The sequence below is a fragment of the Cynocephalus volans genome, chromosome 6 (genome assembly GCF_027409185.1).
Source record: "Cynocephalus volans isolate mCynVol1 chromosome 6, mCynVol1.pri, whole genome shotgun sequence".
In the NCBI taxonomy this organism is placed as follows: domain Eukaryota; kingdom Metazoa; phylum Chordata; class Mammalia; order Dermoptera; family Cynocephalidae; genus Cynocephalus; species Cynocephalus volans.
Genome location: NC_084465.1, coordinates 28,462,903 through 29,616,335, shown reverse-complemented (window position 1 = coordinate 29,616,335; position 1,153,433 = coordinate 28,462,903). Strand labels below are relative to the sequence as shown.

At 36.9% G+C, this 1,153,433-nt stretch overlaps 2 protein-coding genes and 2 pseudogenes across 2 annotated transcripts; 1 reads left to right on the top strand and 3 right to left on the bottom strand.

Annotated features, from left to right (window-relative positions):
• Positions 1 to 204,070: 204,070 nt before the first annotated feature.
• Positions 204,071 to 205,015, bottom strand: LOC134380885 (developmental pluripotency-associated protein 2-like; annotated as a pseudogene).
• Positions 205,016 to 211,149: 6,134 nt separating this feature from the next.
• Positions 211,150 to 985,831, bottom strand: GRM8 (glutamate metabotropic receptor 8). Its single transcript, XM_063099623.1, has 10 exons — positions 985,322 to 985,831; positions 830,978 to 831,194; positions 619,552 to 619,687; positions 618,934 to 619,088; positions 618,046 to 618,183; positions 502,264 to 502,464; positions 361,066 to 361,202; positions 299,366 to 300,301; positions 219,429 to 219,675; positions 211,150 to 211,199 (listed from the first exon to the last, which is right to left on the bottom strand). Exons 1-10 carry the CDS (start codon positions 985,829 to 985,831, stop codon positions 211,150 to 211,152), a joined length of 2,727 nt encoding a protein of 908 aa, XP_062955693.1.
• On the top strand, positions 704,929 to 705,347 carry LOC134381227 (ATP synthase F(0) complex subunit C2, mitochondrial-like; annotated as a pseudogene).
• An 80,946-nt stretch (positions 985,832 to 1,066,777) lies between the features above and the next one.
• Positions 1,066,778 to 1,116,418, bottom strand: ZNF800 (zinc finger protein 800). Its single transcript, XM_063099959.1, has 6 exons — positions 1,115,805 to 1,116,418; positions 1,115,244 to 1,115,362; positions 1,109,932 to 1,110,027; positions 1,101,475 to 1,101,618; positions 1,097,564 to 1,099,256; positions 1,066,778 to 1,066,964 (listed from the first exon to the last, which is right to left on the bottom strand). The coding sequence occupies exons 2-6, from the start codon at positions 1,115,302 to 1,115,304 to the stop codon at positions 1,066,778 to 1,066,780; spliced, it is 2,181 nt and encodes a 726-aa protein (XP_062956029.1). The 5' UTR covers positions 1,115,305 to 1,115,362; positions 1,115,805 to 1,116,418.
• Between the last annotated feature and the right edge of the window lie 37,015 nt (positions 1,116,419 to 1,153,433).

The following is a 1,153,433-nucleotide window of genomic DNA, read 5'->3' as shown; positions in this document are numbered from 1 at the left end:
AAAATAATGATATTGCTAAGCCAATGAAGTAGAATTCAGAAAGGGTACATATTTCATGATTCTATTCATATGAAATTGAAGAAAAGACAAAACAATAGTGATTGAAAAACAGATCAGTCATTGTCAGGAGCCAGGAATGGATGGGGAAGATTAACTAGAGAATTACAGTAAGAACATTTCAGAGTGAGGATTTTATCTTTCTCTTGATTTTGTTGGTTACTATATGATTCTATAAAAATACCACCCTTAAAATGAATAAATTTTATTGCAAACTTATTTAATACCATAATTAAAAGTAACAAAGTAGGGATACAAATATAAATAGATATGGTACATTTAATTTAGCACAATTTTTCATGCAAAATTTATAGTTTTTCAATGTAACAAAAATTTGATTGAGGAAAATACCTCTCCCATATTTGAAAATTCATATAATGTCTCAGAAACTACTCAAGTATGATAAAGAGTATTATATTATGTATAAACTATTTAGGAATGATAAAGAACATTCAATAAAATAGCAATTAGAGGCACAATGCATACAAAGATGCAAAGAAATGCAACCACGCGATTTTTACCTTAATAAATTATTAATATAGAAATTACAAAACGGCACTTTTCTCACTCTGCTATTACTTCTATATTCCTCATTTTTCATTTTACTGTAAACAAGAGTTTTTCTTCTTCCTCCACTTAAGTGTGTATGTATATAGTATTTCTTTAGTAACACTGCATATTTATGAATTATTTTTTAATTTAATAAATTGTAATTCATTGTCTTGATCATTTTTACGTGTGTATGTTTTCCATGTATATAATTAATATGTATATGAATAAGTAATTTTGACAGGGCAAACTTTCTAAAGTCTGGGTACTTTTAAAACTATTTAACCAATCTTTTATGAGTACTACAGGAGTACTACCCTACTATCTGTAACAAAAAGATCTCCCAGATCCGTCCACTTTTTCTCCTTTCTCAACCTTAGAATCATCCTGAAGGGAATGGCTTTGTTAGAGAATAGTATTTAGAAACCAAGATTTGAGAACTATGTGTACGTATTAATATTGAGATAGCACAGGGTCCAGCTAGGGTCCAGCTTTCAGCAAACAGAGATAGCTGGACTCTCTGACATGCATGTTGTTTTCCAAATCACTAGTTCATTCTGATACCTCAAATTTTAGTACAATACAATGGGGAGCTTTCTCTCCTTCCCGATTCCTTGCTTTTATCCCCCTTCTTCCACAATGAAAGCCCTGACTCCCAAAAGCAGCAATATATTTATTCATTTGCCAAATCCTATACTACACACATCTACCAATAGGTCTGAAATATACTAAATAATATTCAAAATACTTTTTTACTTTTTTTTTTTTGGTCTTTAGACTGAGCTTATACTTCAAAAGTACTTGGAATAGTTAATTTTGTTCACACATATGTTATCATTTGGATGTATAATTAGTTTCTTTTTTTTTCTGTTTGTTTTAAAGTTGTTACCATTCTTGTTTATTCAGTTTATTTTTAAACTGGATTAAATCTTTGCATGGTTTGAAAAACAAAATTATTCCAAAATATTTGTACTGTGCATTGTCACTTCCTCCACTGTCCTTCCCGGGATCCACCCTGTAGGTAGCAAACTTAACTAATTTATGGTTCATTCATGTTGTGTTCTTTTTCAAAAATAAGCACATGTATGCACGCACACTGGAAATCACTCATGAATTCTGAAAACAGCTGCATTGTACTATATTACATAAAAGTAAAATAGTTCAATCAAACCTTTTTTTTAATGTCTAGTCATTTAGGTTGTTTCCTATATTCTGCAGTTACAAATAATGCCACAATGAATAACATTGTGTACATGTGTGAATGTGTTTTATATGATTGGAAGTATCTCTTTACGGTGAATTCCGACAAGTAGAACTGAGAGATCAAAGAATTTTCTTTTTTCTTGCTGTTGTTTAGATTTTTCTATCATATTTTATTATGTTCCTCTAGCCTTTTTTTTTTTTTTTTTTTTTTTTTTTTTGGTAAAATCTACAAATCTTCAGTGTTAGTTCAGTACATTTTTTAAAAAAACTTTACACATAAAATTTTTAAAAACTCAATACATAATATAGAACATTTCCATTACTTCTAGAGATCTTTTTTCATGCCCATTCTGGAAAATATACCCCCTTCCAGAAGCAACCACTTTCAGAATACCTAGAATGGTGTTTTTGAGATGCAACCATGTTAGCACATATATTATTAATATTTCATTCTCTTTCATTCAACATAAGGTTATTGATTCATTTCTTTCAGTGCTGAGTATTATTTCATTTCATAAACAAACAATGAAATAGCAAAAGTTGTTGATTTATTTTCTGATTGATGGATATTTGTGTTGTGTCAAATTTCTGGCTACCATAAATAAGGCTAGTGTGAACACTCTTGTATAAGACATTTTGAGAGCACATATTATTATTTCTCTCTGATAAGTACATAGAAATAGAATTAATTAGCTATATAAGGGTGGTTATATTATAAAATTATGTTTTATTTATAAAAAACTGCCAGTTTTCCCAAATGATGTACTATTTTAGATTCCTTCCAGCAGTGTATAGGTGTTCTAGCTGCTCTACATTTTTTTGTTAATATTTGCTACTGACAGTCTTTAATTTTAGAAATTTTGAATTTGATTTCCTTAATAACTAATAAACACTTTTTTATGTGCCTATTGGCCTTTTATATATCTATTTTTTGAAACATCTATATAAAACTTATGCCCATTTTTATTCAGTAGTTTTTCTTTGTATTGTTGTCTGTAGGAGTTCATTATATAGACTAGATACAAATCCTTTGCCAGATAAATTTAATATGAATATTTTTTCCAGTCTGTGACTTGTCTATTCATTTTCTTAATGACATCTTTTAATCCAACTGCTTGCTTTAACTCTGAAAGCCTGGTTTAAATTTCTCCAATGGAGTATTACATACTGCAAAGATCCTGGCAGTTTATCAGAAAATAGAAGGGCAGTCTGAGCATGGGTTCACTCCCAATTGATCCTGAAGATGTAGAATCAGTTACATTCAGGCTGCCGTAGCCTCAAAGTTAAGTTCCTGACCTCCAAGAACTACCCAAAAGACCCTCATCATGTCAGAGAAATGCAAATACATTTCTCCCACTATTGAATTACCAAAATAAACTTACTAGTTTTAAAGCACTGCTTATAAATTCACAGTATTTAGTGTTAATTGATTATTGTAACCATGCATTTAAAAATTATTAAAATGATATCACATTATCCCATTATCAAAAATGAATAAAATGATACGGACTTTTGTTTTTCAGAAAGCTTATTAGTATTCCTTTCTTGTAAGTAATCAGAAAAAAAGGTGTATACCAGTAAGTCACTGGATTTCTATGGGTTAGCTTCAATGATAGAAGTCATTTCATTTTTTGTTTGGTTGGTTTTTTTTTTTAGTAACCAAACTTTTTCTTATATATAGCCCTGGTCACGGCTGGATTTGCCCTTCGTGTCCTCCAAGATGGATTACTGTGAGGAATTCTAATCAAGATTTTCTTGAAGAACTATTCCTAGATTACCAGAGTTGCAACCAGGGAGAACACAGCACAGAGCTTGTCAACCACCTCTGATTGCTAACAATGTGTGCTCTATGGGAACAGTGAGAAGTTGTATCTCCAAACAATGCCTCCAGCTATGTAAACCTCCCAAGGTATTTAATTTGATAATAATGGCTAACTCGAAACTTTACTAAGAAATATCCTCTTCCAGCCCTTTAAAGACAGAGAATTTTAAAACTTTTTGAGAAAGCTAAAGTTCACATCTGGGGCTTTTTCATTTTCCTTCTTTTATCCATTTTGGTTTGAAAATCAGAGTCAGGTCAGCCTGCAAAGAAATGTCTACATATTTATCTCTCACTCTTTTTTTAACCACAACAACTGCTAAGTATCTACATGTACTCTTAACAAGCACACACACACACACACACACAAAAAAGAAAAACACATAGACCAAGTACAATTAAACTTAAATATCCATCTCTTGGAAATGTAGACATATATACTTATGTTTGTGTATAATATGTGTATAATATTGTGTATATATAAATGGTAAAGATTTAACAGTCAAAATTATAGCCCCAAGTGGACAAAATTAATGATGCTAGCTGTAAGGTATTTTGGCACAGCTATCCCTTCCAAGCCATTTCATGTCATAGTACAAAGAACATAAAATCAAGTATTTATAGCCTACACCTTGCTTAGCCCTCACCTGAATAAGGAGAGGATAAATGCAGAAGTAAAGCCTTTCCCCTAACAAATATTTTACAGGGTTGCTAATGAGAAGTCTCATACAGAACTGAGTTTTATCTCAGTTCACATCCCTTTCTTATGTTCACACTCTGATGCTAATGAGCACGTCCCAGAAGGTCAGCAGCAAGAACCAGGAGAATAGGAAGCCAGGGAACCAGAGGACAGGAACTTTTGAACAACTGGTTCTAGAACACCCAAGTTGTTACTTTAAGTTGCCATTTATAAACACACTCATACTATGTCTGCAACTGCAACTAAGAATGCAGAACTAGTTAATAAGGTGATTTATTAATCAAATTCATAAGGTGTATTAGTGTACTTTTTTGCTTATGACAGAACCCCTGAAACTGGGTAATTTTTAAAGAAATGAAGTTTATTTCTTACAGTTTGGGAGGCTGGGAAATCCACAGTCTAGGGAACACATTTGGTGAGGGCCTTACTCTTGGTGGTGATGCTCTATAGCGATGCAGTATGTCACCTGGCAAGAGAAATGGGCTGAGCAAGAGTGTTAACTTCTCACTACCTCTCCTTTTAAAGACATCAGAACCATACCCAATACTCCATGAATGAAACAATCCATTCACCAGGGCACAATCCTCACAATCTAATCACCTCTTAAAGGCCACACCTTTCAGTTACCGAAATGGACCATAGCCAGAGAATGGACATCTTTGGGGTATCTAAGACCAAGCAGAAAATTTCAGTTAGCCATTAACTTAGGTACTGATAATCATCAATTCCTGAAGTATAGCAGAGGAGCTGAGAAACTGACTGCATGGCTGAAACTGCCTGGGGATGAAATCATGTCCCAAAAATATCCTTCTCAAAATTTCATTTTTGTTTACCTCCCTTTACATCTTTTTATGTTGATTTACTTTAAATGTTGTACACCTAAAATTAAGAATTGAAACTGTTATTTTTGTTTTTCCTACTTTTCCTAACCAAATGCAAACAAAGGAATTCCAAGAGAAAGGCAAAGTATCCTAGCTGATTATTAACTCACCTTCCTGCTTAAAAGAAAATTGCATCCAGATTAATTACAGGTACAAGTCAGGTATTTTTATGTTCCATTGATGCTTGACTGAGGTTATTGTCTTTGAGCTCTCCCTAGGAGATAAGGACTCCAACTCCGTGATAATATCAAGGGTTTGAAGCTGATGAATCCACCAGCTGCAGATTCCATGATGCCAAAGCACCCAGTTCATCATGGGACGCTGCCATCTGATTCAGACCCTCTGCTGATACTGTGGTTAGCCTCCCCCTTTGCCTGAAGGGCAAAACCCTTACCTCACCTTCCTGCCTTTTTCCCTTTATGAAGCTCAGAATAGGAATCAGATGCTGGTTATCTGAATAAAACTTTCAGTCCTTGCACCAGTTTTTGGACTTTTGGGTCATTCATTTAGTGTGAAAGGGCAAGTCAAGTCTGTTAACAGTAACATTACCATAATTAGGTTTCTCATCCTCACAATGGAGATCATGTTTCTAATATGTGAAGTTTTGGGAGACATGTTTAATCCACAGCAAAAAGTTTTGAAGTTTTTTGTGCGTTTTTGCAGTAAACAAAGCCTTCTAGCCCCTGATAGATTACTAACTAAATGCTGTATCTCTGATACTCTTTATTTATAAAATACATTTACATATAGGATGTCATTTAATCCATTTTGCAATTTTCTCCTCTTATTGAGGAAAGAGGTTCAGAGAAGTTCTGTAGTTCTACATTTTACAAAGCTAGTATTAGTTTATTGATTTAAACATGCTTTTAAACTGTATTTATAATAACTCTACATAAATAAACTGTATTATAACTGTAAAATAATAATGTGAAAGTTGGGTCTTCAATAATTAAGATATTGGCAAACAAAAGTATCAAGGATCAGTGGATTGGGGTCAAGAGAACTGGCCATACAGTCACATCAGAAAGGCATGACAAATGGGCTGCAATTCCAGGATCTGGTCTGGAAAATAGAACAAAGAACTGAAATTTCTAAGAAATACATATCTCAAGGTATAGTTGAGTGGGAACTTCATGGAGCAGGACGTGACTCTCTAGGGAGAAGTGTGAAGGAGTTGAAAAGATAGGTAGCTGGGAGTCTGGGCCTCATCAAGTGTTTTGCCACTCAGGACAGATTTCAACCTGTATTGCTTATAATTGAAGAAAGTAATTGCTTTTATTATTTTTTTTTCAGAAGCCAATTTGTATGAAAGCTGACAATTAAGAGAGTTAGGAAAAGGTATACCACATGCTTAGGGTACAAATAGTTGGAAAATGAAAGCGATTGAAATTTCAAATATACTAATATGGTAAAGACACATCACATAGACCATTAGCTATCAATTGTTCACTCCGCAAAAAAGTCTCCAGAAAAACTTATTGCTCAAAGTTAAGTTTATTAAGTTTACTGCAATAGGAGATAATGCAAGCTTTACAGAGTTTCAGTAGTCTCAAAATGAGAAATTAAGGCAAGGTGTTCATTGGATTTTAGGGCTGAGAAGGTGATTTTCAGGGGGTATTGCAGAACTAGAAATTATTCAGAATTTGGAAGCATTTAAGTTATAATAACTTTGGATTGGTAGGCACATAGAGCCAAGGGTCTTGAAGTAAGTCTTGATGAGGAAGCTGTTAGCCTTCATAAGTAATCCGTTTAATTGGTTTATACTCTTATCTTCCAGAAGCAGGTGTTTCCTGGAGCAAGCAGGTAAATTATTATTGCTTGGTTCCAGCAAAGTTTAACTCAAGGACAGGAAATTATCTTGGGTTCAGTTCCCATAGCACAGAAGAACTGAAGTCCAATAGCATTGTGTGAGTGTGTGAGAGAGAGACAGAGAGAGACAGAGACAGAGACTAAAATAGAGACTAGAAGAGAGACTAAGAGAAAATAGTAGTTTAATGAATGTGGACAGTCATCATTCTTCTAATTGTTCCTGAAAGCTCCCAAAATGTAAAATATAATTTTTATAGTAAAATTTATTTTTATTATTTGTTTATTTATTTTTTGCATAGTACATTTTTTATTACTTATGAATATTCATGAGATACAAAGCTGATTGTGACCACTCGTGCCCAAGATGTGATGTGATGGCCAGATCCATACCGGCAGCAGACCCATTATTACAAATTGCAATTATACCCCATGTAAAAATATAATTCTGATATCCCATCTGTTATGTCAGGCCTCTATATTGAGCATATGATTCACATAGTTAAAGTATATTTTTTCATAAAATAGTTTCTAAACACAAATAAAGAGATTCATCATATGTTCAAATTAAGAAATGGAAATATCTTTCAATTCTGGAAGATTTAGGGAATTTTCAAAGGTCATTTGCCTGTTTATGATTTTCAACTTACAAGTTGCCCATAGAACCCCATCCTGCATTGGTTATCACTCACTCTACCAACACCTGTGGCATTAGGGTTCAACGTGCTACGTAGGGAAGCCCAGGAAGGCAGCAGGAATGAACTTGCCGGTATCTTGCCTTAGGAACCCCAGCTAAAGATGGGGAAGAAAGAGCTAGCATTTTTATGTTTATAACCTTTACTAGGTCTTTGCAAGAAGACAAAGAGGTAAAGGAAAAAAGTGCTTCGTTGGTAGGCAAATTCAACTGCATTTAAAACAGAGATTTCAGCCACATTAAAGCATCGATGTATTTGATAGCCTCACACATTTCCCTAGAAGTCTTTACTTCCTGCCTAAAAATATATGAAGGAAATTTACTGGAAAGTGTGACAAACACAGATAGGATGCTTTACCGATAGCTATGATGATCAAACATCTCCATCAAGTATTTAGACTCTCCTATGCTAATTACCTGGGTTTTATATATTACCCACAGCCTAGGGGGAAAAAACAATCAAATATTTTAAGCATTGCAAAAGTTGTTATCGAAGTTGTTTACACACATCTTCAAATGTGTATCACCAGACTATTTTCTGACACAAATAAGTCCATTCATATACTCCCAAATTAAAACCAGTTAGTGGTAGTATACTAATATTATTCAGAATTACTTAACATTATTATTTTTGCATAATTTCTTATGGAGTAGTCAACCTTGAAGGGCTCTTATTAGAAGACTTTGTATTATAGTTAGAAAGCAATAGTGAAGTATTTTTTTTTTAATTAGAACTGTTCAAAGATAGAATAACTGCTTTGTGAGACAATAACTCTGTCATTAGAATTGATAAAGAATTTTGTGAGTCATTAACTCTCACAGTCAACCAAGAGGGAATTCCTACATTGAGTGAAAGCTTGGATCAAATGATATTTAAAATTCAGACTTTTCTAACGATAGTTTAATGTAAGTACTAGTTCTAAAACCTTGTTAGATACCTTGGTATGTCACTATACTTTAAAATACCTTTTCATACTGACTAAGATGGTCTTAAAAGTTTTCTCAACTGGAAGAAACTATAGACAGGTTTCTTCATGCTTCTAAGACCCTGACCTCCCTCTCCTTAGAGCATTTACTTTAGAAAACTTGTTATTGTGAATCCTGCTCCTTTGACATACAAATCATTTTAAAAGCCTGTGCTAGTTTTAAAATCCAGGACTGCCTTTTTCATGGGCCTTGAAGCCATCCCTTTAAAACGTAATCATCAAGGAATACAGCACCTTTATCTCCCAGGCTTTGTGGAAGGCAGGAATCTAACTTCAGCAGGAGCCTAACTTCAGTGGGTACCTTTGGTCCAAGTTGTAAAACTACCTCCTGTCATGAAGATGTAAAAAAGTTTACTTTTCCTTTAAGTCACTTAGCAAACACAAATGGCCTAAAATCTCCCCACTTCCATCCTCACCCCAACTCTTAAAAACTCTCTAGCTTCTTGTTTCTTCTTCTCATAAAATTAAGTTTTTACTCACTTATTCACTTGTTCATTCATTTAACAAATATTTATTTAAGGCTCCTTTGAGAAGGAACTAAGGAGATAGCAAGATAAGTAGACTGGTTTCATCTCTAAGGAGATCCATAATTAGGAGATATAAAAACAAATGAAAATAAACCAAGAAATATTTTTTTTTTTTGAAAAATAGATTTTAAAAAATACTCTGAAAATTAAAAGAAGTGAGATGATTTCTACCTGAGAGGTGGGGGTAGACTATACAGATTTTGAGCTGTGCCTTGAACAATGGTAAGAAAGAGTGGGCTTTGAAAAAAATAGCAGAAAGTGTGAGAAGGTTTTCAAGGAAAAGGCACGCAGAGAGACAGAGCAGTAAGACTTCCCAGAGACTTTTAAAAGTGTCTATTCAGCACCTCTGCCTATTTTTAAATTGGATTATTTGGTTTTTTTACTGGAAAGTCATTTGAGTTCTTTGTGTATTCCAGATATTAACCCCTTGTCAGAAGCATAATTTGCAAATATTTTCTGCCATACTGTAGGCTGTCTTTTTACTCCGTGGATTGCTACCTTTGCTGTGCGGAACTTTTTAGTTTGATATGATCCCACTCCTTTATTTTTTCTTTTGTTGTTGTGCTTTTGTGGTTCTAAAGTCTTTGTCTAGTCCTACTTCCTGAAGTGTTTACCCTACATTTCCTTCTAGAAGTTTTACAGTTTCAGGTCTTATACTTAAGTCTTTAACCCATTTTGAGTTGATTTTGGTGTATAGTGAGAGGTATGGGGCTAGTTTCATGCTTCTACACATGGATATCGTTTTTTCAGCACCATTTACCAAAGAGGCTGTCTTTTCCCCAATGGTTCCTTTTTAAAAGATCAGTTGGGTGTAAATATGTGGATTAATTTCTGGATTCTCTATTCTATGTGATTGGCCAATCTGTCTGTTTTTATGCCAGTGCCATGCTGTTTTGGTTACTAAAGATAGATGGAATAGTTTGAAGTCAGGTAGTGTAATACCTCCGGTTTTATTTATTTATTATTATTTTTTTGCTCAGGATTTCTTTAGCTCTTAGAGGTCTCTTATTGTCCCATATAAATTTTAAGATTGTTTTTTTTTTTTTCTATTTTTGTGAACAATGTCATTGGTATTTTGATGGGGATTGTATGAAATCCATACATTGCTTTGGGTAGTACGGATATTTTCACATTAATTCTTCCAGTCCATGAACAGCAAATGTCTTTCCGTCTTTTGCTTTCCTCTTTAATTTCTTCCAGGAGAGTTTTGTAGTTCTCATTGCAGAAACCTTTCACCTCTTTGATTAAATTTATTCCTAGGTATTTTATTCTTTACATAGCTATTCTAAATGAGCTTGATTTCTTGATTTCTTTTTCTGCTTGCTTGTTATTGATATATAAGAACACTACTGAATTTTTTGTATTGATTTTGTATCCTGCAACTTTACTGAATTTGTTTATGAACTCTAGCAGTTTTTCGGTAGAGGTTATGGACTTTTCTGTATATAGGATCATGTCATCTGCAAACAGGGACAATTTGACTTCCTCCTGTCCAATTTGCATGCGCTTTTTAGTGGATTGAATTGTGCCCCCCAAAAAACCCTTAAGCTTCAATTGTGTCCCCCAATTTTTATGTATTAGAAACTTGGCCCCTCCTGTGACTATTAAGAGTCTGGGAAATCTTATTATGGTATTTGAAAGGTGGAGCCTTGAAGAGGTGATTTGATTGTAGGACCATGCAATACTGAATGGATTAAGAATGGTAGTCAGGGGCAGCGTTCTGAGGGCTTTAAAAGAGGAGAGTCTCTCTCTCTCTCTCTGCTTCCACCATCTTGTAATGTGAGACCCCGGGGTTACTGTTGCCACCACCAGATGGACTTTAGAGTTAGCCTCAGAAACTGTAAGCAATAAATTTCATTATAAATTGCTCAGTTCTGTGTATTCTGTTATAAGTAACACAAATGGACTAATACACCCTTTATTTCTTTCTCTTGCCTGATTGTTCGGGCTAATTCTTCCAATAGTATGTTGAATAGAAATGGTGAAAATGGGCACCCTTGTCTTGTTCCTGTTCTTAAAGGAAAAGTTTTCTATTTTTCCAAATTCAGAATGATGTTGGCAGTGGGTTTATCACATATGGCTTTTATTGTACTGAGATATTTTCTTTGTACACTTAATTTGTTGAGGGTCTTTATCAGGAAGGATTGCTGAATTTTATCAAGTGCATTTTTTGCATCTAGTGACATAATTTTATGTCCTTGCTTTTGTTTATATGATGTATCACATTTATTGATTTGCATATGTTGAACCATTCTTGCAGGAAGACATACAAATGGCCAACAGGTACATTAAAAAAAATGCTCAACATCACTAATCGTCAGAAAAATGCAATTAAAATCAACTTTGAGATACTGCCTCACTCTAGTTAAACTAGTTATAATCAAAAAGATTGAGAATGACAACTGTTGATGAGGAAGAAGAGGAAACTCCCCTATACTGTTGGTGGGACTGTAAATTAACACAGCCATTATGGAAAACAGTATGGAGATTTCTCAAACAACTATGGATAGAACTACCTTATGATCCAGCAATCTCACTTCTCACTTCTGGGTAAAACCCAAAGGAATGCAAATCATCATGTCCAGGGCATATCTGCAATCCCATGTTCATCACAGCTCTATTTACAAAAGCCAAGATAAGGAACCGACCTAAACGTCCATCAATGGATGACTGGATAGAGAAAATGTGGTATATATACACAATGGAATAGTACTCAGCCATTAAAAAAAAAAAAAAGAAAAAGAAATTATGACATTCAGAGCAACATGGATGAGCTTGGAGAAAATTATGTTAAGTGAAATAAAACAGACACAGAAAGATAAATACTACACGTTGTCATTAATAAGTGGGAATTAACAGAGAAAGAAAGAAAAAAAGAAAGACCACAGTAAAATTTTGAGGTTTCAGAAGGGGAGAACAGACCTATGGTTACTAGAGGTGGGAAAGGGGAGGGTATGGAAGTTACAGAGTAATTGGGTAAGGGACACAAAGAATAATTACAGTTGGTAATAATGAACATTCTAATAATATTGATCTGATCATCTCATACTGTATTCAAATACTGACAGTCAACTCTGTACTCCATCAATACATATAATCATAAATAAATAAATACAATTTTTTAAAAAACATCCCCCCAAAAAATGACTTCCCAGAGACTTCTAAGTGGTGCAATGTAGCTAAAACAATGTTCTAACCATAAAATTAGATTCCTAGGTCTTGGGTCTTAAGCCCCTTGCCAAGAATTTTGACTTTTACCCTATGAACAATGAAAAGCTGTTGGAGTGTTTTAAACTAGAGAGAAAAGTAACAAATTTTGCATGCTAGGAAACAATTGGCAATAATGTGGTAGTTGTCAAACATTTTTGCTTCCATTTCCCCTAAAAATATTTTGGGAAAAAACATTGCAGCTTATTATAAAGATCTTTCCCAAAATGGATATTTTGAATTGGGATCTCATGAAAAGAAAATCAGTAAGAATCAACATGAAGCCTTGATCACAGAAGCATTAATCCTTAGGTCAGTTTTAGAAAGAGATGTCTGTGGAGATGAAGGATCTGGAAACTTTTCCCTTTAAAATGATATGATTCCATGTATTTCTTAGCAAATCTTCACCATCCCCAGAGATAAGTATTACAGTATTTGGAATACTGCTAAGGACAACGCAATGGACTATATGGAAACAAAGAGATCAGCAGAAGAATATTTTTACATTAGTCCAGGCAAAAGTTATTTAGGACATGAAAGAGAACAGTGGAAATGTTTTGTTTTGTTCTTGTTTTTGTTCTTGTTTTTGATGCATAACATATCACTGCAAAATGTATTGGCTTAAAATAACAGTCATTTGGTATTCATGGGTCTGCTAAGCAGTTCTGCTTAACTGGACCAGGATTGGCTGATCTTGGCTTAACCCACTCTTGCATCTGTGATGTGCTGGTAGGTTGGCTGGGCCTTACTGATCTAGGATGGCCTCATTCACATATACTGGCTGACTTCCAGCTAGGGAGATGAAGGTAACAGGGCCTCATGTATCTCATTATCCACTAATCTAGTCCAGGTTAGACCACAAGGAAGTGGCAGAGTACACAGAAGGGGCAGAATCAAGCAAAGGCATCTTGAAGCCTAGGCTGGGACTCCAACATCATATTTTCCACATTCTTTAAACACATGTTTAAGTCACATTTCAGCCCAGAATCAAGGAGTCAAAGAGGATTCTAGCCTCCTGATGAGAATTGTTGCAAATTTATGCTGTGAGAAGCATAGACACAGTGAAAAGATAAAGGGCATTCACTCTAAATCATAATATACTGAGAATTAAGGAAACCTTGGAAAAAATTGAGTTCAATTGTTTTGCAACTATCATTTTAGGGCTTTGCAGATGTACCCTTGGTGCTGCTGAGAGGGCGGGGTTCTAAACTTCTGATCTCACTTAACCAGAGAAATGCTCCTGTTAGCAGTCTTTCATATAAAGGCTTCAGTAGGGTTTTTAGGTCAGGTTATATAAGAGTACAAATGCCTTTTTTAAAAAAAAAATTAAGCCACATACTAGTCTAGTCCAACACACTGTGTTTTCTCACTTTGAGAAAATTGAACGGAAAAATAAGTAAAGTCACTTGAAGGTTTTAGAGCTACTTGTTGGAAAACTGGAGCAAGGATCCATGTTCCTGAACTCCTGACTCCCTGGCCCCTTTCTCTACTTTGAGGCAGAAGGAGAAGCTATAGCAGTGAAGGGAAAAAATATTTGACAGCATTCAAAGGCAGAACATGAATCCCAGGGATTGCCTGAAAATATGAAAGGGACTACAGCTAGAACACACATTTGCTAGTGCATAGAATGATAAATACAATTATAAGCACAAACGTGTAGGTGAATGTGGCTTTCACTGATCTTTGTGAGTGCTCTCATTGTGAGATCCAGATCAGACTCCCAGATCCATGAATACAAACCATCTGGGAGTCTTTTATCATACCATTTTTGCCTTATTTTCTTCATCAAGTGTGATCTTAAGGTGGCTAACCATGGTTCTACTTAATCAGGTATTCTGATTAATAGTAGCTATATACACTTTGCAGGTAATTGAATTTCCAAACATTAGAACTCACGTAAATAAATTTGACGTTAAGCCTATACCAAACAAAATATAATTTGTCTTTATTGAGTCAACAGCCGTGAATAGTTCAGGGTTATTCTGATGAGCTTCATTATTCTCTTATTGCTGAATTGCAAAAGGGCCTAAAATCAGAGTTCCCTGAGTACGAGACTACCACACAATAGAAAGATTGTGCATAAAAGAAAAAGAAAAAGAAATTTTCCTTTCTATACATCATGCATAGAATTTCATGGTTCTGCTTATGAATTGTACACATTTGCAAATGTTCGTTTTGGATTCTAAAGACTGGGGAGAAGCAGCCCACAGCATCTTGATACTCACAACAGATGGGGTTAGCATGTGGGAACGCTTGGAATTGATCTGTAAGATATAGAAAAATAAATTGTTACATAGTAAGAGCTACATCTTAACCAAATTCCTGATAATATGGATATCAATTATTTCTCGTAGTATTTAAAAACAATATCTAGTAAAAACTACAGTCACTACGAATTAGGAAATAGTATAGCAAATAAGGTATTAAGCTAGCAAAATTAGAAAAAAGAATCATCTACATACAATTATTTTCGAAACTGAAACACAAAAATCTGGCAGGGTCTTTGTAAATTTAAAAATAAACTTATGTCATGCAAGGGTATGTTTACATTTGCATGTACGCACACAAATTCTTGTATGTCTTACAGTGTACAAAAGAGGGAATCTTTTTTATTTACCTTAAAAATTGTCAAATTTCCCATCAGTAGTCAAGGATTATTTATTCATTCAAAAACTATTGCATGCCACATTGCCTCAATCACTGTACCAAGCACTAGTGTATAACAATGGTTTCCATTTATGTGTCAGTGTTGTTTTGCCTTGTGATTCTGGAAACTTTTTGTCTCTATGTATTCCTTCTAATCCACCGATCATTGCTACTGTTAAATATTTAAAATCAGTATACAATTTTAATGCTTTTAGGGTTACGTTATCCATATCAGAAACTTTGCCTAATCATCCTCCACATAAAGTGCCAATAGAAATACCAAGTCTTCTGTACACATAAACTCAACTTACAAACTCCATAAATGAAGCCTGAGGTCTTGCTAGCCATTTTGGTTTAGGCCATTGGTATTCAAAAAATGTGTTTACTGACTCTGTAAAAAGATATGTATGGACCTGGCGGACATTATGCTAAGTGAAATAAGCCAGACACAGAAATAAAAATATTGCATGATCACTTATACTTGTATGTGGAATATATATTATAAAAAAAAAAAACACAGCTCAAATACATACAGACAGAGAATGAAACACCAGTTACCACAAGCAGTGGAGGGGCAGGGAAGGAAATGAAGAGATGTAGGTCAAAGGACACAAAATAGCAGTTACAGAGGATGAACAAGTTTAGAGATCTAATGTACAACATGAGGACTGAAGTTAATATAATTATATGGCATTAAAGGCTTCTGTCGAATAAGTGGATTTTGGCAGCTCTTATCACAAAAAAGTAAGCATGTGGGATGATAAACATGATAATGTCCTTCACGATAACTATTTTAGTATCAATATGTATGCTATAACATCATATTGTAAATTTCAAATACACACAGTAAAATTTACTTTAAAAGATTTTTTTAACTCATGCATATCCAAATGAATTTTAATTTTAAATCCCAAATTTTATTACATGTGTAAGTAGTTGCAAAAATATAATTCCTTTAGAATTGTAAATAAATGTGTCCAATGTCCCCTATCTACTACAGAGAATTGACACTCGCCATCAAACATTTAAAATTATGTGCTAATTTGGAGGACATTATACTAAGTGAAATGAGCCAGACACACATAGAAATAGTGCATAATCTTACTTTTACGTGGAATCTTTAAAAAATGGAGCTGATAAAATCGGATTAGAAGAGTGGTTACTACAGGTTAGGAGGTGGAGAAAATGATGAGATGTTGGTCAAAGGGCACAAACTTGTAGTTACAAGATGAATAAGTTCTGGAGACATGTACAGCAGGGTGACTATAGCTAGTAATAATGAATTATACAGGGGGTACTTCAAAGAGTTCATGGAAAATGGAATTAAAAGGTAATATGAATATTTCCATGAACTTTTTGAAGATCCTTCATATAGCTGAAATTTTCTAAATGAGTAGATATTAAATATCCTCACCATACAACATGAAAGGGTGATGAATATATTAATAAGCTTAACATGACCATCATTTCACGATGTCTATGTATAGCAAAACACCATATTGTACACCTTGAATATATACAATTTTTATTGTCATTATACCTCAATTAAGCTGAAAAAGGTATATATATACCTTTAGAGAAAACTTTTTGACCAAGTTCTCTATGAATGGTCGGAAATTTCACATCATTTCTTTTCTCTTTTATCTCATATTTACATTCTGCTTCTTAACTAATATTATGAGTATTAATGCAATACATTCTTATTTGGGGAAATTTTAACAGATCACCCTCTCAGGCCACTGTGTTGCCTAACTCCAGGGAGCATTATTCAGATAATATATATTCTTAATCCTCTGCATAAAAATATGTTAATTGAAACTTATTTTCTTTAAATTTACCGTGACCATAATATCTTAAAGTTTTAAATAGATTATTTAGAAGTGGAGTTATAATTTCAATGACTAGTACATTATTAATTAAAGCATAATTATATTACAGGTTATAAAAATTATAAAATAAAATGGTAAAATTTTATTGAAAAGTAATTTTAATATAACTGGCTTTCTTTAATAATTAAATAATGTGGCATTATTATCAATCATTGTTAGACTATAAAAGGATTCAGTAGCTATATCATCCTTCTTTTTTATTTTTTAAAGAAATTGATTTATTTTTTAATTGATGTGCATTGATTGTAAATATTTATATGGTACAGAGTTATATTTTGATACACATATAAAATGTATGAGAATATAATCAGGGTAATTAGCATATTCACTGTCTCTCTTTTGTTTTCACCTACAGATGTGAGATCTGAGAAATTTTGCTTGCATAGTTAAGTAGATGAGTATGAAAAAATTGTTGCAGCTGAATTCTCTGAACTATCTAGTTATACATCAAATATCACCTAGACAGCTTTCATCAGATTTTATTTTAATTATCTGTTAATAGACAGCTTGATTGTTCCCTCCTTTAATTTGAGAGGACAGAATAAAGCATAAATATTTGATCTGGAACATGATTATTACCCATCTTAGGCTCATTCACTCTTTCAAAAGTAACACTTACTTTAGTGCTTCCAAGGATTTATCTGCTTGTTTTTGTTTTTTGTTTTATTTTTAATGCCTTGAGAGACATCCCTACCTTTTGTACAGTATGAGATGAATACCTTGATTTGAACACTAATAGACTAGTCTATCTAACTGGTCTCTATCCTGTTTACTATGGACGTACTGAGACTATATTACTATATAGGTACCATTAACTTTACACTTTCCAATATGTGCAAAATCAAAGAGGATATGATTATGATAGAAATGAAGAAGAGACAACAGAAGAAATGACAGTGTTTTAAGAGCATGATGGATATTGCATCATAAAAATGGATGAAACATTTCACAGTATGAACAATTCTGAAAGGCAAAGTACAAATAATTCAAGACTATGAATGTCTCATTTTAAAATATCCAGGAAAAAGAGGTATAAACTCTTCTGTAGTGATGTAAGACTCAGGAACAGTCTTTTAGAATCATAATTAAGTAGAAAAGTTTCTGTATCCATAAAGGCAATAGAAAATTAAACATAAAGAACTGTTCATTAATAGCCAGTACCCATTATTCCCAGCATTGGGCTCTTTGATAATCTGAACTGGAATGAAGGGGTTAAACACAAGCAAGGGTCAAAAGCAAATAACAATTAAAATTTAAATAGATTTTCTACTGAATGATAATGAAAATATGCATATCAAAACAGGTAAAGGTGAGAGGGTAGGTCAATATAGCTGACTAGAGGTGCCCAGCTCTCACCTATGGCACAAAGAAAAGCCAAAACAACAAACAGGTAATCACATGTTGAATAGGGTGTCTAGGAGAAAACACCAGGATTCAACAAAATAGTGAAGAAGACCCCGTGAGTCTTGGAAACTTGGGATGGCAGCATAGAATGACAAGTGGAACACCCAACTGATATTGGGTCAGAGCCAGGAGAGACTCCTAACTTCAGAGAAAAGATAAACAAACAAACAAACAAAAATGCCCAGCAGTCCACAGTTCCACCATGAATGCCTGCAATCAAAGCTACAAGAGAGCCACGCACACAGACCTTGCAAGCTATGAGCCCATTATAGGGAGCTTCTCGGAGCCCAGATGACTGCATTATTCCATAGAAGGAATTTATGCTGAGCCCCCCACCATTCCCTGAGACCCAGTTTGCTGAAGCATGTCACCATTTGGAGATGAGAGCCAACACCAGAGTGCATGTTTTTCCTGGGGCCCAGTAGCCCTGGCACTGCCACATACCTAAGACCCCCACATTATGCCATGATTCTGGCACCTGAATCCATGAAACACCCTGCACCCCTGAAAACAAGTAGTTTAGAACAGTGCAGAGGCCACCCACAAGACAAAGGAAGCCAATGCTCACACTTTCTGGAGGCTGAGAGCTGACCAATCAAGGCCACTCCAGTTGAGGGGCTTCAGAGCACACCATCATCTCTCTCAGTAGTCTAAGATCCTGGTCACAGTTTCATTGACTCCATCAAGGGTCACCAACTCCAACTAAGGAGCTGATGAGTGCATCAGCATTTCTCTTAAAGTCCAAGGTATTGGCTGTTGCACCAACAATCTTGCTCAGAGTCCCCAACTCCACCCCAATCCTTCTCCCAAGGGCCTAAGAAATTGCAAGCCTACCCACTGCTCTCTATCCCAACTGAGGAGCTGCAGAATGCCCTAGCATCTCTACCATGATTCCAGATTCCAGTCACAGCCCCAGTGATTTTCCCCTAGGGTTGTTCACTCAAGCTAAGAATCTCCACAGTGCCCCCATGTTTCTCATAGGGATTTTCAGTCCCATCCATTTCTCAGGTGTCCCCACCCACTTTAATGGAGGAAAAGCTAAATGCCACAGCACCTCTCCTGGAACTCCAAAGTCCAAACAGCAACTAAATCAACTTCATCCATAATCACCCACTTTAGCTGAGGAGTCACTGAGTGAACCAGCACATCTCCCAGGTAGTCAAGATCCTTCCTGAAGCCCTAAGAATCCCTTCCAGTGTCCCTGACTCCAGTATGGATCTGCTGAGCACCCCAGTGCCTAGGCCATGGAAGCACTCACAGACAGGTCTGATGTTGAAAACAGTTGAAAAATCACACAGAGACTATACTACTGTTCTCACTCAGAACCAAATCTAAAACACCTAACCGGACTGACACTGTAGAACACATCTACAAGAAAAGAAAAAAGTGTCTAGCTTCAAAAACTAGTCTACAAATAGAAGAAATGACTGTGCCATCAGATGTCCAGACATCAACATTGAAATATGAAAAACGTGAAAAACAAGGAAACAAGACATTCACAAAGGAATACTATAAATCTCCACTACTGAGTTCCAAAGGAGAAAAAAATATATATGAGTGTAAATAGCCAACACAACAAAACCACAAAAGCAATTCATGATCTGAAGGAAAAATTCAACAAAGAGGTTAAAAAGAACAAAAAGAACAAAGCAAAAATCTTGAAACTGAAGAATTCATTAAATGAAATAAAAAAATACAACCCAAAGCATAAGCAACAAGCTAGATGAAGCAGAAGAAAGAACTTATTAACTTTAAGACAAATCTTTTGAAATAGCCCAGTAAGGACAAAGAGAATGAGAAAAAGAACAAAGAATAAAAAAAATTAAGAAAGACAATGAAATATATGAGACAACTTTAAGTGTACAAACATCTGTATTGTGGGTGTTCCAGAGAGGGAGAGAAGGGAAAAGTCACAGAAAACCTATTTAACAAAATAATAGCTGAAAACTTCCCAAGTATTGGGAGAGATATGGACTTCCACATCCAAGAGGCTCAAAGATCCCCAAATAGAATTAAACCAAAAAGGTCCTCTCTGAGACACATTATACTAAATTTGTCAAGAATCAAAGACAAAGAGAAAATTCTAAAAACAGCAAGAGAAATGTGTCAAGTCACCCAGGAGAAAATTCCCATCAGACCAACAGCAGATTTCTCAGCAGAAACCTTACAGATCAGGAGAGAGTGAGATGATATATTAAAAGTTCTAAAGCAATAAACCTGCTGGCCAAAAATATGATACTCAGAAAAGTTATTCTTCAGAAATAAAGGAGAAATAGTATCAGACAAAGAAAAACTGAGGAAATTCATCACCACTGGACCACTCCAACAAGAAATCCTTATGGGTGTCCTACATTTGGGAGCAAAAGGATGATAATTACCATTTTATAACATGCAAAACAATAAAAGTCACAGTAGAACAGATAAACAAGAAAGAGAAAGAATTTTTATTACTACAAAAAGCCACCAAATAGTAAAGATGAACAATAAAATAGAAAGAAACAAACAAATGAAAGATATACAAACAACCATAAAACAATTTACTAAATGTCAGGAGTAAGGCAACCCCTTTCATTAGCAGCCTTGAATATAAATGGATTAAATTCCCCATTTCAAAGATATACACAAGTTAATTGGATTAAATAGCAAGACCCAACTATATGCTGCCTACAAAAAATTCACTTCAGCTATATATAGACTAATATGAATGGATGAAAAAAGATAATTCTGCACAAATGGAAATCAAAATAGAGCAGGAGTAGCTATACTAAAATCAGATGAAATAGACTGTAAAGCAAAAACAATTTTAAAAAGCAAGGGCATTACATAATGATAAAGATATCAACACAGCAGCAGGCTATAACAATTGTAAATATGTATGCACCCAATATCCGAGCACTCATTTATATAAAGCAAATATTATTGGATCTAAAAGGACAGACTCTAATACAATAATATTTGGATACTTTAACACCCCTGTCTCATCACAGGACCTAGAGTCTAGACAAAAAATCAACAAAGAAACATTAGATTTAAACTGCACTATAGACCAAATGGCCCTAAAAGACATCTACAAAATATTTCATCCAACATAGGTGGCATACACATTATTCTCATCAGCACATGGATCATTCTCCAGGATAGACTATATGTGTGGCCAGAAATCAAGTCTCAACAAATTTTTAAAAAATGAAATCATATCAAGTAATTTTTCAGATGACAAAAAAGTAAAAGTAAAAATCAATAATAAAAGAAACTTTGGAAACTGTATGAATAGGGAAATTAAGCTACATGCTACTGAATGACCAATGGGTCAAACAAGAATTTAAGCAGGTAATCAAAAATTCCTTGAAAAAAATAAAATAGAAACATGGCATACCAAAACATATGGTTTCTTAGTACTAAAGCAGTACTAAGAGGAAATTATACTGCAGTATGTGCTTACATCAAAAAAGGAGAAGTATTTAAAATAAACAACCTAGCATTTACCTAAAGGAACAAGAAAAGAAAGAACAATCCAATCTCAAATAGCAGATGAAAAGAAATAATAAACTTAAGAGCAGAATTCAATGATAGACCAAATATATATATATATATATACATATATATATATATATATATATGTATGTATATATAAAAGATTGACAAAATGAAAAATTAGTTTGTTTAAAGATCAACAAATTTGGCAAACCATTAGATAAAGAAAAAGAGAGAGAAAACACAAATAAAGAGCATAATAAATTAAAAATCAGTATTTAGAACTGATATCACAAAAATACAAAGAATCATTAGAGACTATTAAGAAAAACTATATGCCAAAAAATTGGAAACCTACAGGAAATAGTTGAATTTCTGGGCAAAGATAAACTACCAAGATTGTACCAAGAAGAAACCTGAACAGACCAGCAATGAGTAATGAGATTGAATCAGTAATCAGGAGTCTCCCAAGACTGATCTTCCCAGGACTGGATGGCTTCGTGGCTGAATTCTACCAAATTTTTAACGAAGAATTAATAACAATTCTTCTCAAAATATTACAAAAATCTGAAGCAGAGCATATTCTCCCAAACTCATTCTTTGAAGCCAGCATCCCCCTGATACCAAAATCAGATAAGGACACAATGGCAAAAAAAACCTACAGGCCAATATGCCTAATGAACATCAATGCAAAAATTTTCAAAAATACTAACAAATTGAATTCAACAGCACATGATGGAGTTTGGATGTGTTGTCCCCTCCAAAACTCATGTGGAAATTTGATCTCCAATGTGGCAGTGTTGGAAACTGATTGAGTCATGGGGGCAGATCCCTCATGAATGGATTAATGCTCTCCCTGGGGAGGGGGGATTAACGAGTAAGTTCTCACTCTATTAGTTTTCACAAGAACTCATTGCTTAAAAAGACCCTGGCTCCTTCTCTCTCTCTCTCTTGCTTCTTCTCTCTTGCTTCCTCTTGCCATGTGATCTGCTTGTACCCACCAGCTGCCTTGAACTTTCTGCCACGAGTAGAAGCATCCTGAGTCCCATGCCAGATGCAGCTGTCCCAGAATTATAAGCCAAATAAACCTCTTTCCCTTTATAAATTACCCAGTTTCAGGTGTTTCTGTTATAGCAACAGAAAATGGACTAAAACAGCACATGAAACTGATTATACACCATGATCAAATGGGATTTATCCCATGGATGTGAGGATAACTAAGCATACACAAATCAATAAATGTGATACACCATGTCATCAAAATGAAGACCAAAATCCATACTATCATCTCAATGGATGTAGAAAAGGCATTTGATAAAACTTGACATCCTTTCATGGTAAAAACTCTCAATATATTAGGTATGGAATGGGAAGGAAAGAAAGTATCTGAACACAATAAAGGCCATATATCACAAACCTACAGCTAATGTCATACTGAACAGGGAAAAATTCGAAATTTTCCTCTAAGGAAATAGGAAAAGAGTGCTCGCTTTCACCATTCTTATTTAACATAGTACTGAACATTCTGGCCAAAGCAATTAGGCAAGAGAAAGAAATAAAGGACATCCAAATGGGAAAAGTGGAAACCAAATTGTCCCTGTTTGCAGATGACACTACATTGTATAGAGAAAAGCCTAAAAACTCCACCAAAAAAAATCAGTAATGTTGCAAGATACAAGTGCAACATATGAAAACCTGTAACATTTCTATACACCAAACAACAAAATAGCTGAAAAAGAAATAAAAAAAGTAATCTCATTTGAATAGCTAACAAAAAAGTAAAATACTTAGAAATTAATTTAAATTAATTAATTTAATTAATTTAAACAAGGAGGTAAAGGATCTCTACAATAAAAACTACAATACACTGCTGAAAGAAGGTAAAGAGGATGCACACACACACACACACAAATGAGAATACATCCCATTTTCTTGAATCGGAAAAATTAATATTGTCAAATGCCCATACTACCTAAATCCATCTACAGATTCAAGACAATTTCTATGAAAATACCAATAACATTCTTCACAGAAATAGAGATAGTAATCTTAAAATTCATATGGAGCCACAAAAAAATCTTCAAATAGCAATCATGAGCAAAAAGAAAAAAGCTGGAGACATTACACAACCTGCCTTCAAAATACACTAAAAAGTTATAGTAATCAAAATAGCTTGGTACTGGCATAAAAACAGACTTATGGAAAAATTGAATAGAGTAGAGAACTGATGAATAAATTCACATATGCATAGTCAACAGATTTTTGACAAAGGCACAAAGAACATATATTGGGGAAAAGACAGCCTGTTCAATAAATGGTACAGAAAAAAGAAACTAGACTCACTATATCTCACTATAATGCCAAAACCAATTCAAGATCAATTATAGACTTAAATGTAAGACCTGAAATTATGAAACTACTAGAAGAAAACATAGGGGAAACATTCCAAGCATCAATCTGGGCAAAAATTTTTTGGAGAAGATTTCCAAAGCACAGGCAACAAAAGCAAAAACAGACACATGGTTTTACAACAAATAAAAATTTCTGCACAATCAACTGGGTGAAGAAACAACCAGCAGAATGGGAGAAAATATTTGCAAGCTATTCATCTTACAAAGGCTTAATATCCAGAATATACAAGGAAATTAAAAATGCAATAGCAAAATAATATGAATAATAATATCATTAAAATACAGGCAAATTACCTGAATAAACATTTCTCAAAAGAATACAGACAAATGGCCAACAGGTATATAAAAAAATGTTCAACGTTACAAATAATCAGGGAAATGCAAATCAAAACTGCAATGAGATGTCACCTCAGTCCAGCTACACTGGCTATTATCAAAAAGACAAAAATAACAAATGCTGTCAAGGATATGGAGAAAGGGGAACACTTATACATGGTGGGTGGGAATGTAAATTAGTACATCCATAAAGAAAAATAGTATGGAGGTTTCTCAATAAAGTAAAAATAGAACTACCATATGATCCAGAAATCCCGCTGCTGGGTTTCATTCAAAGGAAAGGAAATTATCACACCAAAAAGTATCTGTGCCACCATGGCTTTTGCAGCACTATTTATAAAAGCCAAGGTACAGAATAAACCTAGAGGTGAATGTTATGAGCATTCACGTACAGCTATGTTTGTGTGAACATAAGTTTTAATTTTTTTCTGTAATAAATGACCAAGAGTGCAACTGTTACGTCATATAGTAGTTGCACGCTTAGTTTTATCAGCAATTCCCTATTTTCCAGAGTGGCTGTAACATCTTACATCCCCACCAGCAATATATGAGTGAGCTAGTTTTTCTGCATCCTTGAAAATACTCAGTGTACTATCATGTTTTTTAAATTTTATACATTCTGATATGTGTGGCCATGATATATCATTGTGGTTTTAATTTGCATTTTCCTAATGGCTGATGTTACTGAGCATCTTTACATGTGCTTATCTGCCATCTGTATATCATCTTCCATAAAATATCTGTTCATGTCTTTTGCCCATTTTCTAACTGGATTTTTCTTTTGGTTTGTTTTACTATAAGGTTTTGAGAGTTCTTTATGTGTTTTCAGCATATTCCCTTGTCAGATATGTGATTTGCAAGTATTTTATCTTGGTCTTCTCATTTTATCAATAGGATTTTGTACAGAACAAAAATTTTTATTTTGGGGCGTTATCCAGTTTATTCAAGTTTCTTTTCATTTATCATGCTTTTAGTGTCAGGTCTTAGAGCTCATTGCTTAGTCCTAGATCCTGGTGATTTTCTCATATTTTTTTTTTCTCTCTCTAAAGGTTTTACAGTTTTACATTTACATTTGTATTCATAATCTATTTTAAGTTATTTTTCTGATAAAGTGTGTGAGCCAGATCAAGCTTTATTCTATTTATTTTTTGCCTGTGGATGTCCAATTGCTTGAGCATTATTTGTTGAAAAATCTATTTTTTCTCCATTGAATTGCCTTTGTTTCTTTGCCCCAAACCAGTTGGACATCTCTATGTGAATCATTTTCTGGGCATCTATTATCTCTGTCAGAAGGGTATTGTCCCTCTGACAATATCACTGTATATAAATATTAAGTCTTGAAGTCAGGTAAGTTGATTCTTTACAACTTATTCTTCTTTTTCAAAATTGCGTTAGTTATTTTAGGTCCTATGACTTTTCATATAAATTTTAGAATTATCTTGTCTATATCTACAAAAAATCTTGCTGGGACTTCTATAGAAATTGTATTAAACCTATATATATATATATATCAGTGTGGGCGCAATCATCATCTTTACTACACTTGAAAACAATGTTTCTCTGTTTACAGTTTCTTCGATTTCTTTCCTCAGCATTTTCAGTTTTCAGCATAGAAGTCCTGTACATGGTTGTTAGATTTATACCTACATATTTCACTTGAGTGATCGTAAATGACTTTTTTTAAGTTTAGTCATTCACATGCTCATTGCTAGTGTATAGAAATGCAGTTTATTTTGGTAATTTAACCTGTGATATTGCTAAACCACAGGTTTTATCCTGTGAAATCACTTATTAGTTTCAGGAGGTTTTTTGTAGAATCTTTGGGATTTTCTACACAGACAGTTTTCTCTCTTCTGATCTGTATATATTTTATGTCCTTTTCTTGCCTTGTTGCTCTGGCTAGAACTTATAGCTCTGTGCTGAATAAGAGTGGCAAGAGTGGACATTCTTGCTTTGCTCCCCCTCTTAATGGGAAAACATTCAATCTTTTGCCATAAATATGATGTTAGCTATTAGATTTTTGGTAGATATTCTTTATGAGGTTAAGACGTTCCTTCCATTTCGAGTTTGCTAAGAATTTATCGTTAATGGGTCTCGGATTTAGCCAAATACTTTCTCTGCATCTATTGATATAATCATTATTTTTTTTCTTTGGCCTATTGACATAGTATATCACACTGATTGATTTTGAAAAGTTGAATCAGCCTCACTGATTATAAATCCCCCTTGGTCGTGGTGTATAAGTATTTCTATACTTTGTTGGATTTAATTTTCTAATATTTTTTGAGGGGTTTTGCATCTAAGTTCATAAAAGAGATTTGTCTGTACTTTTTAAGAAATTTTTTGTTTTTGTCCTGTCTTTGTCTAGTTGTGATATCAGGGTAATACAAGCTTCATAAAATGAATTTGGAAATGTTTCCTCTCTTCAATTTCTGAGACACTGAGTCACACTGCCTCATTACAGATGGAGGAGGTGAAAGGCCAGCTCCCTGTTTGGAGAGCTGACAGCTTCCAGTGATCACACTCTCTGGTGGGGCACAGTCTCCAACTATTTTTTTGACTCCAAGTGAGGGTGTACAATCAACTCTGTGCCAAATCCCAGTGCCACCAGAAAGGAGGGAATTGGGGGCGGGTGCTGACGCACAACTTTTTTGCTGCAGGAAGGGTAGAGAAGCTTAGCTGCCCACTGGGCCCTGCCAATACCAGGAAAAGAGAAGGGGAAAGCAGAATGCCAGCTGGCCTTATTTCTCACCACTTCATTCTGCCTCACCGATGCCAGGTAAGGATGGAGGTTCAGCTCTCCATCCACTTGGCCCCTGATGGCCTGGTGGTGGGGAGCAGAGGGTTGAGTACCCAGTTAGGCATCACCTTGTTCCCCACTGATGCTCGATGAGAGGGGGCTCAGATAACTGTAGGAACCCACTGATGCCACCCTGGGGAGGTATTTACCTGAGCATTGTCTGCTTCTGCCAGGAAAGGAATGGAAGAGCTGCTCCTTGTTTGAAGCCTTGCAGATACCATCCCACAGGGAAATTTGACTGGAAGTGTGCTACTTGCTTCCCTAAGGACAAGAGGGAGATTGAGTGAAAAATCAACTTCCTGTTGGACCCCAGTGGGGTAGGGGGTGGGAGTACAGATTTTGTTTTGTAGGTGTCTGGCTGAAGTAAGACACTACCAAAAAGGGTTTTCAGTTGTTAGGTGACACTTTCCCCCATCTTTTAGACAAGGAACAGGCTTTCTTGGAGAGTACATTGGAACTGCCTTTCGGCAGTTCTGGGTTAAAGGCTCTGGACTCACTATCCAGGATATATGGAAAAAAACAGGGAACTCATAGCCTTGCATTCCTCAAGTCCCAAGATCAATAGGGAGCCTCCCTTCTTCATTCCACCTTTCAGAGACTTCCGATGCCTGTTAGTTGTATCACATCCAGGGGTTTCTGGTTGTAAGGAGAAAAATGGGACTAATATTTCTATTTACCAGGAAAATGCATATATAAATTTTAAAACACCATTTATAATAGCATCAAAATATCAAATACCTAGGAACTAAAACTACAAATTTTACTGAGAGAAATTAAAAACATAGTAAATAGAAAAAATATATCATGTTCATAGATTAGAAAACTCCATTTTACAAAATACCATTTCTTTTCCTAAAGTGTATTTATAGGTTGAATGCCATCCCAACCAAATCTCTAGAAGTAACTTTTGGAAATTAATAAGCTGATTATAAAATTTTATATGAAAATTTAAAGAATGTAGAATACCCAAGGCAATATTGAAGAAAAGAACAAAGTTGGAAGTAATACACTACCAGCCTTCAAGACTTACTAGTAATTAAGGTGTCATGGTATGGTCCTAAGGATAGACAAACACGCCAGTGAAACAGAGAGCCCAGAACAGACCTGCACATATGTGTGACAAAGTAAATATAAGTGCAGCAAGAAAAGGATGGTCTTTTTAATAAACAGTGCTTGGATACCTGCCCATTGTTGTGGAAAAAAATGAATCTATCCACTACTTCATAAAATACAAAAGAAAAGAAAAGCCTAATATATTGTAAATTTCAATGTGGAAAGTTATAACATTAAATGTTTTAAAAGAAAGAAGGAGGGACCTTCATGACTTTGGTACAGGCAAGGATTTAATATGCTAAACACAAAATCCTTAATAATAGAGGTACATTAATATTAAGAATGCATCATCAAAAGACTAAATGGAAAGAACAAGTAAAAAAGCCACTGATGGGAGATATTTGCAATACATATGCATGGTGAAATAATTGTATCCAGAATAGAACAAACCAGTAAAAAAGCAGATAACCTAATAAAAATGTGCAATATATCTGAAAAGACATTGAACAAAAATAACATTCAAATGTCTTTTAGCATATGAAAAGGTGCTCTAAATACACAATGCAGTATCACAAAACATCCACCAGAAAGAGTAAAACAAAAAACAAGAAGGCAATAACAAAGTACTGGCAAAGATGTTCAGTAACTGAAACTTACAGGCACTTCTGTGTGAATTCATACTACAACTTTGAAAAACTGTTTATCATTATTCATGAGCATACATATAGCCTATGATGCAGTAATTCCACCCTTTGTTACATACTCCCCAAAATATGTATATGTATTTATCAAAACATATGTAAAGGAAGTTCATTGAAGCATTATTTTTAATAAACTAAAATTGGAACCAAGGCAACTATGCTGAGCAAAATAAACTTAAACAAAAGATACATATTGTAGTTTCCATTTACAAAAAGATTTTAAAACCAGCAAACTGATCTGTGGTGTTCGAATTCAGAATGAAGGTTTATGCCATGCTGGAGAGATTGTGACTTCAAGAGAACGTAAGAGGGGTCTTCTGCAGTGCTGGTAATATTTTATTTCTTTATACAGGAGCTTGTTACCTGGGAGAGTTCACTTGATTTGTGTGTGTTTCTGTCTGTATGTTATACTTCAGCACATTTATTTGTGAGTGCATGTGTATGAATGTGATCACTTCCCACCCTCTACACTATTATCAATCTGATTCAAGTTGCCATTATCCATTGCTGAAACGTTTCTGTAGCTCAGTCCCTTACCCCACCCCATACTAGTATGACTGCCTATATCCTGGCTCCTCCTTGATTTAGTCCTCACAGAGCAGCGGTATTTATTCCTTGAAAACATAATTAGATCATATAACTCCTTTGCTGAAAGCTCCTTAATGGTTCCGTGTGCTACCAAGAGAAGTGAAATTATTGCCCTCAATGCTACACAAGGTTGAATATGCTTTGCTACCTCTCTAAGCTAATTCCCTTACAATTGCTTCATTCAGACTCTGGTTGCATAGGCTTCCTTGCTATGCCTCAGCAACACTGTACTTCAGGCCATTTCCACTCTCTAACTTCTACCTGCTATGTCCTTCCATATATCTGCTTGGCTCTTTCATTACTTCCTGCAGGTTTCTGCTCAAATACCACCATAGCAGAAGTGCTTTTCTTAATCACCCAGTGAAACTGCAAGCCCAGCCATCCCGGTTCTCCTTATCACACTTAAGACTATTTTAGCTTTCTTCATAGCACTTATAAACACCTCATATATCACATCCAATTTTGTTTATGAAGTTATGGTTAGTTCCTCTAGACTAAAATAAAAGTTTCATTAAATAAGATACATTGTATGTTTTATTTATGCTTTATCCCAAGCACCTGGCCCAGTGTAGAAACTAAATACATATTTGTTGACTTAAGTCATCAATATCCTTAGATGGATATGTGAAGTGGAAATAATTTAAAACTTTTTCTCTCCGAATTGAAGTTATAAGGTTGGAAACCATATTGAGAATCATAGGACTATTTTTCCTTATCTTACCCCTTTCAAAACCCCAGTTACCTTTAAGTTCTCTAGGTTAGTTGGCATGATTACAATCCTCAAACAGCTTTCAGAACTCTACTGGAAGATAAAATGTTCAGCAGGCAGGAAACAAGAACATTGGCCATATGAGGTGACCAGAGCCCTCCTATTTTATTGACTCATCTTTTATTTGCCAGGTGTACATGCTGGAATTGCATTGAACAGCACTCATTTACAAAGATTCAAAAATTAAAAACATCAGGAAGGTGGAATTAATCTCTAAACCAATCACAAAGCCACACAGTGGCAAAGAATCAAAAGAAAATGCCAAAACATAGCAAACTTTTCATGAACCAACAAGAAGGAAAAGGGAAAAGATAGTGCTAAAATGTACACTGTATAAGTCTATAGTATGGCCAAACTGAGAAACTACTGAAAAAATAAAACACCATCATAAACAATAATAAGCCACTGTGAATGTGATTTTTAAAAAATACAGAACATGAGATACAAGAAGCTCTACTAGAATCACTTTACTTCTCTGGTACCTGTGGTACTCCAAACCATCACAACGCTAATTTTAACCAACATTTTTACAAGGGAGTTATGAAAACTTTCAGTTGAGGGATCATAAACTGACAGGAATTAAGCAATATTTGCCCTATAGGTGTGTGTGTATGTGAACATATATGTGTGTGTACGTGTGTGTGTGTACGTGTGTGTGTATTTTGGAGCGGTAAAGGAGTCTATATCTGTGCATGAGTATTATTTAATTGACCCAATTGCCAACATTTAAATATTGGATAATTTTACACAAAATTTTGATTTCCAATTTGGAAATCAGAAATCAGCATATTTGAAAAATCAGAATATTGTTTAGGCGTGTCCTCAGTTTGCAACAATAGTAATAATTACTAAATTAACAAGTAGTAATAATTGACTAGCATTCACTCTTATTAAAGAAACATGCTTTTCCCAATTTATCAAGTTCTCACACATCCCCCCTCTTTTGTTACAACCAGTGTACTTCACTCAATTAATTTCTTTGCCTGATACAAATAGGTGTTTTTATTTGGAAGTCTATATTACCTTCTTCAAATTTAACCAATTTGCTTTCTCTCTCTTTTTTTTTTTTTTTTCTTTAACCTCTTTTAAGACAACATTGGTTGGTAAAACAGATATAATTACTCAGAAATTAAAATAATTAAAATAATAAAATAAAATTTAAAAAATAAGTGAACAAAGCAAGGAAACAGTCATGCAGTGGTCATGTGGAGTCTACAAAATGTAAGCAGGTATTTATCAACAACTTGAATGTAGATCTCCTCTGTAATATGCATAATTCTCTCTTCTTTAAATGATATAACTTTTGCTTAGAGAATCTTAGCCCTTGGTAGTACCAAGGGGTATTAACCTTGCATACTAGTAATAACTCTTTTCTGGTTTAGGAAAGCACATGTATTTAACAGCAACGTCAAGGTGCCTTCATAAAAAGTTCTCCCATCTTCAGTTTTTTCCAAGGATTTTGTCTTGAATCATCTCAGCTTTACTACAGCCACTGCCTAGAGTAGAAGACAATGATCCTTTAAACAGCACAGATACCAGTGGTGATAAAGATTGGATCTCTATTTGTTACCTGGGGGGAATAAACTGTCTAGCTAGTATATTTAATGATTATAATAAGTCCATCATCCTGTCTCTGGTGTTCTTTTCAAATTGTGTATTGCATGAAGCCCTCCCAGGGACCAATCATAACTTCCTCACATAGATATGACCTCATCTTATCTGGATTAATGACTAACCCCAGTCTCAACTTTTGCAGATATTGTCTTCCCCAACTCCAGTCTTTATGGCTGGCACCAGATATGTGGTTTGCAGATTGGTAACATACATAACATGATTTCTGGACCTGGCTTTCCAGGTCTCCCTTTTGATGTTTGTCAGTAGAGACCTAGCATTCCATTCAAGGATGGAATGAGATCTGAAAACCATTCTCATGTGGTTATGAACTAATTAAAATGTGCTTTCAGTTAATGAACACATAATATGTGATCATCTAGTGCATTCAGTCTTATAATTCTTAAGAGCTATATGACATAATCAGAAGATATCTGAGTGAAAACAGTAGGCTTAACTTCACTAACATATCCAGGAAATGGGGTGAAAATATCAGGATCATTGCACTGTCTACCAATTACAGAAATCAGTTATGAATAAAACATATCTAGTCTATAGGAAGATCCCATACATATATTAAGGAAGTACAAAAAATAATTAATTTTCTCCAAAACGAAATAGTTCTATAAAATATTGTTTCCTACCTAGTTTACAGAAATTTGGTACTTAAATAGAACTCCCTATACACTTTAAAAACATTATATTCTTATAGTTGGGTCAGTTTAATAGTGCATTACAGAATAATTGTGAGTGATTTATATTCATAACTTCACCGTTAAGGACAATTGTGCATTACAGTGGCTCTGAAAATTACTGGCTTATCATTAAGACACAATAAACATTAGACTTTAAATATCCCTTAATACACATCAAATTAAAGCACAATAACAGCTTACAAAAACTGTAGTTGTTCTTAGGATTTGTTAAAATTTAAAATTTACTAAAACTAATTTCTTGTAAATATTTGCAGAGCATCAGTTATAAGGATGGCTATACCCTACAACTATTCAACATCATTATGAAAATATTAAGATTTCTTTTATGGCAGTAATTAAATTCATTAATTCAGTTCTCACTTGCATACCTTTCTTCAGCAAGATTGATTAAGATTTGATAACAGAAATACTTTTTGGCAAAAGCTTAATCAACTCTAAATGGTCACTAAGGGACAAAGCCCTGAGTACACATAAGCAAAATCAATAGCTTCCCAACTGGTGTGATTTGAAGTGCTCAAAGTAGCATGTACAAACCTCTTCTCCATTGACTCTACCAGCAGAGTTTCAATCCAGATACTACTCAATGACTCGGTTAAAGAATGGGAGCCTTTTGTGTTAGACATAAATGTTGTCTGAGAGGATATCATTTTAAGTCATTTTTTAGCCAATTGATTAATTAAACACTTGGCAGGACTTCAGAGAATTGCTCATTAGTTTTAATAGAGGTAGAAAAGGGGGTAGGTCAGAAGTATAGTGGAACTAGCATCTTTAGACATTGTAATCGTGAAGGCTGAGGATTTAGGGATAGCCTTACAAGACCCATCAGGCAGAAAGAGTAAAGAGAAGAAAAAAAGGACACATAAGAGTGAAAATAGGGACTAAGTAAATTTCATGTGCTTCAAAGCTGGGCATATTTTACAGTTGCACTGATATTAGAGAATCTTTTTAGCGATGTATTTGGATTTGGATTCATCTTTTCAGTCTAGATGTATGCAGGTCAGTAATATCTAAACAGTTTGGTGTAGCATTTACATGTTTGCATCATATTTGTGAAGCATTTTTTCCTGCTTACACGTCTTAAAGGAAATGTTTGAACCTTTGATACTGCCATATCACAGAAAGGTCCTTGTTTGCTATTCCACTCAACAGGCTGGCTGCTATACTCTGCTGTGCAAGGGAGCCCCTGATTCATCTTTGTGTATTACACAGGTATTCTTTTGTTCAGATTGTTCTTGGTGCCAACTAATACAGACCTGTAAATCTGTATGGAGTTTATTCTTTATCAATGCCTTATATACATCAGTATCTGTATGAAGAAAAATGAGACAGATGAGTCCACAGTTAGTTTTTAGTATCATTTATTTTTTCCCAAACAAATAATTTTTCCCCTTCATGCTCTGTGGAAGGTTAGAAATGTGGCCTTTGGGGCAAAGGAGATACAAGGAGATGTTGCCCTGTCTGTCTCATGTCTTTTCTCAGAGTATGAGAAGAGTATTAAGAAGAGACACAAACCATATCTACTGCTGCCAGGACCGCCTCAAGGAAAAATAATTTCATTAACAGCATCAACATGCACAAGCTGACTGCTCAACAATCATTCCTGACCATGTCCTTTCCTTTTCAGGGTGAAAATCAAAGCAGTTAAAGTAACTACGCCACATTCAAAGTATGTGATCTGCTGAAGTGGAGGAGGACCAGTTTGTCTCCTGGAATGACAGGAAATCTATAAGGCCATGCATTTTTAGGTGCAGGGATACTTAATCAGGGGCATGGCTTAAGTGATCATGTACAGAGCACGAGGTGACAATCGTTGGTTCCACTTATCAAAACTTACCCTGAGTTAGATTCTATCCCCATTATGGTCATTTGATCATGTTCTTCCCAAAATTCAGTCTGCCCCTACATTTTCTATTGTCCAAGCAAAGAATTGTGGCCAAAAGAGAACTATATCATCATTCAACTAAGAAGCACATTTTGGAATCAATATCACAGAAAACATATTATAGGTCAATTTGACTTTGTTTGCTTTCTTAAATATACCCCCCTAAATAATCTCAAATAGTAAAATTTCTGAAGTAAAAGCTAATTATAGTGATGGCTTGCACATTATGTGTCCCCTCCAAGAGAAGCCATATGTTATTCAATTTTGAAATTGCAGCATAGATTCTGTAGACCCTAGTATATGACTGATAGAGAATAAAGGATAAAAAAGTGATATTCTGGCCTTTAGTTATCATAAGCCAAACAAATAATTAAAATGAACTAATTGACTTCAAATGCAAAATACTGTCCTGTATTTGACATTATTTAGTAGCTTCTCAGTCTTGAAGCACTATCCTTCACTTCCATATGCTATTTATTGGTGCTTAAATAATCTTGGCTATTTTTCTGACCCGATAAAGGATATTTTGTGCATCCTCTGCAGGTTTGCTTTCCTTCTCACACTCCATAAGTAAAACTGACCCCACATTCTTATGGAAAAAAAACACCATAAGAAACATCATAAGAAAAATCTATTAGCATATTACTCCTGTTATCTCTCTATCTTTACCAATTATTGCACCTTACCTGGGGATTTGTCATAATCCTAATTAGTAAGAGGAGGAATTTAAGACAAGGAACTGGCCCTGCCTACTACTCTTCTCATTGGCTGAGAATGGTCTGCTATGATCATCTGGACTTTCCAAAAACAGTCATAAATTAAATGCTTTGACTCAGGAAGTAATAAATTCCGTAAAACTATAAGATTCACATGAAAACAGCAAAAAAACATAAACAAGTCTTTCAATTCTTCATTGATAAACTTTGTAGAAAATAATGTACAATTTTACCTGGCTGATTATAGCATTATCAGCACAGAAACTTCTTTGTGATCCATTACATATTTGCACACTGTGCTCTTTGTAAGCCTCCTTTGGATCCCAGAATCCTCTTTGCAGAAGGTGACACCTGTAATCATACAAACATTTTTTTTCTAGCAGTTTTCTTGCTGTCTTCTCTATTCTGATATTTTCACTAATAATTTATATGCCCCCTAAAGTTCTCTATGGCCAGTTCTATCTAGGTTTCAAATCTCCCTTGGAATTCATGCAGAGAGCTGGTTAGTAACATATTAGCTATGTGTATTCATTCTATCATACAGAACTTTGCAGGATAGTGCAAAGTTATAATCAGACAAGATTATAATGTTTAAAACAACTCCACAGAAGTAATGAAAATAAGTTATTTTTTGGCTCATAATTCATGTTAACTGGACCAGAATAATATGACCATAGAGGCAATGCCATAAAGTTGTCAGCTCCCAGCACCATTTTCATTTTAACAATATCTATATTCCTAATCTTTAAAATTACTTATGTTAAATTATCAGAGGAAAGGTGGCAGGCTCTAAACACTTGAAAAAATGTCTTTAATTTGGACAAATATTCATGTAAAGATTGAAACTGACATTGTTTGTTATAAACTATTAATTCTGTCTTTAACAAAGGAAAGATATTAGCATAACAAAAACATCTGCAGCCTCATGTTTATTGCAGCATTATTTACAATAACCAAGAAATCAACCTAGGTGTCCATCAACAGATGAGTGGATTATATTCATATATATACATGTATGTATGTATACATACATACATATGTATCATATATATACATATATCACATACACATATATATCATATATACATGCATATATCACAGGACAATGGAATACTACTCAGCTATGAAAAAGAATTAAAATATGTCATTTGTGGCAACATGAATGAACCTATAGGACATTATGTTAAATGAAATGAGTCAGATGAGTCAGGCACAGATAAACAAACACCACAGGTTCTCATTCATATGTGCAAACTAAAAAAAAAAAAAAAAAAAAAAGAAGAAGAAGCTGAACTTTTAGAAGTAGAGAGTAAAATGTGGTTTCTAGAGGCTTGGAAGGGGCTGAGGGAGGGAACCTAGAAAGAGGTTGGTTTATGGGCACGCAATTACAGCTAGGTAAGAAAAATAAGTCTGAGGGTTTACAGTAGTGCTAGGCATCTGTGATTAACAATAATTTACTTATTTTCTCAAAGAGCTGTAAGAGAAGGGCACAAGTGTTCTAATCACAAAGAAATGCTAAATTTTTGTGATGATAAATATACTAACCTCCCTTATTTGATCACTGTACATCATATACATGTATTGGCATATAACTCTGTACCTCATAAATATGTACAATCAATATATTTCAATTAAAAAATAAATAATTTCCTTTAAAACTGTAAATAAATGAATAAATAAATAAGTAAATGCAATTCAGCTAAAACAGAGAAAGAAATAATTATCCAAGATTCCACAGAAAGTCACTAGAAAAGCAGAGAGAATTCAGACATCTTTAATAAATAGAAATATCCTCAAATATTTCTTCATATATATTACAGAAAAAAGGAAACAGTTTCTTATGAAAGTTTTTCCTTTTAATAAAAACCCTAAGCATGGCATATCCTAGTTCCTTATCTATAAAAGACATCTCTTCTTAATAATTGCACATAAATACATTCTGTACTTTAGAAATTACTCAATTTGAAATATTTAAAATTTTTCATAATATTCTGAATATATTTTAATTAATTCCCAGTAAGATTCCTGATTTGTTTTTAGGAATTTCTGGCTAAAGGAGAAAGGGTGTCTATATTGAATAAGATTATGTAGAGCTACAGGAGCTCAAGAAAAATAAAGTAAGAGGAAAACAGAATGAGAAAAAATATATACTGGTGAAGTTCAAGAAAAAAAGAAAGAAGAAAAGAAAATGGTCACAGTAATTAGTACGAGATAGAAAGTAACAAAATGGAAAACAAGCACTACTAAAAGGCACAGTAAAGACCCTGAAGAACAAGCTTCAGAGGAAGTAATGTAGAAAATGAAACAGAACAAAACACAAAAGTTGAAAAGCTTAGATTGATAACAATAATTAGATATAACAGATGAAAGATAGCCAATTTATTCATAGCAGGTGTTCCTACAGAAGAAAATGAAACAAATGGAAGAAAAATATTCAAAGATGCAATTAAATAAAAATTTCCTGAATTTAAACATAGAAAATTGAAGTAATGCAACATGTCTAAAGAAAAAGTGACACAGAGAAATCAAACCAATGCTCAAATGAATGGTGCTGGGAAAAGTGGACATCCACATGCAGAAGAATGAAACTAGACTTGTGCGCCTCACCATATACCAAGATCAACTCAGAATGAATTAAAGACTTAAACATAAGACCTGAAACTCTAAAACTCCTAGAAGAAAACACAGGGGAAACATTTCAGGATGTAGGATTGGGCAAAGACTTATATAAATTTATAGTAATGAATACCTACATTAAGAAAAAGAATAATCTCGAATAAACAACCTAACTTTATATCTCAAGGAACTAGAAAAAGAAGAACAAACTAAGCCTAAAGTTAGCAAAAGGAAGAGAATAATAAAGATTAAAGCATAAATAAAATAAAAAAGACCAGAAAAACACTTGAAAATATCAACAAAACTGAGGTTTTTTTTTTAAATAAAGGTAAATTTTTTTAAAAGTTGACAAAATTCAACATTATCCCATGATAAAAGTGTTCAACAAATTAGGTATAGAAGAAATGTACCTCGATATGATAAACACCATACATGACGTGCCCACAGGCAACATCATACTCAATGGTGAAAAGCTGAAAACTTTTCTTCTAAGATCAGGAATAATACAAGGTTGCCAGTTCACTCTCCTTTTGTTCAACATAGTGTGGGGAGTCCTAGCCAGAGCAATTAGACAAGAAAAAGAACGAAAAGGCATCCAAATCAGAGAGAAAGAAATTAAATCATCTCTGTTTACTGATGACATGATCTTATATATAGAAATCCCTAAAGACTCCATGGTTAAATAAATTCAGTAAATTTGCAAGACAAAAAATCAACATACAAAAATCAGTTGCATTTCTATATATGAACAAAGAACTATACAAAAAAAATTAAGAACATTATTCCATTTTCAATTCCATCAAAAAAATAAAATACTTAAGAGTAAATTTAACCAAGGAGGTAAAAGACTTGTACAGTGATGAAAGAAAGTAAAAGAGACACAAACAGAAAGGCACCCTGTGTTTATGGATTGGAAGACTTGATATTGCTAAAATGTTTATACTACCCAAAACACCGGGCACTGGACCTTATCCTTTTTGCCATGGATTCAATGCTATCCCTATCAAAATCCCAATGACATATTGTTTTTAAAAGAAAGAGAAAAACAATATTAAAATTTATGTATAATCATAAAAGACCCAGAATGGGTCTTGAGATCTTGAGAAAGAGGAACAAAGCTGGAGCCCTCATACTTCCTGATTTCAGAATATATTACAAATCTACAGTAATTTAAATTAGTATGGTACTGGCATAAAGACAGACACATAGATGAATGCAAAACAGAGAGCCCAGAATTATATCTGCACATACATGGTCAAGTGATCTTTGACAAAGGTGCCAAGAGAAAACAGTGGGAAAAGAACAGTCTCTTCAATAAATGGTGTTGCAAAAACTGGATAGCCACATGTAAAAAAAAAAAAATCCTGAAATTGGACCCTTATCTTACACAATACATGAAAAGTGCTAGAAATGGCGTAAACACTTAAATGTAAGACCTGAACCTGTAAAACTTCTAGAAGACAAAATAGGGGAAAAAAATTCTCCTTGACATTGGTCTTGGCAATAATTTTTGGGATACATCAAAAGCAGAGGCAACAAAACCAAAAACAGGTAGCACTAAATCAAACTAAAAAGCTCTGCACAGGAAAGAAAACAGTCAACAAAATGAAAAGGCAACCTAAGGAATGGGAGAAAATATTCTCAAACCCTGCATGTAATAAAGGGTTAATATCCAAAATATATAAGGAACTCATTCAACTCGATAGCAAATAATAAAAAAAATAATAAATAAAATAACCTGATTTTTTAAAAGGGCAAAAGACCTAAATAGACATTCCTTAAAAGAAGACATACAATTGGCCAATAGGTATATCAAAAATTCTCAACATCACTCATCATCAGGAAAATGCGACTCAAAACCAAAGTGAGATATCACCTCACACCTGCTAGAATGGCTGTTATAAAATAAGACAAGATATAAGTGTTGGTGAGGGTGTAGAGAGAAGAGAACCCTTGTACACTGTTGTTGGGAATGTGAATTGATACAGTCATGGAAGACAGTATGGAGAGTCCTCAAAAAATAAATAAATAAAAATACAACCCCCATATGATGCAACAATCCCATTTATAGCTATATATCCAAATGAAATGAAACCAGTATCTTGAGGAGATTATGTTCACTCTCATATTCATTGCAGCATTATTCACAATAGCCAGGACATATATGGAAACAATCTAAGTGTCTTTTGGTTATTCGGCCATAAAAAAGAAGGAAATCTTGCCATTTGCAACAACATGGATGAACCTGGAGGATACTATATTAAGTGAATAATTCAGATAGATAAAGAAAAAATACTGTATTATCTCTTCTTATATGTGGAAAGCAAGAGTAGAATAGTAGTTGCCAGGGGCTGCGGGGTGAGGAATGAGGAGATATTGGTCCAAAGGTACAAACTTGCAGTTATAAGATGAATAAATTCTGTGAGTCCATTATACGGCATGGTGACTATAGATAATAATACTGTATTTTATACTTGAAATTTGCTAAGAAAGTAGATCTTAAGTGTTCTCATGGTACGCAAAATGATGATAACTTTGTGAGGTGATGGATGAGTTCATTAGCTTACTTGTGGCAATCATTTCACAATGTATACATACACGAAAACATCATGGTGCACACCCTAAATGTGTACAGTTTTTATTTCTCAATTATACCTCAGTAAAACTAGGAAAGGGTGGCATAAAAGAGGATAACAAAAGAAAAATGATAATATTTAGGCCAAATTCATCTGTAATAAAAATTAGATAAATTGATCATCATAATATATAAACGTCCGGATTAAGTTTAGCTCACACAGCAAATCCAAGCTATTTGGTTTAAGTAAGAGGTAGCAGCATGATGTGGGCACATGGTCACACACACAACATTGGCATTACCTTCTGTAAACACAAAGTAAAATGAATTGTCAAGAAAACTCACAGGCAGAGAAGAAACAGGGCATTGGACCTCATCCTTTTTGCCATCCTGTGGCAAGGGACACCTCCAGGCTGGATGTGCCATCAAAAGCACTCTAGGAGTGGAAACTTGCCCCATAAGACTTTCATATTCATACAGAAAGGAGGGCAGGGACAATGGGGATCATTTACTCAAGAAATAACCTTATTAAGAGAGGATTCCGGAGCCCTATTCTACACCAACTTTTTCATTCAGTCAGATAAATTATTAGAAAAACATCCTAGTCAGTTTGGGCTACTATAACAAAGTATCACAGATTGGGAGGCTTTAAAAAGAAGCATTTATTTCTCACATTTCTGGAGGCAGCAAGTCTGAGATCAGTGTGCCTAGAAGGTCAGGTTCTTGATGAGGTCTCTCACCTGCTTTTGCCCTCACATGCCCTTCCTTGGTGCCATGGAGAGATTGTGTATTTCTTCCTCTTTTTATAAGGGCATTTCTCATTGGCCTCTATCTTATGACCTCATCTAAACTTAATTCTGTTTCAAAAGACCCATCTCCAAATACCACCATATTGGGAATTAAGGCTTCAACATTTGGTAGCGATACAAACATTCAATCCATGGCAAAAAATAAATATTTTTGTATTTAACTTATATTAAACTAACTCAAATCTGCTGAGCTATCCTCTCGCTTAGCTACCTAAATGTGGAAGGGTATGAGCTTTCAGGGCATCTGGGTTCATCTCCCCTTAAACAAATGTATAGCGAAATTAATCAAAAAGGTTAAAAATCAAAGGATGGGCCTAATGCAATAGATATGGAGGGAAGATCAACTATCACATCTTGGAACAATATCAAGGTTTAAACTAAGAACAAAATACATTAGAAAATAGTTTATAAAACTTATAATAGTAAAAGTACAATCCACAATAAATTTCTAACACTTATGTTCAAGTGTCCTAAAACATTCAGAAAAATCAACCTCATATTAAGTTATAATTAAATCATCAATTAATCCACCAGGGAAGAAATACTACAATTGGCATTATGTGGTCATGTAAAAAAACTAGAAATTAGTAACATAATTATAGATCAAAGGACATGAATAAATATGGAAATAATAATAATGACAATAATAATAATAATAATAATAATATACACTCTGCTTTAAAATCTCAGGTCAGAGTAAATCAAAATAAAATTTTAAACTATTTAGAAATTTTTTGTCTCAGTTGGGTTTGTGAACTTATATAGAGAAAGCAATAAAAAATAATGCCTGACATTTTAGTAATTGTTCTATGGGTGCTAGTTTTTATTACAAATTGATCATGATATTGATTATTACTATAATCGAGTTGACAATCTTTTATAAACTTCACATTGGGAGCTCTTTCAACAATGTTTCATAATTTTTAAGGATCGGAGGTGTGTGATAGTTTTTCCAGAATCTTGAATATGCCCAGGAACTGAGTCCAGCCCACTTAGTGACATGGTATCAAACAGTGTGTGAGCCAAAACAAACTAATCAGCAGTAATTAAATTACCTTCCTTCATAGCATTTTAATTACCTAATCAAAATATTTTTCAGCTATGCATACACATCATTTTAAATACAAGTCAGTGTATTAAGTGAACTGCATGAGAGCAAATCAGGTTTATTTTTAATTTTTTTTTTTATCTCCAGCAGTTAGCATAGTTTCCAGTGGGTAGGAAAGAAATGTTAAAGGTAAGCGTATAATAAATAATGGAATGCAAATTATAGTAACAAGGTTAATTCTAACTTGAAACTTTGCTGTCCATAATGAAGATATTTACTTACATTTGTTCTGTTGGTGTAGACTCTGCAAGAAAATCTCATATGGGGAAAAGTGGGACCATAACAACCATAGATATAATCTAGAAGGGCCTGACTCCCCAGCTTCCCATCTCTCAATTCCCACTGCACTGTGTGTAGTAAGCTAGGAAAACTCAGAAAACCAGGTACTTTCATTAACAGGAGCCCGGTAAATATTAATGAGAAAAAAATGAAAAAAGGAATACATGCTGAAATTGATAGATGCATTCCAATTCTCAGGTCTCAAAATAGGCTATGTGACATGGACTGATTTACATGAGAGGCTAACTTTATATTTAACTCTGGTTCGGAAATAACATCTAACTAATAGCTAAAGTGAAAATTTAAGTTAAATCCATAATTAAATTTGTTTTTCAACATTACGTTATATACTGTAAAACCAACTTGTCTGGTCAAGTTATTCCCTTACTTTACAGTGTTTAGTAGCTCCTCAATGCCTTTAATGCTTGACCTGGCCCCAAAAAGTTCCTCCCATCATGTGGCCTCTGTTCACCACTTGATTTTGCTCAGTTTCCCAAGTTCATCATTAGTCCTTGCAATTGCTGATCTCTCTGCCTAGAATAAAACAAGTATTGTTGAATGAGTGAGTGAATAAATTGGCTACATTGAGAGTTCAATTGCCTGTTTAAAAAACAAAATCGATGATTCTTTAGATTTTTCCAAATGCCTGTCTCTTAGGTTTTATTAACCATTTCACTGAGCATGAAGCAATGTCGAATTTTTTCCTTTAAAGTTAATATTGAAAATCCCAATTTTAGTCCATTATATCACAATGCAATTACCGTTCTTCACAAACTTACACTACAAGAAAGTGATATTTCAATGCAACTATCAGGAAATGGGAGAAAAAAAGAGGTCATTGTCTGATTACGCAGCACTGTGAAGTGGAAGGGGTCTCTTGGGATTGTGACTGTGAGAACCTTCTCTAGAATGCTGCTTTGCTCACATTGCAAAGGACTCAACTGTGCAACTTTCTTCAGTATTTTTAGGGTGAAAATATGTGAATAATTAGGACGCCAAAATACTGAAAGAGAAACTTTTTGACTTAAATCTCACACTAAGGGGTAGAAATTAGTTAATTTTGCAAAGCACTGATACGCAATTTTTTGACATTTACTGAGATAAACACCCTCAATTAAAGCTTGAAATTTAGAAAAGACTTCTAATTGCCATAAATCAAAGCAAATTTTCTGAATTTTTATTGTGATAAATTCTCAGCAAGTGCCAATTTCATGGAAGTGGCCTCAGATTATGAACCAATGTGCTTACTTTAGCTCACTCAACTTTAATTGTTATTCTAATTGTAAAGAATATATATATATTCTTTATATAAATATATAAATATAAATATAAATATATATAAATAGAATATAAACATATAGAATATAAATAGAATATATATATATATATATGTATATAGTGTATATGGAGGATGCCTGAAAACAAAGCTTATAGAACCAAAAGCATCAATCACTAAATAATGAAATGCTAAAATGAGATATAAATGTGTCTCTCTATATAATTATTTAAACTTGATCCTAGTCAGATACTTAATAACTATCTAACTAGTAAAATCTCACATATACTGGCATTACCAAAGTATTAATCTTATTTTTCCCCTAATTCTACTTATTTATGTATTGGTAAGATTATCAGGCTATTTAATATGAGAATCATCAAAGCTAGTTTTGCCTTGTTATAATAAGTAGATAATCAAGTTCAGATGATAATAGCAGAGTTAATAAAAGCAGCAGTAGTTGTTGGGCATTTACCATATACCAGACACTTTAATGATTTTATATTGTCGAGCTAGGTCACAGACCCCACAACCCAGTCCTGTGCAGGTCCTGAGCTAGGTAGTTGAAAGAAAAACCGAGTAGCCGCCAGCAAAGTGGACATGCTTTATTTCAGATGTGAGCTCTGCTGCCACCAGTTCAAATCTGTTGTCTTTTATACCAAAGTACACAATAGAGGCAATGAGCCAAGGGGTATATAGGTGCACGTGTGCACTAACACAACTATTACATAACTTGTTTACAACGGATGTGCTGAATCATACCCAGGCAGATATGAGGCGAGAAGGCCTGACAAAACTAACTCCATTTTCCTCACATATATGTACTAACTTGTTTCTTCTATTATGTTAAACTCACAACAATCTCTTCAAGTGTATATTATTATATTATTATTTCTTTTTTCCAGATAAAGAAACTGTCTTTTAATTTGCCCAGGGTTGCATAGCTCATAAATAGTCTACAATTATTAACATAGAGAATGAAACTCAAGAGCCTGTCCTCTTAACTGCTACACCGTACCTGATGGCATCAGTACATACATGTGTAGAGAGGACATTAGAAGCTAACTTAGCACAGGGAAGTTCATAAGAAACTGACTTGTGATCCAGATGCTAATTTATTATTTGATAATAGAGTATGTTAAACTTGCCAACAAACTTAGATAATTTCACCTGCACATGGCACTTTCTGATGGAGAGTTTGACACAAAACCCCAAATTAGTTCAACACATAATTGTTTTATGAATATAGAATCAGAACAAGAGAGATTTAGTATTACTAAAGGATATTTCTATCAAGTTTCAATAGTATGCTGAGTAAGTCCTTTATACTTGAGTATTTTCAAAAGAAATAATATTATTCATCAATAGTTATTTTGGGGTGATATTCTTTTTTTAGATGTCATAATATTTCCTGCCTTGCAATAATGCATTTGTCACTTCTGACCTCCTTTAAATAAATGATTAAGATATTTACGCTCCTTGTTTAAGACCTTTCCACTTCTGGCAGCAAGATCTAAGAACTTATTTTTATTAACACTAGTTTTAAGTATTATTATCTTTGAGTCTACTTTTTATAATACAAAAACCCTCAATGTATGCTCCTTTATAATTTGGAAAGTGAATGCAACCCTGTAGATTCTGAATGAAATTCAGAAAATACTGAATCTGAAGAATACAATGAAAATTATCAAAACATACCAAACTAAGAATTATTAATGAGTTAGTCTCCAAACTTATCTCAAAAATTAATTAACAGAAATTCCAGGAATACAAAACTACAAGAAGAATCAGAAAAGTAGACAATTCTATTTAGTAGAATACATCAAATAGTTATTACAGCTAAAAATCTCATGCCAACTTCTGAATCACCTGTGCCATTGAGAGCATGTGGTCTAGTAAGAGGAATAGCAGAAACAACAAGAGAAGGATAAAATTAAGTGACACTTATAATATTACCATTACTTTTTCTTTCTTCTAAATTTAGATACATTTTTCAGGAGTCTATATTTTTCAGGCTTCCAGGAGCATCTATTAATATTTCTGGTTATTCCCTTCAACAGTCCTCTCAACTATTTCTTCTAGTCATTAATTTTATATTTTACTATCAATGTCAAGATTGAACTTTCTATTTTAACCAAAATTTTTTCATGATATGAAAGACCATATATAATGACTGTCTGAACTAAAAATTTTGTATTTTTTTGTTTTAAAAAAAATATTTTTATTTATACATATTTATGGGATACAGAGTTGACTGTCAGTATTTGTGTACAGTATGTGCTGATCAAATAAATATTAGCATGTTCATCATTAACAAATCTTAATTACTTTTTGTGTCCCTTACCCAATTACTCCTATCCTACCTACCTCTCCCCCTTTCCCACTTCTAGTAACTATAGGTCTGTTCTCTCCTTCTGAAAGTTCAATGCTTTATTGTGAATTTCTTTCTTTCACTTATGAGTGACAACATGTGATATTTCTCTTTCTGTGCCTGGCTTATTTCACTTAACATAATTTTCTCCAAACTCATCCACGTTGCTGCAAATGGCAGAATTTCATTCTTTTTTATGGTTGAGTAGTATTCCATTGTGTATGTATATTATCTTTTGCTTACCCAGTCATTCATTGATGGACATTTAGGTTGGTTCCATATCTTGGCTATTGTAAATAGAGCTGCAATGAACATGGGAGTGCATGTATCCCTTCAACATGATGATTTCCATTCCTTTGGGTATATATACAGAAGTGGGATTGCTGGATCACACGGTAGGTCTACCCGTAGTTGTTTGGGAAAGGTAAATACTGTTTTCAATAGTGGCTATACTAATTTACAGTCACATCAACAGTGTAGAAGAGCTCCCTTTTCTCCCCATCCTCACCAGCATTTTTTATTCTCAGTCTTTTTGATAATAGCCAGTCTAGCTGGAGTATACAAAAATCAGCTCAAAATGGATAAAGACTTAAGTATAAGACCTGAAACTATAAGACTTCCAGAAGAAAACACAGAGGAAACACTTCAGGACGGAGGACTGGGCAAAGACTTTATGAATAAGACCCCAAAAGCACAAGCCAAAAAAGAAAATAATAAACAAATGGGACTATATCAAACTAAAAAGCTTCTGCACAGCAAAGGAAACAATCAATAGAGTGAAAAGACAACTTACTGAATGGGAGAAAACATTTGAAAGCCATAATATACAAGGAACTCAAACAGCTTAACAAATAATCCAAGTAAAAATAGGCAAAAAAGCTGAATGGACATTTTTCAAAGTAAGACTTACAAATGGCCAACAGGTACGTGAAAAAATACTCAAAATCATCAATCATTAGGGAAATGCAAATCAAAACTTTGTAAAATTTTTAAGTAGAAATATAAATCATTTATTTCTTTTAACCAACATAAAATATTTTCAAAATACTCATATATTTCCCTTTTCTATTTGTTAGTGCTTTGTTTATACTTTATATATTATATTATAGTTTATTATTTTTAATTATAACATTATTTTCTGGGTAATTTTTTAATGCTAAAAATCTTCAAAAACATCATTTATAATGTCAGCATCTCATTGAATGGAAAGATCATTCTTAGATCATTTTCTTGTTGGATATTTTAGTTGAGTACAATTTTCATATCTGTAATTAGTAATGCAGTGATCATGATATTACATGCATATTTGTACATGTCTGAGATTATTGTTTTAGAATTGATTCTTAGAGATTTAATTACTGGGATTAAGAATACATGCATGTTTTAGTTTTAAAGTCTTGTGTTTTTTAATCAGACAAAGTTTGTATTATTTCACACTTCCTGAAAAGTACAAAAAGTCCTAATTCACCACACCTTCACCAGCATTGAGTATTATTGTTTTTATTTTTCTGTCTTTTTTTTCTGACTCCATAGATGAAAACTGGTGTTCTATTGTCTTCAATTAATTGTCTTTTATTATTTATCATATTTTAGATATTTATTAGTAATTTGTTTTTCTACCTATTCCAGCCTAGACATTTTTATTTTCTATTGAGGTATTTGCACTGTGCTAAATATTATTACTTCTTCACATTCTAAAAGTAACATACAGTTTGCTATATCCGTTTAAAAATTACTATCAGTTTGTTTAACATTTCTAATAATTTTTATATGCAATTGTAATTGATGATGTTTGAAGTATGGCTGTCCTGAAGAAAGTAAGTTGTCTTCATTCCATCTGAACACAGTAGAATGAGTAATGTCTCATCATTTATGGGGATCTGTGTTAATTTGTGGCACTGTTGACATTGTCCCCAGATTTTTCATTCCACTCTTTTGTATTTTTAGTCCACTGTTTGTATATTATGGAATCTATGCCCCACGACTTACTTTCATTGCAGACATAAGTCAATGAAAGCAAAGATATCCACAAACAAAGGATGCTCACAGCTGGATGTGGACTAATAAAGTTTAACAATGGGCCAACTAATTGCAGGAGACAGTTTAACCTACCTCTAAGAAATGTTTAATAGATAAACACAGACCTCTAACTTAAACTATGCACCACCATTATCCTGCCTCCTCTTCATTTCATTTCTTCTCAGAGAATGGACTAAGTTATGTCAAAATAGCATCCTTCTGTAATTCATTGCAAAGAACTTATGCTTAAAAAATAATAAAATATACTTTATAAAAGCATTTTAAATCTTGTTCCTGAAGTACAAAAGAAGTAGTATAATAATACCAAGAAATAAAATACAAATTAGTCTCACTATTCCATCTAAAGTCTAAATTTCTCCACATGTAAATAAGCCTGTGGCTTTATATTCTGCCCACTTGTGTTTGGTTGTCTGTACACATGGGTGTAATTTGTTGTTGTTGTTGCAGCAAACTTCCTGGCATGGATCAGCAGACTGTATTTTCTAAACTCCAATGTTTAGTCTGTGAGACATCACTGGAATTGTTATTATAAAAAGGTCTGTGCTACTTGGTATTTATCCTACCCATTTTCCACAGTTTACTTTTTTTTTTCCCCCTAAAATCCTGAGAAGTATCAGGATTTTTCCCTTATATTATGTTAATGGTCTAGATCAAGTGAAACATGAAATGTGTGGAAATTTATGAGGTTTTTAAAAAATATTTATTTGTTTGTTTGTTTGCTTGTTTGTTTATTATGAATATTCATGAGATACAAAGCTAATTGTCACCCCTCATGTCCATGATGTGAGGGCCAGATTCATTCACCGCATTCTCTGGACACATGGGAAAGGAAACATTTTTCACAGCAGATCCTTAAGAAATCCAAGAAAGAAGTGACTCCACCGAAATGACCAAGGATACCTGATCTCAGAGGACCTGTAGGCTTATGTGACAGGTTACCTGCAGAACTCCATATTAGAGAAAGGAAGCAAAATTTTGAGAATGAGTTTTAATTTTTGCCTTTATTTTAAATATTTGCATTTTCCTAAGGCAAATTGTATAGCATACTCCATGGCTGTTTAAAACAATTGCAAATGCTCTTTAGCAATTCACAGGCACATAGTACTTTCTATAATATACCTGAAAGCAACACACAAGAAACCTTTTCATTTAATAGATATTCCAAGAAAATTTTAAACATTATTAATGTTTAAAGCAAAGCCAACAGCCAAATTGTGAGGCTATATTTAAAGATATATGTGGAGATAGGAGTAACTATAGGAAAGCCAGTGTTTGAAATGAAAGATTATTTACGTAGCATCAACTGGTGTTGTCAGGAAGTCATCTTTCAATAAAATTTCACCCCCATTTTATTAATGCCTTACATTTCACTGTGAGATCTCTGTGTTTGGGGGGATTTTTGGTTTGTTTGTTTCTTTCAGTTTAAGTGAAATGAAAGTTTCCTGCTGCCTCACATAAAGTTTAAACATCTTGCTTTGACATATGATGTACCCATATTATAGTCCCTGCCTAGCTCTTAGCCCCTGGTTCTTATTATGTTTCTGAGGAAAACAGGTATAAACCAGGATGGTCCCAGAAAAACCAGAACATATTTTCACTGTGTCTTCCTCCAGCCTTCATGAATCACTTTTAATTCACTGTTCCCACATCTATATTGCTGGTTTTGCTACTCCTTTTAGCTGAATTGCACCCCCCCCATTTGAATGCATCCATGTGACAAATTCGCTTTAAGTCCTAGTTCAAGCAAAGCCCTTTCCGTGCCACTACTGCGCTCAGTATGTGACTACTCAACACACACAGTATGATGAGTATATTGTACAGTATATCATATGTCCTATTGGAGATGCCCAATAAATAAATGGATGGAAACATACCTCATACATTTAGAGTTGTGAGTCATCTTTCTCAAAGCATTAATAAGTATATCTGGTCTCACTGAGAAAATATTTCAATAAAGAGAAGAAGAAAAATGTAGATACTGGGCACCTTGTAGAAAGACAAAAAGTAGCATCATTTTAAAATGGAAAAGAGTTCAGTAAAACACTTGGCGCAGTAAGATTTCTCTTCTTCAGTTTCTCAAAGGTCCAGTCCCATCTGGAGCTAATTGTAAGGTTCCAGGAATTGGTTTATTCTTGGAATGAAGTATTTTGCTTTAATTGAATGAATCTAGTATTCATTCTACATTTAGACTACATTTCAAAATTAATTTTTTCACTCCTTCTTGTCATCTGAAAGCATCCAAGGTAACGCAATTTCAAATAATTTAAAAACAAATGACTTCAATTCAACTAGCCTATATTTTATGCCTTTTAAAAAATTAACTGTTATCACAGCTCAATGTGCCAAGTGTCAACCTTATCAAACTACGCAGTGCCCAAGAAAATGAATGTAATTGCTTCCACCCTATGATATACTGTATGTAATTGGCTTCCTATCACAAAGCAGCTGGAAAATATTCACAAAATCTCAAAGAAGTCTGCATTTACATGCAAATCACAGACTCAAAATGTATATTTTCACTTTAATGTAAGTTGTGATAAAATCAAAAAGTTTTTGTTGATATAAGGAAACTAACAAAAATAAACAGAAAAATCCATTAAGTCTTTTGAAGAGTTTTATTTTAATATATATAAATAAAGCTATGAAGATCAACTCTATAACGCCTTTTTGACGTTTTATATTTCCACTGATGTAATTGCAATTTCATGGCACCTCAGATGTTCTGGCATAAATAAGATTGTGAGTATTGAGATTTAATATTTTCCCTACCACTTACAAACCCGTGTGGAACATCTATGACAACACTGATATCATCCATTCAACTAAAATTTATTGAGCACTTATAGTTTGACAAGTTTCTTGAGAGAGAGCTCTTACCCTTTATTTATTTGACTGTCCACATCACATCAACTACTCAAGGTATCTCAGACAGACACAGGCAAACCAGACGAACTCACCTGTGTGACAATCATGAAAGTGCACCACTCACCTCTGCTAAAGGTGTTATCAGTGTTAACTTCCTAACTTTGATAATTACACTGAGGTTATATAAAGGAAGGCGCTAGTTTACAAGAAGACATATTGAATTATTTAGGGGTAAGGGAGCCTCATGTCTGCAGCTGGCTCTCAAACAGTTCAGAAAAAATTAGAGCTACATAATACAGAGAAAGATGTGGGATGGGGGGAGAGAAGGATACTGCAAATATCATTAAATGTTAACATTTGGGAAACCCAGGTAAATGGTCCATGAAAATTCTTAGCAATCTTGTAACTTTCTGTAAGTCTGGGATTTCAAAATACAAAGTTTTGGAAAAATGAACCCCAAGTGGTAGCCAAAAACATATTTTCTTAATATCATTTAATTTGAAGCATATGAGACAAATTACCTTCATTCATTACCTTGGCCAAAAATACACATTATAATATTGTTCCTGTTGTAATCTAGACATTAATCAATAAGTTAATAAATAATAACTATAGGTAAATAATCATAAATTTTTTAAAATCATAATTAAAAATAATAACTCTAAAAATACTAATTAAAACTTTAAATATAAAATAAATAAGTCTACAAATAGAAATCTGCTATTGGTAGTTAGATAAATCAAGATTCTAACTACCAGGTTAATCTTTAATTGATAAGCATATATGAATGTGGGTGTTTGTGTGTGTCCATGTGTTGGGGGTAATAGAAGGAAAGACCTTGTCACCAAACCATAGCATTTATCTTTTGTTTTCTCTTTCTGATCTTAAGTACTTTAAACTCTCAGCGATATCTCTTGGCACCATAGAAATGTCACTGGGATCTTTTCCCATGTCTGGCATTCACAAAACAAATGACTATTGATATTACATAAATTAGGATCAAAATGGAAAAAAAAGAGAAGCCAAAATTGTGTAGGAAAAAGAGATGACAAATTTTATCAGCACACTATTTGCTAAATAACATGACCTAATACAGGAGAACAACATAGAAGAAATTGTCACAAAAGATCTTCTGTCTCTTAATTGGTGAGTGCAAAGGGACTGCTTCCATTCCAATTAAAGCCACTCTCAAGTAGCTAAAATGTATCTATACTTAAAATTTCCACAAAGTTGCACAGCTGACACAAAGTTCCATGCTCCCAATATAGCTTAGTTCTCAGTATGTGTGCTCACACAGACATGAGGCTTCCCTGAAGTTATGCATGGGATCTCAGAATGACTAAAGTGGAGAACTTTCATTTGGTAGTCTTCAGGGCAAAGAATACATGGCAGAATGTGAAAATAACACAGTTTTCAATATGGGGACAAAATAAGAAGATGTCTTTATAGAAGCAACAATCCAAATTAGAGGAGTTGATTATAGATACCCTATTTAGGCAGTATGGATCAGTAGATACTGTGCTATACATATACCCAGATCCTTCTTTAAGACCAAAAGTCATGCCCCGCCCCAGCTGCTGGCTAATAGATCACAGATGTCAGTCCTCTGAGCTAACTGTCCTCTGCTAAAGAGAATCACCCTCCTCAAAGAAACATACTCTTCCTAGGGGCAGGCTGAATCCATGACTGGTTGATGTACGGGTTTAGTTCAGTCTCCTTGCCCCATCATGAGACAACACTTAAGGGCTAATTCAGCTTCAAGATTCCCATGGGCCGGGTGAGGCTTTGCTGTGACTGCACCACTGCCCAATTTTTAACCTGCTCATTCCCACTCTCTTTCATTTCTCCAAAGGTATTGATTCCAAGAGAACTTATCAATAAACCTACTGCATGCTAATGTGTGTTTTGGTGTCTGTTTTCCAGGAAATGCAAGCTGCAGTACTTGGTACTGAAAGGGATTAAAGAAAGCAAATTCTAAGAATTTTGGAGCTGGATCACATGTAGCCTTTCTAGCCATGAAGACCCCATTGCTGGTGGTAGATAGAGTGTGGATACATGGTGGAACAAGGTGATGTTCTAACTCAACATTTTCACTGGGATGGAATACTAGTGAAATGCAATACTTTGGTGGGTAAAATGAATCAGGTTGTTGAAAAACAGTATAAACTCTCCAGAGATGAGAGGAATCTTCTAAAGGAGGAATGAGACCAGATGCTGAAGTAGCTGCAGGACCCAACCAACTTGCAAGGGCAGGAATCATCAGAATATGTATAGGACAGAATCCTGAAGGTGCTGGATCAAGAAGGCAGGGAAGAACGTAAAGTTACACAAAGAAGAGTTTACCAAAATTGAGCATTCTCCCGGGATGCAGGATTTAACATCCTGACAGGGACCCTAGAAGCCATTGCAAACATGCTATGAACATGGTTTCCAAAAGCTTGAAGAAGTGAAGGCTACACCAAATGAAAGAGAAAAGCCATAATTGCCATGACAGACAAGGGGAAAGCAAGGCCAATCTCTGACTTTTCTGCTTTTGGTTGCCCAAGTATACAAAGATGCCATGAATTCTGGAAAGGCAGTTTGGAGATAATTTAATCCAGACTATTCTATATACATAACAACAAAAAAAAAGTGTTAGCAATTACACAACTATAAACTTAGAAAGCACTGCCTATACTGAAATACATCTGCTACAGTGAAACAAAATCAGCCTCTGTCATAAAAACAATATTTCTTGGTCAGCAGAATATATTAAGAATCCGTTGGTAAATCAGATAATCAATGAATAAACCAATATTCTGTTTAAATTATTATTTAACATGCACACACACTAAGGAGGCATTTTTTAAGAGCTTAAATCAGTTATTCTTCCGGGAAAAAGAAGTGTTTCTGTGGCAAATTGCCCTTTTGCTATAGTCTGCTAGCCAGAAAATAATATATGTCAACGTCTTTTTACTGGTAGGATTGCAGTTAACACAAATAGAATTGAGGATTTTCTGTTTTCTCCGTGCATCCATGTATCTTATCCCTGTGACATTCTGGAACCCTTCAGTAAGAATTTTGAATGTGAATGTGGAGGTGATGATTGAAGAGCCAAAGTACACTGATGGTGCCAGAAATGAAAGAAAGCTACAAAGTGTCAGATGATAAGGGATTTGGGGAGACTCATATCTCTCACCTCTGGCAGCTTACTGGACAGAAGTATAATCAGTCATCAGGTTCATCAGCCTTAGGTCAGAGAGAATTTCTTCAGACCAACAGCTAAAGAAGCTTGAGAGAAAGCACTAGACCAGACTAGGCTTAAAGAGCTCCATAACAACCCCACCTCACCTTCAACAATGACATACACACATATTTCTCACACACACGCACACACACACACACACACACGCACATACTCACACAAAAAGGAAGGTGGATGGCTAAACCATTCAGAGTAAATAATTACCTGCTCTCCACTACTAAATACTTTATACATTATAATTGTTGTCTTCCTTTAGTTATTTTCTACAATATATATTTTTTTATTGTTAAGAAGTGTATCCTTCTATCTAAAATAAGTTGTAAGTTTCTTTAAGTCTTCACGAGGTAGATATGTATGTAGCATCTTTCTAACTAAAATTTCTCACGTATTTACATCAAAATAATTTGGGAAAATTGAAATTAATATCAGTAATCAAGCATGTGCAATTCCAGAGATACTCATGCTGGTGTCTATTTATCAGGGTATTGGAGAGGAGCAGATAACATAATAGGCCAAAAAATAACAAAAAATGAACAGAATTGGAACATCTTTAATTAACCTCTCCACTGTTTTGGATGGAAATCTTTCTGTAAAATTTTTTATAATATTTATTTAAAAGGAATATTTGAATTTGATACTTTAGAGATTTGCAGTCTAGTGAATAACAGAACAGAAAACATGAGAAAACCAGACTGCTGGTTGTGCAAACTCAGACAAATTACTCCAAGTCCACATGCCTCATTTTCCTTGACTATAGTAATCCTAATTTATAAAGATGTTAGAAGGATTAAGCCAGTGCCTGGAATATAATAAATGTTTAATAAATGTTATTATTATCATTTATACCTCAGTTTGAAGACTATCAAGATAAAGGAAGATGCTCATCTCTTTTTAATGGGAATGAATAAATAATTATTGAGAAGCCACTGTCTATTTAGACTCTACCACTCCCCCTCTTCTATACTCAGGATTCATTAGTTCCTTAATACAGACAATGAAACCGATAAGTATAGAGGCTCAGAAATCTGAAAAAGTGTCACAGGGAGTAAGCAGATCAATGAAGACTCAAGGCCAGGCTTTTCATACACTGAACCTCTTACCTTTTCACCATTTCACACCACCTGTCAAACTATGTTTGAGGTGGAGATGGAAACTACCATAGACTGAGAATTTTTAAATGCCATATTTTCTTGGATTTAAGTTTCAAAGTCATAAATATGTTTTTTTATGTCTTCTTCATGGCAAACATAGCTGTAGCCACTTAAAAAAATATCCCCTCTAGTTTGCTTTCTTGAAATATAACTTTGTTTTTCTTGCTTTGAAATTAGCTGTAAACCATTAACTAAGATCAAATCACAACAGCAAAGTCACATAAACCCAGCAAGGCTGAGAATGAAAAGTGGTCATCTAGACCCTAAGGTAACATCAAAAACAAGAACAGAAACCAGATGGAACCTTGGCTTCATAGATGACATCCGAAGGCAGCTGACTGTCATGCTTGGAGATTATGCACCTGGCCCCTTGCAAGTAGTCCCCTTCCCAAACCCAGCAATACCTCCCTTTCCCTGGTGATCTGGGAAGTAGTTGGGATTTTACCCTCTGTCTCCTGGTTGACATCTTCCATAACAAAGAGCTCTTCCTTTAAGTACTATCTGTAGAGTGTTACTGGCAACCCTATAGCTGCAAGCGCTCAGACCCGGTCTGGTCAGGGATTTCCTGGACTAAGTAAGCCGCCCGTCATGAGAAGCAGCACGCCACAGAAGCTCTTCCTAGGACGACTCTCACAAGTTGGCTGACAGTGAAGAGGAATCCTTTGAGACTCATTCATTTACACAGACAGTTTTAGCCCAAGCGTCAATTAAGATATAACAGCGATCCAAGGCAGAAGTGTTGTGGCTTCTTTAACGTGTCATTATTATTTGTTCCCTTCCTCACCCTTTTTGTCCCAGAAAAAATAAATAAAACATTAAAATAAGAAATATGGAAGGGGCGGGAGGTAGAAGGAAGGATAAAGATTCTGCTGATCACTTTCTTCTAGTATTGGAGAAAGACAGACTCGACAGGGGGAGGGTGGACACCAGACAATTCTCGGCTGGTGGACGGAGGATTGGATGCTAGAACCCTCTTCCAGGAATTTCATGATGAAAATGGTTTTGAACCACGAATGGCTTCATCCTCTGGAGTGCTGATAAAGCATTAAAGTCAATAGGGTTTAGTCAGGCTCTCCTTAGTGAAAATCACAGGCTGAATTGATCCTTCGCGCCCTTGGGAACACCGCAACCATCTTCTCAGTAATCTGGACCTCCAAAGCAGGCAGGTGGTTCTTTCTGTTCTCCATCCATCAGGAGTGAGAACTTTGTACAGATTAGTTGAATAAAGAAACAATAAATAAAATAATCAATGTGTTTTGTGAATGTATATACAAATGCACACAACACACACATACATGCATACACTAAGAAAGCATAAGATAAAGTATATTTATGTGCGTATCTGTAAAGTCATACCAGCATGTCATTCTGAACTCTTTTTCTCAGAACAATATAAACTGGAATGGCATTCTGAAAAATCCATTGTAACATTTTTTTTTTGTAGGTTTCAGATATAATGAAATATATCCCTAATGTAAAAACAAAATTAAAAGTTTCTGCCTTTTTCTTTTTTTTAGTTGTTGAATCAACTTGAAATGTCTGGATGGATAATTACCAAATTTCATGATATGTTTATAGAACAGGATGTACAGAGAGCTCCTAATTCTGTTTCAGATTATTCTGGCTGGCAGCTCAGAGAAATAAGCAGTCACTTTTCAGAAAACAGGAAATGTGCCACTCAGGTGTGCCTTCTAACTTAGAGTGACATCTGTATAAATCATGGCGTCACAAACAGAAAATTAACAGTATTTTAAACTATGAGCTCCAAATTGGAACCCTCAATAGCTGATCTCCCGACCACCACTGCCAATTTGTAAATGTGCTGATCCTCACGTGGCCAGCTCTACACATTGTGCTCCACAGACCGTGGCAACACATTTATTTATTTAATGATGGTACCTACTATTCTCAAGCAAAATCAGGGATACCAGGGAAGTGTGCATAAAAATTAAATTTTTAAATAGATCATGTTATTTATATTTACAAGTTTTTATGTCTCCAGCTACACTATAAAATATAATTTGTGAGACACTTTTCTTAAGATGCTGAATATAATTCCCTCCTTCTCATTTTTCTTAGGGTTAATGTCTGGCTCGCCCATTTCAGAGAGGACAGATACTACTGGGAAAATACTGATGGTGACGAAGGAGAGGGGGAAGCTGTGGATAAAGATATAGTTTGTGATTCTGTGATTGTGAACAAAATAAAAGCACTATCCAACTCTCTCCTGGCCTAGTACATTATAGTTTTACAACAATTAAACAAGAGTTTATTGTCTCCTCCAGAATCCTAAGAATGCGTGAAGAATAATGTAAATTCTCAATGTAGATATTTTCAGTGGCCGCATATTCCTGACAAGATACCTTCTGAAAATTCCTCTTTAGACATATCTCCCTGTCCTAAAAGTTGCCCAATGATTTTCACTGCTTAATATTACTCATGGTCTCCCTTCCTTCATCACTACTGTCCTATTCAGATGTGCTTTTCCTCTTCTCCTGCATCTGGCTGCCAGAAAATTCCTATACTCAGCTCCTTGGGAAGCGTTCTTCGCTTTCTCTTTCTGGGTGGACTACTTATCTAATGATAATCAGTCTCCTGCTGTCAATCCACTTGCCTCCACCCACTTATCTTAAAGTCCACCTCTTTTCACAGCCCTAAGTAACATTTCCTTTAATAACTCTAGAGCAGGGTTATGAAGAAAATACTCTTGGAGTACATAGCATTGTTTTTCTCTTTCTTTTCAAATTTGTACTTTTATTGTGGTAAGACCCCCTAAGATGAACACGGGATTGTTAATTGAAGGTACAGCAGATCTCTAGAACTTACTCGTCTTGTATAACGGAAACTTTATACCCACTGGTTAGCAAATCCTCATTTCCCCCTCTCTCATGCCTCTGGCAAGCAGCATTCTGCACTCGGTTTCTATGAGTCTGACTATTTCCAATAGTTCATATAAGCGAGATCGTGCACTATTGTCTTTCTTTGTCTGGCGTATTTCACTTAGCATAATATCCTCAAGGTTCATCCATGTTGTTCCATATTGTGGAATTTATTTTTAAGGCTACTGTGAATTATGCTGCAATGCATATGTAAGTGCTACTATCACTTCTAGATCCCAATTTTAATTCTTTTCGATAAATACCCAGAAGTGGGATTGCTGAATCAAATGGCAGTTCTAGCTGTAACTTTTTGAAGAACCTCCATACTGTTTCCATAGCGTTCTTTCTCTCTCTCATACCTTTTTTCCCCCTTATTCCCAACATTTGTTACCAGTCTCTTTCCCTCATTTGAAAACTATTATGTCCAAGTTTACTTATTCTATACAGCACGTAATGGTTTCCGGCAAAGCAATCTATGGTGAATCTCACAGACCTGATTTATTTATATATTTTTTAATTTATTAGACCATAGACCACCCTATGATTGTCTGGAGTGATACAGGTATAAAATAAGTATTTACATGCACCAGATAACTTTATTTTTTTGGTATATCATTTTATTTTAAGAAATTAAATTTTGTTTATTTATGCAGACAAAGAAAATTCAAGAACTTAGTGAAATGCTGTAAACACACTTGTCCAAATGTGTCACAAAGACGAAAACCTTCCAATTTTCAAAGCATATTAATTCCAGGACACATGAACCCAAAAACTGTCCCTGAGCTACCTGAATACATGTAATCATTTTTATAAGAACTATTTAATATATTTAGAAAAGAGCAAAACAAGGCAAAACAAATTACTTTGCCTTAATGTCTGATGGGCATGGCTACTTAAAGTTCCCCGTTTGTATTCTCTGTTTCAAAAATTAAAAGTAGGATGAATATTGTCAATAATAATGCATCACATATTTCAAAATAACTAAGAAAGTAAATTTCAAATGTCTCAACACAAAAAATCATAGGTAAGTGAGGTGAAGTATATCTTAACTAGCTTGATTTAATCCTGCCGCATTTTGTGTTTTGTGTTTGTGTATGTGTGTATATATATATGTGTGTATATATATATATATCAAAACATTACATTGCACCCCATAGATGTATAGTTATGATTTGTCAATCAAAAATAACATTAATACTAATTTTTTAATCTTTTAGGCATGATGATATTAAATTCTGATTGTTTCTTTAAATGTAGAAATGTATCCTTATTCTTACACTAAGAAATTTGCTGTTTTGAATTTAATAATATTAAAGATCAGAGTGTATCTTGAACATATACTGTAAAACCTTGAATTAGAGAAAAAAAATATTCTGGGTTTTCAGACAATGTATTTCGTTATTCTTCCTACCTATCCACCTCACTTATTGATCATGTTGATTCTGGGAAACACTGTCATAACAAGCTACCCTCAGTACCCTCCTACCTCTGGTGTTACCGTGTCTCCTGCTTCATCGTAGTGCCTCTTTCTACTGGATTTCCTAAGATCTTTACAAGCTGCTCCCTAACCTGGGATTTCTTCCTATGAAGCTACACCTTATGTTTTGTTTTTGTTTTTTTTTTTCCAGGCAGCTAAAACATATTCTAGATCTTCCTTTCTTCATTTTCTCTCTAGTCCCAACACTTGAAAATTACTGTAATGGATTGTTAACAGCTACCAGTAGATTAATACCTCTATAACTATTTGAATTTTAATCAGAACCCACTGTATATACAATTCGATCAAAATAAATTTTGCTTTAATGGTGGTATTTCTGCCACAATCGCTGACTACTTGAGAAGATATTACTGATTAATAACCTGAACCACTATGCAGCTGGTCTCCTTAGCAACCGTTGCAGTAGGTCATTTCTTGAAGTTTATTTTCTTTTTCTTTTCTTTTCTTTTTTTTAACACAGCCTAAACTCTAAGAGAGAACTTGAACAAAATTTGCTTTTATGAGGATATTGGTGAGAGTTTCCCCCCTAAATTTGAAATCAGAAATCTAAGAGCTTAAAGTTAACTTTAAAGTCACTTAACCTAACCCTTCATTATACAGTCGTAGAACTCAAGACCTAGATAGGTTGGATGACTTACACAGGGTGATGGAGTTTGGATGTATTTTCCTCCCAGAACTCATGTGGAATTCTGATCCCTAGTGTAGCAGCAGTGTTGAGAGCTGTTTGAGTTGGGGGGGACAGATTCTTCATGAATGGATTAATGCTCTCCCTTGGAGGTAGTTATAGTGAGTGAGATCATGCTCTATTAGTTCCCATGAGAGTTGGTTGTTTAAAATACCCTGGCACCTCCCCTCTCTCTCCTGCTTTCTCTCAACACATGATCTGCTTGTACCCGCTGGCTGCCTGCTGCTTTCCACCAGGAGTAGAAGCAGCCTGAGGCTTGTGCCAGATGCAGCTGAGCCAGAATCTCAAAATAAAGCCAAATAAACCTCTGTTTTTTTATAAATGACCCAGTCTCAGGTATTCTGTAATAGCAACACCAAATGGACTAATATACAGGAAATAGAAATTTCTTAATAGAATGCTTCTTAAACTTCTAGGTTCTCTTCCATGCCTTTCTCAAATGTAGAAATGGTGTGAAATTTAAACCTGTGGCTTAAATACAGAACTTTAAGCAGTGACTCCTTAGTTGCTAATGGAGTTCTGAATGCTTTAATGCCTCAGTAGTAGGTATTGATCAACCAGTCACTTATGGGCAGAGCCTCAGTGCAGGTCTGAGTTAGATTGTCACCAGCATAGAGAGCTGCCATCACTCTGTAAGGCTTTAGGCTACACAATGAGAAAAACATTTCAGTGACAGTTTGAACTCTCTCTGTGACCAAGAAATAAGGGTATGTATAACCAAGGTTAAGTTCCCAGTGAGTGAGGAAGACATTGAAGATAGCTTTGGATTGGAGCCAAGAACCCATGACTTCCCTCAACACAAAAAAAACAGCAGCAAACACCTCCCTAGGCAGAATAGTGTGTAGAGGATTCATAAAGCAAATGTACTTCACAGGGCCTGGTTTTCCAAAGCCTTGCAGTTTCAAATATTGACCTTGTGGAGGACTGGAAATTATCCTCAGGCTATAAAGTCTCTGGTAAAAGATAAAGATTTGTGGCACAGCAAGGTTGCTGGCTCAAAGACAGATTAGTTACTGACTGATATGTATAGATACTGGAAAATTGCTGGAGGGAGAAGGAATGTTTGATAAGATCAAACTTTTGTTGGTGGATCACTTAATTGTCTAATGGAATGTCATCTGACTTGTTCCACTGAAAGTTACCAGCCTATAATGTTAAGCTATAACCCCACCTATGTTCTCTTCCTGTACTTCCTGGTATGGAATATAAATGCAGGAAAAGAACCCCAATTCGTGGTTAATTTCCCAAGGAAGGGATGGATGCCTCTTGTTTGAGGGTTCTGGGAAAGTTAACCACTTCAGGGCTTCTCACTGCTCAGAAGAGATGAGCTTTGAGTAATCCTTTGTGGCTCTGTCACCCAGGGGAAAAGGGGTGACAAATCCATAGGAGGCAAAGCAACAAAATGGTGCCCAGTGTGAGGACATTCTCCACAGATCAGAGACTAACCTGCCAAGCATTGGAGAGAAAAAGGAGGTACAATTCATTCTGGCAAGAGAGTCCCTAATAAGGGAGATGCATCCCTGTAAGGGAAACACAGGCAGCTTTCAATTAGCAATTACATGCCTGTGGCACATCAAAGTTAGGTCTTTTCAACCCCAGAGGTATTTTTTCCTTCTTTTTACTTTTAAAATATGGATAATTCATTAACAAAAGGGGAGACTGAACATACATTACAACTCCAAAGTCTCCTTAAAGCAGCAGGCTGTAGGTAACTGAATGGCAGTTTGTAAAACTGTTAATGGATATTAAACAACCATGTCCTTGATACCTCAAGGAAGGGAGCTTTAACATAAAAATTTGGGAACAAATTAGTCACTGGTTAATTATGCAATGGGTCTTATTAAGGCTTCCCCCCTAACAACTAGGAATCTATGTCAAGTTGCTCTGAGACCTATCCAAGACCTTAACAAAAAACTAAGACATGTTTATGTCACCAAAAAAGGATAAAACTTAATCTTTGCCAATGACTGAGAAAACTTTAAATTGGACAATCTAAAGTAAGGAAGTTAATATTTCTTTACAGTGTTGGTATTGTTTGAGCAAGTTTTTCTTTCTTATGTGTACAATGCTTCTCTGCTCTCTTAAAAGCAGTGCTTCTTTTCTTAACTGCATGTGCTACTCTTTTTCGCTGAAGACTCTGGGGTTTTACAAAAAAAAGCAGCCATGGTGCCAACCAGAACCCATTTGGGTCAACTGCTCTTCTCCTAAAAACCCCAAAAGCCAAATGGTTTCATCTCTGATTGGTGGCTCAGGTCTTGAGCTCAGTAACCCATTTGAAGGACAAAAATTAGACTAAGATCTACCTGTTTAACTAGATGGTCTCAAATTTTCTGGCATCCAACTTGTTATCTTAAACAGACTTCTAAATTCTCTTTTAGTCTCATCTATGTATTTCTTCACAAAACCCTATGGTAGAATTCTATGCTATTTTCTTAAAGGAAGAGAGTCTTCTCTACATCTTCTTGAAAAGGCTTGCAGACTTTGCTTTACAATATAAATTTGTCATCTTGCTTTCTTTAAGGTAAGGAGAGCCCTCACCAATAAGTCTTTTTGAAAAAACACAATCTAAACCTGACTGTCCTTTTTACTAGTGATCCTTTTTTACATCTTGAACAAAACCTGTAAGATCCTTCTTTGTTCCTGTTGTTTATATCTGCATATATGCATGTGTAAGCTGTATATTATGTCTGTATGTTCATGTCTGTTTGTGTAATTGTGTTATGTGCAAGGTACCAAATTGGCTTATAATTAATGTGTGCTCATTAAATAAATAAGTATACTTTTCAAGTTCACATGACTTAAATCTTCTAAAGTTTTGATAAATATACTTTCAAATTTTGATTCAAACCTTTTACCTAAATTTGTCTCTAGGTCAATATGTCTCCTTGTTATCTCAGCTCTGCCTCCTGGCCATGCTGGGAGAGAAAATATCTTTATGTATATACCACCCTCTGTCTTAACCTCCACATGGCTCCAAATGCCGTGTGGAAACCCAGCACCTGAAATGGCTAGTGAAAAGAAACCTATGCCAAATATTGCATAGGCCCTAGTTAGCATTAACTGATAAGGGTATAGATCTAACACACCAAGTTTTTGGCTGGGAAACCATAAATATGTATTTAGCAAATATAGCTAAAACTCAAACTGGGCTTTGTGTAATCTGCTCTGACAAATGGACACCTATTTACTAATCTGTATGTGTAAAAATATTCTTATCAGCACACATCAATGCCTGGGTTTACTAATCAAACAGGATTACTAGAGGTTTTTTCACTTGACTACTCTTAATACAAAATTGTAAAGGGTTTTCTTTGTCCCTTAGATAACTGGTTTATAAAACTTATTTCATGATAAGTTCTTGTGCTCTCTGCCTTTAAAACCTTTTGTCACTTTGGTTTTATTTTTTATAGTAATTTGTGATCTTATTCAACTAACTGATTTAAGGCGTTTGTTATTTAACACAGTTTTCCAATATGAAATTCCGAAAGTTTAAAATAACTTTGAGGAATTCCAAGGGCCCTGGAGTTTCTCAAAGGACATATAAAAATGTATCAATACTAACCGGCTTATTTAATAAATTAGACTATATGGGAAAGCATTGTCAGTACTGAAGGTGTTATGGATATGTGTTCCAAGATCTCGTGGGGTTCTTGAATATTTGTGTCTTGATATAAGTGCTACTGGTCATAGCCTTGGTTTAATTATAATTTTAAAATGTTATGTCTTCAAATATTTCATGAAAAAGCTGATAGGTACAGTTTCCCAATAAACTATGAGTTCATAGCTTTAAACTAAAGTTCCAAAATTTTAATGAAGAAACTGATGGGGTTGTAAAATTGTTCACAAAGGTCAAAACAACAAAAGTTAATTGGTAAATTAATTTAAAAATAATTATGGGTTTTTACAATTTTCTTATTTTAAAACACTGCTGGTTCTCCTAATGTTTTCCAGATGTAAAAAACAAACAAACAAACAAAAAAATCTCTCTCTCTCACTTAAGCTATCTATAGCAACAGTTTGGTAAAATGTCATTTAAAACAGATAAAAAGCATTTGTGTTCTCCCTATTTGATCACTCAAAAATTTAATAACTTTAAGTATCCTTATGATTATTATGGCGATGTGATTATTTTTATAAGTTCAATGAAAGCTTACTTTTTCTCTCTCTTTATAACAGGATATAATTTAGAACTTTGGATATAAGATAGCATGTCTCACTTCCAAGTTCTGACCCCTCTTTCATGTTGCCTGAATTTGGCCTAACTGCTGCTTCATCCTGCTGTTCATCTTTCCCCCCGATGTGTGACAGATCACTAAAACAAAGAGAGCCGAGATGCTTCTTTCAATCACCACCTGCAAAAGAGCCTTCCCAACACCAAGAGATTTATACAACGAAAAGGAAGACCTTTTCAATCAAGATATTGATCATCAATGCTGTTATGAGGTATGCTTTGATCTTTAAGGGAGAAATAACATCTTCTCTACAAAAGCAGTTCTTTAAATTTTCTTGGCCTTTAAGAGGGTGTTTGTAACTTGGATGAGACATCATGTTCTTAAACAAAAGACTTGCAATTGATCAAAAATTTTAAAAAAGACTAGACACTCTGAAAGCAATAATGTCCTGGACAGTTTAACATTAACAAACTCTCTGCACTCAACATCAACTATTATACAGAGCAGAATCCCATTCTGGAGTTTCAGTAACTGGTAGTTACACCCAATTCACAGCACGTGGAATGATGCTGCTGCAGCCACCCTGAGATGATGACATCATTAGTCCTCACATGAAATAAATTAAAAGGACTTGCCATGCTAAATTATACCAACTTTGCCTTAAATGCTTTTGTCTTAACTGTGCCAACCTGATCTATAGCTTTTGCTTTTGCTTTTAAATAAATAAAATGGAGGGAGATCTAGAGGATTCATAAAGCAAATGTACTTCACAGGGTCTGGTTTTCCAAAGCCTTGCAATTTCAAATATTGATCTTGTGGAGGACTGGAAATGGTCCTCAGGCTATAAAGTCTCTGGTATAAGATAAAGATTTGTGGCACAGCAAGGTTGCTGGCTCAAAGACAGATTAGGTACTGACTGATATGTATAGATACTGGAAAATTGCTGGAGGGAGAAGGAATGTTTGATAAGATCAAACTTTTGTTGGTGGATCACTTAATTGTCTAATGGAATGTCATCTGACTTGTTCCACTGAAAGTTACCAGCCTATACTGTTAAACTATAACCCCACCTATGTTCTCTTCCTGTACTTCCTGGTATGGAAAATAAATGCAGGAAGAGAACCCTAATTCGTGGTTAATTTCCCAAGGAAGGGATGGATGCCTCTTGCTTGAAGATTCCGGGGAACTTAACCACTTCAGGGCTTCTCACTGCTCAGAAGAGATGAGCTTTGAGTAATCTTTTGTGGCTCTGTCACCCAGGAGAAGAGGGGTGACAAGTCTTTGGGGGGCAAATCAACAATAGTGAGCAACGAGAGCTCAAGACTGTATGGAGATTTTCCTGATGTGCAAATGTATTTGCCCACACACACACACACACACACATACACACACACACACACACACACACACTCATATATGTATATGCATATATTCAGAGTATTTTTAGTATGTGAATACAATTCTGAATTTTTTAGGCTACAACTTGTTAACTCAGAGCATACCACACAATTAATGAGGCCACTGTCACAAGCCTATTCTTTTGAGGAAAATTCTAATTTCATTCTGCTTCTAGCTTCTTTTTTTCTTTTATTTTAAACACTTTCTCTCATTTTTGTAAATTAACAGTCTATAATTGTATATGTTTATGGGATACAATGTGATGTTATGCTTTATAAATACAATGTGGAATAATTAAATTAAGCTAGTTAAAATATACATTACCTCAAATACTTAACAAATTTTGTAGTTAGAGCATTTGAAATTTACTCTCATGGTAATTTTGAAATGTACAATGTTTATTATTAACTATATTCATTGTGCTGAACAATAGATCTCAAACATAACCACATATTCCTACTAACTAACTGAGATTTATAACCTTTTCCTATCATCTCCTCATTCGTTCCATCCTCCAGCCTTTGTAACCACTATTCTACTCTCTGCTTCTATGGTTCAATTGCTTTTGATTGCACATAAAGTGAGAACATGCAGTACTTGTCTTTCTGTATCTAGCTTATTTCACTTAGCTTAACATTCTCCAATTTCATTCATGTTATCACAAATGACAGAATTTCCTTTTTTTTAAGGCTGAATAGTATTCCACTGTTTATGTATATATACACAGTGGAAATGTGTGTGTGTGTGCATGTGTTTACAGAGGAAAATGTGTATGTATATACATATATACACACATTTTCTTCATCTGCTCATCCATTGATGAACACTTACTTTGATTCCATAACTTGGCTATTGTGAATAGTGCTGTAGTGAACGTGAGAGTGCAGACATATCTTTGACAAACAGATTTCAAATATTTCAGGTAAATACCCAGAAGTAGGGTAGCAGATTCAAATGATAGTTTATTTTTAGTTTTTTGAAGAATATCCATATAGGTTTTCCAGAATGGCTGTACTAAATTATACTCTCACCAACACTGTACAAGGGTTCCCTCTTCTCCACATCCTCACCAACACTTGCTGTTTTTGTCTTTTTGATAATGGCCATCTTGATAGGTGTGAAATGATATCTCATTGTGGTTTCAATTTGTATTTTTCTAATGATTAGTGATGCTGAACAACTTTTCATATATCTGGTGGCCATTTATGTCTTCTTTTAAGAAATGTCTATTTATTCAGGTTTATTTCCCATTTGGATTTTTTGGGGTTTTTTGTTTTTTGTTTTTTTTGGGGGGGGGGTTGCTATTGGATTGTTTGTGCTCCTTATATATTTTAAATATTAATCCCTTATTGGATGTATGCTTTGCAAATACTTTTTTCCAATCTGCAAGTTGTCTCTTCATTCTGTTAATTGTTTCCTTTGCTTTTCAGAGCCTTTTAATATGATGTAATTCCTATCGTATATTTTTGCCTTTGTTGCCTGTGCTTCGGAGATCAAATAAAAAAAATTCATTGCCAAAACCAATGTTTGTAGTTTTCCCCCTGTATTTTCTTCTAGCAGTTTTACAGTTTCTGGTCTTATGTTTAAATCTGTAATCTGAGTTGATTTTTGTATATGGTTCAAGATAAGGGTCCAGTTTCATTTGCCTACATGTGGGCATCACTTTTCCCAACACCATTTATTGAAGTGACTATCCTTTTCCCATTACATATTCATGGCACTTTTGACAAATCAACTGATGGTACACATGTGGTTTCATTTCTAGGCTCTCTATCCCATTCCATTTGTCAGTATGTCTATTATTTTTTCCAGTACCACATCATTTTGATTACTATCGATTTGCAGTATAGTTTGAAATCAGGTAGTGTTATGCCTCCAGCTTTGTTCTTTTTGCTCAAAATTATCATGGCTATTCAGAGGATTTGTGTGGTTCCATATGAATTTTAGGATTTTTTTTTCTATTTCTATGAAGAATGATGTTAAACTTTTGATAGGAATTGCATTAAATTTCTCTTTGGGTAGTATTGACATTTTAGCAATGTTAATTCTTCCAATTCATGAACATGGGATATCTTTATATTTATTTGTGTCTTCACTTTTTTTCATCAACATTTTATAGTTTTTGGTGTACAGTTCTTTCACCTCCTTGGCTAAATATATTCCTAAGAAAAAATTTTTGTAGCTATTGTAAATGGGATTGTTCTCTTGATTTTTTTTTTTTTTTTTGGATACTTCTTTGTTAATGTATAGAACTGCTACTGATTTTATTAGTTCTAACAGTTCTTTGGTGCAGTCTGTAGAGTTTTCTATATTAAAATCATGTCATTGCAAACAGTGACAATTTAATTTCTTTCTTTCCCATATGGATGTCTCATTTCTTTCTTGTCTAATTGCTCTGGAAAAGACTTCCAATACATCCTTACCTTGTTCTCGATCTTAGAGAAAAGGCTCTTAATTTTTTGTTTGTGGCTTCTGACTGCAAACTGCTGTGGCTCTTCAGGAGCTAGAGGAGCTCTTTACTACTAAAATAACTTGAAACTAGGCCTCCCTGCCAGAACAAACACAGGATCATCTACATATTCACATAGGATTCTTTTTTTTTTTCTGAATAAATCATTTATTTTACACCCAATTTCATGTAAATAGGGTAGTTTAGTTTCTCTCAATTTAAAAAAATCAACCTATTTGAATAATGTAAAACATATGCAATAATTAAAAGAAACAGATCAAATTCTAGATTTTAAAACTATAATAAGACTAAACAAATATATGGGCATTTATAAATATTATATTGCTTCTGACTCCAGGATCCCCTTAATACACCGATTCAATTCATCAACAATGCAGTCAAGATTGACATTGCAACTCGCTTGAACAAGTGTTTTAGTTTTCTTTTTAAACAGCTTAAATCAATTGCTGAAAGAGAAGGAAGAGAAAGCAGAAAAGAATCAAAATGAGAAAAGGAACAAGAAGAGATAAGGGCCACAAATATATTTTCCTTCATTTTTATCTATGGATATTTTTTACTTCAAGTTTACTTATAGTTTATCCTAAAATCTACTTAATCTTGAGTCCACTTTTATTACAGTGTTAGGTAGGAAACCAGTAATGTTTAGCAAACCACTTCCCACCCACTTCTAGTAAACTCTTCTTTAATTTTTAGTTAGCTATTCATGCACCTTTTATTCTTCCATGTGTATTTGCTAGTGTGTATCAAATTTCACAAACAATCAAACTAAAAAATCTGCATTTTAATTTCATAAAACAGATACTTTTATAAAATTAAATTTTACCATTCAAGATTATGGCACGCCTTTGATTTATTCAGACCACTTCTACCTCCTTTATCATAATTTTAAAATTTCCCTCAATCTCTGTTATGATAATTCCTGTGGCTTGCTTTACACAGATATTTAGGCTTTAATATTTTAATATGAAAATACATTTTCAGTCACCTTTAAATTGCTTCCCAAACTCCTCCATACTGTTGGTATAATTACTCATCCAAACAAACATGTAACATTCTTTGAATAACAGTTATAAGGCCTTACTTATTACATAGGCTGGGCCCCAAAACTACCTGAGTACACCCCTGAGACAAAAATCCAGCATATCCTAAAGCCTTCCCTGAGACCATTCGTTTGAATTACATTTGAGATTTGCAACAAATCCCTGGTTTGAGCATATACTTTAATGCCAAATAAAGATAAAATATAGTCCCTGATAAAATTAACATAATAGGAGCCTCCATGCACCTGTACAACTGATGTCAAGATAGCTAATTATAAGTTTGGATTGAGGGAAACATATGCATGTAGATATATTAGAAAATATACAAATAAAGATAACCAAAATTTAAATCCAGTCAGAACTGAAAGACGTGTTGTGAGGAAAATAGAATAATTTGGTCAGGACCCCTCATCGCAGGTCTGGTTGGGGGTAGTGCAGCACATTTCTTGTAAACAAGTTGTGTGGGTGGAGTCAGTGTGCATGTGCACCCATGTATCTTTTTAGTTTGTTGCTATTGTGTGTTCTTCAGTGTGTGGAACAGTGCAGGCTGGCAGAGCTCTCATCTAAAAATAGAGCATCTTTACTGTGCTGGCAGCTGATTAGTTTTTCTTAGGACTTTGCCAGTAGCAGTTGAGTTTCTGAGTTTCTCTTTGTACTGCTTAGCTCTTAGATGTGTGTGTGCTGAATAAAGCTTACTATTCCTTCAACCAAGGCTCCATGGACCTTTTTCTGGTTGCCTGGCTTGTAGACCTGCATGTGAAGGGTTTGTAACCCAGTCTGGGCAACGAGCTTGAGGGGCCTGTGAGCTCCAGACCCAGCCCTAGCTGTACATTATTGACACTTTAATACTTTTCAAAGTATACTGAAGAAAATGTCACTAAGTGATACCAGGAGCAAAAAAATAAGGATGATTAGCAAAAATCAGTGCTGCTAAATCACTGAGGCAGTAAATTCCTAATGAGAGGGACACAGATTTCAGTATCTTATAAGTGCTTAATATTATAAGCAAAATGAGTGATTACTGAATTTGTTGAAATAAAATAAAACAATATTCTTTTAAATAATAGATATATGCTTTGTAATGCAAATAAAGTGGAAATACTAACCTTGAAGTCTCCAGAATTCTAAGATACTTTCATTCTCTTTACCTGTAACTTTTTTCTTGCCTCATTTCTCTTTCATTTAGTGATCTAATTAACTACTTTTTAAAAATCACATATCAGTTGAAATTTAACTCCAACTAGGAATCCTTATTTGAAACTGTTATTTGATGGCCAAGCTTCAATTAATATTTGCTTAATTAATGTATGAATAAATGCCAAGAAGTGGAAAGACAAGGAATGACTCATATCTTTCTTTTTCTCCCCTTCCTCCTATGTCTCCCTTGTTAATCCTCCAATCAAATTATCTGGTATTATAGATATCATTCAGGTGATGTTAAGACTACAGTTATGGGATACATTCTGGGAAATGTGTGTTTAGGAGATTTCATCATTATGTGTGCATCATAGAGTGTACTTATTCAAACCTGGATGGTATAGCCTACTCCAATCTAGGCTATACATATGGTATAACTCCTAGCCAGCATCACCACAAGCACATGAGTAACAGGCTAAGATGTCATGATTGCTACAATGTCACTAGGCCATAGGAATTTTTCAGCTCCATTACCATTTTGAGACCACCATCATATATGCAGTCCGTCCTTGACAAAAACATCATTATGTGGCCCATGACTGCATTTTACACAACTAATTGATATCATTTTAATGTGCCATTATAAAGCATGGAAAAATTGTAAATGCAATATACCATCTTTTAAAGGTACTATCACAGCTCAGAAGAAAGTAATGCCTATATTAAGATGAGAAAAATGAATAGAAAGCAGAAGGTATGCATGACAAGCTGGGAATGATATTTCAGTTTATTTGCCAATCTCAATAAAAAGGAATGTTGGCTTTAACTTTCATTAAAGGTCAAGAGACAAATCTTTGGGCTGATTCAAGTTGGGAAATGGGATGAGTTTCTCACATAAAGCCTGGACTCTTAAATGGTAACAGACTCAATCAAGAGGTAGACTAGGAAGAAAGAAAGCCTTAAAAATCTGAGACTCAGAAAAGGGAAACTTTTCTTTCTGATGTGAAATCTTGGTGGAAAAAGTTTATCCTGAAAATTCTTAACCATCTGGCCCTACTTTATGTTCAGGGTTTACACAGCCCACAAACTACCCAAAACAAGAACAATAAAAGCAAAACAAACAAACAAAAATCTTAAAACATTTGAAATAGAAGGATGTTCCTTAGGTTGATAAAGAGTATATACCAATATCAAATATCAAACATCACCATTAAGGGTTAAACATCTGAACTGAGTGTTCTAGAGGAATGTAAGAATATTCATTGCTTCTATCTGATATTGTACTGGTGGTTTTAGGCAGTGCAGTATGACAAGAAAAAGCAAAGAACTGTTTTGACTGGAAAGGCAGAAAAGAAATACCAATGTTTAAGAATAATTTCATCTATGTAGAAAATGAAAGAGACTCTACAAATGAATTAATATAGTTTATAAGATTGTCTACAATCTCTCTGGACATATAATTGATATGTAAAAATCAAGATCATTCTTATATATCAGTAACAAAGGGTTAGAAAATGTAAAAAAAAAAAACATAGTGTAAGTAATAGTAGTAGCTAATAGCAAATATAAGGTACTCAAGAATAATTATTACAAAAGTTATTTAAGTTCTTTATGGAAAGATTTAAGTACAATTGAAAGATTTCAAAAAGGCTTTCAATAAATAGAGAGATATATATTGTTGTGGATAAGTAAATTTGATTTAGTAAAAACAGAAAAAAAACCCTAGCTTTACCCAAATTAATCCATAATTTCAATTGAATTGCAATATAAAGTCTGACAGTCTGTTTTGTGGAATTTAATAATGTGATTCTAATTTTTTATGGGCACAGCAAAGGACCAATAATCAAGGCAGTTGTTAATGAACTAAACAAAATAGGAATACTTGTACAACCAAATGTTTAAAAAAAAACTTATTTTATACTTGTTGTCAAGGCAGTATGGCTTTGGTGGAAACAAATATTTTGCACATTGGATAAAATAGAGATCTCAAGAAGAAAACCATAGGTAAACTTGACATGTGATAGAGGTGACATCACATTAACGCAGAAGCAACAAGCTGTTAAATAACTGCCTCTAGATAAAATTCTTTTAAATTGAATCCATGTTTCACAAAATAGGTAAAAATCATTTCTAAGTAGATGAAAGCATAATTTGGGCTTATTTAGTAATGGTAAGTAATGGATGTTTTAGGACCCCAAAATACTATTGTAAGTTATATGAGGGTGCTTTAAAAAGCTCGTGGAAAGATTCATATTATTTTCCAATTCTATTTTTCCATGAACTTCTTGAAGTACTATCATATATTTAGGACAAAATTTTGCCCAAGTTTATACAGCTAGATGTACAAGATGTTTATGTTTTTCTAATATTCAAAAAAGGATTATAAAACAAGAGAGAGAGAATCCCAAATATTCATCAGTAAAAAACTCGATAAATAAAATTGTGATTTATTTCAATAAAAATGAATAAATATGAGCTACATATAACATTTTGGATAATGCCATGAACATAAAAATAACCAAAAAGGAAAACAAATTTGAGGAAGAATAATAATATAATAAAATACAACTACTGTAAAGTTTAAAAAGCTACAAACCATGCAATATATATGGAGATGGAGTAATACACATGCACATATGCATGAGAAAGATTAACTGCAACATCTGAATAAAGCAGTCGTTATTGCTTTTCACCAATATTACTGGTTCTTACATTGTTTAAGCACATAGTAGGTTTGCACTTTCTCATGCCCTTTGGATAAATAGGACCATTGAGATATTTATGGAAGTAACGTGACTTATTTTCAGGCAAAACATTTAGTTGTTGGTATGAGACTCTCCAGAGATTTCATTTTTCTTAGCAGTGTGAAGGCTGTCAAAGTTCAAATTGGTGGTTGCCCTGTTATTGTGCATCTCTGAGTGCCTACCTAACATGGACTTTAGCATGAGTAAAAAATAACTATTGTTGTTTCACAGGACTATGGTTTGGAGGATAGTGTATTCCCTAGTGTATCCTGATTGGCACATGGGTATGGCTAACTCTGATGTTACTTAAAGAGTTAGACAGTGGGATTAAACTGTAATTTGTTCAATGTTTTGTTCCTTAAGTAGAATCATGAATACAAACGTTTTCATTATTTATTCATGGTCATTTTGGATTGATTCAAACCTTTGTGGTAAATTAGCAAAACGAAGTAAATGTTCAATAGATCTAGCACTAAATAAAGCTGGTAAGAGGTGGATTGTTCTGTGTGTTTGACAGTTCAGTGGAGAATGCTGATGGTTTTGGAATGATCATTTCTGGCATTCTTTAGAACTTTACTTTTTCCTTCTTCCCATTTTCCTTGCTTGTTCACTCAGACCTTTCACTTCCCTCCCACACTATGTCCTGGACTCAAGAGAATTCAGAGTAAGCAACTTTGTGCACACTCCACTCACAGCTCCTTGTCCAGGAATATGTGTGGGTAGACTATTGAATTAGAGTCCACACCATCTCACAAAGTAGCAATAAAAATCCTTTACAAGGTAAATGATGATGGTGATGATGATGATGATTTATAAATGATACCTAAATAAAAGAAATTGCAAAAGGTGAATTTTAGTGTTAGTCCTATTTCTGAATAACATTACATGACTATTTCCATTCTTGTGAGTAGAAATATAACCAGTTTTAAAGTTCTTCCAGAAATAACAAAAGCAGAGAAAATTTGTGAATAATACAACTGCATTTCAGAAGATAAATAGGTTTTAAAAACTAAAAGAATTTTTTACTCCTAAAATGCATTTCTTCACTCAGTGGAACACAGCTGAGTTAATCACTTGCTTTCTACCAGAATACTTCAATTTATTTTTATAGTATTACATTATTGTGGTACCTGAACTGAATAAATAATAGAATGTTCACTCCCTATGGTAAATTAAGAAAAAAATCAGTGTAATAACTATTCAAGGAGGAAGAGATAACAACAGTTATGCAATCCATTAATGAATCATATTTATTAGATTCTCAGGAGGGACTTTTATTTAAAACTCAATACTTTCTTCCCAATATGCACAATCACCTTGAAATTGGGTGTATTACACATGGAAGATTTTGCTAGTGTAGTGGTTAAGAGCATATCTTTGAGATCTGACTAAGCTGTGCAATAATCCTATCACTTACCTGCTATAAAATCTTAGGCAACTATTTTTTACACCCACTTGAGGAAGACAATAAGTCATGCAGGTGTAATAGGGCTTAAATAGGTTACACGAAATACTATTATAGAAGCTGGAACATAATATGTGCTTAATATATAATATCAACATCATCATCATTACCAGCATCGTCATCACTGACCTTGTAAATTAGACGTTATTATCACTAGAGTACATTCAAAGAAATTGTGGCTCTGAAAAGTTAATTAACTGGTCCAATTTCATATAGATATAATGAGAAAATACTAGAGTTTCAAAAATCTTCTATATCCTTATTGAGCCAGATTATTAGTTCGTAGTTTGAATATGCATCTATAACTGTCAGTGATAATTTTGGAGTAAGATATGCAAATTCAAATATACGCAAGTGAGTGCAGTAAGTACCATTTTCTGAGAGATATTTGTGATCATGTTACTCCAAACCTTGGTTGGAAATACCTTTAATTTTTATTTATCAACCCAAATCAAGGTTAAATTATTAATTCTCAATTTTCGCAAGTTTCAGCTATCAGCTTCCTTATTTTAAAACTACAGTTTAAATAACTGGATACCAGGAAAAAGAAAACAGGAAGAAACTATCAAACCAATGATGGATGTTTACTCTAAATTAAACTTTTTGCAAGTGCCTGAGTGCATTAATGCACCTTTTGTGTGTCTTGGTTCACTCATTTTTTTTTTCATCCAATAACTATATGTTACTAGTCTGCTAAGTGAAGAAAAGTATACAAAGCCACAGGCATACAAAGACTTTATTCTTACCTGTTAAGTACTCACCTACTTACCTCCTAAAGCATGGGGACAATACCTTACCAAAAATTACAATAGACTCAATGGCCCTGTGACAGAGGTAAGCGGTGTGCTCAACTTCCTTCAAGATGTGAAAGTCTAAAAAAGTGCTGTAAGTGTATTTGAACAAAAATAATATTACGCTCAAGTACACAGAGGTAAGTAACTAGATGAAGTTTTCAGAAAAAGGCAAAAAACAAGTGGTTGAAAGTGAGATAGATACTGGTTATGTGGAATAATGGTGAAAGCTGACGTAAAAGATGTTTGCAGTTCCCACATCAGGTAGGTCTCATATTTAAGGCCATGGAGTTAAAAAAAAGTTTAAAATTGATAGTAGTGTGTTTAAGTTTTATTTATAAAAATCACTATTGCAACAGCCTGTAGGATAATAAACATGAATACATCTTGACAATCATATATACAACGCTTTATTCATTCATTCATATCTGCATTGAAAATATGTCACCTGCTATGCATGGAGCACTGTAACATATGATGGAGGTACAATGAAAAACCAAATGAGCATTCTTTTTCTCTCTTCCTCCTTCTCTTTTTCTCTCTCTCCTTTTCTCTCTCTCACAGAGGTTATTGAAAAGTGTCAGAGACTGATAGTAAATAAAGACAGATAATAAACAAAACAATCTAATAGAAAAATACAGTAAATCATATAAGAAATGATGAGGCTTTGAAGTAAATTTCTAGCAGTATGATTAAAGACACATGAAGAAATTGAAGACGTATTTAGGAGGTAGAATTTATAGGTCATGGAAACAAACTGAAAGTAAGAGGTGGAGAGAAGGGTTTAAAATGACTCTAGGATTTCTATTCTGAAGTTTTGATAAAGCCTAGCCACTGGCCTGTTTTATTCCTTCATTGAATACTCTATATCAAACCATTTGGTACAATGAGGGAATCTGTTCTGAATTTCAGGTGTGTATTTTTTTCAGGTAGTCTTTCACATGTTTTAGAGGATTAGATTCATTAACTCGTGTCATCTACCAGTGCTAACACAGGTATATGTGGAGAGTGAAGGGATGCATTTGAATTGTTTCTACCAACTTTCATTGGCTCACATGACCCAACGTACAGATAGATACTTGTGAAAGTTAACAATATAATTTTTTTTTAAAATGTAATAAGGCACATGATTAAATGATGGTATAGGATAAAAGTTCAGAGAAGGAGTGATTACAGCAGAAGGCAGCAATCATGAAAGCTTTAATCAACAGATACATACTAAACTCAGCGAATATAAAGGATTATGACAGAAAACATTGGCTGTAAAAGAAGATACAAATAAGTTTAATTTTGTACAAGATGTAATCATCAATGGACAAAGATATCATCATGTGAGATTAATGCCTAAAGAGTATGAGGAAAATAATTTTTACAAAAATCAAGAAGAAGCAACTCACCTGGTATGATGATGTACATTTTCTTTTTTTTATGTAGGAGGTAAGATTTGGATCAAGCTTTGAATAGTGAATTTGATAGAAATGGGGCATTTTAGTTAGAGGGACTATTTTCAACAAAAGTCTGTTTAGTTTTAATGAAAGACTTCTGAAAGTAGTATTTGCCTTGGATTTGACAGCAGGATCTAAGTTCTATGATTGTTCTCACATGCTCAGATGTTTGATTTTGTCAGTGTTCCCAGAGCCAGTCAATTGCTGAAAAGGAGATCCACATTAATCATTCGCAAACCCTTAAGTATAAATGAAAATATCAATTTACAACACAAGCGAAATTTCCCGGGAAGCCAACGTAACTTTGCCTAGTGAGCAAGAAACCACTGCAAGAATGTAAGGGGACTTTAAAATATTTTGTTAAACAATATCAGGTTGTGTTAATAACTTACCACCATATCCAGAATAAATTCCTGACAAAGTTGTCGAGTTGGCAGATCAGTCACATAAGGGGGCTGCTTGTGCAGTCACACGGATAGGTTATATTAACATTTGCCTTAGTCCATTCTGTTTACCAATGCCTCCACAACATGTCCGCTCAACTGCCTACTGAAACACATTCTTTATTGGGAAGAAATGTGTCTAATTTTATTCCAAATTTTATATTGCTAGGAAATCCAGTTAAGACAAACAGGCATTATATTATTTAATTGACCACTATATATTAAGTAGTCTTTGTTTAAAAAGTAATATATAGCCATAACTTAAAAACTTAGAAAATATTAAAGTGTTCAAAACAAAAAATGAAAATCTTCTTTCTCTACCTACTGCTGCCTTAATTCCTCATCTCAGCTGTAACTATTGTTAGCAGTTTGGGGTGTATTTTTCCAGCACTTCGTTACATGACTAGGCAGATATAAAAGCATGTGCATGTGCTATTCTTACTGTAATCAAACTATATATCCCAATCACGAATTTGCTGCTTTCACTTAAGTGAAAGTAAAATATAATTATGCATATCTTCCCATGGCAAAATTCATAGTTATAATTCACTCTTTATTAATAGTAACACAGTATTGCATTGTAAGTGTGTAGCCTAATTTTTGCAACTGATACAATATCATTCATATTGCGATGGAAATCTTTGTACACTTAATGAGCACTGGTTGAGTAAATTTTATTGTAGAATAAATTCCAAATGACATATATATTTTACATTTGGGAAATTTGCAATGTTTCTCTGAAAATATTGGTACAAAGTATGTGTACTTTTCTAGCCAAGGGGGATGACAGTGCTTATTTTCCTATGTTTAAAATAACATGGGATTATATAAATGTTCTCAAATTTACCAATCTGGTGGGCAAAAAAGCAGTTAAATTTTAATTGGCATATTTTAATTAATGAGGTGAGTTTTCATGTATATTACTTGTTACTTACATGCTGCATGTGTTTGTATGTGTGTGTGTGAATGAGAGAAAAAACTGACTTTCCAGATTCTTTGCACATTTAACACAGTTGTTTATTGTTTTCTTAATAAATTGTTAATATTTATTTTTACACTAAGTGAATGATATATTTGTCATACGTATTGCATACATTTTCAGATTTAGTGTTTTTTTGTTTTGTTGAAAATGAGTTGCCTAGAATATTAGTACCATTAAGAATTTATTTTGCTAAAAAACATGAAGCAAGCTTTTTTCCCCTTAAAACGTAGTTATCCTAATCCAATTTATTGAGTAATCTATTTCTCCATCACTGATTTTTGAAAACCTGTATTTATCATGTACTAAATATCCTATGTAAATGGCTCTATTTTTGTACTCTATTCTGTTCCATTGATTTGTCAACCTCTAAGCTATTATCACATGGCTTTAATTAGTATGTTTTAGTATGTACTTAACAGAAGCAATTCTCTACCATTAAAAAATCTTCTTTGTCCTTTTAAAAAAATTATAAAATTATTTATGCACATAAAGTTTTTCCTTGAGATACAGATTAAGAAGTACAAAGAGGAGAAGAGGAATGAGGATGGGGAATTATGATGGTATTTTGATGTAGACATATTAGATTAATATTTGAATTTACAACAAACTGACATGACTATTTCTATGCAAGCACAAGATATCACTCTATAGTTACTAATATCTTCTATTCTGTCATAATAAAATTTTAAATTATGTTTATAGATATCCTGAGAATTTCTTGTTATGATTATTTCTAGGTATTTAGTACTTTGTTATCATTTTAAAAGACATCTTTTCTGCATAGGAAAGCTATTTTTTGGTTAACGTTCAATTTGACTTGGTCACAGTAATGATTGTTTTTAGCTCATGGTCCTTTTTAACTCTATTCTTTCCCTTGCTTCAGGAATCCATGCATTTGCCAGTTTTCTCATAAATGCCTCCTAAATAGCAATAACGTTCAATCTGTTCTGTCCTTTCTACAAAAACCGTGCCAAAGTTCCAACATGTTATCCCATATTCCCTGGACTGTGTCATGCTCAGTTTCATCCTTTACTAAAGGAGGAATCCGTACATTTCATTTCTGTATTTAAAATTCTTTAGTGGTTTCCTGTAAAATACATAAATTTTTTAAAAATCTAGTTTTCTTAAACTCACACAAGTGACTCTCAGTCCTTATCTTGTATCTCTCTAACTCACACTTTATAGCCCATTAACATCCAACCAGGCTCCCTGAAGTTTCTTCTTCTCTTCTTTAAACTTCCCATAATCTTATCTCTTCCTCGATTACATCCTCAATCATTTCTTCCTTTACTTGAACATCTTGAATTACCTATCTGCAATAAACCTGGTATCTTCCTCAAAGTTTCTCCAGCCCCAGACTAAACTGTATTCATTATCTCAGTGCTCCTGTACTACCCTGTGCACCAACTTATTTCATACTACACTTTGCATTATAATTATTGGTTTAAACAGTTGTCAAACAAATATACAAAATTTTTGAAAACAAAATCTATTTATCTTAGAATTTTTTTCTGTATGTATTTGTTTAAATGAATGGATGAATGAATGAATATAAAGATTAAATATTATCAAAGGACTAGCGTGTGTCAGGCACTCAGTTCTAGATGCTGCATATACGACAGTAGATAAAATACCTGCCTTCATTGAGTTTACGTTCTAGTAGATAAAAAGTTAATTAAAAAATTAAGAAGTAAATGTGTTCTATGTCAGGTATTTGTAAAACTGAAATGAATGGACAATAAAATATGTCATGGACAGAAATTCAATTTTGTAAAGACACAATTATCTCAAAACTGGTCAATCAATTCATATCAATTTTTTTAAAAATCCAACAGCTTTATCTTCAGTTTTCAGAAATTGATTCTATATGGTGTATTTCTTAATAAAATAAAAACTTAATAAAAAATTCAAAAGGTGGAAGTATCAATGGGTTTCAGACCATTGTAGGGTTAACAAATTGTTCCAGTAAAGGTAGTAGAAAGAGTGATCTGGAAGAGGAGGATATGGTGGCCCGACAATGGGGAATTGTAGATACCAGTATTGACAAGTTTTAGATTATGTCCACAGTCTTAGGAAGAGTGGAGAAAAAGATTATTATAGGTTAACTATGTAAGAGGCCAGTTTTTGGGTGAATCACCTACATAGATACTGAAATCTCCAAGAATCATGACAGTAAAAATTTTGGAGAAAATAACAGAGAATCAGGAAATAAAATCTTTGAAGAAGGAGGGAGAGTAATCTGGGATAATGTGAAAAAGTGTTCCTCAAACTGTGGTCCACAACTTTTTGTTGCTTATCCACAGTGAGGTAAATATAGATATTGAAAGTAACCATTGACACACTCCTATAGAAATTTGACAGGTTTTGTGTGTGTGTGTTCACTCAATCTAATAATAAAAAATTCAACTTTTATTATATTGTCTGTCATTTGTTTTTTCACTATATTGGTTGACCCAAACAGATTGGGGAGAATAAAGGTTTGGTCCTTCTTGACAGACAATTTGAAAGCACTGCTGCAGTTGACCACAGCAAGAGGAGGTGATGGGTAGTTTTCTAAGACGATATGAGAAAGCTGGTCATTTACACAAAGAAGGACTAGAGAATGGTCCAAAAGTTTCAGTGAAGTAGGAGCAAACCGTAGTTTGCCTCTGACTTTCCTTTTTCTAGTTTGCCTCTGAAAATTCCAGGTCCCAGGAAATGGTATAGGTCCCAGTCAAACCAAGAAGGTAGAAAAGAGGACACCAAACCCACCTCCAGGCTCATTGGTACCAGTGATGAGGGAGAGAGCACAGTCACTCCCCTTCAATATTCTAATGGTGGCATGAATTCCAGTCGTGGAGAAAGTCTCACCTGGAGAACTAGGTACTGTAAGACTCCCTTTTTAATCCCAGAGCACAAGGACTTCCTTGCTGTGCCATGTAAGTAGTAGAGGAACAGCTTCCCCCACAACAACCAGAGTGCTCAGCTCCCTCCTCTCTGATGCCAAGAACAAAGTAAAAGCTGAAGAAGATAGTTTTACCTGGAGCTCATACAACACATTTTCTCTCCTAAAAACTGCATAGATCAAGTACAGTAGTTAGGAATTCAAAATTCCACCCTATTAGAAACTGAAAAATAGTTGAATGGATTAAACAATTGATGTTGATAGACTATATAATTTATAGCAAGAACTGGATTTATGCACAATTTGGTAAATATATCTTCTTACCAGTTGGAAAGCTGACCCAAGAGGGTGAACTAAAATTTTTTAAAAGTTTGCTCAGTGAATTTGGGGTCAGAACATAGGTAGTTGGGTGGCCTTCAGCAGTAGAGGTTTGGTAAGACGCCATCTGTTCTAAATACATATAGCTGGCCAATGGAGGAATATTTCTGGTGACTGGTGAAGACACCTTCTCCTCTGAATGGTGCTAAAGAGACAATGACAAATTCTTACTTTCCAACTTTCATGTTTCTAGACTCCATGGGACCATCAATTTTCAGTTTGTATTTGTTAATACAGCATTTTCCTTTCCATATTTCAACCTGCAATTCCCAAGTGAACAGGTTATTTTTCATTGGATACATTTTAGGTTGGCTGCTCCATGACAACATTTTTCATTGATTACATTTTAGGTTAGCAGCTTAGAGATGCATCAAAGTTGTCTTAAAATGTCACTGTGGTATCAACCACCTCTGAGAAGTTTTTCTTTACACAGAATAAAACCTCATGGGTTGTCAGTTAATCCCTCACATGCAGTACACATTCAATCTTCTAAATTCCTTTCAAAGAGGACAGCAATGACTGTCTCGCCCTAAAAGTGAGTGTCCTGTCTTAATGCCAATATAATCACCTTCCCATAAAGAATAACTCCCCATCTATGCAATTCCACCCCATGTCATTAAATTGAAAGCAAAGCTGTAGCGTTCCATCCCAGAGTGTCCTACAGTACTCTTACGGGTGATATATTGGTAATACTCCTCAAACTTTAATTTGTATGTGAATTATCTAAGGATTTTATGCAAATTAATAAAATCTGTTATAAAACAGATTCAGTGGGACTTGGGTGGGCCCTGAGATTCCATATTTATAACAAAAATGATGCTAGTTGTGGGACCAAACTTTGATTAGCGAGTGTTTAAGGCCATTGCAACTAACATAATCTCCAAGTAACACTTTCTGATAATTTTACAGTAACAACGGCTCCCACCAGGGACCTTCTATTATAGATGGTGTATTAATCCATTTCTGTTGCTTATAACAAAATACACTGAACTAGGTAATTTGTAAGAAAATGAAATTTATTTCTTACAGTTTTGGAGGCTGGGAAGTGCAAAATACAGAGAACACTTATGGTGAGGGTATTCTATGGTGGTGGCTTTACAGCAATGCAGGGGTCTCTTCAGGGACAGAAAATGGCAGAACAGAAAGAGTGAAAGACTCTTTGTGCTCTGCTTTTAACCCCTCAGAACCATGCCCGTGACCACCATTATTAATCCATTCACTACAGCATGGTCCTACAATCTAATCACCTTTTAAAGGCCCCACCTTTCAATTACCATAATAGGGGGGACACAATTCAATTCATAGTAGATGGTTTTCAACAGCTTGGTCTTCCTGCAGCAGACCTTGTATGGGCTTTTTCATCACATTCCAAAGTCTCTTAACTCCTTGAAAAGTATCTTGCAGCAAGTGAACAGCTCAGGACAACATATAATGGCATGTGCCCAACATGTAATGGCATCCTGTGAATCCTATAAACAGTCTTCATGTCTCTCAACATCCACACCTACTTTTTTAAAAAAAGATTATTGTTACTATTTTTATTATTGTTTGTCCTTTACAGATTTTCTTAAAGATTAAGGAAATTTAAGACTCCACTTAGTTACTGTAATGAGATTAGACTTTCAATTATCTTTTTAATATGTCTTCTTGTACAATTCATATTCATGGCTGAAACTTGACCACACTGTTGCTGATTGTATGGTCTTCATCTGGACACCATGTAGAATGCTCGATTACTTGTGCTCTTCTTATGCTAATATTCTCTGGGCTGGAGAAATAAAATCCTCAAGCCATCAGGACTTGCTATTTAAGTGGCCTGACCACCAGGCCACCAAAGAACTTGAACTTCATCTTTTAGGGATTGAGTTGTTCTAGAACACATTGCTGCACTTTGGAAAGTAGAAATTGAGTGCCAGAGGCTGCAGGTGTAAGAACTCTTGTCTGATAAGAGTTGGGCACTGCTATTTAAAGGCAAAGTGATCTTGGGAAATTTTCTTAACTTGTATAAAGCCTCAATTTCCTCAGTTTTTAAAGCGGATGAAATAATATTAACAGTAATAACAATAATGCTATCATATAACTTGTATGAGTGTTTTCAGGATGAATATAAAATTCCAAATATTTAGCACTCAGTACATATAGATCATATTATCAATATTATTATTGACATTATTCTCTGACTGTGTATTACTTCATAGAAACAATATCATACCTATCCTTCACTGCTTTTCCAGACTTCAAGGCATTTTTCCCAACTTTGCTTAAGGTGAGTTTTCATTCCCTAATGTCTATGCAAAAAACTTATACTGTACTATCTGTCACCACGTCTTAGTAATATCTGAATTCAGACCTAGACAAAACATGGGGAAATCTCCAGATACTCTTGACAGTCTCATCCCACCCAAAAGATTATGGTGTCAGTACAGATTGAATGTGAGAAATTCCAAATTTTTCTAAATATATCGAATGTACTTTGGGTGACTTAGGAAAAACACAATTATTTACTTAGAGCAGAACCCATCCTTCAAAGTACATGTTTGGCAGCTGTAAAAGAGATGAGTCAATATGAGATAATTCTATTTCTTAGAGTGTTTACCTATGATTAGGTTTATTTTTTTTTTCTGCATTTAGCAGCTAGAAAAAAACTTCAGGAATGACTTAATTAATCCTCTAATCATGTCAATTTTATTCTCCACTGGGTAGGCACTAAGAGTTTGTATTTAATAAAACTTTTTACTCTTTTACCACCTGCTGATTTCTGCAGGAGACCTACCTAACCTAGTAATTTGTATCCCTATTTTGAAATTATGTATGACTAACATTTAGGTGACTCCTATTAGTAGACATCTCCAGGTGCAAGAGTAAAGAGTTATCATTCCATTTAGTCACAATGCACATTTTTGCTTTCACCATGAGCAATCTGAAGTTCACAGATTTGTTTACCTGTACACTTCCTCAGGAGCTTCCACTTTATTCTAGAAGAGAAATATCACAAGGGAGCTACAACATTTTACATAGCACAATATTTTTTTGTTGAAAATTCCAGTCTCTTTTGGTTACAACTCTTCCAGATAAGCACAGTGGTCATTTTCTTAAATAAGCAAAAAATTCTCAGAAACTCTTAGAATGATATTCCTCATTTAAATTAATAAGCTATATCATAGTTCTTTACTTTCTAAGACAAATAGTAGAAATGAGTACTATTAAATAAGAGACTTTAGAACCTAGGCTGGAGAAGTAAATTTGGCTTGATTCATGGGGCAATCCTAAAACAAGTGGCTTGACTATCACAAATTTCCTCTCAGACTTTCTGGGAAACTAATGAGATACAGAGAGCTGTCAACTCATTCCTGAGTATGCAGTCCAACAAATCACTCATATGCAAGATAAAGTGCCCTTCTATCCTCACCTACCAGCATGATTTGCTCTCAAATTAGAGAAATTTTACAGAAGTGGAATTGTGGTGTGAGAGCCAAGAGAGAAGGCCTTGCCTACTCTTAATATATAAATGTGAACATTGTGTTTGGATCTCACGAAGAGTTCAACATCCCGTTTTTGTCACTGACTCTGTGGCTTGCAAGACTGGAGGCTAATGCTGAGGGGTCCAAGTCTGTGCCTCTGAGCTCTATCCAGCTAACCTCTTCAGTGCTATTTAGAACATTTTATTTACTAAGGAAATTTTAGAACCATTTTAAAACAACATGCAATAATCAGTACCAAATTGTTCACTACAGGACATTCAATGGGGAGTGCATTTGGAAATAAATTCATCTTAATTAAAATAGAAAATCATTATAGATTTTCCAATAATTTAACTGACTGCAGATTTTTTTTTCATAGAAATATTACAGGCTTTTAGGATATTTTGATCAGCATTTCTTTTGAGGCCTATTATAAATACCAATATTCTCACCAAGAGAGATATAATCCTAGCATCCCTGTAAAGTGTCAGTACTGCTTGTGACTGTGTAGACACAAATGGCACTGGCTGACTTTTTTGATGGATTTGTCTACTGTAAGAATTCAGAAATAATCCAACTGGTGCCATTGTCAACATGGCCTATGTATCACATGTTGTCAGACTCAACTGAAAATGAGTGTCCTTTCTTAACATCACTAACAGCTATCTTAATAAAGCTGCCAACATTGCCAAATATAGCTTGCTAGTGTTTGAGAAATTAAAGTTGTATAAGGACTTATGTTACACATCTAGAAACAATTAAAGGAATACCACATGGTACATTAATTAAATATGCTATTTTCTCATTCGTTTCTTGATAAATATATTGTAAGTATTTTCAGACCTTGTTCTCCCTTCAATAAACAAAATTGTAAGAAAGAAGTTTATAATATCCCTATAAGAAATAAATTGTATACATATGCAATTAAAAACATAAGATTTTGTAATTCTGGATCCAGGATACATTGAAACTATGTTTATGTGGGCATCTTCATTTTTCCCTAGGGAAAAAGTCCATATTTTTATCAGATTTTCAAAAAAGTGTGTGCCATACTCTTACCTATACCCACAAAGCTCTATTTCCAGAAAAAGCTGAAGAAATGCAATTATTTGATTTATTGTATTTACTAATTTAATCTAATTGTGAAAATTATTAATTTTTATTTCTTTCTAAATTCTTGAGTTTTTAATTTTACTTCTAGTGGGGAAAAGCACAATCCAAATTTTAAAAAATGTGGCATCACTTTGATCATTAAAAAAGGGCTTTTGGAAAGCTTAGAAAATGCCTTACTGATTCCAACAACACCTGAATCAGGATGGCGTTACCAGCATTGTTCTGTCTCTTACCTCTTCTCAATCCCTAGCACAGTCTCTCTTCACAACCACCCATTTTTATCCCTATAGCTATTGTAGGAAATGCTGCTCTTACTGTTGCCACCTACTCTTGTTTACATCAAAGGTAAGGTAAATTATCTATTGTGTTCCATTGGCCTGTGTGTCTGTTTTGTGCTAGTATCATGCTATTCTGATTAATATGGCTTTGTAGTATATTTTGAAATCAGGGGGTGTAATGTCCCCATCTTTGTTCTTTTTGTTCAGGACTGCTTTGCCTACTTGGGGTCTCTTATTGTTCTGTATGAATTTTCAAATGTTTTTTTCTATTTCTGTGAAGTATGTTACTGGTAGTTTGATGGGGATTGCACTCAATCCATAGATTGCATTGGGTAGTGGGTCATTTTGATGATATTGATTGTTTCAGTCCATGAGCATAGAATGTCTTTCCATTTTTTGTGTGTCTTCTTTAATTTCCTCCAACAATGTTTTTATTTTATTTTTTATTTATCGTTATGCAGTGTAAATGATTTTCTTGACCCTTTACCAATTCCTTCTTTTCTCCCTCCATCCTCCTTTTCCCACCCCCAGCAACCCCAGTTCTGTTCACTTATCTTAACAAGTTCAAGGAATTATTGTGATTGTTGTGTCTTTGTTTGTTTGTTTGTCTGTTTTTATTGGCTCCCACATGTAAGTGAGAACGTGGTATTTCTTTTTCTGTGCCTGGCTTATTTCACTTAACTTATTTTTCTCTAAGTTCATCCATGTTTCTGCAAATGGCAATATTTCATTTTTTTTTTTTAATTTCAGGGTGGTATTCCATTGTGTAAATATGTCACATTTTCCTTATCCACTCATCCAGTGATGGGCATTTAGGCTGGTTCTTTCTCTTGGCTATTATAAATAAAGCAGCAATAAATATGAGAGTACAGTTATCCCTTGAACATGATGATTTCCATTCCTTTGGGTATATACCCAGCAGTGGGATAGCTGGGTAATATGGCAGTTCTATCTGTAGTTGTTTGAGGAACCTCCATACCATTTTCCATAATGACTACACCATTTTACAGTCCCACCAATAGTGTAGGAGTGTTCCCCTTTCTCCACATCCTCATCAGCATTTGTTATTTTCTGTCTTTTTTATATTAACCAGCCTAACTGGAGTGAGATGATATCTCAATGTGGTTTTGGTTTGCATTTCCTAGATGGTAAGTGATGTTGAGCATTTATTCATGGGTCTGTTGGCCATTCTTATATCTTCCTTTGAGAAATGCCTATTCAGCTACTTTGTCCATTTTTTAGTCAGATTACTTGTTTTTTGGCTGTCAGGTTGTTTGAGTTCCTTGTATATTCTGGATATTCATCCTTTGTCAGATGTATATTTTGCAAGTATTTTATCCCACTCTGTTCATTGTATTTTCTCTCTGTTAATTGTTTTTGTTGTTGTTTGTTTTGTTTGTTTTTGCTGTGCAGAAGCTTTTTAGTTTGATATAATCCCATTTATTTATTTTTCCTTTTGTTGCTGTTGCTTTGGGGGTCATATTCATGCACAGGAGAAACATTTGATCAGTGTTTTATAGTTTTCCTTATAGCGATCTTTCACCTCCTTGGTAAATTTATTGCTAGGTATTTTATTTTTTTGTTGTTGTTGTTGCTATTGTAAATGGGATATCTTTCTAGATTTCTTTTTCTGCAAGTTCGTTGTTTGTATATAGAAATGCTACTGCTTTCTTTTTTTTGTATGTTGATTTTTGTATCCCACAAGTTTACCAAATTTATTAGATCTACGAGTTTTTTGGTAGAGTCTTTAGGTTTACCTATATATAATATCATATCATCTGCAAACAGCAAATTTGACTCTTCCTTTCCAATTTGGATGCCCTTTTTTTTTCTCTCTCTCTCTTGCCTAATTGCTCTGGCTAGGATTTCCAGCACTTTGCTGAATAAAAGTGGTGACAGTGTACATCCTTGTCTTATTTCTTAGTATGATGTGGGTTCATCATATATAGCCTTTACTGAATTAAGATAATTTACTTCTACACCTAATTTTTGGATAGTGTTTATCCTGAATGGGTGTTGAATTTTATCAAGTGGTTTTTCTGCATCTATTGAGATGATCTTTTTTTTTTTTTTTTATTCCATGATGTGGTATATTAAGTTTATTGATTTGCATAGGTTGAAACTTGCATCCCTGGAATAAATCCCACTTGATCATGGTGTATGTGCTGTTTATCAAGTATATGTGTATCATGTGCATGTGTGTTTTTGATGTGCTGTTGGATTCAGTTTGCTAGTATTTTATAGAAGTTTTTTGCATCTATGTTTATCAAGGATATTTGCCTCTAGTTTTCTTTTTGCTATGTCCTTGACTGGTTTTTGTCACATGGCAAAGTTGGCCTTGTAGTATGAGTTGGGCAGAATTCTGCCCGTTACAATTTTTGAAATAGTTTAAGAAGTCTTAGTGTTAGTTCTTCTTTAAATGTTTGGTAGAATTCAGTAATAAAGCCATCTGGTCCTTGGCTTTTCTTTGTTGGGAGACTTTTTGTTACTGATTCAATCTCATTACTTCTTACTGTTCTATTTACGTTTTCTATTTTATCTTGGTTTTGTCTTGGTACGTTACATGTGTCCAAGGATTTATCCATTCCCTTGAGGTTTTTAAATTTATTGGTGTATAGCTCTTTATAATGGTCTCTAATGATCCTTTGTATTTAAGCGGTATCTGTTGTAATATCTCCTTTTGCATTTTTTATTTTATTTATTTAGGTATTTTCTCTTTTTTTCTTGATCAGTCTGGCTAATGGTTTATCAATTTTGTTAATTTTTTTCAAAAGAACAACTTTGTGGTTGATTGATCTTTTGTATGGTATTTTTAATCTCAATTTCATTTATTTTTGCTCCAATCTTTATTATTTCTTTTCTTCTAGTTATTTTGAATTTGGTTTGCTCTTGCTTTTCTAGTTCCTTGAGGTGCTTTGTTAGGTTGTTCATTTGAAATATTTCTACTTTTTTGATGTAGGCAATTATTGCTATAAACTTTCCTCTTAATACTGCCCTTGACAATATTCCATAAGTTTTGGTATGTTGTGTTGCTGTCCCATTTGCTTTAATAATTTTTTTTTTATTTCCTTCTTCATATATTCTTTGACTTATTGGTCATTCAGGAGCATGTTGTTTATTTTGCATGTGTTTGTGTAGTATCTAACATTCCTCTTGTTATTAATTTCCATTTTTATTCTATTATGGTCAGAAAAAATACTTGAAAATTTTGATTTTTTTTTGTTTTAATTTGTGGAGACTAGTTTTGTGACATAGCATAAGGTCAGTCCTAGAGATTGTTTCATGTGCTGATGAAAATAAAGTGTATTCTACAGTTGTTGGATGGAATGTTCTAAAAATACCTTTTAAGTCCATCTGGTCTGTGGAGCCATTTAATTCCAATAATTCTGTATCAATTTTCTGTCTCCATGAGCTGTTCAGTGCTGAGAGTGGGGTGTTAAAGTCCCCAACTATTATTGTGTTGGAATGTATCTCTCTCTTTTTAGATCTGATAATATTTGCTTATATATCTGGTTGCTCCTGTGTTGGGTGCATATATATTTATATTTGTTACATCCTTGTGCTGTATTGATCCCTTTATCATCATGTAATGACCTTCCTCATCTTTTAGTAAATATTTTGATTTAAAATCTGTTTTATATGATGTAAATATAGCTATCCCTGCTCATTTTTGCTTTCCATGCTTTCCATTTTCATGGAATATCTTTTTCCATCCCTTCACTTTCAGTCTATGTATGTCTTTGTAGGTAAAGTGTGTTTCCTATAGGCACCATGTAGATGGGTCATGCTTTTTTTTTTTTTTTTTAATCTATTCAACTGGTCTTTTAATTGGGGCATTTAATCCACTTATATACAAAGTTATTATTAATAAGTGATGTCTTATTCCTGTCATTTCATTGGTTGTTTTCTGATTGTTTTATGTATAATTTGTTTCTGTCTACCTCTCTTATTGTTATCCTTGTGGTTTGGTGGTTTTCTGTGTTGATAAGGTTTGATTCGTTTCTCTTTCTAATATCTGTATCTATTCTACCAATAAGTTTTATATTATGGGGTGTTTTCATGATGGTTGTTATTGTCCTTTCTCTTCTAGATGTAGAACTCTCATAAGCATTTCTTGTTGGGTCAACTGGTGGCGATGACTTTCCTTAATTCTTTGCTTATCCAAGAAAGATTTTGTTTTTCCTTCATTTGTGAAGAATACTTTTGCTGGTATAACTTTCTTAGCTGGCAAATTTTTTCTTTCAGTACTTTGAATATATCAACCCATTCTCTCCTGACCTATATGGTTTCTGCTGTGGAGTCTGATGCTAGTCTAATGGGGATTCCATTACAAGTGATTCAATGCTTTTCTCTTCTTGTTCTTAGAATTATCTTTTTTTTAAGGAACATTTGACTACAATGTGTCTTGGGGAGGACCTTTTTGGATTGAGTCTATTTGTGGACCTTTGTGCTTCCTGGATTTGGATATCCATATCTTTCTAAAAGATTAGGGAAGTTTTCAGCTATTATTTCATTAAATATGTCTTCAATGCCTTTTTGTTGTTGTTATCTACTGTTTCTGGAATGTCCATAATTCAGTCATTTGTTGACTTTGTAGTATCCCCCAAATCTTGTAGACTGTTCATTCTTTTTTCTTTTTTGTCTTTCTGAGTTATTTCAAAACATCTCTCTCCAAACTAAGAAATTCTTTCTTCTATGTTATCTAGTCTGTTGCTGAGACTCTCAGATGTATTTTTTTATTTTATTTTATGAATTTCTCAATACAAAGATTTATTTTAGATTGTTTTATGATATTGATCTCTTTGTTAAATTTCTCATTCGTATCATCAACTGTTTTTCTGATTTTGTTGAAATGTTTGTCCATATTCTCCTGTATCTGAGTAATTATTAATTTGAATTCTTTTTTCAGCAAGCCAGCTGCTATGGATTGATTGAATTTTTCCCCCTGAGTTCATATATTAGAAGTTTAATTCCTACTGTAAATGTTGAGGATGGGAAATACTATTATCTTAATTGAAAAGTGGGGCTTTGAAGATATGATTAGATTAAGGACCATGTCACAGTGAATGGATTAATAATGGTTTTGGGGTGTGGTTCTCGGGGCTTTAAAATCAGAGTATCTGAGAATTTCTCTCTGCTATGCTATTTTCTGCCATGTGAGACCCCTGGATCACTGTCATCACCACCAAGACCTTCACTAGATGTGTTCCCTGGACTTTGGATTTCCCAGCCTCAGAAACTGTAAGCAATAAATTTCTTTTTCTTACAAATTATCCAGTTCCAGGTATTTTGTTATTAGCAACATAAATGGATTAATACACCAGCAATCTGTGATTCTTTGGGATCAGTTACTGGAGCATTACTGTGTTTCTTGGGTGTTGTTACGTTTTCTTGTTTTTTGTTCCCATTTCTTGTTTCCCTACATTGGTATTTGTGTATCTGGTGGAGCAGCCACTTCTTTGAATTTTTTAGGGTGGCTTGCATGGGGAAGGACTTTCACCTGAAAATGTGTCCTTGGGTGTCAATAGGGTAGAGTACAATGGCTTGTTCTATATGGGTGCAGTGGTATAGATTCTGTATAGTTTCTTCAGCTGTAATACATTTTCACATCTCTTCATGTGCCTCACCAGCTTATGCTTAAGAGGCTGTCAAAGCAGTGGCATGTCTTTGCTGGGGTGGACTCACTCTGTTGGTTCTAAGGCTATGGGTGTGCATGTGTTCACTTAATTCCATCCATCTCCTTTCTTGTAAACACAGAAGTCTTATAAAGCCTTCAAATATAACAAAGTGTCCCAAGGCAGTCACACACTGACCCTCCCTTGTGTCTGTCCTTATCCTGCCCACAGAAAACCACCAAATCCTTTCTCCTGGTGAATCCTGAGAGTGGAATGTTGACTCATTTCCAACTCAGCAACTTCTTTGTACTGTTGGTTACAATTAGCCAGCTTATTTCTCAGCATCTGTGTGTGTGTGTGTGTGTGTGTATGGAAGCTATCTGTTATACATATTATATATTATGTAATTATATAAAGTAAATTATGAATCTAAATCTAAATCTATAAGCTACATAAAATGTATAAGCTGCCTTCTATATGAATTAACAGAAATATAGGAATGTATTACATATGTTATATACAAAACAGAAACAATGGTACTGACATAAAGCAGACACTTGGACCAATGGAACAGGATAGAGAACACAGAAATCAACCCACAGACTTACAGCCAACTGATTGACAAAGGCACCAAAAACATATATTGGGAAAACGACTGCCTCTTCCAGTGAAACACCTCTCAGCACACTTGAAGTGAAGAGTTAGAATCCTTCACATACAAAACTTCTCCCTCCTTAATGGTAGTGATGAGGAGGAGGGTTATAATATATTTCACAAATCATCCTAGGAAAACCTCTTTCCCATCAATCTTTGGAACTTTTATACCTAAATTTCAGGGAAGGTGTTCAAAAGCCATGAAACCATTTTTAGCTAAAGACTTAGAAATAAAATTCATCCATATTGGAAAAGACAAAGTGAAACTATTCCTGTTAGCAGATGACAAGATCTCATAAACAGAAAAGCCTAAAGACTCTACAAAAACACTCTGAGAAATGAAAAATAATTTCAGAAAAGTTGCAGGATTCAAAATCAACATGCAAAAATCATTAGCTTTTTAATCTCTGAAAACTAACAGAAGAATAAATAAAGAAAGCAAGCCCATTTACAAGAGTCACCAAAAAAATAAAATACCTAGGAATCACTTTAACAAGAAGGTGAAAGATCTCTACAATGAGACAAGTACAAGTCATGACTGAACAAATTATAAAGGACACAAAAAGATAGAAAGACACTCAAAGCTCTTGGACTAGAAGAATCAACATTGTGAAAATGTCCACACTACTCAACGCTATCTGCAGATTCAATGTAATCCTCATCAGAATACCAATGGCATTCTTCGCAGAAATAGAAAATACAATTCTAACATTCATATGGAACAACAAAAGACCCCAAACAGCCAAAGCAATTCTGAGCAAAAAATAAATAAATAAAACCAGAGGCAGAACACTACCTGACTTCAAATTATACTACAAAGCTACAGTAACCAAAACTGCATGGTATTGACATAAAGCAGACACTTGGACCTATGAAACAGAATAGAGAACCCAGAAATCAACCCACAGACTTACAGCCAACTGATCTTTGGCAAAGGCACCAAGAACAGACATTGGGGAAAAGACTGCCTCTTCAATAAATGGTTCTAGGAAAATTGAACATCCATATGTAGAAGAATGAAAGTATAGCCATAACTCTGACCATACACTAAGATCAACTCAAAATGGATTATAATATTAAAAAAATAAAATTAAAAAAGTTAAATAAATCATTCCTTCTAAATGTAAAATTTAGACAGCTTTTGAAAGTAAAACATAAATTTAACTTTGAATTAAAAAAATGGATTAAAGCCTTAAATATAAGACCTGAAAATATAAAACTCCTAAAAGAAAACACAGGGGAAACACTTCAGGAAGTAGGACCAGGCAAAGACTTTATGAATATGACCCCAAAAGCATAGGCAACAAAAGGAAAAATAAACAAATTGGATTATATCAACTTAACAAGCCTCTCTGCACAGCAAAAGAAACAATTAACAGAGTGAAAAGACAACCTACAGAATGAGAGAAAATATTTGCAAACTATGCATGCAACAGGTGATTAATATCCAGAATATACAAGGCACTGAAACAACTTAATAGTGAAAAAACAAGTAACCTGACTGAAAAATGGACAAAGAACTAAATAAGTATTTCTGAAAGAAAGATACATGAATGGCCAACAGACACATGAAAAAGTGCTCAATATCACTCGGAATTAGGGAAACACAAATTAAAACCACATTGAGATATTATCTCATGCCAGTTAGACTGGCCAATATGAAAAAGAGAGAGAATAACAAATGTTGATGAGGATACAGATAAAGCGGAATCCTCCTACACTGTTGGTGGAACTGTAAATTAGTGCAACCATTATGGAATAAAGTATGGTTCCTCAACCAGCTACAGAAGAAACTGCCATATGCTACAGCAATTCCACTGCTGGGTATATAATCAAAGGAATGGAAAACATCATGGCAAAGGGATACCTGTACTCCCATGTTTATCACAGCTCTATTTACTATAGCCAGGATATGGAACCAACCTAAATGTTCATCAATGGACGACTGGATAGGGAAAATGTGGTATATATTCACAATGGAATACTACTGTGCCATAAAAAAGAATGAAATTCTGCCATTCTCAGCAACATGAATGAATTTAGGGAAAATTATAAGTGAAATAAGCCAGGCACCGAAAGAGAAATACCACTCATCCTTATTCATAACTGAGAGTGAAAAATAAACAAATAAATAAAAGAAAGATACGACAGTCACAATAATCTGTTGAACTTTCAAAAGGAGAGAACAGAACTGGGACCACCAGAGGTGGGAAAGTGGGAGGAGGAGTGGGAGTTGGAGAGAAATTTGTAAAGGGCCACAAAAAATGATTACATTATGTAATGTTGAACATAGTAATTACCCTGATTTGAGCATCACATATTGCACACAGGTATGGATATTCAATGCTGTAGCCCACAGACGTGCACAATCAATTATGTTTCAATCAAAATAAATAAATAAAAACATTAAAAAAAAAAGAAAATGTATGACTTTGGTACTTTTTTAAAGCTTTGTTGAGGTATAACTGATTTACAAAAAATATATACATATGGACATATTTAATGTATGCAGTTTGATGAATTTGAACATATATATACACCAGCAGTGCCATCACCACAATCAAGGTACTAAAAGATCCATTTGGAGGTGATGGACTTTGGCACATTTTTGTAGGATGCTCTTTATTGTCTCTTGGCATCTTACCAAATGTTTGCCTTTAACATTCTGGATTCCTGGAAGTACCTAAGTCTTTTAATTCTTCATGGGCGATGGGCAGCAGAAGCTGAGAGATAAGGCTTAGATTAGAAGCTGAGAGATAAGAGCAAACCTAATTCAATTAGGACTTTCTTTTCATAGACCCCATGCCTTATTAATTACCAAAGTTGAACATCTCTTCCTGGAATATATTTCTTCATCTTTCCTATCCTCTTTTATTTAATTTTCATTGCCATTCTTCAGGTCTTCAGCTGAAACATTGAGATCCTATTGGCCATTTTCTCTTTCTCCAGTCTTAACCCCCTAAGCCATTTTAATTAGTTTTCAGAGTCATATATCTAGACCCAACTCTCCATAGCTTAAAAATCCTTCAATGGCATTCCATTGCCTACTGTATAAACTTCACAAATTTGTCTCCAGCTACCTTTCCAGAATTACTTCTGCTAGCTCTTTTCTCATGAACACTAATCTCTAGCAATACTGAACTGCAGTTTACACTTGGGGTGACTGCAGGGCACTTCTTAAATAATTAGAAATAAATGAAATAAAATGAAATTATCCTCTCATAGTTAAACGATAAAATTATACCACTAAAATTACCGATAAAATTTTCCATTGTCCAATGGAAAAGAGCAAAGATATGTAAATTCATCTAAAAGAAAGAACATCATTTCTATCATTGCAGTCTCATCATGCCAACAGATCAGCAGAAGAAAAAAAGGAATTACTGAGAATAGCAATTGACTCTGATTTTCATGAGGCAATAGATTTGCTGCCACATAATGAAGTTCATACGGAGCATAGAAGTAAGGGGTTGAATCACTGTGGAGCTTCTTGGTGCTTTCATACCTGGCAGCAAACATAACTGGCCAATTGCAACAACAGCTCGTCAAGGGCTCTGATTTCTCAGAGATAAACAGAAGACTGGTGGAAAATGAGGGAAATGATTGGTAGAAAAAGAAGATGATAAATATCAATTTCTCAGGAGAAAATGCAGCTGCAAATATAACATCTTTACTATAGTCTTTGTATCTGTTTCCTTCTCTCTTTCTCTGTGTGTGTGTATCTATCTGTCTGTCTGTCTCTCTCTTCCAGAAATTGTGAGTGACCACCAACTTAAAGAACCACTAACAGGACAAATTTAATTTAAATTCAGTCAAAAGTAGATCTGGGTGGTGCAAAAGGTTTATCTCCTCTGCCCTCAGGGTCACAGCCATCACCGCTATCCCTAAGCTCACAGGCTGTCTGATTAATAAATATTCCAGTCATATTTGATCTTACATAATGTTGCCTTGGACCAAAAAACCCACTTTATGGTTGGGGGAAAGGGGGATATTGCAAAGAGCACATGACCAGAGAATCCACTGTTCCCACATTATATCCCTCCCAGAAGCTTTCAGCCTAGTAGAACATGGAAATGGCCCCTTAAAAATCACAATTGAGGTGCTGGCTTGGGGACTGCATGTGGTCGGTAAGATGCAGCTATGCAAACCATGATTATGAGTTTCTGAGTCCCTCATAATAGAAGACATTGGTCTGGGAACCAAAGGGTGCAAATAGGAGGAAATCTTCTCATTATCCCTCCTAGTAATTCTTTCTGGGAATTGCTTTCCTTTCCCAGAATTTTTGCTTTTACCAGATTAGAGATTTAGAGATTGAAACTCTTCTACCAGGGAACACAGTAAAGGATCCTCAGAACCTAAACTTAAGACTTCAGCCTATTCTGAAACACAGTGACCACATCCAGGTCTCAGGGCCCTGATTTAAGCACTGAATACTAACAATGACTTGTTTGTAAATCCACTAATCTCAGAGATCTACCAGAAACCTAGGTTTCAGCTCATTCTAATGCTGCCCAAAGAGCTTCTGGCTTTTACACTGTGCCCTAGTTGGTAGTTGACTGACCTGAGCCTCTCATTTGCTTTTCCTTCAGTGTTTCACTAACACTTAACAACCAACTGACTACACAAATCTACCATCACTATTGATCTCATAAATACTAGAGATATTATATAAGCAATGCATTTCCTTCTGCCTATATCCCAACACAATTCAGTGTGGGTGAGCCTCTTAATAATGGTGATACCATAGCACGCCCATTTACCATCATTAGTGCTGGCATCCTATCCTGCAGTTCTGACTATGGGGGACAGGATCTTAAAATAGCTAAAGAAACTCTAGGAGCCACTGTAGAACATGCTTCTCAAGGTTGCCCCACTAAATGGGCAAGGAAGCAGGAGTATTTAAACACCATCTCCTGAAAGTAATTAACTGACGGACCCAGGAGGCAGTAATTCCCCATCCTTTTCAGTCAGTTGTACTCACTGGCAAAGCAAGCTTCAGAGACAAAAGAAATCCCTCCAGCAAAGAAATGTAGGTGCTGGCAGCTAGCACCCTTTGAGTAAATAAGGCGGTTAATATGGGCGGGGAGTCAACAGCATCTGCTTGTAGAATCAAGTCCTGGAAATTCTGAAGTTTTCAAGATTTTTCCCTTTTTAAATCGGCTCCATCTCAACAAGCTTGTGATTTTTATAAACTCTTGGTTTCAACTTCCAAAGTAACTATTGGAATTTTCTTGATGCCTGCATCAAATTCATAGCTCCATATCTTTATATGCATGTACTAGTAAGTCCTCCTCTGATCCCCAGCTGGAAAAACTACTCATTCCAGAGAGTTTAGATTTTCCCTCTTCTCTAAAACATTGTTGGTTTCCCTCATTCTCTCTGTTAATAAGTCACTCTCACCTTTTTACTTTGATGGGATATTACAATTCTCTCTATTATGGTTCATATCTCATTGCACTGTAATCCAGTGTGTCTTTCCAGCTATGCCAGGAGGTTCTTAATGATCTAACTCATTACAGTGTAGCCTCATGTCTGGTACATACTCAACAGTTGTATTGTGAAAAATAAATCCATTAACCTTAGGAGGTATAGCTTTTCTCCTTTAGTTTAAGTATCTTAATGAGAAGATGAAGAAGCAGGTCCAATCCATGAGCAAATCTAATTTTATTTAAAAGCCATTTACTAATTCATCTTCATATATTATGGACACTTTTTAGAAATCAAATTACAAAATAAAACAGACTTTGTTTATTAAGAAGAAAATCAGCAAGCAAATTGAGCTTCGGGCCAAACATACTTGTAGACTTGGCCTTTTAAATAAAGATATAATTAAATTACTGGATAGTAACTGTTACTATATTTCTAATGGCTGGAAAATCATAGAACATTGGCCTTTCAAGTGCTCATTAACCAGCAGTGTGAAATGTAGGTGTCATGTCTGGAAAACTGGGCAGGAATAAGCCTTATTAAGAAACCATTAGGATGATAAAATTGCTTCCCTGACTACCCAATTCTAAATACTAAAGTCATTTGGGGCCACCTGCATTCAGATGAATGTCATTAAAAATATCTGAAGATGGTGTTTATAAAAGAGAAGTGCAGAAGTATTTGTAAAGGAAGTGAATGGGTGAAAAGAAAAATATTGTTTGACTTCTATATTAAAATAGAGTGTTGGTGTATTAGCATTCTCCAGAGAAGTCGGACCACTAGGGGTGTGTGTGTGTGTGTGTGTGTGTGTGTGTGTGCGTGTGTGTGTAGAGAGAGTTATTTTAAGCAATTGGCCCACACAATTGTGGGGTCTTGATAAACCCAAAATCTTCAGGGTAGGCTGGCAGCCTGGAGACTCAGGGAAGAATTTCATTTGAATCTGAGGGAAGTCTGTTGGCAGAATTCCATCTTGCTCAGGGGAATTCAGTCTTTGTTCTATTAAGGCCTTTAAGTGATTGGATAAGGCCCACTACATTATGGAGGGTAATCTGCTTTACTCAAGTTCATTGATTTAAATGTTAATCTCATCCAAAGAGATACATTCACAGAAACATCCAGAATAATGTTTGATCAAATACCTAGGCACCATGGTCTAGTCAAGTTGATACCTAAATTTAACCGTCATAAATATCTATATCCTTTTATCACCTTCTTCTTCAGAAACTCCATGTAAATGGCAGTAACGTTTAAATTTAAATTTAAATGTTTAAATTTAAACAGGAAATGAAAATAGAAAGGATATCAAATCAGGAAGAAAGGGCATACAATGATAGAGGCTGACTCAATACCATAGAGGAAATTAGAATCTAAAGTCTCTGAAATGATGTTGACAAGAAGTGAGCCAGTTAACCCTGCAGAGTCCCAATAAAATTGACCCATATAAACTCTATATATGAGGTGATTGACTTCCCACATTTCCCTCCCTAGACAAACAAAATGATCTCAGTTTTATGGTTTATTCTCTCATAGTTATGGAAAAATTAAACAGCAGCACTTCATAGTCAAGGACGTAAGGCAAAAAAACTCAGGGATAAAATCATGGATGTTCAAGTCAGCATTCTGAATTGTGGGAGATTTCCTTTTTTGATCACCTCTTCCCAGAACATTGACAGCAAAAATTATGCTCTGCAAGTAGAATATTGAAAGAGTCTTTACTGAGAAAAAAACATAAATCATTCAAGAGCAGAGATCTCTGATTATTGATACGTGGGGTCCGCTGATGGAAACTCATGGAGTGAAGGATTTAAATCCCCCTCTCCCAAGGTAGGTAGTGAATGGGTAATGCCCAGCCTTCGTAAATCAAGAAATGGAATATCATTGAGAAAATGTTCATTAGGGAAAAGAACCAGAAATATAGAAGGAAGTCCTTTCAGGGAAGAAGGATGAGACAATGAGTATGGAAAGGTTTTTAAATTTTTTAGTACAGTGGGCATGTCATTCAAGGACAGTGTCCTCTAAGTTATTACAGTAGCCTCCTAACTAGTCACTACACTTCACCCTTCATCCTATTCTCAGTGAAGAAGCTATAGTCCATTTAAAACATAACTTGCATCCCTCAGTTCCCTCCATGAGTTCCCCCGCTCACTCTCAGTAAAAACTGAAGTCCTTGCAAGGCCCAACAAGGCTCTGTAGGGTGGCCCCGCAGCCTCCACCCTCGTCCCATTGTGTCTCTGGGCTTGTCTCCTTCATTCTCTCATCACTCTCCTACTATCCCACTTAACTCCAATCTGACCATTTAAAATCGCAGTTGGTGTCCCCTCCTTATTGTCCTCCTTCATTTTATTTTTCTCTTTATATCTTATAATCTTAGCATCCGAGCCCCAACTAGAATACAAGCTTTGTCAAGATAGTTTTTCTGTTTTGTTTATTACTGAATTTTCCAGTATCTAGAAAATAGGTGACTCATAGTAGGAACTTGAATACTTATTAAAAGATTGAATAAACTTAACATTTTAAGCAATGTTCATGTGATGCATTACTTTGAATTTTTAAAAGACTTTTGAAAAAAGAAAAAAAATTAAAATGTTAAAAAACGGTGTTCAAGGTAAGAATTTTAGTTATTTTAAAATTAAAATAGAAATGTACTCAATCTTTAAAATGCAATGAATACTTGAAGAAGTTATTTTAGATGTGCTTTCTAAAAGCAACAATATTTAATTGGGAATATTTGAATTCACACTATGGAATGAGATAAAGAATTAAGCATGACTCTAGATGTGCCATATACACACATGTACGTAATGAAATTAGAGCTATTATATAGCATCTATGAAATTTCTCGTTGATTGAGAATTATTGAAGTCTTTAACCAAAAGTGACTAAAGGAATATGTTCTTATTTTGTTTTCTTCCTCAGCCATCTACCATATTGTTCATATACCACTTAATCTACAAGAAGATAGCTTCAATGAATTAGAACTTTCCATTAATTCATACAAATATCAATCTCTCATCTGCCATCACATGAAAAGCATATTTAAATTATAGTCTTTGTTACTGCACCTGTTTTGAATTTATTACCAATTAATTGATTTAATAATATACAAAAAAAAAAAAAAAAAAGGAGTCTCCAAAAAGGAAGAGGAAACTTGGTGCTGGCACCTGTTAGAAGAATATCTCTTTTTCTATGCTACAGTTCTCATCTGTGAATGCCATCTCTGACCAACTTGCTTTAATGCTGAGCTTCAGCAAGGAAACAGGGAATAGAGGCCACCCTGGCTTGTGACATTAATTGATTTCTAAGTCTGAATCCCCTTGAAGTTATTGCTTCCATAATGTTTCATGCATCATATTGTAAGATGCAGCCCTACATCACAGCCCAAAACTTTGCAATTAATCACCAGGTATAGATTTCATAATTGTTGCTTCATTGCTTAGTTGGAAAATACTGAGGCAAGTTTTCTTTCCAGCATTATATCCTTTTCATGAAAGAAGGGACTTGGGTCTACTCCTTGGTAATAATATGGGATTTGACGTTAATTCCCCAACCTGAAGCAAGCATGAGTAAGAAATTTGGAAATGGCTTCCAAATCCATCTTTTAGAAGGACAGGAACTATTAGACTCTGGAGAAAATAAATAGCTGCTATAGAATGTGTGGAGGACTCCAGGTTGGATTAGAGATGTCAGAAATAACTAAGGTGTTCATTTAAGGGTGACTAAGGAAAATAAAAGGATTTGAGTTGTTTGTCTTGGCTGAAAGCACTTTAAATGGAGAAAGGCAACTTCAGCACTTATTTATAAGCTTAGGTAAAGAATTAAATTGAACTTCATTGGGTTCTGTGACAGCTCTTTCCATGGACTTAGCCTATATTTTATTGGATTTTATTCTGAAACCATCTTTTGACCAAATGAGCTTTTCCAGAATAAAATATTGCAAAGTAGCATCAGCTCTGCCTTTCTCTAACAGATGTTTATTCCTGTTTATGACCATAATAAAAAGACACATTTTTCATCTCCCTGGGAACAAGGTCACGTTGCTTAGCTTCATAATAATAATTTCATTATTGACCGCCCATGTGCTATGCACTGCAGATACTTTATATTTTTAATCTTTATAAACATTTGGGGAAAGAGGCAATATTTTCTTCAGTTTATTAATGAAGATCATAAAGGTTAAGAGACTTGCCTGTGTATAGAAAACTTCTTGGTGGCAAAACAAATGCTTAGAGTCAAGACTACATCAGAATCACATGAGAAGTTTTCCAAAACTCACAGCTCAAGTAAAATCACAGATTTACTTAGGACCAGAACAGCTGCACTTTGAAAAAGCTACCTGTGTAGCTGAAAACCTCAGGTCTAGGGGAAGAATTCAAGTCTCATCTCTCCCGTGTCTCTGTTCACAAATAATGATATGGGCAGCACTCCAGGTCATGCATGTTTGTGTAGGATACCTGACTGGACCTTTGCTTAGGGTTCTAATTGTCTTACCATTGTTCAGATGTAAGTTAAGGAACTCATTTCTCTTACCACTGAGGAACAGGCAGGACCAAAAGGTTAGGGCAAAGTTTTATTTACTGTATTCAGGGACTTTCACACGGAAACTTCATCTAATGCTTTTTTAAAAAAAAGAGGAAGGTCAGGGTGTTTTGGTTTTTGTCTGTTTGATTGCATCTGCTGTTTTTCAAGTGCTTTTAGCTCAAAATAATGTTCATGCCAAAGTGGCATACTTTAGGGTAGCATATTCTGCTACCCTTGTCTAGTCTGGCACTTTCTTCCCAAAACCATGTCTGCTAGTTATAGTAGCCCAGTATGGCTTTAGTAATGTGGACCAAGGTAGCTGCTGGTGCTCTGAGCAGTGGAAAGAGGACATCAGCTAGAAAAAGATATTGAATCATGATAGGAGCAAGCATGAACTTGAAATCTCCATGGGTGGACTGCTAATAGCAAAGTAATGGTAGGAAAAAATTAGACAAGCAAAAGACATTGGGTAGTCTCTGGCAGTTTCTCCCAGAGGAAACAATTCCATCCAGAGGCTGTTTATGCATTTATTCATTTATTAAACAAACATTTACTATGTATTTTTTCTGTACTTGTATTAGATACCCTAGGATATTGACTAATTAGTCTCATTATCAGGGAGGGGCAGTTTAGTGAGTGGATAAAGCCTTCAAACAAATGAGTGTGGTCAGTTTTTGAATTGCTGATGACCCATCTTCCATTTTGTTTTTTGTTGCTTCAGAGAAAAATTATTCTCTCCATTTCTGAAGGTGGAGAACAATTCAGGAAATAAAATGATACTCACATCCAGGATGAGAGGCAAATCTTTCTGTTTCTCAAAACTGAATGATTAACTTTTTGTGGTTTAAGAATTAAGGCCTGGGGTTCCGGTCAAGATGGTGGAATAGAGGGTTCCCAGAGACACTCTCTCCCACAAATCAACCAATTTACAACTATAAAAATGTAACATCAGCCAAGTTGAGGCCGCTGGAGTGCAGGGGAAGAGGAGGAGTTCATGAAGGCAGGAGAAACCACCTTCATGAGAGAAAGAAAAAACTGCTCTGAGTGTTTTGGGCCGCAGCCGTTTTAAAGCTCAAGCTGATGAGCGCATGGAGCAGGAGCTGGCAGAAGCCACAGCTGTGCCCTTCAGATGGAGTTACTTGGAGGCAGTGGGGCAGAAGAGGGCCTTGGTGGCCCCCAGGACGGCAAAACCACTAGTAGGGTTCCTTTGGACACATGCAGGAGCAAGGAGACAGGACAACTGAAAAAAGGGAGCCATTCAAAGGACAGTGAGTCATCGCAAGGGAATGGCACAGGGCCCATCCCATGGGAAGTGTTTGGAGCATGGGCAGTAGGGGAGACAGGCCTGGAGAACACTGGGGCATGGCAAGGACAGCCAATCCACCCCCAATCAGTGCAGGACCACTCAGAGGAGATTGGTCGGGAATGCAGAATTGCATGAGGTGCAGTTTGATGAAGAAGCTCAGGCTCAGATTGGAGTTTTTACATAACCCAGACCCGCCAGGTCTCTGGAGAGCTGGAAGTACCTATAAGGTCAACCATTAAACCCTGAGCTGCACAAAAAGCCTTCCCTAGGGAAACAGCAGCAAAGCAGCAATTTAATTCAGCCACACAGCTCAAGTACTTGTTCCCACAGGAAGTTACCCCATTTTAGATATAAGCAAATGACAAAAATTTAGTTCCAGCCCAGGCACACCACCAGTACCTTGGGGGCCTGCCTGGGAACTGGAGGCTTGGAGCCAGGGATTGGACCCCACTCCCACAACCAGGCACACCACACCAGTGCCTCAGGGCCTGCCCTGGGACCTAGGGCATGGAGAAGGGGATCAGACCCCCCTCCCACAACCAGACATACCGCACCAGCACTTCAGGGCCCACCAGTGACCTGAGGCATGGAACTGGGGACCAGACCCTGCTCCCACAAACAGTCACACTGAGCCAAGGCCTCAGGGCCCACCCAGGGTCCCAAGGCATGGAGCCAGGTGGCAGACCTCCCTCCCACAACCAGGCATGCTGCACCAGCACCTCAGGGCCCATCCAGGGACCAGAGACATGGAGAAGGGGACCAGACACACCCCACAACCAGGCACACCACCAGCACAGAGGAGCATGCCAAAAACATCACCTCTATGTGGGTGGCCCACCACAGCCACCACAATAACCATGGCTGCCACAAAAGCAGCTAGACACCACAACCACCATGCAGATGGCCTACCAACCACTGGAGTGCATTGACACAAGGAGAGTCACCAGCAGAGACCAAAGAAAAGAATAGGATGTCTCTTTCCACAAAGCCCATTTCAGAGTGACAGAAAAAGTATCTACTCTGTGATAATCTTGGGGGACCTCATCACATCTCTCAGCATTGGACAGATCATCTAGGCAACAAATTAACAGAATAACCATTATTCATCCAGAAGGAGAGAAGAAATCTAGGATAATTAGGGGAGGGGTGGGAGTGGGGGAAGGGGAGAGATTGGACAGGGGCATAAAGAATAATTATGATTTGTAACAATATATATGCTAGTAATATTAATTTGATCAACATATCTCAATGTTGAACCCCAAAAATATGTGTAATCAATTTTGATTCAATAAATAAAATAATTTTTTAAAAGAATTAAGGCTTCTTTATGATGATTGATCAAGATTTTTCACATGAATCATCAAGCCCAATTAAGAGAAGGGAAGGGAAGGAACTGAATTATTGAAGAAAAGTACTTTTTTTCCCCTTTTCCTAATAAGATACAGGAAAGAGGTGACAGGGAAAAGATCCCTAGCTCCTAGAGTGTAAAATCCTGGGTTAATCTCTGTAACATCTCAGAGTCTGGCAGGTGTTCTAGGAAGAGCTGAGTTCAGTGGCCTGGGAGGAGGGACATTATGAGAGTCCCATATAACTGAGTGTCCAGGAGCTAGATGACAGGCTAGATGATGGCTTGGGGAAGGATAACAAATCAAATGATGGCCTCACTCACAGGTCATCCAATCAGGTGAGTGGAAATACTATCCTGGCCGTGGCTCAGTCTCTCAGCACCTGGTGAAAATGGTTCTGGGTAAGAGACTCACAAGCTCTAGGTAGCAGGGAGCAGTTTTTGAACCTGTAACTTAGAGCCAAATTGGGTAGTAAAAGAAAGATGAAGAGACATAAAGGATTGGACACCTCTGGGATACAGATAAAACCCCACTATCTGTATTTTCTTAAAGCTCACCTCCCTCTACTATAGAGTTTGTAAAAGCAATTGTCCTATTTTGGGCTGCCATAACAAACTACCAAAACCTGGGTGACTTAAACAACAGAAATTTATATTTTCTCAGAGTTCTGGACACTAATTCAAGGTGCCAGCCAATTTGGTTTCTGGTGAGGATTTTCTTCCTGGCTTGTAGATATCATCTTCTTGCTGTGTCCCCCTGTAGCAGAGAGAAAGAGAGTGAGCAAACTTTTTAGTATCTCTTCTTATAAGGTCACTAATCCCATTGAACCAGGCCCCCACCCTTATGATCTCACTTAAACTTGATCATCTCCACAGAACCTGTCTCCAGATATTGTCACATTGGAGGTTAAAGCTTCAACAAATGAATTAGTGGGGGACACAAACACTCAGTTCATGACAATGAGTCTATGCTGTAATCTCAAATTTCTGGAATCTAGGTTTAAAATTATTTTCCTGTTTTTACTTTTCTGGTTAGTAAAAAAAATATATAATTTATAAAGGTAAAACTAATTCATAGTTATAATTTACAATCAAATACACTTCTAATGAAAAAAAAATAGTTTTTCAAGTAAGTGCTTCTCAAAAATGGGACTCATGCTAGTAATTAAGGAATGTGTTTTAGTAGTTCATGATAATGCTTCTGTTTTTTATTAGAATTCTATATGCTGCTCAAATTGAAAATACTACTGTAGCATGTCTAGTAGACGTGATATGTTAGCTGAAGCCTGTTTGTGAGACACCCATGTTATTCCTGTTTCTCCTGCTTTATGCTCTTAATGTTCAACCCTTGGAGTTCACAGTTGGGAAAACAGCTGTTCCATCAAGAAGCTGCTTCAGAGGGTTTAATTCATAAAATTTCTAACTCTTTGGATTTATAATAACTCAGTTATTCTTCATGTTTTTCCACCAACTCCCTTTATTCATATTTATCTGAAATAGGAGCTCCTGACTCCCATCACGTTTGCTTATTCTGGTAGAATATTCTAAGATGTGGTTTGTTAGAAGGTGTTTAGTGCCTAATACCACTGTCCAATTTATAGCAGGTACCAATTGCTGATACAAATAAAAGGCACAGCAAGGCATATAATATAATGGAAAACACATTGACATTATTTTAGTCCAATGAAGCTATATAAACTGTACTTTATCCAGTTAGAATTTGGAAATCATTGAAAAGTAGTAAATTATTCAGAGTTTTATTTTAGATATTATTCCACAAGATTTGAAAGGACACGTATTCACAAGGAGATGAGTTACAAGATTGTTGAGCTATACCACTCTAGGTGAGCCAGGGTATGAGCTCAGGCAGGAGGATCAGAGATGAATTAAAAAGGCAGTGTTCAGTTGTAACTATCCAGGAAAATATTCATTAAAAAAATAAACAAACATATTTTGCATTCTCATATGTATCATTCCAGGCACAAAAAGTTAGTTAGAAATTAACTAAATTTCTAACTAAAAGCTAGTTAGAAATTAATGAAACATTAGAAGATTGCAGGGTGTTGTTGGAACTCTTTGAGATCACTGTAATGAGCCTGTCATTATCATTTAAGATATAGAATAATTACTATTTTTGATGCCCTGTTATGTATCAAGCAAAGCACTATGTGCTTTCCATGTGTTATTCTATTTAATTTATAAAATTCTCATTATCACTTGGCAGTTGAGTGTTAAACATTGGAATTTGGAAAGTAACTTGGTGTCAGTCTACTGTTTAATTCACTAGATTATAATTTTCCCAGATTTCTGGTTTGTCTATAGTCTAGAATATATACATCTAAAATGGAACCAGATCCATCACATGAGGAATCTAGCAAAATTTATAGTTATAAAGTTATAAGTTGTGGTCTTCTGTACACTGAAGAGAGAAGCCAGATTCCCTTGAAGCCCCCTTGCTGTGGCAGGCAGCCCTGGGTGAGCTAACTGGCGCTGCAGGCACGTGTGTGTGCCTGAGAGAGATGTATGAGTCCTCCACTACCTATTAGTGGCTGCAAGAATTCAGACAGCACCATGCCAAAGAAGGTAGGGTTGCCAGGAGTGGTGATAGGCCCCAATTAGGTGGCTTTCTGAAACTGACAGCCTTGGGCCTAAGGGTGGTATCCATGCTGCACTGGACCACCTGATTCCAGAGTACAGGATGACACAAGTATGGGCAACCTGGCACAATGATATGGCTTCAGAGGAATGGGACCACTGCCAGGGCCAGAGCAAGATTTTCTCAGATGTTGGGGCCAGTATCAAATCTGTGATTGTTGAAGTAGCCTGGAGTCCCTGTGGTGGTGGTGGTTTTGCATGTGTCCCTCCCAGGTCAATTCAATATTTTAACATTTACTTGTACATATTTGTAAGGTATAATATGTTGTTTCGATACATGCATGTACTGCACAATATTCACTTAGGGTAGATAGCATAGTTTTGTGCCATTAGTTCATCATTTTTCTCCCCCCCCCCTCGCCTCTGGTAATCATTAATTCTACTCTGTACTTAAATGAAAACCATTTTTTTTCTTTTAGATTCCACATATGAGTGACATCGTGTAGTATTTGTCTTTCTGTGCCTGACTTACTTCATTTAACGTATGGTTTCCAGTTCCATCCATGTTGCTGCAAATGACAGGATATCATTTTTTATAGATGAATAATATCCCATTGTGTGTGTATGTGTGTGTATATTAGTTTTTTTTATCCATTCATTCATTGATGAACATTTAGATTGAATTTACCTCTCGGCTATTGCAAATATTGCCATGATGAACATGGGAGTGCAGGTGTCTTTTTGATATATTGATTTTATTTCCTTTGGGTATATACCCAGTAGTGGGATAGGTGGCACATAAGGTAAATATATTTTTAGTTCTCTGAGGAACATCCATACCGTTTTCCACAGTGGCTGTACCAATTTACATTCCCACCAGCAATGTAGGAGAGTTCCTTTTTCTCTGCATCCTTGTCAGCATTTGTCATTTTCTGTCTCACTGATAACAGCCATTCTAACTGGATTGAAATGATATCTCGTTGTGGTTTTAATCTGTATTTCCTTGATGATTAGTGATGTTGAGAATTTTTCATGTGCCTATTGGCCATTCAGTACTATACTGAATAAGAGTGAATAAAATGATCATTCCTGTCTTGTTCCAGATCTTGGACAAGCCTCCAATTTTGTCCATAAAAGTATGATATTAGCTGTGGGTTTGTTGTATATGGACTTTACTGAGTTGAGGTATATTTCTTCTATAACTAGTTTGTTTAGTGTTTTTATCATGAAGAGGTGTTGGATTTCATCTAATGCTCTTTCTGCATCTATTGAAATGATCATATGATTGCTTTCCTTAATTTTGTTGATGTGAAGTATAACATTTATAGATTTGCCTATATTGAACCACCCTTGCATTCCTGGGATAAATCTCACTTGATCATGCTGTATGATTTTTTAAACGTGCTGTTGGGTTCTGTTTGCTAGTATTTTGTTGAGAATATTCACATCTGTGTTCATTGGGGATATTAATCTGCAACTTTCTTCTTTTGTTGTGTCTTTATCTGATTTTGGAAAGAGGCAATTCTGGCCTCACAGAATGAGGTTGGAAGTATTCCCTCCTCTTCAATTTTTTGGAAGAGTTTGAGAAGAATTGGCATTAGCTCTTCTTTAAATGTTTCATAGAATTCAACAGTGCAGCCATCTGGTCCTGGGCATTTCTTTGTTGGAAGAATTTTTACTACTGCTTCAATCTCATTACTTGCTATTGGTCTGTTTAGGTTTTCTAGTTTTTCATGATTCAACTTTGGTAAGTTGTACATGCATGGGAATTTATCTATTCCTCTGGTTTTCCAGTATGTTCACATATAGTTGTTTGTAGCCGTCTCTCATGATTTTTTGCATTTCTGTGGTATCAGTTGTAACGTCTCTTTTTCATTTCTCATTTTATTTATTTGAGTCTTTATTATTTTCATTGTTAGTCTAGCTAAAGGCTTATTAGGTTTGTTTATCTTTTCAGAAAAACAACTCTTTGTTTCATCAATCCTTTGTATTCTTTTAAAATTTTTAATTAATTTATTTATGCTCTGTTCTTTGTTTTTTTTTTTTTTTTTTCCTCTACTGATTTTACATCTGGTTTACTTTTGTTTTTCCAGCTCCTTGAGGTGTAGCATTAGATTGTTTATTTGGAATCTTTCTTCTTTTTGATATAGGCATTTATTACTACAAACTTCCTTCTTAGAACTTCTTTCCCTGTATCCCATATGTTCTGGTATGGTGTGTTTTACTTTTTATTTGTCATCAGGAATTTTTAAATTTTCTTCTTGACTTCTTCCTTTGCTCATTTGTTGTTTAGAAGTATATTGTTTAATTGCCATGTATACATACAGATTCTAGTGTTCCTTTTGTTGTTGATTTCTAGTTTAATTCCATTGTGGTTGGACAAGGTAGGTGATATGATTTTGATTTCTTTTAATGTGTTGAACTTGTTTGTGTTCTATGATCTATTCTAGAGAATGTTCCATGTGCTGCTAAAATATGTATTCAGTAGCTGTTGGATGAAATGTTTTATAAGTGTCTGTTAGGTGAAGTTGGCCTATAGTAGGGATTAATTTTGATGCTTTCTGATTTTCTGTCTGACTGATCTGTTCTTTGCTGAAAGTGAGGTATAAAAGTTCCCAACTATTATTGTGTTGGAGTCTGTCTCTCCCACTAGGTCCAATGGTAATTGCTTTATGTAACCGGGTGTTCTGGAGTTGGGTACATATATATTTAGAATTATAATACCCTCTCTTGAATTAATTCCTTTATCACTACATAATGACCTTCCTTGTCTTTTTCTTACTTTCCTTGATTTAAAATATATTTTATTGATATAAGTTTAGCTTCTTCTGCTATTTTTTGGTTTCCATTTGCATGAAATATCTTTTTCCATCCCTTCACTTTTTCCATCCCTTCACTTTTTCAGTTGGTATGTGTCTTTATTGGTTAAGTATCTTTCTTGTAGGAAGCATATTGCTGGTTCTTGTTTTACAATCCATTCAGCCACTCTTTGTCTTTTAATTAGGGCATTTAATCCATTTACATTTTGGGTTATTATTAATATATAGGGACTCATTACTGCCATTTTGTTATTTTTTTTTTCTGGTTGTGACTATTTTGTAGATCCTTTCTTCCTTTTTTCAGTCTTACTATCTTCCTTTGTAATTGAGTGGTTTTCTCTAGCTTCACATTTTGATTTCTCGCTATTTATTTTTTGTATACCTCATAAGTTTCTTGTGTTATGGTTACCATGTGGCTTACAAAAACCTGTTATAGTTATAACCAATTATTTTAGGTTCTAATGACAACTTAACTTTGATATCTAAGAAAAAGTGAAAAAATAGAGTCAACTCTACGCTTTGGAATCTTTCGCTCTCCACATTTTGACATTTTTTGTTCCATTTTGCATCTTTTAATATTGCATGTCTCTTATGTGGTTGTTGTATATGTTAATGTTTTGCTAAGATTATCCTTTAGTTTTTATACTAAGGGTATAAGTGGTTACAATATTTTATACTAAGGTTATAAGTGGTTAGCCTTACAACATTGGAGTATTTTGAGGTTGTCTGTGTATTTACTCTACTAATGAATTATGTACTTTCAGATGTTTTCTGGTTAGTCTTTAAAATCATTTTCTTTCAGATTGAAGATCTCCCTTTAGCATTTCTTATAGGACAGGTCGAGTACTTATGAATTCCCTAAGATTTTGTTTGTCTGGGACAGAATTTACTTCTTCTTCATATCTGAAGGTTAGTTTTGCCGAATAAAGATTTCTTGGCTGACAGTCTTTTTCCTTCAGCAATCTGAATATATCATCTCATTCTCTTCTGACATGTAGGGTTTCTACTGAGAAATCCTCTGAGAGATGTATTGGGGTTTTGTTCAATACTGTGTGTTTCTTTTCTCTTGCTTTCAGTATTCTCTCTTTGTCTTTAGTCTTTTTAGAATAATGTTTCTTGGGGTATTCTTCTTTGTAATGAATTTGACTGGAAAACTCTGAGCTTCCTGTATCTGGATGCTGTTACCTTTCCCCATGCCTGGAAAATTTTCTGTCATTTTATTGAATATGCTAAGAATTGTCTATTTTGCCCTCATGATGATGTCATGAATCCATCTATTTTCTGGGTTTTTTCTCCTTGTTTTGGCTTCCACTTCTTTGCCTAATTTTGGTGGTCCAGCTCCAGTCATAACTATTATATCTCAATCATTACATTGATATTTCCTTCTAATTAAGAAAAGGAGAAGGAAGGCCTGGCATTTCCTTTTATGTACATTCAAAAGAAATGTGAGCATACTAACTCTGCTTGCATCCCATTGGCCAGAAATGTCACTGCAAGGGAGGCTGGAAACAGTTTATTCATTAAAATAATGACAAATAATTGAATAAAAATCAGGCAAACTCTATTTAAGGTAGTTTATTTAAGGTAGCCATGTACATTTTTCTCAAATGTTTTTTTTTAATTTATTTTTATTGAATCAAAATTGATTATACGTATTTTTGGGGTTCAACATTGAGATATGTTGATCAAATCAACATTACTAGCATATATGTTTTTACAAATCATAATTATTCTTTATGCCCCTTGTCCAATCTCTCCTCATCCCTCTCTGCCTCCCCCCACCCCCCACTAATTACCCTAGATTTCTTCTCCCCTTCTGAAAAAGTAATGGTTATTCTGTTGATTTGTTGCCTAGATGATCTGTCCAATGCCGAGAGGTGTGATCAGATCCCCCAATACTATCACAGAGCAAATACTTCTTCTGTCACTCTGAAATGGGCTTTGTGGTGAGAGACATCCTCTTCTTTTCTTTGTCTCTGCTGGTGACTCTCCTTGTGTCAATGCACTCCAGTGGTTGGCAGGCCATCTGCATGGTGGTTGTGGCATCAAGCGACTTTTCTGGCAGCCATGGTTACTGTGGTGGCAGTGGTGGGCCAATCCCATGGAGGTGATATTTTTGGCATGCCCCTTGGCACTGGCAGTGTGCCTGGTTGTGGGAAGGGTTCCAGTCCTCTTCTCCATGCTCTGGGTCCCAGGCAAGCCACAAGGTGCTGGCTTGATGTGCCTGGTTATGGGAGGGGGGTCTGGTCCCTGGATCCATGCCTCAAGTCCCCAGGTGGGCCCTGAGGTGCTGGTGCAGTGTGCCTGGTTGTGGGAGTGGAGTCTGGTCTCTGGCTCCAAGCCTCCAGGGAGAAGTCTGATCCCCAACTCAAAGCCTCTGGTGCCCAGGCAGGCCACAAGGCGCTGGTGATGTGCCTGGGCTGGAACTAATGTTTTGTCCTTTGATTACTTCTAAAACAGGGGAAATTCCTGTGGGAATCAGTACTTGAGCTGTGTGGTTGAGCTAAATTGCTGCTTTGCTGCTCTTTCCTTAGGAAAGTCTTTTCATGCAGCTCAAGGCTTGATGGATAACCTGATAGGCACTTGTGGCTCTCCAGAGAGCCGGTGGATCTGGGTTGTATAGACACTCTTATCTAGGCCTGAGTTTTTTCGTCAAACTGCACCCCATGCAATTCTGCATTCCCAACCAGTCTCCTCTGAGTGTTCCTGTGCTGATTGGGAGGCAGGTCGGCTGTCCTTGCTGTGTCCCAATGTTCTCCAGGTGGGCCTGTCTCCCCCACCACTCATGCTCCAAACACTTCCCATGGGACAGGTCCTGCGTTGGTCCCTTGTGATGACTCACTGGCCTCTGAATGGCTCCCTTTTTTCAGTTGTTCTGGCTCCTTGCTCCTGCGTATGTCCAAGGGAACCCAACTAGTGGTTTTGCCATCCTGGGGGCCACCAAGGCCCTCTTCTGCCCCACTGCCTCCAAGTAACTCCATCTGAAGGGCACAGCTGTGGCTTCTGCCAGCTCCCGCTGCATGCACTCATTAGGTCCAGGCTTAAAGTGGCCATGGCCTGAAATGCTCATAGCAGTTTTTTTCTTTTTCTCATTGTGGTTTCTCCCTCCTTCATGAACTCTGTAGGTCTCTCTTCTTCTTCCCCTGAGCTCCAGCCACCCCAGCTTGGCTGAAGTTACATTCTTATAGTTGTAAATTGGTTGATTTGTAGGAGAGAGTGATGCTGGGAACCATCTATTCCACCCTTTTCTAAAATGTTGATTGCTGTTGCTATTAATTTTACAAAAAGATTTATGATTTTCTGTCACTTATAGCACCAGAACCATATGATCTTTAAGACTGTAACAATTTTAATATGTTGCATTTGCATAATACATTTAAAATGCATAATTTATAACTCATTTTTATTTCACATCAAATATTTAGTACTCTTATAACTTAAATTTACAATCAAACTACAAGTCTTTCCTTTCAGAACTACCCAGAAATCCCCATATAATATGAGGAATTACATATAATATTTTGGGATTCAGTTTTTGCATCATATGTTTTAGATAATACTGCTCCATACCTATTAAAGTATATGAATATAATAGCAAAATTTTATAGTTTTTATAAAAATGCTTGATACCTCTTTTCCAACTTTAGAAAAACATTAAGATTTTCTCTTTATTAATATTTGTTTAACATCTGTCAAAAGCTAAAGACATGTTCATTTCTCTCTTCCACAATGATATTTTTGTAAATTTCTTTTATTTATATTTGATATGTATAATGTGATTTTTAGCATATTCAATTTATTAAGTGAATTGTTTCTTTTATCAATGTGAAACAATTATCTTTATTATTTCTAATACATTTTTCCTTGAATTCAACTTTTTCATAAATTATGGTTGTTGCGTATGTAATGCTTATAGGTTCCCAATTAATCTTGGTGTATTTAAATTTCAACCACTAATTTTTCTAGATATGTTTCTTATGAGCAGTCTATAGTTGGATATGTTTTTTTTAACATGGGAATATACTACATTTATACAGATATTTTCATAGCCTATGTGGTTGGTTATATTTCTCTCACCTAATTTTTTTTTTTTTTGACTGGCAAGGGGATCGCAACCCTCTGCATGGTGCGGTTCGCACCACGCTCAGCCAGTGAGCTCACCAGCCATCCCCACATAGGATCCGAACCCGCGCCCTTGGCGCTCCCAGTGCCGCACTCACCCTAGTGAGCCACGGGGCCGGTCCTCTCTCACCTAATTTTATACCTTGCTATTTAATTTTTTTTCTCTCTTTTATTATATGAAATACGTTTTGGTTCTACAGTGATTTGAAATTCATGCACTTGTAATCTTCAAATGATTTCCTATAAGTTTCTCAAAAATATTATTCAACTTATATTTCTCAGATTAATAAGTCAATGATATGTCACTTTTAGTCTATTGTCTATATGACTATAAAATCTGAAGCATTTATTTCTATCTCCTACTTTTCACCTCTCTTTTCACACTCTCCAAACACAAACTTAGTCGTTCTTGTAATAGACTCGATCATTTGTGCACAAATAATTTATATTAAATTATATATATATATTAAATTATCCTATTTTGTAACCATAATTGCAACAATTAATTTAACTTCATGTTTTATCTGTTTTGATATTCTCTATCTGCCTTTCACAGTATTTCTATTCTTGTGCTTTTAGTCTTGGCTCATGTTTTCACTGGCTGAAGTTTTCCCAAGGTCACTGAAGGCATATATTTCTGAAATACTTTATGTCCAGGATTGTATTCTATTTCTGTCTTACATGAAAGCAATCTGTAAGAATATAAAATTCTTTGCTCATAATCTTTTCATCTTGAATTTATACTGATCCATGGTTCTGAACCTTTTTCATTTAAGGCATCTTTAAGAACTCAGTAAAAAGTGTGGGCCTCTACATAGAAAACAAGTATTCTTCTGTTCAAAATAGTAGCATTTTACATGGGCTTTTATGATTCAGGAACTGCCTGAGGTGCATGCATTAGTCTTCAAGTTAAAAATTTCTTAAAAAGACATGTCTCTAAGGGTCCTATAAAACTAATCTTCCAATCCTTGTAGGTAACATTTTATCTACTTAATTGTTTATTTCCAAGATTTTCTCTTTATCATAGTAACTCAGATTTTTTCCTTGCTTACGTTGGGCTGGAGTTGCCTTTTGATTTGTTTGTTTTTAATTCCTCCTGCCCTAGGACCTTGGAGCTGCCCCAGCTTCACCGATATGAACCATGTCAGTGGCTTTCTTTCCATCTAAGGGAGACACTGGTAGAGCACTGGAGGGCAGAAGGGAAAGACTCCGGGAGTTTATTCTGCAGGCCTCCTTCTTCCAAGCTGTGTTTCTGGAGATTGGCTGTATCCCCCACTATGGCTCATGGCTCTGGACAGGGTTTGCTCTTCAGACAGCTACTCTCTCTAGGTTCTGATAGCCTCTCCTCCTTCCTTCAGGCCTGAGATGACCACTCTAGTATAACCAACTGTATCTCACGATTTCTGCTACTTTGTGCCTTCTGCTGCTGCATGCTTTCTACTTACTACATTTCCTCTATTTGTCTTTTAACCTCTGCCCTTTCCTCTGTCTACTTCCTTCTCCATGTGTCTCATAAGCCAGGACGAGAACTATTAGTCAATATTGAGCCTGGAGCTACCTCCCATCCCCCACCAGCCTACAAGTGCCTCATTTGTGAGACAAGCAGCAATCTCTGATCTTCTCTCATGAGGCAATTGAGTGGAGGCATGATAGCATGAGACATGTAATAAGGAATCCCTCAAAGGTAGCCTAAAAGCATGGTAGCAGCAGTGCAAATGAAGAGACCAGAGAACATAGTTATCATGAAACTTCTTTATTTTTCTAACATATCAGCTTACATGACTCTTCCTCTCCAGTACTGATCTAGAAGCTCCTGCGCTGCAGTTCTGGTGGTGAATGTTGATGTTACTTGCCTCTTCCATTCTTCTAAGAGTCCGATTACTCCTCCAATCACTATCCGTATTTCATGCACACACACACACACACACACACACACACACAAGTACACATACACACGCACTAGCACACTTTTTACCCCCAAAGAGAAAGGACTCCACTCAATTTATTCCTGTGCCCTAAATTTTACAACATTTTATTTTCCTGTCTCAGGAAATATAACATTTGGAGCCTGATTGGGGAAGAATGTACGGGATCTACGAGTTTTCCATTGATTTTACATGGAAACCAGAGAAGAGTCCCGAAAAGTATTTGAGTGGTTTTTCTTATTGTGTTTTCTGTAATTTGCAGTAGGATTTTTCAAATTATAACTTGATTACTGTTTTCATTCCAAACCTTTGGCTTTCTTCTTCCAGAAAAATGTATGATTCTTAGTTTTGATCCCTATTCTCTGTCCTCCAAAATAAAATTGTTCTTCTCATTATTTCATTTTTTTTGATCTTTGGTTAATTTTGTTGTAGAATCAACACTGTTACTTACAGCTTCCAATAAAGATATCAATTCCATCACCATGCTTTCAATTCCTTTCAGACCTTTTCTTACTTTTTTTTTTACATCATTACCTTTTTATCTTAGTTTTTTCACCTTTGCATCTTATTTTGTGAATTTTTTAAAAGAGCCTCTCGTATTTCATCTCAGTAATTCTTTTTCTACGACTTTCGGCTCTAGTTCCATAAATGCCTCATCATCGTTAACTTATTGGCACCATTTTTTTAAAGTTTCTTCTGATTACTAATTTCCTAATAGTTTTTAGAATTATGTTCTTCCCTTTTACTGTGTAATTTTCTTCCAAAACTTCACATATTTTGCTATTTTTGTAATTGTTTCCTGTTTACTTGTCTTCAAAAGGAAAGTGATCTGCCCATCCTCAAAATTTGCCAATCAGAGAAGATATAGATTGCCTGTGGCTCCTCTCCCTTTCCACCTGGGAGTGAACCAGTGTATCATTCCCATCGCCTAGCCCAGTACTATTGTTTAGCAGCTTCTTTTCCTACAGGTCTGCCGGACCTTAATGGAGTCTTTCTGGGAGCTGCAGCCTCCATCCTAATGCAGGCAACTGGGGAAACAAGCTTGGCAATCTCAGGCGTTAGAGTGTGGAGAGGGAGTGACATGGAAGAGGAAAGGAGGGCAATGTGGAAATATTCCCCACGTAATAGAAGGATGGCTACCCAGCTTTCTCACTGGTACAGACCTGTCCCCCTGAATTACTGGGCAGGAGGCAGAAGGCAGCTAAATTGTCTTTTCTGTATTGCTTGTAGATGGTAGAGAATAAGGAGGCCACAAATTTCATATTCTTTGTCTTCTTTAAATAAAAATTTGAGGGTTTTCAAACAAAAGTCAAGGTCTTTAACTAGACATTATTTAGATCAATGAAACAGAATACAGACCCCAGAAATAAATCCATGCACTTGCAGCTAACTGATTTTCAAGAAAGATGCCAAGAACATTCATTGAGGAAAGGATAGTCTCTTCAATAAGTGGTGCCAGGAAAACTGGATATCCACGTGCAGAATGTTGAAACTAGACCCTATCACTCACCATACACAAAAATAAACTCAAAATGGATTAAAGGTCTAAATTTAAGACCCAAAACTATGAAACTGCTAGAAGAAAACAAAGGGAAATCCTACCTAAAATAGGAAGGAGCAGCAATTGTTTAAACAAGACTACAAAGACACATATTTAAGAGAATGTTTTGATCTAAATCCAGTTCTCCTTAAAAGTAAATACAACCACAATGAGATATTATCTCACCCCGGTTAGAATGGCTATTATCAAAAAGACAAAATAATAGCAAATACTAGAAAGGATTTAGAGAAAAAGGAACTCATACACTGTTGGTGGGAATAAAAATTATACAGCCACTATGAAAAACAGTGTGTGGTTCCCTCAAAAAATTAAAAATAGAACTCCCATATGATCTAGCAATCCCACTTTTAGGAATATATTGAAGGAAACAAAACCAGTATGTTGAAGAGATATCTGCACACCCATGTTTATTGTAGCACTATTCACAATAGCTAAGATGTGGAAGCAACCTAAGTGCCCATAAACATATGAATGGATAAAGAAAATGTGATCTATATATCTATCTACCTACCTATCTATCTATCTATCTATCTATCTATCTATATGGATAGATATACACACACACACACACACACACACTATTCAGCCACAAAAAAAAAAAAAAAAAAAGAATGAAATCCTGTCACTTGCAGCAACATGGATGTAACTGGAGGTCATTATGTTAAGTGAAATGAGCCAGGTACAGAAAGACAAATACGAGATCTCACCCATTTATGGAATCTAAAATAGTTGATCTCATAGAAGTAAAGAGTAGACTTGTGGTTGCTGGGGTCTGGGAGGGATGAAGAGGAGGGGAGGGTGGGAAGACGTTGGTCACTGGGTGTAATGGTTAGTCCTAAGTGTCAGCTTGATTAAATTAAGGGATACCAAGAAACCTGGTAAAGCTATCTTTTTAGGTGTGTCCATGAGGGTGTTTCCAGATCAGATTAGTATGAGATCCCGAGTGGACTGGGTGGAAAAGACCCATGCTCAGTGTGGGTGGAAACCATTCAATCTGTTGGGGTCCCAGAGAGAACAGAAAACAGAGAAAAAAGGTGAATCTCTCTCTGTATCTGTTGGATCTGGGATACAGTCTTCTCTCCTGTGGACATCAGAGCTCGAGACTCTTCAGCTTTGGGGTTCCAGGACTTACACCAAGGATACCATTGGCTTCCTTGGTTTTGAGGCCTTCGGATTTGGACTGAACCATGCTACCAACATCCAGTTTGCAGATGGCCTATCAGAGGACATTCTTCATAATCACATGAGCTAATTCCCTTAATAAATCCCCTCTCATATATTTATAACGTATCCCATTGATTTTGTCTCTCTGGAGGACCCTGACTAATGTAATGTGTAAAAAGTTACAGTTAGATAGGTGACATTAGTTCTAGAGTTCCAATACACAGTGGGATGACTATAGTTAACAGCAATATATTGTATATTTCAAAACAGGAAGAAGAGACAATTCTGAAAGTTCTGTCAATTACATGTATCAAAACATCACACTGTACCTCACAAATATGTATACTTGTGTCAATTTTTAAAAACGTGAATACAATAGTCCCCCATTATCTGAAGGAGATACATTCTAAGACCGCCCAATGGAGGCCTGAAACTGTGGATAGTACCAAACCCTATAAATGCTATGATTTTTTCTACCTGAGAACCAATATGGCTACTAAGTGACTAATGGAAGGTAGCATATACAGTACAGCTTTTTATCATGCTACTCAGAATAGTGTGCAATTTACAACTTATGAATTATTTTTGGAATTTTCTATTTAATATTTTTGGACCTTTGTTGACAGCCAGTAACTGAAACTGTGGAAAGCAAAACCACAGATAAGAGGGGACTGCTGCAGCTTAGTGTCACTCTTATGCTGGGGAATTTAAAATTGTCCTTCCCCCTTTCCAAATCCCATATCAGTTCTTTAAAAGATATTGGTTTGTTACAGACTTAGCAGTTTGATATGGAAAATTTATCTCAAATTTTGACAAAAATCCTTTCTAAGTTTGATTAAATAAATATAATGTATCATTCAAATAAATATTGTAAACCAACATGTCTTAGAGCCAAATTGCTGGGTTTCCAACCTCTGACCCTCTTCTCACACAATTATTTATCCTTTCTAAACCTCAATTTCCCTACCTGAAACTGGAAATAATATTAAGATTTATATCATAGAGTTTTGCGAATCTCAAATTTGAAAATGCAGGTAAAAAAATATAGCTCATGGTAATTAAATTTGCGAGTGCTTGCTTTCTGCCAGGCACTCTTCTACGTGTATATATTCATTTAATCTTCACAGCTATTTTAAGTAAGTACTATTTCTATAATCCTCAATTTACACATTAAAAACTTGAAGCACAAAAGGTTACAGAGTTTTCCAAGATCAAATGGGAAGGATTAGGATGTGGCCATCTTTAGAAAGCCACTATTTTGTCTTTCACAAGTATTGAGGATAAAATGCAAAGTACTTGGTGACTGATTAGGTGAGGAAAGAAGGGGGAAAAAGGAGTCGTGGAAGATTTCTAACTTTGTAGCTGATAAAAAAACAGGTAGGTGGGTTATTATGTGTCTAAAATGGCGCATATATATATGGCTATGAGCAAAAGGCTGTAGTATGTCAGAATAAGAAACAACGAACTGCCTATGAAAATTTTAAAAAGTTTTCCCAGAAGAAGTGGAAGTATTGCTGTGACTTGAAGCATCGGTCACTGGAAGTTTACCAGGCAGAGAAGTGTGGGAACAGTGTATGGAAAACAACTGAGTAATGCTGAGGAGCACAATGCAAGATACCAACTCTCCATTTAATTCTAATTTTCTATTTTATCTGGTTATTCGTGAGCTATATTAAAATGGGGTTTAGCTGGGTCTTAAAATGAAACCCAAAGCAAATACTGAGCTGTTCCAGAGACGCCAAATCAACATTACACATTCCATATGCTCAATTTCACTACAAATGAGCAGCTTTATGACCTGACTCCCTGGAGAGTCTTCAAATAGAGATTTAGTTAGAGAGCATTAGAGAAACCCATCCTGAAATAAAGAAGGCAGTGGTAGCCATAGGAAGACATTACCTTGTTGAGAACCTGGAGGATCCACTGCAGATACTATTAAGTAAATGGACAAATGGGAAAGTTACCTCAGAGGGCAGTAATTTTGCAATATCACAAGAGGTATTTGAATATGTAAACTTACTTTAGGAAGATAAATATTTTTTAAATAGTTTCAATCACTAAATTTTATTTTTTATTAGTTTCTGCATTACCAATGGAAATACATCAGCAGCAAGATTGTAGGAGATATAGTAAAACAGAAGAGAACTCTCTGAAAATGACGACTTATTGTTCTGTAATTATAGATACTTTATTATAATTAAAAATGTGCATTATATTAAATCACCAGCATTTATAATAAATGCTCATAAATGTGACCTAAGTTTTTTCATTGATAAATGCCTGATACAGCTATTGATGATTTGATCCTTATTTCAACACTGTTGGTATAATTTTCTGAGGTTATATGATCTTTTCAGAGCCAAGTATTCATTATGAAAGCAGCTGAAATACATATATGCATAAAGTTGTAATTACTACCTATAACAGAATCATAGATAGCTCTATTTGAGGAAAAACTGATTTTTCTCTAAAAGAAGAAATAGAAGATAATTGTCTTAAATCACTTATCTTCACTTATATTGTGAAACTTATCTGTATGCCATACTACTGTTTAATCCTAGTTCTAACTAGTTCTTGCCAAGAGTTTTTAATACCTAGTCATATTTATATGAATGTTTAATGCTGATATAGCTCATATTTGAAGTGAAAGAGTTTCACAACTACTGACCCATCAGTGAAAATTAGGGTCTAGTAGGAGAGCTAATAGGGGAAAATGGTAAGAATTAGGGTAGAGGAAAGGGGTAAGATAGATGATCATAATGAAAATTTTAACGAAAAGAGGGGGAGCAGTAATGAGTGCATGCACACACACACACACACACACACACACACACACACACACACCTATTAATAATTAGGAGTTATAAATGGCCTTTCATAGTAAGCAAATACTTAAGCATCTGCTATTTGCTGAGGATACAGCAGTGTACATGTTTCCTTGCCTCAGTAGTGCTTACATTCTAATGCAGGGAGACAGACAATAACAGGAGGAAATTAGCATTATGAGAAAAATGAAGCAGAATAATAGTCAAAGAGATGGAAGCACTCTCTGATAAGGGGACATATACACAAAGACATAAAGTAGTAATAGCAACCCATGAGTATTTTTGAGAAAACAGCATTCCAGGCAGAGAGAATAGCTAACACAAAGGCCCTGAGGTCCCCGCAGGGTTGCAGGAAGAGTAAGGAAGCCAGAGTGCTGGAGTGGAACAGTGAGCAGGAGAATGGTAAGAAATGAGGTCACAGCGTTTATAAGAGGCAAGATCACGTGGAATCGTGTTGATCCGACTGAGGACTTGACCTGTGCTGTACAGTACTGTGGCTGGGCCAGATGTAGCTACTGCACACTTGAAATGTGGCTAATGTGACTACATTTTTTATTTGATTTGATTTAAATTAATTTAAATTAAATTTTAAAATTGATACATGATTTAGTTATCAGAGAACTTTTAAGTATGTTTCAAACAATTTAGGTATGTGAATACACTTTTTCAACAGTAAATTTAATCATATCTAAACATGAATCAACTATTTCCAATGAAACTTCAGAGTCTGAATTGAGATGTAGTGAAAATATAAAATGCACACTGTATATCAAAGATTTAGTACAAAAAAGGACTTTAAACTATCTCAATTTTTATATTAATTACATGTTGAAATGACAATATCTGCAATCCGATTTTTAACTATCCTAACAAGCAAAGAAGCATTAGGAAATGTGTGAGAAATGAATACTGAGACCCTTCTGTTGACAGTGTTATATTTGAACACTTTCTAGAACATATTTTGGGAACATGTAGCAAAAAACTAAAACATGATTTTTCTTATTTATCAGGCAGTTTCATGTGTATAATTATATCATACGGAAATAAATATCACATAGGAAAAACATGTATATTGTAACTTATTTAAAATAAAAATAAATATCTCTAAATAGAAGAAAGACAATTAAATTAATCAAGCTATATTCATACAGTGAAATGCCAGGAAGTTATTAAAATTATAAATATGTGTATCAATATGTGAGGGTAATTATGAACTACTAAGTTGGAGATGCTAATAATCAAAGAATCTGTACATATATTATAAAATTATGTAAAGTATAAATAATACATGTAAATAATTTTACAGAAACTCTTATTTAGCTTAATTTCTATCTTTCTGAAGGGTAGACATCAAAATTTTAACAGTGGTTTCTTAAGAATTGTAATAATACAAGTAATTTTTATTTTCTAGTTTCATATACTCTAAAATTACAAACATTTTCATAATATAAAGATTTTAGACGACAATTATAATGAGTAATGTGAAAAACTAAATGTTTATTCTTATTCATTTGTTTATTTATTTTGCTGAGGGACTTTAAGAGTACAATTTGAAATATATATATATGTGTGTTTCAAAATTACAGGTTATTATTGAAGTTTCATAGCCTCCTTTCAGCCTTTCAGTCTTGGAGATGTTATTTTAATCGGTGCTATCACTGGTAATGATCCCATTTTTTATAGTTGAATGAGTTTTCAAACACATTTTTGTTAAATAACTTTTGGGTCTATGTCAATGAAATACTAAGGAAACACTTCTAAAACAATTATATATAAGCAATTATGTGATAATGTAATATGGATTATATATTTAAAAAAATAAGAAAACAAAATAACTGAAAACAATCACAAGTTTTAGTTCAGAAGAACTCCATGGTGTCCTGAGTTTGAACTCAAGTGAATGCAAACTCTGCTAGGCTTGAATAGACTCCGTTTTATTTATGGCCCATTTTTTTTGCTATTACTAGTTGTGCTGACTCCAATTTTTAGATAAGTAAAATATCCTTATGACTTTTTCATGGTAAATGAGAGGGAAATCCATTCCAGGTGTGGAGAATATTACTGAAGATTAGAAGAGGCAGAAATGAGCAGAGAACAAGGAAAAGACAATAGTGAGGACTGCTGGAAAATTTAGAGTGAGAAAAAAAAGTGTGTGCGGGTAAAATGGAAACAGCTGATGGAGATTCTCGAGGCCCAGCACTGAGGAACATGAATGTGATGAATCTGATGAGACCATGATGAAAAACCTGTGAAGGTCTAGTGCAGGGGAAAGGTACTGACAGTCGCTTTGACAGTCTTTTGGAGATTGAAGCAACCACTGCCTCAAAGTTACTAAAATTAATAAGATCCAAAGATATTTTTTAGACCTTGGAGTCTGCATTTCTTTATGTATCAACATATGTGCATATGCTCATTTCCTACCCAAATTTAAAAACTCAGCAATTTTACAATATGATAAGCCAGGGATTAAATAAAGTGTTATTTTTTTTTTAATTTGCAGTAAAGCTCTTCTATCGTGCTGGTGAGATAGCTCAAGCATCATAAAGGCAATGTAGGCTTCCCATAAAAGAAGTACATATTTTGTCTACACAAAACTTATGCAGTGACCTTCAGCTTAATCCAAACAATGGGAAAGTGAAATTGCTGATATTAGGGTGCATCTTTTTGGTTTTCCATAGGTAAACACTAATGTCCTTCTCCTAGGGAAAATCTTTTGAGATTTTACTTTAGCCTTCTTGATCTCATTTTCTTTAGTCATCTTGTAAGAAAAATTACTCTCTTTGAAGCACTCCCAGTGAGTTATATAGACCATATTTATGGTGTAGGACCAGATACAGAAGGTGTGAATTACAGTAACGATATATCTTAACCTCTTAATCAATTTACTTTGAAGGTTAATAAATGTGATTATTTTGAAGATTAATAAATGTGATAATAGTATAGGTTCTAGTCAAACAAGCAAGAATGTTAAATCTAAAAGAACACATAGTTCAAATTTTAATCTTGATACACAGTATATTTCTACATTATTCTATGAGGCAGAGAGGGGAGAGAGAAGAAAGAAAATTTCATCTTGAGTATGTATATGTCATTTATACGTAAAATGCAGAATAAACTTTGGGTTTAAAAATTTAAAAAATCATTTTTATGACATAATGAGATGTCAAAATAAATGACTTTGCTCAAAGACTGAATGATCCATAGCAGAATCCTCAAAAAAGAAATCACAGTAAATTATGTAAACAATCAAAAGACTCAAGCACCAAAGATCATTGAAAGAAGTCAGTCTCTGAAATGGCTGAGATGCTTGTTTTGAGTCCCAAACATTAAAAATTATCCCTATCCTTGCAAGCTCTAAAAGCTGTGGATTCAATTCTAAGGCAGAATAACCTTGTTATCTGCTTGAGGGAGTCAGGTCAGACTCTTCACCCAAGCCACTATTAATTTTTGCAATTACCATGACAACTTAGTGCTAGTTAAAAAGGGCTCAGAAGACATGTTAGCAGAAAATTAAGCTAATGAGTTCTTCATTTTCCATGTTGAAGTAGTTCCTAATATGTTCTCTCAACTATGACCATTCAATCATAATATAGTTTTAAGTAGATTGGCTGTCTCACACAGTAGCAATTGGGAGTTCAAATGGACTCTACTCCTGTTCAGACCATTAATAACAATAAATCCACTGCAATATCAGGATCTTGATATAGTTCACTTTTATGGAGGAACACAATGCATTTTATTTTCACTGAAAAACATATCAGCAATAGATTTGCTCCGACGTGGCTAAGAAGCCAATATAATCAACATTGCATTGCTCAACATAATTATTTTATAAATACATCTTCTGTAGCTATCACCCATCTCATTTAGTGCCTTAATTTTAAGCTATTCTCAGTATTGACTTTACTCGACTTTTCTCACATGATATTTTATTAAATATTATTTATCAAATGACATTTATTATTTTATTCTTCTTCCTCCCCTCTTGAGGATTTCTGATACAGTCTCTTAGAAAACTGCGCCTCTTAAGAAAGAATCACTCTTCTGAATTTACCATTTCTATTCTTCTAACTCAACTGCTTTAAGACAGCCAAAGTAGTCAATAATCTTAAACTAAATCCTTCGTGGTAATCTCTAGTTCTTCCTTGGTAGATTCCCCTCCCCCTAGATTTAGATTCGTTAATGTTTCCCATTTACTAATTTGTTCCCATTTATTAGTGTTTTTCCATTTGATCCTCTGCATAATTCTTTTCCCTCACTCAACTATGCTAGTGGGTTCTTTTCTGCGGTTACTCAATATCTGATTCCAACCCTCCTTGAAAGCTGAATTGTGCCCTGTGTGGTCCTCTTGTGCTTGGGTGAGCACACAAACACATGTAGAGTACTACACTGATTCTTAGTCATTTCAGCAGGAAAAATAATAAAAAACTCCAAACTGCTTCACTGGTTTAAAGATAATTGGCAATTTAATGTATCCTCCAAAATTTAGGGAAACTATGTTCTCACTTTGAAATGTGAAATTCCAAATACTTTCTTCAATCTTTATATCTAAATATGATTCTATAAATATATAAGTATAAAATTCTTTTCATATCTGTTTGTTCTCTGACTTACACTGTGAGAACATAGGATAAAAGTATCAAGTATATACATGTAAAGGCAGAAAGTCTACTAAACCAACAACATTACATTCAAGACAGTATGTTTTCTTTAAAAAAGAATAAATCAATGCATATGTCACATACATATACTTGAGTAAATATGATCGATTATTCAGGAATCTTTCTGAATATCTAACTAGTCGACTAGATCCACTTTGTCAAGTGTTTCTCTAGTATTCTTGCCAATTTCCTAATTTCCAAGTATCTACAATTTATTGCTGCTTCTTACAGATATGTGCGCTGCAAGTATATGTGTTGAGGAAGCAGGAGACTGTCTCCAAAATACAGATTTCTTTCTTGTGGAAAGAATAGAAACTGTAAAAGTACCTTTTCCTTTTGTTTGGCAGATAGTTTCAGGGCCATGTTACACAGTTTGTCTATTGAATAAAATTCAGTTATGGGTGGTATCTTTATATTCTACTTAAAGATGTTTCTCAGTTCAGGACAGGATAGCCCATAGTTACAATAAGAGTAACTTATTCTAAGATTGTGGGAGTAACACAATCTGTGTTTTTCTCCCTTCATGCTTACCAATCATTATCTGCTCCTTCCCTTATGCCTTCCTTCCATAAATGCTCTCAGTATAATCAGGATCTATGAAACATACATATTCCTTTATTCAGAAACTATAATTTGAAGGGTTTTAAATACTCTTTGATGTATTAATAGCAGTCAATATGTTACCTTCTACTATAGGCTTTTGAACTTAACAAATGACCAAAGACTTTACCTAGAATATGGTAGCCCTAAGAGAGCTAACTCAGATTTTAGTAAAGGGATTTGGGGACGGGGTAGGAAATAAAGGAATTTCCCTACATGTTTGGAATAAGGAACTTTAATACATACGTACCTAAAGCCAATCTCAAACCCACAACTTTGGACATGAAGACTGGTTGTTTTTTTTTTTTGGATGCTTGAGAGAAATTATTTCACTCCCAGCACATTTTTTATATCTCATGGAAAAATATAGATCATTAAACCATACTAAGGATTTTAAATCTTTAAATTTCACATTATGTCAATTTCTTCATTTGTGAAATGACAGCAAACATACAGACATAAAGCATATACTCTGGTGTTATGAACATTCCATAAATGAGCTAAAAATTAATATATAAATTCACACACACACACACAGAAAAAAAAAAAAACCGGGGGGGGGGGAAGAAGATATAACAACCACAATTACTTGAAGTTGATACGACAAGCAAACAGAGGGGACATTGTTGGGGGGGGAGGGAGGAGAAGGAGGAGGGAGGGAGGTTTTGGTAAGGGGCAACAATAATCAACCACAATGTATATCGACAAAATAAAAGTTAAAAAAAAAAAAAGATGTTCTGTTGCATAAATGGTAACAAGGCATTCTTCACTTGGATTAAGCATTTTATTAGCCTAATGTGTATTTGCTTAATTAAGAAGGTATTTGTCTTTTTTAAATTTTTACTTCCTTTTCTTTACTTATTTTTCTTACTATGAGCATGATCTCATAAATAGTATCGTGTTCTCAGTAAAATGAAAGCAAATTAATTATGATGGAAAATGGAAAATAATGAAATAAAAAAGATAAATTAAGACTTTATGCCTCCATACTGATATAGCATATAGTTCTTAAATGTGTCTGATTAAACATAGCTACTTCATTTTAGATTGCTTTTATGGATGTGGATGAAAAGGTGCAGGGTAAGTTCTAAAGTAAGTGAAAGAACCAACTGCAGAAATCTAGAATAAATAACTTAAAGTTTGAGTGGAAAGAGAAAGGCTCCTAAAAAATCTTAAAACTTGCTAGAGGCAGAAGAAAAATCTGTAAGAATTGTCTGTGAAATCATCATGGTAGGGGAAAAATTTCATGACAGAGGAAGGGATAAATCTTGTCAAATTCAGCAAAGTCAAGATAAAGATTTAAAAAAACAAATGCTCTTTAGGATTTGTTATTAGGCAGTCATTAGCATGTTCGTTGAAAGCAATTTCAATGGATATATCCAAGACGTGGTTGCAGAAATACTGGAGCCTGAGGAAATGGCTTTATAAACCCTTTGCTCTTGCCAGAAACTTCCAAGAAGAGATAAGACAGTAGGAGAATTCTGGGTTAAGAAGAGGTTTTCTCTACCCCAGCCAAGGGCAGGAGGAGTTGTGAACTGGGGATTATGTTATTTCCAATAGAGGATTGTATGAGCTTCCTCTGACTGCTGAAAGAAATAATCAGAAACTTGGTAGCCTAAAATAACAGATATGTAGTCCCCCATGTTCCTAAAGGACAGAAGTCTTAAATGAGCATCACTGGACTAAAATCCAGGTGGCAGCAGCAGGATTCTCCTTGGAGGTCCTCAGGGAGAATCCATTCCTTTCCTCTTCTGGCTTCTGGTGGGTTCAGGCATTCTCTGGTTTGACGCCACATCACTCACATCTAAGGTTAGTCACACTGTCCTCTTCACTTCTTCCCCACCCCCACCCCCTCATTCTCTTACTCTTTCTGCGCGCGGGCGCGCGCGCGTGTGTGTGTGTGTGTGTGTGTGTGTGTGTGTGTGTGTGTGTGTAATCTTCATCTGCCTAATTTTTATAAGGATACAGGTAATTTCATGTAAGACCCACCTGAAAAATACAGAATAATCTCCCCATCTCGAGATCCTTAATTTACTTTTTTTTTTTTTTCTTTTTTGGACAAATAAGTTTCCAGGAATTAGAATGCAAATATCTTTGCTTGTTTTTGTTTTTGTTTCTGGTTTGTTTTTTGGGTTTTTTTTTTTTTTTTTTTTTTTTTGGTTTTTTTGGTTTTTTTTTTTTTTTGGAGGGGGCTGCATTTTTTAGCTCACCACAGAGATACATGTTGTTCAGATTATTTCTCCAGTTCCATGGGGAACCATAAGCCCTAGGCTTCTATAATAGAATTGTGGCTGTTTATTTCTCCCATTTTATGCATCTCTCCTCAGCAGCCACTCCTATTTCCTCCAATATAAAGAGGAAAGAGATTAAAGATACCACCTTAGTCTTTTCTCTAATTTGGAGAAAATAAGTATGATAGACTCAGAGTCACAGACCTGCTATAAGACATCTCCAAATTATTTGCTAAGAGAATCCCAGTTGGATTCTGGAGATGGTGCCCCTGGTTCCAGAGAGTGAATCATAACTTATCTAAGCCAACTACTGTGCTGTTGTCTTTTCCTTTTTCCAGACATCATGTAGCCACATTGGGCCAGTGATAGGAATAAGTCTGTAATGGTCAATCCAAGAAAGGATGTGCTTTCCTAAGAATAGCATCAGGCTCTGAATGTGCATGGAGAGAGGGGAGACAGGATGTAGGCAAAGGGAGCAGAACCTGAAGTTTTGGATCATTTCAGCCAAGATTGCTGCTTTTTATTGGTTAACACTTTCGAAGTTTATGGTTGAGTGGCATATGATCAAATTATTGTCAATGAATTTATTTTGCCCCTTTTTCTAATTGATATTAATTTTCTTAGGTACTTGAATTAAGAGACTTTACGATCTTAACTTTACACCTCCATGTTTAGGAAAGATATTCTGCTTTGATTCTAAATAGATGTACTTGCTACTATTTATATTAAGGGCAAAGAAAATATGTATCTCTGTGATTTTACATATAATCCAGCTTTGGAATATGCCTATATGAATACATATGACTTTGATATGATAAAGGAGATAAAAGAATTTTGATAAAGCAATTTCAAAGTGATTCTGATGCTCAAAGAATTGTTAAAATAGTAACATAAATCTTGTGAAAAATCTAAAGATTATACAAAACAAATACTTTTCAAACAGAAAGGTGAACTTTTAAATAATAGTATAACCTTTGGATATTCATTTAAAAAACGCAACCTTAATTGTCATTTTCAGAAATAAGATCAAGCAGTAGGAGACTAAAAGGTAAACACAAATTTAAATGCAGTAATGGAGCAAAATGAGAAACTAAAGGGTGTGCATGTATACACTCTTTTGTTGTGTTGTCCTTCCCAAATGGGATCAAAAGTTCCAATTATTTGGTATTATTTGTCACAAGACAGTGAAGTCTTATTAGTGATGTAAATTGCAGCTGTTGAAATATAAGCACTGTAGTTTTTATAACTGAAAAAAAAATGTCTAATGAACATGCCTGTTTTAGTCTCTGTTGCCTTTGAAACAATAAAAATCATCAAGAGCATTGTCCCTAATGGCAAAAAAATCAAATGATGCTGACAAAACAAAACTGAAAGAACTGGGGAAGTCCACAAATTGCAACTGGAATTCAAAAGGATTTGCATTTGCTGTGTAAGTTGGCTGATGTGGTAAATCACATTTATTGCTGACAACTGTTAAATATAATGATAAATGTAGACCAAAAATCAGCAGGTAAATGTAGCAAGCAAACCAGAGTTGCTGAGCTCCTAACATATGACAAAAGTTCTGACATAAGTTGAAATCCTGTAAATTGTAAGAAATGGGGTGGGGGTGGGAGGAAATGGAGGGAATACGTTTACAAATCTCATGAGTTTGAACCCTGAGTCCATATATTGTTTCCACATTAATATTTTACCTATACACTTTTGCCTAAAATCTTGGCTGAAGTGGATTATGATAAAAATTGTATACTTTTTCTAGATGAAGAATGTTTGAATTTATAAACTTATAGACATAAAATAGCTTGAAAGAAAAATTCTTCAGTTGTACTTTTACAAACAAGTTTTATAGCAAAAATTCCAAAACCAATGGCAATTGCTCGTGTCATTTCCCATTCCCTCCTGAAACTGCTTAATGTTGCCAAAATACCTTTTAGAATTCTGTCTTATAGGTCTTGAGATTAAAAGAGTATTCCAAGTTTGATTCATATTGAACTAATTACTGTACCTAGTCTGAATATTATTTCTCATATACATAGGAAAAAGAAAAATATTTTGGGGGTGGAGGACAAATGAATCAAGAAAAATGTTTGAGGGGGCAAATCTTATGAGTTAATTCAGTACCACAATATGAATAAATAATAAGCTTTTTAAATCAGTTCAAAGTAGGCTGTGTTGCCAGGAGAGTATATCAAATGACAGTTATACACATGCAGAATTACTATTTTAATCAGGTCTATTAAAAAATAGTTTCAGTGGGTTTGACTGCATATTTCTACACACTAAACCAAATGTCAATGAACTGTGTATGAAAGCACTTTGAAAGCTTCAAGTTGGTTTATCAGTATAAAGGAGCATACACCATGAAGGATTCTGGGCTGGTTCCCTCTGGCCAAAAGCAGCCTTGTTCATTTATCCTAGGTTGCTCAACAGATATTATTGTTTCTTTGGTTTTTGTTTTATAAATATATATCTCATCATGTGACAACCAGGTTAAAAAAGGATAACCCAATTAGAATTGCAAGACGGATCAGCTTTCATCAACAGATGCAAGGTAGCAAGTCCAAGATTTGGCTAAGAGTGCAAGGGTGGCTGCTGATGTTCATAGGTATCAATAGAATTTATTTACATATTTTGCTCTTATATCCAACAAACTTGCCAAGCATATTAATTCTAATAATGTTTTGTGACTGATATTTTGTCTTCTATGAAAATAATTCAATCAAGTGTAATAATAGCAGTTTTGGCAGTCTTGTTTTTTCCTGGATTAACCATACACCTGTTTTGTCTAACTTATGTTACTGCTGTTTGCTGATGCCTCCAGTAAAATTGAAATGCATGTGGTTATAGTAGGTATCTTTGATTGTCCCTGATTGAATGAGAAAAATTTCAACAGTAAACATTTTTATTGTAGAATATCAGGAGATAATTTAAGAGATTAAGAAGATCCTTTTCTTCCTAAATTACTAAGCATTATCATGAATGGGTGCTGAACTTTTTCAAATTCTTTTCTGCACCTTTTGAACTATCAGATTAATTTTCTCCTATCTGTTAATATGATGATTGGCACCTATGTATATTTTTAATAACCCCCTTTATATTCCTAAAATATACCCAACTCAGTTATAATTCTTGATTTTGTTTTCTGTAAGTTCTTATATTTGGAGTTTTCATATTTTGCTAAAGAGTTTACAAGTAAGTTAATGTGGTCTGTTTTGCAGATTCATCTTTACTTATTTTTAAGGTTTTAGGCTAAGCCAGCTCAACCTAAAATGTTTCTTCTCTTTTCTATGTTCTGAAAGAGTATATATGATACTAATCTCTGAGATTTCTTGAGGATTGCATTATGGCCATGTACATGTTCAATTTTCATGCATGTTTCTTGCGTGCCTGAGAAGAATATGGATTCTCTAATTGTTACAGCCAAGATTCTGTATAGATCTATTAAATAAGCTTACTGGTTGTCCTGTCCAAATGTTCAGTTTCTTCACTAATTTATGATGTTGATTTAAAGGTGATTCTTGGTATGACTATAATAATTCAGCAATTTCTCTTTGTACTTTGATTTTACTATATGTATTCAAGTTTAGAATTTTTATATCTGGTGAATTGAACATTTTATCATTATGTGAGTTATCTCCTACTAATAAAAAGCCTATTGTGATACCAGTGGAGAGTGTCTGGGAAGGCCCAATAGCTGGCCTCAACCCATCCCATCCCTTTACCAGGTTCTTGAGTCTGCCACACGAAGGGATGCAAGAGCAGAGTCATAGCGGAAGGTGAGCACAGGTTTTATGTAACAAATAAGTATATAGATTTTATAGAAAGTGTGGCCCAATTCCAGAGACTAGGCAGAGCCCACACCAAGTTTAATACAATCATAAGAAGTACACATTCAAAGAGTGCAGGCTGGCTCTGGAGTGAATAGAAGTTTGACAAAGGTAAGTTTGATAAAAGAAGAAAGAAATACACACCTCAGTCAAAGTGCAGGCTGGTCCCAAGAGACCAAGCAACAGCTTCGCCTGCTACCGGGACTCAACTTTTATAGTTTCACTATCTAATATATATTCACACTATATAATGAATATTCAACAAAGGGGGCCTAGTTATGTAACCTAGTCTTGCACATGTTCAGTTGGCCTCTTTTATAGCATTTTCATTGGTCAAATTTTACCACATGCAGTGGATATATTTAAGAATATTTGTTGCTCTCTAGTATCTCCAGTGGAAGGTCGTTCAAAGAATAAACTCTACCTCACTTAATATGCTCAGTCAATAAGATTATATAAGTCTGGATAAACTCCTCTCTACTGAGCATGCTCAGCCACTGGATTTGCATAAGTCTGCCCCCTGTAGTCTCAATCTCCCTGTGCAGATGTTGAAAATGGGTGCTGCAGGTATCATAGCTTAGGACTCAGAGGCAGAGCTTGAGTCTTTGGGGAGTGGTTTGAGACCCAGGGGAGTGGCCTGAAATCCAATCCCAGGGGAACTGAGCACTTCCTGTCTCAATTGCAGATTCTCAATACATGGCTCTATTGTCATTCCTTGAAGGGACAGTAGAGAGGGTAAGAGGAGGCTCACTAGTCTCAGACTAAAAGGGACTCATGCTTTTTCTTCTCATAATTCACTGGCCAGCACACATCACATGGTCATTGAGGGTCAGCTGGTAAGCTCTGCCCCTGTTCATCTCCCTGGAAAAGGCAGAAGGAAACTCCACCTCTGAACTTCTTTAATGTGAAAAACTAGAAAGAAAAGATGGTAAGTCATATATTGACCTTTTAAGCTTTAACTTGGAAATAATAGAGATAGTTTTAACTCATTTTTTTGACCAAAGGAAGTCATTTGGCCATGCTTAACTTCAAATTAAATGAGGAAACAAAATCGTGGCATGTCCTGGGAAGTAAACAGCTCAAAATATTTAGTGAACGTTACTATTGATTAGCAAATTAGTTAAGAAATAATGATTATATGGACTAAGGAAATGGCAGAGATGGATGTAAGTAAATTTTAATATATGGGCATATACAAGCAACAGAATTTGCTGAGTGATTAAATAGTGAAATAAATGACTCTTCCAAAATGACTAACTGAGAGGGTGATAGAGTCAATTACAGTTATGTGGATGAGTGGGGAGAAACAGGTTTTATTCTCATTGAGGCAAGGGAGAGAATCAACTTCATGTTTAAATAAAGAAATTAAAGTTAAAACAATGTAGTATATATCCCTATATCTATTTTTTTATTCTTTATTCTTACTGAGGCAAAGGGAGAATCAGATTCATCTTTAATTATAGAAATTAAAGCTAAAATCATTGGTTATATAATTCTATATATGTTTCAGTTCATTTCATCTGCTTTTAGTAATTTGGATATACAAAGCTCTCTAAGAAACTAGGGTCAAGATGGCGGCGGCTGCGGCGGCTGGCGCGGAGTAGCTGAGGTGGAAAAGGTGGCCACTGGGCCTCAGGCAGCCGGGAAACTTGTGGACCTTTCTCTGGCCATCTCTTAAGGGAGGACTGCTGCTGCTGGCCGGTCGTGGGGACTCAACGCCACTTTGCCCCCGGCAGGAGAGGCTGCCTCATTTACAGGCAACAGCTTTGAAGTGTGGAGCAGGAAAAGAACTGATTCTTAGCTGCAAAAGCGAGTCTTGAAACAGGGAACACGGCGCCAGGGCTGCTGTGGATGCAGCCAGGATCCCGGAGGCTGGGGCCGCACTGAAGGCGGCCAGCTGCCCTATCCAGGATTCGAGGTTTCAGGCCGGCATTAAAGAAGACTCCTGGGAGCGCCCGAGCGGCGCCGCGACTGAACAGCCCGAGGCGGCAGCGCCGAGAACACGGAAGGCAACAAACCAGAGACAGAGCGAGCGCCCGACCTGGCACAGCACTGTGAGTGATCCCTGGCAAAGCTCTGTTCGGGGGGTGGATGCCCACGCGGCTCCCCGCCTGCACCACCAGGCCACTCATTGCCCCGGTGCTGCCTCCATTTTCCCAGGTGCGGGCAGCTCCGCCCTGCTCGGCCATCACTGAGCCCATTTGCTTGGCCTGGCGCGGGGCTTTCCGGACCCTGCGGGCCGACCTCCTCTCCCACACCCTCCACGGTTCTCTGGCAGGGCTGGGGGTGTGGGGCGTCCCGACCAGTTTTGGGAGGGCTAGGAAGTACGGGCGGGCCGACTGTCACTCCACCACACCCTGGACTCCGGCCCCGGTAAACTTCCTGTTACTGGGAGGCAGATACCATCTCTGCGACCACCAGTTTGGAAAAAAGCCTAACGAATTTCTGGTTGGGAATAGTGTGGTAGGAGAGTTCCCAGGTCTGCTTGAACCTGCCGGAGAGCAGGCTGCAGGCGGGCACTAGACTCGGTTTATACCGGGGGGATACAAAGGTGAACAAGACCCGAGAAAGATCTACACAGTGTCACAAAGGCACCCAGAGAGACTGGTCGTCTGTGCCTAGCAGAAACCTGGTAGACTTTCTGGGCGAGGCGGTGCTGAGCAGGGTCTTGAAGGACCAGCTGATAGACGAGGGGTGCAGAAGACACGCCCCAACCCAGCACAGTGTGCACAGAGGGGGGAGACGTGCGGCCAGGGAGGCGGAGACTCGACAGAAACCACACACCCGGTGGGGTCGCCACTGCACGATCTAACAGCCTGGGCCAGAGCACACGGAACGGGGAGAAGTCCTGTACAGAAAGTGAAAGCTCAACAGAGATCACACACCCTGTGGTACGTGATCCACCAGCCCAGCAGAGTACAAGCTGACCAGAAAGGTGGATCCCCGGAGAAGCCCAAGACCCGAGGCAACCACACACACAAGACACTAGAGGCCAACTGAGCAGTCACGGCGGGAGCCATACCAAATTGGCAACCACAGCAACATCCTAGTTAGTCATTAGTCTTAAACCGGTGGACTGTGAAACCCCCTGCCACAATGAATAAACACCAAAAAAAAGACACCAGAAATACAAAAAATCAAGAAAGTACACCACCAAAAGTTAATAAATCTCATACTCTAGATCCTATAGAACAAGAAGCCCTTGAAATAACTGATAAGGAATTTCGAGTGATAATTCTAAGGAAACTGAATGAGATACAAGAAAACTCAGCTAGACATCATGATGAAATGAGGAAAAGTATACAGGATCTGAAAGAGGAATTATACAAGGAAATCAATGTCCTGAAAAAAAATGTAGCAGAACTTGCTGAACTGAAGAAGTTATTCAGCGAAATAAAAAACACAACGGAGAGTTTAACCAGCAGGCTTGTCGAAGTTGAAGAGAGAACCTCTGAACTTGAAGATGGGCTGTTTGAAATAACACAAGCAGACAAAAAGAAAGAAAAAAGAATCAAGGACATGGAAGAAAATCTGAGAGAGATATCAGACAACCTCAAGCGCTCAAATATCCGAGTCATGGGTATTCCAGAAGGGGAGGAAAATGGAGATTCCATTGAAAACATATTCAACAAAATAGTGGCAGAAAACTTCCCAGGTATAGGAAAAATCACAGATCTTCAGATCCAGGAAGCTCAACGATCTCCAAACGTATTCAACCCAAAAAGGCCTTCTCCAAGACATGTCATAGTCAAATTGGCAAAACTCAGAGACAAAGAGAGAATCTTAAAAGCTGCAAGAGAGAAGCGTCAAATCACCTATAAGGGAGCCCCAATCAGGTTAACATCAGACTTTTCATCACAAACCCTAAAAGCTAGAAAGGAATGGGATGATATTTTCAAAATACTAAAAGACAAAGATTGCCAGCCAAGAATACTCTACCCTGCAAGGCTATCCTTCCGAAATGAGGGGCAAATAGTATATTTCTCAGACAAACAAAAACTGCAGGAGTTCACTACCACAAGACCACCCTTACAAGAAATCCTCAAGGGAGTACTGGGTTTGGTTCCTGAAAAATAACTACCACTGCCATAAAAACCTAAGAAAAATCTAAACCCGCTAGTACAATAAAAATGGCATTCATGAAGAGAAAACAAGCTAACAAAAACACTATCTACAACCTAAGGAACCAACAAACAAAGAAACCAAACAGTAAATCAGAAAGCAAGGAACAAAAGACACCTAAGACAACCAAACAACCAATAAAATGCTAAGAATAAATCAACACCTTTCAATAACAACTCTTAATGTTAAAGGCTTAAATTCCCCAATTAAAAGACACAGAATGGCTGACTGGATCAAAAAGCAGGACCCAACTATATGCTGCCTACAAGAGACCCACCTCACCCATAAAGATTCACACAGACTAAGAGTAAAAGGATGGAAAAAGATTTACCATGCAAACAGAAAAGAAAAACGAGCTGGAGTGGCTATTCTTATATCTGACAAAATAGACTTTAAACTAAAAACCATAAAAAGAGACAATGAGGGACACTACTTAATGATAAAAGGACTGATCCATCAAGAAGACATAACAATCATAAATATGTACGCACCCAATGTTGGAGCAGCCAGATTTATAAAACAAACTCTATTAGACCTAAAGAAGGAAACAGACACTAATACCATAATAGCAGGGGACCTGAACACTCCACTGTCAATATTAGACAGATCATCTAGGCAAAGAATCAGTAGAGAAACACAAGATCTAAACAAGACTCTAGACCAATTGGAATTGGCAGATATCTACAGAACATTCCACCCAACAACCTCAGAATATTCATTCTTCTCATCAGCACATGGATCATTCTCCAAGATAGATCACATATTAGGTCACAAATCAAGTCTCAATTAATTCAAAAAAATTGGAATTATCCCATGTATCTTCTCAGACCACAATGGATTAAAACTAGAAATTAATAACAAACAAAACTCTGGAAACTATACAAACACATGGAAATTAAACAGCATTCTACTTAATGACATATGGGTCCAAGAAGAAATCAAGCAGGAAATCAAAAAGTTTATTGAAACTAATGAAAACAATGATACATCATACCAAAACCTGTGGGATACTGCAAAAGCAGTATTGAGGGGAAAATTTATTGCATTAAATGCTCACTTCAGAAGAATGGAAAGATGGCAAGTGAACAACCTAACACTTCACCTTAAAGAACTAGAAAAACAAGAACAATCCAATCCTAAAGTTAGCAGACGGAAAGAAATCATTAAGATCAGAGCAGAACTGAATGAAATTGAAAACCAAAAAACAATTCAAAAGATCAACGAATCAAAAAGTTGGTTTTTTGAAAAGATAAATAAAATTGACAAACCATTAGCATGGCTAACAAAAAAAAGAAGAGAGAAGACTCAAATTACAAAAATTAGAAATGAAAAAGGCGATATTACAACTGATTCATCTGAAATACAAGGAATCATTCGAGACTACTATAAACAACTATACGCCAACAAATTTGAAAATCTGGAGGAAATGGATAAATTTCTGGACACACACAAGCTCCCAAAACTGAACCGTGAAGACGTAGAAAATTTGAACAGACCAATAACAATAAAGGAGATTGAAGCTGTTATCAGAAGGCTCCCAACAAAGAAAAGCCCAGGACCAGATGGATTCACAGCAGAATTTTACCAAACATTCAAAGAGGAATTGACACCGATTCTTTACAAACTATTCCAAAAGATTGAAACGGACGCAAATCTCCCAAACTCATTCTATGAAGCAAACATCATCCTGATACCAAAACCAGGTAAAGATATAACCAAAAAAGAAAACTACAGGCCGATATCCTTGATGAATATAGATGCAAAAATCCTCACTAAAATACTAGCAAACAGAATACAGCAACACATACGAAAAATTATTCATCACGATCAAGTGGGATTCATCCCAGGGATGCAAGGTTGGTTCAACATACGCAAATCAATAAATGTGATACACCATATTAATAAACTCAAACACAAGGACCATATGATCATCTCTATAGATGCTGAAAAAGCATTTGATAAAGTTCAGCACTCATTCATGACAAAGACCCTCTATAAGTTAGGTATAGAGGGAAAGTATCTCAACATAATTAAAGCCATATATGCCAAACCCACTGCCAATATCATCCTGAATGGGGAAAAGCTGAAAGCTTTTCCTTTAAGAACAGGCACTAGACAAGGATGCCCACTCTCACCACTCCTATTCAACATAGTGTTGGAAGTACTAGCCAGAGCAATCAGAGAAGAGAAGGAAATAAAGGGCATCCAGATTGGAAAAGATGAAGTCAAACTGTCCCTGTTTGCAGATGACATGATCCTATATATCGAACAGCCTAAAACCTCTACAAAAAAACTGTTGGAATTGATAAATGATTTCAGCACAGTAGCAGGATACAAAATCAACACACAAAAATCAGTAGCATTTCTTTTCTCCAATAGTGAACATGCAGAAGGAGAAATCAAGAAAGCCTGCCCATTTACAATAGCCACCAAAAAAATAAAATACTTAGGAATTGAGTTAACCAAGGAGGTGAAAAATCTCTATAATGAGAACTACAAACCACTGCTGAGAGAAATTAGAGAGGATACAAGAAGATGGAAAGATATCCCATGCTCTTGGATTGGAAGAATCAACATAGTGAAAATGTCCATACTACCCAAAGTGATATACAAATTCAATGCAATCCCCATCAAAATTCCAAAGACATTTTTCTCAGAAATGGAAAAAACTATTCAGACATTTATATGGAACAATAAAAGACCACGAATAGCCAAAGCAATGCTCAGCAAAAAAAATAAAGCTGGAGGCATAACACTACCTGACTTTAAGCTATACTACAAAGCTATAATAACCAAAACAGTATGGTACTGGCATAAAAACAGACACACTGACCAATGGAATAGAATAGAGAATCCAGAAATCAACCCTCACACTTACTGCCATCTGATCTTTGACAAAGGCACCAAGCCTATTCACTGGGGAAGGGACTGCCTCTTCAGCAAGTGGTGCTGGGATAACTGGATATCGTTATGCAGGAGAATGAAACTAGATCCATACCTCTCACCATATACTAAAATCAACTCAAAATGGATTAAGGATTTAAATATACACCCTGAGACAATAAAACTTCTTAAAGAAAACATAGGGGAAACACTTCAGGAAATAGGACTGGGCACAGACTTCATGAATACGACCCCAAAAGCACGGGCAACCAAAGGAAAAATAAACAAATGGGATTATATCAAACTAAAAAGCTTCTGCACAGCAAAAGAAACAATTAAAAGAGTTAAAAGACAACCAACAGAGTGGGAGAAAATATTTGCAAAATATACATCCGACAAAGGATTAATATCCAGAATATATAAGGAACTCAAACAACTTTACAAGAAGAAAACAAGCAACCCAATTAAAAAACGGGCAAAAGAGCTAAGTAGGCATTTCTCTAAGGAAGATATCCAAATGGCCAACAGACATATGAAAAAATGCTCAACATCACTCAGCATCCGGGAAATGCAAATCAAAACCACATTGAGATACCATCTAACCCCAGTTAGGATGGCTAAAATCCAAAAGACTATGAACGATAAATGCTGGCGAGGCTGCGGAGAAAAAGGAACTCTCATACATTGTTGGTGGGACTGCAAAATGGTGCAGCCTCTATGGAAAATGGTATGGAGGTTCCTTAAACAATTGCAAATAGATCTACCATACGACCCAGCCATCCCACTGTTGGGAATATACCCAGAGGAATGGAAATCATCAAGTCGAAGGTATACCTGTTCCCCAATGTTCATCGCAGCACTCTTTACAATAGCCAAGAGTTGGAACCAGCCCAAATGCCCATCATCAGATGAGTGGATACGGAAAATGTGGTACATCTACACAATCGAATACTACTCAGCTATAAAAACGAATGAAATACTGCCATTTGCAACAACATGGATGGACCTCGAGAGAATTATATTAAGTGAAACAAGTCAGGCACAGAAAGAGAAATACCACATGTTCTCACTTATTGGTGGGAGCTAAAAATTAATATATAAATTCACACACACACATACACACATACACACACAAACGGGGGGGGGTAAGAAGATATAACAACCACAATTATTTGAAGTTGATAGAACAAACAAACAGAAAGGACATGGTTGGGGGGGAGGGGGGGAGGGAGAAGGGAGGGAGGTTTTGGTGATGGGGAGCATTAATCAGCTACAATGTATATCGACAAAATAAAATTAAAAAAAAAAAAAAAAAAAAAAAGAAACTATACATAAGAGGAAAAACTCTCGTCCCTTATGTAAACATATGAGAAAGGAGATATGTAAAAAAGGAAAATCTCTCCCACTGTGCCCAGGGCCACACCAGTGTCTTGGTTGCACTCCAATTCAAAGTCCATTTTTCCTATGACTCTTTTAAAAGGCTCTTGTCAGTTTAAATTTCTTAGCTGTCAGATAAAGTGGTAATGTGTTTCATGTAGCTGTGTCAAGCACATCACTTTATTTCTATTCACAATGAAAATATTTCAGCTGGAAAGACATACTTTAGGGAGACTTCAAACCAACCAAAAACCAGATTTACCTTTTAAAAAGATTCAAATTAAGTTTGACATGAAGAATGGTATCCTGGACCATTCAGATTGCAATTAACTTTGACAATATTCAATTAATTACAACTTTTATTATAATTATACAGAGTCTATACTGCATATTAAAATTTTCAGGATGTTAGCAATTCAAAATTTAGATATCCTTTATCTCCAAGTGCAGAGGTGTATAATTTGACATTTGTCATAAAAAATATTTGTGTCTCTCATAAAATGTTATAGATGTCTTTACATTGCTTAGCGGATAAGGATGAAAACATTTAGTAAATTCAAAATTATTCAATTTTCTTAGCTCAAATCTTACTTCCTAGTTTTATTTTCTCCCCAATTATAATGCAGGCAGACACACATCTATATACACAACTTCTTAATTACAATTACACTAAGCTTAAGCAAATAAATAAGTTTAGAGTGTTATTGGGGATCCAGTTCTGTTTCCCCACCATCCTTTTAGCAATACTTCCCTCTAGGGCATGCTAATCAAACTATCCCAGGGAGTACTGGGTTTGGTTCCTGAAAAATAACTTCCACTGCCATAAAAACCTAAGAAAAATCTAAACCCACTAGTACAATAAAAATGGCATTCATGAAGAGAAAACAAGCTAACAAAAACACTATCTACAACCTAAGGAACCAACAAACAAAGAAACCAAACAGTAAATCAGAAAGCAAGGAACAAAAGACACCTAAGACAACCAAACAACCAATAAAATGCTAGGAATAAATCAACACCTTTCAATAACAACTCTTAATGTTAAAGGCTTAAATTCCCCAATTAAAAGACACAGACTGGCTGACTGGATCAAAAAGCAGGACCCAACTATATGCTGCCTACAAGAGACCCACCTCACCCATAAAGATTCACACAGACTAAGAGTGAAAGGATGGAAAAAGATTTACCATGCAAACAGAAAAGAAAAACGAGCTGGAGTGGCTATTCTTATATCTGACAAAATAGACTTTAAACTAAAAACCATAAAAAGAGACAATGAGGGACACTACTTAATGATAAAAGGACTGATCCATCAAGAAGACATAACAATCATAAATATGTACGCACCCAATGTTGGAGCAGCCAGATTTATAAAACAAACTCTATTAGACCTAAAGAAGGAAATAGACACTAATACCATAATAGCAGGGGACCTGAACACTCCACTGTCAATATTAGACAGATCATTTAGGCAAAGAATCAGTAGAGAAACACAAGATCTAAACAAGACTCTAGACCAATTGGAATTGGCAGATATCTACAGAACATTCCACCCAACAACCTCAGAATATTCATTCTTCTCATCAGCACATGGATCATTCTCCAGGATAGATCACATATTAGGTCACAAATCAAGTCTCAATAAATTCAAAAAAATTGGAATTATCCCATGTATCTTCTCAGACCACAATGGATTAAAACTAGAAATTAATAACAAACAAAACTCTGGAAACTATACAAACACATGGAAATTAAACAGCATTCTACTTAATGACATATGGGTCCAAGAAGAAATCAAGCAGGAAATCAAAAAGTTTATTGAAACTAATGAAAACAATGATACATCATACCAAAACCTGTGGGATACTGCAAAAGCAGTATTGAGGGGGAAATTTATTGCATTAAATGCTCACTTCAGAAGAATGGAAAGATGGCAAGTGAACAACCTAACACTTCACCTTAAAGAACTAGAAAAACAAGAACAATCCAATCCTAAAGTTAGCAGACGGAAAGAAATCATTAAGATCAGAGCAGAACTGAATGAAATTGAAAACCAAAAAACAATTCAAAAGATCAATGAATCAAAAAGTTGGTTTTATGAAAAGATAAATAAAATTGACAAACCATTAGCATGGCTAACAAAAAAAAGAAGAGAGAAGACTCAAATAACCAAAATTAGAAATGAAAAAGGCGATATTACAACTGATTCATCTGAAATACAAGGAATCATTCGAGACTACTATAAACAACTATACGCCAACAAATTTGAAAATCTGGAGGAAATGGATAAATTTCTGGACACACACAAGCTCCCAAAACTGAACCGTGAAGATGTACAAAATTTGAACAGACCAGTAACAATAAAGGAGATTGAAGCTGTTATCAGAAGGCTCCCAACAAAGAAAAGCCCAGGACCAGATGGATTCACAGCAGAATTTTACCAAACATTCAAACAGGAATTGACACCGATTCTTTACAAACTATTCCAAAAGATTGAAACGGACGCAAATCTCCCAAACTCATTCTATGAAGCAAACATCATCCTGATACCAAAACCAGGTAAAGATATAAGCAAAAAAGAAAACTACAGGCCGATATCCTTGATGAATATAGATGCAAAAATCCTCACTAAAATACTAGCAAACAGAATACAGCAACACATACGAAAAATTATTCATCACGATCAAGTGGGATTCATCCCAGGGATGCAAGGTTGGTTCAACATACGCAAATCAATAAATGTGATACACCATATTAATAAACTCAAACACAAGGACCATATGATCATCTCTATAGATGCTGAAAAAGCATTTGATAAAGTTCAGCACTCATTCATGACAAAGACCCTCTATAAGTTAGGTATAGAGGGAAAGTATCTCAACATAATTAAAGCCATATATGCCAAACCCACTGCCAATATCATCCTGAATGGGGAAAAGCTGAAAGCTTTTCCTTTAAGAACAGGCACTAGACAAGGATGCCCACTCTCACCACTCCTATTCAACATAGTGTTGGAAGTACTAGCCAGAGCAATCAGAGAAGAGAAGGAAATAAAGGGCATCCAGATTGGAAAAGATGAAGTCAAACTGTCCCTGTTTGCAGATGACATGATCCTATATATCGAACAGCCTAAAACCTCTACAAAAAAACTGTTGGAATTGATAAATGATTTCAGCACAGTAGCAGGATACAAAATCAACACACAAAAATCAGTAGCATTTCTTTTCTCCAATAGTGAACATGCAGAAGGAGAAATCAAGAAAGCCTGCCCATTTACAATAGCCACCAAAAAAATAAAATACTTAGGAATTGAGTTAACCAAGGAGGTGAAAAATCTCTATAATGAGAACTACAAACCACTGCTGAGAGAAATTAGAGAGGATACAAGAAGATGGAAAGATATTCCATGCTCTTGGATTGGAAGAATCAACATAGTGAAAATGTCCATACTACCCAAAGTGATATACAAATTCAATGCAATCCCCATCAAAATTCCAAAGACATTTTTCTCAGAAATGGAAAGAACTATCCAGACATTTATATGGAATAATAAAAGACCACACATAGCCAAAGCAATGCTCAGCAAAAAAAATAAAGCTGGAGGCATAACACTACCTGACTTTAAGCTATACTACAAAGCTATAATAACCAAAACAGTATGGTACTGGCATAAAAACAGACACACTGACCAATGGAATAGAATAGAGAATCCAGAAATCAACCCACACACTTACTGCCATCTGATCTTTGACAAAGGCACCAAGCCTATTCACTGGGGAAGGGACTGCCTCTTCAGCAAGTGGTGCTGGGATAACTGGATATCGATAGGCAGGAGAATGAAACTAGATCCATACCTCTCACCGTATACTAAAATCAACTCAAAATGGATTAAGGATTTAAATATACACTCTGAGACAATAAAACTTCTTAAAGAAAACATAGGGGAAACACTTCAGGAAATAGGACTGGGCATAGACTTCATGAATACGACCCCAAAAGCACGGGCAACCAAAGGAAAAATAAACAAATGGGATTATATCAAACTAAAAAGCTTCTGCACAGCAAAAGAAACAATTAAAAGAGTTAAAAGACAACCAACATAGTGGGAGAAAATATTTGCAAAATATACATCTGACAAAGGATTAATATCCAGAATATATAAGGAACTCAAACAACTTTACAAGAAGAAAACAAGCAACCCAATTAAAAAATGGGCAAAAGAGCTAAGTAGGCATTTCTCTAAGGAAGATATCCAAATGGCCAACAGACATATGAAAAAATGCTCAACATCACTCAGCATCCAGGAAATGCAAATCAAAACCACATTGAGATACCATCTAACCCCAGTTAGGATGGCTAAAATCCAAAAGACTATGAACGATAAATGCTGGCGAGGCTGCGGAGAAAAAGGAACTCTCATACATTGTTGGTGGGACTGCAAAATGGTGCAGCCTCTATGGAAAATGGTATGGAGGTTCCTTAAACAATTGCAAATAGATCTACCATACGACCCAGCCATCCCACTGTTGGGAATATACCCAGAGGAATGGAAATCATCAAGTCGAAGGTATACCTGTTCCCCAATGTTCATCGCAGCACTCTTTACAATAGCCAAGAGTTGGAACCAGCCCAAATGCCCATCATCAGATGAGTGGATACGGAAAATGTGGTACATCTACACAATGGAATACTACTCAGCTATAAAAACGAATGAAATACTGCCATTTGCAACAACATGGATGGACCTTGAGAGAATTATATTAAGTGAAACAAGTCAGGCACAGAAAGAGAAATACCACATGTTCTCACTTATTGGAGGGAGCTAAACATTAATATATAAATTCAGACACACACATACACACACACACACACACAAACCGGGGGGGGGGGGAAGAAGATATAACAACCACAATTATTTGAAGTTGATACAACAAGCAAACAGAAAGGACATTGTTGGGGGGGAGGGGGGGAGGGAGAAGGGAGGGAGGTTTTGGTGATGGGGAGCATAAATCAGCTACAATGTATATCGACAAAATAAAATTTAAAAAAAAAAAAAAAAAAAAAAACTATCCCTACTTGTGGTGACATTGTAATATGCCATCCACAGAAGAAACATCTCTTCCAATAGCTGCTATAGAAAAGAAATGAAATTTATATGAGACAAATATCAAGAAAACATATTCTTTAGTTCATTTTACCCAAACCTGACCACATGTTTATAGCTGAACCATTTGCTGTGATTGGAGTATGGGGGCTTGGCTCTACCCAATTAAAGTCACTGCCAGAAACAGAGAATGGGGAGGATTGAAGCCAGTCCCACCCTAACCTCATGGCTGAGGATGGAGACATGAGATGCACCAAAGGTGATGCAAATACAAAAACTATATAGTAGTCATTTTTGTACCTCACTATTTAGTATTTATAGATGTTCAACAAAGATTTGAAAGGGAAAATAACTGTGGTCCTCTACCTTTTATGCTATAGTAATAGGTTTAAGTTAAACAAAGGAAGAATAATGGAAAAAAGCCATAACCACTGAGAATATATTAGTAAACAAAACTGTAACCTTGTCTTCATCATATTTTTCTCTATTTTCTGAATGCCCCTCGCTCCATTTTGTGGTCCAGTGTTTTCTTCATAGCTTTCTTCTCATATCTATCTTCCCATTAAAGCTTTCTTCCAGGTAGAAGGTGACTGTTGGCTCATAAGGTGACTTCCATACATTAGAAAAAGTTTCCATTTTCATGAGGATAATCTATCCCCAATCTAAACACTTTACAGGATACATGGCTCAGATAACCAGAGCACGAGCCAGATTTCATATCTAGGAATAGAAAATGGCTTTGATATTTTTAGAATCTTATCTTTGCCTTAATATTTGCATTTTAAAATAGAAGATGATGTTAATTTCAGTGTTAATTTTACATATGTAACATATGGATGGAAAAGAAAGAAATAAAATGTATTTATTCATAGATAATAAGAACGGACTCATATCGGTGGATTCTAACAATAAACTTCTAGAAATTATAAGTGATTTAACAAGTTTGCAGAACATAAGGTCAATATACAAAAGTCACTTGTATCTTTATTTTTTCTCTTTTTAACAGCTTTACAGAGATAAATGCATTGCACATGTTTAACACAGACAATTGGATGAATTTGGACATATGATACAGCCATGAAACCCTCACCACAATCAAGGTAACAGACATACCCATCACATCCAAAAGTTTGCTTTTATTCTTTTGCTTCTTTGTTTGTCTTGTTTTGCTTTGTTTTTGTGTAAGAATACTTAGCATGAGATCTACCTTCTTATTTTCTCAATAAATTTTTAAGTGTGTAATAAAGTCTTACTGACTATAGGTACTATGTTGTACATCAGAACTCTAGAACTAAGTCATCTTGCATAACTAAAATTTAATCACAGTTGAACAATAACTACCCATTTCTCCCTCTCTGCTGCCTCCCGCCCCCGACAGCAGCTTCTGGTTACCACCCAACAATTTTATTATTTGCTTCTATGAGTAATTGTATCTCTATAAATTAGCAAAAACAATTGGAAAATAAAAGTATAAACATGCCATTTGCAATGCCATCAAAAATAAAAAATTATTATGAAGAAACTTAATGACAGACATGCAAGGCTTCTACCCTAAAAAGCACAAAATATTGCTGAAAGAAATGTTAAAAATAAAGCAAAAACCTACATAAATGATGAATAATGTGAATTGAATTGTGTCCTCTAAGTTTTATGTATTAGAAGCTTGATTCCCCACTGTAGCAGTTAAGAAGGTGGTAAATCATATTATGATTTACCACCTTGAAGGGTGGTAAGGCAGGGCCTTGAAGAGGTGATTAGATTCTGGGGAACATGCCCTAATGAATGGATTAATAATGATAGTCATGTGCATGGTTCTGAGGGCTTAAAAGGAGAGTACATGACAGTCTCTCTCTCTCTCTGCTTCACCATTTTAGGCCATGTGAGACCCCTGAATTACTCTAAAGACACCAGCGAAGACCCTCACCACATGTACTCCCTGGACTTTGGACTTCCCAGCCTCTGAAACTGTTAGCAATAAATTTTGTTTTCTTTATAAATCACCCAGTTTCAGATATTTATGTTATGAGCAACAGAAGTGGACTGATACAGAAAATTGGTACAAGGAGTAGAGTGTTGCTTATATTAAATACTTGAAAATGTGGAAGTGTCTTTGGGGCTGGGTGTCAAGCAGAGGCTGGAAGAATTTGAAGGAGCAGGCTAGGAAAAACCCAGATGCTGGTAAAAGTTTAGAAGACAAAAAAAAAAACAGGAAAGTTGGGAAACTTAGAGACTGGTTAAATGGTGGTGAGCAGAATGTTGACAGAAATATGGACAGTAAAGGCTATTCTGAGAAGACTTCAGGTGTAAATGAAAAGAGACTTGTTGGAAACTGGGAAAAAGACAACTCTTGCTACAAACTGGCAAGAAAATTGGATGCATTCCATTCATGCCCAAAAGTTTTATGGAATGCAGAACTTAAATATGCTGAACCAGGGTATTTAGCAGAAGAAATTTCTAGGCAGCAAAGCATTCAGGAAGTCACATTGCTAGTTGCAACAGCCTATGCTGAGTTATGGCAGAAAAGGCATAACATAAAGCCAGAATTTATAATTCAAAAGAAAGCAGAGGGCAAAAAATTGGAAAATTTTCAGCCTGGCCATGTGGTACAGTAGCATAGATCATTTTCAGGGGGAAAATTCAATGGTGCAACCCAGTGATTGTTTGCTAAGGAGATTAATACAGAAGAAAGGGATTATCAAGAGAAGGGAAAAAAAGACTTTGAAGACATTTCAGAGATCTTCAAGGATGTGTCTTCCATTATAGGCCCAGAGGTCTAGGGAGACAGAATGGTCTTGGGGAACAGGCCTGAGGTACTGTCCACAAGCTCACTACCCAGGGCTATCTCAGGAAGCTGCTTCCAGCACCAGCACTCAGCTGCTTTGGCTCCTCCCACTGTGGCTAAATTGGCCCCAGAGGTGGCTGGATCCTTTCTCAACAAGCAGGAAGGCTTGGTGGTGACCATGTGGTATTAAGTTTGCAGGCTCACAGAATGCCAAAGCTGTAAAGGCTTGGGAGCCTCCACCCCAATTTCAAATGATGTGTGGAAAAGCCTGGGGGCCCAGGAAGAGATCTGTCACAGTGGTGGATTCACTGCATAGAGCCTTTTCTAGAGCAATGCTAAGAGGAAATGTGGGATTGGAGTTGCCGCAGAAAAACCCCACTAAGGCCATGTCTAGTGGAGCTGTGGGAGCAGGATCACCGTGGAGACTGCAAAATTGTGGAGTTACCAGCATGCACTGTCAGGCTGTGAAAGCCAAAAACTAGGAAATCCATAGAAGCAGGACTGTCTGAGAACTTGGGGATCCAAGCCCCACACCAGCAATGCAGAGGATGTCAAACATGGACTCAAAGTATGTGATTCACCAGCTTTGAGATTTAATGCCTTCCCAGCTGGGTTTGGACTTGCTTAAGACCTATTACCCATATCTTTTGGAGTATTTCTTTCTTTTTGAATGGAAATATGTACCCTTTGCTTGTCCCACCATTATATCTTGGAAGTAGATAAAGTGTTTTGATTCACAGTTGGGACTGAACTTTGGACTTTTGACTTGAAACAGGTTAAGACTTTGGGGATGAATTAATGTATTACCTGTGAGAAGGACATAAAACTTTGGGGGCCAGGGGCAGAATGATATGAATTGAATTGTGTACCCCAAGTTTTACGTACTAGAATCTTGATTCTCCACTGTGGCTGTTAACAGGGTGAGAGATCCTACTATGGTAATTGAAAGGCAGGGCCTTGAAGAGGTGGTTAGATTCCGAGGACTATGTCCTAATGAATGGATTAATAATCATAGTCATGGGCTTGGTTCTGAGGGCTTTAAATAGATCTCTCTCTCTCTCTGCTCTGCCATATGAGACCCCTGCATTGCTGTAAAGCCAGAACCAAAGTAAACTCTCTCCAGCTCTGTTCCAGCTGGACTTTGGACTTCCCAGCCTCCAAAATTGTGAGCAATAAATTTTGTTTTCTTTATAAATCACCCAGTTTTAGTTATATATGTTATAAGAAACAGAGACAAACTAATACAGTGAGCCAGCTTGTTCAGATGGGAAGGCTCAATACTGTTACGTTCTTTCTTCTAAAATTGTTGTATATATTTTTTTACTGTCCCAATAAGCTATTTTTAGTAAAGGGAATATTGACAAGCTGATTCTAAAATTTATATGGAAATTCAAAAGATCTAGAATAGTCAAAATAATTTTAAAGAAGAGCAAAGTTTGAGGACTTACAACAGTTCATTTCAGGACATACTCTACACAGCCAAGATAGTATGGTAGTGGTGTAAAGATAGATAAATAGCAAGTTAAAAAATGGAGTCACACTTATACTAACAATTGGTTTTCATCAATGGAGCCCAGTCAATTAAATGGGTGAGTAAAACTTTTCAAGAAAATGTGCTGTAACTAGATAACCTTATGGAAAATGTGATCCTTGGCCTCTATTTTATACCATCCCAAAATGTAAAGTCTATGTGGATGGTAGATCTAATCACAAATGCTAAATAATAATTCTCAAAAATAATAAATTGAAGGAAACGTCAGAGAATGTCTTTACAACATTGGAGTATCTCGATTCCTTCAAGAGTTAAAATAAAAAAAGAAAAGAAAAGCACTAACTATAAAAAATAGAATAAATTGAACTTTATTAAAGTTTAAAACTTCTGAGCACCAAAATACAGGAATGATTAAGTTATCTTTGTAAGAATGGGGTTATCTTACAGCTAGACTGAGGCAGTTTTATGCTCATATCTGGGATGCCTGGAAGTTTGGTTCTGATCCTTGGTCAAGATAAAGGTGAAATAAACTAGCAAGTGAATTATAATGTACTATTCAAAGTTTGAAATGTCTCTAGAGACATTCAGTACTTGCTTGTGTATGTTGCTTGCAGATGTATGAAGTGATGGTTTTCACATGGTTTAATCAATTACATCAACTGGCTTTAGCTACTTAGTAAGTGAACAATAAGACTCTGCAACAAATTTATGCCTGGACTCCCATGAAACTGAGATACCTCATGTGTATCTCAGTGGTTCATAATCCAAAGAACAAAAGGACCTAAGGGACTGCTCCTGTGAATTTTCATAAATTTTCAGATCTCTCCATGGTTGTCTACACTTTCTTTCTCCAGTTGTGCTTTATTGGATGGCATGAAATAGTGCTCAAAAGTCATTTTTCCCCATTCTACCACCTTTTGTTCAATCCATATTATTGCACTTACTAGGTATGAGTGTGAAAGCCAGTTATCTAAAATTTTGAGCTTTAGTTTCCTCATCAATATAATGACAGTTACTGTAGTAACAACTACTCTGGGTTGTTATGAGAATTAAATAAATAATTACATGTAAAGTGTTTAGAATTGTTCCCAAATAGCTACTATTATTATTTATTATAATCACCATAACCTACACTACTGGTACCCCTACTATTACTTCTAACTATTACTTCTATTGTTACTACTACTACACAATCATTATCTTATTATAGACTTGGGAATTGTTTCATAGCAGCATTTATTGAAGTTGACTCATTTGGTAATCAGTTCTCCACTTCGACACCAAATAATATTTATGGAATAATTTGCCACTGCTTTTTAAATTCAAATTAACTTATATTTTGAAAATAAATTACCATTCAAACTCAGATGCCCTAGCAATGAAAAAAAAAAAAAATGTATCTCGACTTTTCTTTCTTTAACTGTAACACCTAAAAGTCATTATCACATATACACACAACTCATGCTAGATTGTCATATGTCTATTTCCAGCATAGTTTACAACTCCACATCATTTTCAGAGGAATAAATTCCGGATAATTTTAAACAAAAAAGAGGTACCATGGCAGAATAATTTGAGGGGATATAAGAAAAATGTCAATATCCTAACTTAAATAAATATTAAGAATGTGTGAAAAACAAATATGGTCTGATTCAAAATAATGTTCTGACATTCTCCCAGAAATAAAGATAAGATAAAAAATATTCCTATAACAGCTTTAATGTAGATCAAGTTAAGGACCAAAAACTCACTATTTTAGTTGCTGATGTATAGTAATAATACCTAAAATAAAAGGTTAGATCAATGGTTACTTCATAGTTTTGTATAGTTATCAAGAAGATATACAGTGAAGTATGTATTTATTTATAAATCATATTCTATTATATTCATGATTTAATATATTATAAACATGTCCAATTTTTAAAAAGAATGATAAAATAATGTGTATTATTTTTATTAATGATGTAAAAGACATTTACCTCATAATCACAGTGATAGAAAGTTCTTTGCTAATTTTGAAAACCTAGTAAAACACCTTGTATTAAAAAATTAAAGATTTGATTCTAAGTTTATTTTATTTAAATAATTCGGTATTGACAGCTGTCATAGGTGAAAAAGATAGCTCATAATAAGCAGATTATATCCAAATGAAAGAAATATTTTCAACTGCGGTTACTAGGTCATGATACAAATATTTCAATCACATCCAAAGATTCTCTGGATTCAATCTATAGATTGAAATTGATCTATAAAATTCTGTTTTTCCTAATGTGAATTACTTCTTTTAAGATAATCAGAAGATACTGCTTTTCAATATTTTTAACAAGTACATTGAACCACCATGAAAACATTAGTATAGGAGATTTTTAAATATACTTAAAGAGTATGTTTCTAAGTTTGAAAATATGGGTATTTTTATTGGTGATATATATTTCTTTTCAGCAGCAAAATCAGGTAATGGAAACATCTCCATACGCCATATCAAAAATTCTCATTCATAGCGCAAGTTTCTTTCAACAGCTCAATAACTTCCCCATTCACTTGTAAACTGTTATTATACTTTGAAGGGTCAGATTTTCTTTTTAACATTTTCCTAGAACCATATGAGGAAATTTTCACATATTTATAATTTTTTTTCTAAAATAGAAAGTATGTAGTTCACATCTAAGTTTAAATTTTAAATACTTTGTCACAAATTAGCCAGCAGACTTCTAAGTAATACATGTGATCTTTAAGGTCACACCTCTTCTCATTGTAAGGCACTTTAAGTGTTATTATTTATGAAGATTTTTATTATACAGATTAATTGTACTTACATAGTAAAGCATTTTGTGCACTGCTGGCTCTATTTTCCTTGATTAATAGTTTGCCTAAAAATCATGCAATAAATGAACGTCATGTATGATGCTATTTTCCCAACCTTACCTTCCATTTATTTTTAAAAACGCAGCCAAAGAAACCAATCCACTGTGGTTATGTTTACATACTTTTTTAAAGCTTTTTTTTAAAATTAAAAGAATCATTTACTGTTAAAATTTTATCTCATGCATCTTTTTTTAAGTGGTTCACAGAATTGGATGTACTTCCACCCAACTGTATAGCAAACTCCCACACTAAATAATTAGATCTATTAACTGCTTTTAAAAATATTCAGCAATGTTTTTTGTGTCTTTTGCTAACAAAAGTATCCATTGATAAAGGAATGAATTTTGTTTATGATTATATTGGTTTTTATGTATTACTTCCACAAATTTTACTTTGGAAGGAATAACCAGTGTTTCTCTAATGAAATCTGTTTGTTCTATATCAATAAGATTTTCTAAAAAAGTCTTCTAAGTAATTACCATTATGTTTAATTTCAGTGAAATTTTACAAAGTAGTGTACCAAGCATTAATTAAAAAATAAATTACTGAAACTATTGTAGATTTTGTTTTCCTATTTTCCTGCTTTGGATGCTTAGTTTTAAAATATATCTTCTTATTCACAATGGCTACATATAATACTTAATATCTAAAGGTAAAATATTTACTTAAAGTGCTGATCATGTTAAGAATCATGAATGCAAATCCATGTTACAAATATTATCATTAAACAGGAATGTTTCAAAGAAACCTCTTGTCGTATCTGATTAGCTTAACATTGTTTTAATCTTGTACCATCACTAATGAAACATGCATACTAGGAGTAGAAATGTCAGGTCTGTCATTTTCTTGTTTGCTTAGATTTATATTATTAATTTTCAATATACAGTTTTTTTGCAGAAATCTTTTAGGCCACTTTTCCATTTTGTGATAATGAGTTTAGTTAAAACCATATAATATTACCTGCTTTAATGGGAACTGGAAACTGACCTTCTCAACCCTTTCACAAAGGGACCACCATGCCCTTCCCTCACATTACCTTGCAAAGAATAAGTGAAGTATGACATGTGACAATCTGACATGCTGACTGGGTGAGAATGCTTGTGAAAAACTATATATCAAATATTAATAAAATTTAATTTATTTTTATTATTAGATAAAAATAAATATCAGTAGACCTAAACTTTCCTTTATATACCCCAATGCATTCTTTCAAGTGCTCTTTTGTAGAGAATAGGCTAGCTAGACTATAATTTTTCTCTAGGAGATTAAAGATATTCTTTCCCAGAGGCAGAGGAGTAAAATACATTCCCAAACCATCAGTATTAGTATTGCTTAAGAAATTCTTAAAAATGCAGAAACTCGAGCCCATGCCAAAATAAATGAATGAGAATCTGCATTTTAACACAATCCCCAAGTGATTTATATGCACATTACAATGTGAGAAACATGGGATTAGATAAAAGATAACATTTCTTTTGTAGTATAAGGTTCAAAAGTTGACATTCAAATATTTTTCAGATCTTCAGGCTTTGGTGTCTATGTTCTAATTTTTCTCTGTTCTCATAAGATTGTCACAGAGTGTGGGAGACAAAGCTAAAGATCCTTAGTATTTAGAAAGTATATTTATACATGAGTTCAGTAAGGGGACTCTGGCTTGCCACTGTTATGGATCTGATGCAGGACAGAGTAAAGCTATGAAAGATGTCCAAAAAATGTTATCAACAGTGACATTAGAAAAAATGGCACAGTAAGAAACTTCAGACACCTATTCCTTTATAAAAGTAACTAAAACTGCCCAAAACTCTCAGATAAAAACCTTTTTGGAACTTTAGAGATTAACCAAAAGTTTGCAGCAACCAGGGAAAACTTATTCAAGAAAAACAGCTGAATCTCAGTGAGAACAGCAAGATTTGTGGCATTTTAACTTACCCCGATGTTATCATCCACCTCCAGCACAGTGGCAGCCTTGAAAATATCAGCTGTACTTCCAGTATTGGTACTTTGTGAAGCAACACAGATCCTATTTGCAAAGAATCAAAATGATTTGCTTTTACCTTTCTGGTGGTTCCTTGGAAGACACGCTTGAAAGGCTTGCGTTATCTTATCTAACATGGCATTCACCCAATACTAAAGCCATCATTCTAGCGGCATTTTTTGCAAACACTTACTGACAAATATTTTAGCTGCTGATGCCTGAGATGATAATGGATAACAGCTGGAGCAAACAATAGAATAACCAAAACACTTGGCAGGAAAGTTTGGGAGTAAAATGCTTCAGGAATAAGTACTTTAAAAAGTGTTGCCATATTCCTGGGAATTTAGAAATCAGCATGCATGCACAGAGCTGTGCACATGTTCAGGAAAGACACAAGATAGCATTAAGTGCTCTGGTTCATGTTGAGTTTCTGTACAAAAAGGAAGTGAAGGCTAAGGCAGAATTGTAAATTTTAAATTGGCTATTTTAAATTTGCTCAAAGAGCTAAAAGATATTATGTCTAAAGAATTTAAGAAAAGCATAATAATAATGTCTCACAAATAAAGGGAATAATAATAAAGAGATTGCAGTTATGAGAAGAAACCAAATTTCAATTCTGGGGTTAAGATTATAACAGAAAAGAAACATTCAGTAGAAGTTTTCAACCACAAATTTAGCAGGCACAAGAAAGAATGAGTAAATTTGAAGACAGGTTAATTGATATTATCCAGTGTAAGGAACAAAAAGTAAAAAGAATGAAAAGTTAAATAAATAAACAGAGCCTAAGAGACCTGTGGGACAACATTAAGCATACCAATGTATGCATAATAGGAGTCCCAAAAAGAGAAAAGAGAGAGAAAGGATCATAAATACTACTTGAAATAGAAATAGACAAATACTTCCCAAATTTGATGAAAATCAGTTATGTACACAACCAAGAATGTCAATTAAATTTAAGTAGGATAAACTCAAAGAAATCCACAAACATAATAACAAAATTGATAAAAGACAGAGTTTTGAAAACAGCAAGAGCAAAGCTCATCATGCACAAGGGGCCCTCAATAAGATTAACAAATACTCTCTCATTAAAGACTACATAAGCCTGAGGGCAATGAGATGTCATATTCAAAGTGCTGTCAAGTGAGAATTTTATACCCAGCAAAACTTCAAAAATATAGAAGAAATTAAGACATTCTTAGATTAATAAAAATTGTAATGGGATAAACCAGATTATAGGGCTATTAGACATGCCCTACAAGAAATGCAAAAGGGAATTCTTCAGAGTGAAAAGAAAGAACACTAGACAGTAACTGGCATCCAGAAGCTATATAGTAACAAAATTTTGTATGCCATTGAAACTAAGTTGAAACTAACTAAAATAAATCAAAATTAAGGTGTGGATTGTAATCTCCAAGGCAACCACTAAAAAAATAACTTTAAAAAAGCCCATATAACTAAAGAATCAATAAGAGAAAGATAAATAAGACAGTATTGAAGGAATGAGGAAAAATAGATATGACACATAGAGAACAAATAGCAAAATGGCAGAAGCAAGTTTTCCTATCAGTAATTACTTCAAATGTTAGTTGATTAAACTCTAAAATTAAAAGGCAGAGATTGTCAAAAAGAAAACAAAAAAAAAACATGAGTTAACTATATGCTGCCTACAAAAGACTTACTGTAGAACTACAGATTCAGAGACACAAGTAGGTTGAAAGTAAAGGATAGAAAAATGCATTTTAGTAAACAATAGAAAGTTGGAGTTTTCATACTGATATCAGACAGTATGGAATAAAGAACGAAAACGTTATTAGAGACAAAGAAGGACGTTATATAATGATGAAAGTATCAATTTACCAAGAATATATGGCAATGATGAACATATATGCAACAAACAGCACAGTCCCAAAATGCATAAAGCAAGGACTAAACACAGAATTTAAGGGAAAAATAGACAGTCAACAATAATATTAAGAGTCTTTATCACTCCACTTCTAATAATAGATAGAACTAGACAGAAGATCAGAAAGTAAATAGAAGACTTGAACAACACCATAAGCCTAACAGACATTTATAAAACACTCTATGAAACAACAGCAAAATACTCAATCTTCTCAAGTGCACACGTAACTTCCTTTAGTATATACCATATGCTAGGCCATATATCTCTATAAATTATTTAAATCATATAAAGTATGTTCTCCAAATGAAATCAATACCAGAAGGAAATGTGGAAAATTTACAACTATGTGCAAATTAAACAATAGACTCTTAAACCAATTAGTGTAAAAAATTAATGAAGGAAATTTTTAAAAATACTTTAAGATGTATAAAAACAAAGATAGAGCATACTAAAATTTATAGAGTGCAGCAAAAGTAGTCCTCAGATGGAAATTTATAGATGTAATCACCTACACTAAGAATGAAAAAATGAACTTAAATTAATAACCTAACTTTGCATCATTAGAAACCAGGCAAAGAAGAGCAGATGTAACTCAAAGTAAAAAAAAGATGAAAATCGTAAAGATTAGGCAGAGGTAAAGGTAATACAGAACAGAAAAATAATACAGAAAATCCACAAAGCCAAAAGTTGGTCTATAAATAGGTTTTTAAAAAATGACAATTATTTAGCTAAACCAATTAAGGAATAAAAACTAAAATTATTAAAATTAGGAATGAAAGTGGGAATATTACTAGCAACTCCAGTGAAATTAAAAGGATAATAAAAATAATATAAACAGCTGAATGATAAAAAATTAGGTAAATTAGGTGAAGTGGATAAATTTCTGAAATACATGAACTACTAAAACTGAACAAAGAAGAAATTTTAAAAAAACTGAATAGATCTGTAACAAGTAAAGAGATAAGGTCAATAATCTAAAAATCTTCCAGAAAGAAATATACAGGTCTATATGGCTTTACTTCTCTATTCACCAAAACTTTAAAGATGAATTAACACTAATCCTTCTCAAACTCTTTCAAAAAATGAAAGAGTAAGTAACACTCCTAACAAAATACTAGCAAGATGAATTCAGCTGAATATTAAAAGGTTATGCACCATGATCAAGTGAGATTTATCCCAGGAATGCAAGGATGATTCCACACATGATAGTCAACCAATGTAAAAAATTCTTAATAGCATAAAGGGAAAAAAAGACAATCACCTCAATGAACACAGAAAAAGGTTTTGACAAAATCTAACGTAAGTTCATGATAAAAACACTCAACAAATTAGGAATAGTAGATACCTTCCTTAATGTGATAAAGGACATCTATGAAAAATTCACAGCTAACATCATAATTAATGTTGAAATATCAGAAGTGTTCTCCTTAAGATGAGAAACAACCAAGATGTCTGTTCTTACCACTCACATTCAACAATGTGCTAGAAGTTCTAGCCAGGACAATTAGACAAGAAAAAGAAAGACAGATATTCAGATTGGAAAAGAAAAACAAACTATTCTATTTACAGATATCATTCTTATGTGAAATATATTCTAAAAAAATTCACAAAAGCAAATGTATACTTAATGAACAAGTTCTTCAAAATTACAGGATACGAGGTCAATATAGACAATCATTTGCATTTCCATATACTATCTATGAACAACCCAAAAGTGAAATTGAAAAAATAATTTTATTTATAATAGTATCAAAAAAGATCAAAATACTTAAGAGTAAATTTAACCAAGGAAGTGCAAAACTTATACACTAAAAACTATAAAACATTGTTGAAGTAAATGAAAGCCCTAAATAAATGGAAAGACATGTTAATGGAACAGAATACTTAATATTGGTAAGATGACAATATTCCTCAAATCGATCTACAGATTCAATGCAATTCATATGAAAATTGTATTATGTCATTTTTTGTTTGCAAAAAGGCACAAGCTGATTCTAAAATCAGGAGGAAATAACAAGAAATCCAAAATATCTTGAAATAAAAGAACAAAGTTGGAGGACTCACATTTCCCAATTTCAAACTAATACAATATTATGGTAATCAGAACACTGAAGTGCTGACATAAATAAAGATGCATAGATCAATGAAGTAGAATTGAGATGTCAGAAATAAACCCATATATCTATGTTCAGGTGATTTTAAGCAAAAGTGCTAAGACTATTAAATGGGGGGAAAGAATGGTCTTGTTAACAAATGGTATTAGGACAACTAAATATCTATGTCCAAAATAACAAATTTCTACCCCTACCTCAAACTGTACACAAAAATTAACACATAATGAAGGGAAGACTTAAATATAAAAGCTAAAATTATAAAATGCTGAGCAGGAAACATAAAGTACATCTTCATGAATTTGGATTAGTCAACACAGTTTTTATAACTATGATACCAAAATTTTGTTAAATGGATTAACAAAATATGGTATATCCATACAGTGGAATATTATTCATCTATGAAAAGGAAAAAAGGGAGCACTGATACATACTACACTGTGATTTACCTTAAAAAATTATGCTGAGTAAAATAAACTAGACATAAAAGGCCACATATTGTAGGATTCTTATTATGGATTGAATCGCGTCCCCCCCAGACGTTTAATATGGTGGAGGCTTGGTCCCCACTATGACCAGGTTAAGAGGGTGCGAAATCCTATTATGGTAATTGAGAAATGGGGCCTTGAAGAGGTGATTAGATTATAGGACCATGCCATAGTGAATGGATTAATAATGGTAGTCAGGGATGTGGTCCATAGGGCTTCAAACGAAAAGCACATGAAGAGTCTCTGTCTCTCTGCTCTGCCATTTTTTGCCATGTGAGACCATTGCATTGCTACAAAGCCACCACCAAAGAAAACCATCACAAGATGTGTTCCCTAGACTTTGGACTTCCCAGTCTCTGAAACTATAAGCAATACATTTCATTTTCTTATAAATTATCCAGTTCCAGGTGTTTGATTATTAGCAACAGAAATGGAGTATTACAATTCCATTTATGTGAAATGTACAAAATAGACATCCATAGAGACAGAAAGTAGATTAATCATTGCCAGGAAATGGAATGAGTGATTGATCAGAAGGCTCAGGGTTTTTTGTGGGGTTGTTGGAAGGGTTCTAGAATTAGACAGTGGTGATGGCCACACAAATTGGGAATATACTAAAATATAAATTGTACACTTAACTTTTTTTTTAATAAAAAGTCCTATCTATCTTATTAAAATCCCAAATCTCCTAAAATGAATTCTCACGGTCTCCCAATATCTTTGGAAGATATACCTCTTTAGAAATATACTGTTATAATGAAAGATGTTCCTTTATATGCTGGCCCATTAAGTCCTGTCACTGCAAATATACTTAATCAACTGTCTGGAGTAAGACAACCCTATGACAGTCTCTGTGAGGATAGGAAAATGAAGATATGCCTAGCCACAGACACATAGTCAAGGAAAAAAACAGAGACAAAATCAAAGTGGTGCAGAAAGGTTTTATAGTAGAAGGAGCATTTTGAAGGACCTTGAAATTTGAGTGAAATGTTAGTCTGAAATAAGGAGGGTAGGACATGTAAAGTGGAAGCAACAGCATGAACAAACATGGAAGAATGACACAGTGTGACTATATCATATGGCAGATACAAAGAATATACACTGAGAAGAAGTAGACTAGGTGCAGCTTCTCAGAATGGATTACGGATTAATGTGAAAAGGATGAACTCAAATTTGGATTTAGTTGTTTATTATCATTATTATTATTACTATCATAATATTATCTTAAACAGGGAACACAGAATACCTTAACAGTAGTTCTGTTTCCCTTTTAGAATGTCAGTCTTGTGTCTTAGGTATGGTGGGGGATGACACTTAGCTGCTAAACAAGTGGTGCTGGGACAACTGGACATCCATGTGCACAGGAATGAAACTAGACATACACCTCTCACCATATACTAAAATCAACTCAAAATGGATGAAAAACTTAAGTATAAGACCTGAAACTGTAAAATTACTAAAGGAAAATATAGGTGAAACACTTCAGGAACTAGGTCTGGGCACAGACTTTATGAGCATAAGCCCAAAAGCACAAGCGGCAAAAGAAAAAATAAACAAATGGGATTATATTAAAGTAAAAAGCTTCTGCCCAGCAAAGGAAACAATCAACAGAGTGAAAAGACAACCTACGGAGTGGGAGAAAAATTTTCCTAACTAGGCATCTGACAAGGGATTAATATCCATAATATACAAGGAACTCAAGCAATTACACAGTAAAAAAAAAACAAATAACCCAATTAAAAAATTGTCAAAGGTGCTGAATAGACATTTTTCAAAGGAAGACACACAAATGGCCAACAGATACATGAAAAACTGCTCAACATGAGTAGTCATCAGGGAAATACAAATTAAAACTACATTGAGATATCACCTCACCCCAGTTAGACTGGCTATAATCAAAAAGATGGTAAATAACAAATGCTGGCGAGGGTGTGGAGAGAGGGGAACAAACCTACACTGTTGGCAGGACTGTAAATTAGTACAACCACTATGGAAAACAGTATGGAGTTTTCTCAAAGAACTACAGATAGATCTTCCATATGATCCAGCAATCCCTCTTTTGGGTATAAACCCAGAGGAATGGAAATCATCATGTCAAAAGGATACCTGCACTCCCATGTTCATTGCAGCTCTGTTTACAATAGCCAAGACATGGAATCAACCTAAATGTCCATTGATGGATGATTAGATAAGGAAACTGTGGTATATATACACCATGGAATATTACTCTGCCATAAAAAAGAATGAAATTCTCCCATTTGTAACAACATGGATGAGCCTGGAGAAACTTATGTTGAGTGAAATAAGCAAAGCACAGAGGGATGAATACTGCATGTGCTCACTCATAAGTGGGAGTTAAAAGAGAAAGAAGGAAGGAAAGAAAGGCCACAGTGGAGCGTTGGACTTGCAGAGAGAGAGAACATACTTTGGTATACAAAGTGGAGTGGGGAAGTAAGGGGGAGGGGGAGAGAGGTTTGGGATAATTGGGTGGGGGACATGGGGCACAAACGCAAATTGTGTTAATGGGCATGCTGCCAGTATGGATCTGGCCTTCACATCTTGGTCAGGAGTGGTGACAATCAGCTTTGTATCTCATGAATATTCATAACCAATTAAAAAAAGAAAACTAGGATCTTTTTGGATTCTTACTTTTTTGCTGTATTCTGTTACTTTGATAATTAGGATTCTCATCAGTTTTCAGGAGGAATGAATTCAATTATACTCTCAATAGGAAAATTTACAGACAGCTGGGCTTTCTTACCTCATGCTTAACTCAACATTGACAAGACCATATTCTATTCTATGGAAAAAGGAAATTCAGTGCTTGGCATCACTTGTTTCCTTTCTGCACTCCCCAGCTGTCCAACCTTCCAGAAAAATTTTTCCCTTCAAAATCAGAGTGAAATCAAATGACTGAATATCTTGAAAGTTACCCTAAGTAGTTCATTTCCTTACATAATGAAATTTAAGAAGCCTGAAGAAGATGGAAGTGATATGATTCTACATGTGGATAATAATAATAATTTTGCAATGTGAAAGGCTAGATTATAAGACAACATGGGACACAGACAGGAATCCATTGCATGGTCAACTTGAGCATGACAAAAGTATGAATTAAGAGACTGACAGAGTAAATGTAAAGGAGAAAGAGAAAGTAAAAGTAGAAGATATTACACAGGTAAGTTTAGTAAGTGATAGATGTGGGGACAACAAAGATAAAGCAATAAAGTTTACAAACCAGTGTATTGCGATTAAGGGTAAGGCTACTATATGAAAAAGAGATGACAGGAGCAAAGGCAGATGTCAGGAAGACAACAATTTTGATTCTAAGTATTCTCAATTTGAGATATCAATGGGACATCCTTTTATAGATATGCAGCTAGCAGTTGTTAGTTGGAGTCTGTTCAGAAAATGAATTAGAAACGTGATTTCAAATTTAAGATATATCAGTACAGAAGCAACACTTAATTTTGACAGTGTATTAGGACTTTTAGGAAAAGAATTAAGTAAAAAAAAAAAAAGTGTCTTTCTTGATTCTATTTTTAAACCACATTATATGCCTACATCTCTCTGACTTTCCCTAATAGCACAGTTCCTTCTTCAATGTCATATTTACTGCCACCTCTCTCTGTCTCTCTCATTCTCTCTCTCTCTCTCTTACTGAAAAACTGCTTTAAATTGCCATTAATTCCATCACTGATCATTCTGTCTGGAACCCACACCAAACAAGCTTTTTTTTTCCCCAACAATTAATCAAAATTCTTCTTGCCAAGATCATTAACAACTGCATGTTGCCAAATCCAAAGGTAAAATTTAAGTGTTCATCTTTCTTGACCTTGTTGAAGCACTTGATATAGTTCACTCATAAATTTTCTCTGCTTGGCCTCTGGGAGGGATACTTCATTGTTTCCTTCCTATTTCACTGACCTCCCTTTTTCACTAGGCTTCACTGGAATTTTTTTCCTCTTTCCAGCCAGTACTCACTTTTGAGACCTCATCTCTCTTCCTCACTCTTTATCAACTCTCAATTTCTGGTTATTCCATCCAGACCTATAACTTTAAATATCACTTGTAAACTGATAGCTCCCATTTTTACTATTACTGGCCCCAATTTTTCTATGACTCAAGACTAGATGTTTATTTAACATCCTATTTAATATTTCCACCTGTCTGTATAACAAAGTCAAATATATCTGAAATCATATTTTTTATTCTCCCCCATTGTACACACACAATCTATCCTGTTTCTGGCTCGGTGTCTCTATTTGAAAGATGTCACCAACATTTACCCAACTGCTGAGGTCAAAAACATCGGAATCATTGCTCGTTGCCTCTTTTTTCATGTTCTCCATCTACACCATTGAAGTCCTTCAGCTATACATTCAAATTATATTTCCAAATATGATCTTCTTGCCACATTTGTTGCACCTATCCTAGTCTAGGTCATCATGATAACCCGAATTACTGATATATCATATTCTACGTGGTTTCCCAGCTTCTATTCTTGCCACATTTACTACACACACACACACACACACACACACACACACACACACACACACACACACGCCCCACCCACAGAGTTGACTCTCTACATAATAGACAAAAAGCCCTTGTAAAACATCCCTTCTGATGACCATGCCTCTGCAAAACTGCAGAAAGTCTTTCCATAAGATTTAGCATAAAAGCAGAGAACTTACTATTGGCATCAAGGCCCTATATTTTCCAAATCTAATTTTCAATCACTCCCTCCCACCACCATACTAGCTTTACAAAAAGGAGGGTGTACATTCTTATTTTAAGCCTTTGTTTGTCCTGTTGCCTAAAAGTATCTTTTCCTAGACATTCACACTGCTCACTCCTGTGCTTAATTCAGGTCCCAGAGCAGATTATGGCACCAGAAAAAGCCCTCCTATATATCTGCCCCCCCCCCATTATTCTTCATCAGAACACTTATCAATACCCAATGCTTTATTACGGATTATTTTTTCTGTCTTTCAGTCTTCAAACACCATGAGGGCAGAGAATTTCTTGTGTAGATCAACACTTTATCACTAATATCCAATATCATGTCTGCTACAGAGAGGACACTCAAGTATTGTTTGAAGAAATGAATGAACAAGAGAGGATTATCAATAGTGTGAATTAACATAAAAAATAAAATGAAAAGAGGCCCCTTTGATTGACAGGAGGAGTTTGAAGACTTCAGAGAGGGCAATGATGTAACAGGGAAAGAAATTAAGAGAAATTAAAGGTGTTTTTGTGGACATCTTCTCAGAGTACTTGGAGAAGGAGTTTATAATTTGAGAACGTTAAGTAAACTATTGAAAATAGGATAAAAGATAAGTTGAGAAAAATAAATTTAGTAATTTGTTTAATTTAATTTATTTAAATTTATAATTAATATGTGTCTTGGCATACTGGAATATTCCATCTGTAACAACAGTTTATTAAAACTTGAAGTAAATAAACATCATCTTGAATATTTCACATCCATGGCAATCCAATTTTCCAAGAGACTATTATTGTAAGCCTCTCTTCAGTTTAAGTTTGGATACCAATCCATGATAGAAAGCTAAAGGTGTTAGGTTCTTAGCAACATCTTACATAGGAATCCTTGTCGTTAAAGTACCAAAGAGACATTGAACTTATTGTTTTTCTTTAATGAAAGGAAATAATTAGTCACCAATGAAAACTGACTCCATGGAAACATCTCATTCACCTCAGGAAATTAGTAAATTAGTTGCACAGGAAGATTAGTACACATGAGAAGGGCACAGATTATTGGCAACCTATAAACTGTACTAATGTGAATGAGTAAATGTATTCTGACTTACACCTAAGTGCATTTTGACATTACAATGAATCATGAACCTTTCTTGCTGTCATGCAAAATGAGCTTTTTCATATTTTGCAGTTTTACCCATTCTAAATAAACTTCAATACCTTTGTTGCTGCTAGAGGGAGTGGTCACTGAGTTCATAAATATCCATCCTGGGAGGCAAAAATCATAATGGTATGAGGAAAAGAGCCAGTTATTTGTTACAGCAACATGAATCTCCATATATATATCCTTCCTCCACCAAACACACACACACACACACACACACACCAACCACTAATGTTAGCAAGGTAAGTTTTAAGTGCTATAATTACATTGAGGTAAACAAATACTGTCTTAAAAAATCGTTTATCAATGAATGTTTCAAATGGATTCCAAAAGCATGTGATAACTTTGCCTTGGTTGTGCTCCTTACAAAAAAATCATCATGATTTAGTAGTGTTTCTTTGAGCCTTTGATTTTCTCTACCATCAACTGCTTGGATCTGGAACACTGGAAATGTAGGTATATCTAAGGTAACTTGGTCAGCTGAAAGGCATTTTAATTTGCTTTTAAGAAAAGATTATTGATGCACTATTTTTGTATCTGTTCATCAAACAAATCATGGTTTGTTTGTTTTTTATCAGATACTTCAGATCACATTATTAAAAGATATGCTAAAGCACAAACTTGTCATTTTCAAACAGGGGAAGCAAATAACGTTGTAATTCAATCCAGCTTGATAGGTTTTTAGATCAAAGACTGGTTCTTGGCAATTTTCATAATTAAGAAAATATCTGAGGCTTGCAATACTTAATTTGAATTCAACATGGACAACTTTCTCCCAGTGCATGTAGAAATGTGTCACTTACTTTTAGATGAATAAACATGACTTTAGTAACTTAGTTCTTGCATTAAAGAAGACATGCTGATTATTCTTTTTAAAATTGCTTGTATTTCAGTAAGTTCAGTTGGTTGGATCACGGTGTGCTTGAGAATCAGGCACCAGTTAGTTTCTCTTTGCTTCACAGTCATAGACAACATGCCTAGCTCTGGCTTGTTTGTACAAATAATTACCACTGATCCCCAGAAGGCAAAAACTTTACTTCCTTTAGTGCAAACTAACTTCTATGAAAGGGAAGAAGAGCAAGGTTTGTTATGGAAATCTTTTTATGTCCCTAACCTAGATAAAGTTCTCCTATTGCCTGGTCATGTTTACATGTTTGGTTTTCATGTTGGATGGAAATGGGACTTTCACTGAGAGAACCCTGTGAAATGCTGCACTGGGACAGAATTTTTTCTCTCCCTTATGTGTTCTTTAATTATAATGAATATTTTGGAGTTAGGCTGCAAAAATCCATGCCCCAATTCCCATTTTCTCTAACTGGAAAATATAGTACCAACAATTTCCTGAGATTCTGTTTTCCAGACCGATTTTTATCTCCTTTGATAAGACTTCTAAATGCCAAACGGACATGCACAGTGTGAAGAATCCTCCAAAGTAATTCTTATTGGACATTTAGTACCCAGTGACTTAAGCTAATAGAAGAAAGTAATCTGTAATTAATGCACCTATGATCAATACATTCATGTTTATTTTTTTTAAATCAAGGCAATAGAATATGACCTCAAAAAGATAGTTTGTGATACTGTGTTAAAATAATTAACTAATAAGGGGGAAACAGCAGTTTTTGATGAGTTTCAGTTTAGGATTAGAGAGTGTCTTAGTCTGTTTTCTGTCACTTATAACTAAAACTGGGTAATTTATAAAAAAACAAAGTTGTGGAGGCTGAGAAGTCTATGGTTGAGGACACATCTGGTGAGGGCCTTCCTCCTGGAGGGGATTCTGCAGAGTACTGAAACAGCATGAGGCATCACGTGATGAGGGGGCAAGAGCATGGTCACATGCTCTCTTCCTCTCTTTATAAAGCCACCAGTCTACTCCCATGATAAACCATTAATCCATCATCCCATTAATCCATGAGTGAATTCATCCACTTATGAGAGTATAGCCCTCATGATACAATCACCTCTTAAAGGCCCCACTTTTCAAAATACTATAATTGAATTTCCCACCATCTTAATACTGTTACAATAAGCATTGTTTCAACATGGTATTTGGAGGAGACATTCAAACCACAACAAGGAGGGAATGAAGAAGTTGAAAAAATAGCAAGGTTAGGAAGGTGAGGAAATCTGGGAAGAGCAAGGCTGAAGTGCCACATAGTTTGTGCATCTCCCAAAAACCTTTTGTAAAAACAGAGTAATTAAGCAGCAAAACCCCAAAACCCAGTGTACAACGTTTACAGTTAACTAGGTGACACAATATCCTCTATGAACTCCAAAATACAAATGAGAAAGAAGAAACCACCAACAGTCACATGACATGCATCACATTAGCATCTGTGTGGAAGGAACAGGAGGAAGCAGTGGTATGTGTGGGATCTAAGAACAGGAGAACCCCATATTCCCAACAAACCTGCACTGGAAAGCACATCAGGCCAAACTAAGAATAGCAGGTTAAACTGGAAGGGTTTGGAAAAGTCCAATATTTAGTATGCAAGGGGGGCTCCCTGCAGAGTGTGAAAGATGGAATAATTAGATCCTGTGAACTCTCTAATGTGACCAGCCAAGCTCCCTTCCTCAGCAGGGCTGCACACCAGTGGGAAGCTTTTGGTAATATGATTGCAGTTAAGCAGAGTGGGGACAATAGACAGGAAGGAAGAGAAGACCCAGATTACAAGTAGAGAAGGGAAAGTCTCAGAGAGGCAGGAAATCTCAGAAAGCTATTCTAAGCAATGCCTTTCTCTAAAAGTTTAGAAAAACTAGTTTTTCACAAAAGATGAGCAACAAAAAAGACTGAAGTCAAATCACATATAAAATTATAAGAAAAACCAAAATAAGAAATTCACCTGCAGGGCCGAGCCCGTGGCGCACTTGGTAGAGTGCTGCGCTGGCAGCGCGGCGACGCTCCCGCCGTGGGTTCGGATCCTGTATAGGACTGGCTGAGTGCCGGTCACGAAAAAAACGACCAAAAAAAAAAAAAAAAAAAAAAAAGAAATTCACCTGCAAAACAAATTAAAACAATAACTTAACATTTTCAAAATGGGCAGAAAGATATTAATAACTAACACAAAATGTAAGATAATCACATAAATCAAAGTTAGAAAACTTGGAAATAAGATAACAGTGTTCCACTTCCCTCTGTGTAACTGAGATGGAGAAAAAAGAAGGAAGGGATGCCTCTCGCTTGAAAGTTCCAGAAGATTAACTACTTCGGGGCTTCTCACTGCTCAGAAGAGATGGGCTTTGAGAAATCCTTTGCTGCTCTGTCCCCCAGGGGAAGTGGGATGACAAATCCGCGGGGGGAAAAGCAACATAACAGAACTCAGGTTCTACGAAAAAAAAGAAGGAAAATATTCAGAAATAAATAATTGATTAGAAAGAATACAAGACCAAATGAACACAATAGATAATGACCTTAGAGAAATAGCAAGCGACAAAATTTGAAAAATTAAAATGAAATAAATATATAAAAATGTTTCGAGAGAAAACAACATGTATTGAAAATAGATTAAATGGGGAAAAGATTTAATTTATGGATAATAGGCATTCCTGAAGAAGCAAGAGAAAAGAAAAAATATATATTAAATATTATAATTAAAGAAAACTTCTTTGAAGTTAAAAAAAAAAAAGGCTTAAAACTACACATTCTCTGCATACCAGAGATTATTGATCAGGAATAGCTAGTACCCACACATAATTTACCAAAATTACTGGATTTTAGAGAAAGGACCAAAAAAATATTTTAAGAATCTGGGCCAAAAGAGTGAAGCATTAGAGAAAGAAAATTAGATCATGCAGTAGAGTGCAAAAATAGCCCAATAATTCTTGTTCCCATATCCCACTTTGAGGTAATCCTCTCACACACTGAGCCTGGACTTGGCTATGAGACTTGCTTTGGCTAATGAGACAAAAGCAAATGTGACTCCTGCATAGACTTACTAAATACCTGCACACTGAGACTTTCCATCTCTTGCTGCTCTTTGGAACACTGAAACCACTATGATGAAATTGGAGCAAATTGACTGGATGATGATAGACATGTGGCTCAATTATCCCTATCACCCCAATGGACAGCTAGTGCCAATGGCCAGACACATGAATGAGGCTCCCACTGGCTCAATATAAAACAATTTGAATTCCAGTAAGGACAACAGCAGCAATGAATTGAAACATATCAAACATGTTTTGTCATTGAATTATTAATACTGCAAAAAAGAAAAAAGAATTGATTGGTTACTTTCAGAATATGACTGGGAACAAATTTATTATTATGAAAAGTAGGAAATAAAAGGAAAGAATAAAACATTGATCTCCCTTACCAATACTATTGGGTACTGATGTGGATTGAATTGTGTCCCCCAAGATTTATGTATTAGAAGCTTGATCCTCACTGTGGCTGTTAAGAGGGTGGGAAATCCTATTATAGTAATTGAAAAGTGGGGCCTTGAAGAGCTGATTAGATTCTGAGGACCATTAATAAATGGATTAATAATGGTGGTCATGCACATGGTTCTGAGGGCTTTAAAAGGAGAGCATGTGAGAACTTTTCTCTGCTCCACCATTTTCACAATGTGATACCCTGCCTTGCTGAAATCACCACCAAAGGCCTTCACCAGATGTGTTCCCCTGGACTTTGAACTTTCCAGCCTCCAAAACTGTAAGCAATAAATTTCATTTTCTTATAAATTACCCAGTTCCAGGTAATCTTGTTCTCAGCAACAAAAACAGACTAATACAGGCACCAAAAATAATAATTGGGGGACAGCCTCTATTTATTGAATCATCTCAGCCAATACATGAAAAATAAATCACAGCAATAGAATATCACCATTTCACAACTCTCATCAAATTACTGGATCCAGTCATAGCATTCACAGCTGCTAATATCACAAAAAGAACAACCGAACAGCTCTTGCTTCCTAATAAAAGAACACAATAAAATGTGTAGTGTTGCCAAAGGGACTGAGCCTAAGCCTAATCAAACCTCTGCTTCAGCTGCCAAATTGTGGGAAATACAGAGGACTGAGAATTATTTGAAACAGAGTTTAAATGGTACTAGTTCTTCAATGAATAAATTATAATGGAAAGTAAAAAAATAGAAGGCAAAACTATAGAGTAACAGTGACTTAAGAGACACATCTAAAATTCACCAAAAAAATAATAAATAAACTAAAAATGGTCTAGATTAAATATAGAATCTAGGTATGTACACTTGAGAATGCATCATTAGTGACTTACCTTGTTGAGGAAATTGAGTACATGCTATTTGCAAGGCTCTGTTCTAGTCACTAGAATATGTAAGTGATAAAGCTATAAAGAAATGCCAAAAGGTGATTAGTATAAAAGGTTAAAAAGTGGTTATTTTTGTGGGAGGCATGTAATTCCAACAGTAAGGAGTACACATCAGGCCTTTGGGGGTCTGAGAATAGATCTGTGCCTTATGATAATTCACTAAGTTTATTATTTGTTTATTCTGTATATTTTTCTATATCTGTATATATTTACACTTTAAAAGTTAAAAAAAAAAAAAAAGAAACTCAATAGATAGGAAAAAGTAATTCTGTGGTCAGGCCCAGAAATAAAGCAGAAAACTGCCATTTTTATTTCTTTGACCTTTCTGTCCTAGGTGACATGTTCCCAACGTAGGGCTATGAAACTGAGCTCTCATATCCAGACTGATTATCTGCTTTTGTTTTCCTGCTATATCTCTAGTGACCAAACAGAAACTGGCACATAGTAGGGTCTTGTTTTAGTCCGTTTTGTGTTGCTATAACAGAAATACCTGAGACTGGGTAATTCATAAAGAAAAGAGGTTTATTTGGCTTACGATTCTGGGACAGCTGCATCTGGCATGGGCCCCAGGCTGCTTCTACTCATGGCGGAAAGTGGCAGGCAGCCAGTGGGTACAAGCAGATCATATGGTGAGAAGAAGCCAGAGAGAGGAAGCAAGAGAGAGAGAGAGGAGGTGCCAGGGTATTTTTAAGCAACGAGCTCTCATGGGAACTAATAGAGCGAGAACTCATTCAATCGCCCCTCCTCGAGGGAGAGCATTAATCCATTCATGAGGGATCCGCCCCCATGACTCAATCAGTTTCCAACACTGCCGCACTGGGGATCAAATTTCCACATGAGTTTTGGAGGGGACAACACATCCAAACTCCATCAAATCTCAACAAATATTTGTTGAATGAATTAATGTCCAGGTTCAAAGTTTTTACAGCTCTTAAACTTTTTAAATCTAAAAAGAGATACTATTTTAATACCAGCTGAGGAAAAACTTTTCTTTGCAAGATTTAAGCCGGTCTTGTAATTTGAACTCTTCATCATAAGAAGATGTCCTTTAAGATATTTTCATGAATGTGCAGTTCCTATTTTGCTGATAAGTTAACAGATAATCTTTATTATATTACCTTTGTTTACATAGGTTAAAAAGGACTAAATCATTGCCTTTGTAAAATTTAGAAGCACCAAAGGAATGTTTCTGATTCAAAGCTAAACAACTTATAGCTGAAATTCTGGCCAATACACACAACATGGGATCACTAAACATCATCAAACTAAGGATTAATGATAATCTAATTACTTAATCTTTAAAAATTGAAAAGGTTTGTTTATTTTAATTTTTACCATGGGAAGATTCAGAGTCAAATCATTATTTTTTTTTATCAATTTCCAATATCATTTCATATCTAAAACTTATACACGGATATGAGTTTTCTTATCCAGGTGGCATTAGGATTATAGCCACTATTTCTAGGTTATTAAAAGTAAATAAAAACAAAAGCAATATACACTGATAAACATTAACTTTTTTCTTTTATATTCCCACCCTGAAGCCTAGACCCAAAATAAAATGTTAAGAGGTTTCAGCTGAAGTATATACACTCCTTAATAACCTTGACCATATTTAAAGTTGTAATTCCCCCCACTCCCTGAAATAATAGAACAAAGGCAGGAATGAAAATTAAATGGAGGAAAAAAATCAAAGTAAATGTCAGAAAGCATCTTTTTATAAAAGATTAGAAATACTTAACAAAAAAAAATGGGGATTAAAAAAACAAAACTAATAGTCAAGGTTGTTAGAAACCACTAGAGCTATTCAAAAAATAATTATAGCAGATAGCATCCTGAGGGGACAAGGGGATCTACACACCAAAGAGAATAAAAACCTACAGGTTGAGTGATCATCATGTATTAAGCCTGTCCTTATTCTTCCAAAAGTTCATGTGTATTTGATTATTGCCTACTATGTCACTCCACAAATCAGGTAAATAAATTTTGTTTTCTACAGTGAAAAGTACACAGCATAGGAGCATAATTAAAGCATTCATAAAAAGCCTTAAAATGGCTTTGATGACTTATAGTTGCTGAAAGGCCAGAAAGGGGTGTGGATGAGACTATCATTTCTTTGAGTTGTTGCTACCCTTTGATCTTTTTAATTTTAAGTGAACATTCTCTTGCAATTGATCTCCATCCTGTGTCATAAAGATGATAGGTTCACAAAATGACAAAAATGGGAAGAATCATTTAAGTTCCCCCAGATAACTGATCCATTTAGTAGGTTTCAGCTACCTACACAAGGTTATGCAACTTGGGAGGTAGAAAGCTGCTCCTCATACCCCCAGATAACTAACCTATGTTTGGAATCTACTAGAATCTCAATTTTTCTGATGTTTAAGAGACATAACTCTAGTAGCAATGCAATTTGTGTCCAAATGTACCGCAGGGGAATATTGTAACTTCTGACTGATGGCATTTAGAGATTGTACACAATTTTTGTCACAATTTAGTAACTATGAGCAACATTGCATTAGATATATTAGACCTCTCCCTAGTAATTTCTTCCTGGATTATTTGTTTATGTTCAAAACAAATGTGAGCAGATTCTATTTTGAAAATTATTAATGTGTTTTTTTATTGCATTTCTTTTTGACTGTCACCTAAGGCATCCATCTTTCTGGGGCTTCATTAGGTTTCCCTAAGAATGCTTACAGTAAGAAATGAAGTAATATTTTGCTTGGGGTATTCAAAACAGGATTTGGCAGTGAGACAATGGCCCTGCAAACAAGGCCCTTTTCTTGAGAGAATATTTTCTAGTTCCTTTTATTGTATTCTATATATTAAGAGCTAAGTCTGGAGGACTCAGTTTACAGAGTTCTCCAGTAACTTCTTCATGGATGGGGCCATGAAGTCACAAGGCCTGCTGATCAAACAGGAGAGGAAGCTAAAGGGTAGATAAAAGGCAGGGAAAAAAGGATAAAACAGCCTATCATTTCTCTGGCCTTCAGGCACAGTACAGAGGGGTGTAAAGAGGCAGATGTGAGGGTATAGGCTTATCACACATGCCTGGCTTTGGCTTGGACAGGGAGAGGTAACAATTAAGTAACTGAGAAGAAAGGAGGACTTTTGACTCCACTCCCCATTTGGAACGCTGTCCTCCTCAACCTGGGACCGGAGATTCAGGTTTAGGTTTAAGATGTAATAAGTTCTATCTCTGTCTTCCTTGCCCTTCTACAGCTAAGACTCAGGTCAGGCAAACACCCTACAGCTGATTCTATTGTGATCCAACAGCATGGGGTAAGTATTTTAAGAAGGTTTCCCAGTTCCTTTTATTGCACTCAGTACGTTAAGGGCTAGGTCTAGAGGACTCAGTCTCTGAGCTTCAGTTTCTATATTGGTAAAATAAAAATACTGGATAAAATCTTTCTTAATATCCCCTGCAACTTCAAAACTCTGATGATGGGGCCGAGCCCGTGGCGCACTCGGGAGAGTGCGGTGCTGGGAGCGCGGCAACGCTCCCGCCGCGGGTTCGGATCCTATATAGGAATGGCCGGTGCACTCACTGGCTGAGTGCCGGTCACGAAAAAGATGAAAAAAAAAAAAAAAACTCTGATGATAGAAATACTTAAAAAACAAAAATTCTGAGTTTGTGATTCAAAAAGATGTTTCTGATAAACCTATATATTTCTTTTGTTTTCTCCTGTTACTTATCTTTTAACAAACAATGGAAGTTAGCTGGATATATTGAGCCACAGTTTCATTTTGTAGGAAAGAAAGGATTTATGAAAGTTATAGAATCACAATTTATATCATTAAAGACAAAAACATTTCTTCAAGAATCTTATAAAGTACAAAAATAGTGATGAGTCAACAAATCACATAGTGTATCCTACAGTGTATTCTATAAACAGAATCTGAGCAAAAATTAAACAGATTAAGAAAAATGTTATAAATGTGCATATCTAAACATATTTATGTCTTACTATCAGGAGTCGTTTCCCTCTATAATTTATAAATTCTTTCCATTTTGGGGAAAATTTATCTCACAAGAGCTTTCTGAGCATAGGAAAAAAAAACTGATTTGGTTTCTATGATTTTTTAATATTACTCTTTTCATTTCCATGAGAACACAGAAAAAGGGAAAAATTCAAATACTTTATATGTAGAGTTATTTTTTCCCAGTGTAATACATTGTCTTAGCTAGAGCAGCAAACTTCTTTTTTCTTAAATTCCTGAACAATTTAATTATCATAGTCTACTTCCTATTCTATGTAAAATTAATATATTTCATCAAAATCTATAGGGTTCCTCTGTAAATAATTTAATGTTATGTAAGTACATGACTAATTATCATCACACCAACAAAGGACTTTTTTGATGGCTTCTCCCATGAACTTGAGGAACAAGGTTAAACCCTGCCTCTACCATGAAGGTATAACTCCCTTCTAATAACTTCATTTGTCCTTCTCCTGGTCCTTGGACTTTCAAGGAGGAGAAAAAGGAATAGCTTTCCTGGGGTGCAGTTTCTGACTCATACCAACTTAAAATAGCACTGTTGTACACCAATTGTCCTGGTCACAGCAAACATTGATAGAGATATACTTAACTGAAAGAACTGAAGACTAATTAAGATAAAAGTATAGACAAAGTAAATGAAAATTTTATGGAGGAGACAAATTGAGATTTAAACAAAAAAATCAAGGTTACGATCTATGGGTGTTTATCATCAAATTTACTTATACTAATAAGATGAAGGAAGGAAAAAATTAGACAATTGAAATGATATGTATTTTACAGGAAAAATCACACCACAAGGACAATTTTTGGATGACCATCAATAAAGACAGCACATATGGTAGAAAACCTTTAGAAATAAAATACTTATCTTAGGGAAGACAAACTAATTAAGTCAAGGAAAAGCATTCACACAAGCAGAACAAAATAGCACATTCAATTATTGAATGATTAAGAACAATTACAGACAAAAATACTTGCTGTTGAGGAAAACAAAAATATTTCCCCCATTTTATCCAGTTTGACTGGCTTCATTAATCTAATTCATTGGATTGATTAATCACTTAGCTTTGTTTTTATCAGCACAGCCTGGATGTCCTAAGGCATTGAGCCCTGTGTGGTATGCTTTAGTTTCATCATCTTCAAACTGAATCTTTTAATCAATTTATCACAGAATACTTATTGATTTTGCTCCATGTGGCTGTGTCTTAAAAATAATGTTATTTGTGCTTAAAATGTATTTTTCACACGAATCAGTATATCAAAACTCAACATGGTTATTTATTTTTCAAAAAAGTATAGCTCAATAAACAATGACATGTTTATTAAGCATCAACTAACTATACACTAGCTCTTTATTTGTTTAAGTAATGGCCTTTTTCAGAAACCAACAGATTAGTTCAATTTAAATAATTTGCTTAACCAGATATTTTTTTATAACCCATCTTCAACTTTTCCAGATTTTAGGGATCATCCTTCATTAATGCCTAAATGGTTTCTGTCATATTTTGTCAGAGGAAGCCAAGTCTTTGCCCCTTCTAATTTTCGAGAAATCCCAATAAATGCATTGTGTTTCTGTAGCCTGCTGGTCACTTATCCCTCTCTTCTCTGATAGTCCTCTGTTCTACTGTCAAGTCTGGTTCTCATACTGCCTCTCTTCCATCCTAAAGGACAACATAAATTCTTCTCTTATTTGTCCAGTGAAATTCTCTACCTGGCTATACCTTTAGAAAAAATTCACCAAAATCTTGGGGATAATAGAAAGGTAAAGAAATGGAAAAAACGTAGGTTAAGGAGAATAAATGGATACTCTCAGTCATGTACCTCTACAGGTTCTCCTACTAGAGGAAGGTGGCTCTCAAGCCCCCGGCTACTGTCATTTCAGGAGGCCAGTTCACCCACTACATAGGAGTGACTCCCTCTCTCAGACTCCCTTCTCTAAAGTCAAGACCCTCATCCTTTCTTAAGTTCCTACATCATTGTCTTTATTTCCCTGAAAGTAAACCATCTCAAAGACGTAAATTTATCTAAAAGAAAACAAACTTTTTATTATTATGAACTATCATTTGTCTTCTCATTACCTCCAAATACTTTTTTCCAGAGTAGGATATTGGCCTTTATATTAGAAAATACATTTTTAAAAAATCTATGAAGCCCATTCCTCTCTTCCTCAAAGATAAGGTGCAATCTGTTCTCAAAATTGAGTGTAAAATGATGTTTTCTAGAGAACATGGAAAAATTGGCAACTCTAATGCTTTTTTTCCTCTACAATAATTTAGGCTACAATAACTAGTTGAATCCTAGCATACTCTACAGCTACAGCTGTACTAGTCACTAGAACTCTCTAGTTACAAGTAGAGTACTCTTACTACATTAGTATTATTTACTAGCTAGGTATGTCTAGTTATTTCTACAATTAAGAGTTGTGTAAATGACATTAGCAGAAAATTTATAAACCAATTTGCAGGTGGAGCCCAGTGATATGTCTGAGTTTATGGATGTTTTGATAGTGTCTTTTCTTAGCCCCACACCTCTGAAATAGAATACATAGGATATGTAAATTGGTTTTAGTTGAATGTTGGTTGAATATAGAGTTATTATTCAGATTACCTATTATCTAACTGAATCTCACCTTAAAACACCATTTGAGAATTATGCAGAGTACCCTAATTATTTTTTTTAAAGAATCAAAAACATCCCTATACATATAAGGCATTCAATTGTTTATTTAATCTTCTTACCCATCCTCCCCCCAAAAGAAATTATCCACAAATTTCCCTGTGAGACTGAGAAGTGCAATTCTTCTAAAACCTTAGATTCTTTTAGAAAAGACACAAAAGTATTGTCTTTTTCCCTGAAAATAGCACCCATTCCACACAATATTAAATTTTCCAATTTAGATGAAAATGAAGTATAGATTATTCAATGACAAAAGGCAGAATTTAATTGGGTTATAATCCTAAATTTGGAAATACTGTTTGGTTGGAAGTTCTTTTACAATTAGAATAGAATATGAGGGCCAAGCTCTCAAAACTCCTGAATGAAATACCCATGATTTCTGAGAGCCCTGAATAGGTCAGGTGCAAAGATAATAGGACAGTATTTATAAAATACTTGCTTTCTGTATCATGATTATTAGAAATTTCTTTTGAATCAGATTGGGAAAATGAAGACTAAGGTATTGTACAATGAACAATTGTACAAAGAACAATTTATTTTAAAAATAAAGAGTTAAAAATATTTACTTATTTACAGAACAAATATGTGCTTTCTAAATACCCAGTTATTTGTTTTAGTTGATTCTCACCTTTAAACCAGTTTATGTTTAAACATAGCCCAAGTCCAGCTTTTCTTCTCCATCAATCTGTTGTAAATTTATGATGGATTTACAGTTTTTCTCTCTATGGCTAGTTCTTTCATCTCCTCAAACCTAAATTTTCCTGGAAAATAACTATCCAATCCTGCCCAAACCATGTGCCATGATAAATAGTTTATTATTCTATATAAGACATGCTGAGATTATAGTGAGCTTGATGACAGGGAGCAAGCCTGTACCTACACCATTCCTTTTCTTCATGTACACATTTATTTATCTGTTCAACAAAAGTTTAATGAATGTGAGTGATTGTACTGTTGGGCTTATTTTCTTCACTCAGAAAATAAACATGAAAAGAACAAGACTATATCTGCTAGATGGGGGTCATTATTCACCAAGCAATATTTACTGGCCTAAACGTTAAAAATTTTTATGTATTATTAAGACACAGAACATTGACATTTTATCATTAAAGTTGCTAACTAGTTAATAGGACAAATTAAATCCTTTCTCTTTCATATTTCTAGGAATGATTATGGTCTTTGTGTATTTGGCCATAACTAAAATAGGTTAAAAAATAGACAGATATGACTATTAGGTAGCTGTACTCTGTTACAGCAGGTGAAAAATTCAATATTTAATTGGGATTATCAACCTGTCTTTGCTGTGAAGACATCATACTAACCTGTTAATTCAAATGGCTCACATCTTCTGTGATCTTTAGGCTTTCTAATGAAAAATCTCTATTAGGTCAAAAATCCATCCAGAATTATGCTGGAAATAGGGGTGAAGTAAAATGTCCTGTATGTGGACTATATGACACGCACCTAAAAGGCATTTAAGACAATAATGTAAAAATCTTCATTTGGGAGTCATACCTAATTTTAATTGGAAGGCTGAAATGTGAGACAATTAAAGAGATGAAATCTGTTCTGCATAAAATGTTGAGAATCGTGAACCAGGGACATTTTCCATGAAGGAAGACAATGCTGAGAGTGTCAGTGAGATGAGGGTACTTCAGGAAGCTTTCCAGGGGCAACAGCACCCACTGAAACCAGCCACCTTGTATCAAAAGCTGAACACCAAGGATTTTATCTTAAATGCCACCATGTTGATATGATAGTCTTTTGAATGAGGTCAATTTTCTAAGTTACCGTCCTATAAAGAAAAAAGCATGGCATACCAATTATAAAGTGATAAAATACTAAGTGTGTAAAGTTAAATGTATGAAAGAGGATGCTCTGCAATCCAGGTGCAGCATCAAATATAAAGTCACTTAGTTATCAAAAACATTGTCATAGCCTAGAGCCAGATAATTGCTCAGCCCCAAGAGGAGTTGGGTTTCCATAGTGTGAATAAGAATCCATGAACTCATGAAATTAAATCGTCACATCCCATATTACATTCTAATGTTAAAGAGAGAAGAAAACATAGTGACCGAATTCAATATGGTCTTCAATGCCATAAACATTTCAATGGTGTAATTTTCATATGTTTAGACGAGATAAAGGCTGCTGACACCATGAATAGATGTAAAGCACACCAGCTGGTACCCCCAATAAACAAATAAACAAGCTGTAAACCTGTATCTTACTTCTGGCTATTTGATTCACATAGCCTTGACATTAAATGCTAAATATATTTATATAATTTGTTAATATATTTATATAGTTTTCTGTATACCAGATATAATTATATTTGATTAATGTGCTCTTATATATTACCTTAACAAGTATATATATATATATATATTTGTTTTAAGTAGATCTATTAGGATTAAGTTTGTGAGATATACAAATCCAAGATACATGTGGCATTATCAAAATGTATATATGCAAGACCACTTGTAAACAAAGGCACTCTAGAGCTCCCAGGGCGGCTGCACAGCTATCAGGGACGTACGCTCTTTCTCTTTTGTCACTCTGTTATTCTCTAAAGGCAGTTTTCACCCTCTAGAAGAAGAAAGCAGCTCTATCTCTAACCTTTGCCTATGGATTTTGCTTTTTTGGTTAATTTTTCCTCTTGTTTTTGTTTTGCCTTTGAAATGAATTTCTATTTTATTAACAATAGCATCTGTACACAATTGAAGACATTAGTATTACAAGTATTTGTGTGCTCGTGGAATTTATTTAATTGCGCATTTAACTTTTTCTAACACTTTTTAGTAACTCCATGACCAAGAATGTTTTATTTAAATTTTTAATTTTGAGGGGCCAAGCCCGTGGCGCACTCGGTAGAGTGCTGCGCTGGGAGCGCCGCGACGCTCCCGCCGCGGGTTCGGATCCTATATAGGAATGACCGGTGCACTCACTGGCTGAGTGCCGGTCACGAAAAAACGACAAAAAAAAAAAAAAATTAATTTTGAAATAATTATAGACTCACACTCTCAAGAACTTGTAAAATAGTACAAGATCTTGAGTACCCATCACTCAGCTCCTCCCAGTGGTGACACTTTACTTAACTACAGAACATTATCAAGTCCAGGAAATTAACTGGAACAGTACAGTTATCTAGACCACAGACTTTACTGTTTTCATCATTTTTGCATGCACTCAGTTTTTGCTATGCATTAATTTTTTGTATCTCTTTGTTATTAATTCCATGACAATTATCACATACATAGATTTGTATGACCATCATTATTATAAATATACAGAATTGTTCCTTCACTACAAAGTGCTTTCCTCATGTTGCTTCTGTATATTTACTCCCTACCTACTCTTTTCCAGTTCCTGGTAAGCACTAATATGTTCTCTACCTCCATAATTTTTCCATTTAAAGAATGCTATATAAATGGGATAATATAGTATGTAATCTTTTGAGACCGGATATTTTTCCCTAAACATAATGCCCTTAAGATTGAACCAAGGTGACACGTGTAACAATAGTCGATCCCTTTTTATTGCCAAATAGTATACCATTGTCTGAATGTGCCAATTTAACTATTTACATGGAAGAATGTTTGGGTCATTTCCAGTTTTTGTCTATTACAAATAAAGCTTCTGTGAATACATATGTACAGATTTTTATATAAACATAATTTTTTATTTCTCTAGGATAAATGCCCAAGAGTGCAAGTGCTGGGTCATATAGTAATAATATGATTAACTTTGAAAGAAATTGCCAGACTAATTTTCTGAGTGACTGTACCATTTACATTTCCAGCAGAAATGTATCATAGATCCAGTGTCTTCACAACCTCACCACACTTAACATTATCAATATTTTTTATTTGAGCTATGATAATAGGTATGTTTGATAGCTCGTGGTGGGTTTAATTTGTATATCTTAATGGCTAATGTTGTTGAACATCTTTCCCTGTATTTATTTGTCACCTGTATATATTCTCTGATGTTATGTCTTTGAAGTATTTTGCCCATTTTCTAATTGGATTGTTTGCTCTCTTACTGTTGAATTTAGAGAGTTCTTTATATGTTCTGGATATGAATATCATGTCTGATATGTGATTTGCAAATGTTTTCTCTAAGTCGGTGGATTATCTTTTCATTTTCTTAATACAGTCTTTAACAGAGAAAAAGTACTTAATTCTGATGGAGTTCAATAATTGAGTTTTTCTCTTATGAATCATGACTGGTGTCATATCTAACAATTTGTTGCCTAACACTATGTCATGAATATTTTCTTCTATGTATATATTTTAAAGTTTTTATAATTTTACATTTTGCATTTATATCTATGATCCATTTTGAGTTAATTGTTGTGCAAAGTACAGGGTTTAGGTCCATGTTCACTTTTTTTTAGAAAATTGATGCTAATTGTTCCAACACCATTGGTTAAAAAAGATTCTCTTCCATTGAATTGATTTCGCTCTTTTGTCAGAAATAAGCTGGGTATATTTGAGCACTTCTGCTTTTAAGCAGTAGGAAGGTGAAAAGGAGAGGAGAGGGTTCATGGTCATACCACCTACATGGGAAAAAGGAAATAGGGACTTTATTATAGGTGGGCATGTGTCCAGCTAAAAATTGGGTTGTCTATGACTATATAAGAGAATAATGAATATTCAGAGACAATTAAGTCTCTCCTAGAGTAGCTACCATTTCAAAAAAAAAAAAAAAAAACCATGATTCAGCAATTTGACAGATTTTCCTTTCCATCAAGGTCTGGCAGAGAAATGACATGGCTAACATCTCTGGGTGCTGAAGGTCCCCAAGTCTTTTCTGACTGTCTTACTATGCAAGCTTTAATATTTAATGCCAACCCTTTGTCTCCCTATCATCTTAATTAAATGCTGACTGCAATATTCTAGACTTGAGCCTGATAAACCACCCTTGATTTCTTTTAGGTGGCCCTGCAGATTTACTTATAGTTCATGATCTATTTTTGACTCAATTCTGGTCAATTTTAGGTTATGTATTAACTAACAACTCATCCCTAAACTTCTATATTTTTGGATCTTATCTTGATTCAAATAAAACATGATAAAGCTACTCAAATAGAAGAGCACAATGTCTTTCCCAGAACATTGAATGTTACAGGGGAGAAATGAATGATAGAGTCAGAAAATGGAGCTGGATTGGTTCTCAGAGTAAGTACACATTTACATCGACCTCAGGCCAAAGCTATTAGGGCAGTTGAGAGAATAGAGACTTCTCCTATCTCATCTTTATTTGTAGTGGTTTTGTATCACTTGATATCTAAATGTTGCCCAGTGGATCCCTGACATGTTTCACTCAGGTGAGAAACAATGAAACATTATTAGAAAATTTGCCCTGTTTAATCATATGCTGAGCCCTTTCTAGTTTCAGGAGAGGATTAGGCTGGTCAGCATCCAGTTGACTTGGCATCAAGTTGCAGCTGGAATGAGAGCTTGGCTAGAACAGGGAATGAATGTCATTAAAAGATGCATCTGATTGTCTGAATCCTCTGTGCGAGAAATTGGCATTCCTATTATTTTATTCTGTTTTTTCCTTCTAAAAGTGTTAAATTTTGTAAATGTGAACTAAGTTTTCACATAAGTGACATAGAGAGAGGTAGATTGACACTTAGAATTCTCAAGGGTGCCCTGGAAAGATAATTGTAGCTCTTTTTTTTTTTTTTTTTTAGTATTGCAAATATGAATATTTAAAGTCTGAAATCATTTTTAAATCGCAGAAAACTGAGAAATTAGATCAACCGATAAGAACTATATCAGCTTCGTTCTAGCTTATATTAATATGTCAAAAACTTTCATACCTACCAGCATTGGGTATTAAATCTCACCATTAATGGCAAGTGCATTTTGACACATTTATCATTGAGCTTTGGCATATATCCAGAGAGGGCATTTAACAAGCAACTTTGACTTCATTTCACTATAGTAGAAAAATGAGTGTTAAGTGAAGGGAAGCAACATAAGCACTGCTGGTAAGTGATTAAGAGAGTGGATTTTGAAGTCAGACTGAGTTCTATTAATACTACTTAATAGATAGTAACTTAAGTGAATTATTTGATCTCTCTGTGCCTCAGTTTCTTCACATGTAAATGAGGATCATATTATTATATACCACATACAGTAGTTATAGTAAAGGAGATAATCCATATAAATTGCTTAAACAATTGTTGCATATTTAATTTATGTCACATGCTCCAATATATCTTGTCTTAAGTACTTATTTATTCATTTACTCATTCAACAAATATTTAAGTAATTAAGAACCTGCCATGTACTTATTGTACTAGTAGTTTAGAATTTATCAGTGAATCAAACAGAATAAAATCTTTGCTCTTGGGAAGTTTTTTTTATTTTGTTTTTGTTTTTTTCTTCTATATGATTTCATTTATATATAATTTTTTCTTTTTTCTTTTTTGCTTTTGCTCATTATTTTATTTTATTTTTTTACTTTTTAGTTTATCAATATACAATGTAGTTGATTTTCATGTCACTTTACCAATTCCCCCTTTCCTCTCCTCCCTCTCCCACCCATCCCCCCATCAACATCATATCAGTTCACTTACATTAACAAGTTCAAAGAATTATTGTGATTGTTGTGTCTTTTCCCCCCATTTATTTATTTGTATATTTATTCATTTATTTTTATTAGCTCCAATGTATAAGTGAGAACATGTGGAATTTCTCTCTCTGTGCCTGGCTTATTTCACTTAATATAATTTTATCTAAGTCCATCCATGTTGCTGTGAATGATATTATTTCATTCTTTTTTACAGCAGAGTAGTATTCCATTGTTCAGACATACCACATTTTCCTTATCCACTCATCTGAGGATGGGCTTTTAGGCTGGTTCCAAATCTTGGTTATTGTAAATAGATATGTAATAAATATGGGAGTACAGGTATCCCTTTGACGTGATGATTTCCATTCCTTTGGGTATATACCCAGCAGTGGGATAGCTGGTCATATGGCAGATCTATCTGTAACTGTTTGGGGAACCTCCATACCCTTTTCCATAATGGCTACCCTGTTTTGCAGTCCCACTAACAGGGTTCCCTTTTCTCTGCATCCTCACCAGCATTTATTATTCTCTGTCTTTAGGATATTAGCCAGTCTGGCTGTAGTGAGATGATATCTCAACGTGGTTTTGATTTGCATTTCCCAAATGCTGAGTGATTTTGAGCATTTTTTCATGTGTCTGTTGGCCATTCGTATATCTTCCTTCAAGAAATACCTATTCTTCTCCTTTGCACATTTTTTAATCACATTACTTTTTTTTTTTTTTTTTTTTTTTTTTTGCTCTTAAGCTGTTTGAGTCCAACTGCACATCCAAAATTTTTGCTCAGTGGATTTATTTTAAAATGTCTCCTTTTTTACTGCATCTGAAATATTCAACCTTTAACTCTCACATTATCACTAACTAATCAAGATTTTCTCTTTAGAGATGATCTTGAGAAGTTAGTCTCAATTTCATTACTGACTTAATTTAGCAGGAGAACATCTCTGTTACAAAATAAGGCTTTTACATATTGTGTAGTTGAAAATTGCTGAGTATAGATTTGAAGTGTTCTAACCACACAAAAAAAGTATATGACGCAATGCATATGTTAATTAGCTTTATTTAGCCATTTTACAATGTGCATATGTATATATAAACATCATGTTGTGCACCATAAATATGTACAATTTTCATTTGCCAATTAGAGATAAATAAAAAATTTAAATAAGTTCAAAAGAAAAAAAAGGCCTTTAGAAATGTGCTTGTCACTGTGGATTTCAACAGACACAGGTAGTAAAATCAAATTTCATTCTTTAGCCCTTGGCTCTGTAATAACTCTTTTATTCTTTCAGCATGTTTTTTAAAGAGGCTAGGACAATATGTCACTAGCCACATTTCCTGCTGTCACTTATGCTGGATAAGAGTAAATAAACTTGCAACTTTTAGAAAAGAATTTAAGAACAGGAATTATTCACAGAATAGGATTAAAAGCTCTTAAATGTACAGCGTTAACTACATGTAACCCTTTTCCTTCAAGGGACCTATTTTCAGGGAAAACTATATATGTTGTTTTATTTTTGATAGAAATACATCTTTTCTAGAGTTATTTAATCATACTAGCAAAATTTGGCAACTCTATAGCAGCTTTATTTCTATACTACCATATTAGTATCCCTTAAACAAATAAATAACCACTTTTTAAAAATATAGAATAAAAAATCATTTTATCACCATAGCTTTAATGTGTTAATATAAGATTCAGCATACCTTTATTCTATCATTGTTACTTTTCATGAAAAGTTTCAGTGATCCATTGAAGAGATCAAAATAATTGCCAGGAGACCCCTCTCTATCATTTTTCTTGAGCTGTACACATATTTTGAAATACAGTAAAAAAATACAGAGAGGACTTCTAGGTTCTTATTATGTTTCAATTTTTTCAGATAGAATAAAATCATTCAAAGATGCTCACTTCAGCTTATCCTCTTGCCCCATCTTTTCAGAGAATTCTTTCTTTCCCTTTCCCGTGTCTCCTACTGCACACCCTCCAAATGGAATACGAAATGAACAGCCAGGCACACTTAGTTAAAGGTTGCAACTATTTAAAGGAGAAAGTTTCACTGTCTTATCTCAGTCCCACAAACCAAACGTATCTGTGGCTACTAATCAATTCTAGAATTGCCTTGTAAACTACTCATCTATTTAAATTTTTTAACTTAATTATATGGTTTCCAACACAAAGACCACCTACTACACATCATTTATTCATAATTTGCACAGGCATTTCTCTGCTGACAGCTTAAAGTCAAATTACTGTTCCCAAAAGCAATGTAATGCTTTTCACTAGCAAAGCAAAACAAAGCAAAATCTATTAAATTCACAATAATCTAATTCACTAATTCAGAAACTTTTGATGCAAGACTCCTTTTTTTTTTTTTTTTTCTTTGACTGAACCATCTGGTTGGCTGTATTTATAGCTCAAAAGTGGCTAGAAAACTGGGCAGCCCTCTGTTTTGACAGAGTAAATATGGACAAGTGTTAGCATTGCTGATAATCCTAAGATGTTTTATTTTGGCAGGGACAGAAGAGATGGAGAATCAGTGGAGTCTGTAATTTAATGTTCATTCAGATTGTGAAAGTATTTTCACAGAAAACAGATAATTTAGTCTTAAATTAGCCACACCACTCTCCCCAGATATTTTCCGCTGGCATAGATCAACAGGGGACAAGTAACACATGTAGCTGACCTCATTAAGTTATATTTTGTGTATTATGGAAACAGAGCTGCCTTCAGCATTCTATGCTCATTTCCAAATCTAGAAACCCACTTAGAAGGAAAATGATCCAATAACACACTGGTACTTTTTAGCAAACAGATAATTCAGTATAGCAATATTCTCATTTAGATTTGAAAATGTTGTTCTGCGGTAAGTGACAGACAAAGAAAAAATTTGACCAACATTTTTGTCATTGTGACCATCTTCTGCCAAATTGCCACTCCTGTGTTCAACCGCACAAACAAGAAATAGGAATCTTGTTTGGTGAGTTCATCATACGTAAAGTGGCTGAACAAATTTGTTATCACCTACCATACAGCTTTTCTTTGTAAACATCAAGTATTAAATTTTATAATGATCCTGCAGTTAGGAGTTGATGATAAATTCATTTTAAGTTTATTAGATTTATAGGACTGGGAAAAGACTTTACGAATAAGACCTCAAGTGTACAGGCAACAAAAGAAAAAATAAACTGATAAGATTATATGAAACTAAAAACTTCTGCATAGCAAAGGAAACAATCAACAGAGTGAAAAGACAAACTGCAAAATAGGAGAAAATATCTGCGAACTATACATCTGACAAGGGATTAATATTCAGAATATACAAGGAACTCAACAGTAAAAACACAAAATATACAAATAATTTGATTAAAAATGGGCAAGGGAGCTGAATAGACATTTCTCAAAGGAAGACATACAAATGGCCTGCAGATACAGGAAAAAATGCTCAACATCACTAATCATCAGGGAAATGCAGAGATGATAATGCAGAGAGATATCATCTCACCTCAGTTAGACTGGCTATTATCAAAAAGACAGAGAATAACAAATGCTGACAAGGATATGGAGAAAGAGGAACTTTTCTACATTGTTGGTGAGCCTGTAAATTAGTGCAGCCATTATGGAAAACAGTATGGAGTTTTCTGAGACAACTACAGATAGAACTGCCACATGATCCAGCAATCCCACCACTGGATATATACACAAAGAAATGGAAATCATTATATCGAGGGGATACCTGTACTCCCATGTTTATTGCAGCTCTATTTATAATAGCCAAGAGTTGGACCCAACTGAAATGTCCATCGACAGGTGACTGGATAAGAAAATGTGAAATATACACACAATGCAATACTACTCAAAAAAAATAAATAATAAATAATAAAATTCTGCCTTTTGTAGCAACATGAATGAAATTGGAGAAAATTGTGTTAAATGAAATGTCAGGCACAGAAAGATAAATACTGCATGTTCTCACTCATAAGGCAGAGCTAAAAAATAAATAAATGGAAGGAAGGAGGGAAGGAAGGAAAGAAGGAAGGAAGGAAGGAAGGAAGGAAGGAAGGAAGGAAGGAAGGAAGGAAGGAAGGAAGGAAGGAAGGAAGGAAGGAAGGAAGGAGAAAGAACTATCACAATTGTACTCTGAACCTTCAAAAGGAGAGAACAGAACTGTGCTTATTAGATTGGAAAAGGGGAGGGTTAGCAAGAAATTGGTTAAGGGTCACAAAGAATGATAATGTTTTGTAAAAATGAGTGTATTAATTATCCTGATTTGATCATCACCTATTGTATACAGGTATTGATATTCAATTCTGTACCTCACAACTATGCATGAACAATTATGTTTTAATTTAAAAAGGAATTAGTTTCATTTGAAAAAACTGAAGCTAAAACGGGCTTTAAAAATATTTTTCCCTTTAGGAAGCAAAGGAGCATACTTCTGAAAATTACTGTTGGCAAGTGCTACTAATGTGACAAGAAATACACTGTATAGTCAATTTTACTTGAATTTGTTTTGACCTGGCTATTTCGTTCTGTGCTTTTTTTTTCTTTTCTTTTTTGGCCTCCTGCCATTTTCAAGAAACAGTTCATTTTCTTAAATGAAGAAAGAAATTCTGAGAAGCAGTCATTCCAAACAATCTTCAGGACACAATTTCCAGCTACTGGTCTAAAGTATTTGGCACTTTTAGGCAATAATTTATAATCCCCCATCAGACTCTGCCATTTGAAATAATCACAGTTTTGTTATTTTATCTTGAAAATTGTATTCTGTGGGACTTCCATTCAAAGAAAAACATACCAAAATGTAGATAAAACTAATCGTTCTGTCATTCCCTGTTCTGCATCTTAGTGGAGATGATGGTGACAGATGAAAATTCTTTGAAAGAAAGATTGCCTCTGTAAATCAACCCAAATGTAACTTGTTTTGCATTGTCAGATAACAGTGCTGACTGGAGCAATGAAAAAGTAAACATGGATGGGGCATCAGTGGAAAAGTCCATCACTCAATTTCTACCAATAATAAATAAATGGAGAAAAAATATATACTCATTACATGGTTGAAAGACTTGAAGCCCATAACATTTAGAAATGCAATTTTCAAACATCCTGTGAGCATTTTCAGAAGCTATAGCCAAATATCAAAACAGTATTTGTTCATCCTCAAAATCATACTGTTATTTTTTTCTTCCCCACGTTTCAATATTGCATACTTCCTTTACTGAGCCAGTTAAACATAAACCTTGGCAAGGCTGTGAGTCAGAGCTACCATAAAATTAACAAGAATACTGGAGAAGAGAGATATTAGTGAAACAAAGTATCTATCATGGTAGGGCCGCCCATACTGATGTTAAACCGTTTTCAAATTTTCCATATAAAACGAGTTTTACTATTGGTCAACTGATATTGTTATTAAGTAAATATTCCCAGAGTTCTGCAATCATGTTAACAAAATGCACAGAAAGGTCTTGGAATGATGAATTCAGGAAAAAATACTGAAAATACTGTTTCAAATTTTTAGGATTGTCCTTTGGACCTAGACGTATACATTAAGTAGATTTTTGACTAACCTGACTGGGTTGATCAGTTGGTAGTGAGACCACCAATCACAATGGGGAAGTCAACCTCTGTGATTTCTCCCAAATCTGGCAATTGAGTGACACATGAACACAGAATAGTAGATATTGGTATACTTTCAATTTTTATCTACAATGATTTTTGTTTTATTTCCTAAACCTACTGTTTCATTTTCCTCAAAATGAAACAATCACCTAACTTCCAGGATACACACTGAGTATATAAGTTTTCCAAAATTAATGTTTAGAGTATCATTCTCAGGATTTCTTTCTACTCCTTGTCTGTTTTATAACATGGAGCAAAAGAAAAAAATCATAAAATACAAGCTTTAGAGAAGTCAGCTAAATCTAGAAATTAATCAAGATGCTGTCTTTCTGCTCTCTGATTTTTGTTTGTGAGTATTTTCTGCTATTAGGCACTCCAAGAACCTCTGCTATGGACTGAGTTACGTTCCCCCAAAATTCATATGTTGAAGCCCTAACTCCCAATGTAATGGTACTTGGAGATGGGGCTTTAGGGAGGTAATTAGGTTTCAATGTGGTCATGAATGTGGGGCCTTCATATTGGGATTAGTGCCCTTAGAAAAATCAGACTGCTTGCTCTCTCTCTTCCCTGGACACAGCAAAAAGACAGCCATCTTCAAGCAAGGAAGAGGCCCCTCACTAGGAACCAAATCAGCTAGCATCTTGATCTTGGACCTTCTAACCTCCAGAACTGCAAAAAATAAATGTCTGTTCTTTAAGCCTTCAATTTATGGTATTTTGTTATAGCAGCCAGAGCAAACTAAGCAACCCCCCACTAATCTTAAAGAAACTCAACATTATGACAGGTATGACAAGTTCCATCAGATCACCTGTCATTAGGTTTTTCCAGGAAACACTTGTTTAGGGGCATTCAGTCTCGTCAATATGCCTGCTGAAAGGTCCTTGACTTCTCGTCTTCTTGCCACAGTATATCTGTAGGTCATCAGAAAGATAATTGAATTGAGAGTATCGTAGAATCCTTTTCCATGCTATTTCCCTGAGGTATACAATTAAGAGACCAATATGAAAGTTCTTTTCAGAGTAGATATAAATAATTATCAGAGAGATTTTCAGTCACTTCAATGACAGAAAGCAAAACACAAGAATTTTGCAGATGCACTTCCTCTCTTTTGGGTTTAAAAAGTAATTCAATTCAATAAGAAATGAACTCTAATCCCTAAATTCCTTTGGATTAATGCCATGTATTGTGTATAGATTGTAAGGAAACTAAAACTGTGCATATAACAGCAGAAATTAGGCAAGGAAAGATCCTCAGAGACGAAAGGCTTTAAACGCCTCACTGGAGGTTAGAGAAGTTATAAAGCGGTCACTTGAGGCAGAGCTGGAATTTAACTACGTCTTTGCTCTCAAGTATACATACTTGAAGATGTTTATCAGACGAGAATGTTATTAACTCAGATTCCACTAATGTAAAATGTATTATCATTTTACCTCCTCTTTACACCGTTCAGCACAAAGTTCTCTCTCGAGAAGCAAAACATAAAATATTGTAGAAAACTGGACTAAAGGTAAAACACGTCTAACCTATTTGAAAGAAGTGTGTTTAACTTTTTTGTCACATTAATCAGTTTTATATAACTAGATGCTGCTATTTACAGACCATAGAATTATAGATTACGATCTGGAAAGATCCAGAAAGTTCATTTGGTTTACCTCTCTGTCTCCTAACCAATAAAACAGACTTCTATTCATTTTGCAGTAAAATATGCTAATTAAAAAAGGTCAGCCAGTACCTAGAAATATCTTGTGAGCTTTTAGTTTTGTTGTCCTCATGTCTTGAGTATAGCAAGACTGCATTCTTAATCTAACGTGTTCTGTAATTTGGATTTCCTCCCAGATTTGATTATCCTGTCTCCCAATTAGTGTAATTTGAAAGAGTATTACTATATATATATATATGTCTGCTTTTACTCAATTTTTATGTACAGAATTAGACTCTAATTTGAATAAGTCAACATTGCTATACTTTGAATATTGTTTTAAAACTGTGGCGAATTTTTGTTTTACAAATGATCAAGGCGTTTTAATTTTTATCTGATATATCCATCCCTGGACCATGCTGTTAAATTATATTGTACTCTATATGAATGACAAGTAACATAAATCTGACATGGAAAATACTTGAGTATTTATAGGAAATATAAATGAGATTGTGTGTGTGACTTGGGAATTCAGTTTTATAGTTTTATAACCACCCCTTATATGATTATAGATTTATTTTCCTCAAAATAGTTAATATTTACAAGGAAAAGTGCCCTTTAATCTTTACAAAAACAGAGTTGCTGGTAAGTAAGTCCATAAATATACCATTGCATAATGCTTAAAAAACATTCTATTCTAGGAGAGGATCACAAAAACTGGACTGGACAGGTAGAGCTCACAAAAGGCCTTCAAGCCACATAAAGAAAAAAATCACACACACACACACACACACACACTCTCTCTCTCTCTCTCTCTCTCTCTCTCTCTCTCTCACACACACACACACACACACACACACACACACACACACACGCGCGCACACACACACACACACGCGCGCACACACACACACACACGCACACACACACACACACAAAGAGCTGCCAGGGGCAGCTACTGGTATTTGCTGACTGATTTTGTGCTTGCTATTCTACATTTAAAATTGGCCCTATTACTCAATCATATCTCCTTCTCCCATGCTTATCACGCAATTAGACAGAACAATCATCACCTGTCCCTTTACCATAAGATAAAACCAAGGGCTAATGGGAATCTAGAAATTTCCCTCTTTAACCTTGCCCTCTTTTTACAGCATATTATCTTGCAACACCAGGCAAAAAAACTAGTTTAAAAAATGCTATTATTTTACATGGTAAACATTGTCCTTGCAGAAAAGTTAGACGCAGGGGAGAGGGTACTGCTAGCCCTGTTGGTCCTTTTTGACCACTGTGTTCTGATTACTCACCCCCTAAAGAGGTCTGAGAAAAGGGTTTGAAAGAAACTTGGAAGAAATTCTGGCTTTCCTGCTTTACAAAGGGAATTGGTGCAATGGTTGGGAAAACAACGAGACAGTACTGTAAATCTGTAACTACAGTAAGGATGGGATAAATGGGAGTTTTAGGCTGTTATGTTTGCCAGTGATGAGGGTCTTGATTTTAACATAAAGGAACTATTTAGAGAATACCATAGAGAGCAGGGTTAGTGGTAAGAGGCTCTCCTGGATGACAGTGAGAAGCAGTTGGTCACGAAGAGATTGTGATTATAAAGCTGTGTCCTTGACAGCCTAGGATTCAGGATAAAGTTTCCTTCTAACTGATCTTTAATTCAGAAGCATTTGTCCTGTGTTCGGAGACACTAGTTGGAATCTATATGTCACAGTGTCACTTCCCTAGTATATGACTTATTCTTGTTAATATTAAATTATTGCCACATCCTCCCTCCTAACTCCCTCTAACACCTTCAGCTGTACGATGATTTTCTATATCTGCACCATCCAGTATGGTAGTTACTGGCCTCATGTGACTACTGAGCACTACAGTGTAGCTATTGTGACTGAGGAACTGAATTTTACATTTTTTCTACTTTTACTAATTAAACATTGAATAGTCACCCATGGCTATATCTTGGAAATAGCAATGATCTGACAAATGCCACGAGCTACATTATTTTGAACAATTTAGTAGGGCCTATCGTCCTTACTTTCTCTCCTGTGTCATAAGAGGTGTGGCCTGTGCAAGTTGATGTCCTGAGTATATATAAGGTGCGGTGCCAACCTCCAGGGGACGCTCAAGACCGTCCCTCATACCTCTCACGCCTCCTCAAGGATAAGCCCAATTCCATGTAAGACCCTCCTTACCCAATGAGATGAAGTGTTACTCAGTGTTGAGAATACAGACCCAAAGCACCAACCAGTGAACCAGTGAACGTGGAACAAAAAGGTAACGGTTACAAGTGTATATCTTTATTACTGTCCACAGAACCTGAATGGTAAGGGGGCAATGGATAGATGCCTGATGTCTAGAAATGAGAAGACTTGCTGTCTAGCTCTCACACACCTCCAAACGCACACGGTCTTTTTCCTTCCTTCCATCTCCACTGGAGGAAAAAATTAAGATATTTACAAGCCCTACACATTTAAAGATTATCGTATTTCGTTCATGTATCATCACAAATGAAAAAAAAAATTAAACAGTAAAATAAATATAAACAGGTTCAGCAAAGATCTTTCCAAAAATGTTATTGCCCTACACAGTGGTGAGTCTGCCTTTTAGATTATCAGGGACTTCCACGTCTTCACACCCTCTGATTTTCTGTCCATCCAACAGTTATTGCCCTTATTTGGAAAGACCAAGAGTGGGCATCCCAAACCCACAACTCCCTAGTGGCACTGAAGTAAATGTTTGCTCCTATTCTATCTCTCACTCCTTTTCCTCTAACTGGGGATCTGCCTCTCCCCTCATTCTGAATTAAGAAACTAAGACCTGGAATAGACTTTAGAGAAATTAGGAAGACCTTGTGGCCATAGTTTATGTTGTTCCTTTAAGACAGTGGTTCTTCATCAGAATCACCTGGGGTGGGGGAGCTGATACAGACTGCTAGATCTCATTCCAGAGTGTCAGACTTAGTAGGTCTGAGGTGGGACCTAAGAATTTGCATTTCTAACAAGTTTTCAGGTAATACTTATGATGCTGGTCTGAGAACCGTACTTGGAGAACAAATGCTTTAGGTCTTTCTTTGGAATTTAGGCTCTGAAGTCTAGCTGGTAATAAGTTATTTTCCTCCTTTACCAGCTCCATTGTGTTTGTGTGTTTCTGTGTGTGTGTGTGTGTGTGTGTGTGTGTGTGTGTGTGTGTGTGTGTGTGTGTGTGTGTGTGTGTGTGTGTGTGTGTGTGTGTGTGTGTATTCCCAGGGAACTCTTTGAGGAGCAGTTGTGGCTGAGGGCAAGATCCAGCATTTTGGGGTCCCCTGAACAAATGCTACACGTAAAGTAATCTTTCAGTGGTACCCAAGAACAGGACTGCAATATGGCTTCTATTTTCTACTCTCTCTACTTCTATGTAACTATTTTTCATTAACGCTACTCTATCCAGGTGATTCTATGACTTTTCATTTCCTAAGTTGTGTTTCAAGGTTAGGAATAATGGCTAAAACAGAAACAAGCTAACCAATGGCTTTCGTTTTAATATATCTGTAAGAGATAAGAAAACAGAACTGTCCCCCATGACATCATCATTTTTTCTGCGCCTGTGGGAGAGGCAGAGCCGGAGATGGTAGTTGCTGTGCCTCTGATGGGGTTAAACAACCAAACTTCATTTTTTAGCATGGAGGAGTTATGGTTGAAGTGGAGATCTCAGAGATCGTGGAGAAAGGATATGAATCTGTTTAACACTGTTACTTAAACAGAAGAGACATGTTGGAAACTTCACCTGTTCCAGTGGACATCATCTGTGAATGGGCATCAGACTCCCCTCTGGGGCTTTCTCAAAATACTCCAGCCTGGGCCTCACTTCTAGAAGGTTTGGTTCAGCTGGTCTTGTTTCATAATTGAGGAACCTGAGAAGATACGGGCATAGTTGTTTCAGATGCCTGAAACAACCTGTGTAGTTTCCACATCTGCTGCCTCTGTTTAAAGATTACACTAATGATTCCCCAAATAGGAAAATATACCTTCATACTCTTACTTACAAATGGCAGCATAACTTGTGGCTGAGACGGCAGAGGAAAAGGAATTTTATCCTGATTCAGACCCTGCCACGGTACTAAAAAGCTCTGCAACAAGAACAGTGTACTCATATTATACTTACCTCTTCTGTGAGAACAGTCCACTTCTGCAAACAGTCCACATATCTTAGGGCTCCAAAGACACACTTTATAAAAGTCCAGATGTTCACAGACACTCTGCAATCAATTTCAACCTTGGATAATTGCACTCTTCCTATCCAAGGGCAGTTCCAACAGGATATGATATATTCTGTTTTCGGTTGCTGTAAGTACCAATAGCTCAAGAAGTGTTTTGATAATAACCCACTTTATCCCAGCTAGTAGCTGACCTCCAGGGAGCTCAAAATATTTTACTATTAGTTTCTTATTAGTTATCAAAATTGAGGTCTTTTGAAGGAAATAGAAAGTCTTATTACTTCCGTTTTACAGATAAGGCAGTCAAGGCCGAAAGGCTAAATGATTGTTTTGTAGCATTACAGAATTCAAAGCCATTGTGTTTCTGGGGTCAGGGTTCTAAGATCTAGAAATAAAAACAAAACCAAAATCCTACTATATGAAATATTTGTCTTGTCATCTCCTAACTGAAAAGGGAATGGAACTTTATTTCTGGAAAATTCAGTATAATTTATACTTGATTCGTGGAGCAGCAGAACATTTTCTTTCTCCTCATTATTTTGTTGTTGGGTTCTTTTTAATAGGTTTAGTCTTGAGAATATTAAATATCAACTTTTAAAAAGTTTAGCTATATATTTCTTTTGTACAAATAATCAGCTGTATTCAGAAAATCTCCCTATATTTGGGGCTTTGTAAAAGCATGGATTGGACTTAGAAATTCTGTGCTACTTAATTTATTTAATCTTTATTCTGTTCTATCTTTGTGGCAGCTGTGGCTGTATGTAAATACTGACAGTCCACAGGAGGAGGAAGCAACTATAGGTAAGGTCTCTCCTATTTGTGCATACAGCTTACCGTACTTACTTCTAACATAATGCTCATCAGACCACTTTGAGTTCCTGGAGGGCAGAAACGGTTCTCTTTCTGATTGTACCCCATGAGAAGAGAATCTTGCACATAATAAGCACACGTGCCTGATCTACTCCATTTGCTGCTCTTGAAGCACGCTCTAGCTTTACATATTCTGTTCTGTACCTTGCAGTCTGACCCAACTGGAAGCCATCAAGGAGCTCCTTGGGTTCAGCCAATAGGAGGCATCCACAGGAGATCTGAGGGCAGATGAGAGTGAAATTGAGGTAAGTCTTTCCCTAACTCCCTCCTTGTCGAGTTGCCATGGGTTAGCTCTATTCATCTATTAAAAACCATATGACAGTGTTCAAAAGCATTTCATGGAGCTTTGTGCAAAATGCAGCCATAAACTTAAAAAAAACAAAAAGAAAAAAAAATCATTTAAATGATTTCCTTTCTGAAAAATTTATATTAAGCTGAATATTGGAGAACTATTTAAGGTGATGTATATGGTTTGCTGTGAAAATATATAGATCAATGAGATTGCACTTTTAAAATAAATTCTAATGTTTTCATAATTGCATTTTCATGACGTTTACTTTTATTTATCAGTAAACATCAATTATACACACCTAAACCTGAAAGACCTGCTCCAGGCTGATATAAGATTAGTGATCCTGAGTGTGCATTTTAATTGTTGTTTAGAAACACCCTACAATCTCCCACATCTACCCAAGCCAGTCTCTGTGGTCATGGTATAATTGTTAGAGTTGTAGGGGCTTATCTGCTGTCTAAGATGATTTTCATTCTAGGTTAGTTCAACTTGACAGATTTTGAATCTTACTCAATGTCACGTTAATAACTACGTGATGAATCTCAAAAGGCACTCACAAGTCAGAGAATCTTAGATATGAAATATGTCCCTACTTTGAAACCCCATAGAATTTTTTAGCTTTTCTTCTAACATCTATCACAGTTGAGAAAACAGATAGTGTCTTTACTCCTCCGAGTTCTTTGCAGCCTTTGGCAGAGTGATTGGCACATTGTAGGTACACAGCACATAATTGCTGGAATAAACTAAGGGGTCATCTAGTCACACCTTATGGTTTAAAGCAAGAAACTTCTGCACAGCATTTCCAAGAGGTGGTCATATAGTTTCTGACTAAAACCTTGTTACATTGCAAGGCAGTTTTAAACTACATTGTAACTTGACCAAATCCAATCCTCCTTTTAAGGATATCCCATGTATCTAGAGTCAGTTATCCTGCTTCTTCTCTTTCCTTAAGTCTTCTCTTCTAAGTTAACATACTTAGTTCTTTTTTTCTTCTTCAAAACTTTCTACAGTATAATTATTTCAGTTCATGTTCACCTGATTATATTCATTTGTCACTCTCTCTCCTCAACTATGACCCCAAATATGAAACCCCAGATAGGGTTGAATTACTATAGCATATGACAAACTTGTCTTCTCATGTCTGAACACTTTACTTATTTTAATGCTGAATGAGTTCCATTGCCTCTAAAGAGTGAGTCATTACATCATACTGACCTAAATGAAAACACAACTGTTAGCATTTTAGAGAAAACAATGCCAGTGGCATGCCAAACCATACACCATAATACTGCTATTCAACAAGAGAAGAGGTCCTGCTCAGAGAGGGTTTACTGAGGTCTGACTTCTCAATAGAAAGAGCTTCTGTTTCTCAATACCTTTTACTCCATGTCACAAAAAAGCAAAGTGCTAGAAAAAACATATCATGAGTATGCAAGTATTTTTTTATTTGTGCAAAATGCATTCCATAGATCATTTTTAAAAAGAAAAAAAAAAGTTTAGTAACACAAGAAAATAATGCAGATCAAAAAGAGAGGGAACATTAAACGTAGGTGTGCACACAGGTCAACATTTTAGGAATTGTTAAAGAATAATTTATAATTTTCATACTGTTATCACTAATATTCAGAATTTAGCAGATTTTGCATGCCATATATACTCCCTAGGAACCCATGAGTTGATTAACTGTGTCTAATTTTTACTCCTTGCTTGAGAAACAAAACCAAAATATTGATTAAAGGAATTCATGTTCATGTTTAAATACAATCCTATTGATGGGGGTTGGGGGTAGAGAGGGCAGAGTGGCATCAGAGGAAAGTCTTTTCTAGTTTACCAGGCTGAGAAGTAGATGTTACTGGCCTTAGGATTTAATAAATAGAGAAAGGTAAATCACTATTGTATGGTTAAGACTTTGCATTTGGATTAAGGGAAAAGCTAAGATAGAGTCTTCATATAATACAGGAGCTAGAAGTGGTTTTGCACATTTAAAACTTTTTGCTATGATTTCATAGTCAGATAAACTTTTCATATACTTATAAGTAATCATAATGCAGTACAAAACCCCAGTCAAAATAGGGCAAAAAAAAAAAAGTAAAATTTGACAGCAAAAATTGTACTTAGACTACACTATGTGTTATGTGCCATATATAGGAGAGAGTTCCTCCAACTCTAATATTTTAGTTTAGAAAATCAATGCCGTTTATTAATATATGACATACACTAGTCATCTCAGTAGGTGGAAGGACCATATCATACTCATCGCATATATATTAAGCCTTAAAAATTGTGCAATTTTAGAACACACCATAAATATTTTTTGCTGAATTTTTCATTGAAAAGAAGTATGTGTATTCTATGTAATCATAAATGAATTATATGTGGCTATAAACAATATTTAAAAATTTTAGTATGTGTGTACGCGAGTGACCTGTGCACAACCTTTAAACAAAATACCTTCATTAAATATTTCAGTTCCATAGTGTGGCTGTACTTTGTCATTACTGGATGTTCAAAGCAATTTTAAATATTTATTTAGCTTAATTCAGCATGAGTCATTTCATCCTGGATTTTAATGCTAATCTTAGAACGTATAATGATTGAAAGAAGGAATTATTATTATGTATTAATAGTGAAAATTAAGTTAAAGTATGTTCTAACATACTTGTGAATTTCTGAAGCTGACAGCAATAAGGAATAGACTAAGACATCTTTTCTTTATTATTCATATTAAATATGCCACTTTTATATTCTGTAGGCAGAATGAGATCCATAAATATGGTAATTGGATTTGAATACTATACATCAATATACTTAGAAATTAAATATGTTGAAGCAGCCAGATTCTTCTCTTATTTGTTCTTAGTAAAAAATGCCTCTTCAATGGGAGACAGCTGTCACTGTTAGTTAAAAATCCCTACTGTGTAAATTCGTCTTTAGGTACTTTCTGAAAAGTGAGGTTTTTGCTACAATAGGCTATTACAGCTTCCTCATAATAGTTAAGGCCTAACACATAAACCCTTTTGTGTCCTGGTTCACTGGCCCACTCCATAAAATCATTATGGACCATTATGCCTGTCCAGCAGCTCCAGGGCCCTATTAAATATCTATTTCAATCTCAGGTCCCTGCTGATAAAAGATGCATGTTCTTAAATCCCAGCTACCATGTGTGAGTGGGTATAACAATTTTCAAATTTGAAATTTTCCTTTTTCATAACTCAAACTGGGTCTAGTTTTTGCTCCTTAAAGATCATTATCCTTGTCAGTGTGTGTGTATGTGTTGCGTGTGTGTGTATCTGTGTGTGTTGTGTGTGTGTGTGTGTGTGTGTGTGTGTGTGTGTGTGTGTGTGTGTGTGTGTGTGTGTGAGGAAGGGAGATGACTGAATGGGACCCAGACTGTTACAACTTTAAAAACCTAGGAAACCTTTCTAGCTGATTGCTGGATCCAGTGTAGCAGTAGTAAAGGTGAATGTCATCTGAGTACTCACTACTTTCCCTCTCCCCTCGGGACTAGAAGATTTGGACCTGCAAGAAAAATGCAGCAAGATGACTGCCAATTCTGCCTTTTTTGCTCTGCTGAGAGTTTCCACTGTGATAGATTTCAAGAATGTATACAGCTTTTATTAACAATATTACAGTTTTGAGTCTAGTAAATAGTCATTAGGTAATAAGTGTTCAGGATACAATGATTATGGCTGGGGTCAGAGTGGTCTACGACAGGGGGTGTTGGCACAGCACTGTGGATCATCAGGTTCTATCCTTAGCTCAATTACTGATGGATGATTCGAAATTGAGCTTTAATAACCTTTGGCCCTCATCTCTCTGTCTGGAAGATATTATAACAATAACTTGTTTTATCTTTTGAAGGAGTTTATGTATTAGTTACCTAAGAAACTACTTGTGCATGAAAGAAACAATCATAGCTTGCCATCCTAGGGATGTAATAAAAGCATATTTATGAACAATTGGATCAAACTTCTGAATAAAGTTACCTTAATTATAGAAAATCATATAACTAGGTTAACTTTTGTGAACTTAACGAACACTAAGTTGTAAATAAGTCCCTCAAGAAGCCTTGTTATTTTTCTAATTTATTTCATAATACTTGAAAAGTTTTAAACATAATATAAAAAATCATGAATTGTGGAAAAAGGGCTACATTCTATATATGGTCTTGTGATGCCCATGGATTACTCTAAAAACTGCACATTAGGAAAAACTCGATAAAAATGAAAATAATCAAGTAAAAATTTAGCACTAACTTGAATTTATCCAAAGAATATTCTTTAACCTCAGCATATTTCTCAAATCCAAGAAGGTTGGATAACTCTCCTAGAAACAAGTTGTAATGCATGACACACTGATATCAGAAACATCAAAGAATTCCAAGAACTTCCTTCATAGACTTGTGCCTCATTTTCCCATCTGAATGTGTGTCTCTTTTCTGGCTCCCATAGCGTTTTGATCTGATTATCAGTTGCCACATTCTGTCTGACACTGTAGCTCTGTACTAACCCTGCACCTATAAGCTCTATGAGCTCCAGCAAGGTGGCCAATAAATTTTGCCTCTACTTCATCTTTGTAAACCAGGGGTCATAATAGAGTTATTGCAGTATAGCACTTAGCAAAGAGTCTAACATAAGCGACTGATAATCTTAACTATTATAATAATTATCCCATATTGAATTACTATTATTAGGTGTCTCATTACCCCTCCCAGTTAGTAAGTTCTTTTCACATTGCTCTTATTGTAAAAATGAAACTGTGAATGATTGAATGGATAAAATAATTAATGAAAAAAAAAAAGCAAGCCCTTGAAAGGTAGGGAACTTCTATAATAGAGGAGAACATAGTAACGAAAGAAGAACCTGACAGTAGAATTTACTGTCAAAATGTACAGTATAACTACTTCTCCTCACCTCCACCGCTTTACCCAGCTCAAGTCATGATCATTTCTAACCCAGATCATCCAAGTCTTTTTAGAAGTATGTGTTTCTGCCATTGCCTCCTTGAGGCTAATCTTATCTCATTGCAGAAGTTGAAATGACTCAGTTAAAATTAAGACTTATCGTGTCACTCCTTTGTTAAAATCCCTACAATGGTTTCCATCATTAAGGGGAAAAGTTAAGGTTCTTTCAGTGACCTACCAGACCCTACAAGATCTTATTCTCCACCCTCAACCCCCTTCACCTTCCCTTGGTCTAAACAAGGTCCTGTCTCAGGGCCTGTTTTCTTGATGTTCCCTTTGCCTGAAATTCTCTTTCCCAAATCACTACATACATCAACCCTCCATTTATTCAGAACTTTACTCAAATGTCATCTTCCCTGGCCTTCCTACCTAAAATTTCAATCCTCTGCTTCACAATGTAACTTATTTTCCATCATTTCCCCGATTTGTTTTCTTCTTCTCAGCATTTATCACTGTCTAATATACCCTACATTTATTTTTATTTTTTATTTTATATTTTTACTTTTAAATTATTTAATAAAAAATATATTTACATATGTCACAATAATATATCAAATATAGAAAGATATTAACACTTATTGAATCTAAGTGGCGGATATACAGGTACAGTAGTGGCAAGGCAGAGAGAGTTTCTTGTATCTGTTTCTTCTCAATTGCCTTCAGTTCAAAATAATGCTTATGCATAAATAGTACTTAGGCATATTTTGGGGTGGCATATTCTAATCTACAATGTGTTTAAGCCAGACTTTTTCTTCTTCTCCATGGTAATTAATCTTTTCATTATCATTTTATTCCTCTTAGTACATTCAGGGCATAACATATTATCTTCTTGGCTTGGGGATGGGAAAGAGCAGGCTGGTGACAGTAAAAGAGAAATCATCCTCCTGGGAGTGTCAGGCATCCAGACCTGGCCTGCATGGAACTGCTGGCCAACCCACCCCTCTGTGTCTGTGGAGAGAAATCAGCCATGGACCACACACCACCTGACACCAGAGGCTTGCAGCAAAAAGGCCTCAACAAAAGCAGGAATGGGCCATGAGTTCTCAGCCTTGGGCTGAACAGCTCTAGCAACAATTCTTCCTCACGATGCCAGCATGGCTTCCTGAGCTGGACTTACCACTTCCACTAGGTTCATCTCTTCCTCTCTCTCACTCATCTCACAACTTTCATGAAGCCTTGCTCTTTGGTCACTACCTTGCATTTCCTTGAATACAGTTTGGCCTCCCATGATGTTTCAGGAACAGCATGTTTTTGTTCCGGGTAAACAGGTTTCTGGAGCCTCAGATAAACCTCTATTTTCTCACCACTGGTACTCAAATTAAATTGTTGGCACCAGTCGCACAAGGTGTCCTGATACACCTTATTAATCAGAGGCAAAATGGTTGGCAAGGGAAGGCTTCGTATTTTATACATAGGTTTTAGGAGGGCTTTGACTCGTTCACCTGTTTCAGGAAGATAAACTTTATTATTTTTCCTAGGCCTTCTCCTAGTTAAAAATAACTTTATTATTTTTCCTTGGTTTGACATCAGAAGTTGAAGGAACACTTGGTTCTACTTGTTCTTCTTTTTCAGGTTCCTTTGTAGCTGGAGCCAAGGTCAAAATCACAGTTTCCTCATCTAATTCTTTCTCAAAGAAATTCTTGCGGCTCTCGTAATTTGAGTCTGACATTTCCAGCAAGGCAGCAAAACAAGCAATTATAGAGATATCTGCAGTTTATTCCTTTTATCCTCTAATATACCCTATATTCATATATTTATCTTGTTTACTATTTATCTCTTCTACAGAAATAAAAAGGTCATGATGGCAGGAAAGATTTTTTTTTTTTTTTTTTTTTTTTGCCCACGGTTACATTCTTAGCACCTACACAATGTCTGGTGCATAGCAGGTACTCAATAGCTTCTGAATGAAATCAATGATTGAACTATTTTTATTATATGGTTTAATACTTAAAATCCAGCTGCAGTAGCTTCTGTAGCAATATTTGATATACCTTTTTGATATCTTTGTTTGGAGTGGAGGAAAGTTTGGCGTAGAAAAGTAATTTGGAGTTGAGTTATTGAAACAGGGAAAGTACTAGTGAATCGGAAGATGGAAAGTGGGAAAAGTGGATCCCTAAGTACCTAAAATGTATACTGAGGATACTGGTCACCTGGGTGGCTTTAGCAAGAGGTACAAAGAAGTTGGAAAACATCGTGAGAAAAAAAATCAGAGAAGTCAATAAGCCATGTTTCTTCTACTTTATAATTTTGCCTCAGGCAGGATGCCTCTCTTTTCTTCTTCTAGAGCAGTAAAGATCCTCAAAGGATCATTGAGCTCCAGAGCTACTAATACTACACTCAGAAAGTGGGTCCCATATGAGAAGGGAGTCCCATGACTGTACACTCACCATTACCTCCCTCTGCAAAGCCTAGAGTGTCAGACAGAAGTGAATAGTAGATGGGGATTCCTAAATCATAAGATGTTCGTGGAAAAAGCAGAGCCCCACTTACCATACCTGTTTCTTTTCCCCATCTTTGATTGGGAAGGCTTCCTTTATTCTTGCTTCTCCTGCCTGGAAGATGCCATTGGCAGAATCCTAGAAAATGCTTTGCTGGGAAGGGCCAGGATTAATAGACAATAACAGAAGAAACTTATGGAGATAGGATAGATAGATGGTTTGTCATCTTCAGGGACACTCTTGAAAAGTTGATTTTCCCTTTTAGGGTAATATGCTACAAAAGGGGAGACAAAATATCCACTAGAGATGACAGTACCTAGGGGACAAAAGGAAGAAGTCACACTTACACAAATTATTTCTGGAATTGTCAGATAGAAATGTTACCTGATGGCAACCACATTTACTCACATTTTTTCTTTATACCATCTAATACAATTTACGTTCTGAATTGGGGATACAGTTAAAGCATTGAGATAGGAAAGAATAATTAAAACTGGTCTCCATCCCAGAGCCCCTTCATTACTAACTTGTATTATCTTCACATAATTTAGATTTTTGTGATCTTTATTATTTAGACGTTGCCAATGTAATGCTTATAATTAGAGGAAGTAAAACAATGCAGCATCACACTTATCATAAAAAATTATCCAAAACTTGGAAACAGGCACAGATATTAATGGGTGTTCTTTCATTAGAGAGCTGCATTTGAATTTCTATCAACACAACTACTTTATAACTCTAGGCACTGAGATTAATTAGTAGAGTTTTATCCAGTCGAAATTCCAATAATGTCTGTCCAATACAACAGGTTACCTAAAAAGTTATGGTTTATTATATCGTAAGATATTAAACCAATTTTGTGTCTAACCATCTGGTTTATCCCAATATCTATTTATATGTAGTACATATATTAGTGTAGACTAGCTTCTCAAATGCTCTTTGAACTAATTTTAACATCTTACTGACTCCATCATTAGGTAATGAGTTGAATAAAATCCTCGACTTGTTTATTTTACCTTTTTTATCAGAATTGTTTTTAAGTTTCTCAAAATTATATATATATATATATATTAGTTTTGTTTTATTTAGTTAGTTAGTATAGTTTTGGCAACTGGACAGTACAGGGATCGAACCCTGGACCTTGGGTTTTACCAGCACCACACTCTAACCAACTGAGCTAACCAGTTAGCTCCCATAATCTTACTTAAACACTCTAATATTTTTATTAGCTCTCAAAACCATCCTATGTTCCAGTAAATTTCCCTAATTACACTTAGTTCATTGGTTAGTAATCTCATGTGCTTACTTTACAACCTGAAACGTTTCACTAATCATTTGTCTTTCCTGTGTTTTACAACCACATGACCCACACTTCCCATCCAAGTCATTACATGGTTAATTCATGTTATTCTTATAGGCCCCAATCCATGGTTGGTACTTTAAGACATTATAACAAGTTATTTGTCAAGGTTAGCTTGACCTAACCTACATAAACAGTAGGCAACTAGAGAAAATAAGTAATAGGTCTGAATTATCTTTCTCTATCTGTGTCACTCTCAGAGCAGATATGTAAATCAAAATGTGATATGAGACTTTACTTTGAAATAGATTGAGTTCAACAGAGGGAAAAAATATTCTGAATACCCTCGGGAGGGTAAAATTAAATAAAAAATAGTAGCACCCAAGAGTTAGAATGCCTTTAAAGAACATGCTATACAAATTTTTTAAAGGAAAAAAATATAGAACAAAAATTACTAAAAAAATTAAAACTAATAAAAATAGAAGTCACAGAAAATAGTTTTAAAAAAATAAAATTATGTACTATTTCCTCCCACTACTTCTGTAATGTGGTAGTCAGCAAGTTCCTGGCACACAATTTCTTAAGGAAATCTTTTCTTCTAGCTATGTTCATATTTTTCTTCATTATTTTTATCTTCATTATAAGAGAACCATAAAAAAGAAAAAAGAAAATTTCTAAAGATTATTATATATGATTAGAGTAGTCTTTAATTTGGTATTATTTCTCACCCTCCTTTTCATGAAACTTCATTGTTGCTTTTGTCCATTTTATTCAAGAAAATGGATGAAAATACTGATATTAAAGGAAATTAAATGAACACAATGAGAAAATTGGTAAGATTGCATAATAGAACTCAAGAATGCCATTTCTCCTACTTGCTGACTGAATAAAATATCAGTGATGGCTAATATAGTTTAGATATTAATATACTTTCTACGTTGTCAAGAAGTATTGGTAAATAATATAGAATATTGAGTTAAAAGGAAAAGAAAACATAAAAGACAAAAACTTCTCTTTCTAGTGACATTTCCTGTAATGTGGTATTTAATTTAAATAAAACAATAAAATACTGTTCATCTCAAATGCCATAGAATTTTCTGTAAAAATTTCTTATAAACACAATAATTAAGTTAGTCATTTAGTTCCTATTTATGTCTCAATGGCCATCCTTCCAAATTTATATTTAAGAATAGTTTTGCTTTATTACAAAATTAGTTTGTGACAGATCAACTATCATTCATTTAGACACTTTTAAATATTAACTATTATAAGCTAAAAATATTTTTAAAACTGGGGTCAGATGTGGCCCAAGGTCATACTAATGTATCTCTCATTGTCTACTGGTGACATTTGTTGAATATTACCTTAGGCTACATTTTTAGCATTCCCTCTGGCATGCTGAGATTAGATGTGACATTTCTTGGCCAGAATAAAACACAAGGTCAATTCTAAAGAATAAGATACTGCATTTTTTCTGCACAAGTTTGCAATTGCTTATCTATAGCACACAGGCAGTTCATTTTAAAGCATGGGACTTGTGAACCACTAGACTAGCACATGCTAAATCCATCTTACAGGATGCCTCACCACCATTATTCCAGTCTATATGACTACCTCCTGAGCCCTCAGCAAAATCCCTGAGAAATAACTAGATTGGAGGGCAGAATTCTCCAGTTCCTACTTTAAGAGGTTGAGGGAATTTATCCACCCACTGCCTGGGAAGGGTGATAGTTTTATCAGCAGAAAGTTTCCCACTGAGATAATGTTATAAAGAATGATTGACATATTTAAATCCACGAGAACTATTACTCAACTGTATTATAAGTTAAATAAGATTTTGTTTAATATCAAACAAGTATCAATTATTTATAAAAGTACTTAAGAAAAACAATGCATTGGTAAGTTTGTAATAGAAAAACAATTTTGAAATGTCATGAATTATACTTAATATTTTATTTTTCTTCCTAAAGCTTTAAAATTTTTTTAAAAAGTAATAATAATAATAAAAACCTACATTTGGCTTGAGAGCCAGCTTTGCTCTCATAATCACCCTGTCACATCCACTTACCCTGATTAGAGTCAATTAGTAAATGAAAACATAAAAACATACTTAAATTTTGCTTCCTGAATGAAATGCAAATCTTGTATAATTCAAGCATTTTTCTCAAGCAAACATATACTTACTTAAAATCAAGTCAAGAAAACCTTATGAATCACTAGCAATCTCCAATGCAAAGAAAACTGTTAATTTAAAAATTAAAATACAATTATAATTACTTCTTGGTATGGCTATTCATACTGAGTTACATGACATAATAAAATATACTAAACATGTATTTATGAGTTTATTTAGCTTAGTCTACGTCTTATCTAAAAGGCACATCTAAAGGTGGGTTTGGAATCCTGATTACAGGATTTTAGCATCAGTAATACAGAGTAGCTGATAACTTGAAAATAATACCCTCACTTCTTGAATAAATATTATCAACAAACAACAAATACTATTAGAAGAAACTCAACAAAAGGCCAGTAAATACACATTCCCTTCTATATGCAGCAATCTGTCTTCATAGGTATGTAGGAAATGTTACTCTATGTTGAATGAGCCTGCTCTATGTACTTCAACCTTCTCTATTAAATAAAGTGACTATCAATGCCTGGAGTGAAGCTACAGAGCACAGACAGCATTTTATATCCATAAGGAGTGCAATGAGCCATCCAAGCACACTCAACAGAGAACATTTACTAACAAAATGATTGTAGAAACCCATTGATTTGATGGATGTCTGAGATTGTATGGAATAGAGGAGCACATGACAGAAATGGAAACAGATTTGAAAACTGTTAACAGGTCCTTTGATCCATCCTGGCATGGTTTATTAGTGTGAGACAGGCTCCTTATCTTCTCTCTTTAATGATACCGTTCTGTGAATGTTTTCATTCGGAAAATAAGAAAGCATTGACGTGTTATGTGAACTGTGGTTTCTTTAAGGGAATAAATATGCTAATTATGTGCTTTGAAGAATGTACTGTATAAGGCCCATTACTTCACTGATTTCAGTGACTACTAAGCCCAGGTGAGAAAAGGTTAATACTACATACCACAGGATATTTTATTATGCAAAAGTTTTGACTTAGAAATGTAGTGAAGAATTTCAATGACAATTTGCTATACTTTTAAATGTGATTTTCATATTATATTCTCCAAAGTATAGTTTAACTCATCATTTGTTATTATAATACCTGAAGCAATTTAGCTCAAGCTATTGCTTGATTCTTCATTAAAGCAATTACTATGAAAAGTTACCACAGAAATCTTAGAACATTCACAAAACCTTACACAAATAATGTCTTTTCATATAGGAATAAAGACAATCTTCCTCATATACACGCAAATGTACAAAAGCACATTTCTCAAGGATATAATATTTCCCTGGAACACCAGGGCTTTTACAGAAGGAGCTAAATAGGAGCAGAAGTGCCAATTGGATAGAAGAGTTTTCCCGAGCTTTAAAACTGGAACGAAACAAGTCTCAACATTTGCAAAACATTCCTTTATTATTAGAAATAAATTATCTGTATAAAAAATTGCATGCGTCAATCATTGCATTTATTTTCAGCACAACCCAGGGCTTCAATCCGGTCAGCCGTTACAAGAAACAGACTCATTGTCTTATACAAGTTGAACAATGTGGGACAGGAAGGAGAGTTCTCACAATCACAGAAAAATACTTACAAGAATAACATCAAACATGGTTAATTTCAACAGCATTTTTTTTTTTTCACAAGCTCACATTAGTTTTCCCTTTGTGATTTTTTTTTTTAACTGCTCACGAGTAAGCAACACTTTAGCTTGACACTCATTGGTTGTATTGTATCAAACGGGTTCTTCGGTTCCCGTCATTAATATATTTGGCTCATGGATTATTTTTGTTCCTTGCAAGACTGACTAATGATTTGATTGACTGTAGTCTATGGAGATCTCCAGGAGTAAATTTTTGCAGTCTCATGTTCACTGCTTGAGATCAAATGCCACATAACTTCAGATTGTATAATTTCCCTGTTTCAGATTGAATGATTACTGTAGCTTATATATGTTGTCTTGGTAGAGGAAGCTGTTAAGACAAATTAGAATAAATTAATAGTATATAATAATAAATTGTTTTGTTAATATAATTTAAAAATTCAAATACTGTAATGCCTTTTATAATATTCAGTTTTCACAACACATTACTCATTATTTTAAACCATATAGTAGGAATTCAATGATTGTACAAATAAAAATGTGCAGCAATTTTAATCTATAAAAACCACTCATCTCATTTATAGTATACAGATATTTAGTGGAAAACTAAAAATGTAAAAGTGCTAACACTTAACTTTGGATGAAATTCAATTTAAATGTGTATTTTGAGTAATACTTATATATATATATGTAAAATGAAAGAACAGGTAAATTATCTATCCTACAAAATATAAAAAATATTTTTTTTACAACCTAAGTCAAAGACCTCAATTCTTTGAGTCTGATTCAATGATCAAAACAGGGTTAAGAAATTATAACTATTTGTGCTTTGGGAATGACTGTATCTTCCATTTAAAAATAAGCAACAATTTTAGACCGTAGAGGTGAACATGGTAAAATATCAAGTACCTAGAATATTGGTAAATATTAAAGTATATATATGCATTGTCAATGCATATTTACGGTTTGGTCTGGTTTCAACTAAAGAATACAAATAAAGACTCAAAGAAGAAAATGAATATTTAATTGTTGTATTACCAATTTACTGTGAAATAAAACATTATTGTAAGAACATTAGGGAGAAATGGATAACAAGATATTCCATGTCAAATTTATACTCATGCTTACACTTCTAGAGAATATGAATCTAAATCCAAATAATTGAGTTTTTGAAAGATGTGATGAAATAAATCTCTTCCCTAAAATTCAAATGTGATGTACTATTATTTACTGGAATTCTGGAATGAAAAGTCATTTTTAAAAAGACATAAAATTTCTCTAAGGAAGATATACAAATGGCCAACAGACATATGAAAAAATGCTCAACATCACTCAGCATTCGGGAAATGCAAATCAAAACCACACTGAGATACCACCTAACCCCAGTTAGGATGGCTAAAATCCAAAAGACTCTGAACGATAAATGCTGGCGAGGTTGCAGAGAAAAAGGAACTCTCATATATTGTTGGTGGGACTGCAAAATGGTGTGGCCTCTATGGAAAATGGTATGGAGATTCCTCAAACAACTGCAGATAGATCTACCATACGACCCAGGTATCCCACTGTTGGGAATATACCCAGAGGAATGGAAATCATCAAGTCGAAGTTATACCTGTTCCCCAATGTTCATCGCAGCACTCTTTACAATAGCCAAGAGTTGGAACCAGCCCAAATGTCCATCATCAGATGAGTGGATACGGAAAATGTGGTACATCTACACAATGGAATACTACTCAGCTATAAAAACGAATGAAATACTGCCATTTGCAACAACATGGATGGACCTCGAGAGAATTATATTAAGTGAAACAAGTCAGGCACAGAAAGAGAAATACCACATGTTCTCACTTATTGGTGGGAGCTAAAAATTAATATATAAATTCACACACACACACACACACACACACAGACACACACACACACACAAAACTGGGTGCGGGGGAAGAAGATATAACAACCACAATTACTTGAAGTTGATACGACAAGCAAACAGAAAGGACATTGTTGGGGGGGAGGGGGGAGGGAGAAGGGAGGGAGGTTTTGGTGATGGGTAGCAATAATCAGCCACAATGTATATCGAGAAAATAAAATTTAAAAAATAAATAAATAAATAAATAAATAAATAAAAATAAAAATAAAAAGACATAAAAGACAAAAACATGCATGCATTTCAATATATAAATCCAATCCAGGATAAGAAAAACTTTTAAAGAATAATTTTGTTTTTAAACATTGAATAAGGCTAGAAATTGTAAAGCCTCTCCTATGAAATAATTGACCGTCATACTCATTTCATTTTAGTATGTGACACTGGTGTTTGACCAGATAAGTTCTTACCAGAGACCAAGATCATATAAAGTTTACAATCACTAAAATTAACACAGATAGCCCAATGAAGTATCAATTGCAGATGTTTTGCTATTTTTATTTCATTGAATATTACGAGTTTCATGCCAATATGGAGTCCTACTTTTTTACTTACCCTTTCCAAGAGATATCTGCTACATTTGGTTTGGTGTGAAGTGAAATGCAATGATTTCATGTTTGTTTACTTTTTACTTTTTCTTTATAAAATGTACTCATGTGCCTCTAAATTTTCTCTAAGAAAATTAAATCTGAATTTCAGCTCTGTTTTTGAAGGACTTTCATATAATCTTCATAGACAAGATAGAAAAAAATTATCATGAGTTATAAAAATGACTGTTAAAAATGTTGTTCAACTTCCTGTACTATTCAATACTTTCAATAATAACTAAAAACGTAGGACATCCTTATCAAAAATGTAGATACTAAATTATGGTTGAAATAGAGAAATAAGAGCCAAAAGGACCTTGAACTACATGAGGTTCTAAAGATGTTCATTCCACAGACATTGATTTGGTTCAGACCATCTTTACAGATCATTCGAACTTTGAGGCTCTATAGCTAGTTAAAGATTCACACTTCATTTTTTGAACTCTTAAAAGTGATCTCTGGGAAGAAAGATGGTAGAATTCTATTAAGAAATGAACAGTAATTCACAGAAGAATAATGTTCTTTTTTTTTTTTTTTTTTTTTTTTTACTGGTTATAAAAGGAAGTGCAAGGCTCTAGAAACAGATGATTTAGTCAACATGAGAGTAATGATAAAGGACAAACTATGAATAGTGGATAGCTTGCAAGACTCTTTATTTCAGAAGTATTACAGAACAAAATGGATCAAAGATGTATAGATGAGCTAATAGGGAGATTTTTTACAGTGATGATGAATATGCTTATGTGAAAACCAGTTTTTGAGTACAGCAATGATGAATTTCCTTGTGTGCACCACACTGTGTTCATAAGCTAGAGAAAGCAAATCTACCTCCAGCCGCAATTCTATTCATGAATTATTTATGAACATAGCGTAAGGAATACCATGTACAGCACTGGTTAACTGGGTACAGTTGGCGAAATTCATGTTTACCAACTTTGTTTCAAATTCTCCTTACTGTGTTATAAAACAAAACAACCTTTTATATATGAAACACAGTATTTTTCAAATTCAGCAAATTGTTTTCCTCTCCAGCTTCACATTACTTATATTCATCTGTTTAGCTTTGGAAACTTAAAATCTTGAACATTTGACCAGAATTTCTGGTATTAACAAGTCGCCCTTAAGAAGAGATTTCTGAATATGAGGACTTGTAGGGCTCCGTGGCCATGAAAGAAAAGCATTGCATGTATAACAAGTATGTATAAATACACAGCTATATGGTCAGAAAAAAATCTCAGCAATGGAATAGTAGCCATAATTATTAAAATCCTCCATATATTAAAAAAAGGAAAGAAAGAGGTATGCGAAAACAATAGTTTTTGAATTTCAAGTCTTCTGTTTTCTATTAACTACAGAGCAATCTACATTTTCAAGGCAGAAATGATATCTTTACCTTTGTATTGTGATTTATAGTTTACAAAACACTTTTTCTTATGTCATTGTCACTTCATTGTAATAATGCTGATTTATCAAAAGTCTGGCAGCAGAAAGTATGAGAATGCAGCAACATGGATTTCCTGTGGATTAATCAGCCCTTGATTTATTGAGAATGGACTCTACCTGTGTTGAGAGGAGGTGTTTTAAATCTGAGGGGGTATGGTGCCTGTTACAGACAGTTGAATGGCAAAGGTTTCTCCAATATTCAATTATAATTCTAAAAACATAATATACATATTTAGGAGAAAAAGATTGCATTTAAGTTATTAATTGTAAGAGTACTTTTACAGGATAAGTGATTTCAGAAGACTTTTGACTAATTTAAAACCACTAGTACATGCACATAGTAAAGGTAACAGGGACAGTTTCTCACTTGGACTCGTACACACTGAATTGCAAGCTTTGTTTCAAAAGCATACAAATCTAACTTTCATGGTAAGATGGCTATGTAAGAGAACAAAGGGTAACAATGGTTACCTGGGGCAGGACTGTGGAAGAATGAGTGAAGATTTCATACACTGTCTTTCCTGAATGTGTAAACCGTAATCACTTTATCTGGACCTAATTTATTCAAACCTAAGCTACTCCTGTAAAAGAAGAATACACAAAAAACTCCAAAGTACAATTTAACCTTCTTTTAGGCAGTAATTGACATCTTCTTGCTTCACCTTCTCAATTTTCTTTCACCTTCCAAAAGTTAGCATCTGACTCCTCCAGAATATTATATATAGGCTTACCCTCCAAACAGGCCTTTTGTTTGTAATCTTTCATTCTTATTTTAGAGAAAATAGAGAAATACATGCATGCTATATAATTTCCATTTCAATATCAAGAGAAAATAACAGGGAAAACAGGAAATGTATGAGACATTTCAATAATACAAACAATCCTTATCAATACTGAAAATTTTCCTTTTCAAGAAACCTATTTATTCTTTAAAGTGGTGAAAAAAGGCTATTAATTTTTTTCTCCACTACTTTCCACAGGTGAATCTGGGATGACTGATATTTAGTTCACCATGAGTTTGGCTGTTCCCATTTGCAGCAATATTATATAGTTTTCTAGATCGCTGCTCAAAAAACAGGTACAAAAATAGATTCTGGTGAGTCATACTGGGAAGTTCCAGGGTTCAAACTCTATCACTGGCCAACAGTATTTTACTGGCATCCTACAATAAATCTTAACTTCCTACACTGATGCTTTCAAGGTGGAAAATCACAGATAAAATTCTGTCCTCAAATCACAAGCATTCTACTCTGATGCCTCTAATAATAGTTTTATTACACCTTTGGAGCCAAAATAGGCCCATTATTAGTAAATTGCTTACCTATAACCAGAGATGATTATGATTTGTTACCAAAACCCATCCTTTTTGTGCCTTTCTTTCATTTTCTCAAGGTTTCATGTTTGTAGAAAGGTGAGTATGCAGGGAGTGTTTGTGAAAGTTCTTGTAAGCTTCTTTTCTCTGAAAGTGACTAAATTCGGAGTCAGTGATCTGAAGATAGTCTTCTTAGAGCTAATATGGCCAGTAATTCCAAGGAGTCTGATAGTAATTGGAGCCAATAAGTTTAATTAAGCAATACTAACAATCTAGGGCTACTTTTTTGTATGGGACATTAAAGTAGACAATGCTTATCTGGAAATCTTAATAGAAAGGAAATTTTGTGATAAGAACATTCAAATCCCTGTCTTCTAGCCATTTGAAAATATACAATATATTATTGTTAAAGTCACCTAAGGTACAATAGAGCACACAATCTATCTTTCCTGTCTATCTGTAAGTTTGTATCAGTTAAGCAACCTCTCCCTTTCCCCTCCTCTACCCTTCTCAGCTTCACCACAATGAGCTGAACTATTTTAGCTCCCACGTATGAGTGAGAACATGCAGTATTTATCTTTCTGTGCCTGACTTATTTTACTTAATATAATCTCTTTCAGGCTCATCCATGTTGCTGTGAATGACAGGATTCCATTCTTTTTTATGGCTGAGTAGTGTTTCGTTGTGTATCTATCCCACATTTTCTTTATCCATTCATTGGGGTGCAGATAGCTCTTTGGTATGCTAATTCCCTTTGCTTTAGATAAATACCCACCAGTGGGATTGCTGGATCATATACGGTAGGTCTATTTTTAGTTTTTTGAGGAACCTCTATATTGTTTTCCATAATGGCTATACTAACTTACATTCCCACCAACAATGTGTAAGAGTTCCCTTTTCTCCACATCCTTGCCAGCATTTACTATTTCTTGACTTTCTGATAATAGCCATTGTAACTGGGGTAAGATGATATCTCATCGAGGATTTTATTTGCATTTCCCTGATGATTAGTGATATTGAGCATTTTTTTTTACATACTTCTTGGTCATTTGCATGTATTCTTTTGAAAAATGTCTATTCAGGTCATTTGCCTATTTTTAAATCAGATTATTTGTTTTTTGCTGTTGAGTTGTTCGAGTTCCTTGAATATTCTAGATATTAATCCTTTGTCAAATGAATAGTTTGCAACCATTTTCTCCCATTATGAAGGTTGCCTTTTCACTCTATTCATTGTTTCCTTTGTTGTGCAAAAGTATTTTAGTTTAATATAATCTCATTTTTCTATTTTTGTTGCCTGTGCTTTTGAAGTCTTACCTATACAATCTTCACTGAGACTAATGTCTTCAAGCATTTCCCCTATATTTTCTTCTAGTAGTTTTACAGTTTTGGGTCTTACATTTAAGTGTTTAATCCATTTTTGAGTTGATTTTTGTATGTGGGGAGAGACAAGGACCTTGTTTTATTCTTCTGCATGTGGATATCAAATTTTCCCAGCACCATATACTGAAGAGACTGTTTTTTCCCCAATGTATGTTCCTAGAACTTTTGTCTAATGTCAGTTGGCTGTAAATATGTGGACTTATTTCTGAGTTTTCTATTCTGTTCCATTGGTCTACATGTCTGTTTTTATACCAGTACCTTGCTATTTTGGTTACTACAGCTTTGTAATATAATTTGAAGTCAGGTAGCATAATGCCTCCAGTTTTGTTCTTTTTGCTCAGGATTGCTTTTGCTATTCAGATTCTTTTGTGGTTCCATATATATTTTAGGTTTTTTTTATTACTGTGAAAAATGTCTTTAGTATTTTGATAGTGGTTCATTGAATCTGTAGACCACTTTGGGTAGCATGGTCATTTTGACAATATTAAGTCTTCCAATTTTTTTGTGTGTCCTCTGTACTTTCTTTCATCAGTGTTTTGTAGTTTTCATTATAGAACTCTCTCATCTCCTCCTAGGTTTTATTTATTTATTTATTTATTTATTTATTGTAGCTATTATAAATGGGATTGCTTTTTTGATTTTTTTTCCAGATGGTTTGTTGTTGGTATATAGAAATGATACTGATTTTTATATGTTGATTTTGTATTCTGCAACTCTACTAAATTTGTTTACCAGTTCTAGCATTTTTTTTTTTTTTTGGTGAAGTCTTTAATTTCTTCTATATATAAGATCATGTCATCTGCCAACAGGGATAATATGACTTCTCCTTTTCCTTTTTGGATGCCCTTTGTTTTTTTCTCTTGCCCAACAACTCTGTCTTTGACTTCCAGCACTTACTCAATTGTATGCATGCTGTGTTGAACAGGAATAGTGATAACAAGCATCTTTGCTTTGTTCCAGTTCTTTTACTTTTCCCCTGTTCAGTATGATGTTAGCTGTGGGTTCATCATACATGGCCTTTATTGTGTTGAGGTATGTTCTTTCTATACCGAATTATTTAAGGGTTTTTATCATGAAAGGATGTTGAATGTTTTCAAATGCTTTTTCTGCATCTATTAAGATGATCACATAGTATTTGTCCTTTATATTATTGATATGATGTACCACATCTGTTGATTTGCTTATGTTGGACCATCCTTGCATCCCTGGGATAAATCCCCCTTCATCAAGGTATATTATCTTTTTGATACACTGTTGGATTTGTTTTGCTAGTGTTTTGCTGAGGATTTTTGCATCTATGCTCATCAGGAATATTGGCCTGTAGTTTTCATTTTTTGTTGTTGTTGTGTCCTTGTCATATTTTGTAGCTTTCTAATATTTTACCATAGAAATCTTCAGTCTATTTGCTACTCTGCTATAGATACAAAGGTGAACGTAAGTAGATCTGTTAAACTCTGCTGGAATATTTCAGGTGTCAGTATATTGTTATTATATGAGTCTGGGGTGGACTATAGAGAAGAAGATGATAGGTGAGGGAAAAAAATGGAATGGTAGGCATAGAAAGAATTCTGTTTTCAAGATTATGAGGCTTTCAAAGCAGAGCTGTAATTATCTGAATACATCCAAGAAGGGAAATTATGGGAAACCAAAAGAAGAGAACCACTTGGGAGAAATGAGTATTAAGTGTGACTTAACTAAACAAGTGGGCAAAAGAAAGACCTGAGTGTCATGCTTTGTAAAAGAGGTTTTGCACATGTGTTTGTGTTCTGGAGAACAGCAACTCATCTTGAGATGTTTGGTTCTAACTGTTGTGATGGCCTGATAGTATGTGGGTATTATCATGCCCCTGGAAATATGTAGCACAATCCCCAAGACTAGAAGAACATTCAACGTACATCTATTAGGAACAGCTCCCGCTCTTGACCATCGGAAAGTCTACAGATGACTTACTGTTGGTTTCAAGACTCTCACAGAGTTCACTTTTCACCTCGCCATTTGGTCTGTCATTTCCTTTTTGGATTAGTTTACTTTGCATGGTGGCAGCTGTCACCACAGCCTTGAAGCTCCTCTTGCGTTTTTGAACGTTCTGCTCTGGATGAAAAATTATGATATAAACCTTGGGCATATAGAGCATGCCCAGAGACACGGAAGCACTTAAACTCATGGAGACGGTAAGTGTTGTTGTTTGGATGTACATCTGAAGGGAGAAAGAAAAAGAATCAATGTTGGTAAGCCTAATTAGCAGGAAATACAGCAAATAACAGCATCTTCTAAAATTATTCTAGCTTCTCTACTAAAGGTTCATTAGAAGACATTTACTGAAACTTCCCTTAATTATAGTCAAGCATTCTTATATCCCAACTTGCAAGTGTGGATGAGTAAGGCTGTATTGTTTATTGAGCCCAATTCCTTAAAACAAACAGACAATCTAACAACTAAACTGGTGGAGCTTAGTTTCATTTTTAGATTGCAGATAAACATGTATAAGAAAGGGGACAAAAACAGTTTGGCAAAAGACTGATTTTATGCCACATATGCCCTCTTCAAGAGATGGCAGTGGGTCAAGTTATTCCTTTAGCAATAAACTTAACCCAGAAGGTAAATACTATATAGTGGAAATAGAGTGGGAGTGGAACATTCCAGAACATCACTGTTGCACATCACTGCTTAAATAATGCATATTTGCATCTTTTCATCTTTACTTAATTCTATGCCATAAGGGCTTGATTTTTTTTTTAATAGCCCCTCTAAAGAACACTTCCAGAGGATTCTCAGTGATCACATCATATCAAAATAAATGCAGGTGTTTTTACAAAATATGTAAGACCTCCTCTCTTCGAGATTTAGATGTGTACTCTGGAGATAGGGTCCTGGCATCTACATTTTAAAAATTCTCCCCCGTACTCATATCTTATTCTTATACCACTAAAATCGACTGCTCAGGTATAGACAAAGCAAGAACTCTCTGGAAGATTTTTCTTTCTACACCCTAAAGGTTAAGTAGCTGAGAAAACCCAAACCAAAAATCACTGCCTTGGTCGCTTCATTATAGTTTGAAAGCAGACATTACAGTATTTTAATCTTTAAAAACAAAAACAAAAACCTTTTATCTGCTTCCATTTTCCATGTCCTGAGCTCAAAATATAATTTCCGCAAATAAGTTGTGATACTGAGGCCACAGAAAAGCTGTCTTAGCACCGTGAAGAGATCCTCTTTATCATATCTATGATCCTCATTAATAGATCTGTTCACTCTAATAATATCTCCAAAAATGTAAAGTTGTCCAATTTCATCTGGCAATCCTCAAAAGCGAAACAAATTGTGTCCTTTTTAATAAGAAACTGAAAAATATTCACCCTCAAGGATAAATACTAGCTGAATCAGCATTAGTGTTGCCTTTTCCTAGGGGAGATGGTTTCTCTTAACAGATGGCAAAGTCTTGAGGTAAAGATCTATCCAAACCATGAGGAGAACTTGAGGCACTATTAAAAAAAAATTTGTCCTTGTGTGTGAAACTGTGCTATATAGATTACTGAGTATACCCTTCAATTCATCTACCACTAAGATCCTTGCATAAGACCCCATTGTGTATATGGGAATACCCTGCAACAAGGTGATGCATAATTGGTTTATTTCGAATGTCACCTCCTCCAGGAAGTTCTCTGTGATAAATCTTACCTTAATTATAATGTTTTTACTTTACTTCTAAGCATTAATACATTAAAATGAATATATAAAGCACTTGCTAATGTGTAGTACATGATCATATTCATTTACATGAGCTTTGTATTTATTTATATGGAATGCACAACTAGAGTATATACACTTCCTTAGAGCAGGTAACCTACATTTTTTTCTTGTATACTTCTAAAAATCTAGGCAAGATTCTAGACACAATAATTACTCAGAAACTGCAAATTATTTTTTACGTATACAAAGATCTTTATGAATCTTTTGATTTACAAAAATTATGCAGATTATGCATCCTATAATTCCCCAGTAAGTCAAATGGACATCAGTAATGGCTACCACAAAGAGGTGATTACATTTTAAGGAAGAAACAAAGTGTTGAGTGTGAATCCCATATTATAGGCTAGGCTCGTGCATACCAGCCTCAATAGAGACATGATTCATATACATCCCTTAGCAAAGTGATGAATTACTGCATGTCATGATCTCTCATGCTATCTGCCTATAAATGAAATTCCATGTTAAATTGGAAAGTACTAAAGATTTACTACAATTAGGAAAGTCCCAATGAAATGTGGATATGTGCCTTTAAACCTCATAAATCTCCCTAAGCTTTGCCATCAACTTTTAAACAACCTAATATTATGGGTACTCCTAAGCTTTTCATGTGTTGGTTAATCTTCTTTGAATTCCTACTTATTTTCAAGCCAGAATTGCTGCAGAAACCTATTCAGAAAATGGACTGCAGAAGACATAAAGGTAATGAAAGAATATGGCAAAGTGTAAACCACACACATAAATATCCCAAAGGCACTCAAATAGGTAACCATCAGTTTTGTCCAGTAGAACCCTGACAAGTCAATTTAGTCTAAAACAAACAAACAAAAAAATCCAGAGCTCAAACATTCATGAAATAATGAGAATATCCACACTGATTAGATGGACTTTATTTTATCTTAGTCTGTTAGTCTTGCTACCATGCATAGTACTAGTCCAAATAGTACTAGTATATTTATTTTTCAAATCTTGTAAATTTTCTCTGTTGCCAAAAATATAAATGATAATTTTCTTCTTTCACTCAGAATAATTTATTTAATAGATAGTAAGTTTAATCTTGCTAAATATTGGGCATGATGAAGATTTTAAAATGCTAGCTTCCTCATTAAATAAATTACTGCAGTCTATGCTTTTGGCAAGCCAACTCAATGAAAGCTGTAATAAACATAGACATTAGAATTAAATAGTACTATGCTTAGTGTACCAAGCTCTCCATTAGACTCTGTACTTTCAAATTACACCAAAGTGCTGATCTTAATTATGTGCTCTTTTAAAACAGCTTCTGAAAAATTTTAATGTGTTTTTAATACAGGAAAAGAATGTACACAAAATAATACCCTAAAATCCAAAGCCTTATGGTCACCTACCATTTGTTACAGGGCCTTGGATTATGAATACACTAAGTTTTTGAATTTCATTTTTAAACATTTAATAAAATGAAAAAATCATATATGAATACATCATAACCTCATGAAAGCAAGTACAGCAAAACAAGCAAAGAAATAAAAATGCTCCCTGCTCTCATTCTAGAGAAACCAAAGCCTTAGTATCTTGAATTATAGGATTCTGAATATCTCCCATATTTAAAAATAAATGAACAGATTATATTAAAAGATTGAAAATGAGCACCTGATTCCAAACACTCAATGGCTTTATGTATACGTATAGAAAATTCTAATTATTTGAGCTATGTAGAGAAGGAATATGTTCCAGGAGACCTAAGTTTGAATTCCAGCACCACCACTTATAATTTTTTTTTTTAAAGATAAAAAATTGTACAGAGAAACTCGGGAGTTGCTGTGTGGGTAATAAAAGCCCTAAAAGGAACTAGAAGGCAACAATACAAACTCTAATAAAACTTCCCCGATAATTGGACAAATGTGTGATCTTGTTTTCCTTTCTGGCCTTTAATTTCTTATTTATGTAATGGGGGAAAATAATACTTTTCTCCTAGAAGAGTTAAAGGGTAGAATGATAAAATCTTCATGAAATGACTTGTGGGCACAAAATAGTAGCTTGACAGAGATTATTTACCATACAACTTTGAAGCTAAAAGGATGCTAACAAAGCATCCTTCCAGTTACATATTAGCCAATTATTCAAACCAGTTTTGTTTAGTTAGGAGCCGATAGCCATGCTCTGGCTATTGATGTCTAGAAAAAGGCCTTTGTAATCTCACTTCAAAATAGGTAGAATAAAAATTTGTCCAAATGCTGACGCTATTTGCTGATGTCAAGGCTCTATTCACTGTCCGGGCTACCCTCCTAGAATAACACAACAGCTTTCTGTTTCAAACTTACAGCTCACCATAGGACAGGAGGGGACCATGTTAACTCCCCCTAATCCACATAGAAGCTGACAATGATATTGGATATGTTAATATTAATCTTCTATTTTTCATCCTTCTTTTGTGCATCCTCTCCTGCCCCTGTCACTCCAAAATACTAACACTCAGAGAAAGGAGAATATCTTTTCTGTCACATGCACTGATGGCCGGTTACTTCCTCTGCCTCCAAGCCCCGTGGACATCCTGAACCTGAAGCACTCAGGTGCACTGAAGTAGACTAAGCAATCGCTGGATAAGCCAGGGAGGAGCTGGCACAATGAAGCACACTAACATGAAATCTTTTCTGGGACCTATTACAGTTTTTTCTTCATTCTTTGAATAGATCACTTGTTTACAGCCAGGATCTACAGAATGTAGGTCATGATCTGAAATCACTAAAGGTTCCAGGAAGAGTTAGGAGAGAGGAAGTTGTATTTCTGCAGGATTAATGTCAGCCTTATACTTTCAATCAGCTACCTGTACACAGACCTCCATAGACTCTGACATCCAACCTAGCCATGTTTTCAGCCCCTAGAAACTAAAGTAACCTTTTATGAGACCTAGCACTCAAAGCTGCTTTATGTCATGTGATAGAAAAAGACTCATTATTTATCTTTGAATATTTCTGCCTTGCCCCAGATGGTTTAATCTTGCCTCTTTGCTAGTCAATCAGGTTCTATTTGGCTGCTTTGCATACAACCTGACCAGTTAGAAAGCTGCATTAACACTTTCAGCCTGACTTTCTCTGCTTCTGTTACCTATTTCCTCATCTGTGCATCTGCCAAAGTGGCACTGCATCAAAAAAAATAGATTTTTTCTGCTTTTTAACAGGGCGTCAGCCAATGGACTTCAAAATCTCATTTATTACAAGAAGTGATTAAATTTTTTTAAAAGATGAAGTTTACAGAGAAACTCTGCAGTTGCCTTGTGAGTGGTAATATCCCCAAATCCATCCATCATGTAATAATCCAAACTCTAAGGAAACTCCCCAGGCAATTGGACAGCAGCAAAAGAACAGAGACAAATGGCTCAGCTCTTTTAGCTGATTCTGGACACGGATGAACCACCACCAAGCCAATATCAAACATTTTACTATTGTTTTCTGTTTTGTTTAGTTCAAACATACCTTCCTGGCTTCTCCCTCTCTGTCGATTCTGAAGTATCCTCCTCATTGCTTTAACATCTTTACATTGAAATATCCAGAACTCAGTCCTTGGACATCTATCTGTCTGTCCGTCTGTCTGTCTGTCTAATTACATTACTTTTTTGCTGATCACTTTTGGAATTATGACTTTAAACTAAGACCAGCTTCTTCAGAAGAGCTCCATGCTTGGTTTAATGCTTTGCCATCACTGTTTTGAAATTTTTAATAATTTTTGAACAAGGAGGCCTGCATTTTCACTTTTTACTGAACCTCACAAATTATGTAGCTAGTCTTCCTTAATAATGTTTTACATGCTGGGTTTCTCTCAGCGAATTTAACTGCCTTCCAGGTAGCTTTGCTGGATGTCTGACAGCATCTGCAATCTAACAAGCCTCTGATTCCTCACCTTCACCCCTAAACTTGCTCTTCTAGTGGCCTACCAATCTCAGTAATTACACCTTTCCAGCTCTTGGGACAAAACCCTTGAAATTGCCCTTGACTCCTCTTTACACTCCCCCCCTATCTTTAGCCAAATCCTGTTGATTTTTACTTTCTAACTTTGCCCAGATGGGTCATTTTCACTACTTCCACTGGTATTGCATTGCTCAGAGGCACCACCATCTCCCATCTGGATGAATCCTATAGCTGTCCTAGTGATCTCTCTTCTTCTGACTTTGTTGTCTTCAGTCTGATCATTTAATTGATCCTAACATAGAAGCTGGAATAATCCCATTATTCAGAAACCAGATTAGGTCACCTCTACTTTCCGAACTTTGCAATGACTTCTCACTGATAGTGTCCTAATAATGCCCACAGGTTCTCTGAACTTCTCTGGCTTTACCCTTTCTTTATTCATTCTCTTCCAGCTATTGGGCCTCCTGGCTCATCCTAGAACATGCCAAGCATGCTTCTGCTTTCAGGCTCTTATATTTGATGGCTTGCTCCTTCACGTCTTTACTGAAATGAGACCTTTTGTAAACACGCCTTTAAAAATTGTAACTTCCTACCTCTCTACCATCATTCCTCAGTTTTATTTTACTCCTTAGCATCTAATATTTCCTATCATAAAAGTCTGTATGCTTTACTTATTTACCTTATGTATGATCTATGTCCCTTAACTAGAATAAAAATTCTTTGAGTACAGGGATTTTTACTTGTGTTGTTTAATGCTATAATCACAGCACCTAGAATACTGGATGACACAAATATTTTACATTCTTTTGAGATTGTGTGGGTTCTTACTCTTGAATTTCACATTTAAAGAAAATAACCCATATAGTTCCAAGCAGAAAACAATAAATCAGAAACTGAAACTACAAAATATCAGGAAATTGGAGGGCCTCATTCTCTCTCCAATCAAACTCTAGGCTAGGAAAGAAACTTGATCTTGTACAGATGAACATGATACTCTTTTAAACTGTAAATATGACAATAAGGGATCATTTTGCTCTCAACTGAGCAATGGACAGTACAAATTAAAAGTCAGTGGTCTTTACTTTGGGAATATGAGAGCTCTGGGCTCTGCCCTGGACTCTTCTTCCACTAACCTGTATAACTGAGGGCAATGCTCTCACACTCTTTCCAAGCTTCCATAGACCTGACTCAAAGGATTTAATGAGACAATACATGTAAGACAGTGACACAGAGCCTGGCATATAGTAATTAGTAAATGATAGTTATTATTGTCATTACTTAAGCATGATCCTATTCTCAATTCATCTTCCTTCATCCTTCACACCATAAACACTTAACAGTACTGCTCTCTCACAATCAGCTGTAAGTTTTTAGCCTTTCTAACAGGAACACGCACATACAAATACAAGCAAAAGTATTGATTCATAAAGAAATATACTTTATGCTTGTGGAAATCTCTAGAATCAGCATATTCAAAGAATTATCATCTAGTTTCACTCTGGGAAAAATCATTGTCCTGAATGCTGTGTTTCTCCTGTCATGTAGAATTGGTAGTGTTGCTGACCCATCAGCAGGTCAGAGATGCTACATTGTGTTTTCATTAGTGGAGATGGAGACAGGTTTGATCTGATCACATCCCCTTTTAGCTTATGACACATTTGCAAAATGAAGAGTCAAATCAAAGGCTACGAATTCAGAATTATGAGTCAAGACTACAGATGCCAAACTTGGCTGGTTCACACATGAGGTCTGAATCCTTTACCATGGGCTTATTGGAAATGGTGGTAACCAGCTGAATAATACAGCATCAACCAACAATCAGAATGTCAGCTATCCTAAGGATAGAAAAGCACAATTTTAAGGAAGCTCAAGATCCTCTAAAGAAGGAAAGAAAGATATCAGATTTATAATGAACTGTTTATAATTAAATATATGTGACATTTAACATGTGGATTAGCAAACAATTTATTTTTATTAAACCTGATAGGAGTTTTATAAACAAAGTAAATACTTTATAGTGTTATGAAATAAAACATAGTCCTTAATTTCCAGTTATTCTATATAACAATTAATTATAGAAACATAGTGAAAATAAGTTATCAAACAGTGGCATTTTCTGCTGTGATATCTACACACACACACACACACACACACACACACACACACATACACACACATATTTCTGGCAGCCAGGGCAAAAAGAAAATATCTTAAATCCTATATTTATCACTGTCTGTAGGTGGAAGCTTTGCTGGAATTTAAATTTTAAGACAAATTTATTATTTAGGTTATGTTATTTAATGAAATTTAGTAACATCATGAAAATTATTTCAGCTATAATATTATAAGAAGGCACTAAATCTTGTTCAAATAGATACTTATTATATAACCCTTTCTAAAAACAAAACAAAAGATCAGCAAATCGTGCAGGTATTATTCTGGAAGCATAAGGTGTTATAAAATGCTATTTTTTTCCTTGTGATATTACTTAATATAGGAAGAACTAAGAAGGATGGTATTATGGGCTGAATTGTACACCCTTCCAATTTCACTGGGGGTTAACCCCCAGTACCTCAGAATGTAACTACATTGGAAATGGGGTCTTTAAAAAGATAATTCAGTTAAAATAAAGTCATTTTGGTGGGCCATAATCTAATTTGACGGGTGACTTTATAAAAAGAGGAAATTAAGATAGAGACACACATACAGGGAAGACCATGTGATGGCACTGGGAAAAGATGGCAATCTCCAAGCCAAGGAGAGAGGCCTCAGAAGCAACTGACCCTGCTGAACTTCTATCTCAGACTTTTAGTCTCAGAACTGTAGGAAGATAAATTTCTGTTATTTAAACCACCCAGTCTGCAGTACTTTGTTATGGCAACCCTAGCAAACTAATACAAATGGGGAGTTAATATCACTCAGAGTTCTGAAAATTCTGTTATTATAGTTGGTTTGTAGTTAAACATACTAATAGAATCACAGAGATCTCTGATGTCGATTAAAGAGATAAGTTTCAATACTGCACAATAACTACAGCTATAATATCTATCAATTATTGAGGATCAGGCACAGCATTATGCCAAATCCTCTATGTACTTTAAGCCCTCACAGGAATCCTGTAAGGTAGAAATCGGTCTATTTTTGAGAATTATACAGTCACAAAAAGGTCATTTTGGAGACAGTCATTTTGTGGAAGTCATGCATCTCATGAAGACAAGGCATAGATTCAAACTGAGGTTTGTCTGACTTGAAAGCCCATATCCTTATCACGTACCATATGGCTCCCACAGATATACAGAGATGTGAAAGAGTAGGATTACAATGACTTGAATACTCTCCAAATCAGAGAATCACCCCTTTTCTAATAGAGTTGGGCCAAATTTCATAAAAATAACAGAGACTCAGTTAAAGCACCTAAATTAACTCTCACCAGAGAATTTGGAGAGCTTTTGCTGTTACTAATCAGCTACTTTCTTCGTTATAAACCTCATTATGGATGATAGAGCAGCTCAGACTTTGTTAGACAGAATGTTCTAGCAAGCTGAAAACATAGGCCCGAAAAGCTGGAAAGTTATTTTTTTAAATGCTGATGATTAGCATCGAGTTTGCACTGGGCCAGAGCAGAGAAGTACCTATGAACCACTGACCACCAGAAGGAACAGGGATTCCGTACATTTGGAAGACAAATTTCCAGCACTGTTTTCTGCATAAGCACCCTTCTATCTTCAAAGGCACAAGAGATAGGGTATGACAACATAGCAGGCCAGTAAACTGGGATTCACAAATACAAATGAACAGCCAACTGAGAATTAGCAGATACTTAAGAAGAACCATAAAACCATGATTCTCTCTCACACTATGAAAGAAAAGCAAAAAACTCTACAAAGAGAATAATAAAAACACAAGAAGATAGATCCAATAGAGCTAAGGAAAGAAAACCTTAGAAATAAAAATAACTATTATCTTTGAAAAGGTTTGAAAGACTAACAAATCCATAAAAAGGATTAAATAAACATCACAGAAGCTAACATTTTTGGCATTAAAATTAAAATCTCAATAGACGAAGGACTTCTGATTCTGGCTATGAAAGAGAAGCTATAATCAAATTAATCTAATCATTGAGAATAACTATAAAAGATGTAAAGTTTTTTTAAAAAAAAAGAAACTATTTGGAAGCATCAGAAGAACCAGGGCAGTCAAGACTCCAAACGCCAAGATGCTAGGGAAAAAAATAAAAAATAAAAAGCACATGGGCATAGCCAGGCATTCTCCACTACTTTTTATTCACAGAGAATGTGCTGGTTCTGTGTATGAGGGTTAATGGGAAGAACTCTTCAGACAGATCTTTCAGCAGTATCATAGGGCTAGGGAGACAAAAACTGGAATGTGATGTTATCATTGCAGCCAGGATCTCAGGACACGAGATTCCAGGGTACAACCGAGAAGTTTACCGGTTATTTTACACCAATTTTTTTCCTTGAAATTTTGCTGAATCCTAAGTGTGAGGGAGCAACAGGCTAAAAAGTACCAAAAATAATCCAGATTCAGAGAAAATTCAGTTGGAGTTCAGGTCAATTAAAATGAATGGGCACTCCTAAACATTTCAGACTTTTAGCTGATATATCTGAAGAAATATCCTCTAGGAGAAAAGGTAAATCAAAAATAAACCCATAGAAAGTCTGAAATCTATCCTCAAATTATTCCAATCTCAGATAATATCAAGGTGAAATACCTCTATTTCCATTGCTGACTAGTAGAAATTGAAGCTTCTCTGGAGGAATATAAAAAATATGTAACACCTACATTTTTTTAAACATGTAGTGTTAGGTATTCAGTAAAAGACTATCAGCCAGGCATGCTAGGACATGGGGACAAATGACCAAAGACCAAGGGAAAAAGCCACAAAATCCAAACAAACTGATGATAGAAATGGTGCTACAGATGATCAGATTCTGAGCTTCTCAGAAAGAAGTTCTCAAAATACTTGAACGTAAATTGAAAAAAAAATATATAAGAGAATTTTACCAGGGAACTGGTAAAATACATATTCCAGTTCCCTGGATATATATAGAGAGAGTCAAAAATTATAGAGAATGGTGGGGGGGAAGAGGAGGGGGACAATGGAGAGAGGGTGGTCAGTGAATACAAAATATTAGAGAGATAGGAAGAAAGGGATCTAGGCTCCTACAGTAATATAGGGAGACTACAGTTAACTACAAACTACTGTGTATCTTTGAGTAGGTAGTCAAGATGACGTCGAATGTTCCTAACACGGAGGTGACAAATGTTTAAGATGATGGATATACTAAGCACCCTGATACAATTCCTACACACTGTATGAACATACTCAAATATCATATTGTACTCCATAAATATATACAGTTATCATGGGTCAATTAAGAAAAATAAATTAAAAAGAGAGAAATAGAGAACAGAATAGTGATTACCAGGGTCAGGGAAGTGGTAGGAAGAGGTGAGGGAAAGGTTGGTAAACAGTTGTTACAAAGTTACCATGTTACAACTAGAGAGGAAGAATAAGTTCTGGTTTCCTAGGGTGACAATAGCTAATCATTGTAATGTATATATCAAGATAGCCAGAAAAGAGGATTGTGAATGTTATAACCACAATGAAACCACAATTAGATTTGCTAACTATTCTGTTTAGATCATTATACAATATATGCATATATCAAAACAATGAACTGTACCCTATAAACATGTACAATTTAAAAAAATTAAAATAAAAAATCACAGGACTAAAACATATCATAAATTCAATAGATGAGTTTAACAACAGATTAGAAACAGTACAGGAAATAAATAATGAACTGGAAAATAGAGCAATAAAAAATACCCAGAATGAAGCACAGAGATAATAAAGAATTTAAAAATATATAAAAAATAATTATTAGAGATACATGAAACATAATACAAAATTGGAAGGCTATTGAGTCCCAGAAACAGAGGACAGGTACAACAGGTAAAAAGAAAAATTTAAAGAGATACGGATCAAGAATTTTCCAAAATTGGTAAAATACAGTCCATTAAATTGCCCAGAGAAAATTTACCAGATGACCACATTCTGGGCAGTCTTAACAAATTCTGAATGATTGACATACAGAGTACATTATCTGACTATTGTGGAATTAGAGCAGAAAGCAGAATTTGAACAGAAACAAAAGACAACAAAAAGAGCACTAACCATTTCAAAGTTAAAGAACATATTTTTAAATCCCTCATGAATCAAAGAAGAAACAACAATGAAAATTAGAAAATATTTTGAACAACATATCAAAAGTCATAGGATATAGCTAAAGTAGTCTATATATATATATATATATATATATATATATATATATATATATATATATATATATGAAAAGAAGAAATTCTGCTATAATTACCTATCTCAAAAAACTAAAGAAAAGAGAAAGATAGAAAATTAAACCCTATGAATATAGAAGAAAGAATAATAAAGAATATAAAGAATAATAAAGATGAAAGATAAAAGTCAATAAAAAATGTAAAATAGAGAAAATTAACAGAGCTAAAAAGTATGTGAAAAGACTATAAAATTAACATACCAATTGGAAGGCTGACCAAAAAAAGGAACAAGACATCAATTACCAATAATTTGGCAATTATTCCTAAAAAAAAAAAAGAACATATGATATAAAATTAACAAAATAAACCAGCAAATTTGTTCTGAATGTTGTTAGCAAATATATATATATGTGTGTTTAAAATAAAAAATGAGAAAAGGATCTAAAACTTCCTAAATATCAGAATGGGAAAAAAAAAGAAAAACTTGATTATTTAGAAAAAATAATCACAGAAGAAAAAGAACAGAAGCAGGAGAGCATAGTAAAAGGAAAACAAAATAAATTGGCAAACATAAATCAGTAATTTTTATGATAGAGATTAAATTCCCCATTTAAAATACAGAGGTTTTCAGATTTGATTTTAAATTCTATTCTAATAAGGAGAAAATGATATATAAAAAGTAAAATAACCTAAATTTTAAATATGTGTCAGAAAAATGTGAACACAAAGAAAACTGGAAAAGTAATATTTATATGGGACAAAGTAGAATGCACGATAAAATCATTAAATTATAAAAAGATATATACATACTCATCATTATCATGATGTATGTAAGCAAAAAATCATACAAATACATGGAGAAATGACAAATCCATAACCATCATGAGAGATTTTAGTTCATCTCTTCAGTGGAATTAAAATTTAAATATACAACATATAATTAAGGATAAAAATTGTTGAATAACTCACATAATAAAATTTTCATTTTCATTGCATTATTTTAAAACATAAATGGACACTTCATAAAAATTGATCATTGATTAAATTATCCAGAAACAAACATGAAATTTCCAAAACAGGAAACATACAGGCTACATTCAATTTTCACACCAAAAGCCAATTAAATTAGAATTAGAATTCATAAATACATACAAGTTTTTATTTGGAAACTAAATATCACCCCTGTAAAGAATAATTGTCAAAAAGAAAATTACAGACTATGTAGAAATGAACAATCACGAGAACTTGTGGATACAACCTAAGTGGTGCTTGAAGGAAAATTTAATATCAAAAATTTTGATCTTAGCCAGAAATCTCAAAATTAACCATGGAACTAGCCAAAGTTTAAAAAAAAAAAAAAAAAAAGTAAACTCAATAAATACAGAAAGAAGGAAATATCTGAGATTTAAAAAAGAAATATATAAAACAGAAAACTATAGTCAGTACACATAATTAATAAAAGAAAGTCATATTTGGTAATACATGAGTAAAAAAGAGATATAAGATATGATTAATCAACAAAGAAATGAGAAAGAAGATATAAATACAGGTAGAAATTAGATTTTTAAATTATAAGAGCAAATTATGTTAACTTTATGCCACAATATACACATCTGGAACAAATGCATGATTGCCCATGATATAGATAGCAGATGTAAGAGGGAAAAAAAACAAAAAAACAAAAAATGAGTAGGTGGCTGTAAGTATGTGGGTTGGTTTCTGGGTTCTCTATTCTGTTCCATTGGTCTGAGTGTCTGTTTTTATGTCAGTACCATGCTGTTTTTGTTACTGTAGCTTTGTAGTATAATTTGAAGTCAGTGAGTGTTATGCTTCCAGCTTTATTTATCTATTTAATTTTGCTCAGGATTGCTTTAGCTATTTGGGTCTTTTGTTGTTCCATATGAATGTTAGGATTTTTTTTTTTCCATTTCTGTGAAGAATGTCATTGGTATTTTGACAGAGATTACATTGAGCCTGTAGATCACTTTGGATAGTATGGACATTTTCACAATGTTAATTCTTCCAGTCCAAGAGCATGGAATGTTTTTCCATCTTTTTGTGTCCTCTTTAATTTCTTTCAGCAGGGATTTACAGTTCTCATTGTAGAGATTTTTTATCTCCTTGGTTAAATTGATTCCTAGATATTTCATTTTTTTGTGACTATTTTAAATGGGCTTGCTTTCTTGATTTCTTTTTCTGCTAGTTTGTTATTGGAGAATAAAAACGTTACTGATTTTTGCATGTTGATTTTTTATCCTGCAACTGTACTGAAATTGTTTATCAGCTCTAGGAGTTTTTTGGTAGAATTTTATATAAGGCCTGAAACTATAAATCTCCTAAAAGAAAACATAGGGGAAACACTTCAGGATATACTACTGGGCAAATACTTTACGAATATGACACCAAAAGAAAAAATAAACAAGTGTGATTATATTAAACTAAAAATCTGTACAAAAAAAAAATAACAGAGTAAAATGGGCAAAGGAGCTGAATAGACATTTCTCATATGAAGACATACAAATGACTGACAGACACATGACAAAATCTTCAGCATCACTCAGCATCAGGGTAATGCAAATCAAAACCACACTGAGATATCATCTCAACCCAGTTAGACCGGCTATTATCAAAAAGACAGAATAACAAATGCTAACAAGGATGTGGAAAAAGGGGAACCCTCATAAACTGTTGGTGGGACTGTAAATTGTTGCAGTCATTATGGAAAACATTATAGAGATTCTTCAAACAACTACAGATAGACCTGCCATATGACCCAGCAATCATTGCTGGGTGTATACCCAAAGGAATAGAAACCATCAAGTCAAAGGAATACCTACACTCCCATATTCATCATAGCTGTATTTACAATAGCCAAGAGTCAGAATCAATCTAAATGTCCATTGACAGCTAAGTGGATAAGGAAAATGTGGAATGTATACTCAGTGGAATGAATACTACTCTGCCATAAAAAAAAGAATGAAATTCTGCCACTCAAAGCAACACAGGTGAATTAAGAGAAAATTATGTTAAATGAAATAATCCATGCAAGGAAAGAAAAATACTTCATGTTCTCACTCATAAGTGGGAGAAGGAAGGAAGGAAGGAAGGAAGGAGAGAGAGAGAGAGAGAGAGAGAGAGAGAGAGAGAGAGAGAGAGAGAGAGAAAGAAAGAAAGGAAAGAAAGAAAGAAAGAAAGAAAGAAAGAAAGAAAGAAAGGAAAGAAAGAAAGAAAGAAAGAAAGAAAGAAAGAAAGAAAGAAAGAAAGAAAGAAAGAAAGAAAGAAAGAAAGAAAGAGAAAGAAAGAAAAAAAGAGAAAGAAAGAAAGAAAGAAAGAAAAAGAAAAAAAGAGAAAGAAAGAGAGAGAGAAAAAGGGAGAAAGAAAGAATCACAATAATACATTAAACTTTAAAAAAAGAGAACAGAACTGTGGTTATTAGAGGTGGGAAAAGGGGACAGAGAGGGGGGTTGGTGAGAAACTAAAGGTCACAAAGATTGATTACATTTTGTAAACATGAGTACACGAATTATTCTGATTTGATCACCATATTGTACCCACGTTTTGATATTCAATTTTTACTCCACAAATACACATAATCAATTATCTTTCAATAAAAAACTGTCAAAAAAATCATTTTTAAAAAAAACTGAAATAGACCTAGAACCATGGGGGAGAATTCAGAACGGCAGTACACAACTGATAGAGAAATGATAAGCCGACACTATGGCAGAGCAAGCATTCCTTCCCTAAACCATATAGTGAAGACAGGGCAGTGCCTACCCCAGCTCTTTCTGACATTGCATCAGCACTCTTCTTGTGCTTTTGATCTCGTATTAAATGGGGCCTAGGAACTCAGCACATGCACAATCCCATTCAGAATTAGAGATCCAAGTGCTCAGGAAATATACTGGTCAAAACAAGTACTCTGGTATTCAACTGCCTCCTCTAATATTTTCTAGTGCCTCACTGCTGTTGGAAAAGAAGAAAAGGATGAAGAATATCTTTCTCCACAGTGCTGAAAAGACTACTTACATGAAAATGCAGGATCTCCACTCACCCCTTATCCATTGAATATCTCTGCGGAGCCTGAACATTTACTAAAACTGGCCCCTTTACTAAGATCAGTCCTAAGATAAGATGAGTTGGGGAAGATATAAATGCTACTCTGTGTGCTAGGAGATGGCAAGAATAAAACAGCTATCTACTTCCAACTCAGAGTCAAAGACTGATAACCCTTTCTTTGTTCCAGGCCATGATGAATGGCATCTTCCATAACTCAGGGATCATGAGTCCCCTGACCAGGAATAGTTTTACCCACTCTTGGACTTACCACATTGCCATTTCTCAGACAGTCTATAAAGGGATATCCCTGGATATAAGAAAATCTTGTTCCTAGGACTGGTGACTTCAGAGGATTCAGGTGAAGGTAAAAGTGGCCAGGTTTCTAGAGAGGAAAGTCTCTGACCGAACATTATTTTGGACTTTGTATAGTTATCCACTATCATGCCTGATATAGACACATGGGTCTACTTGGATATCATCTATGGCTGAAGCATGCCAGAGAACTAAAACTTAATCCATGCATATGGTGACCTCCTGAAGTCATCATAACTAGCCATAGTGACGCATGTTGCTAACATCAGACCAGTGATCTGCTACAGTGTGTACTTATCACACAGATCATCACTAAGAACCGCACTTTGAAAAGTCAGTTATTTGTGGTAATGACAGCTTTCAGGGAAGAAAACACACACACACACACACACACACACACACACACACACACACACACACACACACACACTATATATATATATATATATTTTTTTTTTTTTTTTTCCAAATGAGTCCAAAACCTAAAAACACTCAGCAATCACAGGAAGTTTGGTTCTCGAATGGCAACCAGTGAAAGGTGGAGAATGCTTTGACGAGTGCTCACATTTCTAGATCGCAGCTAAAAGCCCTCTTCTTATACATTGTTGTGTAAGCTCTGTGATGTGGAAGAGAGCCTGGATGTTCGATGGTCCTACCTAAAGCTAAAAAACCTCATCCACTTTTAGCAGAGGCATGTACTCTGAATGAAGCATCCAGCATGGTTTTAGGATTACCATGACCAGGCACCTGTAAGGGCTAAATGCAGCCGTGAAGGAGAGGATCCTTCTGTACAATTATCAATGAGAAATTAACCCAAGGTCCCGCCCGCAACAGTTTGAGCCAGCCACCAGGACCATTTCGTGACATTCATAATACCCACCTGGTAGCCCTGCAACTGATACAAGTTCCCAGAACAAGAGAATTGTAAAGTTTGAGTTAGAACCAAGAAACATAAAGGATATTCTAGAGCCATTAACACAATCAGAAGTCCCAAGCATCTATATTCCCTGAGAAAGTGAACCCTACCAAACATCATTTCAAATTTCCTTCCTTTCAGTGAGTATAACACCTTGATTAGCTTCATTGATATCCTGTATGCAGATGACCCATTTTGTTCCCACGCTGATCAGGTGGTACCATGCCCAGGTCCTGACTGGTCTCACCCATTAGCAGTCCAACTAAGTCTTCTCTTACCGGGGCCCTAGATTGTTCTCTTGAGCAAAGATGGCAGATTATTCCTGGAACCATCACTGAGCTCCCAAAGTGATACAACTCAGACCATCTACCGGAATATTCTGAATTTTATTGAAACTCCCTCAGCTCTCTACCCTTCCCTAATCTGTAAATCCATTCTAGAGTGCTTTCTAATTCCTGCCACAAGGCAAGCTCCCCTACACCTCAGCCTCTCCTCCCTGCCTCAGTCCTGTGGTCTTAACTGAAACTTTGCTCTTCCCAAGAGTATTGTTTACCCTGCAGCCTTTAAAGTACTAGTTGTTTTTGTTCTCTTAATCCATACCCCTCAAAGATGATAACGTTGAGGCATTCCTTACTCCTCTCTCTGCATTACAGACCTGGCCAATTTGCTCACTTGGTTAGAGCATGGTGTTCATAATACCAAGGTCCAGGGTTCAATCCCTGTACTGGCCAACCCCCAAAACAAAAATTGAAAAAAATTAACAAAATAAACCATTGTAACATTCAGCTGTATAACCTCTTTCATCCTTGGTTCTGTATCTACCATCATTTGCCCTCATTCATTGAGGTTCTGGCTCTGGCCCTAGTCTTGCTCTCTATCCCAAATAAAGTGGTTATTTTGGATGAATTCTACATCTATGTACATGATAGTTCTAGCCACCTGGCCTCTCCTTTCCTCCTCATTTCTAATGATGTTTTCCTTTACTCCATGTCAGCTGCTTACTGGATTCTACAGTCCTTGCTCTACCACCTGAGCCATCAAAGGGAGCGCTCACTAGATCTTAATTCTGTGCTTAGTTTCTGTAATAACTTCTGTACAATGATTTTGGTTTAATATACTGCTTTTTGGTAAGAGATTGTTTATGTTGTATTTTCCTTTAATTCACTCCATTTTTCACTTATAATAAATATAAAGAGTTATGTTTATATTTCACATATTTGCTATATATCACAGGCTTCAGTGATGTGACCGCTGCTGCCCAGGAGTGACAAGTAGCTAATAATAGGTAGAAAAGATGGGTATTTCTCAATCTTCATAATGCATGTTTCTGTATGAACATGACTCTCTAGGCAGCCTTATTAAGGTACCAGAATTAACGTAAATGTATAGGGATCTTGTGCAATAAAACTGGTTATGACTTGTTCCAAGGATTTTAAAACTGGGGTTAAGTCTGACCATACTTCATTGTGATAGAATGTGAACCTTTCCAAGTATGAAAATACAAGTACTGTATTAAATAATGTAATTTGTATTTTCCTAAACAACAAAAATGTAAATCCAGCTATTATCAAATAAAGTATGTGTAGTTATAATACCTATTATACACATTATAGTGTTGATATTTTTAATTAAGTATTTTTTATGTTCAGAAAATGATATTTTATTTCCAAGATTTTTATGGTAATTACCAACATCACAACAACAATATTTACTTCAGTTTTCATTTCAAAGCTCCTGTATTTCTGTTAGATGATTAGTTAAATAGACTTTTACATATGGTATAAAGACAATCATCACATGTAATATTATATGTATAAAATAATATCTCAAATACCACAAATCAATTTACAAACAGAACTTTGGAGCATAAAGGATTTTTAAATCAGAGGACCATCTGGATGCTATTATTAAACCTGTGTTCCTAGGAGTAGGGCTAGAGAATTATGTGGATTAATTATTACACTGATAATCTGATAGACTGATTTACAAGCATGTTCCACCTATTAATCCTTCAGTTTTCAGAATAATTGCACCCAAGTGAAAACTTTAACTGCCATTGAGTACTCTTTCTTTTAATGTTTTGAAAAAAATGGTTCTATATCTTTTTTCTTACTACTTTTACCAAGCAACCTTGTAAATACAGCAGCTTATCAAGGAGAAAACCATAGAAAAGGCATTTTTAGGAGGGAAAAGGAGGGTGGCACAGGCAGCTAATAGTGCCTTGAAATGAGTGCTCTCCCATCTGTTGTATAGAATTTTCTCTAGGGAGTGCCTGACCAGTCATGGACTACTCTGACTACTCTGACGAGAGGTATCATGGCCATTTGACTAGTTTTCAGCCAGTATTATTTAAACAAAATGATAAATGTCATAAAAGTGTTTTATAGAATTTATTACCAGAAACCAAGAATTGTATGTATTTTCTCTACAATTTTTTTTTTCTCTTTTTGCTGACTCTATATTTATGATAACAAGGCCTTAGAGGGTGGCAAAGCTATGGATGAAATAAATAGGAGTACCTGAATAACTACATGAAGAAGAGTAACCAGTCAACCAGAAACCATCTCAGACTGTTATATGAGTGGGGAATAAAATTGTATAAGTAGAGTGCACACTTTGAATCATCTTTCAACAGGTAAATATGTATTTAACAACTAGTTAGTTGGTCCCTCTGACCAATGTGTGATGACTGAGCTGGATGATGACTAATTTTCATGGCTGTGGCAGAAAAGTGAAGTTCAGATAGCCTCAGATGGATTCTAACAGTAGACCGTGTTCACATCATTACCGTAGTCTAAGTGTCTATTCTATCAAATATAATCCCAAGCCATTAAATGTTTTCCTAGATTCAGTGATCTCGGTCTTTGGTGAGAGAAAGAAAGTACCAACCTAGGTTTTCTATTAAATTTTCAAGAAAGAATCATTTTAGGCACTTTATATAGATAGGCTTCAGTACCTGAGGGATTTTTAAGCAAAGAACCTACATAACTCAGCACTTTCAAAAGGAAGTTGGGCTGTCAAATTAATAGTCTAAAATTCCAAAGTCAGCAGCTTTGCGCTTGTGCCTGATGTACAGCTTTCTCTTTTGACCTCTTTCCCTCAGCTAGTTCATATATGACACTGCCTCTAACCAACTTCCTGTCACTGGAAACAACTATTGAAAATCTCTGAGTATCTAAGAAAAAAAAAAAAAAAAGCTACAGAATTATCCTTGACAACTCTTCTCTCACCCCGTAAACGTTTGCTGAGTTGTATAACTTCTTATTTATTTTCTTTGAATAATGATACTTCTTTGTTATTTCCACTGTAAAGATCTTCATCTGTGTCCTTATCATTTCATGAATATCGGTTGTATATCATATTATTATCATCAAGTTTTTCACTCCTCTCTTCTCTATAATATGGTTACACATCTTTTCCCACTGTCATATGATTTTCAGAACCACTCCTTGGGGAAAAGCATTATTTTCCATTCTATGCCTGGGTTCATCATGCGGTATGTTTTAGACAATGAGTCATGAGCAGATATAATGTACATCATGCCTGAGCCAAAGCTTTAAGCATCCCTGAATGGTTGGTCCGTGCTCTTCCATCAAGGGAAGCTATATTCCAGATGCGAGATGTCCTTCAGCAATGAACTTGTAAATCCTTGACATGTAGTGCTGGTGAGAATGAAAGCATTGTTGTTTTTGCAAGCCACATATATTTGGTTTGCCTGTTATAGCGCCACACACTAGTAAAGACTGATTAATTACCTGGGGACTCTTTAGTGCAACTGGAAGGGCTTTCTACTGAGAGAATCAGAAAGCCAAAATTAAGTGCTTAATTCTGCCACTCCTGAATATGGTAACTCCAGGCCAATAAATTAACCTTTGTGAGTCACATGTTCATATGTAAAACAGGCAAAATTATTCCTGACCTGGTAAACTCACAGAGTTGGTTATGAATAACATATAAGAAAGTGTCCTGAAATTACTGAAATAACACATAACTGTTAGGTGTTTGTATTATTCAGTAGTTGATATCTTTCCTCTAGTATTTCTGCCTCCAGCATTTCTGTCAAATAAAGGGATTTAGGAACTTCTTGCTTTCCTAAATGTTGGTCAAGGAGCAAGAAGACTAGAACAACACAACGAAGCCAAAGAAGTAATAAGATATAAAGATCAAATTATCTTGCCAAGACCATGATCCAGCAAGGGACTTGGAAAACCCTAGTCAGGGTGGGGAAAGTAAGACTTTTTTCCCTTACAGACTGGAGCAAAACCAAAGAGATAGAATATCAGAAGGAGAGTTTCAAAAAACCTAAGGTAATAATAAACTGTATTTATAATGGTGTTTATTATGTATCTGGCTCTCCATAAGCACTTTACAAGCATTCTTACTTTAAATGAATTCACGTGACTTATTGAAGGAGGTACTATGTTTATATCCACTTTACAAATAAAGAAACTGAGGCACAGAAATATTAGGTCACTTGTCCAAGGTCATAGGCCTAGTAAGTGCAGAGCCCTAGAGTCTGTGGACTTCCCTTTGACTGGATCAGTGATTCCATGGCTTTAAAAACAAAGGGGAGCAGTGTTCCATAAATTTAGAAAAAACATAAGACTCAATGAGACAAGAATATAAAAAAATTGATAATAAATTAAGGTAAATTTATCCATTCCTTAATAAAAAAACGTATTGCCACCAATTCTTAAAATATGAGGAGAAAATGAAAAATATTAACCCAATTATTTGTTGTTATTCAAGACAGTAATTTCCCACTAGAATTCTATTCTAAGAAAAATAAATTAAAAATCAGACACATGAACAAAAATTTATTTTCAAAAATGTTCATTAGGAATTGTTCATAAGAAGAAAAAGGTTAACATTATCGATGAACAAAAATGGAATGATTAAATAAATAAGGGCACAGACATAATTGGCATTTTTGATGAAATTCAAATGACATGGGGAACAATATAATTTTAAGAATAATACATATTGAGACTAGAACTGCATCTATACTTTGATATCGAGACAAACATTTCTCTCTAAGACAAAAGTTAGAAGGAAAGAAACCAAAATATTAACCCTGGCTGTATACATGTGGCAGAATCATAGGTGATGCATACTTCTTTCTGGTTCTTTGGTCTATATTTTCCAAATTTTCCTCAATGAGTATAAATTGCTTTCATAAAATTAAAAAGAAAGATAGAAGAACCTAAACAAGGAGATACATTCTTTGTTTTGCAGGTGTGTATGTGTGTTTGTGTGTGTTACTAAAAACAACAACAAATAATAAAAATGTAAATGAGATCACCTTTAAAATACCTACCTTTCTTCACCAGTGAAGTAAGCAAGCCATATTCACTAAAAATGTCTTATCAACCAGACAAATATACAAAAATATGATTGTAAGAGGGTTGGGGTGATTCTTCAAATGTGACAAAGTGTAAAGCTAATTGCCTTCACAGAGAATTACTCTAGTCTTCGATATAGGGATTATCTTACTAAATTATAAAACAATTTTTTAAAAGCCTGTAGGGTTTTATTTAGGGATGTAATAATCGAACAATTTTTTGCAAATATACACTTCTGAATGTATATTTATTTATGGTAAAATTTGCAATACTTTTAAATGCTAATTTGTATTTATTAATTTATTTCCATGAGATCAATAAAATATTCTTTGTAAAATGTATTTTACTTTGAAAGAAATATACATTATATTCATTCAGTCCATTAATATGTGTATGACTTATTTTATATGCTTATTTACATTTATTGCAAGACTAGGCAACATGAAATCAGAATTCCAAAATGCCTACTCTTTGATGAATTTTTGTATGCCAAAATATATACAATTTGTTACCATATTTTTTTTTTATTTTAAGAAATTGTGATATTTTTATGGCATAAATTTGCCTTTTGAAACTTTGACTAATTTTTAGCAAAAAGTTTTAGCGGTCACATTTTGTATGATCAATTATGTATATTTTTATGTTATATTTAAATAAACCCCTTTTTTCATAGTTAAAATAGTATAAATATTAAATATTTGAGCTTAGAAATTAAAGGTACCTTTTTGATATTTTCCATGTTTATTAATCTAATTTTAATAGCTACATAATTTCAATCCTGTTGACAACATATATTAAAATAACATCCTGATAATATATATATATATATATATATATATATATATATATATATTTGTTTCTAATTTGGGACCATAGTATCTAAAATTAGATATTCCTATGATCCTTTTCTGCTTTATATTTCTACTTATCACTTACCACCATCTATCATATTTTAAAATTTTTATTTCTTTATTTGTTTATTATGAGATCCATAAAGTCAAGTATTTTATGTTCTGCTTTGCTCATGGCTGAACATCCAGTGCCTACAATGATGTCTACACGTAGTACATACTCAATAATTTTTTCTGGTTACTAAAAAATTCAGAATAGCAATTTATTATAAGTAACATTTATTAAGCCTATTAAATGCCAAGTACAGTTTAAGCAATTTATATGTATCACATTATTTAATATTCTCTTCATCTCCATAAGGTTAGAATTAAAGTACTGAATAGTGAAATAAATCTTACGTCAATGGTTGAACTTTTAATTCCCTCCTGCTTACATACCTATACTTCCCTCCACATATTTATGGATATCATTTTCCCAGATATTTTTGCTTCAAACATAACATTTTTTTAGAATTATTTCTAGGAATGGATTTATTCAGTCAAAAATACATATGAATTGTATCCATCGAGATTTAGCAAGAGAAGCAGAATCAGCTCCTAGGAGATATGTACTTGTATAGCTCTATGTATCCTGCTTCTAATTAATAACCTTCCTGTATGCATGTCCTTTACCTTTGTCTCCTACTCAGAGTCTGGGATTGGCTATGTGGCTTGCCCAATGAAATAGTCGCAAATCTGAAACAAGCATAGCCCTACAAAATTATTCGTGCATTTCCATTTCCTTTTGTTCCATCTTAGTAGTAATTAATTCACAAACATTAAAACATACTCTGTTTTCAAAAGTATGGAAGTCAAAGCACACAGCTCTATGAATTACCACAAACTGACACCTGTGTGACCAGACTCCAAATCAAGAAATAAAACATTACCAACACCTCAAAATCCAACTTCATCCTCCTTTCTAGTCATTTACCACTCAACGGAGTAACTAGTTCTCCCTAGTTTGTGTAAATGGAATGAGGCAGTATATACTTTTTGATATATGGTTCTTTTGCTCAATATTTTCTTTCTAATATTCATCTTTGTTGTTGCATGTAGTTCTAGTCCATTCATTCTCATTGCTTTAGTGTCCCACTGAATAAATACAACTTTTTTATCCATTCTAATGTGAACGAACATTTGCGTTGTTCCAGTTTGGGAGAAAGAGCCTTGCTGTGAACATCCTAGTACCTGTCTTTTTGTTAGGTATATAGGCCCAAATGAAATTGCTGTGTTACTGAGCATACATATGCATACCTTAGGAGGTACCACCAAAGAGTTTTCCAAAGTAATTGAACTAGTTTACACTGCCTCCACCAGACTAAGATAATTCTCAATACTGCACATCCTCTCAAGCATTTTACATTGTCACTTTCATTTTAGTCCTTCTACGTTTGTAGTGTTATCTCGTTATTGTTTTAATTTGCAGTTTCTCATGATTAATAAAGCTGAACACCTTTTCATACAGTTATTGATCATTTCAGTATCCTCTTCTATAAAGTAATCAAATATTTTGCCCTTTTTCTATTGAGTCATTAGCCTTTTCATTTTTCACTTTACGACTTTGCTACGTATTCTTGGTACAAGTTCCTGCGTGCATGTTGCAAATATCTTCTACTACTGTATAGCTGGCCTCCCTACTCCCTAGTAGTATCTTTTAGATAGCATGAATTCTCAATTTTAAGGTTATTAAATTTTTTTAAACATTAATGCACATGTTTAAACATGTATGTGTGTATCCTGTTTAAGAAACTTTTGCCTAACCCAGGCCAAGAAGTATTTTCCCTGAATTCTTCTGAAATCTTTCTTGCTTCACAATTTATTTTAGATCTGCAATCAATGAGGAATAATTTGTGCATGCCAAAGGCAATGGTTAAGAATTTATTTGAATATAAAATTGATTCAACATTTGTTGAAAAAACATTTCCATAATACACTATAGTGTGACCCCTGTCATAAATTAGAGGAACATATATGTGTGAGTTAATTCTGGCCTCCATTCTGTTCCATTGGGTTATTTTCCATCCTTGGATCACTATCCACTGCTTTATTACTGTATATTCATAATAAGCTTTTTTTTTAATACCTGGCAGTATAAGTTCTCCAGCTTTATTTTTTCCCACCCTCCTTGGATATTCTTATTTTCTTACAATTCCATATAAATTTTAGAGTCAGCTTTCCAAATTTTGATATAAATACACCCACATGCACACACACATACATACACCCCAATTGGGATTTTGACTGAGATTGCATCAATGTATAGATCATTGGGGATTTGATATCTTTATGAAATTAAATCTTCCAGTCTATGAATATTTTATATACTTGCCTATATTTAGGTCCTTTTAAATTTATTTCTATATTATTTTGTAGTTTTCAATATAGATATCATGTATTACTTTGTGTATTTCTAGTTATTTGATATTGATGTTATTGTAAATGGTATATTTTTAAAGTTTAATTTTTATGTATTTATTGTTTCTATATAGAAATACAATTAATTTCATATGTTGAGCTTGTATCAAGTGAACTTGCTAAATTTACCTATTAATTCTAATAGTAGTTTCTTTTGAAATCTCTACATACACAATTCATATCATCTGCAAATAAAAAAAAGTTTTTTTCTTTCTAAAGTTTGTGCCTGTTATTCCTCTTTCTGTTGTCTTACGCTACTAGACAGAAATACCAATACAGCATTGAATAGCAGTAATAATGGGCATCCTTGGGGTTTTTTTCCAAATTCACAAAGAAAATTTTCAGTAGTTCACTATTAATTATGATATTTTCCTCATCTTTTAAACTATTCACTATCAGATTATAGAAATTCCTTTTTATTCTTAGTTTGCTAATAATGTTCTTTAAGTTATAAATGAATATTGATTTTAATGAATTTCAGTTAATTTTTTACTACTGGCATTTATTTCAGTATTTCTTTAAACTCATCCTTTATTTGAACCTTGTTTTTTTTTTAATTAATTAATTTTTTTTTTAATTTTATTTTGTCGATATACATTGTGGCTGATTATTGTTGCCCATCACCAAAACCTCCCTCCCTCCTCCCTACCCCTCTCCCCCGCAACAATGTCCTTTCTGTTTGCTTGTCCTATCAACTTCAAGTAATTGTGGTTGTTATATCTTCTTCCCCCCCCTCCGGTTTTGTGTGTGTGTGTGTGTGTGTGTGTGTGTGTGTGTGTGTGTGTGTGTGTGTGTGTGTGTGTGAGATCTTTCAGTGGAGCCCTGTATCTTTCTTAAAATAAGTATGATTTTTTCCTAGTGAAAATTGTTCTTAGAGATCTATGGTTTCATTACAAATAGGGTACTTTTTACCCATTACATTTTCTAACTGGTTACTACTAGGATATAAGACAGATGTTGATTTTTTTTTTTCCATTTATAATGTATCTGGTCATTGTATTGTGTCTTTAAATTTTTTATTAATGTAAGGAGCATTTATTTGATGTCTTTTGATATTCTAGGAATATGATAGCTAAAAAAAAGAAAGATTATTTTCCTTCTTCCTTATCAAGAAGTAAAACTCTTAATTCTGTTTAATGATCATATTAGTCAGGGTTCTACAGAGAAATGGAAGCAATAGGAGATATATAGCTCCAAATGATATATGTATTTATTATAGAAATTGGCTCATGCAATTATGATGGCCAAGAATTCCCATGACCTGCCATCAGCAGGCTGGAGAACCAGGAAACTAGCTGTGTTGATTCAGTCAGAATTCAAAGGCCTGAGAACCATGGAAGCCAATGATGTAAGTTTGGGTCTGATTCCAAAGGCCTGAGACCCAGGAATGCCGAAGTCCAAGGGCAGTGATGGTGGATGTCCCAGCTGAAGAAGAGAGATGAAACTCACCCTTCCTCTGTGTTTTTGTTCTACTTAGGCTCATAATGGGTTGGATGATGCCCACCCACACTGGTGACAGTGATCTTCTTTACTCGATCTACCAGTTCAAATGCTAATCTCTTTTGGAAACACCCTCATAGACACACGAAGAAATAATGTTTTCTCACCTACGTGGGCATCCATTAGCCCAGTCAAGTTGACATACAAAATTAACCCTCATAATATCTTATTGCATTGACTGAATTTCTGGGTAAGTTCTCAATAAAACTAATGAGAATGAACATTCTTATTTTCTTGCTGATTTTGTAGAGAATGCCTCTAGAATCTCATCATTATGAATGGTAGTAATTCTTTGTTTAAAACTGATATACTTATAAAATGGGAGCATTTTCTATTACTAGTTTTCTCAGATTACTTTTTCTATTTAATAAAAGATAGTGAAAGTTTCATTTTTTTCATAATCCATTGGTAGAATCTTAAGTATTTTATAATTAGATAAGTTAATTAGATATCCTGGTATATTTATCATCTCATTATGGAAGTATGTTAATATTCTGTTGAATTGTTTTTACTCCCAGTATTTTATTTACTCTATTACATCTATACTCATAAATACAGTTAGTCTTGTTCCTTTTAAATAAAATAAAATGTATATTCTCAATAACATACTATTTTACAATAACTGAGATGTTATGAAACACAATATGTGCTTTAAAAAAAAAAACAGTGTTTAAATTAACTGAGGAAATGGCAGGAAAAAAATGTATTCCAAAAACCTAACTAAATTAATGTTTCAGAATTTAAAAAATAGTACTTTTTTATCACAAATTCCCATTACGTAAAAATGTTCATGTGAAAACAAGACTTTTATAAAAACACCAGAGAATGAGATCAGTATATTTGGTTGTGATATTTAATATTTTTTTTCTATTTTCCATTCTTAAAATGTATCCATGTGGAATGTTTTCTCATGGAAAAATTTCCTCATTTCCTAACCACAGATACTTTGGCAAATGATCTAATGAAGTCAAACTCTAACTTTTAATTTATAAAGCTTTTATAACTATCATCTCTAATTGTCCCACTACATCACTATGAAAATAAATTTAGATAATTCATGTGATATTGCTTCATAAACCATAAAGACCATAGAGTGCTGGAGGACATTTTGGATGTCTGGTGTGGACAATAAATTTTCAATATCTGACCTTGTCACTTGCCTGCAATCCAAATGAGACAACTGATATAAAAAATAATTAAAATGCTTAATAACAAGAAAAAGGACAACATATCATTGACATAATAGTGAAGGTTTGAGCATTTGGCTAAATATCTCTCTCTCACATCCACTATTCTTGCTAATATCAACATCTACATTGATGATCCACCCAATTTAGGAGCCCCTTAAGTTCTTTTCATTTTTTCCTTCTAATAAATGTGTCCTTCATCCCATTTGTCTTAATAACTGCAGACCTGCCAAAGTCTCAACTTCAAGCACCCTAAGCTCTGACCTCAACCCTACTCTTTCAAGCCTATTCCTTCTGCTACCAACATCAACAATTCTTCAGCCTTACAATTTCTTCCAATACACCAGCATTAAGTTCTCTCCTATTCCTCTATTTTGTCCTTATCTGTTTTAGATTTTATCATCTATCATTTAAAGCATTGCTTTGCAAATACCTTCCACCTTCTTGTTCCTTTCTCCTGTCATTGCCTGTGTCCAGAATATAGAATACCAACCCTCTTTAAATCTAACCTTTGCTGCTTATATGGATGTATATACCAAAAGGCTTCAAGTTAGCTTGTTGTAGATTCACCTCATTGTAAATTGTTAATGATAAGCTTCAACCTAGCCTCAGGCAGCCTGCTATACTATTAGGTCATCCTCTTCAATTCACTATCTTACCCTTCAAGATCATGACAAATTCATATCACTTTCCTAAAAACAGCAATACCCACTATTCTCGTTACTTTTATCTAGTTCTTATTTCATTCTAAGAAAACAGAAAAGACAACTACAGAGCTTCCACAAACTTCTATACTACTTTGAGTAATCTACTGACTTTGTAATCATTATTTCAGCCTTTACTGTTGATGCTATATAAGGCCAACATACCAGTTGTGCATAAGATCCCATCTCCTTCACCTCTTAAAGGAAATCACTTCTGACATGTCCTATTTTCCCATCTACATTATCAATTTTTCTGTTATTCTGTATTATTCTCATCATAATAGAAATAGGTTGTCATATTCCATCTCATAAAAAGCCTCATGAATTCCTAATTTGCAAACATTAAAAAAATCATTTTTACGACTTTACAGGAAAAGTCAGTGAAATTGTTGTCTATATTTGCTGAATCCACTTGTCTTTCTCCCTTTATCTCCTAAGTCCACTTTGATCAGACTTTTCCCCTACCCATGAATTTTTTTTTGTCAAATTAACCTCCATGTTGCCAAATAGGAGTGATTCTTTCTCAGTCTTTATCTTCATTGATCTCTTAAACAACTTACACATTTAATCATCCTAATCAGCTTCACCTTACATCCTAAGGCAATGCAGAATGTTTTAGTTTTCACATTCTACAGTGAAATGCTAGATTTCCAGTTAAAATGGGTTTGCAAAGGAGGTATTAAAAATGTAGATTTTTAAAAATCCTTGGCTAACTACCCATCTTTATCCTCAAAAGCAGTATGAAGAGGTCTAGAGATAGGCCAGAGTTTGGATAGAGAATTTTCTTTGAGAAAGTTACTGTACTGCTGTAACTTTTTCCTTCCTAACTTTGTGGGGGAAGGTTTTTCCTTCTCATGTAAGACTGGCGTATGAGAATTCAACAGCACATTAAAGGATCATACACCATGACCAAGTGAAATTAATCCCTGTGATGCAAGGATGGTTCCACAAACACAAATTAATAAACATGACACATGACATTAACAGAATGAAGGATAGAAATCTCATGATCATTATAATAGATGCAGAAAAGGCATTTGAAAAAATTCAACATCCTTTTGTGATTAAAAACTTTCAACTTATTAGCTGTAGAAGGAAATCTCCTCAACATGATAAAGGCCATATATAACAAGCCCACAGCTAACTTTATACTCAATGATAAAATGCTAAAACCTTTTTCTCTAAGATCAAGAAGGGTGCCCACTCTGACCACTTCTATTCAACATTTACTGGAAGTCCTTGCCAAAGCAGTTAGGCAAGAAAAAGAAATAAAAGACATCCTGATCAGAATAGAAGTAGTAAAATTGTTTCTGTTTGCAGATAACATTATCTTACATATAGAAAAATCTAAAGACCCCACCAAAACAGGAAAAAAAGACGTTGGAAGTAATAAACAAAGTCTCAGTATGTAAAATCAGCATACAAAAATCAGTCGCATTTTACATACTATCTAAAAAAGAAATTAAGAAAACAATTCAATTTACATTATAATAGAATCATAAAGAATAAAATACTTAGGAACAAATTTGAATAAGAAGGTGAAAGATCCGTATAGTGAAAACTATCAGACATTGATAAAAAAATTGAAGAAGACACAAATAAATGGGAAGATATCCCATGTTCATAGATTGGAAGAATTAATATTGTTAAAATGTTCATACTATCCAATGTGATTAGCAAATTCAATGTCGCTTTCAAAATTTTAATGGCACTTTTTACAGTCCTAAAATTTGTATGGAACAAATGATCCCAAATAGCCAAAGCAATCTTGAGAAAGAAGAATGAAGAGACACCACACTTCCTTATTTCAAACTGTATTACAAAACAGTAGCAATCCAAACAGCATGTTACTGGCATAAAAACATACAAATAGGCCAATGGAACAAAACAGAGAGCCCATAAATGAAACCACATATATACAGCCAACTGATACTTGACAAGGGTTCCAAGAATATGTAATGCGGAAAGAATGATCTCTTCAACAAATGGTCATGGGAAAACTGGATATCTACCTGTAAAAAATAAAATTGTACCTTTATCTTACACTATATACAAAAATAAATTCAAAGTGGATTAAAAACTTAAATGTATGACCTAAAACCCTAAAACTCCTAGAAGAAAACATATTGGGAAATCTCCTTGACATTAATCTTGGCAATTATTTTTTTGATGTTATCCCAAAAGCACATGCAATAAGAGAAAAAATAAACATAAAACTTAAAAGCTTCTACACAGCAAAAGAAACAATCAACAAAATGTAAAGGCAACTTATGAAATGGAGAAAACATTGCAAATCATATATCCAATAATGGGCTATATCTAAAATATATAAGGAACTCAAAGAAATCAATAGCAAAAACAAATAACCTAATTAAAAAAATGAGCAAAGGGCCTAATAAGCACTTTTTCAAAGAAGACAAACAAATGGCCAATAGGTTTACGAAAAGATGTTCAACAACAATAATCATCAGAGAAATGTAAATCAAAACCACAATGAGATATCATCTCACACCTGTTAGCATGGCTGTTATCAAAAAGACAAGAGAAAGCAAGTGTTGGTGAGGGTATGAAGAAAAGGAAACACATACGTCATTGGTGGAAATATAAATTGATACATCCATTGTGAAAAAACAGTATGAAGTTTCCTCAAAAAATTAAAAGTAGAATAACTACATGATTCAGTAATCCACTTTTGGATATATATCCAAAATGAATGAAATCAGCATCTCAAAGAGGTATCTGCACACCCATGTTCATTGCAGTATTATTTACAGTAGCCAAGATACAGAAACAACCTAAGTATCTATCAATGGTGAATGGATAAAAAAATATGATATATATATATATATATAATGGAATATTATTCGGCCATGAAAAATAAGGAAGTCCTGCCATTTGTGACAACATGGATGAATCTGAAAGACATTATCTAAGTAAAATAAGCCTGACATATAAAAACAAATACTTCATTACCTCACTTACATGTGAAATCTGAAAAAGTAGAACTCATAGAAGCAGACATTGAAATGCTGGTTGCCAGGGTCTGGAGAGTGGAGTGATGTTGGTCAAAGGGTACAAAGTTTCAGGGTATAAAGATAAATAAGTTCTGTAGATCTAATTTACAGTATGTTGACTATAATTAATAACATCGTATAATTGAAATTTTCTCGGAGAGTGGATCACCACACACACATACACACACACACACACACACACACACACACACACACAAGTTAACTTTTTTATGTGAGGTGTTAGATATATTAATTAACTTGGTTGTGGTAATCATTTTACAATGGTGTAAAGAACGTAGAAAAGTTTAGCCAGTATCTCTTTCCTCGTATCTGTTATAAATGGGCAAGATTCTGCCCATTCACTAGAAACAAATTATAAAAGTAGTGTAACTGTGCATGTGTGCCCATTTACTGATACAGCATGATTGTTGTAATTAAGCAATGCTTGGCTTGTGGGCGCTATTCTGTACTAAGAGTATAAAAGTAACTGTTCTGAACTGCTAGTCATTGGAGCATGGAAGGAGGGCAGAGCGTGGAGGGTCAATGGAATAGAGCCTGAGCTTGTGTCTTAGAATAAAGCCTGTCTGTGAAGCTCATACCTAAAGAATAAAGTATGTCTACCTTGCATAAATCTGCTAGCATCTTCATTTGATTACCTGACTCACGACCTGCAAAGGAAGGGGCAGAAGGATCTGAGATTCCTGCTCAGTAGATATATACAGATGTCAAATTATCATGTTGTATACCTTCAATACATACATCTTTTATTTGTCAGTTATATCTCAATAAACATGGAAATACTTAAAAGATAAAGAAAGAGAGAGAAAGGTAGAAAAAGAAAAAAGAAAAGAATGAAAGAAAAAAACCTTTTCTATCTAGTTACTAGTTTTGTATTGGTCTTGTGTTAGTTTCCCATGGCTTTCCCAACAAATTACCACAATCTGGATGGGCACAAAAATTTATTCATTCATACAGTTCTGGAGGCCAAATGTTTGAAATCATGGTGTTGACAGGCCAGTGTTCTCTCCTTGTCTGTTCTAGCTTTTGATGGCTCCAGGCATTCCTTGGTTTGTGGCTGCGTAACTCCAACTCTGCCTCCTTTTTCACATTGCCTCCTACCCTTCTGTATTATAAGGACACTTGTCATTGGACTTCGAGCCCAGCTGGATAATACAGGATGATCTCAGCTCAAAACCATTAACTCAATTATAGGAGGGTACTTCTATAAAATTCTTGGGAAAATAAAATTAAGAGATAATACCAATCCTTCCATGTACTTTTTTAAGTACTCTTATCTGCAAAGACCCTTTTTCTATATAAGATCACACTCACAGATTTTGGGGGTTAGGAAGTGAACATATCTTTTGGGGAGCTACAATTTAACACAAAATAATTATTAATCTTATTTCTTGCTTTATCCTTTGTGCATAATTTTCTCTTCTCTGTTCTAATTGCCTCATTTACTCTCTATTTTAACATTTTGAATTTAAGTATTTATGTATATTGCCTTAAATCCATTTTGGAGCAAGGTAAAACATAAATATAAGGATATGCTTAAAATGTCAAGAGCCCAATGAGAGACATTATTGTCATGAGATAAATAATAATGACATATTTAAATTTTGTGTTTTTTCACATTATTTAGACTTAAAATGCATAGTAAAAGCATGAATATTAAATATTTTTACACATCATTTATTGCATTAAAGGAATGATTTCTCTGAGATGCTATGAAATTGTTTGTCTTTAAAGTAATTAAACAAAATGGGAATGCTAACTGGGAAACCTAGTTATCATTCTTTCTCACTGTAGACATTAGCCCACTTATGAATTTAGTAATTCTATAGACATCATTTAAATACACACACACTCGTGTGTGTGTAAGTGTGTGTATACACATATGAAGGTAAAGAGTAAACTTAGTTGGGGGAATATTGTTGACAGCCCATTTACAAATTAAGCAATTCTATATACATTATTTGAATGTATAAATACACGCACACATCTTCATATATAAGAAGTTAAAGAGTAAACTTTGTTAGTGGAATGACTTATGACAGGTTACATAGGTTGCAGCTACAATACTGACATACCAAAACCGAAACTGATACTGGTAATCAGTGGAAAGTGTTAAGGCTTCAACATAAGCTAAACATAAATTTGAAGCCTGTGAAACACTAAACAAATTTGCAAAATTTTAGTAAGCTTCTTGCTGTCTCTAAGCTCAGATTTTCTGATTTGTATCTCATGAGCTAACACAAAAATGTATTTATAATAACAAACATGAAGACTCAATACAGTCCTACATTATAGCAGCAATATATAGCATACTAGCCATTTTTATAATTACATGTGGGTAAATCTGTTTTCAAAACAGGGGTAAGAGGTAGAGGGTTAGAAATTTCCTTGCATTTCTCAAAAGACAAACCATAGTCTCTACAGAAATCATAATATTAATTTTATCATGTTTGAAATTTTGAAAAACACCAATTAACTAAGCCTTTTATGGTAAAAATCTACACTAGCAAATGTTTGATAATATTCTGTTCTTCACATGCAAATGCAATGCTGATCTTGTGTTGATAAACTGAATTATTTTTAATGTAATGGGAAAGAGTTATATATTATGACTTTATTTTTTGTCTTTTTCGTGACCGGCACTCAGCCAGTGAGTGCACCGGCCATTCCTATATAGGATCCGAACCCGCGGCAGGAGCGTCGCTGCCCTCCCAGCACCGCACTCTCCTGAGTGCGCCACGGGCTCGGCCCATATTATGACTTTTTTAATGGAGTTATTGAGACATAATTCACATACCACACAATTCCCCACACAATTTAGAGGTTTTCAGTATATTCACAGAGTTGTGCAATCATTAACATAATCTAATTTTAGAATAATTTTTATCTCTCTGTACCCATTAGCAGTAACTCCCCATGACCCTTCACCCCAGCCTTAGGGAACCACTAATCTACTATTTCTACGTGTTTGCTCAATCTGGACATTTTGTTAAAAATAGAATCATACAATATATGATCTTTTGTGATTGCCTTCTTTTATGTAGCATAATGTACTCACGGTTTATCCATGTGGCAGTACATACCAGTATTTTATTACTTTTTGTTACCAAGTAATATTTCATTATATGGATGAATCACATTTTGTTTGTCCATTCATCGGTTGATGCTCATTTGCATTGTTCCTAGATTTGCTTATTATAAATAATAATACTATTAACATTCATGTACAAGTTTTTATGTGAGCTTTTAAATTTTACCTTGGAAATTAGATAGATATATACACACGTTTATATATACATACTTACATACCTAGGAATGGCATTGCTGATTATACGGTAACTCTATGTTTAGCATTTTGAGGAACTTCCAAATTGTTTTCCAAAGTAACTCTACCATATTCTCATTTCACCAGAGATATACGAGGCTTCTAATTTCACCATGTCCTTGTCAACACTTGTTGTCTGTCTTTTTTATTTTAGCCATCCTGTTGGGTATAAAGTGTTATATCCTTGCAGTTTTGATTTGTACTTCCCTAATGACTGACAATGTTGACCATCTTTTCATGTGCTTATTGGCAATATGTATATTAAGACATTAAAACATGACCAAGGGGAATAAAATCAACCATAATGTGGGGCAATCAAAATGGAATGCAGACTGTGACAAATAAATCTAATTTTATTGCAAATAAATCATATTACCAGGGAAGAAAGGAACTGACCTGAGTAACTTTGAAAAATGGTGTTTGACTATATACTATAAAGTTAAAGATAAAAGGATTTGTACACAAAAATATACTCTAATTGAAAAATTTGTTTCTCACAAGACTATGGGTTAGATTCTTAAGCCACTTTATATGTATACGAGCGTGTAATGAATAAGTAAATATATTGTAGATAATGGAAGCCAGATTTCCCACTGTCTGAGAAAGAAGAAAGAATATTTAAAAGGTGAAATATTAGCATAACCCCTAAAAGATTAACATTGGTGTGAAGTAAGATGTATCAGTACAAACTCATGGGTTTTCAAATATCTTTATGTGCATATGTATATATACATAAATTGACACAAAAATAAATATATATGTGTCTGTGTCCATAGTTTAGTGTATAGTCTTTTGGTATTCATGGGGGATTGATTCCAGGACACACCACGGATACCAGATCTGAGGATGCTTAAGTCCCACATATAAAATGGTGTAGTATTTGCATATAATCTACACACATTCCCTTATATACTTTAAATCATCTCTAGATTACTTATGATACCTAATACAATATAAATGCTATGTACATAGTTGTTACACTGTATTGCTTTAGGAATAACAACAAGAAAAATAGTTGGTACATTTTCAGTACAAACAACTATCATAAGTCTAACTACCTGTTCGATCCAATGTTAGTTCAATCCATGGATGTGGAACCCACAGACACCAAGAGCCAGTATATGTTTCCCAGTTCTGAGAGTGCCTAGAAGCAGTGATACCCCAGTAGTAATGAGCACAGTTCACATCTATATCTTGATTTCTTAATGCCTTTCTCCAAAACGGAACCTGGCCCCTTGTAGAAGTGTTTGATTACAGGGTTGTAGATGGGAAAATACAAGATGAGCCTGGAACATTTTGGGGCACAAAGTAATATGGAAGTGCTAAAAAAAAAAAAAAAAAAAAAAAAGCAAAAAAGAACAGGGCATGTCAAAAGTGAACAGGAGCCATCTGAAAGAGCTCTCAATGGTCAAAGATGGAAAACTTTGAGCATCAAAATATATAATAATAAGATTGAATTATAACTCAGTGAATACAATATCCATTTTCCAAACTGATATATATATATCTGAATTAATACATAAATGAGGAAGAAAGGAAAGTTCTTCCTTAAAAAAGAATTCCATTTAGTGAACAGAGAAAGAATGAGGGAGGAGAAAATTATCATTAGAATATCAGAGTAATAGTTGCTGCAGACGAGATCCAATCATGGATGCTAAATGTAGTGGATAAGTTTTAAGAAGAAATACATATTTGCACAGTTTCAAAGTATCTCTCCCAAATAAATATCTATTAATTACAAAGGGAAGAACTATAACTTCATAGTGGAAAAGCCTGGAAGAAACCACCTTAAACAAATGAGCAAGATTAACTCACAAGTAATAAGACATATTACTGTATATTGCTACATATTACATAAGAAATCATATCTGTGATATGATCCAATGATAATAGTATATTTCCTGTGTGATAATTTTCCCAATAATGCATACATTTGACCTAATCAAGAGAAAAACGAAAGGCATTTTACCAGATAACTCACCAATACTATTAAAAATTCTCAAGGTCATGAAAGTTGAAGAAAGTGTGAGAAACTGTCACAGATTGAAAGAGACTAAGGAAGCATTTCAATTAAAGACAGTGGGATCCTAGATTAGATACTGGTACACAAAAAGTGGAAAAACTGTTGAAATCTGAATAAAGTCAGTAGTTAACTTAGTATGTTAATTTATTAATTTTGGTGATTTTACTTACCATGGTTAAACAATGTATAGGACATTAACATTAGAGGAAGCTGGGAGAAAGGCATATAGGAGCTTTCTGGCTACTTTTACAACATTTCTCTAAGTCTAAAATGATCTCAAATTAAAAATTAGGGAAAATTATATTTAAAATAACCGTATTTGAAAAATGGGTGAAGGACTTGAATAGACATTTCTCCAAAGAAGATACATGTGTGGCTAATAAGCACATGAAAAGATGATCAACATTACTGATTATCAGGAAAATGCAAACCAAAACTATGAGATACTACCTCACTCCCACTGGGATGGCTATCCAGAAAACACAAAATAACATGTGCTGGAGAGGATGCAGAGAAATTGGAACCTCTGTGCACTGTGGGTGGAAATGTAAAATAGTAAAGTTGCTGTGGAAAACAGTATGGCGTTTCCTCAAAAAATTAAAAATAGAATTACTATATGATCCTCCATTTCACTTCTGGATATATACCCAAAAGAATCCAAAGTGGGGTCTTGAAGAGATATGCATAGGGCCATGAATATAGCAGCATTATTCACAATAGCTAAAATGTGGAAGCAACCTAAGTGTCCATTGACAGATGAATAGACAAAAACAAATTATGGTATATACGTACAATGGAATATCATTCAGCCTTAAAAAAGGAGAAAATTCTGACATATATCACAATATGAAAAAACTCAAAGGACATTATGCTAAGTGAAATTAGCAAGTCACAAAAAAGACAAACATGATTCCACTTATATGAGGTACCTAGAGTAGTAAAAATCACAGAGACAAAAAATGGTAGTTGCTAGAGGATGGGGGAAGAGAAACCGAGGAGAAATTATTTAATGGGTATAGAGTTTCAGTTTTGCAAGATGAAAAAAGTGTTAGAGACGGAGGATGGGACCGATTGTACAAAAATATGAATGTACTTAGTATCACTGAACTGTACACTGAAAAATGGTTGAAATGGTAAATGTTATGTTATGTGTATTTTACCACTGTCTGGCTACTACTAAGCTATGGCTAAGGTCTGGAATCCTCACAGTGCCAATTGTCTAGCTCTTAATCCTGTTCATGATGCCAATCATAAAGCTAGGCAACCACACTAGTTGTCGCAGCTCTTTTACCTGCTGGTAATCCTGCACCGACTGGGCCGATCGATGGTTGAGCTAGGGCTGGGTCTGGAGCTCCCAGACCCCTCAAGCCCATTCACAGACTGGGTCACAAACCCTTCACATGCCAGGCTGTGTCACCAGACCCCTTCACATGCCAGGCTGGGTCACTAGACCCCTTCATGCAGGTCTATAAGCTAGGTAACCAGCCACACTGTCCTTGGAAGCTGCAGGTCTGGAAAAACATGGCTGTGCAGGGCAGGCGCTGGAGGCAGTAAAAACCGGCCAAAGTGGCGTTGCCTTGTAGGTGCACGTACTCTACCCACACAGTGTTTACAGAACCACCCTGAACCAGCTCCGAGGCAGGGAGAGCCTGACCAAATTGTTCCACTTTCCCAACAACCACATTTTTAAAAAATGAAAAAAAATGTTAAGAGGGGAAAAAAGAACATGACCAAGGGCAGATATTTGTGAAATTACAAGAATTTAATCTGATAACTTTTATAAAAGGTTTATATGGTGATTAATCCCATGCTTTTGGATTACAAGCTTTTTTGACAGGGGATCCATAGTAAATACGTATATTTATATACATATCCAACTAAAATTAAAATTTCATGAAATAAAACTTACTCTTAGTACCCACTACACACCTTTTTATATTTCCTTCCTTCCTTCCTTCCTTCCAATACTGTCCATAACCCAGTGAAGAGATTTTATGATTTACTGAAGGGCTTGCAAAACCCACTAATGAGTCCTTATCCAAAATTTGAAAAACAAAATTTGACTTGTTCAGAGTGTACATAAGTACTTGTTAACTGGTTATCAAATTTCCATGTTTCCAAAACCCTTATATCCAGACTTAGCATCAGCCAGCACAATTTTTAGCACAGGTACTTTAGAGTAGTGCTCTGCTATGATAATAATTACCCCATCAGAAGCCCTCAATTGATAAAACATTTAGTTACTTAGTGCTCATGACGTAAATGTCATAGTTCAAGTACTTGATGGAGAAAATTATTAAATGAAGTGCACTTGTTTTGAAGATAATTTCATTTAACATCTCCAAAGCAGGGCATAATTAAGTTACTCTGTCATACCAAATGATGGAGGCTTTAAATAAGAAACAGCTGGTTGCCCCAATGATGGAGCAACTACAGGACAGCCCTTGGCAAGGACAGCTGTGCAATCTCAACCCACGCAGTATGCTAATAGACTTACATTATGACTAAGGAAATAGCTGAAATGAAATGACACCTAGGAAGACAAACAATTCAACAAGTCCTTGTAGCCCTCAGCATGCATTTCAATAGCATTAATATGTGGAAATATTAATAATAAGTGCTTATTTATCCTTTTTGGAGTTAAATGTGTTTCTTGTGTCTGGATAAATTTAAAGTTAGTCCTTGAAGGGCAATGAGCATTTGTAAGAAAGTGCCTTCATTTTTATTTATTTATTTATCGGCAGCTGGTCAGTGCAGGGATCTGAACCCATGACCTTGGTGTTATAACACTGTGCTTTAACCAACTGAGCTAAATGGCCAGCCCATGACTTCATTATTAAATGTACCTACTACTTAAAGCCATATTCAATCTAAACAAAAAATTAAATTCAATTCATGAATTGCTTTAATATTAGCACAATGATATTTTTTAAAAAGTTATGCTAAATCCTTATTCCCGTCAAAAAAAATGTGATTTTTGTTTCCTTAAAACTTCTTGCACAGATTTTTATGAAATCAGATCTGTAACAATGACCTTAAAATATGAGAGTTGGCCTTACTGACTAGCTTTTTGGAAAGCTGCATAAGGTTGTGATTGCATGGATCTATTGTTAAATGCTTTTGTCAAAATTTTTTATTGTCGTTTGATCTGCATGTCAACAAGGAGGAAAAAGTGAGTTTGATTTACATTTTTGTTTGTTTATCAAAATTGTTTTTAAGTCATACTGTTGATCTTTTGACTTCAACTCATTTTGAAGGTAGTTACCAGACTAGCTCACCTAAGTAGTATTTATCATATCATTTATTAAGCAAGTATTATTTAAATAAAAGAAACATTTTTAAGTGACAACTGTGTATTAGGCACAAAGTCTCTGTCCTCAAGAAGCTTATTAACCACTAGAGAAAATGGATGGAGTAGGATGAAATGTCATCACAATATGCTAAATGCTAGAATCGAGGTATAGTAGCACAAAGAAGTAACATATGACAGATTGGAAAGGCAGCTAAAGGGAGATGCTCCCAACCTAGGTCTTGATAGACAAGTGAGATATAGGAAGGCAAGAAACAACAACAACAACAACAACAAAAGAGGCATGAAGTGTTTTTCAGGCAAGGGCAACCACTGAGCTAAGGCATGAGGGTACAGAGCAGTAGCAGAGTGTGCTATGCCCTTGAGCCAGGTCATCCATTTCTCCTGCCCTCACACACTGGAGCTTTTGGTTCTCGGGCTTCAGACTCTGGGACTTACACCAGTTCCCCTACCCCCTCCCAGCCCCAGGCTCTCAGACCTTGGCCTCAGTCTGGGAGTTACACCATTGGCCACTGGCTTTGCTTGTTCTCCTGTTTCAGATGGCCGATGGTGGGGCTTCTCAGTCTCCATAATTGCATGAGCCAATTCCTCTTACATATCTATATCTCTATGCCAACGCCTGTACCTATATCTATATCCTAAGGGTGGGTACTGTTCCTGTGGAGAACTCTGACTAATACATTACCCTGACCAATATGCTGTGTCCTGATAAATTCCTTTTTCTCCTCCTGTCCAAGTTTCCTAATGTGACCACCTTCTCTTCAGCCAGGCCCCTGGTAAGGGCTCTTTTGCCCAATGTTGACCACACTTCTCATTAAAATGGTAGCAGTATGCTACTGAATAAAGTCTTCCATCTTTTGTATAAAATTCTGAAGTTTTAACAGTGGAAAGACAAGCCATAGATGGCTATGGAAGTCTATGATCACAACAACTTGACCAAAAAAAGGGCATAAATAAGCATGCGACTTATTTCTTAAAATTAGAAAAAAGAAATCCTTACAGAATGAGACTATGCCGTGGACAAATGCTCTGGTCTCCTGTTATTTAGTAGGATAGACAGAGGAGTCTGTAAATTTTCCGAGTTCTCAGTAGAAGGGAGCCCACATGGAATCTAGACATACCCTTGTCTATCTCTGCTTCCTTCCCTGTCTCAGTCACAATGCTCACTCACTCCTGCTTCCTGGCATTTCCTCCCAAATAAACTTTCAGAGGTCAAGTCTTCTTCTCAGACTTCTGCTTTCAGTTTAACTCAAACTCAGACAATCACCATCTTTTATGGAGACTGCACTATATGGTAGACTCTTCCCACAGATGATCTCTAATTCGGAAGTAATCCTGGTAGATCCCCATGAAGTAATATGTCCAAGGCCACATAGCTCATTCATAACAGAATCAAGATGTGAGTGTATCTTTCAATCATTCAACTCCAAAGTTATACTATTTCTTCTACACTATTGCTATTTTGTCAACAATTACAAACACGAATTGAATATCTCCTATATGTTGTGCACTTGGGATGAATATTTCAAATGATAAGGGAAGTTTGTTTAATCTATATTTACCCTATCCACTGTGACGTCTGAGGCTGAAAGTTTCTAACGAGGTTGGATTATCTTGAGATTTGAAAAGTAAGCATTGCTCTAAGCACTAGCACCATCTTATAGGCTTCACAAAGTCATATACCATTTCATAGAAACATAATTTCCTCTCCATAGACCCTAGATAATTTTCTCAGTGTAGCCCATCTTCTTTTATTTTAATGAAACTTAATCTAGCACTATTATAAATGTTCAAAAACTAAACAAGTCCTAAAATAGTGTTTCTATTACCTTCATTTTATAGGCAAGTACAATGATATGGATATAGTTGTTCGTCATTTACATTTTCATAAAAACTTTATGTGCTTCTTCAAGAAGCTTCAATTTAAGAAAAGGATTACTCACAACCTTAGAGTGTTTGCATTTTTTAAGTATGCAAATGTAAATGTTCAGAATTTAACAACTTTTGCAAAGTTTTATACTGCTAGAAGTAATGCGGCTTCATGCAAACAACAATGAACGGGAAAAGAAGAACGTGTGAATTCTCTTTCTTATTCCTTTCCTGTAGCTTCTGTGAACGTTTAGACTATTTTATCATTCTTAGCCACAGGTATCTTATTTGTAAAATAAGGTTAACAATAGGAAGAGCTATTGAAAGAATAAAATGAGATAATAATTGGAAATAATATTAGCAATATAAAAAATAATAAATCTGAGGGTGTGGAAAGGATCTTACTCTTTCTAGTTTTCAATGAATTTCAGAAAGTCAATCATATAGGTTATATATATTTCCACAAGGCCTATTTCCTCATTGGCTTGTTTGTTGGCTGGTCTTTTTCAGTAAGTGTCTAAATAGGAAAGTCGACTTCAGAAGGGAATAATAAAACGAGCTAGCCTACCTTTTATTGCATAGTTTCAATCATGCTGAACCTCCACAAACCTTAAAAATCCAATAATTACATAATTAACAACTATGAAAAACTTTTTATGTGCCAGGACTGTGCTAAGAATTTTACATTTATTATTTTAATTTTAATCTTAATACAACCAATAAGTTTGCTGTTTTTATTCACACTTTATACATTAAGAAATTTGAAATAGAAAGGGGATTACTGACTTGCATAAGGCCACAGTCACACAGAAAATGGTAAAACTGGTCTTCAGCCCTGCTTTCCTGTCTCCTGAAGCTTTGCTCCTGCTACTTCATATCGTGCCAGGTCTTTACTAATATGGTTGGGTCACACAAACTACGTGGTAATATTTAACTAAATAAAATTGTTTTATTAAAAATTAGATTTAACCTATTTTTTGAACTTAAGTATTTTTATTATATTACAATTACTGATTTTAGAGATAAAAATGTAAATAGCTTTATAGACAGGTATTTCTTATACGTAAATCTCAAAATTAAGTAATTCAATCAGATGGACCTCTTTTCCTTAACAGAGCTAATATACAATTAAAATAGTAACATAGGCAGAAATTACAAATGAACACATGATAAACACATTTGAATACAGAAGCATGGAAAGCTCCAAGTCGATAAAATTATTTTTGCTAGGATAAATGTAAAACATATCAGAAAAGGCACTAGCATATGTGAGGAGGAGATTTAGAAAGTCTGTTTACTGATTTTGCTGGAGAGGGCTGTTGATGTTTATTGTTTTTTTGTTTGGTTGTTTGCTTTTTTAAGAGAATGAAGTAGATAAAATATTTTAACTTAATAGAATTGTTTGATGAAATCCCCTCCCCCTTTATTGGCTAATGATCTTAATTGATCCTAATATATTTAAGGAAGAAAATGGAGGTCAAAAATCACCCCACTTTAAGAAACCAGGAGCTATGCTACAAAATGCAACTGCAGGACTAAGAGCAGGAGAGACAGAAGCCCCTGTCCAGATACACAACACAGAGTGTCTCCCATGCAGTGAGAGAGGACAGAGCTGACTGGGAGAAGCAGAGCAGAGCAATGTGGCCATGAGACTGTGGAGATCCTGGCTTAAAGAAACTGCGTGAAGTTTCTCCCAGACAGAAGACAGTAGCATGTACCAAATGATAAATAGAGATGTGCTAAGATAGTAATTACCATCTTTTCTTGAAGAACAGATTTTAGCACAAGACTGAGCTGTTGAAAAATCCCATGGTAGCCTTTATGTGAGAAGAAAATGGTATGTGTGCAATGGCACAGGTTTACAGCTGTGCTGCCTTTGACTAAGGCAATCTCACTGAAAAGAACATCTGAAGTTTGCTCTATCAGTTACTAGCTTTGTGACCTTGACTGAGTCCCTACCCTCTATCAGGCTGCTTTCTCATTTTCTAAGTTGGAATAATAACGGCTACCCTAGAGCACTCATCTACCAACTCTATATAGAGGTCTCCCTAGTCTATCTCCTATCCAGACATCACCAGTATGGCTCCCTCTGGAAAAGAGAGTGATTTACCTGATCAGTAAGATTAGGCAAAGGCACTAAGAATGTGCAACTCAACTCCTCACAGACTCTCTTTTTGGATTCAGCTGTGGTAGGAGGCACGTTCTTCTCTCTGCTACTGCTGTCATGAGAAAGAGCTTCCCATGGCATGACTGGCAGGGGAAGTCTCTGCTCTGCAGAGCTGCTTGTTCTCTCTCACAATGAATCTCAAGAACCAGACTCTGGCCACTGGGGAACGGTGGGTGTCAAGACGCCAGAGTTCAGGTCTCAGATCCAAGCTGTATTTTCCAACACATATTTATCAGTAATAAAGATAATCATTTTCTTATTTATTTATAATTCTATATTAATTCTGCAATTAGTTTAGAATCTACAGGGAGAGAGGAGTCTGACTGTGATTCTCATACACTAACAAGTCTTTGAATGTCGGTAATGTAAATTATCAACTTTTTTAAAGAAGCAGTCTCACCCAATGCTCAAATAGAGGAACACACCACTTACTATTATGTAAACTAAACATCATTTCAAACAGTCTTAGAGAATGTCTGCAAACTACATGCAGCTTAATTGTCAGTGTCATACACTTGATTCTAAAGAACTCAGGTCACCTTTAATAGCTCCATCACCTATCACATCATAAAACTCGAGTCTTTGTGTTTATAATTTATATTTTTATATCTTTAAACCAACTAAAACAGTAAAATATAAACCCATAGTAGAGGGATGTAGCACAGTAATTGTTTGCAAGCATTTATATGAGCCCTGGTAAAGAAAATGCTTGGGGAAGACTGGTAAGTGCATGAGACCCTACTTTGTTTGCCCTGGTGCATTTCCTCATGAATCATACACACACACACACACACACACACACACACACACACACACACACACACACACACACACACACACACACACACACACACACACGAAGACAGAAAGAAAGAAAAAGTACTTCAAGTCCTCAAAAATAAAATTGTTGTACATTTGAATGCCACTGCTACTGATTAAAAATGTAAAATTTCAAATTGCACTTTTCTTGAAAACATGTTGATATTCTGTGGGAGTAGGTTACTAAAATCACAAGATGCAATGTTTAAGAATGTACAAAATACATTCCCTTTGAAGATAACTGAATAATATTATACACTTGGTTAAAATAAATAACTGCTGATGAAACATATACTCAATTAAGTTCACAGCATAAATAATTCCTATGAGCACTTACTAATGGGCTCATCAAAAGAGCAAAAAATTTAAAAATCAGTTAAACAAACAAAGATGCAACCTTTATATATTATATAACTGTGTATACTTTCAAGTGGACATGACCCATTAATAATAAAAATATCTGCCAGCCAATTATGTTACCCCACTGGGGAAGAGACTGTGGTCCAAGGCCAAGAGGTCAGAAGAGAAGTAAGAATATGACAATCCCACAGCATGACTCAGTGAGGCATCTGAAAACACATGTGCTCCAAGCAGAGGTCAGACAATGGAGTACAGAAAAAAGCTGGGTTACAGCCAGCTAAGCAAGCCAAAGTACACTCTCACCTAACTGGCAAAGTCAGACGCCAGAAATGTAAATAGGAACAAGGAGGAACCAAATATTTTATAACTAAGTGAGGTAAGTAGACTAAAATCCATTAATTGGGGGATGGTACCGAAACTGCAGTGATGATATTACAGCAATCAGAATAGATTTGACACATCAAAAAGGATCATGAAACCTTGATAATTTTTCACTCTTAAGTTTGATACTGGGCTGTGCATGAAGTAAAAATCAACTACCCAGGAACTTAAAAGTAGAGTACTAATTGGGATCCCCAAGTTCAAGAAAGGAGTATATGAATAGAGAGTGCCTGCTGAGTGGTAAAATTTTAAGTGATTTTGTCACTAAGTCCTCTTCATTGTGGGTTCTTAAAATACCAAAGGTTGTGTTAGTAAAGAGAGCAACCATCTGGTTAAATCAGTATACTGAGAATTAATTTGTGAAGATCAGCCAAGCCTACTCATGTGACGATTGTTGACAAATACCCTATTAACGAATCAATGCACTCATAACTTTCTGCTTCTTAAGCCCAGATTTAAATATTCACCCGTGTGTGTGTGTGTGTGTGTGTGTGTGTGTGTGTGTGTGTGTGTGTATCAATAAAAACTCATTGATGAGATGGCTAATGATTAAAATATCCAATCTTTGACTAGGCATACGTGTCTAGTGGCAAAGCTGTTTGCACAATAACTTTTGGTAAATCAAAGCAATGACTTCAAATTAGAAGTCCAAAGCCAAAGATGTCAAAACTTCAGGGACAGACTTCTGTGGTCTTCTGACCGGATTCCACAGGGCTCTAGAATTCTTAGCTCTTTAAAAGTGTGGGGATAGAGATAGCAAATAATGCTGTGACTCTGAAAACCACTGTGGCCAGAGCCCTGTCTCTTCTGTTCTACATTTAGAGTCTCATAAGAGACTTTATTTTTAAAAGGAATTTTGCTACTTTAAAAAAAAGGGAAGAATAGAAAATTTATAGATTTTATAGATTAGGCAAATGAGGTCTAGATACAGAAAGTGGCATTTCACATACTACTGGTACAGATACAACTAAATCTCGGGCCCTCTGATTCTTTCATGACACAAAGTACTTGTGGCTCCATTTTTACTTTTAGGAGAAGAGTTCTCAGATTTTTGATTCAAAAGTTTCAATAGTTCCACTACTGTAAAACCAAGACACATCTGTTATTTCCATTCAGATGCTAGCAGACTTTCCTGAATTAGCAACACTTCAGTGAGGACAATTTTCTTGCAGTTGCTTTTTACTAAGTCTGTAACCTCTCCCTCTGAAAGTAAAATCACCCAGAGGTCTGATCCACTTACATAATTATTGGTCACTAACTCTGTGGCCTTGGACAAGTCGTTTCAGCTCTCATCTTTCTGTTGTAGACCTAGTAGGCAGTTTCAGGATAAGCTGGAGTACTGCAATTACCCCAAATGTGCAGTGTTTCTAACCTGCTTTTTCATATTGCCTCCCCAATGTCTTTTAAGCCTTTTTTTCCCCTAATCCCCCCTCCATGAAATTTTAACACCAGATATACTGTACATATCGTTCTGCAGTGAATGCATATCCAAGCTTTATTCACAAAGAGAGTGAGATCTTTTTACTAATGCCCAAAGAACCAATTTTGGGGGCAAGATTGCTTTGATTGAGAAGGCTTGTAATAGAGTAATATTAAATACCATGTATATAGAAGGAATTTAATGTGTCGGGCATAGTGATTATGGGCCAATTTCAGCACGTGAATGGAATGCAGAGTCAACATCCTTCCCAAAATCAAAGACGTAGCAGTATATAGAGAGACAATAGATGCACATGTGGGAAATGTTTCTAATTATTACATAATGGGATACTATGCTTTCAACTTTAAATTTGGTAAATTTACATTTTCTTTTTTTTTTTTTTTGTCTTTTTCGTGACGGGCACTCAGCCAGTGAGTGCACCGGCCATTCCTATATAGGATCCAAACCCGCGGCAGGAGCGTCGCCGCGCTCCCAGCGCCGCATTCTCCTGAGTGCGCCACGGGCTCGGCCCAACATTTTCATAAAAATCTTAAAACAATCTTTTTTTTTTTTTTAGATGGGTCTAGCCTGCTGTCAGGAGTTTTTTTAAAATAATAATAATTATTATTATTTTTACATTCTAAGATGTTGCTGTGGAGCGGTGGGAGAGGGGAGGGGGCAGAGCTGGCCCACATGTCTGGCACCTTCAGTGGCCTGGTTACAGATGACGGAGGGAGGGGTGTGGCTGAGGAGCTGGGGTGGTCACCCCCACCCCTGCTCAGGAGCCTCCCCCAGCCCCATATAAGGAAACTTGGGTGCAGCAAGTTTACATGAGCTGCTTAAGGTGAAACAGTGGATCAGGGGCCATCCTTCAAACCTGGGTATGTCTGTCTCCCCAATCCAGGCTCTTCATTAGCACACTGACATCCAACTTGGCATTGTAAGCTGCATCTGCCAGAATTTACTCATTTCTGAAGAGGGAATAAGCAGCTACTCTCATCAAATGGCCAACTGTGCATGTAGATACATTAAAGACGGCATTAGATAGGCCCTGTTGGAATTGCCCTGCCTAGGCATTCTCCTTGGCCTTTTGATGTCCTTGCTCCATTTCCATCATTGTAACAACTCAGGAATTAGTTTAGCCTCTTAAAATTCTTCTGGATGAAATGTTTTCTATCCCCTCTGAAGAGATTACGATCTTTCTGTAATTGGTAGATGTGAAACTTAGAGGTTTCCACGACAAAGTTTGGTGAGAGATGTATGTACTGATGAGTAAATATGAGTCTTAAATGACAGACAATTGATGGGAATGCCCTATCATAAGAGAGAAGGAGAAATGGACAATCAGTAGGTTAGCCATGAAAGAGAAGCATCAAGGGGCATTTGCCAGTAGAGTGTAGGTGGGGACTTCCTGCTTCTTAAATGAAATGCAAAGTTCAAGGGAATAATCAGAGTGCAAAGCAACTGATTTCTAGATGGGGACCAAGAAATCAAGGCCAACACAAAGAAAGTCCTTAGCTCCAAAATGTTTCCTAGAGAAGACAAGAGACAGATTATGAAAATTTAAGAAAGAAAGACACAAGTCTCCAAGGGCTAGAAGGTTTCATGATAAGTGGTAGGCTCTGTGGACATAAAGAGTCTCAGAATTTACCACAGGACACAGGAGAGCTGTGTATAGGGAGGGTCTACTTCACATATTGAAGCCGCAGCTACTTTAAAAATGTCAATTGTTCTGATGCTATATTCATATCTACAGTATTTTATCTTATAAATAAAGAAAAAAGAAACTTGACTGCCCATGCATGTTGAACTGTGTTGGATCAAGTAAAGGAAGATGGTATCAAAGGCCTAAGAGAAGCCTGATTTTCTTGTCAGGACTACAAAGGCAGGCATATTAGTCCTTTGACTGCTAAACATTGGTCGGGGCCTCAGGGATTCCAAAAGGAGCACCTGGTTTCTAGGGCTCCATTTTAATAGACCTCGGCATGGCACACCATCGCAGGGCAACTGAAAACTGCTCTGCAGAAAACACTCACACATACCGGAGACACTGTGTCTCCAGAAAAGTGGAGGGAAACAGCACTGCTGGTTGTCTTCATTGTTTTTATCTGATTAATGAGCTGGCAATTGATATTAAATATTTCATACCACCATTTACTTCTTCACTTCTTTCACCTTAGTTCTGCCCTGTTCTATACCAACATATACAAGCTTCACTGGCAGTGTCTGTAAAAGATGAGCTCTAATGAACATAATGTAGCTACAGTGTCAAATTAGGCTTTTTATTACATGAAATTTGATTATGGGTCATAAATTATGTATTTATCTTGCATTAACTGATGAAAGTAACTTGTTAATTGAAGAAATCAAAGTTATTGACCTGTAGTAAATCTCTTCTACATCTACTGTTAGCATAAAATAGAATATCATGACATGAATACAAATGCATATTTATTTGTTTACTTGTACACATATATATTTTTTTTTTTTTTTTTTTTTGAAGGTACTGGGAAGACAAATGTAGACCTCCTCTCTTTTGGAGAATTTGTGAGAAATTTTTTCATAATTCAGATTTGTTATCTTTTCATGTTACAAATTTGTTGTCTCTCAACAACTCTCTCCAAATTCAAATCTCTCCAAATCCACCCTTCTGTATACTCTGATTTGTGATACTGGGCAGATTCCCTGCAAACTACATTCGTACCTTTATTTTTTTTTAAGTTTTATTTTTAATGGACAAACCACAATGAGATGTCACCTCACACCTGCTAGATTGGCAATTATCAAAAAGATGAAAATGTTGGTGAGACCATGGAAAAAAAGGAATCCTTACTCACTGCTGGTGGTATTGTAAATTTGTACAATCATTTTGGAGCACAGTATGAGGTTCCTCAAAACAATAAAAATAGAACTACCATATGATTCAGTATTCTCTTTGCTGAGTATATACCCAAATGAATTGAAATCAGTATGCCAAAGGGGTGTCTACACTCATGTTCACTGTGGCATTATTTGCTTTGATTTGATCATTCCACAATATATACATGTACCACAAAGTGATGTTTCCACACATGTATACATTGTGAAATAATTAAATCTGGGTAATTAGGGCCGAGCCCGTGGCGCACTCGGTAGCGTGCTGCGCTAGCAGCGCGGCGACACTCCCGCCGCGGGTTCGGATCCTATATAGGAATGGCCGGTGCACTCACTGGCTGAGTGCCGGTCACGAAAAAAGACAAAAAAAAAAAAAAAAAAAAAAAAAAAAAAAAAAAAACTGGGTAATTAGCATATCTGTCACCTCAAATACTTATCATTTCCTTGTGGTGACTGGAGAGAACATTTAAAATCTGCATTTCTATCTATTTTGAAATACACAATACATTGTTATTAACTATAGTCACCGTGTTGTGCAATAGAGCCCTAGAACCTATTCTTCCTGTCTAACTAAAACTTTGCACCCTTTGACTACCTTTCATCTTTTTCCACCCACCCCCATCCTCCAGGTCTTGGTAACCACCATTCTACTCTCTACTAATATGAGTTCAACTTTTTTAGATTCCACATATTCGTTTCTTCTTGTTAGCTGGGTTTCTGCTTTGTTCTGTGAATAGAAGGTACTGGAGAATAATGAAAGACAAGAAGAGAGAAGAAGAAAATTTCTTCTTCCTGAGAGCCACCCAGCAGTGACTCTTACTCAACAGCACCATTTGGTTTTGCTCGCCAGTTCCTGTCGTCACTTCTAGTGGAGTCTCATGTGCCCCCTGATGACAATTAGCACAGCTTTCTCAGAAGACAGCTCTAGATCTGGTGCTTAAAGGAAAAATCAGAGATCAAAATAATATATTTGAAAAATAACAGTAGGAAGTGAGACAATTCATGAAAATACTCAGCTAAAATACTCAGCAGATTAATACATGAAAATACTCAGAACAGTGTTTGGCACATAGAAATTACTGTGAATAAATGTAACCAATTATTATATATATAGTGGAGACTCAGTTTCTACTAGTCATCTCAGGAGGTCTTCCATATAGAAGAAAACTCCCTATAGAGTTTTTAATACATTATAATATAAATAATGAGGTACTGTATCAACCCAAAAGGGATTTGACTTAATTTTAATAGCATTGTGTCAAATTACGATTGTATGAATGTTGGCATATTTCATAGACCATTAAGCTGTTTGTCGTCTGTTATGTTCTCCCTTAGTCTTTGTTTATCAAATCATAATATTTAATTTTCCTGACTCTTTAAAAATAAATCATTTTTAGTACTGTACTTTATTTTTATAATTCCTTTTTAAATGCTTTCTACTCTATTTATCTTCAACTAGCAATATTATACTTATTTGAATCATGGTAAGAATTTGTACTCATATTACACATTTTACAAATGGATCTCCAGAAGTTCTGCATAGATTACTTATTTTCAACTGCAGGAATAGTTACAAAATATATGCTAGTATTTCTATTCTATAGATTTTTAAGAAATGAGTACAGAGCTGCATAATTATTTTTTAAAACTCATAGAATAGTTGAAGAAGCATGGCTTCATTATGGCGATGTATCGAAGCACTGGCTATCCAGAAATCAGCTTTCCAGAGCCATCACATTTCCAGAGTTTTCAGACAAAGACATAGGTAGTGGAGGAAACAAAAGTATTCATCACATACCAGACTACCTATATATAATTACAGCTGAGAAGAACTGAGACTCCAAAAGTAACACTCAGCATGCTGAGATTGGTTAACCATGTGAAGCCTAAGAAGCATGGGCAAAATGGCAGTCAGTAGGGGGAAAAAAACAGTAAAAGCAAATAAAAGGAAAGAGGAAGCCTGACAGGTCAGCAGCAGTGGCAGAGATAATATTTATTAGAAACAACATTGAGTAAAAGGCAAATTAAATAAGAGAGCAAGCACTTATCATCTAGGGGTTTAGATATCTTAAGACCAGGTGAGGTCAGGTTGGACAAGTTCTAGAGACCCAGCAAACTCATTGGGAGATCCAAATCCCAAGAAAGACAGCAGGTTGAGGCAGTTGGTGCCTGAGAATATGACAATAAATTAAAGCTGCTGCAAGAAAGGAAAACGAGTGCCATGAGGTCCAGAAGAGCTGATAGCAGGTCTGGGCAGGCCAACTGCTGGCGGTATGATTTTAATTAGCTAGGAAGACTTGGGTGCAGTGGCAGGGTGCCTATTACAGAAAGGACCAATGCCTGGCAGATACAAGTGCTCATAAAGTGCTTGCAGGGGTTGATAACTAGATCTGATTTACTTTTTAGAGCAAGACCAGCAGCAAAGCTGGATTGATTACGGTTACCATATGACCTGTTGGGATTACTTATAAATTCTTAATGGAGTTAATGGAAAAGAACCTGCCACTATAAGAGTAAGTGACACTTTCCGTAAATATTTGGACAGCAGAGCCTGGGAATGTTCATTTGAAGAATTTTAAAATTAAAAAAAAAAGATTTATAATTTAGTGATCCCTTGGGAATGGAGAAAATGAAAAACATCTATTTGTCCTCTAATACCTTAGCAGTTAAAGGCACAGTCTATCTCTACGGTAACAAGCTAAATAACAAGGTAATATGGTTGTTTGTTTGACAGGTATGTAAGTTCAGTAAAATCAAACCAAATGTAGTTGAGAAGACTTCCTAATGGATCTGTTTACAGCAGAGGGGAGAAAGAAGTTTCCAAAATTATCTGCTTAAAATGTCAGAGATAGACCCGGTTGCAGACATTCTCTTTTTAATACACAAAAGTTTCTACTATAGCATCTAAAAAAATGCCAACTTTAAAGGAAAAATATAAATATTTGTACTTGAAATGAAAGCTTAGTGAAATATTGACAGGAAAAGAAAACATGGTTCATGTACTGGGACTGTTTTAGTAAAACTCTGCAGATTCCTACTGTTTTAAAATTGTCATACAGTCCAAAATAGAGCTTTGGATTCCTATTCCTTACAAATTATTCTTGTTAGATGATTTGAAAATGTTATCTCCAGCTTATTGCTTATTTAATACATTTTAAAAAATTATAGATGTAAAAATGCTGCCGACTGAATATTTATAATAGCTAATTTGGGTGTCTAATATGGACACAGAGTTAGAAGAGTAGACATAATTACCAAACATAATGCAGAGGACACAGACTGAAGGGACCTTTCTGTTCCTCTGGGAATAGTCCCCTGCTCCACATTCCAGGTGATTTCAGTGATGCTGTTAAGCAAAGATCCTTTCCAGCCACTCAGCACAGGGAAGATCATGGGTCCCAAGCCTTTCATCAGGACCTCATTCCTATGTTAAGTGGGATTGGTTAAACGTTAGGAAATGATACACGATTTACTATCTCTTCCTACTGGAGTTGTTAAGCTGGGAAGATGTGATCTGGGATTATTAGCCTTTATCTTCTGTCATGAACAAAAAGGACATCTACAGCTGAGAGGATGAGGCCCACATGATAAAGCCAGCAGGAATACAGAGAAGACAGGGACAGAACGGAGAACGGAGAGTCAGAGCACGTGAATGCAAGACAAACATGAGTTGTGTCTCTGGAAAAGCCTGAACAGACTTGAGACTGGTCACATAACTAATTAGCCTAGTGTTTCTTTGATAGACAAAAGTCTGAAAAAGCAAAAGATGTCCACCAGTTTACTTATGTTTTATGAGAGGTAATCTGAGAATATCTTATACTGACATGGCACAGTACGAAAAAGCTAGGGATATATGCAAGGAAACAGTTATCAAATCATGACATGATTTTTTTTTTTTCTTCCGTACAAGACATTTACTTTTAGCAATCAGATATAGTGGTACTTTATCAATAAATATTCCAATTCTGGCATATTTATAAACTAGAGTTTAAAACATCCTTTAACTTAATGTGTACTTCAGAAATGCACAGTATATATTACATTGGAAAAAATAACCTATGCATTAAGAAATCGTTGTAAAGTTAACAATCATGGAAGAGACAATTACTACTCATCAAATAGCAGTGTGAGGTAGGCCCACCTCCCCCAGGTCTCACTTATATGAGGGAGCCATGTGACTAGCTCAGACCAATCATGTGCGAGAAGGTGCCTGGATCACTTCTGGGCCAGAGCATTTAAGAGCCAGTGCTTGACTCTGGCTCTCTGCTTTTATCTTCCAGACGGGAGCATTTTCCACTGCTGAGTGACCACAAGGAGGACAGCGGCTCTGGAAGGTCACCTAACTCACTGCAGACTGCATAAATGAAAAATAAACCTTTGTTCTTATGAGCTACTGAGATTCAGGAGTTATTTTGTCACCACAACATAACTTAGTCTGTCTTCACTAATATTTCCTTTTTAATTTCCCATTTCATTTTGCTCATGGGGTTAAGTTTGACCTTATCAGAGTAAGGCATTTAAAAAACAAAGATTAAAAAAACTTTCCACATAAGTACCATTTTGGAAATGAAGACGCGATTCATGGAAATTCTATTTTCAAAGAATCATATAGGCCTTTACGGTTATCAAATGTTTCATAATTAATAACTGATCAAGCTATGCATATTATACTTTAAGAAGATGAAGGCTTATTAAATTTAAAATAAAATATTTTAACATTCACTACACATTTTCTGTTCTCACATCAATTCAGGTTCTCTTTTGTTAATATCAGTCAAAATTTTCCTTCCTTGGGAACATGGACTTTTTCCAACTGATTTATTTTTTCTTATTCACTATGTTTATAATGATGATATATATGCACAGCATAACTATACCGATGATTTTGCAGCTGACTTGATTTTTTATGTCTCAAGAGACATATAAAACATTACATTTATCATCAATTCACTGAGTGTTTTTCAATTATTTTGTTAAAATCGCACATGTTGGTAATAAACTAATCTATGGCATCAATTGATTGTCCCTGGTTTTATTTTTTCCTGCAAAATATTCACCACTCTTCAAACAGTAGAAAAAATTGTGCACCTGAAGTTTTACAAACATGTTCTGAAAAAGATCTTCTTGCCCACTAATTTCCAAATAACTAAGCTTTTGTTACTAACAATAGTGAAAAATATCAACTTCCCAAGATAGCAAGTAGTGATAACTGGTAGTGGAGCCAAATTATAGAGATCTTTCATACTAAGAAGGAAAAATGAAGGTCTTCAATTGTGCAGTTGGAGCCATTTTTCAGTTTCAAGTGTCCAAAGTGGAATAACGGACAGGAAAAGCAACTCCTGTCACCAATTAGACTGCAGATTGATGGATGCAAGCAAACCTTTACGAGGACTAAAATTTATTTATTGTAAAAACAGACTTACAGACGTATAAAAACTACCACCATTCTGCTTTCCTTCTCTCATCACCCACATTTCTTTCAGTGTCTTCATTGTTTAGGCGTACTAATTAATCTAACCACTAATTAACATGAACACTGACTAGAGTGGTCCCAATTTAATGCCTTCAGTATCTTCTTGAATAGACAATCAGACATCAGACCTTTCCATGGGATTCATTATAGAATGCATAGTCTGAGGTTTTCCAAATCACACACCCCAATCTAAAGATGGTCCTTATTCAGTGAAGGCCAGCTCAGACCACTGGTGGCTTAGGGACCCCCCAGAGGCTGGGACAAGAATCAGTGCTCCCCAAACTAACTGGAGCAAGAAAGGAGTAATTGTCCTGCTCTGCAAACTGCTTTTCTCTGTACACAGTTGAAGATAAATAAGTCAAACGAGGAAAAGTTAAGTAAACAAAGCTTAAGCTCAGTCTGCTCTTCCTGTATGCTCGCTGCATATAGAAATTTATTGTATTATTTATTTTTTCGGTTTTAATCTGCTTTTTTAACAGCTTATTGAGATTTCATTTTTATTTATTTATTTATTTATTTATTTATTTATTTTATTTATTTATTTTTTTTTCTTTTTCGTGACCAGCACTCAGCCAGTGAGTGCACCAGCCATTCCTATATAGGATCTGAACCTGCAGCCGCTGGGAGCGTCACCGCGCTCCCAGCGCCGGCACCCTCCCGAGTGTGCCACAGGCTCGGCCCTGAGATTTAATTGACAAATAAAAATTGTATGTATTTAAGGTATACAACTCAACATACTGATATATATAATATACATCATAAGATGATCACCCCAATCAAGCTAATTAATATATCCATCACCTCATATCATTACTAGTTTCTCTTTTTATTTTTGATCTACACTCTTAAGCAAATTTCAAATTTACAATGCAGTATTTTTAACTATAGTCATCGTGCTATATATTAGATCTTCAGAACTTACTCATCTTGCATAACTGAAACTTTGTACCCTTTGACCAATGTCTTTGCATTTCCTCCTCCCCCCGCCCCTACAACCACAATTCTACTGTCCACCTGTAACAGTTTAACTATTTTAGATTGAACATATAAGTGAGATAATGCATTATTTGTCTTTCTGTGTCTGGCTTATTTCACTTAAGATAATATCCTCTGCTTTCATTCATGTCACAAATGACAAGATTTCCTTGTTTTTTAAAACTGAATAATATTCCATTGTGGCTGTGTGCAAGTGTGTGTGTGTGGGGGGGGGGTCACATTTTCTTTATTCATTTACCTGTCAATGGACGTTTAGGTTGTCCCTATCCCACTTTCTGATGCTTCTTTCAAATGTGTTCCTTGCAAAACTCTTAACCTTGGCAATGTGGATTTCAGATCTACTGCCTATTCTGACCGCAATTTCCCAGAAGGAATTCCCTTTTCCTAACAAATCCCTTTCCACCTCTGAAAATCATACTCACCATTTAAAGTCTCACTAATTAATTTATTCAAGAAATATTTCCTGAACATCTCTCTGTGTTGCCTGGTAGGCAACAGGATACATAAATTAAAGGCAACTCTTCCCTTCAAGGAAATCACAATCTAGTGTGAAAACACAGATGCAGTGTGATATGTAAAATATAATACAGTAATTTACGTGGAAGTGGCATGCAAACGATATCACAAGGAAAGAAAACGATACAAGTAGAATAAGAAGAGGGAGCTAAGTCAATCTAAAGAGGTTCTCAGTAAAGTCTTACGATTCATCCACAGCCACATAAATGCTCCTTCCTCTTCTACTTTCCCCACATAATTTTCCTTGTGGCATTGTGCATTGTGACTAAGAAATTAATTCTGAAGCCAGACAGCATGGACTCAAATCCCAGCTCTGTCACTCGCCTACCTCTGTGACCTCAGGCAAGTCACCAGCTTCCCTATACACCAATTATTTCATCTATCTCATCTATAAAATTGAATAAAAATAGCACATATATTTGGAGGTAGTGTGAGGATTAATTGGATCAACATATTTAGACTGTTACAGCGGTGCCTGGCAGTTAGTAATTACTCAGTAAATATTGGCTATAAATATATCATTTTCCTCTTCTGCAATCAATTGGAGCTTGTTATCAGTATAATTATAATCTTTAATAAATTAAAATTTCCTTTAATGAACTTCTCCATATTGCCAAAATGCAAATATCAGGTACTCAGTAACTGCTTCTCCACTGGTACTTATTTCCATCTAGACTCCTGGACTCCACTCTTTTTCTGAAATCTGTTCGTATTTGCCCTCCACACTTGGCAATATTAAAGTACCAACTTCCCTTTGGCCAAAGTCCAGAATAATGTCCAGGAACTGGGTGAAGCATCTGTTCCTATTAACAGTTCCTTTAGCTTGGAACTTGTCCCTTTTTTTTTCCACCAAGAAAAATTGCCCTACATAACATCCCCTCCGCTTTTTCTTCAACCCTCTTTCCCTGTATGATTATCTCCCAAGCTTTGCATAATTTCAGTTTGTTCAACAACGTCCCCATTTCAATAGATCCAAACATCTTCTCTGGGGTCTGGGGGTCTTCCTCTCCCCATCACCTCTCTACAGTTTGAAACCCTCTATGTTTCCATTGTTTTTCTCACAGTGATGCTGAAAAGTACCTGTACTGGCAGGACAAGTATGAGATGGCAACATGTGAGCATCTTTAATAAACCCTCACCTGAAAGGGTTCATTAATTATGATTGAAGAAGAAAATTACACTCCCAACTTCAACTTCTGGCCTAAATTACATATTTTTGAAGAAATATTTTTGTATATTATATAACTTTAGATGTGATTTTCTCAGTCTGTTTTGTGCTGCTATAACAGAATACCACAGACTATGTCATTTATAAAGAACACATATTTATTTCTCACAGTTCTGGAGGCTGGGAAGTCCAAGATCAGGGTACTGGTATTGCAAAAGCCCTCTTGTTGCATCATCATATGTCAGCAGGCAGAATGGCAAGACAGAGAGCCAACTCATGAAAGCTCTTCTTATAAAAGCATTCATTCATTCTTGAGGATGAAGCCCTCATGACCTAAACACCTCCCATTTGGCCCCACCTCACAATACCACTACGTTGGCAATTAAGTTTTAACATGAGTTTTAGAGGGGACAAATATTCAAACCATAGCAATTATAAATGAATGAGATTGGTTTTACTACAGTTAAATTATTATAGTGATATATTTCAGCAATGTTTAGACAGATGAAATAAATGTGTTATTAATTACCTTTCTAAATGATTTAGATGGTTATTATCAAGTGCAGTCATCAACTAAGAGTTGAGAGGTAAGTTGGTTGAGTAAAATGGGTTGCCTCTCAAATAAAGGATCTAGTATGTATTTTGAAAAATGAATGACACACAAAGAAAAATTTTTTAAAATGTCTGCAACCCTAGAACGGCAGGAAATATATAAAGCCCTGTCCCATTGCATAAAACAGGACTATTAGTTAATACATATCAGACGATAATGTGTCTGCAAGTACCAACATCTTAATAAATGGAGGGCATAGATGAGAGTGACTCCACACAGACTTAAGTTGATCTATATGCAGTTTGTCTCTCCAAACATATACGTGGATGTGGTAACTTAAATCTGCTGATTGCTACTGATTCCTAATTATTCCAGGGTGTGAAGGGGACAAATAATGACTTCAGAAAAAATTTGGGAAGCATACTGGAATTCTGAAAACAGGGGCATGGAAGTAAATATTTTAGGATAGAAATTTTTAATGCTTTTTTTCTTCTAATTTATAGTTAAAATATTTGGATAGGTAGGTGATTCCTAAAGGAGAATATCTGGCTGCACAGGTAATGTCATGTAATGGGATTTTGGTTTCTGGGATGTGGCTTATGATAGCAAAAAGATATACCCTTGAGGAGATACAATACATTATTTCATGAGACTCAGAAATTGTATATTTGTCCAGAAAATGGCTGATATGCTCATAAATAATTTAAATTGAACTTGGAGGGGAAGATGAATAAAAGCCCATATTAAGTTGTGAAATCAGTTACAAACTGAGCACATTACGAAGATGAATGCAGTGTAGAGAGCATAATATAACAAAGTAATAAGAAAAATAAGTATTATTACCATTCATTGAGTGCATACTAATTCCCAGGAACTTGAAAGTAATATGATTTAATGCCCCAATATTCCTTTGAGGTAAGTAATTATTACATCCAATATAACGATGCTTTAAAAGGAGGTTTAATTGACATTGGACACTATGCATGGCTCAGCAGGAAAACACTTAAAAAAAGACATGGGTTTTCATCAAATATAAGCTCATTATGATTCAGGAGTTGATATGGCTTTCCAAATGAAAGGCAATTTGATCTTAAGATTCATTAAGAGATCTACTGAATCTAGTTCCTTGATAGAACTGCCCTGTGCTATTCCAATCTCTCATGGCACACTGCTTCATTCTTGTCAAAGATTTCAAGAGAAATTTACTGAACATTTGAAATTTAATAACCAGAATATTTGAAGGACTTTAAAAGAAATAGGCATGTTTAAAGTGAAAACAAAATTCAAAGGAACCATGGTGGCTGTCCTCAGATATGTAAAGGATTGACTGACTGCCACGTGAAAGAGGATTAGCTTTGCTGTGGTTTTTATCACCCCACCAGCATAAGTTAAAAACATATAAATTTTAACTCAACCTAAGGAACTACTTACAGTCATTGCTGGCTAGTATTTTATAGGTTAGCTTGGAAGATAAAGAGCTTCTAGCCATTGGAAGTGTTCAGGCATCATCTGAACATATATTAGTTAACATGAATTCTTGATGGGTAATTGGACTCAGTATCCTTTAAAATCTCTCTCAGTGCTGACACTGTGATCTGTACATGCTCCTTTATAATCGCCTTTGTCACTCTGGTACATATTAGGGAAATATTTCGACCAAAATTAGAAATCAGTCTTTAGACATAACTAGCTTGAGGGCTTACAAGGGCAGCCTTGGACTCATTAGCTCCACATCTTCCAAAACTGGTTCATACATAGCCATGGTCAAAGAGTGTTGGTGAAGGAGACAGGTAAAAAGCCATATGGAGATATTCTTAAAACTTATATATGTTAATATATTGGGAAAAATGCCTTTTTCCCCATGTAAAGATACCTATTAACAGGATGTGGGTTGTAGGGAGATCAAGACTGCCAGTAGCACCCATGTATCTCATGATCTCCACATATTTGAGAGACTCAGATGTCATGCTGAGGAAGCCTGGTGGAAAGCTTAGTAATTCAGGGCTGTGATGTTTACTCAAGTCTGCTATGATATGATCACCCATAACTTCCTGGTTTACACCTATGTCAAATTCCAACATCTGCTGTGGCTGAGTGACTGATGAGTATGATGAGCTTTGACATGACTGAGAGAAATTTAATCTGAATTATATCATCTCAGCAATACATCTCCCCGAGAATTTTATTATGGCAACAACCTGGACAAATCGACTGACAACCAGGCAAATTTACATACCTCTTTTGTTTTTTGAATCATTCTTCCCTCCAAGGTGGATTGTGATGAAGATGGCCCTATGGGTTATGGCCCTATGGGTTATTGCCCCAACACATGACACACTGGCCTCTTGTGGCCTCCCTATTACTGCTCATATTCATCATTTCCACTATACTGTGTATTCAGTATCTGCTCCTGCTCATAGGTTGTGGTTCTCGTGATGCTCACAGCTTGTGATTCAAACTCTGCAAACACCGTAATCTACAGATGAGACAAAAGTATGTGAGGCTTTGGCCATTTCCGTGCTGCCTCAGCACTCCTCAGGAGAAAAATAAAAGAACGAGAAAATATTCTCCCTCATCATCCAAACCATGCATTTGAAGTTGACTGGGAAGATTTGGGAATAGTGCTGAGATGGATACCTCTGAAGGGCTATCCCTGCTGGAGTCTCTTCCACTCCAAGGGGTCTTATCACATAAAGAAGGAAACTGCCTACGAGATAGATGCTATTTCTGCTGCAATCACTTAGACACCAAAAAAAAAAAAGCCAAATTATTCTTCATTATCTGCAATCTGAAGATTTGAAGATGAACTCATGATTTTTATGGACCACAACACCAAAGCTACAAATGGCAGAGCTCACATGTCATTTTATTTCAAAATGTCAATTATAAAAAGCCTAGTGTTTTCCTATAATTACCAATTTTCTTTATCTTGTGTGTTTCAGATAAGGAAATTATCTTCTTTATTCCTTCTTTGTAGCCTTTTAAAACTTGGACTAATATAATGTATCCATGTCTAAGTTTGTCAATAAAGAAATAAACCTCTTAGTAAAAAAGGAGTCATGAGAACTATTTCTACAATTCATATGCATTAAAACTCATAATAAGATCATATCGTTTAGAATAAATGCATATAGTCACCTTACCTGAAGCTTTGGGTAATTTTCTATTTTAAGAATCCAAGTATCAGTTTGTACAGGGGTAGAAACAGCAAACACTGCATGGTGTTTCATCAAAGGCTATTGAAACTGAGGATAGCCAAACTTAATAGCTTTAACTTCCATCACTGGCTCTGCCTGCTTAATGCTAATATTAGTACTTCTTACCAGGACTTCTTAGGGAAGTTCAGCGGGGGCACTAACATGCCCACACCATGGAGCTGGGAGCCCCTTGTTTACACAGCCACTTCCCAGTCTGTGCTAACACTGTCATCAGAATGTCTGCTTATTCTCTTCTTCAAGTTCCTCTACTGACACTATCATGTTGTCACACTTCTTTTCCCTTCATTATCACCTCTCTTCCCCTCTCCTTACTTTTATACTTAGATAAATGGATCTGAACTCAAGTGAAACCTGCTTTTCAGGTTTTGAAACAAAGATAAATAATAGAAATGCTGAGAACACAGGTAGTAAGAGGGAGACTTAGAGACTTGTTTGTCTGCATTAATTCTCCATTAACCTCAATAAATTAAATACTGATCGCAAATTGATCACAATCAGTGGAGTATACTACAAAACATACAATCACTCTCTTCATAAATTGAAATTGCCTATATATAGTTTTTTTCATAGCTCTCTTTGGGTGTTTCAAGACCACAAATTCAATCTTCACGTTCTAAAAAGAGGCAATGTAGAGAGGACAGAGTCAGTTTTGTGCACTCATGCACTGGCTCATTTCCTCCAAAAATTTTTTTTCTGCATACTTATTACACGTCAAGCACTGTGCTAGGTACAGGAAACACATAGATAAAGAAAAGAGTATCCTAGCCCCCAAGCAGCTCAGCATCTAGTGACTTAAACAGCCCAGCAAGTGAAGTAGTTGCTGGAGTTATGATCCCTCTTTTTTTTTTTTTCCCCATTGACTTGTAATTGGGATACCAACAAGCAATCTAATGTCACCCCATAAGGGGGAAGGTGCATTTCAATGTCTTATAGTTTTATAGTAGCGCACTTCAATAAAGGTATAGGGAATGCTTAAAATGAAGGTGAATAATATGTTTTAAACAATTTGGACTTTGGAGATTTTAGGCTTCATAGACAAACAGGTTTAAATCCCAGCCTCCTGACACACAGTTTCTTGAAAACAAGTTTTACTACAGGTAAAATGGGGTATATTTATAAAATGACATTTGTAGAACTGTGGTCAATTAAAGTATATAGAGCACTAAGTCCTGGGCTCAGCATAGCAGGAGGACATCAATAAATGTTAGCATGTTTCTTCATCTCCCACTCTAAGCTTGCACTCAATTCCACAAGGAGAGAGAATACAAAGTTACATGAGACCAGGAATGCAGAAAGATGGCATATGGCAAAAGGAACTTAGAATACAACTTTAAAACTTTTTAGACCTTAGAAAAGATAAGTTCTTATAAAATTAAATTAAACGTATATAAAGTCATAAATGAGAATACGAATTTAGATAATAATTTTTTTTAAATTTTATATCTTTAGCCATTGTTCATTACAGTTTTATTTTACTAATTAAAATTCTAAATACCATTCAGAAAAAAACAATAATATTTCTCTATCAACCAGATTCTAAGAATTTTTTAGGTTTACATTGAGTATTTGACAGTGATTCCCTTTCAAAATAGAGTTTAAACATGATCTAGCAAACTCAATATGTATTGTACTAGAAATACTACAATTATGGGCATGCCTAGTTTTATCACCCTCTGCTTTATTGTGCTTTGCAGGTATTGCATTATTCACAAATTGAGGGTTTGTGGCACCCCTGCCTCAAGCAATTTTTTCAACAACATTTTTCCAACAGCATGTGCTCACTTCATGTCTCTGTGTCACATTTTGGTAATTCTCAAAATATTTCAAACTTTTTTATTATTATTGCTTCTGTTAGGGTGATCTGTGATCAGTGATCTTTGATGTTACTGTGGTCATTGTTTTGGGGCGACATGAACTGAGCCCATATCATACAGTGAACTTAATCTATAAAGGTGAGAAAACTGTAGAAGAAAAGTTTGAAGCTTAGCAGTTTGTTTAATAAGGTCTAAGGAAAGAAGTTGATTCCATAACATAAAAGTGCAAGGTGAAGCAGCAAATGTTGATGTACAAGCTGCAGCAAGTTACCCAGAAGATCTAGCTAAGATCATTGATGAAGGTGGCTTCCCTAAAAAACAGATTTTTCAACATAAACAAAACAGCATTCTATCTGAAGATGTCATCTAGGACTTTCATAGCTAGTATACTAAAGCTACTCTGCCTGGCTCTATAAACGGAACAACAAAGCCTGGATGGCAGCACATCTGTTTACAGCATGACTTTTATATAATATGACATTTATATATATTACTTTTATATAATTTTATGACATTTATATAATAACATAAGAGTTTGAGAAATTAAGATTCTAGAGAAAAGTAACTGCTTTAGAAGATTTCTAGTCTAAGAAAAATAACTATTTTAGTTATTATTTAAATGTGTGTGTGGGGGTCTGTGTGTGTGTATCTCTCTGCCCTATAAGGTTATCAACCAAAGGAAGAGAAATCTTGTCACCTACATGGTCTCCATACTTGAATTTAGTCTTAAACTATCATAAATTTTTTCAAGAAAATAATGGCTTTCCTTGCTCCCAGCTAGAAAAGGACTTTAAACCATCAGCTTTCTCCCAGGGTCCACAGGATGGGACCTAAAATTAAAAAGAAAAAAAAAATCAAATGAAAGAAAATGTCAAAGGTATACAAGGGAATTTAACTGGTTCTTGTTACCAACATTCTACTATTTGTCATGAGATGACTGCTTAGTAGACATAATTTCTTTCTCTCTATCTTAGGTATTGTGGCAGAGCAATTTATGATGCTGCGTTAACTGAAAGTACAAGGAAAATGTGGTAGAAGGGGATAAGGAACTCACTAATGTGAGGTGAAATCACAATCAATCTCTAACAAGAGATTACACATTAACTTCTCTGGGGTCGCAACAAAGACTTCCAGCCAATAACTCATGTGTTTCTAGCTGAGGAAAAATGACCTGAATGATAAACAAGGATTAATGATGGGTAGAATGTGCCAAAAAAAGTTGGGTAGCATTAAACTAGCAAAATCTTACAAACTGAATGATGTCTGGTGTCTACATCTTTTTTGTTTGTCTTGTTTTTGTTTTTTGATTTTTTTTTGGGGGGGGTTGTTTTGTTTTGTTTTGTTTTGTTTATTTGTTAAACCTGAACAAAGAAATTTAGAAGTTAATGTGGAATATTGAGTACTGGGTGTCTTTTTCATTTTCCTACCTAAGATATCTCATAGAACTGAAAGAAACATATGGTATGAGTAGATGCCCCATAGGGCTCTTTGAAAAGTAATTTGGATTCTGGATCATATGTTTGTATCATGCTGTGTTGATGAGAATGCACTTGATTAAGGTTTATGAGGCCAATAATCCACTTTAAGTACATTTATCTTCTAAAACGCTTCATGCATTCATTTTCATCCTTCACTGAATACGCATAATAATCTTCATGTGCATTTGCTTAGAAATTAGGTTGTGCCTCTGAGTGGTTGACCATTTCTTATGAAATTGAACATTTTCTTTAGAATAGGAACATATTCGAATTAGACAGAGTCTTAGAGACTACCTAGTCAAGTTCTCATTTTACTTGAGGTGAGGAGACTAAGAATCAGAGAAGATGACTTGTTCGATCAAGAACACAGAGATGTTAATGAGACAAGAACCACAATTTCTTGCCTTTCAGTCCAAACATTTTTCCATTTACTTTTTAACTCACTTTTTGGAACACATTCACTCAGAATTGGCTTGAATGTGTTTATCACTTTTCTTTTTATCTAGTTCAATAAAAACCTTTTACCTGAAACTGTTTGCAAAGCATTTTGACAGGCATTGTGGATCTGGCAAGAAGTGAGAGTAAGGAAAAACAGAAAAGAATTATAATTATTATCTCTTCCTGAAGAGTTATTGAATGAGGACACAATTATAGATGTATAAATAATCCAATAACAACGCAGAACACAAATATGGAAATGTAAAATAATGGATGCCTAGACAGAGTACACATGCGTTCAGAATTTGTAATGTTTTATAAGTTAGAGAAGATTTCATGGATTTGTTGATTCGGTAAGGAAATTGGTTTCACTGAAATAAAGTGTGATAGTAGAAAGACAAAGTTTGGAAAGTTTGGGTTAAGCTAATGATCAACAGGAAACAATTTTAGTTTACGAACCCTTCATAGTACCACTGATACACACGTAACAATTTTTACTGAGTAACTAATTCTATAATTATCCATTTACTTTGGTCTCCTCCACTGGAATTCAAGTTTCATGAAAGCAGGTGTTGTTTAGCTCAAACAATGTTGTCAGTATTCAGCATATTGAAGGTGTTTAATAAAAATCAGATGATTGAGTAACTATAAAAGAAGTGACAAAGTAGAAGTGCTATAAAATAACTTTATGGAAGAAATCTGGAAGTTGCTTTTGAGAAGTAAATCTAGGAGATTAGCTTTTATACCACCACAGTAGTCCAGGCTTGACCTGGGGATTTGACCCTGGAAGTGAGAGGAAAAGGTTGGAGCCTGTAAAAATTTAAAATGAACAATACAATTTGTTGAGAGTTTAAACAGGGGTGAAAGGGAAGGAGAAGTCAGTGTCAACTTCCACGTTTGGATTCAGAAAAACAGAGATAATGTTGATTATTAGATAAGAGGAAATAAAATAGAGATTGAGCATGATGGAGAAATATAAATTTGAAGCTAAGAGCCTGAGACGTATGCACAAATGAAATAAGTTAAATCCCAGGTCTATTTACAGTATGACTACAAAAATTCTTGAATTAACTTTTCCACATGTGTAAAATTCACTTCAGAGATGTAGTCTCTCTGAGAGTTCATCTCTCAGGGATGAAAGAAATTGTTTAAGTATAAAGAATTTAGCTTGGGTTTTTGGCACATAGGAGGCATTCAATAAATAGTGGCCATTTTAAATATGATAAATTTTGTTTTGCAGATAGCTTAATTTCACAATTTGGGGTTTGGATTGCTTTCAGATTTCAGTTCTTGGTTGTTTCATTTCACAGTTTTGAACATGTGAAAGGCCAGAGATGAAGAAAGCAGTTAGGAGAGCATGAAGGCAGCTTTTCTAGCAGAAGCCCTGTGCATAATGAGCACTTCAAGGGAATGATGCCTGGGAGAAAGGCCAAAATAAGGGGCAACTTGAGCAGAAGGAAGGTGAGATAAAGGACACAAAGAAACAAAGTGTTTCAAAGCAATGTGATTTCCCAGAGGAAAAGGAGAAGACACAAAATGGACATATCATTAGCAATCACAAAGGTATGCATTACTGTATACGAAAACAGTATAAAATAATAAGTAAGGAGGAAATAAGTAATTTGAGGGCCTTCTTGAAAGACATGTACTTTATAATCCTATGTCACTGACTGCCTGTACTCATTGGATTCTTCCTGCCACCTTCTACACATGTTCTTCTTTTGCATTCTGAATGTAATTATTTCATGCTTGTCATTGTCAGTTCCTAACAATAAGTAGGCAGTATAACCAAATGTTCGATAAATTGCAGTTTGATTGGATGTTCCAGCTTGGGGAAAGGGTTTTGTTGAAGAAAGGGCAGTGCTACACTGATAAGCTGCCTGCTGATGTAAACACTTTAAGGGGTTATGAAAGGCTTACAATCAACCAGTACTATTTTCAATTCAATTCACTCTGAGCAGATGAAGACTTTAGAGAAAACAGCTAGCAGGGGAAATACATGACACATAATATTGTCTGAGAACATGAAATCTTCTATAGAAGCTATATGTATACACATGTGTGCAATGTGGGTTTATACATACTCACAGAGACCATCTAAGGAGTTGTATTCTGTAGGATTTGGGCGAATAGACAGCAGAAATGAAAATATTACATTTCTTGCTATTTTTCCCAAGATACACTTGACTGAACAAATAACTTAGTGAGTCTAAAATTCCAAGATGAAAACATTTATCTGATTACAATTTTTGAACTAAAAAGATTATGTTTTCAAAATAAGAATGACCTAAAATCATCTTTAAAATACCCCCAAATCCTATAATTGGTGTTGATGCTATTTGTTGGTTCAAAACTAGTCCCCAAAAGAGAAATACCACATATCATCACTCATACATGGGAGCTAATAAGTAAATAAATAAGTAAATACATAAAAGAAACAACATTCACAATAATATGTTGAACTTTCACAAGGAGAGAACAGAACCAGCCATGGTTACTAGAGGTGGGAAAGGAGGGGGATTAGAAAGAAACTGGTTGGTGGGCACAAGGAATGATTATGTTTTGTAATGACGAATGTGCTAGTTATCCTGCTTTGATCATCACACACTGAATACAGATATTGATATTCAACTCTGTACCCCACAAATATGTATAATCAATTATGCTTTAATAAACAAGACAAAACAAAAAACTAGTCCCATTAACAGGATTCAGAACACTGCCAAAATGCAGAACTTTGCACATTACCTTATGGACTCAACATATGACTTTTAAAAAATGATTTTAAAAATAAACAACATAGGAATCAAAATGGATTTATTCTAATTTTACATGTGAGACACCCAAAATTACACAAAAAAGAGATATACAGTAAAGAAAAAATATGGAATGAATTTGATTACCAAGTAGAGAAAACCAAAATTATCTTAAAATTTGCCCAAGCACATGGAAATACAATATCTATTTAATATTCAAATTTACATAATAAAATGGTGATCATATATTTAAATTGGATGCGTAATTTAGAAACAAACTGGCTTTTATTTCTAAAACAATTTGCCTTTTTATTTCAATTATCAACACTCATTTCAATATTATTTAGCAGACTTTTTACCCGAAATTACAATCCACCAGGTATTCTCGTCCATGTATCCTTATCTTTGCTTTCATCCACACAAACTGATTTTTACCCAATATCATTATTTCGGACTGAAATATTCTTCTCCGTGCTTGGCTAGATGTGGTCATCAGCAACTAAAAATTGCTTTTTCTCATTTAGGCCAGACCAGAAAGAAAGCTATGGCTCTTCTTTAGAACCTTGTAGTAGCCACAGAGTAGGTCGGGCATCGCAAGCACAATCACAGCCATGCACCGCAGGCACCTCACCTCCTATTCTGTCTTCTGTTTCTGATTCAGTTTGAAATGAGCCCTCTTCTTTCCATATCCACTGCCACATGTCAGGTCCCTAATATTTCTTGCCTGAATTGTTTCAGTAAACTTGTTATTGTCTTTTTTCCTCTTATCCTCGTGCACTACAATTTATCCACTTTACCATGGCAGAGAAATTTTACAAAATGTAATTGTATTGAGAATATATATCCATGCTCAGAAAGAGTCAAATATGCTCAAATCCCTAGCAAATGAAATATAAACTTGGCATAAGTTCATCCATAAAAAGGCTCCCAATTATCTGACTAGCCCTGTTTTATGAGTAATCATGTAATTTATTTCCCACACTGGGAAATACATTTTTAAAGTAAAAGAGATGCTACTAACAGGGCAATTAGGGATGTATGGCCATCCAGCTCTCCTGGGTCTATCCTAAACTTAAAGCAGTTTATTTATCACAGGGTTTGCAAACAACACCTGACTTTCCCTAAAAGCTTAAACCCACTGTTCCTGTTGTCTAGACGGCTGTTTCCATGTGCTTCTCTTCATCCTTCAAGGCATATTTTAGTTTCCACCTCTTTCCTGGAGACTTTCTTTATCCCACAAAAGGACATGACATCTTCTTCCTTTTGCTATTCTGGTCCCAAGACCTCATACCATGCACTTCATCTCCTTTATCATACCCTGCCTATATCAGTACCTGTGTGCTTGGTACTAGCCCCCTAAAAACTTGATAACAACTTCTTACTTATATTTGCATTTTTAAACACCAAGCAAAGGTCTTTGCATACAGCAAACCTTTAATTAATACTTTTTATGAAACACAATCACCAGCTATAGGCTGATCCTTAAATTGTGGCCTTTGAAAAGTATTCATTTAGCAATCACATCAACCCTAAAGGAGAGGAAATTTATAAACCATTTGTGAAAACCAAAGATTTTGAGTCACTTAACAAATTTAAGATCATTCACCAATTTTGGCATTGTAAAGATTTTCTTAAAATACATATTATATACCCAAATACCCTATTACTAGAATATACGTTTGTGTTGTCCTAGAAATTTTTTTCCTGAGACTTTCAATTCTGTATGCAATGATTTATATTTGTATCACATAGATTTATTTATTAAATGAAATCTAAGTATTTATTAGATAAAATAAATACCCTCCATTATCCATCTCCTCATCATCTGATGCCATTCTATAGCTTTTTGTTTTGTTTTGTTTTTTGTTGTTGTTTAAATAATGCACTTGTATCTTCTTGAGTTGCCAATTTTAAATTTGGCTACTCACAGTAAAAGGTCAGTTTAGTGTGTTATACAGCTCCCCTCTCCTTCAGAATAGATCTCCCAATTTTTTAAAGTTCTAATACCATTTTTAATTTACAGTGTTTATAATATTTTCATTCACTTTAGTAAATTAATAATGTTGTGTTATCTGCCTAGGTTCCTTCTAACATGTATGACCAATACAAAAAGCAATTGCTATATTATAATTACTAAATATTAGTCCCCTCAGATTCATTCAAGTAGCATAACTGAACTTGAAGAGGAGTAAACATAATTATTTAAATCCAGGCTTTTAAAGGGTAATTAGCCACTAGGATCTAATTTTTTTTTTACAATCTCATTTTTAATTTCTTCATTTTTTCTAGGTCATATGGGATTACCACTGATATCTGTCTCATATCTAGTATGACTTTTTTATTTTGTTGGATTATATCTAGGATAATTCATACATAAGATATGTAGGCATCAGATTTTCTGAGCCATTTACACTTTTAGCCTCATCGTGATTGATAGTTTGGTTGGCTATACAATTTTAAGTTTAAAACACTTCTCTCAAGAAAAGTCTTTGCTCACTGCTGTCTAGAATCCAGGGACATTGATAAGGTTTGATTTTCCTTCCTTGCAGGTATCTTTTTCCCCTTCTAAAATTCCTAGAATTTTCTGTCAATAAAATTTTACTAAGATGTGTAGCACTTTTAATTTTAAGAATTTTTTTTTTTAGTTTATGAAAATTTTCTTCTGTTTTCTTTTCTTTCTTTCTTTTATTATTTCTTCCCTTTCTTTGTCTCTGTTTCCTCTTCTGGGTTGTTTAGTATGTAAGGATCCTGCATCTATGTGCAACATGTTTTAACTTTTTCTCATATTTTCCTTTTCTTCACTTTCTAAAAAATTCTGCCTTTTACTTTACCCTCCAGATTTCCAGTCCAGTCCCATGTTTTAGTCCATCTATTAGGCTTTTTATTTTCACATTCATAATTTTAATTTCCAGGATCATTTTCTTTTTCACTTTTCCATAGCAACTTGCACCTGTGTGTATGTGTGTGTTCAATATTATTTTGATACTCTCTTAGAATGCTAATTAAAATTTTGCTTTTAAAAAATTCTCTTATGTCCCACCAATAAGTGAGAACATATATAAATTCACACACACACACACACACACACACAAAAAAAAAAACGGGGTGGGGAAGAACATATAACAACCACAATTACGTGAAGTTGATACGACAAGCAAACAGAAAGGACATTGTTGGGGGGGAGGGAGGAGGGAGGGAGGTTTTGGTAAGGGGCAACAATAATCAACCACAATGTATATCGACAAAATAAAAGTTAAAAAAATAAAATAATAAAATAAAAATAAAAATAAAATTTAAAAAAATAGAATTCATTTCAACTTAAAAAAAAATTCTCATGTTTCCTGAATTACCTCTGGATTTTTTTTTTTTTTTTTTTTTTGTCAGTTATTGTTTTGTGTTTGGTTTTAGTCTTTTTAAATTATGCTCTTGGTTTCCTTCAGTTATCCTGTGATACTGGGCTGTTGATGCCTAATTATGATGGAAGGGCCAGGCTGATTGATAAAGATTACTGGGAGGGGTGGTGCTGTTTTTGTATGAGAGGGCTGACTGTGGAGATAATCCCTAACTTGAGTTAGGGGTTATTTTACCTGGCCAGCTTCTCTTAAAGATATCTGGATTCTGAGAAGCAAGCACACTGAGGACCCACCCCAAGAGGAACTTGTTCTAAGAGTTGAGAAATAGATCACATTTCTATCTTGGACAGAGCTGTATTTCTCATCCACCTCCTGCCCACCCCGTCCAAGTCTGAAATAAAATTACTTCCAATCCTGCTCTTTCTTTTTCAATGCTTTATACCCACGCTAGAAGTCCTCTGTCAGCAGATAATTGCCATTCTCTAGCATTCTTCATTTTAACCTGCACTGTCTCTACATTAAGGTTGGAGCAGAAAATGGAAGTGAAGGGTCCAACTGGCCTGGCTATTCTGAAATGCAGTTCTTCCCTGATGGTCACTACAAAGTCTGCTTCAAGCCTTTATGCTGACTTTTGGTTTGTAAATTATTTGTAACTCTCATAGTAAGACTCACTTATGCCTCTTGGGTTGTGGTTTTCCTCTTTTAACTTGTCCATAAACCAGACCCAAATGACTTTTGTTTTTCAAAATTTTCTCAATCTGTTTCATATAATGTTTCTAAAAATAGCCTCCTCCCGTTCTCTCTCTCACCCTTCCTCCTTCCCTCCTTCTTTCCTTCCTTCCTTCGTTTCCCTCCCTCCCTTCTTCCTTCCTTCATTCTTTTTTTTTTCTTTCTTTCCTTTCTTCTTTCATTTTTTACTGTCGTTTTTTTCCTATTTCCATAGTTACCTTAGAGGGAGGGAAAATATATGTCTGTGCCAGCCCTTATCTTGAACCAGAAGCAAGATTAGTGTACTTTAAGTGTATATATTTCTTCTAATTATTCATGTAAATATGCTCTGAATTTATTTTAGATAGCCTGGAACATATATGAATACTTGGTTAAATTTTTTCTACACTTTAAAGTAGGTGGTACTGACCCATATGATACTACATTTAATTTTTTAAAAATTTCCCAACATAAAAATGTATGTATGGTTACAACCAAAAGGAACTATTTGCTTGCAATTTGCTCTTCCTGGCACCTTGTGTGCTCCATGAGATGTAAGCATCCGTGAGATATAAGCATCTAATGAATAACGGAAAATGCAATTTCAAGTTATAATAAGTAAATTAGTCACTACATTTTGTACTATCAACAGTCTGAGGTGTGATTAAGTTTCATCTAAACAGAAGAAAATAAGTCTTCTTATATGACATTCTCCTAAACATTTTGAAATAAAGCCATGGTCACTACAACTCTGAAAATATTCACATTTTAGTCTTAGCCACCTAGAACCCTAGCATTTTTGAATCATATTAAGAAAGCTAAATCATTTTGATGAAACATGTTAGCTCTAGGACTAAGTTCCCAGGTTGACTACCTAATGGTCTAGTTGATTAAATTAGTGTAATTTGGGCATAGAAAATTTAGACTTTTTGTAAACTCAATTTCAACTTAGAAAAAAAAATCAATATAAAAAGACCATAATTTCACTAAAAAACTAAATGCTTAAATTAAGTAGTCCTAGGCCCCACAGCTTCCTCATAACCCAAAATGTAAGATCACTGAATCTAAACAATGTTTATTGAACAAATAATCCTTTGTGCTATCTAATAAGATGGGCATATCCCCCAAAATTTCCATAAATGTGTAAAGTTGGTAATTTTCTGTAGTACTAATAAGTAGCACAACCAGAAAAACAAAAGTGAAAACCTGAATAAGGCAGCATCCTCTAGCAGAGCTATTTAGGTCTTCATACAGTGCCCTAGAATCGCCTATCTCATTCCTACTTCACAAGCATATTATTTTAACTAAGTAAATAAATAAAATCACATAAATGCTTTCTTTTCCAGTTGCTTTCTTTTTTTCCTTTTTAAATTTGTTTTTCCCCTTCCAGAGTTGGCTACAACAGTCTGATATAATTTATCTTGTCTGGAATCTATCTACCACAATAGATGAAGTAGTTCAATAACTAGGGACATCACTGAGGCCTTCAGAGGGATCTGCTTCCAATGACTACAAGCTGCCAATGGAAGTGCTATTCAGTTTATCAGCAGCCCAACATAGATACGTGCCACAAATACAAACACAAGATGGAGAGTGGTAACGTTTCGACTTCCCTCCTTCTAAGAAAGTGGAGAAATGTTAAGAGACAGATGTGGCTAGAAAATTACCTCTGGTCTGATCTATTCTGCAAATGCCTTCCTTCACTGTTCAGGTTATACCCCAGGTTTCTCAGTCTATTCTTTTCTTATCTAGACTATTTCTTAGAGCAGGAATTTTATCATTGATCTCAGAACTACCTCTCACAACTCTTGTTAGAGTTATTCACATTTCAAATTATAACATAGAGATTTCAGCAACTGTTTTCTGATGACACTTTGCTTTCCTCCAGGATTTTCTGCCATAATATGAATTATGTGGGAGGATGTGATTTGATTTAGTCAGTCATCTTCTTGCCTTTTCCCTTTTTTCAGGTTATATGAACTCAAGTCTGCTCTAGTTTGAGAATAGAGCTGGCCTCAGACAGCAAGTGATTGCTTTACATTGATCTGTGCATGAATTTGCATTCTCTGCGGGAACTTATTATTATCTGCAGGATAGCCCCTTGCTCATGTTTTCTCAGCTAGTTTAGCGATCCAGGATTTGAACTCAAGTTTCACACTCTGGAGCTCATGCTCTTTCTTACTCCTATTCCACAGGTCCACCTCTGCACCTTACATCCTTACCTTCTCTACCTCTACAGTAGATACAGTAGAAAAAATAAAAGAAGAAGGAAAGTGGTGGCATGGACAAAATTTCAGACAGTTGCATTGTGAATTTTGCTTTGTGAATTTTGGATAGAACAAAGGACAACTATAACCACTCTTTCTTGCCTTTCTCCCTAAATATGAAATAGCCCTATTTCAGAATAAGTGATAGTGACAAATTTTGAAACACAAATGAATGTGCTTCATCATTAAATGAGAAAACATCTTTTCAGAAAAATAAAATTGTAACGGGGATCACATGAAAATGGAGAAGATTCCCATTATGCCATCATCTAACTTAAATCATCAATAAGCATTTACATTATTATATCATTATTGTGCAAGTCACTCCATTCACTCACTCAACAGGTATTTATTGAGAATGTGCCATATGAAGTGCTCTATGGTAAGAGACATATTCATTCAGATATACATCAGGCAGATGCTGCTTTCCTTCCACAAATTTGTAAAGGATGACATTTAAAGGGGAGAGGATGCAGTAAAAGGGTGGGAGTGGTAGAGGGAGGAGGCTAAGATGACCCCAGCCTTCTGACTTGAACTACTGGACAGATGCTACACTACACATCCCGAGGGTGAAGGAAGAAAAGCTGGTTAGGGATTTATTGGGTCTTTTGCCATTTTTAAATTTTATTTTCTTTTCCATTTTGTGGGTGTTTTGTTTCCATCTGATGGTCTGGTGGAAGCACTGTGCTCCTTGGAGCTTGGCAGTGTCATAACCCTTGTCTGACTATCTCAATTTTATGAGCCTAATTAGGAATAATAAAATATGTATTTAAGAGATTTCTGCCATCCTAACAGCCCTTAACCATCCCTAAGGGTTTGTTTCCCTGACTATTAAGTTAATTATATTATTTTTTTTTTCTTTTCAGCACAATTATGTGAGTTTGTGTTAGTCTATGGCCACGCCTCGGTGTGTTCACCCTTCTTTCACTCCACTTTTCTATAGCAAAATAAAAAGTGCATTTAAACCATAATTTAGTAGAATTCAGAAGTAGGCACAAATGACGTCATTAAAATCCATTGGACAAAATGATTCATGTTGATTTCAAAACCTGAAAAAATGGTAATGCAGAGAAATTAAGCAGTGTTTTATTACTGAATGAAGGCACAGTTCGGAGAGCTGTCTGTCTTTATGACTCTGCTACAAGTGTCCCTTTATTACTTGATTTTACCCGAATGTTTTCCAAAATGTCTCTCTAAATTATTCAATTAATTTTACTTTTTATTCCTGCTTCCTGTAATTTCAGAGAGACCTGTATGGTCAGATGTGTTCTCTGCTACAGACATTACTCTGAGAATCATAATTAAATGCATAGTGGAAGAAATTTGGCTCTTCTGATCTCTTCCATGTTATAAGTTCTGTGCCACTGATGTTTAGTTACAGGATGCATTCTCTACTTTTTAGTCTCAGATCTGATCCTTCTATCCTACCCTGCCCTTGAGCCTGACACCTTGCAGGTCCTGGCATGCATCAGGAAGGCCTGGGCTGGGAGCCAGACACAGCCTTACGAGGAAGGCTCAGGGAAGCTGACTGACATGGGCTCAATAACTAGCACAATGCTGGACACAGTGCTCAATAAGGATCTGCTAAGTTAATGAATGTGTGTGCTTCCTAGCTGTTGTAAATGCTTCAAGTTGATAATGTGGGCTAATTGGCCCAGAATTATAAATGAAAATGAAGGACTGACCGGCTCTTTGGGCTTCCAAAGTCAAAAAACTTATCTGAAGCTTTCTTTTAGAGATATGAGTTGAATTCATTTTTAATATTCATGTTAATAATTTTAACAATGTGAAAAAATAAAGATTCTCAAGCATAAATATTCCTTTGAATAAAAGACACTTTGGCAGAGACTAGCAGGTAGCAAATTTTAAGAGAAAATTTTAGGATAACACATAATTTTATTATATAAAGTACCTCAGAAGCAAAATCTTAGCTATTTGTAGTATGATAGCTCTCAATGTAAAGCTGATCTAACTTGAACAACTTCAAGACTACTTTGAGGACTCCATGATGTTCTGAAAATTTCTAGAGTTAGTGTTTCTTATTGATTTCTTCATTCTTTTCCCATTTGATCATATCATAAATACAAAATAAGTTCTGATTAATGTATTTTGCAATTTATCTTAATATGTGCTTCTTAGACTTTGATTCCATAAAGCTAAGAAATAAAAAGGAATTTTTCTAGCCACATATCTCTACAGGCATGGATTTAATCACATCTTTATAGGCATGACTATAGAGATATATGCAGATATTTGCATGGATATATCCACACCCATAAAAATATACGTGACTTCCAGGTTTTCAAATGGATGTACTTCTCCTATAGGCTCAGCAGAACAGGGCAACCTCCACCCCCTGGCATATTCATGTGTCCATTTCACCCTGAAATACTTCTTGTCTCCGTCAAGGCTCCTCAGGAGGCAGCTACAACCCTGAAACATTATTGTTCTGAGAAAAAAATGGTTACTTTTTAATTACCTTTAAAAAAGTATAAATAATACGATTTATGTTTGAATGACTATCATGATATCCAATAGCTTGATATAGGACAATTATTTTATTTAGTTCAAAAATTAAGATACTGAAAAACTTATGTGAATGAAAAAAAAATCTTATTAGCACTTGTATTTGCCCACCTCACATCCTTGGAAGTCATTATATAAAAAGTAAGAGTAGGATACACTATATACAATGTAAGGGAAAAAAAGAAAAAGAAAAGGAAGTGAGATGTTAGCTCAGAAGATTTTGTTTGGTTCAAAAACTTATTGTCTACCAGAAAGCAGAATAAACTACTTACCATGGTCCTTTCTAGATAAAAGAGTACACAATAAAGGACCCAATACAAATACAAGTACTGCTTAAATTGTTGTTCCCATCTGAACATGTCAAAATATGTTTTCTGATTATTAGGGTCAAAGTCCCAAACTGTCTTACTTCCCTTTCCTTTCACATGCTTGGTCTGACATAAAATATTAATGGACTGCTACAAGGCCAAACAATCATGAAAAGTTGAAGGGTCTGGAACCCATGACAAGTTTACTCTATTTGTCTGCAAGTTTGCTGAAATACATTTTTTGTCCAGACATGGTTAAAGGACAGATTGATCCAGCAAGGGATGAATGCTCATACTAATGAGCCCTCCATCTTCTTGTTGAGGACTTTTTCTCTGAATTTGCTGGGATTTTAAGTCATGCAGAACCTCACTTGGAATGTTTTAGGCTGGGGAATGTAATTGCCCCAAGGATGTTTGATTTCCTCACAACTTCTAGTGATGGAGGATCAATCTTTAAGTCCTCAGACTGAGAGAAGAACCTTCTTACATGCACATTAGGGCTGAAGGGCTATTATTACAGATAGAGCATTCACCTGTTTTGCAAGATGGTTTATCTCCATCCCACTACCCAAACCTTAGAATTCAGAGTTAACCTTAGTTCTCTGCTTTTCCGTACACAGAAATACACACATCAAGTCCAGCAAATACTTTCTTTCATGTATAGATGTTCTTTACTAGCAGTGTTTTATATTGAAAAGGTTAATGGGAGATTACTGACGAAAGAAATTACTTTGGGAGATTCACCTGATCTTTGCCTTCTAAAAAGTTACAAACTGATTTATGCAATTTCCCACTGCTGTCTTCTTTATTCTTCAGCATCATCCTCCACATATAAAAAGTAAAAAGAGTTGGGGACTGAGCAGAAATAGAGAGATGGTTCAGATCGCACTAAACCATTTCAGTTTCTTTTTGTTGTGGTTGTCTTACTATAAACTCAGCTTCCATTTCTAAAATCATTACAATTTTCAAGGAATGGCTTTTCCCCAGATTTATAGTATAAAAAAAGAGGAGGCATTTGTCATGCAGTGGGATACCTCTGGGCTATCTCACCCCTGTGAACCATGTCTGACCTTTCTCCCTCCCTCTTTTAATCAGCATTTGGAAAAGAACAACATGATGTCAGTAGATAACAGTGCTGGGAAGAGAGACCCAGAAAGTGATGCTCGTTCTGTCAATCTTCAACCTTGCCAAGGAGGATATATTAAACTGTTTTTCATGGAAAATCAGTCTTAGTCAACACATATTCAAAGCACTGTGACCTAAAGTACATATGTGTGTGTGTGTGTATTTGTGTGTGTGCGTGTCTATAAATACATGTTTCTAAATGAGAGTAGCACAGACTGAAGCATCTTGAGAGAGTATACACGAACCAAAAGGGAAGGAGGAAAAGCATCCTAAAGGAAGAAGTTAAATCCAGGAAAAAAGTTGCCAAGTGCATTTTCTGCCACTTACCTTTTCTGCTGACTGCGCTGTACCAAAAAAGATGGGAATGAAAGCTAACCAGATAATGCAGGTGGTATACATGGTAAATCCAATAGGTTTGGCTTCATTGAAAGTCTCTGGAACACCTCTCGTTTTAATGGCATAGACAGTACAGGTGACCATCAAGAGGATACTGTATCCAAGAGAGCAAATAAGTGAGAGATCAGAAATGTCACACTTGAGCACTCCCCTGGCATTCTCCGGATCTAGTGTCCGCTGTTCTCCATAGTCAATGATGATGTGTGGGGGATCCACGACGAACCAGACAAACACTCCAAGGAGCTGTATGGAGATGAGGCTGAAGGTGATCACCAGCTGGGATGCTGGACTAATAAACTTGGGTGCAGTGACAGACTTCTTCCCCTGTTCAAATATTCGATGGATACGGTTTGTTTTGGTCAGAAGGGCTGCATAGCTGAAACACATGCCAAGTCCCAGGAAGATCCGTCGGAAGGAGCATATGATGGTGTCTGGTGCTGCAATCATTAAAAAGGTGATTGAATAACAGAGAAAGATCCCTGTTAGGAGCACATAACTAAGTTCACGTCCTGAAGCCCTCACAATAGGTGTGTCATTATAGCGGACAAAGGTCACGATCACAAAGGTGGTGGCGATGATTCCCAATATTGCAATGAACACAGGCACTACGGCCCAAGGAGAATGCCATTCCAATTTGATGATGGGAATAAGCTGGCAGCCTGTGCGGTTGATATTTGGTCTCTGATCCAAAGGGCAAAGTTCACAGGAGAGCTCGTCCACCTGGTAGTTGTAACCTTCACAGCGCTCACAGTGCCAGCAGCAAGGGACTCCTTTCACCGTTTTCTTCCTCTCCCCAGGCTTACATGGCAGGCTGCAGACAGATGCCGGGTGAGTGTGTTCTCTATTCGCCCACTGCATGTCTTCCACCTGTGGGCATAAAAAATTAATGAGCCTTCCATTTTTCCCCCATTTATAATATCCTAATCCTAGCCACAGGTTTGTAATAAATCACTGAATGCTGACAATACAAATACAGTTTACCATAATAAAAGCCCAGTTTCTTTCCCTGATATTGACTTTATGAAAGTGTTAAGTGATTGTGTACAATAAATCATTTACATCAACTTGATGAGGGTCATTAGTTTCCATTTACCTTCTCAGTGTTGACCAATCTGACATTTGGAGAAAGATTTATTGGCCCAAACAGTTTTAAAACAAAATAAATAAATAAATAAAAATGCAAAGCCCCATAGAAAGATAGCTTAGAGCTTATCACAGGTATAAACACCAGAATCCCTGCAACACTGGATTAGGACAGAAACATACCCAAAAGATGATCATACATGGGGAAACTGAAATTCCATTGTGTCCGTTTTGAAAGAAAACAGCAAATGAGTTATGGTAATCTCTGACTCTTCTCATGTGTTCATGAAGATAAGTTAACAATGGTGTGTTTTGCCCCAGTTCAGGCTTGAAATACACTTTTTCCCCAGCCTTTCATTTCTACATTGTGAAAAAGATCATGCTGAAGGAGACAGTTTGATGGTAATGTTTTCCAATGAACAAAAGTAGTCTTGATTTTTTAAAAAGTATTGATTTAAGATAGTAAAATTAGTAAATGAGGGCTCTCCCTCCTGTGCTTAGTATTTGCCTTGAAGTTCTACTTTATGCTTTCGGGTGAAATCACAGGTTACTTCTATTGAAATGTAAGTGTTTTTTGAAGCAGAGAGTGGCAATCATCGATCTTTTACTTTGCACTTGTTTACTTTATTAAATATATGGTAATTTTAGCAGAATGCTAAAAGGACAAAACTGGAAATTATGGATGATGGGAAGCCACTTATGAAAAGCAGCTACTACGAAAGGTAAGCTATATGAAGGGAGTGACCTGTTCACTGGTGTGAACAGTGACTGACACACAATTTGTTCTCTATAAATATTTCTTGAATTCGTGAGAAAAGAAGGATGGGAAGAGAACTACAGCAGAGCCCTGAGGAATAAGGGGTCAATTTGAAAGTACTGGGATTTGCAAATAGAGGGTTGCTCAAAGAGCCACAGAAAAGTGAGATGAAGAAATATTTTGGGTGAAAAATATTTTCCCAAGACCAACTTTATTAACAATACAAAAGAAGAATTACTATACTCTGGGATGGTCAGCCTCCAATTACCGTACTTTCTGGAATTCTTGAGCTCATGAAATCCCTTCCCACTCTGAAAAGGGCCGATCAATACACAGTTGTAAATGCCAGGAATGATGGCATATGATTTCTGAGGCCAGGTCATAAAGACATTTTGGCTTCCGCCTTGCTCTCTCTTAGAGGATCACCCACTGCAGTGGAAGCACCACAGTGTCATGAAAACTTTCCGGTACCCCTGTGGAAAGGAATGGAGGCCTCCAGCCAGCAACCGGCCCCAGCTCGCCATGTGTATGAGGGAGTCACGTAGAAAGTCATGGTCTGGCCCCAGTCAAGCCTTCAGATGATGACAGCCCAGACTGACATCTTGACTACAACTTCATAAGAAATCCTGAAGCCAGAACAACCCAGCTAAGCTGCTCCTGAATTTCTACTCTACAAAAAGTATGTGAGATAATAAATGTTTATTGTTTTAAGCTGCTAAACTTGGAGTTATTTGTTATGCAGCAATAGAGAACTAATGCAGGTCAAATCAACCTTACCCTCCCTGTTGCCACTATTGATCTAATATCAGTGTAATAATCTATTAAGAAAGCATACACAGTGGCAGCAAACACTGACCTCATAAATGCCCAAAAGCGTGCAGTTTTCAGCTATATTCCTTCATCACATTTAAGGTTGCCTCCTCTTTAGTAATCCAGTAACTAAGATGGCTCTGATGAACAGCTAGTTAAGAATGCTTTCCTTTCTTGAATCTGGGGTCAACAGTAGAGGGTTTAGTCCCCAAGATCAATGCTTGTACGGGATGGTCTAATCTCTCCAAGGCAGACTAGAGAATTTGTATGTCTTTAATTTCAAATATCCTCCCTTGAGAAAGTAGATGCTATTTCATGTGTCAGAAGGGCACTCAAGACTATTAGATCTGTCTTGTCTGCTCACCACAAAGGAAAAGTAATCTATCATTAAGCCTGCTAATTTTATACTAGGTTTTAATGACTTAGAAAGGTTATTTTATTTACTTACAAGATTTTAGTAAGAAAGAAAAAAAAAGGTTAAGTTGGAAGCATATAGAAAGTGGCTTCTCTCAAAAATATTGAGAAAAATATGAAATGCTCCACTGAGTGGCTAAAGTATTGATTTTATACCTTAATGGACTTTTATAAGATAATACATTACTTTTTTGAAGGTTATATTTCAAAGCTAATTATTGTAAAACCAAAATTGCATTTTGTTTGGGGCTTCTGTAGATTTATAATGTTACTGTCAAAAAAGTTGGGGAGGTAGCAAAAAATTTCAGAAACACTAAACTTTAAGATCCATAGAAAACTTAAAGGTCAGCTTTTCTGACCACTTGTCTGATGCTTTAATTCTCAATACACTTTATTTTTCCAGAAAGAAATAAGGCATATTAACAAAGAAATATACTTATCCTTGGTGAGTCTAACTACATAGACAATTTATCACTGTAAGTTAAATATAAAATTTTTCTATGTATTGAACCAATGGAAAAATGTTTTTAATAAACAAAAAATGAAGTTATAAGATTATGAAAACTACTACAGTTTAAATAGTTATGAATTTTCTGTAAGTAAAAACAACATATTTAAGCTATACATGTAATATTTTTAATATAATGGAGATTAAGTATGTTTTAGCACACATGTAATGTACATGCTAAATATTCATGACTATGATTTCATCATCAATCTATTTATGTATAACTGTACTACTGATTGATTTCATAGATAAAGTCTGGAAATCAACCAATATTCACTTCAAGGACAGACAAACAACAAATGCTTGAATGAGGATCTTACATTATATTTGAGACCAATAACTTATTTTACAATGTTTCATAAACTCTTTAAAGAAATGTTGATTAAACACAATACTACTTGAAAGCAAATTAAACTGCCTAATTTTAACCGCTATCTCACAAAGCATAAATAAGAATCATTCAACCCGTTTGTATTGCTATGTTAATTTATACTATTTCTCATGAGTATAAAGAGAAGCCTTATCTATTTATTTTTAAAATTTGTCTTTCTCACCCTTGGTATTATTCTATTAGGATAATTCCGTCTAATAAATGGATTGTAGTATGTAGATGGACTTTACAAGGATGAAACAATAGCCCACTCCTGTCTTGACAATGTTTACCAACTGATTCATTCAGTAGATTTCAATCCAATACATTTCAGAAAGTGTAAGCCATCAACTGGTTCCTGCTGTCAAATCCTATTATTAGCATAGGCAATTACTCCAGCAAGTACAAAACCAAAAGTTTCTGGGTGAATGTGCTCTCACTTTTTAATCTTCTTTCATATTTCCAGAACTATCAACCTAGAATAATGTTTCATAAATGCTTTAAAGAAAACACCATTTTATAGAATTTCTTCTGTGTGGTTTTAATAACTTCTGAAAAGTTTTAAGAACTCCTTTGATTACACGAATGTTTCACAATTAAGATCCCCAATATAAGTAGTAATTTCCAGCATTTATTCAAAAGTCTCACTCAGTATAACACCTCTATTACTGTGTTGCTCCAATTTATGAAATGGCATCTTTATTAATGTGATTACCACATAGGTGGGAATTTTTAAATATAATACTTACAGAAAATTGATATATAGTTATACCATTATTAACTCTTTTCATCTCGCCCTTTAAATAAACATAGTATTAATATTCATTTTAGTGACTAGTTTGATGCCCCATTTTAAAACTCAACTTCCCTTCTGACTTGTGTGATGGAAGACTATATATGCAAACATTTCTCATAACAATGGGGGGAAAAAACCTTTACTCTTTAAATTTTACATAGGCAATATGCTTAAGAAGTGCACTTAATCCACATGATATTTAAAATGTCAATATTTGTAGCATAGTTTCTGTATCACATGATTCACATATGAGTGAGTACATGTCACACAGTTGATTTGACAATGCAACAGAAAATTATATATATATATATGCACATAATACACACACAGACATATATACGTGTGTGTGTGTATATATACACACACACACACACACACATTCCTTAATTTTTATGTATTTCCTTTTGGTCATGCACAGCTTTAAATGACCACAAAGGAGATAGTGTTTTCTTCGAAGTGGTAGATCCAATATCCTTTGAAAATCTAACATGCTTGAGATGATCCCTAAATTAAAATCCTTGTTTCTGTAATGTTCCAGATCTACATAACCTTTAAAATTCAAAGACTTTTCCTATTCTAAAAGATAATTTAAAATGAAATTAAGAAAACCAACTTTATTTACAATAGCATCAAATAATAAAATACTTATGAATAGACTTACTTAGCAAAAGAAGCACAAGATTTATTCATTAAAAACTACAAAACATCATTGAAAAAAAATTTTAAAGCCCTAAATAAATGAAAAGAAATCCCATGTTCATGGATCAAAAGACTTACTATTGCTAAGATGGCAACAATCCCCAAATTGATCTACAAATTCAACAAAATCCCTATCAAAATTCTAGCTGGCTCTTTTGCAGGAATTGATAAGCTGATCCTAAAATTTACATGCAACTGTAAGAATAAACAAAACAATTTTGAAAGTGGAGAATGAATTTGAAGTCACTAGTGTGGTAAATTATCCAATATGACTGATGTCTTTATAAGAATTAGGACACAGACATGTATAGAGAGAAGACTATATAAAAACTCAGGGAGAAGACAACCATCTACAAGTGAGGTTAGTCTCACTCTGCTATGCCATTTTTACAATATGATACTCTGCCATCACTGAAGTCACCACCAAAGAAAGCCTACACCTGATGTGTTCCCTGGACTTTGGACTTCCTAGCCTCTAAAACTGTAAGCAATAATTTTTTTTTCTTTATAAATCACCCAGTTTCAGGTGTTTTGTTGTAAGCTACAGAAATGGACTAATACAACAAGTCAAGGAGAGAGGCAGCAGAAAAAATTAACTCTACCTACAACTTTATCTTGGACTTGCCATAACTCCAGGTAAGACAAGAGCCTGTGAACTGCATCAAAATGGTGATGATGAAAAAGACGGGATGGATTTGAGATATATTTAAAAACAACAGAGATAAGGGTAGAACAAGGGCAAGAAAGGAATCAAAAGATGGCACACAGATTTCTAATTTGACATTTATCCTTATCGTTTCACTTACTTCCACCTCTCATGTCCCATCAATCACCAGCCTACAAGGCCATGCATAATCTTGTCCCTGTCTAACTTGCAGGTAATGGATGACCTTTGTTTATCTTTAGTACTTGTAGTGTTCTGCTATGGCACTTTTACAGCACGTAATTATGCATTTATTTGTTTAGTTTTATTTTTATTTAAGGAAGTGGTTTTTAAATTTTAAGTTATGTTACTAAGAATCACTTAAGAGGTCTACTTAAAATGCATATTCCTGGTTCTTAGAAAATATAACTCAATAGGTCTGGGAAGGGACCCCCAGTCGGCATTTTAAAAAGAAGCCTAGTGATTCTGACACATGTAGGTAATGACCCATAGTTTGCTAAGCATAAATTGAAAGTTTTTTCCTCCAGACAGTAGGGGTCAGGCATGATTTTCCACCATTGCATCCCAGAGGCTAACACGGTAACTAAGACCTAACAAGCATCAATAAATACTTGCTTAATGAAAGGAGTGAAAGAACAAGTGAGTAGGTGGTGGTGTCCTTCACTGAAAAGGGCCATACAAGGGAATGAGAAATGTAGGTCATGACTGTTCATGAATTTCTGAGTCAGCTTTGCCTGGAGGTAAAGATTTCAAAGGCACAGTCATAAGCAAGGCAATCGAGGCTATGAATATTTATAAGAAAATTCTCTTCCACAGAAATGACGGAAAGTGTAAAGCAAAGATGGCATAAATGAAGCCCTGGAAAGAGTAAAACTTAAGAAATATGCTCAGATAGATCAGTAAAGAATAATAATAATAAATTTTAAAAACTGGTCAGATGAAAACTAGGGAAGGGTTCAGTCCAAGGTCCAAGAACCCAAATAGATAGTTAATTTCAGGACTGAGGAAATGTTTAGTGATGTTAAAAGACAGCCAAATTTCATGAGGATACGATTTGAAAATTTAGAGTCCCTGGTTATTTTCCCAAGTTGAAATTTAGCTTTTCTGTGAAGTTTCCTCTGATCTACCCTACCCCAGACAGGTAAGGTATATTCCTCCCCTCTATTTCAACACCCAGCAGTTCACACACCCAGCTATTTCAGCTACTAAATGATGGCAAGCAGATTCAAACCCACGGTGGGGCCTGAATCCACACACTGAATCGCATTTTGTTGCCTCTCCACAATACCCCCAGGGCAGTGCATGACTCGTTGTAGACAGCCAAATAAAACTTGAAAATTGACTGTATTGGGAATACCCAGAAAAGAAAACAGAGTAGACAGAGAGCAGTGGAGTAGGCATAAGGCATTTAAAATAATAGTTGAGGGGAAGGGAGTGTGGCCCTAGACGGGAGAGGCCCTAGACAGGAGAGGCCCTAGACAGGAGCAGGAGAGGAATGAGTCAGAGCAGAGAGATCAGTTCACCCGGAATGGGAAAGGCTGATTCAAAATAATTTGGTGATAATTTATTTAAAGGATTTGTTCACAAAGGACACCTTAGAATAAGGTAAACATTTGTTTCATGGCTTGAGAATTTTATACCCTAATGATTCTTTCCCCTCATGACCATCACAGTGAAACACTGTCTTTGACTAGGATTCTTCTAGCTATTTCACTTCATACAAGAGCACCATAAAAGTTACTGTATCAATTTAGCATGTTTTATTCAAAGTAACCCTCAATGATACTCTTCCTGCAAGGTAAAGCAAAGCCTCTTTTGGGTGCAGTGCACCTGGCACAGTTGGAATTGGGGTACCACATTGAAAGTAGTTGTACCAAGCAAAAATCTGAATATGGAGCTTTGAGTTTTCCAGCCTTCTTCTCCTACTTGGTTCACGGAACACTATTGGCAGGATTGTATCTTCCTACAAGGGGATTTGAAGATTCATCTTTGCAGTAGTTTAGATTCAGCAACCTAAAAGAAAAGATCTAAATATTCTGACATCAGGTTACTTCCTAGTGATGCTCACTGTCAAGAAACACATCCGTATGCCCAGAGTTTTGAGTCAGCTTTTTAGTGCACCCTTAAATATGAGTGAAAGTCCACAGATCATGAGTATTTGAAGAAGTTTTCTGCCATGCAAAATAGTTGTTAAATCAAAAAAATTGGTTAAAAAAAAAAAAAAGCAATTTGAAGAAAATAGAGGCTATGCATGGAGAGCATCTAAAAAATTATTAATAACTTTGGATTTTTTAAAATGAATGTGTGAAATAAGAAGTTGCTGTAAAAAGAACATTCAAAAGCAAGAAAGCACTTATAAATTAATTATAATTGTTATGGTTAATAATATATTAATGTATAGCTCCATTAATTATTATTAATAACTATTATTTATAATTAAGTGCAATCTAGAGAACATAATTACTTATAATTCTAAATTATAATTTCAGGAATGGAAACTCAAAAGAAGAATTAGAAAGTAAAGTTGAGGTAATCCTCCAAAAATTAGAACAAAAATACATAGAGAAATAAATCAAGAGCAAAAAGATATGAAAATTAAAGGCTCAGTCCAGGAGGCCCAAGATCTATATAATAATAATTCAAGAGAAAGAAAATGGGGATTCAGGATTATCAAACAAAAAATTCAAAACTTTTCGCACAATGAAAGGATATAAAACACTAGATTAAAAGGTCTTCCTGAGATCCCCACACAAAACATAAAAATACACAAACATCAGAATATATTCTGCTGAAATCTCAGAAGACTGGGAACAAATAGATCATAAAGATTCTGCAGACCAAAATAAAATGTAACAAAGAATGAGGGATCTGAACCCTGAGAACCAGGAAACAATGTACTCCTTTGCATCCTAAAATAAAATGATTTTCCAGCCTTTATCTTGGTAACTTATTCTTTGTTGGTTTGTTTTCATGGAAGTTTTTCTTGGCAACTGTCCAGTAGAGAGTTTGAAACTTGGACCTTTGTGTTATCAGTACCACACTGTAACCAACTGAGCTAACTTGCCAGCTTTTGGCAACATATTTTTTAAGCATTATAATAAAATGGGACACTTTTATATATTACAGTTCTCAAAAGAACACATATCTTCCAATCAATTGTGTCAGGAAGCCATTAGCTGATGTACTGCACCCAAATAAGAAAACAACTCAAGGATGAGGGGGAGTAGGTTACAGGTAACAGGAGACGCTCCACAAAAGACATATAAAGATCATCCTCAAAATGATGATAAAGACAGATCCCAGGATACAAGCTGTGCTGCACACCTAGTGAGGTACCAATCTAAATTAAAGACGCTGGGGAGAGTCTATTATAACACAAACTTGTCAGCTAACAATTTTCCCCAAATGTCCCCTGGGGAAAAGTTTGGGAGTGAATTGATCTTACATATATAAAAAACAAAACAAAACAAAACTGCTAAGAAGCCAGACACATAACTTTTTAAATGACCATTGTTAGCTACAGAGAAAAAGAAAAAAAAAAATTTCAGGTAAGCAAAAATAATCAAAGCATACTAGGTGGAGCATTTATGAACAGCATCTATATAACCATAATAATGCAAATTATGGTTTAACTATATTGGGAAGATGATAGGACAGGAAGTGTAAATGGCAGGGGAGGACAGGTATAAGAAGATAATCCCTCATGTTCCATGATAAGAAGCCAATATAAACTGACATAGCAATAGAATAAGAAGAACAGAGTAAGTGTAAGCAAGTTATTTAGAAGCAAGGAGTAAAACACATCAAGGAACAATTAATTTAGAAAGTTGAATGTAGTTGCCTGTGGGCACCTGAAAAATAAGGGCAGAAATATTGCTGCCATTCACCAAATAAGCCTCATTGAACTAATGGATTTTTAAAATCATATGTATAAGTAAATTTTAGACACATTTTAAACAAGGACCGGTTGAAATAAAAAGTTACTAAGGCTAATTGAAATGGAAGACAGATACAAAACAGAAAAGTGCAGAGAGCTAAAACTAAAATGTCAAATTAAAATCCACAGAGAAAATATTGAAATGCAGGATAGCGTTTGCATAAAACCAAATTATTTTTATAGAGAACAATTTATAAAGCTCACACCATTGAGGGGGAAAAATACAGAGAAGGAAAAAATGACAGAAAATAAAGAAAAAAATAAAAATTATTGAGAAAAATTATGGACAACTAGCATTTCTGAAGGAGAAATCAAAACAATTGTTACAGAAAAATATAACCAAAGGTATAAGGAAGAAAACCATTTCTCTGCTGAAGGAACAACTATGCTAATAGATTGAAAGAAAAAAAAATCAGTGGAAGGGACTAACAAAATATAAGACTTTTTGGGAAGTCCAGAAAGGGAACCATAATTTAAAAGACACGACTATAATTGCTGAAGCATATGAGAAATTTAAAATAATGTGAGTAAACCTAGCTAAAAAACTGGATTCATCTATCAAAAATAATTTTAAAGGATATATACTGTAAACTAAAGAATATAATTACAGTTATTTGGATCCAAATCCTCAGCTCTCAATGAAAATATAACTTGCATGTGCTTGCATGGGCGAGAAGCACACAATAAGAATAAAAAATAGTTAGAAAAAATGATAAATTAACAAATTTGAGCACTCGGTGAAAATATACTTAAAAAACGGATCATAAGGAAATTCTTAATAGAGTAAAATAATAAAAACAAATAATCTTGTTTAGGCCCTATTTTCTGATGGTAGTTCCTAGTAAAACTAGAAATAAATAAATTAAGGCCATAAACATAAAATGCAACCACTTAGAAATTAAACAATAACTCTCTTCAATTAGTCAGATCAAAACTGCAATTATGATCATTTAGAAATAAAAGATAATGAGAATGCTGTCAACAAAACTTATGTGGTACAGACAAATCTCTACTTAGAGCAAAATCTGTATTCTTCAATGCTTTTATTATAAAATAGAAAATAATAAAAATAAATGAACTTAGTATTCAACTCTAGAAGCAAGGCAAAAATAATACATAAAACTAAGAAAAGTAGGGGGAAAATTAGTAATAATAAAAGGCTTAGGAGACAGAATAATATTGGATTAATTTAAAACAAAATCCAATAACAGTTTCTATGGAATAGCCAATAAAAATTACAGATAGCTGGCAAGTCTTATTAAGGGGGGAAAAAAGGAGAAACTCAACTACACAGTCTTAATTATTAGATACAGAAAAAATCACAGAAGTAAAAAAAGGGAAAAAAGTAATAAAATATTATATTTTATAAATAATGTAATATAACAGAGCATAATATAATATTGCCGCATTGCTTTTTAAACATACCATAATCTCCCAGGTCTTGAAAATACTGTGACATAGTTTGATTCTTTAGCTGCTACATTCTTTCTCGTTTCATACTTGACCAATCTTTTAGAAACAATGCTCTGTACCCTCTGCACCATCTTCTCCCTGCAAACCAGCTTTTGCAATCTACTCATCTTAAATATTCATGACAAAGGCACCAACACTCAACTCCAGTGACCTCTTTTCAATTCACCTCTTTCTCGAAGCCCTCCTTTCTGGACATCTGAGCATTATCATGCTGCTGTTTCTCTCATATTGTCCTGAATGCTGGTTCGCTCTTTTCCTTGCTGGCTCCTCTAACTATGCTCATGGTTTTATACGTAATGTTTTCAGACTTGTCTTTCTCTGTCAGAGATCCCAACCGTTCCAGGGCTTGAAACACCATTGCCGTACTTCAATCCTGATCTTGTTCCTCATGGACTAGTTCAGCATTTCCCCAGTGGCCTGCTGACCAAGAACCAGGAGACAGTTTACCATGTCTAAAATTGGACTCAGGATCTGGTCTAAGGTGTTTTCTTCTTGATCTCTCTAATTTTTTTAAATTCAGTTTTAACCCTATATCAGCCACCAAATACAATTTTTATTTTATCCATCTATGGTTTTTTCCAGCCCTACTGATATCACTTATCATAATACCCATTCATCGACTACCATAAAGGAATTGCAACTGGCCATTCTTTCTCTTCTAATCAATCCTGCACATACAAATCAGTGCCAGATAAAAATATTCTAAACGTCCTCTTTACCTGTTTACTTCCCTGATGGACAATTACAATGACTTCTCACTGATTACAAAGATAAATTAAATATTGGTAACTTGACTTTCAGCCTTCAATCACTCTGCCCCCATCTACCTTAGGAGTGTCACATAAAATGCCCAAACAGGAATTATATGCCTCACTCAATTTTTGTATTCATCTTTTCTTACATATATTTCCTGGCTTTCTTCCTTTGACTGTGTACTCTTCTTTTGCCTCTGCCTTGAAGACCATTCTTTCATTCCTGTATGTCAAATACTACTATTTCTTCAAGAATAATTTCAAATGCTTCCTTCATTAATCTGTCCCTGATCCCTTGAACCATAAGTGGCCCATCCATCCTCTCCCCTTATGCAATTTTGTTTGTACAATTTGTATGATAATTTTGTTATGCTTTTATTCTGTAATTAATTATTTTATTAGCTTTTAATTTCCTTTAAGTCAGAGGCAGTGCCTAATACATGCCTTAAATATGCCCTACATTCTAGATCCATATTTCATTACTTAACCTAGCATTCCACGAAAAAACTGGTGCTAATGATATTTTAATGTACAGTCTTGAGATAATCTAATCTAACTCTCAATTTTATAGACACTAGGAAATAATTGTATGAATGTAATAAAGCAAAAATGCACTATCACTTTTTGTGTACTTTTGAGAATTAGAAAATACAAGCAAATACTCGAAAACCATTTTTACACACTTTCTGTTTATCACAAATTCTTTCCGGGCTTGAATATTCAGTTAACCTCACTCTCTAAAATGTAAAATAAAATGTATAATGACAACATTTCTGAGTACTTACTATGTGTCAGGTGTTGTATAAAGCATCTTAGCTAATTGCATATAATAAAAACAATTATAGATGTTGTTGGTTTGGTTTATCTCTAAATACGAAAATATATCTTTTTATGTCATTATAATATTCTAGTTTTCAATAACAAAGTCATTCTGTGTAACTTAAAAGCCATATTTATTTGTGCATTTTGAAAATTCCCATCTTTAAATCAATATCAGGCTTTAGAATCGATCAGGATTAAAGTCTCTGATTTATAACTTACTAAATGTATTTCCCTGAGCTTTAATTTTCCCCATCCATGAAAATAAACCAATAATGCTAATTCAAATGATTTTTTGAGGATTGAATTAATGAATCCATACAAAAGGCCTAGTGCAGAGTAAGCATAATAGGCATAGTTAGCATCATTGTCAACAACCACCACCAACCTCCCCTCCTCTTCACTTACCTACTTATTTTCCCCAACATTGTGACTGTGGCTTTTCCTTTTCCTAAAAGAAATTTGACATATCCCCCACTTTCTGATTAAATGAGACAGACGTACTATTTTCTATATCTTATTTTTAAATAACTATAATTAACAACATATATATTATTTTTAAATCCCAATAGTTTTATTCTTTGCATAAATTTTATTCCATAAAATGTACAGCTCTGCTACATCATTGCTATAGTTTCATTACACTTTGAATGACATATTCTGTGCGCTGTATTCTTTTTGGTTATTTTAATTAGATAAGCACAATGATGCAGCTCTGAAAATACAACTTTTTTAAATCTTAAAAATAGAATAGAATATTAAAATGTCAGCTTTGTTACCTTGAGTACCTTGAAACAATATTTTATTTGACCAAGAGTCATTCTGAAAAGTGAATTTGTCACATGAATGAATGAAACTCAATGTAATACTTTACTTTGCATAGATGATAAAGTATTTCTGTCTCCCAAAGAATGTCATGAACTCTTTAATACACCTAGTCCAGCCTTGTAATCTGAACTCTAAGATATTAAGCTCTTAGAGGTTAACCCAATTGTATTGATTACAACATTAAATAAGACTCCATTGTACTCAAGCAATGTGAAATAGGGTTTCCTCCCTGCTCTTAGTGTTCACTGTTCTCTTTTGTACTTGATGGGTTTGTTTTTATTTTTGCAATTGCAAAGCCTAACTAACGCATGCACATATATAATAATTTATCAATGTTTTAAGTTTGTAGAATTATACCATTTTATCCAGTCTTTTCTCAAAGAAATCAGCTTTAAAACCAATTGAATTAAGTCAAGCTTTCTAAAATAAGTTTTTGGTTTCAGTTTGAAGAAATGAAAAGTTGCATATCTGTAATCAGTAAATGTGAGTACAGACATAAGAATATACAAAAAAAGTGCAGATAAAAATCAAAATGAAAGGATAGGCTTTGGAGAAACCAACTAAACAATAAATCATCAGTGGTATGGGAGAAAAGAACAACAAAAGACATAGAACGTGATACAACAAACGAAGAAATAGTTTTCAGCTTTTAAGAAGAAATTAGGATAGAAAGTATAGTTAACCAAAATTATTTTTATAAAAGTTTTTAGAAGAAATTTTTTTCTTTGCTTTCTGTTTTTTGTTTTCAGTTTTTCTCTATATTGTCATATATATTATTTTCTAGGGCACTAAGTTAAATAACTTTGTTTAGAATACTTTAAGATCACATGGTTAATATTTAATCGTTCTGAAAGAATCCCCTATTTCCTGTTTGGCAAATAGAACAAATGCAAGAGGAAAAGATGAAGTTGGAACTTAAGATTCCAATTTGTGGGACAGAGATCCCTCTTATTCCTAGAAGAGTATCATGGAAATGATGAGTGGGTTACCTGTAATTCAAAATGAAGGGGTGAGAGCAGTTAGGATAAATTATGATCTCAAAACTCAAGGAAACACTTAAAACAAATACATCAGATGTAAATAAAATTATTTAGGACAGAAATACCAATAGAACAAAACAGATGCAATTTATCTTTTTGATAGATTCATGGGAAGCTTAATCTGGTCCATGTGAATAAGGTACAATTTATAGCCCAATCTCATGACACAGTGCCAAGCTAGGTTGCCAACAGCGTCCATAGCTGAATGTGAAGAAGCAAAGCATGCAAACAATGAAAGGAGCTTTAGATGAATTGCTCAGGACAAGAGACCGTCTTCAGAGTCTGGGCTAAGAGCTAGCAGAATCCAGCAGGGACTGGTTAAATTTATTTTTGCTTCCCTACTACCAACTTAGACAGTGCTGTGAACAGCTATAAACTAGAATCCCTGCCTTGTCACACATAAATCATTCTGTAGGCCTATCCATTAATTATTGGAAATAAATAATTACTACAAACACCTGCCTTTATCGTATTTGTTATATTCTATATCCTCGTTAATTGTTCAAATCGTTTATTTATTATTTATAATTGTTCTTATAACTATAATTATCTCATTAATTTGAAGGCAAAATAATTTATCCTGAAGGTTTCTGATATTTGGCACTTAGATCATTAAATGAAGGCCCTACTAGCATTTTGTTACTACCGTTCAGCTTTTACACCTTTGTTTCAGTATTACATTTAGTGTATGTTTACGTGCAGAGATGGAAATGCCCAGAAACTTTATTCTTCTTAGAATAAAATAAGTGTGGAATACTAATGTCCTCAGAATGAATTTCACTTTGAACACTATATTTAAATCTTCTCTGCTTAAAATTTGGTAATGTCCATGAAAAGTAATTCGCTTTACTGCAAAAGAATATGCCCAGGAAAACTCATACCGCAGAATACTAAAATAAAGTACAATGGTTATGTTTATAAAGCACTAAATAATATCCACTTGAAAAGTGAACATACTCCCATCTCTGAAATGCCAAAAACCTAGCTTGAATGCTTTCTTACCCTTATTTCCCCAAATAATGAATTCTTTGGGGGTTATACACATATAGTTGGAGAATTATCCCCCTTTGTTTAAAATTACTTGAATGAGAGACAAAACACTTTGTATCCATGAGATGAAATGACTCATAAGAGCAGAAGCATGTTTGAATAATATCAGTTCTCAAAGTGAGACAAGCAGTTAAAACCAGTTATTGTTTTGTGCTCTTCAGATTGGCACCTATATTGTAAAGCTTCAAACCAGGGCTCAGGGATGACAACGCAGCTAGAGTTAGAATGGTGAAGCAATCCTTCTCTTTAAAAAAATAAAAAATAAAATAAAAAGTGTACAAGTTTTTATAAGTTTCAGTTAGAAACCTCTCCTCTTTTTCAGAGAAAACCTCCAGTCTTGCCAATATCAATCACGGTTGTGACTATTATTTTAAAGGGATGTAAACAAAAGACTCTAAATGTAATGCATTTTTGTTCTGTAAAAGGATTTTTCCTTGTAAAGAGAATATTAGTTCCATTCCATTGTCCTTAGTTTCTTTCCCTAATCAAGTATAAATGTCAAGGTTTCTTTATTGTTGTCTTTAGTTTTATGTAGAATCCATAAAACTACTTGAAAAAATACATATGTAGTAAAAAGTATTGTTTCAAATGGAAGGGTCAGAGAAAAGCATGAAGAAGAAACACAAAGAAAAAGACAATATAGAGCCTTGCTTTAGTCTTGCAAAATGAACCACCTGCAGGGAAGTCGATCCCCTAAAGGTAGGATGAGGGATCTTCTCCCGTGATATTCATGGGAATTCTGGCTCCCAACAGACACTGGCAAGCACAGCAAATCTCAGCAGTGCCTCATTGGTGATTTCCTCCTCCTTAGCATATTTCTTTGAAGAAAACTGTGAAATCTTAAGACAGAGCAAAGGCAGCTGTATTAAGGTAAGACGGGGTAAGGTTCAGGATCATTGCCACAAGGATAGCAAATAATGCAGAAAATCGAACACTTATATCTGGCAAGGCCAGGCGCAGATGCTGTGTGACCACCTTGAATTCTTTGATCCTCCTGATTGTCCTTGTAAGATTTTCTTTCACACCAGCACAGGGCACTTCATTGCTGCTTCTGTTTTCTTCTTGCCAGTATTCATAAAATAAGTGCAAGTTGAAACCATAAGAAACTTCTGGAAATCACTCTTGGTTGTTGTACAACCCTCCATATTGTAGAACTCACTGGGAGTAAAAAATTAAAATATGAAATTCTAGCTAATACCAATATGATGAATTGATCTAAAAATTTTTTTTAAGTTTTCTCAGGAATATCTTTTCATTCACTCGCAGCCATATCTTATTTATCTTTGCAATCCTGAGTTAAGGCAAAGCGAATATACAGAAACATGGCAAAATGTATCTGTGTGTATATATATGACACACACACACAACAAACATATATATGTGTGTGTATATATATGACAAAGCCACCTCTAGCAGCCTAAGTTCTGTTCTCTACTTCTGAAAGTTCAATGAATTATTGTGACTGCTGTATCATTCTTTCTTTCTTTCTTTTTTTTTTTAGCACCCACGTATGAGCGAGGACATGCAGTAATTTCTCTTTCTGTGCCTGGCTTATTTCACTTAACACAGCTTTCTCTAAGTTCATCCATACTGCTGCAAATGGTATACTGTCTTGTGCCACAGTTCCTTCTAAAACACCACTGAAGTGGCTTAACAAGAGTGGGAGGAAATGTGTTTAGAATCAAAACTAAAAATGCTCAATTAACTTGGTGAGTCCTCCCTATTGTATAGGATTACTTGAGTGCAAATTGTAACTTTCAGGGCCCCACATGGTATGAATTTAAACCATTATTTTAAATTGAAATTGAAAATTTCCATATTATTATTTCTGTTGTGTAGGCTCAGTGTGAGAGTAGTGAGTTTACTGCCTCTGAAAGTGACATGTTTCTCCATTTGCAACTAGATATATCTTTGAAATCCTCTTCAATCATTCTCCAGCCTTGAATAGCAGTATCCATAATTGTGTCAAAAGACATGATCATTTTATGATCTGAGAAACCTGGAGCGACACATACATTGCCACTTGAAATCTAACCCAAAGATAGAAAGCTGCACTGCTAGGGTGGAAGGTTAATCGGTACTTACATATCAGCAGCAGCAACACTTGCATACTGTACTGCCTTTGCTTCATTTTTTTAAAGGCATGACTAAACTTCTATTTCAGATGAGAGAATATAAAAAATTACCCATGTAGTTTTTAGTCTATATTAGTGATTAAATAAGTCATTGATTTTTAACTAGAAATCAAGTTAGCAGCAAGGTTTCTAATTATAACTAACTGCTAGTATTTCATCTGGCTTAAAGAACCCAAAACTAATATTGATCTATTTAATGAAAAGTCAGAAAGAAATGGAGAAAACATATGTAAAAATTACTGTATTCTTGATTCAGAGACCTAGAAAGATGTCTGTTTACATTTTGAGATTTCAAACAGCAGGGAGAAGTCAGCCTTCCATTGTTACTCATAAATGAGTCAATAAAGAAAAGGAAATCTCTGCATAGAGATGAAATGAACCAGCAAAATACCTGAGAGTACAATGTAAAAAAGCAAACTAACACCGTAGATAAGATTTACTGGTCAAAATATGTCCTTTTCAGATAAGAACATAGCATGCAAAGTAGTTAGGCCTTATATAGCAAATAGATTAATTTTTATAACAGATTTCTCCCAGAAGACCAAAAATGCTGTAAAGCAATACTACAATAATTCCATAAATACCATTCTGAAGTACTAGCATTCTAATTTCAAAATAGTATTAAATAATTCTGAGATGGGTGACATTGAGAAATGGGTTAAGGGTTGTATTACTATTCAATAAAAATAAATCAAATATATATTTATCAAGTTGGCTAAATAGGAATGTTAATAAAATACACCTATAAGTGACAATTCTGTGATTAATTCTATTATAGCAGCCTACAAAATCGTATGAGCTTCTCCAAATCCTCTTCTTAATGTGAGTTTATTGTAAGTAAATTGAAATTTAATACGAAAAATCAGCACTTTTGTCTTAGACTTTATCAGCCTTAAGACTTTTCCTCCCTATGACAGACACACTACATGATCTGCTGATCTCACCAGCTATACACAAACTAAAATTTATATTTCTACCCAATTCTTTATTTTACCTGGGTCGACCATAATTACCATTATTGGCACCTTCCCTCTTGTACCTGCTTAGGAAAAAAAATAACTACAAAAGTAGTAAAATAAAAACTAATTCAGGGTGCTATACCATATTATTACCAAAGTGATGATATGATAATATGATCAACAGCAATGCCTACAGATTCTCTCTCATCTACCCATGGATTATCTTTCATTTATTTCATTTTAAAATAGGTGTGTGATGCATAAGGCATTTTCTTTTAAGCTTTGTAAATAATATCCAATCGGTTCAATCTTACAAAAAGTTATTTCCCAACATCTTGAAATGTGAAAATATGATTCAGAGGGCAAAGGCAAAAAATTAGAGATGATAAAATTATAAACTGCCAAACTGGATGGGTCATTAAAAAGACTAACCTAAGGTTGAGAGAGGTAAAGTTTCTTGCCTTCCAAAGCTTTATACAGGAGTATGTAAGGAAATCTCTTGATAAAGAGAAATGAGAAAAGATTCTACTTGAGTCAAAGCATCATCAAAACCCTGCAATTTTCTTGTGGGAAAAGGAATGTATACACTCCCAACTTATCCCAAAATACTTACCACAGGTAACTAGTAACATCTGCTTGGCCTCCCAGTTAGTTTCTAGGGTCTTAATTGACAAGGAAGTCCAAGTCTCAGGGGTATTATATTGAATTTCATTCACTTAAATACACTCAATACTAAATGTTCATTTTGTTAAAGAAATGTTCAGTTAAACTAAACAATAAGTTTCAATGTGACATGTAACTTAAGAATGTAAATTAGGAAATAAAATTCAGGCATAACATCTTAAATAGATAAACTCTAAATGTCAAAAAGATGACCCAAACAAGGAATATATGGTTAGCTAAATAGCTAACAAATATTATTCAAAATACTTCAGTACTTCCTGTTGTACAACGTGTGGACATGACGTTTTATAGCTTAAAAGCTCATTATAATGAATGTGGCATTCTACACTTCTCCTTATGTCACACTTAGTAAGGCATTTGGCCCAGTAGAATATACAGGCATTACTTTCTATCCTCAATTAACTATGACATCAATAGTATTTTTAAATCTTTGAACCATTCTTCTGAAGTCTTCTATAACATCGGAACTTCTGCTTGTCCTTGAAGTTAAAAGAGGCATATTTAACCAGCAACATTTATTACCTCCCATGCCACCAGGGAAAATACTAAGAAATTATAGTGTAACAGAATGTGGAGCGGGACTTTTTGTTTACCCAGAAATCCAGGTAAGTCCTAAAGCTGAAAGTTCTGAGAAAAGCTGCTCTCAAACTACCTTTGATTTTCATTCTAAAGAGAAGTCAGAGAGCTATCCTGAACAATTCCCCCACCCAACACTTTGTCTCACCACTCATCTACATAGGGAGAGAAGTGATGGGGGAGGAGCTTGAAAGGCATCTTCCTGAGGCGCATAAGCCTCGAGGGAAGGTCCGTGCTTATGACAGGAGCTTTTGGCTCCCTTTATAAGGAGGAATCTCCAGCTGAACTACTTGTGGAGACTTCCGGTATCTGCATTAAAAGATGTTCCAAGTGAATATTGCCTGAGCAGCAAAACCTACAAATATACTTGGAGCGACTACAGAGAAAGATGGTAAGACATTTTTTTAGAATCCCTTGATGTATGTCCTAACATGAGTGAGGCAAAAAAAAAAAAAAAAAAAATCTCAAAAATATCAATTGGGACTACATCAAATTTAGAAGCTTCTAAACAGAAAAGGAAACAACCGAGTGAAATAGCAACCTGTGGAATAGGAGAAAATATTTGCAAGCTATATATATGATGAGGAAATTGTCTTCAAAATCTATATGGAACTCTTACCAATCAATAACGAGAACAAAAAAGGTAACCCAATTAAAAAACAAGCAAAAGGCTTGAATAGATGTTTCTCCTGAAAAAACATACAAATGACCAACAGGTAGCAAAAAATGTTCAACATCACTAGTCATCAGGGAAATGCAAGTCAATACCACAAGGAGATATCACCTCACACTTGTCAGGATGGCTATTATCAAGAAACAAAAGACAACAAGTGTTGGCAAGGATGGGGAGAAACTGGAACCCTCTTACACTGTCACGGAAATGCAAAATGGTGCAGTCACTATGGAAAACACTACGGAGGTTCCTCAAAATATAAAAATAGAACTATTGCACGTTCCAGCAATCTCATTTCTGGATATTTATCTGAAAGAACTGAAATTAGGATCTTGAAGAGATATTATCACTCCCATGTTCACTGAGGCACTACTCACAATAGTCAAGATATGGAAACAAACTAAACGTCCATCAACAGATGAATGGAAAAGAAAAAAAATGGCACATATTTATGCCATATATATATATATATATATATACATATACCGTGAAATACTTTTTAGTTTTAAAAAACAAGTAAATTCTGCAATACATGACAACATGGATGAATCTTAATAAGGACATCATACCAAGTGAAATAAGCCAGTCATAGAAAGAAACATAATGCATGATTCCACTTATCAAATTCATGAAATCAAATTGTGAAATGGTAGTTTTCAGGGGCTGGGGTCAGGAAGAATTGGGTAATTATTAATCAACAGACATAAAGTTTCTGTTAAGCAAGACGAATAAGCTATAGAGATCTACTGTACAATACTGTAACTATAGTCAACAATAATGTATTGTGTACTTAAAAATTTAAGAGAATAGATTTTATGTTATGTTCTTACTACAACAAAATATTTTTTTAATTATGTAGATTTTTAGTGGTAAATAAATGAGCTCTCTGGTATTAAAAAAAAAAAAAAAAAAAAAGATATTTTCCCACTACTGACAAGCCTCTAGTTAGGTAAGAAGAAACTGGTCTCACCTATGTATCCTCCTTGCTCCAATGAGCTATAAAGAGAGGAAAATAAGATGTAATAAGATGTCCAAAAAGAAAACACCAAACCCAGACTGACTATTCCTGCCCACAAACCTTTCCTCATACTTCAGTTGGCCAAAATAACAACTCTAGACTACACTGGGGGGTATAAGGCATAAGTTTTGAATAAGATACGAGACTGCAGTCCTAAACGATTTATTAGCCAATAATTATCAGAAAGCTATGAAATCTGAACTCGACTTTTCTAAACGACAAGAAAAGAAAAAATAAAAAATGTGTTGTTTATGCCTCCAATAAACCAAAATTATTTAGTAAACCAATTATAATTATAACAAAAAAAGAAATGTGGCTGCTGTGTTACATCAGTTTGAGGGTCTCAAAATTGGAATGAAGAACAGAACAAGGTAAGTGAGAAGGTGAAAAAAGGAGGAAAGCTTCCAAACCATATATCTTCTCTTGACTCAGATCTTTCCAACATGAATTCATTACTTGTTTAAGGTGAATTTTCAAGATATCAAATATATTTATATTTACTTTTGTGGTAATAGAAATATATATATATATATATTCACAAAATAATATATTCTTAAATGATCCATTATTCTTTATTTTAAATCTTTTTTATTAAGATAGGTCATTCAGAGCTGATATCAATCTTTAAAACTAAACAAATTAAGGTTATCTGATTAGCACACCAAACAAATAGTTCTCTGGTTTACATTTCTTCAAGAAAGCTGCTTGGCTTGGCTTCTCTCTCTCTCACTCACTCTCTTTTTCTCTCTTTTGTCCCCCTGTGGACTATTATTATAACTTCATATAACTGCAAACTTTAGAAGATTTTTTAAACGGCTGATTTTGGGGTAAATGGTTATTCTAAATTTATATTCAGATCATTAATCTGTTGTCTGCTGAAAAATATTATAAGAATTTACAATCCTTTCCCTCAGTTTGGTTATAAATGGCCACACTAAAGTTAAAAATGTCAATCGGGTTACAAAATAAATGGAATGATTCTTCCATAAAATTTTTATAACATTAAAATTAAATCAAAACAAAGGATGCTGTTAAAGCCTATTTGCTGGCTTCAGTATTGTGACAATAGTTTGTTGTTCTTTAATGAGTTGGAAATCATTATAAAGGGATTTAGGAACTAGCTAGGATGAAACATACTGAGCAAATGTAAAATTGTCATCAAGGTTGATAGTACTGAAAGGGAAATCAAGAAGAAAGAACAAGTCAGTTTTTGCAATCCCTGAAAAATAAGCCAGAGAAGAACAATGCCTTTGGAAATTACCTGCTAAACAGCAATGATTCAGCCCCATACTCTGATGATTCTTCAGAATTCCACTCTATCGTACTTCTTAAAAATATTTCTGTTGTTGTTTTGTTTTGTTTTTGTTTTGTTTCCCCAAAGTTTAGCTGCTTCGAAGGAACACACAAAAGATCCACAACTTTGTAACATGGAAAATTGTGTTTCTCCTCTTAAAACAGTGGGACATCTAAAGACTGAGTAGTTTCTTAATCTAGCTTTCTTTTGTGTTTTACATAATGTAGCCATAAGCCAATAGTTCTCTAATTTGCTCCCTACAATGAAGCTGGCAAAAGTTCCAAGAAACTATTGTTTGCAAAGAGGTACTTTCCAACCTGGGTATTTAACAATCATGACAGGCTCCACGTAACTGAATTTTTGTTCTCCCAAGTTATACTGAATTTCTTCAAGAAGAAACAAAAATGCTGAAACTGAATTTTGTTTTTAATTTTATTCTACTGCAGGAAGAAAAGAACACTTCACATTCAGATCAGAGCTGCCACCCAGATACTGACAGACCAGTACTTCTCGGTCAGTGTTAGCATGTTGTCACTAAAATTGTAATAAAACCATGTGGAGAACTTAGCAAGGAAGTTTTTTGTCAGTAGTTTCCATCAGTTTTGCTGTGAGATGGAAGGGGCCAAGTGGTTTCTCCCAGTAATCTGTGGTAAAGTGTGTTTTCTCCCACCCCTCTGACAACATAACTTATCCAAAAATGCAGTTTCATCCATTTAGACAGGAAAATCTACTCTACTATCAGCTGCAACATGTTAGAACTCCATGCTGAATACAGAAGTGCAAATTACAGTCACCCAAGTCAATCCTAGTTCTGCCAGTTTTTCAGATATAAACAATATAAATCTTTAGAAATTATCCTTTTAAAATTCTAGTCCTTAAAAACGCTTGGAGTAACCAATCAGGGCTCGAAGAACAACTCACCCCCATAAGATGAAATTTTCTCTTTCTATAGTCACTTGAAATGTGGGTTTTTTACTTATTCACTTGGATCTCATGACCAGAACATTCTGATTTTCCTCTTAACTCTTCTCTGGCTCCAGAGACTGCATCAGGTTTTTCCAATCTCCTTGAAACCTAAAGCTAACTTGATATTTTCTTTGGGTTCTTATTGCCTTTTTCTTCTTCCTAGCTGCTGCTTTTTCATCTCATCTCTGCTCAGTCAGTACTTTCTTACATGCCTCTGTCTATATCACATATGCATATTTTCTGGCCTTTAGTTATTTTATATTTGATTTCGATTCACCTGCACTCCCCCACTGGCAGACAGTATAGAACAGTGCTGGATGAAAAATCCTCGCATCAGTGAGCATGAAGTAGGATTATGGGTCCCAGACATCTGTCAGGTGGAATATTTCTTAAATTCTAACTTTAGGGCTTAACGCATTAATCCACTCCAGCTGCAGAAGCCAACTTCATTGTATGAATATGAAATAAACTAGAAATTAGAAATTCAAAATATTTCCTGTACTCCTAGGTAGCAATCCACCACTGACAAGTTCTAGAAGTCTTATAAGCAGCAACAATGAATAATTTAGTTTAGCACTATTCTTATTACTCATGTATTAGAAAGTTGAACAGCTCTTGAAAAACACCCTCCTTTACATGAATGCCACCGATGCTAAATTATACAATTTCAGGAGCATTCTTGGCACTCTCCCCAACACCCTCATTCATTAGGGTTACCATGACAACACTTCCTTTGGCTACCCCATCCTAGGAAAACCAGACGTGGGAAAGAAGAGCAAAAACACAATCCAGAACCCTTTCTGGAAAATAGATGCCCAGTTAAGTCACATATTCATTCATTATTCATTCATAAATAGCCCTACAAAGTTGGGATCCTCAAATCTTGGCTTTTAAGGAATATATATTCAAAATATCAGCAGCATGAGCTGTGACGAGATTCGAATATCGTCCCTGTGATGTTTATCACTTTTTTTCAACATCCAATCCTCTGTACAACCAACAGGCAACTACCCTCTTCACAACTACCCTCTCACATTTGATGAGGTTGCTTTCAAAACCGCATTGACACAGCTGGTATAGGATGGGAACCCGGCTCATGAGTTTGCTGTCCATCACTCCAGGACCCCAAGGCAACAAAAGTCTAGATGTGCAAGAGAGAATAAAATCATTAGAGACTATGTAATTACACAAAATGTAAATGGAAGTGTTACCAACATACGAAATTTTTAATAAATACCAGAAATACAGAAAGTGAAGCTCATAGGTTAATAGATTAAAATAAGCAGAAAATTCACAACCCAAAATATACTTCAAGGGGTCTTCAACAGAAACCAGTTTTCACAAAGGGAACCCCATGGAGACTCAGCACACAGAGATAGCTAGTCATTTGGATTTTATGAAATTTAAATGAAATTAAACACTGTATTAAAAATAAAGAGTATATATGCAGAACCACTGATGGTCTATATAGAGGACCCATCCTACTCAACTGGCATTTACTCCCAGGAAAATAAAAAAAAGCCCAGAATGTTCACCTTAGAATACAAAGATTTTTAGTGTTCATGTTGGTCCTTCTCACAAGAAAAAAATCCTCTTCACCTGCCAACAGGTATGTCCTATCCTCCTCTGACCTGCAGAGTGTTCCTGTCCTGATTTCCCCTTCAAATCATAAATCCAGGGCAATAATCCATTTCCTTTTATAGCAGCAGAGAAAACCTATTCCAACCATCTCAGAACTTCTTAAGCCAGGTATCACCAAGAATCAGGAAAGAGAGACCAGGAGATAAATAAACTGAAAACTCTCCTGTTTGGGAAATAACTGACATATTACACAAAATAGAAACTTATAAATAATAATATAGAGATTCAAGAGGAAAATATACCCACACATACAAAATAAGATGCTATTAAAACTGAACACAGGGAATCACGATTATCAGAGATTAATAATAAAATGCTGACATAAAAGTTGAAAAGATTGGAAAATAAAACTGAGAACATGTGGAATGCATAAAGCAAAAAGATGAATATGAGAGAAAATCTCAGTGAGATAAAGGATCATCCCATAGAGCATATTTGATTAACAAAATTCCAAAAAGAAAGATCAGAGAAGATTGAGGGTGGTATAATTTTTAATAAATAATACAAAGAAATGTTCCAGGGCTAAAAGACATTAATCTTCATGTTGAAAGGGCCCACTGGGTCTGCATACAAGGAATGACAGATGATGGTGAGTCACCCCTAGTTTCTTCCAAACGTATTTGATTTTTTTGTTGGAAATAGTGGATATTAAAAACAACCAAGTAATTCCCTTAATATCAATGCTTTGAAGTCCTACTAAACTATCAATTTAAGTGCAAAGCCAGAATAAAGCTATTTTTTAGATATTTTCTGAGATAGTTTTTCTCCTTTGCACCCTATCACAGGAATTTATTTAAGGATATATTATAACCTTGTAGGAAGCAAATTAAGAAAGAGGAAAACGTGGACCCCACAAGATAATATTTCATCCCAGGAGGACAGTGAAGGGAATTCATAGGAGAGCAGTTGTGCGGCAAACTTAGGAAGTAACCAGCACGGCTGGGAGCCAGGAGACAGAGAGGTACAAAAGGGAAGTCTTCAAGGGGTTGAAGGAAGACCCATAAAAATAATGGGGGAGGGAGAGAGAGAGAGAGGACAACCACAAACTGTACAAGAAAAACACAAAAAGAATGATGATTGGATATAACAGGAAAAATGTTTTTTGCTTTTTGCAGATTGTTTTGTTTTGTTTTGTTTTTACTTTTTTGTTTTATAGTAAATATAAAGCAAGTAAAAATGCACTAGAATGTTAAGCAATAAAGTAAAAGAAATGAGAATGTATCTGACCTTGATGCCAGCAACATTCTCCTTTGGGTGGCCCTAGGTTTATGGCATTAGGTCTTTGGGAGAAGAAAATAGAGTCTTAGTCTAGAATTTAAACAATGCTTACAGAGTTATAATAACACAACTGTTGGTTTGTTTGGTTTTTACTTCTAGAGTCAACCTAGGGACAAAGAAAGATGTCTCTGTCCTCATGGACAAAATGTCAATGTTAACAACCAAATGATACCAAATTGTGGTTCAATAAAAGAAAAAAAAATGGGTTGAATCCATGGGAAGAAAGCAAAGTGTACATATTTTGATATATTTGTTGTATAAAACAGGAAGTCAAGATATGTGTCAAAAGGTCAGAACCAGAAATAGAGGCTAAAGTATATTTTCCTGGGATCATAAAATTTACTAGAGGAAAAACCAGAATCTCAAAACAAATCATAAAAAGCAAACATCTGGAAGAGAAGAGAGTGTGAAGGACAGGAAAAGCAAACAAAATCCTTACTTTTGTTATCATAATTTCAGTAAATAATTTGATAAATGAGGAATTTCAGATGTAAAATAATGTCTGGAGTTATCACCAAAATAATTACAAACAATGAAAAGAAGTTGCCTTTCTAGACTGGGTCCAAAAGGTCTGGAGAGGTGGGATAATACAATTTTGTAAAATAAAATTTTTTAAAAAATTAAAAAGTACTTTTGGGGTCATATTGATGAAGTTTGTACCCACTCCTACTTTCTGGAGTGTCTCCCCTATGTTTGCTTTAAGGAGTTTTATTGTTTCAGGATGTATATTTAGTTCTTCAATTAATTTTGAGTTGATTTTGGTATATGGTGAGAGGTACGGTCTAGTTTCATTCTCCTACATTTGAATATCCAGTTTACCCAGCACCATTTGCTGAAGAGGCAGAATCTTCCCCAGTATGTAGACTTGTGCTGCCTTTGTCAAACATCAGATGGCTGTAGGTGTATGGGTTGATTTCTGTGATCTCTATTCTATTCCATTGATCAGTGTGTCTGTTTTTATACCAGTACCATGTTGTTTTGGTTATTATGCCTTTGTAATACAGTTTAAAGTCAGGTAGTGTTATGCCTTCAGCTTTATTTATTTATTTATTTATTTATTGCTTATGATTGCTTTGGCTATGTGTGGTCTTAGGAAAAATAAACAAATGGAATTATATCAGACTAAAAAGCTTCTGCACAGCAAAAGAAACAATCAACAGAATGAAAAGACAACTAACAGAGTGGGAGAAAATATATGCAAAATAAACATGTGACAAAGGATTAATATCCAGAATATACAAGGAACTCAAACAACTTTACAGCAAAAAACAAATAACCCAATTAAAAAATGGGCAAAGGAGCTAAATAGGCATTTCTCAAAGGAAGATATAGGAATGGCCAAAGACACATGAAAAAATGCTCAACATCACTCAACATCCAGGAAATGCAAATCAAAACCACACTGAGATACCATCTCACTCCCGTCAGGATGGCTAATATCCAGAAGACTGAGAATGATAAATGCTGGCGAGGTTGTGGAGAAAAAGGAACTCTCATACACTGTTGGTGGGACTGCAAAATGGTGCAGCCTTTATGGAAAATGGTATGGCAGTTCCTCAAACAATTACAGATAGATCTACCATTTGACCCAGCTATTCCACTGCTGGGAATATACCCAGAGGAATGGAAATCATCATGCTGAAGGTATATCTGTACTCCAATGTTTATTGCAGCACAATTTACAATAGCCAAGAGTTGGAACCAGCCCAAATGACCATCATCAAATGAGTGGATAAGGAAACTGTGGGATATCCACACAATGGAATTCTACTCTGCTATAAAAAAAACAGTGAAACACTTGGACTTAGAGAAAATTACATTAAGTGAAACAAGTCAGGCACAGAAAGAGAAATACCACATGTTCTCACTTATTTGTTGGAGAAAAAAATAAATAAATAAATAAATAAACACACAAACAAATAAAGGGTGGGAGTGTAGAAGACACAACAATCACAATTGCTTGAAATTGTTAAGATAAGTAAACAAATATGATGTAGGGGGAGAAGGGAGGGGGGAAAGAGGAATGGGTAAAGGGTCACAAAAATCAACTTAATTGTATATTAAAAAGTTAAAATTTAAAAAATAAAATAAAATAAATAATTAAATGATTAAAAAGTAAATGTTAAAAATCCCTTTTTTAATAACATTGCTACCATCACCAATTTAAACTTGGACTAAATGCATATTTTGGGGTTCAGTCAATAATGTTTATGCAATATGCCAATACTGAACAGTAGCTATTGGTTTAATAAATAAATCATTAAATCAAAAATATTACTATTATTACTTTAAGAATATTAAACTCCTCATCAATGCTGGACATAAGCAAATCCACTGACTTTGGCTAGAATCAAACAGCTCTACTATAGGTTAAATGTGTTCCACAAAGGTTCATGTACTAGAAACTTAATCTACATTGTAACATTGTTAAGAGGGTGAGAAATCCTATTATGGTAATTAAAAGGTGAGGTCTTTAAGAGGTGATTAGACTGTGAGGACTGTATCCCCCATGAATGGATTAATCCATTGATGGTTTAATGGGTGGTCATGGACATGTTTATGATGGCCCACTTGCCACATGATACCCTGCATCTCTGTAGAGCCACCACCAAGAAGTACCTCACCAGATGTGTATCCTGGACTGTAGACTTCCAAGCCTGCAGACTGTAAGAAATAAATTTTGTTTCTTATAAATTACCCAGTTTCAGGTATTTTGTTAAAAGCAACAGAAATGGACTAAGACCAGCTTCTTACTAGATGAATATAGAGAGCTCTAACATGCCAATAAATCTTGGCAGTCAAGTAAGTCTGTAAAGGTGAAATAAGAAAAGGATGTGATGAATATGGAAAATCACATACTCATCATGAACACATTTCAATGCAGGATGTGAAAGTGCCTTTTCTTAGGAGCTAGAGAATTTTCCCACCTCTTATATGGTCAGTGATAAAGCCACGTCTTCTGGACCGGCCTTTGTTTGAAATCTTAACTACCTGAATCTTCAGATGTGTTTTCCAACTCTGTTTTCACTTTGCTTTTTTTCTACAAAGTTAAATCTTTTAAGTGGTTCATGATCTGAAATCCCCCAAGGCAACTAGAGTTCCATTTCCTTTCTTTTCTTTTCTTTTTTAATTAGACACTCAAGAAGTACAGTATACTTTTTTTTTTTTTTAAACAGACTCCTTTCTTTTGGACTGTTTTGCAGACTGGCCCAGAGACTACATCTATTATCTGATGCTATTTATTGATTGACCTGGCTGTTAAGGCGTGGAATAGGCACTTCCTGTGAAGAGGTTCCCTGATGAATACGGACTCTGTTAGGCAAGAATAGCATAACATGACTCAGAGACCTCTGTCAGCCCTACTGAATTCTCTGTCTCAGAACTGGCTTGACATCCTCTCAAATTCTCTGCAGGTTACTTTTGCCCAGTTAAGTTTGAGCTAACATACACTGTAGGAGTAGACAACAGATCCTTTAGAAAGTGAAATAAAATCTGCTACCTGAAGTCTTATCTTCAAACCTAAGGAAAGAAAATGATTAACCAATCCACCATAATTGAAAAGTGAGATGTCAATGTGGGATCCAGGAATACTATATATATTTACACACACCATTTTTCTTTTATTTTGTAAGCTTAAGATACTCTTACATTTATGAGGCACCAACCCCTTAAAAGAACATTCTATTTCCTAAGGCACTATTTTAAGTTTTACTTTCTTCTCTTATGTTTTTGTCTCTCTTACTCTGTTAACTTAATTTCCAAGTGGAATTTTTGGTCTTGAACCCAAGTATATTTTTCTTATCACCTACTAATTATCCTCCTATCCCCAGACCTCAATCCCTTCTTCTCCCAGAGTGGCTAATAAGAAACATGATGGAGTTGTTGAAGGCAGCCATTGTAGAACACATGCAGCTTGAGTCGTGGTCAAGTCTAATAGTTGGAGAGTCATGAGTAAGCCATTTCTATTTTGTGAGCCTTGATTTCCTCATCTGCAAATATAATTAACACTTGCAAGGCCAATGCACCATGTGGACTGGGCCCAGCATTACATAATGTTTAAAAACCAAAATCCCACTGAAATTCTGAGAAATGATTAAAATATTTCTTGATGTCACTCACAAATACCAAAAGAGGACTCAATTCATAGCATAGAGCAAAATCTATAAAAAGTCATTTTCCCCATCTTTTAATATCCCTAATACTGGCAACTGTCCCCAAATCTCCTCCTCCTTCTAAAACTCTGCAGAAATTGCTCCAGTATACGCCCAGACTGTCTTTTGTATCTTTTTCACTGCTTCCATCTTTTTAATATTTTCATTTTCTTTTCCTCAAAAACTCAATAAAGATTCTGACCACACAGACCATAGTATCAATTCCCTTCAGTATGAATGCATAGGTGGCTACTTCTCTTAATTATCAAAGCATAATTGTAGATTAAACCTGTACTCCCAGCTTCCATCAACTCTGCTGTTCCCTTTCTAGGTCAGTGAGGCAGTCCTCTTTGGAAGCATAGGCTGTATAGTCTTTGATTCCAGAAATCATCGAGAGCCAAACTCGCAACCACTCACCACACCCATAATTCAGAACCCTATTTGTTTGTCCTTGGCCAAATCAATTCCTTAAATTCTTACTAGCACTGATGGTTAGACCAAGTCTAACCTCTAGGAGGAGAACCTCAGGGGAGCAGAGCTTTAAGTTACAATCCAAACCAGGCACGGATGCCACACCTCCTCTCTCCATTCTGAATGGTCTCTCATTTCTTACGATAGTTGATATCTTAGGAGGTAAAGTTAAAAAACTAATTTCTAATCTGCAGTTACCAAAAGAAACTTTCTAGGAAGTCTCAATCTAGTGTATACATTTAACATTAAATTAAAAAAAAAAAAAAAAGTAAGCCATTGATGTGGTTTGGATGGGTTGTCCCCTCCAAAACTCATGTGAAAATCTGATCCCCAATGTGGTAGTGTTGGAAACTGATTGAGTCATGGGGGCGGACCCCTCATGAATGGATCAATGCTCTCCCTGGGGGAGGAGGGGTAGTGAGTGAGTTCTCACTCTATTAGTTCCCACGAGAGCTCATTGCTTAAAAAGACCCTGGCACCTCCTCTCTCCCTCTCTCTTGCTTCCTCTTGTCATGTGATCTGCTGGTACCCGCCGGCTGCTGCCACTTTCCGCCATGAGTAGAAGCAGCCTGAGGTCCATGCCAGATGCAGCTGCCCCAGAATCATAAGCCAAATAAAACTCTCTTCTTTATCAATTACCCAGTCTCTGGTAATTCTGTTATAGCAACACAAAATGGACTAAAACAGCCATATAGTAATCCAATACCAAATACAGATTATTTCCCCAAAGCATTATTCTAATGTCAGAGTAGTAGCAATGTTTCCCTCCAGCTTTGGTATAGTATTCCAGAGACAACAACAGACAACATCTAGTCCTCTTGAAATTTCTGTGAAATTTCAAAACTGTAAAACACTATGAAGTACTACTCTAATCTATGTTCTAAGTGATGATTTATTTCAAAACACGCTACAGATGACATTTTACATTCCAGTACTGTAACCACAGAAAACTCAGCTGCCTCACAAAACTACAGCATGATGTCTAAATTTCCAAAAAAATAATTTGGATGCAATTTAAATATTCATTGAAATTTCTCAGCAATGCCAAAAGATGGATCTGTACGTTATTCATATAACCCAGTATAATTTTTTAAAATCCTTTTCATGTCCCACTTGAGCATGTTTTCTCCCATGGAAGGTCTCTCAATTTCAAGTATTCGTCTTTTTTCTCCGTCTCTTTCCCCCTCTATCTGAATATTTATCTTTCTCATTTTGCAACTGCCCCAAAGACATTCTCTTTTTTTTTCTTTCAAAATCTCCCACCCAACACAACCCATGCTCCTTTCTCCATTCCTCTCCTTCTCATCTCCTAGACACTAATTTTTTCTCTGAACTTTTAAAGGTAAATTAATCAAGATGATTTCAATGATTCCTGATTCTCTGCTCATACATCAACCCAATTATAGACAGAAAAGACATTTCTCCTTAAAGAGAAGATTAGAGTGAAAAACTCTTAATAGTTTTATATTCATATTTTTTCGGTTACATACAATGAGCAATACGCATCATAGACGGTTGCTTAGAAACTAAATGAAATGATGTATTTATATATATTCCTGATGCATATGTTTTTAAGAATTTTTGGCTAAAGAAATAAAAGTAGTGAGATGGGAAACAAGATACAATTTGGCCAGAATCCTGCATCCTTCTGGGTACAGCTTCTCAGTTTGCCCAGCCCGTTCCTACATAGCATCCTAAAGACAGAATGAGAATAAGAGAAAGGGAAAGGAGAGAAGATGGAAGAAAGGAAGTTAGTGCTTTCTGTGAGGAATGAGCAAATGGCATGGAGAGGAAAACAGCTTGCTTCGTGAGTCTGCTTGCTCCATGAGCTGAGTTGTGTATTTGCCAGGTGGTGAGGAGGGCAGAAACAGCCACAAAGCTCAGAACAGCTGCTCCTTTCTCTTCTTCCACTCAATGTTTAGAGAGTCTGGGCAGGTTAGGGGTGGCCACTAGGGAGCAGCAGCAGATGGCTGCCATGCTCTGGAGGTGTAGTCTTGGATGTGAAGGCTCCAGTTACGAAAAGAAGCTATCTTTTATATGTTTTAAAGATGATCAATTAGAAGGCTGTAAAAAGGCACATGGAAATTTTATAATAATTCATGGAAAATTACCAGTTTTAAATTTGGTCTTTAATTAATTTTTCTTTATTTTAGTGGTATTTTGAATTATGCATCAGCAATAGGAAAATCACTAAACTTAAAGAAAAAACAGAGAGAGAGAATTAAACAACCACCTATTTTTCTCTTCCCATCCTGGCCTTATTCATCTGAAGGAAGGGGTGAATGGTCAAGTGACAAACCTATTAGGGAATTTTTCAGATGCAACTCAGTTTTACTGAGAACTTACTCTGTGTGCCAATTACAGTCACTAGACTTCTCCACAGACATGACCTTATGTGAGGTAGGTGTAAACAGGTGTTTTGCTAAGTAAAGGTAAAAGATTTCACTACACACACACACACCACACACACACATACACACGACACAAAAGTTGAATAAACAAAATATTAGAAGCTTAATTTTTAAAAAACGTATAGACATCCAATTCTGACTAAATTCACACTTCAGAATATGTCAAAACTTATCCCAAAGGAGAAAGTTGAGTTTTGGTTTTTTTGTTTTTTTTCTCTTAATGTGATATTGTGGGACTGGTATTCTCTATAAAAAATGATTATGGCCCTCACAAATAATAGCTAAGAATTCTACAGCATTTTCAAGTTTGCAAGGCATTTTCAAATACAAAACTCCTTTGATCTTTAAGAAAAGTCTGTAAAATAAGAACCCCTGTATGATAGGGACCTTCAACTCACAGAGGAGGAACAATATCAGAGCAGTACTGTGCTGCTCAAAGTCAGCTTCTACACTGGAATAGTGACATTTTAACAAGCAGTCAATAAACATAACTAGGCTTTGCTCTGATGCTGGTAAAACATGTCACAATTGGTCAGCTAGATTTATAAAGTTTTTATGGGAAGGGCAAAAGTAGTTGGTATTCTAGGAAAAGAAATGTGACTTGCCTGTCTTCTGGAGTGCACAGGAGTGTCCATAATTTGTTAGCTGAACTAAAGCTCAGCCCCAATGTCTCCCAAATTGGTCCATTAAATCATTCACTTACATATGCAAAATTGTAGCATTGAAGGGATTGGTAAAGATATATATTTTTTTTTTTGCCTTATAATGCCTTTATTGGTAAGTTGTATTAAAATACATTTCATTTACCTTAGAGATGTAACTTTTTGTACTTCCCTTTATATAATTTAATTATAATCCTAACTCACCATCACATTGACATAAGTTTAAGTTATTTTCCAAGGAATGGAAATTGATTAGGCTAATCCATCCACAATTTTTTTCCAGTATATGATACATCCACATGTTTTCCAGAATGGAAGGGTCTATGTGCTGTAATTTTTATTTATTTATTTATTTATTAAGTTTTATTTTATTTTGTAAATATACAATGTGGTTGGTTATTGTGGCCCATTACCAAAACCTCCCTCCCCCCTGCTTCTCCCCCTCCCTCCCAACAATCTAATATCTGTTCGCTTGTCGTAACAACAATTGTGATTGTTGTGTTTTCTTCCCTCCCCCATCTTAATTTTTTATTTATTTACTTACTTTTAGCTCCCAAAAATAAATGAGAAAATGTGATATTTCTCTTTCTGTGCCTGACTCGTTTCACTTAATATAATTCTCTCTAGGTCCATCCATGTTGCTGCAGATAGCAGTACTTCATTCTTTTTTATAGCAGAGTAGAATTCCATTGTGTAGATATACCACATTTTCCGTATCCACTCATCTGATGATGGACATTTGGGCTGGTTCCAGCTCTTAGCTATTGTAAAGAGTGCTGCAATGAACATTGGGGAACAGGTATACCTTCAACTTGATGATTTCCATTCCTCTGGGTATATTGCCAGCAGTGAGATAGCTGGGTCATATGGTAGGTCTATCTGCAATTGTTTGAGGAACCTCCATACCATTTTCGATAGAGGCTGCACCATTTTGCAGTCCCACGAACAATGTATGAGAGTTCCATTTTCTCCACAACCTTGCCAGTATTTATCATTCACAGTCTTTTGGATATTAGCCATCCTAACTGGGGTGAGATGTTTCTCAGTGTGGTTTTGATTTGCATTTCCCGAATGCTGAGTGATGTTGAGCATTTTTTCATGTGTCTGTTAGCCATTCCTATATCTACCTTTGAGAAATGCTTATTTAGCTCCTTCGCCCATTATTTAATTGGGTTACTTGTTTTTGTTATTGGTGGTGGTGGTGTTGTAAAGTTGTTTCAGTTCCTTGAATATTCTGGATATTAATCCTTTGTCAGATGCATATTTTGCAAATATTTTCTCCCACTCTGTTGGTTGTCTTTTAACTCTGTTAATTGTTTCTTTGGCTGTGCAGAAGCTTTTTAGTTTGATATAATCACATTTGTTTATTTTTCTTTTGGTTGCCCGTGCTCTTGGGGTTGTATTCATGAAGTCTGCCCAGACCCATTTCCTGGAGTGTTTCTCCTTCATTTTCTTTAAGAAGTTTTACTGTTTCAGGGTGTATATTTAATTCTTTAATTCATTTTGAGTTGATTTTGGTATATGGTGACAGGTATGGGTCTAGTTTCATTCTCCTGCATATGGATATCCGGTTATCCCAGTACCATTTGCAGAAGAGGCAATCTCTTCCCCAGTGTGTAGACTTGCTGCCTTTGACAAACATCAGATGGCTGTAGGTGTGTGGGTTGATTTCTGGATTCTCTATTCTATTTCATTGATCCATCTGGAATAGCTGATCCATTGACCAGCTTTTTTGGTTATTATAGCTTTGTACTATAGTTTAAAGTCAGGTAGTTTTATGCCTGCAGCTTTCTTTCTTTCTTTCTTTCTTTATTTATTTATTTATTGCTCAGAATTGCTTTGGCCATGTCTGGTCTTTTGTTATTCCTATAAATGTCTGGATAGTTTTTTTTTCCATTTTTGAGAAAAATGTAATTGGAATTTTTATGGAGATTGCATGGAATTGGTACATGACTTTGGGTAGTATGGACATTTTCACAATGTTGATTCTTCTAATCCAAGAGCATGGGATATCTTTCCATCTTCTTGTGTCCTCTTTAATTTCACTCAACAGTGGTCTGTAGTTCTCATTATAGAGATTTTTCACATCCTTGGTTAAATCTATTCCTAAGTATTTTATTTTTTTGTTGGCTATTTGTAAATGGGCTAGCTTTCTTGATTCCTCTTTCTGCATGTTCACTACTACTAATTTTTGTGTGTTGGTTTTGTATCCTGCAGCCTTGCTGAAATCATTTATCAACTCCATGAGTTTTTCTGTAGAGGCTTTTGGCTATTTGATATATAGGATCATGTCATCTGCAAAGAGGAACAGTTTGACATCATCTTTTCCAATCTGGATGACCTTTATTTTCTTCTCTTCTCTGATTGCTCTGGCTAGTACTTCCAAGGTTGAATAGGACTGGTGAGAGTGGGCATCCTTGTCTAGTTCCTGTTCTCATTCAGGATGATATTGGCAGTATTTTTATCATATATGGTTTTAATTATATTGAGATACTTTTGATCTTTACCTAACTTGTAGAAAGTCTTTATCACAAACGGGTGATGAATTTTGTCAAATGCTTTTTCAGCATCTACAGAGATGATCATATGGTCCTTGTCTTTGATTTTATTGATATGGTGTAACACATGTGTTGATTTGCGTATGTTGAAACAACCTTGCATCCATGGGATGAATCCCACTAGATCATGGTGTATAGTTTTGCATATGTGTTGCTGTATTCTGTTAGCTAGTATTTTATTGAGGATTTGTGCATCTATATTCATCAAGGATATTGGTCTGTAGTTTTCTTTTTTGTTGTATCTTTATCTGGTTTTGGTATCAGGGTGACGTTTGCTTCATAGGATGAGTTTTGGAGAATTGCCTCTGTTTCAATCTTTTGGAATAGTTTGTAGAGAACTGGTGTCAATTTCTCTTTGAATGTTTGGTAGAATTCTGCTCTGAATCCATCTGGTCCTGGGATTTTCTTTGTTGGGAGCCTTCTAATAACAGCTTCAATCTCTTTTATTGTTATTGGTCTGTTCAGATTTTCTACATCTTTTTGGCTCAGTTTTTGTAGTTTGCGTGTGTCCAGAAATATATCCATTTCCTCCAGGTTTTCAAGATTGTTGGTATATAGTTTTTTTATAGAAGTCACTAATAATTTCTTATACTTCTGAGGTATCATTTGTAATATCACCTTTTTCATTTCTAATTTTTGTTATTTGGGTCTTCTCTCTTCCTTTTTCAGTTAGTCATGCTAATGGTTTGTCAATTTTATTTATCATTTCAAAAAAACAACTTTTTGATTCATTGATCTTTTGCATTGTTTTTTGGGTTTTGATTTCATGAAGTTCTGCTCTGATCTTAATGATTTCTTTCCACCTACTAACTTTGGGTTTGGATTGTTCTTGTTTTTCTAGTTCCTTAAAGTGAAGTATTAGGTTGTTTACTTGCCATCTTTTCATTCTTCTGAAGTAAGCATTTAATGTGATAAATTTCCCCCTTAGTACTGCTTTTACAGTATCCCAAAGGTTTTAGTATGATGTATGATTGATTTCATTAGTTTCAATAAATTTTTTGATGTCCTGTTTGATTTCTTCTTGGACCCACATGTCATTAAGTAGAATGCTGTTTAATTTCCATGTGTTTGTATATTTTCCAGAATTTCATTTGTTATTAATTTCTAATTTTAATCCATTCTGGTCTGAAAAAATACATGGGATAATTTAACTTTTTGAATATGTTGAGACTTGATTTGTGACCTAATTTGTGATCTATATTGAAGAATGATCCCTGTGCTGCTGAGGAGAATGAATATTCTGACGTTGTTGGAGGTAATGTTCTGTAGATATCTGACAAGTCCAATTGGTCTAGAGTGTGTTTAGATCTTCTGTTTCTCTGCTGATTCTTTGCCTAGATGATCTGTCCAATATTGCTAGTGGGGTGTTCACGTCCCCTGCTACTATGGTATTAGTGTCTATCTCCTTCTTTAGGTTTAACAGAGTTATTTTATATATCTAGATGCTCTGACATTGGGTGTGTATATATTTATGATTATTATGTCTTCTTGATGGATAAATCCTTTTATCACTAGTGGCCCTCTTCAACTCTTTTTATGGTTTTTAGTTTAAAGTCCATTTTATCAGATATAAGAATAGCTACTCCAGTTCGTTTTTCATTTCTATTTGCATGGTATATCTTTTTCCATTCTTTCACTCTTAGTCTATGTGTGTCATTATAGGTGAAGTGAGTCTCTGGAAGGCAGCATATAGTTGGGTCCACCCTTTTAATCCAGTCAATCAGTCTGTGTCTTTTGAGTGGGGAATTTAATCCTTTTACATTAAGAGTTATAATTGAAAAGTGTTGATTTACTCATAGCATTTTATTGATTTTTGTTTGGATGTCATTAGGGTCTTTTGTTCCTTTCTTTCTGATTTAATGTTTGTCTTCTGTATTTGTTTGTTTCTTAGGTGGTAGATAAACTTTTTTTTTTTCTCTTCAGTATTAACCTTTTTATTTTACTAGTGGGTTTTGATTTTTCTTGAGCTTTTATGGTTTTGGTAATTATTTTTCAGGTACAAAACCCAGTGCTTCCTTGAGAATTTCTTGTAAGGTTGGTCGTGTGGTAGTGAATTCCCACAGTTTTTGTTTGTCTGAGAACTATACTATTTGCCCTTTGTTTTGGAAGGATAGCCTTACGGGTTAAAGTATTCTTGGCTGGCAATCTCTATCTTTTAGTATTTTGAATATATCATCCCATTCCTTTCTGTCTTTTAGGGTTTGTGATGAAAAGTCTGATGTTAGTCTGATTGGAGCTCCCTTATAGGTGACTTGCTGCTTCTCTCTTGCAGCTTTTAAGATTCTTTCTTTGTTTTTGAGTTTTGCCACATTGACGATAACATGTCTTGGAAAAGACCTTTTGGGGTTGAATCCATTTGGGGATCTTTGAGCTTCCTGAATCTGAAGATCTGTGACTTTTCCTATACCTGGGAAGTTTTCTGCCACTATTTTGTTGAATATGTTTTCAATGCAGTTTCATTTTTCCTCCCCTTCTGGAATACCCATGACTCAGATATTTGAGCACTTAAGGTTGTCTGATATCTCTCTTAGATTTTCTCCAATGCCTTTAATTCTTTTTTCTTTCTTTTTTTTTTTTTTTTTTTGGTCTGCCTTTGTTATTTCAAACAGCCCATCTTCAAGGTCACAAGTTCTCTCTTCTGCTTCTGCAAGCCTGCTGGTTAAACTCTCTGTTGTGTTTTTTATTTCATTGAATGACTTCTTCAGCTTGGCAAGCTCTGCTACATTCTTTTTCAGGGCATTGATTTCCTGGTACATTTCTTCTTTCATGTCCTGTATACTTTTCCTCATTTCATCGTGTTGTCTAGCTGACTTTTCTGGTATCTCATTTAGTTTACTTAGAATTATTGCTCCAAATTCCTTGCCAGTCATTGCAAGGCCTTCTTATTCTATAGGATCTAGAGCTTGAGAATTATTACTCTTTGTTGGTGTGCTTTCTTGATTTTTCATATTTCTGGTATCTTTCCTTTGGTGTTTAGTCATTGTGGCAAGGGATTTCATGGTCCACTCATTCGACACTAGTGTCTAGCTAGGATCCTTCCGGGACTGCCAATTTGGCAAGGCTGCCTCAGTGACTGTGGGTGGAAGGTTTGGGCCTCTCTGGGCTGTGGGGATTGGATGGGGCTGGGAGTCCAGCAGCAGTGCCTACCTGTTCCCATGCGGGTGCCTTGGGATGTGTGGTAGCCATAGCTATCGGGCCTCTCGGGGTGGGTGGGCTCTCTGGTTGGCACACACTCACCCAGGCTGGTGGGGTCTGGCAGCAGTGGCACCTAGTTGCTTGGTTGTGCTTTCACCTGGGTGCTCATTGTCACTGTGAGTCTCAGGCCTCTCCAGGAGGGCCTCTCTGTTCAGCATGTAATTGCCTGGAGTGGTGGTGGGGTCCAGTGATGGCAGCACCTACTGCTCACTCACGGTTCTCAAGATTAATTAATTTAAATGATACAATAGTAGTACTGTCATTAATTAATGTTGTAGAAATGGTTACTAAATAAATTTTGAAACTGTATCCTTGGATCAAAAGATTCCTAAATTTCTTAAAATGAGATCAGATCAATGTTGAGTTCAACAAAACACTACAGAACAGACTATGGTGTTTTGTAATGGGAAAATTTGCTTGTCCCATATGAAAAACTATTAAAAAGTTGTTATTAGGACAAAAATTGATTATTTCAGTAAATATCCATAAGTTAAATCATGCTCGTTCTCTAATAATTTGAATTGTCAAGCAGCACTGTTAAATGAAAATTGTTTCTGACAAACATCTTTTTTATACACTGTTACAGTTAGTCTTTCTGACTAATGCCCAGTTGTCATCAGGTCATTTCTTTACAGTGACAGATGCTAGTTATAGGATGAGATTTGCACCAAAAGTTGAGTCTCAAATTCCAAAATTTGCTGTTTAAATAGACCTTCTAAGATTTCCCTTCCTATTTCTTCTGTTTTCATGAAAATTCTGAAATGCCTCTTTCTATTTTGGAGCAGTTTACTTCGTACCTTTAGTATGCTTTACCTTGATGCCTCTTGCCCAGCACATTCTAGATCCATCTAGCTTAAATGTGACTTCCTCCTTAAAATTTTTTTTTTTCCCTAAAATCTTTCTTCTGTATTCACAGTTATTTAAAAGTCATCATGAGCTCCACTTTCTCCTGGTTTCCTGTATCCAATCAGTCATCAATTTCTTTTTCTTTTTTTTAGGTATAGAGATACATATATTGATAAAATCTTTGTAGAAATATACATACATACATATTAAAAAGATAAGAAAATCAGGACAATTAGGGCAGCAAGATAAATTCATGAAAATTTCTGCATGCAAAAATATACTTTATAAAACTAAGTTTAATTTATTTTAAAAAGAATTACATAATCAGCTGTTCTTTCAGTTTATTTTTACCCTTCTTATGTTTTATGAAGTTTGTTCAGTTAGAGTAATCACAAATTCCACATTTAGGAATACATGGCAAATACTTCAAAACATTTTATTATATGTACTCATTTATTTATTCACTCAGTAAATCTTTAAATGTAAGCTCAGTCTACACTGTAAAAGATTATTTTTATTTATTCTTTTTTCAGCTTGATTCTAATTCTTTGTATTTCTAAAAGTGTTATGATGAAGATCAAATGAGTTAACAAATGTAAAACTCAACCTAGTGAAAAATTCAACTTATGCCAACATTTCTCAAAGTAGGCTTCAAGGAATCTATTAGTTCCACAAAATTTTCTCCAAATAAAATGGAATTCTAAAGTGCAGCCTTATAACATCAAGGTCAAGGGTTTGGATCCCTGCACATGCCAGCTACCAAAAAAAAAAAAAAAAAAAAAGATGAAAATAGTAAAACCTTTTTTATTCCTATTTATGGTTAAATCAATTTATTCAACGGTATGTCTAATGCCCCCTTCTCAGTCAGCCAGGATGTACTTTAGCATATTAAAGGCTCTAAGAAGTCTTACAGAAAAACAAAACAAAACAAAAGCAGTTATTCTAACATTCTCCAAACTTATTTGAGCAGAAAGCCATTGTGTGCATACATATTAGCTATTAAAAGCCTGAAGAACCAGTGTTCTGAGGAAGGCATTTGAGGAAATGCTGACTTGGACAAGAACCACAGTTACCATCTTGGAAGTTATTTCAGCCACAGGTTTCCAACAGTTTTAGAAAAAAAAATTGTAAAACAGACCATCTCCTAACGTTCAGAGTCATCACAAACACTCAAAAATAAACAAGATTCTGTCATGTGAGAAGCTATGCCATAAGGGTAGTAGAATGGTATTAACTTTCCAAGGCCAATTATTTCTTAAGAATCTCTTAAAGAATATGAAAAAGTTCTATTTTTCCTGCAATGTCCAGCAATTGCTTATCCAGCCTGTAGCAGATGTGAAACTTCATCTCAGGAGAAAAGTTTAACATACAAATATGTGAACACCTGATAAAGAGTGGGAAGAACTCTCAGGAGTCTCAAGGAATGAATAATCTCATGCCTGTGATGAAGGCAGAATTGAGATGTGATCACTATACCTGAGTTCTAATGCATCTACCTCCAAACGTAAAACGGTTTACTGTGTACAAGCTAAAAGGCAATAAATGCATTTGGACTGATTGCCTCAATGTTACAAGTTGAATGCAACCAAGTTTTAGAGGGCACAGTGGGAATTCAGAAATCATTTAATTTTTCTTTTTATGGGGACAAAAATAAATCTAGCTCATGTTTATTGCTTATATGTGGCCTGTTCTTCTTTAAATTATTACATCCCCTACTCTTCACAAATATGGAGCTTAACTCTTTTTTTATCTTCATTGAAAAGTGCTTTTCAAATAAATTAGCATTTCTCAAATCACATTAGTCATTTCTACTTAGCCCTGTTTGAATTCAGTCTATGTAACAGGAAATTTAGTTTTCCTACAGCAGAACCCTATTTTTTAAACACATTATAAAAACATGCTACTTTGAGAGCAAAAGAAAACTAATATCGTAGTAATTTTAACAATATTTACATTTTTATTAAAACAGAGGTAAACAAAATAAGTTGTTATCCTCTCCCAGTTTAGTTTTAGTTTATGTAAAGCTAGGCTAATGCTGGAATCCTGCCAATGTCGCCAATTGTTGCGCTCTTAATCCTGTTCGTGACGCCAATTGTGGAACTAGGGCTGGGTCTGAAGCTCACCAACCCCTCAAGCCCATTCACAGACTGGGTCACAAACCCTTCAAACACCAGGCTGGGTCACCAGAACCCTCACATGCGAGGCTGTGTCACCAGGCCCCTTACACAATGGTCTATGAGCCAGGTAAGTAGCAAACAGAACCTTGGAAGCCGCTTGGTTGGAAAGCATGGCTGCACTCGCAGCTGCCACCTGAGGCAGTAAACTCCAGCCACGGTGAACGCATTCCACAGGCTTACTAACTCCACCCACACACAAGCTGCCCACAAAGAATGCTGCACCACCCCCAACATGGCCCAATGTGAGAGGGCCTGATTAAATTGTTCTATTTTCCCAACAGTTTAAATAGGCTGTAAACAGCCATGCTTATTAGAATAAACACCCCAAATTGAAAATAAGATGTGTTTTAATCACATATGAAAAATCTCTGAATTCCTAAACACTGGACGGTTTACACTGCAGGATGTTTTACACTGCAGCATTACTTCTATATAAATGAATGATTTAGGCCTTAAACTTATTAGAGTAAATTTTAACTCTAAATAAACAAACAAACAAATAGGAAAATACTTTCTAACCTAACTCTCAAAATCTGAAGTATTCAATTCAAGAACAATAGGTCTAGAAAAGCTTTTACTGAATAACTATAGAAAATTCCTAATTTAATAAACCTTGGAATTGAGGCCCTAAATATTAAGTATTAAGCAAAAACTCACCTTCAGATTAGTGAGAACTCAGGTTAAAAACAAGTCTCCAAATTTCCAGTTATGCTTTCCATGACATCATGGAGCTTCCTAGAGTCTATACATTAAGTTCAATTGTGCCTTAAATGATAAGAAATCACACCCCTATTACAAATCTTGTAGAGGCCATTTATAGAAATTGGTTGATTCTTTGATAAGCCTATTTTAAGGATAGGACAATTAGTTACCCAAGTTTAAAGAATTTAATTCACAGTTGCCAAACTTAAAGTATGTCTTATGGGGGTTTATATTACATGTGACAAATGCAGTGTCCTCTTGTTCCCTTTAGAAAAATCTCACAAAGAGGTTAGATAATGGTCTCAAGGATCATGTAGTGGCTTAATCTAAAAGTCATATATGACTTTTGGAATCTAACAAAATGGCCTGAATGCAAAAAAAGTGCATATACTAATAGATCTGACAGCTAGAAAAGAAGTTAAATGAGAACTAGTTGCAGCAAAGCCTGGCAGAGTGTTAGAAAACTTTAAAAATATAGAGAAGGAACAACTTGAAGATTTCTTGGAAACTCAGTAAAAGAATTTCCTTCTAGTGCCATAAATAGTGTAATATTGATAGAAGGGATTGAAAGAGGAAGCAAGAGAAAAGAGAGTGTAGTTCTGTTTTTGCAGACTGTAATGTTAAAAGAACTTAAATCCAGGTGTTATTCTTTTTAAATAAAAAGCTTTTCCCATAGGTCCTTTGCTGCAAGTGTAGTAAGTATACTGTAACCAAAGTATCACTATGCCAGTTATGAAGGATTCAGGGTGCATGTTTTAGCAATGAAGTTTCTCATTTCTAAAAAATATTCCATATTAAAAGGCCAAATATATTTTCTACTGCTATGTAAAAATGATTGGAAGAGGGGCACCGAGATGGCAGAGTAGGACTTTCCAGCAACTCTCCCCAACAGAAACATCAATTTGAACAACTATCCACACACAAAAATTAGTACAAAAGAGCTAAGGAAACCAGGTGAGAGATCATAGAACCTGGCTGTAGCACAATAATAAAAAAAGCAACATTGAAGAGGGTGGGAAGAATAGTTTTACATTACTGATGTCATCCCCTCCTCAACCCCAGGCAGGATAGAGCAAAGACAGATACTGCCCACCTGGGGAAAAAAGAAGGAAGTGAACACTGGGCCAATCAGAGAAAAACTCACCACAGAGCAGACCTCCATGGCCCCATATTACAGGCTGGTGCCTATGGACTGAGCCTCTAGACCACTCCCCACCCAAATGTCAGGTGGAATTAGGCAGTGCTAGGCTTCAGACTTATGAGGCAAGTTCAATCTCTGGCCTGCACCACTGCAGGGCTGATGTCAATAACTCTGGGCTCTGGACAGCCTTCAGCAATTGCAGGCCTCAGTGAGCCCTGGCTCCAGATACACCTCAGTAGTCACACACCAGCTACAACTGCCCCAGGCTCCTGGCCCACCCCATGCTATGCCTGATTTACCAAACTCCAGGATACTGGCAGCACAACACTGGCTGCATTTATCCTAGGCATCTGGCCCAACCCAGCACTGCACATGATGCAGAAGGCCCCAGGCTTTTGGCAATGCTGTGCCAGTTGCAGTTGCCTCAATCTTCTGACACTCTTTAGTGCCACAACTGCAACAGATATTTTCCATATGAAACCGGTCTGAGAAGACTTGAATAAATACCTACCTTAAAGAAATGAAGGTGTATGAAATGCCTGATAAAATGACAAAATAACTGTTTTAAGGAAGCTCAGTGAATGTCAAGAAAATATAGAGAAACAATTCAAAAACATGAGGAAATCAATAAGTGACCAGAATGAGAAATTTAATAGGACGATTGAAATAATAATAATTAAGTCAAACAGAGTTTCTACAGCTGAAAAATACAATGGACAAAATGGAAATGTAATAGAAAGCATCAATAGCAGAGTTGATCAAGTAGAAGAAAGAATTTGCGAACTCAAAGAGAGATTATTTGAAAATATACAGTCAGAAAAGCAAAAAAGGAAAAAAGAATAAAAATGAATGAAGAAAGCTTACAGGATTTATGGCATAGTATCAAATGAGCAAATATACCAGTTATAGGAGTTAAAGAAGGAGAAGAGGAAGAAAAAGGGGTAGCAAGCTTATTTAAAGAAACATCAGCACACAACTTTTCAAACCTAGAGAAAGATGTAAACATTCAAGTACAGGAAGGTCAAAGATCTTCAATCAGATTCAATCCATATAAGACTACCTCATGACAAGTTATAATTAAACTGTCCAAAATCAAAGACAAAGAGAGGATCCTGAAAACAGCAAAAGAAAAGAGCAAGTAACATACAAGGGAGTTCCAATATGGCAGCAGCAGACTTCTCAGCAGAAAATTTACAGGCCAGGAGAGAGTGGGATAATATATTCAGAGTGCTAAAGAAAAAAAACCTGTCAATCATGAATACTGAACCCCACAAGGCTATTGATCAGAAATGAAGATGAGATAAAGACTTTCCCAGACAAACAAAAGCTAAGGGACTATGTCTTTCTTACAAGTGTCTTTCTTATAAGACACCAGACTGTTTTATAAGAAATGCTAAGGGAGTTCTTCAAGCTGAAAGAAAAGGATGCTAATGAGTAACATGAAAACATCTCAAAGTATAAAACTCACTGGTAAAGTAAGTACACAAATTTAGAATACTCTAATACTGTAATGGTGGTATGTAATTACTTTTATCTTTAGTATGAAAGTTAAAAGTCAAAATTATTAAAAATGATAAAGGCTACCATAATTTGTTAAGGGATATACAAAGATATAAATTATGACATCAAAACTTCAAAATGCTGGGGAGAGTGAAGTAAAAGTGTAGAGGGTTTTTTTTTTATGTTTTGCTTTGTTTAGCAATCAAGGTTGTTATTAGCTTAAAATAACCTGCTATCAATATAAGATGTTTTTGTAAGCCTTATGTTAACCACAAAGCAAAAATTTATATTAGACACACAAAAAAATAAAAAACAAGGATTCAAAACATGCCACTAGAAAAGAAAATCCCTTAGTCACAAAGGAAGATAGCAAGAGATGATAAAAGGAACAAATGATTTACAAAACAACTAGAGAAAATTAATAAAATAGGAGTAGTAAGTGCTTACATACCAACAATTACCTTGAATGAAAAGGGATTAAATTCTCCAAACAAGAGGCATAGAGTGGCTGAATGGTTTTAAAAAATACAAGATCCAACAGTATGCTGCCTAGAAAAGACTGATTTTACCTGTAAAAACACACATAGACTGAAAATGAAGAAATAGGAAAATATATTCCATGCAAATGGTAATCAAAAGAAAGCAGAAGTAGCCACAGTTATAGCAGATGAAACAGAGTTTAATCTAAAAGCTGTAAAAGAGACAACAAAGTCTTTATATAATGATAAAGGGGTGAATTTAGTAAGAGGATATAACAATAGTAAATACATATGCACCCAATATCAAAGTATCTAAATATATAAAGTAAATAACTGAAGGGAGAGACATACTGCAAAACAATACTACTAGAGAACTTCAACACCCCATTGTTAGCAATGCACAGATCATTCAGTCAGAAAATCAATAAGGAAAACCTGAATTAAACTGCACTATAAATCAAATGAATCTAATAGACATGCAGACAACATCCATCCAACAGCTACAGAATATGCATTCTTCTCAACTGCACATGGAGCATTATCCAAAATGGATCACATGTTAGCCCATGAAACAAGTCTTAAAAAACTTAAGAAGACTGAAATGATATCAAGTATCTTTTCTTCCTGCAATGGTAGAAAACTAGAAATCAGTAATAAAAGGAATTTTTAAAAATTCATAAATACATTGAAATTAAACAACATGATCCAAAGCAACTAATGGGTCAATGAAGAAATTAAAAGAAAAATTTAAAAATTTCTTGTGACAAACAAAAATGTAAACACAATATACCAAAATCTATGAGATACGGCAAAAGTATTTCTAAGAGGGAACTTTATAGCAATAAACACCTACATGAAAAAAGATTTCAAATAAACAACCTAGCATTGCATATCAAGAAACTAGTAAAACAAGAACAAACTAAGCCCAAGGTTAGTAAAAGAATTGAAATAATAAATATCAGAGCAGAAATAAATAAAACAGGGACTAGTAAAATCATAGAAAAGATTATCAAAACTAAGAGTTGTTTTTTTGAAAAGAAACAAAATCAACAAAACCTTAGCTAGACCAAATAACAATAAAAAGGAGAGAAGCCTAGAATAAATACAATCAGAAATGAAAGAGTGACATTACAACTGATAAACAGAAATACAAAGAATAATAAGAAACTATTGTGAACAATTATACACCAACAAATTGGAACCTAGAAGAAATGAATAAACACCTTGATGCATACAACCTACCAAAACAGAAAACCTTAACAGAATATTAATCAATAAGGAGATAAAACCAGTAATAAAAAAGCCTCTCATCAAAGAAAATCCCAAGCCCTGACGGCCTCACTGGTGAATTCTATCAAACATTTAAATAACCAATACAAGCTCTTTTAAGTCTCTTTCAAAATATTAAAGAGGAGGAAATTCTTTCAAACATTTTATGAAAACAGCATCACCCTAATAGCCAACATCCCTGATGAACATAGACAGAAAAATCCTCAACAAAATATTAGCAAACCAAATTCAACAGCACATTACAATGATCATTTATCATGATCAAGTGTGATTCATATGAGGGATGAAAAAGGATGGTTCAACAAGGATAAATGAATAAATGTGATGCATCACATTAACCAGAATAAAGGGAAAAAACCATATGATCATTCCAATATATGCAAAAAAAACATTTGACAAAATTAAACATCTTTTCATGATAAAAATTCTCAACGAATTAGGTATAGAAGAAATGTACCTCAACACAATAAAGACCATATATGACAAACCCACAGCTAACATCGTACTCTATGGGGAAAAGTTTAAAGCTTTTTCTTTAAGATCCCAAACAAGATAAGGATGCCCACTCTCACTACTTCTACTCAATATAATATTAAAGGTCCTAACCAGAAGATTCAGCAAAGTTACAGGAAACAAAATCAACATACAAAAATCAGCAACATTTCTATAAACTAACAGTCTGCTATCTGGAAAAAAAAAATTAGGAAAACAATCCCATTTACAATAGCTACCAAAAAACCCCCACAGAATTTAGGAAAATATTAACCTAGCAAGTAAAAGATCTACACGACTAAAACTATAAAACATTGTTTAAAAGAAATTGAAGAAGACAGATAAATGGAAAGAAATCCCATGTTCATGGATTAGAAGAATTAATATTTTCTAAATGTCCATACTACAGAAAGCAATCTACAGAATCCATGCAATACCTATCAAAATACCAATAACATTCTTCACAGAAATAGAAAAAAAAATCTCAAAATTCATATGGAACCATCAAAGATCCCAAATAGCCAAAGCAATCCTGAGCAAAACGAACAAAGTTTAAGGCATCACACCACCTGGCTTCAAAATATACCACAATGCTATAGTAATCAAAACATCAAGATGTTTGCATAAAATCAGACACACAGACCAAATACATGTATTGATAGCAAAGTGATTTTTGACAGAGGCACTGTATTAGTTTGTTTCTGTTGCTTATAACAAAATACTTGAAACTGGGTAATTTATAAAGAAAATGAAATTTATTCCTTACAGTTTCTGAGGCTGGGAAGTCCAAAGTCCATCTGGTGGTGGTAAGATAGTGGAAATGGAGAGAGCAGAGAGAGCAGAGAGACAGACTCTCCTCTTCTTTTAAAGCCCTCAGAACCATGCCTTTGACCACCGTTTTTAATCCATTCACTACTGAATGGCCCTACAATCCAATCACCTGTGCTCCACCTTTCAATTAACATAATAGGATTTCTCACCCTCTTAACAGTCACAGTGGGGCTAAGTTTCTAATACACAAATCTTGAAGGACACAATTCAAGCTTTGGTGAGTTTTGGGGGGACATAATTCAATCCACTATGGGCACCAAGGACATAAAATTAGAAAAGAAGTTACTTCATTAAATGGTGTTGGGAAAACTGAATATCCACATGTAGAAGAATAAAATGAGGCCCTCATCTCACAGCATACACAAAAATTAACTCAAAGTGGATTAAAAACTCAAATGTAAGACCCAACGCTATGACAGTATCAGAAGAAAATACAGGGAAAAATCTCCAAGGAATGTGTCTGTGCAATAATTTTCAGATATGACTTCTAAGCATGGGCAACAAAAGCAAAAATAGACAAGTGGTATTACATCAAACTAAAAAGCTTCTGCAGAGCAAAGAAAACAACAGAGTGAAGAGACAAACAACAGAATAAAGGAAAACATTTGTGAACTATATCTGATAAGGAGTTTATATCTAAAATATATAAAGAACTCAAACAACTCAATAGCAAGGAAACAAATAACCCAATTAAAAAATGGGGAAAGGACTTGAATAGATATTTCTTAAAAGAAGAGACACAATTGGCCAACAGGTATAAGAATAAAGCTCAACATCACTAACCATCAGGCAAATATAAATTAAAACCACAATGAGATATCACCTCAGACCTGTTAGAAAGGCTATTATCAAAAAAAGAAAAGACAATAAGTGTTGGCAAGGATGTGGAATATACAGTGTTGGTGGAAATGTAAATTTATACACCATTATGAAAAACAACAGAAAGATTTCTCAAAAATTAGAAATAGAAACTACCATATGATCCAGCAATCCCACTAGTGGATATATAGCCAAAAGAAATCAAATCAGTATGTCAAAGAGGTATCTACATTCCCATGTTCATTGCAGTGCTATTCACAATAGCAAAGATATGGAATTAACCTAAGTGTCCATCAACAGATGAATGGATAAAGAAACTGTAGTATATGTACATAATGGAATATTCTTCAGCCTTTAAAATAAGGAAATCCTGTAGCTTGCAACAACATGAATGAATCCAGAGGACATTAAGTGAAATAAGCCAAGAACAGAGAAACAAATACTTCATGACCTCACCTATATGTGGAATCTAGTAGAATGGTGGTTACCAAGGTCTGAGTTAGTGGAGAGGGCAGGTGAATTGGAGGACTGTTGGTCAATGGATATATAATTTCAGTTAGGAAGAATAATTCAAGACATCTACTATATAATATAGTGGCTATGGTTATAACAATCTACTTGTATTATTGAAAATTGCTAAGAAAGTAGATCTTAAGTGTTCTCACCACAAAAAGAAAAATAACTATGTGAGGTTATACATAGGTCAATTAGCTAAATTTAGTAATTTCACAATGATTATATACTTTAAAATATCATGTTTTACACAGTAAATACATACAGCTTTATCTGTCAATTAAACAATGTGATTTTGTTTAATTCTAAGACAAAGGACATAACTCTACCCTGCTGTTTCTCTCTAAAAACAATTCAACAAATGCTTATAGCAGATTTATCCATAATTCTTTTACAGATGTCTTTCAAGGGGTGAATGCTTAATCAAACTATGGTACATCCATACAGTGGAATGTTACTCAAAAATAAAAAGGAATGCAACAACTTGGATGAATTTTGAAAGACTTATGCTGAGTAAAAAAAAAACAAAAACAAAAAACAAATCCAAAGGCTTAAATTTTGTATAATTTTGTTTACATAACATTCTTGACATGACTGTGTGATATGCATAGAGAACATGTTAGTACTTGTCAGGCACTGGGAGGAGAAATGTGGGAAGAAAGTGGGTAATATGAGGGCAACAGGAGGGATCCTTGTGAGGATAGAAATGCTCTGTATGTTTGCTGTGGTAATACATACACAGACCTACGTGGGAGCAAAATCGCAGAGAACTATGTACACATACACACACAACTCAAAGGAGTACAAGTAAAACTGGGGAGATTAAAACAGGATTGGTGGATTGTATAAAAGTCAATATCCTGATTGTGATAGTATACTACAATTTTGTATGATGTTATCATGGGGACACTGAATAAAGGAAACATTGGATTTCTATTATTTCCTACAATTGCATATGACTCTGCAATTGTCTCAAAATAAGTTCAATTACAAATAATTTTATAATAAATAGAGCAATTAAATACCAATACAATTTAGTACATTTTTGTGTCCTTGTTATATCTTTCTGTTATTTAGTTACATAGATCTAAAGATAGAACATTATTTTACATCTCAAACCCCTAAGTTTACACAGAATTGCATATTTCTGCAACTTCACTTGAAGATGAGGGATCCATAATCTCAGTAAGATAGGATAGTGAGTTGAAGAGGATTCCAGCTTCTGGGTCTTTTCCCTTCTTAATACATTGGAAGCTTTGAGGAAGGTATGTTAAACTTCAATTCAGTCAACAGACATGTTAACTTTACTCTTTTTAGTTTCATGCTCTTATCAGCTACTGACCTCTATCTGCAGCTGAGGGTTACATATTTTATTCATATGTAATGACTATCAAAAAGTTCATGGAAAATTTCATACTATCTTTAAATTCTATTTTCCATGAGCTTTTTTAAGTACTCGCGTACTTTTCAGTTCTTAGTTGAAATTCTCTTGTACATTGTAGATTTCACATAACACTAATGAGTCCATTGAGCTTTTAAAAGTACCCTAGGATACAAGGTTTACATATATTTTAGTAAATTTACCATAAGGAAATGATTTTTTACCAGTTATTCCTCTATTTCACAGTATCATTTTACATTTATAACCTTATTTTAACCTACATTATTCTACTCATCAGGTTAAAATTATACTTACTTTACTCCTCCCAAGGTTAAAATAAGGAATAAAGTACAATTTATTATCATTTTTATTACTTTATTATCTCCATAAAAGTCTAGACTCACCATCTTCCTTTATCCCTCTTTGGTGCTAGTATTAAAGAGATATTTTTTATTTTATGTCATGTCCTTTGATTTGCCTTTTCTAATTCAATCACTATTTTCCTATCAGTTTTCGTTTCTTTTTCTGTTACTTTTTTATTATATAAATAACTAATTATGCCTTTTCCTATTTTTTATTAATGGTAATAGGTTTTTATGCCCTTTTTTCCTAATAAGCTGCTAGACATCCTAGAAGTCCTAAATACTAGTAGATTACTCAAGTAATCTGCCCTCAACTGGATCTAAATAATTGAATTTAGTTTCTCAATTCCTAAACATATTCAACCAGATTTGATATGGCATAGTTTTATATGTTTTTTAAATAGTAGCACGATTATTTCACTTACTCTGCTGAACAGCCTCGATGAATCTATTGGTTATTATTATTGATGACAAAGTTAAAGTTGACTACAAGTTAAAATTTATTAACTTCATTTATCCCCTCTTCCTAATTTTCTCTCTTGTTTGTTTGATTATCCTACTATGGTAAATGTAAGGCCTTTCAAATATTTCATGGGACAAGGTTAAAACAAAGTAAAAGGATAGGTAAGGGAGAGAGAATCTATTAGACAATTAGATAAAGTAGAAAAGAAAGTTAATTCTTAATTATGGTCTCTACTTAACTCATGGAACTACCTCTTCTTCAGTAAATCTGAAGATTTTGATTTTGAAAATCTTTGCTGCCAAAGACCTTCTCCTGAAGTTTAAAGCTGAGCATATCTCCATTGGAAAACTCTCTATAGTCTTAAAAATATCTAAACATGTTTTCATTGTATTCGAGACCCTCTAAAATTTAGCTTCAAGACATCTTTCTTCACTCCCCACAATGTTCTCTGGTCAGATTGTCCTCCATTCTGACAGCTCAGCATCACACTCAGTTCCCTAAAGAAACCGAGCCCTTTTCTGCTTATTAAAACCTAGACAACAGTCCTCATCTGTATTATTGTGCTTAAAATTTGCATTATGAAGTCCTTGTGAAGGCAGGATGGACCTTCCCATCCAATGAATCCTGCTCTATAGGTATCAGAAAGCACTCAGTAACTCTAAAGCCCTCCAGAGTGTAAAAAGTTCTGCAAATAGCATGGGGAGGAATAAAAGCTAGTGGTGATAATAACAATAAATCCAGCAAAATTTTATCCAGGCCCCACAGATGCACTCCCTTTGTTTCTTTGTGTGTCTTTGGACTTTCCCTTTGTTTTTAATCTGGCTTGATCGCATGCATCCTATAACTAGAATCTCTCTTCTGGAGTTTGTCCTTGGCTACCTTGACAGCAGCTCCTAGTTCTACCCTTAGCATAGTGTGCACCTTGGTTATACCCTATCTCAGGATTAGTGTTTTAGGGTCAGCTCACCTTTATGACCTTGTGAAGATAACAGTGGTTTAATTTTTAATTCAATGAACATTTAGTGAGCCCCACATTGCACTGTTTGTTTTTTTAAAAAATTTATACTTCTCAATATACATTGTAGTTGATTTTCATAACCCTTTACCGCTTCCTCTTCCCAACCCTCTCTCCCCTCCCCCTCCACATCATATCTGTTCACTTGTCTTAACAAGTTTAAGGAATTGTTATGATTGTTTTGTCATCTCCCCCCACCCTTTATTTGTTTGTGTTTGTTTATTTATTTATTTTCAGCTCCCACAAATATAAAAAGCCAAGTAAAACAGGTTTTTTTGCACTCAATTATCTTGCTGTTCTAAAAATGGAAGGTAGGGGTCAGGCTGCCCCTATAAGGCCGTCCCTCTCAGGCCATCCAAATACTAGGGTCTTCCTGAACTATCTCCATTGAAATGTTGCAAACTGACTAAACCAAAACAGTTCCTCAACTTCTTAGCCTCCAGACCAAGATAGAATATGTTTCCTTGTGAACACTGATCTTACTCTGCCAATAAGAACGCGTTTAAAATTGACAAGAATAAAGGAAAACATCTGGATGCATTATGGGCTCATGAAAGAGGCAGTCTTGGATTCTGCTCATGCCGAGTGCTGCTATTTCAGGGGTGGCAATAGAGAATAAATCTGAAATTTCTCTAAACCATTCCAACATGTACCACAGCCTTGGCACCTTGGAGGCACTTTATTCTAGAATGAATGAATAAGTGGATGATGGATAAAATGCTTTTTCTACGGCTTATATGCTCTTTCAGTCATTTCTAGCAACTAAAGTAATTTAAGATATAGATTGAAGTTCATCTATGTCAAGAAACTATCCAGTGCCCTTAGTTGGAGGTAGCCACTGAATCCTCTGAATTCACATAGTTTATTATTTAATTTGCACCTGTATAATTATGCATTTGTTATAGTTATTTGAGTATATGGTTGCCTTTAAAGAATTATAAATCATTTGATATCTAGAAATATATTTTATTGAACCTTGTACCCCTCAATAAGTTTGAGGGTACTTTAAAAAGTTCATAGAAAAATGGAATTAAAAGATAATATGAATCTTTCCATGAACATTTTTGTCTTGAATTATTTTTCTTTATTTTTTAAATTTATCATTATACGATGTAATCAATTTTCATGGCCCTTCCCCCCCCCAACTTCCCCTTTATAGCCCCAGCAACCTCAGTTCTGTTCTCTTAAAAAATGCAATGAATTATTGATTGTTGTATCTTTTTTTGCTGTTTGTTTGTTAACTTATTTAGGAAACCTCATATCATCCTGCCTGGCAGGGAGCAGTCACTGAATAAATAATCTGTGTACAATCACATTTCCTAATCAATAATCTTGGATCGTTGATCCATATTCATTCAGTATGTAGAAAATATCAGCATATTATTCACGGCATATTCAATAAATTCTTATGAGCACCAGCTTTGGGCTTGGCAAGAATGTACTTAAAATATAATCAACTTAACATTTGCTCAACATGTCAGAAACATGACTTTACTAAATGCTTGTTATCTCATAAACAGAGATATAAGTAATTACACAAAAATGACTTTTTGAAAAGAATAAATTAGCATCTAATAAACAAAAATACAGTTTTGAAGATTAAACGTGTTGCTGTAAAGAAATAAAGCAGAACAAAGTATTTTCAGACCAGAGTACAAAGGCAGGAACTACAACAGCATTTATGGTTCCACAGAATGCAGGGAAAGAATGACTCACATTCTTGCTTTGTGGGAAAGGGAATATTTTATATTATGCTTATCTGAGAGGGTAGGTGTCACACTGAGAATAATACGAAAGCACATTTTCAAATGCAGGCAACTTTACAAAAGGGAAACAGAGTCAAAGAGAAAATGCATGACTCCTAAGAGTGAAAGCCAACAAGGGGTCAAGTCTCCTCAAACACTGATCCAACTCCATTCGCTCCATCACTACCTCAAGACTATTTTAATGTTTTTCATTATGTAAAAGCTGTTCCTCCAAGAAATTAATGAAGATAATGATTTTGGTATGAAAAAAAAAAGTTGACATTTATCCAGAACTACTAACACCTGAGGCAAATGGAGAGACTCACAAATCCTCCTTTTCTGTATTCCAAGCAAGCCGCAGAAGCCCTGGTTATGTACGTATAACATGTACGTATTAGACTATTGATAGTTTACAGAAAAAGACATATGTTCAATTAAAATACAATGCTATAAATACTATACTACCGATAGATACATAGTAAAGACTGATTTAATGGGGGTAAATTCTACCAGAAAATTTACTTAAGTTTCCATTTGTTCCCAAAGCATTTGAATTATGGAGCTCACCATTTTTTTTTCATATCTAAACAAATATTTTGGGTTTATTATATAAGCATGGGCAAGTTATCATGGTGTATATACTCCTTTTTACAACTACTCCCTACTCAGAACATCAAGATAAAGGCAGAAAAAATACTTTGCATATTCAGATTCCATTTGATTTCATATTGCAATATCCATGATGAGTCCTCTGTAGCCGACTGGTTACACTTGCAAAACAAATATTATTACCACATTCACTTAACTCTTAGTATTTGTCAGAAAATGTTCTAGGATCTTTGTATATACAATTTCCTTTATTATTTCAAGAACTCTATGAAATAGATATTATAGTTTCCATGCAGAGGAAGAACCTGAGACTAAGAAAGGTAAAATAAGATGTCCAAGGCCACACAATTCATTAATGAAAGGTTAGAATTCAAACCTCTTTCCGACTTTGGGGTCTTGTTCTTCACGACTATCTTATAATGTATTTAATATTCATAATAAACCTATCTATTACACCTCTTTATGGATGAGACAACTGAGGCTCAGAGTTCAGTACCTTGTCAAAAGTTTCTCTTCCATGGAATGCACCAATGAAAATCAAATCAGGTTCAATGAAGCCCTTGTCCTTCAAATCACCCTTCCAGTTGACACAGTGCCACTAATAATTGTGGCTGAGACACTCTTGTGAATCACTATTCTTTACTACTTTTTAATCCACCATCAAATTATTTATTTGAATATAAGGAGAAAAAATAATAAAGTAAAACCAACAAAACATTTCTTTCATTCCTACAGTAATGGAGAAAAGAGAGGTTCTGGTTTGAAGCACTGAAAAGTGAGCCCTGAGTTATTTTCAGCACATCCAGTAACCCCAGTACATCTTCTCCCTGTGGACTCAAAGCAGCATATGGCCGTTCTTTTCACAATCAGGCTCTTCTATATACGCTGAGTCTCTAGGTAACAATATGTTTTATAATCACTAATAAGGACCACCTACCTCTTCAGAGATTCAGCCTAGCAAAATAGAGAGACCTACTTGTTCAAATTCACTCTCAGGTGGACAACACACCCTTCATGCATGGTCTGAGATTATTGAATAGAAAATCTAAATCAAAATAAGAAAGTTATGCTAAATGATTGTAATTGCTAAATTAGGAACATATGTTAGCTCCATAAAAAATAAGGGAACAATAATATTTGAAGCAATTAAAGACAATGTTTTTGAAGAAATGAAATGCCTAAACATTTTCCAGGAAAACAACAAAAAAGAATAATGTATTTGTTTAAAGAAATTCATTCATTCCACTAAGATATATTCAGGGCAAATTTTATGCAGTTGAATTTGCCTAACCTCTCTGTGCACAAAATTATCCTATGGTCGATTTCAGCCAGAAAAACTGTCTCTTTGAAAACAAGCAGAATTCAGTCCAATAACTGACATAAATGCTTGCCATTGAGATTGAGAGACCTATCGTAAATCTGGTTTAATAGAATAAGAAGAGATGGAGTATATGGAGAAGAATAAAATCCTCGTCTAAGTACCCTCCTTTGCTTCCTAAGATGATTCCCACCAGTGGTCAAGCCAGATTAGGAACCTGGAACCTCTGTCTAGGCTACATTGCAAAACCATATACACACCTTCATCAGTGCGCCTGCTGCATTGTACTAGAATTGTTGGCTTGAGTGTCTGTCTTCCCTTCTAGTTTGTGAGTATCCTGAGGGAAGCGACTACATATTCACTCTAGTCCAAACACCTAGCACAGAGTATGAGCACAGAATAAGCTTATCAAATCCATCCAAAAATAACTGTTTAGGTGACCATACCAATCCACAGGCTACCATAGGAAAATAAACCATGCGTTTATTTTATATAAAGTTTACTTTTTAAGTGCAGAAGATTTTCTAAAGTGTTAAGGCCAGTATCAAAGACAGGCAGAGACAAGTGTCTGTGGGGACAAATATTCAGCGTTTTAAATGCAGAGATTTTTTTCTCAGAACTTTCTAAAGCAAACTCAGTGCCTCTATTAATAGGACCTTTACTTTTCTCCTCACAACACTCATTGTCAGATCTCCCACTGACCATATAGAATCATGAGATACTGGACTACTAATAAGTAATATTTATGAATCTCAGGTGTAACAGGCATCGGACTAAGTGCTTTAGTGTATTATTTGGTTTAATCTTATTACAATCATATAAGGTGGGTGCTACTAATGTTTCCATTTTAAAGATGATGAAACTGAAGCAAAGAACTGGTTTCAGTGCCTTGCCTAAGACCTATGCAGAATTTAAACAAATCGGTAGCTTTCCAAGCACCTTTCAAGCAGGTGCCTGATTCAACTACCAAGAAGGAGTCATTTAATTTGTGCTGATAATCAGAATTCAATTCTTGACTTATAATCCCTCCCCACAGTCTAATTCACTGTTTTCTTTTAAGAGTGCATTTTCCCTGTTTCAGTAAAACTAGCACTGCTAGATAGTAAATGATCATAATCACGCGTGAGAAATAATTCTTACAAATTGTTTTGATATATTTTATGAATGATAACACAGTCATAAACACAAAACTTTCATGCCCAATTAAATGTGCATAAAAGATCAGCTTGAAATGCAATGTGAAGTTTCATAATAACTACATTATATGTATATAGAGAGATGTGTGTGTATGTGTACTTGTGTGTATAATCATTTCAGGTATCTCAATATTATATATTAGTGCATATATTTTCAAACATTGAATTCTGTTATATAAATCCTTAATCATAAACATATAACAGGCAGTTTGACTTTAATAAAAATCACATAAGTAGTAGCTTCCCTATTTTAATCCTTGTCAAATTTCCTTTGTCATGTTTAATTATTTTATTTCACATAGGTCCACTTTCAAAAGGGCCTTTGCCAAGTTATTGATCCACCTGTGGAGTTATCAAAGCTATGTTTTGATAAATGTCAATTTGGGTTGCAGAGCAATAGATATGATTTAATGAAGCAGCTACATGTAGTGAACTATAGATACATACTCTTACGTACATAGCACAGCAGCAGTTGGAAACATTAGTTGTCTATGCATTATTAAATGCAGAGCTGTGATAACTACAAGGAAGCAATTTCAAAGAGACTATAAATCATAAATACTCTAGCTATGTTATTTATCATCATCCACTTTTTTGCTGAGAATTTGTGTGACTGATGCTGCATAAACGTATCACTTTGGGGACATATTTGAACATACAGAAGCAAAAAATGTACTAAAAATACCAAACTGATGTATTTTGAATGGATTAAAACACAGGAAAACCATGCACACTCTCACAGTACTATGGTGGCTTTAAGAATCAAGAAGAGAAGATGCTTTCACTTAAGAGTGAGTTACACATTAGAACAAAGAACAGTAGAAGAATATGTTCCTAGTTTACGCGAAACATTTTAAAAGCATTTTATTGCCTACAAACTTAACATTGCTGCTATAGCAATTCCTTGGGCACTAAATTCCTGTAAATAGTCCTATGTTTCTGTAGAAGAGATGCCGTGTGAAGGAACTCCTATTCTCCACTGAGACTACAGGGCATATTCCCTGCTTCCCTGTACCTGAAGAAGCCAGCGTGCACTGACATGAAGCCAAGGGCTATTAAAACGTGAAATGATACTTTACCTGATGGTAAACAGATGCTGCCCTTCCAACTCCCTCCATCCCCACCCTACCACCACCATCCCCAGCCCTGTGCCCTGTGATTTCCTGGACTCCCCTTATCCATCAAGTTCGGAATTGGCTTCCTGCTCCAGAGCCCCTTATGACTAGTGGGTGTTGGTACCTGGCAGCTCTCCCCAAAGTCTCCAAAGACCCCTGCCCTAGGAGAGCTGCTCTAGGGGGCTATCCACCAGCCAGGCACAGGTGATGAAGCTCCTCCTCCCTGCCACCACACTCGTTTGCTAACCTCTTTTGGAAAGAGACGGAGCCCCGGGTGGCAGCAAGGCACTCCTACAGTCATATGCCAGCTGCCTTCAGCACCATCCCCAATCCCTGGGAGACTACTCTGAGCTAGGCTCTCAAAGTCACCCTCACATGGCCACTTGTAGGGACTGCACAATTTGTGGGCTTTGTGCCTTCAGTGCCTGAGATAGACAGGGAAAGCAGGCAGCCCTAAAGGCTCTTAAATAATCTGAACATCACCCTTGGATACATTAACTTGCCCTGGTGTTGCAATAGAAAGAAGTAATGTAAATACAGAGCATGAGTCACTTTCATCAATCAGATATAGCTACAAGATATCACCTTATGATGTGGCAACGGTGATATGAACTTTTTTTTTTTTTTTTTTAAGTACAATCTTTATCATTCTGGGCACATTCAGTCAGCTCAACCCCACTCCCAATATACATGCATGAGTGAGTCTTTCAGAAAAAGGCAAAATTTCTCTAAGTGTATAGTCAATTAAAAGGAAATTAGATCTTCCATTAAATTCTTAAAGATTTCAGGAGACTTCTCTACAGAGGTTTAAGAATGTCCATAACATTTTAAAGTTGAAGGAAGTCATAAATTTTCTAAAAACTTTTCTACAGGAAAATCTATTCTAAGAAAAGTTATATACATAAAAGTAAACCATTCCTCCTTGACAGCTATATACATTAATGAACATTTATATGGATACTTGCTTTTAAATGAAGCTGGTTGGTCCAGTGCCCAATGACTTTGTATTCTGTACTTTTGTTGGTTATTTGATACTGGAAGATATCATAACGTCCAGGAGCATCTCCATTTTCATTAAAAGTGACGGGTGTACCAGCACTACCTAGAAAGATTTAGAAAACAATGTTAATAAAGTTTTAGTAAGATAGCCCACTGGGCTTATGTTTCTCTTAGAGAAAATGGAAGATAAAAATATATTGTGTGTGGTAAGTGACTGTAATCCATACAAGGTCATTCTTGATAGCATAATGCCTTTTACATGAAAAGCCCAGACTCACATACAGGAATAAGATGCACTTTAAAATGCACATTAGAAAGTAAATGATGAGTATATACAAGTCAGGCAATACACATAATGGCTAAATAAATAAAAGTTGATAGGCTGAGCATTAAATACAGGCTACATAGAATGGCTGTTAATAGATAAAATGTAAATATCTTGAAGCATGACAGCTATTGTACGTATGAACTACTAGAAATATGACAGGAGAATGTCCCAGCCAGACATCTGAGCATCAGCTCCACTCTAAAGGAGGTGCACTTTTCAATTTCTCTACCTTTGCTACCTTGGCCCAAGAGTACATCAATGTGGGCTACTATTGGGAACCCTCAGTTGATGAGACAGTGATCGATGGGAAGTCTCAACTCTGCTCAGATCATGAAAGTTTCCGATTCATTGTGACAAGTGTAACTGGCAGAGCAGCAGGATGCAAGAAATGGAGCTTAGAAAAGTCTACATTTCTTGCATACTCTTTTCTAAACTCCATTTCTCTTGGAGGCTTTCATCTTTTTCCTTAAATAGCTTCTGCTCACTTTTACTTTCCCTCTTATTAACTTTTATGTTAATTACAGGTGTAAGGGTAGAAAGGGATCACACCTCCCCTCACCCCAATGTTTTCTTGTTTCACCTGGGCTCACTGCCTATACAGACTTTCCTTTTCTCTTACAGCCTCTAGACCCTGCTTCATCTTCTTGGATTATTCTTTCCTACTTTGACAAGTTCATCAATCTCTATCTTGGTGCCTATCTTCTCACTGCAGGCCCCTTTCCCTGAATTTCTTCTTACAGAATACTGCGTTTCATTTCTGTAGTGTCCTAGAAAGTTTCCCCTTCTTGCTATCTCTTTTCCATATTGTAATCTCCAATATTATATACTACTAATACTTATATACGTCAACTGAATATGTTTATTTCCATCTTAGAATTTCTTTTTCTCTTTGTGGACTATATACCAATAATCATGAAATTCTAAAATACTTAACTTATCATTCAAAATGGATGACTTTATCAAAAACAGCTGTAACTTGCAAATAAATATAATCAGAGTCACACAGCCAATAATTAGAGTACTTTCCTTGTACATAATGGAGAGATGTCTAATATTCTGTTTTCTTCATTCTTCCTAAAATCTGAACACAGTGTGAAGTCTCTGATGAGACCACAGATACTTGGTGTCATTAAGAACTTCTGAAGCTGCAGAGATGGCACCACGTGGAGGAAAGAGCGCTGGGCTGAGGATCAGGAGCCGCACATCCATGCTGATTTTGTTCCCCATTTATCTTCACAACTTGTGTATGTCTCTTTCTTTACTTATCACGTAGGGATGTAACAATGAATATGAATATATTTTAAAGTCTTAAAGGAGCTGTATACATGTAAATTATTATTAATTTATGTGGGAAATGACTTTATATATAAATTAAGAAATGAGAAATTGGGGAATAAAATAGAAGCTCTGCAATCAACCGGTACTATCTTAAATACTCTTTAGATGCTCAAGTGGAAACTCATTTGCCATATTTGCCATACCTGACCAAAACCCTTTCTAACTCCTAGTAACATTTGACAGCTAACTTCTTAAATCCTCTGTTTCTTCATCTGTGAAATGGGGGTAATAATGACACTTTTCTCAGAATTGTTATGGGAATTAAATGAATCAATACTTCTCATATGTTTAGAATAGAACATGGGATAATTAAATATTATTCACTCCATATTTATTTTTAGTACATATCAATGCATAGTAATAGAGAGGATGTTCAAAGTTCTTTAATGTCTAAACAAAAGGTTATTAGAATTCAAACGAGAAATATATTTCTGGATGGAAAAATACGTATGCTATGGATTTCACATTATCATCATCTATTCCTGACCTTTCTATATCACTTCTAAAAAATTTTAATGTCATATTCTCCCCAAATAAAGGGATATTTAATTTTCTCTAACTAAAATCTCCAAAGCTCTCATCTTTTGACTGAATGACTCTATCTTCTACAACAGTAGTTCCCAGTCTTTTTCACCACAGTGATTCTAAGAAGAATGTCACTTGTGTAACACATTCCCATGAATGTATTCTGAGCTATACATAATTCCTAATGTGCTAGCTCTTTCTGAATCTCTTTTCTCCTATTCAAAAAGCAGATTGGAAAGCAAATGGATGACAACTGCATAATCACGAAAATAATAATTTTCAATTTAGATACTTCAAATATCATTATTAATAGCAAGTTACACTAAATTTGACATTGTAATAAGGGGAAATATACTAAAGCAGTTAGGAATTTGGGTTCTGGAGTCAGATTGCAGGGTTCAAACCCCGGCTCTGCCACTTATTAGATATGTTATCTTGAATAAGTTTCTTCATTTCCCTGTATCTCGCTTTTCTCATCTTATACCAGGCTAATAGCAATTCCCACCTCAGAGGGGTATGTAAGGATTAAATGACTCAATACATGTAAAACATTTAACATATAGTAAGCATCATATAAGTATTAACTATTATTTCTTTTATTGTTTATGGCAACGCTGTGTTTGAGATCCACTATCTATATGAGAACGTATGATCTTCTCAGTGAGCATATGTTTTTCATGATGTCACTCTTAATAATCTCATTTTCTTTCAAAATAATACCACGTATACCTAAAATCAAGTTCCCTAAGATCACCATGCTCTGTTTCACCATCCTGTCTTTGCTCATGCTATTTTCTCTAAGTTGCCTTCCTCCTTCTGCCTAACCCTTCTTCTCTGTATAATTCCTTCAAGATGTGCCTCAAGGGTCCATGCACCTGTAGAAGCTTAATCCTCCAAGCCTGAAGCAAGGACCCAAGTACCTCTTCATGTCCTAATTTGCTCCCTCAAAGCACTCCCCACACTTTTACTACCACTTCCATACCTGATCAAAACATGTATTCAACAGATATTTATTGAGAGGCCTACTATGTGCTGAACACAAGGTGGACCCTGTGCTTTCTTCACAGAACTATGATCTCCTTAGTAAAGGCAGAATGTATTTCTTATCTTGTAGGCACTACACCAAAGACAGTAGTCAAAATTGAGTGAGCAATCAATAAATTACAGGAAAGCATGAAATCAATACCTGTAAACAGGATTTAGATGTATTCCAATGAAATATTCTAATATTCAATGAAGTACTCTAATGATTCCAAGAAAATCCATGCTCACACTCTTTATAACATTATAAATTTCATTTATATTACTTCTCATCTTTCATATTCAAAAATGGAGAGAGCAAATCAGTCCCTTTTATACTGTTATCAGTGTGACATTAGAAACCATGGTGACACTTTGACACGTTTTTGGATGGTCTCTGGGTTAATTACTGGTAGCTGAAGTGGTTTTCATTACTGATCATTCTTGCATTGTATTTTCCTAATCTGATTTCTGGTTTGGGCTAGACTTGCCGTTGAATTACTTCAATCCTCTCACATGGAGAACTGACCCCGCTGCATATTAACTCATCTCAAAACGATTGCCTGGTACTCTGGTCTATGAAACAAAGAGCATCCTTGAGTAGCCATGAGCGGCTCGTTACCTGTTTACTGATTTCTACAAGTTTACCATCTTTTAAAAAGATCATCTTTTGTACCGAAACTACCCACCCTGAAATACAGAATTAAGTGGTATTGTGTCCAGAAAAAAATTTTCAAATGACAAATCTCTTAATATATTCATCAATTTATTTAGGCTTAATAACACAGGTAAGAAGTATAACATTTTAACATATAACATTTAATTAGGTAACATTCAGAAATATTTTACACTATAAATTATGCTTTATCAGATTTTCTTGTTTTGTTTCTTTCCATGGTACACTTTAGGTGTTTCAAAAAAATTGAAGTGCATTAAATTTTAAAATGTTTTTTCATCCACATGAGCTAGTGGAGAAATGGAAACAAACATGGAGTCATGAGGTAACTTTTGCTAGTCAGATACTACCCTGAGAGCCCACACATCACCTTGAATATTTTCTTTACAATAAGAATTGTGTGGAAAAAATATTTTTATTTTGAAAATATTTTTCAAGCACTTCCAACATGATATGATGGAAAAAGTAATACATCCAATGAAGATTTTATTTGAAAATACTAGCTATTGTGCGGTGGATAAAAGGGCTTGGGATTTAGGGACTAAAGTTTAATTTCTGGCTCTGCCAATTACCTGTGCTATCTGGACAAGTTACCCTCCTTAAGTCAGTTTTCTCATCTGTCAAGTGGACATAATAACCCCAACCTCCCTGATCAACTGCAAGATTTACATGAGATGGCACATTTAAAGCATTTAGTACATGACTGGCACATGGTAGATGTGCAATGAATGAAAGCAGTCATCATCATTATCCATTTCTTTGTCCACAGTTATGCTCCCTTGGTCTACATATTCTTGTTTCCATAATGCAAAAGGCAATGCAGGAATAATTCATTCACCTTTATGTGCAAAAATTATAAATATATTTATAAGCATAAGACATTCAGCTTGTTTATTGTCAAGTTTATTATTTTTCTTCCCCCATCTTGCTGTCAAAAGTTCACCTACTATCCTGCTCATTGCCACCTACACTACTAGATAAACAAGAAAAATAAGAAAGCTAACAATCAAATCAGTTAACTTAGTAATTTTTAGCACCCTTTAAAAGAGGAATATATGAGATTTAAGTCACTGACCAAAATGCTGTAGGAAGTAGCAATTTTCAACAGAATCTCAATTATTCATACTTTTCTTTCCTTATCCAATTCATTTTATTGAGTATTTGTTGTAATCAATAAACAGAATCATATTTTGAATTAAAATCATGTTACAGGTTAATTATTTAGGAATCAGTCAGATTACTCTTACATATATCAGTTACTCAGACTCATTCATTGAGGAGTTTAACATTTGACTAACTTCATTTTTTATCCATGTCCCCATTATCATTTCTTTTTTTTTTTTTTTTTTTTTTTTTTTTTCTCGTGACCGGCACTCAGCCAGTGAGTGTACCGGTCATTCCTATATAGGATCCGAACCCGCGGCGGGAGCGTTGCTGCGCTCCCAGCGCAGCACTCTACCGAGTGCGCCACGGGCTCGGCCCCCCATTATCATTTCTGGTGGCCTTCTCATATACCTGGGTAACTCAATATCCTGGCCTCTGGAATAGCTGACTTCCTCGCTTTTAATTATTTTTATTAGTTTATCATGCATCTCATTACCTACTGCCGTGATCACCCTCCGGAAGTTGTCCTACCCAGTAACCAAAATTTTATTCATCTCCAAAATTTTATTCTCTGGACACCATCTTCCAACCCCCCCCCCCCCCCGCAACAATTCTATCACACCCTAAACTCAACAATTTATTGATCACCCCATTTTGTCACTATCCTTGAGCCCCATCATAGTTTCTCTTCCCTCCTATTCCTGCATAAGATCTACATTTCTTGCAAATACCCTCTGTTCTCTTGTGATTCTCTCTAAGTTTATTTCTCTACAAAATCACAATCATGATTAAACTTAATCATATGTCTTCTTAAGCAGATGAACATTTTTTGAGAAAATCATAAAACTTTACTGTCTGGCAAGACCAGGACTAGGCTGAGGCAAGTAGGGTGCCTGGAGCATGTCTCAGATTGAGTGTCTGTCCTCCTGGATTTTGCATGCTAAGTGCTCCGTTTGCCTCACCTAGACCTCACCCTGCTGTTTGTTCTTTAAATTCATGACCTCAGATTTCACATGTGCAATCAACATTGCTCCAACATGCATCCTATCACACTTTCCCAATTGGTCCACTTCCCCCAAACTTCTGGATAGTATTTGACTGTTCTAGATTTTTTTTTTTTTTTTTTTTTGCTCCTTATACATCCAGCACCTTCCTTTCCTTGTCACTTCAGCTTGTCTCATACTTTCTCAAGCTCAAAAAAAGCAATAAGACAGAAACTCCCTCACCATTCCAACACAAAACCTACCACCTTCCTTCATCCACATCCATATTCTCTCTTCCCTCCTGTCGCAACACACATCCAGGATCCAGTCAAAGGCACACTCCTCCCCTGGTGCTAGGGCTCTATCCACTCTCACCTTTCATTCACTTTCTTTCAGGTTCACAGTTATTTCTTCTTTCTTTTACATCAGCAAATTTATTTTTTTATTTTTTTTTAATTTTATTTTGTCGATATACATTGTGGCTGATTATTGCTCCCCATCACCAAAACCTCCCTCCCTTCTCCCTCCCCCCTCCCCCCCAACAATGTCCTTTCTGTTTGCTTATCGTATCAACTTCAAGTAATTGTGGTTGTTATATCTTCTTCCCGCCCCCCCGGTTTTGTGTGTGTGTGTGTGTGTGTGTGAATTTATATATTAATTTTTAGCTCCCACCAATAAGTGAGAACATGTGGTATTTCTCTTTCTGTGCCTGACTCGTTTCACTTAATATAATTCTCTCAAGGTCCATCCATGTTGTTGCAAATGGCAGTATTTCATTCGTTTTTATAGCTGAGTAGTATTCCATTGTGTAGATGTACCACATTTTCAGTATCCACTCATCTGATGATGGACATTTGGGCTGGTTCCAACTCTTGGCTATTGTAAAGAGTGCTGCGATGAACATTGGGGAACAGGTATACCTTCGACTTGATGATTTCCATTCCTCTGGGTATATTCCCAACAGTGGGATAGCTGGGTCGTATGATAGATCTATCTGCAATTGTTTGAGGAACCTCCATACCATTTTCGATAGAGGCTGCACCATTTTGCAGTCCCACCAATAGTGTATGAGAGTTCCTTTTTCTCCGCAACCTCGCCAGCATTTATCATTCAGAGTCTTTTGGATTTTAGCCATCCTAACTGGGGTTAGATGGTATCTCAATGTGGTTTTGATTTGCATTTCCCGGATGCTGAGTGATGTTGAGCATTTTTTCATATGTCTGTTGGCCATTTGTATATCGTCCTTAGAGAAATGCCTACTTAGCTCTTTTGCCCATTTTTTAATTGGGTTGCTTGTTTTCTTCTTGTAAAGTTGTTTGAGTTCCTTATATATTCTGGATATTAATCCTTTGTCAGATGTATATTTTGCAAATATTTTCTCCCACTCTGTTGGTTGTCTTTTAACTCTGTTAATTGTTTCTTTTGCTGTGCAGAAGCTTTTGAGTTTGATATAATCCCATTTGTTTATTTTTCCTTTGGTTGCCCGTGCTTTTGGGGTCGTATTCATGAAGTCTGTGCCCAGTCCTATTTCCTGAAGTGTTTCTCCTATGTTTTCTTTAAGAAGTTTTATTGTTTCAGGGTGTATATTTAAATCCTTAATCCATTTTGAGTTGATTTTAGTATACGGTGAGAGGTATGGATCTAGTTTCATTCTCCTGCATATGGATACGCAAATCAATAAATGTGATACACCATATTAATAAACTCAAAGACAAGGTGTTTGATCATCTCTATAGATGCTGAAAAAGCATTTGATAAAGTTCAGCACTCATTCATGACAAAGACCCTCTATAAATTAGGTATAGAGGGAAAGTATCTCAACATAATTAAAGCCATATATGACAAACCCACTGCCAATATCATCCTGAATGGGGAAAAGCTGAAAGCTTTTTCTTTAAGAACAGGAACTAGACAAGGATGCCCACTCTCACCACTCCTATTCAACATAGTGTTGGAAGTACTAGCAAGAGCAATCAGAGAAGAGAAGGAAATAAAGGGCATCCAGATTGGAAAAGATGAAGTCAAACTGTCCCTGTTTGCAGATGACATGATCCTATATATCGAAAAGCCTAAAACCTCTACAAAAAAACTCTTGGAATTGATAAATGATTTCAGCACAGTAGCAGGATACAAAATCAACACACAAAAATCAATAGCATTTCTTTTCTCCAATAGTGAACAAGCAGAACGAGAAATCAAGAAAGCCTGCCCATTTACAATAGCCACCAAAAAAATAAAATACTTAGGAATTGAGTTAACCAAGGAGGTGAAAAATCTCTATAATGAGAACTACAAACCACTGCTGAGAGAAATTAGAGAGGATACAAGAAGATGGAAAGATATCCCATGCTCTTGGATTGGAAGAATCAACATAGTGAAAATGTCCATACTACCCAAAGTGATATACAAATTCAATGCAATCCCCATCAAAATTCCAAAGACATTTTTCTCAGAAATGGAAAAAACTATCCAGACATTTATATGGAACAATAAAAGACCACGCATAGCCAAAACAATGCTGAGCAAAAAAAATAAAGCTGGAGGCATAACACTACCTGACTTTAAGCTATACTACAAAGCGATAATAACCAAAACAGTATGGTACTGGCATAAAAACAGACACACTGACCAATGGAATAGAATAGAGAATCCAGAAATCAACCCACACACTTACTGCCATCTGATCTTTGACAAAGGCACCAAGCCTACATCAGCAAATTTAAACTTTCTACAGAGTTCCACCTTCGGTTTAGAAATCAGTTCTAATAGTTCTTATTTTTTTAAAAAAGCAAACTATTCTCATTACTCACCCCACAGCCTCATCCAGCTACTGCTTCATTGTCTACTCTCCTTCAATGTAAACTCTGTTCACTCTCTTCATTTTCTCATTTCTCTTTCAATATGCAGCCCATTTTAATTTGAAATTTAACCTCATACCTCCAATGATGAGTCTCAAATTTATGCATCTAGTCCTGAGTACAGACATCCAATTTTTTCTATTTCTACTCTGTTTTTTGATAGTAATCTCAAACTTAATGTATCTAGGCACAATGCTTGATTTTTACACACTTCCAAATATATTTCTTATTCTGTCTTTCCTCTCTTAAGCTATGACTGCTGTCCATTCATTCAATCAAGTCAAAACCTAAGTTAATACCACACATCTGTCAGCAACACACCAGAAGTGAATCTTAATGTAAACTATGGACTTCAGTTAATAATAATGTATCAATATCAGTTCATTAACAAATATATCACACTCATGCAAGATGTTAGCAATTGGGGAAACTGCATGTGTTTGAGGAGTGTAATATGGAAACTGTACTATCTGCTCAGTTTCTCTATAAATCTAAATTTTTTCTTTAAAAGTTTTAAGAATCAAAAGAAAAAATACAAAATAAGTTTTAGTCAGATATTTTCTGTAAACTAATATATGAAAAATATCATCACGACAAAATGTAATCAATATAAATGCATTAATGAGGTATTTCACACTTGTTTTCCTATCAAGCCTACAAAATCCCTTGTACACCTTATACTTACTACTCACATTTACTTAACATACTCTCTGTTCAGACTAGCCTGTTTCAAGTGCTCAAGCATTAAAACAGCATGGGACTAAAAGGCAAATCATTTGAGTAGCCTGTCCTCTCTCATTTCAACGCTTCGTTCATTGGGAAGAAGTTCCACTGCTGAGGCTTTCTGACCAGGCCTCATTTCTGGCCTCCACCTCCACCGGACTGAACCCTTTCACTTGTTTTTTTCCCTAAAAGTATGGAGATTTGACCCAAGACTCAGTGAATGCCAGATCTGGAGACAAAATCCTAAAATAAAATCTAAACTTTTCCAGAGGGAGGTAAAAAGAAACAAAAGCCCATATCCAATGCATTAACAAGTTCTATCTCTAAAACATATCCATAATTCTCCCATTCTCTCTACCTCCTCATCCACTAACCTGGGCCGGGCTGCTATGATCTGTCCCTGAACCCCTAGCCAGTACCTTGTATTCACACTGAGCAGCAATAATCCATGCTCCGCCCTGCAGCCAGAGTGATATTGTGAAACAAAGATCAAATCATGTCACTCCTCTCCTTAAAATCATTCAGTGGCTTCCCATTTCACTTAGAATAAAACACTCACCATGGCCTTTAAGGTCCTCTTATTTCTCTGATCTTACTCATTTCTTATATTCCATCCACTCTGGTCTTTATACTGTTCTGCAAGCACACGGACGGGTCTTGCCCTATTTCATGGATTGCCCTCTCTCATCATTTACTCATATATACCACCTCAACCATCACAGAGGGAGGCCTTGTCCAATCACCAAATAGGATTTAGCTTGTTTCCTGCCCCTGTCAGTCACTATTGCACACACTATTTTCTTCATAGTACTTACAAGTATCTAAAATATATATTTTATTTAACTGATTGTATATATTGTTGGATTATATGCTTATGACTGTGGAGAATTTTTTCATCATGTTCACCACCATATAGTGGCACAGACTGTTGGATGAACATCCAAATCTATATTCTCTTTTTCTTGGGCACATAGCTAGGCTACGTTTCCAGTCTACCTTGTACTTAGGCAAGTCCACACGGTCAGCTCTGGCCAAAGGAAAGAGAGCAGAAGTGATATGTACTACTTTGTAAGTCCATTAAAAACCTCCTACGTGGTCTTCTATACACTTTTCTTCTGGCTTTCTAGAACGGAAATGACATTCTGATCAACTTGGGAAGCTACATGTTAAAATGGCAGAGTTTGCATCAGCTTGAATTCCAGTGTGAGTGTGTGGCGAGATTGGTGCTACTAACCAGTTCATCCACCATCCACCTAGCATTATTACGTGAGTAAAAAGTAAACTTCTGTTTGAGTCATTACAGGCTGGGAGATGACTACTTACAGCAGACAACCGTGACATTCAAGTATCTTGTAAAGTGGATTCTCCATGAATAGTTATTAAATGAATAAGTGAAATCATACTAAACCTGGAAACAAATGCTTCATTTTATGCCACATTATAAAACTTTAAGAACGGTGTAGAGCTTTATAATCAAGTATGAAAGACATTGGCATGGATCAATAACTGATATCAGATTCTCCTTAAGAGTCAATACTGATAACTGCAATGTGGATACATATATATATACATACAAGGTGGGATCAAGAATGTGTAATCATTCTCCAGAGTTGCACTAGATAAGTATCAATGTTCATTAGCCTTGGCTAAAGCACTCACAAAATTGCATATTATCATAAAAACTAAATACAAAGGGTATTAAAAACATGTGCCCAATTTTAGGTTGAAATAGTTTTCTCTAGATGATTGTTCTGGTGTTTGGGGAAAAAAAAGGAAAAGTAATGTAGTTGAGTGGCATTTCTAATCCTCTGAGCCAACCTCCTTCTTGATTTTTCCACCAAGAGACTAAGCTGACAATAGCAATTTCTCCTGTGAAAATGTCTTTATGATCCTTAGATTAAAGACTCTTTAAGACTGCAAAGTGTCATTATCATTAATGAATAGCACCATTTGAGAAATAGAAATATAACCTATTATTGCATTTATAGTAGTAAAATAAGCTGATTGAACTTTTACAGTAGGAAAAGATCCATTATTTTGTGATACACATCTCAAGGAAGAAGATAAATTAGGAAGTTTAAATAAAGTTTCCTGTAAGAAAAGTGACCAAAAAGACTATTGAAATATCAAATGTCTGGTCAAAGAAATGAAAAAAGAATATATAATAATTAGGCAAAATTGAATAATATACATTAAGAGGAATTTAGGAAATAAAGTATGGTACAATACCTGAATCCAATATATTTTAATTCCCTAACAGAAATCCTCCTTTTATCTTGTGCAACTGAAGAAAGAAAATATATTTATTTGGGTGGAGCATTAAATTCTTTATATTTAAGAATGTGTATACATAACTTCCATGATAAAAAGACCTGTGCTTAGAAACCATTGTATTTCTAACAGTGATGAGTACATATACGAGAGGCATGTGTGTGTGCATGTGTGTGTGTACGTATATTTCAGTCTCTTTAAATTTATCATACTGGGAGAAGGTCTAGATCATCTAGTTCACTGTGTTGTTGGAAAAGAGATGACGCTCCTGTCATCTGAATTTACAAAAGTCAGACTTCCAATTTTTATAATGAACGCTTTCATGGTTTGTGTAAGAAACCCTTTTTGTACCCCAAAGTCTAAAAGTTCTTACCTTTTATGTTTTTACTAAGAGTTTAAAAATTTTTACATTGATATTTGCATTTTTAATCCATCTGTTGTTGACTTAAGGTGTGAGGTAAGAATTCAATTTTACTTTTTTCTACATTGATAAGCATTTTTTATGAGCTCTTTTAATTGAACAATTCCACCTTTCCCACTGATTTGACAGATGCTTCTGCTTTATACCTAAGATCGATAGAGAAATGGGTCTTTTTCTGGACTGTCCTAATTCTGTTAATGCATTTGCCCATCCTTGACCCAATATTATATTATATAAATTATCAAAGTTTTATAATAAGACTGAAGCTGATATGACAAGTCCCCTAATCTTTATCAGAAGTGTTTTGCCTTCTCTTTGCTTTGTACTTTTCCATATAAAATTTAGAAACATCTTAAACAAGTTCTATAAACAATCCTGTTTGGATTACGATTAGAAAATTGATAGAATCTATAAATCAATTGGGGAAGATTTGATGTCTTTATATTATCTTCCTATCTATGAGCACTGATTACCTCTCAGTTATTTAGATTTATTTTATGTCTTAAAGCAGTTTTATAATTTTCATTTGACAGCACTTAACCCTTTTTGTGTGGATTTATTCCTAGCTACTTAATATTATCTGATACTATTGTAAATGTATCCTTAATTATATTACCTACTACTTTGTTTCTAGAATACAGAATACTACTGACTTTTTTTCTGAATTAGTCTTCTATCTAGCCCAGTGGTTCTCAACTAGAGGTGAGAATGTCCCTCGGGGACATTTGGCAATGCTTGAAGATATCTTTGGTTGTCAAAACTGTGGAGAGGTGATGTTGCTGGCAACAAGCAAAAGATGCCAGGGACGCTACTAAACATAATACAATGCACAGGACAGCCTCCTACAACAAAGTATTTATCCAGTCCAAAATGTCAATAGTTTCATAATTGAAAACCTCTTGCAAAATTATCTTATTTTACCTAATAATTTATCTCTAGATTTTTTTATTTCTATGTAAAGAATTATGTTATCTGCAAATACTTATACTTTTATTTCTCCCTTAACAATTCTTATACCTCTAAACTTTTATTTCTTTCTTCTTTTCTTCTTATACTATTTAGAATCTCCAATACACAGTTGACACAAAGTGGCAACAGTGAACACCCTTGCATTTTTCCTAACTTTAAAATAATGCCTCCCACATTCCCCATTTAGTACTATGTTTAATCTAAGCCTTTTATGAGTACTTCTTACCAGTTTACAACTAAATGTACTAATATTTTTATCACGAACACATTTCGAACGTTAGCAATGTTTTTTTTTTTTTCCTGCATCTACTGTGATAATCTTTTCTCCCTTTAATCTGTTACTGTAATGAATTATATTTATACATTTTAAAATATTACATCATGGAGGCTTGGAATGGACCCAACTTAATTTTAATATGTAACATTTTATGCACTATTGGAATCAACCTGCTAATATTTTGTTTAAAATATTTGCATTCATACTCATGAGTGAAATGAATTTGTAGTTTTTCTTTCTCATAATTTCCTCCTTGTTTTGGTTTCAATGTTATACTGACCTCAAACGATAAATTCGAAAATAATGTCTCTTTTTCTCTTGCCTGAACGAGTTTTTGCAAAATTGTGATAATATCTTCCTTAAACATTTTGTGGAACTCAACTGGAATCATCCCAAATGCTCACGGGAGAGTGAATAAATCAATTGTGGCATGACATATTCACACAATAGAACATCATACTGTAGTCAAAATAGAAGGACTACAGAGACAGCCACAAATAAGATAAATCATAGCAATATAACATTAAATGGAAAAGCACAGAAAGCAAATTTTACAAAAATATGAACAATTAAAAATATTTAAATTTTATTTGGGGTGGAATACATACAGATGCAAGACAAATCTGTTTTAAAATGTAAATAGATGTTGTTGATTGTCTAGGAGGAATGGGTTGGTGATGGAAATACATTTGAATATAGCTTTTTGTCAAAATCCTAGCTTTGTTGGGTGGGAGAGAATTTTCACAGGTGTCTATTTCATTCTTTAAAATAACGAAGTAATTAGCTACATAAATAAATGAAAATGGACTTTGAATGAATCAATGATAAGTTTTTGTTATAAGCCAAGGAGACAAGAGTGAGGAGGGGAAAACCCTGTCAATATGCCCTTGGAGAATATGAATACTCCCTGTAGGTCTGTGAACCCAAAGAAAATAGGTCACATACGAACTGCTTTCACCCAATTCTCTAAAGCAGCTTTTCTGTATATTTTTAGTTTTATATTAGTCAACCTTCTGTCAGAATTTCCAGTTTATAAACTACAACTGCCTGGGATTAGAATCCCATTACATTTATACACCGAAAAGCTTAATTCATTTTTTCACTATAAAGACATCTTAAAGAGTAAAATAAAGTTGAAATTCACCTCTTCCTAGTTGATTCATAATTTCACTTCTTGCTGAGTTTCAAATTGTTCTTTTATCTTGGATTATTCGTGCCTTTGCAATAATTTATTGTTTGAAATACCATTAAGGTACAGTCTTTCAATGTATTTTAGAATTACTATTTTGTTAATATTTGCATAGTTATTATGAGCCAATCAGGTACAGAGAACTTTATAGGCACTGATGCTAAAGTGTCTAAAGAAATGGATAAAATAGCAAACTAGGAAAGGTCTACTCATCTCTGACAATAACTTATGGATTGAATTAAAAAAGAACACCACATCATTTACTTATAATGGACCTGATTTTCTGTAATTACCTGAACTGTCAATGTATATTAGGCCACTATGACAAATGTGAATTGTCTATGTTACTATGGTAATTTGAAGTGTTTCCATTCTATACTGCATGCATAACAATTTGGAACATAATTTTAAAAGACAGTGAAATATATAAAAAAAAAGTTGTCATAATTCAAAAATAAAAGTATAGTCTGACTTTAGCATACTCCTTTCAGAAGCTGGCCTATCAAACATGAAAACAATAATTATTATATATTTTATTTTCAAATGTAAATAAACATTTACAAAAAATTATTATTTTGTGCCAAAAATAAAATGTTGACAATAATCATAAATTAGAAATCTTAATTCATATTCTCTATCATGCAATAAAAGTTGAAAATTTTAATGAAAGACTTAAAGAGATTAAAAAGTTAAAACAAAACCAAGTAAGAAAAAAAAAATCAATAAACCCCAAAGTTAAAAAAAAAAATTAAGCACTCATTTCAATTAATTCTATAGTCAAAAAGAAATTTAAAACTAAAATTATAGAGTACTACTTAACATATAATATATTTCAAGATCTAAAGGATGTGGTCAAGGCTGTCCTCAGAAGAAAATTCAGGGAATTAAAAGTTTTTATTGTTGCACAAATTATATATATGTAATATATAAACATATATATGTGTGTATGTATGTGTATATATACACACTTATGTACATATGCATACATACATACACATATGTATAATAATCTTTAAATGATAAATGGCTTTTTAAGCATAATACCAAATCGAAAATATTAAGGAAATAATTGATAATTTTAACAAAATAAAAATTTAATTTTTTGAATTTTAAAAAAATAATTTAAACAAGAATCAACTGATAGAAAAGTAACAATGAATTAGTATTCTTAATATGCAAAGAGCTGCTGCAAATAATAAAAAATGTAACAACCCACCACAATTGAAAAAAATGAACAGAAAATTCTAAAAAGAACATATAAACAATTACAGTTAGCATATAGGAAGGGTTCCATCAAACTAATAATAAAAACCACCAACAAGATGAGAATGTTCACATTTGATCCAAGATTAAATATTATAGATGAAACTGACACTTTTAATGTTCTGCTGTTAAACATTAAATCAATACAACCATTCTGGAGGCAAATTTTCAAGATGCATCAATGTCCATTTCAACCATTCTTAATTAATATGGACACGTGTTCATTGAATATTTTTACTTTCAGAAAAATTGCACATACCCAGTAGGATAGGCATATTTATAAAATGGAAGATAGTGTTGGTGAAAATGTGGAAAAACTGGAACCCTCATACACTGCTGGTGGCAATGTAAAATTGTACAGATACTGTGGAAAAAGGTTCGGTGGTTCCTCAGAAAGTCACACATAGAATTACCACATGATCCTGCAACTCCATTCCTAGATATATACTCAGGAGAACTGAAAATATATGTTCACACAAAAACGTGTACACACATGTTCATAGTAGCATTAATAGTAAGAGCCAAAGAGTGAAAAACAACCCATATGTCCACTAAATGATGAATGGAAAAACTAAATGTAATATATTCATATAATGAAATATTATTCATCCGTAAAAAGGAATGAAATACTGATACATGCTACAACATGGATGAACCTTGAAAATATGCTATGTGAAGAAACCAATTGCAAAAGGTCATAGATTGTATGATTTCATTTATATGAAATGTCCACGATAGGAAAATCCATAATGACAGAAAAATTAGCAGTTGCTAGAGTCTGGAATGGGAGAGATTGGAGAGGAGCTGTTAATAGGCATGGAGTTTCTTCTGGGACTGATGAAAATGTTCTGTAATTACACAGAGATGATGGTTACACAAGTCCAGGGATATGCTGAAAATTTTGATTTGCATAACTTAAAATGACAAATTGTATAGCATGTGAATTATGTCTCAATAAAAAAATTACAGGTTAATATATAACATGATCTTATTTTTATGCTATACATATATAATATAAATGGATGAATAGATAAAAGATATAATATGATATAATATAGACACATATTTTTGAAAGATAAGCATGAAAATAGTTACTTTTTGTTAGCGAAAACTGATCTAAATTTTCTTCTTTATTATTTTATTCCTGCAATAAATGTCTTATTTACATTTTAAAAAAAGACATAAACAAAATTTTCTTTGCTTTAGGATATAGGAAAGACAGAAGACCTGGAGAAATGAAATAAGAGGAGGCAGTTTTTGGTGATTAATGCACATCATATCAATGGGTAACATTCACAGATTTTAGCAAATACATAGAAGTAGTCCTCAGAGCCTGCTGCTGCAATATTTTTATGCCAAAAAGTTGAAAAGAAGCATGGGACAGCCTAGTTCAGTTACTCTACTTCTGGGGAAAAAAAAAAAAAATTGTAATTCACCAATGAGTTCAGTTCAGGTCAATCAGGTAACTCATCTGTGAGAAGACCTCCCCAATAGTATTCCCGTATTTTTATCTAAAAGATACAGCATCTGAAAAAAAGAAAGGAAATATGTGTGCTCAATAATTGCTAGCACACTAGCACTGACGTTCCTGAAGATCTTGACACTATACACTCTTGGTCTGTATCGGTATGTATAAGATACATGGAACACTGGGATGACAAAAGATTTTTGATTAATACAAAAAAAATCTTTGTACTAAGTGGTTGATATATTATTCATGTCAGTGACATTCTTGTATACTTTAATCTGAAATTTTGAAGACCATTAAATAGTTAAAAACATACCTGTCTTTTTGAAAAGCATTAGGAATTCATAAATCCCTATGCAAAAATAGTAATTCTTTGTATGTTTATATAATCTCTTCCTTTCAATAACTATATGCTATATACAGAGTATCCATACTAACCAGAAATTTGTCTCCATTTAACAAATAGTTCAGTTTAGCTTTTATGTAAATTGAAAGAAAACAACCTCTTTCTCATATTTTCTAGTATGTTTATTACAGGTATAGTAAAGAATGCCTATTTTGTCTTAAAACAGAGGTGTAAGTTTTAAATCTACGTTTATAGGGTTTTTTCAGAATATTTTTTATTACCATTTACACTAGAATGTTACACAGATATTAGTTTCATTTAGAAATACATTTCTTGGTTTCATTTGAAAAGAAGAGGGAGTTATTATTCATGATCATTAGAGGAAATAACCTATTGCCATTTTAAAGTTCTGTTTTATGGAAACACACTGGATTTAAAAACTAAGGAATTAAGATCGATTAGAAGTGTTTTAAAGTGGTTTATAAATGTATCTCCAAAAATAAAAAGGCAGTTCTATGCCCAGTCCATCATCAGCTGTACATTTTTTTTAACTGCTCCTAGGATTCCCAGCACCACATTTAATGAGCTGTGATGAATACCTGACCTCACCTTGGGAATTTCTCTAGACTTTGCCTATTTCCTACTTATTCAATACCAACCGAATGGGTTTCCTGACCCCCAGGTTTGTGAATCTCGGTTTTCCATTTTCCTTTTTCCCTTCACATTTCAAAATTTAGCTCTAAGCTATTTAACCTCAATGTTGACTTAAGCCCCCATAGGGACCTGCCTCTAATTTGCTATTGGCTGCAAGCTCTAAATAAGTACACCAGAGCGCTTTCTAACCCAGCCCCATCCTACCAGACACATAGGCTTCTCCCCCAGCCTTCCTGCCCTTGCAGGGAGATTGTCCATTATCATCATCTCTATCGACATCATCTCCAACTTTGAGAACGTTTTTGAGTCCTTATTATTTGCTGGACGTTGTGGATATGCAGAAATATAAGGTTATCCTTTACTTAAGATAATCCAAGAGATTTTAGTAATTATATCTTCTTCAAAGCAGCGATGTTAATGTTGACTTTCAATGATGAAATGTTAAATGATGTCCATGGGTGTCATGACCAACAACCATTAGAAAGGAGAAGCGTCTAGTGGTAGAAAGAGCTGAGGCTCCGATGTAAAACCTGCCATAGCTATGAGATCTCTGAGAAATTATCACTGTGCAAGTCCCCTCCTCACCCACATCATAAGGTGGCTGGAAGATTAAACGATATCACATTTTAAAAAGTGGTATATTGTCAATAATTGTTACAGTCTCCATCCCTCAGTGCTATGTATATGAAAGTAGAATAAATCAATAATTTTGTTCAGCTAAATAACTAATTAACTCAAAAAACAATTTTATCTTTTTTTTTGCCTATTGATTTGATCAATAGTGTAAAAAAAAATTAACCAAGTTGACATTTCATTTTGTCAACATGAATTCCCTTTTGAAAAGAGTTAATGCCTTCTAGCTATTTATGTTCATGTTAGTGATTATCAACTTTCTGCATTTCCTCTATATTTGGCTAATTGAGAAATTGATCTGCTGAATCCAACTAAATTTAAGAAAACGTAATAATCAAAAGCATTAAGCCCACCTGATCCTTTACTTTGAGCTGTTTTTGCCTTCTGTTGAGGCCCAAGTTTAATGGAGACTTAATGTGATTATTTGTTCCTGTGAATAAAACTAAAATTTGTGTACATCATGAAATATATTCTTTCAGAAACAGAAATAATTTTTACACCAGATATTCTGAGAGGTTTTTTTTTTTTAACTTCCTGTTATGAGTCCCACATTTTTGAAATTCCTCTACCTAAGAACTTTGACACATTTCAAGAATTAGCATCACTAGGGAAAGTAGCATATCAAATGCATAATACGTGTGGTGCACCTGTTCATGACCTGACATGGGAGTGTGCTGGCTGCCACTGGAACCACAGATGCACCTGTTAGAATACTAGACTAATGTGATTCAGCTCAACCATGAGTTGCTCACTCACTATAGCAATAATATGATAAACTAATAAATGTACTGCTTTATTGAAATAATATTAAATTTCCTAAATATATTCAAGCATTTATACATCCTAAATTCACCATTGAAACCATAACATTTCTCTTTTAGAAAATTGATATCTTAGGTTAATGGAAATGCACTCCAAATATTTTTTAAATTCATTAAGTGATGTCCTACATGTTCAAAACAAATGCCTGAAATGGATAATAACAAAAATATTCTTTGAGATTTTTATGAAGCTCTTTTTTCTTCCTTTGAAGTTGCTAAATGCTTTATGCGCTCTTATTTAAATGCCCTCCAAAATTGTGTCCTCTGAAGTTGGTAGAAGCATTTAACTTTATGACTAAAAAAGCCTCAGAAACTTATGTAAAATACACAAGCATATTTTGTATGTTTAAATTCTGAGACTAGCCTAAGAGAATAGTGTACATAATATATACTAAAGAGCAATATTCTACAAGCTCCCTTATCTGATGCAAAAACAAAATCAAGAGACCATATTTATGGGTTATTTTGTTGTTGTTGTTATCTGAAAGCTTGTAGGAATTCTTTCTAAACCTGTTAGCTATCTCATAATTAATTAATTTGTTCTTATACCCTAACTAAATTTAGATACAAAATGGAAAGCTAGGAAAATAACAAAAGCACAATAATTGAAAGTACCTTTAATAAATTGGGTGCCTTATGGTCTTTCTACAATATGTAACTTTTGTATCTATGTTTCCCTTATTTTGTTTTTCATTATATTTAACTTTTGTTCCACTAGTTTCTAAAGTTCTTTGCCCTCTAAATAGTAATGATGTTATTTAAATAGTTACCATATCTAAAGGATAGGTTCAATGTCATCTTATAACAACCAATGATCAGATTATCTCATTGAGGAAGGGGAAAAAATTTAAATGTTCACACTTCTCTGGTCCATAGTCTAGTCTTTGTTTATCAGCAGAAGACAATTATATCCAAAAGCAAATATCAAATTAGATACACTTCATCTATTTATTGTCTTTAAAACCAAACCCATGTAACTGTCCATCTTCATCACTGAAAATAGGAAGAAGCTGAATGTTGTCGAATGAAAGAAAGCAGTGGTATTAGATTTAGAGAACAGTATTGATGTTTTTACTTTTAACTTAAGATATTTATTATAGAGATATTTATATTGTAAAGAAAATTTAAAAGTGGAGATAAGCAGAAGAAAGAGAGAAGAATAAAGGAGAGAAGAATAAAGGAGAAAAGAATATATTTGTTCACCACCCTACCACTATTGAATGACAACCATGGTTACTGTTTGATCTACATTCATTCTCATTATATCTACAGCTATATAGTTTTTAAAAAATGAGCTCATACTACCTATGCAGTATTTCTTTATGTATGTAACATTATTCTTCTTATGTATGTACTATAATTTACTTCACCAACCCAGTAGTGGTATATACTTATGCTATTGACAATTATTTGATTATATAACAATATTGCCATAAAATTTCATATTTATTTCCATGTACAATAGTCTGGTTTTCCTTAAAAGCCAGCTGGATTTGCTGTGTCAAAGGGCATAAACATATTAAATCCTGATGCAGATAAATACCTTTAAAAAATTTTAGTACTAATATTTATGAAATGTGCACACACACACACACACACACATACACACGTTTTCTTTCTTAGCCTATTTATGTGCAGTGATTATGTGCACACAAATTATCTAGGATATTTTTAAAAGGCAGATCCTGACTTAAAGTCTAGAGTGAAGCCTGAGTGTCTGCAATTCTAACAAGCTCCCAGGAGATGACAATGTTGCTGATCAGCAGACAATGCTTTGAGTAGCAAGAACCTACAGGTTTTAAAATGTATTGGACCAAAATCATTGAGAAAAGTTTCACCTCCACATCTGCACATCACTGATTGTTAAACAAATTCCATAGGCCACTGGAGAATTTATAAATAAACTTTATAAATTTTTTGCACCACCTGTAATGGTTAGAAAATAGTATGCATATGAAAATGCATTACTCTGGGGAGAACAATTACTTTAATTCAAAACTTAAAGGAGTCATGACACCAAAATGTTTATTGAGGATATTTCATTGTGCTTTACGGAATAAGTAGAAAGACTGACCAAGTTGTGCTCTATTTTTTCCATCTGCACACTAGATCTTTTCTCCAAAGTCTTTCCCAGAGAAACACCATGCTAGTTGACTCACTGCCCTGTCGATGCTCACGTAGGAGGACATGTAGCTTTCTCTCTCAGTACATTTGTGTGGCACAACACAGATGATCTAAAGATAGGTATTTATTGGCTTAATGAATAAATGAATTTTAAAACCATTTGCAAGAATTAAAATTGGAAGTCATAGTTTTACTTCTCAAATAAGGAGAATATTAGTTCTCTTAAAGCAGCTCCTCTGATGCTGCTTTGAAGCCTGTGAATGTCAACTCAATACTGTTGACTAGGAATTGCCATGATTATAACTGGCTCATAACACAGTCACAACAAGTCCTGAAGAGGCCAGACATACCCAATTCCCTCTTTTTCAAATCGGATGTCAGTTCTCAATTAGTGAAATGTGTGATTTATCATCCTGAGAGAAAACACATTTTGAATTGAAATCCTATTTTTGAAATAGTCATAAAATTAGGGGTGAAAAAGGCTGTGATAGCTAAAAAAAAAGTAAAAGCAATCCATGGTTCTTTGAGTATACAGAATTACATAAACAAAAATGACTATGGAACAAAACTAAGGACTCTTGTTCTGCATGGTGGCGATGGTTGCACAACAATGTGAAGGCACTTAGTGACACTGAACCTAAAAATGTTTAAAATGGAAAATTTTGTTATGTATATTTTATAACAATCACAAAATAAATAGAGAAACTAATAAACAAATAAGTAAGGGCTCTAGACATTTTCCAGGCACCAGACAACCAAAAAGCAAATGCAAAAATGGCTTAGAAACTGCTGCTTTGCTCAAAAATGCATGTTTCTCCCTGCACAGAAAATTACAATATAGAACATTAATGTCTCCCTGAAACATGCAGCTAGAAAAAGAAGGATTAGCCTGTTTTGGGCCAGATTTAATTTGGGTAATTATGTTCTAGCTACCTTGAAGTCCTTTGAAGTCTCTCATAATTTGTGTCACTTTCTAGGTGTCATCTGTTTGCAGCAGCAGTCTATGCTCTTTCAAGTGGTCATTACCATCCGCTCCTAAGGTGACTGCATTTCAGCAGAAGGGAGCATGATTTCCATGTTACGGAAGTACCCAGCATGAACAAATTATTCCCCTGAAGGTTAATGATGCGAATCTACCTAGGAGTACCTGTGAAAGAAGTGGAAAAATCTTCACAAAGATAGATCATTGTAAGCAGTAATAATATTAGTCTCCTGCTCCTCATATCTCCTGAAGTTTGTTTTAACCAACACTTTTTCATGATGGAAGTACACTTTGAAAAAAATAAAATAAAGCCATTATGTACCACACTTTTCTGCAACATGGGTGTGTGTAATATGAAATTTGTAAACAAGTAATATTTACATTTTGAAAATAAACTTTAATCAGGAGCTAAAATATATGTTTTGTTTTGTTTTGTAGTTCTGCATTGCATAAATATCACTAATTGGTTTAATAACAATTTCTTTTCCCCTGTTCTGCTCTATAAAGAGTCAATTCCATCAACAAAGAGAAGGGATGCACCTTATATGACACAAATGGATCCAGATATCTTCTGCTCTGTCACAAAGAAGATTACCACTGTTAGCATAAACATTTAGATTAAGCAGAAGGTTACAGTAAAATGCAACAGGATTGCTTTGGAAGGTTAACCCACTAACTTGTTAATATATTAGCACAGACAACTTTATCTATTAATTTATTCAGTGAAAGATTCTGATAATCTGGGGGATATAAATAAGCAGGCTTCTTTACAAAGGTATCTCAGAGTATTGGAAGGGAATCCTGGGTGGGCAAGTATTTTAGGACAGCCAGAAGGCACTACACCAGAATGAGGTGAGCACAATAATAGTGCCAGCAGAACAAAGAGCAATCGTCCAATATAGATGATTAGTGTGTGCTTAGAATAGTACTAACCTGCTTCATACATAGTCTGTTTTGCTTCTCTGCTGTATTTATAGGTGCTAGGACACTACAGAGCAAACCAGCAACAGTGCAGTTTAGACACCCCAAGTCACTCATTCTTTCCCTAAATACTCATATCTGATTCTTCCCCAAGTCTTCAGCTTCTGAAAATTCTCCCATGCATCTTTCTTTCTTTTCCTAACTATAGGCCTATGTAACACATAAGCTTTCTAATTGTTTTCTGTGGCCCTCCATTGACCAGAGTGATGGCTCTAAAGCATTAGCTGAATCATATTACTCAAAAACCTCCGATGCCTCCCTATGCCAATAGGATAAAGGTCAGTCTTATTTAGCTGGCATTCCAAGTACCCCCACCCCAACTCTGTAGCCTACCCTGGCCTCACTGCCTTTTTCACCTAACTTGCCACTGAATCTCACTGCACAATCTACTCTAGCCACATGGTCCACTCGAGCTACACACCAGATTCTCATCCACTCTTCCAAAATTGCTCAAGCTCTTCAATCAGCCCAAAATGCATGCTTGTCTTTTCTTCTGCTATCAAACTCTGAATCCCCTTTCCAGTTCTTGTCCAGATGCCACCTCCTTGGTGATTTCTCTTTTCCTGACATTTGTAAATAAGTTTAGCACTTTGCTTGCATCTCTCTTTATGGCACTATTTTGCATGAAGATGCATCTACTGACCATATAGTACACCTCCTATCTCATACGAGCAACTGCATAAGGTAAGGATGTATCCTCCCATCACATGGAATAGTGCCTTACTCAAAGCAGACATTTAACAACCATTTATTGAATTTATTTCCAGCAGTATAGAGTTCAAAGGCCCATAGGAGAGTAACCTGAGAGTGTAAAGAGGTGAATAGAGGGGAGTGGAGAGAGTGTGCCTCAGGTATTCCATAGGTTTATCTCTCAGCTTCTTTGTACCTTTCATGATAGTTTTCTGAGTAGTCAGCCTCATTACACTGTCTCATTACATTAGTAGGGGGTCCATAAAACTTCTGGAAGCCAGTCTCCAGCAGGACTAGCTCATTTTGGAGTTACAGCCAAGCAAGAGGAAGCATAGGCAGGGGGACATTCTTTTTCCTCCAAGCTCGGGAAGGGTGGTGTTCCAAAAGCAAATGGTCAAATAAGGCTAAACTAAAATATCATGACAATGGTACAAATAGGAGACAACCATACCAGGATAAACACCAATCATGATAAAATGAATAGTGTAGCAATACCTAGATTTTCATTAGCTGATTCCAACAGTAACAATTTTGTGTTCAGCAGACTCAGAAGCTGTGGTGTGATTGAGACCTTCTACCAGGAATAAAGCGCTCTCTGGCTGAATGATGCAAAGGATCATTAACCACATCTCGCTGAAGAACATTACAGGTTATAAAAATGTCATCTAGGCCATGCCGACAAGCCATCTGTATTTAAGGCTGAATCCCTTTGAGATAAAAGCACTCCATGTGACTCAAATGGGGCTGTGCTTTCAGATGTCAGAAAACTATTAACACATAACCAGAGCACACAAGCCATAATAGAGCAGGTGAAGGATGTGGGATACAAAATCTTTCCCATAGCCTCACTTAGAGCCTAACTCACCAGAAGATTATGTCTTACACAGAAAAAAAAAGAGAACTTTTTAAGAATTTCATAAGATATTAATACAATTAATCAGAACCTATAGCAGCCTTTTATGCAATTAGTGCTTGAAGTTCTATTTTACAGGGCGGTAAGGAAGAGTGGTCAAGATATTTATGATTGGCATTGGATTCCTTCTGCTATGGATGGGGAGGCAGGGCGTTTTGTGAGAATAAACTAGAATAACTAAGGAGAAAGTATTATTTAGAACTGGGAGAAAACCAGGCTAGCCTGTTTTCTAGAATTACATCTATGGGCTAGATTGATCTTTGAGAGGAAATCGACTACTCTAATACCTATGCATATTGATTTATGTATAAAAACCTCTTTCTCTGTACATATAAAAATATACATTAGAGTGTGTACACATATATTTTCTGCAGTTTTTGAGCCCCTCAGAGGAAATCAGGAGTAAAACTTTCTGACCTGATTTCTCACCAATGTGTGTCTACTTCCTGCCTTCCGTCCCCTCCATCTTCTGAAACTGGAGAAGCTGTTCTGGACCACCTGTCCCATCCACCTTTCCTCCTTCCTTTGTGCTCTCTCTCCTCTCCCCTGCTCCCACACTTCTTATTTCAGGTGTACACAGATGGGGAAGGCTCATGAGGAGAAGAGAGGCTCCAATTGAATTATACTGTAGAACCCTTCTTGCCAAATTAACCCCCAAATAACCAAAAAAAAGAAAAAAGAAAAAAATGCTCCAGGGTAATGTGTTATCACAAAGTATAATCACTTCTAGACAAAAGGTTTTCACTCTCTAGCGTAGATTGATATATTCGACTACTATTAGCAATTTTTAAAGAAACTTGGTATAAATGCACCATAAAATGCCCTGTCTACTGCTTTATACCCTATTACTTCAGTCACTACCAAAAGACTGCATAGTCAACATCAATTTATTTTTAATTTTGAATCATACTCTTCAAGTGCTCTGTTAGCAATGGAAATACTTTACTTTTTTCAGAGTTTCTCTAGCATAGATCTATTTGCTTGCTCTCTTTATCCCTAGCGCAGTGATCCGTGACAATTCAATAAAACCTTTTAAACTGACCAACTACTATTCTGAACTGAAAACAAAGAAAATGTCTGCAAATCCGTGAAATAAATTCCGGTAGTCTTTAAGCTCTAGAATAACAACTATTTTTAGTCCAATAAAAACAAATACTAACTATGAGCAAGGGTCAATGACTTCAAGAAGTTTCCCTTTATTTGGTAAGGAAAACACAGATACTACTAATGAAAATAAAGCAAAAATAGTTCGTGACATGAGGTCAGGATGGTGCAGAGCAGTCCTCAGGGGAGAAAGAGCAAGGTCACCTCTGCTGAGCGCATGAGAAAGCTTTTTGAGAAGCTTCTCTTTTGTGCCAGGGACCAGGTGAGGAAGTTTTCATACTTTATTCCATTTAATCCTCACATCCCTGGCAAGTAGTTAATGTTACTATTTTATGAGAAAAATAAAGCATAGAAAAATGCATTAATCTGGCCATTTGCCCTTGAGGTTTCTTTCCACCACTACATGCAATACTGCAGCCGAGACTGGAGGCAGGCTAGGATTTGGGGAGGTGAAATGAGCAGAGTACACAGCATGAACGGAGGCTCAAACCTAAGAGAATCCAAGGCATCTTTAAGGAATTAAAATGTCTTTTTTATAGCAAAATCATTCCTTTTTATCTAAAGAGAAAAAATTTTCCCCAGATCATAACCTCCTATCTTCCAGTTATACCTCATTGGCCACAAGTGTAGGGCCATCTCTATCCAGCTGGAGGATGGATGGGCACATTGCTACCCCCAAAGCAAACTGGATGGTATTAAACTGGACATGACGAGTGGAAATTGGGTAGACACTAGCATCATCTGTCACACCACGTCAGCCACACAGGAAGCACTGAATAAATGGTACCGCTTAATCATCATAACTATATTTCACTGAGTCTAAAAAACATATTTCCCACATACTAACATTTCTTAAATTAGTGTATACTTTACAATGGATGTTAAGAGAAACCTTGACAACTTGGCTTTGTGTTTGACACATATCCATGTATCACTGGTGGCAACATACATGATTGGACTTTAAGTTTTTATTTCAAATTGTGATTTTAGATGTCATCAAAAAAAATGAGGTTAAGATACACACTCAACCAAAGGATTGTTACACCAAATGAGACAAAGGTAGAGCTGAAGGAAGTAAATTTTCTTTAAGAGACAGTATTGACAGTGGTCAAGAATATGGTTGCTAAAATCAGAAGCTTGTTCTGGTTCCACCACTTATGAGCTGTGTGACCTTGGAAAAGATACTTTATCTCCTGCTCATCTATAAAATGTGGGTGACAATAGGGTCAGTGAGAGTATTGTGTGAGTTAGTACTAATAGAGTTCTGAGAATTGTGTGTGACACACAGAAAGCACAATATGTAAGTATTTATCATTATTAATATTGTTTGAAGCAATGAATCACTGTAGAGGAATAAATGCTTTCCTATTACCTTTTTTAAGTACCAAATCAATGTTTTCCAATTTCTAAGAAAGAAGGTATATACATGTAATTAAAACTGTGCATATGTATGTGTGTGTTTATGTATGTCTATGTATATGTATAGTTATTCAAATTTTAAAAATCGCATAATACATATACAGAAGGATAATTAAAGGCAATAGAGGTCAAGTATCTTAGAATATATCATAGGATTTAAGGAACTAAGAGAAGTTCCAGAGACCCATAGAGCTTCATTACAGACTAAAACTCAGTCATTGTCAAAAGCTTCCAACTGACATTCAAGAGAAACTGTTTAATATCCAGCAATATATAGTTCTATTATGGAAAAATTGAAACTGTGAATTCAACCAAATAGGAAATGCAAACAAAACCTGGTGTTTTTTGATATGCTTCAAAATTATTCAGTCAGTCCTAAGGCAAGTGAAGAGGTCAAGACCTTAAGCATGGGCTTTGGAAAGCAGCACAGCACTATGCTGCCAAAGGCACACAGAATGCTCAGACTGTGACTGTTGTGAAGGCTTACACTAACTTTTGATTGTGATACTGAAAAATCAAGTCTAATGAAATCATTTAAACAAATGTATAAAAAAGTGGGCCTGATTAAAAAAATCATGTTCATTTAATGTAGTGTTTCTTCTTTTCTAGAAATATGCTTATTAGGTCAATGGTGAATCTTACACTAGACGGAATCTCAGAACAATGTTAAAATTCCAAAATTTGCCATTACAAGCTAACTGTGAATAAATCAGCTTGAACTTTATTTGTAGAATAAAGTTCAACATTAATAATATTTTATGTTGTGAATTTAAATTAAAAGTTTTAATCATAAATCCCTCATATCAACAGCAGCCTCATATTTTACTAATAAGCATACATTGGTAGGGTTTTTGGAAGGAATGCAGACGAAGTGTGAGAACTCATGTCATTCGTGGCTTTTCTACTTTAAGATCTAATTTCCAAGGATTAAAAATGTCTGATGCCGTGGCCAGATGACACTGTTTTTCATGGACAGATATCATATATTCACAAGCATTTAAGTCGTGCTGCAAAAGGTGATTATTTTTCCCCTCTTGAAAATTAGTCTATTTAATCAAACTTTCATAAATACATTGGTTAGTTGTCTGTGTATAGCTTGCACTTTACTTGGAGCTAACTGCTACCTAGATCTTCCCTATTCTGGAAAACTGTATATACCATGTGTACTAGTCTGTTTTTGTTGCTTATAACAAAATACCTGGAACTGGGTAATATATGAAGAAAATAAATTTATTGCTTACAGTTTCTGTAATGTCAGGCTGGGCAGTCCAAAGTCCATCTGGTGGTGGCAATGGTGACCCAGGGGTCTCACATTGCAAGATGGTGGAAGCAGAGAGAGCAGAAAGCGAGAAAGACAGACTCTCCTCTCTTTTAAAGCCCTCAGAACCATGCCCTTGAACACCATTTTCAGTCCATTCACTATGGCATGGTCTTACAATCCAATCACCGATTTAAGGTTCCGCCTTTCAACTACCATAATTGCATTTCCCACCCTCTTAACAGTCACAGTGGGGACAAAGATTCTAACACATAAACTTGGGGGACACAATTCAAGCTTCAGTGAGTTTGGGGAGGGCATAATTCAGTCCACTACACCATGTAAGTATTATATGTTATGGCCTATTTCCAAATGCCTTCTAACTCCTACAGAAGGGAAAGAACCACTGGCAACACAGTGAATTATTTCAGTTTCATATTCAGATCTCAAGACAAACTGGTTATTAAACACAAGCTTTATAGACTGATAATGATCCTTAGTAAATGAAAATGCAAACAGATTTCATACATGTTTTTCAGTTTCACAGGTATTTTATAGGTATTTTTCAGATGATAAACACTTAAAGTAGAATGCCTTGTTTAATTATCCTTGGGAAAGGAAAAATAAATTACACAATGGAAATATTTTCTTTTTCTTCCTCATATAAGAATATTAGCTGGCACTTTTTATTTAACCATAATGTTTACATAACATGAGTACCAATTACTCAATATACCTTGAAAATAGACCTGTATGTACTGAAAATAAATGAATTGCTCAAAGGAATGAAGGAGCTAGCTTGGATGTTTGGCTAATGGCTATGTTAGTAGACAGATGACGACTTAAATGAGGGAAGAACTTCAGAAAGAAAGCTCACTGAGCCATCTTTAGTGAGACACATTGCATTGTAAATACCCCTGTATGTTTCTGTTTTTGCTGTGTAAAAGGGAGCATCTACCCCATTGCCTGGACCATATGTTCTCTACAATGATACCCATGACCAGGGTCCATGGGATCACACCTGAAACATGTTGTAATAGACAGCCATTTCCCAAAGGGAAGAATTACTCTCTGTGAAGATGCTAATGACTCCCTGCCGTGAGCCTCATTCAGTCTGCAATTGATTCTCCACATTCTACCTAGCGTTAGAATTTTAAAATGTCTTTTTGGTGGGAGGAGGGAAGGAAAAAAAAAAAAAACACGACTTTTCTGATTAGTATCACTTTGATTTCATGATTATTAACGTTAAAAAGACTTCAACACTGACTGGAAATTGCACTGCATTTCTCAATCAGCTGGAACCCTCACAGTGCTCAACAAACATTGCCTGTCTTCTCCCCTCCCCTAAATCTCCAACTATCCTGCCTTCCTCCTGCGTCAGCTGGTGATCTTACCCTATACCTCACTGGGGGAAAAAAAGAGAAGTTGTAAAGCATAGCCCCTGCTTTTATCCCACAATGGAATTTTCAAGGTTTTTTACCCACCTTCTCCCTCTCTGTCTCTCCAGTTAAAATAGGGAAAGTGTCTGTTCTATTAAAGGTCAATCCCGCTGGAAATACTCTGGTCATCACCACGTCCACATGCTCAGGGGCCTCCTTTCATAGATTCCCATATCTCTTACTGCTTCCTCAACTCTTCACTACCAAAGCCTCTCTCAGCATTCAAATGCACAAAAGTTTATTTTAGGATTAGAGGAAGGATGAAATGATTCCAGGAATGGAAGGATGAAGAGAGAGATGGAAGGAAGGAAGGAAGGAAGGAAGGAAGGAAGGAAGGAAGGAAGGAAGGAAGGAAGGAAGGAAGGAAGGAAGGAAGGAAGGAAGGAAGGAAGGAAGAAAGGAAGGAAGGAGGAAGGAAATCTTCCTTTAACACCCTGATCCCTCTCCAACTACCACCTTATTTTTCTATTCCTCTTTTCAGACAAAGGTCTGGAAAAAGTTACCTAAAAACCTCTCCCCACGTAGTAACCTTATCTTCCTTCGCTCTTCAGCCCTCTGTAATTTCCTCCCACTTCCCTCAGTGCTGAAGCTTCCCTTTCAAAGGTTACCGACTGTGTCCGTGTTGCCAAACCAGGAGACACTTATCAGTTCTCACTTTCCATGGCCTCTCAGCTGTCTGAAACCACTCACAGGCTTAAGAGAATGTGTTCAGGAGCCTTAAGTAAGTTTGCATCCTAGGCCACCCCATACTGGATTCATATATAAACTTTTAAAGTTCCTCATCTATAAAATGAGGATAGAAATTATTTCCCTCCATAGGGTTTTTGTGGTGATTAAATCATATAATCCATTGAAAGTGCTTGATCTTTGTACCTGGCACATAGCAAAGATTCTATAGTTGTTGGTTTCTATAATTGAGATTAATATTGGAGTTATTCTTCCTTAATTGTTCTCTTATTTTGCATTTCATGAACAACACTCTCCAGAGGAAGACAGATGGTTCCTTGGGCTCTTGCCTGCAGTGTCCAGGGATGGTGCTATACTCACTACAAGCCATTGTGACTTTGCCTAGGGGTGGCAGCACTGCTTTCCTATTTGACTTTTGTGGGGTGATTCTGGGACCTTGTTCCCTATGCGTACTCCAGGACAGTCTGTGAACTTCTTAATATCTTTTAATAAATCTATTTTTGGGGCAAATTAGCCATATTGGGCTTTTGTTGCCTACAACTAAAATTCCTAACTGATAAAGCAGTCAAATATTGAACTCAGCTTATTCCTGTCTTCAAAATTCATATTCATATATTCAACTATGCTCTTGACATCCCCAAGTGGATATTTCACAGCGCTGTCAAATTTAACATGTGTGGAACCGAACTACTGATCTCCCTCTCCTCTACCCCAGGCCACTTGCATCTCAGCATTTGGCCCCACTGTCCACAGCTGCCCACACGAAGAACCTGGAGCCACCACGGAATGCTCTCTCTTCACATTTTCCAAGTGGTGGTTTTCGCCTGCAAAATACACCTTGCATTTGTCCATTTGTTTCTGTCTGCATGTGTTACCACCTTAAATGAAATCACCATTATTTCAAAAATTAACCAAAGTGTCTGTTTTTAAAAGTTCTCACCCTTTTTCCACTTTGCTCCTTTCCAATGCATTCTCCTCATAGCAAAATAAATTTCTAGAAGGAAAAATCATGTTATTACCTTACTCAATATTCCTCAGTAGCATTTCATTTCACATTGGAAAAAATTCAAACTCCTTGCTATCAGCTCCAAAGCAATGAACAATTTGGATTCTTGCTACTTCTTGAGCTGCATCCTATACCTCTGCCCTCTATTTAATTCTCCAGGTTCCTACTTTATATCACCTCCTTAAAACAGATGGGCTTTTCTGTGTCAGGACCTTTACCCATGCCATTTCCCCTACAAGGAAGGCTCTGCCCATCTAATGTAACCTCATTCCATACTTCAGAGAGTCAATGTCAGTTGACTTTTTATCCTGCCAATGTCAGTGAAGTATACTATTATATTCTCTTGAGCCATGCTCTGTAGTACCATCACAGTTGGAAATTACCTATTTCTGGATGTAATTGTTTATTATCTATCTTCTCTGTTTGTCTGACTTTTATAAGGATGACAAATGCTCTCTTTCATTTATCTCTAATATTTTATACCAGGCACAAGAGTTGTTGTTCAAAAATACCTGTCCAATGCTGAATTAATCATTTTCAATGGTAACACCCTTGATTCTCTGAAGTCTGTCATATTTCCTTTGTATGGTTCTTGTCAAAGCTCTAAATAGAAGGGTAAGAATGAGAGGACGATGTGATAGGACAGATTCAATAGCTGAATATCCAAAACCAAAATCCAATCTCACTGTCTTCTCAGATGACTGTATGCAATTACACTTCTGGGTCACAGATGAATTTTTCTGGTAGACACCAACAAGTTAGGTATTTAGGAACTCCATGATGCCAAACATACACATAATTTCAAACAAGAAATGATACATTTAAATGAACAAATGCTGAACAATGATCCTGATGTTTAAGACCTGATTATTAGAACATTGCAATCCTTAGAAGGAGAACACTGTATTCCCATCATGGTTACTGGATTAGTTTTCTTTACTCTTGTGCTCCCTACAGTGACAATATAATTTAGGGACTTCATTTGCAAATCACTCAGGAAATGACTGTGAAAAGACAGCTTCAGGGTCATAGATGCAGGCTTTTAGAAGCCATATTAGCTTGGTGTATTTATTATTAAAGTCACACTATCTTTACCTATGCTTAAAAATGTGGACCCCAAATGTGAATAGCTAGATGTGATGACAGAGACAATGGAGGAAGAACTTTTTAAGAGGGCTTACACCCTTCATTCTATAGGTTTAAGGTTAATTCTATGTATCTCCTTCCCAACATCAAGAATCACTGAGGAACAGTTTTCCTTAGTGACACACGCATCTCACTTAGTGATTGGTCGCAGAAACATAACACCATCCCCAATAAAACAGTGTTCCTAAAGGACAATAAGGACTCCCTGAGAGAGTGTTGTGCATTTTAAGAAAAACTCTCTAAAACGTGTGAGGATCAAAAAAGTTCAAAAACAATCAAGAGAGATAAGCTGTGTCAGTGTGGTTTTATCACATATCTCTCCATTGCAACCCCTTACAAATTCACAGTAGGATATGTATGGGAGGTGGAGGAAAAATTTCTACTAAAACAGGCTATTCAAATAGGGTAAATCATTTAATGTACTTATTTGACTGAAACGACCAATTAACTGGCCTTGTTTACTAAGAGAATAAAACTCTTTTCCAATTGTATGAAAATAACTAATTTTGCCTTAAATTATATTAAATAAGATAACTCCAATAGAAATAAGAAGGCAATGACATTATTATACAGGCAAGAATTACAGTTTCTGAAAGAATGTAAACCTTACTAGAGAAGGTTATGCATATCAAAGTGGTTTTGATACCTACCCATATCAAAGTGGTTCACTTTCAGCTGCCTCTACGGCTTACAATAGAAAAGGGATTATGTTAAAAGGGAAACTTCAAAATCACAAAGCCCAAATAAAAATAATAGTCCAGGGCAAATAATCTGTAATAAAAATACCTATGAATACTCTGTGTATTTATTATAATACAGTTCAGTTCAATAAGGTTATTTTCTTTCTAATCAGGGAGCAATTTATATTTCCATTTATCTTCCTCAAGTAGGAACAGAGCCTATCTTGGTAATATACACTGTGGGGAACAAGGGGAAATAATGGGACCCAGGGCGATTTCAGATAATGCAAAAGATATCCTTCGATAATTTGTGGTAGATCTTATAACACAGACTATAAACAACTGCTGGATTTAAAAGTCACAAAGGCATAGTTCTAAAGTTCACAAAGCAGGATAGTAAGAGGGTTACAACTTTCCCTAGGGCCAAGAGAAAATGTCATCCATTAGAATTAAAGTGAACTCTCTCTACGATCATTTTTAGAAATAACCAGAGTCCTAAGCAGGTATACGTGTATTCTTATCTTTCCTCTTCATCTGGACCTGAGTCAGGGTGAAGTGACAAGAGTGATTTTTTTAGACCAATTGGCGTATCTATCTTATCTATGGTTACAGTGAACATCCCTGGTTACCCCAAAGCAGCCAAATCCCTGGGTTCTGCTCTGGCTCTGCTCGTATCCAGTTCTGCAAACTTAACCTCTCTGGGCTTCGGTTTCTTCATATCTAAAATGAAGAAATATTCATCCTTGAGATCAACATCCAATTCCAAATTCTTAATCAGAAAACCTATGTCAGGTTTAACAAAATAATTAACAGTCTACAGGATTAAAATCAAAGAGACTTGCTGAGGTAGGTGACAACATTTGCAAAGGACAATGTAAGGTTTATTTTCTTCTAGACCGCATGAATATGTACACAGCATTAATGTGGACTTGAAAACTTTAAGTTTTTTTAAAATAAATTAAACCTAAAATGAAGGCCTTTATAATGATTAGCTGCTTATCAGCATGAAACACAAAGAACACTGAAGTGTGAGATTTTTCCAGCAAAACATCATTAAACTTTCACCAACAATGCTGTCATTTCTTTTCCCCTCTGTGATCACACTTTTTCCCAGGCACAATTTTAGGTTTAACCTGTAAAACTGATTAATACTACGAAAGTTGAACAGTCAAATCAAATGATTAAGTTTTTAAAATTTTTACAGGTAGTTAAGCCTTGGGAAAGCTTAATTAAAGGTAATGAAGAATTTAAAACAGGAGTGAAAATTAAAGCAGTAGGAAAAGTTAAAGAAAAAAATTACTATTCCACTGGGGGGAAAAAAAACAGGAAGAATCACAGGGAACTGATGCTAATTATCACTGATTGGAGAAACTGGCTCTGGCAAATTCAGAAAATGACCTCAAGAAACACACATGAGGAAATGTGGCAAAAAAAAAAAAAAAAAAAGGAAGGGAAATATGTAAAACAGAGGGTACAGTGTAGATTCTATTTTTCAGGCAGAATATTAATTCTGTTTAAATGTGTTTTTCATAACTCATATTATAAAAACAATCATATCCTTAGCTCTTCATATTCATTTATTTTTTCACTATTCACCCATTCATTCAACATTATATTCAGAGCTCAACCTATCAGATTATCTGGTTGAGTTTTGTACTCCTAGCTTCTCCACCCACCTATCCTATGGGAACAGATCCCAATTGCACCTCATAATCTTATAAAATAAAATGAAAAATTTAAAATATCTCATCCTTCTTAATCCCAGCTACTAGTTATTCATCAAGAACAGGGCTTATCCCTGACTGAAACTATCTATAAATGAACACATAAGATGACGTTTTCTAAGATATCTTATTGCAAACATATATTAGCCATTTGAATGAGTGCCATTGTTTTTATTTATCAAATAATTCCAAAATGATGATAGAAACTAAATATCTGGCCCAAATCTAAAGAATTTTTTTTATTTTGATCAATTGCAATAAGAATTATTAAACTATCCACATATCATTTAACTGATTCCTATGATAAATATGTTCCCAAAGCTTGGCACATAGAAAAAAAAAAAAAAAAAACAGCTTTGAAGTCATGTTCCAGGGTAACTATACTTACAGAAATGTACAGAAATAGATATTGTACTTAGCCATTTCTTCATAGTTGGCAATGTAACATAAATAATAAAATCTATCTTAAATAGTCTATCAATTATCAAATTAAGGGAACTTCCCACTGAACTTTTAGAATTTGCTGTAGATTGGATGACCGCCTACCCAACCTCATGGGGGCTTAATCCCCACTATAACCACTGAGGGTGTAAATCCTATTATGGTAATTCCAAGATGGGGTCTTGAAGAGCTGACTAGATTGTCATACCATGCCCCTGTGAATGGATTAATAATGGTGGTCATGGGTGTGTTTTTGAAAGCTTAAAAAAGAGAGTGCATGAGGAATTATCTCTTGCTCTCTCTGTTTCCATCATCTTGCAATGGGAGACCCCTGGGTCACTGTCACCACCATCATATGTGTTCCTTGGACTTTGGACTCTCCAGCCTCTGAAACTGTAAGCAGTACGTTTCATTTTCTTTATAAATTACCCAGTTCCAATTATTTTGTTATGAGCAACAGAAATGGACTAATACAGAAAATTGGTACTAGAAGTGGGCTGTTGTTTGTAATAGACACTTGAAAATGTAGAAGCAGCTTTGGAACAGGGTAATAGGCAAAAGCTGGAGGAATTTGGGGGAACAGGCTAGAAAAAGCCTAGATGCTGGTGAAAGTTTAGAAGACTAGAAAGTCATGGAAAGTTTTAGAGATTGGTTAAATGGTGGTGACCAGAACGCTTATGGAATATGGACCGTAAAGACCATTCTAACGAGGTCTCAGATAGAAATGAGAAGGGACTTATTGGAAATGGAGGCAAAGGTCAACCTTGCTATGAACTGGCATGGAACTTGGTTGCATTTTGTCCATACCCTAGGACTTTGTGGAAGTAGGAACTTAAGCGTTGTGAACCAGAGTATTTGAAGGAAGAAATTTCTAAGAAGCAAAGCGTTCAGGAAGCTGACTGGCTACTTGAAACACCCTACACGGAGTTACAGCAACAAAGGCATGATGTAAAGCCAGAATTTTAAAGGAGAGCAGAGTGTAAAGATTCGAAAAATTTACAGCTTGGCCATGTGGTAGAGAAACAGGAAGCATTTTTAGAGGAAAAATGCAACGGTGCTAAGAAGATTAGCACAAAAGAAATGGATTATATAAAGAGAAGGGGGGAAGGCCCTGAAGGCACTGCAGAAGCCTCTGGCACCAACCCTTACATTTCAGGCCAAAAGGCCTAGGGGAGACAAAATGGTCTTGGGGAACAGGCCTGAGGCACCCTCCACGCCCTCCTGCTCAGGGCCACCTCAGGATGCTTCTCCCCACACTAGCACCCCAGCTGCTTTGGCTGCTCCAAATGTGGCTAAATTAGCCACAGGTGTGGCTGGAATTGCATCTTTGGAAAATATAAACAGGAAGGCTTGGAGGTGTCCACATGGTGTTAAGTCTGCAAGCTGACAGAATGCTAGTGTTGCCTCCACCTTGATTTCAAAGGATGTGTCGAAAAGCCTGAGGTCAAGGAAAAGATCTGTCACAGGAGCAGAGTCACCCCATAGAGACTTTACTAGAGCAATTCCAAGTGTAAGTGTGGGGTCAGAGTTGCAACAGAGAAACCCCATCAGTGCCATGCCTAATGGAACCCTAAAAGCGGGACCACCATGGGGATCCCTGAATTGTGGAGCTACCAGTGTGCAATGCTCGCCTGCAAGAGCCTAAGCATGGTTGAAGACAAGGAAAGCCAAGTTGCAGAGCTGCCCAACAGCTTGGAGACGCAACCCAGCACCAGCAGGCAGAGTACATCAAACCTGGAGTCAAGGTACATGATTCATCAGCTTTAAGATTCAATGCACGACCTCCTGGCTTTCAGACTTGTTCGAGACATGTTACCCCTTTCTTTTGGCCTATTTCTCCCTTTTCCAGTGGGAATACGTACCCTATGCTTGTCCCACCATTGTACCATGGAAGTAGATAACTTGTTTTGATTTCACAGTTGGGACTTTGAACTTCAGACTTTTGAGACAAAAAAAGTTAAGATTTGGGGGACAGAATGAATGTATTTGTGTGTGAAAAAGACAGGAGTTCCGGGGGCTCAGGGTGAAATGCTGTAGATTGGATACCCACCAACCTGACCTCACTGAGGCTTAATCCCCACTGTAACCATTGAGGGTGGGAAATCCTATTATGGTAATTCCAAAGTGATGCCTTGAAGAGGTGATTAGATTGTAGGACCATGCCCTAGTGAATGTATTAATAATGGTGGTCAGGGGCATGTTTCTGAGGGCTTTAAAAAGAGAGTATATGAGGAACTACCTCTTGCTGTCTCTGTTTCCACCATCTTGCAATGTGAGACCCCTGGGTCACTGTTGCCACTACCAGATGTGTTCCTTGGACTTTGGACTTCCAAGCCTGTGAGACTGTGAGCAATAAATTTCATTTTCTTTATAAATTACCTAGTTCCAAGTATTTTGTTATAAGCTACTGAAATGGACTAATAAAATTAGCTTTCTTCTTTGGGGCGGGAGGGAAGGAAGGGTTTCAAATTATAAATGTAATAATAATAAAATAATACCAAAAGACATTAAATGCCAGAGTCCTGGGGATTTGGAGAGTGGGTAAGAGCTAACAGTGACCATGATAACTGAGAAGGAGTTGCTAAGGGAGTGTGCCCTGCATCCTGTTCTCTTCTCGTATTCAAAACAGTGAGGAATGTGAAGGAAGGACACAGCAAAGGCCAGCCTTGACTGCCTGCGGCATCTCATTGGCATGGGAATTGGTGAGGGACCTAACAGCTATGACCCCTCTTCATGTCATCATTTGGAAGCCAGACCTACCAAGCAGAACAGCAGCCATTAGAAGGAAGACAGAGTTAGCAGCTGGGATGGAGAAGGGATATCTCTGTATGTTGGAGATGCTTGCTTTCACAGACAAGCTGTGTTTGCTACTAATAATAAAAAAATTACAGTGTGCTGCCTCTCATCAGTAAGCATTGCCTTTGAAGGCTATATGTACTCAAGGAAACAAGTTCATTCACTTCTGACGTCAGTTGCTGGGTCTAAACTCTGGCAACAGATTAGTGCATTTGCAAGGACCCCATATGAAAAGTGCTTATGCACACAGCACAATGGCTATAATTTAGTAATATTCACACAGCAATTTATATTTACTGAGTGCTACAATGGTTTCTATTATTTATTCGTCAAGACAAGCTCATGAGGTATTATCTCCATTTAATTTTATTTTTATTTTTTAGATAAGGAACATAAAGCACAGAGTAGTTAATATGGAATCATAGAGATTGATTTGGGTTGTGTTTATACACACAAAAACAATCTTTGAAAAGGAAAAATAAGCCTAAGATGCTTACCTGACATTCAATAGACCAGTGGCATTGAAATATTTTCTTAGCACTACAACCTTTTTTTTTCTCAGAAAAAAAAGTTCCATACAAATTCAGTTTATAAACAGGATAACAACTACATTGTATCAGCAGAAATTTTAAATATAAATTTCTAACATTTATTAACTATGAAGGCAATCAATGCTTTTATGAACTTAAAATTGTAAACAGAGCATGGATAATAGTTCCAGGCTTATATCATTCTAAGCATCTGTGAATTTCAGAACTTCTGAATGCCACAGACAACAGGACTGCTGGCTATGGGTGGGGGGGAAGGTTGGCCTGAATTTAACAGTGAAAAAATACAAATTCAGTAAAACTGATATGCGTGTATAAACATAACACTGTAATATGTGAGCTGGGAATGCATCTGAACCCTTGAATTCAGCTGGTTAATTAGTGAGCCATCCAGTTGTGGCGGGGGTGTGGGGACTCACAAGAGGAGGCACCTCTACAGAGTGATTTAAAGAGTACAGGAAAAGGGCCTGTAGCCTGGGGGGAAAACTCCTCCCTGATCCTCATCATATATCTGTCCTCTCTGAAGCAGGAAACAGCAAACTGAAATTAAGTGATACAAATGGTTATATTAATTTTTTAAGAAGAAACAATAGCCTGAAGCCGAGGACCTGGAAGCTAGAATTGTCTCAGTCAGCTGAGAAAGGTTGTAAGGGAACTAGAGCTTTTAAGCTGCATGTGAGTTCAAAAGGAGAAACAGGAAAAATAAAATAAAATAAAGGGAAGCAGCAGAAAGAACAGGTGCAATTCAGCTGGGTGAAGGCGATGGCATAAAATGTGCTGAGACCAGACAATATCTGAGGGTGATGCTGGAGCCGTGGACTAAGTAATGGTTTACGGAGTTGTTGAAGACAGTTCTGAATGGAAGCTGAATGTGGTGAACTGATTCCAAAAAGGATAAGGTCATTCTCCAGGGACCAAAGAGAATGTAAAGAAAATGGCCTGGCCTTGAACTTGAAGGGAAGAAGTAAACAGTTACAAAGAAGGACAAGAACGAGAGAGTGACCGAAACCAGCAAGCAGGACTGGATGCACAGAGAACACAATCCAAGACTGCCAGACTTGGAAGGGACTTAACAGAGTATCAAACCCTGAAGTTCAAAGATGATAAATTTGAGGCACACATATCACCGGTGAGCTCTGTCCATAGTCTATTCAATGCTGCAAACCTGGGCCCAGGTGAAAAATGTAGTGCTGAGTGGCTATGCTACTATTGTATCAAGGCTGCATTCTAGATCAACTGGAGTAAAATACTTTGGTTCACAAGGGGAACTACAGTTGGTGTGCTCCGAAGAATGGGAAGGGAGGAATACATTTTACATAAAGAAAGAAAACCAGGAATCTCCATAATGGATTCTTTGGAAAAAGAATCCTCTTGTTCTCCAAATTTGTGAAATAGAAAATTAAGCTATTACAAGTGGCAGTGGGAACCTGCCCAGGGTGGTGTTTCTGTTAAATGAGAAAGTGTATGTGATTGAGCTTTGTAGACTAAAAATAACTAGAAAAAGAGAAATGATACTCTAAGGTAGCTTTGAATGTAAGAGCTAATTTCCAATATATATAAAAGATGTATATACATGTATATATGTATTTTTCCCAAATATAAATGTGACACATGTGCATTATAGAATATTTGGAAAATGGAGGGAAAGATAAAAAGACAAAGACATATTCTACCTTAAATTTTCCACATGGAAATGACCACTGCTAACAGTTTGGTGCATTACACACCAATCTATCTATATGCACATCTGTGCCTTATTTACAAGTAAAACTGGGACCCTAATAGATTCTTTTAACTCAGAAACACATTGTGTATACTACCATTTCATTATAGTCTTAAAAAAATATTTTTAAAACTACATTAAATTTTACTGCTTTTAATCAATTTCCTAAAGTTAAAATCATGTCTCCAAATTTTCAGTATTTTAAATAAAGTTGTGGATTAATGTCCTTGGTTTTATTTGCATTTATTTGGTTACTAGTAAGATTGATCATATTGCATGTTTGGGGCCATTTATACTTCTTTTGTGTATTGCCTTTATGGTACTGTCCATTTTTCACCTGAGGTATTAAGCTTTCTTTAAGAGCTCTCTGTAGTTTAAGTATATTAATCCATCATCTGTCATACAAATTTAAAATATTGCTGATTTATCTCATTTAATTTATGGTATTTCCTCCAATATGTGAGGCTTTAAATTTTTATGTAGTTAAATATTTTCCTTCACGGCTTTTTTTTTTTTTTTTTGGTGTCAAGTTTTGAAAGATCTCTTCTATGCTACAAACCACATATACTTATTCCCAGTAGTTTCATTTAGTTTTCTCAAAGAGTGCTGATTAAGAGCCTGGAGATGGAAAGCCACCCCTTAAACTCACCTTAACCTTGTGCTCTATTCTGCTTACACTGATCTGAGGATTAATCTGATCTGTGCCTTAATTTCTTTATCATAGAATGTGATTTATATTAGCATCTGCCTCATAGGATAGTTAGAAATAATAAATGGGATAATCCACATAGAGTGTATGGTATAATGTCTGGCATGTAATGAATAATCAATAAACCCTAGAGATTATTTAACTTCCTGATACATATGAACACTACTTTGCAGAATATGGCAAAAATGAATCTAAATTTAATTTTTTTCCAAATGTATGCTAATATTATATTGTGAATAATACATATTGCTTCCCATTAATTTGAAATGCCACCTCTATTATATACTAAATGATTACAGGTGTTTGGATACATTTCTAGATATTTACTGAAATCCATTGATCTGCCTGACTACTAATGTAATACTGCTACATTAAAGTCAGTGTGGTTGAATAATGTTTTAATTACTTTTAGTGCAATTATCCCTCCATAATTATTCTTTTTTCAGAAAATACCCTTGACTACTCAGGCTGCCAAAACTCCTGGTTGAAGTGCCAAGAGGGAATTACAAAAGTATATGAATATGTCATTTCTCTAAAGATCACTCAAAATTTTCTCTCTAAATATTTTTAGGAAAGTCTAAAGTGAACTTTTCTTCCTAAATTCTGCCTCACCTAATCACTTCTTAAGTTCTGTCCAGTGGAGTATAAATGTACAAAGTTCACATCAACTGTATTAAAAAAAAAAATCATGTTTTTAAGTGCATCCCTATTAAGCATTTAAAGACCAGATTAAAGAATGCATTGAGCTTCTCAAAGCATACTCTAAACCCAGCCCTGGGCATCGAGAAGACTTTGGCTAATCACAGGATGGTGGTCAGCCAGCCAGAGCAGATCTGCTTCATCTGCTCCCACAAGAAATCAAACACTTGCAGAGCCTGAGAACTAATAGCATGAGTGCCAACTCTTCCTCGTAGTGCCTTTGCTCTGCAGAGAATGGGCCGTGTGGTTTTTGCTGGCCTTACTCAGTTGGTGTCATCCTTCTGTTGAATAGGAAAATAAGGAAGTGGAAATTCAGAGGTGCCAGAAGCATTACTGCCACACTCCTCCTTCCAAGAGAGTAGATTTAAAATCCCCTCATAGAAATATAAGGAAAAAAGGAGCTCCTTAGCATCTTGTTTCAAATCAATAATTGCCATTTTAATGAAAGAAAATGACCTTCACAGTGGCCTGATTTCTGTCCTGTCTCCTATTTAATGATTCTAGGGCTCTGTGCCTAGATAACCTTTGATAGGTTACTGGAAAGGCGTTGTCATTAACTGTTAAAATACCATGCCCAAATTCCTACCCAGCTCAGTATTTATTTCATAATAAATACCTTTGGACTTTCCAAATTGCTCTAAATTTACATTTTATAACAGGTTTTGGGGGTTCTTTTATTTTCTCCAGGGTTTAGGAGGTTTAAAGGAAAATAAAACTGCAAAAAGATCTCTTAATAGAAATGTGTAAATTATGCTGAAGATAATAGAATAAGCAATGAGGAAGACTGCTATTTTTCAAATTAATTCTAGCCATCAAGTAGATTGGGAGTGTGAAAGTGGCAGAAACCACAGGAAAAAGTGTCTATGACATCTTAAGCCTCATGAGAGGGAGTGAGAGAGTGAGAGAAATGTTAAATTTAATCAGATGTATAGAATCAAGGAAGGGAGACTTCAAAAAGTCCCTGATAAAGGGAAGGGTGAAACCATAGCTGAGATTCTGAAATGGAAGAAAGCTCAAGAGGTTTATTAGGCTATTCAGAAAGAAATTTCAATTTTTCTTCTACAAATAATTCAGAAAAGGGTGAGAAGGCACATCTGAAGAGATAACAGAAGTCTCCAATGACCTCAAATTTCATAAGGATTTGGGCAAATGATAGAAAGACAAACAGTAAAGAGGAGAATGCTTATATATAAAATGTAGAGTCGGGAAAGCTAAAAAATATAGTAATCTAAGGTCTGAAAAAAATTATACAACAGGAAAAATATTCTCCATCTCCTCTTCCTCTTTTTCTCTTTATACTGCATTCAGTGCAAGAAGAGTCATAAAGGCAAATCTCTTTTGTTCATCACAGAAGGAATGATTAATGAATGTTTGGGGTTAGTGAATGGGGTGGTGCCTATTTCTCAATCTCTTCTGGTATAGAGGACAACTGTCAAGGACGGTTGGGGCAAATATCAGCATGAAGCTAGGTGGATGAGGAGATTGTAAAAGGCACTTTCTCACTCTGAATGAACTGAAGACTCTCAGCCATGTTTACTTATGGGTAACCATACGTCCTGGCTTGCCTAAAATAGTACCAGTTTATGCCTATCTTTCTGGCATCACTAATAGACCTTCTTTCCCTTTTAAAACTGTCCTTCTTTGGGTAATAAATGATATGGTCATCTTTAACATATACCAGCATGCCAGGAATATTGTGTATTTTATTGTTTTCAGTCATCATTGAGAATCTATGGAGAATAGAGCAGTGCCGTGAAAGTGGAGATGATGTTCTGATTTTCAAAATTGGAAAAAAGGAATATGTTGATACAGTCAGGCTAAGAATACAAACTCAGTAATCTGAGGAACAGATTATCATACAGATTTTTGTGATGAGTGAGAGAGAGGAAGCAACCACCAAGAGGAAACATGGATCTATAAAGACTAAATTAGGTGAGATCCACCTTAATTCCTTCTTCATTAGGGCTACTCTAGTACATGTCAGGGATTTCTGCAGGTATATCAAATACAGATTTGAACAAGACCTCAGACAAAGATCTTCATATTCTTACAAACAAGGAGAGAAATATTGTCATACAGTTTGATATTTTTTAATTAGTTAAATGACTATTCCAAATAGTGTTGACTAATGTTCACTAATGAGCAATGTTAACTCTGCCCTTGGCTCTGTCCTTTTCAATATTTTTCTCAGCAAATTGGATTAAGACATGCTGATCAAAGTTACATTTGATTCAGATACTAAGATGACAGAGTCAGGATCCAAAATTATCTCATCAGACCGGCAGAATGTGCCAAGCCTAAGTAATTAAGTTTCATAGGGAAAAACAATTTCATAGGGAGAAACTTATTTTCCAAAAACCAATTGCACAAAAACAACAAAAGAAAACATGAGATTATACAGTAGCACATATGAAAAGGAAATAAAGATTTTGTTGACTGAAAAGCATAGTGTAATGAGTTGACCATAAGAGCGTTAATATCAACATGAAGGTGCTGATATATCAACTTTCTTCTTAGCCCAGCGTGTCACACTCAAGGTAACATGTTCCAGTCAAAAAATAGTGGAAAACTGGGAACCATACAGAAAATAGAGTAAATTGTATACAGGAGAGTAAATTGTAACTATTGTTTAAAAAAAAAAAAACGGCAATAAGAATAACACAGATTCACAATCCCTTATCTGTATTTCTGAAATCCAAAATGTTTGAAAACCAAAAGATGTTCCGTTGTTGCCAAATCCTGAAATAAGGAAAGAATAGTCTTCCTCTATTGCAACTTAGTGTACAAATTCATACAGTTATTTGAAGAAATATTATGGGATTCTGCCCTGTGCTCCACTGGGAATATTGCATAATATTGCCTGTATACCTCCATACTGCCTTTTAAATAAAAGTTTAAAAATAAGAATTTCAAAATACATTTGGCCTTAAGAGTTCAGGATAAAGGATTGAGACCTAAAAATAATGATAATAACAACAACAATAATAATGATAATAATAATACCTCACACAAATAGCACTATGCATCAGGCACTGTTCTAAGCATGTTACATATATTAATTCATTTAATTCTCACAATACCTGGGATTTCTGCACTATTACTTTTATGCCCACTTTACAATTAAGTAAACTGAAGCACAGTTATTTGCCAAAAGTCACACACTAATAAGTGTACATCTTTATCACGGAAAGATGCAATTTGAATGGTAATATGATGGTTGATAGTTGCCTTCAGGCTGAAATATTGTATGTGGAAATAATAGGAAGACTACAAAACTTAATTAAGGTGCCATTGCAGAATATTCTTAAAAATTTTTCCAGCTTCCAGAAATACCCCTTAAAGCAGATCTTTTTTTGCTTGAGCGGTCTCCCTTCGTAATTTTAGAAAGAAAAGATGACAACTCTTTAGGGAGAATCAAAAGAGAAAATTATTTATTTTGTAGTTGATCAAACTACAACTCCCTAAAGCCACATGCAAAGCTTGGGCTTCTGGAGAAGAAGAGAATAAGAACCTGACAAATAACCTCCAGACTTCAAAGTTAAAGAGATGGTGGAAGGGAAGAATAACTTAAGCCTAATAAAATAGGAAAGGGGTAGTATAGGCTGATGACTCAGGCCCAAGACAGAAATCCAAGGGCAAAGCTGTTGGATACAGTTCCTGACTAATGCTAAAGGGTGCTCTGGATGCAAGACACTGTGAGGATGCTTTGGGGCACACAGCTGAGCATGCTTATATGAACCAGGGGTCCACAGCAGTATCACAGCATCCAGACCAGCAAGGGCATCACCATGGCACAGGACAGGATGCAGGAGCAACATGTTGCCATGAGAAGAATCAAGAGTAAACTATTAGAATTCTACTTCCTGTTCCCCTGTTGTATGCAGAACCCACTCCGTGTGTGCACTGAGTACACCCCCAACATTCTCAGACAACTGGGGAAAAGATCTCAAATGGGAGATAATGAACTTATAGGGTATATAGAGGTGACTTGGAAAGTAGGTCCCTTCACGGTAGCTATATTATACATCAAGGTTTGGGACAAATTCTGTGACACCAGACAAAGAATATGCTTTACTGAGGAAAGGACAAATGTACAGAGGCAGGTTCAGCAAAAAGAGAACACATCAATCATCATCCTACCATTGTCTTAATAGAGAGGTGTGTGGGCTGGAGTGAGCTGCTATGTGAGTTGCTTTTTTTTTTTTCTTTTAAAAGGCAAGCTTATGCTTGTCAACTTTGTCATTGTAGACACTGAGTTTTAATAACTGCTAACATATTAGTTTTTATTTTGACTGCTTTAATCCCTCCAAATGTGCTGCCTCAAATCCTAACATTCCAAAGTATGTCTTGAACCTAAAAGTTTAAGGAGACATTAGTGGGAGAAGTAGACTATATGACCTCTAAGATACTTTGCAACTCAGAGTCTTTGGTTTTATGAGATACCCTGGAGAAATATTACATATTATTAATATTTTCCCTAATCTTAGTTGGCATTCTATTAGCCTTCTTCACTGATACTGCACAGTGAACCCAGAACTTTAGTGTATTGATATAGACCTTTTCCTCAATTCTATTAAACTGATTCAATGCAATGTAAACGGCACTCCAATTGAGCATCATTTCTACCTAACTCAAAAGCTACAATTCAGTCTCTTACAATTTTTATTCCATCTCTCAACCTTTTGGCCCCTTCCCATTTATTTCCTTTCCCTACTCAAGCTGCAGACTCAACAAAATCCATGCTCCAGCTCTACTGTACTGCTTACCAGAGATTTAATAATCCCCAAATAGCAACAGAGTAGATTTATAGCTGTCTGTGTCATGATGACTGAGGAATATAAAAGGCAGTGTGTCTTCCCTAGTCATAATCCTTAAATGCAGGTGATAACATCTCTGTGATCTATTTGAGATTCTTTCTCCCCTAAATAAGAGGGTATATTGTCTTCCTGCAGTTGGTACTCACACCCTCAAATTTGTTATCCACAGAAATGCTCACTAAGTTTCTGTCTGTACTCAAAGCATCTCCATGGTGTCAGCATCATGTTAGTTATCATGTTCAGTCAGACTGTTGAGCAGGACAAAATTGAGTTTCTAGGAAACATACCATGTGCTATGTACTGTGTTAGATACTAGGGAAATAATTAGATGTAGTTCTTGTCCTCCAAGAACTCATAATATAAAAATAAAGAACAACCATAATTTAATGTAATAAGTATAATAAATGCAATTGGCCAGCCCAAGAAGGTCACATGGCCCCAGATATGAGGAAACATTTGTTTTGAGTAAGCTAGCATGGCAACAAGAAAGACTGCTGACCATTTAGCCAAATTGCATAGAAGAAAGTCATCTAGTAATGGCCATTAGGTTTGTACATACTTAAGCACAAAACCTGAGTAAGGAAAAAAAATGAAAAAAAAAAGAATCATAATTCTGATCACGTTTCTAGGCAGACAGCTCAAGTACACGGATGTGCCATAAATGCATGTATGGATAAGGGCCAAGGTATTGATCCCTTTAATATTCAGGGGCTGTGGTGAGGAGAAAAGAACTTCCTGGCAAATCTCTTCAGGCATCAAATAGCCTGTTATGGACTGAATATTTGTGTCCCCCCCAAATTAATATGTTGAAATCCTAACCCTGAATGTGATGGTATTAAGAGGTAGGGACTTTGAGATGTACATAGGTAAAGCTATCAGTGGTTCTCTTTGGTTCAGCAACAACACAGATGTAACCCAAATATTAGCAACATTAAGATTCGATATTTAGCACTGCCATTTGATGATTTCTCTTGGAAAACTGCTTCTGGGGATTAGGATTTACAAAGATCTAATAAGATACTGACGTCTGCTCTTTACATTTTGTTTTTTACATTCAGGACATACATGTATTGTGTTTAATAGCTGACAAGTACAGGTAGACTAGTGTTATGAATTCAAGAAAAATGATCTAGTAATCCCACCGAGCAATCTAAATTTGAAGTGTCATTGGTCATGTTGAAACTGTGGAGTAGCTCGAGTTTTTCATGCATAAAGAGCCAGAGTATTGTATTTGTGTGCAGGTGAGAGGAAAAATGTATTGGTTTTCAAGGATTCTTTGGGCAAGGGGAGGAAAAATGACAATAAAGTAGATTTTATTAAAAAGGGAAATATCTTTATCCAAGTTTCTTAAAGCACTTTTCAAGCATCAGCTCTCCTCTTCTGATAAACTAAGAGCACTCCTTAGAAGTACTCAATCAAAAAACATTATTTTGTAAACAATTTTCCATTAAGAGGTACTCAGCACATCGTCAGTGTGCTTGCTGCTTCCTTCTTTTTGACAGATACTCAGGTCGCAGTGATGGTTGCATCTAGTGTCTCAATTCCAGGAAAAGAGAGAGTTTTTCAAAATCAACTGACAGTGGGGAGTGGGTGGCTCAAATCAAGCACCAGGTCTCCTCCATTGCTTTAAATTTAGATTATAAAAAGTACTCTTGTAACTAATCATTTGACAACTGTTTTTAAATTCAGAAATATCTTTGTCTGAAACTCTGTAAATCATTAATAAGACATTTATTTCCCACTCTTAGTATCTGTATCTAATCCTGGTTTTTCTTCAAATTCCTAAGGCTTCTCCAACAAAGCTCACCATTACATTTTTTTCTTCCTATTTTACTATCATTTTATTCATGTAAGCTCCTTTATAAGTTCAGTAAAGACTGGCCATCTTCCAGAGTCCGTGCTAGAACTAGAATTAAACATATGAGTAAATATAGTCTCTGCCTTCAAGGGGCTTAAAGTCCAATGAAAAATGCTCCAGTAGCTCATTTTTTTATTAGTTCCATAGTTCATTTTTATACCTCTAAAATTATTGCATAAAAAGTACATACTGAAGGAAATCTTTCCCAAATGGATATTCTACCTACTATTACTTTTGGATGCAGACAATTTCTGATTAAAAGCTAGAGTTTCCTCTGATATAAAAATTTAAGTGATGACACACTATAAGAAAATTAATACAGAAGTTTAGTGCAGGAAGGACTCTATAGAGATTTTTTAGTGTAATGTTCTCATCTTACTGATGCAAATGAAGAGGCCTAGAGAGTGAAATAACTTTGTTTACTCAACAAATATGATTGGAGCATCAACCATATGCCAGGTAGTAAGATAGAACCACAAATACACTGTTGAATAGTACCTACATTACTCAATTGTAATCAACAAATAATTAAATTATAATTGTAATGCATAATTGCTGTACCTGAGAAGTACGAGATGCTGAAACAGTGTAAAAGAGATGAAAAATCCAAGGGCTATTTCTCTCAGAGGATCTCATTAAAGATGTAACTCGAATAGGAGCCTTGCCCCAGACTACATAACTAGTGAGATGCACAACTGGAACTGAAACCAAGGTTTCTCAAGGCATGAGCAGTATATTCTCTGCTATGGCACATTCCCAACTGGTGGTTATTTATGAACTGACAATGAGATTGTCTACTTAGTCTATAAGCTCACCTCTAGTCCTGCCTGACCAGCTTGCTTATTCTTCAATAAGCGTGTTTACAATATATATAACTCATATTTCTTTGATCAAGAAGCACTTTTTATCACATGTGGAAGTTTGCAAATAACTAGGACTTGCTTTTTAGTTGTTATGTATCATTAATGCCTTTTATGTCCCAGGTAAATCATTATTAAATCGTTTGTTTTGCAATAGATAATACAAGAATTGAAGAAATGTAGCATATACACATATATTATTTGTGTGTGTTTTTTCCAATTATTTCTCTCTGATAGTTTAGGTCTTGCTCCTCAGTGCCATATAATACAATCCTTTTAATAATGCAAAGAAAGAAAGAAGAATTTTAGGTTTACAACTCCCATAAGGAACCTATTTATCACTAATATACATATTTTATCATTGTCTATCTACTCTGGTGCACTGTTTACTAACATTATTAGTAGTGTGCTTTAAAATAGGAGGATGCAAGGATAACTAATTTTGTGCTGTTTGCCAAGAAATATTTGTTACCTCCAGCTTTTTGGTGAATTCAGGAATCATTTGTGTTAATAAGCAAAGGCCTCAGCACTTTATGAGAAAAAGCCAGTCATCTGGCACCTGGAGCATTTGGTTGTTCTTTATGTTATTAACTTTCCCTTGTTAATTCCTACACACACACACCTGTGCATGTGTACATGTGTATGTGCATGCACCTGAGTTACACTACCACCTTTTTCCTCTTTCCACTGTATAGTTGCTTAAGACAAGAAAAAAATCTTATTTTTAGAGCTTAATGACAAGTAATTCTGTCACTTATACATAAGTGCTTTAGAAATATTTGAAGGAACAGTGAGCAGGTAGAAAAAATAAATGGTTAGGCAGCCAGTTTGACTCCTTAATCCCTATATTCATTATGCCTCATCTTCTGCAGATTCTTGCCCCATATACTAATTCAGAACAGCCAGGCCCCTACAAATCCCCCCTATAATTTTAGTATTTCCCCAAAAGCATTTCATTATTTAACAAAAGTTGTTCTCTACTGCTCTGTGGCAGCAACATTGACTTCTCCACCAGCTCTGGCTCCCTTTAGAGAGCTGTCCATATTCCACTCTCCACAATCCCTGAGAGCTGCTCCCAATTGCTGTAATTATTGGTGCACATCATGACAGCTGAATCTACCCAAGGTACTCTCCTGATGATCCCAAAGCTACAGAGTCTACCTCCTGACAATGACAGGTGACCATAAGATTGCAAACTAGCCAGAAAGTACTGTGCATGCATTTTTTAAAATTTATTTTTTGAATTGAAATATAATTGATTATATGTATTAATGGTGTACAGAGTTGACTATCAGTATTTGTGTACAGATGTGATGATAAAATCCACATTATTAGCATGTTCATCATTACAAATTGCAATTATTCTTTGTGTCTCTTACCCAATTACTCTCTAACCCCCCTTTCCCACCTCCTTTTCCACTTCTAGTGACTATAGGTCTGTTCTCTCTTTCTGAAAGTTCAAAGTTTTATTGTGGTTTTTTTCTTTTCTTTCTTTCTCTCTTTCTTTCTTTGCTTCTACATACAAATGAGACCATGTAGTATTTCTTTTTCTGTGCCTGGCTTATTTAACCTAGCACCTATTCCTTATCAGGAGAAAGGAAAGCTAGGCTGAAGCTCAAAGATTTGGAGATCTGAGGGTTTTCCTCCAGCCTGAATCAATCACCTGTGACCGAGCAGGGAACTTGTCTCATTCCCAGGTCTACAGATGTCTTGGCATTAAGGTGACATATACTTACTTTCAATTGCTACATAGATCTTTTCATAGGCATATAGGAAGGATCCCTTTCAGTTGGTAAATTCAAGTTTACGCTAGCTTGAGTGATTTCCCCTTCTCCAAATCCATATTATTAATTTAAATGATTATGTATACAGGCAGGCTTTACACAAAGACAAAATTCATTTTTTTTTTATTTTGGAGATTATTTTTCCTTCCTAATTTATTCATTGTATTTATTATTTCTGGTTAAATGTTATGGTTAACCACTCCCACCATGAATGTATTTTGCCAGGAGTTTACGAGCTATCCCAAACCCAGTACATGGAAATAAATTATCAACTGCTCTAAATGTAAAGAACATCATTCAAAATCAGGAAGCTTCAAAACTGAACTGGATATACCCTTACCAGTTCCCAAAGCATTTTTGAATTATGATGTATTTCTTGGCACCAATCCCTCACACTATAAATATTTGTACATATGTTCATTTCCCCCCCAATAGTATGTGGTCCCTTAGATCAGGGATAGACATTATGTACTGTTGTATTCCCACCCTACCAAATGCCCGACACATAATAGGCACCCACTGGATGTCTGTTGACTGACTGAATGAATGAATGAATAAATGGAGAGTGAGAGACTAATAATTTTAACCGCTGTTTACTGAAGACATAATACATATCAGGCACTGTGCTGGGCAATTTACATAAATGATCTGGTTAGATTATCATGATATTGTAAGGCATGTATTATTATTCCTTACTTGCAGATGAGAAAACAGCTGCTTAGAGGGATTAAGTGACCTGGCAAAAGTTACAAATCTCATAAGTGACAGCTTTAAAACCCGTACTTTTATCTACCAGGATAGGGGTCAGCAAAGTATGTCTGCACTGCTTTTGGCTGCCACTGTTTTAGAGATAAAGTTTTATGGCAACACAGCCTTGCCCACTTGTTTACGTATTGCCTTTGGCTGCAACAGAAAAGTTGAGTGGTTGTAGTGGAAACTATTCAGTCTGCAAAACTTAACATACTTATTTTATGGTAATTTACAGAAAAAGTGTGTGATCCCTGCCCTAGGATACACTGAAGGAGCAGATCACAGGGGCCAGAGGAATGATAAATGAAAAAGCAGGGATTCCTGCCTAGGTGACAGACTCCATATTTGCTGAATCCACATTTTTTCCCCACTCTCCACTCTAACACAACTGGGTTATAGTGGGATTGAAAAATACCCAGGTGAGACCCCCTAATTTAAATCCAACCAGCCTTAGATTAAAGTTGGTCTTTTCTGTGCTGCTGCCTTATCTCTTTTCTTCCCTGACTGGTGCTATGCTAACTCATTCTCTGATAGTTAAAGCTGAGAGCAAATTAAGGGCCAAAACTCTTGTTAAACAATTAATTAGCCCTCCAAAGGGCAAAGATAAGGTAATCACATTCTTCAGCTCTCAGTATAAAGAGTGAAAGTATTTTAGAACCTACTAAGTCTTTCGCTTCATCCTTTCTCTCTTTTCTCCTGGGTGTCTTTCTCCTCCTGCTGCCTCTTCCCTCCCTACCTTCATATCACTACCCAACTGTTCATATACAGACTTATCAAATGACAGGTATTTGTTGTATTAATTAAATAAAATCCAATGCTCCTTTGTCAATATTCAATCAGGTGTTTAATTGTGTTACATATGATATATGTTCCATAAACAAGACATTCTGCCCAGACAAAGGCCTGGAGCTTAAGTGCTTTTGTTGGAAAGATGCATGGCCCTTTGATGATGGGTGGATCTTCCTCGCCCACTGCTCTTTTCATTCATGAGTGATGACTTAATAGTAGACTAAAGGCAACCTAGGAGGAAATGAATTTGGACAGCATTGACTCCTCTGGGAGACAGTTATTAAAACATTTCTGAGGTTTTTAGATGACTGCAAATAAAACCAGAAGGCAGAAAACTGGAACATGCAAGAAGGCATGAAAGAAGGAATATGCTGCATGTTGAACTTTGTCACTACTGTATTCTACATTGCCTAGGACAGTCTATGACGTGCAAATATTTGTGAATGAAGGGAAAATGAGTAGGAAGAAGGGAAGGAGAGGGAATGGGAGATGGGGGAGGGGATACATGGGGGGAAGGGAGATAAAGAGATCAGAGAAAAAAACTGGAGCTCTTTAGGTCACACTCACCATAACAGACTGGGTGGTCTGGGCTAACATTCTGATCCTAGTGTACTAGCACCAGATTGTTGGAGGGGAAGGCTGATATAGTTGCAGCAGACTGTGGCTAATGCTGGATCCCCCCTGGCACGAAGGGCTCGTCTTGGGGGAAGTAGCGCACTTTGTTTATTACCACACTTAGCTCCCAGTGATTTTTGCTATGACTTGTTTGTCGAGACACTCTGGAAGAGAACATCCTCCTTCACACTTTGGCGGGCCAAGCATTCAGGAGAGTGGCAGAATGGACGGAGGTGTCCTCAAACAATGCACTGAAGTTAGTAGGAGGTGGGGGCTTGGTTATCTACCACATCTGTAGGCCTGACAGATTTTAACAGCACTTGGTGGGACTCTATCAAGGGCAGTAAGTGGCCAGCCTCAGGGCCACTTCTGGAGAGTTCGGTTTGGAGGGGTATTTGGGGGTTGCTGCTCTCCTGCACGTAGAAACAGACGCATAGCAAGAGAAATAGGTTCATGGCTAAATGTGGCCTATGCTGCAGATTCTCAGGGTTATGTAAGAAAAGCCAGATAAAGCCTGGATTTTCTAAAAGTTTGGGAATTGGGAGCCCATACACCTTGTGTTCTGTGAATTTTGTTAGCCTTATTTCATTAGTCACAGGTTGATAATGTCTGAAAATTTGATACTTTCATGACACCCTTAATTACTGTGGAGTATGCATAAAGCAAATGTACTTCTCAGGGCCTGGTTTTCCAAAGCCTTGCAGTTTCAAATATTGACCTTGCAAAGGACAGGAAATTTTTCCCAGGCTATAGTCTCTGTTTTAAGATAAGGAATTGTAACACAGCAAGGTTGCTGGCTCACACAAAGATTACTGATTGATATGTAAAGATACTGAGAAATTGCTGTAAGAAGAGAATGTTTGCTAAAAAAAAAGCTTTTGTTAGTGGATGACTTAATTGCATTATAGAATGTCACCTTGCTTGTTTTACTGAATGTTACCAGATTCTATTGTTAAACTTGTTAAACTGTAATTAGAAAAAACCCCACCTGTGTTCTCTTCCTGTAACTTCCTGGTCTGTAGAATAAATTCAGGAAGAGAACCCCAATTCATAGTTAATTTCCCAAATGGAAGGAATGCCTCTATCTTGAGGGTTCTGGGAGATTAACCACTTTTTGGGGGCTTCTCACTGCTCAGAAGAGAGGGGCTTTGAGTAATCTTTGGTGGCTCCATCACCCAGGGGAAAAAGGGTGACAAATCTGTGGGAGGCAAAGCAACAATTACTATCCCACACTGAGATCTAAGAGGAAAGAAATGCACCATCTTTCCTTCCACCCAAAGATACATGAAAAGCCAGCCCAGAAATCACTGGCCTGTCTAGTCCTTCACAGGACTAGCTCACCTCTACCTGTTTTTTATCTTTTTAGAAAGTTTTTAAAATATGAAATATAATGCACATACAGAAAACTAAAGTAAACCAAATTGCACACCTTAATGAATTATTATAAAACAGGCATCTGTGTAACCACCATGCAGATCAGGAGACAGAGCACTGCTGTCTTTTGCAGATGGCCACGTCCCACCCCAGGTGCCCTCCTGTGCCCTGCTGTACCTGTTGCCAATCACTAATGGGTATAATTACAATTTGTGGTAATGGACATGCTGCCAGTATGGACCTGGACATCACATCTCGAGCATGAGTGGTGACAATCAACTTTGTACTCCATGACTATTCATAACCAATAAAAAAATAAATTAAAATTTCATTTAAAAATAAAGATAACTACTCTGACTTGTAAGACAATCCTTTTCTTGAAACTTTATCATTTCTATCTAACTGTGCATCTCTAAACCTTTTAGTTTAGTTTTGCCTGTTTTTTTAACTTCACATAAGAGAAATCAAAGATTATTTTTGTTTGAACTTTATGAGGGTTCTTTAAAAAGTTCATAGAAAGATTCATATTATTTTTCAATTCTATTTTTCCACAAACTTTTTGAAGTACCCTTGTATAACAGACTATTATAGAATCAGTTTATCTTTTAGCTACTTTCAACTTTGCTTATAAAAATTTTCTTCACCATTATGGTTATCTGTAATTTATTTTCATTGATGAATAGTATTCCATTTTATGGACAAACTATACTTTAAGTATCTCTTCTAGTACTGATGAACACATGGGTTATTCTAGTTATGCTATTATGGACATTACTGCTATAAACTTCCTTTTATATACTTTCTGATGTAAATGGATGCATATTTCCATCAAGTACATAACTAAGTACACAGTTGGTAAATCAGCCAGTATGCCGGTTTTCAAGCATAGAAGATAATGTCTATCTGCTTTACAAACTGCCAATTATGATCCTCCCAGCAGCGTTTGAGAATCTTTATAGCTTCAGATTCTTGCCAAGACCTGATAGTCACAGTTTTCTTTAAATTTAGCCATGTTCAAAAATAAATATTATTATTTTATTGTAATTTTTAACTTTCAAACCCAAATAATCTTCCAGATTATTAACGGTGCTTCGAACCATTTAACTTTTCTCTTTTGTATTAGTGAAGTACATGTTCAAGTAATATGCTCATTTTTTCTATTAGGCTGTCTTCCTTTTCCTCATTGACTTGTAGGTTTTTAAAAAATAGTTATTCCAGGATTCCAGCCAAGATGGAGGAATAGACAGTCCCCAGCATCACTCTCTCCCACAAATCAACCAATTTACAACTATTAAAAAGCAATGACAGCCAAGCTTGGGCCACTAGAGCTCAGGGGAAGAGGAGGAGAGACCTACGGAGTTCATGGAGGCAGGAGAAGCCACAATGAGGAAAAGAAAGGGTTGCTCCCACCATTTTGAGCCCTGGCTGCTTCAAGGCTGGAGTTGATGAGTGCATGGAGCAAGAGCTGGCAAAAGCTGCAGCTGTGCCCTTCTGATGAAGTTGCTCCAACATGGCAGGCGAGAAGAGGGCCTTGTTGGCCAGCAAGATCACTAACAGGATTCCTGTGGACCCACACAGAAGCAAGGAGCTAAAACAACTGAAAAAAGAAGCAACTCAGAGCCAGAGAGTCATTTCAAGGGACTGGAGCATGGCCTGTCCCATGGCAAGTATTTGGAATAGGAGAGGTGGTAGAGACAGACCCACCAGGGGAACACTGGGTCACTCCATGGACAGTTGATCTGCCCCCTGATCAGCATAGGACCACTCAGTAGAGACTGGTCAGGAACACAGATCTGCAGGAGATGCACTCTGCTGAAAAGTCTCAGGTCCAGACCAGAGTTTGCACCCAACCCAAGTGTATCAGAACTCATGAGACCAGAAATGCATACAAGGCCAACAATTAAAACTTGAGCTGCACAAAAAGCCTTCCCCAGGAAATCAGCAGCAAAGCAGCAATTTAACTCAACTACAGTGCTCAAGTGCTGGTCCTCACAGGAAGTTCCCCATTTTAAAAGTAAGTAAAGGACAACAAATTAGTTCCAGTGCAGAGTATGAGTGGCAGGAACAGTGAATAATCCAACACAAAACTGAAAGAATAAACAAAATACCCACAGACCAGAGATGAAGTTTGATATTAACTAGTAAAGGTCTCACATCACCAAAGAACACCTGTAAAACCTAGAAGGACTGGAAGCCCCCTGGGCTCCCAAGCCAGGGAGGTAGGAGGGGCAAGGACCTGAGCCATGCACCCCCCCCAACACCCACAACCAGCTCAGAGACAACCACTGAGATGCTGCAGAAAGTACCCCAGACTCCCAAGCCAGGGTGGTGGTAGGGCTGAGGGCTTCAGCCACACCCTGATTACATCTACAACCAGACCAGCAATAACCCCCGAGCCACCACTGGAAGCCCCCTGGTCTCCTGAGTAGGGGCAGTGGGGGGCTGAGGGCTACAGCCACATCCCCCAACACCTGCATTCACGGTAGCAATAACCCAACTACCACTGGAAGACACCTCATCTCCCCTGCTGGAATGAGGGGGGTGACACGGGTCTCAACCATGCCCCCCTCCTTCCTCCTTCACCCACCCTTTTTTCTTCATCCTTCCCCTCTCTCCCTCCCCCTCAACTGCTCTGCAACAACATCTTAGAATATTAAAAAAAAATTAGTAAATAAACTTTAAAAAGTAAAATAATGAATAAATAAATAAATAAAAATAGTTACTCCATCATATATACAAGAACTTCAATCATTACAAATATTGCAAATATCCTGTCCTATTCTGTGGCTTGCCTTTTCATTCTCTGAATGCCCTAAAGAGTCTTATATCCAGTATGAGGAGATACATGTTAAACAAAGTCTTTGTGGTAGGTTCTCTTATACACATATGTTCAGAGTATTGTGAAATAAAGAGAAGGAGTTGTCAATTAAACCCAGAGAGGAAGAAAACTCAAAAAATGTCGTAGGGAGAAAAATTGAATATTAAATACATACATGCATATTTCCCAGGAAATTAAGGGAGCAGGGGTCTCAATACACATAGAGACTATGACTCCTCTCTTGCCCTATTATGCAGATGAGTGAGAGAGTGGGACTTTTGGCTGGAAAAGGTTTTCAAGGGATGTCAGTGATGAATAGATCCTAAGTATAAAAGGAAAGGTAAAAGAGGTCCATAAGATGTAGAGGAATGTTTTCACTTAAAATAAGTATTCCCCATGGTTTAAGAAGAGGGGTGAATGCAACAGAAATATGGTTGTCCTAGGTTGGAGTAGAGCTGAGCTACATGGCAATGAGATGAGTTTTGGGAAATGCAGATAGAAAACAACAGTTTGGCAGGTATGGTAGGCAATGGATAACATATGAGCTTTGAAGTCAGGGAGATCTGAGTTTAAATTCTGCACTCCTTCCCCATAGCCACCCCCTGACCCTCCCCTCTGCCTCCACCACACACACACACACACACACACACACACACACACACACACACACACACACACACAAACACACACATACACACTATGTGACTGTGATGTGTGAAGCAAAATTTTCACAAAGTTACTGGGAATACATTCAGTCTCCTGAAAAATAAAAAGCTCTCACTTTTCCCAAGAGGTGGTGCTACAGTGTTCCCCTCACCCCTCAGGGGGGGATTTTATCTTCCCACTGACTTCCAAGTTCCTCAGGTTCTGAGCAGCTGGCTTCCTCAGATCACTGTAGAAAACAGCTGACAGCTATGACTATCACCCATATAATCTGCTTGCAGTGTCTTTACAGGTTGCTCTTCTCCTTGTTCTGTTAAGAACAGAGACTAATCAGCCTGAGAGAAAGGGAGGAAGTGGAGGACAGGGTGCCAGTTACTGTGATTTGTGCTAGAGATATGCAATCCAAAGTGTTTGCAGTCCAGTATGGTTAACACACAAGTGAACAGAACAGACATTTGCAATAAGAGGTTTGCAATGTGATACTGTGCAGTCATTGTTGCCACCACTGAGGCCCTCACCAGATATGTTCCCTTTCTGGACTTCCCAGCTTCAGAAACTTGGTTATTCAGCCCAAAATGTCAATAATCCAGAAGTTGAAAAACCATGCTTAGACACGCCCCATGGTGCCGTCACGGGACCCAGCAGGTAGACCTCACAGCCACCACTGACTCCATCCCCAGCCCAGCCAAGGGCGTGCAGAGTAGGGAGACGTCCAGCAGGGGAGGCAGAAGTGCCTCAGAGACCACATGCCCTGCGTTGCCAGCACGCGACCCAGCAGCCCAGCCGAGTGCAAGCAGAGCAGGGAGACGTCCACAGGGGAGGTGGAAGCTCCACAGAGACCACACACCCTGTGGTGCTGGCATGAGACCCAGAAGGTAGGCTCACCACCGCCACCCAACTCCATCCCCAGCCCAGCCCAGTGTGCACGGAGCAGGGAGACGTTAGCAGGGATGGCGGAAGCTCTGCAGAAACCATATGCCCTGCAGTGCCGGTGCTCAACCCAGCAGGTAGGCCTCACAACCACCACCTAACTCCATCCCCAGCCCAGCCCAGTGCATGCTGACCAGAGGGGCAGCTCCCCAGAGAGGCGCAAGTCCTGAGGCAACCACATACACAAGGCACTAGTGGCCAACTGAGCAGACACTGAAGTAGCCATACCAAATTGGCAGCCCCAGCAGCATCCTAGCCAGACAATAGTATCAAACCAGTGGACTGTGAATCTCCCAGCCACAATGACTAAACATCAAAGGAAAGATACCAGAAATATGAAAAATGAAGAAAGTACACCACCAAAGGGGAATAACTCTCAAGCTCTAGATCCTATAGAACAAGAAGCCCTTGAAATGTCTGACAAGGAATTTCGAGTGATAATTCTAAGAAAACTGAAAAAGATACAAGAAAACTCAGCTAGACAACATGATGAAATGAGGAAAAGTATACAGGATCTGAAAGAAGAAATGTACAAAGAAATCAATGCCCTGAAAAAGAATTTGGCAGAGCTTGCCAAGCTGAAGAATTCATTCAACAAAATAAAAAACACAACAGAGAGTTTAACCAGCAGGCTTGCAGAAGTAGAAAAGAGAACTTCTGACCCTGAAGATGGACTGTTTGAAATAACACAGGCAGACAAAAAAAAAAAAAAAAATTAAAAGCATTGAAGAAAATCTAAGAGAGATATCACACAACCTTAAGCACTCAAATATCTGAGTCATGGGTATTCCAGAAGGGGAGGAAAAAGGAAATTGCCTTGAAAACATATTCACCAAAATAGTGGCAGAAAACTTCCCCGTTATTGGAAAAGACAAAGATCTTCAGATTCAGGAAACTCAAAGATCCCCAAACGTATTCAACCCAAAAAGGTCTTCTCCAAGACATGTTATAGTCAAATTGGAAAAACTCAAAGACAAAGAGAGAACCTTAAAAGCTGCAAGGGAGAAGCATCAAGTCACCTATAAGGTAGCCCCAATCAGACTAACATCAGACTTTTCATCACAAACCCTAAAAGCCAGAAAGGAATGGGATGATCTATTCAAAATACTAAAAGACAGAGATTGCCAGCCAAGAATACTCTACCCTGCAAGGCTATCCTTCCGAAATGAAGGACAAATAGTATATTTCTCAAACAATCAAAAACTGTGGGATTCCACTACCACACGAACACCCTTACAAGAAATTCTCAAGGGTGTATTGGGTTTGGTACCTGGAAAACAACTACCACTGCCATAAAAACCCAAGAAAAATCTAAACCCACTAGTATAATAAAAATGGCATCCATGAAGAGAAAAAAACAAACAAAAAAAGGCTATCTACAACCCAAGGAACCAACAAATACAGAAAACAAACAGTAAATAAGAAAGAAAGGAACAAAAGACACATAAGACATCCCAACAATAATCAATAAAATGCTAGGATTAAATCAACACTTTTCAATAACAACTCTTAATGTAAAAGCCTTAAATTCCCCAATCAAAAGACACAGACTGGCTGACTGGATTTAAAAAGGAGGACCCAACTATATGCTGCCTTCAAGAGACCCACCTCACCCATAAAGACTCACACAGACTAAGAGTGAAAGGATGGAAAAAGATTTACCATGCAAACAGAAATTAAAAATGAGCTGATAAAATAGACTATTCTTATATCTGATAAAATAGACTTTAAACTAAAAACCATAAAAAGAGATAATGAGGGCCACTAAATAATGATAAACGGATTGATCCATCAGAAAGACATAACAATCATAAAAATATATGCACCCAATTTTGGAGCAGCCAGATTTATAAAACAAACTCTATTAGAACTAAAGAAGGAAATAGACATAATAGCAGGGGACCTGAACACCCCACTGTCAATATTGGACAGATCATCTAGGCAAAGAATCAGCAGAAAAACAGATGATCTAAACAACACACTAGACCAATTAGACTTGGCAGATATCTACAGAATATTCCATCCAACAGCCTCAGAATATTCATTCTTTTCATCAGCACATGGATCATTCTCCAGGATAGATCACATGTTAGGTCACAAATCAAGTCTCAACAAATTCAAAAAGAATGGAATTATCCCATGTATTTTTTGAGACCACAATGGATTAAAATTAGAAATCAATAACGAAGGATATTCTGGGAAATATACAAACACATGGAAATTAAACAGCATTCTACTTAATGACATATGGGTCCAAGAAGAAATCGAACAAGGAATCAAAAAATTTATTGAAACTAATGAAAATAATGATTCATCATATCAAACCCTGTGGGATACTGTAAAAGCAGTACTAAGGGGGAAATTTATTGCATTAAATGCTTACTTCAGAAGAATGGAAAGACAGCAAGTGAACAACCTAACACTTCACCTTAAAGAACTAGAAAAACAATAACAATCCAAACCTAAAGTTAGCAGACGGAAAGAAATCATTAAGACCAGAGCAGAACTTAATGAAATTGAAACCCAAAAAACAATACAAAAGATCAATGAATCAAAAAGTTGGTTTTTTGAAAAGATAAATAAAATTAACAAACCATTAGCACGGCTAACTAAAAATGAAAAGAGAAGATCCAAATAACAAAAATTAGAAATGAAAAAGGTTATATTGCAACTGATACCCCTGAAATACAAGGAATCATTCGAGACTACTATAAGCAACTATATGCCAACAAATTTGAAAATCTGGAGGAAATGGATAAATTTCTGGACACACACAAGCTACCAAAACTGGGCCAAGAAGATGTAGAAAATCTGAACAGACCAATAAAAATAAAGGAGATTGGAGCTGTTATCAGAAGGCTCCCAACAAAGAAAGGCCAAGGACCAGATGGATTCAGAGCAGAACTTTACCAAACATTCAAAGACGAATTGACACCAATTCTTTACAAACTATTCCAAAAGATTGAAACAGAGGCAAATCTCCCAAACTCATTCTATGAAGCAAACATCACCCTGATTCAAAAACCAGGTAAAGATACAACTAAAAAAGAAAACTACAGGCTGATATCCTTGATGAATATAGATGCAAAAATCCTCAATAAAATACTAGCTAACAAAATACAGCAACACATACGTAAAATTATACACCATGATCAAGTGGGATTCATCCCAGGGATGCAAGGTTGGTTCAACATTTGCAAATCAATAAATGTTATACACCATATTAATAAAATCAAACACAAGGACAATATGATCATCTCTATAGATGCTGAAAAAGCATTTGATAAAATTCAACACTCATTCATGACAAAGACCCTCTATAATTTAGGTACAGATGGAAAGTATCTCAACATAATTAAAGCCATATATGATAAACCCACTGCCAATATCATCCTGAATGGGGAAAAGCTGAAACCTTTTCCTTTAAGAACAGAAAATAGACAAGGATGCCCACTCTCACCACTCCTATTCAACATAGTGTTGGAAGTACTAGCCAGAGCAATCAGAGAAGAGAAGGAAATGGCATCCAGATTGGAAAAGATGAAGTCAAACTGTCCCTCTTCGCAGATGACATGATCCTATATATCGAATAGCCTAAAGCCTCTAGAAAAAATCTCTTGGAGTTGATAAATGATTTCAGCAAACTAGCAGGATACAAAATCAACACACAAAAATCAGTAGCATTTCTATTCTCCAATAGTGAACATGCTGAAAGAGAAATCAAGAAAGCTAGCCCCTTTATAATAGCCACCAAAAAAATAAAATACTTAGGAATAGATTTAACCAAGGACGTGAAAATTCTCTATCATGAGAACTACAAACCACTGTTGAGACAAATTAAAGAGGACACAGGAAAATGGAAAGATATCTCATATTCTTGGACTGGAAGAATCAACATTGTGAAAAGGTCCATACTACCCAAAATGATAAAAAAATTCAATGCAATCTCCATCAAAATTCCAATGACATTTTTCTCAAAAATGGAAGAAAAATATCCAGACATTTATTTGGAATAACATAAGACCACACATGGGCAAAGCAATTCTGAGCAATAAATAAATAAATAAATAAATAAATAAATAAATAAATAAATACATACATACATACATACATACATACATACATACATACATAAAGCTGGAGGCATTATACTACTTGACTTTAAACTATAGTACAAAGCTATAATAACCAAAACAGTATGGTACTGGCATAAAAACAGACCAATGGATCAATGGAATAGAATAGAGAATCCAGAAATCATCCCACACACCTACAGCCATCTGATCTTTGACAAAGGTAGCAAGTCTACATACTGGGGAAGAGACTGCCTCTTCAGCAAATCGTACTGGAATAACCAGATATCCATATGCAGGAGAATGAAACTAGACCCATACCTGTCACCATATACCAAAATCAACTCAAAATGGATTTAAAAATTAAATTTGCACCCTGAAACAATAAAACTTCTAAAGGAAAACATAGGAGAAACACTCCAGGAAGTGGGACTGGGCACAGACTTCATGAATACAACCCCAAAAGCATGGGCAACTAAAAGAAAAATAAACAAATGTGGTTATATCAAACTAAAAAGCTTCTGTACAGCCAAAGACACAATTAACAGAATTAAAGGACAACCAACAGAGTGGGAGAAAATACTTGCAAAATATACATCTGACAAAGGATTAATATCCAGAATATATAAGGAACTCAAACAACTTTACAAGAAAAAAACAAGCAACCCATTTTTAAAATTGGCAAAAAAGCTAAATAGGCATTTCTCAAAGGAAGATATACGAATGGCCAACAGACATATGAAAAAATGCTCAACATCACCCAGCATTCGGGAAACGCAAATCAAATCCACACTGAGATACCATCTCACCCCAGTCAGGATGACTAATATACAAAAGACTGTGAATGAGAAATGCTGGCGAGGTTGCAGAGGAAAATAAACTCTCATACATTGTTGGTGGGACTGCAAAATGGTGCAGCCTCTATGGAAAATGTTATGGAGGTTCCTTGAACAATTGCAGATAGATCTACCATATGATCCAGCTATCCCACTGCTGGGAATATACCCCGAGGAATTGAAATCATCAAGTCAAAGGTATACCTGTTCTCCAATGTTCATTGCAGCACTCTTTACAATAGCCAAGAGTTGGAACCAGCCCAAATGTCCATCATCAGATGAGTGGATATGGAAAAGTGGTATATCTACACAATGGAATACTACTCTGCTATAAAAAAGAATGAAATACTGCCATTTGCAACAACATGAATGGACCTAGAGAGAATTATATTAAGTGAAACGAGTCAGGCACAGAAAGAGAAATATCACATGTTCTCATTTATTTGTGGGAGCTAAAAATAAGTAAATAAATACAAAAAAAAAGGGGGGTGGCGGTGGAGGGAAGAAGACACAACAATTACAATTCCTTGAAATTGATACGACAAGCAAACAGAAGAACAGAGACTAATTAGGGGCAATGTCCCATTAGTGCAATATAGTAAACCCCCTATGCATCCAGCAAGGAGATGGCCCTGGCCCACCTGTCTGTGGGATGTTGAGAGGCTCCAGGAACGCGTGCCTCTCTTACTGAACCAGCTTGTAGTTTTCCCCGGTAAAGCCTGTTCCTTAACCACACAATTCTGTGGAATTCATTTTGAGCCCTGTTGTACAACAGTGATCTGAGGCAGGTAACAGCCATTGTTAGTCTTGGTATCTTCATCTATAAAACAGAGAGGATGCCAACTACAATAATGAGATATTGTGAAGACTGAACAATATGATGGGTTAAAGATGCATAGCACTGGACCTATTTTACATGGTGAAGAAAATTTAGTTATGGCTACAATAATTAAAGCCATGTAGCCTCAATTTCTTAATTGAATGATAATGCTGTGGTGCTGACCTCAACAAAAGCAGTCACTCAATAACTGAAGAGTACCAGTAGAAAGAGAGGTCATGTGTGTGTGTGGCAGGGGGAGGGGGGTTGTCTAGGGGGATGGCTGGAAAGGAGATTGGCAAAAAGGGAAGGACTGATCAGAAGTAGATCTACTCTGCAAATGTATCCCGCTAACAATTATAGATTGCATTTTCACTTCTAATAATGACTCAATAGCTATTTTAATTATGTTTGTACATATGTATACAGTATCTGTATATACCAAATACATGAGCAGAATTCTCTACATAATCATGGGTAAATTTGTCCCTATGTGACTATACTCAGAATGTATGTGTCTATAACTCGTTAGATTGAATAAATACATTTGGTGGTGGCAGTGAGGTCTGTTTTCATGTTTGACCTGAGAGGTGGGAGATTTCCTATACAGCAGTGTATAAGGAAGTTAGCTAGAGGAAAATATAAAAGACTAGCTCTAATTGTGTAAATAATGCAGTCAAAGTAAAGACAAATTCTAAGACTGAACTACTTCTGTTGGAGCTGACAGTTGCTTTTGAATTTCTTGCTAGTGTTACTAGGGCTACCTGGAAGGACCAAAATGCCAGAAATGGGTTAAAACAATAATTGGAGTAATGAGACTCTGCTTGGGCCCACCTGAAGGAATAAGACTGGAGCCCAGGAAGGAGTAAAGTCGGCAGGAGAGTTAATGGAACAGGTCGACTTCTTCAATGGGCTGCCCTCTATCAAAAACAGGGCTGACTGTAGGAAGAAGAGTCACCAAACCCTAAAACACTCCTCACAGATTTGATAACTCAAAGAAATCAACTCAATCAGAATTTAATCCTACAGACTAGTCAGATCTTTGCGCCCTTTTAAATGTAAATGGAACCAAGAGTGATTGAAATCTTATTATAAATTAACTGGCATTTAGGTATGATTATAAAGGACTGTAGGGAGTTCTTTCTCAATGGCAATTGTCCTATAAAGGACTATAAAGGACTGTAGGGAGTTCTTTTCTCAGTGGCAGAATGGGGTACGATGGAGAGAAGACCAGAGCTCTGGAATCCTGAGGGAGGAAGAAACAGGCTGGGAGGAACAGAAACTGGGAAGTGAAAGTTGGGAATGAAAAAGACAACATTGCCTAATCACAACGGGAGTCAGGCTTTCCTATGATGCAGACCTTGACACAGAAGGGGAGAGCTAACAAACACTCTCTGAACAACAGTTAGCACTACCATGTATCACTAAGTCATAAAAACACTCTTGGGTACCAGAATTTTAAATTTTACACCACAGTCTTTAAAGTTCTGCTTTGATCGAGTCAAACTCTGCAACAACTGTAGCTATGGAGACTTGCTGCACAATGAGAGGTAAAAAGAATGGTGAGGAAATGCTTCAGGTTGAGTAACAAAGGCTACTACTTGCCCCCTACCAACAATAGCAGAGGCTAACACCATCCCGCCTGTCCTTGATGTCAACATCAGGTGATGTCGTTAAAGGTGTCGGGAAGGGAGGTGTCCGTCCTCAGGACAAGGCATTAGTCTCCACTTGGAGGGCATGTTCAATATGCCATCCTGCGAAGACTGAACTCTTCCAGCAGCACATAATGGAAAAATACTATGGCACTAAACAATAAACTGAGAATACGTCAGAATCCCAAAGACTACATCTAATATTGCTTCTCCTAACTGCAGAATATGGAGTTTTATGCTGTTCTGATGGAAAACAACTGCAATTTTCTATTCCCTATTGCGGAAGTGTTCCTTGCAAACTTTGAAATCAGTTAAGGTTACTTTAACTGAGCTATTCCTTCAGGAGTTGATTCCCAACAAAGGTTAGATCCTGAAAGAGTAAAATAATCACCTTCTAAATATCAATCGTGTAAAACAGGTGTAAGATCAGAAAATTAATGTCATAATTTATGGGTGATTTCTTTTCACAGCTTAATGCTTTATTTAACTATCCTCATTAAACTATTTTAGCACAAAGAGTAGTGTTCCCCCGCCCCTGCTCTACCACCCAAACCCTCAACAGGGAAGAGTTGGCTGAAAAAGTAAATAACATAATAATCTTCTCAAATGACACTAATATTAGTTAAATATGCCATCTCCCCTAAAGATCACAAAAGTCGTTTATTGGAATAACAAATGGCAAGACAGAAAACCAAGCTGTCAACACTGGTACAAAAAAATCTGCTAATTTACTGGAGGTTAGTGGAATATAGGCAGTGTCATATTCAGATTATTCCTTTGAGATTCATTTTCTACCAAAATCCTTCTATTAACAATGTGAAAGTAATAAATGCCCCTTATGGAAAATCAAGGAGATAGAGAAAAATACAAGAAAACAATAATAATGAGCAATAAAGCTGCCAACCATAGATAATTACTGTAATGGACTTAGCATTCTTCTGTCAGTCTTTTGGCATATATAAGTACTATATATTACACCATGCATGTGCTTTGCATTTTATATTTATAAGCATGTACTCATTCCATAAATTATCATAAGCATCAGTCTTAATGCCTGTATTACATTCCATTTTATCAATATTTATATATCCTTTTTTCTGATATAAAAAGCTTTCAAAAATTTATGCACAAATGCTCTTTAAAAAATTTCACGTTGCTTATTAAAGTAAAATTATTGGAAATAGTGTTTCTGAATCAGAGAGCAAGAAAAGAAAACCTGCCAAATTATTTTCTAAACATTTCTTTATAATTTAATATTTTGCCAGCCATAGAAAAGAGCACTCTGATCTCTGTGCTGTCTTATCAACCCAAACCTTTTCTTCTAAAAGTATTTTCTAATTCAACAGGTCAAAAATGTGTCTCAAGTTATAATACGTTTCATTGATTACTTCTGTCTTAATAGATTTCATAAATATATCAATCAAACAAAGTTCTTTTGTGAATTATTAGAATATGCCCTTTGTAGACTGATATTTTAGGATTTTAAGGGAGGTTGTTAGAAATTTGTATGTCCACTGTAAATATTCAATATATTAAATGTTTCTCTTATATATTTGAATTGAATATTTCTCTCAGCTACTTTTTTCTTAACTTTGCTCTTGGTGTTTAAGCTTTTTATTTAGTAAATCTATTTATATTCCCCTATGTGATTTTCTCTCAATTCCTCTGAGTTTAGACAAATTCCTCCCCTCCTACAGATGAGATATGCACTATCAAAAAAAAAATAGTGCTTTCTTTTTAATTATTATTGTTAGAATTAAATGAAACTGAAACTTGTTAATGAAATTAGCTAATAAAATTTTCCACTGCTGACCAGATATTATAAAAACATTGAACCTATCATGTTTAATAGGGCATACATTTTCCCAACCTGGATAACTGTAAAATCAAGTGTAACCAATGATTTGAGTGTAGCTGTGATTAAACTTTCCAATGTTGGAAGACACTTTAAATGGAAGCTGTTATCTATATTTATAGCAGTTTAAATTTTACTTCAGCTGTTACTTAGTATTTTCCTCCTTTTTTTGCAATTGATTTGCAAAGTATTCCATTAATTGCCTTATAACTGTCGTACCTATGGAAAATTGTTAGCATGCCTTAAAGTGATCAAGAAAGCTCTTGAGTGCTGAAGTATACTAAGTCTTATTATAGATCTCTGTTTCTCATCCGGGTCTGCTTAGGTGAAACTCATTAGATTTAATGACGCTTTCATGCATTTGCTATTTAATTATACTAGTCTGGGTCAGTCAGACCCTTGAGATACGTTTGTCCCTCTAGGCTCCTCGCCTGGACTAGCTGTCCATGCAATACTTGTCTAGCTCCGAGGTCCAGCCAGAGGCATGTAATCTGGCCAACAATGGTCACTTGACTTGATAATGCCATATGTCTGGAGGTCTGAGTTTAAGAGTGGAGAAACAGAATTTGTGTGGTCCTGTTTGATGCTGAGCTCTATCTAGCCTTTCTCCTCATCCCCAATCTTGCCTCATAGATCTCCTATGGAAAATGTTGTGACTTTTAAGGATGTCTTTTTGAACTAGGATTGCCTGGATGGGGTGGGTGGCTTTTCCAATGGGGGAGACATAGGGAGGGAAGGATTGAGATTCCTATATTCAAGAATAACAATTTCTAGGCAAATACACAAATCACGATCCATCAAAACACTAGATTAGTAATACATAAATATGTTATAAAAGGGAATTCTGTTTTCACGCAAAGAGGGAGCAGGAGTGTGAAAGAAAATGTGACTGAAGGTAAATACAATTAGAATGAGTTACCTATGAAATATACAAGTGGATATGCAGGGCCAGGATGAGGGTAAAGTGAGTGAGGCTCTCGATTGGGTGCAAAATCTAAGGAGCAAAAAAGCTTAGTAACCAAGATTAATACTATTTTAATGAAAAAAATTAAATTAAATTAAGGAAAAAATACATAAACAAAATATCTGAATGTTAAATAAAGGCAGAATCAGTCACAGTGTCATGCCAAGACATGTCGAATCAAAAGGAAAATTAATGATATGGATCCAGATACAGAATGCAGTGGCAATAGCTGGAAGTCCCCATTCTTTAAGGAAGCTGTGACTGAGAGAGAGGCAGAAGGCTTAAAGGACATGTTTTTATTTATTTATTTCTACTTTTATTTGCTGAGGTTAAAAAGGGTTGGTGAAGGAGAGGGGGTTTAGACAGGAAGAAGTCAGAGAAGATAGACCCCCCCAGGACAGGAAGATAAGGGGGCCAGAGAAAAGGAGATGAGTTGGGGGCTGAGGCAGACAAGTTACTGAATAAAGGCCTCCAAAAATAAGGAAGTTTCCACCTAGGAAGTTAAACAATATGACCCAGCAACCCCACTGTTTGGTATATCGCCAAAGGAAGTAAAATCAGTATCTCCAAGAGATAACTATATCTCCATGTTCACTGCAGCATTATTCACAATAGACAAGATATGGAAACAACTTAAGTCCACTGAAGGATATATAAATAAAGAAAATGTGGTATATATACAAAATGGAATATTATTCAGCCTTAAAAAAAGGAGATCCTGCCATTGTGACATGGATAAACTTGGAGGATATTATGCTAACTAAAATAAGCCAGATAGAGCAAGACAAATACTATATGTTCTCACTTATAGGTGTAATCTAAAAAAAAAAAAAAAGTCAAGTCAAACAAACAGAGTAGAGTGCAGTGGTTACCAGGGGCAGGGGGAACAGAAAATGGAGAGATGTGTATCAAAGGGTGCAAATTTGCAGTTATGTAAGAGTAAGTCTAGGGATCTAATGTACTGCATGAGGACTACAGTTAATAATATTGAGCTGTATTCTGGAAATTTGCTAAAAGGTAACTGTGTGAGATAACGGTTATGTTTATTTACTTGACTATAGCAATCATTTCACTATAAATATGTGTATCAAAACATCATGTTGTACACCTTAAATATATAAATAAAAATGAAAGAAGGAAGGAAGGAAGGAAGGAAGGAAGGAAGGAAGAAAAGTGGGGGGCTTTTCCCTGAATAAAACATTAGCTCATCTTTCCTCTGTGCCTCATTCCTTTCTTTCTTTTGAAGTGTTTCTAACATTTACTCACATCTTTCTGCATCTCTCTCCACATCCAAATCTAGAGGAATTTAGTATGCAATACTTATCTTCCTGTAATCCCTTCTCTTTTGGTCATCAAGCAGCAGTTACTAATGTGAAGCTTTAACAAGAGAAGAACAAAGAAGCATTAAAAACACTATTTGCTAAAAATAATACAGAAAAGGTACGTAAGTGCTGCTCACCTCTCTTCAAAAATGCTCTTACCCAACCTTCAGGTGAAAGTTATACTCAAGGCTGCAATGGCTGGATCCCCAAGTTCAGTGAAGTCTGCACTTTGGAGCAATTTGTCCATAAAACAGATCTTTCATTTTAGTAATAAAACGTCTGACTAAAAAGGTTAGAAACAATGCAAGTGAATACACTAAATGTTTGTTATTCGTGGAAGCAAGTTATTCCTTTGTGCACTGCTGTTGTTTGAGTGAAGTTCCAGAGGTGCTTACTAATGGAATAGATTGCAGAACTGTGCCTAAGATGCCTAAGAACTACTTTTCAAACATGCTAAGTATCCAGGCTATCAAATTAAAGGAGTCTCCAAGGCTGCCGCTTCTCTGGTCATTCTTAATTAGGCAATACTCTGGTGAAACCCTCACAATTAATCTTAAGCATTGTTTTTTTCCTAAGTGGAAGGTGAATTTTTAAAGTGTGTGCAATGGATTGCACTTTGTTACAATTTTATTTAGAAGGTTGTGGAGGAAGGATTGGAATATAACAAAATTATTCTGTATTCCCCCATTTAAAAACTAGACCCACAAATCATAAAATTGCAGAAAAAGTAAGAAAAGGGATGCTTGTTTTTTGTTTTATAAATATTTAACTTATATTAATATTATTTTTCAGTTACACTCACGTCACAAAATATTCCAGGCATATCAGTGTATACACTACTCACTAAATATTACTATGCCTTCCTACTTCTGAGGTTTATTTGGGAGAGCGATGGTCATGTAATTTCCTTTACTCAGAACAACCCAGACTTCTGTGCCTGTTAACACTTTGCCCATCTAACTCAACCTAGCTCATCAAATCTTTCCTAATCAAGCTATTTTTTCATTAATTTAACAACAGTCATTGACTGCCTTAAATTAATGAATGAAGTAATGAGACAATGAATTAATCAATGTGGGCAGATTCTGTAAGACACATATCTCTGTAATCCAATAGAGCCGGTTGTAGTGCCTGAGATATTAGTAGGCCAAATAAATGCTTTCCAAATTATTGATTACACATACATTGCATAAATTGAAATACATTTATATTTACACCAAGAAATTCTCTCTAAATTATGTTAGCTTCTGAGGAGAAAACATATCTTTCTAGCAACCTGATCTTTAAAACCTTCATAGGCACTTTCTCTATAAAGATAAATAAACTTTTTTTTGAATGTGGTGGAAGAAGTTGATAGATAACTTCTGACTGTGAATGTCTGGTTTTATAAGAAGGAAGGTCACTGTCCTCAAAATTTAGCACTCACTAGAACCTGAGAACTTTTATCTAATCTTAACCTTGCACCTGAGTGCCAGGCAGAGCTAATCACTTAATTTTCCAGTAAATTAATGGGTTAATCTGTAAAACACAATTGCCATCAAAGGATTTAAAAGGAAAATGCTAATGACGGAATGAAGGTAGATTTAAAGATTCAGCAAAACTATTAAAATTCATGGCAAAACCATTTTCTATTATTTTTCTCAGTTGTAACTGTACTGCTTTTATGAGAAGTGAATTCAATAAAAATAAGCTTGTAAGAGTTCTGTAGTGTTAGTTTGTCTCTGCTGGACTGATGCCAAATGTAAGACAATCCTCTTAGTTTCAGAAATGTAAAATGTAAAGCACTTTGAAAATTCATGATATTTTCATTAGATGCCCAAGGACTCTGGACTCTGATAGACAGAACACAATCTCTGTCATTTTGATAAGACTGAAAAATAAAAAAGCAGTTTATACATTTCTTTTTATCACCTCCTTCTTCTATTTCCTCTTTCATTTTTCTATTACATTTTGAATTTGACTTTTATGTTTCTGCATCTTTACTTTTTTCCACCCCCGAAGCGATTGGAAGTATATTTGCAGACTCCAAGGTACCATTTCCAGAGTCTGATGAGGTTCTCCCTTTGGTGTGTGTCAAACAATCATTTCCAGGCTACAGATAAACAGCCAGAGTGCCCCAGAAATACCCTAAGCCCACTAGGGGCTTGCTTGCCTGAGCTGGCTGCAACTCTCTAGTTGCAATGCACACTTTTTGAGAGGATAGCAACAAATATCGGCTCAGAAGAGAGAGTGATGAAAGCACATTTCTCTAAGACATGAGATTTAGGTCTATTGATAGATAAACAGATTTTTTTTTTCTAGGCAATATAACATCTGTTCAGAGTAAGTAAGCATCACTGCACAAGGGGATGGAGGACGTTAACTGAACTGGTATTGGGGCTGCAATGAGATAGAAGAAAATCAGAACCAAGGCACATATTGTTCAGATAGTTAATAGGCTTATTTTAATCACTCATTTAACGTTACACAGTGATTGTATTACGTGGGAGGTTAGTGGAGAATAGATGAAACAACAGAAATTGTGCGATTTTACAATTTCTAGACAACTACTGAACATAAAAAGCTGTTTCATGGGTCAGTATCTGAAAGAAAACACGTTGGACTTCAAAGAAATAAAGAAATCAAGAATTCAGTGTAATGAAAATAAGGCTGAAGACTACTATAGAATTGAATATGGCATGCCTCTTCATTCTAGCTATTAATGACTGGTTTTTAAGAAAACCTGTATTGTGAGAAGGCCAAGGGATCTTTTTACATTTTACTTTTAAATATTTCCTAGCACTTTCTCATTCATTAGCTCACTTGATTCTCATATTTTCATAACCCTAACATAAAAAAAAATTATAATCTACATTTTAAAGTTGAAAGAAATAAATTTCATAACTTGATAAAGATGGTAAAGGGGCCTCTTGAGCTCCAGTCCCAATTTAGTTTATCCTACCCAAGACCATTTTCACATCAACCTGTTACATCATTTAATGAAATAAAATGTCAATTACATTTATTTTTAAGTTATGTTCAGTCAGGAAAGGGAAACAAAAGGAGCTACTTTAGCTTTCCGATGCCTAAAAACCTGTCCAACAAAATTTCATTTTTCAACTAGTCATACAAAACAATGGAGGATATAATGCTGTCCTCTTCCCAAGAGACTTTAAGTGTTTATGTTGTTAAGTCAAAATTGCTTCCTAAAGACAGTAAACTTGTTTCTCTGCTCTATTTCTCACCTTATCTCATGATTTGATCCATCCATTCGTTCCTTCCTTTCTTCTTTCCTTCCTTCCTTCCCTCTTTTAAAAAATATGTATATATAACTAGCAATTACCAAGCATTTACAGTGCACTGGGCAGAGTGCTAAGCTCTTTATTGCAAACATTGCAAAGTTCAATAAGAGAAACAGGAAGTAATGAGATGAGGCAGCTAGTTTTGGAATCAAGTTAGTCACAATTGATCCCAGCTGCAAGCCCAGTATGTTGGGGGTGGGCCACCTTGTATTGCAACCACATGCAATACAGCAAAATAGGAGCACAGTGGCCTGTCAATTCACACTGCTGGACCACTTACAGCTTGTACCTTGTTGATGCCAATGATTACATATGTTAAAGGTACTTAGTAGTCCTTGTACCAAATACAAAAGAAACCTCAGAGACTTGTACTCTCATGGTTCTTAAGTCTAATCATGTACCAGAGTTACTGGTAGTTTTTGTAAAGAATGAATTCTTTTTTTTTTTTTTTTTTTTTTGTCTTTTTCGTGACCGGCACTCAGCCAGTGAGTGCACCGGCCATTCCCATATAGGATCCGAACCCGCGGCGGGAGCGTCGCAGCACTCCCAGCGCCGCACTCTCCCGAGTGCGCCACGGGCTCGGCCCTAAAGAATGAATTCTTAAGCTCCCCCAAGAAAACTGGTATCTTCAGGAAGAAAGCTTAAAAAATATATCTATGACTCTAGTAAATTCTCCCAGCAATTATTGAGTAGCCTATTTAAAATGGCTACAACCTTAGTCTATACATAACTTTGCTTTTGATTTCTATTATTACAAGATCTAGAATCAACTCCAAATAGTGCAGATAGTAAGGTTTCATGAGAACTTTTTTAGTCTTCAAAATACCACAAGAAGTAGAAAATTGATATCATAGTCCATTAACCAAAACCCTTGCCCAACCATTGGAAAATACCAGCAGAAAAAGAGTAGGCCAGGGTAGAGACATCTGGATCCCTCCAAAGCCACCTAAGATGAGTCTATCAGAAAATAGCGATTAAAACAAGTAGTCTGACACTGTACTGGTTTGCTTTGGGCAGACCCATTTCATGCCTGCTGTCTCGGTATAATTATTAATTGTGTTATCCATTTCTCTCTCAAAAGTGTCCTTATTTCGGCAATAATATGGTCACCCTAAGCATAAGAGAATCACCGAAAACTAATGAGTGTCCTCCAGTGGGTGTGGGGCAGGACAATGGTGGTTAGGCTGTATTCATTCAATTATTCAATTCAGCAACGTATGTGTGTTGGCATTTATATATGCCAGGTCCTGCATAAGTAAGAAAAGTCCCTTACCTCATGTAGTTTGCAGTCTAGCGATGGGAGACTCATATAGTATACAAAAGAAAAATGAACAACAAAAAAGATAATTAGAGATTACGATAAATGTTATTATGGGAGCAAACAAGGGGATATGACAGGATATCATGGGACAGACAGATGAGATGGGGGAGTCCTTATGGACACCATGATCTGCTTCATCTCCTTTTCTGTGTACCTTCTTGCAGTCCAGAGATTGGAATGCTGAAGATCATGTTTCTCATCCTCCTTTACAGCTAGAGTTCAAGATTTAGACTCTGCCAGCCAGACATACTCATGTGAGGCATTAATTCAGAACTGAGATGAAAGAAGAGGAGGCAATGGCATGGGAGGCATCCACTTCACTGGTGTAGACATCTGGCTTCCTGATTGTCAGGAAACACATAAAGTATGTTGTGTTCCTGAAGCTAATTGTTCTAGCACCACTTCCTGAGCCCCTGTTCGTGGTTATGGTGCAACCCTGAAGCCAGCAGATGGGATAGTGGCTTCCTAATTCCACATCTTCCTGATGGTCTAATGGGCAGATCTAGTGGAACAGGTCTGGAGTGATGTTCTTGGAGTCACTCTTGAAGGCCGGCCCAACTTGGAACTATTCCCAAGCCCTTCCAAAAAACTGTAAGCAGTAACTTAGTTTAAATTCCCTTCTGCTAAAAATGGAATTGTTTATGTTATCTGTCACAAAACTGTAAGTGGTAAAGATGTGAAAAACGAAAAAGTCAAGGGATAAATCAAGGGAAGAGAATTCTAGGCAGAGAAAACAGTAGGGGCAAAGAGTCCTGAGTTTGGGAAAGGGCTTGGCATGTTCAAAACCAAGGTCATTGTTACTAAAGCAGAGTGAAGAGTTGAGATTGGGAAAGACAAGACATGTGTGGGAGTCAGGTCAGGGTCAGGTCAGTGAGAGACAAATTCAGATATTTTCCTAAACCTATTGGGAATTCATTGGAGAGTTTCAATCAGGCATGATCTGGCTTTGAGAATATTAGACTGGATCTTGTAGAAAAAGAATTAAAGCAGGAAGATTAGTTATGGGGCTATTTCAGTAGTAATAGGGATCAGAAGGCAGATGTAATACAATTCACCTTCAGATAGCATAAGTGTGTGTTTGAGGCATCAAGAGCTTTTTTGTTGTTGGCGGGGGGGAGAGGAGTTGTTGCACAAGCTGAACTTGAGATGCCAACTAGACTTTCAAGGAAATATGTCAAAGAGAGGGTTGTAAATAAGAGTCTAGAAAAGAACTGTTTTTCGCCTAGAGATACTCATCTAAACAGGTCAAATTGTTTTTGCACAGGAGCCAACAACAAAACCTCTGAGCACAATGCATCAGCACCTATTTCTTATGTTGGCTCTTACCAAAGACCTCAGCAGTTTCACTCTATTAACCCTACAACCACAGCCCCCGTGTTTTCCTGCAAATTCATAAACACTTCCTCAGACCCAGGAGGGACTAGATCTCTTCTACCTACCTCTACCACTAGCAAATTACTAAGTCAGACTGTCAGGACATCTACAATTCTCTTACTGTGTGTTTTCTCCGTACTTCCAACCCAGACCAGTTAGCCCTAACTGAGATCATAACTTGCAGTATATTCACCCTGCAATAATAACTACCTGAAGAGTTGACTTATTATACTTAATAAATACATTCATAAGATTGCAGGACACCATGTGCCACCATGCCAATTTCCTTTTTGCTTAAACTTGATAAGCCCATCCCATATGCAATTAATAATCATAATCATCAACACCATGTGGTGGTGGTGGTTTTTATGATTGCTATATATTGAAAACTGGCTATATCAGTGATTATTTAAACATACATTTTTATCCTTACCTAAATATATTTGTGTTCATGAAAACTTTACAGAGGGAATATACATGACTCTGTGTGTGGACAAGCCTCTCTCTATATATATGTATATATATGTGTGTATATATTATATATGTGTGTGTATATATGTGCACATGCCTAAACAAATATATATGTATGCATGTATGTATGTACATATTACTAGTGTTGTTAGTTAAAATTTTAGTTTAACATTTAAATATACATCAATATATACATAGATGTTAATGTTAAACTAACCTTTTGCCATAAATGTGTTATTTGATTTCATAGCCATTGAAAGATGCAAAACTTTTCACATGTTTAGTATCTGAAAATATTGGAGGGCCTCAAAAAGCCCAATATTTAGGTTGAAATGATTCACATTAAAAAAAAATAGAAGAAGAAATATCTTTGCATATTTATTCAGGAATGGCAGTGAATTAAGAAACCAAGGGACAGTTTTCTTTTTGAATTTTCACTATATTAATTTCAAGCTGTTTATTATTTTACAGGTTGTCTAGTTTATTAAAGCCTAATGTAAGTAAGGAAGACCCAAGTAATCATTAAATATATCATTAGGAAATAAATTTTAGATAAAAGTGACATTATTTTAAGATAGGAGAGAACACATAATTACCAGGGTTGATATTAATTTTTAATGTCACTGACCGTATATTTAGTGGGAGAAAGATGCTTGAAAATAATATCTGAGTGTTTTTTTTTTCATGTTAACCTGAGAGAAATTGCCTGTTAAATTGAGAAAAACTCTACAGTAGGTACATTAAGAAGAGTTCTCCAGAGAAACATAACCAAGAGTCAGGGTTCTCAAGAGAAACAGAACCAATAAGCCACTTCCTTATAATAAATCTCTTTTATAAATCTCTTGATGTCGGAACAGATTTACTGCAAGGAATTGGATAACATTATTATGAAGACTGACAAGTCCCAAGATCTGCAAGGTGAGTTGGCAAGCTGGAGACCCAGGACAGCCAATGACATAGTTCCTGTCCAAAGGCCAGCATGCTTGAGACCCAGAAAGAGATGATATTTCAGTTCAAATCTGAAGGAAGAAAAAAGTTGATCCCATTTCTATGGCTATCAGGCAGAAAAAAATCTTTCCTTACTCAGGGAAGGATCAGCCTTTTTGTTCCATTCCAGGCCTTCTACTGGATGGATGAGGACCACCCACTTTAGGAAAGGCAATCTGCTTTACTCAGTCTACTGATTTAATTGTATACCTCATCTTAAAACACCCTCATAGAAACATCAGAATAATATTTGACCAAATATCTGGGCACTCTGTGACCCAGTAAATTGGCCATCACAGTAGGTCAACATTCTCTCAGAATGCAGAATTCAAACTTTATACTAAACGTTACACAAAAGAAAAAAGTGAACAATAATAGTAACAGGCACACATAGTATAAGCTACTCTAAGTCTGGTTTAATAAATTATTAAGTGCATTCTCCACATCTTATTTCCAATGGCCCCCATTATTCAATATTCTTTATCCATACCTAATATTCACTACATCTACTACGAAAGTGGATAAAATGCTCACCGAAGTCCTGGTTCTTTTTACCTTATGCCTAACTGGCAGCCCTATTGCTTCGCTTGCTTCATGACAAACAATTTTCTGCACAATTACTAGATAAATCTTCCCAAAATGCTTCCATCATCATATCCCTCTCCTGCTCAAGAACCTACAGTGGCTCACCAGGGAAGCAAAGGTAGATTAATTTTTACCTCTACAAACAGTCTATGGCCATTATCGTGTATTATACTTTATTTAATTAAAAAATTAAAGGCCCTACACTGACTTTCAGAATTTCAAAGAGGAGTCAGAGTTGCAAGCAAACTGGAAACAAAATGAGTACTATAATGGCACACGGGTGTGCATTAAAGCAAATTGCATCTCTGCCATAAGGTTTGTATGTGGAGAGGGGTGTGTAGTATCAGGGAATGCTTCATTTAAGTGGCCTTTTTTTCCTGCATCAAACATTTATTTCATTTCTCCTATACTAGACCCTAGGCACTAGGTCTATGCTAAGTACTAGGGTGTCCAATCACTAAAGGCACAGTCCCCCAGTGGAACAGAATAGAGAGCCCAGAAATAAACCCATACATATACGGTCAACTAATCTTTGACAAGGTCACCAAGAATACACAATGGGAAAAGAAAAGTCTCTTCACTAAATGATGTTGGGAAAACTGTATATCCACATTAAAAAAAAAAAGACCCTTATCTTACACCACACACAAAAATCAACTCAAAATGGACTGAAGATATTAATGTAAGAACTGAAACCATAAAAGTCGTAGAAGAAAACATAGGGAAAAGCTTCTTGACATTGTTCTTGGCAATGAATTTTTGGATAGGATACCAAAAGCATGGGCAACAAAAGCAAAAAATAAACAAGCGGGACTACATCACACTAAAAACCTTCTGCACAGCAAAGGAAATAATGAACAAAATGAAAAGGTAACACACATAATGGGAGGAAATATTGGCAAATCATACATCTGATAAGGGATTAACATCCAAAATAAATAAGAAAATCATGCAACTCGACAGCAGAAAACAAATAACCCAATTAAAAAATGGGCAAAGGGCCTGAGCAGACTTTTCTCAAAAGAAGACATACAAATGGTCAACAGGTACATGAAACGGTGCTCAACATCACTAATCATCAGAGAAATGTGCATCAAAACCACATGAAATATCTCTTCACACCTGTTAGAACAGCTATTATGAAAAAGACAAGAAATAACAAGTATTGGCGAGTATGTGGAGAAAAGGGAAATTGGTACAGCAATTATGGAAAATGGTATGGACTTTTCTTAAAAAATTAAAAATAGTGATGGATATGCTAAATACCCTGATTTGATATTTACACAATATATACATGTATCAAAACATCACACTGTACCTCTAAATATGTACAAATTATTATGTGTCAATGAACAACAAAATAAAAGAAATTAAAAAGAGAACTACCATATGATCCAGAAATCCCACTACTGGGTATATATTCAAAGGAAATGAAATCATAATTGCTAAGAGATATCTACACTCCCATATTCATTGCGGCCTTATTCACAATAGTGAAAATATGAAACAACCTATGTCCTCCAATGGATGAATGGATAAAGAAAATGCGGTATATATACACAATAAAATACTATTGAGACATAAAAAGAAGGAAATCCTGTAATTTGTGACAACATGGATTTACCTGGAGAACATTATGCAAAGTGAAATAAGCCAGGCACAGAAAGATAAATACTATATGTTCTCATTTATGTGGAACCAAAAAAAGTTGAACTCATAGAAGCAGAGATTAGAATGGTGGCTGCCAGGGGCTAGAAGATGGGGGAAATGAAGAAGTATTAGTCAAAGGGTAAAAACTTTAAGTTAGAAAATGAACAAATTCTGGGGATCTACTGTACGGGGTGGGTGGTGATAGAGGTGTTAATTTGATTGTAGTGATATTACACAATGTATATATATAATCATCACATGGTACACTTTGAATATATTCAATCTTTATTTGTTAATTAAATATTTTTAAATAAATGAATAGGTAGATAAATGCACAGCCTTTAATCTCATGTAGCTCAGAAACTAGCAGAAGGTAATTCAATAATGACAGTATCCATTTACAGAGTATTTACTTTGTGCCATTGTGCTCAGCAATTTACATATTTAAGTCATTTAATTTTCACAATAAACCTATCACATAGGTTCTCTTATGATCTCCATTTACACATGAAAAAAACCTAAGGGACAGAAAAGTCGAAAACTTCACTCGAAGTCACTCACTAAGAGGTCTAACCAGGCTTTGATCTTAGGCAGTCTGGCTCCAGAACCTGCAGTTTCAACCACAAAATTCTACTGTGAAATTTACTAAAGAAAGGTTTGTCTGGAAGTGTACAGGAGCCCAAATGAAGAGTGTCATAGGAAGTGACTTCATGAACAGATTAACTCCCCTCTTTTTGAAAAGTATTTGTTTGTCTTTCTCCTTATCTCCCAACAATAATATTCAAACATAACTAGGCCAAGCTCCAATCCACATTCCTACAGCTAAAATTCTTCTCTCGGGCTAAGAAACCCTAGTGTCTCTTTTCAAATACTATTTCTATTCCCTTCAATGGTTTTTCTTTTCTATTTCCTTTACAGATAATTCCAGGAAACACTACTCTTTTCTTTTCTGACCACCTTTATAGGTTATTTACTGAGTGCATATTTTCACAGTAGCTAATAATTTAACTTTGTTCTCTGAATTTTCACATGCATAAATTCTTTCACCTGAAACAGATTTTATATAACCTTGCCATAAATATATTTGCATCACCCAGAATAGCTGAACATATAGATGTTTAATAATAATGTACTTGATACAATTGAATTGGATTAAGAAGCATTTAAATTTAGTCATGAAATTGAAGAAAAACATTAATTTTTCCTTTTAAAAAGGCTTGTCGGGCTTCTTTTTCGAAACAGGGTCTTCGACTCCTGACTTTGCAGTCTAATTGGCCTAATTTAAAAATCATGTTGGCAGCAACAATTTCTATAACTATCTGGTATTATTGAAGCAGTTAGCCAGAAAAGTGTATTCGACAGGTAAGTTATTTTTCTCTGGAAATGCACTGAAATTTAGAAAGAGATCATTTAGGCTTATAATATCTATTGTTTTTCTACAACACCCTTTGCTGTCCTGTGGCATATGCTTATGTCATTCACCCTGGGTTCTCAAGGTGGGTCCTGCTAGAAAGTATGACTTCATGATGTATCGTGCCTAATATTTCAGTAGTCCTTTCCTAAACATCCCTATGGAATGTTGGTTCTCACCTCCACCCTCCTGTCACACTCCCTCATTTGTCCAAAACATCTACTGGATCATCTAGTCCATCTGTGCCTGTGCCCAGAAACTTTCAGAGCCAAGAGCTTTCATTCTCCCTGAGGATGCTTTTAAGGATCCTCTACTCTCATGCATAGAGAGAGTTTTTGAGTGCTTGCAAGCAGAAGATAAAGTAGCAGTGAGGAGGGAGAGACTGAAGAGATAGGATTGATTGAGAGAAAAATGCATGAAGGAGGATCATGAAAAAGAGTGAAGGGATTATTCTGATAGAAGCCAGAAAGCTCTTCCTCCATCAGTGAAGCAGAATAATAAACATGTCAAGAAGAACAGAAAGAGGGTGATAGTTGCTTTAATTTTTTTGAGGTGGAGAAAAGGAACTACATAAAAGATCACCATAGAGAGCCTACATTTTTTTTAAAGGTAGAGAGTATCATCTGCTTGGTAAGTGTTGCAGATTATGTAAAAGGCTTGGGGCCACCTTCATGAGAAATGTATTTGGGCATCTATGAGAAATTAGTAATTGTGATGAGATCCCAAGGGAAAGTGGCTGGCACAATTGTATAATGGTGTAGTGACTGGAACTCTGTGGCCATCTGCCAATTCTGGACATGGAAGAGACAGAAAGCTTGGGCAATGGAGCTGATCTCAGTGGCAAATATGTCTAGAGCATTGGGATGGAAAGTACTGGTGACTGACTGAGAGGTCCAGGCTTGGAGGGTAGAGAGTGAATTAAGAGGGTGAGCCATCCAGAACATGAGTGACAGCAGTGACAGACACAAGAGACATCCCTCGCCCTCCTTTTTGCTAGGACAGCAAGTCAAACTTGGCTAGACATACAACTATGGACAAGCTTCCCCAAAAAGAGACCATTAGGAAAAATAACACAGGTCAATAACTATGCTTTCTCTACATATAATTTTCAGGAGTTAAAACTTTTAATGTAAACTTTATTTCCACTTTAAAAATTTGTGGTATCTAACCTTTGAAAATACATATTACTCCATATCACATATTACCAATTTACATACTTGTAAACAATAAAATTTACAAAGCAATTGTTTATTTAATAAAAATTATAACAACTTAAGTCACCAGTTCTTTTGGTTAATATCTAAATAACTGTATGGAAAAAATCTGGCAACATAAATTTAAGATTAGCTATTCACCTATTTCTAGAGTAGCTCTTTCAGAAGAACACGTTAGGTGGGCCCCTTAATTTGAATGATGACAACTTTCATAGCTTCAGTGGTTTTTCTCTATGAGCTCAGTTTTTCAGAGGGAAGGCTAAGCTTGCTCCACATAGGAAGGTTAAAAAAACTGCATTCTTCAGAGACCACATGTGTTTCTACCTGACTATTTTAGGCTTAAGTTCTGGAACAAGGGGAAATATTTGATTCACAAAATATTTGGGTTTTGATTCAGAAATCACACAGCCTGGAGTGAGTCAGAGTTACAAGAATGTGCAGTGATGGTCTTTGCCTCTACACTAGTAGGTTGGTTTAGGTTGGAGACCAGGACTCACCAGGGTAATGTTTCCACTGGCTACATTGCAAGGCCTCATAGCCAAGTGAGAGTCAGAGGTAGATGTAACCAGATGTGAGCTTTAGATTTTCCATTTGCTTTCCATCCCAGCATTCCATAATTATTTGTCTCTGGGTTCAGCTCCATTGTCAAACTTTTCTGTCTCTTCCATGTCCAGAATTGCAGAGGGCCAGAGTCCTAGTGACTACACCATTATACATACATTTGTACCAGCCATTTCCACTTAGGCTGTCACTACAATTATTAACCAAATACATTTCTCAGAAGGTGGCCCAAAGTCTTTTTCATAATCTGCTGTACTTCCCAAGCAAGTACCTTTACTTCCTACTTCTTAAAGAAAAAAATATAGGCTCTCTATGGTCATATTTCAGGTAGTTACTTAAATCCACCTCAAATATTTAATCTATGTGAACCACAGACCTTTTATAATTCATATTTTACAAAGTGTATATTACAATTTATATTTTGCAAAGTTACTATAAAGAACAAACTAATAAATGAGATATTATATTAAAGTATTTTTCATAATTTTTGGCACACAATCAATAAATTGTCACAGTGTGCATTACTCATTTTAACTTACTGAGTCCTTGCAATGTAGAGGATATTTTGAAAGTGATTATTTTTAACAAAAACATAGATTTTATTTTCTGAACTACATTAACTGGTCAAAATGAAATATCTACTTAGTAAAGTATTCATCAGTATGAAGTTTGTAAACATGAAGGAATTCTGCTGCAATCATATACCAGTAACTGGGAAGGTACAGTTCAGGTATTGTAGTAAAAGGAGTCATAAAGTAGGTTGTAAACGATTTCGTCAAGCCTTTAGTCTATTCCCATGAAAGTGTGCTACTGTAGTCTGTGACAGTGAACATGTGTGAAAAATGACAACAAAGGGCCTTAGAACCACCAAGATACCTTACCAAGGTGTATAATTATAAAGCCCTGTGATAGCTGAAGTTTACCCAGGCTGTGATCCACTATCGTTCTGTGCTGCACAATCTCTGGAAAAATGTCACACAATTCACCAGGCCTCCAGGGAGCTGAGAAATTACAAATAGACAGAGACTTGAGAAGTGGGTGGATTTTTTTGTTTTTCCTTCAAAGCAGCAGCTGTTAGGATAAAAGGCAATCTTGAGTCTTTAAAGAAAAAATCAAGAAATACAAGGTGTTTACTGATTTCTATAGCAAGTCCTATTTTTTCTCTTCCCTCACTTCTCTCTAATTCCAATGTTATATAGTTTTAAAGCCACAGTCATAATTTTACCAGAGTCCCAAATTTATAATACCCCTAGTAAAAGCAGCTGTTATATCTACACTTCATAAACATACCCTTTCTTATTTTCTCCTTCCTACTTCTTCCCCTTCTCCCTTCATTCCTTCCCTTACTTCATTGTATATATTTAACTCATGTGATCCTCACAAATTACTTCTTAAATAAATAGGTGGCTCTTAGAGCAGTCATCATTCTTATGACAGATTGCTTTCCTGGCAAGGGCATTTTTGTGAACATAAAGAAAGCAAAATTTGATTTTTAACCAAAGCTGTTGATGTATGTTCACTTGAAAGGGATGACACAGAAAGGATAACTAAATGACTTCTAAGACCCCACACACATCATCTTTAAAATTCTAAGGTTTTATCATTCTAATTTTAAGGAACAGACTGATAAAATATAATACTTTAAGTGGTTATAAATAAACTAGGAAACATGCATTATGGATCTCTTATACAAAACTGAATTTAATATAACATAGCAATACTTCCTTGAGCAAAGATATTCTTTACAATTCTTGCCTTATTTTTACACATGAGGAAAATGAGGGAAAAGAAAACTTTCACTGGATGGGAGTGAATTTTTATTGGCATCTGTGAAAAAGAGTTTGTGGAGACTCAAAGCTTTCAGAGACCTATAAGGAAACTGCATTGTGAGTGTTTATTTTGCTGCCTTCCCTCACTTTTTCCCTCTAGCAAACACAGGACTTAAAGATCAGTATGTTGGTCATTCTACTGTCATCCCAACATAAAACGTTTTCTGCTCTCTTGAACTGTCATCTCATCAGCACTAACAGCTTGACCCTATACCCCAATGGTGTATAGGATACACCTGTCTTTAAAATGTGCAAAATGAATTTTATCTGTGGTGATTTTTCTTTTTATTCTTTGATCTGTCACTATTTCCTCAAAATGTCAAAAGCCTCAGAGCTGGGTGTGAATGGTGATAAAATTCAAAGGCACACAATTTTGGGTCTGATCCTGAATCTACACTATCAAAAATCTTTTCAATTCCGACTCAAACCCTGAACTTTGTCTTACAACAGTGAAGTACAGCCGTTACTAAGGCACTGTTTTCTCCTTTAACCTTTTTAAAGAATCACCATAATGAGGTTACAAAAAAATGAAACAGATTTATTTAACCAATTGTACTATAGAACATGCATCTAAAGAAATAGGACCTTCTGTGACACCGAGGAAGATTAAGCCCTTTCTTGGTGGTGTTGTCATTGCCCGGAACACTTATTTTTATGTCCCTCTTTGGAATTGACTTCAAAGATAGTTTCCCAGGTTCATCAGAAAAACATCATCATCAATTTATTTTCCTAAGACATTCAATTTGCCTAATACATTTTCTTCCTCCCATTCTCATTCTTCAGCTCCCCTACTTAGACTTGACCTCTCCCGCACATCCCTGCCTGTTGATTCACTTTCACTTAACAAACTTTCATTGAAAGCCAAGCTCTGCCCGCGAATGGGGTTTCCCTATGTCTGTGTTAAACTGTACTGTCAATTACTTCCTCTGTATTCTAATCCTCACTACACATAACATCTACACATTTCTGTATAAATAACATTCTTCATAACTTTGTGAATTTTGCAAATTTTAGGTTACATATAAGGCATAAGACATGACAGATAAGATATATAGACATAAGATTCAAAGTTGGAAATGCTTATAAACACATTTTGCAATGATTTTTTTTTAAGTTGTAAGTAGATGACCATACCACATGGGCAACAAATAAAAAACACACAGCAACATAAAGAAAGAACAAATAGTGACATGAAAATAAGGTCACATGTTATCTTCCCAGTCACTCATTTCAATTCCTAACCAGCAAATCCATTACAGACCAGAAGCACACTCAAGACAAGAATGAAAGTTCCCTTTACCAGTTAGTTCTAGAAAAGAGAACCTAAGTTAATCTAGGCCATTTCATGATATCAAAACCACCTTGTGAAGCTCACTCCAATTCCTCTATGTTAGTTTAGATAGGCTAGAATAAAAAATAATAAGTAAATAAATAGACCCACACAGTTTTTTGTCTTGAAGAAGAACAATTTTCCTTCATGAAATACTGCAGGGCTAGTGTTCATGACAATGGGGCAGCTCTCCTTCACATAGTCATTCAGAGAGTCAACATGACAATTCTGTCTTCTTCAATATGTGGCTCCGAAGGTCACCCTGGTGTGCACCATGTTAGTCAGCCAGAAGGTTGGGAATCATGAATAATTATGTGGGAGAGGTTTTTATACTAGGCTTCAAGTGGCATACACCCATTTCCCTTAGAGGGATCTTGGAGACATGAGCACACTTACATGTAAGGGAGGCTGGGAAATACCATCTAGCCTGTGCGCATGAAGAAGGAAGAATAAATTGATGGGCAGCTGGTGATCCCAGACACAGCATCATAGCATGAAGGAACGGGTTGAGGACTGGGACTTATGGGGGGAGGTGAGGGTCTAAGCAAGTTAGAACAATGGAGGAATTTCTGAAATTGGTTTCAGGAACAATGAGGTAGGACTAATAATCTGTGACATCAATCTAAAGATCCTTGGAGCATTTAGGGGCAGGACTTCCTCCATTTTTCATCAAAATGCTCCAAGTAACCTAAGTGTGTGAAGATCAGGTTTCCTTTCCACAAGAATGCATCCCTAGATGTGGAAAATGAAACTGGGATGATATATGGAGTAAAGCTAGGCCAAGCTGCCCATCTCGCAGGCCTTCCTGAGATGGCACCTGTCCCTTTATTCAAAGAACTGACTCCCTCATTTCTTCAGGAAGAGGTAAAAATTGAAGGGCTATAAGAAGTCTCCTTTCCCTGCCCCCTTATCTAGGTCAAAAAATACCTAACACAGCCAGTGGCAGTCAAGAATACAGCGTGAAGGGGTACAGGAAATGTCCTCTTCACAGTCATGCTTCCTTCATGAAACCTCCCACATTTTTTCATTTCACCTGTTTTTACAAATCCTGTCAATTTATGATTCCCTTCTGCTGTTAATTGTTGGCTTTAACTGAAAAGTTACTGACCTGCAGCCAGAAGAACAGGAATAAGAAACAAGAGTGGGAAATGAAGACCCACAAATTGATCTGGGTTAAAGAATGAGTAAGTCAAGCATTGAAAACCCCATGGATACTAGAAGTGAGAACACCACAGAATAGGAATGATGGCTCAGGAATTTGTAGTTATTAATGGTCAGAGGTAAACCAAAAGAGCTTTATTTTAGGCAAGAGAATAACAGCAGATCAAAGAGATTCAGGGAATCAGTGTTCGTGTTAACAGAAGCTTTGGAATGATAGGTGGGGGCAATTGAAAGTGCGGTTGTGCTGAAAACAGTGCTCTGCAGAGGCACTTCAAATATGCCTCACTGACGAGTAATGTCAGAGGGCTTGAATGAATTTTACAACTAACTATATCTTAGTGTGAATCATCTAAGCACATTATTTTTCTCTTAACATCCACCTAAGTTCAGCCACTCTAGGCAGTAGGTAAAAAGGAAGAGCATTGAAATACTGGGGGTCAGGGTAAAAAGCATAAGTAGTTAGAAATAACAGGAAAGAAAAAAACAGAAACTTGTGATTTTACTAAAGGCCGATGCTAAGATGCCATCCCTGGCTTCCACATTTACATCAAGGGTTCACATTTACATTGAGGGTATACGTATTTAAACAAGTGTCTGTGTCAGACAATTAAGTGAATATGTTCTTGTGTTTTCTCTGCCAGGATATCTTCACTTACTAGAGACCTACACTCAAGAGTTAGAAGAAGGGAACCAACTCAATTACTACTGCAAGTTCTCTGACATAAGATGCATAAGACTAGCATCTCTCTTCCTCCTGGGCAGGCAGCTAAATTTCCCAGCATCCCTTGCAGTTAGGTGCAGCCCTGACTGAGTTCTGGTGAAGGAAATGTGAGCAGAAGTGTTGCACGATACTTCCAGGCCTGGCTCGGAAAGCGTTTCTACTTGACTTCCCATGCTTTTTCTCTTCCCCCAGTAGCAAACCTTTAGGCCCTAGGAGACAGCAAAGTTACTATGTGAAAGGAACCTGAGTCCCTGAATGACTGCATGGAGCAAAGTGCCCTCTTTCAGGCTCGCTAACCAGCACTGGACTGTGACATTTATAAAAAAAATCAACCTTTCTCGTGTTAATCCACTGAGATTCTGATATTGCTTGCTACCTGTACAACAATTGGTTATCCTGAAAAATATATATGGGTATCTTGGGGATGTTTTGTGGTGACCCACTTATGTTGTTTACTCTATGATTGTTAAAATGTATAACTTAAAGACACTTTTGCTTAAAGCATATTTTCAAATATGTGCCTGAAAAGGGACAGCTAAAAATAAGCACATATTTATAATAACCTTCTATTTGAGAAAAAAAATGTTTTGGGTATTTTGATTGTTTTAATACATGTCTTCTGTAATTATCTTCAAAATTGATTAAAAGCAGCACTTTAAAAGAAGCAAAAATCATTGGTTTGGGGAAGAGAAGGAAATGAAATAAAAAAAAGCTCTCCAAAGTCATTTAAATTGATGTAAATTCTTATATGTAGCTGGAAACGGATAGCAAATTGTGTCAGCCTTTGCATTCTATGTGTTCTCTCAGATGAAGTACATGCTGTGAAAAAGAACTGCAAAGGAAATGACAAGAGCAGATGTTTGCTCAAGATGACTAGAAATTTTCTGAAAGCATAAAAGCACACACTCTACAGGTTATCAACAGATGGTAAGATTGTGGCCAGCCTTCCAATTTGGATCTTTAGACAAAGTTGGCCTCTCCAAGGGTAATCTCATTATACTCAATAATGAAAAAAAGCGGTCTACTCTCTGTGCCACTTTTAACTTAGATTGTTAACTTAGTGATCACATATATAAATACATATAATACATGCATATTTCAATCCTACATACCTCTTTACAATTTGGGATGTAAAGATAACGCCCCAGTCAGATCCCAGTTTGTGATGTGCAGGACCTCACAAATAGCAGCAGGAGGTCCAGTCTGTCCCTTCCAAGTCTTACCCCACCCCACTTAAAGGTCCACAATTCCTATGTCGCTTAATAGTAAGTCATTCCTATGTCGCTTAATAGTAAGTCTTGGAGGGACGGAATTCAGAAAAATCCAATCTGATCCACTCCTAGTTTAATGCACTGACTGTAGCAAAAGGTCCACTGGCTTCCAAAAGAGGAAATGACCTCGAAGTTAAGAACATAAGCTGATTGGTTAGATTCAACTAATTACCAGATTAAACATTTAAGTATACCTCTCTGTGCCTCATTTTCTTCATCTGTTAAAATGACTTAAAGTGGATTTAAAAGTATAACTGGTGTATTCCCCAGAAAAGAGAATACCTGCTCACCTAAAATGATACCAAAAAAAAAAAAAAAAAAACTCATAGGTCCTCCCCTGCCATTTGCCTCCCCACACCCCACATCTGCCCCCACAACCTTTAAGACATGCTAGAATTTTGACAACTAGAAAACTGAGTATCTGGGTAGTGAGGTCAACTGTGAGGTGTGTGGTAAGTAGTTTCTTACTAATAGTATTGCATATATACTTGAGCACAATTACATCTAAAATTATATTATTAGTGCTTGCATGCTGATACAATTTACTTATTTGGAAGGGGAGGGGTGGAGTTTCCTCTAGCACATTGGGAACTGCACAAACCTCTACAGACACAAAGGGAAGTCAGTTGTGCATGTGAACATCATTTTCAGAAACACCAGGAAGAAAATAATTGTTGAGAACCTTTCTATTCCACAGCCACTGCTTTTTTGAGGCAGCATGAGTAATAGATCTCTGCCACCACCAGCCCTGTGCCACACCCCAACCCCACCACCACCATTAGTGCTCCTCTTTACAGATCCAGTCCAGGACTGCAGCATGTGGTAGTAAATAAAGGAGTGGAGAAATACACAAACTGAGGCCATTCTCACAGTGCTGTGCCATACAGAGCTGCTCCTGCCTGTGCCCTTGCCTACAGTACTACTTTGGATACTGTTTGTGCATATCCACTGATTTCCCTTTACTTCCTGAAGAAGTGCAGACCCCAGCTGGCTGACTCGCAGTGAGAGCAGGAGAAAAATTCCCATTGCAGAGAAGTATTGTTGCAAAAAAGGAAAGTCTCCTAGTACTAGCAACTGGGATTGGAGCCTCATGCCTTCCCTTATTGTCTTCTCAATCCCTAAAAGGCCAAACAACAGAGTAGAGGAAGCATCACAGAAAAGCAATACACCTGCACCGGCTCTGGAGGGGTTGCCCTTCTTTCACATATGCACAAACAAAAACATGAAAACACATAGTGTCCTTGCAAAACACTCCAAAAACAACTTGATTCTGAAAAGTCATAGGAAAAGAAGACCTTTGAAAACATTTCGGTAGAGGAACTAGATAAAATATCTTGGAACACTAATAAACTCACCACGTGACAAGAAGGAACAGCATCAATAATCTGAGGGTACAAAATGTAGGAAGGCTCACTGCTGGCTTCTGGGCCCTATGGGATATGGCCCCAGCTGCCTATCCTTTTTCCCTATACTTATTTTGCTCTAGCCATCCTGGTCCCTTGCTGTACCTTCAATATGCCAGACACTCTCCAAGCTGGGAGGTTCTTTCCTGAGATAACCCCTAGCCATACCTCCTCACTTCTTTCAGTTTTCTTCTTGCATTCATGCCTTCTTCAGAAAGCCTCTTCCCTGACCACCTGCTTAAACAGCAGCTTCCTTCACTCTATCGCCTTACACTGCAATAAAGTCTCAACAGCACTTGAGCACAAAGGCAGGTTATCATAGTGATTAAGAGCCTGACCCTATCACCTCCTAGCTGTGTGACTTTAAGCAAATTACTCTCCCTCTCTTTGCTCCATTTTTCTCATTTGGTACCAATTATAGCCTACATCATTGGTGCCCCATCCTTTTGGCACTCACCAATCCTGTGCCTTCAGATGGCTTTACACTACAAGCACCTGCAATCTTCAGCCAGAAAGTGTCCTCTGGCCCTGGGGGCATGCCCAACCTACATGCAGGGCAGGCCAGAAGTGCCTAGGCATTAACACTCCAGGGAACAGCCTCCACACGGTGAAAAAGCATTTGAAGATAAATATCTCAGCTTCTTCACCACTTGGGTAAAGTTGAGGCCAGTTCTCTAGCAGAGGTCTATAGCTGAGCTGAGCCCTGGTTGCCCACAATCCAAATACCTTATAGTAGCTTTCTCCTCCTTTCCTTCCCTATCTTAGTTCTCCACTCCCTTAACAGTCCTTCCTGGGATCCCTTCCCACTTAAACTGCTTGTACTCAAATGCTAGTCTCAGATTGTTTCTGAGCAAATTAAATCTATAACATCTACATTATAAGATAATGGGGTTGATTAAATGAGTTGATATAAGCAAGTGTGTAAAATAGTACCTGGAACAGAGTAAGCATTCATCAAATATTAATTTTATTATGCATGGTTATATCTTAGTGTCTAGAATAATGCCTGGTAAAAAGTACATGCTTAATGAATACTTTTTGGAATGAATAAAAAGAGTATAAAAGAGCAATATAGTATTAGAGAAAAGGAAGATGAAAGAGATGAAGAACCATAAAGGAAAAATATGTGGTAGTTACATTATAATTCAAATTAGAGGACAGAAAGGGCCTAAAATGACATGAAAAAAAATCGTGTTAGGAATATAGGAGCAGACATGATGGGCTATTCCAGAATATTAAGAAAAGCAACAAAGAGGTTAAAGTGACTAGCATGGATATGATGAATATGGAACAAAAAGAACAAAAATTAAACCTAAAAATTTAAAGATTTCCTGAGGTAGAAATCAAAAATTCTCATTAGGAATGATAATAATAACCAATGAGAGAATAGGCTTAATGCTTAAAAATGGGGGTGGGGTGGGGCTAAGTATGCAGATCTAAAGTACTAAGTAGCTGTAGGAAAAAAATAATGAGAAAACCTCTTTTAAAACTATTTCTACTTTCCTTATCTGCCCCCTAGCTCCCTGCAAGAAAGCAGGCACTCATCTGTTTAGATGGAGCCCAGGACATTCTTTGGCAACATTCTATTAATGGGAGGACGGGGTTTGTTCCTGTTCCTTAAAAGAGAGGAAAACTCCTTAAATTCTCATTCCCCACCACCATGTAGTAGGAGACTACTACTCCCTTCAGGGCAGCTGCCATCGTCTGTGTGGCTGGCTGAATATGCAGACTCTAGTGTCCAGCATGGAAGGAATAGTAAGCAGACAGCTTCACTAAGCCCCACTGCATAAGTTATGTTTTCCAGTTTAGAAGTCCCACATTTAGTGGCTTCTTGGTGCTGCACTAGCCCTAGATAAAGTGACGCATCATTTTGCATGTGATTACCTGATTTCTCTTGTGATTTTTTTTCCTCATTCAAGATCTCAGAGAGAACTCAAGCCCTGAATTCCCACTGGACCCTAGACAACTTGCAATTATTACTGAAGTTACAAGGATAGGAAAGTAAATGTCTCTCAAGTATTTAGGCAAAACTAAAGAGGAATGAAAATCATACTGCCTTATTTCTACTACATTAAATGCTGGATGACAATGTAACAAATCTAAAGAGTTCTGGATCAAAAATCTATGTCCCAAGGGTTTGTACTCTTCCAAGTTAAGGGAACAGAAATATAGTCTCAGATATGCAAGAGTTTAGAAAGACCACTGATATGGGTTGAATGTGTCCTCCAAAGTTTCATTATTACAAACTTAAACCCCACTGTGACAGCATAAGAGGGTGGGAAATCCTATATGGTAACTGAAAGGTGGAACCTTGAAGAGATGATTACATTGTGAAGACTATGCCCTTGTGCATGGGTTGATCTATTCATGGAGTAACACGTGTTGTTCTGATGGCTTTAAAAGAGAGCAAGTGAGAAGCTTAGCTCTCTCTTGCTCAGCCATTTTGCCATGTGACATCTTGTGTTGCTGTACAGAGTCACCACCCACCAATAAGGCCCCCATCAGATGTGTTCCCTGGACTTTGGACTTCCCAGTCTCCAAAACTGTAAGAAATAAGTTTTAGTTCTTTATAATTACTTAACTTCAGGTATTTTCTTATAAGCAACAGAAAAGGACTAATGCAACCATCTTCTACTGAGAAAATCCAATAGGAAAAACAAAACAAAACACATAGATAGAATGAGAGCTGAATCAAAAGGAAGGACTTATTAATTAGAAAGTAATGTAAGTGTCATGTTAAGTCTTTTCTCTTCAGATCAGAACATGATATAAGACTCTTGGAACTAGTTGAGAAGATCAGCAATAGATCCACCATAAATATTATGTGTGTCAAAGAAACGGTATTGGCAATGCACTGATTTAGAAGCAGAAATAACATGTGCTATGTAGCTTGAGCAAAGATTTGAAAAAAGATGATGATTTGCATGGATAGAGGAGACAAAAGAAAAGCACTTTTGAAATTGGAAAATTCTTGAGCAAAGGTCCAAAATTATGGATATTTAAGGTCAATTTGAGCAAGAGAGAATGTACAAATTGGACTGGAAATACAGGAATCACTTTAGAGATGTTAGAACATAAATTTGTAAAAGGGAATTTGGGATAGACTGTGGAGAGTTCCTATGTCAGTCCAGGAAATTAAGAAATCTTTTTTTGTAACAAATGCAGAGCTGTCAAAAACTTTGAGCATGAAAAATGGAGTAGCTAAGGGACATTAGCCTGTTTATCAATGCAAGAAGGAAGAAGGATATAAAGCTATCACAACAGAACTGAAAAGACAGAAAGGAAACTAGAAGAAATAGTGAGGTGGGAAAAACAATAGTTGATAAGTGCTTAAAAGTGACTGAGGCTCAATATGGAAAAAGATTCTACTCAGAAGTATAAAAGCAGGACAATGTTAAGGCCATTGATTAGGTTAGAAAATTAAGGAAACAGGTAGTTTAGATACAGAGCACAGAAGGAATAATGTTATCTATTAACCAGGTACATTTGGAGATAGGAGTTGGCACCAAATTAATTTAGTTATAAACTCACTTTTTGATAATTATGTATAACATCCCTTTGCTTAAATATAATTATTTGATAAACACTACAATTTTTTAACAAATATTGTTAAAAGTCACAATTTAATTAAATTATACATCTACTTTTTTATAATTCTTTTTAGAATACAATTGTATGCTTAAAAGGATGCAAAACAATGAAGGTTTTTAATTAACTTTTCATATTAAGTCAAATTTGTCAATTGGAAAGAAACTTGTGAAAGTAAAAACATTTTTTTAATTCTTCAACTATGTCTTCTCCTGATGTCCCAATGGTAGTGCTTAATATTGATTAATTACAATTAGATCATGTAGAGAAGCCATTTTATTAGGTCTGATACCCTGACCACTCTACAGAGAATATGAAATAGTCACTGGATAACCTCAGAACTTACTGTATAACTAGGTAAAGTCTAGACCCAAATTTGACCTAAATATTTATCCTAGGGGTTGGATCATCTCAGAAGTTTAAAGAATCACTTAATGGATTTCCTGATATCTATTTCCATCTGCTCCCTTTTCCATATTTCTTTTATCCTTAATTTCTGAACTTCCTATAAGAAGAGATAGAAGGTATATTGGCTGAATATTCCCAGTAATAGTTAACAGAAAAGAAACAAAGCCCCTACAAGAAAGTGTCCATTTTAACTCAGGCATTCTCTGACATTATGGACCATTTCTAAGCATCCCAAATCTTCTACTCATGACTTCTTCATTTAATATATTCTCATTCTCCATAATATTACCAGAAATAAGTCACTAGAAGCAAACACTCAAGTTTGGATTAGGATATTTCACCAGTATATGCACAATCATAAAAAAAAATCTCAGTATTATTGATAAATGCATATATGTGTTCATATAAACTATAAATATAAATATTTCCCAGAGGCAACCAAAATACATCACTTTCTCATTTTCTAATTTCTATGATTTATAATATATATGTAAATAGAAAATAAGTAATAAGTTAAGTATATTATTTGTATTAATAAGAATAGGGTGTTTTTTTTCTTTCTTAAGTGAGATTTTCTTAATAAAATACTGTAAAGGCTTCTAAATAAGATACTATTATTTTATTAAAACATTGTCGATTATATGTACTTGGAGTATACAGAAATGACTATCAATACTTGTGTACAATGTGTGATAATCAAATCAAGATAATTAGCATGTTCATCATTACAAAATGTAGTCATTCTTTGTGTCCATAAACCAGTTTCTCACTAATGTCCCACCCCTTCCCCCCTTTCCCACCTCTAGTAACCACAGTTCGCTCCTTCTGAAAGTTCAACTTATTATTGTGATTGTTCTTCCTTCCTTCCTACCTTCTTTCCTTCCTTTCTTTTCTCTCTTTCTTCCTGCCTCCCATGTTCATCTCAGCACTATTTACAATAGCCAAGATATGGTACCAACCTAAATGTCCATCGACAGATGACTGGATAGGAAAACATGCTATGTATACAGAATGCACTACTACTCAGCCATAATAAAGAATGAAATCCTGCCACTCGTAGCAGCATGGATGAGCTTGGAGAAAATTATGTTAAGTGAAATAAGCCAGGCTCAGAAAGAGAAATACCGCCATGTCCTCATTCATAAGTGGGAGCTAAATAAGATATTATAGAAATGTATTCCTATTTAGGGAATATAACCTCATTCAATATTAGAAGACTTACCATGGGGTATAAAACATCTATGAAGTTACCAGAATGACTATCCATCAGAATGAAAGTACCACCAAAATGCTAATTAATTAAATGTGCCAGAAGTTATTCCTTGTATATTCCTTGACTATAGCCAGAATAAATATTATTGTTATATGTTCTTTCAACATACTAGATGTTTAATATAATTTTAAATAAACTAATTGAAACTGTGAAATAGAAAAACTGCAGGCAGGTTATTAAGGATGATAGATGAACAGTTGTAAAAGAACATCTGTTGTAAAATTAAAAGGCCCATTAAGAAATCTAAGAAATTATGTAATCAAGCCTTCTATATCCATTCAGAGCAATAGCAAATATCTACAAGTCATCTCTGAATGGATATAGAAGCCTTGATTACATAATTTCTTAGAAGTGGATACACCGTGTAATGATAAATATAGTAATTATCCTGATTTGAGCATTGCACATTGTACATAGGTATTGATATGCAATGCTTTACCCCACAGATATATATAGAATCAATTATGGTTCAATTAAAAAAAGGAAAAAAAAGAAAATTTCAAAGACTCTAATTAAAAAATTATTTTTTTCTTTTGAGTTTTGAATCTTGTGTGAATTTCACTTTGAGAATTATTAGTAAAATCTATCCATATCCTAATTTATTTTTTTAATTCAAAACATTTTAACATTTACTTCTACATATTTGTGGGGTACAGTATGTTGTTTCAGTACATGTATATTCTGCCCAATGATTCACTTAGGGTAGATAGCATAGTTTTGTACCTATTAGTCCACCATATCCTAATTTAAAAGAATTCATCCTTTTCAGCTACAATCACCTAGAGCAGGAAAGAAAAAAATACTTTGTCTGTTTCATCAGAAATAAAAGATATGCAAATTAAAATAATAAAATAAAGTTCACCTCTGATATTGATGAAGATGGAAAATAATAATACCCAGTTTGGGTGAATGTACAGGAAGATAGTTAAACCTACCACTCCTACCACTGTGTGTGTAACTATGAAGGGCAATTTTATAATATCTGTCAAGAATCTTGAAGTTAGCAGTTACATGTCTAAGATTTTTTTCCTAAGAAAGTAATTGAACAAGTAAACACATTGTTGTCATCTTCGTCATATACAAAGCACACCAAGTTGTTACCAAGATTCGGAAGAATTATTTATTTTTTCAGAATAAAAAGCTATCTACTATTATAAAGACCCTATCTGCACAGCCCATTAAAATCAAGAAAACACAAAGATTATTTTCTATATTGCACCCACAATTCAAAAGCTCTAATCATAAGAACAAAGAGAGACAGAATAAAAGAGACAGTTGGAGACAATGTTGGTCCCATTTGTGCACCTGTGGGGAATGGGTTCTCTGGAACATTTAAAAGCTGAAAGCAGAAACAGGGACACCTGGGAACTACCAATCTTTCTTCCTTGTACCAGAATGAAGCTTGCTTATGCTAAATTCAAATCAAGAACCAGAAGAGCCCAATATTTGTATACAATACCTTAAACAGAAGTGCACAGATTATTAATGTTAAGTTCTTCCAGAAGGCTGATGTAAACTCTTGCTCCAAAAGCTTGTGGCTCAGCACAAATTGAGCATTTTCCCACATCAAGTACCACTCTACTCAGTATAGGCAACATCAACAGCAATTCTGTGATCTATTCCAGAACAAAGGGCCAGAAAATCCTTGGACAAAATGTGTGTTAAATCAGAAACTTCACCAAACTTACAATATATATTGCATGTGTGGTCTCTTCTCACTAATTGGAAATGTGCAATACCTTTACAGCTATGCATCATTGAAATGCATCATCGAAATTCTAGAGGGTTTTTTTCAATTTTTTAAGCTATATGTAAATATAACCCCCCAAACTAAGGATCAAAAATGTCCTAGAATTTGTAAACATAACCTGCTGAACCAAGCAAAAGCATTTCCATTTGCCATGCTTGATACATTCGGCCCATCCTATAATTTGGACAAGGTCATTCATTAATTATGTGTGTCAATGTTATGAGTCTATAATTGCAATCTGGATGTTTTTGTGTCCCTCTCATTATATTTGGAAGAGAAAGTGCTTTAAATATTTCTAACCTTTGCTACTGTTTATCCTCTGAGGCTACATGATGACAAAATATCTTAATAGAAATGGAAAAGTGCAGTCAGTCACTACTCTAAATAGCTTTTCCATATGAAGCCAAATATGCTTATATTTTTAAATACCCAAAGATTTGTTGGAAAATCTTTCAGTCAATGTTGTTGGCATTACAGCAATGCTGGCAAGTTTCTTAGAGATTTAGAATTATGTCTCAACTTAGTACCATTTCAAAAAAAATAGTCTTTCTATTTTCCCCCTAAAGATAACCTCTCATATGATATCAAATTTAATACTAGAATAAAAATTCTTTTTCAAGTAATTTTCCTATCCCCTTCCTGGCCAAAGGCCGGACTTAAAAAGGGCTATTTCAAATGTCCATTAATTAATTTTTCACTCAATCAGCAAACATTTATTCAACACTACTTAGCTAAGCAATGAACTAAGCCCCGAGAATATAAAGTCAATTCATGAACTCCTACCCTCAAGAAAATTGTAGTCTAGGGTAGAGGCCGACAATTTAATTACCAATTCGGTTACAGTATGTTAAGAGCTACATATGGATTAAAGAGTATGCAGGTAGAGCCTCAAAATGAGACTAACACTAATGAGGATGATCTCAAGTCAGAGAAAGCTTTCTAGAGGTGACCCTTGAACTGAGTTTTGAAAGGTGGGGAGGAAAAGGTGACATGTCAAAGACAGGAGGGAGAATTATCCAGGAAAAGGAATGACATGAGTTATCACAAAGGTGGGACATAGCATAATCTATTTACAGAATCCCAAGTCCAGCATAGCCATAGAAAAGGGTATGTGCAGTAGAAAGACAAAAAATAAGAACCTTTTCTTGAAGGGCACAATGTGCTAAACCAAGGAGTTAGGACATGGTACTGAAAGCTACAGGGAGCCATTTCATGACTTCAAGAAAGAGGAAAATATGATGATTTAAATGTTTTGAAAACAAGTCTGCTGGCTGCTATATAGAGGATACATTGAAAAGAGAGCTCATTTGAGAGAGAGAGAAGGAATATTATTGCAATAATCCAAATAAGAAATTTTAGTAGATTTAATTAAGGTAGAAGTCATCTAGGGGAGAGAACAGATTTGGAATATATTTCGGTAATGGTGAAATACTACAAATATGTTTAGGAGTTTAAATCGGTTCTAGATTTCTGAAATGGAGGAGCAGGTAGATGCTGTTTAGCTCAATAAGATAAGAAGTTCAAGGAACTGTGCAGCTAGAGGTGGCCCCTCCTCTCCCCTTGGACCTGGAGGGGAAAGTGCCAGCCCACCCCATGACCCAACCCACGCCTAAGTGAGCCCAGCAGCAGAACTGCATGGCTAGAGATGGCCCCTCCCCCCTCCTTGGACCAGGGGTGGAGAACCAGCCCATGGTGTCTGACCCACTGAGGTGTACCCAGCAGAACCGTGTGGTGCTAGCAGTTCATTCTATCACCACAGATTCTGGAACAGAACCCAAGGTGGTTTAACATAACCATCACCACACCTACTGCCAAGCAAAGACAATTCATCTCCACAGTAGCAACCAAGGCCACTCCACAACCAACCTCAGTGTAATAGAAGAAGCAAGTCCTCTACCAAATGACCAAACATCAATGAGAAAATAATACTAGAAGTACAAACAAACAAGAAGAAATGACACCATCAAAAGAATACAGTGATGCTCCAAAATCAGACTCCATGGAACAGAGAATACTTGAAATGTCTGAAAAAGAATTTTGAGCAATGATCTTAAGAAACCTTGAAGAAGTAAAGAAAGACTCAATTAGGGAACACAATGAAACAAGAAAAAATATCCAGAATATGAAGGAGGAAATCTACAAAGAGATTACTATCTTTAAAAAGAGTGTAGCAGAACTTCTAGAAATGGCAGATTCACTCAATGAAATAAAAAACACAACTGAGACCTTGAGCAGCAGGGTAGAGTAAGCAGAAGAAAGAATTTCAGAGCTTGAAGATGGTCTTTTTGAAATAACTCAGGCAGACAGAAAAAAAGGAAAAAAGAATTAAAAAATAATGAGGAAAATCTAAGAGAGATAGCAGACAACCTCAAGCACTCTAACATCCAAATCATGGGTATTCCTGAAGGGGAGGAAAAATGAAAAGGTACTGAAAACCTTCTCAAGGAAATAGTAAAAGAAAATTTCCTAGGTGTAGGGCAAGACACAGATCTTCAGATCCAAGAAGCTCAATGGTCCCCAAACAGATTCAACCCAAAAAGATCCTCCCCAAGACACATTATAGTTAAATTTACAAAGCTCAAAGACAAAGAGAGAATTCTACAAACAGCAAGAGAAAAGTGTCAGGTTACTTACAGGGGAAACCCCATCAAACTAACAGCAGACTTTTCAACCGAAACCCTATAGGCCAGAAGAAAGTGGAATGATATAATCAAAATACTAAAAGAAAATAAATGCCAGCCAAGATTCTTTACCAAGCAAGACTCTCCTTCAGAAATGAGGGGAAAATAGTGTATTCTCCAGACAAGCAAAAGTTGTGGGAGTTCACCACCCGACAACCAGCCCTGCAAGAAATTCTCAAGGGAGTCATTCATCTGGAATCTGAATAAACACACAAGAAAGAGGAAAACCCACTGCTCAAACAAAAATGCCAGCAAGAAAAAGAAGGAAGCTAAATCATCCCAACTTTAATTCCCAACTAACATTGAAGAAGAGAAATAAAAGGGAAAATAATGATCAAAAAATATTTAAACCATCTAAACAAAAACCAATTAAATGACAGGAATTAAGAAACACTTGTCAATAACTACCCTAAATGTGAATGGACTAAACTCCACATTCAAAAGACACAGACTGACTGATTGGATTATAAAGCTAGACCCAAGTATATGCTGTCTTCAAGGGACCCACCTCACCTGTAGAGACACACAAAGACTAAAAGTGAAGGGATGATGAGAAAAGATATACCATGCAAATGGAAACCAAAAATGAGCAAGAGGAGCTATTATTATATCAGATAAAATAAACTTTAAACAAAACACATAATAAGAGACAAAGAAGGTCACTATATAATGATAAAGGGATCTATCCAGCTAGAAGACATAACAATCATAAACATGTAGGCACGCAATAATGGAGCACCCAGATATACAAAGCAAACACTCTTAGACTTAAAGAAAGAAATAGGACCCAATACATTAATAGTGGGTGATCTGAACACCCCTCTCTCTGTATGGGACCGATCTTTCAGGCAACAAAGCAACAAAGAGACACAGGATTTAATCTACACCTTAGATCAACTGGACTTGGCAGATATACATAAAACATTCCACACAACAACTAAAGAATACACTTTCTTCTCATCAGCTCACGGTTCATTCCCCAGGATAGACCAAATATTAAGTCACAAATCTAGTCTCAGAAAATTTTTTAAAAATTGAAATCATTCCAACTATCTTTTTAGATCACAATGGACTAAAATTGGAAATAAACAATAAGTAAAACTATGGAAGCTATACAAATACATGGAAACTAAATAATATGCTCCTGAATGACCTATGGGTCCAAGAAGAAATTAATCAGGAAATCAAAAACTTTCTAGAAACTAATGAAAATAAAGATACATCATACCAAAACTTGTGGGATACTGCAAAAGCAGTATGAAGAGGCAAATTTATTGCAATAAATGCTTATGTAACATGAATGGAAAGACTTCAAATAAAAGACCTAACACTACAATTCAAAGAACTTGAAAAACAACAACAATCCAAACCCAAAGGTAGTAGATAGAAAGAAATAATTAAGATCAGAGCAGAACTAAATGAAACAGAGACCCCAAAAAACAATAGAAAACATCAACAAAACAAAAAGTTGGTTTTTTGAGAAGATAAATAAAATAGACAAACCATTAACTAGGTTAACAAAAAAGGAAAGAGAGAGGACCCAAATGACAAAAATCAGAAATGAAAAGGGAGACATTACAACCAATACCACAGAAATACAAAGAATCATTAGAGACTATTATAAACAATTGTATGACAACAAATACGAAAATCCAGAAGATATGAATGAGTTTGTAGACATACACTACCAAGACTGAACCAAGAAGAGATGGAAAACCTGAGCAGACCAATAATAAGCAAGGAGATTGAAACAGTAATTAGCAATCTTCTGACAAAGAAACGTCTGGGTATGGAGGGTTTTACAGCTGAATTCTACCAAACTTTTAAAGAGGAGTTGATACCAATTCTCCTCAAACTATTCCAAGCAATTGAAACAGATACTACTCTCCCAAACTCATTGTATGAGGCCAAACATAACTCTGATACCAAAATCAGATAAAGACACAATGAAAAAAGAAAATTACAGGCCAATATCCTTGATGAATGTAGATGCTACGATCCTCAACAAAATATTAGCAATCAGAATACAGCAACATATTAAAAAAATATACACTATAATCAACTGGGATTCATCCCAGGGATGCAAGGATGGCTTAACATATGGAAGTCAGTAAATGTGATACATCACATCAACAAACTCAAGGACAGAAACCATATGATTATCTCAATAGATGCTGAAAAAGCATTTGACAAAATTCAGCATCCCTTCATGATAAAGACTTTCAACAAATTAGGTATGGAATGAAAATATCTCAACACAATAAAAGCCACTTATGACAAGCCCACCAACAGTATCATTCTGAATGGGGAAAAACTGAAGGCCTTTCCCTTAAGAACAGGAACAAGACAAGGATGCCCACTCTCCTACTTCTATTTAATATAGTACTATAGGTACTAGCCAGAGTAATCAGGCAAGAGAAAGAAATAAATGGAATCCAGATTCTAAAAGATAATGTCAAACTTTCTCTATTTGCAGATGGCATGATACTATATGTAAAAAACCTGAAAGACTCTAACAAAAAACTCTTAAAGCTGGTTAATAACTTCTGTAATGTTGCAGGATACAAAATAATAAATGCCCCCTAATCAGTAGCATTTAAATACTCAAATAATAAATTAACATAAAGAGAAATAAAGAAAGTGAGCACATTTACAATTGTCATGAAAAAAGTAAGATACCTAGACATCAATTTAACCAAGGAGGTTAAAGACCTCTACAATGAGAACTACAAACCACTTCTGAAAGAAATTAAAGAAGACACAAAAAGGGCTGACCCCGTGGCACACTTGGAAGAGTGCGGCGCTGGGAGCACAGCGACGCTCCTGCCGTGGGTTCGGATCCTATATAGGTATGGCCAGTGTGCTCACTGGCTGAGCGCAGTGTGGGCAACACCAAGCCAAGGGTTGCGATCCCCTTGCCGGTCATGAAAAAGACAAAAAAAAAAAAAAGAAGACACAAAAAGATGGAAAGATATTCCATGCTCTTGGATTGGAAGAATTAACATTGTGAAAATGTCTATACTACCCAAAGCAATCTACAGATTCAATGCAATCTCCATCAAAATACCAATGACATTCTTCAGAGAAATGGAAAAAAAGCAGTCTTACCTTTCATAAGGAAAAACAAAAGACCCCAAATAACCAAAGCAATCCTGAGCAAAAAAAAACAAAGCCGGAGGCATAACTCTGCCTGACTTCAAATTATACTACAAAGCTATTATAAACAAAACAGCATGGTACTGGTATAAAAATAGACATTCAGACCAGTGGAGTAGAATTGAGAACCCAGAAATCACTCCTCAGGCTTATAGCCATCTAATATTGGACAAAGGCAACAAAAATCTACATTGGGGAAAAGCCTGCCTCTTCAACAAGTGGTGCTGGGAAAACTGGATATCCATATGCAAAAGAATGAAACTAAATATGCATATCTCACCATACACTAAAATCAACTCAAAATGGATTAAAGACTTAAGTATAAGACCTGAAACTGAAAAATGACTAAGAAAAAATATAGGGAAACACTTCAGCAATTAGGTCTGGGCACAGGCTTTATGAACATAAACCCAAAAGCACAAGCAGCAAAAGAAAAAATAAATAGTACTATATCAAACTAAAAAGTTTCTGCACAGCAACAGAGTGAAATGACAACCTACAGAGTGGGAGAAAATTTTTGCTAACTATTTACCCAATAAAAACCCAAAAGCACAAGCAGCAAAAGAAAAAATAAATAGTACTATATCAAACTAAAAAGTTTCTGCACAGCAACAGAGTGAAATGACAACCTACAGAGTGGGAGAAAATTTTTGCTAACTATTTACCCAATAAGGGATTAATATCCAGAATATACAAAGAACTCAAGCAATTACACAGTAAAAAACCAAATAATCAAATCAAAGAAATGGACAAAAGAGCTGAATAGACATTTTTCAAAAGAAGACATACAAATGGCCAACAGATACATGAAAAAATGCTCAACATCACTAGTCATCATGGCAATGCAAATTAAAACTACATTGAGATGCCACCTCACCCCAGTTAGAATGGCTATAATCAAAAAGATGGTGAATAACAAATGCTGGTGAGGGTGTGGAGAGAAGGGAACACGCCTACACTATTGGTGAGACTGTAAATTAGTACAACCACTATGGAAAACAGTATGGAGGTTTCTCAAACAACTACAGATAGATCTTCCATATGATCCAGCAATCCCTCTTTTGGGTATAAACCCAGAGGAATGGAAATCATCATGTCGAAAGGATACCTGCACTCCCATGTTCATTGCAGCTCTATTTACAAAAACCAAGATATGGAACCAACCTAAATGTCCAACGATGGATGATTGGATAAGGAAACTGTGGTATATATACACCATGGAATACTACTCTGCCATAAAAAAAGAATGAAATACTCCCATTTGTAACAATGTGGATGAACCTGGAGAAACTTATGTTGAATGAAATAAGAAAAGCACAGAGGGATAAATTCCATATGTGCTCAGTCATATGTGGGAGCTAAGAGAGAAAGGAAGGAAGGAAGGTAAGACCACAGTAGTGCATTGGTCCTACAGAGGGAGGGAACATTCCTAGGTCTTCAAAGCAGAGTGGGGGGAAAGAGAGGGGAGATGTTGGGGGATAATTGAGTGGGGGACACAGGGTACAAAAGTAATATCTGGTAATGGGCATGCCCCCAGTACGAATCTGGCCCTCACATCATGAGCACAAGGGATGACAATTAGCTTTGTATCTCATGAATATTCATCATAATATATAAAGATTAGAAGTTGAAGAGAAGGAATAGGTGAGAATTGATAAATCTAATTCTGAGCTTGATGAGTTCAACATCCAAGTGGATCAGTGCAGGATACAGTTAGATAAGTGAAAGGTCTAGGTCAGAGATATGTGAATCATTTGTAGGGAAGATATAGTCGAAACCACAGGAGTGGTCGAAGTTACCAGTGAGAAAATACACAGAAAGAACAGAGGAACCAGCATAAAACCCTAGAAAATTCTAAATTGAAGCAAGAGCAGATTATAAATATTTAATCGCTGGAAGAGGGTGAAGGAGGTTAGAAGTGGAAGGCATGGAGAGATCCACAGAAGTTGCTGAAGAACCCCAAGGCGGTAAACTATCTCAGATGCTTCAGAGAGTTCACATAGGATGAGCAAGGCAAATGTTCACAGCTTTTTGCAATGTGCAGATCAGATCTGTAGGAGGAGAAAGGAAAGCAGAAGGAATCAGATTCCAGAAGGCTAAGGAAGGAAAAGGGCAGTGGGAACATCACATAGGCCAGTTTTCCAAACAGTTTATCAAAGAAAGGAAAGACAGATGCAGACATCCTCCATACCAACCACTAATTTTAAAATGACTAGTTATTATCATATATAATTCTTCCACAATGCATATTATGACAACATCCCTTTCAAGGAGAAATGAAGTCTTTTGGAAACAGTTTTAATAGAATAGAAGATAAACTTTTTTTTTTTTCCTTTTTACTCTAATAAGAAAAGTTCTAAAAAAAAAAAGCAGTAGCAATAGCAAGAGCAGGAGCTAAGAATTAGGGTGAATCACCCTGACATTCCTTCCAAAGTTACTCAAAATTGTGTTTGTACACATGTGTGCCATACATACATAACATAATTTATCCTATTAGAGTGTAGATAAATATGTAATATTCGCTCTATTGCATCTTACATCTCTCTTAAAACTATCAAGTTCTATTGTTTTAGATTAATTCTTCCCTAGAGATTTAATTCATTATTCTCAATTTTCCTAGTGTAATTTCTCACTATTCCTTTTCAAGACTGGTAATGAGAAAGGAAAATAGCTTAGAGCCATCTAAGCCACTTAAGGTCTGCTAAGTTTGTCAGGCCCAGAGAGAGATGAGTATGTGACATGAGTCATACCCCCCTTGCCCATGTCCAGGATAAGTGCTAAAAGGCATATTTCAAGTAGAAAAGCTGCCACCACCGTTAGATACAGACTACCCAAATGTTATGGGAAGTTGTACTATGTGACACTCATTCTTTGTTGCAAAACAGCGATGTATAGACAAATAGTAGCTTATGTTATTTTAGAGAGCCAACGTAAATCCTTGGCAAACAATTTTGAGACTCCCCCTCAATTTCTCCCTTACTTTCTTTAAAAATCAATTTGTAACTGCTACCAAACGGAACACATATTCTGGGCAACCTGAGTGTCCTGGGCAACCTACAGTGCTCAAATCTGACCCAAATAAACACTTTGTCATATATTTTTGCCTCGGTTTCTTCTTTTAGTTCAACAGTAATCTTTGCACTACCCCTTTTTATAATTAATTTTAGTTCTTACTGGTGTTTGTTTCTAACTCTAATTTAACATCAGCTATAAATTAATAATTATGATGATTTATGTTTATATAGCATTGTTCACCCTCAGAGATCCCAAAGTACCATTTCAAGCTATACACTTCTCATATAAATAAATGCCAGGCAACGTTAAGGATGGTGAAAACGAGTCTTACAATTAACGTGCTGTTTACGTAACTCCCGAACAATAAAGATGCTTCACAAGACTCGAGCTACTATCAATCATAAGAGATGCTCCACTGAACAATGTGCCACAAACTGATATCACCTCTGATTATTAACATGGTGCCATTTATTATTCACTAGGATATAACTCCTATCAAGTCAAATTGAATTAGTTTTGTCATAAAGATCAATAGCTTTTTTAAAATTCTTGAATAAAATGCAGGTATTTTATCTGTACTTAAAAAAAAAAAAATCTTTCTTACACTAAGCTTTTACTGCTAGGCAGGGAACTGTGCTGAGAGCTGACACAAAAGTGCCTCCCAGCTCACAAACTGAGACTCAAATAAGCACTCCTACCGTGACCTTGAACAAATCATTTACACTGTCTACCTTAGTTTCACGGGTTTGGAAGGAAAATTCTATTATTTCTGACTTGACCTCAGCAATTCTTGATTTGAAAGATCTTGAAAGTGAGCTGAAAGTTTCCTCTAGCTGCAGATGTTTTTTGTAGCGGAGGCTTATTCTAAAAAGCCTCACATTATTTCAGGTACGTATGTCAACAAGCCATAATAGTAACACAATTTCAAGAAAATGCTGAAGGACAGACATTTGCCACCAGAGAAACTCTGGTTAATATCTTCTTGCAGTAAAGCACCTACGGTGTTAATAACCTAATAATTCAAAATATGTCTTCGTATTTAATACTGATTTTTCTATGAAAATGAGAAGTTTAAAGTGGGGGAACTTAGGAGTTAGTGATAAATAAAACCAGTAAGGTCAACTGATTAACCCCTTATACAGAAAATGATAGTAAATATAAAATACATACTTGTTTATATGGTAAAACACTTTCTTCAGATTAAAAGGAGAAATATTAATTGTTGCTATTGAGGATATATTATATACTAGACAATGTACTAAATGTATTATATTGTTTATCTCATGTGATCCTCATTACTACTTCATTAAGTGGCTGTAGTAGAGTCTTACATCTGAGATATATTCCAATACATTTGCAAATTGCTAAATTTTCAAATAAGGAAATTTTTGCGTACACTTTCATATTTAAAATCACATTCATGTTTAAATCAATTATTTCTTGTACATATAATCAGTGTAACCTGCACTTCAATTTGCACTAAAGCTTGATTTTCTTTGAGTCGTCTTGCAAAGATGACGGCATTAACTGAAACAGTTTCAGGAATCACTTCTCTAGTTTCTGCATATGGAGCTTATGGCAGAACTAGTCATATCTTGGATCAGAACCAGTACAGCATTTAACATTCTACTCTTTAATTTATCCCACCTTTAACTTCTGTTTGCTAAGAACCATCACTTTATTAGATCTCTCCCATTACTTTTCTTTTCCATCACCATTCCCAGCAGTTGGCTTTTTTTTTCCTTTTCCCTCTCTCTCTATAAATTATCTATAGATAGATAGATAGATAGATAGATAGATAGATAGATAGATAGATAGATAGATAGAGAGAGAGAGAGAGAGAGAGAGAGAGAGAGATTTATGCATCGTTGATTATGCTCACTCACTAGCTAAGGGATTCAACTGCTCTGAAGCATGTGGTTTCCTACACATTATGGAACTTGGAGGTTGCTCTCAAATATATAAACATGTGAGTGCTAGACCCATGAATGACAAGGGTCAATTTTACTGTATCTATATTTCCAGAAAAAGAGGAAACTGAAGCTCAGCAAAGCTGAGTAATATACCCCAGCTACATACCTAGCAAATGAGGGAGTGTACCAACTGAGGTCTGAAAAATTCTAAAGCCTGTTTTCTCTCTTTTACAGCACAGTATCTCCCAGCCAGTCTGGTACAGTGAATGGTCTTAATTCTTGTAGCTACTTTAATAAAAACTAGTTTTACTATAGTTTTAATTAAAACAAAAAAAAAATTTTAATGACTGTGGATCTTGATTTGGAAACTAACCAGTTGTGAGGTTTTAGACAGTTATCTTAACCTTTCTGGTGTTCTATTTCTTTATAAAACTGAATAACTTGTCAGGTTTTAATGAACTTCATGGTCTTAGGATGCTGTAAGAGCATTATGAAATAGATTCACAGCCAGGAAAATCTGCGTATATAATTGTGTACAAGTATATGCTACAAGAAAACTAAACAGTTTCAGGGTTTTGTTTTGTTTTGTTTTCATTTAATTGGGTCAAATGTCCCTATGCAATTGGATTACAGTATTAATGTGCTTGCTTACTAAGCATTTGTGTTTAAGTTTAAGAATGAACTTTAATTTAGTCCACATCTAAATCATCTTGATTTCAGTTTAATGAAGTCCAAACTGATGTTGCTTTACTGTAATATTTGAAGAATACACACTGAATGTAAGTAGGATTCATGATTTAATTGTCATGGATCTGTTCACATACAGTTATTTTTCTTTTCATCTAAATAGGGAAAACTTGCCTTGGATTCATGGAATTTCTCACTTGTCCGTAAGTTATCATGTCTTCTAGACCAATATTTCTCAAGCGAGATAACCACAGCATATGTGGAATTCACATTTAGATAATGAATTCAGGCACAGAAAGGCTATCTAACTTGCCAAAGTTACATAGCTGTGAATAAAACCATTGATATCTTGCTCCAGAAACCTAGCTTTCCACCATTGCACTATAATGCCTCAACCATGAAGTTTTTAAAAAACAGATTACTGGCCACTATCCATGAGAGCTACTGAATCAGAATTCTAAGAATGTGCGTGTGTGTGTGTGTGTGTGTGTGTGTGTGTGTGTGTGTGTGTGTGTGTGTGTGTGTGTGTGTGTGTGTGTGTGTGTGTGTGTGTTCAATGTTCCCAACTGGATTCTAATGAGGCTGTTTTCAATGCTTGGAAATCATTAACCTAGACTATCTGCTTAAAAAAAGAAAAACAACTCTGTTTGCAAATAGAAGAAAGGAATAGTCTGACTATCTAAACATTTGGTCCTCTGTTGGGATGACTGTCATACAACAGCTTAGCTTAATTCAGAAATGCACATATTATGCCTGCAAGGGTACAGAATTTTGTAAGCATTAATTGTTCTCTTTTCTGCTTACCCTGAGAACAGGCCAGGATTTTCTTCTTTCAATTCTAGACTTGAATGTTGGAGGACTGAAGTGTCCTCAGGAAGACCAGTCCAACACCAGCTGATAGCGTAATGTCATGAAAAGAATAAAGGTTTTGAGGGGCACAACAAATTGAAGCTAAAAATCCTAGCATTGCCATTTATTAAAGGACAAGAATAGAGGCTAATTATTTAATCTCGCTGAGTCTTAGCTTCCTCATTTATAAAATAGCAACGATAGGAGCTACTTCTACAAGGTTGTGGGAGGCAGCCCAGGATGATGCTTAAGAGTGTATTCAAATCCCAATTCTGCCACCCACTTCTCTAAGATTACGTTCCCCATCTCTAAAATGGGGATTCCAAGAGTGCTGACCTCAGAGAGTGGCAAGGAGGATTATATGAAGTAATACATGCATTATTACTACTAGGATCAATGCAATGATTAAATTAAGCTTTTACAATGAAACTGGACCAATAAAAAATGTAAACCTTATTTTCTCATTTGTTGAAACTTCATATCCAGGTGGAATGGCAGAAAAAAACATCCACACTGGATATGCTCAGAAACCCATATACCATCAGAGAGACTGGAAAAGCAGGGAAGGAAAGGAGCCTGCAGGCATGTTTTAGGACTGTAAAATAGCCCTAAAACAGTGTCCTATTTCCCTTGATTTGGGGCTTTAAAATAGACCTAGGGCAAGAATTTCAGTGATTAACCTCTGCTTAATTACCACAGCCCCCACCCCAACCACTCAAGGCGCTACTTACAAGATCAACCTTCCAGCCACCTCTCCCACTATGCTCCACTGCCAACTGACCATTAATCAATCATGCTCAGTATTTTGCCCTCAATGCCCAGACTCTTACCCTTCCTTCTGCCTGGAATATAACCCACAAACCCCATCCACACCCAGCAAAATTTAACTTAGTCCCCTCAGACCTGGCCAAATGCTACTTCCTCTTTCTCTAAGTTTCTTGGTCAGAATTCATCATTTCTTCCACTGGGCTCCCAAAGAACAATCATATGTGTATATTTCCATTATCAATTCTAGTCACTAATTCATTCTGATATATTTTAATAATTGTCTACTTATAGAGTTGGCTTTCCTCTAGATTTCAATTTTTCTGAGAGAAAAACGTCTATCTTACACATCTTTATTTTTTCTCAAGGAAGTTGAGCTGCTGTCTTACATATAGTAGGTACACAACACAAATTTATTTAAATAATATTTGTGCACTGGAGGCTGTCACGGCAATGGATGGGACTCAAAGCAAAACTCATCTCAGTCACTTGGTACTTGCCATGAGGCCTTTAAATCAATGTATGACATATATACATACTAAATGAAAGTATACTCATTTAGTATGTATATCATACACTGAGCTAAAGGCATCATGGCAGGAAAAATAAAGCATAAAGTCTTTAATATCTGAAAAACAGACTAGTATATAACTGAGCCTGGGGCATACGTAGTAAGATTTCAGTGAAAGAATGCAGCTAATTGGCAGTTTAAAAAGTTATTCTCCCATATAAAGATATTATAGCTTAATGTACTGGAATGCAGATTCAATAAAAGCTCCACCATTTTCATTTTTATATATTTGAAGATATACAAGGTAATGTCCCAAGAACAGAGATTGATTTTCAGTGCATGTACTATAAAAATGATCTACTTTTTGTATTTTACTCTACTGATCTTTTTGACAAGTTTTAAGAACTCTAAATTAGATTTCAGTTGTAGTCCTATAGCAAAAAAGAAAGAAAAAAAACAAAGAAGAGGAAATTTTAAAAAGTATAGAGTATGCACCTAGAGTGAAAACTGAGAGAAAATGCAGCCATGACTAAACATAACATTTTCCCTATCTTGATATTCCTTCAAAAACTTATACCAAATGAGGGTATTGAAATTTTCAAATAAAGTAATATTTGGGCTGCTTCTCTGACAGTATAGTTTGCCGACATGTTTTTAAAATACGTTTTTCTTCCTCCTTCATACAATAGTACCTACGGACAGATATTAACTAGAGTGGTGGTTCTCAATGTAGTTCACAGACCCTCGATGGTCCCCAGGACCCTTTCAAGTGTCCCCTGGGTAAAACCCATTTTCACAGTAATACGAACATTGTATTTGCCTCTTTCATTGTGTTGATATTTGCACTTGTGAAAAAAAAAAGCAATTGTGAAGAAATTGCTGACTTTTTACAACAAAGCAGGCAGTTGTGTCAAACTATACCTAGTAGTCATTATACTCTTCATTGATACACACTTGCAGTGGAAAAAAAATTCTGGTTTTATTTAAGAATGGCCTTGAGGAAACAATATCATTTATTGATTTTTAAAATCTTGATGCTTGAGTAAAAATACTTCTTAATATTCTGTAGGATAAAACATAAAGTACACATAAAGTACGTCTAATACAGAGCAAAGGATAATGGCTGACTCAGTGGGGTGGTAGGGGATGGGCTGTTTAGATGATCAATTCAGTTGCAAGCTGAACTAACCACCTTTTTAATGGCACATCATTTTTCCTTGAAAAATCTACTGACATATAAGCCATGAATATTAAGATGGGAGTGTTTCGAAGGTTTTTCTCAAAAATGAACACATGAACCTGTTAGCTCAAAAAAAAGAAAAAACCAACAAAATGTTTTGCCAACGATAAAATTTTACCTTTCAAGTGAAAGTTAATGTTTTGGAAAACTCGTATCCTCCCCAAATCTAATCAGCGTTTTCTGATTATTTATATGGTCTCAGATTCTATTTTGGAACTAACCTTTATGAAACAATATTTGTCAGGTTTTGGTGTCGTATCAAAGATTATCTTAAAAGGCAACTAAAATACTCTTATTCTCCAACTACATTACTGCATGAGGCAGATTTTCTTTATATTCTTCACCCATAACTTAATATTGCAACAGATTAAATGCAGTAGAAGACATTAGAATATAAACTGTCTTCTATTAATCCAGAAATTAAAGAGATTTGTAAATATGTAAAACAATAGTACTATTCTCACACATTTTTTTCTTCTTCTGGAATTGTCATTTTCATTAAGAAGTTATTTAGCTTAACATGAAATTGATTACTGCTATTATCAAATGAATTAAATATTTTACATTTTTATCATTTTTAATTTTTAATGTAAATAATCAATAGATATAATGCACACAAATGACAGTGTTTTGGAATCCTTCAAAATTTTAAGTGTGAAAGGGTGCTGGGACAAAAATGTTGGAGAAATGTTGATTTAAAGATATATGTTAAGATTCTGCATAATTTGATAGAAAATAAGACAAACTCTCTGGAAATGCTACTTTTCATTCTGTTGAGTTTGGTTTCTTATGTATACAGATTCAATTATCTATATGTCATTTATTTAAAAGGAACTTCTTAGTGCCTGCTATAGACCAGATACAGTGGGGGAAACAAAAAACATAAAACATAGGTCCTCTCTCAACATCACTAATCATCATGGAAATGCAAATCAAAACCACAATGAGATATCACCTCACTCCCATTAGAATGGCTATTATCAAAAAGACAAAACATAACAATTGTCAGCAAGGATGTGGAGAAAAAGGAATCCTTGCACCCTGTTGGTAGAAATGTAAATTAGTACAGTTATTATGGAAAACAGTGTGGTGGTTTCCGAGAAAATTAAAAATAGAACTACCATATGATCCAGCAATCCCACTACTGGGACATATCCCCTAGGTACATGTCCAAAGGAAATAAAATCAGCATGTCAAACAGATATCTGCCTTCCCATGTTTTTTGCAGCACTATTTGCAGCAGTCAAGGTGTGGAATCAACCTAAGAGTTCATCAGTGGATGCGTAGATAGAAAATATGGCATGCTATCACTCATAACCAGGATCTGAATCCATAAATAAACAAATGAATAATAAAAAGAGACAGGGAGAAAGAAAGAAACAAACAACAATCACAGTAATATGTTGAACTTTTAGAAAACTAGAAGTGGAAAAGGGGAGGGGAAGTAAAGAGGGAGGGGGGCTAGTGAGAAATTGGCCAATGGACACAAAGAATGATTGCGTATTGTAATGATGAATAAGCTACCTATCCTGATCTAACCATCACACATTGTACACATATTCAAAATCAACATTGTACCCACATGTATGTATTATAAAAAAAAAGAAAGAAAAAAATGTGGTATGTAGATACAATGGAATACTATTCAGCCATAAAATCCAAGAAAACCCTGTCATTTGTGACAACACGGATGAACACGGAAGACATTATGTTAAGTGAAATAAGTCAGCCACAGAAAGACAAATACCACATGATCTCACTCATATATAGAATCTTAAAAAGTTGATCCCATAGAAGCAGAGAGCAGAATGGTGGTTACCAGAGGCTGAAGCTGTTAGTGGGGAGAAGGCAGTTGGAGATATGTTGGTCAAACGATACACAAATAGGAGAAATAATTCAGGAGATCTATTATACAGTATAGTGACTGTAGTTTAAAATGATATATTGTTTTCAAGAAAAATGTTGAGAGTAGATATTAAGTGTTCTTACCACAAAATGATAACTTTGTAAGCTAATGCGTTTGTTAATTAGATTTAACCATTCGACAATGTATATATACATTATGTTTTATGTGATACATACAATTTTATATGTCAATAAATAATTTTTTTAAAAAAAGACATAGTTCCTGTCATCAGGGTACCTATAACTTCCATTTTTATTCATATAAGGGCATTTTTGTATATGTATTCCAATCTCTCTTCTCTTTTGTGCGTGTGTGTGTGTGTATGTGTGTGTGTCCAGGTGTCTCTCAAATGTCTTCACTTAAATGTTCCACAGAGACCTCTAATAAGTCCCAAACTGAAATCATTCACTCAACTGCATAGCTCAATTAATGGTAATTTTCCTCTTATGGTCTGTTTTTCCCCCCTAACATTAAAGCTAGGCATAAAATGTGAAGAGCTTTTCTTTTTCTTTTTTAATGACAGATCATAGCTGTGAAACTTCATTCTTTTTTTATTCTATTTCACAGTACAACCTCTGCTTGTAAACCTTTCTCACTAATCGTGATTATGGAATTTCTTCTTGAACACTGGATTTTCACAAACCTGTTCCTCTTATCCTGTGCGTCTTTCCTTCCACATATTAAATGTCATCCTCACAGTAAAAAAACAATTCAGAATTACGTGTGTGTGTGTGTGTGTGTGTGTGTGTGTGTGTGTTCCACTTAATGTCCCTCTATAATTCATAAGCACCTCAAACACAGATATATATTTACATCTTCAAAAATGCACCAGATCACATGAGAGCGGGAAGTACCTATAAAGCCAATCATTAAACCCTGAGCTCGACAAAAAGCCTTCCCCAGGGAATCAGCAGCAAAGCAGAAATTTAACTCAACCACAGGACTCAAGTGCTGGTTCCCACAGGAATTTCCCCCATTTTAGAAGTAAGAAAAAGACAACAAATTAATTCCAGTGCAGAGTTTAAGTGGCAGTATCAGCAAATAATCCAACACAGAACTGAAAGAAATAATAAACTACCCACAGACCAGAGACAAAGTTGGTATTTACTAGTAAAGGTCTCACATCACCAAAGAACACCTATAAAACCTAGAAGGACCGGAAGTCCCCTGGGCTACCAAGCCAGGAAGGAGTGGGGACTGGGGCCTCAGCAATGCCCCTCAACACCCACAACCAGCCCAGCGACGACCACCAAGCTGCCACAAGAAATGCCCCGGGCTCTCCCGAGCTGGGGTGGTGCTGGGTGAGGGCTTCAGCCACAGCCCCCCGACATCTGCACCCAGGCCCGCAATGACCAAGACACCACTGGGAGCCCCCTGGTCTCCCCTGCAGGAATGAGGGGGTTGCCACAGGCCTCAACCACACCCCTGCTCCATCCCCCTACTCCCACCCTATTTCCTCCCCACCTTTTCCTGTCCCCTACCACCCAACTGCTCTTTATATCATAGAATATAAAAAAATAATGTTAATAATTAAACTCAGAAAAAAAAGATGTTAAAAAAGAAAAAAATATATCTTTCATATGAGGCACATGAAATCTAAATTATACTTCAATTTTTCAGTTTCACATTTCTACATATTTTGTAATGACAGAATATAAAAGCAATGATAGAACACAGCAAACAATTCGGTAGTTACTACACTATTAATATTAATGTTTTCATGTTACTACTTTGTTTTACCTGTTATGTTTTAATGCATGTATTTTAACTTCTAATTGAAAATTTTTATTTTTTTTATTTTTAGGGCAATCTGCTGGTCAAATATGTCCTTGGTTCCCTCCAAGCACTTTATACACTATTTTCCACATAGTATGCATTCAGTAAGATTAAATGTCAGATCACACTTCAATGTATTTTGAAATACTTCGTTACAAGAGTGGAGTCATATGTATAGATGTTACTTTTTCAGAGACAGATAACTTGTCTGTACTTTGCTATTATTGTTTTTACATTTTATAACTCCATCACCACAATGTTTCATTGAACAAACAAAACATTTACACTTGAGTTTTAGGAATTGAAAAGCATGTATCCCTAGCCACTACTACTGTTATGCTCTGTGACCATGCATTCTGCCAGTTTTACACACTTATGTTACCTGTTTGACTAATCCCTCTAAGAAGATCAAATCCCCTGGTAGGGATAAAGATTTTGTAAGCAAGACCAAATAATCCATTTGATGATAGCTTACTAGAAATGTAGGTCTAGTAATACATCAAGAAACTGCAATGGCTCCATTTTGCCCAAACTATCAAACCTAAATTATTGTATTTGGGTTTCAGTAATATCCGTATTCAGATGCCAACATATTGACCTACCTTATTTCTCATTACTTTCCAAAAAAAAAAAAAAAATATATATATATATATATATATATATTTACATTATTGATTCCAGTCTCTTTATGCTTACATTTCTCAGGATGCTAATGAACTTCTTTCTATTTTCTCTACTTGTGTAAGTTCTACCCATTTTTTCTTTCTTTAAGTTTTGTTTCAAGAAATAAAATAAACACAATTGAATTATAAACTGTTTTGCAACCCAATTCCTCTCCATGTCCCCATTACTTCCCAGAGATAACTACTACCTAGGTATGTACATTTTTATTTATTTTACATACATGCTTGTATCTATAAAAACATGTAGTATGTATTAATATTTATATAATGCTATTATATTTTATAATATTTCATTGTGTCATATCATCATACTATTGTACAGCTAACTGATATCATCATGCTTTCTGGATTTACCTTTGCTGGTACATTATACTAAATGACAAAAGTTGTCATTCTTTCTGCCTAGAGTAGGGAAAAAGACAAGATGCCTGCTTTCAGTATTTTTATACAACATTGCATTGGACAACCTAGCCAGCATTATAAAACAGGAAGAAGAATTGAATAGCATGCATATTGGAAAGAAAATTAATACTGTCTTTATTTACAGACAACATGATTGTTATGTAGAAAAGCCTAAATAATATATTTAAAAAATAGCTACAATATGAGTTAATAAAGGTTTCTGGATAAAACGTGAACATACAGGGCTGGCCAGTTAACTCAGTTTGTTAGAGCGTGGTGCTGATAACACCAAGGTCTAGAGTTTGATCCCTGTACTGGCCAACTGTCAGGAAAAAAAAAAAAAAGTGAACATACAAAAATAAGTTTTTCTGCTACTGAGAAGCAAATAGGGATGGGTATTTTAAACTAATTGAACTCACAAGACTATCAAAAATATAAAATAAAGATAAATTTAATAAAATACACGCAACATCTGTACACTGAAAATTACATACATTATAGAGAGAAACTTTAAAACATTTATACACTATCTTCATAGGTGGGAAGACTCAATGTTGTTAAGAAGTCAATTCTCTCCAAATGGATCTATAGATTCAATGCAATCTCACTTAAAATCAGAACAGCTTTTTTTTTGGTCAAAATTGAAAAATGGCTTACAAAGTTGAATGTAGATATAAAATACTAGAATGGCAAAGCAATTTTTAAAAAGAAAAACAAGAGAATTTACACTACCTGATTTCAATTCCTAATATAAACCTGTAGTAACCAGCATAATATTAGAAAAAGCATAGACATATAGATCTTTGAAACAAAACAGTGAGTCCAGAAACAGACCCACACATATGTGTGTTCAACTGATCTTCATTAAAGGTATAAAGATAATTCAATAAGAAATAGACAGTGTTTTCAAAAAAAAGTGGTGGAACAGTTGGATACCGTATTTTTTTAAATGAGCCTTAACCCTTACCTTATACAAAAATTACCTCTCTATTGATCATAGATTCAAATGTAAAAGCTAAAACTATAAAATTCCTAGAAGAAAACACAGGAGAAAATTTTTGTAATCTTGAGTTAACCACAAATTTCTTAGTAGTGAGAGAAAAAATAAGATCCATAAATAAAAGTTGGTAAACTGGCCTTCATGAAAATTAAAAATGGTCAGAAGATACCATTATGAAAATGAAAAGAGAAAATATTTGTTATATATAAATATTACATATTTGCATGTAAAACAAATATTGTATATAACCATATGTAATTAATAAAGAATTTGCTTCTAGAATGAATAAAAGACGTTTACAACTCAATAATAAGAAATCAAATTATTCAGTTTTTAAAAATGGGCAAAAGATTTGAAAAGACAATCAAAGACCTAGAAATGGCGAATAAGCCCATGGAAAGATATACAAGATGACTAGTGATCAGAGAGATGTAAATTCAAACCACCACAGATACTATACACCCCCTAGAATGACGAAAATTAAATTGACTGGCAATATCAAATTCTGGAGAAGAGTAGAGCAACTGGAACTATCACATATTGCTGTTAGAAATGCAAAATGATACAGACACTTTAGAAAGCAGTTTGGCAGTTTCCTATAAAATTAAATATGTTCTTACCATACAATTCAGAAATTCTACTCCCGAGTATTTAACCAGGAGAAAATAAAGCATATGTCCTCACAAAGAGTTGTACTCGAATGTTCATAGAAACTTTATTAATAATGGGAAAAAAATGGAAACAACCCAAATGTCTATCAACTAAACACACTGTGATATACTCGTGTAAAAAAAAAAAAAAAAAGCAGTAAATAAACTACTGACAGACACAACAACATGGGCAAATGTCAAAAGGTTTGTGCTAAGTGGAAGAAACCAATCACAATAATTGCAAAATGTATGATTCCATTTACATTAACTTTTTAAAAAAGCAAATATCTACTGACAGAAAGAGAATCAGTGGTTTTCAGGAAATGGGATTCAATGCAAAGAGGAGGCAGGAGGGAACATTTCGGGTGATAAAAATGTTCTAAATCATTATTATGATGTGGTTAGACCACTGTATATATTTGTAAAAAAAAAAAATACATTGAATCGTATACTTAAAACTGACTGATGAGTTTAACTGTACATATTTTTTTTACCTCAATAAAGTTGATTTAAAAAAAATTATTGGGCTGAACAGAACCTTAATGTCCATTCCTCAGCCTCAAGAAAGTCACAAATTTTAATGTTCAAGGCTCACATATGACCGTAATGAGCTTTCAAAGGACTTACCTTGATTTCATAGTTGTTTTATCCATTGCCTTCCAATTCTTGGGAACAACTATTTCACTTTTGGATTTTGCTATTCACTTCCTGTTTTTACTGTGTTTTGTGGTATCTGCATAGTTACAGAGAACTAATTTGACACCATTAGACCCAGTGTTCTATCTAAACCATAAAGGTTCTTTGTTTTCTCTTTTAGACACATGGTTTTTACTAACAAGTTTTCCTCTGCTTCTACAATAGCAGTTATTATTAGAGGTGATATAACTTAGTTATATCATAGTAATCACTAAAATCACCAAATTAATTAGGACTGTACTATGGGCTAAATAATTCTTCAAGGGCTCAAATCCTGGCTTCACCACTTAACTAGGTATGTGCTCCAGTTTCCTCATCTGCAGAAATAGGGATTGAAAATTATCCCTCTTCATCATATTATTTTGAGGATTAGAATGGTGATTAGAAATTTACATGGCACATCATAAGGACTCAATAATTGTCAGCATTTGTATCAACCTCACATTTTCAACCGGAAATTCCAGAAGAGAGAAATGAAACCAATATGATTAAATAAGGCACAAAAGTGAGATTTCAAATCCAGAAATTGTACTCAAGTAAAATATCAACAGTCAACAGAATAGTCATCCTCTGATGCTCAGTTTCATATGGCTTCTTTATTTTTTATTATTATATCACATTCTTAAATTTCTGGGTTTTATTACAATAAAGAGGACAAATTAAACTTTATATCTTAGAAGGAGATTTCTTATACTTATTGTACCTTTCCATATTATGCGTGTGTGTTTGCATTGTGCTTGTGTATATGTGTGTATGTACTTTAATTTATCTTAGCCTAAATTTAATTTGGAACTCTTTAAAGGACTTGTTTAATTTGGGGCTCTGTAAAGAACTTGGATTATTTGAATAGGAAACTAGGAATACCCAAGTCCTGGCTTGGTTCAGCCAGTCCTCCTCCTACGGGAGTCTTCAAGGAAACACAAACATAAAGGAGGTGAAGGAAGGAACAATTGTAATTTATTAGCTGTCACTTTGGCCTCAAATGCCATCGTGGAAATTCGTAAACTAAAGGAGACAATATGGAGGGCTCCTTGTCCCTACGTTAGTTAGGAAAATGAGCCAGCTACAGGAGCAGGGCCTCATTTTGAGCTGAATTAGACCTACCTGCCCCTGGCCTGATTTTTGATCAGCAGCCATATAATGAGAAAACATAACCACAGAAAAAAAAGCTAGATGGCCCACCCTGCTTAGAGAGCATCTCAGCACTTCATTATCACTGTTTCTTCAGGGAATCTTCTAATAAGAGCCTGTTCTCTTGCTTTTAGCCAAAAGATGACTCCATCCAGGAGCACAGGGGTCAAACCTAGAATCTGACCCATCTTTGGGGGAAGACAAGAGGGCAGGGGAGGGGGACCAGCAATGATGATATAGAGTAGAGAGAGTTTACTTTCCCTAGAAGTCCACAGCAGTCAATTAAATGGCTATGAAAATTAATTAAAATGTGACTAACTAATATTTGATTTAGTTTGCTGTGCTATACTTCCCAACAGCTGTAATTATAATCTGGAAAGTATCTGCAAGACAAAATATTTCTTCAGTGTTCAGTAGTATTATGATCACAGTGTGAACTTCCAAAGAAAACTTTTAAAACCAATACTTCCCAACTACAGTAGCGTGTAGTGCAGACTCATGTGGAAGACATGCCTGGACCCTAAAGACTAGGAGAATAGCTACGTGGACTTCCATGGGTTTCTACAAATGTTCACTAGATGGTGTGGCATCTTAAACCTTAAAGAGTAAAACCATATTTTGAGAATTTTACGAAATAACGTCTTTAGTAAAAGGGGCTCTGATTCTAATGACAGGAGAGAATTCAATATTGTGTTTGCACAAATCTCTTTTCTGCCTTAAGGCTTTCGCACTAGTTCTCCCCAGGCTCTTGTCCTTCTCATAATTCAGGTTTCAGTTCAAATATCGCCATCTTACTGACAGCTCCCTTGTCTTCCTAATCAGCCTCACCCACCTCCTCCCACCCGCCATATTCTGTTTTAGCATTGTAAACACTTCACATTTTCTATTTGTTTGCTAACAAACCGCTTGCTTTACTGAGGGCAGAGACTGTATTCTGTTTATCCAGTTGCTAGAAAAGACTAGTACATAGTAATCATTTATTATCTGTTGAAAAAATAGCTTGATGAACAAATGCAGATTTAGTAATTTTAATTGGTTACCTTCAAAGCAATGTCCTACTTCAGCTCCTTTGATACTTGGACCATTGAACTTAGAATTGAAAATTCTGGATCTGGTCCCAATTCCTTGACTTAGATCTTTAAGGTTTAAATATATTGCTTCTATGCCTCTGTTGTCAAATGGCATAATAACACTCACCTACCCTCCCACTTAAGACTGTTAGCGCTAATGAAAATACACACACACACATTTTGGAATGAAAAGCATTAAAATGACAGATATTATTATTGTAATATGGTGAAATTCAAGATAATTAGTAACTAAAAAGATTTAATATGGATAAATTAAAAATTTATCATCAAAAGAAATCTTTCACGGAGGTGTGAAATAAGAAAACCTGGGGCATTCTTATTAACAACTTATCATCTTTACACATACATATTTGTTTGAATATAAATCACAAATGGCAAGATTACTTTTCACCTCAAATACTAATAGAATGTTCATAATTCAAAGTCTATGACAGGGACAGAAAAAAATATACAATAGGTAGTTTAAAGCAATTTAATGTTTTATAACACTATATAGATAATTTTACTTGATTTTTCCTAATCTACATTTCAAGTCATCTAAACCCGTGCCAGAATTTATCAGTTTTATGTATTCATAACATCATTGCCTTAGCCAGAAAACTATAAAAAGTCTTTTTAATCACAGCGATTAAGTAATAATATTCCCTTATCCATAAAGGGAAGTACTTAAAATCTTAGAGAACTGTCACTGGATAATGACATAGCATTTAAAAATTTATTCCTAACTCAAACCAAATAGAGATGGATAGGCTAATCAGGTATTATTATTTCAAGGAATTACTGAAATACACAGGGTTAATTTTCTATGTTAGGTTGAATCTGTAGGTATAGTCCCTTGTGCTATCTAAGGGGTTCAACTAAGCTCACTTAAACACGTTTTTTGTTTGGCCATTCACAATGAAATGTCTAAAAACCTGTAGTAGATTGCTAATATTTTAAAGTATTATTTACATTAATCTGCAATCACATCATGCCAAATTTATGATGCTCTAAAAATGTATTAAAGAAGGTGGATGTAGTTCACAATACCCTGAATGATATGATTATTGTTGTTGTTCAAGTCTTAAGATTAAAAAATAATAATAATATAGGTAATGAACTGGCTCTGGAAGCCAAAAGTTAACACAAGCTCAAATCTCATTTGGTTTATCCAAGTCACTGTTCAAAGATATGAAGCAATTCAAAAATTCTACTCTTACTCAGTATCTCTATAAAGTTAGAAAAATTTATCTTGTCATTGGCAGGGAAACATATCCTTTCTTTCCACATATCATTTTACTTTTTTTTATTCATTTCCTCTATTTCTATATACAGAGAGGAATACGTGTGCACAAACACATGCATACATTCCACTGGAAACTTAAAAACTCTTGGTATTAGAAATTCACTTTCTAGTCAAATCTGCTGCAGGACTTAAAGCTACTCAGCTGAAATCATCCTTATGTTTGCTGAACGTGTTATTTTATTTTCATAAACATTTTGCGTGTGGAGGCTGCTAGAAAATTTATAGAACAGTTATTTTCTGCTTCAGTACCAATGAAGCACATTGCTGTCATGCTCAAAAGCCAAAAGATGGTTTCAAGTAATGCTAAAAAGAAAAAATCAACATGAAATGTATTTGCTTATTCACATATTAGCATATCATTGTCCAAAGTAGTATCATTTAAATTTTGCATCTGCAGCCCACTTTAAAGGTTCAGATGGTATAAAATTGATGAAGTATACAACCTGTAAAGGTATAAAAAGAACGTATTATGCAAACATTGCAATAAAAATCTCATTATTTCTGAACAATATCTGATAGTGTGTGCCTATGCAGATAGACCATGTTCAAGAAGAAAAGAAAAACTTTCTTACCCAAATCTACTAGTTAGTTACAGGCTTTAACAGTAAAAATGCCATTCTTCTCTCTCACCCCAAGCTAGTTTCTGTGTATAAGAAGTGTCAGTTCTCTTTACGGTTCTGACTGAGGTTTATGTAGTAGGCTCAGAAAGAGATACCCAAATAATTCTTATTTAAATACTACGTGAAAAAAAAAAAGATTCCTGAAATGCCAGTCAGAAACACTTTTACAGATTGCCAATATTATTTCAGAATAAACATGGGGACAGAAAAATTAGACAACACTTACTTCTAGAAAATAGAGCAATGCACAATCAAGAGCACTGAAGTTTTCTCAAATGTCTCTTTACACTCAAGAATTTATTGACTCTAGAATTTGTGACAACCTTGACATGTTGCCATTAATAGCTAAACTGGGAAAAACAAATGTGCCTTCCTATCTGGTAAAATTAAAAGATTAATTTTTGGCAAATCTTACACTGGTGTTTTGAGTATTTTGAAAATATCCTAGGGAACTAGCCAAACAGCATAGTTTTCTCCTTTCCAGTGCCTAGGACAAAGACTGGTGGAATTAAGCAGTCAAGAAGTATGTTTTCATGATGCTGATTAAAACTGAGAATACTGTTTCCTGGAAGGTGAAATATACTTCAGGAGTTATGTTTAATGTCCATATGCATTAATCAAGTGCTCAATATCTGGCCAGTATATAAGTCCTATGTAGCAATATTTTCACTGAGTAGTTTCTCAATTCAAATTTATTAGTTTTTATTTCTTTCATCATTGGTTGTATAATATTATTATGTCCCTCCAGTCCCAACAATCTTTAAAAAAAATCACAATGAGACACACACACGTACACAAGCCTGCACACGTGCATGCACACACACAATTATATCCTGGCTACAAAAAATATTTGACTTCACTTCTAATGACACTTGAACAATTAAGTATGATCAAAATTTCTTTAGAAATTACCTGAAACTGTTTTCCAGAACCATTTTCTTAGATTTCTAATAAAAACAATATTCTAAACCTTAATTTTTGCCTATGCCAATACTAAGATAAAACTTCTAACTTTAAAAAAATGATGAGTTAAACAAATGGTGCTGAAATAAATGGATATTCACATGCAAAAAATGAATCTAGACACAGACCTACATCCTTCAGAAAAATTAACTCAAAATAGATCACAGAACTAAACTAAAAGGCAAAGCTATAAAAACACCTAGAAGATGACATAGGAGAAAATCTCGTGACCTTGAATATGGCAATGACTTTTTAGATTCAAAACCAAAGTCTCAATCTATGAAAGAAATTGATAAGCTGGGCTTCATTAAAATGAAAAAACAAACAAACAAACCAACAAACAAAAAAACTTCGGCAAAAGACATTGTCAAGAGAATAAGAAGACAAGCCACAGACTGGGAGAAAATATTTACAAAAGATGCATCTGATAAAGGACAGTTATTCAAAATATACAAAAAGTCCTTAAAACTCAATAATAGTAAAACAAACAGATTTTAAAATGGACGAAATATACAGATGGTAAATAAGAATATAAGAAGATGCTCCTCACATGTCATTAAAGGATTACAAATTAAAATAACAATAACTACACATTATTAGAATGACCAGAATCCAAAACACCAAATGCTGGTGAGGACGTGGAGCAAGAAGAGCTCTCGGTCATGCCGGTATTAGGAGCATTAGGAACTCCAATTCACTGCCGGCAGGAATACAAAATGGTACAGCCACTTTGAAAGACAGTTTGGCAGTTTCTCACAAACTAAACATACTTTTACTCTAAGATCCAGTAATTGGGCTCCTTCTTATTTACCAAAAGGAGTTAAAAATTATGCCAACACAAAATCCTATACATGGATATTGATAGCAGCTTCATTCATAATTGCTGAAACTTGGAAGCAATCAAAATGTCCTTCAGTAGGTGAACTAAGTAAACTGTGGTACATCCAGAAAATGGAATATTATTCAGGGCTAAAAAGGAATGAACTACCAAGCCATGAAAAGACATGGAGGAAGCCTAAATTTATACTACTAAGTGAAAGAAGCCCATCTGAAAAGGGTACATACTGTATGATTCCAACTATATGACATTCTAGAAAAGGTAAAAAATGTAAAAATGATCAGTGGTTGCCAGAGGTTAAGGCGGAGTGAGAGATGAACAGGTGGGGACAGAGGATTTTAAGGGTAGTGAAACTATTCTATATGATACTATATTAGTGGGTAAATGTCATTATACATTTGTCAAAACCCATAGAATGCACATCAAGAATAAACTCTAATGCAAGCTATGAACACTCCTGTACTTTCCTCTCAATTTTGCTGTGAAACTAAAACTGCTCTAAAAAACGAAGTCTGTTATTTAAAAAGAAAATGATTGTAATATAATCAAAATGAGAAGTTTCTTTTTATTTTCTTTTACCACCTTCAAAGAAATCATAGGTATTGTACTAAACTTTAAATTCTTCATATAGTTATACCTTATTAATAATATTAAATGTTATTATTTCATAAAATAATTAATCAGGCTTTAAAAATTAAATATTGAATATCTAACAAAGTAAATTTAAATAATTAAATCTAACGTTAATAGGGAAAGATAATGGTGTAAATATGCTTCACTTACTCTTTATCAAAAATTGCAGTGAAATGAAGTCAGACATAAAAGATACAGATTATGCAATTTCAATTATATGAAGTACAAAAGCAGGCAACCCTAGTCTGTGCTGTTAAAAGTTAGGACAGTGACTTTTTGGTGAAGGGTATAATGACTGCAAGAGAACACAGGAGAGTTTAGAGGTGCCAGTTGAGGATTTGGGGGGTTAGTGTGGTGTTCTGGTGCTGGTTTGGGTTGTTCTGGACTTAGGTTTGGGTGCTTCCAGTTTATGATAATTCTTTGAGCTGTAGACTTATTGCACTTCTCTCTACATATATTTCTTTTAAAATCAAAAAAAGATAGTAAACATGATTCTTCATTAAGTTTCCAATGAAACAAAGAGGGGCTAGACAGAAGAGTATATAAATTTTAATATAAGCCTAAGGTTTATATAAGAACAGATAAGAATGGAAAAGAAGTTAACAGTGCTTCAAAAAGTAGAGAATGGGCTTTTGCATTTATTGTTAAACAGGCCAGAATTTCTCAGTGTTACTCATAAGCTAAAACAAATCATAGGGTCACCCATATAACCTAGACAGCCAGCAAAGAAATATATACAATCTGGGGAAAATTAGAGTTTCTTAAACAGGATTGAAAGTAAATGAGGACTTAATAAATGCAGGCAAGCACTGCATAACACTATTTCCGTCAATGATGGCCTACAGATATGACGGTGGTTCTGTAAGATAACAATGGAGCTGAAAAATTCCTATCACCTAGTGACATCACAGCTAGGTAACACTGTCATTACATTGTACCAAAATTACTTTATTTTTTATAAATTCAGTGTAGCCTAAGCGCACAGTGTTTATAAAGTCTACCATAGTTTACAGTAATGCCCTAGGGCTTCACGCTCACTCACCACTCACCCAGTGACTCACTCAGAGCAACTTCCAGATCTGCAAGCTCCATTCATGTTAAGTGCCTGTATTAGTCCATTTTTCTGTTGCTATAACAGAATACATGAAACTGGGTAATTTATAAAGAAAAGTTTATTTGGCTCATGATTCTGGGACAGCTGCATTTGGTGTGGGTCTCAGGCTGACTCTATTCATGACAGAAATTGGTAGGCAGCCAGCGGGTACAAGCAGATCCCATGGTGAGAGGAAGCAAGGGGGGGGGGCGGTTCCAGGGTCCTTAGAACATCCAGCTCTCATGGGAACTAACAGAGCAAGAACTCACTCATTAACCACCCCACAAGACATTAATCTATTCATGAGGGATCTGCCCCCATAACCCAAACCACTCCCAACATTGCCAAGTTGGAGGCTGGATTTTGACATGAGCTTTGGGGGGACAACACATCCAAACTCTATCAGTGCCCTATACAGGTGTACCTTTTTTTTAATCTTTATACCACATTTTTACCTTTTCTGTTTAGATACACAAATGCCATTGTGATACAATTTCCTATAGTATTCAGTACAGTAACGTGTTGTACAGGTTTATACACAGTATAGCCCATTGCTCCAACCATCTTTGTATACAAAATCCATCATTGACTGAAACATGGTTATGCAGCACATGACTATACATTTCTAAAAGACTTGTACCACATCTTTTTTACCTGCCAAAATGTGTATTTTCATTTCTATTTGAATTACTTTAAAAAATAAATAGGAGTGATTACTTTTAACTAATTCCATCATGTGGACCACTCTTCTCTGTTCTGTGATCATGGGCAAGTGAATCAGGTGGGCACTGGCACAAGACGTTTTCTATGGTTGAATTGGGTGTGACCAGCAGATTCCTGTTCACAAAGGTCATAGGTCTCTCTTTCATAGTCTATAACTAAGTGAGTTTCCAATGAGATTCCTAACATGGGAGGTGTATTGTATTGTAGCACACATTCCCTGAGCATCATTTCAAGCAACGTCTTCTCCCTCCTTACCTACCCTGTCATTTTACTCTAGACATAAATGGATTTGTACGGGTTTTATATCTGCTTATTCCCATATCTCATCCTAAGGTTCTAATAATAAATGAAAGCTTCATAAGGTGATTGCAAGAGACAAGAGAAAGGGCAAACTAAAAAGTCTAAGCAATCTTGAGAATAGATGGATAAAACCTTGAAGAAATGAGACAATTTCAGATAACACAGCATTACTGATTATAGGAGATTTTCAGATGCTTTGAAATCTAAGTTGTGTAGGGGGATTTATGTGAATGGAATTTATGTGTAGGGGAATTTATGTATTTGTGGGGTGTTTATGTGTGTATATTTGAAATTCTGTAAATATATACAGAGGATTTATTCTTGTCAGGGGCAGAAGAAAAAAACAGTAGTTATTGCTTATTGATTACTCACAATGTTCCAGGCATTGTGTTAAGCCTTTAAGTATAAATTATTTCACTGGTTGTTCACAATAACACTGTGAGGTAGATATCATGATTATTACCATGCAAAGATGAGAACACAGAGGCTTATAAAATTTAAGTGGCTTGTCCAAGGTCTCTCATCCGAAGTGGGAGAGCTAGAACTTGAGTTCACGTCTGTCTCTCAAAAGCTCACGCTTTAGCCACTTGCCACTCTCTTGGTTACTGAATGATGAAAACAGCAAGTAGAGAAATATTAGAAAGAAAGAAGATAAGAGGAGGAGAAAAGGAGCTTCAGATATAAAGGAAGATGAAGAACTGAGAGATGGAAGAAAAAATACAAGTAGCACAGTTCAGGCACATAATATACATTCAATAAACATTTGTTAAATGAATGTATATACTATATACATATACATACAATAAATACACACTCACTAATTTAAAAAAAAATAAATAAAATTTTGTTATTGTTCACTTACTTAGCTATAGTCAAAGGTGTTTATACAGTTCCAAAGAAAAGTTATTTTATAGTCCTGGTTTTTAAACATATACAAAAGACCAAGAAAGCCACAATCCCAGAAGCATAATAATTAGGCATCAGAATTTAAAAGAATTCTCTTATTCATATCCTTCACTTTTAAACTAACTTTGTGATTAAACTTTAATGTAATTATGAGAGTTAATAACCTTAAAGAGAAAAATAATCATGTCTCCATTGTAATTTTGGGGTAGATTCTTTCTGAAGCAAAATATCACCAGAGAAAAATTATCCTTAATAACATGGAAGCTATTCCATTAAATACCTTCCTTCATTTAAATAAAAAAGTATGTAATTTTGAAGGAAACAGAAGAAATAATGAGAGCATAGATAATCTACTCTTAGACTCAGACACCAATCTCAGCAGTAATGCACTTTCCTATTTACTTTGAGAATGTTGTAAAAACATTCACAGCTCTAGTCCTATACCCAAGCAGCTGACACTGTTGGGAAAACCTTGTTGACTGGTGCCATGGCAGAAGCATCCTTTCCAACTTCTGCCCTGTTTTCACCTCCACTACTGATTCTTATAAGTTGTGCATTTTAAGTCTCCATATTTCTAAAGATTCTTGGGTCCTTTGTCTCAATCCACCCATCTCATCATCTTTGTAAGATGACCCAGGAAATTACTTCACTCTACCTCTATTGGTAAAAGATTCTCCATATATTGTACAGTTTATCTATCTCTTTATTAAAAACTTTCTATGTATTATCGCCTTACATTTAGAGCTCACAGGAACCCTAAAATATACTCGCATATACTACGATTATTCCTATTTTATAAGTGAGGAAACAAAGACTTAGAGAGGTTCTGTTACTTGGCCAAGTTCACAAAGTCATGAGTTGCAAAACTGGATTCAAACTCTGAGTGTAAATTTTGTCTTTCTGATCACTATGAAAAATACAAACCATTAAACCTAAACTCCTTTGGAAACTTTCCCCACCACCTCAAATCCTCTGTCTCTTCATCTGATTCCTCACATTTCAAGGTTCATTACCACATCCCATTTAGACCCAAGGTCAACCCATAACCATCAATTATTGAGCCCTTGGTACCCCATCTCTCTCTGGGATTTGTGCATCATTTATCCCTCTTTTTTTAGCATGTGATCGAGAAGATCAGGAACTACAAGAATTAGAAAGCAGTAAAAGAAGCCCAAATCAGTGAGTAAAGCTCAGTGAGACCATGGGAAGAACTGGAGTAACTCCACTGAGTAGCTTCAAGGGTTTCTTCAAGTCTGGCTCAATCTTGGCCTTCATGTAAGTCTTAATATTTTAAGGGAGGAAATAAGAGATTAATAAACCTTGTCTTTCATGAGTATAAAAGAAACTAAGCTTAAAAAAACCCACAGTTTTTTGCATTACCCATTTAAAAAACAGAGGCAGGTATAATTACATGCTAAATTACATGATGACTTAATTTGTAAGATTAATACTTTATAAGCAACTTAAAGTTTCATTAATCAGAAACTGAAAAATTACTTAATTTTGAATCAACCTGCTTATTTATCTCTATGTATTTTTTTTTTTTTTTTTTGTCGTTTTTTTTTTTTTTTTTTTTCGTGACCAGCACTCAGCCAGTGAGTGCACCGGTCAGTCCTATATAGGATCCGAACCCGCGGCGGGAGCGCGCTCCCAGCGCAGCACTCTACCAAGTGCGCCACGGGCTCGGCCCTATCTCTATGTATTTAATATTATTATATACTTCATTCACTTTTTTTTAATTTATAAATATTTCCAGAAGTTATTCTACTACCAGCAAACCTTCAGCTTCAGGAATTAATTATATGCTTCCAATTTATTAATAATGTTTTCCTCAATTTTATTTTAAATGAAATTATTATCAATAAGGATATTATTTTTAAGACCAATAGATAAACATTTCATGACGTTTGACTTCGTTTTATCTGTACTTACTAGATAAGTAAAATTAAATTATAAGGAAATTATGTGTCATAACTTCAAGCGATGATATTTTATGTCAATTTCTCCATATTCTGAACTTTCTATGTCTCATTTTCTACTTATCGAAGCAGATGAAATAAAAAGTAGTACCAAATAAATTTCATCAACAGAGTATATACTAAACTAATGAATTAACTTCAGTAATGGGGCTGTCACAAACATTTACAAAAAAAAAATCATTTGAGGAAGTTAAGATATTTCTCAAAATTTCTTGGTTTCTAGTCAAAGCATAGTGCCTAGATCAGAGCCAGCATTCAAATGATTCTGTATTTCCCTCCTGTCTTCACTTCTTTCCAATCTATGTGTACTTTAATTTTCCATTTCAGATTTTATTTTCTCACTGGGACTGCTGGAACTGTCTTTCATCATCCATGTCTTCAGTCTCACTCCCCCCAGTCTTCAAACTGCTGCCAAAGCTATTTTTCTAAAATATGTATCCTACGCTTCACTGTCCTGCTCAAAAGCTTCAGTTCCTTGTTGCCTGCTATGTCACATTCAAACACCAGAGCTTAGTAGAGATTTCTAACTGGGCCCAGGTCCATCTTACAGTCTCAACTCCTGACTGCCCTCAACAACCATTCTCTCGCACTCTTTCGCTGGGACGGTCTGCTTTCTTAGAAGGTGCATTCCCTTTCCTGTCTTTCGGCTACTATTAAACTGCTTTTTCTGCCATGAATACCTTTTTTCATATCATGTCCACCAGGGGAAGCGTCATTGTCAACTGTAACCTAAGTCAGATGTTACTTGTTTTCTGTGTTGTATTCTTCAAACCTCCCTTACACTGTTTCCTAATCTCAGGCTTATGTTGTGTTTGCACATGCTCATGCCTCTATCACTTTTCAAAGTTAATTACTGTTAGTAACATGTTTCTGTACCTCCTCTGTTAAATATGAAATTTGACAACTATTGGAACCATGTTTTATAAACCTTTGTATTCTTGATGCCTAGCACAGAGCCATTAAAAATTAGGTAACTTACAAGATGCCCAATAAAATGTACATGGGATAAATGAATGATTCATAAAAGATAAAATGAACATAAGCAATATAAGAAAGATAGAAATAAGAACACAGATAGGCATCTATGTTTTAAAAATACACCTTTGTCTTTAAAAAAATAAGTACAGAATTTAGAACTGGAAGAGACCTCAGAGATTAGATCATTTTGGTGTAACCCTTCCACTTAAAAGATGAAACTGAGAGGTTAGGATGGGCTCACAACACGGGCAAGTAGGGACAGAGCTAAAATAAAAGCCTAGAATCCTAATACCCAGTCAAGGTGCTATGCTACTATACAACATATTATTGCTGGATTTTAATTAGAAACAGAACAAAATTGTGACTTTGCTTTCTTGTTTTTTCAGTAAATTACTATAAATATAATTATTTTGAATAAGTTCCTTAGAATGTACTCCTAGAAGTAAGAAAATAAGAACTTGATATGTATTGAGCAAATGATTTCTGAAAAAATTATTCCAAATCTGTCATCAAGCATATTTTGGAAAACCAAAATAATTACCTTTTAAAAATTACTATTATAAATTTTAAGTCTTTGTAAATTTGACAAGGCAAAACCAGTCTCTCTTTGTTGATTAATGGACCTTTTTTTGTTCAGTGAAGCTTAATTTTTTCTCAAATGTTTATTAACATTTATGAATTTTGCCAATTGATATTTTAGAAATGTAATAATTTATATCAATTTATGTGCCGCCTCTTATGTTTGAGATATTAACCCTTTGATACACACCCCAATATATCCCTTACTTTATTTTTTGTTTTAAAATTGTGTTCATGATCATTTTAACATTCAAATGTTAATTTTTTATTAAATCATGTTTGTTTTCCACTATAATTTCTTTTACTGATTTTAAACTTCCCCATTCAAATCAGATAAATCTTCTTCTACATTTTCTTTTCTTTTCCCCCTTTTGCTTCTTTTTTTCACTTAAGTCTAAAATGAATACCAAAAGAATATTATTTTATGTGGATAAATCATCGCCTTTAATTCTACTGTAAATTGGTAATCAACTGATAAAATGTCCTTTCTCACTGAGTTCTAAAGCCACCTTTATCACATGACAAATTTATATATATGTAGACACATATACATGCAAAAATTTCTTTATCATCATTATACGTTTCTGGTTATTTATGTCTAGCTCCATTTATCATATGTCTATTCTGGTACTAGTTGCATACTGGACAGATTATTGTAGCTTAACATTATACTTAAATGTTAAATGTTTTATAGAAAGAATTTTTCTTCAAAATTATTTTAGTTATTTTTACTCATTCATTCTCCCATTTAAAATTTAAAATATTATTTAAAATTTCAGGAAATACCACCTTGTTATTTCCACTGGATTTAGACTAAGACTGAATACAGATTTATTCAAAAAGAATTAACATTCTTCTTATAATTAACTCTTCTGCCTGTGAACAAAGACTGTCTCTCCATTTTTCAAATGTGTTTTATCTCTCTCAATAAAGCTGTATTTATATAGGTTTTTCATATTTTTGGTTCAATTTATTCCAATATATTTTAAATACTTTTTGCAAAGGAAAGAGTTCCATTTTCCATATATTAGTTAATGACTTCTTGCTACTATGTAAGAAAGCTCTTAATGTTTTAATATTAATTTTATATTTAATTATCTTTCTAAAATAAGTACTTTAAAAATTTTTCAAATGTCTTGTCTTGAAATGAATAATTTGAAAATAATCATAACACTAATTTTTCCTTTTTAGTATTAACCTTTGTCAGTTTTGTATCATGTTTTATTGCATTGGTTAAAATTTACAGAATATTATTAACAATGGTAATAAGCCTAATCCATCTCTTTAGTAGAAATGGGTATAAACATATAATTGTTTATAATCTGAGAGAAATGTGTTTTATCAAGTTAAACATTTATTCTATTTCTAGTTTGTTTGTTTTGAACTTATAACAAATATGTGGGTTATATTTTAATCAAATGGCTTTGCACAATCTTATGAAAGGTTTATAATTGTCTTATTTGACCTACTAACATACTGTAATACATTTCATAAAATCAAGCCATACTTATTTCATTAGATAGCTTAAAGATATTTTATGCACACAAATTTGCTTCAAAATCAGAGTATAGTGTTCAGACTCTCAAAATTATACATTCGAAAAATTTGCATTAAGTCCTTGAAATCAGTAAGATTTCTAAGGAAAAGAAGATGCTGATAAGTTTCATCTATAAGCCAGTCTCTGTGATCTGGCAAATGTTTCTGTATTTTCCTCAGAATATCGAACACTAAAATGGTTAGACTGCTACTCACTGCTGAGTTTAGGGAAGCTGCTTCATTTCTCTTGGTGTCAGGGAATTCAACCACAACATGAGGGCTTGTATCACATAGTTTTAAAGCTGATTCCTCTCCCAGATTCTCACAGATTCTATGTGATTCTTAATTGCATCTCCCTCAGGCTACATCTCATCCACCTGAAGAAGCAATGAGATTCAGGGACTTATACATCACCACTCTCTCAAGTTCCCACCTCCCTGCTCACTTTGTTTAAACATTCCCCATAAGTCACTTACAGAAATGTCCTAAATGTCCCCTTCATCCACAGGGAATGATCCGTGACAACCAACTTTGCACTACTGGCTCCTGACCACTGATAATTTGGAACAGAAGTGACATACAACATAAGTTTAGCTAATGAGATTCAAGCTTCCAAGAAGTTGAAACTGAGACTTAAAATAGATGATGCTAGTCTCAGCAGGAGTCCTGAACAAGAATAGCTAAATTCTAGAAATGTAGGCTTCTGCTACCTTGTGGATCTAGAAGTAGAGAAAACCAATATAAAGAGAACCAGACAATAAGGACAGAAAGACAGAGAGATGTTTGGATTCCTGATAAGTTTTTATTTCTTAAAACCAGTTTTTTTCTTAGACCCTTTTATGTTCTGCCTGAGTTTCTTGATGCATGTTCATAAATTCTTCCTTTTAGCTTAATTAAGCAAGTTTAAGTTGATTTCTGTTACATGCAACCAAACAACCCCAATCAATATGCCACTGCGCTTGACCTGTGCCTGACATGAACTCAACTATAGAAAAAAGGAGTGGTGAGTATCTCTTGAATTCTATCCATCACTTTTTCCTTATGATAAATAAGGTTCTCATAGCAACAGAAAAACATCTGATCCTATACAAGATGGATAGTATTAACATTTTATTGCCTAGAGACCAATCTGGAGTAAGGAATTGACATAGTTGCTTAAGTTCCTGAAATATCTGAACTCCTTTTCTCTATTTTATGTCTTTCTTTTGATAAATATTAGGATTTTAAAAAGTATATAGAAATATCATTTTGTTCAAATAGTAGCAAGAGAAGTCATCCTGAAAGGAAAATCTGTTTCCCTCTGGCTTCCCAAGTACATAGGAGAGGTTAAGAAAACTTGTAAGGAAAATATGATTAATTTCAGATATATCGTGATCCAGAATGTGCTTAAAGTACAGATGCAGAAGACGGTTCAGGTAAATTAATTCAGTGATGGAAAAAAATTTGTTTGAGTGATTAAACTCAATTAAATATGCCATAAGAAGCACAATCTTTTAAACCAAGTATCTTTAAACCACTGCTTAAGTAGATATCCCACATGCCTGATTACAATCTCAGAAAGATTGAATTTTAAATATAATTCTCTTCAATTGTATACCAATGGTCTGGGCACCATCTGGTTTCTCTGGCTTTTCACCTTCTGCTGTGATAAAGTGAAAGAAGAGTCTTCCTCCACACCAATGACATGGTTTTCCTATCTCAAACTAAAAAGGACCACAAAAAGCGGTATGTCCTAATATCTTATTAATGTCAATAAGAACCAATTTAACAACAATTTTATCTACACATAAATTAAACTTTGGGGCAGCCACTATTCAATATTTAAATAGGCATACTTAGTAGGAATTAAATAATTCCATCTGATGAGTCATTTTTTTGAATTACATCAGAGTACATTTTGTAGCTCGCTGATCTTGAAAGAAAATCTGAAAGGCCACATGGTACACAATTGGCAGCTGCCTTACAAAGCTTGTCCTTTGACATTTGGTAATAGCTATGCTAAAAACTTTCTAGTATATAATATTTTTGTTGTCGTGGATATTAAGTCTAGTCAAGCACACCTGGGCTCTTCAGCAGATTAAAAACTGGTCCTGAGGAAACCCTGGTCTGGCCAATGGCCCCCCTGCACTTCCAGTATTGGGGAAATGGGTTTGCTGTCCTGCTACGTGACGACGCTGGCCATCACCAACACAACCCCCTTCACTGGCATCCAATTAACATAAAATAGCTCCCAGCAGAGAACACAAACTCTAAAAGTCTACTTACAGCTTCTATTAAATCCCTGAGAAGAGCACTGATATTCAAGTCTGTGGATTGTAAATACACCCCACAGAGCCACTGGAACCCTTCAAGGTACCTTCAAGACCAGTAAGTAGGACTAGGGGAAGTGAACTGGCTAGGGATATACCAATCCCTTCAACCCAGCAGTTCTTGTTTTAACTGATGGAAACATTAAGCTTCTGAATAGGATGTTTTTAAAGATACAGTTTTAAAAGCAGAGTATACGAGAGATGTTCTTCATTTATTCTTCAGAGCATAGTACATCCTCATATCATCAGAGCTTGAAAGAATTATAAATCTAGATCAAAGAAGATTATCTTTCTTTTCCTTGAAAACACCTTTAATGAAATATCCTTTAGTGTTACAAGCATTACATTTCATAACTTTGATTGTAGGTACATATGAAAGCAGCCAACGAGAGGGCTTCTGCTTTTGCTGTAAAATTTTGTTAAATAAAATTGTTCATTTGGCTGTCAAAGTCCCATATAATACCTTTCTTTTAGAAATATGTTTCAAGAAAATTTATTCTCTTCTGAAAAGTAGGTAGGTTTACTTCCAGCATATAGTGAAAATTATTATTCCACTGGATTTCCCTTTATGCTTTGACTGTTTAGGAAGTTGAAAACTTAGTGTAGTCCTTTATTCTGATTACCTTTTTTGTTTCTTTCTCCTTTAATAGTTTTGATGGTGTAATGCTATTTGAACAGCCCCATGTGTCTTTTTTTTATCATAAACAGGGAAAGGATTAATAATGAATAAACATTAATAGATAAGCAAACAACAAAATTTAAAAATTGATAAACATCCTGAAAGTTACTGAAAATCAAGAAAATTATACATTCCATGATAATTTGCTTACATTTGGGTTTCTTACTCTGAATCATCAGCTGTGGGAACACAGCCAAGTTTAAAGCCCAGCAAAATAAATCTCCAAGGAGCTCAAAGAGATTTTCTTTCAAACTCATACAATAAAATTCATTTATTTTCCATGACCCTCATCTGGAATGTACTTAATCATGTATCAGACAATTTTCATTATGCTTCAATAGCTTTCTATTGCTTTCAAGAAGAGGAACAAACCTTAAGAAAGGCCTATAAGCCTCACATGGTCTACATGGGCTTCCTGTTACTCCACCCTTATCTCAGACACCTGTCCCACTCAGATTTCATCTGCCTCTAACTTCCCAGATTAGGGAAGTTTCCCTATTATAAACTCTTAAGTCCAGCATACCTCTTTTTTCAGCACTCATTGCAGATTATGTAATTATGCTTTTGTGTGCTTCTTTGATTAATATCTAATTTTCCCAAGAAACTTAAAATCCCATAACTACTTTGTTTTCACCAGTAATTCATCTTTAGTACCTATCCTAAAGACAAGCATAGCAACAGCAACAGCAATCTGATAACATAGAAAAAGGGGGAAACCTATAAAAAGTGGACAGAAAAAATCAAATATCATCAAAGTCTAGAGGTAAGTTGTCTTAATAGGCAGTACATTAAGACCTTCTTTAATATCATTATATTACAGTATGGAGTAATAATTGAAGTCATCACAGAAGGATTTGGTTTTGATCTATGGTGGAGATAAAGAAGAAATTAGTAATTTGCCTTTTAAATGCTTTCATCCACTCTTCTTTAAAAGATTTCCCTGTCTTCTGGAGGTGAGCTCTAGTTATGGAGAAAATTCACTAATTTGCATTCTTCTTCCCACCTGCTGACTAACAATATCGAATAAAGGAAGTGTTCCCCAACTTCACATGTGTGAAAATAACCTTGTATTGTAACACTTCTCTTTTGCTTAATTTGATAATTGCATGAAAATTATTTTCAAATTCACCTTAGTGTTTATATTCTTTTTTAAAAATAAATTTTATTGTGTATATTTGAAGTTTACAACATAATGTTATGGGATACATACAACATTACATAACATTAATCCTTTTGTTATAGTCTTAACAAAAGGATTAATGTTATGTAATGTTTCACAAAAACTCTTCTGAAAATGAGGACATTCTGTTGAATATAAACCAAATTCTGTCTTATGTTGCTTGAATAAAGCAAAAGAAGAAGTTTCCACTTGGATTCTAAATTGAAGATGACCTTGTGCTTTTCTGAGAAAGGCTGGCAGCTGAGGTCACTGGAGTGTACTATGATAGACAGTGCAGAGCTGTACGTGGCTCAGAGGCATGTCCATTGTGTGGATTACAGCCAAACCGAAAGAATTAGACAGCTCAGAGCATTCTATCATTTCATTTGAAAATAATGGTCAAAGTCATGGGCAGAAGCCATTACAACTTTCATGAAAGAAAAGCAGCATTCAATAATTCCATCACTTCAGACAGGCAGTTTGGCTATTCTCACTGAATACTATGCATCCAGTATATTCTGTATCAGTTTCTTGTGACAGTCACAGAAGCAACATTTTCGTTTCTACAGTAGGAAAATCCCATCTACACTGCATTGTATGTAGCTCCTTGCTTCAAGTTGAGTACATCATTGGGGAAAATACAAGGAAAGAGAAGATGGAGACAGAACACTCCTAGAGTGTAAACATATAGCGACTCCAAATCATACATACCCCTCAAGTCAACTTACTGTTTTAAAAACTTAAAATCAGTTTCAAAATAAAATGTCTACAAATCCTGTTCTAATAATGGCACAAACAAAACATTCTCAAAGGTATCTACTCTGCTGTCAATGGTTTCAAATGAGCATTCTAAGTTATTTCTGAAATACTGATATTTAAGTAGAATATTTTGATTGATAGAAACTTATATTTAACTTCTGCTTCTTACAAGAGCAGATTAATGATAGCACAAAAAAATCTGAAATTTTAAAGCAGGTGGAAAAACTCACACTTCTAATTAAAAAGGAGAATTGTTTCTAATCCTGTGCTTTCCACTCTGCCTGATTATCTTCTATATATAGGGGACAAAACATGCCCTGTCACTTTTAAGGTATTTAGCGACCAAAAAAAAAAAAATAGTCGTAACTTACCATTAAAATTTACAGCCCGAATATAACCAAGTAGCTCTTTCCCATCAATGGTACTCATTCGTGGGCAAAGGCCAATGTATCCTGGGCAGAGATCTTTGTGCATGTTGTGCAGGGCATAAGCCATAGAGTATACTGCATCAATTACAAATTGGACCTTTCCCTCCTGTTCATAAGACGAATCCCGAGCAATTCGCTCCAGCCCTGCAAAATAAAAGGAAGAACCATCAATCGACATTCTCAGATTTCAGTAAAAGATGGCATTAGGGCTAACATTTCCATCATTTGAGGCGCACTCAATGAGATACAACTATTTAATTTTACTTCTGATTACTTTAGTTCTGTATTTAATGAGTCATGTTTTTAAACTGGGTATTGAATTTTTATTTGGAAAGAGTAGAAACTATTTCATTAGCAACAAAAAGATATAAAGTAAATAAGAGACATGCAGTTTCATTATCTTTATTTCCACCTTCTATGTCCTATTATATGTACATTCTAGTAATCACATAACATTCTGGTAGTGGCTTGATCTTTTAAATAAAATGTACAGAATGTCATTCATTTCATCTGCCTCAGCTCCAGGAGCATCATTTACTTAGTGGCCCAAAGTAAGATCTCTGCCTCCCCACCCCACCCAACCTCAGATCTGTTCTTGTTTTATATGTGCTCTATTTGGGAGCCTTCTTCTTCTTCTTCTTTTTTTTTTTTTTTTTAATTTTAACTTCTTAATATACATTGTAGTTGATTTTCGTGTCTCTTTACTTGTTCCTCTTTCCCCCTCCCTGTATATGTCAGTATTTTCTCAAGTGACTCTGGTTATCTTTTATTTAATTTATTTTCTTTTTGGACTCAATTTTCTGTTTTAATCTTCTTTTAAAAGATGTACATCTCTTGAAAATAATGTCCTTCAGAACAATTGTACTTGTGTTCAGGCATATTGAGGGCTAAAAGCTGGCATTGGTGATTACTTTTGGGTTGGTATTTATTATTTAATATGTAATAGAAACATAGAATTTTTAAATGGAGGATAAATTAGAGATCGACTATGACCCAACATTCTCATTTTGAAGATGAAGAAACTGAGATTCATAGAGATTATAGTTACATGCTGTGGACGGAACAGATTCAGGAAGCATTCTCAGGTTTCAGACTGCAAGCCCAATATTATTTCAATCCCCAGAAAAATTTGATAGATGGCAAGAACGACAGACATGCAAGAAAAAATTACAGAAAGGAGACCAAGAGCTTCTTGAGAAAGTATAAAGAATCTCCAATTATTTCCACACACCCCCAAATCTTGCACATCTGGTAACATTTGGAGAGAGCAAAAGCAAGTACTTTAAACTTTCCAGTGGATGTTAGTTAGTAACCTATAATAAATAGTCTTTAAACTCAACAAATATTTTCTTAACACCAATCCATATACCCTATAAACTTAGAGAGTTGAATTAAGATAGTTATTTTATATTTGAGTATTTATAGTCTGACAAAACCAGTAACTTTCTTCTAGACAAAGATAGCAATCAGCTTATTAAATTTTTTTCATCCAATCATTGGGACTTTTTTTCTTCTGGTTTCAATCACTTGTGACACTATTCCTTTAGATGATGTTGGTTGGTGTTCTAGACTCTGCAGTCTGTCATGACACTGAATTCTGATTTTCCTTTTCCAACATGGCTTTTCTGATTTTTCTCATGTCTCAACATTCCATTCTCCAAGGCTGAGTCTCTTTTTTCTCCAACCTCAGAATGCATTCATTCTCAACACTGTCAACTATTACTATTACTATGGTCTAGCAGTAAGCATCGGAGTCCAAACTATTGGTTATAGAGTCCAAAACTCTATATATTAATCAATTTAATTCATTTTGGAAACTAACTTTTTGGAAAATTAGTTTTCTAAGCCTTTTTTGTCACCTAATTCCAACCCCACATTTCCAATTGCCTCTCATATCTCTGGGTAGCCTGCTTCCACGTCAAACTCAACATATGTAAAACTAGGCTATTGTTGTAGGAAATCACATCATATTTCCCTAAACCCTTCAATTCATGGCTTTGCAGGTTTAGCAAAAAAGAGACAGAGAAGACTAGTTCTTAAAGAGCTCAAGGTGCCAAAAGGTTATTGTCTCCTTCAACTAACCTCAGCTGCATGATCTAAGCTAAGATCCATGCAGATGGGGGACAATAGTCTCTCTCTATCTCCTGAATCCTAGGACAGCACTGCTTGTGCCCAGACTCTCACTGTTGTGAAAAGAACCCTTTCAACTTCTGCCTAAAATTTCTCTCCCATAATTTTAACCACAAAGAATACAATCCATAAATAACTGTTGAAGAATGGTTTAAGCAACTAAAAATGTTCTGTTATTTCTTTAACGACTCTTAACTGCTCTGGTTAGAACAGAAATGAGAGATCTCTCAGGACCTAGACAAAAATCTGAACAGTTCCGGGAAAACCAGAAAACAGAGACAAGTGACAAGAAAATTTAGTTACAGGAGACTGAAATAACTATTTTCAGGATCAGTCCTTAGGTCTAGATAGATATCCCAGTGTTTCATTTATTCTGCATCACTGAAATTGATAACCGAAAATGAAGACTATAAGTCCCAGAGCAGTTATTCCCATGCTTGGTTATCTTCTTAATTACAGATTCCTCGGTGCCACCCAGACTTGTTGCGTCAGGGTCTCCTGACTCGGGGACATGAAGAATCTGTCATTTCCAAAACTTCCCCAGAGATTCTGATACAGCCAGACTGGTCTGTGGACCAGCTTTTCTAAACCACTTCTCTCCAATATCCCAATCCTTAAAAATATCAGTATAGTTCTACTGTTTAGAGAATTTTATGGTATTGAAGTACCAAAATAAACATAATTCTTTCATATTATGTGCTACTAGAAGAAAACTTGATCAAATTCTTCCCCTTTTCCCACCAGATGAAGAGTCAAGGGACATATAATTCCCAATTATCTACTGATTTTAAAGCTTCCACCTTGTTCTTAGACACACTGGGAGGCTTGGAGCCGATTTCCAGAGTAGAAGTCAGAAATACATGAATGATTTGTAAGTAACAAAGTTTAAAGAATTAAATGTTTTCCTCCTGGGAGGGCGGAAGCACAAAATAGAAAAGGAGTAGAAAAAGAAGCATCAGAGAGGGGAGAGAAAGGGAGTTGTAGCAACACGGGGAAAGGCTTGAGCCCAAGGTGCAAAAATGGAACAGGGATTTTTTTTTTAAAACACAGATGTCTAACATTCCAGGTTAAGTTGTTTGTATTGCTGCTCTGTACATCCCTCTACTGCAGAAACACACACACACACACAAACACGCATACACACTCCTCTTCTGTGAGTATTATGTTTATCCAATTGTGTTTTAGTTTGTGGGCTTTAAAGAAAAGCGAGGATTTCTATGTTGTCATCACTACAAGGTGAAGGGTAGATAGCAAGCATACAATTAGCAGAAAATGCCTAAGCCAAGTTGCTTCAAAAGAAGCAGTGACCACGAGAGAACATTAAGGTGTAGGAAAATTTCCGGAATCCATGAAATACATGTAAGAGTTAAGCATGGGTAAATATTTTATATCTTTAAATTTACTCTATCCCAAAATGTTCTGGATTCAATATATTATGATTCCAATACCACTGCATCTTTGCTGTTAATTTATAAAGATATTCCATAGCATTCAATAATTGGAATTTAAATATATACAACACTTTTTGATACACTGTGTAATAGAGATGCCCCAACTTAATAGACATACTCATCCTTGCTTTTTCTTTAAAAAAAAATATTTAACTGCATATATAATGGATTCATGCACACTCTAAAATAATACACTATCTTATTAAAGGTAAATATTTAAATTTTCATATTCAAATTTTTTCTTTTCGAGGCTAGTTACAAATTCCAATTAGTTTGAGTGAAGATTAAATATATCAAACTTCATATTATGTTTTCCTTTTACAGTAAAATTTCAGAAGTCTGTCTAGTGACTAGTGTCACATATGAAGCAATGGATACTATTAGACTTTTCTGTGAATCAATGTAAACACATAGTGACAAACTAAAATACCGAACACTATTACCTTTGCTAAAGATAAAAAGAAATCATTTGGTTTCTTTCCAGGCTATTTAGACAATATATTTTTCTGTTCCCTAACACTTCAACCCCATAATGACACTTACGATTTTATAGCAGCTAGAGTTCTCTCCTCACTTCCTATCTCTGATTCTCTCATTCACCCAAAAGAGGAGTTTAGGAAGCTGACAGTGACTCCTCAACTTAATTGGCTGTAAAATTTCATTATGCTATAGTTTCTAAAGTTAGCATTAATGTATTGCTATAAAGTGCTAAATATTGTCAAGGCTGTATGTCAGCCATCCATTTAAAACGTCACCGATTGTAAAGTTGTGATGTGTTTTAGCGTACAGCTTAAAATTAACAACATATAGCAACATGTTTGCATGGTAGGAGATGAAGTCAGCCTCGTAAATTTCGTAGCAAGATCATTTTGTTTTCATTAGTGAAATCTAAAACTTCCAATTGTATGTCACGTTCCTGGAAAACAGTAAATTCTTGTTGGTCCAAGAAATACCACATGTACTTCAGTTAAGTTTTTTTTTTTTTTTTTTTTTTTTGCACACCATGGTGTATCTTCCTGGGTTTTGTTCCTTCTTAGTAAACAGGCAAATCAGCTCAAATTTTCAAGCATTGGACATATTACAGTGTGAGTTCCTAAGATGAGCCTGACAAGAATTTTAAATTATTTGACTGACACATTATTGTTACAGGGCTTTGCTTTCTAAGAATTATTTATTCCCAGAAAACCAAACATCCAGTTGGTTGCATTTTTTACTACTGTCTCAGCTTGGGGTAGAAATAATCCCACACTCTACATCTGTAGGTTAAAAAGTATTTATTTTAGTTTCTCCCTGAATTTTTTTAAAGTTTGCAGCAATTATTTTAAATAATTAAGTCATTACCTTTGAGTCACTGTGGAAAGAATGGCAAGAGGCAAGAAGAGAATTAGTGAACCTGCTATGAATAAATACAAGTGCATTTATGCATATAGGACCAAATTTAAAAGTCATTCTGAGTTCCACAAAAGCTCCATGTGACTCACAATTGATAACCAGGAACAAGACTGTCCTGCTCGACATTGTGCTTTTCCCACTACTGCACATATATATCATGACTGCATAACGCAGTGACTTTTAAATCAAGAACCACACCAAGAACCATACTGCAAGCTAAAGAGTAATTGCTATCAAGTTGACAAACACAGATCATCTTTTACTGAATATAAACTGATTTGAGTTCAAGGATACAACAGGGTCAGTAAGAGGAAGAAACATGAGCATGTTCAACTATATAGGAAGATGTTCTGAGCACTAGCATGCACACATGAAAAAGTGTGCACATCCCACACTGCAGAGGGATGAAAGCAAGGGTGCTGATATATAGCAGAAAGACAAAGTGACCAATGGAAGCAGCTGGCTATGGGAGAAAGAGGAGTGAACAGTCCCACAGACCTGGATCTTAGAAGGCAGGTGGCCTTGAACACATTAAGCCTGGGCCTTCAGCTGGAAAAGTTGCCCAAGGAACCTCTGTGATAGGGTCCCCCATCTCTCCAGCCTCATCTGCTGGCACCACCCACTTCTCTCTGCTCCACTATTAGGTCTCTGAATACAACAGGAGATCTCCAAACCACAGGACCTCACTCAGCTGTTCACTCCATAACTCTCTTCATTCCCTGCCTAGATGCTTACAGACTCAGGTAAGATCAAGTCAGTTAATATTTAATGATCTTCTTTTCAATTTAAGAGCCTAGATCAGGTTATAGAACATTTCAATACAAGCTTTAAATACTGAATATTGTTCACTTGAAACAGAGCCGTGATCACTATTTTATATAATTGCTGGGAATGATGTATAAAGGGAATTTAAGCAAGCATAGGTTGAATGTAGAGATGTAAGTTGGGAGGCAGGTCATGTAGAGAGAGTGGACACGAAAATAAAGGGATGAGAGAAAATATATTTCAGATACCAAATGGACAGAATCTGATCACCTGGTTAAATATGGCAGTCAAGGTCAAGAAGCAATCAACAACGCGGGGTTTTGAAGCTAGGCGGTAGAACATCGGCACCACAAACAGAGTTTGGAAAATCAGGCGATGAAGAAGAAAGCTTATGACATTTCCCCAACTGTGTCACGACCTCAGTTAAAAAGACTAATTTTTAATATTCTGCAGTATTTATTAAAACCTCTAACATGGTATAGACTTTATATAAATTTGTTAAATCACTGAAAGAATAAAAGGTCCAAATATTTAGAGTTATCCTGTAACAGTAATGAGGTTGATAATTTATTTGTAACATTTTAATATTTTAAGCCCCTGGGGATAAAGTGCCTTACACACTGCTTTACACATAGCAGAACAAATGGCCTGAGAAGTCTAAGACTTGAGTTCTAATTCTAACACTATGACCAAATTATGGCAGTAAATGATAATTTAAAGTCAGATCTGTCTGAACCAAAATCTCTGCCATTAACTACTGTACCTCTTCCTCCTCTGTGAAATTTTCTTTGATTCTTGATTCTTCCAGCTCAGGTTTACCTTTTGCTTTTCTGAACTCTTATTTAACTTACAGCCACTATATCCACATTGGGTTGTCTTATAAGTTAAGTTGTAAATAGAGATTCTGTGTGTACATGTGTGTGTATTAATCTATGAAGAGAGTTGTGGAACAGGAGTTAAAGAATATTATAAAATAATATACACCTTTATAAAAATACTGACTAATAAAATTAAGAAATAACAATACTTACATTGAAAAGTATTAAAATATGTTTCTATAGCATTTTAAGCATTTTTCTGAACTATAAAAAAAATCACCTTGCTTGTGAATTTGGGACATCCACCTGAGATAAAATTGGCATAAAATGGCTGAAAGTTACAGGCAAGATGATTGGCTATTTGTGGTGAAAGCCAAAGCTAATAAAGCCTACAAATTTTTATTTATAAAAATTAATAAAGTATTTTAGCTTAGGCGAGTAGTGTGTTTGTGTGCTTATGCATCTATAGGATTTCTTTAGAAATAAAACATCAAACTCAAAAGAGAATTTCACACCTAAGGTTCTGCTTTGTGGATTCAACAGTAGGCTTTGTCAAGGACCTGCAGAGACAGATGTATTGGACTAATGAACTAATTTGAGCCTCAGCCTTATCTATTTACAAAGGGCAGAGAAAATTAGAAGTTAAGGGTCCTTTGCTGAAAATCACCTGCTCTCTATCTTCTTCTGTAATTTAAATGTAGCAGAAAGACTGAAGGCTCTTAGCCGCCTGAGGACACATCAGGAGACACTTGTAAATCAAGCACTGAAGGGCTCAAGATCAGCCCACAACAACTTCTCTCCTTTGTGTCTGTCAGGAAATGGTAAGTGCTTTAGGCAGGTGCCAGGTGTCCCCTTCAGGTGTTAAAATTTCCATGCAATGCCCTAGGGTTTCTAAAACACTGAAAAACCTAAGGTAAGTGGCAAATAAGATTAAGAGTGTATCTTCAGGCAAAACAGCCAGTTTAAAAGAAAGATGTTCGGAAAAGCAAGCTATTTTATAGATATATCTCTCAGTCCCTCAACAAAGAAAAAGCTGTTTGATTAAATTTAATCATGTTTCATTTTCTACATAATGTGAAAGATCCTGCATGTGAGAGACAAATTTTGATTCAAAATAATCTGTAAAACTCTTGATAAACCATAGTTTCTCTCTTCAGGATATATTAAAGACACCCTTCTCTCAACACACACACACAGAAGAATTCAAATTTTCCCATTCATAATTCTCACTTCAGCAGATATAACTTCTAATTCTACCCACACCAATATGTTATAGTCATTGCAGACCCTAAGACTAGGCTCAGAATTTGCCTTTTAAAAACATATTTCATTTTTTTTCTAATTACAAAAATAATACACAGTCTTAGTAGAAATGTGGAAAATAAAAGTGTATAAAGAAGAAAATAAAGAACATCTATTATTAGCCTGCCATCTTAATTATTATTTTTATATTGTTCTAGTGCCTCGACATTTCTCTCTTTGCCTCTTTATTTTTATTTAAGGTAGGATACTCTTTTTAACATATATACTCTTTTTAATATGCTATATTCACTTCACTTACAGTGAGATGTTCCCTATATTGTAGGAAAGCACAGTTTTTAATCTTGTCTCTAATCTTTAATCAAGATTCTTATCTAATCTCTAATCGTTTTATAGATTCGGGTTTTTGTACTTAACTCTTTTTTGATACTCAAATATGATGTTTGGAGCAGGGTAAGGATCCTAACTTATGCTTTCCAAATTGTGAAACAATTCTTCCAGAACTACGTATTGAATGAATATTTTCTCCCATAAATGTATATAAAGTCAATTTTAACACATATACCAACTTAGATATTCATAAGTATATATCTGGAGTTTCTGCTTTAGGACATTTTTCTCTTAATATGGCAATACTACATTTTTTACAATTATTGTGATTTTATAATGTTATACCATTGGTTCATGCAAACTCTACTTTACTCTTATTTTTTAAAATGTCTTGACCGGTCTCGCAAATAAATTTTAGAATTACTTAAAGTATTTCAAACATTGCAGCTTTTACTAGAATCAAATTTTAAAATTAATTGTGGAAGATTTGACAAAGCTACAATATTAAATTCCCATTTGAGAACATGAAATCTCTGTTTATTCAAATCTTCTTTTGGAATACTTTATAAAGTTATGTCACATTTTTAAAAATGTATTCCTTGATATCTCATGTTTTATAGATTTATGATATTTTTTCATTTTATTTTTAACAGGTTATTCATAACACAACTCATAAATTTTACTTTATTTTTAATGCTTAACATTTTCCTATCCTCTTATTTAAATTCTATGCATCCTAAAGGCCCAGATTAAGTCTTATGTGTTCTGCACAACAAGAAAAATATCATGGGCTCTGAGACCAGAAAGATCAAAATTTTAGATCCTGCCTCTATGTCTCTTATTCTTCACTCATAAAAATGGAAATTGACTACCTATTTTGCATGATTGTTGTGGGGATTAAATGAGATAATGTAGAGAAGCTGACACATTATATAGTGTACATATAAACACTATTATTTTATATGTGGGGCTATAAAATACTTAACCTGTTATAATATGCAACACTTTTCCAATTGTACAAACAAAAGAAATCACAATAGGAAAAAAACCGAGTATATATATTCATGTATTCATTCAATAAACATGAAAAAGGCAATTTGGTTTAGTGATTAGGAACAGCCACTTTGCAGCCGATCTGCCTGGGTTCAAATCTCTACAGCACCATTTACTAGTTATGGAGCTTTGAGTAAGACTCAACCTCCTATGCTTCAATTTTATCTGTAAAATGGGGATAATAGTAGTAACTCCCCCACAGGGTTGCTATCATAATTAAATGAGTTAATATTTATAAGGCAGTCTGAAGAGTGTGTTGAAAATAGTAGGGACTATATAAGAGGATATTATTATTTTTACCATCATTTTTATTATTATCATTCATTAAGCTTGTGTGATAAATTAAGCACCCAGCTGGATTCAGTATTCAACAAGAATTTACCTAGTCCCTGATGTCATGGTGGGAGTTAATTAGGTGAGCAAGGGAAGTGGGGGGAGCACAAAAGGTTGGGTGACAGCAAATGGCAAAGGCCCAGTGATGGGGGTAGCAGAGGAGTACGAGGGGCTGAAATGAGGTTATTGAGGCTAGAGCAGAGGATACAGGAGGTGGCATAGGTGGGGCCCGAGAGGGGCGTGAGTCCAGATAATGGGACCATGAAGGCTACCTGGAGTCCATCTGTCTTACCAGATTTCCAGTAAAGAGCTCTACTAGGTCAGGAACAGATGGAAGGAGGAAAGAGTGGATGGGGTAGGCCAACTGGCAGGTTGTTACATAATTTGGACAGGATCATATGGTGGCATGGGCTAAGGTGGTGACGAAGAAGAAATGTGAATACACTTGAGACATTAGAAGATAAAAATTAACAGGATTTGGAAATGGGAGCTGAAGCAAAGGGTGGTAACAAGAGTGACTTCTAGGTTCCTGGTTTATGTATCTGGACAGATCTTGGTTCTATTCAATGAGATGAGCATCACTGTCTAGGCCAGAAATATAACATCCCACCAGATCTGCATATTTGCCTAATGGGTAATCAATATGGTAAGTTATTTTCTATTAAGACAGGTCAGAGAAATACCACTAGCCTGCACCTTCTAGAAGCTCTGTCTGCTCACTTGGCACTATAGAAATATACCCTGCCTGATCTGTAGCATTAATAAGTTCAGGTTCAAGGTTTCAACACTGGGTTACCATTATTTTTACTATTATTTACAAACCTAAGATGTAAATTACAAGTCAGGAACTGGGGAAAGAGATGGCATGAGAATTGTTTCCAAGACTGTGTTATCATTCAACAACTGCCTTCCATCATTTTATTTACAAGTCATTAATAGTATTCTCTCAGGTATTTCCTCTTAAACAAAAAGTTGAATAATAAATATGATAGTCTGCTTTATTTTTTTAATTTTTTATTTTTTAATAATATTCATTATTACAAATCATGATTTTTCTTTATGCCCTTTACCCAACCTATCCCTCCCCAAACCCCCATCCTGCCTCCCCCCCATCTCTAGTATCCTTAGGTTTGTTCTCTCCTGAAAGTTCAACGTATAGCTTCAGTATTTTCTATTACTTCTTGTCTTTCTGTCTGTCTGTCTGTCTGTCTGTCCATAGCTACTCGGGAGGCTGAGGCTGGAGGATCACTTGAGCCCATGAGTTCTGGGCTGCAGTGCGCTGTGCCAATCAGGTATCCACACTAAGTTCAGCATCAATATGGTGACCCCCCAGGAGGGGGGACAACCAGGTTGCCTAAGGAAGGGTGAACCAGCCCAGGTCGGAGACAGAGCAGGTCAAAACTCCCGTGCTGATCGATAGTCTGTTTTAAATGTAAGCATAGGAAAGTAAAACTTTTCCCCTTACACTCTTTCCAGTTCCACCTTCCTATTCCTCTACATTCTCTATCTTTCTGTTTTAAGATTTTGTCAACAATGAAATATATTACTACAGGAACACATGTTATGAGCCCCTAAACTTGTCATTAATAAAATAGGAATGTCCATACTAAAATGACCTGAAAAGTCATTCTATCTCTTTTTCTTAAACTTCATGACACAATCTGTTCATGGTCTTGACATCAATGCACTGGGTTACAAACAGCATATTTTCAAAACAAAGAAAACAGACAGAAATCAAATGCATTTCTAGGAGGAATGAGAAGTATTGTTTCTCAAAGCTTTGATGTCAGTTGTGAGGTTTGTGTACTGGATTGCGATATACAATAAATTATTCATCTAAGTACAGTCTAAAAAAAGAGTTTAAAACTCACTGACCTAATCCAATTCCCTTATTTTACAAATGGCGAAACTGAGATAGAGAGACTGAGTGATTTTTCCACATCCAACAGCTCATGAGAAGGAAGATCCAGGAATAGAAGAACCCTAATCACCTAATTCCATGACCATCCTTTTATAACATGTTACTTATTTTCAGCTGCATTTTCTCTCTTGTTGTAATTAAGTTCCACAGAGGATAAGGAAACCTTAAGGGACTCACTAAATGAGTTTGCCCATGAGGAATTAAAAGGCTTGAAAGAATAAATGGATTATGGAAAGAAATGAATAACAAGAGCATATGACTTATGGAAAGGTTCTCTATAGCAATGGAAACCAACAACAAAGAGTCCTGTTTTTTGGCTGAAATGGCAAAAATATAAATGCAAAAGATTTTATAACAGAAACTTAAATTTAAAAAAAAAAACTGAAAGTACCTTATGTATAAGATGTATATCCTTTAAATGGAAAGCTTAAGGTGTCTGTGTGTGATACTACACCACGTAGATGAAAAGCTAAAGCAATAGTTGCCTCTGTACAATGCCGGCAATCCTCTGGATGACTGACTAGGTCTTTCACTTTTCTTCTCAATTTTAGGGGTCACAGCACAGGCGTAGGTATAATGCCAGTGGCTGATTAAAGCAGGTCGCAATCTGTCTGGAAGAGTTTCTCTGCCATCCTTTAGAGGGACAGGGACCAGACAAGATGACCTCTCTTGTTGCCTACCAATTAATTCAATCAGCCTCTGCTTCTATCAAACATCCTCAGGGATGCAAACTGTACACTCCTCCAAGTCCTGCCGACTGTGTTAAATAAACAGGATTCATCTTTCAGCCATCATTTTTTATTTACAGCTTGTTTCTAAGTATTATTTTATCCCTCAATAATCTAAACCCACATGGAATACAGGAGCTGGACCCAAGTCCTCTGAGCTCCTGCCGGCCCTAGTGCAGTGGCCAAATACATCTCAGGTTAATATCAGTGTTTCCTAAACTAACCTGAACCGAGTTGCTTTCTAAAGGAGGGTATAGAGATAAGATAATCCCCAGTAGATGTCAGTAAGGCCCCCATCCTTTTTGCTTTAATATTCTATGAAGTGCCACTCTAGGAAACCATCATAGGATATAGCCAAGTACAGCTGGGAAAACTTTTGTCAAATAAACTAAATCTAAGTCTTTTATTTCTATGTTCAAATAAATGTATATAAAAGGTAGAGTCAGTAGGAGTGTTTGTTTTTTGTTTCTCTCCAAATAGACATTGACCTGTAGGATAATTTCCATAATAAAGGAAATAGATCATCTGAGACAAATGCTCAGTTTCGAAACAACAGATCCAAGATGAGGTAAGTGCTCATGTGACAGCTCATTTCACCCGCCTCATAAATCAATAACCTGTGGCTGTATTTCAACACCTAACCAATCAGTACAACATCAGTATTCATTAGGCAGAACTCATATAGTATTGCCTGTGATCAAAAATTGTGGTTTTTGACTAAGAACTTGACTTACAATGGAAAGACAGTGATTTTGTTTAAGTCCTTTCTTTAGGGAAAAAAAAAAAAAAAAAACCCTAATATAAAATGTGGTGTCCTTCAACATTACATATAAACTAAATTATAGCTCATGGTTTGTGTGGGTTCTGTCAGCCCCTGGAAAACATCACAAAACAAGAGTCGAATTCTGGCCCAGTAAGGACTAAATTAACCACCAAGGATCTGTTCTGGCAACAAACTCTGGTTTCCTTCACCTTGAGAGATGGAGCATGACCCATTAAAATCCCCCATTATTACCCTTGTATGCAGATACAAAAGAAAAAAATATGAAAATATTTTCATCTTTAAACTTCCAGTGCATGCAAATGCAAAAAAAGAATTGAAAATATTTTCATCTTTAAACTTTCATCGCATGCTTTGAATATCAAAACACATTTTGTGAGAAAAATTATAAATAGAAATTTGACAAATTTAGAACCTATGTGAAAATCATAGCCTGAGATGCACTTTAAATTTATTTCTAACAAATCTGCTTTTCTCAGTGATTTATTTTTGCTACCCAAATTATGTTACTGGCACCAAGGAGTTGGATAGAAAATAGGGGGGATATGATAAAGGAAACATTTGGACATAATGGCTCAAGTGTACAAGCATTCATAGTTTTCCTCTTATCAATTACTGGGATCAAATACTTACTGGGATCTATCTGTTGAGGTCCCACCACCAATGCTGGACAAGTTGGATACATTGTTGCATAATGCTTGCAATAATCCTTGAGACAAATCTTATTATTCCCATTTCTTAGATAAGAAAATGGAGTTTTAGATAGGTTAAATAACCTGCCCATTATCACAGACTTAGTAAGCTATAAAGTCAAGACTTCAAGCTCTCTGTGTCTGTCTATCCAAACTGGCCTTGTTTTTTTCAGACTGAAGTCTAAACAATAAAGAATCTGCCCATATAGAGCTTAATGGACTTAGATGAAGGTATCAACTTGATGCCAGGTCCTTGGACAGAGCTGTCTCATTTTATTCCAGGATTCTAAGCACCTAGTATAAACACTTGGCCTTTGACTTTCTTTCACAATCTTGTGTTCAACTTTTGTATGAAGTGGCATTTTTTAATATGTGAGGTTTCTGATAGTTTTTCAATCAAATGCTTTTAGAAACAAGACAGTGTCAAGTATTGGAGTTGTCTGGTAAATCACCCTCTCATTCAGAGCCAGGATCCTTAGAAGAGCATTTATGCTTCTGTTTCCTCACTGCAAGGCACATATTGACTCCTGCAATTTGACTTCTAGCCCAATCACACAACAAGGCTATCTGGGAAAAGGCCAGAAGTTGTGACACAATACCAGTTCATCACATCTTTGTATTAGAACCCATGATTTTTAGCAGGGCACATGGCTGACCGGAATAAAGACTTCATTTCTTATCCTGCTTTGCAGCTAAATTTAGCTTTCAATAGGTCATAAGCAAACGTTCAGTGTAGTAACTTCTAGGAACCTTTATTGAAAGACATTGGCATATATCCTTTGCCTCTTTATCATTTTTCTTCCTTTTTTCATCCTGCCACCTGAAAGGCTGAATGTGATCACTGGAGTACTACCTGTCATCTCAAACCAGGAGTAATTAGAGCCACATCCTAGGGATGGCAGAGTAATAAATTAGAAGGAGCCTAGGTCCCCAAGGCCTGAACAAAGTAGAGCCACCACACCATCCCTGGACTGCTTCCTCTGGATTTTGCCAGATAGAAAAGTAAAGCTGTACCATATTTAAACAAGTGCTATTTTCACTCTCTCTTACTTATAGGTGAATACGCTTCTAAATGATATACAATCGTGATCGCTTTGTGTCTAAAACCAAGGACAGTAACATACTCACCACCGCATTTTGACTTTTAATTGTACCAGTCATTTGAGGATGCCTGGAACAGTAGGAGAAACATAAAATTTATAATAGAAAATCCTCCCCTTACTAGCTTTGTTATCTATGGCACATAACTTCTTGATTTCAGTTCCTTCATCTGTGAATGTGGGGATAATGGCCTCCTACTTCAGTGTTACAGGTAATCAATCAAATAAAAACTAGTTTCTATAATATTCTTCTACCCTTTTCACAGAATACAAGTCATTTGTGATTAAAAAATTTTACACATTTAAACTTTAAAATACCTTTTAACCTGAGTACCTCTTCTGGTTCACCTACTCACTGAATTAATGAACATTCTAGTTGTTTTCAAATAAACCAATTACTGTTTATAAAATAAGCAAGGAAGGAAATAAAAGCCGTTAAAGGTACTTTTCTATTTGTTAACAAACGTGAGTGTCCTCGATCGCATCCTTCCACGCTAGTCGTTCCTGTGGTGAAGGTTCCTTTCCACTGCTTTGTAATGAAAAGTTCTTAGTAGATTAAGGTCCTACCCTTACAGGCCACCTCATGATAACCCCTTATCCTCTATTTCTTAAGTACAATTCTACAGCCAATTATGTTCCTTGATAAGAACTAGTTACTCTATTTCACACTCTTATAATCATATATATGATAAACGAGACAAATTCAAAGCTCTCTGATTACAGTTAGCATGCATAGACTTTCTGTCAATCAGCTGGATGTGTTGGTCTAACTTACAAGAAGATCAGATTAATTTGACAAAAAGTGGAGAAATAAGCTCCAATATTTCATTACACAGTGGGGTGACTATGATTAACAATAATATACTGTGTATTTGAAAACAGCAAGGAGAGTATTTTGAATGTCCTCACCACTAAGAAACGACAAATATCTGAGTCAATGGATATGCCAATTACCCTGACTTGGCTCTCATACATTGTGTATATGTATTGAAATGTTACACTGTACCCCATCAATATGTACAATTATTACATGAATATGAAAAATAAATAAAGTTTTTAAAATATATCTTATGCCCTAGGAATATTGTAATGAGTGGGGGGAAAAATTGATTTTCCCCCCACCTATTACAATAATAAAATAAAATAAAATTACATTAAAAGATATGAAGAATTAATTCTATTTTACCCTAAAAATGGGCTTCATCATAACTGTATAATTAAACATACAATTAGCAGCAAACCAAAAAGTATTTAGACTAATTAGACGTAGGCTGCAGGAGATGAGTTCACGGATTATGCCTGTGAGACAGCAATCAGGCTGGATTTCCCAATTTAAAAGCAAAGAAATAAATCAACTCAGAGACAGAAAAAATAAAAGGGCTTATAGTTTTGCTTTTCAGCTGATGTAAATGCAGCCTTAATGAAAGATAGCTATTCTTCACATAGAAATAGATGTTTCATACCATCTAGAATATATTCGAAACCTCATAACATATGGCATTCTAACTTTGAAACAGCCTTTTCTGAACTACCTGTATCTTATCAAGGAGAGAAGTAGGACAAAGAGCAAAGAAGATCCCATTGAACATATTACAAATGACTGCAGACAGGAAAACAAAATATTTTGTTCCTAATATCTACTTAGTTTGTCTACAATATGATTTATAACACACAGTAACATAATCTCTATAAACATCTTACATATATTAGTCTTATTTTCCATTTCCTGCTTGCCAGAAGCCATACTGAAATCTCAGATAGCCTAATAATGCTCAAAAGACTAACAAAAAAAATCACAATAAAACACAATAACAGAGTAATTACTATTCAGCGGGGAGAAGAACGGAGGCATTTTTTTCTCTAGCTGCAATCAGTTTATAATTATGGCCTTTCAAACAAGGCGACACATAAAGAAACAGCAAGAAACTCCTAGTCGGCTTCCATGTTATAAATTTATGATATCTTTGAGCTTTTTATCTTCACTGCCTTGACAGATGATGGGGACTCCACAGTTCTTAGGCCCTTCATCAGTACCGGCATCCAGATGTACAGGTGATGTTCCACAGAAGCTAATTTATTTTTTTAAAAATGTTACAACCCCACAGAGCATGACAACACAGATTTAAAATATAAATAAGTGAAACTCAGCATCAGGAGAAAGTAGCTTCTCATTTGTTGGTGACAAATAACAAGCCTGAAGAAATATGAAAAATGCTGTCCCTAAGATATATGGATATTATCTGATATCATGACTTGTTAAAATTATTTCATTCTAGTGGAATAGAAAGTGTGAGTTGCCTTCTACTACTCTAGCCACTTACATTTTCTATACAGTAACTTTATAGAGAAGGTTTGCTATACAGGTTATGTCATATAGACACAAAGATCAATATATCTGAAAAAGGAGAAAGACAAAGACTCTTTTAATTTTTTCAAAGAGTTGAATCACTAAACTGTTTTCCAACTGGTAGTTTGGAGTATGGAACTCAACTACTTTATTTGTTTAATTTCAAAACTGGTCTATGTGAGAACACATCCTTAAAGAGATTATTAATGATATTCTACCTTTTGTAAAACAAAACAAAAAAATGCATATTACTGGCATGATCAGTGTGTATTGAAATTTCCTTTCATTTAATAGATATGAAGATACTCTACTTCCTTATGAGAAATTTACCTCAATATAGTTTCATAAAGATGCAATGGATAATATATCCATTCACGCCAACATGTCTTAATTAAATGCTGGGAATTTAGTAATTATTCATGTCATTTTATTAGCCATTGCATCAAGCTATTGTGTTAGGGTTTTATTTAAAAGTTTACTTCTTTTTTTTTATTAAAGATTATGGTTGTAAGTCCTGGAGGAGAATCATCTGTTTTCACATGGTTCTGCCAAGGCAGGCAGAGGATAAAGAGTTATTTGCCAAGTCAGAGACCACCCCTGGAACCAGGGCTGCACTAATGGTGGCAGGAGCATATGGTAAGAACAGTCCAGAGTCCAAACAGGTGAAAGTGAATGAGGAAGAGCAGCCACAATGCCACCTGAAGTGCAGATGGAGACAGGAATGACTGGGGACTGAGTAAGTGGGAAGTGAGGCTCTGAGTAGAATGACTTGACATGAATGTCAGGGGTGTCAACCGCTTTGCTAGTCTGTAAAATATGAGTCAGATGCCTTTCCTGCGGGGAGTAAGTAGGAAATTTGAGATTCTCATTAACTCTTTGAGACCACTGGGGTGCCATTTGATAAACAACAGTGTCAGTATTCTAAATGGAGTCTAAGTAAGCATCTGTTAGAATAAATGTGCATCCCAAAGTGCCCAGCTTATTAATGCAGACTGTCACCCCCACCCAGACAATGTGAAATAGTGACTTGTAAATCTCATACATGCAGTTATTGTACCAGAGAGAGAGAGAGATCTATTTAGGCATAGCACACAATTCTTAAGAATATTACATTTATACATTCTTTATTAAAAATAAAAAAGACTTAATTTGAGATGTCATACAAAGATAATGGAATATCTTCACTTGCTACCAGCTTTCTTTGTCTACATTTACTTTATGACTTGCATACACGACACACACCCCTTCTTCTACAGTTACTACTATTTAACTTCTGCACTGTATTCATATTTTAAATGCAAAGCATAGTCTGTATTGTTCCAGAAGAGGCAGCTTTCCCACACTAATTTTTAAGAGTCCTGCTGTAACAGGAGAGGCTGCCAACTTGAGGAGGTGACTGACACGTTGAGTTCTGCACACATCCAAGTACAGAGTGGAGGAAGAGGCATTCTTTTTTATCCTTGCTTGGAAGCTCTGAAGGAGAAACTGACTTGTAATGTCTGATGCCAGCACACAGAATTGTGTGCAAAAGCATAAGCCGTAAAGGATCTTTTGAAGTATTTTGCTCATAATTATTGAGTTTTATCACCAGGTGAAAAATAACCTCTTGGGCACAGCTTGTGGGTAAAAGAATCATAGGGGTGGTTAACTGAATTCTATAAAAAAATGCAACTCTAAATCAGATAAGCATCAATTTTAATTAGACTATTAATCATTATACTGCAATTGAACATGCAAGTGCAGGGAAACAGTTTTGGGGGAAGATGGAGAGAGAGATACTGAACAGGCACACCTGAGCATTCTGTGTTCCTCCTCGATGAGGATGTGGGCTCACTGGTACTGGGTTTGCTTCAGAAAGCAAGAGTCCTGGTATTTGTAAATATCCTTTCAAAGAAAATTCATAGATTATGAGTAAAATGTTTCCAGAGTGGTCATTTAAAAGACTTATGGTACCTGAGAAGTGCTGCCATTATTCTAGTATCTGGCAGTATCATACACTGAAGAGCAACGCTCACAGCCTCAGGATGCCTGCCCCTCGGGAACAAAGGCTAGGGGAGGCCAGAAGGAGGTTCTCAGGTTGCTCCAGTCCCAGGTGGCCTCTCTTTATTTGCTCAGTATCTGTTTTCTTGATGAGAATTTAAAAGAATTTCACAGTGAATACTTGTGTTCTCCTTTAGCCAATATCTATTGTTCCTGGAAGCCCAAAGTAATCAAAGCAATATTTAAACCAGTGGTTACCAATGCGTGGTCCCTGTTCCAGCAACAGCAGCATCACCTTGTCAGCGAACTTGCTAGAAAAGTAAATTCTCAAGTCTCATGCCAGCTCTACTGAATTAGAAACTCTTGGCTGGGGCCCAGCAATCTGTATGTTAACAAAGTGATTCTGATGCTCCCCTAAAGTTTGAGGGCCACTGATTTAAACTGTAAGCAATTTGGTGTAGTTACTCTAAATTATTCTCAGCTTTAATCATTAACTAATCTGAACCTGTTTGCCCCCCTTAGCTTTACTACCACAGCCCCTACAACTGAAGCAGTTTCAACCTGCAACACACCTATATTCTAGAAAATAAAGCCATTTTTCCAATATACAAAAAAAAAAAAAAAAAAAAAAAAACATTCTTCTGTGCAGGTTATCAGGTGCGTTGTTCCAGTCCCAGCCATGGGTAGTATATTTACTCTAAGCCGTTTCAGCAACCATAGGAGACAGAATTAGCCAGACTTTCTAACATTTTTAAATCATCATTTGAATGACTGGCCACAGCATGGACCCTCTTCTGCACTACCCTTCAGCTACAGAAGATACATGTTTCTTCCTCATTCCCTCTCTCAACTTCTCCCTCCCTACTGAGGTCCACTCTAAAGAATTTACCTCATATTCTTGCCTGCAATATAATTTGAAGTGCAGAACACTTTCATGTTTGTGCTAATCCCCTTGTACCTTTATTCACTCCCAGAAACAGCAGTTGGAAGAGTACATTCAACACAATCATGCTGCTATGTGAAGTTTCTTCATGACAGTTTTCCTATCAGCTTGCTTTCAAATCTTTACTTGATTATTTGTTTTCCTATTTTACTTGGGGGAAAATGTCCTCTCTACTTCCTTTCTGATCGATACTTTCTAAAAAATAAAGTGATAGTTTCCATGGTAACTACCCACCCACTGCATTTTTCTATTATTTTGCCTGACTTGGTCTGTTCTAATAAGAGACAGTTATGATAGAGTGGAAAGAGCACTGTGGGTTGGAGGGTCCATGTTCTGGGGATAATTCTAGCACATGGACTTCCCAGAACACACCACTTAAAAGTCTAACCAGACTCTCCTGATCTGGAAAACCGGCTTAATAATTACCCCTGCCCTGCAAACGCTCTATCACTCTTGAGAAGACCAAATTAAAAAATGCGCATGAGATCATTGTGAACAGTGTAAAGAATTGTATAAACCTGTTACTAGTTTACAAAACAAATAGAGGACTGGAAAGCAATCACAAGTCTCACTAGAATAACAGTAGCCTTTTAATCTATAGAGTTAGTGCCACAAACAGTTTAGACAGGTTCATCCAATCGATTAGGTAGCAAATGTTAGTAATAAAAAGCAAATAGTAATTGTTAAGTTTTGCTAAAACAGTTCTAAGTAGAGAAACTTTAAAAAATGTGGCCTAAATTATTTCCATATTTGGACAAAAATTAGAATAAATAAATATATACTAAAGACCACACTACCTAAAAGAACCATGAAAAGGGAGTTGGGATCAATGATCATACATAAAAATATTTACTAATATAAAATAGGCTTTGTGGTTAATCAATAATGCCTTAATAGATTATAAGAAATAATCATATCCATAAGGAATTACTTTGTATCATTAACAGCACAATAAATTTCCATCAACTTAAATGGCCCTTGAAAATAAAGCACAATATTTACTTCCCTGGGTTTTCTTCAAGTCTTAAAAATAATATCGATTTGGAACTCAGAAATCACCGAAACAAAGAGACTAAAATAAGACAGAATGTCTTTGCTCTCTTTATTACTGAAACCACATAAGAAATGAAAAAACAGCCCTTGGCACTAGCAGTGTTAATTATCTACATTATTTTTCCTGGTATACAATCTTGAAAAAAATCAGCCTATTAACCTTGTGGAGTGCATTCTCACAGACATTTTGCTCAGCATGAGCTTACATCCAATCCCAAATTGTTAGTGTCAATTCCCCAGGTTTAGTGTCTCCAAAGGTCAGTTACTGAAGATTAGAGTCTTTGGAGAAGTGGGTTCCTTAAAGTTAACACATTGTCAACATAAAGGCCCATTTTCCAATTCAGAAGATAAATGCCTTTTATTTGTTACATCACAAATGATAGCAAACAACAGAACAATTCATACTGATTTTTGCTTTTCTTCTGAGAAACATCTTCCTAATCTATACCATTTATTCTAACATATGAAAATAAATGGTATTCATTTTTAATCAGTGTATTATCCTGTACCTTGGGATTTATGATTCTGAGATTTAAAAAATAATGATAACATAAAAGCATAACACTATTTTTAAAAAAGGAGAGAGAGAGAAACAGCCGTGCTTCTAATATGCCCTAAAACAGTGTTTGTCGAAGTGTGGTCCATAGACCACCTAGACTACCTGCAACCAGAACAAACTAGGATGCTTGTTAACGTTCTTCAATTCCATCCTAGTGAATTGGACTGGAGGAGAATTAGAAAGCTGAATTTTCACAAACATTGCTGGTGACTCCTATGCACACCGCTGTTTGTGAAACACTGTTAACTAGCCAGAAGTTCCCAAGTCTGCTGCTCATTATACTCACCTGGGGAATTTATAAAAACATCAATGCCCAGACTTCACCACAGACCAATTAAATCAGGATCTATGGGCCACGGTCAAGGTTACCAGCTAAAATACAGGTTATACTTCTTTAACACATTTATACTAAAAAAAAAAAAAGAAAAAGAAAAAGAAAAAAAAATTGCTTACCTAGAATTTAACTGAACATCCTGTATTTTTATTTATTATTAAATCCAGCAATCCAAGTAATGGGACACAGGCGAAAGATATTTTTAAAGCTCCCCAGGTTCTCTCTTCGAGTCAACTGAGCAGTTGGGATTGAAAACAACTGAATCGTGTGTGTGTGTGTGCATGTGTGTGTGTGCGTGTGTGTGCGTGTGTGTTGTGTGTGTGTGTGTGTGTGTGCGTAGGGGTACATTTATTCAGTGTGCAATGATCATATCAGGGTAATCAGCATATCCATCACCACTAACATTTGTCACCTCTTTGTGTTGGAAACATTCAAAATCCTATCAATTAGCTACTTGAAGTTACACTTTTTTCCCAAAAATTTCATAGGAGTTGATTGATTATAAATTACATATATAATAAATGGAGGGCATCAATATAAGACTTAAGCTTGATTTATGGGACAATATCTTTTTAAAATAAAATGCCCTCTTAGAAAACAGTTAGAAAATACTAAATAAAATGAGGGCTTCCAAAAGGTTGGTTTCCATGATCAGCTAAATTGTTTCATGAGTGGTAAATTGGCTCCCACAGTCACAAACCCCTCTCTCTGGATCACCAGAATTCCCAGCAGGAGAGGAGTGAATAATAGCCACCTCTCGAAATGACATTCGCTCTTAACCTTGGGGCGTTCATAAGGCAGCAGAAAATTAATAATAGTATTTCCTCTTCAGGAAAATGTTGAGAGCCTTTAGACATTACCCAATTGACCAATGAATGGGTATCCAGATAAAATAAACATAGGCACGAAATCATCCACAGGTTTATATAATAAGGGAGATGATTACAGTTATTGAATGTATGTTGTTGTAGCTAGAGTTAGAACAATAAAATAAAAGTGATAAATAACCCCAAAATTTCTGGAAAGGTAGAATTTCCCCATTACAGTCACCCCACAATTAAAACATCAACATAATAATTTACAATAAAATAAGCATAGCTTATTACCATTAAACTAATAACATTTTCTTGAGAATTTCAGCATGCAAGTATCCTCAACATGAATAAGTTTTTAAAGATCAAAATTTAAGCAAAGCTGAACCCCAATCAGATGACATATTTCAGGGGCTACTAAATAAACTTTAGCAAGAATGTACCTTTGTTACAGGAAAAAAAAGAGTATAGACAAATTGATCAATACAGGAAAGACATATTTTAAGTTTTTTTCCTCATAATTTATCTCTGTCTGTATATCAAATTTTATGAAAGGTCCTAAAAATGCATATACCCAGTAAAATACCAACACCTCATATCATATCAAACACTTAATCATCATCTTGCATCTCAAAACAAAAATGAAATTTTAAAGTTATCTTGACATCTATTAGTATAGCTCCAGATTTGGTGATAATTAATCCCTTTCTTCAACATGTGGTGTTTACCAAAGAGTGAAACAGAAATGACCAATGGATGATTTAAATGACCTTCACCAAATTGGGTCCATGACAATAACAATACAATGGGCAAAAAAAGTCATCACACTGACCTACATGTCAGGATTTGGTGGTATTTGGCAGGATTTAACATGGCAGTCCTAATGTGCATTTATCATGGCTCCTTATAAATTCTTCCTCATGAATAATTATAATAGGCTGTCTAATAAGAACTTTCTGATTTAGTATTTACATGCCAAATTCCCGTAAGGTAAAAATAAATTATGCAAAATATGCTACCTCTTTTGAGGTTCGCAGTGTGCCCATCTCTCCCTTTTTGGTCTAGGAAGTCACTAGCCCTCTGTGAGTGAATGGCGTGGACCCCTGATTAAGATCCTCCCATTACAGATCTTCAGAAAGAATGTTTCTCCTATGGTGAATAAGATATTCATTATTAGCAAATAAACATCATCATTTCCAGAAACATTTTTGGATAGCCCATTGGGGTTTGCCTCAATTCTAGGCATTATAAAACTCACTCGGCCCTGACTTCACCATCTTGTCACTCTTCAGGACCATTAAATCTGGGTTACCAGATATAATCAACAAAAATACAGAATGCCCAGTTAAATTTAAATTTCAGGAATGGAAGTGCTCTGTTCTCTTCCCTTGAGTGGGAGAGTCTAATGGGACATTTTAAAATTACAATTCAGTTACTGGAAATAAAAATAAAGTCCAAACTGAGCTCTACACTATAGAAATGGTCATTCAATGTGAAATTTTCCTACCCCCATCCTATAAGTTATTATCAGTTATTATCAGACTTGCAGTTCATTGATTCTCCACACATTCACAGTTTACAATTCTCCTAGCTTGCCCGTCAGTATAAAGGTTAGAATTTAATCAGTTACCACGCTAAATCTCTTAATTTTTACAAACATTTCACCTGTGTTGTGATTAGCATTAGTAAAGATGAATTAAACTAAATGACCTCAGAACATCACTTGTGATTTATCATCTAATATTTATAGTTTTTACATTTAATCTGGAATTAAAATTGCACATATTCTTAATTTTTAAGTTATTTTTTAAAAAATTCAATCCCAAATAACATTTCTAACTCTATTAAATTTTTTTAAATCATATTTTGAATTCTTCTAAATACTAAGCCACACTCCATGGTCCATGAATTTATTCATTACGACTGCAGCCAGCGGTGTACAAATTTATCAATAACTCACAAGTAACGGAACTGAAAGATTGTTTCAATTTGAAGTCTACTGACAATTCTCTGAAGCTAAAACCTTTCAGTCTATCAAGCATGAATTTATTCATGATTTTTGACCTTAAGAATTTTAGAGAAAAAGTGTTGAAAAATGGAAAGTTCTAATCATTGCATAAATACTACACCTAGAACATGAAATATTATTACAAAACCCATAATTAGCACTAAAATAGTATAAAACAACAAAGAAACTAAAAATTTGCTGCTTTCTCTCTTTTCCCTTAAATAGGGACGTGAACCTTAGTCTGGCTCGAGCCTGATGCTATCTAAGATACATTTTTATGACCCCACTGAAAATAGGATTAAGGAAACAACAAATATTAGACAAGTCTATTTAATGCACATAAGTATATCTGACCACTGACGACATTTGGAAAAGATGCAGAATCGTCCTCTTTAGGGATAAACGTATTCCTCCAGTAAAAGTGCAAGAAGAAAATGCTTCTATGAGAAGAACCAAATGACATCATGATATTCTAAATTCTGCATTAAAGAAAATCTCAATTTTTTTTCCAGATTTACACGGCACCAAGTCCACTGTTTTCAACTTGTCATGCATTATATTGGGATTAATATTTCAGAGCATTTTCTACTGTTGTGTGGTGTGCATCACCTTTGTATCAGCAAAGAGAATGACAAAGGGCAGATTCAAAGTTGTAACTAACAATTAAAGGAAAAGGCTTTGGAGTTTGCATTTTACCAAGACTGAATAAAGACATCAAGGAAAGTCCTGATGGGGAAAATACTGATCCAGATAATTAGTCTGTAAGTTTAAGCCAAAAACAAAAACAAAACTGGGTAAAAATATGAACATTTTCCTTTACTTTTGGGGGAAGGGAGGAAAGATAAGATTATGCCCACCTAGTAGAGATGAAGGTTGCTTCAATATGTCCTCCATGGTCACACCCAAGATAACTACAGGGATGGGCCAGAGAGAACATCCTATGCATAAACAGAGATGCTAAAAAGAGCTTTGGCTTTTGAAGTAGGGCTGTGCTGGCTCCATGACAGCCTTGATTCGTACCGAGCAGCACACCTGTGCAGAAAATAAACAGGGGAAATAGCACGGTTTACTTCAAGAAGACTAATTTTGCTTAATGGACCTCTCTCGTATATCCCAGGGTGAAGCTGCAGGGCTTGCTGCCCCTAACACATTACTAAGGACCGATGATTGGCATTTGTTCAGGTCAGAGAGCAGGGAGCTTCAGAGGGCTGGGGCAGTTGGAAAAAGCCTTACCTATGAGATAAAACTGGGAAGGTCTCCCAGGAAGGGTCTGTTTTCAACAAATGGGATTCAGAAAGAACAGCGGTGATGATAATTTGGAACAAAAGTTCAGAGGCAGAGCCTATGCAGCACGATTGGAGAACATCGAGAGACTGGTTTGACTTTTTCAGAGACACTAGGTAGGGAGCTTAGAGGAGTCATCTGGAGGGTTGAAAAGGAGGCAAAAATAAGGGCCGAGCCCGTGGCGCACTCGGTAGCGTGCTGCGCTAGCAGCGCGGCGACGCTCCCGCCGCGGGTTCGGATCCTATATAGGAATGGCTGGTGCACTCACTGGCTGAGTGCCGGGTCACGAAAAAGACAAAAAAAAAAAAAAAAAAAAAAAAGGAGGCAAAAATAAAGAAGGATTAAAATGCTGTAATAACTAGTTAGACATTGTAGTCTAATGCTACCCAAAGTGCGATCTATGAACCAAAAGCATCAACATCATCTGGGGACTTACAGAAATTCAGACCCTCAGGACCCACTCCGGACCTTTTGGATCCAATTCTGTGTTTTTGACACAATCCCCATAAATTTCTCATATGCACTGATACTAAAGAAGCACTGCTCCAGTATTTAGTTGATCACCTGGTACTAAAGCTGAAGCCTAACCCAGGAATCTCCATTTTCAACAGGCATCCCAGGGAAGACAGATAAGAGGATGACAAATACCAAGCAGTAGTTTGGGAACATTAATATGATGAAGATGAGTAGGACGGACGGAAGGGCAAAGGGACAAGCAGCTATCATTTAAAAGATGGTAACATTAATATTGATGTGATTATATCTGTGAAGTAGGGCCAGCCAAATCAACCTTAAACAACCTCTTTGATTCCCTGTTTGACACACAGAAACATAGGATGGATAAATTATCAAGAATCCTTCCTTGGACTTGGAAAATTCATTCCAAAGGTAGTACCTCCATCCCTTCTTCCTCCATCCCTGGACTGTAGTAGGCAGATTCCCCAGCTGGGGGACTCAGCTATCAGAAATTAGAGCATTGCTCATGTAGAGTGCATGGAACACTGGAGTGCAGTAGGTGTTCTTAAATGTGGTTACTGTGTTAGTTATAAGAAGAACAATTATTGCTAGTATTTTAGCTGTGCCTCCTCACCTATCCAATCTGCTCCCTCTAGGCTGGGATTACTTAGCTTATTGAGACTTTTAAGAACTTGGGTGAGACAGACCTAGATGTGAGGCAAACCAGCCCAAAACTGCAGAATCTAGTCATTCCCTCCTTCCCAGCCCAAGGAAATTGAAGCCAGGGAAAGGAGCCTATGAGCTCTAATGCCTCTTCTAAAGATGCAGTTACAATTGGAATCAGCATCTCACTTTTCAAAATAAGAAAGTTTAAGACATCCTCATTTTTCAAGTTCAATGACATGGTTGTCTTCAAACACAAACTCTAACTTTCAAATTATTTCTGTTTGTTTGTTTTTGTAGATGATGACAATGATGATAATAATGCTGCTGAAAATATTCTACCCTGCCAAATTACTTACTTTGTGGTACCTTAAAAACCATAAGCTGTATGAAACTCATCATATCCTAATGCATTGCTTTGCACAGATCCAGGAAGGAGACCAGCCTCTGTCATTCATCAAAGTGTCCTTCCTAATGCAGTCTAGTTCCCTTTAGAAGTCTCTCATCTGCACACCAGTCAGGCTTCCTTCTCACTTTGCTATAAAAGCACTGCCTTTAGTAGATTTTTCACCTGTTTTTCTCATTTAAATATTTATATGCAAAATGCAGCTATGCTCCAGATCATCAATACTATTTCTTCTCATATTTAATGACATAAAAATGTGGCATATCAACTAATGAGTAAATGCTTCTGTCTCTCTCACTACATGTTGATTTGTCTCTCTGGCCTCAGAGATTACTGTTCACAAAATCTCAACTCTGCCACTGGCGTGGAGTCAAAACTTGTAGGGCGTAAAGCTTCAAAGAACATTCAGCTCTCTAGGATCTTTAAGTGGTGTCACAGCTAATGATTTGGGGAGAAAAATGTTAAATCCTTTTCTCAGATGTACCCCAAAATAAATTCTAGATGAGTTCAATTTAATTGAAAAAAATAAAGTGTTTAAAAGAAAACAGAATGCTAATATAACCCTGACTTGAGAAAGAACATTTTAAAGCACGATACCAAAGTCAGAAACCTTAGTAATAAAGATTGACATATTTAACTGAAAAAAAAAAAAAAACACACAAAACTTGTGAAATGCTAAAAAAGTCATATATTATTAATAATATTAAAAGGCAAATAAGTATCCTGGGTAAATATTTGTAATTTATGATTAACAAAAGGCATGGCATTGTATATTTAAAAAGGAGTTTAAAATAAATTTTTAAAAATGAGCAACATTTGAAATAAATTTTTAAAATTTTAATGGCAAAGGTTATAAAAAGGATATTCAGAAAAGGAGAAATGCAACCAATCAATATGCATTTGTACAGTGTGTAGCCTCATTTGTGTCAAACAAATACGAATCAAAGCCATGATACAACATTATGTTTTTCACCTATTAATATCTCACATACTGTTAGTGATAGCATAAGTTGATTCACATTTCCTAGAAAACAATTTGCTGACATTTAGAAAAACTTTAAAAATGTATATATGCTTCACCTAGCAATACGACTTGTAGAAATATAACTTAATTAGATGTAAAGTCATTATTTATTAAAGCAAACATCAATAGGGCGCATATGTGTAATGGAACACTTTGTGGTCATGAAAATTTATGATCTAGATGTATAATTATTAACTTAAAGGTTATTCATGATACATTGCTATATTAGAAAAAACAGGCGAATGCATGGTATTTTTTTCTTATCATTTATTTCATGTAAAATGAAAATAATGATATGCATATGTTTGCTTAGGACACCAAAATATGCAACAGTACTATCTAGGTAGTATTTAATAGGTTATTAATTACATTTTATCTTGTGTGTACTATACAATTTGCTATAATGTGTTATTATAATACATGCTGATTAAAATTTAAAATAAACAAATATTTATAATTTGGAGGGGAGGAGGAAGAGTGAGAGTCAGCATACAAAATATTCAGAAAGAGCTCCCTCTCTTAGCAAAAAGCTAAGCAGAGAGGGCCCATGCTTTCAAAGTTACTATCTACAGAGGAAAGAAAGAGAGTCTGTAGTGGTGTCTCCTTTCTCTGAGTCAGGACCCATTGTTTGGTTCACTTTTTCAACTATTAGAGGAAATATCAACAGTTAAATATGAACGTAGGTAATACCAGACTTCTAGCAAGTGAGTTTCCTAATGGCTTATTTAGTTAACTAAGTAATATGTGTTAATATACTTTTTACACAAGATCTCAAAGGACTGTGATTGCCCTATGTTTTCCTTGCTATGTTAAAAGAACTTTTTTTATATAATTGACAAATAAAAATTGCGTATATTTATGGTATACTACATGATATTTTGACATATGTGTACATTGTGGAATGGCTAAATCAACCTAATTAATATATGCATTACCTCACATAATTACCATTTTTTGTGGTCAAAACGCTTAAAATCTACTTACTTGGCAATTTTCAAGTATACACTATATTGTTATTAACACTGTGACTATATATACAGTCACAATGTTGTACGATAGATCTTTCAAACTTACTTCCCTGTCTAACTGAAATTTTAGAGACTTTGATCAACATTTCCCCAATCCCTCCACCCCCCAGGCTCTGGTAACCACTATTCTACTCTCTGCTTCCATGTGTTCCAACTTTTTTTAGACACCACATAAAAGTGAGATCACGCACTCCTTTTCTTTCTGTGCCTGGCTTATTTCACTAACCTAAGTGTCCATCAGCAGATGCATGGATAAAGAAAATGTGATGTGTATGCACAATGGAATGCTATTCATCCTTAAAAGAGAAAGAAAACCTGTCATATAGGATGACACTGATGAACCCAGATGACATTATCTTAAGTGAAACAAGCTATAAAAACTTCTAAGCAAGCCCCACGCCCGTGATTTCTCTGGGCAGCCTCTTCATTGGGCCTCTTCATAGCACCTACTCTAACCATGGTGATCTTCTCTGAGAGCTGCAGCAAACATGACAGTATCACTAGAACCTGTGCTACACACCAGAACAAAATCACAAAATTAAATTTTTATGTTAGAAAAGAAAAACATTTGTCATTTGAAATCACAAAGGTTGAAATGTGCAAAGAATGTAATGGAGACCATGACTACTTGCTTCAAGAAGAATGGGATTTATTCACATAATACCAGCATCATGTGAATTAAACTAATAGACTATGGGCCATGAACCTGATGGATAGGCTTAAATTTCCAGTAGTCCTCAGCATAAATAACTGATTTTGAAAGAAATGTCCAGGCAGACTTTATAGAGTCAGGACAAAGGGACAGGTTTCCAAATGGTCAATTTCCTACTATTAGATAAAAATCCTATTTGAATGAATTTGTAGTTCTCTTGTTGCCCATGAGGCACAAAATTATTTTGGCTTTTCATTGTAAATATTAGGTGTGTCACAATTCATTTTCCTTTAAAAGATTACATCCCTAAGGCACACACCCTTTACTAGCAAAGACCCTGGAACCTTGTGTCTGAAGTTCAGAGAAGCTACCAGCAGATGGCAACATTGGCTTATTGAGTAAATCACGTGTAACCATCTCTAGGCAGACTGAGCAGCCCCACTGATAATCTTCCTAAAATGTCTAGTTTAATTCTTTCTAAATACAAAAACTATTTATAAAGACTCCAGAGTTTAGTGGAAAGGAGGTACCCCTAGTAATAAATATATATAAGTACTACAGAAAGGTTATAAGAAGTGAGGTTCCATTTTCAAAGTTGAAAAAAAAACAATCCATAGGTATTTTGAGAGTCACATAGCTGATATTATCAATAAATATTTTGTAAATTCTATAATCAGAGTTTATATTTTTCTACATCCTCAGAGATGGCCTTAGCTGCCCTTCTTCCAGTCCTGCATATTCTAGTTATTGTGAGATCTAAGCATTGTTCTGTGACTCCCCCACGACCAAGTAAACTGATGTCCTTAACTACCTCTAAGTGAGGGTATTGACCATAGTGGTAAAGAGCTCTGGCGATGGTATCAAAGAGCCATGGGTTTAAGCTGTTCACCATTTACTTGAGCAGACTTCTTAATCTTGTTAAAACTAAGTGTCCTCATCTGTAAATTGGTGTTAACAATATACCTGTCTCATAGGATTAAATAAGAGAACACATGTTTAAAGTGCTAAGTTTAAAGCACTGTGCCTGGCACATAGTAAGCCATCATTAATTCTCTCTATTATAATTTCTTATAATACGTCCTTGATTAGGCACCTGTTCCTCTGCTCTTATCCATGTTGTATTCCATTGGCCTAGTTCAGTGCCACGGCTTTTCCTGCAGCTGTCTGGCAGGTTAGCATTTTTTCCCATTCCATATCTCCTATTTTAAGGAAATCTGGCAGAATCACTCTTCTTTTAGTCATCTTTCCAAACATACTCCAAACATAACAGACATACTGAAAAGACTACACACAAGCATTTTATTTTTTACAAATTCCCTCCAACTCTATTCCATTTCATTGTCTCTTTCCTTATTTTCCTGCCGTAATTGGCCAGGTCAGTCTGTCAGTTGAGGCAAACATTATGCCATTAACCTGTTGACCTCAGAACCTTCTGAGTGAAAAACCTAGGTTGAGAGCTCCCTCCTCTTTTCTGTCTTCCCTATCACTCTCCCTGCCCTGGCCTTATCTATTTAAAAGTCACAGCTTACAGGAATCCTAGTAATAATTCCATTTCAAAACCCATTTGACAAGACACCTGCACTTTATCCTCATTGTGGATGTGCCATTCTGGTTTACAAGCTAAAAACATTGCAGCCTGAACTAGAAATAGTGACCCTTTCTTCAGGGTTGCATTACAGCCACTTGGCTGTGGTAGCTCAGTTAACTCTATATGTTTATAACAATGGATATAAAATGGAATTGACTGAATCTAGTTTCCATTAAGAGCTACCCTACCCATGCTGAGACTTGTTAACAATTCATAGGTCTTTTAGAATCTTAGCCCTCTCTATCAGGTTCTGCTACAAATTATTCTACTTAAAAAAAAATTAGCCATTTGAAAGCTTCTTTCCTAGAAAAGAGAATAAACTTTCTCAGGCCCAATGGACAACATTTTTCTATTGATGTGCAGAGGCCTCCAAATAAAATTCCAATTTAAAAAATTGCTTCACTAGAATATTCTTTAGCCAACACTAATAAGCAATTTGACAAAGTTAAGCAATGACAAGCAAGACTCATTTCTTTAGTAAATCTTCCCATTTCTGTCCCTTAATTGCCCTCCTGTACCCAGGTTTCCCTCTTCTGTCTTCATTATTATCTCTCCTTCCACTCCTCTGTCATCTCTTCCTTCCTCTTCCCCTTCTCTAGACCCCCTGCCTCTTTACAATGATTCTCCTAAGACCCTAAAATGCCAGTTGCCTCTAAAACCCATATTTGCAAGACCCAGGAATGCAAGCAACACTAGAATTTAAACCTTAGATCTGAGCTGAATTAAAGCTATAAGTAAGGATGTCCTTAAACCCAGACAAGACCAGAAGGTACTCGAAGAATTTAGGAGAGTGTGTACAACCCATAGAAACTTGACCTATATCAACTTAAACACATATTGGTTGGCACCTCAGATGCTAAATCCTAGATGGTACAAGCTTATTGGACTGACCAAAAAGGGACCTACAGGATCCCTCTTTCTACAATAAACTTGAGGGTCAAAAAAGGACCGAAAAGTAAGGCAATATCCCATTTCTAATATATTTTCAATAAAAATTGATTGGTCCATAATTCAATCATGGAAATAGAGAAAAGATTAAAATTGCAGGACATTTTCAGGATAGACTGGAAAATACATTTTGGCAATATTGGGGCATTAAAAAGGTGTTAATGTAACACTGACTCTTCCCTCTAATTTTGTAAATGGAATTACACCTGAAATTAGAGACTCTATTTAGAAACAGAAATTAGAATGAGAAGTAGACCCTTTCCTTTAATTACAACATCTTACTGAACATTTTGAAAAGGCTTTAGAACAAAAGCAAACCAGGACCCAAAATAAACTTACAATTCTGTAGATCAAACAGCTAGTAACCCATTTGCTCACTGATCAACTATTGATAAGGACACTTGTAGAGAAGAGACAATGGAAAAAAGACTGTCCCATCTTACAAAAGAAACACCAACTCAAAGAAAAATCTCTCAGCTCAGATCAGTGAGGGTTTTCTGAGGAAAGAAGAAAGCACCCAATATCCTAACTTACCTATAAAACACTCAAGATGAATTAACTGTAATATACATGGTCAAACTCCTGGCAGGTACAAGAGCTACTCTTTCTTCATTGAACCCTGACACCTTTGCTCAGCCTCTTCCTTAGAGTAAACATACATCATAAGTGGTAGATATTGCAAATAATGCACAGATTTTCTCTGTCTCTCAGCCTTTAACTATATCCCTTGGGCCTCTGAATGAAAAACTTCCTTCCTGCTCTGTTATAACACTCCTGCAATTTTAAGAGAAATAGACTCACTTTACAAATGAAATTGTAATGTTAAATGCAAGACATAGGGACTATTTATGGAGGTTCCAGAGGACTCCTCTATTTATAATCATGTTGCATCTGCTCCGGTATATCCTTGCCTCCTCCATTACATTTTATGCAAACCCAGATAAGCTCTTGACACATGGATTAGTTTCTAATTGATGTCATAACAAATAACCACAAACATAGTGGCTTAAAAGAGCACGCATTTATCATTTCACAGTTCTGGAGGTCATACGTGAAAAATGCATTTTCCTAAATTAAAATAAAGGTTTCATAAGAGCTACACTCCTTCTAGAGGCTCAAAGGGAGAATCTATCACTTTGCATCTTCCAGCTTTTAGAGACCACCTAAAGTCCTCAGCTCATGGTCCCTTCCTCCACCTTCAAAATGAGCCATGCAACAACTTGAAATCTAACTCTGACCTTCTCCTTCTACTTATAAGAACCCCTGTGATTACACTGCACCAACCTAGATAATTTCAAGGTCAGTTGATTAGCAACCTTAATTCTAACTGCAAACTTAATTTCTTGCCATATAGCATAACATATTTATAGTTTCTGGAGAGCAGGATGTGAGCATTTTGGGAAGAGGGCTATTATTCTATGCTCACTACAACATTATACCTGACATTCTATGAGCTAAACTTTCTACTGACATAGGAAAAATAGAGGAGAACCTATTAAAGTTTAGATATATCCTACCAAACAGTTATAAAAACTTCCCCAATATCCCTTGAAGTCAGAAGCAAAGGAAAATCTCAAACCTATAGAAGAAAGTCTTATATCCAAAGACTTTCTCATATCCTGCACTCTCATATCTGTAACACTCTGGTTCTGCAAGTAAAGAAACCAAACAAGTGAGGATATTGACTTTTTAAAAATTTCCCTATAGTACCTAACCCAAATACCATCCTCTCATTAATTCCAAATGAAGCCACTTGTTGTACTTAGTGGATCTCTGTTCTGCCTTTTTCAGTGTGCCTCTAGACCAATAAAGCCAACAACTTTATACCTTCACCTGGGGAGGACAACAATATACCTGGACAGTCATGCCTTTAGGAGTTCAGTAAAAACCCTTCCTATTTTTCCCAGATTCTCAAATAAGACTCTTTTAAGTCTTTAAAACATATCTTTTAATATAAATTTCCCTTTTCATCAGTTCTAATACAGTATGTAGACAATCTCTTACTTTGTTCAAAGGATAATAATGCCTATAAAAAGGATTCCATTTACTTGCTCTCAGCCTTAGCAGATAAGGACATAACATTTAAGGAATTCTAGGTTTAATAGCTATTGAAGATAATCGGTGCCAAATTTTTCTGGGATTGTAACATCTCTTCATGAATTGACTAAAGATACTCTCCTCTGGGCACAAACATGAATGGTCTTCTGTAACTTGAAGGAATCTTTTTAAAAGCCTCCTTCCCTAGGTATCCTTAACTATGAAAAATCCTTTTATCTATGTGTGAATAAGTGATCTGGGCAAGTTGAGGTTTAAATTCAACTTCATGAGAAACATCAAAAATGCATTGATTAATCAAACTTCACCCTTGACCTGGTTTCAAAGGTTTACCCTCCTTGCCTCAGGGCAATAGAAACTGCTGTAAAACTTGCCAATGCTTTGCTGAACTGGTTCTTGGCTCCCCACTTGACCTGATGGTTCCTCACACAGCACAGACATTACTATTGACTGAGAACAAACAACACTTTTTAGCCAGTGCATTAACCTCTTCTGAGACTATGTTACTCTCTCCCTCTCACATTACTATTCACCACTACAGTGTCCTAAATCCTGGCCCTCTCTTGCTCCTACCAGAAGAAGAGAAATTTTACAGTTATCTAAGTTAGAAAACTTTCTGTATCTCACTCATTTATTAGAGACTCTCATTGAAAACCCTGACCTAGTATTATTTGTTGATGGGTTTGTTGAAAATATTTGTTAATATTATTTGTTGTTCAGGTTGATCTCAGAACAGAAACTGAGGATTATCAAGCAAGATATGTTATCACTAATTTAAGCTCTCCTTTAGAATACACTTCTCTAACTGAGGTGAAATATCAGCTCAGGTGGCAGAACTTATATGCTTACCAGGGCTTGTCATCTAGACAAAGACTAGAGAGCTTACCTAAAACTTTCAGAAAAATATGACCTGATATCATAGACAGCTTCCAGGCATTACATCAGGCCAAAAATCCATGTCTGTTTGCTTTTGTTTGTTTGTTTTTTTAATCCTTTTGCCTATAACCATTCTTTTCATTTTCTATAGACCCCTGATTGTCATCCACTCATAATGGCTCTTTTTCTCTTTTCTTCTCTCTCTCTTTATTATAATTAAGTCAGAACATACTCATTCTAATGCCATTCTTAGATTCTTGCAAAAAATAACCACTGCTCTCAGCCTTACAGATTGTTGTATAAGGTCATCCATAAGCAGACCCCGTGATAAAAACCCCTGAGTAATCCTGTTCTCATCAAATGACACCACGGGAGTTTTATTTTTTATTTTTTACTGATTATGCACATTCAAGGGGTCCAAAGCTGACTGTTACCACCTGTGTCCAAGATGTGATGATCAGATCAATATTATAAGTATGCCCATTACACAAATTGCCATTATTCCACAAGAAACTTTAATCAATAGCATTTCCACTTGCACCTACATGGACAAATGACCTTAAACAAATTAACTTATGACTTTGCTATTGTCCCTCTATCCCAGAAAAAGTACTTATTATTACCATCTATTGCTTAGACCCTAGATAATTTTAAATTTGAATTTAATAATCTACACTGGACAATGGCCAATTGCTTGCTACCTGAAAAAGAGTAATAGAGATTCAAATATGTAATCCAGCTAATGTAAGGCCTTGGTTCCAACCTCAGGTCATGAATGTTGCTTTTTTTCCATAGGTCTTCATGTGCCCCTACTGGTTAATACTTTCTTTATGACCAGGTATATAGAAAATACTGTAAGAAGTTTAACATTAACTCTAACAGAAATTATTAATAATTTCACCTCTGCCACAGATGGAATACCCATCATTCTCAACTCATGGGCAGTAGTAACGAACATTGTTATTGCTCTAAATGTCCTGTTTGCCAGCTACAGTGGCATCTGTGCCACTGCTAATACTTTTTGTTGCATATGATAAATGAGGCAGGTAAGGCAGAACAGGCTAATACACTGCCTTAAGATAAAGCTACCTGGATCTCTAATGGGATTTTCATTCCCTATAGAACTTTTTCTCATGGCCTCTGTTGGGCAATTTGGGTTCCTGATTCCAAAGTATGCTATAGGGGCTAGTCGTTGTTCTTGTTTTTGTCTTGCTAGTCTGTTGCATTCTATCTAAAGACTTAAATGATTCTGTGCAGCCACTCTCTCATCAGATGGTAGCCATGATGATACAACAAAAAGGTTAATATCTTGGGATAAAATGACTGTGTAGATAACTGAATAATCCCTAGATGATGAAGGTTTGGATCTCTAGCTTTCCAAGAACTGGTCAACCTCTCACAAGTGAGAGAATGATCCAAAGGTGAGACTGAGAGACTGAATATAGGCAATGGCTAGACCATACATGACAATAGAACTTTGACCCACAATATTTGCAGCAACTAGCCTGGGAAACCAAAACACAGTCTGTGCAGCAAGCTTTAACCAGCTTTCCTACTTTTTGTACCTTTCTCCTACTCAGGACCAAAAAGAAAAATCCAAATATGCTCCTCAGATTGATCACATAAGATACCCCATTTCCAGTTAGCCTACTACCTCTGTCTGGCTTCCCCATGCCAATTAAGTCCAAATGTTCAACCAGCGCATATGTACGGCATTTGCTTTCTTTCTTTCTTTTTTTTTTTTTTTTTTTTTTTTTTTGTATGAAGCTTTCCTATCCCCTGGCCTGTCTCTGAGTTTCAGATAAATGCAAGTGGTGGTGGCTAGAACTATAACAAGTTCTAAATAAATAACTTGTTCTCATTTGGGTGGTCTCCATTTACTTTCACACATACCTGTATACTGTCCACAGGTAACCCAGCACACTAAACTCTAGCAAGTGTACTGATACTGTAGAAAAGGCAATATAACTTAGTTATTACTACTTTTGCCATTCTGTATATGTCTAATCTTGAAAACAAGTTACTTAATATCAGTTTTCTCTTCTGAAAAATAAGGGTAATAATATTATCTAAATACATGTGGTACAGTGATTAAATGTGATGAAATGTGGAGCAAGTTTATCCTATTGTGTGGCACATAGGTGGCCAATAAGCAGTAATGATGATAATGATGGTGATGGCTGATGATGATAATGGCTCCTTGTACTTGCTATGTTCTGCAGCCTGGAGAGTAATTGTGTCCTGCTATTTGCTACTCTACATGGTCTACAGTGACATTAAGAAACTGTATCCATGGTAAGCAGTATAACCTTTCATGTATACATAAAATTTCAAGCATATGCAGATAGTATGACTAACATCAACATATTCATCAATGAGTTTCACCAGTTATCAACTCATAGACAATCTCTTCCATCCATAGTTTCCCAATTCTCTCTCCCATTTTATTTGAAGCAAAATCAAACATTATCATTTTGTTCATAATATTTCATTATGTACCTTTAAAAGATGAAGACTCTGCTATAAAGTATAACCATAATACCATTATCACCCCCTAAAAATGTCTTGATATTATCCAGTACCAATTGCTCATACTATGAATCTAATATAAGAAGTTAAATATTGATTTATATACACTTCAATTGTTTCCACACATTTATAGGTTGTTCTTTTCATTTTTACTTTTCTTTAAAATGGTGTTCATAAAAATAAATGGTTACTAACTGAATTACTTCTGTATTTTTGACAACGGAGAATCTGGAATAGAACTGAATTTTGTCTTTATTAATACCTATCTTCACTACCTTTGGTGAGTTTTCTTTAGAATTTCTCATTACTTTCACATTCAAACAACTTAGAGCATGCTGTGCAATATTTACCATTTGGTTCATTTTAGTACAGTAAAAGGAATTGCCGTAAAATGATACCACGGAGAATATGCATGAGGCTTCACTTAATCAGTGCCATAAATATCCTTTTAAATGTTTTCAAATCTGCCAGTTTCCTCAGAAATAATTTACTTGGGGAATGATAAGCTTTTGTTTGTCTTATTCATTTGTAATATTCAGTTTGTTTACTGAGGGTTATCGATGTACAGTTACCAGTAAATTTAGAAAATATCTTGCAGGTTGCATATTTACGAAAAGTCCTTCCCTATCATTTATCACTCTCTAAACACATCCTGACCACTTTCGCCATCATCAGTTTTGAGCAATTGATTTTCAGAAGCAGGCATTTGAGGGGAGTGGAAAAAGGGGAGGTTGTTTAAGCGTTCCTGTTTTTATGAGTCAATAACTCACCTCAGGGCAAAAGATTTAATTTCACCAAGGTAAGTAAAGTGTCCTTTTAAAAGGATAAACAGAAAATATCTTAGATTCATTCTATGTAGTTATATCATTAGACAGTCTTCTTCTTTTCTTCCCTGTTGACACACTCTTTTTCCCCAAACTATAGTAAATATCACAGCCAATCAAAATGTTCTCAAGCCTTATGGGGGGGAAAAAACAGCTTAGAATCAAAGATAATTCAACTAATGAATTATTGCACAAACATTTTAAATTCCATAGTCTTTAACACTTTCTGAGGAATAGCAACAATAAAATAAGGCAAAATATCCTTAAAAGAGATTTTTTTCAATTGAAAAAAAGGATGATAAAGGGAGAAGAATACTCTAAGAAAGCTGTGACTTTTTGACTTAATAGAAAATATCTGAGTCAAATGTAATATTAACAGAAATGTCTCATTTTCACCGGTCAAACAATAAAATTGGCTTTTAAATGAGATATTTTCCTTTTACAAATCTTAGGAAACATAACTTGAGATCATTAGTGGAAAAGTGTCCCCAAAACCACTTAAATCTAAATTTAATTTTTTGTGATATTGGCTTAGGGCTTGATTATATTCTAAAGCGAGTAATATCAACTGTTGTTTAAATATTTTCCAGAAAGAAGAGCAAGAAGATATAAGATATAATTGCAGACTACAAAGTTAATCTCTTCTTGCTTATTGTTATAAAACTAAGTTTTATACTCTTAGTTCTAATGTAAGATATCAAATGTCAAATCTTTCAACAGTAATAATTCCATTCTTCTTAGCTTATTCAGTATGCCTCAAATAAGTTCTGTAAAAGGGAAGATATTCTGGGTCATACATTTAAAAATTTAAAAGGTTGTAACAACATCACTCTTATCAGAATTAATCTTGGCATTATGATGAACCAAGGTAAATAAAATTTTCTTCAGCACTAAGATACTCTTGTAAGCTAAATTCCAACTATATTCAAACCTAAAGAAATGACATACAGTTATTTAGAACTCTGACAAGGAAACAGTAATAAGGTGAATGCCATACTGTCTAATATCCAGCCTCCCCATGTCAGCAACCTGGTTTGTTCTGGACAGAATCTGAGGCATACTTTACTCTAATCTACAGGTTTACCTTGGAATATCCCTCGATCAGCAATTCCGGTCAAACCCAATTATTACCAATTCCTGACACTACTACCTTCTAAGAGTCTCTCTAATCCACTCCACTGCTAATGCCTTAGTTCAGGCCCTTTTTAGCTCTCACCTGAACTGTAACTAGAGAAGCTATATGAGGGATGTCCCTGTTTCTGTTTACCTATCCATTAATTTATCCTTAACTGAACAAACAGAAGATTTTTCCTCCCAGAGAACAAATCTATGGATGGCTAACAAACTAGACTGTACTGTCACACACAAAATATTTTACAATTCAGTTTCACCACACTTAATCACATTTTCTTTCTTCATTCTTCCTCCTATTTCCCACACTCTCCTTCCTATTCAGGAAGACAGACAGACAGACAGACACACACACACACACACACACACAGAGTATACTCTACATTAACCCTAATCTCCTCACAAGTTCCCATAGAGCCCACTTTGATGACCTTTGAAAACACATTGAACTTCTTTTATATTCCTATTAATACACTCACATGGTATTATAAATATTTGCTGTGTCTATCACATTTCTGCTAAACTATAAATTTCATGGGGGAGGTAATCATGTCTTAGTCTTTATCGTATTAATCTCCTTGATAAATATTAATAAAAGTGAAATTACTTCTAATAGATGAATCAATGTAATATAATAAATATCCAATAAGTAAACTATGAATATTCAACTATTATTAAATGTTAAAGATGTCATTTCAACTTTGTTCGACTTTATTGGGATTTGCAGTCAAAAATTTTTTTTTAAATGAATTACACTTTATCTCATTCAATACAACAAAATATATTTCAGATACATTAACAATGTAAATAGCTTTGTTTAAAAAAAACTATAGAAATACTAGAAGAAATAATATTTATACCATGTTGGAGGATGGAAAAGACCTTTCTAAGTATGAATCCAAAGGCAAACACCAATAAGAAAAGCAATATTGGATTTTCCAATTAAAAAAAATTCCTATGTCAGTGCTGTGCAGTATAACTTTCAGCAATGATGAAAATATTTCATAGCTACACTGTCCAAAACAGTAGCTTCTAGTCACAAATAACTATTTAGCCAGTGAGACTAAAGAGTGTGTTTTTAATTTTACTTAATTTTAATCAATATAAATGCAATTCAAATCACATTTAAATTTTATAGTCATTTGTTGTTGAGTGTTGTTTTGAACAGTGTGTGTATGCACGTAAATATAAAATCCTCTAGAAAGAAAGTAAAAATACAAACCACATAATTGAGAAGAAAATATTTGAAATATGTCCTTGAATAAATACATTATATCCCTAAAACATAAATTGTTCTTACAAATTAGTAAAAAAAAAAAAAAAAAATCCCCTTTTGGAAAAAAATAGTGACAGATAATATATACAAGAGGAGAAATACAAATGACCACTAAATATATAAAAAGCATTCACTGCTCACTAGTAATCAAATAAATGCAAATTTAAACAATATACTGACTGCTGTAACTTCTTATCAGCCCCCTCCTGTCTTCACTTCATTCCCGTTAGATTTGAGTCTGCCAATTCTACCACTTTCCTAACAATATTCTTCTTTTCCTTGGATCAGTTAGTCTTCTGGCACTCACCTGGAAAAAATCCAACTTTGGATAAACTCATCAGTCCATAGCATGGATTATAGACCACATCATAAGCTATCCACCACAGCGCTGGCAGCACCACTGATGCGTGGTCTTACCACCTCATCCCCGGCACAGCCTGGCCATCCTCTGTATGTCCTTTACCAGCTACCAACTCTCTCTCCTTTTCTCCACACTGGCTCCTTAAAACTTGTCCACTCTCTCATATTCCCAACCCTGCATCTGCCGCCTATCAACTGGTGGCCTCAGCTCCTATTTCACAAAGGAGTTAAAGACCATCCACCAAGAACTTTCTCAGTCTTCAGCCAGTATAACCTACACATGTACTATCTATCTACTGATCCCTTTAGCTTCCCCTACTGTTACCATGGATTGCATCGTCCTGCATCAGGTCCAAATCTATGCTGGATTTCACTTTTATTTTCTATCCCCTCTTCCTTCTGTATCTCTATTCCCCCCATCTAATAGTACCTATCCTTCAAGCATTTAAATATACCCGATTCTCTCCCATTTTGAAGAGAATACATGAGGGTACTTCAAAAAGTTTCTGGAAAACTAGAATTTAAAGATAACACAAATCTTGCCAAGAACTTCCTGAAGTACCTTCATATAATGCAGTGGCTAAAGAAATCAACTTCAAAATCCTAGCTCTGCCACTTACAGTTGTGTGATCATGTTTAACCATATTCATGTCTCCCTCTTCTTATCTGTAAAAGTGGAATAACAACAACAAAGACAAGTACAGTTATGAAAACAGAATAAAATGTCCACTAAGCACTTGGAATGGTGCCTCACATATGCTCACCTCTTAAAAGATTATCAATCATTTTCACTGCTATCACTAAATTTGAACTCTCCTTGGCCTCATATTCTTTTCAGTCATCCTCCATCTCTTTCTTTTCCTTCAGAGCAAGACATTTTTCTGAGTTAATTTTAGGTTTACAGAGATGTTCAAAGTAGTGCAGAGTTCCTATATACTTCTTACTCAGGCTAAAACTAACACATTGCATAACAATGGTACAATTATCAAAAGCAGGAAATTATTGGTGCAACACAATTACACTACAGACCTTTTGCAAATTTCTCCAGTTTGTCTACTAACCCATCTTGTAAATAGTTGTTATTTCTCCTTAGTCTCCTGTAATCTATAACAGTTTCTTTGTCTTTCCTAGTCATGATCTCAACATTTTTGAGGAGAACTAATCAGTTATTCTGTAGAATGTCCTTCAGTTAGGGTTTGTCTGATATTTTTTCATGAATGAAATTTTTTAAATTCTTGCATTTTTGGCAGGAAGACCACAGAAATACTACTGTGTCCTTCTCAAGGCATCATATCAAGAAATTCATAATATCAATATATCAGAACAAAACTTTTTGTAAGATTTAGCTCCTCTCCCTGATGTCACATCATCTCTTCTCTCTTGCTTCTCAATCCACTGTTCACTCACTTCGGTCCCCATCTGTCCACTGCAATTGTTCTTGTTAAGGATACCAAGAGCCCTCTAATTATTTAATTTAAAAGAAACTTCTCCACTCTTTACTCTTGGACCATATTGTAGCCTTGACACTGCAGAGTACTGTCTCCTTTACACACAAACTTAGCTGCCACAATGCCACAATTCCCTGACTTATCACGAATTTTTCCAAGTGCTTTCCTGTGTTTTTCTTAGTTCCCTTCCCTAGCTCCTTTTCTGATACACCAACTAAATGTTAGAGTGTTTATTTCTAACTACACACTCTTCTTAGACAAAAAGCATCTACGTCTCTGTTTTACTTGCTAACCATATACAGACAATTCCCACATCACTACCTTCAACCTATTTCTCTTTCCTACTCTTCAACTCATATACACAACTGTATTCCAAACATCTCTATGAGATATCCTATAGGAATCACAAACTGAACAGATCCCCCAAGCAACCTTACCATAATCCTAAAGTTTAGCTTTGTGAAATATGGTTTATTTTATACTTCTGAAGGACCCCCCAATCCTCCTAAGCCACTATAAATATACACCTAACAAAGTAGAGTAGATTAAGAAAGTCATCTGTTTTACAAAATAAATTTTTATTAATGCAATGTAAGATTGAATTAGATTTTGCAGTGGCCACATCATATAATTGACACATATTGATCTGACTACAACAGAAAAGTCCCTAGATTTTTTTATAAGTATATTACTATAGCTGTTTATACAGTCCTGTAGCTACACAGATAAAATTTAGGACACCCTGTGTCACTCTGTTTAATTTGGCTCATCACTCCAGTCTGATATATTTTGGGATCCAAATGCAGTAATTCAATTAGTCATTAAATCAAGATGCACTGAGTAAGCACTAGGTGTGCAACACTTTGTGAACCACTGGAAACACAGTGGTGGGGCAGACTGTTAGTTATCTCCCCAACCCATTCTTCCTTACTTCCACAGTACTGCAGTTTAACGTGGGGTCTTGGCCATCAGCTAGATGCAATGCTGTCCAACAGAAATAGAATGGGTCACATATGTAATTTTAAGATTTTTTTAGCAGCCACATTAAATGAACTAAAAAGAGGTGAAATTCAGGGCTGGCTGGTTATGTCAGTGGTTAGAGCACAGTGTTGTAACACCAAGGTCAAGGGTTCAGATCCCTGAACTAGCCAGCTGCCAAAAAAAGAAAAAAAGGTGAAATTCATTTTGGTTAACATATCTTGTTTAGACCAATATATCTAAAATATTATCATTTCAAAATGTAATCAATATAGAAAACATTGAGATTTTGTACACTCTTTTTTCATTTTAAGTCTTTGAAATCAATGTGTATGTTACATTTAGGGCACATCTTAATCCTACCAGCTACATTTCAAGGGCTCTGTAGCCTCATATGGCCAGTGGCTACTGTATTGCATAGTTTAGAGGTAGTGAGACCGCATTTCCCAGGAAGATGTAGCCATGTTTTTGCCAATGGAATGCAAGTGAAAGTCACACTTGCAACTTACACTTAATTTGCTTAAAAAAAAAAAAAAACTACTTCTATTTTGGTTATTTAATCACTGCAGCTTAAATCTTAACCTAAAGAACACAAGAGTTGAACAGCACACATTCCAGGTCCTGAGTTTGTCTTCCCTTCCACCTGCAAACTTGATGAGCATGTTTTCTTTATCTGTATCTAAAACATGGTGAAAAAAATAGGAACAAGCAAGATAGAGCTCTGCCACACACAACTGGAGATTTTTATTTTCCAGGATTTTTATCCTGTGTGAGTGAGTGAGAGTGTGTGTGTGTGTGTGTGTGTGTGTGTGTGTGTGTGTGTGTGTGTGTGTGTGTGTGTAGCAGGGGGTGGGGGATACACAAGGGAACCTCTCTTAAATATATATTTGCATAAAAATAACACTGTTTTTTGTTTAGATAGCATGTTACCAATCAATAAATACAGGATATCTGAAAATGCTCTATTCATTTTTACATTAAACTGAAGAAACTGTTGTTCGTATTAAAATATTTACATCACTGTTATTATTGGTATAGCCATTGCTCATCCCTCACTTTGTCACTTTATGTTCTCCAGTAGTAGACAGCCTGGGTGAATTAACAGCAAGGGGATGTTGCCAAGTTTGTTTCAATAACTGCCTTAGCATTTTGTCACAAACAGAAAAATATTTTTTATGTATATATCACAAGCACACACACACACAAAAGAGAAAGGAATCAAAGTGAATAACAAAGAACAAATCAATAAATAAAACACACTATGCTCTAACAGTGTGTTGATCTACTTCCCAGGAAGTCATTACCACCTAATGAGGGCAGCTTTCTCTCCCACTGCTTCCTTGGTGACTGGGGGGAGGGTCAGTGGAGGACAGAACATGCCACCTAAAGGACTGTGCTCGTTGGTATGCCTAAGTGTCCCACTAAAGGGCTACATCTGGGCCACAAAGTGTGGGTTAGCTTCTGACAGGCTCAAAGGTATGAATCATTTTGTTTTTCTATTTGTCAGGTCATAATTATGACCACTAATGGCACCTGTCCCAAACCTATATGAATCTTCATAAAATATTTCTTGAGAGATCAATGGTAGTATACTTTTAAGGAAAAACAGGAATATGAGATGTTTCATTATTTCATTTACCTTCTTGGTTAGTGACTAAGAAATATTTTGAAAATTTTCAGACTTCACGAACTCTTAGGAGCCCACTGTATTGGCTCCTTCCCTAATCCAGGTGTACTGAAATTAAACAGCACAGTCGGCTGAATGAGCATTAGGAATAAAGGGTCATAAAAATCTCTATACTACAAAACTTTCTCAAAGAACCCCTCTTCCTCAGGAAAGTAGTTTGAAAACAGCCAAATTTGGAAAGATCTCTTGGGGCAACTCTTCGTGCCTGTTGCTGCATCAGAGTTTACAAAGCAATTATCTAAACACAAGCTTCTTTAAAATGTACAAAAATTCAATTGGTATTATTTTCCTTATTACCATTGTTATACCTAATTAGTAAGTAGGAAATCTAAGGTTTCGAGACATTAAATGACTTGTCTGGGGTCAGAAGGTAATAGTGCAAATTACTCAGATTTCTCAATTCAAGACCAGAGTTCTCACCACAAATGGCCTCAGAAGTTTGTGAAAAGGCTACGCTTTTGGAAGTGTACTTAAATACTGTTTTAAGACCTGGTAAAATAAGATAACCATGCCAAGAACAAACTCTGAATTTGTAACTTTAATTGACAATTTATAAAATAGGAACCGAAGCAGTGATTAAAAAAAAAGAAAGAAGGAAACTTTGAAATTATTATACACAAAAGATGTGTTCATAGGTAAAATAACTCCTTGAATGTTATACATTTGAATTGTTGAACTTGTTTTCTATTTCATTTTAAGAGTGAATCAGATCCCTGGTCCACTCAGTCCTGTGTTCTCTCCTGACAATGACTCACTGGAAGCAATGATTGTTTCATGATATTAATTTCATAAAGCTAAGAATGTGCATCCAAACATCTTCCACTTATCTTAATAATTCATAATAAATTCCTTTTCCTTGAATTCATTTAAGCCACAGTTAAACCTACTGTATATTCAGTATTAAACTCAATCTCCAGTCAATTTAAGCAAAAAGAAAAACATACATACAATCAAACATTACAAAGTTGAGTTAGAATAGCAACTTTTTTCCCTTTACTTATATATAAGTAAATAATTTGTTCACCTGCATTTTTTATTTTTTAACCTAGATTTAGGTGTTATGTCATCAAACATAGCTAAAGTACTAAGAAGATATTCAATATGAAACCTTTATTGTAAAAAGGGGCAAGAGAGTGGCTGTAAACTTTAAACAATATGACTATCTTTCCCAACAAAACTTCAAAAACAACACAAAATTTTGGTATGTTTATTTTATATAAACATTCTTCTATTAGTTCTTTTCCTCAAGCATTTTTCAGTGATTCCCTAGCTAATAGTAATAACCAAGAATTAAAAGCTACAACATATGTTGAATAGCTGTATCATCCCATAAATCATATTTACTGCCATTTGTTAACATGCTGTTTTAATTTCAGTAAATTCAATGATAGTTCATGAATTTTGCAGAATCTCAAAAGAAAAATGACATCATTTTATGTTGAAGACTAAAATGATGTTGTCAATTTTAATGTATACTGGGAGGTCACATGATATTCTCAAATTTAATGGTAAAGTAAATCCAGTTAACTCCGAAGAAACATAAGGAGTCTTGCACAATCAGTCTCTTGGCTAGCCAAGGGCAGATTAGGAATCAGGACATTTAGAAGACTTAAATCGAACACCTGAGGTGTGCTTTGAAAACTTTTCTGCACGAAATGCAGCTGGTGGAAGGAACAGCTCAAGGGGTAAGAAAGTAGGAGTACAAAGACACCTGATAACAGGCAACAGTCATGACAGTAGAAAAACTGAGACAACTATATGCAAGAGATGATAATGTCTGTGTAATACTTTGTACCTTAGGTCTTCATTCTCATTCTAGAAGATAAAGCTACCTCTACGTCCAGATATGGGTAGTTTCCCTAGGACCCTGGCTGTCTTAGTCTGTTTGGGCTGCTATAGCAAAATACCATAGATTGGGTGAGTTAAACACCACACATTTATTTCTCACAGCTTTGAAGTCCAAGATCCCGGTGCCAGTATGGTCAGGTTCTGGAGAGAGCCCTCTTCCTAGCTTGCGGATGGCTGCCTTCTTGCTGTATCATATAATGCAAAGAGGAATCTCTGGTGTCTCTTTCTCTTTTCATAAGAGCATTGATCCCATCATGCAGACTCTACTCTCAATACTTCAATGAAAACTAATTACCTCCCAAAGGCTCCACTTCCTAACACCATCACATTGGGGTTATGACTTCAGCATATGAATTTGAGGGGGATACAAACATTTAGTCCACAACACTGGTCATCAAACTTTAGTGTGCCTAAGAACCACTTGGGTAGACACAGGAAAAATGCAGATCACCATGCCTACAATACTTGCAATTCTGATTTATTGCATCTGGGAGGTGGCCCAGAAATACTTTCAAAAGCAGTCCAAGAAATTCTGATGTATAGGTCCACTGGCCACATTATGAGAAATCCTGGCCTAGGTTAACTTTGGTCAGAAGGGACTACTCACAAGTCGCTGTGCTGTACCTAGAGAAGTGAGATGGACGTATTCAGAGATCAGACTGTCCTATGGATGGCAAAAGCCAGGTCCAGGAGGTAAAGATAAGTTTTTAAGATGGATTTTGGGAGACGCAATAGATGGGAACTGACAGACCGTTGGGGTAATACAGCTGTAGGTAGCTCAGTGGGGTCAGTCTGGCTAGAGAGGGGTCACTGTGAGCAAGAAGGCCTCTCCCTTACAATGTGATACCAAGGAAAAGTTTCTGGTAGGAAACAATAACAACAACAAAAAACCTATGAGGATTACGTTTAAGTACATATAATATTTTTCAATTTATTAGTTCATTTTGTCTTTTATGCTAAACATGAAGGGAAATCTACGGTCGTAAACGGTTCAAACAAACAGAACAATAAAAACATTCAGAAACAAGTCACAAGGAGAACTGATAATTCAACTATCCTTGAGATAACACAGTGTAGTCAGGTAAACATCCTGAATGGGCAAGGCTTTAATAAAATTAATTGCTGGGGCTTAATTTTTTAAATACTGAAATTATAAGTTTTAAAAGCTTCAAAGTATTTTGCAACACATATACAATAATGTTTAAAACTGTTATCATTCATAAGCATAAGAGGGAAGCACCAAAAGAAATAGAATTATAATGCTATGAAAATTAAAAATACATTTAACATGCTGTATTTTTCTTACAAAAGTTCAAGCTGTCCTTTAAATACACATACATGAAACCACTGCTGTTTCAAGTAAAAAAATAAATAAATGCCTTTATAGTGGTGTTTATTATTAAATTATTTATATACTGGATTTATGCAAGCTATGTCTTAGTAAAAGAACAAGCAAACAAAAATGAAACATAATTCTTACAGGCTGCTCCTCTTTAAAAATAAGGACCTCCTTGACACCAACTGAAAGTGTTCCTATTGATGGTTCTGGTGAAGTGTTCCTGGGTAAACATGGGACTCAGGAAATCTGATGAAAATATATTTGTCAAATTCCAAGTGCATAGGAACTTATCACTGGCACATTATCAAGAGTTCGGTAAGCATAAAAAAATGTTTGTAGTGATAAATGATTGACTATTGTTTAAATTAAATTGAATACTTACATCTTTAAAGTCCATTTAATTTCTTTGAAAACATGAAGTTTTCTAAGGATTAAGGTTTATCATGGAGTTTGGTCTCAAGTGATTGGTAAGTATTGGTCTCAAAATGCCATTTGGCACACAAATAGATTATCTTAGGAAAACAAAAATTACATGGATGGTCCCATCTGGGTGTCCTAACTGCCTCTCTAAAACATTAGGAAATTAATTCAAAAGACAGAAGTGTAGGTCGTTTTAAAGCAAATAACTTCCAAGTGAATACATTTCTCTGCTTTAAAGTACAAACTCACCTCTAAGAGGGTTGGGCCATCTTCAAGGGCGGAATACTTGTTCCACATATAGATATAGGCTGCTAGGAATGATGAGTGAGAGGGGAGGTAAGACGGAAAGTTGACAATCATTCAAGGGCATCATATTGTATCTTTAAAAAATCTTTCTCTCGTCAGCTCATTCCATTTTCATCAAAAGCATCATGCAACCCCTGTTTAACTTAGTGAAGAAAATATATCAAAATCTAAACTAAATTCCACATTACCGAAATTCACAAAGAATGAAATAGTTTTCCTAGAACCTTATATTAATTTCCTGGCCAAATTTTTATCCTCTCAAAAGTTTAAAAACAAAAATATTGCAAGAGCCACCAGTATGGCAGCCAATAGATCAAACACCCATATACTCATTGTATATAAGAAAAAGAGTGCATTTAAGCATTAGGTAAATACATGAAGATGAGAAAACAAGAATTCCATGGGAGCACCCCAAGAAGAATGAAAATGCATGATGTGAGACAACCACTAAAGCAGGAAGCAGAATACCTGGTTTAACTTGGATCACATCATTCTCCTGCCTCCTGTGTCACTTACATGAAATTCAAGTTCTATGGCATGGCCCCAATGCCTGAATTAGCTGTCCTCTTTCTCTCTGTCCAGTCTCTAATGTGTACTGCCCCTTCCCCACCCACAGTCTCCTCCTCAAGCACACTAGCCTCCTTTCAATTCCTCACGTTCCCAAGCTTCCGCCTAGGTATCTTGTACTCTCTGACTCCTCCCCAGCCTCCTGTCCACCTTCCTGTCTCCTACTCATCTCTCAGGTCTCATGCTACACGCCACTCCTAATATATAGTCCTCGCCTAGCCTATAGCTCATCTCTCAGGTCTCATGCTACATGCCACTCCTTATATATAGTCCTCGCCTAGCCTACCTTCTTTTATTTTATTTTGTTTATTTTTGGCAGCTGGCTGGTACAGGGACCTTGGTGTTATAATACCGTGCTCTAACCACCTGATGAGCCTACGTTCTTAACTGGATGTCCCATTCTTTTTCAAAGCAAGCTCTATCTACTTTCCTTTGAATCATTTATCAACATAGATGATTATGTATTTGTGTAATCATTTATTTAATTTTTCTTTCCTTCATTAGATCATAAGATTTCTGAGTGCTTATAGTTAAAACTAAATAAATGATGTTAAATCAATAAAGTCCCAGTTCTGACACTTACTAAATATGTTATCTTAGACAAGTCACCCAACTTTTCCAAGCTTCATTTTCTTATCCAGAAATATGGGCAATAACCCAATAATTCTACATATTTTAGCATGATAGGGTTATATTTACAAAAACATTTTGCAAAATTGAAAGTGCCACTCAAATTTAAGGTATTATTGTCTTTGTTACCTCAAGATGGTAAACAAAAGAGCTGTTTAATTGACCATTATCATCTTCATTTAGTTGTTTTAAATTTGTATAGACATATGCAGAAAGACTTCACATTTAGTACTAATAAAGCTTGTTATTTAAGAGATATTGTAGACTGTGAATAACAAACAATAATTCTTTACAATTTACAGCTAAAGTTGATGCCACATCAAGTATATCAAAATTTTGATTAAAACTATTTCCTTGAATACAGTTTATGCTAGATGTCACATACAAAGAAATTGATTGGTATTACTTGTTCTATTTATGCGAACCATTTTAGCAGTCTAGAAAACAATATGGGATACATACCACTTTATAATTCACATATGCCTTGACATTAATTTGAATGAACATGAAAACTGTAAATATACTTTATACACCAAGATGAAATAAAGGACCAATCACGAGTGGACTTATCCCATCTGTGCTGATCCATGTGCACAGTTCTCACTTCATTCCCTCTTCCACTGGCAAGGTGAGAGGATCTATGTCTAGAGCACTTTTCATCAGAATGAAGGGAGCCAACAAGAGTCAGATGGAACATGACCGTGGTCTCATCTTTTCTCACCTTAACCCACTGGCCTAACAGACCTGGACAGCAAAAGATTTGTGATGTTAAAAGAATTTACTCCTGCCTGGATATTTTAGGGATTTGACTCCTGTCAGGTATTGCAACAAAGTCAAGTGATTTCAATTTACCAGGCAAGGACAAGAAATGGTTTCAGGAAAAACCAAGGTGATGAACTATTGAGCATTCAGTTCATTAGCTGTCATCCATCTTGACATCTTCATCTTTCAAGCAGTACTGCAGAAAATCAAAGACTTGTAGTGCTTCCCTTTAAAAATCTGAGAAGGAAGCCATATCCTCTTAAAGTTAAAGGGACCATGAAGGCTATTTCAAATGGATTATGAGAGATAACCATTGCCTCAAAAGTGAAAATCTTGATAGATACTCAATTGTAAATACTACCTGTGCTCTTAAACATACTAATCTTAAAAAGAATATCATTAAAGACATGTACTGAGTGAACTGCTGGAGTATTTTTAACTTAGTCTAATTTGATGCAGTTTAATATGCAGTAATAGTGATATGACAAATAACTGACCTTTTAGAAATAGAATCTTGGTGGGGGGGAAAAAGACCCGAGAGGAAAAAGCATTTTCCTGAAAAATCAGCCAATAAAACATGAGCAGTAAGACTCCAGTGACACAGCCAAGTATTGGTAATATCACCTCTCTTCTTTTATTTCTCTGCTCTGCTTGTTCAGCACTGAGGTCTGAAACTCCAGTTTTTCTGCACTTACATGCAGAGTTTCTTGGAATTACAGAGTAACATAAGCAACCAAAGACATTCAAGTAGCAGTTCATAACCTTCCCAGTAACTATCCCTTACCAAGGGGAAAGAAAATGTTCCATTTTAAGTACTTGAAGACCCCTAGAGATAAAAGTGAGATGATCATATTCTACTTCTATCTCTCATATACTGTTTCATTAATGCTAAGAGGGATGGTAATGTTGCATTTGAATTCTCCTTTTTCTGAAACACTCAATGAAGATTCCTCCAGATCTATAGATACTAACAAACAAAATAAAACAAAACAAAGATGCTTTCCCATTTCTCCCCCTTCTGAAACACCTAAGTCACTCACAGCTAGTATCTTGCAGCAACTGGACTGCAGAGCCTAAAACATTACCATAAACTCTCACAAACCTTTGAGGTCTTAAAATACTGAAGAACAACTGAGAGACTACCCAGGTGTGTGATTTGCCCGTCAGGGAAAGCCCTAGGTGCAGGTGGCTGGGTGGACTGCCTCTAAAGGACAGTATTTGAAATCTGAGTAAGTCCCTACAGCTAAAAATTATTTCCAAGACTTTTAGCTGAAATTCTCCAATATACTATTAAAACTCTTATTGTCATCATTCTACTTGCCACTACCACTATCCATTGCATGATTCTTGGCTAGGAACTGAACCAAGCACTTTACAAAGGGAATTCATCTAACACCTGCAGCAACTATGCCAGGCATGCTTTATTATTTTTCAATCGACAGGTGAGTAAACAGAGGCAGGTAACATCTTCTAGGTTTGTGCTACACAAAGCATGGTGCATGGAATAGCAGCTAGAGCATCACCTGGGAGATTATTAGAAATGCAGAATCTCAGACCCCACCCCCCAGATGACTGAATAAGAACCTGCACTTTAGTAAGATAACCTGGTGATTTATATGCACATGAATATTGAGAAATATTGCCCTAGACAAATGGAATCACCCAGATTCAGACTCGGGTATCTCTAGCTCAAAGATTCACATATTAAAATATTTGGCTCTTCTTAATGATGCAATGATATCTAAAGAATGAGAGAAATTGAGTACATTTATACTGAGGAACAATTTTTTCATTAGCTGACAAAATCTGATACTGAGAATTATAAATTTCAGAGGAGTAAAGGTGACCTAGGAATCATAGGAGTAGACACCTGGTAGGAGAGAACCACAGAGAAAAGAAATTGGGTTAAAAGCACACTTTGTCCATTTCAATTTGGCTAAGGAGTAAAGGCTAACTCTGTTACCAAAGCTGTCTCAGCTCACCCGAAGTGGCCCTTGACATCAGGTAATGTTACTGGGAAGCTCAAGAGTGCTTAATTGAATTACGAACAGATCATTTGTTCATGAACCAAGCATTCCATATCCTATGAATAAGAACCTGGAGACATTCTTATTATTACATACTTATTCTTACATATGTATTCTTCAGATTCTTACATCAGCAAATTAGCCTAATATTGAGCTTTCTAGAGATACCAACTACTTCACTAAGTATGATAAATAGAAACATCCATATAAGATTTTTTTTACATGTAATTTTAGTTGCTTGTTTGTTTGGTTTCCCCCCCCCCCACCATATATAACAAATCAAACTATATTAACCAATCAAGTATCCATCTGGGATCTGCTTTGATGGTATTTTAGCCTGATAAGTAATTAAAATATGACATTTTTATGCAAATTAGTATCTGATCTTGAAAACAGTTTCCCTTAAACTTAAGTTGGTTAAACATTTGTGCTATGGTCTTATTTACACTATCAAATTTTCCAAGGAAATCTTTTTGTTCCCAGAATAAAAAGGTAAACAGCATGGAGGTCATCCACAATTCAAGTTATCATAATTAATTAGGTTTAGCTCCATTGCCTTTTCATTAAAAACTAACTAGATATTGCTATTTTTTTTCCTTTTGTAATAGAGTACTTTAGTAAATGACATTCATAATAAGTACTCAAAAAAAAATTAACACTTTAATGGGACAGTATTTTAATCTTTTCTTAAAGGAGAATTTGGTGCTATTTGTTTTGGCAGCTGGCTGGTACAGGGATGAACCCTTGACCTTGTGGTTATAACAGCACACTCTAACTAACTGAGCTAACCAGCCAGTCCATGGTGCTATTTGTAAGTGCATTTTGCTTGTTCATTATATAATCATGTGGCTGAAGGAGACACTCACATGTCAATATCTATACCTTTGCACTTCTTTTTATTTAAAAATGAATCTTTGGCTATGTGTTTTTTATTGTAAAAACTTTTCCATATTCCACATCATAGCATGACTTGCTAATGAATACATTTACATTGAGAAAAAAATGAGCCTTGTGCAAGTTTCTAATGTAAATGAAAGGGAATACAGGGCAACTCATTTTTGAAAGAAAGATGAAAATTTTACATCAAACTTTCATTTTAATAATGGAAAATATACACTAATTTTATGTCACAGATGAGATTAGAGCTTCTGTTTCTGTAACCAATATTTGTTAGATTACTCTAGCCTCTATCAGAGGAAGATCTGAAAATTTAATAAAGATATATTGCATTTTGTTTAAGTATCTGTGGATGTGAAGATTAAAGACTCTGGCAGTGCCTAAAAATGAAGTCCTTTATTTCCTGTCTTAGAATAATTCATGCATTGGTATTGTGACAATTTCAAATCTCATAGAATGAGCCTTAACATGGGCTGCATGACTCACTTTCAGGTCCAGAAAGCCACTGGGTAATATTCCAGTCGTTTCTTACTACATAACAAACTACTGCAAAATTGTGTGGCTTATAACAACATCCATCTTATCATCTATTATAAGTGTGTGGGTTAAGAATTCAGGAAGAGCCTGTATGAGCAGTTTTTCTATGCCATATGGCATTGACGGAAGTCACTTGGTGGTATTCAATTTGGTAGCTGGGTTGCTCCAGAGAGCCTTAGTCAGCTTCAATTAATACCGGTAGTTCTGGAAACTTGGTGGGAATGGCTAGAAAAGTGGGCTCAGCTGGACAGCTGACTGCAGCACCTATGTGTGATCTCTCGAATATGGTGATCTCAGATAGTTGGGAATTTTACTTGGCAGTTTAGGGTTCCTAAAGAAAATGTCCTAAGACACCTGGTCAGAAGGTGTAAGGCTTCTTCTGACAGCATCAGAAGTCCTAGAATGTTACTTTCATGGCATTTGTTGACTAAATGTAATATGGCTCCCAAGACAGAAAATGGGCATTATTTGATAAAACCAAAGAAATTTGAATGAAGTGTGTCTTCAGTTTAAAAAAAAAAAAAAAAAATATGCTGCTGGAAAGAGTATATGAAATAGTGTAGAATAAAAAGGAAGTTCACACATCTATATTGGCAGAAAAAAGTTAGATACAATCAACAAATTGTTTAACTTTTTTAACATTTCTGCCCATCATTGCTAAAAAGAAAGAACACAATAATTTGGAGAAAAACTTTAAGTATAATTTACCCATCTATATTGAAGTGTAAGAGAATACTCACTAAAGAGAAACTCACCAAAAGTTTCTAAATGGCAAAGGGAAACTACAAAGGCACAGCCAGCAGCAGACCCAGGAGGAAACCCAGGACAGCCTGACACAGAAGGATACCAGAAGGAGAAATGAGGAGGAGGCCATCAGAAAGATGTTTAAGAGGCTATAGGATACTGACAACCGGGAAGAGTCTTTAGAATTTGGTTATCTGACCCTGGAAGAAGGTAATTGCAAATCTGCTGAAAAGAAGAGGCACTTCCACCCAAAACAATGCAATAAGGACAACATGACTTAGTAGATAACATTTAACCTCTTTAAAGGGAGAGAGAGAGAAAAGGGGGAGACGTTCCAAAGTTGTATTTGTGGTAGGCAGACTAATGCCCCCCCCACAAAGATATCCATGACCTACCCCCTGAGACCTCTGAATATATTCTGTTACATAGGGATATTAAGATTGCAGATGGAATTAAGATCGCTAGTCAGCTGAATTTAAAATAAAAAGATTATCCTGGATTTTCTGGGTAGGTCCAGTATAATCACAAGGGTCCTTAAATGGGGAAGAGGGAGGCAGAAGAGCTACACCAGAGAGATGGCATCATGAAAAAGACTCAATTGGTCATTGTAGCTTTGAAGATAAAAGGTGGCCATGAGCCAAGGAATGCAAGTAGCTTCTAGAAGCTACAAAAGGCAAGAAAACCGATTCTCCCCTAGAGCCTCCAGAAGGGAATGTAGCCCTGCTGACGCCATGATTTTAGCTCCATGAGATCCATTTCAAGCTTCCAGCCTTCAGAACTGTTATAACACATTTGTGTTGTTAAAGCACTGTTTGTGATAATTAGTTACAGCAGCAATAGAAAATTAATACAATTGTAAAAAACGTATGAGGTGATTAGAAGGGAAAAATGAAAGCATTTAGTTTGCAGACAGTTGTTAAAAGATGATAAAAATGATAAAAAGACTTACAAATTTATTATAAAAGAAGATAACTGTCCTGAGAGAAGATAACCATCCATAACACATAATGTCTGTCGGGTTCATAACAAATGTACTCCATGTAGTGTTTGAAATATCAGTCTCCTGTTTAATGTCAATTTTCAGCACACCTGGACTTCAGTAACAAGCACAGTGAGTGGTACATAGTAGAAGCTCAATAAGAAATAAATCCATTATATAAAGTAAATGGTGTTATAAAATAACAAAATTCATTATCACATATGGCTTGTGAGATTAGGTACATTAGCAAAGGAAGGAAGAGAGAAAGGAGCTAAAATTATTTGGAATAAAAAAAGAAACCAAATTGAGATCCAAGTGAAAATGCTAATACATTTCTAGTGAGACATTTTTAGCCATTGATGAAGCTTCTGAGTTTCAGTTGGGTCTTCATAACATCTTGCAAAAATGCATGGCAAAGATACAGCTGAACGCCCACCAGCTGAAGCTGGGCTATGATTGTTCTGGCAAACACATAACCCAGAGTAAATATTGTCTTGCATGAAGATGTGAGGAGGTGGATTAGGGATTGTAATTACCATTTGCTGGGTATTTGGCATTCTTTTTAAAGATTTAATCATTTAGATGAGACTTAGTATCACTAAAAAAGAAGTCAATATTTCTATGAGCTGGGGCGGGAACACCGCTGATGTTTTCCTTCTGCTCAGCTGTTACGTGTACCCACAGAAAGACAACTTCCCCTGCTAATTATTTATTCAAGACAGCACAGATAAAGAATCATGAGCAGTAACTTCCTTCAGTTCATTTTTTCTGAACACATTATTTTCTCATATATTATTGATCAGAAAGTGATATTTAAATAGGGTGGCAATTTATAAAATTACACAGTAATCTTGTTACATTATCTTAATTAGTTTTACAACCAGCACTCATCCACTGTCTTTTGTGATACGTCTAAAGTGTTCACACGAAGATTAACAATAGCCAAGGCAGCTTTTAGATAAGGACTTCTGTTAATCTTCTCTTGTGTGTTGGCATCTACTGACATAAATTTTATCTGAGTTCCTGGCATTAAGCATTTATAAAACAACATTTTGAGACACTGATTAGCATACCATTCCTTTGAGGAGGTACTCTTAAATTTTAGTGTATAGAAGAACACCTGGAGTTTGTTAAAATCCAGATTTCTCAGCCCTCAGGGAGATTCTTTAGGTCTAATGTGGGATCCAGAACTCTATATTTTTAACAAGAATTCTGGGAGACTCTGATTCATCAGGTCAGGGGTATGTAACCAGACCTGTTTTGCAATCATATATACGTCTGGACATCATTTTTGCTCAATTCTTTCCTTCTTTTCTTTAAATGTCCAAGCCCTTATGTATATAACCTCTTTTAGTCTTCACAACAATCTCGGGAAGTAGATATTATTATTCCCATACTAATTAAAGTCACCTGCTGTCTTAGTCGGCTTAGGCTGCCATAATAAAATACCATAGACTGGGAGGCTTAAGAGCAGAAGCTTATTTTCTCACAGTCCTGGAAGCCAGAAGTCTGAGATCAGGATGCCAACATGCTCAGGTTCTGGTGTGGGCTCTCTTTCTGGCTTGCAGGTGGCTACCCTCTCGCTGTGTGTTCACACAGCATTTCCTCAGTCCATGTATGGAGAGGGAGAGAGATCTCTCTTTTTCTTCTTCTTACAAGGCCACCAGTCCTACTGGATTAGGACTTCACCCTTATGACTTCATGTAATCATAACTACCTCTCTCCACATACATTCACATTGAGGGTTAGGGCTTCAACATATGAATTTTGAGGGGAGGAGCACACAATACAGTCCATAGCACTTACCTATTACAATTAGTAAGTGGGACCCAGGCTTTGCATCCAAATTGGGCTGGCTGCAGAGCCCATGTTACTTCCACTCTACCCTGCCACTCTTACCCTCCATTCTGGACCATTGGCAAGGAATAGTGATTGGATACACATGGAGGTTGGCTGGGATGAATAATCAGTCCTCCATTAATTGAGAATTGACTTCAGTGAAATCCAGATTGCTTCATTAAACTCTGAGCCTGCATTCTATCTGTGGACTATGACTATTTTTTTCCTGCAACTTTATTACTGGTGAAGTATTTGTGCATGTGGCATGGATATATTGGTAAGCCCATCTTTGTAAACTACAATCTGCACAGTTATCCTTCCAGCAAATCTTAGGGACTAGGGACAAAGGCACTGTAAGAGGTTTTCAAATTTGGGAATGTCTTATTTTCTGCCCACCAAAAAGTTCACTGAGCCAGAAAGGAATTATAGCAGACATGTTAAATAGGTTTCCCAGCTCCCTTCTCTGGGAAGCATCCACCCTCCACCCCCAGTCCTCTCACCGCAGTGTCCACACACCATCCGCACCTGTGCAGTTGTGAGCCTCCTAACATCCCTGTTTGCCCAGCTGGCCACAACCTCAGCTGATGGTCAAGCATGGGTACCTGACTCAGCCAGAGCCAATAATAATCCAGTCACTTTTATTGTAACAGAGAAAAAGATATTTTACAACTGGGAGAAAGCAAAGAGGGGGATGGGAGAAAGGCAAATAGAGAAGTATGAGAGCAGGTGGAGAGAGGGGAATGGGACAGAACAGGAATGCCACCTGCAGGCATACAGTCTTTGGTTCCTCCTCATGCCTAAGGCCTGACTCCATCCTCACGTTCAATGTACCACCACCGTATCCTTATACTAAAGTCCCTTTTTTGCTTAAGCTATTTGCTACTCATCAGGGTACAATAATATCAAATATATATGTAGATACATACACACATATCCTGTGCCAAAGATTAGTTATGTAGGATGGGCCATGCATGAAAGGGACTAGTTACCTTATAAGTTTTTTTCTTGATCCAGAAAGAGTCCTAAGTGATTCAGAGGTCAAGTCAGAAACTAGGCCTCTGTCTCTAGAAAGGGGCCTCTAAAAACCTGGCCCACCAGGGGCTCCCCTTTTCTTTCTTTCTGGCCTGGAGCCTCTTAAAGTAAGTACAAATCAGGTGCGCAGAAATTTAACAAGTAAAGGGAACAAAGAGTAAAAAAAAAAAAAAAAAAAAAAAAAAACCTCCATTATCTGTTATTACATATTACATACCAAACAAAACACCAGTAACTGATGATAAAAAGGAAAGCTGAAGCCCAATCCAGCCTGCACTGTCTCCAGTTATCTGATTCTTTCAGCCTCTAGGGCCAGTCAAGTAACATCACCGTTAACATAAAATGGCTGAAAGAAGCACAGGCAGCAGTAGTACCGGTAATACTCCATGCGATGCATCCTTTTTCAAAAACCCAGGCTTGAGGCTTATATTTATAAAACATTCCATCCATCAAAAAATTGTTTTCTCTGAACTTATGTTGAGTGAAACAAGCAAAGCACAGAGGGATAAATACCTCATGTGCTCACTCATATGTGGGAGCTAAGAGAGAAGGGAAGGCAGGAAAGAAAGACCACAGTAGTGCCGTGATCCAACAGAGGGAGGGAACATTCCTAGGGCTACAAATTGGAGTCGAGGGAAGAGGGGGAGGGGGAGGGAGGTTGCAGTTAATCGGAAGGGGACAAAGAGTACGAAAGCAATTTCTAGTAAAGGGTATGTCCCCAATATGAATCTGGCCCCCACATCATGGGAAGGAGGGTGGACAATCAGCTTTGTATCACATGAATATTTGAAATAAACTAATTAATTAATTTTTTATAAAATTGTTTTCTCTGATACCTTGACTTTGAAAAAAATGCAGATACTGGCAAAGTCAATCAGTTAACTTCTAAACCACTTTGAGCAACATTAAATCATCTGAACAAAACTAAATTTAAAATGTTGGATCAATCATTGTTGGGGTCAACTCAAAACTTAAAAATACTCAATGAGTATTCATGTAATTTCACCTATTTTTTGAAAAATATGAATATTTAAGTGTATAAATGTATGAATATAAATATATAAAAATAAATATAAATACATACGAGTAAAATTATATAACACACATATATATCCTGATTAAAAATTAGTTATACAGGCTGGACTATGTGAGGGTAAGTCACGTGTCACTAGATTTTGCAAATACAGCACTTGAAAATTCTTTTAAGGAAAATACTTTCAATATACTTTAAGATCTCTAAGAAGATTTATTAAATGTTGCAATTTAGTACAAAGGCAAGTGCTGATCTTTCTAGTGAAGTTCTATAAACCTATTAACAGTAAGCTCTTTCTTTTCATTTTTTCCTTTTCTTAGTGAGGGCTAGAATAATTTAATTGAGGATAGAAGATATGCATAATGCTTACTGAATGCCACCCACCCCCTGGCAACTGTAGCCCTTTAAGCAACTGACAAAGGAACTGCTATAATCTTAGATTTTTTTTTAAGTTTTTAGTGATACACTCTGCCAACTTCCTAGCTAAACTTTTGTCTAATAACATCTAAGAAAGAAAAAAAACAAAATGCCATGCACTAATGCCTAGCTGAAAGAAAGATGTTGTGAGTCATGCTGGGCCATGCTGCCTAGGATCTGTGATACCCAGAAACAAGCACATGGAATGGCCAAAGCAGGACACTCTCCAGGGCAGGGAGGATGATCCAGATGGATAGGGTTCCATCAGCCTGAGCATACACCCAAGGTAGACATCTCCATCTACAAATGAGGATAAAACTGGAAAGGGGATATGGTGCCTCCAGCCCAGGAAGATGTGTACCAGTCTGCTCTTCTAGGCTGCCATCCTCCTGTGACTCTCCAGTTGTCCCTAGTACCTACCATGTCTGTCACGGCAATACAGCACTCACACAACAAATACTTATTGAGCACTCTTTATACAGCAGTAAAAACAAAGAAAAATCCTATCCCTATGGAGAGGAGGAGAGAAATAATAAATTAAAACCAGTAAGTAAAATATATAGTATATTAGAGAGTAATAAGTGCTAAGGGAAAATAAAATAAAGTGAGAAACGTGGAGAGGAAATGTCAGGTGTGGGAGGTTACAAGTTTAAGTAGAAAGGCTAGGGAGGAACATCCTTAGATGACACTGAAGTGAAAACATGGGGGAAGCAAGGAAGTAACACATGGAGACAGCTGGAGAAAGAGCATTCTGGGCAGAGAAGAAAAGTGCAAAGGCCCTGAAAAATAAATGGCTGATCTTCTAGGTGCTCAAAGAACAGTAAGGAGACCAGTGTAGCTGAAGCAGAGTGGGTAAGGATGGGGGGAGCAGGAGATGAGATCAGATAGAAGGACAAGATCACACACGTTATAGAAAGGACTTTGTCCTTGACTCTGAGTGAGAAGGGGAGCCATCGAAGGCTTTTCTGCAGTGAGTGGCATGATCTGACTTATTGTCTAACCAGATCTCTCTGGCTGTTGAGTTGAGAATTGACTGAAGTGGAGAAAGAACAAAATCAGAGACAATACGAGCTATTGGAATTATGGTGACTTGGAGCTGAGGGATAGCCTTGGAGAGGCAATAAGTAGTCAGATTCTGGGTACATTTTGTAAGTGCAAACAACAGGATTTGCCAAATATCAGATATGAGATATTAGAGAAAGAATCAAAGTAAAATAGAGGTTTGGGGTCTGAGCAACTAGCAAAGATGGAATTACCTAAATAAAGAAAGGAAAATCTACTGTAAGAAGCAGATTTAAAGTGGGATACAGGACACCAGATGCAGATATATTCAGTAAGAAAAGCCTTCTAGGCAAAGGCTTTCTGGCTGTCATGTCAGTTCATGGCTATAAGATGTAGGGATATAAATTTGAGAATATTTGGCATATTGATGAAATTTAAACTCATGGAATTGAATGAAATTAAAAAAAAAAAAAATGCAGCCCCTGACATCCAGGAGCCAGCCTGGCACTATCAGCTAGGCCTTGCTGTTCTTGCGGGCTGGTCTGACACTCACAGTCTGGCCCTGGTGTTCACCTGCTGACCTTAAACAATTTCACAGAACACCGACATCTGACAAGGCCACTCTGACCATGATGGATCAAGACAAAAATGAGATCATTCCATAATCATGTCTGGACACAGACAAACAGGAACATTGTTCGAACAAAAAAGACCACCTGTCCTCCTATCCTGTCTAATTAATGACTGTTGCTTCTCTACCAATTATAGCTTTAGGCTTGTTCTAGTCTGCCCTTCCCTGTAGATAAATTTATAGAGATACTCAGAGAATTATCTGATGGCACCCAATCCAAAGTAAAACCTCACTTCCTTACGTCCTCTTCAAAATCACCCAACCAAATCCCAAACCCTATAATCATCCTTTCTAACATTATCTTACTAAAACTCCCCAGGGTATGTGTTCTCCCCGCTACAGAGAGTAATAAGCCCCACTTGATCAACTGCAGGTATGTTCCAGGTGTGCCTGGCTGGAGGGCATTGACAAGAGGATGTCTGCTGAAGCAAGGGAGAGCTCTAAGAATTGGGCCCTGAAGCACTCCAGCACATAAAGGTCAGGCTGATAAAAAGGGGCCAATCAAGGATACGGAGAAGGGCAGACAGGGACACCGAAGGCAAACCAAGAGGGTGTGCTGTCCTGGAAGCCAAGGAGAGATGAGAACAATCAACTACATCAAGTGCTTTTGAGCGGTCAGGTAAGATACGAACTGAAAACTGATTTGGCAACTTGGAAGTTATCAGTGACCTTGATAAAGACAGCTGATTAGTGGAAATTATGATTGATGTCAATTCAGGAGAGAATAAAAAAGAGAAATTGGAGGCAATATGTTTAAACAACTTTTTCAAGGTATTTTGATGTGAAGGGAAGAAGAGAAAAGGGCAATTAATGGAGGGTGAAATGCAATCAAGAGAGGATTTCATTGAGATGGAAGAAATATCAATTTTTCTATACTGATTGGAACAATCCAATAGAGAGGTGAGAATTATAATGCAGGAGAGAAAGAACTGCTGGAGCCATGTCCTTGTGTGAATAAAGCTGGTATTTTTGCACAAGTGGAAGAGTTGGCTAAGCAGGATCATGGTAGAGGGAGAAGGGATGGGTACGTAGGTATGCAGACCAAATGAGATGGGAGGGGACAGAGCTTGGGCAAGAGATTCCTTCCCTTCTGATTGCTTCTAGTTCTCAGTAAAAAGGGGTGCAAGATCATCAGCTGACAGCTGACAGTGAGGATGGGAGAGGAAACATTGGAGGTTAGAGGTTTGAGGAAACAGAAGAAAATAGTTGTCTAGGAGAATGAAAGTAAATAGGGTCTAGGGAAATAAAGCAGGATTCCAGAACAGCATGAAGAATCCATTTGAAGTAAGCAAACATTTATCCATTCTTTCATTGTTCCATGTACTTGTTCTTTCAGCAAATATTTATATAATCATAACATATAATAGTAAATGTGAGAGATGAAGCTATGAACTCCTCTGCCACTCACCTTCCTTATTCTCACTTCTCTAATTGGAAGAATTCCTTAAAGTTTTCTTCTCAGCTCCTCTTCTTTGCCTCTTTAAATTCTCTCCCTTTGAGATGTCATCCAATCCCACGCTTTCAAGCATAGTATACAGTTTGGGTAAAGTACTACCGAATATATGCTTTCTCACTGAAACTGTACAACAACTGTCCAATCGAATTATAATCAAAGAAGTATTTGTCAATTTAAATGTTCTAGTAGCCACTTTAATAAAAGTAAAAGGACACTAAGCAAAATTAATTTTAATAATATATTTTACCTAACCCAACCTATCTGAAATATTATCATTTCAAAAAATAATGTAAAATTAATGAGCTTATTCACATTTCAAGTCTTCAAATTCAGTGTATATTTTATACTTACAGCACATCTCAATTTGAACCAGCCATATTCCACGGGCTCAATAGCCATACGTGGTTTTACTGGACAGTCCAGCTCTAGACTTTCATTTTCAAATGACCGCTGGACACCTCTGCCTCAGTATCCTGCAAGAAAAACTGAAATTTTCCAAAACCAAATTAATGAGATCCACTCTGTTCCCCTTTCTGTGTTATTTTTTTTCTATTTTACATCACCCTCTTGCCTATTCTCCATAGAGAAAAGGGTCAGAAGAGGCTTTCCTTGAAGTCTCTTTCTTTCTGTTCCTGTCATCACTCTGGTTCTCACCATGATTGGTTTCTACCTGGACAATTGCAATAACCTCCTAAATGGCCTCTGCACTTGTAATCCCTCACCATCTTATACTCTGCTGCCAGAGGAATCTTTCTGGAACTCAGGTTTGATGGTATCTCTCTTCTACTCAGTAGCCTTCAATGGTTCCCTTCTGCCAATGGAATAAAACCAAAACTCCTTAATCTAGATTATGCATAACATAAAAATCTTTAATCTAGATTATACCAACATACTTTTTTCTTTCACTACTGCCTCCCTTATACCATAAAGTCCAGACTAATCAAACTATCTTATATCTTTTGAAATGGCTTTGTTTTTTCTACCTTTTTATTTTCACTTGTATAGTTTAATCCAGTGGTTATCAATTTTAGCATGTATCAGAATCACCTGGAAGAGCCATTAAAATACACATCACTGGAACCATCCCCAGAGTTTCTTATTCGGTAGGTCTGGGATGGTGCCCAAGATTTTACATGTCTAACAAATTCCCAGGTGATGCTGAGGCTGCTGGTGTTGAGATCATACTCTGAGAATCGTTGGTTTAATTTCTCAGGAATGGTCTTCTACCCTTAAACACTTAGGCAAATGCTAACTGTGTTCATTCTCAAGTACTATGGCTTATTTCAAGTCCTGTTAGTTGCTAAACCAAAAATAACTTCTCTCTGCTCTGTGCTTCTGTAGTTACTTGGACTTCTCTTGAACCATTGCCTACCTTGCATTAGAACTAATTTGTAAGTGAACATTCCTTATGAGTCATGATAATGGTTTACCTATCTTTGCGTCACCCACAATGCATGTCAAAGACATTTAATAAAAATTTTTAATTGGGTTAAAGATGTAGATCACGACCTCAAAAAGTTCAAAACCTTTCAGAAGAAAAGAATGGAGAATTTCTTTAAAGGAAAAAAAAAAATGGCCATAATGATTAAAAAGCATGGACTTTGACCAGCTTTTTAAATTTGTCCCCAAGTTCTGCTGAAATCTACCGTTTTTTCCAAAAGCCAATTCCCTCTCAATTTTTTTTTTCTGAACTAAAATAATTAATAAAGATCAGACTTATGTGAAGAATGTTACAACTATTGGACCTTACTGGTTCTAGCAATTACTTTAGGAAATATCATGTCTTAAAATATTTCCAGCCAGTGCATCCTTTTTATTAGCACTCTATAAATTTTCTGTCACTGTGATATCTGCAGGGAATGCTTGTAAATTAAAAAATCAAATAACAAAAATAACACTGCCACAATTTTTAGCAACCTGTTCTGAAGGATCTAAGTAGATGCAATTGAAATATGGACTTGGAGTTTGAGTGACTGGAATTTATAGGAGAAACAGTCCTATTTCTACATGACTTTAATTTACATTTGTTTGTTATTCTCTTAATTTTGTCTGGACTAGCTTCAGGGATGGGTTCTGTTATGTGGTGATATCTTCCTTTATACAACTACGTTTAGAAGTCAATAAGGCCACTGAATAAATTCATACAATCTAGCCCCATGATGTAGATGAACCTGGAAATATTTTAGCTAATTCATTTGGGGGTGCCTTCTTGATGAAAGGATTTGGAAATGGAAGTAAATACATAACAATGCTGTCATCACCAAAGCCAAACAATGATAAAAATTTGAAGCCCTTAGATCTGGGAAAAGTAACCAAGTTTCACATTTCTGTTTAATTCTTGCTGTGAGAATACCTATCAAGGGTGACATGCTATCTACTATAAGATTCATGCCTTCTTTCATTCTGCCCCGTAGGAGAGGTAGCCTCCTTGGCTGGATCAATTATGTCTTGTCTTGTGATATTTGGGGGATTAACATGCCTTTCTTCCAGTACTTTGAGAAAGTTCTCTGGGACTAGATTCCTGATGCAAAGATCTTAATGATAAGGAAGTTCTTTGTAATTGCATGGTACATTTACTCTACAGCAAAAGCAAAATAAACTTTCTTTCTGTGTGTAGGAAGATCTTTACTCTGAGTATATTGAAAATTGATCTAATTACTCACCAAAGAGAAACTGTGCCTTTTCTGGAAGGGACAGGGAGAAATACAAATAACAGGGAAAATTCTGTGTACTACCACAACAACTACACAGGATGCAATATTTGCTTTTATCGGTGCCTAGAGAAGCCTAAGCTTTTTAAACCTTTGAACCAAATGGTGCAATTGCCTGTGATTCTGCAGGCAGAGGTGACAGCTACATTTGTAAGCAATCACTTTCCAATGAGTTACACAGGTAAAGAAAAGAAGTTGAGTATGTGACCCATGGATAGAAGAAATTCCTTAACCCTTAACTCTCACAAGAGCAGTGGGCCATCTTCTCTTCATTTGCTCCCTAAAAGTGGATTATTTCTACCCATATACAAATATAGCCTATAAAAGTTGGAAGGAAGGAAGGAAGGAAGGAAGGAAGGAAGGAAGGAAGGAAGGAAGGAAGGAAGGAAGGAAGGAAGGAAGGAAGGAAGACCCTCCCAGGCTTGACTAACACGTACCTCTACCTACAAAATCATTTCTATGTTTTCCTTCAGAGCAAAACTCATCAGGTGAGGTGTACTGCCTACTCAGGTCCTCTTTGCTTCTCTTAGTGGTCCTGTGCTTAAAATATCACTTTTATACTGTTGATTCTTAATTTTCATCTCAAGGCCACACAATTCCTCTGCACTTTAGACTCCTTATATGCAGTTCTATCACTGGATGTTTAACTGGCACACAAAACTTATTATGGACTTCTGATCAAGATGGTGGAATAGATGGTACCCAGCATCACCCTCTCCCATAATCAATTAATTTACACCTATTAAAAAGCAATGAGTGCCAAACTCGGGCCACTAGAGTTCAGGGGAAGAGGAGGAGAGACCTACGGAGTTCACGAAGGTGGGAGAAGCCACAATGAGAGAAAGAAAGGACCACTCTGACCATTTTGAGCCCAAACCTCTTCAAGGCTGGCCTTGGTGAGCACACAGATAAAGAGCTGGCAAAAGCTGCAGCTGTGCCCTTCGTATGAAATTGTTTGGAGGCAGCAAGGGAGAAGAGCTCCTTGTTGGACCCCAGGCCAGCAAGACCACTAACAGGGTTCTTGTGGACCCACACAGGAGTGAGGAGTCACAGACAAATGAAAAAAGGAGCCGCTCAGAGGCTGATGAGTCACCACAAGGGACTTGCACATGGCTCGTCCCATGGGAAGTGTTTGGAGTGTAGGAGGTGATGGAGATAGGCCCACCGGGGGAATATTGGGGCACAGCATGGACAGCTGATCTGCCCTCCAGTCAGCACAGGCCCATTCAGTGGAGACTGGTCAGAAATATAGAATTGCAGGGGGTGCAGTTTGCTGAAAAGACTCAGGCCCAGACCAGAGTATCTGCACAACCCAGGTGCATCAGACCTCACTAGACTGGGAAGTGCTTACAAAGTCAACAATTATAACTTGAGCTGCACAAAAAGCCTTCCCCAGAGAATCAGCAGCAAAGCAGCATTCAGCTCAACCACAGGGCTCAAGTGCTGGTTCCCACAGGAAGTTCCCCCATTTTAGAAGTAAGCAAAGGACAACAAATTAGTTCCAATGCAAAGTTTAAGTGGTGGGAACAGCAAGTACTCCAACACAGAACTGAAAGCAAAAACAAAATACCCACAGCCCAGAGACAAAGTTCTGCTATTAACCAGCAAAGGTCTAACATCACCAAAGAAAACATAAAATCTTGAAAGACCAGAAACCCCCTGGGCTCTCAAGCCATGGTGAAAGGAGGGTTGAGGGCCTCAGCCACACCCCTCAACTTCTGCCTCCAGCCCAGTGATGACCACCAAACTGCCACCAGAAATGACCACCGAGCTGCTGCCAGAAGTGTCCTGGGCTCCCCTGCCGGACTGAGGGGGGTATCACGGGCCTCAACCATGACCCCCTTCCTCCTCCTCATATTCTATCCCCCTCCCCTTTCCCCACTTACCCTCCCCCAACAGCTCCACACCAACATCTTAAATTATAAAAATATAATAAACAAATATTTTTTTTAAACTTAATGTTTAAAAACAGAATTTCCCATTCTCCACACACCCAAATCTAAACATTTCTGGTCTCTTTCATCAAAGAAAATGATACCCCCATTTACCTATTCAATCCAAAAACTTAGTAATTAACCCTTTCCCTCAACCCCTACTGCCAAAGAAGGAGTGGGATTTGATATATATATTTGGAAGTGAAAGAACTTACACAATATTGTGGTTTGGATATGGGAGTCTCTCTGCATCTATTACTGGCTCCTACAATCCATTTTCTAAGGAGCACCTGGAGTCACAGTTTAACATTTCAATCAGGTCACTCCCTCTGCCCAGAATTCTTTAACTTATTCACATAACTTGTACAGAAAAATCCAAATTCCTAATCCTGGCCTGTAAGTCTTTGCATGATCAGACTCCTGCCTACCCCTCCAACCTACCTCTTACCTGTCTCCTTATGTAGGATGCTCAAACCACACTGGCTGCTTTCAAGTCTTTGAACGTGTCATACCCTTTCACACTTACCCAAGGCCTTTGCCTTGGATGTTCTTCCCTGTTCTTTTAATGGAAGGCTCAGACTAATGCCACCCCCTCCACCCTTAGAGAGAGGCCTTCCCCAGCCACCACATCACAAATAGCCTCTCCAATGCAGCTCAGTTGGTTTTCATCAAGACTCAAACACTCTTTCCAACATACTCCCACCCCTACCCAGCCTCTCTCTCTGTAATTTAAAATCTTCTTGTTGGTTTGTTTGCTTACTTCTCTCTCCCGTTCACCATGGCACCTTCAGTCCTAGCAATTATAATTTACTAAATGTGAATCAATGAAAGCTGGGCTTGCAAAGAGCACATTTGACAAAGCGAAGCCAACTCCATGTCAGAAGCCCTTTACCATCTACCTCAGACTCCCAGTGAATTAACTCATACCAAAGCATGATTGAGGGCCGACCCCCTGGCTCACTCAGGAGAGAGCAGTGCTGGGAGCTCAGCGGTGCTCCCACTGCGGTTCGGATCCTGTAGCGGATCCTGTATAGGGATGGCCGGTGTGCTCACTGGCTGAGCTCGGTGTGGGCGACACCAAGCCAAGGGTTGTGTTCCCCTTACGGGTCACAAATAAATAGATAAATAAATAAATAAATAAAGCATGATCGACCCAGATAAGTCTTAGTACTTTCCCCAGGCTGTTTACACTTTAATGGAAGGGAGGGAGAGAGAAACAAGAATTTTTTGTGTATGTGCAATTAACATTTTGGAAATGAAGACAAATGTGGTTATCCAAACGTGAAACACATCCCAGATAATCCTCAGTAATACTCTATTTTGTAAAGAATGTTCTATCTGAGAGGTCATGGGGTACTTTGAGAGTCTGATGCAAGTTTGGACCAAAATCTGAAGTAAAATACACATACACAAAAATGTACATACAGTTTGAGTGGTGCATGGGTACCCTAAAGCCTATCCATTATGCACTCTGAAGACTGAGAATCCTAAATAAATAATGCCTCTGTTTGACTACATGAACGACAAGATTCCATTTTCTCCCCTGGCAGATCTTAGGTCATTGTTGGTTTTGCTTATAATTCTTCCTTAAGCAATTTGGCCTTCTCCACTGTCTTTTATAGGTTGATGAGAAAGAATATGTAAATTGGGAGGAGTGAAAAGAAGGAATACCTATATATATATATATTGGACACTAACATGTGCCCAGCACTCTGCAATACAAATTCTATGGAATTTAATTTGGTTCTCAAATTTAATTCTTACATTTGTTTATCCCAGAATTAAATGCTCACATTTAATTATCAAAAAAATTCTCTGAGACTACAAATCCTGTTTTTGCAGACTGGAAAACTGAGGAAAAGAAAGGTCAAGTAACTTACATATAAGTAAATGATGGAGCCTAGATTCATATTCAGATTATAAATCCATGTTCTCTGTGTTGTACCATATATTTATAACCTAACAGTGGCTCCTTCATTCTTTCATTTAACTGATGATGTGGACACTCGCCCTTAACTCTCTGACTTCATTTTCTGTTACTCTTTCCTTTGCTCACTTTATCCAGGCCACATGGGCCTCCCTGCTTCTCACTCCCTAAACCAAGATCCTTAAGAAAACATTGGCTGTGAAAGCAATTAACAGACTCACAGCAGTACTACCATGAAACATAATTATTTTATACATAGAAGTAAGAATCTATGCCTTCTGAAGAAATGGATTTTGATCAAAATATTATTTAGAAAGTGATTACCTCTACAAAGATACTTATAACATAAATACATTTGTGCAATTAAAGTATATTATCAATTATGGAGAAACGAATACTAATTAAAATGATTACAGAGCAACTAGTTTTATAATAAAAGCATAAAAAATAAAACAAATAGTTGAATAATAAAAACATAACCTCATTTAAAATGTGCTAATATTTTACCTAGTTTATAGATATTAACTCCAATTCTTTTACATGGCAGCAGATTTATTTATAAAAATTGCAAAAATACAGAATTTAAATATTCTACTCTATTCTACATGACACATCTGCTGGCCAAAACACATCCCCTAATTTGGGAATTTTAGGAAAATAGTGCACATTTTTTAACATACTTATGTACTTTCCTTTTTATAATATATATTTTATATACAGACATTCTTTTGGTTTTCTGGAAATAAAATCATTCTCATGACCTATGAATATTAGTATATAACTGATAAGACATAAATAATAAAGGACCCATTTGATATGATGAACATGTTAAGATTGTTCTATGGCTGGTGACTGCATCTAATATTATGAATCTTTTATTGGTGACTTTTCCTCTGTGGACTTCTGCCACGCTCAGACATGTCTTTCTCATTCCATACCAGCCAGCTACTCTCCTGCTGTTTGATCTCAGCAGTTCAGGACATTGTTAATATTTCTAACACGCAAAAATATATAGAGAAGATTATATGAATATACACCTACTCACCACCAAGAATTAATAATCTTCCCCAGACATAATTGCAATGCTGAAGTTGCTGTCTCTTTCCCCATCCATATTTTATTTTTCCTTCATATGTATCTATTTACAAAGAATATAATTATCACAGCAGACCTTTATTTTCTTCTATCACCATTATGATTTTAAGATTGGCCAATATTGATGCATGAAGGTCTAGATCATTTATTTTAACTCTTATACAATATACCACAATTTATTTATCCTTTCCTCTATAAATGATCATTTATGTCATTTACAATATTTACTATTAAAATCAATGCAGTAATTAATGACCATGGCACATACATGAAAATTTCTTTATAGTGTATGCCTAGAAGTGTAATTACTAGTATAGAATGCAAATTTTCAACATTACTGAATATTGGTAAATTGTTCTTTAATGTGGTTTTAACAATTTATTCTCTTACAAACTGTTTTTGAGAGTTTCCAATTCTCTGCAACCTTTCCTATATTTGGTACTGCCAGGTTTTTGGGTTTTTTTCAATCTTCTTATCTGATGGGTATAAAATTACATGTTCTTGATTTTTTTTTAAATTTGTATTATCTTGATTACTTGTGAGCTTGAGCATATTTATGTTCACTGGCTATTTTCTGGTTCACTTTTATAAACTGACTGTTCCTACTTTTGGTTTTTATTCTACTCAGTGAGTTGCTTTTCATTTCTCGCTGATTTGTTGGAGTTATTTATATAGCCTGGAACCTAATCTTTTTGTTTTTGTTTTGTTGTGTTTTGTTCGGTTGTATAAAAAGACTCAAATATATGTACTGCAACTATCATTTCTTGTACTGTAGCTAGCCTTTTAACTTTTTCTTTTGATATACTGCAGTTTTTAAGTAGTTTTGGTGTAGTCAAATTGATCAAAATTCTCAATCTTTTCCCTTTTGGTTTGTACTTTTTGTGGGGGAGGTGTGTTTTTTAAAAAGCTATTTGCTGCCTGAAGGCAAAATACATATGAGGGTACTTCAAAAAGTTCACGGAAAGATTTGTATTATTTTTCAATTCTATTTTTACATGAACCTTTTGAAGTATCCTCATATGTACATGTTCCTCTATTTTTCCAACAAAAAAAGTTTTAATTTTTGTTTTGCACATTTATATTTTTAAATTTCTCTGGATTTTGATTAAAATGTAAACTATGATCTTAATTTATTTTATTTTCCATTTATATAAAAAAATTACTTCAATACCATAAATAAATTGTATCTTCTCCTCACCGATTTTTAATATTACCCCATTAATTTGACTTACCATATGGCCAGTTTCTGATATCCCTATTCTGTTTTGTAATAAAGGTACAAAAACAAATTAATAATTAGGTATCTCATGGGCATCTTATAGCTATTATTGTTACTTCCATTTTTTTTGGATGTAATGATATTTTCTGTTTGTTTCTATAGTGTAAAAACATTCTTAACTCATTCTTACAAACAACCAAATTATTACTTCTAAAATCTGCGAATAGATGCTCTTGGATTTTCTGCATACACACTTATCTTCTGCAACCAATTATGTGTTACTTATTTGCTAATCCCTATAAGCTCTTATCTTATTGCATAAGCTAGCAGGACCTAGCTACAACGAACAGTAACTGACAGCATTACATCCTTGGGGAAGAGAGCAGCACTCTGACTACAATTCAATGTGTTACATTATTAGTATATTCAGATTTTCTCTATCTTCTTATGTTGATATTGGAAAATTATCGTTAGAAAATTGTTCAGTTAATGTAAGATTGCAAGTTATTTGGCATAACGTGTTCAGATTATTCTCTCAGGATCTGAAAATCTTTATAGGATCTTAAATGATATTCTTTTTTTTACTCTTCATATTGCCTGTATGTGTTAATGTGTACTTTGTTCTACTGATCAATCTTACCATGAGTTTGAGTATTTTAACATCTTTTTCAAAAATCCATCCTTTGTATTTTGTTAGTAATTTCTCCATTGTTTTTGGTTGCTTTTTTATTACTTTGTGCTCCTTTCTGTACGCCTTCCCTCCTCACACTTCCTTTGGAGTTTCTCTACTGTTCCTTTTCTAACGGCTTGCATGGTACCCTCATCTGTTTGTTTTCAAGTAACTTATTTTCTACTATATACATTTAAAATTAAAACTTTCATTTAAGTGATTACTGCATCCCACAAGTTTTTATATGTACTAGGTTCACTGATTCAATTATAAATATTATATGATATTTATTTTGCTGTCTTCATTAACTCATGAATTATTTAGAAGCATATTTTTCAATTTCCAGCTATCTAGGGGAGTGGTATCATTTTTTGTCGTTGGTGCCTAATTTTATTGAATTCATTTCATGAAGTCTTGTGCTACTTCTATAGCAGTCTTGTATATTGGTAACACCAACTCACATCTGGCAAGTATTTACCATGTGTTAGGTACTACTATTACCTATAATTTACAGATAAGGAATGTCAGCCATAGCAAGATAAAGTAACTTAACCAAGCAACACAGCTAATAAACGAAGGTGTTAATACTCAAACCTAGTCAAACTCCATAGTCTGCCCTTACAAAGTCCACAACAGACTGCCTCTCTATTCAGTGTGTTTGAAGAAAATAGATGCTCACATGTAACGAGTGTGCAGTTGTGCATATGTATGTCAGATCAGCCCTGTTAACTGAGTTCTTCAAACCTTCTATATCTTTTCTGAATATTTTTGTCTGATTAATTTTTTAATTTCTGAGAGATGTATGAACACCTATTTTGGATTAATTTCATCTTACTGTTGTGGGGTGTGTGTGTATATATATATATATATTACTTTTTGAATTCATTTCAGTTCATAATTATATCTTTTGATGACTGGCATTTGTAAATTAATATTTATCTTGATCTCTACAAATACTTTACAATAACTTCCACTTTGTCTGATGTTAATTTACTATACCATCTTTCTTTTCCATTTTATTCAAATTTTCTTGGTATATCATTTTTCACTTTTAATTACATTATGTATATACATACGCATATATAAATATACACACAAACATACACATGTGTGAGTGTTGTACCCTTATTTTTACCTGGATATTGCATTTTACCCAGTCTAAGAGTTTATGTGTTTTAGTAGTTGAGTTTTACTATAACTAATGATACTTTATACCTATTTCTACCAATTTATTTTGTAATACCTACTTACATCCTCTCAGTTGCTTCTATCTTTTTTCTCCTTTTTTTCCTGCCGTCAGATTAATGACTCAGTAAAACCCACGCTTTTTTGTTTCTAGTGATTTCTAAGCTATAGATTGTATTTTTATTCTTTTATCTTTCTTCTAAACTATAAATAAATTTAGAAAGCTTTAATTCTAGCCCCTCAAAGCATCGTTGTTGTCTAGAACTTTATTTCTACTTTATTTAAAACCAATACTAGCCATTTAAAAAAAAAATCATTCTACCTTCTTACATTCTATTGCTTATGTCTGGTATCATTGACCTCCCTTTATTTATTTATTTTAATATTTTTTAGGGCAGCCTTGATTATTGTTTGGTTTTTTTTTATTGTAACATAGTTGATTGTACATACACGTGGGGTGCAGAGTTGAGTATCAATATCTGTGTGCAATATGAGATGCTCAAATAAGGATAATTGGTATATCCAACAATATACAATATAATTGTTTTTTGTGGCCCTTTATCAGTTCCTACCTTAATCACCATCTGCCTCCCCCTTTCCCACCGCTGGTACTGGATAAGGAAAATGTGGTATATTTACACAATGGAATACTACTGTGCTATTAAAAAGAATGAAATACTGCCATTTGCAACAACATGGATGAACTTGGAGAAAATTATGTTAAGTGAAATAAAGCAAGGCACAGAAAGAGAAATAGTGCATGTCCTTACCCATAAGCGAAAGCTAAAAAATAACAAATGAATGAGTGGAAGGAAGGAAGGAAGGAAGGAAGGGCCAAACACAATAATATCTTGAACTTTCAAAAGGAGAGAATGTCCTTCTTTTAACATTAGCAATTCCTTCAGGAAGAGTTTGTAAAAGGCAAACTTTCTAATTTTTAATATGACCTAAAATGTCTTCATTTCTCTTCATTCTTAAATAATAGTTTGAGTACAGATTTATAACTATTGTTATTTTTCCCTCAACATTTAAAAAATATTTTTGTTCTGTCACCTGGCATATATTTGGCTAATGAGAACTCTGCTATTATTCTGATTTTTGTAACATCATGGATAATAATGTCTTTTCTCTTTGGTATATTTAAAGAGTTCCTTATATCTAAACATTCGCAGTTTCACTGTGATGTTTCTAAGTGGGCCTGGTTGTTCCTTCAGTCTGAGAATTCATTTCTTTTTAAAAATCTGGATTATTTTCTATTGTCATATCTACTTGGCTATTTCCTTTCCTGACTTCTTTCTATTCTCTTATTCTGAAATTCTTCTTCAGCTTTTCTTATTCTATTCTCTACTTCTCTTTCATAGTTTACATCTTTCCATTTCTGTGTATTCTATCATTAGTGATTTCCTTGTAATTATCTTCAGACTCACTAATTATCTAATTAGCTGTGTCTAGTCCACTGTTCATCCAATCTACTGATAATCTGATTTCCGGAAATTCCACTTTGGTTCTTTCTTAAGATTTTTAGTTTAATTTCTTAGTGTCTCAGATTATTCTACGTTTCTACATAATTATTTGTTGACTCTATCACAGGCTGATTCATTTTCTAATATTGTTTGCAATGTTTTACCATGAGCTGGGTTTTTTTTGGGGGGGGTAGTTTTTTTTTACATAAAACCATGCTTACAAAAGACCATCTCTATAGGACAGTTAGGGATCCCTTCTATAGGGATTCCATATATCTTATCAGTAATAAATAGATGTTTACATTATTTTATTCACTTGGGATTCTTATTCTCTAAGAGTAGGGTGAATCCAGACCCTAGTCCATACTATGGCATATATGTAGTCTTTCCAACACAGAGCCCTGATCAAATAGCCAGTTTTCTTTCTGCTTCCTAGGACTTGTGGAGACTGTTTTTCTAGTACTATGTTTATGAGCTAAGCAGACTCCTGGCTTCAGGATTTGTTCAGGAAATTTGGTTCCAACTCCAAGCGCAGTGTTAGCAGCCAGTAGTGATCTCTTATATCAAATTTTGATACTCCCTGAGCTCTCTTCACTAAATTTCTTTGATTATGGTACTTGGTGATTTCTCTGAGTTTCAAGCTTCTCTAGGTATATGTTTTCTTTAATTATTATTATACTTTTTCTAGGGTTTATGATTTTGGTGTGGAACAAAAAGCCTTCTATGTCACCCCATATTCCCATATGTCAGTCCTTCATACTCTTCTGGGTGTTTCCAAAGAAAATTACTTTGCCCTCTCTCCCTGTGGTGACCCCTCCTTAGTCTTAAATTCCTCTCATTAAGAAAGAAAGCACTCTCTAACCACAGCAGAATTTCTTTGTGTTTTGTTTTGGGAATAGCTTTATTGAGATATAATTCGTTTGTCATACAATTCGCCATTTTAAAGTATACAATTCAACAGCGTTTATATATTCACAGAATTGCTCATTTATCAGCACAATCCATTTTAGAACATTTTATTACCCCCAAAAGAAAACCTGTTCCTTTTACCTATCACTCTTCAATTGTCCAACTCCCCTTCCTCTCAATCCCTGTTTTAGGCAACCACTAATCTACTTTCTGCCTCTATAGATTTGCCTGTTCTATACATTCCATACAAAATATGTGGTCCTTTGTGTCTGGCATCTTTCAATTAGCATAATGCTTTTGAGGTTCATCCATGTGGTAGCATCTATCAGTATCTCATTTCTTTTTATTGCCAAATAATATTCAATTGTATGGATATGCCGCATTTTATTTACCTATTCACCAGTTGATGGGCATTTGAGTTGTTTCCGCTTTTTACTACTATGAATAATGCTGCCATGAACATTCATGTAGAAGTTTTTGTGCAGATATGTGTCTTCATGTCTCTTGGGTATGTAGCTAGGAGTAGAACTGGTAGAATATATAGTAACTTTATTTAACTGAGAATTGACAGACTGTTTTCCAAAGGGACTACACCATCTTACAGTCCCATGAGCAATATACGAGAGTTCTAGTTTCTCTACATTCTTGCCAACACTTTTGTTATCTCTATTTATTATAGCCATCCTAGTGAGCATAAAGTAGTATCTAATTATGATTTTGATTTGCCTTTCCCTTGTGACAAATGGTGTTGAGCATCTTTTCATATTCTCATTGGCCATTTGTATACCTCCATTAGAGAAATGTCTATTCAGATCCTTAGTCCATTTTTTAAATTGGGTTGTTTTTTATTATTGAGTTGTAAGAGTTCATTTATTCTAGTTACAAATCTCTTATCATATGTATGATTTGCAATTCTTTTCTCTCATTCATTCTTTGGGGTTTTGTTTGTTTTTTGTTTGTTTGTTTACTTTACTAATGATGTCCTTGGAAGCACAAGAAGTTTTCATTTGAATCTCCCATTTATCTATTATTTTCTTTTGCTTCTTGTGATTTTGTATATTGTATCTAAGAAACCATTGCCTAATCCAAGGGTACAAAGATTTACATCTATTTCTTTCTTAAGTTTTAGAGCTTACATTTAAGTCTTTGATCCATTTTTGAGCTAATTTTTTAAATGGCATGAGCACAGTGGTAATTTTTAAAGTGGTTACCACCTGGAAAGGTCTTCTTTAAGCATTAAAGATCTGACAAGAATGACATTATTTGTGATATACTATACATACATGCTATCACAGATAGGAGAGGATATTAGAGGATATGAGACACCTGCCTTCTTGATACTTTGATCTCTCTAAAAAGCATGGAATTATAACATCCTACTTCAGAGACATTGATTCTTCTACATAATTCCAGATGTGCATGTTTTTCTATGGTTTACAGAACTAAAAGGAGCCACCATCACCGTGTTGCAATTTTGATACAAGATAAGGAGGCAGGACTGAAGCACCAGGAACTAAACAGTTCAGTGATTTCTAACCCACCTGAGTCACTAGTATGATGTTCCCTAAGGAAATAAAAAACTCATTTACACGGGCTGATTTTTTACAATGTCCCAGAGCAGTCTTGTTCCAAACAGTCACTGTTGTGATTTACAAGAAATGAAGGAAAGTTATAAATTGGGCACTTTCTTACTAAAACCACTGGAGGTTATTTTGAAATTTAAATGTATTGACTGGAGACTTCTATGAATTTCTGGAAGTTGATGTCAATATTTTCAAGTAATGAATCACTGACAAGGGAGAAATAACAGAAATTGTTTATAATATGATAAATCCCAGGAAGTAATTCTTGTCTGCATTTCTCTCTCTATTGCAATATCAGAAAAAAAAAGAGAGATTAAAGGGGGAAGTGTGAAAAAGATCCCATCAAAAAGATCTATGGGAACAAAGAATAAGAAAGCTACCAGAGAAATGACAGGAGTAAAAGGAAGAGAGGAAAAAAAGAGAAGAACGGAGATGGTAATACAGAGATGAAAACAGAGGTGAAAGGAGGAGCAAAGAGAGGAGACTGAAGAGAACAGGAAATTATCATCCACCTGTATTTAAAAGTATGCAGTTTTTAAAGCAGGCACAAGATCTTAGAATTCAGATAAGTAATCAATCAACAATAAATCTAAAATTACTTATAAAGTATCTCGATATTAGTAACCATTTACAGCAGAAAAATCATATAATCAGGATATAAAGATACTTATCCATCAAAAAATGTTAATCAGAGAAAAAATGAAACATGAAAATAAACGAGTGCATGATATGAACTGCAGTTTGGCCCACTCTTGGGCACTGCAGGCCTCGGGCTGGTGGGTGAGCTTAGGGCCCCAGGGCGGCCAGGCTCAGACCGAGGCTCAGCCCCTGGAGTGAAGCGGCAGCAATCCTCATCCAGCCTGTGACCTCCCCAAGCCAACCCACTAGCCACCCTGGCTCCCGCCCCAGCTCTGTGGGCCACAGCTGAGTCCCCGCCAGGCTGGAGGGCAGAGTGCCATTGGGTGAAGGATGTGGCAAGCTGAGAAGAATAGCAGCTACCCGAATGCCAAGAGGGGCTTCAGGAACCCGAAAGGGCGGGCCAGTGTGGACTCCAGCTCAGCCACCTCAGCCTCAGGCCACAGAGCCACACAGATCCTGGGCCTGGAGTGACTGCTGTGTCCATAGCGAACAGGAAACCACCCCATCGGGCCCTTTCAGGCGCCCAGAAGGTGAAGGAGTCTGGAAGAAGTGGTCGGAGTGGAAGACCTCTGTATACAATTAAAACAGCTACTCTCAACTTTCTCTCATCTTCTTAAACAGAAACTTGTTTTGCTACATCTGAGCCTTCTAGATGTTCTAGCTATAAAGAAGTTATGACGTAAGCTAGAACACCCCATGTCATAAATGCCCTTTGGAAAGAAGAAGGAAGAAAAAGTCATGGGAAAGAAATGTCTTCTGAAAATAACCTTACAACTGGAATTATTAGACCACCTCTGGAAGCAACACTGGGAGCTACACAGATCCATGTTTGTTCAGTGGATTTTAAAGGAGATGGAGCAGAAAGAAGGCCAGGAAGAGGAATAGAATGGTTCTCCATACCTAAGCCTAACCGGTCATATTTAGAAGACATTGTTATATTATATGCATTGTTCTGTGTGTACATTCTATTCCTCACAACTGTATGTAAAGTTAACAATGCTAAGTACCTTTTTGAAATATCTAATCTTTCTAGATATTCTAAAGCACCTGATACATATTAAAAGTGATGGTAGTAAAATAGCACATTTTGTAAATATCCTTCTGTTGAAATTCATATGAAGTTTGTCTTTTGGAAATGGAACGACCGAACCACCTCTTTGAGCAGTACACGTTGTGTGTGCACTGGCTCAGGGGACAAGGGAGAAGGTGGCAGTGCAAAGGGCTCCATGGCAGCCGTTTTATAGTAAGGCAGGATTAACCATCTTCTCCTGTATGTTCCATGCATTTTGTTTTACTTTGCTGTATAGGTATGCAATGGACAAATGAGTCCTAATTTTACAACAGGTAGTCTTTCTAGATGTTAAAGAGGTTGCCATGTATGAAAAAAGAGTTCTTAGACTATTTCGTACATTTTGTGTTATACAGGAAAGACCATCTTCTGAAAACAACTTGTGAAAGTGAAATTAAATTTTTCTGTAAGCATTATAGATACTTGTGCACACAGTAGCCACTGGAAGTGATAAATAAAGAGGGAAGTATTAGATAAAAGAGACAACTTTGTCATTGATCATGATAAACTAAAATACTTCTAATACATGTGATTCGTAAGATGCTTTATGTTCGCGGTTGCAAATCATCCTTTATACTTTATCTTTTGCATGAAGGATATGCTGACATTGCCAGCCCACATCCAAGGACACTCATAGAGTAAACCTGTGTATGTCTATAAGTGACCTGGGTGCTTGGCCTGTGGCTTGGCATGAAAACCTGCTTCTGCTCGTGGTCTTTGTGTTTGCATAGAATGGAAGGAAGGAAACGACTCTGCTATTCTTGGGGGAACTTCAACTCTGTCTTTACTTTTGAGGATGAGCAAACTCTTCTAAGGGTCATTCTGCCCTATTTCTTCTTCCCTGCTTTCCTGTACTTCTCCTTTTTCCTCTTCATTCTGAAATGCCAAAGAGGTTTGGGAAGCAGGAGATCACGTGGTTAGGACCATGGGAGAAAAAAGTCATCCCCACTCCTCTACTTCCTCAGTCCAGACCTGCTTTATCTTACATGGAGGCCATTTCCCAGCACCAAAAGGAATGTTAGAAGCATTAATTATTTCAACTGTTAAGATGCTGTTTAGGGCATTCCAAAAAGCAGTAATCTAAATAAAAGGAGCCTATATTTTAAAATCAAGGTGATGTTAGTACGTTAGCCTGTGTAATACAGTGTTATTAAGGTTGTATGGAAAGAAAAAAAAACCCTCACCTTCTTTTGGGACCATATTAACATTTTTGAAACTGTGCATTATTCTTTTCAGTGGATAAAACATTTAAGGTCAGACCTCTACTAGAATATCTAGATTCTCTGCAGTTGGTTTTCTGCCACTGACACCTCAAAACCAGATATTCTCAGCAGTGTACTGCATATATTACACAGGTGCATCAAAGATTTATCACTCCTCTTGGTCCACCTCCGGGGAGCATTTCATCACTGAAGAAAATAACTAAACTCATTTGAGCCCCTCTTTAATTTTTAAAATGAAAATCTATATCCATCAGGCGTATGTCATAGCTTCAGAGGGAGAAAACTAAGATAACTTTTGTGAAATACTTTTTTCCTATAAACACAATTACAAAGAGCTCAGATTATAAATAACTTAAAGTTCATTTTATATTAATAAAAAGAATTTACCAAGTAATTACTAAATTCCCAGTATGATGCTAGATATTTAGAATCTCTACTGCAGTTTAAAATACACGCACTCATGCTAACACATGCATTCACACACACACACATACACATACAGTTTTACAGATGTATTTTTCCTTCTCTGACATATATCACTATTGCTTCAACTTTGATAAGTTTTATTAAGGAGATCTTTTCAACCTAAATAATGACTGCACAATGCACTTAATTTTGACTTTCTGATGAAATTGACAGGTCAATTCAAGAACAATTATATTCACTGCATTTTTCTTTTATTCTGTACATGAACAAATCCACTGAGCATATTAGTTTTCTTTAAAATAGAGAATCTTTTGTATTTCGGCTTGATAAAAAAAATTTATTTCAATAACTGAAGGAAAAAAAAAGCGGAAGCTTATAAACTATACATAAGGTTTTGGCCTAAATGTTTCATATACAAGGGTACTTTAAATAGTTCACAGGAAAATGGAATTAAATGTGAATCTTTCCATGAACTATTTGAAGACCCTTGTGTAGTATGTGACTCTCACAAACTGTTACAAGGTAAGTAATATTATTAATATTTTGTCTGTGGAAACTAACACTCAGAGAGTGAAACAGCTTTCCCTAAGTTACAGAGCTTCGTAGGTTACTTGAATGAACCTAAGAAGTCTAGCACCAAAATCAAATGACCAACCACTATATTATACAACCTTTCTAAAAATGAGTACACACAGAAAATAGCAGAGAAATATCATTAGTTCAAATTAACTGGCTATAACTAAGGGTAAATAAGCCATAAATATGAATCTCTCAGTTCCTGGCCTCACCTTTTCCAGAGTTTTCTTTTGTCCTGAGCAGTTTTCTATGTTCAGGCTCTCAACACGGCAACCTCTGTGGCTGAGACACATACAAAATTCATCCATGATCTCAAAAAATAATTGGCCTGAACTATTCCAAATGTGCCAAACATTTGCCGTTTATCACGACAGAAATGGAAAAATTCAAATTGTTTCCAAAATGTTATATTTATTTCAATTCAGTATTTTATAGAAATTGTGCAATTAATAATAAATAGTCTTCCTTGAGCATTGATTTATTTATGCTTACTCCTGCTATGATTATTAGGAAAAAAAACAGAAATGTGAAATTTGCCTGCATACTTTTTTTATTTGTTTCTAAAGAAGTGTTGGTCACTTTCATTCTTTAAAAATTATTTGCATTGGTAAATTCCAATTTTTTTAAGCTCTGACATTTTTGTCTGAGTTTCATCTCCAACTGCCTGATGAATTCTTCTACCTGGACACCTACCATGCTTTCAAAATAACATTGTCACCATTCCTGAAGACTTTAAATCTGTTTTAAATCCAATATTTATACTGGAGTGCATGACTTGGGGTTAAAATAAAACTTTTTAAATTATACATTTTCTGACACAAATTAAAACATGACACAGATAAGTCATTAAATCCTGAGTCATCAAATTTAGAATTCATGCAATACACTTGATAAGGAGGCTGAGTCCCTGAGAGAAACAGTAACTTGTCAGAGATCATCATGAATTTGTAGCTAAGTTGTAACTACAATCTTGAGTCCTAAATTGTTTTTGTAATTGCTATTACTTTTACACCGGGCATGCTATGAGTCAGCCACCAAACTGAATGTTTTACTTTCATTATCTCTTTTAATCTTCAATACAACCCTGTAAAGCAGCAGTATTATCCCACATTACAACAGAGGAAAGTGAGACTCTGGTGAGCGAACCTGTTTATCCAGGTTTACACATTGGATAAGTCAAAATCCCAAACCATGTCTGTCTCATTCCAAATTCCCTGCCTTTGGTCAGCTTCTCTAGGCTAATATTTCTTCACTCATTTCCTTCCTTGAATACAAACTATATAAACAGAAATACATTTGACCATTTTAACTGTTAAACACTTTGTCATAGGGCTTTTCACAATAGAATCAATGTATTAAAATGTTAACAACCATACATTTTACACAGATGCTATGAATCCTCAAGTTACTCCAACTTGTAAAGCATGTCTGCAAATTATAACATAGCCAAGCATTTTATGATGCTTTGTATTTGATGGCATGTATTTAGATTCTATTAAACTATTTATTAAAATGTCCAGTGCCTCTTTTCCTGCATTGCCACAATATTATCACTATAAATTAGTACCTTTTGAACTTAGTTTTATAACAACTCATGATATCTTAAAATATTTTAGAGAGTGTCAAATCTCAAAAATAATTCATTTAGTTCACTTATATTTTGGAAATCTGCCTATTCTACATATTAATTTGAATTTGGAATGGGTTGAGGAAGAGATATAAAATATATTTTAAAATAGCATTACGATTGTTAGTAATCAGAAAGGGAAAAATACACAGGGCAAATTATTAAAAGGCCAGAATTCTAAGAAGAATTTAAATAGGTAGTAAGCAACATATACTTCCTCATCTACATAAAATCAGAGAGTTTAGGATACCCACAGAAGCAAATGTGAAAACTTCCAGACCATCCTCTGGGTTGGTGTCTCTCTGAATCAACAGGATAATACTGGAAACTTTGTCCAGCAGCAATCCAATTTAAGCAGTGACTATAGCTATGAATAAGCAAACAATTATATATTCCCTGCCATGGCCAAAATGCATCATGTGAACTTTCTACACAATCAATTATTCAGCAATCCAATTCATCTCATTAGGACAACTTTAATAAAAGAATCAAGGGAACTACCATATGATTATGTCATGCATAATATATCAACTATTTCTCAAAAATGTCCTTTTCCATTCTACCTCTATGGCTGTTTCCTTAGGTTAGATACCATCACCTCTCACCTGAATTATTGTATTAAGTTCTCAGTGGGTCTTCCTATCTGCAAACTCACCAACCCCACATTATCCTTTAATGATTCTGCATCACCTTGAGAATAACTAGAAACTTTTTTTGTTCTTTAGCCAGTGCCACACTTGGTTATGATTCCAACCTGTTTCCCAGCTGCATTGAATTCAGTTCTATATCCAGACCCAACATAATTTCTCCTTCCTTTTAATGTGATGATTTCCCCTCAGTAGAGTGCTTCTTTTTCCCTCTATTACCAGGTTGGCTTATCCTTTAACACCCTGCTCAGGCTTTATCTCCCCCCAGTAAAGCTTTCCATGACCTCCCCCAGGCTGAGCTGTCCTCCTCTGTGCTCCTTTTGAACATCTACCAACCTATGTACTCCACAATGGCATTTACTGTCTCCTCAACCAGAACAATTTCTCGAAGCCAGAGACTGTATCTTAATCATGTTTTTGCCCCTGTATCTAGCTGAGGAGCTAGAAAATGGAAACTGATAATTGATGTTTGCTGAAAGGATGAATAAACAAAATAAATCAGTATTTCCCAAAAGTGCCTGATCTTAAAAGAATCACTTGGGTGCTAATTAAAGATGCAGATCCCCAAGCTAATCTCCTGGAGATGTATATTGACCAGTGTGGGACAAAAGACTTTGTGTGTTTATCAAGTATCCCAAGTGATTTGCAGAATGAGAAAACCAAGAGAATTACTGTAGTCATTTAATCATGAGAGATAGGGAAATCTATGCCTTTGCACAAAATATCTCTGTCTGCGGATACCTCTCTTTGAGGTATCCATGGGGATATGTGGCCCCCTTTATCGGGTACCTATCTGTACTGTGCAAGGAAAAAAAAGTGCTTCATCACATAAAAATAAGGGCATGAAGATAATCTATCCTTAGCTCAGAATATAAAGTCAGTAAGGGCTTGGTTCTAATTTCAACATTGTTTGGATTCTGTTAGCTAGCGTTTTCAATGTGGCCTAAAAATGTCATGACTCAGAGTAGTTATTTGTAGAATTGCTTAAAAATTTTATCTAAACCACTATAATTCCACACCTGGCATTGAAACTGCTCAGTTTGCCTGCAAGAACTCCACTTACTTGGCGATTATACAGTACTTGCTGAAACCAACTGAGTGTGTAATGCTTTATCCCGTAACTCTAAGAATACAAACCTGCACAAAAAAGAAGAGTGTGCTCCATGTTGCCTCCTACTCAACATACTTACTCCTTAATCCTTGCAGTAATCTTTTCACCTCCTCTACTCAAGGGAAACTTTGCTTTTGAAGGTCACTTATAATCTCTGATTGCCAAATCTAACAAACGTTTTCTGTACCCATTGGCCTCTAACTAACAGTACAAGGCAAGATTTTCTTTCATGCTCATTCCTTGTTGGCTTGCTGATTTTCCCACTTTTCTCTCTCCTACTTTTTGGTCTCCTTTGCAAACTTATTCTTTTGTCTCTACTGCTTCTAAATATGTTTGGTTCCATTTTGGAATCTAAACTTGTTGATCTAGCAGTTAAGTTCTTCCAAATTTAGCAAGATATTTCGGTCCTATCACACTAAACTCCTCTCCGGGTAGCCTAGGGTCCAGATCAGCAGTAGTCACACACGGCTTTTAAAATTTATGTTAATTAAAATTAAATGAAATTAAAAATTCAATTCCTTAGTCACACTATCCATATGTCAAATTGCTCAATAACCACATGTCACTAGTGGCTACCATACTGTATGGAACATTCATAAAACACTGCCTTCATGACAAAGTTCTATTGGGCAGTGCTAGACTAGGCAGCTAGACTACTCAACTTTCTCACCTCTAAACTTTAGCTCTTTCTATTCCCTTCACCTGGAATGCTATCTACCAACCATATGTCTTCCTATTGAAATCTGATCCTTTTTCAAGATTTATCCTAAATATTTACCTCTCTCCAAAGTCTGTACTGATTACTCTAGCTGAAAGTGGAGAAGCCCTATTAGGAACTCCCAAAGTTCCCTGTACTACTCTCCCCCATGTTGCTTTGTTCTGTGGTTACTGGTGTGAATACCTGCTTTCCCTAATTAGAGTTTAAAGTGTCTGAAGAGTTGATAGTTGCCAACTTCCACTGAGTGCTTTCAATGCACTAAGTTAAATGCTTTATGATAGTTCTCAGATCCTCATAACTCCCTTGTGAAATGTATGGTATCTTGCTACATTCACATTAAATTGGAATTTTAAATAATGAAGTTATTGGCCAGGATCACAGGGTGATTGCCCAAAGTCACAGAATGGAGAGTCCTGCATCACTCCAGGGGGTCTAGCTCCAAAATCTAACCAAGGGGACACACTGCTTCCTGATCTCATTCTCATATTAATGCCAACGCCACATGCCTTACAATACTAGGCACTGCTCCACTCATGAATGACTGAAGAGATGATGAATATCTTATATGTATAAGGTAATTTACAATTCATAAAACTTGTTGACAGCCGTCATTTACTTCCATATGATTTCCTCAACAGCTCTGAGGCAACACCACAAGAAATGTTCTCTCTCAAAAGGAGAGAACAGAACTGAAGCCTCCAGAGGCGGGGATAGGGGGAGAGGGAAGGGGAAGGTTAGTGAGAAATTGGTAGAAATTGGTAAAGGGCCATGAAAAATGAATACATTCTTTAATGATAAACAACAAAAAAATAGATTTTAGAAGTGACTCAAAAAAAAAATTAAAAAAGAAATGTCTCCATTTCATAGAGGCTGAGGGGTCAGAGATCTGTCGAGGTTCACATTGCTATTTAGCGACAGACATAGATAGACTTTAGCCCATGTCTTCTGCCTTCAAGTTCCATCAACCTTTCTTTTAAACCCCTGAGAGTTTGAAACACAACAATCAACATAGGCTCAAAGTGTTGTATCTAAACATACTGTTTTCTACTTGCCCTTTTTATTATTTAAAAACTATGATATTGAGGATTAATTGTTTACATCTATGGGTGGGGAGAGGCAGTTTAGTCTAGTTTTCATTGCTGGTTAAGTAGCCACATATTTCTATCTTTATCATATTGTTTTTGCCATAACCTCATTAAGATAACGATAATATTAAACAAAATTCTGGGAGTGTTAATAAGCAATTTAGCTATGAATATGCATGATTATTTTTAAGTTCACTAATAATATGCACGGATCTTATCTGTAGTTATATCTGAATCTTCCCTCTCTCTCTCTTTCTTCAAGAAAGCTATTTAAAACACATTTGGGAAATGCTCAAAAAAATTAAATCTATTACTCTTATTTTCCAGAATTTTCTTAAATATTTTATGACTATAATTATTTTTTCCTTTTCAAGGCAAAGCAGTACATCACCACATATATTATCATATTTGTTGACAAAACGTGAGATTTAATAAATTAATTTTATACCAGTTGAATAACATAAGAAAAAGCTGTGCTATATTTTCTTTTTTATTATATTAATTTTTTCACAGTCTCAAACAGTTTTGTATTTTGTACCTGCAATTCCATTTAAGGATAAGTATTATACTTCCATTTATTTCACACCCAACTAGAAGCTTGTGTATTTTGTGTATATATAAAGTTATTTAGGGTGAGAGATAGGAGGATTAAATTCATCTATTTTGAGTGCCTTCCTTAGTCCTGATGCACATTTTTTACAAAAACATTTTTATTTAACCTGAAAAGGAGTCTAAAAACTAATTTGCCCAGGACAACCCTGCCAGAAAGTGGCAAAGATCTGTTTCAAACCCAAGCCTGCCTCATTGCAAAGTCTACGACCCTTTCACTATGAATGACCAAATGGTTGAATGGTTCAAGAGTAAATGAAATGCCTCTTGGGTAAAATACAAATGTGCCTGATACCTATTCACTAAAATATTTATTAGATGAATAAATAAATGAAAACAATTGCTGGATGGAGCTCAATACACATCACTTCATTTACCCCACCACCAAAAAAGACCATTTTCAAATAAACGTTCAGGAAGAACACATGATTAAAAAACGTTTCAGCAATGATTGGGCCCTTATAAGATTACTCTTCCCAAGTTCAATAGTCTTAATGTACATGCAATTTGCTTTAAGTCTAATAATGACCTTGGATTTTAAGCTGAGGAGTCTGATCATCTGGAAACAGAAAATTAAGGACCTGAAATATTGTTAAATAAATAGATCGAACCAAAATTAGCCTTTTAGGACTTTAAGTGCTTCCACATAAAGTCCAAGAGATAGAAATAAGGATGATGTTCCCTAAAACCAAATATTGCCTTTAATTCCAAATTTAGCATCTGCCATTTGATCTAACGTTACATTAAGGCTACATATGGGCCCTCCGCGTGTGAAGAACTTATACCAATTTAAAGCAAATGCATCACACGGGGAAGAGAGCAAGCTCACGTAGTGGCAATGTGTTTCCATATTTAATTTCTACTTATTTAATTTCTTATTTTTCAAACCTGCAGGCACTATGTGAACCTGTCTCCAATCACTTTACAAATAGCTTATTTTTAAAGCCTTCTAACTGTTCTCCCTACTGTCAACCTTTCTTCCCATTTTCACTCTTCCTACAAATGACTGCTAGAAAAATCTTCCCCAAAGACAGATTTTATCACAAGCTCAGGAACCTATCACCAATTCTCTAATGCTTGATGTGTAACAGACTCATGGTCTTTGCCCTTGTCACCATCCTAGTCCCTCCCTGCAGCAGATACTCTATTTGTAAGAAACAATCTTCTGCTATGCCCTGTATTTTCTTATTTTCTTATCTGTGCCTTTTGGTATGCTAGTGATCCTAATTTAGAGCTTTTAACATGCTTTGCAAATTATCTTTGACATCTTTTCATAAGGTGTCTTATCAGTTTCTGTATCAGTCAGGGTCCCAAAAGGAAATAATTTATCCCAGAGGGTTCTAATAAGGATATTTTAATGAAGAAGTTATTTACCAAGTTGTAGACAGAGTTCAGGAGCAAACAAGAGGCACTCAGAGACTAGCAGTGGTGAGAAAGCAATAATACTACCCCTAGGAGTGAAGAGACAAGGAAAGGGAGCAGCATTTCCTTAAGAGCCCAGTATAAATGGAGGCATGGATGAGGGCAGCCTGGAGCGAGTTATAGCCTGAAAGGACACCATCAGGGCCAGGGCACCAGGTCAAAGCACTGAGTAGAGAAGAAATATCCTGGCTTCCTTCTCCTGCAGCCTTCCAACATCCTGCTAGAACCTCCCATTAGCTGAACCCAAGGTGAAGACCAAGAGGAAGAGAGTTCTGGTCATGCAATGGTTACACTTTCCAGGGAACAGAGAATGGATGGGAGTGTGGCAAAAGGAGAACAATTTGCACAGTCTCAAGCTAAGCTGTAGCCATCTAGAGGTTGGCAGTTTCTGAGATAGCCCGCATTTGGAGTGAGAGAATAGCTACAGACCACACTCTATGGGTCACTTTGAGCAACTGTACTTAGTTAAAGGCTGTTTCCTTACCTTTAATATAAGAATGATACTCAGTTTGTAGAATTGTTCCAAATATTAAATGAAGAAAAATTCATATAAAATGTCTTGCACAATAAGCACTAAATAAACATTTTTTGTTACCAAATGAAAATTATATAGATACAGTGTGTGTGTGTGTGTGTGTGTGTGTGTGTGTGTGTGTGTGTGTGTGTATGATCTCTTATAAAAGGTCTTATAATAAACGAATGAGACATCAAAGACAAGAAACAGTGGGTGTTAATGGTCACCTTTGTTGCTCACCTCTACCCCCCATCCCCTAGCCTTAAAAAAAATGTCAGGACATCTTCAGAACTTGGCAGGCAGACTATTTTATTTTACACTAGTGACTTGGATGCCATTCCTTTTCCTTCCACTCAGTAACAGACGGTGCCCTGGACAGCAGTGACATCTGCAGCCCCAAGGGAGAAGGGTCAGCACAAATTTTAATTTTGCTTTTGGTTTGGGGCTTTAAGTATAGGAACAGATTTTTTTCCCCCTGTCAGTTTGCATCTAGCATGGTATCTGACATTTTTTAATGCTTTATGCATTTGGATTGACCCAGAAATTTATAGCTTCAGGTTTTTGCTTATTTTGCTCTGTCTCTAATTCAATATCCTTGATATTTAAAAAAAAAAGGGCAAAAGAAAACATGAAAAAAAAATTGTAATTCTCATTTCCACATCACAAAAGGAGTAAGAAAGAGGGCATTCTGCTCTTTTTGAGCTTTCTTGTATTGCAATATGTTAACATTTAAATATTTTAAATAACAAGAAAAAAGAATATTGGGGATAACCCATAAAAATCTTACGGTAATTTGACTCAACTAGGAAAGGAACTTAAAAGCTGAGAGAATATTTATAAAAAGTGTTATGTCGTGTTCACTGGCAAGGAATGAGATTCTAGATGGATCTCTGCTATGAGAGTAAAATATATACATGCATACACACAACGCACATAAAGCTTTATTCTGAGAAGTTCAAGTGTCTGCGCTGGGAACAGTTTCATCCGCCAGAGTTCAATTTCAGGTGAATTTCTACGTAAGGAGATTCTCCTGATGTTTGTTATGGCCATATTTAGGGCCATCAGAGTTTCTTATTCAGGCATCCCACAGTGAAAAAGCATCTATCCCTAAGCATAGAAGATGGTATCCACATTACTGAGACACTATCAACCTCAGTAGTATTTGTTATATCTCTGGGCCCCGGGACAGGCTTCAAAGGTCAAAGAGAACACTAAAGGCTGTGTCTATAAGATAATCAGATCAAAATAGAACTAAAGGCTGGCCTCAGGTAGGTATTCCTAATGTGAGTCAGTCACAGGACAATAAAAACTATGGTTCATGCCCAAATGTTCTCCTTGGCTAAGGAGACAGACTAGATAGAGGCAGAACTCAAGGGTCATTTCTGATTGGCCCCCATCCAGAGTTAGCACAACAAAACTCAAGAAGCTTCACAGACAAATAATTATGCAACTAATTTAGGTGTTTGGATTAGACAAATCATTCGAAGTCTCCTTCATCTGCATAGATCTGATTTTTCTAGACTGGGTAAACGTTCTGAATTTACAAGAGAACGTTGAGCTTCACTTTAACTACCTATTGAGTAGACAAAAGTAAAACAAACTAGGCCTCCTTTTATTTTGATGCCGGAAAGACAAATAAAATGGCATGCATAAATCATTCGGTAGATCAAATTAACAATTCCCCATAAAATAAAGAGATACATGGAATTTCTGGTCCTGGTTCCTTTCTTTGGCCCTCAGTCAAGTAACGTCACTTGATTTCAGTTTTCCAAATTGTAAAAACAGGAAACAGGATAAATAATCTCTAAAATTTTTTCCAACTCTACAAAAAAGCTATTGTTTTACATACCAAGACAGATTAAAATATAGTTGTGCAAACTGCAGAACTATATTATTCCCATGGGGCTGCATTTCAGGTGAATCTGAAGTAGCCAAGGGCATATTCGAAAACTCTCTAACAGCAAATAAAAGAAGGACTCAGCCAGAATCATGCAAAATTGAGGAATTCAATTCAGAGACAGACCACAAACCCTTTAACCAAAACTATCATATCTGCAATTATTTTGTTGGTATATTCCATATCCATTTATTAGATATGTATCAAAAAACTGAGTTTAAAGATAGATGATATATAGATAACAGATAATCAATAGAGAGATGGAAATATGACACTTTTAACCACATTTTCTAAAATACCAGATGCATAAAAAATATATATTCAATGAAAAAATATAAATCAGACTAGATATAATACAGATAGTTTAGCAAGAAAAGATCAAGGGTGAAAAATACGTATTCTGATATATCCGTCAAAAGGTCCTACACAGAATTAAAATTGGCTATAATTTTTACGTTTAGTTTCCTAGGATTTAGTTAAAATTAGCATCCTCATGAACACTGGTTAACAGTATGCTATAAATCATTTACCAATGCTGTAAATTTAAAATAAAAAACAAAACAAAAAACTTTATTCAAAATGAACATTTCTTTAAAAGACGGAGGCATGTGAACATCCTCCATCACCAAGAACTGAATGTCATTCACTTGTGGATTAGATAAAGGAAATCAAAGAAAAAAATGAGCAGCCAGATTGATTATATAAAACTTTGTTAAAGATAGAAATGTTTATATGGAAGTTTCATGATTAAATAACATGCAAACAACCCAAATACTTTTCAACCAAGAACTGGATATCAGTAACTTAAATTTTTCACCACCTTCTTTGCCTTATTTCCTCCTTACCTTGGCTTTAAAAAAGAAAATGGAACACATGATTTGTTGAAAAGTTTATGCACATATTAAATCACAGCCCAACTTCTTAACCTCAAAGTCAATTTAGCAATTAAAAATGACATACAAGAAAAAATACATTATGTTCTATTGGGGAAAACTGTCTTTCATGGTGGTGTGAACTTAATTATTGCATCACCTACCTCAAAGTATTTTTAGATCTAGTTATTTATTCAACAAATATTTACCCAGTGCCTTCTATGTGGCAGGTGCAGTGGACACAAAGGTGAACAAAAAAGACATGCTCCTTATCTTCATGGAACTTATAACTTAATAGGGGATAAATATCAATCAAACAATTCCACAGATAAATGTACAACTGTAACTATAATAACAGCTAAAATTAGTACGGTGCTCTATGAGCATACAGCAAGGATATCAGGCCTAATCAGAAAAATGAGAAAAGTTGGGGGCTTTGTATGCTATTACTGGAGTCTTGCTTATCAGCAAACAGGTAGGGGAAGTTTTGGTAAGAACAGCATGTCTTTCCAGACACCCCAAAGCCCTGTCCTGTTGGCAGCCACTGACTGTATATCCCCATATCCAAAGCAGACTCTGCTTTCAGCTGAACTCATTGAGAGTGAGCCCAGCACAACACGGGAAATGAATCCACAACAATCTGGCACAAACTTCACATCACCAATACCTCCTTCAAACTGGAGCATCTCAGCCTTGGTCCTTACCCATGAGTGATGGTTCCAGCACCATGATTGGCTTTTTGGAAACCCAGGTAGGACCCACTGCCCCTCCCCCAGTGTAATCCTACAGTGACACACTATATAGTTTAGGAGCCTCAGTAAGTGAGTCAAGAGAGAAATGGAAATTTCTAAGGGTGAGAAATACACATCCAACCACAAACTAAGTTCTGACTACTAAAAATAGAAGTTCCTAACATGAAGCAGCTATCAACATCAAAAAGAGGTAAAAAATCAATCCAATACTTTCCCAACAGTCACAACCTTCTTTTCTCCATCATCCATACCCTTCGAGTAGTCAGGGGAGTACCCTAGCCATACCTGTCAAACTCAGTGCCTGAATATCTTTGATAGGCCTAAGGGATAGAGAGCTGGAGGAAAAAAAAGCACTGGTCTTTTACACTGGCAATGGGATCTAATGTTGTTTTCTGCAGCAGGAAATCGTGGGATGTGTATTAGTCCATTTTCTGTTGCTTGTAATACAATACCTGAAATTGGGTAATTTATAAGAAAATAAAATTTATTTCTAAGACTTTTAGAGTCTGGGAAGTCCGAGGTCCAAGGGGTGCATCTGGTGAGTCTGTTGTTCTTGGCGGAACCTCTACAGAGTCCCATGGAGACAAAGGGTGTCACATGACAAGAATGGCATGAGTGCTTTCATGTTCTCTCCTTATAAAGCCACCAGTCCACACTCCCATTAATCCATTAGTGGATTAATCCATTCACGAGGGCAGGGCACTCGTGATGCAATCACTTCCTAATATGAATACATGTTTCTCTGAAAAAGTCATAGATAATTTATATAATACAGTTAAAACGTAATCATTTAAAATGTATATGCATTGGGACTTTCTTGAGTCAATAACTCTTGCCCATTCCTAAGTACTATAGTTTATAATGTAGCCAGTTTCCTATATAATAAAATATGTAAAATGGGAAGTTGAACGTTAGATGTTTAGTGTTTATTCTGAGTGGCACTGAATTAATGTATTAGAGCAGAGTAAAGGGCCAAAAGAAGGGAGGGCTGCATTTTGGAAGGGCAGAGAAGCATCGTTCCAGAAATGTGTTCAGACAAGGTAGACTCATTCAAGACATATGGATGATAAGAGCCAGGTGAACTAAGGTGTGGTCCATCTGCGCATCTTCAAAAAAGGAAGTTTTCGATCTAAAACCTGAAAGGAGGGTGGACGCACCTGAAAATCAAACCGGGAGAGATTGCTGTTTCAAGAACTAAAGTTAGAGAGAAAGAATCAATTGTAAACAGATACACAAGACCTCGGGAGCAAACCCTGTAGCCAACTTAAAGCATTCCATAAAGACAGATTGAATGATGAGATTGTGTGTAGTTTACAAATGCATGCAGTATTTTTCTGGAGATTTCCTTGAAGTAAATCTACTCTTGAATTTTACTTGCCATATTAAAGATACTGGAGCAAGAAATGCTTTTTGAATAAGTGAACGAGGCAGTGTAAATGTGAATACAAACTTGAGACTTCCAGAAACCTCTTCCTGCTGCTTCCCAGGGCCTTGCAGCTGTCACCTGGACCTTCCACTGAGCTGCCCAGAAAATCCCTTGGCCACAAGGTTGTGGTCCTTGAGGAACATTGGCGCTCGTGTGTGTTTAGAAAGTTACCAGCAACAAAACATACTGCATGTGTCTATGTTTGACAGTGAGAGGCAGGAACTGGTGATGAAGAATCGTGTTGAGTTTGCCTGTCTTTTGGCACATCTTACTATTTGCTTTGTTTATATCAAAACTATCATCACCATCACCACTACCATTACTTTCACCTCCAATGATTAACCAAGTCTCTTGTTCATACTCTTCCCAACTCTGCACATACCCCAAATATACACTGAAGTTATTAAGAACTGGAAGAACAAATTGTTTGCCCATCCTCATAATCATCTGTCCTAAAAGGTCATTTAAACATTTAATCAAACCTGCAGCCCTCCAGGGAAAGCGTGAGTCATGCAGTTCACTCAGCACGCTGAAGCCAGCTTTGTTTCAGTCTTAGGGAGGATGCAGACTGATCCCACAAAGAAATCAGTAACAGGGACACTTTCTGTCATTAGGCAGAGGAGAAAAAGCTAAGCAGTTTGTCCTGGACTCTACTGAACAAAACCTTCACAGCAATTAATGAAACTCCTATGGAAAGCATCATGCCAGAATTCCTAGGATGTTGACCACATATTGAAATGTAAACTAACACTTCTAAAAAAGAGGGGGCAGGTAGGCATTCTGTCATATGAATTATTTGTTTTTCTGATACTTTAGATCAGCTATGCTGCTGCTACCTATCACAGGTACAAATACACAAAAGAGGGCTTTGTTTCATAAAAGTGGCTCAGAACAAACGACACTCCTCAGGGTGTTGAACCCGAAGCTGGCAGCCAGCCCATTCTCTGCTCCCTGGTCTGCTGGTACTTTTCACTTCCCCAGCTATCAGCTGGCTTCAGACCTATGCCTTCACTCTGGTTAGGGACAAAGAAAAGATCACAGTGGAAATCCTCTGTGTGCTGCTAATAAGCCTATTTAGAGTCAATGAGAAAGCCTCATTTTGCACCAATAAAAGCCTTCAAGAGTTCTACTGAATCAGTAAAACCAAAATGTTTCTATGTACTCTCTGTCCTCATTTTACATCAGTATGAGAGTTAAAGCTCAGCAAAACACTGGACACGATGACCTCTAGTTTCCCTCCTTCTCTAATGTCCTCTAATTCTCTCTTGGCTAGTGGAATTTGAATTTTATTTTAAAAGTTATCTCATACTCTGATCATTTTGAGCCCCTCTTTGTTCTTAGATAATCTCATTGTGGTTTGCTGAATTGGCATATTTGGAGTCTTGAATCTCTCTTGGCAAAGAATTGAATGTTGCTCCCATCCAACAGCTTAGCTAGCATTGCCTATCTTCTTTCTGAAAGAGAGAGAGCTGAGTGGGAGACAGATGTATAGCATATCCCCACCTGCCACAGCAAGGCTAGAGAAAGCTTTGGTGTTCATGAATCATGAAGAAAGGGGAATTCAAATCAGCATTAATGTCCTTAATGAAAGATATTAATCATTTCCCAAATGAAAATTTACAGTTTCAACTAACCATCTGACCACAATGATATAAGCAAATAAACCTGCAACTAAAGGTTATGAATGGGTAAAAAGTTTAATGAAATGTAATACATGGGTGGAATGACATCATTTATTTGTCAGAATACTAATTCCTCTCCCAACAATTAGCCATGTCAGCTCACCATCGGGGTGTAGCATGGAGGTGCATAAACAGGTAAGTACTATTTCTAAAACCAATGGAAGTTCTACATTTAAGCTCAATGTTTTAGCCATAGAGCACTTTGGTAAAATAAGGAGAAAGCAGAGCAACTTGAGTGACCATTACAAAAGATAGGATGCCGATAACAACCCCCACTATCACCATCAAAATCAAAAAACAGGAAAAAATTAGCATTTAGCAAGAATTTTTAGACATTAAATTACCTGCCCAAGATCACACAGCTAGGATGCAGTGTTTAAGTGTCTACTAACAGGGCTGAGAATTTTTCTAGACACAGAAAACAATAGAGGAACCTAGCTCCTCCTAGGTCTTGTGATCTAGTTGATAAACTTGACAGCATTTTGAACAGGTTTTCACTTACACTGCAAAGAAAAATGCTTAGCTGAATTACTGTCTATCTGGGTGGTAAGTAGCACACTGCCACCATCTGTAAAATAATATTTTGGTAAACTAAAGGGCATGTTGTTTAAAGGAACACAAAGGTGAATTATTTTGATAAATTAAGGAACATTCTCTAATAAGTGTGTTTTATAATTCTGCAGTGTACATACAAATATATCTCAATAAAATTGCTGAAAAGCTATAAATCATTTTAATTTTAATAAATCAAAGAACATTTTATTTTCACTGACTGGGAGGTCAGCATTTAAGAAACCTGCAGTGAATCCATTTAATATAAACAATTTGTCTGTATTGCAAATACTCACCTCCTGACTTACCTTAGAATTTTAATCTCTTATATAAAAGTAAAAATAACAATCTTAAAATGAGGCATGCTCATGTCATGTTAAATAAATTATTTCCACTTATTTATAATACATTGTATTAGTATGTTTTCAACTGAAAATAACGGAAAATCCAATGCAAAATAGCTTTAAAATTGAGAGAATTTATTATCTCATATAACAAGAATGGGAAGGCATTCCAGAGATGGTTAATTCAGAGGCTCAAAGGTGTCAGCAGTGAGTTTCCTTCTACTTTTCTATTGTGCTATCCTCAGCATGATTTCCCTGCTGTAGGACCAGCCACCAATTACAGACATAACAATAGCCACAAGGACACAATGACACCCCCATCCAAAGAGTCTTGGAAGACTTTCCCATCTATCTCATCAACTAGAACTGGATTATAAATTACACTCTCAATCTAATACTGGCAAGCAGGATAGAACTGACATAATTGGACAAAACCAATCTGGATTAACTGAGTTGCATTAGGTGTACACTACAACAAAATTGTTGTTTAGCTGGTCTGTCAGCCTAAACTTTGGCTGTCCAACATGATAGCTGCTAGCCACATGTGGCTATTTACATTTAAATGCAAAATAGTTAAAATTAAATAAAATTTAAAATTCAGTTTCTCAGTTTTCACTAGCCATATTTCAGGTGACCAATAGCCACACGTGGCTAGAGGCTACTCTATTGGACAATGCAGATATAGAAAATTTTCCCAATTATAGAAAGCTCTATTGAACCATGCTGGCCTCAGAGAAAGAGAAATGGCTGTTGGATCAGTAAACAACAGTACCTACTATTGAGAGAAATGCTCTCTCAACCAGTGACCCAATTTCCCCATTCAAGAATCAAGGTGTCATCCATGATTTGTCCTCTCCTTAAACACTTAGTCAATTTCCAAGTCCTAAATATATCTCTTAAAATATCCTTATATCCATCCACTTCTGTTTATCCCCATTGCAGTGCAATCATCCTAACCCAAGCCACTGTCATCTCTGTAGGAATCACTTGATCGCTAGCTGGTCTCCCTTGCTCCAGTGTTGTACCTTGCCAATACATTCTCCACAATACAGCCAGAATGATCTTTATAAAACGGAAATCCGACTATGCCACTGATCTGCTTAAAACCTTTTAGTGCCTGGTTATTTACTTTCAAAACAAATGTCAACTCCCTCATATAAAACCTTACATGATCTGTCCTTTGCCTAGGTCTCTATCTTTACTGCCTTACTGTTCCCCCATCGTAGTCTCTGCAACAGCCATACTGAACTGGTTCAGTTCCTCAAACTGCTATTCTTTTTCTTGTCAACTGATCTTTGTGCCTCTTCTACTTGAAATCGTAATCCTATTGATAACCTCTTTGTTTTGTCTTAATTCTGCTCATGTTTTAGATCAACTTAAATGATACTGCTCTTCTCCCTTGTGCTACTTTAGTTCTCTTTGATATACGCTCCTATTCACTTAACATACACATTTCATGCAAGGACTGGGCTCAATTATTCATGTTCCCAATTAGACTGTAAGTCCTATGAGGGCAAAAACCATTTCTGTTTTGTTCATCAATATGTCCTCGACATCTAATAGAAAATGTTTGACAAGGTAGCTTTCAAGATGGCGGCGGCTGCGGCGGCTGGCGCGGAGTAGCTGAGGTGGAAAAGGCGGCCACTGGGACTCAGGCAGCCGGAAAACTTGTGGTCCTTCCTCTCGCCATCTCTTAAGGGAGGACTGCTGCTGCTGACCGGTCGTGGGGGGTGACCGCCACTTTGCCCCCGGCAGGAGAGGCTGCCTCATTTACAGACAACAGCTTTAAAGTGTGGAACAGGAAAAGAACTGTTTCTTAGCTGCAAAAGTGAGTCTCGAAACAGGGAACACGGCGCCAGGGCTGCTGTGGATGCAGCCAGGATCCCAGAGGCCGGGGCCGCGCTGAAGGCAGCCAGCTGCCCTATTCAGGATTCGAGGTTTCAGGCCGGCATTAAAGAAGATTCCTGGGAGCACCCGAGCCGCGCCGCGACTGAACAGCCCGAGGCGGCAGCGGCCGAGAACTGGGAAAGGCGGCAAACCAGAGACAGAGCGAGCGCCCGACCTGGCACAGCACTGTGAGTGATCCCGGGCACAGCTCTGTTCGGGGGGTGGATGCCCACACGGCTCCCGCCTGCACCACCAGCCCACTCACCGCCGGTGCTGCCTCCATTTTCCCAGGTGCGGGCAGCTCCGCCCTGCTCAGCCATCACTGAGCCCTCCCACTTGCTGGCCTGGCACCAGGCTTTCCGGAGCCTGCGGACCGGCCTTGGCTCCCACTCCCTCCGCGGTTCTCTGGCGGGGCTGGTGGCGAGGGCGTCCCGGGCCAGTTTCGGGAGGGCAAGGAAGTACGGGCGGGCCGACTGTCACTCCACCATACCCTGGACTCCGGCCCCAGGTAAACTCCCTGTTACTGGGAGGCAGATACCATCTGTGCGGCCACCAGTTTGGAAAAAAACTAATGAATTTCTGGTTGGGAATAGTGTGGTAGGAGAGTTCCCAGGTCCGCTTGAACCTGCCGGAGACCAGGCTGCAGGTGGGACCTAGACTCGGTTTATACTGGGGGGATACAAAGGTGAACAAGATCCGAGAAAGATCTACATAGTGCCATAAATGCACCCAGAGAGACCGGTCGTCTGTGCCTAGCAGAAACCTGGTAGACTTCCTGGGCGAGGCGGTGCCGAGCAGGGTCTTGAAGGCCCAGCTGTTAGACGAGGGGTGCAGAAGACACGCCCCAGCCCAGCACAGTGCGCACAGAGTGGGGAGACGTGCGGCCAGGGAGGCGGAGACTCGACAAAAACCACACACCCAGTGGGGTCGCTACTGCACGATCTAACAGCCTGGGCCAGAGCACAGGGAACAGGGAGAAGTCCTGCACCGGAAGTGAAAGCTCAACAGAGATCACACACCCTGTGGTACGTGACCCACCAGCCCAGCAGAGTCCAAGCTGACCAGAAAGGTGGCTCCCCGGAGAAGCCCAAGACCCGAGGCAACCACACACACAAGGCACTAGAGGCCAACTGAGCAGTCACGGAGGGAGCCATACGAAATTGGCAACCACAGCAACATCCTAGTTAGTCATTAGTCTCAAACCGGTGGACTGTGAAACCCCCGGCCACAATGAATAAACAACAAAAAAAAGATACCAGAAATACAAAAAATCAAGAAAGTACACCACCAAAAGTTAATAAATCTCAAACTCTAGATCCTATAGAACAAGAAGCCCTTGAAATGACTGACAAGGAATTTCGAGTGATAATTCTAAAGAAACTGAATGAGATACAAGAAAACTCAGCTAGAAATCATGAGGAAATGAGGAAAAGTATACAGGATCTGAAAGAGGAAATATACAAGGAAATCAATGTCCTGAAAAAAAATGTAGCAGAACTTGCTGAACTGAAGAAGTTATTCAATGAAATAAAAAACACAACGGAGAGTTTAACCAGCAGGCTTGTCGAAGTTGAAGAGAGAACCTCTGAACTTGAAGATGGGCTGTTTGAAATAACACAAGCAGACAAAAAGAAAGAAAAAAGAATCAAGGACATTGAAGAAAATCTGAGAGAGATATCAGACAACCATAAGCGATCAAATATCCGAGTCATGAGTATTCCAGAAGGGGAGGAAAATGGAGATTCCATTGAAAACATATTCAACAAAATAGTGGCAGAAAACTTCCCAGGTATAGGAAAAATCACAGATCTTCAGATCCAGGAAGCTCAACAATCTCCAAACGTATTCAACCCAAAAAGGCCTTCTCCAAGACATGTCATAGTCAAATTGGCAAAACTCAGAGACAAAGAGAAAATCTTAAAAGCTGCAAGAGAGAAGCGTCAAATCACCTATAAGGGAGCCCCAATCAGGTTAACATCAGACTTTTCATCACAAACCCTAAAAGCTAGAAAGGAATGGGATGATATTTTCAAAATACTAAAAGACAAAGATTGCCAGCCAAGAATACTCTACCCTGCAAGGCTATCCTTCCGAAATGAGGTGCAAATAGTATATTTCTCAGACAAACAAAAACTGCAGGAGTTCACTACCACAAGACCACCCTTACAAGAAGTCCTCAAGGGAGTACTGGGTTTGGTTCCTGAAAAATAACTACCACTGCCATAAAAACCCAAGAAAAATCTAAACCCGCTAGTATAATAAAAATGGCATTCATGAAGAGAAAACAAGCTAACAAAAACACTATCTACAACCTAAGGAACCAACAAACACAGAAAACAAACAGTAAATCAGAAAGCAAGGAACAAAAGACACTTAAGACAACCAAACAACCAATAAAATGCTAGGAATAAATCAACACCTTTCAATAACAACTCTTAATGTAAAAGGCTTAAATTCCCCAATTAAAAGACACAGACTGGCTGACTGGATCAAAAAGCAGGACCCAACTATATGCTGTCTACAAGAGACCCACCTCACCCATAAAGATTCACACAGACTAAGAGTGAAAGGATGGAAAAAGATTTACCATGCAAACAGAAAAGAAAAACGAGCTGGAGTAGCTATTCTTATATCTGACAAAATAGACTTTAAACTAAAAACCATAAAAAGAGACAATGAGGGACACTACTTAATGATAAAAGGACTGATCCATCAAGAAGACATAACAATCATAAATATGTACGCACCCAATGTTGGAGCAGCCAGATTTATAAAACAAACTCTATTAGACCTAAAGAAAGAAATAGACACTAATACCATAATAGCAGGGGACCTGAACACCCCACTGTCAATATTAGACAGATCATCTAGGCAAAGAATCAGTAGAGAAACACAAGATCTAAACAAGACTCTAGACCAATTGGAATTGGCAGATGTCTACAGAACATTCCACCCAACAACCTCAGAATATTCATTCTTCTCATCAGCACATGGATCATTCTCCAGGATAGATCACATATTAGGTCACAAATCAAGTCTCAATAAATTCAAAAAAATTGGAATTATCCCATGTATCTTCTCAGACCACAATGGATTAAAACTAGAAATTAATAACAAACGAACCTCTGGAAACTATACAAACACATGGAAATTAAACAGCATTCTACTTAATGACATATGGGTCCAAGAAGAAATCAAGCAGGAAATCAAAAAATTTATTGAAACTAATGAAAACAATGATACATCATACCAAAACCTGTGGGATACTGCAAAAGCAGTATTGAGGGGAAAATTTATTGCATTAAACGCTCACTTCAGAAGAATAGAAAGATGGCAAGTGAACAACCTAACACTTCACCTTAAAGAACTAGAAAAACAAGAACAATCCAAACCTAAAGTTAGCAGACGGAAAGAAATCATTAAGATCAGAGCAGAACTGAATGAAATTGAAAACCAAAAAACAATTCAAAAGATCAACGAATCAAAAAGTTGGTTTTTTGAAAAGATAAATAAAATTGACAAACCATTAGCATGGCTAACAAAAAAAAGAAGAGAGAAGACTCAAATAACAAAAATTAGAAATGAAAAAGGCGATATTACAACTGATTCATCTGAAATACAAGGAATCATTCGAGACTACTATAAACAACTATACGCCAACAAATTTGAAAATCTGGAGGAAATGGATAAATTTCTGGACACACACAAGCTCCCAAAACTGAACCGTGAAGACGTAGAAAATTTGAACAGACCAATAACAATAAAGGAGATTGAAGCTGTTATCAGAAGGCTCCCAACAAAGAAAAGCCCAGGACCAGATGGATTCACAGCAGAATTTTACCAAACATTCAAACAGGAATTGACACCGATTCTTTACAAGCTATTCCAAAAGATTGAAACGGACACAAATCTCCCAAACTCATTCTATGAAGCAAACATCATCCTGATACCAAAACCAGGTAAAGATATAACGAAAAAAGAAAACTACAGGCCAATATCCCTGATGAATATAGATGCAAAAATCCTCACTAAATTACTAGCAAACAGAATACAGCAACACATACGAAAAATTATTCATCACGATCAAGTGGGATTCATCCCAGGGATGCAAGGTTGGTTCAACATACGCAAATCAATAAATGTGATACACCATATTAATAAACTCAAACACAAGGACCATATGATCATCTCTATAGATGCTGAAAAAGCATTTGATAAAGTTCAGCACTCATTCATGACAAAGACCCTCTATAAGTTAGGTATAGAGGGAAAGTATCTCAACATAATTAAAGCCATATATGCCAAACCCACAGCCAATATCATCCTGAATGGGGAAAAGCTGAAAGCTTTTCCTTTAAGAACAGGAACTAGACAAGGATGCCCACTCTCACCACTCCTATTCAACATAGTGTTGGAAGTACTAGCCAGAGCACTCAGAGAAGAGAAGGAAATAAAGGGCATCCAGATTGGAAATGATGAAGTCAAACTGTCCCTGTTTGCAGATGGCATGATCCTATATATCGAACAGCCTAAAACCTCTACAAAAAAACTGCTAGAATTGATAAATGATTTCAGCACAGTAGCAGGATACAAAATCAACACTCAAAATTCAGTAGCATTTCTTTTCTCCAATAGTGAACATGCAGAAATAGAAATCAAGAAAGCCTGCCCATTTACAATAGCCACCAAAAAAATAAAATACTTAGGAATTGAGTTAACCAAGGAGGTGAAAAATCTCTATAATGAGAACTACAAAACACTGCTGAGAGAAATTTGAGAGGATACAAGAAGATGGAAAGATATCCCATGCTCTTGGATTGGAAGAATCAACATAGTGAAAATGTCCATACTACCCAAAGTGATATACAAATTCAATGCAATCCCCATCAAAATTCCAAAGACATTTTTCTCAGAAATGGAAAAAACTATTCAGACATTTATATGGAACAATAAAAGACCACGCATAGCCAAAGCAATGCTGAGCAAAAAAAATAAAGCTGGAGGCATAACACTACCTGACTTTAAGCTATACTACAAAGCTATAATAACCAAAACAGTATGGTACTGGCATAAAAACAGACACACTGACCAATGGAATAGAATAGAGAATCCAGAAATCAACCCACACACTTACTGTCAGCTGATCTTTGACAAAGGCACCAAGCCTATTCACTGGGGAAGGGACTGCCTCTTCAGCAAATGGTGCTGGGACAACTGGATATCCATATGCAGGAGAATGAAACTTGATCCATACCTCTCGCCGTATACTAAAATCAACTCAAAATGGATTAAGGATTTAAATATACACCCTGAAACAATAAAACTTCTTAAAGAAAACATAGGAGAAACACTTCAGGAAATAGGACTGGGCACAGACTTCATGAATACGACCCCAAAAGCACGGGCAACCAAAGGAAAAATAAACAAATGGGATTATATCAAACTAAAAAGCTTCTGCACAGCAAAAGAAACAATTAAAAGAGTTAAAAGACAACCAACAGAGTGGGAGAAAATATTTGCAAAATATATATCTGACAAAGGATTAATATCCAGAATATATAAGGAACTCAAACAACTGTACAAGAAGAAAACAAGCAACCCAATTAAAAAATGGGCAAAAGAGCTAAGTAGGCATTTCTCTAAGGAAGATATACAAATGGCCAACAGACATATGAAAAAATGCTCAACATCACTCAGCATCCGGGAAATGCAAATCAAAACCACATTGAGATACCATCTAACCCCAGTTAGGATGGCTAAAATCCAAAAGACTATGAACGATAAATGCTGGCGAGGCTGCGGAGAAAAAGGAACTCTCATACATTGTTGGTGGGACTGCAAAATGGTGCAGCCTCTATGGAAAATGGTATGGAGGTTCCTCAAACAATTGCAGATAGATCTACCATACGACCCAGCTATCCCACTGTTGGGAATATACCCAGAAGAATGGAAATCATCAAGTCGAAGGTATACCTGTTTCCCAATGTTCATCGCAGCCCTCTTTACAATAGCCAAGAGTTGGAACCAGCCCAAATGCCCATCATCGGATGAGTGGATACGGAAAATGTGGTACATCTACACAATGGAATACTACTCAGCTATAAAAACAAATGAAATACTGCCATTTGCAACAACATGGATGGACCTTGAGAGAATTATATTAAGTGAAACAAGTCAGGCACAGAAAGAGAAATACCACATGTTCTCACTTATTGGTGGGAGCTAAAAATTAATATATAAATTCACACACACACACACACAGACACACACACACACACACGCACACAAACCGGGGGGGGGGAGAAGATATAACAACCACAATTATTTGAAGTTGATATGAAAAGCAAACAGAAAGGACATTGTTGGGGGGGAGGGGGGGAGGGAGAAGGGAGGGAGGTTTTGGTGATGAGGAGCAATAATCAGCCACAATGTATATCGACAAAATAAAATTAAAAAAAAAAAAAAAAAGAAAATGTTTGACAAAAAGTAGATAATAAGTTGAATTAAATTCTTTCATTCATTCCACAAATATTTTAAGGAAGCCTATTTGTGCCAAGTGCCATCCAAGGTGCTGGGATGCAGCAGAGAACAAAACAAAGTCCCAAAGCCTATGTTCTTGTGGGGAAAAAAATTAAAATAAACTAAAAAATAAACATGTTTACATTGAATGTATAAACACATTCCTAAATGATATTTTCCCATGTTTTCCAAGTTATCTTTTCATTATTCTGTTACCTCATTAGAGATAATATGGAAATAAAGTACTTTCCCCTCAAATAGTATAAATATAATTTTTTAAGACACAACACTACAGAGTCATGGTATTTATAGTTGGGAAGCCCAATATTCCTATTAAAATCTGACTGAAGGACACAGGCCTCTATGTGTTTATGGAATCATATCCTCATTTATATAAGCAGTACAGTCAGAAGTTTAAAGACAAATTAACAGAAGTTCTTAAATTATAGTAAAGGCCTTTTACAACTGTTTGTGTTCAGCTTTTTCTTTCATTGAAAAACACCATTCCAATTACAACTGTTTGTGTTCAGCTTTTTCTTTCATTAAAAATACAATTCCAACAATTAAAACATTTATCAAATACATCCCAAACAAGGCACCATGCATTATATCTACATGACTACAATAAAAATGCGGAGGACTGTTTGGCCATCATTGATTAATTTTTTTTAAACAATTAATTAATTAGCTAAGCATATGCTAATTTATGAGGGTACAGGCCCCACCTACTAGCAACTTACAAACTAATTCCTTCGTTTTTCTGACTATTATCTTCTTCATAAGATATAAGCTCCTTGAGGGGAGATATTTAGCATGATACAGTGTTTAACAAATATCATAAGTAACCAAAAAATAATCAAGACTCTTCCAGAGTTAACCTTAGTAGGCTCTGATCACACTTTATGTTTTCTGTGACCCAATGTATCCAATTCTTTCTTCAAGTAGATGGTTCTTTTGTTTAGAGGTGTTCCTAAGAGTTTCTGGTGGTAATTCTCTTTTATTTCATCAAGTCATAACTATGGGATTCCCTCAAATTCCATGGCTTTAAAGGAATTCCAAGGTAAAACTTTTTAGACGATAAATATTCCTCTTGTAATATAAAGAATTAGCCTCTTGAATTTATCTGCTTTATACTTTTGGGGGGTAGATATTAAATTTCCCTGATATTCAGTCACCTATATATTCTTTCTATGTTTGTTTTGTTTGGTTTCATTTTAACGAATTGGTTCCCTCAACTGAAGTTTAATAACCACAGAAGGAAAAACGATTTCTTTTAACGTTTCTGCACTATCCTAAGCCCCTCTCTCATCCTCAATGGCCCAGCCCTTGCTTCTCAAAAATGCTGAACTATCACTTGTTTGCCTGTATTCTCTAATCTATTTCTGGGTTCTTTGATGTGATATTCCATAGTTCTTGTTCATCTAGATAAGTTCAACTCCCAGCAAATCAAGCTAATGCCAGAGTCTATTGAGGGCTCTGCAGAAAGGGATTCCCAGACTCCAAAATTATTTTTGCTCTGAAGGATGGGTGCTTTTCTGTTTTAAGTTATTGTCTGAAAAACATGAGAGTTTGTCTTCCCTTGAAGTTTACTCTAATTCCTTCCCCAATTCTAGCAGTACTGGAGTTCTCATAAAAGAAGCATCAATCCAGCCCCCTTAGTAGCCAGGGAGCTTCACAAAAGGGAAATACTTAACCTTACATGGCCATTGGGAAAGCATTCAGGCCACCATTCCAGGAAAAATAATGGAGTGAGTCAGAGAAACTGAACCACACACTGAGAAAGGCCTTCAGAGCAGGAAAGAATCAAGGAAAGAACCAACTATCAAATCATATCTCAGTCCTAGCATCACCTTTAGGTAGCCAGAGGACTTTAGACAGCTCACCTAAGCCGGATGGGTCTCAATTTCCTTTTCTGAAAAATGAAATAAATTAAGCTAAATGACCTCTGCGGACCTCTACAACTCCTTTACTCTATGTGCATTTATAACTGAGAGTACAGTTTTTTTAAGTTTTCAGAATATTTTTGGTTCCTGTCATGACAAACTTTGCAATCTACTTTGCAGATTTTTGAAATACAGGTGCATCTGTGTACATTTCTTTAAATTTAGTAATTAAGCTTTCCACTTTCAAATTTCCTAATGGGAAAATACACATACACACTACTGTGTCTTTACACTTTACTGATCTCAATACTTACTGAAGATAGTATATAAAACACAGGCTACTGATTGAACATTTTTGCATTTCACAATTTATATTTAAAGTCTTATTTAGATGATCTTCTACAAAACGCCTTGAGTTTATCAGTAATCTTTAGCACAGCTGAATATTTATTCTTCTAATTTAACTTCAGGTGGGGCGCTATCGCTATAAACTGACTCTCATATCCCATTATTTAAAGTGTGGCCCAGAGCTCATCTGCATCTGTGTCACCTGAGAACTGGTCAAAATGTAAAATTCCTCACCCCAGAACTACAGAATCAAAATCTGCATTTTAACAAGATGCTCATGAGATTTGTGTTCACACTAAAGTTCTAGAAATGCTGTTACACATTATAGCGCTTCTCACACTACTCTAAAACTGGTGTGTTTTTTTTTTCTTTAAGGGCGTGAATAAAAGAGCAAACTGACTGTAATTTAGCAAAGTGAATTGCTATAATTCAGTGTCACTGTACTTAGAGTTATAGAGGCTTACAGTTGATAGATTCTCCTATTTTTTTTTTCTTAATGTAGTCCTAGGTCTGTTCATAAATGAACAGATTTAAACTGAATGAAAAGGTTTAAACTGTTCTAGACCCAATAGCAAAAACCATATATATGACTGAAAACCAATATAAGGAATATTAGAATATTTACTATCTTTATAGGATTAGGTAACAACCAATATGCTATTTGTGTTTCACTTCATAGCTGGTGATTAAAATTCTACAATGTGTTGCTTCATACATAAAGTATCATAAAGAGAAAAAATACTTTTCCAATATGTGGTTAAGATTCTGAAATAAGTAAATAATAAAATAAATTGAGGATATAAATGTCAAGGACAAACTCAAATAAGAGAGACAAAGATTCTAGTTGCAGCTCTGAGACTAATACTCTGAATTTTTAACAATTCACTTTGCTTCTCTGGGTTCCAGTTTCTTCATCTAGAAAATGAGAGAATGATTTTGATTTTACATTGCAGCTCTAAATTCTGAAATTGAATATGTCTGAAATCAATGCCTTTTTTGTCGTCTCAGATGCACCTATTGAAATTCAATATAGAATCTCAGAAGTGACATAAATAAGTCATTCTGGGACTTTAGCTATCTTACCTGTCAACGGCAGAAGCATATGGGGCAATGGCCACCTTTTAGTGCTATGAAAAGACATTCTCCCCAACAGACTTTTACTCTAGGTGAGGGGACAAGTGAGGATGGCAGAACACATTTTATATTTCAGGGAAGATTATCTAGGGTTTTTTTCATTCTGAATAACTAAATCAAATTTTGTAAATCCATCCCCCTTGATAACTACCCAATTCTTTCACATGGCCTCCGTGAGTCCTGGATGAATAGGATAGAGCTTCTACCTTTCATAACTTCCCAAATCAAACAGAGGACTGCTGAGACTGTTACACCTGAAAAGCTACCTAGTTATTGTGCCACAAAAAAATAAACCAAAAGGCCTTCCAGAGAGCTAATTATTGAGCCTGCTATTTAGTTCACTGACAGAATTGCTTGTTTGTGGGAAGAAATATATTTGTGCATTGCTTTTTCCATTACCGCTATTTCTATCATCATAAATAAGAATCAACAGGCCATTTCACGTAGCATATGCTCAGCACCATTTAGTATGTGAGTGTCAGCTGTATGCAGGCTAAACAGTGGTGTCCAACCTCCTGGCTGAGGATTAAAACTCATTCAAAAAGAGCTCTTCAAATTCAATAGGACAGTGTATATGTCTTTGGTTGCTCCTTGAGGAGGCCTGTTGTTTGTCTCTAAATCTGCAGCACAGTGCCTGGTATGTCGTGGGCTATCAAAATAAAGAAACAAATGAATGAATGAACAGATGAATGAAACAAAGGAAGGTTTTAAGACAGTATATGAAACCAATCGGGTTTATTGGGTGGGTCAGGGATGTCATTTCAGTAAGGGCAGAGCTATTTATAATTCATGATGGAGAAATGGAGGCAGGGACACAGTGTGAGCCCAGCAGGAGCTTGCCTTTATTAAGCATCTCAACCACACATACTCCAATGCCTGCAATATTCACTATCCAGTCCTTGCTATAGAAAACAAAAAGTCAGAATGACAGTCATTAAAAAGTCAAGCAAAACCTCTATAAACAAAAACTATCCACTGAATTCTGCAGTTCAGTACTCATGCCTGAAATAAGTATCCAGTGAGAGTCTTGCTGGACAAAACAATGCCACATAAGGGACTGATGAGAGAAAACATAGAACACAGAAAAAATGAGGTGATGAACAGGGATAGTGGAAGAGGAGTTGAGGCAGAGGTCTGAGTTGGAAAATAGGTGTGTGGAAAATGTGTAAAGACAGGGAGAGGTTGAAGATACAACTCTCAAGGGAGTCTGTGGTTTTGGGGATTGGAAAGGTGTTAAGGCTGAGGGTAGAATGAGGGAGGGAGGAAACGAGGGAGGGGTCAGACGAATGTCTATAAAATAACACCCATCACCGCTGATAACAAGACAAAGGGAATTTTAAGTAGGATTAAGTAGTTGTAGCCCTCAGAACTCAGCAGCTTTCAGCAGCAATAATAACTACATAAATAGCTAAGTGGATGGTAGGAATTACCTCCTTGGAATTTAGCCAGCATATCAAAAGTTAGCAGGAATATCGCATCTTTCTGAAAGCTTTCCTGAGATTCTAGGGAGGAAATCATCTCAGAAAACTGTTTGAACCGCGTTACTTTTCAGAAGAGGATGCTCCTCACTGCTTGAAGATGCTCTGTCTCCTGAAAATTGATAAGACAGAAGCAATGCCCTGCTGGGAAGCACTCCCTTATTCACGTAAATACATAGCCAATGTCATCTCCACAGGAAGCAAATAATTATGTTCACAGATTAACATCATCTAATGTAAAATTTTACTCAACACATATAACGCACAAATGATGCTCCAGCCAAGCAAAAAGAACCTTGTAGACATCCCGCTTTCACAGAGTTCTTTAACTTTTTCACTCATTGCAGGTGGTTAAAATATTAACTTTTAAGGCCAAATTTTAAAACAATTTTTAAACATTTGAGAGCTCTGCTCATGAATATCCTGCAATATGTTTCTCTTAAGTACACTTGACCACTAACATGCTGAATCATCTTCCCTCCTCTCCCAAAACGGAGATGAAAACTGGGTATGATGGTAATTTGGGGTGCAAATGTCTTCTCTCACCATTTGGACACTTTTCATGTGTTACTGTTTTTAAAACATTAAGTTACAACATTTTAGTATTTATTTGTTCTCTACCCAGAGACAAGTTATTTTGGTATCACCCACAATGGAATTTGCATGAAAATCTGTTTACTGACCCAGTTCTCTAAGCGTGCATTTGTCCTAGCACTTGGAGTAAACATCATTTTCACTGCACTAAAAATAGTTCTAATTGGACAAAGTGTTACAATCTTAGCAACACCCAGATATATCAAAGCAATCTGAAGCAGACATGACACTAAAACTGGATTCTACAACAAACCAGTTCAGTATTTATGTCCAAAATAAGTATCCAGTATATATCATCTAGATATTAAAGGTACAGCCATATACCTCAACTTAACTGGAAAATACAGGTTTAGAGAAACTGGTCATTCTGAAAACAGTCTATTAAAAATTTATGTGACTGGTTAATCACTAATTTTATACCAGTTTTATTATACAGACATAATATATAACATCTATATAATATATATACATACATATATCTGAGTTTATCCATGTTATTAACTGGTAGATTTTTACTAATACAGTCTAAACTATAGGATATGAATTATAGAGGACCAAACAATAGCAGAATGAAGCACAGTGTAAAACGTGCCTCACTGAAAAACACATAAGTTACTCTGTGTATAAATTCTCCTTTCAAACCCTTCTCTAAACTGTCCCCTCTTTATTTCCTGTTATTCCTTAGCCACTGTCCTCCTGTCCCATAAGCTGGACCTCTTCACTGCTGTACACATGCCTGCATGCCATGCCCTCATCTGTGCTTTATCCTGCTGACCACCTACTCCCTCATCTTGAATGGGCTTTCCCAAATCCTTCTTGTTACCAAACACTCACCGCCTCCACAAAGCTCCGGATTTTCCAACTTGAACTTACAGTCACATATTTTCTAAATTTCCTTAATGTGTTTGTCCAAACTTAGCAGTTAATCTCAGAATTTTTTCTCTGATGATGTATATATTTGTGTGTATCTCCTTTTCTCCCGTTAAATCACATTATTTAAAGGTAACACAGTTCTCTTCATGCCTAGCCCTAAAGTTTCCATCAAGACTCCAAGTTTACTCTCCCTTCCTCTTGTTATTCCTTTTCTTTTTTCTGAAAACATGCTTAAATGTGCCCTACCCTAAAGAAACCTTCTCCCCTGGTCCTTTCTCAAGCTTTCCTAGCATATCTACTTGCTTTCTTTGACAAACTTGTTGAAACGGCATCTTTTCCTCCACTTCCCCTGTTCTGTTCTCTCTACGCCCCTCGCAGTTCAGGTCTACGACACTTATGCCTCAGCCACACCTGTCTGCAGCACCGAGACTGCATGCACCTGTCTTCTCTCCTGCAGACCGAGACAGTCTGATCTCCATTCGCCTCCTTCCCCTACACCAGTCTTCTCAGTTTCCCTTCCTGGCTCCTCCCCTTGAGTCTTCAGCCATCATTCCTCCTCCCTTCTCAGTCTCCTCTGGCAACTACATCTCTGCCCTTGTCTTTAACTTCCAAGTCTATTTATGATTCCACAATTAGAATTTTTAGTGCACTCTCTGCGGGGTCGCAGAGCCTGTGCTGCCACCTGCTGGGGAGTTCCATGGAGATGTCTCAGAACCAAGTTCAAGTTAGACGCCCCCTCATCTACCATTCATTCTACTGTTTTCTCTTTTAACTCATTACATCACCATTTTTCTAGACCTCCTGATAGAGATTTAACATTCAGAACCTCCATCGCTCAGCACCCCCGCCCCAGTATTAATCACTCAGCACATAAACAAACACAAAATCCTGGAGCATCTGTCCTGTGGGTTCCATCCTGAATTCTCCCTGTTCAGGCCATGACCGCTCATCACCAGGACTGTTGATGAGTGCTGTCTGCCTCTTTTTTCTTCCCTGAACCCCAGTGCTCCTCACACTTCTGCCAAAAGAACCTTCTTGAAACAGGTATCTGAGCAATTCTCTGGATGAAAAGCCTCAAGTCATTCTGTCCTCCAGGTAAGATAAAGCCCAATTTCCTCAGTCCTGGAACTTCTAGAAAGGACTTCAAGACCAGGCATGACATGGCTGCAGCATACTCCTTTAGCCTCTTGTGCCATCTGTCACTCTCTCACTCACCACACTCAATCACTCCAGCCTCCCTGAACTTTTTTTCTGTACTTTGAACAAAAAGAGGTTAACTGCTCTAGCTCCTGGAATGCGCTACTGCCATATCTTCACATGGCTGGCAACTTTTTGTCGTTTGGGTTTTATCCCAATTGTCACCTCCTCGGTGAAGCATACTGGGACCAATCTAAATGCTGCCCTCCTTCCCATCATACCCGGTCCCTCTTTCACATTTATGTTTTTGCATTTCTCCTAAGCACATCTCAGCATCTGGAAGTGTCTGTTCATTTATCTCTTTACTTATTTAGTGTCTGTCTCTTCACACTTGAACATAAGCCCCATGATTGTGGATCTTGTCTCTCCACACTTGCCCCAGCCCCTGCAACGATGCCTTGCACAACTGGAGCCTGAAGTCAGCTTCCTCCGCAGTGTCACACCTGCGGTATTTTCACATCCTCATCCTCTCTGTGTGTATTTGTCTGTCTCGCATTTAGCATATTACATCTTTCATTTGAACAGCTATTTCCAAAGGAAGCGAGATTAGAGGGAAAGGGGGACATATTGAAATATGGGGTGAGGGGCTCGGCAAAGGAGTGAATGGTTTATAAAACGCACATCCAAGTTTTGTTGTTTTCAATGTAGAGGATTTATGCACTTTTGTTAAAATTATCCCTAATGTTGTATGGGCTTTTTAAAAAAATCCTGCCATAAACGATTTTCTTTAAATTTCATTTTCCATGTGTCAATTTCTAATATATGTATACATATTAAAAAATGAATATATTTTAACGTATAGTGACCTTATGTCTGTGACCTTGCTAAATTTACTACTTAGTCCTAAGTAATTTTTTTAAATTCCATAGGTGTTTCTACATATACAATCATGTTATGTTTTATTCTTACATTCGAAAATGCACATTCTATATCATTATTATTTTTAAACACAAGCTATAGAAAATAAAGCATCAAAAAATCATAGCTGCTCCAGGATTGCTGCTATACAGGATATGGAAAACAATACTATTACATGGGACGTGGATGGGAATAGCTGAAAAACACTGCCTTATAGCAACTTATTATGATCCATCATCCTCACTACATTTTGAACTCCTGGAAAGCATTACCATGTCTTGTTTATTTGTCTACATCTCATCAAACCTAAAAGTGCTTTCCCCAAATTAGACACTCAGTAAATATTTCTCAAGAAGAGCTGAAATACTCCAGTACTACACACATGGTAGATGTCCAATAAATACTTGTTGATTGACTGTAACTACCATTGAGCAAACCTAAGTTTGTTGAATGATGAGTGTATGCTCAGCCCTGCTGAGAAACTATAACAAGAGACATGTGGATATAGAAAATAGCCTCATCATAATTCATACAGACAAACTTCATTTATCAGGTAATACTAAAACAAGTGCACCAAGGAAAACATTTAAGTGGCTACCTGTGCATTTCTTCATATGACTGTTCCTTTTTCCATGTGATCCTAACTTGCATCCAAAATTCTCCTCCCAAAATTCTGCAAACCACACATTTCTTCGATTATTGGCAAGAGTTCGACTTCTAAAGTATCGATCAAACCCTATTTTAAGAAAGAAAAGTATGATTTTAATATTCTTTCAAAATCAAAATCAGATACTGTCGGAACTTTTGAATGGATATTACACTATAATATTGCATTGAAAATATATATAACAAATGAGGGACAGCCAGTAGCCCAGAAATAAGGCTTTCCTTGTGGCAAAAGCTGAGAAGGGGCGGTGAACAATATCTCCACTCCCATCACTCAAGCACCTGGCTCTAGGGGTGAGCCTAACAGGAGAGTCTATTGTTGGTGGTATCCTTATGACATCTCTGTGTCTCCCAGGGGCAGCAACCAGTGACCTCTTTCTGAATCCTGAATATTCAGAACCCAGCTCAGACTTTTCTAATTCTTTTTGCTCTCTCTTAGCATATAGATCAATGTTCCAGACTTTGCTATGTTTCTACCCATCTTAAAATTGATCTCTCCACCATAAATCTGATCTCTCCTATGTGTTCCATGATCCAATAAAGCATTCATGCTAATATAATTTTATGGAGTCATGGGTAAGTGGGCACACACACACACGCGCGCACACACACACACACACACACACTGCATATATAAATATGTGTGTGTATATATATGCTGGGTTAAATAGATATTGTCTCGACAATTCTGCTATGAGAGCTAAAAATTCTATCCAGAGTCATCAAAAATGGGCAAATTTCATCATATTCTGATACTGCAGTTTTGTCTTTGAGTTTCATTCAACCGAAATGAAACAAATTCTCTATGGTGCCTCCTTACCATCAATTGATGCTCTTTTGGGCAAGATTGTCACAGCCCCTTCTGCAATCTCCTCCTGCTGATAAACAGGTGCTATTTTGGATCCCCAACTATCTGAGCCAATCCAGAGAAAATGCCCACTTTGATTTAGTTTTTTTGCTGCTTCCAATATCCTCCTATAGGCATAAAAAGAATAAAGCATACATTTATCGAGAAACAACACAATTATGAATGTTACAACATGTCCTTATGAAGTTATATACACTCAGTAGGTCACTGTTAAACAATTAGTCAAATCCTTTTAACTTCCTGAGTCTTATCATCTCCTAAAGGAAATATAGCAGAGACTTTAACTCCAGCACATGTTAATTAGTCTTATCCTTAACCTCATTCACATCATTCCGTCTGTCACCCTTATTTTTCTCATCTCATTCAGTCCCCAGGTTTTACTCTATAGGTATTTCAGACTTTGAAACTAGAAGGCGGTTGTGTCTGTGCAGCATAAGGTAATCTATAATTGCAGGGGAATTTTGCAATTCCTGTGAAATCTCACAAGATTGTACACTGAACACGAAATATGTTAGAAAAAGGATGTGAGCCACAAATCTGTCCTACATACAGATGAAAAGTAATCAGCACCTGATGTCATCTTCATTGGCAAACATAATCACTGCTCGAGCATTAGGTGTTTCTAGCAGGCGTTTGATAATTTTTTCAAATTCTCCAGGTCTTGGTTCACGTGGGATTTTCTGTGACTGAGCAATGCAAACACCACCTATTAAAAAAAAAAAAAAAAAAGGTGACTTGGAAATACCACTTATTTAATTAACAAACTTAATGAGGCTAACTGCATTATAAAAGTACATGATTCAGTACAGAATGTTGTTTATCAAAATATTTTTCATCCTTACCAATCAAAAGTAATCATGTTTGCTTTCATTATAATATACACATCAAATTATATCAATTTATTAATAATACATGGGTTTGGATTTTTTCCTCCAAATTTAAACATTATTTTTGTGGAGGTATGTGAGTAAACTAAGGTGTATAAGATATGTGATGAGAGTCAAGGAATGGAAGGCAGAAAGCCTATTTTGATTTATTTAACACAGCCAAAGAACAAGTGACTGCATTAACAAAAAGTATGAGTGTGTCTTATGCTTGAGACCACCTATTAAGTAGCAAGGTCCTTTTCCAACTTTTACATATTAGCAGATCTCCTTAAAGTTACTTTTATTTTACAGCTAATAGTATTGCAATGATATTCTTATATATCAGCGTAATGGTATATCATGAGATAAGTGTTCTTCAAGACTATTTGAGACACAGGCAAGTTCCAAAGATGCAGACCCTCAGTTGATATATATCTCCACCATGAAAATCAATATGACAGAAATTCCATCTCATCATCACAGGAAAAGAGAGAGAGAGAGAGAGAGAGAGAACTCTTCTTTTGGTCTCTCCTAAGGCAATGAATGAGAGGTCAAAGAGAAAGGCTTAAAAAAGATCTCTTCCTCTGCGCTGGAGTAGGAGGGGAAGAAAGAGGTTTCCCCGATTTCAGTAGAGCAGAGAGTTAACATATTCTAATGCTAAAAGAGAAATCAGTCTTAGCAATAAGCTTGGATTGCATCATGCGATAAACAGGCTTTTTTCTTTCTTTTTTTTTTTTTTTTGAGTAGGCTGAGAATTAAATCACCATTTATAGCATTGCTTCAGTATGCAAAGGCATTTTTACCTCCAAACAATTGATAATGCATTGTCACCCAACCACTATTGGACGTCATTATATGGTACTCATTGGGCTCAACACTGGGAATGCACAGTCTACCCAGGAATTACCATCTAGCCTGGGAGATAGGCACTCCAATAAATAATCATGGAATATGTAATAAATTGTAGAATTAACCGGGTATACTGTGTAATCGGAGCACAGAAGAAGGATTAACTAAAGTGCTTGACAGAGCTGAATTTTAAAGAGCAAATACTACAGCCAAATAGGAGACAAAAGTGGGACACTCTTGGTAGAGGCTAAGGTAAGAAAGAACCTAGCTTGAATGTGACCTGTAGTAGAGATTGGCTAGTGTTAAGGTTGGAAAGGATGACCAGATCAGGTTGTGAATGACTTTGTTATACATGCCAAGTGTTATAGACTGAATGTTCATATATTGAAACTTAATTCCCAGTGTGATGGTATTAGGAGATAAGGTTTTGGGAGATGATTAGGTCATGAGAGTGAAGCCCTCATAAATGGGATTAGTGTCCCTATTGAAAGAAAACCCAGAGAGATTCCTTGCACCGTCCGCTCACATGAGGACTAAGTAAAAAAACAGCTTGTCTATAAACCAGGAAGCAGGCCCTCACCAGAACCTGACCATGCTGACACCCTGATCTTAGATTTTCAGCCTCCAGGACCGTAAGAAATACATTCCTGTTGTTTATAAATCACACCAGCCCTATGGTAATTTATTATAGCAGCCAGAATGGACTAAGACATCCAATAATTTGGACTTTATCCAGAAAACAACAGGAATCCATTAAAAGTTCATAAGCAGGGAAAATATATGATGAGCTCTATGCTTTAGGAAGAAAACTCAGGTAGCCATACAAAGAAGAAATGTCTGGTAGCCAGACAGTAGGTCTTCAGTGTGCTGTGATCAGACAACATACATGGCAGTAATGTCTAGCTGGTGCTAGAGTACTAAAGGTTTATTTTTCTTATAAGTTGGAGACACTCAAAATTATCCCTGCAGTAGCAATACTCTTACTAACCTTACAATATGCTTTTACTAGAAAAAATTGCCCATAATCCACAGATGGAGTCATTCTGCTGCCTGTAGTTATCTAGTCTACTGACATACCATTAATAATTGTGATGATTGATTCATTCCTTCAGTAAATACTTAGTGCCAGTATATGCCAGATGCTATGTGGGGGCTATGGACACCATGGTGAATAAAACAGACATGCTCTCTCTTTACAGAGTTTAGAAATGTTGTGGGTGAACCAGGCTTAATGCAAAAATAATAGTAATAATAATAATAAGTACATAATTATAAATTACAAGTCCTATGAGAAAGAACAAGGGAATTTAATTTAGATTGGGGAATGTTCAGAAAAAGCCACCCTAAGGTGATATAATTTAGGTGAGGTCAAAAGGATGAAGGAATGGGAGAGAAGAACATGGGAAAGGGCAGGAACGAGCCAGAGGAGTCAACGAGAGGAGAGAAGTGTGAGATGGGAGACAGGCCATATCATGCATGGCTCTGCAGGGCCGGAGGAAGACTATGAACAGCTAAAGTGCTTAACTTCTTCACTAAGTGTTTCTAATTTTTTAGTCTTTCAGGGGCCCATAGGAATATGTTTCACATGTGAACACTGCATTCCATGAAAGGAAAAAGAATGAGGATGGCTGATGTAGAAGGCAACCTGAAGTGGAAGGAAGGAGCCAATGAACCCAGTTAGAAGGTTACTAGAACAGGACACGGGAAATGACCAAGGCCACATTCCTGGTGCTGGGGAGGAGCAGATGGAACGAAGTGGAACTTCTGAGTTAGAATCAATGGGGCTTTGTACAGATTTGATGTGAGGAGTGAAGCAATGGGAGCCACTACGTATGACTCTAAGAGTTTGGCCTCTGTGACCAGTTATGTGAATACAACATTCAACAAGTAGGAAATATAGGAGGGTGAGCAGGAATGTGGAGAAGGAAAGTGATTTCAATTGAAGACAGGTTGTCTTCAAAGCACCTGTGGAGCATCAAATGGACAAGGCGAGTCTGGAGCTAAAAAGGGAAATGTAATTACAATTTTGAAAGATTCTGATAACGTTAGGTAATTGAAATGTGGGGAGTAAAGAAATCATTCAGAGAGAATATTTAAATCAACAATGAGTAAGGGTGAATGATGAAGCTCTGAAAAAAATCACCAGCTTTGGAGAGAGAGCTGATGAATGAGACCGGGAAGGAGGGATACCATGTTTTAAGAAAACTTTTGGAACAAAGAGGTCAGTTGAAGACGATGTGTAATTTCTTTAAAAATCAAACAAACAAACCAGGGTGAGTGAAAACATTAGGTAAGTGCAGAAATGCAACACCAATACTATAACAGTCTCTAAGGAGCAGTAGCTGTTTCAAAATATGACTGCCCTTTTAATTAAATTGCCATGATTACTTAAGCCTCTCATTAAAGACATGTTGTATCCTGAGTATCATTCTGAGACCACTGCTAACTTCATAGCCAGAAGAAATGAAGGTCAGGAAAATTTTATTATGACTATATCAGATGAAACAAGCAGGCAACCCAGACATATGGTTTAGTCTGAATTCATTGATTTATTCATTCACAAAGGACCCATTGAACATTTTCGTTTATAAAAAGTTGAGCTGGTTGAATTATATTTTAACATAGTCTAAATCTCTTTCACTCTTTTCTGTTCCTTTACCTCACCTTATATTTGTCAGCATGGTCAATTTGTATTTTCATGGAAAGAGGCACTGTGCAATTAATTTATTTCAGCTGAACAAATACTTGTTGAGAATCTGTCCACATGGCATTTTGCTGTTTTGTACCTTATGGATATTTTATTAAATTGTGGACTGATTACTTCTCAAGTGACTTGAGTTAGAACATTAGGATTCTTTGCCTAACTCTGAAACTCATTCACACTGCATATCTGTATAACAGTCAAAAAGTCAGACAATTAATCCATTCATTAGCACTCATGGTCTACTGTGTTTCAGGAGCTACAGACATTCAGAGATTGCCTGTCCTCAGCAGTCTCATAATATAACTGAATGACAAGATGTGCACATAAGAAAAGCCAGATAGGAGTTTAAAATTAGATAACAATGAAAGATAGCAGCATAATGTATATCAAAATGCAGTAATAAATGACAAATGCGTCATCCCGCAAAATAGTTCTATGACTTCCTAAGAAGGGGTCGTTACATACTGTTGGAGTTTGGTTTAAAACCCAGTAAAATTCAAACATTTAGTCCTAATCCAAGATAGATTTTCCATATATTCACCAACATCTACTGTCTGACTTTCTTTTTCTTTTTTATAAATTGAATTTATTTATTTTTAATTGACACATAGTAATTGTACATATTTATTGTTTGACTTTTTAAAGAGACTCTGTTTTGATTTGAACTCCTAACGTGGGTGGAGGAAACAGAAGTTGCTCTTCACCAGAGAATTTTTCCACTGCATCTGTCCTATTCTACAGGTATGCCAGTTCCACAAGAAACAAGTTTTAAACCTGAGCGCTTAGGGGAAAAAAAATGTTGCATAGAGGAATTTATAATCTGCTGTTTCCTAGATTTGCTTTCTTGTTTCCTTGCAGTCTGTGTAATTTTTCTCCTTCTGATTATTTGGTGGTACTTAAAAAATCATTTGTTGAACTGAACACTTCATGTACACTTTACAACCCAAGTGATTGCTCCTTTCCAGTCTCATTCATTCTATGATACCATCACTGTTCCTAACTACAGCACTCTAATGTTAGTATTAACCATCTTTCTGATGAGGAAACTGAGAAACAGAAGGATCAACAGCTTGCAACAGGCTGGAACCCAATTCAAAGCCGGGTCTTTCTGACTGAAAGTCTAGACATTTTCTATCATCTTGCTCATCCATAATTGACTATACCTGTAGCTTAATGGTTTAGTGGCTGAAAATGATTGATGAATAAGATAAAGCAAATTTAAAGACTCATTTAAAAAAAATCCAGCTGGTTGTCCCTTGTAAATCTAATTGACAGCTACATAAATACAGCAGTCTTCTACTGAGTATTAAGCACTTAATTAAGATACTTAGGACTCATGCAGGTTACAGAACTGACTTAAACTTCTTCATCACATAGCCAGTCTACCCTCAAAATTTTCCAATTGTTTCTGTAAATGCACATCCTCAGGAAGACGTTCCTGAGGTTCCTCTCTTTCCACTTCATTTTTGCACTGAAGCAACCACAGTAAGTGTAATTTTTTTATTGTTTTGACACTGCTTTTTCTGTCTCCTTCAACTAGAACTCCATAACTCCTGAACCATATCTTTCACATTTACCACCATACCCCAACACTGATCACTGCACTTGCTACATAGAGACTTCAACAAATATTTATTCAATAAATAAATGCAAGACTTGTGATAGGTGCTGCTAGGATATTGAAATAGAAATGAAACAGTCCCACTTTCAAAGACTTCTCAGTCAAGTAGGAAAATAAATAGCTGCATGTCAATATATGTTTAAAAATAAATGTCATCAAAAGACTTTTTTAAAAACGGACCGTGATAATTAAGAGGAAGATGCCACTGAAGTGGGGTCTGCCTCCCCAAATAGTTTTTATCAGGGTCCCATGAATTAGAACACCACCTAGGCCTTAATGCATTCATCTATAGGACAGCTTTTATTGACACAAGAGCAAATTTGTAAACAATGCCATTTCAGAATTTTTACCTCTTTAAAAAGCTGAGACTCATGGTGAGTGGTCTGATGTCTCAGGATCCAGAAATGAAAGGTTTATACCTATATGTATTGGTTTGTGAGTGCAGAGAGTTGGTAGAGTGGGGAAGTAATAACTAGTGTCAAAATAACTGAAGGTGGGTCCTGTGTGACCCAGAACAGGTCTTTCATCTCTAAGTTTCCTCATCTCTGTAACAAGGTTCATAATAACTATCTCCCAAGGATGTTGTAAGAATCCAGTTAAAAAGGATAAAGTTCTATACAAAAAAGGCACATTATTATCACTGCTAATAACAATAATAACTGTAACCAGAGAAGCATCATCACCATCACTGACAGGATAGGTAGTTGATACTCAGACCTGAAACATGATGTTTTTCAACAGATTATATTCTTGAACCATTTGTCATTCTTTGTATAATATCAAATATCCTAAATTCTGAGAAGTGATACTTGCTCACTTGCCTATGCCAATAAATAAAATGACTAGATTTCACTTCTCATCTATTGTTGATGATCAAAATAGATCAGGGCAATTTCAAGGTGAGAGAATTAGAAAATCTACTTACATTCTCCCCCTGACTCCCCAATTCCTACCCCAAGAATCCACATCTTTCAAAGGGAGTCCATAAGTATTTTTAAGATTTGGGTAGAATACTTGAATATCTGGATTGAAAATTAGAATTTATCCTCTTAAAAATAATAGAATGGTGAAAACTATTTAAGTATTAAAGATGCCAACTATTAAGAAAAGTCATAGAAACAACCATATTTTCTGTTTCATTTACACATTTTTTATAGATTATTAAGAGGCTGAAATCTAAAGTATTATTAAGATAACACTGTCTCACGTTGTGCTCCCCAGAAATCAGACCATCAGAAGGAGTCTGAAAGGCATGAAATTTGCCCTTGGAATCCACCCTATGCAGGGCTCAGGAGGAAGCAAGGCTAGGGAGAGAAGAAGTCCAGTTGGCTATGGCCCAATGACAGGCTCCCGACACCACAGTGAGTTCTGAGGCTAGAATGGCTCTCAGAGTTGCTTTGCCACAGGTCATGAAGGTCAGGCCATTGGACCTCCACATAAATCAACATGATGGTTAATTTTATCTGTCAACTTGACTGGGCCATGGGCTTCCCAGATAACTGGTTAAATATCATTTCTGGGTGTGTCTGTGAGGGCGTCTCTGGAAGAGATTAGCATTCGAACTGGTGGACTGAGTAAAGTAGATGGCCCTCCCCAGTGTGGGCTAGCATCATTCAATCCATTGAGAGCCTGAAGAGAACAAAAATGTGGAGTAAGGTTGAACTAACTCAGCCTGACTGCTTGAGCTGGAATACCGGTCTTCTCCTGCCCTCAGTGCTTCTAGTTCTAAGGGCTTGAAACTATACTACTGGCTTTCCTGGGTCTCCAGCTTGCAGATGGAAGATTGTAGGACTTCTCAGCCTCCCTAATTGTGTAAGCCAATACCTTAATTTTTTAAAAATTTTATCATTACACAATGTAAACATTTTTTGTGGCCCTTTAGAAATTTCTCTGTGAACCCCCTTCTCCCTCGTCCTTTCCCATCTCTGGTGGCCTCATATTCTTTCCCATCTCCTTTTGAAAGTTCAAGGAATTATTGTGATTGTTGTATCTTTCTTTGTTTTTTGTTTGTTTGTTTGTTTATTGTTTTTTTCAGCTCACACTTATGAACGAAGACGTGATATTTCTCTTTCTGTACCTGGCTTATTTAGCTTAACATAATTTTCTCTAAGTTCAACCATGTTGCTGTGAATGGGAGAATTCCATTCCTTTTTGTAGCACAGTACTATTCCATTTGTGTGTGTGTGTGTGTGTGTGTGTGTGTGTGTGTGTGTGTGTGTGTGTGTGTGTGTGTGTACCACATTTTACTTATCCAGTCATCCATCAATGGTCATTTAGGTTGGGTCCAACTCTTAGCTACTGAAAATAAAGCTAACAATAAACATGGGAGTGCAGGTATCCCTTCAACACAATGATTTCCATTCCTTTGGGTATACACACAGCAGCAGGATTGTTAGATCGTATGGCAATTCTATCTGTAATTTTCTGATGAAACTCCACACTGTTTTCCATAATGGCTGCACTGATTTACAGTCCCACCAATGGTGTAGGAGGATTCCCCTTTCTCCACATCCTCTCCAGCATTTGTTATCCTCAGTCTTTTTGATAATGGCCAGTCTAACTGGTGTGAGATGATATCTCAATGTGGTTTTGATTTGCATTTCCCTGCTGACTAGTGATGTTGGGCATTTTTTCATGTGTCTGTTTGTTGTCCATTTGTGTATCTTCCTTTGAGAAATGCCTCTTCAGCTCCTTTGCCCACTTTTTAATTGGGTTATTTGTTGTTTTTACTGTTAAGTTGTTTGAGTTCTGTGTATATTCTGGATATTAATCAGATGCATAGTTTGCAAATATATCCTCTCATTCTGTAGATTGTTTTTTTGCTCTCTTAACTGTTTCTTTTGCTGTGCAGAAACTTTTTAGTTTGATATAATACCATTATTCTTCATTTTTTTCTTTCGATGCCTGGGGTCTTGTCATATAGTATTTGCCCAGTCCTACTTCCTGAGGTGTTTCCCCTATGTTTTATTTTAGTAGTTTTATAGTTTCAGGTCTTATATATAAGACTTTAATCAATTCTTAGTTGACCTTGGTATGTATCATGAGAGGTACAGGTCTAGTTTCATTCTTCTACATATGGATATCCAGTTTTCCTAGCACCACTTATTGAATAGGTAGTCCTTTCCCCAATGTATGCTCCTGTAACCCTTGTCAAATATCAGTTGGCTGTAAGTATGTGGGTTGATTTCTTGATTTTCTATTCTATTCCATTGGTCTGAGTGTCTGTTTTTATACCAATACCATGCTGTTTTGGTTACTATAGCTTTGCAGTATAATTTAAATCAGGTAGTATAAGCCAATACCTTATAGTAAATCTCTTCATATATATATATATATATATATATATATATACACATATATATGTGTGTGTGTGTGTGTATGTGACTATAACTATATATATAACTATATATTTATAACTACACATATAGTTGGTTCTTTTTCTCTTGAGAACCCTGAGCAATACAGTCATTGTATGTGGATTATCCTGGGAAGAGGGGAATGTGACCTTGAGCAAGGCAGCTCATTTGTAGCCAGGGAAATCCCTCAAGGGGCTGAGAGCTGAAGGCTGTCTTCCCACAGCAGTCCCAGAAGCAGGAATAACAAGTCCTTTACTGACTGGAAATCTTGAAGAGGGATTCACCATATTAACAAATTGAAATTTTTAGAGAAATAAAGATATATTTATGAAATGATAGTACAAGTCAAATATTAATAGAATTTTATTGTTTAATGTAGAAACTCCTCTTCAAAGAAAGTCAATCTACACAAACCCCACAAAATTGGAATTGTAGCCAGCAGAGATAAGAGAACTAGAATCATAAAACTCCCTGGTATTTCAGTAGAAAAGTGTGTTTTAAAAATCTAAAAGGCCGGGCGCGGTGGCGCGCGCCTGTAGTCCCAGCTACTCGGGAGGCTGAGGCTGGAGGATCGCTTGAGCCCAGGAGTTCTGGGCTGTAGTGCGCTATGCCGATCGGGTGTCCGCACTAAGTTCGGCATCAATATGGTGACTTCCCGGGAGCGGGGGACCACCAGGTTGCCTAAGGAGGGGTGAACCGGCCCAGGTCGGAAACGGAGCAGGTCAAAACTCCCGTGCTGATCAAAAATCTAAAAGGATAAGGAATTATGTTTTTAGTTATTGCTTATTTTAAGCACAAAAATCTCTATTAATATTGTAGTAGGAGAAAAATAAAACAAGAAACAATATGACAGCACCAAAGTTCCAACTGTGATAGAAATCGAGGATTAACTTATTAGGATGGAATTATTCACAAAGCTGTGTATAGAATATTAAATGTGGTTTTTAAAAAAGCAACATAACTATTATCAGTGTCTCAAGCTGGTTCACAATTTCCACCAAATTAAGTTCTATATAAATCAAATAAAGCCTTTGGTTGTATAACTTAGATCTACATGGCAGAATTTGGTTTTGGTACACAAACAAATAAGCAAACAAAACCATTTTATTGGTTGTTAAACTATTGATTAAAATTTCAGGTTGACCATAAAAAATTGCCTTTAATTGACCATTTTGATCTAATAAAAATGTGATATAATCAGTCAACTGTTATTTTATTTTTTATTAATGTACCTTCACATAATAGCAATGAGCAAAACAAAATAACCAGTTTGCTGTGCTTTTTTTTTTTTTTTAAGACAGTAGAAACACATGAACTCTCCACCCTAAATACCCTTGGTATCATTTCTTTCCATCTTTCTGGAGACATAAGTAAAATAACAATTTGACCTAATGTAATTGGTCCTTTAGTGGTAGTTGAGTAAAATGTGTTCTCGGGTTCAAATAAGTGTAATCACACCTCTTGTAACAATATTTTCACCTCCTCATGTGGTATACAACTGGGACTTAGCAGGAAAATGCACAACATGATAAAACCATGTAATTTGTCAGCTTAAAGTGCACTTTGTGAAAGAGAAAACCTATCTTGCACATCACTGTAAAGAAAAAGTGTTATCTTTACCAACATGGATTAAAAGAGTAAAAAAAGCACTTAAATCTGTGCTTATTTTCTCTCTCACTCTCCTTCTCAAACATTCTATACTTTTTTCCTCTATTAAATGCCATGTGGACTCTTAAAGGGATTCTGAAAAGCAATACAATAAGGGAATGAAACTTCTGGTAAAGAAGAGACTGGCACCAAATGCTACTCCCGTACACATCCCCTGCAGGGTGGCAACAGGGACAATGAAAAGGACCAGCACAAAGGGTCCTTCTCCTGCCTGTCTCCATGTGTACTCCCAAAGAAATGCTGATGCTCTGGAGGCAGATTGGGCCTGTGTTGTCTCACAGGGTTATTGTCTACACTAGGATCTCAAACTCCACCACAACCCATCACAGATCCAAAAGTGTGCTCAAAAGAACAAAGTGGCACAGTGGTTACTAATCTCAGCTCTGGGTCAAACTTCTCTCTTCATATCCTGGCCCATCTCTTACTTGCTCTGTGGCACTGGGTAAGTTATGTGAATTCTTTCTACCTCTGTCCCTCATCTGAAGATTGAGAGATGCTACCCAAATGGGTTGTTGTGAAGGGATTAAATAGGCACTGAATAGATTATTTTTTTCCTGAGAAAATACATGTCATTTGTAAATTGTTTAAAATAAAAATTGACAACCCCAAACAGAAACAGAAACTCTTTTTTTCGTGGCTGGCCAGTAAAGGGATATAAACTCTTGACCTTGTTATTATAGCACTATTCTCTAACCAACTGAGCTAACCAGCCAGCCAGCCCCAGGAGCTCTCTTTCATCAAGTAATATTCACCAACAACATTATTTCTAGAGCCCCCAAATTTTGTTCTCCAAATGCACACTGAATAATAACTCTTACTAGAGATTCCTGTCAAGGGGGACATTAAGTCTGCTGCAGAGCTCTAGAGTGAGAAGGGAAACTCATGCCCACCACAGGATAGAACTGAACTCCTGATGTGTTGCTCTTCCCACTCCTGTGATCTGGAAATGTCTAAGGAGGCAGGGGTATAGTAGGTAGGAAAGATTTGGGGAAACAAAGTAAGAGATACTGAAGAAGAAAACCAGGACAGGGAGAGAGTGAGAAGATAAATGGCATGGTAGAAGAATGAGAAGATAAAAGAGAACGAGAGTAGAAAGGGGACGAGAGAGCAGACCACCAGTCTGGGGTATCTTTGGAACAGGGCAAAAAATGGATTTTCTGAAAGGTCCAACTATGGGGTTAGGAACAGTTGGAGAAGAGGCATTTGACTAGGTTTAAACAGAATTTGTTAATGTTTTGGAAACATTTGTAATTATTTGGATTATTTTTGAAAAGTGTTTTAGATTTTTGTTTTGTCTGTTTGTTTTTGCCTGCTCAGAGTAGGTTCCCAAATATTGGGGCCAACAATTTGGCATAAAGGTCCCAAAGGAGAAAACTAACTCCCTCTAAATGCTCAAATGCCCAATATGGGAGTTCCGGTCAAGATGGTGGAGAGGTGGGTTCCTGGTATTGTTCTCTCCCACAGAATGACCAATTTGCAACTATTAAGGAGCAACAACAGAAGACCCAAGATCTTAACTGGAACAGGCAGGAACTGTATGCCATGGGAGCCCAGTTCAGGCTGCTCACCACTGCATAGAGAGACTTAAGAGGCTCAGGGCTCCCACACCCTGAGCCATCCAAGCTGGAGAAGGCAGGCAGGACCCTGAACAGTCCCTGCCACCAGGGGAGACTTTAGAACCTCATGGCACCCACAACCCGAGACAGTCATGCCACAGAAGGCAGTTGGGGCAGGACCTTGGTCTCAGGCTGATCCCTGCCCCTGTAGGAGATATAAGAGCCTTGGGACCCCCACACCCTGAGCTAGCTGTCTCAGAACAGGCAGATGTAGTGGGAACCCCAGCCCAGGCTAGTTCCTGCTGACTAGAAGTGGCAGTCCCTTCAGGATCCAAGCTAGTCATCCGGGTGAAACAAATGGACTGTGATACCCCCAGCCACAATGACAAAACACCAAAGAAAAGATAACAGAAATATGAAAAATCAAGAAAGTACATCACCACCAAAGGAAAATAATAACTCTCAAGTGCTAGATGCTATAGAACAGGAAGTCTTTGAAATAACAGATGAGGAATCTAGAGTAACAATTCTAAGGAAACTAAATGAGATACAGGAAAACTCAGTTAGAAAACACAATGAAATGAGAAAAAATATAATGAATCTAAAAGAAGAAATGTACAAAGAAATCAATGCCTTGAAAAAGAATGTAGCCGAGCTTGTGGAGCTGAAGAATTCAATCAGTGAAATAAAAAACACAACAGAGAGTTTAACCAGCAGACTCGAACAAGCAGAAGAGAGAATTTCTGACCTTGAAGACGGGCTCTCTGAATTAACACAGGCAGACCAGAAAAAAAGACAAAAGAATTTTAAAAATTGAAGAAAATGTAGGAAAGATAGCAGACAACCTTAAGTGCTCAAATATCTGAATCATAGGTATTCCAGAAGGGGAGGAAAAAGGAAATGGCATTAAAAACATATTCAATGAAATAATAGCAAAAAACTTCCCAGGAATAGAGAAAGTCACAGATCTCCAGATTCAGGAAGCCCAAAGATCTCCAAACACATTCAACCCAAAAAGATCCTCTCCAAGACATGTGATAATCAAACTGGCAAAACTCAAAGACAAAGAGAGAATCTTAAAATCTGCAAGAGAGGAGTGGCAAGTCACCTACAAGGGAGCCCCAATCAGAATAACATCAGACTTTTCATCAGAAAAACTAAAAGCCAGAAAAGAATGGGATGATATACTCAAAACACTAAAGGACAAATATTGCCAGCCAACAATGCTTTACCCAACAAGGTTATCCTTCCAAAATGAAGGACAAATACTATATTTTTCAGACAAACAAAAACTGTGGGAGTTCACTACCACATGACCAGCCCTACAAGAAATTCTCTAGGAAGTACGGGGTTTGATACCACAAAAACAACCAACACTGCCATGAATACTCAAGAAAGAACAATACCTGCCAGCAAAACAAAAATGCTAACAAAAGAGAAAAAAATTGTTTATCTATCAACCCAAGAAACCAACATATACAGAAGACAAGCAGAAAATTAGAAAGAGAGGAACAAAGGTACTGAAGACATCTAAACAAAAATCAGCAAAATGCTAGGAGTAAATCAACACCTTTCCATAATAACTCTAAATGTAAAAGGATTAAATTGCCCATTCAAAAGACACAGACAGACTGGATTGAAAAGATGGACCCAACAATATGCTGTCTTCAAGAGACTCACTGGACCTGTAAAGACACACATAGACTAAGAGTGAAAGGATGGAAAAAGATATATCATGCAAGTAGAAATGAAAAATGAGCTGGAGTGCCTATTCTTATTTCAGATAAAATAGACTTTAAAGCAAAAACCATAAAAAGAGATAAAGAAGGCCACCATATAATGATAAAAGGATCTATCAATCAAGAAGACATAACAATCACAAATATATACACACCCAATGTCGGAGCAGCCAGATTTACACAGCAAACACTATTAGATCTAAAGAAAGAGATAGACACTAACACCATAATAGCAGGGGACGTGAACACCCCACTCTCATCATTGGACAGATCATCTAGGCAAAAAATCAATAAAGAAACACAAAATCTAAACAATACTTTACACCAATTGGATGTGGCAGATATCTACAGAACATTCCATCCAACAATCTCAGAATATTCATTCTTCTCATCAGCACATGAAACATTCTCCAGGATAGACCTTAGGTCACAAAGCAAGTCTCTACAAATTTCAAAAAAACTGTAATTATTCCATGTATTTTATCAAATCACAATGGATTAAAATTAGAAATCAATAATAAATGAAATTCTGGAAACTATACAAACACACAGAAATAAAACAACCTTCTACTTAATGATATTTGGGTACAAGAAGAAATTAAACAGGAAATCAAAAAATTTCTTAAAACTAATGAAAATAATGACACATCATACCAAAACCTGTGGGATACTGCAAAAGCAGTAATAAGGGGGAAATTTATTGCATTAAATACTTACTTCAAAAAAATGGAAAGATGGCAAGCTAACAACCTAACACTTCACCTTAAAGATCTAGAAAAACAGGAATAAGCCAAACCTAAAATTAGTAGACAGAAAGAAGTAATTAAGATCAGAGCAGAACTTAATGAAATAGAAACCTGAAAAACAATACAAAAGATCAATGAAAGAAAAAGTTGGTCTTTTGAAAAGATAAATAAAACTGACAAACCTTTAGCAAGATTAACTAAGAAAAGAAGAGAGAAGACCCAAATAATAAAAATTAGAAATGAAAAAGGTGATATTACAACCGATACATCTGAAATACAAGGAATCATTAGAGACTACTATAAACAACTATATGCCAACAAATTTGAAAATCTGGAGGAAATGGACAAATTTCTGGATGCATACAAGCTACCAAAACTGAGCCAACAAGATAGAGAAATTCTGAACAGACCAATAACAGTAAAAGAGATTGAAGCTGTTATCAGAAGGCTCCAACAAAGAAAAGCCCAGGACTACATGAGTTCACTGCAGAGTTCTACCAAACCTTCAATGAAGAACTGTAGAATTCTCTACAAAGTATTCCAAAAGACTGAAACAAAGGCCATTCTCCCAAACTCATTCTAGGAGGCAAACATCACCCTGATTCTAAAACCAGACAAAGATACATCAAAAATAGAATACTACAGGCAATATCCTTGATGAACATAGATGCAGAAATCCTCAATAAAATACTAGCTAACAGAATACAGCAACAAATACACAAAATTATACACCATGATCAAGTGGGATTCATCCCAGGGATGCAAGGTTGATTAAACACCCAGAAATCAGTAAATGTGATACATCACATCAATAAAAGCAAAGACAAAAAACATATGATCATCTCTTTAGACACTGAAAAAGCATTTGGCAAAATTCAACATTCTTTCATGATAAAGACTCTCTACAAATTAGGCATAGACAGAAAGTATCTCAACATAATTAAACCCAAATACAATAAGCCCACTGCCAATATCATCCCGAATGGGGAAAAACTGAAAGCTTTTCCCTCAAAAACAGGAACTAGATATGGATGCCCACTATCACCACTCTTATTCAACACAGTGTTGGAAGTACTAGCCAGAGCAATCAGAGAAGAAAAGGAAATAAGGGGAGGCCAGATTGAACAGTCAAGGAAATAAGGGGAGGCCAGATGAAGTCAAGTTGTCCCTGTATGCAGATGATATGATCTTATATATTGAACAGCCTAAAGCCTCTATTAAAAAACTCTTAGAGTTGATAACTGATGTCAACAAAGTTGCAGGATACTAAATCAACACACCAAAATCAGTAGCATTTCTATACTCCAACAGTGAACATGCTGAAAAAGAAATCAAGAAAGGTAGCCCATTTACAATAGTCACCAAAAATATAAAATACTTAGGAATAAAGCTGACCAAGGATGTGAAAAATCTCTATGAAGAGAACTACAAACCACTCTTGAGAGAAATTTAAAAAGACACAAGAAGATGGAAAGATATCCCATGCTCTTGGATTGGAAGAATCAACATTGTGAAAATGTCCATATTACCCAAAGTGATCAACAGATTCAATGCAATCCCCATCAAAATCCCAATGACATTTTTCTCTGAGATGGAAAGAGCTACCCAGACATTTATATGGATCAACAAAAGACCACGCATAGCCAAAGCAATCCTGAGCAAAAAAAATGAAGCTGGAGGCATAACACTACATGACTTTAAACTATATTACAAAGTTGTAATAACCAAAACAGCATGGTACTGGCATAAAAATAGACACATGGTTCAATTCAATAGAATAGAGAACCCACAAATCAATCTATACACCTATAGCCATCTGATCTGTGACAAAGGCAGCAAATCTACATACTGGGGAAAAGACTGCCTTTTCAACAAGTGGCCCTGGGAAAATTTGATACTCATATGTAGGAGAATGAAACTAGACCCGTACCTTTTACTATATATCAAAATCAACTCAAAATGGATTAAAGAATTAAAGATACATCTTGAAACAATAAAACTCCTTAAAGAAAACATAGGGGAAACACTCCAGAAAGTAGGATAGGCTACAGACTTCAAGAATACTACCCAAAAAGCACAGGCACCTATAGGAAAAGTAAACAAATGGGATTATATCAAACTAAAAGGCTTCTGCACAGCAAAAGAAACAATCAACAGAGTAAAAAGACAACCAACAGAGAGGGAGAAAATATTTGCAAAATATACATCTGACAAAGGATTAATATCCAGAATATAGAAGGAATTCAAACAACTTTACTGCAAAAAAACAAATAACCCAATTAAAAAATGGGCAAAGGAGCTGAAGAGGCATTTCTTAAAGGAAGATATATGAATGGCCAACAGACACATGAAAAAAATGCTCAACATCACTTAGCATCCAGGAAATGCAAATCAAGACCACTTTGAGATACCATCTCACTCCAGTTAGGTTGGCTAACATCCAAAATACTGAGAATGATAAGTGCTGGAGAGGTTGCAGAGAAAAAGGAACTCTCATACACTGTTGATGGGACTGCAAAAGGGTGCAGCCTTTACGGAAAATGGTATGGCAGTTCCTCAGACAATTACAAATAGGCCTACTATATGACCCAGCTATTCCACTGTTTGGAATATATCCAGAGAAATGGAAATCATCATGCCAAAGGGATACCTGTACTCCAATGTTTATTGAAGCTCTATTTACAATAGCTAAGAGTTGGAACCAGCCCAAATGTCCATCATCAGATGACTGGATAAGGAAACTGTGGTATATCTAAATAATGGAATACTACTCTGCTATAAAAAAGAACAAAATACTACCATTTGCAACAACATGGATGGACTTAGAGAAAATTATATTAAGTGAAACAAGTCAGCTACAGAAAGAGAAATACCACATGTTCTCACTTACTTGTGGGAGCTAAAAATAAATAAACACACAAACAAATCAGGGGTGGGGGGAAAGAAGACAGAATAACCACAAAAGTTCCTTGAACTATTTAATTCAAGTGAACAGATATGATTGGGGGGGAAAGGGGGCAGTGGAATGGGTAAAGAAAGGAGCATGAAAATGAACTACAGTGTATATTGAGAAGTAAAATTTAAAAATAAATAATTAAAAATTAATTAATTAATTTTTTAAAAAAGAAAGTAAATCCCTGTTAAGTAAAATGTACTTTTCTGAATACAAAAGTAATAAATGCTAAATACAGAAAAGTACAAAGAAAAAAATTGATATGATTTGGACATATTTTTTTCGTAATTTCCTGATAAATATGTATGTCCAGGTAGCTACTTATCATTTATCTATGTATTTATATTCAGTGTTACTACACATACATTTGGTTTAAATTTTTATCATTGAATATTGTAAGTATTATTTTAATTATTCAAATATTACTCAAAATATGATTTTAAAATTTTAAACTAAGTTCCATTGTATGAATGTACGATAATTTATTTAACCAGTCTAGTACCTAAGGATATTTAAGTTAAAATAAAAATACAAATGCCCATATGCACAAACTCAAGAGAGAAGAGAAATTCCATAATTTCCAGCCCATTAACCAGGAAAACTATTATGCCAAGGATAGTATTAGAATTAAGGTTTCTTACCCATTCTGGGCAAAAAAATAAAGTAGTATTGATCTTTGAATTAAGCTCATTACAGAATTAGTAATTTAGTTACAGATTAGAAATTCATTACAGAATTATACCAATTAAGTTAGCGAGGGGAAAGGAAGAACATCCGTGGTATCTGCCTTTCTTTAATCTTTCAGCAAATGTTTTTTGGGCACCTACTATATGTCAGCTGCTTTTAGACACAGGGGTGATCACAGTAACAACATGCCGAAGGCCCCTGACTTGATGGAGCTCACATTGCAATGTATCTCTAGGTTCTAGTGAAGCCTGATACCTGAGGGCATTCACTGAATATGTGATGAATACGTGAGTAAGTAAGAAGATCCAGTTTCATGACCTAGTGGAATGATCTAATAAATATATCCATGTGCTAAAATCACCATATTTCAGAGAAAAGCAAAGCATCTTTGTATCTATGTTATATGTGTACATAATATAAAGTCATTTCCAAAAACCTTCTGCAGAAAGGACACTCTCAACAGTATCCTGGCAACAGCTATCAGAGCTTGCAAGCAACCATGGGCATTCTCCTATTCAGCCCCAAATATTATCTTATTCTACTTATCAGCATCTTTTTATTCTGCTGTGTATTGGCTTTCAGCCAGTGGTCTTTGATCAAAGCAGCATTTTTAACAGATACTCAACGGGGGTGACATTATTGATTTTAGGAAGACAAAACTGATAGCAGAAAAATCACTATTTTAGCCAAATAACCCTTCAGTGCAAATGTCTCACCATGTTCCATGTGGTAGTTACTTTTTTGATGTGTCCGCTTGACTGGATTAAGGGATACCCAGAGAGCTGGAAAAGCATTATTTCTGGGGATGTCTCTGAGAGTGCTGCTGGAGGAGATTGGCATGTGAGTTGGTGGACTGAGCAGGAAAAATCCTCCCTCAGCGTTGGTGGGTCCCATCCAGTTGGCTGAGGGCCTGGATAGAACAAAAAGGCAGAGGAAAGATGAATTTGCTCTTTCCCTCCTGGAGCCAGGACTCTACTTCTTCTGCCTTTGGACATCAGAACACCAGGTTCTCTGGCTTTGGACTATCGGACTTACGCCAGTGGTCCCCAGGTTCTCAGGCCTTCAGCCTCAGATTGAGAGTTACATCAGCTTCCCTGGTTCTCAGATCTTCGGAGTTGGACTGAGTTACGTTGCCAGTTTCCCAGGTTCTCCAGCTTGCAGATAGCTTATTGTGGTACTTCTCAGGCTCTATAATCACACGAGCCAATTCTCCTAATTAATCCTGTCTATCTTATGTATTTATCTACCTATATCTATCCTATTCATTCTGTCTCTCTGGAGAACCCTGACTAATACAACCAATGTACAGCAATGACCAAACTAAAAAATGGACTCCATTGAAGGAAAATAGGCATTAAAAAAAAATTTTAAAACTCAGTCTTTCAAGCAAATGAAGTACCCTGTAGTGTTTCTCTAGGTAAGACAAGATCACAGAAGGATTTGATCTATGTGTTTAGGATATTAAAAGGTTAAAAATACAGTTATATATTTTACTTCAAATAGTACTAAAAAGAAAGGAGAGTGAATATTCATGTTTTTGATAGCAAACCATCTTACATTTTAATTCTTCAAAGTACTCTTGTTAAAATAAATTTTGGACTAGATTTTATTTAAAACAGAAGACAAACAGTAGCTTGAGATGCAACATCCTTGCCCTACGCAAAAGATATTAACTCTATTACCTTTTCCTTAATGAAAATCCATTTTTAGAAAAAATAATAATAACATATTTGAATGGAAAATAATAATTCACCATGGTTTAGTAACTCACTTCATCCTCATAATATCCCAGTGCTATTGGGTAAGTAGGGTAGACATTATAAAATTCTTTTTACATTTAAGAAACTGTCCCCAGAGATCACACAGCAACTAAGGAGTCAAATGCAGACCTTGTGCCCTACTCCTAATAGCCATATATACTTATTGTACTTTGCTATTATCTCTCAATAATTGTCTCCTTGGTCGTTAAATTTCCTTGATGTGCATAATTAAACATCATATCAGCAAACAAAGTAGTATAATCAAAATGTGAACTCCAAAGTTTTAAATCATCAGGACTGAATAGTTTAGAAAAATTCTTTTTCGCAGACTATCTTGTTCAGGCTGGACAGAAATTTCATTTGCTAACATCCTCCTGAAAGAGCATCCTTCAAGCTCCTTTTCTCTATAAATCCAGGCATGCCCACCATCACTTATGGAGCATTAACTGAGCTCTTACTACATGCCGAGCTCTCTGTTGAAATGTGGAGTTACAAAACTGAATAAGAAGACACAATCCCTGGTCTTATGGAGTTAACAGTGAATAACACCACCTGTAAACAAATATTACTATTTGATGTGAGAAATGCTATAATACAGGGTAACCTAGGGACATGAGACCAAGAAAATGGAATCTGGTAACTGTGAGTAACATTCACTGGCTCCTTGAGAACATGTGGTCAAATTTCCTCATTCTTATCCAACACAGTACTGGAAGTTCTAGCCAGTGCAATAAGGCAACAGCAAGCAATAAAGGGCACTCACATTGGAAAAAAGGAAGTCAAATTATCCCACTTTGCAGATGACATGATCCTATACATAGAAAACCCTAAAGACTCCAACAAAACATTACTATAACTAATAAATGAATTCAGTAAAGTGGCAAGATACAAAACCAACACACAAAAATCAACAGCCTTCCTATACGTCAACCATGAAATAGCTGAAGAAGAAATCAAGAAAGTAATCCCATTTACAATAGTTACCAAAAACATGAAATACCTAAGAGTAAATTTAACACAAGAGGTGAAAGCTAAAATACATTGGTGAAAAAAAATTTAAGAGGTCACAAGTCATAAAAAGACACCCCATGTTCATGGGTCAAAAGAATGAACATCATCAAAATGTCCATATTACCCAAAGCAATCTATTCATTCAACACAATCCCTATAAAAAATCAATGACATTCTTCACAGAAATAGAAAAAAAAATCTTAAAATTTGTGTGGAACCACAAAAGACCCAATATAGATAAAGCAATCTTGAACAAAAAGAACAAAGTTGGGGGATTAGACTTTCTGACTTCAAAATATACCATAAAGCTATAGTAACCAAAACAGTATGGTACTGGCATAAAAGCAGACAAACTGACCAGTGGAATAGAATAGAGAGCCTCTAAACAAACCCATGCACTCACAGCCAACTGATTTTCGACAAAGGTGCCAAAATACACAGTGGGGAAAGGACAGCCTCTTCAACAAATGGTGCTGGGAAAACTGGATATACACATGCAGAAGATTGAACCTAGACCCTTATCTCTCACCACACATAAAAATCAATTCAAAATGGATCAAAGACCTAAATTTAAGATGTGAAACTATGAAAATACTAGAAGAAAACATAGGGGAAATGCTACACACACTAGGAGCGGGCAGTGCTTTTTTGAGTGAAAATACAAAGGCACAGGCAACTGAAGCAAAAATACATAAACAGAACTACATCACACTAAAAAGCTTTTACGCAGCCAGAGACACTGTCAACAAAGTGAGGAGACAACCTGTAGAACAGGAGAAAGTGTTTGCCAACCACTCATCAGACAAGCGGCTAATATCTGGAATACATAAGGAACTCAAATGACTCAACACCAAAAAAAAACCAAATAATCCAACTTAAAAAAGGGCAAAGGACCTGAAGAGACATTTATCAAAAGAAGACATACAAATGGCCAACAGGCACAAGTAAAAGTGCTCAACATCACTAATCATCAGGGAAATGAAAATTAAAACCACAATGAGATATCATCACAGTGAGTTAGAATGGCTATTATCAGCAAGGCAGAAAATAACAAATGCTGGCAAGGATGCAGGGAAAAAGGAACTTTCCTACATTGCTGGTAGGAGTGTAAATTTGTATAGCCACTGTGGAAAACAGTGTGGAGGTTACTCAGAGAACTAAAAATAGATCTACCCTATGACCTAGCTATCTCACTACTGGGTATATACCCAAAGGAAATGAAATCAGTGTATCAAAAAGATACTTGAACTCCCATGTTCATTGCAGCCCTATTCACAACAGCCAAGAGATGAAATCAGCAATCAATCCTAATGTCTATCAACGGACGAATGGATAAAAAACTGTAGTATATATACACAATGGAATACTACTCAGCTATTTTTAGTAAATGATACCCTATCATTTGCAGCAACATGGATGGAACTGGAAACCATAATGTTAAGTAAGTCAGGCACAAAACTGCATGGTATCACTCCTGTGTAGAATCTTACAAAAAAACAAAAAAAAACCAGTTCTCATTAAAGTAGAGAGTAGAATAATGATTACCAGAGGCTGAGGGTGGCAGGGTGGTGTCAGGAGGAAAAGTGGTGGATTAACAGGTACAAAACTATGCTATCTACCCTCAGTGAATCATTGTGCAGTATACGCATGCATTGAAACAACACACTGTACCCCACAAATATGTAGAAGTAAATGTTAAAATATTTTGAATTTTAAAAAAAATTTTTTTAAAGAAAGAAAGAAAATACATGGTCAGAGAAGCATAAAAAGTAGCGGCATGGTACACTGATAAGCACCAGGATCAACAAGTCAGAAAACATTTCAGAAGTGAGCTTATGACTAATTTAACCAGCTAGAAACCAGCAAAATCTATTTCTAATGGATACTACCAGTCAACAGACATGTATGATATTTCCCCTGAAAATGTGATTGTCATTAATAATGTAAATATGATGTGATAACACCCTGCATTATGTACAAAAGGAGATTAAATCTCACTCTTCCACAATAAGAAACAGACAACTCACCTTGGGGTGGAAGTAATATATAGAAAAAAATTAAAAACCATTAAAATGATCATTTGAAGGGGAAATAGCAAAGCATCAATTCTAAGAACCAAGGATTTCAGCTGAGTTCAATAAATTTTAATAACAATCAAACAGCTATCTACATGGTTTTATTTACTTTAATGTTAAAACACATCAGAATTTGTGAAAACAGTTTTTTATTAACTTATTTCTATTACTGGAAATTTTGAAAATATGCAAGCCACGTCAAAACTGCATTACTTAGGAATGCACTATCAAGCAATCTTTCACTGAAACCAAAAAACTTCTACATACCCAGAGTTATAGGAAATATAACAGGTGTGTGATAGGAACATTTTGCATTAAATTATATCATTTATCTAAGGGGGTTCTTAGAAAAGAACATTAAGCTTTCAACAACTCCAACATTATCCAAGTACAAAAATGAAAACCGATCAGAACTGCAAATGACAAAAGGATAACAATTTGTCACCTCATAAATTTCTGGGATATAATTTCTACAATTTCCATGCAATGACTCCCAGATAAAACTCATTCTCCTTACAAATCCATTATATCTTAACCATATTTGGCATGTGAGTATCTATAAATGAAAAGCAGTTCAGTTTGTGAGAAAAAGATCCTGGAATATAAATGGCATAACAGAAGCATCAATTCTATCATTACAGCAACAAGCTCACTCATGACATGATATTTTCTCATCTCTACTTTGGAGCACGACTATGTTCCCTTCGCATGACTCTGGGAAAGTCACATAACCTCTTTGGCCATCGTCTCCTTTATTTGTAAAAAGAAGGGTGCTTGATAGGATGATCTCAAGATTCCTTTGAATTTAAACATTGTGTGTTTCTATGAATATACCACATACCCTGCCTCCCATGAGTACTGTTAATTATGTAAGTTCTAATATGGAAATAAAACACCATGTAAAATACAATAAATCACTTTCTTAAAAGCCTATAAGAGAAGAACTAGAGGATACATAAGAGAACTTGTCCAACTCAAAATTACAAATCCTGGCTTCATGTGTCAGAGCATGATTGGGTAACTTAAAAAACAAGTTTTTTTGAGAAAGCTCCATACTGTTTTCCACAGTGGTTGTACGAATTTACAGTCCCACCAACAGTGCAGGAGCATTCCCTTCTCTCCACACCCTCACCAGCATTTGTTATTCACTGCCTTTTTTTATTATACCCAGTCTAACTGGGGTGAGGTGGTATCTCAATGTAGTTTTAATTTGCATTTCCCTGATGACTAGTGATGCTGAGCATTATTTCATGTACCTGTTGGCCATTTGTATGTCTTCCTTTGAAAAATGTCCATTCAGCTCCTTTGCCCATTTTTTAATTGGGTTATTGGTTTTTTTACTTGTGTGATTGCTTGAGTTCCTTGTATTATGGATATTAGTCCCTTGTCAGATGCAACAACATGGATGAGCCTGGAGAAACTTATGTTGAGTGAAATAAGCAAAGCACAGACGGATAAATACTGCACATTTTCACTCATAGTGGGAGCTAAGAGAGAAAGAAGGAAGGAAGGAAAGAAAGACCACAGTGGTGCATTGGACTTGCAGAGGGAGAGATCCTACACTGGGATACAAAGTAGATAAGGGGTAAAGGGGGTGGGGGAGGGAGGCTGGGGATAATTGGGTGGGGGACATGGGGTACAAACACAATTTGTGTTAACGGGCATGCTGCCAGCATAGATCTGGTCTTCACATCTTGGGCAGGAGGGGTGACAATCAGCTTTGTACTTCATGAATATTCATAACCAATAAAAAATAAAAATAAACTAATTTTTACAAGAGTATTAGAGAGCCTCGGCTGGATGCTAGGGATCTGGTGCCCAGTTCATCAAGGTACTCTAGTCCCTTGTCAGTCCAATGAAAAATGAGGGTGGGGGCTAGGCTGAAGATGGAAACATCTACATGATGGCTTGTCCATCAATGGCTTTCATTTTACTATTCAATAATAGCCTGTCTTCTCATCTTCTGTTTTATCTCTTGTGTTTCTTTAACCTACTCCACCTTCCTTTTCTTCCCTTCCTTTCTTCTTCTCTTACTCTACCCTCTTTTCTTTCGAAAACCTGAAAATAGCAACAGGTTACCTGATACAGCACCCTTCCAATTACTTCTGTCTTGAGACTCACCAACAGGACAGCAGCAACAAAAAAGAACTGCTACGTGGTCTGAACTCTGGTTAAGCATGGAAAATAGAACACATTTGCTTACCTTCATGTTATGGACTGAATGGCTGTGTACCTCCTAAAATTCATGTCGAAGCCTTAACCCCCAATGTGATAGCATTTGGAGGTGGGCCTTTTTGTGGTAACTAGGTTTAGATAAAGTCATGCGGTAGGGACTTCGAGGTGGGATTAGCGTCTTTATAAGAGGAGGAAGACACCAGATTCTCTCTCTCTCCACCATGTGAGGACACAGTGAGAAGGGAAGCCAGGAAGAGAGCCCTCATCAAGAACCCAACCGTACTGGAACCTTGATCTTGGACTTCCAGCCTCCAGAACTGTGAGAAATAAATGTCCGTTGTTTAAGCCACCCAGTTTACGGTATTTTGTTTTAGCAGCCTGAGCTGGCTGAGACACTCTGTTTTGTCCAAATATTCAACTAAATTGTCAAGCATAAAGAGAGTGAGGAAAACAGGAGAGAAATGTCATCAGTGTTTTGACAGCTGAAAAGCAGATGATGACTAAGTTGTAAATGACTTCCCAGAGTAGAAAAAACTGAAACTGATACTGATGCCAAAAGAAACAAAGCAGCCACTCCACTCAACACCAGTCCCCAGAAGTGAAGGTGCCAAGGACTGCAGAAGGTGGGAGTGAAAACAGAATGGGTTGAAAATCTCTGTATGTTCTTTCCTCCAATTCCAGTCCCTCTGCACAGAAGATCAGAGGGTCATTTTCTGTAGAGGATGAACTTATTTCTAAGGGACATCAACACAGCTGAGGACATAGCAAGTTTCTATAGAGTGAAAGTCTGCATACTGAATGGAGAGTCCTTGTCCCCTTTCCCTGTTTAGCACATAGATTGCAGCAGCCTAACTTATACCTTCCCATGCAGGAAATTGGAAGAGTATTCTCTAGAGAAATTGGCCCAAGGATAGTGATACTCATGTATGGATGTCTCCCAACTAATGACCAAGTCTACCTGCTCATGCTAAAGTAAAACCCACTGGTCAGTGGACCTTGCCCAAACATCCAGAGCTTCCAAACAGCATGTCAGCACTTCACCTTTATGCCTCTAATGTGAAAGTAAGAAACCAAACAAACCAAAACAAACAGAAGAGATAAATTCAGAGGATACAGAAACAAGACATAAGTAGAAGGTGAGTTCAAGAATACTATTATCCTCAGAGAGAAGATATTGTGTCCACAAACAAGAACAGGAGGCTAAAAAAACAGGAATATTCTGAGATCAAGAAAGAGCTCCTAGAAATAAAAAAAAAAAGAATAAAAAATATAGGAATATTTCAATAGATAAGATATAAGAGAAAGTTGATGAAATATTTCAGAAAGTAAAACAAATGTAAAATGATCACTAAATTAGAGGGTTCATTCAGGCAGCTCCACATTCAAATTTCAAAGTCCCAAAGAAAGAAAATAAAGGGAAGCCATTACCAAAGAAATTTAAAAATATTTCTGAGAATTGAAGAATATGAGTTTTTGGATTGAAAATGCTTATCAAATGCCAGCAAAAAGAAAAGAAAAGGAAGGGGAGGGAGAAAAACTCATATGAAAGAACATTAGCACAAAATTTAGAAACACTTGAAAGTGAAAACAGATTCCAGAAAAAGGATTAGGGCTCAGAATGGCTTCAGCATTCTCAACAGCAAAACTTCTGGTAAGAAGAAAATGAAGCAAAATCTTCAAAAATTCTTGATAAACAGAAATACAACCAAACTACATAAAGGTGTGGATGGAATAAAGTATTTCAAACATGCAGAAATCTCAAAAATATATTTAACCCCCATGCACTCTTCTTAGGAAGCTTCTGAAAGATCCAAACAGGGAAGAAAACAAGAAAGAGAAAGAGCCAGAATTCAGACAACAGGTAATCCAACACAGGAGAAGAATAGGGGTTTCTCAAAGTGATGATGAAGACAGGTCAAAATAGACAGCCGTGCAACTGGTCTGTAGCTCATCCAGTCCAGATTATAGTGGAAGATGGAAGACTCCAGAAGTACTTCCAAGAAGAAAAGAAACAGAATTGATGGGCTGTTTGATGTGTTTGGATGTACTGAGAGGATATGTAGAGTTCTGTCAGAGTTTGAGGATGAATTAATAATAGACACATAGAAAAACCAAGCATACAACAAAGCAAGAAATGATTAATTCCAGGAAAAACAAAATGTTGTATAAGAAGAGAAATGTTATTTTAGTACACTCTCTAGATTAATTGTAATATTGTGTGTACAATCATGGTAACATACACACTGAATATTAATTAAAACAAAATTATGATACAACTCTACTGGAAGGATTGGAGGAGAGGAAGTGTATGTGTGTTCATGTGCATGTGCATGTGTAATTTTTGTCTGATAGGGAGTTAAATCATCATCTTCCACAGTAGGAAGACAATAAAGATAAAAGCTAAAAAATCAAGACATAGCAGCATAAATGTGTTACGTGGAAATATGGAGACAAATACCAGAAAAACAACTAGAGGGGTTGAAAATAATTATTCTTGAGAATCAAGATTCAAAAGTGAGAGGAGTGAGGTTAGTTTTTTGTTTAGCCTACTTGCATTACATAGGATATCATTTGGATAAAATACATGTTTGGGGCCTTGCTTCTTAAAGTCATAAAATGGGAGGGGGGAGGAATTTAAAGACAGCAAGATAATTTTAACCCCATGTGTTAGGGAAGCATCTTCTGCAACTGGGTTTCTCTAAAAAAGTTTTCTGCACCTATATACCTCTGCCTGTACTCTCTTACGCTGATCGTTGATTGTTTGTTTGTTTGTTTTGGTGGCAAAACATGCTTGTTTAATGTTCTTAGACACAAATCCCAGGCAATAACATAATATAATATGTTATGACTAAAATAAAAATTAATAAATAAGAACCACAGGACAATCCAGGCTGCCAGGGTTTAAAGCATCAGCTTTTCATGTAGGCCGATGCTAATCTATCCCTAAGTTGGTTTACACCCAAACTTGAAAGATTCTTTTCAGATGTATCAGTAAGTGGTTGTAATGACATAAAAGACCTATTATTTAAACAAAAACACAGCTGACACTTCAATATGGATACTATTCTCAATATAATATCATGTTTGTTGTTATGATAAATAAAATAAGAGTTCTCTCACTTAAAGACATAATTATCACCCAGGTAGTCTTTTGTAAGCATTTCAAGCACCACAAAGGAATGAAGCTCTATGGACAAAGTGGCTTCAGGGTAGAGGGTGACTGAGGACCCAGAGAGGATATTTGCAGTCATATGTTTCGGTGAAGGTTACTCTAGTATTCTAGTATTCTTGAGGTACATGAATTTGTAACTTTGGTAGGTATTCAATAGTATTTTCTAAGAGAAGGTAGTGGAGTGGGAAGTACACCAGTGGCTGTCATCCAAATCCCTCCAGGTAGAATTTGAAACCCTGGCAAGGGGGCTTCTAGGAAGAGATAAGAAGGTTTGAAGATACTTCTTGGCAAAATTTTAGCTAACTCATCCAGATTAAAACTTGATGAATCCTATATGATTAATTATTATAAATCACAGATTTCATTAATCTCTGATTCTAATACATTTATAAGTATTTTTTAATATACGGTATACATCAAGGCACTGGGAATTAATTATCCCACGGTTCTCCAGAAAGGATTTGCAATGATTTCTTTTCCAAGAACAAATGGGCGGCCACCTCTAGACTACATGGTGACCGAACCTTTGCCCCTCAGCCCTTACACAGGAGAAAGGAAAATCAACATCAGCAACAGGAAAGAATGTCTCTTGCTGATCACCATAACTGGCAGAGGAGTGAGAGACCAGATCCTGATTTTCAGAGTATTTGGGATCCAAGCAATAAGAGAAACAAAAAGCTACTGGACTCACAAGGCACTCTTTCATTTTTATACCAAATAAAAATATTCATTTTAAATCCCATGGTTTTTGTTACACCGTTTTGGCATAAAATTGGGAACAATCACGTAATTCAGAAAGTGTTAAGTTCTTTCCCTGCATTATGTCACTCTACATCAGGGATTAGACTGCATAATCCCTCTGGGTCTCAAGGGTATCCCAGATATAATGACTTGTGCGAAATCAGGTTGTCTGTCACATTGTTCTCTAGTAACAGGTATTTCTCACCCTCCACCAGCTCATATCCACAGTCCTCACAAGGATGATATTACCTTTCTTTCTCTCTCCCTCCCTCTTTGCCTCCCTCCCTGTCTCTCTCTTTCTCTTTCTTTGAAAAAAACTACTAATCTTCTTAGGTGCTGATGGTGACAATAGAAATCAGGTTCTTATCAGGCTCTAATTGCACATAGTATTGTGCAAAAAATAAATAAATAAATAAATAAATAAATAAATAAATAAATAATAATAATAAACATAGGAGCCTCCCAGAGCTTATAATATATGTGAGTTTAATGAGAAAACAAGAGGGAGAAAGAGGTCACTGACTTTTCTAAGGACCAAATCCATAGCCCAATAAGTGCTACTTCACAGTACTTCATGATAATATCTCCAGCAAATGTCTGTGAGACTCAGGCAGGCAAGATCAAAATCTATAGGAGAAAAGGAGAAAAGTAGGCAAGGAGGAAAGAGGAGAAGGGAAGGAAAGAGGCTACAGCATCTAGAGGAAAGGCAAATGGTTCTTAATAACTTCAGGTGGTATGTGACAGAAGAGAGCAGGACTTCAAAACAAGAGCTTTTCCTTCCTGTTTTCTATTTATTATTATTAAGCATGAAAAACTATCCAAAAATAGCACTTGGTTCATCAATTTTAGAGCTCATAACATATATTTCTTCAATTTTTCTGCAGAATGGTTAGCATTCAATTTATTTTTGCATGGGTGCTATAGCACAACATGGGCATAAAACTGTGAAAAATTAAATAGCTCAAAAAGTGTAGGTGGGCTTCTGTAAAATTTGTGCTGAATGAATTTTTAGAAAGCAGAATGCAGTACTAGAACTGCTGCACATGTGTTCTATTATTAAATATCTAATCTTCTAAATTGGGAAGGATAATAACAAGCAATCTTGTGGAAAAGCTGTAGATCTAAACAATACAGCTCTGAAACCAAAATAAAACTGGTTTGTTACTTTTTACTTTTATAATTGTTAAAATATCATTGTGGCATAGTACGAAAATATAAAGAAAAACTTCTAAAGAAAAAAATGGAAAAAATATTCATAGTTATTTCAGCATTTTAAAAAATTTGATTTTTTTTCAGTCTATATCCACATAAATCCTTAACTATACCTTATTATTAATATACATATACTTTTTATGTTTGGTTATCTACTGAACACTCTATCATTAGTATTCTTCCATGCTATTATAGGAGAGGCAAAGAAAGAGCACTCAGTTTTGAGCAAGATGTGGTTTAAGTCTTAGCACACGTTAGTTCCTGAATAGTCCTGATAGTCATCATTTTCTTAGCCTCCCAAACTTCCATGCATTGACATAACCAATGTTAGCTGCTCTGCTCATTCTTGGACATTTAGGTCATGACCAATATTTCACAGGTCTAAATACCGCTGTAATACATACTTCCTGGATATAGTTCTTTTCTTGTATCCTTTTTTCTGTATCCTTGATATAACTTCATGGCAGAGCGAACACATTTATAGCTTTTGGTACACAGTTTGGTACATAGAACTTAGAAAATTCTTTTCCAAAAGATATATACCAATTTATAGTTTTACCAGCAATATATGATCGTACAACATATGTTTAATGCTTTCTTAATGTAGTAACTAAAAAATTATATCCTACCATACTATACAAATAAGAGTTAGCTTTATTACATTTTATGATAATTAGTGGAAGCTGTCAGAAGTCCAGAGAGTTAATAAAATTTTAAATTATGACTCATAGACCTGTAAAGGACTATAGATATCATTTAATCTAGTATTTCACCCATGGAGAAATTTTTGCAGCAATATCTTTGATGGAAACCTGCTCATTATCCTGGACTCCTCACTGGGCTTAATTGCCCTCATTCAATGTGTTACTAAATCCTGCTATTTCAAAGCCAAAATCCCTCTTAAATCTGTTCCACTCTATACAGTCTCCCCTGCTATGGCCTTAGTTCAAGCACTCTTTATCCCTCACCTGGATTGCCTCCAGTTCAATGGTTGACATTGTGTGTGGTCTAAAATACCAATCTGATGGCAAAGGTTACTCCTCTGCTGAATATTTTAATAGCAGGCTGTTGATTAAAATGATCGGAGACGTGAAGAAAGACACAGCAGACGAGATGCAGGTGAAGAGCGAGGGGCCACTGCTCTCTCAGGCGAGTAGCGCCGACCCAGCCGCTGTTACAGCTTTTATTACATTTAGCAAGCTTGTGCATGCGAGATAAGCATTAATGCATAAATTCTGTTATACTTTTCTCAAGAGCAGAAGGCCGTCACCTCCCTTCTCAAGCACTTGGTTATCTATAATGTGCCTCCTGGGAACATCCCAAGAAAGTGTTCTCACAACTTCAAACGTTCTCAAGGATTGTTTGCAATCCTTGATATTTCCTGGTTGTTAACTCGTATGCGAGTTCACCAAGTGAACACATCCTTTTGTGCTGACCACAGGTACCATTAACCATTTCCTTCAGCAGGCCATTTTCTTCAAGACAAAATCTGAACTTCATGGCATAGCATACAAGGCTCTTTGTAATCTCTCTCAGCCTTTAGTCTTGTCTCGCACCATTTACTTCACACCCACTCCACACTCACTAAGGTCATGCTCTTACAAGCCTTCATCTGCATGTATCTTGGTGGACTAATTTCAAGGGTCCACTCCTTTGGAAGACTTTCCTAGCTCCCCATCCTCCCAGTATTGGTTGGTCATTCACAGTTCTATCAACAGAGATTAGAAACCTCTAATCAGAGCATTTATTCTCCTATATCATGGTTGCTTATTTAGCTGCTGTTCTTCCCAACTAGGCTATTAGCTAGTTTCACCTTCAGGTGAAAGAAGTGTCTTTAACTCTGTATCCTCAGTGCCTTGCAAAGTGTGAGCTCTTACCAGTGGATGCTGTATATTGGATGCCCCTCAACCTCACTGAAGCTTAAATACCCATTCTAACTGTCGAGGGTGGGAAATCCAATTACAGTGATTGAAAGGTGGGACCTTGAAGAGGTTATTAGATTGTAGGACTGTGCTGTAGTGAATGGATTAAAAGTGGGTGTGGTTTGGAGGGCTTTATAAAGAGAGTGAATGAGGAGGTTATACTCTCTCTTCCATTTACAATGTGATATCCTGCCACCACTGAAGTCACCACCAAAGAAAGCCTTCACCAGCTGTGTTCCCTCAACTTTGGACTTCCTAGCCTCTGAAACTATAAGCAATAAATTTCATTTTCTTGCAAATTACCAAGTTCCATGTATTTTGTTATAAGCAACAAAAATGGACTAATACAGTTGTAAATACATGTTTGTTGGATTAATACATAAATGAATGAATGGTCCAGTCTCTATTCAATGTCTTCCAATGACAGTATCTCACCAAACTGTTCATCCTGTTTTTCGTGACCTTTAAACATTACAGAGCTGCTTATAAATTTTTGCCTCCTATGACTGGGTAAATGGTCTGTTGCAATGCGCAAGGCACTGTTAAAAGTGTGTGCTGCCCTGAAAGACACATGAAATTGGTCATCTTGGGTGACTTATTAAATTGAATACTGGATACCATCTTTGACACATGCATTAAATGTGAAGTCTACTGCTAATAGACATATGCACAGTAGGAAGAACCACAAAAAAGAAAAAGAAAAAAGAAAAAGAAAGTGTGAACACTTTTAAGAAAAAAACTTGTATTCAAGGGTGATGCAGAACCTCAGGTCTAGGTCTAATCTGGCTGTCTCAGAGAATCCCCCTCAGGTCAGCAAAGGCTTTCTGAAGGAAGCAAGTCTGGAAGCAGACTGCCCAGAGGCAAAGGTGTTGATGCTTTTAATGGGCTCTGGCAGCTTCTTTCACACATATTCAGTATGGAAGAATGTGTTGAAGCAAGAGAAAGGAAGGAAAAAAGAAATAACAACAAGTGGATTTGTTCAATGTAAAGGAATTAATAAGTAAACAAAAGAACGGGGGAAGACATTATGTATTTATTCTATAAGCATGAAGAAAAAGATGAAAAAATAAGTCCAATATCAGTGATTTAACTACCATGCTGCCTCACTGTAATCTGTCTAGTACTACCCAATAGAATGTTCTGCAATGATGGACATGTTCTATAGCTGCAGTGTCTAATACAGTAAACACTAGCAACATGTGCCTATTGAGCATATGAAATATAGCTAGTGTGACTAAGAAACTGAGTTGTTAGTTTAATTTTATTTAAAAAACAAATAACTAAAAAATGGGCAATGGAGCTGAATAGGCATTTCTCAAAGGAAGATATACAAATGGCCAACAGACACATGAAAAACTGCTCAACATCACTCAGCACCTGGGAAATGCAAATCAAAACCACTCTGAGATATCTCCAGTTAGGATGGCTAAATTCAAAAGACTGAGAATAATAAATGCTAACAAGGTCGTGGAGAAAAAGGAATGCTCATATACTGTTGGTGGGACTGCAAAATGGTGCAGTCTTTATGGAAAATGGTAGGGAGTTTCCTCAAACAGTTACAGGTAGCCATATGACCTAGCTATCCCACTGCTGGGAATATACCCAGAGGAATGGAAATCATCATGCTGAAGGGATACCTATACTCCCATGTTTATTGCAGCACTATTTACAATAGCCAAGAGTTGGAACCAGCCCAAATGTCCATCAGCAGATGACTAAATAGGGAAAATGTAGTATATCTACACGATGGAATACTACTCTGCTAGAAAAAAGAATGAAATACTACAATTTGCAGCAACATGGATGGACTTAGAGAAAATTATATTAAGTGAAACAAGTCAGGCACAGAAAGAGAAATACCACATGTTCTCACTTATTTGTGGGAGCTAAAAATAAATAAATAAATACACAAACAAATAAAGGGTAGTGGGGGGAGAAGACATAACAATCACAACAATTCCTTGAACTTGTTAAGACAAGTGAACAGATATGATGTAGTGTTGGGGGGAGAGAAGAAGGGGGAAAGAGGAACAGGTAAAGGGTCATGAAAATGTTGAGAAGTTAAAATTTTTTAAAAATTAAAAAATTAAAAAATTCTTAATAAATAAATAAAATTTAAATAGTCATGTGTCTAAAATGACTAGTGTCTACCATTTTAAGCAGAGCAGAATTCTATACCTACATACCTATATTTTAAAAATAAGAAAAACAATTTAAGGAGAAGGAAGACTTAAGGAACCAGGCTACCTGTATGGGAGATAATGAAATAATGCTTTTATTGGTCTTTTCAATTTATAACATACTTTTAGGTATTTTATTTAAAAAGATTGTAGAAGCTAAAGAAGAGTGTGGACTTCTATCCACAGAGGCAACAAGAAAGGAATTGCCCTGTGTCCTCACCTAATTAGGATACAGTTCCTGTGGAGCAAAGATCTTACCAGCCATACTGGATGGGCAGGGGATGATGGCGATTAGGAATGCAGACTCTGGAGCCAGAGTGCCTGTGCTCAAAATCCAGTTCTGATTTACCAGCTGTGTAACCTTAGTCAAATTATTTAACTACTCGGTGCCTCAGTTTTCTAATCATTCTAATGGGAACAGTAGTAGTATTAACCTCATAGGGTTAATATCAGGTAACATATGCAAAGCAGTTAGAACAATGCCTGACATACTTAGTAAACTGCTCAGTAGGCATGAGCAATTAACCAAGGAATTGGCAGTCCTACAAATGCACAGAAGAACCTCTTTTGGGAGGACACCCTGTTCTAGTCTTGACCAATCCTCCTCCTTACTTTTATGTCTTTGCTTCATGAATATTAGGATTCAGACAAGATCTGAGACATAATGTTAAACAAATGATAATAGAGGCTCTCTGACCAAGTTTTTACTTCCTACTGATAATCCAGTTCCATCATCCTATGTCTAATTGTGATTCTATTTTGTTTGCAGAGCCACTTTCCTTCCAACTTTTAACAGGTTACAAACTGTAGTTAAGATTATGAGCTGGCAATTTCAATCAATTATTAAATGTCCTCACATGAATTTAGCATTGTAAATGATATTTATAGTCAGAATTCTTGAAGGTCCCCTACTTTTCAGCTTGCAACTGGGATGTACTTTGTATTCATAATTCTAGTTCTTGGTTACATCCTGGTCTGTTTCTAAACCTCTCTTTGTCTGCTTTTTCAAGCTTACCCTGTCCCCTTCCTTCTGGCACTCATACATCCTCTTACATCTCCTTCCTCCTCTCTCCAAGCCAGCTCTCTGCTTGGTGCAGGTGGGTTGGAGCTTTTAAAGTTTTTAAGGAAAGCTCTCAAGGGCAATGAAATAATCTGTCTGTAAGCAGAGGTGAAACTGAATGCATTGGAATGGAGATGAAATTTAGAATACCTAAGAAAAAAAGCATTAGTTAAAATAGACAATGGTTTAAAAAAAATCATGTTCAGTGGTAATGTGAAATAAATTAAAGATTTTCAAGATGTTATAGCACTAACAAGCCATAGCATATGACAAGGCCTTCTATAACTGCTAGAAAAAAAAAAAAAAACATTTTTATTCTCCTCCAAATACAAATTCAATGATGTGGCTTCAGCCAGTAGAAAAAAACACTAGGTTGAAAAGATGCTATGAAAAATGGTAACCTCTAGGGGATTTATGAATTAATCCTTACCTGAAGCATGCTTTTGCATGCTTAGTGTGAATTATTCTTTATAAAATTATACTGAGCATAATAGAAAATGTAGCTTATAACTAGGTTAACAAACAATAGATTAATCACATTTCGTGTCAGCCACAGATAACTAAAAAGTCAAAAGCCCAAATATATATTCATCAAGAATTCATAAAACATTTGCCTCAAATAAAAGGAGCCAAGTTCTGTCCTTCAGTTTTTGGAAAATACTGATGATTGTACCAATAATTTCAGAGGGCAGAAGTCTCACCCGGACACTTGAATAATGTAAATGTATCTTTACAATTCTTCATTTTCTAGTTTGAAACTTAAAAAAAACCTTAAGAAGGAAAACACAGTTTCCTACAAAAATTTGAGTTACTAATGAGTCCATTGCTCCCCCAATCTCCCACAATATCTAGACGAATGCCTCAGCCCGCACTGTTTAGTGACATCAGCTCACATTGCAATACATTATTCTCTCGTGTCTGTAATAAATCATGAATACTTAATAATTTATCACAGTTGCTTTGAGAGCATCACATAGCACTTAGCATCTAACTCAACAGAAAATTACTATTGACCTTCTCACAACAAACTTCAAAGGATTCATTTTTATACTCACTTTGCTAACATTCCTTTTAATCATTGTCTTTGATTTCTCCTCTACATTTTATCTGGGGTCAATCCTCCTGACGTAGGAATCTCTGTAGCATCTCCAACAGATGGCTATAAACAATTTTTCTACTTTCTTCAGCACCGTTTTGTTCATCTGCTGGTAGGTAGACTACTTTGTTTAGCTTGGCTTTGCTATCAGTCTTTCTTTAATAATCTGTATGTTAATTGCCGCATTTGGAAGTTTATTTTAAGGGCATTGGAAATCCAAAGTATGTAAAGGTCAACACTCCTCAATGCCAAAAGTAAGAAAGCAAAAAAAGTCAATCAATGAACAAATTGTTTATCCTTAGTTAATATCAAATAAAGGGTATATTTTTAGCTGACAAGCTAAAGTCCAGGTTGGCACCACACAGAGAAAATCACAGACAACTGAATAAGTAATCAACACAGTATTAGTTACTTAAGAAACCTCTTTGAGTACTCACAGTTGGTCACCAGATAGAACTCCATGGAAGGATTACAAAGAAAAAGCATAGTTCTCATCCTTGAAGAATATATGATCTAGCTAGGTACATTTAACAGGCTTACATATAAAGGCATAATATTGAGCTCAAAGGATATCATGTAAATAACATACAAAAATGCCTGGAGAGTTGTAATAAAGTTTAATGAATTGGGTTAAGCAAAGAAGACTTTCTTGGAGAGATATAGGTCTTACAAATTAGGGGAAAAATAACAACGTCTTGTGTTCAGGAAAGATAATTCAGGTCACGGAAAAAAGAAAAATTCAAAAGGACTGGTTAGAAATGAATTTGTACAATTCAGATTGGGAGGCAAGAAGGAGAGATGGAGATGGATTCCCTCAAATGTTTGACTAAAACCAGACTGACTGTGAAACAAAGTAGAGAAAGAGAGTTACACAATATCAAGAAGCAGTCAGTGAAGAGGGCTGTCAGAGTTCTGCTGACCAGAACCCCCATCCCTCTCCATGAAAGGCTAAAACCAGGAAGAGAATGACTGTGCTGGTGAAAAGCCCAAGGCTCTTTCCCTAAAATAATGTGCTGGACCTCTTAGGAAGACCCACCAGCTCATGGTTGCAAAGAAAGAAACACCAATCACAACAATACTCTGCACTTTCAGAGGGAGAGAACAGAGCTGTGGTTACTAGAGGCGGGAAAGGGAGAGGCGGGGTGGGGCTAGTGAGAAACTGGTTAATGGACACAAGGAATGATTACATTTTGTAATGATGAAGATGCTAATTAACATTGTTTGATGATCACACATTGCACACAAGTATTTTTTTTTACAGTCCTATATTATTTGTTAGTAGATTCAACAGACATAAAATTCTTATGTCAAATTGCAATAAAGGGCTGCCCAGTTAGTTCACTTGGTTAGAGTGCAGTGCTGATAACACCAAGGTCGAAGGTTCAAATCCTCATACTGGACAGCCGCCAAAAGAAAAAAAAATGCAATAAAATTTTCTAAACGCTACTCTCAAATTTTGTTCTTAAAATAGTCACATACCATTAACAAATAGTCACACCATGCTTTGAGAAGCAGAGCATTAGGACAGACAGACTTTTATCTTTTTTTCTCTTTCCCACTTTTTTTCCCCAGCCCTCTATCCCAAAGCTTAACAAGGCATTTTATTAGGTAACCATTTATGGAACACAGGTATTGATATTCAACTTTGTACCCCGCAGATATGTTTAATCAATTATTTTTCAATTAAAAAAATGATTGGATTGAGGTTATCTGGAAACTTCCTCCAGCCAGGTCAAAGCTGAGCTCGCCAAGCTCTTTCCCTTGGTGGAGCCTCTCTTCTGTTCCCACTTCACTGGTTACTTTTAAGCATTCTCCAAGTGGCCTTCTCTGAAACCACATCCTTTACTTTCCAATTAGTTTCTCATAGCATCCTGTATTTTTCTTTCTTAGCACTTATCACAGTCCACAGGTTGACAACTCTGCACATATTTGTTGATTACATAAGAGAACGGTGTGGAAGTCACGGCTCTATGCTACAGAGAGAGGCTAGGGTTCAAATACTATCTCCAACACTTTCTAGCTGTAAATAAATATATTCCAAGCGTCATAATGTTACTGTAAAAATTAAGAGTTAGTGCACGTGAAGAAGACAGAAAAATTCCTGGCAGGTAATAAGTGCCTAATAAATGTGGGGTAACACCCACTGAATCCATGAGAGCAGGGACCTTGTCTGTTTCATCCTCCACCACTTATCTGGGATGTAAAGCACAGTGATTGGAAGTAGGAGAGCTTAGTGAATATGTGTGGAGTGAATGAATAAATAATCACTCTATATTCTGTTACTAATTAAGCTCTCGATATATGTGTTGATACAGGTTCACTCTGTGCCCTTGTTCTCAAGGTACTAAAGGCAAAGCATCATTCCTTTTCTATGCCCTGTCCAACTGCTCATAATGATCATATTGAAACCTAAGCAAGTACTTTTCCAATACTTAAGGAGCCAAATTTAGAGAAATGTGGGTGGAGGCAAAATCTCCCAGAATTCTCAACTACAGGATCAAAATACTTTTACATCATAAAGTATATGTAAAAATACATAATTTTAGTATATATTTACGAAAGGCAAAGAAATGGTTTATTCTCCTAACTTATCAACTTACAGTCTTTTGGCCACAAAATGTAATTATTTTAGCCCCACTCTAAACCATTCATAGAAATGTTCAGTGATGGGTCTCCACAGCATGGTTATGACTCTTTAAAATTGATTTAACGAGGCTATACACAGAGGTTAAACCACAGGCTTAAAAATGAACATATTGATAATTTCTAGGCCAGATAAAGAAGCAATACAAAAAAATATGAAAGGCAAATGAATAAAATCTGTCTTCAAATGACTGGTGACAGTAAAGTCAAAGGACCACTACACAGTATGAGGTTACTCTTAAGAGTCAGAGGTAGAAATCTCAGGTGCTCACTGCCTGCAGTTGGGGTCAGGAGAGAGGTGATGTACACTTACATGGGTCACATAAGACATGGGCAGAAACTAAAACTGTTAGACTGAATTTATGAGGATGTAACTCTTTCTGTGATATGATTTCTAGGCTTCTGAGAGATTCTTGTCCTTCAAAAGCAACATTCCTTAACTCAAATCCCACAATCAGAGCTCAATTTCTTTGACTAAGAAAACACATATTTCTTTGACTCCCCAGAGGTTTGGAGCCATGTGCCAAAAGATGTGCAAAGCAATAGGATAAACATGGCTTATTTTCCTGCAAATCATGTTTTTTTTGAACATTGAAAGTAGAGGGAAAATGTACGTTTTAACTGGTAATAACTTAAATCGTTTATTTATTTAAACAAATGGATACATTGTGCTGTGGAAGGCAAGATGTGCATACATTTTTAAAAACAAAACATAAAGCTACCAAGAAGCATCGTGCTTATGGCAGACATTTTAAGCTAGCCAAAGGTTTGGGATGAAGAGAAACTTCAATGGTAAAGATTCAGAAAGATGAGGGAAGGGAAGATAAAAGCACAAAGGCAAAGTTCGCAATTTGGCTGAGACCCAGAACTGTTCAGGAGCGAGGGAGTGCAAGCAGGGAAGGTGGCAGAGATACAAGCGTAGAGTCTGGGAAACCCAAACACACCAGAACCAGCAATCCTCAACACTCAAGCAGGAGCCAACAACTACAACTGACAAAATACTAGCAAAGTGTATTATCAGAGCCAAGCAAATGCTGTATGGGAGTGGAAAGAACAATTTCAAGGTGGGGATGAGACAAGGGCCAGAGCATCAGAACTGCAGCTACTTGCCAACTCAGCCAACAGTCAGGGAGGCAGAAGCAAACTCACGCACGCTCGCACAGGCTCAGGAATAAATTCCGATCACTGCGTGTTAAGGATGCTATCACAGTTCAGCAGGGATAAAGAGGCAATTGCTTATAGGGATCCGGATGAATCTACCATATCAGAAAACAATACACATGTATAACTTTCACACTACATTTTCCAACCTTACTCATTTTTCCAGGTGTGAGGAGGACTCTTCTATGTTTTCCTACTCCTCTCTACTTAAATGAACCTCATTCCTCTGTATAAACTGGAAAGCAGTTTTATCTACAGGTTCAGTGTTTGCAGGGGTAACGGAGCTCAAACTGGGTAAGCTGGTCACCTGGCTCGTGATTTTAACAACTTCACTCACTAATGGAAGCTGCTTGCTTTCAGGCACACATTACGGCTACCAACCCTGAATCACTCCATCTGGGCTGGCAACAATGTCAGTATTAAGAAAAGATGAAAACTGTCTAAGTCATGTTGCTTGAAATTAGTTACAACTACACCTTTCCAGACACAAAAATTAGTTATCATGATGGAATTATAATGTGGTTGGCAGAAAGGAACTCAAAAATGATGAATATTGGAACTTAAAACAGTTGATCACTTGTCCTGTGATTTTTATTTTCTTAAAACTCAATTCCCACTTTATTTATAAGAACCCAAAGACAGCACTGAATGAGTAACAGGACCAAGAGGATATTTTTCTTTCCTGTTGCCTTTTAGGCTCCTTGTGAAGGAGGAAAAAGTCCAGTAATGTTTACCCTCATTCTACAACAAATTTGCAGGACTGCGGTAGAGTCTGTCTGGCCCCCCGGTATTCAGTCTTCACTCTTCCTTTTAGTTGTAGGTCCCACGAATTTATTTAGGTGCATGGCTATCCCACTAGAGACTCCACCCCCCTGTTACCACCAGCCTCCTTTGCACCTAAGTAGGGCTAAAAAACTAAGTTTTAGTCAATAAGATGTAACTAGAGGGCTGACCCCATGGCTCACTCGGGAGAGTGTGGCGCTGGGAGCGCCGAGGCCGCGCGTTTGGATCCTATATAGGGATGGCCGGTGCGCTCACTGGCTGAGCGTGGTGCGGGCGACATCAAGCCGAGGGTTACGATCCCCTTATCGGTTACAAAAAAAAAAAAAAAAAAAAGATGTAACTAGAAAGTACATGGGCACCGTTCAGTTCATGTTTTCCTAACAACATTGTTTACACTCCACTGTGCCTCTCACTCACCCCCTTCCTGCAGACTGCAAAGTGAGCTCGGGGGTGTGAGCCAGCTTCAGTGGGGCAGTTGAGAGTAACCCCTGGTGACCCGGCAGAGAAACAAAGAGAAGGGACCCAGTCTCTAGTTGGTGCTGTAGAGCAAAAGTACTGGCCCATTCCGGGCTACCTGCCTACCTCAAGACCATTAGATGAAACAGAAATTTTTTTTAAGCCACTTAAACAAGTCTCATTTTCATAGCACCTTAGCCTGTATCCTACCTAGAAGAGGGCTACTGCCATAACAAAATTTACAACATCTGGACTGGCTTAGAGACGAGGTCACAGGTGGAGAAGACACAGATATTGCAAGCTGGAAAGCTGGCGACCCCTGCTAGAAAAGCCAACTGCTTCTGTTCCCCCAGCTGTAGAAGGTAAGATTGTCACTCAGACCCTACTTGAAGAACCTCCTATGGAGTATTTTCCCCAGCCATACAGTGGGATCCAGTCCAGCTGAAAATGCTCAGATGGGGCAGACATATCTTCTCTATTCATGCCTATTTTTGAGGATAATCTTAAAGTAGGAGCCCTTAAACTGAGGGAGTCAGTAGTGGGCTGTGCACTGAATCCAATATATAAAAAGGTGGCATCTGCAAGCTTTAGAACCATAGCCAAAGGTTACTTTCATCTGGAACAGACTGGAATCAAATAGATTGGAATTTCTGAGAAAATTACATTGCTAAAGAAAACAAAAGCCTAGCAGACAAAGCCAGTGACTGCTCAATCACTAAACACTAAAATCACTCAGTCACTAAATCTCGAGTTCTACCTGTACCAGCAGAAAGCAAACTGTAAACGGGGGTGCACCTCCTAATGAGGGCACACTCTCTCCAATACCCACCACAGATGAGGCCACAAAATTTAGGGGCCACCAAGAACAATGGTCAGGGAGTTAGCCCAAAGAGTATGTTCTTAGTGGCCAAGAAGGCCTAAGAAGGGCTGCCCAGAATTTCCTGCCCAGCAAAATGTGATAAACTCCTACTGACTAGACTGTCGTGTGCTTTCTATTCTCCCCATTTCCAGGTGGCATTTTGTAGCAGATAACTTGTCATTTAATGCAGAAGTTTCTAGAGCAACATCTGATAGAGAGGCCTGAACAACCCCCAGAGATCCCCAACTCTCAGCTGGGTGCAGCAAATGGGTGGACTTTAGTTTGTCATATTAATCCATTTCTGTTGCTTATAACAAAATACTTGGAACTGGGTTATTCGTTAAGAAAACAAAATTTATTGCTTACAGTTTCAGAGGCTGGGAAGTCCACAGTGCAGGGAACACATCTGGTGAGGGTCTTGGTGGTGGCGACAGTGACGCAGGCTATCACATTGAAAATGGCAGAGCAGAGAGAGCAGAGAGAGACTAACTTCCTCATTCATTCTCCTTTTAAAGCCCTCAGAACCTCGCCCCTGAACACCATTATTAATCCATCCACTAGAGCATGGTCCTACAGCCGAATCACCTCTCCAAGCCTCCATATTTCAATTACCATAATAAGATTTCCCACCCTCAACAGTTACAGTAGGGATTTAATCTCTAATTAGGTTGGGGGGTGGGGAGTGGGGCTCTACATTTGTCTCCTTTGGGAAAAAAGTGAGCATTTTTCTATGTGGGACATAGGGTAGGAAGGGATACTTGGATGCTTGAGGAGCAAAATGTGGCAGAGACTGTTAATTATCCTGTATCCATTTTTCTCTTGTCCTTTTAGATAAGGAACTCCCACAGAGCTATGAACACCCCATGCCAGAGCCTACATTCTCCAGCCTCTCTGTGTCTCACTAGGCATGGACACATAACTAGATTTTGGCCAACAGGATGTGAATTTGGCCAGTGGAGTACATGTTTATAAAGGAAATTGCTTGTCTTCAACTTTCTCTCTCCCTGCCCCCTTCCCATGGGCTAGAATGCAGAAGTGATGATAGCTGCCACCATTAAGCACACAGATATGGGGACAGGGCCCTAGGGGTGCAGACAACAAGACAGAAATAATCTGGGTCTCTGGGTGACCTCATGGAGCCAAGCCTCCTGCCCTCCCTGAACTGCCTTCCTGAACAATGTCTATGTTGCTTCGGGTACTTTATTTTGCTGTCCTGTTCTTACAGCAGCTAAGCCTGTACTCTAACTAACACAGGGAAAAATTGGAAAGCAAAGTGATTTGAGCACAAAGTATATATTGTGCATACATATGCATGAGCTAAAAGTGAGAACATAGAAACTGTCACTTTTAAAAGAAGGGGAGGTCATAAGATGAAGCAATGGGTACATGAAAATCCACAGCAAAGAAAACCACATGAATAACTGAAACCACATTCAGTTTGAAAAAACTTCAAAAAAATAAAAGGAATTGTAAAACAAAGACATTTTTCTTCTATTTCAGTGGTTTAGAGGTAGCATAAAAGGTCACTTGACCTATTTAAGAAGAAATTCCATTTAAAAAAAAGGTAACTTATTGAGAAATGAATGGTTACATGCTCAAATATTAGTAATAAATATTAGAAGATAAAACACATAGTAATAATTGGAGGCACTAAACCACAGTGGTAAGGAGCTCTGATCCTGAAGATAGATGGACTGGTTATATATCCTAACTTCCAAGTTACTAGCTACCTGACCTTAGGCTACTTATCTAGACTAACTGTGCTTCAGTTTTCTGTGGACTAAGTGTGATAATGCACAAAGCACTTGAGGCAATGCCTAGCTCACAGTAAGGTCTCAATGAATACTGTCTAAAATCATTACCACCTGATTGTGAAACGGTCCCCTTTAGAAGACAGACATCTTAGCCTTCAGTCTTCTGTGAAAATGACTTCTTTCTCAGGTCAGCAAGCTGCAAAATGCCCAATGCCTTTGGTTTTGAGGAAAGGCAGCATTTTAACCAAGGAATTCACTCTTTTACTAAATGTGTTGATACCATAGATGAAACGCAGGATCATTGTGATAAATACAATGATAAGAAATCAGATTCACAGTTTTTCTTAAAAACAGCTTCTAGGTTTGAGAGGCCAACTCCCATTTCCCCATGCTGAGTCTACCTAAATAAGGAACAACAGGTCTTTGACCTATCATTCCCTAAGTGGGTAATATTGGGCGGGTCTCTAAACATCTTTGAAACTAGGTGTCCTCATCTATGAGTATTATGAACTGTGAGTATTAAATAAGACAGTACATGCAAAGTGCTTACTACTATGCGTAGCATACAGTAAGCATTCAGACAAGGACAATGGAAGCTTTATTATTAGTATAGTTATTGTTACATGAAATAGTAAAATGCTATCCTTATCATAAGACGATAGTACCTGCATGAGTCTGAGAGCCAGTGGCTGTAGGACACACATTGTTCTCTTTTTCTTATCACACTGATGGGCTGCACTGACCACCCAAACACATCCTCTTCAATCTTCTTTGATGCCAGAACACTATTTTTGCAAGCCTGTCGTCCAGGGATGGGATGCATTCATGAAACAGATATTTCCCCCTCCGTGAAGCCAAATAGCTGACATGGGATTGTATCCACAATGTTCTTTCTTATTAGTGCCACATTCTATCCAACTAAACTGACCACTCCAGGCTTAGCTAAGTAATAAGTATAGCTGTGTGTGTCACCCACTATTCTCCAAGATGAGACTTAATGATTTCACAAAACTAAAATTAAGTTTGCAAAGAAAATGCCCTCTTAGCCTTCAGGGAGTTGATTGGGACAATTAGTGTCATCAGCTACCCCAATATCCAGGGTGGATCGGGGCCTTTCTCTTTCACTCATAACATGGAGATGAGCCTGAAATTAAAAAACTTGCTCAAAACTGAAGGGAAAATGAGGCTTTTCTTTTCTGGATTAAAATAGAACCTTTCTTCCCCCACCTGCAATTGCAATTCCTCATCCCATTTCTATCAAGGCAGGATATTTAGCATTGCTTCCTTTAATCCATTGTTTCTTCTTTATTTTTAAAACAATCAATTTTGCCCAGACTAACATGTTTATAGTGTTTCTTCTTGCAAGTTTCTGATTATAGTCACCACCCCAGCCTGACCCAGTTTTCTAAGCTGATTTTTCTCAGTTGTGGAGCTGCTTGCTGAGTGGCGTCAAAGTTCATCTGCTTCCATTCCCTAATGCCACAGTCTCTGGAACTATCTTGGCTGCATCTGGTGGGCATTTCTGAGCATTTCATGAGATGGTCAGTATTACTGCACTTCTTTACTGAGGCCCCAGAGGAGTATATAGGCCCAGATCACACTTCTCAGTGGTGGCAGAACTAAGATCAGAATCCATCATCTTCATTGTCACCACGTAGATAAGAGCTCCTGATCCTCTATAAATAAAAAAGAAGTTTAAAAAGAACTCCCAATTGAAGGGTTCTACTGGGTGCTCTCATATAGGCACAGTCTTATTCCAGTACTCCTGGCTATGCTATAATATTCTCTTGTAAAGGTATGACTATCTTCTCTGATTGTCATTTAGGTATGTATGTATGTATGTATGTATGTATTTATTTATTGTCCTCCTCTTCCTTTGAAGATGTTTTTATTTTTGTCCCCTGGATTGTTTGCTGCTTGACTGGTTGTCCCAGCCAAGAGCCCAGCCTGGAGCCGGTGCCCGCTGTGTAATCACCGCAGACTATATTACTGAAAGGGAGATTTGTCATTATTTGCTTCTTGACCAGTTTTCAGACTATTTGTTTGCATCTACCTTGAAACAAAGACAATGATAACAAGGCACAAGAGTTATCATCGTGTGTAAAAGATGCACACACTTTAGTTCATCATCTCCAAGGCAGGTTTTTATGTGACATGTGATCCAAGTTCAAATTCTACCCACCCATCCAAATTTATTTGTCCCCTGTTCCACTAAGCCTCCCTTTACCTCCTCACTTCTATTTCCTTCTCTTTTTCTTTTTTTTTTTTTTTTTCAGGGAGGGGGAGATGGCCAAACTAACACTTTTTTCAATTTTATTTTTTAATTGATTTAATTGATACATATATACATATATATGTAATAATTGTACATATATAGGGTACAGAGTAATATTTTGATATATGTACACACTGTGTGATGTTCAAATCAGGGTAATTAGCACATCCATCATCACCACAAGTCCTGTTTCCTTCCCTTAAAAGCCATGGCACTTCTCCTAAAATCTCCATGACAATTATTTCCGACCACATATTAAAACGGCTCACATCACGTTTTGTCCACCCCACTCACCACAAGCTCTTTGAGAACAGCCTCCATCCCTGCTTCATCCGTGGAGAATTTGCCATGTGCTCAGCAAACACTGGGCCAAAAGACACACAACATATCCAGTGGCTCTCCTCAGCCTGAGCAGGAACAACTCTAATTCCTCACTTTCTGAAATGAAATCTTGCTATAACCAAAGCAAGCAAATTAACCCCTTCCTAGAAATATAATATATTTATGTGAATCTGTCCCATTAGCAAAACAAGTTCATATAATTTTTAAAATAGTTAATTTTTACTTCCAGAAGAATAGGAAACAAGGTAACATTCAAATGCAACAGTGATTGAAGAAGATTTAAATTTAAAAAATTGATATATTTACAAATAAATCAATATTAAAAACAAAAATCGCATCTGCCTAGAAAAATTACTTTAAAAAAAAAAAAAAAAAACTGTTGGCAAGTCCCTCCACTCTTACATCAGGTAGCACATAAATATTTCCTTCCAAATATATCAGATAAACAAAAACTTTCTCTTTCTTTAAAAAATAAAATTTCATTTATAATTAAAATGCACTTTGGCATATCTTTCTGCAATACTTTTCTTCACCTGAATTGGAGTAAAAATCTAACAGAATTAGTGACTCCTGTTAACCTCATGAATTGTTTTCTGGGTCGTGAACTTGAGAAGGCTGGAAAGCTACTTTCTGGATGGCTTGATTATATGAGCAAACAAATCCCCAAACATCCACACTCTCAATAAAGTGATAGTTTGGAGGTCCGTTACTACTATATTAAGAATGTGTCTATTTTTAAAATGTTAAAACTTCCTGATAATGAAATAGTCATCACATTGTCCAAGATAACCACTGTGCAGGCCTATAAACTATTATTTTTTCCATTCTGCATGTCTTTTGTCCTCCCTTCCTTATATCATTTCCCCATTTCAGACTGCGAAAGTCGCTTGAGGGCTGAGACCACATTGCTAATAATTCATTATAATTGGAAGCAGTGCGTGCTTATGCACTCATTACCTGACAAGGAACATCACAATAACAAGCTCAGTTTGGAGGTCAGTGCTAATAAGGCCAAGGTCCTGGACCTGTCATGGGTGGACGTTTGCTCTGCTTTGTGACAATAAGCCAAATGCCTTGGTCTGGGCTGCTGCTCACCCAGTGAGCAGCGAGGAGGTGCAGACCATAAGGATTATGTGAATGTTCTGGTGCAAGTACCAACACCACTAGGGTTGGGAAGGTGCAATCGAATATTGTTCAGCCCAGGAGAATCAGGCTGTGGCCCAGGTCAGAAGCAGGCACAGTGAAGACAGGACACATTGCTTCTCCCTTCTGTTTCTTTTGCTAACACACCCAGGTGAGACCCACACTTTCATCAGTAACACAGACTCATGATCGCTGGTCATCAGACAGCACACTCTCATTGGACAGGTGAAAGGGGGTAGCCCCATCATTTTGTGGGGAATACATTTTAAGAAAAGAACCCTACCTGATACCGATACCCAACTGTGTTGAAATTCAGGCATTGGGAGCAGTGCATATGAATCACTTGGGGATTTCATTAACATGCAGATTCTGATTCAGTAGATCTTGGGTGGGACCCCACACTCTGCATTTCTAATAAGTTCCCAAGTGATGCCAAAGCTGCTGAGTCCTTGGACCCCACTTTTGGTGGCATGATTCTAGAGTTTCTCAGATTGGCATGTGTAGAGGAATCTTAGATCTCACAAGCCCAGATGGTTAGAAAAGGTTTGAAGAAACTAACAAATACTGGTTGTCAGAATCACCAAGTTTTCAGGAATCCTGATATCAGTCCAGCTATAATCATGCAGAAAGGCCAGAATTCCATCTCAAACAGTGCTCAGGGCTCCTTGGGCCTCTGTCTCCACCTCCCATAGCAGGCAGCCAGGGACTGTGGGACAGAGGGCAGGGGACTGATCTTGTGGGCACTGCCAGAGAGAATTAGCTGCAGGTGATTCTACAGAGACAGGTGTGGTGGGCACGGACCAGAGGCAAGGAAGTAAAAGGCACTGAAATCTCAGATCCCTGTTATGAGAGTAAGATCAAAGGTTGGCACAAGGCTTAGAGATTATTTTACACTAAAGTTGGTAGACATTTGGGGCCTTGTGGGCAATCTTCTCCATCTGAAATACATTAAAGCATTGCCTCAGACCAATTTGGCTTTAATGGGATGGAACAGCTCTTGGGATAATGCAAGGTGAAACCTTATCCACTCTCTCTGGATGGGGTCGCATATGTATAAGGCGGAGAGGCAGCTGAAGCAGACCTAGAGAGTCATGTTCACGGAACAAGTGCTGCAGATGGGTGTGAGTCAGCTGTGAGCTCAACAGACAGTAAGTAGATAGACAAATTTGCATTCATATATGGGTTGATTTAGACATTTGTCAAATGTTTGCCAAAAGAGGTTTTCACTTGTCTAAGGAAGGCATAGCCCTAATATTTTTCTTTCTAAAAGACTCATTTCATCTATGAGTTTGATAAAAGTTTAAATATAAAGTGTCTGTGCTGATAATGTATATTAATACTTTCTGTATCTTATCAGATAACTCAGCTGATCCCCTTCCTGGGCTAAATCTATTAGTATGCAAATAAAATTGAGGTCCTCAGAACAGTATTATAGCCAAAAGACACTAATAAAGCCCATTAGAATCAAGATGTAAACACTAAGCCTCTCTAGAAAACACCCAGCAACATAAGACACTAAGCTGACAGTCATTCTTCTGACTACCAACACTAGAAAACTGGATCAAACATAACCAAAATAAATATTTTAACGTAACCTGAACTTAAAAGAAAAACAAGAGATTCTCAGAAGTCATAAATAAATAGAGAAGTAAAAGTCAGGTATGTCAGCTCTAGCTGGGGCAGTGTGTGTCATTCCAAAGGTGTAGCATTCAAAAATATGGGCCCTAGAGGCTGGGTTTGGAGTCCTGGCCCTGGGCCTTGGCCCAGCAGAGAACTAGAACAAGACACCTGGCCCACAAGGACTGCCCACACCTTGAAGAGAGGACTGGAAAAACCCCAGCCCAGCCCAGGGGCAGAAGCCAAGCTTAGTTTCCAGTCTAAATATACAAAGTATTAAAGATGTTAAAACAATAGTAAAAGAAATTTAGAAATGAGATTTGCCAGAATCCATCTTAGATTAAAATTGTTCCAGAAAATAGGAAAAAAATAGAAAAAGAACTAGTCAAAATTTTTTATTATGACCGTAATACCCCAAAGATAACCTAAGCTAAAAGACAAACCATAGACTGCAAGAGAATAAGTGCATGTAGATACAACAGAGATAATTAGTACCAAAAAGTATATAAAGGACTTATAAAAATTATTAAAGAAAAGCCAAACAATCCCACAGAAAAATTACAAATGACATGTATTGATACATCGCTGCAAAAAAGATTCTAAAGTCCAATAAATATATGAGAAGATGCTCAACTTCAATAATAATCAGAGAAATATAAAATGACTATTAGTGTGATGTCATTACACATCCATCAGGCTGAAAAACGTTTAAAAATTGTGAGTTAAGACTGGGGAAACTTTTATATCGTACTGGTGGGAGAAGTTGGCACCAACCCTTTGGGGAGAAAATTGGCAGTATCTAGTAAAGGTGAAGATGCACAGGCCCTGAAACCCAGAAACTACATGTGTAAGTCTTCACGCTAGAGAAATTCTGACACATGAAAAGCGAAACATGGCAAGGATGGTCCCTGAAGGAATGTCTGTAATGATAAAAAATAAAAAACTTAAATTTTCATAAACAAGGAGCAATTATTGGTATATTCTATTTGCAGTATTTTATGTCTTTGTAAAGGGAAAATATCTGATGCAATTATGTTACAAGTATTTCTATTACTCAATCAGGGTGAAGGGTGTATACGTTTCTATTTTATTTTTCTGGGTTTTCTATTTTTTGAAGTATTGTGTATTAACATTTAAATAAAAAATATATTATAAAGTCTATACAGAGCTATACGCATTGTCAAGGGAGGATATATATATCCCTATCCTTATATATAGATATACATAAGGGCCTAGCAGAATACAGAAAATTGTTAATAGTGTAACTTTCGGAAGAAAGTAAAATGAAAGAAGGTCAAAGGTTATTTTCCCCCCTTTACCTAATTCTGTTTTTCACATACTTATGAACATATATTCATGTGTCACCATAGATTGATTGCATTGAGGCCCCAGTTAATGTGCTACCATTTCCATACCCTGTGCTCTGTAACTTTGTAGTTTTCCTTCTGACTCTGGCTAGCCCCGTGACTTGCTCTGGCCTACGGAACGCAAATGAAATGATGATATGCCGAGTACAAGGTTAGGTCTCAGGCAGCTGGCGTGCTTCTTCACAATTCCTCTATTGCACAGTTGGACTAAAACATGCTTGGAAAAAGCCTAGACTCTCCTGCTGGAGACTGATAAACCACATGGAGGATAGACTAGTTATTCTAGACAAAGCTGTTCTACAACAACCTATTGACAGTTAACTCTGAAACACCCAAGAGCCCCAGTCAAGATCAGCAGATCTACCTACCCAGCCCACAGTGACTACAGATCCAAGCTGAGACCAGAAGAAATATCCAGCAGACCCATACATTCATGAGCAATAGTAAATACGGGTTGTGTTAAGACACTGAGTTTCGGGGTGGTTTTGTTATGCCTTGATATTTAATAGATATATAATTAAATTTCATTCACCATATATGGAATTTTTAAGAGTGGAATAAAGGTCCATCCATTCTAGCAAAGGTGACCTGCTGATTCATACCTAGACACAACAGGTAACAATTCCAAGCTGCTATGATTAATGTCATCATTAGGGTTTGACATCAGAACTTGCTCCATTTTGCCCATTCACTGTCCAGCTTTTTTTCTAGATGTTAACTTCATCTTCCCTGAAGCTGGAGCCCCACCACCTTGGCTCAAGTGGAATTTTTTTAGCATACCTTCTAGTATAATCTGTCAGGTAAAGTATCCTTGTGAGGTTTCATTTACCCTTTGTGATGCTTTGCTAACTGAGGCAGAAAAAAAGAAAAGACAACAAACAGCAAACTGTTCATGAACTTGTGCTGCATTTGGCAATAGAGTCCAAGCCAATATAAACAGAAATCAAAGGTGTTTAACATGTCATTAAGTCTGCTTCAAACTGAGTCAACTGTGAAACAGAAGCTTAGAGAGTAACATTAATACGTTGCCCCTCCTACGTCTTAGCAGACAATGTTATTCAACACTTCGATTTATTGACAAAGATCAGGTGCTTGGCGTGGTAGAAAGGTGAAAGGCTAAGGATCCAGAGGCTGCATTCTGCTGCCATTTAATGCTGTGACTTTGAGCAAGTTACTTAAACTCTCCAGGTCTTAATTTTTTTTTTTTTTTTTTTGTGAAACAAAAGGCCAGAAGACTTATCTCTTAGGTTCCTTCCAACTTGAACATTCCAAGATCCTGTGCCAGTGAAACAAGCCCCAAGACCTTCCTATCATAAAAGTAACCTTTTCATTCCTTTTCATTCTTTTAGTCTCCATAGATTTTGGTGTCCTTTCTCTCAGTCCGAATCACTCATCTGAAAAACATAGGCTGAAATGAAGATTTGAGTCAAAAGCAAGCTGAAAAGTAGCTGCCATCAGAAACTGCTTTAATGCCTCATTGTTAAACCGGCTAATTATCCTCCACGGAAGAGATGTTCAAGATCATAGTCCAGGATTTTCATCTCATGGATGAAGAAACTAAAGCCCTGAAAGGTCCTGTAATTTGCCAAACATCACACATTGTCTTGGAGGACAAGGTAAGTTCTACTTTTATGTTTTCTGATCCCCAGTCCACCCATTAATACATTTATGGAAGATTTACTGAACACTAACCAGATGCTATGCTGGGCATTATGGATGCAGAAAGTCCTAAGACAAACTCCTTGCCCTCGTGGAGCTCACAGTCTGGTGGAGAGGAAGGATGAGGGAACAGTTGTCAAACCCTGTCACACATGCTAAGGCAGAGGTATTTATGGTATGCTTTGAGAACCCAGAAGAAACAATACCTCCCTGTGCTTGAAGAGACAGGGAAAGCTTCACGGAGGAGACAATTGAGCTGCATTTTGAAAAATAAGGAGTTTGTAAGGTACACAGAGCACAGGAGGAAAGGGCCAAGAAAACAGCATATGTAAATGCATTTAAACACACACACACTCACGTGTTTGGGAGACTGCAAGCAGAATGATAAACTTGACCTCAGGATGCAGGCTGGGAATGTCAGGAGACATACAGGCAAGAAGAGAAAATGCCAAGGAAAGGGGTTTTGACTTTTGCCTAGGGACATGAGGAATGAGCTACTAAAACAGGTAACAAACATGGTTATCTTTGTCTTCAATAAAGAGCAGGCTCCTAAAGAAGAGGAGACAAGAAGTCCCAGTTAATGATTTAGAGAAAAAATTGATTAGGAAATAAATGAGAGCAGCAGGAGGCTAACACAGATCTACTGCTCTTTCTACTAGTATCTCCTGGATTTCATTCCCTCCAACCTCAAAGTGCTACTCACCATCCCCTGGGGAAGGCATTGAGCTGCTCAGCACGGACCCCACTGCAGCTCACAGTTGGCTCAGTGAGTAAGTCTATGCTGGTCCTAAGAGAAGCATGGCCTCAGGGGAGTTCAGAGACCCATAACAACACTCAACCACAAGTGACACTGGGGCAGTAAACAGTCTAACGGATCTGGGTTAGATATCAGCAGGGGGATAACCACCTTAGTAACTGTGTGATAGTAACAAGGTTACTTCACTTCTCCAAGCCTCAGGGTCCTCATCAATAAAATGATGATAACAATAATGCCTACCTCGCTCTATGGATATATTAAATAAAATGATCTAAGTGAGGCACTCAGCACAGGTTCTGGCATATGGCAAGCACTCAATAACCCATAATTCTGATAATTACCATGTAGCATCATGCAATCAAACATCTTGCCTATCGCTAAAGAAGTTTGGAACCTGTGACCTGGTCCTGGAAGCACTCTCCTCAATACCCCACCACAGAGACCTTAGGAACAAAATATCGCAATTAAAGGGCATCCTCCCTGCTTCACAGCAGCATTTCTTACATTCTTATGAAGCAGATTTAGACTAAGATCAATAAAGGATCAGATCTATCCTTGAAGTAGCTAATAAAAATATTTGAATGATTTTCTTTCTTCTATTTCTGCAAAGGTCCTCTTTAAAAAGGTGCCAATAGTACTAGAACACAAATATACAGTATGGGTTTACATGTCATATGGAAAAAACAGCATGCCTACCTCTATTACCCCTATCTCATTGCAGCTTTGTGAGCTACAAATTAATGTCAAGAATGCCCCTTTAGATGAGAACCTTGCTGAATTTTCATCCACTCACTTCTTGCCTTCATGAGTTAAAAAATAAGAATAAAGTTAAATCTTTCACACTGCTGTAAATTCTCATATGTCTCAGCACCATCTACAATTTGGGCAGTATGAACAGACCAGCAATACTTCTTGCATAATGGAGCCAGAGGAATGAGAAAGGGTGTGAAGGAGGAAGGGAGCATAGACCTTAAGGGGGCTTTTACCTCCCTAATTTATCTCTAAAACCGTGAAACTTTACTTATGATTTCTAAAAACCATAGTCATGATAAAATGCTTCTTTTACAACTGCAGCCTTAGAGGAAGCCTGGAGGCTTCTGTTGAGAATTTTAGATCAAAGATGTGGGTTTGAAGTTGAGGTTGATTCCCTCACTTTGCTCTAGCACTAAATTGAACATCACAAACAAAAGTTTAAAAAGCAAGAAATCGGTTTCTTGAAGTTAACAATATTTTTTTCCAGGTAAGTACTTGGCAAATGCTGAATTTACAAAAATATATAGCTGGTTGAGCTGAGGACCCAGGTAACTCAAACACCCAAATTTACTGAGCTTTTTGATTAGTTTGTCTGTCTGTTTGTTTAATTTTGTTTCACATTTGATAGATCAGACCTTTGAATGAAATAATCAAATGATCTGGTTGAGCTTTCTGATAGGAAGAATAATATTGTGGAAAAATATTCACAATAAAATTTTTAATGAAGATACAGGTATGTGAAATATGATTAACATTTTTGTTAAATTATACATGTCTTGTCAATTATACATGTCATGTATACACTGTGTACATGAGCATAGAAAATTATATGGAAGGATTTATACTAATATTATATTAGCAGTGACTTTCTCTAGTTAGCAAAATTAGGGATAATTTTCATTTTATTTTTATCTACTTCTCTCTTTTCCTCCCCCCCCCCACAACATTGCTTTGATAAAAAATAAAAATAAAAAATAAAAAAACTATAAACTTTTTTAAAATACCAGGTGTTGTCAATTGCATATATAAACCAAATCATCAAAAATCTCAGCCTAGGGCCGACCTCATGGCACACTCGGGAAAGTGCGGCGCTGGGAGTGCGGCGGCGCTCCCGCCGTGGGTTCGGATCCTATATAGGGATGGCCGGTGTGCTCACTGGCTGAGTGCGGTGCAGGAGACACCAAGCCAAGGGTTGCGATTCCCTTACCGGTCACAAAAGGACAAAAAAAAAAAAAAAATCTCAGCTTAGAGTAAAAATTAGTACAGTATTTAAGAGCAATTGGCAACACAATAACAATTACCATTCCCAGTTCTTATCTTACCACATTCCATACCCTATACTAAGTGCTTCCTATGGCTTATCTTTAACCCTGTGAAGTAGGCATTCTTATGGTTCCTATTTTATAGATAAGAGAAACTGAGTCATGGGGATGTTAAATAACTTGCCCAAAGTCACACCACTAGTTAAGCTGTAAAGGTCCAAAACTTTTGATGATCCAAACCATCTATGGCAGAAATTGCTTTTAACCACCATGCTAAGGTGTTTTTAAAAAAATCATAGCTATGAGCAAAGATTTATCCCCAAGAACATTAAGTTAGTAAATTACTATGATTTACTTCTGTTTTATTCCACCTGGATTGATAGTAAATGCAGCAGCCATATGTACCAACTTTGTTTGGTTTTTAGGGGTTTTTTTTAAGCTTTCACTCTCTCTTCTTGTTTTGATAATATTAAACTTCCTTAGTCTGTTAACTGGCATGCCTTTCTTCTAGGAAAAGTGGTATATAAAGAAGATATTGCCATACATCTATACAGCAGAACACGAATATAGCTGTAAAAAACATTAAGGAAGATGAACTGATACGGAGTACCTTCTGGGACACACTGTGAAGGGAAAAAAGCAAAAAGCAAAAAGCAAAAGAATATCTGTGGTATGCTATTCTTTGTACAAGAAAGAAGCGATTACAAGAAAATACATGTGTAACTGCCCATTTGTACAAAGAAAATATGGGAAGGATTCACCAGAAGCTAAAGAGATTGTTTACCTATAGAGGGTGGGTGTGAGAGGGCTGGAAATAAGGGGAAATTTGTATGGGATGTCAAGAACAGGATGAAGTGAAACTTCTCTAGGTATATCATTTTGTAAGGCCTCGGTTTTTAGAATCACAGTTATGGTTCATTCTTTTCACATACCCCCACACAATAAACAATTTAAACTAAATATGATAGAATTCCAAATGCAGCACAAAAATCAACAATGAACATAACTGCAATGAATGAATCACAAAAGCAGACTGAAATAATGGGGGATAATAAAACTAATCTAAATAACTGCAGAAAACAGTATCCTGACTATAAACTGTAAGTCTAAAGATAAAAATAACTGTATATAAATGCTGTACTTTAGTCAGTAAATGTGTGTCTCACAGAGGATGGGGTTAGCGATTTTGAAACTGCTTTATGTGTTCACTAGAATAAGTAAATATATTTTGGAAAATAAGTACCAGATTTCTCCCTATTTGAGAAAGAAATTACAAATAAAAGAAAAATGAGGAAGCCGAACATTAACCGCAGATTACAGTATAAATTTATAGCTTTAAATACAAGTATTTGTAGCTTTAAATACTTCAAAACGTTCATGGAAAACTTCAAAAAGTTCATGGAAAAATAGAATTGAAAGACAATACAAATCTTTCTATAAACTTTTTGAAGTACCCACACAGATAGATAGATATAGATAGAAAGATGATTGATAGATAGATAGGTGATAGATAGCTGGATAGAGAAATACAGATGTGTATATCTGGGCAGGTTCATATACATGCATATACAGCAAGGACACCCCAGTAGTAATAAGCACACCTAGAACTGAGATCTCGGTTTCTAAACACCATTCTCCAATAAGAGAAAACTTGAACAAGTAGTTGATTCCAGGGCTAGGGCAAAAAAAAATACAAATGAGCCTGGTGTGAAGCAAAACAGTAAAGAAGTGCTCAAAAAAATAGATAAGGGTTTATCAAGACAGCACAAGCACCAACCTGAAGAAACTCTTGATGGCCAAAGCTGGAATAAGTTGAGCAATAAATTAAATAATGATAATATTGGATTAAAACCCATAGAATCAAATAATATCCATGAGTCTGGACTCATGGATAAATAATTGATTATATAGGAAAGAAAAACAGCTCTTCCTTGCTGTATAATTCCAATTAACAAATATGGAAAGAAAGAGGGAAATAGAAAATCACCATTATGCAAAAACCATGGTAAAGATTGTTACCAGAAACAAGATCCACTGATATTTGTTAACAGTAAGGGAAAAGATAGCAATTGTAAAGTGGAGAAACCACCAGAAACCACCTTAAGCAAGTGATCATGGTCTATTCCACCAGTAGTAAAACATACTGGCACATGAACCACTTGATATGATGCATCGAGAAGGACACATCATTTCTGTGGAATTCTTGCCAAAAATGCATAATCTCAATCCAATCATAAGAAAACATCAGACAAACCCAAATTGAGGGACATTTGGCAAAAAAATTGATCTATACTCTTCAAAAATGTCAAAGTCATAAAGGTTGAGGAAAGCTGAGGAACTGTTATAGATTCCAGGAGACTAAGAAGAAAAAAATAACAAAATACATTATGCAATCCAGAATGGAATCTTGGAAAAACAAGAAGTCATTAATAAAAAAAAAAAAAAAAGATGAAATTTGAATAAGATATTTAGTATAGTTATTGGTATTGTACTCATTAATTTCTCAGTTCTGGTCATTATACTCTGATTAAGTAAGATTTTAACATTGAGGATTTGCAATGTTTATGTAAGTCTAAAAGTAGTTCAAACAAAAAGGTAAAACAAAAGGTACTGTCATTACCACAACAGAACTGAAAAAACATTTGAGGTAAATATCTTTTGAGAAGAAAGACTAGTTTTGGGAAAAAACACTTTTTTAAAAAAATATTTATTTTTAATTTTATTTTACTTTTTCTTTATTTTAACTTCTCAATATACATTGTAGTTGATTTTCATGACCCTTTACCCATTCCTCTTTCCTCATTCCCTCACTCCCGCCCCCCATGTCATATCTGTTCACTTGTCTTAACTAGTTCAAGGAAATGTTATGATTGCTGTGTCTTCTTCCCCCCTACGCTTTATTTGTTTGTGTGTTATTTATTTATTTTTAGCTCCCACAAATAAGTGAGAACATGTGGTATTTCTCTCTCTGTGCCTGACCTGTTTCACTTAATATAATTTTCTCTAAGTCCATCCATGTTGTTGAGAATACCATTTCATTCATTTTTATAGCAGAGTAGTATTCCATTGTGTAGACATACCACATTTCCTCATCCAGTCATCAGATGATGGACATTTGGGCTGGAACCAACTCTTGGCTATTGTAAATAGTGCTGCAATAAACATAGGAGTACAAGTATCCCTTCATCATGATGATTTCCATTCCTCTGGGTATATTCCTAGCAGTAAAATAGCTGGGTCAAATGGTAGATCTATCTGTAATTGTTTGAGGAACCACCACACCATTTTCCATAAAAGCTGCACCATTTTGCAGTCCCACCAATAGTGTATGAGAGTTCCTTTATCTCTACAACCTCACTTGCGTTTATCATTCTCAGTCTTTTGGATATTAGCCCTCCTGACTGAAGTGAGATGGTATCTCAAAGTGGTTTTGATTTCCATTTCCCAGATGCTGAGTGATGCTGAGCATTTTTTCATGTGTCTGTTGGTCACTCGTATATCTTCCTTTGAGAAAAGCCTATTCAGCATCTTCTACCATTTTTTAATTGGTTTATTTGTTTTTTTTGCAGTAAAGTTGTTTGAGTTCCTTATATATTCTGGATATTAATCCTTCGTCAGATGTATATTTTGCAAATATTTTCTCCCACTCTGTTGGCTGTCTTTTCACTCTGGTGATTGTTTCTTTTGCTGTGCAGAAGCTTTTTAGTTTGCTCTAATCCCATTTGTTTATTATTCATTTAGTTGCCTGTGCTTTGGGGGTCCTATTCACAAAGTCTATACCCACTCCTACTTCCTGGAGAGTTTCCCTTCTGTTTTCATTAAGGAGGTTTATTGTGTCAGGATGTATCTTTAATTCTTTTATCCATGTTGAGTTGATTTTGGTATATGGTGAGAGGTACAGGTCTAGTTTCATTCTTCTACATATGAATATCCAGTTTTCCCAGCACCATTTGCAGAAGAGGCAGTCTTGTCCCCAGCATGTACACTTGGTGCCTTTGTCAAAGATCAGATGGCTGTAGGTGTATGGGTTGATTTCTGGGTTCTCTATTCTATTCCATTGATCCATGTGTCTGTTTTTATGCCAGTACCATGCTGTTTTGATTATTATTGCTTTGTAATATAGTTTAAAGTCAGGTAGTGTTATGCCTCCAGCTTTATATTGTTTGCTCAGTATAGTTTTGGCTATGCCTGGTCTTTTGATATTCCATATAAATGGCTGGATAGTTTTTTCCATTTTGGAGAAAAATGTTACTGGAATTTTGATGGAGATTGCATTGAATCTATAGACCACTTTGAGTACGACAGACATTTTCACAATGTCAATTCTTCCAATCTGAGATCATGGTATATCTTTCCATCTTCCTGTGTCCTCTTTAATTTCTCTCAACACTAGCTTGTAGTTCTCTTCATAGAGATTTTTCACATCCTTGGTTAACTTTATTCCTAAGTGTTTTATTTTTTTGGTGGCTATTGTAAATGGGCTAGCTTTCTTGATTTCTTTTTCTGCATGTTCACTGTTAGAGTATAAAAATCGTACTGATTTTTGTGTGTTGACTTTGTTTCGTGCAACTTTCCTGAAATCATTTATCAACTCTAAGAGTTTTTTGTAGAAGCTTTAGGCTGTTCTGAAAGATAGGATCATATCATCTGCAAACAGGGACAGTTTGCCTTCATCTTTTCCAGTCTGGATGCCCTCTATTTCCTTCTCTCTTCTCTGATTGCTCTGGCTAGTACCTCCAACACTATGTTGAATAGGACTGTTGAGAGTAGGCATCCTTGTCTAGTTCCTGTTCTGAAAAGCTGAAAGTTTTTCCCCATTCAGGATGATATTGGCAGTGGGCTTATCATAAATGGCTTTAATTGTGTTGAGATTCTTTCCATCTATGAGTCTTTATCATGAATGAATGTTGAATTTTGTCAAATGCTTTTTCAGCATCTATAGAAATGTTCATATGGTTTTTGTCTTGCTTTTATTGATGTGGTATATCACATTTATTGATTTGTGTATTTTGAACCAACCTTGCCTCCCTGAGATGAATCCCATTTGATCATGGTGGATAATTTTGTGTATGTGTTGCTTTATTCTGTGAGATAGTATTTTATCAAGGATTTCTGCATCTATATTCATCAAGGATATTGGCCTGTAGTTTTCTATTTTTGCTGTATCTTTGTTTGGTTTTGGTATCAGGATGATGTTAGGCTCAGAGAATGAGTATAGGAGAATAACCTCTGTTTCAATCTTTTGGAATAGTTTTTAGAGAAATGGTATCAATTCCTCTTTGAAGGTTTGGTAGAACTCTGCAGTGAACCCATCTGGTCCTGGGCTCTTCTTTGTTGGGAGCCTTCTGATAACAGCTTCAATCTCTTATTGTTAATGGTCTGTTCAGATTTTCTATATCTTCTTGGCTCAGTTTGATAGTTTGTATGTGTTCAGAAATTTATCCATTTCCTCCAGATTTTCAAATTTGTTGGCATATAGTTGCTTATAGTAGTCTCTCATGATTCCTTGTATATGTGAGGTATCAGTTGTAATATCACCTTTTTCATTTCTAATTTTTGTTATTTGGGTATTCTCTCTTCTTTTCTTAGTTAGCCTTGCTAAAGGTTTGTCAATTTTATTTAACTTTTCAAAAAAACAACTTTTTGTTTCATTGATCTTTTGTATTGTTTTTTGGGTTTCTATTTCATTTAGTTCTGCTCTAATCTTAACTATTTCTTTCCATCTACTAACTTTGGGTTTGGAATCTTCTTGTTTTTCTAGATCTTTAAGATGAAGTGTTAGGTTGTTTATTTGCCATCTTTTCATTCTTCTGAAGTAAGCATTTAATGTGATAAATTTCCCCCTTGGTTCTACTTTTGCAGTATCCCATAGGTTTTGGTATGATGTGTCATTATTTTCATTAGTTTTAAGAAATTTTTTGATTTCCTGTTTAATTTCTTCTTGAACCCAAATGTCATTATGTAGAATGTTGTTTAATTTCCATGTGATAGTATAGTTTCCATAGTTTCATTTGCTATTGATTTCTAATTTTAATCCATTGTGATCTGAAAAACTACATGGAATAGTTCCAATTTTTTTGAATTTGTTGAGACTTGCTTTGTGACCTAGCATGTGGTCTATCCTGGAGAATGTTACATGAGCTGATGAGAAGAATGAATATTCTGAGGTTGTTGGATGGAATGTTCTGTAGATATCTGCCAAGTCCCATTAGTCTAAAGTATTGTTTAGATCTTGTGTTTCTCTATTGATTTTTTGCCTGGATGATCTGTCCAATGTTGAGAGTGGGGTGTTCAGTTCCCCCGCTATTATGGTGTGTCTGTGTCATTCTTTAGATCTAATAGTGTTTGCTTTATAAATCTGGCTGCTCTGACATTGGGTGTGTATATATTTATGATTGTTATGTCTTCTTGATTGATAGATCCTTTTATCTTATATAGTGGCCTTCTTTACCTCTTTTTATGGTTTTTGCATTAAAGTCTATTTTTTCTGATATAAGAATAGCTACTTGAGCTTGTTTTTCATTTCTATTTCCATGGTACATCTTTTTCTATCCTTTCAGTATCAGTCTATGTGTGTCTTTACAGGTGAGGTGAGTCTCTTGAAGGCAGCATATTGTTGGGTCTATCTTTTTAATCCAGTCAGTCAATCTGTGTCTTTAGAGTGGGGAATTTAATCCATTTATATTTAGAGTTATTATTGAAAAGTGTTGATTTACTCCTAGGATTTTATTGATTTTTGTTTAGATGTCTTAAGTATCTTTTGTTCCTTTCTTTCTGATTTTCTGTTTGTCATCTGTATTTGTTGGTTTCTTGGAGTGGTAGATAAACTATTTTTTTCTTTCTTGTTAGAATTTTTGTTTTACTACCAGGTTTTGTTCTTTCCTGAGTATTCATGGCAGTAATGGTTGTTTTTCAGGTATCAAACCCAATACTTCCTTGAGAATTTCTTGTAAGGCGGGTCATGTGCTAGTGAACTCCCTCAGTTTTTGTTTCTCTGAGAAATATACTATTTGTCCTTCATTTTGGAAGGATAGCCTTGCTGGGTAAAGTATTCTTGGATGGCAATTTTTGTCCTTTAGTATTTTGAATATATCATCCCATTCTTTTCTGGCTTTTAGGGTTTCTGATGAAAAGTCTGATGTTAGTCTGATTGGGGCTCCCTTATAGGTGACTTGACACGTCTCTCTTACAGCTTTTAAGATACTCTCTTTGTCTTTGAGTTTTGCCAGTTTGACTATAATATGTCTTGGAGAGTTTCTTTTTGGATTGAATATGTTTGGAGATCTTTGGGCCTCCTAATCTGAAGATCTGTGACTTTCTCTATACCTGAGAGGTTTTCTGCTATTATTTCATTGAAAATGTTTTCCATGCCATTTCCTTTTTCCTCCCCTTCTGGAATACCCATGATTCAGATATTTGAGTGATTAAGGTTGTCTGTTATCTCTCTCAGATTTTCTTCAATTTTTTTAATTCTTTTTTTTTTTTTTTTTTTTTTTCTGGTCTGCCTGTGTTAATTCAAACAGCCTATCTTTAAGATCAGAAATTCTCTCTTCTGCTTGTTCTAGCCTGCTGGCTAGACTCTCTGTTGTGTTTTTTATTTCATTGAATGAATCCTTCAGCTCCACAACCTCTGCTACATTCTTTTTCAGGGCATTAATTTCTTTGTACATTTCTTCTTTCATATCCTATATATTTTTTCTCATTTCATTGTTTTGTCTAACTGAATTTTCTTATATCTCATTTAGTTTCCTTAGAATTGCTGCTCTAAATTCCTTGTCAGTCATTTCAAGGACTTCCTGTTCTATAGGATCTAGAGCTTGAGAGTTATTATTTTCCTTTGGTGGTGATGTACTTTCTTGATTTTTGATTTTTCCGGTATCTTTCCTTTGGTGTTTAGTCATTGTAGCAGGAGGTATCACAGTACACTTGTTCCACCCTTATGTCTGGCCTGGATCCTGAAGGGACTGCCAATTCTGGGCAGTGGGAACTAGCCTGGGCTGGGGTTCCCATGGCACCTGCCTGTTCTGGCATAGCTGGCTCAGGGTGTGTGGGTCCAATGGCTCTCCAGCCTCTCTGGGAAGCAGGGACTGACCTAGACTGGGGGACCTGCAGTGCCTGCCTGTTCTGTTGCAGCTGACTCAGGGCATGTGGGCCCAGGAGCTCTCAGGCCTCTCTACATGGTGAGGACTGGACTGGCCTGGGAGTCCCACACCACCTGCTTCTTCTGGCATGGCTGACTCAGGGCGTGTGGACCCAGCAGTTCTCAGGGCAGCAGGGACTGGCCTGGGCTGGAGGTCCCATGGTGCCTGCCTTTTCTGGCATGACTGACTCAAGGCACGTGGGCCCAGTGGCTCTCAGGCCTCTCTAAGCATCAGGGACTGGCCTGGGCTGGTGGTCCCGCAGCCCCTGCACTTTCCAGCATGGCTGACTTGGGGCATGTAGGCCTGGTGGCTCTCAGGCTGGAAAAAAACACTTAAATGTGAAAATAATACCAGAGAAAATACATTTGGTCAAAAAAATCCCACTTTTTGACAGTTATAACTTAAGAATCTGTATCAACAATTCTGTCCCTTGTATTCAACACATTATTGAGTTTTTATTCCTCTACTATAATCAGTCTTAATTCTTCAATTTCAGCGGAAAGGCATCTTTCCCTTTCCCAAAGACCTTTAAGAAAACCTTCTTAAAGAAGGGGCCTTTAAAAAGCTTTAGCCGTCTCTTAGGTGTTTGCAATTACAACTGTGAAAAGCCTCTAGTACGTTTAATTTTTGGCCTAAAGAAGCCCTCTCATTAAGATGGACAACTCGTCAGTGTATTTCTGCCAAGGTATTGCATTTATTTACTTTCTCAAATTATGGAAAGAGCCAGGTTTTGCTTTTTCCTTTTTCTACTCCTCCACTCCATTATCTTCTAGTTAACAGTGTCTGTCAGAAGGAGAGTTATCAAGAGGAAGCGATGCAAGTTAATCAGTCAAGGCCCAAGTGCCCAGGAACTGTTTGTTACAACAGCAAAGGGAATGAAGCATATATAATGAAGGCTACAAGCAGCAAACTAATTAATACCTCCCTCTTCTTTGAAGAAAATGACCCAATATTGAACTCCAGTGGATTATACAACATTTTAATTTCCTATCTGCTAAAGGGATGACTGCTTTACAAAGGCCTTCCTATTTATTCATTTGCTGATAACACTAGGTCATACAAATTGGACCCCCTGGCCAAGGTCTAATTGAAACTTGACTAGGATAAGTAGATATCTAATACACGCCGTTATACTCACGCCTCTTGTTCCTATTAAATGACGTGCCGTATGGAAAGGCTGCTGTGCACTGCCAGCACCCAGGAGCAGCCAGTCACTTTCACTTGTTGCTTCCTCTTTCCCTGCCTCCACTTTTCCTCACATTGTTATTGGTAAACTATTTGTCAAGATTTGCTTTCCAGGCAACAATTTAGAAAATAGGCAGGAGATAAACACCCTTAGAAATAACAGAGGCAAACTTAGTTGGTAGTCAAATGAAAAACTGCTGAGGAGTTAAAAGGGGCAGCATGGTTAGACCTTGCTTTGTTGCCAGTCATGAGAACATGACAATCTTAACACTCCTGAGCCTTTCCTCACCTGCATCCTAAGATGGTGGGGTGAGAGACTCAAAAGAAATTTCTGGCTCAAAATCGATTCTGCAAATAATCAGGTGTTCCTAGGGTTGCCAGACTAGCCAGTAACAATACAGGATGTCCATGTCTCATGCAATATATGGTGCATGCTTATATTAAAAAGTATTCATTGTTTATTTGAAATTCAAATTTAACTGGGGGACCCATACTTTATCTGGCAATTCCCCTCCCCCTTCCAAGAAATGGATACCTAATGCTGAAATTGAACTTCCAGACCTGGATTTTTGTACTTCCTAACATCTTTACTTAAGCAATTGATTTAATGTCTCTAACTCTCCACTTCCTAATATGTCAAATGTGATAATAACAATAACTTCCTCATAGCATTGTTGAGAGGAGTAAATCAAATAATCTGCACTGTGCTTAGCACAGTACCTGGAATATACTAAGTATTCAATAAATGCTTGCTCTTATTATTATAATGACTTTATTATTACTGTTTGCATTAAATAGATATTTGCTGGAAGAGCAAACAACTTAATAAGCAAAGTTTAGATTTTTATCAGAAAGATAGAAAATATCTTTGCTAAGCAAGGTAGAGGAGAAGAAGAGTCTGTGAATAAATTGAGAATCTCTAAATTATTCTATAAGATTTTCCTGTAATCCCTTCATAATAATTACTGTCAGGTTTCAGAATAAGGAAAGCTTACAGAATTTTCTTGCACTGTTTTATATATTTCATTTTTCATTTCAATTCAGAATAAAAGGCAAAAGAATTAAGTGAAATGACCAAGATAAGCCCAAACAAAAATGAGGAAAAGGTATATATGTAAATTAAGAATACACTTATTCCTAGTCCTTAAAAAAAAAAAGAATTTACCATGACCTCTAGTAAAATATTTCTACATTTCTGTCTGGAGGCTGGTTTACAATCCCTTTCCAAGATACCTAGGGCTGAATAACACTTCCTTAGAAGTCTATCTACCTCTTCCACTTTCTTTTCCTCAAGAAGTCTCCTAAGAACACATCAATACCAATACAAAGATGGTAAAATATTTTCCTCTTGGCTGGAGACAAAAACCAGAACCACAGAAAGGTTCTCAGTGTAAATTGTCGGGGGGAGGGGGAGGGAAGTTGGGGATAATTGGGTGGGGGACACAGGGTACAAATGCAATCTGTGGTAATGGGTATACAGCCAGTATGAATCTAGCTCCCACATCATGCGGACGTGGAATGACCATCAGCTTTGTATTTCATGAATATTCATAACCAATAAAAAAAATTGTTTGAATTACTTTCAACTCACTCTTTCTGCTGACTAGACGAGTAAATAATAAATAAATAAAAGTAGTTCCAAGTCTCCAGTTACACCAGAGTTTCCAAAGACCATTTCCTCTTTCCCAGGAGCCAGGATCAACAAAAAAATCATTTTCTGTGTAACTAGTGTTCATAGATATTTGAGGGTGTCCCATACACTCAAACGAGTTCTACTTCTTTATCTGGACTCCAGAGATTAATTATTCCTTTCAATTCAAGTCTATCTTCCTGTTAACAAATCCCCATGGTTCTTTTCCCCTACTTAATCAGATAAACTCCAGATTCTAACATTTTAACAAAATTTGTTTCTGCATTACATTGCTGATTAATTGTGTAGCCTCTAAAGAATATCTGGATCTCTGTAGGGTTTTTTTTTTTTTCTAATTTCCTTAGAAAACAGTCTGACAACTTTGTCAACTTCATGAGTACACACAGATGTTTGTTATGTGGGATTTTCTAAGTGATGACAGGAATTCTGTTCTAGATAGCACATCCTCATTTTTAATAATAATTTTTTTTTTCAAAAAAAGAACTTGGGGTTGTCAAGTTGAGAGCTGGTTAAATTAAATGATAGCCTTTCCACATGCATGTGTGATGCGCTCGGCAGAGAAGACCAAGTTCAGTCAATTTTGGTATATTATCAAGTAACTAAAATTAAACAGCACTTTAAAGCTTTGGGAACAAAAACATGAACGTTAAAATATTTTATAAAATGTAAGTTTATCATCTTAAAATTAGTTTATTAGTAGTTTTAAAAGGAGAGGAAGTATGCATACATAGCCATCTTTAAGGTTTAAAGGTCTCCAGAGAGGTAATGATGAGAGAGATGTATGTACTGTGGAATTAGAAGGACTCCACTCAATTACTTACTATTATTTTATCTCACTGAGCCTACATTTCAACTGTAAAAGGCAAATAACAATGCCTACCTCAGAGGTGGTTGTTTGATTAAGCATAATATTGGATATAACATCAACAAGAACAGCATCTGATAGTAGGTGTTCAATAAATACTAATTCCCAATATGCTCCTCTTCAGCAATCCCTTTCAAAATGAAAATATAACTGAAGAGGCCACCACTTGATTTCTTTATTACTTCCTACTATTTTTGTAATTAACTTGACAGAAACTAGAAAAAACAACCAGCAAACGACAGGAAACCACTAAACTTATGATGAGGAAAGATGAATTTTGTCAGAATTCACCATAGAATACACTAGGAGCAAAGTTTATTCTTTCAACTTAAGAAGTTTATCTTTTCTTCTCTCTCATAATGGAATTCTTCATCCAAGACAGAGCCCACTATTACTATGAAAATAAATCATGAAGACACATCTGGAAAAAGCAATCTATGCAGTAGAAAATCTTCTTTTGAGTACATGCATTTTTCCCAACCCTGAATAACAAATCACAGGATCAAAAGCCCAGGGGTGGAACCATCATGTGAACACTTTTTTAAAGTCCCGCAGATGATTCTGGGGCCTGACAAGGTTAGATCACTGCATTGACGTAGAGAAAGATTGTGCCTGAAAGGTAAGGAAGCCCTCAAACAGAGCTGAAAAACCTAAGTAAGCACTAAAACATGTTAGCTGAGAAAGATGGAAAACCTTCCTCTTCCTCCGAAAAACTGGATAACCACAGGGTCTTTTCCCTTAAAGAAAAATCTACACGGAAAAGAGCCATGTCTTGTATTAAAGGCTTTCTCTCCCTACTCCCCTCCATCAGCCTCATGTGTTGAAATATCAGAGTCAACATTTGACCCAGTTTATTTCATAAAGAAGTACATTCAGTAATGTTTCCAATATCATCAAAACTGAGAGGGAGTCACCAGGATAGAGGATATACTTAAAATTTACTTTATTGACTCCCTAATAAGCTTCAGAAACATGATGAAATTTAATGTGAGCAGAGGGAAGGAGAAATTTGGAAGATAAAAGTAGATGTGAACTTTTAAGAGTAAGCCTGGGAAAAGGCTTTGAAGGAGAGAGTGGACGTCACTAGCTCTAATTCGTGGGGTCTTGTGAATCCATAGAGCTTTAAGAACTGGCCTGGTATTTTCTTAAATTGAAAGAAAGTGTCTAGAGGCAAAATTTAGTAAAAGTGAACTTGAGGAATAAAGAACTATCTTTGATTCCTTATTTGAAAGATGATAACATTGTACTGGGTTTGGGAGAAAGACATGGAAAGTTGTATCTTTATTATATTCATCTCGAACCAATGGATATAGGACCCAAAATTTTTAGGGAAGTGTATCCTTTCTGGGATTGAAAGATCAGAGATTTCAAGCAAAAGGGGCTGCCTTCAAGGGGAAAACCTAAAGCTCACCAGTAAAACTTGCTTACAATTACTACTTAATTATTTGTCTTCTTGTCTTTTTTCCTTTAAACGACTATAAACTCCTGTGGTCTTTGTGTCCTCCATGATCCCTAGTAAAATGGTCTGCTCAAATATCTTGATTTTAATTTGGTCATAGGTCATAATTGGATCAAAAGACATCTGGTCTGGGTTCTGAAGCCAGATAAATCTAGCTTGAAATCAGTTTCATCACTTATTAGCTGTATTATCTCCAAACTCAGCTTCCTCATCTATGACACAATTGTTATGAAGATAAAAAGAGAGAGTGTGTATGAAGTACTTACCACAATGTCTAACAAACTGTAAACATTAACAAATAGTAGTCTTTATTATTTTTATTCCTGAGCTCTTTTTTTTTTTTTTCTCACATACATAATCCATGGTACCTGATGCTACACATGCATCGGCCAGCCAGAAACCCAGGTAAATCAATGAGAAAGAAAAGGACACCAATCAATCTTTCAATTTTTCTACTCTGACAAGATCCTGACAGCTGGTGGTTAGAAAAAAATAGAAAACTGTTTAACATGTACCGTCTCTGTCATCAAAAGATAGTTAGGTAATGTCACAATTAACATTAGTCTTTACCCTTGAAGACAATTTACTAATACAATGCTATTTCATTCAGACTTCTTCAAGATTCAAGCAAAAAAAAAATAACAATGACAACAAAAAAACAGTTCCCTAAAAAACAATTCAGTTGTCTTGGCTTTTGAAGAAATGCAAAAAAGATAAAAGTAGATTTAGTTATCAAAAGGTAGACAATGTTTTATTACAATAAGAATGAAAAAAATTAATAAAGTAGTTAATATTATGGCCCAAAGACTACACTATTCTTAAAATACTGGTTTAGAGTTGAAGAAGAAATTATTTTATTCTATAGTTGATAAAGTTATATGTTCAGAGGAGTTACTATCAGGGGAGAAAGTGAGCAATCATCTTAATTTTGGGGGGGCGGACCCAAGGAAATAACATTGGAGCCTTAGACTGGGACCTAGATTTGGCTTTGTTCTAGACCCAGAAAAATTATTTTTGCTTGCTCTTTCCCAGATACACATAAAAAAAAAATTCAATTTTAATATGCAAATGGATTGGACTATGTCATTTCCAAGCAGATAAATTTTAAAATCCATACTATTCCTATTTTGAAAAGAGTGCCATTTAATTTTGTTCTTTTCCTGCTACTCCCACTTTCTATATGAATTGAGTGATATCCCAATTCCCTTGCTAAATGGTTTAGCAATACTTATAATTCAGCAAAGAACATTCCCACCTCCAGGAGATACCTCTCCTTCATCATTATGGATGACTGGCATATAAACAAATGTGATGCCCAGAATTGGAGTCAGTTCTGCTCTTGCAAATATTCACACATCAAACAATTCTCTTTCTTCATTTTCATAAAGATAGTTTAGACCATATCATCATAGCTAAAGGACAAAGAGTCTAGCTCTCAAAACTCAATTGATCTTAGTTATCTAAGTCTTACTTTAAATGAAGATAACAGAAATCCTTTCTCTATGTAAAAAAGGTTAAGCTCTGAAAAAAGAAGTGAAAGATTTTCCAGTTCATTCTAAATAGGCTTTGGAGAAAGAATCGCTAAGTGTGAAACTCCTCACCTACTGCATTTCATTGATTAAAGTATTTTGTAAAACAAGCAAAGGCAGAATATTGAGAAGCATTTAAAGGGCTTGTCTTTTGGAAGTTAATACCCTTTGCTTAATTTATCATTGATTTCCATTCTCTTTTCTTCTCTTGTAGCATCACCAAGTGTAAGGGAATATATCGAGATTTTCACTTGTCCAGAAGAAAGCTTGAGATATTCACGCTCCAGATACTCACTGAGCCTATAAACCATGGGATGTGAGCATTCACTCGAATCCTATCGATACTTACGGCATCCCTCGTATGTGCAAGGCTCTGTTTAAGCTGGCTGGTGCTGGCCCCACCCCTGCCTCTGAGCACCACAGAGCATGTGCTCTCCAGCAGTTTCAGACTCAGCAAACTTCAGTAATGAGTGCTTTGTACATTTTCTGCTTACAGATTATCTACCAGACAGCACAGGAACAGAGACCCAGGAGCCTGAAGGAAAGCACTTGTTCCCATCACAAGGCTTGGGCGAGGAGAGAAACAAGTGCCTCCTTCTCTCCGCCCTTTTTTCTTGAACATCTGCTGGTCGGGCATGGCTGGCCCTGCTCTCCAGTCAAAGGAGTATCACTCAGCTCTGCTATTTCTTCTCACTCATCTGTTCTGGTTGTAAGTTGTAGAGCTAGGGTTGGATCTGGAGCTCACAGACCCCTCAAGCCCGTTGTCCAGACTGGGTCACAAACCCTTTACACACAGGTCTATGAGTAATCAGCAAAAAGGTCCTGGGAGCCATAGGTTTGAGAGAGTGGCAGTGCTGGGCGGATACCCGAGGCAGTAAAGGCCAGCCAAGTGGCGGCACCATGCGTGGCACTAATTCCACCCACACACAACTTGTTTACAAAGAATGCACCACACCACCCCCAACTGGACCCACGGTGAGGGGGCCTGATTAAATTATTCTATTTTCCCAATGTAAGTATTTCTCTGCATCAGCCATAAAGGAGATTTAACCTCTGCAATGGCTCCAGCTAGAAATGGAGCTGCTTTCTTTGCACCATTATGTGATCCTCTTCTCCCCTTCCCAAGCCTTCTCCCCCACACTCCTTCTCCCCTCCTTTCAAATCCTGGGAGCTAAAAGTAGCAATAATATCAGTTCACATATAAAATACTCAAGTTAATTACAGTTTTTTTATTACACAAAAACTGTGCTGCTCAGAATGCTTTTCAACGTTGTAATAATAATAATAACAACAATAATATTTACGGGCACTATGTGCTTAGCAAAACTTTTTACATTTCTTCCCCTAAACTGCACTGTAAGATAAGTATTAGAGCCAAGCAAATTGAGGCTTGGGTAGATTAAGTGACTTGGCCAAAGTCAAACACAGTGTGTGATAGAGACAATGTTTAAACCAGGACTGTTCAGATGCCAAAGCAAGATGTGAGAAGCAAAGCAAAAATAGATTATAGCACCAGAAAATTGAATACAAATTTATTTCCCTTTGAGCTTATCAGAAAAGAAGTATTTTATTTTATTTCAGTAAAAGACCAACACTGTAGAATAAGTTAAAGCAGCCTAAACTTTTCACTTGTCACACTGAATGTAGGACATATAGTAGTTTATGTTTAAATGAATATTGGCCATGGACTAGAATATAATGCACCTTAATTGATTTATGAATACTGTGTCTCTTAATAACTCACAGTTAGCAGTTTCCAATTTTAACCAATCCCCTTCAATAAGAGCTTGCTCAAAACACTTAACATCATTTTCTTTGAATACCTGTGGTTAGAGCAAATGTTGCCCACCATGATAACCCGATCAGCTAAGCCGGCAGTAAATGTTTTACTACTACCACCCACATATTTGTTCTGCCCAGTGGTTTGCCCCACAATCCAAATAGTTCCTATGTAGTCTCCCCCAAAACTAAGTTTTGTGCTTAGTATTCAAGATGGTTATGTTCTCTAAAGTCATCAATTCTATAGTCATCTCTCCACTCGTGAAAACTGTAGACGTCTTTGACCTTAACTTCTCTTCCTATATATCACTTTCCAACCTTTGTAAACATACATATATGTTTACATATGCTTATATGAATTGATTCATTCTTCTCTTTGGCCAGCAAACCAAATAATTCACTGAGTTTTGCTTGTTTATTTTTTTTTTTAAGACAGGGTAGACTCTAATTTAGGAAGAACATTTTTACTTGCCCTGTAATGCACTTGTAATGACAAAATAACACTCTTTATATTCTCAGTCCCCCTTATTTTGGTCGGTTTCAACTGACTATTCATTTTCAGAAGCATTTTCTATTTAATTTTTACATTCATCTGATATCATTAAATCATTGGTTTATTTCTGTTTGCATCACCAGCATTATTTCTCTTCTTAACATAGTAATTGCCACAACTCTTGCAATCAATATATACTAACTGAATTTGAATTATTTTAAATGTAGCTAGCTAGAAAGAGGAATTGTTTGTGTCAGGTATTATACAAAACATGAATAATATCAATTTGTCAAAAAGCATTTATTAAGCATTTATTTTGTTAAACATCTCTGTCCCTTCCATTTAAAAACTTATCTAATCAGTGCTCCTCAATAGAAATATGATGCAAATTACATATGTAATTTTAAATTTCCTAGTAGCCACATTAAAAAAAGTAAAAAGAAACCAGTTGAATTAAATTTTAAATTATAATTAAAATTTTGATATAATCAAATTAATTTTGATTGGCCCAAAATATCTGAAATATTATCATTTTAATATGTAATGAATATAAAATTTTTTTTTACTATAGCTGTACAGTAAGGGTTTTTTTCCTCACTGACATATTCCTATCCCCTTATTTTCTAAAAGTGAGTTCAGAAATGCTCCTCCTCCACAAAATCTTCTGTTAGCACCCCTCCACACACACACTGACCCACCCTCTGTGTCACTTGGTACACTGTGGACAAGCTTCTCATTACACTTGTGCATATAAACAATAAGCAGAAAACTGAGTGATTTTCTCTTGTGAGACTGAGCTAATTGAAGGCAAGTTCATGTCTTTTTGTCTTCCCATCTCCAGTCGCCAGCACAACGTACGTATTCAAAAACATCATTCAAGTTCGATGAAAACAGAGAAAATAGCACTTTATAAAACCAAAGTAGGCACCAAAATATATTTTCGCAAGAATGAAAGAAAGTATTTATGCACTAAGTAAGGTTGTACAAAAATTTCTTACCATTGTTTGTGATTATTTCACCTTAACAGGAAAGGAAAACAATAGCAGGTATCAGCCTGTGCACTGGAAATTTCCCTACAGAATAATATTATGATTACCTCCCTATGAAACAGAGAAACATATGCACCATAATTTCTATAGTTAGGGTTTAGGGAGTGAGCATGTTTTGTTCTTTTTTTTTTTGTCCTTTTCGTGACCGGCACTCGGCCAGTCCTATATAGGATCCGAACCCGCGGCGGGAGCGTCGCAGCGCTCCCAGCGCCACACTCTACCAAGTGTGCCACGGGCTCGGCCCATGTTTTGTTCTAATAGCAAAATAGTTGGAGATACTGTTGTACGAGTCAGCATGACCAAGCCAGAACACTTGATTTAGTAAACTTGTCTTCTTAATAAAACAAAGCAATTGGGCCAATAGAAAGAACAATTTGCTACCCAAGGCTCTTTCTAGATCTTCAGGAAAAACAAGTCAATGAAAAACAGCATTGCCTTTGGAAGAGATGGACCAGTGTGATTTCGGTCTGCTCTGATGGACAAGAGTCATGGGGTAGGAGAGGGAAGTGAAGCACCCGTTGTTCACAGAATGGGGCTGCTGGTTTCTATTGCAATGTTTTAATGTCACCTTTAGGCCCAACTCTACCTCCTCTGATCTCCTCAGGGCAAAAAAAAAAAAAAAATAGCGATTCACAGAGTGGAGCCCTGTTCCATGAGACTCCCTCACACTGCACCATCCTGAGAGACAGAATACCTGGACCATAGCATAGCTTATATTGGAGCTGTAGTGACAGATGGGTTTCTGGTAGTTGCTGGCATTGCCTCGTTTATTCATAATGCATATACATATGCATACATTCACACATATATATACATATATACATACACACACGTCTTTCTCCCCCTGTATAAAAATTATTGGATTAAATCAAATATATGATTAGGCCAGGGAAGATTTGGGTAAACTTATAAACTTGACTTAAACCAATTCAGAATCCAGTCAACAGCAATAGAGGATGAGATTCTTCTTCTATGTTTTACTTTGTTCATATCAATTCAGAGATAACGTTGAATTATTAAGGCTTCCTCCTACAGCTCACACCATCAAAGATAATGTGTGTGTGTGTGTGTGTGTGTGTGTTTCAAAGAGAAAATAATCCAGACAGTTCTCTAAAGTTCAATGGAGAACAGTAAGCTGTGCTAGAATAAGAACCTCACAAGCTAAGATTACCTGCAAACCTCTTAAATCTACCCTCTTTAGGGAAAAAAAATAATACAGCACTCTCAGATGCATTACAGGGCCTTCTTGAGTTTTGCCTTTCATTAGAAAGTCATCTCTTCTCTTTGCCCCCAAATGTAAATGCTTCTTTAAAAGCATTTTAAAATGTCCAATCATATAAAGCAGAAAGGAGCCTTCACATTCAGAAACTTACGATATTCCACATGCTATTTCTTTAATCCAATTGGTCATCTTAAATAGGTCCAAAATTCATATATGGTCCTAAGAAGCTTCAAAAAGAATAGTTCTCTCAGTCCTATTAATATATGACTGGTTAAGTTTAAAAAGTCATAATCAAGCAAAATTAGGTCTTGAGGAAACTGCCTTAAGCCTCTAAGACTTTATAAATCCAAATTCAGCATTCATAATAAATCCAAATTCATTTGTGTGACTATATAAATATTCATGCAGAGTTAAATGTGCACCTATAAATGTACAAGATACATATGCAGATGTAAATGTGTTTTATAACTTAAGCTTATAAAAATGTCTTATAGACATATATTGGTCTTGGAGAAACTACCACTTTGAACCCATTAGATGTAATATATGAGCTTACCACTGAATTATCATCATGTTATAATGCCATTGTCTAAGATTTATCTATTAGACAGCTCAGAAGTATGTAAATGCTCTAGAAATGAAAAGAAAATTGTGAATCCATTAAATCATGGTCAATAAAACATTCCTGTGTCAGTCATAATCTAATCCTCCAACTCCATCAAGTTTTAAGTGCAATGACTTCCAAACCCATTTACCACTTTTGGCTCTTCCTCTACATCCTTGTTGTAATAATGACAAATTGTGAGATTGGCTGACTGCTGCTGTAAAGCCAAGCAAAATCCAAGCTTTGAGACCAAAACCGATGACTGTATCTACAGAGTTGCCCTAATTAATGAGCAGGCGAGCCTAAGCAATTAAATGGTTACACTTTAGTATTTCCTGAGTTCTACTATTTACTTAACCCGGGAAGCCATGGAATTAAACATTTGTACTGTGTTGCAGCTTCTCCCACAAAAGTTCTCACAGAATTTTAGGAGAAAAACTCCTAAAAAGTTTTTCTTATTGTACAGACTATAGAAACCATTTGATTTCATGGCTCAGTGCTGATAAGCTGTAGTGGACAAAAATAAACTTCTCAAATAAATTATTTGATTCATGCCAAATTTCTGTTGGCCTTGTCACCAGCAGGATGTGGAAGGCTGTGGGATGGAGGTGACCAAGACTAGTCAACAAGGGAAATGATAAGTATATGAGGTAATGCTTATGTTAATGAGCTTGATTTAGCCATCCCACTATGTATGCATATATCAAGACATCATATACTACATCATGAATACATTCAATCTTTAATTTAATTTAATTTCCATTAAAAGATAAATTGAAAAAAAAAAAAAGACTACCCAACTGGATAGAAATCATGTCCAGGTACCAGTTTATATAGACAGGCACTGAGTGGTAACAGTGCTAAAAAGAAAAAAAAAAAAAAAGAATAGGCAAACATGTGCTGAACACTTAATCTATGTGTCAAGCTTTGCTAAGTACCTTAAATATATTATCCTATTTGATTTTCATCAGCATTTCACTCATACACACACACACACACACACACACACACACACATACACATATATGTAAAGTAGATGAGGAAAATGAGGCCCAGAAAGTTATTTCTGATCTCTCAGTTGCAGAACTGTCAATGGGGGCCTCAATTATAGGCCAGCCTTGGTGAATGTACTTAACCAGTATACCACAATGCCCCCACCCCTCCCCAAATACGTCTGTGAGGAAGGCTAATGTACATTATCCAACAGGCCAGTCAAACTGGAGTTCGTAGGCAAGATTCAAGGCTTGAGAAGGTGGTTTGGGCTCCCAGTTTTGAGACCCTAGCTAGGTAGGGGCCTAGGCAGCAATAGAAACAGAATGTATAGAGCACAGGTCTAGAGATTTATTCAAGGAAGGAGACCCAGGAGGAAACTGCTTGTGGGTATAAATCAGGTAACGTTTTGAAGTTCAAGCCATGCATCAAAGTTAGAAACAGGTATCAAAAAGGGAGTATTTCAGAATCTGAAACAAGGCCCTGATCCCCTTTGCCCTATTTGTCAGACACCAATCTGTGATAATAAGGGTGTGCAAGATCATGGAGATGGACACAGGATCTGCAGGTCACTGCAGCCAAACACTAGGTCTCTAGGCTGAGGAGCGCTCATGGTTCTAAAATCTCCACTCCTGAGTTCCAAATGCTATGCTTTCCTCTTTTCCAATTATCACGATCTTCATCCCCATACATGTCTATTAGAAAAAAACAACAATAAGACATATGCTTAGTTTGGTCATCTGAGAAATGTGGGTCCAATAATGCATTCAAGAAGCAGTCAATTTAGTGGGAAAAAAGTCAAATTGCTTATTATCATGCAGAGCAAAAAAATTACTATTTGAATATTGTGCTTTTCAAATGGTTGTACTTATGTTGGGTTGACATAATCATATTCACCAGGCATCTCTGTACTTTGTCACTTTGGTATACTATTTTTTAAACTGTCTTTTCTTCTTGGTATCAAATTTATTTATCCTTTTGGGATACTTAATTCCTTAATGTCAATCAATTTTTTTTTCACTAAGCAAGCAGATTCTTTGTTTTCCCAAGTAAATTCTTTAATCAGCTTTTGTTCAGAAATTGTTTATTTCTATCTGCATTACATAATGCTAGATTTAACCAATCTATCAAACCAGGATAATACAGGGAGGAATCTTGTCAGTTTGTCCTTTCCTCTTAGGAACACATATACAGTATTTTGTACTTTCAAAGAAAGGAAATAATAGGATTAGACTAAGATTGAGGACAAGAGGATGTCAGACCAAAGAAAGGCATGTGGTCCTTGTAAAGCTTTCCTGTCTGGTATGGGGAATTGTAATCCATTTGTGCTAAATGCTTTGACTACACTCATTATGCAAAAAACATTAGAGCCTAGTATATTTTGTTACCATAGTTCTGCCTACTGGGAACTATAATTAAAGCACATTTGAACAAATGAAATTTTATTTGTTATTAAGCAACTAAAAGTTTAGTCAACCTTGCAAATATGGCATTATCTTAAGATTACAATATGAGCCAGCAGCTATCCAATAAACTTTATTAGGTCCTATCTTTATTAGCCATTCCTCCTATTCCTATTGTAGGAGACTTGTATGCTATACAAAAGTGATCCTCAAACTTTAGGATGCATCAGAATCACCTGGAAAGCTTGTTAAAACACATTACTGGGCCCCATTCTCAGTTTCTTATTCCTCAGGTCTGGGTTAGGACCCTAAAATTTGCATTTCTAATATGTCACGAGGGGATGCTGATGCTGCTAGTCTGCAGACCCACACTTCAAGAATCCTTGGTACATACCACGGTGGTTAGAGCTTTGGAATCAAAACCACCTGGGATCATATCCTACCTCTTCCACTACTATGTACATGTCCTTGGGCAGGTGACTTCATCTCTCTAGGCCTCAGTTTCTTAATCCACATAGTGGGGATAATAATCCCTATCTAATTGGTTTGTTGTGAGAATTAAATGAGATAAAAGTATAGAAAGTACTTAGCCCAGTTCCTTGCAAGGGAAAAATCAATCAATGTCAGTGATCAGTTTGTTATTACTATTAATTAGGCAAATATGCCAAGACCTACTTCAACATATAACCAATGGTGTACATCAGACTCACCTGGAAACCTTTTGTAAAATTCGCACAATGAGCTATTCTCCCCCTCAGAGATCCTGTTGTGATTGGTATTTCACTGATTCTAAGATGCCATTGACTGTAAGATGCACCATTATTTTATGTACCACTAAGAAAGAAAATGCTGCAATGAAACCATGATTATGCTATGTGAAATAAGCCAGACACGGAAAGAAAAATATTGCATGATCTAACTTATATGTGGGATCTAAAAAAAGATCAAATGTACAGAGATAGAAAACAAAACAGTGGTTAACAGGGGTTAAAAGGTGGGGGAGGGGAGATAAAATGGGGAGAGTAGGTCCAAGGATACAAAGAATGTGCATCCTGGAATTCATCAAATACAGTAGGTATGAGATGAGAGGTGCTCAGTTTCCATGGGTTTGGGTTTCAAGACGCACCTCTGAGTTTCAAATCACTCCCCAAGGTCTCAGTCCCTACCTCTAAGCCCTCCCCTAGAGGAGAGTCATTGCTGCTTATTGCACTTATTTTCAGTACTAACACAGGAAGATTGAGAACACAGGGGGCGAGACTTAAGCAATTCCAGTGGCTGAGCATGCTCAGTAGAGAGAAGCTTTTTGTTTTTTTTTTAACTTTTATTGAATCAAAATTGATTATACAATTTTGGGGGGTTCAACATTGACATATGTTGATCAAATCAATATTACTAGTATATATATTGTTACAAATTGTAATTATTATTTATGCCCCTTGTCCAATCCCTCCCCATCCCCATTTCCCTTCTCCCACTCCCCTCTAATCACCCTAGATTTCTTACCCTCTGAAAGAATAATGGTTACTCTGTTGATTTGCTGCCCAAATGATCTGTTCAATACTGAGAGGTGTGATCAGGTCCCCCAGTACTATCATAGAGCAGATGCCTCTTCCATCACTCTGAAATGGGCTCTGTGGAGAGAGACATCCTCCTCCTTTCTTTGTCTCTGCTGGTGACTCTCCTTGTGTTAACGCACTCCAGTGGCTGGCAGACCATCTGCATGGTGGTTATAGTGTTTAGCCACCTTGAAGGCAGCCATGATTATCGTAGTGGCTGTGGTGGGCCACCCACATGGAGGAGATGTTTTTGGCATGCTCCTTGGTGATGGAGGTGTGCCTGGTTGTGGATAGTGCCCAATCCCCGGCTCCATACCCCAGGTTCCCAAGTGGGTCCCGAGGCTCTGGTGTGGTGTGCCTGGTTGTGGGAGTGGAGGTCTGGTCCCCAGATCCATACCCCAGGTCCCCAGGCAGGCCCTGAGGCACTGGGGTGGGGTGCCTGGTTGTGGAAGGGGGGTCCAGTCCCCTTCTCCATGCCCTGGGTCCCCAGGCAGTCCCCAAAGCACTGGTATAGTGAGCCTGGTTGTGGGAGGGGGGTCTGGTCCCCTTCTCCATACCCCAGGTCCCCAGGTGGGCCCCAGGGTGGCATGGGGTGCCTGGTTGTGGGAGGGGGATCCAGTCCTCTTCTCAGTAGAGAGAAGTTTATCCAGACATTAACCCAGTAGCCAAGCAGAATTTATCCTTTGAATGACCATCCACTGGAGGCACTAGAGAGCACAGAATATCTTTGAATATATTTGGTGCATGTGGTGGAGTTTGACCAATGAGGATGCTCTAAAAAGAGACCAACTGAGCATGCGCAAACCTGTTATATAACTGGGATCCACTCCCTTTGAATATTCATTAGATAGCATGAATATGTATGGATAGCCAAAACTATAAAAGTGGAACTCAGGCAGAAGGCTGGGTTGTTGCTTACCTACCCTGGGGCCAGCCCTCGCTTCACCTGTGAGGTGTGTATGCTTTACTTTTATGCTAAACTTACTTTTAGAGGGCAGCTGCTCAGTCTCTTGAGCCAGCCTGCATTTTGTACTAAACTTTAAGTGTGTATTTCTTACTTCTGTATTAAACTTGATGTTGGCACTGCTCAGTCTCTAAAGCTAGGCTGCACTTTCCCTGTTAAGGTGGTATTTCTTATTCTCTTCATTAAAACTGTTTTCACTTTCTACTGTGACTTCTCTTGAATTCTTTCCTGTGGTGGAGTCAAGAACCTGCTAGAGGAAGGGGCGGGTTGAGGCCAACCATCAAGCCTCCTCAGAACCCCTGCCCTGGTATCAGGTAGAGACGTGAATTGGGGCTTGCTTCCTGGGTTATTGTGATGTGCAATTCTGGTTAAAACCCACTAATCTAGTCAATGTGAAAGCTGCAAGGGGGATTAGAAGTTTAGGTGCCTTGAAGCCAAGTTCATAGCGTGGAAGTTCTATACTTAGAACTACTGAGTAGCCCAGTATCATAATCTACCATATAATTAATAAGCTGTTAATGAAACAAAAATATTTCCTCTTGGTGTAACACCACCCACCCTCTAAACTTGGAAGAGGACTTCTCCCACTGAACAGCTACATGAGAACAAATCAATCCATTTGTAAAGCCAATCAGACCAGAGGAGAATACAGTGTAGTCAGCAGGAAGGTGTCAAGGGATTGGGCCAAGATAATTTCTTCCTCATAAACATGAATTCCAATCTTGAGATTTGAGGATTATTGGGGGAAATCTTTAAGGGAGGCAAAACATGAATTACATTCCTGGGAGAGGGGAAAATGGTGAAGGTCACACAAATTACGGGGCCTTGGGCCTATTAGGTTTTTATTTTCCATCTTGATTTTTAAATTGTAGTTTGAAAAGTGCTGCGAAACAAAGAAAGCCAATTTTGTATAATCTGATTTTTCTATCAAGTTTATGTCAACTGCAATTTCCCTCCACTCTGAGAATCTTGGATGAAGGCAGGGGAGGCATGGGCCCCTCTCAACTTCATGCTAAAGCTCTCACCCATAGGAAATGCATTCATTCTGTTACACAACACAGAACAGGGCAGTATCTTTTGACATTTTTATTTGGGAGCTCAGAATTTCTAATAATTTCAATATATTATTGCTGGTGGTATCCATGCTCATGAGTTAATTGTAACAATAAAATAATATTCAAGTTAGCTTCCAAAAATTCTAAGAATGTAAATCTCTAATGAAATGTCGAAATAATATCATAGCGATATTTGCAAATTTCCAACTATGAAAATTTCATTTTAATTCTTTTCTATCTTGTGACTACACAGTCCATTCTTTAATGGGTGAGATCACTAACTACTAATTTTCTAATTAGGATTCAACTCAAACAAACAAAAAAACATAAGATGTTGGAAAGTGCCAGGGACCTTTCTGCAATATCCAAATGGTGACAAATCATAGCAACAATAATTAAAGTTGAAAAATACATGAGTATGGATGTTTTCTCATTTTCTCACTTTATTGTAAACAGACACAAATAAAACCTGTACTTCCAAAAGTATATTTTGTACCTTGAAAAACTCTTTTGGTCCTGGCCCGTATTAAATTCCTTCCGATAATTATATAGTAAAGATTTATCATAATACTCTTTTTAAAACTATGATGTTTTTAAATTCTCATGTTTGTAATTACAGAATAGGAAATACAAGATATTATGAAACTTAAAACCAAAAAATAGCTTTATGTTTCCAAAAAGAAAACATAGTGCTGATTTTATAAAAATGTCTACATAATTTAAATGACTGCACATGTAGAATACAATTTAATATAAAACTTGGTTACTTGAATAATGACAACAGTCACACTTATCATAGAGAATATCTGTCAACTTCAGTGAGGAGGAAGTAGCTGTGTCTTTACAGGAAACTAGTTCCTGTTTTACTATAAATCAAGATGACAGGGGTTTTTTTCTTGTTGATTCGTTTTGGTTTTTATTACTTTACTGAATCTGTCTTAAGAGGTTTAGTTGTGCGATTAATTCAACCCCCATTCTCCACATAAGAAGATAAAGACCGGTCTTGAAATGCTTAGATTCTGTCCGTCATTGTGACATGCAACTGACACATTAGCATACATTAGCATACACCTTTCCACAAGGGTAACATTTATCTCTACCGAGGAATTCTTTGCACACCTCTTCTATTTTGACCAAACTGTGCATAAATCTGAAGTTGCATGACATTGGTGTGACTAAAGATTTTAAACATTTTCAGTTCTTTGGAAAGTATAAGAAACACCTTAAGAAATAAACATTAGCAGTGGTTCAGAGGTCCTGATTTGTTTTAACAAAGACATAAATTATTTCAAGTCCTCTGCTGATTAGAAAGTAGTGGATTTCAACTGATATGTCAAAGCAATTTGTAATTATGTTTTGTACTCCCATAAAATGCCATCACCATTCCTAATCATTATCTGAATGTTCAATCTGTTTCCAATATCTGTCTCTTAGTTGTATGTGTCTGTTAGGAAATCACAGGGTACTGCTTGCCTGAGAAGGAAAATGCTAAAGAGAGGATGACACAGGAATTTCAGGAAGAAACAAAAGTAGTCAAATGCCCTTCCTTTCTTAAATAATATCTAGCTTCACTGCTCAAGTTCTCCAGGGACAGAATGGCTCTGCTTGGGAGCTGCTGGCCACTCTCTCCAGAAGACACTGAAGCCCTGATCGTATGATCCTTAGCAAGCCTTTTGCAGAACTGATTCAAGAAAATGATAAGCGGTAGTACTAGATGATCTTTGGAAGTCTTTCTGAATCTCAGGATTCCAATATTCAAACATATTCTCACAGTGCAAATTAGATTCTTACAAAAGATTTTCTCTTATAAAGACAATGAAAACAAATGGTTAGCCTCAGGGAAGTGAACCAGGTCTTAAGGAAATCCTAAGAGACTCCTCTATTTTCTTGCTTTGTTTGCTCTTTAGAGAACTAATCTCCTTCCCTAGGAATGTATTAATATCTCTTTGTCCTCTGCTATACTGGCCGACTTTGGGAATTTGCACACAGCATGTTTTATCTTGCTAAATATAATAGTCTGTCCAGTATTCTGCTTTTGTGAAAAATCTCTATTCACTTTCACAAATTACGTGAATGGGTCTGAAGCATATTTTCCTTTCTTCAATAGAGACTATTCCCAAAAGTAGCCTGAAACATGCCAAACATCTGCTACTATACACAGTTCAATACATGATATTGATATGTATTATCACTGGGCGAATTCTGAATACAAGGCCAATTTAACACTCTTCTTAACAATTCCCTCCTCCTCCCATGGCCCAGTTGCAGGGAACTCAAGGAAATCAGAATAATTCTAATATTTGCATAGGCAAGCTATAACTATTCAAGTAAATCTGCTAAAATAAAAACCACAGTAGTGCATTCCCAAATCTAATATAAATTAGATACACATGATAAGTATAAGTATTTATTTAATTTAATGAATATTGAAATATATATAAGTATTTTTGAGTGTCTGCTATACTTGAAATAGGTATGTTGCTTTTCCAAACTATGAATTTCTGGGTATCTGACTGTTGAGAGTTTATACGTGCCTAATATCTTTTAATGATAGAATGCAATTATTGTTAATTGCAGCACAAAGAAAGGTGACCATAATCCCTAAATCCTGAATTCTTTCTAGTTATCTACAGAGGCCTCTACCAAGCATCTCTAGTTCCCTAAAAGACAAATTTACAAAGATGCGTGAGTAAACTGAACTTCGTTGCTAACTAGGGCTTTGGATCCAAACACCTCTCTGGTATCCTTGGTGAAGTGACCTGGCCCTCATGTGAACATTGCTGGATCTCCTGCCTCTTGGTCTAATGATTAATAAAACAACCCCAGCACTGAATCCTTTATTTATTTTCCGAGCCCCATTCTGATTCTGGCCCCTGACAAAGCCACTGCTCTGGCACAGGTTATATCTGCCCAGGGGAGGCAGGTTTTCAGATGAAGTCATTCTATATACCTGTGCGGTCCAATACTGTAGCCACAAGCCACATATGGTTATTTAAATTCATTTTTAATTATTTAAAATTAAATGAAATTAAAAATTCAATTCTTCGGTTGTACTAGCCACATTTCAAGGGCTCAACAGCCATATGTGGCCAGTGGCTAGTGTATTAAATTATTTTCCTCATGCTCCATTAAACAGTGCTGATCCAAGATTCTATTTTGTTCTTGATTTGGGCACACCTTGTTCTTGGAGTTGGATAGACTTTATCTCCCACTAAAGATCAGAGTGTGCAACTGTTATTCACTCAACAAATATTTATCAATTCCTTGTCTACCTACTGAACATATAACCATGAGGAAAACAGACATGGTACCTACTCTGATGGAGCTTACATTCCAGTGGAAAAACCAACAATAAATAGGCAGACAGCTAATAGAAAAGATTTTTTCAATTATGAATTTCAATACTAGTTTATCTCCTTTTCAGCCTCATAGTAACAAGATGTTTTTGTTTCATTCAAGTGAGTCCATCCCCACAGCAGGTGGCCTACTTTCTTTCGATGTTCTTCGGATGACAGCCACTGATGGTTTTAGGATCTGAGTCTAGTGTTTCTTTAGCTTTCATTTCTTTGGAACTTTTAACCACAAATTAATTTTTGCCTCTGTCTTTGATTCCCTCTTAAAAGGTTCTCCTGACTTTATAGTTTCAGTAATCACAGTTTTAAGTTGTGACTCTTAACTATTTATATTACCAAATAGAACAGCAAACTACTAAACATTCCCTCTTGAAATGCTCCCCACCTCCCACCCCCACCATCCCACCTCCTTGACCGTGCTATTAGGCCTTCAGTATTTCTCTTGAACCATTATCTTTCCTCCATTCCCAGTGGGCCATACGATCTAGACTGTCACTTCTCATACCTGAATTGCTAAAAAAAAACCCTAAAAGGTTTAATGTCTCAATTTCTTTTCCATTTGATCATGCATACTAAATCATGATTAATCTTAAAAGAACCCATCATTGCCCCTCTCTGTCTTTTCTGCACTGGAGCAGCTCTCCTGCCACAGCACCTCATCTCTTGAAAATGTACACCTGTGCCAAGTTTGTCTCCACCCCTCCCTGGTCAGTAGCAGCTCTCAGCTGCTCAGCCCACCACTATCTACAGTGCTGCTGAAATAACCAAAACACAGATGAGAGCCTCAGCAGCCTGGCAGCCCCACGTCCCTTGACCTCACTTATCCCTAATCACAGCTTCCAACCAGAGCCATTTCAAGGGACATTGACACAGCAGCCAAGTTCTTTGAGGCTGGGGCTGCCACAGTCAGAGTAACTGGCTCTGGGGCTAGGATTGGGACTGTGTTTGGAAGCATCATCACTGGTTATATCAGGAACCCTTCTTTGAAGCTTCAAATCTTCTCCTATACCTTTCTGGCCTTTGCCCTCTTAGACGCCATGGCATTCTTCTGTCTGATAGTGGCCTTTTTCATCCTCTTCATCATGTGATGGAGCCATCTCCACCTCCCGCAGTTCTTTTACCCATGTCTCATCTTCCATGTGTGAAGGGTCTTCAAACAGTTCATGGAAAATGCATATTATGAAAAACTAGGCATGGATTTCAAAACTATTTGCACCAAAATAAACTTGTACAAACTTGTTATAACTCATCTAAAAAAGATCTAGTTTTAGGCACTAAGGATAATATATCAGTTTGAAAAGAGTCTCTATCAGAGCAACATGAGTTCTGCTGAAATTGAAGCAAGAACAAATATCAAATTTATGGTAAAGCTTGGGCAGAAGAACGGTGAAGTTATTGATGCTTTACAAAAACTTTATGGGGACAACGCCCAACCAAAATCAGCAGTTTACAAATGGATAACTCATTTTAAGAAGGGATGAGACAATGTTAAAGATGAAGCCCACAGCAGAAGACCGTCCACATCAATTTGCAAAGAAAAAATTAATTTTGTTCATGCCATGACTGAAAAGGACGAATGATTAACAGCAGAAAGAACAGCCAACAGCAGAGACACCTCAACTGGTTTGGCTTACACAATTCTGACTGAAAATTAAAGTTAAGCAAACTTTCTGCTCGATGGCTACACCCAGATCAACTGCAGACAAGAGCAGAGCTTTCAATGGAAATTTTAAACAGCTAGGATCAAGATCCTGATTCAGTTCTTTAAAGAACTGTAACAGTAGATGAAATTTGGCTTTGCCAGTACGATTTAGAAGACAAAGCACCAGAAGGTGTAAGTGGTCCAGTCAAAGCAAAAGTGAACCAGTCAAGAGTAAAGATCACGGCAACAGTTCTTTGGGATGCTCAAGGCATTTTGCTTGTTGACTTTCTGGAGGGCCGAAGAACCATAACATCTGCTTATTATGAGAGTGTTTTGAGAAAGTTAGCCAAAGCTTTAGCAGGAAAACACCCAGGAAAGCTTCACCAGGGAGTCGTTCTCTACCACAGCAATGATCCTACTCATTCCTCTTATCTAACAAGAGCAGTTTTGCAAGAGTTTCAATGGGAAATCATTAGGGAAATCATCATAATCTTCCAGTCCTGATTTGGCTCCTTCTGACTTCTTTTTCTTTCTAATCTTAAAAAACCTTTAAAGGGCACCCATTTTTCTTCAGTTAATAATTTTTTTAAAAAGACTGCATTGACATGGTTATATTCCTAGGACCCTCAATTCTTTAGGGATGGACTAAATGGCTGGTATCACTGCTTACAAAAGTGTCTTGAAGTTGATGGAGCTTGTGCTGAGAAAAAGATTTTTTTTTAAATTTTTATCTTTCAATTCCATTTTTTCCATAAACTTTTTCAAGTCTTCTTGTATGTTCCATTCACTATACTTCCCCAGGCATCCTGGGTAAAGTAGTTGGCTCAGGGTTTGACAGAGGAAAGACAAGTAATACTGTATTAGTAAGAAAAAAAAAATCCTGTCATTACACTACCCGAGAATCCATCATGGCTCCCTTCTGTCTATGGAATCAAGTTTCTTTTTTATGAACTATTGCTTTGGAAAGATAAGCCTAGAATTGAGTAATTCTGTTATTAATGTGACCATTTAATTTAGGAGTAAGAATTATAACCTGTTTGGTCTCTGAAAATGATTTTAGATTTTTCAGGCTGATGTACCTCTTAGCTCATGTGACATATTATATACCTGCATGTGTCTTCTCGTTTTATCTAGTTAGAGCTTTCCTAATAATTTTTCTCCCACAGTTCACAGTTTCCACCAAATTCTTATTCCACAGCACATGAAAAGAAGGAGGAGGAGGAGGTGGAGGAGGTCACTGACTGAGGTCACTGACACAAACGGTAGTGTTAAGACGCACATTCATATTTGGGCCAATTTCACATACCTTTCCCATTTCCTTGCCACCCACATGAAGCCCACATTATGTCTTTTTCCATTGAGTCCCAAGTCAACACCTTCAGTTAGTCACAGAATGACTTTCTGCAGGCAACTTTTGGATCAACATTTACAAACTAAAATCAGCTCAGCCTTTGACCAGAGGATCTGGTTAGCATCAGAAGTATCACCACTGGCTGGGATATTAAAAATAAAAAAGAGAAAACTAATTAATTTGCTGTGATCTCAAACTAAACATTTTTCTCCTATGTATTTTAAAGGTCCAAAGAGCAAAACTACAATTTGAGTTTATTAGTATTCGAAGCAGAATTACTGAACAGCTCTTTGTTAGAGTTCGAATCACCCTGTCAAAGATATCTAAACCTTTTTGTATGAGAGTTAAATGTATAAAAGAAAATTCAAGTTACTTTTATTATTATCAAAATCTGCTCTAGGAATCAAAGGAAAGAAAGGTTTTTTTAAATCTATCATATTTTATTGCAGTTGAATTAATTCTTGTAGTTACAGTATGTTCTTAATACAACTAAAGAAGTTAACTGATGCTTAAAATTATTAAGGCCCAAATTATTTTTACTTTTCTTTTCTTCATGATAACTAATGTTTTTATTATCATAATACTAGATTCTGAGAAGCTATGCAGACTTTATATTTGTTACTCATAGCCTTTGAAAAATGTTAAAAATTATTAATATACATATATGTATATAAAATATCCATGTACGTTAATGTACGTAAACAATTTACCCCTACTAGACTACATCATAGTTAATCAATGTTTAACCTATTTCCAGTACCTTTTCACAGGAGCTCAAGTCACTAGAATTATCTTCATTGACTTAGAAAATTACAGAAGACAAAGTCATATCATAGGTAACAGGGCATTCAACCATTTCTCTTGGATTATTGAAGGAAACAGCAGATCTCTGTTTTCTGTTTTGTTTTGGTTTAGTCAGAAGCATTTTAGCTTCACTTCAGCAAGATCGTCTTTCCCACTGTTTCTCTTTAGAAGCTTATCTTACAAGGCCAGTAAAAGACTGTGTTCCCAAAGCCTAGAGACTTTCCATTTATAGTTTTCCATTAAGCCTCTTAAAAGTAGGTATTTATACCAATTAAATATTTAAAAGATAGACCTTTTTATGAAATAGAATTTTTATTAATTCAAAGAGAATGTAAATTATACTTCTAAATCCTTTTTTAAAGGATTTGAGTTGACTTACAACAAAAGACATAAATAGATTAAGATTGTTAAAATAAATCGAAACATACCAAAGCACTGGAAAAGAGGATACAAATATAAAAATCATGGTCCTGATTGTGCAAAACAATTTAGCTCTGAGTGTCCCCCAGACTAAGGCAAAAATAGAAATACAGTTGATTGAACAATCTTGTGGAGTATACCAATATTTATAAAGCAAATATATTGCACAGGGCCTAGTTTCTTGCAGTTCAGGTTTAGCTTAACTTCTTAAAAGTACATATAAAATGTTGTCCTTGCAAAAGACAGGAAATTTTCCCCAGTCTATAGTCTCTGTTGTAAGATAAAGAATTGTAACACAGCAAGGTTGCTGGTTCAAAGACAGACAGGTTACTGATTGATACATAAAGATACTGGGAAATTGCTTTGAGGAGAGAGAATGTTTGCTAAAATCAAGCTTTTGTTGGTGGATCAACTTAACTTCTTGCAAATTGCATTATGGAATGTCACCTTGCTTGTTTTACTGAATGTTACCAGCCTATATTGTTAACCCCACCAATGTTCTCTTCCTGTAACTTCCTGGTCTGGAGAATAAATGCGGAAAGAGAACCCCAATTTGTGGTTAATTTCCCAAATGGAAGGAATGCCTCTCTCTTGAGGGTTCTGGGAGATTGACCACTTCGAGGCTTCTCACTGCTCAGAAGAGATAGGCTTTGAGTAATCTTTGGCAGCTCCATCACCCAGGGGAAAAGGGGTGGCAAATCCGTTAGAGGCAAAGCAACAAATACTCATTATTTTATAGGGAAGGCCTCCAATACTCTTATATACTAATACTAAGTGTGGTCTTCTTGTTAGTAAATTCCAGTAGGAATTTATCTTATAGCCTTTCTTGAAGGAAAACTAAGTTTCATAATACACAGTGCTTTCATCAGTGAGGTTCAGTGGCTGCCTTGAACATCAATAAAAGTCAATAGCATGACATTATACCAGTAATTTTTAAATTATTTTTAGCTATGGAACATGAGAAAAAAACGTGCACCAGCTCAATACATGAAATAGATAAATAAGAATTTCTCTATTTGAAACAGAGTTAAAGGGCCTGAAGCTACCGTAACCACTAATTACAGAATCTGTGTAAGGAAAAGAACTGTGGGCAATAAACAGTTCATATTGCCTTGTTTAGAAATAAATATAAAAATGAAATTAAAATGTCCTATAGCTCTTATGCTCTCCTCATGAGACTGGGGATGAGGCAAGGATGTCTACTCTCATCATTTCTATTGAACATTATACTGGAGGTCCCAGCCAGTGCAATAAAACAAAGAAAAAAGAGAAATATGAGGTACTTTTAAAAATTCATGGGAAAATAGAATTATAAGATAATATGAATCTTTCCATGAGCTTTTTGAAGTACCCCTGTACAAGGCATACAAATAGGAAAGGAAAAAGTAAAAGTATCTTTATTCACAGACAACAGGATTGGGCATGTAGAAAAATCTTAAGAATCTACACACAAAGAAAACCCCACTAGAACTAAAAGATTAATTGAGCAAGGTTGCAGGATACATGATCAATAGACAAAAATTATTTATATTTCTATATACTAACAACTGGCAATTGGAAATGAAACAAAATACATTTATAATAGCACCAAAAAGCACGAAATACTAAGGAATAAACTTAACAAAATGTGTGCACAGGCAGTAAACTAAAACCTACAAAATATTACTGAGAAAATTTAAAGAAGTCCTAGATAAGAAAATTGCTATGGACTGAATTGTGTGCTCCCGCTTCCCCAATTCACGTGCTGAATCCCTAACATCCAATGTGATGGTATTAAAGATCAGCACTTTGGGAGGTAATTAGGGTAATTAGGTTGGGATAAGGTGACGAGGATAGGGCGCTTATGATGGGATTAGTGCCCTTATAAGAAGAAACACCAGAGAGCTTGCTCTTTCTCTCCATGCACGAATAAGAGGTTATGTGAGTACAAAGTGATATGGTGGCCACGTACAAGCCAAGAGAAGAGGCTTCAGAATGAAACTTTCCTTGGCAGCACTTGATCTTGAATTTCCCAGCCTGCAGAACTGTGAGAAAATAAACTTCTGTTATTTAAGCCACCCAGTTTGTGGTATTTTGTTACGGCAGCCCAAGATGACTAAGACAAACAGATATAACCTGTTCATGGATCAGAAGACTCAATATTCAAATTCAGCACAATCCCAGTTAAAATCCTAGTAAGCCCATGTGACCCAGGAATTCCATTCTTAGGTATACACATGCAAATAATTAAAAACAGGGGCTCAAACATATACTTGTATTATTGCAGAATTATTCACAATAGCCAAAAGTTGGAAACAACCCAAGTGGTCATTAACAGATGAATACATAAACAAAATGTGGTACAGATATACAGTGGAATATTACTCTGCTATAAAAAAGAATGAAATTCAGATATGACATGGATGAATCTTGAAGACTTCATGCTAAGTGATATAAGCCAGACACAAAAGGAAAATATTGCATAATTCCACTAATATGAAACATCTAGAATAGGTGAATTCATAGAGACAAAGCAGATTAGAAATTACTATAGGCTGGAGAGAATAAAAAGTTATTGCTTAATAGGTACAGAGTTTCTATTTCAGGTGATAGATAATTTTGGAAATAGTGGTGATAGCTTCACAACATTGCAAATGTAATTAATGCCACTGAATTGTATACTAAAAATGGTTAAAGTGGCAAACTTTATATTATATGTTTTACCACAATAAAAATACATTATTTACAAAAGAAAATCTTAGGAAGCTTTTTCATAGAAATATACAAGTTGACTGTAAAATACACACAGAAATATAAAGGACCTAAAGTGGCCCAAATCATTTTGCAAAGAACTAAGCTGGATAACTTACATTACCCGACCTGAAAATTCACTATAACACTACAATAATCAAGACAGTGTAGCATTGGTGTGAAGGTAGATATATAGAATGATAGAAGAGATCATATATGTGTCCAGAAATAGACATACATGTGATCAATTAATTTTTCACCAAGTGCCAAGGTTGGCCAATAGGGAGACGAGTCTTTCAATGAATGGTATGGAAAATGTGGATATGCACATGAACAAATAAACTTTAACCTTTATTCAGATCATATACAAAATTAACTCAAAATGGGTTATAGACCTAACTGTAAAACTAAAACTATAAATCTTCTTAAAAGATAAAACTTTTCAAAAACCCAGAAGTGATAAATGACACCAATTTATCAATTGAAAAGTATAGAATATAATTTTATACACACACGCACACACACACACACACGAGGGTACTTCAGACTCTATGGAAAACTGGAATTAAAAGATAATATGAATCTTTCCACGAACTTTTTGAAATACCCTTGTGTGTGTGTTTATGTATATATACATTTGTCATACATACATAAAGGACTTATACACACAATTTAACCTACAGCTTAATATAAGAAGACAAAAACTCATTTAAAATATTGAACAGATATGATGGGGGTATGTGAGAGAGAAAGAGGGGAAGAGGAATGGGTAAAGGGTCACAAAAATCACCTACAGTGTATATTGGGAAGTTAAAATAAAATAATAAAAAATTAATTAATTATAAAAGGAAAAGCAAAATAAAATAAAATAAAATATTGTCAAAATATGTGAATGAACACTTCATAAAAGAAATACAAATGGCCACTAAGTATGTAAAAAAATGCATGACTACATGAGTCAACAGAAAAATTCAAATTTAAACCATATTTAGATACCATTACAAATTCACTAGAATGACTAAAAATAAAAATACTAGAACATGTATAAATCTCATACAATGCTGGTGGGAAAGTAAAATGATGCAACTACTTTGTGAAGCACTTTGGCAGATTTTTATAAAATTAAACATCTACCATATGACCCAACAATCCCAAGAGTAATAAAATGATATTCTTACCTTAAAGAATACATCAGATTTACTCATAACAGCCAAAAAACTGAAAAACAACCCAACCATCCATCAATATGTGAAAAGATAACCAAATTGTGATATATCCATTTATTGGAACACTACTCAGCAATAAAAAAGAAATAGAATAATGTTACTATTGTTACATGCAATGGCACGGATGCATTCCGAAAACATTTTGCTAAGCAAAAGAAGACATCTACACTGTATCATTCCATTTATATGAAATTGTATAATAAGCAAAACTAGTCTGTAATGAACACAGGTCAGTGGTTGCCAGGGGTCGGCACTGGTAACAAAGAGGAGTGACTGCACAGCGGCATGAGAGAACATTTTTGGGTGATAGAAATGTTCTATATCTTAATGGTGGTGGTTTGTCAAAACTCATCAAACTCTCTACTTAGAAGACTTTAAAAGTGAAGATAAATATCTACACCCATTATTGAGCCCACATTATGTACTTGCTGATACTGTGACATAATGAATCATCAAAACAGTACAGCCAAGCTCACCCACAGGTAAGTCGAAGTCGGGGTGTAAATTAAGTTTGAGGATAAGCAGAATTCCAGGTAACTGGCACCACCAGAGTAAATCTCTCCCTCATGCCCAGCTGGGAAATGTCACATTCTTTTCTACCAGCAATGTACATACCCCAGGTTAAACAGCTCAGAAGACAGAAGAATGACTATGCGGCATCTTTCTCTTAAAAGAAAATTGCTCTTGACAGTGGATACCTTGGATGGGACTTAGGAAATCCCTGCCATGGCCATGTCTCCAGAACCAGTAAACCTCTCAGTAAACCACTTTACCTGTGAGTGATAATAAGATGTCTGTGCATGGTTGTCACTTCCATTGCCTCCCTATACGGGACAGCCCACTAATTCTCAACCCACCCACCCCACCCCCCAGGGTAGTCCCTTCAGAATTTGTTCAGAATCCCTAGGTTTCAACCAGAAATTATTTTAAAACATTGAAGGCATAACTAAAGTGGCAGTCTATGTATTCTTGGTGCAGATATAAATTCATCCTGTAGCTTTTCTAAATTTCTTAATAAATTTATTTTCTCTGATAAACTTATGGGCAACTTCTAATACTATTATTAAAACTAATACAGTGGTTCTCAAACACTGACTGTCCTTAAGCAAATTCCCAAAGGTCTGTGATGAGACTGGAATTAGGAGCTAAGATCTGCATTTTAACACCTCCCTGGTGATCCTAGTGCACACAGCCTTCAAACACAGTTTGAGGAACACTGCTCTAATGGGATCACTGTTTCATTGCTCTGCCAGAGACATTTATCTTTTTAGTCCTTCAGTTAGGATGGAGAGAGTTGACTGACAGGCTAGATAATAACCAAATACATAATCAAAATCATATGAGTCACTATATACCTTCTACAAATTGTTGCTCGTGAAAACATAGCATGATTATTTTTGCATGGGGAAATATATAACTGATGGCTGACCTTTGCTTCTGCGAAACAAATTTTAAATACAGTGACATTGATTCAATAAACAGCAACATCCTAGGAAAACAACCCATAAAGAATCTTTACGATTAACTCCTAGAGAATGACAAAGATTGCTTAAAAGAATATGAAATAGTTTGCTGCTATAGATTAAATTTCTTCTGAGAAAAGGTGAGAACATTTACAGGTGGCATCCAGATGGAGAATTAGTCCTTCCCACCCACATGAAGAAAGTCTATAAAACCTCTTCTAAAAAGCAGGAAAAAGGGACACTTTGTGCCAAGAAATTTTGCAATTTGTGCATTGCAAGGGTACAGCAGCTCTTTAGAGTACTCCGTATCACGTGTAAATGTGTACTGTCAAATAGAACAGATAACTAAACTACAGAATTGAGTTGATAGAGAAGAAATATGTTAAAGTCTAAACTTTGAGCAATGGTAGACAGACTGACAATTTTACACAATTTTATCTGCTTTGGGTCTTGAAAATAACCAATGCAACATTAGCCAGCATGGTTCAGCACGGGATGTAGAAGTGGATCAGTAAAAGAAAGGGAATTAGCACCATAACGAAAGAATTTAACTACAACCATCCAGAGATACCTTCTTTGCCTCTCCTGGTTAAGGGTTTTACCAGTGCCTTGACAGTTAACTCCAGAACAACATGTAGGTATATCTATATGCAATTTACTTAAACATTTTTCTTTATAAATGCCTAAGTTAATTAACTACGATATTTAGTTCAGTTTAAACAGTTTATTTCCCAAGTTGAAGGCCGTCATTTTCAGTAAATCCTCTTAAGGACTTTATAACCACATGCATTATTAAGAAAAGTATTCAAACTAGATGAATACAATCAAGAATTGCAATTATGATCAGATAAGAGCACGGCGTTTTATTAGTGGCTCTTAACTTTTAAGAAAGATTTTTAAGAAAATTCACTATGAATGCTTTAATCTAATAAAATAAATTATATTCAATTTAAACAAGCTCAAGAAACAGATGATAAAACAACAAAATAAAACATAAAGAATGCAGATTGGGGATCCTAAGATGGCGGTGGCTGTGGCAGTTGGCGCCGAGTAGCTCAGGTGGAAAAGGCGGCCACTGGGCCTTAGGCAGCCGGGAAACTTGTGGACCTTCCTCTTGCCATCTCTTAATGGAGGACTGCTGCTGGTGGCCGGTCGTGGGGGCTGACGGCCACTTTGCCCTTGGCAGGAGAGGCTGCCTCATTTACAGGCAACAGCTTTGAAGTATGGAGCAGGAAAAGAACTGTTTCTTAGCTGCAAAAGCAAGTCTCTAAACAGGGAACACGGTGCCAGGGGTGCTGTTGATGCAGCCAGGATCCCGGAGGCCGGGGCCGTGCTGAAGGCAGCCAGCTGCCCTATTCAGGATTCGAGGTTTCAGGACAGCATAAAAGAAGATTCCTGGGAGTGACCGGGCCATGCCGTGGGACTGAGAGAGCAGCCCCAGGTGGTGGGAACCGAGAACGGGGACGGTGACGATGTAGAGGCAGAGACGGAGCTGACCAGCCCGGCACTGCCCCATGAGTGACCCCTGGCCCGGCCCTGCTCGGGGGGTGGACGCCCACCTGGCTTCCGCCTGCCCCACCGGGCCACTCACTGCCAACGGGGCAGCCTCCATTTTCTCAGGTGGTGGCAGATCCAGCCTGGTTCGGCCAAGCCTGTCCTCCTCGCCCGGCTCGGCTCCTCACTGAGCCTACCCACTTGCTTGCCCCAGCGCGAGGCTTCCCGGGGCCTGCGGGCTGGCCTCCCCTCCCACTCCCTCCACGGTTCTCTGGCGGGGCTGGTGGCATGGGGCACCCCGGCCAGTGTCAGGAGGGCAAGGAAGTATGGGCTGGGCCAACTGTCACTCCACCGCACCCTGGGCTCTGGTCCCCAGTAAACTTCCTGTTACTGGGAGGAAGATACCATTTCTGCAGCCACCAGTTCGGAAAAACACCTAACTGATTTCAGGTTAGGAATAGTGTGGTTGGAGAGTTCCCAGGTCCGCTTGAACCTGCCGGAGAGCTGACTGCGGGCGGGCACCGGACTTGGTCCGTGCCGGGGGCATACAAAGGTGAACCGTGTGCTGTGGGCTCCTCCCTCAAGGAGCTCACGCTCTGGTGTGGGAGATAAGACAAGTACACAAATAATCGCAATACCAGGAGGAAGGTGATAAGTCTGGAGAAAGATCTACACAGTGTTACAAAGGCACCCAGAGCGACTGGTTGTCTGCGCCTAGCAGAAACCTGGTAGACTTCCTGGGCGAGGCGGTGCCAAGCAGGGTCTTGAAGGCCCAGCTGATAGACGAGGGTTGCAGAAGACACGTCCCAGCCCAGCCCAGTGAGCACAGAGCTGGGAGACGTGCGGCCAGGGAGGCAGAGATTCGACAGAAACCACACACACTGTGGGGTCGCCACTGCACGATCCAACAGCCCGGGCCAGAGCACACGGAACAGGGAGAAGTCCTGCATGGGAAGTGAAAGCTCAACAGAGATCACACACCCTGTGGTACGTGATCCAGCAGCCCAGCAGAGTCCAAGCTGACCAGAGAGGTGGCTCCCCGGAGAGGCCCAAGACCTGAGGCAACCACACACACAAGACACTAGAGGCCAACTGAGCAGTCACGGAGGTAGCCATACCAAATTGGCAACCATAGCAACATCTTAGTTAGTCAATAGTCTCAAACCGGTAGACTGTGAAACCCCCTGCCACAATGAATAAACATCAAAAAAAAGATACCAGAAATACAAAAAATCAAGAAAGTACACCACCAAAAGTTAATAAATCTCAAACTCTAGACCCTATAGAACAAGAAGCCCTTAAAATGACTGACAAGAAATTTCGAGTGATAATTCTAAGGAAACTGAATGAGATACAAGAAAACTCAGCTAGACATCATGATGAAATGAGGAAAAGTATACAGGACCTGAAAGAGGAAATGTACAAGGAAATCAATGTCCTGAGAAAAAATGTAGCAGAACTTGCTAAACTGAAAAAGTTATTCAGTGAAATAAAAAACACAACGGAGAGTTTAACGAGCAGGCTTGTCGATGTTGAAGAGAGAACCTCTGAACTTGAAGATGGGCTGTCTGAAATAACATAAGCAGACAAAAAGAAAGAAAAAACAATCAAAGACATTGAAGAAAATCTGAGAGAGATATCAGACCACCTTAAGTGCTCAAATATCAGAGTCATGGGTATTCCAGAAGGGGAGGAAAAAGGAGATTGCCTTGAAAACATATTCACCAAAATAGTGGCAGAAAACTTCCCAGGTACAGGAAAAATCACAGATCTTCAGATCCAGGAAGCTCAATGATCTCCAAACATATTCAACCGAAAAAGGCCTTCTCCAAGACATGTTATAGTCAAATTGGCAAAACTCAGAGACAAAGTGAGAATCTTAAAAGCTGCAAGAGAGAAGCGTCAAATCACCTATAAGGGAGCCCCAATCAGGTTAACATCAGACTTTTCATCACAAACCCTAAAAGCTAGAAAGGAATGGGATGATATATTCAAAATACTAAAAGACAAAGATTGCCAGCCAAGAATACTCTACCCTGCAAGGCTATCCTTCTGAAATGAAGGGCAAATAGTATATTTCTCAGACAAACAAAAACTGCGGGAGTTCACTACCACACGACCACCCTTACAAGAAATCCTCAAGGGAGTACTGGGTTTGGTTCCTGAAAAATAGCTACCACTGCCATAAAAACCCAAGAAAAATCAAAACCCACTAGCATAATAAAAATGGCATTCACGAAGAGAAAACAAACAAACAAAAATGCTATCTACAATCTAAGGAACCAACAAACACAGAAACCAAACAGTAAATCAGAAAGCAAGGAACAAAAGACACCTAAGACAACCAAACAACCAATAAAATACTAGGAATAAATCAACACCTTTCAATAACAACTCTTAATGTAAAAGGCTTAAATTCCCCAATCAAAAGACACAGACTGGCTGACTGGATCAAAAAGGAGGCCCAACTATATGCTGCCTACAAGAGACCCACCTCACCCATAATGATTCACGTAGACTAAGAGTGAAAGGATGGAAAAAGATTTACCATGCAAACAGTAAAGAAAAACGATCTGGAGTAGCTTTTCTTACATCTGACAAAATAGACTTTAAACTAAAAACCATAAAAAGAGACAATGAGGGACACTATTTAATGACAAAAGGACTGATCCATCAAGAAGACATAACAATCATAAATATGTATGCACCCAATGTTGGAGCAGCCAGATTTATAAAACAAACTCTATTAGACCTAAAGAAGGAAATAGACACTAATACCATAATAGCAGGGGACCTGAACACCCCACTGTCAATATTAGACAGATCATCTAGGCAAAGAATCAGTAGAGAAACACAAGATCTAAACAAGACTCTAGACCAATTGGAATTGGCAGATATCTACAGAACATTCCACCCAACAACCTCAGAATGTTCATTCTTCTCCTCAGCACATGGATCATTCTCCAGGATAGATCACATATTAGGTCACAAATCAAGTCTCAATAAATTCAAAAAAATTGGAATTATCCCATGTATCTTCTCAGACCACAATGGATTAAAACTAGAAATCAATAACAAACAAAACTCTGGAAACTATACAAACACATGGAAATTAAACAGCATTCTACTTAATGACATATAGGTCCAAGAAGAAATCAAGCAGAAAATCAAAAAATTTATTGAAACTAATGAAAATAATGATACATCATACCAAAACCTGTGGGATACTGCAAAAGCAGTATTAAGGGGGAAATTTATTGCATTAAATGCTCACCTCAGAAGAATGGAAAGATGGCAAGTGAACAACCTAACTCTTCACCTTAAAGAACTAGAAAAACAAGAACAATCCAAACCTAAAGTTAGCAGACAGAAAGAAATAATTAAGATCAGAGCAGAACTAAATGAAATTGAAAACCAAAAAACAATTCAAAAGATCAACGAATCAAAAAGTTGGTTTTTTGAAAAGATAAATAAAATTGACAAACCATTAGCATGGCTAACAAAAAACAGAAGAGAGAAGATTCAAATAACAAAAATTAGAAATGAATAAGGCGATATTACAAATGATTCATCTGAAATACAAGGAATCATTCGAGACTACTACAAACAACCATATGCCAACAAATCTGAAAATCTGGAGGAAATGGATAAATTTCTGGACACACACAAGCTCCCAAAACTGAGCCATGAAGACGTAGAAAATTTGAACAGACCAATAACAATAAAGGAGATTGAAACTGTTATCAGAAGGCTCCCAACAAAGAAAAGCCCAGGACCAGATGGATTCACAGCAGAATTTGATCAAACATTCAAAGAGGAATTGACACCGATTCTTTAGTAACTATTCCAAAAGATTGAAACAGATGCAAATCTCCCAAACTCATTCAATGAAGCAAACATCATCCTGATACCAAAACCAGGTAAAGATATAACCAAAAAAGAAAACTACAGGCCGATATCCTTGATGAATATAGATGCAAAAATCCTCACTAAAATACTAGCAAACAGAATACAGCAAGACATACGTAAAATTATTCACCACGATCAAGTGTGATTCATCCCAGGGATGCAAGGTTGGTTCAACATACGCAAATCAATAAATGTGATACACCATATTAATAAAGTCAAACACAAGGACCATATGATCATCTCTATAGATGCTGAAAAAGCATTTGATAAAGTTCAGCACTCATTCATGACAAAGACCCTCTATAAGTTAGGTATAGAGGGAAAGTATCTCAACATAATTAAAGCCATATGTGACAAACCCACTGCCAATATCATCCTGAATGGGGAAAAGCTGAAAGCTTTTCCTTTAAGAACAGGAACTAGACAAGGATGCCCACTCTCACCACTCCTATTCAACACATGTTGGAAGTACTAGCCAGAGCAACCAGAGAAGAGAAGGAAATAAAGGGCATCCAGATTGGAAAAGAGGAAGTTAAACTGTCCCTGTTTGCAGATGACATGATCCTATATATCGAACAGCCTAAAACCTCTACAAAAAAACTGCTGGAATTGATAAATGATTTCAGTACAGTAGCAGGATACAACATCAACACACAAAAATCAGTAGCATTTCTTTTCTCCAATAGTGAACATGCAGAACGAGAAATCAAGAAAGCCTGCCCATTTACAATAGCCACCAAAAAATTAAAATACTTAGGAATTGAGTTAACCAAGGAGGTGAAAAATCTCTATAATGAGAACTACAAACCACTGCTGAGAGAAATTAGAGAGGATACAAGAAGATGGAAAGATATCCCATGCTCTTGGATTGGAAGAATCAACATAGTGAAAATGTCCATACTACCCAAAGTGATATACAAATTCAATGCAATCCCCATCAAAATTCCAAAGACATTTTCTCAGAAATGGATAGAACTATCCAGACATTTATATGGAATAATAAAAGACCACGCATAGCCAAAGCAATGCTGAGCAAAAAAATAAAGCTGGAGGCATAACACTACCCAACTTTAAGCTATACTACAAAGCTATAATATCCAAAACCGTATGGTACTGGCATAAAAACAGACACAATGATCAATGGAATAGAATAGAACGAGTCAGTCACAGAAAGAGAAATACCACATGTTCTCACTTATTGGTGGGAGCTAAAATTTAATATATAAATTCACACACACACACACACACACACACACACAAAAAAAAATCCGGGGGCGGAAGAAGATATAACAACCACAATTACTTGAAGTTGATACGACAAGCAAACAGAGGGCACATCGGTGAGGGGGGGAGGGAGGAGGGAGGGAGGTTTTGGTGAGGGGCAACAATAATCAGCCACTATGTATATCGACAAAATAAAATTTTAAAAAAAAAAAAACATAAAGAATGCAGATGTAATGAAACAAAGTGAAGGTCAAAAGAATACCATTAATCAAATAATTAATAAAAACATTAGTAATATCAAAGAACTGCATAGACAAGGTTGAACTTGATTTACTCAATAGAGGAAACATTTGAGAAAATCACAGTGAATGCAGATTTTAAAAAATGAAAGTAAAATACTTATTAAAAAGTAATATACACAGTAGACAGAAAAGATAGATAACACAGTAAATGAGACAGAAAACTTATTAAAAGATGTGGAACAACAAAATTCTCTGATATTAAAGACAAAAATATATCTGTATATTGAAAGGGTACATTAAATTCCAGAAAAAATTGACAAACAATGATCATGTGCAAAAAAAACGTGCTTTGGTTAAGGTTTTTTCCCCCCAAATTGAGGAATGAAGAAAAATAACTTAGTTCCTTTTGCTATCTATTCTTGTACCTATACATATGAGCACAGATGCACAGGAGAATCATAACCATCAAAACTATAACAACTATTTCCGGGAGGTGGAATTTGAGGTGAGTTATTACATATTTTCTTTGTCTTTTCCTCTATTGCTTGTTTCTTTGTAATAAACATGCTACTTTTACAAAAGCAATAGTCATTATTAATATAAAAAAAGAAAGAAGGAAAGAAGGAAGAAAGGGATGAAGGAGGAAACGAGGAAGAAAAGAGACAATTGATTTGCCAAGATGCTATTTTGTCACTTTCCTAGTTACCTAATTATTACAAAAGAAGGAAGAGAGGAAGAAGAGCTAAAAGAGGAGGAGGAGGAAGAAGAGAGAAAAGTCATCATTAATCTCTGTCAACCACAAATCATATCTGTGAAGTCTCGGAGATTTCTGCTTATACCTGATATGTTAGAATCTTACTGTCAGTAATTTTGCCTGATATTTTTCTCTACTATGAAGTATCTGAAAGAGAACTGTGCTACTGATTAAAAGAGGTTTGTATTCCATAAATATTTACATTCTGCTCTACAAGAGCAGAGAAACAACTTGATGTGCCTGTTGCTTTCCCACTTAAACAGATTCTACTCAAGAAAACAATTGTGGATAATTTTCTACATCTAATTACCATTTCTACCGGGTCTCTGGTAGAATGTCAGCTCCCTGAGACACAGGCTGTACTTTCTCTTTGTTCCAGATGATGTGTGATTTTATATGATGGATGTACTAAAAGTGAAACATAAAATACTAAGCTAATTGATGGCTATGATGATATTGTTTCAATCCCCCTAAGGCTAGGCTGTGAACTATTTTAACTAGACATAATTTCCACTAAGTTGCAGATCTCAGTATTTCTGCCAAGCATGATTCTATTTGCTATTAGCCTTTTACAGTTATCAACTATCTTCCCACTATTCCTTGTCCTATTTTTCCCTTCTGTGCTCACCTTGCAAAACTCAAACTCTGTTCAAACCCAACTTTCTATCTGCTCCCCACCTGCACACAGCAGCTGAAAGCGGATGAAAAAAAAAAAAAACCAAAATCACTCATTTGAGTTAACTGTTCTCACATAAACTTTTAAGAAAGAATTTTCTTTCATACTTCATTTTGTTAAAATAAATATATGATGACAAATCATAAGAAAGACCTCATCACCACTCAGCACCCTTCTATGTTTCCATAGAAGATTCATTCTCCCACTCTCCAAAAAATTTATTTTACTCCTTTTCCTCTCACCTCGAATCCTCGATACTCACCCCTCCCTCTGCCCTCCATTCTTGGCTAACGATATTGACTTCTATTTCATTGAAAAACAAACAGCAATCAGAAGAAAATTTCCTCATCTTCCGATCACCAAATCTTCTAACCTCCTTGCATCTGAGCCATTCACTGTGTCCTTCCTGACACGTGGATGAACTCCAGCTAAGCCAACCCTCCTCGACAGTGCACTGGATTCCATTCCTTCTCACCTATTCAGAATTTTGTTACTGGAATACATCCCCTCCTTTTCTGTTCCGTCCTCAGTTTCCCCCTCTCAAGTGAATCATGTCCATTGGCATGAAAACATGCTATAAAAAGTCTCTCACCCTGAAAAGCAAACAAACAAATGCAATGAGCTTCCTTGTCCTTATTGGCCCCTCCAGCTTCTGCCCCATTTTCCATCCCTGTTATTCTTTAATTGACTCCAGTCAGGCTTCGGTCTTCAACACTCCCCTGGAACTGCTCAAATCAAGGTCATTAACAACCTCCATCTTGCCACATCTGCATCTAAATTACTTAACCTGAATGACCTGCTTCACTTGACTTCCAGGGAAGAGTGTGGTGCTGGTTTTCCTCTTCATCTTCAGCATGTTTTTTTCTCGGTTTCTGTTGCTGGATCCTACTCCTCTCAATGTTAACATTCTCCAGAGTTCAGTCCTTGGCCATCTTCTCTTCTTTATACTTTTTTCTCCCTAGACAATCTCACTGAGTTCCGTGGTATTATGTAATGATCAATATGCTGCTTGTTCCCAAACCATACAGATATTATATAGTCTATAGGCTTCACATTCTATATAGTCTTTTTCCAGACTCCCACTTGTGCCCTAATCTCAAAACTCTTGATATGCTACTACTACCTATTTAACATCTCCATTTGGGTGTCTAAAGGTCTCTGAAACTAACAGCAAAAGAAAAACTCTTCATTTCTATCTTCAACAAATTTGAACCTCCCTCAATTACCCCCATCTCAGTTACCAGCACCACCATTCACTGTTTTTGACCAAACATTGAAGTGTAATCTTTGATTACTTACAATCTTCTATTAGCAAATAATCTTTGATTATTCCCTTTCCCTCAATCCTGATCTAAACTATCAACAAACCCTGTGGGCACTATCTTCAAAATATCCCAAATACAATACTTATTGTCAATTCCAATGCTATCGCATTAGTCCAAATGACATCATCTCTCACCTAGACAATTGCAATAGCCTAACAACTAGTCTCCCCGCTTCTGTTCTTGTCTCCCCATAATCTATTCTGCATTAAACAATCAAATTGAACTTTTAAAAACATGGATTAAGGTTTTTCATTCCCCTGCTGCAAACTATAATAGGTATCTGTTGACTCAATAGAATTTAACTCCTTACATGGTCCACAGGGCTCTACCTGATCTCCCCTTTACTGACCTTTTCAACTTCATCTCCTGTTCACTCCATTCCAGCCACACAGGGGTTCTTGCCTCCTCAAAGACACAGAATTTCCATCTCTCTCTGAGAGATGGTCATTTACACATGCTGTTGCCTGGAGTTTCCTCCCCTAATATCTTCACATAAATGAACCTCTTATGTCATTCAAATATCTCCTCCAACATCACTGTTAACAGAGGAGATATGGCTGACCAGCCTGTGTAAAAAATTTCCATCCCCATAATCCTATCATTCTCTGTTCCTTTATTCTGCTTTCTTTTCTTCATAACACTTTGCAATGTCTGAAATTTATATACCTAGTTTGCTCTTTTTTACCTGCTTATTGGCTACCATCAAAACTAGAATATAACCCCTTAAGGTACGGACTTTGCTGTATGTATAGTACCAGTCTCACAAAAAGTGCTCAAGACATATTTCCTGGATAAATGAATGAATGAATAAATGTTCTTTGCCTGCTGAAACAATCTGGCTGATTCACCTCACTGTTGGCATGGGGCAAGCAGGTTTTTGACAGTATTACCTGACAATTACTCTGTCTTCTATAAAGGGACAGAGTAAACCAAGTGAGATTTCAACATAGGTAATCCTCAACTTGGTAATTTTTGAACTACTTTCCTATTTTGTAGTGTCCCTTTTCAACCACCCACAAGCATTCAGCATATTCATGCTGCCCTGCATCAGTCTACATGTGTACATGACCCTCACTGGGGTCTGTGCCACCTCTAGAGCAACGTCTCTGTGAGAGCACGCATACTGCAATGACATGATAGCATGATGCACAGTGTCCAAAATGTAGCTACTTCAATTCAGCCTGCCCCAACCCCTCTCCCCTCTCTCCTTTGAAGGAGATTTCCAGCAGCTTGTGAGTGCTAAAAATCTTCATGATGATTTTAAATAAGTATTAAAGTACAATTGTGATGATTAATCTTATATATCAACTTGATTGGGTCATGGGGTGCCCATATATTTGATTAAACATTATTCTGGGTATGTCTGTGAGGGTGTTTCTGGATAAGATCAACATTTGAATAGGTAAACTGAGTAAAGTAGATTGTCCTCCCCAATGTGGGAGGGCCTCATCCAATCCATTGAAGGCCTGAATAGAACAAGGGCTGAGCAAGAGAGAATTTTCTCTTTCTGCATGAATGTCTTGAGCTGGAACATCACTCTCCTCCTGCCATGTCACCCAGACTGGAACTTACATCATCAGCTCTCCTGCTTCTTAAATGTCTTCGGACTGCAGATCTTAGGACTTCTCAGCCTCCATAATTCTTTATTGTGTGTGTGTGTGTGTGTGTGTGTGTGTGTGTGTGTGTGTGTGTGCATATATATATATAAATAACATATTACATACATATATTATATATTACATATATTTATGTATAGATCCAATTTTTTCTGTTTCTCTGGACATTCCTGACTGATGCAATAACTCTTGTTCTTTGCCTCCTAAGGAGCTCTGGAATCAACTTTCTCATGGTGGGAGATGTCTCACCAGTGTCAATTTTTTTTTTCCTTATTGATTCATAACAGACCTTCATTTTATTCAGCCAGACTAAGTCTGTAAACTAGAGTAGGGGTAGATACTGGGCTCCTTGGTGTAGTGTTGAACCCTCCCTTCTCTATCTTAGAGAAAGGTTCTATCTTAGAGAGAAACAATTATAATTACTTCCTCTAGCAAATGTGGAGAGCTACAAACTCTTCATCCACCATTTTTCCCAGATGATCTCAGAGCTATTTTTATATAAAACTAATACTAACTACAAATTTGCGTGGTGGATATAGTAGTTGTATTCACTTATGAGAATGTGTTGCCATTTTTGTTTAATTGCCACTTACATTTTTTTTTTAAAATAGAGAATGCGTTGATCACTTAGGATATGGAAGAGATTTTTATCTTAATATGGGTAGTAAAAATATAAGGGTTTCTAATGCCATTTTATGCTCTATTTCTCAAAAAATGTTAATCTTCTCACAAGAAAACATTTTATCCCACAGGAAAAGATCGTTGGGTCTTCCATCACTCTACTTTACTTTATATTAATAACTTTTTTCATTAATTTTACTATTAACTTTTGACTTCTAGCAACGTTTTATCACTAGTGTATTCTTTCAGACTGTGGTAGGGTAATATGGTAAGGATTAACATCTTAATAAGGGAGAATAAGTTTTTTTCATTCTTTGAAAGTTCAAGGCCAAGATAATTTTCTCATAATCATAGTTAGAAAAACTTTTTCATTGCTTTTATAAAGACACCAAATAACACTGCCTTAAAATACGTTATCAAGTATCTCCTTAACATAAATCCATATGCATAGTGGTTGTTCAAGCAACCCCAAAAGATTACAGGATCCAGAAGTCAAACGTGGACCAATCTAGAAGTCATTATAACAGAGCTACTGTTAAGGTTAACTTCCAGTAGCTTCTACCAATTTCAAAAGAATGTTCAGAATATTGCCAAGCTTCTACATTGCCATAAAACATTGTTTTTGTACCAAAAAGAATCATTTTATCAAATCCTTTTAAAATTATAACAGGCACAAAGTTTTTGAAGATTACCCATACTGCTTGTCAGGATTAATTGTTCCTTTGGATGTGACCTGAAAATATAATGACAATGAAGCAAAGAAAGACAAACAAGCAAACAAAGTCAGAATAAGAGATACAGTCCCTACCGGTTGTCTCCATTTTTATCTTTCTGGCAGATTCTTTAATGTTGTATTTGATTATATGATACAAAGAGCAAATGGTTCATTCTGGAATTTCTCATGTAGAGCCAAATATCTAGCTAGGGTTGGACACAATCTTTTCAATATTAACATGATAAATAGGAATAATTTTAACCATAACCCTCATGTTGCTCCACTTTGCATCTGACTGACTCTAACAATGAGCTTCTTTTTGGAAAATCTTAGCAACACTTGGACATAAGCAAGTGAAAGAAGAAGAAAAACATGCCAAAATTTTAACCATCCATATTTTAAAGCAAATTTATGCTTATAAATACTGCAGTATTAAAATTCTCCCTCATGCCTCAGAACCTAGGTACTAAGTTGTTTGCAATGCATTTGTAAAAAGTATATGCTGTTCTCTAAATTATTTAAAACTACTTACTTTTTTATGTTCAAATTTAATCTCTCAGTATTTGTTCAGATAAACTATTAAAAGCAAAACATTTACCTAACCCTTGTTTTTGTCCTGTAATAGCATTTCTACTCAATTTAATTTAAATTTGTTATTTTTAAGTCAATTAGTAGTACAAAACAATATTTAAAAATTCCATGTCTACTTTAAAAACAGCCTCTGTTCACAGTGATTATACAACATCAATCACTGCTCACTCTCATCAATCACTCTCCAAATATATGGAGAATTTTTCCATATATTTGCAGGATGCCTTCTATACAGTGTAAGTAAAAAGAATATTCGCTGCTCATCAAAAATGTCAACCAGTTTGACTTTTCAGTCTTTCAAATATATTTCTACCTGCATCAATGTAACAAATCATTTATGAAGCTTTCATGAGAAAGCATTACATAATACATGTCACCATCTTATCTAAAATTTCTAAGTCATATCTTTCATTTGCCTTTTTGTTTTGTTTAGTTTTGATTTTGCCAAGCTGAATTTTGCGCCACATAGCTTTTCCTGAAGTGACAAGGGAAACCAAAGATGTAGAACTTACAAGTTTTCTTTTCCATCTCTGCACAAAATCAATCTGACTTTGATTAAAGTGACTGACCACTGGGGGTTTGATTGACTTGATGGAGTATTACTTTACTTGTTAAGAAATCAATTCTTTCAATCCAGAGGGTCAAACTACTTTTGTTTCAGATATGATTTAACCCAATTTTTATCAATGTTGAGATAGCCAGTCCAAAGCATAAAGTACTTCAAAATTGACATACCAAAACTCATTATCTATGAATACATTAATTTGGAATTTTGATCATTTAGACCTATTCTCTGCTGAATAAGTTCCATAAGGTACTAAAGTGTTAATAAAGTATTAATCACACATCGATCATAACTTCACGGCATTCCGTATGAAGCATTAATGATACAGAACGTGAAGTATAAACCTGACGTAGCATGTGGTGCCTTCATAGAAAACCTAAACAGTGCTTATATGACCCATTGGGCACGAAATAAATTCACTTCACTTCACTTTAAACTATGTTCTTAATTTTGAATGTTTTAAAGAAAATTTAAAATGATCAGCAAGTTTTTACTTTATTGCAAAAATTATAGAGTACAAAAATTTCATAAACTATAACCCTACCAATTTAGAATTGTGAACAATCTAGATTTTTTTCCTTGTTGAAAGTTACACTTGACCCAGTGTTCTTCTCAGAAAAACACTGACCCAGAATGACCCAAAAGTTATTCTCTTTTGAATTCTTTTTCAGCCCATACATGGTCGGAAATGAGGCTCCATTTAGAATCTGTATGTTTTTTATACTCCTCTAATGTTTGCCAAACTCTCCTTATAAGAAAATTTATCTCAGGCTCAGTCTTCCTCCAGGCAACAGAACCTGGCCAAAATTTAATAACGTCATTTTCATCACATTTTATTTATTTTTATAGTTGCCTTCTATTTGCAAAAAAGGATTCCAGTTTTCTATTCACAGTACTTATATAAAGTTTTATCTTAAAATAGATTTAGACTATAAAGTGAATGAATTTAAAGAGAATACTGAATAATAACTGTACAGGTGGTAAGCAAGTATGTCAAAATACCATGAAAGTAGTAAAAATGGCTAGACATTAGGAAGAAACTACATATAAAACCAAGACATAAAAAACAATGTACAAAATTGTGAGAAAACCATCTACTTGAATGAACATTCAATCTCTTTCCCAGTATTTATCTGTACAATGTCAGTTTAATTATAAATGATTCCTTTTATTTATTAAAGTGGGTCCATTAAAACCTTCACTCAACAATATTTTGATAACTTCTTGTTCAGTACAATACAAGATCAAAAGTTATAAAATTGAAACCCTTAGAGAAAAATAGCCTGTAACTCAGAAACTTCATTCAACAAATGGATATCAATTACTCAGTACACCCAACAAAGTGAGCCAGATTTGAGGAGAGAGAAAAAGATTTATGTATTCATTCTTTAATTCAAAAGCTATTTTTTGAGTAGCTATGATATTTAAAGCCACTTACTGTATAGGATTTAACTGAAGGAAGAGAAAGAGGAGGCGTCTGAGGAGGAGAAGGAAAGTAATTATTAAACAAAGATCCTGAACACATAGAGATTACCATGTAGTTCATTTTTACTTACTCTCCTTGAGTTTTACTTATTCCCCTAGATACTATATTCTATTTTTTGACATATTGTCTTTTTTAAAATTTCAATGTATTCTTCAGTCATAGGTAATACTTAAAAAATATTTCCTTTATCAGATTCTATGAAACTCAATAACATATTCATGGAATACAAAATAGACAACACAAAATACAAAATACAACCTTAAACTCACAGCAATGTTTATAAAATTCTACAACCTTGGACTTTCACATATTTTTTGCAAAAGGAGTGATGCTGGCCCTGAAAGACAAGAACTCAAAATTCAGTAAAATAAAGTCACAGAGTTAAGGTGGACATATGCATCTAATATGAAAACTCACATGCAGAGCATGACTTCAGGTTTTAACTATGTGAATTAAAATTGTTGGAAGGAATCCTTTTCAAATATAATGCTTCTAATTTTTACTAGATTTATATATCTCACTTAGAATGTGGCATTTGGATGCTATAATATCATATTTATTAAACTACTTGCACTTATAGTCTTCTTCTCTTCCTCTTTACTCTGGGTCTGAAGCCTAAGGATGACTTTTACAGAAAATGACAAAAGCTATTGTCTTCTAAAGACAGGTTGATAGTTTTTTAAATATGAAAAAGGATTTTGATGCTCAACACTTAAAGGAAATTTTTATTTCAGATTTATAGAGGACAAATTTCCAACGAAAGTTTTATACCATATGCACATCACTATTTTAAAAAATAAAAATTTTAAAGAAGGATTTCAAGACTTCCTTTATACCCTAAACTTTGTGTGACAGTATTTTCGGTAACTTCTTGGCATAGGATGCCTTCCCTATGCATTTTAAGCTGAAGACACAATGGACATGAATGCTACAGCTGCCTTCTAATCCAGCCTTGCATTTGAATTGACTGCCCAACTCCCCCCCCCAAAAGAACTTATAAAACAGTTAATTGAACTAGTAATATCTACCTGTGAATCAACTTTAATCATGTCATTAACTAATTTTAACTAATAGTATGGAAGGAAAGGTAATATTTGGTGTCAAAGAGATTGAGCCAGAAAACTGGCCCTACAAAGAAATGCAGGCATAGTCACCCTAGCCCTGCAGTTCTCTGCCCTTCTTGGTCATTTCACCCAGACTCTGGGGCCAACCCTGTTTCCTCAGTAGCAAATGAGGGAAATATGCAATCCAAATGCCGGTAACTCCTCAACTCCACCTAAAGCCAATCTACCTGGGTTCCAATAACCTGGGCCTGGGACCCCTCTGCCATGACCAATCTCTATCTGGTACCACGGCTCTACCATATACATCCTTTACTGACTTTTCCTGTCATTCAGTACACACACGGTGTGCCAGGTATTGTGTTAGCAATGGGAAACAAAGATGAGCAAGTCCCTTGGAGCAGGAGTGCTCACTAATTCCTACGATTTCAGGTATCTTGTCTCCTGTGGCAGCTTCATCTAATTTTGTTTCCCATAAAAGTAAAAATATTCTTATTTTTTTTCTAATGTGAAAAATGTTTAATACTCCATAATTGCATCCATTTGGGCCTTCAATTCCACTTAAATAGCATTTTACTGCCTAGGATGTTATAATGAAAGCTTTTGCTTATTCTTCGTACAATGTTTTTCCTTTAGTTCTTACTACAGTTTCTACAATTTCCTGCTAACTGAAAATGAATACCTCAAAATTTTTACGATAAAGCTAATTTTAATATTCCATAAGGTGTGTCATTTCTCATTTATTCCTTTTACCCTTTATTTAAGGAGAAAACAATGTCATTACTTCAGGAAAGAGAAAATAGGGAGCTTTCTATCCTTTCTATCACAAATCTGTGATATTCTTGAGGGCTTGGGTGGTGTATCAATTTCCTCTTGTTTAGATCTATTGCAGCAAGAAGGAGAAACGCAACTCACAGACTGAGGGTGGCAGAGAGGGGACAAGAAAGAGTTTGGGGCCACTGAGGCTATTGCTAACACAGTGAACCAACTTGGGGCCTGCTATTTCCAGACTCTCTGTTAAGTAAGCAATAAAGATCCTTGTGGTTTAGACCACTTTTAATCAGGAATGTTTTTACCTGCAACCAAAAGCATCCTGTTGCAGTCTCTGAGATCCCTGTAAGCATAGCTAGATCAGTTCATGGTTCAATCAAAGATGGCTGGAAAGACTCACTGGCTGGAGCAGAGAAGGAGGCAGACTTCTGTTGATGCCTATTCTGGGGCTTCCGATCCAGTTTTCTCTGAGCAGTTTTCTGTAGTTTGGTTTTCTACAGTGAACATAAACTGTCATCCTCTGCTCAGAGCCTAAGGACAGTAAAGACATGGAGACTAATACAGTGACCTAACCTCTACCTTCTCCCTTAGTATATGACACTTGGGCCATGGCCATTAGCCAACACATGAAGGAGAAAGAAGTTGTCTAGGGACCATATTACTAGTGGAAACATTATAAACAGGAGTGTCCTGGTAAACTAGCTCTGTGGTGGTGGGGGCTGAAGGACGGAGCAGGGAGAAAGGGTAGCCCTGATGCGACACCTTTGCCAATTTTCATGTTATAAATAATCCCAACCATAGAAGTCAAACTGCCAACAGATTAATAACTGACAGACAATATTTCTGAATATTTAACAATTGACTCTGAAAAGCCAGAGCCAACTCCACATCACTAGAAGGAACTATATGTTTCCTTGTTTCATGTATAATTTAATGAGTTTTGGTTTGGGGGATTTTTTTGGTTGCTTTTTTTTTTTTAAGAAACCACTATGTACCAACAGGGGGCATTGCTGAAGGAACATCAAGCACATGAAACTTGTAACCAATTCCTCTCTAGTGGAGTTTATAGTCCAGCTACAAGTTCAGCAACATATAAGAAAGAACCAAAAACCACTTATAAAGCAACAAACTTAAAAGAGAAAATTAACTTAAAGCAAATTGCCACATTAGCAAATAAGACAGGGAAAATGAGTGAGCCAGCCCATCTCACAAGGTGGCTGGAAAAGCCCAAATGAGATCACAGGTGAGAAGACTCTTGGTGAGTTGCAGGACAAGGCAGAAATGTAAAGGATCTTTTCGCTTAGAGTGCAGTGAGACTAATCAGACAAGGCAGTATCTGGGTTCCCAGAACATGGTAATTGATGACGACAAGGTCAAAGTTAGAAAGCCAAGATGCCTGGGGATACTAGGAAGACAGAGCAGTAAGCAGAGCCCACATCAAAGACATCAAAGACAGTGGAGTGAATCATGTTCACAGGGCCAAATTATATCCTACCACACCACCACTGCCTTTTTTCATCCATTTATTATGCAACTATGACCAAGACTTTAACTTCTCCAATGTTCAAAAGTTCCATCTGCAAAACTGTCCTCAAAAGGCTGCTTTTAGATATTCAGGAAGAAGACCTAGATTATCTTCAGAATAGCCCTCCCTAAATTCAAATTTTTAACATGGTTCAGTAGGTTAGAAGTGTGTCCTTTTGGACTGTATTTTGACTCTGCCATTTGCTAGCTATGCACCCTGTGCGAGTAACTTAAATTCTCACTGCCTCAGTTTCCTCATCTGTAAATGGAGATGGTAACTCATAGTATGTTTTTGCAGATCAAACAAAGGAATATCAATTATCTAATACAATGCCTACCATGTAGTGAAACTTGATAGCTGATAGATGCTATTATTATTAATTTTTAAAGTATCACATTCAAAATTTAATTTAAGGCAAGAGGCCCTTGTCAGATGCAGCCCTTTGATCATGGACTTCTTAGCCTGGAAAATTATGAACCAAATAAACTTCTACTGTTTATATGTTTTTTAAAAATTGGATTAAAATCCTTCAGTAAATGGTAAAGAAATGGTAGGCAATAAATTAGCTTTGCCACCTGTCTCTAATTTGTATTGTTTTAAATCAGCTAGGATGCTTTCCTTGTGCTGCTTAGGGCATCAACTTCACCTTAAGTCAGGCCTTTTTGTAGATGAACATCAGTTAACCAATAACAAGAAAACTGCTTAATACTTCATGCACATCCAACATGGGAGGAGAAAAGGAGCAGAGAGAGAAACACCAAAGGAAGAGAGAGGAAGAGTCTTTTGGATCCTCAATACATGGGTCCTCCCATGTATTGCCCTAATATGACCTAATACTCGGTCATATGATTATCCTGAGACCAATCCCTGCATCCAGAGGGTTGGGTTATGCTAATCGGATGGAGCTGGAATGTTTGGGAAATTAGAGGTACAGGTGGGAAGAGGAAAGGATAAGGGAATGGATACTAGGTGGCTAACCTACAAATTTCCCCTACAGTTTCAAAACTATTTTCTCTACTCATCTGTTGACTTTAAACCTTAAGGTACAGGCCATTCAACAACAGGCACGATTTGAACTTTCATTGTTTACAATTCTGGTCCCTACCCTATGACATTTAAAACATGAAGTTGCTGCTATATACACTCTTGCCCCTGGGTTTTTCACCTCCATGAAAATGACTGAGAAAGAGAAAGTTCCTTATAAACAGAATACTTTACCAGCTCCAATATTGTTGTTACTATATTTTTTATAGAGAGAGAGAAATCTTATTTTTCTGTTTCACAAGACTGACATATGTCAAGGTACAGAAGATTGGTTAAATATATAAAAAACACTAGTCAAATGACTGAAAAAGGAAGAACCTAGTTTTATTGCTTCAAATGACAACCAACTTGAATGATTTTAGCAGAAACAACTGACTGACTTATAACCATTCGTTTTAAGATATCCATGAAGATAAGATCCAAAAAAGATGAGACACATATTTTTTGTCTCTTATGTACTTTTTACTCACTGTTTTAGTCACACAAACAAGCTTAGAATTTTGACTTGACACTGCCCTGGTTCTAAAGCCTCAAGCTTCTTCCTTATGACAGTAACTCTCTATTACTATGGAAGAAAACCCAAGTAAGATCTACTCTTCTATGGGGGAAAAAACACGACAATGTCTAGAGGAGAAGGATCTCAAAAAATAATAAATAAAATATATCCACTAAAATCTGAGAATATAATCTTGGTCTCTGTTCTCCTTTTTGAGGCACTACTCTTCCCATGGCAGTTAGACTGTAGAAGAAATCTAAGCATGGCCTTAATTCCTACATTTCCAATGCTAAATACATTAAAAGGACCAGAATTAGCTGAAATAAATTTAAAAGAAAACAAATGCTTCATGGACGCCATCTATAACACTTTTCTTTGTATGTAATCCCCATAATCACATGGATGCTTGAATGAAAAAGCAAGGAAAAAGGTATAAAATCAAGGAAATTAAGAGTGATGTAAGTATGTTATTGATACCAGCTATGTTTCTTTGCCTGTGTGCCCTATATATCTAAATATCTATCCACCTAAATAACCTATCCCAAAGAACATCATGATGACAGAGGTGAATTTCAATTTGACAAATGCAGTGAACTAAAAAATGAACTGTATCATAAACCATTGCTCTCTCTCAATCCAAACAGGAAAAATAATATCCTAAAGAAACCTACATTCTCTATAGGAAATAACTAGGGTAATGTGGAATGTGTCCCTGAAATTTCTGAAATATTACATGGGTCATGAATCTAAAGCCACAAAAAAGTTACACATTCACACAATGCTTTTAAAAGTTTCATGTTAAAATGTGGTTTTGTTTGCACATATTTTTTTCATACCCTAGTCTTTTTTAACAACTGGCAGAGTTTTCAAGTGCAAATGCTGAATAAGAAAGTTCATTGAAATTTTCCACTCTTCCACCAATCATTTTGTTCTCTGGTCTCCTTAAACAAGATGCTGCCATTACTGGTTTATTCATAAAGATGCTGACTTATTCATTTATTCATTCAATCTATTCATATGATTCACTATTTTTCTGTAAAAGAAAAATGCACATCTTGATTGAGATAATCTGTAAAACAATTGTATCAACTCTTCTAAATTTCATACTTATTAATTTTAATAAATTTCCACTAATTTCTACATTATAAAATTGATTGAGTAGGAATATCTAATCAGTGTTTATAAGACCATTTAATACTTCCACTACATTTCTGTGGTCTCTTTAATATCATTTTGTGATCTTTTCATCAATAATGCAAATGTTGTCCATACTCACCATCATAAAATGCACCTCCTGTTATAAGAAGCCAAATCCTCTTAAATTTTACAGCAGAGTAATTCCAAGTTATCCAAACTGATTGTTCAATGAGTCATGTCCATCAGAACTTTGGGGGTTTTTTTGTTTTGTTTTGTTTTGTTTTGTCTTTTTCGTGACCGGCACTCAGCCAGTGAGCGCACCGGCCATTCCTATGTAGGATCCGAACCCGCGGCAGGAGCGTCGCTGTGCTCCCAGCGCCGCACTCTCCCGAGTGTGCCACAGGCTCGGCCCAGAACTTTGTTTTTAAAGGAGTGTGCAGGGATGGTGAATTGGCAGAGCCTCTGCCCCATGCTTGACGAGAAGCATGGGTCAATTGACTCCTGTCACCTTTGATCTTGCCATCCCACATGTACCATCACCCACAAACCTACACATGTGTACTGGAGTGACAGCAATGAGAATGGAGAACAGCTGGAGCTATTTGCCAAGGTGAAGAAATAGCACTTAATGATATAAATAAATCATGCCACAAATGACACTGTTTTCAAGCTTAAGTAACTAGAAGGTTTATCATTTCCAGAAACTGGAAAATTGAGATGGGGAGCTGATAAGTGTCATTTGGAACTTGTTGAGTGTGGCTTGATGAAAAGGCATTCCAATTAAAAAGCAGTAGACAGTTGGATGTGAGATACTGAAGCCAGAGTAAAAGAACTGGGATGGAAATGTAGAGTTGGAGAAAAGATAATACCCATTTCAAAGAGAAGGCAAATAATGCAGTGAGAGGCAGGGACAAAGAAAAAGAAATATCAATGAATGGATGAATATAAATGAGAGTACTTCAGTTAAGCTTCAAATGAGAATAGAGAAAGAGGACGGAAGAAATGCATTAAAAAGGCAGAACAGCAGATGAGAGAAAAGCCAACAAAATGTACTCATTTATTATTAATTCACTCAACAAATATTATTAATTATCCACTCTGTCCTACGCATTGGGTTAGACACTGGGGCAAGAAGGGACATCAGGTACATATCCTCATGAAGATGGGCTCTGCTCTCATGAAGTTTATAGGCTAGCGGAGAAGAGAGCAAGATACTGGACAAACACTGCATGTGTACACACACACACACACACACACACACACACACACACACACACACACACACACACACACACACGCCCCCATAAGCACAGTTGTGATACATGCTCCAAAAAGAAGAAAAAACAAAAACAAGGTTTAGGTGCTGGGGGCATATATGAAAGGGGTCTGCCTAACCTTGTCTGGAATGTCAGGGAAGGTTACCTAAAAAAATGACATTACCTGGAAAATGAGAAATAAAAATATACATAATAATCAGAAAAAGTGATCACCAAAGTCAGAGGAGCAGAGACATCAAAACTCTAAGAGAAAGAAAAGGAAAATATGTATAGAGAAATAAAGAGGCTCCTGGCAACCTTTAAGAGGCCTCCTTTTCTTCTTCCCTCCTGCATTTTCGACGCTAGTCCCAAAGCCAAGTGTAAGTAGGGCTGGGATGGACACTGCTAACTGTTCACCCAGTCTATTCACCAGTTCTACTCACTAACAGAACCCTGTTTTTTAGGGTAGCAATGGGCCCAGCCAAAATGCTAATTTTGCCAGCCTGCCTTGCAGCTAGGGGTGACTTTATGACAATTCCAACCAATAAGACACAAGCAGGACACTTGGGGATTTCCCAAAGGTTTTGCTTTCCCAATAGCAACACAGCCCCTTCCTGCCTGAGAACTGGTTTCCTTTTTCCTACCTTGAATGACGCTCTGAGGCAGGAAGTAGAGCAGCCATCTTGTCATATGAGACAATCTTAAGAATAAAAGCCACATAGTAAGGAAGACACAAACTTTGATGACATTCTGGCACCACTGCACCAGTTCAAGACTGTCTACCTGTGGGCTTTTTGTTATGTGAGAATAACAAATTCCTATTCGGTGAAGCCAACGTAGACCAACATTTCTGTTACTTGAAGTCAAATGCAAGCCCTAATTAATACAGGGTCATAATGAGGTGGGAGGAGGAGTTATTCTTGTTTAGGGAGATCAACGTAGCAATGACACGTACAGAAATGGGCATAGAAAACCATTTCATGCTTCTTTTTACAACATAGACTCCGTGATTGCCACAAATATGTGGGATAATCAAGCTATACAATGAAATGTGTTATTGAGGATAATGCTTTGGAACTGTACACGTTATCTCCTGGAAGCTGATTAGCATTAAACCACAGAAAACTGGTATGATTAAAGACACCTAGTTGTCATGTCATAACATTTTCTTAAAAAAATAATAATTTCTCTGTCATTGTACACTAAGTAATGCCAGTGTTGTTCTGAGAGTCCAGCCATACGCTGCCGCAGGTGGTTGTGCATTTAAATGGCATTATCTATCATAAGTAGCACGTAAAGAAGTATCTTACAGTCTCTGATTCCAAAAATGTATGTCAATTTGGCAGGAGACCAGTGCCTTTTTAGTAATTAAAGCATAAATAGATTTCCAACATTTTCCTTTTCCTAATTATATACATTGATTTGTCATGACACTGCCATTCTGCAGGGTATGTAAAATCAGCTCTGGCCAGCTTAAACAAGCATTATAAACACCAAGAATCATCACACTGGCGCATTCTATAGCACTGTGCACTGTAGCACAAATTTCACTGTAAGGCGTGTCCAGTCTGATACAACCTTGTACCCAAAAACCTTAGAAATTCAACCCTATCTTTATCAAATGCAAATTGTGTTACCTGAACCAAGGTACCCAATCTGTCTGAGCTTTGGCTTCCTGAATATCTATATTTTGTCAGTATTAAATGAGATCCTTCATAAACAAACACAGTGAGTCCAGGTACCTACACTGCTGAAGCTCTCTGCAAACATTATCTCTTTCCCTATGCTTTTCCCTATGCTAAACTGCATTTAAGAAATTTTCATTAAAAGAAACAGAAGTAAAAGGGAGTAAAATCTGTTCCTACAGAATGAAACCCTAATTAAATGCAACATGAAAAGAGGGTTTCTATTAAATTCTGAGGCAAAGATTATAAACATATAAAAACAGAAGTAGGGGTGGTAAAGAATCAATTGTGCCTGTTATTGGGATATCATAAAGAGAATATTTTAAAGATCATTTCCACTTTTTTGAAGGGTAAGTTAGTATTCTGTAATCACAAAGCTACACCAGAAAATAATTTTGAGGACTCACTCTCCTCACCCTATAAACACAGGTGGGGGACATGCCTGGGTACAGCCCTGAGCAGAGAGGGGTTAAGGATGCGTTGGTGATTCCCGATGAATCCGCCCTGCTCTCACCCTCTTGTGACCCCTTCATCCACAGTTGGCGGCCTCACAGCTGTCTGTCTCCTCACCTGGAACCAACACAGAAATAAAGCAAACGTCTCTCCTAGGAGAGCAAGTGGGAGCCCCTCACCCAATATCACCTCTCTGACTCTTTCACTTCTTTTAGGGCAGTCTGGCAGGCGAGCGACAAAAACAGCAAAATATTTATAAGTAACACCCTAGTGATACAGTGATTAAGCATTAGCATATTTAGGGATACTTAGAATTCATATTTTTCCTGCAGGAATTTTAAATGGTAATATTTTCTTGGCTAGCCTCAAAAATGTCAATTCATTTGCATGTTAATACAAATGTGTTGTCTCTTTGGTTCCCTCCTAGGAAGGTGGGGAGGGGGACGATGATTATCTAGCCCTGTAATTATTCACAGTACATTTCATGTTATTTGATGTTGGAGTGGCAAAATTTGTATTACTCCTCTGTTGCCCTAATCATCATCATAAATCAGGAAATAGGAATCTCAATGTCCAATTACCAGTCAGGGTAGACACAGGAAGGAAACTACAGTTCTCTTTCTAAGTGGAAGAAAGGGCAATTCCATGAGCTTCCTAAGGGAATGTACACTGTGCTGAATAGTACATTATTGAAAAAGAGATAAGCAATTGTGTGATGTTCAATTGCCAACACTTTCAAGTCTTTCAACTTCAGTTCTAAATGCTTACAACGTCTTCACATTTTTCAAAAGGCTGCTACAGGAGAAAGCCACTTACACTCACATTCGCAAGTATTGCAAACACAGCACTTACTATTTAAAGAAGAGAGAGAGGAGGAGAGACAGAGACAGAGATCAAGAGAAAAAGAGACTCTGAAGTCTTGGCTTCAACACTGTAATGTTCTGTGGCCAGGAATGTTTTCCACAAAAACTCTGCCCTCACCACCAGGCTCCATACCTCCCCAACAGCTTTCTTTAAGAACCTAAAGCCAGAGAGCTATTGCAGAGGGAGAATTTTTTAAAGAAATGAACTTCTAAGAAATATAATAGACCCAAGCCTAAACAGTTAAATTATTTTCTCTCCTTGTAATTTTTATTTTTCTGGTAATAAAGGTGGCGACTAAGTGATACTAACTTCCAGCAAGTTAACTATATATTACTGGCCAATGGAGTCATTACAGATATGTAACTACAGGTGGTAAAAAGAAAAAAGTGAGTCAATCCAGTTGTTTGGACAGTTCAGTCAATGAATCAAAGTGGTAGATCTTCTAACTGTGTAAAATCACACCTAAATTAAATAATCCCAAGTAGACTTGATTTAGAAAAATACCACATGTATCTATGATGTCACTAGAAAATCTACTACTTGCTGTGGTATTTTAAAACAGGGACCTCAGCTATTGACACAAAAATATTTCTAAAAGAAGGTTAATCTAACTGCACAATTAATAACTTTCACTTATTAAGTCTATTGGAGTAAATTCAATCACATTTAAGGTAGTAAATACATTACAAGATTGGATTCAGATTAGAAAGGACACTGCAAAATACAATGAAATATGAGCAATTTTGATGTCTCTGGCTTTTGAAGGTTATTCTTATTTTTGTTTCCTTCTATTCTAGCTTTATAATTGAGTTGAATGCTGATTTAAAAAAAACTATATGTCATTCAAACATTTCTATTTTTTGAGCAATTAATAATTGGCAACAATATTAAAACTGCACCTATCAGTTCGAACTTTTCTGCTTAGCTGGCTCACAGCCCAAACATGATAATAAGTTATGGTTAGAACTGCACTTAGATCTTAGAATAATACCACTTATTATCTTCTTCTGCATTCATAGTGTTTCTTTTTTCCCCCCCCCCCAACATTAATTTTATTACGGCTGCACAGGTCACTGCATGGCAAATATCTGAACTCTAAGTAATCTTGGAAGCAATATTTCTTGAAGTATAGTTTCACGGTAGGCTATAAGGATCTTCTAGATGCTTGGTGGATTAGTCCAAAACTTAATTCACTTATAAATGGAGAAGTATTTAAATATATAATGGTTTCTATTGCAAATGTCAACTTCTAATATAAAACACAAAAATGAAAAAAACTTTAAATGACTATAATGACTTTTTACCCGATCCAAAGCATCACAGATTGCTCACCCACCCCCAACCTTGGCAGGAGACCAGAGATGAAGAGACATTGTTGGGGGTGGGGGAGGCAGAGGGAGAGCAAGGGATTGAGGCACGGGCAAAAATGCAAGTAAGAATAAGTCTACTCAGTGAAATAAAACAGACACAGAAATACGATCCCACTCACATGTGGGAGCTAAAAATAAATAAATAAATAAACAAGTTGAACTTTTAGAAGCAGAGAGTACTATAATGTTTATCAGAGTCTGGTAAGGGGAGGAACCAGAAGGGAGGGGAAGAGGTGAATTAACAGGTACAAAGCTGCAGGTAGATCGGAAGAATAAGTTCCTGTGTTCTAGGCTGACTAGAGCTAAAAGTATTATACTATATATTTCTAAATAGCTAGAAAAGAGGACGTTGACTGTAATTACCACAAAGAAAAGAAAAATGTTCAGGGGATGGATATGTTATCTCCCTAACTGAATCATTGTACGATATATGCATGTATTTGAAACAGAACACTGTACCCTACAAACAGGTACAATTAAATTTCAAAATTTTTTTTGAAAAAAGCATAGGTTGAATCCATAGTTTCCAAGATTGTGTCTTCTAGGAAGAAGCATGCAAACCAGGAAAGAAAAACATCAGTGACAGAATTTTTTACTTAGCAGTAAAAGCCCATTGATTTTCATACAAGAGTATTATACCTTTCTATACATTTTTTCACCAATCACCTAAATTTTACAGCTCTGTGCACCTAAAAAGACAATGTAGTATAGTGACCTGAGTTTAAATCCTACTTCTCCCACTTAATTTCTCTAAGCTTCAGTTTCCCTAAAAGTGAATAATATCTAAAGTATGATAACATATTTTAAATATCTAGCAAAATGCTCAATTATTCTAATAACAATATATTATATGTAAAAATATTAGCTGACTTTCTAGAAACCCACCAGTGCCCCTTACTCTTGCAGGTGTTTGCATTTGTGAAGTAGCTGTGCACTTCCACTTACAGGGTACTTTTCTAATACTCAGAAAGGATACTTCTTTTATGTTTCCTGTAGTACTTGCGCTTTCCAAGCCATTTTCTTCATGACAGGTTTTCTCTGCTTTTATCACAGGGTTTTCTTTCTTTATTTAGAATGAAATTTATATGTTTATAAAATTTTGTTTAATCATCCATTATTTATAGTCTATTATTATGGCAAAATATATATTTTTAAGTCTTCGTATCAATTGGTGCCAACAACCCTTATGTTGCTCATGGAACCACACTGTATCTATGCAAGAGGGACAAACACTGAGAATACTTTCCACCTGGACAGAAAAGAGAGAGTTTAATTTCCAAACCCAGACACTTGTACTTAAAGAGGAATTTCTCTTTCCAAGTATGCACAACTAGTCATATTCTAAAACCTAAAAGCATGATTATTTCTCCTTTCAGTTTTAAACTATTAATTTTACATTTCAAAGGGATGTTAGCTTAGAAGCAAAAGGCTTTGATCACTTCATCAAGTAAAAACTGTAAAATTGAATTCATGGAGACAGACCAAAAAAAATCTTGTCTGATAAAAATTTCCAGTTTTAAATCCATGGTCATCCTTCATTCAGTGTTTGCACATCTCCATGAAATCAAGTTTGCTCAGTAAAGTGAGGCCCTCCATAAACAGTGTGTTCCAACATGTTTTTTCCATATAACATAAAACGTCAGAACATTAAAAATCATAGCATCTGAAAGGCATTTTAGGAGATGATGTGGTAATTGTTCTGAGATGTATTCCTGACAATGCCTGTGACTTCAAAATATTTCTGCATCTAGAGAAGAATATTTTAAGTATTCCTTTTGATATTAAAGTCTTTTCTCTAAGGCTAGTCTTGTAAATAAAGTAGTTTTTTTAAAAGATGGAATTTAGTCAGATATGGAATTGTTTTTAAATCACTGCACTGCTAATCATTTGCTTGACTAAATTGATAGCTCGTCAAGTCTTATATTTGACTGTTAACAGCTGTCATTTCTTCTACAGCATTGCTGGTGCATATTCTTGTGAGGATTAAATAAGGCAAGATTAATTAGTATGCCTGGCACACGGCATGGCACTTAACAAGCAGTAAATACATGACAGCTGCTAATATTTTAATAGCAATTATTTTACAATTGCTATTAAACTAAGGGAGAGAGAAGGTGACTTGTCCAGCATTAGCCATCAGAAGTTTTTACTATTTTCTGGGGCTATTCTGTATTCATCATTAATGATGATACCACCAATTAAGATTTTAATATGTTAGTCAGAAAATAGAGCTGGTTGCTCTTGAATCGGTCTTCCTATTTCTATTCTTGCCCTCATCCTCTACAATCTCCACACAGCACTCAAAATCATCTTGCTAACACACACGTCAGACCACATTCCTCTCCTGACTGAAACCCTCCAAAGAAAGCTCAACTTCACACAGAATAAAATCCAAACTTCATCCTGTAGCCCACAAGACCTACCAGGAACCCATCCCTGACCCCATCTCATACTATGTGTTCCCTCCTTCTAATCACACTCGGCTTTTTTATGTTCCTTGTCTTGGCCAAGGCTGTTTTCACCTCAGGGCCTTGGCCGTGATAACTGCCTTTTTCCAACTTGGGAGCCCCAAAACTTGGTCCAGCTCCTACACCTTAGCTATTCCCCAAATGCCTGAAAGTGGAGCGACAGGGGTCCCGCTGAGCCTTCCAAAGGGCTGCCAGTAACCTGGCTGGGGTAAGGACTATTCCATCTTCCTCCCAGGAGTACCACATACCCCTGCCTTGGGCTCCACTAGGGGATCTCCAGGGTCTACCCTTAGACATACCTTCTCTAATCTTCAGGGGTACAAATCAAACACCCATTTCTTATTCTCCTTAGAGAGGAGCCACAGATGGAAAAGAACAGCAAGCCTTGCAGTGGGCTCCAAGAACACTCTCCAAAACTCTTTCCCACCCTATTCCTGTGCCAGCATCAAACAGTCCTACAAATTCTGCCAGGGAATGATATGCTAGTCCACCATTCCGGCAACACCCCCAATATCAGTTCATTCAGAGCCCTGCCACTTGGCTCCAAGCAGGAGAAAGGACCTCCCTTCTTTCCCTCATGAGGATGGAAGGGAATAGCCAGACTCTGAATATTCACTCCCCTAAAGGCTGACGCCCCTCAGTCTTCTTCTTACGTTGACTGATGAGGGCGGGTTTGGTGGTGAGGGTTCTCACCTAGTGCCTCTCAGTGGGGACTGTGGGAGAGCCGTTCCACTAGCCAGCAGCACCTTGAACTTACAAAGAGGAGCACTTAGTTCTTCTGGGCCTCAGCCTTGAGCCAAAGCCCAATTCCAGGATCAAACAGGAAAATACCACCGCTATGTATTGGTTTACTCTGTCAGTGTCAACTCATTCCTGTCTGTCTCCACTATCTCAATCTATCCTCAACAACCAGAACAATGTTTGACCCAGAATAGGCGCTCATTAAAGATTTGTTAAGTGAATCCTGTTTGAACACTTCTAAAACAGCGAGTTAACGACATCATAATGAAGCCCATAACATGCTAAATAGTACTAGTGGTTCAAAATCAAAAGAATCTTTTTTAGCTAACAGAATAACTATCTTTTTCTGTATGCATCCCCTTTAAATGTTCTCAGGGAGAGACAATGTCCCTGCCCCCTTTCCTTATCCAGGCTTCTAATGTCACATGGTTTCCAAACCCACTGACCGTCTTGGCTGACCCTCTTCAAAGCACTAATACTTCTTTTAAAATGTGGTCTACCAGTAAAGAGCAGTCAGACCATCACTTCCTGAGAGCTGTATACTCCTTTTCTGTTAATGTAGCTTATACTTGCATCAGGTTTTGGGCGTTTACTATGTGGGGTTAATTTCTTCAACAGAGGAACCACATATGTGAGCCAACTATGTGGTCAACACAAACCCCAGGTTTTCTTTACGTGGACTCCTGTCAAGTGAGACCTCTACCTCTGACATTGATTCAAGTAACTTTTTTAAATGTATTTTTTCCTTTTATTTTTTTCCTACTGTTCCAGTCTTTAGAGGTTTTTTAAACCTTGACGTCGTACTGAGATATTCACTTTGTTATTATCTGCAAATTTGGCAGACATATTTTTCTACGTCTTTGTTTAAACCACTATTTTTTTATTTTCTCAACAATCTGCAGAAAATGGAGCTCTGGAATGTTCTAGAGACCTCCATCTAGATTGGCACATTTTGAATATGGCTGCTCACCAACTGCAAATTCACCTCAATCTATCTAATGGGCCCTCATGCAGTATTCATATTCTCTCTCTCTGTATTAAAAACTCTGAAGATTTTAAGAAATACTCTGATAAAATAAAAATACAGTACATCTACAACGGTTCTATGATCTATCAATAAGATCACCTTATCCTCAAAGGTACATTTAAGCTAGTATAAATATAAGTATAGTTAACTTATTTTCCTCATAAAAATTAATTGAAATATTTTCTAAATCACCACGAACTATCATAACATCAAAACTATTGCTACAAACTTTCAAAATCTTTGTACCTGTGTTAAAAATATGGATATCTATCCATCTTCAGACTACTCTAAAGCTCTATAAATGCCCACACAGCTCCCTGCTATTTCCAGGGTCAAATCTTCACATTCCTTCAATACCTGGGAAGTTCTGTCTGTCCCTGGAGCTCTGAGAGTGGCAAGACCCTCCATGATCTCCTATCTTAGGAATTAATTAACTGTTCATATTATTCATATTTCTTGTCCCACCCTTTCCCAATTTGAAGATTATTCATTCTGCTGGAAAGGATTAAATAGGAGAAAATTCAGATTTGAATTGCTCTTTCTTTTCTCCATAGTCTATCCTATCACATCATCAACTCCAAGTAGTGAGCCTATTCTTTCATTATTTTTCCTATTCCAAATGTAGATTTGAAATAACATTTCACACACCACTGTTTTTCAGAGCTACCATTTATGCTCTTTGTGAGCCCTGCTGACACCACTGTGCCCAGCCTGGGATCGTAATCCTCCCAGACGTGCTGCAATAGCTCTCGTGCTTTCTATTTTGGCTTTTCCTCTACTTGCGGATCACTACTTCCCTCAGGACTCCTCTCCTCCAACCCTGTCACATTCAGCTCACTTTCATCAGTGGCTCACTGCCCTCTCAGCAGCATTTCAGAGGCCTGGGCTGCACTCGGCCCATCACCCACCCAGGACACACTCTCAGGGACACCCAAATTGTGCAGTTACCACCAAAGAAGACTTCTTACCATCTTGCTAGCAGTGTTCCTTAAAGAAAATTGAAGCCCTCTACTTTGAAAAGGTTCGTTTACTGCCTCAATTTGGGATACTTAAAAAAATCAATAGCAATCTTAATTCCTACCAGAGATAAATAGCCCAAATCTTTAACTATGCATGAACATAGGGTATTTAAGAAATCATAAAATGCCTGTTTAGCCCTCAAATCATCAGCCCTTCTCAGAACTCCAATTTTTCCCAGTCTGGATGGCCTCTAGATTTAGCTATGACGGGGGATGAGAAAAAGAGTTTATGGTTTTCTATAAGACAGGGAGAATAAGAGTTTTCTATTTTTAATTTTAAATTTTGCTATCTGTTGTTTTATTTCAACTAAAAGATGAATTGGGAAAGATCTTTTGCTGGACAATCTGGAGAGAAGAGCTTTTATCTAAAACTTCTCAAACACCTTTCTACATATCCCTAATCAGTGAGTTTCTAGAAATTACTTTGAAACATTCATTCACTCATTTATGCCAACACGGCACCATATTTTAATTATATTTTCTTTTTTCAACAACATTTGCCAATAAACTTTGTCATAAACTCATGCATATCCAAATTTATATTAAAATTTAAAATAACGATTTTTACACTGTGAAAATGAATATATATACATTTTGTGACCAAAACCATGACCACAGTTCCATTGTTATTGTTCTTTTTTTAATTAAAATTTATTTATTATTAGCATATTCATTCTTACAAACTGTGATATTTCTTTCTGCCCTTTACCTGACCTTCCAAAACCCCCTCCCTGCTCCATCTCTCATATCCTCAGGGTTGTTCTCTCCTTTGAAGTTCAATGTATTGTTATGGCCTTTTCTTTCTTTCTTTCCTTCCTTCCTTCCTCCCTCCCTCCCTCTCTCCCTCCCTGTCTTCCTTCCTAGCAGCCAGTTATCAGTGAGAACATGTGGTATTTCTGTTTCTTTGTCTGGTTTATTTCACTTAACATAATTTTCTCCAGACTCTAATTATATTTTGTTGACCATAGTGAGTTAAGAATTTTTTCACATGTGAGCTGTTTCTTCATATTTTTGCACTTGTATCAATTGGATTTTGTTTTTTAATTGAATGTAGAGATTATTTATATATAGTAATCCTGTTTGGTACATGTGTCTTGATTTTTGTTTCCTGGTTTGTTGCTTATCTTTCGACTTTATTTACAGTGTCTTCCCACCCAAATATTATAAAAATATTCTTCTATGTCAACTTCTACTTCTTTCAATTTATAGAACTAAGTAAACACGCTTTGATCAGATTGAATCACAATGTTCACTTACTTCAGCTTCATTTCTCTGACCTAAAAATCTGAAACTTGTATTTATTTTTTTGTTTCTCCCCAACGTTCTATATTCTAAGCCTTATATCATTCTTGAAACTTACTATACATAATCTCCACGGCCCCTATATCAGATTTGAACACCTATATCTCTAATAACAATATTAATTATAACTGCAACAGTAGAGATACCTAAACATTTATTGAGCAGCTATTATGTACCATGGACTGATCTAGTCATTTTACCTGTGCCATCTCAATTAAGTCTTAGAAAAACTCCATTTTATAGATGAGAAAACTAAAGATTAAAGAAGTTAAGTAGTTTGTTTAAGGTTGTACATATCATAAATGTTAGAGCCAGAATTCAAACATGGGAACTCGGGTGTTCTGTCTCCAAAATCCATGTACCTTATCATGGCATTTTACTGACTATGAAAAACACTATACACATTTCTCCCACAAACCTCTAGATAGGAGAGACTTTCCTAAATAATAAATGACAACACTGAAGCTCTAAGAGATATAATACTAATGACCCGCAGAACAATCCACCCTCTTACAAGTTCTGGACACATGTATTAAAAAGAATAGACTCCATTAGTAATGAAAGCTAAAATCACATGTGTAAACACATTGCTTTTAATCTATTCAATTATTTCGCCATAAGCACTAACTGTGCATCACAAATTATGCTGTCTAGAAGACATACCATAAAACTTAAAGCTGGGGAGATTCATTGCCATGGTCTAATGGAATAGCTTTCTGAGAGAATGAAAATTCTGAATCTCCAAGATGAAAAGTCCCCATCCACTGTTTTGCAATCCTGTTAATCAAATTGGAGATGGACACAGAGGCAAACAATACAGGAACACCACCGTATAATTAATTTGCACATCTCTTCATCAGTTACAATATAAATATCCTTTCTTCTCATGCACTTTAATTCAGGATTTGCAAACTGGTAATGCTCAGTGGCCAAATTTAGCCTGCAGAAAAGTTTTAATTGTCCTACACAAATGTGTGGACATTCTCCAGTTCGCCACAGGCAATACTATTCCCTGTTGCATCACAGCTGACCTGGTATGATACAATTATATAACTTGGCCCAACCTCTATAGGCATTTGAGTTTATGATCCTTGAATAGATCATATAATTACAAAAACAGTAAGACAAAAACCCATATTACAGACTTTATCATCTGAGCCTACTATAGGTACCTTGCCCCCAAAATAAGTTTAAGGGTAAAGCATCTAACTCACTGTACAATCAACCAACAGTCGCTCTACTATCCTAACCCCTATTGCCCTCGCTCACTCCCTTTACCCTCTCCATACCCAGACCTAAATGGCAAGGTGTATAGTTGTGCTTTTTGTTGACTCAAGCTCAGACCAGGTGGCTGCAGAATCAAATTACAAAGTTAGTTACACAATCTACATCACAGGTACATCAATGACCCTCCACTAATTCAGTGTTTTCAGTGGTAAAAGCTCCAAGGGATAAAAGCAAAATCATAATTCACTCTATCCCTCAAATAACCTTGAACACTGCTGTAGAGTGGGTCATGGAGACAAAATTGTTTTTTTGGAAAAGAAAAGAACTAAATATTCTACTTTCCTTCTTAAAAATAGCACTACTGTAGGAAAGCCCATAAAACCCTGAGTTTTCACTCAAGTCATTGTAAAAGTGTTTGGTTAGGATGGACAAGAAATATATATGCAAAGGTTTAAAAGCATATATTTTAAAAAGCTAGGAGAGTGATCACAGTCATAAATTAAAGCAGCTTGAGTTAGATACATTGTCAGTGAACATCCAAGAAAAGTATAGCCTTCAAAAAGAGATTTCAAATATATTTTTTTAAATCACAGAAATAATATCAAAGTGGAAAATATTTGTAAACATTTTCAGGGCTATCTTTTAGACAATAAATAATAATATTCCACATAAAACAATTATCTTCCCACCATGGGGCAAAAAGTCAAAACACGGCTAGACAACACCAGTAGTCCAGATCCCCGGGAAAGTCCTGTAGAATCATTTCAAAGGCAAGGGATTATAATGATATTTGCATTGTTAAAGTTGTGTCTATATGATGACAGCAAACACTCAATTAGGTTGACTCACTCAAGCGGCCAGTCAATTTAGTGAAACATTTACTGAAGCCTGTGTTGTTTCCCTAAATTAACCAAGTGATTGACTGGCTTGTTTGATTGGCTGGACACTTGGCTGGACCCTGATTGTTCTCCCATGTCCCCTTCAGCCACTTGAAGGGGTCACCTCAGCACTCATTTCCCATTTCTGCATTCTGCAGGGTACTTACCTGTCTACAAGTCTTTCTCCCTCACTAAGCACTGAGTTCCTCAAAGGCAGGGGCAGCTTCCTATCCATCTTCTACCTTCAGCACCTTGTTCAGCTTCAGAGTCTGTTTTGTGTGTGAAATCAATCAGTGGCGTGGCTATTGACAAGCTGCCTTTGCAGTGTGATGGGAATTTGCCACATTTATTAATTCCTACACTTTATTTCATCATGTCTGGAGGGTCCTATAAACAAATGGTAGTTAAGTGAACATAGGTGCCTCAGGTTCCTATCTCCATACCGCCACCCCTACCAAATGGCTTTCCTACTCTGCTATCTCTACTGGAGCCTACCCCTCTTCCAATTGTATACATCACACCTTCCATGAAGCATTTGCTGACAATCTGACAGATCTCCTTCTCTTCTGATTTTCTTTACTACTTTCCCCAGATATTTGAGCATTTAATTACAAACTACTGGCTTGCTCTCTGTTTATCAATATAGAGTTCATATCACCCACCACAAAGATTATTAAGCAACTTGAGATTTGGAACAGTACATCTGTTAAGCTGTATCCAATTGGTTCTTTGTGATGAATTAAATAATAAATAACTGTCAGTTGTCCAGTGTTATATACTTTATTTCACTCAGTTGATATAAGTTCTAATGCCTAAGTCTAACATATTGGAAAATGAAACCCTAGAGAAGATAAACAACGTGCTTATGATGACATAATTAGTAAATCTCCCTTAAATTCCCTCTTAGTAGAAGTTGGGTAGCTTTCTGTTCAGGCACATATCCTAACAAAGACTCCTCAGTTTTCCTGTGAAGATGTCTACTCTTTTACCAGCATTATTGATAAGGCATTTGAGTCTCACCATGGAATCCACAGCCTTAATGCAAGACCATACCTACCTAATATGTGTCATCAACTAAGTGTAAGGAGCCCTTTATTTGACAGCCTGCTTGAAGCACATATACTCAAAAATCTACTGCCCACTGTGCAAGCAAGAGCAGCAGAGGACTGGGTAATTCAACCCCCAGTATTGGCCCTTATGGAATTGCTTTTATTAAATTTCTACTTGGAAAGTTACCATTTGGTTTTGTCAACAATAGAGCCAACTTTGAGGGCTTTGACCATGGGTCCAAAATTAGGAGATTATGAAGACACTGTTACAATGCCCAGAGTCCCTTTTATTAAAATTCTTGGGAGAGAGTCCTGTCTGGTCTTAGTACCAAGGACAGAACTTTTCCAAAGCAATTGGTCTGCATTTTCTTATAAACCTTAGGGCATTTTTAAGCAACCAAGTTTCTCTCTTTGGTTACTGACAAATTTTTGACCTATTGTAAGCAAGTAAATAGTAATCTCGATCCTCATGCAATTTTATTTCTCACATTTATGTTTTCTTTTAGTTTCCCCCGCTTTTAATTTAAAATAGACAAATAGAAGGATAGACAAACAGTCAGAAAGGAAATGGAATACTGCTTATCCCTTGGCTTCTCTCAGTGTCCTTGGCCTGACCCCACACTACCCCCCAATTCATAAGCTAAAGATCTGATTTTTAAAAATCATTTTATATGATGGAAAAATGATTTTAACCAATTTTTTAGTCATAAATCCTTTTGTTAAAGACATAGATCTTCTCTTTTGAAAAAATATACACCCCTGTCCAAAATATTTGGGTACATATCTAAGAGCTCATAGATCTCTGAGGCTGGAGCTTGGTCCCTAGATTGCCAAGAACAAACCCTTGCTTGGGCAAGTATACAAGCTTCTGGAGTCCCCTTCCAGGACTTACTGCAAACCCAGCAGGATAGAGGATAATGGAATTCTCCAAGCCACTGCCACCAGACCTAGGCCTCACCCCCATCTGAGTCTCTGCCTCTCCAACCCCACTTCTTCGCTCTCTGCCCAAAGGCTGTTGAAATGCTGATCCATCTTGCTATGTCCTTGCCCTACATTATGCCACAACCTTAACTGGCATCCTAGAGACGCCATCTGCTTTCCAAGTATGACCATCCTGCTGGGTCCACCAGCCCAGTCTCAGGCCCCAAAGTTTTGCTGTCTCACAACTTCAAAAGTGAACAGAAGGGAGCAAGGGGTAGGGACTACCAGGACCTTGTAAATGAGAGAGCAGAGAGGCAAGCCAAGGAGCTTGCAAAACCAGGAACCAAAGCAGAAGATACCTCAGCCCTGCTGAGCACGAGGATCACAAGGAACCATGGCTAGTCAGATACTGAATTCCAGGGTCAGGTGTGTGTGTTTAAAATTACACTATATATAGTATCAACAAAAAACTGCCAACTCTGGTGCTTGTAATATATACCTAAGAATTAATTAAGAGAATAAAAGCTGAAAACATGGTTTGACTATGTAAAGGAAGTGCCATTACAGTTACCTATGAAATACATTTACCATTTATGACTAATTACCAGATGCAAAATAAAAAGTATGGCAGTATACATATACATCATTAATTTTATTATAAATTGTATTTCATTTGCATGCTAAAAGTTGTTTTCTGTCAGTTGAGCCATGAGAGTTGCTGCTCACAATTTCTAACATTAAGGGAAATATTGAAAAAAACCATATCTTATTCTCCTTTTGTTTTTCCCTTAGCATCTAAATAACACAAGAAGAGATGCCTCGAAATTGATAATCTAGCTGTGGGGACCAGCTTTAGCATACATACCTGAAGCCACTAACAAGATATACAAGACCATATGTGAGAAAGTTACAGTAAACTTGATTTACAGAAAAATGGTGGGAGGAAAGGATTTGTAACAATGAGCTGAAGTAAGAAGACAACATGAAGAAAGTGGGTTTTGAATTTAGCCTTAAAGAAAATCTAGGATATAAATTTGGTGGAAGGACATTCCAGTCCAGGTAGAAAAATCATTTCCACTGAAAAAGAAAATATTCAAGATTTTAAAGGACTCTTTATTTCATCTTAATGTACACATTACATTTTAATGAAATAAGATAAGCATTGAATGCACTCATATAAAAAGCTTTAAAACATTATTTTTAATTAACTTATCTACAGAAATATGTGTTCATATATGTCAGCTAAAAAAAAGTAAACAAAAAATCCAGAAGCCAGAAAGCTGCCTTTAAAACTTAAAAAATAAAACTAATAATAAATAATTAAAATAAATAACAAAATAGTCTTTATTGTAAAAATGGAATAATAAAATCACCAATACTGAATAATACCAAATGATATTCTATGCTTAAATGGGGTGGTAGCTTAGGGGGAGGTATTTCTTCATCATCTCAGTTTGAAACTAATAAAACAATGACTATGCTTGACCCATTAACAACTAAATTAAATTAATGACACTAGCTAGTAAATTCAGACAGTCATAATAACCATAGAAAAACTTGATAAATTATATTATATATAGTGAAAGCAAGTGAAATGCCTGAAAGTCTAAATTAAAGACTTTGGGAACCCACCAAAATAGATAAAAGGGCAAGGAGAGCTCTTGCTCCACCCACTCTGGTGTCCCTAAGGCTTAGCAAACTCAGTGCATTGCAATCTGAACTCAGTGAGACTAGCTTGGGAGGCTGGATATGTTGGCCCATGTCCTCCAAAAAGCAAAGGGGAAAATTGGATTAAATGTGAAAGAAATTTCTTAGGTGTTATAAGATGCACTGTGTCCCCTAAGAACTCATATGTTGAAGTCCAAACCTCCAGTAGCTCAGAATGCAACTGTATTTGGTGATAGGGTCTTTAAAAAGGTTAAAGGGTCTTTAAGTTAAAATGAGGTTATCAGGCTGGGCCCTAATCCAATAGGACCAATGTCATTATAAGAAGAGGAAATTAAGACACAGATAGACCCAGAGGGAAGACCAAGTGAAGACACAGGGAGAAAACAGCCATCTACAAGTAAGGACAGAGGCCTCAGAGGAAAGCAATCCAGCCAACACCTTGATCTAAGACTTCTAGCCTCCAGAAGGGTGAGAAAATAAATATCTGTTGTTTAAACCACCCAGTTGGTGGTATTTGTTGTGGCAGGCCTAGCAGACTAATACATTAGGGGAAACTCCTGTGATAGGAAATGAGGAGGGGGCTGGTGGAGGCTGGGAGAACCATGTGTCCACAATGCCAGCCTGGCCCTGAGTGAAGGAGAAAGCGAAGGAAGGAAGGACAGGTGGACGAATGCATCTGAGATTGCGGTGCAGGTCTAAGGCAAGTTTGGCAAGGCCATAGGGAAGTACTGTGTCTCCCAGGAGTGGGCCGTCTTAGTCTCCCATCCGTGGGAGGTCACTGGCTGAGAATAGTCTCTCTTCCATGGGAGGTCACTGGCTCATGGGCAGCATCCACGCTGGATTTCAGAGCACAGCACAGCAGTTGGATTGTCAGTTTATTACACCCCCTACATTCAGAAATCTTATGGCCACCACACTGGAAGGCCATTCACACTGAATAAATACTTTGACTATTTGGTTATCAAAGTAAAACTACAGAACATTCTCATTTTCCCTCAAGCACAAATACAGTTCCATGCTCCATAAAAGCAAAAACTGATGTAGTCAGACCCCACAGACTGAAGAATTCTAGCCACATAGAAGATAAATGTCCTACAAATTACTTCCTCACTTCTTGTGAAAAGAGAGGCTGGCTCTCCAAATAAATAATGCAAATAAGGACAGTGATGATCCTAGTGAGGAGCTTCCAAAGAAGAGAAGTTCCAAAACCCAGTCTGCTGACCCTGGAATGAGAAGATGAAAGATGGTGGGGGGGTAGATTGTGAGGTTCCACACAAACTCACTCAGCCTCTTGTCTTTTGACCTGCTCTCCTATGGATGGTGAATCAAAATGCCGCTTTTTTAAAACAATGCACTGTCTAGCATGCTAAATGAGAAAGAGAATGTGAGAGCAAGCATGCAGGAATAGAGAACTGGCCAGATTCAAATCAAAAAGAAAATACGGCTAAATTAATCTGACATGCAAATTCAATCCTTGCATCTCCAATACTTAGCGCAGTGGTTGATAGTAGGTGTTCAACTCATGTTTGAGGAATAAATAATGGCACACATATTGAATTATTGAGTTTCATGGTGATTAATAATAAATGCAAGCGATTCCCATAAATGACTGTAATGAGCATGTCTGTGGTTAGGTAAGGAGGAGGTGAATTACCCAGAGCAGAAAGTTGCAATGAGGCTCTTCTGAAGTCCCTGAATCAAGAGTCAACCCCAATAGTGATAACGAGGGAACAAAATGGGGCACAAGTCAGCAGGTTATAAGGCAGCATTGCATCTGTAAGAAGGAGGAGTCTGAGTGTTTCATTTTGCTTCCTCTTACAGTGCCAGTGCAGCATAATATTTAGACAGAGAGGGCTGAAATACATGACATATGGGGTCCCCCAAACCAGCAGCAACTCAGTTCAAAATTTATCAGAGTCCTCCTGATACTGATAAAATGGAAGTTTCCATTCACTCACTCATTCATTCATTCAGGGCCCTAATCAGACACTATGCTACGTGTTAGAGAAACATGAATTAATAAAATATATTCTCTACCATTGAAGAGGAAGACAAATGGGTTGACAGGCAATCATAGTACAATGCGTGAGATGTGGTAGTAGAAGTGACTGCCAGAGCTTCCAGAGTAGGGACAGGAAAGAACAAGTAGCTGCAGGGTAAGTAACAGGATTACAATAGGTTGGCATTTGAACTGGGCAAAGTGGAGCATCAGAGAAAAAGGAAGCAGGTTCTATCTTGACAGAAGAAAAGAGATACAGTCGCTGAAAAGGCACAGGGGTTAAAAGTTTTGACTGTGATGACGTGGGGAGTTGCAATGGGTGGTAAAGTTGGGGGAAGGAAAGGAAAAATAAATAATTAAAAGATAAAAGCCTTTGCAGACAGGTGGCTCTGGAATCGCCTGAAGGAGATGCTGAGTAGCCAGGGTATGGTAAGGCAACAGGCCTCCAGAAAAGCAGTGGCCAAGAAGTTGCAAGTGATGAGGGGCTCAGGGGTCCTGAAGGGGGAGTTAGAGAATACCAGAAATTTGATTTTTTTTTTTTCTTCACTCTTTTCACATGAGCCATGTGAAAGCTATTCTCTTAAAACTCTTCTTAGGACCTAACTTTCTCGAGCCCTGTCCGAGCCCTTGCTCAGAGGGGAGAGGCGAGCAGAGGAAGGGCTCCCCGGCGGCCATGAGCTGGCTCTCTGATGATGTGGAGGCACCTGTAGGAAGAGGAAACTCAGGACCCACCAGACACTGCGAACAGCAGCTGCACACAGGGTGTCTGCGAGAAAGCTACTGTTCCCACAACCATTAACTCGCTTCCCAGATCACCCCCAGTAGTGCCATGTGCACACACACATGCACACGTATACACACATGCACACGTATACACACACGCACAGATACACACACACACCCTTCTCTGGAGCAGAAGCAAACTCAAGAGCTGGAGATTTTCCATTCCTCACCATCAAGTAGGCAGCCCACTCTCCCAATTCCACCTGCCCGCAGATTTGAAGGAAGATCGATCTGGATGGCTGACATGCCTGAGCCTGGAGTAATCAGGCTTAGAAAGACGTATTTACCTCTCTATGTGGGACTTCAAATGGAATCTATTTAAAAGTTCCAGCACAATTTAGGTATTAAAAGTAACTAAAATTAACCTTTTACTAGAAATTTACCTAAATATGCATACAGTGTACTCTTTAGAACTAGAGTTTAGCAAAAAATCAAACAATCACCATGCAATTTAATTTAAGTAACAAAGTTTGGCTCCAAACTCCAAATCCCTCCATGTCAAGTAGGGCAGCAGAGCTAATTCAGTGAGAAAGTCCGGCCAGGGATGGAGTCAGACAAGCTGAGGACTATATAAATATGCTGCCAGGAAAGAATTAAATAGAAACAACCAGGCAATTATAGTAGCAAGAGCTAACATTTACTGACCACTTCCAGTGGATCAGGCAGCACCGTGCTAAGAGCTTTACGTGCATTTTCTTATTCAATCTTTCACTTTAGTAGACAAAAAAGAACAAAGAAAAATACAAGAATACTTCAAAAAAGTTCATGGAAAGATTAGTATTATCTTTTAATTCTATTTTTCCACAAACTTTTTGAAATATATCAACACCTCTGTACCCACAACCCAAAATTTACAAATGACATTTTGTCGTATTTGCTTCAGATTTTTTTTATTTAAAAAGAGTCACAAATGAAATAATTTATAATACACAAATTCCACTTCCCTTTCTTCCTCTCCTCAGAGACAGCCACTATGTCACAATATGGTGCATATTCAGTCAATTTTTATATTTACCACATTTATATCAGCCTATAAAAGAGTATTATTTCAGATTTTTGTTTTATTTTCTGTAATCTTCTTTTATTAACTTAAATGTATGACTTTAAATCTAGCACTGTTGATTAATCTGTTCCATTGACTGTATTCATCAACTTTGGACATACAATTTAGTTTACTCATTCACTGTGTTTATTATATGTTGCCTTCTCCCAGTTAGAATGTAAGGGAGAGATTTTTCTGTTTTATTCAATAATGTATAAATAATGCGGTCTATTCATATTCTTGCCCATTTTTCTATTTGATTATTTATTTTTTTCTTAATAACTTATAGGAGTCTTTGGTCTGTCATGTATGCCAGTATCTTCTACCAGGATGTGTTCTAGCTTTATCTATTTTCAGGTAGTCCAATCCATTACTTTTTCCTTACCCTGATGTCATAAAACTATTCTTCTCTATTTATATCTATATACCTATGTATTTTATAACTATTTTCTTCATATAATTATAAAGTTTCCTTTTTCACATTTGGTCTCTAACCCACTTCAAATTTATTTTTATAAATGGCATAAGGTAGTGACAATTTTATTTTATAACAAAAAAATTAATGAAGAGTCCATTCTTTCTGCACTGATTGGCAATCTCACCTCCATGTTCCAAGGTCCCATATGTGCATGAGTAACTTCTCAAGCTATTTCCTCTGTTCTGTTTGATCTGTTTGTCTATCCCTGTGCTAACTCCATACTCCAAATTGTGTCATGTACTGAAGCTTTTTTATAAATTGATATATTGGCAAGTCCTTGTTTTTTGATTGTTTACTTGTTTGCTTCAGAATTGGCTATTCTTAAATTTTATATTTCCATATCAGTTTTAGAATCTGTCAAGTCTCTTGCACACGCACACTCCATAATCACTTGGTATTTAATTAGAATTTCACTGATCTATAAATTGATCGGGTAAGACCAGACAATTTTGCAATACCGAAACATCTAATACAAGGATTTAAATAAGCATACTGTTATCTTATTAATTATTCAGGACTACTCTGTCTCTCAATCGTGTTTATATTTTGTATATATTTTCTTCAAAATGATTTTACAGATGTTTCCTGCAGTTTTTCCAAAGGACTGTATAGTTTTGGTTGATGTTATGAAAAGTACTTTTTTTCTATTGCTTTTTTTATGAGCTACTTCTGGTGTGTAAGAGGTAGAAAAGCAATATCACCAATTCTGGAGTTCACCTCAATTTCTTCACTTACTAGCTATGTCACTATGGGCAAGCTCTTTAATCTCTCTGTGCCTCAGTTTTATCAAATTTCAAATGGGAATAATGACAGTGCTACCTCATAAAGTGGTTGGTTGTGAGAGATAAATACGTTAATGTGTGCAAACTGCCTGGCACACAGTAATCAAATGTCAGTGTTAGCTTTTACTATTGTAAGAATGTTATTAAACTGCATAAATTGATTTTGTATCTAACAGTTTTGCAAACTCTCTTGTTAGCTCAAATAATTTATGGATTATCTTGGATTTTTTTAAAATAACGATATAATCTTCTTCCTTATACTTATAAATATTTCTCTTTTTTGCCATACTTTATTATCCAGTACTAACAGTATCATGATAAATGGAGCAGGACATAGTGACATTTCTCTTACTCTCTTTAAAAGATACATTCTAAAATTTCACCTTTAAGAATTATGTTTGTTGCTTTTCAAGATGGCAGCGGCTGCGGCGGCTGGCGCGGAGTAGCTGAGGTGGAAAAGGCGGCCACTGGGACTCAGGCAGCCGGGAAACTTGTGGACCTTCCTCTCGCCATCTCTTAAGGGAGGACTGCGGCTGCTGACCGGTCGTGGGGGGTGACCGCCACTTTGCCCCCGGCAGGAGAGGCTGCCTCATTTACAGGCAACAGCTTTGAAGTGTGGAGCAGGAAAAGAACTGTTTCTTAGCTGCAAAAGCGAGTCTCGAAACAGGGAACACGGCGCCAGGGCTGCTGTGGATGCAGCCAGGATCCCAGAGGCCGGGGCCGCGCTGAAGGCGGCCAGCTGCCCTATTCAGGATTCGAGGTTTCAGGCCGGCATTAAAGAAGATTCCTGGGAGCGCCTGAGCCGCGCCGCGACTGAACAGCCTGAGGCGGCAGCGGCCGAGAACTGGGAAAGGTGGCAAACCAGAGACAGAGCGAGCACCCGACCTGGCACAGCACTGTGAGTGATCCCTGGCACAGCTCTGTTCGGGGGGTGGAAGCCCACGCGGCTCCCGCCTGCACCACCAGGCCACTCACCGCCCGGTGCGGCCTCCATTTTCCCAGGTGTGGGCAGCTCCGCCCTGCTCAGCCATCACTGAGCCCTTCCACTTGCTGGCCTGGCGCCAGGCTTTCCGGAACCTGCGGACCGGCCTTCGCTCCCACTCGCTCGGTGGTTCTCTGGCGGGGCTGGTGGCGGGGGGCGTCCCGGACCAGTGTCAGGAGGGCAAGGGAGTACGGGCGGGCCGACAGTCACTCCACCATACCCTGGACTCCGGCCCCAGGTAAACTCCCTGTTACTGGGAGGCAGATACCATCTCTGCAGCCACCAGTTCGGAAAAAAGCCTAACGAATTTCTGGTTGGGAATAGTGTGGTAGGAGAGTTCCCAGGTCCGCTTGAACCTGCCAGAGACCAGGCTGCAGGTGGGCGCTAGACTCGGTTTATACTGGGGGGATACAAAGGGGAACAAGACCCGAGAAAGATCTACATAGTGCTACAAAGGCACCCAGAGAGACCGGTCGTCTGTGCCCAGCAGAAACCTGGTAGACTTCCTGGGCGAGGCGGTGCCGAGCAGGCTCTTGAAGGCCCAGCTGATAGACGAGGGGTGCAGAAGACACGCCCCAGCCCAGCACAGTGTGCACAGAGTGGGGAGAGGTGCGGCCAGGGAGGCGGAGACTCGACAAAAACCACACACCCGGTGGGGTCGCTACAGCACGATCTAACAGCCTGGGCCAGAGCACACGGAACAGGGAGAAGTCCTGTACAGGAAGTGAAAGCTCAACAGAGATCACACACCCTGTGGTACGTGATCCACCGGCCCAGCAGAGTCCAAGCTGACCAGAAAGGTGGCTCCCCAGAGAAGCCCAAGACCCGAGGCAACCACACACACAAGGCACTAGAGGCCAACCGAGCAGTCACAGAGGGAGCCATACGAAATTGGCAACCACAGCAACATCCTAGTTAGTCATTAGTCTCAAACCGGTGGACTGTGAAAGCCCCGGCCACAATGAATAAACACCAAAAAAAAGATACCAGAAATACAAAAAATCAAGAAAGTACACCACCAAAAGTTAATAAATCTCAAACTCTAGATCCTATAGAACAAGAAGCCCTTGAAATGACTGACAAGGAATTTCGAGTGATAATTCTAAGGAAACTGAATGAGATACAAGAAAACTCAGCTAGACATCATGATGAAATGAGGAAAAGTATACAGGATCTGAAAGAGGAAATGTACAAGGAAATCAATGTCCTGAAAAAAAATGTAGCAGAACTTGCTGAACTGAAGAAGTTATTCAACGAAATAAAAAACACAACGGAGAGTTTAACCAGCAGGCTTGTCGAAGTTGAAGAGAGAACCTCTGAACTTGAAGATGGGCTGTTTGAAATAACACAAGCAGACAAAAAGAAAGAAAAAAGAATCAAGGACATTGAAGAAAATATGAGAGAGATATCAGACAACCATAAGCGATCAAATATCCGAGTCATGGGTATTCCAGAAGGGGAGGAAAATGGAGATTCCATTGAAAACATATTCAACAAAATAGTGGCAGAAAACTTCCCAGGTATAGGAAAAATCACAGATCTTCAGATCCAGGAAGCTCAACGATCTCCAAATGTATTCAACCCAAAAAGACCTTCTCCAAGACATGACATAGTCAAATTGGCAAAACTCAGAGATAAAGAGAGAATCTTAAAAGCTGCAAGAGAGAAGCGTCAAATCACCTATAAGGGAGCCCCAATCAGATTAACATCAGACTTTTCATTACAAACCCTAAAAGCTAGAAAGGAATGGGATGATATTTTCAAAATACTAAAAGACAAAGATTGCCAGCCAAGAATATTCTACCCTGCAAGGCTATCCTTCCGAAATGAGGGGCAAATAGTATATTTCTCAGACAAACAAAAACTGCGGGAGTTCACTACCACAAGACCACCCTTACAAGAAATCCTCAAGGGAGTACTGGGTTTGGTTCCTGAAAAATAACTACCACTGCCATAAAAACCCAAGAAAAATCTAAACCCACTAGTATAATAAAAATGGCATTCATGAAGAGAAAACAATCAAACAAAAACGCTATCTACAACCTAAGGAACCAACAAACACAGAAAACAAACAGTAAATCAGAAAGCAAGGAACAAAAGACACCTAAGACAACCAAACAACCAATAAAATGCTAGGAATAAATCAACACCTTTCAATAACAACTCTTAATGTAAAAGGCTTAAACTCCCCAATCAAAAGACACAGACTGGCTGACTGGATCAAAAAGCAGGACCCAACTATATGCTGCCTACAAGAGACCCACCTCACCCATAAAGATTCACACACACTAAGAGTGAAAAGATGGAAAAAGATTTACCAAGCAAACAGAAAAGAAAAACGAGCTGGAGTAGCTATTCTTATATCTGACAAAATAGACTTTAAACTAAAAACCATAAAAAGAGACAATGAGGGACACTACTTAATGATAAAAGGACTGATCCATCAAGAAGACATAACAATCATAAATATGTATGCACCCAATGTTGGAGCAGCCAGATTTATAAAACAAACTCTATTAGACCTAAAGAAGGAAATAGACACTAATACCATCATAGCAGGGGACCTGAACACCCCACTGTCAATATTAGACAGATCATCTAGGCAAAGAATCAGTAGAGAAACACAAGATCTAAACAATACTCTAGACCAATTGGAATTGGCAGATATCTACAGAACATTCCACCCAACAACCTCAGAATATTCATTCTTCTCAGCAGCACATGGATCATTCTCCAGGATAGATCACATATTAGGTCACAAATCAAGTCTCAATAAATTCAAAAAAATTGCAATTATTCCATGTATCTACTCAGACCACAATGGATTAAAACTAGAAATTAATAACAAACGAACCTCTGGAAACTGTACAAACACATGGAAATTAAACAGCATTCTACTTAATGACATATGGGTCCAAGAAGAAATCAAGCAGGAAATCAAAAAATTTATTGAAACTAATGAAAACAATGATACATCATACCAAAACCTGTGGGATACTGCAAAAGCAGTATTGAGGGGAAAATTTATTGCATTAAACGCTCACTTCAGAAGAATAGAAAGATGGCAAGTGAACAAACTAACACTTCACCTTAAAGAACTAGAAAAACAAGAACAATCCAAACCTAAAGTTAGCAGACGGAAAGAAATCATTAAGATCAGAGCAGAACTGAATGAAATTGAAAACCAAAAAACAATTCAAAAGATCAACGAATCAAAAAGTTGGTTTTTTGAAAAGATAAATAAAATTGACAAACCATTAGCATGGCTAACAAAAAAAAAAGAAGAGAGAAGACTCAAATAACAAAAATTAGAAATAAAAAAGGCGATATTACAACTGATTCATCTGAAATACCAGGAATCATTCAAGACTACTATAAACAACTATACGCCAACAAATTTGAAAATCTGGAGGAAATGGATAAATTTCTGGGCACACACAAGCTCCCAAAACTGAACCGTGAAGACGTAGAAAATTTGAACAGACCAATAACAATAAAGGAGATTGAAGCTGTTATCAGAAGGCTCCCAACAAAGAAAAGCCCAGGACCAGATGGATTCACAGCAGAATTTTACCAAACATTCAAACAGGAATTGACACCGATTCTTTACAAACTATTCCAAAAGAGTGAAACGGACGCAAATCTCCCAAACTCATTCTATGAAGCAAACATCATCCTGATACCAAAACCAGGTAAAGATATAACCAAAAAAGAAAACTACAGGCCAATATCCTTGATGAATATAGATGCAAAAATCCTCACTAAATTACTAGCAAACAGAATACAGCAACATTTACATAAAATTATTCATCACGATCAAGTGGGATTCATCCCAGGGATGCAAGGTTGGTTTAACATACGCAAATCAATAAATGTGATACACCATATTAATAAACTCAAACACAAGGACCATATGATCATCTCTATAGATGCTGAAAAAGCATTTGATAAAGTTCAGCACTCATTCATGACAAAGACCCTCTATAAGTTAGGTATAGAGGGAAAGTATCTCAACATAATTAAAGCCATATGTGACAAACCCACTGCCAATATCATCCTGAATGGGGAAAAGCTGAAAGCTTTTCCTTTAAGAACAGGAACTAGACAAGGATGCCCACTCTCACCACTCCTATTCAACATAGTGTTGGAAGTACTAGCCAGAGCAATCAGAGAAGAGAAGGAAATAAAGGGCATCCAGATTGGAAAAGATGAAGTCAAACTGTCCCTGTTTGCAGATGACATGATCCTATATATCGAACAGCCTATAACCTCTACAAAAAAACTGCTGGAATTGATAAATAATTTCAGCACAGTAGCAGGATATAAAATCAACACACAAAAATCAGTAGCATTTCTTTTCTCCAATAGTGAACATGCAGAAAGAGAAATCAAGAAAGCCTGCCCATTTACAATAGCCACCAAAAAATTAAAATACTTAGGAATTGAGTTAACCAAGGAGGTGAAAAATCTCTATAATGAGAACTACAAACCACTGCTGAGAGAAATTAGAGAGGATACAAGAAGATGGAAAGATATCCCATGCTCTTGGATTGGAAGAATCAACATTGTGAAAATGTCCATACTACCCAAAGTGATATACAAATTCAATGCAATCCCCATCAAAATTCCAAAGACATTTTTCTCAGAAATGGAAAAAACTATCCAGACATTTATATAGAACAATAAAAGACCACGCATAGCCAAAGCAATGCTGAGCAAAAAAAATAAAGCTGGAGGCATAACACTACCTGACTTTAAGCTATACTACAAAGCTATAATAACCAAAACAGTATGGTACTGGCATAAAAACAGACACACTGACCAATGGAATAGAATAGAAAATCCAGAAATCAACCCACACACTTACTGTCAGCTGATCTTTGACAAAGGCACCAAGCCTATTCACTGGGGAAGGGACTGCCTCTTCAGCAAATGGTGCTGGGACAACTGGATATCCATATGCAGGAGAATGAAACTAGATCCATACCTCTCGCCATATACTAAAATCAACTCAAAATGGATTAAGGATTTAAATATACACCCTGAGACAATAAAACTTCTTAAAGAAAACATAGGAGAAACACTTCAGGAAATAGGACTGGGCACAGACTTCATGAATACGACCCCAAAAGCACGGGCAACCCAAGCAAAAATAAACAAATGGGATTATATCAAACTAAAAAGCTTCTGCACAGCAAAAGAAACAATTAACAGAGTTAAAAGACAACCAACAGAGTGGGAGAAAATATTTGCAAAATATATATCTGACAAAGGATTAATATCCAGAATATATAAGGAACTCAAACAACTGTACAAGAAGAAAACAAGCAACCCAATTAAAAAATGGGCAAAAGAGCTAAGTAGGCATTTCTCTAAGGAAGATATACAAATGGCAAACAGACATATGAAAAAATGCTCAACATCACTCAGCATCCGGGAAATGCAAATCAAAACCACATTGAGATACCATCTAACCCCAGTTAGGATGGCTAAAATCCAAAAGACTATGAACGATAAATGCTGGCGAGGCTGCGGAGAAAAAGGAACTCTCATACATTGTTGGTGGGACTGCAAAATGGTGCAGCCTCTATGGAAAATGGTATGGAGGTTCCTTAAACAATTGCAAATAGATCTACCATACGACCCAGCCATCCCACTGTTGGGAATATACCCAGAGGAATGGAAATCATCAAGTCGAAGGTATACCTGTTCCCCAATGTTCATCGCAGCACTCTTTGCAATAGCCAAGAGTTGGAACCAGCCCAAATGCCCATCATCGGATGAGTGGATACGGAAAATGTGGTACATCTACACAATGGAATACTGCTCAGCTATAAAAACAAATGAAATACTGCCATTTGCAACAACATGGATGGACCTTGAGAGAATTATATTAAGTGAAACAAGTCAGGCACAGAAAGAGAAATACCACATGTTCTCACTTATTGGTGGGAGCTAAAAAGTAATATATAAATTCACACACACACACACACACACAGACACACACACACACACACACACACACACACACACAAACCGGGGGGGGAGGAAGAAGATATAACAACCACAATTATTTGAAGTTGATACGACAAGCAAACAGAAAGGGCATTGTTGGGGGGGAGGGGGGGAGGGAGAAGGGAGGGAGGTTTTGGTGATGGGGAGCAATATTCAGCCACAATGTATATCGACAAAATAAAATTTAAAAATAAATAAATAAATAAATAAATAAATAAATAAATAAATAATGAATAAAGTAAATGTGTAAAAAAAAAAAAAGAATTATGTTTGCCATAATTTTTTGTCAGATACTCTTATCAGTTTAAGGCCGGCCCACTGCACCCCAAGTTTGGTGTGAGTTTATATTAAGAATGGGTCCTGACAAAGACATTTGATTTTTCTTAATTTAATCTCTACATGGTAGTCTACACTGACCAACTTTTAGCAACAATATACATTTGGCCAGGGGTCAGCAAACTATAGCCTATATGACATGCTTTTGTTTAAAAAATTTTAAAAAGGTATATTGAAACACAGCCACGTCCACTTGATTACATATTATTTACGATTGCTTTGTCGCTCTAATTGAATGGTTGAATGTAGCAGAATTGAATGGTTGACACAGAAACCATATGGCCCACAAAGCCTAAAATATTCATCATCTGGCCCTTTACAGAAAAACTTTGCCTACACTGATACACACCCTATTAAGTCCCTCTTGTTACAACTTTTGCTCTTCATTGGAGTGTTGGGGAACAAACAGGGAAGTAGGCAAAACATGTGCTTTTTTTTTTTAAGTATCTTTTGTAACTTCCCCTAATCTCTGTTCCCTCTACTTTCTCTCATGTTTGTGGTTCTCTCTTTTTTCTTCTCTCTCCTTTCCCCTTTCCTTTTTCCCTTTTCTCTTCTCTCTTTTATTCTTACCATTCTATACTTTTAAAAAGCAATACAAAATATCTTGCTCTGCTTAAATCAAATATAAAACTGGCCAACGATTTTTCAATATCTAGTATATGCTATAGTATATTTAGTTCAAAATTCATTCATGGAACAAATATGATTTGAACACTACTTGCCAGGCACTGTTCTAGGTGCTTGAAATATATCAGTGAACAAAACAAAGATTCCTGTCCTTGTGAAGCTTATGTTTTAGGTGAGGGAAACAAACAATAAAAAATAAATAAAAATTTAAAAAGCAAATAGTAAGTGAAGGAAAAAAACACACAGAGGAGGGTGAAAGGGAAGGAGAGGGGGGCAAAAGTACCACTTTGTAAATGGCACTCAGCAGACCTCATTGAGAAGGTACCATCTGAACAAAGACTTGAAGGAGGTGAGGGAGTGAGCCCAAAGACACGGCACAAGTGTTCCTGGTGTGTCCAGGGAGCAGCAGGGAGGCTGGTGAGGCTGGGACAGAAGCAAAGGAAACAGGAGGTGGGATCAGAGAGGATATGGGCCAGATCCTGTATGGGCCCTGGTGGGCTCTATTTTGATTAACATGAGGAGCCACTAAAGGATTCTGAGCACAGGAGCAAGGTGATCTGGCAGACGATTAAAGGATCGATCTGGCTGTTGTGAGGAGGACAGGTTGTGGAAGCAGCAAGGCCACTCAGAAGTACACTGAAGTACTGAAGGGAAGTTCATATTATTTAATCTCTCAACAGCTGGATGAGATGGATACTATTATTATGCCCTTTTTCTGGATGAGGAAGCTAAGCCTGGAAAAGTTTAAGTAACTTGCCAGGTCACACAGCTAATGCAAAGCAGAGCTGGCTTCAAACCCGAGTCTGTCCAAGGTCAAAGGATGATATCTGGGGTAAGACCACTTTGGATTTCACCTTGTAAAAATGCTTCATAAATTAACTGCATTTAATATATGATATTAATCATTATTTTGAGTTTCATGATTTTAGATTTATTATACATATGTTGTATTTCATAGATTTTTAGATAAATCATAATTTTTAGTAAAAACTATTTGGATGCTATAGATTCAAATTCCTGAATTTTGTTCTTGAATCGCGAATGAAGTAAAATTTTAAACCTAGGTTTTCAAATATTAGGTTTTCTTCAAATAAACTGATGGACCTGGGGATTTATTTACTCCAACCCTAGAAATTAGTAGTTCACCATTATATTCCTATTCTTCAATAAAGTCTAGTATCAAATTCTTTAAAAGCCACTTCACCACATGAATTTGCATCTTCTTTTAACTCTTCTTTTTTAAATTTTTTTATTTCATTTTAATCAATATACATTGTAGTTGATTTTCTTGTCCCTTTACCGATTCCTCTGCCCCCTCCCCCTCCTCCCCCCAACATCATATCTGTTCACTTGACTTCACAAGTTCAAGGAATTGCTGTGATTGTTGTGTCTTCTTCCCTGCCCCCCACCACTGCTTGTTTGTATATTTATTTATTTTCAGCTCCCACAAATAAGTGAGAACATGTGGTATTTCTCTTTCTGTGCCTGACTTATTTCATTTAATATAATTTTTTCTAAGTCCATCCATGTTTCTGCGAATGGTAGTATTTCATTCTTTTTTATAGCAGAGTAGTATTCCATTGTGTAGATGTACCACAGTTTCCTTATCCAGTCATCAGATGATGGACATTTGGGCTGGCTCCAACTCTTGGCTATTGTAAATTGTGCTGCAATAAATATTGGAGTACAGGTATCCCTTCAACATGATGATTTCCATTCCTCTGGGTATATTCCCAGCAGTGGAAAAGCTGGGTCATATGGTAGATCCATCTACAATTGTTTGAGGAAACTCCATACCATTTTCCATAGAGGCGGCACCATTTTGCAGTCCCACCAACAGTGTATGAGAGTTCCTTTTTCTCCACAACCACTCCAGCATTTATCATTCTCAGTCTTCTGGATATTAGCCATCCTGACTGGAGTGAGATGGTATCTCAGTATGGTTTTGATTTGCATTTCCTGAATGCTGAGTGATGTTGAGCATTTTTCATGTGTCTTTTGGCCATTCATATATCTTCCTTTGAGAAATACCTATTCAGCTCCTTTGCTCATTTTTTAATTGTGTTATTTGTGGGTTCTTTGTTTGTTGTTTTTGTTTTGTTTTGGGGGTGTTGCTATAAAGTTGTTTGAGTTCCTTGTATATTCTGGATATTAATCCTTTGTCAGATGTATATTTTGCATATATTTTCTCCCACTCTGTTGGTTATTTTTTTCACTCTGTTAATTGTTTCTTTTGCTGTGCAGAAGCTTTTTAGTTTGATATAATCCCATCTGTTTATTTTTCCTTTGGTTGCCTGTGCTTTTGGGGTCATATTCATGAAGTCTGTGCCCAGTCCTACTTCCTGGAGTGTTTCCCCTGTTTTCTTTAAGGAGTTTTATTGTTTTGGGGTGTATATTTAATTCTTTAATCCATTTTGAAATCTGCTGACTGATCAGTACATTTCCCAAATTCAAATCCCATCTCGCACACTAGAAATGCTATCTTCCATCAAAATTTTGCTTGGTCAAAAAAAAAACTTTATCATTCTCTCTCTCTCTCGTACACACACACACACACACACACACACACACACACACACACACACACAGCATACACACAGAACACAGGAATATTACTGGTAAGAATGATGGGATATATAGAATGATTTCTAATGAAATGTTTCTACTTACTGTTCAGCAACAAATTAGGTGGCTTCAGGTTAAACAACATAAAAACAGGTCATACAGATTTGATCTCTAGTCAATCAATATTGAGTTTTTAAGGCAGGAACATTGACCAAGTTTACAGGTAAATGATGTTAAAAAATGTAAACATACAGTGTGTGGAGGGTGGGAATCAATACATGAAAATGCAGTCAAGAATTTATGATGACCAGCCACAGACATTTATGGCATTTAGTAACTGGCCCCGAGGTACTGTCTTAGGCCTTGGGGATTCAGTGCTGAGATTAAAGGGTAAGGACCCCTGTCCTCATTAAGCTTACAGCCTAATAGGGAAACCAAACGATAAATACACAATTGGAAGTATTAGGAAAGCCAAGAGGGAGAAGGGAGGTCATCGGGCTGCTCTTAACAGGGGACCAAAGCCAGCACGGTGGGGAGAGGATGGTCAGGGAAGCCTGTCCTGGGGAAGTGATGTTTAAGCGCCACTTGAATTGAAGTGCATTGAAGAACAGATACAAGTTACCAAGGGGAAGAGCAAAGGAGTGGGGAAGAAAAGACCTTCTCAAGAAAAGAGAAGAGCCTGTGCTCGATACAGGAGAGAATCCAACACCTTGAAAAAAGAGAGACAGAGGTCTGGTGTGCCTGATGGGAAGCAGAACAAGCTGGGTACCATGTAAGAAAGAGATGCTGAAGACAGGCAGAGCCAGGTCAGGTTACACTAAAAGGCCTGGATTTAACTAAGAGCAATGAGATGCCTCTTAGGAGAGATTTTTAGCAGTGAAGTGACATATCTATTTCTCACTTTTAGAAAATCAGTCTGGCCACAATGTGAAGAATGGATTGGGAAGGAACAAGACTGGAGAGCACTTAGAAGGCTAATGTAATCATCCAGATGATATGCAGTGATGTGGACTGAGGTGGAGGCAGGGGGTGGACGAAGGTGAGCAGATTCAAGTCAATAGGGACTGACCACCTACGGGGGATGAGGGAGAGGCAGAAGACTTTGAGGAGCCTTCCTTTTCTGACAGGGACGATGTAAGAGCCCTTCAATAAGACAGGGAACATGGAGAAGGTGCTACTTTGCACTAGGTCTGAATCCATTCCAAGTGTGTTTTAGGGGTGGAGGTAGGAGTGAAGGTCCATTTCAGCACCACTGATTGCAAAAGATTTTATATCATTGGTCTCTTTTCACTGATGGTATTTCATCCTTGCAAAAGGAGCGAAACAGATGCCCTCTGAGAAGGGCACAAGGAAGAGAGAAAAGTTCTGAAGGCAGAGCTGTCCAGAGAAGCCTCAGCACTGGGTGGGATGCAATGGGAGGGATAGGAATGGGAGTGGACTCAATAGAGAAAAAGCTGACCCAAAAAAAGATGTGCATCAAAGATACATTCTGATTACTTTGCAACTTCAGTAAGGGCGGACAATGTTCTAATCATAACGTTTCCCTTTTTGTTTTTCCTTTTGTGGTGCATGGGTGATTACACCACAAAGATAACAGGGGGCAAAAGGGAGGACTGCTTTTCTCATTTGTGTTTTTAAAGTTCTCTTCCTGGTTTACATACTCAAAAGAGAACACAGAATTTACAGTTATGAGGAAGTTGTTTCTGAGCACAATTAAATGCTCTCCTTTCCCTCATACAAAAGCTTGCAAATTCCAGGCTATTAGATTATAGGATCATATTATTTCTACTTTTAAATTATATTTTAGATTATTTCATATACTAATTATAACAAAATATTTTAAAATATAGGGCAAATGCATTGGAATCCACAATCCAACTCCATGATATACCCTAGTGGCTCTCAAAAGTGCTCCCCAGACCAGGATCATTAACATCACTTGGGATTTTGTTAGAATGCAAATCCTCATGCTGAATCAGAAATTCAGGAGTTGGGGCTCAGCAATCTCTTCAATAAGTTCTCCTGATGATTCCAATGCATGCTAAAGTTTGAGAACCAATGCTGTAAGGCAGTGCTTCCTAACCTTTTCACATTTCAGCAAAAAGAAAAAATGATGATATTTGTACAACACCCCATGGTAAGTGGAGTAAGCTGCCTTAGGCCTGAAGCTATAAGCCCAGGGGTTCCAACCGCCTCAGGCCCCGTTCAGCATTGCTGTCCTGAGCAGCTCACCCACAGAGGAACTCCGATCTGGAGAAACTCACACCAGCACAAAAGGAAATATATACCAATGTTTGCTGTGGCATTGTTTCTAACAATGAAAACTCACCTGAATACCTAACAACAGAGAAGAACAGATAAACTGTGGCATATTTGTGCATTGAATAACCATTCAGTTAAAACAAATGAATTGGAGTTACGTGTATCAACACAGAGACATTTCAAAAACATAGTGTTGAGCAAAAGGCGCAGGTTGTAGAACATGTACAGTTTGACAACATTTATATAACATTGACAACATGTTGAACAGTACTGGTATTGTTTGTGTCATGTCCACATGTAGTAAAATCATAAAGACATGCATAAAGATGATGGGCAGTTGGGGAAAGGGGAGAAAGGGGAATCAGGAATGCATACTAATGGGGCTTCATCAGTTTTATTCCTTAAAAAAATCTAAAGAAAATGTAGCAATAAGTTAAGATATGACTTGGGGAGGGAAGATAGGTATACAGGTGTTTCTTACATTACTTATACTTTTTCTTTATAGTTGAAGTGTTTTGTTATAATTTTTTGATAAGAAAAAGATCTGTTGGAATTGGCTATCAAATTACCTGAGTTTTAAGCCTAATTCTAATATTAGCTCTTTGGTGTTGGGTAGATTATTTTCTCTCTTCTGGGACCCAGTTCCCTCATTTGCAAAATAGAGGAGGTTGAGTTTAATGACTTCTGAAGTTCTCCACCTCTTACACTCTCTACAGTCTATTCTGCTGCTCAAATAGAAAAATTCCCAGCCCCTTCCCTTTGTCATCTCCATACACAGACTGCGGCTTCCTCAGCAGTTGCTCCTTGTACAGCTGTCTGCCTAATAGCCCCCTTGTTTGCAATGGTTCCAGTAAATGGAATGGGGACTAATAACATATCACAAAGTGGGAATCAGAGTGCTCGTGTCCTGAGATATATTTTAAGGCAAAAAGAATAAAAATAAAACTAGAAAAGTTTGGCACATATACAAGCTGTGTGGGATTTAGAAAATAACCTTGGATTTGTAAGCAACTTCTTGTTGAAGGAGAATCTTGTCCTTCAGCAATGGATTTCACCAAGTGGAAGAGAATTTTAAATCAACATTACAGTAATGTTCACTACTTTATTTTGACTCTTTGGGTACCACCTCCATAACTGCCATCTCCTCCCCTCTCCCCGCCAACATCAGATATGACTCAACACAACTAATTAGCTGACTTTTTCCATGATGGAAAGCTTAGCTTCTTATTTTTAAGAACTGATTTTTTTGATCTTCCTCAAGTTATGCCTTGCATGGGAAATTTCCTTCCCAAATAGGTTGGTGTGCAGATTCTATCTTTGAATGTGATCAGTCATTTTGATGACGTGAACATATAATATTGATATAATATCGGTGAACTATGCCTACATAAGGATGAGCAATTTTGACTAACATTATTTACTACAAAATATTTCAAATGCACAAAAAAGTATACTCACCACTAGGATTTATTATATCTTTTTAGGTATTACTAACATGCATACTCAAATCAGCAGGCCAAGTAAGGATGGTGTATTAGTCCATTTCTGTTGGACTATAATAGGGAATTTCTGTTGATTATAATAGAATACTTGAAATTGGGTAATTTATGAAGAAATGAAACTTAATTCTTACAGTTTTGGAGTCTGGGAAGTCCAAGGGCCAAGGAAAATGTCTGGGGACGGTCTTCGTCTGGCTGGGGGCTCTATAGAGGGTCCATGGAGACCAGGGTGTCACATGGTGAGAATGGGCTGAGCAAGAGAGAACTAATCTTCTCACTCACTCTCTTTATAAAGCTTTGTGGTTTGTGACAACATATTACAAGTTTGAGAGTTCCAGGGTCCTTTATAGGCATTTGGTCAGTGTGATATGGCAGGAAACATACTTAATGTTAACTGACTAGGAAAATGAGTAAAAACAAGCAAATTTGGTTTTAGCTCTGACTTAGTACTGACTAAGTGGTGTTAGGAAATCATTCGACATCTCTTGGCTTCAGTTTCCTAATCTATATGCACAAATTAAACTTTGTTATTTATAAGGTCCATCCGTCCCAGCTCTGAAATCCTTTAGTTCTATCTAATGACCAAATAAACCAATTGTTCTGGCCTTGTGTATACAGTCTCAGTCTAAGTTTTCAACCCTTTTGTTTGAAAAATGATCAACTAATTAATAAGTCATATAGAACCAAGCTATGTGTGTATATGTGTGCATACTGACTTATATTGATTTTATATTGATTATATACATATATATAAATTTCACTTAAAAGAAGGAAAAAATACACACTGCTTCTGTTATCCAAAAAAAAAAAAAAAAAATGCCCAGTATCTGGTACATAACAGCATACAGCAAATGCTAGCTAAATTAATTAATAGGATTAATTACTAAGTTCACACTATGTAGCAGACTGTGCTAGGTACTTATGACAATTTCTCATTTAATCCTTGCAGTAACTCAGAGGTTGATATTTCCTGCATGTTGCAGGATCACAGTACTATTACACACCAGTCAAGATTCTAAGTCTGTCTCGGCCCATCTCAGTGACAAGATTAATACCCAAAAGACAGATACAAGCTTTACAAATGAGCTTTTTAAGAGCTTCACCCTTGTGTATCATTCAAACAACTTCTAGCCTCCATTCAACCTTTACCTACAACTTCATACTTCCCACTTAAGTACTCCCTGGACATTTTCCATTACTTGTTGTTATGATGGTGTGCCTCTCTGGTAATTAGAAAACTGACTCAAAGCTGAAATAATGAGGACCTAGAATAAGAATTATTCAATGAGATCCATCCAGACCTTATTCTAATTTAGATAAATACAGTTGACTTTTACTACCTGTAGATGATTGAGTTTTTGAATTATCTGTGGTATCTACTTACCTTTACCAAACTTCTTAATACATCATCTTATGTATATCAACTTCATAACTTTCTTTGAGAGGATTATTAGTCTGTTTTGTTAGAAAATACATCAATAATATACATTAGATTACAGCAAAACATCTGACAGGGCCTTTCATACCCAAATGGAAAAGATGGAAAAATGTAGACCGGATGCTAGGACAAGCAGTAACTTGTTAAACAGCTGTATCCAAAGGCTAGTGATTAAGAGAAAAATCTCAACCTGGACAAAGAACTGTGTCACAGGATTCTGTCATTGACTTTTTTCTGTTCCCAATGGCTTAGGAAAACAGGCAGCATAGGTCCTAAAATGTGAAGATGACAAAAAGTGGAGTGGAATAATAAATAAATTTGTAAACCAAAATCGATTTGACAGGTAAAGAGATGGGTCAAGTCAAACAAATTGAAATTCAACAGAGACAAGTTTAAGATCCAAAAAAAATTTTCCCAGGCACAGAATGCTAAAGAAAAAAAAAGAAAATGTCTGAAAACTATCTTGAAAGAGATATGGGCACTAGGTTGACAATAAGTTCAATATGAATGAACAATACATCATGGCTACCCAATGAAAACTATCTTGAAAGAGATATGGGCACTAGGTTGACAATAAGTTCAATATGAATGAACAATACATCATGGCTACCCAAAAGCTGGTGCCACCTTTAGGTGCAATCATAGAAATAAGAAATTTCTGAAATAATAAATTGCAGTGGATTGAATTGTGTCTCCCCCAAAAACTCACTGAAGCTTGAACTGTGAAGCTTGCACTGTGTCCCTCAAGTTTTATGTATTAGAAACTTAGCCTCCACTGTGACTGTTAAGAGGGTGGGAAATCCTATTATGGTAATTGAAAGGTGGATCCCTGAAGGGGTGATTGTATTGTAGGACCATGCCATAGTGAATGGATAAAAAATGGTGGTCAGCGGCATGGTTCTGAGGGCTTTAAAAGAAGAGGATAGTCTGTCTCTCTCTCTCTGCTTCCACCATCTTGCAATGCGAGACCCCTGGGTCACTGTCACCACCACCAGATGGACTTCGGACTTCTCAGCCTCAGACACTGTAAGCAATAAATTTTGCTTTCATTATAAGTCACCCTGTTCCAGGTAATCTGTTACAAGCAACAGGAACAAACTAATACAGAAAATTGGTACCAAGGAGTGGGGTGTTGCTTATAACAAATACCTGAAGATGTGGAAGCAGCTTTGGAACTGGGTGTTGAGGAGAGGCTGGAGGAATTTGAAGGAACAGGCTAGAAAAGCACAGATGCTGGTGAAAGTCTAGAAGACAAAAAAAAAACCGGGAAGATTTGAAACTTTTTAGAGACTGGTTAAATGGTGGTGAGCAGAATGCTGATAGAAATATGGACTGTAAAGACCATTCTAAGGAGGTTTCAAATAGAAATAAGAAGGAGTTTATTGGAAACTTGGGCAAAAATCACCCTTGCTGTGAACCATGCTAGTCCATGTGCTAGAACTTTATGGAAGTTGGAACTTAAGATGTGTGAATGAGAGCATTTGATGGAAGAAATTTCTAAGCATCAAAATATTCAGGAAGCTGCATGGCTACTTGCAAGAGCCTACACCTAGTTACAGCAGCAAAGGTACGACATAAAGCTGGAATTTAAAAGGGAAGCAGAATGTAAAGATTTGGAAAATTTGCAGCCTTGCCATATGGTAGAGAAGCAGAGAGCATGCAGTGGTGCAGCCCAGCAACCATTAGCTAAGAAGATTAGGAACTGGTCAACAGACCCAAAGAATAGTTGCATATTGTAATGATGAATAAGCTAACTATACTGATCTAACCACCACACATTTTACACAGATACTGAAAATCAACATTGTACCTCACATGTATGTATAATAAAATAAATAAATAAATAAACAAATAAATAAAATTAATTTCTGTGCTGCTTTAAAAAACAAGAAGATTAGTACAAAGGAAGGGAAATATCAAGAGAAGGAGAAAAAGGCCTGAAGGCATTGCAGAAGCCTCTGGGGCTATCTCTTCCATTTCTGGCCCAAAGACCTAGGGAGACAGAATGGTCTTGGGCTTAAGGAGCCCCCCACAGGCTCACTGCCCAGGACCACCTCGGGAAGCTGCTTCCAGCACCAGCACCCCAGCTGCTTTGGCTACTCCAGCTGTGGGTAAATTGTCCCCAGGTGTGGCTGGACGTGCAGATTTGGAAAATACAAGCTGCAAGCCTTGATGGCATCCATGTGGTGTTAAGTCTGCAGGCTTGCAGAATGATAGAGCTGGGAAGGCTTGGGAGCCTCCACCCTGATCTCAGAGAGTGTATGGAAATGTCTGGGGGCCCAGGAAAAGACCTGTCACAGGGATGTATTCACCACATAGAGCCTTCACTAGAGCAATGTTGAAGGGAAGCATGGGGTTAGAGTTGCAGCAGATAAACCCCATTATTGCCATGCCTAGTGGAGCCATGAGAGCAGGACTGCCATGGAGACCCCAGACCTGTGGAACTACCAAAGTGGAACACCAGCCTGGGAAAGCTGAAGTGTGGCCTGAGACCAGGAAAGCCATAGCTGTGGAGCTTCCTGGGGACTTGGGGTCCCACAGCAGTGTGCAGAGGAGGTCAAACATGGAGTCAAGGTGCCTGATTCACCAGCTTTCACATTTAATGCCTGTCCTGCTGGGTTTTGGACTTGTTTGAGACCTGTTACACTTTTCTTTTATACTATTTCTCCCTTTAGAAATAGGAATAATACCCCTACACTTGTCCCACCATTGTATCTTGGAAGTGGATAACATATTGATTTCACAGATGGGACTTTGAACTTAGACTTTTGAGTTGAAACAAGTTAAGACTTTGGGGATGAAATTAATGTATTTGCATGTGAAAAGACATGAGTTTTGGGGGTCCAGAGGTGGAATGTAGTGGATTGAATTATGTCCCTCTGAAAACTCATTGAAGCTTGAATTGTGAAGCTTGAACTGTGCCCCTCAAGTTTTATGTATTAGAAACTTGGCCTCCACTGTGACTGTTAAGAGGGTGGGAAATCCTATTATGGTAATTGAAAGGTGGAGCCTTGAAGAGGTGATTGGCTTGTAGGACCATGCAGTAGTGAATGGATTAAAAATGGTGGTCAGGGGCATGGTTCTGAGGGCTTTAAAAGAAAAGGAGAGTCTGTCTCTCTCTCTCTATGCTCTCTCTGCTTCCACCATCTTGCAATGTGAGACCCCTGGATCACTATCACCACCACCAGATGGACTTTGGACTTCTCAGCCTCAGAAACCGTAAGCAATAAATTTCGTTTTCTTTATAAATCACCCAGTTTCAGGTATTTTGTTATAAGCAACAGGAATGGACTAATACATAGATATAAGAAAAATACCTCACAAAGGTAAGGCCATAGGCCTGTTCTTCTTGGAATTGGTAATCTAACTTCATATTGCAGATGGTTTCTGGTATTGAACCTTAAAGAAATCGACAAACTGGAAACTCAGTTTCTCACAGCAGAAGGGTAGAAAATTTAAACGATCCCATGTCAGATGAAGGGACATTAAGAAAAAAAAAAATGGTATGGTTAGTCTGGAGGAAAAAAGACTACAGAAGGCCATTACAGCTATCTTTAAATATTTTTAAAGTGGTCTATGGAATGAAAATAGTCTTACTCTGAAGAACCCAATGAGGTTAATTAAAATCAATAAATTCAATGAAAGTAGATTGTGACCTGGCACAATAAAGAACTGTATGGCATGAGTTTATGAGATAGTGAGTTCCTCCACATTGGGTAGAGGGACAATAAGCTGAACAACTGATTGGTGGGATGTTGTATAGGGGACTAAGGCATCAGTGGGAGTTTTGCTCAAATGGATTTTGAAGTCCCTTAAAAACCTGAAGGAAAATAAACTCACGACCTACAAGTTGCCTAAAAGGAAGGTGATTGCGAAAGACTTACTCATGTTACTAATGGTCTCAGCAAGATATGGTTTGAAGTTCAATCTGCCACCCATCTACCCCAAAATTTATATACACTCACAAAAAAACATATACGTGATTCTCATCAAGGTAGAATGAACACCAAAGCCTCATTAGTTCAGACTCTGCCATTTGAAATTTGTAATAATTCATAAGGAATAATATCAAAATTTGCTATTTCTAAAGAAAAAAATATTTACAATATAAATTATTAGTGTAAACAAGATTCTGGGAAGAAAGCTTGGCCTTACAGCTAAAGTCAAGAAAACACACCATTGAATATAATTAGCTTATGGTTTTGATACAAATAAATCTTTTCAATTTCTTAATGACCCATTCTTTATCTCGGGTCAGGTAGGACTGAACAAGTGTAAAGTACTAGTTAGCAGCACTTACTTGGAATACTGTACAAATTTGAAAATAATAAAGTGGTTTTTTTTTTAATTTAAGAAGTTCAGCTTTTGTTTGAACTGGGAATTCCACAAGTTTGAATGAGGTACCATTAGTTCAAGTTTTTAAGAGACTTCTTTGATGATATGTTGCTTTGAGTTCTTCTTGAGTACAAATAAACAAGAAATGACGATAGATCATCACCAATCAAAACAAAGTATATTTCATCTAGAAAGAGATAAAAGTGAGATTGTAAGTACTCCAAAGCTTACCATAAAGGATCCAACCAAAGCTAGAGATAACACGAACTGGTCATAAATTATAGCAACCCTGAGTCACAGTGATACCAAATGCATGACTGGCAGCTTCACCCAGCCCTGCACTAGGAAGGGCTGTGCACTTGGTTTAATGGTCAATGTCAATATCTTGAAAATCAGTAATTTTTGAGCACTGGCCCTTACAGATTATGTAGGTGGTCCCTGGGACTGGTACATAATAGTGATGTGAGATATGAAAGGCAAGCATGTGAAATGCATACACACTGGCAAAATCCGAAAATAGCTCCACTTATTAATGAGCAACAATATCCTGTCATCAAGATACAGCCTATTGGTTACAGTTATAAAGAATTACTTCGCTTGTTTAATGTGTAAACCAAAGATAATTCATAAATTTGCTAATTGTTTTTCTCTACTGCAGATGTGAGCTGCCAGCCAGTGGAGCTTGAGTATTCAAAAGTAATCAGACACCATTTCAAACTCCATCAAAAAGTCACGTATCACTTGCAGAAAGCACAAAATTTGAGTACATTTTTACTGGAGTTACAGAAGGAGTGATAAAGCAAAAGTAAATTTTAAGATCACAAAGCAATCTCCTCATTTTACCATGAAAAATTAGAAGTAATGAAGAACTCTAGTGGTACTTCAGCCTTTCTCAGTATTCTCTATTTTGTGAACCAACAAAAAGCTACATATGAATGAGGGAATTCTGAACCTTTGTTCAAATTATATTGTCCCTGATATGGATTGTAAAGTTCATTTCTCCAGTGAAAATCAAACACCACATATACAGGACGAAAGGAGGTACCAAAACTTTAAATACTACAAACGAAATCTTGTTGTATCACTGTCTTCTGCAATTCAGCATCTAATTCATTTCTACACACATAAATCTAGAAATGAAGAAATAGAGGGAAAAAGCCAAGAGGAAGTATAGAATATGAAGCCCATCTTAGCTTTAATTTAATAAACTTTTCTACATTTGATTTCGAGTTCATATGTAGCTCTGGAGAAGGTATTTAATAGTTCCCTAGGTTTACATAACACTTGTTCCCAAGAGCACAAAGGAAATTTACATACAGCATATTTGTCCATACAATATCCCTATAAAAATCAGAAAAAAATGCATTATCTTCATTTTGAAGATGGTAGAACTGGCACAAAGTAGATACACGACTTTTCCAGAATCTCACACACACACACACACACACACACACACACACACACAAAGTAAACTATACTTGCAAATCATTTCTCCTTTTTAACGTTTTCATAATATTAAAATCTTAGTGCAAGATTATTATTATTATAAAATGTATTCCTATGAAAGATGTTAGCTACAATATAATTTGAATTATAAATCATTTTACCTGAGTTCTATGAGGTACAAAATAATTTTTAACAAATATGCAAATTAAGAGTAGATTATATTTTCTAAATTTCATTGTGAAATTATATTTAAATTTAGACCCAGCTCGTAATTCCACAGACAAAAGAAAACTAATATAGGAACAACCTTTGATAGAAGCAGTCTATTAAATGAAATTTTGATTTCTAAACCTGCCTTGCAAGAACAGAGGTTACACTTCCAGAAGAAGCCATACACAATTTTTTTTTAAAAAAACATAATTCATGCAAAGAAATTTTTTAACCTATAACATACAGTTCAGCTGCATCTCTTCCTCATATCTCGAGCCCTTAATTCAATAATTGCAGATTTGTCACTCAATTTAAAAACCCTCCTGGAATCACATCTTTAACTGGCGCTGGGACGTCTTACGTCATGATGTTGCGTCACCACGTGATGACGCTGTGCCATCACAACACATCATCGCATATTGACACAATGTCATGGCATAATATCATCAAATTAAATTCATCAGCACTCCCTCAGCCTGGCCCCAGGAAGGACAAGAGAGATGAAAAGTTTTTCTTTGCTCTTGTCATCACGCCTGGCCGGTAGGAGAGAACGGCAACTGTACAAATCATTTCCTCGTCTCCTAAAACTTCCTAGATCTCAAATTAGGAGTGTGTATTTGAAAGTTAAATTAAAACCACATTGAGATACCGCCTCACTCCAGTTAGACTTAAAGCCATAATTAGATAGCCATAGTTAGATTATAGCCATAATCCAAAAGACAGTGAATAACAAATGCTGGTGAGGGTGTGGAGAGAAGGGAACACACCTGCACTGTTGGTGGGACTATAAATTAGCACAACCACTATGGAAAACAGTATGGAGGTTTCTGAAACAACTTACAGATAGATCTTCCATATGATCCAGCAATTCCACTTCTGGGTATATTCCCAGAAGAATGGAAACCATCATGTCCAAGGGATACCTGCACTCCCATATTCATCACAGCTCTGTTAATAGCCAAGACATGGAACCAACCTAAATGCCTATCAATGAATGAGTGGATAAGGAAAGTGTGGTATATATGCACTGTGGAATACTACTCTGCCATAAAAAAGTATGAAATTCTCCCATTTGCAACAATATGGATGAGCCTGGAGAAACTTATGTTGAGTGAAATAAGCAAAGCACAGGGATGAATACCGCATGTACTCACTGGTAAGTGGGAGCTAAAAGAGAAAGAAGGAAGGAAAGTCCACAGTGGTGCATTGGACTTGCAGAGGGTGAGAACATTCCTTGGCCTACAAAGTGGAGGGGGAGGGAAGTTGGGGATAATTAGGTGCGGGACATGAGGTACAAACACAATTTGTCGTAATGTGCATGTTGCCAGTATGGATCTGGCCTTCCCATCTTGGGCACGAAGGGTGACAATCAGCTTTGTATCTCATGAATATTCATAACCAATAAAAAAATGTTACAAGGAAAAGATCAAGGGCATGGTTTTCATAGGGATAATTTTCATGGGTTGTTACTTCACCCCAGAATTAATAATACTTGAATCCTATATTAAAGGTAAACACAAATGGTAATCAATCCTTCCCCACCCCACCCCCGATCTAAAATAGAACAGTATTTGGGCTGGTGAAAAAAGAAACCTAATCCTGTTGGTTTAGAAATCCTCATTTCTTGCCCTTATCATCCACCTTCTTCTAATCCTTTTCCTTCACCACCAAAATTCCTCTTCTATAACATTCTGAAACAGCAAATAGTGGAGGGCAGGAAGCAGATGCAGACAATAGTTTTGACTTGAGACATTTATATAAGGTTGGAGGAGGTGATGAAATCTGTGACGGAGGGCCTTTTGCCATCACAGCCTGGGTGACATGCAGAATTTCCATGTTAATAATCATTATAATCTGGGCATTTGGATGAGACATTCATCTGCACATTATCTGAATACACTTATGAACTCTTCCCAAAACATGTAGTTACCAGTTCATTAAACATAGCAGGTGGTTTGTGCATACTGTCAGTGTTTGACCTCTCTTTCATCAATTCAGTCACTATGTGGACAGGCACTGTTCTAAATACAAGCACTCAGATCAAGCAGAAGAAACAGTGTCACCTTGAGGAGTTCACAGAGCAATAAGGGGGACAGGTGAGCAACAGATTTCAAGATAATCTGCTAAGGATTCTAATGATGATAAAACAGAATGTTTTGGAGACTTAGAAAAGGAAAGGGTGATCTAGAGTTGCCAAGAAGATCTAGTAGTTTCCTACTGCAAAGGAGATAACATTTTTTTTTTCATCTTGAAAAATGAATAGAGGCAGAAGAGAAAATATTCCAGATTCAAATGCAAAATACTAGACATACAGGAGACCCTAAAGTATTAGACTAAATTGATCCTTTTGTAGTTGTTTTCTCAAAATGATCTGTTCATGTAAATGCTATTTTGAGGAGACTGACTCACACACTCATGTTACCATAATCCTTCATCATAATGACAAACAGCCTCTGGATGACTCTCAAATACACTGAATCAATGCAGTGGAGTTATCTTTTAGGAGTTTTCAATTCATGAGGCTAAATATGTTCCTTCTCTCTTCATAACCAAATAAAAAGTGGAAATCAAAGCCACTTGTGTTTTCTTGAAAGCATTTGACTAGCCATAAAGATCTTGGTAATTTCTTTTCTGGTATGTACATGAAGATGGATTAGAAAAATCCCTGCTGATGATTCACCATTTTGAAATAGTCCTTAAAGAATATTTGTTTTTTAATATACTGTAGAAGAAACACTTCAGCCACGTTAGTGGTAAATGGTTATGTATTCTGACATTCAGCCCAACATGAAAGCCACTGGTAGGTATTTTCTACTTCTAGCATAATCCTCAAGAAGTGTTTAAAAACTAGATATGAGGGCCGACCCTGTGGCTCACTTGGGAGAGTGTGGTGCTGGGAGCACCGAGGCCACGGGTTCAGATCCTATATAGGGATGGCCGGTGTGCTCACTGGATGAGCGTGGTGCAGGCGACACCAAGCCAAGGGTTATGATACCTTTACCGGTCACAAAAAAAAAAAATCCTAGATATGACATGAGAACAAAAGATCTGGGGGATTTCAGCCCCAAAAGATTTGCCTTCATCTTTCTGAGAATTACATGATGTTGAGAGGCAAGTTTTCAAACAAGTTACTAAAATATCATTTCTAAGCTAGATATACACATATCCAAAGAAGACAGGTGATCAATTCCAAAGAAGTCAGGTGATCAATTCCAAAGAAGTCAGGCAATCAATTATTTAACTAAAACTTGATAAAATATTTAATGCATGGTTTTTAAGCTAGGCCAAAAATACAAATACATATACATACGTATATATTCATTAGCATATCTATTTTATAAAATGTTTAAGAAAAAGAGTATTAGCACCTAGATTCCCAAAGACATGCAATAAGTAATAACTAGTTAGAGAAATTTATAAATACCAATTCTTTCCCACATATAGAATATACAAAATTTTATCATAAATAAGATAGTTTTAAAAAAGTTGTAATGAGAAATTTGCTGAAAAAGTGATATAGTGTAGGAAATAGAATATAGAGAATATTGGGGGAAAGATCGGCCGAAGATGGGAACCCAATAGTATACAAAAGTAGGTTATAAAGTTAGTGAACTCCTTAAAATTCATTTCCTTAAGAGTTATATCTTTTTTAAAAATTCTGAATCCAGAAGGAAAACAAGAATAGCAGCATTCCTAGCTTTTCCAGATTTATTCAGCTGTATATTAGTGTTCTTTTCATCCAGACAGAATTCAGTTTAAGTAACAGATGCATGTGGCAGAATTTTTTTAACTAGATTCATATTTTTCAGAGCAAAGAATCTTTTGTAGTAGAATAATCACACATAATTTGCCTGTTTTACAAGTTCAAAGTCCCACATATTGGCTTTCTCAAATAGGGATTCATTTGTGCAAACATATCCAGTTAAATTTAGCGATGGGGTGGGCCTAAGAATAAGTGTTGACAGTGTTCACATGGACCTTGTCTGCCTCCATATTCGACACCTACCGTATATGCCTACGACAGGCATAACACCTGTACTTATTCTTTTTATCCCCATATTGTTTCTTCTACTTCTGGAGGATTTCTTAGATTCCTATGAACTGGAGCAAATTAGTCCACAGAAATACTTTAAATTTTATTTGCCTACCTAAATAATCTTCTTTGAATTATTGAATTCAGGAAAGAAGAAGAAAAAAGCACTCCCATTTATTAAGAACCTGAAAACTACTAGAAATTGTACTAGGTGATTTACATATGTTATCTCGTTTAGTTCAGTCACATCTTTAATGATCTTGAAGAGGAATATGATCATTAACCAATACAAAGTACAAAATTCAGCAGTTTGAATTAATCTGATAGTTCAACATTTTTTAAGAAAAAAATACATTAACATTTTTGAATGCCTCTATGAGCTGGGTAATGTTATGTTTTTATTATTAAAACAGAATTGAAGGGCTGGCCTGTGGCTCACTCCAGAGAGTGCGGTGCTGATAACACCAAGGCCACGGGTTTGGATCCTACATAGGGATGGCCAGTTCGCTCACTGGCTGAGCGTGGTGCTGACAACACCAAGCCAAGGGTTAAGATCCCCTTACCAGTCATCTTTAAAAAAAAAAAAGAAAAACCATAATTGATTATACATATTTATGAGGTACAGAATTGACCATCAGTATTTGTGTACAATATGTGATGTTCAAATCAGTATTAGCTTGTTTATCATTACAAAACATACTTATTCTTTGTGTCTATTACACAATTTCTCCTCAACCCCCCACCTCTCCACCTTTCCCACCTCCAGCAAACATAGTTCTGTTCTGTCCTTCTGATAGTTCAACATATTATTGTAGTTCTTTCTTCTCTCTCTCTCTCTCTCTCTCTCTCTCTCTCTCTCTCTCTCTCTCTCTCTCGGCTCCCACTTATGAGACAGGACATGCAATGTTTCCATTTCTGTGCCTGGCTTATTTCACTTAACCTAATTTTCTCCAACCTCATCTATGTTTCTGTGAATGACAGAATTTCATTCTCTTTATGGCTGAGTAGTATTCCATGGTGTATATATACCACATTTTCCTTATCCAGTCATCCAATGATGGACATTTAGGTTGGTTCCATATCTTGGATATTGTGAACAGAGCTGCAGCAAATATGGAAGTACAGGTGCCCCCTTCCACATGATGATGGGCACTCTTACTTTAAAATTAACCCAACTTATCATTTTCCCGTAATTTCTGAGTGGGCACAGATTGAGTTATCAACTTGATTAATAATCTCTGGCTTTGGGGCCCCTCTAGTGGAATATTCAGCCCTAACTCTATCATTATCTCCCCACACCTTTCTTCCTCCTGCTAATTCTTGTGGACATTCATGTTCTGATGTGTCCCCCAGACCCTGCTCTACCATCTGGGGTGTGTTCACTGCCATTTCTCTGCTGTCCTTACTGATGGCATGGGCTTTATTAGTGCCATTCCAGCTTCTACCTGGTCACTCCCAGAGATTCAGTCTTGCAGATGCCAATGCTGAGGAGAATGCTTTTCCCATCAGAAGGGAAATGGCCTACTGCCCCTCCATGCAGGATGTACTTGCTCTTTTCCAATAGGGAAGGTGAGCCTCAGAATGTGGCAAACTAAAGAAAGAACCCCAAACTGAAGCTGGAGTTGGTGAACCTCAATTTTTGAATCAGCTTCTTCCCCTCCTTGATTCTATACTTTCCTAAATGCTCTGCAGGGGAAGGCCACTCCCAGGGAGTTTGGACAATACAAATTGCAAGGGAGAGCAGGCAGGTGGCTAAGCTGGTGAAGCCCAGGTGTGCAGGACTGTGAGTGCCAGGGTTCCAGAGCCCGCCAGAGAAGTCAGGGATAGAGATGGGGCACCTATTTTACAAGAGGCTCAGCACAAATCTCTTAAACAACTACTAAAATTCCTGGCCAAAATGAACCAAACCCATTCATTCATTCAACATCAACAACAAAAAATTTGACATGTCTTTCTCTGTGAAAAAGAAATGGTTTTTTTTCTACATTACTCAAAAACTGATCTTTAGAAAATGGTTGGAATCATTTACTACTCTGGAACTTTTGCTGAAAAGCCTTGATTTGTTGAAAGAACAATTACTTCAAAAAAGGAATGATTCCTTTTATACTCCAGCCTGGAACTCGTGATGGTTTTTTTCACAGTGATTCTATTAATTGGTTTTCCTTAAAGTTTAATGGTAGCAAAGTCATCACATTGAAGAAACTTTATATCATTTGCCAGCTTCTTCTACAGAGCCCTGAGAACACCTGATGATTATTTCAATCAAACTGATCATTCACTGAACACATAGTCATGAATGATTTAGTAGTGCAGTAAATCTATTACTTAATATAGTGCTAACCTTTTATAATGCTTGTACCCGGGGAGAGAACTAATCTCTTTGTCACAGAATAACTTATGTCAGGTCTTGGGTTTTGGAGGTAATATTGTGATTCATGGAATACCTAAACACATGCAATTATAAACTACATTATAGGAAAATAGTTAACCTTTGTGTAGCATTTAAGAGTTTACAATGTACATGCTCAGACATTATCTCATCTGATGCTCAAATCAGCCCTGTGAGAGGGGTATTATTTTACAGGTGAGGACAAGGCTCAGAGAGGCTAAGGGATTTCCCTGAAGCTGCCAAGCTATTAAGTGGTGGAGCTGAGTTTTTCCCCGAAAAGTCTGGGATCTGTCTCCTGCACCAGAATTCTCTTATGGCATGATAAATACTGATGCCAACCGGCTTCTTAAACCAGGTTCTGTTCTTATCGTACATCTCCAACAGCCCATTTCATGCAGTGGCCCTGCTTTCCTCTCTGTTTTTGTTGGCCACCTCCCTCTGGTGGCCAAGTGTTCTCTGGTGAGCCTTTGCCCAAGGAACGTCATAAGCTACCATTTCTAGAGCAAAAATGCTTGTTTTCTCATGAACCAAATCACATGTAAGCATTTCTGCAATCTATACCCATCATCCGGTAGGAAAGGAAGCCACACATCTGGTAGTAACAGGTGCCACATTCTTTTTTAAATGATTCCTGCCATGTGACAGTTCGTGTAAATAGCATACAGAATTCTACCCAATCAAGAATTACTCTTTACTTAAAATTCTTAAAGGAAACTTGCCTTGCTGTAAGTTAATTTTGTGAAAGTTTGTTTTGCCCATTCAATATTTAGCTTGATTTGAGAAACTATCCAGAATATTCTTTATCAAATTTCTCTCTCTCTCACTGCCTATGGCAGATAAAAGGAACGCTTTAGTTCTATGATCTGCTCTTGAGAGTTCCTCATTATGCTTAAATGTCTCCCCTTTGTTTTAAAGGATATTATCCTGCATTAGATGCATGCAATTAAAAGTATCATTAGACAAAACTGACATTTCTTTTATAGCAAAAGAAAACTCGGTCCAATTTAGAATAGTATATCAGGTCCTGTATATACCACTCAGATAAATCATTTTGTTACATTAATCTTTATTTTCGTCTCAATTGTTATCACTATTATTATTTAACTTTTTGTTTATAAGTAACAGCACTCCAAGGACCACATAAAACATGATTTTAGACAAAGCTCCTGCAAAGGTGGTTTGTGATTTAAGAAGACAAGGGAAGATACGGTTTATAATTGCACATATTTAGGTAACTATCTCTGCTTGATTCCTTTAGACAAGTGGAAGCAAACAACAGAGCAGAATGCTTTCATACTAAATGAAACATTTACCCTAACATGGTCAGCTTTGAGTTTTCCCCAGTTCCTCCACCCCCTCACTTGAATCAAGGATAACTTCTCAAAATACCTGGTATTAACAGAGAACTCTTTTATGAATTGAAATTTTAATCATTTAGAATTTGTGCTCAAAAGATGTGGGTGGTTTGATCATCAAAATCACATGATTTACAGGAACTTGCAGCCCGCATCCCAAATTCCATTTTTAACACACTCAGCAATAACCAGAAAGTATTGTAGTGATTTAGTCAGAGGTTTCAAATTTAGCAAGAGACAGTAAGAGTGTGAGGCTTAGTGCTAAGGAGATTCCACACACATTATCAAAATATGGGTAGGGTGACTGATCATTCTGGGATGGCTAGGGCAGCAAGATTTCCTGGAATATGGGACTTTGGTGTTAAAACCAGGACTGTTCTAGATAAGTCATGTTGGTCACTCTAGATTCAGGTTGAGAAAAACCCTTCAACTTAAAAGCTGCATAGCTGGAGCCAGAACACAAAGTAGGAGCAGGAGTAGAGGCCTGGATGCTATGTCACAGAAGTATTCAATTAAAGCTTTTACTGACCCCAGCTGAAGAAAAGATGGCCCCAGAGAAGGAGGGGTACAGATAGCCACAGAACAGAGCAAGGAGCAATATGGCAATAAAACATCCAGAACACCTCATCCGCCTGGCCTGTGTCCTCTGTGTGCTCTTCTGTTAGCCTCATCAGTCAGCTGTTCTCCCACTTTCATTTAAACCAGGATGCATCCTTTATACTTGAACGAGTGTGGATACAGCAGAGCTCCCCCTACCACACTGACATAAAGAGGTAAGGATCACACCAGAATTATAGGGCTTCCCTGCTTTTGTGAGGGAAAAGACTTTATGTCTTATTAAAAACACATATATGATACTCAGTTTGAGTTTCTGTTGTCCTGAAGCACTTTTCATTGAAAGACAACCAGAGTTCTTTTTCAGTCTTTCCACAGGCAGCCAGTATACATTGCCACATCTAGTATAACCAATATGTAAAAAAATAAAATAAAAACAAAGGAAGAAACCAACTCCCCACATTGTGCTTAGGAAATTCCTTTTTTCTGTAAAGACAGGGACCTGTGAGTTTGACCTGCTGCCACAGTGGTGGTTGTACAGTTGGGATAAGCAGATGAGAGAACCCCAGGGGGAAAGTATATCTTCAACATTCACCTCTTCCCATCAGAAGGTTCCTCTCTCAGAAAACATTAGTGATGCTCGACACACTGATTCATTTTACTAAAAGAGATGACAGTCCTTTACAAATACAGCAGCAATATGGTGCTGTGATTAAGAACATCCATTTAGACCATTTTTTAAATGCATGATCTTAACTAGTTTTGTAACCTCTCTGAAACAAACTTTCCTCATCTGAAAAACTCACAATTTGGGGGGACTTTATGAAAATTACATAGCAGCAAATGTAGAATGCCAACTGCAGTGGATTGAATGGCCCCCCAAGGTCTTTAAACTTAATTCCCATTGTAACTGTTTAGGGAAATCCCTAAGCATTAGGAAATCTCATTATGGTAATTGAAAGGTGGTGCCTCAAAGAGGTGAACAGATTCTGAGGACCATGCCCTAGTGAATGGATTAAAAATGGCGGTCATGGGCATAGTTCTGAAGGCTTTAAAAGAAGAGCACGTGAGTCTCTCTCTCTCTCTCTCTCTCTCTCTCTCTCTCTCTCTCTCTTTCTGTTCCACTATTCTGCCATGTAAGACCTCTGCATTACTGTCACCACCAAGGCCTTCATCAGATGTGTTCCCTGGACTTTGGACTTCCCAGCCTCCAAAAATGTAAGCAATAAATTTTTTTTCTTACAAAGTACCCAGTTCCAGGTATTTACAAGTAAAACAAATGGGGTTTTCAAGATGGCAGTGGCTGTGGCAGTTGGCGCAGAGTAGCTGAGGTGGAAAAGGCAGCCACTGGGCCTCAGGCAGCCGGGAAACTTATGGACCTTCCTCTCGCCATCTCTTAAGGGAGGACCGCTGCTGGTGGCCAGTCGTTAGGGCTGACCGCCACTTTGCCCTCGGCAGGAGAGGCCGCGTCATTTACAGGCAACAGCTTTGAAGTATGGAACAGGAAAAGAACTGTTTCATAGCTGCAAAAGCGAGTCTCTAAACAGGGAACACGGCGCCAGGGCTGCTGTGGATGCAGACAGGATCCCGGAGGCTGGGGCTGTGCTGAAGGCGGCCAGCTGCCCTATTCATGATTCGAGGTTTCAGGCCGGAATAAAAGAAGATTCCTGGGAGCGCCTGAGCCATGCCACGGGACTGAGCAAGCAGCTAGAGGTGGCGGGAACCGAGAACGGGGAAGGCAACAAACCAGAGGCAGAGAGTGAGCGCCCGACCTGGCACAGCCCTGTGAGTGACCCCTGGCCCAGCCCTGCTTGGGGGGCTGACACCCACCAGGCTTCCGCCTGCATCACCGGGCCACTCACCACCCAGGAGCTGCCTCCATTTTCTCAGGTGGTGGCAGCTCCAGCCCAGCTCAGCTCCTCACTGAGCCTTCCCACTTGCTTGCCCCGGCGTGGGGCTTCCCGGAGCCTGCGGGCTGGCCTCCCCTCCCACTCCCTCCACGGTTCTCTGGCGGGGCAGGTGGCGAGGGGCATCCCTGGCCAGCATCGGGAGGGCAAGGAAGTATGGGTGGGGCCAACTGTCACTCCACCACACCCTGGACTCCGGCCCCCGGTAAACTTCCTGTTACTGGGAGGCAGATACCATCTCTGCGGCCACGAGTTCGGAAAAATGCCTAACCCATTTCTGGTTGGGAATAGTGTGGTAGGAGAGTTCCCAGGTCCACTTAAACCTGCCGGAGAGCTGTCTGCAGGAGGGCACTGGACTTGTCTGGGCCGGGGGGGATACAAAGGTGAACGGTGTGCTGTGGGCTCCTCCCCCGAGGAGCTCACGCTCTGGTGTGGGAGATAAGACAAATACACAAATAACGGTGATACCAGGAGGAAGGTGATAAGTGCCGAGAAAAATCTACACAGTGTTACAAAGGCACCCAGAGTGACCGGTCATCTGTGCCTAGCAGAAACCTGGTAGACATCCTGGGCGAGGCGGTGCCAAGCAGGGTCTTGAAGGCCCAACTGATAAACGAGGGTTGCAGAAGACAGGTCCCAGCCCAGCCCAGTGAGCACAGAGCTGGGAGACGTGCGGCCAGGGAGGCAGAGACTCGAAAGAAACCACACACCCAGTGGGGTCGCCACTGGACGATCCAACAGCCCAGGCCAGAGCACATGGAACAGGGAGAAGTCCTGCACGGGAAGTGAAAGCTCAACAGAGATCACACACCCTGAGGTACATGATCCAGCAGCCCAGAAGAGTCCAAGCTGACCACAAAGGTGGCTCCCCGGAGAGGCCCAAGACCCAAGGCAACCACACACACAAGGCACAAAAGGCCAACTGAGCAGTCATGGAGGTAGCCATACCAAATTGGCAACCACAGCAACATCTTAGTTAGTCAATAGTCTCAAAACGGGGGACTGTGAAACCCCCTGCCACAATGAATAAACATCAAAAAAAAGATACCAGAAATACAAGAAATCAAGAAAGTACACCACCAAAAGTTAATAAATCTCAAACTCTAGATCCTATAGAACAAGAAGCCCTTGAAATGTCTGACAAGGAATTTCGAGTGATAATTCTAAGGAAACTGAATGAGATACAAGAAAATTCAGCAAGACATCATGATGAAATGAGGAACAGTATAGAGAACCTGAAAGAGGAAATGTACAAGGAAATCAATGTCCTGAAAAAAAATGTAGCAGAACTTGCTGAACTGAAGAAGTTATTCAGTGAAATAAAAAACACAACGGAGAGTTTAACCAGCAGGCTTGTCAAAGTTGAAGAGAGAACCTCTGAACTTGAAGATGGGCTCTTTGAAATAACACAAGCAGACAAAAAGAAAGAAAAAAGAATCAAAGACATTGAAGAAAATCTGAGAGAGATATCACAAAACCTTAAGCGCTCAAATATCCAAGTCATGGGTATTCCAGAAGGGGAGGAAAATGGAGAGTCCATCGAAAACATATTCAACAAAATAGTGGCAGAAAACTTCCAAGGTATAGGAAAATTCACAGATCTTCAGATCCAGGAAGCTCAACAATCTCCAAATGTATCCAACCCAAAAAGGCTTTCTCCAAGACATGTTATCGTCAAATTGGCAAAACTCAGAGACAAAGTGAGAATCTTAAAAGCTGCAAGAGAGAAGCGTCAAATCACCTATAAGGGAGCCCCAATCAGGCTAACATCAGACTTTTCATCACAAACCCTAAAAGCTAGAAAGGACTGGAATGATATATTCAAAATACTAAAAGACAAAGATTGCCAGCCAAGAATACTTTACCCTGCAAGGCTATCCTTCCGAAATGAAGGGCAAATAGTATATTTCTCAGACAAACAAAAACTGTAGGAGTTCACTACCGCACGACCACCCTTACAGGAAATCCTCAAGGGAGTACTGGGTTTGGTTCCTGAAAAATAACTACCATTGCCATAAAAACCCAAGAAAAATCAAAACTCACTAGTATAATAAACATGGCATTCATGAAAAGAAAACAATCAAACAAAAACGCTATCTACAATCTAAGGAACCAACAAACACAGAAACCAAACAGTAAATCAGAAAGCAAGGAACAAAAGACACCTAAGACAACCAAACAACCAATAAAATGCTAGGAATAAATCAACACCTTTCAATAACAACTCTTAATGTAAAAGGCTTAAACTCCCCAATCAAAAGACACAGACTGGCTGACTGGATCAAAAAGGAGGACCCAACTATTTACTGCCTACAAGAGACCCACCTCACCCATAAAGATTCACATAGACTAAGAGTGAAAGGATGGAAAAAGATTTACCATGCAAACAGAAAAGAAAAACGAGCTGGAGTAGCTATTCTTATATCTGACAAAATAGACTTTAAACTAAAAACCATAAAAAGAGACAATGAGGGACACTACTTAATGATAAAAGGACTGATCCATCAAGAAGACATAACAATCATAAATATGTATGCACCCAATGATGGAGCAGCCAGATTTATAAAACAAACTCTATTAGACCTAAAGAAGGAAATAGACACTAATACCATAATAGCAGGGGACCTGAACACCCCACTGTCAATATTAGACAGATCATCAAGGCAATGATTTAGGAGAGAAACACAAGATCTAAACAATACTCTAGACCAATTGGAATTGGCAGATATCTACAGAACATTCCACCCAACAACCTCAGAATATTCATTCTTCTCATCAGCACATGGATCATTCTCCAGGATAGATCACATACTACGTCACAAATCAAGTCTCAACAAATTCAAAAAAATTGGAATTATCCCATGTATTTTCTCAGACCACAATGGATTACAACTAGAAATTAATAACAAGCAAAACTCTGGAAACTATACAAACACATAGAAATTAAACAGCATTCTACTTAATGACATATAGGTCCAAGAAGAAGTCAAGCAGAAAATCAAAAAATTTATTGAAACTAATGAAAATAATGATACATCATACCAAAACCTGTGGGATACTGCAAAAGCAGTATTAAAGGGGAAATTTATTGCATTAAATGCTCACCTCAGAAGAATGGAAAGATGACAAATGAACAACCTAACACTTCACCTTAAAGAACTAGAAAAACAAGAACAATCCAAACCTAAAGTTAGCAGACGGAAAGAAATCATTAAGATCAGAGAAGAACTTAATGAAATTGAAACCCAAAAAACAATACAAAAGATCAATGAATCAAAAAGTTGGTTTTTTGAAAAGATAAATAAAATTGAAAAACCATTAGCATGGCTAACAAAAAAAGAAGAGAGAAGATTCAAATAACAAAAATTAGAAATGAAAAAGGCGATATTACAACTGATTCATCTGAAATACCAGGAATCATTCGAGACTACTATAAACAACTATATGCCAATAAATTTGAAAATCTGGAGGAAATGGATAAATTTCTGGACACACACAAGCTCCCAAAACTGAACCATGAAGACGTAGAAAATTTGAACAGACCAATAACAATAAGGAGATTGAAGCTGTTATCAGAAGGCTCCCAACAAAGAAAAGCCCAGGACCAGATGGATTCACACCAGAATTTTACCAAACATTCAAACAGGAATTGACACCGATGCTTTACAAACTATTCCAAAAGATTGAAACAGACGCAAATCTCCCAAACTCATTCTATGAAGCAAACATCATCCTGATACCAAAACCAGGTAAAGATATAACCAAAAAGGAAAACTACAGGCTGATATCCTTGATGAATATAGATGCAAAAATCCTCACTAAAATACTAGCAAACAGAATACAGCAACACATATGTAAAATTTTTCACCACGATCAAGTGGGATTCATCCCAGGGATGCAAGGTTGGTTCAACATATGCAAATCAATAAATGTGATACACCATATTAATAAACTCAAACACAAGGACCATATGATCATCTCTATAGATGCTGAAAAAGCATTTGATAAAGTTCAGCACTCATTCATGACAAAGACCCTCTATAAGTTAGGTATAGAGGGAAAGTATCTCAACATAATTAAAGCCATATATGACAAACCCACTGCCAATATCATCCTGAATGGGGAAAAGCTGAAAGCTTTTCCTTTAAGAACAGGAACTAGACAAGGATACCCACTCTCACCACTCCTATTCAACATAGTGTTGGAAGTACTAGCCAGAGCAATCAGAGAAGAGAAGGAAATAAAGGGCATCCAGATTGGAAAAGATGAAGTCAAACTGTCCCTGTTTGCAGATGACATGATCCTATATATCAAACAGCCTAAAACCTCTACAAAAAAACTCTTGGAATTGATAAATGATTTCAGCACAGTAGCAGGATACAAAATCAACACACAAGTCAGTAGCATTTCTTTTCTCCAATAGTGAACATGCAGAATGAGAAATCAAGAAAGCCTGCCCATTTACAATAGCCACCAAAAAAATAAAATACTTAGGAATTGAGTTAACCAAGGAGGTGAAAAATCTCTATAATGAGAACTACAAACGACTGCTGAGAGAAATTAGAGAGGATACAAGAAGATGGAAAGATATCCTATGCTCTTGGATTGGAAGATTCAACATAGTGAACATGTCCATACTACCCAAAGTGATATACAAATTCAATGCAATCCCCATCAAAATTCCAAAGACATTTTTCTCAGAAATGGAAAGAACTATCCAGACATTTATATGGAATAATAAAAGACCACACATAGCCAAAGCAATGCTGAGCAAAAAAAATAAAGCTGGAGGCATAACACTACCTGACTTTAAGCTATACTACAAAGCTATAATAACCAAAACAGTATGGTACTGGCATAAAAACAGACACACTGATCAATGAAATAGAATAGAGAATCCAGAAATCAACCCACACACTTACTGCCATCTGATCTTTGACAAAGGCACCAAGCCTATTCACTGGGAAAGGACTGCCTCTTCAGCAAATGGTGCTGGGATAACTGGATATCCATATGCAGGAGAATGAAACTAGATCCATACCTCTCACCATATACTAAAATCAACTCAAAATGGATTAAGGATTTAAATATACACCCTGAAACAATAAAACTTCTTAAAGAAAACATAGGAGAAACACTTCAGGAAATAGGACTGGACACAGACTTCATGAATACGACCCCAAAAGCATGGGCAACCAAAGGAAAAATAAACAAATGGGATTATATCAAACTAAAAAGCTTCTGCACAGCAAAAGAAACAATTAACAGAGTTAAAAGACAACCAACAGAGTGGGAGAAAATATTTGCAAAATAGACATCTCACAAATGATTAATATCCAGAATATATAAGGAACTCAAACAACTTTACAAGAAGAAAACAAGCAACCCAATTAAAAAATGGGCAAAAGAGCTAAGTAGGCATTTCTCTAAGGAAGATATACAAATGGCCAACAGACATATGAAAAAATGCTCAACATCACTCAGCATCCGGGAAATGCAAATCAAAACCACACTGAGATACCATCTCACCCCAGTTAGGATGGCTAAAATCCAAAAGACTCTGAACGATAAATGCTGGCGAGGTTGCAGAGAAAAAGGAACTCTCATACATTGTTGGTGGGACTGCAAAATGGTGCAGCCTCTATGGAAAATGGTATGGAGATTCCTCATACAATTGCAGATAGATCTACCATACGACCCAGCTATCCCACTGTTGGGAATATACCCAGAGGAATGGAAATCATCAAGTCAAAGGTATACCTGTTACCCAATGTTCATCGCAGCACTCTTTACAATAGCCAAGAGTTGGAATCAGCCCAAATGTCCATCATCAGATGAGTGGATACGGAAAATGTGGTACATCTACACAATGGAATACTACTCAGCTATAGAAACGAATGAAATACTGCCATTTGCAACAACATGGATGGACCTTGAGAGAATTATATTAAGTGAAACAAGTCAGGCACAGAAAGAGAAATACCACATGTTCTCACTTATTGGTGGGAGCTAAAAATTAATATATAATTCACACACAAAAAACAAAAAAAAAAAAACCCAGGGCGGGGAAGAAGATATAACAACCACAATTACTTGAAGTTGATACGACAGGCAAACAGAAAGGACATTGTTGGGGGGGGGGAGGGAGGAGAGAAGGAGGTTTTGGTGATGGGCAACAATAATCAGACACAATGAATATCCACATAATAAAATTTTTTTTAAAAACAATGAATTTAGCTAAAGGAAAGAAGCCACAACCAAAAGGCTACATATTATGTGATTCCATTTATATGACATTCTGGAAAAGGCAAAACTACTAGTAAGAGCATAAATCAGTGGTTACCAAGGATTGGATGTGGGGAAGAGAATGACATCAAAAGCGCAGCATGAGAGAATGTGGGGGTGATGGGACTGTTCTATATTGTAACTGTGATGGTGGACTAGTCACTCTATATCTTTGTCAAAACCAACAGAACTGTACCACAGTGAATTTTACTGTTTCTAAATTAAAAATAAGACATAAAAAAAAAAAATAAGTAACACAAATGGACTAACATACCATGTCTGATACTAGTTGATGTTCAATAAATGTTAGAGTTTTTTCTTTCCTTTTCCCTGCCAATAAATATCCTGTCTGTAAATGAACAAATAGGTCTGTCTTGATGGAGTTTGGATGTGTTGTCCCCTCCAAAACTCATGTGGAAATTTGATCCCCTAAGTGGCAGTATTGGAAACTGTTTGAGTCATGGGGGCAGATTCCTCATGAATGGATTAATGCTCTCCCTGGGGGAGGAAGGGTAGTGAGTGAGTTCTCCCTCTATTAGTTCCAGCAAGACTTGATTGTTTAAAGGACCCTGACACCTCTCTCTCTCTCTCTCTCTCTCTCTCTCTCTTGCTTCCTCTCTCTTGCTTCCTGTCGCCATGTGATCTGCTTGTACCTGCTGGCTGCCTGCCACTTTCAACCATGAGTAGAAGCAGCCTGAGGCCCATGCTAGGTGCAGGTGTCCCAGAATTGTAAGCCAAATAAACCTCTCTTCTTTATAAGTTACCCAGTCTCAGGTAGTTCTGTTATAGCAACACAAACAGACTAAAACACCTCTCAAATTTGGAAAATTGTTCATTATCACTATATATTCTAATCTCAGTAACAGCATGGTGGGAACTAATTCAGTTCATTTTTTCTTTTTTTTTGTCTTTTGCATTTATCTTTAGCCTGCAAAATCTAAATGTCTTAAAAATACCATTCATCAGAATAGATATCTGATAGAGACGACATGATATTTGTACTTGAAATATTCTAAAATGCACTTGGACAATCGATTCACCTACTTACTTAAATGTGTGTCTGATAAGTAAGCTTATTTCTACATAAGCGCCATTGTATACAACAAGCCCCACCATGAGCACCTCACTGGATTTCACTGTCCTCTAAATAAAAATCATGATTGCCAGGTAGAAGTGTGAACACTAAACACTTATAAACCTCTGAATTTGATTTTTACTTATATCACAAACAGAAGTGTCAAATGAAAGATGACATAAACTTTACCACTATTTTAGAACAATAATAAAAGTGGCAGAAATCAGGAGTTCTTTCTGAACTAATACATAAAAGTCACTACAGCCAATAATTCTTCCAATACCATGTCCCTGTAAAGACCCTTCAACTCACAATAAACCAGGATACATCACAGGAAATCACTCAAAATAGTAAACTAGGACAGGCATTATTTCCCTTAATTTTGATTTTTATTGCTGGTGAAATTAAGAGCTCTTACCCTATGCCAGAGATTGTCCCAAGCACATTAAATGTATTAAATAAATTTGTTTAGATAAATTCTGTGCTGAAGGCTGAAGGGACTATGATTATCCTCTTGAATCTATGTCTGTCTGACTTCAAAGCCCATACTCTTTAGCCATTAAGCTGTGTAAGAGAGGAAATTTTTCTTTTTTCTTTTTTTTTTTTTTGTAACATTATAATTCTACCTAAGAAAAATTTTGAAAGAGTTAATTTCATCTTAAGTTTCTAACAGCATCAAATGACATACCACTATAGGTACCTCGATCTCACCTTCCAAATTGCCTAACTAGTCCAAATATCCGGGCCTGCAGACTGCATTTTCTGAGTCTCAGGTTCTGAATCACTCTTACCATCTCACAGAAAATAACATCACTGCCAAGGAAGTTCTTCCTCCAAAGTAACTTCTTAGACTTAATGTAAGTAGTTTAAGAAAATGTCCTTTTATGTTCTCTTCATCATGGCTAGGGGGAAAAAAAAACTAAAAAGCTCTGAGTTTTATTCACTTCAAAAACTGAATCTCAAAAGATTTGAAAAAAATGTCCTACTTTTTCAGCTCAACTTTCAAAGGTTTTTTTAAATGGTTAATTTGATATCCTAGAGTATTCAGCAGTATCCCTTAATGAGCTTAAAACTGGACTTTTTTTCTACAGATGTGGTTTTCAGATAATGATTTAAGACCACCTCATCCTACCTTTTTTGTGTGCCTCATGTCGTTAGGCTCAAAGTCAAGCATGAAGGTGAATAGATGTTAATTTAAGACCATTTAGAGCTACACTCTCCGCATCACTCACAGTAAGTCTGTGCATCACTCACAGTAAGCCTCCTTTATTAGCCCCTGATGGGGCCTTCATTAGTTGGACCAGGTCGAAAACTAGGTGGAAATAACCCTACCTGGCAACTCAGATGTGTTAGCTCTTCCTCTTGCTGTTTGTAGAAGCAGTTCGAAGGTAATGGGAAAGATTACAACTCAAAAGAGAATGTTATCTCTGAATGTAAATCAAACAAACAGATTAAAAATGTGGTGGCACAGTTGAGGTTCAGGGTTGACTTTTCCCATACTTTCTCTGGGCAGAAATAAATCAAATTAGCCTCTTCTCTATTTGAGATATTTTAATTGAATCTGAGACACCCAACTGAAATTAAGCATAGTAAAAACAGAAATGTTTGCTTTTCCTTTCAGTATTTTCCTTCTCCACTCCACATGCCCAGCTTTGCCATATAAAATGCCATTGAACTCATCAATTTCTCTCCATTCCCTTTGATTGCTCAATTCTTACTCAAGCTGTCTTCAGTGTTGCCTTCCACCCACCAAGGCATAGTGAGGTTTGTGCTCAGTTTCCAGGACTTTCACCTGGCTTCCGTCATTCTGTCTAGTGCATCAGGCCTCCCTGCCCATGCTCACCTGCTTAGTACCTGCTTCACACAAGCATCACCCTGTGCAATCCATGTCCACCCTACCAACCCTCTATTCTCAGCTCAGCAAGCATTTTCCCTTCCTTCATTTTCATCGCACTTGTATTTGACGGTCTGGAAAGGTTTCTCCTGTCTGGACAAACTCTTCATTCACATTTTACTGAGCCACTTCCTTTACAGACACAAAGAGTTCTTGTGTGCACACTTCTTCCAAAGATGCTTTGAGAGTGCTAACTTATTGCTGAAAAGTTTCCCATTATCTGTAGAATAAAGAGCAATCCTCTGAGCCTGGAATTTAAGGCTCTCCAAGGTCTCACTGTGATTGTACATTTATTTTTCCCAACCGCTCCAGATTCTATTGATCTCCTCCTCTCTGAAACTTTTTAGCATTTACGTGTGTATCATTTGTTCTCAAATTGAATTATATACTTCCTTCCACTGTTTCACGTGGCTTTTATGTGTGTTTATTGCCTGTCCTACCAGCAACCGAATGTGGAACCCTCATATGATGCTTCTTTATAGCACCTGGCTCAGCACCACGCAAATTGTAGGAACCCAAAAAATGATCATTAATTCAGCAAGATTGAGTAAATTAATGAACGGAAATATAGTGCTACCTTGAAACATAGAGAAACTCAAAGAATGTTCATAGAGAAGTAAAAAGTACAATTTAGGGAGAGAAAGCTCTAGGTGTTTTTTCCAGCCCACATGATACATTTTAAACATTATTTTTAGGCAATTCAAAAAGGGTATAATAAGTTCAGATGCTGTTCTAGTTCCTTCTTTTATTTTAGCAAGGAACCAGGGGAGGTGAAGCTGGCCTGCTGGATGCTTGCAAATAAGTCATCCTCCTTTTGCTCCAAAAAGTAGTATTTGACAGAGACAACTTTCAGAGGAGGGGAGGAAAGCCAAAGGGGGAATGAAAAGGAGAGAGAGTCAGTCATTCATCACTGCCACAGCTGGAGGAAGGTAGCCTTCCTCTGCCCAGAAGGCAGGAACAGACATCTCTCCATTCAGGCCACAGAGCAGACCTTTGCAGAGGATAAAACTCCTACGGACTGAAGAGGATCAGCCAGACATTTGGGCATTAAGGATAGATAGAAGCTCAAATGCCTCTGGGTCAGCCTGACCACAGGAACAGAAGAGTGGAGTAATGGACCATGACTGCAAAGGGGCAGATGAGTTAAGTACAGAGAAAGATGATCTACATCCCTTGATATATGGACCTTCAGGATGCTCTTAATCAGTACAGGTTTTGAGAAGATGAACACTCTCAGAGGGGTTCAGGGGTTGTTGTTAGCTTACAAGCTTCCACTTCCTCTTTTAGGAGAGTGAAAAATATGGGCCGGGGGATATTATTTTGTCTGATTCCATATGCTGGATGACTTTGTCTTGCCAAAGCCTGTGAAACTAAAATTAACCCAGCAAAGATCTGTTTTAGTAGAAATAGCATGAGGGCATTTTGAGTTCAAGTTTTATGAGCCCTTCAGGCTCTCAGGAGTCATGAGGAGGGGGCAACCCACCACATCAGGGAAACAAGGAAAGACCCAGTGCCAGAGGAGCCTCTTGAGAGCAACCAGTCTCTCCTAAGACAGATTTTATGCATACAATAAGACTGCATTCCTCTAACTAGACAGAAAATCCTGTCAAGTATGAGTCACTGGCTCTTAAATAATTTGAAGTTTCTGTAACGAAATTTTGTCTTTGAAAAGAAAATTCTTCTACAGACAGGACTGTAATATTAATAAAACCTTAGGTAACCAAAGGAGAATGCTTTAATTTAACTTGTGTTTTCAGCATTATAAAAGTTTTAGTAACGCTGGAATGTATCACATACAAATTGCTGTAATGTGTTTGGTTTAATAAGACTTGGAAATGGAAGAAGTTGCTACTGATAGGCCCAGATGGCAATACAATAGTATGCTGAATTAATCTGATATTCCAAACAATATTGGACTTTTTTTAATAATAGAAGGTGGCAATAAAGTAGTATTCTGATTATCTATAATCTGGAGTATGGGCACTATTAATGGAGTGGGGGAAGACTTTGGGGTGGGGGAAGACTTTGGGGAGTTTAATATAAAACTTAGCCTTTTTGCCATTTATGAAAGTTTAATTCCACATAACCCATTTTTCACATTTCCAATTTACATTCATGCATCACATCTGAGCATGAAATTGTGCAATATAGGCAAAGGACAAGGACAGCAGAGGGTCACAGATGTGTGTATTGGAAGGGAATGAGGCAGGGTGTTGCTCCTCCTCTGAGGACAGAGCTTCTGAGATGTCCCCACTTGCCCTGTTCCGGGTGATGTTTCTCAGCTTTATACACCGAGCAACTCAATTTTATTAGATACCTTGGACCTGGCTCACATTAACCAATGCTCACAACACTTCACAATCATTTGAAATGAGATGATTTTTGAGACATGTCTCTCAAGATAACATAAAGAATCCTTCCCATTACACAAGTTGCCTTTCTCCATGGGACCATAGGATTGCATCCAATCTGCTGTCCCTCTATCCTAACACTGTTGGATACACATCAACTGCATTTTATATGTTCGGCTCCCCCTTTTATTTTTTTTATTTTTTTTTTATTATTTTATTTTTTTATTTATTTATTTATTTATTTTGTCGATATACATTGTGGCTGATTATTGCTCCCCATCACCAAAACCTCCCTCCCTTCACGCTCCCCCCCTCCCCCCCAACAATGTCCTTTCTGTTTGCTTGTCGTATCAACTTCAAGTAATTGTGGTTGTTATATCTTCTTCCCCCCCCCCCATTTTGTGTGTGTGTGTGTGTGTGTGTGTGTGTGTGTGTGTGAATTTATATATTAATTTTTAGCTCCCACCAATAAGTGAGAACATGTGGTATTTCTCTTTCTGTGCCTGACTTGTTTCACTTAATATAGTTCTCTCAAGGTCCATCCATGTTGTTGCAAATGGCAGTATTTCATTCGTTTTTATAGCTGAGTAGTATTCCATTGTGTAGATGTACCACATTTTCCGTATCCACTCATCTGATGATGGGCATTTGGGCTGGTTCCAACTCTTGGCTATTGTAAAGAGTGCTGCGATGAACATTGGGGAACAGGTATACCTTCACCCCAGTTAGGATGGCTAAAATCCAAAAGACTCTGAACGATAAATGCTGGCGAGGTTGCGGAGAAAAAGGAACTCTCATACATTGTTGGTGGGACTGCAAAATGGTGCAGCCTCTATGGAAAATGGTATGGAGGTTCCTCAAACAATTGCAGATAGATCTACCATACGACCCAGCTATCCCACTGTTGGGAATATACCCAGAGGAATGGAAATCATCAAGTCGCCTCCCCCTTTTAAATGTTACATCAATTCCATCTTCTGTTGACCTTGTTCTCTCGGATATGTTTCTTTATCTCTGCCACAGCTTTGAATCCACTGACACAGTCAAGCTCTGTCTAGGGCTACACCTTGATCTCTTGATTGAGATTTTGGAATTTAAGATACTCTTCAGTGTCCCATTTATAAGGACATTTTTGGACAGGGTATTTCAACAGAAGATTAGCCTGACCCTTTGTGTATTCTTGAAATTCATTTCACTTTCAGTGTTATAGGTATGTTTCCTCCCCTGAGACAGCCACACCTAATATAGGGGTCCCTTCCCATTTTGTATGAAGGCTTATTTTATTTTCCCATCGATTTCTGGGGTAAGAAAAGCTACTCATACTCAAGTTCCTAGTGAAGATCTCAGTGACAGAGATGAGAGATGTGATGGTGGCAGCCAGCACCTTACAGTTTCACCAGGTGAGGCTTTAAGCTCAATCCACAGGTTGCCCAGCTAATCATGGGTCACAAATAGTGTTTTCCACAATAAAATGTAGCATTACTTGAAGCTACACTCTAAGTCCATTATAATTAGACATTCTCCACAATGACTTAGCTAATGGATCACACTACAGAAAACGTGGCTGCATTGGCAGTTTAGTAAAATGAAACTGATTAATTGATTAAAATGAAATCAGTAGAAATACAGTAATATGTTAACTTGATACATGCATTCATAAATTGTTTTAATTAGAACTTTAAACTTTTTTGGGGGGGTGGGGGTTAGGGGTATGACTAACAGAGAAGCCAGAAATAAATGAAGGCATTTGTCCCATCACTATAAGATAAACCCACCTTCTTGGGTTTGGGATGGGGTAATGTGGAGAGGGTAGCAGTGATCTATGGAGCCTACCAAGAATTTGTCGAATCTAATGTATGACCATAGATCAGTCCTGTTTTTGAGGCAGTTGCTGAGGGGACTCTTTCCATTACTTGGGGAGGGAGAAGACATGTGAACAGTCAGCACTGACCAAATGGTTGGGCCAGTGCTCACTGTGATCCTAAAAGAAAGAGGGCAAAACCACCCACTCACCCACACCTGCTTCCCAAGCTCCCACTGGAGTTGAGAGTATAGAGGGCAGCAGAGCATCTCCATACAACCCCATAGCACCAGGCAGAGAAAATGCTAAGATGTTTATTGCATTGAATTGTATGGTGGCAAACACCATGCCTTAAAAGTGTTAAAAGACTGTTTGATATGCTTAGTCTAGTCAAAAACATTGTATTTAAGAGACAGGAGCTTGGAAAAGGTGGTTGGTAGAGAGCCAGTTTGGCTATCAGACACTTCAAATGTCTGACAGCTGCATTAGAAGCAGAAATTGGTAAACAACATGCCATAGTATGGTAAAAGATTCATTAAGGCAGCTCTGATTCCCAAACAGGGATGGACAAAGTGAGGAAAAAGACAAAAAAAAAAAAAAAAAGGAGAGGTGGGGGAGGCAAACAGACTGTTAATGTTTTAACACACTAAAGGAACAGAAGTCCTCTATGTTCCATGTTCAGATCCACCTTGAGAACACAGCAGTGGAGACTAGGGGGAGAAGGCCAGTTTTGGATTATCATTATCAACAACAAGTAAATTACTAAAAGGGGTGAGGCTTTGAGCCCAGGAAAAGAGAAAGAACAGAGAGAAGAGAGTCCACAAGTTTGGGTGGAAGCAGGAAGCTTCTGCGACACCCTGCTCAGGAGATTTAGTGCCTCCTGTGGAAGTGGCTTCCCTTCTTCTCTTTTGTTCCTCCTGTTACCTCCAATGACAATACCCAGATCTCAATGCTCTTAAAGGAGTCCCCAAAGAACAAGATCTGGCAGGGATCCCCCAGGGATCTGGTGGCTGACTGAAGCCTCAGGCTGTAACAGGACCTTTCTCTCCATGCTTGGCCATCACGTTCATTCCAAACTTGAGCTTGGTATTAACAGAGCTGGTCTGGCTATGGCACCATAAACAAACATCCTTATAACCAGAGCCTGCTCAAGTGGAGGACAGGAGTCACATCAGTTATGCTTTACGTTTCTCTTACATTCACAGGATGTTAGAGCTGGAAAGGTTTGTGGTTGGACAGTGGACAACTTAGCCCAACCAAAGCCCTGAATGATGAAGAAACTAAAGTCCAGAGAAGTGAGATGATTTCCAGGGTCACACAGAGAAGTGGAGGGTGAGAGCCAGGGCAGAAGCCCCGATCACTATCTGCACATCGTACGTATGCGCTGTTTTCCCTTGGGAGACCCTTTGTTATCCTGTGTTCCATACTATTTCCATACTATTTTTCCCAGTCCAGATCTTCCATGGAGTATGTGTGCAGATGTGCATATATGTGTGTATCTGTGTGGAGAAAGACAACTGTTCTGGAATAAGAGATTCAAGAGGTCTTGGGTGTGCCCAGGTGCTCGGTGTTCAGCCAGGTAAATGCCAGGGCTTTTTATAAGTAATATACCTCTAACTGGTGTGTTCTTTACCATGTAACCCAGATCTCAACCAGAGGAGATCCTCCCTCCTGGAGATCTGAACTGTATTAACTTAAATCTCCATTTTATTCCTGTGTGCTTCATGGACTCCCCCCTAACTGCTGTGATTTCCAGAGCAGGTTGGAGGCCTGTGGTTACCTATGGTTGTAGTTCTTTTTCAAATGCCTAGTTCCAGTTATGGATTAGTCAGGGTGAATGTGATATTCCACACCATATGTGGAAGTCAAAGATTCTTACCAAAAACAAAACCCATCCACACAAGGCTGCTGTGAGTAAGAGAGGGTGAAGTGGGGAGGCAGTTTACATTAAAATCATTCAAACCACTTCAAATTGGCCAGTACACATGCATGCTTCTTAAAAGTGCCGTCCTACAGAGATTTTTTGCTGACTGGGTAACCCACCTTGGAAACTAAACTTTTTACCATCTTTCTGACTCATTTTTACTCTTCTTTCCCATTGTTTTCTTCTCCCTTTCTCCTTTTGGAATTGCTTGGGATTCTATATTCTTCTCATTTTACTATTTAGAACAGTGACTCTCAAATGGGGATGATTTTGCCCCCTGGGGAAATTTGAAAATATCTTGAGACATTTTTGGTTGTCACAAGTGGGGAGGGGGTGTCAGCTACTGGCATCGAATGGGTAGAGGCCAAGAATGCAGCTAAACATCCTACAATAGGCAGGACAGGCCCACCCCAGCAAACTAATTATCTGGCTCCAAATGTCATGGGGTTGAGAAGGCCAGAGGTTAAGAAAAACCCTGATCTAGAACAACTCAGCTGCAGCCAGTTCTGTTCCCAAATACAGTTCTAGGCCTATCCAAATTCCTTCCACCCTCTTTAAAAAGTGGCTATAGTTTATTTTATTTTATTCTTACATCACAAGCACCATGGCTATAGTTTAAAATAGCATTTTCTTACTTCAGTTGCACTAATAAGACCAGACTGAATGTCACCTCCCCTTGCAGCCTTTCCTGATCCCTCTTTCCACTCCCCCATCTGTGTGTTCATGGCACTTTTTACAAACCACCCTTCTATCATTCATGCTTCTTGTTAGACCCTAGCTGCTTAGCAGCATAGATAACTCCCGTTTAGCTCCCTTAGCATAATCTCTGACACAGAATAAACATTTAATAATGCTGTGTAATTAAATTGAATGTTCATAGAAAAGGTCCCCCAACCTCAGTGCCATGCCTTGCAGAACGGTGAAGATTATACCGGCGACCGAGGGCAGTCATAAATCCCATTGGCCAAGGAAGGCACGTGCTATAGAATGGATGCTTCCCCAACCTCATTGAAGCTTAAATCCCCACTGTAACTGTTGAGGGCTGGGAAATCCTATTATAGTAAATGAAAGTTGGGGCCTTGAAGAGGTGATTAGGCTGTAAGACTGTGCAGTAGTGAATGGATTAAAAATGGTGGTTATGGGCACAGTTCTGAGGGCTTTAAAAGAAGAGCACATGAGAGGATAGTCTCTCTTGCTCTCTCTGCTCTGCAATTTTCTGCCATGTGAGACTCCTGGGTCACTGTCGCCACCACCAAGGCCTGCACCAGCTGTATACTCCGGACTTTGGACTTCCCAGCCTCTGAAAGTGTAAGCAATAAATTTTGTTTTCTTATAAATTACCCAGTTCCAAGCATTTTGTTATAAGCAATAGAAATGAACTAATACAGCACACATGCCATAGGAATGGCTATAGATGATGCAAGGCATGGCCTTGGTTGAAAAGACCACATACGGGTCCCCTCAGTGAAGAGATCCTAAGTGACAGCACACAGCTCTCAGGGGCACCCACTGTCAGCAGAGGATATCAACCAGACCAGACTGTTGTCACTCCAATTTTCAGAGATGGCATTACAGCTTGCAATTTGCATTGCAGTCAGGACTATTCTAAAGGAAAAGGTGTAACGGCCTGTCTAAATATTGCTAAAACACCCATAAAAATGCCCATTTTTCTTGACTAAGCAATGATATGTAGTACAATTATTTTACAATTAGTAATAATTTTCCAAAGCTTTGTGAGCAGCTCATGAAGTAATGCAATTTCAAATGGTAAATTCTAGATAAACAATCAGTTAGTTGAAGGGTGGGGAAGAAATGATGCCCATGTATAAGGAAAACCTTGTATGAAAGAAATAGGAAATTTTATCATAACATTTCCAATCAGCCATTTTGATTTCATCTTCCAGATATTGTTGCATCAAGCCATCCAACCATGACATATATAAACACAATTGAAGTGCTAGACAATGTCATGTCTTTAAAAAAAAAAAAAAAAAAAAGGTGATGACAAGCTTTGATGCCTTCTAAGGATAGATACCTCATTGTTTTGCTTGCTTAAATAAAAAATAAAAACAAATCAAAAATAGTGGAGGGGAAGCGTAAATGGTGATAGAAACCATCTGGATTTTGCATGACTTCATCCTTGCCAAAGTTCATGCCAGCCGATTATCCTTTCTCTTGCCTCAGCTTCAAAAACTCCCCTGAAGCAGAGGCTGTCTGCTGTAGACTAAATAGCTGTTCCTCCTTCCTATGGATTGTCCAGGTAGCAGTGACCAACTGCCTCAGGGCATGTTGGCCCCTTCTGAGCCCCACTGGTGAATCTTGGTTTAGTTAGTCTAACTCAGTATTTCTCAACCAAAAAGGCCCCCTTACGGAGCCTTTGTAGACATTTTTTTTCCTCGCATACTCCCCAACGTATTTCCCGCCCTCCCATGAAATTTTAATTCCATAGATATACTATCCTAGGTGCACCATAAACCATTATCACATCTGAGATTTTTTTGTCCTTGTGGTAGGCAGAATAAAAGACATCCATGTCCTAATCTCTGGAACCTGGGAGTATGGTAGGTTACATGGTAAAGGGGAATTAAGGTTGCAGATGGAATTAATGTTGCACCAGCTAAGATTCCATTCTATTCAGCTGAATTTGAGATGGGGATATTATCCTGAATTATCCTGGTGGACCCAATATTACCACAAGGATCCTTCAATAGGGAAGAGGGAGGCAGAAGAGTTAGAAGCAGAGAAGACTCAGAAACACAGAGAGGTCATCATGAAAAAGACTCAATTGGTCATTGCTGGTCTTGGAAATAGAAGGGGGCCATAAGCCAAGGAATGCTGGCAGTTTCTAGAAGGCGAAAAAGGCAGAAAATGTATTCAGAAAGGAACACAGCCCTGCTGACATCTTAATTATAGCCCAGTGAGACCCATTTTGTGCTTCTGACATCTAGAGCTATAAGATAATAAATTTGTGTTGTTTTAAGCCACTATGTTTGTGGTAATTTGTAATAGCAGCATAGAAAATTAATACATTCCCCATCCCCAAGAACAAACTTTTGTCCCATCATGATGATTTTGTCACCATTGAGAACGTATGGTCTGAGTCCCTGTAATTCCATTCCCTTTCCCAAGTACTGATTTAGAAATAGGCAGGTGACAGAATTCTGGCCAGGAAGACATGATGGGGGTCTTCTGGAAGTTTCTAGGAAAGGTTTTCTTGTTCTTTTAAAAAATGGAGAGATCCATAAAGAGAAACTTCCATTTGTTTCTCTATAGGTGTTGCCTTCTACATGGGACCTCTTCACCTACTACAATGGGACAACGAGAGCAGAAAGACCAAGAGAAAGCCCACATGCTAAGGACAGCAGAGCAGAAAAATGGAAAGACACTGGATCCTTGTTGCCTTCATTGGGCATTGACATAACCAACCCTGGAATAGACAGACCTCCAGTCTTCTTGTTATGTAGTAAGAAAAATGCACTTACTATTTAAGCCAGTTTGGGGATGATTCTTCTACTGCTTGCTATCAAAAGTAGCCTTCCTTCCCTTTACCAGAAATGAACTCATTCCATAAACAAAACACTCACCACTAGGTATCCCCTCATTAGCTGAAATTTAATATGGTGCACAGAGATATTAAAAGTAAAAGGTCATTTCAGACTGAGAGATTATAAGTATTAAATGTTAATTAGAGATGTTTAGCAGACAGTTAAAAATCCCTAGAATAGCACGATGGGTCCTTTTTGAGCCAGCCTTTGCCTGCTTTACCAGCCTATTCTGTCTTACCTACCCTACCCTGCTGCCCAGCCCCTACCCTGCACCCTGTGTATCCCGTACCCCACTCAACTGAACAGCTTGCCATTGCAAACGTAAGCCTCACTTTCTCAATCCCTGTGCAATGAAGCAGGATGGTCTCTAGAGAGACCTTTTACCTAACACCTCATTCTTCACAATGCAACTCAGATTTTGGCTTCGTGGAGCCAAGCCTGGCATCACCCCCATCCAGAGAGAATTAAATATTAATAGTCTTACTTTACCTGTGCTCCCACAAGACCTTAGGCAAGTCTCCACCTGCACTTTTCAAATTGTTAGAATTGCTATGTTGTGAGTCAACATCTGTCTCTCCTCCACTAACCTGGACCCTGAATGTAGAAACGGTGGCCTTCCTAGGTAACCCCTACATCTGCTACAGTGCCTGGCCCCGAATGGGAGGGAAGTAAGGGAGGAGAAAGGAGGATGAATATGAATGAGAGGACATTAGTCTGGAGTTTGGATGAGACATCAGGACTGAAGATATCATTTGGGGAGTCATCGGCATATAGATGACAGTTGAAACTGAAAGCTTGGATGAGATTGCCAAGAACAGATCCTTCAGAAACACTTACCATTAGGGGTGGGAGGAGGTGCAGGAGGGAAACATAAGAGAAAGCATTCTGCCTGCTGTTCAAGGCAACAGCTTCTAGAAGAAAACGGTATCCGCCATGCTTGAGGATACAGAGGAGTCGAGAAGGGGCCAGGAAAAGACCTTGGACTTGGCCTCTGACAAATGAAATTACCTCCAAGAAAGTAATTTTACTAGAGAGAATAGAGAAAGGGTCAGATGGCAGGGGATTAAGGAGAAGGTAAACAGCATCACTGGGCACACACTGAGCACACACTGCATTTTCAGGTGCTCGCCCAAAAAGGAAAACAACAAAATATATGACTGCCTTCCTTCATTCCATGTTCATATAGGCTGTTAATCCTGAAAACATTTTTATTTAATAAAGAAAAATACAAATGCCTTCACACATTTTGGTCTACTCAGGAATAAGCCCTTTAAGAACTTTACCAAAGAGAATATAAAATACAGTCCACTCTGCCAGGGCTGGCTCAGCAAACTGGAGACTGGCAACATGGTCAGGGGTAGACCCCTTTGCCATGGGAAAAGGTGCTAGACCAGGAGCCAGGAAACCTGAGTCCTGGGGCTAATCTTTCCAATTACTCATGCTGTGATCTTTACTAAGTCATTCATCTCTGGGGGCCTCAGTTTCTCCCTTTCTAACTTTCTGTGGGTCTCTGATCCCACTCATTGGTACCAGAAAATAATTCAACCATTCAACAAATATTTACCTATTATTTCATTGTGCAAGGCATTAAGCTAAGAGGCTAATTCTTCTCATGGAAAACTCTGATCTCTATTATCACATAAATCCTTCCTGGGAAAGATAACAATCTGAGTTATTAGACATTAACACTAATGTGTAAATGTTTCTTTGGTTATAATAATAATGCCAAACATTTCTTAAGAGCTTACTGCATGCTAGACCCTAAGCTTAAAACTTTATCTGGGTCTTCTTTTTCTAATCATCAGAAAAACCATATGAGGTGAAGAACGTTGTTATCCTCAGTTTACAGATGAAACGTGGGGCTTGGAAAAGGCATTTATCTAACATCATCACACGGCGCTGACTGGGCAAGTGCCAGAGCAAGATTCGAACCCAGGCAGCATGGCCCCAAAACCTGTTGTATTAGTCAGGATTCTCCAGAGAAACAGAACTAATAGGATATTATGTGAGTGTATATATATATAGATATATAGATATATAGATATACACACATACACACACAAAGAGATTTATTTTAAGGAATTGGCTCATACGATCACATGATCCTGGTAAGTCCAAAGTCTGCAGGGTGGGCTGGCAGGGTAGAGACCCATGGAAGAGGCATGGATGACCATGCAGGTCACATCTGAAAGTCATATGCTGTAGAATTCCCTCTTACTCCTTTGTTCTATGCAGATCTTCAGCTGATCAGATGAACCCCACCGACATCAGGAAAGTCAATGTGCTTTACTCAAAGTTCACTGATTTAAATGTTAACCTCATCCAAAAACACCCTCACAGAATCATCCAGCATAATGTTTGACCACATATGTGGGCACCATGGCCCAGCTAAGTTTAAACATGAAATCAACCATCATTGCATTTAACAAGGCACTCAATAATATTTTTAAAAACATTACTTCCCCTCAAAACATTTCCTTTTGTTTCCCTCATTTTAGTTAATAACAGAATTATCCACTTCGATGCCCAAGCCAGAAGTGAGAGTTACCTCTGACTCCTCCTTCTCCCTCACTCTGTATGTCCAATTGCTTGCAAAGATCTATTGATTCTACTTCCTCACAGTGCTGCCATTTGTCGCCTTACCTCCATCCTCGCTACTACAGCTTTATTTAAAGCCTTGTCATGTGTTGCCTGGACTATTGCAATAACCTACTAACTCATCTTGCTGCCTACAGATGGATTGAGTCTCTATGTCCATCTTTCAACCTACTGTCAGAGGAACCTCCTAAAACACAGGATCTGGTGATGCTGCTGCCCTGTTTTAAATCCTTCAATAACCTCCCTATCTCCTTTGTTTGGTAAAAAGGTCCTGTACAATCCTGTCCTCATTTATTTTCAAGACTTACCTCCCATTATCACCCAAAACAAACCTTGTACCTCACCTTACAAAAAAATTTGCATCCCCTTGAAATTGTCATTCTCTTCCTTGGTTCAAAACTTTTGCAAATGCTATTCCCTTCTGCCTCAAATGCCAGCCCCCTTTCCCCCCAGTCAGCTCAAACATAATTATTTTGTAAAAGGGTTTCCTGATCTCTCTTGGCAAAATAAAATACTTTTATGCCTGTCCTTCCAAAGTCTCAATACAGAATTTTCCAACCACTGCAAGTAACAACCTTCTAGACTGTAAATACCTGGGAGAGAGTGCTGTGTTCTCTTCATTTTGGTAACATGAACACCTGAAAACATAGTACCTAGATATATGAGACCAAATATCCTATACACATATTGGAGAGCTTAGCAGAGATACAATTTTCTTAGGAATACACTTGTGGTTTTTGCCCTCCCTTAGTGAAAAAAAAGTGCTTACTATCTCATAATGTAAAACATGACTTTAAAATCACTGAGAAGATGTAGCCATCCCAGAATAATGAGCCAAATAAAACTCTTTTCTTTGTAAATTAAAAATAAAAATAAATAAATAAATAAAATCACTGAGGATACCTAGAAGTAGCACGTAACTCTATTTTTCCTTGAGAAGAAATATAATAAGATATTTTTGGTCTTTCAGTGGTTAAAAAGATGTTTCCCAACCTCTAAGGAGAGTTTGTGACCAAGGAAGAAAGGATCAGTAGAACTTTGAAAATAGACAGAGCTAGAGTGGGCTGTCTCTTCAAGATACCTGCAAACACTAGAATCTTCAGACACAAAACAGGGTAGAGGTTGGAATCTTTTAAGGAAATAAAGTAAAATGTAGTCCTCTTGCTGTCTCCAGCAGCTGTGCAGTTGAGTGCATGAAACGTGGGAGTACACAGGGAAACTAGGTGCACTCTAGACCGTGTTTGTTATGGTAAACAACACATAAAACCACAGGGCACTTTCAGTGTAAAGGAGATTAGCTTTACCGTTCTCTGTGGACACAAGACTATCAATAATCTGGGGAGGTGTGACATAATTGTGTCACATCTACAGAAAGGAAGAGAAGGTCATTATCCGGGGAGACAGAGATTCCAGGTCTCACTTACCTTGGCGAAGCCTGAGGACATTGAAAAGTGTTTCTGTCCCGTCACTAACTTACCCACCCATCCTGGTCTCTCTTTAGGAGTTGCTGCTACTGAAGGCTAGTGGAGGCAAGACCACAATTCCAATGACAACAACATGCAGACTACTGAATATTTCAGGGTGAGAACACAATAACAAATCCTTATCACCATGAATGGGGAAAAGGTATGAGATGAAATAATGCATACCAAGAATGTTGGGAACCCGGAAACATAAATTCCATTGATGAAGCAGGTCCTTCTGGATCATAAAATTGACAGGAGGAAAGAAACAAAGCCATTTGTGCCAGAGAAAGCAAACTAATTTTTATTTCCATAACTGAGAAAGATATGTATCTAAATTCTAAAGCAATCTTTAGCATTCATCAATGAAAGTCTTTTCTATGAAGTACGCATTGTTTTGAATGCATTTATCTTTCTCTCTGGTCTCCAACTATGTGCATCTCCTCTTCCTTCAGCACTTAGCCTAACGTTTCTCCTTCATAAAGCCCGTTTGTAATAACCCTGGTTAGAACCAATCACCTTATCCTCTACACTTGTGTAGCTCATCGCCTTTACCTCTATCCAGCAATTGTTTTCTCATCGTGGCTGTAAGCTCTTTAAGGGTAACAGCCATCTCATTCAGTGTCCCTGTCCAGTGCCTGTCATAGTGCCTTGTCCATAGCCAGTGTACAGTACATCTTATTGAACGTGACTGAGGGACATCTCCTATTGCAGCATAAATAAATCAGGGTTCTGCTCCTGTTCCACCTTCATTAATCAAGTTCTACCTCTAGCTTGTGTTTACAAGCAAGGGAGAGAAAAGCTGAACTCACAAGCTCACACTGCTGAAATCAAGACCTGAAGCATATGTTGGTCCACATGGAGGGACCAATGCTAAAAGCCAGTGAGAAAACCAAGGTTCCTCCAAGGAAAAAATAAGAGTGGAAAGGAGAAAGCACGTCCAGCTAAAGACAGGTATGATAGCCACCCCACATCAGGAATGCCTCTGTCATTGGGCACTTCCTTAACTGTGACAGGATAGTAATACAGGACCCACAGCGGGGGCAGGTGAAGAAAGAGCACAAAGGAGCAGCAAAGAAGAAGCCTGCCTCATCTCCCACCCCCTTCTCCACTGCAGGATTCCAGCCTAAAGCATCCCCGAGCTGCAAGAGGAGAGAAACTTCCAGTTTGACTGAATTTCAAAGTTTTATTACACAGGATTGGACATTTTAATAACTGAAATGAAACTTTTCACATATTTAGAAGCAAGCAGAGGACTAAGAATGTGAGACCAAGCTATCTTCCAGATGGAGGTGGGGGGAACCTAGACCATCACACATGTAGAGTCAGTAGGAAGAAAAAACAGTAAAGAAGTTGCTGAAAACAAAGTTGAGCCTTGAGGACATTATGCTCAGTGAAATAAGCCAGTCACAGAGAGACAAGTACTACATGATCACACTTTCATGAGGTCTCGAAAACAGTCAAATTTATAGAATCAAAATGTAAAGTGGTGGTTACTAGGGACTAGGGGGAGAAGGAGATGGGGAGTTACTAATCAACAGGCATAAAGTTGCAGTCAAGCAAGATAAGTAAGCTCTCGAAATGTGCTGTACAACATTGCACCCATGTATTGTGCACTTAAAAATTTGTTGAAAGTAGATCTCATGTTTAGAATTCTTAGCACAATAAAATTAAATAAATAAAATAAAGTTGCAATTTTAAAATAGAGAAGTGTGGAGTCACGCCTATTCAATATGCCAGTTATATTTGCATTTTTAAGTCAGTTCTTAATAATAGGGCTTCCCCAGAGTACCTTTCCCCCTTCAGTAGTCCCAGAATATACAAGGCTTCTATATACAGCCCACAAAAAATTCCATTTTTTAAAAAAATGCAGGAATTAAAATGTCATTGATTTAGAAGCCATAAAAGAATTAAAATATCTTTGAAAATAGAGGATTCTGCCATTCTATGACAGCCAAACAAAATATCCAGTTCTTTTCTTTTGACCTGGGCTCCTCTGATTGCCATCCAATTAGCTAATGGTCAGAACTGACCCGTTGCTGAGAAACTTTATTAGGGCAGCTCTTTGACTACTGTGTTATCTGTGTATTTTCAATGACTGTATTCAATCTGTGGTGGTAGTGAGTGGGGTGTACATCTTGCCACAATAACTACTACGTAGGTAGACATGGCTTCCACCAATGAACACAAAGCTCGTAGGTTAATTCGTCTGGTTCCCAACACACAAGGGCTGATGGAGGCAGAACAGAATGCAGAGCCTTTCCAAAGTAGGGGAGAATGCCCCAAAAGAAGACTCTTCTTGTCTTTGAAACTGCTTTGCTTGTTGTCATTTAGATAGAGGCCAGAACTATTTTTGACAAATATTATGATTCATGGTTACATTTAGATCCTATTTTTCAGGGAAATTTTAGCTACTGTAACTTAATTTAACATATGTTAATAGAGCTCTATCGTGCCCCAGGCACTGATGAATAAGACCAGGTTGCTGATACCCCTGAGAAGGTCACAGTCTAGATGGAAGGCAGAGATGTCAACAGACTGACACCATACAGTGTGTGCAGAGGACATCTGCATGGTTCATCTGCCAGGCAGACTTTTCTCCTTATTCTAGAAAATCACCTCAATTTAGCCTTGAGGAATAACCCCTCCCTGGAGCTTTCATCATATGTTTCAAGTGAGGCTCACCAACCTTCTTCTCCCCAGCTCCAGAGATGTGCATATGGCCCACTTTAGCCTGGCCAAAGTGAATTGTGTTGTCTCCAGGCCACAGTGATTGCTTGAGTGATGAACTGTCACCTGGTCACAGTGGAGCCAAGCCTGGGACTTTTGCTGGAACATAAAGGAGTGAAGCATACACTGTTCACTAAAGTTGCTGTAGTGGGTTGAATGGTAACACTCCCCAGAAGATATGTCCACCTGGAACCTCAGAATGTCACCTTATGGGAACTCAAGATGAGATTATCCTGCATTAGAGTGAGCCCTAAATCTAATGATGAGTGACCTTACAAGAAACAGAAAAGAAGACACAAATACACAAAGAGGAAGGCGATGTGACAATGGAGACTGAGATTGGAGTTATGCAGCTACAAGCCAAGGAATGCCAAGAATTGCTGGCAGCCACCAAGAGCTAGGAGAGAGGCATGGAACAGATTCTCCCTCAGAGGCTCCACAAGGAGCCAGTCCTGCCAACACCTTGATTTCTGACTTCTGGCTCTACAACTGTGGGAGAAAAAAAATTCTGTTTTTTTAAGCCACCCAGTGTGTGGTAATTTGTTAAGGCAGCTCTAGGAAACTAATGCAGTTGCTGAGCTGGCAGTATGTAAGCGTGCAGCTGCTGGTGGCCATATTCCCACCATGTGGAAAAAACTGAGAATGAAGCCAACATATAAGAAAGCAGAGCCCAGAGCTGGAGCAAGACACACTCCTGTAGACTTCATTTTAAAATGTGGAGCTAAGCTTACCTGAAGTCAGATTTACTCCTAGACCTTTTAAGTTCCTGAATCCTAAATTCCCTTGCTGGCTTAAGTTTGAGTCCTGACTGAGACAGTGAAATAAATGCTTTCTTTACTAAAGGTATAAACAAAGTGTTGCAATCACAGAAAAGAGCTCAACTCTACTTAAGAAAATCCAGGAAGGCTTCACCGAAAAGGTATCATTTATGCTGGGTCTTAAGAATGAGAATCATTCCAGATAGACACTGGGGATATAGCATTTGCAGCAGACAGAAGAGGGTCAACACAAGCACATCAGAAAATGCAAAGGTCAAAAGAGTAGAACAGGAACACAGTGGGTGATGGGAGAGGGAAGGAAAAGCAAGAAAGTAGGCTGTGTGCAGAGCATTGTCTCTTTGTCCCCTCTTGCAGCTCGACAAGGCAAGGATGGGAAACATGACTACAGAAACCACAGTCTGCAACCTCAAAAGAGAAATAATGAGAGGTAGTAGAAAGGATGTGCACTTTGGAGTCAGAGAGCCCAGAGTTTCTGTCCCATGCTATGACTTACTAAGTTCTTGGGCTGTTACATGCTTTTATTAAGACTTGGTTTTCCCATCTGTAAAATAGGGATAATAACTGCCTCACTCCATAGATGGTACATGTAAAGTAAGCACTAATAAATATTAGTTTTCTCTCCTTTCAATGACTTATCTAAGGAGAACGTTAGATATGGGACAATAAGACATAAAAAGAGACAGAGCCTTCTTCCATTGAAGCTTTATTAAGACTTTATAAGCAAACAATTCACATTTAATAGAATATGGTCCATGTTGAAATTTATAAATCAGAAGTAGTTAAGTCAAATCATAATTTTGCATACTTTAAATGAAAGATGCACTAAATTTTTTAGAGACCAAAGTGTCAAATCACCCATTCCTATAACCCTTGACTATGTGAACCCAGAAGTGTTTCTGGAAATGCCACTGTATTATGAGAGAAGAAAATCTTCAGAAAACTGCATAATGATTAATGAGCCTTAAAATTAATCAGTAACACAAGAAAGTAAAAAAAAAAAAAAAAGCAACAAGAAATATGAGTTAAGGGGGGAACATTTACAGCTATTAATAAGAACACTCTAAATTACAGTTTCTCTTAGTACCCAGAAAAAATATCAGTAAAGCTCTCTAAATGGATTTAAAAAAAAAAAAAAAAAAAGGAACAATAACCTGGGGGCACTGACCTTTTCAACTCTTTTTACTGAAGCATTACTTGGAGTGAATTTTTTTTTTTTTGACTAGTAAGGGGATCACAACCCTCGGCACAGTGTCATCTGCACCATGCTCTGCCAGTGAGCACACTGGCTATTCCTATATAGGATCCAAACCCATGGCCTCGGCACTACCAGCGCCACACTCTCCCTAGTGAGCCACGGGGCTGGCCCTTGGAGTGAAATGTTGCCAGAAAATAACTCACCTGATGTCCCAACCCTAAATCATCCTTTCATGGGAACCATATAGTTGTCCTGGACACACCCATCCCAATCGAAGGGTTCCAGGACACACCATGCTGTTGGCCAAGATGTCTTAAAGGACTTTTGTTTCAATGGCGTAGATCCCCATAGCATCAAGTGACCGAGTCCTCCAGGCCTGGGACTTTGTCTTTATTGCTATCTCACACACTTCCTGCCCTTACTCCCACTCCAGTCCAAGCCAATCCCAGCCCTTGCCTGGAGACCTGCAACACATTTCTAACTTATTTTCTGCTTCCATCTTGCCCCTGCAATCCAAATTCTGCACATGATCTTCCTAAAGACTCAATCGTGTCATGTCACTCTCCAAATGAAACACCCTCGAAGGCTTTCCACTGCATGAGAATGAAATCCACTCTTCCAGCCATGGTCTACCCAACTGGAGTCAGTCGAGCCCTTGATGGCTCATCTCACACGCCACCACCCTTGCTGTGTTCCAGCCACACCGGCTTCCCAGCTATCTCTCAAATGAACCATAAACATGCATTTGTTCCTTTCTTAATAAGACACGATTTATAATTACTAACTTGCATTTGTAATTCTTAGCTTGTTTACTTTTTTTCTTTTTAAATCCGTCTCCTCACTAGACTGTAAGCCTCTGGAGGCCAGGACCAATCTGTGAATTCACAGCACCTAGCAGAGTTCTTGGAACTTCTCATGGGCACCAATCATGTGTTGAATGGGTGAGGAATAACCAAGCTCCCCAGGGCCTGGAGTCATGACTCTAAATATCGGAAGCTCTAGACCTTCAGGACATCTCGCAGGCATGAATCATGTCACGTATTTACACACCTGGAACACTTATAGCACATCGAAAAAGGAGAAATAGGAGGAATACATTTAGCAGATTTACCTACTTTCTGACTTTGCATCCATCCTATTTGTCAGACGTACCAGAGCTCTGGTCCTTAACTCAGCCTTGCTCCACCAGAACTGTAGATCTACCATCTGGTTCTGGTTCTCAAGTTTAGCAATCTAGGCATCAAACTTGCTGTCATCTACTTAAGCTACTGCTTCCATTTCCTGATTTAAACCTGGCCCTGAACTCTGGTTGCCTCACTCTTTCTCCTTCCCATGTACCTTCCTATTGCAGACCTGGCCAGCCATGCCCCCAGGCTCCATGTCTTCCAAGTGCCACCAGGAAGAATGTGATACCAAACCCAGAACCTGAATCATGGTCTCACTCTCTGCTACAGAGTACTTTGATGTGGACTGGTAGCCTGCCCATTTGCCTTTCTCTAAGCTGCCTATTTTCTGTCCCCAGGATACACTCACCTGCTGTGTGTCCATTTATGCACTCATTTAACAAGTATTCTTAGAGCATCTTCTAGACTTGCAACTACACACTAATCAAAGACAAATAAGGTATGCTCTCTGCCTCTGAAGGAAGAGAGAAAAGTAATGAAAACACAAAGTAGTAAGATATCTACATGGTAACAAAGAAACTGACCAGGTGTTCATAACAGCACACTCCTCTACTTTGACTTGACAGAACTTTAGCCAGAATTCTCTCCTTCCTGCAGGACACTGAACTCTGCCTCCCCAGACCTGAGCAAGCACTAATAACTGGAACATGTCCCCCTTATGAGATTCTCCTGAGAATCGGCTAAACACAGGAGGGCACTTTCCTGTTAGACCCCACTGGTCATTCCTCCCTTGCTTGTCCAAACTTCCCTTTAAAACTTTTTAAGTTTTTGCTTATCCTTCTGTACCCTGTAAAAGAAAAGCCTTTTTCTCTTTGATTTTGCATAACTTGCAGATCTCTGAGATTGCATTTCTGAGATCTGTGGTTCTCTCTATTGCAGTAGTCTTTCTTCTGAATAAAGTCTCTCTTTATTTAAGTCTGGATTTGTTTTCATTTGACAGACACACAGAAGAGAAACCTAACCTAACCTAGCTGGGAGGCAGAGGGGATGGAGATCAGAGACAGCTTCCTGAAAACAAACCGAGAACAGAAGGACAAAGAAATGTTAACCAGACCAGCATAGGGTTCAGGCAGGAATTCCAGACTGAGAGCTGACATGCATGACTCTCTTACCAGGTGGTAGTATATTGGGGTCATCACCAAGACTGTCATCTCTGTCCTATGCACCACATGCCTAGATAGAATACTTCACATCGCCTACATCCGCCTTGTTTCCTTACATGAGCACCTAGAGAGTGGGCCTGTCTCCTCCCCCGGCCCAGACCTATCCCTCTGTATGTGCCCACACAAACACATGCACACGTATACTTTTCCTTTCACATGTGTGCCCCTTCCCCCCAGCATGCCATGGACACTTCAATTGAATTCCAGCTTCTCAAGAACACCCCAGGGAGCAAGTCGTCTGTGTGACAGATGCAGGCCCTCTCTCAGCCTTTCCATGGACTCTCTATCTGAGGCATCTCACCTGTGGGCTTAGGCTAAATTCCCACAGCCTAGAGAGACATGAGACTAAAAGGACACAAGAAATGTAAAGGCAGTAAGCTTGACCGGAAGCCGATCCTACGAGGGCAGGAATCAGGCCTGATTCATTCAGACCATATTCCTACCACCTACAACACATAGTAGGGGCTCAAATATTTGTTAAATGAAATGTCACATCAGCTCACCTGAATAGCTCCATCTAACATAGGATGTCCTCTGGCAATAACATCAAGCAACATTGTGAAGGGGAACACAATGGTTTGCCCTCCGTGATATCAAACACGAAAGGCTAGCAATGCACTCTGAACATCCCTCTTTCCCTTAATAGCCATTATGTGCATGCCAGCCGTGATACATGATGCAAATGTGACTCCAGAGTCGTATGGCTGTGAGTACCACTGCCTGGAAGTGTATCTGAGCTCTAACAAGAGGCATTATTTTTTTTCTCACTGCTACAACTGCCAGAAGATATGTTTAAATCATTACTTAAAATTCCTTTCCTGACTAAACCTCTTCCCAGAGCTGTTAACAAGAGAGAAAATGTGCTGACTTGAGTTTCACTTTCTCTCCTTTCCCCTGCTTTCCCCTAGCAGGGCCCCCAATGAATCATGAAGTGATTACCTTTGGTCAGGTAACAGTGAAAGGAGCAAAGAAAGAAGCCCAGTATCTATCAAGCATGCAGATGCCGGAGAATAGAGACTGTGCAGCACAGTTGTGCCAAGGGACATAACCCTTGAAATAACTGGCACCTTATTTCAACCAACTATTTATCTTATAGCCTGATGTTATTATTCTCAAGCCATTTATTTTCAAGAAAACTATAATTGTTGCTTAGTTGATAAGTTATGAAGTAAACTGGGAAAGCACCCTCCTAATTCTCAGCCAACTCTTTTAGAGCCTACAAAAATGACATAAATGGATTCTGATGTTGCTTCATTTCTGCAGAAGGGTGTTTTTATAGTATGTTCTTCTAGCATCACAGTAAAGTGCAGATTGCACTTTAAAGCACTCATCTAGTGCATTTCCAAACAGAATGGCTTTAACAAAGAAATGACTTTGGAAAGGAAAATGAAAGAACATGATTTCCTTAGGGCTAAGCATACCTCTGGCCATGACTTGGGCATTTAGTTGTGAGGTGTGCAGAGACCAGCTTGAAAGAACAAGGGGAAACAGGGCTGGCTAACCTGATTACAGAAGCGACCCCTCAGGGGCACCTAGGTAGTCTGAGGCCCACAATTCGTCTAAATGACCAGGACGAATATGGGCTTGGTTCAGACAGAACTCCACAAATAAGTACTCAATCCAGCAGCCATGATCAGTGTTATGGATTGAATTGTATACCCCAAAATTGATATGTTGAAGTCCTAACCCATAGTACCTCAGAATGCAACCTTATTTGAAAAGAGTCATTGCAGATATAATTAATTAAGATGAGGTCTTATGGGGTAGGATGGGCCCCAATCCAATATGACTGGTGTTCTTCTAAGAGGGAAATTTGGACATAAACACACACACACACACAGGGAGAACACCTTTGATCTCGGACTTCTAGACTTCAGAACCATGACACAATAAATTTCTGTTGTTTAAGCCACCCAGTTTGTGATACTTTGTTACAGCAGCCCCGGGAAACTAATACAGTTGGCAACTGGAGTAAGGTAGCAGGAAGAAAGTAACTCAAATAACTCATCTGTTGATGTGGCAGATTCTGGCCCTTTCTGAGTATAGGAATTTCTAAGAGAGAGAGTCAAAACAGCACCTGAGGCTGAATTCCCTTATGCCAGCGATGTCATATCTATTCATTCATAGTGTCAGATCAAAGGATATGACACTAAAAGAACATGAGAAATATAAAGGCAACAAGCTATATGGGCTCAGAACCCCAGCACAAACTAGGGGCCAATACATAGCCAGGGTTGTGCTCAATGGCTTCTTGCAGAGTCAGACCTTAGCAGCTGAGTGACAGGCAGAGAGTCAGACACTTCCTCCAATCAGGTGAAAGTTGACAAGGAGCACGTGGTGTGTCATGGTCCAAATCTAGGAGGCCAAAGTCTGGGGCTAGATCTGCCACCAAGGATCTGGAGCATAAGTCAAGGTTGGGTCAACACTGTAAGTCTGCAGTGAAAGAGAGGTTCAGGGCTTACCCCAGGGTGACCAGGTACAGGATCCATCATGGCAAAACCATCCCAAACCCTGGAACTTGTGGGTTATGGCTGAGTACAAACTACTGGCTCTGGCTCAGACTCAGGAACTGAACAGAACTGAAACTGCTGCCAAGGGCATGAGTGATGCTGGGTAGGAGTGATTATGGAAAACAGGAGTCAGTGCTGCCAGAGCAAGTCATATGCCGATTGTCTATAAGTGGCTACATCTGAATAATCATCAAAAGATGAATAAGAATTGTCAGACACAATGTATATTTTACACATATTAAACATTTCACAGGTATATACTACATACTACATTATATTCTACATTTAATTTTATGTGCTGCTTTTTTTTCCCCTCAGGAAACTATGTTTCTACTGAAGTTATCTAAATTAATTTAACTCACATCACACTGTGAACTCCCTTTGAGCTTGGGGTCTACAAACTGCCGCCTCCCACTTCCTCATGCCAGGTCTTTTTGTTATACGAACTGCAGGATGCCCTTTCTCTGGGCATTGTTTTGTGACAATGTCTCTAAATGATGCTTCCATTAAGGCAAGGATCACATTAATTTGTAATTGTTTGTTTGCATCTCTGCCTCCTCTTACACACAGTGACCTGCTGGGAAGCAGAGGCCAAGATTCATCTCTGCATCCACAAAGCCTAGCACAAGTAAGACCTGATAAATGCCCTACAAATGCTCACTGAATCGATTAATACCTAGAAGGCTCAAAATGGAAAAGGAGCAAGTAGATTTGGTGAGCCAATCATGATGGGTATTTAATTAATTCATGTATTCAACTACATGCCAGCACTATTCTAGGTAGTATATTAGTCATGCTAATAAATAAAAATAAGATTGGTCATTGCTAGGAGATACAGAGCAAGTTTCAAAAATGATAAGTACAGGCTGCCTCTAATTGAGCACGTACTGAAACCTCAGCATTGCCTTCTGCTCAGTGAGCAAACTAGATACAGGCTCAGAGCAGTAACACCACTTCTAGGTCACCCACTGGTGTGTATGGGCTCCTAACGTGATAAACATTGGCAGCTGTTGAGCAGTAGTCATAAGCCACATGTTGTTATGTATGAGCTCATTCAATTCCTATATATTTGCTATCCTCATCCTACACATGAGGATATTGGGGTACAACATGATTAAGTCAGTCATCCAAGGCCCCATTGCTATAATATGACAAATCTGGAACACAAACCCAGGCAGCGAGAAGCTCTTAACCACTCTCCAGCACTGTTTGGCTAAGGAATTAGGGTTGAGCTGAACCTACAGATTACATAGACTTTGGTATTTACCAGCAATAAAAAATTGACTTCTAAATAGCTTGACAGTATCATAGCCCCTAAAGGTTCCCCTTTAGGTCACACATTAGCAAAGAAAATGCATAAACCATTGTTGGAAACATCTCCACCTTTCAGTTCCCAGAGCCTGAGCGAACCTGACTTCTAGCCTCACATTACCAACACAACCATGAATCTGGTGGCAGTGGCCATTCAACGGAAATTCCTGAAGCACCTGTTGTGTGCCAGGTACTCTGTTGAGTATTGGGAGGTTTTCTCTGGGGAAAAAAAATCTGGTAGAAGAGATACAGAGAAATCTGCATTACAGTCAGAGTGAAGTGGTACCACAGGGTTAAACACAGGGACTTATGGAAGCACATTGGGAAAGATGAGGTGAGATACCCCAGACTTGTACTGTAATCTCAACCCTTTTAACGTGGCAACTGAGTGATCAGGCCCAAGCAAGGACAACTTTCAGGTGACATAATAAGTAATATTTGGCAGCTGGGGGTGACAAGAGAATAAGACTTAGGATAGAATACCTTCCATGGAGATTACGGAGGTAAGGAGAAAAGATAGGGTAGGGGGTCAGAAGCCACTCAAAATTCTCCTCTCTGGATCTTTCAAGCAAAATTGCCACATAGGTTAAGTTTGAAGGTAATTAACAAATCAAGCAAAGCCCTCTCTGCTATTTCAAATATCCTACACACTGAGAAATAACACCCACCATCCTTATAACAATATATAGATTTGTCATGCCTTGGGAGAAAAAAATCTGTACTATCCCCATTCTTTTCATTAGTAATACTTGATACTAAAAGCACTTTAGAGTTTATAAAGAACATTTGCAAGTATTATATTAGTTGATAATTACTGATCAGAGGGCCCCCATTTTACAAACAAGGAAATTAATCCTCAGAGAAACCCATTAACAAAAGTTCATAGTTAAAGAAGAGGGATTTGAAGTTCTTCCAACTCCAAGGTGGGTTTCACTGCATGAAATGGCCATTGTTTACTAGAACTTAACTACAGCTTTTTAATCATAGGTTTAAAAGCACTTATTTGAATGCTGTTTGCTATTTTACATTAACAGCAGCTATTGCTACTTGGCAGTTACTAAGCCCTAAATATTAGGAAAGGCCAGGGTGAAGAACAGCTTTGAAATGACACTCTATTTGATCAGTTCTGCAGTAATTGTTAAAATCATATACACTTTCTTTGGATCCCTTTAAAGCCTCTGCAGTATCGCTGCACCTGCAGTTCCAATTTGCAATTTCTTCAGCCCTCCTTTGAAGTTATTCTTGCCAATTACCTGGTGTTAATATTAATTAAATGTGATTTGCAACTTGAAATGTGGTGTTACCAATGGAACTCAGCTACAGGAATATAAAGTAAAATTTCCAATTGAAATAAAACGTTTCCTTTCATTCATAGTATTTTACAACATTAATACTTTTGTCAAATTGATTTTTGCCTTCTGGAAGTCATGTTTCCAAAGCAATGAACATCTGAGGTGGAAAGCTGTTCTTTATCTACTCTTTTCTTTTTCTCATTGAAAATACTTAGTTTTAATCTTAACGTAAATTCATTTCAGTGAATAGGAACTTGGTTCTTATTTATAATCCAAGAGCGAAAAAAAAATGCTTTCTTTTAAAACTATACTAAGAAAGTTTGAAAATATGATTAGTGGATACTTCAATTGTATAATATGAATGAGATTTCCCTCATTTTATTGCTGACTCTCATGAAAAATAAATCACTATCAAGTTTTTCAGCAAATGCCAGTCATTTTATATATTTTAAAAAAAGAATTAATTAAGTTGGTTTATTGCATTAACATTTCAAACAGAATCTGCCAGTCCAACGACTTCTATGGTCCCTTCCAACTCTTGAGATTTTAAGATTCTGAACACATGTCAGACAGTAGTCAAAAGCTTCCAGCATTTGCAAATTAGGGGGGAAAAAGTCATGTGTAGTAGAAGATTTGACAGAATCAGGTCTATTCTGCCCCCTGTAATGTATGCAATGACAACTCGAAGGCCTGTCATCTTCTATAAGCCCTTCATAAACATGATGACTGATTAAAGGAGGTGTGTCTCCATAATGTGCAAATCCACAATGGAAAGATATAATGCTTTCACATATTCCTTTTATCTTCAAAGATAAAGCTTTAGCTTCCTTGCCCCTTATAATGATAGCGATAACATTAACATTTATTATCCTGTCTTCTTTTAAGAATAATATAATAAGGTAAGACAAAGAAGTAAAAGAATCTCTCTAAAGACTCAGGGAAGTCATTTACTGAGTCACAATCTACAAGCCCCAGAGCTTATGATGGAAAAACATGAATGAATATTATCAACCCTTTTATTACAATATCAGTGAGACATTATATTAAATAACTAAAACAAGACAGAAATAGAGAACTGTGGTCCTACCAACTCAGAATGTGTAACTTGGGGGACAGATAAGTTTTAGCCAACTAAGTTATTCTCTTCCCTCAAGCCAAAAGAGACCAAAGGGGAGAATAAAAATAAATTAGGCCAGAAAGGACTCTGTGAATGCTCATAATTTTCCAAGTATCAATAAAAAGAAAAGCTTCGTGGAATTGCACAAAGTAAGGCAGTTGAATAGGCTGCACACACCACCTGTACTGGAAGTGCCCACTGAGATCCTATGGGGAAGCTCCTGTCTACCTAGAAGCCGAGGAAAGCCATACACTAGGATCCCACCACATACTCCAGTCTGGAACCCTAAATTATCCATTAGGTCACCCCATCCACCCAAGTAGTCAGGGTTGAAAGAGGAGACATATGATCCACTCCAAAAGGAACTTTTGAACTGGTTATATCACAGGCTTCTCCGTTAACAAATTCTGTATGCTTAGACCCTTCTCATCCTTGTTGCTAAAGTGTTGTCCTCCTGGCCTACCTCCTACCCCTGTCACTGGAAGCTATCCCCCTAAATGCACCCTTCTTCACTATTACCCCCTATTATGGGTTGAACTGTTTACCAAAATGATACGTTGAAATCCTAATCCCAGTACCTCAGAAGGTGAACTTTTTTGGAAATAGGGTCACTGCAAATGTAATTAGTTGAGATTAGGTCATACTAGAGGAGGGGGGCCTTCAGTCCAATATGACTACATCCTTGTAAGAAAAGAAGACACAAAGACAGACACAGGAAGGGAGAAGAAGATCATGTGACGACAGGGGCAGAGATTGCCAGCAAACAAAAGAAGCTACAAGAGGCAAGGAAGGATTCTCTCCTACAGGTTTCAGAAGCAGCATGTCCCTGCTGACACCTTGATTTCAGATTTCCAGCCTCCAGAACTGTGACACAATCAATTTCTACTGTTTTCAGCTACCCAATTTGTGGCACTTTGCTGTGGAAGCCCGAGGAAACTAAAACACCCCCTCTCAAGGACACTACTTGATTCTCTGCCACTATACCACACACGGTCAGCTATGCCCTCTGGCAAAAGTTCCTGGTCTCTTATGAAAAACTGCTCAACATCCTTGAATTTTTCCTGAAGAACTCCTACCAACTTCCATAGTGGAAAGCTCCTCCAGAGGAGACTCTCATGATCACAAACCCATCACACGAGAACACTCTGCCTCATTCTCAGCTTCCTATTGCTGCATCTAGGCCGTTATTCCCACACCTTTATATTAGAGCTTTTCTGCTGAGTCTATCCTCAACCCCCTTTGCTGTATGTGTTTTACCCTGACAACTACCTTTGCCTCCTCAATTATCAATTTTATGAGAATGAGCTCCCGATGTACATCTCAGTTCCTGCTGGCTCTAGACCAATGTTCCTTGCTGCTCTTTTCCACAAAGATATGTACTGGTACCTAAAGTTTAGTCTGTTCATGACAACAGTCATGCTTCCCACCCCAAACCAACCTTCCCATTCGACTCTCCCTTTTCTGTTTATGGTACTTGCCTTCTCCCAGTTGTTCAGGTATGGAATTTCGAGTTCAACTTTAATTCTTTTCTTACCCTCAGGCTCTGTATCCAACGAGCTACTAAATTCCATAGACTCCACCTCACAAATGTCTCTCAAGTCTGTCTTCTCTTCCATTTCTATTACCACTGCCCTTTATAAGGCCAAGACTGATAATGCAAAGTCCTCTCAACTGGTCTCTCCATCTTCCACTTCTCATTAATTCAATCTTAAATACACATCCAGATAGATCCCTCTCTCCTCAGCAGTTTCCTCCACTGTCTAGAATATTAAAGATAAAACAGACACCCTATGATTTCAAACTCCCACTTGTATATGTGTAAAACCTTCCAATTTTATCTCCCATACCTTACTAGGCTCCAGTCAAATTGTGCCATTTGCTGATCCCAAATACATGTTTTTGCCTTCTCCAATAAAAATCCCATAGTTAAGAGATGTCTTGTGCTTACCCTACAGCAGATAGGACATCAAGGGGCTAGTTGTCTTTATTTTATCAAGTATCTCCTATCCCTCTGTCCTTCAGAAGAATCCCAACTAGAGAAGAGCCATCACCAAGATCTGTTCACGAACATCATTTCCTCATAAACTCCATTCTCCCAGATTCACAAAAAAAAACACTTCGCCAAGTCTCAGTTTGTTGAAGCGAAAAACGTTCTAATCAAATTGTACAAGCAATACATCACTAAACAGATTTTCATTTCACTATCATTTCATTATGATCTGTCTGAATTAATCAAAAATAAGACAAAGGAAGCCTCAATTGATACTGAAATTTCTTAGCAATTTGTGTCGCTAAATAGATAAATTCAAAACAGAGCATGCGAAAGTTTATTAGAGATGGGAAAATACATAATTTTATTAATAGGTAGACACTCCAAAAAATTAATTTATATATCTCCTCATTCAAGCTGCTCATGTTTTTAAAAACACACTACTAACATGGTGACAGAGATGTCCTCAATGTTGCACTAAGAGCTGCAAATGTTACAGAACTAATGAATTTTCATTAGAGTCATCAGATAATTTCAGAATGGGTTAAGTTCCCACCATGGCTGTTCTCATTAATATCGTTGTCATGTAAAAGGTTTAATTTTCAGCTATTTTTGTTCTGGATAAAATCTTTGTCATTAAAATGAGGGATGATTCTGATATTTAATATATTCCACGGCATACTCTAGTGTGGTGCTAATTTGGCCTTGTCAGTATTCTGCATCTTAATTGACAGTCCGTCCTTCCTCCATTCCCCAGAGAAGAGAGAACTGAAATAGAATGGACAGCCAATCAAGCCACAGAATACTGCAAGGACCAACACAGAAGAAACATGTTGCTCTAATCAGGAGCATATACAAGGCACTAAAATTATTTTCTCCCCTACTAATGACTAAGATAGAAACAGGAATAATGAATGGCGCCATCTGAATCCTTTCATGTGACAGTACTAGCAAAGTATAGCAATGCTCCCTAAAAAGTCAAAACTAAGTAGGTCTCATTTTAGTCAAAAGAATAAAACTGTGCTCTCACTTAGCTTTTAAAGCAATGCATTTTATCAGATTCTGCAACAATTGGCAAATTAAATCCTGTATTGGGTTTTTCATAGTAATCTGTTTCACGCACACAAAATGTGTCCTGGTGTTGAAGAATATCCAGGAACACTGCAGAAAACTTATTTCAGTACATACTCCATTAGTTTCCTTCTCTTGTTGAATTATCACTCTGATAAAAACTAACATCAGCTACTTAAATAATATATTAACCCTGCTTCCAGAAGCTATTGTTTTCATTGGAGTAGGCATTACCTCTAAGGAAAAACTTGGGATTTTTATCCAAGGATAATATAATTTGTCATAATTTAAAGTTCAGTTGAATATCTTAGATCATTTTTATAGCATTAGTGAAACAATTTAAAATTCCAAAGAGCAAAGATTATGGCATCTTGGACACTTAGAGCAGGTGTGAATAATTGTCTGATTAAATCAATTAACCAAGTCTGTCCAACAAGATCGGCCTTTTCTACATTTTCTGTAACAGCACAAAAGTAGAACAAAATTAAATATACTAAATATTGTGTAATAAACTTTCATGCCCTGTTACATACAGGACAGATCTCAAGCACCTGCAAGTCTTTTGAGTAAAAATATTATTTCAATAACTTTATACTTTTCATCCTTTGTAATTATGGTTAAGCCCATGTCACTTCCATGATGAGTTGAAGCTTCCAAGAAAGACAATAAATTTATCAACATACTTTCTTCCTGCAAGTTCAAAATCACTGAAAAAGACCTAATAGACACTTTAATCTTTTCATAAAATATTGTTATTCTTATAAAAAAAATCACTTATTCTTAATAAGAATAATAGTACATCAGTAACAATAATGTCTCCTTTCACCCCCAAAGATATTGTTGTCTAATCAGTAATAAGATGTGTGCCATAAGTTGTGTTTTGTTTTGTTCTGCTTCCCCACCCCCCTCAAGTAGTGGGATGGATTTACAACTTCATAGGTAAATATACACATTGGTGAAATGCCTACAGAGATTTACATAAGCACCTTGGAAAAAGCCCAGGACGGAGCTTATCGGTAATTTGCTCTCATCAACTTTTTACATCTTGCCCTTCATCCCACTGTAAGCTTCAGAGTTTTAGGTAAGAATAGAAATGAAAAAAGTCAAATATGACAATAAGAATATTGCTTCAGTATAGCCTTGGGAGCTACTTCAGCATTGTTTTAAAATGATTACTAGTCTTAATCCCTCTAGTGCTGGATGTTAAATTCCACTGACTTTTTTTTAATTTAATGACTTGCTAATGTAAACTTCCATCTAGAACAATCAAACAGCATGTCATCTATTCACATTTACAGTGACTCTAATGTGCCAGCCAACTCCCTCGTCAAAACAGACAACTTTAAAATACGTTTGCCTGAGTCAGGAGTTCTATTTCCTAAATTAGCACCAAAGTGTCACCTTGATAGACCTATGAACAACAAAATCATTTATAATAAACTCAGCTTCCCTCTAGAGTGGACATCCTAGGTCATGCATCTGTAGGAGTTTTAATTATTCCATACAGATCAGAGAGCACTTGAAGATGCTCAGACTTCAGCAACCTGTCACCTCTAAATACAATCATCTAAAAAATATATTCTTACCAATCTCCCTCGAGATCTGGGTGAAGGCCTCCACACCACTCTCTCCATAGTTCCCCTCAGAAGCCAATGTTGACACATAATTCCATCCCAGTGCCGTCACAATGTCCACCATAGCTTGCGCTTGGTAGGAGTCAGGTGGGACCACACGAGAGAAAAAGTCATACCTGGTGTTATCACTTAGCTCTGGGGCTGTGGATGCATAGCTGATTTGAGGTATCTGCAAAACAAATGACAGGTCATTTCAGCCCATGAGGGATCTTAAAGAACAATGGATAGTCACAAGACTGAACAGTGAAAACTATGCCAGAAACTTAGACATATCAGCCTGAAGCCAAAATATAGTTTTGAGTTGGCCAGTTAGCTCAGTTGGTTAGAGCACAGCCTTATAATACTGAGGTCATGGGTTTGGATCCACATATTGGCCAGCCACAAAAAAAAGAAAAAAAAAGAAAAAAGAAACACAAAATATAGTTTTAAGACTACCAATTTAATTAGAAAGTATTTTATAATGGTCGGTGGGCTCACTTTCTTTCAATGCACAATATTACTAAACAGCAAGAAAGAATTTAGTTTTGCTTCAGTTTTCATTGTTTCTGAAGCCTAAGCAAACCATTTGTGCTTTTTGTTGTGGTTGCTTTTTTACTCTGAACCTGATAAGTTCTGGTGCAGAAATGAGAAATACGTAAAGCTGTAATACAAACAAGCATCAGAAAAGGTCACCTCTGAAATTGCCTTTGGCTTTAGGACATAAAGGCTATACAATGACTAATAGGAAATTTAATATGAGATTTTTTTGACACTTGATACTATCAGCCTTAAAAATTGCATTTTTGGTAAGTTGTTTTAAATATATAAATTTTCAAGTCTATTCACTGCTTATTGATATATTCATTGAGTACCATAAAAAGATTTGGGAGTAGCCAACTACATATCTTCTAATAAAAACACTTTTTCAACCCCCCATAAAAATCTCAAGAAAAGGAATCCAGACCAGAAATTCTTTAGAAAAAGAGACTATTTTCTGACATAACCAGGGTAAACCACTATACAACTTTTAAAACTAGGAATCTTGTGTCATTTCTCAATAATGTGGAGGGTGAGCTATGCAGCTGTGCATCCCATCACTTCTCTGCTGCCATCCTGCAGTGTGGATGCAAGTTCAGAGGTCAAAATGACTCCAAGATGCCCTAATTCAGCTTGTATGTTTGAAGATACAGGCTTGAATCATACATAAAAAATTAACTTTGCTCCACATCAAATCCTGAAGCTAGTGTCAGTGCTCAAAGAGGATGTCAGAGAGGTTGCAGTTCAGTCTTCCTGCACAGGGCTGCACACCCTGGGATCAAACGGTCACCCACCACCCTCTGGCCAGATGACTCCCAATCCACTTGGAAGTTTGGCTTTACTCTTGACTTCTTTAAAAGCCCTCAACATCCAAATAAACTCTCTAAGTATGGAAGTCTGACTGCATATTGGTGGCCAAGCAAAATGACCCTAAACTTCCCAAGATACAAAAGAAGTGCAATGTGCTTGGAGCTCTCCAGGGTGCTACAGGATCCACTCAGCTTCTGTGTAATCTGTACCTACCAGATTGGTTATGACAATGATTACTCAGTCTAGCCTATTTAACCCCCAGTTTTTCCTGGTTATGTTCTCCTAGTGAAGACCATGTTAACTCACTTATTAACACTATGGGACCATGAAAACCATCTGATCTGCCTCTTCCTGCCCTTTGCTTTATCTGTCAGATACACTGGCTTTATCTTGACAGATTGTTCCTTTGACTAGGCTTTGTGCCTTTGTACTGCATGACTGCTCAGCAAGGACACCCCTCCCAATCTCAAGCCACACACCAAACAGTGGCCTTTTTCACCTTTTCTGTTTGCTTCTGGAAGACCTGGGAAAGAGTGCACAAAGGATTCAGTAAGAGCTACCCCTTACTGGGGAAAAGTTTCCCAAAGATCAAAAGCATGTGCATTTCTATGTTCTAATGTAAGAGATTCGGCATTATGACTTTCACTTTGGAAGGAATTCTGTGTATGTCTGAGTGTGGTGTTGGGGGTGGGTGGGAAGCATTCTGCAGCAAATTCTATAGTGCTATACCATTTCCTTGTCCTATTTGGATACATAACCCTCCCATTTCCTCAGCTACTCAGAGTCCAGCAGTAAAATGTCTTACACAACCCCCACCCTGACTATAATAATGAGCCACCTCTTTCTAAAAATGAGCACAAAGTGTGAAAATTGAGTGTTTGAAACCAAAACTAATTATCTCAAATTACTATCTTCAGTCAGTCACTTCCAGGGCTGTTTAATTAGCAGTCAGCATCATGTTTAGGATTAATTAAACAGGTGTAAAGGGTGCATAAAATAAAAGTGCAGATAGAAGATGGTCGTTTGATTAATTTGGTAATAGAGTTTCTCCCCAAAGTCTTGAAGAGTTTTCTCTTTGCAGACCAGTGTTCAGAAAAGTAATGTGAGTGTATGTGCTTGAATGTTCTTTTTTTTTTCTTTTTTTTTTTTTGCTATGTTGCACTCTACAATAATACACATCAGGGTACTGAGAGTATTTCAAGATAACATTTCAAGTTGTCATGAAGTCGCATCTTATTTTTATTTATGCTGTAGACCACTAAGCATTGGCTCATTAAACATTTTAATTTTTGTGCTCACATCTCCAATATTTCTACTATCCTCAAATTAAACCCCTACTGGCAACTGAAGTAGAAATTTTTTTTTAAGATCTGGAATGTTTCTTTTTCTTTTCCTTGCTGCAAATCCCCCTAACTATCCTCTTAACCATGGAGGTTTCATCTTCCAGAAACAAGAACAAAAAAAAAGATGTTGGGGGAGGGAGAGAAATGGAAAGGGAAATGAGAGGAAAAAAGAGAACATGCCAAGAAAAGAAGGTTTTAGAAAAAGCATCCTGCATCCGTTCCCTCGTCCTTTTTATATCATCCATCTTTTTAAAGAAATATTGTCCTTAATAAGCCTCTGTTAGCTCCTACTTGCCAACTTAAAGCATGAAATCCAAACTCTTCAATCTGGCTCACAAAGACCATCAGACTCTGTCCCACTCTCTCTCCTCCCTGCCTCACATCTTCTCTCCATGTTCCACCCTTGCTTGTGTTGTTCCCTGTGTAGGGAGACTTTTTGCTCTCCTCCACCTGGGCATCTTCTGCGCAAGTCCCATATCCAGCTCAAAAGCCACCCCACCCCCACCCCCCAGGAAGCTTTCACCCACTCTCCCAGAGTTGTCTTTTGCTGTTCCTTGCTCCCACGGCCCCCATCACTCAACATCAGAATCAGCACTGATGGATTATAATCCTCTCAAGACCAAACAAAGTCTCTGTTTCTTTATTTGGTATGCCTGACACCTCACAGAGCAAGTGCTCAACGAAGGTTTGGAGGTAATTGGTTAATTCAACTGTAGCAGGAAATTTAATACAGCCTCCTCCCCATTGTCTCTTCCCCCACCTTCTGCCACAATATGGTGCAGGCTCTTCTCTGTTTGCCCCTCTCAACTCTTCTCCATCCTGCTGTATGTCCTAGGAGGGTGCTCTCTATGACCACAACACCTGGGCTCTCTTGCCTGTGGCTTGCATACGAGTTTGGCCAGTGGGAGGCACCAGCAGGACATGGGAGGGCAGGACAAGGCAAATGTCAGAGCACTTATTCCCCCAGCTGCTTCCCCCAATGATGTGATGTTTCTCTCTCTGAGCCCTCACCCATAGCTAAAGCTCTTGCCAGAGTCTAGCGGCCACCTTCTACCCTCAGAACTGTCCACTGTTGCCAGTCCCTGAGAACTTGTCATCCCATGTTGGCTCCTTTGTGCCCACATCTTACATATAGTCCTTTCATCTCTCTTCCACTACCCCTCGAGTGTGCCAGAAGGCTGACTAACCACCCACTGTGACAGATCCCTGTAGAAGGGACAATCACTGCTGTGTTCCCCACCCTCAGCCTGCCCTAACCTCTCAGCCCTTCTCCATCCACTTCCCCTTCCAGCCTCCCCTGCCACTGTCCTTAATAACGTTTTCCTTTCCTTTCTCTTTCAGTCCTTCAAGGCATCAAACTGCATATTTGAAAACACCTGTCATTTTGCTTTTCTTCATTTCTTATTTTCTTTGTGCTGAAGTTTCGTAAGACGTGGTATAGGAGAAAGAGACACTGTTTTGGCCTCATGTTCCAGCTAAATTCTCTCTAATACAGTTCTTAACAGACAACTGTGTGTCTGGGGAGTTGTTTGATGCTTTGCCCAGCTGTTAATAAAGCTAATTACTTAATCTACAGTTAACTATCTGTTCTGTGAATCTTGGACACATTAAGAGATCCCAAAAATTTGACTTAGAGCTCAAGGAGGCTAAAATCTATTTCAAAAGAAATTCATGGACATGTAGATATACATATATTTTAATAGAAGTTAGCAGAGAGTATTGTCCTCTAGTGTCTGTTCTCCACTTATTGTAGATTGAAACATGGAACCTCTAAGTTTTACCTAACACTTGACCACTTAGAACAAGACTACATTTGCCAGCCTTCCTTGCAATGGTGAGTGTAACTTCTGAAAAGTGTCCTTAAAGGGAGAGAGCATGCCTTTCTCATGCCCCTCCCTCTTTCCTGCTGGCCAGATTTGGACATGACATCTAGAGTTCCCTTGGCCTTCTCAGGCCATGCCCTAGCAATGGTGAGGCAAAAAGCCATACCGTAGCCCAAACCATTGTGACATCTGGATTCCTAAGATCACCTGACTGTTCTTCCTTCTTCCATTCTTACCCTTTTCAAATCCATGCTACACCAGCAGCCAAACTAATTTTTTTTAATTAGATCTTATAAAAATCTTACTTGAAGCCCCTTCATCATCTCACCATTGATATTAGAATAAAGTCCAAACCTCTTGTCACAGGATCCTATGACTCGCATCTGACCACCTTTCCCCCTGCTCACCTGATCCAACCACACTAGTTTTCTTTTTGCTCTCTGACAAGACCAAGCCCTTTTTCTCACCCGGAATTCATGCATATCACTCTATACACATTCCTGAGTCTTTCCTGGTTTTTCTCATCTTTCAGCCTCAACTCAAATGTCTTCTCCTCAAACAGACCTTCTCTGACCACCCCATCTAACATGGTCTTCCCACCTCCTTTATTACCTCATCCCCCTCTTTATTTCCTTCCTTACTCTTTTCACAGCCTGTGTTAATCTGTATATTGTTTCCCTCACTAACATGTAGATTCTACAGGGATCTTCTCTGTGTTGATTACAGATGTAACATCAGTTCCTAGCAAACAGTAAGTGTTCAATAAAGACTCACTGAAAAAAAAGATGAATTCACCCATCAAGCACTAAAGTTACCCCTCTGTTATTTTCCTTCATGTATTCTAACTTTGAAAGATTTTCCATAAAACTATTTAAGGAAAAAGTCCCCCATTACCCATATTTTTTCTAATCAAAGATCTAGTTAGCTGCTAAAGCTTCTGATCAGCCTGAGACGTCTGTTTTTACCCACTGAGATGGCAGAATTCCAGTTCAAATCAACCAAGTGCCACTGCAGTTGCGGACTGTGCAGACACCGTAGGGAAGCACACAGCTGCCACTCAGCTTTTTGAAATGGCTATGAAAACTTTGTAACTATCTTGGCAAACATCTTGACAGCCCAGAGACTTCAATTTGTCATTAAAGAAGAAGAAGAATTACATTTCTAATCAAAGTCCAAAGTCACAGATAATATAACCATTTGCCCTTTCTTGTTCATCTTTATTTATAAGATGGATATTATGGACAGGACTAAAAGTGCTATACTCCCTCAAACTGACTGTGTCGCTCCATATTGCCTAAACTGGGTCTGACTGTTCATGACTGAGGAGTAAAAGAGGGGTTACTGAGGTTCAAAGGGGCTCAGAGACCTCAAGACACCATAAATACTCTTTCATGGTCCAAGAAGTTTACAATTCTACTCCAGCTGCATTTTTAAGGTTTCCCACTATTTGCATATCAAAATAATGTGGTGAGCTTGCAACTTGCCTTGTCTGCTCAAAATGGCATGAGCTCTGCATCTGTTGTGGCCATGACACCCCTGACAAGGTTATCAATAAATCACCTAAAGCACAGCTCAGAGGAAGCCCATCAAAATCACAGTAAATTTAAGTCTTCCTGCAGAAAACTTGCACACATTTGAGTACAGGTTTGAAGGCAGAAGACAATTTAAGACCTGAGTCACACATCTTCACCACCAATTCCTGCCCACAAAAAGGTTTTTGTTCTTTTGAATCTCTGCAAACAGCCTTGTTCATTGATTGTCAAACTTAATGATGAAGCACGTTGGTGGGCTGGGTTCCTTGTGCTGTTCAGTAGCACCATCGGTTTTCTCCAGTGAAACATCAGCCTGAAGCTTCCCTCAGGGGGTGGTGCTTGCCTGAGCACTTCTCCAGTGACGGTGGCCTTAGTAACAGTGGCGGTCACGATTGTCAGCTTCCTGCCACCTGGCCTTGGGATGGATTTGTTGTTGCTGCAAAACTCAGGTCTAGAAAAGCCATTAACTACTTTGTCTTTTCAGACTTGACAGCTCTCTTGTATTAAAACTACTAGTTGCTTGTGACAAAACACAAGTACATAATCAGAAATTAGTTAAAAAATGAGGAATTGGGGCTAGAAGTCAATCCCAACACTGGACCCCCTTCCCAACACTGCCCTGAGCTTTCACGCTTCTCTCTGCTTCATAAAAACAGAATGAGGAGAAGGAAAAGGAGAAAGGAAATGTAGAGCCAAAGAGTGACATGATAAATAACACTGATGACCACCTTGAGTTTGCATCCAAAAACATGAAAAAAAAATACTATTCCCTTCCCAAAACAAGACCTGCTCAAAACAATCCTGCCCACGTAGAGGACAGTTATTAAGCTTCCTGTTTGTACAAGTTAGTTCCAAATATGATGTGAAATTCAGTCCTTTCCCTTTCTTCTCTGTTGAGTTCCCACAGTTGACTCAGGGGAGGACATGAGCCTCTGGGTTTTGATGCACTATGGAACTTAGCAAAAGAAAAGGAGAGGAAGCCTATTAAATTGGGAAATCGTGGCAGTCAGGGACAGCAAGAGAAATTCCATTGTTCATTGTACTGTATTTTTTATCCTCCTCTACATCAGCTCACTCAGAGTAAAGCCTTGTAAAAATGTCCACACCAAAAGGGCCTGTAGTTTGGTAACACAGTTGAATATAACACGATGTTAGTAGGTTCAAGGTCACAAGTTTAATTCCATTATGGGCTAGGATGCAGACCAACCATACCCCAGCCAGAACCTTCCTCCTCACAAATGTGCGGCACAACCAACAAAGTCAACCAGAGAGGGGAGAGACAAGGCCAATCCATTCTCATGGCTAGATAAACAACTCAAAGAAGTTTTGCTCCTGATGGCGAACCTGAAATTTCAGCAGCAAATATGAAGATCAAGTCATAGGAGGTCATAGGAGGGCATGCTCTCTTCAAAACATAAAGAGAGTGTTTTGTATCACTGTATGCCTGAAAGTGTAAATATACCCTGCACTTACAAAGTCACTTGTTGGTTTTGAATAATCCCTTTGGACAGTCTATTGAATTGTAAAAGGGTACATTTTCTCACAACTTTTCAGGAGTATTGTATGAGTCAGGAAAGCAAAGAAAACAAATGGCACATTCAAATTAGAGTAACTAAAGGGATTATTTTCAAGGCAGGGGCAATATATAGGAAATGTCCGTGAAAAGCCATAATCCAGTAGGAGTCAGAGGGTGGCAGTTGCCACTCGTGAGCCTTAAAGGTCAGAGGACAGAGTAGTTATAGAAAGCAGAGAGAGCCACCTTGAGAGAAGCAGTGACATCCCTGAAGTGACACAGCCACCCCTAGAAACCCCACTAGGAAGTTATACCTGACCTCTCCCCCACACACCTCCTGCTGGGTCTCCCCCTTACCCTATTGAAAGCCAGAGGGCAAGAGAACCTGTTGGCATTGTCTGCATAGAGGGCAGAGAGCAGAAGGCAAAAGAGAGAAGATGGATATAGAGGGACAATCAGAAGCTACCTGGCCTAGGTATAATTAATCATTGATCATCAGACACTTTAAATAAATTTATGGATGGCCGTGCAGATTTTCAGTTTTCTATATTATATTACTTTTTTATAACATGGTGCTTTCAAATACTTCGGGCAGTAAATCTACACTAAGACATTTTGGTTTGGTTATTGAAAAATCTCAACCCTAAAACTAGGCCAAATAACTTAGAATTTCTTTTGGATAATAAAACAACTAATGCCCTGTTTTATAAAGAAGTGTAATGATGCTAATCAAATTAATAATTGCATTTGACTTCCAACCTGTTTATTCAAAATGAAAGACAAGCAATCCATGAACATGAAAGAATTTATATATAAACAACCATAATTATACCCTATAAGATTAATAAACCTTTTTTTAAAATCTGCTAATTACATTTTACAATTTGAAAGCACAACAGATCCTAAGGGAAAGAGTTACTATAATCTATCAAGTCACTACTAGTGTGGAAATTTTTGAGTCTAACTTCACTATGTATATTCATCCAAAAGATCTAATAGAAAGTTGGATTTAAAACCTTCACTTTTTAAGAAAATGACACTTATATTTCAACTAGTTTTATAGTTTCTCTAATTTACAATTTCTTCTGATATTCAATTTTTGCTTTTTTTTAAAAAAAAAATGAACAACTGTACTTTATTTTCATATACTTCAGTACTCTATGATTTCGAGAAAATTACAGCCAGGGCACTATATAATATTACACACAAATTTAAAAGATTTATTCAATACAACACACTTTTTCTGATTAGTGACTAAGTTAAATGTAATGACTTTGGAATGGTTACATTTTGATTAATTTATTCAACAAATTAGCTCCCACTATGTGCCAGGCACCAGCACAGGCACTAGAGATAAGGCAGGAAACAGCACATGGTCCTCCCGTCCCCACGGAGCATATGGGTGAACGGAAGAGACAGGCATTAAATAAACAATCACCCAAATAAACATTCAACAGCAATTGTAATGAGTGCTCTGAAAGTGCAATCCAAGCTGTGAAGAGTCACGGGGTCACTCACCTGGTCTGGGGGGACAGGACAGGCTTCTCTGACAAAGTGACGTCAAGCTGACATGAAAAATGAGGAAGAAAAAGGAACAAACGCTGAACACCAGCCACAGATCGCCTCTCCCTTCAGACCTTCAGGCGTGTAAACCACCCAATTTGTAGAAGTGAAGAGGAGGGGAAGTCAACTGACAGGTACTTAATTTTAGAAAATTGCCACAGGCTGAATAATATTAAACCAAAGACCACCATTTCCAATGTTTTTCACAAACGCTGTTTTCAAGTAGTGTGTGCATAATTTGGAGGCTGGTAAAAGAACTATTAAGAAAATAACTATATAATATCAGCAGGAACCTGCCATATGTTTTCATAGATCTCTGAGTCCTGAGACTTGTAAGGGTAAAGAATGAAGGAAGGAAGGAAGGAAGGAATGGACAGATGGAGGTAAACAGATGAACAAAGACAGCAGAAACTAAGCCTTAGAAGAGAAACAACTTTAAGGCAGGAGCCCAGGGAAAAAATAAATGCATAGTAAATTACTAATAAGCGCTAGTACTCTTCTGGAGAGTAAAATTGTGAGTGAGAAGTAGAAGGAAACTCTCTCTTCATTTTACTCAGGCAGTGAAGGCTTCAGGAGAGGATTTCAAAACACAGGAGACACAGGTGAGAACTAACCCTGGAAGATAATCTGGATTTTTTTTCTTATAAGATAATATACATTTTATGCACCTCTCAGGAGGAGGAAAGAGATAAGGATGGATCTACCCACGTCTAAAAACTCTGCTCAGTGACCCAACATCCCAGGGAGACAAGGAGAGTGTCATTCCCAGATTTCATCATTTCTAACTATGACTGCCAGGATTCTACTGCATTCCACATTAAAAGATATTTCTTTGATACCTTCTCAACAAACGTTTTCAAGCAGCTTGGCATTTCAAAGTGAAATTTACTTCTCCATATTCTTTTAAACAAAAGGTAGGGAAAATTTTGGAATAAGTTGCTTAACACAGTAAAAATTTTCTATAAAGTGGTTTTCTTAAACGAGTACCAAAAATGATCAATTATAATTTGTCATAATAGAAAAACAAAGCTGATGTTGTGGCACTTTCCTAGCATCATTTGCTAAACTGCTTAAAAATTTCACTCTCTCGCCCACTCATTCCCATCAGTGCTGACTTCAAACTATCACCTAGCATTTAATTTTCCTCTTCTGCTGATTCCCTTGCTGTGCAATCACCACTGTGGTTCAGTTTCCCCCCCATGCATGTCAGCACTAGAACATTAAAAAATAAAAAGTTAGTAATTATAACCAACAAATAAATTGAAGTCAATAAACCTTAAACCGGCAAATACTCCATTTAGACTAGCATTTTGCCACTCAATAATACATGATTTGAATCCTGCAAGTAAGGAATAATGCTGATAACGACATTTGTCTGTGCAAATAAGTTTCCTGGTTGACAATTTCTTGGATTTTCAGTGATTATCCGCGTTCACTGAAATCCTGATCTTCAAGTCATTATTTATCTCCCAGCTGGCATTCAGGTATTGGTTCTGAACACCTAAAACCACTGGAAATTTTCATTTTGTTTATGTTACCTAAGTTGGTGAACTCAGTAGGTTGCAAGAAGGTACATACGAGGTTAAAGGTCTTAATTAAAGTTCCATTTACATAGGAAAAAAATCCCACTCCATCTCTAAGGACAAAATAACTGATTTTATAAATGGCCATCACTGGGTGATAGGAAAAGTAGATACAAAATGTTAAGTGACTCAGATTACATCATTCCACCACATACTGGAGAATGCTCCAAGTATATTTTCCTCTGACAAGAATCATCTCAGTATCCAAAGGGGAGCACGTAAAGTTTCCCCAAAGTGAACTGATTCACCCTTTCTTCCAACCTACAATCTCTTTTTGAGGAGGCTAATTTACTGTTCTTGCTAAACCTCCTTCATGTGTCATATTCCATCTGCACACCTAACTCATGGAATGGTGTGTGTGTGTGCCTTTGTGTGTGTGCGTATGTATATATGTTCATGTTCATTTTGCCAACATTTATTTAACATGATATGGGCCAATAACTGTGCTAAGCATTTTATCTCCATTTTATGGATGAGAAAACTATAATCCGGAGAAGTTAAGTAACTTCCCCAAGACTGAATAATTTGTAAATAGCAGAGTAGGATTCAAACCCAGGCAATCTGACTCTAGATTCATCGGTTAAAGACCCCTACTCTCCACTACCTCAGGTTCATTTTAAAATCTGTGCTCATTCTTCAGTAGCTTTGCTTTCCATGAGTGTTCAAGTTCCTGAGGAAATAACTACAGTTCCCTGTTCCCACTTCTCCTGATCACATATACAACTCCCTCAGGGTCACAGGTCATGGCTTAGCTAGAGCTTGGACATCACTAACCATCACCATATATGGCATCACAGTGGGAAGGAAATAGTAACATCTACTATCAGCCAGATATGATCTGCCTCCTTTGGTTTCTATCAATGACAATTGCTACAGTTCCTCATAGGGAGTGGGGCTTCCTGGCCTGGTTGGGGTATCAGCAAAATGGCCAGACGAGCTTGGGAAGGTTGGGCGACAATTACCCAGGTCAACAGGGGAAGCTGGGTACACGAGGGGATAGCCAAGGTCCAAAGGCCAGAGAGAGCATGTCCAAATACAGCAGGGGGTGGGAAGCAAGGGCAGAAATCAAGAAGAGGTGGAAGAAGACTAAAGGATATTCCAGACAGAGTGGACAGCATTTGATAGAAACAAAGTATATGAAAGAATATGGATTATTTAGGAAAAGCAAACAATTCAGTAGTCTTGGCAAAAGGTGTTCATGAGCCCAATTCAGTCTGTTTCCTACTTATTTGTTTTAACTTTTCATTTCCAGAAGTACTTGTTAAGCTCTTACTCTATGCCAATGCTCTCTTACTCGGCTTCTATGAGAATTCATTCTCTGATTTTCCTCTAAATCTCAACTTCTTTTGTTGGTTATTCTTTCTTTGTTTCTTCTTTTAAATGTTAGAATTCTTTAGGACATGGTCTAAGCTCTCTTTTCACTTCACACCCCCTCCAAATCTATACATCCAGTCTAAATCTCTTTACTGAGTTCCAGACCCACGTATTACTTATTTGACATCTTGAGTGTCCAACAGGTATCTCAAAACATGTCCAAAACTTGTTGCTTATACCCCAGCATAAACTGGAGGTCAACCAGTGCACCAGGGACCTCGTGTCACAGCTGGCCAATCAGCCTGGTTCCAAATTCACGTGAATGCCACATACTTTATTGTTCATGACAATTTCGAACTATGAAACTGTGCTGAGTGTTTCCTCCTCCATCATGCAATGCATGATTATGGTCTGCCTTGTTTAGCCCTCTATTACTTATATTTTTCAGTGGTCAGGCTAGCCCTCAGAAATGAAGACATTTTAGAAATTAAATTTAGGTCTAAATTTCCTCAAGAGGAAATATTATAATTAAGATAATATATATAATATTATATATTATAATGAATATATAATAATATATTCATATTTTTTAGTATGAAAGATATACTCACATTGCAAAAGATCAATTTACCAGCACTGATTACTGTACTGTAGTCAACAAACTTTCTCTACAATCTTGCTGCTGAATGTTGTCAGCAAACCCACAGCATCAGGATCAGTATCACCTGAAAGCTCCTTAAAAATGCAGAATCTCAGTCCCCATCCCAGACCTCCTAAATGAGAATCTGCATTTTAACGAGATCTCCAGGTGATTCATGTGCACGATAAAGCTGGAATGCATTGCTGTAGTCTAAAACATTGAAGGCATACTCAAGACTTCTGTATTTTCTTTTCAAAATTTTCCATATCATGCGCAAAGGAATTTAAATGCATTCATCACAAGGATTATTTTGGAAGATCTGGATGTTGTCATCATGAGGAAATATAAAAGCTCTTTCTAATTCATTTTGTGAAGAAGTTGACGCCTTGAACATGATGTTCACTCCCCCTAAGATGAACAACATCTCCTGATAACTAGACATTTCTTTTGAAAAATATCCTGCTTCCAAAGTTACATTTTTAAGAGTATTATGTTTCAATTCTTGCATCAAATGCTGACATGGAGTTTATTTTAAGTGTCATGGTAAATCTGTAGACCAGTGAATATATCATATCAAATGCTCAGTAAGAGATTTTTTAATATATTTCTTACTTATTTGAAAAAAACAGATGAGTTTTTGAGAAATAAAAATTTGACAAAGCCTGCAAAATTGAATGCCAAATGTAAGATGCAATACACCTTGTCATCAATAAATTTTCCATAGCATTCATATGCAACAGGGTAATTTAGTGAGATATTCATTTCTGTCTGATTTTACTAGTTTAGGAGACACATGAAAGATTTTTTTTTTCTGTGTACTCCACATGAGCAATCAAGCCTATGTACTCTTGAGAATTATCTGGTTTTCAGAAGCTTTGTCCTACAGAGGCTGTAGAACTAAATTACAAAAGGAGGGTTATCTCCCAAAGTCCCAAAGTTCAAGGAGAAGGAATTGGACATGGAAATGGAGGGAGAGAATAGTGCTTCACCAGGGACTGGGGAATGATTGGATTCTTCAGTTTGCTCCCTCACAGTGCCTGAGAACTCAGAGACCTCATCAAAGAAACCCATTTCCTACACTTTCCATGGAAGGAATGGAATCCCCTTTCTTATAATAGCCCAACAGAGCTATGGTGAGCATCTCTACAGTGAACATCTCTGTAGCCTTGGAAACTGAAGACTGAGCCCCCAAAATATAACTGAGTGACTTTCTTGGCACCCTAATGAATGTGGCTCTGTGCCAGAGTAAACTGGTATAGAAGAAAAAAGTTCCTTGCACCTGAGTTTTTGTTTTGTTATGTTTTGTTTTTTGGCACCTGGCCTGTAAGGCGATCCAAATGCACCTGAGTTTTGAACAGGAAATTCATTTCTGTTGCTTATAAAGAAAAAAGTACAGAACTGGGTGATTTATAAAGAAAAACTAAATTTATTGCTTGCAGTTTCAGAGGCTGGAAGTCCAAAGTCCAGGGAACACATCTTGTGAAGGCTTTCTTTGGTGGTGATTTCAGTGATGGCAGGGTATCACACTGTGAAACGATGGAGCAGAGAGAGCAAACTTCTCATGTGCTCTGCTTTTAAAGCCCTCAGATCCATGCCCCTGACCACCATTATTAATCCATTCACTACAGCTCAGTCCTACAATCTAATCACCTCTTCAAGGCCCCACCTTTCAATTACCAGAACAGGATTTCCCACCCTCAACAGTTACAGTGGGGGCTAAGCCTCAGAGAGGTTGGAGGGCATCCAGTCTACAACAATGCATTATGCCTACTGCCTATCAGAGACTAGGTTTGAGAGCTGATGCTCTGGGATATATTGTTATTCTTTAGCACATTCTAGGAAAGTACTGTGTACATAATAGATAATGTATATATGTTGTTGATTAGCTGCCTACTTGTGATGGTAAAACAACTCAGAACGCCTGACTTTTAGCATCTACAGTCTGCTTAGAAAAACTGCTTCTCAAAAGCTTCCCACATTTTTGGTGCTTAAATTAAATCATACTTGTCTTTTTTTATGAGTAGCTGACTCCTTTTTCATGGACCATAACTTAGATATATGAAGACATTTATTGTCTCTCCAATTCTCTCTAATTTTCTAAATAATCTAAATATGTAAATGTCTCCATAATCGTTTGCCAAAGACTGTATGTAAATATCATTGGGCTCTCTGCTTTTTAAAAAAGCAAAAAACAAAACAAAACAAAAAAAACTTTGAGGCACTTCTGTCTTTAAAAAAAATACGATTTCAATCTCAAACTTGAGATATGCTGTCTTAGTCCATTTGTGTTGCTATAACAGAAATATCTGAGATAGGGTAATTTATAAAGAACAGAGGTTTATTTGGCTTACGATTCTGGGATAGCTGCATCTGGCATGGGCCTCAGGCTGCTTCTACTCATGGCAGAAAGTGGCAGGAAGCCAACAGGTACAAGCAGATGACATGGCGAGAGGAAGCAAGAGAGAGAGAGAGAGAGAGGAGGTGCCAGGGTCTTGGGACAACCAGCTCTCATGGGAACCAATAGAGCGAGAACTCACTCACTACTTCCCCTCCCCCAGAGAGAGCATTAATCCATTCATGAGCGATCTGCCCCTATGACTCAAACAGCTTCCAATACAGCTACATTGGGGATCAGATTTTTGCATGAGTTTTGGGGAGTCAGCACATCCAAACTCTATCATTCCACCCCTGGCCCCCCAAAGCTCATGTCACTCTCACATACAAAATACAAGCATTCCATCCCAGCAGTCCCAAAAGTCTTAGCTGTTCCAGCACCAACTTAAAAGTCTAAACTCCAAAGTCCAAAGTCTCATCTGAGACTAAAAGCAAAAGTCCTTCCAGCTGTGAACCTGTAAAAATCAAAAACAAATTTATCTACTGCCAAGATACAATGGTGGAACAGACATTGGGTACACATTCCCATTACAAAAGGCAGGAATAGACCAGGAGAAAGGAGAAACAGTCCCCAAACAAGTCTGAAACCCAGCAGGGCAGATATTATGTCTTAAAACTCCAAAATAATGTTCTTTGACTCCAACTCCTGTGTCCTGGGCACAATGGGGCCTCTGGGCACCCAAAGCATCAGGCAGCCTCAATCCCACAGCTCTGCCAGGTGCAGCCCAGTGGGCTGTGCTGGTGCCTGTGGCTTTTCTAGGCTGGTGTTGGATGTTTCCAGTGGCCCTACAGTTCTGAGGTCCTGGTGGCAGCCCTGCTGCCTTGGCTGTACTAGACAGTTCCCTGGTAGGGGCTCTCTGTGGGGGCTCTGACCCCACTTTTCTGCTCAGCATTGCTCTAGTAGATGACCTCTGTGGTGGCCCTGCCCCTGAGGCAGGTCTCTGCCTGTGCCCCCAGGCTTTTCCATACATCCTCTGGAATCTGGGTGGAGGCTGCCACACCTCCACTGCTCTCACGTCCTGCTGGCCTGCAGACAGCACAACATGGACGCCACTGGGGTTTCAGGCTTCTACTCTCCAGAGCTGCTACATGAACCACACTTGGGGATGTTTGAGGCAGAACTGCTCCAGCCAGAGCAGCTGGGATGCAGGGAGCAGGTTCCCAAGGGCAGCTGCACCCCAGGTCTGCCTTCTGGACAACTCAGTCCTCTAGGCCTCAGGGCCTGTGATGGGTGGGGCACCCTTCCAGACTTCTCAAATGCCTTTAGGGATTTTTTCCCATTATCCTGGTTATTGGTATCTGGCTGTCTCACTGCCAAGATAATGTCTTTAGCAACCAGTTTATCTGCTTCACCCTTGCATTTTTCTCCTGCTCTCTGCTTCTATACCACATGTCCAGGCTGCAAATTTTCTAAATTTTTACACTCTGCTTCCCTTTTAAATTCTGCCTTTACAAAGTGCCTTTGCTGCCATAACAGCACTGTTGCAAGTAGCCATGCAGCTTCCTTAATGCTTTGCTGCTTAGAAATTTCTTCGGCTGAATACTCTGGTTCACAACTCCTAAGTTCCAACTTCCACAAAGTCCTAGGGTATGGACACAATGCAGCCAACTTCCTTTCCAGTTCACAGCAAGGGTGATCGTTGCTCAAGTTTCCAATAAACTCCTTCTGATTTCTATCTGAGACCTCCTCTTTACAGTCCATATTTCTATGAGCATTCTGCTCACCATCACATAACCAGTCTCTAAGACATTCTAAACTTTCCCTCATCTTTTTGTCTTCTTCTGAGTCCTCTAAACTCCTCCAATCTTTCAACACCCAGTTCCAAAGCTGTTTCCACATTTTCCAGTATCTGTTATAAGCAACACCCCACTTCTCTGGTACCAATTTTCTATATTAGTCCGTTTTGTGTTGCTATAACAGAATACCTGCAACTGGGTGATTTATAAAGAAAACAAAATTTATTGCTTACAGTTTCTGAAGCTGGGAAGTCCAGAGTCCATCTGATTGTGGCAACAATGAACCAGGGGTCTCACATTGCAAGATGGTGGAAGCAGAGAGAGCAGAGAGAGACTGCCCTCTTCTTTTGAAGCCTTCATAACCACACCCCTGACCGTTTTTAATCCATTCACGACCGCATGGTCCTACAATCTAATCACCTCTTCAAGGCTCCATCTTTCAATTTTCATAACAGGATTTCCTACCCTCTTAACAGTCACAGTAGGGGCTAAGTTTCTAATACATAAAACTTAGGGGACACAATTCAAGCTTTGGTGAGTTTTGGGGGAAATAATTCAATCCACTTCAGGGGCCAAGAAGAGTGAGAGGTCAGTTAAATATACTGGATGAGAAGTCAGAGTTAGAGAAACAAGGCTAGAGACTGAGGAGAAGAAGATGGGTGGAGACGACATTGGGGCTTGAGTGAAGGTTGAGCATCAGGAACAGGGAAAGAAGACCGAGGAGAGGAGGAGAAAGACATTTAATCCCCCTTAGCAGGAAATGCAATAGGCAAAGAAGCCACTGTTTTCCTTCCCATCTTCCATCCTTGCCAAGGGGCTATCATTGCTAATCATCTGCCCATCATCTTTCTGGACTAGTATAGCCTTGGTTTGGGGTGGTCTCACTCTGACCATACTACAGTCCCTTCATGGCTAATCATCAGCCAGATGTTGCAATCAAACATGTCTGTGCTTACTAATTGCATCATTCTATCCCTGGTTTCTAATTAAACATTACCAAAGTTTCTTCAAAAATTCTTCAGATCTATTTCAATATAGTTCAAATATTTTTTAAACATTTTGTAAAATGTATCTTTTTCTTCCACATGAGAAATAGAAGTTATCAGTTAAAAATAGCTCTCAATTTCCTACTGCCAAACTGAGAAACCTGACTTCCTGAGCATCCTTTCTCTCTTCTATCCCTCTGTTACAAAAAGAAACGTCGCTTTTGCTGTCTAAGGTCAAGCCCCAACTCATGCTCTGACTTGCACATGCAGCAGCCTTTTTTAACTTGACAGTATAGATTTTGCCTTTCTTTCTCAAATCATTAACTTTGTACTTTCAGTGGGTCCTTCTCACTGGCCTTTCTATATACTTAAGCTTCTCTTATGTAAAAAGAAAACATTTTTTAAAAAAACAAAAGAAAAAAATCATTACTCAAACCCTCATCCAACACCCATTCTTAAGCTAACTTTTGTCTCCCCTTCACAATCAAACTTTTGCAAAGTATCTAAACTTACCCCCTCCATTGTCTTACCTCACTCCCCAGCATTGAATCTGGCTTCTGTCCCAACACTCTCCTTAAGTTGCTCTGGGTAAAGTCACTAAAACTTTCCGTGTCACAAAATCCAATGGCCAACTTTCAGTCCTCATTTCACTTGAAGCAGCAGCATTAAAATCTTGGCTATACATTCCCTGGCTTTTACAACATGCTCTCCTGGTTTTCTCCTACATCTCCACATGTTCCTCCTTTGTTACCACCTCTAGTTCATCTTTCTCTGCCTGGAATTTAGAAGTGAAGTTCCTTGAGCCCTGACCAAAGGCCCAATTGTCTTCACATTCTTTCATTCTCACAAGGTGATAACATCCAATCATGCTTATGACTTTGATTACCATCTGTGATGGTTACTTTTAGTTGTCAACTTGACTAGATTAAGAAATAACTAGAAACTTGGTAAAGCATTACTTTTGGGTATGTCTATGAGGGTGTTTCTAAAAGATTAGCATGTGAGCCTGAGTGGGCTAGGTGGGAAAGATCCACCCTCAAAATGGGTAGGTACCATCTAATCGACTGGGGGCCTGGAAAAAACAAAAACAGAGGGAAAGAACTCAAACAACTTAACAATAAAAAAACAAGTAACCCGATTTTTAAAATGTGCAAAGGAGCTAAATATGCATTTCTCAAAGGAAGATATAACAATAGCTAACAAACACATGAAAAACTGCTCAACATGACTCAGCATTCAGGAAATGTAAATCAAAACCACATCTAAATAACATCTCACTCCACTTAGGCTGGCTATTATGAAAAAGACTGAGAATAACAACTGCCGGCAAGGATGCAGATAAAGGGGAACCCTCCTGCACCAATGGTGGGACTGTAAAATGGTGCAACCATTATGGAAAATGGTATGGAGGTCCCTCAAACAACTACAGATAGAACTGCCATATGACCCAGCTATCCCACTGCTACGTATATACTCAAAGAAAGGGAAATCATCATGTCAAAGGGATACCTGCATTCCCATGTTTATTGCAGCTCTGTTTACAATAGCCAAGAAGAGTTGAAATTAGCCGAAATGCCCATCATTGGACAAGTGGATAAGGAAAATGTGGTATATTTACGCAATGGAATGCTACTCTGCTATAAAAAAGAATGAAATACTGCCATTTGCAGCAACACGGATGAACTTAGAGAAAATTACATTAAGTGAAATCAACCAGGCACAGAAAGAGAAATATCACATGTTCTCACATGTGGGAGCTAAAAAAAATAAATAAATAAACAAACAACAAAAAAAGATAAAATGATAACAACAATTTGTTGAACTTTTTAAGAGAAGAGAACAAAACTGAGGTTGTGGGAGTGTAAAGGGGGAAAGGGAAGGAGGAAAGGGCCAGAAAAATTAATTACATTGTATAATGATAAATAAAATAAATGAATAAAACAAAAGGAAAAATGATTCTCTTGCTCTATTTCCACTGGAACTGGGTTACACTCTTCTTTTCTGTCTGTGGATATCCAAACTCAAGACTTTTCAACCTTTGGGTTCCAGGCCTTGGGCCTCAGACTGAGAATCACACCATCAGCTTCCCTGGTTCTGAGGCTTCTGAACTTAGACTGACCCACGCAGCCAGCATCCAGTTTGCAGATGGCCCATCATGGGACTCCTCAGCCTTCAAAATTGTGTGAGACAATTCCCCTCATAAGTCCCCTCTCATATATTTATATACATAACCTATTGGTTCTGTCTCTCTGGAGAACCCTAATATACCACCCGTATAATTACAACTCCCAAATTTATCTCTTAACCTATTGGTTCTGTCTCTCTGGAGAACCCTAATATACCACCCATATAATTACAACCCCCAAATTTATCTCTTCGACCCAGACTTCTCTAAAACAGAAATCAAACATCAATTGGATAATGGACCTCCACTTAGAAATTTCAAATTTACCTTAAATTCAACGTGATCAAAACCGAATGCATAGATTTGTGCTTTCAGCCATGATGAAATAAGTAGGACCAGGTATTTTCTCTACCCCTTAACAAAATATTAGTAAATCAAATTCAGGCATATATAAAAAGGATAATGAATAATTATCAACAGGCCTTATTACAGTAAAGCAGTCAATTCAACATATTAACAGGATAAATACAAAACCGTATAATCACCTCAATTGATGTAGAAAAAGCATTTTTTCAAAAATCAATACCATTTATAAAATAAACAAACAACTAAACAAATTCTCAGAAGATTAGGACTATATAGGAACCTCTTCAACATAATAAAGGACATTTATATTATTTATATTTATAATATTTATAATATATTTATAATATATAATATATATAATATAGGAACCTCTTCAACATAATAAAGGACATTTATATTATTTATATTTATAATATATTTATAATATATAATATATTTATAATATTTACATTAGTTATTATATTGGAAAATTACATCTAAAATTATATCTAAATGTTGAAAGGCTCAATGCTTTTCATCTGATAGTATGTCCATCTCACCACTTCTATTCAACAATGTGCCAGAGAAACTAGCCAATGCAATTGGGCAAGCAAGGAATAAGTAAACAGATAGGTAAATAGGTAGGTGGATAGACAGATAACTAGATCAATTGATCGATCAATAGACAGATAAATAGCACACAGATTAGAAAGAAATAAAACCTGTGTTTGCTTGAAGATGACATAAACTTCCACACATAAATCCTAATGAATTTACAATAAATCTACTAAAATGAATAAGTAAATTTAACAATGTCACAGAATATAAGTCATTATAGAAAAATAGATTATATTTCTATATACCACCAACAAACTGTTGAAAATAAATTTTTTATAAGTACCACTTATGATAGCATTGAAAAAATACTTAGGGAAAGATATAGCAAAATATATACAAAGCATGGGTACACTGAAAAATGCAAAATATTGCTCAGAAAATTTAAATAAAATATAAATATATGGAGAAATATATGTTCATTGATCATAAAGCTCAATATTGTTGCAATATCAATTACCCCAAAGTTGATCTAGAGATTCAGTGCAATCTCAATCCAAATTCGGGAGGATTTTTTTGGTAGAAACTGACAAGCTGAATCTAAAATTTATATGGAAATGCAAAGGATTAAAATAGCTAACATAATTTTGAAAAATAAGAATCAAGTTGGAGAATCATTATAAGACTACTGCAGTAATCAATAAAGTAAGATACTGGAACAAAGCTAGACAGAGAGTCAAATGGAATGAAGTAACGAGTCCAGAAACAATAAGTTGAGTTTCTATAAAGGTGCCATCACAATTCCAAGGGAAAAGGATAATCTTCTCAACAAACATTTCTAGAACAACTGAATATCCATAAGAGAAAAAAACGAAACTTGATTCTCACACCGTCCATAAAAATTAACTCAAAGTGGACAATAGATCCAGACATAAATAATAAAACTATAAAACTACTTAAAGAAAAGATAGGGAAAACTTTTACAAAATTAGGGCAAGCAAAGATGTCTAGATAGAACACAAAAAGTACAATCCATAAAATTAAGTAAATTGAACTTCACCAAAATTAAAAACTTCTGCTCTTCACAAAGCATAATTAATAAAACATAAGGCAAGTCACAGATGGGGAAGGAAATATTTGCAATATATATCTGACTTTTATCCAGAATTTTTTAAAAAGCTCTTACAATTCAATACTAATACAGATGGCTGAAATTTTAAAATGGGCAAAAGATTTGAACAGAAATTTAGAAGAGAAGGTAAACAAATGAATAAATGAAAAGATGCTCAACCATATTAACCTTCAGGGAAATGAAAATTAAAATCACAATCAACGAGATACCATCACATACCCACTAGAATGGCTAACATTACAAACTGACAATACCAAGTGTGGAAAATGATGTGGAGCAACTGAAATTCTCATACATTGCTGGTGAGAGTGCAAACTGGTAGAACCACTTTTGACAATAATTTGGCAAATTTATGTATATACATGTATACAGATATACACACACGTGTCAATACATATACATACATCACATATGTATGTATGTATGTATGTATGTATGTATGTATGTATTTATTTATTTATTTGCAAAAGTTAAATACATGCACATACCAAACAACCCAGCAATTCCACTACTAGGTATATTTATCCAAGAGGTAGAAAAACACATGTCCACACAAAGACTCTCACTCAAATGTTCATTGTTGCTTTATTCATAATAGCCCAAAATTGAAAACAAAATAAATATCCATCAACAGGTGAATGGATAAGCAAATTGTGGTACAGCCATAGAATGAAACACAGCTCAGTAATAAAAACAAATGACTGTTAAACACAATAATATGAATGAATCTCAAAACTATTATGCTGAGCAAAACAATCCAGTCCCCAAAGACTACATACATTTATAGAAATCTTAGAGAAGGCAAATCTAATCTCTAGTGAGAAAGCATATCAGTGATTTCCTGTGGCCTGAGCAGGGCACTGCAAAAGGCACAAGATAACTTTTTAGATGATGGAAAAACACTATATCTTGATTGTAGTGGTGGTATACAGGTTTATACATGTGCGAAAACTCATCAAGCTATACACTTAAAATAGGTGCATATTATTATTATTATATGTAAATTGTTTTTTAAGTTGATTTTTTAAAAAAATTAATGCCTGATCTCTCCTTCCACCCTAGCCCACACCCTTCAAAACCAAGTCCTTCTCAAATTATTTGAAACCTTAGTATCATGCTTTCCCACTTCCATATCACTCAACATTCATATTCATTCAATCACTATATTCTGTTTACCTTCAAAATATCTCCTATCTCCACTGGCACCTCTCTACTCCACACCCTATTGTCTCTCACCCAGATCTCTTGTGACATCTCTGCAGGCACTCTTGTGTCCTTCCAATGTATTTCCCACACTCCAGCTGAATGCAGATCTAATTATGATAGTCCTTTAAAAATTTCATTCCTTACCGTGATATAGAAGGCCTTGTATAGACTAGCCCCCGCATGCCTCTCCAAATATTTCAGCCATCCTCTAGGTCTCCACACACCATCCACAGTGGCCCTTTTTCATTCCTTGAAGAGAATGTGTTTCTTCTTTCTTCAAGGCCTTAACATCTTAAGGTGTTCTCTACTCATACCGCACCTCACCTAAAGTCTTGCTCATCCTTCAGATTTCTGCTTAAACATTACTTCCTTAGGGAAGCCTTTCCTACCTATTCCCCTAGCAAGTCAGAGCCCTGTGGCACAGGCTCTCCTAACACTCCCAGTTTCTCCTCCATAGTAGCTGCTTCCATTGGAATTTTATCATTATTCATGTAAATTGTTGTTCAATGTCTGTATCTCCTATTGGATTTAAACTTCACAAGGTCAATAGCCATGTCCATCATATTTACCACCATATCCCCAGTATCCAGTATTAAAAGATTCAACAAACCTGAATAAATGAATTAATACAGGCTATACAAAGAACCAAATGAGCCCACAGTGATGATAAAGTAAAGTATCAACGACAACCTTCTCTGAAAGTATGTAGCTTCTTTAATCACTGACATTTTGCTTCTAAAATGAGTCCAGAGGGACCCAGAACTCAGACTGGAATAAACAAGCTTATAAAATATAAATGTCACTTTATCTTTAAGGACTTTTTCATTGTAATCTCTATATTTTAAAATCTGGAAGAGATGGACTCATTACTTAAGATTGGAAAATGTGTATCCAGAAGAATAACTTAAATGAATACAAAAATATAAAATATATAATGACTCATGAATTCATAATCATACTAAAAAATTTATTGGTCATCATTGGAAACTGATTAGGCACCAAGGCAGAGATGGAAGAGAAGAAATCATCTGAAATCTCTTTCCTTCTCATCTGTCAATCTTCACCCATGCCCCCACCACCACCATTGACAAATATTAACTGGAAGCTAGCTGACAGGGCAACCAAAGAAATGAAAACTTGCAGGGTCATCCCCCCTGCAATAGAGCACAAACCAGAAGATGGATAAAAAACAAATATGAGAGCAGATAGACCGAGGGCCAACACAACTAGAGATGGTCCCCAATTTACAATCATTTTTTTCAATTTTACGATGGTGCAAAAGCAATACGCATACATTAGAAACTGTACTTCGATTATCCATATAATCACTCTCTTTTTCACTTTTTGTATAGTATTGAATAAATTCATGAGATATTCAACACTTTATTTTACTCAAAAATAGGCTTTATGTTAGGCGATTCTGCTCAACTGTAGCTAATGTAAATGATCTGAGTATGTTTAAAGTAAGCTAGGCTAAGCTGTGATGGTTGGTAGGTTAGGTATATTAAAAACATTTTTGACTTAGGATATTTTCAACTTACAATGCAGTTATGCCCCAATAAATCTATTGTAAGTCAGGGAGCATCTATATAAGAGTTAGAATAAATGGCTTCATTCTTCAGCATAAAACTAAAAAGATACAAGTATAAAATCAAGCAAATTAAGTTAAAATACTGTAATCTTACATTTGAACTGAAAATGTCAGTCTAACTCATGATTTCTCTTATTTTTGAGTATTTATGGTCTAACTCTATCTTCCAAAAACCTAAATTAAATGACAACATGGCAGCAATGACCTCTCCTGGCACTCAGATTATGGTTTCTAAATACCATTCCCCACTGAAATGCAGCAAGCCTCCTTCTAGGAATCATTCCTTCTAGATGTAGAGCAAGATGAACCTGGGACTTCTCATTGTGCCAGGAAGCAAGGACATTATCAAGGACACTAGGTTGTGTCCAAGGACATCAAAGCCAATATGAAGGAGATCCTAGTGACAAATTGAGGGGACAGTTTACATTAAAAAGAGTAATTACTGCAATGAATTGGAGCATATCAAAAATATAATAGTCCAAACATAAAGTGAACATGAATCTAATTAAACCGCTATACCAAATTACCAGTGGACATAAACTACATGGATAGAACAACAAGTTAAATGACACCGTGAATAAGCAATCAGTCGAATCCAAAATGTGGAATGTTCTACAGTGTAAATGGCACAGTGTCTCCAACAAATCAATATTTTTTAAAAAAAAAGACAAAAGACTTAAGACATATATCAACCAAATGCAATGTGTAGACCTTTTTTGGGCACTGATTCAAGCAAACCAGCTTCACTATAGGGATACTAGAAATACAAGAAAAGAACAAAAGATGACATTTTGAGACAATTTAAGCAACGTGAATATGGATTAGGTTTTAGATTATATTAAGGAATCATTCATTTTGTCCAGAAAAATTAAAAAGCATAATAGTCACAAACACAAAAATGACAAAAGGTCTTAAGAATAATTTGTAGCTATCCACACAATGATGCCCAAAGTCGGTCTGGAAGATCTGGGTATAAATTATAAGAAGTGGATCCCAAAGTTGACTAATTATCAGATTCACTTAAGCTGCTTTCAATAAAAATCAGATTTGAATAAGGAAGAAGGCAAGATGGCAGACTAGAGGTGACCAGGGTGCATTCCTCCCACAGAAAAAGACTAGAAAAAGGAACGGACATATAAGTACTAAAAAGAGCAACAGTGGGAGAGTGTGTGAAGTCAGCAATAGTCCAGTGAGTTCCCTGCAGAGCATGAAAACTCAGGAGGGTGGCAAAGAGTAGAGAAAGAGGCACACTGCTTCATCTGCCATATCTTTAACACCAGGATCAGTGCAAGAGGAATTTTCCTTTGTGGAAAAAAGAATCTGCTTGGCTGTGAGCAATTCTTAGGAACAGTCCTCCTCTTGCTTGTGCCCCAGGTAACTGCCATCATCTAGCCCCAGAGCTGCCATCCATCTCCCAACACAGAAGTTCACCCCCTTCCACACTGCCACTGCTACCACTGCCACCACCAACAGCTGCAGCCAGCATTGTCCAGCCCCAGAGCACTACAGCTGCAACCATCCACCTCCCTACACAGCAGTCCACCCCACTCCTCTCTGACATCCAGCCTGGGTGTCACCAGCTGCAACTCACTCAGATCCAGTTATTCCTGTTTTTTACCAGGCAGGTGGTGGGAACTACTTGCAGACATCACACAAGTTTACTGATGTGGGGAGGGACACACATGGAGCCACGAGAAATGGGTGGGTGAGCACAGCCCCATGACACAGCAGCCAAACCTAGAGGGGAAATTACATTACCCCTACAAGCATGCACTCAGTGATGGGAACTATTCATGAAGACCACAAGACTGCATTGACACAGGAGGGTCAAGAGCAGAACTGCTGGAAGGGAGTGAGTCAAGTCCCACATCCCAGTGGCCCAACCCACCAGGGAAATTATGGTGCCCATGCAGTCACACACCTATGGGGTAGCAACTACTCATGCAGCCCATGCAACTGCATTGACCTGGGGAGAGACATGTGTGGAGCCACCAGTGAGTGCAGAGATCAGGAGAGCCACCACCCTATCCCACAAATGGGAGAAGCAGGGACCCAGGAGAAGCCTCTGCCTGCAAGAAAGGGGAAAAAGCAACCCTGCCCAGGGTCACCCATTCAACTTTAAGAGCTTCAGTATGCCCCAGGGCACCTATCAGGGTCACTAGGACACTAGCTGGAATGCCAGCAAGACCACTCAGGGACAGCCACCTCAGCCAAAACCAATAGGACACTCAGGAGCTTCTCCCAAGAACTCAAGATCTCTCCTACATCCCCAATTACCCAAAACAGTGTTACTCACTTCAGCAAGGAACCACCAAATGCCCCAGTGCTAGACCACAAAGGCACTCACAGACAACTCTGCTGTTGAATGTGGTCAAAGTAACCACATGGAAACTACACCACTGCACCTATCTGGAATCTTACCCAAAGGTCAGTTAAAATACATCTACATAAGGGAGTCTCTCTCCTCAAAAGCCACTCTAGAGTAATAGAAGCATCTGCTCCAACAGATGACCAGACATCAATGTAGGGATACTAAAAATACAAAAAAAAAAAAAAAGAAATGACACCAAAGGAATACAATAATTCACAAGTACCAGAGCCCAAACAACAGGAAACCTTTGAAATGACTGAAAAGGAATCCCAAGCAACAGTCTCAAGGAAACTCAATGAATTACAAGAATATTCAAATAGATGACACAACAAAATGAGAAAAACTATCCAGGATATGAAGGAGGAAATTTCCAAAGAGATAGACACCTTTAAAAAGAATGTAGCAGAACTCCTAGAACTGAAGGATTCATTAAACAGAATAAAAAATACAACTAAGAGCTTAAGCAGGCTAGAGCAAATAGAAGAAAGAATTTCTGACCTCAAAGACAATCTTTTCTAAATAACCCAGATAGACAAAATAAAAGAAAAAAGATTTTTTTTAAAATAAAAAAATCTACAAGAGCTATCAGACAACCTTAAGCACACAAACATCCAAATCATGGTGGTTCTGGAAGCAGAAGAGAAAGGAAAAGGCATCGAAAACTTATTTAATTAAATAATAGCAGAAAATATCCAGTTGTTGGGAGAGATATAGACTTTCAGCTCCAAGAGGCTCAAAGATCACCAAACAGATTCAATCCAAAACAGTTCTCCATAAGACACATTTGTAGTCATACTTTCAAACGTCAAAAACAAAGAGAGAATCCTAAAATCAGTAGAAGTATCAACTCACCTATAAGGGGGTCCTCATCACACTAACAGCAGATTTCTCAGCAGAAACCTTACAGGCCAAAAGTGAATGGAATGACATATTCAACATACTTACAGAAAAAACTGCCATCCACAAATACTCTACCCAGCAAGACTATCCTTCAGAAATGAAGGACAAACAGTACATTACCCAGACCAAAAAAACTGCAGGAGTTCACCACCACACAATCAGCTCCACAGGAGATCCTCAAGGGAGTCCTGCATCTGGAAATCACTACCATAAATACATGAGAAAAAACAAAACCCACTGGTACAGCAGATATGCAAACAAGAAAGACAAAGAAACTATCTTACTGTATCAAAAAAAAAAAGACAAACACAAAAGACATACAATAAAAGGGAAAGAAAGGAACAAAAGGTATTTAAAACAAGCACATGAAAATCAATAAAATGCTAGGAGTAAGACAATACTTTTCAATAACAACTCCAAATGTAAATAGATTGAACTCCCCAATCAAAAGACTTAGACTGGCTAAATACATAAAAAACTGGACTCAACTATACACTGCATACAAGAAACTGACCTAACCTGTAAGGACTCACACAGACTATTAATGAAGGGATAGAAAAAGATATACCACAAATGAAAAACAAAAATGAGCAGGAGTAGCTACTCTCACATCAGATAAAATAGATTTTAAACTAAAAACTATAAAAAGAGACAAAGAAGTACCTCATATAATAATAAAAGGTTCCATCCAGGAGGAGGATATAACAATCATAAGTATATATGGACCCAACATCAGAGCACCTAGATATATAAAGCAAACACTATTCAACCTAAAGACAGAGATAGACCCCCACAATACAATAATAGTTGGAGACCTCAACACCCTACTCTCAACATTGGAGAAATCATCTAGGTAACAATCAACAGAGAAACACAGGATTTAAACTACACTTGAGATAAATTGGACTTGGCAAACATCTACAAAACATGTCATCCAGCAACTACCAAATATACATTCTTCTCATCAGCACATGAAACATTCTCCAGTATAGACCACATGTAAGGTCACAAATCAAGTCTCAACAAATTTTTAAAAGTTGAAATCATTTCAAGCTCCTTTTCAGACCACAATGGATTAAAACTAGAAATCAATAAAAAGCAGAATTCTGGAAACTATACAAATACATGGAAATTAAACAACATGCTTCTGAATGACCTATGGATCCAAGAAGAAATTAAACAAGAAATCAAAAAATTTCTTGAAACTAATGAAAATAAAGACACATCATACAAAAACCTATGGGATACTGCAAAAGCAGTACTAAGAGGAAAGTTTATCACAGTAAATGGGTATACAGAAAAACCTAAACACTCTACCAAAAAAAAAGAAAAAAAAAAAAAAAAACCTCTTAGAGCTGATAAACTACTTTGGTAAAGTTGCAGGATACAAAATCAACACAGAAAAATTAGTAGTATTTTTATACTTCAATAATGAACTAGCAGAGAAAGAAATCAAGAAAGCAATCCCATTTACTATAGTCACCAAAAAAATAAAATACCCAGGAATAAAAGTAACCAAGGAGGTGAAAGATCTCTACAACAAGAACTACAAATCACTGCTGAAAGAAATCAAAGAGAACACAAAAAGATGTAAAGACATTCCATGCTCTTGGATTGGAAGAATTAACATTGTGAAAATGTCCACACTATCCAAAGTGGCCTACAGATTCAATGCAATCCCCATCAAAATACCAATCACATTCTTTAGAGAAACAGAAAAAAAAATACTTCTAACATTCATATGGAAAAACAAAAGTCCCCAAATAGCCAAAGGAATTCTCAGCAAAAAAATAAAATAAAATAAACCTGGAGGCATTATACTACCTCACTTCAAATTATACTACAAAGATATAGTAACCAAAACAGCATGGCACTGGCATAAAAACAGATGGAACAGAATAGAGAACCCAGGAATAAACCCACATACTTACAGCCAACTGATCTTTGGCAAAGGCAACAAGAAAGTACACTGGGAAAAAGACTGCCTTTTCAATAAATGGTGCTGGGGAAAACTGGACATCCATATGTAGAAGAATGAAACTAGACCTGTACTTCTCACCATATACCAAAATCAACTAAAAATGGATTAAAGGCTTAAATATAGGACCCAAAACCATAAAACTCCTAAAAGAAAACATAGGAACATAGGAGAAACACTTCAAGAAGTAAGACTATGCAAAGACTTTATGAACAAGACCTCTAAAGCACAAGCAACAAAAGGAAATATAAACAATGGGATTATATCAAGCTAAAAACTTCTGCACAGCTAAAGAAACAATTAACAAAGTGAAAAGACAACTTACAGAATGAAAGAAAATATTTACAATATGCATCCAACAAGAGATTAATATCCAGGATATACAAGGAACACAAACAGCTTAACAGTAAAAAAACAAGTAACATTATTTTTAAATGGGCAAAGGAGCTAAATAGGCATCACTCAAACGAAGATATATAAATGGCCAACAGATACATGAAAAAATGCTCAACTTCACTAATCATCTGGAAATGCAAATCAAAACCATATTAAGATATCATCTCATGCCAGTTAGACTGGCAAATAGAATAGCAAATGAATAGCAAATCCTGGCAAGAATGTGGAAAAAGGGGAACCTTCTTACATTGTTGGCAGGACTGTAAATTAGTGCAGCCATTATGGAAAACAGTATGGAGTTTCCTCAAACAACTACAGATAGAACTGCCATGCAATCCAGCAATCCCACTGCTGGGTGTATACCTAAAGGAATGGAAATGATCACGTGGAAGGGATACCTGCATCCCCATGGTTATCACATCTCTATTTACAATAGGTAAGAGTTGGAACCAACTTAAATGTCCATCAACAGATGACGTTATAAGGCTAATATGGTATACAGACACAAAGGACTACTACTCAGCCATAAAGAAGAATGAAATTCTGCCATTTGCAATAACGTGGATAAGATTGGAGAAAATTACGCTCAGTGAAATAAGTTAGGTACAGAAAGAGAAATACAACATGTCCTCACTCATAAGTGAGAGCTAACAAATAGGAAATAGGAAGGAAGGACAATCACAATAATATGCTGAACTTACAAAAGGAGAGAACAGAGCTGTGGTTACTAGAACTGGGAAAGAGAGAAGGGAGTGAGGTTAGTGGGAAACTGGTTAATGGACAGAAAGAATGATTATGTTTTGTAATGATGAAAATACTAATTTTCTTGATTTGATCATCACATACTGCACACAAGTATTTATATTTAACTGTGTACCCCATGAATATGTATAATCTATTATGTTTCAATAAAAATAAATAAATAAATAGTATGAATAAATAAATATAGAATGGGGAAAAAAATCAGATTCTATGGCCTCATAGACAAGGGGTCTTCAAAAATTTTATGAAAAGATTTGTATTATCTTTTAATTCTATTTTTCCACAAACTTTTCAGTTTGGGGGTGATATCAAACATTTCCTCCAACGATCCTGATAATCACCCTGATTTGAGAATCATACTACTCTGAAGTACTAGGATTAGTTGGAGGAAAGTCTCACGTCAAGACCCTCACACCCAGTCATTTTTGTCATATTGCTGTTTCTATACAACCTATAGCTATCATCCACGAAACTTGGCCACCAAGCACCAGGTTTACCATTCGCTCTTACCAAAGTGAGCTGTCTTTATCTGAAAGTTCCTTTCAAAGTGGCAAAATAGCAGTAATAACACTTGCCATTTATTGTAAATCCCCTGAGCACTTTATGTATACTCTAACTTATGCAACAATCTTGCAAGGAAAGTATCTCTGTTTTATGGGTAGGGAAACTAAGAGTCAGAAAGTTAAATAAGTGTCCTTTGATTACACTCAGCTAATGTTGAAGGGGTAAGGTTTAAACCAGAATCTGTGAGATCAAAAACCACATTCTTTCTATGATACTACATAGCTTCCCTAGGAACAAGCAGGAAAAAAAGTTCCCTGACATATGCACTGCTTCTTTTACATCTACGCTCACAATTTGTTTTCCCCAAGCAGCTTGGGGAAGGCAGCTGCCACAGCAGAATACCCAGCAAAGGACTGAAAAATAGCTGATATTGGAGTACAACACGAAAGAAAATTGACAGGAAAAAAAAAAAAAACCCACAAAGTCCTGTAGTAACATTAATCATATGACATCAAAATGACTCCTCCATCATATCTTACCTGATACATTGGAATAATTTCTTCCTACAAAAAAATGATGTGTATGAATGTCTATGTCAGAATTTCATGCATCATGCATTTCATAGTAGGAACCCAGGTAAAGTCAATATTTTCATATCCTGACATTTTAAATAAATCTATAGAATCAAAGGTATAAACCAAAAAATTATTATCCTTTCAGACAAGACATAAACAAGACAACACTTTTACTTATTCCCTGCTGCAGCTATTAACTGATAGCCTTACTTTGCAAAAAGATATTAATTTCCTATGAACTGTTTGCCCCACATCAAGGCAAAACTATTCCATGTTTTTGAAAAACTAAACTGCTGGGCATACAACCAAACTCCTTGTTCTTTAACATAATTTTAACCACACTTTATTATACAGTGAAAATATATATATATTCATGTAAATTAAATATTCAAAATAACCAAAAATCAGATTCCCAAACCCTTGTGCTAAAAATTTCATTTCTCATTCTCACCCAGAAATGCTACAGAACAGCTTGAGAAGAAACTAACCTTCTCAGTAAGTGTAAATTGCACACAGTAAGAGATTTAATTCCCAGGCCACGGGAAGCTAAACCAATGAGAGAATCAATCTGAAAGACTGCCCTTGGCAGCCACATCCTGAATGTATTTTCCCCATGACAGAATCTTGGTAGAGAGTCTTTTTTTTTTTTCCTACTTTAGTTTGCCTTAGCAAACTAATACATGGATCTAATAATTCTCTGAATTTGAACTGCTGGTGTAACCAATCAAGTTCATTTTGAAACACCCTAATCTCCCAGTCATTTGTCAGTTGGAGGATTTGTGGCAGGACAGGAGGAGATTTTTGATTGGGGGCAGAATTACAAGAGTTCTTAACTGTCCAAGCATATGTCACCCAAGTCCCCTCAGTAAAGGGGTTGCATGGAAAAACAAGTTGTCATAACTGAAAATATTCACTAATCTGCTGACTCTGAAAATTAGTCCCCTCCCAACCTTCAGTTTTATGCCTGTCAAAATCCTTCCCTTGTTGATTGCTTACAATAGCTAACAATTCAATACTAATCAATTGCAAAATGAAATTGGAAATCTTACAAAAGTTCCAAAATTGTATAAAGTCAATGTAATCATATGCAAAGCCATGGACATATTACCTATGGGATGGTTAGATCAAGCAACAACTACAGAAAACATGAAGGATTCAGAAAGTAGTTTCATAATTTCATTTTGATTTTTCAGATAGAACCCCCAATCAAATCTCTCAGATCTTTTTTTTTTTTTTTTTAACTATTTTCCTTGAAAAGTCTGTTCCCATTTTAAGTAGATTCACATGTGATAGAGTTTGGATGTGTTGTCCCCTCCCAAACTCATGTGGAAATTTGATCCCCAATGTGGCAGTGTTGGAAACTGATTGAGTCATGGGGGCAGATCCCTCATGAATGGATTAATGCTCTCCCTGGGGGAGGGGGGATTAATGAGTGAGTTCTCACTCTATTAGTTCCTGCAAGGGCTCGTTGCTAAAAAAGACCCTGGCACCTTCTCTCTCCCTCTCTCTTTCTCCCTCTCTCTTGCTTCCTGTCACCATGTGATCTGCTTGTACATGCCAGCTGCCTGCCATGTTCCACCATGAGTAGAAGCAGCCTGAGGCCCACACCAGATGCAGCTGTCCCAGAATTGTAAGCCAAATAAACCTCTTTCCTTTATAAATTACCCAGTCTCAGGTATTTCTGTTATAGCAACACAAAACAGACTAAAACAGAAAATTGGTACCGAGGAGTGGGGTGTTGCTATACAGATACCTGAAAATGTGGATGCAGCTTTGGAACTGGATAATGGGCAAAGGTTGGAGGACTTTGGAGGACTTAGAAAAAGACAAAAAGATGAGAGAATGTTTGGAAGATTTTAGAGACTGGTTAAATGGTTGTGATCAGAATGCTGATATAAATGTGGACAGTAAAGGCCATGTAGATGATGAGGTCTCAAATAGGAATGAGGAACTTATTGGGAATTGGACAAAAGATCATCCTTGCTACACCATAGCAAGGAATTTGGCTGCATTGTGTCCATGCCATTGGACTTTGTGGAAGGTGGGACTTAAGAGTTGTGAACCAGAGCATTTGGCTGAAGAAATTTCCAAGCAGCAAAGCATTCAGGATGCTGCATGGCTAGTTCTAACAGTCTACTCTGAGTTATGGCGGCAAAGGCATAATGTAAAGCCAGAATTTAAAATGGAAGCAGAGCATAAAGATTTGGAAACTTTGCAACCTGGCCACGTGGTAAAGAAGCAGAGAGCCAAAGAACAATGCAAGGGTGAAGCAGATAATCTGGTTGCTAAAGACATTATCTAGACGGTGAGTCAGCCAGATGCTAATAACGGAGAAAATGAGAGGAAAGCCCTGCAGGCATTGCAGAAGTCTGGAAGGGTGCCCCACCCATCACAGGCCCTGAAGCTTAGAAGGACTGAGTTATCCTGGAGGACAGACCTGGGGCGCAGCTGCCCTTGGGATCCTGCTCCCTGCATCCCAGCTGCTCCGGCTGGAGCGTCCCCAAGCGTGGTTTGTGCAGCAGCCCCAGAGAGTAGAGGCCCGAAACCTCGGTGGCATCTACGTTGTGTTAAATCTGCAGGCCGGCAGGACATGAGAGCAGTGGAGGCATGGCAGCCTCCACCCAGATTCCAGAGGATGTATGGAAAAGCCTGGAAGCCCAGGCAGAGACCTGCTGCAGGGGCGGAGCCACTGCAAAGCACATCTACTAGAGCAACACTGAGCAGGAAAGTGGGGTCAGAGCCCCCACCGAGAGCCCCACCAGGGAAATGTCTAGCACAGCCAATGCAGCAGAGCTGCCGCCAGAACCCTGGAACTGCAGGGCCACTGGTAACGTGCAACACAGGTCTGGAAAAGCTGCAGGCACCAGTGCAGCCCAATGGGCTGTGCCTGGCAGAGATGTGGGAGTGAGGCTGCCTGAGGCTTTGGGGGCCCAGATGTCCAGTTGTGCCCAGGATGCAGGACTTGGAGTCAAAGAAGATTATTCTGGAGATTTAAGACATAATGTCTGCCCTGCTGGGTTTCAGACTTGTTTGGGGCCAGTTTTTTCCTTTCTTCTGGCCTATTCCTCCCTTTTGGAATGGGAACATGTACCCAATGTCTGTTCCACCATTGTATCTTGGCAGTAGATAAATTTGGTTTTCACTTTTACAGGTTCACAGTTGGAAGGACTTCTGCTTTTGGTCTCAGAGGAGAGTTTGGACTTTGGACTTTTAAGTTGGTGCTGGAATAAGCTAAGACTTTTGGGACTGTTGGGATAGAATTTTGGGATGGTATTTTGTATGTGAGAGTGATGAGTTTTGGGGGGCCAGGGGCAGAATGATGGAGTTTGGATGTGTTGTCCCCTCCAAAACTCATGTGGAAATTTGATCCCCAATCAGTTGGAAACTGATTGAGTCATGGGGGCAGATCTCTCATGAATGGATTAATGCTCTCCCTGGGGGAGGGGGGATTAATGAGTGAGTTCTTGCTCTATTAGTTCCCGCGAGAGCTCGTTGCTAAAAAAGACCGTGGCACTTTCTCTCTCCCTCTTTCTTGCTTCCTGTCACCATGTGATCTGCTTGTACCCACTGGCTGCCTGCCACTTGCCACCATGAGTAGAAGCAGCCTGAGGCCCACGCCGGATGCAGCTGTCCCAGAATCGTAAGCCAAATAAACCTCTTTCCTTTATAAATTACCCAGTCTCAGGTATTTCTGTTATAGCAACACAAAACGAACTAAAACAACATGTAAGGGCCAGATTCCAGGGCTAGAGACCTTCAAATAACAAGGTCTTATATCACTTTCTCACTTCTTACCTGCCTGTAGGGACATTGGTTTAAGGTATCTCACCACACCAAGTTCCTAATTTTGTTCTTATATCATTTTCTTAAAATAATAATATGACACATACTTTTAGGCAATCAATTTTCCACAATTTTCATTCCTGTGTTATAGCAACCCAGGCTTTAAAGACAGAATTGGTTGATACCAACCAACGTGATTTTCCAATAGGAAGAGATTTGTTGTGCGTCTATTATTTCTTGTGATAAATACTACTGTCATAATTTAACATTTCCCTTTTTATCCTTTGTCTCTTGGCATCTGTTATTTATGTCTAGTTAAGTTTTCTCACTAAACCTATGCAGCTCTGAACTCTTAAATGCAAGAGTAATCTGAACTGCGTGAACTTAGCTTTTAACTCTAACAACAACATTTTTCAAAATAAAGAACAGTACTTTAAAATATGTCATTTATTTTGAATTCTGCAGTTTTGTAGAAAAAAAAATAGAGACAAAGTGGGATCCATTATGCACTACAGACCAGTCTTCATTATCTATGGCATTATGCAAACAGCCTTCTCTAGGATAGAGCAAATCTGAAGCCTAGATTTTGGATCAGGGTCTTACCTTATTAAAAGTGACCAGGCTGGAAAGAGGAAGGGGGAGAAAGAGTGACGTTGGTCAATGGATACAAAAATACAGCTAGAAAGGAGGAAAATGTTTTAGTGTTCTGTAGTACTGTAGGGTAGCTATAATTAACAATAATTTATTGTATAATTTCGAATAGCTAGAAGAGAGAAAGTTGAATGTTCCCAGCACAAAGAAATGACAAATGTTTAGGGTGATGGATATGCTGATGACCTTGATTTAATCATTGCGCATTGTATACATGTATCCAAATGCCACATTGTGCCCCATATATATGTACAACTATTATGTGTCAATTAAAAGTAAAGAAAGAACAGGGGGGAAAAAAGAATAAAGAAGTGACCAGGGACACAGTTGTTTCTCAGAGGACAAGCTGGGACACCCTTGCTCAAGTTAAAAGTGGTTGGGCAAATCTGGGATTCACATGCTAAAGGAAAATGCCCCCCCCCCCACTGCTGTGGCTCATCCCAATTAGCACTGCTCTGCCTACAAATTTAAAAGTTACTTTTACTGCACTTCGTTCCTTTTAACTATTTCTTTTCCTTCTCAAAGCTCTCCAATTCATTCATTTTTTTATTCATTCACTTCTCAAATATTTACTGAGCCCCTATTACATGCCATTCTGCTCGGTGCTAGAGACACAATAAGACGGACATGGTTTAAGAAGCATAGGACCTACTGGGGAATATAGACAACAAAATGACAACAGCTAATGAAAGTACCACACTGGAAATAGTGTGTGGGAGAGGTGATGATAGTAGGGAGGAGTGTCACTTTAGTTGGAGGATCAGATGGGGACTTTCTGAGGAGCTGGCATTCAAGCTGAGATCTGAAGGACAGGAAGGAACCTGGCTTTGCAAGTACCAGAGGAAGAGAGTTCCAAGTGCGGGAAGAGCTGATGTGAAGGCCCTGAGGAAGGAAAGGGTCTGGGTTCTCTGGGACACAACTCTGTGACTGGCATGAATGGATGGACAAGAGGAGACCTAGACACTGGAGAAAGCAAGTCATACAGCATGAATTGTACCCAGACCTACAACCTCTAAGAAAAGGCCTTGTTAGAGTAGTAGCTGAGAGATTTTAAAAATCCAATTAATTCCATAAATCTCTGCCAACTTGAAAGGCAAGTAATAAGATAAACTGGCATTTTGTTTTTACTCTTTTGGTTTTTTTTCTTAATTATCTTTAATGTGTATGCTAATGAATAGCAAAGTAGTCAAAAAGTATGTATTACCTTTTAATGATGCAAAGAATTGAAGCCATTTTGCAGTCTCCATTAGGTGATTGATTAGGACATAGGACTGGCTAAATGTTCTAGCTGGCTAAGGAATGCAGACTTCCAAGGGAAAGTAGTTTTATTGAGGTGGATGCAGTCATTGAGCACATAAACTGGCATCAGGCAAATCCTGGGTTTGCATCCTATTTCTACCTTGTTTTACCCATGTCACTAAAGTACTATCTCTATTCATTCTCACAGGAGTATCCCTCAGCTTCCCCATCCAAAAACTAGGTTTAACTATGAAGATTAAATGAAATAATACACATAAAGCATTTAATGCAGAGCCTGGTACATAAAAGTACTGATGAGGCATTAGTTGCTATAATCAGAATTTCATTTTATTATCATACAGTCACTCTATGAATGACTTAACTTGTGGGCAAATTGAGAACTCATTGCTAATTACATTTGTACTAAAAGTTTCCTTCCTTGAGAAAAAAAGGACAGAAATTCCTAAAAAAAAATAAAATGGGTGAGAAAATATCTGCAATGCTGCAATAGATAAAGTTGTTCAAAACTTCAAAGATCAATTTAAAACATAGTCACATCTTGCTACAGATCTCACCTCCATGAAGTATCACTTCACCTTGATAAGCCACCAATACATAAATTCCACTGGACCTGACTTACCTTTAAAATCAATGAAGAAAGTGTGAGTACAAATGGGATTATTTCAAGCAGGAACTAAAACATGTTGCTATCAAAAATAAATGTGGCCAAAATAGAATTTGAATTGTAAGAAAGTCAAAAATTTTTTAAAAGAAAAAAAATTAAAATGCAACATTGCTCTGCTTGCTACCATAATATTTTAAAACATAAATATCAGTGCAAAGCTCATGACATTTCCTGGTCTGTTAACTGATAGGCATTTTCTTACATATGGAACAAAAAAATAAGCTCTTAACTATGAAATGTAGGCAAGACATATATCTTCTGTACATATAAAATGTTTTTGCTAAGTGGAGAGTCTATGCAAATTTCAGCTAGCTTTCCTCTGAACTGTTAAATACAGGTCTGTTTCTTTAACAAAGACCTTTTAACAAGCTAACATTTCTGCAAACTTCATAAACAATTTTTGGAAATATATTAAATGTATGGGCAACAGAGAAGCTTATCATGATGAAAATTTAATAATCAAGGGGATTTTGTTTATTGAACACATCATTAGCACTCTCTGTAATATTTTTTAAAACCATTGATTTAGACCTCACTGATTTGAAATTAGAGAAGTTGAGTTGAGTCCAAGTTTATGTTTTTATAATCCATTTATAAATGGGAAGTTTATTCGGTATATGAATAGGATGAATATGAGTAAACAACATTCAGAAAACAACATTTAACTTATTCAAACTGTTTTGAGAAATCTAAGAGTGCCCATTTCCACATAAGTAAATGTGAACATTATATAAAACTAATTATAAATCATTTTTTAGCTATTCACTAAAGCAGTCTACAGAAACCTCTAAGTTAAAATAAACTAAAATATAAAATAAAATAAAAACAATTCCTTTTAGACATTGTTGGAGCTATTATAGATGTTTGAAAATAATAGAACTAAAATTTAAAATATTTATAATAAATCTCTTTTACTAATTTCAACTGATCTTTCCCCATCCTTCCCTCCAGAAGCAACCTTCTGCAGTTCAGGATAGGACTGAGCCAGGGAAAGAAATGAGAAGAGACCATCCAGGAGGTCAAAGTTGAGAGAAAAAAATTAACAAGTAATTAAAAAATAATAATAATAAACCAGGCATGAAACTGTTAGCAGCAGTTGGGCATAGAGACTAAAATTGTCTTCACCTAAAATTGTTCTTATTCTCAAGGAGAATTTAAGTAGAAGATAGGTCATTTTCCCCATTTGGCTTGCTCCAAGGAGGTTGTTCTTCTCCGGCAAATAACAGGAGAAATGCCCAATACAGATATTATGCCTGTTATTATTTCGAGAAACAGTAATTTTTAAAGATTGAGGATTTCTTATTTTTCCTCTTCAAACCAACTACACCTTGCATAATGCTGTGCACATTGTACGAGTTCCTCAAAAGTTCAGCAAATTCAATTGAAAGTCTAGGATTACTCACTAATCTTACATTCTTCAAGGCCAAAGTATTAAGATAAACCAGACAAGAGCACTGAATTCTGAACAAATTCAATAAAGGCCATAAATTAAGAAGTACTTCTACTAATAGATGGTTAAGTATGGGTACCTAATTTTAAAATGGCTTAGTTATTAACAGACAAAAATAATACAAATGTCACAGAATTTTCAAAGTGGCTTTATTATATGTACAACTTGTTAGAATTGGGGTTATCAAATTTAACAGGAACAGCTTTCATCAAATTTGGATTTAATGAATGCAGTTGTGAAACAGGCAAATCCAATACACTGCAAACAGCCCAACTCTTAATTTGTTCTACAGATATGATTTACCCCTAACAGCCAGAAGCATCACTTCTAATAGCTCATGTTATGGCAGAATGGATTATGGTATATTCATTCTACCTGCAGGAAGTACATTCAACTGCATGTTAAAAAGCACAACACAGCAGAACCTTTATAACATAAAATGTAAAGATATTTAAAACATAAATTTAGTAGGTTGTGGCAGATCAGAGACTTCTCTCTTTCCACTAAAGGAATATATTTATGAAAATTTTTTGAATCCTAGTACCTGAGACATTCGTACTTCTTCCTCCTACAGCAATGTGTACCAAGCAGTAAGGCTCAAGTTGAGAGTGCTATGAGTTCTAGCTCTATTTTTAAATATTCCACTCCTGAGAAAATTCTCCATCAAATGTAGGCAATATCTAAAACACTTTAAATCTAAGGAGGTTTTCAGATCTTCTTGGAAAAATTGAATAACTGCATATTAGCTTGACAGAATGTATACAAAAATTAGATCAAAGGGCAAGATCACAATATTATAATGCAAAGAGCATAGGTTTCAAGGTCATTCAGAATTCCGAGTTCAAATTTCAATTCTGATAAAATCTAGCCATGTGATCTTGGATGACGTAATCTCTCTAAGCCTTATTCCCTCATCTATAAAATACAGATAAAAGTAGGACTGTTGTGGGAGTTGAAATTTACACATACACACACACACACACCCTGTAGTCCAATCTCTAGCACAATGCCACAGATTAGACACTGTGTGAAATGTAGCTGTAAATGCATAACAACATGTGACATCTCTACAGTCCCAGTTCCCACACTGTACAGAAATTATCTGTTCATGTTCTCTTCTCCTCCCTACATTATGGGGCATTACAGGAAGGAGCTATGTCATATTCAATTCTGTAACCCAAGGACCTAGCACAACACATGGCATACAGAAAAAAACCAATCAACTTATGTTTAGTAATAGAAGTTGGCTCCTCCTGTATGTTAATATATTTTGTCATGTAAATCAAATGTAAAGTGAAGAGTGTTCATTCTTAACTTGCTAAATTTTCTCCCATTTTTTTTTTAATTGCATAGGTGGAAACATTTAGCTATGAAAATCAGCTATTGTTTTTCTATTTAAAGTTTGAAAAACTAATGAAAATAAAGATACATCATACCAAAACCTGTGGGATACTGCAAAAGCAGTACTAAGAGGGATATTTATTGCAATAAATGCTTACATCAAGAAAACAGAAAGTCTTCAAATAAATGACCAAGCAGTTGAAAAACAACAATCCAAACCTAAAGGTAGTAGACAGAAATAAATAATTCAGATCAGAGCAGAACTAAATGAAATAGAGACCAAAAAAAAAAAGAAAAAGAAAAAGAAAAGATCAACAAAACTAAAAGTTGGTTTTTTGAGAAGATAAATAAAATAGGCAAACCATTAGCTAAGTTAACAAAAAAAAGAAAAGAGAAGACCCAAATAACAAAAATCAGAAATGAAAAGGGAGACATTACAACCAATACCACAGAAATACAAAGAATCATTAGAGACTATTATAAACAGCTGTATGACAACAAATATGGAGATCTGGAAGATATGGATAAGTTTCTAGACACATACAAGCTACCAAGACTGAATCAAGAAAAGATAGAAAACCGGAACAGACCAATAACAGGGAGATTGAAGCAGTAATTAGCAATCTTCCAACAAAGAAGAGTCCAAGTCCGGATGGCTTTACACCTGAATTCTACCAAACTTTTAAAGAGGAGTTAAAACCAATTCTCCTCAAACTATTCCAAACAATTGAAACAGAAGCTACTCTCCCAAACTCATTCTATGAAGCCAACATAACTCTGATACCAAAACCAGATAAAGACACAACAAAAAAAGAAAATTACAGGCCAATATCCTTGATGAACCTAGATGCAAAAATCCTTAACAAAATATTAGCAATCAAAATACAGCAACATATTAAAAAAATTATACACTATGATCAAGTGGGATTCATCCCAGGGATGCAAGGATGGTTCAACATATGAAAGTCATTAAATGTGATGCATCCCATAAACAAACTCAAGGACAAAGAACATATGATTATCTCAATAGATGCTGAAAAAGAATTTGACAAAATTCAATATCCCTTCATGATAAAGATTCTCAACAAATTAGGTATAGAAGGAAATATCTCAACACAATAAAAGCCATTTATGACAAACCCACCACCAGTATCATTCTGAATGGGGAAAAACTGAAGGCCTTTCCCTTAAGAACAGGAACAAGACAAGGATGCCCACTCTCATCACTTCTATTTAACATAGTACTGGAGGTACTAGCCAGAGCAATCAGGCAAGAGAAAGAAATAAACAGAATCCAGATTGGAAAAGATGAGTCAAACTTTCCCTATTTGCAGATGACATGATTCCATATCCAGAAAAACCTGAAGACTCTATCAAAAACTCCTAAAGCTAGTTAACAACTTCAGTAACATTGCAAGACACAAAATAAATGCCCCCAAATCAGTTGCATTTATATACTCAAATAATGAATTAACAGAAAGAGAAATAAGCCCATATACAATTGTCACAAAAAAAATAAAATACCTAGGGTTCAATTTAACCAAGGAGAGGAAAGACCACTACAATGAGAACTACAAACCACTACTGAAAGATATTAAAGAAGACATAAAAAGATGGAAAGATATTCCATGCTCTTGGATTGGAAGAATTAACATTGTGAAAATATTTATACTACCAAAAGCAATCTACAGATTCAATGCAATCCCCATCAAAATACCAATGACATTCTTCACAGAAATGGAAAAAACAATCTTATACTTCATATGGAACAACAAAAGACCCCGAATAGCCAAAGCAATCCTGAGGAACAAAAATAAAACCAGAGTCATAACACTACCTGACTTCAAATTATAATACAAAGCTACTGTAACCAAAACAGCATGGTACTGGTATAAAAATAGACATTCAGACCAGTGGTGTAGAATTGAGAACCCAGAAATCACCCCTCAGCCTTATAGCTATCTGATATTGGACAAAGGCAACAAAAATCTACATTGGGGAAAAAATTGCTTCTTCAACAAGTGCTGCTGGGAAAACTGGATATCCATATGCAGAATAGATATGCACCTTTTACCATACACTAAAATCAACTCAAAATGGGTTAAAGACTTAAGTATAAGACCTGAAACTGTAACATTCCTAAGGGAAAATATAGGTGAAACACTTCAGCAACTAGGTCTGGGCACAGACTTTATGAACATGAGCCCGAAAGCACAAGCAGTAAAAGAAAAAATAAACAAATGGGACTATATCAAACTAAAAAGCTTCTGCACAGCAAAGGAAGCAATCAACAGAGTGAAACAACAACCTACAGAGTGGGAGAAAATTTTTGCTAACTATGCATCTGACAAGGGATTAATATCCGTAATATACAAGGAACTCAAACAATTACACAGTAAAAAAACAAATAACCCAATTAAAAAATGGGCAAAGGAGCTGAATAGACATTTTTCAAAAGAAGACATACAAATGGCCAAGAGGTACATGAAAACATGCTCGACATCACTAGTCATCAGGGAAATGCAAATTAAAACTACATTGAGAAGTCACCTCACCCCAGTTAGACTGGCTATAATCAAAAAGATGGAAAATAACAAATGCTGGCAAGGGTGTGGAGAGAAGGGAACGCTCCTGCACTGTTGGTGAGGCTGTAAATTAGGACAACCACTATGGAAAACAGTATGGAGTTTTCTCAAACAATTACAGATAGATCTTCCATATGATCCAGCAATCCCACTTCTGGGTATGTACCCAGAGGAATGGAAATCATCATGTCAAAGGGATACCTGCGCTCCCATGTTCATTGCAGCTCTGTTTACAATAACCAAGACAGAACCAACCTAAATGTCCATCAATGGATGATTGGATAAAGAAACTATGGTATATAGACACCATGGAATACTACTCTGCCATAAAAAAGAATGAAATACTCCCATTTGCAACAATATGAATGAACCTGGAGAAACTTAAGTGAAATAAGCAAAGCACAGAGGGATAAATACCTCATGTACTCACTCATATGTGGGAGCAAAGAGAGAAAGAAGGAAGGAAAGAAAGACCACAGTAGTGCATTGGACTTGCAGATGGAGAGAACATTCCTTGGGCTACAAAGTGGAGTGGGGAGGAAAGGGGGAGGGAGAGGGAGATTGGGGATAACTGAGTGGGGGACATGAGGTACAAATGCAATTTGTGGTAATGGGTATGCTGCCAGTATGAATCTGGCCCTCATATCATGGGCACGAGGGGTGACAATCAGCTTTGAATCTCATGAATATTCATAACCAATAAAAAAAAGTTTGAAATTTAAAATTCTCCCCTGGTTTTACCACCTTTGGATTTATCTAGGTCCCTTTCCAAAATTTAATTTGCCTCATTACTAAAAAAAGAAAAGGATAGAATGCTAGGTCCTGAATACCAGGTGAGTTTCATTTTTGATTTAAAATGCAATAAACTTTCTACGTAAAAACTTAAATAATTGTTGCCTAGAGGCAGTCTTCCCCATTTACAATTCTTTGTTAAAAAGTAAAAAATATTTTTGCCAGACTGTAAACCCATTGGAAAGTTTCAAGTTAGAGTTCGTACTAATTGCTCAAGCTCATTTCTTGTTTAAAAACGGGATCCTAATTTTTACCAACTTGCCAAATTTCCAGCAGCCTGTCTGGCACAAATTAGATTATTTCCTTTCTCTCTCTCACTCTCTCCCCTCAACACTGGTTCCCCAATCCCAGTCAGAAGTATAAGCAGCACCTCCAGTTTCCCCTCCACAAAGTGTACCAAAAGCAGCACAGAAGAGCTTCCACAACCTCTTCATTTTAACCTTTATGATACCTTCAGTGCCCAGGTGTAAAGCCCTTTCACCGACCTACTTTTCCCAAACAAGGAACTCATGTAATCTAATCTTCCTCCCACCCATTCCATTTTCCTTTTGAAATATGTCTCTCTCATTTTTGTTTTGTTAATTTTATATAATTAGGCCAGTTCCCCCAGAAGCTTGAATACTTCCTACTCACATCATCTAGTAGAAAGTCAATCTGCAGAATCTTTATATTTCCCTTAAGGAGCCCAGAAACCTGTTTTCACAAACATTCCAGGTGATCCTGGTGCAAGAAATCCTGCTCCAGCCCTTCAATATGGAGCTAGACAGGCAAATTTTCTTCACAGCTTTTCATTCATAAGTATGCTAAAGGCTCTCAATCATCTGACTGATCCCAGCGCCAGAATTTGAATGACTTAGTGTTGAAGCACAATACTAAACGGAGCCACAAATTTTCCATTTCATAATAACTAATCTTTGGGTGAATAAAGCATTTGCCTCTTGGAATTTGACCTACATCATTATAAATTTTTAAATTTTATTTGTAGCATACACATACACACACAACAAGGCAATTTAAAGGGAAAATCCAGAGAAAAAGGCAAAACATCTATCTTTACTGAGGAATAGCACTGAAGAGTATCCAATAGCCGCATCTACTTGAAACCCAACCTTCAGCTCCCCCTTTCTAGCTTTAACGATAAGAAAATCAGAACAGAGTATATGGACAGCTCAATGCAATTAACAATAATGGTAATGATCAGAAGGAAAAATACCACATGTCCTCAGTCAAAAGTGGGAGCTAAGAGAAAAAGAAGGAAGGAAAGAAAGTCCACAGTGCTGTGTTGGACTTGCAGAAGTAGAGAACAGACCTAGTGTTGCCAGGTTAGGGTGGGGGAAGTGAGTGTTGGGGAGAGGTTGGGTCGGGAACAATAGGAAAAATTGCAATTTGAGTGGTTGGCATGCTGATAGTATTGATCTGATCACCACATCTTGGGCACAGGTGCTGATGGTCAGCTCTGTGCCCTATGAATATGTATCATTAATAAAAATTTTTTAAAAATTAAAAAAACGAATAACAGTGATGATAAAGACAATCAACATTTATTTTGTCTTTACTGACGCTGGCACTAAGTCAAATGAGCCACATGTATTATATAATCCTCACAATTTCCCCCATTTTATAGATAAGGTAACTGAGGCAGCGATGTTATAGAACATGCCCAAGGTCTTACCTAATAATAAGTGGCAGAGCTGGGACGCCAACCTAGGTGTGTCTGACCTCTGAGCCCATAGACTCTAACTACTTTGCTGTGCTGACTTCTGGCCCATCAGCCCAGATTTGGCAAGCAGTGGGGAGAGTAAGGTGTTCTCATAGTTTCTTGATCTTGAGTTATCCAGAAACCTCTCCCAAGAACCAAGACCCTACAGTCTGGATGCTAAGTTTGACAGTACCTTGAACATCTCGCTTATGCACTGAAGGCCTCATTTTCTCCCTTCCACAGGAGAAAGATAACAAAATATAACCTGAGTATGTCAGGTCTCGAGGTAAACTTTAGTGGTCACTGTAACTCATGATAGTCACATCAGTGGAGTGCCATCTTGAATAATGGAGCTTTGAAAGTGACAATATCAGAAAGGAAATAGCAATAAGCAAACTCCTCAATGATCAAGTCTAAGTAGATTTATTGCTTGAAAAATAATCTTGGCATATATTCCTCAAGCAATATTCACTTACCACAGAGCAATCGCTTTAAGTTTCAGCTCTGGAGTCAGTTGCTTTTTTAAAGTCACCAAACCTTTTCAAGATTATTAGCAACCTCTCATCAGCACCCTCCATTGAAAGTGCTTTATCACCATTATTTTCCTTCATCTGCACTAAATATCATAGTTTGTGGAAAGCCTGTGTCAGAGTAGACCAAGACTGGGAGCTGGGCAGAAGTTCATGGATAAAAAGAATTACACAAATCCTTAACTCTTTCCATGAGAAGTTATAAAGACAGTGCAGTGGGTTGAATGACCCACCAAAGTCATTGAAGTTTAATCCCCACTGTAACTGTTGAGAGTAGAAAATCCTATTATGATCATTGAAAGGTGGGGCCTTGAAGAGCTGATTAACTTGATGGTTTAATGGTGGTCCTGGGAGTTTCAAGATGGCGGCGGCTGCGGCGGCTGGCGCGGAGTAGCTGAGGTGGAAAAGGTGGCCACTGGGCCTCAGGCAGCTGGGAAACTTGTGGACCTTCCTCTCGCCATCTCTTAAGGGAGGACTGCTGCTGCTGGCCGGTCGTGGGGGCTCAACGCCACTTTGCCCCCGGCAGGAGAGGCTGCCTCATTTACAGGCAACAGCTTTGAAGTGTGGAGCAGGAAAAGAACTGATTCTTAGCTGCAAAAGCGAGTCTTGAAACAGGGACCACGGCGCCAGGGCTGCTGTGGATGCAGCCAGGATCCCGGAGGCTGGGGCCACACTGAAGGCGGCCAGCTGCCCTATTCAGGATTCGAGGTTTCAGGCCGGCATTAAAGAAGATTCCTGGGAGTGCCCCAGCCGCGCCGCGACTGAACAGCCTGAGGCGGCAGCGCCGAGAACACGGAAGGTGACAAACCAGAGACAGAGCGAGCGCCCGACCTGGCACAGCACTGTGAGTGATCCCTGGCACAGCTCTGTTCGGGGGGCGGATGCCCACGCGGCTCCCGCCTGCACCACCAGGCCACTAACCGCCCGGTGCTGCCTCCATTTTCCCAGGTGCGGGCAGCTCCGCCCTGCTCGGCCATCACTGAGCCCATTTGCTTGGCCTGGCGCGGGGCTTTCCGGAGCCTGCGGGCCGGCCTCCTCTCCCACTCCCTCCGCGGTTCTCTGGCGGGGCTGGGGGTGTGGGGAGTCCCGGCCAGTGTTGGGAGGGCAAGGAAGTACAGGCGGGCCGACTGTCACTCCACCACACCCTGGACTCCGGCCCCGGTAAACTTCCTTTTACTGGGAGGCATATACCATCTCTGCGACCACCAGTTTGGAAAAAAGCCTAACGAATTTCTGGTTGGGAATAGTTTGGTAGGAGAGTTCCCAGGTCCGCTTGAACCTGCCGGAGAGCAGGCTGCAGGCGGGCACTAGACTCGGTTTATACCGGGGGGATACAAAGGTGAACAAGACCCGAGAAAGATCTACACAGTGCTACAAAGGCACCCAGAGACACCGGTCGTCTGTGCTTAGCAGAAACCTGGTAGACTTCCTGGGCGAGGCGGTGCTGAGCAGGGTCTTGAAGGCCCAGCTGATAGATGAGGGGTGCAGAAGACACACCCCAGCCCAGCACAGTGTGCACAGAGGGGTGAGACGTGCGGCCAGGGAGGCGGAGACTCGACAGAAACCACACACCCGGTGGGGTCGCCACTGCACGATCTAACAGCCTGGGCCAGAGCACACGGAACGGGGAGAAGTCCTGTACAGGAAGTGAAAGCTCAACAGAGATCACACACCCTGTGGTACGTGATCCACCAGCCCAGCAGAGTCCAAGCTGACCAGAAAGGTGGATCCCCGGAGAAGCCCAAGACCCGAGGCAACCACACACACAAGACACTAGAGGCCAACTGAGCAGTCACGGCGGGAGCCACACCAAATTGGCAACCACAGCAACATCCTAGTTAGTCATTAGTCTCAAACTGGTGGACTGTGAAACCCCCTGCCACAATGAATAAACACCAAAAAAAAGACACCAGAAATTCAAAAAATCAAGAAAGTACACCACCAAAAGTTAATAAATCTCATACTCTAGATCCTATAGAACAAGAAGCCCTTGAAATAACTGACAAGGAATTTCGAGTGATAATTCTAAGGAAACTGAATGAGATACAAGAAAACTCAGCTAGACATCATGATGAAATGAGGAAAAGTATACAGGATCTGAAAGAGGAAATATACAAGGAAATCGATGTCCTGAAAAAAAATGTAGCAGAACTTGCTGAACTGAAGAAGTTATTCAGCGAAATAAAAAACACAACGGAGAGTTTAACCAGCAGGCTTGTCGAAGTTGAAGAGAGAACCTCTGAACTTGAAGATGGGCTGTTTGAAATAACACAAGCAGACAAAAAAAAAAAAAAAGAATCAAGGACATGGAAGAAAATCTGAGAGAGATATCAGACAACCTCAAGCGCTCAAATATCCGAGTCATGGGTATTCCAGAAGGGGAGGAAAATGGAGATTCCATTGAAAACATATTCAACAAAATAGTGGCAGAAAACTTCCCAGGTATAGGAAAAATCACAGATCTTCAGGTCCAGGAAGCTCAACGATCTCCAAACGTATTCAACCCAAGAAGGCCTTCTCCAAGACATGTCATAGTCAAATTGGCAAAACTCAGAGACAAAGAGAGAATCTTAAAAGCTGCAAGAGAGAAGCATCAAATCACCTATAAGGGAGCTCCAATCAGGTTAACATCAGACTTTTCATCACAAACCCTAAAAGCTAGAAAGGAATGGGATGATATTTTCAAAATACTAAAAGACAAAGATTGCCAGCCAAGAATACTCTACCCTGCAAGGCTATACTTCTGAAATGAGGGGCAAATAGTATATTTCTCAGACAAACAAAAACTGCGGGAGTTCACTACCACACGACCACCCTTACAAGAAATCCTCAAGGGAGTACTGGGTTTGGTTCCTGAAAAATAACTACCACTGCCATAAAAAGCCAAGAAAAATCTAAACCCGCTAGTACAATAAAAATGGCATTCATGAAGAGAAAACAAGCTAACAAAAACACTATCTACAACCCAAGAAACCAACAAACAAAGAAACCAAACAGTAAATCAGAAAGCAAGGAACAAAAGACACCTAAGACAACCAAACAACCAATAAAATGCTAGGAATAAATCAACACCTTTCAATAACAACTCTTAATGTTAAAGGCTTAAATTCCCCAATTAAAAGACACAGACTGGCTGACTGGATCAAAAAGCAGGACCCAACTATATGCTGCCTACAAGAGACCCACCTCACCCATAAAGATTCACACAGACTAAGAGTGAAAGGATGGAAAAAGATTTACCATGCAAACAGAAAAGAAAAACGAGCTGGAGTAGCTATTCTTATATCGGACAAAATAGACTTTAAACTAAAAACCATAAAAAGAGACAATGAGGGACACTACTTAATGATAAAAGGACTGATCCATCAAGAAGACATAACAATCATAAATATGTACGCACCCAATGTTGGAGCAGCCAGATTTATAAAACAAACTCTATTAGACCTAAAGAAGGAAATAGACACTAATACCATAATAGCAGGGGACCTGAACACTCCACTGTCAATATTAGACAGATCATCTAGGCAAAGAATCAGCAGAGAAACACAAGATCTAAACAAGACTCTAGACCAATTGGAATTGGCAGATATCTACAGAACATTCCACCCAACAACCTCAGAATATTCATCCTTCTTATCAGCACATGGATCATTCTCCAGGATAGATCACATATTAGGTCACAAATCAAGTCTCAATAAATTCAAAAAAATTGCAATTATCCCATGTATCTTCTCAGACCACAATGGATTAAAACTAGAAATTAATAACAAACAAAACTCTGGAAACTATACAAACACATGGAAATTAAACAGCATTCTACTTAATGACATATGGGTCCAAGAAGAAATCAAGCAGGAAATCAAAAAGTTTATTGAAACTAATGAAAACAATGATACATCATACCAAAACCTGTGGGATACTGCAAAAGCAGTATTGAGGGGAATATTTATTGCATTAAATGCTCACTTCAGAAGAATAGAAAGATGGCAAGTGAACAACCTAACACTTCACCCTAAAGAACTAGAAAAACAAGAACAATCCAAACCTAAAGTTAGCAGATGGAAAGAAATCATTAAGATCAGAGCAGAACTGAATGAAATTGAAAACCAGAAAACAATTCAAAAGATCAACAAATTAAAAAGTTGGTTTTTTGAAAAGATAAATAAAATAGACAAACCATTAGCATGGCTAACAAAAAAAAGAAGAGAGAAGACTCAACAAAAATTAGAAATGAAAAAGGTGATATTACAACTGATTCATCTGAAATACAAGGAATCATTCGAGACTACTATAAACAACTATACGCCAACAAATTTGAAAATCTGGAGGAAATGGATAAATTTCTGGACACATACAAGCTCCCAAAACTGAACCGTGAAGACGTAGAAAATTTGAACAGACCAATAACAATAAAGGAGATTGAAGCTGTTATCAGAAGGCTCCCAACAAAGAAAAGCCCAGGACCAGATGGATTCACAGCAGAATTTTACCAAACATTCAAAGAGGAATTGACACCGATTCTTTACAAACTATTCCAAAAGATTGAAACGGACGCAAATCTCCCAAACTCATTCTATGAAGCAAACATCATCCTGATACCAAAACCAGGTAAAGATATAACCAAAAAAGAAAACTACAGGCCAATATCCTTGATGAATATAGATGCAAAAATCCTCACTAAAATACTAGCAAACAGAATACAGCAACACATACGAAAAATTATTCATCACGATCAAGTGGGATTCATCCCAGGGATGCAAGGTTGGTTCAACATACGCAAATCAATAAATGTGATACACCATATTAATAAACTCAAACACAAGGACCATATGATCATCTCTATAGATGCTGAAAAAGCATTTGATAAAGTTCAGCACTCATTCATGACAAAGACCCTCTATAAGTTAGGTATAGAGGGAAAGTATCTCAAGATAATTAAAGCCATATATGCCAAACCCACTGCCAATATCATCCTGAATGGGGAAAAGCTGAAAGCTTTTCCTTTAAGAACAGGAACTAGACAAGGATGCCCACTCTCACCACTCCTATTCAACATAGTGTTGGAAGTACTAGCCAGAGCAAGCAGAGAAGAGAAGGAAATAAAGGGCATCCAGATTGGAAAAGATGAAGTCAAACTGTCCCTGTTTGCAGATGACATGATCCTATATATCGAACAGCCTAAAACCTCTACAAAAAAACTGTTGGAATTGATAAATGATTTCAGCACAGTAGCAGGATACAAAATCAACACACAAAAATCAGTAGCATTTCTTTTCTCCAATAGTGAACATGCAGAAGGAGAAATCAAGAAAGCCTGCCCATTTACAATAGCCACCAAAAAAATAAAATACTTAGGAATAGAGTTAACCAAGGATGTGAAAAATCTCTATAATGAGAACTACAAACCACTGCTGAGAGAAATTAGAGAGGATACAAGAAGATGGAAAGATATTCCATGCTCTTGGATTGGAGGAAGAATCAACATAGTGAAAATGTCCATACTACCCAAAGTGATATACAAATACAACGCAATCCCCATCAAAATTCCAAAGACATTTTTCTCAGAAATGGAAAAAACTATTCAGACATTTATATGGAACAATAAAAGACCACGAATAGCCAAAGCAATGCTCAGCAAAAAAAATAAAGCTGGAGGCATAACACTACCTGACTTTAAGCTATACTACAAAGCTATAATAACCAAAACAGTATGGTACTGGCATAAAAACAGACACACTGACCAATGAAATAGAATAGAGAATCCAGAAATCAACCCACACACTTACTGCCATCTGATCTTTGACAAAGGCACCAAGCCTATTCACTGGGGAAGGGACTGCCTCTTCAGCAAGTGGTGCTGGGATAACTGGATATCGATATGCAGGAGAATGAAACTAGATCCATACCTCTCACCGTATACTAAAATCAACTCAAAATGGATTAAGGATTTAAATATACATCCTGAAACAATAAAACTTCTTAATGAAAACATAGGAGAAACACTTCAGGAAATAGGACTGGGCACAGACTTCATGAATACGACCCCAAAAGCACGGGCAACCAAAGGAAAAATAAACAAATGGGATTATATCAAACTAAAAAGCTTCTGCACAGCAAAAGAAACAATTAAAAGAGTTAAAAGACAACCAACAGAGTGGGAGAAAATATTTGCAAAATATACATCTGACAAACGATTAATATGCAGAATATATAAGGAACTCAAACAACTTTACAAGAAGAAAACAAGCAACCCAATTAAAAAATGGGCAAAAGAGCTAAGTAGGCATTTCTCTAAGGAAGATATACAAATGGCCAACAGACATATGAAAAAATGCTCAACATCACTCAGCATCCGGGAAATGCAAATCAAAACCACATTGAGATACCATCTAACCCCAGTTAGGATGGCTAAAATCCAAAAGACTATGAACGATAAATGCTGGTGAGGCTGCGGAGAAAAAGGAACTCTCATACATTGTTGGTGGGACTGCAAAATGGTGCAGCCTCTATGGAAAATGGTATGGAGGTTCCTTAAACAATTGCAAAGAGATCTACCATACGACCCAGCCATCCCACTGTTGGGAATATACCCAGAGGAATGGAAATCATCAAGTCGAAGGTATACCTGTTCCCCAATGTTCATCGCAGCACTCTTTACAATAGCCAAGAGTTGGAACCAGCTCAAATGCCCATCATCAGATGAGTGGATACGGAAAATGTGGTACATCTACACAATGGAATACTACTCAGCTATAAAAACGAATGAAACACTGCCATTTGCAACAACATGGATGGACCTTGAGAGAATTATATTAAGTGAAACAAGTCAGGCACAGAAAGAGAAATACCACATGTTCTCACTTATTGGTGGGAGCTAAAAATTAATATATAAATTCACACACACACACGCACACAAACCGGGGGGGGGGGGAGAAGATATAACAACCACAATTATTTGAAGTTGATACGACAAGCAAACAGAAAGGACATTGTTGGGGGGGAGGGGGGGAGGGAGAAGGGAGGGAGGTTTTGGTGATGGGGAGCAATAATCAGCTACAATGTATATCGACAAAATAAAATTAAACAAAATAAATAAATAAAATAAAATAAAATAAAATAAAAAATGAAAAAAAAAAAAATGGTGGTCCTGGGCGTGGTTCTGAGGGTTTTAAAAGGAGAAGGCATGAGAGTCTCTTTCTCTCTGCCCTGCCATTTTCTACCATGTGAGACTCTTGCATTGTTGTAAAGCCACCACCAAAGAAGACCCTCATTGGATGTGTTCCCTGGACTGTGGACTTCCCAGCCTCTGAAACTGCAAGCAATAAATTTCTTTATAAATCACCCAGTTTCAGGTATTTATATTATAAGAAACAGAAACAGACTAATACAGAGAGCAGAAGTCAGAGTGGCTGGAAAGGTGAAGTGACCTCTAGTAAACACACAAAAATCCCATTGGCTTCATATCACAGGTTCCCTCACAGGCCCATAGACAAATGCTATGTAGGCTAGCTCCATTCTGCTCGCTGGTTTGGTTGCTTTGCATCTCCAGAGAAGTATATCCTAGTCTATTTACTCTGTTAGAGTCATGGTTTGCCAGCAACAAAGTTTGGACTAATTTATATGAACCCAGAAATATAATGCATTGCTCACATGAATTCAATATTCAATCAAGACTATGTAGTAGTAATCTTACTGTATTTCAGGTTTTCTCAGTCTCAGCACTATTGACATCTTGCACTACACAATTCTTTGTTGGGAAGGGGTGTCCTGTGCCTTGTGACTGACTGCATGCCGACAGAATTGTTAGCCCAATGTTATTTTGTCTGCTCCTTGGAATTCCAACTATCACCCGCCTCAGAGTTGGCCTTGACTGAGCTTCCACAACCTGTCAACACATGCTTATTAGACCTCGTTGCCCCTACAAGATGCCAATGGCTATATTAGGTTGTTGCTACCTGCCCTCTCAGCAACCCTCAGGATGCCATCCTTAACTTTCCTGTGTCATTCTGTAACCCTGCCCCCTCCCCAGTGCCTATCCCACCCACGCAATTGAGGGGTTTCCTGATCCAGGTCTTTGCTCATGACATTATTATAGTTACCAAAGCTAGTCTATGGCACTTGAACCTAGACCAGACGCCAGAATTAATATTTCATTAGCTCTTTTAGATAGTTTACTCAGATTTTACTTAATACTTTAGCCAGAATATTGCTGTTAGGAGTTAGATAACCCAAAGAGGGGTGAAGATTAGAAAACTAACAGAAACAGGATCTCCAGTTCTCTTTCACAATGAATGTAATATTTGAATAATTATCTGTTTTACTCCCACACATTTTCTCAGGAAATGAAAGATTTTCACAGTTCTCACACCTATCAAAACACTTAATTGCATCAATTTTCTACCTCATCTCCTTCCTTCTTTATACCTACAACGAGTATAAAATTTAAGTACAGAAAACTGAGAAAGAAATCAGAAACAAAAATTTTAAAATATTTATAAGTATCAAAAATCCAACAGGGATTAATTTTAATTTCAGCATCTGCATGGACTAAACATGTTCTCATTATGGAGAGAATTTAATGTCACTCTTTCCAATCCTCTGCCTTTACAGAGAGCTATACCCAAACCATTCTGGTCAGGCATAAACTTTGGCTAGACTATGACCCTATCCGACAATTAATAATTACACTGGGGCTTCACAAAAACAAGACACATCGGATTGCAACAAATGCTTTCAGAACTTACCAGAAGTTTGTGAGAACCCCTCAATACTAGTTGACTTATTCTGCTATCACACAGCATGGTTAGGGTAGTGTGAGTACTCAAGCTACTGCACAGACCGGGTAAATACACAAGCTAAATAAAGCATCATGACAGCAACAAAGATAAGTCCCAATGACACAAGGCAGTTTACACACAAAGCCAATTACTCCCGGTGACAAGCAGTGCTTTTCAAATTGCAGCTCATAACCCAGAGGATTGAAAAGAATGACCTATTAAGATTCTCTCCCCAGTGAATGTTCTAAAATTAATTCAGTAGGTCTTAATGCACTTTTTTTTATGGAATAGAATGGAAAATTTCGGAATGCATTGCAAGCAAATAGTAAGTGTAAGAATGTTTGATGACACTTTTCCAGATAGATACAACAGCTATTTATTGAGCACCAACCACGTGCCAGGTACTCTTCTAGACACCTGGATACATCAATGACTACAACAGATAAAAATCTCTGCATTCATGATGCAGCTAGACTAGATGGTAATGTAAAATGTACTTCTTAGTGTAAGTCATAGTTTTAATAAAAAATTTGAAAGCAACTGTTTAAAGAGATGCCTATGCATTCTTTCCATCAGTCCATCAAGGAAAGTCCTAACCAACAACCTCCCTGCCACTGTGGAAAGCTCTGGACAGGGGTGAAGTGAAGAGTCCAAGTCATTCCCATTCTCTCCTTCCAAGCCTGGCTTCAAGTTTAAGCACGGCTTCTGGAAGCCGTCCTCTCTTTGCTCTGTTTTGCATCTTCCCCTTTAATTTTGTCTCTTTCCCACAGTTCTAATAGATAAGGCTGTTAGAAGGGAAGAGAAACAGCAAAATGAACAAGCTTTGGGTGGATATTTCCTAGTAGTGAAACAGATGGAGGAGATGCATTTTAATTTTTAGTAAATATTCACTGCTAGTGATGAGAAAATCATTGAAATCGTGATAGCCTATTCTCTTAAGCTAGTCAGACTACATTTCTACATATATTGTTCCTAAATCTCTTCAGGGATATCCTAATAAATATTAAATAATGTTCAATTTATACCTCTCAGCATAATGATTTGCTTATTTAATTTTTAGCAACTGCTGCTCACATTTAGCAGGTCTCCCATATGAGTCCAACATTGTGCTATCTGTTTTATCTTTAATCTTCACATCGACCCTGTGAGGGAGTGATTATTATCTGCATTTTGTAAAAAAAAAAAAAAAAAAAGACACTAAAGCTTATAGAGGTTAAATAATTTGCCCATGATCGCTCGTCCAGTAAGTGGTAGAACTGAAATTTTAACAAATGCCATGTAGCTCCACAAAACTGCTGATTGTCTCTCCATTAAAAGCAGAAGGTTTACTCTGTATGAAAAAAACATGATAAACTATTCTCAGAAAACTTACTTTACAAGCGATAATTTGAAAGTTGCTCCATCATCAGTAACTGAGGTCAGCTAAATTCCCAAGGCCCTGGGAGGTCAGGTATGTGACAGTAGTCACGTTCCCCACATCCTGGAACATCGCTGAATAGTTTAGTTTAGGCCTAGAGTCCAAACATGGTGTCAGCTCGTAGAGCTGTAACTTAACCTAAAGAATGTTGAAATGGAAGATGTGACCCTTACTTATGGTTTTAGCAATTGTTTAAAGAGCAAGATGTAACCATTAACCAATATCACTAACTCATGTCATGCTAGACAATCAGTGTAAATCCTCGTTTAGAGGGTTGTCCCTCTTCCTCTTTGCCTGTCCTTTTTGTGATTATAAAAGCACCGAAGATCTATGTGTACCTCAAACTACTTCACAAGGTAAGTTGGAGGTGTTTTCCTGGCCTGTAGTCATTCATGTTGGCTCAAATAGACTTTTTGTTTAAGCTGTGTCTCAGTTTCCTTCTTCAGGTTGACACAAGCCTATACTTCCCCTTGTTTGTTCTTAATTTCTTCAATATTCTAGCAGTCATGAAAACACTACAAATAAACAAACTATTAAGTTTAGAATGGAAGAGTTAACACAAGTACTTTCTCCTATTTTTGTTGCAATAGGTTTAAATATGTGGCTGCTCAAAATGTTTTGATATCTCTTGCATAGAACTCTTTCAGTGTCCATAAGTATAGCAGGAGAATAAGAGGAAAGATTGTGAGTCCAGAATGTCTGATCTCAACTTCATCCCCACTGCTTATTAGCTATATGGCCTTGGGAAAGCTGTGTCTTTGTTTCTTCATCTGTAAAATGGGAATAATGATAGTACTTATATACAAAGGTAATTCAAAAGTTCATGGAAAATGTAATTAAAAGATACTATGAATCTTTTCGTGAACTTTTTGACAACCCCTTGTACAGGACTGTTTTGAGGATTAAATGAGATATTATAAGAAATGTACTCAGAACAGTGTGGACACTAAATAAAACTACATATTTTTTATTGTCATGATTATTACTTCCTAAGAAGCTCATCTCTTTCTACTAGACATTAAAGTCTTAAAATTTGTCAAGAAGAAAAACAAAAGAGTAAGTATGGGGAGCTGGGGGGAAGAAACCTTTAAACTCAAAGCTCCTTAAGAGCGGAGAACTATGTTTATTCCATCATCTGTCCCTCCACTCCCCAGCTGCTGGGGTTGCTGAAGGGCACAGTGGACGATACTGCCTAAATGATGCTGTTTTGGGAAAGCATTGTGCTCCATAAATTATTTGAAAAGGAACCACTTTGGTTTTATGCTGGTATATACGATATCTTTGCTTTTCAAAATACAACCAGCATATGTTTATTTACTGAGCAGAGGTCAGTACCATAGGTCTGTGTAGAAAAGAAAAACCAAGACCATGATTAAGAGCAAATTGAAACCAATTTTGCAGCATAGGTCTATATGTTGTTTTAAACAACTGTTTTAAGTGTTGGTCAAATGAAAAGGTCAAGAGTACTTCAATATAAAAGAATATAGTTTCTCATCATCCTTTAGTTTTTTCTGACTGTTAAGTGGGGCAAAAATATGTTTAAAGTGCATATCCCCAAAATCAATTTCTTTACTTACAAATGTCATTCCAAATGGACATTTTACCGCTGATTAATTTTTGTCCCTTTTTCTCATATGCAAATGTAAAACTAAAATGCATACTTCTGGTAGATTTCCTTTTTGCTGATTAATGTGATTTCCTACAGATCTGCTATCTACACCTCTAGCAGATAAATGATTTTTCAAGATATGCTATTATGTTTCTTAAATATATTCATCTTTTCTCCAAAATATTTAAATGAACAATTAAATATTTGAATGTAAAAGGTAGAAAACATTGTCATGGCCTTTGTCAAAAAGTCAACACATTAAGTATGTTGCACACAAAAATGTACTCAATTAACATTTTAATTAAGGATAATAAACAGTAATTAAATAGATGACATTTTAATTAAGTTTCTCAACTGTAAATAGCCTAATGGAAATTATTGTTAAATCTGATTCTAGTTAAATATGTCTCCTGGCAAAAACAGTGACCTCAAACTACCCATGATCAAAAACATTTCCCTTTTATGTACTTATAGTCATGATGTGATATCCATAAGTAAGTTTTCCAAGTTAATTTTCTCAGTATTATGAACCTTATTCTCATGTAGTAGGCAAGCAACAGTGTAATCATATAATAACGATGTGTTTCAAGGCACTTGTATATACGCCTTGTCCAAAAACATAGTACTAAAGTACTTAAAGGCTTAATTCTACAATTAAAGATTTATGCTCGGTCTTTAAATCCAAATAAACAATTTTGCCAAGGTTGGTAACCCAAAAACCACGATATCCAATTTACATACTGCTGTAGGTCAGTGATACCTGTGTCTGATTTTGCAACACAGTACGGGTAGCTAATTGTACCAAGTGGCATGATTAATTTCTCAAAACAAAAGTAGGTATAATTTATTTCATTTTTGAAGATAAATATGGGCCATTCAACACTTTGAAGCAGAGTTGTGTGACCATATGGAAAATGATGCCTAAGATATTAACAGTCATTGAATTGTCAAGAAAACACAAGCCCTGCAAACAAACAAAAGCATGAATAATTTTGTTTTTGTTTTCCCATATTTCACAGAACATACTTATACTAAAGGATTATCCATTATTTATCTAAAATTCAAATGTAATTGGCATTCTGTATTTTATCCGGCAACCCTACTTTTAAAAGAGCAGTTATCTTTTTTTGCTCTTAAGTTGTTTGAGTTCCTTTTATATTCTGGTTATTAGTCCTTTGTCAGATATATATTTTGCAAATATTTTCTCCCACTCTGTTGGATGTCTTTTTGCTCTGTTAATTATTTCTTTCGCTGTGCAGAAGCTTTTTAGTTTGTTATAATCCCATTTGTTTATTTTTCTTTTGATTGCCTGTGCTTTTGGTGTCATATTCATAAAGTCTATACCCAATTCTACTTCCTGGAGTGTTTCCCTATGTTTTCTTTAAGGAGTTTTATTGTTTTAGGATGTATATTTAATCCTTTAATCCATTTTGAGTTGATTTTGGCATATGGTGAGAGGTATGGGTCTAGTTTCATTCTCCATGGGGGGTGGGGAAAGAAAACACAACAATCACAATGATTCCTTGATTTTTGTTAAGACATGTGAACAGATATGATATTGATGGGGGTGGGGGGAGAGGGAGGGAGGAAAAGTAGGAATTGATAAAGGAAGACGAAAATCAACTATATTATATATCAATAGATTAAAATAAAATTAGAAATGAAAAAAATTTTTTAAATAAATAAATAAAGAGCACTTGCTTATAAGATAAATTCACCTGAGAAACATTTTCTTAGGAGAGTTCCAGTCAAGATGGCAGAACAGACAGTCCCCAGCATCACTCTCTCCCACAAATCAACCAATTTACAACTAGAAAAATGTAACATCTGCCAATCGGGGGACACTGGAGCTCAGTGGAAGAGGAGGAGAGACCTATGGAGCTCATGAACGCAGGGGAAACCACGATGAGAGAAAGAAAAAACCGCTCGGAGTGTCTTGGGCCACGGCTGCTTTAAGGCTGCAACTGCTGGAGCACATGGAGCAGGAGCTGGCAGAAGTCGCAGCTGTGCCCTTCAGATGGACTTACTTGGAGGTGGCAGGGGAAAAGAGGGCCTTGGTAGCCCCCAGGACAGCAAGAGCACTAATAGGGTTCCTGGAGACCCATCCAGGAGTGAAGAGCCAGAACAGCTGAAAATGGGGAGCCATTCAGAGGCTGGTGAGTCATTGCAAGGGACTGGCGCAAGGCCCTTCCCATGGGAAGTCTCATGGAGCACAGGTGGTGGGGGAGACGGGCCCACTGGGAGAACACTGGGACACAGCAAGGACAGCCGATCCACCCCCCAATCAGTGCAGGACCACACAGAGGAGACTGGTCAGGAATATAGAATTGCATGTGGTACAGTTTGCTTAAAAAACTCAAGCCCAGATCAGTTTCTACATAACCCAGGTACACCAGGTCTCTGGAGAGCCAGAAGTACTTATAAGGTCAACTATTCAACCCTGAGCTGCACAAAAAGACTTCCCTACAGAAACAGCAGCAAAGCAGCAATTTAGCTCAACCGCACCCCTCAAACACTGGTTCCCACAGGAAGTTCCCTCATTTTAGAAGTAACCAAAGGATAAAAAATTAGTTCTAGCCCAGGCACACCACCAGTGCCTTGGGACCCACCAGGGGACATGAGGATTGGATCTGGGGACCAGACTCCCACCCACAACTACTCACACCACCAGCGCCTCAGGGTCCTGCCTGGGGGCCCAACCTGGGGCATGGAGCCTGGGACCAGACACCTCTCCCACAATCAGACACACTGTGCCAGTGCCTCAGGGCCCACCCAGGGACCTGAAGCATGGAGAAGGAGACCAGACACCTACTCACAACCAATCACACCATGCCAGCACCTCAGGGCCCTCCTGGGGACCTGAGACATGAAGCCAAGGAAAAGATCTCCCTCCTACAACCAGGCACACCATGTCAGCACCCTGGGGCCTGCCCAGAGACTTGAGACATGGAGCCAGGGACTGGACTTCCCTCCCCCAACCAGGCACACTGTGCCAGCACCTCTGGGCCCACCTGGGGACCTAAGGCATGGAGAAGGGGACCAGACCCCCCTCCCACAACCAGGCACACTATGCCAACACCTCGGGGCCTGCCCAGGGACCCAAGACATGGAACTGAGGACTGGACCCCCATCCCACAACCAGGCACACCACAGCAGAGCCTTGGGGCCCACCTGAGGACCCAAGGCTTGGATCTTGGAACCAGAACCTGCCTCCCACAACCAGGCACACTGTGCCAGCACCTCTTGGCCCACCCAGGGACACAAGGCATGGAGAATGGGAACGGACACCCCTTCCACAACCAGGCACACCATGCCAGCACCTCTGAGCCTGCCCAGGGACCAGAGGCATGGAGCCAGAGACCAGACCCCCCTCCCACAACCAGGCACACCATGCCAACACCTCAGGGCCTGCCCAGGGACACAATACATGGAGCCGAGGACTGGACCCCCCCTCCCACAACCAAACACACCATGCCAGTGCCTCGGGGCCTGCCCAGGGACCCCAGGCATGGAGCCAGGGACCAGACACTCCCCACAACCAGGCACACTGCCAGCACAAAGGAGTATGCCAAAAACATCACCTCCATGTGGGTTGCCCACCACAGCCACCACAATAACTACGGCTGCCCTGAAATTGGCTAGATGCCACAACCTCCACGCAGATGATCCAGAAGCCACTGGAGTGCATTTACACAAAGAGTCACAAGTAGAGATAAAGAAAAGAAGAGGATCTCTCTCTCCACAAAGCCCATTTCAGAGTGACAGAAGAAGCATCTGCTCTATGATAATATTGGGGGACATGATCACACCTCTCAGCATTGGACAGATCATCTAGGCAACAAATCAACAGAGTAACCATTATTCTATCAGAAGGAAAGAAGAAATCTAGGGTAATTAGAGGGGGAGGGGGAGGGGAATGGGGAGAGATTGGACAAGGGGCATAAAGAATAATTACAATTTGTAACAATATATATGCTAGTAATATTGATTTGATCAACATATCTCAATTTTGAACCCCAAAAATATGTATAATCAATTTTGAGTCAATAAAAGTTTTTTTAAAAAAAACAACATTTTCTTGGTCTCTGATGCAGGGTGAACTAGGGCAAAATAGGAGAAATCTGGTGGTAGTTGATGCTCTGAGCCTCCCCAGGGCCCAGAGAGGAAACTAGGATGGACCATAGCCAGCACCAAGAGAGCATGTGCAGGAAACAAACACTCTGTTTATTAAGTCATGTCTGAAGTTTAAACATTATTGGGCTATTGTTTAATCTGCTCTGCTTTAATTGTTTTTTAATTGTGACTAAGAGATAGGACTCAGAGGACAGTGAGCTTTTCTCAGTTATGTTTTACCCTTCAGAATGATGCAGAAAAGGCATGCATGCAGGTCCTTGGAAAACATAACATATAATGTGGGGGGATTACTCTGTCGCTGAAGGCAGTATGGGAGATACTGGTGGCAGTCTATGGTCTCCTGCAGGGAAATCCCTGGAAACAATGCAGTTCCCAGAGATATGACTTGAAAAGATTCACAACTGCTCTCCAGTAAAAAGGAAGCCACAGATTAAAAGGGAGGGAGTTTCATGGCTCAGGGAGGTTGAAAAACAGTGACACAGAAAAACCGAGGGACAAGAGAGGGGAGAGAAGGAATAAATCCCAACTTGTGGAAGTGCAAGTGTTTCTTTCTAGCTGAGAATTCTGAAGGATATGATGAGGAGAAGATATGGTCTTCTTGAAATCCCTATATTTTAATCTGCAGGATTAGAACTGAATACTTTAGTTCAGTTATCCAGATGTTTCACCAAAGAAAACTATCAGCTCCAATAGGACGTAGCTGGAGCTACCAATCACCTCTCTTTCAAAAAAAATCACTCTGTTCACCTTCATTTACTCAAAAATCCCATTTTAATTTTGGGATCACTCATTTTACAGTAATTCTCGATACCACCCCACCTCTGCAGTCTCAACTTTTTGAGAGGAACTTCCAGGGCCTAAAAGAGAGCCCCTGGCTGCTTTTCAATTCAAAGAAAGGGTCTCCAGCCTAAAAAGGGGTTTGCTTAAGGAGATTAAAGATGAACAAAAACTAAACACCAAGATCACTGTCTACCTGCAATGTAAGGTCTTTGGCAGGCCTGGAGAAAGTATTTGTCTGTAAGTTAGATGGCATTTTTTTGTGTGTGTTATTATTATTATTACTCTATTTAATTGCAAACATGCAATTAGCACACTTTTAACATGAGGTTTAATACAAAGTTCTCAATTCAACAAAATTTAATATACAAATAAACGGACGAGTAAATGAAAGTTGGGCAGCCACAAAAACCCTCAGATGGTGCTAATCAATGTTTCTCCTCCCCTACCAGGCAAAGCTGATAGTAAACATGTCCTGTCCGAAATGCAGAGAGTAAGAATGCGCCTTTCTACTGCTCTGCATGAGGTTGAGGGTCTTCTGATAAGCTCCACCAATAGGGAGTGGAAAAGTCAGGTTTACTTTTTAAAATCTTTTTTCCTAATACATATTGTTTAACTCTCTCATAATGCTCTATGCAAGTCTGGCTATCTACTTCACTGTTAACGACAAAATGAGCTGCAGTTTCCTCTTGTCTCTGCTTCAGACAAGTCCCCCCCCCCTTTCAAGATGGATTCAAAACACTTCTTTTTAGAAATTCTTTAGAATTAACTAAAGCAACCCAATTTTACTGTTTTGTCCTTTTGCCTGTAATCCCTAAACCTTCATATATTTATGTGTCAAGACTTTAGCATATAGTTTTATGTTATTTACTCAGAGAAAGAATATCAGAACTTTGCATATTATTAGTGCCCCAAATGCAGCTTTAAAAAGTGGTTAAGTAAAGGAAAATTAGTGTACAGGAGCACAGAAGGATCTGTTGTTTCAAGACATAATGTGTCTACTATTGCCCATTTGGGAATTCAACTCTTCAACATACAATGTGGCACATTCCCTTGTTACTCAAAGGAGCTACTCCATGGACCAAAATCATCTGGAAACTTGTTGGAGATACAGAGATCCAGGCCCACTCCAGACTCACTGAGTCAGATTCTGCATTTTAAAAAGATTCCCCAGGTGATTTGTATGTACAATAAAGTTTTAGAAGCGATGACCTTCTCTATACCAGGCATGAAATAATCTGTAAGGAATATCTCTTGAATGGCTGCAACAGAGGACTCAATCCAGGTATCCCTAGTTCTGCCCAATCAAACCTACCAATTAGGAAGCAACTTTCCCAGTAAAGGATTTTAAGGGATCAATTCATTAAGAGAACATAACCATTGTAAATATCTATGCACCCAACACTGGAGCACCTATAAAGCAAATATTAATGAATATGAAGGGATAAATAGATAACAATACAATAATAGTAGGGGGCTTCAATACCCCACTGTCAACAATGGCTAGATCAATCAGCCAGAAAACTAATAAGGAAATGCTGGACTTGAACTGTACTTTTGACCAAATGGACTTAACAGCCATATACAGAGCTTTCCATCCAACAGCAGCAGAATACACATTTTTCTTCAGCATACGTGGAACATTCTCCAGGATAGACCATATGTTAGGCCACAAAAAAGTCTTAATAAAAGTAAGAATAGTTGGAATCATGTCTAGTATCATTTCAGACCACAAAGGTATTAAACTAAAAACCAACAACAGGAAGAAACTTGCAAAATTCACAAATATGTGGAAATTAAACAACATGCTCCTGAACAACATGGGTGAAAAAAGAAACAATGGGAACTTTAAAAATAACTTGAGGCAAACAACAATGGAAACACAGCATACTAAAACATATGGGATGCACAAAAGCAGTTCAAAGAGGAAAATTTATAACAATAAATGCCTACATTAAAAAAGAAGAAAGATCCCCAATGAATAGTTTAACATTATATCTCTAGGAACTAGAAAAAAAACAAACTAAGCTCAAAATTAGCAGAAGGAAGTAAATGATAAAAACCAAAACAGAAATAAATCAAATAGAAAACAGAAAAACCATAGAAGAATCAATAAAACTAAGAATTGTTTTTTCCAAAAGAATAACATCAACAAACCCTTAGCTAATCTAAGAAAAAAAAAAGACTGAAGACAAATAAAATCAAAAATGAAGGTGAAGAAATTACAGCACATACCTCAGAAATAAAAAGGATCATAAGGAACTATTATGAACAATTATAGGCTAACAAATTAGATAGCCTAAAGAAAATGGATACATTCCTAGAAAAACACAACCTACCAAGATTGTCAGGAAGACATGGAAAGCCTGAACAGACCAATAATAAAGAAAGAAATATTCGAAAGCCTCCCAACAAAGAAAAGCCCAGGACCAGATGGCTTCAAGGCTGAATTCTAACAAATATTCAAAGAAGAATTAATACTTCTTAAACTCTTCCAAAAAAATAGAGCTGAAGGTAATACATTTTACAAGGCCAGAATCACCTTGATACCTAAGTAAAAGACATAAAAAGAAAAGAAAGCTATAGGCAATCTCTCTGATAAACACTGATGCAAAAATTCTCAATAAAATATTAGCAAACTGAATCTATCAACACATCGAAAAGTTTATACGTCATGACCAAGTGGGATTTATCCATGACATGCTAGGCTGGTTTAACATAAGCAGACCAATCAACATGATATACCCCATTGACAGAATGTAAGATAAAAACCACATGATCATCTCAATTGATGCAGAGAAAACCATGACAAAGTCCAACCTTCTTTCTTCATGGAAATTCTCAACAGTTTATGTATAGAAGAAAAGTTTTTCAACATAATAAAACCACTAGGAGATACCACCTCAAACCTATTAGCATGACTATAATCAAAAAGTCAAAAGATACTGCAATGCAAGTTGATGCATTAAGTGGACGGAGAATTCATTGTGGTAATGGCTGCACAACCCTGTGAATATACTAAAAGCTATTGAATTGTATGCTTTAAATGGGTGAATTGCATGGTATGTTAATTACGTTTCATTAAAGCTGGTCAACAATTTTTTTAAAAGTTAAAAGATAACAAATGGTGGCAGACCTGTGGAGATAAGGGAACTCTTGTGCAGTGTTGGTAGAAGTGTAGATTCTTACAGCCATTATGGAAAACAGTATGGAGTTTGTAAATAAATTAAAATAGAACTACCATATGACTCAGCAATCCCTCTTCTGGGATTTGGCCATATACCCAAAAGAAATGAAATTACCACCTTGTAAAGTTATCTGCACTCCTGTGATCATTGCAGCATTACTCACAATAGCCAAGATATGAAAACAATCTAAATGTCCATAGATGAAGAAATGGATAAACAAACTGCAGTACATATACACAATTGAAAATCATTCAGCCCTAAAATAAGAACAAGTTCTTGCCATTTGCCACAACATGGATGAGCCTGGAAGACGTTATGCTAAGTGAAGTAAGCCAGACCTAGAAAGAAAAATATTGCATGATCTCATTTATACGTGGAATCTAAAAAAAAAAGAAAATAAATTTTTAAGTTTACAGAGTTAGAGACTCTGTAAACAACAAAACAGTTGCTGGGGGTGGGAAATGGGGAGATATAGATCGGAGGATACAACGTAGCTGATATATAGGATGAACAAGTCTAGAGATCTAACTACAACATGAGGACTAAAAGTAATAAAATTGTATCATATATGGGATTCATGCTAAATGAATAGATTTTAGCTGCTCCTGCCACAAAAAAAAGCGGGGGGGTGGGGAGGATAAGAGATAATTGACATGTTAATTTGCTTTACTATAGTAATGTTTTTGCTATCTATATGTACCCTTAACAACATGTTGTATCCCTTAAATATAAACAATAAAATTTATTTTTAAGTAAATGAATAAATAAAATCTTTTTTATCATCTCAGCGAAATGGGAAAGAAGACAGACATAGAATGCAGGGCTCAGATGAGAAAAAACAAATCACCTCCCAGAAAACAATCGCTAAAGAACTGGTACTTGGCACTGCAGGCTTTGCAGTAGCAGGTACTGCAAAGGTAGGCAGATCCCTGAAACCAAGGAGTATCCTCAGATAGTGGACTAAGCACTCCACCTATTGCATTCAACAACAGCTATAATAGACAATAAGTATTATTATTTCCACTTTACAAATGGGGTAGCTGGAAAAAAAATGGAAAGATTGTAAAACTCACGTCCAAAACAAACCACTAAAAGTGATGACACAGGATTCAAAACAGGCTCCCAGCCTGTCCTTTAACCACTGCGCTCTACTGCCTCATTCTGTTCAAGGAAAGGTAGAGTGCGTGTGGGTCTCATTTCATAGTGTGGACTCGATCACTCCCAGTTGAGCCTTTGGTAGCCTATTAATGGAGCCCTCCAGATGTCACTACATACTCATGTCTGAAGTAGGTAGAATCAGCCTCAAAAACAAGAGCACCATCACAGTGATTCTAAGGAGGTTGGCATCATGAAATGCTGTCTTAAGTAAGGTGTTTTTCCCCCCAGTTGGTATGTGCTATACACTACAATTAACATCAGATTTTAGCAAAAATGAAGCACTCTTCCTTCCTTGGGGAATATATGCTGGCATCACTGTGTGTGTGGCCACCTGGCTCCTTGGCACACAAGGACTTTGTGGAAGGTCAGGTCCTCTTAGGATAGCACTGGAGACTGTATATTCTAAAGATGTCTCAGCCTGGCCTGGAAGATCTATTTTCATCCTTGGAGACTGTGCTATCCCAGATCCTTCTCCAGCGTTGGCCTGCCTAGAGAAAAATCATATCTTATACACTTCTACAATAAACTCAACCACCCAAGCATTCTGGTTGCCTCTGAACATACAGACCAACCACCTCCTGCAAATCTCCCACCAGCATATAAAAAGAACCTTATTTTTTCTACGGATTTCTTATCTCTTCCGAAGATCTGCTTGTGTCATAAAAGAAAAAAACACCCATAACCCAATTATGGGTGGTTGTGAAAAGCCACATCAAACTAAAAGGATCAACAACGTTTTCAACAGTGAACACTCAGGTGATCTTCTGAAAGGTGTGCAGTCACATTTCATCTTCAGCCCTTCATCATCATCATCATCATCATCATCATCATCACATAGTCCTTGAGTCTCTGAGTTTATGACTCTCTATTGGGCTTTTAAGAAATACACGTAGAGACTTATCAGAAGTCCAGTATGTGTATTTATAGAGTCTCAGAGAAAAGACCCTATGGTGTACTACAAGGCTTAGGAAGCACATCGGGGAAAAGCTGCTTCTGTGTAGTTTAGGGATTACAAATCTGAAGAAGGGATGTTATGTACCTTAAGAGGTCTTTAGAAAGCTAGATGTTATACTGTTCTTCTCTTGATGGTGTTAAATATAGATATTTTACATTGTGAAGTTTTATGGGGTTTTTTGCATCCCAAAGACTTTTTATTCTGCAGATAAAAAAATAATAATATTAGATGTTCCTAGGCCACTTCTAAAGTCCTCTTACTATTTCTCACTTGCTCATTGTTGAATTGTCATGTTTATTTTTAATCTTGAAAATAGGGAAATTGCTATCTCTCCTCCACCTTCTGTCACGTTAGGGAAGACACAAGCAAAGATAGTGTAGAAATTACAGCTATAGAAAAGACTGGCAGGGAGAAGAAAGGGGACAGAGAAGATGTTTTAAGTCATTCAGGCCTAAGTTCCCATGCGTGTTTTACCACTTACTGAGTAAACCTGAACAAGTTCGTTAACCTCTATGAATTTCATTTGCTCATTTGCAAATTGATACTCACCCTGCAGGGGCTAGTCTAGGGTAAGCAACAAGGCAGGTAAAGTACTTGGCACAGTGCAGAGGTACCAATCACGACAAAGACAGTGATAGTGGTGGTGGTGGTCATAGGCAAAAGTGCCAAGACAGAGCAGAGAGAATAAAAGTAGCAACATGAGAAAACAACACTGGATACAGTTTACCCTAAAATCCAAACCCAATCATGATTACCTATGACAAAGGGATATTCTACCAACCTGATTAACAACTTCATTCTGATTTGAAGGACACTTGAGCCAGATGGTAAATTCCATGAGAATTAACACATGCTAGCTAACCTCACTTCAGTTTATCTTTACATTCAAACTCCTCAGTAATTAATCACTGATCCCAGGGAAAGGTCAGCCTAAAGTGTCCTTAGGTGGCTTTTTCCTTTGCAAATTTGTTTTGAGCTCTTTTTGTAAAATGAGAGCAGGTATTATGAGACAGAAATGATCTCTTTAAATTGGAAGCACATCTGATGACAGTTGGAGAAAACAATTAAAAGACCCCCGAAGAAATTTACCAAAAAGGAAAACCAAGAAAAAAATCATTCTGAAGACATGTTTCATGGAACTATAGTCCAACTGCTGTATTCTACTTATGTTCACAGTTTGGAACTGTTTGTCAGTCAAAATTAAATTATAGGCATTCCATTTGTAAAATCACAAATTAGTCCATCTTATTTGCATGAATCACAAAAATCTTCTTAAAGCTCTTGGGTTTCTTAAAGGGTTTAACACCTTCCCATTTTCTCGATGTGAACATCAGGCCACATTAATCACAAGACCATAACCCACTTACTTAAAAGGTTTATTACGTAAAAGGTCGCACAACCTGCTGTGAAATACCATATCGTGAGCATTTAGATCACTTGGGACATTGAGAGGAAGAATTCATTAATAAAGTGTGAGGCTCATTTTATTTATAGTCCATGGGAAAGGCATATTTCACGGCCATCAGAAGCACTTCCGCAGATAAGAAGTTACAGCTATAAATGGCATGCAAAGCTAGTGCAGGCCTCATCCTGATATCCCTGGCAGTCAGAAATACAGTGAAGGAGAGAGAAATTCATTTTTTTAAAAAAATGTATAGCACAGGAACTATGAGAATGTGAGAGAAGATCAAATCCAGACCACAGCTGGATCCTTGATAGGAGGGACCCCTGGTGAGTTTGGCTGTAGGATGGTTTAAAGGTTTGGCAGAAGTTGAGATGATTTGGGTGAGATATCTTCTACTTTCTCTGTGAAGGAGTCACTTCTTGAGAGAGGGGTGGAGGGGAGAGTAGTTATTTGGAAGAGTCACTGTGGGATGTGGTAGAGCAAGTTAATTGGGAAATACAGGACTGTTAGGCTATCAATTTGAAGTTGGTGACGACGAACTTCGAGAAGATCAAACTTCTCGATCCGTTTCTGTCCATTTTGCCTACTAGGTTGGACTCCTGAAGGGCTTACTTCATTTTGTGCCACCAGCACTTTACTCAGCTCCTGGCACAAAGTAGATGCTCATAAATGTTATTTGGACTCAATTGGGAATGGCAAATATCTGAATTGTCTGAACATAAACAAATGTTAAACAAATTCTAGATTTTTTTAAAGTTTGCAAAACACAACTGATTTGATAGTGAAGCCCAACATATACATAAGGGAAAACTCAAGGCCTAGACTTTGCTTTCCAGGTGGGTCAGTGATACAGGGGAAGCCAGGTGAGGAAAGGTCCAAGTGCAGGGGACCTGGGAGCATAGGTGGGGAAGATTAGATGGCTACCCAGTCCCCGCTGCTGAAAGCCACCTTGAGGGAAGCAGTGTTCCAGAAACAAGATCAAGGGAATCAGCAGCAGCATCCCACATCACTGCTTCTCTAAGGAAACCATGCTTTGCGGCCTGGAGTTTGGGAAAAAGATTCACAGGAAACCCACATTGTGATAGGTCCAGCTTTCTGGTTTTGCAAAGGGCACTCTTCCCTGGAACTCTGGCAGAACAATAATAGAGCACGCCACGCTCTCTTTCTCAGGATCCAGCTCCTGTCCCCACCTGCAGCTCCCTCTAGCTTCTTCCTTTTGCCTTCATCTCCGCACTTTAAGTTCCAGCCATTCCAAATTACCTTCTGGTTGAAAACACCATGTGCTGTTTTAAGTTCCAAACTTTGTATGGGATGTTTTCTATCACCAGAAAGTCTTTCTCTCTGTTGCTTATAACAAAATACCTGGAAATGGGTAATTCATAAGAAAATAAAATTTATTGCTTACAGTTTCTGAGACTGGGACATACAAAGTCCAGGGAACACATCTGGTGAGGGTCTTGGTGGTGACTTCAGTGACACACGTTATCACATTGTGAAAGGGCAGAGCAGAAAGAGCAGAGAGAGAGAAAGAGACAGATTCTCCTCTCTTCTTTTAAAGCCCTCTGAACCACACCCCTGACCACTATCTTAAATCCATCCACACTGGCATTGTCCTACAATCCAATCACCTCTTCAAGGCCCCACCATTCAATTACCATACTAGGATTCCCACCCTCAACAGTTACAGCGGGGATTAAGTTTCAGGGGGTCATTCAACCCAAGGCACCATCTGTCATAAACTCCCACTCCTCCTTCTGAAGTGTCACTTCTTCTACAAAGTCTATTCTGCCCCTTTCCTGGAGTAGAGGAGCCCACCCCTACTTGAACATACCTTTAGGCATGGAAGAAACCACATTTAATTTAACCTTTGCTCCCTGTGACTTGAAATGAGACTGGCACATCATAGATTCTCAGTGTATGTCTGTTGAATTGAGTTTTACTGTTCATCTACCTTGTAGACAAATGACTGTTTCTTAGGTGTCAATTCCTTTTGACATTTCCTTTTTCCACCCCAAGGACTAAATCTTTTTTTTTTTACACTGATTTCAGGACCACATACTATTTATGCACTATTGGGGATTGAATAAAACTCCTGAAAGATACGAATAATTTAAATTAATATTGATTTATTTACTTTTTCAGTTCATTTTTTAACTCAGTCTAAAATCACAAAGGTTGATGTTGATTTAAAGATGTATACAATATTACAAAAGACATGCGGGTTACGGAAATAAGACTCTGCTTGTTCTCCAAATTCGGGAATATTAGAATTAGAGGCACCCCTTGAAGTCTGAAGGAGCTGGCTTTAGAATAAACAAAAGAGAGTGCTCCTTTTCATAGAAGGTGGCAAACATGAAACTCTTTACTCTGAGAAATTGAAAATATAAGTAGGATTCCAAGAAAGACTCAGCTATAATCTAGGATGATGGTTCCAACCTGTCATTGCATAGAAATTAAAGCCATTTACCTTGTCAGCAAGGCTCACGCACCCACACCCACAAAGTGCCACTCGTATCCTTGTCATAGCTGTAGCATTGAGAAGGATATGTCCAGTTTAGTCTGATCTAACTCAGCATGGCATTTCTGGTGCTTTTACACTCCCTAAAGCCATAGCTTTGTACACAGGGGAAATTTAATTTCTTGAAATGGAATGCAGTTCTTTTGTAATTCATCCTGCATAACTTAACTGTCACCAATCATTTAAAATAAAATATCTTCCAAAATAGTTACTTCATTGAACAAGTACATAAGGGAGGTCAAAGAGGAGTATACTGCAGCTGCAAGCTAAATGTCTTTCTACATCATCTATTGATAGAAAGGGAAAAGCTGAATTACCAAGTGGAATTAAGTAGATATTTGGTATGATGAGCCATATTGAACCATGCAGAAAGTAAAAGAAAAAAAGCAGAAAGAAGTTACCTGGAGCCAAATGGCCAGTTTCATTCTCAGAAGTTCTATTCACAAATTTTGCCATGTAGACACCTCAAAATTTCACTCAATAAACATAATGTTTATAAAATATGCACATAAACAAGCTGGAATCACACATCAGCATTTAAGGAAGACAATGAAATTAGTCCTGTCCTGAGCACCTCTTATGCTCATTTACATTTGATGTCTACATGAATCTGTGCTCATGGAAGAAAACCAAGGGATCTCTTACCTTGATGACATGGGAACAATAGAAGGTTCAGCTTGTGGCTCAGCACAGGAGAGGGAGGTGGAAAACTGAGGACTGGGGCACTCTTGACTGACCCATTGTTATAAGATATGGCTAATTCTAGCAGGGGTTACTTACATCTGGGGTTGCCATGTCATAAGAGGAATTTTTGAGAAAAAGTAACCATTTACTAAGATCCTTTACCTTTCATTGACAAAATCATGTATTGGCACACACATTTCAAGAACTCCATGAAATATTTGTTCATATATATTATTACGTCTAAACATTAAAGGCATTTCTTGCAACACGCAAAAGCTATTGAATTCCTTCCTTAGACCAACCTGGGGAATTTATAATAGAAAAGACAAGCATAGGGGCTTGAAGACATAATACAAAGACTATGAAGAAATTCTGGGGAGAAAGAGATTGATAGTAAGCAAGTGTAGGAGAAAATTGGCAGAGTACGGAAGAGAGAGGGGCAATGTGCGAGCAGGCAGGCTGGGGTGTGCACATGAGTTGTGTTCTTTTCACTCTGCAGAACTTGGCTTACCCTCTTACCACAGGGGTAGAAGAACAGCAACCCCAGCCTAGCTCTGCAGAGATTGAGTCTGGCCTGTGCTGGGAGAAAATTAACCTGATTAGCCTGCCCCTGAGTGGTCCCTCCACCTTCCTGTTCCTTTCCACAGCTTAAGCCTAGGACTTGACAAACTTAGGACTTGACAAGAAATCAGAAAAGATGTAAAAATAGAGCAGGCTCAGAGCAGAGGCATGGAAAGTTTCACGCAGGGGCTGAGTTTCTTAGTAAAGGGACAGTGAATGTTAAGGTCAAGTCCAGGCCATGGCACTATGCGCTCTCTATCCTGGGGCACACCATCACTCTCCTCTCCTTACACCCACCAGGAGTGACATGGGCTCAGATCTGGCTTTGGCTCTTCTCCTACATGAGTCATACCTAAAGCAGCAGAGGTGGGGTAGGGCTCAATGCAGCAGTGACCTGACACTGGTACAGTCATGATGAGAGAACACACTGAGCAACCTATACCCAAGAAAGCAGAACTAATGGAAAAGAAAATCAAGTTAAAATAAGCAAAATAAATGTCCTCAAAGAGGGATGAGAGGATACTGGTAACATGAAGCAGGAGCAAGGAGTTATAAAAGAGATCCAAATGGAAATACCAGATATGAAAAAAGTGAAAGGGAAGCAACTCCAGAGATAAAACATATAGCAGAATGGATACAGCCAAAGACTGATTGAGCAAACTGGAGCACAGATCCAGGAATTCTCCCATAGGCACTGGGAAAGAAAAGGGCTGTAAATCATAACAGGTAAGATATGTGGAGTATACAAGTGTCCACATCCTTTTAACGAGAGTCTCAGAGAAGAGGGAAAATGGAAGAAAATAATTGAAGAAATAATTACTGAAAATTTCTAAGAATTAAAGAAAAGTAAAAAATCATATAACCAAGAAAAAGAAAGAAGGAAGGAAGGGAGGGAGGGAAAGAGGGGAAATAAATAAAAAAGAAAAGAGAAAACATTTTTAAAAGGGAGTGAAAAAAAGAAGAGAGGAGAGAAGAAAGGGGAGAGGAGAGGACAGAGAGGACAGGAGAGGAGAGAGGAAAAAAGAGGTCAAATATATGTAAAATACTCAGGGACTAATATTCTAGACTGAAGGTTCCTAACCTTTTTGGTGCCATGAACCACTTTGGAAATCTGGTGAATTCTATATTGTTTTTAAATACATAAAACAATACATAGTATTATAAATATAACCATTTATGTTGAAAGATGAGTACAGTTATCAAAATATTTTTTAAAAATTGTGGCTGGACGGATAGCTTAGTTGATTAGAGTGCAGTGTTGATAACACCAAGGTCAAGGGTTTGGAACCCCTTACTGGCCAGCCACCAAAAAAAAAAGAAAAACAAATTTGTAATAGTAATATATGTTCTCCTTTATTAATGCATTACACAACAAGATTTAGTGGAAGGTCTAACTACTGTAATTTTGTAGAGCCACAGCCAACCCCCAACAAGCGCATAGCATGAGTGAAAAAACCTATGCTGCTGCGGACACTGAAATTTAAGGGGTTAGTACCAACTGCAGCCTCACCAAGCATTAATGACACACAGCTACACGGACAGAGTTGAGTGATAAAAGTAGGAAGCAGAGCACTGTTTATAGTACAATACCACTGACGAAAATTAAAAACACGTCCACATGCAAAACAATACAACAGACTTAAAAAGGATGCACACATATTTAAAATAATATATCAAAGATACCAGAATGAATGCTAAGGGAGAGAAGGGAATTGGAGCACTAATCACAGAAGATGAAAGAGAAAGAAAATAAAACAAGAAGAGGGCTTCATGCCAATCAATGACGGCAATGTGCTGTGAACTAAGGAGAATGATTAACTCTCTGTACTTAAGATCTAACTAAAACAAACAAACAAACAACACTATTACAGATTATTGGAGGCTAAAAGTAAGATGTTATTGGCATTTACTGAAACAGAAAAAAATCATAAGATAGCAACTAAAGTGTTTTTGCAAATAAACAGAGACTTTGTCAGGTCTAATAGCCCTAAAATTGCTGTTTTCAGAGATGCCCATACCCCGTATGATTGAGGCAAGTTCAGGAATAAAAGACTGACAGACTAAAGAAGACATGGGACAGCACCCAAAACTGGGCTGAGAGGACAGTCACAAATTGTCTCTTCCAGTACAGGCGAAGAACATCCCCACCATCCACGCTCTTGTCAGTGGAGCCAGTGCAAACTCAGGAATCCAACGGTTGTCCAGACATTTGGGTGAAGACATGACATCCCATCTATCTTAGTTCCTTCCTGCTGCTATAACAAAAATATCTTAGACTGTGTAATTTATAAACAACAGGAGAAGTGAGAGGAAAAAAGAGGTCATATATTCAAGGACTATCTAGACTGAAGGTTCCTAATCTTGGACACCATGACCACTTTGGAAATCTGGTGAATGCTATATTGCTTTTAAATGCATAACACAATACATAGAATTACAAATATAACCATTTATGTTGAAAGAAGAGAAACTTATTTCTTATTTCTCAGTTCTTTCTCACAGTTCTGGAGGCTGGGAAGTCCCAGATCAAAGCACCAGTAGGTGTGGTCTCTGGTGAAGGCTCCTTCTCTGCTTCAAAGATAGTGCCTTGTTGCCCAGTCCCCACATGGCAGGAAAAGGGCAAAGGGGCCCATTCGAGTTTCTTTTATGAGGGCAATAATCCCATTCATGAGGGTGTAATCCTCATGAGTTTGTCATTTCTGAAAGGCCTCAACTCTTAATACTATCACATTGCGTGTTAGGTTCCAACATGTTAATTCTGGGACAACCAAAATTCAACCCTAGCACCATCTATATCAAAAAAATGGCTGAACATATGATCCTGATCTTTTCACTGCCCCCTAGCTGTAGGTAACGGCAATAAACAACTAGTTTATTTAGAGTCCTGTCTCTTTCTGTATCTGTGTCACGATCCCCTGAAGGGCCCTAACCAACGCTAGAGTGACAGCATGCAAAACTCTCCAAACAAGTCCTCTTGGCCTCCAAACATGCCATAAAGCATACACCACAGCAAAAAGGTCCATATGGAAATAATGCTGCTGCATGCTGTGTTGCAGTCAGGTCTGGCAAGAGTAGACTGTGTGCAAGCACAGGAGGTGGCTTAGCTGGAGCGGGCCATCACGGAAAAGGAAAAGAAAGGCTTTGCCTTCAGCTCTCCTGGGTATTCTTCACGTCATTTTTTGTGAATTAATAATAACTGATATCATCTATATACAGGTCCTCTTGTCCAAAATTACTTACCTAATTTACACCTTTTAGTCACTGTTTGATAATAAGATGCAAGATTAAAAACTTGTGAACACAGAAAATTAATAGAAAGGAAACACTGTCTGAGTGTATGCTGAGTTTAGCCACCAGCATCTATTTTTAAAAATGACCTAATTAATTGTTACATAGAATATGGAGAGAAAAGAAACACAGACAAAGCTTTTAGTCAAACCTACCACTAACTTTAAATGTATGACATTATTGAAGCTGTTCTACAAAAGCTTATAGCATGATTTTAATACAGTTGCCAAACATGCCAGAATGAATACATGAGGACTGAAAGTCATTTAAATCTCTAGAGAAATAAAAAGGATGAGATTGAAAACTGACCTTAAAATTTTTTTTAGTAAATTTTAAACTGTGTGTATCTCCTTAATATACTCCTCATTTAGTAAATCAGATCTGTAGTCATTTTGCCACAGGCTTTTTCCCCCCAACTGTACCTGTGTACAGAGCCATTGAGCTTTACACTGTTTTTCATGAGTTAATGTTAATTGAATGGCAAATAGACCAAAGGTAAAGAAGACTTGACTTTGCATTAAATTACAGCATTCTAAAATTTAAACACAATAATCCAAATGCTGGATTCCCCCCAAAGGACCGATATAAAGAGCAATGAAACATGCTCAAAAGACTGAAGCATACTACTTTGTTATTATGGCAAATAAAAGATGATTCTGAAAATTGACTTCACCTCCACAGTTGGAAAGCAAAACTAAACTAAAGAACAAATACTCTAATGGAATATAAAAGAACATATTTAGTAGAGAGATTTTATAAAAGCATTGTCTAAGCATGAGAAAACTAGAAAATGGTATTTTAAAGACCACTAACATACATCTCTTTCAAGAAAACACTAATCTAATACTATAGCAAAGGAGAGGTAGCATACATACACCTCCTACTCAGACAAAACCCCAGCCAACAATTTACACTCTCAGATACTTACAGCTCCTTGTTGCAAGAAGAGGGTGATCGATTAGTGAGTTTTCTAAATTCACACTAAACTAGACATAGAAACCTGCCAATGGGACTTCCAGGCTTGGGGGATAGAATAAGCTGGGTCCTGTCATGTCCCTCTACCCAAATTTAAGGAAACAAACAAAAACTAGTAAAAAAATTAAAACAGAAATTCACCAACAGATAGCAAACAAAGAAAAGGCCACAACCGAAGGCTGTTACCTTGGAAAATAATGGGTCAGGAAAGAAAGAGAAGATCCTGGCATGGAGCAGAGTGGCGCTGTGTGCCAAGGTTTGGTCATCACACACACATACAGGCACACACACTCCCACACACATTCCCCCACTGCCCTCACAAGTTACACTGGGGAGCTGCAACATCCTGAGCCCACACATCAGTGATCAATCTGGAGAGGGCCCAACTTACTGGGCTGGCTGCTTTCCCCCTCCTCCCGGGACCTGTAGGGGAGAAACAGTAGTTCTCTGGCAAAAGAGAAGTCTCTGGGCTGCAGGATGAATTGAAGGAGGGTCAGAAGCACGTGGGGTCTCTTCATGGGACAGAGGTCACTCCCCTGTTGGGTGGACATTTACCATCACCTCACTCAGAGATGAAAGTCCAGACTATCAACTGTACCCACCTGGGCTGAGCCTTCCAGTCCCAGCCATGTTCCCAGGAAATACAAAAAGTAGATTAAACACAAAAAAGCAGAGCCTGCGCTGTCTTCTGTTAGTAGAAACAAGCAGGTCTCAGATTCGAGGGAGAAGAGTCAAAAATGGTGGTTATTTCTGCATGATAAAATTAGAGTCTTTTCACTTTCTTCTGTATACTTTTCTGATTTGCTTAAACACTCTTTAGGATGAAATTGAAATTCTTGTATAAAACAAATATGTGTGTGTGTGTGTGTGTGTGTTTTGAAAGAAGAATATGTGACTACAGATTTTTAAGAATCACTAATCTGAGGTAGGAGGATAACAAACCATATAACATTCCTGTCTTCATCAAATAAACCCACCCTGTTTGGCATTTTGACCTTTGAGAGAAGAGAAAAGAACGAAAAGAGGAGGGAAACATCAAGATTTTGAAAAAACAAAAAGAACAAAGAAGGAAACCAATCTGTGAGACGTAGAGTTCCACACTATACTTAAGTAATTAGGAGAGATGGAATCTGTTTCCTGGTCCTAGCTTTTCCCTCCCACTTCTAGCCCAGTCGCCTGCGAGTCCATCACCCCATCGCCACCAAACCCTGACGCCCAGTGTCATCAACTACAGCCAGGGAAAAATTTAGGTTACTGCAATGCATGTGTGTGTCATAGAACTGCTTAGGCAGAACAGATAAACTTATTTCAAACATGAATAGCTGATAGCTGAAAAAAACACACAGTTCTTTACGCGAATGTACTTTCTCAGCAAAAAAAAAAAAAAAAAAGTTAATAATTTAAATTAAATAACTAATTTCTATAAGACATGAATAAACAAGACAACCATAATGATGAACAAGATTTAACGAATGTGTCGGCAGCAAGATGCCCTATTCTGTCACTGTTCACCCTATTTCAGTGGATCTAAGGATCACTGATTATACTATGTACCATTATTTTATGTGCCACTATGGGAGAAAAAAATTGTTACCAAGTAAACTATAGTTCAGTACCTCCTTATCACATCAACTGTAAGGCACTTTCTGATCACAAGATGTTAGAGTAGACGAAACGCAGTCTTACTCATCACTCACACACCATCATCAGATGTGTGGTCCTTGATGGGTCCCTTAACTCTCCTGGTCATATAACGTTGGACAATATATCCTTTGTAAGATCCCTTCATGTTCTAACAATTTTGTGGTTCCAGGTGTCTGGTTTTCTCCCAGAGCTAAGATATTCTGGACCCCTGAGGCCTTCCAGCCTGTGAAGAGCAGGAGCTTCCGGTGGGTTCTGCTGTTTGGAAGGCCTCAGAAGGCTCCAAGCCTGTTCGGTTCTCCCACCTCAGCTCCAACAAGAAGGCCCTAGTGAAAAGGCAGCCTTCCCCCCTCCCTCGAAGCCACCCCTCTCTCACTAACACGTCCATTCAAGGGTTTTCCCCACTTATTTTTTCCTGTATACCTATTTCTTGGTTCTTTTTCTCCTAGGCCAGAAGAGAAAGATACAGAAAGGAAGACCTTAGGCCTGTTTCTTCCATCTAATAAAGACACCAGGATGGCTTTCTTGCAGTCAGGGAACGGTTGCCTGGGTAACCAAGTATTAACTATAAGTAACCCCTTTCTCTCTTTTTGCTCGACTAACCATTCTTCTGGTTCCTCCCTCCTGTCCTACTAGAGAGTTAATAGCAAGAGAATCTATTTAACTACACTCTGGATTTTATAACCCCTGCCAGCTTCCAACAGCAAACTCCAAACTGCCTCTTACTGGAGGCTTGTCTTAAATGAACCAGAACTACTTTTTCTCATCTAAATATTTTAAACCTAATTGGAACACAGCAAAGGAAAGGAAGTTCTAAAGGCAGTTAGAGTGGCTTCCTTATGCCTTGATTTATCACTGTCTGAGGCTAGTACATTAAATATAGCTCTTGTTTTGTATCAGCCAAGAATGGGAGTGCTTTCAGAAGGGAAAGGGGAAAGGGCTTTCTCTACCAAAATATCTAACTCCACTAGCTTATCACTGTTGATAGAGGAGGTTATTTTCTTTAGTTATGTGGATGTTGGGTGGGACCCATAGTGATAGATCCAGGGTCTGGGGTATGCAAGCCTCAAAAGGCATCCTCCGAAGGAGATGAGTGGCATAGAGGGATATGGGTGAAGCTACAAATCTGTTCTCTACCCTTCTCCATCCTGCTGTGATGAACCATCAAGAGACAGATGATAAACAAGTAAACATATCTATATATTAAGATTTCAAATAGTGCTAAGTGCTATGAAGAAACTAAGAGAGTAAAAATGAGGAAAGATAAGATTTTTGATAAAGTGGCCTGGGATGGCTTCTCTAAGAGGGTGACATTTTGATGATAAGGCACATATTAAACTTAGTTTTTAAACCAGTTTTAAGAAAAAACTCTTAAATAGATATCAAAAGCCTTCAAATATTTAGGAATTATCTGTTTTCCAACTAAGTAGCCACAATAATCCAGAATCCCAGCCTGGATTGGTAGACTTGGCAATGGACAAGTTTGCATTATAAACTTTCAGGATCCATTCCAAAGCTGTATTTCACTGCCTTTTTCATGCTCCCCATATTGTTTTTTTCATACTGACCTAATTTTTCCAACACAGTGCTTTGTCATCACAACTTCTTCACACTGTTGATAGATTCTTCTCTCACTGCTATTTCACAGCTTTGGCCTTTTAATTTCTTCACCTCTAATTGTTTCCTAAGGAATTGCCTGCAGTCTAAATTACACCTTTAAACTGCTTTCATGCTAGGGCTCACCTGTTCTTCTTTTGTATCTGGGTCAGTGTCACTGAATTCTTCCACTTTTTTACACTCTCTTCTTTATTCTCTTTGCTCTCATCTAGCCAAAGTGAGAGCAGATTCCAAAAGAAGTTGGTAACCCCAGGGAGGTGTGTTTGGAGGAAGAGGGAGGTGAGCGGTTACACTGGCAGGAGTGGAGAAATCAGAGAAATCAGAGAAATAAGGTGTGGGAAAGAGGATCTGGCATGATCCAACAGCCCTGGCATCATTTTTCTGATGATTTCAGAATCTGAGAATTAATAAAATAAGGATGCACATCAGAAAGAATCAGGAGATTCAGAAAGATAAAAACGATACTTATTTCCACCAAGGGAAAAAAAATTTTTAGTAATGAAAATCGTCACCTGATAAGTCCTTTGTAAGAGGGTTAATGGAATGAATTTAAAACACACACATCCACACACACACACACATACACACATATTTCTAGCTATACAAAATAACAGTGGACACTTTAATCCCAAGCCCCTGGACTTTTCCCCACATGAAGCTATAAACATAGGCAAATTTCTTGACTAGTTGAATATTCCTCTAAACCTCCTGCTCCTTTGCTCTGGTGTTTTGGGTTTTTTTCTTTCTTTCTTTCTTTCTTTCTTTCTTTTTCTTCTTACATAGGGCCTAAAATCACCCAAGATTAGAAAACATTAAAGGTTTAGAAATTAAATTCTTAAGATTAACTTCTAAGGAATTCACTTAAAACCACATAAATTTAGATCTTTTCTTAGCCAGGAATTCAACAACTCAGGTTAATACAACTGTGTTCTGAAGTTGTGAAAAAGGAAAGCCACACAAAACTGGCCAGGTTTTCTTCTTGTGTGTCTCCCTGTGGGTGCTGGGATCCGGCCACCATCCAAAGATCGGCTCATGAACAAAATGTCCCAGGTACTGGGAAAGAAGGCAATGGAACTGTGCAGTCAGCTCTCCGGCATGTGCAACACTGAATGTTATAAATATAAAAACAATAATTAAATGAGAGAATATACTGATTCCTCTCAGTAATAATAAAAATCCAATTTCGTTATCTCGCAAGTTAAAATATCACAGAGAAGAAAAGATACCTGAGAATTCTAGCCTTTTGCTCTCTCACATCATTATACACAGATTTCTCTCATAAAAAAAAATTCTGTATTGTCCTAGTTTAAAATTTTTTTCTTAAAAAAAGGACCTTCATATTTCTTCTTAAATAACGTGTTGAAACTAGTATTGGTTCACCTTCAAGTGGCCTCTGGTGTGACTCATTTTAATCTTCCAGACAATACCTTACCCTGATCAAAGGAAAGGATTTTTTGCTCCTTTTGTGTTTGGATTAAAAATTATGATCTGCAAGCATGAGTTGAACAAAATTGAAAGTTTCTTTACTAAAAGAAAGAAATCATTAACTCTGAAACATCTTTTTAAAATCTGGGGACTGTTGGTCTAGAAAGAGTCCAGTGCTTCCAGTGGCATGCCAAAGGGTGCAGAAAAGTAAAAAGGCGGTGCCCTATCTGCAGAGAATTTTGAAATATAATATGTGTTTTATATAAATAATAATGTTTTAAAAATAAATCCAAATAGAAACCAGTCTTCTTTTATTATTATCATGTGCCAACAATTCCAAATAATGCAAGTGAGAAAATACTGCTCCCTCCACTCCCCCCCAAAATTTAGGTGGATAAGGTCTAATAATTGCTGTGGTTACTGTTGGGTTTTAATAATACATAAGCAAATTTTAAATTAGCACATTTTTACAACTCATCCTTTAATATACATGATGGTCCACAAGTAAGTTGATTTAGAGAATTCCCTGTTGGACAGCTCACCACAGATACACACAGTCTCAGATACACACATTCCTTCCGTAAGTAAGTTCATGAAGGTTCAGGAATCATTCCAGCTCACTTTGGACAACCCTCGTGATACACCATATTCTTACATTTAATCAGTAGACTCAAAATAAATAATGATAGGACATTAATTATAAAAACCAGTTAATTCAAGCCATCATTACACATGACCACTGGAATTTTGAGTTTTGTGCTAAAAAAATGTAAAACAATGAAATAGAATACAGAATGTAAGATCTAATATTTTTCTTAGTAAGTGTGAAGACACCAATAAAGTTTTTTCCCTTTTTTCAAAATTTACATTAATATAATTAAAAAGTACTAATCCATTACTTTTTTCTTTTTTATATACAACATTTATTTCACGTTTTATTATTTACTTCTTACTGTCATAATTATACATATAAAGTCAAATTTAAAAATTTCTACAACCTGTGTTTTTTTAATCGTCATTATTATCTTGCATTTTATTTCAGTTGAAGCATTTTGAGGCCATAGACTGTCCCCACACTACTCCTTACATGTGGTGGCTAAACTCTGTGTCCCTGAAGTTAAGCTGCCAGAGTGCACTATGCATTTCCAAGAGCAACAAAAGATGAATAAATCTCTGACTTTCAGTCAAGATGGTGGAATAGACAGTCCCCAGTCTCACTCTCTCCCACAAATCAACCAATTTACCACTATAGAAAAGTAATGACAGCCAAGCTGAGGCCGCCAGAGTTCAAGGGAAGAGGAGGAAAGACTTACAGAGTGCATGAAGGCATGAGAAGCCATGATGAGAGGAAGAAAAAAACTGCTCTGACCATTTCAAGCCCTGACTGCGTCCAGGCTGGAGCTGCTGAGAGCACAGAGCATGGAGCAGGAGCCGGCAAAAGCCACAGCTGTGCCCTCTAGATGAAGTTGCTTGGAGGCAGCAGGGGAGAATAGGACCTTGGTGGCCCCCAGGCAAGCACGACCACTAATAGGGTTCTTGTGGACCCACATAGAAGAGAGGAGCCACAACAGCTGAAAAGAAGGAGCCACTCAGAGGTCGATGAGTCATTGCAAGGGACCAGCATGTGGTCCATCCCATGGGAAGTGTCTGCAGCATGGGCAGTGGGAGAAACGGACCCATCAGGAAAACACTGGGGCACAGCAAGGACAGCTGATCCGCACCCCAATCAGCGCAGGACCACTCAGAGGAGACTGGTCAGGAATGTAGAATTGCATAGGGTGCAGTTTGCTGAAAAGACTCAGGCCCAGACCTGAGTTTCTACACAACCCAGGTGCACCAGATCGCATGAAACCTGGAAGTACCTACAAAGCCAACCATTAAGCCCTGAGCTGCACAGAAAGCCTTCCCCAGGGAATCAGCAGCAAAGCAGCAATTTAGCTCAAACACAGAACTCAAGTGTTGGTCCCCACAGGAAGTTCTCCCATTTTAGAAGTAAGCAAAGGACAACAAATTAGTTCCAGTGCAGAGTTTAAGTGGTGGGAACAGCAAATGAGCCAACATAGAACCGAAAGAAAAAGGAAGGTACCCACAACCAGAAACAAAGTTTGATATTAACTAGTAAAGGTCTCTTTTCACCAAAGAACACCTGTAACACCTAGAAGGACTGGAAGTCTCCTGGGCTGCTGAGCCAGAAAGGGGGGAGGCCCAGAGGCCTCAGCAATGCCCCCTGACACCCACAACCAGTCCCAAGGGTGGGGACGAAGGCCTCTGCCACACATCCCCCAACATGTGCAACCAGCTCAGCGACAACCACCAAGCCTCAGCAAGAAAGGCCTGGGTTCCCAAGCTGGAGTGGTCGGGGGCAAAGGTTTTTGCCACACCCCCCTGACATCTGCACCCAACCTGACAATGACCAAGCCACCACTGGAAGCCTCCAAATCTCCCCTGTGGGAATGTGGGGGGTGCCACAGGCCTCAATCCCACCCCTCCTCCTTCCCCCTTCTTTCATCACATTTCCTTCGCCTTTCCCCTCTCCCCCTCCCTTCAAACTGCTCCACAACAACATCCTATAATGTAAAAAAAATAATATTAATAAAACTACATTTTCTTTAAAAAAAAGAAATATTTTGAAAATAATTTTGTCACCTAGAGGAAAGGAGGGTTAAAAAACTGTGTTCTGTGTACAAACATGCTTTGTATTCCACTGACTTTCTGGAGTTTTCCTAGATTCTTTCTGACTTTCTAACCTTTTGTCTGAGTCTCAGTTCTAACACAAGTTTGCATCAAAATTGTGAGCTGGTCTAGAGTGGTGGATTCTAGGGCAGCTAGAAGAAAATACCTCCTAGGAAGGGACAGAATTGAGGGAAAACAACCAAGATATGCATTTATGCATTCGTACTCCTTTATTCATTCAACAAATAACTGTTAAGCATCTAACCTTGTGCCAAGGACTGGTCTAGGCACTAGGAGTGCACCTGGGATAAGCTTCATGCCCTCTGGTAGCTTACTTCATAGTGGAAAAACACAGACAACAAAAAATAAACATAATGAACAGGTAAATTAGGTAGCATGTTAGGTGATAAGTGCTATGGACAATAATGTATCCAGCATGGTAAAAGAGTGCCAGGAAGTTGCAGTTCTGAATAGGGTGGTTATTGGTCACTGGGAAGATGACTTTTGATCAATGACTTAAAGAAAGTGAGAATTTGCTGTGTGGACAAACGAGCATGTGGAGAAAGAGCATCTGGGCAGAGAAAACAGCCAATGCAAAGGCCATGGGGAGGGAACATGCTTGGATTGCTGCAGGTAGAGCAAGGAGAAGGAAGCAGAGAGTGAACAGGAAGCCAGAGAAGTCAGGAGGTTTTAGTAAGCCGTTAAAAGGACTTTGTCTTTTACTCTGGGTGAAACAGGAAACCATTGCAGGGCTTTAAGCAGAGGAATGACACAATATAACTTATGATTTTTAAAAGAGTAGCCTTACTATAAGGGGAATAACCACCTTGAAAGCCCTCCAGTCTGCCTGGAGGAGTGTAGTGTGATCCAGCTAAGACATCTGTCCCTCATTCACCACCAAGATTGATCCATCTGATTTGACCGGCTAGGAGTCCATTCTTCCCTTGCTTCTTGCCTTGCAAACCTCCTGAAGGTCCACACCTGATCAACTCTCCTGGATTCAGAAGAGGAATTCTTCAGGTGAGGGTTTAGAGGTGCTGTCTGATGCTGAAGTTTTACCATTTGAGATTAGTTATTTTGCACGGACTATCTTCAAGAGTATTCTATAAAACTATAAATTGCTTCTGGATGTTAACCTATGAAAATTAACTTTTTGTTAAAAATTAACTTATCCCTTGTTAAATGACAAGTATCCAGTGAACTGGCAGTTGGGCAGAAATAAACGCCACCAGAAATGTGCACAGCAATACACTCACACATACACACACACGTACCACACCCCTTAATATTTAGATATTATACAAGCATAGTCTACCCACAATCGACTACAGTGCTAATAGTTCCCTGATATACAACACAAGAGGTACATAATGTCCTGTTGTGTCTTTCCCACTTGTGTTTCCCTCATTTCACTATGTTAGTACAGAACAGGGATGATTGTAGGGTAGGATGAAAGGAAAGGTAATCTCAAATGATGTGCATGGCAGCCATGCTATGAAGTGGGAAAAGCAAAGGCAAAGAGACCCCTGGGGAAAGGTTTGTCTGCCTAAGGATTGAACCAGAGCCAACTCCTACTTCAGGCCAACCCACTCTCTGAGCAGAAAGGAAAGAATGCCTCCTGAGGCCCTGTCCTTGCCCTCGAACTTCACCCCCCAGAGAGCTGAACAAATGATGTCTCTTGGTGGCCTAATTGGTCCTTTTTGTCCTTGAATTCTATTTATGAAGGACTATTATTACATTCATTCTACCTACAGCTTTTTTCAATAGAATTTCTTAATATTTTGTTGTTACAATGGAAAACTTTTAACTTGACTATTATTTAAAATCAAAGGTAGCACTATCAGAAGCAAGACAAAAAGCATCAAGGTGGATTCCAATTTTGTTGGGAGCCTTCTGATAACAGCTTCAATCTCCTTTATTGTTATTGGTCTGTTCAAATTTTCTACGTCTTCACGGTTCAGTTTTGGGAGCTTGTGTGTGTCCAGAAATTTATCCATTTCCTCCAGATTTTCAAATTTGTTGGCGTATAGTTGTTTATAGTAGTCTCGAATGATTCCTTGTATTTCAGATGAATCAGTTGTAATATCGCCTTTTTCATTTCTAATTTTTGTTATTTGAGTCTTCTCTCTTCTTTTTTTTGTTAGCCATGCTAATGGTTTGTCAATTTTATTTATCTTTTCAAAAAACCAACTTTTTGATTCGTTGATCTTTTGAATAGTTTTTTGGTTTTCAATTTCATTCAGTTCTGCTCTGATCTTAATGATTTCTTTCCGTCTGCTAACTTTAGGATTGGATTGTTCTTGTTTTTCTAGTTCTTTAAGGTGAAGTGTTAGGTTGTTCACTTGCCATCTTTCCATTCTTCTGAAGTGAGCATTTAATGCAATAAATTTTCCCCTCAATACTGCTTTTGCAGTATCCCACAGGTTTTGGTATGATGTATCATTGTTTTCATTAGTTTCAATAAACTTTTTGATTTCCTGCTTGATTTCTTCTTGGACCCATATGTCATTAAGTAGAATGCTGTTTAATTTCCATGTGTTTGTATAGTTTCCAGAGTTTTGTTTGTTATTAATTTCTAGTTTTAATCCATTGTGGTCTGAGAAAATACATGGGATAATTGCAATTTTTTTGAATTTATTGAGACTTGATTTGTGACCTAATATGTGATCTATCCTGGAGAATGATCCATGTGCTGATGAGAAGAATGAATATTCTGAGGTTGTTGGATGGAATGTTCTGTAGATATCTGCCAATTCCAATTGGTCTAGAGTCTTGTTTAGATCTTGTGTTTCTCTACTGATTCTTTGCCTAGATGATCTGTCTAATATTGACAGTGGAGTGTTCAGGTCCCCTGCTATTATGGTATTAGTGTCTATTTCCTTCTTTAGGTCTAATAGAGTTTGTTTTATAAATCTGGCTGCTCCAACATTGGGTGCGTACATATTTATGATTGTTATGTCTTCTTGATGGATCAGTCCTTTTATCATTAAGTAGTGTCCCTCATTGTCTCTTTTTATGGTTTTTAGTTTAAAGTCTATTTTGTCAGATATAAGAATAGCCACTCCAGCTCGTTTTTCTTTTCTGTTTCCATGGTAAATCTTTTTCCATCCTTTCACTCTTAGTCTGTGTGAATCTTTATGGGTGAGGTGGGTCTCTTGTAGGCAGCATATAGTTGGGTCCTGCTTTTTGATCCAGTCAGCCAGTCTGTGTCTTTTAATTGGGGAATTTAAGCCTTTAACATTAAGAGTTGTTATTGAAAGGTGTTGATTTATTCCTAGCATTTTATTGGTTGTTTGGTTGTCTTAGGTGTCTTTTGTTCCTTGCTTTCTGATTTACTGTTTGGTTTCTGTGTTTGTTGGTTCCTTAGGTTGTAGATAGTGTTTTTGTTAGCTTGTTTTCTCTTCATGAATGCCATTTTTATTGTACTAGCGGGTTTAGATTTTTCTTAGGTTTTTATGGCAGTGGTAGTTATTTTTCAGGAACCAAACCCAGTACTCCCTTGAGGATTTCTTGTAAGGGTGGTCTTGTGGTAGTGAACTCCCGCAGTTTTTGTTTGTCTGAGAAATATACTATTTGCCCCTCATTTCGGAAGGATAGCCTTGCAGGGTAGAGTATTCTTGGCTGGCAATCTTTGTCTTTTAGTATTTTGAAAATATCATCCCATTCCTTTCTAGCTTTTAGGGTTTGTGATGAAAAGTCTGATGTTAACCTGATTGGGGCTCCCTTATAGGTGATTTGACGCTTCTCTCTTGCAGCTTTTAAGATTCTCTCTTTGTCTCTGAGTTTTGCCAATTTGACTATGACATGTCTTGGAGAAGGCCTTTTTGGGTTGAATACGTTTGGAGATCGTTGAGCTTCCTGGATCTGAAGATCTGTGATTTTTCCTATACCTGGGAAGTTTTCTGCCACTATTTTGTTGAATATGTTTTCAATGGAATCTCCATTTTCCTCCCCTTCTGGAATACCCATGACTCGGATATTTGAGCGCTTGAGGTTGTCTGATATCTTCCAATTTTTACCCACACTTCTCACTGAAAGTTGGTTTGAACAAATATAAGAGTTACTATTTCCTAACAATGTAGAAAAAGCTGGTTAAAAGTTTTCTCTGATGTTTGTTAAAACCAAGTATATAGCCAGTGTTCACAGCTTTGAGCCGGTAATTCCCCAGTGTGTCAACCTATACTTCTGAAGCCCATATTTGGATGCTTGCATTACAAATGCCTTCCTTTCCTTAGGACAGTCAGCTATAGGCACACCGGGAGCTTTGTGCTGAGTGTAATAGATCAGCCTCTTTCCATAGATGACAGTTTCCACCCAGAGAAGTCTCATGAGGAGATGGCAACTCCCTATTTGTTATAATTTTATGTGCACTAGAAAGTTTGCCTTGACTCCATCACCCACAAAGCTTACCCACATGAACACTGGTGTTTTGACATCTTTAACAGAGGACAAAGATTACAAAATAAGAGATGACTCTTAAAATGCAAATATGCTGGGAAACAAAATGGATACATAATAAGGTATAAATGATGAGTATCTTAGAGTTAATTGATCTATTTAAAGTAATAATAGTAACAATGTATTGGGTGATCATAGCCTATGGGTAAGTGAAATGAATGACTGCAACATCATAAAGGACGGGAGGGAGAAATTAGGAGTTCTGTTATAAGTAAGAAACTGAAGTGCATGTGAAGTGGTAGAGTTTATTAGAAGGTGGATATAGATTAGATTAAAATGTATATTGAGTCGGATCCTAAGATGGCGGTGGCTGCGGCAGTTGGCACGGAGTAGCTGAGGTGGAAAAGGCAGCCACTGGGCCTTAGGCAGCAGGGAAATTTGTGGACCTTCCTCTTGCCATCTCTTAAGGGAGGACCGCTGCTGGTGGCTGGTCATGGGGGCTGACTGCCACTTTGCCCTTGGCAGGAGAGGCTGCCTCATTTACAGGCAACAGCTTTGAAGTATGGAGCAGGAAAAGAACTGTTTCTTAGCTGCAAAAGCGAGTCTCTAAACAGGGAACACGGTGCCGGGGCTGCTGTTGATGCAGCCAGGATCCCGGAGGCCGGGGCCATGCTGAAGGCAGCCAGATGCCCTATTCAAGATTCCTGGGAGCTCCCGAGCCACGCCACGGGACCAAGCAAGCAGCCCGAGGCGGCGGCGGCCGAGAACGGGGACGGTGATGATAAAGAGGCAGAGAGGGAGGCGCCCAACCCGGCACAGCCCTGTGAGTGACCCGGGCCCAGCCCTGTTCAGGGGACAGATGCCCTCCCAGCTTCAGCCTGCCCCACCGATGCCACTCACCAGCCCCAGGGCTGCCTCCATTTTCTCAGGTGGTGGCAGCTCTGGCCTGGCTCAGCCAAGACTGTCCTCCTCGCCTGGCTCGGCTCCTCACTGAGCCTACCCACTTGCTTGCCCAGGCGCCGGGCTTCCCGGGGCCTGCGGGCCGGCCTCCCCTCCCACGCCCTCCGCGGTTCTCTGGTGGAGCTGGTGGCGTGGGGCATCCCCAGCCAGCGTCAGGAGGGCAAGGAAGTACAGGCTGGGCCGATTGTTACTCCACCGCACACTGGGCTCCGGCCCCTGGTGAACTTCCTGTTACTGGGAGGCAGATACCATCTCTGCAGCCACCAGTACGGTAAAACGCCTAACCGATTACTGGTTAGGAATAGTGTGGTCAGAAAGTTCCCGAGTTCGCTTGAACCTGCTGGAGAGCTGACTGCGGGCAGGCGCCAGGGGGATTCAAAGGTGAACCGTGTGCTGCAGGCTCCTCCCCCAAGGAGCTCACGCTCTGGTGTGGGAGATAAGACAAGTACACAAATAACCGTGATACCAGGAGGAAGGTGATAAGTCCCGAGAAAGATCTACACAGTGCTACAAAGGCACCCAGAGCGACCGGTCGTCTGTGTCTAGCAGAAACCTGGTAGACTTCCTGGGCGAGGCGGTGCCGAGCAGGGTCTTGAAGGCCCAGCTGATAGACGAGGGCTGCAGAAGACATATCCCAGCCCAGCCCAGTGCACACAGAGCTGGGAGACCTCCGGCTAGGGAGGCGGAGACTCGACAGAAACCACACAACCTGTGGGGTCACCACTGCATTATCCAACAGCCCAGGACAGAGCGCACGGAACCGGGAGAAGTCCTGCACGGGAAGTGGAAGCTCAACAGAGACCACACACCCTGTGGTACCACCCCGTGATCCAGCAGCCCAGCAGAGTCCAAGCTGACCAGAGAGGTGGCTCCCCGGAGAAGCCCAAGACCCGAGGCAACCACACACACAAGGCACTAGAGGCCAACTGAGCAGTCACGGAGGTAGCCATACCAAATTGGCAACCACAGCAACATCTTAGTTAGTCAATAGTCTCAAACCAGTGGACTGTGAAACCCCCTGCCACAATGAATAAACATCAAAAAAAAGATACCAGAAGTACAAAAAATCAAGAAAGTACACCACCAAAAGTTAATAAATCTCAAACTCTAGATCCTATAGAACAAGAAGCCCTTGAAATGACTGACAAGGAATTGGAAAAACTCAAAGACAAAGAGAGAACCTTAAAAGCTGCAAGGGAGAAGCATCAAGTCACCTATAAGGTAGCCCCAATCAGACTTACATCAAACTTTTCATCACAAACCCTAAAAGCTAGAAAGGAATGGGATGATATATTCAAAATACTAAAAGACAAAGATTGCCAGCCAAGAACACTCTACCCTGCAAGGCTATCCTTCTGAAATGAAGGGCAAATAGTATATTTCTCAGACAAACGAAAACTGTAGAAGTTCACTAACACATGATCACCCTTACAAGAAATCCTCAAGGGAGTACTGGGTTTGGTTCCTGAAAAATAACTACCACTGTCATAAAAACCCAAGAAAAATCAAAACCCACTAGTATAATAAAAATGGCATTCACGAAGAGAAAACAAACAAACAAAAACGCTATCTACAACCTAAGGAACCAACAAACACAGAAAACAAACAGTAAATCAGAAAGCAAGGAACAAAAGACACCTAAGACAACCAAACAACTAATAAAATGCTAGGAATAAATCAACACCTTTCAATAACAACTCTTAATGTAAAAGGCTTAAATTCCCCAATCGAAACACACAGACTGGCTGACTGGATTAAAAAGGAGGACCCAACTATATGCTGCCTACAAGAGACCCACCTCACCAATAAAGATTCACATAGACTAAGAGTGAAAGGATGGAAGAAGATTTACCATGCAAACAAAAAACAAAAACGAGCTGGAGTAGCTATTCTTATATCTGACAAAATAGACTTTAAACTAAAAACCATAAAAAGAGACAATGAGGGACACTACTTAATGATAAAAGGACTGATCCATCAAGAAGACATAACAATCATAAATATGTACGCACCCAATGTTGGAGCAGCCAGATTTATAAAACAAACTCTATTAGACCTAAAGAAGGAAATAGACACTAATACCACAATAGCAGGGGACCTGAACACCCCACTGTCAATATTAGACAGATCATCTAGGCAAAGAATCAGCAGAGAAACACAAGATCTAAACAAGACTCTAGACAAACTGGAATTGGCAGATATCTACAGAACATTCCATCCAACAACCTCAGAATATTCATTCTTCTCATCAGCACATGGAGCATTCTCCAGGACAGATCACATATTAGGTCACAAATCAAGTCTCAATAAATTTTAAAAAAATGGAATTATCCCATGCATTTTCTCAGACCACAATGGATTAAAACTAGAAATTAATAACAAACAAAACTCTGGAAACTATACAAACACATGGAAATTAAACAGCATTCTACTTAATGACACATGGGTCCAAGAAGAAATCAAGCAGGAAATCAAAAAATTTATTGAAACTAATGAAAACAATGATACATCATACCAAAACCTGTGGGATACTGCAAAAGCAGTATTAAGGGGGAAATTTATTGCATTAAATGCTCACCTCAGAAGAATGGAAAGATGGCAAGTGAACAACCTAACACTTCACCTTAAAGAACTAGAAAAACAAGAACAATCCAAACCTAAAGTTAGCAGATGGAAAGAAATCATTAAGATCAGAGCAGAACTTAGTGAAATTGAAACCCAAAAAACAATTCAAAAGATCAATGAATCAAAAAGTTGGTTTTTTGAAAAGATAAATAAAATTGACAAACCATTAGCATGGCTAACAAAAAAAAGAAGAGAGAAGATTCAAATAACAAAAATTAGAAATGAAAACGGCGATATTACAACTGATTCATCTGAAATACAAGGAATCATTCGAGACTACTATAAACAACTATACGCCAACAAATCTGAAAATCTGGAGGAAATGGATAAATTTCTGGACACATACAAGCTCCCAAAACTGAACCATGAAGACGTAGAAAATTTGAACAGACCAATAACAATAAAGGAGATTGAAGCTGTTATCAGAAAGCTCCCAACAGAGAAAAGCCCAGGACCAGATGGATTCACAGCAGAATTTTACCAAACATTCAAAGAGGAATTGACACCGATTCTTTACAAACTATTCCAAAAGATTGAAACAGATGCAAATCTCCCAAACTCATTCTATGAAGCAAACATCATCCTGATACCAAAACAAGGTAAAGATATAACCAAAAGAGAAAACTACAGGCAGATATCCTTGATGAATATAGATGCAAAAATCCTCACTAAATTACTAGCAAACAGAATACAGCAACACATAAGTAAAATTATTCACCACGATCAAGTGGGATTCATCCCAGGGATGCAAGGTTGGTTCAACATACGCAAATCAATAAATGTGATACACCATATTAATAAACTCAAACACAAGGACCATATGATCATCCCTATAGACACTGAAAAAGGATTTGATAAAATTCAGCACTCATTCATGACAAAGACCCTCTATAAGTTAGGTATAGAGGGAAAGTATCTCAACATAATTAAAGCCATATATGACAAACCCACTGCCAATATCATCCTGAATGGGGAAAAGCTGAAAGCTTTTCCTTTAAGAACAGGCACTAGACAAGGATGCCCACTCTCACCACTCCTATTCAACATAGTGTTGGAAGTACTAGCCAGAGCAATCAGAGAAGAGAAGGAAATAAAGGGCATCCAGATTGGAAAAGATGAAGTCAAACTGTCCCTGTTTGCAGATGACATGATCCTATATATCGAATAGCCTAAAACCTCTACAAAAAAAAACTCTTGGAATTGATAAATGTTTTCAGTACAGTAGCAGGATACAAAATCAACACACAAAAATCAGTAGCATTTCTTTTCTCCAATAGTAAACATGCAGAATGAGAAATCAAGAAAGCCTGCCCATTTACAATAGCCACCAAAAAAATAAAATACTTAGGAATTGAGTTAACCAAGGAGGTGAAAAATCTCTATAATGAGAACCACAAACCACTGCTGAGAGAAATTAGAGAGGATACAAGAAGATGGAAAGATATCCCATGCTCTTGGATTGGAAGAATCAACATAGTGAAAATGTCCATACTACCCAAACTGATATACAAATTCAATGCAATCCCCATCAAAATTCCAAAGACATTTTTCTCAGAAATGGAAAGAACCATCCAGACATTTATATGGAATATTAAAGACCACGCATAGCCAAAGCAATGCTGAGCAAAAAAAATAAAGCTGGAGGCATAAAACTACCTGACTTTAAACTATACTACAAAGCTATAATAACCAAAACACTATGGTACTGGCATAAAAATAGACACACTGATCAATCCAGAAATCAACCCACACACTTACCGCCATCTGATCTTTGACAAAGGCACCAAGCCTATTCACTGGGAAAGGACTGCCTCTTCAGCAAATGGTGCTCGGATAACTGGATATCTATATGCAGGAGAATGAAACTAGACCCAAACCTCTCACCGTATACTAAAATCAACTCAAAATGGATTAAGGATTTAAATATACACCCTGAAACAATAAAACTTCTTAAAGAAAACATAGGAGAAACACTTCAGGAAATAGGACTGGACACAGACTTCATGAATACGACCCCAAAAGCACAGGCAACCAAAGGAAAAAATAAATAAATGGGATTAAATCAAACTAAAAAGCTTCTGCAAAGCAGAAGAAACAATTAACAGAGCTAAAAGACAACCAACAGAGTGGAAGAAAATATTTGCAAAATAGACATCTCACAAAGGATTAATATCCAGAATATATAAGGAACTCAAACAACTTTACAAGAAGAAAACAAGCAACCCAATTAAAAAATGGGCAAAAGAGCTAAGTAGGCATTTCTCTAAGGAAGATATCCAAATGGCCAACAGACATATGAAAAAATGCTCAACATCACTCAGCATCCGGGAAATGCGAATCAAAACCACATTGAGATTCCATCTAACCCCAGTTAGGATGGCTAAAATCCAAAAGACTCTGAACGATAAATGCTGGTGAGGTTGCGGAGAAAAAGTAACTCTCATACATTGTCGGTGGGACTGCAAAATGGTGCAGCCTCTATGGAAAATGGTATGGAGGTTCCTCAAACAATTGCAGATAGATCTACCATACGACCCAGCTATCCCACTGTTGGGAATATACCCAGAGGAATGGAAATCATCAAGTCGAAGGTATACCTGTTCCCCAATGTTCATCGCAGCACTCTTTACAATAGCCAAGAGTTGGAACCAGCCCAAATGCCCATCATCAGATGAGTGGATACGGAAAATGTGGTACATCTACACAATGGAATACTACTCAGCTATAAAAACGAATGAAATACTGCCATTGGCAACAACATGGATGGACCTTGAGAGAATTATATTAAGTGAAACAAGTCAGGCACAGAAAGAGAAATACCACATGTTCTCACTTATTGGTGGGAGCTAAAAATTAATATATAAATTCACACACACACATATACACACACACACACACACACACACACACACACACACAAAACCGGGGGGGGGGGAGAAGATATAACAACCACAATTACTTGAAGTTGATACGACAAGCAAACAGAAAGGACATTGTTGGGGGGAGGGAGGAGAGGGAGGAGGGAGGGAGGTTTTGGTAAGGGGCAACAATAATCAACCACAATGTATATCGACAAAATAAAAGTTAAAAAATAAGTAAATAAATAAATAAATAACCCCCCTTCAAAAAAAGATATAATACTGAAAATAAATAAATAAATAAATAAATAAAATGTATATTGAAAACTCTAGAGCACTATTAAAAACATTTTAGGATGTATAATTACTAAGAGAGGAGATAAAATAAAATCACATAAAATGCTCAATTTTATGTGAGAGAAGGCACAAAAATATTAGAACAAAGGAAAAAGAACAAGTGCAATTATTAGAAAACAGTTACAAATGTAGTAGATATTAATACTACTATATCAGTAATCAATGCAAATGTGAATTATTTAAATACACAAAGTAAAAGACCAAATCTGTCACAGTGAATTCAAAAACAAGGCCCAGTTATAAAGGGTACTTCAGAACATTCATTCAATTCTATTTTTCCATGAACTTTCTGAAGTACTCTCACATGTTGCTTACAAGAAACTTACTTTAAATATAAATAATAGCTTAAAAGTAAAAAGATAGAGATAAAACATATACTGTTCTAACACTAACAAAAGAAAGCTGAAGTATTATATTAATTTCAAACAAACCAAACCTTAGAAAAAGAAAAATTATCAAGGATTAAAAAAGGCATTACATATTTGTAAAGGGGTCAATTATCTAAGAAGACATATTTGCACATCTTCTCAAGCTCACGTGGAATACTTACCAAGATAGAATGCATTCTGGACCATAAAACATACCTTAACAAATTTAAAAGAACAGAAACCATACTAAGTGTGTTCTCAGATCACAAGGGAATTAAGTTGAGATCAATAACAGGAGAGCTGAAAATCTCACAAATATTTTTAGATTAAACAACACACTTCTAAACAACACATGGCTCAAAGTGGAAGTCTCAAGAGAAATTAAAAGTATTTCAAACTAAATGAAAATGAAAATACAACTTATAAAAAATTTGTGAGAGTCAGTAAAGCAGTTCAAAAGGGAAATTTACAGCATTAAATGCCTATGTTAGAAAAGAAGAAATATCTAAGAAATCAGTCTAAGCTTCCACCATAAGAAACTAGAGAAAAAGAACAAATTAAAGCCTGAAGCAAGAGAAGAAAAATAATAAAAATCAGAACAGAAATCAATGAATTTGAAAACAGGAAAACAATAGAGAAAATCAACAAAATCAAAAGTTGATTCTTTAAAAGGATTAATAAAATTTATAAGCCTCTACCCAACGTAATCAAGAAAAATATAAGACACAAGTTACCAAATAAAAGAGAGACCATTGCTACTGATTACATGGACATTAAAGAATAATAAAGAAGTGCTACAAACAACTCTCTGCCCACAAATTTGACAAATTAGATGAAATGGAGCAAGTCTTTGAAAACACAAACTACCAAAATTCACAAAAGGAAAAATAGATAATCTGAATAAGACCATATCTACTAATGACATTGAATCAGTAATTAATAACCACCCAAAAAGAAAGCACCAAGCCCTCATGGCTTCATTGGTGAATTCTACCAATATTTAAAGAAGAAATAATAAAATGCTCCACAATCTCTTTCAGAAAATAGAAGCACAGGGGACACTTGCTAATTCATTCTGTGAGTACAGCATTACCCTAATACCAAAACCAGATAAGAACACATTACAAGAAGGAAAAACAACAGATCCTTATCTCTCATAAACATAAATGTAAAATCCTCAACAACATATTTGCAAATCAAATACACTGATGTAAAAAAATTATACACCATGACCAAGTGGGATTTATTCTAGGTATGCAAGAGTTCTTTAACATTTGAAAACCAGTCAGTGTTATCTACCACATCAACAGGCTAAAGATAATTGCATAATTATATTAATTGGTGCAGAAAAGAAATTTGATAAAATTCAATACCCCTACATAATAAAAAAGCTCAGCAAACTAAGAATACAAGGAAACTTCCTCAACTGCATAAAGAATACCTACAAAAAACCTACAGCTAACATCATACTTAATGAGAAACTGGTCACTTTCTCTCTAAGATCATCAACAAAGCTGGAATGTTTCCTCTCACCATTCGTAGTGAACATCACAATGGAAATCCTATTTAAGGAAATAAGACAAGAAAAGGAAATTAAATTTATACAGATTAGGAAGGAAAAAATAAAATTGTCTTTGTTCATGGATGATATGATTGTCTATGTAGAAAATCCCAAATAATAGGGGGAAAAATTCCTGGAATTAATAGTGAGCATACCAAGGTCTCTACACAAGTTAATATACAAAAATCAGTTGCTTTTCTATATACTGACAATGGCCAATTTCAATTTCGAATTTGAAATAAGAAAAAAAACCTACATTTGCAATAGCACCCAAAAAACGAAGTACTTAAATATAAATTTAACAAATATGTACAAGATCTGTATGAAGAAAACTACAAAACTGATTAAAGAAATCAAAGAACATGTAAATAAAAGGAGAGATAGTCCATATTCATGAATAGGAAGACTCAATATTGTTAAGATGTCAATTTTTCCTAATATTCCTAATCTTCAAAGCAATCCCAGTTAAAATCCCGGAAAGCTATTTTGTAGATACAGACAGACTGATTCTGAAGTTTAAATGAAAATGCAAAAGACCTAGGATAATCAACACAATACTAAAGAACACCTGCCTTGGAGGACTCATGCTACACAATTTCAAGGCTTACAATAAAGGAAGAGTAATCAAGACAGTGAGATATTAGCAAACAAATGGACATATATGTCAATGGAACAGAGCAGAGAGCTCAAAATAGACCTACACAAACATAATCAAATGATCTTTGACAAAGGAGCAAAGGCCATACAATGGAGAAAGACAGACTTCTCAACAAGTGGCACTAGAAAATTTGAATGTTTATATGCAAAAGGAAAGAAAGAAAGAAGAAAAAAGAACCTAGACATAGGCTTTATGCCTTTACCAAAAATTAACTCAAAATTAACCACTGACCTAAATGTAAAATGCAAAATTATAAAACTTGCAGAAGGAAACATAGGAGAAAATCTAGGGGAATTTGGGCTTGGCAATGAATTTTTAGATGCAACACCAAAAGCACAAACCAGGAAAGAAAAAAATGGTAAGTCAGACTTTATTTTAAAAGTCCATTGCCCATCCCAATCCCTTATGCAAACCTATACACTGGGGTCAGCCAAGTTCATCAGCTCAGGTGCCATATTGTTCAAAAGACCTTGCTGTATTCGAGGCAGCAGGAAGAATGGGATCCAGGATCCCTGGCAACACAGTGTCTAAAGAATAGGTGAACCTTACAGGGATCTATGTATACAATATGATGTGAGTATTTTAATCTTCTACTACTGCACACATGAAAATTTTTACCCATTTAATCCTCTTAAATTTCTGCCTGTTATCATCTTTCTCGTTATGTATGCATTACTATCTATCTCACTAGGGTATTTTGAGGCTTAATTAATAAAGTGCACTGATTGAGCCTTAACAAGGGAAAGAGCTAAAGAAAATTTCTTATGTATGTGTTTGTACTATAGAGAGATCATATCATGTTAAATATACTGTAACAGTAAAAAACGAAGAGGGTTATATCAATCACAGACACAGAAATTGTATAAACCATGGCTAAAGAGATAACCAGGGCAGATATCCAGGCAGAAAAGCTAATTAGATCAATTATAAATCAGAAACATGTTCAACTATGTTTGTCTTGGAAGGGGGAGGGAAGAATGGCAATATGTTTTGATTAGACATGGCCACATGTGAAGGTCCCAAACCAAGAAATGTAATGGCGTGTTGGATAGTCTCCATTGCCTCTCCAGATGACACTCTCCTCCTTCTCCACCCTATCCCAAGGGTCTGGCCTTCATGATCTACGATAAGGGTCCCTTTATCTGGCCTCCCATGAGGGCCAAGTGGCAGATCAGCAGGCAGGAGGAAAGTGAGGAAAGAATGTTTATTGCCTGAGCTCCTTCCTGCTCTGCGGTGGGTGCATTATGGCCACATTCCTCTCCCAAGGCCACAGGTCCTAGCAGACAGCCCTGCCCTACAGCCCCTCCCTGGTGCCTTCGGCCATAGGGTGGTATCATGCTCTGCTTTTGCACCTTCCCTTATTGTTTTCCCTCAACTCTGTCCACATCTTTGAAACTGTCTCTTTATTTTCCCCTCTCTGTTACCTCTCCTAGACTCTGATTGATACAGGTATAAAATAAGTGCACATAAAGAGAATATAAAATATATTAATTTGCTGGCAAGGACTTTTCAGTTTTAATAAAATAGATCTTACTTATGCAAAAGTGGTGAAAAGAGGATTCACCTCCTCTGTGGAGCCTTCTCCCAACCCGAAGAGTTGGTTATACTCTTTTTTCTCCTTGTTCTTTACACATGTCATATAATTATCATGGGATTGTGGTGGGCATAAAGGAACAAGACAAGGGGACCTCATTTGGGAAGAGCTTCATGAGGTGAGGGATCTGAGACGTACAGGAATACCTAGATGTCTGACAGTTGGAGTTATGTTAACTCAGGCACCTGCAGTTGGCTTCTCCAGTTGTGCACAACCAAGAGATATCAAGCGTTGCACAATTTTTCTTACTTTAATATTTCTGGCCCTTCAGTCAGACAGTGAGATCTGAAGGGGAGTTTCCATCATCTTTTTATTTCTACTTTTAGCCCACTGCTCAATAAACACCAGTTGATCTCCTACTCTAATTGAGAATACACAGTAAGAACATCAGTATTTATTAGCAAACCCAGAACTGCCTTCTGAGTTGTATTTCCTTACAAAGAAAAGTACATGTTGTTTAAAAGGATCTTTTGATATCAAAACATCTAGGTTATAATAACCCAACACCATGTACCTTGAAATGTAATACACATGTTTCTGTTTTTTCCATTGCCAAGACGAAACAATTTTGAGAGAGGATGCATCTCGTGTCAAAGCAAGCAGGAGTGTTTTTTAAACATCCACTCTCGAAGAGGAATTGCACGTCTATCTGTATAATCAAAGTGAGTTCCAACCCCTTAATTCAGAACATTAAATTTGGAGTTTTCCATACAAATAGCAAACAGCAGTGTACCCAAATGACCTCCAAAGCCACTAGCTAATGGACCGTAACTGGCACTAAGTCCCTATGTACTCATAACTGCATTTAGTGTTCTCATCTCCTCTCCTCTGAAGCATGAACTCCTGGCCCTTCTTCTACGATTCTTGGGCCTGCCCCTCCTTCACAGTCCCTTCTGTGTCAGGTGTTCCTGTTCCAGGACTCAGAGCCCATGGCTCCTGCTCTTACTTCCATGCTTCCTTTCATCTGGACACCCAAGCACAATTTTTCTCCAGTACACTTTGTGTCATTCTCCTGTCCATCATGTTCAAGTGGCTCAGATAAACATGAATGTACTCAGACCTGTTTTCTCACCGGTAAAAATGATAATAGAATGGGACTGAGCAATATCGAAGGTCTCTTTTAGCTCTGATTTTATTAATCCTCCACTGAACTCATCTGATCACATGTATTAATCTTCTCCAGGGTTAGCGCCTTTGTGTCAGCCATTCTTCACACATCCATCTAACAACACTTACTGAGTGCCTGCAACAGGAAGAGCACAATACTAGGTTCTAGGAATACAAAACACTGTTCCTGCCCTCAACATGTAATAGCAGTTATCATTTCTGAGCACTTCTACATGGGGCATTTAAGCAGGACGCACTGCATCTTCACAACAACCCTACGACAGAGGCACTATTGACAACTCCATTTTATAGATGAGAAAACAGACACAGAGGCCAATAACTTGGCCTACTCATATAACTAGTAAGTGACTCTAAATTCATTCTAAATGATAATGCCTCTTAAATAATGAGTAAAAGGTTCTTGTTTAAAGACATTAATAAAACACTGAATAGGAAGGTCTTCACTCTGCTAAGATTTCCAGGATGAGGGGCTACTTCAGCTCCAAGATACTTTCCACCCCAGCCCATGCAGATGTCACGACCCCATCTGGAGCACTCATTGCCTAGTCTCAGCCAAGTCACCTCCATCTCAAGCACTGTATGAAGGACCAACACTCACCTCAAAAAACCATCCTCAGTGAATCAACTGCTGTCTATACTTTATTATTCTGTGCATGATAAGATTGTTGCTTAGTTCATATACTACATCTTCTATCATTTTTTTCTAACTTGTTCTCACGCCATTTTTAATCTCCCCTACTAATCTAACAAGGGCACCTCCAGCCAAACCTGATACAGTGCTTATCAAATAGCAAGCAAGGTTTGTTAATAAATCAAGCAATTCACTTTATCCAGGGAGTCAAACCCAAACCATCGAGACCAGTCTGGGGACACTCACTCACCTTGACCTAGCAGAATCTGCCCCATCAATCCACCAAGGCTGAGTGGACAAAAATTCTCCTTCAGTCAGCTCGCCACACTCCCATCCTGTGACTTTTATCTTGTATTAAATGTAATATAAACACCAAGCCTCCAAAGTAGTGAAAGGAACTTTTATTTTCTCATGTATTTCAAGGCCCAGGTTTTTATATTGTATTGTAAATCCAAAACTTCCATAAAAGTTAGAAGCTTCAAAAGTGCCTTTATAGGAATTTGGACTGCAGTCAAATGTCTACCCTCGATGTTCTCTTTCCACTGGTGGCATTTCCTCCCGTACTACCTAACACAAGTACATACAGTATGTTAAGAAGACCTGCAGACCTAAGCAGGTTTGATCTACTTTCCATCAGTCATCATTGCAAATGCGTTTGTGCTTTAACTGTGGAGTGTTCTTAAACTCCGCTGCTGGTGATACTTTCTGTAAACAACAGTAATTCTGAAGTGCCTTATTGCGAGTCCAATGATTCATCTCCAGTGCAGAGAAGTGGCTTTATTTAGGACTGGCCAGAGGGGGAAGGGCACCATTATATTCACTTTGATAGAGGATCTGCAGAATTCTGTCTCATTTGCCCTCTGTAGCAGGTCCAGTTTCTTCCCTTTTCTTTCTCCTAATCTAAGAATCACATGCCTAAATATTTGGCAAATATTTGCAAATTAATGTTTTACCTAAATTATTTCTTTTTAACAGGTTCAAATAAAGTGAATTTTGCAAACCCTCCCTCAGTCCAGACTATGTGTCCCCACATGACTGTCTGACACATAGGAAGCACTAAATAAGTGTTTGGTTAATATTTGCTGAGCGATAAAGGAAAAGGAAAAAAATAGAAGCAAGAAAGGGAGGGCGGTAAAATTTGTAATTGCAGGTGAAAAGAAGTCAGGTTGAAAACTACATTTCAGGAGCTGGCCAGTTAGCTCAGCTGGTTAGAGAACGGAGCTGATACACCAAGGTCTGGAGTTCGATCCCTGTACTGGACAGCCACCAAACACACACACACACACACACACACACACACACACACACACACACACACAAACTACATCTCTGTCTGGTTCATGAGCCATTGAGCCTTACAAAGTTAAACACCATTCTGTGACCCCAGAGCCAGTCAGCCCCCTCTTGAATTTATACTACTAGGAGAACCTTTTGAAAAAGAGCAGCCAGCTTTTAGCAACTGATCACCACTGCCAGAAAAATGCAAGTCAGCATACTTTGACCTCTGATGGTAGACCTGAAGAAGCAATGTATCAGATATCTACTTCCACAATAGTACTGCATAATAAACAGCCACAGAAACCCCAGGAATATTCAACAATAAGCATTTATTGTTTATGCCTAGTTTTGGTGGGGGTTGGCTAGATGGCTTTGCTAATCTTGGCCAGACTTGCTCACATGTCTGCAGTCAGCTGGCTGTTAGCTGATATCAGCTGGCCTTGGCCAGGGCACTGGGATTACTCAGCTCTGTTCCACATGTCTCTCATCCTCCAGCAGGCTATCCAGACATATTGTCATGGAAATGGAAGAGGAGCTTCCATGAAAAATATACATGGACTCTTGAGAACTAAGCTCAGAGCTGGCATACCATAACCTCTACCTCGTTCTTTTGGTCAAAGCAAGCTGTATAGCCAAAACCAGGGACAGGGAATAATGTCCCACACTCAGTGGGAATGATTGTAAAGTTAAATGGGAAAGGAGAATGGTACAGGGAGAGATGAAGAATTGAGGCCAGTGATAACAGTCTACTACAAATATACTCATATACCAATAAAAAAACACAGAATTCTGAATTGCGAAGATGGAACCAAGACATACTTGCAAGTACTGAACTAGGTAACCAAACTGAAAGAAGGTACTTATTTTTTCTAATAAATATCTAGCTCAGACATTATTTTTTTAACTCCAGTTTTATTGTTATTATAGTTAGTTAAACATTAGCTTGAGGTAGATAATATTTATGCTAAGAATGAATTGATTTCTTTCCTTTCTCAGTTTTCTTTAGTCAAGTGACCTGATAAAACATTTTTATGAACTAATAAAGCTTTGAACTTTTTTATAAGTCTATGACAACAATAAATTTTTCTAATTTTAGAGAGAAGAACTGAAATATCCTGATATGAGAAAGATTATGAATAGATTAAAACAATATTTTAAATTTAATAGTGTATTAATCCATTTCTGTTGCTTATACCAAAGTACAGAGAACTGGGTGATTTATAAAGAAAACAAAATTTTTTGATTACAGTTTCAGAGGCTAGGAAGTCCAAAGTCCAGGGAACACATCTGGTGAAGGCTTTCTTTGGTGATGACTTCAGTGACAGCAGGGTATTACATAGCTTAATGGCAGAGCACAGAGACTAACCTAATTGGCTCCCCAAGAAAATTAGCACCACGAGTGAGGTGTTGCTTATAACAAATACTCAAAAATGTGGAAGCAGCTTTAGAACTGGGTGTTGAGGAAATGCTGGAAGAATCTGAGGAAGAAGGCTAGAAAAAGCCTCACTGCTGGTGGGAATTTAGAAGAAAGGAAAACCAGGGAAAGTTTGGAACATCTTAGAGAGTTAAATGGTGTTGACCAGACTGATTATAGAAATATGGATTATAAAGACCATTCTAAGGAGGTCTCAGATAGAAATAAGAACGAGTTTATTGGAAACTGGAGCAAAGATCAATCTTGCTAAGAACTGGCAAGGAAATTGGTTGTATTGTGTCCATGCCCTAAGACTGTTGAAGTTAGAACATAAGAGTTGTGAACCAGAGTATTTTGTGGAAGAAATTTCTAAGCATCAAAGCATTCAGGAAGCTGCATGGCTACTTGCAACAGCCTATGCTGAGTTATGGAAGCAAAGGCATGATATAAAGCCAGAATTTAAAATGAAAGCAATAGCCTAAAGATTTAGAAAATTTGCAGTCTGGCCATGTGGTAGGGAAGCAGACAGCAAAGACAGACAGTAGAGAAAAATCCAGTGGTGCAGCAGAGGGACAGGTTGCTAATAGTCAAGAAAATGGGAGAAAAGCCCTGAAGACATTTCAGAGACCTTAGAGGCTGAGTCTTCCATTTCAGGTCCACAGGGCTAGGGAGATAGAATGGTCTTAGAGAACAGACCCAAGGTGCCCTCTACGGGCTCAATGCCCAGGGCCACCTTGGAAAGCTGCTTCCAAAACTAGTACCCCAGCTGCTTTGGTTGCTGTAGCCATAGCTAAATTGGCCCGAGATGTGGCTGGATCAGCAGCTTTAGAAAATACAAGCCGGAAGCCTTGACAGCATATGTGTTGTTAACTTTGCAGGCTCACAGAATACCAGAGCTGGGAAGGCTTGGGAGCCTCCACCTCAATTTCAAAGGATATATGGAAAAGCCTGGGGACCCAGGAAGAGCTCTGTTATAGTGGTGGAGTTACTGCATAGAGTCTTCACTAGAGCAATGCCAAGCAGAAACATGGGGTTACATTTGCAGCAGAGAAACCCCATCAGCATCATGCCTAGTGGAGTGCTAAGAGACTGACCACCATGGAGACCCCAGAATTGTGGAGCTGCCAGCATGCAATTCTAGCCTGTAAGAGCTAAAGCATTGCCTGAGACCAGGAAAGCCATAGAAGTGGAGCTGCCAGAGGACTTGGGGACCTAACCACTGCACCAGCAGGCACAGGACATTGAACATGGAGTCAAGATACATGATTCACCAACTTTGAGATTTAATGCCTGCCCTGATGGGTTTTGGACTTATTTAAGACCTGTTACACCTTTATTTTGGCCTATTTCTCCCTTTTTGAACAGGAATATATACCCTATGTTTGTCCCACCATTTTATCTTAGAAGTAACTTGCATTGATTTCACAGATGGGACTTTGAACTTTGGACATTTGATTTGAGACAAGTTAAGACTTTGAGGTTGTAATGAATGTATTTGTATGTGAAAAGGACATGAGTTTTGGAGGGCCAGGGGCAGAATGCCTTGTATTGAATGTCCTCCCAATACTTGACCCCCACTATGACAGTGTTAAGAGGGTGGGAAGTCCTATTATGGTAATTGAAAAGTGGGGCCTTAAAGAGGTGATTGGATTGTAAGACCATGTGTAGTGAATGGATTAATAATGGTGTTCAGGGGCATGGCTCTGAGGGTTTTGAAAGGAGAGTGAATGAAGAGGTTAGTATCTCTCTCTCTGCTCTGCCATTTCGCAAGGTGATATCCTGCCATCACTGAAGTCATCACCAAAGAAAGCCTTCACCAGATACGTTCCCTGGACTTTGGACTTCCTAGCCTCTGAAACTGTAAGCAATCAATTCTGTTTTCTTTATAAATCACCCAGTTCCACATATTTTGTTATAAGCAACAGAAATGGACTAATACAAATAGATACTTTAACAGTTTTGACAAAACAAAAGCAAAAAGGTACTACATTCTGATTCCTAGATTTGCATTTCTTATCTGATTCAATTATGTAAGTTTAGATTTTGGAAATACCAACTCACTCAGATCAGGGCCAGGACTAAATCACTCTGCAATATCAGAAGAAGCTTCAGATTGAACTGAAATTACATCTCTACAGAAATCAGAATCTCTATTTCTGGGTTCAACGCATTTGACATTTTAACTACCTACATTGTTTTATAATATGAAAAAGAAGAGCACTTTAATTTCACATCCCTTAACCTTCCAGCAATGAAATCATTCTGGAGAATATAATGAATATAAAAGGGGTCAGTGTTCAAATTAAATTTGTTTATAGTTAATTAGAAAATTTCTTTTGTTGGTGAAAACCAGGACCCTTTTGCTAGTCTATCTGTCACCTAGTGGCTACCACTTTAATGCCTTAATCTTCATGTGGACATTCCCTTGATTGGATACAATTATGGTAATCTGTAAGGTAATTTAGTTCCATAAGAGATATGCCATCATTACCCAGTTTTATGGACAGAACCATATACATAAAATTTAGGTAATTGCTTATGTACTACCAGCCTATTTTGCTTGTTAACATAAATAATATTCTCAACATTAGCTACCAAAAGGACAAATTTCTCATAACCGACTTTGTACTTAATTCTGTCAGATAATCTCCACTGCAATTTGGTGAAGAATATGTTGTGAACAATTTCTGAAGACCTTTGTTTTTCTGGTGTATTTTGCTGAAGAGGCCCAATCTGTTGTTTATTTGGGGTTGTTACCTCATTAAGTTGATTTAGGGACAACATTTTCCATTCTTCTGTCTTCCATGCTCTGTTGACTTATTAAAACTCACGGTTTTGCATGTATGTTCCAATTTGTGGTGGCAAACTGATCAAACACATTTCTCCCCCTCTTTTTGTAAAATGGTGTTTAACAACTGCTGCTCCCACTAATGTGTTACCACTTCATAAGTAAACTCAACATGAAGAGATCTGCACAATATTCTGATTAGGAAACACTACCTAGGGCACAGAGTATATGTGAAATACCTTTTCAAATAAAAACTTGGAAGAAGTAGATAGAACAAATGTATAAGAGAAGAACATATGTTTTATGCTACCAAATTATGCATCATTATTTTGAATAGCTCACCAAAGTGTGTTACAGATACTAAAGCTTCATTTAAATTTTAGTCCATTGCAGTTTTGGTTTTTGGGTTTTTTTTCCTTCCCCCCCCCCCCAAATTCCCAAGGCAGGGGCAGGGGTGGAGGAACTGGCTTCTCCAGGGAGCTGAACTCTAAAGGCTGTTTCTGGGAGATACTGCAAACTGTGTTCTCAGATTCCAAAGAAAGCTCTCTGAGGTCCTGTACATTAATTTATGACATATCTGCTTTCACTTGCTAGGTTTGAGCTTTATCACAAGTCTCAGAGAGCCGTTCAGAGCTTACAAAGGAAAAGAAGTCAGAGAGACATAAAACATATTTCACTCCAACCCGGGGAGCATTTCCTATTGTATACAGCATAGGAACCCCTGGAAGTCCTAAAACGAAGGTCACATTCTGAACAAGTACAAGGACTTGGTGCCTTCCTCACATTCTTCTTGTTATTATAACAAAATGTCTAATCACACTTGAAATTTCCCAAAGCCTTGTTCTGGAGGAGAGTCACATACCACCTCTGCTTTACTCCCCTCTGCCCTAGGCACGCTCCACACTCTGATCCCACTCTGGATGGACTGACCTACATATCCCCTAAATGAACCTCATGTTTCTCATCTTCTTGCCTTTTTAGAGTATTCCAATCCAAAGTCAGTGCTATCTCCATAGAGAAATTACAGCATTTAATTTTCTCTTCTATCTATATATCTACTGTATGACTTAAATAAGTATTCACTGTTTCCCTAATAGGTTATGTATTACGTATGGATAAAACCATGTTAGAATGTTCAATTATAAGCCAGCCCGTGACTAACTTGGGAGAGTGTGGTGCTGATAACACCAAGGCTACGGATTCGGATCCCTATATAGGGATGGCCGGTTAGCTCACTTGGGAGAGCGTGGTGCTGACAACACCAAGACAACGGTTAAGACCCCCTTACCGGTCATCTTTTTTTTAAAAAAAGAATGTTCAATTATGCCCCTAAATGGATAATATTCGGCCTTACTCAAAGTAAATGCATAACACAAATTTGCTTTTATGCTTTCAGTAATTTTTGTTTTTATTTTTAATATTTTTTCTTACAAAAAAAATACAGCATCATCATATACACCACCTTCAAACATAAATGAGAATGCAAAAGTCATAACCCCTATCAATGTCCCATCAAAGTGCTAGTCAAAAAAAGAAGAAGAGTTGACACCATTGACCCAGTCAGGTGTTTCAGGCTGTGGTAAAGCTTGAAATTTTCATACCATTTACTGGAAAATCCAATTCAGGCAAAACCTACTTTTCCTTAACAGAGTAGATCCCTGAGTGGGTCAACTTCAGAGCACAAACCTTCAAAGTGAAGGTGAGATGGATTAATCCCCTTATCAACTCTAATTTGGAGCAACACTCTCAGGGCATTTCAAGAGGCTCCATGTCTCCTGAGGATTAAAAGGTGAGGTAATAACTTCTCCTGAGCAATTGTTAATAGTTTGGGTCAAGAATGGTGGCTATAGAATATATCCTCATAATCATGTTCTTCAGCAACTCTAAAAGTTAGAGCCCATCCCATACAAAGAGAAAAACAGATTTTTCTGCAGAATCTGTTTTCAGGAAACATTTTTATCATTGATCCAAGCATCAGAAAACAGAAGCAGAAAAAAAATCCAACTTAAGATCCCAAGAGCATTAACATCCAATCCCTGTCACAACGTGAATTACACTTTGAGGTCCCATCTCAACAATAAGCAGCCCCCACTTTTGATAGAGAGAACCCAGAGAAGAGTAAGACTGTCTTTTACCACCAGCAGACCCGCAGGCGCTGGGTTTCTCCAAGATTCTGAGTCCAAAGATGTAGCTTCTACTCTCGCTTTGTAAGTAACTAGTCCTATGCTTTTAGTAACTTAATTAGCTTTTTTATGCCTCAGTTTCCTCAGTTGTATAATGTGGCAGTAGAGGATAATAGAAGAACATGAGATTTAGAGTTAGAGTACAACAAACTGAGGTTCATCATCTCTGACATTTACTTACTGTATGACCTTGGACAACTTTTTTTTTTTTTTTTAAGATGACCAGTAAGGGGATCTTAACCCTTGACTTGGTGTTGTCAGCACCACGCTCAGCCAGTGAGCGAACCGGCCATCCCTATATGGGATCCAAACCCGGGGCCTTGGTGTTATCAGCACCGCACTCTCCCGAGTGAGACACGGGCCAGCCCCAACCTTGGACAACTTAATTAATCTCTTTAAGCTTTGGTTTCCTCATCTGTAAAATAACAATAATGTTCATGGGATTATGATGAAAATTAAGTGAGCTAATACATGGGGGTTAATAAACATTAGCTATTATCATCCATATCAGTGTTGTTATTATAAGGGAGTTAGATTAGTTTATCTTCTAAATATTCATCCCACTTCTAAAGGTTTATGAAGACTTTGAAGAAAGCCTCCACTCAACCTCTAATTTTCATTACTATAGAGATTAATTTGCTCCTTCTTCAACAGGTTGAAAAAGCAAAGCATCCTTGTTGACTCTGGAGCAAAAGTGGACCCATTTCAACAAAACCTTTAATGGTTGATCCATAAGAAGTGATCCTAATTCCCTCATTTAACTGGCTTTCCTGATAGACTGATTATATGGGAAATGTGAATACCAAGTAATGAGACTGATTTTGGCAAGACATCCAAGGAAAATCAGCATAAATTACTCCTTAGTCACACTTACATAAGTGAAATCATTTTAAGAGACTTTATGTCAAAAGGATTAATAAGCACAAGTCAAGTCATGTTTTCTGGGGACTTCCAGGTAACATGGTGGTTTGTACACAGGTGTCTAAATCCCCACCTCCACCCCCCAGTTGCCACTGAAAATGACCAATGGAATATAAAAAAGCCAACATAAAGCTTCTCTTTGACTTCCCTAGTTTTATCAGGTTTTTTATTTATTGAGATTAAATAGTGATCCTATTGTAGATAACCCACACGTCAGTCTTGGTCCTAGCCTGTATTTCCTTGCCATACTTTTCACAATGGGTGCTTCAATCTCCATTCTACTCATTCATGTTCATCACCTGCTTTAAGACCTAATTTAAGGCTTTTCCGCTATCAAGAGCCTTGCTTTGCTGACTGTCCACCCAGCTCACTGCCTTACTTTATATTCCCCAGTATTCCAATTTCAAAACAGTGAAATTTTGCATCATTGGTTTTATTCATATGTCCTTTCATTTATCTTCCATTTGAATGTGATTTTCTCCCCCCAGTAGAACTGTGCCTTCTTCAGGATAAAAACTGTTTTCTGCTTCTTGGAAACCTCCACAATGCTTTGGACATTCCTTTGAGTGCTTCCTGAATAAGGCAATTAATTAATTAATCAACCAATAGATAAGAGGGCTACATTTTTTCTTCTCAAAAACAGAAAAATATTATGATGGTGATAATGACATAATTCTCCCCAAGAAGATCAATTTTGTAATTCAAGTTATGTTAATTTTGTATGTCAAACCCAAAAAACACCATTATTCTCAGTATATTATAGTAACAAAAATCAAAAACACTGAAACAACTAGGGTAAGCTTCAGGCAAAATATTGGTCTCTGGAAAAGAAAATCAACAAAAGCCCTTTTTGATACTAATATCAGGTTTCAGAATCAACATCTGCCTTGTAGCACAACTACGGTCAACTACAATCCTACCCTGTGTGGTTATTTTTGAGGAAAGATAGATTCTGATCTGCAGTTGATCAGACTCCATGTAATAATGAATGGTTCTACGAAAGAGGTCAACTCTATGGTTGTTGCGTACATTTCTTCATATGTACTAAATTGATTGACTCTCCAGGAGAAGTCTACCATGTACTGTACCACAATACCTACATTGATCTTGACTGCCCAGAGACCAAAGCCTCAAAAGGGGGCATGTGGGGCTCTGGGATGCGGTGGGTCCTAAAGCCATTGCCAAAGACCATGTGATGCTCCATGTGCTTGCCACAAAGACAGATGACAGTGTCCTTTAAAGGAAGATGTTGTTTTAAATTCATGGCAACTACCCAAAAAATTGAAATGGCCAATGCACTGAGAAAAATATGAAAGAAATTAACTTCCAAACTAGCAAAGTCTCTCAAAGAGAAGAAAAAAAAAGTCAATAAATCAAATTTTACAAAGAAAAAATAGACTTATTTAAGTTTGTAAATGGGTAAAAGTGATGGCCAACAGCTGTTTAAAATCATATTTTATCTCCTCCAAATTGGTAGTATATAACTTCTTCATTTTAAAAACTAGAAAACAGTGATTCTGAGGAACTATTAATAGTCCCTAAATAATATGCAGTTCATATATTATTTTTATAGCTCATTTAAGAGACAAAGTGCCAACTTTTCAATCAATTCTTAAGGTACTAGAGCAAGAACATTCTTTTATTTGTTTCATTGATAAAATTAATTGTCAATGATTTAAACCCTTCTACAGGTAATGAATGGGATACTTCCCTTGAGGAGAGAGGATTCCAAAAATATCTTTATAGTATTATTCTTTTTCAGTATATATGTTATTTTTCTAACGTTGCCATAACAGATTACCATAGACTTAGTATCTTAAAACAACCCAATTTATTATCCTACAGTCTCGTTGGACTAAAATCAAGGTGTCCACAGGGCTGCATTTCTTTCTGGCGGCTCTACAGGAAAGTCCGTTTCCTCGCTTTTTCCAGCTTCTACCAACCACATTCCTTGGCTCATGATCCTCTTTCTCCATCTTCAAAGTCAGACACCTTACAACCCTTCTTCTGTCTTCAATTTCTTACCAAAACCAGGAAAATTATCTGCTTTTAAGGACTCACATAATTAGGTTGGGCGCACCAGATAATCCAGGATAATCTCCGCATCTCAAGGTCCTTAACTTTAATCCCATCTGCAAAGTCCCTTTTGCATGTAAGGTGACATTCGCAAATCATGGGGATTAGGGCGTGGACATCCTTTGAGAGCACCGTTATTCTGTCTACTACAATATGTTCAACAGAGCTCATTAATGGTTCCACTGTCTGTTGCTTATGAACCCAAAATAAACTTCAAAAAGCAAATCTTTAGATGAAAATCAGCTGATAAAGACTTAGGGAAACTGCCTAAGTAGAAAAACAAACTTGGTAATAATGATCCAGAAGAGGAAGTAGATAGCAAATCAGAAGAAAAACATAGGCTATAACAGAAATATTCTCTTAACTACAATGGTGAAATCTTACCACCAATATATTAATAATAAGAAACTGGAAACTGATATCAAAAAAAAAAATCTATGCTTAACTTAATCACTCACAATGTATATATATATCAAAACATTACATCATACTCCATAAATATGTACATTCTCTACTCATCTATTAAAAATAAAAAAAATTAAAAATTTTTTTAAACCTACTATCTAGTCTTTAAAATTAGTTTATCTTTTACTATTTAAATATAGATAAATAAAGATAGAAAAGTAACATATTTTTTCATGTTATTATAAATGTAATTTTCTTTATGGAGCATGGGATCAGTCATTCAAAACAAATAATTCTGTCTGTCATCTTCAAAAATTCCAGAGCCTAGATATTGTTATAAACATCTGGACTGTGGGGGAAAATCTTACCTAATTATTAGTCAAGATTCCTGTGCTGAGAGCAAACAAAACTAGCTAAGCAGCACACCTCATAGAATTCTGCCCTGTGAAGATCTTTTTAGAGACAGCAATCCAAATTATTCATTTCAGACTTACTGAATTACTTAAATAGTCTTCAATGTAGCAAGTTCTCTCTCCCTTGGACCTTTGTACTTTCACCTACCTCTTCTGCTTACCCAGAATAGCCTTCCCATCTACCTTCCCACGAACAAGTCCTATTCCTTCCAGACTTAACTCAGGCCATCACCTCTGGGATGCCCTGTACAAGCCCACCCAGAAAAGGTGAGGTGCTCTTCCCTATGCTCCTGCCAAACTCTGAGTGTCTCTCTTTATAGCATTTGTGCCACAGTTTAGAGGCCATTTGTATATTTGCCTACCCACACCTTCCTCAAAAACATGTACATTTTTTTCCTTGAAGGCAGGTATTTGTTTTTCCATATACATCTTTGTTTTCCAGAGCATCTAAATAGGGCCTGGGGTAAAAAACCAGCATTCAAAAATGTTGGATAAATAAATGAGTAGGTGGCAATGAAGAAAAAAGAAGAAAAACTTCAACTAAAAGAGACACTCATTTTCTAAGTCTCTCTCTACATTATCATAAATTCTTAATTAATGGGTACATATGCAATGACATCACCTACAGATATTCACGGCAAAATAAATAAAAGCATGTATAATGACTATTTTAACATAATTTAATTTGCTTTATTTTATTTATTTATGAAGCAATAATGAGACATTTAATTTGGAGGGAGATGGATTTCCCAGCACTCTGACAACCACCATTTCATTGTTATGTAATATTTTTCGATCTCTATCCACATAGGTATTGTGTCAAGAGCAAGCGTACATATCAGCCAAGTATCCTTTGGTTGATAGCATATCATTTTGCAAATGCTTCCACATTGTTACACTTCTTTCATAATTATCACCTTTAGTATTGCCTAATAACCTGTTAGTTTACCATGATTTGAAGGAAATAAAGTGAGTGCATAAGAGCAGAGCCTTGAACAAGACTTCCTGGGATGGAATCCGGGCTCTATCACTTTGTAGCTGTTTGACATTGGACAAGTCATTTAACTTCTTTGTGCCTCAGTTTCCTCATCCTCTAACAGGGGTGACAATAAAAGTATACGTTTCATAAAGTTTTTGTAAAGACTAAATGAGTTAATAAATTTAAAATGATTAGAAGAGTTCTCAATACCCTGTATTAGCTTTATAATAATTATTACTAATATAGTAATTATCAATTGACTATTGGTCATTTAGGTTGTTTCTAGATTGTTTGTACCATAATAGCGCCTCTATGCATATGGATTTGAGGATGGTTGTTTGGTCAGTTGGTTAGTGTTGCTTTAATAAGACTACTTCCTTTGGACAAATTCCCAAGATTTCTAGCCTATTTCCAAAAGGGCTTCTATCCCAATTTTTAAAAGCTCACATGCAAAATTACTTAATTTTACATGTCTACTTGTAAATTACTTTTTAAGGAAATATTTTCACATAATCCCAACAACCTATGCAGATAGATTATTGTCAAAGAACTTGGAATGGCCCAAAACTTTAGTTTTTACTTCAAGCTTTTTGTCTTAGAAGAGTTGCTAATTAACTGTCTCTCTGCACATCCTAGCACGAGAGGGTTACGATGAAAAAAACAATACTTTTTTCCTAATGTGCTTCACAGCTCAAAAGTCATTGATTTATATGTGTATCTTGTTTTGTTTTGTTATGTTTTGCTGTCACTAAACAAAAAGTCTCTTTTATCTGTTTGGACTAGAAAGGAAACATGTCTGTCAGAAAAACAAAAGGGGAAAAACAGCAAAGGGAAAACATCCGTCCAAGAAAGGAGTGAACAATAGGAAAGAAAACAATAAAATGTACCAGAAAATTCTTTGATATTGCCTATTTATTTGGGGGAACAAAGTACCGAACACTTAGAACTGAACTGAGAATGAATATGAATTTGCCGTAAGGTGAATGAGAGAACATTATAGTTGTCAATGTTCTTATTTCATGTGCATCTAATATTAAAAGACGTAGGGCACAGAAAGTGAGCAAAGGAAACATTTATACTCTATAAATTTACTTCATCTGGGCAATAATACATGTAGACTCAGTGCCATATCTTTAGCAGAAAGTATTTGAAATTAAAACTCCAAATCATGTGTATACTGTATGTCACTTGCCTTCTAGATGTGTGATCACCAAAAGAAAGCTTTTTGTTTATCTAGGCCTGATGAGATTTTCCTTGATTCTTGACTACCAAGTAGTTAATGTATTTAACTGATTTTATGCTATTCTAGACACAGATCACAATATGATGTGTGCTATTTGGACAAAAGTCTTTATGTCACATCAAGCACAAGTGTGTATAGTGGTCCTAAATTTTAATTCCATTTCTGCTCTGTGGCCTTAGTCAAGTTACTGAACCAATGTGAGCAGAAGTCTCCTATGAAATAAAAATGATAGCAATTGTGGTGAATCTCTTTATATAACTGCTAGAAATGCCAAATGAGCATTAATAAAATGAGCATTAATAAAATAAGCATAATTCTTGTGAAACAGCAGGTACATAGTGAGCCATCAATAAATGTTAGTTATTGTCATTGTTTCTTTCATTGAGATACTATGTGGAGATTTTTGTTCATCGTCCTACTCTAGGATTTAACCTCTGGCTTATACTACTGTCCAGTGCTAAAGAAGTATATGCTATTTTTTACTTCATACTCTCAGATGGATTTTAAACTCAATTCTGCTTAAAGATGATTGCTAATGGACAACCCATTGAATGCCTATTAAGTAGAACTAAAATTGCTTTCAAATAAAATGAGAATACATGTCACAGATGAAGAGACTCAGTCCTACTGCAAGTTTACAAATAAAGATAAATTACCTTTTAATCACTGGGACTAGTTAGTCCCTTCGTTTACAGATGTACACCTCTATGTAGTATGAGAAGCAAGGCCTTTCTCAGTCTTGGCAGAGATTGCATGTGATACACGGCAGATTCTGCTGGTTTGGATGCTGGCGATCTCTTCAGGATGACAACCACACCCAGTTCCAGGCATTGGTTGTGCAATATCATGAGAGAACAGGTGCACATGAGGATAGAATTTCTTTTCATTTTACCTTTCAGCAGCCATGTCTGAAACCACACGGCCTATTGTCGAAAATGATGCAAACTGTGTCTCCATTTAGCAAAGCACAAACCATTCCCCTGCTTCCCCGAGTCCAAGCACTGCACAGGATCTTAATTAGCCAGAGAAACACAATGACGATGGCAGTGCCTATTTTAAGCAGAAAGATCCTTTAAAGGGAAATACAAAAAAGGCTTCAAACAAAATACTGTTCAGTCCATTATACTACTGATTTTAAGAATATGTAACTTCAGTTTTACTTTCTTGTGAGTGTATGTCAAATAACCAGGAATTCTTTAAGCTGTGTGTAGAAGTACTATTGTGCAAACATTTTTCTTAGAGAAGAAAATAAACAGCTTTGGTATGGACTAACCACCCAGCTGTGAGGCTGAGCTTGGGGAAAGATGGAAAGACAACACAGATTTAAACCTAACCTAACCCTTTGTCTTTCTTTTGTCTTCTATAGTAAGTTAAAATTGAGCAGTAATTGTGATGTTCTGGGTGTAGTTCTATTCCCACAGGAAGTATCAACTCCATTCAGTTGATACTTTTTCCATCCACACATGGACTCAACAAATGTTCACCAGAGGTCTGGGGGAGGGTCAACACTTGGTTTTGGGAATGTACCAAGAAAAAGATTGAATCTCTCCCTGGGGTAACTAACTCACCATAAGCCAAACTTGCTTAATTTCCCTGTCTTCTGCAGCCTGGCCCAAAATTATTTGGGAGGTAGAATAGCATTACCAGATCAGTTAGTGGCTATGATCAAGACACCCAATATGATTTAAATTTTTATAAGAATTCCATTATAAAAATCTATTAAGTATTTTTTAGGCCCCTCTCCCCTACCCCACAAAAACACACAACTTTTCTGGTCTACATGATTCACCTATTTAGCAAATGGATGAGACTAACTAATTGGGAGCTCAAAGCTTTTCCCCAGCTCCGAGTTCATCCCACCTTCTTTAGCAGATTTAAAAAAAAAAAAAAAAAAAACCAATACTTTGGGAGCTCTTACACGTCGATAATGTCAGATTTAATTTCCACTGATAGCAGGATATCAGTAAAGTTCTATGACCTCATACTCGTACTAATCTTTTTCTTTTTCTCTTTTTCTTTTTATATTATTTTTTATTTTGCCATTACACAATGTAAACATTTTTTGTGGCACTAATTTTTATTTTTAAGCCTCTTTACATCATTTTAAATTATGTAAAATTATAACCAATAAAAAGAGGAGAAGTATAATGTTTTGGATTCCTAGGGCTACCGTAGCAAACTACCACAAATTGGGTGACTTAAAGCAAGATAAGTTTATTTTTTCAGTTCTGGAGTCTAGAATTCCAAAATCAAAGTGTCAGCAGGGCCATGCTCTCTCTGAATGCTGTAGGGGAAGATCCTTCCTTGCGTCTTCCAGCTTCCAGTGGTTGCCAGCAATCTTGGCATTCCTTGGATCTTAGGTATATCACTCTAATCTCTGTCTTCATCTTCATATGGTTTTCTCTCTTGTATACCTGTGTCTCTGTTTTCTCTTCTTATAAGGACACAAGTCATTGGATTAGGGTCCACCTTAAACCAGTATGATCTCACCTTAACTTAACTAATTACATATGTAAAGACCCTATTTCCAAATAAAGTCACCTTCTGAGATTCCAGGTGAACATGAATTTGGGGGAATACTATTTAACCCAGTACATATGGGGTATAAAAACTACTATTACCAAGGAATTTCTAAGGGAGTCAAAGTTAATTTGGAATCCTCACCAACTTCTCCACAGATGCACAACTTAATTATATCCAGAATCATGAAATCTGTCACTTTCATTGCTTATGTTGATATTGTGCTTTATATTTACAAAGTGCTGTCATGTTGTCTCATTCAATACTCACAAACACAATACTCACAAATAAAAATGCTCGCCTTCACACAGGCAGGTAGGGAGACTAGTATCTTTACAGATAAAGTGAGAGGGGAGGGGAGGAAAGAATGTTTTTTATCAAATACCTATTCTGTGCTAGAGACTGTTCTTAGTGCTTCATGAGTTATCTCATGTAATCTGCATGAAAACATCAAGATAACTACAAAAAGTATTATTTCTATTCTAAAGATGATTAAAATAGCACCAAATAATCCAGGGTCACACAGCTATTAAGTGGCAGATCTGGGACTAAAATTGAAATGCACCTGTGGTCTAAGTTCATGTTGTTTCTGTTCTTCCCTCTCAATTAAGCCTTACTCCTAATAAGTCTTTAACCTTATTCAGGGTTAGGATTTGCTAAAATATGCTTAGTGATCTTATCACATGACCACCTTGACAGTCAAAGCAGAGACTCAGTGATCTAATAAGAGGATCAACCCAGAGAGACCCAGGGACACATATGGGGGACACAATAGTGGTTTTATTATTTTTGTAGCTATTCTTTATGTTGCAATAAAACACATAAATTTTCCTAACTTTGAAAACAGAAGAAGCATCATGGTGGTAAAAACAGCCAAAAATGTACCCAAACACTTTTTGAATGGCTTCAAGTACAGCAACCCTCTGGGACTTTTCTTCTCGTGAGGGCCAAGAGGGTGAAGTCAGGAAATGACTCCATCATTCTTTGGAGAAAGATCGCTCAAGACACATCCTTGTTGTACCTCACATCAGAAGGAGGAAGGAAAAGAAGTTGTCATAACCTTAAGAAAGAAAAAGTGAGAAGAACCAGTGTTTCAAATGTAGACTACCTAAACATTAATCTTTCAAATCAACCAATGCCTTGTTAATCTTATTTTATGTACGTGGTAAGGCATTAGAGAAAATGCACAATTTACACCCTTCCTTTAGAGAGTTGTACTTTCTCTGAGAAACCAAAATTCACTGCTGAAAGATGTGTTCTTGAATCTTATGTCTCAGGAACAAACTCTGGCTTAGAATGTGTGTGTACGTGTGTTCTTGTAGACAGTCATGTGTACTGTGTATATTATACTTGTACTTAACAACATCAGTTCTGTCTTATAAATACGATAAACACACAAAAACAGAACTCTCTTTCCATATTCTTAATGAACTCTATTTTACTTCTTTACAAAAAATATTGCTAGTAGCCACCATATATATTAAGTGCCTACTTGGTGCCAGGCAACTAAGCAGTTGCTGAACATATTCCTAGTCCTTGTAATAATCCTACAAGGTACATATTACTAATCCCCATTTTACCAGTATAGATTCTGAGACTTTGGGAAGTTTGAATAGTTAATGTCATTCAAAACCTAGTAAATGGATGAGCCAGAATTTAGACCAAAGTTCACATAACTCCGTAGCTTGCCTCCACAGACAGAAAAGATCCACTCATTCATTTCTATAAGATTGTGAACCTCTTCAAATATGCCCTGTTTCATCCAGGCCCTCTTAAAAAATTAATCACCATTTTCATCTTTTAAGAGCCCTCTGACATAAATGGTAATTCCCAGAAGTAGAATCAAGAATCCTCATCTTCATTCGTCTTTTTAGCTCAATGAAGCCAGAGATTTGGGGCTTACGCTACTGATACAATTTCCTCATGTTCAGTTAAAAGACAAACCTAAGAACTGTGGTAGAAGCCAAATGCTACACGTTAGGTTTTCTCCATAAATCATGTTTTAGGAGAACATGGTTTGATCCATATTATAACTGGACATCTAATAGAGATCCATATTATAAATGAAACTATCACATTTATGTTATGGATAGGTAAATATTTTCAAGTATATGTTCACATTTTTGTATTAGATAACACACAGTTAAGAAAGCAGGTGATTAAATTTGGTATTTTAAAGAGTTGAACCTTGAAGGAATTGGTTTAAGGAAGAAAGAGAAAGGGAGTGGGGGAGGCAGAAGAGGGAGAAAAAGAAAAAGGAGATCTCTTCATAACAAGAAAAGGATTTTCTTCATGGTAGAACTTTCTAAATTTTAGTTTTATAGTTTTTTAAATATATGTGATGCAAATAAAGAGAGATTAAATTAAAATGGTTTTGAAAAATGCTAAATGTAAGAGCTGTGGCCAAAATGTAATAGTGTTCTAATTAACTGGCGTTCATTAATTAATTTACATTTTTATGGCATAAAAAATATGGTACCCAAGCCATGCAGTTAATTGTACATAACATTCACTGAATTGTACACAGAAAAAGCCCAAACACTAGAAAGCAGCTTTTCATATTCTGTAATGTTCTCTATCAAGCTGTTTGTGTAAGACTTTATGAAACACAGCACAGGGCACAGCAATCTCCAATGCATTATTATGTTTATCTGACTCTAATTTTTGCCATCAGACACTCCTGACAAAACACAATGGCTTCACAACTGGATAGTACAGAAGCTGTGTGGTCAGGAAAGCAGCTTCCCGTTCTGCAGCAGGACACTGGAGGAGCTAAATGTCGGAAAGCCAAGGGTTCCACTGAGGTTCCCAAAAGTGCGGCAGTTGCTATTAGAAACTTCCTAGCCCACCGAAGTGCATTTTACACAGTGTTTGGAGGGTGATAAACAGATCTTTTACTTGATTTGCCATCTGCGAATTTTAAAGCTGTTGAGGCACTTTCCCGTCTTTATTTCCATGATGTTCCTGATCACATTTGCTGGTTAGATGCACTCACTAATACATTCAGTTCTCCTGAGAAAGCTGTACGGCGGCATCTCCAATTTGACATTAGTGCGGGTTGCTCTCTCTCTCTGTGTGACATATCAGGTAAAATAAACCAGCTTGAAACTCTGGCCTTTTTTAGTGCTCCAAATAATTCTTTTCATTTCTTCATGACCAATAGCTTACATTAGAAAGCTGTTCATACATTTGAGTAGAATTTGTGTTCTCAATTCAACCCAGACTAGGAATGAAAAGACATGGAAAAGAAACACGGCCTTCCTGGACAGGCTGAATCAATAAGTTGTTACTCTCTGCCAAATGTAACTTATGTACAAATGGCTTCATTTCCATTCCCCTTCGCAGTGGGAGCCTAGATAACCACACTTATAAGAGCTACAAGATTGCGCTGACAGCTGTCACACAGGCAGTACCCACTCTTTCTCAATAACTTTCACCTTTTCGTGTGTTGGTTTTCGGAAAGACAAAACTGTACTGATCTTCATCATATGCGAACAAAAAAAAAAAAAAAAAAAAAAAAAACTCCAGCCATTTAATTTTGCTTGGTGCTTTCACTTGGTTCCTTTCATCAGCAAGAAAGATGCACCACTGGCACAGCTGGCACTGCCAGTTGTTTTTCTAGCAGTGGTGATCGTGTCACTCATTTGATCAATTCAATCCATATTTATAGATCCCCTACTAAGTTCCGTGTACCATTCTAGAAGCTTATACAACAGTGAACAAAACAGAGTCTCTAGCCTTGTAGAGCTTTTATTCAAGAGGGTGGGACGGAGGGAGATAGACTGAAAAGCCTATAAACAAATAAATAAGATTGTGGCACAGTCTTGGGTGGGGGGGAAGCTAAGGCAATGGATTAGAGAAGGATTTCTCAACCTTGGCACTACTGACATTTTGACCAGCTACTTTTTTGTTGTGGGGAGCTATCCTGTGCATTAGAGGCTGTTAGTACCATCACTGGCCTCTACACACTAGTACCCCCACCCCAGTCATGACAGTCAGAAATGTCTCCAGACATTGGCAAATGTTCCCTGGAGGGCAAAACTCTCTCAAATGAGAGCCAGTGAGATGGAGATAACCAGCCTGTGAAGGGGAGGGGAGGGTGATGAGTGACAGCCTCTCAGGGTGGTGACACTTGAGCTGGAACATAGGAAATGAGAAGGAGACAGTTTGAGGATGATTTAGAGGAAGAGCATTTGAAGTAGAGGAAACAGCCAGGGCAGGATTTGGAGATGGGAACAAGCAGTGTGTTTGAGGTCTGTGCTCCCAAATGTAGTGAAACCACCACGAAATTTCTTTCCTAATAAAACCTACAAGGGAGGAGCTGCCAAGATGAAGTGACCAGAGACACAATTTATGCTTATACGTAATCACAGAACTGAAATTCCCAGAATCGTCTTCTTAAATATACACTATTATTCAGAGAACTGGAAAACTATTGGTGCCTAACTATAATTAAAATGTAATTTTGGGGAATTCTAACTTGATGTAAAACCAAGTTGTACTTGGTATTTTTTACTGATTTAAGAAAAAAAAAAAAAAACCTCATTCTTTTCTCCTCCTTTTGCTCTGAATTTGCCAAGTCTAGGACCCAAGAGATCTGGAAACAGTTCTAATTCTGCCTCTAACATGCCCAACATGACAGAGCTTAGTCACTTCCCATCCTTTGCTCTCTGAGTCTAATTTCTAAAATGTGGGGGTTGAAGTAGATGATTCCTAAAGTTCTTTCCTGAGCTAAAAATTCTGTGATTCATTTGTAAATTAGTGCTAAGTAGCTTTTTGTCTCACCATGTGTGAATGCTATTAAATATAGCATAGTCACAGCATTTCAGAATTAAGACACTGTATATAATTCCAAATATTCCAAGTTTCACCAGCCCATGAATACAGATACAGTCGCATTTCCATTAATACCTGAATTGACAGAACTCAGACTTCCGTGGAAGCCTTCCCCTACCAATGTGAGGGTACTACCCAATGTCACATCCAGTAAGCACAGAATCAACTACTCATATTCCTTCATTTTGGCCTTCTTGCTACTCATCTCCTCATGAGCCCAGTAAGAGACCCAGCCCCCTGCCATGAATCCAGGGCTACCATGAGACCACTGACTTGGGGAGACAGCATGGCCACTGCTATTCTGCACCTTTCCACTGTGCTCTGCTGGGGCCACCAGGAGCATCTAGGGTATCAAACATCCCCTGGGGTCTATGGCAGGCTGGGGAGAGAAAGCTGGAGGCTGACCTACTTGCTAATATTACAATTGGCCACCTGAGACCTACAGTTCTGTCTGTGCCCAAACTTTCACATGATCTTTTACAAATAATGCTCTTTTCCCTTCTGACCTTTACCTCTCTCTCAGCTAGACTCCATGTATTTCCCTTTATTCTCATCTCTTTCTCTCATTGCTCTCCAGGCATCTATGCATAGAACAGGTCCCTCTTTTTCCTTCAGAAACAGAAATGTTTATACCATGATCTCATGCAACTACATCCCCATAGGAATGACTAACCAAAAGCCACAATCCATTTTGAACTCTGTTGGGAAGCCCTGCCAGGTGCAGACAGATGAGAAAATTGAGAGTCACTGGCATCCAGGACACCAGCACCAGAACTAGTCTGTGAACCATTCAATTTTATTTCCTGACAAATGTCTTTCTCCACTCAACCGCTGCTTCCTAGCATCTTCCTCAACCACTACCTACAGGGTTAGAAAATTGGATCCTGTGGGTGAGGAGCAGGCATGCCACTCCATCCATGTGCTTTATGATTCCTTGCCAAGCTGGATTCCCTGACCCTTCTGGTGAGCCTGTCAATAAGCTTGCCCAAATGTGGTAAGGCCATCTCCTGGAACAGCTTATTTGAGTCTATTAGTCCATTTAACATGGGTTTTCCTAATCAATACAGAAACTTTTAGCCTCTAAATTCTGAAATATTGATTCCATAGTCCTATATGACTTTCCCTAGCTATCAACTGCCCTATGTAGGTAAGCCTCAAAATACATGTGGGCTTTGCTAAATATACTTGAATTAATAAGTTACATTTTTCTATTACACATAAAAACGGTTTATCCATCTTTCTATGTTGGATTTTTCCACAGCTAGATCTTCTGTAATCATGAAGAGTTTTGTTTCCTCAGAATTAATGATTCTAGCAAATTAATGATAATATTAGTGAAATTAGTGATAATAGCAAACTTAAGAGTAGCAAACTTCAAGGCAAGTACACTTCAAATGTATGTCCAAATAGCTTCAGCAGCAGCCTTTTGGAGGAAAGAAAGCACGCACCTCCAACCTTCTGCAAACCCATGGAAATCCAAGTTGCTTAAATCTTTCATAAATGCTATGTGCATGAACACTGGAGAGCTTGCTAGCAAGAGGTTCAACATTGGTTGCCTTGGACATTCCTAGAAGACTTTTTCTTAATTATCAGTCATTAATATGACATTAATATGGACAAGACTTGACAGTAGCTGGACTAAGGCACTAATAGCAGAGGTAGACACACAAGACAGATTCAGAAGCTAATTGGGAAATGAAATGGACATGGCTTGCATGTCCACAAACACAAATGCGTGTGGGGAATGAGAGAAAGACAGGGGACAGCAATGACTCCTAGATTTCTGGCTTAGATATTGGAGTGAATATAGCCATTTTTTATTAAACATAGGAGGAAGAGCAGACCAGGGTAGAAATATGGTTAATTTCACACTAATTTCTATTTGCAGAATGATGAAGCATATGAAGGGGAATATATATTTTTCCTCTTATTTATTTTTTCCCTCTTATTTATTTTTTTCCCTTTATCAATTCCTCCCTTTACCCCCTTCTTCTCCCCCTTTCCTATCTCCCCCAGCAACCTCAGTTCTGTTCTCTTCCCTTAAAAAGTTCAACATATTGAGTGAAATAAGCCAAGCACAGAGGAAAAAATACCACATGTCCTCACTCATAAGTGGGAGCTAAGAGAGAAAGATGGAAGGAAAGAAAGACCACAGTGGTGCATTGGATTTGCAGAGAGAGACAGCATCCCTAGGGTTGCAGAATGGGGTGGGGAAAAAGAGGGGGAGGGAGGTCGGGGATTAATTGGGTGGAAGACATGGGGAATAATCGCAATTCGTGGTAATAGGCATACAGCCAGTATTGATCTGGCCATCACATCTTGGGCAGAAGTGGTGATGGTCAGCTTTGTACTCCATGAATATTAATAACCAATAAAAAAAAATTTTTTTTAAAGCTCAACGTATTACTGTGATTGTTGTATCTTTTTTCTTTATTTATTTATTTATTTATTTTTTAGCTCCCACATATAAGTGAGGACATGTGGTATTTCACTTATATTTTCCATTTTTATAAAAATTCTTACCGTATTCTTAAAAGAATATATTTGTATTTACTATCTATGCATTTGAACTTTTATTATTTTCAGAACCTTATTCCAAAGGTTTTTGTACATCTTAATAGTACATCAAATAATATTAACCAGCGCGGGAGGAAAGTAATTAAATAAAGCTGAAATTTTATTCAAACACTAATCATAAATGCTCACTTATTTACTCAACAAACATTTATTGGATGTCGGCCAAGAGCCAAGTACTGATCTGGGTTAGAGAAATATAGCTAACAATAACACCTAGCATGTGAGGAGTACCAGGCACCATGCTAGGCCCTTGATCTACCACTGACAGTCCCCACCACACCCCGTGAGGAAGGTGTTATTACAATGGCTGTTTCATAGACGATGAAACTGATGCAGCAACGTGTTGAGTAATTTGGCTAATGGAGCCAAAATTTGTACCAAAGCCTGAGACTCCAAACCCAGTCTCTACTACACCACCTCCCCCAAAGAATGCAAGATGCCCTGAGAGACAGACCCATAGCAAATGATTATAAAGCTTTTACGATTATCACCCTTGCTTATTCATCTCAATTCTTGCAGACCTGCCACTTTCTTCAGGCCTCTAATAACTTGATCCGGTACACCTGACGTGATCTAGTATTAACAACCTCTGTGCCCCTCACTCTGCCTGTAATCGTAGCGGTCACTTGTTTTCAGTCATTTTATTACAGCGCAGCATTGAGTTTTCCGGCTTGTAAGCAGACTAAATTTCTTGTTGTTTTTCCTGTTACTTGAGTTTTCACCTTGAATGCCTGGCTTTTCCTTAGGGATACATAGTTCCCAATGCCATTTCCCAGAGAATTTTTACATTGGAATGTCTGAGTGTTGTTTCAGCACCACAGATATAAACACCCAAAACAGAGGTTCTTTTTGGTGTTGCTGCAAAAGCCAGTTAATCGTGGGCCCAGGGACCAAGCATGTTTGTTTAAATAGTTTGGTTCTTTCCTCCACCTACCTCAACAAGATTTAGCACCTCGAACAAGACACTAGACCTTCAGTTTGCACTCCGAGATGGCTGAGGAAGTAAATTCAACTGTAAGCCTCATTTGATAATGAGCAGAGATACACAGCAGCTGTTGGAAAGAAGCTACCCAAGTGCCAAATCAGAAAGGAAGCTTGTTAACAACCTACCACATCTTCCAAAGTCAAGAATCTACCATAGGTATGAAGCCCAGCCAAGATCACAGCTGTTGCCTGTTCAGTGAAAGAGGAACACTGGGGTGACAGGACACCCACCCCAGCATCCCTGAGAATTCAGCAGCCTCTGTCTTGCCTGCTGCTCCATGACTTGCCACATCCTTCCCTGCCCAAGTCTCAATTCCAAGGCTTCAGAGCTGGAGTCAGAGTTTCCACTATGGCAGGAGTAGAGTGAACCAACAGGACCCCAGCATCCTCCACAAAGGCTCTTGTAGGGACTAAGACTGGTGAGGCAAAGGGGCAAAGGTCATTTGGGGATTCTACTCCACTCAAGGGGAAATCCCAGGGATCCAGGTCCAGTTCCCCTGGGCCTCCACAGCTAGCCTGGAATAGCTCCATCTTCATTGAAGATCCTCTGTTGATAACACATCAGGCTGCAGAAGATACTTAGGGCTTTCTGAGACAAGACAGTGCTAAGCACTAACCCTGAACTCTCGACAAATACTAACTGAATTAATGAGCTAATATCCTATATAAACATCAACAAAGCAGAGACGCCCTGTCTTCTAGGACAGCCCACGACCAGAGGCATCCCCATAACATGTAATTTACCTACTACCCAACACTAGAGAAAGTTAAAAATCTCTAGTGTCCTGGCAAGCAAGCCCTTCAGTAGAAGTGGAGAATTCCTATGTGAAGAATTTCAATGTTAAACTCTGAGAATGAGAGTGAAACCAGCTTTAAACAATGTGAGGGTTCCTAGTTAACCTAGAGAGGCAGAATTCTTTCTCCTAATTCAAAACAAAAACCACAGTAGCTCAATGCCTGGATTGCAAAGGCATACCACAAAGATGTTGATTCTCTCAGTTTGGAGATGCTGAAAGAAGAGCACAAATTTTGGCATTTCAATTTAGACTAGGTTCCATTCTTGTAGGTCCACATCAGTAAATAGAGTGATATAGATTTATATACTGCTTTTTTACTTTAAAAAAATTAACTTTCACACTTATAATGTTTAACCTCTCAAGCCCCTTTGAGTTGGCACTAGCTGAAAAGGTTTGGGCTCAGTACAAAGAAGAACATTCTATCCCGTGAAATAGTAAACAGGGGAGCAAATGGCCCAGCATTCAAGCCAGAACTGGATGGTTATTTGTCACAGATGCTTTAAAGAGTTCTAGTAACTTGGGTGTGAAGTGAGAATAAATAACCTCTAAGTTTTCTTCCAATGTTAACCTATATGATGAATATTTTTATGGCAATAGCACCCAAACATAAAGTGATCAATGACTTTCCCCAAGACACACAGACACTCCAACTTCTAGCCTAGTACTTTCCACTGGATGATCTTCAGCACCATATTAAACTCAGTCCCAAGACACCAGGTGAACATTGGCATTGGCTATCAAAATTCCCTTTGGTTTCACAGATAATGGGCATAAATAAAAGCTCAACATCTAATGGATATGCTTTCACATATTTTGTAAGATGATCAGTTTAGTGTAGGTGTACATTAGACTGAGACTGTTTTGTAACTTCTGAAAGCCGATATAAAGAATATCTCAGAGTTAATACAGTAGAATTTTCTAGAACATTTGCTATGACCAGAATGTTGGTATCCCTCCAAAATTCATATGTTGGAACATAACCCCGAAGGTGATCATATTAAGAGGTGGGGACTTAGGTAAAGCCCTCATGGATGAGATTAGTGCCCTTTTGTTTTCCTTTTTATTGTAACAAAATTGTACATATCTGTGGGGTACAGAGTTGAACATCAACACTCACATGCAATAAGTGATGCTCACATCAGAAAAATTATTATATTCAATAATATACACTATCATTGTTATTTGTGGCCCTTTACCCACTCCTCCCTTCCCCCTCCCTTCCCATTTCTAGTAACCCCAGTTGTCCTTTTGAAAGTTCAATGTATTATTGGGAATGTTGTATCTTTCTTTCCTTTATTTATATGTTTATAATTTTAGCTCCCACTTATGAGTGAGAACATACAGTACTTTTCTTTCTGTGCCTGCCTTATTTCACTTAATATGATTTTCTCTAAGTTCATTCATGTTGCTGTGAATGGCAATATTTCATTCTTTTTTATAGCTGAGTAACATTCTATTGCGTATATATACCGCATTTTCCTTATCCAGTTGTCTGATGACGGACATTTTTGAAAGGACTTGAGGGAATGAGTTTACCCCACTTCGGCCCCTCCTACCATGTAAGGACGCAGCAACAAGGCACCATCTATGGAGCAAAGAGAGAGCTCTTACCAGACACCAAATTTGCTGGTGCCTTGATCTTGGACTTCTCAAACTCCAGAACTGTGAGAAATAAATTTCTATTATTTTTAAATTACCCATTCTAAGCTATCTTGTTATAGTAGCAGGAATGAACTAAGACAACACTATATTACAGTATTAGGATAACTGGATTAAACTAATCATTTCAATATTAACCACAATCAAACATAATGGTAGCATTTATTTGGCTGAGTCAGTCCCATACTTAGAGTATGGGAAGAAAAATTTTTTTCATCATAAAGATCAAAACTTTACACAATTGTCTTCCCTGCATAATTGCCACACCCCTATTTTGGGACTGGCAGAGCCAGCATAAAAAAATGTTTTCATTACACAAATAAATACAGCATTTTAGAGGTGCTTTTAAGGACAAATACACATTTTCAATTCTTTTACTGCTTTTCAAACAGCAGAGGCTAGACAGAGATTCCAAGTTCCCTGCTTCACTGCTTTTGAAGCTGTTGCAAAAGTGAATCAACTGACTACAGTCACGTATCTAACCCAAAAATAGAATTTCCCAGGAAGTCTGAGGTTATTTGGGTCAAGTTTATATGGTATTTGATCCAGGGCCTGATAATATAGCTTTTGTGTTGTATGAGCACACTAGTACACAGTGCTATCTTTTAACTGAGACATAAAAACCAAAGTAATAACCTACTTGTATTCATTGTCAAGTTTTTATATCATTACAGCCAAAGAAATGAAAACCACTTCCAACCTTCCTGCTTCTATTAATGCACACAGTGAACTTTGATGTAAATGTCAGACATGTTCACTTTAGGCTTCTGGTCAAATTTGCATGAGGATAATTAAATCCTGAGTTTCCAAATCCCCTCTGTAAATTCAACAGATATGATATATTTCTCTTCTTGTACTAAGTCATTGCTTACTATTGCTCTGAACTATTCAACAGCTATAATTTTGTAATTCACTGCATGTTGAAGGGTACAATAAGAGTACAGAGGCATATGAATGTATGTAAACCCAAAGCCTGAGGCTGCCACTGTGGCAGTGCACTAACCCACATTCCTCCCACCCTTACAACACTTCAACCCTTTACTTCAACTGGCTCACTTCTCCAGATATCTAGTGACCTTCAGTCAATTTCTCTTCCTTGTACACCTTCACTGGTAATATGTGCACTGTCTAACATGGTAGTCACTAGCCATATATGGCTATTGAGCACTTGAAATGTGGCTCATCTAAATTAAGATGTGCTGTAAATATAAAATTGCACATTAGATTTTGAAGACTTAGCATAAAAAAAGAATAAAATATTTTTATATTGGTGACATGTTGAAATGAGAATATTTTGTATAGATTAGGTTAAATAAAATATATACTATATACTAGAAATTTTTAAATTGTGTGTGTAGCTCACATTATATGTTGAGTTGGATCATTTTAAGCTCTCTTTCTCTGACTCAATTCCACTGAGCCTTCTTCAATCAGACTTAAGTTGGGTCTTCTAATTTTATCCTTAATGTCTCTTAATCTCTTTTCATCCTTTTGTCTTCCTATGCTGCATCCTGGGTAATTTCTCGTATTTATCTTCCAAATCATGTTTTCTTCACTGAGTCTAATGTGTTGTTAATCCATCTACTCCAATAGGTTTTATATGTTTGTTTTGTTTAGACATTTTGACTATGGTCTTGTTTGTTGAATTACCACACAAGATTCACCTGAATTAGAAAAATGTTGGAAACCATTAGGCAATTTCTGCTAATGCTGAACACATGCATACTCCATGACCAGCAATTCCACTCCAAGGAATAAAACCAGTGGAAATAGATAAATAATAGCCCCAAAGTGGAAATTACCCAAATGCTTATCAGCAGCAGAATGGAATAAATTGTGATATATTTACACAATGGAATACTACATTAAATAAGAAAACTATATACTGAACATATAAATTTTATATTTTTTATCATTTTCATATGTTAGGAAACAAAGGTCCTATACGAAAGAATATATTCTATGTAAATCCATTTATAAAATGTATTTTTTTCAAAAAACAGATAAAACTAATATGCTATTAGAATTCAGGATAGCAGTTGACCTCGGAGTAAGATTATTGGAAGGGGACATGAAGGGGGCTTCTGAGTTGCTGAAAGTGTTCTGTTTTTTGATCTGAATACTGGCTACATGGCCTATTAATTTGTGGAAATTTATCATGGTGTACCTGTACAATTTTTTCACTTTTCTGTGTGTATGATTTTATTCACAATATTGTTGTTGCTCAAACCCTTAACAGTCAATTATTTTCAAAAAAAAAATTGGAAGTTAATACATTCTTTCCCTTTTGAGTTTTCAATTTCAAATAAAATGTTCTTTATTTCCAGAATTTCATTTTGGTTCTTTTTCCAATTTTGACTAATCGTTTTTTATAGTCTTTTGTTCTTTGCTTATGTTTTCAATTCCATCTTTTATTTCCATAAATATTTTAAGTACAATTAGTTTATATTCTGACTCCAATCATTTTTATATTGACATCCTTGGGAAGTCTAATTCTGTTTGTTGTTTCCACTTGTTTATTCTGCATAATTGCTAACTTTTCATTGTGAACTCACGTATGGCTGTGAGACTCCTTAAAAAACCCAGCTATGGGTACATTCCTTCTGATTCTGCCAGGCATTCTAAGTCTCTCTCACACTGGAATTAATATGTTAACTTAATTCATTCGCTTGAGGTTTTCTGGACAGCATGCATAGATCATGTAAATTTAAACCTCGAATCCTGAATTCTCAGGAGAGACTCTTTATTACCCATATCTACAGCCAAGACTAGAACAGACAATTTTTCATAGCAACTTTCTTGGCCAGGTGGATTGCTCTAGTTCATCTTTTCACTGAGAGTACAGATCTTCAAGAATCCTGGTTTTTGCAGGCTCTTGATCAGTTCTGCTTACCTTGTAGTTGCCCAAGACCCTGTCTGCCATTCCACAATGCACTTTTAATCACCCCCTGCTGTGTGGCAGTTAAAAAGCAAAGCTCTCTGTTTCTGTTATCTGCAGACACCCCCCAAGGCAGCCCATAGCTTAGGTGCTCACTCATCACCCTGGTGTCACTCTATCTTCATTTAAAGCCCCTTCGGATTTACTTTCAATTTTTATGAGCTTAGCTACACATTTAAAAGGTTGTCATTTGTATGATATCCAGCATGACTCAGTGTGTCATTGGGAGAGTTTCTCAAAATATCCAGTGTCTCACAATATCAGAGGTAGAAGAATACCAGGCCTCCTCTGTCTGATGCTTAAAGGCTAGTGCGACAATATAACTATAACTTCAGGGACTTTGGAGAGGTCCCATTCTGTTACCTCCCACCTTAACTAAACTTGAATTTTCTAGAATTAAAAAATCTTTGAAGTGAGCTGAGGTAAGCTAGGTTGTCAACCAATCGATTTTCACAATATGCTACCACCTACCATTTAGTGGACTTGCTATAAAGTCACCCAACAGAAGGAATCTTCCATTTCTTTATTCCAAAGGATAAAATAATTCAGAAACCATTCACTTACACAATTAATATTCACCAAGAACCTACTGTTTGCCAGGTACAAAGTGCTAGGAATACAAAAGTCATTAAAACATGAACTTGGCCCTCAAAGAGTTTAGCAAAAATGCCTGAATTGTTTTCCCTTATGTGCAAACTGATCAGTAAGTACAGATCACCTGGAGCATTATAGTAAGAAAGTGAGCACAAATCCAAGCTCAGTAAACAAAAGTGATCTGTTAAAAATGTGAATTATACCATGCCATTTCCCTGCTTAAGCATCTCTAATATCTTCCCATTATCCTTAGATTATTATCCAAACTCCTCTGAGATGTGGCTCTGCCTGTCCCCGAGTCTTCCTCTTGCTTACTCCATTCTATCCACACTGGCTTCCTTCTGTTCTTCAAAGATGCCCAGTTCACTCTCACTTTAGCTCTTTTGACATGCCCTTCCTTTCATCTCTAATACTCTTCTCTGAGATCTTTATATGGATCCTGTTTGTCATCGTCTGGGTCTCAGCTCAAATAAAAGACCCTTTGAGAGAGCCTTTCCCTGACCCCTGGTCAAAAGGAGTTCCCCCACCATATCCTTTATCTATCACATCATCCTTTTTTTCTTTTCTTCATAGCCCATGTCAGTATCTTAAAGTATCTAGTTATTTATGTATTTTCTCATTTATTACATCCATACTTTGCTTTTCTCTGTATTCTCTAACGTACCTGGTACATATAGTGGGTGCCCCATTCATGTATGTGAATGAATAAATGGTCGGTGATGTCTATGGTGAGTGTGCAAAATAGGAGAGTGGCTCCATTTGTGCCACCTAATTGCATCCCAGGAAAAAACAAAAAAGACAAGTAGCAAAAAAATTCAATTAAGTGCAATAAATGCCATTAGGTTCAATAGTGGTCAAAGGGGAGTAATGAGCTCTGTTGAGAGCAAGTGTGGGAGACCGGCAGAGAAACTGTCCCAGAGAAGGCAGTTCACAAAAGGCCATAAAGAATGAGCAGGCAGTTGCCAGCTGGACATGGTGAAGAAAAGCATCCAGACAGAAAAAGAGCACAGGCAGCAGCAAACAGGTGTGAGGTTTCTCCTTCCTTTATGCTGTCACTCTGAATTCAGGGAATGCAGAACTTCCCAAAGGGTTCAAGTTTTGGTTCCTTGTCCAGAGGTGGCCAGGTGGCCAAACATCAAAGTTCTATTGCAGACTTTGTTGCTAACAAATTGTGTGATTTTAAACTAATTCCTTTTACACCTTGGATCCTCAGGTTCATCATCTATAAAACTAAGATGAGACTCAAGGGTTTCTAAAATCCCTTTCAGCTCTGAGAGTATGTTTGGTAGTCCTGTGTTTACTCCAGCACACATTCTGCATCAGCCAATTCTGAAACTGTGAAACTTATTCCTTCTGGTGATTAATATTTTTTGGCTGGTTTATTTTTATTTTTTAATGATTAAGAGAGAGTCCATGGAATATCTGGCTCATTCTGTTGCTCACTTATGGCTAAATGCACAAATCAATTATGAAATGCAGCTCTAGATTTTGGTAAATTCTAAAGCTTAGGTTCACACTGCCTGTAGCCAGTCAGCCTAGCCAGGATAGGCCCAGGGTGGGGAGGCCAGCTCAGATCTGTGATTCCCACACCATAGAGCTTCTCAAGATGGGACCTGCAGACCACCTGCTCCATATCACCTAAAGCCCTTATTTAGAATGCAGATTCATGGGTCCAGCCATCCACCATTCCCCCAGTGCCATTGGATCAGAATATCTCATGAGTGGAGACCAGAAATCTTCATTGTTAATGCCCATGTAATTCTTTCTTATGCACCCACAAGTAGAGAACCACCATCTCTTAGCTTCGTTTTGTTCTTGGGCAAAAAGAAAACAAAACACTAACAATAGTGGCTAGCATTTATCAAGTGCTTATTTATTATATGCCATAATCTGTACTAGGCTTCTCTGACTGACTTCCTTTCTTTCTCTGACAGTGTTAAATAACTTGCCTGAGTACACATAGCAGTCAGTTGGGGGAATCAGGATTTGAGTCCGTGTTCCTCTGAGTCTAGCGTCCACGTTCTAACTGCCAACTAGATCATAGCAGGACACAGTGCTTAAGTGCTCCAGCTCTAACATCAGAGTCAATGAGTTCAAATCCCAGCTGCACCACTTACTAGCTGTGTGGCTTTGGGCAAGTTCTTTTGCCTCCTTGGGCCTCAGTTTCCCCATTTGTAAGGTGGGGATAATAAGCATTCCTACTTCATAGGGTGGTTGGTGGTGAAGGATAACCAAGGTGACTTGAGTAAAGTATTAACAAGGGAACCCAACACATGGCAAGCACTCAACAAGTGTTAGGCATTATCAACCAGCCTCCCTTTCTCCAGGCTTCAGGCTCCTGGTTCCCATCACTGCTCCCAAAGGAGATCGCTGGGAAGCATGAGAAGACGGATCTGAAGAAAATCCATCCCCTGTGCTGGAAAACAACCCACAGCACACACTCTACCCACAGTGGGTCAGTAGTGTTGTCTTTGGAGATAAAGGACAGCACGTTATTTGAACTTATTTGTTCAAAGGGCATCAACTCCTTTCTAGCACAGAACACTTTCAGCCTTGCTGGTTCTTTTTCTTTCATGCCTCCTAATGGTTGTGTCTGTCATTATGAACCTTTCAGTTCTGCCTCAGCAGAGCACAAAGAGATTCTATCCTTTAATCCTCAAAATAGTTTGTCTTTATAGTTTGGCAGGTAGGAGTTGGTTGCAGCAGTAACTCCTGAAACCTGCCTCTCATTATGCCAAGGACCGCGATGTGTTGCTGCATCAAAGCGTGAGTGATAACAAATGCTTTCTGACGGTGAGAACTGCTCTTTATCATGGCTTCCCAAGTGCCCTCTTGACATAGGAGAAGTTTTCAAACTAACATCAATCATCATTAGTGGTGAATGGTGATACCTGTCCAGGTGACATCTCAGCCAAGAAAGGGAGCTACATCCTGAGACTGTCAGCTGCTACCTCAGATTGAAATATAGAAATATGGTAAAGAACTTTGTCTTCCATGACAAAAAATACAACGGTACTTCAAAAAAATCATGGAAAGATTTGTATTTTACCTTTTAATTCTATTTTCCATGAACTTTTTGAAGAACCCTAGTATTTCTTAAGTCATATTTTTACTAAATCTCCTGTGGAGGTACTTAAAATTATTAATTTTTCTTTCTAAATAACACTATTTTTAGAGTCATGCACAGAATTTTAAATAAGTCACTATGTATGACCACAGACATTTCAAGAGTCCAGAGAAAGAGGAGTCAGCAGAAACAGCATCAATGCCATACTACCCTTATGCAAATCCAGTGATGCGCCCGCGCACCTCTACATCCATCCCAAAAGCTCTTTCCAGGGTAGATGAGGCATCTGAGGGCCACGAGCCCCAGTAGATCCCAGATCCAGTGACCATGCAGCAAACTGGCTCCTCTTCTTGAAAGATCAATCCACAAAGCAACCCCCAAATTCAGCAGGACCCAGGAAAAGAAGCAGCTCACTCCTTGGCTAGACTTTCTTTTTGCCGCACCAAGCTGAGACCTTCCTTCCTATCAAACTCATTAAAGCCTTCATAGATGCAGAACCCTTTTAAAAATGGGGAAAGACACTAGTCCCATAAGATCCCAGTCTTTTTATTAATAAATTAATCAAGCTTGAAAACTTCTTAGAAACATCCAACTTCAAACATTAGAGGCTTGGCTATTGGTAACTATGTCCAAAGAAAAAGCTGCTCATGGCTTCTTCTATAACCTACTATAAAGCCAGATGATTTTGCCTGAGATTTGATTTCACAATGCAGGGTTTCCAGCCTGAGAGGGTGTACAGGAGGAGCTGAGGTTTGAGAATGGTAACAGTTTTATAATCAAAAGCCCTGCATAAAAGAAAGAGCCTCCTCAGGAGTCTATTTTGATGGATGATGACCTATAGTTTCCAGGAACACCAAACAAGTCTCAGAGACCGGCACTGAGTCTATGCCACTATTTCAGCAGAATAATTGAGGAAAACATCAACCACTCATGTTAGATAACAATAAAAGATCCTCATCAGAAACCTCTATCCTAGAGAAGGGAACTGTCCACAGTTGAGGGAAGAGCTCCACTATCCCCAGAGAGCTGCAGGACTGACATTGTCAAGGTTTCACTCCGTCCTCCTAACTTCACCTGCTCCCACTATTCCCAGGAGCTGTCCAGGTTCTGGACATGGGCACGCATGAAAATATGAAAATATCTGCCTCTTCCCCTGACCAGGCACAAGCTGCAGTAATGAGTCAAAGAATTATTGCATGACATTACTAATAATCCAATCAAATTATTCAAAAGGGCTCTTATTAGATGGATGGAATAAAAAATCAGAAAAAAAAGTTGAGTAGTATTGCATGGTGTACGTATACCACAGTTTCCTTATCCAATCATCCATCGATGGACATTTAGGTTGGTTCCATGTCTTGGCTATTGTAAACAGAGCTGCAATAAACATGGGAGTGCAGGTATCCCTTCAACATGATGATTTCCATTCCTCTGGGTACATACCCAGAAGTGGGATTGCTGGATCATATGGAAAATCTATCTGTAATTGTTTGAGAAACCTCCATACTGTTTTCCATAGTGGTTGTACTAATTTACAGTACCACCATAAAAAAGAAAGAAATACTCCTATTTGCAACAGCATGGATGAGCCTGGAGAAACTTATGTTGAGTGAAATAAGCAAAGCACAGAGGGATAAATACCTCATGTACTCACTCATAAGTGGGAGATAAGAGAGAAAGAAGGAAGGAAAGACAGACCACAGTAGTGCATTGGACTTGTAGAGGGAGGGAACATTCCTTGGGCTACAAAATGGAGTGGGGGGGGGAAGGTTGTGGATAATTGGGTGGGGGACACGGGGTACAAATGCAATGTGTGGTAAGGGGCATGCTGCCAGCATGAATTTGGCCCTCACATCATGGGCACGAGGGGTGACAATCAGCTTTGTATCTCATGAATATTCATAATTTTTAAAAAGTTGACAGAATATAAGAAACTGAAGTTTAGATGCTGAACACATTTAATTAAACTTCAAACCAGAGCAGATTCCATTTTAACCACTTAGAAAAGACAAAAAGAGCCTTGCTTCCTCCCAGAATCTGCTTTCTAGACTCAGTCCTTGATATGGATTTCCTTGTTGTCCCCTTGGTGGTGACCAAGCCATGCAGCCCTTCTGCCCCTAGTCCCAGGTCCATGCATGCCTAACTGTGCTCCTCAGTCCCCAGGGAAGGGAAACTCTTCACTTCCAGGCCCCCCAAAGATGCTTGCCCCAGCAGTGACCTCACACTTACCACCTTTGCTCTTCTTGAAGATCTCTATGGTCCATAGGCCGGGAAGCCCTGGTCTTACTAAATCCAACATTCTCAGTCAACTCAATTCAGTCAAACAGGTCTTAAGAGTCCATCTATTCCCATCCTTTTTTTAATACATTATTATGACATATAAGGCAGAGAGGTTGAATGACTTGCTCAAGGTCACACAGCAAATTAGGGAATACAAGCCAAGCCTCCTCTTACACATCACAGTAAAGACAAAGAAAAAATCTTGAAAGTAGCCAGATTGAAATGATGAATTATCTATGGAGGAAAAACAATTTGAATGACAAAGGATTTCTCATAAGAAACCAAGGAGGCCAGAGTAAGTGGTGGAACATATTTCAAGTGCTGAAAGAAAGAGCTGTCGACTTGAAATTCTGTATCCAGAGAAAATATTCTTCAGGGATGACATTCTTGGGTGAAGGAAAACTAAGAACTTGTTGCTAGCAGAGCTACCCTCAAAGAATGACTAAAGGAAGTTCTTTAAACAGAAAGGAAAAGATAAAAGAAGGAATCTTGGAACATCAAGAAGGAAGGAAGAACAAAAGACAGAACAAAAATATGGGTAAATACAACAGACTTTGCTTTTCCTCTTGAGTCTTCTAAATTTGGTTGATGATTAAAGCAAAAATCTGAACACTATCTAATGTGGTTCTCAAGGTATGCAGAGGAAACAGCCAAGACAGTCATATTATAAAAGGGAAACAGTGCGGGAGTAGGAAGAGGATAGAGGCAACTTCACCTCTTATGCCAGGATCACTCTAGAGCTAACTAGACATTTTCACAGAGAACACGGTCCATCTGCTGATTGGGGGTATATATGGGGATGAACAGGGGAAGAGACTACCAGGCTCTTCCACAGAGCTTTTCCTTTAGAACTGTGGTGGGATGGTGAATGTCTGTACTGGTGCTCATGGAAGGCTCTTCTCAAAGCCAGCACGCTGACCTGCCAGCACACCCGAAGGGGCTCCTTGCCAAGGCCTGGGTCTCAGTTAACCTTCAGCATGGTGGATGCTCCCTCCTGGGGAAGGATGATACATTTACATTCTGATTACAAGGGCCCTGCCTTGTGTGCAACCTACACTGCTGAAAAAAATAAAACTAAGGTGGCTTTGATAAAAGTCTGATGCAGCTTGGGCAGAGAACAACCAAGTGCAACAATTTGGAGCAGCGCCCCAAATGCTTAAATGAGCTGGGCTCAAAATCAGTTAGCCTTGGTAAACACTACCTACCAGATATGAAGACCTAGTTTAATAGGCATCTTCAGTCTTGGAAATATTAAGAAGAAAATGAATACTGAGTAGTTGAACCTCCCTTTAACTTTATTAGGGCCAGGAGTTCTGAATCCAGGCAAGTGCAGAACCCCCATGTCTTGCAGTAAACTGTTTCATGAAATCTGATGGCCTAGTGTTTCTAGCCCCTCAACTTTGTGTCTCCTAGAAGAATGCTTCTGAAAACTATCTATTACCATTATTTATTTTTTTTTTTTTTGCATTTAAAGAAAGAAAAAATGTGTCTTGGTAACATATTTGTAAATTACATGTTATTCATTATTCCAAATGTAATTTTAATTAGATCAACATAAAAGCATCTTAATATACTCAATAATGGCACTGGAACTTTAAATATTAAAATTCACATTAAGAGAAAGTGGGCTTCAATTCATTGTCTCCTTCCAAATAAGCACAATCAACTTGGCACACACTTCCAGTCTTCCTTTGCAACTTCCCATCCTCTCTCCTTCTTTCTGCTTTTTCTCTTGCCTCCCCCTCCCCCTAACCTCCCTCTTCCTTTACAAGATAATAAAGAGCAGGGTTGCAGGGGACAGAGTCAGCATTGACCAAAAAATATCTGACTACTCCTCCTTCAACATACTCAGAAACCTAAAGGTTGTCATAAAATTATTTTTATTTTTTCTCAGAAACCTCTGCTTTTTATATTTGTCCTGTCTTTAGCCAACCCTCTCTACTGGACTTTTCTATTGAGTTTTGATCTGTACCTCATATTTCTAAAAGGTATATTTGCAGACAATATCAGGTAGATCTCTCTGGGTTTTTAAAAACAATCTTCCTTTCATCAAAAAGCAAAATAGCCCAAGGAAGGCTCTCCTCTCATATCAGACTTCCCAAGAGTAGAACTGGCACCTATAAAAACCCAGGAAGGTTGCAGAAAGGAAAATTCAGAAATGGGGCTTTATGGCTTCTTATATATTAAGTCTGAAATTACTGACTCAAGTTAATTTGGCTCTTTCTGTCTTGAGCTGATTAGTGAACACTAAATTTCATGCTAATGCTCCCAAGCCATTTGCCTGCAATGCAGGACTCACTTTCCAAATTCCTTTGATCGCAGGGGAAAAAAACATGCTCACATCATTTCATGACAGTGTTCTAAAGTGGCTCTGTGAGGCTTGTGCTCCTCTTAAAGGTGGGCTGATAGTTATTGTGTTAGTCCATAATGTTCCAACTTTCCACTGGCACACAAAGCTAGTGGTTTTCTAAAGTAGTCCTGGAATTCATTACCATGGAAACAAAAGGTATAAAAAGCTGTTTTTATCTAATAGGAAAACATAGAGGAACTCTAAAAAGATCAAAAGTGTTTTGAAAGTAAAGGTATAACCAAGTACATTATATGCTTAACTTAAAGAAGGCTTGGAATGGAACATCAAGGCAGGTTAACAGGAAGGAAGGGGGCTGGATAGTGACAGTGAAAAGCTCAGCAGCACCCCTGGGAGTCTCCGAGGCTCAGGTAATGAGCAGACAGGTGGAGCTGCTGACAAATCTACCCCAAAAAGTGGCTGAAGGAACCCAATTCTCTTCCTCTGCCATGGTACAGGAAACAGGGTTGGAACCCTGGTCTCTCCCCATGTATGTAAAAATGAATGGTCTGTTTTTCCAACATTGATAATATCATACAAACCCTGGTCCCAATTTATCCACCTAAGCATTTCAGACCAGACTCTAACAGAAACAAGACGTACATGAAAGAACCTTAATACAAATATGTTCATTTTGTCATCTCTCCATTTCATCTAGCATTTGAGCCCATGTGTGTTTAGGAAACGCTGTCACAGGCAGTATTTTAGCTTGGGAAAGGAGTAGGTGCAAACCACATGTATTTATTGTGATGTTTTCAGTGTTTTCCTGAAGTTCAAGTAATTTCACCATATCCTGCCATGAACTTCAAAAAAGAATTTGGTATATATTAATTCTTCCATGGAAAGCTTCCTGATACATAAACTGTTCTGACCATCTGTAATAATAAATACAAACTCTTCCCATCCAGTATCCTCCTCAGAAAACAACTAGAAAAATAGGAAGCTCTCATCTATGCTGCTAAAGGAGTGCAAGTTTCCCAACATTTCCTGGGAGCCATGTGGCCATTCCAGCAGCAGGGAAGGTGCATGGGGTCATGGACAGTCAGATTCCATCCTTGTAGCAAGGCCACTGCCCCCCGTGGGTGTGCTGGCCAGCCCATCTGCCATTCCCACCACCTACGCACTGTGTGTGTGAGGCTTACAGAGCTGACATCCTCTGTGTTAAGGGCTTAATTTTCCTGCTCAAAGGCAATATTTTAGAATGGCAAGGAAAAATGGATTTAACTTAGAATTGGGTTAAACTAACAGCAGGAATGTGTTTGGAGAAGGGAAACCAAACAGAAAGAATTTGAAAACATACTATCTGAAAGGCAGTACAAAGCAATGGTTAAAAACATGGACTTTTGAGTCCATCAGACCTAGGTTTGAATATGATCTGGCCACTTACTTTCTGGGTGACCTAGATAAGCCTCAGTTCCTCATCTGAAAGCTATACTATCTAACAGAATTGTGGTAAGGATCAAATAAAATCAGGCATGCTACATGTTTAGTATGGTGCCTGGCATATAGGAAGCTGTCAAAAAAAAAAAAAGAGAAGCATCAGAAGGCAGGAGGATTGGTTGGAAAGATATGTTTAACACAAGAGGAACAAAAGATAGCACTGAATCTTTACCTATCAAGGGTCTTATAGAATAGGTTTTGCTTTGGATGGAAGGCTGTAATAGAAAACATCAAAAATCCCTTTTAACTCTACCATTCCATGGCTCCAGATATTTGGAGAATTACAAAAAACAATCACTTTAGAAAAATAAACTATTTTGTGCCAAGCTTCCTAAAACATCTTTAAGATGTCCTAATGTCCATGGATCATTGTTGGTATGAACACCTTGAATTGTTTAAAACAAAGCACAACACTGTACACAGGCATTGATATTCAACTCTGTACCCTACAGATATGTATAATCAATTACGTTTCAATTTTTTTAAAAAGTGCAATGCAAAACTGTGAACTTTTTCTTCATAAGAACCATCTTGTAAATGGGCATCGATTATTTAGGGGAATTCTCATCATGTAGCTATCAGCATTATTTACAGATTTTATATTTGTTTCACTTCAAAATCTACACTTGTACCACTTTACCAGAATGAAATATTAATGCTATTAGTTTAAACATCATGAAATTTTTAAAACTAAGAGGTTAAAATAATATTTACTCATCAATCCTATACCACTACACTATTTGAGACTACTGATTTAATATCTAAAAAAAAAAGTTATCATGTGCTATACATAGTACTGATCAGTAGAGGCTGAAATTTAACTTTAATTACAGTCCAAAAATACAGGTTCTCATTTTAGTTCCCCGTAATTCAGAAAAATATTTAAGGGTAAATCTAAGTCTAAATCTTAAAATCCTGATTCACCCAGCATGTGCTAAACCCACCCTGCTTCCCATGCAGACCCTTGGCCCCAAACACTCCCAAGACGACATTGGCTCAGATCAGCACGGAGCTAACAGATGGGGCATTCAGTAAAGGAGCTGTGCTGGGTTGTTTCATTTCCGTTAGAGAAGGAAGCTGTGGGAAAAATATTCTCCACTTAATCTATTATTTTTCAGCAAGGTTTTACCTGTAAATATTAATTTATACACTAGCAAAACTCACTAGATGCTTGAGCTGCATGAATATAAATGAAATAAAGGAATCCAAACTAAAAAATGGAACTTCCAGTATCTTCTTTCCTTAGGAAGATGGAAAAAAATTCAAGGATTTAAAATTCCATCCCAGTGGTTTTTTCAAAAACAACAAAACATCTCACACTGAGCTCCCATTTAAATAGGTGGAGTTAAGAGAGTAGAAATTACATGTTAAAGCACTGCAGTATTCGAAGAAAACAATCACTTATGCCGCTTTCAATATAGAACCTGTTTCCAAATCACTCAAAATCCTGTACACTTAGAATATTGCCAGTTCTCCACATTTTTACCTTATTGATATCTGTGACTACCTTGTGAAACAGAGACTGGGCAAACATGATTATTCCCAGTTTACTCAAGGGTCGAAAAGACAGAAAGAAGGTACTGGGAGCCCCTGTAGGATGGCGGCTTTCCTTACTGGAATGAGGCAAATAAAATCAATTCACTGTGAATATATTTAATTTTTCTCTCAGCAATCAATTGTGTATCTATGTTTAATAATAATAGTATAAACAGTTAAGATACGTATGTGGCAAATGAAAAAAAAAAAGCAAAATTTTCAATTTTAAGTTACATGAGTTTCCAGAGTGCAAAGGATGGGGACGGGGAAGAAGTTAGGGCTTCTCCTAGGTTTGACAGCTCCTTCCTCAAATCCCACAGCAGTTCACCCTCTTTACCTGTTCCTATAGCCCTGAGGAAGAGGCACAGCGTTCTGCCCTCTGGATACTCTGTGCCCACTGGCTTGGATTTTAACTGAGGCCCCCCATTTTGTGTTCATTAGGGAGCTGAGGACACAGAGCTCCAACATTCCTCATGATGAATCCTCCTAGGAGATTCCTAAAGAAATCCTTTGAGGTTTTGTCATAGCAGAGAGATGTTGTGAGGAGGGACAGAGGTTTCCACTTACTTCCACCCCCACATGGCTGAACATAACCTGGCATCAGGTCGAAGGTTCATGGGATTTCCCGACTTGGATGATCCTTCCTCTTCTTCTGGCCTCTCAGTTCATACACTCCTTCCTATCCCTCTAAACCCAGCTCAGTCCCTCATTACTGCATGAAGCCTTGTGCTACAGACCGAATGTTTGTGTACCCCTCAAAATGCTTATGTTGAAATCCTAACCTTCATTGTGATGGCATTTGGTGGTGGGGCCTTTGGGAAGTAATTAGCTCAAGAGAGTGGAGCCCTCATGAATGGATTAGTGCCCCCTTATGAGAAGAAACAGGAGATAGCTTTTTTGGTATCTCTCTTCACCATGCGAGGATACAATGAGAAGACAGCCATTTGTAAACTGAGAAGAGGGCCTTCACCAAAATTCCCACCATGCTGGTACCCCGATCTTGGACTTCCAGCCTCCAGAACTGTGAGAAATAAATGTTTGTTGTTTAAACCACCCATTCTACAACATTCTGTTATAGCTTCCCAAACTAAGACACCTTGGCTGGTAACTGCAGCTTCCTTGGATGAGGCAGGCCTTTCCTGGGAACCCCGGCACCATACCGTAGCACTGATTACATCGTTTCATATTGCTCATTGTTATTTTATAGGTGTTTGTTATTTCTCCTCAACTAGATACTAAGCAACATGACAGATTAGAACCTCCTGCTTCTTTCATAGTGTCCCCCTTATGCCAAACACGATGCATATACCTATGGGATGCTGAATAAATACCTGTTTATAGGTTTATTGAATATTACCTGCTTGCCTGTATCATGCATTAAGTTAAAGAAGATTTAATGGGTAAAATGCTGACACCTCTTCACCCTATTGTATTTCTATTGGTGGGGAAAAAAAAGAAATTTAGCACTTGGTATAAAGAGCTATCAGGCACTAACCAGCATTATTCACAACACTGTGATAAGATTCTGTCTTACACGGGTCCTACCTAACTAGACTACATAACTCCGCATTGCACATATATCATTCATCTTTCCTTGTGAAATCCTCTTACATTTGAGTAAATTATCCATGTTTGGTAAAATGAAATTTTACTAGGGTATAATTGATATGTTTGACTGAATTATTCACATGTTAAACAAGTGGAGCAAGCTAGGTCATAGTGTAAGTCAAAATTCCATACATTTAGCTCCACTGTTTTTCTGGCTGTTCTCAAATGAATGTGACTTCTAGAGCAAGTACTTTTGAATTTTTTAGAGCTTTCATTCCTAACACTGGTATCAGAAGATAATAGAAATTAGTGTTATGTAGACCATCCCTGAGAAAGAAAAGAAATTCTTCCCTCAATAAAGGGTAATGTTCTTTTTCCACAAAGGGCCTGTGTTTCTGTCTTTGGGTCACTGTACCAAACAAGGAAAAGAAAGGGAATTCCAACCCAAGGGACAGGCTTAAAGGTTGTCATCCAGCACAGGGTGGTCAGCTACTCACCCTCACCCACAACTCCGCCACCAAACCTGGGTCCTGGGGAAGAGTCCAGATAAGCCAGAATTGGTTTTTTGCATGTTTTGTTTTGCTTTGTTTTCCCAAAACTGAATCCGAAGGGCACTTTTGTTTGGGTGCTGAAACAACATTAAAATTTAGCACAGCTTATCTTTGGGTCATCCAGTCTTTTCCTTGGTTTTCTGGTTTTTAAATTAAAAAACCACCCCCCAACACCTAGATTTAGAAAGGATAGCACTACTTTCTTAGCTCAGGTGGCTGGAACATGAGCTGGTGAGGTTACAGTCTCAAGTCTGGCCTTCAAGAAAATTAGAAAGCCTTGCCTTAGGCCAGAGCCTACTTGCACCTCTCATTTTGTTCTGTTTCTTGAACAAAGACTACATCTTTTATGTGAATCTGCCATTGTTCATAAAATAGGGTGTCGATGTAAATGGCTGAGAAATTGGAGGAAAGATACAACTCAAAACGAATATCCTACTGAGGGTGAACATCAATATCTCTTCATTATCATCAACATAACAAACATTTATGGTGCCTACTATGCACAAGGGATTTTGCTTAGGATTCTACAGAATTTATCTTAGTGGTCTTCATTAACAAAGGAGGTACTATTATTATCTACTTTTCAAAAATAACAAAGGTAGAACTTAGAGAGACTAACTATTTTGCTTAAGATAACACAGCTAATAAGCATTATTTCAGAATCTGAACCCAGGCAGTCTGACTACAGAGCTGACCTATTTCATATAATTCATATTAATCTGTTTTACTCTGAAGAAGAATATCAGCACCACTGGATAAGTACAATAATCTATAATTTGAATAGACAGCTCCTGATGATAACAAATATCTATAAGCCACAAATATCTAACAAATCTGTGTAAGTATGATATGGAACCTGTTCTAAAAACAATACAAATGCAAACATTCTCAGAGTTGAAACGATAAATCAATTTGAGAACTCTAATAAATAGAATTGCCACATGTAGATGCTGAGATTTAAAGTGTAAGAGATAGTACAAGCATTAATCAAAGCTAGAGTTCATTCCTAATCCATGTGTGGGGACACAAGAGTAAGATGCTAGCTCAAGAATATCACCATCCATACATCCCAAGGGAACCTCATGTAGTACTGTGGGGAATACAGAGAGACAGATCTATGACTTTCTAAATCTGGGACTAACCAATAGGTCTGGGGCTACATTATTCCAAGGAAACCAGCCTCCCTATGCTCAGAGGGAGCCTGGAAGAGTCTTGGAGGGAGACTAATGGCCAACCTTGAAAACACCTGCCTATGAGTTTGCTGGGCCTAATGAAGCAAAACAGCAGAGATTGGCTTCTTTCTGGAAACAGATAAAGGTAGCCACAGACAATGCTATGCCTAGACCCCTACATCTTAACTGCCTGGTGTTTGTTACATGTTTAAAATACATAAAGATTACGTGTATATTTTTATGTTGTTAAGAGTGATTAGGTGTTGGGAAAAAATAGGAAAATGGTCAGGGCCCCTCAGATGTTCAGAATCTTGCCAAGCATTTGTTGTAAATAGCCTCAGGTGTTCCTTGCTACTAAGTGTAATTGCGTATGGGCACCCAGGTGTCCAGGGTTATGAACTTAAGTATAAAAGACTAACAGCCCTGATCCACAGTGCTTCTCAGAACTCTCAGAGAAGCCACTAGGACAGTTGCTCCTAGATCTGAATAAAACCCCTTCATTTTCTACCCACAACTCTCAGGACCTTTTTCTTTTTCTATTACCTAGATCGTAGACCTGCGTGTGGAGGGTTTGTGACCCAGTCTGTGCAACAGACTCCAGGGGTCTGTGAGCCCTAGCTTTACATTAGGGATAGAAGAAGTCCCCAATTACAGCTAAAAGAGATGTCTCTTTCTTTGGCAAGAAACTGCGTCGTATCAATTAAATGGGTAAATAGGCCCTTTACCCACCATGGGGAAAGAAGGGCCTCTTGTGACCCTCTATTGATCAAGACCGCTGTGGAATGTTATTTGCAATCTTATTGCATAATGGAAATCAGGAGGTAGCTGTCATCGTTTCTGAAGACAAATTGCTGGTAGCTGAGACAAATCATAGCTGCCTTCATCTCTCACTGTTCTCAATTCCCAGCTAATATGTATCTTACAGTCTAAGTTTCTTAAATCAGTCTGTTCTATTGTTTCACATAGAACAAATGAGTACAAGTGGTAATCTGGGTGACCCTACTTTAGGAATTGTGTTCAAGTGACCATTGTGCTGATCACTACTGCTGATCTATACATTACATAGTACGAAACACACAAAAGGGCACACAATTAAAAATAAATCCATACAGCAGCTGTTGTGATTATGAACAGAAATCCAACCAGGTATGTCAAAAGAAAAATGTCTCCTGCCACTCCTGCCAGACAGAACATTGTTAAATCTCATTTTCGTTTTGCATACTTTGACTTGCTAAGTCGGCCAGCAAGCAATTTGTATGGTTGTATGGAACAGTGGTTCTCAAAGTGTAGTCTGAGAAACAGCAACATCAGCATCACCTGGGAGCTATTAGAAGTATCAATTCTCAGACCCCATCTGGACCTACTGCATCAGAAACTCTGAAGGTGGGCTCAGCAATCTGTGTTTCAGCAAACTCTCTGGGTGATTCTGATAGATGCTAAAGTTTGAGAACCACTGGACTAGAGCCACAGGACAGCCTTCAGATTTTTAAGTCTGCTTAAAAAGGTAAAATCTTTGGTTGCAAAAAGCTATCTTCAGAAGAGTCTGGGAAGAAACCTGTGCTGAAACCAAATACAAACCACTGCAATCTTCAATTGTGCTGTTAACCTAACACTGCTCTAAAAAAAAATAAAGCCTATAAAATAAAATTTAGAAAACTGCAGCCATTAGGGTAAATGGTAAAGAGCATAGTTCTTTCCTTATGCACATTTATTTATTTATATATACCCTGACTTGTTCCAGAAAGGTTTTCAGACAACTTCTTAAACAAAAAAAATATAACATCTAGTCACACGCCATTCTCTTAGAAAAATTTCTCACTACTTTTAAAACAATAAGATTATTTAAAACACCCAAAAGATAGACATAATCACTAAGTAAGCTCTTAAGATGTCTTCAGTATTCACTGTAGTATTTCAGATCACTTGAGGCTATGGAGAAGTAAAGAAAAAAAATTTAAATTCACCAAGTTTAAGATTTGCTCCACCCAACAAGAGTCACAATGCTCTTTTAACAGTCTGAGCACATGACCACTACACTGATTCACCATGTTGCTACACATTATGAACAGCCGTGGCCTGTGATGTATTCCTGTGTCATGTAGGCCTGCCTTATAGCAAGGTGTTTTGGGTAATTCATTAATTCGGCCCGTGTGTTGGTCCAAGAAAGGGCTCTATGAAATCAAAATCGACTCTACAGATAACAGTGTTTAGATGAGACTGTAGCATGTTTGAGCTGTTCTTCAAATGACAAATGATCTTAAGATATCAAAGGGAAGTAACCTATCAATCAGGGATTTGAAAAATAAATTACAGTCTATCCATAAAATTAAAAACCAAGCAACCATTTAGAAAATAAAGTGTTGTAGTTCTCAATCCTGGACAAATATCAGAATCCCATGGCAACCTTTTAAAACATACCAGTGCAGGGCTCCTCCCCATTTTCATTGTGCATAGATAGGGTTTGGCCATCCATATTTTTTAAAAGCCATCCAGATAATGCTAACATGCAGCCAGGGCTGAGAATTACTGAAGCAGACCTATATTATCCAACATGGAAATCTCTCCCAGATGAATTATGAAGTGAGAAAGAAAGTCATAACACACATATTTATTATTAAAATTGTGTGTATGTGTAATCTTATTAATAGATCTGTGATTGAAAGTGGACTCTTCATTTTACACTATTTACTTATTCGTTACTTAAACTTTTCAAAATGAGAATGTGCTCATGTATGTTACTGATTTAATTTTTTAATTTTATTTTTAATTAACAAATAATAGTTGGATACATTTAAGGGGTACAGTGTGATGGTTTAATATATGTTTATAATAGGGAATGATTAAATCAGGCTGATTAACCAATCTATCACCTCACATACTTATGTTTTTGTGGTGAAAACATTTAAAATCTAGTCTTTTAGCAATTTTGAAATATACAATGAAAATTTTTAATTTTACAAATCTGCTTAGAAAAAATGTGAATTTGCAGGAAAATGAAAAAGCACATGAAAATAGGAACTCTCCAAATATGCCTGCTTCCTTCTCTCTCTCCTTCTCCTTCCTTCTGTTCCTTTTTCTAAAAGAATATATAAGTAAAAAGCAAAATTCTATGTCTGTCCTATCAGCCCAACACATATTATTTCCAATAGTTGAAACTGAGATGAAGGAGGCAGTACAGAGATATGGTTCATTCATTCATTCATTCATTCAACAAATATTTATTGGGTTCCCAGATAGGTCCATGCTAGATGCTAGGAATATAGCAACACACTAGATATACATGGATCCTGCCCTCACAGTGCTTATGGTCTCGTGGGGTATACACAGAAATAAACAAACAACTACAGTAGAGTAGGATAAATGCTAAGAAGAGGAAGTACAGGCTGCTTCTTTGTTACATGTAACAAAGAAACTTAATCTAGCCAAGGAAAGTGAGAAGTCTTCCAAAAGTAGAGGTGGACCTTCAACCTGGGGTAATGGTAGCCTTTAAGGAGTTTTAAGAAGGGAAGAGAAATTACCAGGTCTGCATTTTTGATAGATCTCTCTGGCCCTAAGTTTAAGTGCCCATTGCCATGGATAGTGCCCATTCTCACTCAATGCCACCACTTTGGGTCACTATAAGAGAAAGGACCTATCATCTCTCAACTAACATGAGTGGGCTCTTTTCAAAATTAAACTAAAGCATGCTGCAGTACCAAAGGATTGACTGGAGGAGTCTGTCTTTCAATTTTCCATTACCTGTTTGCCATCAAATAAGATTTAACATGAAATGTTACCACCTGCTGGGTTTATTGATTGCGCTCGTTTATCTGTCCATCTAACTAGTTGAGCCTGGATATGGCAGATTTACCTTTTCATACTTTACACTGAATAAAGCCCATTGTATGCAATAAATAACTCACAAAATGGAATTGGTTGCTTCAATTGGTAGAGTATCTTGGAAGAAAGTATACCTTTGTAGACATAGCAGGGCAAGTGAAGACTTCCAGGGAAAAGGGGATGCTGTTCTGTAATCATTTACTTAACATGAAGATCAATTTTAACCATTTATAAGCAGCACATGGGGAGAAATTATCTAGCCCACCCACAAATGGATTCCTAGTTAAAAGTCTCATTTGATTGCTTTGGGAAGGATACAGTACAGACTCGCTAACCCTTGTCCTTTGAGAGGAAAAAGTTAACAATCCAGGTAAAGTTAACTAGAAAAATAAGAGAGAGAAATTGTATCTGATGCTGTCCTCTTATAACCCAGTGCATCCTGGTGGACATTAATGTGCGTTACCTCCAGCATCAATGTGCTATTTTTAACTTAGAATGTTCAGTCGTTGCTCAAAGTAAGACATATGATTAGTGTTTTGAGGAATAGATTTAATCTAATTTAAAGGAGAAGGGTGAAAATGTTCTGGAAAAGGAAAAACACTAAAGCTCTTTATAAAATATATGCAAATTCCTTGAAATAGCTTTCTAAAACAAATTTATGTGCTTCCCACTCAACATGTCCAAAAGGCCCCTTCATTATTTTTCAATTCTTTTCAAATGACACAATCTCTAACTGAGAGCTGGACCCCTATTTTCATTGTGCTCTCTGCAACACAGGATCCCCTGAGATGCCTTTTACACCTTTGTATAAGATGGAACCATTCTGGGTTTGCTATTCTGCTGTTACATGTCACATTATCCTAATTGGTACTACTGTTATCTAAAGCCATTAACTTGCTATAGGGGTTAAACAATCACACAGGTGACCGCTCTGCCCCATGTTAGCCTATATATATGACATATGGGGGGGGGGTGTCTGTTCCTAGTTTACCCTGAAGGTTTCCAGAGATGAAGAATTAAAGCACCTTTGGCTTCTATTTTAATCTTGTGTCCTTCTCATTGCCAATTTCCTGCTTAATGTCTCCAGCACTCCCTGAAGTCTGTTTGTGCCTCTTCAGTATTCCTTAAACACAGAGAGCTTCTGCTCAGCATCCTCCTCATTTCAGAATATCTCATCAATCTGAAAATAGCCATTAAGCTGCCGCTTATTATTCTCTCCTCTAAACTAAGAGAATCCATACGGAGGCAGCAAAGCCACTCAGGGGATATTACAGAGAGGATGTCACAAAGGGAATCTGGGCAGTTGTTAATAATTTCTCTTGGGTTAGCTGACTCCTTGCCTGGAGGCAAGATATGGAACCGGGATTCTCCAGGTTTCCTCCCACATCCTGGGATCTAGGATTCCTCCTAGCAGTCCCAATTATGGACCACATGGCATTTTCTGCTCTGGGGTGGTGTCCGGCTCAGCCACTTCCCCAACTTTTCTCTCCTGATTGACCTCCCTCCTCACCTGCTCCAAAGCATCTCTTTTCTGTTCTTAACTTAGCAACTGTGGCTCAAAAAGACCCACTTTTAGAGAATAGGAAAACCTTCATGAGGATCTTCGTCCTTCTGTTACTCTCCCTTTAGACACTAATTCTGGTTCCCGTCAATTCCATCATAATTCCTACAGATCCTACCTCCTTCCTGTCACCTGGTGCCAGCCAAAAGCATGACAGGTGGGCTGGACTAGATGGGCCCCCAAGATATCCTCCAAACCAGAAAGTCTTTGATCAATTCCTTTCATCTTTTTTGTGAAGTTTTCCATCACTTTGTTCATTTTTTTTTCTTTTTTTTAAATTTTATTTTGTCAATATACATTGTAGCTGATTATTGCTCCCCATCACGAAGACCTCCCTCCACTTTGTTCATTTTTGTCACTATATCTGTCATCTGTCCAACTTCTCTATGTTCTTTTAAAATTTTTAAATCCAAGGTCCAGCCCATGGCTCACTTGGGAGAGTGTGGTGCTGATAACAACAAGTCAAGGGTTAAGATTCCCTTACCGGTCATTTAAAAAAAAAATTTTTAAGTCAAATATGCATAGGAAGTTTTTCACAATTCAAAGTAAAGCCTCATTAATTCAGATTAAGTTGGAAAACTCATGTCCCACTGAGTAAGAAATCAAAGTGAAAAGGATTTTCAATTTTAAAAAGTTATATCTATTAAAAATGACTACTTAATAGATATTAATAAATAAAATGATAAAGTTAATGAAAATGGTGAGTAACAATAACTTTCTTTTTATGACTCTTTATACTTTTCAAAGTGTTTTTACATGTATTATTTCATATTGCCAATTTTATTCAATATATAAATGCAATGTATAGGTAATAGATCATTATACCCTAAAGCAAAAAGTCCTGACTTATCCTGCTAAATTTGAACTTTTAACTCAATAAGAATTATATATAATTATTCCAAGTCTACATCAGAGCAGTCTGAATTAATGAGGTTCTGCTCTATTGTAGTTATAATAAGCCCGACAATTTTATGGCCATCTTATCTCCCAGAATGTCACTCCCATCCACACATTAGAAATAAACACTGTTTCTTCACACAAGAACTTTTGTCATAACAGAGCATCCCACCTTAAAGAAGTTTCACCAAGTAAATTATCTTATACCTCAAGTACCATAGAAATGTTTTGTATGATAAATATGCTGAGAGTTCATTATTCTCTTTAAAAATGCTTGCTGTAATTTAAAATGAACCTCAATAAGGAAGCTATCCCAAGATGGCAAGGACCCAATATGTCACAGAACTTAACACATTTCTCTTTGGGGAAAAACAGAGTCACAAGTAATCCAATTAATTGTAAATATTGGAACTAAAGCAATACACGTAGAAACCCAGACACAGAATGCCTCATTTCAGGAAGCTGGTGACATGGAAAGGTCTATGAGCAACTTCACCATCTTCACTTTTTCTTAAACCTGTGGTTGGAGTCACAGCAATTCATTGTCCTTTCACAATGGTCAGAAAGACAATGCCTCTACCTACCTTAAAAAGTCTTAAAATGTTAGCAACCATGATGGACACGGAGCTTGCTGCAGCACCTATTACACCAGAAATCTTGTCGGGCTTGGTGAAAATGGGTGGATCTCCATTAGCACACTTCACATCAGAAGCATCTTTCTCTATTAACGCCTGCACGAAGGTTAGTGACTGCTCCAAAGCATAGGTGTCCCTGGAGCACGTGTCAAGGATCCGGACACCCAGAGTGATATTGGAGAGGAGATCGGGGTCCTTGTTAATCTGGTCAATTGCATAAAGCATGGCCTCAAGTCTGTGGATCCCCTTTTCCTTCTTCAGCTCCCCACAAGGCACCCCTCTCTCTCCCTTTGCATGGACAGGGAAGAGACCCCCCAAAATGATGTCCCCATCCATTCGTATGGAATGGGCATACTCTTGACTGTGAGTTCTTTGCATCATTGTGAGGATCCAGTAGAACTTGGCGGTCAAGAGGAAGAAACAAGGGCAAGAGGCTGGTCGCTTTCCCTCGCATACCATTTTCTCCACAGGTGGTGTTGCAATCCAAGACCCACAGTTTATTCTCGCCACAGAAGAAGTGGGACCACCTGAGGCTGCTCCTTCTGGAGGCTACCATCAGGGCCCATGGGGAAAAGGCTCTGTGGGTTTCAGCACATTTTCTTGATTTGAAAGTCACAGTGAATTTCCATCAGACCCCTAAGGTTCAATTTTATTTCCATATAAAGTCAACCTGCCTGGAATGGTGCAAAAATTAGAATAACATCTGAGGTTCTTGATGTTGGGATGAGGTCAACAATTCACATCCTTGAAGTCAGCCATGGAGCAGAATTATTCCTGGGGACAGGGAGGGGAAAAAAAAGGGTTCAGTTCAGTGGGCCTCCATTTTTTACATTTTTTAAGCTCTGTTTACATCAACCTAGTCTTTTTTTTTTTTTTAATTTCCTCTGTTCAACAAAAAACTAATTCTTTTTTCCCCCTGTGATTTTGAACACCTGGCTACATTGCATCTAAACAGAGATTGATGACACTTTGGGAGCAAGGGAAACAGAAAATTATCAGAAACTAGGTTGATTCTCCCAAGCCAGAAAGTATTTTTATTTATTATTTTATTTCGAGAAATCTTATTTCCATGAAGGTAAAAATCTTGTAATGGGTGGTATTACTTCTTTTCAAATCTGTTCTTACTTTTTATAGCTATCTGAATTTAGCATTTAAATTTTGTCAACAAAATTATAATGAAAGGTTCTTTTCTGTGATGTATTCAACACGCCAGTCATCTGTTAATGACATTTTTTGGTGCCTCAAATTTCCCAGTGGGAAAAAGAGATTATTCAATCAAAGAAGGAAGGAAGGAAGGAAGGAAGGAAGGAAGGAAGGAAGGAAGGAAGGAAGGAAGGAAGGAAGGAAGGAAGGAAGGAAGGAAGGCAGGCAGGCAGGCAGGCTAACTCAAAATGCGTAAGTTTTGTGGCTTGTGAAAAAATTTAACCTAGAATGTCAGCTATTTCATATAAAGGTTATGTGTGAACATATTCTTATTACTATTGCCAGAGTTTCCAATTAATTTGTCGGGGTGGAAGCAATGGGTTTCTTACAGTTCTGAAGTAAATATGCCTTGATCCTAGAATCACTACAAGTAAATCAGAGCTGGAGATCAATTGAAGAACTTCTTAATTTTGTCTGACTCAGTGGAGAAAAGTTATTTCATCAAGACTAAAAATAACCTAGAGTGAAAAAGTCTACAGGCAAATCTATAAAAAAACAAACAAACAAGTTTATTCTAAGGCCTTCGTCCTGAAAGAATTCCGTAAGATTCTTTCAAAGGACTTTTAAAGAGGTTTAACTGAAAATGAGAACTGACAACATGGGGACTCTGAGATTTGAAATGCACATACAATTAAGAGAATAAACAGCACCAATTTACTTTGGCAGGATGGTTAATCTAATGCTCATTTCTAACCTCTTTATACATGAATTTGAAATCTGAAGTTTGGACAGTCCGCCTCTATCCTAGCCAACCAACATCTGGTTGTATTTCCCATTCCCTTGTTCAAGTTCCAGTTCGTAAAATTTTCTTTCCGTGCTCCTTGTCCTGAAAGAAAGGATGGTGCCTCCCTAGGGGACAACTGAACATATGTCCAAACGCTTTCAGGGAAAGTTGCACTTTTTTCTTTCTCAAATTGGAGAAGGGGTTTATGGTGGCCACTGCCCTGCATTTCTGAGTGCACGCCTGGGGGCCTGGTCAGCTAATGGCCCACTCTGTTGAGATGGTTCTATGCTGCCTCTGACAAGTATTCCCTGCTCCTGGCACATGTTAAGGCTTGGATATACTCTATGCTGTCCCAAAATATTTAGTCCTTTTCTGATTTTTCTCACCACTTAATTGATGATCCCTTGTACTCAATTCTCCTAGCAACTGCTTCTCCCTCAGAAAATCTGTGACTCAATAGCCTGACATCAGGCATTCCACAAAAGGAAACACTCAGAAAGTCAACTTGCATCATGTGGAAGATCTGGCTGTAGTTGTTTGAGAAACCTCCATACTGTTTTCCATAGTGGTGGTACTAATTTACAGTCCCACCAACAGTATAGGAATGTTCCCTTCTCCCCATACCCTCGCCAGCATCTTTCTGGATGAAACCATTTAAGTGATGAAACATAAATTACACTGGCCACCCAATAAGAGAAGTAGGGTTATATTTTACAGTTTCAAAAGGAAGACCAGTTACATGATAGCAAAACCTCATTAACTCCCACCACTAGTTTAGAATTTGAGAACAAGTCCACATGGTTGGGCTGACCCTTCACATATCCTTTCAGACAGAGCATGGAATAAATGGATAAATAAGGTAAAGAAGAAATGTCTAAGGGAGAACAGATGGGGCCTGTGGTTCTCCAAAGACCAGCCTTTCTTTATTACACCAAGCCACCTCCCATGTACTTAAAACACTTAAGAGAATAACCGGTTTTCAATTATCGACAAACATAAAAACAGTCCATCTGTTAATCACAAAGCATCCTTAACTACTCACGCAGCATTAACCTAGTTCCACTTGCTGTACAGTCCTGGAAGTAATAAAATTAAGTTGCTTTTAAAATTATTGGTGTTTGCAATAATGTTTCGTCTCTTAAGCATCTCATAGTGCTGTTTGGAGCTTTAAGGAAAGGTTGGGAGATGAATAGCAGTGAGGAAGCAATAAGTTTTGCCTAGTGGATAAATGCACTGAAATGGAAAACGAGAGGTTCTGTTCTGGTTATCATTTATTGGACAGCTCACTTGAATTTTTGCTTGAGTTCCCTCCTCTGCATCATAGAATTAATTGCATGTAAACTCTCTAAAGTTTGATTTTTTTGTCTGTAAAGAAGAATGGAACCTACCATACAGCACACATGGAAAGCACAGTCCCTGGTGCATGGCAAGTAATCAGCAAAGAGGAGCTGTTGTTGCTAAACTGGTCTGTATGTAATTCATCTCTATTAAAGCAGAGCAACGTTTTCCTTATTTGCCCAGTTGGTGAGGTTTTTGCTGAATTTTGTTTGTCACTTAAAAAATAAAATCAGAGCTACTTATAAAATATTTAAATATTACAGTTAGTTCAAAATCTGATATATTGTCACAAAAACCACAGACTCTTGATGGCTGGAAGGTTTAGTTTCCCTTTTAAATTCTAAGGATAAATATATTTCAAAGTTTGGGGGAAACTACCTAAATTGTGTTTCATTGTATAATTTTACATTGCCTAATCTTGCTCTTCTACAATTCTTGTGAGCTTTAATCTAAATTCATCCTAGTTGGAGTCAATGAGTTTTAAAGAAATAATGACCTTCTCGTGCTATAGATCTAAATAGCTCTACTTCATGTTCTGTGTTTTATTTAAAGTAAAACAGCTTTTCTCTCAAACAGACCTTCCTCTGGGGGTTGGTAGAAACCTCACTTGTGCTGCTGGACTTCTTCAAGGAGGTGTGAGGTCTGCAGTCCTGAAATCCACCTGTGAAGGAGCACACACCCTGTGCTATTTTGGGCCCACAGGGAATGGTTGCAAGGCCCCTTGGGGATGCTTAACCATGAACCCTGAAGCCCTTCCTGTTCATTCCCTCCCCGATGTACATCATAAGTCATTAGCCTTTCCACTGGCAGGCCCAATGGCTCCCTTATAGTGCTATAGCTGTTTTCTGGAAAGCCAATGGGAAGGACAGCTCCTCACAGGCCAGAGACTGGATTCTGCTTCCTTTTATTTTCTAAGTACCTTCTCTGTACCAAACTCTCAAGTACCTAACATAGTATCTCAATGATTTTCATACATCAATCGTTAGCTATTGTATAAATGAGAAAAGAAGGCTCAGAGAGGTTGAGAACTGCTCCAAGCCCTAAGCTAGTAAGTGGCAGAGCTGCCAAAATCCTCAGGCCCCTAAAGTGGGTCCTGTCCTTTGAAAAAGCCTCAGTGCTACAGAGACTGGCTGTGGCAGCACAAGCAAGAGTGAGAGCCCCGCCACTACACTGGAATCTTTCAGAAATGTGTACATCTTGAATGATTAACTCTTTAAGAACAATAATGTACGAATTAGGAAGGGACAATCTGGGGGCATTTCTGGAAGATTGATTTCTGAATCTCTCAAAGGGTCGAGAATATCCAGTGGAGTTTGTCCAAATACCTCTGCTTCAGATCAGGTTTCCTGGCCAACCTGAGGCCAGTGGGAACAAACCCACCAACACACACAGGGTCTATCAGGGTCTGCCATCATGTCTTCCTCCAGCACTCGGCAAGTGCAATTAAGATATAATATGGTAAAATCCTCACTGAGGAGTACCTTGGCCAAGAACTGTAATTTTTTCCTCATAAAAAAGCCAAAGCAGCATCACTATGCTGCATTCCATTCAGCTCTCTAACAAAAGCGTTAAGCAGAATATTGTTGTCAACTCTAAAACTGCCCACACTTGCAACTCTTTTTGGTTGTTTACGAAAATACGTATTTCTGCATCATCTCCCATGCTGCAACATGTGTGCATGGCCATAGATTCTTGGTGGGGGCAGAGTAGGGCTAGGGCAGACGGAGCTCTCTCCCAGCAACAGAGGCCTGGAATTGGATCCTTGCCTGACTGTCAATGGCTGATGACACCGAACATGTCCATTTCCTCATCTGTGAAATGAATGAGATAGACCACATGATCTCTAAGGTGTCTTCCACCTTCCCATTCTAAGATACTACTATTTAATAATAAGGGAATGTGAGATTATGCTCAAACATCAGAACAAGGCTTTGCCAAAAGTGAACACAATAACTGATTTTGTTTGCAAGCTGAGTGACTTTTTTCCCATCAGTGAGAGAGGGTTGTGAAGCTTTTATGCAAGCAAGCCCCACATTAAGAAAATCTGATACACAAAAAGCTCATCTTACTCAACAGATAAATTAGAAGATGATTATTTGCATTACAAAAGAATACACCACAGGTTTCCCTTAAATAGCTAAATCCCATGCATTTAAAATACAATCTGAATTAGCAGAATTCAATTTGTACCCTTACTTTTCCAATAACACAGCTATTGCTTAAAAGGACCATACTTAAAGTAATGAGAGGCCACTTTTATAGTATATATTAGACAAGAGGAGGGAAAGAGGGTGAAACCAATGCTTACTGAATGCCTACAGTATGCCTGGAGCCTCTCGTTTCCTTCTTAAAATACAGTGGTATCAGCCCCATGGTATATGAAGAATCTGAAAACGGAAGGACTATATGACCGTGTCTAAAGTCACAGGCCAACATTCAAGTGCAGGACTACGGTTACATTCTTTCCCTTATTCCATGCCCCCTGGGTGCAGGAGACCATGACAGATATCGAGCTAACCCTGCTTTGGTAATGTGGACTGTACATGGGATGTCCTGGGGTCCTAGGAGACCCTGACTCTAGTCTCGCATCCCCCAGTGCTCACTGTATAGCATTGGGCAAGTCACTTACCCTGGTCTCAGTTTCTTTGTTTCCAAAAAGGGAGTATGATTTCTGCCCACCTCCCAGCTTGTGAAATCAAATGATAGAATGTGTGTAAAAGTACTTTATAAACTGCCATGTGCTATAAGAATGAACAGGGATACTTTAGTTTAATAATTAGTCCTAGAACTAAAATATTTTAATGGTATATTGTTCTTATAAGGTCTGAGCAAACCACTTTCCCATCACACTCAGTGCTGGCCAGACCTTAACAATGGCACGTATCCAAGGAGTCAATCCTGGAGAGCCCATATGAAGAACACAGAGCTTGAAGAAAAACTGGAAAGAAAGACACAAGAGGAAAAGTCAACAGAAGTACAATATCTGACCTGGAGGACTGAAGGTCATTAACACCTGGAGCATCCAAAGGGTTATTCTGAAGAAAGTGGTGACAAGATATTCTTCTTTACTGAAAACAGGACAATATGAAACCTTCCTAACTTGTAAGTGGAATATAATGCTTCTACCCCTAAGGGTCATGACCACTGGAAAAGGCAGCCAATAAACAGCCAGAAGATTTGGAAGAATGCTGCCTGGAAAAGTACGAAATTGGCAACATGTGTGCTCAACAATCTCCCCAGACTGCTCTTGGCCTATCCCACATCTTCCTGCCTCTGCTCACCTGCTGCCCTCCCTCCGCCTCCCCGTAGCTGGACCTCCGCTCTCCCTCAGTGCTGATGAGACTTACAGGTCACAGCCTCAAGGCGCTGTTCTCTCACTACCTCGGCCCTCCCCAAGGAGTGAGTGGATTCATTAGCAGGCATCAAAACCTGAAAATGCATTACTGTCATCTCCCAACTGGAATGTCTGCATTTTTAAGATGATTCCTAGGAAAGCCACAATTTCTTTACCAAAGAAATATCACCATTAACACTGGTTAGGACTTGTCATGTAACAAGCCAGAGCAGGGAGCTACGAGTTAGGAGCCTCTCAACAGTGCTCCTTGAATCATTCCGACAACAGTGCCCACCACTCATCAGGTGGGGCCTGGGTTGAGACCACATTATGCTCGAGTTCCTTCCCAACTGGTGGGTGAGTTTGTTCATTACAACTCATTAAAGCACCAAGTAGGAAGGAGAATCAAAGAAAACACCTCCCTGAGCAAAAAAAGAAAAAAAAAAAGGAAAGGAAAAGAAAGCCCAAATCTAAATTCTTAGCAGAGAGAAACCCCCTTGAAATGGAAACAATATGGTCCAGCTAGCTGTCTGCTCACAGCCTCTCCCAGAACAACACGGAACAAACTACATGTGTGAGTCTGGTGATGATACCCAATCGGGTTCTATCAAGAAAACAGCAACAGTTTCCTGAACAAGCCAGCCTACTCAACAGGCATGCAGAGGTCTTTACTGTGGGTTTAGTAAGAGATAAATTAGTGCCACATCTTTTTTTAAGATGCTGGGACAGAGCAGCTCCACTCCCTGCACTAAAGCAAGTCCTCTTTATGTTGGGCATTCTAACAAGGAAGATTCTAACTTGGAAGGAAAAACATCATGGCTATCACGAGAGTGTGTACAGTGTTCTGTGCGTCATGCCCTGAAGACAATGAAACATTCTTACACAAACACTGGCGTGCAATGCTGCTAACATGAATGTCAGCTGAGTTGTTTCATAAATACCAATTAAACAAGCCCCGCAGCATCTTCAACCTGCCCAACCAACTTTGAAAAGAGCACATCTCCCCAGACCTCTTTTACCTGCACTTTTCGGAGCTCAGCTCTTCCTTTTGGATTTTGGATGGCTTTAGAATTATTCAAGCAGCCATAACTTGCAAAAGGGGCATAATAGGGCAGAACTAGCTAGCACAAACCAAGTAGATCAAATTGAGCCTAAATAACAGTATGGAATTGTATTCTCAGCGTCTTTTTCTTTATTCTGGGTAGTCTCCTAGAGCTTCCCCTCCTCTATTTCTCCCCACACACCTTACTGAAAAGCAAGAATTCTGTCTTTATCTTAGCTATAGTACAACCTGTAGTTGACTCTGAAATGGGAAAATTGCATTTAAAAAATCTTAGTTCATTTTCCCTGATGGCTTTTCTTTTCAAAATTATCAAGCCACATGTTTTCCAGAATCAGAGAATGAATTTCACACAGCTGATTCTGTCTTCTACAGAAATCTCTCAAGATACTTACAAGCAAGTGACCAAGGTAAACTAAAGTGGTCTCTGTAGCCATTTGCAATTATTGACAAACAATTTCATAATAGAAAACGTAAATTACAGTCAAGTGCAATAAGTTGCTTATCCAAGATCTACCTGCTGGTGGCTCTTTTTCTCTTTATTTTTTCTTTCAAGCAAAATACAAGCTAACATTGGAATGCATTTCTTCCGTTTATGATTTTTCTTGTAAATATCTCCACCAACCCAGACTTCCAGTTCTGTCAAATGACAGGATTTGTATTCAATCGCTGTAGTGGCCAAGACCGTACTGTATTCTTGGGTGTTCACGAGACTCCCACACCGTCAGATCTATGAGAAAGGACCATCTCCAAATGGCAAATAAGGCATTCCTTCCTGGGTTGGGATGCGCTTGGGAGATTGGGGGGTTTAGAGTTCTGCAACCAGCAGGGGATCTATTTTCACCGCTGCTATCCTCCTGTCCTCGGCATGGAGACACCCTCTGACCCCAGCCTCCGCAATTTGGGCCTCGGGGGAAGCAATTCTTCAGGGAAGCTCGGGGGTGCCCTCTTGCGCAATTCGGTGACTCTCACGCCCCTCTGCATTTCATCTGCACCAAGGAAGCTTGTCAGACAGACGGGGGCGGGTTTTTGTTGTTTTGCTTTTGCTTTTGGTGATTCGGTGATTCCGTTATATTTTCACCAACTGTATGAACCTCAAGAGATCCTCGAGCTGTTTGGCTAAGCAGATGTGCCAGCTCTCGGCGTGGCTGAGATGTCTCCCCATCTCTCTCTATGTATCTCAACCATCAGTCTCTTACCCCGCCCCGGCTCCCTTCCTCCCCGCCGCATCTTCCTTTTTCTACTCTGGTCCTTGGGCTGCTGAAGTCTGGCTCTGGGTAGAGCCCAGGGCCATGGGGGAAGTCCCTGGTCCTCTTGCTTTTCCCGCGCCGCCCCAGTCCCCAGGCGCGCCCGGGAATCCAGCCTCCCAGCTCGGCCCGCCGGCGGGGAGAGCCTCCGCCCCCGCCGCACCTGGCTGCCCCGAGCGCCCACGTCCCGCACTCATCTGCCCGAAACCGAGGCCACGCTGGCCGCGGGTGCTTCCGAGGAGCTGTCGGGGCGCATTTGCTTTTGCTTTTGCAACTCAAGATTCCCGAGACCTTTCCTCCTCCCACCACCCCAACAGGACACGGAACTCCAGCGTTTTCCCCAGAGCCACCAAAAGGGGGGTCACGGAAATCCCAACCTTGCTGGGCTACCTCGCAGAACGCAGACTCGAAGCAGAGCGCGAGCTGTGCGGGGATACTGGCATCTAGGACCCCAAAACCGCCCGGCTTCCCCCATCTTCCCTAGGTCCTAGTTAGACATCCATCCAACCCACGCTCAGGAAGGCAGGGTTGCCCCAACTCCTCCCGGATGCCGCTAACTTCGGAAATCCCTCTCGGTAGATTCGCCTAACCCAGGTACCTCGTCATCTCGGAGGGGCGAGTCCGGATTCCGCCAGGACCGGTCCAGGAGGTCAGCGGGACAGGCAAGCCGAGGCCGAGCGCGTTCCCACCCTGCCCCGCACGCCCTGGCAGCGCACCCCAGGCGCGCGCGCCCCCTCGCCGTCGCCCTGCAGTCTCCCATTCGCCGACTAAACTTTTGGGGGATCACATCTCCCAGCCTAGGGAGTTCCGAGCTGAGCATCCCTCAGTTCCGAACCTCTTCACTGGAATGTAATCACGGGAAGGCAAGAGGGGCGGCTGCCTTGTTCCTTGCAACGTAAAATCAACAGACACCCAATCAAGCTCCGCTGCCCCGCCAGCCCCTCGCCCCCGGGTGCCCACTCTCCTTCTGCCCCCATTCCTGTCACCTCCGCCCGCCGGCTCTCTCCCGGTCTCCGGGTGCGCAAGCCCGTCTACTTGTGCCCAGGAAAAGCGAATCACTAACGTGATCTGAGAAAGAACGGTGTACCTGGCTGTCCGCTGAACGGTTTTAGGGAAGAAAACGGAAAGGGGAGTAAAATAAGGGGGATTCTCGTCTTTGGGCAAGCGCGGCGTCTAGGGGGCTGTGGAGGCCGGGGGCTTTCTTTCGTGTGGCTCGCACTTGCTTTCCTCTTTTCCTCTCTCCGCTGCTCGGCAGCGAGTCTTACCCTGCTCCCCGCAGAGGGGGCGGTGAGGAGCCCGCGGGGGGCCCGCAGCTCCATGTCAGCGCCGCCGCCGCCGCCGCCGCCGCGCGAGGCGAGCTCCGCGGCCGCACTTGTGGCTGGTCTCGAGGCTGAGGGGGCTGCGCTGGCCGAGTCGGCTGCGAGTCTCTTCCATGTGAATAACAAATACTCCCACCGGCGGCCGCGATTGGTCTGCGCCCGGCGCCTCCCGATCCTCCGCCCGCGGCCATTCACCCGGCGCGGCGCGGGGAGCCGCGGCCGGGACCGCGCCCGGGATCGCCAATCGCTTCTCGCCAGCCAGTCACCTCGCGAAGCGGGAGGAGGAACCCCGGGGGGGCGGGGAGAGAGGAACTCGGCCGAAGGATCCCCGTCCTCGCCTCAGCCCGAAGCGACGCGGGGACCAGAAATGTCGATAGTTCTGATTTTTAAAAACCACCCCCACCTCCCGCCCCCAAAACAAAGGGAGGGCCCGAAGACGGGGGCGGGCGGCGGGCGGCGGGACGCGGGAAGGGGCGGGAGCCGGCAGGGGAGGAAGGTGGCTGTGGAGAGCCCGGCCGCCCCCTTGAGGAGCACGGCGCCGAAAAGCGTCGCCGCGAAGAACGCACGGTAGATGGCAAGTGTCCCGCCACACGCTTTCCTTTCGGGGTGGCCCGCCAGCCCGGCGGCTGTCCTGCAAAGTTTGCCTCTCCCCGCGCGGCTGCTCCGCCATTTGTCCCTCCCCGCGGCTCAGGGGACTGTCTCCCGCGCCCCCGTGCCCGAGGGAATCGCGGGGCACCTTCTACGGAGCCGCAGGGCTCAGGTGGCGCACGATCCGGTCCCACTGCGGGCACTGCACGGAAGGGGGCACGGGCGGCCACGGTGGGCGTCATTTTATTGAGATGAATCGGAGAACTGCTGACGTGGGGCAGGAAACTCCTGAGGAGCGGCGCCGCGTGGCCCTCGGTGTCTGCGGGGAAACCTCGGGGTTCCCTTGCATCCAGCCGAGGGAGCCCCCGGGCTCGGCGCGCACGGGCCTGCGTTCCTCCCCACCAGTTCTTGCCCAGGCACCCCCGCCCCGCGCCCGCCGCGGCGACAGGAGCGAGAGCCCCCTCGCCGCCCAGCGCCCGGGAGCCGTGGCCGGCCGGGCTTGCGTTGGTGAGAAAGTTCCATCTAGAGGCGGCGGCGCGCAACTGCAGCCGGCGCCTCCGGCAGGGCCTCCCCACGCAGATGACAAGGGAGGGGGCGGCGCTGGGGACAGGAGCAGCCCTGAGAGTTAATGAGGATGGGGAAGGCGAGGACAGACCCCGAAGAAGCAGGCCCTCTTCCCTCGTTCGGCGGCATCTCTACCATGAACTTCAGCTTCCTACACATCGTGTGCTTCATAAGCATCGTGACAGATGTCCTGCATTCATCCCTACCTATATCACTTTGCCTGTTCGGGCTTCTTTAATTTTCACATGAACTCTGTGAGATGATCAAAAATATAAAGTCCACTCTACAGATGAAGAAGGAAACCAAGGCTGGAACACTTTCCAGACACCGCTGGAGAGTACTAGAGCCAGACATCAGAGTTGTCTGGCTTCAAAACCCCATAGACCCTTCCCTCCTGACGTTGCTGCTTTTCCCAAAGTTGGCATTAGTAGGTGAAGTTTCGACTGAGAAGACAGCTGTCTCTTTCCTGGTTTCAGAAAGCTACCTTTGCCCTTTGTCACTTAGAAAAATCCACAGGTTTCCAGCTCAGGGGACCTCTTCTCATTTCATTCCTTTCCCTTCCCACTCCCATCTTGGCATGAGAGGCTATTTGACTGTAGAATCATGCTCTTATGGCCACAACCACCTGGAGGGAGGAAAGAGGATTTGGAGAGGTAAAATGAGGACAGGCTGGGTGCCCTGTCCTCAACGTTTCTGCATAGGGAACTTCAATTCTCTGTGAATGTACAGCACAGTCCTGAGGGGATGACCAGTGACCAGTGCAGCCTGGAGCAGGAAAGGTGGAAAGAGGAAAGAACCCCTAACAGATGCAGACATGGGGCTGAGTGGGCTCACTGTTTGCATGTCTGCATGAAGCCTGGGGAACCTTCTTGGGGGCTGGAGGAGATCCCTGCTCCACCAGAAGTGTGAAGGTATCAGCAGCCTGGGTTCTATAGCTGGCAACCCACCCCGCCCCAGACTCCAGACTGGTCACCTCTGTCTGAGCAGAGTTATCATAGGTAACTGAAAGAGTTTGAATGCATTGTCCCTCCAAAACTCATGTGGAAATCTAATCCCCAGTATGGCAGTGTTGGGAGCTGTTTGAGTCATGGGGGCGGATCCCTCATGAATGGATTAATGCTGTCCTTAAGGGGTGGGAGTTCTCGCTCTATTAGTTCCTGTGAGAGCTGGTTGTTTAAAAGACCCTGGCACCTCTCCTCTCTCTTTCTTGCTTCCTCTCCCCACCATGGAATAGAATCCAGCATGGAATCTGATCAGTAGAGCACAGAGCCCTTCTAACTGTGATCTGCTTGTACCTGCCAGCTGCCTGCCATTTTCCACCATGAGTAGAAGCAGCCTGAGGCCCACGCCAGATGCAGTTGTCCCAGAATCATGAGCCAAATAAACCTTTTTTCTTTGTAAATTACCCGATTTCAGGTATTCTGTTTCAGCAACACAAAAATGGACTAACACAGTAACAGGAATATGAATAAATTCCTCCCTAGACCCTTCACTCTGTGCACATTAATACATTGGGGGGTGGGGTGGGGAGAGACAAGGAGAAGCAGGCAGAGAAAACCTGGAAATATCCTGAGCATGCAGAGCTGCTGACACTACCATGGTCTTCAGGGTCTACTAGAGGCCAGCTGTGGGCCCAGGAGGGTTGTTGCCTGAGGAAAGCCGAGAGGGCAGCACCCTGGTGCTCTGGTGGGCTTATTTTAATAGTAAGGACAACACAGCTGCTTGTGGCTTTGGAGGCCTGACAAGGCTGAGTGAGTTGCTCAGGGGAGAAATGCCTAATGAGCTGCTTTTCTCCTTTCCCTATTGATTGTTACCTGCAGAGAACTGGTGTCTTACAGACACATCGCTGCCTTTTTGGTCCAGCCCTCTGAGAGATGAGTAGACTTGCTCTCTCCCAGTGAAAGTATAATTCTGATGCTTGGTTTTGCATCATCTTTAACTCTTGAAACTCAGAATGGGACCATCACTCAAATCCAGCATGGAATCTGATCAATAGAGCATAGAGCCTTTCTACCTGTTCTTCAGTATTAGCAATGACTTTATCTAATAGTGCCTGATCAAGTGATGTAGGCACATATGTGATAACCCACCTAGACTGATGGCAACATCAGGGCACAAAAAGAGAGGTTGTCTCCTGGAGTGATTGGTCCCTGTCAGTAAAATTCACATGAAAAAGGCATCCGCTGTACAACCCCTATTCATCAAGCCCAAACACCATGGCTCTGCTTGCCCTTTGCTGCAATCCGAGTCAGGAAAGAGTGTCTGAATCCCATGCAATCCAGACAAGCAGGGGATTCCAGAGCTATCCACCTCGCCTCATTAAAGCTCCCATGTTCTACAATATGAATGTGTCTGACCTCATCATCCATCCCACCCCAAATATTTATGCAAACCAAATATATTTCCCAATAGTTAATCCTTCAAGAAGATTTGCCTATAATCTTCTCATTTTCAGTTGATTTAAAATGAGAAACTGCCCGTGTGTTAGAAAATGCAAAAATCAATGCCATATGTTTGGGGTCCATTTAACTCAAGCTGTGATATGTATTCCACACATGGAGATTTATGCCACAATTCCTGCTTTGGGGTAATAATTAAAGCTGGGAACCTTTGCAGGCCACTCACCCAGGAGAAATATCAACAGCATGAAGCTTCACATGGAGCAAAGCTGACAGGGGAAAGTAGAGATGGGATTTGTTTCTTTTAGAAACTAAGACAATATTTTTCTTGCTAGACCATCTGCAAGTGGCAGTGAGTGTACCATGTAGACTTTGCTCAGTTTATTAAGACCCTGGTTTCTGGAAGCAAGACGAGACATATTAGACTGACAGAGCCAATGAGATCCATGACAACAGTGTGCTTCTCACTTCCAGCCAGCTCATACCTGCATGCAAGAGTCCTGGGAGAGACTCCCTCAGATGGTGCACAAAGGACAGTGTACATGCATCCCTACTGGCTTCATGTGGGCCCCTCCAGAAGTGCAACCTGAGACAAGGATTCAAGGGAAGGTAGTTTATTTAAGAGATGAAGCAAACACCAGTAGTCGGTAGAGGAAGTGAGTCAATTAAGGGTGTATTATCAAGCTAGGTACCACTGTGGACACCTGGAACTTAATCCCAGTGGGAAACTCCAAAAGCCAGTGAAGAACACACACCAGAAAGATGTGCCAACTAACTGAGGGGAGTTGGGATATCTGTACACCAGCATCTACCAGTTGTTAGTTAAGAACCACTCCCAGATGATGTTAATTCCCAGCAATTCCAGCCTACCTCATGGGTGGCAAGGCAGCCTCCAGAGGCCAGGTAAAGACCCCTAACAAAGAAATGCAGGTGCTGGCAGTAAGTAGGCAGGTGGTTTGGTAAAAGGGCGAGAAAATACAGACAGGTCACAGTTAGCATCTGGAACAGCTGCTCTTAGGCAAACCTCATGCAACATACACTAGTCAAGGTAATGTCTCTCCACATGTGATCCAAGGACCACCTGCCTCAGAATCACTGGGGCTCCTGGGTCCTATGCCAGTGCTATCTAAATCAGACTCACTGTGATGGGGCCTGGGAATCTGCATGTTTGAAGCCATTTTAGCTGATTCTGATGATTTCACTAAAATTTGAAATCTCCACTACATTCAGGAAATCATTCTCCTCACAGGCAGCCAGAAAGCAGCACATTTAAATATATGAAAACTTACTTGCAAAGCCCAAAGAGGCAGACCCTAAAATCAGGAGCCCAGGCAGGGGAGGCCCATGCTGCCCATATCTGTTCATGGTCACAAAAGCTCCTTTTTCTCTCTTCTACATCGCTCACCCTTTAGATGGGGTTTAAAACTGAGCAGGTTCCACCTTGCGCACTGTTAGTGGGAAAGTAAATTAATACAGCCATTATGGAAAATGGTATACAGATTCCTCAAAAAACTAAAAATAGATCTTCCTTATGATCCAGAAATCTCATTTCTGGGGTACATACAAGACGGCTGAATACAGCTTGTTGAAGATATGTCCACACTCCCATGTTCGTTGCAGCATTATTCACGATAGCCAAGATATGGAATCAGCCTGTGTCCAACATGGATGAACGGATAAAGTAAATATGGTATATATACAAACACAATGGAATATCATTGAGTCATAAAAAAAAGAAGGAAATTCTGTCATTTGCAACAATATGGATGAACTTGGAAGAATTATGTTAAGTGAAATAAGCCAAGTACAGAAAGACGAATACTGTATGTTCTCATCCATATGTGGAATCTAAAAAAGTTGATCTCGTAGAAATAGAGTGGAATGGTGGTTATCAGAGGCTGGGGGCAGTGGGGGAAGGGGAGTTGTTGTTCAAAGGATACAAAATTACAGTTAGATAGGAAGACCAAGTTCAAGAGATCTATTGTACAGCATGGTGACTACAGCTAATGACCATATATTATATTCTTGAAAAGTACTGAGAGTGGATGTTATGTGTTCTCACCACAAAAATGATAATTCTATGAGGTAATGCATGTGTTAATTAGCTAGATTTAACCATTCCACTACATATGTGTGTGTGTGTGTGTGTGTGTGTACATATATATACTTCAAAACTTTATGTTGTACACAAGAAATACATTTAATTTTATCTGTCAATTTAAATAATAATAATAAATAAGTCTGGGGGGGGAAACTGAGGAGGTTTCATCCAATATTTTCTGGTAAGAAAAAATGAGCCTGAGTTCCAGCCCTAACTTTGCCATTCACCAGTCATATCATCTTGAACTTGTAACATTTCCACACCATAATTCCTTATCTATAATGTGTGAGTGGCAAAGACAGACACCTGTTCCACCAAGAGTTGGTGTGGGGGAGAGGCTGCCCTCCACACACGTTTGGGGACTACATTCTCCCCAGCTCCCTTGCATCCAGTTGGAGTCGTAGATCTAGTTCTTACTTGCAGAATGAACAGAAGTGATGCATGTCACTTCTGGCCAAAGTTGTTAAGAAGCAGCTGCTCTCTCACCTTTTCTTTCCCCTTCTGCTAGCTGGAGGCAGAGAACTCCGTGGTCCTAGCATTGGTAGCTCAAGATGGAAGGGCCCTGGGTGCTCAAATTTTCAAGCTGAGGAAGGCTTCCTGCCTATCAGAAACATCCACATTGAATTGTTAAGTGAGTGGGAAACTTGCATGGTGTTGAGTCACTGAAATTTGGGAATTTGATTGTTATAGTTCCTGGTGTTATTCTTATTAATAAAGTGAACGTGGTGACATGTGTTACCACCAACCTAGAAGATGCAGGAGGAAACTGCTCCTGCTTCTCTAAGAACCAGTTCAGGTCAAGCTGAGCCTGGCATATGCCCTTCCTTAGTAACATTTATCATCCACAGGCATAGGGCCATGTTCATGTCCTTCCCAAGCCCATCACCACCACCATCACCACCACCATCATCACCACCTCTCCTCACACACACAACTTAGCTCCTTTCAAAGCTAAAAGGTGACACTAGAGAAAACTTAATATATATCATATTTTTAAATCACTTTGTAAAACTTGCTGAATGTAACTCAATCCCTACTGTGACTTTGATTCATCTATTTTAGCTCTTAAAGTTTAAAAATTATTTAAACCTTATATTATTTTTAAATTATTCATTTGATTGTTAATCTAAATCTCAGAAACCTGAGTTAAGAAAAGCACTCAGGACAATGTTTGGCATGTAGAAAGAATGTAAATGTTAGCTGCTAGCCGATATTGTCCAGAAAGCAATTTGTATTACATTTCATATGGGTTTAAGTTTATAATAAAAACTTCTTGTGATAGTCTGGATGTCAGAAATGAGCATTAGTTTCAAGGGACTTTTTCAGTGACAAAATATTTTGGCTTGTTTTGCTACTTGTCTTTCAACTGACCATGTAGTAATAGCCAAACAAAAGTACATAAATGAGCATGAACTCAATGATGAGTCCAGATAAGCTATTTGATTTTTTCCAAGGTTTATAATTAAGTAACACATAAGTACCTATTTGGCTTAGAGATTCAAATAAAGTCATAGCTACTATACTATAAGACAGTCTAGTCCAACCTGACAGATGTGCAATAAATAGAGAAAATGTATGGGGGGGGGACCAACAGCTAAATTACACAGGCCAGATTAGGGTGCTTGAGGAGTTTGGGAAGGTTTTGAGAATATAGGATCAAGCTGATCTAGGAAGAACAGATAGAGGAGAAATAATGAGTGTGTCCCAGTGCTTGTGAGAAACAGCTTCCCAGGTAGTTCAAAGGAATTTTACTAAAATATAACTTTCTAAGGGCAAAATGTGGCTTAAAGTAAGCAAATCATAAACCCCACCTAAGGGTACTAAGATATAGAAAGGACCCTGTGGAAGGAAGAGTTTGCTTAAAAGGCAGCATGTTAATTATCTACTGCTTCACAACAAATTACCCAAAAACTAACAGCTTTACACAGTACACATTCATTATCTTGCACTTTCTATTGGTCAGGAATCTAGGCATGGCTTACCTAGGTCTCCAGCTCAGGTTCTCTCATAAAGCTGCAATCAAAGTGTCATCTGGGGCCTCAGTCATCTCAGGATGAGTCTTGAAAGTTGGCTCCCAGCCCAGCAACGACCACCAAGCCACCACAGGAAGCCCCCTGGGCTCTCCCAAGCAGGGGTGGTGGGGGACCTCGGCCATGCCCCCCCAACACGTGCAACCAGCCCAGTGACTACCACCAAGCCTCAGCAAGAAGGGCCCCAGGTTCCCAAGCTGGGACAGTTGGGGGGTGAGGGCTTTTCCCAGCCCCACTGACATCTGCACCCAGCCCAGCAATGACCAAACCACCGCTGGAAGCCCCCCAGTCTCCCCTATGGGAATGAGGGTGGTGCCACAGGCCTCAATCCTGCCCCTCCTCATCTCTCCTTCTTCCATCCCATTTCTTTCCCATTTCCCTTCTCCCCCTCCCTCCCAACTGCCCTGCAACAACATCGTAGAATGTAAAAAATATTAATAGAATTTCATTTTCTTTAAAAAAAAAAAAAGAAAGTTGGCTGGGACAGGGTCTGCCTCCAAGCTCACTCACCAGTTTGGGCAGGATTTAGGTCCTTGTGGGCTGCTGAACTGAGAGCCTCATTTCCTTGCTGGCTGTTGGCCGAGGTCATCCCTAGTTCCTTGCCACATTGGCTTCTCTATAAGGCAGCTCACAACATGGTACAGGGATTCATCAAAGTCAGCAAGTGAAAGAGAAAGAGGACATAAGAATGCCAGCAAGATGGAAGTCAACAGCCTTTTGTCACCTAATCTTGGAAGTGGCATCCCATCATGTTTGCCATACTCTATTCATTAGAAGTGAGCCTCTAGGTTCAGCCCACACTCAAGAGAAAGGAGGAGATCACACAAGGACATGAATACCAGGAAGCAGAGATTATGGGGACCCACCTCAGAAGTCTGCCTGCCACAGGTGGGCCTGCAGTTGGTGCTTGTAAGAGTCCATTACCGGGGACTTGCAAAGCTTCAAACATGCCTGTTTACAGCTAGAGCAGACATCCAAAGTAGCTGTGAAGCAAAGAACAGCATATACCATTTATAAAGCACTCCAGTTAACAAAGAGTAAATGCATTACCGCATTGAAAGGGGAAAAAAGAAATGTGTGAGGTGGAAAAACGACCGTGGGCAGGGATTCCATTGCGTTTTAACAGCTTTCATTTTGTTCTTTTGCTTCTGGATGGTCACAAACCACTCTAAAGGATTTCTCCTGCCCATATCTGACTTCAGTCTTACTTTCCTCTTTTTCTCTTCCTCTTTCCTTCTCATTTCTTCCATATTCAGATACTTAGTGGCTACTTCATTGGAGGGAAGGAGAGTGAAAGAGATCATCATCATTTGGAAGGGTTATTGCACTTTATTTTGTTCTCCATTTCAGGCTGAGAGAAGGCAGGAAGAAAGGAAAAGGGATCAAAGAGGGAGGAGAGAAAGGGAGGAGAGAAAATGAAGGCTCCAGAAAAGACTCTGGCCATCTGTGTTTTTATTGCATTAAAAATAGAAGTGAGGGATGAATCCCCAGCTCCTTTCTCTGAGCTAAAAAAGCAGAATCCAGGAGGATTGTTGGAGCCACATCCCGGGTGCAGTTTTTTCAGTGGGAATGTGGTGGTAGAGGCAGTGCGGGCTGGTGGCAACACCAGGGGCTGCAGCAGGTAGGGCTGCCCATCAGCTATGGGGAGCAGTGAGACCACAGGGCAGCGTGAGGAAACCGTGCCCAGCACAGTAGCTGGAAGGCAGGTCCAGGTCCAGGTCCAGATAAGGGGTTATGAAAAATGAGAACTTGAACAAGAGATGGCGAGGGGTGATCTTTCCCCTGAGACATGTTCCTGGATGATCAAAACTGAGAGGGGCGTTTAGACCGACCCGTGGAAAATCCCCATCCCTGTATCCTATACCTGTTTACTTCTCTCTCTCTTTCCTTCCCCAGCCTTCTCTACCCTTTTTCTGTCCACTTTCCTTTCTTCTTTCTTTTCTCATTTCTTTCAGTCTTCACTCCTTAAGTAACCTTATTGTAGAACAGAAGGAAATATTTTGTATGTTTTATTCCCAGAATAGAATTTCCTATTCTCTGATCTAAGTTGAAAATCTCCACAGATGCTTGTTATAAATCCTTATGTTTTAACTTTATTAATTTATTTTTAATTTGTATAACCCTCAATAGATTTTTTTCCCTCCCATGCCTTGTTAGAAAATGTTTGCATGTCCCAGTTCAAACTTTAATTGTTGGATTGAGTCATTATATATTGTGCTTGGCTATCAGGATAATAGAGCACCCTTGCTAGTAAAGGGTCATTTTCCAAAAAAGTTCAAGTTTTCAAATTGGAAACTAGAATGAGCTGTCAAATCTGAATTAAATTTAAAATCTCTGCAGATGACCTGTGGATTGAAGATTTCTTATAATATAAAGTCAGTACAAAGGCAGACCTTTAGTGTTAGACTGACGTAAGTAGTCTGTATTGCAAACATATTACTGTATCCTAACAAATGAGTTTTATTGCCAAGAAGAAAAAAAAATGATAATAAGCAACAATTTGATCTCAGACTTTGGAAGGAAAAAAGCCTACCTTTTAAAAGCCTAAAATTAAACCTTTCACCTCGATTCTGATACTATTTTAGCAGCATACGTAGGGACTCCAGCTGCTATACTCTGAGGTGTGATCCTGTCACTGTCACATCTTAAGGAGGACTGTGTCACAGCAGTGCCTTGACGAGGAAAACACCCAGAGACACCTGATGTCACTGGGTGGTCCTCCAGCCACCACAAGAAATGAGGGACCTCACCCTTCCCCACTACCAGGAAAGGCCAAAACATCTCCTGAAAAGTCATAAAACATTTCAGGCCAACCCAGTGTCCTATCATACGGCATTTAGATAATTCACCGTGTTCAAGTCTAATCAAGTGGGAATTTTGTAAACTCCCTCATAAACAGACAATACTATTCTGTTTTGGGGGGCTGCACTGTGCCCAACCAGCAGAGGGCACCAGCCATTTTGCCAGCGTGGCTCCCTCTGAGAGACTGCTTTCAGACCGGCACATTCTCACACATACATCGCTGAAGCTAAAAGTAAGCATGTAAGGTATGAGATTTTCTCTATAAAAGTTCAGAAGTGTGGGGGCAAGAAATTTGAGTTTTTACTTTATCACTGAGGACCACAACTCCTACCTGTGCTTTGTAAGGAGACAAAAAAAGGAGAAAACAAATAGAGAAGAGGAAAGAGAGAGGGAGATAAGTCAGGAAGGGAAGCCAGAAGGTTGCTCCAGAATGAAGGAACAGAATTAAAGTCACCCCCAAAACTGGAGCATTGCTTCTAAAGAACTCAGACCTAGAATCATGGAGCTAGAAAAAACTGTTGAGAAGATCTTGTCAAATCTTTCATATCATGCTGAGAAAACTGATGCCCAGAGTCCTCTGGCTAGTAAGAGAAAAAGATGGAAGGAGAGGACTGCCCTCCCGACGCTGGACGACCCCTTTGCACATGACCGCAGAACCCTCACAAAGAGGCCAAGGCCTCTGGACTGGGCATTTGCTATGATCGTACTTGGGCTCTTTTCTAAGAGTTATGGCAATGGGCCGAGGCTTGCACATATACAGAGAAAGAAACTATATACACAGTCATCTCTCAGTGTCTGTGGTAGATCAGTTTAGGACCCCCCGCAGATACCAAAATCTGAGGAAGCTCAAGTCCCTGATGTAAAATGACTTAGTAATTACATATAACCTATGCTCATCCTTGTGTATACTTTTAATCATTTCTAGATTATAACACCTAATACAATGTAAATGCTATGGAAATAGTTGTTCTACTGTATTGTTTAGGGAATAATGACAAGAAAAATATATTTACATTTTCAGTACAGACGCAATTTTTTTTCTGAATATTTTTCTGCGGTTGGTTGAACCCATGTATGTGGACTCCATGGATACAGAGGGCCGACTGTATATATAGCTCAGATTTACATGATCAGGTATGTATATATGGTATCTATGTTTACAGTATTACAGATTTATTTCTTTGTGTTTGTAGATTATTCTATATAATGTATTTTTCAAATTAAGGCATTAATATATTTTCTACTGAGTCATGCTCTAATGTTTACTGGTTCTTTTAATTTACCTGATAAAAAGTCTTAATCACAAGCACATTCAAATGAAGGAGGCAAATAAAGAAAGCAAATATTGCGATTTATGTACTTTTTCCAAAAGCACATATCAAGCATTACCTACTCTTGAGCACAATGTTATCCTAGCTACAGTTTTCTATATTCGGTCTTATTTTCATGACATATGAATAAAAGGAATAGATGCTATAGCAACCTAGACTCTTCCTTGAGAACAGGATTAATTCTGGGCAATGCCAACAAACTGGCAAAGATCGCTAAAGCTCATCTTCCTAAGTTAATCTGACTTTAGTCTCCAGCCTTCTTCTTGCCAGTTCCCCATTCTGTCCACCCCAGGAGAAAAATTATGAACATTTTAACACAGGGACAATAATGGAAACTCTTAATGCTTAACATATGGAAACTACCTCTTCATTAATGAGGGCTGTTCAGATCACTAAACTATGTCAAACCAAATAACCCAGTGCTGAAAGCAGCCATATATATGTTAATTGAATAGACAAGAAAATATGATTTTCTAGATTTTGACCTCAACTAGAGATAAGCTACCCGGCTTCTCAAGGATGGCTTCTAATTAACTTACTATGTAACCTCTGTGGCATGTTCAGGCTAGCGCCCATATGTAATAAGACAATGAAACCTGCATTTCTAGAACTTGTTTTCTCTACCTGCCCTACTCCCACTCCCCAGTCAGGGCCCAGGTAGCTATGGTGAGCTATGGTGGAATTTCTACAATGTCCTCTCCCTTCTATTCCTTTGTCTCTCTCCTTAATCAACAAACCAACAAATAACCAACCAATCCTCTTAACTCCAAAAAATAAACAAAAAAACAAAACAACTTCACAACTAATTCCCTCAACCCTCTCACATGTTTCTAAAATGACTGAAATTCCATCATCCACTTTCTTCATTCCATTGTTTTAAAGGGGACCCCTTTTAACTTGGGTGCTCAAGTGCCCTCACATACTCTATCCCAATCTAAATCTAGTCTCATGAAAAGATTGAAAGCCCTACCCTAATACTGAAATCACTACCAGCAGTTTAAAAAGATACATCTCCCAGAGGAGGATTTGTCTTTTAGCAAAGTTCTATGAAGATGTCTGCCCAGTGCCCAGCCAGTTCCCAGGGCACAGTAGACTCTCTAAATTTTTGTTGAATTGAATTGACATATGGTTCATTGGGAAAAATTAAAGATTTCCAAACCAAACTCCGTCTTCACTAGAGCATTGCTTTCAGAATGATAAATCTTTCCATTAATAATATTTTATTTAGGAGAGTTCTAGAATCTTGGATGACCAGGTACGTATTTGAAAAATTTTGGCATTGTGATAATGAGAAATATTATTATTTTAGTGTTGGTAAACAAAGTAATTCTTATTATTTTCACAGATGGCTTGTTATACCAACTAGTTTATAAAATTGAATTCACAGAAGACATGGATATGATATGTTAAGGACTTATTCTTCATACCTCTTAATACATGTCTTGCCTATAGTCAGAGTTCTGGAGATGCTTGCTGAATAAATGTAAGAACAAATGAATAAAAGTGGACTAAAAAATAAGTGGATGGAAAGGCAGACAGATGGATGAATGTGTGGATGCATTGATGGATGATGGTTGGATGGATGAAATAAAAGAAGAGACTATCAGTGGAGCAGAAGAGAAGTCACAGATTAAATGCCACAATTCACTTGCACCTGAGACAAAACTTAAGTAGAGTTTCAATTGGAAATACACACACACACACTGGAGACAGAATAGGGGGAAGAAAGGAGGAAGAAAGGGATCAGCACAAGAAGCATCTTGGTAAGTAAGAGAGTCAGTCATGATGGTAAGGAAACTTCCGCACACCATGATGTCAGACAATTATCTGAAACTTGGAAATAGGCAAAAATATATCACTGGGAACCCATGCAGGGCAGTGATGGGCTTGGCTTTTTATTGTCTGGGCCAGTTTACAACTCTGCAGGGACAGAAGTTAACTCGTAGATTTTTGTTTGGTAGGATTGATAATCAGAGAGTCTGTTGTTTATGGCTCTGTTGAATATTAGTCACTTTTGAATCTAATCCCTCAGTTTTGTTTTAGCATTGCCTAGAAATACCTAGCAACTCAAATGCTCCTTGAACCAGCTTTAACGTCTTACTGGTTTCCTCATTAATTAGTGAATTGAAAAAAAATCTTTGGCAAATATTCATTTTGTATTTGCATGAGTCATGATTTTCTCTTCACAAAAATTATCAAGGATCTTCACAACACATGTTTAAGGAAACATTAGTTGATGTAGGAACTAGAATTTCCACCTACATTTCTGCCTGGTTCTCAGACACCTCACTCCAATCAGCCACTTCAATAGTCCCTTGGTGTCTGGCTTCTCTTCTGCAATAGTCTTATCTTCGTCCAGTGCCATTGATGAAGTGATAAATAATATAAATATAAATTCATACACTTCTTTTTGATTACCAAAGTAAATATTTATTTATTTATTGAGTACCCATACACATATTTCTGTACTAAGAAATACAGGAAAATATATTTCTGGAAAAATGTAATTGTTCTTAAATTATAGGAATGTGAAAAGCCATTGCACAGCTTTTTAACCAACTGAAAAAAAAAAAAGAAACTTAGTGGTTGCCTTTCTGTTTGAAGGCAGTTAAACTTTTAAATTCTATACATACAATAAACATATGACTTCAAAGGAGCCAGGGCTTTTCTAAGACTAAAGGGGAAAGTAATTTCAAAACCCAATCACCAATATTTGAAAATTTCAAGAAAATAGGGCAATGAAAACTTTTGGTAATTTTTAGACATATTCCTCTAACTTGAGAACACAGATTTCTGGGTCCACAGATTTACTAAACCAGCTTTTTTGGGGTGTTGCCTTGGAATTTTTAACATACAAGTATTGCCCAGGAAATTTCTAAACACATCCAAGTTTGAGGTGTTAAGAGATCTTAACATCTTAAGAGATGTTGGGTGAATGAGGACCTAACAACGAAAACCACACTGAAAGCCATATTGCTTACTGTCACTCCTTTTTGACCTACAACATCTGCTTAATCTCTCTCCCTTCATCTCTAAATTACTTTATTTTACATGCATATTCAAGAATGTGTAATTCTGCTCTCTGGAATTATCCTATCTTAGTCCATTTGGGCTACTATAACAAAATACCCTAACTGGGTGGTTTATACACAACAGAAATTTATTTCTCACAGTTTTGGAGGCTGGGAAGTCCCAGATCACAGTGCCAGTATATTTGGTGTCTGGGGAGGGCTTTCTGGTTTATAGATGGCCCCTTCTAGCTGTGTCACCACATGGTGGAAAGGTCAACGAGCTCCCTTGGGCTTCTTTCATTAAGGGCATTAATCCCACTCTTGAGGGCTCCACCCTCATGACCTAGTCACATCCCAAAGGCCCCCACTTCTTAACACTATCACTTTGGAGGTTATAATTTTAACATATAAATTTGGGGGGGCCATAAACTTTCAGATCACAGCAACCGCTGGTCCTCAAGCCCCCACCCTAAAACTTCTAAACTATATGAAAGGTTATACTCAAGTCTAATGTCACAAAAAACCACAAGCTTCCTTCAGTTTGTACGGGGTTGCCTCTACCATGTTATGATAAGTCATAACTCAGTCTGTTTTCATCAACTATAATCCCATTTCACAGGATGTGAGACTGGCGCTGAAGAAAGCACCCTGGCTTTGGTGACAGGCAGACCTGGGTATGAATCCTGCCACTGGCTCTTGATGACTCCTTTTAATTTGGACAAGATACTTAATCTCTCTGAGCTTATTTTCTCACCTAGAAAATGTGCTGAGGATTGCCAAGAGGATCTAGGATCATTTCTGTGATGTGGTTGTTCAATTAATTTAATAATGCATTCAACAAATATTTACTGAGCACCGCTATGTACTTGGGGCTCCTTCTGGGCCCTTGAGACCCATCAGTGAGAGAAACAAAGATCTCTGTCCCCATAGAGCTTGCAATTTTAGAAAGAAAAGCTAAATGGAAACAACAAATAAATAAATTATATTATACATTAGAAGTGATAAATATAATTAAAAAGAAAAAGAAAGGGCAAGTTAAGTAAGATCAAGTAAAGTTAAGTAAGCACATTCCAGGCAGCTGAAGCAAAAGCCCTAAGGTTGGGCAAGTGAGGAGGATGCCTGGTAAGCCACTGTTTAACGGAGGCTTCTACTTTGGGTGAAATGGAGAGCAGTTGCAAGGTTTCGAACACAGGAGCAATATGAGCATCATAATTAATTACTTATCATTAGATACGGAAAATGTGGTACATCTACACAATGGAATACTACTCAGCTATAAAAACGAATGAAATACTGCCATTTGCAACAACATGGATGGACCTTGAGAGAATTATATTAAGTGAAACGAGTCAGGCACAGAAAGAGAAATACCACATGTTCTCACTTATTGGTGGGAGCCAAAATAAATAAATAAATTCACACACACACACACACACACAGAAAAAAAAACGGGGCGGGGGAGAGACATAACAACTACAATTCCTTGAAGTTGATACGACAAGCAAACAGAAAGGACATTGTTGGGTGGGAGGGGGAAGAGGGAGGAGGGAGGGAGGTTTTGGTAAAGGGCCACAATAATCAACCACACTGTATATCGACAAAATAAAATTAAGAAAAAATAAAAAAATAAAAATAAAAATTACTTATCATTAGAGATGATGCCTTTCAATTATACATTCTAAGACATTACTTTAGGTCCAAAAAATTTTTAATGGATGACTTATTTTCAAGAAGAGTAGATCCTGCTTGGCCTTACAGTAAAGATTATTTTTTACAATAGGACTTTAAAATAGGACTAAATTTGCCAAGAGGCTCTCCCATGTTTACATAACCATCTTTAAACATGCCATCGCTGGAGAGCAGTGCACATATCTGTGTGTGTATGTACCCACACATGTGTACATATGTGAATGTGTCTAAGTGCATATGTGTGTGAATGCACACGTGGTGTGTGTGCATGTGTTTGGACACACAACTTGCTCACACACTCTCAAGCTAATACCTGAATGCTGCTGCCACCCTACCTGGACCTCATGCCTAATCACACTCCACTCTGATATTTAGGTGTAAAACTGTGCTCCTGGGTGTGGAACAGGGTCTGAGGACAAGGCAATAGCCCTAGACCTCTATTGATGGGCCATCATACCTGTACAAGAAATGAAAATTCAGCTGTAGGTATGCATAGCTCAGGCCACTTGATATTCTAGTGAAAGATTTTATAAATTATGCATTTTCTCAATTCTGCAAAGTTAAATGAGAGATGATACAACATTAGATCTCGTGCATGAAGGAAATGGGCAGGCATTTAGGGGGAACTACATAATCTTCCGTAAGCTGGGAAATAGCCAGCAAGGGCAAAGGATATTCTTTCACATTTATTTTTCCACAAGAGCCCTGTCACCAAGCAGTATGTGTTTCAAAAAAAATTTTACTGCTAGAACTTTGTGGTACATTATATGGATCCCAGCAGCAAGGGCATTAACTTCTCATATTTTACTTCATTCTTGATATCTTTATTGAAAGTTAATTTTTCTTTTCAGGCCATTGTACTTTGCTAATATTGCCTAAATAAAATGTAATGGTGCAATAAAGTAAAATTTGTCCCATGGAAAGGATAAACACAAGGCTATGGGGACCTTGAACTCACCACCCTCTGCCTGCTGTTGCACAGCACCCATATGATGAGTTTAACTAGTCCTTTATCTATTAACCTTCATATCCAAAAAGAAAAAAAAATGCACTATACTAACATGTTTATCTAGGAAGAGATGAGTGCATAAAATATTACTCTGTATTAATTTCTTTTTTTTATTCATCTGGAAAATTGAATTAAGCCAGGTCAAATCTTCTAATTGAACATACAAGCTAATAAACTTGCTTCTCTATCTCCCTTCTAATTGTCATGTAATTTAAATGCTGACACTTGATATTGTTAAATTATTATTTTTCTAAGGGTGTACAGACCAATATCCAAATTGAATGAAAATCCTTTGAGTAGAAAATATGGAATTTACACATACTCTCTACCTATGTAGTTGATAACAGCATCAACCCTGGAACCAGCCTGCTTGTGTTTAAAGCCCAGCTCTGTGTCCACTAGCTTTGTGAGCAAGGGCAAGTTATCTAACCTCTCTGTGACTTCATTTCATTACAATGAAATGGAAATAACAATAAAGATGTTGGGAGGATAAAATGAATTAATATATGAAAGTACTTAGAGCAGTGCCTGTTACATGATGTCACTAAATAAGTGGAAAAAAATATTTAAAATCAAGTGACTCCCTTTATCAGCTATTCAAAAGAAGAGAAAATGGTGGGAGGGTGTGTGGAAGGATGAAAACCCACTACCTCTAGCATTATTTTGCCAGCTACTTTCTTAGTCTGTATAGTCTTATTAAATCTCTCCAAAATCCTCAAAGATATGGGTCCCATGCCATCCCCTTTGCAAAGGTAGCATTCATACAAGTGATTCTGAGCATGAGGCCAAATCTTATTTCTTTTTTAATATTCTCTCTGATTATTGGGGAAGAATAACTCGGGCTTATCTCTGTGAGTGGAGACCTAATGTGCTCCTTCTTCTCAGGGTTATCTGTGGTGCCATGGGGGCTACACAGAGCAGCAAACCCTGAGGGTGTGAAGAATACAATCCAGAAATGGCTTTATAGATCCACAGCACTCTGGCACCCTAGTGGAATGAGTCAGAGTCAGAGGGATGTGCATGTATATACATACACACCCATGCACACACTCCCCCCACCCCCGAGGGTTCTGCATTTACTCCCTCGGCTTGGAACAGTCTGGTCCTGCTCACATGTTACCTCTTCAGAAAGGTCTTCTGTGATCAATCTAGTGCCTGAAACAGTGGCTGGCACATGATAGACACCCAACAAGTAATTACAGATAGATGGATGAATAATCTGTTTTTTCACAAAGCCAACCAGTATCTAGCTAAAAATCCACAAAGCCAAAATGATGTTCTTTATCACCTTCTTTTGAGGGGGAAGGAATTGGTAACATACACACATGGTTCAAAATTCAAGTAATAAAAAAGATGCAAAGTGGAAAACTTTCTTTATCGTTCTCTTCCGTCCATCCTAACTCTCCACCCAGAAGCAACTGATGTTATCAATTCCTTGCATATCCTTCAGAGATACTTTGCATTTGCCAACGTGTGTGTGTGTGTGTGTGTGTGTGTGTGTGTGTGATCTGCCTTTCCTTCCCATTTATGACCATTTCAAACAATCTTCTGTTGTCTCACTATCTCTTTCCAGAGCTCTTGTATCTTTGCTTTGTGTTTTGCCTGTCTTAAAAACCTAGTACAGCTGAACTTACTGAATTATCAAACCAAAGAATAATTGAGTTCTTCTAAATTGAGAGCTTCTCCAATGTTTAAACATATACACATAGTTTATAACAATTTATTTTGCAACTCATTTTATCAAAAAACTTGTGGCACAAAGCAAATAAATGTAAAATCTACAGATAAGTTCATGAGCAGATAACATTCTTATGGTCTGGGATATATTAGAGAAAGGCTCAGGAACTTATCCTATATTGAGCTGTATGGTGATTTTACATTTAACATTAATGTGAACATGATTTTTAAGCACCCAGGGCTTCTTATAACCAATTAACCACTTTTATTCTTTGGTAGTTTTTTAGAACTATGTATATGGGTTAAAAATCTCAATATTCTTTATGATCTATAACGAATTATCCCTTTTGGCCTCTAATGCCAACATTCTTTTCTTCTCTACTCACTAAACTGCATGAAGTCATGTCTTCTCCCTTTCCTCCTTTCCAGAATTTCTTTTTACTTGTCCTATTGCACCTCCCAGGGATGATATACAAATTTTTAGCCAATACAAATCTACACCTGATTTTTTCATCCCCATTTTTAGATTTTCAGTTCTTACGAGATCTCTTTAAGACTCACCCATGCTTAAAAGTGATGAACCAAAGTGGTGGACTAACGGGTACAAAACTATGCTATTTACCCTAAATGAATCATTGTGCAGTATAGGCATATGTTGAAAAAATGCACTGTACCCCACAAAAATGTACAAGTAAATGTTAAAATGTTTTCAGTTAAGAAAAAAGTGATGAACCAGAGGGTAGTTTAAGAACAGGGCTGTGTCTTAGAAACAGAAATAGTTTCTAAATTAATTGACTTAAAGTCAATACTTTCCCACCCTGAAGCCTATTATGGAAATGAATTAAACTACAAAGTAATGAATTAAAGATAATTTTGCATTTTATACCATTTACCATATTTGACTCACAAATTTCACATTTAAATAAAAGAAGTTGGAATTAAAATAGAAAGCTATTACACAGGGAAAAAAGAAAAATACTTAATGGAAATTAAATTAATTATTAATATTTCTCTTGAAAGGAAAATAGATTACTTTTGCCAAAAGTGTTCAAGTAAATTACAACAATATTAGTTATGCATTTAAATATGTATATGTGTATATGTATATATACAGGCACAAACAGCAATCAATTTCCTTGGAAAACTTGAGTTTGTCTCCCAATCTATGGTTAACTGAACTGAATTTTGTCCTTTGCACTTTGTCTTCTACTACAATTAGGCTGTTTCAGATAAACTGGATAAAGGAATGAGAAAATGTAGCTGAAGAGCATTTTTTTAATTTATTCAATATTATATTTTACATTACAGAAACTATGTATATATATATATGCAAAAATATAAATATGTGTGTATACACACATACACATTTTTTTTAATAATAAAAACTACAGAAAGCAAACCAATACTTGGCATTTTCTTGGTAGGAAGAAATGCACAGAAGATGTAGTGATTCTCAAATGGTGGTTCACCCTCCTAGGTGGGTGTTGGAATCTCAAAAAAAAGGAAAGAAAGATGCAAATTTTTTATCAACTGTAGGCAAGGAGTTTGAAGCGTTTCAAAACATTGGCATATTGGGAAATATAAAGAGGAAAAGTGAATATCAGGGCTGTTAGGGCTTACAAAGGGGCCAGTCTCTGAGCTCTGGTGCTGAGGGCACAATCATGAGCCTAAAGCCAACATTTTTGATGATCACTCTGAGCAAGGCACTGGGCTAAGCACCATCTCATTTTATCCTTCTCCAACCTTCAGATGTACACACTATTAATACCTCCATTTTATGGATGAAGAAACGGATGATGTTTAAGTAGCTTACCCAAGAGCACACAGATGGTAAATACAAAGCCAAGATTTAAAACAGGACATCTATGCTCTTAACCATTTTTACTCTACTCCACTCTACTGGAAAGAACTGATTTTTGACTCACTAAAACATTTCCATTAATATGCTTGCTATATTTGACTATAATTATACCGTATAGTCTCTTCCCTCCCATATTTCCCAAGAGCTATGTTCCAAAATTATTTGGATATTCAAATATTTTTTAAAAATTATTTGTATATTCAGCATAAACTAGTATGTATTCATGGATTACATCGCGACTCAAATTGTTGAATTACTGGCTCCCTACAAATTTGTTCTGTGATTTGATTATAATGAAAGTTCTTTTGTCTAGCAGGAGTAATAATAATAGCTAATCATTATTGAGTACCATGTTCTAGGTACTATTCTGAGAACTTTAAGCTTATTAATTGAAATTAATTTAATCTTCATAAAAACCCTAAGTTAGGGCCGAGCCCGTGGCGCACTTGGTAGAGTGCTGCGCTGGGAGCGCGGCAACGCTCCCGCCGCGGGTTCGGATCCTATATAGGACTGACCAGTGCACTCACTGGCTGAGTGCCGGTCACAAAAAAACGACAAAAAAAAAAAAAAAAAAAAACCCTAAGTTAGCTGCTATTATTATATTCACCTTATAGATGAGAAAACTGAAAATATGCTTTTATGAAGACTTATGAAAATATGAGATCTCTAAAAAGATGTGAAAAGCAAACTGCAAAATCAGAACAAATGCTTAATAAAATATCTTGCATATATAGCATTATATAGATTACATTAGTTATTGAATCTAATATATGTAAAATCTTTATTATATCTGAAAACAAGTTATAGGATAGATTTTTCTCACTTGCAACAATTCCTGAGTATTCGGTATGCTTGGTAAGACATCACAGCCAACCTTTAAATAAAATAAGTATTCACAGCCAAATAACTCAAAAATGAAATTATAAATATCTCTCAAAAATTTCACAGAAAAAAATATATATGTATATACATATATATATTGAGAGGGAGAGAGAGAGAGAGAGAGAGATGTTGGGGGGTTTCCCAAAGAAAGGGAAAGACTTGTGAAGGGGCTAAAACAGCTACAATTTGTCTATGTGGTGGCTTAAGGAAGCTTGGAAGTGCTAAGGACTTTATGTTCACCTTGTTCAAGTTCATTCTAAGTTTAAGATGCACTAAAGAACCATGAAATAAGATTTGAAAGCTGGTGATCCTTCTCTGCTCCACACTGGCTGTATGACCCCAGGCAAAGCCCTTAGAGGCCCTGTTCCACATCATCAAACAAAATTGTTATAAAGATTAAACAAGATTGCGTACTGGAAAGTGCATTACAATCTATACATTTTGATAGAAGTTGAGATATAACTGTTAATTCCTGCCATATGGTTTTTCTCTTATTGAGGGAAAGTCAATTAAAATTCTAAGGCATTTTTTAAAAAATTTTTGTTTTCTTACCATTAAATAAATGCAGTAACCCAACAAAATGTTGTCAAGTAGCTATCTGTCCTTGGGAAATTTGCTTATATAAATAGCTAAGAATAATTAGCCTTCTGACTTTCCACAAATGAGTATTGCTTAAGTGCTGGAAAAGTTTATTTATTTAATTAGTTTCAACATACTGTTCAAAATATTATTTATACCTGCCAGACAGATGTCTTGGACACTGTTGCAACTGCCAGCTTCTTGGTGAGGTGCTGCCAGAGACCCACAACATAAGTGTCTACTGTGTTTTCCCAAAAGCTCAAGTCACTGCTGCTGCCTGCTGGGGTGCCCTGGACTGTGTGAGGGCCTCAGAGACACTCCCGCTCACTCAAGGCTTGTACCTGAGCAGGAGACACAGGGCTTCTTTTCTCGGGTGTAGTAAGCTCAATCTGCCAGCCAGACTTTTCTCTGGTTTCCCTCAGCTTCAAAAATTTAAGGGTACCCAAGCAAGGAGAGCCTGCCAGCCCATCTCAGCACAGAGGTCGCCAGAGGAAAAAATAAAGAGAAGCAGAAAGAGAGGGAGGAGGACGACAGAATCCAGCAATTCTCTCCAACTACGTGCCAATTAATTTCGACAGTACTTTCACCTGGCTGAGTGGAGCCCAAATACTGAGCTCAGCCAGACCTCCACCGCCTTCTCTTGGTGTGAAGGTTAATTCTAGGTGTGAACTTGATCAGATCAAGGAATGCCAAGAAATCTGGTAAAGCTATCTTTTTAGATATGTTCATGAGGGTGTTTTCCAGCAGAGATTAGCGTGTGAGCCTGAGCTAACTGGGTGGGCAAGATCTGCCCTCAATATGAGTGGGAACCATCTAATCCACTGGGAGCCCCAAGAGAACAAAAATAGCAGCAACAAAAAAAAAATGGAGAAAAAGGTGAATCTCTCTCTCTATCTGCCGGAGCTGAAATGCACTCTTCTCTCCTGCCCTTGCACATCAGAGCTTGAGACTCTTCAGCTTTGGGGTTCCAGAACTTACACCAAGGACACCATTGGCTTCTCTGGCTTTGAGACCTTCAGACTTGGACTGAACCACGCTACTGGCATTCAGTTTGCCAACAGCCTGTCGTGGGAATTCTCTTCACAATCACGTGATCTAATTCCCCTAGTCAATCCTCTCTCGTATATTTATAACATATCCTATTGATTCTGTCTCTCTGGAGAACCCTGACTGATACACTTGGTTACACTGTCTCCCAACCCAGTACTGTAGCTGTGTCCATCCATTCACATGCCTTATACATGGCGTTTGTGTCTTTTGCCTGGGAGAAACTGGGGGATGGGCGGAGGATTAAGAAGAGAAAATAGGAGGGAGGAGCAATGGGGGAGGTATCTATTCCATCTCTGCCCCTCACTCCTCTACATGCTCTGAAGTAGAAAAGGCCAGAAACTGGTTGAAGTGTTCAAGAGAGATTTGGTGCAGCTCCAGACCAGCAGAGCAGCTTCTCAGCCCAAGGTACTAAGCGCAGAGCAGTTGGGCCATTCCCCCAGCCACTTTAAGAAGGCAGGAACACTGTGGAGTGAGCCTGGATGTGGCACTAGAATCCTTGTGCTAGGCATGGCAGCAGTGAGATCACCAAGTGACATTCCCACATGGGAGTTGAGATAGAGAAGATCTGATGGATGGCACAGTGACCACCATTGCAGGGCTAGTGCACAGACATGCATAAAGCACCCCTCAGGGCAACACTCAAAAATAACACAAGTGACCTGGAGAGGCCACCAGAGTCAGACAGGTGGAGGCCCAAGCTACCATAGCTTATTCCCTAATGGCAAATGTGGCCAGGGACATCTTCGTCAAGACTCCTCTCACTAATCCATATCTGTGTCTTACAGTCCCGACCCACATCACAGCTCTCCTTCCTCATATAGAAATGGAGGGAAGAAGTCTCCAGCACCCAATGGAGATTCACTTGTGAGCTCTGCAAAACCCCTTCTCATATGTGATATAAAAGCCAATTCAACTAGGTTTTTGGCTCTTTGTCAGAAATTCAAACAGGGCAACAAGTTGACAAAGTTTACTCTCTGTCTAATGAAACAAAGATGATAGAAATTAGGCATAAAAACTGACTCGTCTTATACAATTCTTGAATCCACAGACAGCTTTGTAACGAGTAATCCGAGCCTGCCATATAGCATGCCTTTATTTCTCTCTCCAGAAAGACAGCATTGGGTACAGACTCACCACTGGACCTAACTGATATTAGAGGAAGGGTCTGGGGGGCCCGATAGTAGCCTCAATCCAACCCGTCCTCTTACCTGATTCTTGACTCTACCTACCACAAGAAAGAATTAAAGAGCAGAGTCACAGTAGAGAATGGAAACAGGTTTAATATAATGAATAAGGGATACAGACTTCACAGAGAAAGTAGGACATAGCTCCAGAGACTGAGCAGGGCCCACACCAACTTTAACACAAAAGTAGGAAAAATACATAAAGTTCAGTACAGAGTGCACGCTGGCTCAAGAGAGTAAGCAGCCACCTGTTAAAAGTTTAACACAAAAGTAAAGCATACACACCTCAGCTAGCAAAGTGTGGATTGGCCCCAGGAAAGTGAACAACAACCCCACCTTCTGCTGGGATTTGGCTTTTATAGTTTCTCTATCTAATGAATATTCAGTTAAGGGGGTGGTTCCCAGTTATGTAACATTAGTCTTGCACATGCTCACTTGGTCTCTTTCTGGAGCATGTTCATTGGTCAAATTCTATCACATGCAACAAACACATTCAATAATATTCTGTGCTCTTTAGCATCCCTAGTGGAAGGTAATTCAGCTAACAGGGTTACACAACCCCTCTCCACTAAGCACACCCAGTCACTGGATTTGCATAAGCCGGCCCCTCATGGTCTCATTTTTCCCCGAGTTGGTGCCAAAAATAGGTCTAACTTGCTGCAGTAACTTTCCTCTAGCGGAAGGCCTAGAGGACGGGCCTAAAACCTTGAGGAATGGCTTGTAACCCAGAGGCCTGTCCTATCATCTGAGCCCAAGGAAACTGAGCATCTCCTATCTCATAGTTGCTCTAGTGGTCTTTTCAAGCTCGAAGCATCTATTAGCATCTTCCCAGGACTGAAATTGTTATGAGTCACTGTTTTTATATTTAAGTGTTTGATTTCTAATGATTTTCAAACATAAATATTCCTGCTTTCAGCTTCTCACAGGTTTAGAGAAATGGATGCATCCCTAAAATTTGTGGCTAATACACATATCTTTGCACAAAATCTTGCATATCAAACTACTTGCAAAACAATACCTTTTCCTGGTTGTATGGCAGGGAGTGGGAGGAAACATCACTTGGTATTAAAATGCCAACTTTTCATGGAACAAAACCTGAAAATGGAGAGGCCATCACACAAGTAAGAGAAGATATCATCCACGTGCCACCTTAGTGGACTTCACTGTTTGCTTTTTTTTAAAAAAAATGGAAATGGAAAGAAAGGAAAAACCAAGTCAACTTAGGCATTCATGGGGAACACTCCTAGCTGCATAGACAGAGCATGCAGGAGCCCAAATCAAGCATCCTGGAGGCTGTTTTTCTCCCTTTTTGTTGAACTGCAGGAGCAGAGGGTTGAGTTCATCGTACTCCCCGTAGTTCATGGTACAATGTTTTCCTTGTTCTCAGAAAAGTCTCTCTCATATTTTGCTTTTGAATTTTGTCCTCTGTTCCTTTCCTATCTCCCACTCCCAGCTCTGGCCACATTTCTAATATGTTTGATGTATTTTTCTTTTATTGGATGCCCCCCTTTCTCTGTACCCAAGCCTCCTCCCAGTCTCAGAACCCAGTCTCCAGAGTCTTCTCTTCATATGGTCACACCCTGATGTCAGCTTTGGCACCCCAGGTTACCTGCCTCTCTTCCTCCTTGCTCATTTCATTCCCTGCTGGCTTGATGTTGCTATGATAGACTGTTCAGTAACCTCCTATAAGGCTCAGGGCTGTAGCTCTCAAACAAGGACAAACCCAGCAGAAATGGCCTGGACCTTTCAGGGAGGTCCTTGGCTCTCTAGAATCTGGGGTCAGGGAGCCTCCATCTAACACATAACAAAATAAATACATAACTCTTCTGAAGCTCTGATCATGTGTCAGACAGACTCCTAATTCATAGTATTGGGGAACATATCTTCATAACAGCATTGACCTCTACTTGAAGGGAAAATGCAAAAGAGACAAAACACCTGTCTGCATCTGCTCTTCATCAATGGTGGCCTGCTGTTTAGATTTACTAGGCAACCATAACATTCATGCATTGACTAGCAATCCAGAACTCAGATGATGTGTGCCTCCAATTCGTACGGAACATAATGGAGAAAGCATTCTCGTGTCTATAACACCATGAAGGGATGAAAATAAGACATGGTCTAACAAGCTAACAATGTTCAGATTTGTGCTACTTTCTTGGGCCTGTTGCTGGTCTTGGACTACAATGGTCCCTGCTGTAGACTGAAGGAGTTCTTAACATGTCCAAGGAAACACTGGTCACTCACTGGACACACTGTTCTTATGGTAGGATTTTCCACGACAGGCACATCATAGAGGTAGCTTGGTAAAATAGACTGTTAGTAATTGTATACTTTATGAAAAAGTCTTTAAAATATGCAATACCATAGAAATTCTTTGAAACTCTTTTTAATTCTTCAATCTGGCAGTGTCAAGCAGACAAAATGTAGAACAGCATATGTTGTTAAGTATCTCACAGCTGTCGTCTTAAAAGCTATCGACAGCTTTAGTTCAGCCAACATACTCATTTCCTGCAAATAAAGGGTTGAACAGACAAATACCCATATCTCTACACTCAAAATGCATGTGCTTGAGTATTATTCTTCTTTGCTTTTTATTTGCAAAAGGCTTTCCAATCGCTCCACTTACTCCATATGGCAGTCCCGTGAATGGCATTTTCTGAGTTGACAAAGAGAACTAAAATGCTGAGATTACGTCACACACTGAGGGCCTGCACCTCTTGGGCCCTGCAGTTCCACATGTTGGGGTAAGGAAACATTGAAAAGCATGAGGAGCATTTGGAGACCCGTGAATCACCACTTCCTGTCCTAAGTGGTTGTTGCTGAGAGACCTGTTACATGGTGAACTGTCTCCTTGTTGGCAATGTGAAAGTAATGCTGGTCTACATTTTATGATTCTTTTCCCCTAAACCACTTAAAGTGCTTTTCAGGTAATAACTCACAAATCACACTAACATGTCTGTGGTATATGTCCGTAGCAGATATTAGCTCCATTTTAGCAATAAGGAAAAAATTGAAGCATACAGTCTTAGAACAACTTGAAGCCTCTGCTGGCTCCCAGCCAGCAGATTGATTTAGCAAAGGAGCATGCATGTAAGTTCAAGGAATAGACTTCAAACATGCTGATTTGCTAGCCATAAAAGTAAGAAATAATTATGTGGTCAATCCAAAACAAAGCTCTTTGCATTGATGATTCTCAGTAAGTATTAAATGACTACAGCAACAAAAAGAATCTGTTTGGTCTTTGTTTAGGAGCCTATCCCAGACCCATCTTGGCCATTTAAGGTTCTTTTCAAGGCCAATAAATTCTTACTGAGGTATTTTGTTCACCTCTATTCAGAAATTAAAATCTCCTTTTTCATCAGAAAATGTTTCTCTGACAAAATTTTTTTAGAAATAAAAACTTTATGAAAGAAACAGAAAAAAAGAAATGGAGCATGTCTAGTTCCTGCAACGTATAATTAACCAGCTACCTCTTTGCATGTGTGTGAGTTTATTCATTTGATTTTCCAGCTCTCTCAGGGATCCAAATGTAAAATAGAGCACTTGGGAACAACTCACAGATTTATAAGGCACTCTGGGGAATGCAAGGTCTATAAACTGACACATTAGCCTCATGCACAGGCGGGGTATAAAGTACTTTTACTGCCACAATATGGACCACAGTGTTCCTAATCCAGAAATAATTTGGTATCAGTAACCAATATAACATTGGCACCAAAATGTCCTTCATTTCCCTTAACTGCTTTCGATCCATGGAAAAGTAAATGCAATTGAGCAGAAATTGTTTTTCAAGGAGTTGCGTCTGCACAAGAAACGTGAAGCAAGGGTTTGTGAGTCCATCTCATCACCCTAGGCCTGATACCAAGCGCTTTCTATTTGGAAACATGACAGAAAGTTCAGCTTGTGGCTTCTTGTGTTGAATTTATATGATTTCAGTAGAATTAGGTACTGAAAACAGTTTTTACAAGCCAATAATGAGGGGTGCAAAAAATAGAACCTTTACTTTTTTTGTAATTGAACTTCTATCTCAAGCTCTTAGTCTTCTCCGTAGCAGGAAAGTTAATCTCTTCAACTTAAACTAATTTGAATTGGTGACTCTTCAATCATTTCAGGGATAAAATTAGACAAATTCAGGGTCTCATGCTTTTCTTTTCATTCTCTCAGGAGTGCAGCAAAGTTCTGTGGGTTTGGGTGTGTCATGGTGTTGGGAGTGAGGCAGCTTCTCCACTGGCATTAGAAGACAGCACCTCCACCTACTGGTCTTTAATTACCAGCCTCGATCTCCACAACAGCCCCTGCTGGCGTGCATGGGTCCACCTTGACCTCTGGCTTTTCCACATTGCTCCTGCTGACAATGAGTCTTTGTCACAGCCTCTCTCAAGGACACTGGAAATTCTTGTGAGCTCTCTTCTGGGCTGCAGAAGACTCAGAATGGGCAGAGCCCTTCTCATCCAGGCTTGCCCCATGTGCCCTCTGCTCTGCCACTGCTTCAACGTGCCCATGAGGTTTGCTGTCCACTCAGGCTTCACCCCCAAAGCAAGGCACAGGTTTCCCGCTGTGAGCTTTCTCTCACCCTCACCCAGGGCTTGGTCATTGCTCAACAAAGACTCTGGAGCGAGGCTGCCTGAGTACAAACCCTGGTTCTGCCACTTACTCGCCATGTGACTTTGGGCCAGTCATTTGACCCCTCTGTGCCTCAGTTTTCTTTTGTGCAAAATGGAATATATCTCATAAGGTCATTAAAAACAGCAAATGAATTAAAATATATATTGTCCTTGGAACAATGCTTGGCACATAGAAAGTACTACATGTGTTGGATGTGCTATTATTGCTGTTAGTCCACAGTGCAGGCTGGAGATGGGTTACCCCTTGCCCTCGAATCAAATTAGCATCCACCTACCAACCTTTTAGGAGAATTAGCTGTCAATTCATGCTGTCTTTCCAAATTTAATGTCTATTATATGAGCATTGTGCTCTGAATCCTTCAGTCTGTTAGCCTTTTGGAACTCAAAATAGCTTTTCTTTTTCAAAAACCTGAACTTCTTCAGTTTAAATCCTTGACTCTGGCATAGTTATAAACAAATTGTTGAACTATTGGAAGTTAAAAGTTAAGAATTTTTTTTAATGCTTTTGTCTGTCCTCTGAAGTAATAACCCTGAGCCCCATAATCAGACTGTAAATTTAAAAATTAGCATAGCTCCCTTAAGAACAGGAACAAGACAAGGATGCCCACTCTTAACACTTCTATTTAACACAGTACTGGAGGTACTAGCCAGAGCAATCAGGCAAGGGAAAGAAATAAAGGGCATCCAGACTGGAAAAGATGAAGTCAAACTGTCCCTATTTGCAGATGACATGATACTATATACAGAAAAACCTAAAGACTCTATCAAAAAACTCCTAAAGCTCGTTAATAATTTCAGTAATGTTGCAGGATACAAAATAAATGCCTAAAAATCAGTTGCATTTATATACTCAAATAATGAATGAACAGAAAGAGAAATAAAGGCCATTTGCAATAGTCATGAAAAAAATAAAATACCTAGGGATCAGTTTAACCAAGGAGGTGAAAGATCTCTACAATGACAAGTACAAAACCACTACTGATAGAAATTAAAGAAGACACAAAAAGATGGAAAGACATTCCATGCTCTTGGATTGGAAGAATTAACATTGTGAAAATGTCTATACTACCAAAAGTTATCTACAGATTCAATGCAATTCCCATCAAAATACCAATGACATTCTTCACAGAAATGGAAAAAACAATCTTAACATTCACATGCAGCAACAAAAGTCCCTGAACAGCCAAAGCAATCTTGAGCCAAAAAAATAAAGCCAGAGGCATAACACTATCTGACTTCAAATTATACTACAAAGTTGTAGTAACCAAAACAGCATGGTGCTAACATAAAAATAGACACTCATACCTGTGGAGCAGAATTGAGAACCCAGAAATCACCCCTCAGCCTTACAGCCATCTGATATTGGACAAAGGCAACAAAACCCTCCATTGGGGAAAGACTGCCTCTTCAATAAGTGGTGCTGAGAAAACTGGATATCCATATGCAGAAAAATGAAACTAGATATGCACCTCTCACCATATACTAAAAGCAACTCAAAATGGATTAAAGACTTAAGTATAAGACCGGAAACTATAAAATTACTAAGGGAAAATATAGGTGAAACACTTCAGCAACTAGGTCTGGGCACAGACTTTATGAACATGAGCCCAAAAGCACAAGAAGTAAAAGAAAAAATAAACAAATGGGACTATATCAAACTAAAAAGCTTCTACACAGCAAAGGAAACAATAAACAGAGTGAAACAACAACCTACAGAATGGGAGAAAATTTTTGCTAACTATGCATCCAACAAGGGATTAATATCCATAATATATAAGGAACTCAAGCAATTACACAGTAAAAAAAACAAATAACCCAATTAAAAAATGGGCAAAGGAGATGAATAGACATTTTTCAAAAGAAGACACACAAATGGCCAACAGGTACATGAAACAATGCTCAACATCACTAGTTGTCAGGAAAATGCAAATTAAAACTACAATGAGAAATCACCTCACCCCAGTTAGACTGGCTATATACAAAAAGATGGTGAATAACAAATGCTGGCGAGGGTGTGGAGAGAAGGGAACAACAGTGCTCTTGCACTGTTGGTGGGACCGTAAATTAGTACAACCGCTATGGAAAACAGTATGGAGATTTCTCCAACAACTACAGGTAGATCTCCCATATGATCCAGAAATCCTACTTCTGGGTATATACCCAGAGGAATGGAAATCATCATGTCAAATGGATACCTACACTCCCTTGTTCATTGTAGCTTTCTTTACAATAGCCAAGACATGGAACCAACCTAAATGTCCATAAACGGTGTGGTATATATACACCATAGAATACTACTCTGCCACAAAAAAGAATGAAATTCTCCCACTTGCAACAACATGAATGAGCTTGGAGAAACTTATGTTGAGTGAAATAAGCAAAGCACAGAGGGATAAATACCGCATGTGCTTACTCATATATGAGAGCTAAGAGAGAAAGAAGGAAGGAAAGAAAGACCACAGTAGTGCATTGTTCTTGCAGAGAGAGAGAATATACCTAGGTATACAAAGTGGAGTTGGGGAAAGGGGGAGAGAGAGGGAGGTTGGGGATAATTGGGTGGGGACACAGGGTACCATCACAATTTGTGGTAATGGACATGCTGCCAGTATGGATCTAGCCTTCACATCTAGGGCACTAGGGGTGACAATCAGCTTTGTATCTCATGAGTATTCACAACCAAGTCAGGCACAGAAAGAGAAATACCACATGTTCTCACTTATTTGTGGGAGCTAAAAATAAATAAATAAATAAGCACACAAACAAATCAAGGGGGGTGGGGAAGAAGACAGAATAACCACAAAAATTCCTTGAACTATTTAAGTCAAGTGAATAGATATGATACGATGTGGAGGTGTGTGGGGAGGGGGTACAGAGGAACGGGTAAGGGGCATGAAAATCTACTACAATGTATATTGAGAAGTAAAATAAAAAATTAAATTAAATTAAATTAAAATTAAAAATTAGCATAGCATAGTATTCTCTCTCTCTCTCTCTCGCTCGCTCTCGCTCTCTCGCAGCTGGCTGGTATGGAAAGCCAAACCCTTGACCTTGTCATTTCCTTAACGCCACATTCTAACCAACTGAGCTAACCAACCAGCTCCTTTTTGGATGACAAAATAAAGTTTTTGTCTCTTTATTTTTTTACATTTATTTCTAATTGCATATATTTTGTGGGATCCAGTGTGTGGTTTCAATACATGCATATACTATACAATGATTCCCTTATCCATCCCCTGAACATTTATCTTTTCTTTGTGGTGGTGATGTTCAAGATCCTCTTTTGTAGCTATTTAGAAATACACAATATAATCTAATTAGCTATAGTCATGCTAGAACACCAGAACTTATTCTTCCTCTCTACCTGTAACTTGGTATTCATTAATTCACTTCCTCCCCTCTCCCCTGCCTTCCTTCCCTTCCCAGCCTCTGGCAACCAGTGTTCCACTCTCTACATCTATGAGAACCACTTTTTTTCCTTATATGCCATATCTAAGTGAGATCATTCAATATTTGTCTTTCTGTGCCCAGCTTACTTCACTTAATGTGATAGTCTCTAGTTCCTTCCACGTTGCTGTAAATGACAGAATTTCATTTTTTATGGCTGACTAGTATTCCATTGTGTTATATACCACAGGTTTTTATTCATTCATCTCATGATGGACATTTACGTTGATCCCATCTTTTGTCTGTGAATAATGCTGCAATGAGCATGGGAGTGCAGATGTCTCTTCAATATATTGATTTCATTTCTTTTGGATATAAATCCAGTAGTGGGATTCCCAGATCATAAAGTAGTCCTATTTTTAGTTTTTTGAAGCAATTCATGCTGTTTTCCATATGGCTGTCTTAATTTACATTTCCACCAATAGTGCATCAGAGCTCCTTTTCTTCTTCATTCTCTCCAGCATTCGTTATTTTCTGTCTTTTTGATAACAGTCATTCTAACTGGAGTGAGACAATATCTCATTGTAGTTTTAATTTGCATTTCCCTGATGATAGTGACGATGAACATTTTTTAATATACCTATTGGCCATTTATTTGCGTGTCTTCCTTTGAGAAATGTCTATTGAGGTCCTTTGCCTATTTTTTAATTATGTTATTTGGTTTTTTGCTATTGAATTGTGTTGAGTTCCTTATGACCCTTGTCAGTTGCATAGTTTGCAAATACTTTCTCCCAATCTATAGGTTTCCTCTTTACTTTGTTGATTGTTTCCTTTGCTGAGCAGAAGCTTTTTGCTTTTTATTCTACTCTTTTCACCACCTCCAGAAACCTTCAGAAGAGAGACATAGAAAATAGGATGGGAGGGGAAAACTGGTGCAATCCACTGAAAATCCTTCACCGGAAATTGATGGCACTGGGGTCAGAGGTTAGAGAATATTTCTTGCTAATTTGTATGTTTTCAACATCTCTCTGCTTTTGCCTTCTTTCTTCCTACTTCCTTCCTTTCTTCCTACTTCCTTCTTCCTACTTCCTACTTCCTTCCTACTTCCTTCTTCCTACTTCCTTCCTTCCTGTCTTGATAAATGGAGATTTTATTTAATATTAGGCAGGTGAATTCAACTAAAATACCCCAAAGGCCAGCCCTGTCTTCCATGCAACCGCACCCCATTCAGCAAGCAGACTGGTAGTTTCTCAGGAAGCACTTCCCCTTAGTTGAATTGCTATTCTGATCATTTTGGGGAGAAGTTGGCTAGGCTGGCCACACCCATCCCATGCTTCAAATATATCCAGAAATCACGAGAGCAGTTAAAACACTAGCCATGGCAATATCTCACTAAACTAGTGACTTGAGGCAACTCACGGAAATAATACAAAAATGCACTAAAACAGGTGTGACATAGTCACCTGCAACAACACAACAACTCATACCACCAGCTGCTCTCACTACTATTAGAAAAAAGATGTTAATGGTTTTACTGAAAAAATAAAATGAGTAATCATTATGTTCCCCAAAGAGCTTTGTTCTGTTCTAAGCACAAACGGCATCAACACCTCGGGAGCTGATGGTTAGCTGAATTGAGGTGGATCCTCTAGAAATACTTAAATCATGGATTTCCCACTGGGATTTTCATTTTAAGCTCTAAATATGTTTTTTGGTTACTGAACCAGATCCTCTGGCATTAGAGAACATCCCCTGTGCATACTCAGAGATATATTGCCTCTTCCAGGGCACTAGAGCAATATTTGATGAGTTATGACACAGCCCATAGGAGGACATTACTCACATGGAGTCCCCAAAAGCATCTGTTTGGCTCTGCAGGCTCAAAAGTTACAGCTTAAAGAAAAGTCTTCAAAAGACTTTTTAAGAAACAGCTGAATGGCACCACCACACATTTTAAATCAACCATATTCATTTGAACTTCAAGTGGTCAAACTGTGTGTGAGAAAAGGGAATACCTTTTTCCGCACGGTCCTGCTCTATCTCAATACAGCATCTTCCACCCTCGGATCATCTCCATACACGTTTTTAAATGTCAGCTTTTCAGGCACTAATGAAGCCACAGCTTCACCTCAGTGGTTACAATGGAGTTAATTATGATATATGAGAAGCAGGATCCTTGAGAACGCCCCAGGCAGAGAGCTTTTAAAATCTCATATTCATTTATGTATGTAAATGGAGCCTGTTCTGTGTTTCTGTAAAACCACAAAACTATTGATCATTTTCATTGGCATCACTTTCATTCTAATAGTCTCAGGCTGATATTAAATGTATAATTAAATGACTGCCCAATGGTTTGGTCTCAGATAATGGTAATAGCTCACACTTAACAGAGGGTTTATGATGGTCTACTCACTGCACTAAGCTATTTATGAGTATTATTCAATATGGTACTACAAACATTACCATTTTACATAAGCCTCAGGAAGGTTCTAGAACTTGCTTAAGATCACACGGCTCATGAGTGGTGGCACTGGGACTAAACCCAGGACTGACTTTGGCGCCTCAACTCCTGACCCCACCAGACCATACTACCACATTTACTACATAATATAATAAAAAATGGAGAGTCGATATTCTCTATTTTTGAGCCACAAGTTCAGAACCAAATATGATTTGACCTTGAATAGATGTTAAATTTTCCTCCTTGATATGTCTTTTCTTCCTTTCCACCTTTCACTTTAAGCATATCTCTTTGCCTCCATTTACCTTACAAAATCTCTGACCCTTTTTAAATGCCAAGAGTTTGTTCAGCACAGAATGCCCCTACAATAATACAACATATTTACTATGAGAGTCTATAAGTCATTTGAAAAATTAAAGCAACACCTTACAAAGTATGAACATTCTTAAATAGAACAAAGTTGTTATCGTGGTCCTTGCTCCTTGATTCTTAAAAAGGTATTTTTTTTAAGTAAAACAATATAAAATTAAAAGCAATTAAACTAAACAAAATATTTTGCCATAAAAATTGGTAAATTTGTACTGATATTTGCTTTTCAAGAGCCCATACTTGAAATAATCCAATGTAAAATATCCCAAAGACTTAATTCAGACCTGGGAAATTTTTATTCCACATGGTACTTAGATTAATTGTTGACTTACTGCCACTTTCTTCCATATTTCACTCTTTCATAATATTATGTTTGAGTAGTTCATTTTTATACCATTAAAATGTGGAGATACTGTAAATCAGTATAGAATGTCATATAATGTTAAAACTTACACAGCTTGAATGTACATATTAGTCTAGTAAGGTACTCCCAAGAATTAATTTCATCATGGTGCAAATTTTAATATTCTTTAAAATTATTATGTAAATGTAATCTATATGACAGGGTTGTGTTTGGGGATCTGTTGTGAGAATAAGGTATGGACACCACATGACATAAATGCAAAAGAAGGTTCTTACAGGCAAAGAGGCAGCAGAGGTTATGAGCTCTATCCTCTGCTATCCTGCAGTGAGGCCATCTTGGGTCATAAATAGCCAGGCATACCACAGAAAGTGCATTGGAGGAAGGACCCCATGTTTGTGCCTCTTTACATAGTTAAAGAGACATTGAAAGGGACCAGGAAAGATCTAGACAGCTATGAAACAATGGAAACCTCATGGTAGATGAGACGACTTCATTAGAAAGGGGTCTTCTCTGAGTTCAGCTTCTGAGATAGCCTCCTCTTCCGTGGAGCCAGCTCCTTTCCCAGCTTTTGAAAGAGGAGAAGGAATGAGCCTCTGGAAGTCTCTGGATTTGTATGTTCTGAGGATCTGAGCCAATATTTTTAGCATGTCCTTATTACAAATAGTAATAACTTCAAATACGTCAAGAGGACTCAGCAGCCAATTTGAAAGGGCTCCCAATGGTCACATCTGAGACCATTTAAGCAATAACAAGAAAAAGTTATAGTAATGGATTATAACCCATAGACTAAAATAAGAATCCAAGAGTCCATAATGATACAAATGAATAAGTAAAATAGAAAATCAATTTGGCATTCACCGTAGGTATCATTGATAAATGCTTAAATTTACAGGTAAAAAGTTGATGAGAGACAGGATAGTGCAGAGTCCCAAAGTATCTCTCCACAAGATGCATATTAACTATGATGGGGAAAAGAGTAACATTTTGGAACAGCCTGGTAGGCATCTCATTAAACAAGTGCTTAAAGTTATCAGCAGTAATGGAATAATTTGATTCCATATATTTCTCAATATGATGTACTAAATATTACTTTCATGGTGTTCTTGCCTGAAAAAGTGAATAACCTAAAGTGAATCATGATGAAACATCAGAAAAATGAAAGTTGAGTGACATTCTTCAAAATAACTTGTCAATTCTCTGAAAAAGTGTCAAAGGAAAGGAAAGACAAAAAGATAAAATAAAAAATACCAAGGATCTGGTCCAGATTAAAAGACCCAAAGAGTCACAATAACTAAATCCAACATGTAATCCCGGATTAGACCTTGAACCAGGGAGGAAATTAATGAAACAGTTGTTGAAATTTGATATATATTAATTAATAGTAATTGATTGTACATATTGGTGGGGTACCATACTAAATATCAATACCTGTGTGCAACACGTGATGCTCAAATCAGGATAATTAGTATATTCAACATTACACAATGTAATCATTTTTTGTGGCCCTTTACCAATTTCTCACTAACCCCCTTCCCCATCCCCCTTTCCCACCTCTGTTGGCCTCAGTTCTGTTCTCCCCTTTTGAAAGTTCAATGAATTATTATGGTGCTAATTCTGCAGGTGCACAGAATGCAAAAGCTGGGGCTCGATGGTGGCCTCCACTTAGATTTCAAATGATGTTGCTGACAGCCTGGTGGCCTAGGAATAGATCTGTTGCAGGGGCAGAGTCACTGCAGAGAGTTTCTCACTAGGGCAATGCCTAGTGAAACTGTGGAAATGGGGCCACGACCACAACCCCAGAACTGTAGAGCCATCATCGTACAACTCCAGCCTGGGAAAGCTGCAGGCACGAGGCTGCAACCCATGAGAGCTGCTAGGTGAACTGATCCCAGCAAAGCCATACGGGCAGAGCTGCCTGAGGCCTTGGGGGCTCAACCTCCACCCCACTGTGCCTAGGATGCAGGACCTAGAGTTAAAGGAGATTATTCTGCAGCATTTTTTCCCCTGTTGTTTTCTCTGTTGGGTTTTGGACATACTTGGTAGCGATTTCTTCTTGCCTATTTTTCCCTTTTGAAATGGGAATGCCTATCTTATGGCAGTCCCCCCATTGTGTTTTGTAAGCAGGTAACTTGTTAATTTCACAGGCTCACAGCTGGAGAGGAATTTGCCTCCAGATGAATTGTGCCTTGAATCTCACACATATCTGATTTAAGTGAAACTCTGGATTTTGGACTTTTGAGTTGATGCTGGAAAGAGTTAAGGCTTTTGGAACTATTGGAATAAAATGAATGTATTTTGCATTATGAGAAGAACATGAATTTTAGAGGCCAGGGGCAGAATGTTATGGCTTGCATGTGTCCTGCAAAGTTTGTGTTGGAAATTTAATCCCCAATGTGACAATTGTGAGAAGTGGGGCATAATAAGAGGTGATTAGGTCATAAGGGCTTTGCCGTCCTGAATGGATTGTCATTACCACAGAAGTGAATTAGTTATCACAAGGGTGGGTTGGTTATAAAAAGCAAGTTCAGAGTTAGTCAGTTAGCCCACTTGGTTAGAGCATGGTGCTGATGACACCAAGGTCAAGGGTTCGAATCCCTGTACCAGCCAGACACAAAAACAAACACAAAAAAGAAAGTTCAATCCTCTCTTGCTCTCTCACTGTCACCCTCTCTGGCCCTTCTGCCTTCTGCCATGGGATGACACAGCTCAAAGGTCCTCACCAGATGCTGGCACCACGCTTTCGGACTTGCCATCCTCCAGGACAGTGAGACAAATAAATTCCTATTATAAATTACCTAGTCTGTGGTATTCTGTTATAACAGCATAAAATGGACTGAGCCAATTACCAAAAAATGCTTACACATAATTGAACAGATTTTAAAACAAAAAACTTAAAAGACACTGGGGTAAAATTTGAAGAAATAGTGGGTAAGTTTCAAGGCAATAGTTTTTTTATAGGCAGTGCCCTAAGTGCACATGCTTGAGAAATATATGAAATTACAATTCCAAGAAAAGTATCAGCAAAGGTGAAGCAGACTTAAGCAGAGCCAGGCAGAAAAATAATATAAAGGCCAGAGAGTGATATGGTGGGAGAAATGTTCCTAGGAGGGATCATCCAACTCAAGAAGATAAAGGTGGACAAGATTTATCTTAGCAACAAATAATTTTGGCAGACTCAGAACTCACTACAGGAAATCCTGAGGGACAAAATCCAAAAGAGCATGTTTTTTAAAAAAATCTCTGGCAGACAGAAAATGGAAAGCAAAAGGAAAGAAGACCTAGGAAGCCTTCAGTGGGAAAGAAGGGAACTTGTGAAGTAGATCGTCCATGCAGATGGACAGGAAGGCCAAGAATGATAGGTTTTTTCCCATTGTGGGGGAAGCTAAAGAGGCAACCCTCCATGTGATGGGGCTTTGATGGAGTATGAGTATGAGACTCCTCGATAGAGTCAGAGTATGGAGTAGGAGTGGGTAAGATGCAAATGAGCATGCTTGGGGAACGTTGTCATGCTCTGGATCTTCATGTTTATGAAATCTGAAGAGCAGAAGCTCTTTTCTTCTGTTTCACTGGGTAAAAAAAACATGAATAATAATGTTAAAATTAGTTACCATCAGTATGTTCAAGACGGACTGTAGCCATATGTTCATTATTTAAATTAAGCAAGAGACAATGTAAGTATTTAGCATTTTTTAATGAATTGGCTCGTTATGGATATCCTACTGCTCTGTGAAAAGCTGTGTAATTATTGGCCGTCTTGTCAGAAAACAGGACTTTTCACTCCCTAGCATATGGTTTAAGAAGTGTGTAAGTCACTCAGACCATTAAACATATAATAATTTTCTGTTTTAAAGATAGTTTTTAGAAGACTTCTGCTTTCAGGAATATGGAGGAGACATACTTTTCCCCATTCCTCCAATAAGTATTATAAAAACCCTAGACATTACATATAAAATAAACACAAGAAGACTCTGAAAGATAAAGAGACAAAATGTGCTTCTTCATTCATCTTATTTCAAGATTCACCTTGCAGTACCTTGCTACATATGTGTTAGTCTAATGTTGTTTTGCGTTGCCCAAATAATGCATTTGGGAAGTGTCTCAGCAGACAGCTCAGTGAAGGGTGTTCCACCACAGTTCAATCCCACCACTTGTTCTTCTCCCCCTGATAGTCCCGAACTAAGGAGAAACAAGCTTCAAAAGCATGCAAGTGGTACTAGAGTCATGGCCCTAAATAAGTACAAGCCTTATAGTGTGGCCTGATCTCTGGTCTACCTTGGGCTGAGAAGTCCCAGAACAGAAGTCCAAAGAAGTTTCAAAGAAATCCCAGAGCAATGAATTCTCCCTCCAGTTCTTAACAATAACATTTATTGAGCATCAACTATGTGCCAGGCATTATTCAAAGTGCTTTAAACAGATTAACACGCTTAATTCTCACCCCATGAATTAGATTCACCTCTTTCTGGGGGGAGAGGGAGGAACTGAGTGTATTAGTCAGGGTTCTCCAGAGAGACAGAACCAGTAGGATATGTCTATAGATATACAAGATAGGATTAAACAGGGGAATTGGCTCACTGATTATGAAGGCTAGGAAGTCCCACAATTGGCCATCTGCACAGTGGAGACCCTGGGATGTCAGTAGTGTGGCTCAGTCCAAGTCCAGAAGCCTCAGAACCAGGGAAGCCAATGACATAAGTCTCAGTCCAAGGCCAGAGACCTGAGAGTCTGGGTGTGCTGCTGGTGTAAGTCCTGGAACCCAAATGTTGGGTAGCCTGGAGCATCTATGAACAGGAGAAAAGAGTGTATCCCAACTCCAGGGGATAGAGAGAGACATTTGCCTCTGGTAATGCTAAGTGTTTTTGTTCTCTCCAGCCTCCCAGCAGATTGGATGGTGCCTGCCCATATTGAGGGTGAGTCTTTCCCACCTAGTCCACTCAGGCTCACGTGCTAATTTCCTCTGGAAACACACTTACAGACACACCCCAAAATGATGCTTTACCAAGTTTCTAGGTATTCCTTAATCTAGTCAAGTTGACACCTAAAATTAACCATCACACTGAGGCACAGAATGGTTGCATAACTTGCTCCAAGCCATAGAGAAAGTAGAATAACCAAGATCTAGACCTCAGTAATCCAACCTCCAGACTTCTCCAGCTTTGGAGACTAAATGCTTAAAACTGTTCCCTTTTCAAGATTGGTCCAAGGTATTTGCTTAAGGATCATGAGGCAGAGAGAGCACTTGTTGTAAAGTTGATTCCTAGATTCCACCTGTTTTAGTCCGTTTTGTGTTGCTATAACAGAATATCTGAGACTGGGTAATTTATAAAGAAAAGAGGTTTATTTGGCTTATGATTCTGGGATGGTTGCAGCTGGCACAGGCCTCAGGTTGCTTCTACTCATGATGGAAAGTGGCAGGCTGCTGGCGGGTATGAGCAGATCAAATGGCGAGAGGAAGAAAGAGAGAGAAAGAGAGAAGAGGTGCCAGGGTCCTTTAAAAGATCAGCTCTTGCAGAAACTAATAGAGTAAGAACTCACTCACTACTCCTCCTCCCCCAGGGAGAACATTAATCCATTCATGAGGGATCCGCCCCCATGACTCAATCAGTTTCCAACACTGCCACATCGGGGATCAGATTTCCACATGAGTTTTGGAGGGGACAACACATCCAAACTCCATCACCATCCTAGCATTACCACATCCGAACTCTGTGGCTAGGGTCTAGGAATCTGTATTTTCAACAAGCACCCCAGGTGATTCTTATGCTCATCAAAGCTGGAAACTCACTGGTTTAAATAGACCATGCTTTAGCTCCTGCAGGAAAAACCCACTGATTTCTGTAAGAAAAAGATCAAACCCAAGTCCCTCTTGATGGCCCAGTGGGTCTCTTATCATTCCCATCTGTAAGAACAGAAATCAGAGTCTGCAGGTGAGTACGGCTGCTCCAAAGCAAGGATTCTGGAGATGGGTGCTGTGTAGAGGTTGCACACAAAGGTGTGTCATTTTACTCTTTTCCTTTACAGCTTTTAGTCCAGGATCTTTGTAGCTGCATTTTATTCCCATCAGATGAACCAGCCATTTAATGGTCAATGCTTTTGATCAGAAAAGCCCTAATATTTTGCTTGCTTAACTGAAGTTTATACTATTCTTCTGGCCAGTATTCCAGACCATGATTGTCTTTTGAAAACAAAATAACTAACTGAACCAAAGAAACAATTAACAAATAAATAAACTTGAAATTTATAGTTCATGCATTGAAATAGCTCACAATTTACCATTCACTTTAACAAATATCTCTGCAGGTACTGCCATTTACAAGTGGCATTATCCATGTTAAAATAAAAGATATCATCAGAATTCATCTACCAGGATGGCATTTGTCTCCTGAGCAATATAAGTGGTGTGTCCTTTATGATGTAATGTTTCAAAGCTGACCATTCCCTCATGATAAAGATTGACAGGATTGAGAGGCAAGTAGTGGGAGAATCGCATATGCTGGACTAAAAAACTAAATATGTCTCTACTGCAGAATAAGTATTACTGAAGTAAGTCCAGCCATTGATATAGAAACACCAGTGGCCTAATTAAAAAACAAACCTAAAACGAAGTGTTAATAGCTTCCTTTTGGTGATGTTTATAGATAATCGCATAAAACTGTTTGATGGGAACATTGTGTTTGCTGTAAACAGAGGCTTAGATTAGTATTTAAAACATAAGAGTTGGTGGAAAGGGCTAAGAGGATGGATGGGTAATACCATTTAATAGAACAGGCTAACATGAATTTTGTGGACCAAGCAGAACTGAGGGGACTAATGTTTTTCCAAAGGTATGTTAAAATATCTCTATGAACTGGAATCTGGTACAAGGCCAGACCATTTGGGCCACCCAAGGCCACATGCATAATAAAAAGATCATAGGTTTTGAAGTCAGACAGTCCTGGAGTCAAATCCTACTTACTGTGTTATCTGATCCAGTTACATAATTTCTCAGAGTCTCCTTTTCCTCACTTGTAAAATGAGCATACTAAAAAACCGCTGGTGGTAATAACTGAGATAACAAACGTTAAGCATCTGGCACCGCAGTTCACACATATTAGGCACATATAATACACATTAGACCTCTTCTCTCTTCCACATGCAAGCAGCTATAGTTACCAGAATAAAAAAGTAAGGCCCAAATAAGGACATCTCTCCAATAAGAGACTCCATTAACATGAACTCAGAGGATAATAATATATGGAAGTTGTCCTCTCAAAGATTCATCATACACTTGGCATTCCTAAATAAAGAAGATAAGGTTAATGTTGACCTTCTAGGTACTCCTTTAGAAAATATACCTTTAAAGTCATATGATTAGTGGTTTGTTTCCATAGACCAGTAGAAATTAAAATTGCAAAAACGTTAGTTAAAATATGATAGACTTTCTGCTGTTTCTTCTCTTTTTCATTTTTTTTTTTCTTAATATTTATCTTCTTAAAAAGACTGTTGTGTAGATACAACAAACCTACTGGCAGCACAGCAGGGTTTTTGCAGTTCTCTGGAATTATAGGTAACAATGAAGCTCTGAAACCTCACTCCCCTCCCAGGCTGGGGTGGAGGTGGTATGGCCAGGGGAAGCAGCTTAGCTGTGTGAGTCAATGGTAAGATAGGAGGTGATGAACAAAGCAGAGAAAGCAAAGATGAAGCAGGACTGCAAGCTGAGCAGCGCTGGAGCGTGGGTGCTTATGCAGAGGTATTGCAGAAAGGTGATTTTTATCACATTGTCCTCCCTTTGAGAAAGAAACACATGGCAAAGTGATTTCCAATAGGTAAGAAAGAGATCAAGGTCACAAGTAGCTTGCTGCCTGTTCTATCCTGCTTGCACATTTAATGTATCTCTTAATAAGCCTTGGACACTGTAACAAGCCCTGTCTGTTTCTGCTTGTGGCAGCTCCTCCATGAATCTCACACTGCTCACACCTGTGCTCAGAGAAAACCTGCTTCTATGGCTATGTCTCCCATACAAAGCTGCTTCCCAGAAGCCAGAGGTCATGTCTCAAGTCCTGATGGGCTTAAACAGAACTTGAGCTGAGACTGGATGACTGTGGTGGCTCTCAGTTCAAATCTATCCCACTCTGAACCAGCTCTTGTGAGACACAGCACAAAGGACCCCCTTCCACTACCATCCCACCAGCCAATGGCACCTTGCCTTTATCTCTGGATAGTGTCTCTCTTGGTCCCTCTCCTTGCTCTGGTAGCTCAAGTATGGAGGATCATGATGGTTTCTTTTTCTCTCTCCCCTGAACCAAGATCTGTGGTTCCTAATCTTTTCATCAAACAAGATCTCTTGTCCATGCTGAAACATCATGTCCAGCATAAACAGTCAAATTCCCAGCTTTGAATTACAAATTAGAGCCCTGAAATCTCTGATTTTTCATTTTAAGAGCCAGGTATTTGTGAAAGAAAACGTTTAGGAGGAATAGGTGAAAGAGGGTGAATTTCAAGGTCTTAGCTTAAATACTAAGAGCTACATAAAAGGACTGTAAGAGTAGCACTTAAACAACAGCCAGAGAATGGGAAAGGACGTGTGTTGATGTAACAGACAGTTTTCCACCACACAAAGAAGAGATTCTGGGCTGGAAAGACGGGCCTGGAGAGAGGAGGAGAAGGGTTTCCATACTGGCCATTTGTCCATATGGTGGTTTTATGTGAATTAGAAAAAAGCACTCCTTCCTCAAGACATATGACTTTTATTTTCCAGAAAATCACCATAATAAATGTACCAATCAATGATGTCCATGATGTGACTCTGTTGTGCAGTATGTAACCATTTCATGAAGGCCCTAAGGGGCACACACGGTTCCCTGCCTGCTCCCCTGGCTAACCTCTCAGCTGAAGACAGGAGGGAGTTTAAATTCTTCAACAGGATGCAATATGAGACCAGAGGGGAGCTGTGCCCTGCTTGCCATCATAGATCTCTGGAAGGAGGCCACCTCAGCATACCCCTGCCAGCTTGGCGCTGAGGTAGAGAAGAAGCTGGCAGCTGGCCTATAAGAAGAGATAGGTCTGAGATGAACACAATTCCCTCACCTCAATTCTTGGGACCTCAAGAAATCCATTGAAGTCAGCCCAGGATTGAAAGCCAGCAAGGCTAAGGAGTAACTGTGCATCCAGGCGAGCTGACTCCCAGCTGAGACTGCAGATGGACCAGTAGGAACCAGGAGGATGTTGCTGACTCTCAGAATAGCAAGTCTCAACAAGAGCCACGGTTGGAAACAAAACTGGAGAAGCAGATGCTGGGCTTCTGGGGAACACTCATAGCGTGTGGCCTGTGCCTAAAAGAACAGATGCCCACAGAGGAGCAAGACAGCCCTGATGCCGTCCCCAGGATGATGGATAAGCCCCTCAGGGACTTAGATCACAGTCAGGGAGAAAGGGAGGAGAAGAGGAAGGACGACTGAATTTAACAGTGATTGAGTTACCTTGAACTGGCAAGATTACCTTTCCCCTATTTGTTTTATTCTAGACCAAAGACCGTTAAAATTTTTTGACCATTTGAATTTTGTAACTATATGAATATCATGCCTGCCGAAAACAAACAAAAAAGCACACTCATATATTTCTCTCTAATTTTCACCCCTCTTTCTGCTGCTGGCTAGAAATTTGAATTTCATAGTCAGCCCCAGGGGAACATTCAACTTTGGAAGACTTGCTTTCTACCTGTGGACTTGCCCCATTTCTTTTATCCTGTCTGTTCCCATAGAGTAACTAGTGGTAAATTTTTTAGTAACAACGTGGTTGTTTGGGAAATTGGAATAAAAGGGTTTAGTAACCAAGTTGTGTTGCTGATCTATGGTGGACAACAGAGGACCTTTCCCCAGCCACCTGCGTCCAATAGGACAGTAAGAAAGTGGCAGGCATTACAAGGGAGGGCTTCTTTATCACAACAGTACAGGGGCTGGAAACCCTGGAGATCTTAATGGTGGAGGAACGAAGTTCTTCTCCACTGAATGTCCTTCACCCAAGGGGAGAGTGATTTGGGTAAAGCATGGAATCTATAGTGTGCATTTTTTAACTTGAGTAATAAAATACAAAATGCTTCATTTTACAGGCTTATACTCATATTTAATCTTAGTGACTTCAAATTTAAGATTCATTCTGAAAATGGTTAAGTTAACTCCTTGCTGTACCCAAGCAGTGGCTCTGACACAGTTCAGGGCCTTTCATATTGCCTTTATTCTTTCACGTAATCCAGCACTGACATTATAATGCTCTGTGGAATTGTTTCATAGTAATAATGATTGCTAATGCCAGGAATTAAGTCTAATGTCTTTTTATAAATTAGCTCATTTAATTCTTGCTACCCTATGAGACAGCTACCATAATTATTCCCATTTTACAGATGGGGCAACTGAGGCATAGCTAGGTTAAATAAGGTTACACAGCTAGTAAGTGACTTTAGAGCCCATCTCTAAACCACACTAGTTTCATATTTAAGTATGGTCTTTAGTAAGCTGTAAAACTCAGTGAAACTAGGCAACAAATAAATGATTATTGACTTGACTTTGCTTATAAAATTAACATGAGAATAATATAGGAATTCTGCCACCACCTGTCCTCTTAGTGGATCTGACACAAACCCTCTAATTTTATAATTTGTTTGACAAAATAATCTCACTATTGCCATCTCATTCTGATTCCTGGCAGACTATGTCTCTAGAAAAATTGGTCTAGATATTATATCTGTGGTTAGAATCACAGCTTTTATTTGACCTCTCTGAAACACACTGATAGTACATTTGATTTATTCATAGCTTTCTATTATTTTTACCAAGGCCAAAAGTCTACTTTCAAAATGAGTGTCTCATAGTAATAATTCTTGTCATATGTAATATACACTTATTCCTAAAGAGCCAGGTGATAAACTGACTCAAATTTCAACTGTACTTGGGAAATTTGTTTCCTAAAGTTACTCTATATTGAGCATTTTATTTAAAAAAACAAACAAAAAACCTCATTACTTTTGTATATCTATATACATTATTCTTGTGTCCAATGTATTAATTTTTTTCTTTTATGGTTCATACTTTTGTGTCCTGTTTAAGAAATCCTTGCCTGTTCTGAGGTAATGAAGATGTTCTTTGTTTTCTGCCAAAACTTTATTGTTTTACCTTTCTCATTATGGTGTCAAAAGCATTATTATTAAGAGAATGAAAAAGCAGAATGGGAGAAAATATATGAAAAAAGATGCATATCCACAATATATAAAGAACCCTTACAAATTAATTTTTAAAAGACTGAAAGCCAACTTTTAAAAATTAGTAAAAGACTTGAACATTCATGTTACAAATGACAATATCCAGATGGCCAAAACATACAAGGATTCCTTTTTTTTTTCATTTTCCCTTTACTTCTAATAAGAGACTATGTATGTAATTCAAATATTCAAATACTGTGCTTTTTTACTACTGACATTCTAAAATAGTATGTTTATGAAGCATGAGTATTTGTGTGTGATTACATTAAAATACAATGTCCTTTAAAAAATAAAAATAAGTTACACCTGTGTCAGTCTTCTACAAAAATGCTCATGTTCCAAGTCTGACTCCTAGCGATAGTAGTAACCTAACTAGGTGGCCTTATTTAGCCTTATAAAGTCAGTAATATATTGCACTGATTGAAGAATGCCTCCTCAGACTGATCATCAGAGAATTCCTGCAATTTCTTTGATGAAGCACTTCTTGGGGTCCCCCTCAGAATACAGCCATTATCAAGCTCAAGTTCCCAAGTGAGCCAAAAGAAAAAAAAAGAAAGAAAGAAAGCAAAGAGGTGGCTGGAATGGATTCTCCCCTGCTTCAGTTCCTCTTTTGCCCCTTCCCCCATCTGAATTACTGACACCTGAAAGCTCAGAAATTGCCTGGAAATGTGTTAATAATAGCATTAGCTGCAACCTGTCTCCATCCACTGGGGCATGGAATTGTCTCATTCAGGATCCAGTGGCTACAGCCACGGAGCTCTCGGGTACCATCTTTATCTCCACCCTCACCTCCATGCTTTCTTTATGCCCGGCTGGATCTAGTGTGCTGGGGGAATCTTGGGGTCTGGGTATCTCCCAAGTTGAAATACAGCTTTCTCCCAGCCAAGGACCTTCTGTACCAGCCCAAGAAGACCTCGATAGGAGCCTAGGAACTGGCTTGCTCTAAAGTGACCTTTCCTTGACATTGGTGGTGAGACCTAAGACTAGGAAAAAAGCCTGAGAGCAAGAGTAGTCTTTCAGCCTGCCTTCATACGAGCTCCACAGCTGCTTCTTATGGCAGCCAAAAGAATCCTCCACTCTAAAGTTTTACATTAGGGTTTGAAGCCAAAGCGTTCACAAGTGTACATTTGCAGGCTTCTGTCCTCTGAGACCATATTTCCCACAAGTCTCTTGAAGAGATGGCAGGTTGCTTCAAGACAAGGGTTAAATATATCAGGAACTTCTAATCAAATTTTACTATCTTATTTTCAGTCATGATTCTAGATCCCTAGCATTCTGGAATAATTTATTTTTAGGTTATAAATATAATTCAACTTTGGGTTAAAAGTTGTACTCTCTGGCTTCTAAAAGTTCAAGTTAAATGCTTCTATTTAGTATAGAATATTGGATAGCTAAAAGCACTCCATGTCTATGCTAAAATTATGTTTGCAAACACTGTATTTATTTAACTGGATTAATATTCTGAACATTTTTTTTAAGAGTGAAAAGTAAAAGGCAGGGATCCTGAGAGCTCAGGCTGATGGGTATTTGCCTAAACTTCCGCGGATTGATTCCAACGGGGACAGATGTTCATCATCCACAGCCCTAGGTGAGGGTTTTGTTTTAAGCAAAGAACTAACAACTTCTCTGACGGTCCCATTGATCCTCTGCTCACACCATCCTCAGACTATTCTTTACTTCTTAATAACAGTTCTTTTCTCCTTCTCTAGGAAGAATTGATTTTTCAGTTTAGTCCTTATGATTCTCAGAACAAAGAATATGAAGATTTTTGGCTTTAGAAGATGAAAGATCATAAACAGATGTGGAATTAAAATGGATTCTTATTTTTAATATAATATCCTTCCTGAAAAATCAATATGGCTAAAACTATTAAAAAAAAAAAAAAAAAAAAAAAAGCACACCCCCTAAAGTTACTGAGAATACATTTAGCAGTTCTAATGGGAGAAAACATCTAAGTTGATTTTACTTAAACTGAAAAAGAATAACAACAAAGGTCTCTCCGAGAGAGGAAGAAACATGAAGCCCTTGGAGGACTTTTGCAGCTACATAAATTCCTGACAGCTTTCCAGTTTATGCGAGCGGTAGGAGGAGGAGCAGCAGCAGCAGGAGCAGCAGCAACAGCGTGATAGTGGTAGCAGCCAACACTGGCAGCTTACTCACCACGTGCTGGGGCCTGTGCTAAGGTCTTTACAGGCTTTACTTCACTTAATCCTTAAGGAAAAACCTTAAGAGATACATACAATCGTTGTTATTATTCCTCTTTTTCAGAATGAAAAAAACTAAGTCTTCAAAAAAATATAAGTAACTTACCTAAGGTCACTGTATCAGTCTGTTTCTGTTGCTTTAAACAGAATACCTGAAACTGGATAATTTATAAAGAAGCAAAATTTATTTCCTACAGTTTGGTGGCTAGGAAGTCCAAGGTCTGGGGAGCACATATGGTGAGGGTCTTCTTCTTGGTGGTGACTCTCTACATTGATGCAGGGTGTTGCATAGTGAGAAAGGCCTGAGCAAGAGAGCTAACCTTCTCACTCGTTCTCCTGATAAAGCCATCAGAACTATGCCCATGATAACTCATTGCACAGTCCTCATGATCCAATCACCTCTTAAATGCCCTACCTTTCAAATAATTGTATTTTCCACCCTCTTATTACTATTACAGTGAGGATCAAGTTTACAACACATGAACTTTTGGGAGACACATTTGAGCCATAGCTGTCACATAATTAAAATCTGGTAAATCAGGATTTGAACCCAGATCCTGATGTAAACACCTGGCCTCAGAATTTTAGGACTGAAATAGTCCTTACACAGTTTCTAATTCAATCTCTCATTTTATAGATTAAGGGACTAAGGCCAAGAGTACAAATGATTCATCTTGAGTTGCACAGTTAGAGTTAGTGGAAGAGCAGGGCAAGAAGTCTCCTGACTTCTAGATTAATGTCCTTAGCAGTATAAAGGTCAATATAATAGCCCTCAACCCTTGAGTGATAAATCTCATATTTCAATTTCTAGAGTAAAAAAAAAAAGTTGTCACCAAGTATAACACCATCAAGCACACACATATACACATCCATTGGATAGGCCAAGTCACCAGGTGAGTACCCAGTTCTTCCCTCTACCTGCCATCTTAGGTGGCATCTGTGGGATGCGGAGGCAGAACCATCCCATGCAGGGCAGCCCTGGGAGAATTCAGGATACTTGAAGAAACAGGTGAGATTGGCTGATGACAGGAATTTGAGTGGCCCAAGGAACTGCCATCAGTAACAACTGAGAAGGTGAGAGGCCAAGACATCCAGAACTTTCCAGTACTGCAGAGTGTGTAGGATATATCCAGAAATCAAACCCCACAAGAAAAGAACTAGAAATAGAGTGGAATGTGTGAGAAAAAAGGAAAACTGAGGAGTAGCAGGCCTAGCCAGCAGAAATGTGCCCTGACCTCTCAACTTCGGAAAGAGGGACATGACACTAGACAAGTGTGAAAGTGCCATATCTCCCCATCATTTTATTGCAAAACTTTTCAAAGATACAGAGGAGTAGAAAGAATCATATAGTGTACACCTGAATTCCCCCACCTAAATTTGACAATTAACATTTTACTACACTTGCTTTATAACATTTATCTATATATCCATCCCTCCATCCATCTATATTGGTCTGTTTCTGTTGCTTATAACAAAATACATGGAACTGGGTAACTTATAAAGAAAACGAAATTTATTGCTTACAGTTTCTGAAGCCGGGAAGTCCAAAGTCCCAGGAACACATCTGGTGAGGGTCTTGGTGGTGGCTTTACAGCAATGCAGGGGTCTCACATGGCAGAAAATGCTGGAGCAGAGAGAGCAAGAGACTAAACTGTTCATTCACTCTCTTTTTAAAGTCCTCAGAACCATACCCATGACCACCATTTTTAATCCGTTCATTACTGCATGGTCTTACAATCACCTCTTCAAGGCCCCACCTTTCAATTATCAAAGTAGGATTTCCCACTCTCAACAGTTACATTGGGGATTAAGTTTTGAGGGAACATTCAATCAAAGGCATTCTGCCCCTGGCCCCCAAAACTCATGTCCTTTTCACATGCAAATACATTCATTTCATCTCCAAAGTCTTAGTTTGTTTCAACTCAAAAGCCAAAGTCCAAAGTCCTGTCTGTGAATCAAAAGAAATTATTTGCTCCCAAGATACAATGGTGGGACAAACATAGGGTACATATTCCTGTTCAAAAAGGGAGAAATGGGCCAAAAGAAAGGGGTAACAGGTCTCAAACAAGTCCAAAACCCAGCAGAGCATGCACTGAATCTTAAAGCTGGTGAATCATGTACCTTGACTCCATGTTCGACATCCTCTGCACACCGGTGGTCCCCAAGTCCTCAGGCAGCACTGTTCCCATGGCTTTCCTGATCTCAGGTCATGCTTCAGCTCTTGCAAGCTGGTACTGCACACTGGTAACTCCACAGGCCTGATTTTTCCACGGCAGTCCCACTCTCACAGCTCCACTAGGCATGGTGCTGACGGGGCTTCTCTGCTGCATTCTGACACCACATTTCTGCTCAGCATTGCTCTAGTGAAGGCTCTATGAGGTGAACCCACCCCTGCAATAAAGTTCTTCCTGGGCCCCCAGGCCTTTCCATACATCTTTGAAATTGGGGTGGAGGCTTTCAAGCCTTCACAGCTCTCACATTCTGCCAGGCTGCAGACCTAATACCATGTGGACGCTGCCAGGGCTTCTGGTTTGCATCTTCCAAAGCTGCAGGTCCAGCCACACCTGGGGCCAATTTAGCCATGCTGGAGCAGCTGAAACAGCTGGAGTGCTCACAATACTGGAAGCACCTTCCTAAGGTAGCCCTGGGCAGCAAGCCTGTGGAGGGCACCTCAGGCCTGTTCCCCAAGACAAGCCTATTCCCTGTCTCCTTAGGCCTTGGGCCTGTAATGGAAGGGTTGGCCCCAAAGGCTTCTGCAATGCCTTCAGGACCCTTTTGCCCTTCCCTTGCTAGTCCCTTTCGTTTGTACTAATCTACTCAGCACCATCGTATTTTTCCCTGACAAAGCTCTCTGCTTCTCTACCACATGGCCAGGCTACAAATTTTCTGAATCTTTACGCTCTGCTTCCCTTTTAAATTCTGGCTTTACATCATACCTATGCTGCCTAACTCAGCATCAGCTGTTACAAGTAGCCATGAATGTTTTGCTTCCTGAGTGTTTTGCTGCTTAGAAATTTCTTCTGCCAAATACCATGATTGACGATTCTTATTTATTTATTTATTTATTTATTTTTGTCTTTTTCGTGACTGGCACGCAGCCAGTGAGTGCACCGGCCATTCCTATATAGGAATATAGGATCTGAACCCGCGGCGGGAGCGTCGCTGCGCTCCCAGCACCGCACTCTCCCGAGTGCACCACGGGCTCGGCCCCCATGATTGACAATTCTTAAGTTCCAACTTCCACAAAGTCCTGGGGCACGGACAGAGTGCAGCCAAATTCCTTGCCAGTTCATAGCAAGCGTGATCTTTGCCCCAGTTTCCAAAAAGCTCCTTCTCATTTACAGCTGAGATCTTCTCAGAATGGTCTTTACTATCCATATTTCTATCAACATTCTGTTCACCACAATTTAACCAGTCTCTAAAAAGTTCCTAACTTTCCCTGGTTTTCTTGTCTCACTCACATCAGCAGCTAAGCTTTTTCTAGCCTGCTCCTTCAAATATTTCTAGCCTTTCCTCAACACCCATTTCCAAAGCCATTTCCACATTTCAAGTATCTATTATAAGCAACATCCCACTTCTCTGGTACCAATTTTCTGTATTTCATTTCTGTTGCTTATAACAAAAATACCTGGAACTGGGTAATTTATAAGATAAGAAAATTTATTGCTTACAGCTTCTGAAGGTGGGAAGTCCAAAGTCCCAGGAATACATTTGGTGAGGGTCTTGGTGGTGGCTTTACAGTAGCGCAGGGCTCTCACATGGTAGAAATAGTGGAGCAGAGAGAGCAAGAGAGAGACTAAAAACCTCCTCATTCACTCTCTTTTTAAAGCCCTCGGAACTACATCCATCACCACCATTTTTTATGTATTCACTACAGCATGGTCCCGCAATCTAATCACCTCTTCAAGGCACCACTTTTCAGTTACCATTATAGGATTTCACACCCTCGACAGTTACAGTGGGGATCAAGTGTGGAGGGAACATTCAAATCAAGGCACCATCTTTCTTCATCTTTTACATTTTATTATATTTATATCTTACATTTTACTACATTTATCCTGCAGTATATTTATTCATCTACCCATCTTCTATCTGTCTTATTTTTGAAACATTTCAGAATAAGTCGCATACATTGGTATATGTCACTCCTGAACACATTAGCATGCACATCATTAACTAGAGTTGTTTATGACTTTTTCTCTTTTTGAGATTAAAATTATATGCAGTAAAATGCACAAATATTAAGTCGCTCATTGTGTATCAACAAATGCACACACCTGTCTAACCCAAACCCCTATCAAGGTATAAAACATTATCATTCTAGTAAGTTCCCTCAGGCCCTTCTTCAGTAAATCCCTATCCCCCATACCAGAGGCATCCACTATTCTGATTTTTTCACCATAGATCTATTTGCCTGTTCTAAAACTTTGTTTAAATGGAATAATACATTATTATGTAATAATGTATCTTTTGTGTAAGGCTTCTTTTACTCAACTTAGTGTTTTTGAGATTCATCCATGTTTTTATGAGTACCAGAGGTTCATTCCTTTTTAATTGCTTAGTATTCCATCATATGTATATACCACAATTTGTCCGTTCTTGAAGATGTTTTCTGTATTTAGCTATTATGAATAAAGCTGATAAGAATATACTTGTACAAGTCTTTGGGTAGACATCTGCCTTATTTCCTTTAGGTAAATACTTAGGAGTAATATTTCAGGTCATTGGGTAGATGTATGTTTAATTTTATAAGAAACTGCCAGAATTTTTTTCCAAAGTAATTGTACCTCTTTCCATTCTCAGCAACAATGAGTGTAAGAACGTTCTGGTTGCTCTATATGCTTGCCAATATTTAATGTTGCCAGTTTTTACAATTTTAGCTGCCAAAATGGTCCATTTTCTACTCCCATAATTTAGAGGGGGAAACAATAATTCCTTCCAACTTTTGTGGAATATTCTAAAAAGCCTATGTACTTCACAGAGCCTGGTTTTCCAAAGCCTTGCAGTTTCAAATATTGACCTTGCAAGGACAGAAAATTTTCCTCAGGCTATAAGTCTCTGGTGTAAGATAAAGATTTGTGGCACAGCAGGTTGCTGGCTCAAAGACAGACTAGTTACTGATTGTTATGTAAAGATACTGAGAAATTGCTATAAGAAGGAATGTTTGTTAAGATCAAAGCTTTTGTTGATAGCCTTACTGGAATGTCATTGGGCTTGTTTCACTAAAAGTTACCAGCCTATATTGTTAAACTATAACCCCACCTTTGTTCTCTTCCTATAACTTCCTGGTCTGGAAAATAAATGCAGGAAGAGAACCCCAATTCAACGTTAATTTTCCCAAGGAAGGGATGCCTCTTGCTGGAGGGTCCTGGGAAAGTTAACCACTTCGGGGCTTCTCACTTTTCCAAACAGATGGGCTTTGAGTAATCCTTTGTGTCTCTGTCACCCAGGGGAAGTGGGGTGACAAATCCATGGGGGGCAAAGCAATGCAAAGCAACAATCTTTAGCTCTAATGATAACATTTATTGGGTGCTTATTATGTGCCAGATACATGTTAAACATGCAACCCCATTGTATAGGAACTTCTTTATTACAACATTTTACAAATGAAGCTACTGAGACATAGACAGCAACTTCATCAAGGCAACACAGCAAGTAAGTGGTACCATCTGTACTTGCCTGACTCTTCCAAAGCCCATCCATGGTCTTAATCTCTCTTCTATAGCACATTCTACATCTGGTGCTAAGACAGAAAATGATTTCACATTTGGAGCTTCTGCCTCTCCTTTCTTCTGCATAACTGTCTCCTTCAATGAGACACACAAGTCCTCTTTGGTTAGTGTATTAGTCCATTTGTGCTGCTTATAACAGAATACACGGAACTGGGAGATTTATAAAGAAAAATGACATTTATTGCTTACAGTTTCTGAGGCTGGGAAGTCCAAAGTCCATCTGGTGGTGGTGACAGTGACCCAGTGGTCTCACATTGCAAAATGGTAGAAGCTTGATACAGACCTGCAGGCTTTGCAATGCTACAAAGGAAAAGGCTTTTGGAGACAGTTTTAAAGATCTTTTGTTTAAATTAAACTCAATCATGTAGTGCCAACGATGTACATCACTGGATGGATGAGAGCACTATATGAAACATGGTGATCATGCTTGTGCCGCACAGCCAACAAGCCTGCATAACTACCAACACCAGTATCAGGGATCCTAAATGTAAAAAGAAAATCTCATCTAAAAATGGGTGAACTATGGTAAGAAATAGCTCTGATTTCAGGAAGTACCAGGGCTTATCTCCTGTGAGTCTACATACTCTCTGAAAAGAGTGGATTTAGCTGTCATTTCAGTGATCGTTTTTACTCATAAGTGACAATTATCTTTAAAATTTTCTTTTAAATGTTATACAATTAAAATGGGAATAAATTTAACATAGGTTGAAGCTTAAAGATTAACATCAATATATATTGCTGGAAATAACAGTAGACCATAATTAGAGTTATGTTTATTCTTCTATTGAGAAAAAGTTGTGTTTTTAAGGGACTACTTAAAATGAGGTTTCTGGTGACAGCCTAGGAAAGTACTGATGACTTGCATTTCTGCAATACAAAGATGTGAAATTCAAATATACTAGTAGATGTTTAAACACATTAGCAATTACTTCAAGTTTCCAGGTACTAAAAGGAAGAAAAATTTTTACCTAAAACAAATAAAAGATTAGTCTTGAAAATAGAAGTATAAGCAGTACTCTAACTGATGGATTCAAGGTTTCATTTTTTCCCCCCAGCTATGAACATTAGCCTTCTTTCGGGCTTTAACCATAACGCATAAAGTAGCTGGACTTTCTATGCCTCATTATGTTTTAAGGGTTTCACTTTCATTAACTTATTTTCCAGGAACACTGAGTTAAATGAGTTCCATGGATTCCATTTTATTCATAACCATAAAGTCAGAATGAAAAGTTAAGTTAGTGTCTGTGGCCAAAAAATTGTTAGACATCAGATCTGTTTCCCAGTCTTTTGGTTATTCTATTGAACCACACTCTTTCCACTCGTACTTCAATTCAACTCTCTTCATTCACGTCTATTAACTTATTCAATCAAAACAAACTTAGTTTTTTGATGGGGGGGTCCAGAAATGTGACAGCTCAAACACAAAACACTTCTCATCTTTTATTTCCTTTATCATCTTTTCAACTTACATAAGAACCCAGAGGTCTAAAAGAAAAAATTTTTTTAATGTGTAACGTTTTTTTAAAAGTTTGATCATGAAGAGGCAGTCCCTTCCCCAGTGAATAGGCTTGGTGCCTTTGTCAAAGATCAGATGGCAGTAAGTGTGTGGGTTGATTTCTGGATTCTCTATTCTATTCCATTGGTCAGTGTGTCTGTTTTTATGCCAGCACCATACTGTTTTGGTTATTATAGCTTTGTAGTATAGCTTAAAGTCAGGTAGTGTTATGCCTCCAGCTTTATTTTTTTTGCTGAGCATTGCTTTGGCTATTCGTGGTCTTTTATTGTTCCATATCAATGTCTGAATAGTTTTTTCCATTTCTGAGAAAAATGTCTTTGGAATTTTGATGGGGATTGCATTGAATTTGTATATCACTTTGGGTAGTATGGACATTTTCACTATGTTGATTCTTCCAATCCAAGAGCATGGAATATCTTTCCATCTTCTTGTATCCTCTCTAATTTCTCTCAGCAGTGGTTTGTAGTTCTCATTATAGAGATTTTTGACATCCTTGGTTAACTCAATTCCTAAGTATTTTATTTTTTTGGTGGCTATTGTAAATGGGCAGGCTTTCTTGATTTCTCCTTCTGCATGTTCACTATTGGAGAAAAGAAATGCTACTGATTTTTGTGTGTTGATTTTGTATCCTGCTACTGTGCTGAAATCATTTATCAATTCCAAGAGTTTTTTTGTAGAGGTTTTAGGCTGTTCGATATATAGGATCATGTCATCTGCAAACAGGGACAGTTTGACTTCATCTTTTCCAATCTGGATGCCCTTTATTTCCTTCTCTTCTCTGATTGCTCTGGCTAGTACTTCCAACACTATGTTGAATAGGAGTGGTGAGAGTGGGCATCCTTGTCTAGTTCCTGTTCTTAAAGGAAAAGCTTTCAGCTTTTCCCCATTCAGGATGATATTGGCAGTGGGTTTGGCATATATGGCTTTAATTATGTTGAGATACTTTCCCTCTATACCTAACTTATAGAGGGTCTTTGTCATGAATGAGTGCTGAACTTTATCAAATGCTTTTTCAGCATCTATAGAGATGATCATATGGTCCTTGTGTTTGAGTTTATTAATATGGTGTATCACATTTATTGATTTGCGTATGTTGAACCAACCTTGCATCCCTGGGATGAATCCCACTTGATCGTGATGAATAATTTTTCGTATGTGTTGCTGTATTCTGTTTGCTAGTATTTTAGTGAGGATTTTTGCATCTATATTCATCAAGGATATCGGCCTGTATTTTTCTTTTTTGGTTATATCTTTACCTGGTTTTGGTATCAGGATGATGTTTGCTTCATAGAATGAGTTTGGGAGATTTGCGTCCGTTTCAATCTTTTGGAATAGTTTGTAAAGAATCGGTGTCAATTCCTCTTTGAATGTTTGGTAAAATTCTGCTGTGAATCCATCTGGTCCTGGGCAAGTGGTGCTGGGATAACTGGATATCGATATGCAGGAGAATGAAACTAGATCCATACCTCTCACCGTATACTAAAATCAACTCAAAATGGATTAAGGATTTAAATATACACCCTGAGACAATAAAACTTCTTAAAGAAAACATAGGAGAAACACTTCAGGAAATAGGACTGGGCACAGACTTCATGAATACGACCCCAAAAGCACAGGCAACCAAAGGAAAAATAAACAAATGGGATTATATCAAACTAAAAAGCTTCTGCACAGCAAAAGAAACAATTAAAAGAGTTAAAAGACAACCAACAGAGTGGGAGAAAATATTTGCAAAATATACATCTGACAAAGGATTAATATCCAGAATATATAAGGAACTCAAACAACTTTACAAGAAGAAAACAAGCAACCCAATTAAAAAATGGGCAAAAGAGCTAAGTAGGCATTTCTCTAAGGAAGATATCCAAATGGCCAACAGACATATGACAAAATGCTCAACATCACTCAGCATCTGGGAAATGCAAATCAAAACCACATTGAGATACCATCTAACCCCAGTTAGGATGGCTAAAATCCAAAAGACTATGAACGATAAATGCTGGCGAGGCTGCGGAGAAAAAGGAACTCTCATACATTGTTGGTGGGACTGCAAAATGGTGCAGCCTCTATGGAAAATGGTATGGAGGTTCCTCAAACAATTGCAAATAGATCTACCATACGACCCAGCCATCCCACTGTTGGGAATATACCCACAGGAATGGAAATCATCAAGTCGAAGGTATACCTGTTCCCCAATGTTCATTGCAGCACTCTTTACAATAGCCAAGAGTTGGAACCAGCCCAAATGCCCATCATCAGATGAGTGGATACGGAAAATGTGGTACATCTACACAATGGAATACTACTCAGCTATAAAAAAGAATGAAATACTGCCATTTGCAACAACATGGATGGACCTTGAGAGAATTATATTAAGTGAAACAAGTCAGGCACAGAAAGAGAAATACCACATGTTCTCACTTATTGGAGGGAGCTAAAAATTAATATATAAATTCACACACACACATACACACACACACACACACACACACACAAACCGGGGGGGGGGAGAAGATATAACAACCACAATTATTTGAAGTTGATACAACAAGCAAACAGAAAGGACATTGTTGGGGGGGAGGGGGGGAGCGAGAAGGGAGGGAGGTTTTGGTGATGGGGAGCAATAATCAGCTACAATGTATATCGACAAAATAAAATTTAAAAAATAAAAATAAAAAAAAAATAAAAAGTTTGATCATTCTAAAGCATTTGCTTCAGCCAGAAAATCAGTCCTTCTCGAGTTACATATCTCTAGTTCCTCATTCAGTTTTTTTGATTTTATGCATATGATATAGTGCTGATGTGGGCAACTACTGGAAATAGTTATATTCAAGAGGATGATCATCCAATTACTTAGAGATATTTCCTGGACAATTAATCAAGAGAAATAATTTCTGACATTCTATTGAATTTAATGCTCTGACTTACAATTTAAATAGTCAGCAAATATCTACAGTTTGAAGTATGAATAGAAACATTTCCGAGGGCTGTGAACTTTAAGTCTTGCCCTCACTGTTCTTTCTTTCTGAACCTCAGCCTACCTTTATTAAATACAGCACTTCTACTGACTTTAAAAAAAATGGAACAATATAATAGCTGAGGTACTTTCAGAAGATTAGCAACAGGCCATTGTGTTTGATTTATTATGCCCATTGATAAATAATCACATATCACAGAGTAGTGAGAGTCAGGTAAGTAAAACAAGAGCAAATTGTGTTTCCTTTTAAGTGTTGCTTTACTCTAAGAAACTTGGGTTTGCAAACATCATTTTCAGATTTCTGCTAATCTACAAACAAAAACCTACAAAGAATAATTAATTATATTATTTGTATGAAATATAACTTCTGTAAAGTACTATATTTGGATGAAAGAAAAATGTCAGAGAAAATTATTAAAGCAATGAAACAAAATTGCTAATTGCTTATCCCTTTCACTTAGCAACAATAAATAATGTTAAAGAATGACATAGAAGTAAAACTGCAAATTTAAGGTTTGTAATTTTGGAAATCTTTTTAGTGCAGCTCAGAATTGGTAAATTGGTCATTAGACACTGGCAGTTAAAATTGAGGCTTTAATTTATTTATTTTTAACAAATAAGCAAGAAACTATTTAAAAGAAGTATGCCAAGGATCTAAGCACCATACTCTTCAAAAATAAAACTCAAATCTGACTTATGACAAGTCAAAGTAGAGGGACTTTAAAGAGACCACCAGATTAGTTTTGATGTGTCCCTTCACGTTTGGGCTACAGCAAAATTTGATCTGACTCTCATTTGTACTAGTTTCCCACTGCTGCTATAATAAATTATCAAAAACTTAATGGCTTGAAACAACAACAACTTATTATCTTACAGTTCTGGGGTCAGAAGTCTCACTAAGCTAAAATCAAGTTGTGAGCAAGGATGTGTTCCTTCTGGAGGCTCTAGAAGAGACTCAATCCCCTTCCCTTTTCCAGCTTCTAGAGGCTGCTGGCATTACCTGGTATATCAATCCAACCTCTGCCTCTATCTTCACATCTTCTCTGACTGCCCTGCCTCCTCTTTCACATACATTAACATTTATGATTATACTGGGCCCACCTAGAAAACCCGAAATAATCTCCCTATTTTCAGATCCTTAACTTAATCACATCCCTTTTACACAGCCTCTTTTGCTGTGTAAAGTAACACATTAGTAGGTTCTGGGTATTAGGTGTGGACATCTTTGGAAGGAATGTGGGGGAGGCAACTATTCTGCCAACAATACCTGAGTAGTTCCTGCTGGCTACCTGTTGGGAGATGAGCCAGAGCAGGCAGCCCCACTGGGCAATCTGTGTTCCAAGACAACATCAAGGCAAAGGACAGCCTTAGTGTTTTCCATGGACCAGATGTGGGTAGGATGAGTGAGAGAGAAAGAGAGATTCAGTCAGTGCGAGCAGTAGATGGACCTCGGAGGAGAGAAGCCAAATGAGCAGCAGATAGACCTTGGAGGAGAGAAGACAAATGTCCCCAATCTCCCAGAAGATGAAGGGAAAGCGCAAGCAAAGACCTAGACACATGCTCCTCATATGGGACCTGAGGACCAGTGCTGGTCCTCAGACTATATGTTACCAGTCTACATGGAAAAAGTACAGAAATTGAAAAGAAGCTTTTAGAAATTTTTATAGTAGTTTGACAGAGTAATTTTATGTCTGTTGAATGTTATAATTTAAAATGTGGGTTTCTTGAAGTTGATACAACAAGCGAACAGATAGGAGGTTGTTGGGAGAGAGGGAGGAGAGAGGTGGGAGGGAGGTTTCGGTAATTGGCCACAATAATCAAGCACATTGTATATTGGCAAAATAAAATAAAATTTAAATAAATAAATAAATAAAATGTGGGTTTCTATTTTGTATGTTTTATTTTTGTTATTATTTTATTTTCCCAGTAACTCATTTTTACTGTGTATTTTCAAAAGTATTAGTCCATGGCAGATTGGGAATGAAAGCAAAACAAAACAAAACACAGAAAACTCCTGTTCTTCACCGTAGATGGTTTTTCAAGAAACCCTGAGCCAAGGAAGAGTGTATCACTCATAAAAAGGAATTCTAGGTGAAAGGTCCCCTAAAAATATCTAAGATAGAATCAGGTATAACTACCTGCCAGGCCCAGGGAGTTCCTGCCAGCTCACTACACTATCAGTCCATTAAGAACTTTCTTGACACCCTTTCCCCTCGCCCTGCCCCATGCTCCAACCCCAGAGGTTTGGAAAGAGGGAAGAAGCCTGCACACCCTTTTCCTCCAAAACAGTCATCCCCAGTCCAGGAGAAGGGAGAGGCTCAGCTTTAAATCAGGTTTGGAGTTTTGATTATTTTAAGGGACTAGACATTTTAATTATTGAATTGAGAATGTACTCTGTGGCTTAAAATGACTATAGGACTTTTTTTCCATTGTATAACAGTGACAAGAAAACTCATAGGTCTGGACAAGTTTTCATCCAAGAACAGGGCAAGAACAAGCCCCACAGAACTGTTTTAAAGGAACAGTTGAAGACTAGAATAGAAGTTACTTTATGGTTTCATCCCTCAAGTAACGATTGTTCAACCTAATAATCAAGTTAAGTCTTAGAGACAAGGCAAGCCGTCATGCAGAGCTACTCCCATAATGATTTAAGGCGGGCTTTCTCAACTTCAGCACTATTGCTGTATTGAGCTAGATAGTTCTTTTCTGGCAGGGGGCTGTCCTGTGCATTGTAGGACATTCAGCAGCATCCTTCACTAACCTGTAGCACTTCCTCCCTAAGTTGAAACAGCCAAAAGTGTCTTCGGACATTGCCAAATGTCCACCGGGGTCGGGGATGGGGGGCCAAAATTGTCCCCAGTGGAGAACCAGTTATTTAAGGGAAGCACTTATTTAAGGGATCAGGTTCTTAGGCACTGCTGGGCTTAACTCCTCAGCACACAACAGGAAGAGGCACAATAAACAGTAAGAGGCAAAATAATCTTTTCCTATATGCTAAATCAATTGAGAGTTGACTATCAATGCTAATATACTTGATACTGATGTATAGAAGCCAATCTAAAGGGCCATCAGGATGTTGCTAACCTAATAAACAAAATCTTTGTTTCCCAAAGTTGTAAAATAATTATTAACAGCTCTTGTTAGAAGTAAATATTCCATAATAAAATTTTTGAAATATATATATTTTGTGTGTGTTTGTGTGTGTGTGTGATACTGGGTTAAGCAAAGTTTTTTGGTTTTGGGGGTTTTTTTTGTTTTTTGTTTTCACTGAAACATAACTGATTATACATATCTATGGGGTACAGCATTGAATATCAGTACCTGTGTGCAATATGTGATGCTGAAATCAGTATAATTAGTATATTCAACATTACACAATGTAGGACTGGGCAAAGACTTTGTGAATAAGACCCCAAAAGCACAAACAACAAAAGAAAAAATAAATAAATGGGATTATATCAAAATAAAAGCTTCTGCACAGCAAAGGAAACAGCAGAGTGAAAAGACAACCTGCAGAATGGGAGAAAATATTTGCAAACTATACATCTGACAAAGTATTAATATGCAGAATGTACAAGGAACTCAAACAACTTCACATTAAAAAGCAAATAACCCAATTTTTAAAATGGGCAAAGGAACTGAACAGACATTTTTCAAAGGAAGACATAAAATGGCCAACAGGTACTTGAAAACATGCTCAACATCACTAATCATCAGGGAAATACAAATCAAAAACCACATTGAGATATCATCTCACCCCAGATAGACTGGCTATAATCAAAAAGACTGATAATAATAGATGCTGATGAGGATGCAGAGAAAGGACAATTCTTCTACACTGTTGGTGAAACTGTAAATTAGTACAGCCACTATAGAAAACAGTATGGAGGTTTCTCAAACAAGTACAGATAGGTCTGCCACATGATCCAGCAATCCCACTTCTAGGTGTATATACCCGAAGGGATGGAAATTATCATATCGAAAGGATACTTGCACTCCCATGTTTATCTCAGCTCTATTTACAATAGCCAAGATATGAAACCAACCTAAATATCCATCAATGGACAACTGGATAAGGACAGTGTGTTATACATACGCAATGGAATACTACTCAGGCATAAAAAGGAATGAAATTCTGCCATTTGCAACCACATGGATGAGCTTGGAGAAAATTATGTTAAGTGAAATAAGGTTAGCACAGAGGGAAAAATACTACACGTCCTCACTCATAAGTGGGAGCTAAGAGAAAAAGAAGGAAGCAAAGAAAGACCACAGTGGTGTGTTGAACTTGTAGAGGGAAAGAACATACCTAGGGGTGCCAGGATGGGGGCAGGAGAGAAACATTAGGGAAAGGTTGGGTGGGGGACATGGGGAATAATTGCAATTTGAGGTAATGGGCATGCTGATAGCATTGATTTGCTCACCACAACTTGGGCACAGTTGCTAACAGTCAGATCTTGCTCCATGAATATGTATAATCAATAATAATAATAAAACAAACATAATCGTACATATCTATGGGGTACAGCACTGAATATCAATATCTGTGTGCAATATGTGATGCTGAAATCAGGAAAATTAGTATATTCGACATTATGCAATGTAATCATTTTCTGTAATCCTTTACCAAAGTTTTAAAGCAAACTTTTTTTTCTTTAATGCAGAACTTCAAGGAGCCTTTAATAAAAGAATGTGGCCTGTGAACTTCTAAATAGGCAAAAAAAGTAAGTGGTATTTCCCAAACTTGAACGTGGTGTGTGTGTGCATGTGTGCCTGCCTGCACATGCATGTGTAATATATCTCTTAGGCACTAGAATTCTGAAAATGCTATCAATCAAATAAAACAAAATCATTGTGTAAGTCTTAATTCTTGAGCACAAGTAATAGAAACTATTTATGGCTAGTTTAAGGAACAAAGGAATTAAGCGGAAAGGTATCAAGGGAGTTGTTTTAGTCCGTTTTGTGTTGCTATAACAGAAATACCTGAGACTGGGTAATTTATAAAGGAAAGAGGTTTATTTGGCTTACGATTCTGGGACAGTTGCATCTGGCAGGGGCCGCAGGCTGCTTCTACTCATGGCAGAAAGTGGCAGGCAGCCGGCGGGTACAAGCAGATCACATGGCAAGAGGAAGCAAGAGAGAGAGAGAAGGTGCCAGGGTGTTTTTAAGCAATGAGCTCTCATGGGAACTAATCGAGTGAGAACTCACTCATTAATCCCCCTTCCCCCAGAGAGAGCATTAATCCAGTCTTGAGGGATCCGCCCCCATGACTCAATCAGTTTCCAACACTGCCACATTGGAGATCAAATTTCCACATGAGTTTTGGAGGGGACAACACATCCAAACTCCATCAGGAGTCTTCAAGAATCAGACTTGGAAAGCAAGCAGCTTGAACAGTAGAAACCACAGCAGGCAGAGCCCTGTCCTTATACTACTATTACTGAGATAAATTAATTCCCAATCATTTCCATTCCCTATGTTACAGGGAAATTCTCACATATAATAAGCAAAAAAACAAAACCAGATGCAAAAGAATATAAGCCCAATTCTACCAGAAAGAGAGAGAGTTACAGAAAGTCTTCGAAGGAAATAAAACAAAATATTCACAATGCTTTTTTATAGGTAATGAAGTTACAGGTGATTTTTATTTTACTTATGTATATGAATTACATTTGTAATTATAAAAAATAAATATTTTTATAACTATTTTTGCCAAGTCTAAAAGAAAAATTGTTTCAATGCTAAATTTTTGTAACAAAGTCCATGTTCACAATATTCAAATCCTTCCTGATTTCATAAACTTTGATGAGTTTTTCTAGTTATTAGATGATATTTTGTTTCATGTTACTTGAGGATTCTTAATGTAAGAAACATTTTTAAATCTCTTTATTGACTTTTACATGGGTAACTAGAACATTATAGAAATCACAATTTCAGTAAATTATTGGCATTCATGGTTTACCAAATCCCTGTTGTCAGTAATTAGTATGGCTGCTACTGGCTGGTGAGATTGGTAGGATCTTATAACAATAAACTCTATAGTGCTTGTGTATAACATCAGATAAGACAACTTCACAGATAATTTTACTTTCTCCAAACAAAATTAGCTCTTTATTAAAATAGCAACATAAATATTAATAAACTTGTTCTCTATTAAAAAGCAGGATTAGCAATTTAAAAAAACCCACAAAACTATTCTAAACAACACATATCAAGAATGAAATAAAAACAGTAATTGTAATCCACTATATTTAAATAGCAACAATGAAGAGACTACACACCAAAACTTTTGAGATGCAGTCAAAGCTGTGCCCAGAGGTAAATTTATAGTCTTAGGTGTCTTATTATTAAATAAGAAAGTAAAAATAAATGAACTAAGCTATTGATTACATTCTTAAAATAACTAAATTAACTTAAGAAAAAAATAAGAAAGAAATTAAAGATGAAAAGTTATATCAATGACATATAATAAAAACTAGAAAAAATAGAATTGATAAAATATCCAAGTGTTGGTTTCTTTAAAAGATTGGAAAGTCTGATAAAAGAAAGAAAAAATGCAACTAAATAGATTAGAAATGAGAAAAGAGCTATAACCACAGATACAAAAAAATATTTTTGATTATAACTATGTGTAAAAATCTGCTAACAAATTTTAAAATTCTATAAAAATGCATGATTTCCTCAAAAATACACATTTTTAAAATTGATACTCAAGAAGTACAAGTAGTAGTTTAGTTAACCTGTCTAGGCCAAAACCATAGAAGTTTTTAAAGTTTTCAGAGAATTATCTTCCACTTGCTCACCCTGAAAAAGCTTGAGGCCTAACAGAGTTATGGGTGAGTTACTCCAAACCTTCAAAGAAAAGGTAATTCATATGCTATGTACTAATCTAGAGCACAGAACAAGATAAAATTATTCATTTTTTGAAGCTGATAAAGCAGAACACAAACATGTAAAACTATAGTCCAATCTTATTTATGGACATAAATGAAATAATCCCAAATAAAATGTAAGGAGTGAAATTCAACATTATTACACTAAAAAAAGAAAAAAACCACTATGATGAAACAGGAAGTATCTTGTGCAGAAATAATCCAATGTTGAGAAATTTATTAACATAATTTATTGTGACAATATGCTGTTGGAGTAAAAGCCATATTACCATCCCTAGTTGCCTAGATTATGTTTAATATAATTCAACAACAAGTTCTAATAAAATGCCTAGTATACTTGAACAGGAAAAAACTTCCTTAACCTCATAAAGACCTGTATTTCAGTACAACAGCTAACATTAATAGCTGGTGAAATATTAATGGCATTTCTAAAAAGTCAGGAATAAGAGCAAAGTTTTCACCATCATTTATTTCATATGTGAGAGATAAATATTGTAAAGGAAAAGAGAAAACTATCATTAATTATACTTTACATGATTGGCTACTTAGAAGAGAATCAACTAGAAGTGTTGCTGAAAGAGTTCAAAAAAGTTACCAAATACAAAAATCTATAGCTTGACCCCACAAGAAGCAACCAATTATTAAAAATAATGGAAAAATGATCCCACCCAAATAGCAACAAAGATATGAAATGTCTAATAATTTAATAAGAAATATGCAGGCATACAAAAATCACTGAAGGACATATAGGATGTCTTCAGTAATCTCGACATGTGACATGTTCCTGAATGGGAAACTTAATATTACAAAATTGGCAATTCTCCCCCCCAATCAATCTGTTATGTTGAAGCAATTCAAAAGAAAATGCCAATAGAATTTCTTTTGGAACTTGACCAAAATATAACTAAAGCTTACCTAGAAGAATAAATGCACAAATATAGCCAAAACATTTTGAAAAAGAAGAATAACATTTACCCCATTGAAAAGTTAAACACACAGTAAAGCAAATTAAAACATGGCAATAATTAAAACAGAATGATTTAGGAACAGAGGATACCAAAAAACAAACAAACAAATCAAGAAGCCACTCCAAGAATGTGTAAGAATTTAATATTTGATAAATGTGGAATTTTCAAAACAGTAGAAAGGGAGTTTTCAATAAATGATGATGCAAAAACTAAATAAATATTCAGACCATTAATCACACCTATATCAAAAATAAATTCCATTTGGGGCAAAGATTCAAATCTAAAAAATTAAAATTAAAGTAAACATAGATATTTATATAACGTTAGGATAGAGAAGACCTTTTTACACATATCACCAAAAGCAGAAATCATGAAAGAAAAGAGATTTATCTAAATGAAAAATGCAATATTTCTGTATATCAAAGACATCATGAATTAAATTGGTACATATATGACAAGGGGCAAAATGTCTGCAGCATACAGAATAAACAAATGGTTAGTAGTCTTAATATAGAAAGAGATCTTACTAATCAATTAAAAGGGAACCCCCAACAGAAAAATTAGCAAATGTGTTCATTTATTTCTTAAGCAGATACTTACTGTGCACCTAATACGTGTCAAATATTGTGCCAGGGCTGCGAATAATACGATGTCAAAGAATCTAAACATCCAGACACAGTCTCTTCCCTCATACATTTTAGTTTAGGAAATAGACCCCCAAAAAGTAAATAAACAAATAAAGTTACAAACTGAAATAAGGGATTTGAGTAATGAAGAAAACAAAGGACTGAGACAGCAAACGGGAGGAGAGACAGGTAGGAACTACTTTCAGTTGGGTGCTCTTGGCAGGTCTTTCTCAAAACGTTGTATTTAAGCAATTATCTAAAGGATACAGTTGTGGTAGGAAAGAGGGTGACCATGATGAGCAGCTTAAGCAGACAGAACAGCATTTACTAAGCCCCTGAGGTGCAGAAAAAATCTTGGCATGTTGAAGGAACAAGTGTGCCTGTATCATAGTGGGCAATAAATAGATAAGGTTAGAGAGATAGGTAAGGGTCAAATGTGCAAGGCCATATGAAGTAAGGGGCTTAAATTTTATGCTATAAGCAACACTTTACTTGATTCAATTTATGAGAAATGCCATATTGCCACTCAATCAAGAATGTATTGAAGTGGGTTAAAAGTGGTAGCAGAGAGACTAGGTAGGACTGGCTGTCACGATAGTCAGGTCAGAAAAAATATTGGTCGAGACTAAGTGATGGCATTGAACATGGAAAGACAGAATAAAGATATATTTTGAGGATAAAACTGATAAATTAAGCTGGTCTACTTGATGTAGGGGACAGGTCATGAAAAGAATCAAAGATGACTCCTAAGTTTCTGGCTTGGGCAATTGGTTGAATGACGGTGCCATTTATTGCAATAGGGAAGATGGGGAGAAAAACAGGTTTGGAGTAAGAAAGAAGAAATAACTTTTGGAAATGTTAAGTTTGAAAGATCTGAGTCATCCAAAGGAAGATATTAACAATTACATATGCGAGTTTAGAACTTAGAGTAAAGTCTAGGTAGGAAACATAAATTTGAAACTCATTAGCATAAAGATCATACTTAAGTCAATGGAAATTGATAAGATCATCCTGTATAAGAATGCAGAAAGAAAAGAAGGACCAGAATAAAGGTGAGAAACCACAACTTTCCAAAGTTAGGCAGAAGAACATTGAGTATAAAACTAAGGAGTGATTAGTGAAGGAGGAGGAAAATCAGGAGAGAATAGCATCTTGAACATGAAGACAGAACATTTAAAGAAGCAGAGAGTAGCCAAGGTGAGGATAGAAAGGTACCATAATGGACTGGGTAATAAGGACTGATGACCTTAACAAGGGCACTTTCAGTGGTGGTGGCAGGGAAGTTACATTGTTATGGACTGAAAAGTAAACAGAAGATTAGAAAATGGAGACTATAGATGAGGGCAACTCCATAAAGAAGTCTGGTTATAAAGGAGAGCTAAGAAATGGCTAATAGATAGAGAAGATTTGCACAAGGGAAGGTTTAGTCAAAATGAAGGACTAAAGTTTGTATGTAATAACTTCTATTTTCTCAGGGAAATGTGAAGTAAACGGGGAGGAGGGGAACAGAATATTTTGAGGAGATGAAAAGGTATAAACAGTAATTTTAGAAGTGGGCAGCTGAGACTATGGTAAGAACATTAGCACCAATTTGAGGTTTGAGATAATGGGTTGAAAGTAAAAGTAAAACTAGTTGGTTGAGTTGCGTGATTTTTCTCAAAGAAAATGTTTAGTTGTCCCTGTCAGGCCCATTGAAGGCAAGCGGTAAGATTTATCCATGGTTAGGATTCTGTCGGCAAATTAAACTGGAAGAAATTGAGCTTCAAGAGTGCTGAGAGCATTGCATTTCAATGATTATAATAATGGGCCATGGGATCTAGGAATGAATTCAAGACGGGGGCTGATGAATAGTGGGAAAAATGAGGTTGACGAATTACCTGTCAAGCAAGAAATCCAGGATAGGAAGATGGTGATGAGACAGTGGAATGTCTGATAATGTGGTAGTTCAGGTCCTCCTAGAAGCAGACACCAAGATAGGGTTCAACGTGCAAGAATTTTATTGAGGGAACACCTGTGAAGGATAAAGGGAAGGCAGCAAGAGGAGGGAAGGGAGCCTTCATACTGTAACACAGGTGTGACACTATGAAAGGAGCGGTGGATTGGGCAAGAACAGCCTCAGATTTAATGCAGCACAGTTCTAAAAAAAGTTTCAGCCAGACTGCTGAGGAGTCCCCAAGCCAAAATTGCTCACAGAGGAGTCCTGAATCTCACATAAACAGGCCATCACCAGTACCCCCACTGGGCTCCGTCACTGACTGGGAGGACAGGAGAGGCCTGGCCTCAGTGCAAACCCAGCAGTGGGTACCCCGGGAGAGCAGGGGGAGCTGTCAGTCAACTATACTTCCTGGAGCAAGAAATCCGAGGCGTGCATGCCCATGGTCACCACAGACAAGATTCCAGAGGGTGAAGTTTCTAATGACGATAAGGTTTAGAACTGTGGGAGCAAGGACTGATTCTTCAGGGGAGAACTGGTCGTTGGAGATGAACTTACAGGAAGGAGGGGACTGGGTGTTGGAATTCAAGTTCAACCACAAGTGTGCATTACACAACTCCAGGTTTTGTCAACCACCCCACAGTCACTGGGGATTTGGAGAGTTATTAAAACAATCTTCTGACGAGGGAGGAGGCGGGGAGTGTAACTGGCCTGTTGATGACAGAAGGCGAAGACTAAGGAGCCACTTTGAAGAACTAATAATGAAAAAAACTAACTAGGAAGGAAGTCTATAAATTACAAGGAGGAAGGAAAGGGGTAGTATTGTCCAGTGACGAAATTCTCCGAGAAGCCGGGATTTTGACAGACGGGATGAAGAAGCAACGCTCTGCGAGCAGCAGTGACTGGCACGGAGACCGTCCCCCTCAGCCACCCCCGCCCTAAGGCACTTGGTCCTCTTGAGGGGCTTTGTAGGGAAAGTTCGGGGTGAAGCAGGTTCAGTGGGAGCGAGGGGGTGAAAGGCGGTGTGAGCACAGGCTGAGGGCCCGGGAGCTGGCTGCGACGGGGAGGCCGGCGGGGAGGAGGCGGGCCGCGGCGAGGCGCCTGAGGTACGGGCTGTGCAGAGGGAGGGCGGCGGCGCTCACGGGCCCGCGGGCTTGCCGAGGCCCCGGGCCGCGTGCTGGCGCTCCCGGGCGGCGCCGCCGCGGAGCTTGGCGCGGCAGCTGGCAGCGGCCTGGCGCGTGGTGACGGCGCCCGCGGGCGGGCAGCGGCTCCCGGGGGCGGCCGGGCGCAGGGCGGCGGCGCTGCGGGGCGACGACTTCGCCAGGCTTCGGCCCGCACGGGCGGCAGCGGTCCCCAGGGAGGAAAGACAAAGACACGCCGGTTAGAAACGGGCAGGAAAACGCGCTGGCGCCTCTCGGCTCCTCAAAGAGCTGCCAACCCCAATGGGAAACAGCGGCGAGACGCCATTTCCGCCCAACAGGTTGTCTGTCATATGTACACACGTGATACAACTGTGGTAGTCAGAGGAACACAGCATCCGATTCAAATCTCACACAAGTTTTTCAGCAATGTAGGAAATGTATCAAAACCCTTAAATTGTTTAATACCCTTGACCCAGAAATTCTAGTTTGAGAATTTCCCCTTAACAGAATAACTGAATTATTCAGCAAACGAAATTTTCATACAAGGTGTTCAGTGCACAGTACCTGTAAGAGCAAAAAACAAACAAAAAGAAAAAAGAAAAATTGGAAATACCCTATATCCAACAATATGGCATTCGTTATTACAGTATTTTTCTTCTAGTGGATACTAATCTGCTATTAAAATAATATTGTGAAATAATGAATAATATCTAAATGATATGGAAAAGTATTTATACTATTAAGTTGCTTCAAAAAGTTCATGGGAAAATACAATTAAAAGATAATATGATATACTAAAAAGCTGTTGTAACCAAAACAGCATGGTACTGGTATAAAAATAGACATTCAGACCAGTGGAGTAGAATTGAGAACCCAGAAATCACTCCTCAGGCTTACAGCCATCTGATATTGGGAAAAGGTAACAAAAATCTACACTGGGGAAAAGACTGACTCTTCAACAAGTGGTGCTGAGAAAACTGGATATCCATATTCAGAAGAATGAAACTAGATATGCACCTCTCACCATACACTAAAATCAACTCAAAACAGATTAAAGACCTAGGTATAAGGCCTGAAACTGTAAACTTACTAAGGGAAAATATAGGGTGAAACACTTCAGCAGTTAGGTCTGGGCACAGGCTTTATGAACATGAGCCCGAAAGCACAGGAGGCAAAAGAAAAAATAAATGAGACTATATCAAACTAAAAAGTTTCTGCACAGCAAAAGAAACCATTAACAGAGTGAAAAGACAACCTACAGAGTGGGAGAAAAGTTTTGCCTACTATGCATCCGACAAGGGACTAATATCCAGAATATACAAAGAACTCAAGCAATTATACAGTAAAAAAATAAATGACCCAATTAAAAAATGGACAAAGGAGCTGAATAGACATTTTTCAAGGGAAGACATACAAATGGCCAACAGATACATGAAAAAATGCTCAACATCACTAGTCATCAGGGAAATAAAAATTAAAACCACATTGAGATACCACTTCACTCCAGTTAGACTGGCTATAATCAAAAAGACGGTGAATAACAAATGCTGGCGAGGGTGTGGAGAGAAGGGAACACTACTGCACTGTTGGTGAGACTGTAATTTAGTACAAACACTTCAGAAAACAATTTGGAGGTTTCTCAAACAACTACAGATAGATCTCCCATATGACCCAGCAATCCCTCTTCTGGGTATATTTCCAGAGGAATGGAAATCATCATGTTGAAGGGACACCTGCACTCCCATGTTTATTGCAGCTCTGTTTACAATAGCCAAGATATGGAACCAACCTAAATGATCATCAAAAGAAGACTGGATAAGGAAACTGTGGCATATATACAGTATGAAATACTACTCTGCCATAAAAAAGAATGAAATACTTCCATTTGTAACAACATGGATGAACCTGGAGAAACGTGTTGAGTGAAACAAGCAAAGAACAGAGGGATAAATACTGCATGTGCTCACTCATATGTGGGAGCTAAGAGAGAAAGGAAGGCAGGAAAGAAAGACCACAGTAATGCCATGATCCAACAGAGGGAGGGAACATTCCTAGGGCTACAAATTGGAGTCAAGGGGAGAGGGGGAAGGGGAGGGAGGTTGGGGGATAATTGGGAGGGGACAAAGGGTACAAAAGTAATTTCTGGTAATGGGTATGCCCCCAATATGAATCTGGCCCCCACATCATGGGCAGGAGGGGAAATGATTAGCTTTGTATCTCATGAATATTCGTAATAAATAAATAAATAAAGATAATATGAATCTTTCCATGAATTTTTTGAAGTACTCTCATATATGCAATGAAAACATGTTTCATCCCCATTTGTAGTGTGTATGGGTTTGTGTGTATATTCATTGTGTGTACATGTGCATATACACACATCACACATATATAAAACATGGAGAGAAACACACCAGAATGTTAAGTGGTTGTCTCCGATGATAAGGCTGCAGGTAATCTTTTTTCTATTTATATGTATCCCAAATTTTTAATTTTATTTTTAGAGTAAAAAATATTAATAGAGCCATTTATTCCATTCTAATGTACCCATTCCATTTTTATCCCAATTCAAATCTATGAAAATAATTATTTTATACTGTATAGCAATGTGGTGGACATCAAAAGATTTTAAAGAATGAACAGACAGTCCAGAGTACTTTATCTTCCTTAAAAGTTCTGAGTAAATCAGTGTTACAGGGTAGCTTATCTCTTATACATTACATAGTTAATCAAAACAACTGTCTTTTGTGAAGTTATACCTTTTTCTACTCTATTAATCATTTCTGCTTCCAAAAAAAAAAGTTTTCTTAGCTTCTGATAAATGTAATTTGATATGTAATTTCCACAAACTTGAGAATACAAAGTTTGCTATAAACAGAAAAATTTACCACACTTTTGAAACAAACATTTTAGATAATACCAATGTTTTACAACAATTCAATAATTTTCTCTTTAGTTTGAAAGAATTCAATGAGAATAAAACTAAAATATTACAATGAACTAAAGTCTAAATTTAACATCCTGGTCTTCCAATAACAACAAACTTTAAATTTTAAGTTATTAATACCTAGGGAATCTGTTTTGCTAAATGTTGTTCCAGGAAAATGCATAAATATGATAATAAAATTATAATAATATAACATATGGGAGAGCTTCCAGGACTTTGTTGTTAAATTGATAGAAGATCCATTATAATATATGTTCCATATATATTTTAAAACAAAGTGACCTCAAAGTTGTCAGGTTGATTTTATTCAATAATGAAGAAACACAAGATTCGATGTTTATTAGATTCGATGTTTTTTTGCTTACTTAGATGATGACCTAATTAATCATACCATCCTGCAAAAGTTTCTTTCCCTCTGAAGGTACTGGGTAGAATTATCATAGTTGGAAGCATACCTTTAGTAAAAATTATCAGAAATAAATTTACAAAGAGAACAAATCCTGAGAGGCCAAAATTCATGTTAACCAACTGCTCCTGAACAAAATGAAGGTTGTAGGAGCTTTTTACAAAGCACTGTCTCTCAAAAACCTTATTATTCATCAAACGATTTAACAAGATTAGGTATAGATAAAACAGAAAAGCATTTATTATTGGTGCTACAGTCCAGCTTTCATTATCCATATGGTGATTTCAATTTCATTTGACATTTTTTGGAGTGTCTATTATGTCTCAGGACACTGTGCTCATACACTAAAAACAAAAAAGATAACACCTTTGAGAAGTTCTATCTAGAAAATTACCTTCAAATTATTAGGATGACTCAGACCCTGGGGCTACCCTAAACCCCTAAATCACCCTGCCGTCCTTGCCAAAGGTTTCCTTCACATATTCTTCAGATGAGCTTTCTAATTTCTGTCATTCCTTTGCTCAAATTTATCCAGAGTGTCCCTTTGTCTCCACACTAGCTAAATCAATAGTTCTTCACCTTTCAGGGGAGTCAAAAAACAGTATGAAATTCTGACAAAGATATGGACTTCCGCCTCCAGAAACATGCACAGAAATGCATGTACCATGTACTTTATTTCACTGCACAGAAGCAGATTTCCTGAATTTAAGCATTGTGTAAAAAAGCAAAATTAACAAAGGATTAGACCTCCCTTACTTTGTTATTTTTCATGAAGGAAAAATGGCCACTTCTTGAAAAAAACATAATTTTAAAAATTCTAACTGCTCAGTAGTAAACCCCAATGAGATTTGGCCTAAATGAGTTGAAGTTGTTGTACAGCCTTTGACATAGCAACACATACTTCATCTTTAATAACCAATTGCAACTTTTCACCATGGCAAGAAATGCTGAAATCCTTGACTCACAAAAGTACACAGAACCAAAGCAGAATTATACAGAACACTTTGCCAGGTTAAGGTAGCTCATATGCTGGACACCAAATTCCTCCAAGACTTTCAAGTTAGAGTCAAGTCACATTATTTCCTCTGCCTTCAAGTTCAGTTATGACCTTTGGGAAGTCACAAAATTTCTGTCTGGTAGAGAAGGTGGTAATACTCTGTTCCTACGTCTTGGCAATACCTCTTGGAAAGGAGGTAACAGCTGTGGATATGGAAAGTAAAGAGGCACAGTGACATGCAACAATCCTTTCCTCATCAAAGCAGGAAAACCTTGCTGTGTGCCTGACATCATAGCTGCACCATATGCCCTCAGAGTGCTATCATTTTTTCTTCCATTTGAATATTTATTTAATATTCAATAGAGAGTGAAAGCAAGAGTGATTATTTTGATGTTGATAGTCTTTCCAGTTTCCAAAAAGTTTTCTAAAATGGAATTCTCTGATGACATCAAACAACATGAAAATATGAAGTTGAATGCACTGACAGGCATCAATAGTTTCATCCAATTGCACGCTGAAGAGAAATGGCTTAGCTTCCCATTTCTTCCAAGGCTGGAGTGAGTGATGTCATTTGACAGAAGCACTGCCTCAATTTTCTCTCATGGACCACATTTAAGAACCTTTAAGCCAAACTATTTGAATCTCCACTCCCCTGACATACACTATTATTTCCCACCTCTGTGCTTTTGTTCTTGGCATTTCACCCATTAAAAAAAAAGTTTTCTCCCTTCTCTCATCTATTCAAATGCTGGCCATCTCTCAAGACCCAGACCAAAGGCCAAAGCCAGTCTCTTTCGTTAAGCTTTCCCTGATTAGTATAGTCTGAAATGATCTGTTCCTCCTACAATGGTTCCTATCTCTGTTATCAAAGTGTGGTTCTGAGACAACCAGCTTCAAAAGAGTACCATAATCTGTATTTTTACAAATACCACAAAGAGCTGTGGCAATTTCTCCAGTTTTCTCAAATCTATTTTGCCACTTCTAGGAGAATAACTCATCCCACAGATGGATAGAAAAGGGAAGGCTGACAATGCTTATTGTTGCTGGGGTGACTGACTGACTCATTTGCCCCAGCACCACTCTCCCGAGTGAGCCACGGGCCGGCCCAGGACTGACTCATTTGAATCATTCCTTTCTGTAATCATATTCACACCCAAAAAAATTGATTTGTCAATTTTGTCAATTGTGTATTTGTCAGGTCTGTAACATCACTGTTGACTGCTGAATTCACCATCATCATACCTCTCCCCCTGTATTTTCAATCATTACCACCCAATCCCATGACCCATTCTGCTGTTCTAAGGATTTAAATGCTGTTACCATTTTCAAAATAACTTCACACTCTATGAAAAGAAATTTAACCAGAGCTTGAAATGAAGATAAGCACAGTTAGATGGAAAGGGCTACAACTGACATCATCTATTCAAAGAAGAAATAAAATCAAATGTATTATGGAGCTGAGCAGTAACTTCGACAGCATCTCTTCCAGGTTTGGGAAATGGAGTATTCTGGAGCAAGAAACTGAAATTTAAAAATAGTAAAAATCTCAAGGATGAGATATTAGAAAAATCATTCAGAGTCAAAAGGCATTGTCCTAATTAGTTCATGGATTCAACATCAAGGATAAATGAAATTAAAGAATTAAACAAGAAGAATTAAAGCATGAAAGTAACTCATAATGTAAAAGATGAGCTAGATCAGTCATCTATAGAAATAGCCCAAAAGACTGCTTTTGAAATTACAAGTAACGAGCTGACTTGGATTCAACACTAGTTCTACTTATTAATAATAGTTAACATTTATTTACTATATGTCAGGCATTGGACTGTTTTTTTATATGCTACCTCAATGTTATTAAATAAAATCAATTTTATTAAACTTTAATTGAAAAAAAATGTGTCAAAGGAGATAGTCTATAATACCTCTGTAACAAAAGAAATCAAGAAAGCAAAAGCTGGCTATGTGTCTGCAGCCTGGTCTAGAAGAAAGAGTGCTCTGAGAATGGAACAATACCTGGTCAGAGTAGCAACTGTATTCCTGTCGCAACGATAAATGCATCACACTACCAGAGCTTGCTGAGAACTAATTCAATGCTTATCGAGCAACTTTCTGATTATAATTTAGTTTTCCATGTAGATTTGCCTACTAGGAGAAAATGCACTGAACCATAAACATTAAAACCACTGCCTGATGCTTCTCAATGCAAATTAAAGAACTGGCATTGTGGTATTTATACACCAATTATCAATGAGGCTGGTTAGAGTGACAGTCCACTAGCACCCAGTCACCTCTCCAGATGAACCAATAATCAGAGCCAGCTTAGAAAGTAATGGCCATGTCAGAGTTACCTGCAAGGCCTGGCAAGGAGTTAGGCTGCCCTTTGTCCCGCTGTTCACCTCGTACATACACACAAAATGACAGAAAGAATCTTTTAATTAGAAATGAAAATGACAGAAAGAGTAGGAGCAAAATATAGTGTTGTTTCTCCATGCTCCAGAGCACCACCTTGTGAATTTAGAGCTTAGTTTTCATAGTAGAGAAGACTGTCAGTGTTTTTTCAAAGTCGTACCAGTATTTCTTTTGCTTATTAAAAGAATTAGTACCCTAAGCAAAAAGAAAAAGTTCATGTAGAACTTGAATATATAAATTTTTATCAAAGAATAAATATCAAAACTTTTCAGATGTCCTCAAATACATATAATACATGGTTACTTAGGGGGTTGTTTCTGTTTGGGGTGTTTTGTTTGTCAGTTTTTGTTTTCTGATATCCCCAGAGGAGAGAGACCTATAAATCCAGCAAGATCCTAACATGACATCACAATTCTTGACAAGACTTTAGTTCATTATCTTACACCAAGAATTACAAAGTCAGAATACAATAAGAAACACTAGCATTGTGTCCAGGGTTGAGAATAACACACATAAAAGTTGCACTATTGCTGTGAACCTAAAGTATACAATCTTACTTGTTCTCCTACTGAATTTTAACTATTGTGGTAGTGTTATGAAAATAACACCTGTAGTCTGAATAACTTTTTTCCAACCAGTAATGCTTGGAGTAATAATTACTATTATTTCAAATAGAATTACCCAGTAAATAATACATTGAGAAATGCTGCCATCTTTAGGAAGAATGCAAGATTACTAACTAAAGTAAAATTCACATATAAGTATTTAACCTTTACGAATCTTATCATGGACATTTGGCATGAGACACTTTTTTTTAACGGATTTTTCTTTTGTGATAAAATATGGTCCATGAAATCTAAAACCAAGCAGTTCTAACAGGCTCCATTAATCTCTGAAAAACAAAGCAATAATTGCATAGATAGATAAATTGGCCAAAATAAACCCAGAATGATCAAAGTTGAGTGTATTTTTATACAAGTGATCATGAGTCACATTAAGAAGATCAAAATATGCAGGTACAAACTGTTTTGAGAAACAAATGAAAAATTACTTCTGTGATTTGCACATGAGGTTGAGATTTTAAAATTTAGAAATGAAACAAACATTTGTGGTTTAATATTTATAACATCATTGCTTCTCATTGGCCCTGAAAGAAATTAACTCTTTTGTATATACCATAACTCTTTCACACAAGTCTAAAGGTAAATGATTTTCCTGAAAACTTTATCTGCCATTTATTTCTCAAATAGAAAAGTAAATATCTCAATGAGCTATTTGTTAACAGAAATAGTTATTATACAAATTTCCCTTATTATTTTTCAAATTCAACATTATTATCATAAGTCAATGAGCATGAGTCCTCTCTTTCTGAAAGAAATACAAAATATGTTGCACACAGGTACTCAATATATATGTCGGAAATAAAGAATAATTTAATACTCTGTCCATTCATACTAACAAAAACCAGTTGTCTAAATGGTAGGCAGTATAATAAAATGGAAAGTTCATGGACCAAGGAATAAAAATACCTAGGTTCTATAATTTTCAGACATATTTTTAAACAAGTGAAAAAAAGCAAGGTACAGAAAAGTGTACATATGCTATCATTTGCATGAAGGGGAATGTATACATTTATGTGGTTGTATATACATAAAGCAGCTCTTGAAAGCCCAAGAAACTGGTAACTTCTTGCTTCTGGGGAAGAGAATGGGAGAACTAAGAGATGGGGTAGGGAGAAAACTTACCTTTCACAGTATACCTCTTTTTACTGTTGTTTTTTTTTTATATGTACCTGCTATTACCTATTAAAATAATCATTAAGAGATGGCTGGCTTCTATTTCTGACTTCTTTATTAACTACACATGTGACCTTGTGCAGTCAATACATTTTAAAATGAGGCTATAATAAATCTCTAGATTCCCTATCTACAATTCAACAGAATTATTGCTGGAAAGACTGTATATACAAAATGCCAGGTGACAAAAAAACTATAAGCTTTACTTTGCAGTGACTTACATAATTAGTTACATTTCTGCCTGCTCCATTCCCATCAGGCTGTAAAAACAGCATAATAAGCAAAAGAGTCTGGGAAGAAAATTCAGGTTTGTTAACTTGTCGGTGTTTCTATTCTTTCTTTTTATTTTGTATCAAAAGTAAAAACTGGTTAAGCGATTCCTCTTTTTTTACATATCCAAACTATTGCTTTTAAGATATACTCTCTCAAAAATTTTGATAAGTCAATAAATATTAAAAGTAAAAAGAGGCAGAATTTTTATGTAAGAGTTTCAAAATGGATCATGTGATAGGAAAAAGCTGGAAAATTACTTTATTCCCATAAAATTAGCCCAAGAACCTCTTAAAATCATCTGTAATCTTAATAAACAGAAGATACTAACAGAACCAGAGGTAGCCAAAAGTAGAGCACTAGAAGGCTTAGACCAGTAGAAGTGGAGCATGTAGAAGACACTGAAAAGAAACAAAAACTTACTGATACCTTACAGGACAGGAAGAATGGGGATAGGCATGGTGATCCATTCATTCATAACCCTACATTCTGCAGGGTAAAACTGCTAGTCTTGGGTCTCAAAGAGCTTAGAGTCTAATCATAGGAACAATGTAATTAATAATAATGCAATAATATAATAAGTGGAAAGATAAATGCTGCAAGATCATCAGAGGAAGAGGTCTCCTTAGACTGAAACTGTCAAGAACAGATTCACTTAAAAGAAAGAGGACTTTGAAGTCTGTGTAATAAGCAAAGTGATGGTGGTAGCATGGACAAAATGAAGTCAGCAAGGCAAGTAGAAGGGAAATGGTGGTAGTGGTGGTGGTAGTGGTGGTGGTAGTGGTGGTGGTAGTGGTGGTAGTAGGTAATAGGATAAATTTAGTTGTAGTCATAGTCTGATTCTAAATAGTAACATGGTTAAAAATGTTAGAAATTATTTTTCAAATTTATAGAATAAATTCTTTATAGAATACTACATAGCAGTAACAAAATACTAGTAATATATCAAAAGTAACTAAGCTCAAACACAAGATCAACATGCATCTAGATCTAACTTTTTAATAGGGCAGGGCCTCGAGGTATGAGGAAATGATACTAACACAGGATGTCCAACAACCCTCTTCCAGTATCTTCTTGCAGGAACCTAATATTATTTCCTATTACAATCTTCATACTCAGAAGTCAGCACCACCCAACTAACACAAAACCAGGAAATCAAGAGGTGCTGGTTTTACTTTTCCATTTATTAAGTTTGTGGATTAGGCCTGGTTGATGAAAGAGTGCTATGGGTTTTACTACATGAAAAAACATTAATTAAAAAAAAAAAAAAACTACCTTCCATCTCTCATGGTCTAGCCATCTTGTAAAGCTAAACAAATAATGTATAACCACTTAACTTTAGACAAAATACACAGTATAAGCTCAAGGTTTTCATTAGCACATGGATAAGGAATGTGTATGTGTGTATGTGTTGTTTTTCATAACATATTGACAAACCTTATAAGAAATTTCTAAACAAAATTTCTCTAAAATGTTGGCATAGGGCAAGAATGAGTATCAGCAAATATTAAAAAGGCTATTAAGCAGATGAAGTTCTCAATGCAGAAATATATATTCTAAAATTCTATTCTACTGTTCATTTCTGTACAATCCTTCAAACACCTAAATATACATATTACCTTCATCAGTAATCTCTTTGTGATTTATTGAGGTGTGAATGGGTAGGTAGAGATTGCCAGGGGTAAAAAACTCAATGTTTAAGTGAATTTATTTTTAAAAAATGATTTGCAACAGTTATTAGTTAAAGTTTATGATTTAATATGGTTCTGTGCGACAGTAATGTGCCTTGTGTTATATTTTATGTGGATATTAAGCTTTTTGCTAATACCTATTATAGATTAATTTAAAATTCTAATAACAAGAAAAGGAAACCATTTTCAAAGCATTAGAACAGAAAACTTTAAAAGTGTTTTTTTGTTGTTTATTTTTTTTCATTTTACTATAGATCATATGGGAATAACAAAAAGTTGTTATATTATAGCTATCTTCTTCTTGTTCAGGTCTATCATCATTTCTATTATTGACTTCAGTTTTCAGGGTTCAGAACTTTTCCATAAAATTAACCCTACTGAAACTTACAAAATGTCTGCTGGGAATTCCTCCCTTTAAAGATAGATTTTAAAAGTTAATCAAAAAAATTTGAATATCTCAAATGGTATACAGACCTAAGCTTTCTGTGGTTTCAATCCCAGCAGGACTGGTTTCTGAAAAGTCATTCTGCATACACTCATAATTACCCACTGGCCTGGGGGTGGGGGGTCATATATAGGCTGCTTCATTTCAGTCTCAAGGAGACAAAAATTTCCACTTCAGCTCTACTGCATATGTGGATGGTAAGATCAAGAAAAGTTTTGTTGTTAGGTTCTTCCTTCAGAAAGGATATGAAAAGGGGAGAAACCATTGAGGGCCACAGGAACATATATGACAGTGCAGAAACCACTTTTAAGCACTGTTATTTTAAGTATTCACCACTCCAAAAAGTCCAGCTTTGCAAAGTAAAATAAATACATTTCAATTACGTGTTCAGCCTTTAATAGCATCTTTTTTTCCTTAGACTCTGGCTATGGATACTAAATTACTTAAATTTACCACATGGATTATGACAGATTCTATCAGGATCTTATCAGCCAGATGACTTCCTCCTAGTTTTCTTGCCTAGGTTAGGTACACAGACATAGTTCTTGCCTTGGTCAGAGGAATAGAGACTAAATCATGGACAGCTCCTGGACAGATCAAAGCTATGGAACTCAACAAACAAATCTTGTTCAGTCCAAGAACACTAATAGATTATTTTATGTAAAAAATAAGATATTTACTTTTCAAAGAAATAATCTTTTAAAATAGGTCTTACAGATTTTATCTCAAGAGCCCTGTGAATACAAGATGTAAGCTGTCACATTTCCTAATACTATTACAATTTAATTACCCAGCACTCCTAAGAGTAGTATCAAATACATGTTACATCACATATTTTACATGAATGGGACAGGGGACCAGACACACCCGGAGAACCAGTGCTAGCCAAACACCATTTTCCAAATGAAAAACTGAAATAGGTAGACATTACCCTGAATTACATAATAAGCCAAAAGAAAGTAAGTGGTAGTATGATACGCTGACTCTTAATTCTTCCTGGTAATCTCTTCAAAACCTATGGCTTCAACACTACATGAATTCTTGACTGCTAACTCTCTGGCCCCGGGGCAATCTCTCTCCTGACCTCTAGCCTGTATATCCTACTCCTATTAAGCTTCTTTAATTAGATGCCTCACAAACATCTTAAATTCAACACATCTAAATTTTAATTCAACATTTCCCCCTGGAAAAGTGCTCCTCCTCCTGTATTCCCTACCTTGAAGAATGGTACTACCTGCCTGCCCAACCAGAATGCCCAAAACTAGGAATCATACTAGATTCCTTCCTCATCTTCACTGCCTAGCAAATTCCATTCCTGAAATAATTACTGTATCTGTATCATTCTCTATAGTCCGATTGTCATCACCTGCATTTAGGCCCTATTGCTCTTACTTAGATTTCTGAAACTGGCTCTTATATCCCCACCACAAATCTTATCTCCCCAACTGTACTTCAATTCAGTCTCCTCAGTAATATCAATGTCCGTTTAAAATCCTTCAACAGCTACTTCTAATCTTGAAAATACAGTTCAAACTACTTGCTTGGTACATAAAATCCTTTCTGATTTGGCTATTGCCTTGTCTCACATGCCTATCCTTAATTCACACGTGATTTTTTTGTTTCTGTAACAAACTGAAAACTTTTTCCCTAGCTAATTCTTTCCAAACTCAAGAATGAATTTAGGAATTATGAGAAGCCCTTCCTAACCCCTCAGTGTGCCTAAGTACTCTACTTCTGGGCCCTTATTATGTATGCTACTTCCATGGTACTTGAGAGGAAGGTTATCTCTGCAATCCTAGCACCTAACTCAGTGCCTCACACAAAGCAGAAGCCCAATATGTCTATTGAATGAATGAAGCAAGTCGACCTAAGACAGTGAAATCTGAAGAATACTCATGAAATACTTTGACTTGTGGACTTGTGATACCTGAGCAGGCTATACAGAGGGGGAAAAAAAGTTTAATTTGTTTGTTATTACTAATCTGTCTCCTGATAATATTTTTAAACAATTTCTTTCATCTTCTATTCAATACAGTTTACTAAGTTGGAATCTTCAATCTTTAAAAGGCAAATAAATACCTCACTTCAAACACAACTAGTCCTACAAGTAATAAAACTCTTTAATTAACATGTGATATAAATTAGGCTTGCGTCACTCAAGAGGCTAAAAAGGAATCTGGGTTAATTCAGCCTAGCAAATACCTGTTTGCCTGCATACCTAGGGCATCAGTAACAGGTAAACAAATCTAGTTGCCACTACCCCACAGCCCCCAAATCAACTGTTGTGATGTCAGCACACTTCCTGTCATGTATCACAGCCCCAGCATCCGTTCAGCTTCCTATGATCAACCCCAGTAAGGTTTGGCTTATTTTTAATTCTCAGCAGCAAAGATAATTTAGTTATTTAAAGGCTATAAAACTATTTCCGCCTCTATTTTGAATATATCAAATTAAAAATCATAATGAAGAGTAACTGGAAACAATTGTTTTTAACTTTTTAAAATACAGAAAGAAAAGAAAAAATATTTTTAAAATACAGCTTATCAAAAAACAAAATGGTCAGTTAATGCCTAAAAACCAGTACACACACCAACTCCTAACAATTATCATACTGAAAATAAAGCACATGCAACCTTCAGAGGGCAAGTTTTATTTTTAAGAGGCAACAGGGTCTCTGAACAGGCAACTTGTTTCTACATGTTTTTGTCTTTTATTTAACCTCAAAGGACCATAGCTGACAGGAGGATCAGAAATGAGAAATTACTTTTGGATTCATGTTTATCATATAACTGATGGTGGTGAGAAAAAAAGACAAAAGTTGGTCCTCTGTGTATTGGAACCTTAATGAAAGAGAATATCCAAAACTAAACTTTTTAAGACTATATCTGAAGCTCATGAAACTCTTCTTATGAAATAAATAAGAGTAGGTACAGGTACACCACACTACTTTAAAAAAAAATCTTTAAAAATGTAGCCTTTTTGCTCTCAAAGTGTATATCACAGACCAACAGCATTAACATCACATGAAAGCTTGTTGGAACTGGAATATCTCAGGTCCCATCCCAGACCTGCAGAGTCCAGATCTACATTTTGATAACATCCTACTTGATCTGAACATATATTAGGGTTTGAGAATCTCTGGTGTATGCAGTTGAGTAGTTCTAGCTAACCCATCAAATCATCTGGATAATTAGTACAAAATATGTAGAAGCTTAGACTCTACCACCAGAATTGCAATCTGACAGATGTGGAGTGAGCCCAGGAATTTGTATGTTTTCAAATTTTCATAGACAATTTGAATGCATATCCCAGTGAAACGACCAACCACTAGTATAACCAAAGAAGCTGTGGCTTTACCGAAGCACAGAACTCCTTTAAATACGAAACTTCTTAGTACACTGAAAATAAGATTTTATGTAATCATAATATTTCAGGCACTCTATTTTGTAAAACAAGACAAATGTTAATTTGTATATTTACATATAATCCTTTATCCTGGCTGGCCAGGTAGCTCAATTGGTTAGAGCACAGTCTTAGCCTTTTAACACCACAGTCAAGGGTTTGCATCCCTGTTAGGGCCAGCCACCAAAAAAAAAACACAAACTGTTTTGTGGAGAGAAAAGAACTCTCCTGCACTGTTGTTGGGACTATAAATTAGTATAGCCATTATGGAGAACAGTATGGAGGGTCCTTAAACAACTACAGATAGAACTTCCATATGATCCAGCAATCCCAATCCTGGAGATATATCCAGAGGATTAGAAAACATCAGATCATAGGCATACCTGCACTCCCATGTTTATTGCAGCTCTATTTACAATAGCTAGTCGATGGAACCAACCTAAATGTCCATCAATGGATGACTGGATAAGGAAATTGTGGTATATATATACACAATGGAATACTATTCAGCCATAAAAAAGGATGAAATTCTACCATTTGCAACAACATGGATGAGCCTGGAGAAAATTATCCTAAGTGAAACAACGCAGGTACAGAAAGAGAAATACCACATGTTCTCACTCATAGCTGAGAGCTGAATACATAAACAAACAAATGAACAATAAAGAGACAGAGAAAGAAAGAAACAACAATCACAGTAATATGTTGAACTTTTAGAAAACTAGAGGTGGAAAAGGGGAGGGGAAGGGGAGAGGGAGGGGAGCTAATGAGGAATTGGTCCATGGACACAAAAAATGATTGTGTATTGTAATGATGAATAAGCTAACTATACTGATCTAACCACCACACATTCTACACAATTATTGAAAATCAAAAAAAAAAAAAAAAAAAGAAAATCAATGTTGTACGCCACGTGTATGTATAATAAAAGATAAATAAATAAAAAGAAAATAATAATAATCTTCTTTAAAGAAATAAACCCATATAATCCTTTATAGGAGATTCAACAGCCTCTCTCTACAGAAAAGTTAAGGTCAACTCAGAAGTACACCCTTCTCAAAGACCCAAATTTGTTCTTTGTTGGAACAAAATACATTTGATATCATAAGGTACCACTAGCATGAACTTGTGATTTTTTTGTTTTATTAACATGGTAAGAGTCATCCAAGAGGACAACTTTATTATTCATGTTAACAGCAACACAAATGTTCAACTCAATCATCAGAAAAGTTAAAAATAAAAAGTGAAAAACATGAGAACTAAAATATGAAAACATATCTTAGCAACTTTGGTGATTATCACTACAAGCATGTAATCCAAGTATGCTAAAGTGTGTTTACAGTATAAGTTAAGTAAGGAATAAAGACACGTTAGTATTGCTTCTCCTCAATAATGTATAAAGAATGATCTTGGCATGTTCCTGGAGCACTTAACGGACAGTCTCCATCCAAAACCCATTCCCTCCATAAATTCCACTGGTCACATACTGTGTTCTAGGCACTGTGCTGGGCACTGAGGACACAAGGATGAGTAAGACACAGCCCTGCTTTCAAGAGCTTTTTCAGGCTGGTCAGGGAGACCCAGAAAAATGGGTAATTTCAAAACATGGTAGTAAATGATATAAAAGAATAGGTAGAGGATGGTATGATTACATTGAAGGGATATCTACTCCTGCCTTGGAGAGACAGGGAAAGCTTCCGAGAAAAGATGAGTGCTGGAAAAGGAGGGAGTGGGTAATACAGGGACATTCCAAGCTAAGGCAACAGGGTCTTGGAGACAGAGCATGGCTCAAGATTATACACTTAAGAAAAATCACTCTGGCTTCAGTATGGGGTAATGAAGTAAGGAGGGACAAGTTGGAAGAAGAGTCAGAAAGCAGTTACCTTAGTGCTAGTGCAGGTAAAAGATAAAGGTGATCTAAACTAAGAAAGGGGCAGGGGATCAGAAAAAAGGTGGACAGATTCAAGAGATGCTAAGAAAGTAGCAACAACAGACTAAGAGAATGATTAAATGTTGTGTGTTGGGGGCATAAAGAAGCCCAGAATGATTCTTATACTTTTAGCTTGAATAATCAGGTAGTATACCTTTGTGAGAAACAGAATATATAAGGAAGAACAGGTTTGAAAAGAAGACCAGTTTCTGATATGGTAACTGAAAAACATTCACATGAAAATATTCAATAGAGAGTTGAATATATAGCTCAGATGAAAGACATGAAAAAAGTCTAGACTATACACTTGTTGAGAGTGATCAGGTCTTATTTTTCTTCAAATCCTAAATGCCTGGTACAGTCCTTGGCATAAAGTAGTTGCTCAAGTATAGGTGGATGAAAAATGGACAAATGGAAAAATAATGAAATTTAAAAGGCAAATTAAGTTTAGCCCATTAACTAAACTCATGCATTCATTAATATTTATTCATTCCAAATGTTCTAAATTTAATCTATTCTTGATGACTCTGGATGAACTCAGTTTATGAAGGAAGGAAAGTATATCTTTTTGGAAAGGTCCCCATCCAACATAGTTTTGTTTTTAAGCCTTAGAACTTAAGGGAAGCTGCTGTTACCTGATATATCATTTTAAACAGATTACCTCTTAAGATGTTTAATAAATCAGAAGCTACATATTTAACACCCCATGTAATATGAGGCCTCTGACCTCAAGGAGTGCATAATTCCTATAGAGACACAATTATTCCAAACTCCAGCATCAGAACCACCTTTCCCAAAAAGCTTTCTGGAGAAAATGCCCAGATGTAATATTTAGACCAGGTTTAAATAGGTCTACTGATCTGTTATTTGGTTAGAATTTCCTCAGAACTGCAAACTGCCTCCATGGGACAAGTGGGACACCAAAACTATTTTGACCGAATCATCATCAAACCTGTTTTTATCTTCTGGATAGAAAGGGTCCACGGTGCCTTCACTAGAGTGTGAGTGTGGGGTAATGTAATTATCAATTCCCATACTTACGGAAATAAATGCAAAAGGCAGAAGGGAGAAGCCCATTACTGTTTTAGAAAGGATAAAACTACAGACCAAGGTCTCTGAGACTGTAGGAAGATTCCCTCCCTTATAATTTCCCTACCTCTGCTATTATCTGCCTGTACTGATACGCTATCATCCATCCACTCATTCGACAAATATTTTTTAAGCATTACTATGTCCCAAACATTGTGCTAGGCACAGGGTCAACATAATTCTCCCCAGCCCCTCACATAAATCTCTCCAGTTGGAAGACAGACATTAAACAAATCTATGTACAAAAATAAGCATAATTACAAACTGTATTAGATGACAATAGGAAAGAAACATGAAGCAGAACTATAAGGGAGACATACCTTAGATTACCTTTTTTTAGAAGTGACATTTAAGCTGAGACCTGAAGAATGAGTAAATTAGTCAAGTGACGAACATACAGGAACGATAGATTTTAGGAAGAAAGTTCTGACAGCAGCATGGAAGACAGATTAGAGGTCAGTTAAGAGACTATTGCTATAATGAAGGTAAGAGATGAATCCAAACTAAACCACTAAAGATGGAAATGGCAAGAAGGAGCCAGATGTGAAAAACATTCAGAGACAGGATGGATAGGCATTGATCACTGATTAGGCAAAAAGTGTAAGAGAAAGAAGTCAAGGTATTTGTCAGGATTCTAATTAGCCTAGGTAACTGGGAGGGTAGCAGTGAGAATAACTGAGACAGGGAACACATATGAGAGAACAAAGTTTGAAAGGGAAGATAACTTGGGTTTATTGAGTTTTGTTGCATATAAGATACTGGAGAAGCATTTATGTGAAGTTTGACATGCAAGTTTGAAACAAATGGTCTTATAATCAGAACTGCCAGGCTAGAAAACAGGCTTGGGTCTTCGCAGAAGTGGTAAGTGATACTTTGGGAGTGGAGGAATTACTGAGAGAGTATAAAAAAAGAAAAGGGGTTAAGAAAACCTTTCATATTTAAAAGCCTAATAACAAAACAAAAACCAGTGGCAAGAGAGGAAGTATTAAAGTTCACAGGAGCATCAGTTCAATAAATATTTATCAGCACACACTGTGTGCCAGGTTCTATGCTAGATGCTAGGGGTATAGAGAAAAGCCAGGATTTCTTTTCTTAAGATTGCATATAACCTAGAGAAGAGTCACAAATAGATTACTTTAATAAAGGTATAGATGGGTACCATAGACACAGAAGAGGGAAAGCCAGGAGGTCAGGGAATACTCACTGATGTGAGGCTTTAAGATTAAACAAAATTATGCAAGGGAAGTTGGTAAGGGCAAACCAGATGAAATCAAGAGAATGTTCCTACTTCTGGGTAGGATAATCAGCATAAGAAAGAACTGGAAGAAGCCAAGAGAGGCTAACATGATTTAAACTAGAAAGGGTAGAATTATTCATGAAAGAAAATGAGACCCAGATGAGAAAAGGGAATAAGGGTCTTTTGATAGAGTTTACAGATTTTTGGAGAAGTGTTACAGGAAAGAGACTGGAGAAAACTGCCAAGCTGTATGAGGATTTGGGAAGAGAAATGGGTAAAGAGAATTTGTATGAAGGTTGCTGAGCTTTATGTAATTGTACATTTTTATTTCCTTAGAAGATTTCAGTAAAATAGTTAGAAGTTCATTACTTTCCAAAGGTTTTGGGGCTTGTCTGCTTCTTTTGGATGCAGTATCATGCTGAGACCGGCCCAAAGTGACCGAGCTGGAAGTGACTATGAAAGTCCAGAAAAGGAAAATTTGTACGCATTAATGGTTGCAGAGAGATCAAGCATGATGAAAAGTGAGAAGTCACTAGATTTAGCATTTGTATGGTCATTGATGACCTTCACGTGAACTTTCAATAGAAATGTAGTGATAGGAAAAAAAATGCAGATGGATCACAAGTAAATGGTATAGGTAGGGCTCTATAGTATTCATTCGTTCATTAAACAAATATTTATTGAATGCCCACTATGTACTAGGAACTATCCCAGGCCTTGGGGAATCAATGGTGATCAAGACACATATCTATAAAAGAGCTTATAATCTAATGACTAAGGTAGACAAGAAAAAACAATTATACTCGTAGTGGAGTAAAAAACAGAGATAAGAGCACTAAAACAGATGAGATAAGAGCACATGAAAGTTTCACAAAATAGATGGCAATAACTAGACTGAAGGCAGTATAGAGGGGAAGTTTATTTTTTGGCTGAAAGAAATTTGAGCATGTCTGAAGGTTAAGGGAGAGGAGCTGGTGGACAGGGATAAAGAAGATAGGGAGACAGAAAGAAAGGAGGATTGTTGGAGAAAGGTCCAGGAGTAGACAGGCAAGGGTGGAAGTGTTGGACTTGGAAAAGAAAAAACATCTCTTCCTCCAAAGAAGCAACAGAAGACAAAAACTCATTCTGATATGAAAGGGAAGCATAAAGAAATGTCCTCTACCTTTTGCCATAATATAGGCAAGACTGACTTTTATTGAGGAAACAAAAATGGGGTTGGAAGCTTAAGGTCAGTGCAAAATGTTCAAAGCAGGCAGTGTGGGAATTGGATAAATGAAATGATAATGAATCAATTCCAATTTTTAAGATTATAAAAATGATAGAAGAGGTAAATCAATTGTAAGCTTGCTTTGTTTGCATCTGGGAGTGGAACATGAAGTAGAAAGTGAGTTGCATTTCACAGAATTTGATAGGCATGAATCTAAAAAAAAAAAAAGTAAATCTTAAAGAATTATCCAAAAATCACTAAATGCACCCCCATAAAGTATGCAATTAATTATAGATTAATACAGCCAATGCACTCCCATGAGTTTGGACTTGTCACCATTACTTAGTAACAATGGCAGAAGCTAGGAGGTTCACACAAAGAAGGTAGGCAACAGAAACCATGAGCAACAGAAATAAAGAGAATCTCACAGGTAAACAAGCTATACAGATTAGAAGATGAGATAATGGGAAATAAAAGCAAAGAGACTGTGGAGTAATGATAAGCCTAAACATAAATGATGTAATGTTTCTGCATTCCTTTTTTCCTTTTTTCAATATTCTCTTAACACCTGTTATGGGCCAGGTACACTGCAAGGCAGTGATGATACAAATGAAAAACATAACTCTTGCTTATAAACTCAAAATATGTTCATGTACCTACAGCCTAATTTCACTAAAATAAAAATTTTAAAAAGGTGCCCTGAGTTTCACTACTCAAAACTACATATTGTTCGAAAGGACATTAATCATGAAGAAGCAAAATAATAAAAAAAGGGCAGGAAATTCTCAAACAATTAGCGAAAGGTGCTGCCAAAAAATGGCATTAAACTGCAGCACAGATTAAAGGCCCATAAAATAACGGTATGCTCTAATTTAATAAACTGTGTGTATCTTGGCTTTATCACAGATGTTACATCTGACTTTTCTTTAAATGGATGGATTAATGCCAACAAAAAAGCAACGAACATCAATTGGCTAAGCATGATAACCAGAAACTAAGTGCTAGAAAGTATTTCAGCAGCAAATTGATACCAATTTTAGTGATCACTACAACGGCATTACAACAGTAATAACAAATATTTGAGCTCTTATTTGAGCCAAGTATTATGCTGATTATATTATACACAATATGTCAATAAACTTTTATAAATTCCTACAACCTACCTATAATGTAATTTCTAATACTATTTTACAGACAAGAAAATTGAAGCTTATAAAGATTAAGTAACTTGCCCAAACTACACAACTAGTAAGAAAAGAGTCAGGACATGAACTCAAGTCTGCATGACTCTTAAAAATCCATGCTTTAACCACTGTATGTTTCAGTTTCCCAAAAGAATGGAATGACGCCAGGTAAATGATGGACACTTGATAGTGTCTGTGGTTGAAGAAATGAATGACAGGATATAAAACAGCTCTTGCAGAGTAAGCCTAAATGTGGAAAACACAAGTAGAAAAGCAGGAGCGATACTTATAGGAGTCACTAAATCCTCAACTCAAACTGCAGCATAATTGTGGGTGTGTGGGAAATAGCAGCAACTGACAGAATGGTCTAATATGCTGCTACAGGAAATGTAATGGCTCTTCCTGAGTGAAAACTTCAGGCTGTCTATGAATCTACAAAGCCAGAGATAGAAATGGCGTCAGGCAGTTCAGAAAAAGGAACTGCAGATACTGATCAAAAGAGTATTTCCCACATTTTCTCAGTATTACAAAGGACTGATATGCTGCATTGATGTACAGTCAAGACCACAGCTTGCCTTTACCTCTATCATCTTTAAGAAGGAAGAAAAATAGGTATACTGTAAAGCTTATTACATTCTAGGACTGTCCTCTTTTTAAAAAATCCCCACCAAAAGGTTCCTTCTATTGGGCCCAGGGCCATGTTTTATGCCACTGACTCTGCCACCATGATCATAAATGACAGGGCCAACAAAGAGCACCTGTCCCAAGAACAGCCAATCTATAGATTGGCCAGCAACCTATGAAGAGGCCTGGCATGGGAGATTTGCCCGACAAGCAATTTATCTTACTGAATCAATAAGATACTCCTACAGGAGTCTGAACTCAAGCTATGTGGAGAAAGAAAATAACTGAAAGACAAAGAGGGAAAATAGCTGAAAGACAAGAGAAGATAGGCAGCAAAAGTAATGAAGCAATTACAACCATATTGAGAAGATACAGAGTAAAGTAATTCGGATTTTTAAAAATAAAAACAGAGTCTCAAAAGGGCTAATAGCAACAGAGAAGCAATAATTTTCTGCTAAGAGGGAACACCCAGTCCCTAGAGTTGCGTTGATTTTTTTCTAGTTTCCATAATACCCACCTACTTGAAACCCATAGAATGAAGCCAAGTTGTACAACTGCTCCTGGACTCCCATAAGGTCTGGCTATCTCCCTTATTTCCGCACATAAAGTCTTCTAATAAACCTCCCCTTATTAGCTACAGACCAAGTAAAATTCTGTGCCAGCAACTAAAAAAAATTATAACACAGTATTTGTTTATAGGGATGCACATGCACTCATACACCTATAATTAGATGGCATGACAAACTGGGTGTGGGCTGGCAACCCAAGCTTTGTGGGCCATACTTCCATCTTGTAGCATCTGTGGTTTGAACACTGTGTTACTTAGCCCTTGTTAACTGTTCTAGAGAGAAAGGCCTTCAAAGAAGTATCCTAAACCTTAAAAAGCACCAACTCATATCATTACAGTTGTGCACTTAAGAGATTAAAAAGAGATACAGGGCAGTTACAAGAAACAAAATCATCTCTTTTAAAAGTTTTAGTTCTTATGTACGTGTAAATGTTTGTGTCCAAATTTTGTAGCAAATGAGTGAATATGTTCTCTTAGAATCACAATAGATAGTTGACTAGTTAACATGGCCAGGCAAAGAAAGGGCAAATTGGAAAATTATAAAGCTATTAGTGGAAAGTATAATTTGAGGATCTAAGTCTTAAAAATTATTCAGAAATTTCACTAAATGTGTTCTTGTTTATTTTTAAGCGCCCCATTAACCTATCTTACCTCCTCAAAGCCTGCCAATACAAAGGAAAGAAGAATGAAGCTCAAATTCTCAAACATCTACAAATGCTCAGTGCACTGCATCCCAAGGAACTAAATATCTAATAAGTAAAAGACATGAAAATAACATTGCCACTCTCCTACAGAAGCTTATGTAAAACTACTCTAATATCTTCCTCCCTAATAACATCTATGTCAAAAATTGAAGGAAATCACATAAAAATCTTTCCCTAAAAGTCCACGTTTTTTTCCCATGTAATTCAACTATGTGTGTGCTGTGTTCCCAGTATTCCGTTTTTTTTCTTAGAAGAAAAGTCTTCCATCCAAACTAAAAGCTACCAGTTGCAACAAGCAGTACTTTGGGGCTCAGGTCTACCAAAGCACCTATCTACCCAAGAAGAGTCTCAACTGTTTCTAAACTCTTTCACACAGCTGAGGAAGAAAAGTCTAAAAGCCACAGTTCCACTTCTAATTTATTTTCAGGATAATCGCACAGATAGACAGTATTAAAATTTAATATTCAAAACCCGAGTTATAATGAAAGCTATATGCACTTAAGGTTCATTTTGGTGTGTAGTAATTTATCATGTGAACATAACATCATTGCATATTCTTGTATTGAAAGTGATATCAGGGGCCGGCCCGTGGCTCACTCGGGAGAGTGCGGTGCTGATAAAACCAAGGCCACGGGTTCGGATCCTATATAGGGATGGCCGGTTAGCTCACTGGCTGAGCGTGGTGCTGACAACACCAAGCCAAGGGTTGAGATCCCCTTACTGGTCATCTTTTAAAAAAAAAAAGAAAGTGTTACCAGATTATAGAGAGCAAGACACCCAGATAGGATGCAAGTTATTATTGTTCAAGCATCCAAAGTGGGGGTTTTTTTTGTTTATTTTGGTTTGGCTATTTTTTCAACCGCATCATTCTATTGCTTAATTATTACAATGTTTTGTGTGCCAGGAATATGCTCCAGATACCTGACACAAACATTTGGGTATCATAATCAATAAGAAGCCACACAATCCAGGTGCAGGAACCCCAGTACTTGATCTGAAGTTCAGCATATAAAGGTTCTTCCAAACTTGGGTACAAATGTTCTCTGTTGATGCAAATTATACTAGTCCCTCAAAACGAAAATTTCTAAAATCATGACCTTATCACTTAAAAAGCAAGATGAAGAAGTCAGGTGCATGGGTAAACTCAGCAGATAATTTAACCGTACTAGGGTCTTAGCTGAAATTTGGAGTACTGCCACTAATGACTATCACTGACAGGGCTGTTGATGAGTGCCGTTTCTTTTTATCTCATCATGACACATTGACCAAAGAAATTCCTGACTCAGTCCAATCATGCTCTCCTGAAGAAACTATTCTTTCCATAACTGAATATTTTCTTTCAAATAGTACTGCAAATCTACAAGTTTTGTTTTATAAAAATATTTCAGCAACGTTACTCAATTAATATTTGCTACATGTCAATATTTTGCACATGACCAAAAATAAAATATTGTGTGACAGGACAAATACTAATGAGAATTTTGAGACAAATGGGTTATTCTGGGGCGGAACCATAAAAACAAAGCCTAATTTACAAAGAATTTGCTTAAAACTCCCTAATGCCTTTTTCAAGATAAATGAAAAATGAGCAAAGATGATAAACTACTAATATCTGACTAGAATAGAATTGGTAGCAAATAATATAGTTGGTTGTCTTCATTATCTCAATTACATACAGAAGTACGAGATAAAATCTGATGTGTAGCCATAAAGTCCTATCTTCTAATGCACAAATTTCCATGTAAATTTAATAGGTGATAAAAAATTCCCCATTTGAGTATCCTATTCAAGTCACTTATAGTAATACCTGACATTTATTATAATACGTTAGGCACTGTCCTAAGCGTTTAATATGTATTTTCCATTTTATCCTCAGAACAAACCTATGAAGTAAGAAATATTATCCCCTAGCCCAGACCCTCCCCTAGCTTGCCCAGCCAAGAAATATTATCCCCATTTTATAGGTGAGGTAACTAAGGTACAGAATAAGTAAACTTGCACAAGGTCACACAGGAAATAATTTGTTTACCCCAAAATTTCAACATATCTAGCTCCAGATCATCACATTAAGCTGCCCATAAGGTAATGGAATTAATGTGCTTTGCAAATGGTAAAACGTGCAAATATAGGGTTGTACTAAGGGCACTGGATTCATTGTAAAATCTAGTGTCAAGTCTCTCACTAGCTATGTGAACCTGAGTAAATCACTAAACCTCTCTAAACTTCAATATTTTGTTCTATAAAATAAAGATAATGAAGAAACGGGTCTTCACAGGACTATTGGTAGGATTGGGGGCATTATGCACGTAAAGAGTTGGTAGAGTGGGTGGCATACAGCAAGTACTCCATAAATGTTCATTATTAATAACTATTACCAAGAATTATCTTTATTTTCATAAACTCTCATCTTACTACTGGTGGTATTTTCAAAAATAAGTGAAATCAATCAGTATTGAGATAATGAAAGTTTATGAAATTAAGACCCAAAGTCTCAAAGTACATAACAGCACAATGTTGAGATGGAAAAGGCTGCTACTTGCTTTAATACCATTATGAAACTTTTATTTAAAGTGCCTGGGTATACATGAAAATGTGCTAGGCTCTATACAAAATTATCAAGACATAGTCCCTGACATCAAAAATACACAATCAAGCAAATTAATTCTGCTGAGTGGACACAAACAGCAAAACCTCCATCTTTGGGCATTTTCCCAAACAGATGCATCTATGGTCTTTGCTAAGTCCCCCTACTTTTGTGGTATTGTAGCAGCGAAAATATGTACTCGTAGAAGGAGCAGCTTGAAAATAATAAGCCTCCCAAATACAGTTTAGAGCTATAAAGATTCAGGAGGAAATGAGCTGCACTTTCCACACTCTTACCTTCCCAAGAAACATTTTAGCTATCTTGGTACTAATGATCTCTGTTAATTAACCAGAAGAGAAAAAGGCAAGATAAGAGCTGGAAGCTCAGAGGAAAGGGTTCAGAAACAAATTATGAGAGGAAGAATGAATTTGGAGAGTTAGAAAAGCCAAAATATTTGCAGGAAAGTTCAAGTGAAACGTATCTTTATTCTGCATTCTACCACGTGCCTAATGCCTTAGAAACCAAACAACTAACAGCTGTTCCTAAGATTGCTGATCTTTGTTCCTTTTCATTCCCAAGGTTCCCTTTGGCTCTTAAAGTCAGAGAGGGGGGAAAGAATAACATAGAGTACAGCAGGATTTTGTCAAACAGTGCAGACAACATGCTGCACATATCTTAGAGCTTGGCTTCAGATCAACTTATAGTTGATTTAGCCGTGGCTAAATCATAATCCCGGTAGTCTACAGATTCCATTAGAAAAGTAACTTCTATAACTCCAAACTAAGGATCTAGAATACTTCCATGGACCACTGCAGAAAACCTGGGAACCTAATTTCTAAAATTTTAGAAGCATGTCTATCTCATTTGCAGTGGTCACACTATTTGACAAGATCTTCTGCAACTTTATAGCAGAGAATGATATCCGCTTGTGCATATCTCCATCTATATTTGCCATAACACCTATAGAGAAACTCCTCTTTCTATACTCTCAGCTTCAAGTCACAGCAAAACCACAAAACTCCCTGCTACTGCATCGATATGCTCTTCAAAGCAAACTGAGTAGAACAGCCTGTTGACCATAAACCAATATAACAAATACACTTTCCTAAAAAAATGTGTACTGACTTTTCAATAATAAAAGCAGTGTCAATCAAAAACTTAGCTCTTATATACAAAACTAAGCTAAAAATTAAGGATGGGTAATTTCTACATTCTTCAAAGGTTTTCTTCCTAAAGGAGTAAACAGGAAAAAAATAGATGCATGAAACCAAAAAAAAAAAAAAAAAGTTACTGTACATTCAAGGTATATCAGCATATTCTAATGTACACCTGCCCAATGTCAGGCATACCTCATCCAACTCTCACTTGCACTATCTAAACTTATGAAGCTGAAGTGCAAACTATACCTGTAGCTTCTCCTCTTCCACCACACTCAGGATGGAAGGTATCTTTAAGAAGAAAGATAAATTGAATTCTATAGGAAAACTCTTAACTGATTAAATAGCAGCAAAGATAGAATTTATAGCCAGAGATAGGTCTCAATATAAAATAAGCAGTTTCTGATGGCTAATCATCTTCTTTACTACTACTCACTACAAAAACAAAAAGTGATACAAACATCTGTTTACATAGCCTACATGCAGAAGTTTCTGGCACAAACTTCTTAGGCCACTTCTCAAGTGCCTCAAGCTTGAGCCTCTGAAATGACAGAGCTGAAGAGTCCAAATAAAACCAAGAAGCAAGGATGAAGACCAGAAAGGAATAGGAAGAACAAATACTCTCTAATCATTTCTTACTTGTTTGCTCTCCCCTTCTAAACTGATCCCAGTTTAGCATTTAACTCTGTCTGTCATGATCCATTAATTCAGCAATTATAAGGGCCAATCTCTGTAGGCCCTTATAATATAGGTAAGTCCTGACACAGTTCTATTTTCTCTACATGACCCAAATGAAATCTTTAGACAGTCCCTGGAATCCTTGTTGCCTCCTTCCAAATTTCTGTTCTGTGTCCCCAGAATTATAATGGAGGAGATACACTATGAATGGTCCTATAAAAACAGGTGGGTGGGCTAAGAGAATTCCAGTAATTGGGCTCCTCTCCTCCAGCATCAGGCTATTTTTCTTTCTTACCTTACAGTACTTAACAAGTAAAGGAGAGGAAAAGGCTGACATGCAGATGAGAGGATGCAATAATGAGCTACCCCAAGCATTTTAGGAATCCTCACATCTTTTCATTGCTTATAGGTACTTAAGTCTGGAAAATATCCTTGGAATATGTCTTGTGTGTAGAAATTCATAAAAGATAACACCTTACGAAAGTCAAAAATACAGGTTTAATAATGTGCAACTAACGAAGATGGTTTATAAATGAAATACCACCTACACAATGAGTTCCCTAAATATATTATGCTGTTAGTCATTAAAGTTAGACCTATAAGTAAACATTTTCCATATGTGGAAAAGTAAATCTGTTTTTAAATTAAAGAGAAATTATTACTATATTTCTTAAAACTAAAACTATCAGGATATAAGTCAAGTGTAGCTGCTCATAGTCACTGAATAAGTTTAAATATGATAATAAAACATTTAAGTTTCAACCAATGCACCTTTGCTGAAGCACATTTAGCTGAAATAACTTTGAGTCTGGTTTATTTCCATCACATATAGTACATTTTTCCAACAAGAGCATGTACATTCAATATAGAACATTTCCAGCAACAGTTACAGTCTTTCTAGTTTCCTTTCACAGTATATTTTAGTGCAAAGCACTCAGAAGGGTAAATGTTTTTCTAGCTATAGAAGCATTTTATTATGACCTTGTGGTTCTTCAACATTTAAAAATTTTATACAAAAAGTATATAGATGGACAGGGTCCCCCTAAGTACAGGTGTGAATCTATATAAAAACATGGTATATTTTCGCTGTACCTTTTAAAATTATAATTTGACACAAATTACTAAAAAATAAAATACTCCCTAAAAAGTACAAAATATTGATACACAAAACTGCCCAAAATTTCATAAGAATAGATATACTTCTGTTTTTCCTAAAATCTTGATTACAAAAGTGGACAAGAATTCATTATTCTTCTAAATTTTACAGTAGGAATTAAATATTATCTAAAGTGGTCATTTAAGATTTTTCTTGGGAGGAAAAAAAATCAGGGTTTAAATCCCCATCTTCTTTTTTTTAGCAATATTTAAAGAAATAAACTAGTATCCTAAGAAGTGGTTGTGCATGGATTGTCTGCATCCATAAAATATCAGTAAGCTATTTACTACCTTCATATTAACATTAGTTAATGTGTGGTCTTTTTTTAAAAAAGAGAGAAACTGAAAAATAAGGTTGCCTCTATCATTAAAGTGCTTTGTATAAAATTTAAAGAAAAATAGGGGAATGTTTAATTTTCATAAAAACCTCAGATGTTTACAAATGAAAAATGTAATGATCTATGCGTGAAAATGACCTGGAATTTTTCCTGTATTATATATTTTAGAATAAAACTTTCAAACACTTAAGTGCTGAGAACAAGTTAGAAATAAATGGATGTAAAAATATTTACAAAAATTTAGTAGGCTAAATATTTACAAAATGTTGATACTAACTTGTCTTTTGTTCCTAATATACACTCACTAGAAAATCATATATCTGTACAATCCAGACGAAAATTTCACCAAATAAAGTGAAACAAAATTACAATAAGTCTTTGTCAATTAAAAATTGACATTTTCTTCAGGTTGTTGATCATTTTAATCAACAAATTGTTTGGAAAACAAAATTTGCAACATTTTTGTAGAAACAGTAGACCAAATGCATAAGGTCAAGGATGGTTAGCTAATGGACTGTGACGACAATACGTAATGTCAGAGCAACTTGAAAGTGCTGGAATAGGCAGTGCCTTAAAACAAGTGGTTAGATGGTTATTATTTTAGTCAGAAAACAGCAGTTATAGTTGAACATTTATGAAAATTTTTTTTCTCATAGTACCATTTGAAGACGTTTAGTGGTTCTAACACCAATTTAAAGTCTTTCCACAAAAATGAACTCCAAACCTTTTCGTACATCACTTGAAGTTATCTGAGGAGAAACGGGAATAAATGAATACTTTTGAGTTTACCAATAAAACCTTGTTTTTAAAAGTATACAATAATAGATGACTTCAAAAGGATGGTTTCATCTCAAGTTTTCCACACAGATAAAAAAAAAATGTGATAATCAAACCACAACATTTAACCTACTCAGCACTGAAACTAAGTATTTTGCTTTAGAACCTGAATCTGAAACTAACAATATTCATTAAATACAATAAATGCCTTCATACGAGGGACACAGGTATTGAAGGTAAACTTTAAAAACATAGATAGACTTACAAGAACAAGTATATGAAGTCTCCTCCTATTTCATGTTGCATTTAAAAAATCTACATTTGTTCCAAAAACTTCTAAAAAAGTAATTATTTTTCTTCCTTCCAAATAGGGATTTTACTTTTATTCTAACACACAACCACGGGGGGGGAAAAAAAAAAAAACCCTATTTAGTAATATTAACCATGTTGCAAAAAGTTTATTAAACAGAAAGGAAAAAATAAGAGTATTGGGGACCTAAATAATCATTTTTCCAAAGATCAAAACTAAAAAACAGTAACTAACACACATTCCCAAGGAGAAGGAAAGAAAAATCAAAACTTTTGTTTACCAACTTTCCCCCTTTGCCTGGAAGCCCTATGTTAAAAGGAAATGATAAATGCTAATCATTCTAAATTCCATTTGGGGATTTTTTTTCTGAGTGCAGCATTTTATTTAGCCGTCACATTAATTTTTACAATAATTACAGTGCCTCAAAAGATTTTTTTCCTATAATTATCGCCTTCACAATTTCATTCTCATATGCTTTACTTTCCTACAATGCATTAATTAGTAGACTATGCCACTGAATCAAATTAAATCTGTGCAAAGTTAGTTAAACAGAAGATTTCTATTGTAAACACAAGCCAATATAAATGTATATACTTTACAACATTAAAAGGAAACCACTGACCCTGTGCCATCTACCTATAACTACATTGCATTGTCCTGTGGAAGGTAAGTTCGGAAGTTAACTTTGTTCCCAAGCCACTGGAATAAAGGTCACTGAAGAGGTAAATGCAATATGCACATTACTCTTGCAGTTCCCATTGCCTTAAGATATATGAAAGCAAACATGTTAAAATGGAACCAGCTATAAATTATGGTCAAATGATTTTTTTTTAGTTCGATGGGGGGGAAAAAGCAAAACTCTGTAACTGTTCCTCACCAGACAAGAGCCTTAGATCTTGTACTTCGGCCTTTGGTTTTGTTTCCTTCAGGTGAATTGGAAGCATTTGCCTTATGAGTTTTCTTATGATGTTCAAGATAAGTCTTTTTGGCAAATGCCTTTCCACATTTATTGCATCTGTGAAGAGAAAAGTTTTTTGTGACTTTTACTTCAATCCCGACGTCGGCTGCTTCATACTTTTTACTGGGAGAGTTAGAAGTGCCATCATGTTTTGGATCACTGTGTTTTGCTTCGTCCCTCGAAGGGCCTCTTTTTGCCACTTTATTTAGAACAAAATCAATGGGCTTTTTTATAGCCCTGATCTCTAAACTGGCTGTTATTTTCCCAAGATAGCGAGATGACTTTTTATGAACCACAGTTATATGTCGTATCACATCACGTTTCCGACGAGTTTCATAAGTGCAAAGAGGACACTTGTAGAATTTAACATAAATGTTATTTCCATCTGTGTGCAACTCAATGTGTTTAGTCAAGTTCTGTTTGGAAGTAAACTGACGTTTACAAAGTTTACAGTAAAGTTGCTTAAAGTCAAAGCCAGCTGAAAGTTTTGGTTTCCTGGTTTTTTGCTGGCCACCTGCAGCCGACGGACTAGTTGATTTAGGGCTTTCAGAGTCTTGTTTAACTTTATTTTTCTGTGCTGCCGGTGTGTTCTTTTTTTCATTTGAATGATTTGTTCCCTTTAATTCATTCTGTGGAGAATGGGTAATGGAAGGGGGTGATGATTCTACAGAATCTGCCGGTTCAACTTTAACTTTTATTTCTGAACTGTTGGCAGTATTATTAGGGCCCTTCTCTCTTTTAGAGTTTGTTCCAGAAAGAGTTATCTTGTGGACAATTTGCATATGTCTTTTAAGCATTATTTGTGAACTATATTTCCTCTTGCAAAGGAGGCATTTGCATGCAGTTAAATTGTATTCAGCCTTTGAAGACGACTTTTGTTTTCGAGTCTTAAAAGATTTTTTAGGAGAAACAGAATCCAGGAACAAAGGTTGCCCAGGCTTTGTTGCTATATCAGGAGTAATTGAATCCCTCCTTAGTCCTCTATGAACTTCATCAAAATGCCTCCTTACATTCGCTTTTGTAGCAAATGATTTACAACATACTGGACAACTCCTACTTAATGGAACTAGAACATTCTTACTGCGTCCTTTAGAGGACTGGTTTGGATTCTTTCGTGTTTCAATGTACTTTTTTAGTTCTTCCATCTTTTTCTTGTGCACTTTTCGAATATGACGACGAACACCTCGTCTAGAATTGAATTCTTTTCTACAAAGACAACATATCAACTGGTGACCAAAATCAGAATTGTCAGAAGTTTCCAAGTCAGCCTGTGATTCCTGAGGTTGTTCATCAGATGCAGGTGTCACTTCATCTGCAACAATCTCAACAGGAGGGGGCTCTACAGTTTCCACCTCTGTATCTGTAACTGGTACTGTTTTAGACTGCTCAGTGCTAGTTTCCTGTATTTGAACTTCGGTTTGTTCAGGAGTACTGCTTGACTCAGTGACTTCAGTGGGATTATCAGTCCTTGAAATATACTGAAATACTGCATTCTGATTAGTTTCTATGGGTTCTAGCTTAATAATATATTCTCGCTTGTCCACACTTGGATATATGGCTTCTAGGAGATCATTTATGGCTTGACTTTGCTTATCATTTACATCAGGAAGGTCTGTTAAGGAAAAAACAACATTTTAATCTGAAATAATTAGCCTGCCCTAGCCCTCTAATATTTTAAAATATATTATGAACCTCAACCTTAAAATTTATTATATTATTGCTTTGTATTTATTCTTATAAGAGCATTACCTACTTTTCAGTATTTTATAAAGATAAAAACTGGTATTAACTAAACTAAAATTTCCTTTAATTTAAATTTTCATCATGTTAAGGAATAAGTAAACTGTAAAGAGCTACTTCTGCTTCTAAGTGCCCTTATATAAAATACTCATACATAAGCATGTGGGTGTCCTAAACAATAAAAATAATATTTCATATTTTTATTCTGAAAGTTTTAGACTGGCAAAGGCAACTCAAAGTTCTCATAACCCAGTATAGATAAAACATCATAAAGAATGTTACTACATAAATAAAAATGCTTTTTTTTTAGAAAACATAACAGCATTCCTATCAACATAAACCATAATAAACAATCTAGTCAAATTGTATGAGGGCATTTGAACATCTCATGGAAAGGAAAAAGAAAAATTGGTAAGCAAATACATAAACTTGAATGGCACGATGTATAGAAATATTTGCTAAATTCAGTCCTATTACATGTCTCCTTAACGTGACACAATTTTCCTAAAACAAATTATTAAAAACTACAGATTTATTCCAAAAAGAGTAGTTCTATTTACTTGTATAATAATTACATTATATATTGTATTGTATATTATATATATTATGTTTTATATATTAATATTATTTACTTTTATACTAATTATATGCTTTATAGGCAATCACATATCAAATTGTAACAGAATTGTCTAACACTGGTTGTTTCCACACACAACTCTAAAATCTAGCTACAAATAGTGTACTCTTCTTTTTAAAATGAATAAAGTAGTGCATATAAGGATAATACTTCCACAAAAGTATTTCTAGAATGAGTACTGCCAAGAGTACACAATAATCTAGCAATCCATTTATCTATTTCACTCTATAAGTTAACTCTACAACTAAAAAAATAACAAATAACCACCAAAAAATGAACAAACTTTCTACTAGTATTTTAATTAAAAGGTTAGATTTAAAACTAATCTCTATAGACTGACTTTTAATTTACATCTCAATGATAAAAAGTAGTAAAATCAAACAGAAGTAGGAAAAGTTTCCAGATAAATATCAAATTTTTGTTTCATCTATGCTCTATAATGTACTTTAAGCCACCTTCATGATTATTAAAGCAGCACTTTAATAACTGGAATTCGCATTTTATCCCCATCCCAAAAAGGTTAAGTCGAAAAATGTATAAAATCCACAATGCATCTATGGCATCAGACTGACAAAGTAAATTCTATATTTTATAAGCCCACAAAGAGTTAAATCCCTGAATAAGAAATAGCAAAGTAACCTATTATTAAAATATTTTAAAGAATTTACATTAATTCTTTAAAGCAAAAAAATTATACCATTACATAAACTGCTAACTTCATCGTACAGGGTCAAAACACTCAATTCAACAGACATTCGGTTCCACAAAGACTTTATTAGTCTGCCACTTTATCATATAAAGCCACTTTATCATATAAAACTATTTCGGATCTCACGTTAGCCTGTGACACAATCAAATTTCTGATAAAACGACTGATCTAAATGAATTTCGTTGACAACAAAATTGATCTTCAAATCAAGACTAAGAAAACACTAGAAAGACTAATAAAGATCTTTTAATTCTCTCCACCATTCCCATGAAATCAACTAATTTACCCATTCTTGGCTCTTCATTTCCAACCTTCTCATTTACTTAAGGGGAATCTAAGTTAAGTGATCAATCGTATCTGGTAACAAGCTGCTAAGGAAGTAAAAAAGGAAAAATACCAAGAAATTGCTCTCTTCAAGGTAGCATTAATGTTTTAACTTACTGAATATAAACAATATGGCCCTATGAACATTCAAAAACAACACCCAATATTTTAATACAAATAAATATATACAAAAATCTAACTTCCTGTATGATATTTTTAGAAAAATCCAAGTAGAAAGTATTGATATCAAAGTACCTGTCTAAGAAATTGAATACAACATTGAGTCAAGTATTTAGTTTTATTCTACATCACTAAATTATCTGTAATTAGATATCAATACCATTTTAATGCAAATGTATAGTTGCAGTGTAAGAATACTTAACTATAAAATGCATAACTGAATATGTGAATAAAACTTACTGTCATCCATCTGGAGACTTGGTGGGCAGTAGAATTTTTTATGGGTAATTAAATTTGGTAATCCTCTGAAGAGACTGCGACATAATTTACATTCAAAAATAGTGTCCACATCTTTTAATAAAATATGCTTAAGTTGTTTAGTTCCTGAAGGAAAAGAGAAAGGAAAACTTAACACAAAAGGTAACTTTAAAAATGCACTTTTAAACTGGGAAAACACTATTAACAATCCAAAAGTGCAGTTACTTTTCAAAAACAAAATATAGGCATTGTCAATTTCTACCACAGTATATTTAAAACTAAGTTCTAAGCAAAATCCTACTATAATCTTGAAATTAGGACAGCTAAAATTGATGCCCTTTTACTACTTCAGAAGCCAATAAATTCTTGGGATACCACAAGGCAATGGTTCTGACAGGTGGTTGGTGGGATGAGAATAAAGATATACATAACTGTCCCCTAGAGATTCTGATTCAATATATCTCAAGTATGGCAGAAAAATTAAACGTTCCTCCACACTCCCTGACAAACTTTCTGGCTGGTTCTTCCAGCTCTTTTCTGCACTAGGATGTGAACAAGGAGTTTTTCAATACATTTTCCTCTGATTCCTTAAAGAGGGTCAAAACTGTATCACAGGATTGCCTGTGACTTTTCTTTTTAAATTCAACTCAAACTACTTCAGGTCCTAAGCCAAGATGAGACTTACAGCTGTTTAGTGTGATAGCAAGAAATTTTTGTCCATACTGGAAAATAACTTTGAATTTTGCTTTGGATTCTAGATAACACTATAAATTTATAAACTTATTCAAAGCCTTTCTCTCTCAACACTTAACCCAATTGAAATTAATTAGGTATTCATATGATTACTAGTTCAATGCCTGTCTTCTCCACTAGATTATAAACTCCAAAGCACCAAAGACCAAGCCTAGCTAACTTACAAAGTGTTCAGCTCTAAAATGCTCAAAAGTACTTGATGAAGAAATGCCACTGATCTAGGGAATCTAAGCATTCTCATAGAAGATCAAAAAACAGAGAAAAAATAAATGGCAACAATCATCCAATCTTTAAAATAAAAACATCCACCAGGAATAAAACATAAATGGAAGGTGTTCTGTCACTAATTTCAACAGGTCTCTGCCAAAGATAAGTTGACAAAATTGATCTGTAGTGTCACATTAATTATTGTGCCTTTAGTTTCCTCAAATAAAAAAAAATGATAATAGGGCTGGCCAGTTAGCTCACTTGGTTAGAGCATAGTGCTGATAACACCAAGGTCAAGGGTTTGGACTCCCTTACCAGCCAGCTGCCAAAAAAAAAGATGATAATATTGACTTAAAGAGAAAAAAGCCGAAGCCCCCTGGAAAATACCCTTAAGACTATGTAGGTGCAAAGTGTTCTGTTATTCAACCAGCATTTGATTATTAAGCTCTGGGACTATTAAAGAGCATAAACTATCTTAGTAGTATAATTAATATTGCAGAGTTTATAAAAGTTAAATATTTCTGATTTAATCTTTTACAATCTGTTTACATCTAGTTTTTGAAGTATATTTAATCATCATTTTGAAGACAGGCCAGCCTTCAAAATTCTACAGTGAAAAGACTGATTATTAGGTTATCAAAACTTTACTAAGTCTTTAGAAATGCCAAATCTGACATTATCTATATGTGTGGCCTTAAAGAGATTTATAATCTTTGCATTTTGGTTTCTCCATCTTGTAAAGTAGAACAAACCAAACCAACCTTAAAAGAATTATGAAAAAAATACATAAACCTAAATCCCAGGAAAATTAAATGATACACCTGAGTTTCTACTGGACAAAAACATATATAATGAAATAATTTCCACCATTTCCTAAACCCAAATCTACATTTACTCCACTAGACCCTATTACAGCAAAGTCAGAAAAAAATTTTTTCATAAAGAGAATATAGCATGTTATTCTTTATATGCAAGCAAATTCTCATATGTATCTTTCTCTAATCCATTCTACATTATAAAATATCTTGGCAAAAGACTGCTAATATATTTAGTTCATACTTAACCTCATACGTGATCGACAGACTACGAGAGGTAGACTGAGGACAAAAATGCTTTGGTTAAGCCTCTCTAATTGATCTATGTCTAGTCCTCAGGAAGTGTAGCTGAGTATAATACTAGTGGGAAGAAAACAGGAAATTTTTGGATACTTTGATTCTAAATTAGAGGACTTGCTAGACTCAAACTAGAGATCCAATTCTGCCTTTAAAAATAGTCAAAAAGGACTGAACAGGAACACAGAAATAACCTGTACTGGGTTTAACTTAAAAATTCGACTAAAGATTTAAATAGAAAGTACATGGTAGCAGGTTGACATAAAACAATCGGTCTGTAAACAACATAAGTTTATACCAAAAAAACAGTCAAGTGTAAAAATATAAGACTGCATCCCTAAATCAGACATAGCACTTTGTCTACCAGTTTCTCTCAATCATAGAAAAACAAAAACATTATAAATTTCTTAATTAGTCCTAGTTATCTAGTTAGCTATATTCAGTAGGGAATGTATATTTATTCCCCCAAAAAATTTTTTTTAAAAAATTGGTTCCTAATCTTGACTAATCAATCTTAATTATCAATCACAAATGCTTCCCCTCTGTCACACACACAGTTCTTGTTAATCCAGGCATATCAAATTTATCTCAGGTCTGCAGATATACCAAATGTTCTCTCTCTCCCTCATTTTTCAGGCCTTCACCTATGTTTTTTTTCTCTCTGATTAAATTCTTCCACTTCTCTGGTCTAGTTTTCTTCTGGCAACCCTTCAGATCCCAGGTCACTTCCTAGAAGCCTTATCTGATCACTCCTGGTTTTTGTTAAGAATTCTTCACCTATACTCCCATAGCATCCTATACCTATATACTAGCTTAACCCACTATCTTGTAATTAATTACTTTTCTTTTCCTCATTAAACTGGAGGATCTAGGAGAAAAGAGAAGATATCTTTGATGCTCACCATTGTATTCCCAGCCCTCAAGATAATGCTTGATTGACATTTGTTAAGTAACATATTGGAGAGCTCTATGTTTAAAAAAATCTTCTACTAAAATAAGATTTTTTAATGTATGTGAAGTTGACTGGAGAGTCATAAAAGGGACTTCAAGATTTTCTAATTCTACTTACACATTTTACAAATGAGAAAAATAACATGTGTCCCATTCCATAAACACAGACAGTAAAAGTTTTTCCCTAAGTTAGTTTCAGTCACCATGTAAGGTTTTCCTATGTTTCATTATGGACATAATGGCTTTATTCAAAATCAGCTACCATTTTCTGATTGTTTTACGCACTTACAATCAGATACAGCCAACCAACTATGCTTCTATCAATAGCTAAAACTACCTGTTTCCTGAGACAACCACAGACATGGTCACCTAGACAGCAATATAAAGTTATGCCACAGCTTTTGATCCTGAGAAACAAAGAACCATGCTGCCTTCCTCCTATTATTCCTTCTCCTCTATTGCTCTCTTTCTTGCCTTAGGTTTTTAAAGTATCTTAGAAGTCACTACTTACTGCTTACATACATCACCAATCAGTATCTTTCAAAAAACCATCCCAAAGGAAAAGGATTTTGATATCTAAATATTAACTGATTAGTGTATATCCCAGACTTTCACACATAATAGGTGCTCAATAAAAATTAGCTAAACTTCATCAAGGGTTTATTTTGTGCTGTTCCTTAATGGTAAAGACATTGCATGTACTAATGAAAATGTTTAAAAGATTTTTTTTAAAGAAATCATTATTCAATTTTACATTAGGTTAGATGGCAGTCACTACATAACATGACAATATTAATTCTAACTCTTTCGTTTTTTTCCTTAACACACTGACATTTTGGTCAATGACCATTTTAAGCTGTGGCAGGAATTCTTAAATGGTATAATACTTGCCTATTGTTGGCTCACACATGCTCAATCTTCTTGAGGATGACCATTTAACCACAATATATATCATCCCAACACTGCAAACAAACCTATGTTCCTTGTCAAATCTCCTGAAGGAAATTTCTGACTGATAATCCCTTAACATAAATACCAAAAGGTAAAAAGAAAGAAAACTTAAGAAAATTGAAATTCTTATCTTAAAACTACCACCTATAAGAGTTGGTAAAAAAAAATTACTAGGTTAATTATGGAACATCACCACATACTACAATAAATTTATAAGTAGAATAAAATTATTTTTAACAGTGCATACTTGGTGGATCTTTTAATTTAATCTAATAAATATTTATTGAGCACCTATTAAATACCAGGGATAATGTCATTCACTGGAAATATGAAAATGAAGGCTATGATCTGTGCCCCTGAGACAGACACTTGAATAATATAAATGGCTGCTCTCCCAGGAACATAGCCTCAGATGACATGCTTTGAAGATGAATGTAAGAACAACAAATCAAACAAATCTATATTTTTTTATTCATCCAAAAAATATCTAGTCACATTTTAAATTTCCTACAATTGCTATGTAACTACCAAAAACACAATCCATCATAGAATATGGCAATCTCCCATGTGTCTCAGATAAATCATACTTCCATCCTAAGCTTTTGCCTACAAAATCAGGACTGAGGCATCACCATTCAGTCACAGCTTATACTAAATGCAATTAAAGTTGCTTTAAGCAGTAAAGATAAAAATAAGAAAAAAATACCAAAAACAAAAAATTCTAAGATGTTAAATGGCCAAACCTAAATTTAGGAAGATAATGACAACAGCAAACATCACGTAAACCTAATTCTCATTTTTCACTACCATACTATAGAAGAAGAGTTACAATTTATTCTTCCCTAAGAGTCAAAAAAAAAAAAATGTATAGTAATCCAGTATATTCTACATGTAGAATCTTTTTTCTATAATATTATACATTATCTCTTTTTATAATAATATATATTTCAAGAATTTAAAAAGAACATGTCATCTCCATATTAAAGACCAGTTTTGAATACTGAACTAAATGATTATCCTTCTCTTTTCCATTTTTCTGTTTCTAACCTTAGAGCATTTCACATCTCCTTTGCCTCTTCCAGGCAACTAAGAAACTAAGAAAAAATATTAAAATCAATTAAATCACTTTATTAAATACCTAAAAGATATTTAATAAATATCTAAAGATAGTACATCTTTTATTTGTTATTCAAATTTTTGTTTCAGTTTGAGACGGAGGTCAAAGAGGAAGGAAGATAAACTAAAAGTGCTAATAGAAAGGAGAGAAATTCGAAGACACCAAATCACAGACGTGATCCTAGAAGGACTAACAGCCAAGGCAAGACTCTACGAAGGGCAGGGCATAGAAGCTACAGGTTCAGAGCAAACAACAGGTCTCAAGTCACCCAACCATCAGGGACCTCAGAGTAGAAAATCTGTAACCACACAACAGGCAGCCTTCTAAAAAAAATGAGGCATCTATCTATAGACTGATATCTAACAACAGTTCAATCTACTGTTAAAATAAAGGTACACAAGAGCGTACAGAGACTGCTACCACTTGAATTGAGAAGAAAATAAGGGAATGTATCTGTGTATATGTATAAAAGGTCTGTGGAAGAAGACCCATAAGCCATGTATACAGCAGTGGTTGCCTAAGCAAAGGGGATCTGGGAGACAGAATAGTAAAGAGATGTACTTTTCCCTCTCTACCCTTTTATACTTTTTTTTTTAAACCACAGGCACATATTAGTGATTTCCAAAAGAAAAATTTATTTAAATTAATTTAAAAGTCAAGCAGCCAGAAATACAGAGATATCAGAAATCAAGAAAAATCTGTAATTTAAAGCTAAGAAAATACTCCAAAGCAAAAGGTGAAGTTTAAGGCCAAGAGAATGTGTTAAAACTGGTCAAGCAGTCAGAATAGTACAAATGCGGTTGGTGAACCTTGAAAATGAGTCAACTCTTTCTGCAGAAACCTTCTATGAACTTCTAGCTTGGGAGGGAATTAACACCAGGTCATGGATAGCCCAGTGTAGGCAGAAGAAGGTGAAACACTTAAATAGAGATGAAGCAGTAGCTGAAGAAAATTATGTGACCTTCAAAATAAAGGCAGATACCCCAACATGTTACTACTACCCAACCTGACTTCACCACTTTAGGTTAACAAGACCAAAAGCATGGACTTCAGAGTTCTATCTTCAAATATCTGTCAAAGTTATACAGCACCACCAGGATAGTTCTTTAAATGCAATATGTGTGACCTAGATGGAATGGAAAGAGCCTAGAAAGAGATGAGTCACTGAAGGTGTGCTTAGAAGTAGAGTGAGACAGGGAAGAACTGACAGAGTCTCAGAGTTATTCCCTAAGTCATGTGGCCCAAACTTCCATCTCATCCTCCCAAGGTTTTAGTCAGCCTGGACTTAAATACCTTAGTGCTAAATAAGGGCTACCTTAGTGGACTTTAGATTATCCACATATGTAAGAGATTAGTATCTTGAGGCATTTTAAATTTCTTAGTTATGGAACACAATAATAAAGTAAAAGAATTCTCTTTTTAATTCAAACTTAGTTTCTCTATACCACTCAGCATATTTCTACTAAATCATCTTTTATTTAAACTGTTGGGTATTTAATTAAAATTATAGTATTCTCAGAATTTGTCTACATAAAAAATAATTCAAAAGGCAAATTTGCTGGGGACATTTGACATTTTTTAAAAAGCACATTTCAAAAAATAAACATAAATGACTTTGAAATTATACCCTTTCAGATTACCTATTTCACCGTCCCTCTTCTTTAGCTTAGATAGTAAAGAAATGGCAAACACAGAAAATAGATAATGACCACAATGCAATAAGAAAACAGTTAATTTCATCATTAAATATTTACCTTTCAAACTTTAAAAATACATAGATTTTGGGTACAGAATCTTGTTGAAAAGGTATTTTTTTATTAGACAGCATTTATGAATAAACCACTTCTAACTTTTTAATCAAATAACACTGTAATGAAGTGAAACGGTATAAAATAACTTTAATTACAAATTATGAATTTTTGAATAGAAACCTTATAGCAAATATTACTAAATATGAAAAGCTATTACCTTCATTTCCACAGTATGAGAAAGGAAAAAAAAAAGAACTTCCGTCTCTATTCTAAAAGTAGCTAAAACAAATGAAAACTATTTTTCTGCTGTGCCAGAAATATAAACACTGCCCCTAATAAGTAAAATTTTATTTTAACTGTATTTATCATAGAATGTGACCTAAAAATTATTTAACCAAGGGCAATTATCAAAAGTAAAAAACAAACAACAAAAAATACCCTAAATAGGTTATCCACTATCCAACATAATGATAGGCACATGGTATACACTGAATACTTACGGAATTAAATATACCTATAAGCAATGCCATGAAGGCTGTAGATGAAAAGTCTAAGAAACAGATCTTGAAGACTCAGTGAAAAAAAACTTTTTAAATTTAGATTAAAGGACAACCTGTTTCTTAGAATCCTAAAGTAAAGCAAATATGTGCTTTCTCCCTTTACAACTTAAAAACAAGCACCTCAAAAAAATTTCTCATCAATACAGTTACATGAAAATTATCTTTTCCTTTCAACCTCAGAAATTTTTCATTAAGACAGTAAGCTATAAAATAATGACAAGATATTCTAATCCTTTAGGTGTCCAGCAGTCGTGTTTATCTGCTTGTTCACATTTGACTATATAGTCTTGTAATGTCAGAAAAGCCAAATCTATAAGAGGTGGACAGGTGTATCATAAGAATAACAGCAACCTAAGACCTTACTGATAGCACAGGGGTTCTAACAGATCTGAGGCATTTATATGTAGTAAATAACACCTATTTTAAAGCACTGGATTGCAACTGCACAAATATAATTATCATATAGCTAATTCATATAATAATCTAATGAAATGAAAGCTAAACAAATTTATCTGAAGATGTCAGGGCTGAAATATGTCTTTTTTCTATCTTATGCTCTATTAAAGATATTGAACTACAGAAATTTCAGGGTTAGGCAGAAAGTGAGTCATAGAGAGATGATAAGGTAATTCATCTAAAACAGGTAACATCTCAGACATTCTGAGTAAATAACGTACAGTGCCAAAGCTTATAAATACCCAGACTAATTTACTGTCTTTTGAGAATTTATACAGAACATGCCAAAAGATAACAATGGATCTTGAAGAAGAGCTTCACCAGCAAATACCACATATTTCTTTAGACTATACTAAACAGATTTATTTTAAAACTAATACATAATATAGAGAATTGTAAAAGAATCTTCAGATCAAGTCAATATTTATTCAACTACTTTTTTAAAATTGTTATAATTAAAAGTATTCTATAAGTAAAACCAATGTATACATATTAATATTTTTAAAAATTATTTCTAAGGACTTCTAGGTAGTTTTCAAGAATATGTGAAGATTGAAAAATACATCCTAAAACATTCATACCTGATCGAAAGCACTCAATTATTTGTTGAATACCAGATTTGGATGTCTGTAGTGGTTGCTGTAACAAAGGAGGATCTCCAGGTTCCAGGATATAAACTACATGGAAGACAAACACCCACCCCAATCCCCACAAAAAAAGGGTTATTTAAATCATTTACTATCGAAGTAAACAATAGTTTGCTGCAATTATGTTAATGATAATCAATCACACTTGCATATATTTTTTTCACCATCATCTTTGTAAGGCAAAATAAAACAATGAAGGAAAAAAACTAAAATTATTCTCAATTAAAGTCTAAATTAAGACTACTTAAGGCTAGATATTAGCTTTAAATGCAAAGACATAACTACTTTGCTATTATTTAGTGCACATTCTTCACGTTTGCCCTTTTTGTTCCCCTTGAAGAGGAACCACTATACGAGTATTTAACCAAAATTCCAAGGCAATGGTGGCCTAGCCACACCTCATAAACCATCCCAAAATCCTCTGGAATATCTAGTACAGCTCTCTGGACACCTATGAGAGCAAAACTTAGAAACCACTGCCTAAGGAAGTAATTGGACAAGTGCACAATGATGAATGTATAAGAATGTTCTCTGCAGCACTGTATATAATTGAGAGAAATTTCAAACAACTTAAAAGTCTGTCAGTAGGGACCAGACTAAATAAACTATGAAATGTCCATATACCAGGATCTTTTCACAGCTGTTAGAAAGCATGAGCTAAACCTACATGTACTGACAACAAGGACTGTCAATAAATGTGAAGTAACAAAAACATGTTATAGACTATGATCCCATTTACATTAATGCATATTTAGATAGAAAAATACGTAAATTTAATGTATTTTTGAGTTTATGTACAGATGCTAACAAAAACAAGAAAAAGTCTTGTTTATGGTATACCAACAACATTTAACAAAGGTTCTGTCAGAGTGGGTTTATCAGGGTTATGTTCACTTTCTGCCTCACGCTTTACCTCTTCAGAGCCTGGGCTTTAAAAATGTACATTTTAGAAAGAATACATTTTTTTATATTAAGTAAAAGTAATCTTTCCATTTTAAAAATAAAAAATTTTATTTTCATATACAGAGGTCTATGTCATCCCTACTTTCCAAAATTCTCAGAGTAGCAGTATAAATAAATATACAATAAATTATAGTAATATGAAACAATGTAACTGAAAAGGAAAACTGAGTTTTTCCATCACTTATCAAATAAAGAGAGGAGGTTTCAGTGGAAAAAAACTGGCCATTTTAATCACCTCTTTTTAAAATACGTTATAATGTTCTATTCAATTATTACCATCATAGTCCAGCACCATCCACTCAGTGTGGGGAGATAAGAAGGGTTACTTCAATAACATGAGCTACTACTGCTTCAGGGCTTAGGCTTGGACAACATTCAGCTGTCTGCTAAGGGGGCTAAAGACTGCTGTGTGTATAGACACAGCCTTATATTCTCCTTTATACTTCAAGTCTAGTGCTCAGTGTACACAAATGGGAGGAACTATATCTCAGGACCAAGTCATTTCATTAAGTAAAATTTTTCCAATTTAACAGACACCTTAGTGGCATGTTAAACGAATTAAAAACATACAGACACACAACTCATTTTGAGAATAACTGATATTAGCACCAACTTCAGTGATTAGCAAAGAACATAAGACTCCAGACCTGGACTGCCTGTGTTTAAATTCTTTTTCTGCCATTTATACAACTAGGGCAAATTAAGCTCTCTGATCTCTCTTTTCTCATCTCTAAATGGGGATAATAAAAGTACCTAAATCATAGGGTTGTGTCAGGATTAAATAAACTAATGCAGGTAAACTGCTTAAAACAGAGCCTAGGATATAGTAAGGGTTCAATAAACATTCTATTATCATCGTCATCATCATAATCACGTGAAAATCAATTGCCTTCCTCAACACCAAAAACTGAAAAATCTTTTTTCAAAATCTAAAAGTAGAATTCAGTCTCTTAAAGAAACAACAGAAGAGTTTGTAAACAGATTGATAATATCATCTATTTGAATTAGATGGATCTCTTTTCAGTATTCGTACATTGCAGCAACTGATAACTGTTTACAAAAAAATAACTATAAAAGACAGAGTGAAAACTCACATAACTGTAAAGAGCTAAATGCTTTAAGGTCTAGCTCTATAAGTGGCAAGAATTCCAGAACTGGAGAATGAAAAAACAGAAATGAATAAGGGAGGGACAGGGGGAAAAACAGACTTCTCCTTAGAGCCCTGTTTCCTCATTTAGGTACACGCTCCAGGAAATCTTCTATAATACACCAACTTCCACTTCACATGACACACCTGATTTTAAAGCTAAAGCAAAATTTTCTTACTGATCACCCCTGAACACTGCTACCACCAGAACACATATTCATCCTGAAACAACGTTCAAAATAAGCCCAGAGTTAGCTTAGCTGTGCCTGGACACATCCACTTGGTATACACATCTGTGTAGCTCCTACTGTAAGAAACAATTTTTTCTTCATTTGGAAACATACTCTCAACTCTAGAAAACTTTATATATTAATTTTTATTTTTTATTTTTTTTTGTGACCAGTAAGGGGATCATAACCCTTGGCTTGGTGTCGCCCACACCGCGCTCAGCCAGTGAGCGAACCGGCCATCCCTATATAGGATCCGAACCTGCGGCCTCAGCGCTCCCAGCGCCGCACTCTCCCGAGTGAGCCATGGGGTCAGCCCTATATATTAATATTTTATAAAATTTCTCTTACATATCCTATCATCACTCCCAAGATCAGACTGATCCACATTACATGACCATTTAGAAAAAAACATCACTTTCCTCCAACCAAAAAACTCAAACCCTCAGAACACCTTTCCTTACATCCTTCTGAGAACACACTTCCCAGAATATAACATCCCCTTTTGTAAGAGTCTCTCCTGTCTTAAAACAAGCCCCTTAAAAGATCCTTTTTCTTAAGATGTTTGGGATTTGCTTACAAATAATAGGGGGTAAGAGAGTAGTTGGAGGGTAGAAAAGGGAATTATGGGGAGAAGGGAGAATATACATGAAAAGAGGCTGTCCGTGTACTGATGGAGTTGTGTGATGGTGTACATAAGGTTCCTTATACCATTCTACTTTTGAAGGTCTGAAAACTTCTATTAAAAACATTCTTTAAACATAACTAAAAAAATACTTTACATACACTGAGAGGCTAATAACACCACCTTCACTATAAATTGACCCATCCCATCAAGGCACAACTGCCTCCTCTGGAATATGCTGCTCTCATCTGGGGACTCACCCACTGTTCACAATCCAAATGAGGATAACATACTCAGGAGAGGCCACTAAAAGAATTTCTCAAATATCATGTTGTCTTCTTCCCTCCATCCGAGGACACCCTCTTTTAAAAACTATCACACGAAACCATATTCTCTTCAGTCCTGGAAACATCCTCCCACTCAGCACATACCTTCCCCTGAAATAAGGACAATAAACTACCCTCTAAGTTAACAAACTTCTACCTTTCTGTTGAACTCAATCCTCAGAAAGTGTTTAATTATAGCTAAGAATGCAAAGAAACAACTACTTTTGACCTGTTAAGTCTGAAAATTAACCTGCATGGAAAAAGTTTCCAGTAAAAGAAAGATAAAAATTTTAAATTAATGCAATTTATCTGATATTTTGGTAATGGGGGGGAAAAAGTTTCAAAACACATTAAAAAATTCAACAGAACACATCTCTAAAACGTCTTCAGAAAGCTTTAATTACCAGAATATACTAAATAAGGTATGGTCACAAATTATCTTGATTATTTGTTTCCTTGTTTATGTCTATCTCTTCCCACTCAAAAGTTTTATGAGTGAAGGACCTTATCTGTTCTGGTAACCACTTATAAACTCATTGCCTTGTACAGTGCCTGGTAGCTAATTGGCATCTGCTGGTGTTCAATAATAATTTTTTAAAGAAATGAATGAGCAAATAAACTTCTTCCTAAATTCATTAACTAATTCAACTTAAATGACTTGAAGTAATCTCAGAAAAACACTAGAATAAAAGGTCAGTGGAACACAACTATAAAAGGCATTCACATCCTTACACTTCAAAACTAGCAAACTCCATTCAACATTTCGTAAAACATTACTGATATATCTTCATTTCAAATACACAAAATACACAATGTGAAAGGGTACTGAAAATTAGGGCAGGGGCAGTTGAACAGAAACTGGATCCCGTCCTGGGATTGCCTGTTTTATTAGCACAGGTGAGTCATTACTGATCTTAGCAAAGTACAGTAAAGACAGAATTGTAGTACAAATTTTATTCTCATATGTAGCAAAGTTTTCTGAAAATGGAAGTTTACTGTTGCCGTTTTCCCCATAATCACATTACTTAAAATGAACTCTACTATGTTAAAACCCAAGTACATAAATGCAGTTGAAACACTCCAACGAAAAGCAAGTCAAAGTATTTTTAAAAAATCCAAATAACTTTTAGGTCAAAAATAATGATAAAATCTGCCTTTGAACTAGAACAGCATAGCCTTTATTTGGTTTTGTGACAGTATGTTTTCAATGATTCTCTTTTAAATTGTACCTCTAAATGTTTGTCACAAAGCATGTCAAAGCTCTAAGTAGAAAAACTGTCCATAGTTTACATATCCCATTTATCAAAGTTTGGTAATATTCTTCATGAGACTCCAGAAAACAACTTTTTCATTTCATAAATTCAACTACAAAAACAGTTCCACTGAATAAAATACCCTAAAAACACTTAGAATTCTAACTAAATAATCAGGAGATTTTTCTTTTATTTTGCAATACAATATGTTCTATCCAAGAAATTTTTTAAAAGGCTGTACTTAGCAAAATTCTCCCAACAAGTATAACACACTTTTTATTTTTAGACTTTCAGCACTGTTGTCTGCTAAAGATTCATGAGAAATTTTTAATTTTTTTAAACTTCAAGAAACAATATTCACGATGAAAAATGCTAGTATTCTACTACCTATCTTTTCCTCTCTCTTGAGTTTTAAACATTCACAGAGCAGGCTGCCTTCAAAGAGAAGGAAAAAGGACTGAGCAACTGATCTGGTGGAAATGATTTAAGGTGACACTGGCAGTACTCTTTTTTAAGGGATCAAGCAGGGGAGACCTCTTGTTTGTACAAGCTTTTAGCTTCATAACTGGTGTTATGCTGGGGAAAATTATAGCCTGCTTTACTTGGGAATGACTTCTTGGGCAGGAGGAAAAGAAAACCAGACGGAAACAGCAGCACAGTGGCTCTGATGGAGGTCAAAGTAACTGGGGAAGAAAAGGGGTATACCTGGTTCACAGCATCCGTGATGATGGTGGTCAGTCTGACAGTATTTGTCCCTTAAAGGCATTTTCAGCGGGCGCGACCTACTTTCCTTTCACTGTAAGAAGCTCTTCATTGCGGCTTGGCTGTTGAAAGAAGCACAAACCCGTCACTCACCCCGAACTTCCTGGGGAGCTCTGGCTGCATTTTCCAGATACGTTTAAGTTCCCATCACCCGCCCACCGCTTCTCCATAAACCCGCACCTTCCTCGCGAAAAGTAAACAGAAAGACGCACGAACCCTTCTCCAGCCCGAACTCCGCGCACAGGTTCATCGCCCTACCCGGAAACGCAGCCTCGGGCGCGCAGCGCAGGACGAAGGCCTGGCCGGCGGCGCGGACTGCGGCGGCCTCGCCGTCCCGGGCGGGCGCGCGGACACGAAGGCGCGGGGCGCAGCGGGCACGGCCGACCCGGCCGAGGTGCCGCTCCCGCCCGCGGCCGACCCCCGCCGCGCCCTCCCGCCACGCACGTGCGTTGGGGGTCTTCCCGGCGGGGCCCCGGCCCCCACAGCCAAGTGCGCCCAACTTACTTAACTCCCGGGACGGGCAGGCGGAAAGCAGGCAGGCCTGCCGGGCGGCCGCGGGGACAGCCTGGCGTGGGAGGCGGCCGAGGTCCCCACCTGGCGCAGCCTTTGCGGACCACGCGAAGGGAACCCGGGTTCGGGCCCGACGCGCTCCCAAAGAGTCCCCGCCGGCGCTGACGCGGAAGCGCCACAGCTCACCACGTCGCTCCGCTGACCGAGGCGACGGCGGCGGCGGCTCACGGCGTCCCTCCGCGCTGTGGGGTTGGGCAGGCGGCGCGCGGGCGCAGGCAGTTGACAGGAGGAACCGCCCGGCAGCAGCCGCCACCGCCTCCGAAGGAGCCGGAACCCGAGCGCACAGGACCTAAGGCGCCCCTCGCCGGGGCAACGGCTGCCGCCGCAGCCCGGCTCCCCCCAGCGCCGCTCCACCTGCAACGGTCCCTCAGGCTTGCGGAGAGGGGCGGGGAAGCCGGGGATTTCCCCCCACCTCGGGCCTTTTTGGTAGTAGTTGCTGTTTCAGGAAACTTTATTGAGTCAGTCTCTGTCTTTCTCTGTCTCCCCCTCTGCGGAGAGCCCGAGCCACTGCTGCGGAGCGGGTAGGAAGGGGGAAGCAGAGAAACTCCGGCAGCGACAGGGAGCGACTGACTGACCCCGGACGGAGATGGGGCGAGGGCAGGAAGTGACAAGCTCACCGAGTGGGTGGGGGAGTGTGGCCCGCACGCCCGGGAGCGCCGCGCGCATGCGCCCGGCAGGAGCCCCCGCCTGTGGGGAGGCGATCGGACAGGGGCAGGGATCCCGGGCCGGGGGCGAGGGGGCGGCGGCCGGAGTCTCGGGCCGTCCGCTGGCCCGCCCGTCTTCCCCCCGGCCGAGCGAGAGCCGCAGCCCTGGACTGCGCACGCTGAGGGGTGCGAGACCCGCGGTGCGGTGTCCGCGCCCGGGAGACGGGCTGCTCGGCAATGAAATTGTTGCTCTGCAACTCGGGGAGGGTTGGAAAAGCACGGGAGAGAGCTGTAGGAAGAGGCTGGGCGGGCATGGGAGCTGTAAGTCGTGGTGATTCCGAAAAGGCTAATGTCAGTGCATTTATAAGTGACAAAGGTCGAACTTCTTGGTTTTCCAGCCGACAGTTTTGAAGCCTGCCTCCTGAAACTCGGGGGGTCTTCATCAGGCCCTCGGGAGAAAAACCATCTGTGGGTCGCAGACAGATGTTTATTCCAGCAGCGCTCTGCTTTCGAAACCTCAAAGTGAAGTCGGGTCACGTGGGCGGCGCGCACTTTCCCTCCTCTTCTGCGCCCGCAACCTACCTGGAAAATCCCCGAAGCTCGTCGTCGTCTGTCAAATTCTGCAAACCCAGCGTCGCTTCTTGGGAGCAGGGGAGCCGCCTCGCCCGCCTTCTCCCCAACCCCCCGTAACAGAATTCTTGTACTTGGTAACTTCAAGCAAACACGTGTCCACTGTCGGTCAGGAAATGTTAGAGAAAAAAAGCCCATTCGCCTTGTTTATCTCCCTCTCCCCAAGGTGCACTGAAAACCTTCAAGGTTGTCTAATTTAAGATGCAGTTTTCGGGGCCCTGAAAAGGAAAGTTTAGTAGACAGGCTGTTTGCGTTTTGGAAGAGGAAAAAGTGGCTGAAATCCATTTTATCCATTTTCAAATTCCAAGAAAAGTTGGTAAATTGAGTAATTTGTTGTAAAAATATTGAATGGAGCATTTGCATAGGTCTTCGGAAATTGTAGCAGCTACATAATGGGAGTGGGGGGGTGACAGACAGGAAAGGGATAGAAAAGTGATCTACACATTAGCCAGTCGTATAAGGAGTATGTATGATCATATTTATCTCTCATTGCCAAGAAGCATCACCCAACTTCAAACTAAAATATAATGAAATTGCCACCATTTATAAATTGATGTAAAATTACATTATGGCACTTATACTATATGATGTTTGTTATGCAGCCAATAAAAATCACATTTTGTGTAATATTTCTATGAATATGCTTAAGCAACAAAAATGAAACAGTATTTTTTGGATGTGACACTTTAACAGTGGGCTGTAACAGTGGAATTACATGTGATTTTTTATTTTTGTATACTTTGATAAGTTTCTAAATTAAGCTTATAAAATTTTAATAAGCAGAAAAAATTAATTTTAAAAATAAGATTGTAATGTGAAAATGGTATAGAATAATAAAAGTACAAAAGACACAAAATCAAATATACATTATCAATGTCACTCCCAAAAATGTAGCGAAAGAAGACTGAAAGGAAACATAAAAACATCAACATTGGAAATCTTCGAGTGGTAAAATTTGAGGTAAATATTCGCATATTCAGATCTTTTCCTACTTTTATATAGTAAGCATATTTATCACAGGTTAGAAAATGAATATCCAATTCTAAGTTTTCATAAACCTGAAAAAGCTTTGTTTCAGATATTTGAGAGTTACAAATGTTTGCTGACCAGGTATAACTTAAAAAAATTGTTATGATTGAACGAAGTGTTATTTATACTCCTGTTTAAAGTAGTCATTACTAGACAATCTTCAGAATAGCTTGCTAACAGAATAAGGTTATACAATCTTAGAGAAATTAGACACAAGGCTGAAACGTGTATATAGGTAAGAAAAAATATTAAACATTGAATCATAGAATTTTTAAGACGAAAACAAACCATGGAAGTTATGTAGTAAACTTTATTTTTCATATGAGAAAACTAAGACTCAGATAAAATAAGATGTGCCCAAGGTCGGTCAGTAACAGAGCTGGGTCCAGGACCTGAATTACTCCCTACTATAATGTAATGGTAATACAAGTATCTGACATGTATTGAGTAGTTAATGCATTTTAAGCTCAAGTATTAACTCATTTGATCCTATCAACAATCCAATGAGGTTTTGCTGCTGTCCTTCCATTCCACGGGTAGGGAAATGAAGCAAAAAGAGTAACTTACAAAGGTCACAGCTGGTAGGCAGCGGAGACAGCATTTAAACCCAAGCAGGATGTCTCTGGAACTCGTGAACTTAGCCACTATACTGTATTGCCTATACTGTGTTGCCTTCACTGTACTTTAGCTGTTTTGAATAGCACTGTATATGAAAGGTGAGCCAGTAGATCCTGCCAGTTGTGAAAGGTAGTACATATTAAAATGCAATGTACAGCGCCGACCCCGTGGCTCACTCGGGAGAGTGCGGCGCTGGGAGCGCAGCGGTGCTAGGAGCGCCAAGGCTGCGGGTTCGGATCCTATATAGTGATGGCCGGTGTGCTCACTGGCTGAGCGCGGTGTGGACGACACCAAGCCAAGGGTTGCGATCCCCTTACCGGTCAGAAAAAAAAAAAAAAATGCAATGTACAAGTTCATAAAGTGGAAACGGAGTTGCTAGGTCACAATAATTTAATTGAAATTTCACAGTTTAAAGGGACTTTGAGAATCATGTAGAATTATTGCCCTACCTCTAAAAATTGTGCGCAAACCGTACCAGAAAAATCATCTGCCTTCCCTTTCATTGTTCACTGCAGCAACCTAGGAGACGCATTACTACAGCATTACTTTTTGATCCTTAAAAGTCTGGAAGTACATCCTAATGATTAACTTAAGTCCATATTGGAATTTAAAATTCTCATTCTTGAAGTGAGAGAATACTATCACACACATACACACACACACCCATATGCTATTGCTGCATAACAAACCACCCCAGAATTAGTGGCTTAAAGGTATTTTATGTGCTTTCAATTCTGTAGATCTGTAAATTGGACCGGCCTTGGCTGGGGTCATTCATGCAGCTGCTACAGTCAACTGGCAGCTTGACTGGATGCACTCACATGGCTAGCAGTGGATGTTGACTGTTGGCTGGACCTCTCTCCTTGTAGCCTTTCATCCTCAAGGACACTAGCCTGGGCTTCCTCACATGGTGGCAGCATGCCAAGCCAGTAGAGAGTGGAAGCTGCAGGACCTCTTGAGGCCCTAAGCTCAGAAATTATATGGCATCACTTCTACCACATTCCATTGGTCAAGTCAAAAGGCTAGCACAGATTCAGGAAGTGGGGAGATAGACTCCCCTTTCGATGGGAGGAGCAGCAAAGTCACATAGCAAAGGGATATGCATCCAGGAACAGAAGTAATTACTGCGATGATCTTCACATACAACCTATCACAATATATAATTATTTCAAGGATGATACTAGCTAGTTAAAGCTGCTGGGTTTTTTAATACTTGGTGATGCCTTTAAGAACAGCAAAATAACACATTAGTCAAACCTTTTTTAAAAACTAATTAAGTCAATTTGGTGGCCTATAGATAAACTTTGGCAATTCTTTTCTTACTAGAGTTGTTTTTCTCATCATTTTGTTGTTTTCTGTAAGATCCATTCAGTTTTCCATCTGTTATAAACAGATCCCACTAAAACACGGCATAAGAGCCTAACATCAAGTAGAAGCAATTATAATTCCTATAGGACCTATATACTCTGGTCCAGATTTTACTATTATGATATGACATTTTACAACACATAATTCCAAAATTATGTAGAAATCAAATTATGGGCCAAAATAGGAGCTGAGAGTTTAGAAAGGGTCATGGACAAACCAACTTAGAAGAACAGATATTAATCTGTTCACCTATTATGAATTACATAGAACGTAACACCTAAGTATTGTGCAAACAACATAAGATGAGAGAAGATAATGCTTTCCCTAAAATGCTTGTTTTAAGGAGGGTAGGAGGTAGGATGTAACTGTGTTGCTCCCCTAAGATAAGTTGCCTACTGGGAAACCCCTGACATGGCCTTGTATCTTTATTCCTTGTGCTAAAGGCACACTTAAGGTCTTGCTGACCAGGTGACACAATGATGCATACACCGTGCTGCTTGGTGAGCACCAAACCATACCTTCCAGGCCTTTCATCAGATGCATTTCATATAGCATTTAATTAATTCTATGAGAAAAAAATGATTTTTGTTATAGTGGAGTTTTTCATAAGTCTGCATTGTAATATAATAATAGCTGATTCTGATTTTGCCATTTACTAAACCCAGACGACACGACATGCTAAATTCTGTACTTTTTTTTTTTTGGAGAATCCTTACAAAGATCCTGGGTTAGATATTGCCCCATTTTACAAATAAGGAAACAGACAATTATTGTCTGAGCTAGGATTTATACCTTTATCTGAGTACAGAGCCTGTGCTTCAAGACACATATATTCTGATGATTCCTAAAATTTTATCTCCAGCTCAGACCTGTCCCTGGATCCTCTAAGTCACGTTTCTAACTGCCTATGAGACAAACCATCTGCAGTTCCCCAGGCACCTCAAAATTAGCAGGACCAAAACTAAATTTATCTTCTCACCAAACCTGTTCTTCATCTTCCAAATTTTAATAACAGTGTTGCTATTCGTTCAGATGCTCAAGGTAAAATCTAGGAGTCATAGAGAGGAGCATAAGCAAAGATGCACAGTAATGAAAATTGCCTGTGTACAAGGCTTCTCTTCTCACTTATCCCCAACATTTAACCTAGAGCCATAAGCTACTGGTTATACCTCAGAAAGGTCTAGGAAATACAGTTTCCTGTCTCCATTTGCACCTTCAATTTTCTAGTCCCAAACCTCATCTCTGAACCATTGCAATAACCACCTCCATGGTCTCCCTACCACCAATCTCTCCCTCACTCTAATATTCCACTCTATCAACAGAATTAAAGTCCAAGCAAATCTGACATTACTCCCAATTCAAAATTCCTTTCAACTGCCAGTTGCATAGATGAATAAGCCAAATCTTACCAAGAAACATTAGTAAAAAGAGCTTGTGTTTTTGGACTCAGAAAACTCTGGGAGTCCTCTCTCCATCACTCCCAAGTCCCGTGACCAAGCAAGTGAGAATCTCTCTTGATCCTCAATTTCCTCAGCTGTGCAGTACTTTCAGAGTTAATGAAGAAAGCACTCAACAGGACCGAGAACACAGTATACAATAAATACTATTATACCGGCCCTTCCACAACTTCACACACTTTATGCTCCAAACACATTGGATTTCTCACCCTTTGCGAAAATCTACAAAGCAAAAATTAGTTAAACTGGGTAGGGAGGGTGTATGGGACACAAGGTAATTTTAGGCGGAGATGATAGAGGTGTCAGTTACATAGGCATATCAGTTTGTTAAAATTGTACCACTAACATTTTTCAATGTATGCAAATTCAACTTTAAAAAGTGTAAAAAGTAATAGAGTAGGGGCGGATATGGGTGGAAGGATATATGAGACAAGAATGGCAGAATGTTGACAATAGTTGAAGCTGTGTGATAAGTACAGGAAGATTCATTATACTGTACTGTTTATTTTGTGTATGTTTAAATTTGTCAGTAAATGTTAAAAAATATGAAAATGTGTTCAATCTTATTAATAAAGAAATACAAATTAAAACCACAATGAGATATCACTATATACCCACCAGATGGCTAAATTAAATTAAAAAGACACCTCCAAGAACTGATTTGGAATTCCTATGGAGATAATATGGATCAAAGGGGACACTCGTAAACTGCTGGTGAAAGTGCACAGTAGAACAATCATTTTGGAAAAGTGTTTGACATTATCTACTAAATTTGAATGTCCCTACCTTATGACCCAGCAAGTTTACTCACAAGGTACTTCACATCAGAAATGCATGCACATATACGCCAAAAAACAGGTACAAGAACCTTCAAAGCAGCTTTATTTGTGATATACAAAAACTAAAAACAATGCAAATGTCCATCAACAGAATGAATAAATAAACTAGAGCAAATTCATATAATAGAATGCTATCAATGAAAATGAATTCTAGCTACATATGACAATGGATGAATCTCAAAAAAATATATAATGGAATGTATAATGAAATCTAAAAAAAACAGTGTGGAGTGAAAGAAGTCAGACACAAAATTGTAGACTATATGATTCCACAAAACTAATCAGTGGTTACCTTTGGGAAAAAAGGAAGTGCAGTAATTGATTGGAAAAGGGCACAAGGAATTCTTCTGGCCAGCTGGTGATTTTCTACTTTAACAGCTGTGTGATGGTTATGTGTGTGTTTCTCTTAAGGTAAATCTTCGAGTTGTCATTTATACTTGTGCATTCTTCTGTGTGTATCTTTCACTTCTGTTTAAAATTTTTTAACAATGTAATGTTTAGAAATGCATTTCTAAATAGTAAAGATATGAGAATCAGAATAGTGTCTTATACTATATGTGAAGAGGTATACAGAAGGTAGACTGTGAAAAGGTGAAAATGTGTACTATAAATATTAAAACAGCTATTAAAAGAATAGTGATTACCTTTGGGGAAAGGAGAGGATTGGGAAGTGGTACTGCATGGGGGAGTGATGATTTGGGGGTTACTGGCCATTTCATAGATTTTGACCTCCATAATTGTTATATATATATTTGCTTTATAATATAACTCAGTAAGCTGGTAGTTATGCTTTATACACTTTTATGAATGTGTGTAGTATTTCACAATAAAATTTTTCAAGTAGCTGAACTAGGTTTTAATGCCTCTGAGTTACATCTGGCATAAAATCAGAAATGACTACTGAACTTTTCAAGGCTTTGTTCCTATGTACATACTACTTACTCCTCATACCTAGAAATATCCTTTCCCTCCACCTGGAAAACTCTTAATCCACACTTCAAGACCCACCTCTGATGTCACTTATGTGAAACTAGCTCCCACAGACAATTGTACTATCTATCCTCCTGCTCTTGTATTACATCATTCTGATTAAGTATCTGACTCTGCCATTTGTCAGAAACACAGACCATAACTTATTTCTCTTTGTTTTGTTATCATGTAGCATATTACCTGGCATATAATATGCAATCATTAAAAGTTACTAGATAGGGCTGGCAGGTTAGCTCAGTTGGTTAGAGTGTGGTGCTGATAACACCAAGGTCCAAGTTTCAATCCCTGTACCAGGTAGCTGCCCCCGCCCCCAGAAAAGTTACTGGATTGGCTTGAGTAAATGACTTTCTATTTCTATTGTGCAAAAGAAGAATATCGATAACTCATTTTTTGCAATAAATATAACAAGAAAAAGTTTAGTGGGAAAAAAATCAATTTTACTGATTTAGTTTAGTTAGGCCCTTGGTCTAATACAACACTCATTTTCAATATAGAGAACAACCATACAAGGACTATTGCAGGAACCACTATTGTACCGAATTAGAAATCCTATTACAGAATATATGCCATAGCTGGACACTTGAAACTACTGGTCATCATGTAAAATCATGTAAAGATTGTGATTTTTGTTTGTTTTTTGAGGGGTAGGGGAGGTTTGTTCACTTATTTTTTTAATTTTTATTTATTATTAGCATATTCATTCTTACAAATTGTGATATTTCTTTATGCCCTTTACCTGACCTATCATTTCCCAAACCCCCTTCCTGCCTCCCCCTCATCTCTAGTATCATCAGGTTTGGTCTCTCCTTCTGAAAGTTCAATGTAATGTTGTGGTCTTTTCTTTCTTTCTTTCCTTCCTTCCTTCCTCCCTCCCTCCCTCACTTCCTTCCTTCCTAGCAGCCGGTTACTAGTGAGAACATGCAGTATTTCTCTTTCTTTGTGTGGCTTATTTCACTTAACATAATTTTCTCCAGACTCATCCGTGTTACTGCAAATGGCAGAATTTCATTCTTTTTTATGGCTGAGCAGTATTCCATTGTGTATATATATATTACATTTTCCTTATCCTGTCACCCATCAATGGACACTTAGGTTGGTTCCACTCTTGGCTATTGTAAATAGAGCTGCAATGAACATAGAAGTGCATGTATCCCTGTGACATGATGATTTCCATTCCATTGGATACGTACCAAGTAGTGGGGTTGCTGGATCATATGGTAGTTCTATCTGTAGTTGTTTGAGGAACCTCCACACTGTTTTCCATAATGGCTGTGTTAATTTACAGTCCCACCAACAGCATAGAAGAGTTGACATACATATACAGAAAAATGAAACTCGACCTGTACCTCTCACCATATACCAGAATCAACTCAAAATGGATTAAAGACTTAAATATAAGACCTGAAACTGTAAAGTTACTAAAGGAAAACATAGGGGAAACAGTCCAGGAAGTAGGATTAGGGAAAAATTTTGTGAATAAGACCCCAAAATAACAAGCAACAAAAGAAAAAATAAATAAATGATATTATATCAAACTAAAAAGCTTCTGTAAAGCAAAGGAAACAATCAATAGAGCAGAAAGACAACCTATGGAATGGGAGAAAATATTTGCAAACTATACATCCAACAAGGGATTAATATCCAGAATATACAAAAAACTCAAACTATACAGTAAAAAGCAAATAATCCAATTAAAAATGGGCAAAGGAGATGAATAGACATATCTCAAAGGAAGACATACAAATGGCCAACAGGTACATGAAAAAATGTTCAACATCAGTAGCCATCAGAGAAATGAAAATCAAACCACATTGAGATATCATCTCACTCCCGTTAGACTCACCATTATTAAAAAGATCAAGAATAATAAATGCTGGCAAGGATGTGGGGAAAGGAGAACTCTTTTTTCTGTTTTTTTAACTTTTAATTTTGAAATAACTTCAAAATTATATAAATAATTCCTATACTCCCTTTACCCAGATTCATCAGTTTTTAGCATTTTGCTGTACTTGCTTTATTCCCCCCACCTCCGTCTCCATATGCACATGTGATGTTTTTTTTCCCATCTGAGAGTAGGCTGCATACATCATGCTCCTTGATCCTTTATTACCTCAGTGCGTACTTTCTGAAAGCGGGGATATTATTCTCTTACATAACCACAGTGCAGCTATCAAATTCACTAAATTTAACATTGCTACCGTACTATTATTTAATCTACAGTCTATAACATAATTTTGTCATTTATCTTGATAAAATCTTTTATGGATTTTTTGTTGGTGGTGGTGCTGATAAATATAGCACCCAATCCAGGATCACATATTGCAGTTAGTTATCACGTCTCTACTTTCCTTTAACCTGGAACAGTTCTTCAGCCACTCCTTGTCTTTCAAGACATTTTGAAGAACACAGGCCAGCTGTTTTATAGAATGAGTCCATTTGGATTTTTCTCATTTTTTTTTTCATGATTACATTTCTTAATGGAATGCAACATAAATTATGGGTCTTTCTCAGGATATTACATTCAGAGGCAATGTGATGTCTGATATTAATCTTCATCACTAGCTTAAGGGATTATTTAGTTTCCCTACTGTGTAGTTACTATTTTTTCTTTTGTTATTAATAGGTAATTTGTGGGGAAGTAACAATGGTTTTATTACAGAAACTCCTTTAAATAGTGACTTTGATATCCCTACTTAGGTTTTAGAAATTATCAGTGTCAAAGCAAAATTAAAAGAGTAAAAGTTAATTGGATTTAGTCTATACTATATTAGAAACTAATGATCAGTTATTTAACTTGAAACTGTTTTTTGGTTTACTCTTGGTTAATATGAAAGTTAGAAAAGTTTGTAATTACTCTGGTGCTACTTTATTATTAGAAAATCTATTTAAACGATACTTAAGCAGCATGTATTATATTCCAAACATCATGCCAAACTAAGATCATACTGAGGAGTGAAACAAGGTTTCTTCCCTTTAGTCAACAAAAATTTACTTAATGCCTATGTGCTAGGTCTTAGGAATGTATCTATGAATAAGATAGGAGGTTCTTATGCTCTTGGAGTTTCTAGTCTAATTATTGGGGAGCTCCCAATCAAATAATGGAGGCATGTAAAAAGTGCACTTTTTCGTGATAATCACCTAACACAAGCACAAGAGAGATGATTGAAGCCATGGCATCTATAAGGTGTCTAAGAGGTTGTGTAAACAACAGCAGCATCTGAGCAGGGAGTCAGAGTGTTCACAGCATCACTTTTTTAACTCACTTGAATTAGGGTAGAGATAATAAAAGATGATGAATAATAACGTGTTATTTTTTCCAAGTAAAATATTATAATGTTACCAAGACTTATTTTGTAAAGATACCTGACTAATAGATTATCTATTGTTATGTGTTAGCAGAGTAATTCATCCTAGATTATAAATTGTAAATGCTATGTGATTCAATTTGAATAGGTTGTCATTGGAGAACTTTGCATTTGATAACATATCATCAAAAGGTATTTTGAGTTTTTCATTCATTCTCCCAGCTGCTCCTCCTTATTATGGCCAAGGAGATTTATTTGCAAGACTAAGAACAAGGCTGCAGTTAACAACTGTGGAACAGGATAAAATTAGCCCTTTTACGTGCATGAACTTGTAACTTTAACTTCATTAAGCATCTTAATCTGAACTACCAAATCCAAAACCTTCTCTGGAAAAGTGAGATATGTCTCAACTCTAATGACAAAGTATCAGAAAAAAATGTTCATTTTGGCCTATGGGAATTGAGTAAAAAGTTAAAAATCCATACCTATGCTTCAAGTTTTAATTCCAGCTGAACACATAGACCTACAACAAAACACTATGTTAACAGAATGTTTTAATTAGATGAGGGGTGTTTGCATGTATGACATGTCTCTGATATTTTAAATAATTTCTAAAATGATACCCTGATCTACAGAATGACCACATTTTTAATCTTTTAAAATTGACATTAATTTTTTTATTCTACCTTTCTAATTTTTTTCAAATGAAAGTTTTATATCTTGAATCTAAGAAATCTCTAGAATCAGAGCATATGAAGGTATTTTACACAAAGTCAGGAGGTTTGCTGTGTGTTTCTTCTTCTTTCAAGTCATCAGCTATTGAGGTCTGCACACTGTTTATAAAGCAATTTCAGTGTTACGATTGTCATATACAGAGTAAGAAAAAGGTTAGTTTGGTGAGAGTTTTGACAAAGAACATCAGGGAATTACTCCCTCCACTCAGGCACAGTAGTTTCTAGTTAGGAGAAAGCCCCACAGAATCCAGTATCCAGATTCTTGGCAAGACCTATGATGCCAGGCAGTACTAATTCATCCAGTGACACCTAGATGCTGGAGCTAATATTGTTTTCAGTGGCATACAGTGACACTTTCTTCTTGGTACTTTGTGGGAGAATACCTAAATCTAATTTCACTCTCTTTTCTAAAATAAATACCTTTGAAAAAAAGTGGCTCAAAGTTCAGTGTGTTTTAAAAAAAAAAAAAAAAAAAAAAAAGTTCAGTGTGTTTTTAATGATCTTATCACTACGAGAGACAGTGTGACAGAGCTGTTGGTAATGGCAGTTTCATTTACAGGAACAAAGTTGCTTTACATTTCTCAGAAGTTTTTTTTAAAAAGGAACAACTGAACAACTACTATAGGATATTCAAAAATACCCCCATCACCGTTAGTTCTCTTTTTTAAATTACTTGTTAAACTGAGAACTGAGAACTATAATACAATAAGGTGAGAAAATATGTCATTGAAACCCCTCATTTTTTTATTCTTGTCTTTCTAGTCTTAAGAAGCTCATTTTAAACACACAACCCAGTCAGATAAATGAAGATACAAAATAATGCACAAGTTAACTAGATAAGTAAAATGAAGATCTAAAGATTGCTGAACTAAAGTGTTACATTTTACTTGGATATATTTGAAACTATCTAGATTTGTATTTCATCTAACTGTCCTTTACACTGTCACTTAAAGAAAAAAAAGAACTCCTGTCTTCTGAGAATTAAGAGAGTCTACAGAAGATATGTTATAGTCTACTTGTTCATTCTTGAATTATTCTTGTGTCTAAAAAAGGAAGAAAAATTCCAAGAAAAAATATAAAGAGGTGGCGAGGGGAAAGGAGCCAACAGATTTCTTGAGTACCAGACACCAGGCTAGGCACTTTACACCCACTATCTCAAGTATAAGCAAGGCAAAAACATTAGCCAGCTTTATTTTAGACTTCATATGTTCCCTGAGCATAGAGATAAAAGAAAATGCATATTCTCTCTGGTAATTTTTTATGTGACCTGGGAAAGCATCACGTTTCCCAATCTAAAATGCTTTAGCTCTGATATTTACATGAGAAGTTGCTGAAGATTCATAGGAACTTTTACTACACTCCCGTAAGAAAATGGGACACTTGTGGCTATCTTCATACCCTGTATTTTGGTAGGTTGAACATAAACCACACCTAAAATGCTGGACTCTGTCTGGACATCACACTTTAAAAGAGATATTTTTTAAATGGATACACATTCACTGAGAGATTGCCCAGAAAGGGAAGAGACTTGAAACAATGTCCTCCACGAAGGGGATGTTTGCACGAAGTGGAGAGATTTCGCCTACCCAGAGACATCTTCAGCTACATATGGGGATATTGGATGGAAGAGGAATTATGTGTTCCATATACCCACCCTTGCTGGGGTGTGAGAAGCACAGGAAGACCAATTTCAGTGTGATAGAATAAAGAATTTTCTAGACAAACTGTCCTAAAATTGAATGAATTGCCTCAGGAGGTACTAAGTTCCCCATCATTTGGAAACTTTGGCTGGGCCCTTGGCAGAAGTATGTGAAGGGAATTCAAACATTTGATGGAAGTTTGGAGTGAAAAAGCTAACTTTGAAGTTAATTCCAAGCCTGACGTTATGCAAAAATGAAAGGGATAAGACGGGTAATTGAACCAAACCTGCATGCCTCTGAACTCATATAGGTAGAAACACAGTAAATCTGTTCTTTGTGTGGTTTTGTTTTTGTTTTTTGGTTGCTGGCTGGTGGTTTTTTGAACCCTTGACCTTGGTGTTACAACATAGCCCTCTAACCTAACTGGCCCTGCCCCCCTAAAACAGTAAATCTGAACAAACTTTTCTCACATGAACTATGCAATAAGAAATCAGACATATTAGGGCTGGCCCATGGCTCACTTGGGAGAGTGTGGTGCTGATAACACCAAGGCCACGGGTTTGGATCCTATGTAGGGATGGCCAGTTAGCTCACTGGCTGAGCGTGGTGCTAACAACACCAAGCCTAGGGTTGAGATCCCCTTACCGGTCATCTTTAAAAAAAAGAAAAGAAAAAGAAATCAGACATATTTTCTTGCCCTTTCTACTTAAAAGTTAGAACATACTTTTTACCCCTGGTTTCTTTATAAACTGAGACACAAACCAGCAACTTGACCTGTTAACGACCACATTGGGATCCGGCATTGGTAGCTTATCCTCTATAAATATCAAACATACAATTAGAATATTTTGATTAATTCATGTAACAAATATTTACTGAGTACCTACTACATGCTAACTATTAGAGGTACTAAAGGTTGGGAGATGTTCTTGTGAACCAAAAGAAAACATGACCTCCACTTTCATGGAGTTTACAGCCTGGTATAATTGCTGTCTCCCCACAGATTATATAAAGTTTACTGTTTTAATTGCATGAGTTTTCATTAATTTACTTTCTGATTAAAAATACCAAACTAATAAAAAAAAAAAGAAAATGAAAAAAATTTCCTTCTATTAAACATTCAGCAGACTCCCAGTCAAGATGGCAGAATTGACAGTCCCCAGCATCACTCTCTCCCACAAGTCAACCAATTTACAACTATAAAAAAGCAATGACAGCCAAGATGGGGATGCTAGAGTTCAGGGGATAAGGAGGAGAGACCTACGGAGTGCATGAAGGAGGGAGAAGCCACGATGAGAGAAAGAAAAATCTGCTCTGACCATTTCAAACCCCAGCCACTTCCAGGCTGGAGCTGCTGAGTGCTCAGAGCAGGAGCTGACAAAAATTGTAGCCGTGCCCCTAAGATGAAGTTGCTAGGAGGCAGCAGGGCAGAAGAGGGCCTTGGTGGCCCCAGGCCAGCAAGACCACTAATAGGGTTCCTGTGGACCCACATAGGAGCAAGGAGCCACAACAACTGAAAAAAAGGAGACACTCAGAAGCTGGTGAGTCATCACAAGGGATCAGCACATGGCCCGTCCCATGGGAAGTGTTTGCAGCATGGGCAGTGGGGGAGATGGGCCCACTGAGAAAACACTGGGACACAGCAAGGACAGCAGATCTGCACCCCAATCAGTGAAAGACCACTCAGAGGAGACTGGTCAGGAATACAGAATTGCATGGGGTGCAGTTTGATGAAAAGACTCAGGCCCAAACCAGAGTTTCTACACAACCCAGGTGCACTGGATCTCTAGAGAGCCGGAAGTACCTATAAAGTCAACTATTAAAACCTGTGCTGCACAAAAAGCCTTCCCTAGGGAATCAGCAGCAAAGCAGCAATTTAGCTCAACTGCAGGGCTCAAGTGCTGGTCCCCACAAGAAGTTCCCCCATTTTAGAAGTAAGCAAATTAGTTTCAGTGCAGAGCTTAAGGTAGGAACAGCAAATAATCCAACACAGAACTGAAAGAAAAAAAGTACCTGCAACCAGAGACAAAGTTTGATATTAACTAGTAAAGGTCTCATTTCACCAAAGAACACCTATAACACCTAGAAGGACTGGAAGTCCCCTGGGCTACCAAGCCAGAAAGGCAGGACGGTTGGGGGGCTCAGCAATGCCCCCCCTTACACCCCCAGACAATCCCAAGGGTGAGGGATGAGAGCCTCAGCCACACACCCCCAACACCTGCAGCCAGACCAGCAGTGATCACCAAGGCGCCACAGAAATGTCCCGGGATTTCCTAACCCATGGTGGTGGGGGCACCGAGGGCCTCAGCTACACCCACCCAACACATGCAGCCAGCCCAGTGATGACCAACAAGCCTCAGTAAGAAGGGCCGTGGGTTCCTGAGCTGGAGTAGCGGGGGGTGAGGGCTTTTGCCACACACCCCTGACCAGCCTGGCAATGACCAAGTCACTGCTGGAAGCCCCCCGGTCTCCCCTGTGGGAATGAGGGGGGTGCCAGAGGCCTCAATCCCGCCCCTCCTCCTTCCTCCTTCTTCCATCCCATTTCCTTCCCCTTTCCCCTCTCTCCTCCCTCTCAACTGCTCCACAACATCCTAGAATGCAAAAAATAATATTAAATAAAATTACATTTAAAAATTAAATAAAAACAATAAACATTCAGCAGAAAAATCATGATTATCAACTTAGAGGTATTCAATTTGCATAATTTGAGAAATGATATTTCTACCAAAAATACACTACTGCATATATTTATGGAGTTAATGCCAATATGCATAATATACAGGAATGTTCCTTGCTATGATTAATTTATACAAACAAATTAATTTGCAAAAAATCTTTTTCATTGAAAGAATACAATTACTCGAATAATCAAAAATTATTTATGAAAGTTAATTAGCTGGCTTCCTGCAATTTTCAGATAGGTAGTACATGTCTAGATCAGGATTAGAAACATTTGTGGTTATTATGACTAGTTCTTATGTATGCCAATAGTTTAATTTGCTACAAAACTAAATTTTCAGTTGAGCATAAAGTTTGGTAGTCATATTAAGTTAAGATTGCAGTTGATTAGACCAGTTATTATTTCATGAGGCATAGGCAATCAGCTACAGTGGCACACAGTAGGTACTCAATGAACATTTTTCAATGAATGAACAAATGGGAAGAAGAGGAAGTAAAATCAGAAATGGCATGACAGGGACTAAAGAGAAAATGACTCTAACTCAGTCAATAAATATTTCTGATTTCTATAAATAGATTAGGTACTTCATGTCAGATACTATTCCAAGGTATGTAGCGGTAAGCAAAATCAGACATGATCATACTAGCCCTCAAGGAGTTTACAGTCCAATTGGAGAGGCAGATATTAAGCCAAAAATCATCATTAAAATGAAAATATAGTATGCATAATATGATAAGTGGTATGATAAGAGATATGGGGCTAGAGAGGGTATAACAGAGGAATTTAACCTTGTCAGGGAAGTCAGGGAAGTCTAGCTTAAGGAAGCCACAAGGAATTACCCAAATAAAGTGAGGTGGAAAGAGCATTTCTGGCAGAGGGTCTGGCACATGCAAAGGTATTCGTGAAAAAATGAGGCCTAGTGTGACTTCTGCACAGGGGACATGGTGCAGGACGAGGCTGGAAAGACTCTTGTAGGTCATGTAAAGAGGTTAGCAAAGTAAAAGCATCAAGACGTGTAGCGAGGTTATAAATGTACTCACTACACTCAGATGTGCACACAAAATATGGTATCATTTTGTTACATGTGTGTATATGCATTTTTAATGGAGATATAATTGACATATAATAAAATTCACCCTTTTAAAATGAATAATTCAGTGGGTTTTAGAACAACAAATCTTAGTTAGTGGGTTTTTGTGTGCAATCATCACCACTATCTAATTTCAGAATCTTTTTTTTTTTTTTTTTTTGTCTTTTTCGTGACCAGTACTCAGCCAGTGAGTGCACCGGCCATTCCTATACAGGATCTGAACCCACGGCGGGAGCGTCACCGCACTCTCCCCAGTGCGCCACGGGCTCGGCCCTCAGAATCTTTTAATCATTCCAAAAAGAAATTCCTTACCCATTAGCAGTTACTCTCTATATTCCTCTTCCTCCAGTTTCTGACAACCACTGATCTGCTTTCTGTCTCTATGGATTTGCCTATTCTTGACATTCCATGCATATGGCATCATATAATATGCCACCTATTGTGTGTGGCTTCTTTCACTTAGTCTAACGTTTTCAAGGTTTGTTCATGTTGTAGCGTGTATCAATACTTCAGTTCTTTTGAATGCCAAATAATATTCTATTGCATAGATGTATCACATTTTATTTATCTATGCATCCATTGATGGACATTTGGGTTGTTGCCACTTTTGACTATTATGAATAGTGTTGGCATGAACATTTGTGTACATGTTTTTGTGTGGCTGTATATGTTAATTTCTCTTGTGTGTATGCCTAGGAGTAGAATTTGCAGGTCACATGGATGTTCTGCTACTGTTCCCTATCAACATCTGGGGGAGATCAAACTTTTGGTCTGTTCTTCACTCTGCTTAGAGCCCATTGGTGTCCCTTGGTCCTGGCTCAGCCTCTCCTGGGATTATGCTGGCAACTGTGTGCTTGTCACATATTCCACCAACTCCTGGCCTGGACTGTCCATGGCAAGCCTGCCAACCCTAAACTCAGCATCCAGACCACATGAGAACCCAGGGAGAATCAGGAATGTAAACTAAACCACTCTCTGACTGAACACACCACACTACCTTTTTAACTATGGTATGCATTCCCCCAAGTGGGGGCGGGACTGCCATGCACTAAGTTTCCACCCAGGATCCCATACAGTGAGTGGAGAAATAGTTTATCCACTCTTGGTGTTTCCCCCAATGGATGAGGTTAAGAGAATGCCAGCGTGTCTTATCTCCCCTCTAGAGTTTCGAGGCTTCAGAATTAAAAGATGAGAATTTGTCCAAAAATCTTTCCACCCTCATTTTCTGTCTCCACCCTTCTAGTCCAAAATGGGTGGAATTTTTTTACTTCTTCCACAATTAAGTGATTCTCACTAGGAGTTGTTCTGGCACTGTGTGGAGATATTATTAGTTGTCATGATGACTGGGAGGTACAGTTGGCATTTAGCTGAACAGGATCAGGGATACCAGATGTCTCCTAGTGCTTAGGCCCATTCTTTGCAGTATTTTGTCTTACTTTTCTTTAGCAACAGATTTGTTGAGATATAATTCATATACCATGGAATTCACCTATTTAAAATATTATTCAGTGGTTTTTGGTGTATTTACAGAGTTGTGCAACCTTCATCACAATCTTAGAACATTCCATCACCCCAAAAAGAAATCCTGTACCTATTAATCTTCACTCCCCATAGCCCCTCAACTGCCTATTTCTAGGCAACCAGAAATCTACTTTATGTCTCTCTGGATTTGCCTATTCTATATATTTCATATAAATAGATTCATACAATATGTTGTCTTTGTGTATGACTTCTTTCACTTAGCATACTGTTTTCAAGGTTCATCCATGTTATACTTTGCTCATTTTTATAGCTAATATACCATTACATTAATATACCACATTTTATTTATCCATTCATCCATTTATGGACATTTGGGTTATTCCCACTTTGGGCTATTACAAGTAATGCTGCTAGGAACATTTATGTACAAGTTTTTGCATGGGCATATGTTTTCATTTCTCTTGGGTATATGCCTAGGAGTGTAATTGCTGGGTCATATGGTAACTCTATGTTTTAACATTTTGAAAAAAAAACAGACTGTTTTTCAAAGTGGCTGTACCATTTTACAATCCCATGAGCAGTATATGAGGGTTCCATTTCCTCCACATCTTTGCCCACACTTGTAATTGTCTGTCTTTTTTGTTATAGCCATCCTGGTTTGTGTGAAGTGGTATCTCTTTGTGGTTTGATTTGTGTTTCTGTAATAGCTAATATGGTTGAGCATCTTTTCATGTGTTTCTTGACCATCTGTATATCTTCTCTGGAGAATTCTCATGCCTGATTTTTTAATATCCCACTAGACTTTCATGAAGGTGAAAATATTGCTTATCATTATCCGAGCCTAGAATTTAATTCTAATTTACACAGAATCATCAAGCATTTTTGCATGTTTTTAATATACAGTGAATTCAAGGAATGAAAATACCATGTAAATTGAATGCCTATCATATCTTGTTTTATTTGGAAGTTTAGCAAGATGTGTTCTTTATTTCAGAAGAACACATCACCACTGGCAGTGCCTTCATGGTAATATGATATCGTTTGGACGTGTTTGTCCCCCCAACCTTTGTCCTCCTAAAGCTCATGCTGAAATCTGATCCCTAGTGTTGGGAGGTGTTTGGGTCATGGTGGGGTGGATCCTCATGAATAGATTAATGCCCTGGGGGGAGGGAGAGGTGGGTAGTGAGTGAGTTCTTGCTCTATTAGTTCCCCTGGGAGCTGGTTCTTTAAAAGAACCTGGCACCTCCCCTTCTTCCCTCTCTTGCTTCCTCTTGCCTTGTGATCTCCTTGCACCCTCTGGCTTCCCCGCAGTTTTCCACCCTGAGTAGAAGCAGCCTGAGGCCCATGCCAGATGCAACTGTCCCAGAAGCATGAGCCAAATAAAGCTCTTTTCTTTATAAATTACCCAGTTTCAGGTATCCTGTTATAGCAACACAAAAATGGACTAATAAAGTATATCAATTGCTGATGCAATATGCCTTTCTGTTAGTGTGAGATGTAAATATGGATCAGATGGAATTTGAGACTCCTTTAAATAGACTTAGAAATACAGAGATCTCATTGAATGCTAACAGTAAGGGTTCTTTTTAAAATACTTTAGGTAGGCTGGCCAGTTAGCTCAATTGGTTAGAGCGCAGCCTTATAACCCCAAGGTCCACGCACCCGGCCAGCTGCAAAAAACAAAACAAAACAAAACAAAACAAAAACCCAAAACATTTTATGTAATTTCCAACTTACATGTTATAAGGCTGTATAAAAATAAGTTGTCTATGCTATGAAAATTACATATTAAAATTTTGTAATTTTTAATGGTCTGTTATTTTTCAATCTTACTTTGATTCTGTTCCCAAAAGCCTCTCAAACAACTCTCTTGGTAGCCTCTTCTGATATTGTTTAGTTTTCCAATCTGCCTTCTTCCTCTTTGTCTATCTAGGATATAAAAAATCCAAGGTCTTTTTAAATACCAAACATTGGATGCTGTAGGATTTTAAGACAAGAGATATGTCTTTTGTGTGTATGATACTTCACCACTATCTATTCAATGTCATAATAAAGGAAGTTATTTTACATTATACAAAGAAGACCAAACTCATTTGTATAAATATCATACTTTCTCATTTTCTCCTTTTCAACCATCTGTAATTTATCTTGGCTGTTATCCACACTTCAATTATGTTATTTTCCCTTTCTCTTATCATATACAAATTAGTCTGATTTGTTATTACATATCCTAATTCTAGTTTATATTTTCATTTCTACTTGTACTTCTGCTCTTTCATTTTCTTATGTTTCTTGTACAAAAGAGTTTCTTACTTTTCTCAAATTCAAACATTTTCATTATAACAAGACAGAAGCAACTGACTCCGTCATTATATCTTCTAGTCTAGGCATGCCCAGGCATTTGCACATTGAAAGACATTATTTTATAATAAATTAACTCCACTGTATTTCTCTTTCATATTAGGCTTAGGTTATTATATTGATTTTTGGAAATTGTATGTGGGGATAGTTTATATTACCTATGATTTTCATTTCAGGATAATAAAGGTGGCGTTACAAAACATTAGTTATGAAAATGGGACCTTGGGTTACAAACCAGTGGTCTACATCATATCTTCATCTACCCCAGAGCAGCAAGCTTCATGGGCTGGTTCTAATAGGAGGAAAGGGTACCTTCTCTGCACTATGACAAGCTCTATGATTTCAGGTGAGTAGGCTTGGATCTTCATATGTTAAAGAATTTAATCATCTCCAGCTCAAGCCAAGTTTCAAGATTAAAGTACAGTAAGCCTCAAAGCCCAGCTTCTTAAGTGTAAGATGATAACTCTCACTATTTAAGTGACAGATTAAAAAGCGTGATTTTAATGATTGCCAAACCTAAATGCTTTAAGCAGGGTAGGAGGTAACATAATTATGTTTGGGTTCTATAAACTACAGCTACTATGCAGAGAATTGACTGTGAGAGCTCATGCATTGACTCAAAAGGAACACAACAGCCTTTCTGATTTTCTCTGAAATACTGCACAAATGTGGCAGGTATTACCCCATGCTCCCCTATGGTGTCATTAAATTAATCCTTTATTATTAAAAGTAATCTGGAAATGTATTAGATTAGCAGCATAATGGTATAATTTACAAAGACCTGAAATATATATAGTTGGGAAGTAGCTTAATGATGTTAAGAATCTGACGCCCTTATATCCTAACTTTATGTATTGGTTATCTTCAAGTAACATTGATGCTCAGCTGGGGTCTGGGTCTCTGCAGCTTCTAGCTAGCAAAGGAAGTGACTAGAATGGGAGCCTAGCTGCTGCTGCATGAAGTGAAAAATACGGAGGCTTTATGCATCTTGCCTTCTCTCTCCGAATCTCTCTGAATATTTGTTTTAAATGATTTAATAAAGTTGAATTAAAGTCAATATCAAAACATCTCCTATAATTATCACATGGTTTTAAAGCAACAAAAGTCATATTGTTCCATTGAATTGTTTAATGAACATTGTGTTATTGATCAAGCCACCAGTATGGCTGTAACGTTTCAGACTGGAGGGAAATAAAGAGTCGTCAACTGACTGAAATTATTTTGGGGGGAGGTGGGTATAACTTGTAGATTAAATCAAAATGGCTAGCAAGAAGAAATTCCCGAGAAGGATCATGGAATCTTTTCAAGGGAAATATTCAATAAGAAAAAATACCTGTTTCTATTGGAAACACAGAGAGGACTGGATGTACTAGATTTTTTTGTCCCTTTCAGACAGAGGATTCTGTGATTCATTAAGAATTGTAATGAAAACACAAGGATTTAAGATTCTTTGGGTCATGTGCTAACTGATTACTCGATTGAAATTGCTGGTTTACTGTGTACCAGAGTAACATGTTTTCCATTTCTTTTCTCACATTTCAATCAGTCACTTTTTAATAAAATGGAGAAGCTTTATAATTCTAACTTTTTTTAGTTTTGAGCTTGATTTCAATTTCCTACAACAGTCTGTCAAAGAAAATGAACAGTTACATATTTAACAAGTTACACAATATATGTAAAGATTATTATACCCTAAAAGAATTATGTAAATTTAATGTCTGATTAAAATATTTACATCAGTGGTGCTTTGTGGGCTGTTTAATAGTGTTTTTTATTTTTTATTTTTTGGAAAAAGAATAGTCTTTTTTACGGAAACATAACTCCAATTTTCATATAGTATTTTCCCCATGTGTGTGTATCTCTGTGTCCAAATTTCCCCTGTTTATAAGAATGCCAGTCATATTGGATTAGGGACACACTCTACTCCAGTATCATAAGGATACCAGTCATATTGGTTTAGGCACCCACCCTACTCCAGTATGATCTTATTTTAAGTAATTACTCTTCAATGACCATCGAAATAAGGGTCTACTCTCTCGAAATAAGGTCACATTCTGAGGTACTGGGAATTAGGACCTTCACATATAAATTTCAGGGAGGGGGGAGGGGGAAACAATTCAACCTATAACACCTTTTTTACTAAAAGCAACAACACTTTGTCTGTGAAAGTACGGCTGTAGGAAAGAAAGTAAAATGGTGGTTTTGAATACTGTCATAGCAACCATGGCTTCTAGTTTCAATTTCTAGTCCTCCTGCTTATTTTTCTTCTTTATATCGAAGAGGAAAAATACCAGAAGTCTTGAAAAATTCTGAGTGTCCATGAGTCACCCTGAGTGTTTACTGTAAGAGATAATAATAACAATAGAGACACAACTACTTATCGCAGAAGAATATGCAAAATTGCCAGCCAAACTTCAAAGTGTCAAAATATTACTTCTTTTAGATTTGAGCATATAAATGCTGCTGTATTAGTCCATTTTCTGTTATTTAGAATACCTGAAACTAGGTAATTTACAAAGACATGGAATTCATTTCTAATAGTGTGGAGGCTGGGAAGTCCAGGGTCCAGAGGGCACATCTGGTGAGGGCCTTTTTCTTGATAGTGATTCTCTGCAGGGATACAGGGTATCACATAGTGAGAATGGCTGAGCAAGAGAGAGCTAACCTCTTCACTTGCCCTCATTTTAAAGCCATCAGAGCTATACCCATTCCTCCATGAATGGATTGGTCCATTTACAAGAAAGAGTATAGTCCTCACAATCCAATCACCTCTTAAAGACCTCACCTTTCAATTACATAATTGGATTTCCCACCCTCCTGGTACTGTTACAATGGAGATTAAGTTTCCAATACATGAACTTTTAGGTGACACATTTGATTTTAGCAACACCTCACCTTCCCACTGCCATTTTCCTTAAGATTAAGAATCTTCAAAGCAAAGTCCAACTGAAGCAAAGTTATGAAGTAAAACTGAATTGCTTTTTTAGCCATTCCCTTCCCTTGCTTCTTTCCCTTGCACAATGTGCCCAAAGCACTTCCCTGTGTCTTATTTGCCTTTCCTGGCTGGGATCCTCTAATCTTTGATATTTGGCCCATCCTGCCTTTACCTCTCAGGATTTGTTATTATGAATTTACTTGAAGGAATCTGCCAGTTCTGGATTCCGTCAAGATCAGAATTTCAATGATGCCTTCTTTGATAACAATTAGTAAAACTAATGAACTGACCCATAATAATGTGGTAGAAAGACAGATAAAGGAGTTACCAAGAATCCTTCCGTATCTTCTAGGTAAATCTATGTGTTGAAGAACTTCTGGAAACAATGGGGATACCTCTTTTGTATAATTTAGCATAGTGACTTTCATTAGGAATCTCAGTCTGGGCCACCTACATCATGTCCACAGTCAAGTGCAGAATGAAAATGTTGGGTCCCCTACCCGGCACCACAACCAATGGGAAATAGGCAATCCCCAAAGGATTTTAACCTCTATGCTGACATATGCTCAATACTTGGATTGGATGTGTTCAAGAGGCCCCCACTGAGTCATCTGCCAAATGTGCTGTGGTTCTGCCAGCCTGGGATGGAGACAGCTGCCACCCTGTCATTCCCTGAGATACTACAGGGCATGCACTTGACTCTGACCATCCTTGCACCCATGCCCAGGACCCCTGTGGGGAAAAAGATAGCAATAGAATGAGGGTATCCCCCCTCTACCTGGTTGTTAGCCCAGGCAGAGGGTGGCAGTGGTCATGGGGTGAGACTGGGGAGGAAGAGGCAAGGCAGGGGCAGGACACCAGGGGGCAGGGAGCTGGCAGCCAGGAAACCTGTCCAAAAGAAATAGGGAGGCAGCAGAAGGCAGCACTTCATATAAGTCAAGGTTCCACAGACCCAGCAAAGGCACCATTGACCCATAAGACTTCACTTACAAAACACAAACTCAAAGATAAAATTATTAAAATTTGTAAGACAGCAGCCCAAGCACAGGGGGTCCATAGAAAAGGGAGCAATATTTTCATGCAAGTAGATCTTTGTAGTGTTCCTTCAATCACATGGCATCATAAGAGACACCAAAACATACTGCAAAGAATGTAGGATTTGGAATGAGAAGATCCAGATTTGTGTCCTGAGTTTTGGACTTACTAACTAAATGGTATTATCATTAAATTTTTCAAAACCATGCTTTTATCATCTTCTGATGGTATCATATTAGGTGATATCCTATAAGGATTAAATTAAATAATATTAGTGTGAAAGAGACCATGAAAAAGTCACCAAAACCCATTCACATCATTTTTGAGTACAGAGCTAGAATCTCTTACAGATAGGTGGAGCCAGATGACTAAGTTCTCTACAACAGAATGTGAGCCGAAGTGACAAACGCCAATTCCAGGCCAGTCCCAGAAAAATCTCCCACAACTGTTCCTCTATGCCCTGCAGAGACTGGTTGTAGATGATGAGGAGGCCCTAGAAACAGGAATTCTTAACCAGGACAGGCACATGGAGCCCTGATGGATCTACAGATGAAACTCATGGAGTCTCCAATTTAGATAAGAAAAACCTTAAGTTTTTATTTTCACTGTTTGAAATGTAGCATTTCTTCTCACTATTAATGTAGGCAACATAGGCAACAAAACACAGTACTATAAGAAGTAATTGACTCTTTCACCAATAAAAATCACCAGCATTGTTATATTTTATTACAGTTGTTGCAGATATCTCCAAATGCAATATTCTCATCACTACTTTGATATTATAGTAGTAGCTAGACCCACTGCTAATTCTCATTATTTAATGCATTAATAAAAAGCAAGTATCTTATATTACTATATCACAAATTAGCTCTTTTAGTATTTTAATAACTGAGCATGCCCAGGGTCCTAGGCAGGAGCAGAGGGCAGCCCCCTCTGCCCAGAACCAGGCAAGAAACAAAGCACTCCTGGGGTCAGTAAGCAGAAGCCAAGTCCAGCATCCCCCACCCAGAAGCAGGCAAGGAGCCAAAAATACCACTTCCATGTGGGTGGCCCAACACAAACATGGCTGCCACAAAAGCAGCTCAACACCATCATGCAGGTGACCCACCAGATACTCAACTACTTTGACTCAAGGAGCATCATCAATGGAGACCAGAAAAAGAAGAGGACATCTCTCTCTTCAAAGCCCACTCCAGAATAATAGAAGAAGCAACTGCTCTAACAGATGGCCAGACATCAAGATAGAGACATTAGAAATACAAGAATCTAAGAAAATATGACACCACCAATAGAATACAATAATTCTCAAATACCAGACCCTATAGAGCAGAAAATCCTTGAAATGACTGAAAAGGAATTCTGAGCAACAATCTTAAGGAAACTCACTGAGCTACAAGAAGACTCAGACAACATTATGAAATGAGAAAAAAAAAATCCAGATTTTGAAGGAGGAAATTTACAAAGAAATTAATACTTTTTTAAAATGTAGCAGCAATTATAGAATGAAAGATTCACTCAATGGAATAAAAAATACAACCTACAACTTAAGCAGCAGGTGAGAACAAGCAGAAGAAAGAATTTCTAATCTTCAAAATAGTCTTTTAGAAATAACTGAAGTAGACAAAGAAAAAGGAAAGAAAGAATTTTTTTAAATGAAGAAAATCTAAGAGAGCTAGCAGACAACTTTAAGTGCACAAACATTCAAATCATGGGCCTTCTAGAAGGGGAGGAGAAAAGAAAAGTCATGGAAAACCTATTCAATAAACTAATAATGGAAAACTTCCCAGGCCTAGGGAGAGACAGGGACCTTCAGATCCAGAAGACTCAAAGATCCCCAAACAGATTCAACCCAAAAAGATCCTCTCCAAGACATATCATAGTCAAACTAGCAAAACTCAAAAACAAAGAGAGAATCTTTAAAGAAGCAAGAGAAAAGCATCAAGTCGCCTATAAGGGAGCCCCTATCAGACTAACAGCAGACTTCTCAACAGAAACTCTACAAGCCAGAAGAAAATGGAAAGATATGTTCAAAATACTAAAACAAAAAAACTGCCAACCAAGAATACTATACCCAGCAAGGCTATCTTCAGAAATGAGGGAAAAATAGTGTTTCTTTGCAGACAAAGGAAAACTGTGGGAGTTCACCATCACATGATGAGCCCTACAAGAAATCCTCAAGGAAGTCCTGCATCTGAAATTCAAAAAAATGATAATCACTACCACAAATACACAAGAAAGAACAAACCCACTGGTAGAACAAAAATCCAAACAAGAAAGAGAAAGAAACTAAGTCTTACCATCAAAAAAAAAGCCATAATGACAATGTAATAATGCCGTGAATTTATTTCTAATTTTAGTAATTTTAGTCTTCTCTCTTTTCCTTGATCAAACTAGATAAAGGTTTGCAAATTTTATTGATCTTTTTAAAGAAAAAAAAAAAGAATAGTTTGCCTAATCCAAAATTACAAAGATTATCTCCTATGTTTTTTTCTGGATATTTTATGATTTTAAGTTTATTTTTTTGTTTACTTTTAAGGCTATGACATTTTTATTTAATTTGGGGGGTATGTTATAAAGTAGAAGTCAAATTTATTATTTTACACAAATATATTGAATTGTTTCAACACTATTTGTAGAGAAAATTGTCCTTTTAACATTGAATTGCTTTACTCTTTTTTCAAACATCCGTTGATCAAACATGTGTGGGTTAATTTCTGGACTCTGTTCTAGTCCAGTGATTAAAACATTCATGCTAATGCCAATAGTCGACTGACTTGTTCATGTAACTTTACAGTAGTCTTAAAATTAGTCATATAAGTTCTACAATTTTTTAAAATATTTTGGCTACTCTAGATCATTTTCATTTTTTACAGCATTTAGAATTAACTTGTCAATTTTCTCAGAAAAACCCTGCTGGAATTTTGATAGGAATTGCATTTAATCTATAGATTAATTTGAGCAGAATTTTCATCTTATCAAAACTGTGTCTTTCGATCAGAGCATATAGCAATCTTCCAGCTAATTTTTCTTAGCAATATTTTGTAGATTTTTCCATATTTTATTTTTAGATGATATTGCAAAGGTTTTTAAACAGTGTTTTTGCATGGTTCATAACAAGTATATAGAATATAATTAATTTTTGTATATTGATCTCTTATTTTGTCACTTTGCAACATTTACTTTTTAGCTCTAGTAACTTTTTTTGTAGATTTTGTAGAATTGATTTTTATGTACATGATAATGTTGTTTATAAGTAAAACAATTTTACTTCCTCCTTACCAACGATAAAAACACTTTAATAACTATATTTCAACATAATTTTCATTATGTAATCTTGTTTATTTTATTTTATGCACTTGCAAACATTATGCCAAGTGGGAAGTTTTGAAGCTTGACCAGACTGCCTAAGTGACCCATGACACAAAATTTTAGAAACCCCGACAGGATTATGCTAAAGAGAAAAAGTCTAGACACAAAAGGCTATGTATTAGTCCATTTTTGTTGCTTATAACAAAATACATGGAACTCAATAATTTGTAAGAAAATTAAATTTATTGCTTACAGTTTCTGAGGCCAGGAAGTCCAAAGTCCAGGGAACACATCTGGTGAGGGTCTTCTTTGCTGATGGCTTTACAGTGACACATTGTGAGATGGAGGAAACAGAGAGAGAGACTCTCACATGCTCTCCTTTTAAAGGCCTCAGAACCACACCCATGACCACCATTATTAATCCAATCACTAGGCATGGCCCTCAGAATCTAATCACCTCTTCAAGCTCCCACCTTTCAATTACCATAATAGGATTTCTCACTCTCAACAGTTTCAATGGGAATTAAGCACTAATAACTTAAAACTAGGGGGACATAATTCAGTCCACATCATTCTGCCCCGGCCCCCAAAGTTTATGTTCTTCTCACAGGTAAATACATTCATTCCATCGCCAAAGTCTTAACTTGTTTCAACTCAAAAGTCCAAGGTTAAAAGTCCCATCTGTGAAATCAAAACAAGTTATCTACTGCCAAGATACAATGGTGGGACAAGCATAGTGTACATATTCCCAATCCAAAAGGGAGAAATAGGCTGAAAGAAAGGGATAACAGGTCCCAAACTTGTCCAAAATCCATCAGGCAGGCATTAAATCTCATGCTGGTGGATCATGTATCTTGACTCCATATTTGATGTCCTCTGCACGCTGGTGTGAGAGTTGGGTCCCCAGGTCCTCAGGCAGCTTTGCTCATATGGCTTTCCTGGTCTGAGGCCATGTATCAGCTCTCACAGGCTGTCATCACATGCTGGTAGCTCCACAATTCTGTGGTTTCCATGGTTATCCCACTCTCACAGATCCACTAGACATGGCCCTAGTGGGGTTTCTCTGCTGTAACGCCAACCTCACATTTCCTCTTGGCACCACTCTAGTGAAGACTCTACATTGTTAATCCTCCCCTGTGACAGATTTCTTCCTGGGTCCCCAGGCTTTTCCATACATCCTTTGAAATCAGGATGGAAACTCCCAAGCCTCCATAGCTCTGGCATTCTGCAAGCCTGCAGACTTAATGCCATGTGGACACCACCAAGTCTTCTGACTTGTATTTTCCAAAGCTACAGGTCCAGGCACACTGGGGGCTAATTTAGTCATGGCTGGAGCAGCCAAAGTAGTTGGGGTGCTGATGTGGGGAGCAGCATCCTGAGGAGGCTCTAGGCAGTGAGTCCATGGAGGGCTCCTCAGGCCTGTTCCCCGAGACCATTCTGTTTCCCTAGGCCTCTGGCCTGAAAAGAAAGACAGCTCCTCCAAGATCTCTGAAATGCCTTCAAGGTCTTTTTTTCTTCTCTTGATAATCTCTTTCTTCTGTACTAATCTCCTTAGCAAACAGTCTCTGGGCTATACCATTGAATTGTTCTCCTGAAAATGTTCTGCTTCTCTACCACATGGCCAGGCTGCAAGTTTTCCAAATCTTTTTGCTCTGCTTTCCTTTCAATTATTATTATTATTATTATTATTGTATGTGTGTGTGTGTGAACGGTAAGGGGATCGCAACCCTTGGTTTGGTGTCGCCTGCACTGCGCTCAGCCAGTGAGTGCACCAGCCATCCCTATAGAGGATCCGAACCCACGGCGGGAGCGCCGCTGTGCTCCCAGCGCCGCACTCTCCCAAGTGAGCCACGGGGTCAGCCCTTTCCTTTCGATTATAAATGCTGGCTTTACATCATGTCTTTGCTGCCATAACTCAGCATAGGCTGTTGCAAGTAGCCATTTGGCTTCCTGAATGCTTTGCTGTTTAGAAATTCCTTCCACCAAATACCCTGGGTCTGTACCGTGAAGTCCCAGATTCCATGAAACTTTTGGGCATGAACAGAATGCAGTCAAGTTCCTTGCAAGTTCTCAGCAAGGGTAATTTTTACTCCGGTTTACAATAAGTCCCTTCTCATTTACATCTGAGATCTTCTCAGAATGGCCCTTGCTGTCCATATTTCTATCAGCATTCTGCTCACCACCATTTAACCAGTCTCTAAGAAGTAGCAAACTTTCACTGGTTTTCTTATCTTCTAAACTCCCACCAGGAAAGACCTCTACAATGAGAACTACAAACCACTTCTGAAAGAAATTAAAGAAGACACGAAAAGATGGAAAGAGATTCCATGCTCTTGGACTGGAAGAATTAACATTGTGAAAATGTCTATAGTACCCAAAACCATCTATGGATTCAATGCAATCTCCATCAAAATGCCAATGACCTTCCTCATAGAAATGGAAAAAACAATCTTACCTTTCATATGGAAAAACAAAAGACCCCAAAGAGCCAAAGCAATCCTGAGCAAAACAAATAAAGCCAGAAACATAACACTGCCTGACTTACAAAGCCATTGTAACCAAAGCAGCATGGTACTGGTATAAAAACAGACATTCAGACCAGTGGAGTAGAATTGAGAACCCAGAAATCACCCCTCAGACTTATAGCCATCTGATATTGGACAAAGGCAACAAAAGTCTACATTGGGGAAAAGACTGCCTCTTCAATAAGTGGTGCTGAGGAAATTGGATATCCATATGCAGAAGAATGAAACTAGATATGCACCTCTCACCATACACTAAAATCAACTCAAAACGGATTTAAAACTTACCTGAAACTGTAAAATTACTAAGGGAAAATATAGGTGAAACACTTCAGTAATTAGGTCTGGGCACAGGCTTTATGAACATGAGCCCAAAAGCAGTTCCATACTTTCAACTATTGGTTATAAGAATCATCCCACTCCTGGCACCAATTTTCTATATTAGTCCATTTAAGTTGCTATAGCAAAATACCTGGAACTGGGTGATTTGTAAGAAAATGAAAATTTTTGCTCACAGTTTTGGAGGCTGGGAAGTCCACAGTCCAGAGAATACATCTGGTGAGGTGACTCTACAACAAGGGAGGGTGTCAATGATGAGAATAGTGGAGCAGAGAGAGAGAGAGTCTCACATGCTTTTCCTTTAAAGCCCTCAGAATCACACCCCTGACCACCTTTATTAATCCATTCACTAGGAATGGTCCTCAGAATCTAATCACCTCTTCAAGGTCCCACCTTTCAATTACCATAATAGGATTTCCCACCTCAACAGTTACAATGGGGATTAAGCATCAGTGACTTAAAACCTGGGGTACACAATTTAATCCATATCAGGTTATTTACTATGTGATTCCATCCATGTGGCCTTCTGGAAAAGGCAAATTTATAAGGATGGAATTTGGTGGGGTAGGAAGGAGCATGACTACAAATACAAGGGTACTTTTTTGAGCAATGGAAATGTTCTATATTTTGAATGTGATGGTGGTTACACAACTGTATACATTTGTCAAAATTCATTGAACTGTACACTGAAAAAAGAAAGGATTTTACTATATGTAAGTTATACCTAAATAAACCTGACTTTTTAGAAAAAGAAATGAACCCTGCTAGGGGATAGCAGAGTCACAAGATGAGAGGAGCTGGCGTGATGATGTGGAGGACAGTCACCCCACTGACTTGCACCACTGCATGGAGCTAATATGTGAGAGGAAAATCAACTTCTACTGTGTCGAGCTTGTGTGGTTGGGTCTATTTGTTATCACACCTTAGACTATCCTTACACATTTAGAAAAAGTATTTTGTACAACCTAATACAAATGTAGGGATGAAAAAATACATGCTCAAGTCTTAATGCTATTACTTAAAAGGCTTTACATAATTTAGACAACCACTTAACTTCTCTGAACTTCAATTTCCTCATCTACAGAATGGATGGAATTGATGATAACCACCCCACTTGCAATGTGTTATGAAGATAAGCGATTACACAAATCTTAGCCTAGAGCACACAGTAAATGAAGAACTGTTACTTAAGTAGTCACCTACTATGACTGTATTCGGAGCATTACCTAATGTATGTGCAGTTCTAGCTCTATAAAATCTTATATTACACTTTCTTTAGCAAAACTATTTGAGATGTAGTCTCCCTTCTTTATCAAGTAATTTTCATATCTCAAAGTTAGATGGGATGTTCAAGGCCACCCAATCCAACCTTTTCATTTTCTATTTCTGCATAGGGGAACCAAACCAAAGCAATAGTATGGCTTTAGGTTCTTGAGTGACAAGATTGGCAATTAAGACTCACTCCTGAAAAAGAAGGCCCAGAAATTTTCCACATTTTGAATGAAAGCCACAGCTGCTGTGGGAAAGCCACCAGCCCACAGAACTTCCACAGTTCTGGAAGAACTAACAAGGGAAGGCTTGGGAGAGAGGAAGTCACAATTTGGTACACTACAGGTTTCCTAAAATGAAACTATTCTCTTCCTTTCCTTCTGGAAAACCAAAGAAAGTAAGTCAGAAAGACTGAGGATTTCCAAAATCTCCGCCTCAACTAAACTGGGGGCTAGAGATAGTTTCTCATCTAAGTGTAGATCAGGAATGGGATTAGCCAAGCTCTTCAGAGACTGATGATAGATCTGAGAAAAGATTTGCTTGGGAGGGGCAACCTGCATTTCCACTGTCAGCAGCAACAAGGATTCTTGAGTGTCTGTGGGTCAAGATGACATGGCTGAAGAAGTATGATCCTGAGCCATTTTGCTTCTACTCCACTGAATTATCACCCAACAGTTGATGGGACCCCAACAAGTGGCAAGAGAAGTGGCCCTCCTGTGACAGGGGCTGCAGTCGTGGTAGCTGTGGAGTCCCAGCCAGATCCCCCAGGCCAGTGACTATGCACAGTTCAAAAAAACAGCAAATACACCTCAGAGAGAATCAGCATTTAGTTGTATCACAAAACAAATGTATAAGCACCACTCAGTGTGAGAGAATCGGTTGCTCATGTCCAACAGAGTAGTAACTGCTACGTGACTATAAGCCACTCTATAAGATCTCTGCCTCTGCTTTTCCTACTCACTTCCCACCCCAGCACCAGAGAAAGGACAAGAGAAGGAAAGTGCCTCAGATAATATCTGGTGTGGGCTCTCTCCACATTCCAGTCGCCCAAACCACAAACCAAATGCTCCAGCTCCTACCACCACCACCACCATCATCACCACTGCCATCATCACTACCACTGGCAGTAGCAGCACCACCATCACTGCCCCCCCCACCACTGCCACCACCACCACTACCACCATCACCACCACCATCGCTACCAGTACCAAGGAGCTAGAGCCAAAAGTCTTACCTGTATGGATGGGGTTGGGGTAGATATTTGGGCCAAGTATGAGTTTAAAATGAATAGTATTGAATCTTAAAACATGATTGAGAAACTTTTCTAATAACTGTTATGTCTTCAAAGTTGTGGAATTGCACTGCCATGCCTCAAAGGAGCCCATTTCCCAGAGGCAGAGCATAACTCATTTCATGTTTATATCCACACTAAATTGAGACCTTTTGATAGAATGAATGATAAATTGACATTCACTGAGCACCAAGTACATCCCAAGCACTAAGTCAGGCACCTGTTCAAACATGATTTCTTTCACACCTAGGACAGCTCCCAAGTCAAGGTACGCTGATGCATTCTTCCCAGCTCCTAAGGCAAAATTATTGGTTTGCCAATAAATTATGTCTAAAAATGTCTTCACAAGTACACATACTGGTCTGGCAATCATTAATGCCTCATGAACTAAGAGCATGAGGCACGAACAAGAAGTCCAGTGGATCTCAGAGCCTTGCCAGGTAACTACTCACCCACGAGGGCATTAACTTGTTGGTTAATGGATGATGCCCACATAGCAGAAAACATGGAGTGTGAAAATTGTTTCTGGCCACTAATGCATCTATTTTGTGGATGATCAGTATTCATTTGCAGAAAGTGAGGACATCAGTTCTGAGACATATATCAGTACCAAAAGCAGAGTCCCAACCAAATGCTTCCCTCTGGGCTTTGGTGGTGGTGATGTTCTTGGTTTGTTTATTTACGCATTTGTTTATTTATTTATTTTTGCTTTTCAATAGCCAAAATTTCACCATGAAATGACTCACCAAAAACTGAAAATCAAAAATAAAGGATAAATTCATTATAATTCTTCCTCAAACCCAGTGGGGGGGGGGCAGGGAAAAGAGGCCAAAATTGCATGCTTAGCCATTGTTATGGGTTGAATTGTGTCTCCCCAAAATTCATATGTTGAGGAACAAACCACCAGTACCTTGGAATGTGACTGTATTTGGGGATAGGGTCTTCAAAATGGTAATTAAATTAAAGTGAGATCATTAGGATGGGGTCTAATCCGATTAGGCTGGTGTCCTTATTAGAAGAGGAAAATTGAACAGACACACACAGAGAAAAGACCATGTGAAGACACAGAAAGAAGATGGCCAAGAAGAGAGGCCTCAGAAGAAACCAGCCCTGTTGGCATCTTGATCTCTGACTTCTAGCCTCCATAACTGTGAGAAAATAAATCTCTGTTGTTTAAGCCACTCAGTCTATGGCAGCCCTGGCAAACTAACAGAGCCATCATTATTTTCAAGAATAGATTTCACTTAAAATTGCAGCATTGTAAAGCTGGAAAGTGCCCAAGCATCAATTATTCAGTACAACCCTAGCATAGCAGTAATAACTAGCAGTAATAACTAGCAGTATTGAGTGCCTAGTGTGGCAGACACTTGTTGAATACATATATTCTGATATTCAAATCAACCCTACTCTGTGGATTTATTGTTATCACCATCTTTACAGATTCCCAGAGCCAGTGAACACCAGAAACTGGGACTCAAACCCAGGTCTTTTTGACACCAAAATCCTGAACTCTTGAACACTACATTAGAATGAGTTAAGCAATTTACCTAAAATTAACAATTGAGTCACAGCAGAACTAGAGCTTGAACGGTCACCTGATTCCAAAATCAATATCCTGCCTCAATTACTATAAAGACATTTTAAAATACAAAGTTTTATAAAGTTAACAGACTGGTACATAGTTGCCTGGTAAAACTCTGAGAACCACTGGACCTATCTCTTGCTTTGCAATATACTTGCAAATATTTCATATAGCATCAGAGGATTTGAGTACTTGAGAAAATGTGTGAGGCTTTCAAGGACTAGGGACATTTGTGAAAGTAGATGGACACTGATCACTGGTAACAGAAGTGAAGGAGGCCATGCTGATAAAGTTTAAGGTTTGAAGAGAAAAACCTCAAAGAGTGGGGTTTAGAATATGGGGAACAGTTTTCACCACACCTACAGATCCATAAGCTCACATGCACCCTAAACGCTTCTACAGACAATCTGTACATTAGCAGGAAATTCTGGAATTTAGGAGGTTTTCTTTGGAAAGAATTGCTTTTCCTCTTTTATGCTTATAGAGCTTTTAAGGTGAATGCCTCGAGTCTATATTCATGCTTGATCTTGACATTCTCATTAAAACCAGACTATAAAATTTCATTTGAAAAATATAAAATAAAACCTGCAGTTTATCACTGTGTTGGGAAGTACCACAAATGGAAAATGCTAAATTTTAGGCTTAAAACTATTTTTGCAGTGTTAGGAGAAATTGCCTCCTCTAAGCTGTATTCTCATGTGAGTGGTTCTCAAAGTGTGGTCCCCCGGCCAGCAGCACCAGCATTGCCTGGGATGGAAATCTGTTAGAAAGGCACAGGCTCAAGCCCCTCCCCTAAGCATACGGAATCAGAAACTCAGCAGTCTGTGTTTCTGATTATTGATGCATATATGAGGGTACTTCAAAAAGTTCATGAAAAAAATTCATATTATCTTATAATTCTATATTCCACAAACATTTTGAAGTACCTCATATATGTTTTAGAACCACTGCTCTATAAGTAATAAAAAATTTTTTGGAAATGTCTTTAAATACTGAACTCCAAAATCTTTAATGAATAAAATGATTTAAAAGGGAAAGTTGTCAGAATGACCCAAACCAATTATTAAACTCTGTCCTGTCAAAGACGCAACACCACCTATTGAAGTGATCCCTGTATTTTGGACTTTTAGGTGCCTTTCAACACCAAGAGTCTGTGAGCTTTGAGAGAGAACAATCTCTTGATTAAATAATTGTATAATTACAAATCACTGGCACTTTATTTTTTTAAAGTTTTGATCTTTCATTCCCTTTAAAAGAAGTGCCATTCCTATTCCATTAAGTATTCTGAAATCAGAGGAATATACCAAAATGTTAACAATGGTTATCTCTTAGCAGAGGAATTATAGATGAATTTTGTTCCTGTCTTTATATTTTTGTATTAATATTTTTTCTATAAAATATTAAGTTATGGTTAAATAGGCGTAAGAGGTTCTTTTAAACTCAATAGAAAGCTATCATTCATAATGTCTGTAGCCAGATCTACTATTAATAGGTGAAGAAAGGTATTTTTCAAAATTGATATAGAAAGAAAGCATTTTTACTAAACAGAATTTGAACAGAGACTTTTCTTTCATTATCTTTCTTTTGTGCTGTCTAACATATGACAGATGGACTGACTACATTAGATGGGAATTATTCCAGGGAAGAAGTTCAAGTAGATTTATTTTAATTGTAAGAGAGCTTTTCTTAATATTGAAATGTTTCCTACTCCAAATAAAGAACATGCTTTGGAATCTACAGAGAAATTCTTTTTATAATATGTAGAGTCACTGTATATAATCCCTTGTCATGCTTAATGGTCCTCAGTTCCATGGGCTGCTACTGTCTTTGGCTGACTGGCAGTTATATTGTAATGAAAAGGGATTCATATTTTAGCTGCTTTCTCTTTATTGCAGCAACTGAGATTGGAATTTTTTGCTTTACTTTGATTCTTTAAGATGTGTTTTCCTTAACATAGATCTATTGTTTTCATTTTTAAATGTTTTTCGTTTAGATTTCTTTTAAGTACTTCCTGTGAATTTTATGGGTCTCCATTCTTATTATTGCTGTAGTTGTCATTTCTGAAATCAATGAAGCATAGCCGTTTATAGGGTTGACTTGTACCAATCTAGTGAGCTAGAAGAAAGTTTGGCATTCTATTTCTCTACAATTTCTACCCAAATAACGACTGTGTGTAGTGTTGTTAGACTAACCTTATGAAATTCCAAATATGGTCTATTTTATCACTTAAAAATGTTCATTTTTTATCATTTCCCAAATACTCTGCTATTGTCTTTCCACTATAATTTAGTAAAGGAAGCATAGATAAGAGTCAAAAGGACTGGATTAAGTCCAAGTTACACCACTTACAGATTCTATGAATCACTAAGCTTCTCTGAACTCCACTTTTCTCAACTGTAAAATGGGAGTAATAT

Bases quoted from the DNA above. Each gene is read 5' to 3' on its own strand.
- GRM8 (XM_063099623.1), bottom strand. From the start codon at position 985,831: ATGGTATGCGAGGGAAAGCGACCAGCCTCTTGCCCTTGTTTCTTCCTC. The intron at 831,195-985,321 runs GTAGGTAGAGGC...TTTGTTTTGCAG, and splicing joins ACATTTTAAGACTTTTTAAG to ATACCTCAAATCAGCTATGC. The intron at 211,200-219,428 runs GTAAGTCATCTG...TTGTCTTAACAG, and splicing joins TGAGAGTCTTGAAACCAACA to CTTCCTCTACCAAGACAACA.
- ZNF800 (XM_063099959.1), bottom strand. From the start codon at position 1,115,304: ATGCCTTTAAGGGACAAATACTGTCAGACTGACCACCATCATCACGGA. The intron at 1,099,257-1,101,474 runs GTAAGTTTTATT...TTTCCTTAACAG, and splicing joins AAGTCTCCAGATGGATGACA to ACCTTCCTGATGTAAATGAT. The intron at 1,066,965-1,097,563 runs GTGAGGAACAGT...TGCGGGCCGAAG, and splicing joins AGATCTAAGGCTCTTGTCTG to CCTGGCGAAGTCGTCGCCCC.